We start from the raw sequence: 1,153,433 nt of genomic DNA on the forward strand, positions 1-1,153,433 counted from the left end.
TATTTATTTATATCTTATTCCAGTTTTAAATCTAATTTTTAACTAAAAAATATTTTGGTATTAATTTATATCAGTGCTGATTTACATAACTCATGTAAAGCTGAAAGTTTTTATTTCAATTAAATTCAATTGTAGCTTAGACTGAAATTGTTGATATCCAGAATAATGTGAAAAAAGGATTCAAGAGAAGTCCAGAAAAAGAGTTCCTGATTCCAATAATTGGAATATTATATGTAAGGTGTGGCTATTAAAAAATGAGACTAATGCAGCTACAGAAGAACTTCACATGCAACCAAATTTGTATGATCGACAGCTGTGTAATGTGAGGTTTTCTCTTTTGACTGTTGCCACTCCAGTTTCTGTAAACATATTAGTCTGGCCATAGCCTTCGTTTGGACAACATCTGTTTTTTGTTTTGCTGAAAAAATAATACATGTTTTATTAGAGCAAAGAATTGCCACAAAATTTCATATGAAACTTGGAAAAACAGCTACTGAAACTTATATTTTATTAAAAAAAAGTATATGGCAATGAATATTTATCACGTGCATGGATTTTTGAGTGGTTTAAGGATTTCCAAGATGGTTGACAAGACTTTGAAGATAATGTTCACCTGGGTCATCCTTCCATGTCAAAAACGAATAAAAATATTGAAAAATTGGTAATTTGATCCGATCTGACCATCAGTTAACTATTTGTGTGATTGCTGAAACTGTAGGAATTAACAAAGAATATGTAAGGCATTTTTTACATAACAATTTTTACATGCAAAAGGTGTACATGAAAATGGTGCCTAAAATTCTCACAATTGAACAAAAAGAAGTTTGTGAAAACGTTTCTTCTAATACTTTGAATGCCATTGAAAATGACCCAAACTTCTTGGAAAGAGTGAAAACATGTAATGAATCTTGGTTTTTCACTTACAATCCAGAAACTAAGTGTCAATCCATGCATTGGAAGGCCCCCAACTTCACTGAGGGCTAAAAGAGCTCGAATGAGTAAATCAAAATTTAAAGCGATGATGATTGTTTTTTCGATATTCATGGGATTCGACCTTCAATGGGTTCCTGAAGGTCAAACTATTTTTTCAACATTACTACCTTGAAGTCCTTATTCAAATCTGTGAAAAAAAGAAAAAAACGACCTGAATTGTGGAAGAGCAAGTCATGGGTTCTTTATCAGGACAACACACCGGCTTACACTGCATTGTCTGTCACGACATTTCTAGCCTAGTATAACATCCCAGTCTTATACCATCCACCTTATTCACCTGACTGGCACCATGTGACTTATTTGTTCCCGAAGGTCAAATCTGCATTAAAAGGAACAAGATTTCAGACCGTTGAAGCTGTGAAAGAAAAAGTGGCACGCATCATGAAAGAGCTCATAGAAGAAGACTTCCAGGATGTTTCGAACAATGGAAAATTTGCATGGAGCATTGTAGGGATAGAGGAGGGGTGTATATTGAAGGGGATAACAACTAAATATGTATAAATTTAAAATAAAATATTTTACAGCATTAGTCTCGTTATTTAATAGCCACACTTCATATAGCTGCGCAAAAGAGAATACTTACTTCTAAGGCATCAATGCACTGCCAATATACAGTACTGAATTTTTGTGGTTTTTCAGGTGCAATTCAGGAAATAGCCAGCCTCTGTGGTGTGGTGTGAGTGGTAGCGTCTTGGCCTTTCATCCAGAGGTCCTGGGTTCAAATCCCAGTCAGGGTGGCATTTTTACATGCTACAAATCATCCATCTCATCCTTTGAAATAATACCTAATGGTGGTCCCAAGAGGTTAAACAAAAAAATATAAAATAAAATAAAAAAATGAGGGATTAAATTGTAACCTTATATAAAAAAGTTATTTTCATAATATTAAAATTTAATGACCTATATTTTGATTCTAAAAAGATTTTAAATGTAAAATTTGTAAATCCTCCTTAATCTTGTTTACCTCCCAAATACTTTTTTTAACAAAAATATTAAAATGATAACTACGGAACAAAGTTACAAAATTTCCTTTTTATATATATTTTTAAAAAATTATCTCTCATTTTATTGTACAAGAACAGATTAGCAGTGATTTTTATATCTGATAAGACCTTACAACAGCTAGTAGTTATATGAGTGTGTATTTTGAACAAAGTGTTTTCTGTGTGGGGGTAGAAGAACATGTTTTTGCTAATATAACAACTGGACAGGGAAAGGAAGTTTTCATTTTTCTTTATACTTTTAAGTCACACTTTATATTTTTAAACAAAATTTAGAAAATGTCACAATACACTAAGATTGCTGAGCTCATCATAATAATAAATTCTTTATTTTGATTAAAACAGAATATAGAATATTTTACATAAATCATGTCAATATGGCAGTAATAGCAAATTCTACTAACCAAGAAAAGAGAAACAATGAAAATAACATCATTCTCCAAATAAATAACAAGAATCACTTAAATAATCCTCAAATGGTAACTGAGGAGTAGTCTTTGAAATTTTATCAAGAAAATAACTGCTTTCACTTATAGTTTCATCTTTATAAATAATATCTGTCCTAAATCTTGACAAATTATTTCGCACAGGTACTTCAATACTAAAATAATTCACAAGAGAATCTAATACATCAGGAGTTGAACTGAGCACATTAAATATTCTACGTTCAGGTTTTGGTAAAATTTTTTCTAACATAAAAACAAGATGGTGATGAAAACACTGAAATGGCATTTCAGATTCTATAGCAAGTTTGACCCAAGCTTCAACACATGCAACAGGAGTTTTATCATAGCCAGAAAAGAGAGCTGGATTTTGAAGTAATCCTCTTGCAGCCATTACTCCTGTAATTAAAAAAAATATTTAAAAACAAACAACAAAATTCCTACTATAAAACAAAAAATATTTAAAATTAACATTTAGGAACAATATTCAGGAATAACTAAATTTTTACTCTAAAAATGAAATTAAACATACATAAGTGATAGGCAGCAAACAAAATTATAATTAAGCATAAGATTGAAAATAACAGTGATTTTTTAATGCTACTTATAAATACTGGACACAGTGATTAGCTGCATTTCATACCTGTAATGTAAACATCATTGTTGTCTAAGCAAGAACAAAGTAAAACTACTAAAAAATAATAATAATAAATATTAACTACAGAATCTGAAGGTGGGTTAAATGAGTAAATGTGATTAATATTCTAAAATATCAATTTTGAATTTATTATGCTGAATTATAAAGTTCTGCACACTTCAGAGAAAGAAAGTTACAGTAGGATAGATTTATCCTGATAATAAATTATTTTATCATACGTTTTTTCATTATAAATTACTTGATTAATCTGATGACCTTCCCCTGCTATTACCTCTCTTACCTTCTATTACTTAATAAACACTGATACATTAATATATAGATATATATATTGAAACATCCATACACCCATTAATAATAAAAATAACTCTACAAAAGACTGAAAAGAAAAAATTCTGGGATCTACTTGACCTTACTAAAAATAACATCACCAAAAACCATGTTAAAAAATTAATCAGAGATTAATTTTTAATCTCAACTAGGCACTCAACTAGCAGAGAAAGAAGATATTCCAACTCAATGAAAATTGGCTAGCCCAAAGAAAACTCACAAAAATGGACAGAGACTCATCGATCTCTGCAGAAACCACAACCTATCTGAAAATCCACCTAATTCAAGAGGAAACCTGGAAACACTCCGACTATACTAAAGAAGAATGTCAACAAGACCATACTGGTCCATGGACTGGTTCATGGACAAACACCACCACAAGGAGATCTACAACGTAAAGTCCTCCGAGGAGTAGACACAGGCTCAGACCATTATGTAGTCAAAATTAAATTTACTCCCTAAAGAAAGCAACAAAACCAAGCCCCTAAAACTAAAAGAAAAATGGACCCTACCAAATAATCAAGAACGAAAATTACCAAAATCAACCAAAAAAATAACAATCACAGATAAACTCGAAGCTCTAGTCAACAACTTTAAACAAATAGCAGAAAAATTAGTTCCAATAAAATCCCGAAAAAACATCAATGGTGGGACAGTAAATGTGATGAAACAGTGGAAAAAAAGACATCAAGCATAGCATTTCACCAATCCCAAAAATCAGAAACACCCTTTCAAAATCTAGTAAAACAAAGAAAAGAAACCACCTGAATCCTAAGTTGAATAAAAAGACAACACCATAAAGACACACTGAAGTCAATAGAAGAATTCACTAAAACACAATTGAGAGACTACTACAAAACCTAAAAAATCAGCTCCAAAAATACGAATCCCCAACCCTACTAATAAAGAATAAAAACTGTAAGCTGACCCATAACAATAAAGACAACACCAAAATCCTAGCTAAATATTTCAACAAACTCCTAAATTGCGAATAACTGACAGAATTCCTAAACTTTAATACCAACATACCAATAATAACACCACCAGAAAACAACAACCCTCTCACAATAAAAGAAGTCTACCAATCACTGGGGGGAGATGAAAAATTACAAAGCAGCAGGAGAAGATCAGACTTTTGTAGAGATCTGGAAACATGCAGAAAGGCAGCAAAAATTCCCCTTCATTAACAGCTTGTGAACATCTGAATCAAAGAAGAATTACCAGAACACTGGGCGACAGCCCTCATCCAACCACTATACAAAAAAGGGGACAAAACAGAGTCTAACAATTACAGGGGACTCTCACTCCTAGATACAACATACAAAATTCTTCCAAGAATCACCTTCAACAGAATTGATCCACAACTCAAGAAAGAACTAGGAGAATACCAGGGAGCTGTCCAGACCAGATCATGAGTATCAAGCTAATAATGGATTACAACAGGAAAAGAAACAGATATGGTGATAACATTTGTAGATTTCAAGAAAGCTTATGAATGGATCCACAGAGAATCCGTACTAAAAATTCTAAGACACCTCGGACTACATATCAAATTAATAAACATGATAAAACTGACCTCACATAAAAACCAGACAAACTTGTACGGAATAGAATAGAACAACACTCTATACCACTCTATACTTTGGGTTGTAATATATCCTTAAAAGTACACTTCCTGCACTCGCCCCTAGATTTCTTCCCAGAAAATCTTGGCGCAGTGAGCAATGAGCATGGGGAACACTTTCATCATGAGATTTCAGCTACAGAAAAGAGATATCAAGGCAAATGGAATACTAATATGCTGGCCGATTATTGTTGGACCTTTAAGAGGGATGCTCCACAGATGAGATATAACAGAAAATCTTCATTTTTTACTTTCTAGGTGAGTCAAATGTTTGAATATTGTGTTGTTAAGAATGCAGAAAGTATTAAAATGTTTGAAATTATAAATGCCTGTCTCTTGAAAACCTCGCGTATTGGGGAAAAACCGATATCACATTTAAATTCAGGAGAAAAAATACTATCAAAATCACTTACGTTTCTCCTGAGATAAAAAAAATCCTTTTTTGTTCCCCCAGTATAATTGAAGAAGTCAAATTCTTTCATCTTTTCATGACAAATATCCAGTGCTTTTTGTACTTCTGCTTCTGTGCCTCTCATAATACTCCATCATTAACAAAGCCTTGAACTTTGAAGTGTGGTTTAATTCTTTTCATTATTTATAATTAATATTTTATTTCTTTTCATTATAATGGCTAAGAAGCCATTTATTTTTATAAACTTTAAAGTACTTGTTACACATGATAATTTCCAAATTATTAGGTAATTTTATGAAAACTTATATCATCAAATGATTACTTGCATCATTCTACCTAATACAACAAAATTCCACAATATATGTAGCTTCCATGGAAGGGGCATGCAAAAATCACAAATGTTGCAAAAGCATGTTAATATAAAACCAATATTCCCTCTATGAATCATGAGATCTTGCCAATGGTGAGGGAACTTGATACAGAGTAGCTGGGCCGAAGGTGCAACCATATTGGACAGATATATGTTGAGAACAAGACAAAGAAATGATTGCTGAAAGAGAGTAGCAGCTCTTTCAGTAAACGTTAAGGACCTAAGTCAGGAGGACTTAAACGGCCATATCTAAATTATTCAATTTTCTGAGTACTGCGCAGCTGAAAGCAATGGAAAACTACAGCTGTTTTTTTTCCAAGAAAATGTTCCTCACTGCATTTTCATGTAACAAAAATGGAGGCATCTTCCTTGATAAAATATTCCAGAGATAAACTAGCCCTCGTTCGGATCTCCGGATGAAGGCTGCTAAGGAAGAGGTCACCAGAAAATTAAAAAATAACATTCTACGAGTCAGAGCGTGGAATATTAAAATCTAAAAAAAGTTAGTAGGATAAAAAACCGAAAAAGAGAAATGTAGATGTAGTAGGAATTAGAGAGGTTTGATGGGAAGAGGAAAACAACTTTAGGTCAGGTGATTTTAGAATTAACTCAGCGTCAAATAGAGGGCAGGTAGGTTTTATAATGAACAGGAAAATAGGGAAGAGAGTAGAGTATTTCAAAAAGCTTAGCAATAGAATAATTGTAATGAGGATAAAATCAAAACCTAAGCCAACAATTATCGTCTAAAATCGTATATGCCTAAAAGTGTCCATGATGATGATGATGATGATGAGGTAGAGTTGGTATATAAAGAGATTGACAAAGCAATTAAACACATAAAAGGGGATGAAAATTTAATAATAGTTGGAGATTGGAACGGAAGCATTGGAAAAGGCAAGGAAGGAAATATATATTGTGGATGAAAAAGGGTAGTGCAAAAGAAATGAAAGAGGGGACTGACTTATTGAGTTTTACAAAAAGTATAATTTAGTAATTGCCAATACCCAGTTTAAAAATCATAATAGAAGAATATACACGTGGAAAAAGCCAGGCGATACTGCAAGGTATCAGATAGATTATAGAACTTCTTCCATTCTATATGAGGAATGGAAGACCTCAGAGTTCAGGATTGAATGAAAAAGACTACAAAGGTAGAAGAATTTTGTTATTTGGGAAGTAGAATTACTAAAGATGGATGAAGCAGGAGCGATATAAAATGCCAAAGAGGACAGGCGAAACGAACTCTCAGTCAAAAATATAATTTGTTTACATCAAAAATTAATTTAAACATTAGAAAATTATTTTTGAAAGTATATGTTTGAAACATAGCTTTATATGGAAGTAAATGAAACTTGCACAATCAGAGTACCCGAGGAGAAGAGATGAGAAGTTTCTGAAATGTGGTGCTGCAGAATGTTAAAAATCAGATGGGTGGATAAAGTGAGAAATGAATAGGTGTTATGGCAAATTGATGAAGAAGCATTTGGAAAAATATAGATACAAGAAGAAACAGACTTATAGGCCACATCTTAAGGCACTCTGGAATAGTTGCTTTGATATTGGAGGGGTAGGTAGATGGGAAAAATTGTGAAGGCAGGCAAGATTTGGAATATGTAAAACAAATTGTTAGGGATATAGGATGTAGGGGTTATACTAAAATGAAATAACTGGCACTAAATAAGGAATCTTGGAGAGCTGCATCAAAACAGTCAAATGATTGAAAACAAAAAGAAAAACCAATAAAGATTTGTAGCCAATGTTTTAAAAAAGGTATATACCTGTTTACATTCTATAACTATTTAACACATGGAGTGAAGGTTTAATAAAAAATCTTATCTTTATGTAAGATAAGTAACACAGGATTGAAGCCAGCTACTTGGAGTAAACAACAGTTATCTCTGTTACTCATTTCTTTACAAACATATTATTTCTTTGAAACATATTATTCAGCAGACTTCTAATAGAAGCTCTAGTCCAACTAACATAAGTTTGAAATTAAATTAGTATTTTAATTAAGACATTTTTCTAAATCTAACTCTGTTTTTAAAATATAAAATTTAAACACAAACCATTACATCCAGTTAATTCTTGCATCAATAATGCATCATCTAGGGATCTTATATCACCATTTGCTATAAGGGGTATTTTTATACTTTGTTTAATATCTTGAAGAGCATTTAAATTAATTGGTTCACAACGCTGAGATGGTGTTCTTGAATGAACAGTTATAAAAGTAATTCCAGCTGCTTCTAGGCTTTTACATAATTCAACAGTAAGCCTGAAACATGAGTAATTTTATAAATTTTTAAATAAACATTCAGAAATAGAATAATCTATAAATTATTTTTACTAGAAATTTTTTAAATAGATATTTTATATATTTTTTAATATACAAATAAATTTACAATCAGACAGTGTGACATCGGGCAATAATGAACATAGTATTGTCATTTGTTATCACCTCTTTTTATGGTTTTTATGACAATGAAAAGATCATATGCAGGGAGACGTTAGCATTTCCAATTTCTTTCTCTCCTTATTCAATAGATGTCTGTGTCTTTCACAATGAAATCAGAAAAAAGGTATATTATGTATGTAGAAAGAAGTTTTGATTTCAGACTCTGCAATCCATTCATGACTAGTGGCATTATCATAAATAAAGAATTGAGCATATGAGATTTTAAAGTTGACATCACAGTGAAACAAGCCACTTAATTGAAGAAGCATTTTTGAGCATAGTAGCACACTGACTCATGATGTCAATGTTCTCATTATGATGATTAATAATCCCATTAATCTGGTTTCATTACATCTTATTAATATTCATTACGAACATTAATAAACAGGTGAGCTAACTCTAAAATATGAATGTTCCATTTAGAAGCACAATCCTCTTCACTAAGATTATGTTAGCCTGATGTCTTTAAGTCTGTTCTCTGTAATGTCAGGATTTCTACATTAACTCCGCAAGATGTATTAAAAAGGAATGCCAAGGTTAAATTTAATAAAAGACTGCAAACTACTATCAATTTCATGTGCTCCTGGCGAATAAAGTGATGCACACAAGCATACCATCACAAAGAATAATTAAAGCAGATTTCATGTTATAAAATTATGGAAACATGGTATAAAATAAAATTACAAATATCATACAGATTAAGTGAAAAATATTTTTAATACTTTTACTTAATAATATAACATTTTAATAAATAATTTTCATAGTTAGATTCATGCTCTCTTATTGCAAGTAGGTTATGAGAATTCTTCTGAAAATGACTTCCAATTGACTTGAAAGTAATCAACTACTACAGGAACAAGGTATCAGCAACAGTAATCACCCGAAATATATAAATTTTGTTACAGCAAATCTAGCATCTGTTCATTCAGCGCCAGTAAAGAAACAGTCAATGAAATATGGAACCTGTCACTGTTGTTCTCACCAACTGTGAGGATGTGGCATGATAACTATTTCCCAGTAGAAGTTCACACTATCACCAAGATCCGTAGATCATTATGGTATTAATGTCATGAGTGAAAGCACTGTTACAGACCAGTACTGGAAATTCAAAGGTGAGTAAACAGAGATGCATGATTAAGAAGGAGAAAATTGTGGCACTAAAATATGATTATTGAACTCTGGAACCGAATTCAAGAAACCTGGATTACAATAAAATCAGAAGTAGATTATGAAATGTTAAAGAAGTTTCAGATGCCAATTCAGTATAAATAATGGAGACTACTCACAAAACTCTTTTTTCTTTTGTCTAAGCATGTAGTACATTCACACAAGCAGAAGGAGGCTGAAGTAATGATTAAAGGAAAGGTAATGTAGAATTATAACTTATAGATGTAATAAAACCTTATTTTCTTTTTATGAGCCAGAAATAAATTTGGAATAGCCTCCCTTTTAGAAAAAAAATAACCCTCACAAACCTTTTTCTTACTAAACTAATCCCAATAAAAAGTAATATTAACTGGTTATAGATTTTACACCATTTACAGTGTAAATATTGATTACTGAACAGTAAAAAAGAGAAGTACACTTTTACAATTCAAATAATTTTTCACCAATATATTATTGATAAAAAATTATGAAACAGCTAGTCTGCAGACGTATATTTTTAGTGAGTTATTTTCTGTCTGTAAAATATTAAATAAAAATTTGACATACTGGATACTAAATACATATATCGAATTAGCAGAGTACAAAATTTAAAAAAAAATTTCTATAATACCATTTTACCTAATATCAGGGTTTATTCTTATCTTAACTGACACCGCAAAAGGTTTTGGTATACTATTTCTTAGCTGCAGAACAGAGTCTTTAATAATCTGTGGCTTTTTCAATAAGTCAGCACCATAACCTTCTTTCATAGCCCAACGCTGAGGACAACCACAGTTTAAATCAACACCATCACAGTACCTAAAAGTTAAAAAGAATAATAATAAATAAATATTAACAAATATATATGAGGTGTGTATATATATATATATATATATATATATGTTGCTCATCTAATATTTCAAAATATATCCTTTAGTTTTCATCAGTTTTTACAAATGAACTCTACGCTGTATCCTGTACTGATTGTTTTCTGTACCCAAAACAGCACTCATTTTGAAATAATTTTAAATGTCAGATATAGATCGTGTTCTATTACATTTTATTTTCATACAATATCCAAGTTAAGCTTTATTAATGATTCTATTTATTTAATATAGTGTTCAATTTCACTTTTTTTCAAAGATTACGTTATGGTGAGAGAATCAAAATCACACATTATAAAATTAACTGTTACATAGTAAATAATACATAATCTTAAAAAAGTTATATATTCTATATTTCAGAAAATATTTTTTATTGCTCTACCGAAGTCTCTACATTTAATTTTTAAGTCTTATGTTAACAACTGCCAACTCCTACCAATACCTTGAATTTAAAATATACAGCAATTACAAAAGTTAAAATAAAGATTAAGCAAAAGTAAGTGATGGATTCCTTTCATAAAACCTTTTATACAAATTAAAAAGGTGTATGTGCGATAAATTTTATAATATTATTAATCTTTATATAAAAATTTTATATAACATTTTACTCATTACACTTATTAAATTAAACAACTTTGTTTTTTATTTTAGTTTTTGATGTAATAAAAAAAGACATTTTCCTTCTCGCTTCTACAATTTTCTGGATACTTATGGAACAATATAGTGTTGTATATGTAACAATTAAACCAATTTACAATCTTTATATTCTATTAATCTATTTTCATTTTATTCTGACATGACTTTATCCTGAGGTATTCCATTTTAATTCAACAAATGATCACTGCTTCACTATTTCTGATTTTGATGATATTTGGAAAATGGTAGGTAACTACCCACCTTGTAGTGGGAAAAGAATGTTTTTTTATATTTAAAAAAACATTTTTTCTTGAGTAATAGACTATTTTCTAAATTGCCAACAAGTAAAAAAAGCCATTTTCATCAATTTTTCCATGAACTATAGCATTCTTATTTTACATCATATAGAGGGTCAAAAACAGTTTTTTGGAAAGAGTAAAGATGGAACTTCATCTTACTTTCTGTAAGACTTTCTGTTCTCAAAATTAATTTTGTTACATAACCAAGTCTTGTAATGTTTACTGAGGCTACATTTACAAATTGTTTTTTTTTTTTTTTCAAATTTTGGGCCCAAAATAAATAATGAAGATCTTAGGATAACAGAACTGTTTTTTACCTTTTAACTCTTAGGTACTAGTAGTACTTATAAAAAAAATTGTACTGTTACTGAGAGTCCTTCATTAAAAAAATGGCCGCCAAATTGTAAGATTTTGAAAATGTTGTATTTTTCGGGCCCAAAAACCACATGTGGGATACGTAGCAAAAATCTGAAATATTTTAAGCAGTAAGTACTTTTTATGAACTTTAAAATCATATAAAATTTATTTTGTTACTCAAAGGGGTTGACGAGTAATGAAGCCAACAAAACCACTAAAAACACAATTCCTTCTAACCGTAAACAACGTATCCAAAAATACTGTTATGTATTTTTTTCCAGATTATAAAAATTACAACTAAACTCATTAGAATGAATATATTGATAATTAATAAATAATCAATTACAAAATGATAAATAGTCAATTACAGAATGATAAATAATAATTACAAAATAATAAACAATTCAAATACATTAACAAGTTGTTCAATTCACTTTTACCTTATTTTACTCTTGCTAATGGAAGTTATGAATAAATCTTCCACTTTTTGATAACAAACTAAATTAACATAACTTAGTGCTCCTGCCATTTTTTTACTAAGTCAAATTGATAAGTCCTCAATCCTATTTGGTATAATGTTGTATCTTCTTCCAGTAGTTGATAGAAAAAGATCTGAACGTATAAGAATCTTTAAAATATTTTCTAGTTGAACCCATGTTTGATAATCCATCAATGATTTCTTGAATGAAGTATCAGGACCTGTGGATGGAAAAAGTGTATTCGATATTATTCTTCATTTTCATGTATTTTGACTTCAATGACTTCATGTAACCATCATGGTATACGCAGCAGACATAATTTTTACATCATGGCTTTGATAAACCTACAAATCAATCAGAAACACTAATGTCCTTGTGTACCAATAAACATTTACGTCAGTAAATGTTTCTGACTCAGAGGTCACCCAGACTTTCAGAATACATTTCTGACTTGTTGGAACATAACTGTGAAAGATTCTTGTTTCTGGGACTGTTGTGATTACCTGATAACAAAAACTGAGGTATTCTTCAGTCACTTGAACATCTTTATTAGAGTAGAAAATAAAAGTTAGGTTTTAAATATTGTCTTTGCAATAATTTTACATTTCAGAGGATGCAACAGTTTGATTGTTAACTGTCCTTCGAAGGCTTGCTTTAGGCACAGTCCTTTTTACAGTTCCACCAATACAATCACATGGTCCTTTTCCATGGTATGAGGCAAAAAAAATGCATTCAGCTGCGATTTCAAAATCTTCTTGACGGTAGCACAAATTTATGAAATTTTTTTGTTTTTATATTGAGCTGAGGAGCCATCAGAAAAATAAAAAAAATGATTTAATTTGTGATAACAGTGTTTTTACTTTATTTATAACTTGCTTTTGGAAGCAGAAGAATGATGTAATATTGTGCTTCAAGTACTCACTAATCACACAGTAGCTTTGACTTTTTAATTTTCCTTCTTTTTAAAAATATATGGGAAATGGATGTACTGCGGCATAAATTTTTGACCAGTGATATGAGAGATCTTCATTCTGTATCACAAAAGAAAAATTTTGAGAGAATTGTCTCGCAATACAATACATTCACCCTCCAACAAGTTTTCCTTTTTAATGTTGAGGAAATTAGCTTGTTTCTTTGCAACAAAATGATGCCTTTTTAGATTATTTAAATTTTCATTAAGTTTATCTAAGTATTCTTGAAATGGAAAAATTTGAGTAGTTAGTTCACAATGGCCAACAGAAACCCACTGTTTGAAGACAATTTCAGAATCAGAATCATCCCAGCTCTCTTGCAGTAATCTGAGCACTTCATTAGTACCTCAACATTTTTCACAGTGTGACAGCATGCATGTTTCATTTTCTATATCACATAACATGGTTGAAAGAAGACTTTTATAATCAAATTTCATTTTTAGAGCAGATAACATGAGTTTTACATTTTGGTGGGTGGCACATACACAAACAGAGAAAGTACGTGACCCACCAGCCAGAACACAAAATCACTTAAATCAGCAAATTTTGAAAAACCAATTTTTAAATTATGTTTTTCTTTGAAGCCTGTGTACAATCCTTTTAAGTTATATAAGATAAGCCTTTTTTGAATATTAATTTTCTTCCTGACAGCTTGTCTTACAGAGACACAATCCTTCGTGCCTGACATCATTTGGCTGTGCTCATCATTCTGGTAAAAATCTTGGATATAGTCAATAACATTTTCATCAATTATGTGACTGGGCTTCTTTTTGCCAATTTGTGGCAAAATTCCACTTGTTTTAACCAATTGTTTGGATTGACGGGTTAAATACTGACTAACACAAAACTCATTTAGAATTTTTTTAATGTTTCTACTGCTTGCTAATAAATTTAAAGTACTAATTTTTTCCTGGGTTGATGTAACTGTTTTCATTTTATCTCTTATATTAATGATAAATTCGTCATATTCCCTACCTAAATCAACATAATTTTGTGTTACTAAACTGGTTTCTTTTGTGTAGAAATATTTAAATCACAGGAATTGTTTAGTTTACTGGTAACTGACTTGACTCTTTTTGTAATTTTATTTTTTTAAATTGGTTCCTTTGCACTGCTCAATCATTTTTGAACCTTAACAGAGGAAATGCCAAGTGCTGAACAAGCTTTATTCGCAGACTCGACTATAACGCATTGAAGCTCAAATATATCTTGACATTCTGGTTCGCTTTCTGTATCATCTTGTGGTTTTTGTAAGCATTTTGTACACAGTGCTCTGCTTGGAATTAATTTTAAATTTGGATTGCTTGTTGAAATTGTCAAAGATATTTCTTAACCGGTTTAGTATGACAGCTAAATGGGTCAGAGCAACTTTTCACATTAATATGATAACATTTATCTAAATATCCGGTTTTGTAAAAAGTACAGATATTTTTTGTTTCAGTACATCCACTTCTTAAAGATATCAATGTTATTTATTCAGTAAACTCTAAAATAGCATGCAATACAGATGTATTGTAAGTCAATTTGTGACATACTGTTTCAGTATGAATGCAATTGTACACTCCATAATCCATTTTTATAAAATGCAAATTAGCATTACAATAACAATACAGTTAGTATAAATTATATAATTACCAATTGTACCTCACTTTGTCTTATCCCAGTTTCTCTACAGCTAAAATAAAAATTTCTCTGTTTAATAAAATTAAAAATGAAAGATATCGCGTAATAGAGAAGTTCTCTGCTAATAAAATTACTTTATAAACAAGTGTACATTACCTAACCACAGTATTAACACTAGCAATAATACAACATATCAGATTGAAATCAAAACAGTTACTGAGCCTTCTACTTTTTTACACTCAGGATTATGCAAACATTCATGTCCATGGATGTCTACTCACTTTCATGTTTAAACATGAGTTTGTGTGTATAAGTCATACTTTAACAAACTAACTAGAATATAAGCTATCTAATTATAGACATATCAAAATATTTTGTATAGTAGGTGTACATTATTATCTGAAAAAATACATAATGTGAATTTTTTAGATACATTGTTCACGATCAGAAGGAACAGGGTTTTTGAGTGGTTTTGATGGCTTCATTACTTGTCAACCCCTTTGAGTAACAAACAGATTTTATATGGTTTTAAAGTTCATAAAAAGTAATTACTGCTCTAAACATTTCAGATTTTTGCTACCTGTCCCACATGTGGTTTTTGAGACCCAAAAATATGACATTTCAAAATCTTACAATTTGGCGGCCATTTTTTTTTTAATGAAGGACTCTCACTAATAGTCAAATTTTTTTTACAAGTACTACTAGTACATAAGAGTTAAAAGGTATAAAACAGGCCTGTTAACCTAAGCCCTTCATTATTTATTTTGGGCCAACATTTGAAAAAACAACAATTTTTAAACGTAATTTCAGTAATATTACTAGATTTGGTTATCAAATCTATTTGATACTAATTTGGTACTCAAAATTAATTTTGAGTACACTAAGGTGAAGTTCCATCTTTACTCTTTCCAAAAATCCCTTTTTGGACATCTGTATTATGCAAAATAAGACTGCTACAGCTACTGCTAAAAGTGATGAAAATGGCTATTTTTAATTATTGGCAAGTTAGAAAATAATCTATAACTCAGGAAATTTAAAAAAAAAAAAATACAAAAAAGTATTTTTTGGCCACTACTACCCACCACTACAAGGTGGGTAGTTATCATATACCAAATATCATCCAAATCAAAAATAGTGATCCAATAAGTCTTGAAAATATGTTGAATTAAAATAAAATGGAATACCCCTTCTCTTAAAGCAGGATAAGGATGACTAGTGAATATAGTAAGTTTGTATCATATAAATGGGATTTTCTTTGAATATGAAAGTGAAACTGACACTAGTTCACTCAAGTATTATTCAGCATAACAAAATTAAATATTTCACACATAACTGTGATAAAACAATAAATAACTAGATAACATTATAATTTTAATTACACTACTGTAAAAAAAACATGATGTTTTCTTGAATAATATTTTTCTCAAAAAAATAAAATAAAGTTTATTAAACAGATATAACTGAAATTACAACCAATTTAAAATAATCTAGAATTATAAACAATTTATAATTCTCCTAAATGTGCGTATAATTCTCTTTTGACTGTTTCATTTTAATTTTACTTACAAGAAAAGACTGTAGTCAAATATGAATAACAGCTACAAACAAAGCTGAGATGATAAAGCTTTAATTATATAAACATAACTAAAATTACACAAATGAGATGAAAAAATATTAGTTATTGACCTACGGTGCAACTAACTTAGCGGCTGTGACAAAATCTTCATTGTTGTTGGCTGCAAACTGAACACTCAATGGTGTGTCTTCTATAGAAACACAAATTACAATAACATTAAAGATATACACTCAAATAGCAATGTTAATAGAAAAAAAATTAACGAACTATGTAATATGTTTCTTAATTCTATCAGGCATATCATAACATATAGCTGCCAATGTATGGAGATCAATAATTTAAAAATATATTTATTTAATTTTTTTACAGTAGAAATTAAGAATTAGTTGTTAGTTAACAATAATACAAAAGGTTAACATAGCTGTATCCCTTACATAATATAAAATATAATGATATAATTATATTTCAAGTTATTCACACCTTCTTATTCATATGTTTAACAAACTTTTCATTTCCGTTATAGCATTCCTTAAAATAATTTTTGATATTTTAAAGTTAGGATGCACATTATTGTTAAATATGTTACAATGTAATACGAGGTCTGTGTAGAAAATAGCCCAACATTTTTAATTACACGCCAACAGAGATATTTAGCGATGTGCAGTTGGCAGCATTGTGTTCTGCATAAACTCCTCTGTAATCACATGTTCTTTGATTGTTGCTATTTCATTTAGTTTTCATGTTATTGTTATTTTGAGTGCAACATGTTGGTAGTGACTTTTGTAATGTGTGATTTTTGGGAGCAACGACACAACATAAAATTTTGTGTGAAACCAGTTAAAACTTTCACAGAAACAATTCAACTTTTGAAACAAGCTTACAGAGATGATGCTCTGGGTCTTACGCATTGTTACAAATGGTTCAACGATTTAAAAGTGGTTGTCAGTCAATTGAAGATGACTCTCGATCAGGAAGGCTTCAATTGATGATACCCACGTTTTGAAAATCGAAAAATCTGGTTTATGCAAATCACCAATTGACTGTCAGAGAACTTCCAGAAGAAGTTGGCATCTCAACTGGAACGTACCATGACATTTTGACTGAAAAACTGAACATGTATTGAGTTACAGCACAGTTTGTTCCTCGTTTGATGATCGAACAGCAGAAAGAACATAGAGTAGACGTTTGTCTGCAACTTCTTGAACAAGCCAATGACGACGAAACATTCATGCAAAGAATCATAATGGGAGATGAAAGCTGGGTTTATGGCTATAACACAACACTGAGACAGAAGTTCAATCATCAAAAAATCACACATTATAAAAATCGCTACTAACACTTAAACATTTTACACTCAAATAACAACACGAAACCTAAATGAGAAATCAACAATCCAAGAACATGTTGTTACAGAGAAAGTTGTGTGGAACACAATGCTGCCAACCACATGTAATATCTCCATTGGCACATAAATAAAAATGTTAGGTTATTTTCTTCTGAACAGACCTCATACACATTTTAGAAGGCTTTTTTCAGCTTTTAATGTTTTATAAGATTAAGAACATAATATAATTTGAATTTTCAGTGTAAAGCCTTTCAAATTATACAAATTACTGTCTTTAAAAAAAATTAGGAAAAATGACCTTATCTAAAAATAAATGAAGTGACAACTCTATAAAAATCATGAAATCAAAAAATCAATCAGCAGCATGAAAATGATAAAAAATACTGAAATATTAATTATTAGATTACAGTAAAAACCAGTGAACAATAATGTAACTGACAACACGTAAAGTAGTCGTAATTACTAATCTGATGGACACGTTCCTTTAATTGGCAATTTAAAGAAAATGCATTCATTAGGTAACACACTTTCTGCATATGCATGTGTCTGGGTATGATTTTTGCACGGGCAGCACCATGCAAAAGGTATGCACAGTAACTAACAAATTGCTAACGATTAAAATTTATAGCCATAAAATTATACATTAATTTTTTTTCCGCTACATTTATTACTTTCAGAGATCTCTACTTCTTCAGAACACTTTATAGAAAATAAATTAAAAAGTAGATAAATGATTAAAAATATACAGGGGTATGTTTCCATCTTCATAATGATATTAACTAAAGTATTCTGCTTCTATTACAATCTGGCACAGGTAAAGGAACTACTATTTTTGTTACAATAATTTTAACATATATTTTACTTTCCTGGCAAATATAACTAGAAAATTTGTATTAAACATGAAAGTATAGTGATTGTGTCAAGAACTGGGTATCAAGTTTTTTGCAATTGGAGTCCAACTAGTGTTCATTTAAGTCAATAAAGTGTATGTATGTATGTATGTATGTATATACATGGATACATATGTACATATGTATATGTGTCTCACTGCTTTTGGCCTTACATCTCAGGATTGAACAAACAGATTTTCTTCAAATTTGACTCAAATATTTCAATGTACTGAGCACTGATTATATTAACTTTTTTCAAAATTCATTCAAGAGATGGGGGATATCGTGAAAAAAACAATTTCAATTTTTCTTCAGAGTACTTAACAAAAAAATTTACTCTGACAAATTTGTTACCTACATAGTAAATATATATAATCCAAAAATATTGTAACAAGACTGGTATAGTAGGCCCGAGTAACGGATTCCTACCAATTATTATGAAAGTAATATAAAGTATAATAATTGCAGGAATCTGGAAAAAGACAAAAAGAGAACCCTTTTTGTAAAGTATAGGTCCGTTTAACAATCATCCTTTGTTATACTGCTTGCTAACACACAATGAACATTTGCTGTACAGTGAGAAGAGACCAGGTTTGGAATTCATGTGAACAAAAACCTTGGCTGACTGTTCTCATGCTTCGACTTGGGTCCAGTCCAGCAGGTAAAAAGGCTAGCAATATAAACAGCTCTGGAAGAACAGCTAGAAATCAGTTCTGTTCTGTGAGACGTTACTAAATCAGTCTTGCAAGGAGAGGCAGCAAGTTCTGTGGGTTCGGTGGAGTTCTGCAACCAGTCCAGCAAGACGTTACCACATCAGTCCAGCAAGGAGTCACAGGTGTGAGTCTGCGAAACAACTGTGTGAGATGTCAGTCCAACGAGGTGAGTCCTGAATCCAGTTTGATATGATAAGATAACGCCACGAACAATTCCAGTAAACCAGAAATACTATCAGTGAATTACAGTTTCTCATTAGTTTCTTTAATATTTTTATTTCAAATTACATTGTACATGCACCCCCATTGTCCACACACAGTTTTATCAGTCGCAAAGTGCGTTTAAACATTCTCTTCTGTGTTAAAAGATAACAGTCCCACGCAGCATTTTCAGTGCATCAAGATCCCTTAGTCAAAATGGGAGATTTCTTTTTTGATTATGCTCCAAAGGTAATTGTCAAAGGTTGTTAAGTCTGGACTTCTAGTCAGCCGCTGAATTTTTTTTGCTCCTACTAATCCATCACCTTCAAAATGTTTATTTAAAAAGTCCCTTAATGACAACATATCTGGGCTCTATCTCACTGTAAAATGGCAGTTAATTCAATATCAATCAATCAAACTGAGGATTAAAATAATTCAAAAGCATGCTAAGGAATGAAATATTAACATTTATTTAAAAAGGTACGGTCCTATCAGATGTGTGACTGCTTTTTGAATTCTATCGTTATGGTGGCCATGTTAGAATATATAATTTTTTTGTTTGTAATCACAACCAGCAACCAACCTTAAGTATGGATGGTACTTACGTATTAACACCACCGCAGCAGAAGTTGCGCTAATGCACCAATAAAGAGCAATCTACCCTTACGTAAAAATAATTGTGGTCAAGTATTACCCGAACAGTGGGTGTTTGGTGGTATATATTTATTCATTTAATGATGTATTTTAGGTGTCAGAAAATAGAAAAATAATAAAAATTTACATAATGATACAAATATCAGATGAACACAATGAAAATCGAAAAAAATTCTTACATCATAGTGAAACATATTTAAAGATATAAACATGAAAATATAATCTAACCAAACTTAACCTACGCTCGCTAACCTTGACTAATCAACAGTAATGTTTTGATTATGTAGTATAATTTATTTAAGTAATAAATAATTAATTAGGTTAGGTTCAGCTCTTGATGATTGCGGTTGTGTTTTTTTTGTTTTGAGTATTCGTGGTTATTTTTGTAGTTCCATTAATAATTCTGTTTCTTTTTTGTTTTGTTGTTTGTTTTTAGTTGTTTAGTTATGTTTTTAGTAATTTTAAATGTTAGATGTTTTAAATATTACCCTGAAATTAAAACCGTGCAGACGATAGCACAATTTATTCTGACAGTTTGGTAGGTTACCATACAAATAGAATAGAAATAAAAGGATTCCTACATGCTAAAGTTAATCATAAATACAATTTTATTGATCCTGATACAGGAGTTTCGGCCCATTTTCCATCGAAATCCGATTGACTACTTTGTTTTTAAATAAAGCTGTAGGTGCGGTGGTGTTAATACGTAATTACCATATGGATTACTAGAAGCCAAACTAATGGTTTTTATCATATTACACTTTTTTACTTTTAACTTCCTAAGAATAGTAATTTAAATAAAACCATACCATTACTAGTAGAAAAATCACTTTCTCTTGCTTTCAACGATTTAATAAATGAATCAGCAATTATCATTGGAGAAAAGCAAAGGTCACAGCCATATTTTCGAACCAATGTTCGAAATTGTAACCTATAAATAAACAATACAAAATTGTACAGTATAAATAATACACTTACTATTATACTACAGTGTAGTAATATATTTTTTACAACAAAAATAGCATTAAGAAAATAAAATTATGATTTACATCTTTTCTCCTATATTACTTAATGATGTGATGATAGTATTTTCTATATCCTTTATTAAGCTGTAAATGCACTATTGATCAGTACACTCTCCTACAACTACTGATCCATTTTGCTATGCTTTTTAAATTACAAACTCGAATGGTGAGATTGAACAACTACTACCTCCAAAAATGTACTTAGAAAAGTATTTTTATTTCACAATAAACAGTTTATTCAATTATCACAAATAACATTGGTGATAGATAACCCCATGATACGTATTAAACATAAGAAAAAAATAGAAGAGTTTGAAACATTACAAAATGTGGTTGCATGTTAACACTATCAATCATAACAAGAGAAGGGTGCACAACAAAATACAAAAACCAAAAAAAAAAACTTAACATAACCTAACAAATAAAATGCAATTATAATCCATACTTGCTGTAGCGGACCATAGGCGCAGCAACTTTAACTAAAGTTTCATTAGTGAATAAATCATTTATATCACAATGATTTTTCATTATTATAAAAATAAATACTATGAAAATAACACTCTCAAACCCCCAGTGAACCAGCAGACAAAAACTACTGTCAACAACAACTGTAGCCAACCAACCGTCCCAGTTGAAAAATGTTCAGGATGAAGTATTCAACAAAGCATCGTCTAAATACAAGAACATAATTAGGTGATTTGTAATGAAAGATAATAAACTACATTTATTTATTATCTAAGGGCAGTAAAGAAATTATATTAAATGTTTTTAAGTCGTGAATGGCATGCTGTAAAAGCAAGATATTACTTGTTGCTTTTGAAAATTGATTATTGTAAATATTGTTAGTCCTGTTTTTTTAGGTAATGAAATAATTGAAGAAGATGGTCAAAAAATACGAACCCCTTCAGCCCTAATGAAAAAGCAAAAAATAATCGCCCCCGGGTGGGCTCGAACCACCAACCTTTCGGTTAACAGCCGAACGCGCTAGCCGATTGCGCCACGGAGGCTGTTAGGCAAGCGGCAGAATGTTAGAAATATAGATACAAAAAATTAATGCAGCCTAATATTCTTAGGTTCGTCTGACACTGAAATCGGTCGATCTGCTTTAACGAAGAGTAGAATTAAACAATTTCTGCCTTTAAACTTTTTTCTTTTGTTCCGAGAAAATGTTCAACTGTAATGAAAATTAATTGGACAAAATCTGAATTACTTTATAACAAACCAGTAAATTACAAAATTAAACTTGAGATTACAGTATATTATGACACTGAAAAACTAATGGCAATTTTTTAGTTTTTACAGAAGAAAAAATGAAGCGTAATTCGTAATACAAATTAGGATATAATATAGATTACAGGTTGCCGCTGAAAATAATAGGTAATCAATGTTAATTATTTATTCAATTAAAAAATAAAAATTAAATTTCGAGTACATCGTATTTACACTTAACTGAATTTGAAAAAAAAACTTAAAAATAAATAGACATCTTCGTAATTTAATGTACTAGACATTTTTTAATGTTTGTCACGCCATAATTAAAGTGATCATCAAAACTGAGTTGGCTACATAATTAAATTAATTTCATTGATCGTTGTTGTTATAATATAAACCCTCATTAAACTAATAGATAATGAAGTAATTTTTGCAGAAATCATTAACTGGTTAAAGTCGACTCGCTGTTACAGTTATTTTATTCTTTAAATTCAGTAATTAAAACAAATAATAATTCTTTTTGCTATAAGGCGGTATGCACTCGTCTAAACATGACGTCATAAATATTCATAGACTTTTGAAAAATAAATTTTTTTTAATAATAAGAAGTATTATTTAAAAAACAGCAAAAAATATAGTAAACGCTCGTGTAATAATTTCTTTTAAATATGTTAGATTTAATTAAAACCTATTAATAAAAATTTAGTGTTTAGAGAGGAGAGGCTATTGTATAAAATACATCTGTGCTCCCCTCGCAATGTGTAGGTAGGGTAAGAGAGGGAAAACGTATCAAGGAGGGAAGAACTCACAACCCCTACAGAGCACATCTGCTGTTCGACTTCTGCGCAGAGAGGCACAGATTTGTAAGTTCCAATTTATTTCAGCATTTTGTATAATTTTATTTAGACCAGTAGAATTTTTTACAGTGTTGTTGATTTTTCTGATGCATCTTTATATTTTAATGTTATTTTTCCGTAAGTTTTAATAATTAAATACAACGCTTATGAACGAAAAGATTTTCTTTAGCCCTCGGCAGGGGTTTAGATGGCGTCGCTCGTCGATCGAAGCTTGTGATTCTTAATTCTCGCGTATATGTGCTTTTATTATTAATTTAATTTTATACTTGACATTAAATCATCTTCTAGTTTTTCCCATTGGATATGACGTGAAATTTATTTCAAACTCTTTAGTTTAATTTAAATGAAATCCTGCGTATAAAATTTAATATTCAAACACAAGCTCATTATACAAGGTAAAAGTGGGCCGTTTGAAAAAGGCGGGCTTGGTGCATTGAATTTCAAAACAACGAAACAAATAACGAATTTTATTCTCAAACTGAATATTTTTATTAATGCCTCTGCAATCAAGATCTTAACAGTATAATGATATATATTGCAATATGGTCGTAATTATGATTAAACGAAGTGTTAAGCGTCCCTTCAATAAATCATTTTAATCATGCTTTTTCAAATATAACTTTTGAACGTTATTTTTATGTAAAACTCGAAAATTTTGTTACAAAAAAATACACTAATAACTTGACTAACAGAGAGTATTTTATAACATATGAGATTATTTAATAAATCTATTTTTTTTTTATTATAGGGCTGATTATTTGTATTAAAAAAAAAAAAACATAGTTAAATAAATCACAAGCCTTGGTCAAGCTACTAAATATTAACTTTTTTTCTGTTAATAGTTAGAATTTTGGTATCTATGATGTACTGCATTTTAAAAATGTAGTACAGTTAGTAAATAAACTGAAGTTCATATTTGTTTGCTTTTTTGAATTTGTAGTCAATCTTCATCCAATACTCAGTTACCAGCAGTATCTGAAGAAGTGTGATTTAGAACAAAAGCTAATTCAAGTTCAAGAACTGTTTTTAAAACTTTCACTTACAAATAAAGCACATTTAAAAACCGTTGTATATTTTTGTTAACTGGTTAATTTGAATCAGATGAGTAATTTTCAGAAAACATGATCTTTGTAATAAGGGGAATATAATTTTTAATTTCCCCCTTTTTAAAGGAATGCAAATGGATTACTAACATTTAAAATCAGCACCTATATAAATGAAAAGTAAAATGAGTTTTTATCAGAATCATTAAGTAATCACAAATAAATGTTGGCAATCTATTTGAGACTATAATTCAAAAAGTACTATTTTCTGCAATTGCTAAAAAGGACAAAATACATGTTAGTAATTAAGTTCTCTGTAATATTAAATGAACAAATAAGACTGGGTAAAAATTTACTGCTTACTGCATGGATTAAATAATGTTGAATTGATGATTACATACAGAATAGTTTTAGTAGGTTAACATGATGATCCATAGTTAAAATTATGGACTCTATTGTGTAACATAATAACATTTTTTTTTCTTTTGCAGGTCATTAATATTATTACCAGCATGTCTGATGATGGCAGTGCAGCTGTTGAGAAAAAGCGTGGTCGAGGAAAATCGAATGATGTGAGTCAATCATAAAATCAATTTTTTGACAGTTTTTAACTATTTCTTGATCCATTTAAATTAAATACATTATTTTATAAGTCTTTTACATTTTAAAGTCAGTATTAATTTAAGAGTAACAAAACATAAGTGCTTCTTTGTGGATGGATGTGTACCCAGTTTCTGTTAATTTTTTTCAGAAATTTAATCAAAATGTTTATGGAAATGCTAATTTGATAATAAAAGTGCAAATTTAATCACTCATCAATCTCCAAAAAGTACATTGTTACAAATAAGTTTAATTTTCTTTAAATACACAGATTTTTACTTGTATCTTTGTAGCAGCACAAGAACTTACCAATGCAGAGGAGCATACAGCTCTTGTTTATTATCAATTTTTAGTAGAAATGCAACCAATTCTAATAATTTATCTGATCCAGTACATAACTTTTATTTGAATAAAACCGTTTAATTATTTTGTTTATGTATTCTAGGATATAGTAGTACTCAGTCCATGATATTTTTCAAAATAAGTCAGTTTGAATATATTTTTGGAATGATTAGTACAGTCATAGACAAAGAAAAATATGTGAGGAAATGATGATAGTAGTTAGGAGACCTGTAATACTTATGGTAACAAACAGTTATCAGGATAAAATTTTGATAAAATTATACAAGTTTATTTAATTTTTTTAGGAGTCTTCAGGTAAAGAAGCTAAGAAAAGAGGGAGAGCACCAACAGATAAGAAAGAAGTGAAAAAAACAGATGATGGTGAAATTCCAGCAAAAAGGGGTAGAGGAAGGCCTAAAGGTTCAGTGAAAAAGAGCAAAGGCAAAACAAAGGTATATTCTTTGTACTATTTAATAACAGTTCTTAAATAGTTAACTTAAAAAATTGCATTCTTTTTATAAAGAATTATGGCATAATTATTTTTACAAATTTTTAAAATCATTATGGAAGAGTGTATTTAATATTAATTTACAATTGCCATCAGATGCAAAACATGACACAAAAATATTTTTTGTTGAAGGAAAAAAGGCGTATTGTACTAGCTTGTCTAAAAAGGCAAATTATAAGCTACCCTTTGCTTTCTACTACTCAGAACAATGCCTTTTTACTTTTGAATGACCAGTTTGATTTGTTTTATTAATACAGACACAATTTTTCATAGTACTAAATAACTGTTGATTTTTGGTTCTTTTGTTTTTATTTTTTTGTATGTTTATGTTTAATAATACTTTATTAGCAAAAATGCACATCTGGCTATAGTTTCTTATTTTTGTAAACAGCTCTTGTATGTTTCTCTTTTTTATTTATTTCAATAACTATTTCACCTTACCTCATTCCCTGAGTTTGATTAGGTTTTTTAACAATGTGTTTTTGATCAGTTTTTGTTTATTTTTAGATTTAAAATTTTATTTAAGAGGTAAACAAAAAAAGACATATAAAATGAATGTCATGTAAGCATTCTACCAGACCAACTTACAAAAAAAAAATCTTATAAAATCAATTATTTTCAAAAGTCATTACATTTTTTTTACAGAAAACACAGGAAAAACCTTAAGTTTTCATACAAATATTCACCTTATAGCACTAAAATTATATAAAAAACAATTTTTTCCTTTTACAAGAATAATAATCTATTTATTAAACCATAATAATATTGTTTTGTTTTTAGCCAACATTGTGGCTAATGAGAGCCACATGTTGTGTAGGTAACATTGTATAATCATTTATAATATGATATTTAAGGATAGAAATTGCCTTAAAATTTGAAAAATACTAAAATAAATACTGTGTAAACTGTGATTGCTTTATAATAGCTTTCAATAAATAAAATATGAGCTTGGAGGGGAAGGTGTACCTCTATATGATGCTTCTATCAGAGTAGAAGAAAAACTCTTTTTCACTTTTTATTTAATAATTCCTTAATAAACTAGTACTAAATCAACTAATTTAAATTAAAACAATTTTTCTGTTTTGTCCAATATGGCATAGATTTACAAGATAAAGGGGTAAATTTACTTGTCTTTTTGTAATATATATTACTATTTCTTAACGAATGTGATTCACATAAAGTAAATGAGTTACTTATGAATTCCTCTTAGGGTATTTAACTACAGTCTGTAATGAATAGAGTGAAGGTAACTTAGGGCTGATTGTTGCTAAAAATGTTAGCAACATATACCTGAAAATCAGTATCACTAGGGATTATATGCAAAGACATTACATGTCATTAGATATCATTCTAGGCACTATGTGCCTGGAGTCAAAAAAATAAAAGTACTTTTCACAAAGTACAGTTGTTTCCAGATGTTTTATTATATAAAATCATAAATAAACTAAAACTATTTATAACATAATCAAGAATCTTTCCTTGTTTGAATGAAAAACTCTTTCATAACCTTTCTTCTGCTCCATTGTAATTTGAAATTATGGCTAACTATATATGGCTATAATTTCATAGTGGTCTTTCAAAGCAAACAAAAATTACAATTTACAAGAATAAGCTTAATATGAATTAAAATTTAATTTTTTCCATTAAGTATTCCAAAGACATAACTCTTGAAATACAAATTTTACTTCCATGATGCATAATATTATATTTATTAAATACAGTTAAATTCTTCATTAAATAAAAAAAAAAGTAATGTTTAAACAAATAATGTTCGAGTTATTTTTCTATTCAATGAAATACTACAATTTCAGGGCAAAACAGCAAGTGGTCGAGGTCGTGGCCGTCCTAAGAAAGAAGATAAAAAAGCAGCTGAGTCTGCTGAAGAAGAAGAAGAGGAGGAAGAAGAAGAAGGTGATGAAGAAGATTAAATTTTAAGTACAAAAAAAAAGTTATCATTTAATTATAAAATAATTGTTGCTACTCAGTGTTCATTGTGTTCTATGGTGTATAATTAGGAAAAAGGAGTAAATGAGTGTATGAATGTGTCATAATTATATTGGGTAAATTTTATATCAGTATTATTATTTATTAAATCATAAAAAACAATTGTTGAATGATGGCTTCTTGTATGAATGAGTAAGAGAGATTATGATTCATAACATAATTGTAAATTAAGAATGGAATAATAAAACTTATTAAAAGTAGTTTTTCGTTATTAATTTTTCTAATTCTTTTGCTTTGTTCTATGAACATTTTTAGCTAATTATTAAGTACAAAAGAAATTCATAAGTAGTCTAATAATACTGGTTTTAGAACATAAAAGGTTTATTGTGTTTCAAACGTAACTTTTCAGTGACTTAAAAAATATTATCAGTATTTTTATGTTGTGGAATAACATATTTTACATATTAGTTTTTAGAAGTCTAGGTATTTTCTTAGTGAAACTGAAAAAAATACCTAAAAACACTTAAAAAACTTATGATGCTGTAATTGTTCAAGCACTGATTATGAAATTTCACAAATTATTTTCATTTTATTTTTTGTAGCAATTTACAATTATTATGTAAGTATTTAAATCATCCAGATAACTTCTGTTATGCATGTGGGTATTTAAAGATCAGCAACCATGTTCACTTGAATAGCCAAAAAATAAAATGAAGATGGAAGGTCCTCATATCTGTTATTTGAGACATTACAGACTGTTAAGGGTTTATGGCACATGAGTTTTGCCATACCCTTAGTGTTAAACGCACACAAAAATACCCAAACTTACTATTTGCTACGATCCTATTAGATGAAAATGGATTATAAGTATATCAAAAACACAGTATACAATATGTGGTTTCAGCCAAAAAAAATTATAAAATTGTCACAAGATTTATTGAACATGGCTTCAACATCCTGAAAATGACATAATCCTAAGCCATTATGTAAATCCTGGTACCCGTATAAACATGCTTAGAATCACTATCTGTATTTTAATAATCTAAAAATACAATGTTATAAAAGCAGAAGGCACTGGTTTTGATTTTTCAGAACAACTTTGCATTATTTTGTAGGTTGACTTTTTTTCGGTGCTGGGATTTTTGCAACTTTCTTGGAGTGGAGAGAACTCCACTTTTTTCACTAAATGTAATACAAATTGCAATAATAAAATCATCCAATAAAACATTGGCTAAACACACCATGAAGGGACATTTCATTTGTCTGCATTTTAATGAATAGGCTATGTAGGACACAAGCTATACTCAGGCTTTGGTCATCCATGCCAAGAAGTTACTCTACACAGGCTATATTCTGGTATAGGATTTAAGGTGTTGACCCAAGTAATGTTACCAATTTCCAGTATATATGAGTAAAGTTAAAAAAAAAAAATTCTTATATGCTGACAAAGACAATGTGTGTCAATAAGTATTTTCCACATTCATAGTAGGATCATATAAAATCATATGCCGTGCTAACAAGTGGTTTAAATATAAACCAAATTTTGGTTTTGGCGAGTGGACGAGGCAATTCGAGAAAATCGTGGTTCACAATTTCTGTATTGAGTGATTAGTTTCCTGAAATTTCAAGGTCAGCTCTCTACACCATTTTGAGTGACAGACTTTTCAGTACCACAAACTGTATGCGAGATGGGTCCCCAAGATGCTGTCCGACCATCGCAAAAATGAGAATGGACGCCTCCCTTAACGTTTCTCCAGTGCTACCACAATGAAGAAGAATTTTTGAACAAAATTGTCACAGGGGACGGAGACACGGGTGCATTTTGAAACTGAAGAAACAAAAGAACAATCCAAACAGTGGATGCATTCTCATTCTCCCAGTAAACCAAGGAAGTTCAAACGAACCTTCAACAGAAAGTGTATGGCTACTGCGTTCTGGGACCAGAATGGAGTTCTCTTGGTGGAATTCATGGGACCTGGCACGACCATCACTGCAGCCTCATACTGCGTGACTATTCAACATCTTTGAAGGGCAATTCAGAATAAGCAGAGAGGAATGTTGTCATCAGGCGTTTTCTTTCTCCATGACAATGCTCGGCTGCACACTGCAGCTGTAACAATGAAGCTCCTGCAGCGTTTTTATTGGGAAATGTTTGATCACCCACCATACATCCAGACTTGGCTCTATCCGATTTTCACCTCTTTGCTTACATGAAACGCTGGCTAGGAGGACAACATTTTGGCACAGACATCAAGTTGCAGACCAGCGTAGAAACATGGCTGAAAACACAGGCGGCTCCATTCTATGACGAGGGTATTGTAAAGTTGGTACCACGCTACGACAAATGTCTAAATCAGAGTGGTGACTATGCAGAGAAGTAGTGTAACTATGTAAGTACTTGTTACAAAAAAATTTTTTATTTTCACTGTGGTTTTAATTTTGTGACCGATCGGACCTTGAAAAAAAAAATAACCCTTGTATAATATTGTATGACGTTACACTATGTAAATCCTTTTCCACTCAGAGGAAATAGCTGTCTGTTATTACTGAAATAATTATTTTTGATCTATAAATTTCTTCAATATAATGTAACTCATCAGTTCTCACAAACATAAAAGAAAAAAACAAATATTTATTCATGTTTGCAACAAAAGGCTGACAACAATTTATAAAAATACTATTCCAGTTTTCTTTCATTTTAAGAAAATAGATTTTTAAGTATTTCTTAGTCTGCATGTGAGCACTATACAGCCCATGGGAAGCAATTGCAAAAACCAAATTATTTTTTCAAATTAATTTTAAAAAAATGATTAAAACACTTTTTATTGAGATGAAAAAACAAATCTTTAATAAATTGTCAAAAACTTTAATTCATATTGGTCTATTTCATGTTAGGATAAGGTTCTAAAATTAATTTCAAATGAGATGGACAGCACTTTCCAATGTTACTAGTTAACATGAAAAAAAAAAACACTAGTTGCTGTTTAGTAGTATTTGACAAGAAGTTGTCAAATTAACCACTACTTATCTTTTAAGATAATATAAAGGTTAAAGAAAAATCCAAAATAAAAACAACTATTTCAATAAGTTCTTTAATATATTACAAAAAATAAAATAAAATCTTTCGAAGACAAGATGATATGCTACAGTACATGACAGGTAAAGATGAATTAATAATATTAAAAACAATACTAATGTTTGTTATTACATCTAAAAAAAACATTACTACGATGTGATGTGTGGGAAAATGAACCTTTTTGGAATTCTTTTTAATCAACTAACAGAACCTTAAAATGATGATACCTTTATAATAATTTAAACATGACAAGCAGTGCAAAGACCAGGCTCAGACAACTTGTTCATTCTGCAAACCAATACCATCATTGTCCTAGTTTCTAGAAGCTTCTTCGGAATATATAATAAATCTTCATAATGTACATAAGATCTTCATATAAGATTCTCATGTTATATTAAATAATATCATTTGAAAGTTTCAGTCAGTCCAGAAAGGTTCGAGACTTGAAGTTGAGGAAATCCATTTTTGGTCCACCTCTAAGATCTTCCTCACTTCCAACAGTAACACCTGAATAAATTTTGATATAAATGTAGACTGTTAACGGTAGGCAAATTTAGTATGTCTGGCATACTTAGTAAGGTGACTGTCTATAAAAACTATAAATCTAAGCAAGGTTATCAAACAAAATATGTTGTTATTCAGTTAGATAATTGTATACATTAAAACACATGTCTTTTTTAGTTCATGAGGCCATGTGCTCGTAGTTTATCTTAGGTTTTATTTATATATATATATATATAAATATAAATAAATAAAAACATGTAGAAAACATACCAGTTATCATAAAAAAAAGAAAAAACTAAAATTACATGTCCAGGCGAGAGATCCTCTTTTCCCTATCCACATCACATAAGTGACTATACTATATTACACAGTAGAACCTGCTCATTAGAGAATGTGATCTTAATGAATCATTTATTAATTTTCACCCTGTCTCCTAAATTTACCCTAATAGAAAAAAATTAGTTTCACTTACTTTTACAAGTATTTTTTTGCAACAACTTTGCCTTAGCCATATCCTTGAAAAATAATCCTTTACATACGTATTATAATACAAACTGGTAGTTAGTACTGATTAGCTTTATGAAACTTGTCTTTACTTACACATACTTATCACACAGATTAGTTAAAATATTTATTATAATTATTTGAGGTCTCAAATTTTAAGGGAAATTGTATTAATTTGCCATTATAAATAATGGCACTAGCATGCAGTGTGAACTGGATCCAGCATTTTTAACTTAAAGTGACATACTGGAACCATCTCATTGGACTGGATGCATGGTATTTTTAATAATACTGATATTTTTTAATAATAATTGCAAGATATATTACGTTCTGTGTAGAATAACAAATATCAATACCTCAATAAACTTTATTGCATTTAAGAATTTAGGTATCGAGAAGACATTAGGAATAAGACAATATGGAATATTATATTTTTCGGTGATATCTTGAAGCACGCATAAAAAAAAAAATTTAATTTTTCCTTCCTCAATTAGAATTTTGAAAATGATCAAGCCGACTTGAAGTTTAAAAATTCTAAGCAGCATGCTAATTTTTACTGAAATTTAATGATGAAATTAAAGTATTTAATATCTAAACTCAGATATGAAATAAAGGTCTTGTCACACTGCAGGTTTACTAGCAGCTGCTAATCAATAATGACAATGGTCTTCCTAATCCCTAACCAGACAAAATTTCCATCAACATGCTATGAATAGGTTTTACTGTGTTGTATATGTACATAAACATTTTTTCTTTAACACACACAAAATACTGAATTTTATACTAATGTGCAATTAAGTTAAAATTAAAATATTATATACAATAAAAATAAGTCTTAAATATCACATGCTAATATAAATAGTTTATTATTTTGAAATGTAAAATACTAATTTGAACATACTAATCGCAATGAGTATTCACCAATACAATGACACTGTAAATAAAGCCTTGTAAAGGCTTATTTTATAGAGTAACAATATTGCTATCAAAGTGTGTGTGTGATATATATGTATATTATGTCTACATATAAATTGTTTTTAATTAGGTAGAGTGAAGAAGATTATACAAAATTTACTAATTAAGTTTAAAAAATTATATAAAAGTTAGTTATTTTATTATACAAATAGAATATTATTAAAGCTAAGTAAAAAATACTGTATACAAAGATATGTTATAAAGAACTATTACTCTTCTAAACAGATTAGTTATAAAATTATTAATTAACAATTACAAAGTAAACACAAAATTTAAAATTTATTCTATTTTTTAATTTTCATTACAGATATTGATTGGTATAGGTGCTAATCATGAATGAAAAAAAACTTGTCAGATTTTAAAAAACAAGAATCATTGAAAAACGAAGTTTTAAATGGCATTAAAAATGATTTCTGTGTTTTTGTTGAGTTTACCCCCTTTCCCTCTTGTTTACCACTTAGCAATTTCACTATTGAAACTAAAAGAATGCAAGAAAAAAAATATCTTATCCGACAATCAGAAATTTTTTAATGATGTTAAAAAAAAATACAATTGCCATTAAAAGAGAATAGGACATTTTTACAATGAATGTGCCATTGTATATTAAGAATATATAATAATATGTATATATAGTTTTATAATTTAGTTAATGGGATGGAAAAAGGAAGGTTATGAAGGAAAGAAGAATTTTCATTAAACCAACTGGAACCTTGGCCATTTGTTAGTAAAGAGTATATTTGTTTGATAAGGATAAAATATAGTCTAAGACCTAGTACTTGCAAGTATACTGCTTGCAAGCACTTAAGTACTTTGCAAGCAGTGTGGCTTTTAAGTATGAGTACTATTTTCCTTCAATTGCTAGTGGTATACGTTTTCCTTCACATTCTATTTTATTTTTTAAAAAGAAAAGTAATTAAATAGCAATTATACTAAAACAGATTACTTGAAAAATAGTTACAATTATCAGATAAAAAAATAAAATAAGTATTTCTTCATGTAAAAGGTAAGATTCAAATTTTCAAAAAAGTATCTCATAATGAATATTATAATTTATGTCAGTTACTCCTTCTTAACTCTTAATTATCTACAAAATGCATAGTTAATATACTAACAAACAAAGAGTAGAAAAACTCCACTTAAATCTATTCATCATGGAACTGAAATCATGATTTTCTGAAAAAAATTACACAATAAACAATTTTTCAATGCAACATTGTATTCATACAATGTTATAATATTACTATATAAAATGTTAAAGATAATGAATGCATACTAAAAATAATAATAATAAATCTTGTTTACAATTAAACTAAATTTATAAATAGAATTCACAGCCTTAAATAATATTAAAAAATTTAAATGAAACCATTAAAAAGAAATTAAGCAACCACAGTTTTTGTGACAGCATTTTAATTCTCCTGCAATACTATTCTTACACATTACTCAAACCAGCTAGCTGCTAGTCATCCCACTCCTTTCAACTCATTGTCAAATAGAAATACTGTTTTGTCATTTTTTATCAAATTAAGACTCATTTTACCTAGAAGAAGCATTTTTAATTTGATAAGCTGCTATTTAAACAATAATAGAGAGAAAATATACAGTTACAGAATATACAAATGTACAGTTATGGTAACCAAAGGAATACAGCATAGCTCGACAATTTTTTTTATGCAAGCCCTTATTAAATAAAAGTACTTTAAGATAACAAATACACAAAAATACTGATATTTGTCTAAATGAATTTACTAAAATACAACAGTAAAATTAGATCAAGCATATATCATTGCACATAAATATTTAGCTATTTAAGCCAATTATTAGAAACAATGTTGTTAACTTTATGTGAATGAAAAAGTAGAAAAATTTTAATGCTGCAGCCCAATAAAAATCTAATTTCACAGTAACCCTTATTTTCTTTGTGATTAATGATGGTTATTATTGATCATATTTTAGAGAGATCAACTTTAATTACTACACAATGAGACTTAATTAACTAACCCATACAACGAGTCTTGGGATATTATTACGGGTTTAAAAGGACTATTAATATTGCACCAGAGAAACGAAAAGATGGATTTCTTGAGCTTGAGAGCGTTGTGATGAGTATGAGAATCGTGAAAATAACGATGGCAATATAAGAGGGCATGACAAATTTATAAATGTGATCCCCTAAAATCACACTACATAGGTCAAACAAGGAAATATTTTAGATTGAGGTAAAATGCTTTCTGTCATAAACAGTGAATTATAATAATCGAACAAAATTGAACATTGTATAATAATATAAAAAGATTTCAGGAAAAAAAATTAATTTAATTTTTCTATTTCATAAACAAATCTGTTCTTGTGTGAGCAGTAAAAAAATTGTTCTGAAAATGAAGAATTAAAATTATTTTATGATGCAAATTGGAAGTAAAATAACATAAAAGGAAAGAAAATGTAGTTTCACATTGAGCCACATCCATCATATGTGGATCACATTAAATCAGATGCCATGTATGTGCATATTCTTACAAGAAAATCTTATGAACCTGGTTGGGGCTGATAACAGCCCTATGTATTTTCATTTGTATTTTACATACACATGAAAAATAATGAGTGCGGTTATGTTTACATTCTGTTTTAATATGAATAAACATTGTGATTGTACATGAAAAATTGAGATTGCTGAAGGTTTAAACACATCTTGTACTTATTTTATAGTTTGAATTTCATTTTTATATGGAAAATCCTAGAACAGTTAAGCTAATGAATTTCACAAAGGTGTTGAATATGGATTTATTTTTAAGTAATTGTAATTATAGTTTTTATTCTGATGAAGACCAGAATTCAACAAACAAATTGTAAATGACAAGAAAAAAATTTGAGGTTTATAGAAAGTGATTTAGAGGAGTTATAACTACAAACAACATGTCTCTTTGTTAATAATTCAACTATTTTTTGTATTCCTGATCACAGAATCTTGGAAGTGTGCGCCCATTGGAGCCTCCAACACTGCAATTTTCTCAATAATGTACATAGATAATGATAACAGTGAAGGAGATAATGAATCAAACGTAACTGCAGTTAATAATTTAGATTTTATGGGGACCTTTTAGATTCTGTGACATTTTATAGCAACCTTATAGTCCATTTAACAAAAATTTCTAGATTGAAGAAATAGAATCCAACAAATAAAAATGAAATGAAAAAATTCTTTGGGATAATTTTGTGGATGGGTTTTGTTAAAATGCTTATTATATCAAGTGTATAAATATGAAACCAGAATTTGCCCATAGATGGTCCTAGCTGTCAATGTAGTTACTGTCAAACCACATTATTGGCACCCATTTTCTTCCTTTGACAGCTGACAAAGACTTTCAACTCGCAATAAAAATTTCATGCAACAGCATAGTTTTAATTAGTATTGAACATGTTGAGTTTTGTACCTATAAACTATGATTTGTGAATTTTCTATTACCATTTAAAGAAAACTGCTGCAGAATCGCATCAAATACTTGTCAAAGCTTAAGGTGAGCAAACTCTTTGTAAATCACAGTGCTTAGAGTGGTTTAAAAAATTCAAAAGTGGAAATTTTGAAGTGAGAAATGAAGAACTTACAAGACCACTGAAAAAGTTTGAAGACAGCAAACTGCATGCATTGTAGGATGAGAATGACGCTCAAATGCAACAACTCGTGGATCAATTAAATGTAACACGAGAAGCCGTCTCCATATGTTTGAAAGCCATGGGAAAGATCCAGAAGATGGGAAAATGGGCTCCACATGAACTGAATAATAGACGGAAAGAAAACCGAACCACTTGTGAAATGCTGCTCACCAGGTACAAAAGAAAGTCCTTCTCCATCCAATTGTGACAGGTGATGAAAAGTGGATATATTTTAAGAATCCTAAGTGTAAAAGACCATGGGTAACTCCAGGTGAACAGTCAATATCAATTTTAAAGCCAAATTGCTATGGAAAGAAGACAATGCTCTGTGTTTGGTGGGATCTATTATGAGCTGCTAAAACCTGCTGAAACTGTTAAATACTGCAGACAACAAATGATTGATTTGAATCAAGCATTGTGTGAAAAACAACCAGAATATCAAAAAAGGCAATACAAAGTGATTTTGCTTCGTGGTAATGCACCACACATAGCAAAATGGTCAAGGAAATGATTGAGGCGTTCAGCTGGGAAATACTTTCACATGTGGCTTACTCACCAGACTTGGGTCTGTCCAACTACAATTTATTTGCATCGACCGGACATGCACTTGCTGAGCAGCGCTTCACTTCTTATGAAACTGGTTTGCCTAAAAAGAGCAATAGCTTTTTTGGTGTGGAATTCATAAATTTCAGATGGAAAAAATTTGTAGCTAACAACGGACAATATTTTGAATAAAATATTTTTTATCATTTTCATACAATAAACGTGTATGTTCTATACAAAAATTCTGGTTTTATATTTACACACCTGGTACAGAGGTCTTGTATTCTAACCATAGCAAGTTAATGTCCTAATTCTTCTGAGAATGTTCCATATGCTTCAAGTAATGAAAATGCACCAGAAAAATACAGACTCTACCAAGTTCAACAACTCATCGACTTGCTTCTCCCAAAGTTTCAAGATGCAATGAATCCCCAGGAAGAGATATGCTTTGATAAAATAATTTATTCCCAGGGGTAGCTTGTTTTTCATCAATAATGTCCAAACAAAATACTGCTATGCCTTCTCTCAAAAAGAAAGACAGATGGTTTATACTACTAGGATATCTTTTGTCTTGAGTGTGAATTGCTAAAGAAGCGATCAGAAATGCCTTAGTGTTATAACAAAGCTAGTAGTGCTTAACAGAATTACCTAAAAAAAAAAAAAAAAAAAAGGTTTGATAACACCTTTTTTCCAATTTTAATTTAGAGGTTTATGGAATAAAATACTTACAGGCTTAAATCTATTGCAGCATCTGTTGCTGCTATCCTTTCAGTTGTGTCCAACCCTCTGCAATTCTGTGGACAAGTTTTCTCCATTCATTTGTGTCATCGACTGCTTCTTCAGTTGTTTCATTGTCATGTCTGTGTCAGCTTTGATGGTATAAAGCCAACAGGTCCTTTGGTGGCCAGGTTTTTTGCCACTGACCATACCAAGCATCATTGGTTTTTCTAATAAATTTGACCTCATGACATGCCTGAAGGCTAGTATCTTTATTTTTCCAGATTTAATTTATGCTTAACATTGCCTTCCTGCCCAATGTTATTCCCTGTCTGATTTCTGGGCTGCACCTACCATTTTGAGTGATCATGGATCCAAGAAAGATGAAACCATTAATGTGCTCGATGTCTTTATTACTAAACAAATGTTTTTGCTAGTAGTTGTCATTAGTTTGGTCTTTTCAACATTGAGGTCTAGGCCCATTTTTTCCCTTTCTTCCTTCAATCTTTTTATCAAAGTTTTCAAATTGTACGCCGATTCAGCTAGAAGCATTTTGTCATCTGCACAACAGATTATTGATGTTGCGACCTCCAATTTTGACTACGAACTTAGATTCTTCCAAGTTTAACTTCTGCATAATTATCTCAGCATAAAAAGAAAAAAGGTAATAAGATGCAGCCATGCCTAATTCCTTAGCCAACTTTGAACCAATCAGTGTCTCTATATATTGTTTGAACTATGGCCTCCTGATTGGTATATAATGATCTGATGAGGTGAGTTAAGCGTAATGGCACTCCAGTTCATGAAAGGTGTCCCACAGCTTCCTGTGAGCAACTCAATCAAATGCTTTGAAATAGTCAACAAAGCATATATAGACAGCCTTTTGATATTAGTGGGTCTTCTCCAAAATCCAATGCAAATTCACAATGTAGTCACGAGTGCCAGGACTATGTTTAAAATCAGTTTAGACATCCGGTAGCTGAGCATCAATGATCAATTTGAGACTGTTTGACCTTCAATAAGACCTTAATTGCATGAGAGATCAAGGCTATAGTCCAGTAGAGAAGATAGAAGCATCACCTTTCTTTAGTAAAGGGATGAAAACAGGCCTTTTCCAATCTGTTGGTCATGTGGAGTTCCCCAGATTTTTTGATATAATGCTGTGATTATTACTGCTGGACTAGGTCTGAGCACTTTTACCGGAATAGTGTCTATGTGAAGCCTTGTTGTTTGGGAGCTCTTTCAGAGCCCAAATCACTTCTAATATCACCTGTAATTGATTATAAAAAAATTCTCTTCAAAGGACAAAAAGTAGAAAACCTAAAATCTGTCTCTCTAAGAGTATAGATATTAGCAGAATTAGTGATTTTAAAACTGAATCTGATGATTTAAATGCTCATATATTATCATCAGATTATAAAAGAATTGAACTTTAATTGAAAAAAGTTACATTTTTCTAAAATCACATAAAACTGTGATTAAGTTTTTCTTAACCCTCCCACACATACACACATGGCACACTGAGTGTACCATACAATAATTTTTACATATAGGTTAGCAACACTATTTCAGATCTCATTCCCATGTTTAGTAACCTCAAACGTATCTATTGTTAGTCTACTAAGTGCATGAGTGAGTTAATTGGTTTGTCTGTTTTCATGGTAGCTTGTTCAGCATGACAATTTCAATTCTGTACATAAAATGCACTGTGCGTCATGTGTGTAAGCATGTAAGTACATTTTTTATCTTAAGTATTGTTACCTCAAGTAATATGTATTTTATAACACTTTAGAACTTCATAATATAATTATTCAGTATTCATATTGGAATTAATTTAGTATAAGTTACTTGTTGAATGTATAGGTTTGTTACGTTATTGCAAGCATTTTCTCTTGAAATTTAGATTTATGTGATCTTTTTCTTAAATCTGTCCTTCAGATACAGTAGAATACCAGAAGATGACAAGTGGTGGTAATGATGACTCTTCCAATTCAGAAGTAGAGTATGTAACAGAGAGCAAATGTGATACAGACAGAGATTGAAGGAGTGGATGTAAATCTAATGGATGAAGTGGATGAAAATATAACCCTGATGTTGAAGATGCCAGAGAAGAGGACTTCGTGAAAAAAATAGAATTACTTCATGATATATGTCGAGCAGTTATGGGGAAAAACCATTTACTTTTCTGCTGGGTTCACTTAAGATTCGACAACAAGACAACAACATTAAGAAAAGGAAAAAACAGACAAATTAGCTGCTGTTAGATTTTTTTTGTTAGATTTTATGAAATATTTAAATTTTCTTTGAACTAAGTGAATTTCTCACAATTGATGAAAAGCTTGAATCATTTCGAGGCCACTACTCATTTCTTCAGCATTTGCCAAAAAAAACCGGCAAAGTACAAGCATAAAAATATTTGTGTGTGCAGATTTGAAGACATTTTATGTAGTAAATATGGAAACTTACTGCAGCTCGCAGCCAGGACAATTTTGTGTCAGAAATTCAACACAGGCTATAGTATTTATGACTCTTAGACCACCTAAAAGAGAAGGGACGACGATGTCATATCACTACTGATAATTGGTATTCCAGTTATTTAGATAAAAAGAAGTGACTTGTCACTGTTTCAGTAGTCAGAGTTACTTTTGACTATGCATAATGATTGTGAATAGAGACATATACACCTATAATCTGTTCTAGATTATAAGATTCAAAGGAGGAGTAGATACAGATTGATCAGATGTGTGCAGCCTACACTGTAAGCAGGACAACTAGAAGACGGCCCTAAAATATTTTTTTTATTTTGATGAATATAAGAGGAGTCAATAGTTATGTTTTAATATACAATGAAAAACTATAAACAAAAAAGAATAAAATATTTTTAACCAAATTATGTTTTGCTATGATAAAACTTGTTCAAGAGGGTTATGTAATGGAGATTGCCAAATTATTAAGTCACTGTTTTCTGGGAAACAACCAAGAAAGACAAATTGAAGAAAATAACTAGAAAACGAAGGTGTACTACTTGTGGTGGACAAAAAAAATTAATACCACAGTATGGTGCATGAATTTTAATGAATTTAGCTGTAAACAGCACATTGCTGTTACAATATACAAATGTGAAAACTATGCTGAAGTACCACAATTATTATTATTTACTATTATTTAGTTTAGTTAAGGAGTATGTATAGGTTAAGTATTAGTATATGTCCTCTATTTTATTTCACAACTTTTTCAAAGTAATTATAGAAATATTATGTATAAAAAAAATTATAAATAATGCGATATAAGGTAAGTAAACGCCGCATATTTGAATGGCAGAACTAAAATTTAACAATGAATAGTACTTTAATTTTATTTGTTTTAGATCCTTTTTTTAATTCACAATTCAGTTACAGAGCTACGCAAATAAAAAATTAAATTATACTGAATTTATATTATTAAATGTTTTATTTGTGGTCTCTACATACAAATACTAAAAAGTGTAATAATATTAAACATCATTCAACACAAAAAGTAAAGCATATAATATACACATATAATAATAATAATAATATTTTTACTTGGAATAGTTGACCATTAAGAAATTTAATAATGTTAAGGATGAGGAATTTACAAATAAATGAGCCAAAACTGGATGAATTCAGAAGATAATCAATGAAATGAAGCTGAACAAAAAAAGATACTTTGAATTTTTTACTGCCCACAAAAACTGATGTAATAAAAGGCAGGCTAGAAAAATTAGAAAAGATAATGCAATTTTAAACAAAGAAAATGGAACTCCAAAGAATTATGTTTAAATTTTTTCAATTTAATAATTCAACAATAACAGAACTGATATTATGAAAAGGGTTAAAGAAGTACAAAATTTAAAGAAAAACTTTCGGCTGCATGATCAGATTTTCTGTCCAGGCTAGCCTGACTTCCAAGAAGATAATTTTCATCCAGGCTTGCTTTATTTCGAAGATCATTTTCATCCAGGCTCGTTTTACTTCGAAGAAGATAATTCAGATCTAGGCTCACCTTTGAAGAAATTAATTTTGACCCAAGCACACCTAACTTTGAAGAAAATTCTAATCCAGGCTCAGCTTTCTTTATTTATTAATTTTCATTTTGTTTCCTTATTTTATTTTCATTTTAACTTTTTTCCTTTATTTTTATGTTATGTGTTTCTTCTATGTTATTATCTATTATGTTTTCTTCATAAACAGAGACCACCTTACCATCACATAAAAGAGTTGCAAAAGAATCTCTACCAAAAAAAAAAAAAAAATGGGTAAAAGAATACTTTCCTGATGTTTCTCAAAACAAAAAAAGACGACTTAAATAAATTATAAATCTGCAAAAAGAGCAAATATTCAATTCTCTGAAGTCAAAAAAATAATTTTTGTCAGACAGATGTTTGCTATGTATGTATTTATGCTGGTCTTTACTTGATATTTTAACTTTGGAGCCATGTTAGTCTTAAAACAGACTGCAACAGTACAAAAGCATGCATTTATAGATTTGGCTGACCAGCCTTCAATGTAAAATCAAATGGTATTAAAAGATCATTTATGAACTACTGTTTGGAACTTCAATTGTCAATGTTTTTACAGTTTTGTAAAACTTTTCTCAACAAAGGGCAGAAACCTCCAATGAAAATCACAACATTTAGAGAAGAATTAAGTCTTCATTTTTTATAGACATTCGACCAAGATGAGGAAATTGAAGTTATTAAAGATGGATCTGTAAAAGAGACCGCAATAGTACACAATAGAAGATAGTAAAAATCAACAGCAAAACTGAGATGTATTGGCTACTACAAAATCAAGAGGCAAACAAACGATAGAGAAACCTTAGCAAAAACTGTTAAAAACATAAAAGCATTCTGTGTGTGATGCCTTCTATTGTCTTGATTGGTTCAGCGTAACACATTCAATCTTTGTGAAATGAATTTACTGACTTTATTATCTCATAAACCTTTGATAGAAACTTTGTTGATTGTGTAAAAATTTTCTGCAAGGAAAAATTTATATCAGAATTAATTAGTGTGCGATAGTAGATAAATAAAATAGAAGTATAATGTAACTAATAACAGTAGTTAGAGATGTATATAGGTAGTCTGTAATGTAGTTTAGTATATAGGTAGTCTGTAATAGCTATAAATAAATGTTTTTTTGTTTATAAACAATACATTGTAAATAACATTAATACTGAGGAGCTCCATGCAAGAAGGACATGAGTCAACAATACCCTTTTTGCAGAGAACAGCTATTTTATTACTATTGAAATTGCACATGCCACCAAAATATACTGGGAACTGGTTAATATACAATTAAAAGAAAATTACACATACACTAAGTCACACTAGTCAACAATCTAGGCGGTTGTATTTTGAAAACTCTGCATTAAATGTCAAAATACTTTCAGTATGTTTCAAGATTATTTACTTTGAAAAAACAAGTTAACAATGAAATATAAAACATACGATAAATATTTTCTTCACAATACTCTATATACATTTAGAAAAAGTATGTAGTGATGTGTGAGATACAGTAGCATCACTTACAGAGTGGCGTACAAAATGATCCAACATTTGTTTTGGTAATAACTGTGTTTTATGCTGGTAGAAATGACAGCAGTTCACGAATATTAGTTTCTTCTCTTTCAGAGTGCACTGTTTGTGTATCGTTCCAAGATGGTTGATGAAGGAAGACACTGTTTAACAGTGTTGTTTTTTAATGAAACAAAAAGTGTGGTGCTTACAAAAAGACTGTTTTGTGCACATTTTCAAACTCTGTGATTGCACTCATTTAAAACAATATGTAGGCTTTATGAAGAATGTAATAGTGATGGTTCAGTATTTGAGAGTAAGTCCCAACAGCATGCCAATGTTTGTTCTCCACAGAATGTCGAAGCTGTCAGAGCAGCGTTGCTGAGGAGCCTGGGCAACTCAACAAGAAAAACAGCAACTTGGGATTTCTAGGCGGTCTGTGCAGCGAATTTTAAGAACCGATTTGCATTTGTATCTGTACAAAATAATAATATTACCTAAATTAATTATTGACAACAAATATCAAAAAATGGCATTCGCTGAACGAGCTGTGAACCAAATCTTATTATCAAACGGTTTGTTTTCAGATGAGGCATTTTCACTTAGATGGGATTTTTAATAAACTAAATATGTTTTTGGGTTTCTGAAAATCCACATGTGCTTCATGAAAAGGTGCATCACGCTCCAAGAATTACAGTATGAGCTGCTATCTCATACAATGGGGTAATGGGTATTCTTTTTTGAACAGATGGTGAACAGTGAACGTTATCTAAACATTCTGTGTAATGATGTTCTGCAGCTTCTTGCAAAAGGGTTTAAATTAGAAAATGAGTGGTTCATGCAGGATGGAGCCAGAACACACACAACTAATGTTGTTTTGGACTTTCTGCATGAAACTTTTAACACAAATGTCATTTCAAACAGACTTCCTAATTGTTTTGTGTATGGACAGATCTGGCTCCCGAACAGTCCTGATTTGATTTAGTGTGATTATTTTCTTTAGGGATTTCTAAAGGAAAAGATTTTCCTTAAACATCCTCATGCAGTGATGGAACTGAGAGACCTGATCATTGAGGCGTGCAATGAGATAACCAAGCAGAACATAATTTCCAGGTATATAGTAAATACACTGCATTTTACTTAACAAATTTTTTTTACAAAACCAAACAACCCTGTATATATGATTTCTTAAAAAAATAAAATAAGAATGAGTGTAAAAGGAATTATACTACGTCAGACAATGCAAGGGGCCAAAAAAAACTGTGGTCTGTTTTTGTTCATTTTTTGCAAAAAATAAGTGGATGAGCAGTGGAGTTAGTAACTGGATTCATACAACATCCCACTGGCATATTTTGTATTTTTTTTACTTTAAATATGATAAAAACCAGCATGTATGAATCAGTACCAGTTGGAGATACAAATAACACAGATGGAGTAAATTTGTTACTTGCAATTCTCATACTGATTAACTAATTTTTAAATAACAATATTTATTTTTAAAATATTAAAATGTTTATTTAGACACTATTTGCAACTTTATTAACACTATCATTTTGAAATTTTTTATAAAATAAATATAGAAAATATAATAAGTCTCTTTGAAATATTGCATAACATTCTTCAAATAATGGTACAGTAATTTGTAACAAACAGTATCTGTAATAATAGTGTACAGTAGTATTACGGTTTCATTCAGGATGTCATCTTGTATCTACATCACTATTTTACATTTGTCTTTCCTGTAAAATAAAATTCAAGATCGGCACAGTCTTCTCTCGAACTAGTGTTATATTTTTTAATTCACACATTCAAATAAACCATATCCAGAAAAAAATTACAGCTTAAATGTAAGAGGTTCTCAAAATTTTTCCAATTTAAGCTTTTGGTTTTGCTATTGTTGGGAAAATTAATGCTAAATTAAGTTACAATAAATGTACACATCAACTTGTGAAAAGAAAACAATAACAAAATTAGAAAGACACAGATACTGATAAAAGTAGCACTTGTATTCATATCTGTAATTTTAAGGCTTACACCTTAAATTCAAATTTCAACTAATTTTTTTTTATCAACTAAATCATTTAAATAAATGACATAATTTTTTAACATATTAAGGTGAGCATAAAGTCTTTTCCTGATTACAGATATTTATTTAAAAAAAAACAAAACAGCATTTAATAATTGTTTCAGTTGCATAAACGACTTAACATCAAATATTTAGTGTCAATGAACAAGAAAAATAATTGTGTTTTGTGTTACGAACAAAATCAGCTGTCATAATGCAGAAGGAATTCAAAAGTGAGTACAGATAACCTCCATACGATGTTAAATCATCATCAAAGTGAGGTAGTCAAGTTTGTTAGACCTCATGCACACTTACTGTGAATGAGACTCCTTTTAATGTAGTTTTGGCGAATTAATGTGTTGTGCTTCACTCAGCTATGCGTGGCTCAGATTATACTATTTTGCACAATGGTTAAAATTGTGTGCATGTAAAATACCAACAAATTATGTTAAGCCTTGCAGCCAGATGCCTGTCTTAAAGCTTCTTTCGCTACAGAGATTCTGTTTTGAATTGACCAAAACAAGTATCTTAAAAACTTTTCTTCATATTATGCAATCTTTCACACCTCTGATAAAATTAGTCCTAAAGTGAACAGTGTGGTCTAAGAGTAACAAGGCTGTTGATCTTTCTTTTTTAATGAGCCCACCACTTCAGCAAATGTTTACCTATAAATGTTGAAAAGTAACTCACCAGGTTGGTCTAGTGGTGAACTCATCATCACAAATCGCTGATTTTGAAGTAGTGAGTTCTAAGATTAAAATCCTAGTAAAGGCAGTTACGTTTATACAGATTTGAATACTAGATCGTGGATATCTGTGCTGTTTGGTGGTTGGGTTTCAACCTCTTCATTTACATTCATACATATCATTCTCATACATCCCTCTGCCTTACTGGAGGCTAAACAGAATAAGCGAGACATATTGGAAGTAATTTTCACATTACACTTTAAGAAGAGCTACCTCTAGATGGATATGATAAGGACAAACTGTATTCAACCATCACTCCAGATATTCCACCTGAAGACCAGAATAAAAAAATGTTTTAACTACAATAACTGAAGACTTGTTGGAGAACTCATGGAAAGAATTGATTATCAATTAGACATTCTCTGTGCTACTTCAGCACATGTTGGAAATATACAAATGTGTTGTAAAAAAAAACAACTGAGCTGTTACAGTTTAAAGATTTTTTATATTCCACATAGTTTTCTTGTAACAAATATTTGTATACCTGTGGTAAAGACTTTACGCTCATCCTATTTTATTAAATAAAATGATAACTTCTTTTCAAGCCAAGCATAAACTATGCTTAACATTAGTTTGGCTTTCTAATGGAAACCTAATGCTGAGTAAATAATGTGTTGATAGCAGTTATTTTCAGTATAGATTACTTACTCAATATCAATTGGTTAATCACAAATTTCTGCTTTATAAGTGATAGTACAAAAACAATACTTTTACAATTGCTATTTAAAAATTTGAGGTGCTTCTTACAATCTATGGAAAACAATTAATGCAATATAACCAAAACAAAATAATGACAATGATTCAGTTCCAAGAAATGTTTGCTTTATGTACACATCAATTGTTGATAGTATACTAGTCTTAACTAAAATTAGGCCTGACTTATATAAAATCTGATATGAGAATAATAAACTTTATAATGTAGTTTTATGTTGGAAAAAGAGCAACAACTATACTTTGTGTCCTGCTATTTATACTATTTGTAATCTGACTATATATAAAACCGGAGGGTTACAATAATTAATTTTTTTTTTACTGCTGATTACACAATTTAAAATTAGTTTCACCATGTACTCAACTTATGCATATAACAAGATTAAATCTTTTTTTATTAAAAAAAAATAAATAAAAACAAAGAATATAAAACTTTTCATGCATAGTCTTGCTTGCAATGTCTACACATTGTTAAGAAAAGACACCAGACAAGTTTAAGAAAAGGAACCTTATCTAGCTCTCATAAACCTGTAATTTCTAATTAATCCATAAAAAAAAAAAACCATTAAAAATATAACAAATTAAAATTTGTTATATTTTTAACTTTTACAAAAGTTAAATTTTTCAATTTTCCCCTTTTCTAACTGATGAATTTAGCCAACTAAATGACTGAAGATGTTTTTTTTTTACATACAAAATTCTGTTGATTTTATGATTGAATTTAGTTTTTGGTAGATTTGCAGTTTGCAATTGTTTAACTAAAATGATCAGTCAAATAAATTCCACAAGCTGCCAAATTAGGAATACATCTAAATGAAATAATCACCCCAATTATTCCATGATTGAAGATTTAAGTTTACTGATCTCTTATACATATTTCACTCGCAGTGAAAATTTATACCACTACATGTTGATATCTAAACAATTCGTAATATTCCACTAATTCTTACATAAAATTCTTAGTAATATGTTAGAAAGTAAAGTTAACAACAGAAACAGAGTTTAAATTAAAGTTTTATAAACTTTTAAAACTACAGATTAATAAAAATTACTTAATACAATAAAAAACTAAAAAATAAATAAAAATACTGGTTCTTATAAAGGAAGGTAGCTAACAGATCCTAATATCTGTTTTCTGAAATATTGATGAAACACTTAAATAACTGAATTCAAGTTGTGTTAATAATAAATAAACAGTTATAACACAAGATACAAAAAATCTTGATTAAATTCCATATTTTTGATTACTTCATACCTTAAAGAAAAAAATAAAAAAATATCACACTGACTCACGAATACTTCAGTTTCTTCCATACCAAAAGTTCAATTAGGATTTATATTTGAAGAAAATACCAGATCAAGTAATGAAATCTAGAAAAATAAAAGTAATTATATACTATAGCTAACTATATTATATCGCTAAATCAAGTAAATTTTCTGAATTACCACATAAGGTAGGAGTATTAAAATTTCAGCTAACCCAAATAATTTTTTCAATGTAAAACATCTTTAAATGACAAATTACTACCATCAATAAATGGCATATAAAAAGCTAACTGATGCTGAAAAGGGAAAATATACATACACATACTGTTTAATTTAGTAGTGTAAGAATTTTATTACTTAAATTTTCTTTAGCCATTTGTATTTTGTATTTGCTCTTTATGTTTATTTTTCAACATTTTATATTAAAATTTCATACATAGAAATTCATTATAGTTTCATAATGTAATAAAGAAAAAGAAAATATATATATAAAATGGCATATACACGTTTGTAGTATTGATACTAGTGTTTTCTGAGCTCATTCTGCAAGTGGAAATAAGATTTCTTATTAACATTGGTTCCAGAAACACTTAGTGAGTTACAGGTAGTGAAAAATTTCACCCCAATTCTCCTGGGCAAAGAGTGAAAACTAAAATTCTAGGAACCCAAGTAAAATGTAAACTTGATAGTTTTTGACCACACAAATTGATCAAACAGGTTCCAGATCCATATTTCCAGTAGTTTTCATAATATCCTAAATAAAACATAAAAATTTGTCTAAGAACACATTTTTTAAGTTTGTAATACAAAAAAATTTGTTAAATTGATAATTATCAAAACTTAAAATTGTAATATAAAAAATTTTTTAAATGACTAAATAATTATCAAAACTTGATATAAAGTAACCCAATAAACAAATACAAGAAAATGAAATAACTACAATGTTAAAAAAATAAAATGTATTTGATATACTTAATTAGGTTTATAGTAAAAGTTAAAAATATGTCCTACTTCAATAAATTTGGCAGCACACTTTCTAATTATTAGCATTGCTTTCTGAAATTCTGCATGACTTTCCTTAATTTGTGTGGCAGCATCTGTAATACAAGCAACCAACCCTTCATGCATACAGAACTTTTCTCTTGAACACAATTCTTTTCATCCAATCTAATACAGTTAGATCAGGTGATCTTGGTGACCAGGAGGATGACCTACCACGGCCAATCCATTGCTCTGGAAATTGCTAATTTAAGTATGCAGATATAGTATGTGAGAAGTGGGGAGGCGCATCATCATTCTGAAAGTATATGTGGTATCTTGATGCTAGTGGAACATCTAATAGTAACAATACGTCGTTCCTTAAGGAATTCCAAGTAGATGTCATATTAATGCTAAACAGTGTTGGAAATTACATTCTACTGTCATAATTGGATTGACTTCAGCCAAAGTGTGTTCCTGATTAAACAGCCTTGTTAAATAAAATGAATCTGTGCAATCTGTTCATATTCAACCAGATGCAATAGTGCCAACGAACAGGAGGACCTCTTGGATTAAGATTTTACACTTTATTATGGTAAGGATACAGCTTGTTATGAAGTGTCCTCCACATCAAACTGAAAAACTCTGAATGGCCAGGAAAGGCATCTTGTATTTACACCCAAACTGTATTGAGTAGCTTTGATAATGGTTTCATCAATATCGGTGGGACAACAGCGGTGAGTACTAATGCTGGGGAAGTGTACCAGTTTCTATGAAAACTACCTTTAATATTCTGCAGCAGTAGCATTTCCTTCACATATCCCAAGAAAAACACAATGTCGGCAGTAAATAACAAAGGGATTGCTACAGTATGACACCAATTAAAAAACACACAAAATTAAACTACACTGTACTGGAAATAATTCACAGCAGTAATGCATAACATGCAATGTACTTATATCTTGACAAAATGCATTGTTGGCCAGCTGATTTCTGTTGCAAATTTGAAATTTTAGAACTTTTCAACTTAAAAATTTTCAACTCAAGAGGGAATAAAAGAAAAAAATTAATCTGAATAACACTTATTATTTTTTTAATTTTATTTTTATCTTTAGTACAACACTATTTTTTGTATTATTGCACTTTATAGGAAAACAAACTTATGCTTTGTATATTTAATCCGTATTTTTTCATACGTTAAGTGCTAGTAATACAATCAAATTACTTGTATTGTTTTTTATTGGGATATTTTACATCAATTTTCTAAATTAGATTCTCTACAAGTTTTGATAATAAATCAGGGTGAAATCTTTACCAACCTTTATAAACCTTTTTCATTATATCAGCCAACAATCCATTGGCATAAAATAACAAAGGAAGTCAAATCTAAAAAGAAGGATCATTCGTCACATAGATCAATCGAACTCCTTTAACAATTTATGCCCTGCCTCACATACACTGTTCAAACCAGTCAGTCTCCCAGAAAAAGCACGCAAAGGGCAATTAATTTACACGTTCCACAGTTTGTCAGCTTCGCAATCACATGACTTACCACATGTAAGTCTCATTTAATTTCTATAACTGGACCTGCCCAATCTAGTATGAAAACAACTGAAGACAGTCCGTACCTTTCGAGGAAGGTTCAATTCACTTATTTTGTTGTTGGGACAGTTTTGTTGACCTCCAGAATGGGTTTCTTATTCTGAGCTGCCTTTCTTGGAGAGGTATATCCTGCAGGGTGGAGAGATGCGGAGAATGGCTGACTGTGTTGTACTTTGAGCAGTGCCTCTTTGCACTGAATTTCAGGGCTATGTTACACAGCACTGGGAGCCATGGGAGAGATACAATAAGGCTACATTTAGATCAATGACCTATCCAATTTTTTATTTTTCTCATTATAATGTGAGTAATGGAGTTTTGCAGGGGAAAAAGGCACTTTCTTTTTTATCAGGTGTGGACGTTTTAACCTTCACAGTATTCTTCAATCAGTCCAGTAGTACAGCATAATACCCCCTGGTGCTGGTACTACCTATTTCCAGATATGAACACTGTATCTCAACAATCCTAAAAAACCATAACCATGACTTTTCCTGAAGATCGAACCACTTTCAATTCCTTTGGCGCACTTTCACCTGCTCTCACCCACAGTTTGGTCACTGGTGCATAAATAAACATCGAAGAAACTCAATGGTATTGTGTTTAAAACATTCTTGAGAAGTGTTCAGTCAAACGTGTTTTAGGTTGGTTTTTAAACAGCACTCATTGAACATAAAGCTTTTTCATATCCAAAATGTAATGTCATGTAAAATGTAGCAAACACGTTCTATGAGACATTTGCAATTTCAGCAAGTACCTCATTCGGCTATCAATTAATACGGTATTGTGAATTTTTGTGGCAATTTTGTTGGTCCATGATTTTTAAACATTGTTAATCATCTTGAATGGATGTACAACCAATTTTAAATTCAGCAGCCACTTTTTTTATTGCCAAAAACAAAGGAGAAGGATTCTTTAATGTGGAATCTAACTAAACTCTTTTTGTTTGTCATATCAGGGGGGGGGGGAACCTTTCAAAAAAATAATTTTTTTACAACTTGAACTTCAGTTTTATCCATTTTTTAGAAAATGGAAAAACTTTTTTTTGTTTGTTTTACAAATAACTAAACATACATGTCTGAAACTTTGCAGCACACAAAGGATTATACTTGACATACTCATTTGGTGACTTATACCATTTCTTTGTCAGGATCGTAATTATTAATGCAGTCTTCTATTATTTTCGTAGTAGTTAACTGCTGTGGAGGATTGTTAACCATAAAAAGTCAACAATAACACAATGCAAACACACCTAGTGTTCCTAACCTTTGTGATTGCTGAGAAACAGTTTCATTGAGTAATGCTTTTGATTTTTATAAAATCAGCACTTTATATTGCTTCAAAAGAAGACATTCCATGATGAGGTTGTAAGGCACAAACTTTTAAAGTACGCAGTTGCCCAAAATCCGTTCTAATTTAAATGTATTATTTCAGGGCACAAAATTCTCAAGGAACTGTGGAACAATGTAGCTTGAACCAATAAAAGAATAATGAGATGAAAAAAGGTAAGCTGGGCACTTATGCCAAACAATATTAACCTGAGGCTAATAATTAATCAATAGGCAATTTTTTCCCTATTATAAATGTGTTGTGTATTGGGTGGTGGTTATCAAAATTGTGTGCATTTGATCAAAGAAGACAATGACAAAAACAAAAGCCTGCATAATTTTTTTTCTGAATCAGATTGTGTTCCTAGTCTGATAAAATGAGAAAATATTTCCAACTTAAATATTACCTTAATATGAATTTAATTTTCAAAATAAACTATTTGATCAAATTAAGCCTTGTAACAGATAAAAGCTGATATGGCAAATAAATAAAAGATTGATAAATAAAAATTTGTTAATTCTAATGAACTTTTCTACAAACTAATAATTAAGAAAAAACAAAAATGAACTGACCTGATTTCCATATTAGAATTAACACAAAACCTTCAGAAAAGACAAAGCAAAAATTTATTCACAGTCATTCTAACCTGGGATGATGATTTCTACGACTACCTGAAGATGAATTATCCATTGATTTATAGCCCTGAAAATACAAATTTGAAGCAATTACAAAACCTGACTTTCAGCTTTTAAATGAAAATGAACCAGAAATTAATAATAATACACTTAACGTAGATAAGTTTTTAACACTAATTTACTTTCACATTAGTTTTTTTTCACTTTACAAGCAATTTTACTTTTAAACATTATCTTTTACTATCCACTCAAGCTCTTTGCAAGTCACCATTGTAAAATTTACAAAAGGGAGTATTTTCATCACAAGGTTTATTAAATAAAATTTTTTAAGAAACTACAGCACCAAAATGCTTTAGGATTTGGAATAAAGCACAGTATAGAGAACAAATTTAATAAATGTGTTTATTACTGACTACTGTAAACTTATATTTAGTAATTTGACTTTTAATGATCACTGGTTGAATATATTTTAAAATCACTTGCTTTTAATCTGATCATATGTTGTCTGTTTTTATTCATGCCAGTCTACAGTTTATGCCTATTAAACTTTTTTAGACTGTACTGAGATGTGAGCAGAATCCTGCCAAACATTAGTTTTTGATGCAGGCAGGAATAGGTTCAGAAAACTAGTATTTATACTAGTCAGAAATGAGGTATATATATATATATATATATATATTAATTTTACAGAAATTTTAATCAGTTACTATAATATTTTATTTAATTTAAGATTTTTATATATCTACATTATCAGTATACTCAATATTAAGAGTTCACTTTTTTGCAACTATGAAAACATTATATTGTACAATGTGGATAATGAAGTAAAAAATAAAATAAGCTGATATACACAGTTTATTACATCATAAGATGTAAATTTCATATCAAAAGTATGTAGGGTATCATATTTACAAAATGTTTATTATTTTGTAAATAAACTATTATTTACAATTATTTTCAATAAACTACAGAAATAAAACTCCAATAAAGTGTGTGGTTAGAAAGCTCACTCAGGGACAAAATGATTTTAGATGTTTGTAACACTAAAATCCAGAGAAAAATAACGATTTATCAAAAATGATTCTTAACAATATTCTTTCAAAAGTTATCAACAATACTGTGTGTTTCAAAGTGAATATTGGTGTTATATTTAAGTTATGAAATATTTAAATGTAAGTAGTACTTACACTGATAAATTATACATGAAATGAAAGAGCCACTTGAGACACTTTTTCCTAAAAGCGTTTAATGTAAGCACCATTCATCACACAGCACACATTCATCAGACAGGAGAGCTCATCCCATATTTAATCAGAAAGTCTGAAGTAACTGAAGCGACAGCTGCTTCAATCCTTTGCCTCAAGTCTAGTAGGTCAGGAGGTAATTGAGTCAGATTGAGCAAATATGGAGGTGACTGCAAACAAGCACTGTCATTTGGTCCCTGGTGATCAATTCAGCCATCTGGGAGAATTTCATTCAACCAATCACGTACAGCATTATGCCAGTGAAGAGATGCACCATCTTGTTGCCCAGTTAAGTTCTGTGGTTCAATTATAGTTGAGGAAGCCATAGTTGTAGCATATCAAGATAGTAAGAATGGCCTGTAAACTTGCCATCAGGATATGGCACAAAAACCATGCAGTTTTGGGGAGTATCATTCATACTGCAATATCTTGTGAGGATTTTATGATCCCCAGATACGCACATTATGAGTGTTTACTTTTCCGTTAAAATGAATGTCTTCATAGTCACGGTGCACCATTTTATTTGCAAAGCTAGCACACAATGAAGTGTCTGTAGACTGCAATTGGCTAAAACTGAAGGTTTCTCTTTCATTTCATGTATAATTACTTAATGTACATGAAACTTGAGAAATATTACATAGCTTTAAAACCCCCAATATTCTTTCAGTACAAAGCATGTGCAAGATTTATAAAAATTGATAAAACTACAAATAATTGTGCCAAAATTCTTCATTAGTATATAAAAAAATGGCATGATTGGCTTTTCAGCATTGAAGAGACTTAATTTTAAAAACATTACTACTAATATTTTAAATGTGCTACTTCAATTGAAGATAAAATCTCTGGTCATATGAGGAAGTTTTAAGATGTTCAGTAGGAGGGGTAGATTCGCCCACAGATGTGGAAGAGGAAGCTTGTTTTAGCCTTGAATCATCCTGAAAAGATCACCATGATATATTTTTTCAGTAAAGAGTGGTAAATCCTGGTAAGTGAAGACATGTTTTTGATTTTCTGCAGATTGATTTTGCAAAACTGATCAAAAACAGAATGAGTTTATGTGAAATTTTGTTGAAACCACGAAATCAGCTTTGGAGACTTAAGAACTCTTAAAAATCAGCTTTTGGAGATAAATGTCTGAGATGATTAAATGTTTTTATCTGGTTCAACAGGTTCACAGATGGCCACGAATCGGTCGAAGATGACTCCCAGGACCTTCTACTTCTACTACCAGGCCTTCTACTTCAAAAACCAACAAAAACATTGTGAAAGTTCATGATTTAGTGCACTTTGACTGTAGTTTTACAATTAGAGAGATGGCTGATGAGCTGAATTTAAGTTTCTACGCAGTTCAATCAATTTTAACTGGATATGGAATATACATTAAGTGTCTGCAAAATTCATTCTGAAATTGTTGTCAGACCAGGTAAAACTGACCCAGATTTGGTTAATAGGATAATTACAGGCGACAAATCATGGAACTATGGGTATGACCTGAAACAAAGACAATCAAAACAATGGAATGGTCCAAGTTCAATAAGACCAAAAAAGCGTTGACAAAGTATGTTAAATGTGAAGACAATGTTGGTGGTTTTCTTCTATTTTACAGGTATTGTGCACCACAAATTTGCCTCAGGGAGCAGAGAGTCAACCAGGAATATTATAAAAGTGACCTTCAGGGTTTGCATGAAAATGTGCAGAAAAAAGGACTGGCATTCTGGCAAGACAAGAATTGGGTCCTCCACCACAATGCACAAGTTCATTGTGCATTCCCGATTGCAGAATGTTTGGCCAAATTTCAAATTCCTGTGCTTCTGTGGGGTTGTTCATTTCATGAACAATTGAACTGTGTTCAACATGAACAGCTATTCAACTGTTCATTTCATGAACAGTTTAAATAGCTGTCAGGATTTAATGTAGATTTTTTATAAATTAGTATTCAATAATAGATTATTGTAATTATATATTCTAATATAAAGCTTCACGTTTCCAATAGCTTAATAACATACAAATAAAACCAAAGTATTTTTCATAGTAAACTGCAATGAAAACAAAAACTTCTGTTTAGAATTTGATCTTTTAGTTTCAAGTTGATCATTTTTGAAATAGTGCCTATTAATTGAAATTCAGTTAAAAAATATCACCAGTAACATAGGTACTCAAATCCTGTTAAAAGCAATGCAATAACATTCTTTACACATTAACTGCCAGGGATCACTGGTGACTGGATCTGTGTTGCTGTATTAGGATACGGGGTTTAACCGTGACCGGCAAAATAAACCTTAACTTCAATTTGCCGTACTACACTTTATACGCCAGGGACATACACTTTGGTGATCGGCATGGTCTAACTATTTTAATACTAAAACTTGGTTTACAAAACTTTTTTTATGCAACTATTTTTAAACAATACATAAAAAGAATAAATTAAGAAATAATATTTTTTTAAATATAATAAATAATATTTAATAAATATTAATATATGAAGCTGAGAGGAACAATCAGCACAAAATGTTAGGACATAGTGTCATCAAATTCGTCTTGTAGCAGTCACTGGCACCACTTTTTTGTCTTCCTAACTGTATCTTCTTTGCATTATAGTTCGTTTCAGTCACCTAGGTTTCAAATTTTCCTGATGATTAGTTTCATCACAGAGATAATGAATTATTGATTTTCTGAACTGAACCACAGGCGATTTTTTTCTAGTAGTTTATGAAGAATCATTGCATTTATGATGGCAGTGTTTAATAGTAGCTCAATGGCTAATTTTTTAAACAATTTAGTGGTTTTTCTCAGTGGTGAGGAATAATGCTAACCTGATCTGACAAATCTATAGCAGATTTTGTTCAGTTGTAATCTCATACAATTTTCAGTTCATATTTTTCTTGTCCTCTTTTGTTAGTAGTCTTCACAAATTTTATAAAATGTTTTGTCGATAATTAAACATCTTGTTTGTACTTCCACTTTATATGCCATTTTTGTTTTTCAACTTGTATTCTCGTTTTCTTTAACTTGTATTCTCGTTTTCTTTAACTTGTATTCTCCAGTTTTCAAATTTTCCTGTGTTAATTCTTCCTGTTTTTTTCGAAGTGTGCCAACTAAGTATATTTCATTCTTGACTAATTTTTTTGCTAAGTCAAGACTCATTGTTGGTATACAACATTTGGATCTTATTCGTTAAAGATTGACAACATAAGGGTAACATTTGTTGGTGTATATATCGTCAAAGTTTTTACCTGCGTATATTTGAAGATTATATGTATAACCTGGAACACTACATAATTTGAAGACCTCTATGCCACTTTTGGTGTTTTTTGTTTGTTATACTGTCTAAATACTATTCTGCTGCAAAAATAAATTCCAATACGGAATTAAATTCTGTTGATAACCCTTAGGTTCTGACCATTTTGATGATTATGATGAATTTTCACCTGCCATGGCTGCTTTTGATAAAATTTCTTCCCCACTTTCATATCCGATAAAATGTGGCAGCCTTTACCGTTTCTTACAACAGGCAGCACCAATGAATCATCACTATATATGATTATCTCTATTACTGCACTGTATTTTTGAATAGAATCATCATCAAACTTCATTTTTGTAAAAAAAAACTTCAGTACATCAGTTTTCAGCCTTGAGCTTGAGCATGCCACTTGCCTGACTACTTGGTAGACCCCATGACGCACTGTAATAAAATCAAGTTTGAACGTTGACTCTTTGGTATCTTCTAACAGCTGCAACAAACGCTGGCTGATGATGCCAGCCATTAATCAACCAACAAGTGAACACACTGTTCACTTTGCCATAAAAAACTTACAGAGGAATTATTTTTTCATATTTTTGTTCCTTATAAAGAAACTCATCAAAGTAAAAAATTTTTTTTTAAAAGTCTATTAAATTCTAAAAAACAGCACATGAATTTTCTTGATGTTTAAATATTGAACATTTTCCCTAAAATGACCAAAAAGTTATTTTATTGGAGTAATTGAAATGGTATAACAAAAAAATTAATTTTTTAATCTTCTAATCATAAAGAATTAATAACATTTGAAATTTACTAACAGAATTCTACAAAAATTTAAGTAAATGAACAATGAAACATATACAACATACAAAGTTGTATAAAAAGCTATTAAATTTTCTACAAAATATTTCCTATAAAAATAATAAAAAAACAATCATAATAAAAAAGAAAAGATCATTTATTTTACGGATGAATATATTTGACAATAATACATGGACTGCGTAATGTAATAAAATAAAAGCATCTAAGGCTGATGTTTTACAAAGCCTTTAAAAAAGCTGTGCTATGCAATTAAAGACTGTTTTAAAAATTATGTTTGTAACACTTATTTTCTTCTCTCATCATATACATAAACAACTTGTTCAATTCTTCTAATTTAAAAACCTCAAACACATCTTTTTTCCTCGACCCTGCAAGGTTTTTTCTATCAGTGGATATCGCATTAATTTTATGATCAATATGTAACAACAACACAGGGTGTACAAAAAAGAATATTCGGTTTTAAAACTATTAATATATTTTTACATTAAGTAATAAATCATAATTAAATGTTTATTATGACAAATTTTGTCACGTGGCACAGATTCTACAATCAGAAGATTTATTCCATACTTTAACCAGCATGTCTGGAGTAATGGAAGCGAAACTGCTTCAATCCTATGCTTAGTATTAGTAAGTAGTGGAAGCACATAAACCACAAAATCCTTTATAAAACCCTGCAGGAAAAGATCACATGGAATCATACCAGGTGACTTTGAAGCCATTGCAAAATACATGCGTTTCCTTAAAACATTCCTGTCATTACTGCACTGCTAAGTCGCTGCTTGGCCTTCCTTACAGATGTTTTAGGACTACACAGTTAAAACTCCCAAATACATTCAATATTTTCTTCAGATACTTTTGGGTTGTCCCATACTCTTCCCTTTAACAGAAATTTGGTTGTTTCAAACTGATTATGTCATCGACAAATGTTATTGTTACAAGTGTTAGGATCACAAACATTCAATGGAATGCATATTGAACAGTAACTATGGATTCCCATTTAGCAAACTGTAAAACACAGAAGGCTTTCTGTTCAGGAATCATCATTTTTGTTAGTAGCATATCAAATAGGTAAATAGGGAATCAATCTACAGCCATGCGCACAACTAAAACTATCCATTTTGCTCTTCGATTCTAGCCATAAATCAATACTGTAACTACTTATTCAAGAAATATAACACATTTAAAACTATGATATTCTTTTTTATACACCCACTACATTAAATGTTAAGCTAAGGATGTTTCTTTACCTTGCTAAGGAAACAATTTATGAAACCATACAGGGTTCTAGATGAGATTGAAAGCTGCATTATCTAAAAATATGGATTCTATTAACATTTGGAATATCAGAGTATCCTAGGAAGATGCAAGGAATACTGCATAGTGTTTTATAAATTATTTTCTCTATTAGGGCAAATTAAAGAATAATGAATGTTGATTTCTGAAAAGAGAATGACTAAATATGACTACTGTCCTAATGACCAAAACTGTATTACAGACAATAATATCAAAAACTAAAAGTACAAAATGGATTCAAAACAAATTGAAAATTCTTTTTTCTAATTTCCAATAAAAAATTTAAATAATAATAAATGAAGTCAGAAAACTATACCTGTTTCTCTCGATAGGCTGTTTGATCACCACTGACAGCAGTGTTAACTTAAAATGAAAAATATCATAAACAAAAAAAATTGCTCAAGTACTAAATTCAAAGAGCCTTTTATTTCATGAAAATCTAACCAAATTAAGTGATAAGTTCCTGTCAGTTTATTCATCAAACAAAAGAATGGTTGAACATATTTTATCAAAACATGTGAGTAAATTTATTTAAGCCTGATTAAATAAATTACATAATAACATTAGTTTCCTTTCCACAATAGCATCAGTGGTGGTAAATAGATTTTGCAATATGCTTAAAAAAAAGAGTAACATTGATTGAAAAATAATATGATGAAATTCTTTGCACAAATGATAACCACAGTATGTTAAGTAATGTTAGAAGGAAATCTGAAAATATATTAGAGAGAAGATGGTAAGTATAATAATGTTTTTTGCCTATATTGTTCCATAAATGCTGCTATCACATCAATTCATTATAGGGCATGCACCACACTTTCCTGACTGACAGGCTATTTACTCATTTTCTTTAAACACATTCTGAAAAAAGGTGTAAAGGAAAGCAACAGTATCATAGATAACAAAAAAATAGCCAAGGGAGAGGTTTCTAAAACAAGGTAAAGGAACTTTTCCGAAAATTTTATCAATACTGAAAAGTATGTATCTGTTACAGGAAACATTTTTGTTGGAAACTAATGTAAAACTTTGTGAAAAGCATTTTATGAAATAACATATCATTTACTGAGCAATTTAAAAGCCACTTTCAGATTGACTTTGTGGTTCAGTATAGATAATCAAATATTTCTGCTTTATCTGCAAAATAAGTATACTGTAGGTAAAAGATAAATTTTATATGATTTTCTAAGGATTTGACACTGTAGGTATTAATACAATTGTATAAATTGTTAAGTTCCACTTACCAACAATTTTCAAATATAATACAAAGTACTTTGAGTTACTACTCCATCATCAGGGATTTCTTATAAGATGTTAATTCATATGTATAATTGTATTTAAACTAAAATTGTTATGTTCATAATAATCTGTCGTAAAGAAATTTATACGTCAATAAAATTAATGTCATATCCGTAAGATGTTTATGACTATTATGCCGATCATAAAATGACGTAGAATGTAACAATTTTAATTTAAATATAATTATACGTACCTCTTAAAATAATTACGTTAAATTTTTAAAAAAATCATCAATGTGATTCTACAAAAAACTATTCAAGTCTAATAAATAATCTGTAATAATAATAAATTAACACGTACACACACACACACACACACACACACAGTTAACAGGAACAGCTCTTAAAAGAAAATCAACTGAATGGAATAGCTATAATTTGAATTTTATAGCTTTTAGAATAATTTTACTCAATTTCCAACTATACTAGATAAGCTAAAAATCTCTTAAGGTGTAATGTAGTTACATCTCTAAGTTACATAATAAGAAAATTTTAGTTATGAAAATTTTTATATAGTTATGTTCAATTTTAATCACATTTTACATTTTTTATTAAGATGTCTGAAGTTTCATGAGGTATGTATTTAGACCTACTTTGGTCCTACAGATTTGTTCTGGAAGTTTTCTAGATGCCATAAATGGCTTATACATAAAAGCCTCAAAAATTGTGTTTCCCATGTTTTCCTAGAGAATATAAATATGGAGTTTATAATTTGTATATGTTCTCTCTAATTTAGAAAGGAACAAGCTTTGGTTTGGTATATATTATATTTTATTTAAGTATATATGTTACATTTTTTAATGATGGTTTATTGAGAAATTATACCACCCTAAGTTCAGCTGGATTTTTTCATTTGTCAGACCCCTGCTGCAGTCAACACTTACATTAATACTATTCATAACAAAATATGCTTAGTTTTAAATAAAAAATAAAAAAAAATACATACTAAAAATTTGAAGTAAATGCATGTACAAAATACATCATTACATGAAAATTAATCCTCACCTTAAAATTATGATGTCTAAGTAAATGTAATTTTGTATATTTCTGAATTAAAAGTAAAAATTAAACAATAGAGACCTTTCTATTATTGGTGTCAGAATCTTCATCAAGTAATTCAGTTTCCCAGTCTTCTTCTTCGCCCGGTTCAAAATTATAAAATGGCATTAATCTATGCCTCAATCTATCTAAACGCTTCTTTCTTAAAAATAGCAAAACCTACAAAAAATAAAAGTAATAAAAATTTAATTAATATGTAAAAGAAAAAGATGTACTAAAAAAAATAAATCAACAACATATTTAAAAATAAATAAGGAAAAATTAATACAAAGTGTAACTACTAATGTAGGAACTTTAATTTAGATGCCTTTAATCCAAAATTAAAGGCATCTAATACAATATTAAAAAGAAAACTACTTTAAAATTTTTAACTCTGTTAAACAGATACAATCATGAAAAATGTTATGTAACAGTACAAAAATTATCTAAAGGGAATTTTGAAATATATATCCCATAAGTTAACCAATTGTGAGACCATATTGTTAACCATTGTTAACCAATATGTTCTAAACAATTGTGAGAAATAACTAGAGAAAGTGTACAAGGAAACACCATAGGGAAGAGGAATGTAAAAAGATAGACATCAAATCGGGAGACTATAAATAAAAGATACCATGAATATATAGGCCATACTGAGGTGTATGTTAGCATGACCAAGATTAAGAAAGCTAGTTTGATAAGACTAGCACAAAGGTACACGAGGTCAAAAAGTTAGGGTAAATTATACATTTCTAAGAAGACTGTATTTATATGACTAAAAAAATTAATTATCCAAGTATCATGCTAAAATAATAAAAGAAAAAACTAAGATCCGTGAAAACAGCATATGCCCAAATTGGATCCAATCACAATACTAGAGCTACAGCTCTGTTATAATACTATCTAGACATGTTCATTACCATATCTTAATTTTCTGATAACACATCATATATTAATTGAGATATTTTTTTCATAAAATGATATGAATAAATTTATAAATTTTTTAAAAATAATCTACTAAATGTAAATAAACTATAACAGTATGAACCATATGTTTTGTATATTTGTGTTATTTACAAATGATATATACACAAGTGTTATTTTACATTAAAGATGCAGCAGTTAAGTCACTCTTAGTGTACCCTAGTACACAACCTAGAAACATTACTTGTGTTCCTCATTAAACTATTTAGAGTCTAACTAAATTAAAACATTGTAAACAGAAAATCAACATGTTAAAAAATGGCTATGAAAATTATACATTTCAAAATGAAATCAATTAAATCATTACTGACCCACAGTATACACTATGTAGTAATTATAGTACAGATTAGTCTATGCTATCAAAGAAAATATCTATTTGAGAAGAATATTTTACAAACTACTTGCCAGAAAAAAGCATCTTATTCAATATAAAAACTTACATTTTATGTGCTATTATTTTAAATTACAAAATTATTTTAAGATAAATGTTGAAATTACAGAAAATTAAACATAAAAAGCACTGTAAATAAACTATAACAGTATGAACCATATGTTTTGTATATTTGTGTTATTTACAAATGATATATACACAAGTGTTATTTTACATTAAAGATGCAGCAGTTAAGTCACTCTTAGTGTACCCTAGTACACAACCTAGAAACATTACTTGTGTTCCTCATTAAACTATTTAGAGTCTAACTAAATTAAAACATTGTAAACAGAAAATCAACATGTTAAAAAATGGCTATGAAAATTATACATTTCAAAATGAAATCAATTAAATCATTACTGACCCACAGTATACACTATGTAGTAATTATAGTACAGATTAGTCTATGCTATCAAAGAAAATATCTATTTGAGAAGAATATTTTACAAACTACTTGCCAGAAAAAAGCATCTTATTCAATATAAAAACTTACATTTTATGTGCTATTATTTTAAATTACAAAATTATTTTAAGATAAATGTTGAAATTACAGAAAATTAAACATAAAAAGCACATATTTCATCTGTTTTTTTCAGTAGTCCATTTTCAATGCACCAAACTTAGAAATGTAAAATAATTAGTACTTAAGTATGAGGGTGGTCAAACTGATTTTTACAGGAAAATTTAAAATGTGCAAAGTGGCAGTTTGCATGTATATAAACAAGTACCCAGATATGTTATCTACTTCCTATATCAATTTCATGTTAATTTTTGTAATCAGTGATTGTTCACATAAAGTGCATTGGATAATCAATTACCATGAAAAAGATATAGATTATCGTAAAAAAAAAAAAATCAGCGTTCAAAATGTTGAAAGAAGGATTCAATGAATAGTGCATGTGTCACATGCTGTTGACCGCATTTTTGGCTGGATGAGCAGTTGGAGAAACTGCTACACATCTCAAACAGCAATGCGCACAATATTCTGAGCAAGTGGTTGCATATGAAACATGTTGCATGTCATTGGGTTCTGTGGCTCTTAGCACCTGACCAAATGGATACTGCAAATTAACTTGCAAAATTTGTTGGCTTGCTTCAAGAAGGAAGGAACATGTGTTTTTTGCATAATGTGGATAACCATTGATGATTTCTCTGATGTTCCCTTATGACCCTGTGGTGAAACAACAAAGCTCCTAGTGGAAGTCAACTTCATCACTTCTAAAAAAAGTAAAAGCTGCATGCAATATTGGTAAAGTCATGACTGTCATCTCTTCTGTTCATGAAGGATTCTCATTTACCAGTATCAGGTATTTACACACAATGGTACAATAATGTGTTGAAGATAATACTGACTTGTTTCAGAAAAAAACTCTGGGTATTTTGTGACAAATCCACCAGGTTGGTCTAGTAGTGAACGCTTCTTCCCAAATCAGCTGATTTGGAAGTCGAAAGTTCCAGCATTCAAGTCCTAGTAAAATCAGTTATTTTTACACTGATTTGAATACTAGATCATGGATACCGGTGTTCTTTGGTGGTTGGGTTTCAATTCACCACACATCTCAGGAACGGTCAAACAGACTGTACAGGACTACACTTCATTTACACTCATACATATCATCCTCTGAAGTATTATCTGAACGATAATTACTGGAGGCTAAACAAGAAAAAATAAAAAGGGTATTTTGTGACAAATTAGTGGCGATGGAAAAAATGTCTAGTGGTCATGAAGATGAAATTCAAAGTGCTTTTGAAATATGACATGGGTTTCATGTTTGAAAAGTGGATCAAGCACTGTTAACAGTGTACTGCACTTAGGGAGCTTATTTTGAAAAGGAACATGCAAATATAGATTCAGAATACAGTTTTTTTAACTACAGTTGTCCTCATTACTTTTTGGGCCTTTCTCATTTATTAAGTTTTCTTTATTTCATTAATCAGAACCCATATAAACTTTTAACAGAGGTGTGTAACTTTCCATTAGTCCAATAAAATTTATAGCTAAAATTTATCGCTATGGCTTCATTATGGTCAAACTATTTTCTATTACATATATCTAAGATAGAATAATTCAAAATTCATATTTTCATGTATTAGAAACTAAACAAATTAACTCAAACATTTTTCCTAATTGTCAGCTTCAGTTATGTTTCAGATTGCAACTATTACTATATGTAAACTTGCTTCATAGTGAAACGACTAAGTCAGATTCGTTTTTCCATCATAATCCTCTATCCATCTCCCATTGTTTAATTATGAAATTATGTATGCTCCATAAAACAGTTGGAACATATTTCACACCAAAAAAGTGATTCCTATCCAAGGGAGAGCCAAAATAGTGAATTTAAAGACATTAAAGTGCCATTTTAAAAGCTATCAAGACCAGATATAAGTTATTACAAAATGAAAAAGGAGCCTTTTTATTACTTCTTTAACACCTCAAAGTAACAATTTTAAAATGAAAATATCACAAGATACTGATAAAATATCAATTATTCAAATTTGAATAAATTATGTTTAGAAAAGTAGAAACAATGATTCTGCTAGTACTAAGATTTTCAAAAAAGATGTCTCAAAAAGACATCTTACACATGTTTGTTTGTCTAAGACATCTTAAGACATGTCAAAAGGCAAGTTTGTTTATGATGTCTCAAAAAGATAAGACTTTGTATAAAATTACAAAGGAAAATTGTTTAATGTTAGTTATTAGTAATAAATAATTACTTTTTGGTTAATAAATTAAAATTAAATATTACTTCATGTATATTAAATCATTAAAAATTACACACCATTGCTGTAAGCACTGCAATAATTCCAATTGTGAAAAGAGGCACTAATATAAATACAACTGAATGATTTTTTGCATCAACATTTTCATGGTGATCAGGTAGATTTGTGGTAGTAGGAAGTAATGTTGTATTACCTACATTATCAGTCACTCCTGTTGAATTAAATCCATCTTGTGAAGGAGCTAGTGAACTCAAACTCATTCTTTCATGAAACTCTAAAATAAAAACAAATTAATTTCTAGTAACACTAATTATATTCTAACAGATTTAAAGCAATTCAACAACTGTTATAAGTAATGCCATTAATTATTCTTATAGATCTTATAATTATAAGAACTATATCTTATTTGTTATAATTAGTGGCGTTTATTATTATTATTATTTCTCATTTCTGTAATAAATGAGATATATTTTTGAAATCATTAGCAAATTAATTCTATAAACAGAAAAAAGAACGAATGATGATGACAAAAAAATTATGACTAAAACTATAAATATTTAAATAGAAATCAGTTAATAAAAAAAAATTGTAACCTCAGATAAGAATAATTAGCAGTTTAGACTATATTATGGGTATAAACTAAGATCAAACAACAGGGAACTTTACATGTTATGTAGTTATCTTCTTAAAGAGAGATGACAATATAACTCGGCGTATAAGGAAAATTAAATATCAATCACTACAGTTACGTAAATATTGATATTAGTCACAAATAAGATTCAAATAACAGTAATTAAAAATAATATGGTATGAATATAACCTACCATTTCAATATTTTACAATCATAAAAAACAAACAAAAATTGTACGGATAAAATAACAATATTAAAGATGAATCTTTACAGACTCAACCATAGAAAGAATTGCATTTAACATACAGCCCATCAGATTAAAACCATATAAGATAGTGAATAATTAATTTCAAAACAAAACAACCAACAGACGACTTTGTTACAACTTGTAATTGTTATGGAACTACCAACATAAAAAAACAAATTGCTCATTGAACATGAATAGTTACACTTTCATTCTTAACTTTTGCAATCAAAATTTTCCAATAAATTATTATTTCTATTATAATTGATCACCAAAAACAAATGTACCTGTCTGACTATATGCATAATTCGAATTTCGGTGGCTGTGTGTATTTGGGGGCGGTTACGTTATATTTTGTTTCTTAGGGAAAGTGTTAAAAATTATATTTTGTTTCTTAGGGAAAGTTTTAAAAATTAACTTGGATGAAGTGATTTTTTTTTTTTACTTTTTATTGTAAAGTTGTCTGTTGCATTTTTCTGACTTATTTAAAACGAGTCTTGTTTATGTTATTAGGAATTAAAACGCAAATCTCATGTGTTTTAACTGTTGCTTTTCCGATATTTTGAAGGGAATAGAAGAATGTAATTGCAGGGTGTTATTTGTTGTAAGTTTTTAATTTGACATTAATTTGTTGTATGTACATTATTACTAAATGTTTACTTCGGAAAGAGTGAATTTGTTTTTACATTTCGTGTTGAGAGTGTTCATTGTTGTTTTCACCTCAATGAAGTCTTGTGACACTAACTACAAACCATTGTACATTTTAAAAAATTTCTCATTAATAGGAATTTTTAAAACTGAAATTTGTTATGTTTTGGGATCATCAGTGTATAAATATGGATATTGTCTTATAAATTGTAGGAACAGATCATTATCAAAGTTAATGCATTATCAAAGGTGTATATTGTAGAACCTCGTTATTATTTGTAACTTTCCAGACCTTAGGAATAATGCAATTGGAAGACCATTTATGTTAATGAGTTCATTAATGAGATATATATTTGAAAAAAAAATGTTGGTAAATGTAGCCCAGTTAACTTGTAGAAAATAAAATTTCTATAAAACTATTTTTACCCTAACATAGAAGTCATGGTGTTAAAATTACTTCCATTATTATTTTTAAGTTGAAGAAACTTTTTACAAAAGTCTCCTTTAGATATTTAATAAATGTATCTATATTAGAAAGGAGATTCTCTGATTTATTTTTTTAGAGCAAACTCCTTTCCCTTGGAGTTAATGTGATTGGTAGCTTATGCAATAAATAAAATCAAAATAAATGATTTTTTGTTGTTTTTTTTGTTGATTTTTTGTTGACCAGTTCTAATAAATTAAAACTGGTCAAACAAAAAAAAAAAAAAAACAAATTATTCTTACACATTCATAACTTTGCCAAAATATTTTTCCACGATTTCCTGTCTCAGACTACTGTACGCAACACATCTCCCATCCTTTCTCCAATTTTGTACTTTATCTAATTGATGGTCAACCTCTTTTAATACCATCCCTTGGCAACCATTCAATACATGTCCTTGCCCAATGATCTGTTTCCATTGCTCGTGATGTGATGTACCTATAAACATTTCATCAGCTGAGGCCCTTTTTAGATATATTTCTCTTTAATATTCTTCAAAATGTCTGTTTGTAATCTTCTGACTTCACTTTATTTTCAGAACATGCCATTTTAGTTTACATAGATTCCAATCTCAGATCTAGATTAATTTTTAACGATCATGTCTTATCTGAGATTCTTACAAAACTGCAGGATAAATACAGATTGATAACAGATACATTGTAACAATATTTTTTTTTTTTGTCTTCAGTCATTTGACTGGTTTGATGCAGCTCTCCAAGATTACCTATCTAGTGCTAGTCGTTTCATTTCAGTATACCCCATACATCCTACATCCCTAACAATTTGTTTTATATATTCCAAATGTGGCCTGCCTACACAATTTTTTCCTTCTACCAGTCCTTCCAATATTAGAGCAACTATTCCAGGATGCCTTAGTCTGTGGCCTATAAGTCTGTCTCTTCTTTTAACTATATTTTTCCAAATGCTTCTTTCTTCATCTATTTGCCGCAATACCTCTTCATTTGTCACTTTATCCACCCATCTGATTTTTAACATTCTCCTATAGCACCACATTTCAAAAGCTTTAAAAAGATTAAAGATTTAGACAAAAGCATTAGAAAAGATTTCTAATCTTTTCTTCTCAGGTACTCCGATTGTCCAAGCTTCACTTCCATATAAAGCGACACTCCAAACATATACTTTCAAACATTTTTTTCTGACATTTAAATTAATTTTTGATGTTAACAAATTATATTTGACTGAAGGCTCGTTTCACTTGTGCTATTCGGCATTTTATATCGCTCCTGCTTCGTCCATCTTTAATAATTCTACTTCCCAAATAACAAAATTCTTCTACCTCCATAATCTTTTCTCCTCCTATTTTCACATTCATTTGTCCATCTTTGTTATTTCTAATACATTTCATTACTTTTGTTTTGTATTTATTTATTTTCATGCGATAGTTCTTGCGTAGGACTTCATCTATGCCATTCATTGTTTCTTCTAAATCCTTTTTACTCTCGGCTAGAATTACTATATCATCAGCAAATCGTAGCATCTTTATCTTTTCACCTTGTACTGTTACTCCGAATCTAAATTATTCTTTAACATCATTAACTAAAAAGTAACGGGGATAGGGAACATCCTTGTCGGACTCGCTCTCTTATTACGGCTTCTTTCTTACTATATCATTACTATATCATCAGCAAATCGTAGCATCTTTATCTTTTCACCTTGTACTGTTACTCCGAATCGAAATTGTTCTTTAACATCATTAACTGCTAGTTCCATGTAAAGATTAAAAAGTAACGGAGATAGGGAACATCCTTGTCGGACTCCCTTTCTTATTAGGGCTTCTTTCTTATGTTCTTCAATTGTTATTGTTGCTGTTTGGTTCCTGTACATGTTAGCAATTGTTCTTCTATGTCTGTATTTGAACCCTAATTTTTTTAAAATGCTGAACATTTTATTCCAGTCTACGTTATCGAATGCCTTTTCTAGGTCTATAAACGCCAAGTATGTTGGTTTGTTTTTCTTTAATCTTCCTTCTACTATTAATCTGAGGCCTAAAATTGCTTCCCTTGTCCCTATACTTTTCCTGAAACCAAATTGGTCTTCTCTTAACACTTCTTCCACTCTCCTCTCAATTCTTCTGTATAAAATTCTAGTTAAGATTTTTGATGCATGACTAGTTAAACTAATTGTTCTGTATTCTTCACATTTATCTGCCCCTGCTTTCTTTGGTATCATAACTATAACACTTTTTTTGAAGTCTGATGGAAATTCCCCATTTTCATAAATATTACACACCAGTTTGTGTAATCTATCAATCGCTTCCTCACCTGCACTGCGCAGTAATTCTACAGGTATTCCGTCTATTCCAGGAGCCTTTCTGCCATTTAAATCTTTTAATGCTCTCTTAAATTCAGATCTCAGTATTGTTTGTCCCATTTCATTCTCCTCAACTTCCTCTTCTTCCTCTATAACACCATTTTCTAATTCATTTCCTCCGTATAACTCTTCAATATATTCCACCCATCTATCGACTTTACCTTTCGTATTATATATTGGTGTACCATCTTTGTTTAACACATTATTAGATTTTAATTTATGTACCCCAAAATTTTCCTTAACTTTCCTGTATGCTCCGTCTATTTTACCAATGTTCATTTCTCTTTCCACTTCTGAACACTTTTCTTTAATCCACTCTTCTTTCACCAGTTTGCACTTCCTGTTTATAGCATTTCTTAATTTCCGATAGTTCCTTTTACTTTCTTCATCACTAGCATTCTTATATTTTCTACGTTCATCCATCAGCTGCAATATATCGTCTGAAACCCAAGGTTTTCTTCCGGTTCTCTTTATTCCGCCTAAGTTTGCTTCTGCTGATTTAAGAATTTCCTTTTTAACATTCTCCCATTCTTCTTCTACATTTTCTACCTTATCTTTTTTACTCAGACCTCTGGCGATGTCCTCCTCAAAAATCTTCTTTACCTCCTCTTCCTCAAGCTTCTCTAAATTCCACCGATTCATCTGACACCTTTTCTTCAGGTTTTTAAACCCCAATCTACATTTCATTATCACCAAATTATGGTCGCTATCAATGTCTGCTCCAGGGTAAGTTTTGCAGTCAACGAGTTGATTTCTAAATCTTTGCTTAACCATGATATAATCTATCTGATACCTTCCAGTATCGCCTGGCTTTTTCCAAGTGTATATTCTTCTATTATGATTTTTAAATTGGGTGTTGGCAATTACTAAATTATACTTCGTGCAAAATTCTATAAGTCGGTCCCCTCTTTCATTCCTTTTGCCCAGCCCGTATTTACCCACTATATTTCCTTCCTTGCCTTTTCCAATGCTTGCATTCCAATCTCCAACTATTATTAAATTTTCATCTCCTTTTACGTGTTTAATTGCTTCATCAATCTCTTCGTATACACACTCTACCTCATCATCATCATGGGCGCTTGTAGGCATATAGACGTTAACAATCGTTGTCGGTTTAGGTTTTGATTTTATCCTTATTACAATGATTCTATCGCTATGCGTTTTGAAATACTCCACTCTCCTCCCTATCTTCTTGTTCATCACGAAACCTACTCCTGCCTGCCCATTATTTGACGCTGAGTTAATTACTCTAAAATCACCTGACCAAAAGTCGCCTTCCTCTTCCCACCGAACCTCACTAATTCCTACTATATCCACATTTGTCCTACCCATTTCCCTTTTTAAATTTTCTAGCCTACCAACCTTTTTCAAGCTTCTAACATTCCACGCTCCGACTCGTAGAATGTTATTTTTTAATTTTCTGGTGACCCCTTCCTTAGTAGTCCCCACCCGGAGATCCGAACGGGGGACTATTTTACCTCCGGAATATTTTACCAAGGAAGGCGCCTCCATTATTTCTATGTGAAAATGCAGAGAGCCACATTTTCTTGGAAAAAAAACAGCTGTAGTTTTCCATTGCTTTCAGGTGCGCAGTACTCAGAGGACTGAGTGATGTTGATACGGCCGTTTAAGTCGTCCTGACTCACGCCCCTAACAACTACTGAAAGAGCTGCTGCCCTCTTTCAGGAATCATTCCTTAGTCTGGCTCTCAACAGATACCTCTCCGATATGGTTGCACCTTCGGTCCAGCTACTCTGTATCCCTGAGCACTCAAGCCCCCTCACCAACGGCAAGGTCTCATGATTCATAGAGGAGGGAAATACATGTAATTAGTATTATTTCTTTTTTACTTTGTTTATTATCATTGGAGTAATAAAATAAATATGTTTTAAGAAATTATATGTAAAAAATTAAGAACGAAAATACTATATATTATTTTACATAATAGGTAAAACATTTTTTTTTTATGCAGAAATGTGGTTAAAAAAAATTACATATTCAGATGGAATGAATTGAAGAATGATGTATTATATTTTATTATATTTATTTCCTCACATTGTGCTTTATGGTAATAATTATCTTTTAAATTGTTTTCTCAAATACTATTTTAAAAAATTTTGGTAGCTTAAATTTTTTTTTTTTTAGTGATTAATGAAAAGTATTTTTATGAAGAGGAACATAAACAACCTTGAGGTTATTTCTGAGATATCCTAGTTATATCTTCCTTGCTGTAAATAGGTAAAACATTTCTGCTTAGAAATATTCATTAAATAAGCACAATGATTAAATGTTTAAAAAGTAAGTCTGTTAGGAAAATTATCCCGTAAGAAGTATGTGAAATGCATAAGCTGAAAGATAAAGGAAAGTAGAGGATGGAAAGAACTTGTTATGAAAGTGGTATTCTTGAGATTTAACGTTCAAAAGGTGCCGCCGTATTGAAAAAGGTTGGCCATGAATGCTTTAGAAAAACTGTAAATTTAAATAAATTAACAATTAATATAATCCACCTTACCAGCACGTTGATACGTTCTCCAGATCTTTCTAGAGGTAAGTTGGATTGTATTAATTGTTTATTTATTTATTTAACATATCAATGGTACCATGTTTGAGAAATTAACTGTAAATTTATGATGCTGATTTAGAATTTGTACTACTATTTCTTAATTAATTTATCTTTTATGTTCATCATTGTGCTTTTACAGGTACGTATAAGGTAAAATTAAAATCTATCTAAAGGAATAACTAGTGTGGAATTTCATTCTAGCATGAGATAACATAGCATTATGTATGGTTTGTTTGGTGAATGGTGGCAGCTGTGCGAACTCTTAGTTGTCTCAATCCAGTAACATAGAGTTTCAGTCTGCAGACAGGAATATAGATAGTGAACCTTCATCTACAATCGTAGTTAAGAACACTCTGCTCCATAATTTCGCCTTCGCCAAAGTTCCTTCTGTTCCCAATATACTATACTTCAGTAGCTAATAATAAATCTATTTCAGTAAAACAAGGCTTGACTTTGATTTTGTCTTAACTATGCATAGTTTAGTTTTATATTTAGTTATATGATTATGGATTGTGACTTTAATTCATGATTATTTTTATTTCTAAGAATCTTACCACGTGTTCAACGTACATAATTAATGACACTATATGCAAATCAAACATATTAAACAAAACATACTATAAATCACCTCATAAATCTTAATTCATTTGATGAATCTAATTTGTCAGCAAAATAATTAAAAAAATGCATTAAAAAATATAATCATGATGTAAAATAATAATAATATAATCATGATGATCTTTTACTAATGTAAAAGATTAACTTATCAAAAAATCAACCACTTACCATAATTTCAAAAGTAATCACATTATAATATTACACCATTTACAAATTGGTTCCATAAATAATTTTTACTAGACTCACTAAATTAACACATTATCTCTAACTCACAACATATATGTCTTTCCAAATTAACACTATTCTTTAAACTCCACTCAATATTTTCTCCTCTTCATCATCACTGTCGTCCATGGAACTGTCTAAACTGAAATCGGTTTCATGTAATTTTACAATAAAATACTTGGAAATTTTGTCTAACACCATTTCAAGTTTTAAAATAAGTTAAATAGTTAATTCAAATAAAGTTAACTAAAAAATAACTTTGCTTTAACGATATTAATATATTAATAAACTTATTAACAAATAAATGCTGCGAACAGAGGTGGATTTTGTAAGTATTAAATCTAGTTAGTGGTTATAAAAAACTTATAGAATGTTTTCAGAAAAGTACATAACAGTTTATACTCAGAGTTCTGATTTCAACTAACAAGTTGTTTACTTACACCACAAATTATTTTTGCGATGTTACAGCGCATCCAATTTCTATCCACCACCAATTAACAAATAAGCTGTACATACATATAATATATATGTACAGACTCCTTGAAGAACTAACATCAGAAATTCAGTTACTCTTGATACTACTGTAATTTTCTTTTGAAAATTGTGATTTCCCTTTTTGTAAAATTGTGATGTCATCATTTGGTAGCTTATTAAAAAAGAGTAATTTTCTGAAATTATTTAAATACTTGCTTGGGAAAATTTTCTTATTTTTAGAATAAAAAGAGTAATAATTATACAAGATTTTGCATTTTGGGGTTATTCATCTGAAAATTTTGAATATATTCCATCATTCAGATTTTGAAATCATTCATTAATCTTTGTTTTTTTTTAATTGAATTAACTTTTGTCAGTTGTGTATTTTATAAATATATTTTTTCTTTACAGTTGCAGAATATATCATTTTAATAATCATGTGATAGAAATGGAACACCAATTTAATAGACATTATCAAAAATTAAAAGTTAAGAAGAAACTTAAACAGACTAAACCACTATCATTGAAAATTAACACTGAAATTAATGATGTAGTTAATAGTAAGGTATTAATTTTTTATTATTATTATATTTTTGCTTAACCACCAGGTTGTTCTAGTGGTAAACGTGTCTTCCCAAATCATCTGATTTGGAAGTTGAGAGTTCCAGCGTTTAAATCCTAGTAAAGTCAATTCTTTTTACACTGATTTGAATACTAGATTGTGGATACCGGTGTTCTTTGATGGTTGGGTCTTAATTAACCGTACATCTCAGTAATGATCTAACTAAGACTGTACAAGACTATACTTCATTTACATCCATACATATCATCCTCTGAAGTATTATCTGAAAGGTAATTATTGGAGGCTAAACAGGAAAAAGAAAGAAAAAGGTATTGTACTTTTGCTTAATTATAGAGTGTGTTGCAAACCACAATAAGTTTTGAATGGGAGATCACTGATTTAGAAAGAAGGAAAAACAAACCAGGAGAAGTGGTTTGGAAAGTGCAGTATTACATACGAACATTGATTTAAACTGCTACTTACCAAATCAAATCATAATGTTTTAATTAATGATATCTCATTATCGCTAATTAAATCACAATCATTGCTAACGCCATTTATGTTAATAACGAAACTTTTAATGGCCTTATCAATCAAAGTTTCTGTATTCAAATAAGATGTTTCTATTTTCTTGACATTGTCGCACCTTGATTTACATTCGGCATTCATAATTGAATTTGCTCTTTACTCAATTAATGTAATAGCATCATGTAATTTAAAATTAACATTTTTTTGCGACATACCCTTTTAAAATTGGTCAAATCTTTTCAATCAGATTTGTTTCTGGAAAATAAGGAGGCAATCTCAAAACATTGTGATCTTTCTTGGATAAAACTGAATTGATTTTAAATAATGTAATACAAGTTTTACATTACAAAATTAACATGTAAATAACATGTTCATTTTGTATAAACCAATCGATCATGTCTGAATTTCGCGCATTTGAATTTGGAGCGTGGTTCAGGTCCACGTTGTGGTACAAAGTTATCTATGGCGATGGGTAGTTAGAGGGAAGAATTGTTCAGAGTTTGGAATTGATTGTTACTTTATCCACTGCTTGTAATTAACAGAATTCATATCGTCATTATAATCTCCGGTCTTGGTACCAGATTTAAATATAAGATGGGCGTTCTTAAAATTGCATATTCCTTATCTTACCAAGAATTCCACGATGAAATGAATATGCAGTGGTTTAATAAAATTGACCCACCGGGATGGTCTAGTGGTGAACGCGTCTTCCCAAATCAGCTGATTTGGAAGTCGAGAATTCCAGCGTTCAAGTCCTAGTAAAGCCAGCCAGTTATTTTTACACGGATTTGAATACTAGATCGTGGATACCGGTGTTCTTTGGTGGTTGGGTTTCAATTAACCACACATCTCAGAAATGGTCGAACTGAGAATGTACAAGACTACACTTCATTTACACTCATATATATCATCCTCATTCATCCTCTGAAGTATTATCTGAACGGTAGTTACCGGAGGCTAGACAGGAAAAAGAAAGAAAGGTTTAATAAAATTGTCAAAATTGCTGCTGCAGGATCTATCATTGTAATGGATAATGCACTATACCGTTGCTGGAAAATTGAAAAAATTCCAAATCCATCGACCTGAGATTTGGAAGTTGTCGTATGGTTAAAATTGTGTACACTGAAGATTTATTTTTAAAAGTAGAACTTTTAAAAATAGCAAACTCAGTTAGACAAAAATATATTCATTATCAAGAAGATGAAATTGAAAAATCAGAAAATGTCATGTTGTGTCTTCCTCCATATCATTGCAATTTTAATGCAATAGAATTGATATGGGAACAAGTCAAAGCTGCATTGTAGGATAATAGCACAACAAAGAAACACAGTTTTTTTTTCTGAAAATAAATACTATGTATTTGTTGTTGGTTTAATGAACTCTGAATAAAATAACAATGGGGATGTATTATGTTTCTTTGCAGCTGTTAGTTTAACAGCTGAAACTCTGGTCAGCCAACTAATTTTATTGACTTTCTCTCTCTTTTTTTTGACCTCATTGTTACTTACATGCTATAATGAATTTAAAAGAATTACATTTCAAAATCGAAAAAATGGTGCAATGTAAGTAGTATCTCTTTTAGTTTTGAGAATCTATACAGTTAGTTCAAATGTTAAGAGTCAAATTTCTGCATCTTTCCCTATTATAAAAATTTTTACTATTTTTAAAAATACAAGGGTTAGGATCCTACATTCTGTTATAAAAACTAACCCCAATGTTTCAAGCTATTTGCATTTTTATTGAATTATTTTTGACGTCAATTAAATTTGGATTTATTTTTATATAAATTTTATTTTAGGATGAAGAGACATTTAAAATAGAACGATTCATGAATGATATCAAAAAGTATGGAAAAGCATCAACCAGTAATGTGAGTTGTACATTTTAGTATTTTGTTCCAGTTGATTTTTATATTAAGTTTAATGAACAGTTATAATAGAGATATACTCTAGTAGAGGTTATGTGCGCCTGAATGGTCGACCGACCATTCAGGCCCTGGGGGATGATGAGGAGGAGGAGGAGGGAGAAGTATGTGTGTGTGTGTGTATGTATGGGCGCATGCATTTCAGAGAAATATTATATGTTATGTAAATATTTTTTTATGTATTAAAATTTTTATGTTATGTAAAAGGAACTATAGTTATAATAACCTTAGAGAAGGATGAAATACAATAACTGGCTAAGGCACTACTATTGTGCGTTATGGTTATTTTTCAGTTTAAGTGAAATTTTAAATATTATTAACCGTGTAATATTTCATTATGTTACTACTGATAGTGTTTCTGTAGAACAACATTTTTTTTTTGTTTTTTTATATAGGTTTTTTTCTGTTATTTTGTTCAAGGAAGCCGTTGATGATGATGAAAATTTCAATAGAGATGCTAATGAAAGAAAGATTAGAAGAAACAAGGTAATTTTATACACCAAAAGTACTTCATGAATTTCCTATGATATATTCATTATATTATTTTAGTATGAGGTAATGTATCTTAAAAGTTTTGAATAATTTGAACATTAATTTAATGGCATCTAATAAACTATGAGATGAATAAAAACTGCAGAAAGCAAAATAGTTAAAAAAAAACCAGGAGTCAGACCTTGAACTTACACAAGACAGCATATATATCAGCTAAGATACAACAGCCTTGAATTTAAGAGTAGAATCTGTACCAAATAAGAAATAATAGTAGTCTTTCTGAATTTACTTAGTATATTATTGAGTAAACTTAGTTTGTTCTTTTATGCTTATGTAGTATGAACCTTTTATTTGTGTAGGAGAGACTTCAGGTTTAATGATGTATGGTGATGCATTGAGAAGTCTCACAGTGATGTTATTTTGTGGGATTTGTTGGAGTGATTCTATTTTTCAGAAGATACAATGCTTCATGTTTATTCATTTGTTGTAGCAAGTTGTGGTATAGAATATACTCTTCTTTTTTATTGTTTGGAAGGAACTCTAAGCTCACAGTGATTTAATTATCAATGAAGATAAACTGAATGTTTTCTAAAATTACAGTTGGAAAGCATTAAATGTTTATTCCCTTCAGTGAATTTTAGGACTTCAAATCACTTGCTAATAAAAATGCTGGATGTGAATGAATATTATATAAAGCTTTGTTAAATTTACATTCCTTCCTTTTCTCCTTTTTTGTTGGAATTCAGGTATTGAAATGATATTTGTATTCTTTCTGTAACAGTCGAAACATTTGTGACTTAGGCACTTAAGGTATGCTTTATTAAATATATTTAATTTCTTTAACAAAATGTTTTTGTCCAGATTGTCTCACAATACTCAAGAATAGGCATTTAAAAAAAAATATTTCTTAATAATCTTTCTGCACTAAACACAAATAATGTTGAGATAATAGTTTTATGGTTGGTTGGTAGTTTTGGCTTGTGTTTTATTAGTTTATTCTTATTTATGTTTGGTTTTATTTACACAGGATGGAAACAAGAAACAAGCCATGTCTTTCAAAGAAAAGAAAGGAATTGGAGGCAAATTTGCCTTGGGTGTAAGTAATTTTATGATTTTTCTATTCCTACATGAAAAAAAATTATTAACACTATAATTATTACTTATAATACTATAATTATTATGTGTATGAATAGTTTAAACAATATTAATAGCTCATTAATAATTATAAATATTCTTTTACAAGAAAACCCTTTAAAATTATTACAAGGTCAGAGTGATAAATTTATGTATTAAAATGATATATTAGATTTATGTATTCAAATTTTTATGTTATGTAAAAGGAACTGTAGTTATAAAAGAGGTGGATCAAAAACACCCTTACCTTGTTCTTGAACTGAAAGAGTTATATTAATGTCTTCTAGTGGCAGCACTGGTTGGGTTGTCTTCATGCTCCCCCAGCAGCAGTTCTACACGACATGCAGTATGTGTGTAACGTCTGTCATTTTCAATATGTTGTGTCCTGTAAGGGGGCTTCGTCCAGATTTTAAGTGCATTCAGCAGTCCGATTTTTGTGGGCAAAAAATTACAATTGTGAAATTCATTGCCAATTGTTAAGATATATGGTGAGAATGGAATGTCACGTCCCATGATCACAAAATGGTGCCAAATGTTCAGAAACGGAAAAACAAGTGTGAGTGATGTACTGTGTTCTGGGCGTCCTTTAACTGTAAACTCAACAATTAACGTGCAACACGTGAATGAAATGATCTTGAGTGACTGGCATATAAAAATTAGAGAAATTGCAAGTGAACTTAACATCAGTTCTGGTAGTTTGTTGCGATTATTCACAATCAATTTGGTTACTGTAAGATGTGTGCACATTGTGCACACATCAATGTGTGTCACATCTGTTGACCGACAACTACAAACATTAGTGTTTTGTGTCTGCTCTTTTTTTCTTCATTGTTATTCCACGACTAGTTCACAGTTTTTGAAACAAATCATTACAGGGGATGAGAACTGAGTGTTTCATTATACTCTTGAGATTAAATGAGCATCACATGAACAGACATAAAAATTCGCCGCAGCCAAAAAAATGTGAAAAGATTCCCACATGTTCAAAAGGTTATGCTGACAGTCTTTTTCAATTCTGAGGCAGTTGTTTACAGTGAATTTATGCCCCAAGGAGCAACAATCAATGCTAAATCTTACTGTAAGACTTTAAAAAAATTGCATAGAGCCATTAAAAGATCAAAGTCCCAGAAGATTGAGTAATGGGGTTATTTGTCTTCGCAACAGTGCTACTCCTCATTCAGCTCATGTGACAAAGGAGTTACTGCAAAAATTCAAGTGGGAAGTGTGGTCCCATTCGCCTTACAGCCCTGACCTAGCACTCTGCGACTACCACCTCTTTGGTCCTTTCAAGCCAGACCTGGGAGGGGAGTGTTTCGCTAATGATGAACTGAAGGAAGTGGTCCTTAAATGGTTGAAGGAAAATTGGATGAAATTTTTATAAGAGTGGAACTGAAAAACTTGTCATAAGGTATGAAAAGTGTTTAGAAAAACTTCGTGATTATGTCGAAAAATATATAAAAATATGTATAGTTTTTTGTTCAATAAAAAAAAAAAAAATTGTATTATAAATATGTGTTTGCTTCATAGAGGGGGTGCAGCTTATTTTCTTATTGTCCCTCGTAACCTTAGAGAAGGACTAAATACACAAACTGGCTAAGGAACTATTGTGCTTCATGGTTATTTTACAGTTTAAACGAAATTTTAAATATTAATATGTAATATTTCATCACATTATTACTCAATATTTCAACAGAACAACATATTTTGTTTTTTTATATAGGTATTTTTATCTCTGTTATTTTGTTCAAGGATAGTGATAATGATGATGAAAAAATGATTTATTAAATGAGATATTTTTCATTCAAATTGTAGTTTATGTATTGAGTTATTTTTATATGAAATTGGCATTTTCTTATCTTTATTTTCAATGTAATTTCTTTTTAATTCGTGAACATTGTGTTTTTTTTTCTAATTGCTTTAAATATGCTCTAATGTGATTTCAGAGGCGAGAAGGTATTTTTCAGAGAGGAATAATTACAAAAAATTTTAATAAAGGTGAGACTCCTTTTTACTTATTACAAATTTTTTAAATAAATTAAATAAAGTTAAAGATTTTAAATAAATAAAAGATTAAATAAATAAATTTTAAATAAATAAAAGATTTAAAGATTTTAAAGTTAATATTTTAAATAAAGTTAGAGATTTTTATTATTTAAAGGAAAAAGAGACGTGTTTTGTAATGACTGTTTTCTTTTACTAATGGATTAAAAAAAAATAGCAATGGTGAAAATTTTAGGTGAAAGACATGTTAAGGTTTAGGTTGAAAGGAGTTCTTTAATTTTTGAAAGAGTATTATTTTTATTGGATGAAATTTAAAAATTCTATTTTTTATTATGTAATCATTGAGGGCACCTAATTTATGTTTATGGGTCATAAATGATATGAAGATCAAACTGTAGGAACAGATGAACTGCTAGTTTGATGCAATAGATTGTCAAGATTATATTAATTTAATTTTACACTCAGCAAAGATTCTTCTGTGTTTTCTGAGAAAAAGACTATTCTGCATATACTGAATAAAAAAATTGAAGTAAATGGTTACAGAAGAGTAATATGGATTCATTAAGGGAAGAGGGACAAGCGATGCATTTGGGCTAATAAGAACTAAACTAATGGAAATATTAAGAAGCTAAAGAATAGATAGGAGAGGTAGAATATTGATTAAAAATTATACTGTAATTAGAAAATGGCTGTGAAACTAAGAGATGCGGAAACTGAGGAAATTTGATAGGAAGAGGAATAAAGCAAAAGGGTGCTACCTTTTTCTGACCTTGTGTAATATGAAATTGAATATAAGAATTGTCAAAAAAACTATGGAAGAAGAAGGAATCAGAGTATTAGAAAGGGGAACAAATTATATAAGTTACGCAGATGACATTGCTTATTTTTAGGAGAGATTATAGTTTGAAAATGAATGTTAGGAAACCAAAAAACAAAGAGGATAGTAGACAGTAAACCAATGAATGCCTGCACAAAGAAGGAACTGAACAATTAAAACAGTACAGATATTTTGGTATCATGTTTACAAAAGATTGGAAAAATTATAAGAAAATAAAAACAAAAATAATAGTGACTAAAAACGCATTTAACAGAAAGAAACAATTATTATGTAGTAAGATGGAATTATTGTTAAATAAACGCTGTGTGATGTTTGTAGTGTACATCAGGATAGTTGAAATATGCACAATAAGGAAAAGAGAAAAAGAAAGGCTGCTGGAGGCCAATTGTGGGCACAGAGAGATTGGAGAAGATTAAATATACAGTGGAAGTGAAAAATGATGACATAATGAGGATAGTTATAATAGAGATTCAACCAGCTCAATTCAGAATAAGAAAGCTAATTTCCTGGAACTTATTGGAAGAAAAGAATGATTAATTAAAATATAGAATGATCTATATAAGATGCAAAAATGAGACTTTTAAAGAGTAAAAATTGTAGACAATCTAAAATGAAAGAGAGCTATCAGCATCTTAAATGTTTAGCTGGGAATAGAGAAAAATGTAGATGAGACATGGCTTAAGGGATCTGTTTTAGGTCGGATAACTATATGATAATGATGGTGATGTTTTAATATGTAGGCCGTTCTGTTTTTTTTTTTTATTTTAAATTCTTGATTTTGTTTTTTTTTCTACTAAAGATTTAGTTGACTAGTACTATTATAATATTAATACTTTGGATTGATGATTTAAGCCAGATAGTATGAAGAATCTTTTTATTAATTTTGTTATAAATATAAAGAAAATGAGCATTAGAAGATAAACTATTATTTATAGTCTGTCTGAGACACTTAGAGTTTACTTCTAATAAATTGCCCTTCAGTTACAGTTTTGTAGCTCCATAATAGCTCCAAAAAAATCATCTGGAAGCACATCTCAGATATTTGAAAACATATTTTTAATTATTAAAATTAATTATAAAGCAATCTGTAATATGGCAGTTGTGTTGTTATTTTGAAAATATGGAATAATCTTAAGTTAAATTCTTTTATGAAATGTAAAAATTTGGTTTCATTTGTGATTCCAAGAATGAATTTTCATAGCTTTTTAAACCTCAGTCATGTAAAGTTGTATGTATTTAGTACAATGCAGTATTTATACATAAATATGTCTTTATCATCTTGTGAACTATTATATATTGTTTTTGAACTAATATATTTATTGAAAAATGTATCCATCTCATAAAATTTATTTTAATAACTTTTTAGGTTTAATGCCTCCAACATTAAAAGCAAGATTAAATGAAGATCTACAGAAAATGATACGACTAGCAAATGGAAGGCGTGACAGTACTTGTAAGGACATTGATGACAATAAAAGGTACCACAGGTAATTATTAGATAAAAAAATAATTATGTTGTTTTGTTTTTATTGAATTATGACATAAAAGCACATTTATGTGTATTTTAATGAAGAAGAAATTGCGGTAACAAAAAAGTAGGCAACATGATGAGATGCAAGACTCAAGATGACAAGCACCTCATGCCAGGCTTATGAAGCAAAGTGAGGTAGTTTCCTGTTGCCTTTTAACCTGGGCAATGGAATTCAGCCTACTGTAATGTAGATGTTCAACTTGTAAGTGGCACTTTCATTCTGTTCACCACATTGACTGTTGTATATGAACACAGTTATCCTCAGAGATAGCGACTCTGACTGTTGCTTCTTGTACCTTAGGAGCTTTATATGTTCAGTAGATGTGGGTGTTTCTGTCAGACAAAAATTAACTGTTCGTTAAAAAAAAGTAACTGTTGGAAAAAAACAGGTTGAATAATTAAATATGTTAATGTTCATGACTCATTTTTCCATTATATTGCTTAAGTCTTGTTTTTTTTTTCATTTAAAAATAACAATTTCGTTTTAATGTTTTTCTCAATGCATTGGCTACAGGCTGCAGAAAGTTTCAATTGACAGTTTTATGATCCTCTTATTGTGCACTTTAATATACAGTATTCTCACAAATAAGATTTATTTGGTTTTTGAAACTGTTCGATCTTAGCAGTAGCTTACAACACATTTAATGTTGATGAAACAACAGTTTATTGGGCAAATCAACTGTTCTCAGTAAATGGCAAACTGTTTATTCACTTTATCTTTTTCATTACTTAACGTTTGTTACAGTGAGCTGTCAACTCAGTGTGTTTGCTCTGCAGTATTACTATTGGGCAGAAAAAAGAATTTGTAGTGAAGTGAAACAACATTTTGTTTTTTTTCTGAGTAACAACAATTTAGTCAAATTGCTTGATATTTTCTGACACATCACTATATATAACAACCATAAAAAAGAGTGAGGCAGCTAATATAAAGCAAAATATTATAGAACCTTTTTTATTAAATAATATGTATTATTTACATCAGGAGATAGGAATAAAATGAAGTCTCTAGAACAAGAAGAGTTAAAAATTCTGATTCCAGTTTGCAATGACTTCCCAAAATTATGATTAGCAATTTATTCATGTTCATTTCACCATATTATGGAAAATAAAAAAATGTTATGTATTGTGGCATTTTATCAACTGCCAATATTATATTCTGTTGCAAAATTGGGAATCATTGCTTTAATTTTTCAAAACATTGTTTGATTATTCTATCTTTAGTGTGAATTTTATTATAGGCCATTTTTTCTGATTTATTTGGATTTCTAAGTAGTTTCATTATTTTGTTTCAAACCCTTCACCCCCACCAAGAAGAACCGCTTCCAGTGTAATATTCGTTACTACTAAAATTTCTAAATTATTCCAGATGTTTGTATTATGAATGGAACTTGGCCATGACTTGATGACATAGGTGAACTTTTCACGTGAATCACACATTACTATTACGAGGGGTGTTCAGGTCAATTTGGGACTATTAATTTTTAATGAATATAGAACAAACTTACGATAGTAAAAAAATACTTTTATTTCTCGATGTAATCCCCTGCTACATTTATCCCAGTGTTTTACCAATACCTCGATACCTGCAGAGTAGAAAGATTTGTTGTTAAGTTGAAACCAAGATAGGCTTGACTACTTCACCTCACTGTTGATGTTGAAATGCTGGCCTCCCAGGAACAATTTCAAGGACCCAAACAGATGGAAATCGCTGGGAGCAAGGTCCAAAATGTACAGGGGAGGGATATGGCGATAACTTCCAGCCAAGATCTTGTCGCATGCACGTTGTGCAGTGGGTTGTGTGCAATCATGCATTATCCTGCAGAAACAGATTGCTTTTCATGATCACACCAGGCCGATTTTTCTTGAGAGCATTATGCACATCTTGAAGAACTTTGCAGTAGTACTCACTGTTAATGGTTACGGGGTAGAAAATCGACGTCAATTTTATCCTAAAAACTGATAACTGTGGTGGTTCTGAACCACCTCGACCAGAATTGTCTTGATTTTAAACCATATAGATTCACTAAATTTTTAAAGTTTGATGAGAAAGTTTTAATGAATTCCTATTTATAATCTTGGTTGTTATTAATTCAGTATTTTTTATAATAATAATAATAATGCTTAACAGTTTTTTTATTATTTTTTCAAATTTACTATTATTTTAAATTTGTTTAGGAAAAGTAATAATGATGATGTTTGGAATAAAATATCTTCATTTAGACATCGTGAGAATGAAATAGATGAAGAAGAAAGTATTAACAGAATGTAAGTGTTTATATTTGTAGATTGCTTTTTTTTGTATTTGCTTTATTTTTTAAATTATTATGTGAACTTTTTAATAATTTTATTTGTATTCTTAACAATTGTGTATTTGTTTATTGAAAGTTCTAGGAAGTGATAAAATTATGGGAAGTACCTACACATTAGTTTGTTTCAAACAAGGTAGAATAACAATCAACAACTACAAAGTTTCACTGTTTATATAGTCATAAAGACTGACAATGATCATATTAAAAAATGGTATTCTGTTATCAGGGAATACTATTGGCCACTGTCTGTGAAATTTCACATGAAATAGGAATTTGTTAAACTTTAATTTTGACCAAGCTGAATTTGTATGACATTTTGGCAAAATTTGTGTCACTCTGCTACCAAGAAATAAATAATACATAGTTGCTGTTGGAAGTTTTTAGATCATTGGAATGATTACAAAGAAAAACTTTTTTAAAATATCATAGCAGGAATGAGTCTTGGGCAAACAGTTATGTAATAGAAACAAAGCATGGTCATCACACAGGTAAAAGTATGAACTTTAAACTTCAACTGAAAACTTCAACTTCAACTGAAAACCAGTCAATAAAGTCACTTCAACAAGAGGTCATGTTGACTGTCTTCGCAGATCTGTTGTTCATTAATGGTTTGTCCTGTCCTGCATGATCTGTAGGCAGAAGAGAATTTCAATAATACAAAATTTGAGAGAGGTAGTAAGATTGGAGCAGTCAGAGACATTGTACTGCAATTCATGGATAGACTTATTCAGTTTTACTAAATTAAATCAAAATTGGAAGGCTGCTGTTTTAAGCCAATCCTTTTAAAAGGGAACACTGTTTGTTTTATAACAAAGAGCAATCTGTTTTAAAATAGGTATAACCTATCATGGCAGGATATATGGTAATCCTGCCAGAAATATATCATATTCATAGCATGATCATATCCTTCAGAGTAGATAGTAGAGTAGATATTCATATTCTGTTTAATATTAGCTCACTTAATGTGTAAGGATCAAATTAAAAAATTAACATACAAACAAACGTAAACATTTTCTTCACCAATGTGTAATCAGTAACGTAGCAGTTTGGCAAGGTGTTTTAGATATTATTTGTATTGAAATTAAAGATAGGAATACGTCTTATATTTTTCTCTGTAAGTAAAATGTTCAGAGATCTGGTCAAAAAAATGAAACTGTTAAGAAATCAAGTAAAAAAAAATCCGTTGAAGTTACCTTTAAAGAAAATAGCAAAAGGTTTTTTAAGTGTAAAAAACAAACTTGAACCCAATAACGAAACTGTGCATGGAAATTTCTTCTTGATTAAGGTTAAATAGAGATTAAAAGAAAGTTTTGTTTTGGGTAAAGTGAAAAGATCAAGAATAAACTAAATCAGAGAAATAAAAAACACAAAACCCTTAAAAGAGCTGACAGAATTGTAATGTAAAAAAAAAATCTACAAATTAAACAAAAACTAAGATAATTTAAGTGAGCGATCAGAAAAATAGTAGTCGAACTATAACATTTGCGATGTGAAGGACAAAGTGGAATGGAGTGGAGGGCCACATCCCAGAAATAATGATTTGTTTTGAATATTTATTATTGAAAATATATAATATTTAAAATTGAAATAATGAGATTGAGCTCACTTATATTTTGTATTATATAAAATTAATTTTGTTCTAAAAGAAAAAAATAATGTTTTAATTATATTTTCAAAATCATTGATCTTTGTGTTATTTATATTGTACTTATAAACTTTAATGATTGGAGCGATTCAGTAGATTTGGCAATCTTGTTTTGGTTCCCATCCCTTTGTACAGCATTTTCATAGAAATTTAGTTGACTTCTTGTTGGATTCAATGTTTAATTTTTGTATTGTGTGTGGTACTGAAGCATTGAATTCTTGAATTTTTAAATACTCCTGGAGAAAGGTACGTACGTACTCCTGCTTGAAAGATCAGTTTATCTGGCAGGCCACTTGATGTTCTCATAATAGGAGGTAACTTGTTAGGAAAAAATTCTGCAAACCACCTTAGAAATGTGTGGTGGGGCTGATATTTCCATCATATAGAAAAAATGTTTCCTTGCTTGAAATGTCTCCTTATTTGAAAACAATGTCTCCTTATGAAAACAAATGTTTTGTTTTCATAAGGAAAAAGTTTTGTTTTTGATGATGAGCATGTTGTCTACAAAGTTGTCTTAACATGTGAATATAAAATTTGCTCGGCAAGCCCTTTTATAGCCATAGCCCTTTCTCTATTTTCTTCAAACTTACCAGAGTTAAGGTCCAATAATTCCAAAAGACTTCTTAGTGCTTTGATAGAAGATTATGTAGTGTATTGGACCACTTTTAGAAGTTTTGTTCAATAACAAAACATTTTAAAAGAGATTTAGCTTCATTTTCATCAAAAATTGTTTACCACTAATTATTTTTACTAATCAACTGTAAAGGATGTGGAAAATGAGCTTGGTTTTCATAATCTGGTTCATATAGTGCAACTTGAATTTTTTGATTGAATCTTTATGAAAAATTTGTTAAATCTATCTTTGACTACCACCACATTCTTGGTTATATAAACATTTTATATACTTCACCTTTCATTTTAATATGTATATCCAGTAGCTTCAAAATTTTGAACTAAGTCTTTAGAACATGGACTGATAAAACAGGAGGATGATTCTGATAATGAATTGTCTAAAATTCATGTTGAGCAGTCATAAAATTTCATTATTTTTGTTAAAGGATTTTGCAGCAAAAGTCTGCTGCATCACAATTCAAACTCTGTTGTAACTACAACACAGTATAATACAACTTTGTGTACTAGTATACGTAGCATGTAGGGTGAAAATTCTGAAATACATTGTGCATTGTGTGTTTAATTACTGACATTTATTTAATTTTGCCTTATTACACTGAGTGTATTATTTGAAGATGCAGGGTTTCTTCAAACAGTACTTCTATTTATCGCTTTTAACAGATGTGTGTGAATTTCACTATGATATTTGAAATTATTCTACAATTATAACAATGGATTTTAATAAAATAATATGTTCATGCATTGATTTATTAAAAAATAACATGAAATAAAGCATCAACCAAAAATCGTCCTTTTAATATTAGTAATCTGAAAATAATTTAATTTTATAAGTTTCACTTATAACTTCATAATATTCAGTTATTTAGTATCGCATCATACAAAGAATTAATGTTATGATTAAACCAACACTAAGGTTATTGTCAGTGTTAGAAAATAAATGAAAACAACAATCAGTACTCTTAAGAAAAACACAAATTCAGAATCAGACAAAAAGAACTGAACATTTCTTTCTGATGTAATAATAGTAAGGTTTTAGTCATACTGATTTATAAAGCAGTGAGGACTAAAACTCAAATATTGAGTTATTTGTAGCTGCATTCGTCAGTCACCAGTATGAACTGATACGAGTATGAAATGAATCATTGTGTTGCTTGTGTCAAGTATTTCATAAAAAATAAATCAATTACCACATCACACAGGCAATTTAGAGTGCATTTTAATCATAGCCATAGTGAACTAAGTCATAACTCAATTTTTTATGGTTGAACAACTTTCATTCTTCTGTTCTGGATGACAAACCTCCAAGAAGACTAGAAGTGTAAGAATTTCTTAAGATATCACTTGTGTGTAGGAATCAGCCCATCAGATTCCTAGATGCTCAGATAAAAACCTAACTTGGCCCCGTAAGTTATGAGAACACTAGAAACTAGTATTTAAGCAAGTGAAACTGTTTCCATGTAAGAGAGCAGTTACACAAGAATTTAATTTTTGCAGAAAGTATTTTGAATTGAAAAATGTGATTCTACATATTTTAAAAAGAATTTTCAATGAAGAAGCTCATTTTTATAATAGGGACATGAATAAACAAAATATTAGACTATAAACAACTCAAAACAAAGCTATAAAAAACCACTCTACTTTCCCAGGATCACAGACAGTATTTTATGCAATTTCACCTAAATCATATTTCTTTAAAGGTATGGATGAACAGTAACTGTTACAGCCGATTATTACTGTGAAAAGTTGGGGAATTTACAAAATCAATTTGAAGAAATGGAGAACTATCAACATCTGTGGTTCCAACAAGATGGTACTGTGAGCCACATTGCTCGATAGAGCTTGTTTACTATATGTATCCAGATTGTCTGTCTTCTGTTACAGCAATGACTAGTTCAGTCCCCCCATATTTCATAGTCAATGACATTTTTATGATATCTCAAAGGTAGAGTCTTTTCACCATATGTCATGCAATTAATGATTTGTGATCTGAAAGAGAATACTTGCCATAAAATTAACAATATCACAGCTGATATATTTATTTTTTGATAGCTTTGTGCATTGTCCTCTCGAAGGAGGATATTTGCAGCATTCAATTTTAAAGTCAGATCTCCCAAATTTGCTTTTTCAGATTATATATAGTACTAATTATTGTAAAATAAAAACCATTTTGAAATGTATTGGTTGTTTTTTACTGGCCCTGTATTTTCACACAAAATATGCTTTTGTTGAATTTTAAATAAACTTGATTGACACAGTAAAGAACTAGCTGGATGGTGATTCATCATTACACAATGTCTAGTTTGTGATGGATGACAAATCGGTCAATTATAGCAAATGAGTTACTAACATTATTACATTTCTTTTCCATCATTCTGGTTATTTATATTTACATCAGTGTGTAATAATAAATCTGTGTAGGTATTGTAGTTTTCTTGTGTTTTTGCAGAGATTTATGAAGTTAAACTTAAAACCAATAAAAATAATACATTTTCTATTGTAGAACTAAAATATTTTTAACCAATATTAATATATATTAATATAAATTATATTTAACCAATAATATAAATGTTTCTGGAGTTGTTTTGCACTGATTTTGGTTAAAAATAGTCTTTCTTGTTTCAAAGTATGTCATACTTTTAATTAAACTGTGTAACACATTTAATAGCCAATAAATACGAGGGTGAATATCAAATTTAAGACATAAATTTAAAGGTCTTACCAGTATACAACAGATCAAACTTTATATACAGGGTGTTTATAAAAGAACTCCTTGGTTCCAGAAAATCATAATAAAATAATAGAATGAGTTAAAAGCATCTGGTTTTCAAATTTATGTTTGTTGTATTATTAAGTTTTTCATTGCAAATATTTGTTGCACTTGGCAGCACTATGCATCCAGTTAGCAATCTAACACTCAAATTATGAAGACACCACAGCAGAAAGCTCAGTGCATAATTTGGTTTATTGAAACAAGATTGGTTACCACAGTTTAGTTATTAATGTGATTATGGCAGTGCTGCACCTGCGAATAAAACAATACTCCAATGGTTTAATCAGTTTAAGGAAACAGGCAGTGTCATAAAGAGGAAGTCACCAGGCAGACTATATCTGAACAGAATATGGAATGGATCCAAGCATCTTGTACACATAGCCTGAAAAAATCATTGGCAAGACACAGTTTAAAGTTTGGAATACCTAAATCTACAGTAAAAAGTGTTTTGTAAGAGGTTTAGACTATGTGCATATAAGATACAATACATGAAATCTAACCCAATGGCAAAGTGAAAAGATTGGAGTTTGTAGCTTTAATGCTTAACAACATGGATGAAAATGAGGACCACCTGAAAAATTCATGTTTTCAGATGAGGTGACATTCCATATTTTGGGTCAGTAAATTGACACAATTGCAGGATTTAGGAATCAGAGCTACAAGTGAAATTGTTGAACATCAACGTGACTCTCCCAAAGTCAGTGTTTGGTGCAGATTGATGAATGACCATGTTGTAGGCCCATTCATTTTTTCAGAAAGCACAATTAATGGGGATATTTTCTATAATATGCTCAAACTTGTCTTTCCACAGATTGATGATTTTGAAGAAGAAAAAAATTAATTTTCTATCAGTTAGACAGCGCTTCACATGCATTACAACAACTGTGGCCATGTTGTATTAAATGTACAGTTTCAAAACAGGTGGATTAAAAAGGGAGGGCCAATTGCATGGTCACCAAGGAGCCCAGACATGATCCCTGTAAGATTTCTTTTTGTGGGGGCATGTGAAAAACATTGCTTAATCGGAAAAAATCTGTGACATCAATCTATGGAAGAGGATTGTTGCAGCAATAACATCCGTTATATCTGACATGCTGGTAATTATGCGGGAAGAGTCCCTGCACTATCTGATGTATGCGGGGCAACTATCAAGCATATGGTGCACATATCGAGTATATTAAACACCAAAAAAATTCAGTATTTACCCTTTTAGAATGAAGAATAAGTATTACTTACTCATATAAGTAATACTTTAAATATAATGCTGTTTAAATAATACTTGAAATCGAGGAGTTATTTTGAAAACACTTTAAAATTGAACAATTTGAAATACACACATTGATCTGCAGCTTAACAGTATAGTAATCACTAATATGTAAGTTATTCATCTTTTTGCTTAAATTGCAATTTTTGATTTAAAATCTTTGATTTTTTTAATTACATGGTTGTAAAATTTCCTATTCACATTTGTAATATATTCCTAAACTTACACTACATACTACTTCCTTCCTACTAACAACTGTTTTATAGTAGAATCTGTTATACATAATAAGGAATGCTTAACATAAGAGCAAAATGTACATTTGTTTGTAAAAAATCAGGAAGTTTTATAATAATTAAAAATATATATTAGTACCACAGAAATAAAAAGAAAGTGTGTGTGCGTATGCGCATGCACGCGTGCGCGTGTGTGTATATGAGAGATGGTTGAAATGTTGTGTAATAAAAGGAGATAATCATGAAATGTTACAAATGAAAGGAGATAGTCAAATGAAACCAATATTACATAAAAGTGTATTTTATTTGCAACAAAAACTTCAATTTATTTTTTACACATGTTCGCTCTATATTTCTCCCAACAGTGAACCAGTTTTCTTATTCTGTCAGTGAAGAATATAAGTGTTTCCTTGATGCATGATCTCATTGTATACTTCAGTTCATCATCTATGATGAAATAAATACTCTTGATTTCAGAAAGGAGTGAAGATTGCGGGGCACCAAATATGGTAAGTACGAAGGGTTCAAATAGGTTCAAATTTCAACTTTATAAGAACCTCTGTGGTTGAAAGCTGTGTATGAGGCCAATCATTATCATGTTGCAGAATTATTGGCTCCATGGATTATTGAACACGACAGACATCTCCCAAAGTGTTCTAACACCTCTTTAATACATCTCTATATATTACAAAGAAATTACAGTCGACCTAACATCCAGGTCATATACATGTGCTTGAATCCCAGAACACTTTCAAGAGAATTGCTTTTACAGAAGGTTGTTTTTTGAATTCTTTTGATTGTGGTGAACCATTATCAAAAAATGATGATACTCTGCCATTTTTCTTCTGGGTCATAATGATGTTCCAAGTTTTGACTCCCATTACAATAGTGAAAAGGAAGTCATCACCCTTGAATAACATTTCAGAAGAAGCATTATGTTGTTTCACAATATCCCATTTATGTTTTTTTATGTGAATTTACATGGCACCTATCATGAACAGATTTATAGTAGCTCAGTTGTACAATAGTGTACCCCACTTGTACTTACAATACGCCCAACTGGGTGTGATGTGATGATTATTTTGAATTGATTCATTCACCTCTTTTTAGTGCTTCTTATCAGTTACAGAAACTGGTCGATCACTATGAGGTTCATTCTTAATGTTCACTTTACTAACTTCTGATGCATAAAATTTTATTTCCCAGCTATTGCAGTACTTCAATTCACAGAATTTCATCACCATAAATGACTTTTAAATGATAATGAATGTCACTAGCATTCACTTTTTATGCTGTTAAAAATTCAGTCACTGCATGTTGTTTTAGATGTGTTAATGTAGCAGGTGCACTTAACTCAAAATAATAGTGACTGACAAAATGAGAGGACATGAGTTAATGAGTTTTAGACTGTTAGTTGTAGGGAAATGAAATTACAAGATGACACCACCTGTCACTTTGTGTAACATTTTTGTTCTGTTATGCTCCAGTGTCCATTACATTTTAGCCACCCTTGTATATTTTTATTGAAATGTTTCAAAATTGTATTATTTCAATCAGTACTAACTTATTGTTTAAATATAAAGAAATTGTGTTTATAAATTTTATATACGTTTAATTTATTGTATATCATATTTAGTTCCAGAAAAACATATCCAAAACACTTCAGTGAAGAAGTATGTGATGATAACCACCTAGTTAATACACTTCCAGTTAATACTAATAAGGTTGAAGTAGAAGTTCAGGTTAATAAACCTCCTCAATTAAAATCAAGAGCATTGAGTGATCTCTATCTAGAATTTACCCATTTTGTTACCCGGAGTGTGTTTAATTCAGACATTAGTAAAATGGAATTAAAACGTAAGTTATTTGTTGTAATTAAATATGCCATCCTTTATGTTATGTTTTTATTGTAATAATAGTTTGAAAGCTAGATTACATGATATAAAACCTGCTGTTTTTTAGAGAATCTGTTTATTAATTTCTTTTTTGAAACAAATTTTGCAATTTGACAAAATAAACAAAATGATTTAAAAATGAATAAGGAGGATGGAAGTTGCGAACAAGTTATTGCAGATATTTAGAAAAACCTGGTAAAATTATGTAAGCTGTACAATACATAGTTTATTTATGATGAAAGGTAAATGTAAATAAGATATTTGTATAAATAAAACAAAACTTATGAAATAGTTTTTCAAAGTATTTTGATTCCCTCTGATGCAGTCATATTTGAAAATTCATCTGCTGCTTATACATTTGCAGTTTGATTTCTCTAACAGGTCATGATATATTTTTATTTGTTAAAGAAGAAATGCTAAAACATAACTTCACTAATCATATAAAAATTCACTTTCAAAAAGTATTTTTCAGCTATTATGCAGTTGTTCAGTCGGTGATGTTACTAAAGGCTTTTTTGTCAATAGAACTTACTAATTCTTCATGAACAGATGCATTTGTTGATGGCCAAAATTATGATGTTGGAGGGACTGCATCATAGCTACCTTAAGATTTCTGGAAGTTCATTTTCATATATTTATGTAGAAATCAAATCGTTTTCAGTTATGTTTTTTATTAGGCAATTATCATATTTACAGATATTGTACACATCATTGTGTGTTTTTAGTTTTGTAAGATGGAAAATTATTTCCTATAGGTCTTTGTGGTTTCTGTTATTTTTCATATTCTTTCTTTTCATAAAACTGTTTTACTTTTACTGAAAATGCTTTCTGTTAAGAGAAGTATTTTTTCATTTTCAATCTACTTAGATGTTTTCAACAGTAACTCTTTGCAGGATCTCACAGTATGAAAGATGCAGAACAGATCTATTTGATCTTTGTATATACATGAGGCACATTTTTAAAATAAAGTCTGTTTTGAATTTGCTGCATTTTTTATACAATGTCAACAGATTGTGCTTGTATAGCTTAGGTATTTCAGTAACAATAGTTTTGGTTTAGTCATTTTGTTGTTAGTTGTTTTTGTTCATTCATTTATAATGAGTGCTACGATTCATGATCCTGCCAGGTGTATGAATTTTTGGAGTATTATGAAAATAAAGTTAATAAATTGTTTGATCGCATTATTACTGGAGATGAAACCTGGATTTCTTATTTGAATGTCGAGTCAAATCAGCAGCCAGTGCAATGGCTGTATTCATTATCTTTTAATCTGAAGAAGTTCAAACAAGAACATCAGTAAAGAAGCTTATGGCTACTGTTTATTTATGGGGCAGAAAGGGTGTTTTGTTTGTTCAAATTAGTGATCGCAGAACTCCTGTGATTGTTAAGAATCACTGAACATTAAAAGATTGTAGAAGGGCTATAAAAAATAAACATCGCATGCTATTCTGTGGGATTTTGTTTTTTCATAACAATGCCTGGCGACAAGCAGCAAATCAGGTGTGAGGCAACTGGAAAACTTCCAATTCTGGACGTAATGGAAGGAAAACATCCATTCTGTAGCCCTGACTTAACTCCCAGCAATTTATTTTCTTTTTCTTCACCTTAAACAGAGGCTTGCATCACAAAGGTTTGACACTGACAATGAGTTGAAAAATAGTGTTACTGCTTGGTTTTAAGTCACTGTAGGTAGAATTTCTAAAAGAGGAAATGAAGAAGCTAGTGGAACTATGAGAAATGTGTAGAAAAGTAGTAAATAAATTAATTTTATACACAAGTAATAAAATTTGTTTATATTTTTTCAGTTCTGTTTATAGGTAGATTTCATAAGAAAGCTACCTATTGTAATGGGTACCATGATTCGACTTCGGGAAAATTTCAACATCTTCGCGTTTCACATCCCCAGACCCCAAAACCACCATCAGTCCAAAAGTTTATTTATATATATATTTATACATTTCACTTGTGGACATGATAACTGCCATAATTTTGTACCAATCACTTTCAAATTGATACATAAAATATAATGACCAAAAATCTTGGTCAAGTTTATTAATGGGCAAAATCGGATCATGGAGGTGAAAATGGGGATCTTTTTCGAAAAAATGAAATATCGCTATAACTTTCTTATTAAGTAAAATATCAAGTTTGTTTAAAGTTCCTACTATTCTTTGGATAAGTGCCTAAAATTTATTTAGCAAAAGTTGTTTGATATTGCCAACCATTGGCCTAGGGAGTGGAAAAAATGGGGTTTTGAAGACAAAAACACCTTCTTTAATAGCCACAGTATCGAATCTGTTGAAAGTGGTTGTTAGTCCTGTAAATATTACCTACAAATTTTGTCTGAAATAATTTTTGATATGACCACCTCTTATGGCAAGGGATGATCAACGTATTGTTGGAATTGTAACAAGAATAGGCTTCCTATATGCTAAACATGTGAAACTTGTTTACATATGAAACCATTGTTGTATTGAGTGAATTTGAAGTGAATGCATTTAAACTGCTGTGACTTAGTACTGTGTATATTTTATTTTTGCAAGTGACAATATTTTATTGTCAAGAAGTGTGATTTTTCTGTGTGTTATTCTGGTTTAATGCGAAAATATGTAAATATACCAGACTTAAGGTGATTTTTATTTCATTTCGCACATGATCTGAATTACTGACATTTAAAATGAGATTATTGTTGTATTATTAATTGTTTTAGAGAGCTTTTAATAACAACTAAATAGGAACAGTTTGTTCCTTTTCCTTATTTCTTCAATTCTACTGCATCTTGACTTAGATATCTAAAAACTTCTTTTAAAATTCATTTTCATGGCTTTAAATTTCTTTAATATCCTTATTTTGTATTCATTAAAAACAACTCAAACTTTCTAGTGTTGGCTGCTTTTTTATATTGCTTATTCTTTAAGTTCTAAATGATTTTAAAAAAAATTTTTATATATTGTGAAATATGTTGTAATTTGTGCTTGTTTTTCTTTGAGATAGATAAGAGGATGAAATAGGAGATGAAAAAATTCTTCAACTGCAGGAACTCAAATTTATGATCAGCTGATTTGAAAGCCTCGTATTGTTATCCATAACTTAAATTTAAATCCAGTTAGTTTAAATTAAAAGTTCAGTAGTGTCGTAATTTTTCATAGGTACAAGGTTATAATAACATTTAAGAATGGGTTGTTTGATTTACAACAGTGTAAGTAGATTAATAATGATTTTCTATTAAACTTAACCTGTCTTCAGTGATGTCTTGTTTCTAAGCTAATTCAGTCTGCATATAAAGAAATTTTTTATTTATTGTATTGACCTCGAACAAATATACATTTTAATGAAAAAGGTTATTATTTCTAATATTGTGTAATATATTACTATGTTACATAGTAACATAATTTTACATAATTTATATGTGCATGAATGTGAGTAAGCAAGTGAGCCTGTGTGTATGTGTGTGTATAGTATATATATTGGTCCAGCTGGTAATTTTCACATGCTATGAAATTCATTTCTCATCAGTATAGTATATAAACAAAATTATTTTATTTCATTTTTTTGTTTCTGCTGATTGATTTTTATTTTATTTCAGAATACACCAGCAGCCTTAAGGAATCATTAATTGAAATTTATAATGACAGGTAAACAGCTTTTTATTTACAGTACTTCAAATCATATGTATTACACAATTGCAAATTAACTTAGTTTCTGTTAAGAATAATAAATTTTATGCATGATTGTTTTATTACTGCAGTAGTTAATCCATTAAATACCCTTCTTTCTCACATATCTAAATAATTTTTATGCATCAGTAATCTATTTTCCATCCTTTTGTTAAACCTGCTAAGCTCTAAGGAAGAATGATTTCTTGTTCAGCTTTATTTAAAGTTAAATTGTGCTTTCAAATTCATCTACATGTGGTCATCAGCCTGATGGTTAGTTTAAGCTCTCCAGTGCTACTACTAGCTTATATAGAAACCTATGAAGCTCTAGGTAACTGTACTACACAAGAAATAAAAGGTAACGGCAAGTTTCTTCCTCCTATTCAGAATAATAAATTATCAAAAAATAATTTTAGTAGTCACATATAAAAATGTACACAACAGAATTCATGTACCTCCACCATATTCTTACTGACAGTCACTTGTAAGATTTAAAATCTGCCTTTTTGATGTAAATTTTAAACCATTATTTCTTATCTTGTAAATGCAAATTTGTTACGCGCTCTACCTGGGTTCAGCCATTACCATTGTATTGTTCTACTTGGATGATATTATCATCTAAATATTTAAAATAAAAAGAATTACTGAAAGAATTTTAGATACCATAAAATTTACTCTCCACTTATATAAAGTTGGATATGTACACTTGCTGATTTTGTGTATTCATAAATTACTAATTTACATCTTCAAAAATTATAAAACTGGGATTAACATGGATTGTATTTTAAATAAAATAAAATCTAACAACTTATTTGAACAGTCATCTGACTATGGCCATGGAAGTACAAAGATAAACAATCTGTTGATCTTAAAGAATGTTAACAAATAAATCTTTAAAGGTAAAATGGATTTTTCAATATTTTTACATTTTAATTTTATAAAACTGCTAATGTTTAATGATAACAAAAACAAATTTATTTATTACATTTAAAAAATACCTGTTGTAGTGTTTACAGCAGATATTGTGATTATCTTCAATGACTAATATTACTGTTGTTTTAAAACAGTTAATAAACTGATGTTATTGTTCGTTTTTTTTTTTTTTTAATTAGGAAATAAGTGATTAAAAAGTGGGTTAAATTGAAATTGTCTGTTTGTTTAGTATAGAATTATTGTAATTTTTATGTTTGAGTATGACAAACATTGACATTCTCCACAGACATCTTGGGGAATGTCATGATTGTTGTTAAGTTACATATAAGATATATATATATTTAACATATTCAGACATTATTAAATATACAATAACAATGTACTAAATGGAAAGATGGTGTTTCCTAATTCAAGAAACTGCCAGCAGTAATATCAGTTGATAAACAATGAGATGCAACAGCATTGGTCATTGAAGGTGGCGGCTGCAAAAATGACTGAAAGTGTTTATGACATTGGTTTAAAAATGTTCTTTAAAAAAAAGTCTTTTTGATCATTTGTTTTTTTTAGATAACTTTTTTATCAGTTCAACTATTCTGTTTCAGAAGGAAGGAAAATGATTACAGTACTCCATTTAGTATCAAAAAATCTGATACAAGTTCACCTAATTTGAATGAAGAATCAAAACCCAAAGACATTCAATGTGATACTCCACTCTTAAAGATACCACATGTTCATTTATGGCCAACAAGCAGATCAGAAGAAGGTCCTTTTAGAGAGAAAGATATATTTTCCAATGACAGTCAACTGAGTGATGGTAAGATTCAAGAAAAAACATAATATGTTTAGATTTTGGTGCTAAACCAACCATTAAAAATTTTTCTATTAATTTAAAAATTATTTTATTACAGCTATTTAACAAATAATGTAGTGTGCAAAACTCTTGTAATAAAATCAATGGAATTTAAGTTTTGGGAGCACTACTTTTGCTGTTTGTGAATTAGTGAAAAACAAATGATATGGATTTAAGCTGTACAAACCAGTTACATTACAACATATCTATCAATATAATATATTTCTAATTCTTCATATCAGTACACATAATTTGCATAAAAGGAAGTACAGCAAATTGAAACAGATTTCATTTACTTATCATGGCTGTTAAACTTGTTTTATCTTTTTTAATATTTCATTTTGTTTGCATTTATTTTCCTCTTTCTTTTTTCTTTGTTTGTTCTATGAGATACAACATTATTAACTTCATGAAAAGGCATACTTAAAAGTGTAAGATGTAGCAAACTTAGGTTACATATGGCAGAATGAACTCCATGTGATACTTCCATATGTCACACAATTCTGACAGTCAGTGAGGATTTCCTTAAAGAAATTTTAAACTGTTTTACGTGGTTCTTTAGCTTCTGGTGGAAATTAATTTATTATAATGTATATTTGAATTGATCAATGCAAAATCGTTAATTGTTAATGCATTGCTTTCATCCTGAGTAGATAGAACCTGATCTCCCAAGGGATTCCATTGGGATACAATAGCCTGGAGGAGATGATGAAGGATTCCTTTAGATGGGAGTTGTCTAATTTTGTATTTGATGGTTAGATTCTCTCTTCTCACTATTAATCCTCTTTTCTTATTTTTGATCCTAGCCTCCCCATTGGTGTCCTTTGGTTTCATGTAGATGCTTAATGGACCTTGGTTATGATGTGAAAGTTCCTAGAGATATTACACCTTTGATATTTATGTAATTTGGTAAGAGGACTCTGGTTGCCAATATTTCTGGGACTCTGTATTTTTTGCAATGGCTAACCATGAACCAAGATACTTATCAAGAGTAAAGTGGTGCTCCTAATCTCTCCTAATAAATACATACCTAAGTTAGAAAAAAGAAAGTCCTTATCTGTTGAAATGCAGTTAACTAGGAAAAGTGATTAAAGAAGGAAGTGCAGGAGGATAAATGCATTTCAGTTATACAATTGAAGGACCTGATATTTTAAGTTGACTGATAAATGCAAAGTTGGATTGTAGTGATGATAGCCAACATTCCAAAAAAGAGAGATACTTAAACAAAGACACAGTATTGCATACATTGTTACATTATATAGAAATTGAACATCAAGTATTTTCTGCAAAAAAAATATGGTCAGATTTATTCTATCAAAACCATTTGGTAACTTTGAGGCATTGTTTGTATTTATATTTTTGTTTGAAATATATGTCATATCTGTTTGTAAAATTAAGTGTATGTCATTCAAGATTTTTATAAAAAAAAACATAAACATCACAATTGATTTTGTATCAACAAACTGACTTATTACTCATTACATTTCTGGATCATCGGACCAGGATTGTGTTGATAATTATAACCAGATTACAGAAAGTTGGTGGAAAGTTTTGAGGAGCAGCCAACATTAATATACTGTATATTTTTTCCAGCCAAGACTCACTCTGTCTGCCTCAAAAGTCATAAATAATGACTTCATTTTTTCAAATATATTTGGAAAAAGAAATCATTATTATGGCCTTAAGGAAAATATGAATTTTAAATACCTAAAGCACATCAGTCAGTCTTATTTTAACTATGTTTAAATTTGCATCAATAAATATAGGCCCTACCAGTCGTCCACCAACAATACCTGCCCATGCATTTATTTTGATAAGATACTGTATATGTGCCTCATAGTTCAATTGTAGATTTATATCAGTGTGGTATTGACAATTATGGAGATTTATATTGCCATTTAAAAAAAGGTGTGGCCTCTTCACTAAAAACTATGTTGTTAAATAAATTAGGACAAATATTGTACAAATGTACAAATATTGTTCATCATAATTTCACAGAATTCAAGTCTAAGATCTTCATCTTCATTGTTCAAATGATTCTGTATTTTAGCAATGATACTACACAATGAAATAGAATATCATCTCCTTTTTGGGGGGTGACCCAGACGCTGTAACTGAGATATTTTAAATGGTAACAGCCTTTAAAAAGTTAACCAATCCCTACCAAACAAATGAATAATATGCTGGGTTTGGTTTAAAATCCAGCATAAATATACTGGATTAAATATTTGAAATATTAGATTTCAAATTATATTAATTTAAATTGGTGGCAATTTTTTTAAATTTATGTTGATGTTAAATGTTACATTTCACAAGCTCCATTTATCTTTATTAAGTTCTTGCACCAGGCCAGTTTTAAAGGGTTTAAAATTTCCACTTTTTGATGTTTGAATCACTGAACTTTGGCTAATGTTATGGTCTCGTGCTGGTGTTCAAGTCAAGGAATGAAGATTCGCAATAAATTCTTGCATAATTTCTAATGATTTGTTATTATTTGTTGCAGATTTAGGCCTTCCTAGTTTTCCCCTATTATTAATGCTCCCTGTTTCTTCAAACATTTGTTGGTTTTTGACACTGTACCTTTTGAAGTAGGGTTATAATTATTATTAAATGTTGCACTGAACAATTCAAAAACTTAATTATACAATCTAACTCTATTTCCAAAGCCCCTCATTATTAAAAATTGTGACCCTCATCTGTTCACTAAATGACCTTTTGACAGCATTGTTAGAAGATGGCACAGAAAAAATTAATTCAGTAAAAAGCAATTAAAAATAGGAAAAAAAAAGGTAAATAATAAAAGTGGCACACAAATGTAGTAAAGGTAGACAAATCAATTAGCCAACTGATCACAATAAATTCTCAAAAGAAGCTAACTGTGAAGTAATGAAATATCTAAATGGAATATTACACAATAGTGATGTAAGTCTCATTATAATCAACATGATTGGGTGACAATATTTTTATTTATTTACTCATTAAATTTGAATGAAAACAATTTTTTATGTTGGAAATAACATTTTTTTTAATTAAAAAAAAATTTAATTTAATTAAGTTTAAATTCTTTTTATTTAATTTTATTATTTAAACTTAGTAATTTAATAATTTTCACAATCCAAACTTTATCCTGCCATTTTAGGTACAAACATTGTACTAACTTTTTGTTTATAACATTTTTCTTGTCTTGACCTTTAAAATTATGTCTCACACAAAGGGTATTACCATTAAAGTATTAAGTATTTGAGTTACAGCCCCTGGGCCGCCATCCCATAAGATGGGGTTGAAATTCTATTTCTCGTCAAAAGGTAAAGTAGTTGACTGATGATACCTTATCCTAAAAGTTACAGTATTCTATCTGGAATGGTTATAAAAACATTTTTGAGGGGGTTTCAGTACTTTTGACACACACACACACACACAGTGTGGTGTGTGTGTGTGTGTGTGTGTGTGTGTGTGTGTGTGTATGTGTATGAACCTTTGGTTGAAAATATATTTTCAACCAAACATGATGTATATGTGCTGCTTGGAATTTGGTTTGTTTACGTAATATTTGCTATGAGAGCATCATGTTTGAACTTGCACATGATATGGTTTGAACACATCATGCTCTTAGCAGTATAATAGAGGCGTAAGTGATTACAGAATGTCAGTTTAGTTTCAAATGCGAAGCATGCGTCTGGTGCCTTTATTTTAGTTTTTAAAAGCATAGTTTCATTTAAAATAATAATAATTGAGGTTTTGATTTTTTAGTGCAGTCAAATTGCATACCTGTTTTTTTTTCATTTAGATTCTTATGCAAAATGGATAAATTTGTGAGAAAATAAAGGGATCATCTACAGCCAGTGAAATGATTGCTAAAAGAAACGATTGTACAATGACAGATATTTAAATTATGGTTTTGCCTCACTGGATGGAAAGCTATAGTGCGTTGATTGCTCTGATGAAAGTCCTCTCTGATGAAAGCATAAAGGCATCAAGATGAATTCGACACTTGGAAACTAAACATCCAGATCATAAAAGCAAACCTTTGGAATTTTTTGAAGGAAAATTACCTACTTTGAGAAATCAGCAAGTTTCTATTTGTAAATTAAGTCTTCCTGATAAAAGTACACTTGAAGCAAAAAGATTATGTATTTTATTATTGTTTTATTTTTGATTATTTTTATTTCATCGCATTAAAATAGCTAAGATGTTCAAACCTCATACAATTGCAGAAAAAACTCATATTGCCTGCAGCAGTTGATATGGTCAGTGTTTTAATAGGCATGGAAGAAGCAAAAAGATTGAAAAAAATTCTGCTTTCTAAAGACACAGTATCTAGTCGAATCAGTGCCGATGTTCATGATGTTCTGCCGATGTTTGTGATCAGGTAATTCAACAAGTGAGTTCAAGTGAGATTTTTACTATTCAGTTTGATTAATCAACAGATGGGACAAACATTTCTCAATTCTTATGTTTTTGTTAGATATGAATGGGACAGATCAATCAAAGAAAATATGTTGTTTTGCAAATCAATACTAGGTCATACAAGAGGGCAATGTCTTTTTGATGTTTTTTTTATGAAGCTATGAAAACTAAAACATAGATTGGACAAAATGTATTGCAGTATGTAGTGATGGTGCAAAGGCGAAAGAACAGTGGATTTCTGGAAAAATTAAGATCAGCTTATACCAAGTGTGGATGCACTGCTGCTTTCTTCACAGACATACTCTTGTCACAAAAAATACGCCAGAAAATCTCAAATTCTTTGTAAAGCTGTAAAAATGGTTAATTTTATTAAAAGTCAACTGTAAGTGAATAGACCGTTTACTAAACTATGTGATGAAATGGGCAAAAAGAAAAAAAACTTCTTTTCCATATAGAAGTCAGATGATTTTCATGGGAGAAAGTGTTCATTGGAATTTAATATTCATTGGAGATTAATTAATATTTTTCCAGGATAAACTAACACCATCCCCCAATGTTTACAGAATAATGAGTATTTGTTGTTGTCGGCTTACTTAGCTGATGTATTTTTGCATTTAATCAAATTGAATGTGAATTGATAAGGACATGATAGAAATATTTTATTAATGACAAGGATCATGTTTTCATTAAGAAGCTTGGTATCTGGATCATTTTCCTTCAAAGCAAAAATTTTGATATTCTACTCACTTCTGATTATATTGGAAAAAATTTGGGTAGAGAAGACATTATTATTCACCACAGTTTGGGTAGTATGAAGATGCACTTGCATGAGCGAAAAATTCAGTTGGTGGAATATTTCCCAGAGAATAAAAATAATCTCTCAAAAAGATGGGTACTGTATCCATTTAGTGAAAACGTTGTAGCTGCCAAGTTACCAGTTGAGATTTACAACCAGTTCATTGAAATGTCTGCCGATAAAACGTTATTACAATTGAGATCTGAAGATTTAGATACATTTTGGCTTGCTCATTGAAGTGAATATGGAAATTTAGTCACAGAAGCATTGAAAATATTAATCTTTTTCACCATATCTTACCTCTGTGAAAAGGGTTTTTTGTCTACGGTTGCACTAGAAACTAAATATCAGATCACTTGAAAATGATTTGCTTTTGTGTGTTTCTAACATATATCCATGTACGGAGAATGTTTAAAATTAAAAAGAAATGCAACCATCTCATTAATTTATTCTCTTTATATGTATTCTTATAAATGTAGATAAAATGTTTACAATAAATAATTTTTTCTCAAATTAATTTCATTATTGTTTACATATAAACTTGTTGGCTAGTTTCCTGACCCCCCTATCATATCATTGTGACTTCCAAGTTGAGAAACGCTGGTCTAATTGATGTATCATAGGTGTAGTATTTCTTTACCTCTTTCTGATGCACATTTTTTTTTCAAAACTATGTCTTATTTTAAGGCACATTGTACCACACTGCAATTTTTTTTTATCAACCTTTCATTTGGATTGGGTTAGTATCATTCACGTTTTATTTGATTATTCTGCAGCACTGAGGTTCTAATTTAGTTGAACACTTTTAATTGGATTTGAATGAAATCCAATAGTACTAATTAGTACTGAAATTAATAGTACTCTTTTGGGAATGGTTTATCCAAAAAAAAGACTAGGTCTATCAGACCAACTTTCAAAACTGTAATTAGTATAATACTCAAAATAAAAAAAGGGAAAATAAAATGATTATAGAAAAAATAATTACATGATTATATAAAAAATTATGAGTAAAAAATTAATATTTTAGCTTCATAATGATTTAATATTTTATAAAATATTAAATTTATTTTGGTTTTAAATACTTTAAGATTTCATTTTGTGTTTGCGCTATGTCAGATAGAATTTAATTATTTTGACCTAAACTTATTGCTGATATTTATTTATATCATTATTTTTCTGCATCTTTTTTATGCTCAAAAAATAAGTATACTTTGTGTGTGTCCATCCAGCTGTTTGGATGATAATTCTTGGATAAAACAATTTATAAAATGTCAAGAAATTTTTTATATGGCATTAAGTTATCAGATGAGTTTGAGGATGATTGGATTTCAGCTAAAATTTACTAGTTTAATGTAAAATATTTATGTACTTATAAAATATTTGTCTTTCTTTGTTTGATGTCAAACATTTTTTATCAGGATTTCCCACTGCCCAGTGTGTCTGCACAGTACAGTGCTTTACTTCTAGCCTTTATACATCTCTAGTTCAGGTTTGATAATCACACCTGATTTTTTAAATTACTAATTTAGTTTTCATTAAACATGTGTTACTAATTTTAATTTACTTTCAATTGTATTATTTTTAATTTGAATATTTTTCTTTAGATTCATTAAAAATAGTTGACTTTTTACTTAAACTTTATACATACTTTTTGTATGCAACTCAAGTTTTTGATTTTATGTGAATAAATATTGGTACAGCAGAAATGAATTATAACAAAACAAGACTATTTTGTTTTGTAACACTAGTAGTTTAGTAACAAAAAATAGCTCACCTGCTGGCTGCTTTTAATATTTTTAAAACAGTTTCCTTTCAACCCCGTTTAACCCTACAGTTCTTCCATTGCTGAAAACATTTCTGAAAGTCTTCTTTTGATGTGGCTTTTAACTGTGCTGTCAGATGTTTGTTTATGTTCTCTCATTTCTTAAATCATGACCTTTTAGCAGTATCTTCAGCATAGGTAACAACCAGCAATTGTAAGGAGCCATGTCTAATGAGTAAGGAGTCTGGATAATCTGGGGAACTTCATGCTTGGCCAAGAAGTCCTGGATCAGATCAGATAAGATGTTGAGAATGAGGATGTTGTCATGATGCAGTTGTCTTGTTCTGTGATTTCCATATCTGGTCTATTGTACTGAACCAGGCCATGAAGACAATTGAGAATATCTAATTAATACTATTTGTTAATAGTTTTAGTAATTTTCTGTGATAAAACTTAACACTTTGTTTTTGATATCCAGATTTTTCTCAGTACGGCAAAAATCAATATTATGACTGAAGTCTGACCACTTTTAAACTGGTTATACTAATATTTAATTTTTATAATTCCCATAATGTTATTGCTGAAAACCTGCTGAATTTTTGACTTGCTTCAAAGTGGGTCCAAACTTCTGACAAAACTGCTATATCATTCTCAGTGTGTTTCATTACTGCTCACAAAGTAAAAATATGATAACATAAAATATTATTAATTTATAAATGCATCAGTGACTTCCTGGAAGTAGACTGGTTCATTCTATGAAGCTTTAAAAAAGATGCTTACCATGCTGAGTATTGCCATTATCCAAATACTTTCTGAAAAAAGAATATGATCAATTACTTTTCGAACAGACCTTGTTTATAACTTTGTACATATGAATTATGCCTAAAACAGAACCTTTATAACTACAAATGTGTAGTTTTAAGACAGTTTACTCCCATTTGTAGTTCTTTTGTATATATCTCAGGAATTGGTGTGTTTTTTAAAATACTCTTATGATTTAAAGTTAAAGCACACTGCTTTCATTTGATATAAAATGGATGTTCATCTGTTTGTCCTAAGGAATTTCTGCTCTTTTTTTGTTGATTATTGTTTATACATTTTTATGCATTCCTTTTCAGATATAATTATAAGAAAACCAAAGAAGTTGTATTCTTGTGGTTTAGAATATTTGAAAGCAGTATATGGAAATTCAGAAGATCATGATGCTTACAAATTGAATTTTGATTTAAAGTCCAATTTTTCTCCAATATTTCAAGATACATCATACAATGTTAAATCAGATCACTGTTTGTCTTATAATATTAAAAGAAATTGTAATGATAATTATGATAAATTATCAACAAATAATTGTTTGTTTGATGAAACCAAAAATTGTGATATAACATGTAATTGTGATTCGTTTGAACCAGATAACTACCTGCAATTTTATCATGGTACTAATGAAAAAAAATATCATAATCCTGATGGTATATTGAATAAAACAGAAACATCCTCTTACACAGTTTGTAAAAATTCTCCAGAATATATATCATTATTGCCTCCAAACCATAAATTAAATTCAAGTTTTTTAAATAAATTGTGTGGTAAACAAACTTCTACAAATGTAAGTATAATTTTATACTGTTATAACTGCTATCTTAGTTTTATTTAAAAAAAAATATATAACTTAGCTAAGAATTTTGTATAGCAGCTAGTCAGCTATAGTATTTACTATACCAAATTCAAGGTAATGTAGTAATCAGCTGGTTTCATGTTCAGTTTCTGTCAAAACAGAACTTTTTTCTCATATAATTTTAATAATATCGCACTGGTTGAAAGTGTGCATTAATGTATGTAGAAGATTATAATGGTAAAGAGAAAATTGGTGATGAATTTATGATTTACTATAATAATTAGGTAAAACTACTTATTTGTTTCCTTGTTTTGAGGTATGTAAATTATGGTCTAACCATAAAAAACTGAAATTTAATTAAGATCAAATCTGTATTTTCTGTTCAAAATTTGAAGATTTTTTTTTTAGCTTGACACATATTTGCATTTTTTAAAGTCTGAGAATAGTAATAGAACAACTTTTTTCAAGTCATAAAAAAAGAGCTGAAAAATTGGTACTGCAGGTTTGGAGAGGTTGATTGGAATTACTTATTTTTCCAATTAAACTGGCTGAGGTTCAAAACTGGCTGTAAGTCCAGTTAAAATTCATCAGATGGTTTTATCCAATCCTACATTGGAATTCAAACCTTCAGTGAATGAGGTCGTTGAAACAAATCTTAAATAAACAAATATCAACAGTACAACATGAAAATCTTACACACAAAAATAAAGGATGACAACTAGACACACTTGAACAAGTTGAAGTATGCAAACATGTAAAAAAACTGCATCTCACTAGGTGCAGCCTAAATCTCCAATTTGTGCTCCAGCTCAAATCTCACAAGAAGTTTGATTTAGAATGAAAGAACTTTGTCTTGTTTCCTAAAGCAGATTAAAAAATAATATTTTTTAAAAGTTTCACTTCAAAATAAAATAAAATGCAATAGATTAAAAAAATTATGATTAATATTTGTAATTGTTCTAGCTGAGAACACATATTTAATTTTTTTGTTTTATCAACCTATCTGAAATTTAACATTTTAAAAATATTTTTTTCTTATTTACTTGAGAAATTTTTATTGTTGAAAAGTAGATTGTCAGAAGAGTACTTGGCTTGTTCAAGATCTGAAATAATTCCATGATTGGAGTCAGTATTCCATACTACTTCTATACACAAAATAACTGAATTCCATTTTTAGAAAAATGGAATTTTCATACGATTTATAAGTCATAAAAAAATGCTGAGAATAGTGAATCTAAAAATTAAATCCTGCCCAGGAAATAGTTGTCATACAAGATACTATATATTCTGAGTATTTTTTTTATATTGTATTATATTGCTCAAACAAATAATTATAAAAGGATATAGGAAAAAATGTACAATTCAGACGTAATAAAATTAATAAAAATAATTTTATTTTGTACACTCTTCTTTTGTACAATCCATTTGTTTTTATTTACTTAAGGACAAAATGGTTTAATTACGATTTCTTACAAAAACAAAGACATTTATTAATAACAAAAAAAATATTTTCATTTTATATTCTATTGAGATTATTTAAATAAATAGATGCATATCTTTTTGGGACTTTCTATTGTTAAGACTACAAGTTATGTTTTTATAGTTTGATGCAAACTGATGAAAATAAAATTATCTTCTCTGGTTTATTTTTTAATGATTAATTTATTATAGTTTTCGAACATATTGTAACGCTGCAATGTTGTGCTATAACTGAAATATCATAACTGAAGTTAATATTACTTCCAACTCTTCAAAAAAATTACATACTTTTTAAAAAAAAAAATATTGATTAATATTTGACTTTGAACAAATAGTTAAATTAATAATGAATTTATTAAATAAAGAATGTAATTTTTCATCTCTAAAAAAGATTAAAAAATGCAAAAAAATATTCTGTTTATGTTTTTGTTGCAATTGATTTTAATAAATGTTTTTACTTATTTATGATTAACAGGTGATGTTAAATGGATCTGGAGATGGTATTCAAATAAGTGAGTCAATACTGACCCTGCCAGCACATGTACCACCTAGGAAGTCACCTGATATTCAGTATTTTCCACGAAAAATGTTTTAATATTTTTGTTGGATTGTCTAGTTTTTAATTATTTCTCTTAAATTGTTAATTAAATTAAGGAATTCTTTCTTTTAATTTTGTGTGTATAACTATGACTTCAAGATTTTTTTCTAAAATAGTTCAGTGATTTTAGTTATTTCAGGGCATTGTCTTTTTGTTGGATGGGGGAATAACTAGGAATCATAATGAGTTTAAGTACTAAATATGAAAAAAAAGAATATCTCTTATATACACAGTTACTGTAGTATATAATTTATTAAATTGATTGTATTTTTTTTAAATCTATTTAGTTATTACTAGAGGACACGTAAGGTAAATGATGTATGTAAAAAAAATTATTTTTATTTGTTGCAACAGGTAATAAATATAATACTTTAAAACTTCCAAACTATATGATGTAACATTGCATCATATTTCAACACTCTGTAACATTATTTAAAAAGATCTGGCCTTGGAAGATACCAGAATGTAGAGTATAGTGGCATGTTTTTATCATTGTATTTTTCATAAGTATTGATATTTTTCATGAAGTAAAAAAAATAAAAATTAAGTTATATGTAGTACATACAACTATTTACATTTAATATTTTGATTTTTATATTCACTTCACTTTAATTATTTTATATTGTATTATTATTTTTTTAATTTTGATAAAGTTAAAAATATTTTTTGTTATAAATTTCATTATGTACAAATATATTTTTAATTAAAAATTTTCAAATTACACTATTTTCTTAGAAATTATGATTGGTATCAGCTAGTTACAATGATACAACACTATTGTTAAGTTATATTTACCTTTGTTTAAATACAATTAATTCAGTTTTTTACAAAAAAGTACTATTTATTTATTTATTTGATAATTTGATCACATTATCATTTTCATTCGGAAAAGCTAATTCATTGTGTAATGTATAAAAGTCATCTGGTTCACAGTAAAGAAGTGAATCCTACTAATCAGCGATACATACAAGTCACCTCTTTATTGTTGAAAAAAAAAATAAATGAATAAATAAAAACATTTTTAATGTAAAATAATAAATTTAAGTAAGGTAAAGGATAAAGAAATGGTTTGTATTTATTATAAAAGAAGTTTAGCGACTTGAATGGAAATGTTCACGTTAATTCCACAGTGTGTATTCCTATTTGTGCTAAGTAAAGTTACTAAAATTTCAGAATCATTCCTCTTTGAACAGGTATAACTTTTTTATTTCTGAATAGCAATTCTTATAATCTAATTATTTTATATGTTTTCTGTTTGCTTTTCTAGGTAGGTGTGTATAAAAGAGCTTTATGTCATTAAACAGTTTTTTCTTTAATTACAATAATCAATTAGTTTGGTAAATATAATAAATATAGAACTTCAAATAAGTAAAATTATGTAACGAAAATTTCCACTTTACAGTGATTTAAAAAAATTATTACAAAAAATGATACTGTTTAAAAAAATTTTATCATACCAAATTAGTAAACTCTCTTACTGAAAATTCATGTATCTTTTTCCTGGATAAAATTGTTCGTATTAAATATTTGTATTTTTTTTATTTTTAATTGTTTTCAGTGAAAATTAAAAAGTAATATGAATTAATTATTTACACGGATAAGATTTTACCCAATTTCAAGAATACAGGAAGAGTTAACCGATTGGAGGAGTTAACACAAAGTTATTACATAGCATCATAAAAAACATATCACTTTAAAATTGTTTAAAGTTCATTTTAAAATAAAATCTTTAAACCTAGTTAATAATGCAATGTAAATAAATCTATGTCTTTTTGACAAATAACTTAAATTGATCTAAGCTATTGACTAGCACAAAAAAATTGTTTCATTTAGAAAAAAAAGAAAGCCCTCAGTAATTAAAATAAAAGTGTTCTGAATAAATGTGTTCATAACATTACAAGCCTTGATTGTTAGTACATATGACATGTTAATTTCCATGACTTTAGTGGGTATAAGCGACTTTATATGAATCATAAATCACTCCCAAAAATAAATGTAACCATAACTAAAAATAACAAACTTCCAAAGTGAGGATCGAAGTAGTTTCCTATTGCCTTCTTTACAAATTCAGTTATACAGTTGCACATCAGCAAGTCAGGCCCACTGAAATGAAGGCGTTTTCAACCCTGTAAGTGACATCTGCATTTTATTCATTGCAGGGATCAGTTATATAGTAAACATTATTGCTTTCAGAGAAAGCAACTCCGACTGGTGAAGTGCAAGATTACATCAGGTGTTTTACATGCAGCATAGTCATGAAAGTGACCAGCACAAAGTGTAAATTGTAGGCCTTGTTTTTTATTATTTAAGTTCTTAATAGAATGCACAAAGTGGAGAAAATATTATGTATGTTCTTTTTTTGTTTTTCTATGATTAAGTCTCCCAAATAAGTATTTACTTGAGTTCCTGGTAAAAATATTATATAAATTAAAAAATAATTTTAAATAGTGTTTCATTTTTATCTTTATATTTTTATAAACTTTTTTTATATTATAAAAACATGTAGAAACATTATATACACTTTACACAGAAATTAAGAAATTTACTGTAATAATAATAGTAATATTTTTCTTTTTACTAAATTTATTATAAAGTAAATAATGTTGTTTGTGAATAATATAATTTATTAGAATAGAGTAGAAAATTACATTTTAAAAATATGGAATATTTTATTTTCTTATCTCTTTCCTAAATGAGTGAAAGTTAAGTTTTTGTTAGATATTATTAATTCCTTCTGAGAATTATTATAAAAACATTGTTACTTCTGGCCAATCAACAATCATTACATTTGGAAATATTTAATTAATGTTTGTCCAGCTAGCTAGATAACTAAAATGTTGAAGATGAATGGTTTGTTATCTTGTAAAGGGACAGTAATTGGGTATTATAATAATAAAAGGAGGGAAGTAGTGTATTTGCTATCATCGTCATTTCCTTTTATTTGATGTGCTAGTTGAAGGACAAATTATAAATGAGGGGGTGTTTCTCTTTTATTTCCGTTATGTTTCTATATTTCATATTAATAACTAACTGATCATTTGTTTAAAAAAATGAACATCTTTGGGTATTTTTCATTAATTATTGTTTTATCACATCTTCCGACATTCTTAGGTTCAGATTTGTTTTATAAACGTTATTCACGTGGTAAGTTTGTTTATTATAATATTTTTGTTTTAAAAAAAAATTATTTTTAAGTATATTCTTAATAAATAATGTGTGATCTTTATGTAACTTAATAAAAAAAGATATTGATAAAAACTATGAAATTATATATTCCATATGAATATTCATTCATATGAAATTATATATTCATTTTTACACCTGAAAGAAATAAATTTGCTATAATAATCTTATTTTACTAAATTTAATATTTTTATGTTTTCTTGGTGTATTTGAATTTAAAAGTGTATCCTGCTTCTCATTTATAAATCTGATTGTACTGTATTTTTTTTTGTGAGAATAGCATGTAGTAATTTATTCCAGCTAGATAAATATATAAGAGGATTTTTCTCCCATAATGAATTGAAATTACATTTTCATAGTATTTTCAATGAAAATTAAAAATACATTTTTACTACAAATATTGTTTTATACTATATTTCCTACTGTTTCTTATATCTGAGTCAGATTTAAAGCATATGATGTGTAAGGCACTAGCCAGTGTTACTTATTATTCAACCAGTCCCTATGGTGAATAGAATGAAGGTTTCATTTACAGAACTCTATGTTGCCTGCATTTTGGTTGCCTTGATAATATCAGATGTATATTTGGCTTAGTGAAGAAGGCAACAGGAGACTACTCCACTACTCACTTTCTTCAGTAAAGAATAAAGGTAATGGGAAACCACTAAACTATTAATCTTCCTTGATAGCCTGGCATGGGAAACTTTATTTTTGAAAATAATAATTTTATTTATTTTTAAATAATTTAAAACTAATTTTTTTTAAATTATTATTTATTTTTGAAAATAAATAATTTTGGCTATAATTTTTAGGAATAACTTGATTCAGTGTCAGGTTATTACTACCATTTTGGTTTTGACAACACACAAATATGAAGATTACATTTTTAAATGGCCAGAAAATTTCATAGGGGAAGTAATCTTTTTTAAAAAAATAATATTAACTTATTTACTACTGTTACAAACCAGTAAAATCAAGTTTGAGAATGGAAGTTTTATTGTTAGAATGGAACATAGATGGCATAAAGTTTTCCAATATCCCCAGACATATTACTAAAAAATAATTCATCATAATGAAGAAAAAAAATATTTTAATATCTTGAAAAAAATTGATTTTAGAAGAATAATAATTACTAATTTAAATTTCTTACATTTTTTGTGTGAAAATAAAATTTTACATACAATTTTTCATTCAGTTGATCAAGAAAAAACCAAATAATAACATGGCATGGAATATTGTTCTTATGAATGTGATATTTCTGTGAATTATTTGTTATCATACTGAATCATCCACCACTATCAGATTGTGGTGGAAAAGAGAACTATATATAAATATATATATATATATATATATATATATCTTTACACTTTTCATTAAATGAAAACTGTTGTAGATAGTGATTACTCTCTACATTACAAGATCTTACTAATTTTTTGAACTACAGTTGACCAAGCTATTTATGCAGTAAGCAAGTGATAAATAATTTTATTTACTATTCACCCCGCTTCCCAAAAACTGGCAGAGTTTTCTTTTAGTCTTATTTCAGAAAAAGAGTTAATGGGAGATTTTTGCTTCTAAATTTTTACCAGTAGGCCTTCAAACCACTTTAAAAAAGTTTTTGCCCAACCCACTTCATAGTCTGTGGTGACAATTACAGCAAGAGTTGATATAAGTAGATGTCAAGCATAGGGCATTGATATCAACAAAAGTCATTCTGTATTCACATTCTGTACTTTTAGTTATTGTATATCTTTAGAAAAGAACAAGTTTCACCGTAATGTCATAATGAATAAGTCTCATAACAATAGTATCACCAGTTAGTCGGCTTTCATTAAGTCCTTCACCAGTATAGAAAAAAAGTATTGGAACTAATAAGGCCCTTTTTTTGCATGCCAATATAATATTCTAAATATTACACAAAACTATTTTTGTTATCTTATTCAGCAAAAGAGTGTATTACCATTTTTTAAAAGAATAAATTAACTTTATAAAAAAAAACACATGGTAATGTAACATTTTTAATTCTCAAAGTGTTTCTACATGATTCATATTTGATTGCTCATATAGTATACTTTTTAAATAGGAATATTTATAGACACAAATATTATTAGTGATGATTAATTCATTAATAATAATGAAGTTAGGTTAAAATTCTGACAGCGAATATTTTCCCTAACAATAATTAGGTATTTATTTTTTTATCTAATAATAATATTTTACCTAATAAAAAATTATTAGAACGATGTTTTATCGTTCTAATAATAAATTGCCATTGAATCGACTCAATAGTAATAATGTAAACTGTTATGTGAAGCTACAGTGGTAATTTCTATCTACTTAACCAATTACCTATTACTCCTATAACCTTAAGAAGTATAAACAGTTGGATAAAAAGTTGAAGTATTAAGCAGGTAATATGAATATCTAAACTTATCAATCAGCTATTTGTAATCATTCTTAGTTTAAGGGTTATTCATTCATTTAAAATAGTGAATAATAGTTGGTAAAACCTAACTATGTCTGTTATTTATCTTTTTTTTTTTTTGTCTTCAGTCATTTGACTGGTTTGATGCAGCTCTCCAAGATTCCCTATCTAGTGCTAGTCGTTTCATTTCAGTATACCCTCTACATCCTACATCCCCAACAATTTGTTTTACATACTCCAAACGTGGCCTGCCTACACAATTTTTCCCTTCTACCTGTCCTTCCAATATTAAAGAGACTATTCCAGGATGCCTTAGTATGTGGCCTATAAGTCTGTTTCTTCTTTTAACTATATTTTTCCAAATGCTACTTTCTTCATCTATTTGCCGCAATACCTCTTCATTTGTCACTTTATCCACCCATCTGATTTTTAACATTCTCCTATAGCACCACATTTCAAAAGCTTCTAATCTTTTCTTCTCAGATACTCCGATCGTCCAAGTTTCACTTCCATATAAAGCGACACTCCAAACATACACTTTCAAAAATCTTTTCCTGACATTTAAATTCATTTTTGATGTAAACAAATTATATTTCTTACTGAAGGCTCGTTTAGCTTGTGCTATTCGGCATTTTATATCGCTCCTGCTTCGTCCATCTTTAGTAATTTTACTTCCCAAATAACAAAATTCTTCTACCTCCATAATCTTTTCTCCTCCTATTTTCACATTCAGTGGTCCATCTTTGTTATTTCTACTACATTTCATTACTTTTGTTTTGTTCTTGTTTATTTTCATGCGATAGTTTTTGCGTAGGACTTCATCTATGCCGTTCATTGTTTCTTCTAAATCCTTTTTACTCTCGGCTAGAATTACTATATCATCAGCAAATCGTAGCATCTTTATCTTTTCACCTTGTACTGTTACTCCGAATCTAAATTGTTCTTTAACATCATTAACTGCTAGTTCCATGTAAAGATTAAAAAGTAACGGAGATAGGGAATATCCTTGTCGGACTCCCTTTCTTATTAGGGCTTCTTTCTTATGTTCTTCAATTGTTATTGTTGCTGTTTGGTTCCTGTACATGTTAGCAATTGTTCTTCTATCTCTGTATTTGAACCCTAATTTTTTTAAAATGCTGAACATTTTATTCCAGTCTACGTTATCGAAAGCCTTTTCTAGGTCTATAAACGCCAAGTATGTTGGTTTGTTTTTCTTTAATCTTCCTTCTACTATTAATCTGAGGCCTAAAATTGCTTCCCTTGTCCCTATACTTTTCCTGAAACCAAATTGGTCTTCTCCTAACACTTCTTCCACTCTCCTCTCAATTCTTCTGTATAAAATTCTAGTTAAGATTTTTGATGCATGACTAGTTAAACTAATTGTTCTGTATTCTTCACATTTATCTGCCCCTGCTTTCTTTGGTATCATAACTATAACACTTTTTTTGAAGTCTGATGGAAATTCCCCATTTTCATAAATATTACACACCAGTTTGTATAATCTATCAATCGCTTCCTCACCTGCACTGCGCAGTAATTCTACAGGTATTCCGTCTATTCCAGGAGCCTTTCTGCCATTTAAATCTTTTAATGCTCTCTTAAATTCAGATCTCAGTATTGTTTCTCCCATTTCATCCTCCTCAACTTCCTCTTCTTCCTCTATAACACCATTTTCTAATTCATTTCCTCCGTATAACTCTTCAATATATTCCACCCATCTATCGACTTTACCTTTTGTATTATATATTGGTGTACCATCTTTGTTTAACACATTATTAGATTTTAATTTATGTACCCCAAAATTTTCCTTAACTTTCCTGTATGCTCCGTCTATTTTACCAATGTTCATTTCTCTTTCCACTTCTGAACACTTTTCTTTAATCCACTCTTCTTTCACCAGTTTGCACTTCCTGTTTATAGCATTTCTTAATTGCCGATAGTTCCTTTTACTTTCTTCATCACTAGCATTCTTATATTTTCTACGTTCATCCATCAGCTGCAATATATCGTCTGAAACCCAAGGTTTTCTACCGGTTCTCTTTATTCCGCCTAAGTTTGCTTCTGCTGATTTAAGAATTTCCTTTTTAACATTCTCCCATTCTTCTTCTACATTTTCTACCTTATCTTTTTTACTCAGACCTCTTGCGATGTCCTCCTCAAAAATCTTCTTTACCTCCTCTTCCTCAAGCTTCTCTAAATTCCACCGATTCATCTGACACCTTTTCTTCAGGTTTTTAAACCCCAATCTACATTTCATTATCACCAAATTATGGTCGCTATCAATGTCTGCTCCAGGGTAAGTTTTGCAGTCAACGAGTTGATTTCTAAATCTTTGCTTAACCATGATATAATCTATCTGATACCTTCCAGTATCGCCTGGCTTTTTCCAAGTGTATATTCTTCTATTATGATTTTTAAATCGGGTGTTGGCAATTACTAAATTATACTTCGTGCAAAATTCTATAAGTCGGTCCCCTCTTTCATTCCTTTTGCCCAGCCCGTATTCACCCACTATATTTCCTTCCTTGCCTTTTCCAATGCTTGCATTCCAATCTCCAACTATTATTAAATTTTCATCTCCTTTTACGTGTTTAATTGCTTCATCAATCTCTTCGTATACACACTCTACCTCATCATCATCATGGGCGCTTGTAGGCATATAAACGTTAACAATCGTTGTCGGTTTAGGTTTTGATTTTATCCTTATTACAATGATTCTATCGCTATGCGTTTTGAAATACTCCACTCTCCTCCCTATCTTCTTGTTCATCACGAAACCTACTCCTGCCTGCCCATTATTTGACGCTGAGTTAATTACTCTAAAATCACCTGACCAAAAGTCGCCTTCCTCTTCCCACCGAACCTCACTAATTCCTACTATATCCACATTCACCCTATCCATTTCCCTTTTTAAATTTTCTAGCCTACCAACCTTTTTTAAGCTTCTAACATTCCACGCTCCGACTCGTAGAATGTTATTTTTTAATTTTCTGGTGACCCCTTCCTTAGTAGTCCCCACCCGGAGATCCGAACGGGGGACTATTTTACCTCCGGAATATTTTACCAAGGAAGGCGCCTCCATTATTGTTATGTGAAAATGCAGAGCCACATTTTCTTGGAAAAAAAAAAGCAGCTGTAGTTTTCCATTGCTTTCAGCTGCGCAGTACTCAGAGGACTGAGTGATGTTGATACGGCCGTTTAAGTCGTCCTGACTCACGCCCCTAACAACTACTGAAAGAGCTGCTGCCCTCTTTCAGGAATCATTCCTTAGTCTGGCTCTCAACAGATACCTCTCCGATATGGTTGCACCTTCGGTCCAGCTACTCTGTATCCCTGAGCACTCAAGCCCCCTCACCAACGGCAAGGTCTCATGATTCATAGAGGAGGGTTATTTATCACTAAATATTTATTAATATATCTGAAAATGGGAAATTTACAAAGTTAGATTTAAATTGGAGTATATTCTTGTTTATCTAGATCCTATTCATTCAGACATCTGGGTTGTATGAACTGTTGGTATGTACATAACTAATGTATATGAACATGTATATTATATTGGGTTGCATATATTATTTATTTTCTATATTACTTTAGAATCGGTTATTCTTATATTTATAAATGTATACGTAGAAATGTAAGCATTTGTAGAGTGTATACTAGATTTTATTAGGTTACATTCATCAGATCATTAGGTTATATTCAAAACTGAATATAACCTACAACCCTGTGCTCAAATAAAGTAAAAAAAGCAACCCCCAAAAGAATAAAAATGAATAAAAAAAAAAGAACTGAAAATAAACATTTACTAACTGTAAAATTACATTATTAAATTCTAAATTTAAAGCCCTTAAATCTGCCAAATTAGTAAATAAACTATTACATTACCAAAAATCCTTTCGTATCAGTTAGAATCGAATAAAAGAGATAGAAACCAACCTCTAATATTTAAATGCATTTAATAGAATAAAAAAGTTAACTAGATAATATTTGTTTTTTTTCAGGACTGAAATGCCCATCAATAGGCATACCAAAAGCCAGGATTAGATTAAGAAGTAGAGGAAGAGCAGCAAGAGTAAGCTGCATTCAAGATTACCAGTTACTTGGTGATAGGTATATTATTTGTGAACAAGGAGAATGGGCAGAGCCTTTACCTGTATGTATTAGTAAGTACTTTTTATCTCTTTCAAAAAATGTTGATATTTAAGTAATTTTTTTTTAATTTTCATAAATATGTAATTTTTCAACAATTTAGATTTAGTATGTTTGTTATCTTTTATTGTATGTAACATTATGTAGTATTTATTTTTTTTTTTTTTTACTTTTATGGGCATCAACTGCTATGGTCATTAGCTCAATGGAAATTTGTAGCATATGAAAAAATGCCATGCCAAACTGGGATTCAAACCCAGGAGTTTCGGGTGAAAGGCCAAGACACTAAAACTAAGTCACAAAGATTGGCAGTATTTATTATTATTATTATTATTGAAGATTAAAAACAGATCTGATTTGATCTAATATTTAATATGTTTCATAAACTAATTATAGTTTTCTATAAGAGTATACATTATATAAGCATATTAAAGTTTTATTAAACTGCTTTGTCATACTGTAATTTAATCTCTTTGAAAATGTTCGGTTATGTGAATCCTTCTGTTAAGGGGTTGAGATCACTGTTGGGTTGTGTGGAGGTGTACAAATAAAATTATTTATAGAGAATGTGTATGCTCTTAGGCGAGCTTTGGTTGGTAGACTATTTGAAACTATGAGACTATTTTTTTTTTATTTGGTAATTAATTACAGACTGAAAAAAAGTTTTAATAAAAATTTATTTCCCAGTATGTTTTTTAGTGAGTAGGAAAAATACTAATAATAAAAATGATTTTACAGTAGGAGACAATTGTTTGGCTAACTAATAAAAGTTAACTGAATATTAGTTGTAATAATTTTGTAAAAGGTCTAAAACTACATGATCTTCATCAAATTAAAACCTATCAGTTTTATGTAATTTTTATTAAAAACTTATTTAAAACTTGTTTTAACACAAAGAGACACTTTGTTTATATTTAAAAATACAGTTTTTATAACTGCTTTGGTGTATGTAATTTGTTATAAATAAATATGTAGTTAATGTTAAAATATTGACTTTTTCTTTATTCTCATCAAATCTGAGATTGCTTTAGTGAGAGAAGTCTTTTTTTTAATGTTCCTGTGCAGTTATTGTATTAAACTGATTTTTTAAAAGCAGTAAACAATTTTATTGTAGAAATTTAAAAATTTAATCATAGAAAAGATTATAACAATGTTTATCAAGAATATCATAAAGATAATTTAAAAATTATACTGCAGTTCTAAAGATAGATTGCATGAGAGAGGGAATGAAGTACTCTTTGTACTGAGTAAATTTAAGGGTATTATTAAAGAAAAAATAGTTTTAAGACTATTTTCTGCTATTGTTTGAAGCAATATATATTAGCTGCATTTTTCTTTCTGCAAATTATTAAGCTCAAAAATATCATATACCCAAAAGAAGGAGTAAAGGCTGTTTTTCTTTAAAAACATAAACAACTTACTATTTAAACAAGTTGTTAATAGCATGATGTGAAACAGAATAGGCCGTAATTTAAAGTATACTATGTTTTTAGACCTGCAGTACAGAATTACAACAGTTCAAATTCAGTTATCTTCTTTCATTAGCCAGACTCAGGGACCAGCCTGAGCTGCCCACTCTAAGGAAATTTTTGGCTGTCCCATAATTTGGTACTCATGTTAGATTATTAAAATCTAAACATTTTTATCTAAATCTATCTGAAACAAATAATCTCTATTGGAGATAAAAAGAAAATAAAGTATATTCCATTTTTTTTTTATTTAGATAATAAGATATATTTTATTTAGAAAAAAAGCAATATACATATATTAAAAAAAGTAAACTAAAAACTTTAGGACATCTCCTAACCTTTTTTGATGCAAATTCTTTCAACTTTGAGAGTTTGACTCTCCACTGAAATGGTAGCTAGTCCTGACAACCAACTCTGAGAAATTAGTCTTCTCAAGTAAATTTTATTATTTTAAATTTGGAAAAACTGCTCCCTCCTGTTGCTAATGACACTGGTACCATTAAAATAATTCTCAGAGCCACAACAACATTCAGCTCTAAACAATGTTTTAGAATAAATTCCAGTGTTTCTGTTGGTGATGTGTTCGGTGTGAAAAGATCCAATAAAGCTAACAATTCTCATAGAATTCAATATCATCTATACTAGCGTCTGCATTATCACTCAAAGCTAAATATAAATCTTAGCAATGTTTTGGAGTAACTGTTATTTCATAAAATTTTGGTTTAAATTCCCAGTATCATAAAGATTTGAATTTATCAATATGTTCATTTAATTGATAAAATCTTTTTTCTAATGATTTGTGAACAATGAACAATATATAAAAAAATTCTATTTTGAATTTCTTCTTTGGATTAATAACAATATCTTAAGATTCATAATTAAATTGCTTTTTCTCTTGGCCTGATATTTTATTGGGCTTGAAACTTTGGCTCTATATTTAAATTGTGTGCAAGTATACCTTTTTTATAATATTTTTAAACCAATTGTCTATATGATTATCCTTAAAATAATCTGCTGTTCTTTTAAAATGGATTTTACATTTGAGTAGATATGCTTTGCGGAATTTTACTAACTACATTAATCTATTTAAAATATCATGCCAAATTTACAGTGGTGAAAGTGAAATTAAAATTATTAATTTTGTTAGCTAAGGATTCTACTTTGTGACTAGAAGCAGCGTCAAATGAAATATTTTCACGCATTTCAAATAAACTGTCATAAGATTCTCCAATTGAATTACTAAAAGGTTGAATTGGCATCAATCCTGTTTTCCCATCTGGTTGTGCTTAATGGTTTGAGAGTTAGCTTGTCTTTTAAATTACTTTTCCAAATTGCCCATCGATGTGAGGAATTACTAAAATAATTTTAAATTGACTTAATTGCCTCAAAAAATGAAATAATTTCTTTTGATGCATCACTAATTACTAAATTCAATGAATGAGAGTGACAGGGCCTTTTTTTGTGCAATTATAATAATAATTGATTTTAATAATAATATTTAAATTTAAAATCCTTTTTTGCATGCCTGCATTTTATCCTCTCATATTTGCATCATTATCATACCTTTGGCAATGCATATTTGCTAAAAAAATTCCTTATGTACTTAATATATCTAAAATTTTATTTGTAAGAGCTTCTCCTTTTATTTATTTTTTTATTTTTTCTTGGAAGAAAGCATTACTGGTTTACACCAATTGTCTTACCGTAATTAATCTAGTTGTTAGTTCAGTCCATTTTGTTAACGATGCCATGAGTTTTCATGATCTTTTAAATAATGATGGTAATTGCACCTATAGTTAAAACCAGATGATGTCAAAAGAATTTTAGAATTGCTAAATAATTTACAGCAATAACAAAATACAGCATGCTTGACTACAGAATGTGTTACCTAGGATTGAAAGTTTTTTTGCATATATAATACATTTATTATGTATGCAATGTGGTATAAATCTATGATAAGAATTGGTACTGAAATGTTGATCTATTTTTGTGGCTTCTTTAAGAACAATAAGGTCTGTAGGTCTGTAATACATCAGTAATCACACCATTTTCTTAGATCTGATTCAATACTTAATATTTTATTCTCAGAAATCTTTTCTATACAAAATCGTGACTCATTACATTCAGTGCTTTTCGTTGCCGTTTCTTGGTCTACTTCCTCAATTATATTTTCTTCCTTTCTCTTTGTATTTACTGGATAATTATCAAGAGAACTCGATAATTTTTTGTAAAGTTTTCTGTCTATTTTCTTATTACTTCTTAGAAGCAGCTCCAGAAAGTTTTTATCATTTTTAAGCATACAATTTGCCCTATGTCATAAATATCTATTATTATTCGAATAAATCTTAGGACCTAGATGTCATTTCAAAAGAAAAGTGTTTTTTAAAACAGTTTCAAACCAAGCTTTGTAATAATTTATTTACTTTCACAAAAGATAACCATAGTCAACATAGCAATGGAGGATATGTAATAAGATATTATTTAATTAGTGCTGAAGATATTCAAATGTACAAATTTTGGCAGTTAAAAACATGACTACACTGCTGAAGTTTAAGGTTACATTTTTATATACAGTACTATAACAATGTGGAAAATCCACACTTCACAACATCAAATGATGAAGAGAGTCATTACTGTTAACCTTAGTTGCTGTTTGTTATAAAAATGAAACTTTGTCACTATGATTATCATATTTTATTTCCTAAAATAAGTTGAAATGCAATCTACTAATAACTGTCTGGTAAATTTATGAACTGATCTTCAATGTGTTCAATTTAAAAGAGGCTGCATCGCACAATAGTTTATACTAAATGCATATTTCGGTTTGTCAAAATGCATATGTTGGTGTGAGATGGGTAAAATAATGTGGATGATATGTATGAATGTAAATGAAGTGTTGTATTTTACAGTTGTATCGTAGAATTTTCGACTTCGAACTACTGGTCCTGAGGTACTGAAAACCCACATATTTTTTTTAATCTCCCCCACACCCATAAAAAATAGGTGAATGGTGACAAATAATAGGACCTTGTTTTTTGAAAAAAATGTGGATGCTGCTGCCTTCCTAGAAATTATCCAGTAGTTCATAGCCTTACTGAAAAAGGATGAGCATGACTGCTGGTTGCAACAGGACAGTGCCACTTGCCATACAGCTTGTTTTACTATAGAGATACTACAAGATTTTTTCTGTGAATGAATCAGTTCTAAAGGATTGTAGCCACCACATTCCACTGATCTGACTAGTCCAGACTACTTTCTGTGGGGTTACTTAAGAGAAATTGCTTATAGGAGCAATCCACACACTCTGTAGGAATTGAAGACAAACATTACCAATTCCATCCAAGAAATAGATTAGGTACAACCAACAAGAGTAGCTAGGGGCAAGTCAAATATGTTGACAAGCTTATAACTGATGAACGTCATTTTCAACACCTTCTGTAAATTATTACCTAACTGTTTGCCAATAAACTATTATTTATAGATTAAACCAAGTGATGGGGGCCTCTTTTAAGTTGAACACCTGTATTATGACTCACAATAATATGGTCATAATTATAAGTCTATTTGAAGATTATTATATACTCTTTTAATTCAAAAATTTATTTAAAGTCTTGCTATGCCAAAACCTTCGTCCATGTATAATAGAAATGGTTTATTTTACTCTTAAAAATCCTTATAAGATGCAGGGTTCATTTAAAAAGATTAAAGGACTACTGTAGATTGGAAGTGTGCCAGATCACAGCACACTTCCACCCTGTTGTTTTTCTGTCCAACAATGAGGTTTTTTGAGACCAATTTTGCATAAACTTTTTTCATGCCCAGTTTGTTTGTCAAAATTTGAAGGATTGTGGTATGGTTCAAATTCAATTGTTCTGCAAGTATTCTGACAGTTAATCGCTGGTCGTATTGTATCAAGTCTCTGATTCGCTCAACATTGTCATCACTTTTTGGCGTTAACGGTCTTCCAGTGTGTGGATCATCCACAACTGATTCCTGGCCTTCTGAAAATGCTTTAAACCACCTAAAAACTTGGGCTCGTGACAGAGCGTCATCTCCATACGCCCTTTTCAATTTTGAAAAGTTTCAGTAGCATTCTTACCGAGTTTAACACAAAACTTGGAAGATAAATAGAATCTGTACAGAATATGAATTAAAAAAGTACATACATATTAAAAAAGAATGTGTAAAATTTAGATTTATTAAATAATTATTATTTAAAAATACACCAACTGTGTGATAGTGTTTCTGTAAAATGGAATTTCTTATTTTATTTTATTATTATGATCAAGGATGTAATCTCGTGTATTTTATAGGAAAGTGAAGATGGATGAAATGATGGTAAGAAAATTACAGACCCTCATTTGGAATCTAACTATTTGACATAGAAGACAACCATTACACCAACTGGTCATACAGTTAATTTAATTTTAAATTAACACCAGCATTTTTTAAAATGATTTGATAAATTAATAAACATGGTAAAATTAATTTAAAAGTGTTCTCTCTTATAGACTGAAGTATTATATGGTGTAATGTAAAAACAGTTGTTTTTTCAGACAACACTTTGTCTGAATTAATAAATTTGATTACTATTATTGTTTAGGAATGGGCTAATTTTTTTAATTTCTTTTGGATTTTTAAAATTATTATTGTTTCTTTTATCAACCTTTTTTAACAATGAACTATCAAATTTCTACATTTTAATTGTAATTAAAATTATTGCTATAATAATTTCATTATCATAAGTGAATTTTATTAATTACTATAATTTATTATTTTAATGTTTTAATTAATTTTTACAGAAGGTGGTTGCCCATGGCTCAAAACTTTAGTTCCAAATGCTGAGATAAGTCTAAGTTATCTTGGGGGATTGGCAAATATAGCATGCCTTGATGGATACACATTAAGTGGGCCTTCTGTTTTAATTTGCAATGGTTTTAAATGGAATGGAACTATACCCAGTTGCTATTGTAAGTTATAAAAAAACAATAAAATATTTTATTTATTTAATATTAATTTAAGAATTAATTTCTAATGCCTGCAAGTATGATACATCATCAAGTTAAAATTATTTTTACTTATATTTTAGATTATTTATTTATTCATTACAAGTCATTATTTGTTACAAGAGAATAAAGATTAACTGGTAGTTCTAGCTGATGGCATCATGTGCTTCAAAGATTGTTAACAGCCTGGCAGAAGGAATGAGAGAGTATGGAATGAAAATATATATAGGAAAAATAAAATAATGGAAGTAAACAACAGATAGAATTTAGTGGTAAGGACAAGTGAAGGACGAGGAAGTGTAGAAAAAGTAAAAAAAAATCATATATTTGGAAACTTTGGTGATGGAAGACTGGATTAGCCCAATAGAAATAAAGGATTCCAATGGAAAGCAAGTCTTTGGAAAGTAAGGAGAGGAAATTATTATGTAGTAAAAGTCTGAAGGTAGAGTTAAGAAAGAGGCTATTTACTTATGGAGTGTCTTGTTATATGGAAGTGAAGCATGGACAATGATGAAGAGAGAGAGAAAGAGATGAATTAGATTAAGGTTTTTCAGATCTGGATGTGGAGAAGGTGGAGAAAATAAGATGGACGGATAAAGTGAGGGATGAAGAAGTAATGAATAGTTTTGAAGAAGAAAGAGCTATGAAGGAAAGTACAAAAAAGAAAAGGAAACTGTGGTTAGAGGAAGTGAAATCTTTACAATTTCATTGGAAGTACTAATATATTACACTAAGCCAGGAGTTTGGTATAAGGAGCTCAGTTCCTTTTTTATCACTTTAATAAAATAAAACGCTGTTGTATCATTATTCTTTTATTTTCTCAATTTCAATCAATTATTAATTCACAGTTCATTAAACTTGACCCACAAGAATTACAAGATGCTCTTAAAATAAAATATTTACTATATTTTATAATTACTTACTTTATTGACAACTTGCCTTTGTAAAATAAAAATTTCTCTGTTTTTTAATACTACTTTTTCTTGTTCATTTATATGATGTTTATTTATCTAACTTATTCTATTCTAGTAAACAAACAATCGGTTCAAAAGTCTTGCGATTTTGAATCTGCTCCTGATGATTACCTGTGCGGTTGGAAGAATGATGTAAATGATAATTTTGACTGGGAAAGACAAAGTATGGCAACTCCATCTGGTTTTATTGGAACAGGTCCTGAATTTGACCACACTCTTGGGGCAGGATTGAATGGTTTGTTCTTTATTATATTTTACTTCTATTTCTATGTGGTATTTTTGAAGCACGTACCACACATTGTTTTTTTATGAAGTACTAAAAGTAAAGTAACAAATAAAATGGCTCATTGGTAATAATGAAATTTTTTCCAATTAATTTAAAAGTTTAGAAATATCATTGAAATCATCTAGTTAAAGAAAGAATAATAATAAAATAAGATTATTCTTATTGTACAGGAATAAAATATATGTTAGGTAAGAGAGCTATGTTAGGTTACAGTATAGTAATCAAAAATATAAGAATTTATCGTAATTCAAACTGGAAAATATTTGATTCTGTTTTTATTACACTCATAAAAATGAGCCATAAAATGAAAAAAAAATCATTGTAAAACATAACAAAAATGTTCTATATATATATATATATAGTGAGAATTAGAACATTTTTGTTATGTTTTACAATGATTTTTTTTTCTTATATATACATATTTATATACAGTGAAATCTCTACAAAATGGAATCTCCAAAAAAACAGAAACCTTCTCAAAACATATGGTTTTCCAAGTCACGATATATTTTTATAGAAATCAATCTCTTCAAGACAGAAAACTCTGTAATATGGAAACTGAAAGGGAACATAGATATTACTTTTAATTTTGCATATAAATCTTGTCCCATAAGATGGAAAGGAAATTAAAAATTGAAAGATTGTACATTCCCACAATTTGCAAATTATAAATCCAGTAGATTATTATTATTATACAGTACTGTAACTGTTGTTTATCTAAATTATATGCCATCACATTCTTGGCTCCAAACTTTCAGCATATAAGCCGATGGTTATTAATAAAATTTGATAGCAGGCGGCAGCTTATATAAACAATCCATGTACAGTTCAGAGAATAATTTTTAACAATGTCTACAACACCATGGTAAGCAGCAGAATGGTTTTCATTTTGCCATAGAAGTAAATTGTTATAGTTCCATGTTCTGTTTTTTGTCTGATGAAAGTTTAAATACGGTGCATGTGTGCCTTTATTTTTAGTTTAATCTATCACTTTAAAAACTGTAACTTATTTTAGTTTTAGTTACATGCGATTTTCTTTTTTAAAAGTGCTCGTAATTATGCCAAGAAAAAATACTTCATATTTAAAAGACAAAATAGAGGTTATTAACTTAATTTCTAAAACAAACATTAAAGAACTTTATGAAAAGTTTAATTGTGGAAAAACACAAATTTTGACATTTTAAAAAATAAAGATAAAATCAAGGGCAGATTAAATGCAAAAATAAAGAAATAAATTCAGTTTTATTTAAATGGTTTACACATGCAAGATCAAAAAATCTTCCTATTTCGGGATTTAGCGCTTCTAATAAGATGGCTAGAAAAATGTCATGTGAGGCATTCTATTTCTTAAAATCAAATTTCCAGTGAGGCTAAAGATGTAGGCACAAGAAATAGTTATCGACTAGAAAAATAAAATTAAAGAAATAACCGCAGGTTATGAACCAAACAATATCAGTAATTGCTATGAAACCGGTTTATTTTTTCGAGCTTTACCAAACAAAATACTGTGTTTCAGAAATTAAAAGTGTATTGGAGGCAAACAAAACAAAGAAAGACTGACTGTACCGGTGTGTGGTTTTGCGATGGCATGTAACAAACTATTGGTGATAGGTAAATCTTGGAAGCCTTGCTGTTTCAAAAATGTCGTTGAGTTACCATTGGGCTGATATGCAAATAAAAAGTCTTTGATGACGTCTAACGTAATAGAAAAATAGCTATATAATTTAAATGAAAAAATGGTTAGTGAAAATAGAAATTTTTTACTGTTTTTACACATTGTGTCATGTCACCCTCATGGAAATTATTCTAATGTAAAACTTTTGTTCTTTCCTCCAAAACACAACTAGTGTAACTCAACCATTGGATCAGCGGGCTATTAAAAACATAAAAATTTGTTATCGAAAACACATTCTAGTTGCCAGTTGCTAGTTGCCAATATGGATTCATATTCATCTGTTTGAGAACTGATGCATAAAATTACTGTTCTTGATGCACTAAGGTGGCTCTCTTCATTGTACAAATAAATTACAAATAACTGTGTTAAAAGTGCATTTAAAGAAGTTGGTTTCTGCACAGAAACCGATAAAGATTATGTTCCCGATGCATGTACTTTAAGCAATACAACATTGCATGAAGCTGAATTTCTGTTGCAAGAAAGTGGTGAAACATTGGTCCATGCCACGGGTATTGATAGGGTCCATGGGCCCATTGATAGGGGGTTGATTGGGTCCATGCCATTGGTCCATGACTTCGTGGGTATTGATAGTAATTTGGTAACCGAAGAAGGATTTCAGACTGTAGATGAAATTATTTTGTCTGAAACTAGCAAGATTAACAAAAGTTCAGAAGAAGAAGGACAAGAAGAGGATACAGAAAACAAAATTAACAGTTTCGGAAAGCATTGTGCATGGTCGCACAGCTGGAAGAATTTGCGATTCGTATAAACAGCGATGATTTGCGACTAGAATATGTTAACCGCTAGAAATATTATTGTAAACAAGAGTTCCAAGAGTAAATTATTAAAACAGAAAACTGTACCTGAATATTTCAGAAAATGATTTTATTTTAGAATTAGTGTTAGATCACGTTGTGTTTTAAGCTAAGCATATGTCTTCTAATTAAACGTAACTTTTAAATGAAAAATTACTAACTTGTAAAAATAAAAAACATTCTCTTTTGGTATAACTGAACAATTTTTGAAAATTAGTGGTTAATATTTTCTATATGCAGTATAATTTCCAAATTATTCCAAACGTTTATCCTTGTCTAACTTCATTTTACTTTTGTATAATTCATAGCATAGGACCTCACGATAAATTACTCGATTTTTAAAAACTTCGCAAGACGGAAACCTCTTCAAAACGGAATTCTTACTTGGTCCCGTCAGATTTCTTTTTGGGGAGATTTTACTGTATATAAATTTAAAGAACTTAATCAACCTAAGTACAGAAATAAATAAAGTAGGATGACAGCTTATTTCTCATATGTACAAAAAATGTTTCGCGAATTTCTCACATCTTCAGTTTTAATACATATTTTTTTGTTTTTTAAATTGTTCATGTCAAATTACATAATTACACATAAACATTTTCAAGAATATATTTTGTTATTTTTTTTTATAAAATACAATAAAAACTTTGTTAAAATTTATTTAAAAAAATATAAATTATACAAATCAATAATTTAAAGTTAAAAATTGAAATTAAAATTAAATATGTTTCAGCATTTAAAATTAAAATAAATAGGTAAAAACAGAATAAATATACATGCGGTCTGGCTAGTCAGTGTTATATTACTGTACAGATTTGAAATAGATTGAATTATACATTAACAATGTCTGAAAAATTGCAGTTTTTATAATTGCATCATCCTCATTTTCTATTTGTAGGTTGATCAAATTAAAATTACTTTTATATCTATATTTATAAAATCTTTCTAAAATTTCTAAACCCATATTATATGCATTCATATTATATTTTTTTATTTATTAATTTCCGAATTTGTTTGAATACTATTGATATTGAATGTTTGTTACTAATAAGATTGTCAGAAACATTAGAGAAACCCAGTTTTACATTTTTATATCAAAAATGTTCAGAAAATTTAGTTTTTAAAGATCTAGTAGTTTTTCTCTTGTATAAATATGGTCACAGTCATTACATTTTATTTTATAAATTCCACCCAAATTGTATAAACCATGTGAATCAGTATGTTTTACTGTTTTTAAATGTTTTATTATATGGTTATTTGTCTGATATGCAGGCTTAAACTTATTTTTATTATAAACCAGGTTCTTTTGTTGAGTAAGTTCTGGATTTTTATGTGTAATTTATATTAATAGATGAATTGTTTGGGCTCAGTGGTTTTTGATATAAATTTGTTTTAAACATTTTTAATCTCTTACTTTCAAATTAATGAAACTTTTTTCTGAAGATAATTTGTTTCTTCAATGGTAGTTCTGTTAATTAGCTACAAAAGATTATTTGAAAGAAAAAGTTCCATTAATTTGAATTTAACTTATTTATAATTTTAATAATTGCACACTAGCACTCCTCAGAACAGTATTTACTTTTATTTACTATTCTCTCTTGATAATTTTCACTAAAGTAACAGAAAACTTTTCAAGTAATTTATTAAAAATATTGTTTTTATTAAATTAAATTGGGTTTGTCTTTTCAAAATTTTATAGTTTAAAAAGGTTTTCATCACCATCCATCATGAATAAAAATGTAGCAACATGTAATTAATATGCACATTTTTAATAAGCTTATGCAGGTAACATTCTAAAGAGCTTTAATATTAATAAGATAGTTAGAATAAGACATAATTTATTCTATTTTAGTGTTTAGAATAAGACATAATTTATTCTATTTTAATGTTTATTTTGTTATTAATAGTTATAATATTTTTTATTTAACTGAAGAATTTTTTTTCTAGTTTTTATAAACATTATCAGAAAATCAACTTATATTGCTATTTTAAAAACAGCTGTACTACATATAAAATCTTACATGGTATTTCATACACATCTCTTTACATATCAAAAGAATAAGTTTATAACTCTTGATTAATCTACAAAACGTTTTACTAAAACATTATTTTGAAATTCCAGTTGCTCTTGACTTTAAAAGCAGAGAAAATACTTCCTAGTTGTGTGAAGTAAATAAAAAACAAGTGTATTATTAATCAGTTATTATACATATTATCTCTTTACTTAAAAAAAGCTTTGTGTATAATTTATGACAGAGAAGAAAGGTGGAAAGACTGGAAACAATTGAATATTTTCCTTAAATTCATAAAACAGACTAACGAAAAATGTAATAACTATTCAAATAATAACTAGAATTATGTCAGTTTAGCTATTTCAATCAGCTGGAATGATCTACATTGAAGTGGATGGATGCAGCATGATTGATATTAAGAATGTTTAGACATTAGTCTAAAGCAATCATTTACCCATATTTTATTCTGTATTAACTTTTGTAAATTTTATCATATTTAGTTTTTTGTTACAATTTTTCCACTGAGGTATCATATTTTACATTTTGAGTTTTACTTATGAATATTAAAATTAATTTAGTTATTTGAGACTTAGTATGTAATTATTTATTTACTTATTTACAGGACATTATCTGTATATAGAAGCAACAGATCATAATAATGGTGATGTTGCTAGATTAATATCATCACATTATCCACCTCTTTCTGAAAACAAAACAAATTGTTTTACTTTCTGGTATCATATGTATGGAGGACATATTGGTTAGTATCAGTTGTTTTAATAAGTAAAAATTTAATTTAGTTTTTTAATCATTGTACGATTATTCAATAGGTTAAAATCATAAATTATTAATCATTGCTGTTACATTATCTTAATTTGTACACTCTAATGACGAATAACTTTTTATATTTTGAGATGATGTCTTACTTTTACTTTTTTATTCATGTTTTACCACAAGAACTAGAAATTACTGCAGTTCATCTGATTAATTACCTATTATTTGTACCTTTTTGTTCTGTCTTAGTGAGACATGATGATTTATTTCATTCTGTGCAGAATATTTTTGTCTTTAAATATCCTTGTTTCCCACTTTATCTACACCTTGTAAGGTGAATAAAATTTTTGGTTAATCAAGGAGTGGTTATTGATGGTAGCTACTTGCTAATCAAAGTTCTAACTGGATGGAGACAGCCAAATGTGTTGTGATTAACTATGACTCTATGTATCAGCTAAATTATTTCAGTAACTACATAGGCTCTCTTCAAGTAAATTATATTTGTTCCCCACTTTTTTTTTGCAATTCCATTTTTATTTTATATGCACTCTCCACATATTTTTTTTATTTGGATTCTTACACAGATTCTAATCTGTAGATTAATGCCCTAGAAATTTTATGAAGAATATTTGACCAGGCTCCTGTTTTATCTATGGATTCTGATGTAGTCTGACGAGAATTCACTTTGTTCACAATAACTTTTCAGCAGTAGATTTCTATTGGCTTTTTCGAATTGAATATTTGTCAGTATTCAAGTCTAGTATCAAATCAAATTCATTTATATATTAAGATGGACTAGGGGGTTGGTTTCATCTGATATGTACTTCAGCCATTAGGCTTACTTTAGTCTGCAGCTCAATCCACATCCAGTTTCTACAAGATCTCACAAAGAATGCACCAGCTCTGTAAGTTCTGATATCCTCAAGGTGGGCATAGAAGGGTTACCTACTCCTACAGAATAAGGGTAAAGAGACAAGGATAAAAGAGGAAAATAATGAGAAAGGACAATCTATCCTGGGAGGAATCTTAGTATGAGACAAACAACCACCCACAGAATAGATCAAGGCTCCTTATTGCTAGTAGAAACCATCCTTCCCAAAATTCCTTAAGCTGAGACATTTTTACCCAGGAGAGTTCCAGAACAAGATGTTATGCTATTTACCAAGTTGCCAAAAAAGTTCAACCTGCTTCCTGAGGGAGTTATGAATCAACCCTCCTGATTCAGGTAGGATATAACACTTGAGCAATGGATTTTTATTGCAGCACATCTGGTTGATGAGTCACTAGATCTGCGCAAGCACAGCTGAATCCTACTCCAATATACTCACCTGATTTCACCAACTCACCACACAAGGAGGTGAGTAACTGAGTACTCGGATCTGAAGTCAACTTGGAACTACTTGACACAGTATAAAAATGTAAGTTTGGCCTGTAGAATCAGAAAGCAGAGGGTGCTGTCTATAAACTAAGACTGGATAATGAGACAATACAGAGACTATCCTTAAGAGGAAAGTGCAACTTTCATGTCTGGTCTTTGGCCTAAATGATCAGAGCCACCACTATCCCTACACACGTAAACCTCATTCAGTTGACAGGATTTAATGTCATCTCTGCATTACTGGGGAGTAATAGAATCTGAATCAGAGTCTGTTGCATTGAATCTCTAACCAATTTTCCACCTGTATGTCTACAGCCAAGCCACATGCTTCCTGAATGTATCCCTTATGATCATCCCTTACTGATCAACAATTTTGAGTTTACCTCTTAAAATATGCTGCAAGAAGCATTTGCTTTTCATCTAGAAATTAGAGAAACAGTTCTTTTGATCTCTAATAGAAACAAACTCACCCATTCTGGAATTATGAGGGATATGGAAGTACCCAACTGAACTATAAACCATTCAATCAGACCCCTATTAGAATATAATGCTTAGTGTGTGCATGTTGATATGCAATCTTAATTTTTTTTGTAGTTTTGTATAAGTGTTTCATATAGGTCTGATAACAATCTGGGAGAAAATAGAAGTAGGCTGGGCTTTTAGAAAAATAATTTTTAATTTTGAACAAGTCTTATAATTTTGTTCATTATATCTGACACGTTTCAGAAACAAGTTTCCATTATCAGAAGTGAATATATCTAATTAAAACGAGTATTGGATGTGTCCAAGATAAGACATTAATAAACTCATACAAAGTACAAAATATAACTGTACAAACTGAGCGCAGTAGACTTATTTTGAACAGGGCACCCCATAATGGCTGCTGCCATTAATGTGTTCAGTTAGATGTAATTATATGTTATATGTAATTTATGCATTTACAAGGTATGGCTATTAAATAAAGAGACTAATGCTGTAAATTATTGTATTTTAAATTTATATATATTTAGTTATTATCCCCTTCAATATATATCCCTTTTTTATCCCTGCAACACTCCATGCGAATTTTCCATTGTTCGAAACAGTGCTGAAGTCTTCTTCTGTGAGCTCTTTTCGTGATGTGTGCCGCTTTTTCTTTCACAGCTTCAATGGTCTGAAATCTTGTTTCTTTTAATACAGATTGACCTTGGGGAACAGATAAAAGTCACATGGTGCAGGTCAGGCGAATAAGGTGGAGGGTCTAATACTGGTATGTTATAATCGGCTAGAAACATCTTGACAGACAATGCAGTGTGAGCCGGTGTGTTGTCCTGATGAAGAACCCATGGGTTCTTTGCATGTTAAAATAGTTATGTAAAAATTTCCTTACGCATTCTTCGTCAATTCTTACAGTTTCAAAAATTGCACAAATAGTTAACCGATGGTCATTTCAGATCAGGTTACCAATTTTTTTCAATATTTTTAAAAGATAAGTTTCAGTAATGGTTTTTCCAAGTTTCATATGAAATTTTGTGACAATTCTTTGTTAAATACTTATCATTTTTTTGGCAAAACAAAAAAACAGATGTTATCCAAATAAAGGCCACAGCCAGGCTAATATGTCTACAGAAATTGGAGTGGCAACAATTGAAAGAGAAGGCTTCATGCTACCCAGCTGTCGGTTGTGTGAATTTGGTGCATACACAGTTCTTCTGTAGCAGTATTAGTCTAATTATTTAATAGCCACATCTCTTATTAGCGTTTTTCATTTATATATTCTAATATAATGAATTAAATATTTTTATATTTTGTAATTGGGAATTTATTCCCTAAACATGCCATTACACAAAGAACAATGTTGGAAGAAGGTTTTAAAGTAGGTGTTTATAAATTTTACAAATCCAGAAAGGATTGATGAATTCAACAGGTAAAATATCAATTATCCTCTTCAAATTTATTGCTGCTAAAACTTTTACAGATGTACCAAATCATTCACACAAGATTTATTTATACCATACATTGTATTCATAATCATACTTTCTAACTAAATGATTAATATTAAAAAAATAAAATAAAAATGAATTACTGTATTCTGTTTGTGGACAGTTTCTTACCTGTATATATCTTGAATAAGATTCAATTTTGGAAGAATGGTGAATGGAGTTAGTAAGAATCATTTTTGGTGAAGGGACCCACTCAAACTCAGCAGAGATTTAATATATCATATTGATTTATTCTTTAAATGAATATTTCATTATTTTGATACATATTAAATTTTGAATGTTTGAATTAATGTAATAATACAGCTGTGCAAATAAAGGTTCAGAAAAAATATAAAATGGTGTATTATAGATATATTATTACAGATATTATTATATATATATTATAACATATATAATATGTTTGTACTATGTATAAAGATTTATTCATAAAGAATTTGTTTAAAAAATTTCATTAGCTGTAGTAAATGAAAATACATTAAAAATACTCTAGGTTTTGAATTGTATAAATTAAGAGGGAGTGTTAAATATAAATCAATTTAAGTTTCATGTTCCCATTGTGTAGATGTTGTAACAAGTTATTGAGCTCTGAATCATTACTGATCTCCATGGCAGAGTGGTAGTGTGTCAGCCTTTCATCCAGAGATCCCAGGTTCAAATTACAGTCAGCCATAGAAAATTTCACGCAATATAAGATCTATTTATAATTCATCAAGTAACTGTGAGAGTGTAAACTTATTGTTACTATGTAAATAAATAAATAATGTTGAATGTACAGACACATTATTTGTTCTTTGTATGTAGATATAATGCTAATGTTTTTTTACATATTTTTTTATATTTATCAGTATGTTATTAATATGTCTTGAAGCAGTTTCAGGTTGGTAATATGTCAAAATTAAAATACTTAATCATTATCATGTTACATTGTCTATTTAAAATGTTTAAATCATTCTTTGTTTTTATTAAAGAAAAATATCATAATTGACCTTCATTATTTTATACTTACTTTAAGTATTACTATCATATATATACCATATTACATCAAATTTAAATGAAATTTCAATAATGATTTTTTACTTAAAACATGGTTTATCTAAAATTAGATGTCAATTTTTAAATTCCCTTAAAAAAATTATCAAATTATAACTGAAACTTATGGAAAGGCAATAAATGGTTGAAGATTTTTTGGGCGCTTTTCAATATATATGTTGTATTATAAAAAGTATTTTATGGGGATGATAATCGTTTGCAAGAAAACAAAAAAACTTTTTCTGGACTACAGAAGGACATCTAGAAATATATACTGTCATTTTAACTTATTTTGAAGCTCTTTGATAAAGGTTACCAGTGACATGAGAAAAGATAATGTTAAGGGTAAAGAGATTAAAAGAAACAATGATATTTATTCAAGGCCAGCTACATATGATGTGATAAATTATGAAAATTGTTAAAGCATAGAATGATGGCAGTGGTGTAAAATATTATCTTCCAGTTATAAAGATAAATTACTTATCAATATTACGTTTGATTGAAAAAATTCTGTCTTAGCCAAATCAGCAGTGGTGAAGAATATACTTCTCAATATATGTAGAAAATAATATGGGTAAAATCAGTTAACAAGTAGAATAACTAGTTATGAGAAATTAATAATTAACATATTGCTAAGTGTGTAACTGCTGATAGAAATAAATTATTGCCTTTTGAAGTCCTGAATAAAAAGATAGCAAAGAAAATACCAAAGAAAAATTTTCAGATGGTTTAACTGTTCATGCCCAAAAAAACAATGATAAAAGCACAATTAATTCAAGATTTGTTACAATATATGTGGGAGCAAGGACATAATGAATTTCATCAATAAAACAGTGGTGGACACTTTTCATGCCACCTGACTGACAATGTTAAGTAAATACAGAAAAATGGAAAATGTGACTCATCGTAATTCCTGCAGGTATGATCAGCTGACTTCAGCCTGCAGATATCAAAGTAATCAAATTATTTTAGAAAAAGATCAAATTTAAGCGTAGAAGAATTAGTGTTTGTGTAACAGTGATTTTCCATAATAGTGGTTGTTTACAGCTATTTGCTTTTATGGCAAATTAAAAGGAGCACTGGCAGTGAAGTTCATAGAATGGATTATGAGATCATGGAGAAAATTACATCCAGTAATCATTAAAATTCCATTCTTGAAATGCTGATTGATCACAAATGAACCTCATTTGAATCTGATGTGGCAGCAATTCTGACAGCGAAAAACAAAGGATAAAAATAAAAATGATTAAGAAAGCATTAATTTTTCTTTTTTAATTGAAATAAATGATGCTGTTAAATTTCTTTTTAAACTGATAAATTTATAAAATTAAATTTACATTAGTTTAGTATTATTGAAATTAAATTGTTTTCACTTTATTTATCGTATATTCAATTTAAAAAAATTTATACATTTGTAATGTTTCATTTTGCGTGCAAATTATTTTTTCCCCAAAAAACCTTTCTGAAGTACAGAATGTGTCTTAAATTGAAATGGTAATAAAAATTAAAAGCTTGCTGAATACTGACAACACAACAACACATTGTTTTTAATAAAAAAAGAAAAATTATATGGAGATTTAGAAAATATTAATATCATAGTATGATTGAACAACATTAAGCTTCATAATATTTTAGAGGTTGGAAATAAATTTTTCCTTCAAACATTGATGTACGTTTGTATAATTAAGCAATATGATAATTATGATTAAAACTTAAGAATGGAATCTTGGACATGGTAATTTTTCTAAATAACTGATGGATTTTTAATATCTGTTGAAATGTATGTTGTTATTTCAGGTTCATTAAATGTTTACATTGGAAGAGAAATTGTGCTTAGTGAGTCTGGAAATCATGGAAATCGTTGGATTAAAGCTATTATTCCTATTAACTCTACATCACCATTTCAGGTAAGTATTTAATTTACTTTTTTGGTTTAATTTTGTGTAGATTTAGAATGTGAGGATGTATCGATCAATAAATCAATATATCTTGTCTTTTCTAAATATAATGCTCTGATTCTATTAAATACACAGAGTGATTGATGTAGTGTTACAGAGGCTTCTGAGCCTATTCTACTAATGAAAAAAGTACATTTATACTTGTTCCAGCCAATGTAAGAGCTGTGACGTCACAAGCAGACTGTGTATTACTACTCAGCCTGAAAACATGAACTGCATGTATCAAATTGAAGTATTACTTATTACGTATTGTACGCGGTGATAACTATCTTATTTACATTTACTAATCAGCAATACGTAATTATTTTATAACCTTTATTTTAAATTATTAATTTTTAATAATAAACAAAAGCTTACTTGAATTTTCTTCATGCATCTAATTCAAACTTCTAGCAAGTTCACCATCCTCGCTATTAATCAGTATCACTGTCACTTTCATTTTCACTTTTGTTATCAGAGGCTGCATGTATAATATAACGTTCTGTTCATTTATCTATCAGTGGTTCCAGTTTTTCATTCTCTTTCAATATTTTTTTACTTTAACACAATAGGGTTTCCAGTCATCTTCATTTATAGAATTAATTTTCTCCATAGTTAATTTTTCAACATTTGTGAAAAAAAATGTTGTATAATAACTCGCCACATGTCTTTTTACAGATGACCATACCATCTTGATCAGATTCAAATCAGGATGGTGTGGTGGGAGTGTAAGAATGCGATGCCAATGTTTGTTCAAAAGTTCATCCAAGTGATATTTTTTTACTTTAGTTTTATGTAACTTTACTAATTCTTATAACTGTGGTTTTAGCATTTTTGAACGATACACAATATGGGTTTTCTCCAACCAATCGGTTGTATCTTTCCTTCTGGAGTTAGAATTTGGCGCTTTATCAATACCTTTATTGTGATGAAGGGCATTATCAACAACTACTACTGACATTGGTGGAAGATTTGGAATCAATTTTTCACGTATCCATTTCATGAAATGTCTGTATTCATGTTGTCATTGTAGTCACCACTTCTCGAACTGGTTTTCCAAGTTAGTAATGCATTCAGAATAAAACTGATTTCTCCTCCAGCATCTAACTGCATGTAACTGTTTAATTACTATTAAACAGTCACCTTTATTAATCAGCATGTGAAGTTCCCCAACAATACCATCAGACCATGACTTTGTCAAACAGTGCAAACTTAAAACATATGTTTCATCCAAATAAACAATTGCAGCATTGCTTTGTCTGTACTTAGCCATTGCCTATAAATATTCAATTCTCTTCCACCTGATATCGGATTTCTCAATTAAACGTTTTCTGTTATTTTCAGTTTTGCGCCATTTGAAACCTAACTCTTTCAAAATAACAGATAAAGTCAATTCACTGCCTTTAAAATCAATAGATGACTGAAGTTCTTGCCCTATTTTTTTAAAGCAGGTAATTCATTCTTCTTTGAATGAATTCATTAACTGTTCTTTTAACTACACCTAAATCAAAACTGTCCAGTCCACTGACAAGTTTCAAATGTTGTTTATACTTTTTTGGCATGGTAAAAGAACACAATTGTGATGTTGATTGAAGAATCATATCTTTTCTCTTCTGAGTTTTGAACCTATGTTCTTGATATCCCACGAGCAGCAGCAGTTCTTTCTTTGCATTTTTGAATGCCAATTATGTGTTTGTCATAAGTTAATTTACCTAATTTTAGAGCTTCTTTTTTCATAAAATCATAAATTATTGATAATTTTGTGTGCTTGACTCTTAAGTTTTTTTCTTAACTATGGGTTTAAATTCTGCCATAACAAACCGCACTAATAACACACAAACAAAAATACAACAAAAAAATAGTATATTACAAAAAATTTATGAAAAACAATGAGTAATTATAAAATAATATGATCGCACAAAAACGCTATCCGGATATCTTCACTGAACACAATATAAACTATACTAAAGTTTATTTCTTTAAACACGTTGTGACTACGAATGACAGATCTAAATATAATCGTGATGATAGTCATAATTTCTAACTGCATGTATAAATTTTTATAGGCCTCTACATAATACCAATCAGAGCATTAGTCATTGGTTAAGGAATTGTTATTACTTACAAGATTTTGTCATTAAGCATTTTTATACATGTAATCAACTCAAGTGGAAAGAATTGATCCCACAAAAACATAAATATATTGTTTGGGTGTCTGTATTGTTTGTAAGTAGAAAAATGAAATAAAAATAATAATTGCATGCAAAAATAATATTTCAGAAAACAGTAATATAATGAGATGCCAGCACGTGATGTTACAAGCTCATAGATTTGCTGGGGCAACTATACATGTGTCTGGAAACACTCATTTAGCTAGTTACAGCTAGCAAAAGATTTCACCCTGATTCCTGGGCAAAAAAGGAAATAAAACATACTGGATATCTAGGGAGTTTAATTAAGGAGTTTTTGACCTTGAAAATTGAATAAAATAGGTTCCATAACCATATCTCCAGTAGTTTTCATAATATCGAAGTAAAACATTAAAATTTGTTGTCTAAAAATACTTTTTTCACATTTGTAATACAAAAACTTTGTTAAATTATTAATAAATGCATGGAATTTATTATTAAAACTTGTAGAGAATTTAATTCTGAGAAAATTTATGAAAACTAGTCCATTAAGAAACAGATACAAGTTCAAGAAATTTGATTTTATAACTAACACCAAATGAAAATGAAGGGATTACATGTTTTTGCTTTGTTTACAAAGTGCAATGATATAAAAAATAGTGTTGTAATAAACATAAAAATAAAATTATAGATTAATAAAATAAAAAAACCAGTACTAATGTTATTCAGACAAAGTTTGTGTATCTTTCTTGAATTCACTGTCATATTGCAAATTTAAGAAATTATGATTTTATAAGTTGGCAACAGAAATCAGCTGATCAACAATGCATTTTATGTTGTGTCCTCAGTGCATTGCATGTTCTGCATACTGCTGTGATCACCATACTAAAAGTGTGCTGTGTGCACACTTTTGACCACCAAGATCATCATATAACACTAATATTTTCGCATGTGAAGTTTGATGAAAAGTATTGTATACAAAAGTATTGTATACACATGAGGAATTGGTTGGCCAAATTACAGATGCTGCCGTATAAATTTAGGAAATTTGTGCAGGATTGCGGAGAGCAATGCTAGCAATCTGAAAGTGTGCAGCCAAATGTATTAAAGTAGGATAGATTTTTGAAAATTTACTTAAAACTTAAAAACTTAAAACTTAAAACTTGTTTAGATGTATTAATTACATTTTTATTTTTTTAACATTGTATCAATTGCATATTAATTTCATTTTATGTAGTTGATAACATTAAAAATTTTTCATGCAGTAAGTGATTTGTAATAAAATCAAGTTTCCTCAACTTTTATCCATTTTTTATTGGGGCTATTTTACATCAATTTTCTCATAATTACAGTTTCTACAAGGTTTGTTTATAGATTTTATGCATTTGTTAGTCATTTAACAAAGTTTTTTATTACAAATGTAGAAACTTGTTTTTAGATAAGAAATTTTCCTTTTTTACTGATAATATGAAAACTACTGGAGATATGGTTCTGGAACTTATTTTATCCAATTTTCCAGGTCAAAAACCATAGAAACTAACAAGTTTACTCCTTAATTTGGGTTCCTAGAATTTCAGTATGGTTTATTTCACTGTTCCCAAGAATCAAGGTAAAATCTTTCGCTAGCTGTAACTCGTTAAGAGTCCACACCCTTGTTTATATGAACGTTTTTCATTATTTTCGCTAGTAGAATGTACTCATAAAGCACCCAGTACACTATGTAAATCATAAATGTGTTATACTTTTTTTTTGTCATCAGTCATTTGACTGGTTTGATGCAGCTCTCCAAGATTCCCTATCTAGTGCTAGTCGTTTCATTTCGGTATACCCCCTACATGCTACATCCATAACAATTTGTTTTACATATTCCAAATGTTGCATGCCTGCACAGTTTTTTCCTTCTACCTGTCCCTCCAACATTAAAGCGACTATTCCAGGATTATTACTGTTGCTGTTTGGTTCCTGTAAATGTTAGCAATTGTTCTTCAATCTCTGTATTTGAACCCTAATTTTTAAAAAATGCTGAACATTTTATTCCAGTCTACATTATCGAATGTCTTTTCTAGGTCTATAAATGCCAAGTATGTTGGTTTGTTTTTCCACAATCTTTCTTCTACTACTAATTTGAGCCCTAAGTTTGCTTCTTTTGTCTGTATATTTTTTCTGAAACGAAATTGTCTTCTAACACTTCTTCCACTCTTCTCTCAATTCTTCTGTACAGAATTCTAGTTAAGATTTTTGATGCATGGTTTTTTTATTCATCTCTCTTTCCACTTCTGAACTTTTCTTTAATCCACTCTTCTTTCGCTAGTTTGCACTTCCTGTTTATAGCATTAATTGTGAATAGTTCCTTTTACTTTCTTCATCACTAGCATTCTTATATTTTCTATGTTCTTCCATCAGCTGCAATATATCATCTGAAATCCAAGGTTTTCTACCAGTTCTCTTTGATCTGCGTATGTTTGCTTCTGCTAATTTAAGAATTTCCTTTTTAACATTCTCCCATTCTTCTTCTGCATGTTCTTCCTTATCTATTTTACTCAGACCTCTTGTGATGTCTTTCTCAAAAATCTTCTTTACCTCCTCTTCCTCAAGCTTCGCTAAATTCCACCGATTCATCTGACATCTTTTCTTCAGGTTTTTAAACCCAAATCTACACTTCATTATCACTAAATTATGGTCGCTATCAATGTCTGCTCCAGGGTAAGTTTTGCATTCGACGAGTTGATTTCTAAATCTTTGCTTAACTATGATGTAATATATGTGATACCTTGCAGTATCACTTGGCTTTTTCCATTTGTATATTCTTCTATTATGATTTTTAAACTGGGTGTTGGCAGTTACTAAATTATACTTTGTACTTCAGTGCATACTAAATTATAGTCGGTCCCCTCTTTCATTCCTTTTGCCCAGCCTGTATTCACCCACTTTATTTCCTTCCTTGCCTTTTCCAGTGCTTGCATTCCAATCTCCAACTATTATTAAATTTTTATCTCCTTTTATGTGTTGTTTAATGAGGTACTAGTATGATATCTGTACTATTTAATCTCTTGCAAATCATGAAGATAATGAAAGGCACCCAATCATTAAATTTTAAAATATTCTTGACCATGATGATTCAATATTAGATTCTATATTCTAAAAATTGCAGGTTGAACAGAAATATCTAAATCTATATTTCCAGTTTTCTGTTTTATATTCTTATAATTCATATAGTTTAATTTTTTTTATATTAGTTTTTTATTTATTTATTTTTTGTACTATACTATCTAAAACATTAAAAAATGCTTAATAATTTAATTAAAATTTAAGTGTAATATACTATTTTACATCCAGGATCTTTAGATTTCTGTTTGTGTAAAAATATAATGTATATGCTAAAAATATGCTGTGAGTGACAAGATAGTAATTAAATTTAGCAGATGAATAAGTTTTAAGGACATACTGTTTGTAATTTCGTAGTGTTGGATTGTATTTTCCATCCAATTGAAGATCAGGATCAAAGAGTCAATTATTAGGATTTGTGCTTTGTTCCAATATTATTTATTTAATAAGCAAAACATATTAAAATAACATATCATTCATTCCATCATCAAAGATAAATTTCTGTGTAATGAACCATTCTGTTGTGATTTAAGTGATTAATAAATAATGAATATTTTTTTGATATGAACACTAATAATTTCTAGAATTTGTGGATTACACAAAAAATTAAAACGTTTATCTCTTTGAGAACTGGCTGCATTTTATCACTGTCATACCTTTACAGTACTTCCATCTACTTAAAACTATTTTCTCTGTTTATGAATATTTCCACTTCTTGTAAATATGTTAACTAATGAAATAGACAGAATAGAATCAAAAATTTTTTTGGCTCCATTATTATTCAATGTGTGACAAAAAGATAACAACTTTCTATTATTTTTTAATGTGTGCAAAGGATGCCATTGATTTTGAACAGTTAGAATGTGATATTACCTATCTGTCATTGTTTAACGTGTTAGTACTACTATGGTTATACAAATTTATGTTAATCATGAGTTTGAATCGTCAAAAAAAAAGCTTGTGTGTACTTACATACCCACGTAAGAAGTTAGTTATACTTCTTTGGAAGTGAATAAAAAAAGAATTTTTTTATGCATTCAAACAAATTTGAACAGAGTCAAACAATTGATTTATGACATTAAATACCATGAATAAAAGTTTGAATAAATAACACTTAAATTAAATAATATTTATTTTATACAGCTTAAAAAGTATTGAAGCATTTGTTGTCATATAAAACAAAATTCATAGAATATATTTTGATTAGTTTAGTTCCATTAATTCTTCAGATGATGATTGAATAGGCATGAGGGTTATCAGCAGCTTATGATATGAAAAATATGATACAGATAGCTTTATTTTATAATAGTGTATTTTATCAAAAATTCTGTTTTTTTGTAAATTTAAAATTATTTATGGAAAATCAAGAATTTATCTGATGTGCTATTTTCTGTGTTATTAAAAAATATAATTTTACTCAAAAAATAATTACGTAAATATAACCTCAAATCCTGATACACAATTTAAGAAAATAAATATTTATATATATGTTGCAATATAAATAAAGTTTTATGAATATGAACAATAATTCATAGTTTAAAATATCCATCTACAAAAATCCGTATATATAAATATATATTTATTATGACTCAATATCTGTTATGTTTACAACGTGTGCTAATCAATTAACTACATTGACGACTGACTGAATTAGACACTACACGCATGAGTATGTAAACTGATCCACTTGGGCCTGTGCAAATCTTCATAGTGTGTTACATCGGCGTGTGCAACTTCTGTAACTTGCTGAAAATACACTCTGATCAGTTTCTCCTAACGCGCCAAAAAAAGTATAACTTCAGTAAAAAAATGAAATAAAGAAGTCTAAATCGGTAACTAAAACAGATTTTTAAGTTTTTATTGCATTTTTATCATTATAATTTAATTTACATTTTTATTGTTTTAAGATTATATTTTTAAATTTATGAATTTAAGTATTTAATTTTTTATAGATAATTATAGAGGGCATTCGAGGTACTGGGTATGCTGGAGATATTGCAATTGATGATTTAAAATTATCAGAAGGTTTAGATTGCCTAGTAGGACAATCAAATATAACCGGTAAGAAACTTTCAGTAAAACTGTTATATTTCATAGGTTATTTTAGTAAATAGTTTGTAACTATTATGGTCTCTGATTTTTAATGTGTATGTACTTTAATTAAAAGAAAAAATGTATTTTATCTTTTTTTAAATTTATCTTCTTTTTACAGAATTAACTTTACCTGGCAGTTGCAGTGGAAGGTGTAATGATAATTCAACAACTGATATTGATTCTTGTTATTGCCACGAAGAATGCCATTTAAATGGAACTTGTTGTGCTGATTTTTTGCAATCCTGTGGCTTAGGTATGTAATTTTTTTATTGTTACTTAAAATACACAATAATGATTCAAATTGACTATATAGATCGGTGGTTTACACATACTTGTTTTTTGCTGATTCATTTTAATTAATATGGTGGTAACTGAAAGCCACTGGCGGCATGCCTTGAGAATACATTTCATTATAAATTATGAGGAAAGTTGGCAGCTCTCATTTATTTTTCATAATTAAAAATATGCATATCTTAACAAATATATTTTTATCAGATGTAAAAAAGCGGTTCTTAAAATGTATTGCCTATAAACAACAGATAAAGATAAAAAAAACCTTTTTTTTTTAATAAAGAGCGTATGATTATAATTTTTCTTCTTTATGCACACATCTCTTACCAAAGATTGAAAACCATCTGGCCAAATACAACTTTGCAGATGACTAGAATATACAGCCAGTTGATCCAGAAAGCAAATCCCTTTAATTCTTCAACCATGTAATTCTCTCTCAACCTAGATTCTGGATCGCTATGATTTTACCTTGAAATATGAGACATGGTAGCCTCTCCATGACTCCAGATGTCTAACTATATGTGCAGAGTTCCTCAGCTTTTTCCTCTTAATAATTTTAACTATCCTTATCCTGTGGTAGTCCAGCGTTCTGAATATATCCTCATTGTAAACCTTATTTCTCCAGCTAATGTTGAGCAATCATTGATAGATCCATACCTCAAACGCCTTAATTTTTATCACTGACGTTTCTAATAAAATCAAAGACTCAAAATCATTCACTAACATAGAGTAGGTATAGTAGGTCTTATCATTCTTTTCCTAAACTTATGTTTTGGCTTCATAGAGCCAATTCCAATTCCTCATTCTCATAAAAGCTGATATGACTTTTTATAATTCCTTGAAAGAATAATTACTTGAAAGTGCTCCTAATCGGAATACAAGCAGTGTCTAAAATTTATAAGATTTGATACATACTAGTCCAAGAGGAATGTTACCAATGAAAAGGTCATTAGCATGGATCCTACGTCTACTTACTACCATATATTTCATCTTAATGTTCAGTTGTAATCTATGGCTTTTATATATATATGTATATATATATTCTACAAGGGTGGTTCAGAAGGTAACTGTCGTTTGGCTATAAATAAAATGCCTACATAGATAAAAATATTTTATTATATATAGCTTAAAACTACAGCTTTTAACTGGTTTTTAAATTCAAGCATTTGTCATAGTGTTTCACTAAATTTTCAAATACCTTCTCCATAAAATTCAGCCACCTGGGCACCTAGCCAACCTTTCATGCCATTTTGAAGTTTGTAAAATCATCAAAGTTCTGTGACACTAGCAGCTACTTCAGCAATCTACTGTGAAACTTTGAAGACATTCAGAACAAATGTTGCAGTATGCTATCATCTGGTGTTACTTTTTTGCATGACAAAGCTTTTGTCACAGTGCTCGAAAAACTCAAGAACTTCTGAATCAATTCCAAAGGGACATTTTTTGTCATCCCCTTACAGCCCAGACTTGGCACTGAGTGATTTTCATCTCTTCATTCACATGAAGAATTGGGTTGCGTCACAGCACTTCGATGACGAAGACAAACTTCAAAATGTCATAAAATGATGGCTACATACCCAGGCAGCTGAATTTTATGAAGAAGGTATTTGTAAATTAGTGTAATGCTATGACCAATGCTAGAATTTAAATGGCGACTATGTTGAAAAGTAGTGGAAAGCTCTGGTTTTAAGTTGTATATATTAAAGTATTTTTATCTATACAAGTTTTTTATTTACAGCCAAACAGAAGTTACTTTCCGAACCGCCCTCATATTTTCAAAGAGATATTCAAAAGTTAATGTAAGATATTAATTAAATATACTAAATAAAGGAATTGGAATTTACAGAAGAAACTAAATTATTTTAAATGTTAGAACAAAATAAAAATATTTTAATTAAAGAGGGTGAATGCCATCCACTTTGCAACAAATTTTTACCAAGTTACTGTTATCAGAATCATCATCATAATCATTACTCTCACTTTTAATATTTTCTTGTAATGAAATAATAAATAATTTCACAGTATTGTCAATAACGTGTTCTTGTCACACATATTCAGCTTCTGCTGCCTTAACTTTATCACAATACACTTTCCAATTTTTTTAATTCCTTGCTATTTATCCTATTTATTAATAACTTGCTATTTATCCTTTAACTTCTGACCAAACCATCTCAATAAGATTTAAATTTGGGTGGTATGGAGATAGTCGGGGAACGTCATGCCCTTCTTTTTTGTAAAAGATCGTCAAACACATAGGTAGTAAATTTTTCCTGTTTGCTTTTACTAATATGTACAGTTTTGGTTTCAGCATCAAGGAAGAATGAGAAACAGAATACTTTTGCAACTGCTTTATCATATCTTCTTTTCTTACACTGGAAACTGGTGATTTTTCTAAAACGGCATTGTGATAGGGTGCATTGTCAGAAATTATCAATTATCAGGAAGGTTTGGAATTAATATCTCTTCTGTCCATTTTAAGTAATTTTCTTCTTCATTTGACCTCTGTAATCGCCACTTTTTAAAATTGCTTACCAAGTTAGTAAGGTGTTTGGTATAAAACCCATTTCTCCTCTGGTGTGCATTCTAATAAGTCTCCTGCTTTTTGAAATAGGAACTTTCAGCCTATCATCTGAATCACTACACCACAATTTATTTGTAATACGAGATATTATATATATGATACATTGAGGTACATAAATGGCTTAATTTCATTTCTAAATTTTTTTACAGCAGTAAGATACTGAATACATTAAAACTTTATATCATGTCACTTAGTGAGAACCTTCCTGTTAGTTTTGGTTTTTTCTCCACCTGTAGCCTAATTCTATTATAATTTTTCTTAAACTCATCTACTTTCATGTGTAACCAATGACATCTTAAGCGCTAACATTATATTTTTTAATGTTAGCAGTTGTTTATGGATCTTTTAGAATTCATTTATAATCCGTATCACCACACACTTGTCAAAGTCATCTAGTCCTTTGTAACGTTTTCACAGGGTTTATATTTTATTGGAGTAGAGAAAGAAATCTTCTCTGAATTTCGGCTAATTTTTCTAGCAACCTCTTTTTCTCTTTTCTCACTCTTTGGACTTGGGATGCAACACTAATGGAGTTAGGATTGAGTTTACTCGTAATTATAAAACGTTAAAAATACACAACTGATTATATAATGTTACTATCTCTTCTCAATTAAAACTCGAATAAAAAGAAACGAAATCTGTGTAAAATCTTTTCTTACAAGATCAGCAAATGAAGAATAACTAGTTAATTTTACTTAAGCATTCAATAACGTAGGCTTATGGGTAATTATTTATTTTTATGTTGGTCTGGCTGTATTTGAAAACTGAGCACATTGCAAAAAATATTGCGATATTGTTTCTTGACATGATTATAAAAAAGGTGATACATTTCCTAAGTTATAATTTTTGGCTTGTCCGTGTTTATTTTTTTGATAAATAAAATCAAAATAAATTATAAACTTGTTTGTATACATGAGAATTATATTGTTAGTTAATTTAACATTTAGTGTTTGTCTGCTGACATAATTATAATACTTGTTGAGAATAGCTTTTTATAACATTTAAAAATATACCATAACATTTCTTTTCATGGCAAAATACTTAATCATTTATAACATAAATAACAGAATTAAAAAATATTTAAAAGTAATAATAGCATCCAGTAACATAAAATAATAAGTTGTATTCACATGAAAGCAATTTTCTTCTGGATGTGAAAATGAATGTTTTCAGTTTGGATAACAGGCATCATACAAGCTATTAAGATTCATTTAGCACTATAATTTCAAAACTGCTTTGTACATTGTTATTTATGGTAAAGCAGAATGCAACTCTAAACCATGAAGTCTAAGGTTTACCTTCACATATAAAAACCTTATAATTATTAAATGTGTGTACCATTGCTTCCACCCAAGTAGAAGAAGATCGTGGATACCAGTGTTCTATGGTGGTTGGGTTTCAATTAATTACACATTTCAGGATTGGTCGATCTTAAACTATACAAGATTACATTTATACGTACATCTTCATTCATCCTCTGAAGTAATACCTTATGGTGGTTCTGGAGGCTAAACAAAAAAAGAAAGTAAAAGTAGAGGAAATATTTTAATAAACATTTTTATTTTGAATGGCAATTCTTTTTTTAAAGAATGTCTTCTGCTTTTACTTCAAAGTCCCTGTTCAAAGTGGGATTATTTATTTTTGTTACTAGATAATTAATAATTAAGTAAATTACTGAACAATTAATCCAACTAACTAGCTTATGGAGAAGCCTGTATTCCCAATAAGGAGTATGTACTTGTTTATACAACATTCTGTTGATTCATGTGCAAAATATATGTAGAGTACCAGATACCTTGGGCAGTTGTTAACTTTAGAAGTGTGAGGATAACCTTAAGCTCTGTGTCATTCAATAGAGGTTTTGACTCTGAGACATTGATGATTCTTACTGGTTAGGACAAAGGTATAACTTCAAACCTGATGATGGTTATGTTCTAACTTGATCACCTAATGTTTTAATGTAGATTTTTTGTTTTGTCTTTTGCCAGTAACAGGCTTGACATAATTTTTTATACCACAAATGGCACTGATGGGTTCAATTTTGGGCAAATGCTCCTGTTTGGTTGTTTTCTGTGGAGTTTCTATGCCTTACATGGCAAGACAATGTAACAGGGGAAGTGTCATTGTTCCTAAACCCCTCATAAATTTGCCCAACAAAAACCTGTTACTATTGCTGTAGCACTGTTTTTCACTCACCTCTTGTGAGGGCACGATCATTCTACATTGGAGTTTGATTTGCAACTGGATTATGTGTATCATCATATAGTCTTGTTCTGGTGCCCATGGAAAAATGTGGTCTACAACAGTATATTTTGTAATCCTCCAAGATGTCAGAAAGTTAATATTAATTATTAAAGAGTAAATGCATTTAACCATAGGCAACTGATTGTGGTGCTGCAGTTAGGGCTTAGTGCTGGCACATCCCTAATAAATTTCAATAGAGTAATTATGGATCATATCTTCCTCATTACATGAAGATTCATAAGGCTGTGCTTTATTCATATAAGTAATGTGTGTTAAATAGTCACATTTTCTTATTTATAATGTATTCACTATAACATCATTATGTACTAACATTGGTTTTTAAAACCTATGTATAATTCTTTAGTGATCTTAAAAATAGAAGGTTGCAGGATTAAAATGAGGTATTTAGGTTCTATTCAAAGAATGAAAAATGCAGTTCATTCTTCAAGTAGGCACTGAATTTTTACATGCATTCATGCAAGCTGCTCATGTAATTTTAACATATCCATCATGCAAAAGCACAGAGTATCATGACCAGAAAGTCAAAATTAAAACAGTTATGAAAACAGTTATATTGTTATTATATCCTTATTTGTTTTTCAAATTTCTTTGAGTCATCAAATAACTATCATTCTTCTTTAATTTAATTGTTTGTAATACATGAAGTAGTGGTAGTTAATTTTTAACTTGTGAATGAAAACTATGAAACTGACTAGACTTACCTTGCTGATAAAGATAAAAATTTCATGCAGAATGTTTTTTTGTTTTGCTAATTGCATTTTTTTCATTTGTTTGTAGCTTTAAGACAATTTGAATGTAAATTATTACATAATTATATTAGTATGCCTTATGGTTTGTGAATTTAATTTGCATGATTTTTAAAAATATTATTTTTTTAATACAAGAAGTAGGATGACTATATAATCTTTGATTATCTTTGTCAGAACTATTAAGTAGAGGTCAGTCAAATGTAACATAGTAGAGTAAAACCCCATTTATCAAAATTTAATAGTAGTAGGACTTTTATCAGATTAGTGACATTAATTTCTACTATATACATTAAGTCCTTTAACAATTTAAGATGTAGAACATTTTTCTAAGTACATGATTTTATTCAACAACTAGTAGTATGCACAGGTTACTAACATGTGTCTAAATTTAAATATGGGAATAATACAGCTTGCAATATTATTAAAACATTTCAAATTGGAAAAAACATGTAATTCTCATAACAAATGTTAAAAAAGCTGACAACACATTTTTGGATTTTTTCTTTACACAGCTTTTTTCTGATGCACGGATTACACACTCAACTTATTTATCTTACAAATAAGACTTATTTCACTTACAAATATTTATCATTTTATTTAAATATAATATTTTTTGTTTATTTAATTCAATGAATACTAAAGCATGTGTGCATACTGTATTTCATTTGCGCGGGTGTGACAGTACCAGCAGCCACTTTAAATATTATTCATTTATTTAATTTTACCACTCACATGTGACATCACAACATAGCAGATAACTACAGCAGCTGTACATCAATGGTACACTAGTGCTTCTTGTGGTGAGAGGGGCTACTATTGACGCATTTTATCCACTTAGCCACTAGTTTATTTAGAGTTTTTTTTGGGGTGGGGGTGCAAATTTGCAAATTTTTTTGGAAATATTATTTTTTAATTGTTAACAAATGTGCCTAAGAAAGACCTTAATTAGACAAAATCTCAAGATACTGAGGGTGACCTTGCTCTACAACCTCACCTCCCTGACCTTTTAAGTTGAAAATTTAATGGCATCAATGTCCCATATATAGAAGTAATCTGACCAAGTTTGGTGAAAATTGGTCAAGTAGTTCTGGAGATATAAGGTGATTTAGAGGGTGACACATACATACAAATATCCAAAAATTTCCATATGGTTTTATGGGTTTTTTGGGTTCCTTAGATGTCAAAACGTAAAGATCCGGTGAAAACCGCATATGTCCAAATTCAACTCAAAACAGTACTTTCCCTTCTAAAGCTCTGCTATAGCACTAGACAGGAAAGTAAGCACTATAATTCTGATACTATATTCTATAATTAAGGCAAACAAAATAATCATCTCTTTATGTAATGTGAAAGATTCTAAAAACAAAATAACATTACAAAATGAACATTATAAGAGAAAGGTCAAAATCATTCAGTGTCAAAACACTTGTACACTATATCATTGGTTATAATAAGAAATTAAAAGAAACAATTATAAGTACTGCAATTTGGAACTAAGCTAAATTTTAAAGGAATAAAAAGGTAAAACGTTATTCTTTAATCTTTAATTCATTACCTTGTATAACAGAATGAACATAAAGATATCGGGGTATTTTATCCCCCAATTAATCGCGGAGCCTGGACACCAGTCCAGACACTGCTTCTGGATCTTTCTTATTATCAGGCGGTTATTTAAGTTTTAATGGTAGTTATAAATTTGTTTTTGTTATAAGATAGAGTTGGGAATTGCATTCTAATCTTTTGTTGATTGGTTTTTGAAATGTTATCTCTACTTGGCTTATTCCTTGGGAGATTATCAAGATAATTAATTGATCTTTCTCTCAACATGATTCTCCTTCCAGCCATCCACTGCAGGCCTTATGGTGCTAGTGATTTTTGGTCTAGTAGGAATGTGCCTGGAGCCCTAGTTTTTGGCAGATACAATGCATTCCCTATTCAGAGGGAGTCACATATGCTATCTGTAGGGCAACCTTCTATAATTTATCATCTAAATGTCTGTGTACTTTTTAATTAAATTCTTACTACTCATATAAAAATGAAAATAAAAAATTGTAATCTTTTGATTCTTTTACTAATTACAAATTTTGAATAGCAGACTAATGCCAGCTAACAATGTTTATATATAAATATTTTACTGTTTATAAGTGACACTGAGAATAGTTTAAGGCATAATGTCCAATAAAATGACATTTAATTTTAAAACCATGCATATAAAGAGAAAACTATTTCAAATCAGAGTAAAAGTAAATATGTCACAACATACCTGAAACTGAAAGTACATCAGACAAGACTTAGTAAACTGGATGATAGAAGATGCTACTGATTGTAAAAAAAATTAAATAGCTTACGATCAAAATAAAGATAAATGTTATTTATGAAAATATTACATAAGACTAGTGTAAGTTTTAACTGGGAGAAGTTCAGGGAAATGTGGACAAAATACATTTTGTGGTATAAAAAAGAATTAAAGATATAACTTAATATATAAATATTTTATGCTAATCAGTGCATAGTAATATGTTAAATAGATCTTGTCAAGAATGGGTAGGAGTGCTAGTCCATGCATAAAAATAAGGGATTGAACCAGCATTTCTCTTTACAAATCAAGGAAAGCTGTTGTAAAACCTTAAGCAGAGAGCAGCATAACAAAATATATTTATATATACTGTATATATAAAGAAATGGATTAATTCCATTTTAATGTTTAAAGATTTAAAAACGTACAAAATAATAGTAAAGCAAATGTGTAAAGATACTTGATAAATGAAATTAAAAAAAAAAACACACAACTTAGGCTAATGGAAATTATTAGGGTATATGTATTAATGTACGTATTTAGTGAAGAATAAGTAGAAAATTCAAGGAATTTTCTGTTACTTTTGTTAAATCCTATTATCACATTCTTATGTTCAGATATTAAAAGCTTTTTAAAATAATAGAGAAAACTATCTTTATTATTTTCTTTCTCTGTCACACACACACACACACTCACACACACACACACACACACACACACACACACACACACACACTCACTCTCTCACACACACACACACACACACACACACACACACACACACACACACTCACTCACTCACTCACTCACTCACTCACTCACTCACTCACTCACTCACTCACTCACTCACTCACTCACTCACTCACTCACTCACTCACTCACTCACTCACTCACTCACTCACTCACTCACTCACTCACTCACTCACTCACACACTCACACACACTCACTTACTCTGTACATGTATGAAATATAGTAGTCAGTTAACACATCAAATAAAGCTATGAAATGAATTAATGTGATTTATTTCACTCATGCACATGCATGTGCATACACATACACACTTTTTTCCTCTGCCAACTTCGGTATTTAATTATTTTGTTGTTAATAATATTTTAGATAACCTGGTTTTTTAATTAAATGTTGATAAATGGGTTTTTACATATTAAATGCATTTTAAGATTATGCAACATATTTTTTAGGGTAAATAATTTTAATTGCATATAACTGCGTGAAAATATTAATGATTTTTTACAGTATATTTAAAAATATTATTTATAACTTAATTCATTTTTAATCGTTATGCTTCCAACAGGTTTATCAACATCAAGAACTAAATTAAAAACTGTCAATCCAACCAGTACAACTATTACACTGACTGATCTCATCCAAAACTCAACTTTTGTTCCTAAATTTTCTGTTAATAATTTAACTACTTCCTTTGACTCAAATAAATCAAAGACAACTGGTTATTTAACATTTGTAAGAAACTCTTCTTTAGACAGCAATATTTTATTTATTACTACCACTACACCCATTCCTTTTTATAGCAGTATTTTTAAAGAAAAATTGTTTGGTAAAAATAGTTCTACTGCAACTAATACCACTTTAGTTCCACAGTATATTTTTACTACAGTGAATAATTTTAGAAACATTTCCAACATAGGTTCTACTTCTACAGTTTCTTTTCGTGCACGAGAATATAACCCATATAATGTTTTCACTGAAAGACATAAATTACTAGCTACACCAGGAGATTCAATAACAACTACACCTGTAACATACTACAATTTCACGGTTCGACCATCTAGAACATTTATATCTAGAGAAAAATTTAACTATTTCAATGGTAGTAATCAATCTAATAATTTTTCTTTTACTCATAAATATGTAACAGATATTCTTCATTCCATATCTTTTAATAAAATTATAAATGTTACCACTATTCCTCCTACTTTAAAAACTAACACTGATACATATAAAAGTAAATTAATAGTCCCCAATTACAACAATGTTAAAGAAAGTAATCTTTCACTGATTACTTCATCAACCTTAACGAATCAAACAGAATTTCATACTTTGATTAATCAATTAAATATCAGTAAAAACGATCATAATGTAAAAAATGATTCATTTTATTTTACCACTAATGTAATTGGTTTAAGTTTTAGCAGTACAACAGTTAGATCGGGACTCAATATCAGAAACTTTACAGTAATCAATCCTATAAATAATAATAATTATACAACAATGCATTTTAATAAAACAGGAAGCCTATTACCAGTATTCAAATTTATTGGTACTGCTACTCCGACCATCTACAATACATCAAAAAATATGTTAATAAATAAAAATATTTCTAACAGTTTTGCAACAGTTTTACCAAAAATACTTCCTAAAATTACTAATAAAATGTTACATGTCACTGATGATAATTTTAATGATGTAAAAATACCATTAAAAAAAATGGTTATAAACCCTGATTTCAAAATTATACCTTCATTAAATAAGAGTTCTATTGTCAGTTTTACTAAAACACCTGGTTTTTATGATATTAGACTAAATTCTGTTACAAAAAAACCATTCCTTATGAAAACAGAAAATTCAACACTAGTTTTGCAAGATAATAATGTTGATAGAAATTATAGTTATGTTAAATCTGTTAAAATTAGTTCGATTACTACTAAAATGCCAAATTATTTTACAAAAATATTTTTTAAAAATCTGCCGGTTAATGCTGTAACTGTTAAACCAATAAATTCATGGATTGTTCCACCTTATTATGTAGTCCCTCCTCTCCAAAATCCTGTAACTACAAATACAAAAGAGACCACAGTCAGATTGAGGATGAAAAATTTTTATGAAAAAATTCAGAAAATGAATTCTTCATATGCTCTTGATAAAGTCAGTAAATGGAGATTAAAATATATTAATAAAGGTAAGAGTATTTATTTTTTAACAGTTTTTGTTTTTCTTTAATTAACTGGATATATTTTACTAACTAGGAAGAAACTGAATTTATTTTACTAAACTACTAACCAAAAGGAAAAATATTAGAATTTTTTCTATGGTATATAACTTTATTTAAATAATTCTTTTCACTGTGGTCATTTGTATTCGTAATTTTACTGTCTTAAAATATTTATTTTTTGTCCTCTACAAGATCATGATGGTGTAATGTTTACATTATTGGTGAACATATCATACCTTTTATATAGAATTTCTTTGCTCTTTTATACTATGTAACAAATTTAAACTTACGCAAATTTATAAATATTTCACTTTCAAATTAATGAAACCTGTTTTTCTAAAGGCTTTTTGCTACAAATTTAGTGATGTTACCACTACCAGTTTTGTTAATGTTGCCAGCCTGATTAATAACAGTGCTTCTGTAAAGGTCTTTGGAAGAACAAACTCCATTAATTTAAAAGCAAGTGATCAATAAATTAGAAGTACTATCATGTTTTGCCATTCTGCTCAACTACTTAATATCTTTATTTATTCGTATGATATCTAGGGAAGCTTTCTTAATTTCGGGTTTAGGCAGCTGTGATCTTTCATATAATGTGCATACTTTATCTCATCCGTAGATCAGGTGCCAGGACTCTTGTTGGTAATTAGAATTAAGAAATCAAATGAATAACATCAAAATTCATTCAGTAGTTACGTTTTTATTAATTTTTAATGTGTTTTAGATATTATATGTTACTATATATTGGTTATTTTACCATTAATTTTACAACTATCACTATTTTCTTTTATGTCAGTTTTAGATTTTTTATGTCACTTGTCACTTATTAAATTCTGTATTTTTTCATTAATTTTCAAGGGATATTAATGGAAATCAGTGAATGATGAAAAAGAATTATAAACATACATTGCATTCTTTCCAGGATTTTAATTAATTGTATGAAATATTTATTCATTATTTTGTTTAAAACTTTATAAAAAATTTATTTATATTGCTATCTTTAAGGGTTAAGGAAATTTATAAAAAAATATATAAAACTGCAAGAAATTAACCCATAAATAGTGTGTATATGATATAGATACTCCAGTGACATAAAAAGGATTTGTTAAAATCTTATTCTTGTGTTAAATTATGTATTTCTTTGGTTGTTTTTTTTTTCACTTATTAAAATTTAAAAAAAAACTGCCATTTGATGTCTTTTTATAGCATATGAATATATATATATATATATATATATATATATATATATATATATATATATATTTTATAAAATAAGTGTACAATAAAATTATCACCTAAAGACATACATGTAGTTCAAAGTTAAAAAAGAAAATTAACACAACCTTCTTCTCATGATTAATAATTAAAATCTTCTCTCTTTAGGTAATGTATCATGTTGCTCCTCAGTGATAATTGAAACCTAACAGTTCTCAAAAAATTATAGAAGTTTTAACCCTAGGTCCTGGAAAGTTACCATTCCATATCTTAAAATCTGATGGTCCCACAGCAATTGGAATATGTTGGGGAGCATTTTTCTAAAAATTGAGGATTTGAAATAGAATAAAATACAAACAACTAAAGCAATTTTTAATAAACTATTTCTCTTAGATCACCATGTTTAAATATTGCTGGATGGTTTTTACTTCTTTGTACGAAGTAAAGGAAATATTGTAATCGTGAAAAAATTTGATTTTCAGATTTCAACGGAAATATCCATTTTAACTAGTTTTGGCATGACGTCTGTATATACGTATCTCACATAACTCAAAAATGATTGGCCGTAGGATGTTGAAATTTTGGATTTAGGACTGTTGTAACATCTAGTAGTTGTGCACCTCCTCTTTTGATTTCAATCGATTGAACAAGTGTTCAAAAAAACCAAAAATCCAAAAAAAGTTGGATTTTGGACTTTTTCTTAACTGCAAGCCCTCATTGAAAGCTTTTCAACGATGTATCATAAGTAGTACTTATTTTCATTGGTTCCAAAGTTATAGCCAAATAAAATTTTAATTAATGAGATATTTTGATTTTACAAGGGAAGGCACATCAGTTCGAACAAGAATCAGATTTCATCTCTCTTTTTTTAACTTTCTTTTTTTTATTTAAATATATTGATTTATTAATAATTATTAACCTTTCACTGTAAAAAAAATAATTCAGTAATAACAAAAAAAAAAAATCAGAAGTTATTAATGAAATAAAATTTTATGTTCTTTTCATTTAAAAAAAATGTGTACATGTAATTTAACAGGCGTAAAAGGAAGTCATATTGTGTCCACATCAGATGTTGTTATATTCTGTTGAAATATTGCCGTTGGCTACTGATCATAATCCTTAAAAACTGTTTTTATTAACCTATAATTTAATGTAATTTTATTTCAGTTTTATATTTCAGTAAAGTCCAATGCGTGACTTTTCAGCCATGTCATTTCTTTCTTACAAATAGTGAATCTTGAATCCACTTCCTTCTCAAGGAGATAAATATACTTTTGGAAATAGGTGTGGATATGATAACATCCAACCCCAAAAATGTATGTAACTAGTAGAATAAAAATTCCATAGGTCATGAAAAGCTTTTTACATGTAAATATTACGATACTAATCTTTTATGAATTAGAAAAGCTTTGATGTCCCAATTTTCTTTATTCATGTAATACTCAGTTTATGATGTTTCTACCAGTTATGGTTTGATAGTGAAAAATTATATAATTTTTTTTTTTAATTACAGACAACCAAATTTATTTAATGTAAAAACTTTACATAGCCATTTTTGGTGATTACTGTTTTACTGATTACTGTTTTTTTTTGTTTTTATTCTGCGGTCAGCTGTTTTATTAATTGATACCAAATTTTATTATAAGGTCAAACTATGATAGATTTGAATTATGTTGTCATTTTTGTGTGTTTGTATATTTTATAATATTTGAGTATGTTAATACTCAAGATTGTGGTCTTTTTTGAATCTCTGTAAAATATCGAGATTGTTATTAATGTTGGTAGGTTTGTGATCTATATCATTGTGTAGTTATGGTGTGTGTTCTTAAGTATATTGTACATTGGTTTAAATTTATGTTTCCCTGGTGCCATGTAAATCTTTATGCCATCAGAACAGTTAGTTCATTTTATGTATTCCATTGTCATTGTGTTTTATATGTAGTAATTTGTTTTTTGTACTGCATTGTATTGAACTAATTTTCATAAGTTTTTACTCAAGTATATTAGTGCGATGTATTTTGTTTTGGTGTGTTTGTTTTAGAGTCAGTCAAAGAGTGTGCTCTATATCTATTTCTGTATGTTAGGTGAACTTATAATGTTAAGTTGTTTTTTCTATGTTGAGTACTGCTTACCTTTCCTAGCTTTATTCTTTTATCACTTGTTGATGTGTTTCGGAACCACTCCATTGTCAGAACTGATAGTGAGAATGAAGCTAAGAAAGGTAAGCAGTACTCAACAAAGAAATTATGGTGATCTTAGCAGAAAAGATAATAGTAATTATTATCTTAACAACAACAATGTTTAAGTTCTGTTTAAATTTGTAAACTAGTTTCCCTATTTTTACATAATTAATTTGATATATTTTTTAGAGCTCCATTAAATATATTTGGTTTAATTTGAATTTAATTCATTTTGGTCATTTACTGCTACTATCTACACATTGAACCAATTTCTGTTTTATTTCCACTATTATTTACTTACATTTCTATTTCTCCCATTATAATGTAATTCTTTACTGCATATTTCATAAAAGCATAAAAAATCATGATTGAGTTATAAAGTTTTCGGATGTTTAATGCAGTTTTGTTGAATTGAGGCCTGTAAGAAGCTGCACCCTTGTTTATGTAGGGATTGTATTCATAGATTGCTCTACATATGGATCACCAGAACAGGATGAGTTATTAATTAGAACCCAACAGAAGTGTGGTGACCATGAAGTATTGAGGAATCAGTAGCATCAAAATACAAATGATAAGCTGGCCAACCTTTTAACTTTCTACATAGGAAGGAATACGCTATGCTTTTCTCCCATGCATCACTCATACACTTTAGTAATCATTATTCGATCATATTTTTCCCCATGGCCCATTTAAATACAAAAAAAATGGCTAATCATAAAAAGTTAATGGCTAATTTAAAAGTTGTGCCTAACTTAAAGTGGTTGGTGATTGTATCATTTCATTATAATATTATTACTATAATTCAGTTACTTAACAAAATTTATCAATTTATGTGTATTCACAATAATTTATATGTACCTCAACAAAATTTGTAGATTTAACAATTACTAAATTAAACCTGAGTATAACTTATTACATAAAACTAATAACTTTTTTAATGACAAACTAAACCATTACTTAATGAACCATTTTTGCTTATGTTATACAATGGTGTTGATTTACAATGACTATTTGGTACCTGGTGAACTCATATTTAAAACCACCTAGCTACGCCAGTGATGTCAAAGCATTTTCAATTGCTTTTGTAACTTCCTTTTGGCACTGTTGAATAGATGATCAGACATAATTTTTCTTTTTATGAATAATGTACTGTTAACAATTAATATCTGCTTTAAAGTCAGAGTGAGAAGATTTTTTATATTCTTTTATACTAAATGTTTTTTTTTTTTGTTCCTAGGACTATCTAGTATAAGATTGATAAATATGTTGTATGGTAATTTTCTATTATACATATATTTCAGTTTATATTAACAATTTATTTAATATGTATTATAAATATATATTTATTTTTTTTTTACAGCTAGTCAAGCTCCTTATTATAAAGAAGAGCCAAACAAATTTAGAATGTCAACGATTGTTGTAATTTTGCTATCTGTATTAACTGTAGGGGCAATTACTAGTATAGTCATATATATAGTTCGTCAAAGAAAAATTAATCGTAATGGCAATTGTGATGATGATTCAGATGTACAGTTTTTAACTTCAGATGAAATAATTAATTTTAATTGGGCTCGACCAAGTCCTGATAGACAGTTGTATCATTCTCCAAGACCTGAACGACTAGATTGCTTAGGACTGGAAGAAAAGTGAAAAGTTAAGTGTTTATTGACGACAGTGGTTCTATTTCTATAAAATAAGTATTATAAGAATTTCTGATATTTTTTTCTTGTACATTTTTATATTAAATCAATAAAATATAAATATTGTGTAATATTTTATATTTAACAATAAATTATTTTACATAATTTACACCAACAATAAAGAATGCCTTTTTTATCCAAATATTTTATGAAGATATACACTAGCTCTTTACAAAACAAACATGTAAACAGCTGATAGTATGTGTACATATTTTTTTTTTTAACCTCCGGGACCACCGTTAGGTATCACTTCAGAAGATGAGATGAATGATTTGTAACGTGTGAAAATGCTATACCATTAAATAAAAGGAAATTAAACTAAAATTTTATTTAATTCAATTAAAATTTATTTTAAAAGTTAAATTTAATTTTGAAAAATTAAAAGATTTTTATTTTTTAACACAAAAGTTTTTGTTCCAATATAATGAGTAAATAAATAAAAATACTGTCACCTATTCATGCTGATCAGCTGATCACTGGTGGTCTCCTACCATTATTGCAGAAATCAAACTTACTTCACTATTGTGTAATATTTCATTTAGAGTATTTCATTACTACACTGTTTGTTTCGTATTAGAATTTATTGTGATTGGTTGGCTAATTGTTTTTGTCTACCTTCACCACATTTGTAAGCCACTTTTGTTATTTACATCTATTTATTTTATTTTATTTATATTTTTTTAATTTTTGTAATTGTTAATTACTGAATTAATTTTTTCTGTGCTACCTGCTAACATTACTGTCAACGTGTTACTTTGTGAACAGGAGAGGATCACACTTTTAATGACGAGGAGCTTTGGTGATAGAGTCAAGTCATATAATTAAGTTTGTAAATTGTTCAATCCAACATTTAATAATAATTATTATACTATTGCAAAAGGTACAGTGTCAAAAACCATCAAATGTTTGAAGAAACAGGGAGCATTAATAATAGAGAAAAACCAGGGAGGCCTAAATCTGCAACAGACAATAACAAATTATTGGAAATTATGTAAGAATGTATTGAGAATCCTCATTCCTCGACTTGAAGTTAACTGATTCAAACAAAAAAGTGAAAATTTCAAATCCTTCAAAATTGGTCTGGTACAAGAACTTAATGAAGATGAAGATTGAAGAATTAAATTTGCAAAATTATGATAAACAATATTTATGCAAATCCTAATTTATTAAACAAGATAGTTTTTGGTGATGAGGCCACGTTGTTTTTTAAATGGCAATGTAATTGCCATAATCATAATTTGCTGTAATTGTCGATACTAGACTGGTATAAATCCACATTGGTATTGTGAGACAGATACACAGTGTCTAGTCAAAGTAAATGCATGGGCATATATTGTTGGTGGGCCTATATTTATTGATGGAAATTTAAATGCAGTGAAATATGAGGCTTTGCTTCATGACCATATCATTTCAAACATTCAAAACATTGTTATCACCAATTTCCAGAACATTTGGTTTCAACAAGATGGTGCTCTACCTCATTTCAGTCTTCAGTATGCAAAATTTTAAATGCATTCTTTCCTGGAAGATTGGATGAAGGGGTCAAATATAATGGCTAGCAAGATCACGTAACTTGTCACCAGTGGATTATTTTCCATGGGGCCATTTAAAAAATATTGTTTATCATAATAAGGCTCAAGATATCAATGATTTACAGAATAGAATTTGAGAATCAGCACAAAATAAATATCACTAGGGAACCATTGAACAATGCAGTATCATCGTTGTAAAACAACAGAAGATGGTTATTTTTAACATTTATTAAGATGAAATGTAAATAAGCAAACGTTATGCTTAATAGACAACTTGTTTTAAATAAATTTATTATATAATATTTAATAAAATTTTTGTAAATTTATTTATTTGCGATAACAGATCCTTAAATTATTATTAATGTAATCTTTTTTAAAATTCAAACTTTATCCTGCCTCAATTTTGGGTATGGACATCGTACCAACTTTTTATTTATACAATTTTTCTTGTCTTAAAAGAGACCTTTAAAATGATCTCTCATTCACAGGATGTTACCATTTAAAATATTTGAGTTACAGTTCCTGGACTGCACCCCCAAGAAGAAGTTGTAATTCTATTTCTCATCAAAAGGTAAAGTAGTTGACCTATATGTTAAACTGAAAGTTACAGTATTATATATGGAATGGTTTTAAAGTTATTGAAGGGTTTCAATACTTCTGACTCGCTCTTATACATATTAAGGTTGACAATGTGTATGTTTACAGAAAAAACAAAATATATTTATAGTGTAATTAAATTTAACTCTTAATCCTTCTGTTATAGAAATAGCATATACAGCATTTACAATCCTTGTTACAATGTGATAAAATGAACTTTTCATTAGATAAATTGTACATTCATCCTACTTTTTAATCTAGGAAGTTATTATTTATTAACATTTCAAACAGTTACTAAGATTTCTTCCAGTTTATGCAAATAAGATTTAAAGTAAAAAAGTAAAAAAATTCAATAAAACTTAGAACACTGCAGCCTAAAAATAATCCTGCTGTTCCACCAATGGCCACTGAAAAAAAGGAAACATAGCCTAGTTGAAAAAAAATGCATATAATGTTTTAAACAATATCTTAGTTATCAAAAACACTTTCTTGAATGATAACTATCAAAAATACGTTATATTATATATTTATCAAAAAAATTAAAATATATGTCTCCTTGCTCAGCTAGTGGAACAATCAACATATCAGTGAAGTTATATTCAAGAAAGTAATCAGTGACGTGACCATATTTCTTTATGTTCCTAATAACTCTAGGATAGTTGCGCTGTTTTTATAAAATTGGTGTCAAATGATTTATCTTAATCATTCAAATAATTAAAAAAAAAAATCAAAATTCCATGAGGTTTTTTAAATCAAACTGCTGAGAAAAGAAATTTTAAATATTTAATGTGTTATGAGTTCTGTATCACTGTTAAGTAGACAGAGGAGTTATAAAGCTTATGAAATTAATTTTATGTAGTTAAAATATCATTAAAACAATGTTTAATTTTATCGACTGCCAATGTAGGGTTTATTTAAATTAGGTTTTTTATTAATTTTAATATCCTGGATTTGATAACTGGATTTTACTTTGTTCAAAATTTTGGAAAATAAACGTACTGTGTTTGTTTGGTGACAGTTAATAATTTGAGTTTTTCAAAAAAACATTAATCTTTAAAAAAATTAAACGTTATTTTCAGTTTGTTCAAAAAAACTGTATTTCATTTCTCAACGTTGTAGATTTTATAGAACATATTCATTTATGTCATTTTTTCCAGTACAGTGATAATGAATTGATACATTTATCTGTCATCATTCTAGCTTTTATATCATAAAATAAATGTTCATATATAGTTATTAAAATATTTATCTGTATGTATAATTTATTTGTTAATATTTCTCAGTTTTATGCGTTTAAATAAATCATAATTCTAAAAGCTATACTTCTGTTTTATAATATACTTATTTAATAGTTTAGTTATTGTTTGATGGATAATAAATCTATTTTTTTTATTGAAATCTTTGAATAAAAACGATCAAGATGTGAAATAAGTGTGGTTTGCTATTTTTTTTTTTTTTTGTCTTCAGTCACTTGACTGGTTTGATGCAGCTCTCCAAGATTCCCTATCTAGTGCTAGTCGTTTCATTTCAGTATACCCTCTACATCCTACATCCCCAACAATTTGTTTTACATATTCCAAACGTGGCCTGCCTACACAATTTTTCCCTTCTACCTGTCCTTCCAAAATTAAAGCGACTATTCCAGGATGCCTTAGTATGTGGCCTATAAGTCTGTCTCTTCTTTTAACTATATTTTTCCAAATGCTTCTTTCTTCATCTATTTGCCGCAATACCTCCTCATTTGTCACTTTATCCACCCATCTGATTTTTAACATTCTCCTATAGCACCACATTTCAAAAGCTTCTAACCTTTTCTTCTCAGATACTCCGATTGTCCAAGTTTCACTTCCATATAAAGCGACACTCCAAACATACACTTTCAAAAATCTTTTCCTGACATTTAAATTAATTTTTGATGTAAACAACTTATATTTCTTACTGAAGGCTCGTTTAGCTTGTGCTATTCGGCATTTTATATCGCTCCTGCTTCGTCCATCTTTAGTAATTCTACTTCCCAAATAACAAAATTCTTCTACCTCCATAATCTTTTCTCCTCCTATTTTCACATTCAGTGGTCCATCTTTGTTATTTCTACTACATTTCATTACTTTTGTTTTGTTCTTGTTTATTTTCATGCCATAGTTCTTGCGTAGGACTTCATCTATGCCGTTCATTGTTTCTTCTAAATCCTTTTTATTCTCGGCTAGAATTACTATATCATCAGCAAATCGTAGCATCTTTATCTTTTCACCTTGTACTGTTACTCCGAATCTAAATTGTTCTTTAACATCATTAACTGCTAGTTCCATGTAAAGATTAAAAAGTAACGGAGATAGAGAACATCCTTGTCGGACTCCCTTTCTTATTATGGCTTCTTTCTTATGTTCTTCAATTGCTACTGTTGCTGTTTGGTTCCTGTACATGTTAGCAATTGTTCTTCTATCTCTGTATTTGAACCCTAATTTTTTTAAAATGCTGAACATTTTATTCCAGTCTACGTTATCGAATGCCTTTTCTAGGTCTATAAACGCCAAGTATGTTGGTTTGTTTTTCTTTAATCTTCCTTCTACTATTAATCTGAGGCCTAAAATTGCTTCCCGTGTCCCTATACTTTTCCTGAAACCAAATTGGTCTTCTCCTAACACTTCCTCCACTCTCCTCTCAATTCTTCTGTATAGAATTCTAGTTAAGATTTTTGATGCATGACTAGTTAAACTAATTGTTCTGTATTCTTCACATTTATCTGCCCCTGATTTCTTTGGTATCATTACTATAACACTTTTTTTGAAGTCTGACGGAAATTCCCCTTTTTCATAAATATGGTTTGCTATAACATTTTTAATTAAAATTCTTATTTTAGAGTGAAAATTGTAAAAATTTATCTTAGTATGATCTAGTTTTTTCTTTTAATGATCCTTCGTTACAGACTCTGGAGACTAAAGAAGTACTTTACTGCTTTATGTAAACATATATTTATCATGAATATATTTTATGATAATCTAAAGGATTAAAAACGTAGTAATTATCATTCTTATGAAACTTAAAAAAAATATATTTTTACTCATTTTTTTATGCATAATTTTATGCAGTTACAGTGATGCAAAAAAAATTTACATCAAGCTAATAAGTAAGAAATGATCTGATTAATTAATAGTTTATATTATATCATTAAAATAAGTTATCCTTTAAATCGAGTAATCTGTTACTCGATTTAAAGTACGAAAATATTCATACTAGTAGCACAGTTCATAATATTATACAGTTTACCTAAAAGATCTGTAAAACCAAATATAATATCTCGTTTCAGCCGTAATCGTGGATACTTCACTAGACCCCATTTTAATAGTGTTCCTAAAAACCTGTAACATACAATATTACCTTATCTGAGTGACTTATGACTATAAAACTGACTGTGTCTTATAATTATAATTCATTTTTTATCCAAATGCTTTTCTAAATTTATTTTACCAGATTTTCTGTACCCTTTTAAAATATACCTATAACTATCACTATTGTTTTGCAGTCAGAATGTGTATAAAACTGATTAATACTAAAGATAAAATCAGTTACTTCAGCTTTATTTTTGTAATTTGCATTAAAAAATTGGTTCATTTATTCAAATAAATTATTCAGAGAAAAACAGTACGTAAAGTTTTCTATATTTACATGGTTTATCATATAAAATATATCTGCATTCAATCAATATAATAATATTTATTAAGCAGTCATCGTATCTAATTTAAATTTAATGATATAATTGCTATGAATATGTCATAATATATTCTTTCATAAATTATAAATTTTTGTTCAACACGATGCATCAGTTATGTAAAAGCTTTTGTCAGAGATTTATGATAATATTTAATAAACATTTATGTAATGAAATTTACATAAGGAAACTATCTCAAAAAACTACTTAATTTAGATCAATATGTCAAGCAGTATTAGGATTCCCTACTGAAATTGATTAAAAAAAAGTATAAATTACATTTTTCTAAATTATTTCACCAGTTTGGACCATAAACCCTACCTCTTTCCATTTCTTTTACAACTTATTCAATTTCTTCATTTTTTTCTTTCCTTCTTTCTTATTTTTTAAAAATATTTTCCATAATAGCGTCATTCTTTTTATAGCTGGATTATGGATTTTCTCTCTACTATTCTGCTACCTTTCTATTTGCTTCAAAATTATTTTCGGTAGCTAACTTGAGGATTATGAATGAAAATGTGATTCTGTTATGTTTCTTTAGATTTTTTAAACCACTCAAGTTTTTTTAATAAATTTGTGTAGCATTTTATCTACATACCTTTACTCTGTTATCTTTTCGTTTATAATACAATCTCCTTATTTTCCTCTATGATGTTTACAATTTTTTCATTTAAAGTTTACTAATATTAAACATTGAAAAATTATAAAAAAAAAAATATTTAAAAATTTTTGACATAAGTTGAATCTTTCCATGTATTGTACACTTATTACTTTACATATATTTAGCTACAATTAAATAATTTTGTTGGATTTTTTATTAAGAAAAAATTCAGGGAGGTCTAAATTCAAGACTGGGTAACCTCAACTTTATGAATAAATAATTGTAAAAACGGTTTTGTAAAAGGTAATCTTGATTAATATCTTATGAGTATTTGATAAATCATCACATTGCAGGTATTGTGATTTGTTTTTATTTATTACTTTAAAGTTTTTAAGATCATTTTATTTTTATTTTTCTAAAAAGAACATTAAGCAGTTATCAATTTATTTAATTTTTCTTTAAAAAAGGAGATAATAATTTGATCGGTTGAAGATTCATACTATATCTGGCTTTCTATAGGTAAAGTTTGAATTACCAATACTTATATAAGGGGCATGTATCTATCAGTTTGTGACAAGAAATCTGAGTTTTAATTCTTCAGTGGTTTGGACTATTTTTATGGTAACGTTCTACTTTTAACTGGGATAGTGTAAAATGATACTGTATATTTGATTAGGTTTTTTTTTTATAAACTTTGGCAAAATATTCTTTTGACGTGTTTTATAAGTCTTGTTACTATATAAAACTATATAAAATACTATATAGTATTTTATTACTATATATAATAAAAATATTTTTATTATGATTATAATTTTTTCTTTTATTTAATTGTAATGTAATTGGCAAATTTTAATATTTTGGATGGGAGATGAATTTTACACATTTAAAATTGCCAAACCTGACAATGTAATTCAAATGCAGAACATTCTGGCGAAAGAGGTGCTATCACTCTTGTCACAGACCTCAGTGTTTTATTTACATTAAGTTTTTCCTTTATACTAATTCTTCATTATCTGTTGATGATTGTTTAACAATCAAAATTGCCATCTAATTTAAGATTTTAATAGTTTTTAAGCAGTTTTTGAGCATTTAGATCAAGATGTTAGAAAGAATCATTAAGAACTAAAATAATACTTTCTATAAAACAAATTTAGTTAGTATGAATATTCAGAATGAAAGATAGTCATTAACCTGCAGTTTAATATATTTTGAGATTTCAGGAATATTGTAACTATATTGCTGCAAAAGTCTAGAGAATAAAGAGCATGAAGATGATTTTTTTTATTATTATATTGCATATCAGTACAATTACTATACTAACATCCAATATTTTTCTTAAAATTCTATATTCATACCAGTTCATAGTCGTTTCACTCTCGACAACATAACTTATATCATCACATGACGGTAGACAGGGGCATGGAACCTTCTCGTAATCTTTAGATGGATCTCTGAGTTTAATTAACAGTTCTGGAAAATATATTAATTTCATTCTATATCAGAATATATGAATTATTATATTTTTTTATGAACATGTTTCTAAATAAATTAAATAATTTCCTAATAAAATAGTAGTAGAGAGGTTATGTTTCTTCTGCGACAGCCTTGACCTTTGACCGAAAGTAACTGCGTTTTGGCAGTTGCACTGGCCTTGAAGCGAAAGAACGAAAAATTGTAATGAGTGTGGTTGTGATCTTGTTTCAATTACCTTCACCGCTTTAAAAGCGAAAGATCGAAACGAACCGCTTTATGGTGGGCGGTAAATTTCAACGAAATTTAATCGGGGGTCAAGGTTAGACCAACTAACTCAACCCACGCCACACCAATACGTCACTGGCACCGCAATAAAAGCGAAAGATCGTAACTAACCGTTTTATGGCCGGTGGTAAATTATGACGAATATACATTTCATCAGCTGGAATCCCAGCCGGTGCAACCGCATATACATTTACCGGCAACGATTGGAGGAACTTATGTTTGTCACGGTATTGCTCCATGCGCTGCAATAAAAGCAAAAGATCGGAAAGAAGCGCTTTATGATGGGTGGTGCGACGGGCGTATGGTTGCCGCTATGTTGTGCCCGTATTTAGCGAAAGATCGGATCGGTACGTTTTTAGGGTGGGCGAGTGCAATCAAAACACAGGGCTAAAGAATTTAATTTCCGAATAACCAAGATTTGGTCGATTGAGAGTGTACTCGATGGGTTAATCAGTTAGCGCTCGACCTACTGATACATACGCCATTTGATCGTGAAAATCGGACGAGTAGTTGCCGAGATATTACGGTGACACCCCATCGCACCCGCTTCCCAACTTCCGAACGGCGCCTCAGCGCCACCTGAAAATATTACCATCCGACGGGCACCACTGGAAGCGGATATATCATTGAGGGGGTCGAAAAAATGTTTCAAAACGCTAGGACCGACCGTTTTTGAGATATTTGCGTTTTTCGTCCGGAAATTCGGATCCGGTTAAAAAGTACTAAATTTTCCCAAACCTCCGGTCGCTACTATACAGAATTTGCAGTACCAACTGTATACCCTAATATATACCTCATTTGTTTATAAAACTGACTAATAGCGTTTTGATTGAGATCAAAACTAAACGTCTAAGACTGGAAGGAAGTATGTGAACTATCGAGGTTTACCTTAGTTGAGAACCCATTCCGTAAAAACGTAGCGACGTACTATTATAACAAGGATGATAGAAACAAGAATATTCGCTCACTTTCTCGTTTCTCTACTTGTTAAAACAAGTCATCGTAAACATGTTATTCGAGCAGTTGAACAACGAAAAGTCTGTAAAGTTCAACCCGTTTCTAGAATGTACACACCAAAGGTATCGGAAATTAGCAGATGGTGAGGACGGTTATGAAACGAAAGACTCAAACTTTAGAACAGAGCAGATAACTGTGCACGGTTGTAACAAACTACAAGCTTTTAGAAAAAGCTTTCGAAAAAATTGTTTGATGATTACTGCTGGATTGATGATGTTCGCCAATATCTTATGCAAACCGCCCTATTATGCGCAAATATATAGTCATGTCCGAAATCAAAAGCGAAATCACCAAAGAGCTACACCGCCAGGTAAGAAGGAATATGCCCATCAGTACGTATAGCTGAAAGGTATTGATGATTTGTATGAAGCGGATCTCGTTGAAATGTTACTGTATGCCAAACAGTATAAAGGTTACCGCTACATCATGACTGTGATTGTTTTTCAAAGTTCGCGTTCGCGATTTCAATAAAAAAATTGCTCCACGGCCTGGGTAAAGTTAACAAAATTAAAACACACAGCTCGTATTTGCCAAAAGAAATTGGACTTTAATTAGAAAGAAAACAGCTGAACTAAAACAACTGAATTAAAAGAAATTATGAAATAAACATAACTTAATTCTATATAAGAAATATCAGCTGAATCAACATATGAATAATGATATTAAATGAGAAAAACATGAATATACATTTTTCAAATACACATTTTGAAAATCTACAATTTAACAAAGCCTGAAAACAAGAGAACATAAAACACCTTATTTACAATTAGATACTTATAAACATAACGTCAATAAAAATAGTGTAACTGGAAAACTGTTGCATTACTGACAAATTCTGTAATAATGAAAATTAGCAATGAATAAATGTCATTAACTTAGAAAAATAAATTACAACAATTCTTATTATTGGCACTGGCCTTTTCTGATTTATGAACAACAAACTTATCATTAAATAATTAAAACTAGCAATTCTAGTTTATTGTAGAAAAAGAAGCCACGATAATCTTCCAGTATAAGAAAAGAGTTAATTACAATAATCAAATTGAAAAATTTAAACATATAAATAGAGTTCATTTTAGTAAACAAGCTTTCTTGAAAATATAAAATTACAAAGTCCAAAAACGTAACTTCACATCAGGAGTTATTTTCTTTAGATTAATTTAAGAGAAGTAATATGAATTCAGTTCATCAGTAGATAATAATTAATCTCTGCGATTAACAAATTACATTAAATTGAATGATAGAGTCAAGTACAATAAAAACAAATTGTAATAAGTAAGCACATAACATAATAACATAACCTTATCTAAGCCACCTTTCATGACTACACTTAAGTGAACCAACCTTGAAATTGAAATGCATAATGTACGATTAACTGAATGTTTCACAAATTTTACTAATGACGTAACTGTTTACTATAAATAATAATGAAGGATTTGAACATCCCTTAATAACACACGAATATTGGTAAAAAAGAACTCGTGAAATTAAAGTGCACATATACTTACAGTTTATCCTTGGCGTAGTCTGTAATGGCGAATCAAAAATAACAGAGGTAACAATTTGTGATTAGAAGTTGAAACAAGACGTGGCGTCTCAGATTTGTAGTAATGAGATTCTGCATCGATGAAAATGTAATCAGCAGCTGGAGAAGATTCGGCGTCGATAGAGTTGGCAGTTTGTAGCGATTGAAACACTTTTAGGAGAGACGTAATATACAGAATTTGAAGATTAACTTAACAAAGAAAAGAGGCTGGACGAACATAGAAAACTGTGAAATCACGAAAACACTGACGAGTAGAACAAGAAAATATTTCGACAGAGAAATACCACGTTTATGAGAGTATGAAGACGATGAAAGTATTTAAACATTATACGAGAGAGAACCGCAAGCTGGTCTTCGCCCGGGGACCAGCCTGTACATCCAAACAACATGAAATACAGAACTGGAATGAACAAAGCTGGCGTAGTGAGAAGTAGGGGAAGCGAACAAAGCAATGGACAAAAGAGTGTGTGTGTGTGTGTTTACAACAAGAGTAGTGTCTAAGTGTTAGTATGAGAACGATTAGAGAAAACGTGTGGAATTCGGGAACGAAGACATAACAAAAATAATTTACAAGCAAGCAGACCACTAAAGAATTACGTAAGACTGATAAAATAAATTTCTGAATACGCACAAGTTGAAGAAATGACATTAGGGCAGACAAAGAGAAATAGACTTCTAGGAACTATGACAGTATTGAAATTGGTGAGAATAAAAAACACTTAAGACTAATATATATATTAAGACTAAACAGCAATAAATAATGCGTGATAGAAATAAGCTGACACCAATATGATGATGCAACAGTCAGTCAAGCTGGAGCCTGAGAGAAATGATATCGAAAACAAACCCAAACAACCTATTTTAAAAATACACGTATGATAAGCCTTACAAAAATGCAAAATAAATTTACCAAGCCTGTAAACTACAAGACTCGACCATAACCTTGAATTTATTGGAATAAACGCAACTTTACGCAATGGCGTAAACATTGCCCATCAGTACGTATCGCTCAAAGGTATTGATGATTTGCATGAAGCGGATCTCGTTGAAATGATACTGTATGCCAAACAGAATAAAGGTTACCCTACATCATGACTGTGATTAATTGTTTTTCAAAGTTCGCGTTCGCGATTTCAATAAAAAAAATTGCTCCACGGCCTGGAACAAACCCTCATGGCCTTATCGTTATAGATAAAGAATGTGAGTTGAAAAAAGGCCGTTATCGGATCGGTTTCGACATAAATGTTAGTCACTGTTAATGACCGATAACGGACTCGTAAATAGTTCGAGATATGTAAGCTTAAACAAGACAATATATTATTTTTAAATTATAGTAATTTATTTATTAACTTTCATACAATATATATATTGAGTTCTTTATAGTCCTCAAGCATTATATTTATAGTCCATTCACCATCATTTAATATCACCTGATGTAACTCATAATGCAGTATACCCACTGATAACTGAAACGTAAATTTGTTCTTTATCGAATAAATATTTTTTTATGTTTTTGTAAATGGTGAAATTTGATAATATTTCCGACAATTACAATCCTGTGTTGTATCCTCAGAAATAGTTCCGGTTGTTGGTGTTGTAGTTGTTAACTCGCTGTTTCTACATCAAATGATCGGACGAAATCAAGTGCTAGTATCTATACTCTGGTGATTGCATCACATATATCTTTAGCGGTTGCAGTCGTCTTGCTTCATAACGCTATATTTAGAAGAACTATATGAACACCCTCAATCACCCTCATGGCCTTATCTATAACTATAAAGAATGTGTGTTGAAAAAAGGCCGTTATCGAATCGGTTTCGACACGTTTGTTACGGTGACCGTTAAAGCGAATATATAATTTTTGAATGGCTCATCAGAACAATACTTTTTTCACGAAAGTTTCACCGTCTGTCAAATATAAAACGTGTTATCTTGAATATTGAAAAAGAGAACTATTTGATGTTAAAGTTGGCCGACGTGAAGGATGATATACAACCCAAACACTCTGTTTATTTCTACTTTAGCTGAAGAAGAATTGGAAAGAGGAAAACTATTCAAACTCGTAACCAAATCGCTCGAGGGGATTGAAGATGTATTGGAAACGAAAACAAAAGATGATAACCAGCAACAACAATCATCTTCACCAGTATCAACAACCCATGATGATATGATGACGATAGTAATGAAAAAATGGTATACGAACATGATGTTGATGATGTTTATACCGAGGACGAGGAGGACGCTAACAACATTGTTGAAGGTGAAGAAACCGTTCGAGAGGTCGCTAAAGAAGAGGTCCGAGACAAGTTGACTGCACATAGTATCGTTTTATTTAGAACAAATAATGAACAAATGATTATACAACAAATAATTATTTAGAACCAACTTATGTCAAAGCAAATGGATCGAGTGTTTGGTGTGAGATATGAAAGTGGCCAGTGAATGATGGATGATAAAAAGTAAAATTCGATCATCATCTGTTGTATATCAATGATAAGACTTTCTGACTAACTCCGGATTTGGTTATTTGATTGTTTACAGAAACGTGAAATTGGATCCGAAAGATCCGTTCAACAAATATGTTCTGAAAACGTATAAGAAAATACTGATGTCTACCGGTGCTCATCTGCAACCGAACTTATAGATAAAGAGTAGCAATTCTGAAAATTACAATAAAATAATCAGGGAACTGTTCAGACCGAGACAGTCAGCAAAACCGTTAAATATATCTTATTCGGTAATGACCGCTCCGCATACAGTACAGTATCCTAGAACAAGCACGCGTAGAGATGACCCGTTTAGATCTACCGACTTCGCCGGAGTATAATCTTCATCTGCCGGAGTCTGCCGATATGTTATCGAAAGAATATATGCCTTTTTCACCGAGCGAAATACATTAAACACCTTTTTCGCAAGCAGAAACGATACAGTCTGAGTCTCTAGCTGTCACGAGACGCAAGAGATCCCGAAGCGCAGATTGTGAACCTAAACGTCTTAATCCCACCCCTTCTGATCCCGAAGATCGTTCTCGTGGTCGTAATAAAACCCTCACGTAAGCAGGAGACCAAAGAGCAAACGAAGTATCCGACACCACTGCCTTTTCTTTCTTTTTCCTGTTTAGCCTCCGGTAACTACCGTTTAGATAATTCTTCAGAGGATGAATGAGGATGATATGTATGAGTGTAAATGAAGTGTAGTCTTGTACATTCTCAGTTCGACTGTTCCTGAGATGTGTGGTTAATTGAAACCCAACCACCAAAGAACACCTGTATCCACGATCTAGTATTCAAATCCGTGTAAAAATAACTGGTTTTACCAGGACTTGAACACTGGAACTCTCGACTTCCAAATCAGCTGATTTGGGAAGACGCGTTCACTACTAGACCGGTGGGTTCCGACACCACTGCCTGTGTTAAGGAAATCTGACAGACATGCATCAGAACGTGTACCTTCATCCCCAGAACGTTGGTATTTTGTACCAAGCAGTAAATCTTTGGATAGTGACGCTTCTTTACGGTTCAGTTTGGATAGACGTTCGCATAGTGACAGCAATAATAGCGAATCATCGGTAGTTCATAGTCTAAAAAAGGGAAAGAGATAGAAGTAATACGGATGAATTATACGACGAACCAAAAGGTCCGGGAACAAAGCGAGGCAAATCTTCTACATCGATCGATTGTGCGACCTTCGTGATGAATATTATGCTGACAATACGGGCGTTCGAAACGAAAGGATGTTGATAATTGAAGAGCTAAAAGACATTGTTATCATAGGATGAGCTTTAATGGCTTATTGAAACTACTGTTCACGAAATCGCGCAAGAGGTTCACGAGGACCGCCGGGCATAGGATTCACTTTGACCCTGGACGGTGATTGTGACATGAAAGGGTGCAGGTTGTGCGACTTGGGCGATGATATTATGAGAGATGATGCCGTCAATTACCGATAAAAGGTCAATTACCGATTGTCGACAAATACGATAAAAGGGTAAACGAACTATTTGATGAGCGATTTTCGTTAACTGACGACGGTGATTATGATATGAAAAGGAGATGACTATGTTTTGTAGTCGATGCAAAAGATGATACCGACTCTGTCAGGATTCGACTAGCGAAAAATATGTTCACCGAATACACGACCAGTTTGAGAGAGCTGTTTGTCAATCTAGAAAGACTGAATCAAGCGACCGATGATCTAAGGGGTGAATTCAGCGAGTTTCTCAATAAACGCCATTTACCAATAATAGAAAATTACATATAGAAAACGCTGTAAAAAACAAGTTAAGGAAAAAATCGAACGTTTAAGCGAAAATTTCACCCCCCCCCAAGATCTCTTGCAAGCTATTCTCACAAAATATGTAGAGAATAAAATGAAGGAAATTACACAGGACAACAAAACGCATATATCACAAATAATTCGTGAGCATGATAAAAACAAACTGAAGGTTGAAGAAATTAACGCTAAATAACCATTACCGAATGTACATAGAAAACGAACTCGATGGCTTTGTATAAACTATTGCTTTTTTATTTTGTTATTTTTTTCCTATAGAGATAGGAAAGGTGAAGAAGAAGATGAACAGAAAAACAGGTCTATAAAGTCATCTAATTAAGTTTGCTGCCGGATGGTTGTTACATATATTATTGCTCGTAACTACTAGCAAAAATTAGCAAAGTTTTCTTCATCGGTGATAATGCAGAGCAACAATGTCAATGATGACAGAGAATAGCTGAAAACCTTTTAAGCTATTAAGTTCATAAACTCACATATTAGTTTTTCAAACCACATACATGGTTTTTCATTTTGCATTCTTACTGAACTATGTTGCTTATTATATTCAATTTCATCTAAAAAAAAAAAAAAATGCTGCAAGAAAATTTATGCAAATTAACTGTTTTCCTGATTTAAAAATTGTGTATGACTGTTAGAAACTTACCATTATGCTTGCCGAGACAGTGGATTCCAGTTGCATCACAAACTTTGTAATGCTCTGAAACAAAGTACAGTAATTTATAAAGTAAATGTTCTCAAAAGAGCAAATTGAAAATAATCCAAATTATTTTTGAATTGATAAAACTGAAACTAGTAATAACATTTTAAAGTAAGTACAGGATTCATGAATGTGTTTTTAAGTGATATTTACACTTTTATAACATAATAAAAAATTGTGTGGTCAAATATTTGACCACTAACGCCAAATCTAGTAACAAATAGACTAACTAATCTTAGTAGTACTGCTGAGGAAGTGATTGGATAAGTCCTGAAAAGATCTTACATTGGAAACAATTTCCAGCTATATAGAAAATGAATTATAATTTTTATTATTTTGTAAATTGTAGGTTTATTTGTCCTTTCTCTTAAACAGAATTAATGCTATGATTTAAGGAACTTCATGCTATCTTCAGTAGCATTTATTGTCAGAGATACTTAGAATATCTCAGAAAGTAATATTTTGGAGTAAAAATGAATGTAAAGTGCAAATGACTGAATACTTATTGTTTAATTAATAACTTGGTTACTAAAATTAAAAAATTCTCATTTTAATTTTCATTTACTATGAATATATTATATTAGCAAGCTGCTGTTTAAACATGACAAATTTATCCTGTGAATCGAAACATATTCTTAGTACATTTTAAATTGAATTTTTAAAGGTTAATTCATTTAATGATGCATAACATAACATTTAATAATACAAGAAACTTTACCATTAATTAAATTCAAAATTCTTACTTTGTGGTTTATAAAAATGTGGAATACAACCACATAATTTGTATGCTAATTTCATTCTGCACTCTGTTCTACACATCTTGTAACTGTATGCAGGGCTTAGTACAAGATTTGATTCATCTAGAAATCTACACTTTCTCTGTTTGATGCTGAGTGATCTTGCCTCTTGAGTGCTGTATATGCTTAAGCCACTTAATTCTAATGTTTTGTAATTCATGAATTCAGAACTTAATTTTTTTGTCGCTATGTCAAATGTTTCAAATGGACCGTGGATATACAACTGCAACAGCAATAAAATAAATAAAGCACTGATAAATCTATAAAAAAACATTTTAGTAAACAAATATATAGATGGACTAATTTTAAAAATGGTGATTATAACAAGGAAATAAAAATACCATTAATTACATGTGCACAAAATTCTGGTTCAAAATACTGTTATATTAACTATTGTTTGAATGTCTCTGTTTAACCATTTTATCTCGACACTTTAACTTGACATATCCGATTCCTTCTTTTTTTTAAGAGGTGGAGGAACCCCATTTACAGGCGCCTAAGCAGTGTCGGTATCACTAGCAGCTTCCGCCAGTTATAACCAAGGGTGTATGTATACCTGTACACTACCGACTAAACCTCCACCCCTGGCTTCCCCCTTTCTGAGACTGCTTATAAAAATATTTCAACAGAAGAAGGGGGAATCATCCACACATACACACACACACACACACACACACACACACACACACACACACACACACACACATACACACACACACACAGTCATAACAATCCAACAATGTCACACACCACACAAACAACACTACTGGAAGCAACACATACAACATGTCAAATACATACACCGACAACAACAACACACAAGAACCTGCAGAAAACAGGACAAGCTATTTACATCCACAACACCCACATGTCACACACCTACACAGCCGTCAAGACAGAAATCTTAAATAGTCACACCACTTACCAGTAGTCACCATCAGACGCACGAGCAGAGTGTCCCCGGCCTCATCGTACCCAGGCGACTTCCACATGTACAGGGGGCGACCCTAGGAACTCAGCCGAGGACCTGTCTGCCCCCGCACCCTCCGGCGCCATTCTTCTCTGCGAGACTCCTCATATAATTGAAGCTTCCTCATGACCATCCCGACAAATATTTCCACAGTATTCTTTCTGGTTAAAGAATCTCTGCAGATTACGTTGGGTGTGAGTAATGTTTGTCTTTTGCAGGAAATAAATGATGATTGGTTTATCATGGAAAATTGTATCGAAATTTTGTTACCGTTTGATGAAATAATGTAAGAAATGAGCAATGAAAAATATATAACCGTTTTGAAAATTTATCTTTTACGTTATGGTTGCTAAACCATTGTAATTCCTTTAAAGAAACAAATTATGACTCTGTAAAATTAAAGGAATTTATTATAAAATGATGTGAAGAAATTTATGCTAGATTAAACAAAAAATACGATTTAGATATTTTGAAAGAAGTGACTTTTTTGGATCCTCGATTCAAGGAATTTGGCTTTAAATTTTCTGATGGTGAAATGCAGTTTAAAAGAATAAAAGATAATGTAATAAATAAATGTTACTTTATACATAAAGGTAAGGGGAAAATTATGCTCCACACCAGTCTTCTAGTTCATATCCAGTGCACCAGGAGAATGAAAAAAAAATGGTCAATGTGGATGGAAGATTTTGACGAAGCTATTAAGGTAGAACAAGTCTGTAACTTCCAGGATCCATGGTCGCTAGGTATAGTAGAAGTAGTTAAATATTTAAAAATGCCATTGTTACTAAGAACTGAGGACCCCCTCATTTGGTGGAGGCAAAATAAAGTTGTTTTCCCGACGTTATATGAAATTATGAAAAGACGTTTTTGCATCCTGGCAACAAGTGCCCCTTGTGTAAGTATTTTTTCTAAAAGTGATAAGTTGATTACCGAAAATTGAAACAGAATGCTGAGTAATAAAGTTTCAAAAATAATGTTTTTAAATGTCAGTTTGAAATAGTATTTTACTGTAACTAAAAGTCATTTTATAAGTATTAAAAGTCATAACTTTTCACTATTATTACTTTTAAATTCAGTGTATTATTTTTAGTATGAAAGTGTTGTTTTTTATAAAATGTATTTTGTACATCTTAAATAACAATATTACAGTTCATTAATGAAAAACATTGGAGCTGTTCATTTTGTAAGTATGATTCTAATAATTGGAATTCAATCTATTTGATTTGTTTGTTTTAAGGCTAAGATGATTACGGAATCATCGAATTAGCTGCTATGACTAATATGGTTCCACTCCTATAATTTGATATAATTCCCACGTAATATTAACTAAGACGGATTTAAAACGGCAGATGTTAGCAGTAGAAAGAGTAAGAGTAGGTGTCTTCAGATTGTTCATTCCGCCTCCATGGCGCGAGTGGTAGCATCTCGGCCTTTTATCCAGAGGTTCCGGGTTCGAATCCTAGTCAGGCATGGCATTTTCATACAAACTACAAATCATTCATCTCCTCATCTTCTGAAGCAATACCTAACGGTGGTCCCAGAGATTAAACATAAAAAAAAAAAAAATATGTTTGTTCAAATCATAACTGTTGCCACAGATGATTTTAAGTTGTGGCTCCTACAACAACTACTGTTTCGAAGCAGTAGAACATGGGATTTGGATTCACAGAGTTCGAACAAGGATTTGAATCTGAGCAACAAATCATCAAATCAGTAGTCAACTGTAATGAGTACTTAAGAAACAGTATACTATATTTTATTTATTCTAGTTCTAGGATAAATTTACCAATGATTTAATTGATACACATACCATTAGCCTTGTTATCACTAGGCAATTAGTTGCTGGTGACAAAGTTGGCAGGAGACCAGAGTAGGAGAATGAAGTTAATTTTTTAAGATGTGTATAAAATCATTTGATGAGTTTTTGAACACGTAGAAATCATCAGTAAGTGGCAGAGGTTAGAAATTTTAGATCTTGAATTTCTCCTGAAGAAACATTCAGTGATGCAAACAGGTGGTTGCTCATGTTATCTTTGTTACCAGGAACTTATTGGTTACCATTACCAAGTGTGTACACAAAAATATTAACCATTCAATTTAATGGTTGCTTTCAATTTGGATGATCATTACTGATTACTTAATGTGTAACAAACCTTTGAGTTAAAATATGCTTTTGAGTGTGTGAGAAAGATCTGCCTGCTAATATAGTAATGATGGAAATAATGTTTCTTCTGCTTTTCTTGTGGTTTTGTTGACAATCTCTCTTCAGATTGTTTTTGTCTCTGCATCACAACAGCTGATTTATATATATATATATGAACAGGAGTTTAATAAGAAAAAAGGTTTAATAACTTAGAGGAGCATCATTATTTCTTTTATAACTAATATTTCCACCTATTTAATTTTGAAATTAGAGTATTCATATAATTTTAGATGAATTAATTAATTGCATTATTTTTCAATTTTCTTTTCTTTAATTAGAAATTAGGGTATGTTTGTAAATGTAGTTAATAACATTTCAAATATACTTTGAGTTTTTTGTTCATTATCTGACTACATTCTCATTATTTGTTTATTCATCAAGAGGAATAGAATGAGTATATTTACTTACTGTATAACCACTGCTCATTCCCATTAACTGCGCAAACATGTCTCCATCAAGTGGGCTTCCAGTTAGTGATGGAGGTTGTTCTACGATTTTGAATTTTCCAGATTTCCAGTACCTCAAAAATTAAAGTTCAAAGTACAATAAATACTTAATAACACTTGTGTTTAGTATTACATAATATAATAAGTGATGAAGCCTAATTTGAAAATACTGTGATCATTTAATTATTTCGTTCAATAACTTGGAAATGGTTTATAAAACTTTATATCTTTGCTGTACATTGTAAAATTAAATGATATGCTGATGTAGATCACTTGATTTATTTATTTGAAAGTACAATGGAACCCGCGAATAACGAACTTGGTTGTAACGAACAGATCCGGATTTGTTTGGTTTTCTATCTCATTAATGATAAATTAACTTGCTTTTAGCTAGGTATCGACGCATCATAAACTTGATTATGACGGGCATTTTTCATTTTTTAAAATACTGTAATTCGAAAAAGTTAAATAAAGCCAAATAATCTCGACGCAAGGGAAACTACATTTCTTAATTTACGAAATACTGTAAATTTACGATTTATACTTAAAATTTGTGACATTTTATCTTAGGCTTGTTCAGGTCAGATCTGAAGGGTGAACAAAAGGTTTGCAACAGGACGTTGTACAGTAAGCGATTCAAGTACGTACAGTACAAGTTCCATTGCGGTATTACAAACGCTGATAGCTATTTTAATTACTCGGGTTTTTCTGTTTGCAAAGTTGCTGGAATGACTGGGGCTAAATAAAATGAACTGTCAAAAGCGCCCAAACAGGTTCATTGAACTCTGTAACGCATTTTAAACGATTTAAGTGAAAGTCTGAAGAGGGGTGTGGTTAAAGATAAATTTTACCTGTTCTACTCCCACTGGTAAATTCAGTAGTCATAATTTTCAGTTTAAAAATACAGTACTGTACCCCAGAATCAGTTAAACAAACAGTATTGCGTTAAAGTGATTGATCGGATATTATTAACTCCGGTTCATTTGTAATGAATGATGTCGGGCGTCAAAAGGAAACTACCGTCCGTGAGTGATAAAATCAAAATTATCCAAGAACTAAAACGAGGCCTGTCAAATTCAGATGTTTGCAAAAAATGTTTTTCATCCACACTTTCAACAGTATGGAAGAGTCGCGAGAAATTTACGAGTACTTTTGAAAAAATCACACGCAAGCAAAAAAACTAAGTCTATGTGGCAAAGACGACTTAGATAACTCCCACTTATCCTGGTTTAAAGTTTTTCCTGGACATTTTCACTAAAATGTCCCTATCAGTGGACCAGTTTTAAAAACGCAGGCTGAAAAATTCGCTGTGAATCTCGGCTACGCAGATTTCGTTTGTAGCAATGGATGGTTAGACCGTTTTAAAAACAAACATCAGATTGTTGTTTCCAAAATTAATGGGGAAGCTAACAGCGTAGACAGTTCAAAATTTAAGGCGAAAAATGTATTGGTGGGAAACAAAGGTCAGGCTAACGATTATGTTATGCTCAAATTCGACTGGGACATAAAAACGGAAACTTAATAATGGGGTAATAAAAAAAAACAAGATGTTTTAAGAACGTAAAAAAATTCGCGTCGATTACGTGTCTAATTCTAAAGCATGGATGACTTCAATGATTTTCGAACAATAAATTCATAAATGGGATTTGGAAATGCAAAAGAATAACAGAAAAATTTTAATATTGATCGATAATTGCCCCGCTCATCCTTCATTGCACAACTTAAAACATATAAATCATGTGTTTTTACCGCCTAATACTACAGCAAAACTGCAGCCGATGGATCAGGAGGTTATTCGCAGTTTTAAAGTTCATTACAGGCGGTTAATGCTTTTAAAAATTACTGAGAACATGGACGAAAAAAATAATTCCAAATGACGGTTTTAGACGCTATCAGTTTTATGAAGCGAGCTTGGTGTAACGTATCACAAGCTACAATTCGAAACAGTTTTAAAAAATCCCGTCTCATTCCACGCCATATTTCGACGTTAGATTACCATGATGAAGACGATATGCCACTGTCAGACTGGATTCAAACGCTTGACAAAAAAAATATCAGCCTTTCAAGAATACTCAGTAGATGACACCACAACAGCCGATGATGACGTACTACTATAGAATTTCCGACTGATGAAGACATTATTACTGAGGTAACTCATAGTTGTGTAGGTGATAGAAAAGCTGAAACTGAAAACGAGATGAATCCTACTCTCCTTGTTGTATCACTATTGACGCCAAAGAATTTTTTAAAAAATTAACGCGGTTTAGTGAGACTAATAATGTAAGTGATGAATTTGTGAAGTACTTGAATAAACTACAAAACTGTTTTGATGATTACAGTGATAAGGTTATTAAACAAACAAAAATAAACGTTTATTTTACGGCTAATTAGTTTGTATGGGCAATTAAGTTTTGACTTATTCTGTTAGAATGGAGAAAAATAAATTTGGAATGATTTTTTAGATTTATTAAATACAGTTTGTACAGAAATTTTTGTGTGGTGTTCATTTGTTACTTTCCTCGATGATTTTGGTAAGTTTTGCTGCACACTTAATTTATTTTTGCTAATTCATTGAACGCTAATTCAAGTTTTGGTTAAAAGCAAAACGTATTAGCGTGTAAAAATTGTATTACATCTAAATTTTATTTGTTAGTCTATAGTATAAAACACATCAATATATTATTTTAAAACAGCTTCTTCATAGGTATACAGTATATTTTTTGTATTCTAATAGATAATTACTGCGTAAAAATTTACCATTACGAGATGGCAACAAGGTAGTATAATACTCGGCTCTAATGAGTATTTGATCGGCCCCTTGAATCTCATTATAACCAAGTTTTACTGTATTAAAAATTGAAATAGAGAATCAGTTATTGTATATTAATTCTGCTATTACTTTTCAATAATGGTAATTTTTTTAATACTTAATTCAATGCCATGTAACCATCAACATGATATGAATCTGAAAAATTCTGTAAATTAATTATGTATTGAAGAATTACAAAGTAATTAATCAAATCTTTGTTATTTAGTACAATCAAATTTTATTTATTTCTAAGTTTACTTTGCAATCTAATCGAATTATTTAAAAAATAATGCCTTCTTTAAGCAAAATTTAAAGAATAACATTGTTGACAATATATGGATGTAGTGGTCAACTATGGCCATTATGAAAGATGTATGTTTTATTTAATGATAGAACTATTATGAATAACTGAATCATCTTGTGTAAAAGATGGTAAAAAAATTTAAAGAAACCAGTTAGTCGTATTTGATTTCAGCTTCTTGGGGAGGCAAGAATCTGCACCAATGATGAAAAATAATTAGATGTAATTTAGTGATGGAAACAATTGTGCAAACAATAGTGTTCACAATAAAAATATTTTCACGCTCAAATTTTACCTTTTTTTTATCTCAAAAAAGGAGTAGTAGCATTATTTTTTTGCAAAATTTCAGATGTTGACTATCAGTTTTATCGGTTTTATAACATGAAACCTTTTCAGACGTTTCTAAACTCTATACAGTATATTTCTCAACATCAGTCACAGACTGTCATGACAAAAGCATACTTTCAAAATAAACAGTAAACTGATGGACATGTTGGTAATACCTTCAATCACTTCACATGAAAAATTGTCTAATATTAATAATACAATCCTCAGATTATTCAGCATACAAATTTTTTAAAATCTGCATCGAGGAACTCAACAAATATATAATACCTAGCTTACATAAACAGGTAAAACATCACCCTTATTAATTCACTTGCACCCAAATAAAAAAATTTAAAAAACAAAGACAAATATAATAGATACATCATTGTAGCTTACATAAACATTCCAACCCCTTAAGGGAAGACACCTGTCTAGTGATGTTCTGGTTGCCCCCCCCCCCCCTCTGTTGCTAGCCTGTTGAGCTTTGGCTTTAACAGGAAAGCTTACATAAAAAGTCAGAGAAAATATCTTATAAATTTAAATAAAGCTAAATACAATGTAGACTTAAGAATAAAAATTGCACACCAAGTCAGTCATCAAACAAAAACTATGTTCCTGGATATTTTAAATTAACTGCTCTAGTTGGTTATTAATTTTTATTTGACATACAGAAGACAAATTGAAACAAAGGTGCAATGATCACGAAAAATCACTCTGTAGCAGCATAAACTTAATGTTTATCTACTACCTTGTAGTTGCAAATCATATTCTTTGATATTCTGCTTAAAAAATGGATCATGTCATAATGTTTGAACTATATGAGATTTATGAACATACAATAATGCATTAAGTAAACTGACATAATTCAAAAATCTCTCGTATCACATTCTAAATACTAGAATATTTCGTTATAAAAACATATAAACATTTGAATTGTTATAATATTAATATTATATTCAAAAATAAAATTCTCTTATCACATTCTAAATTTTAGAATATTTAGTTATAAAAACATATATAAACATTCTAATTACTAGAATATTTATACTGAATATGCATATTTATTTGTATGTATATGTACTATTGTATTTGTTAAACAATAAGAAAAGTTACAAAAATGAATTTTAATGATAGATTAAAATTTAAAATTTTGGTGATTATAATCGATCTTAAATACATATATTAGATAGATATATTTCTATGTATACAAAATTCAAAAAACACGACTACCAAAAAAAAAAATTACTCTTTAATATAAGATAATTACTAATAGGATAATTAAAGAGCATGAATATGACAATTTTGAATATAGAGTAATTTTTTTCTTATATACACCCTAAATAAATTATACTCCTTTTTGAACAGTCGTGTAATAACTATGATCTGTTAGATTGAGAATGTACCTGATGCATGCAAAAGTTAGCCTTTAACCTACTAACAAATACCCTGTTTGAATTTAGAAAATTGGATGATTGTTTGCAGAGATATTATAAGAGCACTGTTTGTGGAGGTTCAAATTCTTTGTACCTCCCAAAACAGCGCCCCAGAAGCACTGTTGCCAGTTGATTGTGTTGATTGGTCTAGCCTTGCATGGGGAGCTCACATATCTCACCACCTAGCATCACACGCAGTTCCAACAGGAAGCCTATTGTTATTAAACAGAAATTATTTTAATTTATTTAATATTATTTTATGTAAATTTAATTCTATTATTTTTTGTAATATTATTCATTCAGCTGATTTGAATCATTCAGTTCATTAATTCAATTCATTCAAGTTTGTGTTTCAACCAGCAAATCTCCACTACTACATATATATAAATATATATATATATATATAAATATATATATATATATATATTTTTTTTTTATTTATTTATACAGCCTATGACACTCTCGGTAATGTAAGGGTTCCTACGTGGGGTTGGAATACTAAATCGAATACTACACCCTTTTTGAACAGTCTTATAATAAATGTAGTATTTATGTTATTAGGATTTACATATGTACATATAAATGCGATTTTATATATATATTTGTTTATTTATTTATGTAATAATTTTAGTTGTAATATGTTTAGAAACTAATTCAAAAAATTTTTGAACTAATATTATGGTGATTTAAACTTAACTGAATTATTAAATTAAATTTTTAATTTCTGCGTATCATTGGCAACTTTTAATGGTTCGTTTATTATTATATTTTCATTATTATTTTTTATTGTAAGTTTTTAAGTGTACGATATTTAAATTGTTATGTTTTTAATTTTAGGAAATGTTTATGTCTATTTTTAATATGATATGCTTAATCAGCTTTTTGTTTATTATACTTATATGCTAGAAATGCTGCTGCTAACATTTTAAAAATGTTTATTTGACCATACCTAAGTACAATTTTTTAGTTTCGTTTTCCATATCTAATTTTATAATAGCTGGTTTGGTTTGAATACTAACAGTAAATTTATTGGTATTGTTTATTAATTTATCTTTTGTTATGTGTTTTATTGTGCTATTTTATGACTGTTTAATTCTTATTATAAATATTGATTGTGTTTTTATTGAAAGTTATAAACAGTTTTAATAAAGACTAAATTTAATTGTAAATTAAAATTTAATGCAGTAAAACTTTTACCTACCTTTTAATATTTTATTACACTACTCAAACTGAATTTTATATAATTATTTATTTTATTTATGCTAAAGTCATTGTTTACTATTTTATGCTTTGCTAAATTAAATTCTTAAATTATTATTTATAGTAGTCAATTAACAGAGCCTTATAGTACATCGTTCATAAAAATCAATTAAAGACTGGAACAGTAGTAAAATCCTATAATTAAATAATATTTACATCTTATAATTTAAATTAATTTAATTATATAATTACTTACTCTGGCTGATTATATATTGCGACTTGAGAATTATAGCTATAACAAAATCCAACTTCAGTCATCGATAGTATTAAATCGTTTGTACCATAAACATCAGAATGGCTGCTACTTACACTATATGAAAAGTTATATTTTAATTTTAAGATAATATTTAAAAATTCTTGTGACGGAATGCCTTTGAATTGACGTATGTCAGAGAATGTTGTATAATTCGAGTACATTAAATCTGATATGAAACTCTGTATATGAAGTTTATTGTTTTCATAAGAGTATCTAGAAAAATAAAATTTTAAATGATATATTACACCGTTTACAGATAAAATAATATTTATTTACTTGTAAATAAAACAAGATATTATTTATGTAAATACTAATTAATATTTAACCTCTCATATTAAGTCCAGTAGGTGAAGGTCAAGTGAATATTTTTGCTGTACTGGCATTTACTTTTTGTTAAATTCTATTTCATTACATTGTTGTAGAGACAAAAGTAAAAGAACATTGTTAGAATTGTTTATTGTTCTTAACATAACACTCCAACTGATAGATGTGCATTTCTCGCACCTGCTAGTTATATTTATTATTAATGGTTCTGATAATATTAGATTGTATTGTTTCTTGTAGCAGATGTTTACATCATCATTTAAGGCTATATTATAATCCCAAAACTATGAAATTTAATATTTTTTGTTAAAAATAAACAGATTTAAAAATAATATATTTTATCTAATGTACCGAAGATGTGCATTAATATTAATATATTAATGATAAGGTAGAAAGTGTAATTAGTAATTAAATGTTTATTATAAATAATAAAAAAGTTTATTTTGTTACTGATATGAGAGATTCTATTAAAATTAACTGTAAAAAAGGAGTGTAAATATTTCTGACATTTTATGTTTGAAATTAGGCATCTTAAAAAAATGGTTGGTTACATTAAATCCATTGTACTATAAACGTTAGAATGGTTGTTATTATATATAAAGTTACATTTTAATTTTAAGGCTGTATTTAAAACAGTTTTCAGTTGAAAGCCTCTTAAATCTCGTTCATCAGGGAATTTAAATTAATTTAATGTGATTAGAAATCTTTTATGGTTTAGTTTGTCATTTCATGAGAATATTAGAAAACAATACTATTAGTATTTTATGAAATTAATTTAAAAAAATTTTTATTTAAAAGAAATGTACTGATAAATTGTTTTAATTTGTATGATTTGATTAATCGAATGAACTATTAATTAATTAGTAGACTCCAAATTAAATATTAATTTTAGGCTTCTCCATTTTGATAACAAAAATTAATTGTGTGTGTGTGCGCGCGCACGCACACATGTATATATATATAATTTTATAAAACGTTTTAAAATATTCAATATTAAAAATAATTGAATTACCAAAGACAGAATGTGTGAAAGATTTGTTTTCCAGATAATTTCTGAAATATTTTTGAGGTATTGACATAGTCAGAAAATACTTATTGAAAAATAAGTCTGCTAACTAGTGTGTAACCAGTCTGTTGTAATAGCTATGAGTAGTTTTTATTGTTCACAATATAACATATAATTTATATGTAAAGCATTATGTTTTCTGTGTTTGTAGTTTCAATATTCTCATATATAAATATGTGCATGTTCATAAAGTATTAAGTTAAAATATGTACAAAAAAGCATATTCAAATTAAGATTAGATCAAATTCAGATTAAGATTCAAATTAATTAATTAACAAAGGTAACATCAAATTAAACAACAAATTAAGTTAAAACTTGTTACCTAACTTAAGTTAAAACTATTACAAAATTGGGGTTTTCTTTAATATGCCTTCAATTTTTTTTTTTTTAATTGGGCAAATTGAAGTAAAATTGTGTAGTTAATGAAGAACTTATAGAGAAATAAAATTATAAGAGTTCTGATTTTTTTTGTTATGAGTATAAAGAGATTCTTAAATAGAATTCATCAAATATAATTACTAAATTAGACAATGATTTTGTTTTTTAGGTAACAATTTCATTCCTATGTTTGAGAAATTTCATAAGATAAAATTTTAAGTATTCGTATAATTCAACTATATTATTTTAGAAGATCTAGCAATTTAAATTCATCATTTTGTTATTCATCATTATATGTTATTCAGTTTTGCTTTTTACAACAATCATTGTTATTATCCATATTTGTAATCACAGTTATCTATTACTGCTGATAACTCAATGACACGTGCACGTGTGTGTTTTATGTTGTGTATAAAAACAAAATTCATTGTGATTGATTAGATTCTTATTTGAATAAATTTAATTAATCTTACTTGTCATCAATGAAAGCCTGTAACTGGTCATCCTCAACTTTTACAGTTGGACATACTGTTACAGAAGGAAAAGATGTGTTCCATTCTTTATAATCTCGTTCCATTGATATCACTGTTGGATTTTCTTGATAACGATACCAAGTTGTAAGACTCAAATCAAGTGCAAAAGCTGCTCCCACCAGTACACATGCTGTCCAAAATATGCTTAAAAAAATAAGATATTTTAAGTTTCTGTAAGGAAATTATTAAATGTTATATATGTACATTTAAAATTAGAAATCCTCTGTTAAACTAGACTCTTTCTTTGCTAACAAACAGTAGAACTTTGTTTTTTCATTATTGAAGGGACCAAATAAATTTTGTCATTATGACAGAGTAGTAGGTGTTATAAAAGAGGTATCAGTTGAATATCCCTAGTAACTGATATTGAAGAATATTATAATATTTATTTTTATTCTTATCCTCACTTTTCTTTGAAACTCATCTTCCTGCAAAATAACTTGATTAATTGTATTATGCTACAGAGATTCTGCACTATATTCATTGGTTCTTTACAGTAATGAAATCCATTGCAGCAATACCAAGTCTTATCAGCATACGTCTATAGCTGATATAGTTTGCAAACAGCACCTCCTGTGGAGGGATTTCAGTTTCCCTTTGGTTTCAGCTACTCCTGACTACAACTGGGCTCCATATGGGAGAGAGGAATAAGCAACTCTGATCACTAACCTCCTTCTCTGTTGCTGAGGTCCACCTCTATTTGGCAGAAGGCCTGCAATCAGCTGCAGCATCCTATCAGCCTTATCACTTGGCTTAATGGGATGAACTCCAAAATGGAGTCTGGAATCTATCCAAACTCCACTTTCTTTTCCCCCATAACCTGTAAAACTATTGACTGAGCTAAAAGAGGTTTGCTTGAGACCCTGGTGGCTTGGTTTTACCCAAACTCACCAATTTTTGTGAAATTTTGCAGTAAGGTTGCTTGCTGTTAGGTAAGGTAGACAGACATACTTCTAATGATTTTTCATAAAATTTTGTTTCAAAATTATAACCAATAAAGCTGTTAGAAAGAATGCTATATGTTAGTCCTAATCACTCATTTTCTCTGCCTGTTGGCTAGTATTTGCACATATTTGTAAATATTTACTTTGTATATATATATTACAGTTTAACAATATCTTTAAAAAACATGTGGATGTTTTATATATACGAGGTGCTACCCAAACGTTCGGGGAATTTTACCATAAAAATAAAATAGCTTACCATAACTTATAATTTCTACTGTCTCCTTCAAAGTAATCCCCTTGGGCATTGATACAGTGATCCCAGCATTTTTCCCATGATTCCATGCATTCCTGGAAGTCTGCAGGTGTAAGTGTTCGAAGCACGTTCTGCGTTTCTTCCTGAATCTCCTCAGTTGTGTTAAAACGACGGCCTTTCAATTGAAATTTTATTTTTGGAAAGAGAAGAAAGTCACACGGGGCAAGGGCAGAAGAATAGGGTGGGTGGGGAGTCACTACCGTCTTTTTGGAAGCCAAGAAATTCCAAACGGCTAGCGATGTGTGCGCGGGCGCGTTGTCATGGTGTAGAACCCAGCTGTTGTTGCCCCCACAGATCTGAACGTTTGCACCTAATGCTTTCACGTAACCGCTTCAAAACTTCACAGTAGAACATCCATTGACAGTTTGATCAAGATGAACAAATTCCTTATGGATAATGCCTTTGATGTCGAAAAAAACAATCATCATGGACTTCACGTTGCTGCGAACTTGGTGTGCTTTTTTTGGCTGCGGTGAACTTGGCGACTTCCACTGCGACGACTGCTGCTTAGTTTCAGGGTCATACCCATACTCCCATGTCTCATCACCGGTTATGATGTTGGAGATCTGATGTTGGTTATGAAGTTAGGGTCATCTCTTGCTGAATTTTTCAATTCACTACAGACAGCTACGCGATTTTGTTTCTGGTCACTGTTCAACAGTCTCGGTATGAATTTTGGAGCAATGCGTCTCATGTTCAAGTGGTCTGACAAGATGCGTTGCACGGACCTGTATGACATTTGTACGATTGCACAAACATCATGGATAGTTTGTCTACGATCTGCAACAATAGCCTCTCGCACTTTCGTGATGTTTTCCGGTGTTGCGCTTGTTGATGGTCTTCCTGAACGCTCATCGTCATAGACTGTCATTCGTCCATCTTTGAATCGTTTGTACCACAAAAAAGTTTTACTTTTATTCATAGCATTGTCACCAAATGCTTCCACAAGCATGCGATGGAAGATGCGATATGGTATATACAGATGCGATACAGATGCGATTCTGTACCAGTTTTTTTAAGCATGAAGCAAAATTTGATGCAGGTTCTGTGCTCTTTAAAATCTGCCATTTAGAGCTTTGCCGAAGCAGTAAAACACGTGTCACAACCGCACGAAAGTCAACAATGCAGCCTCTCACTGTCACAGCTGTTGGAACACAGATTCACAAAGAGTACTGTTAGCCACATCTAGCGGCAACAGGTTGTACCAGCAATGGTTCGCGCGCAAAATTCATACTCCCCAAACTTTTGGGTAGCACCTCGTATATACTCTGTTGATATTCATCAATCAGTGTGATAAGGAAACAGTGATTACAATATTTCCTTACAGCATTTTGGGAACTGGCTTAACATTTCCACAATCATGTGTTGAATAAAAAAAATGTTATTTTATATTTACTTTAATCACTGGTTTATTAATTCAATTTAAATAACTGGTTTATTAAAAGCTCAATGTAGAGCTCAATTTTTTAAATTCTGTAAAAAATAAACAGGGTCTATTGTCTTAACAAAATTTTTAGTTTACCTACTGTTTGAATTCATTATTCATGTATTATTTTTAAAAAATGACCTGTTTTCACATGTCCATAACACTCAAATTAAGTCTGAATTACTTTCATTTTTTAGGGTCAGTCAGTACTTGTGGATTGTGCATTATTGATAGAAATTACGTACTATTCAATCCTTCAAGTGGGGTTCAGGTTGTTTGATTTATTGATGTAATTCAGATGAGTAAACTAACTACAGGCATACAATTCTGGGGAAGGAGAGGAAAATTTTCCTTAGTGACATATGTGTGTTCCAAGGTAGTCTTTTGTGCCTGGAGAAAAAGCTGTAGTTATATTTTTGAGTTTGTCATTTCAGCAATACTGATCAGTAATTGTTACTTCCATTTTTGTTAAAGATAGCCTAATTTTTTTTGGGTTGTTATTTTGTAGTTTATATTTGGGTAAGCAACACCTTTTTATTCAGAATAAATGAGAAACTAATGATTTTTTGATTCATTCCTTTTCCGTATTCTTTTCCTTTCTTTAAACTGGGATGTTTATTGGTTTTGGATGATTCTAAGATTGCAGGGACTTCTGGAGTTAATATATTTGTTTTGTTTTTTTTTTTTTAGTATTGTGAGGACAATTCTGTCATTGGATATATCCAGGTAGTATGTTTCCTATCCCACTGGACTGGTCTAATGGTTAACTTTTCATCACAAATCAGCTGATTTCAAAATCAAGAGTTCCAAGGCTCAAATCCTAGTAAAGGCAGTTACTTTTATATGGATTTGAATACTAGACTGTGGATACTGGTGTTCTTTGGTGGTTGGGTTTCAATTGACCGAACATTTTAGGAGTGGTCGACCTGAGACTATACAAAACTACTACACTTCATTTACATTCATACATATCATCCTCATTCATCCTCTGAAGAACCTCTGCAACCACCTTATGGTGGTTGCAGAGGCTTAAAAAAAAAATAGAGGTAGTATGTTTTAATACATACATATATACATAAATACATGTATATGTACATTGATACATAAATAAATACATACCTTTCAAGTGGGTGTCTTTTCTTTGCTGTTATATGATTTAAACCATGTATTGATGACATCTCAAGAAACATAAATATAATTTTAAATATAAATTTTGGTGTCTTAATTATTTTTTGCAATAAAAAATTATTATATTTCACATGTTTCTGTAAATTTTTTTTTTCATTTTTGAATCCATTACCTTCATTTAAGTTTTGTGTTGTATTTCTTCGCAAATTTTGTTTTGAAAATTTGTTGGTGTAATGTGACTTTGGTAATTCATCTATGTAAATCATTTTTATTTTTATGTCTGTTTTTATAAATGTATTAATTATAAACAAAGTTTTGTAATTAATTAAGCAAAAACCATGATTATGAAGGTTACACTGGAATTAACTTTTAGTGTAGCTTTTAGTTATATTACAACTTACTGTTTGTTGTAAGTTTATTGCTATCAGATGTTTTATTATTATCCTGGTTATTTCTAATGATATGATAAATTTTTAAATAGTAAGTCTGCTGTTCTTAATGTTTTATTCAAATGTAAAATACCAATTTTGAATGAACATTTTTCCAGTTTTGTTATTATATACCATTTACAAATTACTTTTTACCAAGTAATTTCTTATTGTAAATTTATATAATTTATTTATCTTTGAATCCAATAGTATTATGCAGTGAATAACAAATAAAGTGTGTGTGTGTGTTTGTGTCTGCACACACACACACACACACACACACACACACACACACTTATCAAATTATACATATGTGTGTGTTTGTTTATGTCTACACACACACACACATACACATATGTATAATTTGATACGTTAAATGAGTATTCTGTAGCTATATTATTTGTAATTGTGAATTTGTGAAATATTCAACATTTATTTCACATTATATTCACATTTTTTAATAATTCATATCATGCGATTTGGTACTTGAATTAATAATTATTTGAACTCTAAAAAAATGAATACAATAATTCCTACTGTAATGTTAACCTATTTCCATAATACTTACATTCTATAATGTTCATTTTAGATTACCATAATTTTTGCATAACTTAAATTTTCTGTGTATAATTAATGATAATAGAAATGTTATAATAATTATAAAATTCTGCGTTTCACTTTTAAGGTTTTATTTTTTTCTTAATTAATCTCACAAGTTAATTACATATTTAATTCCACTTTTTTTATTTCTTGAATTCCTTTTGTTTATTTACAGTTTAAATTTTTACTTTCAATTCTCTTTTTGTGGTAAACATTATTTATTGAAATAAAACAGCAGAGAAAGCAAGATGTATGAATGATAATGTTGATAGATGTCAAGCATTTACCGAAATTTTATAACATAAAAGAATATGAGTACTAGAACTTATTATTAGATATGCTCTCTAGAACTGGCAGGCAAAATGGTTTATTGATCAGATGGATGCATCCATATACTGTACAGTTTTAGGAATGGGCAAACGCACTCTTGGAAGTCTTGAGTCTAATCTTGAGCAACTGTTTAATTTCTGGAGGAAAGGCATTTTTATTGCAACATATTTAAACTGGTCATTGCAAAATCATTGATTTTATGCTGCCTCATCCTTAATAAAGATGCCCAATTTTCAATGTAATTGTTGGTAGGACAGGTGAGCATTGAAATAGACTTACGAGTGGAATGATTATTCGTTTCTTGCCACGTTTCCTATTTGAGTGCCACACACATCCTTATCTTTCCCTTTCTCATTTTGGGTTCTAAGTTGTAGATTATTCTTCATTAGGTACTTACTGAATTTATAGGGATTTGTAGAGCTGGTGAACCTTCTATATAATTTCATGAGGTTGACTCCCTGGGTGCCTGCATAGGGAATATTCCTCAAATGGCCCTGTTTCTCTGTTTCCATGCTATTGTAATTGCACAATAAACCTTATTATTAAACAAGTCTGGCTTCTTTATTCCTCTTGATATATTTAAAAACATTATTAATTATACTCAAAGTACTTGTAATTATTTTTAAGACAAACTGAACCAAATATTAAAATACAGGATGGTAAAAAAAATTACTCCTTCAAAATATGAAAACCAGTATTCCGCTTTAAAACTGTTATTAATTTGTGTCAGAGTAGCTTCACCGATTATTTTTTCGGTTATTTAATCTACCAGTTCAGTGTGTTGCATGCATCTTTAGATCAGCTGATAATAGTCAATGTAAAAGCTGCATTTTACATTGTTGTTTGTGTTATAAGGTAAGGTTTTTCACTGTAAAATGATAAAAGAATAGCAGCAGATTTTCTTCTCAAAAATATGGTATTCAATGGTTTTAATCTAGTAATTAATTATTAAATAACTTTCATAAAGTTACTCCAATTTGAGAGGCATTCAACAACTTAAGGAAGCTTTTTAAAGAACACCGATTCTATTTCAGACTGTTCAAGAATAGTTAGGCCTAAAACTGCAACCAATGAGAAGTACAGACTAAAGGTTCATTTCCAACAATTCTTCACCAGAAAAAGTTTTAATGTTAAAAATTACTACCTACATATGGTCCTGATACAGAAAATGAACCTGATTATAGGCTGCAATTTTTGGATTGATATTACATATTGAACAAGATGCTAACTTATTTTAAAATGTATAATTATATGATGTGATGGGAGAATCTTTAAATTGTGACCCAGTAAACAGACACAATAAATTGTACTTGTTAGTGTTCAGAAAATAACTAACTTTTGCTCTGAAATAGAGAAGAACCAGCCTAGTTAAGGTAAAACATATGTTAGGATTATTCAATGGATAGTGACATTTTTTCACCTTTATAATGGAAGTATATTTAGTTGTAAAAAATGCTACAATTCCTTGTAATTATTCCTATAATTTCTTTATATTTTGAATATATTGCATTTCCAGTTAAGTATGATTATTATGTAGAATTGGAAACTTTTTTTTTGTAATGGTCATTTAATATTTTGTTTTCTCTTTCTCTTGGTATGTGTGATATGTGTTTTATCATGTATTATGTAGTGGAAATCTAGATGAAATAGGTGTAGATAAAAAGTGAAACGTGGAAATAATTTTCAAAGAGATTTTATTTTCTTGTAAAGTCTTAGTACAATATTAGCCATTAATAGTTACTCATATTCGTTTCAAAATCATTTATTGCATTTTATTGGTTTTCAATCTGACGAACCTGGAGCATTACAGAACAACCACATCATTACCAGTTTTTGTCATAATCATACATATGGCTTACTTTTGCAATAACAGTAGGTGAACAAGAACAAGTCAGTGTGTGTAGTGAGTAGTTAAACCTATACCATATTCATTTCAAACATCTAATACAACTTTTCATAGCGTACTTAATTGACGATTGCCATTTGCATATCTGATGGTCTTTCTAGCTTAGTTTTGCTTCATCTAATTCTGGGGTGCAGTCAACTGATAACTGGTTTTAATTGTAATAATGCCTAAAATGTTTTCTTATTATTAAATGTGTAATGAGAATAATGTGTATTTCCCATTTTATTTCTCTTTACTTTTTATTGTACTGAAAATTTGGCTCCTTTTTTTGGTTAATAGCTATTACTCATTTTTGTGAATGGTAGAATAACTATTTTAACATGAAAACTTTAGTGCAAAAAAAAAAAATTGCATCAAATTAGCTAATGACTAAAGTGAATTAATTTATTACAAAATTTGAATCATTTAGTAACTGGTTTAATTTTTGCCACTTTTATTTTCTTATTTCCATTTTTTTTAATGAACCACAATAGACGTAGAGTAAAAAAATAAATAATTTCTACAAAGCTTAAAGCACTGCATCCAAGAAAAAGTCCAGCCGATGCCCCAAATGATACTGTAACAGTAAGAAATCAAGAAAATAATTTAGCTTAATCTGTTAATTAAGTATGGTAAATTAGAAAATTAACTTCATTCTTACTTTGTATTGTATTATTTTCCAAAATGCTACCTTCTTTAAACTTCTCACCTCAGTAAAGAGGGTTTAAGTATACCTCAGGTTGTAAAAGAGAATTAAGCTTAGTGTCATGCTCAGAACCTTGTATCATTTATTTCATTACCTTACTTTTTTTTTATACAAAATAACATTTTGTATCAAACTTTTTGTAGATGCAGGTTAGAATAGAATTTTGTACAAGTTTCAAACATGCAGGCAAACCGAATTATAGAAACTGAGTATAAAAAGGGCAGCAACATTGACTCATCTGTTTGAAATCCTCTCAGGAAAAGCAAATAGGAAAAAGTAAGGATACATGTCTGTTTTTAATGGCAGAGTATTCAGATGTTGTATTTAGTGATTTATGTTAATTCTAGAAAGTAGACTTTGGAGAGAAGTTCTCTGATGCTAACAGCATGAAGAAATTTACATATTCATCATAAATCCTTTAAAAAAAGACACTCTTATATAAAGTCAATCAACACAACTATTTTCATGTTATACAGCACAATATGTCAGCTTTACAAGAAAGGACTTCATCAATGTGTTCTGTTAATAAATTACATAAAATATAGAAGCTCTTAGACGAATTTATTAATCTATTTAAAATTAAATAAAATTATTTTATTTTATAGCAATAATTTTACTCTGTCCGTGAGTTTTTAAATAAAAATATTACAAATTAGATAAATCTTGATTTGTTTTATATTAAACTCTTTTTGCATTTAACATGTACATGAGTACATACTCAAATACTTTATAATTAATGCTTGTAAAATTATTTTGTTTTATATCAATTTTAATTATTTATTATCTTTGCATGGTTACATAACTATTATTTCATAAAATAATTATATTTATTTAATAATATATACTATTACCACCTTTTGTTTTTGATGTAATTTTTTTTAAAAATAATTTAATACTGCTCTCATCAAGCTTTTCCACAGCTTTCATTGAGCCTTCCAGGCAAATGTTAGAGCTATTACTTTTTTTGTTATCTGACTAAATGCAGACTGTCCATGATGTGTCCTACATTATGTGTAATTATGTTCCAGTCTGATCGAAATGAATACTTACATCAACATCAACATACCGTATTAGCATGTAGATTAGGATTTTTGTTGCATAGACTAAGAACTTCATAATTTATTGTTGGTTCTGTACAGAAGAATATCTAGGGAGTTATCTACTCTGAGAGCACCTCAAATAGGTTGACACGATGAGTGTTTCAGCTGAACAACTAAAGTATTCTTAAGAAATCATTTATTAGAAAAATATAATTTTTTATATAAGTTTCATTGGCTTTGAATTTGATATATTGTCTAATAATTTAATGCCATTTAGTAAACGTGGAAAAGTGATCAGATGCACATCGGGCTTTCTTTGTTAAATTGTTTTATAAAAATGGTAACTCCACGACAACTGTACAAAGGCTATTTCACAATCTGTTCATATTCTGTTTCATGGGTGGGTACCGTCTGTTCATGCAACTAACTTATGAATAAAACGTTTGAAGAAACTAGGGTCCACATTAAACTTAAATCATAAAGGAGCAGGAAAAAATGTTAGAACTCCAGGCAACATTGATAGAGTTCAAACTGCCATAACACGCAGTCAAATTTTCTACGATTAATCATGCATTGGCATTGAATATCAGTGAACCATCGATCCATCAAATCTTACATAAGAACTTTAGCTTTCACAAATATAAAATTTAAATTGTTCAGGAATTAAAAGATGCTGATTTGATTGTTCACATGAATTTTTTGTGGCAGCATTTAGATGGTGATGAAAACTTAATCCATCATATATTTTTCTTAGATGAAGCTCTTTTTCACCTGAACGGCTAAATAAATAAGCAGAGTAGTTGATATTGGTGGAGCGCTGATAACCTACTTCAGTTACATGAGAAACCATTGCATCGTTTGAGGTCACAGTTTGGTGTGTACACTTTTCTCATTTGGCATTATTGAATCATTCTTTTTTCAAAACAATTGAGGAAATGCTACAACTGTTATTGCAGCCTGTTACAGAAGCATGGTCACAACATTTTTGAGGCAAAGCTTGATTTGATTTCCACAAATTATGTGGTTCCAGCAAGATGGTGTGATAAAAATCATGCCGCTCATGTGCCTATTAAGAAAACTCTTTGTGAACCATATCATATTCAAAAATCGGACATTGTTTGGCCAACTAGACTCCTGATTTGTCTTCATGTAACTTTTTTCTTTAGTGTTTATTCAACAGCAAGGTGTATGTCAAGTGACTGCAGAAATCAGTGGAACTACAATTAAAAATTCAAGAAGTTATATGCGTAACACCAGTTATGAACCATGATTTCATCATCAATTTCAATGTTGCTGTCTTATTATGTGGTCTCTTTGAGTATCTTGTAAAGAAAAGATTTTTCCGATACTGGTTTATTATTGATAACAGGTTTCAATACTGAGTTTTATTGTGAATTTTCAAACACCAAAAAATAACACATTTCTGTTGTAAAGTAAGTCATGTTTATTCTTGTAATGTGTGGCAGATTGATCTTTTCATTATGGCTACAAAGACAATGTAGTGTGTTGAGGCAATGGCAAGATATTAGACAAATCAGTTCCATCACATAGTAACAAGAGGTGTTTATGTATATATATTTATTTACCTGAAAGCTGATAAAAAGTGATGTTTTTGTGTAACATTGTATATTTGAACTATTTATTTATTAAAAATTATGATTTTTTACCTAAAACATCAGTTATTCCAAAAATGATTTCTCTTTTATATCTTATTCGAGGATATTTTATTATTCCCCATCGTAGTTCAGCTCCAAAGGCCCTATTTAACAAACATAATGAAATAATTTAAATGTATATTGTACATAACATGAATGTTTTTGTCCAATGACATTTTTAATCATTATTTTTAAATACTTTTCTCAAACAACTTAATATTTTCATAATTCTTTGATGGCTGAATTTAATATTTTTTCTCATATTTTCTCAAATTCTAAATTAGTTTTAAAATAAAATATAAAAATGTATTTAGACTTCTGAAGGTTAAAATAAATCTACTGTATTAAATTTGTAAATAAAAAAGTTAGGTAACTTTTTATTTAAAGAGTGCTTCCAAGAGAAAAGAAAACTTTTTTCTTTATCTAATTGCATATAAGAATGCCAAGAATAAATATCATTGGATGCTTTTTCAAAAAATATTTTTGAAATATGAAAACATTGCATGTTTACAAAAAAAAAAAAAAAATCATCAGTTTTTAGATTTATGACTTATAATTCTTTTCTTGAAGTACTACAATATAAATGCTCAGTTACAGCTGCTGATGAGAGATGGAATTTTTGTAACATGAAAAATTGCTTAGTTATAAATTAGTAAGTGGCATAGTTTAGTCTGATTCATTGACTATTGTGGTTTTCTTTTTGTATGAAAGTAAAGTGCTTTGAACATATTTAACAGATGAACCTTCTGGTTCAAAACTTATTAAATATCTTGTATGTACAGAGTTATTATAAATGATCTTTTCAATTACAAACTTAAACGACTCACGTTTAATAACACTCAGATACATGAAAGTAAAATTAATGAAAGGGAAACTAAAAATGTTTTGTATTTCATTTGGTTCACAACATCACATTACATGTGCTCAATGTGAGCTCCCTATGTCATGCAACACATCGAACTTGTAGTCCAATTCCTGTCATACACATTGTAACATTGGACAATTCACTGATGCATTGGACTCTCTGATGCAAACACAAATATTCTGGATGGTAAGTGGTAAAGGTTGCTCAAACATGTGTTGTTTGACAAAACCCCATAGAAAATTTTGTGGACTTTGTATGAAACTCTCTCTTTCACACGCTCCAAAGTTGCCTCACTTACTGGTGGAAGGCCAGCTGACTTTTACTTACAAATGCATCCCCTCTCTTTAAAGCCAGAATGTCACTTACAGATACTGGGCCCATTGTATGCATCTTCATTAAACGTCCTTCTAAAATTATGTTGCACAATGATAGACTAGCAGACATGAAAATCCAGCACACAAACGGCTTCCTGTCTTCATTGTCAGTCATTTTCTCTCCTATTACCCAAGTGATGAAATCAATAACTACACGACAACTGTACCAACCACTGAAAACTTTGAGTTTTCCTTTCCATTGATGCTGCTTTCAAGTATCTGAGTGTTATTAAACATGAGTTATTGATGTTTGTAATTGGAAAAATCATTTGTAATAACCTTGTGTTTGTTAAACATATGAATGTGTTTGTTAAATATAAAAACTGTATGCATATGTTTGTCTGGGAAGTTCAAACTATAAGTCCTAAAGAAAACCCAACATTTTTTTGAAGTTACTTAATTTTTATTGCAATTAAATTATAAAAAAATAATAATAATGAACAGTGAACAAATGACCAAAATTAATTAGAAACTTTATAAACTATTGTTACTAATTTTACTCCTTGTTGTAACAGTTAGTAAATAAAGGGATCATTACGTTTAATTTAATCCTAATACTCATATAACAAATTTGAGGGAAAGCAGAAAAGTGTTTGTGGTAAACTTTTTAAACAAATTTATATGAGTTTACATGAAATATATTTATTCTACTTGACTATTGTTTCAAGGATTTCAATAATGTACCAGGAAAACATCCCTCGGGGACTAAAAGAGCACTAAAGCGATGGTATATGATACCATCTTACTATTCTTTCTTGGTCACAAAATTTTCCGTCTCTAGCAAGCTATGAAAATATATAAGGAATGATATCCAGATGTTAATGAGAAACCTCTGTGGAGACATGCTGCCTGTGTGTAATATTTAACTGAAGAGCATCGATGCACCTCATAGTAACCAGTCTGTTTTGGTAATACATTGCTGCTGCTGTGCTCATTCAAACTCTATGCCCCCCCCTCTCACATATATATATATATTATATATTATATATAATATATATATATATATAAGTGGTATAAATTAAGACGATTGCAACGTTGTGCAATCAAGTTTTGTGTTGAACTCTGTGAGAATGTTACTGAAACTTTTTTGAAGATGAAAAGGGTGTATGGAGGTGACGCTCTATCATGAACACAAGTTTTTAGGTGGTTTAAAGCATTTTCAGATGGCCAGGAATCAGTTTCAGACAATCCATGTTCTGGAAGACTGTTAACGTCAAAAAGCGACGACACTGTTGAGCGAAACAGAGACTTGATATGATACAACTGGCGATTAACTTTCAGAATGGTTGCAGAACAATTGAATTTGAACCATATCACAGTCCATCAAATTTTCACAAATGAATTGGACATGAAAAAAGTTTGTGCAAAATTGGTCCCAAAAAAACAACATTGTTGATCAGAAAAACAACAGGGTGGAAGTGTGCCGTGATCTCTTCTTTCTAAATTGAAACTGATCCTGACCTTCTAAAAACTGTTATTACTGGTGATCAATCTTGGATATTTGAATCGACGCATAAACAAAACGCCAGAACAAGGAGTGTCACACTTCAAATTCACCACATCCTAAATAAAGCAATAATGTGCAAATGAAAACCATGCTAATTTGTTTGTTTGATAGTAATGGCATTGCCCATAAGAAGTTTTTACTTACATGACAGACTGTAAATCAATATGTTTACCAAGAAATTCTTGAAATACTATGGAAAAGAGTTGCCCATGTGAGACCAGCCATCAAATACAAGTGGATGCTGCATCATGACAATGTACCTTGTCACACTGCACTCTTAATTAATGAGTTTTTGGCAAAGAAAAATATTCCTGTAGTTCCTCAACCACCTTATTCACTTGATTTGAGTCCCTTTGACTTTTACCTGCTCCTGATTTAAAAAAAAACCACTTCAAAGGACACCATTTTGGAACAGTAGAAAACATTTTAAAAAATGTAACTGACCATCTGAAGGATGTTCGGTTTCTGAGTTCCAACATTTCAACACTGCTATGAAGAGTGGGAAAACCGTTAGAAATGTTGTGTGGCTTTCCAAGGGATCTATTTCGAAGGTGGTATATAATTGAATTGTAAATAAAAAGTTTTTCTGAACCAGTATCATTACTTTATTTACAGACGTAGTCTACCATATAATATATATATATATATATATATATATTTTAAATTAATAGCTAATTTAAATTATTTTCATTGTGTTTCTAAATTAGCTTAAATTATGTATTGCAGCAAATGCAGAAAGGCAAGTTTGGAAGAAAATCACGTATTGAACTCCCTAACTATAAATAAATAAATAAAGTAAATAACAGAAATACTATTACTATACAGTAATAGTATTTATTTAGATAAATAGTAATATTTACCACTGAATGTTAGAATGCTTGAAATCCAAGTTGTTAAGGAAAAAAATGCTCTAATATTATGAATCTTGGCTTTAACCAGGATTGCAGTTGAGTGAATATCATGCAGAATGGTTTATAAATCAGCTGAATAATTCTTCACTCTACAGTTTCCAGAATGAGTAAGAGCTACTTTTGAAATTCAGCATCAGTTCTCAGGAAGTTCTTTATTTTCCAGTAAAAGAGACATTTTGGATTGTATCAATGAAATATCATGATTATTGTTTGTGTTGCTCCATTCTGGGTAGAAATTACCCACACTCTCAAGAAATTGTGAGTGTGATGTACCATGGGGGTTACATTGGGCCATGCTTTTGCCATGAAGTATCCTTCTCCTATAGGTGGAATTGTTTTTTGTACTGCAGCCATGGACAGGAAATCCATTCTATTTATCTGTTTTATTCAAAATGGGAATTCTTACAATTTTGGAAAAAATACTCAATTTAGCAAGTGCATCTATATTATGATTTGGTAGGGGGAAGAAGATATTGAAATAAAAAATGAATCATTTCAGTGGCTTACACATTGTAGAAGTAATCTTAAGGAGAATTAATCAGGGGAAACATTTTATTGCCTGTAATTATCTGGCTACTCAAGTTTTCTATTCAATGTCAAAAAGCTTAATGGGCTGTCAGGTAAATTCAGGCCTCCTAATTCCTTCTAAAATCAAAAATACAATATCCAATGGGAATTTCACCTATTAGGCTTGTTTTGCAGTGATATAATGATCAATATAAGAGAAATTCATGTAAATTTATTAGTATAACTTACCAGTTTATTGTTCTTTTATCTTCAAGTGTATAATTTATGTCATTACAGGATGGTAAACATTGACATTCTACCTTTTCATCATTAGCATTTCTTAATTTTGTTAGAAGTTCTGAAAAAAGAATTTATGAATTCATCTAAGCAGAAAATTTATAGAAGTTACTCTTATCTTAATGATTCATTCTTAGTTTACATTGATGAGCATATTTTTGAAAGTACCTCTATCATCAGTTCTTTAATAAAATTTTGATGTGGACACCACATAACTTCCTTGTATGTTTATTAAATTATATATACACACTTTTTTAAAATGGAAAGTACATGAAATTTTATTTCACTAATAACTTCTGATATTTTTTTATGGTTATTATTGAATTATTATTTATCATAAAAACGATTTTACAATCTGAGGTTAATAATTATTAATAAATCAATATATTTAAATTAAAAAAAAAGTTGATGAAATCTCCTTTTTTTTAAACCAATGTGCCTTCCCCTTGTAAGATCCAAATATTTCATTAATTAAAATTTTATTTGGCTGTAACTCTGGAACCAATGAAAATAAGCACCACTTATGATATATCGTTGAAAAGCACTCAATGAGGGCTTATTACCCTATTTTACAAAAAGTCCAAAATCCAATCTTTTTTTGAATTTTGGGCTTTTTCTTGATGATTCAGTTGATTGAAATCAAAAGGGGAGGTGCACAACTAGATGTTACAACAGTCCTAAATCCAAAATTTTAACATCCTACAGCTAATCGTTTTTCAGTTATCTGAGATACATATGTATGTACAGACGTAGGCCGAAAATAGTCAAAATGGACTCAGAGGTGGTCAAAATGGATATTTCCATTGAAATCTGTAAACAAAAATTTTTCATGATCACAATACTTCCTTTAGAAATGGGCAAATTATGTGATAATAAAATGTCAAAATTTTTAAAATATTGAGTTACTTTCTCAAATGTTGAGATTAGTATTTGTGATAAAGGGAAAAAGTGTGTGATGAGGTTTCATAGGATAAGAGATGGTCAGGAATCGGAAGTAAACCATGAGTCAGCTGTTTATGAGATTGGTTTTATTTTGTCTCAAATTAGTATAACCTTTCAGTTTCTTTGTAAGTGATACCTCATTAAAATTATAATTTATTGAAAATAATAATCTTAGGAAATTTAAATCAGGGAATACAATTTTGTTTGTGTAATTCATATTATTTTTAGACAATCTGCTTCAAGTGTTGATTAATTATACTAGAAATAATTAATAAAGATATTACATTATGATTTCTGAAGATTTTTACATGTTAAGATTGAAAATATTATTCTGTCATACAAAAAATTACACTTTTATGAACATTAAAGAGTTTTCTTCAATTTGATTGTCTAAAAATTTTGTTGGCTGGTAGAGAAAATTCTAAATATTATGAGAAATTAATTTTATAATTTTGCTAATGCTGAACTCAAAGTTTGGGTAATCTGCAGAGATATGCAAATTCAAGTAAGAACATGAAATATGAGGTATGATCAAAAAGTATCTGACCTTACCTCCTAAAAACAAAAATACTTACTTAACCTTTTTTGTTCAGTGACTTGTCCCCTTCAAAACAGGCCTCTTCTAATATAACACACTTATCCCAGAAATGTTTACATTGTTGAAAGCATTATTCAAAGTCATTTCTAGCGAGCATTATAAGTCCTCTTGTTGGATTTCTTTTGATCTCCAAGCACCATTTTCCCAAAGCTGTGGTCTCTTGGAATGAACAGCATCTCTTACAAAACACTATCTTGTAGCCTTCAAAAAACAGTTATGTAGTACTCTTTATTGACAATTTGTCCTTGAGAAACTTGTGATGAACCGTGCCTTGATAATCAAAAAAGACTGTAGCCATGACCTTCATCTGTGGTGAAAATTCATCATAACAATGCTCCAACCCATGCACAACAATTTATCCAGAGGTTCTTGGAAAAACATAGGATCGAACAACTTCAGCAGGCTCCTTACTTACCAGACACTACACTATGAGATTCTTTGCTCTTCCTAAACTTAAAATCTTTCTTAAAGAAAAGAAGTTTGAAAACTGAAGAGATCAAAAGAAATGCTACAAGACGACCTATTGTGCTCACTAAAAATGAGTGAAAAATGCTTTCAACAATGGAAACATTGCTGGAAAAAAGTGTTGCACAGAAGGAGCCTACTTTAAAACTGACAAATCATTGAACTAAGTAGGTTAAGAATTTTTATTTGTATGAGCAAGGCCAAATATTTGTTGATCGCACCTTGTAAAGTATAAAATTCATAGTTTACAAATTCTGAATAAGTTACTATACTGCGAGAAAACAACTATAAGTGAATGAATTACAGAATGTGAAATAATGATTTATTGTAAAGGTTGGAGAGAAAAAGATATGCTGTCGTATAGCTTATTGTGTATAATTTGATTTCTTATCCCAACTCATGTTGACTACCCAACAACCCAAAATGTCTGAGTTTAGAGTTGATCACTTTTAACAGTATGACTTAAATATAGTTTATTCAGAATTTATGTCTCATATTTCTTCTATATTTTTTGTTGGAGATCTAAAATAGGACACAAGTCATGTTCTCAAAATGGTAAAACAATTGCCAAAAATAATCAGAATTCTCCATCATATTGATCAGTGATAGTGAGGAATGAGTAATATTTTCCTATTACCTTTTTTTTTTTGCTGAGCCAAATATATTAGCAAGCTGAGCAAACCAAAATATAGCTATTATTCAGCCCTAAAAGCGACAGTTTATCACATGCTTAAAATATTTACTTTTAGACAAAGGAGCATCATTATTTTTAGAGAAAGGAACTATGATTAGTGTCTTCTAACTTGTGCTTTGTAGCACCTGAGTAAGTGATTAAGAAACACAGTGTAAAGTATGAATAAATGTACCTGTTTTGAAAGGATATGTCATACACATTGCCTTAACTCTGTGCGGGAAATGATCTATTTAAATTCTATCTGATAGGTTCTCTGGCAAGTGTATTTGTTATTCTCGCATTTACTTTTCTGTATATTCTACACTTAATAGCATATAATTTACTACCATTGGTTCTTGTCCCGTAAAAGACAAACTGTATGATTTCCTTCATCATCAAACTTACAAATGAAAAAAAAATTGTCTCATATTATAATACTGCAGTTTCAAATTGAGATCTGTAATGGAATTTTTATTTTATTTTATTTCCTTACCTTGGTGTAAAGCTAAACATGCTAAACCAGCGGTATCACATACTTCATAATTCCCTGAAAGAAAAAAAAAAATTAAGTTAGATTGTTTTACATTTTCTGTTAACTTATTTTATGTACTATTAAGTTTTAAAATATGTTTTAAAAAAGATACTGATTAAACTATTTTTATCGTAAATTCCTACTTTGCTCAAGTTGGACCTCATCCTCTTAAAGAGGTATCTATTTTTATTAATTTTATGATGAGATTCATCTGTAGTGCAATAACTTAGGTATTTATTACAAATAACTGTATGAAATTGTATTCTCTAATCATAAACAAACATTTAACTAGAAGAATGGTCTTTGGCATTAAACTACTAAATAATGAGGCAACATTTTTGCAGAATATCCGTTTTCTTATCTTTCATTTTTCTGGTTAATTGCCATGGAGATGTCAACATCTCAACCCCCTCCCGTTACAAGCTATGAGGCGAGGAAAAGATCTTGCCTCATAGCATGTCAGGTGGCTACACCACCCCCTCCGTTCCTTGTGGAAATGTCAACAGTCATCTTTGCTTTAGGTATGGAACCTTGCTGGTCTATTCTGTTGGGCTTCTTGTTAGTTGATAAGGTAGCTGTTTCTTTTTTGAGCCAGCAGTTTTATTTTATATTGGATTGTAAAATAACCAAATTAATACCTGAGGTACTGTCTAGTCCACTTAGAATCTGTAATCTTAGTATAGAAGAATGACTAATGCTGCTTGTTTGGATGTAAACCATCAGAAGTTAATAAAGTTAGCTTTCAGATCCTAGGGTTTAGTATCCTTGATACTAGAACTTTTTCATAAAGTTTTTCAGTGGAAACACTTACATGGTTCACAACTGTTTACATGCAATGATCATCTCATTCGAATTATTTTGAAATGTTTAGTTGACTTTTGCTTTTATCTACCAATTTATTGTAAACTGTACTAATAATAATCAAAACAAAACAAAACATGGCAGATCTACTTCACACTCTCATGATGGGAATGATTGTGTGAACACACTTATAGTCAATTTATAAAAGGTGGAAAAAATGTAAACATAACTAAAATGTTTTTAGAATAGTTATTCAAAATTTGATGAATATTAATTTATTTTCTAGTTAACTGTTTTTTATACAGTATAATTACATCCAAATGAGAGAATATTAAAAAAAAAAATTATTTCTGATGAAGAATGGTACTTCCAACATAATTTTAAAATATGTATAGCCCAAGTTTGTACATTGAATCACTTGCAAGTTTTATTGACAATGACACCAGACTTTCATGTTTGTGCATATAAATAGTGCTATTAGAGGGCACTAATTTATTGTTCTTAGTAGTACATAAATATATATGTGTATTATCACTTACCAACTTGTCTGTAGAAGTATGGCACACACCCACACAATCTATGTGCTAATTTACGACGACAGTCCATGCGACACCAATTAAACGTGTATATTGGACCAATTTCCAGATTTGATTCCCAAAGTAAGCGACATTTTCTTTGTGTTACGCTTAAATCATAAGTTTCTTTTGTGCTGTAAATGCTTAAAGCAGTTAAACCTAACGTCTTCATCATTTGCTGTGTTACTTTAAATACTGGACTTGCAATATCTGGCATTTCTTCTGGACTATGTAAAAAAACCTTTAACAATAATCGATTTATTCTTATATTATTTATAAAATTGCTTAAATTATCAATAGTTATTGTATTATTGTTGTTATTAAATAATTTTTATTTTATATTATTTCTAAAACATACATATTAGAAGCATTGAAGATGGTCACAGGAATGTGAAAACGTTTTAAAGTAAATTATAAAAAAATATTTTATTTATAAATCTTTCAGTTTTGCCATTTTAAAAGTTTATAGTTTGGAATAATAATCTATATTCATTAATTATGATTTAAGTTTTTCTCTTGTAGCCTGTCCCATTGCTTTCAATTTGTTCACAGAAGATGCAATATAGTATTTGAAGAAAAGATTTGAATATGGAATAAATATTCAAAAATAAAGGTGTTAAGATTTGCTAGTACATTGTTCTTTCAGAAAAACCGAACAGGAATTAGAAAAAATATCGATTTGAATGGATTTAATGATATGAGAGAACTTCTGTCTGAAAGTAAATTATAATGAAACAAAAGGTGATAAAATGTGATAGAAAGGTGAATATTTAGGAATTAAATTTAATAAATGGATGAAAACACCATGTATCTGAAACAGGAGAATTTTGTTATTTATGTAATCAAATTACAAATGATGGACAAAGTTATGAACATAAAAAGAAACTTGCACAAGTACTACTTAATTGCAAAATGGAGACTTTACGTCCTCTTAAATGTAGATCTAAGAGTTAGAAAGAAATACTTTTAAAATATTTGAATGGAATGGAGCTTTTTATGGGGATAAAAAAAGGACAATAGGGAAAGTAGAAAGGGGATGAATAAGAGACCTTGGAAATGTGGTGTTAAAGAAGGATGTTGAAAATTAGGTGGGTTCACACATCCTCATTCATCCTCTGAAGTAATACCTTATGGTGGTTCTGGAGGCTAAACTGTAAAAGAAAGAGAAGGAAAAAGAGTGTGTGTATAGAATTCAAGATGAAGAGGCAGAATCTTGTGAAGAGGTGAACTAGGTTGGTGTCCATGTATAAAGCATCCGTTGTAGTTAATTTAGTAAAGGAGAGACTTGTGTAAATTAAAGACTATAGGGGAAGACAGAGATTGGAATACATAAAACAGATAATTGAGGATACAAATACAGTAAATATTTTGAGGTCAAAAATTGGAAGGAATGAAGAATATAATCAAGCAAAAGAATCCTCTTCCCCAAAACTTAAAAAAAGCTACTTTTTTATTTATTGCATTTCTTATATTAACCAACATTTTCTTTTGTAATGTCTTCCTAGTCATAGTTAGTAGTGGTGCAAGCAACCAAAAGAAACATACTTTGGGAACAACATTGGGGGTGGAAGAGCCAATCATATTTTAAAACGAACAATCTTTTGAATGTTTCAAAACTTTTTTTGGTTTATTTAAACTTTTAATATTATAATAAAATTTCATTGTAATTCACCTACCACCTACAAAAAATAAATCTTAGGTAATATTTTATTGGTTGTACATTTTTCAGTAGAATTTTTTTAGTTTTTTCCATTTAACAAAGTGAATGTACAAAAAAATTCTCTTTGAAGGGGATTTTGGAGATGGGAGAGCAGAAAAAAAAATACTGATTTTTTGGTTTATTTAAACATATAATGATAATTTTACAATAAAACTTCATCATAAATTATCCCCACCCCAAAAAAGAAATATTAGGTAACTTTTTTCATGTATCATTATTTTCCAGTGTATAAGAATAAATAATCAATGCCAGGAAAGTATTATAACTTTGTTATCAACTTTTTTGAAATCATATTTGTACAATTGAGGTGTTATTTTGCTTGTAATAAAACGTTTAAATTTTATTAAATTAAACATAATTTTATTAAACTAATAGCTAACATTTAAAAATTTACATAATAAATAATATTAAAAATAAATTAATATTATTTTTAATATTAATATTAAAAATAATTGATTACCATTTTCAAATTTGAACATGTGAAATTATTATTTATTTGAGAATTGTAATATAGATTGGTATAACAAATGTTATTTGCGTACCTCTATCTATCGTGTATAATCTTATATTATAAAAAAAAATAAATAATAGAAAGTAAACAGTTTAGAATTTGGATTGATTTCATATGATTACTTTTCTTTTGTTGATGTTTTTGATCCACCATAATTTTTGTGATTCCTGATTCTTTACACTGTTAAAATAAAACTTGTCAATTGCACGATTCACAGTGTTTTTTAAACATGTGATTAGCTACAAATGCAAAAACACATTTTGTGATTTGTTTTGTTATATCTTTTCTAATAATTAAAAACATCAAAAGCTACTTTAAGAGAAGTTCCTCTACAAGTACAACTACATAAGAGAATATTAAAATACGAAATAAAATTTTCCTGTAAACTTAAATTAATGTGGTATGTTTTAATAAAATATGAGTATAATAATAATTTCACTTATTTTTACCAGAAATCCTTTAGAGTCACTAAAGGTAAATTGAAAGTAATTATCTCCATCCAGTGGATTTGATTCAAATCCTTCCCCTTCATCCACATAATTCCATTTGTTTGCTTTCCAATACCTGAAAAAATAAACATATTAAAACCACAAATAATACAAGTGTACAAAAAAGAATATGGGAATTCTAAAGCTATTTAATATCTGCTAACATTGATTTAATTAATCAATCAATCACAAATAAAAAAGAAAGAGTAACTCTTTCCCTGCAAGTGTTCAATATGAGCACCTTTTGTCACATGGCACACATGTAACTGATAGGACCCCCTAGTTTAACGAGCATGTATGAGTAATGGAAACGACAGCTGTTTCAATCCTTTGCCTCAATTTGGGTAGATCAGTAGGGGAAGCAAAGGCACATACACAAGATTCTTTATAAAACCCCAAAGGAAAAAAATCTAACGGGTTCAGATTGGGTATGATGTTTGGAGGTCACCAGAAACAAGCTCTGTCAAACAACAGTTGGAGTTCCCAAGCTGACTGATCCACTGTTAGTAAAATGTCATTCAAAAAATCTCAGAATTATGCCAGAGTAGGTATACCACCTTGTTGCTAAATAAAATTTTCTGGTTTATCTTGCAGTTGAGTTAAGAGTCATGTAAGCAGCATATCCAAATAAGTAATTTTTGGATTGTTAAATTTTGAATTTACAATGTTTAAACAAAAATGGAACATGAAATTACATATTAATAATTGTTTTTAAGATTTTCTGAATTAATTAAATGAAATAGCTTTGTGGTCAGTGTGATAGCCTCTGATCTAACTCCTCTTGATTCTAAATACTTGGTTACCAAATGAGATGTTTGGCATAAACACACTGCATTTATCCCAAATTTCTTTTTAAAGTAAAACATTACCAAGATCATAGTAACAAAATTAAAATATGCATTAGAGATGAAATAAACTGATCAAATATCCCAAACAAAACATTAATAATGGTTTAATGGACATTAAACGTTAATAATGGACACTGAATTCATTTTATGATGGGTTGTATTTTTAAAAAAGCTAATAATGAAAATACATTTTAAATAGTGGTCTTATAGCAGTTCTCAACACGGTTTTTTAGATTAGTTCAATTGGCTCTTTGGGATAAAAAGAAATTAAAGCTAAAAGAGAAGAAAAGTAAGAATAAGAGAGAAATTTTACAATATTAAAAAAGAAAAGAAATTAAAGATTAGCTATAAAAATTATTTCAGAAATAAGAAACAGTGACAACAGTTTATACTAAAATCTAAATCAGTTAAAATATCTTATATTTAAGAAAAAAAAAAATCTTTTGAATTTTTGTGAAACAAAGCCCATAAGATCATACAGGGTACTTACACAGCAGCCCAAAAGTACACATATTAAGCATGATGGTTCCACTAGATACTATATTGAACATAAGTACTGTGACTAAATATACAGCAACAGAATAAAATTTTGTGAATCATCTTATATAAATAGTAAAAATATACAAACACAATAACCACAACATGAAAATTTGATGAATAATACAGAAAATCCAAGATCTTAATACATGTTAAACCTTATGAGATTTACACACTGACAATAAATCTGTCAAAAACAAACATTTTAAATGAATGTGAAGACTAAAAACTCTCTAATGCCACTTACAAAATTATTTAAAATCTAAAACTGTCCAGTAATTTGTTAAACATTGTGTGTTATTAAGTATTTATATACTTTGCTTGTTAAACAGACCTCTCAAGAAATACTGAGGAACGGAAACAGTAATATTTACTTTTCTTTATCATTTTATCTTCTATTTTTTAAAAGTATTTGGTTCTTTTAATGTTAATTCCTCAGTATTTGCTAATGATGATTGTTTAACAGTGAAGATAATTATCTAGTTTTAATAGTTAAAATTGTTCTTTTTTAGTGTTCTCTAGTTTTAAAAGTTATTTAGAGTAATTCTTTTGTTATATTAAATGAAATAACATGACAAATAAGTTAAGATATCCAGTTATTTGCTAAATGATTTTCTAACCTTTATTTAGACAGGTATTGTTAAGATACTTTTTTGAAGAAGGAGCTAATAACTAACTCCAAAAGGCCTTTAGAAAAAAAATTTCATTTATTTAAATGTGAGAACTTGAGAAACTATCTAATTTGAAACTGTTGAATTATAGAACCAAAAAAAAATCACTCATCTTAAAGCAGTTGAATATTTCATTAAATAAATACCATTTAAATCATGAAACTTTTAGTCTCATGATTTTTAAAACACCTGTCAGCTGCTACTCCAACAATATATGTCATATTTGGGAAAAATTACCGCTATAATGAATAGGAAAATTAAATCATTTAATGTTCACAATAAAGTGCATAAAACACTAAATAATATTTAATTCTTATACTGTAATAGTCCTTAATAATGGCCTCATGTGCCGTTACGATGGCTGTAAACAAGAAACATTTGGGCATGGTGAACTGGACTATTTTAACATAACACAGCAAAAATGTTAATAAAAGTTGTTTGATATAAAATAAATTATAAAATAGTAATTATATTAAATTACCAACCACAGTGAATTTTTTAAATTTTGTTATGGCACAAATTAGGTGGTAACTCCTTATTCTACAATATACAATGATCTTAAATTGTAAACAGTGAATATTGTTGTTCAGTATTCTCAGAGGATTTGTAAGTAGCCTTTTGAATCGAGTATGAGTATTTACTCGCATGTTTGTGTGTTAATGTATAATTTTATGACTATTAATTTTGTTATACTAATTTGATTATTTCTACTGACTTGTAAATAATCGATTACAACTTACTCTGGGTCAGTATAAGATGTAACTCTTGAAAGATATGCATAACAGATTCCATATTCAGTTATATACATTTTTAAATCTTCATTTTTTAGTTCTGGTATTTCATTAAAACTCATCATATGTTTAAATTTATGTTTACCTTGTACATATATCCAAATGTAATCTGATGGTTTTACATCTGGATATTCTGAAATATATTCTGGTTCTGCATAATTCCAATTTGTGAGTCGTTTCATGAATTTATATAGTTGCTCTTCATTATCAACTTGAACAAACCTGAAATCATTTATTCTATTTGTTTTACTTATCCCATAAACAAATAAGCTTTTAGAAATCAAGTGACATTTTTTCTTAAGCCTTATGAAATTAATTTTCCCTATTAAATTAAAGCAGTGTGTGCATTCTGGGTCAAAATTTAAATAGGATTGAAAAAATATATTTTTCAGATGTTATTGCAATTTTTTAAGTTGATTTTATTTATATAAGTTTAATTTTTTTCACATTTTTACTTCCTTGTACAAAGTAAGGAAGTATTGTAACTGTGAAAAATTTTGATTTTCAGGTTTCAAAGAAATATTCATTTTGACCATCCCTGAATCCAATTTTCACGAGTTTCAGCGTTGACGTCTGTATGTACGTACATATGTATCTCACATAACTCAAACATGATTAGTCGTAGAATGTTGAAATTTTGGATTTAGGACTGTTGTAACATCTAGTTGTGCACCTCTCCTTTTAATTGTAATTGACTGGACCAAAAGTGTCCAAAAAAGCCCAAAATCAAAAAAATTGGATTTTGGACTTTTTCTTAACTGTTGCTTCTTAACTGTTCATTGATTCCAGAGTTATAGCCTAATAGAATTTTAATTAATGAAATATTTGGATGTTACAAGGGGAGGGCACATAGGTTCGAATCTGACCTCATATATATATCTTTTTTAATTTTTTTTTTAGTTTAAATGTATTGATTTATTAATAATTATTAACCTCTGATTATAAAAACATTTTTATAAAATACAGTGGTTTTTTTAACTATCAGTATTAAAATATTGTATCATATATGTATGAAATTTTATCCTAGAATTTTCCACAATTTTACATGAACTGTTTGCCTCCATAAAAAATTAATAATTTAATTGATAAATATCAAAATTAATAATTTGTCTCCATAAATATTTAATAATTTATTTAAAATTAATAAATATTTATTAATTTTTTTTGGAAACGGTAAAATTATTAATTTACAAATGGAACTTTCAAAATGATCACAAAGGTGGACCCAGTTAAGCAGTGAAAACTCGCATATGAAAGTGCTGATCTGTATTATTGAAACATTTTTTTGGACTTTGTACTCCCAAAATTTGAATACTGAGAACAGAACAGAATTTTTTCATGATTACATTATATATTTTCCTTTTTGTTGTATGTATGTTTTATTTTTTGAAAACAGAAAAATAAAATTTTTAGTTTAATATTACAGATTGAAACCTAATTGATCAGTTTGACCAGTTTCATAGTACTCATGCAACAAGTCACTAATGGAATTTAATTAATTCATTAAAAACATATTATTATTCATTGTATTCTATTGTTAAGTACAATTTTTTATATAATTTATTTACTTACTTCTTTTCGATCACATGTTCATAAAAATAATTTGGGTCTGCTGATATTTTATTCATTGGGCATATGGTTATTGCTGGAAACATTGTGCGCCACTCTTGATAATTGTTTTCTATTGAAATTACAGTTGGATTTGTTTGATAATGATTCCACGTTGAAGAACTTAACCAATATATTCCGATAGTCCCCATTATTATACCAGTTATCCATAAGAAGCTGTAAGATATTAAATATTTTATTATTTGATTTGAGAATAGGTTTTTTAAAATTTTATTGACTGTTTACTACTTCATTTTGTAATGATAAATAAAAATTTTTATTATAATTATCTTAGTATATAAATTGTATTATAAATCTTTTTATTAGTATTATAAATTATTGTTATTATTTTTGAGTATTTAATTAATTCAACAATAAGTATGAAGATTATTCTTGAGAATATGTTGTAAAAATGTTTAGTTTGAGAAATGCCAAACATGAACAGGAATTAATTAATGACATCTTCTGGATGAAAGCTGGAATTCTGCTATTCACAGAGATCAACTAATTTATATTATATAAAATGAACTTAACTAAACTTGGCTTAACTAGTATAGTGAGTTTTTATGACTTATTTAATCAAGCATTTCACATCTACTAATTATTACTTTATCTGATGAGAAGAGTTTGGGTTAAGAATGTTTTTTAAATTTACTTCATTATTTGGAACTTTGTTAAAAGAAAATTATTTCTTCTATTTTATCTTAACCCTTTTTAAATAAGTAGTTTTGAAAAAATTAAAACCAGATGAAATTTGTGTGTAGATTCAGCGACTACATCATTGCAGTCTGCGAGCGGGCAGACAACACACTTGCTGCCTTAAAATGACCTCTTGAACCAGATGGCTCCTCAAGCATTGAAACAGAGGGTCATCATATCTACTGTTACATCCACCGTACTATATGCTGCTCTGCTTTGGGGCTCAGCATTACAAATTAAAAGAAAACTCGCTAGACTTCAGAGCCTGCACAGATGATCACTGCTGGGAATCATTGCAGCATATAGGGCCACATCATATGATGCTGCCTGTATGTTATCTGGTATCCCAACCATTGATCTACTGGTTAAGGAGAGGACGGACAGGTATGTCCGTTCTCAGGGTCTGACACGTGATTTACTGAGAACATTTGGATGGGAATTTTACGATCACCCACCATATAGTCCGACTTAGCTCCTTCCGATTACCATTTGTTTCGGAAATTGGAAAAACGTTTGAGTGATAAGCAATTTGCGAGTGATGATGAACTTTAAAGTGCTGTTAATCAGTGACTAAATGGACCGGCGGCAGATGAATACGATGGGGGTATATCGCTACGACAAATGTCTTAATTCATGTAGCGATTATATAGAGAAGAGTATAAATTATGTAGTTGATGAGAAATAAAAAATATTTATAAGGTTTTCAAAATAAATTTTTTTACAATGAAACGCCCTTTACTTTAGAGATAACTTCTGTATATCATTTGTAAAGCTGAAGCCATTGCAGAAGCCAGTCAGTTTAAATGGTGATGCTGTGCTTAGGACTTTCAGTAAATGATTATTGGTGATCTTGTACATTTTTGTATATCACTGGAAGAGACTGATTTATATCAGTTTATTTCTTAGATATTTATTATTTTTTTTGAAGCAAAGTCCACTGCTATTACCTTCTGCTCGATTATGCTCAAATGTTGTTTCATAATTTAAAATGCTACAGATAATTTTTGAAAGATTGCAGAAGCATTTACTGAAAATATACCATGTGCAAAAAAGATTGTACTTACTATTCAGCTGGATGTAATTTTCGTTTTGAAAGATGACTTAGTCCATGTATTGACGATGTTGCTAAAACAAATGTAATAAAATCTTTTGTAAATCCTTTTTTTGAAAACTTAATTTCTGCTGAACTTTTTTTCTTTCCTTTATGTACTTTTTTATCTTCATTTTCCTTTACTTTTGATTGTTTTTTATGGTCTTCATTTGTTTTTATATTATAATTAATACTGTTATATAATTCATTTCGAAGTACACTTGTATTTTTTTGTGGTGTGTTTTTCAAAGAAGTGTACATAATTTTGTTGTTAATTATGTTTTATATTTATGTCATTGAAAATGTTATTCATTACAATACATTATAAATAAAGTTCTGTTTAATAAAATTCAGTCTAATAAATTCTGTTTAAAAGTAAAGAATGTCAGCTAACAAACTAATTTAATATCTTTTTTCATTTAATTTCAAATGTGGAGAATATGTTGTAAAAACGTGTAACATAACCAACCCAAGTAGATAACTGCTAAATGAATTGCATGATAGAAAACGTTTATCAATTTATTTTGTGATATCTGTTTAACTATCTTGTGTTATTTTAGTAGTCTGATAGTTTATTAAATCAATATCACTTATTAATTTATTCAAAATGATTTTAGCCCAGTTATTAAGTTATTATAAATTCAGAAAATAATTATTTTTGTTGATAATGATGAAAAATAAAACAGGAAACCTATGGTTAAACTCATTCATTATCTTTGTTATGCTTTAAAAAATTGAAATAAATTTACACTTTTAATTAGTTGTTGTCACGGTCAATTTGTTATAAGTGAGTTGAGTCACTTAAAATTCCAATTATTTTCTTAATGTGAATAATGAAGTAATCATTTTTCTGACTATCTTGTAGCACAGGAGATTGTAGCATGCTTTTCTATTATACCAAAGCTTCTAGGTTCAGTTCAAGCTAGAGTCTAAACTGGAAAATTTATAGCAAATCAACTCCCATGTAATCTGTAATGATAGTGCATCCCATGCAGCCGTGAGGTGTAGTACCATCTTGATGATGGTTGAAATAGAGTAAATGTCACGCAGTACTCTGCGATGGAGCTGAGTGTGAGTAGGAGGTCTCCCTAATGGACTAGACCGGAGTCCGTAAATGAACCTAAGACTTGGGTATGAAGTAAAATGAGTTCACTAGGAGCTAGGAGTAAATTCCATTGTTGCGAGCAACATTGCTGGTGGTATGTTATTATTTCTATTGCCTCGATCCAAGCGAAATTTACAAACTGGCTCTGTAAAATGTAGAACTAGGCACGAGGTTCGTCCTTTCGCGAACTCGGTTAGCTAGTTTAGAGGGCAACTATGTAGGACATCCAAGATGCCCGTATGAGGCCTGCAGTGAAGACAAAAGTTGAGTTAAAAATCACTGATGTAAATGTCTACCGAGGCATTTACATTGGTGGCTTCACAACCGAAGCCTAGCTTATTATTATTATTATGGTGTAGTCAGTTGATGGTCTATAAGACAACTACCATTAAAGCCCATCACTCATCAGGGCTAGGAACATGCGGGGGGGGGGGGACAGCATGGTGACCATAATCATTACAAGGTGGGCATCTTCCCTATGGTAGTTGGAATGTAATGATAGTACGTAATATGATTTAAGAAGCAAAAAATCACTTTCAGTTTCTGTGTAGTATAACAAAAAATATTTTTGTTAAATCATATTTGTAAGAGACTCATGAAAGAGGTCTTACCATTGTATGATGTAATCTGAAACATAATAAATGGAGAAGTTATAAACAATAAAAATACCATTAATTCGATGAACATGACAAAATGTAATTTTAAACTCTTGTAATAAAAAGTAAAATAACATTTTCCTGGATGTACGTGTGTGTCCATGTGTCAACCAAGGATACGTAATCTCACTGTTACTGCATTTCTTACTGCAAACAGTAATATTTTACATCCTCCTAGGATTCCATCACACAGATCTCTCCATGGCAAAAAGATTAAGTAAAATGAACAAATATTTATTTACTTTCTAATTGTAGTGCAATAGTACTGGGCTGATGCAAATACATCAATTAGCATGCAAAATGCTAAATAATAGATATTTTTAGAAATGATAGATCATGCTCTTCTGTTCCCTTTCTCTCTTGTGTTTTTAATGGTTATTCAGAATTGCAGAAACATGGAATTACTCCTATGTTATTCCTCTATTAGTCATGAAATTTTTATAAGATATTTGTTCGATTTGTATGTCATAGGTAACATATTCTCTCTCTCCCCCCCTCTCCCCTCTCTTTATTTTGTGCCTTTTCTGTGAGATAATTTGCCAAGATTGATTTTGTTGTATGTATTGCTTGTATATTTTCTTTATCTGTGATTGAACATCTATCCAATCTGTCTAATGTGGTATTTAATGCAATCACTGCATTAAGTTGTATGTAACAGTGTAAGACCTACTGTATTTACTGATTTGGTTAGAACTTAATGTACTTTTATGTTTGTGGTTTATGAGTAGTACAATCAGTTTTTCCCTGAAAATATTGACAATTTTGTTAAATGTTTGTTGATGCATATTAGCATTATAATCATTACAGGGTGTGTATTTGATATTATTCTCCATTTATGCAATTTGTTGTCTCTGAGTTTTGCTGTGTATCTTTTAATATATGTGTGTATTTAACTGAATTAAACAATGTGATGTTTTAACTCAATTTTTTGTCATTTTATATTTGTGCATTTGTGATGTAGTTATGGCCGAATATTTTTTTCTTATTTGATTTATTTTCTTTCAGTCTGTTTCAAATTAGTGGATTCCACTGTAATGGCATATCTTTCAGAAAATAAAATAATTTCAAAGGTACCATATTATTTAATTCAACATTAAAGTCAAGAAAACCTTTATTCTACATGCTTATTGTAAATTTTAGTTTTTGTTGTTTACTAATTCAAAGTACATTTCTTAGACATATTTTCATTTTTTATATTATTCATATTTATTAATCAAACATTTACACTTCATAATTAAATTTATATATATATATATATATATCTACAAGCATCCCCATTGCAACTTTGCTTGCGCTATTTGATTACATACATTTCTCGTTACGATCAGGAGATGTTTAGCTGGTCAGGGCGAGCAAAGCGAGCCCTTCCCTTCTAGCCGAGAGGCTTTGCCGTCTGGACTCCCTGTGTTTATTGAACTTATGTTTGTGAGAGTAATAATGATAAATAAAAATTAAAGCGTGTTCAATTTATTAAAAAAAAAAAAAATCAGTGTATTGTAATTTCTTCAGACCCACAGTTTGGTCAGTAAAAGACCCAAAACTATGAGTAATCTGAAGAATTCAAGTTTTCAAAATAGTTGGCCTCCATTTAAAAATAGTAATTATAGCTGGTTTTCTGTTCTTTGTATTGGTAAAAATGCATTTTGCTCAGTTTTTAGCATTACCCAACAAACACTACTAGGAAGTTACTGTACTTCATTTCTTGCTTTATTTTTTATTTTTTAACTATTTTTAGTCAAATAAAAAGAGGCAAGTGCAGCCAGTTGTGTCACACATACAGTAACAATAGCTGTGTTGGTTGAGCCACCATGCTGAATGGCATTACAACCCTTAAAAATAAGAAAAAAAACCCGAAAATGGTTTTTAAATATTTATTTGAAAAATATCTGCAAGCCCTAATCTAGTGAATATCTTGTTTAGCATAATTTGAAATGGGGAAAATTTCTAAGCATTGTTCAAGTATTTTTTACCTTTCTTCATCGCTTTCAAGGTCGAATTTTGAAAAATCTAGAAATTAGTTTTTAGATGTTCACATGAAGATTATCACACAAAAAATGAAGTTGGTATAATTTTTTATCGAGAAATTAAAAAAATAAGTAAATTTCATTGTTATTCAATTTTTATTCTTTAAACTTGGAATTTCAACAAAAAAAATTCTTTCTTTCATGTATACAAATTTTTATCTATTTATCTTCTGTAGGTTTTGCTGGGCGTTGATGAATCAGTCAGTCAGTCAGGATAAGTTGCTTTATAGGTGTAGATAAAAGAGATAAAAGAAAAGGCATGTGACTGTTTAAATATTTTGTTTGCAGATTTTAACTTTTTTTTGCCTTTGATCTAAAAAATTATCTAGAATCAAAATTCAGAAAAATTATTCAATTCAAAATATTTATCTCAATCTTGAATGAAAAACAAGTCATTCTTGAAGATATCTCCTGTGGTTTTCCCATTAAAAATAATTATTTTACAAAAACATTCCTCCCAAAAGGTTCATCTCAAAACATTGTATACATATCTACAGTATCTTGTAAGATCTGTTGAAGATCAGACATTGAAAATTACGTTTATTAATCAGTATTGCTTAAGGCATTTTTTTATAAGAAACAGAATATATTATACAGTATGTATAATATGGGAATATATTATACATTATATATCATACAGTATGTGTAAAATATAAAAAAATAAGAAAAAACTTTTTAATAAGATTTATTTTTCTTTTCTAATATTGTATTTCTTCTGAAGAAATGACATGTAATGAATGTATAATGTAGATATGAATTTCTATACTAAATTAATGATACATATAAATAAAGCTTATATTTTATATTCATAATAAATAAAAATAGATAATACTGACTAGAAAGTAAATTTCACATTATACTATACAAAAATAAAATTATAAAAACATTAGTAAATCTTTTTCTTTATAATAAAATAAATATACTTAAACTAATTTTTCACAGCTTTTACACAATCAAATAAAATCATTAACTCAGTCTCTTTTACATTAAATTGAAAAAAAATATTTTGTATTAAAAAAATACTACTTAATAAATTATTTTTTTTTACAAATAATATTTACCCAGATTTAGTTTAAATGACAATTAAAAGATAATTTATTAACTAAATCCAATTTAAAAAAATTAAATTTCATTAAAAAAATTATAATAAATCAAAGAGATAATATTTTTGTTCGTAATATGAATTACTGATAATACCTTTATAAGGATTAATATTTTATTATAATATTTTGATTTATAAATCTGTATTCTTAAATATTACACAAAAATAAAAATAATAATTTTTTAAATCACCAAAATAAAGAAAGCTGTCTGCAGTTTCATTGTATGTTGTTGAAATTTTTTTTATGATTAATGATCATAGTCAGTGATCACATACCTGACACTGTATAAAACTTGACATAGATAAAAAATAATAATTTTGTTTATTTTAAAGACTAAACAAAGTTTACAAATTACCCCTTGCTCAAATGAAGTTTACAAATTATTTGAAATATATAAATAATAGAGTATGCACATCCAAAAAATAAAAAAATAAATAGTTATCCCATTTTCAGGAGTGACTTGTTACTCATATCAAGTTGCCTTCAACTGTTACTATTATGGTGCCGAATACATTAAATACATATATATATATATATAAATTACAAAACTTCATTTTCAGCTTGGAAAATGGATCCTAATTTACTGCAATATGTCTAAGGAAATCATAATAAATATATACTTTTGAATTCTAATTCTTAATAATACTTGTTTATATAGGTCAAGTAGTGTTGGATTATATTTTTTTATCATTAAGTTAAAGTTAATTAATTCCATGTGATATTTAATGTATATATGTTACATATTCTGTAGTAAACTGAATTTAAAAAAAAAAAAAATTTGTATGGATTATTTGAATACATTTAAAAAATAATTTTTTTTTAGATTTTCCTGTAAATATATTATCTTAGAATAAGTGTGTGAACATTGTCATATTAGTGTGAAAAAAGGTTATTCTTTATGCCCTGAAACAGTTTTAATATTCTGATAGAGTAAACTTGTTTTATTTTAATTTATTTTTCAAGAAGTCATCAGCAAAAACTTCAGTACTTCTTTTCTTTTTGGAATTATTTTATGAAGTGTCATTATGATGAACAAATTTCAGAAAGTTTATTCTTTAATGTGAGCTTCTGGTGTAGATAAAATTAACATAAAAGGTATTTCTTGGGAAAAACATCAGCATGGAAAATAGCATTATTAATGAGCATAAATATTAATAATGTAGGAATGACAAAGTGTTCTGTAATATTCAAGATCGTTTTTAAGTTATTTGATTGTACAGTATTTTCTTCCTAATCTTGATAAGTATGTATAATTTTTCAGTAGATATGAATTTGAAAATCTTTTAACCATAAATTCAATGAAGAAGAATAAAGGCATTTTTGTGAAAGTGTTACATATTAAAACTGTTGCAAGTGGTAAATGCTGAGTCTTTATTCCTCACATCTTTCTGTTTGCTCTTCTTGAATCAAATCACTCTTTACAAAACACAAAAATTTTTAAAAAGCCTTTCTGTTTTTTCTCGGGTAGTTTGGTGTTGGTCTGGTAACTTTACCCCAAAATAATATCGAATCTGTTTTGTTATGATAAATAAAAAATAAAAATGGTCTCTCTACTCTTACTAAAGGTGTTGTACCACTTTTAGAAATTAGAGCCAAAGTTACTGCTGCTGCTTTTGTACCGTACTCATTAATATCTAACTCAACTTTATGTACAATCTTATTTACAAACATATTACTATCAGCAATATTTTTTAAGTCAGCTTTAGTTGGTTCAAATAACGATGTTACACCTAATTTTTGTAATGGATTTGTTAGATCAATACTACTTTCTAAAGTCATTTTTGGGATAGCATAAATGACCATAGTTTTTTCTGTTGAATTAATCATTGAATGTAAATCATTTTCATTGAATGTTTTCATAAAATTTTTGATGTTTTCATCTGGTAGTATTATGTACATATGCATATCATGACCTTTGTAAGGTATCCCTATCATTTCACATTTACGTACTTTATCATTAAAATATGGAATCTTGGCTGCATTTGCCATCATTTTTACGTCAATTACTTCTCCTTTATTATTTCCCATATAAAAAGGTTGTCTGCAAAGAAAAAAAAAAAATGATATCAGTTATTTTACATTTTATAACTTTACAAAAGATTATTATTTAAAAATAATATCTTGTAAGATTAAAGGTTTTCATTCTTAATTAAGGAAATTCTTGCTCTCCTGTGGTTCAACAAGAAAGGCAGCTGGTGTTGTAGACATTTTTAGGTGATGTGTAGAACAAATATAAACAATTTATCACAAAGTATTAGCATTCTAATGCAGGATTCACAGATTACTCACTCATTCACACTCACATTGCCAAAGAATCAGATAGAAAAACTTAACTTCACAAAATAATTAGCCCAAATGGATATACTACAGCAATCATTCTTTTGTTTCAAAAACTTTTATCATATTATCAAAGATTTAAAAAAAGTAAATCGTCAAAACTAAATTAAAAAAACTTTAAAACAAATTTTACGAACCAAAAAGTTAACTTTTTTAAATTTAAACCTTGAGTTGGTGTCAGGTTAAAAAAAAGGCTAAACCAACTTGGTAACCCTAATTTGGTGCCAACTATAAAAAGTCAAAATTTAAAAAAAGAATTAAAAATGTATTATTTTTTTAGGTTAATTAAAATGTTTTATAGTTTTATTTTTGTTTAAAATTTGGTTATGCCTGTAAAACTTTACTCATATAAAAAAGAATCTGCTTGTAAGAAACACAAAGGTGAAAATTGTGTGTTTGAAGAAGACGATGCAGAAAAACGGCTCAAAGAAATTATTTGCCTGCAATTCCTTTGGAATGAAATATTTGCTAAGAATCATTGGAATACAGGAATATTTATTATTTTGTTACTGAGACTATCTAATAAGAAAAGGAATGCAGAGAAATGACTGCTACAGAACATAAATTAAGATTCTTTTGAATTCAGAAATATATATTATTTCTACCCTAAGTTTTCCTGAATTTTCATTTGAAAATATATTGAATATTACAGTAACATCAGGTTATCTATTGTTATGATATAATAATCCATTACTAAGCGAGTGATAATGAAAAGATGAAAATACCTTCAGAATGTCTGTATAGGCAATGAAATTTTTTGTTCAAAATATCTTCCGTGTAAGTTATTTAGGTAGGCCTATTTATTTAGGTAGGTAGCCTTAAGTTATTTATGTAAGGCCTCAACAAAATAATACAATGTTAATGTTGTTTTGACTGCATTAAATTCTACATTGAATTGATAGAATGTAACATGAAAAAAATATAAGATGAGGCTTTAAAGATTGTCTTTTGTAAAATAGAGTTTGGCATTTCCCAAAAAAACTCACAGAAACAGATAAAATAATGTAACAGTAACCTTTTTCATTGAATAATGTAAAATACACTAATATATAAAAACATATATTACCAATATAATAAATGCTAAATATTAACTCTAGTACATTTTTGAGCACATGTTAAATACTTGCCTTCCCATCTTAAAACATACTCTCTAGTCTTGACTAGATTTATTCAAACAAGTAAAAATAAATTAAACATTTAATGAGTTTACGAACAAAAACTAAAACCAAAATTTCATATCAAGAAAACTAATTGTCTTTGATTCAATTATAAACAACACTTTTATAATGCATTTGCTGCAACTGTCCAAACATTTATAAATAATAATTAGCTGTTTTTAATGGGTGTGACATTTTAAGCAAATGGTTCTTTGTATCTAGTATAAAAAACGCTGAATAAATAAAAGATTTTGACCCAACCTATCCCAACTCTTAATCTAATGTAATAAACTTTTCTTACATATTGTTTTGCTTATATCCATTTGAAGCATCTTTAATTATTTATGTGCATTTTCAAATCATCTTGCATCTCAATTTTATATTTTTTTTTTGTCTTATTTTCTTTAGTGCTCCCTATATTTATTTATAAGTTATTGCAAATACAAGTATCAGAACTGTAAATATTTCTATGATTTCTATAACTGTAAAACAAAATTATAATAGAAATTTTAATTGCCGTGTGGTACTTACTGTTTTGTTAATTTCTCTATAAATGGGTACTCCCAGTTTCCATTAAAATAAAGTGCACTGGCAACTATTACTGTTGTGTCTGGTGGTGGAGGTTCAGACAATATGTTTTTAATTCTGTCATTTGTTTTGTTTGATACCCATCTGTAATTAAATAGAAATAAAAATTTGTCATTAGTAATGGTAACATTATTAAATGAGTATGATTATATATTTGTGATCTCATTTATATATATATATATATATACTACTAATTATTTACATTCTCTATGTTTGGGTGGTATTTCAAATTTACATGTTTATCAGATGTAGTTCAACTCTTTCTTAACACTAAGAGGTTTTTAAGAAAACATTTTAGATTTTTTTAAGCATGCTGAGAGTTTCTAGGATTTTAGCATCAACCAATGTGAAAGTTCCAAAATATAAAATTTTATTTTTAGCAGTTCAAAACCTTTAACAGTATGTTACAATTCATAATTAAAAATTCTTTCAACTTAATAACTGAACTAAGTCAACATACAGAATTTCTGCGTATTGCAAAATGCTTATTTTCATTCATGCATGTTTATGCAAAAGAAATATTTTTTTGTGAATTTTCCCACCATTTGTTCATATTCAAGAACCAATTTAATGTTGAGGGCTATGCCAGCCCTAGACAATAAGCCTGTATAATGACTGCAGAGCTTATTTTGTCAAGCCATGTATTATAAGCACAAGATACGCCATTATTATCATCATTAGTAGTACTATCATTATACAGTTATCTAGTTTGAGAAAGATCTCTTTCACTATGTCTATCTTGATTTTCTTCTATTTCTAACTAAGCTATTAAGCTCCTGATATTTTTTAATTAGAAGATTCATACCACAAATGCTACTAATTATATTTGGGAATATATTATGATTTATATTTGTAGTGTAGAAGTGGCAGTAAGCACATGGTAGCTATGTTCTTGGTGGAAAGAACTATCAAGATGAACGATTACTCCAATTCTGTCAAGAGAAGAGATTTCAAATAATCAATACACACGTTCAGCAGCATCTTCAGAGGATATATACTTGAATTTTATGGTACACCAGATATGACAGCCAAATTGAGATTACTCCTTTATTTCTGAAAGATGAAAAATGTCACTCAAGAATATAAAAGCCTGTCACGGTGCAGACTGCAGCTTGGACCGTTGAATCATCAACCACTAAGTTTGTTTCTTAGAGTCAAGTTGGGTGTCATTTGAGTAAAACAGAAGACACATTCTTTTCAGAATTCAAAGGATGGAACACCTTCATAAACTAAAAGTTAGTTTCATTGAAAGTATATAGAGGGAGAACAAGCATCTTTTAGAAAATGGGAAGAGGAGCACCTCCTCTTCCCATTTTCTAAGCTGGGCTTCATGACTTGTTGTCTCCAATTGACATTCCAGTCTCCATGACAAGTTGTCACAAGTCATGAAGCCCAGATAGTGTTACAGTGTTTATGAATTCTTCTAAAATGCAAAGAATAAAACAACAAAATAATATCTTTAAAAAATGTTACCTGTTTAAATGAAATATTTTAAATAGTATTTTTCAGAATTGGTAAAAAGTTGACACATAATTATTTATTAACAAAAATATTTATCATTTTATGTAAATAAACTCATTTATGAGTCAGTTTGACTCATTCAACTGATATAAGAGAATTTCTTTTTTTTAATTGCAATATAAAGTTATTCTTATTGTTGATTTTTTTACAATGTAAAAAATTCATAATTTATCTAATAACAGTATTGTGTTTCTACTATAAATAAATAATTATTCTTTACTTGTTAATAATTTCGAGGGCTTCTTTATGATGGTGAAAGTAGTCAAGCGGCATCACATCACTTTGATAAAGTTTCTGCACTGCAGTTATATATTCTGGTTTGACTGGATGATTACTTTGAGGAAATATAGCAGTAGCTGAATCTACTTCAAATTCTTTACTTGATTTATTATTAATCTTTGATAATAAGTTTCCAAATTGTTCATGCACTGGGTCAAATCTGTAAAAAAAATGTATTAATATTTGAAATAAATCGATATTTATACAGTTCTGCATTTTAATAACATTTGTATGCATATATAAAAGTTAAAGTTGTTACTACTAAATAATGAAAAAAAAAATAATAGTAATTACAAGATTACCTTTTAACAACCTTAAATCTGAACTCATTTAATTTATACTAAAAAAAAAATGTGTACTTAAATATTTTTTTAATCAATGCCTTTAGAATTATTATATTTTAAGCAAATTTTATTTATTTATTTTTATACCTTCATACATTTTTAGCTGTATTATTTTATGTACTAGTACAAACCATAACCATCCAGTTTATACTAATAATATGTACCTTATAATTATGATTAAAACAAATCATAATTTGTGAATTAATCTTATATCTTTTAATGCAATTCTAATAAAGATTTTTCCACATTTACTTGATTCTTTCAGATAATTTCCAATGGAATTCCTTTTGTTATTCTTGACATAGCACTCACTATCAACTATTACTGATGTGATCTAAATAATATCTGATAATTTACTATTTAATAAAATGTTTACATATTTATTTAAGCTAGAAGTTAAATGCAGAAGAAGACCCTTGTCTTGTCTTGTTTGGTGATTGCTTATCTTATTTCTTGGTTGATTATTTTTATTTTTGTAATAAGCAGAACTTTATTTTTTGTTATATTTCAATGAGCTTTCTTAATATTTCTATAATTACCAATTAAATGACAAATTAAAAAATTATATACTGCAAATAATTTAATGATTTATGCACTTAAAATTATTTTGTACATTTAAAAATGATTGAAGTTATTAATTATTTACCTATAATTTAGATTTCTTCTTCCTGTCTGAATCTGAACTCCTAATAACTGTGATAATTCCAGAGATGTGCTTCCTCTTGCACCCAAAAGTAGAAGAGCCATCGCTGATGATATACATAAAGGAGAGAATAGAATATTGTCGGATAAGCTTGTCTTGGATATCGTGCGATCAAGATCAAAGGCAAATTTACGTATTCCAGTTGATATAGATGTTTCTTTTTTTGTTTTTAGTAAAGGAATAGTTTTTATTGGAGCTGAGATACTCTGCATTGGTATCTTACTTGGTATACTATTAATTAGAGGTAGTTCATTTTCAAAATATATTTTGGAATCGTCACTGTAACTTATTCCTAATAAACTTGTTAATACTAATAATAATGTAAAGCAAATCGTATTCTGTAACAAAGAAGAAAAAATATACATGGATGAATAAGAAATTTTTATTGAATTAGTTGTAGGTATATACAAATCTTTATTTATAAACTCTCAAAAAAATTAACGCTTACATATAAAATATTAACTCTAGTAATAAATTGCAAATGAAATTCAATAAATGAAACAGAATTGTACACTAATAAGTATTTTGTGGAGACTATAATTTATCATATTTGTATCATGTGAACTGAAGGTAAATTATTATCCCTTTCTGTACTTGTCCTATATTGTTAATCTCCCACCCCAAATATGTACCTACTATGTTCTGATTCAGTTGTATGCAATGATTTATAACATGGGACTCAGCCAAGCCAAGGTGTTCATATGGCAATAAAAGGGCAATGTGTCTATCAGGTTGAGGTTGGTGACTGCTACTTGTGTGAATGTATCTACAATAGTGATGTTAAGAGATTAGCATCCTTCCTATCTAACCCACCGGGGTTGATCTAGTGGTGAACGTGTCTTCCCAAATCAGCTGATTTGGTACTTTTACACGCTTTTGAATACAAGATCGTGGATACCAGTGTTCTTTGATGGTTGGATTTCAATTAACCACACATCTCAGGAGTGGTCGAACTGAGACTGTACAAGACTACACTCATACATATCATCCTCATTCATCCTCTGAAGTATTATCTAGATGGTAATTACCGGAGGCTAAACATGAAAAAGAAAGCATCCCTCCTATCTAATTTATATAGGTGTTATTTTTTTCTTGAAATTTCCCAAGAAATTAAAACATTTATGGACATGTTATGTAAATTTAAAAAGAAATTGAAAGTGTAGCTAATAAATGATTTTGTTACAAACTGGAAAAGTTGACTGAAAGGAAAATTTAGTTTACATAAAATTATTTGTCGCAGTATTTTGTATTTTAACATAAATTTATATTGATTTTATGTAGATTAATTATTTTTATGTACAGTGTAATTGGCTGAGTTTATTTTGAAATAAATAAATAAGAAGCAGTGCCACTTTAGCACAGTATATGATTAATATACTAGCATCTTGATAAGATAGTCTTAGTTTTGATTCTTGATGAAGATTTGGTGAGAAATGTTTCATGTCATTTCATATCTTCCTTGTTAAAATACATTTACAGCATGTTTGAGGTCATAATGCTTAACAGACTAGTAAAAAAAATAATGAAAAATGAAAAAAAAGTAATATTCTGAGTTAAGAATTTTAGTCTAATCAAAATATAATGGTTAATAGCACCAAATAAATGAAATATAACTGATTATAAAATTTTTTATAACTTTCACTTAGTGCAATGATACAATTCATTATCAGATACTCTTTCTGTAACAATAATTTTTTGTATTAATTTTGTTATATAGATTTCATTTAAAACTTACCTTAAAAAAACAAGCAAATAAAAACACATCTTTGGAGCATTAAACTATTATTATCTTTTGAAAGAAAAAGAGAATGCATTTGCATGTGTGTATATATATATATATATATTAGATACATTTTATTGCACTAGCAGATCACTTTTTGTTTCAGGTAGATATTATATGTACTAGATAATAATGAAAGGGAGAAAGTTGAATAATGATCTGTACCTCATGCAGTTCATCATTTACATAAAGAAAGTTTTAAAGAAAGTTGATACAGTCAGAGTATCTATTTAAAAAGCTATTAAAGCTATTAAAAATATATTTAAACTCATTTCAGTTCACATATTTTATGAAATTTATGTCATCATAATTTGATTTTAAGTACACAGTAAATGTTATATTTTGAGAAATTCTGTTCTGGATTTAAAATAGTATAAGCTTTAAATTTTGTTCAACAATAATTGTGTTTTGTGATAATTTTTTTTCAACAATTTTAATTGTGTAATGCACATTTCGTGTTCCCTCCTATTCATTGCCATTTTCTTTACCTTATTACACCTCTTTACATCCTCTATTAATTGTTTCAATTTTTGTTTTCTCTTTTGGTCTACTATTATTCTTTTCTTTTTTTTTTATAACCAAGTTGACTAGTCCTGAATGGTTTAATACTTGGCCTACCAATCTTATTTTTATTTTTTTTTAGATTCTGTTACTAACTTCTCTCTTCTCCAGTTAATTTTAAACATTTTTAAAGTTTTTGAAAACTCAAAAAAAAATATAATAAATTTAAAAAAAGAACTGCTGTAAAAAGTAGAAATAATATATTTTTAATTCTTTAAATTTCAACTTTTAGAAGTACAAGTTAAATTAAAACAACCTATTTTATATATTTTTTAGTTATATTTAACTATATATGAGTAAGTTTCAAATAACGTATGTCTAATGAAAACAACTATTTCTAAGAAATGAATTTCTAAGAAATGGTGAGAAACCTGCATCTGTATGAAAACAAAAATGAATGTAATAAATATTACTACTAAATATGGAGAATGGTTAATGAAAATAATGCTAGAAGGATCGACAAAATGTGCAAAAAAGAGAGGCCAGAAAAGAATAAACATTTTACAGTCTAAAATAAATGGTAGCTATTAGGAATTTAAAAGTTTTACTGGAAATAAAAAAGAATGAAAACAGAAATTGTGCAAAAGACCTGTCTCAAGGCAGATAACCATATAATGAACACCTAACACTCTTTAAAATATAGAATATATATTATTATTCAACTCTATTTAATTATTTTTTTTTTTGTTTTTTAAAGTTAATAATTAAAGTCAGTTAATTTACTAATATCAAAGTGTCATCAGCCTATTCCACTTATACACCATAATAATTCAACAACAACGGCAACAAAAAAAAAGAAAAATATCTTCAAACTGGTAATGTAGACTATATAATTCTTTATTTGGTAAATTTTTTTGCTTAAGTTATCTGGAAAACCTTACTATAGGATTTCCAGAGGAATGTTCCCTACAAAATAAAAAAAAAAACTTATCAAAATTGATCCAGTTAGTGAAATGTAAGGCTGGACCACATGAAACGAATGGAGAAGGTCTAACTATTTTTTAAGTTATTTAATTATAATTTAGTTAAAGAACATTTTTATAAATTAATTGTGAATAGTTTTTGATTTTGCTAGATTTAACTGAAAATAGCATATACTTTTTTTATAAAAAGGTATTAATTTTTGATTTGGATGAAGTTTATTTTTATTCCTTAGTTAATTTAGATTCTAAGTAACATTTTTTTTAAAATTGATTAATTTACAGGATTTTTTATAAGGTTAACAAAATGATTATATTTGTATTAAGAAAATTTAGGTTTGGACATAATATTTGGTGCAGCACATAACATAAAAGTGTTTTTATATTTATTCCTTATACAAAGTAATGGAAGTATTGTGATCATGAAAAATTTCAGATTTCAGATTTCAACAGAAATATCCTATTTGACCATCCCTGAAGTCATTTTCATTAGTTTTGGCATGACGTCTGTACATATGTATGTATCTCATATAACTCAAAAACAATTAGCTGTAGGATGCAGAAATTTTGGATTTAGGACTGCTTTAACATCTAGTTGTGCACCTCCCCTTTTAATTGCAATCAAATGGACCAAAAGTGTCCAAAAAAACCAATATCCAAAAATTTGGATTTTGGACTTTTTCTTAACTGCAGTAATAAGCCTTCATTGAGAGCTTTTCAACAATATATCATAAATGGTACCTATTTTCATTGGTTCCAGAGTTATAGCCAAATGAAATTTTAATTAATGGAATATTTAGATCTTATAAAGGGAAGGCACATTGGTTTAAAACAGACTTCATCTCATTTTTTTAAATTTAATTATATTGATTTATTAACCTCTGACTATAAAAAAAAATTACAATAAATAATAATTCAATAATAACAATAAAAAATATGTATATGAAAAAATATCATAAGTTATTAATGAAATAATATTTTATGTAGTTTTTCATTTAAAAAAAAAAATATGTAATTTAATTTAATAGGCGTACAAGGAAGTCATGTGTGTCCAAATCAAGATTTTTTTTCTATATTATGATATTAGATATAATAGTTTATAACTGGGTATAAAATGATTCTGATGTAATGATCCAATTATATCTGGGAGTTTGTTTTATTCAATTTTTGGCTGATAAAGCCTGAACAAGGCTATTAATTTAATTCATGAACGAGAGTATACTGTTATATTTCATATAACAAAACTACACTATTATTGCCTAGTCTCTGCTATATTATAGAGTAATGATTTGTTAGTTACTCACTCATTCATCCGAATTTTAATTTGAAACTTGATTCTCATATTATATAGTATTTATCTGTTTACTTAGAAAAAGGATCATAAACGTTTAAGGAATTGAGTGAATAATTTTAACTTTACCTAATAAAATTTTAAATGAAATATGTAACTCTCCAGTTGAGTTAATTGGACCAGTTCTTCAATAAATATATGTAAGGTAAGAGATAAAGATGGGATAATTATTCATGTTTAAGGGAAAAAGTATTTGAAATTCTAGTTTTTAGATTGAAAAAAGTAATTAAAAATATGTTTTGTTTACATAATCATTAAATGAAATGTGTAACTAATTCACAACTGATTTTTCTTGAAGAAATTCATGAAAAATTTATTTACTATGTATTTAATTGATTATGTTTATTTTTATTACAGAGAAGTTTCGCTAAAGATGATAGAATGTATGGTTTAGCGATACCATTTAAATTCTGTTCAAAGATTATTCTAATACTCTTAAGATGCATTGCTAAAGCTGTGGATAATATTTTCAGGATTTCTTTATTGAAAGAGGTAAGGGCAGTCTAAAAATACATTACACTTTTACGATTATTTAACAAAATACACTCTAACATACATTAAAATTTAGATTAATATACTCACTTTTCTTTTATTATTTATTATTTCTCCTACAAATGTTTTGCATTATCTGTTCCAATTATTATTATGGCTCTGATATATCAGTGTTATGTTATACAGTATCTGACATAAATGTGGCATACTAGTCAAGAGTGCTTTGTCAGGTAGTAGTAGTAGTGTTTATTGTATAGTTTACAATAGTTTATTGTTTATTGTAACACTACTACTACAGTAGTGTTTATTGTATAGCTAATGATGAAGAAATTGACGTTATCATCTTTGGGGCAAATAATACCTGCATTGCAGTGTACTAGGCATGCTGGTATCTAGCAGTATATATGGATAAGTAAAGAAACAACAAAAAAACACTTTACTCCTCACTTTCCAATGTAAGCTTGGTGTAGAATTCTTGTTATTCTTGGAAAAGGCCATATTATATTTACAATTGTTTGTCTTATTTATCTTTGTTTACAACCGTAAGGTTTTGGTGCTCAATGCACTAGCATACTATGAAGAATTTGAATTCAAATCTTTGTGAAACTTACAATTTTTTTATACCCTATGCATTCATGTATCTTTAAAAATTACTAATTGGTGAAAACAAATAAATAAATAAATACATTTTATTAGTTTTTTCACTTGAAAAATTCAGCATCAAATTATACCTTCTTTATTGAAATTTTCAACAAAATTTTGATTTTCCAGGTCTTCCTTAATTACAAGGAATAGAAAATAGTTCAGTAATAGAAAATTCAACATTTGTATCTAGCCAAAGTTTATACCTAAAGAATTTAAACAAAATGAATATGATTACACAAAAAAATGAATTTTAGACACTCCATTTTTGGTTTTCTTTGGGGTAACCTTTTTTATCTACTTGGTTCAGAGATTATTTTTGTCTCAATTTTCAACTTAATGGTTACCAATAGTTGTTCTTTCTAGGTATAACAATTTAGTGGAACTAGCTTATATGTGTAGTATTATTATAATTTCTGAGAAGGATAATTGATTCATATGGGTTTTCCACATTTATGTTGTGTTGTGTGCATTAGAATGTGTACTGCTGTATAAATATATAAAACATTTATTTTTAAAAAAAATACATGCTAAATCTGTTTATTTATATTTCTATGAAATGACAACTAATGACATAATTAGTATGAAATATTGTTGGCAGATTGTTGTTTACCAGGTACTTTGTTTGCATAAAGTAGACAATTAAGATTATACATTTATTTACGTACATGTTTTTCTTACAATATAATATAATCATGAAATTAAAATTTAATCTGCTGAGTTAAATGGTTTTTCTTTTTTTTTAGAAATATGTGTGATGTTATTGTAAGGCAATAATATTAAATTAATGACATTTTTTTATGTATATTAACATTAGAAGAAAATTATTATTTATTATTTGGTTTAGCTGTTTTCGATTTTATAAAATCTTTTTTGACTCGTCATTTTCCCAGAATTACTGTATAAATTATAAGAGTTAATTTTAGACATTTATAAAAATTTTATTATTACAGCATATTCTCTTATTATTTAATGAATTAATAAAATATTCTCTTTATTATCATATTCTCTTCCCCTAGAGAATTAATAAACATTTCTCAATTCTTTGTTTACAATTAATAATTTACTTCAAAGAATTTTTAATCTAGCATCCATAAACAGAAAGGAAACATTGATTTTTTTTAGTAAAATACAAATATGATGTAGTGTTTGTTTGATCATACTTAATCAAGGTTGGATGGATTTAAACAGAATCTTGTGTTCTTGCAACCAGTTCTGGGTCAACACATAAGCAGTTTTTATTTCCAATGAAAAAATAAAAGCAATAAAAAGCTAATAATAGCTATATAGATTATTTATAGGTTTAATTGATAATAAACTTATGATTATTGGCAATGAAAATATCAACTTTTTAAACAAATCAAACTAGATTTATTAGTGCAGTTTTTAAAACTCATTTCATAATACTCTATCAACTAAGTGGACATATTACATATTCTAAATGTGTATGACATTTGTTTTTAAAAGCTCTGCATTTAATGAATTTGGATACTATTGTCATTTAAAGATTTAATATTTTTTTGAAAAAAAATCTGATGGGGACAACACTTGCTTGTACACCTATTAAATTACGTTTACAAATTTTTTTTTAAAATGAAAAGTACATAAAATTTTATTTCATTAAAAACTTCTGATATTTTTTAATTTTTTTTTTTAGTTATTATTAAATTATTATTCACTGTAAAAGTTTTTTTTTTATAGAGAGAGGTTAATAATTAATTATTAATAAATCAATATTTTTAAAAAAAGGTAGAAAAAATTGATGAAGTCTGAGTCAAACCAATGTGCCTTCCCCTAAGATACAAATATTTTATTAATTAAAATTTTATTTGGCTATAACTGTGGAACCAGTGAAAATTAGTACCACTTATGATATCACTAAAGCTCCCAATGAGGGCTTATTACTGCAGTTAAGAAAATGCCCAAAATCTGAATTTTTTGGGATTTTGGGTTTTTTGGACACTTTTGGTTTTGCCGATTGCAATCAAAAGAGGAGGTGCACAACTAGATGTTGCAGCAGTCCTAAATCCAAAATTTCAGCATCCTATGGCTAATTGTTTTTGAGTTATATGAGATACATACATATGTACAGACGTCATGCCAAAACTAATGAAAATGACTTCAGGGATGGTCAAATAGGATATTTCTGTTGAAATCTGGAAACCAAAATCTTTTGCGATCACAATACTTCCTTTACTTCGTGCAAGGAAGTAAAAGCCAGATATATACAAAAAAGCCAGAAGTGTATCTGCCTTTTACTCTGAACAACAATGCTTGTGTAAAGTACAGTAATCTATTCAAATAGTGAAATAATGTTAAAAAAAATAAATAATGTCAAAAAGTAGTCTTTAGGAAAAATGGTTTTCATAAACTGCAGAGAAAATTATTTTAAATATTTATATTTTTACGTTAAGTGAATAAATTCAGATTGAACTGGCTTATTTTTAAACTAACACAGTCATTAATATATTTAATACAATATTCTTTATCTTCATTCAGGCAGACATATGGTTACATATCAGCATTCCAGTCCTACTGAGAAGGTGATATTCAGTTCTACAAGTGATACTTTCATTTTTTTACCACAGGGATTAGTTGTATACAAAGATATTAGTCTTAGAAAATGTAATTTTGATTGGTGTCTTTTATATCTCACATGCTTTACATAGTTCACAGCCGTAAGATTTTAATATTATTTTCTTGAAAAATGCCAAAGAATATATGTTTTTCTTAACATTAAATTTTTGGTTGTGTTTTTAAACCTGAAACTATTCAACTGAATGATCACTGTATTTATTTGTTTTTAAAATTTAATAATAAATATGATCATTAATGACAGAGATGATGATGATGATGATGATGACAGGTTATTATTATGTTGATTGTGCTATAATAAGGTATAAGAAAAGTAAAGCTAGAATTCATCTTAATCTAATATTAAGTTGATAGAAAACCTGTTTGTAGAATATAAATTGATAGTTATATCTATTATTTGGAGTTAATAGTTTTGATATTTTTAACTCTGTTATTGGAATTTTCAACTAATAGAAATTATAAACTTTATTAAAAAGATTTTCAACAATAGTTTATTAGTATTTTTTTTCATAGAAACATGAACTTTTTTCTAACAAAAAGTGGAATTGAAAAATAAATTGAGTTAATATTCTCAATCTGTTAAAGAACAATAGAATTATTATTATTATTGTTGTTCTTTTACAAGGTCAACATCGTTGGTCACTGTGCAGTCATCCGGTTTTATTTTGTTATAATGCTGCAAAACAGTATCTTTCTTTTTTTTATCTTGCCAATGAATTATTTTTATGCACGACTGCTATGGTTAGGCAGCAGTCAAGAAAAACTGTAATTACTGTATTTTTATCAAATTTGTTTTATTTCTTTAAATCATTATTAATATTCTATAGTACTAATTTATTTATCACTGATAGTTTATACATTCATTCATAATAAATAATTGTAGTAATTAATCTATAATATTTCATTATTTCATTCTTAACAGCTGCCATTTTGTATTTTGTCTTAAAAAAACAAACACAAAATAAAGATGCTGTTTTTGCATACATTAAAAATACTAATTTATCTTCCAAATTATGATTTATCTCTGGTTATAATCCCTTTTTATCTCTTTATGGATTTTTTCATCACAACAATGCAAAAATCTTTTTAAGACTACTAAATAAATTTTTGCTTGATTCAATTCAAATCATAAATTTCTTTAGTATTATTAATTTGGTATTATTTTCTTTAAAATAATTTAGTTGGGTGTAAGGCATAATATTTGTATGATTATTTACATGTTAATTTTTTGTAATTCATTTTTCTAGCATTTTGAACTTGCCCGTATTTTTCCTTAAAAAATTATTACATATATCTTAACAATATATTCATTTAGACAAAAATGTAGCAAAATTTCTCACTATTATTTATACGTATAATTTTTAATGAAATCTAACAGGAGTAATGAAACCAAAATTTTAAACATTTTTCTGTTTTTGTCTTTATTGTAATACCCAAAATAAAATGGTACAATAATCTCTATTTTATTTTTTTATCAAATAAACTTACATTTCCATTGATGTCATTAAATTTATTTTTAAGTATCTGTTTTATAAATAATAGAAATCTATTAATTTATCTATAAATATATATTTATAAAGATATATATATATATATATATATATATATATATATATTTTCACATATAAATTTATATATTTATCTGTTTAATTTATCTATTTTATATTTTATTTTATAACTAAAAATAATAATATTCTTATTAAAGGTAGAAAAAATATCTGTAATGAGAGAAAAAATGATTAAAGAAAAGTTTTTGAAAGGAAATTACATTAGAATCTACATTTAAAAAAATGAGGAAACATTACAAATTTTATAAAATTATTTAATATTACTTTATATTTTTTTTAAATTGAGATATAACAAATATTAATTTTAATGAAGGGCTTAGATGATGGTAATGTGAGGAAATTACAGTCTTTAATGAAAATAATTGAAGTTTCATTCTAAATTACATATTTTATGGCCTTGAATTTAATAAATAATCCTTTACTAGAGGGAATACATGAAAAATTATGGTAATTGTTTTTTAATTATTTGTGAAATGATAGTATTACATAATAAAATAGTTAAACATAAAATTTTATAAGGGCTCAAACCAATGAAATTTGTTAATTTTAAAGTATATGCTTTGTTTATATCATGTTTACCAAAGTATAATAATGTGTCGATAAAGATTATTTTAATGTATGAGTTTATGTATATGTATTTATTAATCAGCGTGATAAAATATGGTTTAAGTTAAATTAAATGATTTATCTGCTTTGTTAATTCCATGGCAATAATTAATTCCTAGTGCACTGTTCCTTAATCAGTATTCATTGATTAAATGCACTCAAATCCCATTAACAAAAGTGCCATCTGCAGCATCATTACTGAAGAATTTTTAGTTGTCCCATGTTCTGAAAATATATTTTGATTCAAAGATTTACAAAGGAAGTAGTTGTAAATTAAAATTAGAAAAAAAAATTATGTATACTTTCTAATAACATTTGTTTATTTATACATATAAAAAACTATATAAAAATTTTTGGGTTTCTGTATTTTTTAATACATATAAATATTTAATTTTTTCTTTTAAATATTTCTTTTTTCTTGAATAAAATTAGTCTTAATAATAATTAATATAATTATTTTTCTCCATGCCACAAGCCGGTTCCAAGTCTAGACCCATTTCTCAAGAGGATGGGGAAATGTGGAGGGAGAGTATTAATCTCATTAAAAAACCTACGTCCATCTGGCTCCGGATGGTAGTACCCATTATATTAAATTATCATTATAGAGACTGTGCTGCTGGAAGAACAAACTGGTTTCCAGAAGGGATGTTCGTGCACAGATAATATATCTTTGTATTAAAACAGATTATAGAGAAGAGAAGAGAATTTAACTGCAGTACTTATATAGTGTTTATATATTATGAAAAGGAATTCAACAGAGTATTGAGAGGTAAATTGTGAAATATAATGGTGGAAAGAGGAATTCCTTTACAAATTGTTGAGATATTGACTTTATACCAGGACACAAGAGTAGCAGTTAGATTGCGAAATGGAAAGGTTGAATATAGGAAGGTGAACATGGGCATAAGACAAGGGTGTGGAATTTCACCAATATTGTTTGATATTTATTTAGATGATGCCATTAGAGAATGGAAAAGTAGGTTAAGAATTTAAATAATTGACAATGATATTTATCAGAATAATTTTGTAATTACGCTTTTGTTTGCCAATGATCAAATTATTATATCCAACAGAGAAGATTATTTTCAGCATGCCTTGTTTGAATTGAATAAGATAATGAAAGAATATTTTAATACCTCGCCAGGTAAAACGGTTTCCACAGCCTTTTCTGGATTAAATCTGCTTCAGTGTAAATAATGGAAGAAAAAAATCATTGACCAAGTGAATGAATTTAAATTTCTGGGTTACAGTATATCACCTTTTGTGGAAACAAATGTCAAAAATAATATAGAAAAGTTAAATAAAATGTGTGGTACTGTTAGGAGAACATTGCATGGCAGGGTGAGGAATGAGACAATGAAGAAACTTTATAAAAGCATAGCTGTTGTTGTGGGTCTGTATGGCAGTGAAGCATGGGTTTTGACATCAGCTAAGAAAAGCCGAGTACTGGCTGCTGAAATGCATTTTCTTAGACCTGTTATAGGAATTACCCGAAGGTATAGAATACGAAATGACAAAGTGCGACAACAGCTGAATATTTTCAACTAACGATAAAATTATTGAATATAGAAATAATTGGAAACAACATGTGGGTCAAATGGCTAATTATCATTTTCTCACGAAGATAATGCAGTACAGACCGGTGGGACACAGGAAGACCCAAGAACAGATGAGAAAAAAATTGACTTTAAGTTTGCAACAGGTTGAAAAGCCTAAGGTTGAAGTAAATGATGATGATTTTTTTCGATCAGTGATTCATGGATATGTGTGTGAACCTCTATTATATTTTTCTATTTTAATCCAGACCAGAATTGTAGACAGGGTTAGGTCATGCCTTCCTATTTATGGCAGTTAACAGGTCAAGGTTGGATGATTGAATTATATTTTAATGTTATTCCTTCTTCAACACTAACTTCCAGACTATCTTTTTACTTATATTTGTAATTATTAAAAATTCTGGGCTGTCAATCCAGGGATGTTAAAACTCTTGGTAAACTCAATTAGCAAACAATGGATTCAAACTACATATTGATTTTGATTCAATAAATATATTTAGGTATCTAAAGAATCCTTAATAAATTCTAGATTGTAACATGAACTGTCTTTTTCCTTTACTCTTCCTCCTACATCTTCAGTATTAATGTTTTTCTCTGACTTATGTTTACACTTTATTCTTCTGATCATCATTAAGAGGTAATCCTGTATCTCTTAATTCTTACCTATGCAATTTACTTTATTGATCAGATTTTGTCTAAAATCTTTTAAGTGACATTGGCTCTATAATCTGATTTGGAGAAGGAGAATACATAATAACTAGAATTTAATCGTACGAAAAGTTTGACTGCTCTTGATTAAAAATACTGTTATGGAAGCAAATGAATGATCAATTTCAGACCACCAAAAAAAAAAAGAAAAATACTGCATTTGCCTCTAATAGGATTGTCCTAAAAATAAGTTAAGTTTTTTCAGATATCTTTTTCATTGGTATTACTCCAAGGCTTTGAAGTACAACAGATATAGATATTTTTATTGGCTTGTGCATTTATTGTTTTTGGTAATAACGACCAGTTATTAATTCTAAATTTAATGCTTTCATCAAAAAGTGTGTTGTTACTATTTCATGTGTTTTAAAATGTTTTTTATTACCATACTATTGCTTACCGTTACTCTGCCATTAGTAGGCCAATGTCATTTCTTATAATACTTCAAATCATTTTTTCTTTGTTTATTTTTTCTTTCTGATTTTCTTGTAATGCAAATTTCACATTACAATAATAAAATTATTTGTCAAAATGAATAGTATTAAGAAACACTTTTATTTCTGAATCCTAAATACATAATCATATTTAAACTAATTTTATTCTTTTTAAATATAAATAAATAAATATGTTTATAATAGCTGTATTTTTTATATTAAAATATATTTAAATATAGTTTGGTTTTTTGTGTTAAAATTAAAATTCATTAGCATTTTGTGTCGATGAACTTAATATAATGTCATACTTTCTATTCTTTTTAACATTAATATTTATCCCTGAAAAATTTGTTGTCGTAAATACCTGTAACATTGTAGTAAAATTGCCCGCATCTAATTCCATTGAACCTAACGGCATTGTGTCCTTCAAATGTTAATTCTTTACATAGGGCATACAGTACAACCATATATTATGATGGTAATTTTTAAAGCTTTCTGGTTTAAAGAATAAAAAAAAAAATTATTCACTTTTTCCTTGATATGTTAAGTAATAAAATAACATTTAAAAAATTAAATAAAACTGATTCAAAAAACATATGAAAAAGAGAAAAAATTTAATTTGATAAAATTTCAGTGTTAACTACCAAAAATATACAAACGATTTGGCTCTGAGTTTTAATTGATATAATTTTTTATTTTCCTGATGTTTACGTGGGAGTCTGTTCAACTAGTGAACAATAAGCAATTCCTCCTCCATGGCCCACTGAGATGAGGATGATATGTATAACATGAATATGAGTTTTAGTCTTGTACATATGGTCTTGCTGACCAAAGACATGTGGTTAATTGAATCTCAATCATCAAAATACCCTCCACTGTCTAGTATTCAAATCTACATAAAAGCAACTAAATTTTAATAGAATTTAAACCTCAGTACCTTTGACTTCAAAAATCAGCGTTAAACAACAATCAACTAATGAAAAATTTAAACTAATTTAAGGAAGAGTTTTTTAAATTTTTTTTGTTTTTTTAATTAACCTGTTGGTGCATTTTAAAGCTGATTTTATTATTTTATTTTTTTAACTCTATGATACATTTTTAAATTTTAATTTAATTTTTACTTAAAGCATGGATAAATATACAAATTTACTGCCTGTATTAAAAAAAAAAGTTCAAAAAATGTAGAACATAAGAATGCTACTGTTAATAGAAATAAAGATAAAGTAAAGAAATGACAAAAAAATACTACTTCTAGTGAACATGCTCTATTCAGTCTGGAAATATATATTATTTTACATTAAGCTTATACATCTACGTTCATGTAAAATGTAAAATTTAAAATAAATTTTAAAGTTGTTTTTAATATTGAAAGGATGTTAAAACAAATTTTCTAGCCTATTTCTTTGAAGAAATTTTGCCGGGAAATATTTATGTGTTGGTCTATGTAGATCATTTAATCTTCTGTTTCTGAAGTCTTTTACTTCATTTATCTGAAAGAAATTTACTACGCAGAACCATCTTGTTTTCCAACAAAATAAGAAAGTAAAGCGATGATCAAATTAAGAACCACGTTCTTGTTTTGAAACCAGTTAAAAATTGTTTGGGAAGTGAGGTTTTTAAACGATCAGGATATTTGTTAATTTTTAATATACTAAATATTACACAAAAAAAAACTTGTATTTAAAAAAACTATCGTGGAATAAAATTTTGGAGTTGTATTATGATATTTTATTTACAACTATATCAGTTGTAGTTTATCATTGTATGTAAAACTTATTTAAAGGCTACAATATTAATTTTTAAGTACCTAATGCTAAATTCAATATAAGATTATATAGTTATTGAGTATTTAAATTTTAATATAGTTTATGTTACTTTATCTCTTTATGTTATTAATAAATATTAGTTTACAATAGAATTTTATATTGTAAAACTGAGTACCCATATTTTACAACGCAATTATTTTTTACAATTAAGATTTTTTTATGACAGTATTATCAGAAAATTAACTTATTATAATCTTCAAGTAATTTTTAATAATCTCTATTACCTTCCGTTTGTAGTATAAGTTTGATGACAATTATCTTTTGTATCTTTTTTTATTACCACATCTTTTGTAAATGATGATGATCTATTTATTTATGAGATTTTAATAAGCATTAAATTTATAAGGAGTTAATATAATATTAAAATACTTAATAATTTTATCAAATGAACAGTGGTTTTTGTGATTCAGATTAATCCCTTCATTATTGAATTTAAAATCTTGCTTCAAATTAACAATCGAGGGTGATATTATTTTATTTCCATCTTTACTTTTTTCATTAACCATAACTATTTTATTTCATTAATAAAATTTGTTTTCAACAAACTAATTTCCCTTTTTTTTTACAAAATCTGTGTTCTCATAGGATATCCCCCAAATAAAACATTTTACTTTTTTTTATAACCCCCAAAAAAATAAAAGATTTACTTTTACTTTTTAAAAAAAAAATTACTTTTTTGAAAACTATGAATTCATAAATTTAAACAAATCAATCTATCTGGTTTAGTCACTGAATTGATTGAACTTTTATTTATTCTTCTATACAAGATGACACTTAGAAAAATTTTTAAAACTTGTTTACCACACTAGTTGCTGTCAGAACTAGTTTATTCATTAAAAAAATAAAATAAAAAAGAAATAGGTATTTAAATTATCTAGACTGATTTTAGAGTAAGTAAAATTTGTTTAAATGATGAAAAAAAATTATAGGTAAATGAAAATTTGAATTGAATGGTATTTTATATTTCCACCTTAATTTCCTGGCATCATAGCTCTAGAGCCCCTGATCTCCAAACTTTTTTGTTTGCGTACCCTAAGATGAAAATAATTGTAAGTTGTACACCGTGTAATATAATACACAGTATATATGGCTAATATGCGTGTGTGTGTGTGTATGTGTGTGTGTGTGTGCGCGCGTGTGTAGTAAAAAATCAAACTATTTATTATTTATAGTACTTCTTTGGTGTACCCCCAAGCATCTCTTTGCATACCCTGTGAGGTATGTGTACCCCACATTTGAGATCACACTCTAGAGCCATGTTGCAAGAAGGAGAGAATGGTAATCATCAAAAAATGCAGTATGGGTTTTTGAATTTCTTGACTTCTCAGAACTCGGAACCCCCCCAAAAAAAAAAAAAAATTGGAGGAATCTTTGTACATAAGTATGTGTGGTGGCTTGTTTGAAGCTTAATACATTTTTACTGGATTAACTGATTTTGATGTAATTTGGTACAGAAATTCGTATATATTGGGCATTTTGTTGGTAAAAGTTTGGGGGTCAATATCTCCAGGGGGTGGGGTAGATAGTTTTTTGGGGTCAATTTTCTCACAATTTTGCAAACATAACCCCACTTTATAATAATCTCAGTACATGGGTACATGCTTATGTTACGATTTTATAAACATTTGTCCCCTTAATTTTTCCGCTTCCAAAAAATCGAAAAATCTTTTTATTTATTACATATTTTTTAATCGATTTTTTTTTGTCTTCCTAAGCATGGTATCAGTGCAAGAGACCCAAAAAAATAAATACTTTAGGGGAAATTTTAAGGGTGGGGGAGCCGATCAAAGTTTAAAAATATCGATTTTTTGAATTTAAACATTTTTTTGTTTGTTTTAATAATAAATGACCAGTGTCAGGAAAATATAAAAATTATATTGTCAGCTTTTTAGAATAAAGGTGCCTTATATGATGCAATATCATTATGAATTATTCCGTATACTGTATTTATTCTGCCACGAATAAGGAGTTACAAATTTACTGTTGTAGTCGTTGCGATATTTTTTTTTTTTCTAAAAATAATGGTACAGAATGAAGATGGTAAAAGAAAATTGAAAAGAAATATAATTAATACTTGAGTAATTCGAGTAAATAAAAATAAAATATTTTAAGGAATTATATTAAAATTATAAGTTTAATTATAATTTTTTTATGTTTTAATTTAGGCATATCAACCTTTGTGGTTTCGGTAAAACCACAACTAGACGTTAACAATTGGTGATAAAAGACGTAAGTAGTTTGTAGATTGAGAGTAATGTGCAATGTAGTCATTATGCGATGTAATATAGTGATGATATAAATTCAATAATTTTTTTTCAATTACTGAACAATTTAAAATGTTTAATATAATGTGTAATAAACTTTCAATACATCTGCTATTTAATGTGAATCTAAAAGAAGAGTTTCTATATTGAGAAATAATAATCAATAATTAATTGATTAAGCCATAATCATTGTTATGGCTTTAATACGATTTATTCAATTCATTTAACTACGTATCTCTTATTTCAAAATAACACCCAGCTGCAATTATATATATCTTTTATCATTTTAATTTTTTTTTTATGCCAACAACAAAGAATTCTGCTTTGAGGTTTAAAGTGGTTTTGAACATCGGTTTTACTTCGTTACTCTTTAATTTGATTCCATGACGGTCCCTAACAAAAAGAAGTTTGATACTGGCAAGGTTTATACCTTATATTTTAATTGTGAAGGAGAATATACCAGCCTATAGCCTAACTTTTTAAATAGTTTCGAGCGCATATGCCGTATTCGAAGGACGAGCATTACACTGAAAAATAAATATTTATTTTCTTTATAAATAACGTCCTTTTTTTTAATTACTGAAGGTTTCCCTTTATTTTAAGATTTATCTGTGAAATATTAATTATTGATATTACGCTGTTCTTGAAAATGTCAAACAAAATTAGACTTTTATTATAGTTAAAGATCGATCAACTAATGTTTTAAAGTAATTTGATTTTTTTTCTATTTTTTCTCCCCTTGGATTTCAGCTGGGATGTATCATAGTTGTCTGTTCCATCATCTGCTTTAATCAAATACCGTTGTAATTCTTTACAAATCCGAAAAAATCCGTCTTTGGGTTTAGTTAAATTAGTTGTTAGTAATTGAGAGAAATTCTGTCAGCTGTAATTCGTTGTCTAGTTTAATAATAAATTTATTAATCCATGGTTTTAGACTAGAGTTGAGATCTCACTTTGTTGGTTCTTCAAGTGGATATCAGTATCACTTATTAGACCACTTTTGAATTTTTCAGCTCAACTGTTAATTTATTTACGATTCAGATACAAATTGTATGGTATTTGTCGTGCCAGCCATCCGCGTGTAAATTTTGAATGGTTTTAACACTCTTTGAAACTAGAATTCTTGTTACTTGACTGTTCTTCAAAAGGTTTTTTTTTCTAGAGGATTATAACGTTGAATCAGCTGTTCTGAATTGATAACAGGGATGCCAACTTATGATTTTAAAAATATTATGCTTTTTAATTAGATGGTTTTTATCACTTTACCTATCAATATCCCTCGTGTATTTTTACAAGTTTTGAAAAGATTAATAATAAAGTTTTATGAAATAATTATCAAAATGGATTCAAAAGTTATTGAGATTGTTAAATTTTATATGAAAACTTCTCAAAATTCAAGTCGATTTCATATTTTATAATTATATACGCAAATCTTTTTAGCAATATACGGACATAAAGTTAGCAAAATCTTTTGCTAATGTAATTTTTAATGAATTTGTTTGTAATGATTATTTATCTAATACTCGTACCTGTACGAACCAGTTAGTTATAGGCTATGAGAACATTGTTTTATATATTTCTAAAAGTAAGGGTGTAGTTCATAGATATTGTTAAACAATGTCAAACATTTTTTATTAAAAATCAAAGATCTTATTATGTGTTTTAAGTTACTAATTCATTAATCACTGTAAAAAGAAAAATACTGTTACTATCACATATTAATGTAGATTACACAGCTGCTATTATGTACAGTTTCATGAAGTTACTGCATGTTTCCTACACTAATATGAAGTGTTTAATCTCATTTTACTTTCTTTATTTCAACGGAAATATCCATTTTGACCATCTCTGAATCCATTTTCACTAGTTTCGGTGTGACGTCTGTACGAACGTACTTATGTATCTCGCATAACTCAAAAACGATTAGCCGTTGAAATATTTAGCCTATTCAATATTGAAATTTTTGTTTTAGGACTGTTGCAACATCTAGTTGTGCACCTCCCCTTTTGATTGCAATCGATTGGACCAAAAGTGTCCAAAGAAGCCTAAAATTCAAAAGAATTTGGATTTTGGACTTTTTCTTAACCGCAGTAATAAGCCCTCATTGAGAGCTTTTCAACGATATATCATAAGTGGTACTTATTTTCATTTGTTCCAGAGGTATAGCCAAATAAAAGTTTAATTAATGAAATATTTGGATATTGGAAGAGGAAGGCACATCGGTTCGAATCAGACATCTCATTTTTTTAACTTTTTTTTTAATTTAAATATATTGATATATTAATAATTATTAACCTCTGATAGTAAAAAAATATTTACGATAAATAATAATTCAATAATAAGAAAAAAAAGAAGAAAAATATCATAATTTATTAATAATATAAAATTTTATGTACTTTTCATTTAAAAAAATGGGTATATGTAATTTAATAGGCGTACAAGGAAGTCATGTGGTTCTACACCAGAATTTTTTTATCTTATTTTGAAGCGAGTTATTAAGCATTAACTTGAGTAAGATAATGACTAATATAAATAAAGAAACATCAAGTGGAAATTTACCTAAGTTTTATTGTATAACAATTATTATATGATACATTAATTATTTGTTTTCCGTAACGGGCAATCATAGCACGGATTTCATTTTCCGTAAAAATAAACCTATAATTTTGAGTGCATTGGAAAAAAAGACGTGTAATGAGATCAGCGTTTTCAACCACTTAAAACTAATAATTTATGAAATAATCTAACATTACTTGTGTGGTTTTACTTTTCACGCGATTTGGTTTAACGTAATCCGTGCGCGCTTATAATCACACACGAGTATATGCACGTATTCAGAGAAAAGTAACTAATTTTATAGTATAATTTTTATTATTTGTTGATTTAATTCATGATGAGTCAGATAACTATGAATTATGATCATAACTATTATATATATGTAATAAAAATAAAAATTGTGTAGGTATTTATTTTAAGAAATAAATATAAATTAACCAATATTTTAAATCTAAAAAAAATATTTTTTTTGTGATTTTTTTTTTATAATAGAGATTTTCTTTTATATTTAATAAATAACTTTTATTTTTTCTTTTTCAAATCATACTATTGAATAAATATTTAAAATAAAACAACAAATTTTACTTTAAAAATTTAACCTGTAATCTTTTTTTAGTAAATACAAATAATTGATGTAAAATAAATTCTTGTGCTTTAAAATTCTGACCAATTAAGCGAATCAAATCAACAAACTACATTTTCATAGGCGATTTATATTTTTCATAGGCATCATTCCAAAGTTATTTTTTCGAAATCAGTTTCTTTATTTTTCATTTATCGTAAATAACATTATTTAGCAAATTAAAATTCAACGTTGTATAAACGTTAGGACCTGTGGTTATTTACATCTAACATATTTTGTCAACGTTAATAGAAATAAATTCAGGGATATTAATAACTCATAAATCATTCGATATCAGTCTAACTTAGAAACAAGCAAGGAAAGCTTAAAATTCATTAACCTTACAATTTTTTTATCAGTTAGTTATTTCTATTTATAATCAGTTTCAATTAACCGGAACCATTTAAATTTGATTATAAAAAATAAATGATAGTCAAAGAGAGGTTTCCACTGAAAATCTTACACAGTATACGTTAATATATAATAAATATAAACAAGAACATTAAATGTTAAGTCGAAAGAACATTGATCAAGTCCACTACATAAATGAGAAAACACATTCAAGTCACACAAAGCATCACCAATAACAAACCAACAACAAGAAACAGTGAAGTAAAAGAAAAAAAAAATAGAACCAACAAAACTAAATATCGAAACAAAACATTTTGACGATGCATAACAACCCAAGATAACCGATTCATCCCAAATTTCGAACCTCACACATCTAATATGTGCAGCCGCTTTAGGCGCCTAATATCCTCGCTATTATAAGATACATTTTTTATAATAGCATTTCTTTTAGTGTTTTATTATTTTTTTAATACGATTAATAATCTCTTAATCATCATACTGAACGTGTATAGTCCTCCCCAAAAAAATATATTTATTTTTACTTTTAGAATATAAACTCAAAGCAGTTCCATAATAACAAAAAAGTAAATAATCTGAACATTACGTATATTTAATACTAATAATGTACAAATTATTTTTATACATATTATTTATCAACTGGAAGATGAGTTTGATCTCACCAGTGATACTGTCGGCCGTTTTATTTTTTAGACAGCCCTGGATTTACTACTTCTGCACTTAAGAAATAAGCCAGTTCCTTTCCCTCAGAAATATTACTGACTGATAATAAGATAATGATTGACGGATTATCGAAACAAAATAAGTTACTAAATTACCTTAAAAGTTAATTAATCAGTTAAGAATATTATCGAACGTTTATTTATGATCTCGTTTTAGTCATTTGACTTTTAATATCTAAAATTAATACTTATGTATTTAATTTACTTCGTCATATTTAGTAATAGAATTAAAGGAATTTTATAAAATAATTTATAATAAGTCCTGGAAATTCCTAATATTAGTGAAAGTTGCAAAATTTTACAATCATTTGTTTGGGAAATCCTTCATTTATTAATAACATAGATAATTTTTTTAATAATAAAATTGAGGTGTTTATCGATTAAAGTTCGTAAATAGTTTTTTATATCGTTTAAAAAATTGTGGTATGTTTTATGTTATCGATTTTTTTTTAACTTTATCAACAGATTTCATCGTACCGTTTGTTTACAAGAATATTAGAATCAATTTTTGTTTTAATGTTGTACCAGACGATAAAAAATAGTTTTATAGAAAAATAAGAATTAAGTTTTATGAATAAATTGTATAATTAAATTTCAATGGACAGTTCTAAAAAATGAGGATTAAAATATAAGTTTTATATAATTTTATGCGGATTTGAATACTTGATAGTGGATATCGATGCACTTTGGTGGTCGGGGTTCAATTAACCACATATCTCAGGAATGGTCGGCCTGAGTCTGTACAAGACTACACCTCATCTACACTCACACGTATCATCCTCACCTCATTGGGCATTGGGATGGGGGGGGGGGTTACTTATTGTTTACTAGTTGAGGAGATTGCAACTTACATATTAGGAATAAATTTAAAAAATAATAAATTAATTTTTTTTCTCATACGATTGTGGGTTTAATATTAATTTGAATATTGTTTAATCTTTTATACTGAAATGATCGTAACCTAAGTAGCTAAGCGTAATAAAATTACAAAGAAAATTTTTATTGTTAAACATTAATCGTCAGTAGATATAGTAAAATTAATAAAATAAATATAGTAACGAAATTAAAATAAATAGATTGTTACAACAAAAAAAAAATAACAATAAAAAATAAACTAGAATTATAAAAAGATTAAAAAACTATTTGGATTTTCAATTTTTACTGTCCAAAGTGATATTGTATTATTTTTTTATTAACAGTTCCTGTTATATTTTTATACATCGATGTACAAAATTTTATTTTGTATTATTTTCTGGTGTACCCCCACACACACACAAAAATCTGCAAGTTTGGTTACTGTATTTTATTTGCTATATATATCGATTAAAATTTCTGTACAATAACCATTTTGTATGGCTAACACCTTGAATTTATTTATATATAATTTGTTTTTACACGACTGCCCAAAAAGGAGTGTAATGTATTTAGGAGGTTTGTATGTATGTTTGTTCCACCGTAGCAGCTCAACGGCTGAACCGATTTAAATGTGTGTGTCTGTATTCAATAATATATGTATATACTGTTTGTATGATTTTTCTTCGGAATTAATGAACAGATTTCATGAAATTAAAAAAAAAATTGTGAAACTGGATTATTAAAAAACAAAATTCCATATACGCTACAAAATTCCATTTCCATATGCCACGCACAAGCTTATGTGGCGATATCATAAAGTACAAAAAAAAAATTATTGAAGTAGATTGGAATTTTTGGAAGATGTTTGGGCAAAGTTTTAGGGTATTGCAACTAAAAAAATGTAATTCCTTTTTATTTTGTTCTAAAAAATTTCTAAATTAATTCTGGAAAATTGTTGATTGTCTCACAACAGATCGTAGCTAATCTAATTACAGTTTGACATTTTAAGGACGACCTTTATCGAGAAAGTATTGAGTAAATTTCGTCAATTTAATTGCAATAGTAACGTAGATATTCTTTAGTTTGAATTAGGGTCCTATAACATCATATAAATAAGTTAGCGTAATATTAACCACTAGTACAACTCTCAGGGTTTCGTTACATAGAATATATTTTTTTATTTTATAACTGCGGTAAACTATTTATAATATGATTAGCTCATTGTTTTGAAAGGTTATTAATTTTGAATGAGATGAGTATTTTTTTTTTTTTACATTACTACATGTGTAATATTGGATTAATGTACGCAAGCAATTTTTTTTTGTTATTTTTGATTTTGTGGTTAATTTTATTGACCATTTGGGAAAAATATACATACTTTTATCGTCTTACAATTACTTATTTTACCATGCATATTGTTTACTTATATGTATGAACAAATAATAGAATTAAGTAGAAATATCAGTACGTATTAACACCAGTAGAAGAGCTTGAAGATGACAAAGAAACGTGGAAATAATTTGATTAGATTTAGAATTTGCATTGAAATATTAATAGCAGTGACGCTATATTAGTTGTTGTTACCTTGGCATTTAATAGCTGTGTCTAAATAAGTGCGTAAATTTTATTTAACCTAATGTTCGTTTTTTTTTTTTTAATATATGTATATATATATATTTTTTATTTTTATTTAAATTTTGTCTCGTTCAATATGAGTAATTTTAAATGTTATAAAATCAAATTTTAAATTTATTTTTATTCTTAAATATTAATAACCTCTTAATTTTGAATAGGTAAAAAAAGGACAGAAAAATTTGTATTACGTAAAATTTAGAAGAACGCAATTAAAGTTAAATATATTGTTATTAAGTTGAATAAAAGATAAATAAACAGTTTAAAAAGTATATATTATCATTTTACATATTATTTTTTACTTACCGTCATACTGATGCGTTCAGTAAACAACTGATGATTGTGAAGGCAAGCACCGGCTTTTAGAAGAACTCGTTGTAGCACTATCTCCCCCTCTACTCAGAATACTATCAGAAACACACATCCACATACCCGCGACCGCACACATCACGGTTTCAAATGGGAAAAACCCGAGGTCGAGAAGGATAATCACAAATTACACTTCCTCTCTTCTCTTCGTTCATCTACGCGCTGGGAAACAAGATTAACGTAAGCAATAATCTTTTAGTTAGTCAGAAACGTCAGACACACCCGCTGATAAAGAAATTACACAGTCGTGTACTCTTGTATATTTGCGTAGGTATAACTCCACTCTCACTCACCTTTTGTTTACTATATAAATATATTACACCTTGTTTTGTTTAAAAGTGTTAATCTAGTTTTTAATTATTTTGTTATAATTTCTGGCCGTAAATTATTTTATCATAGTTATTTATATTTCGTTCAGATCCATTATGGATGTTAGTTCTTCAGTACTTTTATCTCTCCAACTAACTTTTTCCTTACAAATTTCTTATTATTAGTATTTCAGTTATTTCCATGTTGAAATAGCCAGGAATAACTGATGTAATTGATCTATAAGGATTATAATTTAATCTTAATCTTTTTATTTTTTTACAAGTAAATGTTGGAGTGACTCAGAGAATTAACGTCTGCCGCATTGTACGGTCGAATGAGTTGTATTTTAATGCTGATATTTATCTATATATTTCCCGGCCACCATTTTGTTATTGAATTCAATATCGATAACAAGTCTTGGATAGCAAGTTTAACAGTTACATTTCTACATCACCGGATATTCACGTTAAGAAAAAGGGGTGTAGCTACCTAAAGACCCCAAAATAACAAAACTATTAGATATTTAGAATTTCATTATAATTTGTCATTATAATTATTTTAGTACCCTTTTTTCATAAAAACAACCTTTCTCTGTATAATTATGTCATTTTTATTATGTTTCATGCGTAATTACTTAAACGAAAACTGCTCTTTGTTGTACGGTGAACTGGTAATTCAGGAAATTTTAATTTTATAGCATTTTTTTGGTCAAATAGCTTCTATAAATAATATATTTGTAGGATTTTTCTCAAAATCCCTTTATATTATTTTATTTTATTTAGTTCAGTATAATAAGCACACTTATCCAAAATAATTGAATCCATCAATATATTGAATAACCCGGATTCTTTTCGGCTGTAAGAAGTACTTTTTATCTACTACGGTAATAACATGAAATTATACGTTAAAAAAAGTTTTCTGGAAGAAGATCCTTTTGTCTTTAAACGATTATTTCTAAAGTATGTTTTTTATGCTTTCACACATTGTGTTAGTCATTAAAATTCATTTAACGATGTATTTTGCTACTAATATGAGCTAAAATGAGCTATATACTGTAATAAAATTGGATTTTCTTATGATTAACACAAATTTGATTAAAATATATGTACTATTTCACATTAAAACGAAGAAATAAAAAAATATCGATAGTATCCCGAAAATAGATTAAAACGATAATAATTGGAAGGAAAAGAGAAATTTACTTTAAAAAATTTTGTTTGTAGTGATTATGCGTACAAATCATAATCCAGTAACCTTTTGATAGATTTTTCATGATTTTTTTTTTATAAAAATCTGATGTGGACCACATGAATGTGTGGTGACTGATGAAAGTCACCACATGACTTTCTTGTACGCCTATTAAATTACATAGACACATTTTTAAAAGTACGTACAATTTTATTTCACTAATAACTTCTGATTTTTTTCACATATTTTTTTTATTGTTATTATTGAATTACTATTTATTGTAAAACTTTTTTTACAATCACAGGTTAATAATTATTAACAAATCAATATGTTTTAAAAATAAAAGGAAATGAAGTCGAACTAGAACCGGTGTGCCTTCAAATCCAAATATTTCATTAATTAAAATTTTATTTGGCTATAACTCTGCAACTAACGAAAATATGTACCACTTATATCGTTGAAAATCTCTCAATGAGGGCGTATTACTGCAGTCTAAAATCCAAATTCTTTGTAATTTGGGCTGTTTTGGACATTTTTGGTCATGTCGATTGCAATCAAAAGGGGAGGTGCACAACTAGACTAGACCAGACTGTTATTACAACAGTCCTAAATCCAAAATTTCTACATCCCTGCTAATCACTTTTGAATGATGCGAGATACATACGTACGTCAGATGTTACACCGAAACTAGTCAAAATGAATTCAGGGATGATCAAAATGGATATTTCCTTTGAAATTTAAAAACCGAAATTTTTTGCGATCACAATACTTCGTACAAGGAAGTAAAAATTGGTAGTAGGTGACAGAAATTTTATCAGATCTTCCAAATGTATGTAACATAGTTAATGAAGTAAAATCAAAGTATTGAGGGAATTTGTGTTTAAACATATTCAGATGGAAACGAATCATAGAAAATCGAATCGGAGCGTTCGTTTTTACCATCGTGCCGTATATATATATATATATATATATATATATATAAAATGTCAAAAATATGGCCGGTTAAGTCCATATTCAATATTTGTTCTTGTAATTTTTATCATACAATGGTTAAGATAATAGTATACTGGTTCTCACGCATTTTTAACCCACCGAGTTGGTATAGTGGTGAACGCGTTTTCCCAAATCAGCTGATTTGGAAGTCGAGAGTTCTAGCGTTCAATTCCTAGTAATGGCAGTTACTTTTATACGGATTTGAAAACTAGATCGTGGATACCGGTGTTCTTTGGTGGTTGGGTTTCAATTAACCACACATCTCAGGAATGGTCGAACTGAGGGTATACAAGACTACACTCATACATATCATCCTTATTCATCCTCTGAAGTAATATCTGAACGGTAATTCTCACAGGCTAAACAGGAAAAAGAGAGAGGGGCATATATTAATTATTTCGTGAGAATTTTCAGTAATATAAAGAATCTAAATAAATATAATTAGAATGTCGAGTACGATTATTCTAGATGTTTTTTTAACAGTTTGTTTTTGTTTATGTAATGTATCGTAAACTATTTTAGTAAATACCTTTATGTATTTGGCCTTTTGATTAATAAACAAAAATTAATATTGCACTAGAAATAAATTGAAAAAGCACCTAAAATTCCTGAAATTGATCTATTTACTAGATGGCCATTTTGATTTTTAAACGATCATTGCCAGTAGATACTGAGTAATTATTAAAAAAAACATTATAATAAATAAATAATAAGCGAACGTTTCGTTTTTTTTTTTTTTTTTTTTTTTTAGTAAATATAACTAAAAAACGAGTATGAAAATAAAACGTAAAAACTGTTGACTAATAAATAAGATGTAAATTTATCACAAAGTTAGCTTAATAATAATCTAAACTATTGAAACCTCCAATACAGGTAACCTACCAAGTAGTAACAAATACTCCTTATAAAGGGGTTTGAGATGAGATTTATCTCAACAAAAAAAAAATTATAATAAATAGAAAAATAGAAATTGGTGAATCTTAAACCAATCGCAAAATACCTCAACAAACAAAATTTAAAGGCGAGAATAATCCTTTAATATTCTTATGATAAAAAAGTTATTTAACATTTAAAGTTAAAAAGGCTATTAGAGATTCTATCGTTATTCAATAATGAAGATTTTGACGATAAATTCAGTTTCCTAATTACCTTATCCTCATTTTATTGCACAAATTTTTAAAACTTCTTTTGAAATAAATGAAAAAAAAAATTTTCTACATCTTAATATGTAGCTTATTTACTGGAAAATTTTAACAGTTATTACGAAAATTTGTATAAATAATATTTTACGTTTTGTTTCACGTAACTGTGAAAGAAGTATCATGGTGATGTGAAGAAAAAAAAATTGTTTTTAGACTTTACACTTAAAATTGGTATTTTATCAATTTTACGGTTTTTTGTGGTATTAAATTGTATGATTATTAGTCACTAATGCATTCCAGCAACAAGCAGGAAGGCTGCACCCGAAATAGTTTAACTTCGATGATTTCCGTAATCGATTCATTAATTGCGGTTATAATTATTGGCATTTATCTTACTTTCTATCCTTCAATTTTCAATATTCTATTTTCTGAGACATTCTACAAGTTGGAAACCCTTCATTTTTTAAAGGATAACGTATACTATCTTACCCATAACTTTGTATTTCCTTCTTCACTGAGCCGCCGAATATTTTATTCCGTATCAGGATAACTACGCCGATATGAAGATACTATTCAGAATTACAAGTAACATTTTCCACTCATTGTGTAAAGTATTTTAATGTGTAGCGATCATAATTTCTGTTTGAAAATGAACTGTTTTTTTTATCTGTTTAACCTCCAAAACTAAGAGTAAGGTATTAACTAAGTAAGATATTACTTCAGAGGATGAATGAGGATAATATGTACGAATGTAAATGAAGTGTAGTCTTGTACAGTCTCAGGTCGACTATTCCTGAGATGTACGGTTAATTGAAACCCAACCACCAAAGAACAACGGTAACCACGATCTAGTATTCAAATCCGCCTTTACCTCAATTCAAATAGTACCTCAATTCTAGTATTCAAATGCCTTTACCAGGATTTGAACCTTAAAATTTTCGACTTCGAAATCAGCTGATTTGTGATGACTAGTTCAGCACTAGACCAACCCGGTGGATTAGAAAATGAACTCTGGTTTCTTTAAATCGCACCTATTTACACGAATAAAAACTGTGATAAAGATTACGCGCAGTCTAAAACAACATAGTTACAGTTAATCCACTTGTTTTGCAAATAATCAATGCAATTATGTACACTTCTTTAGTTGAGTGTCAGACTGGTGAAGATCGTTGAAGCTTTTCTTTCCGTTTGTAAATAGACAGCTAGAAACTCGATTGAATCAGTTATTTTTTAACGTCAGCTGTACCTCGATAGTGCATCCCGGCCACCTTTCTGCTGTTGAGTTCTACTTTACATAGTCTGGCTTAACAATCCAAAGATCTAAAAAAGTTAATTACAGTTATTCTACGAACAAGGAATACATCTGAGTACAGGTCTCTTATATAAAATTCCATGATTCACAAGAAAATATATCTTATTAAATAATAAAATAAATTTAAAATAACTGACTTCAAAAAAATAGTTTCAAAATTAAAAATTTACTCTTTTTTTAACTAAAAATAAATCTTACTTTAAAAAAAAAACAAAAAAAAACGGTCAAATATTAAAGTTTAATAAAATTGTCTTATTTTTAATCGGGTCTGTAAGTTGAGATTTAAAAAAGAATTGAGAAAGTATTAGTTTTCAGTGAAGAGTTTTTTGAATTAATTGTTTGTTAATTTTTTTTTTTAAATAAGAAATTTTAAACTTTTGTACACACTGAAACAAATTGTATAAATAAGACGATTTGTTTTTAATCGATTTTTAAGAAAAGTACGGTATCTATTTCAGTCGCATGCTGAGAGTGGAGGGTGGTAATAATTTTCTTTACATTTTGAGGTATGAGGAATACGAAATTACCATTCACTTAAAATGAAGTTTTCTTATATATTTATTTATAGGCCTATGTATAAAATTTTACGGCTCGAAATTCTCTAAAACTACTAAATCAATTTCATTAAAATTTAGATATGCTGTATTAGTGCATTTTAAGTTGTGCATTTCAAAATTTTATGAAGATTGGTTGAATTGTTCTTCAGTAACGCTTAATTTAAGGTCAAAATAATTTGAGGTTATGGTTGCTATGTAATCGTGTTTTTTTCATATGCGCTTATCTCACAGTATCACAGTGGTGAACCAGTTGAAACTTGATGTTTTTTGTATAAGATCTACTGGTTAATCGAACGCAATCTGAAAATCAATACGTTTCTGACTGCGAAATAGTGACGGCGTTTATGTCAGACGTATAGAAAAATTCCAAAACAGCTAATAAGAAACAACGCGAACTTTCGTTTGATATTCCGGCAAGACGAGCCGCAATTTAAGGCATATTTTTCACGATCACGTAACCTCGAACGTAATGTTTGATGAATTTAAACATTTATGTGATCGTGTGTGGAATCGCAAAACAGATGGCTACTTAGTCGTTGATAAAGAAATCGCAAAGACAAAGAGCCGCAACCGATTTAATTTCGACGTTGCCTTACAGCATTTGTTTCGGAGTAAAAGAACGCGCACGCTAGCCTGCACGCTTTTGAAAAACCCGATCCTAGCCTCCAAAAGCCTTCGCGCTTTCGCAGGCTTTTGTAAAAGCCGGCGCGCTAGCGAGCTTGGTAACCTGTACGCTTCCGTAACCAGGTCTGCTGATTGGACCGCTTACGTTTCCGCTAGACTAGCGGGTCCGCTACCATTCCGCTAGCGATAGCGAGTCCGGTTACGTTTCCGTTAGTGCTAGCAGGTCCGCCTCCGCCCTTTGATTTTATCGGCTATTATTTATAATTTTATATATATCATTACGTTTCGTTGTGTCTACGGCGGAGGATTACGAGCGAGTCACCGAGGAGATCGCAGAGATAAAAAATATAAAGACAAAACATGCGGCCTTACAGCTCGGTTTGAGTGAAAGAGAACAGATGCACGCGAAGAAGTTTAAACGTATCACCAAATTGGTTGAGAAAATATCGATCGGTGAAATAATCGAACAGAGTATGCCTAAAGATGAAATCGATCTGCAATTTCTATAGACCATCCAGATTACTTGATGAAAGATAACGCAGTTCACAACAAATACAAAAACAAAACATTTCAACATAGCTGTTATTCAGAAGGTACTTAAAAAATAACAAAGCTATCTTAGAGCAAAACCAGAAATAACTTAAGGTTTTATCTCAGAGATTTGCGAACGAATCCATTGATTTTTATGAAAACATAGCAAAGAAATGACATGAAGGTACTTTATATTTCGTGATTAAGACTCTCCAAAATGTGGGAAGAAGTACTTTTTTTAACTGGGTTTTGATTGAAACAAGGGGAAGAATACTCGGAAACGACTTATGAAACTGATAACGAGCGTTAATCTAAGACTTTCTGGAGAGCAAGAATTTTCTAAACTTTAAAATTTTCCGAATAATTTTATTAAATTTTCTCCTGAATGTACTTTGTATGTTCGGAATGACATCATGTTACCTATCATTATGCTATACGAGTAGTAATGAAATACTAAACAATGATGACAGCAAGAAAAATCTTCATATTGTCTTTACAAACAATTATTTTTTCATTAAGAAAATTATCTTTCTAAATTAGCTGGAAAAATAGTATAATGGCATTACCTGGCGTAATGTAATGGCATTACCTGGCGTTTTTCTATAAAATAAAGTAAAGATCAGTCCATTTCATGGTGACTTCAAATCACTGGTTTGAACATTTTAATGTTGCGGTAATTATAATAATTTCTATTTAAATTTAATCTTTTCCGTTACAATTTTACTTTTAACATTTAAAATTTATCATTTTTTAAATCCCATACATTTTTTATAAACATAGTTTTTATTTAATTTTACGAGGTAAAAATGTATAAAATTGGAACTTTCGGAAAGTGAAATAAACGTTATTTTAAAGAGATTATAATTTTTGAGGTCCTCCCATTTTGAGCGTTAAACCAATAATTTGAGGTTTTTTTTTTCATTAGCAAAGGAGTTTCACGTTCTTTTTGGCGTAAATAGAGAACTGGCTGTAAATACGTAAAACCGAACAATTTTTTGTTTTAGCTATCTCTAATAAATGCTATTAAAGAAAGTGTAATTGTGAAATTTTAAAATTCCAGTTATAGAATTAAAAAAAGGAATCATTATTTATAAAGATTTTAAAAAAATGTATTTTTTTTAAATCTTTAAACTTATATAACTTATAAAACTTTATAACTTATAAAAATTTATGAATAGTTAAATTATTATTTTTTGTTAAGATAACCTGTATAATATATATATATATAAAGTGTTTCTAAAATTGTGGGCTGGTTATACTTTTTCGGATTCTACATATAAAACTAAACGAAAAATATCCTTAGGAAAAATGGCAATTTCTCCTTCGTTCTCCCCCTGTCCGCCATTTTGTTATTTTTATATAAAAATTTGTATCTCAAGTTCGAATAGAGGAATCACAATAATATTTGGTAAGCGGCTTGGAAATTACAAAATGACAGCCATGTTTATTTTTAATCCGTTATATTTCCATAAATATTAAGTTTTATCAAAATGTACGTTTTGCTAAAATATTAAGCGTAATCGGTTAACAAATAGTCGAGTTATGGCAGAAAATTGATGTAATTTTGTGTCTTTTTTCATGTCCTCCACTTGACTTTAATATAATTGTTTTTATTTATTGTTAATTCTAGTATTGTAAATTAGTATCAAATCAAGTAATAATTTTCACATAATAAAATTTAATATTAAATAATAATAAAACTATTGATAATAATTTTTCACCTTTGAATAATTTTACACAGCAATTATTAACTGTTAATCATGCTAAAAATTAAAAATGCATGCACATTATTAAAAAATAAAACAATATGATTTTAAAGTAATTTTTTATCATTCAGTGTCACTGGTTTATTTTTTAAGTTTTGTTGTTTTATCACATTTTGATAAAACACCATCACATTTTGATGGCCGCCATTTTGTAATTTGCAAAAGTATTTAAGCCCCGATTTTTTGTTAATTTTACAACTTTATTACCAATACGCTTACCAAATGTTATTGTGATTCCTCTATCCGAACTTGAGATATAAATTTTTATATAAAAATAACAAAATGGCGGACAATGGGAAAGAATGAAGGAAAAATTGCCATTTTTCCTAAGGATATATTTTGTTTAGTTTTACATGCAGAATCCGAAAAAGTATAGCCAGCCCACCATTTTAGAAACACTCTCCGGGATATTCATAACTTATTTTACTTGTAAAAATATTGGAAAAAGTTCTTATAAACATATATTCTAAAATGTTTGGTTTGCGAGTTACGACTAGTGAAAGATTTCGCTCGGATTTCACCTACCCCGGTGAAATGGGGTCGTACTGAAATTTTTAAGACGTTCATTAAGGGACAGAATTAGTACTATCCTATGATTTCTGATCTGAAAAATCGAATAAAATAGGTCCCAGACCCGTATCTGCTATAGGCTTTGAGAAAAATGGGTGAAAATCAATAAATTGAGGTTACCCTATTTTTTATGTTTGACGTATAGTAGTAACCTTATTAAATGGGTAATAAACACATAAAACTATTAAAATAGAATTTATAGGGAATTTAACTCTGAACAAAACTGAGCAAAATAAGTTAAGTAAAACCAAAAAAAATTATAAAAATTGGAATTTTATTTAGAAACAATGCACTTGACCAAAGTTCACCATTATAGTACTAGTTTATAATAAATGTTAACAAATGAGCTAGCCATTTTCAACGCCATTTTTGAACAAATGAGCTAGCCATTTTTTGGCACGCTTATGTACTGGTTTTGTTGCTCTTTTTAGTTCTTAAGAGCTATCCTTAAGTTGCTCAGCCGCATTCATAATGCGGATATTTAATTCCTCACGAGAACGTGTTTTTGTATTGTACACAATATTTTTCATCCATCCCCAGATGCAAAAATTTAAGGGTGTTAGATCAGGAGATCTTAGTGGCCAGGAATGTGGACCTCTATGACCGATCCATTTCTCAGGGAAATGATGATTTAAGCGAGTGGAAACCGCACAAGAGAAGTGATTAGGCGCACCATCGTGCTGGTAGTATGCGTCTCGGTGTTAGAAGAACGTTTTCAGAAGAAGAATTTTTCAAATAATTTATTTTATTTTTGTCATTAATAAAAAAATGATTATCTAAGTCATTTCCGTTTATTTATTTTTACATTACAGTAGTGTTATTTCCTGTTTTTTTTTTGTTTTATTTTTTAGTTTAACTGCAATTTTTACAGTAAATTTTGTTTTTACATATGTTTCACAACACCAAAAAAAATTATTTACATTAAATAAGTAATTTTCTGATGAATGTAGTAATGTACTGTTTCTAAATAAAATTAGAATTTTTCTAACTTTTCTTTGTTTTAATCAACTTATCTTGCACTATCAATTTCTCCAACATGGTTCGCGTTGATATATTAATAAATTAAAAGCTAGTTATGTTTGCTAGTTATCAGTAGATACTGATAACTAGCAAAAAGTCATGACTGCTTAATCATTTTAATTTTTTGACTTTATTTTATAATATTATTTTATTCTCCTGACGATGGTCTAAATTCTGAAAGATTTAGAGAAACACAATTGATTTGCTGGTAAGGTGGATTTTAACTTTTTTTTTTAATTGTTAATTTAGCTTGCTCCATTTTGTTCAGAATCAAATTCCCTACAAGTTTTGTTTATATTTTTACGGGTTTATTACCCATTTAACAAAGTTACTGTACGTCAAACATAAAAAATAGGGGTTTTTTACTCTAATTTCTGGGTTTTCACCCAAATTTCTCCAAACATATTGCAGACACGGTTCTGGGATATATTTTATTTGATTTTTCAGATCAGAAACCATAAGAAATCGCTAATTCTATCCCTTAATTAATATCCTAAAAATTTCAGTACGACCTCGGTTAGTGAAAGCTGAAATCTTTCACTAACCGTAACTAGCAAAGGATATGTGTGTATACAAATATATATATATAAAACAGTGAATCTCTTAGTAAAAATTAACTTAAAAAAAACTTTTTCTGAGGCAACTGATTTCTGGAATATAAATGTTTGAATTATATGAGTAGTACTTATTTATTGGAGTAATATAGCTAAGAATGAGGTAGTATATGTGTTGGTTACCGGAGGCTAAACAGGAAAAAGAGAGAATATGTGTTGGTATTTGGTTAAAAAATAATAATATTCTAAGTAATCAATAAATTCTCTATTTATTTAGACAATTTATCGATTATATTTTAATAAAAGAATTACCCTTTCTTACTAACAACTGGGTTAGTCCTGAAGTGTCATCGTATCGCCTAATACGTATTTTTAACAATGAGACGTACTTATCGTTTACAATTCTTATTGTTAAAATGTCTTGTGCGTGACCATATTCTTAATAAACTGGCTAATAAAAGAAAAAAAAACTGTATGTCGTGATAAATATAAAAGATTAAGATGAAAGAAGAAAGAAGACACTTGGAAATTCCATAATAAATTAACTTTATTGATTGTTTTTTTTATTAATGTGTATTATCGTAAGATGAAAAGTGAATCAAACTTTTACTAATTTAAAATATCTGTTTCCTGCTTTCTCAGAAAAAGATAATGTTTAATAAAGATGAGTGGTTTTATATTACAATCTTAAACAAAAAAAAAACTGGAATAAAATAAAGTGAAAAAACTAAAATCGCCTTAAAAGATCGTATTAAAAAATAAAAATTTTTCAATTTATTTCTTAAATTCCAGATTTTCGAAGTTTTCAGCAGATTAAGTTGATTTTATTTAGAAGTAATTTTTTTTTTTTAATTTGTATCTATTTCAAAAAGCTAAACTTTAAAGAAAAATTGAAAAGTATTAGTTTTTACTGCGATCTTTTTAATGACAGTTTTATTGTTTTTAGATTATTTTATTGTACACTAGCAGATCCGGCAATGCTTCACTATTGCTAGATTTGAGTATATATATATATATACTGAAATCAAAATACTATACTCAAAATATACTATAAATACTACTCAAAATATTATATATGTATTAAATACTGAACATTACGGAACTTCACAAAATTTAACCTTTCACTTCATAAAAGTCAGAAAATAAATCCAATCGTCAAAACAGCACTACCTTTTTTCTTTCTTTTACCTGTTTAGCCTTCGGTAATTACCATTCAGATAATACTTCAGAGGATGAATGAGGATAATATGTATGAGTGTAAATGAAGTGTAGTCTTGTACAGTCTCAGTTCGACCATTCCTGAGATGTGTGGTTAATAGAAACCTAACCACCAAAGAACACCGGTATCCACGATCTAGTATTCAAATCCGTGTAAAAATAACTGAAAACAGCACTACCTGTCGGATTAATTCAAACTACTCTCTAAGCACAGTAGTCGGTTCAAAATGCCCCTAACTTTCTTTCTAATGGTCAGATAGAGGATTTCAATAGCTTTAAACCTTCTCCAGACAGTACGGTCCAATTTACCAAAACCCTCGCGTAAATCGGTCCAGTAGTTATTTAATCTATAGCGAACCCCAGCGCCTATCTCGACCCCAGCGCCACCTAGCGGGTCCAAACTAATTCAGAAACCTTCACGGGCGTGCGCACAACTCACCGAAGTTTCATCGCAATCGGATGAATGATTTAGGAATCCATACGGGACAGACACACATTCATTTTTGTATTTATAGATTTTTAAAATGTTTATCTAAAATATAGATTGGTGTACGAAAAAAAGAAAGTTTTCCCGTTTAATAAAATACACAAAAACAATGAAAAGTGACTGATAAAACTGTATGGAATGCAGGAATATATATTGCTATTTAAATCTAAATTTCCCAACCACATTTATTTATATTCTTAGAAAATTAGTTTGAATATCAGTATGACATTAGAATTACGAGTATCATTACGCAAACAACAGTAATCTAACATTAACTAACGACGACAAAGAATACTAGTGATAAATATTTTCAAGTTATGTACGCGACCATATTTTTTGTTAAAAAAGCTTTTGATTGATTTTATCTGAAAGAAACTTAATTCGTGATCACCAGAAAAATTTCCCCAAGAAAATGAAAATGGACCATTGAAATCTGTTCATCTAGTGATGAGTGAAATTTGAATATATATATATATATGTTTTCCCAGTATGTACGTTTGCGTGTGTGTTTATACGGGTAAAATTACGAATTTAATCGTTTTCTAAAGTTAATTAAAGAATAACCGAATGATTAGAATTGTTATTGATTAGCTGTTATGGGAGTTGAAATGATGTGAACTCTTAGTTTAAAATTAGTAATGGGTGTTAACTGTACACATTATCGATTTAATTTTTGATCTTTGATGTTTATAATCTGATTCGCTAAACAGAAGAAAAGATTAGTTTCCAATTTTTCTTAATTAAGCGTATACCTTACATTCAAGAGGTTTCGATTATAATGAATCATTTAAAATTACAATTAAAACGTCAATTACTAATACAAACAAACCGTTAATGTTATATATTGAATGTTATTTAAACTGAATGTGTATTTTACGAATACGTAAAAATACATATTTAATTTATTTTTTATTTTATTAATATTTTAACCTGGTGATGAAGTTCAAAAGCACGAAACACGTTGATTTAAAATTTAAAAAAAAATCATGTCACTACTTTTCACGTTTTAAAAGTTAAACTCTTACTGTGTAATGTGATTGTAAAATCTAGCAATAATAATTATTCTTATTTTTGAAATATATTTATTTATTAATTTAAAATATTTACTTTATTAATTTACGCGTTGAGATTAAACACTATCTAAAAATCATAGTAATGGTTTTATGGCTTAATTTATCCTTTTTTAAGAAAATTAATTCAGATTGATGACTTTTAAATATTTTCAGAATTATTTTTATGTAAAAGGTAAGGAAGCGTTAAAATGGGGCAATTTTTGGACTTGGAAAAATCTTTTCGTAAATTATGTCACCAACTTCCTTATAATCATCTAACAACTATTTCTGTAATTTTTCTTTTAAATAGAGAGACATCGGGGATAATTTTTCTGGTTTTTTTTTATCGATACAACTATTCTATCTTGATCATACCTACACGTCCAGGATAATTACTGTAAGATGTACGGTCAGTGAAATTTACGTTCTTTTAAATAAAGGGCAAAAAATAATTAAATTATGGTTTTGACATAGGTTACATACTCGTAAGTGAGCTCCCCATTTTACGAACTTGTTGACATTACACGTTGCTAAGTTAAAATTCGAAACTTTGTTGTCTTTTAACGTTTAGATTAATTCACCATAACTTTAGTAAATCTTTTATTTTCTTAAATGCGGTAGTGATTTTCTTCATAATTCATATTAATAATAAGAATTACGGGTTTAATTAAACAAAAAAAAAACTCAAACTGTATTTCTATTAAGAATCCGACTGTATTTACTTATATTTTATGTATATAACTCGTATTTTAATTCGGTAGAATCATCAACTGAAGATGACTTCAACGTGGTGGGCAAGTAAAGAAAAATGTACTGCTTTAAAGCTCATTTTACTCCTTATAACTTATTTTCTGTAAACGAGAGCTTTGACAAAAATTTACTATTCGGGAAAACCAACCTGTTACAGATACCAACAATTTTTAATACACATTATGAGAACTATAACTGAACGAGCTTATGAGTGATCTTCAGTCAAATAATAAAATACTTAGTAATAAAATGCAATTATTCAGCCTGTTTTAAGCAATTCTCAAATAGCTTCTCCCTTTTTCTCATAAATTAAATTATTTAATAATATTTCCTACATATTCAATTATTTTATTTTTATTTTAGTTATCATATTATTTAAAGCTTAAATTTTAAACTAAAACCAAACCAATCTTATTAAATACTTAGTCTTTACTTACTTTTAACTTTTCATTCCTTTTGTGGTTATTGACTGGGGCTGTTCCATCTTAACTTTATCCGGAGGACGTTTTTAAGTGGAGCAGACAGGTATTTACAATTAATCGACAACTATATTGGATTTGATTTATTTTTGTTCATTTATTATTTATACCGTTATTGCATTTTTATGTTTTATAATTTTAAGCGTTAACACTGTCCTTTGTTTATGTTATATGTAATAAATAACAGAAATGCTGTTGATGCTGATGGATTTTTGATTTGGATCTATAACAAAAACTATAGGTAAAATTATTTGCCTATAGTCAAAACTATAGCCAAAATATTTGGATCTATAGGCAAAAACTTTACCATTTAAGTTTTAATATTGTATTTAATAATAAATTTGTTTTGGTTTGTCCTTTAAAAAGTTGATAATTTTAAATAACATTCATTAGAGATAAAACAAACAGAATTTCTATTTATTTTTGTTGTAGCAGTAAATGTTCTTTGCTTTTCTATCTGAGATACTTGATAGAGACGTGTTATTAAAAACACTATGATATTTTCAAATAATAATTATTAGATGATTTTTATTAAATATGCACAATAAATATCGCATATGTATACATTTACTTCCTTATACGAAGTAAAGGAGGAAGTAAAGGATTGTGATCGCGAAAAATTTCAGATTTCAACGGAAATATCCATTTTGACTAGTTTCGGCGTGATGTCTGTACGTACGTACATATGTGTGTATGTTTCTCGCATAACTAAAAAACGATTAGCTGAATTCCATACTCTTATCAAAATCGAAATTTCATGATTCCTTAAAAATTTTTTTTTGTTTTTAAGGATTCATGTTTTTGTATAAAATTTAACTTGCTTGTAAATTATTTATTTCTCATACACATCATGCGTCTCGGGAGGTGTTGGCCAAACTTAAAGGTTTCAGGATACTTAAATAAAAAAGAGGTACTTGTAGATAAATGCCTTATCTCACTTCATTTTTCATTTGTCCGCCAGTATGTTGTTTTTCCAATAAAAATGTATATCTTAAGAATAAATTGAGGTATCTAATGAAACTTGGTGAATCCAACAATACCTTCTACAAATAAATAAATTTGAAATCTTACGTTTGAAAATTACGAGTACAAAGTAGCGGTGATTTAAATTTCTTAATTATTAATATCTCCATAAATACTGGTATTGTTGAATTATATTTTATTAAATAAAATGTTAAGCCTTTTGTTGTGAAAAAATGGTACCTCATTTGTTTAAATCGGTTGATTCTTTTTTAAAGAGTTGAACTAATAAAAATAGTATCTGTTAAATTATATCTACATTCAGAAATGACCTATATTATTCAATCTTTCATTTTTTAAACAGTTTAAGTTCGTGCTTTTTTTTAATTTTATTTATTGTAAGGTGGGAAGAAATTATTATTTTATATTTCATGCAAATTGATGTTTGAGATATAAATTTATAAAAACAAGTAATTTGTTATTGAACAAGTTCCGTGAATCGTAGATATATTGACATTTTTTATTTGGTTTCTTAAAAAAATTTGAAATTACATAAAAAACATGAAAACTGCTCATTGTAATAAATGCTCACTGGTATTTTATCTATTAATTTCATGACGTAGTTTAGATTTTAAACAAGACCTTATTAACTATCGTCTCGACCCAGATTGTTGCTGGAATGTTGAAAACCTGCTTTAAACCTTCTGGGCAACTTTTTCTGGAACTGAATGTATGACCTTCAGGATTTTATCTGTTTTACCACTATACCATTACTTTAACATTACAAATTAAATTTTTATTATTAATATATATATATATATATATATATATTAATAGAAAGAGAGAGAGAGAGAGTGAGAGAGAGAGTAAAAAAGTCACCAACCTAAGTTTTTTTTATTTTTATACTGAATGAATAATCACAGTTGTGTGTGTGTGATTGTGTGATAGTATCTGAAATGAGCAAAGAATTTTGTTTAGTTTTTTTTTCTTATAAAGACATTTTTGTGTTACTATGTAGCATCATTTAATATTCTGTTTTAACATAGATTTATGAGATTTTCATGCAGTAATCAAATAAAGTAATAACCATGGATGGGACGTGAAATCCCATCATGGTTATCCCATCATTGGTTACAAAACTTTATCATTTTGTAACTAAAAGGGTGGAAATTCCTTTTCATTGACGTCTTAAAAATAATTATTACTATTATTTTTTCAGAAAAAAGACTCATTACAACTTTTCCTGTAACATGTACTGAACAGCGATACTTTATTGCATTCAGTTTCATTCCAGTAATTATTTGTTACGATGTAGAAAGTTTCTTTGACAAATTTAATGTTTTAATCATTAAAAATCACGTTTCTTTACGACATAAATAAAATATCGTCATTCAGAATAAAGTACTGATGTTACACCATGAGAGATTTACTTTTCACCTTTACGGAAAAAAACGAAGATATAACAGAATGAAAAATAAACATGACCGCCATTTTGTAATTTGCGAAGTTATTTAATTCCTGATTTTTTGCTAATTTTAACATTTTATTACCAAAACACTTACCAAATATTAATGTGATTCGTGCATCCGAACTTGAGATATACACCTTTATCTAAAAATAACAAAATGGTGGATTCCTAAGGGTACTTTTTGTTTAATTTTACAAATAGCCAAAAAAAGCATAGCTAGCCCACCATTTTAGAAACATTCTGTAAATATATATATATATATATATGGTGGGCTGGCTATGCTTTTTTTGGCTATTTGTAAAATTAAACAAAAAGTACCCTTAGGAATCCACCATTTTGTTATTTTTAGATAAAGGTGTATATTTCAAGTTCGGATATACGAATCACATTAATATTTGGTAAGTGTTTTGGTAATAAAGTTTTAAAATTAGCAAAAAATCAGGAATTAAATAACTTCGCAAATTACAAAATGGCGGTCATGTTTATTTTTCATTCTGTTATATCTTCGTAAATATTAGTTTTATAAAAGTTTTATTTGCTAAAATATTAAGACTTTTATTTTGAACAAAATTAAGACATTTTATTTTTTTAAATCTGTTAACAAATAACCGAGTTATTGCAGAAAATTGATGTAATTTTGTGTCTGTTTTCATGTCCTCCACTTTACGTTCAATTCAATTAAATATTAATTGTTAATTCTAGTATTGTAAATTAGTATCAAATTAAATAATAATTTTTTCACGATAGTAGACCTAATAATTAAAAAAAACTACCTGTGATAATCTTACGTTAATTTTTGTAGAACATTAGGTGTACTTAAACATTTAACAGTTAACAATTTTCAAAGATGTTCAAAGTGTCCGCCATTAGAAATTACGCAAGTCTCCAGTATTTTTCTGAGAAATTGTCTTAACCGTTAAAAAATCCTGGGAGTATTCCTAATTTCTTGAAATTCATTTTGGATCCTTTGTTGAAGATCCTCAATATTGAATTGAATAAACAATAATATGTTTCAAATGGCCCCAAAGGTAGAAGTCAATAGTGTTTAAATGCCAAGGCACTGGCCCACCGCGACCTATCCATTTCTCATGAAAAGTTTCATGCAGGAAATCTGATAGAAACTGATTGAAATGTGCTGGAGCTACATCGTGATGAAACTACGTATTTCCTCTTAATTGTAGAGGTAGGTCTTCTAAAAAACATGGAAGATTTTCAGTTAAATGAGAAAGATAAAATTTTCTCCATTTAAACGATTTGGTAGAATGACAGGACCCAAAATATAGTCATTAAAAATACCTGCTCATATGTTCAGGGAAAATCGTTGTTGATGGCTACTTTAGAAGGTACCATGTGGATTCTTGTCGCTCCAAATACGCTGTTTGTGATAGTTTAGACACCATTTCTGTTGATAGAAGTTAATTTTTGCATTCTTAACATGATAGTAATAGTCGCTGTGTAAAATTATTCAAAAGTGAAAAATTAATATCAATTATTTTATTATTATTTAGTATTAAATCTTATTGTTTGAAAATTATTAAGTTTTTACTAATTTACAATACTAGAATTAACAATAAATAAAAAAAATTAATATTTAATCGAAATGAAAGTAAAGTGGAGGACATGAAAAAAGACACAAAATTACGATATAAATTTTCTGCCATAACTCGGCTATTTTTTTTAACCGATTTAAAAAAATAAAATGTCATTTTGTTCAAAATAAAAGGCTTAATATTTTAGTAAATAACAGAAATTTTTATAAAAATAATATTTACGGGGATATAACGGTTGAAAAGTAAACGTGACCGCCAAAATGGCGGCCATGTTTACGGAAGGTATTTAAGTTCTGATTTTTGGCTAATTTTAAAACTTTATTACCAAATATTAATTTGATTCGTTTATCCGAACTTGAGATATCAATTTTTATATAAAAATAATAAAATGGCAGATAGTGGGAGAACGAAGGAGAAATTGTCATTTTTCCTAGGGATATTTTTTGTTTAATTTTACAAGTAGAATCCGAAAAAGTATAGCCTGCACATGATTTTAGAAACACTCTGTAAATATATATATATTTACATATATAAAATAAAATCGTGAATTAAAATTATTATTTTATAAAATAAAATAAATAAATAATATTTTTTTAAATTATTATTTTATATATTAAACGTGAATTTTATATATATATATATATATATATATAATTCACGAAGAATCAACAAACTTTCAGGACATATTCAACTGGTGAAAATAAAGGAGAAAGTTCCTAAACTTATAGGTTCGAAAGGTTACTGAGTGTCGGCTGCCGAAAAATTTTGGCCTGAATCTGGGGCCTTCGATTCACCTGTTAGCATTGCCAAATAATGAATAAATTATTTCAAACTAATTTAGATAAAATCATTTTTTAATTAATTGTCTTTAAATAGATCTGATTAATTGTTTGGTGATTTTGTTTTATTTGTTTTTTTTTTATATTGATTGTCTGTTTTTCTAAAATAGTAATTCTTCTGATTCTCATTGGAAATTTAGTTCGTTTAATATTTAGTTAAAATCTGTCACAATTTGATATCTTTTGCTTTTAATAAATTTCTAGATTCTTCCATTTTGTATTTTCAACATTTCCTGAAAATTATATTAAAATTATATTATTCGTGAATCATTCTGTGTATATAGTATGATATGTATGTGTGTGTATGTGTGCACGCGCGGTGTGTGTATTAATTTAAAAAAATAAATTTAGCCATTTAGTCGTGTTCGACCCAAGGCGATTCCAATTCGGTGGAATTTTTCTGGTAGGTTTTACGGGGGGCTATTGCTTTCCCGGTGTGGTTAATTGAAACCCTTCCTCCAAAGTGAACACCGATGTCCACATTCTAGTATTCAAATCCATATAAAAGCAATTACCTTTACAAGGATTCGAACATTAGAACTCTCGACTTCAAAAATCAACTGTTTTTGCGATGACAAGTTTAACCACAACACTAACCCGGAGGGTGGCGGGATATATATATATATGTGTGTGTGTGTGTGTGTGTGTGTGTGTGTGTGTGTGTGTGTATAAATATGTAAAAAACGTCAATTGAACATACGAAGAGAAATTAAGAAATTTGCCTTTTATTAATAGCAAAACAGACCGAAACGTGGTAGAAAAATACTGTATCTACTATAATTTTAACCCCAAATTAGAATCATTTCACCATTGGAAAATATCTGGAAACAAAATAAATTATTAAAAATAAATAAATAAAAATGTATTACAAACTTACTATTACAGTAATTATTCTAAATATTTATTGAAATAAATGTAGATATTTGTAATAGAATTATTTAGAGGTAATAATGATTTTTTTTTATACTCGAATCAACAGTTCATGTCATTTGCGACCCATCAATATCTGTGCAAATGTACCGGTAAATGTGTAGTCTTGAACAGACTCAGGCCGACCATTCCTGAGACTGTGGTTAATGAAAACCTAACCGCCAAAGAACACCGGTATCCACGATCTAGTAGTCAAATCCGAATAAAAGGATTTTAATTTTAGAATTCTCCATTTTGAAATCAGCTGATTTATGTCTATGAACTTTCCATTTAAATAATGTATCTATAGTAATATTTTTAGATGTTTTCAAATATTAAAATTATTTTTTCGGTTTAAAATTATTCGTATTATTAGTATTTTTCGTCAATTTGATGTTTTTAATTAAAAATCAAATGTCTTAAATTTTACTTCTTGATCACTTGACGTTATACGCATACACTTTTTCAGAATGAGTGCAAAATTTGTTTGGTTTACTGGCATCTTAAAGAAGTTTTGATAGACTATTTGTCGATTAGCATCCCACCTAATTTATTTTTTAATATGGGTACTGATAAAAAATGAAACACGGAAACGTTTGAAAGCTAAAATACCTAAATTAAAACAAAAAACCTAATATAATTTGTAAATTTAATGTTAATTAGACGAGGTTAGCGAGCGTTACACCGGTATCCACGATCTAATACTCAAGTCCCGTATAAAAGTCCCGTAACTGCCTTTACTAGGATTTGAATCTTAGAACTCTCGACTGCGAAATCAGCTGATTTGGGATGACGAGTTTACCACTACACCAACCCGGTGGGTTGCTATTACTATATCTAGGATAACATTAAAAAAAAATCGATTAAAACATAAAAAATAAATAAAAGTTTTTTCGATTTCTGGGAAGGGGGAATTTTGGAGCAATTTTGTTTTAAGTGATAAAGATAAGCGTCTAACATATGAACATTTGTACTTTTTTTTGGAGGGCAAAAATCGCTTTCGCGTTATTATCACCTGGAATAAAATTTCACAAAGAACAAAATAATTAATTAAACAGTTAATTTAACAGTGTTAATTAATAAACAGTCTAAAAATTAAACAAAAAACTTGCAACTAATAGCCGTAAACATATAATTAAAATAAGCGTAAATATAATAAAATATAAAAAAAAAAACATATTTTACCCTAAGATTTTACGGATATTTCTGGGAAATTTAAATTTACGACGTAAGGCCTCTTAGCATCTGCAATCCAGAAGTATGTGGCGCGCAGTCAGGCGGCATTTACATCGTACGCATGGTAACATGAGGTACTCGTGTGACTCTGGTATGTCCTAACCGCATTCGACAGACGACCACTTCCTCACAACGAGTTTTTCTGCGTGAGGAGTCCCATGGCAACACAGAATCTTCAATGTGCCGGATTTGTTATCAACGGTAGCCGTTCAGTTGCCTTGCCACTTTGCTCGAAGAGACTGTTTTATACAATTAATAAAGTCAGAAGCAGCAACACGATTGGTGAAAGGAGGTTGATTTAGGACTGTTGTAACATCTAGTTGTGTACCTCCCATTTTGATTGCAATCGACTGGACCAAAAAAAAAAAAAACAACTCAAAACCCAAATTTTTTTGGATTTTGAGAGCTTTCAACGATATTACTATAAGTGATAATTACATTCATTAGTTCCAGAGTTATAGCCAAATAAAATTCTAGTTAATGAAATATTTGGATCTTAAAAGGAGAAGGAAAATCGGTGACTTCAGACTTCATCAGAAACAGACTTCATCTCCTTTTTTTTAACTCTTTTTTTAAATTTAATTATATTGATTTATTAATAATTATTAACCTCTGATTGTAAAAAGATTTTTACAGTAAATAATATTCAGTAATAACAATTAAAAAAAAGAAGTTATTAGTGAGATGAAATATTATGTAATTTTCATTTTAAATGAAATGTGGGTATGCAATTTAATAGGCAACAAGGAAGTCGTGTGTGTCCAGATCTTTTTTTTAAATAAAAGTGTACCGACCTTTCTTTTCAGGAAATTAACAGACTTCGATGATTTTGTTTGATTTTATAGAGGAAGTTCTTCTTGTGTCCAGTTGTAACGTTTTCCAGATAAATTTAATGATTGTTAGATTCTTAACTTTAAGTTCTAAAAGTTTTACAACGTTAGGTTCTAAAATTAGCAATTAAATTAAGTTTTACTAATTTAGAAAATAAATTAAATTAAAACTTTTTTTCTGTTTAGCATCCGGAACCGCTGTAAGGTATTACTTTAGAGGATGAATGAGGATGATATTGCCTTTACTAGGATTTGAACCTTAGAACTCTCGACTTCGACATCAGCTGATAATTAAGGTAACTGGACCCCATCTGCGGCATTCGTTCTTGTACCGAGCAATAACGAATATTTCAGTCATTTTGAAAAAATCTTTTATTTGGGCAGGGGGCAACTCAAAAATGTTGACCAATGATCATTTGATATATCATTTTAAAGAGTTGATGAGACGAGAAAAATGATACAATTAAAACTAAATTCTGATTTCCTGATTCAAAATGGTAGCCAATAATGTGTTTGATTTCAGATAGGTAACTGTTGTATGCTCCCTTTTAATTTTTTTGTTATTTAAAGTATCCCGATTCTCTCTTTGGAAATATCTATAATAGAGGCTAACTCAGCAAGCCCCAATTTAAAGTGTTTGGCCTTCAGGCGGGGCCATGAGCATGGGTGGCTCAAAGATTTTAAATGGGATTTATGGTCATGTGATAAGTTCTTTTAAAGGTCTTTGCGAGACATCCAAAATGGTATCAAAGAAATTAAAGTCTGACAATTTAAACCAAATTGCAACCAAAAATGTTACGTTAATTAAAAATTGAAAAAGTAAATTATTACATTGTCTCAAATTACACACATAAATGTGTTTTTTCAGTCTAGATAAACTACTTGGAACCTAAAACATAAATATTTGCAAAAAAATCCGATACCCCATTAAATTTGGTATATGATCATCAAACTTTCCCCTTAATGTAACTATTATACCTACATTTGTCAGGAAAGTAAAAGTAATAAAAGGAAGTGGAATCAAGAAATTTTAAAATATAACATTATTTCATATAGTGCTATATAAATAAAATGTATCATGACGGATAGAACAAAATCTTAACAAGAAAACATTGTTGACTGAAGAAATTTGATAGTCTGCAAGAAGAAACTGAAATGACAAAATTAGCTAAGTGTAGATATGTTAATAAGAAAGGTAATAAATATTACATTATGTAAAAAAAGCAATATTTAAAAGAAACAATTGAGTAAACCAGTAATTAGATAGTTAAATATATTGTTGAAAACACAGGGTGAGTGTTTTAAGACCTAAAAGAATTCTGTATCTTAATTAGTTGCTGAAGTACGGTGGTTTGAGTGTATTTTTAATAATGAGGAAACATGTATGTTCCCCCAAAACATTTTTAGTAATTGATTGATTGAAGTCGCTGTAAGCTCATTTGATGGCGCTTGATGTGGTTAGTGTTTTAACACCCATATGAATTCTGTATCTTCATTAGTTGCTGATACATCTCTGTTGTTTGAATGCCATTGAAGTAAGGCTTTGATTATGAGAAAAGATATATTTCCTTAAAACTCCTCTCCAATTTTTGTTACCTGTGGCCTGATGTAATAAGTGTTTTAAGACCCTAATGAAGTCTGAAACTAAATTTGTTACTGTGTAATTGCAAAAAAACTAAATTTTTTTTTAATTAGGTTACCAAAATTTTTTAATAGATTTGAACAGTTTCAATTAATAATTTTAATTTTTACTGATTAAAAAAGCCAATACAAATAATATTTTAGGGATAGAAAAATAAATATTTATTTTTATTTACATCAAATCATCAAAAATATTTCAGGAACTATATAAATATCAAACCTGTATTAGTTCCTGTAGAAATTTCTGTAGTCTGTTCCTTTAAAATATAAGTAATCATATCCTACTTATCAAACTATTAGATAAAAAATACAAATTCTTTAGATGATATTAATTCAAATATTATAGTAAAGAATTAATATCTTAAATCACAAGTTAAGTTAAATTGAATTTCATTCAAAATTTATATCAAATATTTCTTTAACAAAACGCCATGTTAGGTTTAATTTAACATTAGTATTTTTTCAGTTTAATACAAAGCTAATCTTTAATTACTAATAGCTTTTAAAGAATAAATTCTATTTAATTATTAAATTATACAAAAAGGGATGTATTTTAATTAGAAAGAAAAAATATTGACACAGGCTCTTGTTTCATATTATTATACATAATATGAAACATATTATTAATTACATACATACATACATATATATTTATATGTTTTTTTTTTGTATAGTTGAACTAGTTGGGTCTTAAACGTATAGATTTGAAAAATCCTGATACCCCATTTTTTTACATGATCAACACTTCCCCTTAAATATACTTGTTCTAGATACATTTACAGGGAAAGAAAAATTTGACAGTTTTTATGCCTTATGTTATTCCCTTTGTATTATGGCTCTGGATCCTTTTGGTCCTTTCACCACCTTTAAGCCAGGCCCTGGGAAAAATTTGTACATATCTCTTCTCTCTCATTTTATCGTCATTCTTTATGTTATATACATCGTATTAAGTTATTATAACTATTGAAAATTGATTCTAATTTTTTATACTTTGAAAATATACGTCGTATTTTTAAATTATTTAAGTTTTATGGGAAAATAATTAAATAGATTATGGCACGTTTCATAATATACAGATGTAGCTTAATCACTGTATTTTATATTTATTACGTAATAAATTGGATAAATAATAGACTACAGCAGGTTTTATTGGAAATTCCGCTAAAATTCTAATTATAACTTAAAAACAGGACATAAATAAAGGAGTAACAAATGACCCCTACTACATGATTAACTTTTTGTTTTTTAAACCTGTGGAGTTTTATCCGTGATCTTATTTTCCATGTACTTTCCTTATCTTTGTTTTATTTTTATTTTTTATAATGTTGGGAAATACAGTTTTAATTTTTTCACTTCATTTTATGGTTGTTGAAAAAGGTGATAGATAGCCTTAGGATGTAGTAAGTAAAGTTGTTAATTGTGACGACGGTGTTCAGTTGATATTTTTTCATTTAAAACAATTTTCTTTGTGGTATTAAACCAGTATATACTAATATGATATAATTTACCTATTTATTCAAAGGAAAAATCACCTGAAGTATTTCAGGTGTTTGTTAAAATTTAATATATAAGAAGTTATAGTATTTCTTTTTTCTATATATAATATGTGCTTGTATTTCCTTGAAAATATATGTTAAATATTTCATTTTTATTTTTCTTAATGTAAAAGATGTAAAAATTCTGGACTTTTCAAGATTTAAAATAATATTTTCCCAACCTGATGGTATGTAAACAAAAATGAAAAACTAATAAGTGATTAACATAAAAATATGAACATAAGATATCCAACTAAAGTGGAAATCCAGATTCGAGAAGTATATACTACTAACATGGCTGACCATTTTTAACTTTTCTTTATCAGTGATTAAGAACATAAATAAATTGGCAAGGAAAGCATCAACTTTATTATTAATAAATTTTAATTCATACGACCTAGATTTGAAAGTATTATAAAATTAGATATTTATTTTTAATAAATACCTGCAGCTAACAATCTATTCCCACATATGTAAATATCAGACCAATTATTTTCCTTATAACATTACTATTCCTGCTATAGTATATTTGTCAACAATGGTTTTGTTATATGGTCAATAACTGCTAAATCTTGTGTATTTTTGGGCGCTGATTAAACTTAGAATTTCTCTATCGTCCTCAGAGTGTTTGTAATTGCTCTTCCTGTTTTACAGCAAGTACATGTGCATGAACAATGCAAGTACTATAATTTATTTGAGTTGATAAATAGCCATGAAAAAAGTATTGTTATTATTATTATTATTATTAACACAATTAAAATGATTACAAATGATGCACATATAATTCACGTCATATTTTTTTCTAAATGTAATTACATTACACATTGTGGAGTGTATATGAATTTTGTGTTTTTTTTTTACCCAGTGCTGGATGTAATACTGTAAATAATAAACAATTTATCATGATGACTAAACAAAATATTAACTACATCAGTCGTGTGAGCTCTCATGTGTGTAACATTTGTGGTTCTGGTACCTTTCTCAGCAATTTGTGATTTTTTTTTCCCATAAAGTCAGTGTTTATATACATTAATGTGTGTATAAAGTGTTTTAAGTTTTGTATTGTGTGTTTTTAAGGGTATTGCTATGAATGTTTTAATAAAAATGCCGTCCAGTTGAATTAAGCATCCAGATAGTTTCTGCTACATTTGTGGTAGGGTAACATTAAAATCCCAAAGGAGAAATATAACTTCACCGATAAAAATCATAAGACTTATATTTTGGGTGAAAATTAGGTGATCAGGGCAGGTCCTGGGTTCTTCATATTTTGCTGCAGTTCAAGTATAATGCTGTTGATTGGTTGGTTGAATAGATCTCATCACATGACATTTGTAATTCCAATGATTTGAAGAGAATTGAAGGATCACTTCCTGGACTGTTACTTATGTGTAACAAAAATATCAATGTTAACAGTTAAGACTAGACATACTGTTAAATATCCTGATATTCCCTCTTCTATCAGATGAGTGCCTTACAATACATAGTTTCTTTCAATTCCAGTACCACCAAAACATGAGAATTAGAACAAGATGAAGCTGCTGGTGTTGAAGGTTGTGCAGATTTATCAGATAATGAACGAAGGAAAAACCAAGACTTTTTAGAAAATACAGATATTGAATCGCACATAATTAATCAATCAGAATTAAATGATCTTGTTCGTGATCTAAATTTATCCAAGAATCAAGCAGAAGTTCTCGCATTACTACTGAAACGATGGAATTTTTTACAACAGTATTAAAATAAGTGCTTTCAATTTGAATGTTTCTTTTTTCTGTACAAGAACTTAGTTTACTGTAATGATGTAGAATCTTTACAAGAAGCTTTGGGACATATGCACCATCCTGATAAATGACATGAATGACAATAGAGTCTATGTTATTAGACTCTCAAAGTGTAATTCGAAAAGAGTTTTTCCTCACGTGTGAAATAATATCACATTAATCCTTTTAGCTTGCTGGCCTCCACGGCGCAAGTGGTAGTGTCTCAGCCTGTCATCTGGAGATCCTGAGTTCAAATCCTGGTTTGGCATGGAATTTTCACACACTACAAAAATTGTCATTCATCTCAGCCTTTGAAGCAATACCACCTAGTGGTGGTTCTGGAGGTTAAAAAAAATTCCAATTAGCTCATGCAACTCACATGAAACTTGTGTTGGATATGATTTGGTATGAGAAACATTTATGGCATGTTTATGAAGATCTGAAAGTGATATCACTGTTAGTTGGTTTACAACTTGGATATACTAAATTTTGTTGCTTCTTATGCGAGTGGGAGAGCAAAGATAGGATGAAGACTTATGTTAAAAAAGAGTGGCCAAAAAAAAGAAGAAACATTGGCTGTAGTAGAGAAGAACTTTGTAAATCCAGCAATAGTAAATCCAAAACTGCTTAACTTCCACCACTACACATGACTAAAAAATTTAGAGCAAAATTTTAATTTTTGCTTTACAGCAATGGATCGTGATGGGACTAGATTTAACTTTCTGAAAAATATATTCCCTAATATAAGTGATGCTAAGATTACTTTTTGGATTTTTTTTTATTTTTACAAATTTATTTCTTCAAATTTTTATTTTTACAGATCTTTTGTTCGGATCGGTACATTATATTAAAAATAGATAGATGAGCTATTTCATTGTTGAAAAAAGGAATTGCTGCAGAATTTTCTTTGATCAAAGGAGCGATATAAAAGTCATTATAAAATAAAAAAAATAAATGTGTTGATCCCGAGTAGTCTATCAATTCAGTTTGGGTGTATTCAAATTCGTCATCGCAAATCAGCTGATTTCGAAGTCGAGAGTTCTAAGGTTCAAATTCTAGTAAAGACAGTTTTATATGGATTTGAATACTAGATCGTGGATACCCGTGTTCTTTGGTGAGATTGAGTTTCAATTAACCACACATCTTAGGATTGGTCGACCTGAGAATGTACAAGACTACAGTTAATTTACATTCATACATACCGTCCTCTGAAGTAATACCTTACGGTGGTTCCGGAGGCTAAATAGAAAAATCAAAAAAGAAACTATTCGCTCTCCGGGTTTTGATAAGTGATTCGGGTTCTCCATAAAAAATTAGAGCAGACGTCTTTCGGTAAATTTCGATCGAAACGTCGGAGTGCCCTCCAGAGGCGGTCAAAATTAAAAAATTGTATATTTAACCCGAAAATATATAAAAATAGTACATGATCATATATGTTTGTAAAGGGGCTCTAGTTGTGTCGATTCATTCAACGTCAGAGAGAGGGTGTGAAAGGAAGAAAGAGGTAGAGAGAGAGATAAAAATACGCCCGTCTGAATTGGTAGGTAACTCTATCGCCCATCTACTTGATAATTATACATATTAAAATGTAAATACATGAAATAATACAGGGTTATCATAAAAGAATGGTGCGGTTTCAGTAATTCATAGGAAGATTGTAGAGAAATTTCTAAATGCTATATTGGTATCCCTGTAAGACTCGAAACCCAAAAGGTTGTTTATCAGCAGCTGTAACCACATTGTCAGTTCTTGTATTGTTGTTGCGGTGAGTTTAGTGAATTACTATGTTCTCGGATAAAGACAAAGCAAAGTGTGTTTTATTGATGGCTGAATTAAAATCCGTTATTTTAGTTCAACGTACGTTTCGAGTGAATTCGGAAGAGATCCACCAGACAAAAATAACATAACACGTTGGTTCAAACAATTCGAAGAAACCGGATCGGTTAAGAAACAGAAATCAACCGGCAGACCAAGTGTAGCTGACGAAACGGTTGAACTAATTAGACAATCGGCAATTAGAAGTCCTGAGAAGTCCATCCCCCGTCGAAGCGTCGAATTAGGTATTCCAAAATTAACAGTTCAGAAAGTTTTACGTAAAAAACCGAAATTACACGCTTATAAAATCCAGATACTGCAGGAATTGAAACCCGATGATGGTGTAAAACGTTACAATTTCGCTGTTGAAATGTCGGACAGAATAAGTGAAAACGAATCATTTTTAGACGATATAATTTTTACAGACGAAGCTACAATCCATGTGAATGGATGCGTTAACAGACATAATTCACGAATATGGGCTCTGAAAACCCACACGCAATTATTGAGAAACAACGCGATTCGCCTAAAGTTAATGTATGGTGGGGTGTGATGAAAAATCGTGTAATAGGACCTTTCTTCTTTGCTGAAAAAACAATTAATGGAGTTGCGTATCTTGTCATGTTAACCGATTATTGCTTTCCTCAGCCGGATGAACTCGAAAACATTCATCAACTTCATTTCCAACAAGATGGTACTCCCCCGCACTTCAATGCATCGGTCACGGACGCTTTGAACGAAAAATTTGGAGATCGATGGTTAGGCCGGCAAGGACCCGTACTTTGGCCTGCAAGGAGTCCAGACCTGATACCTTGCGATTTTTTCTTGTGGGGGTACATCAAAAGCATTGTTTATACACAAAAAATTCGCGATCTAAACCACTTAAAAAACAGGATTAATGAAGCAATGACAACCATTAACGAAGAAATGTTAACTAATGTTTGGAGAGAAGTTAAGTATCGTTTGGACATTTGTCGAGCGACTAAGGGCGCACATATTGAAATTTATTAATTATGTAAAAAAATGTTTGAGACGACAAATTTGAAAAATAAAAAACATAAACTAAGTAATTCTGTTTTAATTTAAACCATGTTCAAAACCGCACCATTGTTTTATGATAACCCTGTATTAAAATAAATATGTGATGATACTAAAAGTATAAAATAACAAACATATAAATTATAACTCGGAAGGCATTAATGAAAGTTATTTAGGCACTTATTTATGTACATACTAAGCGGAGATGCAAAAAATTCAGTTTGTTTTAGTCGTTTAATTAGTATCATTTAAAAACTAATGAATAGAATAATATAGTTTCTGTGAAAGAAAATATTTGAATTTTAGTTTAAATGAACTGGTGGGAAGATGTTTTAGATGATTAGGTAATTTATGAAAAATGACAAGGGCATAATAAAACCGTTTATCATACGAAATATTTTGTTTAATTACACAAAAACAGTTTTGTTATTTTGAGGGATAATTTTTTTTATATAAAAACGTGGCTTAATTAAATTAAATTTTGAAAGATTACATTTTCTTGAAAATTAGTTGGATGAATTGTGTTTTTTACAGCTAATCAGTGTACAACCTATCTTTAATTTTTAAGAGCCTCTGTGAAATTCAGTTTTTAAATATTATTGATTTGTTTACTAAGTGTTTTAAAATGTATTATATTTTTTCTTCGGTAGAGCCAAGTTGTATATTTGTTTATTTATTGTGATTTTGTTTTTATTATAAATTTTAAGTTGACAGTCCAACAAATTGTTAAACAATTGTACATATTGGTCTCTCGTACTGGTTAATAGGCCTAATAACGTTTTTATTAGTATTTTTAACTATTATTGTTTTAATATTAAGAAATTTAAATTTAAGAAATTTAAGAAATTTTAAGGATTTCTTTTATTTATTTATAATTTAAATAATTAGCTATTTATATATCAGACACAACGTCGCCTGTTAATATACTTATCATTGGGGGAAACAGTGTAATATCACCAACTCCATGACGTCAGCTCTTGCCTCGCCATCGATCACCAAATAAGATCATTGATCAATTTTGAGAATATAAAACATTTAAAACGGATTGGTTTACTTTTCAGTTTTTTTTAATAAACACTTTTTTCACTTTTAATATTATTATTTATACTTTTGTTTGTTTTATATTATGTTCCACATTATTTTTTTTATAAATAATCTTCTTCTATTTATTGTTCAATAAAGTGTCTTGTATTATTTTAAATGTTTTATATACCTGAAGTTTAACATTCTGAAATATATGTTAAACTTAATAAACAGGTATAAAATATTTTTTTAAAGTTTTGTATAAGAATACGGTAAAGTTAAATGTGAAAAAATAACAAAGAGTATTGGTAAAATACAGTGAAATTCGACTTTTCATCCTGAGTTACCGGGGTTCGAATCCCGGTCAGTCATGGCATTTTTCATACGGTACAAATTTCCACTTCCATATTCTCTCATACAAAAATAAATAAATAAAATGGAACAAAATGAAGAAAATTACATTAAACCAAAAAAATTATCACGCCCATTCAACATTTGAATTCCAAAAGAGCCTGTGATGAAGAAGTCTCATGCTTTCGATACATTTTAAAATTGGGTGCTGTATTCTGACACATTAAAGATGTATATCAATAAAAATACGGAAAGATTCAAAGAAAAAAGATAATTTTTTTTTAAATTTGCAGTAGGAAAATTATTAAAGTTACATTTATTTGCTTATATTTATACAATTCAGTTTTTTTTGTAGCATGAAGAAATATGTAGTAATTCGTAGATATATTAAATGGCAATACAAAATCTGCCTTGGTACATGAAAATTTCTATCTTTGAGGAACTCTTTGTGTTTTTAGAGTAAATGCAAGGTTTTAAGGGTGCTTGTTTCTGTAGTCTATATAAATAAAAATGTAAATATTCGTTTGTTCAAAATCTTAAATCTCCGAAAGTTCTTCACCGATTGATTGCTTTGAAATTTTGACACAACGTTGCATTCGAATACGCGCGTGCTTTTATATACCTAAGATGTCATACCTGTGACAGGTAAAAACATGCTTTTTTTTAAAAAACAGCGCTATCTGTTGGACGTAAAAACAACACATGCTATACTAAATATTTTACGATTCCATTTCAATGTTTCCGATATGTGTGTTCGCTACAGACTAAAGCACTACTGGACCGATTTACGTGCGGGGAAAAAGAGAAAATCGAAAAAGGTAAAAGGGAAGAAGGGCAAAATGGAAAAGGAAATGGAAAGGTGGAAAGAGGAACAGGAAAGAGAAGTGGGGAAGAAAATGGAAATCGGGAAAGGAGAAACAGTGGAAAGGGAAACGGGAGAAAGGAATATATTAAAATTGGAACTGGGGAAAAAGGAAAAAAGGAAAGGGAGAAAGGGTAAAAGGGAAAGGTTAAATTTTGTGAAGTTCCGTAATTTTCATTTTGTTAATGTTTTATCAAACTTTCAATTGTGTTCATTTAATCTGTACTTATGTTCAAATCTAGCAATAGCGAAACATTGGCGGCTCTGCTAGTACTATTAATATTCCTGAGATTTTGATTAATAATCGGAAAAATCACAAACTTGAAAGTAACACAAATATTGTTACCAAATCAAAATAGCGAATATTGCAATCGGCTTCATACTAATAGCAATGTACTACTTATTTTAATAATTTCAGTTTTTGAATTAGAAAATTAATGATAGATTAATTAATTATTTTTTAATTGCCTTACATTAGATAATTAATAATAAAAAAAGTTTAAAAAATCATTTAAAATCTAGTAACCACAAATTTCAATAAGTTTGTGTGTTTTAACACTCAATCGTGACTATTTATTTTAACGTTTAGACTTTATTTTATAATACTTCATTTTCCTGACGGTGGTTTAAGAACCGAAAGATTTAGAGAGTGTCTATTTTAATTGCTGGTAAAGTAAATTTATCACTTTTTAATTATTATATTAAAATTAATTGCAAGTAAATCTCATTTAAGAATGCTAAAACAAGAATTTTAAGCATTTACTATCTTTAAGGACTTATGTTCAATCGATATTGCTGCTCGTAAAACTCAAAAAAAGAAAAAAATTATAAATACTGAATATTGCTATAAATAATTTTTATAGTTTTAATACATATTTTATTTTTAACACGTATATTTCGTATTTGTATTTAATACTAAGACAAGCCATCTCTATTAACCATTTCGAATAAAAAAGTTTACTTTTTTAAAATTAATAATTAGAATGAATAGGAGAATACAAATTTTCAACAAGAATGTTCTAATTTCCTCAAGAATACAAGGTTATTTTGCTGTAAACTATGATTATAGTCTTTGAAATCAAAAATATTAGCACATCTTTAGCTATTTGAATTGAAAATCTTACTTATTTTTTAAATAACATATACTGGATTCTAGAATATCAATTTATAGATTACAATTGAGAAGGTTAAAACTCTTCAATACGAAAACAATTTTTTTTTCAGTCCAGTGATAAAAAACAACAGTATTATCTTTTACATCAGAAAAATAATGTGTCAGAAGAAATACGTCAAAACACTGTGTTGTGGTTTCTCTGTGATAGTAGGATGAAGAACTTAATCTAACGGTTTTGCTTAAAAACCGTTAAATTAAGGATGCCCGGATGCTATGTTCTCGTAGGCTGTGGGAGGACTCAGCAGACAGAACTTATTCCACCGAGTACGTAGTCATGAAGTCGCTCTCACATGTTAATCCTAATCGGAGACTTTTTATTGGTGTTTATTTTTTTGGTTGTTTTTACTGTAGACAGTAAAAATAGTCTAGTGATGATGTTCCAGTATTTATTATTCATGTTTCAGTTTGGTGTTTATTATCTAATGATTATTTATGATCACTTAGTTTTATTTAAGTCGTTTGATGCGACTATAAACAAACGATGGAAAAAAGAAATAACCATAATTAAATTTAAAAAAAATATATATATTCAAACAACGAATAACTTCATAACCCTCAAGTTTAAATATAATACCAGCTAAAATCATAGAACCAGAAGTAGGAGCCTCAACGTTTTACATCTATGATCGATTAGCAGATAGCCTTCAAAAGCTAAACATCTACTTTAAACACCTGTTAGCTCTAATTTCAAGTTGTAAACGTTATAATTTGGAAGAATAAGTAATTATTTCTTATATATTATTCATTTTATAATTTAGAGTCAAGTTTTTGGGTCTTTTAATTAATTAATGAATTTTTCTTTTGGATTATAAACCTTAAATTTTTTAGTTTAATAAATTGCTAGAATATACATGACATTATAGCACTGTATTGGTATAAATTTTAAGTAATAGTTTTTTTATTGGTAAGAAACGAAGAGGGGGAAAAATCCTGATCAAAGTGTATCGTTGAAAAATTATGAAGCTACAAATCTACTACGTATTCGTTGTTAAGAAAATGAAAATATGTTACTTAACACCAGTTATTAATAATAAAGTGATGTTTAATAAAAATAATAATGTTCTGTCTAACCCACCGGGTTGTACAAGTGGTGAACGCGTCTTCCCAAATCAGCTGATTTGGAAGTCGAGAGTTCCGGCGTTCAAGTTCTAGTAAAGTCAGTTGTTTTTACACGGATTTTCATATTACATCGTGTGGATGCCGGTGTTCTTTCTTTGGTGGTTGGGTTTCAGTTAACCACATATCTCAGGAATGGTCGAACTGAGATTGTGCAAGACTGCAGTTCATTTACACTCACACATGTCATCCTTTGAAGTATTATCTGAAAGGTAATTACCGGAGGCTAAAAAGTAAAAAAGAAAGAATAAGTTCTCTCTATTTACGAAGTCATATGAACGTTTTATGGTATTCTTTTTTATATTTTAAATAAAAGTGTACGTGAAAGTGTAATTTGAACTTTCTATTTTACATCAGATGTCGAGTAAATAATTAGAAAATAAGTATATTTCCTTATTTTCCATGTAATATTATATTTGCTTTTACTTATTTGTTTCAAGATATTATAGCGATTGTATGTATATATATATATATATAAACGTTTGATATATGTTTGTTGATTATCTGATATGTAATCCTTTCGCTAGGTGATCGGTTGATAATTGGTTATTCATGAGATAAATAGGTTAAGTGCAATGCACTCGCTCACATTAAAGTACCAACTAACACTTTCTTATTTCTTTCTATTTATTGTTATATGTTTTATTAATATTTACTGTTAGTATTAACTAATTGAAATTTTGGGTATTTTTTTCAATTCGCTGATTTTTATTTACATTTTTGAAAGTGGCTCCTATGAAATGAGTTCATTAGTTCCCTCGATATTGAAACGATAATGAATTTATTCTGTTTGGTATTAATTAATTCGTGATATTACCTTCAAATTTTAGAATTAAAATAAATAAATATTATTAATAAAAAAGTTATATCTTCTTAAACTATTGAAATTTATAAATTTGGAAAATTTAGCATTTAATTTCTTTAGGTAGGAATAAAAAAATATTCTATTTTAGTGATCTTAAAAAAAATCGATCAATTGAAAAGCCTTTTTGATACTCTCTCACAATTAAGATAAGAAGATAAATCGAGGAAACCTTCACAACCATTACTGCAACGCGTCACACAATCACGGTCACAATATTTTTGAGGCAAGAATTAGTTCGTTTTCCATAAATTATTTGTTTCAGAAATATAATGCTACAAGTAATACTGCTCAAGTATCTGTTACTGTTTTAAGAAAACTCTTTCCGATTCTTATTTTATCCAAAAATGAGGATATTGTCCGGTTAGATCTGATTTATCTTCATGCGGCTCTTTTCTTTGGTGTTTTGTTCAAGAACAAGGTGTATGTCGAGCAACCGTAAACGTTAGCGGAAATTAGATAAAAAATTGAATAATTTGCACCTGTTGTATTTCGGTGAAAAAGAGAAAATTTTCGATTAAGAATATGTGTGCGTAGATTGTAATAGTGCCCATCTGTAAAACCTTATTTAAAAAAAATAATAAAATGACATGTAGAAACATTCATGTCAAATTAAAACTTATTTAAATTCAGGATAAAAAAAAGCTGTATTTTGCTTCATTCAAGTACCCTTTATTATTCTCTGATTTATTTGATAGGTTTTCTCTTGTATTCCATTAGATTGTAAGAAGAGTACATTAAAAAAATACGTAGAAAAATTTCAAACATTACAAGGTACGGGTTTTTAATTCATTATTATTCATTAACTGTGGACGCTGAGGTTCATGAATTACACATTTTATTAAATTATTTATACTTCTTATGGTTTTTTAATTCCTAAAATTAAAAAATGTCATGCTTTTTTTATTGACTGAAATTTAAGGAAAATTAACTTTTCTTCTGGTAATTTGAAGCAGTTACATTATGATTTTTTTCTTACTAGTAAAGCGGGAATATTATTTTTTTGTTCTGTAATATTTGTTCCGATATATTTTATGCTTATAACACATGACTTTAAATACGATTGAATTCAATTAAATTTTCTTTTTATAAGTATAATGATGCTGATTTACAGCCAGTCTCTGTGGTGAACTATGTTAAAGAATCATTTGTAGAATTGAATATTTCCTGCATTTTGGAGTTGTTGGTATACTGATATACGTCCCTGTATTAAAAAAGCAAGAGAAACCGCTTAATTCATATTCGAATTTTTTAAAATAATTATTAGAGTTTTGGTATTTAACATATTAGCCTTGATTTACCTATAAATTTTAGTTTGTTACGTTAAGACGGATTAATTCATGCCAATTCTTTTTGTTAAAAAACATATGACATTATTATATCATTGTTATACGCATGATGACTGGTTGAAATGGTATGTTGTTCATACTCGATGAATGTATAATAAACCCATAGATAGTTTGTACCAGGATATCTATTTGTAAAACGGTTTATAATTTCTGACAATACAAATCCATCCTTTTTTTCATGGAATCCTCAGCCTAAGCCTTATAACTCTCATTTACTTTATTTTTTTTTTTTGGTCAAGAGTTGTTCTTATTCTTTAAATTTACTTGTAGAATTAAATATGCTTTAATTATTAGGAATCTAATATGAATTATATCCACTGTTACCAACCTGTTTTTGTGCCTCATTCTAGCAGATTAAAATCTATGAAATAATAAAGTTAATGTTATTTATAATTTACAGTTAATAAATTTTAAATAGCTCTTTCTGGTGATTATAATTTATATTATATTAATAGAAAACATAAAATAATTATTTAATATTATTTTTTAATCATTTTTTATGATTGCGATAAAATTTCGTAGCATTATATATTTTTAACTTTTTCGTTAACTTATTCAAAGTTGTTTATTACATTTTTAAAAAAATCTGACTACAAAGTTGTTATATTTTCGTGGCATTGGTTATTTATTCTTATATAATAGAAAAATAATGATACATGAAAAAAGTTTGAAAAAATTATTTTTAAAATATGATTTCTTTTTTTGGAGTTGCAGATGAATTATGATGAAATTTTATTGTAATATTGTTAAATAAATTAGAAAGAAAAATTTCAAAAATTGATATTTTTAACTTTTCTCGGCACCTTTACCCCCCGATATTACCTTCAAAATATTTCTTTTTGGGCCACTTGAACTACTACTATGCTTAGGAAGATATGAAACAAAATTCAGTTAAAAAATATTCAATAAATAAAATAATAGCTTATTTAATTTTTGTGGAAGAGCAAGAATTTGGGGACAATTTTTTTTAAAAAATAAGTATGTACGCATGTACTGAGCTTAATAAAGTTATGTTTGCAAAATTTTGATGAAATTGATTTCAAAGAAACTATCTACCCCAGCCCCTGGAGATATTCTCCCCAAACTTTTACCAAAAAATTGCGGCATACGCACGATTATCTGTACCAAATTTAATCAAAATCGGTTTATCCAGTCAAAGGTTTTTTCCCCTTTACCTCCCGGAAAGGGAGTTAAAGGGAAAAAAAGGCACTAGACGTGCCTTTGCCTCTAGTCTCCAGACGAGGGAAACGCCAAGCCCGACTATGTCGTTCCCGGCCTCCATTACCCAGCAACCGGGACTCGGTCCTTTGTGCTTCGCCTCTAACGGGGACACCCCTGGACGGACGGCCCCGCCGGGACACAGTCTTTTAGCTCAAGTGCGGGGCTCGAGAGTGCCCGCACTTCATCACCACCCGTGTAAGCACGGGCGAACGGCAGTTCCGTACGGAGCTGTCCCTCACCCCCTCTCTTCCTGATATTTCAGTTGCAGTATTCCCGAAATAAACCCCGTCACAGTGTCGAAGTCTACCGAACTTCATAACATCGTTCCAACGATGGTCCCCACCTCGAGATGCCCGGTTACGGCAGTACAGTCGCGGCGTTTCTCGTCCCACCCCGCTGACACTGGAATATCACGTGTTTCGGCGTGTCTAACTCTCGACAGTAGGGGCAGAAGGGATCTTCAGCTCTTCTTCGTCCACACAGGTATGAACGAAACAACCCATGGCCGGTCAGGAATTGTGTCAGCCAGAATCCCAGTCTGTCAAACTTCTCTCGGCCCACGGCTCAATGTGCGCGATAACTTTTGTTCCAGTCAAATGTTATTAAGCTTCAAACACACCTACATACGTATGAACGAACATTTTCACCCCCATTTTTTTTTTGTTGTTTTTTGGGGTTCGTGAATCATGAAACGTCTTTTAAACTTATCTCGATGTTAATTTTTTTGTTTTATAATGAAAGTTCTTACTGTAGTTTGGGTAGTAATATTATTACAGATTAAAAGTTGTAGACGATTTTTTAAACGAAAAATTGCATCGTATTGTCAATTTGAAGTTATTGTTTTTGCGTTATTATTACTTACGTGGCAATGAATTGTTACTACATTTGTAGCCTGAAGTCATTTTGTGACATTTAAGTAATTTCATTTGAATTTTGAACAAAATTAAATAGAAAGGATGTGATAATATAAATACATATTTTCCCCCATTCCAGACAACCTTATTTCATAATTGTTAATTGTTATTTAACATAGTTTGTCTACATTCCTTTTTTTAAGACGTGTTTTTCGATATTTTTTCTTTGAACGGCTTTAATTAAAGGACGGTTTTTTGTAGGACTATTCACAATTTTAATAAAATATATAATTTTTAATTTTGATATAATACAAGTCGTTCAACACAAAACATCGAAGCAGTTCGTGAGAGTATTGCTGAGAGTACAGGAACATCAATTCGGCACCGTAGTCAAGAAATGGGCATTTCAAGAAGCTCTCTACAGCGTATTCTCACGAAAGATTTGCATCTTTGTGCTTACAAAGTTCAATTGACTCAAGAACTGAAGCCTACTGACCACACACAGCGAATAGAGTTCTTTAAATGGATTATGGAAGAACAAGTGGATGCTGATTTTTCGAAGAAAATCATCTTCACCAAAGAGGCTCATTTTCATCTTGATGGCTTTTAGTCGACAAAATTGTCGCATTTTGGGTACAGAAAATCCACGAGTGATTGTTGAGAAACAGATGCATCCACAACGTGTCGGAATTTGAGCTGAAGCCATCATCGGACCATTCTTCTTCGAAAATGTTGCTGGACAGGCAATAGCAGTTAATGGTGCTATCGCAACATGATGATCCAGTTTTTTGTGTCTAAATTGCAAGATATGGATGTGGACGACGTGTGGTTTCAACAAGACGGTGCCATATGCCACACAGCCCGAGAAACAATTCAGTTACTGCACGAGTCATTTCTTGGTGGTGTAATTTCCCGTTTTGGTGATCAGAATTGGCCGTCCAGATCATGAGACTTAACACCGTTGGACTTTTTTCTTTGGGGTTTTTTGAAGTCAAATGTTTATATCAAACAAGCCCATGACCACCCACGCCTTAACGGAGGAAATTGAGCGCTGTATCAACGAAATTCAGCCACATTTATGCAAAACGGTCATGGAAAATTTGAGACACTATATATATATATATATAATAATGTAATAAGACTAGATTTTTAAGGCAGCCAAAATGGCAACACTGTAAAGTTACTAGTAAACATATGGTTATATGAACAGCTGATTTATATTAGGTATTAATATTTTTAGTCTATTGTTGCCACGTGAGACGTAAACAAACTTTTCGTGAAACGAGTTTTTGTTGTGCGTTACAAAAATGATTGATACTAATTATGAGCAATATTGTGCAATCATGTTTTCTGTTAAACTCCGTGAGAATGCTCCTGATACCTTTTCAAAAGTGAAAAGGGCGTATGGAGATGTCGCTCTGTCACGTCCAAGTTTTTCAGGTGGTTTAAAGCATTTTCAGATGGCCGGGATTCAGTTGCGGACGATCCACCAGCTCTGGAAGTCCGTTAACGTCAAAAAGTGATGACAATGTTGAGCAAATCAAAGACTTGATACGGTACGACCGGCGATTAACTGTCAGAATGATTGCAGAACAATTGAATTTGAACCGTACCACAGTCTATCAAATTTTGACAAACGAATTGGAGATGAAAAAAGTTTGTTCAAAACTGGTCCCAAAAAACCTCACTTTTGAACAGAAAAACAACAGGGTGGAAGTGTGGCACGATCTTCTACGGCGAATTGTAACTGATCCTGATTTTATAAAAAATCTTGTTACTGGTGATGAATCTTGAATATTTGAGTACGACCCAGAAGCAAAACGCCAGAGCAAAGAGCGGCACACTTTAAACTCACCACGTTTAAGAAAATAAAAAATGAGTAAATTAAAAATCAAAACCATGCTAATTTGTTTCTTCGATAGTAATGGGATTGTCCTTAAGGAGTTTTTGCGTATGGGACAGGCTGTAAATCAATATGTTTATCGAGAAATGTTTGAAAGACTGCGGAAAAGAGTTGATCGCGTGAGACCAGCCATCAAAGACATCTGGATGCTGCATCATGACAATGCACCTTGTCATACTGCACTCTCAATTAATGAGTTTTTGGAAAGAAAAACATTCCTGTTGTTTCTCAACCACCTATTCACCTGACTTGAGTCCCTGCGACTTTTTTCTATTCCCGACTTTAAAAAAAACCTCAAAAGACAACATTTTGGAACAGTAGAATACGTTAAGAAAACGTAACCGACCATTTGAAGGATATTCCGGTTTCTGAGTTCCAACACTGCTATGAAGAGTGGGAAAACCGTTTGAAGGTTGCATGGCTTCCCAAGGGAACTATTTCGAAGGTGATAGTATTCATGTATAATTGGATTGTAAATAAAAAGTTTTTCTGAATCAGTCTCATTACTTTATTTACAGACCTCGTATATTATAGGCTTACATAAAATTTGATATTCTTATATCTTATATATATATATATATATATATATATATAATAGAGAACTATGCATAAAATTTTATGGTTCGAAAATCTCTAAAACTATCCCATTAATTTCAGTAAAATCTGGGTATACTCTAGTAGTCTATCAAATTTTCACATGCTCATCTAAATTTTTGCATGTGAAAATTTTATGAAGATTGGCCTGGTTGAGTTATGCGCAATACAGGTTGAATAACAAAATTGAGGTTATGTTGACTGCATAGTGGTGTATCATCATACGTGCTTATGCAGTATCACAGTAGTGTGAGCGAGTTGAAAATTGTTTTTTTTACATTTTTATTAACAGTGCTTTTTGATCTGTAACCATCTTTTATGGTTTTTTTATGAATCAAAGGTTTTTTGGTGCAGTTTTTTAAATATTTATTTCATTAATATTTATGAATATGTCAACGAGTACCTTAATAATAAAACGTATGTAATTATTTTAAACGCTTAAATTGAGTTTTTGTTCTTTATTATATAATTACTTCTTTAACTTTCACTGTTTGCAGTCAGTAAAAAAAATTTGTAATGCTAATTTATTTTAGATAACTTTTATAAATTATTCTGATTAGTTTCAGTTCTGCTACATTTGTTATTTAGTTAATGCCTTTTATGTAGAATTTAAATATAGCAGTTTATAAAAAAGAAATTTCTGATTCATTTACACAAATCATTGTTATTTATTTTTTAATGGTACATAAAATTGCTCTTTAAATCAATATAAATAAATAACGTTCTATTTGGGTTTAATTTTAAATAGTATTATGTTATCTCGAAAGAAAAAGGTTGCGTTTGAAGGGTTATAATTTTCTAACGAACTATTAGGTAGAAAAAATTTAGTTGTATGTCCAATTAATTTTTTTCTTGATATTTTTTAATTTCAATTGATTTGAAGATAACTCTTGAAGGATTTGTAAAAATTGCAAATAAATATACCTACGAACAGATTTTTATGCCAGTATTTTTTTTTTTTTTTAATTCTCTAATCTCGGAATACTTTAACAACACTGTTACGGTTTATTTTTAACATAATTAACAATTATTAATTATAAACAATTTCTTGATATATTATTTTCCTAAAAGATATTGTTTTCTAGGAGTTTAATTAATCTAGAAAATATCAATCGTTTATTGATCTTAACGCCATCTGTGATTGAATATTTGAACTGTTGTGTTATTCTGGAGATCAGAAGTTATAAATCGTCTGTTTACTTCTTTCATCAATATTTTTGCGGTTAATTTTAGTTAAGTAGTTCAAAATATTAATAACTATTTCAGTACTAAATAAATTAATCACTTTATACATTATATATTATATTTAATATATAATATATATATATGTTAAGTTATATGTAGTAAGTTAGGATAATATATTAATTTTTTTTCTTAATTAGCTGAATTTTATTATAAATGCATAAAGAAATAAATAAAAGTTGAAGAATATTATGAATTAAATGTTGGGTAAAGTAATGACTAGCACAAATCGCATTGAATATATGTAAAGAATCTTTATTCTTTTTATATAATACAGATCGCATGAAATACATACACATAAAATGATGTTTATAATGTAGCCAGTTTATTGAAAATTGTGAAACCGAATTAGGTTGCAAAATACAATTGGCATTGATTGTTGTTTTTATTCCCGTTATGCCAAAATGAGTTATGTTAATCTGTACACGTGGAACCATTATGAGACAAGTATGAAGACAATTCGTTTAATGAATTAGGACATGTGACGTACTTGTTATTATGACTGATATTTTTAAGAAAGTCTAGTTGTGGACGGCAGTCGCAATTTTCTTCAGTCAGAAGAATAAAAATAATTTAAAAATTAACAAGTGGACGGATAATAAATAAAACTGCTTGCCACAAAATATATATATATATTTTTTTTTGAAGCTGGCATCATTGGTTATCGAACTAAAAATATAAAATTAGCTGACCTCTACAATCGAGTCAGCGGACCTAGTCTGCGGTTGGTAATTATAGTCTGATCTATCCACTCTAAGGCGAGGTAATCAGATCTGGAATTTAAAGATAAAATACGGAGGTCATCGTCCACAAAGTTAGGTTAAATACCAACAGAACAAATTCCAAACACCGGTTCAAGATCCAACCTTCCTACCTGGCTTAAGAGATAAAGACCTACAATATCTCAAAAATGTAAACAACTGTCGGTTGACCCAGTGTTAACCGCAAGAACATTGGGTTGGCTGGGTACTCACCTGTTAGTTTAATGCTTGGAACAGGGCTGTGAATAGGCCAGGATTATCTAAGATAAATAGAATATGTCATACACGTTATACAAGAGTAAATGCTTACAAATTAAATTTTAATGTTTTTTCAGTTTTACGAAATTGCAATCAATTGCTAAGTTCATTTACCGAAAGTGTGCAGTAAAATTTCACTTATTATTGTTAAAATTCGGTGACGTAAATGGACGTCTTTATTAAACGTTGTTTTGACTGTTGGCATTTTACGTTACTTTACATCCTTTAATTTTCAGGTTGCTATTCCGTGAGAAGTCCCAAGTTTTTTGTGTTATTAACTTAATTTTTGTTGCTTTTTGTTTCAAATGAATAAAAAACCTACATATGACACAAAAGTTTTACTTAATGATTTAAGTAAATCATTAACGTTATTATTTACATAAATTCCTTAATAAATTGAATAAAATTCTTTTCCATCTTTCTCCATTTTTCTTTTATTATTTTGTATGGTTTCGTCGTTTGATTTTTGGAATTACAAAAATTAAAAATTGGATTAAAATGCAAAGATAAATACCATTTAATTAAATATCGACTTTTAATGAAGTTGGAGAAAATCTGGCTATCTTAATTTGATACACGAACTCTTAAGTGAGACTGCATAGCGAGATTTACATCTCAAATCACTAGTATGTGGAACGACATTCGCGTCAATTGATTGCTGACCAAAACCGTAACCGTTGGTAGTTAGAAAAGCTCATGTGCAGTTAGTTCTACACAAGAAGACCGACTTTTCGTTTCCGACGCCTTCACAATTTCGCAGTCAGAAATGCAGTAATTTTCAGATTACAACACATTACATACATTCGATTAACGATTAGACCCTACACACAAGTATCAAGTTTAGACTTACTCTCCACTGTGACTCACTGCATAAGCGCGTGTACTAATATAAAGTCAATAACTGCAAATTTAGATTATGTATGTAGTCTTTTACACCATAAAATAAATCAAGACCGACTCAACTAATTTTCACATGCACAACTTCACATGCACTATTACAACATATGTAAATTTTAATGAAATAGATCCTGCACTTTTGGAGATTTTTCAGACATAACATTTTCAAATTTTTGGAACAATTAAGCGTAACTCAAGAACGACTCAACAAATCTTCATCAAATTATTTCATTTTTTTTATATAAAATACGATGTTTAAAAAGATTTATTCAAATATTTATATTTAAAATTTTGTTTTAGTAAATTAACAATCAATCTTATGCTACTTGGTAAATGTTTAATATTTATTGTTAATATTTAATACTTTTCAAACTTGTAGCATCATAACGAACCACGCTTCTAACGTCCCCAGCTCAAATTTTTTTGACCTTAAATTGGGCGTAAATCAAGAACGAATCAACCAATCTTGATCAAATATTCACATGCACAATTTCAGATACACTACTACAGCATATGTAAATTTCAATGAAATTGTTCTAGTAGTTTTGGAGATTTTTGAGCCATAAATTTTATACATAGGCGTATATTCATTTATTTATGGAAATTACATTTTAACTAATTGTTATTTTCATACTTCTCATACCTCAAAATGTAAATAAAATCAATTTCACCCTCCAATCCCACCGTGCGACCGAAAAGAAAACAGTACTTCATTTTTTCAATATTTTTAAATAATTTCCTTTTAAATTAATTATTTTTGGTTAGGGATCATTTATTTATAAATAGATTTTCCCCACAGAGTAAGGAAGCCCGTAAAATAAAAAAATGTTATTCGAAATTTGGAAATTTTGTTGCTTAAATGTTATTTTCGTTATCATAACTTATCGGTGTAGTAGAGAAAAATCATGCAACAAATTACCAGCTTTTTTAATAATGCACTTATGAACACCAAGATCAGTTTATAAAAAGAACAAATTTATTATCTGGAAAAATGGCTAACCAGTATAGCTAACCAGCTCTTTCAAAATTGTAATTAGGCTAATTCAAACAATTTAAAAATAAATAATAATAATAATAATAAATAAAAAGCAAATTGAACATTTTTTAATAATTATTTAATAAAAAGAAATTGATAACCGGATAATAAAAAAACTTCATGATATTCATAATTTTAAACAAAACACTTAAAAACAGTTGCATTCCTTGTTCAAAAATGTGACACTACTCTGCTCTGTTACGATTACCAGGTACGTTGTTAATTTGAACCTAAAAAAAAAAAAAAAAAAAAAAAAAATTGTGAACTGTATCAGAACTCGACATTGATTATATGTTTTAGGTAATTTTAATTAACAATTTTTAGCAAAAGAATAATTTAATAAAGTGTTACATTCATTTGAATAGAATTTCATGTAACGTGTTACTTGTCATAACTAATGCTGTATTTATTTATTTATTTTTTCTGTTTTAATTTTGAACACATCTTTTTAAATCGTAACTAATATTAGAACGGACAAAAGATATGTACGCTCAGTCAACTCGCAAATGATAAGTTGTTGGACCAATTCCCATTCGGTTTCAGACTTCACTGTTGCCAAATTTCATACTCTGATTAGGATGCTAGTGATTAGTTGGTATGTTAAGCGTAATTTTGCAATGAAAAAAAACCACAAAAAAACCGGAAGTTGAATGAGCCATATAATTACTTTTTATAACTGATAAATTTGTGTACAATTAAATTACTATTATATTAAATACTATTATAATCGTATTTATATATATGTAAATATTTATATATATTAATATAATATTAAATACTATTAGCCGGCCTACGTGGCGCTAGTGGTAGCGTCTCGGCCTTTCATCCGGAGGTCCCGGGTTCGAATTTCGTTCAGGCATGGCATTTTCACACACGCTACAAATCATTTATCTCATCCTCTGAAGCATGCCTAACGGTGGACCCGGAGGTTAAACAAAAAATTAAATACTATTAGAAATCTAATGTAATACAATTAAAGGACTTTTTTCGCATTAAACCAGTCACAATGTTCATAGTATCAATTTCTCGTTTTTTTCCTTTTCCAAAATTTATTCGTTCTCTGCCTTTGGTTTTCTCGTTTTTCATTTGTCCAGGTGTTGTTCCTGGTTTTGATAATTTCTGGAAAATTAGACTCGCCAACTGCTTTTCTAAATTTCATTCTATCTTTCATTAATTTTTTGGAGATGTTGACTGATTTTAATTCTTTTTCTACTGTTTGGAATCATCTGTTTTTGGTTCTTCTATTCTCAAAAATGTTAAATATTTGCTTTTTTAGCCTATCTAATTTTTATTTTTTTAATATTTAATTAAAAGGTTAATTTCAGGGAAAATATAGAAAACTAGTTCAGAGTATATGTTTGAAGAGGATGAACATAAAAATCAGAACCGTTCAAAAAGGAGGAATGGAAAACGAAAAATTATTTTGCGAGAGATGACCCTCACACTTTGGAATAATATTCCAAAGAAAGGGTACATTAATTTGTTATTTTACTTTACTTTCCTATCTTTCTTGACGCATGTAGCAATTAAAGTACAAATGATATTAGTTACTGTTCCATTCTTAAAGAGTTTAAAGAGTAGTAATGTTCATTAGTCAGCCAGTCCCTGATTTAAACATAGTTGGTATATCACTTATAGAGTTTAATATCACCTGATTTTTTACTGGTTGTTACGCTCATGTACAACAGCATGTTTGGATAGGTGTAGAAGCATTGGGAAACAAATCTACACTTTCCTTAAAAATTCTGGTATAGGATGTAGCTTGTTATTCCTGTGCCATTTTTGAGTGACTAGCATCCTATTTCAGACCTAAATTTTTTGCAGTTACGGCACCTGACATAGGCTACATCATTTTTATTTTACAGTAAATTATATTGGGAAATAGATGTTGGCAAAAAATTGATTTCAGTAAAGGAACATTATCACCAAATTCACTAAAGAAAATTGGCCCTAATTTGGGCCAGTTTTTTCCCATTTGGACTTAACTCTTCTCATCAATCAAAGAGCAGTAATTCAAGGGAGGATTGAAATTCTTTCAACTGATCGAAAATTTTCATTAATACACAACAGACACACACACAAAGAAATCTGACTGACATGTCCAGATTTCAGAGAGTTAATAAAGATCCTTTCCAGATCGTGTTGTGTGTGTGTGTGTGTGTGTGAGCGTGCGTGTATGTGTGTTTATGGAAAAAGGAAAATAAAACAATAAAAAACTTAAAACTAAGTAAATTTATAAATCTAACTACTTGATTTAAACATTTTTCCGTGTTTTTCAGGCTATCTTTTGTTTTATTATTTTTCTTAAAAAAGAATTCACTTGCATAATAAATTATTTTTGTGAAACAAACTGCCCCTATCCGCTTTAATGAAGTATGTTTCTTAATACGCAACACAGATATTAATGACTTGTAACTAATATTATTTCATCCTACGCTTATGATTGTTTCACTTTTCCCCCCAAAAAAATTTTGAAAGCTAGAGAATTACAGATTTTTTGAATTGTTAAAATTTTATAAAATCAACAAAGTATATCATACTTTTTTGTGGTTTTGTATAATTACCAGTTGTATCTTGTTTCAAATTACTTATACATCTAAATATCAAATATTTTACGTATTAATATTTTACATTGTATTTTATTTTTTTCACTAAATTACACTTTAGTCATGGATTGGATTACAAAGTATGATGAGCTTGTCTGACGTAAACATATACTTAAGTTTTTACTTAAATATGGGATGGTAGAAGATATTATTTTGTTTTTAAGTATCTCATTCCTAAGAAAATAACTATAATATATATCATATTACAATTATTAAAGTTATATTTAATATTTATATTGTAAAGTATGCAAATCATCCAAAAAAATTGTGTCACGACATTTTGAACTTCAGTGCATCAAGGAAAATTTTATATTATTTCCCCTTACTCCTTCCGTTTTAAGTAGCCATCAACCAATAGGCATAAAAAGAAATAAGTAAGTTACTACTTATGCAATCTATATCCGTCAATCAAATAAGCTGTTTCAGTATTGATTATTAGAGATAAGATTTCTACCAATCATAAAACAGCACCCCACTTGTGAAACATTAAGCTGACTTTAGTTAAGCTTACTCATATTTTTTAAAACTTTAATAGAAAGATTGATTGTAAAGTAACTACAAAATAATCTTGTTACTCATAAAATCTTCAATAGATTTAGTTGTATCCAACAGAATTTGAATAAATAAATTATTTCGACTTCCAATTCATAATATTTTGAAAATTGTTCCGTATACCTGAAGCGATAAAAATAAATATGAAATGTGATGATAATTTATTATTCTTTATATAAATATTATTAAAGCAGATCCATCAGTTAGCGTATCCTATTAAAATGTTTATTTAGATAATTAAAATTATTTTGAAATTTTGTAAATTGTTTCTGGACAACCTTACCAATATATCAATTTCATAACGTTAAATTTAAAAAAAAAGAATCTCTCAGTATTTTTTCATCGTAAAAGTAATCTGTGTATTTAGAAATAATATGTTTGATTCAATTTTCTTTTCAGCTTCTGTTCTGTCATGAAACGGTTCTCTACTGGAGAAAAGGAATGAAATATTACTCGATCTATAAAATGTATATTTCTCAGCCCCTTACACCAGTTGCACAACGGTTATATTATGCCTGGAAATCGAAATAAGTAATCTAGATTTTTATTAAATTTATTAACGTGGTAAATATATTACATGAACGTTTTGATTTAAAAGCATAACTACGAATTTATTAAAACACTTTGAGTGCCACCTATACAGGAAGTAAAACGATTTTAATGGCCAATTTTTTTTTCTCATATAATTTCATTCAGTATCACAAAAAAAAATGTATTAGTAATAACTGTCACTCATTTGTGTAAAAAATACGTTTTTAGCGATTGTTTTTTTGTGTGGTGACGCATTGGCTTCACGCGGCCAGTAACAGTTAAAACCTTTTCCCATCACAATGATCCGCGGTTGATTAGCGCTCCGCGAAAATATGTTGGTATCTGATTGCCTCCCTTCATAGTCTTATGCTACCCTTTTGTGAAAAAAATTTCAAAAAATTACAGTATATAAAGAGATTTAACAGATTCTGACAAAAAAAAACCAAATCAAGAGTTATTGCTCACCTCTGAGACGTGGAGTGAACTGGTACAGAAAACTTGCTGTAGAATTGCTTCTTGGAACCAATGTAGTAAATGCGCAATACTTATACAATCAGCTTACAAATGGAAACATGCAAATCATCGCATTCAAAGAAGAATTAGTCGAAGAACTGACAGGAATCAACGTTAGTGCCGTTCCTCCTCCTCCGACACCAGCAGACCAACCTCACCGCCTTGTCGATGTTGGCAGACAAGGAAGAAGGCGATGTCATAAATGTTATGAAAAAAGTCAAAGGCCGAAGGCAGGAAGATTGCCATGCGAAAAACTACTCAAACCAAATATAAATGTGTGGTGTGTGAAAAACACTTTTGTTTGGACTGTTTTTTTTTTTGGTGTACATAAATATTTTGTCTGAAAAGTTAATTTTTTTTTCAAGTTGAAATTTTATTATCTATATTTTATTTTCAAGCAGATTTTCTGCAGTTGCTTTTGTATAGTTTTTGTCAATAAAAATAACATCATATTGTAATACTGATATTCTGCATTATTTCATTACATTTATCATACAGTAATAGCCATGTGACACCAGTGTGGACTCGCTATCAACAGGCCAATAACAGTTTCATAACATACTGGCTACTCTTTCACTTGCCATGTGTTTTAATAGGAACTATGAAACCAAAGCGGAGTTACACGGCCAAATAACTAAACCTAACATGTGGTGACACATTCGACTCACGCGGCCATTAGATCTGTAACTCTGTGAATCCATGTTGGACTCACGTGGCACTCAAAGTGTTACCGGAGATTTCGCTATTTCTTCAATCCAATATGATCTGTATTTTGTAAAATTGTTCCCAGATATATAAGAGAAAAACTTAACCGAAGAAGGAAGTTACAGTAATTTAAATAAGGAATTAAAAAATAGTAGAAATTTATTAATAAATTGATTTTATCCATTTAAGAGAAATTTTATTCATTATCATATCATTATTATACTGAGAAAAAGTTATTGAATAGAATTAAACATCTCATAAGCACATAACAGAAATCTGGAAGAAGAAGAACCTCTTAGATCAGATCCAGGTATTCTCTTCTTAATCATCCCAAATTTACTAACTGGGAAGAAATCAACCGCCTTTACCCACATCCCATATACCTCTCGCCGCGAAGATGTATAACCATCTCCGTAAACCTAGAGCCTACACCAGGCGCATTCCTGTTCCAACCACCAAGGTTTTAGCATCGAAACGGCTTTCAGAGGATGGACTGAGAGGGAATGATGGCAAAATAAGGCAACTATTCCAAGAACAAAACTTATTTATTTCACAAAGATCTAGGAAAGAATCGGAACGCAGTCCTATTATCCGTCCAATTATTTTTTAAAAATATCCCTTGTGGAATTCTAACAAAAATGTCATTAAATAAGAATCACCCTACTGGGTAATTCTTCCAAGGTACATATATCCAGGCACTGCGATACGTAGGGGCAATGTACCCTCCAAACACATTTGCATTCTGCTAAACACTGTTATCTGCTACTCTACAAAAAAACCCTTCCTGCTAGTTTCTAAACAAATCGGCACGTTTTTTGGTTTGAATATACTCGTACAATCCATAATATGTTAAATTGACAGATTAATATAATGATAGATTGATATTTTCGATGTAAATAATTAGATAAATTATTTTAGCCCAATTAATTGTAATTCAAGCCGAGTTTAATTTACGAGTAATTCGATCTAGTTTAAGTTGAAAACTAGAAGACTAGTCGGAAAATAGCGTATTACAAGATTATAATTTACGTCTGTATTTGTTTTTATGTTTATTATTAGTTTTGGACTGCTGGGTGTAATGACACCGAACCGTAGATAATAAGTTGTATTAATATATATAAACGTGGGCTGCATTCCAGTTGTGTGTTTAACTTTTTATAATATTAGGCTTTTATGATTAATCATTATTTTCTTTCCATTCAATCTTAAACGCGTTTAAAGTTTGTTACATATGATTAAAACTTTGATCGTCAATGTACCTGATCAATTTACCCACAATCTCTTTATTGAACTACTATGCATCGCTTCGTTTTTTACGTTACGGATAATTGCCAACAATTTCTTTTGATACTCAAGCTGCATGCGTCGAAAAGAAACTATTTTTGGCAGAGGTAAACTGATTCTCGAAATATTCGTGTTCAAAAAGGTGCTTAATGTAAAATCAACTATGAATTCAATATTAATATTTTATAAAAATTTATTACAGTGATTTTCTATCTTAGCTGTGATTTGTAAAATTTTTGTATAATACTTTACAGTATTTCGTATTTAAAGATGTTGGTAAAAAAAAAAGTTGATAACAAAGTTATAATACTTTCAAGAAACTAGTTATTTAATACTTACATAGTGGAAAATTAATGATACATAAAAAAAGTTACCTAACATTTTTTTTTCGACTGGTGGTAATTTATGATGAAGTTTAATCGTAAAATTGATCATTTTATGTTTAAATAAACCTAAAAAAGTTAATAAACTAGGTATGTTTTTATCTTTTTCTGCTTCCCACCTCTAAAATCACGAATTTTTTTCCAATAAATTTTTTTTTTAATTTTTCTACGTTATATTAAATGAAAGAAATTTTTAAAAATTCCACTGAAAAATGTTTAACAAAGAAAAAGTTTTCTAAGATTTATTTTTTAGAGATGGGGTGAATTATGATGAAATTTTATTGCAGTATTATTGTTAAAGGGGGTTAAATAAACCAAAAAAATTCTAAAAGTTAAAGAAATCGATTTTTTTTAAATTTTGATCGGCTTCATATCACCAACACTAACCTGAAAAAAATTATATTTTGGGGAGTCATTTGCACTATTACTATGGCTAGTAAAAAAATAGAAAAATCGGTTAAAAAATATGCAATAAATAAAAAGATAGTATTTCAATTTTGGGGAAGGGGAGAATTTGAGGGGAACATTTTTTTTTTTGGTTTCAATATTGTTCGTTTTTTATTGTTGTAGATTGTTATATTAGAAACTAGCAAACCCGGCAATGCTTTCATATTGCTAGATTTTAATGTATATATATATATATATATATATATATATATATATATATAGATTAAATGAACACAATTGAAAGAGAAAACATTAACAAAATGAACATTACGGAACATCACAAAATATAACCTTTCCCGTTTACGTTTTCTTCCTTTTACCCTTTCATTCCTTTTCCCTTTCCCCCTTTCCTTTCGTTCTTTTCCTCTCCCCTTTTCCCGTTAATTTTACAATTTCCCTTCCCATTTTCCTCCTTCAGCCCTTTCTCTTTTCTTCTCCCATTTCTCTTTCCCTTTCCTCTTTCACCCTTTCCACTTTTCATTTTCTCTTCCCCATTTTCCCATTTATATTTTTTCCATTTTCTTCTTCTTCCCTTTTTATTTCCCTTTCCCCCTTTTTCCCCGCCCGTAAATCGGTCCAGTAGTTTTTTTAGTCTAGCGGACATACATATCGGAAACATTGAAATGGAATCGTAAAATATTTAATATAGTGTGTGTTGCTTTTACATAATATTCTACATGAATATTACACATATTCACATATATTACACACGTATATATACATATACACATATATTACAGATATTATATAAAGTACATCGTTTATATCATTCCAAATTTATATTATTTCAAGTTTATGTCATTCCAAGTCGAAAAGCAGAAAAGAAACTTTAATTGGGTTTAACAGTCGATTTTTTCAAAGTTTTTCTTGAAAAGTAACTTGTAAAACAAAATAATAATTTTTTTGTAGCACTGCCTGTAGCCGTATTATAAAACTTTAGAAAATCAATTATGCAGTTTAGATGAAGTATAATTTATAACTGGCAATGAAATGTGTATGTAGAGTTCATAACGTTATCCCAGTACAGACGATAAGCAGATCAATCTTTTATTATGATCGCTGCATAATAAAACATTTGTATATATATCATTTCAGAAATGGGTAGTTATGCTGCTCCAAGGCTAAAAAAAAGGAATTGCTCCAGCATTTATCTGGATGGAATAAAGGAACCGTTATAAACCTTAAAGCAGCATCACAAAATACACAAATTGTTATAAAATAAAATACAGAAAAGTCTATGTAAGTAATTATGACAAAATAGTAAATAACAAAATAAATTACCTTTCAAAAGGCGTTAATGAAAATTACCTGAGCGTATGTTTATGTAGAAGTTAAACGGAGGTTTGTCACGTTTTTTAATTATTATTATGTAAAATAATAGAGTAATATTGTTTCTGTGAAAGAAAATTTAAAGATTTAATTTTAAACTGCCGGGAAGTTCTCTTAATCGGATTAATTTATTATAAATGGGAACAGATGCATATAAGGCTCTTTCTCGTAAGGGGAATTTTCTGTTGAGTTGAACGAAAACAGTACATTATGTTGTTTAGGTTGATAGATTGTTATGTTGTTTAAAGAATAAATGATTGTTGTTTCTATTTTTAGCTAAGACTACACGTTATAAACTCATAAATAAGTTATCATTTTTGCTAATAAATATCTGTTCACATGATTCATATTGATGAGTCAAAAGAACAATGAACGAACAGCACTTTTTTTGAACAGCATTTTTTTGTAATTTGGAAACTCTTTCTCACTTTTTGAGGTAGTACGGATTGATTCTGCTGTAAACAGTGATTCCACTAACAATGGATTTTGTCCATTAACGAACTCGATCGAGATTTTTGGTCGTTATATTTTATGTATCAATTTGAAAGTGATTCGCGCAAAATTACGGCAGTTATCGTGTCCACAAGAAAGTAATATATATATATATATTGTATATATACCTTTGAACAGACGGTGGTTTTGGAGTCTGGGGAATGTGGAACGCGAAGATATGTCGCAATTTTCGGGAAGTCGTATCATGCTACTCATTACAATAGGTAACTTTCTTATGAGATCTACTTAAATTACTATCATTTGATGGAAATTCCCTCCTCGCGGTTAGAAATGTTAGGCTATTTGAAAATCATTTCACAGAATACAGTTTCCGATATTATTGGCTGTATTAATAATAACTAATAGTTATAATTACGTAGTAGAGGAATGGTCGTATTATATATATTTGTACTGGAAGCAAGACGAATAAAGGTTCTTCAAGGTCACGGAAATAGTTTTGTCCGATTACAACTCCAAACGTAACCATACTACTTTCTCTATATGTCATCATCTCCCACCAACTAAATTTTCTTTTTATTTGTGCAACAACTGTACTAGGGTAACTTTTTGACGAGCAGTATGCAGTTTTAAATTGTATGAAGTATACTACTTATTTGTCGTGCTTTTATCATGATTTTATTTTTATTTATTTTTTAAATGTAAGCTAAATTTAAATGTAATTGTAATAATATAAAGTGAAACTTCTATCAAAACAATAAAATTATGATTTATTTTTGCTTTGGATTATTAAAATTAAGTACGAAACATAATAGAATATAAAGAACAACGAGTGAAGGAAGGAAATAAAAAAAGAGGATAATAAAATAGATAGACAAATAAGAAGTATGATTTATAATGCTTTTTCAATTTCTATTACTCGCATTTATTTCTGTTTTAATGAATTTTAAATAGCGAAGGTTGTTCATAATAATATTAACAATAACAATAATAATATTACTAGAGCATTTCAGCCAAATTGTTATGGTGTCTTTGAACTTACACCCTACTCCATAAAAACAAATACCTGTTTACCTACACTGAACTTTATTTATCTTTATATTAATATAATAATATTAATAATTTTTATTGAATTTATTTCTATTATTTAAGAATATATTAATGTAACAACAGTACGAATAAATAATTGGCGTTTTATAAACTATTAGAATCGAACATGATTTAAAATTTAACATTAACTAAGGCCTAATTGTAGGCTAAGTATACGTATGTTACGTCGGAAATTATAGTATTTAGGTCGTTCGTTTATTTTTAAACTGTTTAATTGAAACTTTGTTGTGTATACATCTAGACTAAAAACTGATTGTCCGAAATAATAATCTAGTATATATTTGTACTTTGATTTTTTTTTTAATATTTTTTTTTTGGTGAAGAAATTATTTAATTTATTTATCGCCATTTATTTCCATTTTATTTATTATTACTAAATACTGTCATTATATTATAGATGTAGTAAACCCTTACTTGGATTCAGTAAATTTTCGATTTAACAAAAGTCCATGATATACAAATATAATTAGCCAAAAAAATTCTGTGATTTATTTATATTGAGTTCTTTACTACAATTTTTACTCTTAATTATTTACTATTATTTGCACTTCACCTTTTATCAATTCTATTCTTTCCATAACCAGTCTTCTTTGTATACCTCCTTCATACTCCTTCCACTGTTTTGTTTATAGAAGATACCATATTGCTCCTTGTATTTTTATTACGATCCAACTTTAAACATTTTATTTTATGATCCATCTGTTTTATGGTCTCCCTCCTGTAGATTTTTTGGGTACAATTCATTTATCTTTTTCATCCACCTTTTATTAGTAATTCTGATTAAGTGACCTACTTTCTCCGACAAATTAATTTGCCAACATTATCCAACAATTCTCTTCGTTTTATCCATGCCTTTATCTTCTGTTTTTTTGAAACCTTCAGCATTATTTGTAAAATAGTTTTGACTACTGACCTCATTCTATTTATTATAGGTCAAAGACCATATTCTCGTTCCATACGAGAAGACACATCTATTCCATAATTTCCTTTTATGAATTATTTTCATATCTTATCGATTTAACGTTGAACACTTCCCAACTTAGTTGCTGCTCTTATTGATATTTCTTCTTACTTTTCGAATACTGAATTCAGATGTCCCAAGTTTTTGGAGTTACGTAATTTCCTTTTGTTTTCTATTTGGGGATTACAGGTTTTATTCAAATCACTGACATCTGAAAAATATATTTAAAAAAAATTTAGATAGCTATACTTTAACGTATTTTTCTTTTCTTAAAACATTTGGAGAACTGGTAGTCTCCGTGGGGGTCTAGTAGCGTCACGGCCTTCCATCCGAGAATTGCAGGTTTGAATCCTGGCCAGGCAAGGTATTTTTCGTACGCTACAAAATTCCATTTCCATATTCTCGGGGGTACAAATTTCAAAACTTCTGTGGTGAATTAATTAATCATTCATTACTATGTTCTTTAACTTTTCGAAAATAAATTATAAAAAGTGAAAAATATATACAATTTTCTTATTTTACTATTTTAATTTCTTCTGAATCGCTTCTGTAAAAAAATCATTAAAATTTATTTCTAACTATTGTACGTAAGAAGTAAATAATATGAAATTTTTCTAATTAACGCGTATTTTAAATTTCTAGAAACTGACCAACCTGGAAATAATATTAATATAATAATATGGAAATAATATTTTCATTTAAATCTGCTTATGTTTTCTGTGAACATCTTTATAACTATTACGGTGGTAGACAATTGATATAATTTGTATATAAGCAATCTTCATAAAATTTACGTCACTCTCTTTCATCCGGAGGTCCCGGGTTCGAATCCCGGTTAGATATGTCATTTTTCATGTGCTACATGAAAATTTCTATTTTCATATTCCCAAGTACAAGTTTTTATGAAAGCTTCTGTGATGAATTAATTCATCAGTAAAACAAAAAAAAAAAAAAAAATTACATTTAAAGCTACACTCTCCTTGAAAAAAAATCTTTTAGTAAAGTTAATAACACCATTTATTACGTCGGCAGTAAATCGATATTTATAAATTAAATGTGATTAAATATTTCGCGTCATTACGGAGAAAATGTACACAAGATAAAGTACAATTTCACGATAAAATGATCAACCGGTGGTTTGTCTTGCGAGTAGCAATCTACGATACCATCAGCAACGTAGTGTCTTTTGGGAGATGGTTAAGGTATTTTTCTCTCTGTAGCTTTCAAAAGAAGTTTTTTTTAAATCTACTTCGTCTCTATACAAATAATAGCTACTTTTAATCTCGTTTAATTACTTTAATTACCCTAATATATATAATTTTATTTGGCTAATCAATATTAGTTTTCTTTCATTATATATATATATATATATATATATATATATATATATATGTATATAAAACATATATATTCCAATCTGAAATAGCCATTACTTGAAAAATAAAATTGACTGATTGCTGGAAAACCCATCAGTCCAAAGAAAGAAGAGGCCGGATTAAACTAATATAATAAAAGATTAAGCTATTAGTAGAGAACACGTTTAGATTCTTAATCTTGTTTATGCGTGGTGAGGGGGGTAAGTAATATTAAAAAAAAGAAAAAGAAAAAAAAAGAAGTTAAAAGGTAATCAGAAAAAAATTGAATAGATCGGCATACGTTTTCAGTGAACAATTTTAGTCCGTTGCGACGACTATACAAGGTCACTATCGCTCTTTACAAAAAAATTCAAATATGTACTTTAAAAGCTGCACACCTGTAAAGTGGATCTTTTACTAGACTTACAGTTTTATAGATTATTTATCATTGTAGTGTGAACATCTATTTCTAACTGGGTATATAAAACTATTCGACATTGAGTAAAAAAATATGGATGATCTTGTATAATGAACCTGTTTCCACTATCGTTCTTAAAAAAAATCTGAATTCCTTATTTGGTATTAAAATACATTATTTATATGAAATTTAATATTATTACAAAATCAATTTTCTGACTTTTATAACGACAGGATGTATAATGGTTATTAACGTCATTTGAGTTGATGCCAACTTAAAGGTTAAATCTTAATTTTGTTGCTATTATCATACACTTTTCCACAAAAGAAAAGCAAAAAATTATAGATGCTTAGATTATTACCTTCCTTTTGAATGTCTATGAATATTCTCAATAACAAAGTTTAGTTATTTTTTCTCCGTAAATAAGAAGAATTATGAAATATAAATAATTATATTTTACTCGAAAATATATTGAAGTAATTTCATAAAAGCTGGCAAAATATTGCATAACTTTATCGGTTACGCCGGAAAGTATAACTTGATAAATGTATAACTTTTATGAAAATATTGAAAAAAACTGCTTCTCATTTTTGGGTCCGGATATAATACAGGTGCCAAAGCTACTATAATTATAAAAGCACTTTTAGTGATGAAGAAAAATACAAAAAAATATTTTTTTAATAATATCAATAAACAGAAACTATATTTTTTAGAGGTTGGGAATAAATTTTAAGAAAAGTTTCTAAAAATATTCATATATAGGTTAAGCTTAACAAATTTACTTTCGTAAAGTTTTATCTAAATCTAACACCCGTCTCAATAAAGGCAAAAAGAAAAAAAAAATATTTTTTTAAAAAACTTTTCTGCATTCAAGGTCCGGAGTCTAATTAATTTTTAAAAAATATAGACATTTTTTGATAGCTTTATTAACATAAAGAATAAACTTTCAAAAACCTTTTGAAAAATATTTAAATAGAAGGGAGATAGAACGAAAAATGATATTACAATTTAAGATTTGGGGGTTAATTTTTTGAAAAAAAAATTCGTATTATATATGCATTGTAGATAACAAATTTGCTTTAGTAAAATTTTCTCTAAAATGCTCCTGAGGAAAATCGAAATTGGCATTTCGCGACATCCCCTAACCCTCTTAACGAATTTTTAAAAAATTATTACGATCAATGCCCCAATACATAGAAATATTTGAACAAAATTTGAAGAAATTTGTTTGGTCAATCCTGAGATATAAGGATAAAAGTTGTGCGATATATATACATATGTATTTTTTAGTCTAGATGAACTAGTTGGACCCTAAAACGTAAGATTTGCATAAAAAATCGATTTGTTACATGATCTCCATACTTCTCCCTTTAATAAAGCTATATTCACCGGGAAAGTAAAACTAATTATTTAAAAAAAAATTAAAGTAATGAAATCGTAAACTTAGTTTAATCTATTTTGTTGGGTTCTGATTAATAATTGGGATTCAGGGGTGAATAGGCTTCACTTTACAAGAGTCACACTTATAGCCCTTTATTCGTCAAGGGCAGCTACGCCCTTTACGAATAAAGGACGTAGCTGCCTTTGAACCTCGATTAAATAAAGTCACAAAAGACATTTGGGGACTTAAATAATAAAATACGTCTATTTTTTGAAAAGTTTAGATTATAGAATAGTAAATTATAAAAACATTTTTCGAACTACTTACTGTACCCTTTAGATAATTTCTGGTATTATTTTTTTTTAAATTACTGTTTGTAATGATGAGCTGCACATTATCATTATTTTAATTAATTTTGGTTCAGAAAATAATTTCCATTGTTTAGTAGAATCACGTCAGAATATATTTTCAAATAAGATGAAAAAAAATTAATACAATGTCGTACGTATATTAATTATTTATTTAATACATTTTAGGAAAGACGGATTTAAACTTGAAAATATAAGGCAACACACTCGAATGGCGTATGTGTGTAAAATAATCAAGAATTTGAAATGGAATGGGCTGGCCGCTTGGCAAGATATTAAAATAGGAGGTGGACAAAACAAGTTTCGTTTTGGACCTTTCTATGGAAAAGGGATATAGGTACAGTAGATAGATGGAAAATGATTTAAAGGATATTGCACGAATAAACTGGTATACATTAGGATTGGATAGGGAAACGTAGAACATTGGGTGGGGAGAGACCCGCTCAGTTATGGGCCTACTTTAAAATGTGAAAATTAAACTAATGAAGACATAATTTAACGATAGGTAGAGAGTTCATTTTTAATTTTTATATACGTAAAGGTTTTTTGTAACTTGTTTTCTTTTGTATCTTTTATATATAATATATATATAATACAATATTTAAAATTGAAACAAAATAAAAGGCTTATTTATTTTTTTATTCTTTCAGTATTTATCATTACCATTTTTTTGTAGTGTAAAATGTTTTGTTTGTCTTATTGATGAAACACAAGAAACTCTACACGGGATATACAAACTAATTTTATTTAAAATAAACTATCCGTATTGTTTCATTTTGAATAATTTAAATTTTCTTTTCTTTTACTTATGTGTACACTGCAATCTGTTCAACTAGTGAACAATAAGCAACCTCCCCTCAAAGGTCTATCAATTGAGGATATATATATAGCGTTCAAATAAGGTGTAGTCCTGTACAGACTAAGTCCGACATTTCTGAGTTGTGTGGTTAATGGAACCCCAACCACCAAAGTACAACGGTATCCACAACCAGTATTCGAATCTCAATAAAAGCATCTAACCTTTACTCGTATTTGAAACCTCATAATCTTTCACTTCGGAAAATCAGCTGTTAGAAAACTGATTTGCGACGAGTTAATCATTAGACCAGGTGAGTAAATAATTTAAATAAAACGTTAATCTTATGATCGTAAATTAATATTTATTATATCTAGATATAATCTCATCTAATGTAATATGTGTTAAGGTTTATGCCAAAAAAGAAGAATTTTAGGATCCAGAAAAAGGGTAGGTTTGATTTATTTTGAATTGCTGATAAATAAGAGTATTTATCGGTATTATCGACAATATTTTGTGTTAATAATAATCTCAACATTTCCATGTGAGCAGTTACGAAATTTCGTTATTTATACTGTCACTTTTATGTAACTAAATAAAATCATTTATTCTTGAACTATCTAAAATACCTTTCAAACAAGTCAGTTAAAATTAATTAAGGCTTTCCTGTTGAAAAAACAATAGAAACAGTTGATTACTTATTAAATACTTCAATTTTTTGTCGTTAGCAGTTTGGCTAGTTAGATAATTTTCTCCATTCTCCTCTGTGCGCTTCTTAATTGTTTACTTCCTACATTTTTAATTATATGCTTTAGGTATTCTAACCTATGATCCTTTTACAGTTTATACCTTGTATACGGCCTTTCATTCATAAATTAACTAATCCTGAATTATTTAATTGATGAGTTATCCAATCTAGTTATGCTTTTATACAATTCGCATTCTGTATTCTGCGATGAGTTTTAATTCGCTTAATAATAATAATATTAATAATACCGGTAAAACATCGAGGGTGGTGTTATTTTTATTTTTAATAATTTATGTAATTTAATTTCATCAATGAGATTTATTTTCAAAGAGTTGAAGAGAAAATAAAAAGTAACTCTTTCTACTGCTATTTGAAATTAGCTACTTTGAATTAACAAAATTTAAAATAAAATATACTACAGCTTGTTTTAATAGTAAATGCTCTTATGTAAATGACAGTACTGAAGAGGAAACAATTTTTTTAATTCCCATCACTTCATTAAAAAAAATAATAAAAGTATTAGTTTACAAGAGATTACAACTGCTAATAAATCACAAAAATACACGAACAGTAGGAAGGTGTTGCAAATGTGGCAACAAAGATTTGTTACGTAAAACAGAAATAAATCTGATTGGTAAAATCTTTATTCTACAATTAGAAATATTTGAACTAATTAATGGAGAAGTAAAAAAAAGTTCATATAATAATAATATAAAAAGTGTGTCCACGGATACGATAAAAATCGAGGGTTACACGTACAAAGTAGTAAGTGCAATATTACATCACGGATCTTCGATTTGTGAAGGTCATTATACTAGTTTTACTAAAAAAGGAAAAATATGGTATGAAGCGAATGATATGACTATAAACAAAAAAATGGCCGACAAATTAAAAAAAATTATATTTGTTTGTTCTAGAAATTATAAATGTTAATAATAAATCCGTAATATAACAATCAATAATTCATAAAAGAATAATAACGGAGTGATATCGAAAAAATTTACGATGAAATTTTAAGCTGTATGTTAAGAGACTCGCAGATATCATTTCTTCCGTTCAAAAACAAAAATTTCTGTAATATAAATAAAGCTGTTTTTAATAAAATGCTACTAATATCAAAAAAGGTAAGACCACTACATTTCTGTATAAATTAAATTTCCACTTACCAAAAATTTAACTAAATTAAATTAAATTTATTAATTTTAATAAATTGTTGGTAAGTAGAAATTTAATTTATTCAATTGTATTAATACCGACGGTGCCAAATGCTTAGTAAATTAAATCTAAACAGTACATTTCTATTATCAAAATCTGTTATTAATTTAGGATTTTGTATAAAAAAAATACATCTTAAATATACGTAAGACAATATATATACAATAATAGATAAACAATGTTTAAGCGTTCCATGTAAGAAGAAAAAAAAGATTACAAAACTCTTACCGGCCCGATTTAATTTATTAAACAAGGAATAATCGTAAGAATTGTATTATTTCTGTAAAGGTGATATGTATTGCATATAACGTACAGTTGTAGCATGTCTAAATAAGGATTCCCTGTGATAGTAGGCGCATGGGGGGAAAAAATGCGCCAGTCACACGATCGGACATTAAACTGCACCATACGTTTATTTTTGGGGAATCTCTGACATACACAATAATTTTTTTGGGTTGTTGAGATCCCGTATCCTATAATTATGCCGGGTGGCACAACCAGTAACACGGAAAGTCTCTTTCCATCTGCGCTTCTGCCAGTGGACCTGAGCTGAAGTCGATTTTCAGCTGTAAGTTTGCAGAGCGACCAACAGAGCTCATATTGAAACATTCTAAGGTATGTAAAAACATTTCTTGAGTTGGTGAATTTTTAAAAAATATTCGTTTGATTATCTCTAGTAGTTTCTGATCTTTTTAAATTGCTGCGACCTTTTTCTATGATCCTATATTTTTATTTTATTTACTTTTATCTTTGTCTTTATATTCTGAAGAATTTTTTGGTGAGGTTTTTCTTGTTTCTTTTGCAAAAAAAGGATTTTAAAAATTCTAATTTACTTTAATCTTTCAGGGTAATGTTGAACTAATTTTTTTTATGTCAGCGTTGGAATAAGATGATTTGACCATTCCTGAAATGATATCTATATACTGTTCTTAACTAAATATTTATTTACATTTATTATTTATATTATTTATACTGTTTCAATTTGTATTTATCATTTTATAAAAATATGCCCAATATTATAATAATAATAATTTCAAAGCAATATTTATTAGCTGAAAATAATATTTTTGTTCACAAAACAAATAAACGGGAATTTCAAACTTTTAGGTTTACTGATCTATTTATGGTTTAATGAATTTTTTTTAGATAAAATTCATTTGCTCTTTACAAACCAGTTTATTTGATAAACATTAAAAAAAGGGTGGGAACATTTTAATGTTCCTGTTTTATACAAATCTATTTTATTATTGTTTACCGGTATATATATATATATATATTCTCATTGATTTGCACCGTACCACAACGCATTTGCATTTCCTGTTTTTTTTTTTTTTTTTTTTTTTTTAGTTCAGGGCGTAATTCACGTCGCGAATCTGTGTCCCATTTTTTTTTTTTTCTAGTAGTGAAGGAGTAAGCGAAAGCGAGAGAGAAGGCGTTAAATTAATATACACACACGGTTTAAATTTAGCAACCAGCTCGCGACCCGCGCCTTGTCGATCAGTGTTCTAGTGGTCGTAGTAATCTCTCTCCGGACGTTTCAACTTAGTACTGTATTATGCTTTTGGTGTAGCATCACTGTTCAGTCCCGGCTTAGTAGATGGGTGTGCTATCATAATATGTATGAGGCTATGACAGCCAACGTGTTGTGATATATGTTTAATGATTGTGTGATATGTCATCCTATAGAACATATGTAAGCATTATTTTATATTATAAATATATAATTTTAATTATTTGTAAAATTATTTTCTAAATATCATTACAGATATCAATTTCTTTATTAAATTATTAATCTATTTTTATAATAATTTACCCTAGATTAGTAACTTCTTATAACCACACATTTACACGATTTTATCCGTAAAATAAGTGTATAAAAAATTCAGTTAAAACCCAGATATTATTTCCTCATCATGTTTTTTTCATATCAGTATGTTTTTTAGGTTACCTATTAAAAGTTTTTTATAAAAATAATGTATAATTAGTGAAAATATGAAACAAAATTTTTAGTAGATTTAAATCTCATGCGATTAATAATAATAATAATTTATAATTGTAGGCTTTCAGTCTTTCTTTTAAAAATTAATAAATTTAATCAGTTAAGAAAATAAAAATCATGTTTTAATATAAAATATATTGAGTTTATTTTTTGTACATGAAAATAGATATTAAGAACGAATAATTATGTTTTCTGATATTATTTAACCTATTGAATTTAAAATTATACTTAAAATTCCGTAAAATTTCTTGTTTGGTAGAAAAATTAATATTTTAAGATTGTGTTTGTTGATAATTTTGCTATTTATTTGATTCCTGTCTTTTTTGTGTAAATAAAGCTATTATCTATATTTATTATTAATTCAAATGACATCTTACAAGTTATTGTGACATTGATAATTTTAAAAGACAAATTTTACAAATTTCATTATGAAAATTTTTCCTCTTATTATTTAAAGATAATATAATTTAAAAAGACTTATCTTTTAAGCGCTTAACTATGTATATAAATCATAACAAAGGTAGATTTGAATGTTATCAGTTCTCTTATCAGATGATGTTTAACATTGTACGAGTGTTTATGAGGATAATCTTTTAAATTAGTTGGCTAGATTTTTTACTACTTTGAAGTGTTTATTTTTATTTTAATCATTTTATTTTGTTAAGCAGTGTAATAATTTTTATAAAATTAATGAAATCAATGGATATATATTTTTTTTTTTTGCGCAGTGTTTAATTTACAATCGGTTCCAATTTACCAAACCATACGTAAATTTGAATACAAAAAAAAAATTGCATGTACAAAGGGGTTTCCATTGGAATCCCTCGTAAACACATAAATACATCATGAACAAAAATAAGTAAATACAAAAATGAGTTCAAACAACACTGCTCAAGTTCAGATCGCAAAACGCAAACAAAACACCAAAATACCAATCAAACAAAGAGTAACTAATCAATCAATATATTTAAAAAGTAAAAAATACGTATGAATGTTTTAAAGTATAACAATAATAATTTAATAAGAAATTATAGATTGGATTATAAGAAATAGTATACGAGGATGTTTATAATTGTAAATCCTTAAAAATTGGGTTTTTATTTATAAAGAAAAAAAAACATTATTTTTGTATTTTGATTGATTGTTATCAGTACTGTCGGACATTCTTATGGTTGTCAGATTTTTATGTTTTTATACAGTAGGGGAAATTTTCCTCCAGTGAAAATATGATTTATTTTTTTAAATATCTTGTAAATTTTATTTTTTTAATTATTCTTTATTGAAATCCATCCTTAGTCTATAAATCGCAATAAAATTTTAGTAAATCTCATTTAAAAATTCGTTGTTAGTAAGCAGGCTAATTTTTAGTCTAATTAATTTCTCAAAAAAATATGATTTAAAAAAAAATTATTATGTTTATTATTATGTATAAAGCTACATTTTCATTTTATTTGAATTATGTGTAGACAATTTTTTATGAAATTATTTTTAAAAAATCGATTTTTTCAATTTAAGGCGTTTTTAAATTTAATCCATCATTTTTTTTTTTTTTTTTTGTTTGATGATATCGCCACATAAGGTTGAAGCTTGTGCGTGGGATATGGAAATGTAGCCTATGAAAAATGCAATGCCTGACCGGGATTCGAACCCAGGACCTCCGGATGAAAGGCCGACACGCTACCACCCGTGCCACCCCAGTTATGGAGTCACTTTACAGTTATTTATGATCGCAAGGACTTCACGTTGATTCAAGATAGATTTTTATCTTAAAATTCTATAAAAAAATTATATTTTTAATATCACACTAAAAGAATTGAATCATGAGTTTTATATGTACAGTGAGTCAAAAGTATGGAAACCCCTCAAAAACTTTAAAACCGTTCCAGATAGAATACTGTATTATTCGGGGATGGACTTCCCAGGACTTCTAACTGGAATTGTCTAATTACTTCAACCGTTTCGTCTGGTACACTTGGTCTGCCGGTTGATTTCAGGGATACCAATATAACATCTAGAAATTTCCCTACAATCTTCCTATGAATTACTGAAACCGCACCATTCTTTTATGATAACCCTGTATTTATAAGCGTAACGTTTGCTTATTTACTTACATTTCGATAAATGAGCAAAATTTCTTCCTGTTTGTCAACGTGCCAGTAAGTTGTAAATGGAAGAAACTGCATTATTCAATAATTCCCTAGTGATATTTTGTGTTGATTCTCGAATTTTTGTTTTGTAAACCATCGATATCTTGAAGCTTATTATGATGAACAATGCTTTTTAAATGGCTCCATAGAAAGTAATCCAACGGTGACAAGTCGGGTGATCTCGTTGGCCAGTCTGTTTGACCCATTCGGTCAATCCATCTTTCAGGAAAACATGCAGTTAAAATTTCACTTCTTGAAGGCCGAAATGAAGCGTATCTTGTAACCGAATGTTTTGGAAGTTCAGACCAATAAGGTTTTGAATTTTTGGAATTATAGGTCGAGAAGCAAAGCCTCACATTCACTCGTTTAAATTTCCCTCAATAAAGTATAGGCCCTATCAATCGTCCAAAAATAGCTGCCTATATTTTTACTTTGACTGGATACTGTGTATTGTGCTTCACTATACCAGTGTGGATTAATATCAGTCCAGTATCATCAATTATGGCGATTTACACTATCACTAAAAACTATGTTGTTTAATACATTAGGATCTGCACAAATATTATTCATCATAATTTTGCAGAACTGAAGTCTTCGGTCGTAGTGAAGTCTTCATTAACTTTTTACACCGGACGAATTTTGAAGGGTTTGAAATTTTCTCTTTTTAATATTAGAATCGCTGAACTTTGACTAATGTTATGTTCTTGTACTGTTGTTCGACTCAAGGAATAAGGATTCTCAATAAATTCTTGGATAACCTCTAATGATTTGTTATTATTTGTTGCAGATTTAGACCTCCCTGGTTTTCTCCTATTATTAATGATCCCTGTTTCTTCAAATTGTTTGATGGTTTTTGACATCGTACATTTTTAAATAGGGTTACGATTATTAAATGTTTCATTGAACAATTAAAAAAAATCATTATACTATCTAACTCTGCCACCAAAGCCCCTCATCATTAAAAGTGTGACCCTCTCCTGCTAAGTGAAATGTTGATAGCAATATTAGCAGGTAACACGGCCCGTCAGGAGCTCAAAAGTTTGTCAAAAGTCAAAAGTTTGTCTCCCCAAACTCCTGACAAGTTCACCTTCTGATGTTTGGATTGATGCGGAAGGTCCACCTGCCTAGCCTCGACCTCTCATACCTTTTCTGCCACTTTGTTATTATATTGACGTGAGCATCATGCTTCGAGACTCCATTGCTTCTGTCCACCTGTTCCTCTACTCTGAATTCCGCGGGCGGCAAACCTGCTATGACAAAGGCAGCCTCTGTGGACACTGTCCTGTAGGCAGATGTATTCCGGAGGGCCATTTTTCTCGTAACTCTATTGAGTGCTAGTTCCAGCAGTGTGTCGTGGCCAGCAGTTTTCTTTTCGATGACTTAGGCCCCTCACGTTGGCCATCAGTCTCGTCAGGGTACTGGACACCCTATTTGCCTTGGTGACCACTTCGTCTGCGTGTCTGGTGAACTTGCGCTCGTGATCCATCCAGACACCCAGATATTTCTCCTGACGGACCGGCTCCACCAACGCATTACCTACAGTGACTTGTATTAGCAGGAGTCTCCTCCTTCCCGCCGAGACTAACACAACTAACAGAAAAAAAAATCATAAAAGTCATAATCGTAAGTTTTCGTAATTTTAAGATTATGACATTTTTCTCACCAGTGATAGTGATCGTGCTTTAAAATTCTAAGTAATCCTTTATGATGAAACTTCTTCCTTTTACATATCTATTTTCGCATATATTTTTCATTCTCTCGTAAATTTTAGGTTTCCTACATGAAATAAAAAATTTGTTGTAGAAAATTTTTTATAATTTTTGAGTTAAAAATCAAACAATTTTTTATCATGGTTATTCAATAGTTATCTAACAAAATAGGTTGTGATTTAGATAATCTAATTTTTTATTTTCTTCTTTTAATTTTGTTCTTTTTTTAATATACGATTGTTTAATTGGATCTTTTTTAAAGAAGATTTAATTATAAATTATATGCATTTTTAACTTTGCCAAACACCATATATATTATTAAAACATATTTCATTTCAATGAGACGTAACAAAACTTGGCTTTGAAGTAATGTTAATGTCAGTGGGAGGAAAACTGTCAGGTTTGCATGTTGGGTTGTCTCTATATTCGATGATAAAAAGAAAACAATAAAAATAAAAGAAATACGTGAGGTAATCGATAAATATGGGCCGGTGAACCGTCAGCACTTCGAGTTATTTTAATTATTTTTTCTTTTATTTTTTTATTTTTGTCTCGACTGCTGTGTCTTTTCCACTATGTTTGTTACATTAAAATTCTATCTATAAAAATGTAATAAATTTAGTTTTTTTATTTTATGTGTTTTTCCGTTTTACGACATGGCTATTAATGTATATAAAAAAAATTAAATTTGAATATTCTAGTATCATAATAGTCTAAAGAAGTTGTATTTTACTTCCTTAATTCATATTTTCAATTTTTTTTTGGCTCTTTAATAAATATTATTATCATTTTCTGTGATTTTTACCCATCAAATATCATGACGTAATATACCTTATAAATATTACAATCGCGTACTAATCTAAAACAAACAAAAAAAATAATAATGTATAGTTGCCGCACGTTATGGTAGGAAGGTTCATCAATTCAAAAAACCTTGTAATTTCATCTTACCTTAAAAAAAATCATCCATCCTGAACGTGTAAAATTATGCATAAAAATCATCTATCCTGAACTTGTAAAATATTGTTTGTATAAAAATCATCCATTCTGAACTTGTAAAATCACGCGTTAAAAAATCACCCATTCTGAACTTGTAAAATCATGCATGAAAAATCATCCATCTTGGACTTGTTAAATCACGCATAAAAATAATCTATCCTGAACTTGTAAAATCACGCATAACAATCATTCATCATGAACTTGTAAAATCATGCATAAAAAATCATCTAGCTTGAACTTGTAAATGCAAGCATAAAAAAATCAGCCATCGTGCATCGATGCAAAATCGTGCTTCTTTGAGGTTTTTAAATGCGGATGAAGTATTTATTTAAAGCAGTTTCTGAAGAAGATATCGTCGGAAATATATTGGTAACCTTCGAAAGCTGGAAATCTTCAAGTATGTCTTGAGATAATCATGAGATTCTACTATCTTGAAATTTATTTTATTAGATGATGACTCGAAGAAGAAACATATATTTCATTAGAAATTATAATGAAAGAATCCTAACCAGGAAAATAAATTCTATTTTCTGAGTGTCAGGCCAGAAGGGAAAAATGTTTAAAAACGTGTTAAGAGCTTTTTACTTTATGATTTAGAAATGTGGACGATAAACCCAAAAATGAAAAAGAGGTGGCTTCTGGGGTAAGTGTTGTAAGCTATTATATGGAGCTGTATCAGGAATTTAAGGCAAAGAATAGAAATTGAATCATCCGTGATCATATATTGAGGCAATACAGTTGCAATGGTTTGGCGTTCTGCGTAGACACCCAGAAAAATCTAAGAATAGATTTTAGAGGAAAAGTGGGAGATCACATATTATTTGGATTTATCAAATTGGAGCATCAATTGGACTGGAATGAAGTTGCGTTCCCCTTGTTAAGTGACCTAAATTGATCGACTTATTTGGGTGTAGGTCTGAATTTCTATGTTGCGTAAGACATCATTTTGATTGGTATGAGTGTAGCACTGATTTAACTTCTGGAGCATCAATATTTAAGAGAGGCATGGATGAAAAGTTATTATTAGAAGTCAAAAAACAATGACGTGTGAATCCCGGTTACATAGATATTGCCTATTTCTTCCCTTATGGCAATGAGAAATTAGCTTCTTCGCCAATATCTGTTTATAATCTATGAAAATGTTAAAAAAAATTGATGATATAGATTAAAAGTTGTATAAGTTTTAAATTTTATCATCCATTTTTTCTCAAGTTTCTCGGTAGGTAAGCTATTTTCTAAATTGAATTAATTTATCCATTGCATTTTGTTTACTGATTTAAAGTGGGTTTTATACTAATAAATTGCTTCGTCAGAACTCATTTAATAAAAGAAAAAAAATTTTCCTTTAAATTTTAAATTTTAACGTGAAAATCTTATAAGTAATCTATGTAAATACTTAGGTTTATTATTATTATGGAATGTCTTTTACTGTTCTTTTGATTTTTACAAGAGTTCAATACAGATTTTCCTACTTTTACAATACAGTATTGCGCATTGTTGATCAGCTGTTATTTTATTGCCAATTTTGAAGTAATAATTTTTCAAATATCTGTCATTAATAAAAAAAAATTAGTATCTAAGTAAATTTTTATTTTACAATGGTTGTGTAATTTCCATTTTTTTTTAACATTAAATTTTGTTTTTACAAATTATTCAGATCATCAAAAAATTACCTGGTTTATGTTTGCGTTAAGTACTTTTCTGACAGGTGTAGTAATGTATTGTTTCTAAATAAAATTCGAATTGTTCTGTATTTTATTCAACTTATCTTAAACCATTTCGTTCAGAATTAAATTTTCTACAGGTTTTATATGTTTATTACCCATTTAAAAAAGTTATTTTACGTCAAACATTAAAAAACAGGGTTTTTAACCCAAATCTATTGGTTTTCACCCCAAATTTCTAAAAACCACTGCAGATACGGTTCTGGAACTTATTTATTCGATTTTTCAGGTTAAAAACCGTAAGAAATCACTAATTTTGTCCCTTAATTTAAAAAAACTTTCAGTATGACCTCATTTCATCAGAGTAGGTGAAATTCGAGTGAAATCTTTTACTAGCTGTAACTCGTAAAAGAAGAATTTTATAACATGTTTATTTGAACGTTTTCCATTATTTTCACGAGTAAAATAGATCATGAAAGCCCCGGGAGAACTTCGTGATAAACTCTGTATATATGCCCACCGGGGTTAACTCGTCGTCGCATATCAGTTATTTAAAAGCTGATTTTCGACTTGTATTTTTACTGATATGAATACTAGACAGTGGATACCGCTATACTTTGGTGGTTAGCGTTCAATTAACCAAACGTCTCAGGATGTCAACCTGATTTTATTGAGGTAAAAGATTACACCTCATTTACATTTCATACTTATCATCCTTGTATCATTAGAGCGTGAGGAGGTTGCTTATTGTTCGCTAGTTGAAAAAAATTGCAATGTATACATTAAGAAAATAGTAAAACAATATATATATTTCATATTGTATTTTGTAATAGTGTTTAATATTTATATTTTACTTAATAAGTTAAAAGAAAGCTTTCTGGTTGATTGTTCTTGACGTATTTTATATCTTCGAATAAATAAATGTGCAGGATAACATCATCAGTTACTCAAATCAAGTAGAGAAGGATTGTTTCATGAATTAAACTAAAAAAATTAATTTAATTCACCACAGAAGCTAGAAGCTTGTACGTGGGAATATGCAAATGGAATTCTGTAGCGTATGAAAAATGCCACGCCTGACCGGGATTCGAACCTGGAACCTCCGGATGAAAGACTGAAATAAAGGCTGTGGCTACCACTCCGCCACGGAGATCGGAAAATTTAGATTTTTTTGGATAGTTAGTTTTTCCCGTAACTGTATGTAATAATAAAAAAAGCTGATATCAAATTATCATAAATATTTATTTTATTTTTACGTACAACGTGACAAAACAAATAGTCTTTTGTACGCGTATGAACCTCTCGATACTAGTACACAATAGCTTTTTTTTATAAATAGATAATTCATATGCAATATCTTTCTCGTTGATAAAAACAAGCCTACACCCAATATTACAGTTTTTTTGTTTTTTTTTTTTACATAAGACGGATTTTGTAATATGTAAAAAAATGCCAAGTCTTATCGGATTCGAACCGAGAACCTTCCGTACGAAAGATAATGACGTTACCATTCCGCCACGGAAGTGCGGTTTGGCATTCCATAATTTAGTACTCCGTAGTTTCTAATCAATTATTTCCCAATATTTATTTTCATTTACAATTTGTATTAATTGTTTACAGATATGTGATATAATATTATTTTTTTGTTAAAGTAAAGACGGGTAATTAATTTTTTTTAAATTCGTTCCATTACATGTAATTTGTAAGATGATTACGAAAAAATAGGAAGTTCCAATTTATTAATCATTAATTTTATTTAACAGTATGTTATTGTAGGACATAAATTGATCTCACGTACATAATATTTAAAGAGTTAATTTCTTGCAATAATTTTGGTAGTATATCGTTTAAAATAAATTTTAATACATGACCTAATCGTGTACATGCTGTAAAAATGACTGTACTTCTCTTTAAAAAGATTCCATATCTCTCATTCACTCTGTCTCTGATTTAGTACAACGTAAACGGATCTGAACAGTTCCCACTAAAAAAATAAACAGATCTAAAGCAGCTGCTTCGACAGGGGAAACGGTACGCTTTGTTGCATTGTATTATATTTTTATTCAAATTCGCATCCTAGTGTTAATTAGAATTATTTTGGTGCTAAAACTAAATTTCTGTTAACCAATGATTTACAAACTTTTTCAATATAATACCTGTTCTCAAATAAAATATTTTATAATCCTTTAGTTCCATGAGATTATTCGGAAATGAGAAAAAAGTTGTAACTAAGTTTTTAAGGCACAATTCCTTAACAAAATCAAGTAAGCGCATTAATTTTAATTACGATGATAATGAATTACACACATACATGATAATATATCACACACATATATAAACCCAAACACACACAGACAAACAAAAATACACTCAAACATAATAATTGTCTTTTTTTCAAATATTAGAGATAGATGTTGAATTTTCTGACTCGTATTTTCCATACATTTTTGGTTTATGGAGATTTTGTTTGTATGGAAATATGATTTTATTGTAGAACTGTTCGAAATTGTTCATTTAGTTATGATTTATTTATTATAATTATCATCTTATCTAAGTTTAAAATATTTTAATTTCAAATGGTTTTACTGCAATTTCAGCTATAGCCTCTTGCCTCTTTACCATCCCTTGTCATCTCCTTTCGTCTTGGGGATCACTAAAGCGGACAATATAAAAATACTATTGTGTTTTATCCTTCTCAATGTAAATTTTTTTTACCATTTTTATTTTGTTCTTGTTTTATCTAAAGGAAATAATCCGATGTGGACACCGCATGACTTCCTTGTACGCCTATTAAATTAGATATACGCATTATTTGCTGCACTTCATTTAAATTTATTTGATTTGAAAGTAAGATAAGATCCTTCAATTCTTTAATAAAATGGACAGTTACACAGTTGCTAAAATATTCGTTTTTATTAACACCAAATATTTATACAATTATTAATTCAACAATCTTACCTGAAATATTAGGATAGAGTAAAAGTCTCTTTATTATTCTTTAAATAAATGTAAGTCTTATATCTATCTAATACTACGCTTTTTTTTTTTTTTTTTAAATTATTATGATGAAACCATTAAAAAAATAAAAACAAAAACGAATAATCAGATTTTTCACCAAATCTGAAGTGGACATCACATGATTTATTAGTAGCCTGTTAAATTACATAACATTTTTTTAAAATGAAAAGTACATAAAATTTTATTTCGTTAATAACTACTGATATTTTTCATATATTTTTTTTTTATTGTTATTATTGAATTATTATTTATTGTAAAAATATTTTTACAGAGGTTAATAATAAATCAATATATATAAATTAAAAAAAAAAAAGTTTAAAAGAAAGGAGAAAGTCTGATTCGAACCGATGTGACTTCCCCTTATCCAAATATTTCATTAATTAAAAATTTTATTTGGCTGTAACTCTGGAACCAATGAAATTAAGTACTACTTATGATATATCGTTGAAAAGCTCTCAATGAGGGCTTAATACTGCAGTTAAGAAAAAGTCCAAAATTCAAATTGTTTTGGATTTTGAGCTTTTTTGGACAATTTTGGTCCAGTCGATTGCAATCAAAAAGAGAGGTGCATAAATAGATGTTACAGCAGACGTAAATCCAAAATTTCAACATACTACGGCTAATCGTTTTTGAGTTACGCGAGATACATACGTACGTACGTACAGACGTCACGCCGAAACTATCAAAATGGATTCAGGGATGGTAAAAATGGATATTTCCGTTGAAATCTGAAAACGGAAATTTTTCGCGATCACAATACTTCCTTTACTTCGTTCAAGGAAGTCAAAATTGTTACATACATTTATTCTAAATTGTTAAACAAAGTTTTTTTTACTCGTTCAGATTAAAATGGTGCTTAGATAATAGCTAATTTTTTGAAAATGTTTTACGCAAATCTTTCGGTGGATCTCTGTAATATGATTGATGATGTAAATAAATGGATTTTCACTTTCGTACAGACAGTAGGTTTTTGATTTTGTAGTTCAAGATAATAGACAAAAAAAAAAAATTCTTGGGTAACTAACTAGTCTAGTTTTGATTGTTTGTTGGCTTAACTCCGAGACCAATCTGATGTCAACAACACTCATTAGTGGGAAAACTAAGTGAAGAAAAGTTACAGAAGAATATATTCGTGTAATTTATCTGTATTATATTTACATCTCTTGGCAGTATACAACGATGGTAAAATGTTTGAAAAGTGAATAGTTCATTGTACCCCGTCTTACTCTTTATACCCGTTCTTTGCTCTCTAATATGAGAATTTTCATTGGTTTTACATTTATCTGTGACAAAAATTAACGCTTCATATAATATCGAATCTTTTATTAGAAATATCTAAGCAAGTAAAATTAAAGAAGTTAACAATAAAAACGATTTTAAATCCTTTAATAAAAATGGATATTTTTAAAACCCTTTGAATTAAACCCAGAAATTCTCAAATTATATTTTCATTGCATAAAATCTTGATATAAGTAACGTTCAAGAGTAACCTGTCGAATTTTAAAAAAATATTACGTAATTTTCTTATGCGTTATTAAAAAAGCAACTTATGTTAATTAATTAATCTTCTTGAAGCGTTTTTTTTATAATTAGAAAAATTACTTTTTTTTCTAATATCTTGCAAATGAATCGAGGTTTTTTTGTAACGTGTATTAGACTCACGATCTTGATATTTCTTAATTCTGTATTTATCAGATGACAGTTTTATAACGATGGAAAGAATTTCGATAAACTTTATACCTATAAATAGGTTCATCGTAAAAGGTTGCAGCAATTAAAAAAATAAAAAATAAATAAATATTATCTCGGTAAATAATGGAGATAATTAAAGGAGTATTTTTTAAAAATAATTCACCAACTCGAAAAGGTTTTTAGATAGCTTAGAATGTTTCAATATGCACTCTGTTGCTCGCTCTGCAAACATCCAGTCTATAATCGACTTATCCAGGCCCGCTGAATCATCGCAGGCGTAACTGTGGCAATAACAGTGGTGATCCGTTGTGTTAAATGTTGCACATCCCAAATTTTTTCACTGTGGACAATGTTTTTAACGTATCCCCATAGAAAAACTGTAGGGGTGTCAAATCTGGGCTTCTCGGAGGCCAAAGCACAGGAGCGGCCCTAGCAATTCAACGATTAGGAGATCGTTCATTGAGAGGGCGTCGAACGCCTAGGCCAAAATTTAGGAGCGAACCATCTTGTTGAAACATTACAGCAACGTTACTTTCTTGTTCAGTTTGGTCTATTTGGTTAATTTGATATACGTTCAACTGCTTTGTGACTCGTTTTGGGCTGTCCGGGAGACTTTTTCACTTCCATTTTGTCAGATTCCTTAAACTGCTCCTACTACCGTCTAATGTTTGTATGAGGGGGATCATTGTCATAAACACGCCGGAAAGTCCGTTGAACAGTTAAAACTGATTTATGATCTACTAACCACAAAACGCACTGCTGAACTGTCGCCATTGTACTTACTGATAGTAGCGCAGAGGCGCTGTGCATTGTGCGCATCGGCTCAAGTTCACGGCCGGTCACTTCTAAAAAAACTTGATGATATCCCGATTATTTTGCAGTTCCAATTAATATTTTATCTCAATTACGAGTATTAGGGAGATATGATTTTTATTTATTGCTGCAACCTTTTTCGATGACTCAGTACTTTTTTAGGATTAAAAACCGTAATGTATTTTGTTACATGCCATAAACGTAATTGGTTGTAGGTGACATGACATGAGACAAATTCACTGCCAAAAAATAGCATAGCCATTCCCAAGCATAGCAAATGTCATATCCCAGGCATATTAAAGAACATAAGGAATGACATGAATTCTATTGCCTTTTTGATTTAGCCGAATGTAGTATTGCATATTAGTGTATCATTCCCATCGAAAAAGCAGATGATATTTAATCCTATAAGTGATATCTTCACTCTGTTCATACAGAGACTGGCTGTATGAGGAACATCATTACTAACAGAAAAAACAGTAGTAATTAATGTTACATTACCTCTGATGCTTTACACAATCATAAGAAAAATTGTGATAGACAATGTAACAAAATAAATTAATGTATTTCTCTTTATGGGAAATAATAAATTATATAAACTACAGTTCAGTAAGGGAAAAATCTTCATTAATTTTTTTTTAATAAACTATTTAATTCATAAAATATTTAATTATCCTGTAATCCTTAAGAGAAAAAACAAGGAAACTGAATATGAAAGAAAACTTTCTTGGGCTAGGACAAAGGATTGACTATCATACAGGAAAAATACCGCCTAACCACTACATAAAATACCGCATAACCCCTTTATTAGTTTGAACTATTTATTGTTATCTTCTTTCCATATTTTTTAAAACAAAATACTTCAAATTAATGTTACTTCAATTCTACATCAAATTTATTTTTTATAATGTATATTTTTTAAAAAATCTCTTAACTGTTAACCCTTAAAATGTCGTTAAAACGTCGTGTTTTCTTGTTGCTTCACTTCAGTAATTAGAGGATTGATTACAGTGTTTTTGATTGATTACAGGATTGATTACTCACAAATGTTTTTTTTTTTTGTTAAGAAATTAATTTTGTAATTTGAGAAAAATCCTAAATGTTTTTACGAACCCAGAAACATCTGAAGGAAAAGCGAGATGCCACAACTGGGCCACCGAGATCGGAAATTTAAAACGATAAATTTTCGATCTCGTAAATGTTATTACTACCGTAATATTTAATACGGGTGTATTATTTCGACGGTTTATAAAACTAGTAGCCCATGTTAATTCCCTGGCTTGTTCATATTACATTTAGAATTACAGAATTGAGATCGCCACCGAGGAATCGGTTGTTGAACTGTTCCCTGTTTTACTGGTAACACTGAATTGTTTAATATATCCGGTAAAGCAGATGTGTTAATAGGGTTGAACAGTGTCCAAAAAAGTTATTTAAATTACTTCCTATTTTAACATTTATATTTTTAAATCTTTTATTTTTGTTAAAAGGAATAAACACGTTTAAAATATTTTTAAAAATAATAGTTGATATTTATCTTTGCATTTCAACTAAAATGTTTTGTTGAATGTTATGTATTGAGTTGTAATACTAGTGTGCTTGGTATCATAAAAACAATATTAATAATTTGCTGTTAAAAGTCAATGAGAGTTTGTTGAAAGCTACTTAACATTAGTATATATTCTTGGACAGTAGTTTATCGCTTTAGAAGAACGTATATAATACATTAACATAAGTAGATAACCTACACAAATATTTAAGTTCATATTTATTTTAACTTATTTTAATAAATAAATATATATATATATATATATATATATATATATATTTACGTTGTTTGATGTTTATCATATCATTTTCTTATAACTACCTGTTTTGCTGTTCTTTATCAATTGAACGTATAAAAATAGCCACTTCTTAATATCAATGAAAATTAAAATTTAATATATTACACTCTATCCAAACGAATGCCAAAATGAAAAGGTGATAACAAAATTGTAACACTTTTCGGGTTATCCTTATATAGTGGAAAAATAATGATGTATGAAAATAAACCAAAAAAAGTTTTTAAAAAAATTAGAAAATCGATATTTCAAACTTTCATCGGTTCTCCCACCCCTAATATTGCCTCAAATTATTTTTTTGGATAATTTTGAGTCAGAATTTTTTTTTAAGAATGGTAAAATAAGCATATACTAAGTACTAAGCTTAATATAAAATGGGGTTATTTTGCAAAATTTTGAGAAATTGGCCCCAAAAACTATCTATTCCTCTGGAGATATTGACTCCAAACTTTACCCACAAATTGTCCCATATACACGAGTCTCTGTACAAGATTTCATCAATATCGGTTTATCCAGTCAAACGTTATTAAGTTTAAAACATGCCAACACACGTACACACATACGTACGTACGTACGAACATTAAACCCTACTTTTATTTTGTTTTTTTTTTTTGGGGGGGGGGGTCTCTTGGTAATGTAACATCGAGAAATAAAAAAAACCATTCCAATTTTTTTATTTATTACTATGCATTACTTCTTGTAGTATAATTCTAGAGATATGGTGCTAGGAAAGTAAAATTCATCTACAAATATTTCAAAAAGGGATTTAAAAATGGGGATTTACAAAATGGTAAATATTTAAAAATTGAGTTTATTTCGTGTTTGAAGACTCAAAACTTCTTAAGAATGTATTTCTTTACTTAAGTTCAAATATGAAGTTATTTCAAATAAAGAATTTTTAATGAATTTCATAAACACAGGGCTACTGGTTTTTTTTTATATAGTCAAGAAAAGGAATGTGTCCCCAAGTTAATCTATATTTTTGTAACGAATGTTTAAGTCTTATCTTTCATCACACTGACCGATTTTGGTTTGATAATTTTTTTAAAATTTTATATAGAAAGTTGTATTGAGGAGACCTTTTATATATTAATAATAATAATTTTATTTTTTGCTGTTATTCTGATATTTAAAGTATTTCAAGAAAAAAATTAATATAGAATATTACGTATTACTACTTCCACAGGACCTTTCCTCATACTCGTTAGCCGAATCTTTCCATCACCCTTCATATTGTTTTTCTTATTTTTATCAAGATTCAGTTTTGAAATCGTTTTGTGTTTTTTGCTACAATTTATTTTTCATTTGGGCAAGTATTTTATCACCCCATCCATATTTTAAGACAATTTTTTTTTGTCTTCAGTCATTTGACGACTGGTTTGATGCAGCTCTCCAAGATTCCCTATCTAGTGCTAGTCGTTTCATTTCAGTATACCCTCTACATCCTACATCCCTAACAATTTGTTTTACATATTCCAAACGTGGCCTGCCTACACAATTTTTCCCTTCTACCTGTCCTTTCAATATTAAAGCGACTATTCCAGGATGCCTTAGTATTTGGCCTATAAGTCTGTCTCTTCTTTTAACTATATTTTTCCAAATGCTGCTTTCTTCATCTATTTGCCGCAATACCTCTTCATTTGTCACTTTATCCACCCATCTGATTTTTAACATTCTCCTATAGCACCACATTTCAAAAGCTTCTAATCTTTTCTTCTCAGATACTCCGATTGTCCAAGTTTCACTTCCATATAAAGCGACACTCCAAACATACACTTTCAAAAATGTTTTCCTGACATTTAAATTAATTTTTGATGTAAACAAATTATATTTCTTACTGAAGGCTCGATTAGCTTGTGCTATTCGGCATTCTATATCGCTCCTGCTTCGTCTATCTTTAGTAATTCTACTTCCCAAATAACAAAATTAAGACAAATAATAGTAAAAATCATAAATTACAATGAAAATAAAAAAGTATAATAATAAACAAAGTTCGACTTTCTAAGTCGGCAAGTTATTGATAGTTATTTTAATTTGGCGCCGCTTAGTTTAAATTTAAAGTAGTGGAAAAATGTGTTATTTTTTAATATTTTTGTTCACTTTTCGAAGTCGTTTTTTTTTCTTTTAATTAAAATAAAAAAATGTAAGTTAAGTATAAAAATACCAGCTCTTTAAATTTTAAATCTTCATTTTATAATTTCTTTTTTTTACTGCATTAATTCTAAATTGATTGTTTTTACCGATTTTTCGAAGAAGAGTAAGGTATTAGTTTCAGTTGCATGGTGTGAAGGGGATAAGAAAATTAATTATCTTTACTTTTTGAGGTATGAGAATTTCGAAAATACCATTCAGTTAAATTGTAGTATATATATATATATATATATATATATATATATGTAAAAATTTTATGAAGATTTTTGAGTCGTTCTTGAGTTATACTCAATATAAATTAAAAAAAAAAAATTGAGCAGAATAAAATAATGAAAAGTTGGTATTCTTGCGCAGTTAAGCGATTTTTTATTTTTAAAATCGTTTACGATAATATTACTTAAAATGTGATTCAAGAATCTCTATTAAACAGTCATCAACAGTAGATAGTGAGGAATTAGTATATATAAAATTAATAATAATAAATAAATAAAATATAATTATAACTATTAATTATCAATCAGTTTTTATAGATTCAGAGTAAAATTAACTATTGAAGAAAAATGTTAAAGAAGTGTCGTTTTAGGCCATCTCCTAGCTCCAGAATAAAAGTTTCCTTCTGTTTTATATTATGATCTATTATTATTATTTTTTTAGATAAACAAATAACTTCTAAGATTTTTAATGTTTTTTTTTTCTTTTTACTTTTTTCTAGCTATCTAAACAAAAAATGTTTCTAATGAGTCATCAATTATTTCATTGCTTTGATTCTATTTTCCATTCCTTTCTGTTGTCTATTAATTTTTTAAGTTCATTGTAATTTCTACATCTTACGTCATCAGTTATCTGTTTCATAAATTCCCATCTTCCTAGTCAGTTTGCACATTCTACAAGTCCCTCTTTTACCAAATAAAGTAAACCTGGTAGTCGTAATAAATGGCACATCCAACTAGTTGTCTCTTTACAAGATGCTGCCACAATCTTCTCTTTTTCTTAATTGTCTAAAGAACATTTCATTTTGAATTTGATCGATCACTTAATCTTGATATTCACCTGTAATTTGAAAGGGCTAATTTCTTTTCTTTTTTGTTTTTCTGTTGTCCATGTTTCACTAGCATACAATAGTGAAACTCCATACACTATCCAAATCTCTATATTTCACAAACATTTTCAAAACGTTTTTTTTTCAGTTCTTAGATTAAATTTTATATCTACAAACGTCTTTTCTTGCATTAAAGCTATTCTAGTTTGTGCCAGTCTGCTTTTGTACTCTACTTTATTTCATTCATATTGTGTAATTTTAATCACAGCATATAATAATTTACCTATCGTAATATTTAACTCCTCATTTTCCTTCTTGTTGTCATTTTGCTTCCTTTGTTTTACTTATTTTTAAACTGAATTTCTTTCCTAATAAAGTAAATAATAAGATACGATTATAAAATTATTGTTAAAAATAATTAAACTTTTTACAAAGAAAAAGTTAATTTATTATTTTTTCTTGGGATAAATTTTTTTCATTTATTGCATATTTAATTATAACGAAATTATTAACAAGTGACTTGTGCGGTTTATATTCCGATACGTATTTATTATCGCTTAAATTATAATGAATATTTTAATTTTTTAAATTAAATCTGTCCAATAGCAGAACTGATTTGATAAATAAATAGAGGTGTGTTTCGTGCTGTTACATTAGAGCGAAGAAGATGTAAATTATTACATGCTATGTGACAGAAAAATGACAAGTATTGAGGGAGTGTCACTAGCTTACTAAAAGATTATTATTTATTTAACTTACTTGACATGCAAAACATTACACCTTAAAATTTTCATCTGCTTGTTAAAAAAATATCGTGTATATTTTTTCTTTTATCAGCAATTAATTAAAAACATTTTATGGTGTTTTTTATCATTAATTATATATATATATTTTTTTTTTTTATACAAAGATTATTACTATTGATTGTAGAAAGTTCTTTGATATGTAATGTCTATTTTGTTAAAATAATTTCTCACTTTTCAGTGCACAAATAATATTCAATAAAATTCACGAATATTTATCATCTTTAATTTAACCAGTTATCAGGATTGGAAAGATTCTCCAAAATAAATAAAATTATGTAATTATTTGCCGTATTATCATAAAAAATGTTTAGAAGTAACCTTTTTTACCATATGCAAAAATATAATTTAATGTGTACACCATTTTGTATAATAATAATAAAAAAAACAACGTATTTGAAGAAAACTTGATAAAAAATTAATAATTAATAATATTTATCTATATTTATTATGTGCAGTATTAAAAAAAGAAAAATGTTTTTCAAATTACAGATATAACGAAAATTTTTCTTTTTATAATAGTCGGTTATTTTCAATTAATCTTTGAGATAATTTAAATATATAAGAGTTAAAAGAATTTTTAACGTAATAAATATAATAAAACATCATATGAAATAATGATTAATAGTTGTGAGTTCCGGTTAATTAAACGATGATTAATTGAAATAGTTTATTGATTAATACAAATAATTCGATTAATCGAAATTTTGTTTATATTTGCACTTAATCGAGAGTTTGCACAATTTACCAAACAGAATTTAAGTTTTTATTAACAATCCGTGATAGTTTTACCTATTAATTAATTAATTTTTATTTGATTGTTAAAAGTTATACAGGTTACAGCTCGATAAGTATCACGCATCTATAGCCTTTGAGTTGTGTATTTTTACGTTTAAGTTGCGAGGGAATATACACCATTAATGTTTTTTAATAGACAGATGATTCATGCAGGCTTTTTTTAAATCTACGTATCTAATGCTAAGTGTAATTACTATTCAATTACTGCGTAAAATTCTGCCAACTATTTCTTATATGAACAATCTTAATGAGAGACTCATTAGTAAAAATAATCATTTCTGTTATTAATGTTCGTGTATAATTTATTAATATACGTGGGTAGATGAATACCTGCTTGTACCTTTATGATGTAACTTTTTCATTAGCATACTATAAATCATTTTTTAGTTTATCGATATTTTGAATCAATAATTATTGCTGAATTTATTAATTATATTTTATTTTGAATTTAAGCTATTTTTACTGTAATATATTACTATTAATTTACTTTTTTTCTTTTTTTTGTTCTTCATTCTACAAATTCATTCTAAAAATTTAAAATAATATATAAATCTCATCGATGCGGATCGGAAACTTACTTTCTGTTTAATTGATAAAAATAATTCCGGGATTTCAAGAACGAAATAGTTTTCATTTTGCGGTACTCAATAATGTTTCATGCGTAATCTTGAAGGGACAACAATTAAGTTTTAGTTTACACATTGTCTGTCAGACTGTGTTAAATTGTTGCACAGGCCAAACTGTTAAGTATTAGTATGTGGCGTCGCCACAAAAGAAAGCACAGTGCGTGTACTGTTCGCAGAAATAAAATCAATGAGTGTCGTTTAAATAAATTATTTGCGAGTATATCGTAGAAATTCTCCGTGTCACAAAAAATACAGTGTAAGTGGTGCGAACAGTTTTTAGACCCGAAAGCTTTATGAAATGGTATTCACCTGGTAAAAATACACATAAAATTCGATTTTATTTTCAACAAAGTCCAAAATATTCGGTTCACAGTGTTATTCGGCAACTAAATAATCGTAAAAGTCCATGATGTTGTTCGCAAGCAACTGAAACTTCGACTACAATTAATCCATGAAATTACACCTAACCATAAGACCAGTGGCGGCTCGTAGCTAAAATTAGTGGGGGTGTTGTTCCAGAAAATCTTTTTCTGGGCCTTCTTTTCATGGCCGTGGTTAAAGTTTTCTGTAAAATAAAAGAAACGAAAAAAATGAATTAAATAGAGTAGCTAGAAGCAGGATAATAATCTAATTCTACATTTTGTCATATTCAAGAGTATGGTACACGGTATTTTAACCGTATGTAGAATATTTTATATGTTATTTTAACCGTATTCGGTTTAATCCAATAAATAATAAAATGTCAATGCAGATAATATGTTTTAATATTATTGGATAATAATTTAATAAAATGTCGACTTAAAAACACTATAGTCCAGTGGTGTTTAATTTAAATTTCTATGTACACAGAAACAAATATATAATTAGTTTTTACTAATTACCTTCTCTTTCGCCCTTCCAACATGTTTTTGGACAGATTTAGCGATCAAAGAGCTCTTGCTTTCCGCCATCTTCTGATCACTACTGAAAAAACAACTAAACCACTTTCATATTACTTCCACCGACTAAACTAGAAAAGGGAACGAAAAGGAACGTTCCATACACACGCGGAGTTAAAGGAAAACTACCTTCCACCAGCATGCCGGGGTCGGCACAGCAGGAGCGACAGTGCTCTCTCTCCCTCGCAGCCTCGCTTGCAACTTCCTACATGCGAATGCGCAGAAAAGCCAAACACCACGCCGCTGGAACTGTGAAACGCACAGTTCATACAAAGATTTCTGTATTTTTTTCGTAAACTGAGGGGGATGGGTACTGACATTAAGCTTAAGGATTATGTAGATTTTACAATTATAAAAACAGAATTAAAGAAAAAAGGACTCATTATATTAAATGTTATCGATAACATTACTTACTCTTACTCCTTGAATAAATTAAAGAAAAATATAAATTAAAATTAATCGGAATTATGAACTAGCCAATATTTTGATATTGGATAGTTGAAAATAATAATAATATTGGATAGTTGAAAAATTTTATCGAAATACTTAACCACATTAATAACTTCGAAAAGAATAATAATAATAATAATAATAATAATAATAAAAAATAATAATTACTTGCCTTGATTATGTTTAGGAGACGTTATTAGACAGGAATTATTCGGAAGTAAAACTCAATTTTTTTTTTGTGAAATTAGGAGAGTAGTTTTTTAAAACAATGGTAGTCATACCTCACATTTTGTAAACAGCACTGACATAGGTAAAGTTTGTTGATTTATCATCCTAAAATGAGTGTACATATTCTTTAAAATATTACGGGAAACTTTTAGAAATTGGTTTGTAAAATGTTCTTTTAGATGAAATTACTGGACGATTTATTAAAAAAAAAAAAAAATAAAAAAAATTCTGGCAAAAAAAAGCAAGTATAATAACATTTTTTATATATAGTTTATTTCTGTATAATATTGGTTTTACGTATAATTTAAAACAGCGGTACAAAAGTTAAAAAATTATCGTTTACTCGGCTATTTTATTATCTTTTTACTCGATTTCCATTTAAAAAGACTTTTAATTAAAAATGACATTTTTTCTATACGTATTAAGATCTAAGAACTATTAATGATTAGCTTTTATTAAATATAAAAATGTCTTTTGTTTTTGGTGTAAAAAAAAAAAAAAAATAGTTATTGAATGTTATCCTGAATTTTTTTAGGGTTAAAAATGTTGGATAAATTAAAAAAGAAAATTATTTAAGAATTTTAAAGTGTTTTTAAATAAACAATTATTTTAATTATTGATTAAATAAATGATTTAATATTTATTGGTCTTTTATTAAAAATTATTATTATTATTATTCGAAGGAGACCGAATTTTTCTATTTACTTCCTATAGGGAGGCACTCATCAGTGCTTATTAAGAGAATCAAGACAAACTTTTAAGTGTCGTATCATACATGGGGCATTATTAATGCGACAGTATTATTTAGAGCATCTCATGTCGGAGATTCCGTGGCCACGTGTTCTGGCACATATTATTAACTAACAACCAACCGATTAAACAGCTAACTGTGTGGCTAAATAACAGCTGGATCTATTTTAAATACGACTCAATCAAACATAGATTAACCTCAGAACTACTTGCTTTGATCTTAATTCTGCACAACACTCGCTATACACACGATGATCTTAACTTAAGACTTTAAAGAACTGGAGTTTTAAAACTTCTTATACGTTTTGGTATACGTTTAAATCCATATAAACATTCAGTTCTCTTAGCCAAGAACGTAGACGTATGGAATTTTTCCAGTTTAAACTGGAGAAGAATCTCATTTACGCATTGTTGCACTTTTCATTCTTCAATTTATTTCCAACATTTTCCTGTAGACTTTAAAACAGAAATGTGATTGTCAAATACGTAGTAACATTCAGATTTATTTTAAGCCCGTTTAATTAAATAAAATGTTTATAAATAAATTATCTCATAAAAATACTTATTTCCTTTACCTCTTCTTTTAAATTGAGCTTTTATTTTAACAGTTGCACAGTTAATACTTTTTACGCCTATTTCGATCAATCTTTGATTACGCAGGTAAATAAACCCAAAAACTAAAATTATCAGGTATAATGAAATTTCAAAACGATTTGCAAATAACCTTTACTTAAATTTTAATCTGTATCATACTGTCAGACAGAATTATACTGTTATAAGTTGTCATAGAACCTCGTTTGTTATATTAATAACTCTTCGAGTTGCTGGCATCTAAGAGAAGCTATATTATTTTGATTTGAAGAAATAATATTATTACTTCTACTTTACTTTTCCTTCCCGGGTATTACTGTTACGAATGGAACTAAAGAAACGTTTGGTTAAAAAAATAATAACTTCCCTAGATTTTTTATTTATCGACCTTTTGAGATTCCCACGGTTAAAAATAAATAAAATCTTATTTACAACTCTCTATATATGTAATCACACAACTATTACCTTGGAATAATATCCTTTCAAGAATTTTTATTCTTGAGGAGTTTGGAAATCTGCAAGTATCAAGGTCGACTAGTTGTTCAGATTGCTTCTATAGTCTACCACCACTTGTATCTCTTCCCGTTGATCTTTTAGTGAAATTTGTAGGCAACAGGTTGCAATTTATAATGAATGAATGTTAATAATGTAGGAGTGCTTCAGGTAAACTCAATCATCACTGAATAGGTAAGTATTGAAATAAAAAAAGTTATTAGCTCAGATTTCGATTTTTTCGGATATTTTTGGAACAGTCCTTGTTAAAATCGTCCATCAATGTTTAGGCTGCAACAAGATTTATGCGCGTTGTGCATGATGCATGTCAATGGAGGACTACAAATAAATGTAAATGGATTTGGCAGTAAGTAATTTTTAAACATATATGTCTATTTCTAGTATTTGGGAGATGAATGCTTATCTCTTGAGTGACAGCACAACCCCCCCCAAAAAAAAAAAATATAGGGACATAAATCTACTGTGGCAGTTCAAGTTGCTGTGGCACGCTATTAAAATCACGGTCGTTAACGAAGGGCGCTGTATTATCAAAACCTACTTCCACACTTTGCAACATTGATACGTCATTTTTTAAGTAAATTTAGGTGGGAAATTTACAGTCAACACCCACAGTGGCTTTAACTCCAATCAATATCTTCCTGTTAAAAATTTGGGAGGGATTCTTGAACGGCCAGTGATTCCCAGATGTTGATGAAAAGATTTGTTAGGTTCCCGGTAAAGGTGTATGATAAGCGTATTTTGATGATTGAGGATAGCTATAAAAAATTTCTCGGTATTTGAGGTGATTACACGGAGAATGCTACTTCTTTAGCTGTGCTAATACGGTTAAGTTAAAAGAAAAGTTTTAATATGATATTTTCATATTAGATGTACTTACAGATGACCTATATTTGCAAGGTATTAGATAAGATTTTTTAAATTTCTCTTTCACTTTATATATATTTCATGAACCGTTACAACTATAATTATAAAATTTGGATTAATACCTTGGCTGGATTTTTTTTTTTGGAATTATTTTAATTTTAAACTTTTTTGAGAATTTTTAAAAATAAAAGAACATACTGGGGAGAGATGTTCTTAGATCCTAGAACATGAAGAGAATACTGGTGTTATTTGGTGGAATGGTGGAATGTTATTTGGTGTTACATGTCAGGAATGGTTGATATTTTTTTCCTGTTTAGCCTCCGGGAATTACCTTCAAGTACTTCAGAGGTATATGAGTGTAAGTGAAGTGTAGTCTTGTACAGTCTCAGGTCGACCAGTCCTGAGATTTATGGCTAATTGAAACCCAACCACCAAAGAACACCGGTATCCGCGATCTTATATTCAAATCCGTTTAAAAGTAACTACCTTTACTAGGATTTGAACGTTAGAACTCTCGACTTCGAAATCAGCTGATTTGCGAAGACGCGTTCACCACCACTAGACCAACCCGGTGGGTTGGGAACGGTTGACCTGATACTGTACAAGACTACATATCGTTTAAATTCATACATACATATCATCTTCTGAAGTAATACCTTAGGGTGGTTCCAGAGACTAAACAAAAAAGAAAAGAAATAACGTGAAGAGAAAGGTGTTTAACGGATGTTGTACGAGTATTTAATCTTGTACTAGAAGAAAATTTTACTCTTGATTTTTTAGCTTATCAAAATCAATACTTCTGAAAATATTACTAATGAAATAAATTTAAAAAAATAAACTATAAGCTAGCCAATTTAAAAAAAATTGAAAAACTTTCGGATTATGTTATCTTTTTAAAAATAATTTCTTGTTTTATCTGTTACCTTGAAATTATGTTATTCTTCTATAAATGCAATTTGGTATTTCGGAAATAATTTTCTACTCTTGTAATAGGGTAAAAGATCTTAAAGACTAAATATATATGGTTAATACAAATTCAACCTAAAATTCTGTAAACCTTTTTTCAGTAACCTATTTTTCGATATGAAGGATATTTTCTTTAATCCTTATTCTTAAGGGGGGAAGAGAAATTTTATTCAAAATATCCAAAATATTGTTTTATATATAATGTTTTTATGAATAATTTATCCAAAAAAAATGTAGAACATACTTTGAATCTAATTTATGAAAATTGTTTAAAATATTAACTACAAGTAGTTTGACAAATTCGGCCTAAATTATTTTTGTTACTTTTTTCTAATGTTAGACAATTTTTTTTAAGTAAAAAGTATGTAAAACATAAAAGTAAAAATAATTTTATATCTATTAGTATGGTTGGAAAATTTTAACTTTTATGCAAGTTTTCTAAAATATCAATAATATCACTGCTAGTTTATATATATATATATATATATATATATTTGCTAGTTTTATAATACATATTTTTTTTTAAAGACGAATGACCTGAAATTTCTTTTTTTATCTCTAATTTGCCTTTAATTTTTTCCTCCAAGAAATTATATGTAATGAGATATATTTACTTGAACTTTATTAAGCGTAATTTTTCCATGAACTCTGTAGTTTAGACCAACATATATAATAATATTCCTTAGACAGTTCTGGCACACAATTTTATAACTATCAGTTATTTCTGGTGTAAAACTTGAGCCAGAATTTTAAATTTGTATCTTGTATATATATTAACAAGTTGTTTAAAGATGTTTAATTTAATTTGTTTTTTTCCTCGTTGATATAATCTTAAAATATTTAACACGTTTTGTTAAATGCAAAAATTATATTATATTAGTAAAATTTAAAATTATTTACCTTTTATTTTTCTTTACTTTATAAAAATTAATTTAAAAGAAAACATGGTTTTTTTTCCAGTGCTTTTAGTGTTTTTCATTTTATAATGTTTTTTTTTTGTCAAAATTTATTTAGTAAAATTATTTATTCATTAGTGATTTTGACATTCGTTTCTGGTAAATGAAAGGGTATTATTTTATTGAAGAAATACAATTTTTAGATTATGTTAACGTAAGAGATAGATTTTTACTTATTTAATTTTGAAAATTTGATCAGTCATAATTGAAAGGAAAGTAGTTTTTATAGTTTTAATTTCATTTAGACAATGCCGTTAGTATTTAAAATTACTTTGTACTCTTAATTGTAAATTTTTATACTGAATTTCATCTTAAGAGCAAAAACTAAAACAAAAAGGCAGATACCAATCACCAAAAAAAATTATTATGTCCTTTGAATATACAAAATATACTGTCTTGAACTTACAGTTTTCTACATCGGAGTAATGGGATGCAATTTCAAATAAAGTCAAAGTATTAACTTAAAAGTACATCAACATACTGTCAATCTTAAGTCATCATTTAAAAATTATAAATCACAAATCCACTAATATTCATAATACCTTGCATATTTTATAAATACACAAAAAAAAGGCAACACCTTATAAAACGCTTGAAATATATAACCATCAGAAGAGGATATATTATTATTTTTTTATTTATACTATCTATCCCAGTCTTTTTAATGCCTGTAACACGTGTACAAGTCAGAGTTGCTTTCTCTGAGAATAATGATCTTCATTATAAAGTCAAACTTTGTGACTGACAAAGTGAAGGTGTAGGATTGAATATTAATCGCATTTCATTGAGCTTGGTATTTTGATAAGCGTCTTTATATTCGGCTTGGTGAAGAAGGAAACAATAGGAAATCGCTTCGCTTTTATTTTTCCTTAATAAGGCTGGCGTGGGATGTTTATTATTCATAAGAATGGTTAATATCATTTTCAGAAGATACATGTGATTTGTGCAAGGTCACCTCCAACGTTTAAACATATAATTAAAGATGCGTGCACAAACACGCAATGATGTACTATAAATTAACGAATGTGCTCCCTTTGTAGGCATCGTAAAAATTACAGAAAGACTGGATAAACGTCCACCTAGCTTAGCTCTATGGATCTCTATGATGTCAGGTGACGCTTGATTCACGCTGATTGCAATACCGAAATTATTTGTCTGCCTTTGAGTGCGATCATCTGCACTCACCGGCGAGACCATACCTGATATAATACGTAATATAATTCTTCAAGAATTAAATGACTCTTCAGTAAGTCACCAAATTTTCTCCTGATACCCATATGTTGCCGTTGGCGTGGAAAAAGATTTAGTGCTACTCACTTCAATGGATTATCTCTCGTTTGCCGTGTAAAATCCAGCTTGCTCTTAGCATACCTGACCAAGGAACGCTTGAACACACTCTGCCCAATTCAAGTGAGGCTCGACCTTTGTTAAGTCAGACTTAATTTGGGTTCATTAGTGACTTCAAATATGGATTATATGCCTCCTGGAGCTACATATTAAACGAACAGTCGCAATTTGAATCTATCACATCTTTTATCTCATTCAAAATACATTAGAAACTAAAAAAAAAAAATCAAAAATTATATCAACTGATATCAGAATAATAAATATTAAATATTCACTGGAGATGACTGTAAAAGCTATCTGAACGACACGTGAGTTTTTAGAATATTATCTTTTTTAAATTAAATAAATTTGTATCGGTTTGCCATTAATAAAATAATAGTTTTACATATTTACATATATGTATGAGTAAAAAATTTTCACAAGCTTAAATCAGGTGACGGGGTGAAAAAATTAATCCTGTAAGGCTTATATCCCAAAGAGATAATATATTATTGCTTTGTCTAATATTAAAAAAAAAACAAAATTAATAATAATTTTTTTTCTATCGTTTATCAGGCATTTTTTTTATAAATCCCTTATGATAGTAAATTTCAAATTTTATTTATAAAAATTTTGGAAATGGAAATTATGTAAACAATTTTTTTTATATTTTTGTATAATATACTTTATTGTAGAAAAAATTTCTCTTGGAACTTTCAGTTACGGTTTTTTTTACAGTTTTATAAATATATAACATAAACTTCCGATCTGCGTCAAAGAAATTCTTCATGAATTTTAATTATTCGTATATTTTAATTAAAATTAGACAGTTATATAGCAATTTATTATATCATGAATAATTTTGAAATAAATAAAATAAAATAATTGATTGTACCAAGTAAATAATATATTTATGTTTGTAATTTATAATTATAATAAAAGAAAGCACAAGTTACAAGTAAAATACTATATTTATTCATAAGGATAAATTCAATAATAGATAGATACATTTTTTAAAATGTAAACTTATATTCAATCTTGACGTATTATTATGCGTAGTATATTATGACGTAAATTAAGTTTCTGACGTAAAATCAAGTTATTGAATTGATAAATTCAATAATAGATAGATATATTTTTTTAAATGTAAATTTATATTCAATCTTGACGTATTGTTATGCGTAGTCTATCTATGACGTAAATTAAGTTACTGACGTTATTATTAACCGGGTATATAGATAGCTAGTTAGTTATATGATGACGAGAGACCACTGGAGACGTGCAACGAATCACGTTCGAGTGTACGGAGTTATAAGCTATATACTACATACATACGAAGTCTTGGCAGGTCGCCGCCTCTTTAGAAGTTAGTTCGTTACAGAAATAGTGGCCGGGCTTCGAACCCTGATAGTCTCAGACAGTGACCTTAAACACTCTTTATCTTACTTTCTTTGTCATAATGTTTTATCTTCTTTGTCATTCGACTTGCAACTTTCCATAACTATCAAATAGATATTATTTTTAATACGATGACCTCGGTCAGATGTATTTTGTTTATATACGTCACGCATAAGTTGCGGAAATATGTTTATTTTTATTTAATTATTAATCGTATTTTTTTTAATAAATAAATTTAATTTTATATATGCTAAGTATTTATATCTTTTTTTCTTTTAAATTTAGCAGATATTAAAATTAGATTAAAATGAGTTCTTAAAATAAGGAAGAAAATAAACCATATAAAGCTTAATTGGTGTATGCAATAAATTTTTCCTAAAATCTGGTTAGACCTTCATCGGTATTGTAATCATTTATAAAAAGTCTAGACAGTACTGATGAGATATTACTTGTCAATATTTTTCTAAAGGAGATTAATTGTTCTATTCCGAGTTGCCCATTTACTAGATTTTTTCTTAGAGTTAAAATGTACATTTCAATCTATTGAACTTTTAAAAACCAATAACAAAACCTATGACCATGAGAAGAGGTTGATATTTATAATGTAAATAAACATATATTTATATATGTTTGGCCTGAATCTGAACAAGTATAGACTTGTTAAGATTCAGGCCCAAACACTTCTAAGATGTTCGTTTAATGGAACCCCAACCACCAAAGTACATCAGCAACCATTTTCTATTATTAAAATTTGTAGATAATGAAATTTTACATTAAATGACAAAATGTATATGCTGGTACAAAATAAATATACAGAGTGATTCAGGAGGAAAAGGAAATGATTTGAGAAATGATTGTAGAGCTTGAAGTAAGGAAAAAGGTTCATACAAACATATCCGAAAACGCTTCGTTATCGAGTCACGGTTTACGAATAATTTCTTCTGGATTTCAGTTTTCCCGGTGAAATGAGGTCAACTGAAATTTTTAAATTGTTATACATCGAAAGGATAAACTTGATAGTTTCTTGTCTTTTGACCTGAAAATTTGAACAGTTCAAAGAAGTGTACTTCCCGTAGTTTTCATGATATTCAACGTAAAACCGAAGCAATCGTTGACGAAGAACAAGTTTTTTTTTGGATTTGAAGTACAATAACTTTGTTAAGTGACTAATAAGTGAGTAAATTTTATTATCAAAACGTAGAGAATCTAATTGTGAGGAATTTTATGTAATAAAGTCTATGAAAAACAAAATAAAAAATAAATTTTTTTATTAAAAGCAAAACCTGAAAAACAGAACTTAACAGAACACGTTATGAATTTGTAAAAATTAAAAACAGTTGTCTTTAGTAAAATAAATTTAGACCTTTCAAAAATCAGGTTGGAAATACTAAATGCATGCTTCGAAATCAATTTGAATATTACTCATTGTTATCAAAAAGAATTGTGGTTACATGTTGTAATAAAATTAAGCGGTTTAGTTATTTTTGACTTAATTTGGGTTGTGTTTAATTATTTTTGAGAATAAAGTCTAAACTGTACCTACATTTTAAATTGAATCTGAATTTAAAAAAGTGGTGTTCCGTTTTGAATTCTTTGCTTTGAAAAATACCGCGTCCCTTTACTGGTGCAGAATATGCTGATGTGATTTTTGTGTACGGCTATTGCGATGGAAGTACGGTGGAAGAATACAGACGTAGGTATCCTGATCGAGTAGTTTCAAATCGTAGAGTATTTTGTAGAATTTTTAATAATCTTTGGATAATAGTACCTTTCTCAGCGCTCATGTTTGATCTGAACGTCAACCGGTACGTGGTGATGTAAGGGAAAGATTCTTCAGGTTTATCCTACAACAAGCACTCGAAGAATTTCTATATTATTCAATATTCCACAAAATACAGTATGGACGACATTAAATGTTCATGGACAGCGTCCTTATCATGATAAAGGAGGTGTTTAGAAAGCTAAACACCTCCAGTTTGGTGGCCACGCCAGTCGACTGCAGTTTTGTCAATGGGTTAACAATAATTACCACTTAATTCGGTTCATACTATTTTCGGACAAAGCAAAATATTAACCGTAATGACAAAAACAACACACGGAATTCATTCATATCGGTGGCCTGAAGAAAACCCATATGCTGTATTCGATCAAATATCCAGCAAAGATTTTCGGTGAACGATTGGTGTGGCATGATCGAGAACAAATTAACAGGACCATTCATACTAGGAAATTCATTCTCAAGTTGAGCGATAACGTCCCCTTGTAGGCACTGAAAGCGTTCGGGGGGCCGCGGCAGAAGGCCCACAGAAAATTGGGGGCTCAGGCGGTTTAAAAAAAAAGGCAAAAATTATGTTTTCCTGGTATTTCAAACTTAAATGAAATAACGGACTACACTAATACAATGTAAGTTTCAACTCAGAAATAGGATATGCCACGTTTAAAAACAATGATTGCAATTACTGTTTTTAAGAGCGGATCTTAAAAACAGCAATTGCAATTATTTTTAACAGATGGTAAGTTTAAAAATTTTGGAAGCGCTAGAAAATTCTTGATCCCCAATGTGGGTTGTGGGCGAAAACGTTTGAGAATCAATGTACTAGGATAATGTGTCATGGGAAATATTACCTGGAATTTTTAAACAACGAATTTCTTACAGTTCTTGAAGATTTCTCATAGGCGAAACGAATCGAAACGTATTATCAACTTGATGGAACACTAACACATTTCACCAATGAATTAAGACAATTGTTAGATGAAAAATTTAGTAATAAATGGATTGGACAGAGGTCCGGTAAATTGGCCACCTAAATCACCGGACATTACTCCCTTAGATTACTGTTTATGGGGATGAATGAAAGTGAGGTTTATAAACAAAAAGTAGAAGCACTTGTAGAACCGATCGCTCTCACTCTCATGCTGCTGCTAACATCAAGCAACGCGAAGATGTCATTAGATTGGCGACAGAAAATATAAGGAAACGTACTGATAGGTACATCGATGTCAGGAGTAGAATTTTCGAACATTTATTGTAAATTAATAATATAAACCACAATGACTTTTTTTAAGTAAATTAAAAGTATTTTAATTTTTCTAAGGTGTAAATTTATTGTACTAAAGATATCTGTTTTTTAATTTTTACAAAACAACATTTTTTTAAGTTTTATTTATTCTGTTCTGTTTTTAATAATAAAATTTGATTTTCTTGGCTTTTCACGGACTTTATTACATAAATTTCCTCGCAGTTAAATTTTCTACAAGTTTCTATAATAAAATTTACTCTTTTATTAGTCATTTAACAAAGTTACTGTACTTCAATCCTTAAAATACGTGTTTTTCGTCACCGAATTTTTCAATTTTACGTTGGTAATCATGAAGCCTACGGGAGATACAATTCTGAGACCTGTTTTATTCGATTTTTCAGATCAAAAAATATAATAAATCATCAACTTACCCGTTATATAATGCCTTAAAAATTTCAGTATGACTTCATTTCACTGGGAGAAAGAACTGAAATCCGGGTGGAGTTTTTCGCTAGCCGTAATTTGATAACAAAGCGTTTACGTACTATGTGTTTGCATATGTAGCGTATATGGTATATGGTAGCGTATATGTTTGTATGTACTTTTTTCCTTATTTCAGACTCTAGAATCAGTTTTAAAATTATTTCCCTATTCTCCTGAATCACTCTTTACAATAGTCTACCATGCATTTATTAACAATTTTTAATCAGCTAAGATGGCATCCGGAAAAATTCAATAACTGTTTTAATTTTAAATTTATATAAGCAGTTAACTTTTACGTTATTACTCCTAACCTAGATCACCTTTGGGGGTCTTTTCTGTTTTTCCCCCTACAATGGTTTTTTACGTTACGTATTAGTAATTGCTCATATTCCTGAGAGAGGTCGAATATATGCATGCTTTTAATTTATGAATATCTTATATATATAAATTTTATTTATATAAATGAGTGTTTGTTTTGTCCAAAATGCGTTCCTGTACTATTCATCCGATTGCGATGAAACTTTGGTGGATTGTTGTACGCACGCCCGCCAAGGTTTCTGAATTAGTTTGGACCCGCTAGGTGGCGCTGGGGTCGAGATATTTCGAAATATTGTATTTGTGGTCCGATATGGCTCATGTTCGGAATATGTGTTACTTACATGGAAAGAAATACTTCTGGAAAAAATAGACCCGCTAGATGGCGCTAGGGCCGAGTTATTTGGAAAAATTGCATTTATGGTCCGATTTCACTCATATTCAGAATATATATCAGTTACGTGAAAAGAAATATTTTTGCACAAAATGGACCCGCTAGGTAGCGCTGGGGTAAGGAAATAGGAAATGGGAAATAGGGAAGAGGAAAAATGAGAAAAAGGAAAAGGTTAAATTTTTTTGAATTTCTGTATGTTCATTTTTTTAATGTTTTACCAAACTTTCAATTGTGTTCATTTAATCTATAGGCACAGTGTGCCAAATAAGTAATAAGACAGCTAGCATTATATCGAAACTAATTTTGCAGTTACATGGATTCAAAATAATCCCCTTGCGCCTTCACATAACGATTACATCGATCATACAAGTTGTTGAAAGAACGTTGGAAATTCTGATTATGTACCTCTCTCCTTCAGTCTGTCGGTCACAGCACGTTGGATGTCCTCAGTATCACTGAAACATTCTCCTTTTAAAACACATTTAATTTTCGGAAATACAAAAAAGGCTACAGATGCCAAATCAGGCAAATAGGTGGGTGTTCGAGCAAACAGATCTGTTTTGAAGCTAAAAACTGTTTCACGTTTGGTGCTCAGTGAGCCGGTGTATTGTCATACAGAAGAACCCAACTCTTGCTTTGGAAGAGTGCATCCTGACACGACGCATGCGAGCAAAGAGACGTTGCATGACTTCTAAATAGTACTGTCCTGTCGCTTTTGTGCCCTCAGGGAGAAATTCACGATGGATCACTTCAGAAGCATCAAACAAAACAATCACCATTTTCTTGATGCGTGAGTTCTGCAACCTGAGTTTCTTTTGCCTCGGTGACGATGTTCCATGCCATTCCGTACTCTGACGTTTTGTCTCTGGGTCGTACTTAAAATACCTTTGTAAACTTCTGATGCCGTTTTTCCTATTTACAACAACATTTTATCACAGCTTTTTGATACATGATACTACTTTTGACCGACGATACTTGCACAATGTTGCGTTCACGGCTGCTGTGCATGCACTGGCTGAGTCATGGACACGATCGAAGCGTCTGCGTGTTCAGACGCTTCAGGTGAAATGGTTACCACCTTTGGCACGTTTCTTTAAAGTGTTCCTGGAAAAAAAATCAGTCTTATTACTTATTTGGCACACTGTGTATGTACTCAAATCTAGCAATAACGAAGCATTGCCGGGTCTGCTAGTAAATTATAAATATAATCTAACCAAAACTTAACCTAAGCTTGCTTCGTTTGCTAACCTTGACTAGTGAGCAAAGGTTAGCGAGCGTAGGTTAAGTTTGGTTTTTTAAGAATAAGTATGTTTTTTAGTAATTACTAATACGTAAAAGAAACCAGTGTGGGGGGACCCACTTTTATAGCGCTTAAATTTAAATTAACTCCTTTAAATCTTAAATCCAATCATCTCAGAACTATAATAGAATATTTTACCTTCTTTAATTAACTAAATAAACACAGACTTCATGTCTAGTTATTTCATCTTTAATTTTAAATTCATCTGACAATTTTCTATATTACAGTCTTTATTCCTGTTGATTAAAGTCTGATCTTAGTAAGAGCTTCATCTTCTTTCTATTGATGTTTTAGTTGACATTGTTAAGTGTAATCTGATTTTCTTCCCTCGTTTTTATGCGTAAGTTCATGTATTCCTTATATAATCTTATGAATGATTGTTTACTAATATCTCAGTGCTTTTAGGTTTAATTTTTATGTTTCATTTGCGTAACACATTAATTGTTTCTCTTAGCATTTTTAGTTTATCTTAAATAATAAATAATTTGTATTTTCATTAATTTTTTTTACTTTAATATTCCGTTTCATCTTGCTTACTGATGGTGTTATGATTGCGTTTGTTAAAATAATTTAATATTTTTTTTGTTACGTGAACTCTGTTGTGAACGTGTGAATAGAAGAGTTGTACGTAAATTGTTGTTTTATGTTTAAATATAAGTGTAAATAGCATAATATGATTATTCTGGCTCTTTGTCAGGAATCTTTGCAAAGATTATGATCTTAACAGATATATTTATTTTATTTATTATTTTAGATACATACATTTAATACATTTAAAAGAAGTGTATTCATAAGTTTTTTGTAAAGAAGTTAATATACATTGTAATGAGATTTAAGCTAAATTTATTACTTCTCTTGTTATTTTCAACTTAGTTTGAATTTATTTGAAATTTCTTTTCCATCTAATTTCAGTATTGTACTTATAAATTACAAACGATTTAACTAACTTTAGATCTGTCAGTTTTAGTTAAACTTAAAAATGTTTAAGATGTAGCTTTTTTTTAACCTCCGGGATCACCGGTAGGTACTGCTTCAGAGGATGAGATGAATGATTTTTAGCGTGTGAAAATGCCATGCCTAATTGAAATTCGAACCCGGGACCTCCAGATAAAAGGCTAGACGCTACCACTCGCGCCACGGAGGCCAGCTTAAAATGTAGCTTACAAAATATGAAATTTAACAAAATATTTTTTTCATAATCTAATTTTCACTTCTCATTCGATTAGTATCACATATTTTTGTTGGTAAATAAATTTTTATAGAAATAAATGTATTATTTAAATTAAACTAATAATTTGATCAAATAAATTATTAAAAATTTAACCAAACCAATGTAAGTATTTTTATAAAAATCTAACTGGATTTACAATGCCTATATACTAAGTCTTAAAGAAAAATATTTATTCATGAAACGTTAAAGCATAATCAATGCATAGACCTCCAGATCTTTTAGAAGAATTCGGACCGAAAGTAACATTTCTTTTATTTTAAAAACTTGTTATAAAATATTCTATCAAACTTTTAGATTTTATTTGGTTTTATAAACCTCTAGTTGTTTTAGAATGAATAAGATATAACAAAACAAAACGGTTGTAGGGTGATTAATATGAAAAACATCTGAAAATGTGGTATATCCATTTCAAGAGCAATAAGCACCCCGTGCTAAACTCATAAGGGATGAAGTGATTTCCGATTACCTCCTTCACGGAACCAAATACACTTTTGCTTATTAACATACCAAACTCACTGAAATGCGGATAATATTCAGCCACTTACCCAAGCATTCATTCTGTTCATCACGGACGTTTAGTAAACTTGCTATCAGAGAAAGCCACTTTTATTGGTATTTCTTTTATCTAGTTGTTTTGTTTGAATGCTTATTGTAAACTAAAATGCATATTGTAAATTATTGTTTGTATGTGTGTTGTGTAAACTAGAAACAGATTTTCACCTTTTTGTCTAAAACAATGAATTACCGTATTTACTCGCGTTAATTCCCTGAATTTTTAAACAGTATTTTTTTTTTTTAAATTTCAAAAATAAAATATTTAGTCAAATAAAAATCATTTTCTCACTGATTATTACAATTTAATTTCATTGTAAACCTATGTAAAATCGTTTTCTTGTATAAATCACGCACCTACTTTTACATAAAAAATGGTTGGACAAATAGTACGTGAATTGCACGAGTAAATACGATGCCTATACACTCATACACCCTAAAAGTAAAAATTCTGGGATATAAAGTAAAGTACAGAGTGTCTCATATAAAACGCAACCCATCAATCACTCATCTATGAAATTTCAAAAGTCAAGCTTATTCCCCTACTCGCTACTGAAATGGACTCGTCCAACATCTGAACATCGCGGCGACGAAGTAGAACTCTACCGATAGTAACGGTAGTGAACGTGTTTTCATTGTTGAGTCGTACTTCAGTACGAAATCAGCGGTTGCAGTGCAAGATTTGTTTCGCCATGAGTACCCAGATAAACCAGCTCCTAACAAAACATCAGTATTAAGGTTAGTTGCAAAATTTAGAGAGACCGGTTCTGTTAATAACAAGGAACACAAAACATTTGCGTCAGTGTTGAATACAGATACAGTCATTGAAATCAAAGACCGATTACTCGCCTCGAAAAAAATAAATCGATCAGACGTTTGTCTGCTGAAATTAATTTGTAAATCAAATCAACTAAATCAACTGTTCATCGGGCGACCAAACAATTACAATTACGACCTTATCGCATTCAAACGGTTCATCGACTTCTTGAACCCGACAAAGAAAAACGGCTACAATATTGTCAACGGTTCCGTCGATTTCTGCGTGAGGGAATTAATGTTATGGATTCGTTAGTTTTCACATATGAAACACGGTTTCATTTGGATGGCTACATAAACAGCCAAAACAGTAGAATTTGCAGTGCAGAAAATCCCCACATTTATCACAAAAAACAATTACACCCGCAGAAGTTGGGCGTGTAGTGCGCGATATCGTGGAAGAAAATAATCGGTCCTATTTTTTTCGAGTACACCATTAATGCAGAACGATATCAGGATATTTTATTTCAGTTCATCGCACTCTTGGAAGAGTAAGACAGCCACTGCCGGCTACAACATGATGGTGCGACATCGCACTATGCAGGTTCAACTTCTGATTTCGTCAAGTAATTGTTTGGTAATCGTGTTATCGGTCGAGGCTTGTGGCCATCAAGATCTCCAGATTTGACTGCGGCGGATTTTTTTCTACGGGGTTACCTCAAAGAAAAAGCCTACAGCAGCAAACCACGAACACTTGAACGATTGAAAGTCAATATTGAACAATCTGTATTAAATATCCAGCCACAAACTTTGAAAAACGTTGCAAGAAACGCTGTAAAAAGAATCGAAGCTTGTATTCAAGAAGATGGCGGCCACTTCCAACATTTACTCTAAATGTAAGGTAATGGATGGTAATAATAAAAATTACATTTACATTTACACATGCCTTTTTAAATACCTACTACCTATTTAAATTTCAATACTTACCAATATAAGGATGGGTTGCGTTTTATATGGGACACCCTGAATATATATTGTTACCACATATGCCTAATTTAGTAACGGCGGACGAACACGGTAGCAACTCAGATGTGACTGACGCACAGTATACGGACGCGCTGATACAAACATCACTACCGCCGCGCAGTTCTCCTATCATAGCGGCGGTGCGACCCCACTACTCTCAGGCTCAATAAAAGAGCGTGCACGAATTGAATTTTCAATTCATCGTCGACCACCACCTGGAGAAGACCAAGAAGAAGAAGATAGAAAAAAACAGAAGTTCCCTGGCCGCCTCAACATGGGACCTCCTGGTGGACGCCAACATCCCCGCCGAGGGAGCCGCTGGACGCGGACGCTACCTTCCCGCACCAGCTCGCCGGGCTTCAATTGCCCTGACCAGCGGACTCAACAGCAATAGCCGGCCGAGCGTGGGATCGCTCGGGGAGAACCGCCTCGGTCGCGCCGGCGAAGGATGACCGACGCCAACCCGACACTGCGGGGCTGTGGGGCCACCAACTGCCGCTGAGGAAAAGCTCGGTCTGACTTCAATGGACGAGCCGCAACTTCCCGACTTCGCCGGAGACCAGCTTCCGGACCCAACAGCTCTTCTCAGAGCTGACGCAAAAAACGGCCCTTTCTCAGGGCCACCACAAAGTTATGAATTACGAGCCGTCGAAGCCATTCGATGACAACAGAGGGCTGTTGTCTCAGGGCTACCATAAGGTTAGTAAGTGCCACGTGCCGTCGAAGCAATTCGGCAACAATATATATATGGATGTTACTAGCCTTTCTATAAAATAACTATTTTTCATTGTATTATGTAAGTGTTCTCCAAAACGTGTAATGATATTATTTTGGAAATTATAACTTTTTTGAATAAGATTTCAATTTTCAAAAAATCAAAAAAAAATGTTTAATGTTCAATTTGTAGATAAGATATTAAATATATCTCTTTAAATAATGAATTATAGCTATTTTTATACTATGATGATGATAATGACTGACAGCCAATTACAGTATAAATCAGATATAAATGTCTCCGATCGAAAAATTTAATTAAATATTATTGTATAACTTTATTCAGAAAAAAAATTCTAAGCTCATATTTTACAATAGTAGACCTATGAAACAGGAGTAATTGAATCTATAGTTTTTTACTAATGAGTCACTTCCGTTGAATTGTCACAATGCCACCTAACTTTAATGTTGTCTGTTTCTTTACACTGAATTATTTTTTTCTTTTCTTCTCTATTCATTCGTCACCGAAGTATAAGACTCATTCTTAACTCGGACGTTAGAGCGTTAAACTATTAGTCAGAACAAAAAATAACAAAGAATCCTTAAAATAAGCTACTGATAAATCTGTGAATAAAACTGAAAAAGATACAAAACAAAAAAAAAGTGTTTGTTATTTTTTAAGCCCTAATATTTACTGGAAATTTTTCATTTATTTTATGATTTGCGGGTTCTAACTTTTCTGTTTTTAGATTATAAACAATTTTAGAAAAATTATAATTTATTGAGAATTACCTTAATATGAAATTATATTTCTTATAAAACGTATGTTTTTTGTGCTATGTCACTATTTATTTGTTCAGTAATTTGAACAAACTATTGTCTTTATATTTTATTTATTTATTTAAAAACTGTTGGATAAAGTATTAATTAAATCAAATTTATTCAAATATGTATATATAAATATATATGTATACACACACACATACAAATATATATATATATACATGTTACACACACACACACACATATATATATATATATATATATATATATATATATATATAAATATCCATGCATAAGATGCATTTCACCGTGTTTCTGTTTAATTTTACCTTTACTAAACAGGACACTTTGATTCTATCAATTAATATTGTAAAAGTAAATATTAGTACATGCAAATCTGATGGAATTTCTATGTTCATTACTCTTTTCTGTCATTCTCCGTTAAAATGACGTAATTTCTGAAGTATAAATATCCATTTAAAACGACGTTTTATGAGCATCATGTATCAATATATATATATATATTCATTGTACCTATTGATTAATGGTAGTCCTGTGCAATAGTAATAAACAAGTTTTGTTTATTAAAATTAAATTAAAATCTATTAATAAAATATTGTATCACTTACCGACGGGTTAAATGAATTTTTAACCTCATAAAACTTTGGTTATGGCTTACCTCCCAAAAATTATATGTATTTTTAATTATATTGTTGAAATTAACAATTTTTTTTATATTTTGTAATAAAATTGATCTAATGAAAAATCTGAAATAAATAACATTTATATGTGAAATATAATAGGTTTTTAGCGTAATATATAACATTAAATGAATAAGCATTTTATTCAGTTTAAAATAATTACATTATAAACGTAAATGAACAAAATTACACAAATTTATTTGTACAAAAAAAATAAAAAGTAATACTTAAGAATCCTGTTAAATTATTTCTTCATTTAACAAAGTATCATCTGAACTTTGACATTTAAAACAAAGCCATTATTGAGCATAGGCTTTTCCCCTAATACTCCGTCCCAATTTATAGCAATATATTCTGCACCCTCCTTCAATTCCAACCTCCCACTGTTTCTGTCTGTCGTCTTCGTCTTTTCCTTTCCCGATAAAAAGGTTTCTGAAATGCAACTTGTTTTTTTGTCCACTTCCTCTTTTCCTACCTTGCCAGTCGGCTAGATCATTTACACTTTAATCTCTTTATTACCACATCTCCCACTCCAGTGTATTTAATTATATATATATATATATATATATATATATAAAATAATCTTATCTTTTCACAATTAATCTTGACTTTCTTTTTCATACCAAGCACGTTTTTCTCCGTTGATTATTGGATAACCCTCATAATTTGTATGAATATTTTCGGAAAAGCTTGTGAACCATAGATGAGACAAGGTGTTACACAACACAGTTTAATCATTTATCTTTCTGTATACTGTTCACCTGATTAATTTCATAATGAATTTAATGTTCCGATATTTTTTCCCAAGAAGCTCCTATCCTTCTTTGGCTCACCTTTCTTGTTCTGTCCTCAACTAAGCTCACCAGTTGCTCTAAGTAGATTGTTTCGTGTGCCCAACGTAGTTTCTTTCCCAGCAGCTTTAAATTTTTCTTATCTTCATTTGTTAAAAGAACAGTTTTTTTTTTTCATTAACTATTAAACCGGCTGCGCACCTGCCTTGTTTTTCCAATTCATTCAACAATTCTTATAACACTTCTGGAGATAAAACAAATAAGATCATCTGTAAATAAGATTTGTTAATTTTCTACTGCTAATACTAATTTTTTTCTGTCAATTTTAATTTTATAAATACTTCCTCCAAGACTTTACTAGACAAAGCCAACAATAAAGGATAGCTCTGGTCTGCTCCTCTCCTTTTTCTATTTTAAAATATGAACCGACTTAGTACATCATCACTATTCTGGTCTAACTCGATGAATATATCTCAACATTATTTAAATAACAATGTTTAAGCAAAATTTAAATAATATAAAATATTAATTAAACCAATCTAATATTAACATAAAATACCATGTGGTGAATGCTATGTAACGCACAGTGGACTTCAGGCAATTTCTCCTATAAAAAAATAATTAAATTCTGTAATACTGTGTAAAAGGAAATTTGGTTTGCAGTTGGTAGCAATAAATTAATATATAACTGTTATCTAATTATTCTTCATTTCATCTATACTGAAAATAATTGAGTTTAAATACAGAATAGAAAAATGGTTTTTATACTTTAGTGTTTGCGGAAAAATAATAAGAATTCTGCTGTAATTCGTGAAGAATTTCATAATTTTCTAATACTGCTCCGTAAAAATGTTCGTAATCTGAGTATAATATTTGAAACTCATCAAAGATCCTTAGGGTTGTAGTGGTCCTGAGAAAGACCAAGACCTACAAAAAACTTACTGAGGAGACATTAGTAAAGTACTTTCAAACATCAGCCAGAAAGATTTCCATTACGCTGGAGATACCCAAAACAAGGTTTTTTTAAAGATTTTATAAGAATTTAAAGTTTAAATGTTATTGACCAATATTACTTCATCCATTTCGTGGTTATGATTTTTATAGAAGGATGATAGTTTGTGAAGAATTTATTATACTTTGTGAAACATATACTTATTTTTATAGTTCACCGATATAGTCTGATGAGGCGTACTTCAAACTGAATATCCCAGTAAACCTAAAGCAGTGTTTATTGGTTTGATTAAAATTCTCTCGTAGTATGATGGGAACTTAATGTACATGGGTTTAATAATGGGTGTTCGATCACCAAAAAATGTGTATGGGACCTTATTTCTTTAACGGAAGTGTAGCGGGTGATATTTAATAACAATATACGGTGACAGTGTTATATTTAATAACAATGCATTTGTTGAAATTTTCTGTTATTCTTAGAATCTTTAGGTTGTAGTGTAACAGTATGTTCTAAGAAAATATTTAATACTGCCATCATTATATTGCATAAGTAAAACATAACATGCATGGTTGACAATTCGAGGCCAAACCGATTAGTTATATGTTAATATTACCGGATACTCGACTCAATCTCTCGGCCACCAATCTGTTCTTGAGATCTAAATAACTGCATATCTTAGTTTTGCGGTCTAGAGATGTCACAAGATTTATTAACTATAATTTTTTTTTTAATAATGAATTTTTATATTCATCATTAACAAGGACTGCAACTGTCTACTGGTACTAATTTAACAAAGGTACATAAGATATATTGAGGCTTCTGGTATATAATTTACCGTCATAACTCTCATGTATTTATTATAATTCTATTTATTCGATATTAAGTGAAGATTAAAATTAAATATATTTACTAAAATTACATTAATGATCAAAACTATATTATAATTCGTTAAGTTAGTAGCAAAAGTTAGATATGTTTATTTTATTTATTATTAACGTTGTAGATTTTGAAATCTACGACATTAATGTTATTTTGCAAATAACCTATTTTTTGGCACGAATCCCAGTAATATCCTAGAGGGATTTAAAATGCATTTCCTTTGAAAAATTGCCGTTAAAATTTGGATTAAAAAAGAAAAATTAAGCAATAGCTCTTCAGCTCTAAAACTCAAATGCGATACAAGAAACACGACGGGTCTGTTGGTTTGTTGAAAAATATATCTGGATCTCTAATTTCATTAAGTTGAATTTTATTTGGTTTTTTATCTGTTTATCTGCATGCAGCTGCAATATTGCCACTATTATAAACGTCAAGCTATTTTTAATGTTACTCCATAAAAACAATTTACATCGTACAGTATTTTGCAATAAATCAGAATTCCATTTTCTTTTCACAATTATTAAACATTAATTAGAAATTTAATGGAATAAAATTTAAAAAAAACAATAAATAATTATATTATAAATTAAACATTAAACAATCGTAAAATAATAATAATCATCATAATGATTAAATCATTAGTAATTAGATCATAAAATGATCGTGAGGCATTACCCTTACGCCTCGTCCGATTTCAATCTACCACTCCTCCATTCCCAGCTAAACTTAAGTGATCTTAATTTGTTTCTTCCAAAATGACAATATCATCGAATTTTTACATTAAAATTTTCCCGTGATAGAATTTGCTCTCTTAAATTTTCCTTTCCATTCTCATATAGCTTTTATTTTATATAAAATAAAAAGCAGTCTGAACAGGCTATTCCTTTATTTTCTACCCTTATTATCGTAACCTAATTATTTTTTACAGATTTTATAAAAAAATTTTTCTTCTATATTTCATTTCACATTTTATTAAAATGTTAAACATTTTGTTATATTACGAATTTCGTTAGAACTTCGCCGCTAGGAGTCCGCAGAACTAGACAGAACGGCGAATCAACGAACTACATTTACAGTTCTAAACATGAGCTAACCTAAAAGTGAAATGAAAATGAAAAAAAAACAAGCATAAAACATTATACTTCAGTTCAATTAGATTTGTAATAAAGAATACTTTCAAAAAATACCTCGAATTTTGTTAGACAACGTTTTTTTCTTCCATTTGATGAACCGCGGGACTCGAATATGTCACTTTTTCTCAGAAAGGTGGATTTATGAATCGCGCCGCTAGGTAGCATACAAAAATTTTATAACGTACTTGAAATAATAAAATTTAAAAGAAAATATACTACAGCTTGTTTTAATAGTAAATGCTCGTATGTAAATGAAAGTACTGAAGATGAAACAATTTTAATACCCATCACTTCATTACAAAAAAAAATAAAAGTATTAGTTTAAAATAGATTATAGCTGCTAATAAAACACAAAAAAAACATGAACAGTAGGAAAATGTTGCAAATGTGGCAACAAAGACTTGTTACATAAAACAGAAATAAATTCCATCGGTAAAATTTTTATTCTACCATTTGAACTAATTGATGGAGAAATAAAAAAAAAAAAAAAGTTCATTTACTAATAATATAAAAAGTGTGTATACGAATTCGATAAAAATCGAGGGTTACACTTACAAGGTGCAATAGTGCATCACGGATCTTCTATTTGTGAAGGTTATTATACTAGTTTTATTAAAAAAGGAAAAATAGGGCATGAAGAAAATGATATGACTATCGATAAAAAAAATTGGCCGGAAAATTCAAAAAAATTATGTTTTTTGTTCTAGAAAGGCAATCAATTTTAATAATAAATCCATAAGATAGCAATCAGTAACTCGTATAAAAATAAAAGAATAATCTACAACGCGGAGTGATATTCAAAAAATTACAATGAAATTGTAAACCGCACGGTAAGGTTCTCGCAAATATCATTTCTTCCGCTCAAAAAACAAAAATTTCTGTAATATAAATATAACTTTTTTAACAAAATGCTACTGATATCAAAAAAGTTAAGACACTACATTTCTATTATCAAAATCTGTTATTAATTTAGAATTTTGTTTAAAAAAAATACATGTTAAATATATGTAATAGGCAATAAAATATACAATAATAGATAATAAAGTTTAAGCGTTAGTAGTACGGAAATGGTGGTACGGCGTCAAAAATGACGTCATTCCAAGATGGCGGCTGTCCGCCATCTTGGATTCCAAGATGGCGGCCGTCCACCATCTTGGAAACGTCACTTCTGACGTCACTAATTCAAGATGGCTGTGGTCAGCCATCTTGGATTGTGACGTCATTGACGCCGGTACCCCGTCAGTGTTGCCAACTTGATTTATTTTATGTCGACAGCGAGTCAGTGTTACCAACTTGATTTATTTTTTGTTGACATGTTTATATATTGAAAGAATATTTCAAAGGTTGGTATCACTGTTGTGTGGCGGTCGATTTGAATTAAATAAATAATATTTAAAGTGAAAAAAAATTCTGTCGGCTAGAGGATTCGAACCCGGTCATGACGGGACGCGACCGACTGACGCCTTAAACCAATCGGCTGCGGTGACTCCCTGATGTAATGAGTGAAAAATGTTCTACGTAAGCTGTGAATTTTAACGTAACATCAGTCTGTACACACACACACATACACAAACACACATGCACACATACACACGCGCACACACATACATATATACACACAAGTGAATATAGACGTACCTCGAGGATGATCCTGGTCGTCCAGGCGATGACGTTGGGAGGCGTAACCTCGAAGGAGAGAGGTTCTCGTCGTAGATCGTGCACCGAGAGGCGGTGGCGGCGATGTCTGCTGCGACACACAAACACAAACACACACGCACACACACACGCGCACACACATACATATATATACACACAAGTGAATATAGACGTACCTCGAGGATGATCCTGGTCGTCCAGGCGATGGCGTCGGGAGGCGTTACAGGTACTCGTCGTGAATCGTGCACCGGGAGGCGGTGGCGGCGATGTCTGCTGCGACACACAAACACACACGCACACACACACGCGCACACACATACATATACACACAAGTGAATATAGACGTACCTCGAGGATGATCCTGGTCGTCCAGGCGATGGCGTCGGGAGGCGTTACCGCGACGGAGAGAGGTTCTCGTCGTGGATCGTGCACCGGGAGGCGGTGGCGGCTGTGTTTGCGTGCGTGCGTCAGCGGAGTGACGTAGAGGTGTTTACCGTGTGAGATGCGGCGCTCGACTGAAGAATTGTGGGACCGACGTGGTCTGAAGTTGTCCGATTGACCAATCGCAGCGTTGGAATTCGAATCGGCGCATGCGCACTAGCCGTTAGTGCGTACGTGCGAACTCGAACGTCGTCTCTAATAAGAGCGGATGCGATAAGGAAAATGTTTTTTTTAATAATTATCGGATCACTAATACAAAAGTGACTTGAGTTGTTGTAACTGGTTAAATCCGGTTGTGTCTGGATCTGTAAAAGGAAAAAAAAAGTTATGAAATGAATTTATGTGTTGGAACACTCTCCTCACCATTCGCAAGTGTAATTCGACAACAGATGGTGAATCTGACATCGGATTACACCGCAGGCCTTGGAACCTTCATCCAGTAATGCCGATCGACTAAATTTTATTTCTAAAAAATAGTTTTACATTACTGTATGGGGGTTTAGAGTGTTGTTGCATTTCCACACCACCCCAGAGGTAGCAACCGCGGTGCGTTGAGATTTTTTTTTTAGAGTGATATCTCTCCCCAGTAGGCCTAAAAAACACTCGACTATATATATATCTTAAGAAACGTCTTCATGATACTTCTTTACAAGAAAGAACATCTATGTTAAACAAAAAAAAATCCCAAGATAACTCTAATTTATGTTGTAGTCCTTAAAAGAACTTATTTAAACATCGTAGAAATTAAAAAATTCGTTGACGGTTTTCTTTATACTCTTCTTTGCGTTTCGTATTCTTGTATAAAATAAAATAAAGAGAAGCGATGTGACGTCCTTTCATATATCGATTGGTTTTAACGTAATCGAATTCTGAATTTTCATTTGTGTCGTACGCCACCAACAGCGATTGGGTATCATCGTCACAACCATCGGCAGAACAATCTACCTCATCACGACCTCTGAAGAAAAGTCCTCCGTCCGTCGCTACATTAGCTGTTACTCTTCTTCTTTCGTTTGCAGCAAACACGTTTACAGCGAGTACGTTATTTTTTCGATGCGACGTATTGAGATTTTTTAACACGGACGCATTCAACTTCATATTCGACGAACGATTTAATTTGAACGCCTTTACGTTACCGTCGTCACCGTAGAATCCAGAAAACAGTACTTCTTTGCTGTGAATAAGTGCGATAGCTTGTTCACCGCATTCAAATTCGCAATAATATTTTCGTCCATATCCAAAATCATCATCATTGAAAACCACTCTTATGGTCAAGTTATCACCGTTTTTATCAAAATCATGATCAGATAAATCGACAATATATAGGTAACTGTGTTTTAATTTAAAACACATAGTCGTCAGTTGTTGGTCACCAACGCGCACGCGTACATCTTCTTCACTAAACTGAATCATGTTTACAACTCGAACGTTTCTCAACAAATAAACTGCTTCACTCAGTTACACTGTATTTATAAGCTCCTCCCCACCACCACAACTACCACACCCTACTATCAACGAATCAGAATGTCACATCCTCCCCTCCACAATTCAAAAAAAAATTCATCTGATAGGTATGGTGATATCCTGACAAGTGCATTTTGTATGATTTGAAGCTACAATTTTTCAATTTATTGTTAAACACTCTCCTCACCATTTGCAACAAAATCCGATAGTAGATAAATCTATTACCAGATCGTGTCGCGGGCCTTGGAACCACTACATTCAATAAACGTAACTAAATATCGTTTTCTATCTTGTTTACTTTAAAAGAAAACATTTTTTAAAAAACAATAATTAGTTACAAATTTATTGATGGGGGTTTAAAGTGTTTTTTGTTTTGTGTATGTATGTGTAATTTTGTGTTGTTTGTTTAATGTGTTGTTGTCCTGAAAAGGACAGTTTAAATAGCTACCTGGTATTACTCGAATGCTACATCGAAAGCTTTACCAATTAATCCTTTATATACGAGTTTTAATTTCATAGATACCATTTTTTCTAATTCATCCTCATTAAGCATTTCGGTAAAACGTCTTGGTAAATAAACGTTAAATGGTTGTTCTTCTTCACCATCTCGTAAACGACATACTATGCTCTTCCCATAACGTGTAGCGATTTTCCTTAACCATACAATTTCATAAGGTTTACCGATAGTGAGATCACCAACGCTTTTTGTTTCGAAGTTGGTAGCAACAAGTCGCTTATTCAAATGATGAATAAAATCTTTTCTGTTACCGTCAGTCATGATGATGTTGTTTGTCCAAGAGTTAGCTTTAGAATGAGACTACGGCGATTACAAATGGCTATTTATACCCACACATCTGCTTATCAACATCCGCAATCGGTATTCCAAGAATCGACAATTAATATTTATTTTAATTGCTTAACAACATCTGGTTGAGCCAATTATTTTTTCTTATCAAAGCCATAAATTATTTTTATTTTAAGTTCTTATCTACTAATCACATCCGGTCGAGCCAATTATTTCTTATCAACGCTATAAATAATTTTTTATTGTTATCGTCACGATAAATAATCCCACGTGTCAATTAAAATTATCGTCACGATAATTAATTCCACGAATTGAACCAATTATTTTTTTTTATCAAAGTCATAAATTATTCTTATCAATATTTATTTTAATTGCTTAACAACATCTGGTTGAGCCAATTATTTTTATTTTAAGTTCTTATCTACTAATAACATCCGGTCGAGCCAATTATTTCTTATCAACGCTATAAATAATTTTTTATTGTTATCGTCATGATAATTAATCCCACGTGCCAATTAAAATTATCGTCACGATAATTAATTCCACGAATTGAACCAATTATTTTTTTTATCAAAGCCATAAATTATTCTTATCAATATTTATTTTAATTGCTTAACAACATCTGGTTGAGCCAATTATTTTTCTTATCAAAGCCATAAATTATTTTTATTTCTTATCAACGCTATAAATATTTTTTTTTATTGTTATCGTCACGATAAATAATCCCACGTGCCAATTAAAAATTATATTTTCCTTATAAAACAGTAATCACAAATAAACAAACATTTACCACCACCAAAAAAAAAAAATACATTTGTTTGAGTTGCGTTTCCACACCACCCAAGAGGTAGCAACTGCAGCGCGTTGAGATTTTTTTTATGCGAGTGATATCTCTCCCCAATAGGCCTACAAACACTCGTGCAAAATTTTACAAACTGATTTTTATATCCTCGTTGAACTCGTCAACGTCACCGTTGGCGAGTTTTTTCTTTCCATAATAAGTTAATTTCATCGAATGATTTTTTACAACGTTCAATTCATCGTCGGTAAATCTGTTTGTATACGTCTTTGGTAATAAGGTTTGAAAGCTGTCCGGTTCATCCGATTCGCTGTCGAACAATATTACGCAAATACGGAGTTCGCCGTATTGAGTAAATATCTTTCTCATTTCCAACAGTACGTAGCTAACACCGATATCAAGATCGGTCAACCTCCTGAACGGTATCTTCTTTAGAAAACAATATTCATCGTTGAAAATGTTAATAAACGCTACGGTGTCCATCTTAACATTCGCAGTGCTCACACTCGAATGGCAATTGCAAGTGTGATTTACCTTCTTACCCCCTATTTCCACGACAATTTTGCAAAACAACCGAAAGAGTTCGTTACGATCGATAACTGTACAGGCGAACGGACTTTCCCATAACACTTCGTATTTATTTGCATGTACCATAGCGTGCATTCTTTTCACGTTTTCAATAATCAATTCGCACGAACATAAGTATTCTGGTAGACCACGACCGCAGTAGTCGAATTTCTTACAATCGAAAGCATGTATTTCATCATTAACATCGTAGTGGGTGGTAAGCATCATAAAACAATATTTGCAAATATACGATGCAATAAACCTCAATTCGTTTACCGAATCGCTAAACGTTTTCATCGCTGCTATATTGGATCGTCACTATAGTGAATATAATGTCTACACAATCCGTCTACAGTATCTATTTTTAAACTGTCTAAATATTCTTGTAAACCGTCGTGAAGTTCAGCGTAAGTGGCGTCGTAATTGAAAACCACTCTAACCGTATTGAAACGGTGTATGTCTGCGGTAATACTTGTTGCGTGAGGAAACGCAGCAATTGTAAGTTTCATAAGATGACGCAACGTTCTTACGCGACGATTTGGAAAAAATCTAATCGTCCACACCGATGCGGCTATGTCAACGTCCATCGCTAAACTGCGGATGGAATTACACATCGGAAGGTTTTTTAAGGGGAAAAAATAGGTTTACTATAAAACACTCTCCTCACCGTTTGTAACACAATTGATAGTGGATAAATCCAATATCATATCGTGTCACGGGCCTTGGAACCACTACATTCAATAAATGTAAATAAATATCGTTTTTTTTTTTAAATTAAAAAAACAATAATTAGTTACAATTTATTGTATGGGGGTTTAAAGTGTTTTTTGTTTTGTCTACGCGTGTAATTTTGTGTTGTTTGTGTAATGTGTTGTTGTCCTGAAAAGGACAGTTTGGGAAAGACGGTGAGGTGACTAGTTGAAATAGATTTTTATATAGCCAGTCACCGCTTGTCTACACATCCCACATGGAAGGTTGTGTTGTATTAAATACCGTACACAATCTATGCAGAATGTGTGACCACACGGTAGTATCGTTGCTCCTACACGTCCAATCAGACATATTTTACATCGCAGTGTACTGGTCAAATCTTCATCCCGTATAACACCTCGTTCTACTGCACATTTCACATTTCTTAATGCCTCACTAAGCGATTCTAAAAAGGGTACATCTGCACCCTTCACACTTGAGATACTACGCACCAAGTTTCTAATACTGGTAACAACTCTTGCTTTAGCAAGTTCGAATGATGTCGATGTTCTCTCACCCATGTTCGTCTGATGTGCAGCTGTGTTGTGAAATGAATGATGTAGTGAGCAGAGCGACAAATATATATACCTTATCAGTGCTATGGACCCTGTACTTCCTGTTATTTCCCGCTTGTTATTTTAAATTTAAAAAAAAACGGTTACGTTTCCACACCACCCACGAGGTAGCAACCGTGGCGCGTTGAGATTTTTTTTTTACATGAGTGAAATCTCTCCCCAATAGGCCTACTGTAAAACACTCGAATCTTTTTTTATATTTTTTTAAAATTTTTTTTTATTTTTTTTTTATTTTTTATTTTTTTCATCAACATCTTGCAGCAGACTGAGCTCTACAGCGGTATTCGACGTGGAACAACATGTTCAAACGAAAGCGGTACGTTTTCCTTGATGCAGTTTTGACAACGAGTTGAGTGGTGATACACATCCATCCTTTCGTTACACCAACAACATTTTACACACAATTCGTTGAAGGAATAGTAATAACCGTTTTTTGCCAATTCCTCTTTGTTTTCCGCGTTTGTGTTCGCAAACGATCGCAATCGATCGGCTTCTCTTACCAGATCCAACGGCTTTTTACACATCTTCAACCACTCCATGTAGAAACAACCGGTTTGTAACGCACATTTTCCACTCTCCTTGTGCGTGTGGTACGGACAATTTACGATATAATTTGAATTAGGTTTCGGTGCGCCGTCCGGTATCTGACGAACATCGTTATGAAACTGTCGCAAAAATTCCACTTTCTCCAACCCTTTGGTGTGTATTGTGGCAAACTGCGAACATAACGCCTTCATGATATCGTCGTTGTATACGACTTCGCCGTAATTCCAATCGATTTTGTGAAAATTCCTCTCCAACCATCCGACCATCCGTTTGTATTTAGATGTCAACTCAGACTTTGGGTACGGTGATCGAAAGTGAAGAATCATATAGTTTCCATCACCGACAACAGCAAGTTCTTTAACTATAAACTCACCTCGTTTGCCGAGAAAGCCGTGATACTCGATAACTCCTTCCATGACGATCGCTCATCCGTGTATGAGGATGGCGATATGTAACCACCAACGATGTCTATGAAATCACAATGTTGGTGGGGGATATCCCTTCGTTCCCCTTATCCGCCTTCTTTTTGTCCTTCTTCTTCTGCTTCTTATTGGTCTTGGTCTTTGTGATCGTGTGTTCAACTGAAGAAGGTTTATCATAAGATTTTTTACGCGGATTTCTCCTTTTGCGGATCTTCGTTGGTTTCGATTTAACCTCCTTCTCAGTAGGTTTCGTAACTTCAGGATGGTGATTGATGTTATGCAAAGAATCGTTCATGAATAGAAACGATTGAACGTCGTCTGGCGAATATACACCACTTCCTTCCATGACGGATGCTCAACAACTACTGATTTGTATGCGTGCAGTCGGATTAGGCCTTTTTATACTTTCAAAGTAGAAGTGGTGGGGGTTACCCCCTCCACATCTTCTTCTTCCTCGTTTAGAGGACCATCATAGTCATCATCACCATGTGCATGTAACGTCATGTTACGTAATGAGATTTTGGTAGCGTTTACCTTTGGTAACACTGTTGTCCTCGCTGAAGGTAATGATGTCGTTACATTCACTATGTTTTTCCTCTTCAATGCGGTTTTGTCGATGTTTACCTTTGGTAATACTGTCGTCTTCGCTGAAGGTAACGATGTAGTGATGTTGCTAACTACGTCAGCAGACAGGTTTTTTGAAGATGATGGTGGTGATACGGTAGCGTTGTAAAAAATGGACAACACCTCCACAGACGATGAATTACACCATACTAACGGTATGTTAACCGGTGATTGTGTAGAAAATGTCACTCTACACCGTATCGGTTTGATCGTTGTACAAGATTCATGCGAAAAGTCACCCAGTAACAGTGTTACGATTATTCCAACTGCAATACCCGTTTTAAATATGCTAAATGTTATCAACCATTTCGTAAACTGTCGCCACGTAGCTAATATTTGCTTTTTACCTTCCTCTCCACGTCCACCACCTAATTGATCCATCTCAAATACCACCGGCATTACATACGTTTTTTCACTATTCCACTGAGCGGAGTGTACGTGACGATGCTATCATGTATAATGAGACAGTAGGCAGTCGTGTTGGCCGGTATATTGTTTTTAGTATCGAAATCGATACGTACATCTACTGTTCCTGTTTTAAGCGATTCGTTCTGACGGGAACAGTCGATAACTATTAACGGTACACTGGTCTTGAAATCCGCCAAACTGTAAGCGGGACATTCGTCCTGCGGTTTGTTATAATACCCGGACCGAAAGCTGGCGAACATTTCATACATCATATTCACATCTCCCTGTAGATTGTCGTACGGATAGTATTGCGAATTCAAATACAGACGAACGTTTACCAACTCGCACATATCGAAGTTCGTCAATGATTTTGTAGCTTTATCTTTTCTGTCGGTCTGTAAACCGAAAATCACGTATCTTGGTCTCTCCGTTTGCGCACATGTTTTTACCGTCCATGAATGTATGTTTGTTTGTGGTAGAGCCGGATATTCGTGGATCTGCCATGTACGAAAAGCAATAGCTAACGGTCTATCTCGTTCTACTACCTTCAACAAATGCAATCGCATCGTATCGGCAACGTGAACATACGGAATTTTCCACGCTATCTTAGTCACTTTCAACTTGGAATCAGGCGCCTCTTTTGAAGACAATAATGCGTTCACGTCGTTGGAAGATCTAAGCAAAACCAATTCTTGTTTGACGTTCAATATTATGTGTCTGTAGTCTTCGGCGAAACCCATAAGCATACGCAGCGGTACGTAGAAGCAAAATCTTCCCGTGTTTTCTTCCAAATCGAACTTATCCGACGCTTTGAACTTCCACCCGAAATTTTCCAAAATATTTTCTTCGCTTTTACGCAACGAAAGAATATTCTTTATCGTTGTCGTTATTCCTAGCTTTTGTACGCGACACATTTCCGTACCGTTTATCTCGTATCGTATCTCTTCGAAGAGAAACGGTATCGCGTTGTTTGTTAACCACGATTCCGTTGCCTTTTTATCGCCTGCTTTAGTAGTTAACGCACCTTCGACCATCAAATAGCTTTTATGCGGTAAAGTGTACACATCTTGTTGGTGTATCGGAATCCGGATTTCATCGTTGTTGTTGTAAGTCGACGAAGCGTACGGTAGATGGGTATGATATTCGTACTGTGTGATCGTGTTATCGAACGAAACACTTTCACCGACGTCCAACATATTCGCTCCTGCCATTACTGTTCACCAAAACTGTAAAACCAAGTTTACGAAGAAACAACACGTTACGCGATGTTAACGCTTTGGTGTTTGCACGTCGACTGATCGGTTTGCGTGTCGTTTCGCTACTAGTACCAACGCTGTTGTATATTAACCCCATCTATTGGCTTTCTTTTTTACTTCGTTTTCCTTTGTAAATGCAATCTCACCGTAACGGTTTCACCGCGAAAATTAATCGGTTTTCCGTCTTGATCGGTAAACTTTATAGCGATATCGTCTAAGCTCTTCGTATTCACCGGTAGATAGATTATATTCTTCGGCGATTCGATTATTTTGAAACCTGGCGGTACGCTTAGCGTGAATTCGTGCAACACGTGTCCCTCTGATCCGTTTGTGTAGGAGCCTCGTATAAGGTTGCATTCGACCCGTACGGTGTTCACGTTGTTAATGGCAACTGGCTTCGATGACTCGTGCCATATATTCGCCGTCAGATTAGTTTTCTCGAACCCCAACAACGGTGCTAAACTATCCGTTGATGTCAAATCGATGGCAGCGCTGCATTTAAGTTCGCATTTTAATGTGTTGTTATTCGGACGCATAAGTAAATCTATTTTGCTTTTGTCTTTGAGTTCATCGCTCAAGCGTTTGGCGATATCATCCACTTCGTACGATCCGGTCGCTAGTGTCAGCTTAATCGGTTTTTGAGGTTTCTTTGGTACAACAGTAAATGTGTTGTTGATTCCCTCTTCGACATTTGGAATCGAGTTGTATGTGGTTAAGTTTATCAACGCCAATTCCCAATCGCCATCAGACAAATCCAATGGCGGAAAGAATGTAGCGTGTAAGAACGACGTAGTTCCACTTATGCAAAACATGTTTACCTGTAGGCTGACGAATCACGACTGAGAAATTCAAGACATAAATGACCGCAGATAACCGTGTTTATACTCTGTCTGGCGTTATAATTGAAATTTATAATCGAATCGAGTGGAAAATAACGTATCAATTCGTTAGGTGGACGCAGATTACCGAAACTGTCGAAATAGTCCACCATCCGTCCACGTTTTCTATAACATACCCAGTGTGTTCCATGACCAGTACTGCGGTCAAGATTAACTATCGCAGTTTCGTTAATCTTCGGTTGTGTAGGTAATGCGTCCAACATGAAGACCCCTCGAAAATCGGTTATATTTAGTCTTCTCGCGTACCACATTAGTTCTATGTTCGATAGCGGTCGCACTGGTATTCCCTTTATTGGAGACGACGACGACGGCGACGACGTTTTTTTTTACCGCCCATCCCCGATCCCGTCAAAGGGTAGGGCTTAAGGTATAATCCCTGCCCTGCAGCGTCCGCTTTTCGTTTCATCATTTCGACAAGGCGTTTTATATTATTCCTTTTTGTTCGTCTTCTTCGTCTTCGTACTCTTCCACCGCCGAACTTTGCTTTTAATTTCATCGCGTTTGTAACCGCCAATGCCGTAGCTTTTTCCGCGATACTCGAATCCTTAGCTTTAACTCTTTCCCAAGCGCTTTCGGCTAATTTACGATCTGCTGCCGCTCTTCTTTCGTTGTCGCTGTACGTTGCGTATGCGATATCGTGTTCTTTACAAGCGGCGTCCAACTTGTTTACACCGGGATCGCCTCTCTTTAATCGTTTTTTTAAATTCGTTCCAGGTCCGCAGTACTGATATCCCGGAATATGTAACTCTATCGGTAATAAATCGACCCCTTTGTTTACGACCGTACCCACCACCTTTTTGACACCTTTTAATGCTTTATCACCGATATAGGATCCTAACGCTCCTGCAGCTCCTGCTGTTAGAGTTGTTAACAGTCCACCGCCTCGTTTAAGACTGGCTATTCGTTTAGATCTTCTCACCTTACCCTTTTGAACGGGAGAACATTTTGACCTCCTCACTCTTGCCATGTCGGATAGACAATGAACTTGTTTACAACATTCTACCATCTTACATTGGATCCATGTTCGACAATCATACCATATTTTTATTCACATCATCCGAGACCGGGGGACGTATCATATTTTTATTCACATCCTCATTCTTCAATGTCTTATCAGTGATCGGAGGACGCACCATATTTTTTGTCACATCCTCGTCCTCCGAAACCGGGAGACGTATCGTATTTTTATTCACATCATCATTCTTCATTGTCTTATCAGCGATTGGAGGACGCACCATATTTTTTGTCGCATCCTCATTCTCCTTTGTATCTTTACTATTTAGATCTGTGTTTGCAGAATCGCTTTGGTGATGATTGTCAGCGGTTAATATACGCATAAGCGATATTTGATTTAAGTTTCTGTTAGCGCTGTCATTAATGTTTAATACAAATTTGTAAAAATTAAATAGTGCGCGTGTTAAAACCAAATTAGTTATTTGCTTTTCATCGAAAAGTTTTTTTTTTAAATAGTTGACAGTAACGACGTCCGTCTTTTCGACAGGATCACCGACTCTACATATTCGCTTATTTTGGATATCCACAACACCGTTTTTAATCGTTAAAATCCCAGTTGTCAATTTGTCTACGTATGACTTTGTAGTGAGATCTGTGGTATTAATTGGTGCACCAGCATTTGCAATAACGCACCCTCTCGCGTTAATTCTCTCATTTGTACCGAAAAGGTTTTTCCGTAAATAGTCGACAGTTACGGCGTCTGTTTTTACAATTGGATCGGCGATATCGCACAATCGCCTCTTTGAAAAGGAGAGTGCGTTTTTGTCCATCGGTGAAACCGTCGGTAAGTATTTATTATTCAACTCGCTTTGCTTTACGAACATTTTCTTAACGTGACCGATTGTTGCACCATCATCATCTTCAACAGGCGGTCCGACGTTGCACAAACGTCTTTTTTTGATATCGAAATCTCCATCGGCGGTTTTGTCAAACGTTTCAACAATCCGAGTTGGTGGTGGTTGGGCGGTTGCACTCCCAACGCGAGAACGTCCGAACTTGTCGATACTCATCTTCAGACTGTTTAAAATAAAAGGTTCCCTGTACTACCTTCCTTTATGTATCCACCTTCTTGCAGTTCTTCTACGATTGAAACTATTTCGTTATTATGACCGGTATGACCCGCACGTTTCGAAGCCAATAAAAGTCGCAGTCTATCGCACAGTTCATTCGGATCGTCCCAGTAAACGTAATCCGGTCTAACCGTTTTCTTCGCTCTCATCAACAGACCCGATCCAGTTATTGGACTTTCGTCGTCATGACCGCTTTCCGACGAAAGATGCGTACGAGGAAACAGTCTTTTGATAATATTTTTGTACTTTAACGATCGACTGGAAATTATGCGACCGGTATTTTGACTTTTATGCGCCTCAGTAGTTTCTAATATTTTCTTATAGTTATTTAAATCTTTGGTTGTATAATCTACAGGCTCATTCAAAAAAATCAATTGATATAAACCTTTGGAACCGCTATACGTCTTGTTGTCGATAACTATTTTATTTCCTTTGAACTGGAGTGGTTTTGTTCCGATCATCCATTGATCGTCAATGTTTTTAACTCCGTAGACGTTGTCTATTTTTTTACCTTTATCCGTTACGGTAAGATCCAAGAAATGTTTTGCACGATACCCCATCGTTTTCGGTGTCGACGGGTCTACAGGTTTCACGAACTGTTTTTCCGACGTCGGTGTTTTAAAGAGTCTTCTCATAACCGTTGGTGTCTCTTCCACCTCCTCCTTTGCATTCTCTTCTTGTTCTTTTTTAACATCGTACTTTTGTTTAAACGATTGATTAAGTTCTCGGAGCGGTTCGACAATAGGCTTAAATTGCTTTTCAATATCTTGTTCCGATTCTGTTATTCCTTGCGTAATAGCGCGATGTTTTCGTTTAATCGAATCTCGTATTCTATCGATTTCCATTACCAACTTCGCAGACGACGATGAGGATGGCATATCGACCTCGTTCTTGTTCGACATCGTGGTTACGAATGATCGGAAAACAGTCGATCACATCACCATCCTAGTTCCACCGATCTAAAGAACACTGCATGTTTTTTGGTTCTGCGTAGAAAACGTATAACATCGATTAACGAAACATTCATTCTTGTCAGACGACGATTGGTATTGCACAATTCGCGGTAATATTGTGTCACACCCTGATCGATAGACGGTATCATGAGTTTCGTGCTTGTGTCTTTAAAGACAGCAGCCCTTTTTACATTTCCAACCCACAGCGGAATATCCACAACCGTTGAGTGATCGCGTTGTGGTACCTTTGTCAAGTACCGTGTGGAAAGTCGTCTGATCGGATGACGGTCACCTTCCGAATGTAAATGCAACAGATAGCTATTCAACAACCAAAATTCGTCCGGTTTCGCTCCTGCATATTCGCACCATTTTCGCAGCAGATCTTCGTTTTGGATTTCAAACAGTTCGCGTCGTTCGTTGTACCTCAATCCGAACGAATCGGCGTATAATCGCAACGTAGGTAGCGCTTCGTTTAGAAATTCGCCAGAAAAGAGCGCCTGCGCCCTGTTGTTCACGATGTCGAACGGTAATCCTCCTCGTCTTATCGGTAATGTTTCCGGTACGTCGTCGGTAAATTGTACTCCGTAAGCCGTGTCCACAAAACATTTTCTACCGTATGATAACGCTAAGCGGTACAACGTTTTTGGCGACCTGATCGGAATAGTTCGTTCCGTGATCACTATACAGCATCTCGCTCCTTCTAGACGACTACCGTATTCCAACATGTGCATGTAAACGTTTGTGTAGTCCGCAGATGCATGACGGTTCCGAAGTTCCAATAAAGGCTTTTTGTACACGAGCGGAGAGGGTCTAAATCTTGAAATAAAGTTCCATCCGTGTCGAATTGTGGTGTTGAACATGTTTTTATCGTATATCACCAGTTCAATTGGCATCTCGTATTTGTCACATTCTTCTAAAAATTTTAACCATATACGCTTATTGAAAATCGTACCTTCGCTAGTTATCATCAACAGAACGACCAACGGATAGTCACGATTCATTCTTTTTACATGTCGCCAACATCGTCGGTCTTTATTTTCACAGTAGTTCACTTTACGGCAGACGTAGTTACCGCAAAACTTCTGACGGTCGCTAAAATATTTGGAACACAAGTTGTTTTGCGGTTTTTGCCTAAAACGTATCGCGTTAGCGTACGGTGTTCCGTCCTCGTAGGTGTGTATGCTTGCCATTGTTACCAACTATCAACTGATCTCTTTTACAAAATCATCAAAGCCTACTCTATATCGTCCACCGTCGATATCGCTCTCCTTATCCACAACCAAAAATCCATGAGGTTTTCTCCATGCAACACCACACAGACTTTTAAACCGATCGAATTTCATATCGGTATTTACATGATCTTGATATATGTGACGTAAGTTGAGATCGTCTTGTTTGAATATAAGAAGGAGATTTGCGTTGTCCCGTACAAGGTGTTTCCCGACACTGGAATATGTCTGAGTCAAATAAAAGCTATCGATGTTGTTGTGTCGCCCCATCGCAAAGTACTTGCGAATATTATGTTGCTTTTCGCAAGCTACATCGTCGAAAATCATTATCGAGTTCGGTTCCGCTTCGTCGGGTGCCATCACATGATCGTTTTCTGAGTATGCAAAAAAGCCGATCTCCGGGACACCAGTCATGACTTGTTCTAGAAACTTATATTTCGGTTGGTACAGCGATTTAGAAAACACGTAAATATTTCTGAATCGTAAACCGTCCGGTGAGAACAGCAAGTTGAATAGGACATTTGTTTTTCCGCAATTAGACGGTCCACAGATAATACATCTGATTGTATTCGGTAGAAGAGGTCCATGACGAGTCCTTTTTCCCTCTCCACACCCGGCTCCTGTATATTCGTCGAAGTTTTCTAGCGTAATATTACCGACCTGTTGACGTTCCAACTTCATGTTTATGACTGATCGATTCACTACACCAAATCCGCCTTATGTATCCAACTGTTGTGTTTTCCATCGAACCCTTGCCACTTTACAAATAGCCTATCGCCTTTTCTTCGTAAGAATTTCTCGACTAAATAAACATTATTTGTAACGTTAGTTTTAGTGAGCTCTTCAGCGTAAAATTTACCGCTCACCACCTCACCGTGAACATCGATCAACGTGTAAGTACACGGACGCGTATTATCATGTACCTTATGTACGATAAATATTTCATTCGTCCAATTCGGTAGATATCCTTTGGCGAATGTCTTTTTAAATTTGCTTATACGCACTCGATCGCCGACATTGTATTTCGGTAAAGTAGGTTTTCGATAGAGTACCGTATTTAACCGCTGTAAAACAGCGGCTTGGTTTCGCTTATTTACATCTTTCGGTTTCATTCCGATAGTCCGGTGACTGGTGTTGTTGTATTTTGCGATCAATTTCGGTAGTAATTCTAACCACCTGTAGGTTCCTTGTTCGGTAAAATTTCTCCACATCATCGTTTTCAGTGTTCGATTAAACCGTTCGACTATCGACGCTTTTTTATCCGAATGTGTGGAATAGTGATTTATATTGTACGACTGTAATAGTCGTTTAACCGACGGATTGTAAAACTCTTTACCCAAATCGGTTTGAAAATGTCGCATCTTGTGTTTATCCAATATGGGTTTGAGGGCTTTAGCGATCTCCGTACCGGTTTTGGTTTTAATCGGTACGGCAAATGCTAGTTTAGAAAAACAATTTATCATCGTCAGTATGTAACGATAACCTTTGTTCGATTTAGCATACGGTATCATCTCAACAAGGTCAGCTTGATATAGGTCTGAAATACCTTTAAGTTCAACGCGTCTTGTGGGGTAGTTTCGACGCGCCTGTCGATGGAGCTCTTTAGCTATTGACGCCTTGACGTTCATTGTTGTACTGACCGTATTTCGTGTGTGTTTGTTTTTATATTATTAGATATATACTTTATTTCATATTTTTTTACATTCAATTTTTTTGAAAAAAGTGATTTATGTAATAATTTTAAAAAGTCATTTATATTATTAGATATATACTTTATTTCATATTTTTTACATATAATTTTTTTTTCACTTATAATAATTTATTACATAATGGTTTTATTTTAAATAAAAGAAAGGCAATATATATCCTCATGATAAAAAAAATTAACAATAGTCATGATCGTGGGCTATTAGGGTTTCGTTTACGGTTCTTGGTCTACAATAGTCATGACCGTGGGCTATGAGCACTTCGTTTACGGTTCTTGGTCTTTTTTGCGGAGTGTTGTCGTTATTGTTGGGTGGGAGTTTACGTTTCTTTTTGTTTATACTGTAATGTCCGTATGGAACTGTGTTGATTTTATTTTCTAATATGTAACGTTTATCGTCGTAAGGTGAAAGCGATTTCTTTGACTTGTTAATGGAAAATATATTGTGCAAAGTGCTTATGATTCCGTACGCGCTTGTATACGTAACGGAATCATTAAAAAGACTTTTTTTGTACAGATCGTGTCTAAGATCCTTTGCAATGGATACTCTAGGAATACCCTTTGCTACATTCTTCTCTTTCTTGTCGAATTCGAGAATGCTATACATCTTAGCACGAAGTCCGACAAATTCACGAATAGCTTTTCCATTCATTTCGTCTTTGAATTTACCAAGTTTTTTCTTATTGGTATTACTAAAACATGCGTGATCGCGAGGGTAATCTGAAGTATCGAACCGATCGATATCGTGAAGAATATCGTTGTAAACGTTATCGGTCACGATATGATACATCAGACTGTCCGTATCGGTCATTAGAAGATTTATATTATGACCGTACTTTTCCACCATGTAGTCATAGTGGAATTCGTACATGATCATTTTGCTAATGTCCAATACGGTAAATCCGATGTAGATCGGACGATTAAGGAATATCTCCGTTTTCTTTAGATTTACCCCAACGACATCCTTGTTATAGATGTACCAAGCCTTAACTCTCGGTTTTGCAATCACCTTATCCAATTTACGTTCGTTAGTGACCAGTTGGAAGTCTATTCTGTTTCGTACGTTTTCTAAGGACTTACCGTACACCGCGTTGTTCATCAACTTAAAAAAGTCCTTTTCAAAACTGTTTCGTGCTTGTGCACGCTTTTCAGTATTGAAGTCGATGTACGGTTTCAACCAAGGCGACTGGGAGAATTCCAGAACTCTGTGAATGTTTTTCACTTTCAGTCCTAGTCAAGTGTACAACTTTAGGTTTCTGTAATGTAAAACGTATTTTTGTTTGTCGTACAATGTAGTCATTAATTTTTTTACGGGACATCTCTTTATGTCCTTCAAATAGGGGGACAGCATATCATCGGTTGGTACTAATCGTTCTGGTGCAAGAGGGTAATCCTTGTGACGATCGTGTAATTCTTGTGGATACTCAAGATCCACTTCTAAGATGTAGCCCTTTTCACCACGATCGCAAACGCTGTTAATATCGAGATTGTCAATCTCTTCAGTATTCAACCACCTAAAATTAGCGTGTGGCAAGGGCTCAACCATGGCTGTCCCGTAAAGGTTGTTGCAATCGTAATATTGAACCCAGGATGTGGGTTCGGATGGGTCATACTGATCTGGAATGTTGGGATTGTTCGCCTTGGCGTACCTGTTTGAAATCATGGCTACACCACCTCGTGTTCCTTTTTCGACAAACAGATGCATATCTATGTCGGTCAACAGTTCCAATTTTTGTCGGGTAAATTTTAACATGGCATTCCACGTGAAATGGGGGGTGGAGTAAAAGTGACAGGGGTCCAAACCGTAATATTGCATAGACGTACTTCGGAAATTTTCAAAGACGTCTGCCAACAATAATACGTCGCTAAGAAGATAAAGATCGTGGTAATCGCCTAACGTATTGCAGTCAAACGATTCCCACACGTTTTGAGCGTGGACGTAATCATCGTCCGTTATGTTCTCTCTTCTTAGCGTACTGTAGAATGCCGTCTGTGGTGGAAGTTGGGTTTCGAAAAACTTGTTTATATGGGTCATGTACTCGTACGGGTAAACGCCTTTACGGATTAAACAATCTCTTTTCTCGGGTAGCGGGTAACAGTTTGTGAGACGTTTAAATACGGTGTCTTTGTCCTGACAATCTTTTACAAGATTTTCCACAAGTTTTTCGAGCGATGACGAAAGAAATTGTAAAGAGTCCAAGAACCTCAACGGACCGACAGACAGTGACTGTAATCGCTCGGATGTGTTGGCGATACAGTTTATTTTTACATCGTCCTTATATTTTCCCAGAGCTTGAACTATATGATGACTATCGTAACCGCGGAGGTTATGAAAAAATACTGGAATATGCTCGGTGCGCTTACAATTTAAATTGCACTCGTTATGACATGCACCGAGAAACCGTCCTGTGGTATGCGAGTGATGACGTACACGATCGTCGTTCAACTCACAATGACAAAGAAAACACTCGGTAGCCCTTTGAAATGTTTCAGTGTCTTCGGGAGTCATCACCATCGGTTTTTCGGTGATCATAATTTTGTGCAATCTATCGGCGTGACCGAGCAATTCATCCAGCATCTTTTCAACGATATTTTCAGCATCGGTTCTCGCTCGGTAGACTACAGGACCTTCACAAATCTCCCCTTCCTCGTCGACGATTACATAGGCGTAACCGGACGGAAGATGATGGGCTACCTTATCGGTAAAACTAGTGTTGGGTTTAGGGGTGGCAGTGTCCATCGGATGTACAAATGATTCAAAGTCTGCATACACTGTATACGGAACGCGTAGTGTGGACGAGTAGTCCCTGAACTTCATCACGCATTCCTTTTCTTTAGCGGGATCGGGTACTCTTATCCTTTGTGCACCGTGTCGCTTACACTCGATCAAATGTTGGTTTAGGTTTTGTGTAGCGACATGTGGGTCTGATGAACTGAAACGGTGCAAACAGTAAGGGCAATATTGGCTGCTACCACCATGTTTTGTAAGACCTGAAAGGAGACGAGATAGCCCATTTTTACCTGGTTTGGTATTTATAAGGCAGTAGTGAAATTTATCTCTCGTCTCCCCTGCAAGCAGCAATAGGTGTATGCAGTGGGTACGATCGCGGTTTTCGGTAACACGCACCGGGTACACGCGATCGTTATCTTCCTCATAGCCGTAAACATTGATGCTTATTGTGGGGTTCAACACCTCGAAGCGATCAATGTCTTTAACCTTTACTGGATATGATATCCCGTTCATGTTAATTTCATGTTCAAAGCGTGCATACCAACTCTGACGATAGTTACGACCTGGTTGGTCATGCAGGTATGCTAGTACGGACCATAGGAAACATTTTTCATCATGCGGATTTTTTACATTAACTATTGCCTCTCTTTTTACAAGTTTTTTTGGTGTTTTTATAAATGTGCTAGAGGCGCCATATAACGGACGGTAACGGATAATATTTAAATCAATATAAATTATTTTATTCATTACCCATCCGCTGCCGTTGTTGATGAATTTGGTTAGTGTCTCTATAATTTTCTCCACTGATTCTATCCATGATTCTTCAACAACGTTGGTGTTATCGTCCAAATTTATCACCGTTCTAGTTTTTCCATGCAAGTACAAATTGATGAATGTTGTTTCTACTCCGTCTTCCAGATGTGTCCGCTTCATCAATTCAACATTTGCTGCAACGTACCTGTAGAAACAGAATAATTTTAGTACATATTGACTACTTTAAAAAAAAACAGTATTTACAAAAAATATTAACGTTTTTTTTTAATTACCATTTTATGTTGCCATCAAAGCGTCTGCCTTCTTCCTTCAAACAGTTCAGGATGTTCTTCTGATACCGTAGAAGAGTTGAAAGGAGATACATCTCCTCAGAGTCAGACAGGTCCCATCGAAGACGGATGACGTTGTTATTTATTGCGTGGATAACTACCGGTGATACCATTTTTTTTGTAATATCTGAAACAAATTAAAATAACATATATCGTAACATTGTTTTTTTTTGTGTGTTTCAGTGAATAACAGAAGAAGAAGAAATGTTTTTCATTATATATATTATTTATTTTATTTGTTTAAAAGTATTTTTTATTGTATTTATTTTAATTGTATAAAGTATTTTTTTAATTGTATTTATTTTAATTGTTTGAAAGTATTTATTTTTTTTTAAGTTATAAAGTATTTTTTTAAATTTAATTAAATAATTTATTTGATTTGATTTGATTGAAAGTTATTTGATAATACCATACTGTTCCATTAGTATTTATTTTTTTCATTATATATTTTATTTGTTTAAAAGTATTTTTTATTGTATTTATTTTAATTGTATAAATTATTTTTTAATTGTATTTATTTTACTTGTTTAAAAGTATTAATTTTTTTTTAATTTATTTTTTTTTTTTTTAATTTAATTAAATATTTTTTTTTTGATTTGATTGAAAGTTATTTGATAATACCATACTGTTCCATTAGTATTTATTTTTTTAATTAATTAAAGTAAAACTTACCTTGCTAATTAAGATGAAATTTTTTTCATTATATATATTATTTATTTTATTTGTTTAAAAGTATTTTTTATTGTATTTATTTTAATTGTATACAGTATTTTTTAATTGTATTTATTTTAATTATTTAAAAGTATTAATTTTTTTAATTTATAAAGTATTTTTTAAAAATTTAATTAAATAATTCTTCTTGATTTGATTGAAAGTTATTTGATAATACCATACTGTTCCATTAGTATTTATTTTTTTAATTAATTAAAGTAAAACTTACCTTGCTAATTAAGATGAAAATGTAATGATCTCTCTCCGATCGATGTATTCACTTTCAATAACAGATTGCGAATGATGAAATCAAATGATCTCTCTGCGATCGATGTATTCACTTTCAATAACAGATTGCGAATGATGAAATTACACAAATTTTTTCACTTATATACAAACACAACCGGATTTAACCAACGCAAGTTATAGATAAGAAATTAAAATAAATACGATTCGTGGAATTATTTATCGTGTCGATAAGAACAAAAAAAAAAAATAATTGGCTTGTGGTTTTAATTATTAAAAAAAAAAAAAAATTTTCCTTATCGCATCCGCTCTTATTAGAGACGACGTTCCAGTTCGCACGTGCGCACTAACGGCTAGTGCGCATGCGCCGATTCATATACAAAAACGGCTCGAAAGAGAGAAGAGAGAAAATGAAGAGGGAAGGGGCAGGATAGGCAATCGTGTATCGGAGACTGCAACGATGGTATAGAAACGGTGGCTATGTGTGTATTAATATTACTGTACCATAGCAAATACGATTCTTGGAATTATTTTTCGTGACGATAAGAATATTTTATGGCTTTGATAAAAAAATAATTGGCTCAATTCGCGGAATTAATTATAATGACGATAACAATAAAAAATTATTTATAGCGTTGATAAGAAATAATTGGCTCGACCGGATGTGATTAGTAGATAAGAACTTAAAATAAAAATAATTTATGGCTTTGATAAGAAAAATAATTGACTCAACCAGATGTTGTTAAGCAATTAAAATAAATATTGATAATAATAATTTATGGCTTTGATAAGAAAAAATAATTGGCTCAACCAGATGTTGTTAAGCAATTAAAATAAATATTAATTGTCGATTCTTGGAATACCGATTGCGGATGTTGATAAGCAGATGTGTGGGCACGTACGCACTAACGGCTAGTGCGCATGCGCCGATTCGAATTCCAACGCTGCGATTGGTCAATCGGACAACTTCAGACCACGTCGGTCCCACAATTCTTCAGTCGAGCGCCGCATCTCGCACGGTAAACACCTCTACGTCACTCCGCTGACGCACGCACGCAAACACAGCCGCCACCGCCTCCCGGTGCACGATCCACGACGAGAACCTCTCTCCGTCGCGGTAACGCCTCCCGACGCCATCGCCTGGACGACCAGGATCATCCTCGAGGTACGTCTAAATTCACTTGTGTGTGTGTGCGTGTGTGTTTGTGTGTCGCAGCAGACATCGCCGCCACCGCCTCCCGGTGCACGATCTACGACGAGAACCTCTCTCCTTCGAGGTTACGCCTCCCGACGTCATCGCCTGGACGACCAGGATCATCCTCGAGGTATGTCTATATTCACTTGTGTATATATATATGTATGTGTGTGCGCGTGTGTGTGTGTGCATGTGTGTTTGTGTGTGTGTGTGTGTGTGTGTGTACAGACTGATGTTACGTTAAAATTCACAGCTTACGTAGAACATTTTTCACTCATTACATCAGGGAGTCACCGCAGCCGATTGGTTTAAGGCGTCAGTCGGTCGCGTCCCGTCATGACCGGGTTCGAATCCTCTAGCCGACAGAATTTTTTTTCACTTTAAATATTATTTATTTAATTCAAATCGACCGCCACACAACAGTGATACCAACCTTTGAAATATTCTTTCAATATATAAACATGTCAACAAAAAATAAATCAAGTTGGTAACACTGACTCGCTGTCGACATAAAATAAATCAAGTTGGCAACACTGACGGGGTACCGGCGTCAATGACGTCACAATCCAAGATGGCTGACCACAGCCATCTTGAATTAGTGACGTCAGAAGTGACGTTTCCAAGATGGTGGACGGCCGCCATCTTGGAATCCAAGATGGCGGACAGCCGCCATCTTGGAATGACGTCATTTTTGACGCCGTACCACCATTTCCGTACTACTAGCGTTCCATATAATAAGCAAAAAATAGAAAAATTTGTCCAAAACTCTTACCGGCCCGATTTCATTTATTAAACAACGAATAATCATAAGAGTCGTATTATTTCTGTAAATGCGATATGTATTACATATAAATGAATATTACCGAAATTTTTATGTTTTGAGCGTAAGAAATTATATCTGCGAGACTCTTACCGTAAGTTTTACAATTTCATTGTATTTTTTTGGATTTTACTTAAGTGATTATACCGTGAAAAGTACTCTCATAGAAAACCTTGATTCCGCGACTATCTTAAAAATTTCTTAGTCAATAAAAAAAGCTGGCAACACAGTTGTAGGAATTTTCCGTGGCGCGGCTTACACACACAACTTAATGTAGCACGTCAGTGCTACACTAGCGCTTCTTGTGGTGACAAGGACTACTATTGATTCAGTATACCCACTTAGCCATAGTTTAGAACATTTTTTGGGGTGCTCTAATTATTGCGATTTTGCACAAAAAAAAAACATTTTTTGCAGAATATTATTTTTTAATTGTTAACAAATTTGCCTAAAAAATAAGACCTTAATTAGGCGAAATCTCGAGATACTGAGGATGACTTGCTCTACAGCCTCAATCCCTTGACCTTTTAAGTTGAAAATTTAATGACATCAGTGACATCAATATATACAAGTAATCTAACCAAGTTTGATAAATATCGGTCGAGTAGTTCTGAGGGTATAAATTGATTTAGAGGGCGATACCAAACACATACACGTAGATATGAACTTCCGGAAAACTTCCACTCGGTTTTTTGGATTCCTAGGTATCAAAACGTCAAGATCCTGTGAAAACCGCATATGCCCAAATTGAATCGATTACCATACTTTCCCTTCTACAGCTGTAGCTTTACTGTAGCGCTAGATGAGAAAGTAAAAATTAAGATTGGGGCTAGCAGTTAAATTACAGATTCAAAATGCGTATAATTTGATTTAAGGAAATTTGTACCCGATTGATGGATCTTAATCATTAAACAGTGTAAAAAGTTGATTGTATTGGAAAATAATTATAATAATTGAAATCCATGTTTAAACATTGAATTGTTTGCCCATTTATCGTTGAAATTCAATTCACAATATTGCCCCTGTAATTTTAGCTTCAGACTGGTTGTGACCTGATGTGGTCTTTTCTTTCTCTCTCTTTTTTTGTCTGTCTCCACTTTAATTCAATTATATTTTATTTGAAGAAATATAACTTTACTATTTAGTTTTTAGTATTTTTTAAATTTTCTACAACTTTAGTTAATAATTAATTATTGGAATATTCATGAAATTTTTTTTCAAGTTCATGAATTAGCTGATTAAATTAGATTGCATAGTCGTACTATTATTTACGTTCCTTTGTTCACTAAACATTTATAAACCGACGAATTTTATTTTACAATATTTAGCCTGAAGTTTTCTTCCATAAAAAAGTAATTATTTTATAGATTGCTTTGCGTAGAGAAAAATTATTGTTAATAAAAGAAGTTTAATATGTAATTCTTTAAATTTTATAGAAATTAAGGAAGTTACTTTTTTATAATTTCAGAATTATGTTTTAATTTTTACTGGATGTACTAATAAAAAATATTCCTTATGCTTTTGTGCATAATTAAAAAAAAATAAGTCTGATGTGGACACTACATGACTGACTTCCTTGTACGCCTTTTAAATTACATATACACATTTAAAGTACATAAAATTTTATTTCACTAATAACTTCTGATTTTTTCTTTTTTTTTATTCTTATTATTGAATTATTATTTATTGTAAAATTATTTTACAATCAGAGACTAATAATTATTAATAAATCAATATATTTAAGTTAACAAAAAAAAAGTTAAAAAAGGAGATGAAGTCGGATTCGAACCGATGTGCCTTTCCATTTTAAGACCCGAATATTTCATTAGTTAAAACTAATTTCTTTTGGCTGTTACTCTGGAACCAATTAAAATAAGTACTAAAATCGTGATATCGTACTAAATAAGTGATATATCGTTGAAAAGCTCTCAATGAGGGCTTATTACTGCAGTTAAAAAAAATTCCAAATCCAAATTTCTTAGATTTTGGGATTTTTTGGACACTTCTCGTCCAGTCGATTGCAATCAAAAGGGGAGCTGCACAATTAGATGTTACAATAGTCCTAAACCCAAAATTTCAACATTCTACAGCTAATCGTTTATAATTATGTGAGATACATACGTACGTACGTACAGACGTCACGCCGAAACCAGTCCAAATGGATTCAGGGATGGTCAGAATGGATATTTCCGTTGAAATCTGAAAACCGAAATTTTTCGCGATCATATTATTTCCTTTACTTCGTACAAGGAAGTAAAAATAGATTTATTTTTCTTCCAAAATATCTTATAAAACTTATGAATACTAATTTATTGTTTCATCATATATTTTGACGGGTATGACGTAATTTTCTTTCTTTTTCTTATTATTTTTATATGTTTAAAGAAACCTCAGTAAGACTAATGGTAGTTAACTGGCCTCCATAAGTGCTCGTGTGTAAACACTAGTTCTCTCTTTTTTTTTTAAATTATTTATGCTCTCTGTGGGTGTCTCAGTTTAGTTCATGCCAAATTGCATTAGTCGTTTACCAAATTTAATACAATAAAATAACTCATTTTTCTTCTAGTTTACAACTGTTTCTTTCGGTTTATGTTAAAAAATGGCGTCATCATATAATATTTATTTTCAGTCAAAACAAAAAAAACATACAAAACAAAGAAACATAATTTCAAACTGATCACCTGTTGGATGTAATTTTGTTTTACGTTCAAAATTCTAAATGAAAATAATTAATACTATTTTACGATTGTTAATAGTAGTAATGACTGAAAGTAATAATTTTTAACTGTGTGGGCAGTTTTACATAAATTATTTTATTTAAAAACCTTCATTAAAGTTATTTCAAGTTTACGAATATTTTCTTCTTTTATTTTAATATAAATGTATGCAGTTAATAAAACATAGAGGTCATTTGTGAATTTAATGTAAAATTTATAGAATCTTTGCTGAGATTAAAAAATAAATAAATACTCTTATAACATTTTTGGTTGATATTTAAATATTAAAATTGTAACATAATTTAAATTTAATAATTTTTTTCCCCCACTAAAGTAAAGGGTATCCCAAAACGAGCTGATACATTAATTTTTAATTAAACACATTTTTTATTTGATAATTGATAGTATTTTTGCTTTATTAGAAAGCAGCATCATGGAGATTATGTGTGACAGAAAACATATGACGAATGAGCCCCGGCCTTCATTTCACATGTACAATCTTTTGACAAAATTTTCCAAAACATGTTGATATAATTGCTGAGAAATATCGGCAATATTGTGTCGAATCTCTTCTTTGAAGTCCTCAATTGTTTATCGTTTATTGATGTACACTTTATCCTTAAAATAACCCCAGAAAAAAAAGTCCAACAGTGTTGTCATCTTGACGGCCAGTTCACATCATCTCTTTTTCCTGTTTAGCCTCCGGTAACTACCGTTTAGATAATTCTTCAGAGGATGAATAAGGATGATATGTATGAGTGTAAATGAAGTGTAGTCTTGTACATTCTCAGTTCGACCATTCCTGAGATGTGTGGTTAATTGAAACCCAACCACCAAAGAACACCGGTATCCACGATCTAGTATTCAAATCCATGTAAAAATAACTGGCTTTAAATTCAAGCGGCGATGGTGGTGTAGTGATAAAGTACTACTTGCAAATTAATTCACATCATCTCGCTGCGAGATAAATTGACCATTAAATCTTCCTTGTAATAACTGCTTGGCTTCATTGGCAGTGTGGCGTGTTGCACAATCTTGTTAAAACCACATGTATTCCACATTCATATCATTAATTTTAGGCCATAAAAATTTGAAATTATCTCACGATATCAAACTTCAATAATGGTAACTGCATTTTCATTTTCGAAGAAGTAAGGTTTAATCAATCCCCAAGCCCAAAATCCCCACCAAACTGTGACCTCTCGAGGATGAATAGGATGTTCTTCAATCTTTTTTGGATTCTGTGATTCAAAATTTATCACTTTTGTTTATTGACAAAGCCGGTAAAAAGAAAATGTGTCTTATCGTTAAAGATGATTTCTTTTTCGAAAACTCAAAATCCAATTTGCGAACGCTCGACGATTTGCATGATCTTGTGGTTTCAGCGGTTGTGTCAACTAAATTTTGTAAGCGAACAAATGTAAATCTTTTGTCAAAATTCGTTGAAGAGAGCTTCTGGAAATGCTTAATTGTTGACTGCAATGACGGATTGATATGGAAGGATTTTCTTTAACAATTTCATTAACCGGCTACGATTTCATTCGAATGAATTGTACGAGGGCGGCCATTACTTTTTTTGTTTATAACTGAACCGGTTGATTCAAATTTGTTGATTTAATTTACGGTGTTAGGAGAAGGTACGTTATGATAACTAAAACAAGTACGAGATTTGCGAACAGTTTCCGTAATATTTCACATCTTTAAGGTGAATTTTTACAATTTCTACATGTTATTCATGTGTGAAATATTCCATAATTTAATCTCATGTTTACTGATAACAACATATAAAAACCTCTACTCTAGTTTTATACCGCGAAAAAAATGACGGCAAATTTAGAATCTCAATCCATTTCGAGATACTCTATATCATTTTTTAAAAATGTTTACAATGAAAAAAAATAATAAAATAAAAATATAATTAATTATTTGTTGAAGACACTTTTTAGTACTGTCTTAAATTCACTGGTTGCCAATCTCCGTGGAGTGTCTTCATTTCATCCGGAAGTTCTAGGTTCGAATACTATGATATTTTTCATACGTTACAAAAAAATTCATCTTGTAATCCATCGGGTAGTTGTTACAGGATGCCAGAATAAAACGGACCACGGAGGAGTTAATTGCTGTTAGTCTTTCTCTACTTCAGCTCGGTTATAAATTATTAAACCCAATCTATCCATTGTTCCTAGGAAGCAGATTATAGACATTTAATTATGTCAAAAAAAGGATTCTTTGGCAGTAAGGAGGGTAGGCGCGATTTCTCATGAAAAAATTAGTTAAAAGCTGGAAATTTCAATAAAAATATAATTTTAACATCTATCTCTCTTTAAAACCGTTTTCTTTCAGTCATGGTGGATTAATTCCCATTTCATACTTAAACTTACGCTTTGAAAATAGAATGTCATGAACAGTAATATTAAAGATATAGTTAAATTTTTTCGAATACTCGAAACTAATTTCAAATATTCTCAAAGGAATTAATGATTTTTAAGTGCTATATCTGAAGAGCTCTGTACGCATTTATTTGAAACCGAAATGAACTTGATGAAGAACAAGATAATTTAATTGTATTTTAATTTAATGAAAATTAAATACGTTAGTTTATATCGTAAATCTGTAGACATTAAGGTATTTATTTATGTATAGGTTTTTTGAATAAAAATGAAGTTTCTGCCCTTTACATTGATATTTTGGATTTTTAAATTTCATTTTTAATAAGTTATAAAAATATTTTGTCGTTTAAAAAACTGAATTTTTTCGTTTGATGATGCTAAACAGTTAAACGAATTAAATAAGAAATAAGAAAATAAATAAGATAATTATCAAAGGAAAGGAAAAAATTCCTTTCTGAATAACCTTAATGCACCCCTAAAATGCTATAAATATATATACATTTACAACCATAGTGAATAACTGATAAGGTTTTTATCGTGTTTCACAGCAGTATGTTTTGTTATATAATAATAGATAATCATTTAGTTTTCTACAGTATAAATTATTTGATCCGTTCCATCCCTCTTTTTATATCCAATTTGACTCGACAATGTCTCTTTCGTCCTACTTTTCTAATTATCTGTTTAATGTATTCTAATTTTTATCTTCCTTTACTAATTTTATACTCTGTACTTCCTTCTAGAACCGAATTTATAAATCTTGGTTGCTTTAATTTATGACGTAATTTTTGACGTTTTTCTTTGTAGAGGTTTCTGCCATAAATTCTTAAAACCTATTTTTATCTAAAAACTTCATTTCTAAGGTTTCTATTGTGTGCTTTTTTGACTTTTCTATTGTCCTTGTTTCTTCACTGCAGACAAATATTTCTACATATCTTTTTATTCCAGTAAATTTCTCGCGAAAAACTTTTGAAGAACGTATAACCATTAATCCGTAACCTGATTTAACTTCTAAAAAAATGATCATTAATTGATATATAAAGCCTAGGAATTGTTAAAGTAGTTTATTAGACAAGAAATTATGAAGTAGAGTGGCCAGTTTCTTTTCAGATTGAAATATACACTACCAAAATAATATAATTAGTTAATTATATAGAAAAAATAGTATAATATAGAATTAACATATTTCTATCCGAATTCTAACTAAAATTAAAAACCGGTTAGATTCATGGCCAGAGGTAAGAAAGATTACAAAAAATGTAATGTAATCCAGATGACCTGGTTACAATCATCACTAGAGGTACGCCATTTGGTGTACCAAAAATTAATGCCAAGAAGTTCGAGCCAAAAATAGAAAATAATACGTACTACCAGTGCACCGTTATGTGTCAAAAATAATTTATATAAACTATTTCTTTTTTTCGTAGGGAGATAAATATAGTTATAGTAGATATTTTTGATGTTTGATTTTATATGATTTTTTATTAACCTCGAATCAAGATCAATAAATATTTCAAATAGAAGTTTGTGCATACATCACTGATAGGATAGCCAATAAAAGGCAATAACAAAAGAAAAAATTTTAACGAATTTAATTCGCAGGAGATTACAATTTTCTATGCTTTTTTATTTCATTCATTTCCCGAGGTAACCTTTTAGATTCTTCACCAGAATTTTTTTTTTTCAGGGGATTATAATAGTTATTTGTAACAAAAAATGAAATCATTTACTTTGAAATATAATAATATTTTTTATTTTAATTTTATTTACTCAAGTTGAATACGTATTCAAACATATTTCGCATATTTTAACTGTTAACTGTTTTATTGGTACATTTATTTTACTTATATTAAAAATTCATTTACAACAAAGCGTCACGTTGTGGTATAATTTTACTAAATTATTTAATTACATCTTGAAAAATTTAAATAATCCTATAGAGAATAAATTATTAGCTGATAGGTTTGCCAAATCATCTGATTGCTACGACATTTACATACACAATTCAAATAAACGTTATTCTCAATGTATTAGTATTTTATCTACGTCAATCTCGTATGCTTTAAATACATTTAATCTTAATATTTATGAAATTCGGTTCAGTTATTTATTTAGGATTTAGAAGATAATTTATAAAAATCTTTGTCACTTGTATTATTTAAAGTAGAATGCTGGATTTCTGGAGGAGGATGACCAACATGCGTAGATTCTCTACCGGCGCCGGCGTTGTCATAGCAACAGGCCTCCACTCTGCTTTTCTTAACGTAGCTTTAACGAATTATCTTGCATTGGTTATCAGTGGTCTTCCTCGTTATTACTCCATTTCTTTTGTTATTTAAAAGATGTTATTTAAAAAATGTTGTGCAATCTGAAAAATCCACAAATCATGACCCATCTTAAACTTACCCCGTTAATTTCTAATTAACTTGTATATAACAACATTTTGGTGTTGGTTAGAACACTTAAATCCGTACTTTCATATTATTTGAGATTAAAGGTTTTATATGAAATATTACAAGAAAACTAACTGATAAAAAAATAAATCCTTCTTATGTTGCTATGTAATTCTTTTATTAATTATAAAAAAATTACATAGCTACATTATTAAGTATAAATTATTATACTTTTATTTTATAATTTTATTTTTATACATACTTTTATTTAGTATAAATTATTATTAAGTATAAAAAATGCTATGCCTTACTTTGGGATTTGAGCCGGTACCTCCGGATTAAAGTCCAAAACACTACCACGCCACCACAGAGGTAGGAGTTTTAACTTTATAGAACGAAATAAATAGTAGTTTTTAATAAAATACAAGAAATTAATGAGAACAGATTTTTCGTACACATACACTCTCTGTCTCTCACTCTCTCTCTCTCTCTCTCTCTCACACACACACACACACACACACACACACACACACAGACAGACAAAGAGAGAGAGAGAGATTTTTATGAACAGGGTTAATAAAGAACATAGTTATATTAAATAAAATATGCATCTCTTTCAGTATTACAACATGAAGTAATACATTTATTTGTTATTTTATTATGTTTTTCCTAATTTTATTTATTGCTGTGACGCATTTATAGCAACTAAGTTACGACGTACACTATTTACTGTCTCTGAGAATAATGTTGTTCATAAACAGCCTTACCATATAAAAGCAATGAATCATTTATAGGATATTTATCACTTGTTGATATCAATGGAAATGCATATTTACAATTAATAGTAAATTAAGCTAAGTAAAGAAATCAACAAAAACTACTTCACTCCTCATTTTTTAAATATTAAGCTTGGTTTGCTGATCATTTTTTAGAACAGCTGTGCTATATTTGGGAGTATTAGTGATCCAAGCCGTCTAGCAACGTAATATTATAGTAATAATATATATATATACATATATATATAAGGAAAATATAAAATAAAAAATGACTGAAAACTATTCCATTTACAATTCATTTAGTAAAAACAAAAATAAATTCAAGTCAGTAAATAGATTGAAACAGTAAGAAATTTATAAAAATATCAGCTGTGGATGTTCTTATTTCATAGAATAACGCTGTCATTCTATAAAATTACTGAATTTTATATTTCAATAACACGCGCGCACGCGCACACACGATTTATTTTATTAAATTAAAATCACCAGATGTTCTTTAAAGAAGAGATCTTAAATCTGTGATTTTTGTTTATATTAATGAAGAAATTAAAGTTTATAAATCTTTAACTTGAAGGAGCGTTGGATGACTAATTTTATTGATTAAAATGCGGCTAATTTTAATAAATACAATCTATATTTGTCTTATATTAATAACTGTTTAATAAAAACACGATCACTCTCTATCAGATTTACCGCTCTTGTTTTTATTATTATTATTTTTTAATTATTTGTTGTTGGTTGTTAATATTACTAATCTACAATTTTGTTAACCTTTAACCTTACTAGTGATTGAGAGACGTTTTAAGATAGGAACAGGTTGCTCTATATTGTTTATTAGACAATGTTAATTGTATTCTTATGCGCAATATACAATTTTATTTTTCATACGATTATACTTTCAAGTGTAAAAGAATGATTGAAATTAAAAAAGTGGTGTTATTTTTTTATTATTTATTTTTTGTCTGAGGAACAAAAATGAAGTAATATCACGTACAAATTGGCTCATTGTACGAATAACAAAACTGCACTTAACAGTACGTGCCTTTCTGATACCTTTACCTTTTACCAAGGGATGCGTACAGCCTATGTAATATATAGAAGGGGCAAAATTCTAGGTACTGAGTGTTGTTTTTGTTTATACTCTTACATTAAATTTGCAATGTATGTAAAAATATTGAAAAGTCTTATTGAATCCTATTTTGTTTTTTTGTTTTTTTTTTAATCAGTAATAATAATAAATTCAAACAGTTTGAATTAAATTTTACGTAAAGGAAACAAATACGATTTTATTGAGTTTAAAGTTATATTTGAATTTACTTACACAGCTATATCACGCACGCGCGCATGCACGCACACACACACACATATATATATATGTTTAAATAAATTAAATTTTTTTTTTAACCTCCGGGACCACGTTAGGTATTGCTTCAGAGAATGAGATGGATGACAATGTAGCGTGTTATAAATTTAAAATATTAGACAAAATTATACTATATACAAAATTGTCACTTACACGCTCTTTAATTATCTTGCATTAGTAATTATCCTATATTAAAGAATAATGTTTTTCAGCAATGTTTTTTTTTGGCAGTCATATTTTTTAATTTTTAGTATTTATCTCTTGTTTCTTTCTAGAAAACCTTAATTATATCATATAAATCACTTAAAAATATTATTTTACATAAAACAACGAAAATGAATAAGCTTAAGTTACTAAAGCAGAATATTTTTTAAAGTGAAATTCTTAGAAAGGTAAATGAATCCTTTTGAAAAGATAATGACCTAGAGAGGTTTATTTCCACAATTTTTATTTTTTAAATAATAGAACTATTTAATTTTGCTTACAACTATTTATTGTGTATTATTTATTTTGGGGGTTCCTTAAGGACCTTTTTATCACGTGCCTTCGTCAGGAAACTTACTTATGACTCCGAAGGAGAGCCGATTGTAATTTTAATTGTCATTGAGAAAAAAAAATAAAACTATATACATTTTGCATTTGAGTTTCAACTGGAGGTAAAGATAAATTACTGACACTTTTTTCATGTTTTTAAACCTTTTTCTTAGATATTTTTTAATCTAGACAAGAAGGTAGGTTTGAATAATTCTTTTACAGCCATGTCACTAACACGTCTTTGTTTATTTAACCAGTTCTATAACAATATGGGCGCCACTTGCTCTAGTTACAATGTAATTCATACAATTTTTTTTAATTTGTTCATTTTTTAAATATTAAGTTGTATGTTTGGTAACCTGGTACTTAGTTTATTTGAATTACTATATATTATTTCTAGATATTAATATTAAGTTGTTTAATTTACATTCGTTTCATTACTCATTTTTTTTAAATTGAATTTTTTCGTTAAAAAATACTTTTTACGTTTAATATTCACGGGAAATTACGACGATGCGATATTAAAAAAGCGTTCATGTTTTTCATAAACAATTTACTGGTTTGTTTACATTAAAAAATTTTAAATTATTTCCACGAAAAAGAAGACACCCCATATTAAATGCATACTAGAGCAAATTTAACAGACCGTGTTGAATAAATGTAACGTTGTAAATTCATTTATTCTATTTTTATACCACATCTGTTCAGAGTGTTAATTTGCTCTACTGTTTTCTAGTTTATAATACAATTTCACAAGTGCAACTTCGTTCTTATATTTTAACCAACTAAAATTAATTAAGATAATATCATGTATTATTACGATAAAATTCATTTATCCATAGATTTTTCAAAGGAAATAGTAAAAAAAAAAAAACAAAAGTATCTTTAACTCATATTTTTTTCGTTGTGCCTCATTAAAGCAGCCAAATAAAGTACTTTTAAACTTAATTTTGTGTTTTAAATTAATTAAAAAAACATTATTACCAATGAAAAAATTAACATAAAAATTTAAATTCTTTTTGTAGTGCTTTCCACATGAACGTTGGCTCTTATATATGGAGATTATGATTTATTTACTTCTGTTGTGAATAAAGAATTAATTGACATTGAGGGTTATCTTCAAAGTTCTTCTTTTCCTTCCGGTACTCCGTCATTTCTCTGTTTTTCCTTCCATTATATATATGTGTCTTATCATGTAGTAAAGAATATTCAAGTTCTTTCCTTTTATTAATTTAACAAATTTAAATACCTTGCCTAACATTTAAAGAACTATCTTAAACCAAACCCTATCACTATAACTTATCTTAACTCTCCTGTACACTGACATTTTACAAGCTTATATCTATTTTAATGATACTTGCTGATAAGGTCAAGATTCAACACCGTAATGAAATAACACATAGAAGATATAACGCTGAGTATTCAAATTCTTAAATGGTAGCTTAAATTGTGGCTACAAATTACGTTTCTCATTCTAAGAAAAACTATTCAGGTTTTATCTATCCCGCTTCGTATTTATCGCGAATGATCCTAATCATCATTTGAATAACATCCCAAGAATAAGAATGTTGATACTCTTTCAAGTGGAACGCCTCCAATGAAAGGCCATTGTCATGCACTCTATTTTTGCTCACTATAATACAGTTTATCCTCTTCGTACTCAATTGAAATCTATAACAGAAATACTAAATTTGTTTTATTTAGTAAAGATTGTCATGTCAGCTTTCCAAAAAAATAGTCGACAGAAACCTATCATCAGCTTTAATAATTTTATTCCAATCAATTATAAAAATAATTTCAGTTACGCAAAAAACAAGATATTTTTTTAATCTTTTAATATTATTTTTTTATATTTTAACTATTTTATACAATTATATACTTTTATGTTGTGAGTGTGTTTACTATTTCAACTATTTCGCAGTTAACTTCAACAGTTATGTTTAAGTTTTTCGTCTATGTTTCTTTAAAAAATGTAGTTCTTATACCTTTTGAACTATTTGATAATAGTTCTACACTGTTCTCTGAAAAATTATTTTGTATTTTTATCATTTTACATTAGCTTATAAATCATCAGGTCTATTAAAAAAATATTTATCAGTCCAAGCGCCTTTTTTTCGAAAATTTAATTATTTTGTCTTTCATTATTTTTTTTTTTGCTTGATATCACCACTTAAGTTTGAAGCTTGTGCATGGGAAATGGGAATGGAATTTTGTAGCGTATGAAAAATGCCCTGTCTGACCGTGATTCGAACCCGGGACTTCCGGATGAACGGCCGAGACGCTACTACTCGCCCCATGGAGGCCATCTTAGTTTGTAATATTAAAAAATCTAAATTAATATTATTTAAGAAATTTTTTATTTATTTATAATTTAATTAATAAATTATGTTTTTTAAGATAAGATATAGGATAATTAAATGTTTTTAAAAAGAAATATCTATGAATTTTTAAAAAAATGTTTTTTAGTCAACTTTTAGACAAAAATTGTGCAAAATGCTGAAACAAAAGTATTTTATTTTTTGATTAATATTCATGAATATTTGAATATTCATAAAACCTTAAAAAAACATTCAACGTACAACTATATTTTTAGGCTCGATTAATAGTAGAAAACATTTTGTTTTACATTCAAGAAACACTTTCCATTGTTTTGTGTGACTTTCGATATGATTAGCCCTGTAGGATATTCTACACAGCTAATAATTTACACAGATCCATTTCACGGCCAATCTTGGTAACTAATATATTTTTAAATAATCTGTTGAATAAAACGATAATTTTTAAAAATTGAACAGTCTTCAACTTTTAATTATCTTTTATTTCTATTCTCATAAGCATGAGCTTAATGAACACAGGGGGATTCTGGGTAGATGAAAAACGACCGCGGAGGAAAAACGCAAGTAACTATATAGCACGGGCGAAGCGGCGACGTGGATGCTAGTATATATATTTAAAAAAATCGAATTTTGAAAATTTTCTTTTTGTTAAAAAAAAATATGGTTTATATGAAAAAAAAACATTGACAAGAAACTTTAAAAATGAAAAATCTGAGTTTTGATAGAAGTAAGAAAAGTAACAGAGAAATATCGTTAACCAACCCTACCGATCGTATGATAAGACTATCTAGAATGCGTGATATAAATTACTTATGTATTCTAATTTGTAACTAATCTTACAAGAAGAAACTTATAAAATACCTTACAGGTTTTTTTTTTTTTTTTTTTTTTTAACCTCCGGTGCCGCAGTTAAGCATTACTGTACAGAGGATGAGATGAATAATTTGTAGCGTATGTGAAAGCGTGTGTTTTTCACACACGCTACAAATGCCTGACCGGGATTCGAACCCGGGACCTCCGGGTGAAAGACCTTACAGGTTATGTATTATTTTTATACTAAGTAATGATGACGAAAATTTTAAAATATCTTCAAATCATTAATATGACCTTAAAATTCTTTCTTTTAAAGGTTTTCTGAAATAAAACTAACTACAGAAATTAAGTATCACAATTTAAATTCTATTTCATTAAAAAAAAAGGTCGATAAGATTTGTGCGACAAATCCAACTTTTTGTGTCCCACATCCTCACTGTTTCGCTGTCAGAAACGACTGATTTTTCAGAGTATAACGCACTATATATGTTCAGTTAACATTCTATACCAAGTATCGAATTTAAGCTCACTTACTATTGTGCCTCACTGCATAAGTGCATATGAAATTACACCGATACAAAATCAACATAAGCTCAATTTATGTTGATTGATACAAAAATCAACATATACGATACAAAATCAACATAAGCTCAATTTAAAAGTTATGTTGTTTATTGTCGACCTTAAATTGAGCGTACTAGTTCAGTAAATAATCGAACTTTATTTTTTTAATCTTTATTATTAATTTTACAGATTATTGGCTCTTCTCCCCTTCACTATTCACTGATTTTTCCCAGCGGTGTTTCCATTTCGCAAAGCAGTCCTGAATAGCTTTATTTGAAATGGCCTTTAAGGTCCGTGACGAATTTGCTTTAATATCAATAGTCTCAAAACGACGTCTTTTCATCGCTGATTTTAATTTCGAAAATAAGGAAAAATCGCAAGGAGCCAGGTCTGGCGTGTAGAGAAGCTAAGGAAGGACAGACATTTGATTTTTGGCACAAAACTGACGAATTGACAAAGCTGTGTGTGCGGACGCATTGTTGTGATGAAAGAACCGCGAGTTGTCTCTCCACAACTCTGGTCTCTTTTTGCGGATTTTTTCACATAACCATTGTGAAATGCCTTGATGGTAAGTACAGTTCACAGTTTCACCTTGAGGTAAGAATGCAAAATGCACATGCTATTAAAGTCGAAAAAACAGATAATATCACTTTGACATTGTATCGAGTCTTGACGTGCTTTCTTGGGGCTTGGAGATCCTTTACCAATCCATTGTGATGATTGAAGTTTTGTCTCGAAGTCTTAGTCGTAAATTCAGCTTTCCTCTTCCGTTATTATCATTTGCATGAATGTTTAATCGTCATTGGCTTTTCATGAAGTTACCGACACTCGATGTTCTTTCTGCTGTTCCGTCTTGAAACGAGGAACAAACTTTGCTGCAACACGATGCATGTTCAATATTTCAGTAAAATCTCGATCCAATTTAGTTGCTAACCACATCTACAAGTTCTCTGACAGTCAATCGGCGATTTCCATGCACCAGATAATTAATTTTTTGAATGTGGGTATTATTAGCTGAAATCGAAGGCCTTCCTGGTTGAAGGTCATCTTTACTGACGACCATTTTTAAATCGTGAAAACCATTCGTAACATTCTGCACGACCCAGAGCATCATTTACGTAAGCTTGTTTCAAAAGTTAAAACGTTTCTGTTAAAGTTTTCCCCATTTTTATGCAAAACTTTACGTTGTATCGTTGTTCCCGAAAATCGCACGTTACAAAAATCGCTATTAACATTTAAACACGTTGTATTCAAATAATAATAACTCGAAATCTTAACGAGTATCAACAATCCAAGAACATATGGTTGCAGAAGTGTTTGTGTGGAACACAGCGCTGCCAACCGCATGTCACTAAGTGCCTCCGTTGGCGCGTAATTATAAATTTTCGGTTATTTTGTGAGCAGACCTCGTAATTCAAAAACGACTGAACAAATCTTCATAAAATTTTCAAATGCACAAATTTAGATCTACTATCACAATATACCTAAATTTCAAAGAAATTGGTCGGTAGTGTTGGAAATTTTCGAGCATATATCTTTATATATATATTTCTTGTGTGCATGTGTATGTCACTGAACGCCTCCTAAACGGCTGGACCGATTTTGATGAAATTTTTTGTGTGTGTTCAAGGGGATTCGAGAATGGTTTAGATTCACAATTTGGTCCACTGGAAAATGTTTTTTTAATTAATTTTTTATTTATAAGTAGTAGTTGATTTTGAAATGTTTTACATTGGATCCGGCAGACTGCGCTACCATCGCAGTATCGAATATTCAATAATATTCTATATTAATTTTATTTTGTCCCGACAGTTGGTGCTGCGATCAAATTGAGAAAAATATTTCGTAATTTTGTGTTATTATTGTTACAAAAAATCGCGAGAAAACAGTTTTTTAATAAATAAGAGGCTAATATATCAGATGGAAATGTAAACAAAGGAAAACCAATCAGATCATTGCAAGATAGCCGCTGTCAAACACAACGACCAATCACAAAGAGCCCGTATGGCCGTTGCCAATGTAAACAAAATCACAACTGATTAAGTAACAAGTAGGCAGCACTGCGATCACGTTTAGAATTGTGCGCGTATTGAGAAATATTATATTATATTATTATTTACTGAAATAACGTTTTAAAGTGCAATTAAAATATATACATTGTGCAATTTTGTAAGGTACAGTATTGAAGTAAAAATGTTTTTTTAATTTATTTATGTGTTGTTGATCTTGGGATGGTTAAAGTTCACAATTAGGTCCGGTAGGCAGAGCTGCAATCGCGTTTAGAAGTTTTTTTTTAATTTTTGGTTTATCAGTCAAACCCGGTAGTTGGTGCTGCGATCGCATTCTAAGAAATTTTTTTATTCTGTTGCTTTTTTGCATATCAGTTACTTGCATCGTAGCTTATTGTTGTTATTACATTAAAATTCGTATTTTTAACGGACTTCTGTGTTTAGAGAATAGTTTGAATTAAATCCGATAGGTAGTGATGTTCTGACAATTGGATTTATTTACATTCTGAATTTTATAAAGTTAAAAGTGAAATTTTATAAGGTTCCGTAATGTTTTGTAAGTTTTTTAATGTTCAGTATTAATTGTAATGATTTTGCAGCCACAACACTTTTCGTTAAAAAAATTATTTTCCACCGAATACTGTGATTAGAGAGTGGTGTGAATTAAATCCGATAGGTAGTGCTGTTGTTTTGCCATTTGGATTTATTTACATTCTGACTTTTATAAAGTGAAAGGTTAAATTTTGTTAAATTGCTAATGTTCAGTTTTTTAAGGTTTTATGAACCTTTCAATTGTCATTTAATCTGTATGTATACTCAAATCTAGCAATAGCGAAGCATTGCCGAGTCTGCTAGAATTGCGCGCTTATTGAGAATATTATATTATTATTTATTGAAATAACGTTTTAAGGTTTAATTAAAAAATGTACATTGTGCAAATTTGTAAGGTGCAGTATTGAAGTGAGTATTTTACATGATTTTTCATGAATTTTACTGATGGATACACGTGCATTCAATAACAATCAACTTAACCTACAAATTTAAATTGTCAGTTCTCATTTGATTCTATGCAACTTATGAAGTATTGAACGGCTCTTTGAAAATAAAAATTTAAGTTTGTAAAATAAATTATGACATTTATAAAATTAAAATATAAGTTACTTATAATATAGTTTAAAGTATATTTAAAAAATTGAATTTATAATGTTTTAGCTGACTAATTTTATAAAAAGTTTTCTAAAATTATTTTTAATTTACAATTATCTAAAATTTGGTAAAATAGATGTTAAAATAAAGAATGAGAAAAATGATAAAAATTTCTACTAAAATTTTAACTACGTTGCTTTTTTTTGTGCTTTAATTTTTTTATTAATTGATTAATTAAGCATGGTTATGAAACATCAAAATTATTAAATAATAAAAAAAAATATGTAGGAGGTACATTTTTAGAATGATGTGAATTGAAAATTAGTAGTAATATGAATTAAAATGTATTAATTACACTAATTATTAATTTTACGACGTTTCGAGTTTTTAATTCAATTTTCATCGGACATTTCAATAGTTAGTAAAAATAAAAATATTAACCATACTACACATAATTAATCAATAAACCCATTACAATAATACAACAATCACAAACTGATAATACCATACTAATAGTCATTTTAATGAAATTTAGAACACATTCCTGCTAATTTTAACTTAATTAAGTTATAATGCCGCGTCAGGACAACGTCTGTCGGGTCCGCTAGTATATATATAATATATATATATATATATATATATATATATATAGGAAATCTCAGTTTAAGTGAATGGTATTTTCATATATACCTAATACCTCAAAACGTAAAGAAATTTTCACCCTTCATTTCTACCGTGCGATCGAAAGTAATACCATATTTTTCTTCAAAAGGCCGAGACAAATAATTGAAGTCCCTGCGTTTACTGATAGTAAAACTTGATTTAAAAAAAAAAAATATATATATATACGGTGAAAATGAGATCCTCTTTTTTGTTAGTTATTAAAAATCTAAAATATTGGAAATAACATGTATAATCGTCTTGAAATGTGAATAGCTTTTTTTGTATATAAATATATTAAATTCAACCTTACCAACAATTCGTCCGCGTAATCTTTCCTAGCACTATTGGTCATTCGACCATCCTCAAGAAATGTTATTCTCAATTTCAGACCATTGAAATGAAATTATGTAGAATGAAAATTTATAAAATGTTAAAATCACAACTGGTCGTCATAGTATAAAGTTAGTCACGTCTGTTATATAAGAAGGCTGCAGTTATCTAAACGGTTAACAACTGTGACCTTCTTACATAACAGACATGATTAATTTTATACAATAACGGTCATTTGTTGTGATTTTAACATTTTACAAATTTAAATTCTACATAATTTAATTTTAATGATCTGAAATTGAAGAATAACTTTTCCTGAGGATGGTCGAACGACCGAAAGTGTTAGAAAAGATTACGCTGACGAATTGTTGGTAAGGTTGAATTTCATTTATTTATATATAAATAATATTATATACCAACTGTGCCACGCTTAAAAAACTTAACTTGAATTGTTTTTTGCTTAAGTATTTATTTATTAACATTTGTTTTTTGTTCTATTTCAACTTGAGAGAAAAAAATACCAGATGCTACTAACAAGTTTAGTTTTTCTTTAAAGTGGTTCTAAATAGAATAATACTATTTTATGAAATTGGTACTTTTAAGGTACAGCCGTCGATAAAGAATATATAGTTTTTGCTACATATATGCATTATAATTTTTTTAATTTATATTATTCTGAAAAATTATACAGCGTGTATCTAATGGAAACAATATGGCATAAATAATTTATTTACACGTATTTTGTGGTTAATGTACTACTTTTAATTCCAATCTTAACACAATTGTCAACATAACATTTTAAAATTTAGAAATTTAAAAGAGAAAAAAGTTGTGTATGAACAAACACACAACTTTTTATTAGATACACACAAGTGTGTGTGTGTGTTTGTGTGCGCGCGTGTGTATTTAATAATTGTTTTTTGAATTTTCTATATTTGTTTAAACTAATGTTAAAAAAGAAAGATTTAACATTAACAAAATGTTAAAAGCAGTTTTAAAAAAACCGTGTAGGAGTTGTAAGAGTGATGTATTACTATCACACAGGGAAATTTAATGAGGGAATCACAGCTGTTTTAAGGCTGGACGTACAAAAATAGATTCCAAAGCTTGTAGCTAGTTACTGTACGTATAATTCTAACGTCCATGGAACGCGGAAATTTAAATTTTACGAAGTTTTATTAATTTATCTAATTAATTACAAAATTTATTATTAAATATATTAATTTTATAAATAATTTTTAAAATTATTTTAAATGATCATCTAATTCGAAATTTTTTTTCTAAATTTTAAAATATTCATAAATATCAAATTTATATTTAATTAAAAATTTATTTTTAAAAGTGATCTACTTTGTGAAGTAAATATACCACCTAAAAGGATACTCTCTGATACCCGTCTAGAATTCACTTGGTTAATTTATTTGTAATTTATGATTTTTATGCAAATAAATAATTTTTTTTTTTTAATTAAGGTTGTTCAGTGCAGTGTTATTCTGGTTTAAATAAATAACACATTATACTTAGGAAGTACAACACTTTTTGTAAGTTTCTTTAAAAAAAAAATAATCATTAACCATGATTGATTAACGGCTAACGACAGGAAGGAAATATAAGGATGATTAAATAAGAATTTTAAATATTATTTTTATTACTTTCTTAACGTATTGTATAAATTTAAAAGGTAATTTCCTTTGCATTTTACTTTGCATTATTATTCCGTACTTAATATTATCTATTTCGTTTTATTGCCAATTTTGTTATGTTTTCATTACTTGTACTCCGTGTAATTTAATTTTAGAATTTCTCTGATTTATCTTTTTAAATTTCTAATTTATTTTTATTTTGGGCTAATTTTTGTTAAAAATTACGTTTTACTCAAACATCATCGATTTCTTCAGTTATCTTGTGAATCTTTGCTTATGTTTTTCACATTGAACACATTCTTCTAGTAATTAAATAACTATATCAAGGCACTTTAAAGAAGTACTTCTTATTTTATGGGGTATCTTCATAGAAGTAGGGCCACCTAAATACTTGTTTTTGACAAAATACTGCTACAGATTTCTCTCTGTTCCATTTCTTCCAATTCCTCTTAAAACCTTTATACATCGTACTTTATCGACCAAGTTAATTTTCACATTCTCCTTTCTTCTTTAATACGACTTATTAAATGGGCTTTAATTTTTTTCTTTTTTATCTTACTGTCTATGTTTTTCTGTTATTTCTTTTACAATTCAGTCATAATCTATAAGAATTTATTCCCTATTTCCTTGTCTGTTTTTTATAAGATATAATCGATCTCAAAAAAAAAAAACTAAAAGTTCTCAATTTTCTGCTTGATGTATATATATATATATATATATATATATATATATATATATATATATATATATATGTATATGTCCAAGCCTAAATTTTCAAATCAAATAGAGCTATTTTAAAATTTATTTATTTACTTGTCTTACTTTTTTTTAGAGGAAATTCTGGTAGTTCAGTTCTAAGTATCTTCCAGATAATTTAAATATCTAAAAAAAAATGTATATCTAAAAAAAATACATTACCTTCATGGATAATTTGAAAATATATTATAAAAAATATATAACACCTCCGTGGGTAATTTGTAAATTCTTTGTCGATATCATGGCGTAATAACTAGGCCATAAAACTACAAGTAGCAGATACAGTGTATGATTATGATATTTGAAGTATTTTCGCGCGAAAATTCAAGGAAAAAAATTATTTGGAAATCTGGATGTAAAATATTAAAAAATATTCCCGCATTCTAGTGAGCCTTAACTTACGATTTGTAGTAGTAATCTCAACATATTTCTTTTTGTTATTTTTATAATGATGCCAGTTTCTCTATATTCCATTTCTTGCGAAATCTTTTTAAAAAAGGGCAGCGTTTTTCAAGTATATTTATATAAAATTATTCAAGAGGAAAGGGAAATAATTTTGGTACTGATTGTAAAACTTGAAATAAGAAAAAAGTATATAAAAACATATGTCCAAAACTCTTTGTAGCGCTATACGGCTAGCGAAAGATTTCGCCCAATTTCAGCTTCCCCGGTAAAATTAAATAAGTCATACTGAAATTTTTAAGGCAATATATGTATCAGGTAAACTTGATGGGTTCTTACGTTTTTTGATTTGAAAAATCTAATAAAACAGCTCCCAGAACTATATCCTGTAGTTATAATGATATCATGTGTAAAACAGGAAGATTTTGTGACCAACAACAGAATTTTAAGTTTGAAGCACAATAGCTTTGGTAAATGACCACTAAATTCAAAATTTTTTTTATCAAAACATGTAGACAATTTAATTACGAGAAAATTGGTGTAATAAAACTATGAAAAAAGAATCAACTTTTATAATTAAAAACAACAGAAATCTGTTATAAATTTGTAAAAATTAGAAACTGTTTTTAGTAAAATAAATTTAGACCTTCGAAAAAATTACGTTGGCAACACTATTTGTATGCTGTGAAATTAATTTGGATACTGTTTATTGTTGTCATAAAATTATTAAGTGTTAATAATAAAAACTTGGCGGTTTAGTTGTTTTTGACATAATTTGGGTTGTATTTAATTATTCTTGAGAATCAAAAATAATTAATTTGTATTTTATTTTTTGAGAATCAAGTTATGTAGTGTTTTTATGTTTGTTGTAATTTAAGCTATTTCGACATTTTTTTCAACTGAATCTGAATTTAAAAAAGTGAAATTCGTTTTTGAATTCTTCATTTTAAAAAATGTCGCGTCACCAGTTATACAGAATATGTTGATATGATTTTTGTGTACGGCTTTTGTAGTGGAAGAATACCGACGTAGGTATCCTGGACGAGTAAAGTATTTTGTAGAATTTTTAACAATGTTTGTCAGAATGATACACTTTCCAGCGATAATTTTTCAAATCTAAATGCATAAGAAACCATCAAGTTTACTCCATATATAACGGCTTATAATTTCCAGTATGACCTCATTTTACTTGAGGGGAACTGAAATCCGGACAAAATGTTTCGGTAGCCGTAACTCGATAACAAAGCATTTTTGGATAATTATTTGCATAAACTTTTTTCCTTATTTCGAGCTCTAGAATCAGTTCCCAAATTATATTCTTTTCCTCCAGAAGTGTAAATCTATAGCATATATTAATGTACTCTAATAACTTTTAAGACTTTTGGTGTTTTGTATTTTTGTGATATTCTAGAGAAGTATAGCATATATAAATAAGTCTATGCCAGACAAAATAAAAAGTTATGTTAGCTATTATTAAACTTAAATTAGCAGGGAAACAAGTTTCACAAAAAATTGAGAAGTTAGTTTATTTTTTTATTTACGAAGAATAAACTTTCTTCATTTATAAAAAAAACAACTTATTATAAAAAAAGATCTTTATAACTGGACAACTGTATTTATAATCAAATATTTGTATTGTAATCAAACGTCTAAAAAAGGTACCAATTATAAATGATAATTAAAAAATTAGTTCGAGATTATTCAAATTATATTATCTCCAATGTAGAATCTGGTTGGACGGTTTGTAGTTCAGTTGGATATTTTTATAGATTGGCAATGGTTGTCCCTTTGTCCATACAATAAAAAAACATTTTTGTTGGAGATAAATGAAGAGTTGTTTATCAGTAATGTATTGATCTCTTCTTGAAGAAATACCCTTCTCTCCCGAGGGATTGGGGGTGGATTGGCTGCCTTCTACTTAGAGGAGCCTTCAACTTTCCCCTGGGTGGGGTTACACTGAAGTTGATTTTCTTTGTAACTACCCACCACTTTTCCTTATCCTTGACCTCTCCTTCCGTTTATTCGGTTATATGGTTGTAGATCGGGCACTAATATATCCACGCTGAATATTCTGGTACCTCCTTGAATTAATCTAGCGGGAAGCTGTTTTTTGACTAATCTGGTAATTTTGTTAGGTGGCTTCGCAATAAGCCCAATAGTTGAGAATCCTATTGGGAAAAATTTTGACTAATCTCTCCTAAAACACGAAATTTTCTTAAGGAGAATATATTTTTTTTTTATCTAAAGAAAAAAATATAAAATACTTTATTTTTAAATTCTCAAATATTTTAAAATAAAAATCTGATGTGGACACCAAATAACTTCCTTGTACACATATTTAATTATACACACATTTTTTGCTACATCTCATTTAAAATTTATTTCATTTGAAAGTGAGATAAAATCCTCCAATTCTTTAATAAAGTAGCCAGTTACACAATTGTATTATGGACACCACATTGCATCATATTTTTTTGTGGTTTCCGTATCAGTATTTTATATATTAATTTTGTTTCACGTCGCTCAAGTAGATGTGTGGTGTAAGCGAGAACGTGTCGGATCCGTAACCATGCACACATCAGTTCGAAACCGACTCCATATATATATATATATATACATATTTTTTTTTTTTAATTTAAATATATTGATTTATTAATAATTATTAACCTCTGTAAAAATGCTTGAATTAAAATGAAAAGTGCATAACATTTTTTCACTAATAACTTCTGAATTTTTCGATAAGATATTAATAATTCAATTTATTTAAATTAAAAAAAAGTTATAAAAAAGGACATGAAGTCGGATTTGAAGCGATGTGTCTTCCCCTTGTAAGATCCAAATACTTCATTAATTAAAACTGTATTTGGTTATAAATTTGGAACCAAAAGATAAGTACCAGTTATGATACATCGTTGAAAATCTCTCAGTGAGGGCTTTTACTGCAGTTAAGAAAAAGTCCAAAATCCAAAATTTCTGGATTTTGGGCTTTTGTTGGACACTTTTGGTCGAGTTGATTGCAATCAAAAGGGGAGGTGCACAACTAGATGTTACAACAATCCAAAATTTCAACATTCTACGGCTAATTGTTTTTTGAGTTATACAAAATAAATACGTACGTTTTTGAGTTAAATAAATACGTAATAATACGTACAAACATTACGCCGAAACTAGTCAAAATGGATTCGGGATGGTCAAAATGGTTGAAATCTGAAAACCAAAATTTTTGCGATTACAATATTTCCTTGTAATAGTACAAGGAAGTAAAAATTAAATCATTTACTCTTTAAAAGTTTTCTGTTGATATACTCTTACATATTATATCAGATTTTTTTTTTAATCTCAAATCATGTTTACAATCAGTTTCGTAAATAGAAACCATAAGTAAATCTCATAACAATAAGCAAATGTAAAAGGAATTTCTTCGAAACACTTTAATTGAAACATAAATAGTAAATCAAAGATAGCATATGCAAAGATAAAGTCAACACAACTAGGTATTAGTATCCATAGAAAGTCCAGTAATGCGAATAAAACTATAGTTTAAAGAAAAAGTAACATAAGAATAAATGACACCAGAAACATAAACAATCATAAACATCAACGTAAATACCTGGATGAAGCACAATTTAAGAAAAAAAACTTCTTCCTGATTATCAGAATTTGGTTCCTAGGTCTAACATGTAACCGCTTTAACAGTGTAACACCTTCGCCATTGTCCAAGAGATTAACAACTAGAGATGATTCACGAAGTCGTAAAGCGTTATTTTGTACTTGGTTGCCAATCGATTGACTTCTTCCCGAATATACGGTAACCCTAAGTACTCATCCACGTTTCCGACCTACCATGGCGCCTGCGTTACATCTCGCAAATATATTCTCGAAGCGCCGAATAATCTCTATACTGTTGGTACTTGCCATATCCCAAAGTTGGATTCCGTAGGTCTAATATTTTATGATTATTACCAGCACAGCTCCTTAAATTTAATGACTACCTACCTGCTTCCTTTTTTTTCTTTAATATGAACCTTCCATGTTAGACGAAGATGTAAGTGAATACCTAAATACTATACACTCTCAGCTCGCGGGATGTAACCCCCATCTAAATGGATTCCTGGGTAGTCACCCCTTCTTATCGAGATAGAAGTTATGCGTTAACTTCGCTCGATTCACCTGTATTTTCCATTTCATCAACCACTCGGCTACAAGGTCTAATCCCGACGCAACCTAGAGTTTGAGTCGGATCATCCTCGACGGCCATGATAAATTAGTACCGTAGACAAACGATGCAGTAGTAATTTCGTCTGTTACAGGAGTATCCGCGATGAAGACGGAGTAGAGAATAGGCCCCAAAATAACAATAAGAAATAGAAAATAGAAAAATGTTAAGAAATTTTAAAAAATGACTGTATTTTATTAATTTAATAATTGCTTATTCTTGATTATTAATTGAGAAAAATTATTTCAGATTTAAAAAGATATACTTTTTAATAAATTATTTAAAACAAAAATTACTTGTAGATAAATCAGTTTTAATAAATTATTTTAAAATACTGTGATTGTATGTAGGCTGTTATAATTACAAATTTTATACTTATACTGCTAAAAATAAATACTAATAAATCAAATTGAAATAAAATGTTCATTTAAAGGTGAACTTATTGCTTCCTTTTTTTTAAGAAAAGAAAAAAATTAAAGCACAATATTTGATGTTATCTTTGTTTATTATCTGTTACGTAAAACCCATATTTAGTTAAAATTTATTTGACATATTATTTTACATACAAAGCGTTATAATTTTATTAAACGAACTTTTAATTATATAAATATATATATGAATTAATTTTATGGTTTATATAGTAATGTCCTTCATTGTTATTTATTCTTTATATAAAAATACATAATTATTTATCATGTAATATTGTATAAATTGCAATTAAAATGTCACAACTCATGTGTGCCAAATAAATTATACGTAATTATATAGTTATTAGAATTGTGTTGTTATACTTTAAAAAATATTTTAATTTATTTTGTTAATTTTATTATAAATTAAAGGAAAATTTTGGTTAATAAAACTTATTTTAAGCGTAATGAATGTTAAAACAAGTCAGCTCGTTTTTAAAGATATTATTATTTTAATAATATTTAAATAAGTTTAAAAAACAAATTATTTTAAAATTTATGTATTTTTCGCTATTGTGTAATGTATTATATACGTTTCTATATATTGCTATTTAATTTTTACCCTATTTGTTATTTGTAAACGGATATAAAATATACTCGTACAGTATAAAATTAAATATTTGTCATTTACTTTTAAAAAAAATAAAAAATAAATATTACTTTTAGGAAGATATTCATATTTTTATTTTAAAAATTGGAGTCTAAACCTACTTAGGTTTTTTTGAATTTCATTAAAATTTATTTTTTTATTGAAGCCATATCTCTTAAACATTATCGAACCTAATAATTAATTTCTTCCGAAATTTGAAATATTCTAAATATTTATTTACAACAATATCAATTAAAGAAAAAAATTACAAAAAAAGTATGAATACAAAATTAATTAATATATTTTTATCTCTCTTCAAAGGATAATGGGGAAAAGTTATAAATTTCCATTTATTGTTTAAAAGCATGATAATTAATTAACAAAAATTAATATAATTCACAAAATATATATGAAATTAATTGGTATTTAAAATTTGTATTGTTTTATCCTAGAAGGGATTCTAATATAATATGAATACTTAAGAGCATAAAATGTGTTTTCCCGGTAATTATAATTATTTTTAAGTAATAATAGTTTTTATAGCAGTTGATGGTTGATTTTTTCATTTATCATCTCTATAAATATAGTATTTGAACAAATGTAGTGTAAGTAACAGATATTTTAAAATTTTAGTAAGGTCAGGTGTGTAGTTTCACCCAAGATACAGAAGAAATTTTCAATTCTATCGTTTGGTTTTCTTTATATACATTTATTTGTTCAGGCTTTTTTATATTTTTTAACCTCCGGACCACTTAGGTATTACTTTAGGTATTACTTTAAAGGATGAAATGAATGATTTGTAGCGTGTTTGCAAATGTCATGCCGGACTGGAATTAGAACCGAGGACCTTCGGATGAAAGGCCGAGATGCCACGGAGACTCGCGCCACGGAGGCCGGCACAATCAATCAGTCTTACTTTTATCGAACTGCACCGATTGATAATTTTTTATTTTATAGAGGATGCTGTGATTCTGGAACTTACGTAGTAAGTTTCTTTTGGATAATATCAATATAAAGATTCTTTAAACGAAAATTTGTAATAGGTTTTGATTTGTAATTGGTTCTCCAAATATTATAGATAAATTGTAATAAAGATAAACTTTGTTGCTCTGTTTTTAAAATATGATTTGCATTGTCATTTTTGTAATATATTGATTGTTAAAGGATGTAGAGAAAAAAAGATGAAATTCAGTTTGACTTGTGTGCATGTGTGTGTGTGTGTATATATATATATATATATACACAGGTAATTGTAAATTGCTCGGAAATCACTTTAAAGATATTCTATAGCCAAAAAAATATATAAACACACGTCATATAAACAAACGGTTCGTTAGCGAGTTTCGGCTTGCGAAACAATTAGCCCTCTTTTCTGCTCTGCTCTCTCTATGAAATTAAACCGTACTAAAATTCATGGGGAACAAATCGAGGGGAAAGTTTGGTGCTTTATTATATTTGAAATTAAATGAGAGAAGTGAAATAATAACACAAGTAAATAAAATTAAAAATTTTTAAAAACCCACTATGAAATTAAATGTTAAAATATTAATTAGAAAGACTTAGAAATATTCAAAAGCCGTTTTGAATAAATATATCTACTGCAGCGCCGCTGGCGGCTTATAACCGTAAAACTAATCTAAAAATCTGCTCCAAGGTGATACCTATGTAATGCAAAATCCGCATCAAAATCGGTCCAGCCGTTTTGGAGAAACACATCTACTGTAGCGCCTCCTGTTGGCCTATAACTGTAAAACATATATAATAACCTGCTCTGAAGTGATACTTATGTAATGTAAAAAACCGCATCGAAATCGGTCTAGTAGTTTTTGAGGAAATGGTAACAGACATACACGCGCGCGCGCACAAGCACACATATACACAACCTTTTACTCCAAACGCATATACCATCTTCGTTTAGTCGTGGGTAAAAAGTAAAAAAATTACACTATTCTGTTCTTTAAACGTGGATCTTTTTTTGTAAACACTAAATTATTAGTTGTTTGTTATTAATTTATCACTGACTTCAAAGTGGTGAAATTTAAAAAAAGAATTGTAGTATTATGTTTTAATTTTTTAGCAGACTTTTCAGTTTGGTTTGATCTTTTTAAAAAGCGTACATTATATCAAGAATTCTTAAATTATTTGGATATTTGATCAGCCTTCAGAATTTGTATTAATCCAGGGTTCTACTATAAGTATTATTATTAATTTTTTTTTGTTTACACATCATCAGCGAGTTTTTTTAAAATTCTTCTTTAAATTAAACGGTCAAGTATTATTCATTTTTTAATTTAAATTAATTTTTTAATTACTCTTGCAATTACACCATATTTCAATAGTTTTATTTATTGATGACACAAATTGCATTTTATTTATTTTTACATACGTTAAAAAAAGTCTTACCACAGGATAATCTTTCTTTTAATTATAAATTTATTTGGTGTTACAATTGGTATTTACTGCTTTGTCTATTAATTGAACGATATTTAAAGTATGAGCTTTTACTTCTGACGGAATTGAGTAAATATGGTATTTGCATTTAGATTGTATTATATGTTTTTTCTTCTCATAATTTTAGAACGGATCTACCGATTTAGATGCGGGTTTCAACAAATGATGTGTCATTTTTTTTTATCCATCACCATCATCTTAAAAATGAATTAATTGATACTAAATTATATAATATTGCCGGCCTCAGTGACGCGAGGTTAGCGTCTCGGCCTTTCATCCGGAGGTCCGGGTTCGAATCCCAGTTCGGCATGGCATTCACACATGCTACAAATCATTCATTTCATTCTTTGAAGTTTGAATACCTAATAGGTTATACAAAAAAAAAAATTATATAATATTGGCATTTTTTAATTAAAACATCAATTACGGCTACATATTTAATAAAGTTATCCTTCGGTTTATTTGTATTTAAAATACATTACTAAAATTTTAAACAAAAAAAAAATTAACGTAAAGATTTTATTTACTTTGGACTTTAATGTGATATTTTTAGCAAATTTTATTTTCAAAAAACAAAATGTACGTGCATGAAAGATTTATTATAATACCGTTACAGTATTTCATACGCAACCAGTCTAATTTATTTGCATAAAATATATGTAACTGAGGTAAAGTTTATTTAATAACGCGCTCTAAAAAATAAATTATACCAATTATTGTTGAGTGATTTATATATTGATTGTAGTGATAAAATTATTATTATAGTGATTACTAGACGGCTAGCTAGAGTTCGCTTCGCTCGCCCGACCGTCTAGCCAGGGACCTCCGACGCGTTCGTTATCATCATGGTTGCGAGAAACGTTCGTATTTGTATGTTCGTTCAACATCCAGGCTCTGAACTATTTCCTCTTTGGTTTCTCGTTCTCGTGAAACCCGGCTACGCTCAGCGGCACTTGATGACCGTCCCAGTTTCCATTTCCTCTTAAAGAGCGTAATGAAAAAGATTGCAAACCATATGAAAGGAAGAACAAGAAAAATAAATACTGAAAGGAAACGTTTTGTACAAAAAAAAGAAAAGTGAAGAGGAAGGGAGTAAGAATCAAATATACAGACTTTACAAATACTTGAAAAAAAAATTACAAAAGACAGAAGAGTAATATAATAACTATAGTAGCGTGAATATTAAATATTTTACAGATATTCATTAAAGAATAATAAATTAATTTTTCTTTATTATACTTCTGTTGCCATTCTGACAAATATAATGGAGTAAAATGATTAATTTTTATTTCTTTATTAATTCACAATTTCCCCCAAGAAAGCTAGGGCCTAGAATCTAAAACCTTTCCTAGGATAACTTGAATATATGCTGAAAATTTGAAAGCAATCGGTCGGTTGGTTCATATAATTTGAACCAATTATATTAGCATATAATTTTCGAGGACAATAGCTTCTGCTCCGAATGACGTCATTTGAAAACATAAATTGTATTTGCAAATGTTTGTTAAAAAGTACCTTGACTCACTTGCGGTCCTGTTAGAAGCGACAATAGAGGCTCAGATGGCAAACCAATGTCGGGCAATTTAACTTTTCCGCTTGCGCAGCAGATTCCTTGTGATTCGTTTTTGAATGTAAGTGCAGAACAGTATGGCCACTCTTTGTCCATTTTTCCAATTGCGACACTTGAATGAGCGGAATAATCATAGTTGACATCGTAATCATAGGCGCATTCTTTCAATTCAATGCCTGATACCCGCCTAGATTGAGCAGTTCGTGATCGTGTTAATCGTAGTCGCTCCTCTCGTTCTGCCATTGTTTCTGTTAGTCGTGCTTTAGCTGCGCGAGTTCAGACGCCTTCTAATCGCATTTCCCGTTGCTCAATTGTTTCAGTCGAACGGGATTTGGCTGTGTGTATTCGGTCGCTTTCCAATCTTGTCTGTCTTTCGTCTTCAGTCTCTGCCGCACGAACAGTTTTCATCATACGTATTTTTTTTTGTATTTCTCCCAACTGAAGAATGTCTTTTAGGCATGGTATTTGGGCATGATGTTTTGAAAAAAGATCACAGAATTTAAAAGATTGCAGTTAAATACTTTACACACTTTAAATTAGTAACACAAACATGATAAACAAAAGCAGCTATTTATTTATGTTTTTAAACAGCTGTAAAATATTTTAAATGAATGAATCGTAAAAATTACATATGCATGTGCGCTAAATCAATTGAAACTTAGGAATAACTAGACGTTAAAACTTCAGCCCTTTACAAAATTAATCAATTCAATGTTGAAAAAAAAATGTTAGCTAAAAATTAAATTTTTCTTGAAAATCTGTCATTTTGAAAATTACATAAGCTTTAAGGAAGAGATAAAGAGTTTTAAATTTCGTTTTAAAATTTCGTTATGTCGGAGGTCCAAACAAATTAGCCTATGTTCACTGCAGGGCTTCAAAGTGTAGGTGTGCAAAATTTTAGACAAATCTGTCCGGTAGATCTCGAATTAAGTTGGAACAGACAGACATACAAACATTGATTTTTATATATATAGATTTACGATTACTTTAGATAATATTAATAATTCACTTTTAGTCTCTTCTTTATTCCTTTATTTATTAACAAATATATTATTCATACCGTTTGTTTGACGAAGAATTTTCGAAACATGTACGCTATATAATTTTTGACGAAATGTGTGTGGAGACCTTTCTGTAAATCAGTTACGAGTATTACTGCGTAAAGCAGTAAATTATTTATTATCCTTCTAAAAATATATATGACAGTTAAAAAAAAAAAAAAATAAAGAAAAACGTCTGTGCCAAAATAACAATATTTCCAACAGTAATTTAAGTATTTGTAAAACACACTATTTTTATAAATAAATGTCTGAACCCTGAAAACTAGTTTCAGTAATTTATGAAATTTTATCGATTAGTTGTACTCTCGAAAGTTGATTATATCCGTGCTCTGCTTCATAAACGCACAAATATTATAAAATTATAAATGATTGTAATTTTTTTTAAACTTACTTATTTAAAAATTAAAAAAGAACATGGTTAAACGGTTATTTAAATAAGATAGAAAAAAAATGTTCACGAACTATTTTTTTCAATGAACAAAACATTAAAATTTATAACTACTTATAGCTGTTCGAACGTATTTTTAGTGATGAGTAAACGGAGCTCATAGATGACCTATTTAAAAATACAACAACGTTCTTCATTGAGCTAACTTTTCATTATAAAACATCGACTTTTAATAAAGATGGCAAAGCTTCTCGTGAAAAAAATATAGACATATATTTTCACTACATCGGTCTTCTGGTTTTTGTTCATTAATGTAATTTGTCAGCCATTAGTTCTATCCCGTCAAATTAAAAACAATATAAAGTGTGTATCACGAAGTTCTTTCGGGACTTTCATAACCTATTCTACTCGTGAAAATAATGGAAAAAGTTCATATAAACTTTTTGTCCTAAAATGCTTCGTTTGTGAGTTACGGCTAGTGAAAGATTTCGCTAGGATTTCAGTTACCCCAGTGAAATGAGGTCTTACTGAAACAAAACAAGTAGAGAATTTAATTCTATACAAAATGGTATAAGTTGAATAAAACAAAGAAAAGTTAGAAAAATTCGAATTTTATTTAGAAATAGTAAATAACTACATTTGTCACTAAAGTACATTATTTAAGGTAAACAAAAACTAAATTCTTTTTTGGTGGTGAGAAAAATCTGTAAAATCATAATTTGTTGTTAAAAAATTTTTAGATCTGGAAATTACGCAACAATTGTAAAATAAGAATAAGTAAATATAAATTACATAGAAAATATCTTTTTATTAATTACAGAAGTACAATAAATTATAATTAAAATTATTATTTCAAAGTTGGTAATAAAATAAAAAACAGCTGATTAACAATGTGCAATAATGTATTAGTATTTAAATCATTCTGTAAGGTACATTAAGTATATCGGGTACTGTGAACTGCTGTCCTTTTCGAAGGTTATATGATTTTATCTTATAAAATCTTATTATTTAAAAAAAAGGAAGAAAAAGAGGATATCTTTAATTATTTAAAAATTAAAATTTGGGCTCTAGCTTTTGCGATGAATATTACCACCCGGAAAATTTCGATTATATTTCAATATAATTATGCTTATCGTAATATCTGCTGATGATAATCATTTAACAGCTAAAAATAGTGTAATAGATTTTCATTTACGGTCTTAAGTATTTTTCTTTGCTCTGTTAATTACTTTAAAATTTTACAAATTTATTTATTTATTTTATTATTATTATTATTATTATTATTATTATAAGTCTAGAACTTCCCAATGGAAGAGGTTAAGCATTCATGATTCATATTTCTTTCGCTTGGCATTCTTCTTTTCCCTCCAAATTTCTTTCATTCTTTTAGAAAAAGCCTTCTTCCATTTTTCAGACCATTTCGGACGATGTTGTTTAGGCTTCGGCGCTTCTGGTTTAACTTCCCATTTATCTATTTTATTTCTGTATGCGTTTCTGTCTATGATCTCCTCCAGCGTAATTCCGGTGTGTTCTAAATCTTTTCGTGTTTGCAGGGGATTGCAACTTTTAATGATGTTAAGAACGCGAGTATTCTTTTGGTCAGTCGGTTTTCCGGCAGCCTGCAAAGGTGTCCAAAGAATTTCATTCGTCTTTTCCTTATGTCAGTTTCGATTTTAGAGTATGTTTCAACAATTTTGTTCGGTTGTAATCTGTATTCTTCTTCAGTTTGTCTCGGTACCAATATTTTTAAAATTTTTTTTTATTTTTCAGGTTCCATGGAGTAGTAGCCGAGGGTCAACCTACTCCTCTGATAAAACACCGTCATTAACAAGTTCTGTAAGTGTATTATTTTTTCTCTCATGTATTTTGAGTGATGAATAAAATAACATACTCGCATACAAAATATTTAATGTAACTTATTATTTTATTGAATTAATTTTTTTAACTAATTTTCTTTACTAGCTATGATTTACAAAATTTTATAATACGAGTATAATAGTAATTAAATATTATTCATAAACACATGGTAAAACATAAATTAGTATTAATTTAATAATATATAGTATTAATATCAAATGTATTACCTGTCATATCCGTAATAATTGTCGGCAATTTGACTCGGGACACAACTCATTCCCAAAATTACATAGCTTTGTTTAAGAGTAACAGTTATCCTATTTTTTCGTTGGAATTTTATATATAAAATATAAATAATGAGAGTTCAGCTTACCAACAATTATAAAATGTTTAAATATACCCAAGCGCTTTCAGACCTTCGTCCATCCTCAGGAATATTGACTTGATTAATTACAAAAACTTTATATAACTGTTCATTTGAAATGAGATAAAATAGAATGAACTAATATTTTTATATCAGTAACAATTGATTGTCATATTATTAAAAGTATGGTAATTTCTAGTCTCAATTGTGAACAATTGTTATCAACATCTCGATTGTTATTAGATAACAATTGAGATTCTTTTACTGACAGGACATGCTTTTACTTTTACGTATGACTGTTACTATACTTTTAGTACTAAAATTACTATACTTTAATAATATAACAATCAATTGTTATGGATATAAAAATATTAGTTTATTTATATTTTTAACTTTTATTTATAATCTCATCAACAATTAGAGTCATTAGCGACTTATCAGTGTAATATAACTGTACCGGTAAACTTGTAGTCTTGGACAAACTCAGGTCGACTACTCCTGAGACATGTGGTTAATTGAAACCGGAAAGAACACCGGTATCCACTTAATTGAAAGAACACCGGTATCCACTATCTAGCATTCAATTCCGAATAGATTATTTGATTTTAAATGGTTATATAAAGGTTTATAATTAATCAAGTGGATATTCCTGAGGATGGATGAAAGGTCCGAAAGCGCTTGAATAGATTTAAACATTTTATAACTGTTGGAAAACTGAACCCTTATTATTTATATTTTAATTATTCTATTCTAGGTTTATTAGGAAAAATAACGAGTGAAGTGATTTTCCGTTGACTTCTTTATCAAGTCAGATATGTACGTCGCATATTAGCATGCCAAGTCCTTCGAAATACAAGTTATATTTAGCCTAAATATGAAATTGTCATGCTGTTCCTCATAAAAACTGTCTGTAGAATATCCCCGAACATCGTTACGCTCAAAGAAAGGAGAATTGATTGGTATTATTTGTATCTTAGTTGCTTTACATGCCTCACAGCCACAAAAAGTCTGGGACAAAAGTGAAAACCGGCAGATTAATGTGTCCTTTTCTGTTGAAAAACAATTTATTATATACATTGCTTTAACTCAATAAGGGAAAATATTAATGTCAGACTTTATTTATGTATTACTAACGGGTACAGCAGCAGGTTGATAAGATATAAATGAAATTATATAACAAAAGAAACAATTGCTTTTTATTTATAACTTTCTACATCAAATAAAAGCTTCTTGTAACCTAAGTAAATGATATTTTTAAACCATTTATCTATCAATGTTTGTGTATGACCACCGTCAATTGACGGCCTTGCTGCTCCACAAACTCTTCTAATGCGTTGGAAGCTAACCATTTCTCGTCGTAATATATCGGCAGGTATAGTGGTGATGACAGCTCTGATGCTGTTTATCGATTCTAATATGGTGTTTATAATATTTTATTTAATTACATCACACGCAAAATTTCGTATCAACATTTTTTTTTTGTCTTCAGTCATTTGACTGGTTTGATGCAGCTCTCCAAGATTCCCTATCTAGTGCTAGTCGTTTCATTTCAGTATACTCTCTACATCCTACATCCCTAACAATTTGTTTTACATATTCCAAACGTGGCCTGCTTACACAATTTTTTCCTTCTACCTGTCCCTCCAATATTAAAGCGATTATTCCAGGATGCCTTAGTATGTGGGCTATAAGTCTGCCTCTTCTTTAAACTATATTTTTCCAAATGCTTCTTTCTTCATCTATTTGCCGCAATACCTCTTCATTTGTCACTTTATCCACCCATCTGATTTCTAACATTCTCCTATAGCACCACATTTCAAAAGCTTCTAATCTTTTCTTCTCAGATACTCCGATTGTCCAAGTTTCACTTCCATATAAAGCGACGCTCCAAACATATACTTTCAAAAATCTTTTCCTGACATTTAAATTTATTTTAAATGTAAACAAATTATATTTGTTACTGAAGGCTCGTTTCGCTTGTGCTATTCGGCATTTTATATCGCTCCTGCTTCGTCCATCTTTAGTAATTCTACTTCTCAAATAACAAAATTCTTCTACCTCCATAATCTTTTCTCTTCCTATTTTCACATTCAGTGGTCCTTTGTTATTACTACTACATTTCATTACTATTGTTTTGTTCTTGTTTATTTTAATGCGATAGTTCTTGCGTAGGACTTCATCTATGCCGTTCATTGTTTCTTCTAAATCCTTTTTACTCTCGGCTAGAATTACTATATCATCAGCAAATCGTAGCATCTTTATCTTTTCACCTTGTACTGTTACTCCGAATCTAAATTGTTCTTTAACATCATTAACTGCTAGTTCCATGTAAGGATTAAAAAGTAACGGAGATAGGGAACATCCTTGTCGGACTCCCTTTCTTATTACGGCTTCTCTCTTATGTTCTTCAATTATTACTGTTGCTGTTTGGTTCCTGTATATGTTTAGCAATTGTTCTTCTATCTCTGTATTTGAACCCTAATTTTTTTTAAATGCTGAACATTTTATTCAGTCTAACTTATATATTAAAAACGTCCCAGTCGTATAATGAAACTAAAATATTGAATATAATTGCCAAATTTTTGTTGCATGATAGAAAGTCTTTCCCAAATATTATAAAGTTGTATTTGGCATACACATCACTTTTGACACGAGTGGATATGATTAAAAAAATTCTGAATATTTTTTTGTCGACTGGTAAAAATTATCTTCCAATTATTCATTAAAGAAAAAAACGTCCATTTTTAATGGATCTAACGATGTAGTTTTCCAGAATTCTGAATTTATTAACATTTTACATAGTTTTAAATTTTGCAAAAGAATGTAGTTTTACCACATAAAATGAAATAAGTATTCATATACCATAAAATATATTATAAAAGTGGAAAAATAGGGAAGATATTTTTTGTTTTTGTTTTATTGTTTCAAAGCTTACTTACAATCGGTTACATTTACATAAATCATTAGTAAATTGGATCTTATCCCAAATCAAATGTTAAGGTTTTGAGGAGTTTCAGGAGTGAAACTCCTCAAAAATTACCCAGTATAATAAAAACTTTTATGGAAAGCTCATACAATTAGCAGTAATAAATGACCTTTAACACCACTAGAACAATAGAAAGTAAAATAAGATATAATAAGTAGAAGTAAATAAGTGAACAGCTATGTCAGCGGCAAAGGAAACGATAGTAATTTCGTCTGCAGTCGGAAGGTCTGTAGTAATGATGGAGTATAATACGGGCCCCAAGAAAGAGCTCTGAGGAACACCCGACTTGATTTCGAAAATATGGACAACTCCTGGTTATATTTCACGTGAGAGAAACATGTTCCGTAGAATAAGGTGATTAGATTGTGGAAGGCTCATTTTCATTTTTTCCTAAAGGAAATATGTAAAGAAAAGAAAAAATATATTGAAAAGAGTTGAATGGTGAAGTTTTCATATTACTTTTTAATACTCGTAATATTTTTTTAATTGTTTCCTTGTACAAACCAAACAACTTAGGTCGTTATTTTTACTGAATTCATTTCAAAAATTGTTTAATATTAGTTTTACGTACCTCTTATCAAAAATACATAATTATAAAAGTTAAATTTACGTAAATTATATATCACATATTTTTATTTGTACAAATGTTTCTTCGTCTCTCTTTTCTTTATTAAGATTTTGTTAATTTATTCACAGTGAAAAATAATGATGTGCTAACTTGTGATGATAAAATTGCAATTTTTTATGCGTGGGTTGAGTGTTACTTTTAACTAACAAATTTACTTTTAATTGCCAGATCTTTAAAGAATTGAAAAAATGTATTTCTGAAGTTTCTAAGAACAGTTCTCTACAGCTACAGTGCGTTCGAAAAGTAGATATACATTGTTATTTGTTGAGAAATTATATTCTGTGCGCCGGGAGTAATATTTTCTGTAATCCGGCGTTGTGTAAAGAATCCTTCCACGAGCCTATTCTGTTCATGAAATTCCTCTTTATGATAAGGAGATTTGAGTGCGGGTTACGATTTCAGGGTAAATAGTAGGCATAATATTCTTCGCAGAAACAGTTAATTCAACTCGATTGTGAAACCATTCACCAGTTCATGAGAGAACTGTATCTACTTAACTTAAGCTTCCCTTCAAGGATGATCACCAAGTTTCCGAATAAATAAGCTTGGTTTTACTGTAAATTATAAACTGTAAAAAAAAAATTGTTATATGTAGCGATATTATGTTTTTATTTATTTTGCCCAAACAGTGCCTCCTAGAATTTATATAACTATTCTTGGTAGGATTGGTATTGATCAAACTATCTTTTAATTTTTTAGTTTAATATCTATTTTTTTAAGAAAAAATTAATGAAGTCTTCCAACGAGTTTGCAAATTTATATTTTGTTAACGTAAATGCAATACTAGAGTAAATAGAACGGAGACGTCTTATGTTATCTCCTAAATTAAAGTTAAAATCTTTGAAATATAAGTCGTATTACTTTTTCCTCTATATAGCAGCTAGAAATTATGGTGATCGGTCAAAATTGGGGATATCCGGCTTTAACCCAATCTTGACGAATTGACTCCTAGGGACCCCAGAAAATCGAAAAATGGCATCGAAATTTCCTCGACAAAACGTGCAAACGTATGTATTATGTATTAATGTATGTTGGCGTTTAAATCCCATTATATAACCAGAACTACTTGACCGATTTTGACCAAACTTGATCATATAACTTCTATATATGGGGCATTGATGTTTCTTAATTTTCAAATCAAAAGGTCATACAGGGGGGGGGGGGAAACAAAATTATTTCCAGATTTTGTATAATTAAGGTTATATATTTTTTGTAAGTTTGTGAATATTAATAAACAACTTTTGTAAAAAAAAATTGCTAAATTTCACCCCCACCCCTAAAAATGGTTTTAATATTGAAGAGTTTAGAAGGCAGTAAAAGGGGTGATTTTCGTTGCATTTTTAAAAAATATTTTTGCGAACAATTATAAAAAAACATCTTTTGAGTGAAATTTTTTTGCTAATTTGTACCCCCACTCCAAATTTTGAAACTAATTGTAGAAGACAATACAGTGACCCTTTTTCGTTGCAGTTTCTTCTATTAGCATCTCGTTGGCTCCACATATCTGTTCCTCATCAAAGTGGGGTCTTAACCCAGCCGCCCCCTCATACACACCCTACATCCCACTTAGCAACGGAACTACTGTTGTAGTTGGCTGCTATGTTTTAACGTCATAGGTGAGAGGTAAAATTAAATAAATGAATAATATTTAAAGTAAAAATTTATTTAAAGTGCCCGCTAGTATCGCCATACCCGCGCGAATGAAATAGATATACGCGCGCGGTTTAGTTAGAATCATTGAATTAAATTTAAAAAAAATATTGTATCTAAGTAAAATGATAAATATTTTTAATTAAGCTATGGATATATGTGTGTAAATCGTGACTCAGAAAAAAGCCTTGTGACGGGAAAGTCCTACAACTGTGTTGTCAGCTTTTTTATTATTTACATTCTATACGCTAATGAATGAGTAATGTGCTGGCTTCCTTAATAACAGAAAATTAAAATCAAAAGAAATTATTTAGCATTTTATTTGTAATTAACATTATACGATTAAATATTGATTTACATAAAGCACTGCATAAAATATTTCTTTACTTCCATACATAAAGACATACGTACGTATACTTTAAACCTTTACTTACTTTAACCTTACGTACGTATACTTTAAACCTGACGTACATTTTTTTTTGTTTATTTATGTAGTGGTTCTGGCTTCTAAATGAATAGTCACGGACTCTAGTGGTGGCACTACTAGTTAAGCGCCTGAGCATAGGCAACTTTACATGCAAACAAGTTGTACAATCATAGTGAATGTATGAGTAGTATATTGTAAGGCGCTCTCTCTTTATTCAATTAAATCTTATTAATTTTTTTTACGTTTCAAATTTCAGAAACTTCAAGAAATATCATCTAAATATAAGGATTATCGTCCTTAATATAAACCTGAGGATATTTGTCTCTTAATTTGTAGTCTATATTAAATGTCAAAACTTTTTTTCTGAGAAATAACAATGTTGATAAAAACGATTAAGTTTCTCTATTAGTTAAAATTTTGATAAATTTTATTATATTATAACCTCGTTACTGTAAAAATTTCTTACTATAAAATGAAACATATATTATTAATTAACACTATTATTAGGGGTTTTTATTTTTGTTAATTTAAATTTGTTATTACTTATAGATGTGTAGCAAAACAAAATTAACAGGAGTAACCAAAAAACTCTCAAATTTGGCATGGTGCCTTCTATATATGAAACACTGATGCTATTAGAGTTCGTAGCAGTGATGCCAAAGAAGGAAAATAAAGGAAATCAGGGTTCACATCTCTGTTCATTTGCCGGGAGAGTTTAGAAATGCCATTGCTAAACTTTTTAAAACTACTTCTTCCGTATTGCTTTTTTTCTAATTTTTTTAAGTCATTAGTAATAAATTATTTTTATCACTCTTTCTTTTATAGTTTCGTCCTTGATTAGAGTTTTCTGCTAACATACCGGGTGATCATTTGAAAAGTTACCGCATTTATTATTCAACAGCTATCAGTCCCACCGTATTTCCGTTTGCAGGCATGTATACCATTCTCGAGGGGAACCTTTTTAAAAATATTTTCAAAGGGGTGGAACCCATCCTCTCCGTTACACCTACCCCAACTCAAAAATCCTAAATGGCAGTGGTAACATTTAATTACATTAATTGACAGCCCGAACACAATAATGAATTTTGGTGAAAAAAAAATTAAAATCCGTCCTCCCCTTCGCTCGATAGGTGCGAAAAACTATTTGGGGTAGTACTTTTTTTTAAATTTCAGTCCAACAAAAATAGTTATAAAATTACGTGATATTACTTCTTAAACCAATTTAAATAATTATAATCTGTGGATTAAAACTGTGAAAATTATTTTTTAAATTACCAACACAAAAATTCGCCCTTAAATGTTTTGTAAATTTTAAAGAGTTGAGAACTTACTTTTTTTAAATGAGACGATGTAGCTTCTTGTGACATCACATTAAAAGGCGCTTTGAATGACAAATGATCTGGTACAAATAAAATAAAAATTGGTTCATTGGTATTGAAGTTATGATTAAAAATGTGATGTTTTTAAGTTATGTTGGGATACAGTGTTATTGACCCAAAACATAAGGTCTGAAATCGTCCGTTCTTATTAAAAATATGGGTTTTAGGTTTCTCTAGCATTGAAAAAACGTACCAGTAAACACACCATTATAACATCAGTTAAACATACGTAAAACCAATTATAAGTTTACCTACTTCTTTGCTGGTAACATGTTGAAAAGTTGATTACCTTGTTATAGCAGGTTATAATTTTCTTCCAATTATTGAGATCTTAGTTTTTATGGTACATTTTTCGAATTGTTTTCTTTCATATTGTATATAATTAGAGGCAAAAAGTATTTATTCTATTATTTCTTCATCATCATGTTTTATTTAAATTGTTCTTTAGTTAAAATTGGCATTTGGTTTGTGTTATTGTTCTACAATTTGACCTTCAATTTTTTGTCTTTAGTAAATTTTTTTTCGTTAAAATCACTTATAATCTTGAAGAAAGAACTGAACTAATTTTTTTACATACGGGAAAAAAGTGCTAGAAGACTACCCAAGCCTTTAATGAACGGCATCCAAATAAAAATATATCATAATCCAACATTGTAAAACTTATAAAATAATTCCAAGAAACGGGATTGGTCATGAATAAGAAACGTGCAGGGCAAAAGGTTTAAGACGAATTAACTTTGGTTGAAATCTTGGGAAATGTAGTAGCGAATCCTCAGAGCTCAATTCGTAAAATATCACGTGAAAATGGGATTTCTGTTTTCACTGTATTAAAATTGAATAAACTTTTTCCGTATAAAATTCAACTACATCAAGAAGTGAATGAGGATGATGCTGACAGAAGGATTGAATTCTGTGAAAAAATGTTTCAATTAATATATGCCAATCCAATGGTGACCTTTGTAACAAAAGAAATACTCATGTTTTTAGTGTTGGAAACACGCAGGATCCTGAAAAATTAAATGTGTGGGCCGGGATTTACAGTGATAACATAATCGGTCTAGTATTTATTGATGAGAATTTGGCAGGTGAAAAGTACTTGCTGTTGCTGGATGAAGTTATTCTCCCACTAATAGTCCATGCCTAAGAAGATCAGTTAGATGACAATGGAAACATGTTACTTAACGAAGACATGCTTCACTTTTAGCAAGATGGACCTGATCACTGTTCACTTCCAGTTCGACAATAGTTAGACCGAATTTTTCCTGGGCATTGGATAAGTAGAAGAGAAAAATTTGATTGGCCGTTCTTATCCTACTGGACTTTTTTGTGGAGTCATTTAAAATCCATAATTTATAAAGAAATTCTTGCTAACATACAAGAGTTGAAAAATAAAATTGTAAGAGCATGTAGGGATCTAACTAACGAAACTTTATTAAAAGTAAGATGTGAATTTCAACGAAGACTTTATTATTGTTTATAGTTAAATGGGGGGAATCGTTTTGAACAAACGATTTAAAAATTTATACTTTTATTTTATTGAGGTAAAAGAAAGTGCTTCATTTATTATTTCTTAAGGATTCCTATTGTTAAAAACCTTCATAACAAAATTGACTAATGAATGATTTAAGCTTTATTTTTTGATTAACAATTATTCATTTATGAATTAGTTTTTATTTAATCATTAAGTTTATCTGGTAAGACATTTTTCAGCATGTTACCAGCAAAGAAGTTTTCAATGCTGAAGAAACCTAAAACCCATATTTTTAGGAAGAACGGACTATTTCAGATTTAATGCTTTGGATTAGTAACACTGTATCCCAACGTAACCTTAAAAAAAACACATTTTTAATCATATCTTCAATACCATTGAACCAATTTTTATTTTATTTGTACCAAATTATATGTCATTCAAAGGGGCTTCCAATGTGATGTCACAAGCTACATCGTCTAATTAAAAAAATAAATAAATAAGTAATCAACCCTTGAAAATTTAGAAAACATTTAAGACCGAATTTTTGGGTTGGTATTTAAAAAAATAATTTTTACTGTTTTAATCCACAGATTACAATTATTTAAAATGGTTTAAGAAGTAATATCACGTAATTTTTTAGCTATTTTTTTTGGACTGAAATATAAAAAAAGTACTACCCAATTAGTTTTTCGCACCTACCGAGCGAAGGGGTGAACGGATTTTAATTGTCTTTTCACCAAAATTCATTATTTTTTTCGGGTTGTCAATTAATGTAATTAAATGTTACCATTGCCATTTAAGATTTTTGAGTTGAGGTAGTGTAGCAGTGACGGTGGGTTCCACCCCTTCGAATATAATTCTAAAAAGGTTCCCCTCGAGAATGGTATGAATGCCTGCAAACGGAAATACGATAGGACTGATAGCTGTTGAATAATAAATAAATGTGGAAACTTTTCAAGTGATCACCCGGTATGAAATCCCGTTCATGTTCTTATGGCTGAATTAACGTATGGAAACGGCTTCATATTTTATTACTGAGGGAGACTAGGAGGTAGAAACAAACGCAGATAATTACAAAAGCAGTATTTTATCGTATGTTTAAACTCTTTATCCACCTTATTGAATCACTTTTTTTTAAATAGGAAGTTGGATATGTGATGCATGATTTTAATGTAAATGTTTAGGCGATAAACAATGGTGAAAATCGTTTTTCGGCTCTAATTAATACACTTAATTTTATAAGCATATATTATGCAAGAAATATTCAAAATGCTTGCCCTCTACAGCGCGCTAACCTTAAGTAATATTTATTTATAACTTCACATCTTTTGGAATTGTAGCTCAGACAAAACGTTTTGTTAAAGCTGAGAATGCTGGTTGTTGCACAGATCTCTTTGTTTCTTTATTCATGCTAAAACATTATTATCGGTAAAATTTATGTTGGCACAAAAGGAGCAACATCGAAATACAGTGAAGTTTAATTATTGTCGTCCTCAAATAGGTAGATTGAAAAAGATTTACTGTAGTTATTTCAGTGGATGCAAGATGCAATACATGAGGTGAAAGTTTGCCCCTCGCCAAATGCTGTCCCCAGTGTTCTAGTCGCTGTATTGTACTAATCTGTTGCTGTTTGCATTTTGTATACAAATGTGTCGTTTTATTAGTAAGCAGGTGATATCTGGTTAGATAGTACAACAAACCCCGCTCACCCTTTCCGTTTAAGCCAGCCGACAATTCGGTTGACAAAGACAGGAACAAACCTTCACCTCACTTGGTGAACAGAAAGTAAATTTTTCCACTACGAAATTGTGTTTTTATGGCTGAATAAAATTTATATTCTGTTTCATTTTAATATATATTTTTGTTTAACATTTTTATTTCCCTTACACTTGGAGAAAAGAAATAAATCTATTTCAATCGTATCAACTTTTGCTTTTCTTCCCTATTTTATACATATTTATTGTGTTTTAGTGTATCCTTTGATCTTGACAGTTGGTTGTATTTCTAAAGGGAGTACATGGAGATTGTACTTTGTACATGGAGTACAAGGTAGACTGAGCTTCACGTTTCTTTGTTAAAGGTACGCAATGGAGCAATATGATTATCAGAATGTTTAAATTCCTATCGGTTTTTATCTGGATGGATTAGGCGAGATTATTGTTGTTACCCTTTCTGTAAAATTAGATCATTCAATTTTTAAAAGGAAGATCGGTACGATTTAATTATTTTTAGCTGATCCTTTTAAAATTATTTACTTTTTCTGTTAGTATTATCTTAGACTATAATTTTTTTCATAAAAATAATAACAGTGAAAGTATCAAAAAAATAGTATATTAATTATTTTCAGTTTCCAGTAAAAAATAAAACATATTTTATATAGTTTACAAAACGATAGAAAAATTGTTGTCTCTGTCACTAATTCCTTTGCATCAAAATAAATCAGTTTACAAAAAAATTCATTCAAAATTAATTGTTTTCATTAAAAATATATTCTGCAAATAATTATTTAATTTTCAGGGAATTTAATCTAAAAGTTTGCAATAAAGTCAAATTTTACCCGTTCTAATGAATAGATATAATCCAACTAGCCACACGAAAAAACTTGAATGGATATTCTAATATCGATTGACATCCACATATGTTTAGTCAAATTCATATAATTAAATTTCATATACTGGAAAAAAGGAAGTCCGAAACCTTTCTAAAAATGTTATAAAACATGCTTTCGAATAAAATAATTGGTTTCGTTATGTTAATACTGTTACCGACCCATCACCGAAATAAACTATAAATTTCAGTGCTGCTGTTCCTGTTTTATGAAATTACCGAGACTAGCGATCACACAGTCGGGCTTTATTTACGACTTATATGCTTAGTATTCTAAGTGTGTTTCAGAGTTCTCGCGATTATTGGGTAAAAGTTAAAAACTCCGTATTTAGTTTGAATGATTTGTGTAAAATTTTTAACATTTACTTTTTCTGAATTGTCCTCGTGCATATCGACCAACTTTCTTTTCAGGTGAAAAATAAAAATTTAACATTTCTATGGCCGTTTGATTATTCCGACTCGTAACGTAAATATGTTAAAAGAACTATAAATTTATAATTTATTTCTTAATTACGAGAAAAAGATATCTTATTCCCAAGAGAGACGCTATCGCATTTAAAAGTTTATGAAATTAGACTGTTTTTATATTTATTTATAGATTACCAAATATTTCTTGTTTTCATCTGTCAAAATATACTAGATCTATAGTAATACATTGTTTCAGTTAATTAATTGAAATCGTACAATATATGTGTACAGTAAATTGTATTCCCATATATAAATATTGATTCGTAAATGCATTTGTAATTGTTAACATAAAATGTGGCATGTTTATCCGGTAAAATATTGGTGAAGATACATCTCTCTCTTTCGTTTGGTCACAATTAATTGATTTCTAGATGGTAGTCTGTCTTTGTGTCCGATGAGATGCAAAGTTTGACAATTGTCTATGAAATAGTGTTAATGGCATTCAAGAGTGTTCCGAATTTTATCGGGCAAAATTTGTTGTATCCCAATTGATAAGTTTTATTCACACCTTATGATTGGTTAAAGAAAAGGGATTAGGGTTGGTTGGAATTTATTGCCTTTTCATTGGTCAGCTCCTTTTTCGGCTGTGATTGGTGCGTTGTTGTATTTTTTTGATAGTCAAACGTATTCTTATTTGTGATAGGTTAGGAAAATGCAGAAATCTGGTTGGTTCGTTGCTGAAATAATCTAATCTATAGGGGCGGTGAAACATAAATGTTATCTATAAGATATGTGAGGATGAATAATGTGAATTGTCATTGGTTTATTTTTTATCGGCTTGGCTTTTCGAGGAATAGAATCGAGTTTTGCTTCGCTATTTCATTCTTTTATCCAATGATAGGTGACTGTTATGAATGGGCAAAAGTTAAATAAATTTCACAAAATTGTACTTTTATTGAATACTCCTGATTGCCGTTATCTAAATCTTTTACATTAGTCTGTGCCGTAATAGGATTTGATACAAAAATTATTAGATTTTTACACATATTTTTACAATTACCCATTAAATTATGCGTACGCTCCAAAAATAATTATATAATATACGAGATACGTGACCTGATAAGAAATTGTGAAGGATTCAATTTTTAATGTGGAATTTCATTAATTTACAATTTCACAATAATAATTCACAATCTTTTCAGATTACGATCCTCCAAATGTACCGGTAATTTTGTATACACGATGATTTTGAATATAACAACCAATAACATATCAAAGTGGTTTGTTCTCAAATAAAAATTTGTGAGGTTGAGTTACAGTATTTACAAAGATGGTCGAGTACTTATAAAATAATTTATTAGTACTTATTAATACGTAAATAAATCAAACATTTGTATTCGACATTTGTTTTACGATCTATAGTTCATTTCAGATATTTGTGTTACGTGTCGAAATAATCAATCGCCATATAGAAGTATTCCATTTTTTTTTTTCACGTGAAAGGAAAGTTAGTCGATATACACGAATTCATTTCAATGAAAGTAAATGTTGCAGATTTTACACTTTGATGTATGACTGATTAATGTTAAGCTGTGTTTTTTACACACATATGCTTATTTTTAAAAATTCCCTTAAGATTATTTTTTATTTCATTAAAATATAAACATAGCAATAGTTAAATAAATGTTTACCAATTTCTGTTATAAAAGCTATAATATCCTACGTCTTTGCCCACTTTTAATCAAAACAAGATCGCTTTGTTTGTAATAGATCCCTCGTTCTTACGCGAAACGTAAACTTCTAAATTTCATTTGTAAATAAAAGCAGCTTTTATTAATGTTTCAATGAATGTTTGTTTTTTTTTATTTTTATAACTACTTGTTTATAGATTTTTTTATATTGTGCATTGAAAATATGGAACATCTCTCTTAACTTTTAACTATAAATTCTAGAATTTTAGTTGAATCATCTATGACAATGAAATGTGTTAAAAGATTAGTAAATTTCATTTAAATCTTAATATAATTAAGGAATGTAGTATTTTTTCCATCTTAATAAATAGACTAGATTATTTCTGGCAGCATGATCTGTCTTCTTTTTTTATGTAAATTCCTAAGTATCCTACGATAAAAATGGGTGATTTTTATACAAAATTAATTAATACTTTATTAACTAAATTTGAATTAAATATTTTATTTATCTTTTTTGGACTAAATAAATTCGCAACTATATATATTAAATTTCTATTTTACATTTTATTTTCATTATGTGGTTAATGGAGAGGTTTAGGTTGTTTTTTTCGATATAACATCCTAAGCTTTTATTATAAAGATTTCCAGTAAATCCTCTGCAACTGAAATTTTAAGGATGTAATAATTTACGTTGAGTTACACCACACCGTATCAGTGTAATAAAAAAAAACCTTTAAAAATAAATAAATAAAAATTATTAAGAAATTGAACTTTAAAGTAATATTTTTTTAAACTTCAAAAAGTCGATGGAAGATTTAAAACAAACAATTTTCTATGTTTTCTCAAAATTATCACATTCCACATAACAATTTCTTTGTTCCGTTTTAAAAATCTCAACCTACTTTCTGTTAGTTTTGGTGTAGAATTTTCTGACTTGCTCAAAGATAAAGTAGCGAGTTTCGTAATCTTTTTAGAATTCAGTTATGTGGGAGATCGCAATGGAGGGCTGCCTCCTTACGACCTCTGTGCTGGCATTTAAAAACACTCTAAATTCAGAAGAGTTTGTTATTTCTGTTCCCCCATACTCCTTAGGATAGCCCAATGTTCTGACCTATTAAAGCAGAGCGCTCAACTAACACTAAGGATGCAATTCCTAGATTCCCAACACAGATTTGTTCACTGACCCAGTATCCCCCTTCCATTGGTTTTCTTGGCTTAATAGGGGAACCTCTTTCAGGTTAAGTGTTGGAGATGGAGAGAGGGAGCCTCTGAGAAATTCTCTTGAACTTATTCTTATTTAAAATATGTAATATTTGTTACTATCTTAAATGCACAGATGTATAATATACGTACAATTCTGTATTAATAAATATAAATTCAAAATTTTGTCTAACGTTATTCTGTATCACCATATTTGATGCAGCACAAAGCGCTATAATACTTTAATAGAGTATTTTATTCTACTTTCAACTACTACGTTTATAAATTAATGTAATGCAATGTGGATTCAGTTTAAAATATATTAATGCAATTTCATTGACCGAGTTCGAAAAAATTGCTTATGTTTTATTTCTCAAAAATTTACAAAGAAATAAACTTATTTCATGTTAGTTTTTTAAGTAGCTAATTATGAACTTTGTATAAACTATTCTTAAGAGATCAGATCGATTCTGCTGGAAATCAATTTCATTATTAAATGTAATTTTATTTTGTATATAAACTGAAAAAATTGAAAAACGTTATAAATTTTATCATCTAATTTAATTAATACGGTTTTTTAATTTTAATTTTAATTTGAGATTTGAATAACCTTTAATGATCTAGATTTAAAAGACTCACATAACACTTATACAGCGCAATTTTTTCTTGCAAATCAAAACGAATTGATTGATTTTTATTTTTGTATTAACACATTTAGAAAATGTAAGAAGTTCATGTACAACTGTTATGTGCGTGTAAAATTTGTTCATGATCAGATTCTCTTCGCAGTATAAAGCGTAGACGTTTATAAAACTCTGTTGTACATAGGTTAATAGAGTGAACTGGGATCAATGTTCAGTGCAATATGAGTTATTTAGTAATCATAAAACAGTGACCTATGTTTTGACTTTAATATTTAACCTTAGATGTATTTAACGATCATGTGCAGTATATTCTTAAAATTTTACTTATTGCGACGTAGTATCATTTTCTAATAATCTTGTCGTAGAAAGCTGGAGGAGGTAACGTGCTTCAATCTTAAATAAAACAGTATAAATTCTTAATCCGAATCATAACGACTGTTAAATTTATTTATTGATAATGAAAATTTGTAGTAACATAATTTTTTAATTTATATTTTTGCCTTTTTAGGTTGATCGTGGCAGTAGCACCACCGGTAGATATGGAGGAAGTAGCAGTTACCGGGCTGGCAGTGGCAGCAGTTCGATTACAAGCGGAATATCAAGTTATCGCCCAGGATCACTTGGCCGGACGGGAACAACAGATACAACAAGTAGTGGAGGAGGATCTGCTGTATCTTCAATTAGGGATAAGTACTCTGGAAGAACTACTGCGACTCAAGATGCAGATAAACCGCTATCAAGAAGATACGGTGTTTCGACATACCAACCACCTGAACCGCCGAAGACAACGCCGACCCTGCGTTTCGGAAGTACAAGTAGGTTTGGTGGACAGATTGCCCGTAGTCCAATCAGTGAGAAATCTCCTACAGTCTTCGGTGTGTCTACCGATCAGGAACAAAACGGTCAAAAGGTGCAGCCTAATGGAAATGAAGGAGAGATTTCAGATAAGATGACAGTGATTACTAGGGCTACTTCGCCTACACCTCCCTCCAATTCGACTTACCTGAGGGCTCGTCGGGCAGATATGGAACGCACGATTCAACGGCAGGTGCCGAGACCAGTGAATAAGCCATTAAGTACCAACTCAGAGTCACAAACAGACGAAAAAGGAATTCTAAAAAGAGAAACTAAGAGAGAAGAAAAAGAAACTCATTCCAGAACATCATCTACTACGCCTTGGACCTCTTCGCGGTTTTCCACATCTTCTTACACACCATCTACGTCTTCAGCTTCGACAAGATATTCTCCTAGAACAACATCCAGCAGTTATAGCTACACAAGACCAACAGATCTTCCTCTTAGAAGTACTACCCTAAGTAAAACCCCCGAGAAAGAAAGTTCGACGAAAACAACTCCTGTTTCACCAAAAGAAGGAAGAGACCCGACCAGAATTGGTGGATTTAGTTACGCTAGACCAACAGATCTTCCAAATTTAACCTCTCTAAACAAAATTCTTTCTTCTGAATCCGTAGATAGTGACAGATGTAAAACAACAATAAAAAGAAGCGTCTCACCCTTGACTCCAGAAAAAAAAGTACCTTTAATCGGACTGACAAAAGATACGATAGACCACTCGAGTTCATTTCAGAATAAGTCTCCTAATGATTCTAAACTTGTCTCTCCTGATAGAAGTAAACTTCCACCTCCAGTTCCTAAATCTGATTCTAATAAAACTGTTGCAAATAAAGACTTCAGAAAATCTGTACTGAATATGGATTTATCTAGTTCATCTGAAGACGCAAAAAGTATTCAGAAATCGGTAACAAAGAACAGTCTATCACAAAGTAAATCATTAAGCAGATTGCCAGCCGGGCAAAAATTGCCTGTATCAAAATTGAGAGAGCTAGTCGTTTCAAAATCTACACCTAGTTCAAGTAGTGAAGAATCTAGTACCGAAAGTACAGAATCTAGTTCATCAGAATCGACCGACGAAGATGATGATGAGGGTGACGAGGATGATGATGATGATAACACGAACCCAAATGTAAATTCGCTTAGTAAAGACCTTACTTCAAAAATATCGGGCACCAAAATTCCATCTAGTCCATCTCGCACATCTGCGCAAATGACTTCAACTGATGAAGGTTCTGGTTCTATATCAATAGAAAAACCACCAAGGCCACCTTCCAGTCCAAGACCTCGTATAAAAATTGATGATAGTAAAACTGAAGAGGCCAAAGCTGTGGTATGTAGAGTGTTAGCTCCAGTTGCGAATCAAATGAAAAAAACTGGTCTCAATTCTAGCAGTGATGACCTTTCTGACAAAAATGCAACTAAAAAAGATTTGCAAAGAAATATCTCAAGTAAAGATTTACGTCGTAATCTTTCTAGTAAAGATTTACATCGAAATCTTTCTAGTAAAGATTTACAACGTAATCATTCCAGTAAAGATTTACAGCGTAATCTTTCAAATAAAAATATTGCTAATAGTGCTGAAGATAAACGAACGTTTGCCTTGAGAAAGTTTGATTCGGGTGAAGCCGCGTCGTGGACAGATAGTAATGATACAGCAACAAAATCTCCTGATACCGGGCAATATCTTACCGTTCCAGAAATTAATGATTGTAAACAGGGTTATAAGATTAAAAGAATTGAATCCGGCGAAAAAGCATGGTGGTTACAAAGTTCGAGTGACATTCCGAGTACTGGTAAAGTAAAATCAGCTAGTAATAGTTCCTTAAACAAATCAGAAAGTAAATCCGATGTGACAAAAGAACCAAAACAAGCAGGTTGTAGAATTAAGAGGATTGAATCCGGTGAGAGAGCCTGGTGGATGAGTAGTTCAAGCGATGTACCAGGGTTAGAAAAATGTCGTAGTAAAACCAGTTTACCAAGAAGCGCAACAAAATCTCCAGATTGTAGAATTAAAAGGATAGAATCTGGTGAGAAGGCTGGGTGGCAGCAGCAAGATAGCAGGGGTGAAAACACTTCTAGTGGTATAGAACCTGTACCAAAAGATACTCCTAGCAGTGGAAAAGAATCCGATGTAAATACAGAAACTTCCATGGCCAATGGTGTTTCTGTTACAGGAAAACCGTATTATGAATCAAAAATCCGAAGAATTGAATCAGGTAATTTGGAATGGTGGTTAGATTCTGATGAGGAAAGAAAAAGAAAAGAAGAAAAACGTAAGATAATCAGGGAAAAACCGTTTATTGGAAGGCACACTAATATTGATGATGTACTCGGAACACAGGCACCTCCTCCTGCAGCTTTTCGCACACCTAGGAATACTTCTTCAGAAGGTTAGTAAAATAATACAATTTGATTTCTATTTAAGAATTTGGTAGAGTCATAACCGGCTTATAATCTAACTATCGATGATAAAAAAGACCTTTAGTCAGATATTATCCGAATAAAATTACTTCCTTTGTACGTTGAATTAGCGTTCCTAAAAATACTATTTAAATCCGTTCCGATGTTTAAATGCTGTCGTTAGGCAAATAGCATGCAAATGCGAAACCAAATTATCTCAGGAATCTATCTCAACTTTATAAAAATAATAAATTTATTAAATTATACTGCTGCCCGATTTAATTTATTTTGCTATTTTACACATATGTATAAGAGTTTTTGGTGCATACACACACACACTCTCTCTCTCTCTCTCTCTCTCTCTCTCTCTCTCTATCCCCGTAAAGTTCTTTCATTTTACTTTTTTAATTCTCTTTGGATCATTTTGTACCTTGTTTTGTTGTTATTTGTCTGAAGTCAATCAGAAAGTCATCTTTCTAGCTTCATAAACGAATAATTATATTTCTATTGATTATTTGTTTTATTGTATTGTGTTAGTATATTTTAAAAGTTGTATCTTGTTTGCATATGTAAAATAGCACATTAAATACAACATTATTTACAATTCTAAAAAGGAGAAGAATATAATTCTTGTAACTATAAATGTTATATTGAATGTTTTAAGTATTCATTTTCTCCCTTTCGTTCTCTTAGTATTTATTTTCCTTTTTTATCTATATTTCATCCTGATATTCTAACACTCTCTCTCCTTCTTTCTTTCTCGGCTTTAAGTCAATGCATTCAAGGTTGTTTTGAATTAACCGATGCATGCAAAAGTAACTGGACAAAGAGGATAAGATTCAGTGGGTCAAGTAGGAAGAAAATGTATTTTAAAGAAATATATTTTTTCTTTAACATTTCCATCATGTAGGATGTGTGTGTGTGTGTGTGTGTGTGTGTGTGTGTGTGTGTGTGTGTGTGTGTATGTATATATATATATATATATATATACGTATCTTTATAAATTATCAATGTAGGTGCCTCTTATTTTATTTAAACTTAATTCTATTAGTTACACGTCGGCTATATAGCTTTTTTCAGGTTTCGTATGTTTCTTGTTTCATATCTTACCTCCTTTCCTGTACTATCTTTTATTCTAGCGGTAAAACTACATCCTCCCTCACCTTCTACTTTCTTCTTCGTTCATCCTCCTCTTTTTGTTACTTATTCTTCTTTTATTATTTTTAAAACATATAAACAGCATCCTTGAAATCAGGTCGGAGTTTAGCTGTAATTCAAAAAGTGTTAAATAAAATTAAAAAAAATTCTCTCTTATATATCAACCTCAACCTGTTTTTATTGTCCCAGATTTTAAAAATAAAACTAAGATATTTATTACTGTTCATGATTTTTTTATTATTATTATTTTAATATAAATTAATGTTCAAAATATTTTTTATTAGTAAGACATACAACATTTGTGAAGGTTTGTTATTTAATTTATAACTTAATATTTACATTTATTTTTTTTCTGTTGTGTAAGGTAGTAGTTTATTATATTAAAATATTTTGTGTATAAAATCATATAAAAAATATTTGTTTATAAAAAGAATTAATAAATCAACTCAAATCTACTGTTTTTACAATAGAAAAACTATTTTTTAAAGTACAAAATTTCTATTAGCGATGTAATTCTCATAACTTTGCCGTAACCATAAGTAATAAATACGTACCATAAGTAATAAATACTTGTAATTCTTTTTTTAATTTTTAAAATAAATTTTCTTTAACGCACGCATATTTGCCCACACGATCATTTATGTTTACGTCTAACATATAAATGCGAAAGTTTGTGACGGTTCTGTTCGTTTGCAACAGAAGAACCAACCGACAGATTGTTTTAATTTTTTAGGATAAATTCGTGTTATCCCAGGGAAGGTTTTACGCCATAGATCTAGACCCTATCCCCCTTTGGGGAGAAGTATAACATATCTTACCTTGACCCCTTCCCGAAATATAAGGTAATGGAAAGGAAAATCAAATATTTTCGTCTACAGCAAGAGCTTTTAGAACGACGGAAACGTTGGAGGAAAGAGAACTTTTCAGGCTTTAATTGTTATTTATCAGTATTATTCTCACAATCATGAGGATAACGAACACAGTGGGGTTCCAGGGGAGCGGAACCGCCTGGCTAGACCAGAAGAGCGAGCGAAGCGAGACCTGACCGGCTGGTATTTTTCAATATTTACCAGTCGCGCGCGATTTATTATTATCTATTAGTGAAGCACTCGTTTCATAGTACAGGGTGATTCAAAGAAACGAAAAATTAAAAAAATTAAATAACGTTAATGAAAAATTTTTTTAGAAAATGAATTTTATTTCACGTAATTGTACAAATGTTGCCATTTTAGGACACATACATTTTAGTTTATTTTTTAAAGATGACATCTTGCAGGTGACCTCCTCTTCTACGTAAACACTCACGAAGTCTCTTCGTTAAATTGTTCATAGTTTGACGTAACATCTCAACTGGAATTTCCGCAATTGTTTCTCGGATCTTTGCCTTCAGTTCTTCCGTTCTAGCAGGTCTACTGTGGAACACTTTGCTTTACAAAAAGTAATCGCAAACTGAGAGGTCAGGCGATCTGGGAGGCCATCTAATGTCACCATTTCGTGAAATGACACGTTGTTCAAACAATCGGCGTACAGCTGCCATCGATATTCGTGCAGTATGTGACGTTGCTCCGTCTTGATAAAACCAGGCTGTGTTAAGAATCGGTGGAAATCTCTTTTGTTGTTCCACAACAACGGTTTCAAACACGGCTATGTAACGAGCCGACGTCACTGTAATCGCAAGACCGTTGTCATCCTCAAAAAAATAAGGGCCTCTAACACCGTAAGATGACATAGCACACCACACGGTCACTTTCTGGCTGTGGAACGGACGCTGGTGTAGCTGCGTAGGATTTTCTTGTGCCCAGTATCTGAAATTTTGCTTGTTAACAAATCCACTGAGGTGGAAATGCGCTTCGTCAGACATCCACAGTTCGTGAACAAACTCTTCGTTATCATTTATCTTCTGAAGCATTACATTACAGAATTGTGCTCGCACAACTGCATCGTTCGGTTTCAGTTCCTGGATGATCTGCAACTTGTATGGATGGAATTGCAAGTCCTTCACTAACATTTTTCGAACACTTGAACTATGCGATTGTAAAGATGCTGACAGACGAAGGATTGACCGATGTGGACTTCGTGTGACAGCATCTTGTAAAGCTTGAACATTCTGTGGTGTACGGACGGTTCGCTCACGGCCTGGAGGTTTCTTTTTCATTGCCGAACCAGTTTCCTCAAAATTAGATATCCATGTTTTAATTGCATGTGCTGATGGAACACGGACGTGCCGTCCCAGATTAAAATGACAGCGAAATTCTCTACGCGCTCCCTCCACACTGTCATTGTTTTTGTAAAACGCTTTGATAGCAAATGCATGTTGCGCACCACTCCAAGGATCCATGACAACTAAATGGCAGGTTAGAGAGGCTGGCGCCACTTATCAAGTGGTACCAATCGCCCACGGCTACCAACACAACTTTCAAAATTTCACGTTTCTTTGAATCACCCTACAATAAAAGTCAAGCGACTTATTTTATTTTACAGTTATTTTCCTGTTGACGTTTACAACTTAAATAGAAGCTGTTTTAATTACTGAAATTTGTCTTCAAAACATCTGTAGGAAAACTTAAAGAGTAATATCCCATTTTCTTAATAGTAATAGTAAGTTGTATAAATTAAATTTCCATTTACCAACAACTTAAAAGTGTAAATCCTAGTACTTTCGGAGCTGTTACTTCACCTTCAGGGATTTTCTAAAAGATGTTAATTTAAATTCAAATCAATAATAGTTTTTAAATTAAACTGTTACGTTCGTTATAGTCAGTCATCAAGAATAACATTAATTCGTACGTCAATAAGACAGTAACGTCATGTTTGTAAGACGTTTGCGACTAATATCAGAAGACAATAGTCAGATATTATCAGATAAATCAGATATAATTTTTTTAACATCGAACATTTTGAAAAGAATTTCTTTTTTAATGACTCCAAGAATATAAGAAAATATCACTTTTTACGTTACATCTTAATAAATGAATGAATTGAATTAGAGCAGAAAATAAAAAATTTAAAAAACCTTCATAATATGGTTAAATTAGGCGCACGTATGTTTAAATTGTCGGAGTTAATTTAAAGTAAAAATATAAGTTGAAATTTAAAAATTGAATCTTAATCAGAAAATAATAGAAAATCAATGTGTTCAATATTTTTGTTGCCAAATCTTATTTATCTAATTTTTTAATTCTAAGCATTATTATTTATTAGCTTTTCATGTTCTATACGTCTATTCCTTTTCACCCTTTATCTTTTGAGACCATTCATATTATAATTGGTTGGGGAAAGATAAATCAAACAAAAAACTTAATTTTGATTTGTAGATGTCCAATTTATTTTTATAGTTTTTTTTTGTGCCTTGTGTTTATATTATTTATGTTATAAATCTATTCCATGTTATAAAGTCTAATATTGATTTATATATTTAATATAACATATTTTATCGAATCGATTTTTGATCTTGTGGTTGGATACAGCACCTATTTATTTAGAAGTCTTTTAATAAATGTTAATTTGTTGATGGATTTTTAAAACAAATACGTAGGTGGGCCATTGTCATGTATGAACTATCTTTTTGTTTGCCATGCGTGTGCGTTTAGGCTAATGTATTTGAACACACGCGTACTCACATAAAAAAAACCATTATATTATACGTAAATGACTCTTATTTACTGTCTTTTTAGAGTTGAACATTTTTACACTTTCGTCATGGATTGGACAATGCAATTTACATATTACTTAAGAAAGTTTTAAAATTTACATATAGAGTAAAATTGAAATAATAAATCTCTTTCACCAGAGATTATTGACCTTCGAGCTATGTCAACAATGTGTATTTTATTTTCCATGTTTAATTTACATGCGCTTCTTTATATTTCAATTTTGTATTATTTGTAGTATTATTAATTTGGTTTTGTTGCGGGTCTACTTATAACTTTTTATATTATAAGAGAGAATATCCAGCCATTTTTTATATACAGACATCTTTACTAGTCGATGTCTAGGATAATCGATTATTTTTTACTTATATCTGTTCTCATTTCTACATTAATTTTTTATTGAGTATATCCATAGTTAAATTATGTTGGAAGACTTAAAAAAAAATATTTTTTTCTTGTAAAGTTCAAATTTAAAAGTTGCTATTTAAAATTATAATCGATTGAGTGAACAAATTATAATCGAGTGAGTGTATTTAAATAAAGTTAAATTTTATTTGGCAGAAATCAAATAGAATGTCCGTTTCTGTCTATTCGTTTAATTCATGATTACTTAAGTCTCGAAGATATTTTCCAGTAAGATATCTATAAATCAGATGATTACAGTTTCATTGGTAAATTGTACCATTTTAGTTTCGAGAAAAATTAGTTTTAAAATTCCTTAATGTTAAATATTAATGAAGAGCTATGCTGAAAGATTATTTAAACGTATTGGATAACAAGAGAAATTTCAGTAATTTCGGTTGTTAAATAATCATCAGTAAATGCTCACGAAATAGAATATAAAAAATAAATTGGAAAGGAGAAAGATAATAAAGAAAAATAATAAATATTAATTGCAAATTAACAGTTTATTAACGAATATTTTATTAGTCTTTATATAGTAAAACTTATTATACATATAATAAGTTATGTATATATATATATATATATATACACATACATACAGAGTGGTATTAAAGCATGGAAACGGCTTCATATTTCAAAGTTGAGGTATTCTAGGAGGTAGAATCAAGTGCGGATCAACATAATTAAAATGCTACTTTATGGTGTGTTTGAAATTTTTGTCTGCCATTATGGACCTACCATATTAATTCAAATTCGTTTTTTCTTAAGAAGAAAGATTACAATATATGAGTTTAATGTAAAATTTTACGAAAAAAAAACGATGGTGAAAACTGTGCATTGATAAATACCGTCGTTTTCGAGTTATAGTCAAATATGTAAAAACGGAATATCACGGTAGTGATAAGCAATGTAAAACGCCCCGTAGTAATTTTTCTATTTGTTCAGAATTTTTATTATCTTCTGAATTACATCCAATAACAAGCTTTAAACAGTTACTATTGGAATTAATAGTCCAAACACAATAACAACCTTTTAAAATATTAAATAACAATAAACTGCCGATCTTCGTGGCGGAGTGGTAGAGTCTTAGCCTTTCATCCGGAGGTCCTGGGTTCAAATCCCATTTTACAAATTTCCATTCTCATAGGGAAAAATGACCGAAGCAGTCGATGCCAAAAAAAATAATAATTTGAAACACTTCTATAAATTAAATTGGCTTCAAGCGCTAACTATTTACTTTAATTTTCACAGCACCATTACTACTTAATTTTCCAGTTTATGAGAATTTATAGCAATTTAAAAACAATAAAATACTGTATTTATATGTTGAAGTAAGAATCCAAAATGAGAACTTCTAAATCTAAATGTGTAATACAGTTTTTAAATTTCAAAATTTATTATATTACGTAATTTAGGACCGAAAAATTTTAGCTAAATTTTAAAATTAAATATTTTGATAATAAATTGCGAAAGTAAATAATATCAGTTGATGTTAGCATTTAATATGTGTTAGTGTTCAAATTATTAGTTATTCTGTATTATTATTATTATCATCATTTTAAGCGTTATTTAATATTGTGAAGGCTGTTATTATTAGCGTTTGGGCTATAAATTCTAATATTAACTGTTTAAAGTTTGTTATTGGATATAATTATGAAGGTAGTACGAAATAAAAAAGTTACTCGGGTCGTTTTTCTTCGCTTTATGATTACCATGATTTTTCCGTTTTTGCAAATTTGATTGCTTATAATTAAAAAACGAAGACATTTATCATGAAATAGTTTTTGCCACCTTTTCTCTCGTAAAAGTACACATTAAAATCATTTATCACGTGTCCACCTTGCTATTTTTAAGAAAAATTTGAATCACTATGATTGAAAAAGATAGCGAATAAAAATTTTTGATACTATAATTTAGCACAATTTTGCTGATCAGGACTTGTTTCTACCGTTTACTATCTTTCAGTTGTGAAATATGAAGTCGTTTTCATAGTTTAATATCACTCTCTCTCTCTCTCACTCTATATAGTTGTTTCAAAATGAGTTATATATAATATTAAATTTATTTTAAACTGTTATATTTAAACTATTATTCTTGTACATATTACTCAGTTTAAATCTCTCATAGTTTTAGTTGGATATTTTATTAAAAGGGAATTCTTCCCTCCATTGAAATGTGTCCCAATGATCCATAACTTGTTGGCTGCTGGTACTTGATAAGTAGATCCTAGTAGAATTTACATTGTTATATAATAAAAAAGAATTTTAGTCTAAAATAAAATTTGCTTGCAGATTCGGATAGTGGTGACGAACTTTTCATTAATGCTGATCAAGTTAGAATCCATGATAGTTCTGCTAAGAGAGCAATATCTATGCCTGGAATGATAAAGGTAAGTTAACCTGTTTGAATAATATTTTTTTTGTTATTTTTATAACTAATTTTTAGTAAACAAAAAAATAAATAAATGAAAATGATTTCATGAAAATTATAATTACATTTTAATTTATAGGATTTATTAATTATAATTTAATGTTACCTGTACATTACATTGAATTATATTTGTACATGAGTATATATACATGAGTATATATATATATATATGTATTTGTACGTGTGTAATTTTCATTTTTAATTTCTTATTATTCAATTTTTTTATTAGTACACTTTCTATAAAAGTTTTTTAGTGATTTCCGGTATCTGTGAAAATAATAAATTTTTCTTCTACATATGAAATCTAATTGTTCCTGTCATAATATATTTTTTATATGATAATTTATATACACACACATATATATATATATATCCTTATAATTAATTATAAGGAAAATTATTTCCTTTAGGTACGTAAAAAAAGCTGCCAAAATATTACATGACTTTTCCTCCCTGCTGCGCCGGTCATGTCATGTAATACCTTGCAGAGCTTTTTACTGGAAAACCTTTCCGGCGAAGTCGGAAAGTCTATGCAATTCATTCATTATAAGTCTTAACTAGGAAAAAAGGCGGACCTATTGCCCGCCGCGAAAATGTTACATGGTTTATGCTACATTACACATGATTTGTTGAATGTTTTTGCCAATTGCAACTAAATAACGTTCATGAATTTAGCGTACTAACAACAACAAACACTTTTACAACAAAAAGCTTCAAAATCCTGAACATTTTTAGCATTTCTTGAGGTGCGATTTTTTAACGCAGATCTGACCCCAATCTTTTCCTTTTTTATCCGCAAAACACAAACGTAATTTTAAATAAATCGTTCGTACCAGGAAATATAAATCGTTCGAACGAATGAATCGCTCGTGCCCTTCATTCAAGATAAAAATGTGAACACATTCAGCAAACAAACCAACGCTTCATATATTTTTTTAGTGTAGAGATTTTAAATTTGCGTAATAAAGGTTTAAATATAAGTAACAAAGTTAAAATTTTGGGCTTCCCGTAAGAAAGGTTTTTTTTTATTGATTATAATGATTATCAAAAGAAGATTGAAGCATCAAAATTTCAAAAAAAGTTTTGATTTTGAAAAATCTCTTACTTTGAGGGAACAACTTCGTAAAGAAAGATTTTTTTAATAATCTTTAACAGAAAAAAAATAAATTTGAAAAAAAAGGATTGTTCATAATTTATTAAAATAATAAATATAATTTTTATGATGGTAATGAAAAAATTGCTTCTTATTTTGGGTCCGGGATATACTCGTATAATAAGGGCCAAAGTTAATTAAATATTAATTTCACTTAAAGTGATTAAGAAAAAAGTATTAATAAAAATTAAAATAGAGCCAAAAAAAATAAAAATTACATTTTTTAGAGGTGGGGAATAAATTTTAGAAACATTCTTCTAAAAATATACATATTTAGGTTACGCTTAACAAATTTGCTTAGATTAAGTTTTCTCTTAATCTAACATCAACATTTAGCAATGTTGCTAAAACAACATTGTAAAAACTTTTCTGTGTTTACGGACCGGGATTTAAAATTTTGAAAGATTGTTGACTTTTTTGATAGCCCTATAATACATAAACGCAAGTTGCGATTTATACAGTCGCAGTGGCGATTTTTATTTGGTATTTATGACGTACATAGTATAAAAAAAAAAATGTATATATATATAAAACCAAAGATAGATGGAGGAAAGAAAAATCAAAAATTTTAATTGGTGGGAGTTGATTTTTTGGAGAAAAAATTTTTAAAGTATTTATATATGCAATGTTGGTTACAAATTTGCGGAAGGAAAGTTTTTTTTAAAGAGCCTCTGAAGAAAATTGAATGTTGTTTTTTCGCGATATTTCCCCACCTCCTTAACGGGTTTAATATGATGTTTATTATACCCCATACGTAGAAATATTTGAGTTCAATTTGAAGAAAATCAGTTCTATCAATCCTTAGATATAAGCCAAAAGCAGTTTACGTTATATCTTGTAACCGTTATCTCTTTGGGTTATAATGTAGGGCTTGTATGTGTGACACATATACATACATACACATAAGTATACATGTAAGTGCATACGTACGTACGCGCATACGCACTTTCATACGAGTATATATATTTTTTATTTTGGTCTAGATCATTGATTCTCAAACTTTTTCGTCCATCGCCCTCATTAATAGTCAAAAATTTTCTAGCGCTCCAAAATGTTTGAACTTACCATCTGTTAAAAATAATAATTGCAATTTCTGTTTTTAGGATACGCTCTTAAAAACACAAATTGCAATTATTATTTTTAAACGTAGCATATCCTATTTCTGAGTTGATAGTTACATTTTAAATGACAACAATTAAAATGAATATTTAACCATGTTTGGAAGTATTTTTATTAAAATTGAAATTTGAAGTATACTGTCAAAAATTAGAATATTTTAGCTTTAATTTCTTTTTTTGTATTCATCTCTTTAAGCCTCTTGGTTGCAAAGTTAAAGTAATTTGAATACAATCATTTTTTATCATAAAATATAGTTTCCCTTTAATTTTTTGTTCTAGTATAGTTGGTATTTAATTTTAATTTGAAATATCAGGAAAATATAATTTTTGTCTTTTTTTTTAACCAGTCATCACTTTCCAAGACCGCCTAAACGCCCCCAGTTTTCTGTAGACCTTCTATTGCCCCCCTCTGAAAGCCTTCAACGCCCACAAGAGGGCGTTATCGCCCAATTTTAGAACGAATAGTCTAGATGAACTAACTGGTCAAACTAACTGGTTTGGTGGAACTAAAACGTAAAGATTTGTATAAAAATCCTGTACCCCTTTTTGACGTAATCACCATACTTTCCCCTTTAATACAATTATTCTAGCTACATTCGTCGGGAAAGTAAAAGTAGTAAGAAAAAATAAATAAAATTCAGTTTTTACGTGAGATATAATGTGATATATGGAAGAGGTCTTGACAGAACAAATTATGGTTTTTTATTTTTACGTCTGATTCTATAAATAATGTATATACAGAATGACTCAAAATTGCACGGAAATCTGCGGGAGATGATTCTCTAGCCAAAAATAAGAAAAAAGTTCATCTAGACATAGATCAGAAAACGGTTCGTTAGCGAGTTTCGGCTCACGAAACCTTTAATCCTGATTTCTGCTCCCTCCATTTCTCTCTCTCTCTCTCTATCTGTGTGTGTGTGAAATTAAACCGTACTAAAATTCTTGGGGTACAAATCGAGGGGTAAATTTGGTGCTTCCTTATTGTTTTTGATGTAAGAAATTGAATAAACGTGGTCCCAGACCTCTTCAGAACAATACTCAGAATTATACTTATTTAAAATTTAAGAATTTTCTTTATAACCAAGTAAACAATGACGTTTAAACACAATTATTTTCTGATTTTCATGTATCTTGTATAGCTATTCTAATAGAAAATTGGAATTATGTATAGATATACATTATATGAAAATATACAGCGAGCTATCCGTTTACATCTTAGATAATACGTTAAAGATTGAGTTATAGATTCTAGTTCTCATATATTTTTTAAATTAATTTTTTTCGAAGCTAAAATTCGGGTATGAAAGCCGGCTAAAATTCCAACTGAGGAAACAAATTAGGCTTTTCTTTTAACTATTTATAAATAAGTGAAACAGGATGAGGATGGATCACCTAGGTTCCGCGGGGATTTTAAATACGTTAAATTGAAAAAAAAAAAATTCAGTACAATGGGAATTGATCGTTTTAAACAAAGAATCTGTGTAAATTGGCATTCTTCTTATTGCTCCATAGTAAATTTAATCAGTCCATAGCGATAGACGGACGTTCATAAGCTTTTTTGTGTGACGGCCCTAGATGCAAGTTATTACGTCATAGATTATGTTTTACCAATTAATTAATGTATTTCCGTCAATTTTTCAGAAGTTAATTTAATACAGGCTTAAAATTACGTATGTTTTCTGCTGTATAAGTTATTCAAAAGGCAATTTAAAACCCCAGTAAAGATAAAGATCGATAAAATACATTTTCTGTTGAAGCAAAGTTTTTATGGGAATAGTATTTTAAATTTTTAAATAATCTTATTATTTTTTAAATTACCTAATGCGGATGTAATCAGTCGGGATAGGTGGCCATCCGGAAAATCGGCATCCCGTTTTACATTTCAATTGCCTTATTTCAATTTATATCATTCTTAATAGGATAACCTTTTACTATCTTTAATTGGATTGTATTTTTGTTTTTCATCATTTTTTCTTAAAATACTGCAGATATTTTAATTAAAAAATACACGTGCTTTACTACTACACGGGTACCATTATAAATTTTTCATATTTACTGATATTCATAATCATTTAAATTATTAAATTTTATAAAATATACTTGTAAACGTAAACAAAATAAAATAATAATAAAGAAAATAAGCTGTAAGATTTATTTATTCAATCGTTTATAATATTCATGACACAGTGATGTTCATTCCCTGCTTGTCGTTCTGTTTACTACATTTACTTAATTATTTTGTTTTTTCTTTGGTTTTTATATATTCCGTTCACGGAATCGAACCCACAATTAAGCATAACTCAGCTCCGGGAAATGTCGTCGCCAATTCAACCAAACCAAGACCCAAACCCGGGTTGTGGACGTACCAGTTACCTGCCTCTAACCGGGTCCCCCGAGGGAGCCCCAGCAGGGCCTAGGTCTTAACAACTCGAGGGCAACGGAGTCCTCGTGTGTCAACATCGTCGTTAACGAGGCAACATCCGGTACCTGGCGCACGAAGAAGGTTCCTGTAGTCGTTCTCTAGAACGTGCAAAATGCCTTCAACTCGTTGCGCTGGGATGCTATTTTAGGGGCTTTCAAAGATGGAAGGATTGACAGCAACCTGCGGAGAATAATGCAGCGATACCTTCAAGACAGATATCTACAGTCGACAGATATTATATTGTCTGTCCAAGACAGATATTATTCAACTGATTCACCCATCCGTTTCCAAGTTACATTTGGGGTGCCACACGTTGTGGAACATAGTATATGACGGTGTTCTCCGACTGAATTACCCTGAGGTGTTGTCCCGATTGCTTTTGCAGACGACTTCGCCCTTGTAATGTGGGCGGGGTCGGGGGAGGATGTGGCGACTACGGCCAACATGGCAATACGGAGGATCCAGGTCTGGATGGGGATGGGGCTGGAAGGGGAAAGGTTTACGCCTATCTGATGATACGAAAAAGTTCATCAACATGGCCGGCAGAATGCCGCTCGCCCCCGTTTCAATCAGACTCGACGGCAGTCCCGTACGTTGCTCAGACCCCGTCAAATTTCTAGGAGTGTGGCTGGACAAACGAAGAACATTCTCAATCCACGCCAAGGAAACCGCAGCAAAAGCCGATCGACTGGTAAAGGCATTACACAGACTGCTCAATAACTTGTCTGGTATAAGGTCATCTTGCAGGAAGATATATGTTCATGTCATAAACTCATTACTCCTCTATGGAATCACGGTTTGGGAAACTGCGCTGGAGAAGGACTCAAACAGGCGCATCCTGGAAGGGGTCCAAAGGAGAATAGCCCTTAGGATCGCGTCTGCCTATTCCTCAGTCTCAACAGAGGCTACCCTAGTAATTCCTGGAGTTCCTCTTTTCCGCCAGTTGGCGGTGACGCGGTGTAATATCATTAGGGGAGGAAATAAAGTGACTGCTCGGGAGGGCATGATACGAGAGTGGCAGAGGAGGTGGGATTATTATCAACAGGGCGTTGGACTCGCTTAATCAAACACGTTGTACCACGGATTGACCGGAAAATTTCGCCATCTCAACTTGCTTAACTAATACACCGTATTTACTTAACTAATCACCGTATTTGAGTAGTGCAGCGTACTTCACGACAATTGTTTGTGAAATACGATATGAAAATTTAGGATTTACCAAGTACCAATAAGTTTGAAAGTTAATTCACTACCGTCACATTCAAAAACAGTACTACATGATACCAATTACACGATGTAACTAACGATTCCATGTACTGAACTTCGTACGGTATCAGCAAACGTAATCTAATTCTCGCTAACCTCGGCTTAACTATGAAATTGGCTGATTTCATAGAAAGCTATTTCATCAAGTTAATGTGACGGCAGCTGATAGGCAATAAAAATCCATTTGAATGTATTCTATCAATAAAGTAGTACTGGCCACCCGAAACGCATGTGTAACAAAAAATGTGTAACATTTTTATACATAATATTAGGAAAATAAATGCTTCTCTTTCATGTTATAATAATTTCCTATCACCAGATATAAAATGTATAGTGGCGCCCGTATAATAGGAAAGGACAAAAAATAATTTAAAGAATTCAAATTTAACATTGATATCTATTTGTAATTTCCATTCAGTGATCGAATTACCAACTTATTTAACTGTACAAATCGCATATTGATTTGTAGGTTAAAAACGTTAAGTTTCTATCCTTTTCTTGAAGGCGAAAAGGATAGAAACTTACAAAAGGAGCTTAAATACATTTAATAAAAAGTATTTGTCCATTTGAAAGCTGGTGCTTCAACTACGTGTGTGCGTAATTTATGTTTTATAATAATAGTGATAATAGAATTTTTAATTTACACATTTAACTTTCTATTATTCTTATGAGCATGCTGTGACCACAGTAAAATTTAAAACTTAAGAAATTTCTCAGTATTCGTGTAATAATAAAATTATATGTTTTTATTTTAAAATTACAACAGTAAAAATATATGCCCTGTTATTAAATTTTTTAAATAAAAATTATGATTTTTAAATTTCATCTTTTCTAACATGAATCGCTCTATTTGAGTAAAAATTTACTTGTAATTGTTAATAATAAATAGTTATGCACTGTATAATATAATAAATAAAAATTAAATTTAAATTTAAACATATAATTATTATTTGTTTAAAGATTAGTTTGCGGTTTTTTTTTAAATTTATGTTTTGTATTCTTTTCTCGCTTTAATTCAGGTGTCACGTTTATTTTTTTTTAACAAATACCATGTACTCTTTACTTATAACTTATAGACTGCAACAATAATACGTGTGACATGCAACATGTTACATCTTATTACATAATATAATTTACGTTCATATATAAAAAAAGTGAACGTCTTTACAATTACGTAGCAAAATATTTTCTTTTTATTTCGATATAAAATTGTTATATCATCTAAAAAAATTTCTTATAAACTATTAATGTTTAAATATATTTTGTTCTATTTATTATTTATAATTTCTGATAATTTTTGTAACCATTTTATTATATTAAAAATATAGAATAATTTTTTTTTAAATATATTAATTTTTTTATTTTGCTGGCATTACAGCTCTACAGCTATGCTGCAAAAAGCGTAATAATCAGTCAAAAAAATGGGTATGGTTTTTTTCATTTCTCGACGTTTCAAAAAACGTCGAGAAAAACCCCCCAAAAAACAAAAAAAGTAGAAGGTAATGTTCGTACGTACGTATGATAATCTGTTGGCTTGTTTGAAGCTTTTGACTGGATACACCGATTTTGATGTAATTTTGTACGAGACTCGTTTATATGGGGTAATTTTTGGTAAAGTTTTCCGGTTAATATCTTCAGGGAATAGAGTGGATCGATTTTTGGAGTCAATTTTATTAAAATTTTGCAAACATAACCCCACTTTATATTAAGCTCGGTACATGCGTGGGTGCTTTACAATTTAAAAAAAAAAATTCTGCCCAAAAAATTCTCACCTTCCCCAAAAAGCTGACAACACAGTTATAGGTCTTTGCGGCTTACACATGCATAATTTTTATTATTTTTTTGTTACCTCCGAAACTACCGTAAGGGATTGCTTCAGAGGATGAGATGAATGATTAGTAGCGAGTGTGAAAATGCCATGCCTGACCGGGATTCGAACCCGGGACCTCCGGATGAAAGGTGGAGACGCTAGCACTCTCGCCACGGAGACCGACAACTTAATTTAGCACGTCAGTGCTACTCTAGCAAATAAATAATTTTTTTTCAAATATTATTATTTTTTAATTGTTAATAGATGTGACTAAGAAAAATAAGATCTGCGAAATCTTTAGATATTGAGGGTGACCTTGCTCTACAGCCTCATTCCCTTGACCTTTTAAATTGAAAATTTAATGGCATCAATGCCTCATATATAGAAGTAATCGGACCAAGTTTGGTTAAAATCGGTCCAGTAGTTCTGGAGATATGAGGTGATTTAGAATAAGACACCGAACACACACACACATACACGCGCGCGCGCGCGTACATATGAACATCCGGAAATTTTCATCCGGTTTTTTATTTTTTGGGTTCCTTAGGTGTCAAAACGTCAAGATCCGGTGAAAACCGCATATACCCAAATTGAACCGATTTCAGTATTTCCCTTCTACAGCTATAGCTCTGCTATAACGCTAGACGGGAAAGTAACATTTCCCCAAAATTCCCTCTTCCCCGTAAATCTAAAAAAAGTATCTTTTTAATTATTGCACTTTTTAACCGATTTTTTTTTTATTTTCTTTCTAAGCATAGTAATAATGCAATATTAGGGGTGAGCGTGGCGATCAAAATTTAAAAATATTGATTTTAATATTACTAAATTTAAAAAAATGAAATTTTAGTAATAAATAATACAACAATAACATTTCATTATGATTCATCCCCATCTCAAAAGAAATATTAGGTTACGTTTTATTGATTGTTCATTTTTTAGTAGAAATTTCTTCATAAGAAAATAAAAGTTTCTTCCATTTAACATAGTAAACGTAGAAAAAAAACATTCTTGGAAGGTAATTTTGAAGGAAGGGGAGCAGAAAAATTAAAAAGTACCGATTTTTTGAGTTTTTAAAATTTGATTTATTTAAACACATAATGATGATTTTACAATAAAACTTCATCATAAATTACCCCCACCCAAAAAAGGAATCTTTGGTAACTTTTTGCGTATAATTTTGTTTCCAGTGTTATCCTCTGTTTTTCCACTGAATAAATAACCAATGTCAGAAAAATATTACTACTTTGTTGCCCGCCTTTTTAATGTCAAACCGAACAAACGTTTTTCATAAAATGTTTTTAACAATTTTTTTTCAAAACATTTCCTTTGCAACCATCTTAATTAATCTTACGAGACGAAAATCTTTTGAATTGATTAAAAATGTTTCATTATAAAATTTCGTCGTTGTTAAAAAAAAAAATATATTTTTTTTAGATTTTTCTTATCTCTGACGTCATAAAAAAAATAAATAAATATAAAATAAAATAAAAAATAAATAAAAAGTAGTTTAAATAAATAAAAAATAAAATATAATTTAAATTTTAAAAATCAAGATTAAAATAATCTTTTTAAATAAATCTATTTTTATATTTTTAATTTCCTGGTAGCATACATAGTTCTAGAGGTATTCTGCAAGAAGGAAAATAATAATCAGTCAAAAAATGGGGTATGGAAGTTTTACATTTCTAGACATTTCACTGCCCAGGAACCCAGAAAAACAAAAAAGTGGGCGGGGGTAATTTTCTCTTGTCTGTACGTATGTACACTGGCGTGATTGAAGCTTAATAACTTTTTGACTGTATTTTGATGAAATCTTTTACAGAGACTCAAATTATATGAAGCAATTTGTTGATAAAATTTGGGACAATATCTCCAGGAGGTGAAGAGTTTTTTGGGTTTATTTTTCTCAAAGTTTAGAAACATAACTCTTCTTTATATTATGCTTATCTTACACGCTTATTATTTCATTTAAAAAAAACATTTTGGCCTTCAAATTCTCTCAATTTCCTACAAATCGAAAAGAGCTATATTTTTATTTATTGCATATCTTTTAATCGAATTTTTTTATGTCTTTCTTATCACAGTAGTAGTGCATGTGGCCTCAAAAAATATATACATTGGGGATAATAAAGGGGTCCCATATAAAACGCAACCCATCAATCACTCATCCATGAAATTTCAAAAGTCAAGCTTACTGCTCTACTCGTTACTGAAATGGACTCGTCCAACATCTGAACATCGCGGCGACGCAGTAGAACACTACCGATAGTAACAACAATGCAATCATAACGTTCAGTGTTTTGCTAGAGACAAGATGGTGTTTTCGCTAGATGACCGTGTATTCATTATCGAGTCGTACTTCAGTACGAAATCAGTGGTTGCAGTGTAAGATTTGTTTCGCCCTAAGTACACAGATAAACCAGCTCCTAACAGAACATCAGTATTAAGGTTAGTCGCAAAATTTAGAGAGACAGGTTCTGTTAATAACAAGGAACACAAAAGATCTGCATCGGTGTTGAATACAGATACAGTCACTGAAATGATACGTAAACAGCCAAAACAGTAGAATTTGGAGTGCTAAAAATCCCCACGTTTATCACGAAAAACAATTACACCCGCAGAAGTCGGGCGTGTGGTGCGCAATACCGCGGAAGAAAATAATCGGTCCTATTTTTTCGAGTACACCATTAATGCAGAACGATATCAGGATATTTTATTACAGTTCATTGCACTCTTGGAAGAGGAAGACAGACACAGCTGGCTACAACATGACGGTGCGACATCGCACTACGCACGTTCAACTTCTGATTTCGTTGAGGAATTCTTTAGTAATCGTGTTATCGGTCGAGGCTTGTGGCCATCAAGATCTCCAGATTTGACTGCGGCGGATTTTTTTCTACGGGGTTACCTCAAAGAAAAAGCCTACAGCAACAAACCACGAACACTTGAACGATTGAAAGTCAATATGGGACAAGCTGTATTAAATATCCAGCCACAAACTTTGAAAAAAGTTGCAAGAAACGCTGTAAAAAGAATCGAAGCTTGTATTCAAGAAGATGGCGGCCACTTTCAACATTTACTCTAAATGTAAGGTAATGGATGGTAATAATAAAAATTACATTTACATTTACACCACATGCCTTTTTATTATTTCAATACCTACCAATATAAGGTTGGGTTACGTTTTATATGGGACACTCTGTATTAGGAATGGGGGAACCGATAAAACAGTAAAAATATCGATTTTTGAATTTATTCTAAAACGTTTTTCATTTATCATTCTTTTCCACTACATAAAAATAAATAACCAATGTCAAAAAAATGTATAACAACTTTTTTCTTAGCTTTTTTAGTAAACTAATGTAATTTTTAAAAATAATATTTTTGAAATTTTTTATGAAAATAATTTTACATACAGTGTTTCTAAAATGGTGGGTTGGCTATACTTTTTCGGATTCTACTTGTAAAACTAAAAAGAAATACCCTTAGGAAAAATGACGATTTCTCCTTCGTTCTTCCTCTGTCTGTTACTTTTACATAAAAATTTATATCTGAAGTTCGGATAGATGAATCGCATTAATATTTGGTAAGCGTCTTGATAATAATGTTTTAAAATCAGCAAAAAATCAGGACTTAAACAACTTCGCAAATGGCGAAATTGATGGCAAATTGGCGAAATGGCAAATTGATGTTGTAAATATGTCTGTTTTCATGTACTTCACCTTACGTTCAATTCGACTAAATATTAATTGTTTTTATTTATTGTTAATTCTAGTGTTGTATATTAGTATCAAATTAAGTAATAATTTTCTCACAGTAATAGAGTTAATAATTATGACACAAAATTACATCATCAATTTTCTCCCATAACTCGACTATTTGTCAACCGATTTAAAAAAATAAAATGTCATTTTGTTCAAAATAAAAGCTTAATATTTTAGTAAATAACATAAATTTTGATAAAATTAATATTTATGGAGATATAACATTGAAAAATAAACATGGCCGTCATTTTCTAATTTGCTAGCTAAGGTATGTAAATCCTGATTTTTTGCTAATTTAAAAATTTTATTCCCAAGACGCAACCAAATATTAAGTGATTCATCTATCCCAACATGAGATATGAATTATTATATAAAAATAACAAAATGGCGCACAGGGAGAGAATGAAGAGAAATTGCCATTTTTCCTAAGCAAATTTTTTGTTTAGATTTACAAGTAGAATCCTAAAAAGTATAGCTAGCCAGCCCACCATTTCAGAAACACTATATATATATATATATATATATAGAATTAAATCAGATTATACATCAGAATGTGAACACAACAAAACGTTCTACCGTGATGGCGAAAAATAAATAAATAAATTTATATCACCATTGAAAATTTATGTATAATTTTTAGTTTCAAAAATCTTACATTTGAGTTGTGCGAATCGTACTGAATTGTGTGGGTTATCTTTTATAGAAGTTGGTTAATTCTAAGTAAAAATTGCATTTAAGAAATTTTTCTGAATGTTGGTCGCGTGTATCCTGGAACATTTTTATTTTTTATATTGTTCTTAATGTTTTTAATAGTTATAATGCTTTTATTGTTTTTTTCTGCCTTATTGTTTGGTTGTATGAGTTATTTTTTTTTATTTTTAGTCGAATTTAAGTTTAAAATATAACTATTCTAAAATAATGATAACTACATCAATTAATTCTTTACAAAGATGATAGGTGGAAGGGAAATATTTTGTTTAATTTAAAAAATTAACTATTTTCATCGTCTAAATTCTTTATTAATTCGATTAAAAACTTAAAGTATTAAAATTACATAAAGTATCCTAAAAATAGTACAAAAGAATGGTATGTGTACGTAATATTTCATTGATGACTCAACCGTGAGTCGTTTGTTTGAAAATAGGAGTAAAGGAATTTTCACACAATATTAAAGAATTAGGAAGACAGATTATCTTTTGTCCAAATCGACCTTCATCTAACGAAAACACGTCTCCTACGAGAGCGAATGTGATGCCCTGGTAACATACTGTATAATAATAATTGACTGACATCAGAGTTCGGTACGTTGGCCACGCTTTTTCGAGCGTGTAAATCCTGCACGCTTGATGCTCAATATCCTAGCCACGTGATGTCATCCAGATTCTTTTGTACAGACAAGAATCTTACATCGGTGAGGTAACTAATACATTAGACTATTATAAGAAATCATAATACATAAATTTCTCCGTTTATCGGTAATGAATTAATAAATTAAAAATTTAATTGAAAATTCTGATGTTTAACTACAATTTGAACTCATTGTTTTATGTTACTTTTTTTTCAACAATTAATCTAAGAGTTTGAACCTAAATTAACGTAGCATTAACGTTAAGTGTGTTATATTATCGAAAATATGTATTATAATAAATAAAATACGTATTATATAATGGGCAAAAGGGTTTAAGATAATGATCAGATTATTTGATGTTAATCCTCTTCTTTACCAAAAAATTCTGATCTAGCTCCATTTTGGAATACATTCAAACTAATTTGAGGTAATTTATGATTCTTATTGAGCGTTGATAGAAAAATCAGGTATTTGAGAAAGTTAAAATCACTATTTTTTTTTAATGTACATTTAAAAAATTTAAATGCAGTATAAAATACTGAGGATAATCATTCACTGTTCATCCGTTTATGATAATTCCTAAGAACAAACACTAACAGATTGTTAAAAAAGTAAGGTATATTAGAATAGCACCGTGCATCGAAAGTAAACTTTTAACCTCTGTCAACTCAATAATAAAATAAGAGGGAAAAATTGAAAGGTTAATTAATTCATATTTAAAAGAGGATTTAGGTGAAGCAATTCTAGTCTTATGAATTATATTTAAGAAAACGATAAATAAGGACAAATATATATTTATAGGATTCATTAATTTAAAAAAAGCTTTTGACAACATAAAGTTGGAAAAAATACTTATAACGAAATGATTAGATAATTAATTATTTGAGAAGTATACAGAAATGAAAGGTAGCGATTAAAAATGGAAATAAATAAGAAAAGGCAAAAATTATAAAAAGAATACGGTAATCTGTCCCTTTTTTTTCTTTAATGCATACATTTAGGAAAATTATCGATAAGGTAAAAAAATAAATAACTGTAAGAATAAAAATACAAGGAGAAAAGGTAAATATGTTACGTTTCGATAATGATATTGCTATAGCAGTGGAGATAGTTATATAACATTATACTAGGTATCTTTATGGTCAGTTATAGGAAACATTAGTAAGGAATGTAATTTACAAATAAACAAAGGGTTAACTAAAATAAAAGTAGTAATAGCAAATTGTTTTACACGAATTTGAATACTAGATCGTGGATACCGGTGTTCTTTGGTGGTTGGGTTTCAATTAACCACACATCCAGGGATGGTCGAACTGAGACTGTACAAGACTATAATCATTTACACCCATGTCATCCTCATTCATCCTCTGAAGTATTGTCTGAAAGGTAATTACCGTAGGCTAAACAAGAAAAAGAAAAGAAAATGTAATAGAAAAATGACCTTATTGTACTGAATGGGAAAAAAATTGAAGAAGTAAAGTAATTTACTTATTTGAGGAGATAAATTACGAGTGATGGCAGAAGAAAAAAAAAATAATAATTTGTAGGATAATTCTAATAAAACAAACATTATGATTTCAAAATTATTTGTTAACAGCTATCACTGGAAACTTGAAAGAAATTATTACAAATTATTCTATACGCACGCGAGACGTGAATAACAAGGTAGGGGAAAAAGAAGGCTCGGATTCTTTGAAATATGAGAAGGATGCTAAGGATTAAGTGGCTAATGAGGAAATCCTTAGAAAAATTAAGGAGGAAAAAATTATGAGAAAGCTTAATGTAAAGGATAAATTAATTAATCGATGATACATTGAAATACGATAATTTAATAATAAAAAAAATAAATTTAAATGCTACATTGAAGGGAGAATGAGAACAAGATTAACCGATTTACAAGTTATGAAACATAAACATTATAGAAACTGTAAGATATCGAAAGAGAATTTATTAGAAAGAGCAGTTTTGAAATCTACTGTCAACTATTCGTATTGAGCACTACAGATGAACTAGTTAACTTCAAAGATAAACTGAATTCTCCTTATACAGGTTGTCCCATATAAAACGCAACCCAACCTTATATTGGTAGGTATTGAAATAATAAAAAGTCATGTGGAAATGTAAATGTAATTTTTATTATTACCATCCATTACCTTACATTTAGAGTAAATGTTGGAAGTGGCCGCCATCTTCTTGAATACAAGCTTCAATTCTTTTTACAGCGTTTCTTGCAACTTTTTTCAAAGTTTGTGGCTGGATATTTAATACAGCTTGTTCAATATTGACTTTCAATCGTTCAAGTGTTCGTGGTTTGTTGCTGTAGGCTTTTTCTTTGAGGAACCCCGTAGAAAAAAATCCGCGCAGTCAAATCTGGAGATCTTGGTGGCCACAAGCCTCAACTGATAACACGATTACTAAAGAATTCCTCAACAAAATCAGAAGTTGAACGTGCGTAGTGCGATGTCGCACCGTGATGTTGTAGCCAGCTGTGTCTGTCTTCCTCTTCCAAGAGTGCAATGAACTGAAATAAAATATCTCCTGATATCGTTCTGCATTAATGGTGTACTCGAAAAAATAGGACCGATTATTTTCTTCCGCGATATCGCGCACCACACGCCCAACTTCTGCGGGTGTAATTGTTTTCGTGATAAACGTGGGGATTTTACGCACTCCAAATTCTACTGTATTGGATTTTACGTAGCCATCCAAATGAAACCGTGCTTCGGTAGATGGCACATCCTGTAGATGATGTATTTACAGTACTTATCCATATGTTTGAAAGTCTTACTTTCGTTATTTTAGCATGCTAGGTTGTTATCCCGTGTGACTGAAACAGATTTGAAGAATGATAATCAGAAAATCAAGAATTGAAAAGTTAATTAGCTAGGCCGTATCAGGAGAGGAGCAAGTTTGATTAAAACAGTAATGAAAGAATCACAAGAAAGTACCGAATAAAGAGGAGGAAAAGAGTAAACATTACATGTAAAAGGAAATGAACGCTGCTACTTTAAAATGGGTAAATTTAGCTGGGAATAGAGGACATGGTGCAAGGGATAAGCCTCAGGCAGATAACTGTATGAAGATGATAATGATGAAGTGGTTTTGATTAAAATTATAATTGATTTTTAATTAAAACCCAATTTAGGAGTAGTATTTTATATGTAGGACTGAAATAAGCTAATGCGAGGTTATTAAGCGATTTAGGTAATAATATTACTTCTAGTTGTACTTTATATAAAAAGTAAATAATTTTAAAAATCATCATTACTTTAGCTTTTCTTAATACTCGTACATTACATACTTTCATTATTGTTTGCATAAAAAAAATCCGCTTCAGCAGTTCGGCGGCCTTAACAAGGACCATAAACAAATCTGTGGAAGTGGAACTTCTGTTACATCCGCAGGATCACAAAACTGTTAGCGAAATAACGACCAATTCTTTCTACTTTTAAAGCGGGTCACTGACAGGTTATATTATTGAAATGGGTTTCTTCTTCCTCTTCTACTCATCTTCTGTTCAAGGTCTCATTAAATATATCTTAAAATTTTAGGTGTTAAGATAATTAACCGCAAAGATGCAGACTGATGATTGGTAAAAAATAAATAATACATAAACTCTCTCCATATATATATATGTATATATAAATATAAGGTTGCAGATAAAAAGTTTCCTATTCTGTTTTTTTTTTTATTTTTATACATTATTAAGTGAAAAAATATTTTTTTAATTAGTTGTCTATCGTTATTTATTTATATTGTGATGTTCTTCCTCGTTTCTGACGAGCCGGAACGGTTAGATAGTCTCCAAATTTTTTCTAACAATTATAAATTATATTGCTGGACAGCTTGGAATATTTTAAAAACCTTATAGATATTATAGTTTACATTAATTATAAAACAGAATTAAGTTTAAAAACCGTTTACGATAATGTTACATAAAATTTAAAACGGATGGCTATTTCGATTAATAAATAGTCATCATCAGTACAACTATTTAGAAAAAAGTATTTATAAGAAAACAACTAAAATTTAAATATAAAAATTAGTAATGGTAAATATTTATTGATAAGCTGTACTAATTAAGAAAATCTATGAAAAGAGTATTTTAATTAGTGTTTAAAAGAAGAGTAAAAAATACAACTGTTATTTTGTATTTTTCAGCTAGTTGTATTAAAATAAATAAAAAAATAGAAGGAAGAAATAATTATTATTACTAGACTAGCAGACCCGGTATTGTTTCTCTATTCCTAGATTTGAGTATATATATAGATTAAATGAACACAATTGAAAATTTGATAAAACATTAACACAAAATTTAAGCTTTCCCTTTTTCCCGTTCATAGCGGTCACACATATCGAAAACATTGAAATGGAATCGTAAAATATTTAGTATAGCGTGTGTTGCTTTTACGTCCAACAGATAGCGCTGTTTTTTTTAAAAAAAAAAGCATGTTTTTACCTGTCACAGATGTAACATCTTAGGTATATAAATAATAGGTATGTAAAAACACGCGCCTATTTAAATGGAACGTTGTGTCAGAATTTAAAAGCAATCGGTGAAGAACTTTCGGAGATTTAAGATTTTTAACAAACGAACGTTTACATGTTTATTTATATAATTATTGCCAAACTCCGTGGTAGAGTGGTAGCGGCTCGGCATTTCATACGGAGGTCCCGGACTCGAATCCCGGATAGTCATAGCATTTTTCATACGCTAAAAAGTTTAATTTTCGCATTTCCACGTACAAGCTTCTTTTTAAATTTCAGTGGTCAACTGGTCATTACTCAAAGAAAATTATAAAATAAACAATACTAACGAAGCACATAAAAAGATTGGTTATTTATTTATTTTTGTTGGTGATTTGAGTACACCAAGTAAGCTCAAAGCTTATGAATGGGAATACAGAATGAAAATTTTGTAGCTTGTGTAAAGTCGATTCTGACCGAGTTTCGAACCCGAGACCTTATGGATGAAAGGCTGAGTCGATATTTAGAAAGGAAGTTTACAATAAACTGTTGTTTTTTATTATACTTTTTTTTATTTTTATTCTTACACTAATAAACTGATAAAAATGTTATGTTGTATTATACAGAGATTATTTTACTAATTATATCAAAAATGTAAAAAATAAATTATCTGTCAATAAAAATAATTATTTGATATCTACAGGTTTGATTTATTAATTCAAAGGTAATAAAATCTGAGATATTTTACACAATAGATTTTATATCTAAATTAATACAGTATAAACTACAATAAGTATATTATCTTTAAAGTTTAATTTAAAAGTATTTTAATTCTTCAAAGATCTAAATTTACTGTATTAAAAACAGCTATAAATAACAAATAATTTGCAGTAAATTTTCGAAAATTCCACCATTGATATCGATGTACTTTTTAACTTCGTTTCCTTACATTTTCTGTCGCCATCATGTGCGTCTACTTTTTGCTTGTATATCTCACACTTCATCCATCCCCATAAAAAGCGATCTAAGGAAGTAGTAATTCTGATGATCTAGGTGGCCAATTTACCGGCCATCTTCGTCCAATCCATTTACCAGTAAATTTTTCATCTAAGAATTTTCAAATTTCTTCCGTTATATGTGTTGATACTCCATCAAGTTGAGCATCAACTCATTTCAATTCATTTCGTCAGTGAGAAATTTTGAAGCACTGTAAGAAATTCATTGTTTAAAAATTCCAGATAATTTCTCTCCGTGACACGTTGTTCTAGTATGAAAGGGCCTAATTACAACTGTTTTTAATTTTCACATTCCTAATATTTTTCTATTAAATTTTATTCTGTTTTGTTTTTAATAATAAAAGTAGATTTTTTTGTTTTTTATAGAATTTATTACATCGATTTTTTCATAATTAAATTTTATATAACTTTTAATAATAAAATTTTACGCATTTATTAGTAGTTAAAAAAGTTATTGTAGTTGAAACGTAATAAAGCGTTTTTCGTCACCGAATTCTTCTGTTTTACGTTACATATCAAGAAAACTATGGGAGATTTAGTCCAGGGATCTGTTTTATTTGGTTTTTCAAGTCAAAAACGTAAAAAAACCCATCAAGTTTATCCTTTACATAACGCCTTAAAAATTTTACTATGATCTCTTTTCACCGGGGGAACTGAATCCAGACGAAATATTTCGCTAGCCGTAACTCAATAACAAAGCAGTTTTCGGACGTAATTTCTATGAACTTTTTTCCTTATCTCAATCTCTAGAATCAATTTAAATTATTTCTCTTTCCTCTTGAATCGCTCTGTATGTAATAAAATTCTTACCTGTATTTTTACAAAATTCAAGTGGTTTAGCTTACCCACCGGGTTGGTCTAGTGGTGAACGCGTCTTCGCAAATCAGCTGATTTCGAAGTCTAGCGTTCCAACGTTCAAATCCTAGTAAAGGCAGTTCCTTTTGTACGGATTTGAATACTAGATCGTGGGTACCGGTGTTCTTTGATGGTTGGGTTTCAATTAACCACACGTCTCAGAAATGGTCGACCTGAGACTGGCACAACACTACACTTCACTTACACTCGTACATATCATCCTCATTCATCCTCCGAAGTAATACCTGACGGCGATTACTGGAGGCTAAACAGGGAGAGAGAAAAAAGTAGTTTAGCTTGATAATTACCTCCAGCTGCATGCAATTAAACAGTTCTAACGTAAAGATGGATCGAATATTCCAGGACGACCTCAACAATCGATTTTTCCACTACATACAATTTGCTTAGAAATCATCTCAAAATAACAAAAACTAAAATCAAAAATTTCTTTCCGGAGAAAATAATCTGTAAGATCAAAGGTAATGATTGAGAAATACAATTTTGGAGTTGGCGTTTAAAGTAATCGGGAAACCCTTTTATTTGTAACAAAAATCTGATGTGGACATCACATGACTTCCTTTACGCCTATTAAATTGAATATATTTTTTATTACATTTTTTCATATTTTTTTTTTTTTTGTTATTGAATTATTATTTATTGTAATTTTTTTACAATTACAGGATAATAAATTACTAATAAATCAATATATTTAAATTTAAAAAAAAGTAAAAACAAAAGAAAAAAAAGGAAATGAAGTAGGATTCTCGCCGATGTGCCTTCCCCTTGCAAGATCCAAATATTCCATTAATTAAACTTTTATTGGGCTATAACTCTGGAACCAATGAAAATAAGTAAAACTTATGATATATCGTTGAAGAGCTCTCAATGAGGGCTTATTACTGCTGTTAAGAAAAAAGTCCAAAATCCAAATTCTTTTGGATTTTGAGGTTTTTTGGGCACTTTTGGTCCAGTCGATTGCAATCAAGAAGGGAGGTCTACAACTAGATATTGCAACAGTCCTAAATCCAAAATTTCAACATCCTTCGGCTAATCATTTTTGAGTTATGCGAGATACATAGGTACATACAAACGTCTCGCCGAAATTAGTCAAAATGGATTCAGGAATGGTCAAAATGGATATTTCCGTTGAAATCTGATAACCCAATTTTTTTGCGATTACAATACTTCCTTTTACTACAAAGAAGTAAAAATGATGGCATATATCCGAAAATCAGCCATTTTCAGTGAATCTGTGAGACCATGAAATGTAATAAAGAACAAAGTGAAGAAAAAAAACGAAATTAAAATTCTGTCAAATAATTGAAGTCTCACTTCTGATGTGTGGTAGCAAAGACCAAATTTGGATAAAAATGGGGAAAACACCATCCAATCAGCAAAGTATCTAAAGGTAGTTAAAGATTGCCCCAGATTAGATAAAATTCCCGGTGCAGATATTTTCCGCGTAGAACTTCGAGCAAGCCATTTCCGAAGGAAGCCGTGAGATATAAACCTCCAGCGTAAGGGACGTTGGTAGGCCGAGAACAAGATGAATGACGCTTTTAGTAATATTCCGTTAAATAATAATTAATTCCCGGGTTCGAATCCCGGTCAGGCATGACATTTTCACACACGCTACAAATCATTCATGAAGTAATGCTTAACTGTGGACTCGGAGGTTAAACAAAAAAAAAAAAATACAAAAAAAAAATAAAAATAATAATTAGGTCCGGAACAGGTAAAATAACTAACCTTTTTAGCAAAAAGAAGAGGAAGTAGAAAGCAGAGAGGAAAGAAAATTTTATTTTTTATCTGAGTAACAATATCTATATATATATTTGATTTATTATTTATTTTAATTATTATTTTGCTTTTCAGTTATTATTATTTACTGTTCTTAATTATTATTGATTAATTGAATTTTACAAAAATTATTTCGAAAATTAAATACAGATTAATATTATTATACAGGTGACCTACGAAGTATATAAAAAATTTTCGGACGTGTTCTGTTGATGAAAGTAAGTAAAGAAGAAAGTTTATATAAACATAAGTTCGTAAATGCTTTGTTAGCAAGTTTCGGCTGGCGAACGATTTCCTCCTAATTTTGTGCCTTTGGAAAAATTAAACCAGACTATAATTCTTAGGGTCTAAATTAAGGAGTAAAGTGGTTTTTATGGGAAATCTGACCTAAAAAATTTTTTAAAAACAAATAATGGGTTCGAGAAACAAACTATTTTATGTTTGGCTTAAAATTACATAGTTAAATGGTTAATAAATATTAAGGTTTTAAACAAAACTTTTATAGAATTTAGTTCTATGTAAAATAGTATGAATAAAGTCCAGAGAAACAAAATGCAAACTACGAATTTCGAAGTGTATTAAAAATAAAACATATCCAAAATGTGGCGGATTTTAAGTAGATATTGAACAAAACAAGTTTTTTCAATTTACAAAACAAATCAATTCAAGTTCAAAAAAAATCAAAGAAATCAGGGCGAAATCTTTCGCCAGACGAAATTCGCTAACGAAGCATTTCTTGTTTATTTTCATCAATAGAAGATGTCTTGAAAGTTTGTTTCATTCTTTGTATATCACTCGGTATTTACCCGCATTCCAGATAATTTTAACTCACGCTCAATAATTATTTAACGTCCTTCTCCTGGATCTTTTTTCAAATTTTTCCTTAGTTTCCTATCTTTCACAATTCATGAGATGGCTTTTTTCGTTTAGGCAAAGAATTTTTTATTCCTGGATATTTGAAATAAAAATAAAACTGAAGAATATTTAAATATTTGTAAAACCTAAGAACAATAAAAAAACCCCACTTAAGTAGAATATATATATATATATATATATAACATCTAAGTTTAAAAAAAAATCAAAGAAATCAGGGCGAAATCTTTCGCCAGTCGAAACTCGCTAACGAAGCATTTTTTGTTTATTTTCATCAATAGGATATGTCTTGAAAGTTTGTTTCATTCTTTGTGTGTATATATATACATATATATATATATATATATATATATATATATATATATATGCATATAACGCTACTCGAAAAAAAGCGTTTCCAGACCTATGTTTATTTTTCATTATTTTCACCAGTAGAACATATCCTGAAAGTTTTACTGTTTCTTCGTGGGACACTGTATGTATTTCATTCTCTTCAAATTTTTAATTTTTTTTTTTAATGTATTAATATTTAAATTATGATAATATTCATATTTCTTTTAAAATATGGAAATAAAAGAGACAATTTTATTAAATAAAGCTGTTAATGTTTAAAATTTAAGCGCCAAATCTATAATGAAAATTTCACATTAGTTCCGTTATCGTGTATGATGACTGAGATTAAAAATAATTGTTCCTGGAATTAAATAAAAAAAAAAAAAATTATAAAAAGAAAAAAGAGGAAAGCTCATTATACTCAAGGTCAGTCAAGGTCACATATCTTCTAAACCATACTGAATACATTTGAATAATATTCTTTTACCAGCCAAGATTTTGTTATTATCATTATTACTAAGTTACTTTTTTTTATAAGAAATAATTTATTCTAACAACATTTTAAATTATTATGATATTTTGGCGCCATGCTAATATTTTTCTTTCATTTTAACACAATAAACAAATTATATCCGTTTTCAATGGCATGCATTAAATCTTCTTTTTTTTTAATTAGTTGTGTTAGTTCATTATTTAATAATATATCTATGCTCAACTTATATTATTTTGATGTTCGTAATATATTTTTGTTATAATTTAAGAAATAATTACTAAATAGATATTATAGTAATTTTTTGTCGAATAATTTGTGGTTTTTGTAACCAAAGACGTACTTGTACATTTTTAATTCAGGAAAAAGTTATAAACTAAAAACTTTATTTTTACTTTCCCAACGAATATAGAATTAAGGAGGAAAGTATAGTGATCATGTCAACGGAGTATCGGATTTTTTTTAAATATTTACGTTCTATACTCGCAATAATGTATCAACAAACAAAAATAAATAATAATAATTCGTTGTATAAACTCAAGGGCAGAAATTAATACAGATATTTTTTCGGATTAATTTATAAGTATTTGATGACAACCGTTTTCATAAAAAAAAATTCAATTAATTGTAGTAATCCTCCGCTGTTCCTGACTTCACTTATTCACGTTAGCACGAATTCGAAAAAATTTACTTGAAAAAATGTGTTTTTCAATAATAAAATTAAAAGAAAAATATGTAACGTACATAAAGTACAATAATTGCATTTAAAAAAATTTAATTGCTTATAGCACAGTAAAAAGTTGTACTGTACCATAACAACGAAGTTTGACGAAACAAAAACCTTATCTCTAGCATTACATCATTAGTCTTTTTTTTCTTTTTTTTTTCTATGAGTCAGAGGAACCCCATTTACGGGCAGAGTGTCGGGCTCGCTAACATGTTTCGCAAGATGTTATAAAGAGTGGGTATGTGTGCCTGCGCCCTACCGACTAAACCTCCTCTCTCACCGGACTGCCCTTCCTGGGGCCGGACCCGCAAATTCTAGAACAGTGATTTTCAATCTTTTCAGCTCCAGGACCCCCAAAAAGTAAAAAAAAAATATAAAATGAATATTTCACATCCCCCAACCCCAAACCAATGAAACGTAATTAAAACTATTTAGCTGCGCTGTTAGTGACGGGCATGAACATGCATATATGAAGTATACAATCATGAGAAATTTACAGGTTCCAACTTGATGTGTACTTGCTCCTTAATTTGGTTTATTTGCATAATATTCATTGAAAGAGCGTCATGTTCGAACATGTATATGATGTGTGTGAACACGTTGTGTTCTCAACAGTATAAAAGAGGCGTAAGGAATTCAATCCACCATTACATGTTGTTTGCTAAAGTACACGATGAAATGAGTGAAAAGACAAAATCTCTTCTTTTCCATACAGAAGTCGGATGGTTATCGCGGAGGAAAGTGTTAACCAGGTTATTGAAATTACAAGATGAATTAATAATATTTTTCCAGGATAAACAAACGTCATTCTCATTATTTTTCAGAATAATGAGTATATGTTGCTGCTGTTGGCTTACTTAGCGGATATGTTTTCCCGTTTAACTTGCATGTGACTTGAATGGGAATTTACGAGGACATGATAAAAACATTTTATTAATGACAGACAAGAGTTTATACTTTCATAAAGAAGCTTTATATCTGGATTATTCTCCTTCAAAGCAAAAATTTTAGTATGTTTCTACTCACTTCCGATATTCGGAAAATTTGGATAAAGAAGACACTATTAGTCACCACAGTTTGGAAAGCATGAAGATCATTTGCGTGAGCTAAAACTTCAGTTGGCGGAGTATTTTCCGCAAGATAAGAATGATTTCTCGAAGTGATGGGTACTAAATTCATTTAGTAAAAACGTTTTTGCAGCTGCTAAGTTACCAGTTGGAATTCACGACCAGCTCATCGAAATGTCGACCGATAAAATGTTACAACCACAATTTACATCTGAAGATTTATGTTCTAGCTTGCTCGTCGAAGTGAATATGGAAATTTAGTCACGGAATTGTTGAAAATATTAATCCCTTTCACCTCGTCTTACCTCTGCGAAAAGAGGTTTTCGTTTTTGGTTGCGCTAAAAACTAAATATAGAAATCGTCTTGTATCACTTTTTTTTGTGTGTTTCTAACATAGATCCACGTATGGATAAACTTTTAAATGGAAAACAAACGCAACCTTCTCATTTATTTTCTTTACATATTTACTGATAAATGTAAATAAAATGTTTATAATAAATGAGTTTTTCTCATAAAATTGTTTCATTGTTGTTTTAGTGTAAAGTTGTAGGCCAATTTGACCCCTCAGGTTGAGAAACACTGATCTAGAACATATGCCTGCAAGTATGTAGGAAAAATGCATGATAAAGAATAAATGCAAATAAGTTTTCGTCTGAACAGCTAAACAGACGCCATTCGCAGCCTTTGATATACGATTTTTCGATAAGCAATATCCGAAATATCGGATATCTAGAATATCCGAAAGAGTCAAGGTTTCAGCGAAATTGAAACATTAGAAATTCAAGAATTTCTGCAAACTAAAGACAAAGAACTCACAGGAAAAAGAACGAGAATAGCTGATAACGAAGCTCTCAACTCCCCAAGTGGAAAAGGATGATAAAAAGGAAGTTTCAGTTATGCTTATTAACTCAAATCATTAACGGAAATTTTTAGTTTAGTTTAGCTAAAGAATTAGTAACTTAAGTTTCTAAAACTGATCATTTTCTAGAACTTTCCACGAATTTTAGACGTTAACTTGACATGGTATAGGGTATAGAAGAATTTAAAAAACTCAAAAAAAAGAAAAACCAGACGAAGAAATAATGAACTCTTTTAGGCAAAAATGAGACAGTTCGGTTTTTATTTTTTATTTTTTGATTTAAAGTAAAATTTTGTTAATGCTAGCGATACTGAATATAACTTTAATATTTCACAATAAAGTTGGATGCAAAAATTACCCTTAATGAAGTATTTATTTAATTTGCATGTATTTTTAGTAATCATTTACCGTTTTTTTCCTCTATGTAATAATCCTGTTGTTTATGATTTAAGTACCATAAAGGTAAGGTTCTCAGATTCGCGGTTTCGGCATTCGTGTCAAGTTTGTCGAACGTAACCTTCGCGAATAACAAGGGATTACTGTATTCTTTTCTTTGGGATTATGCATTCTACCTACTATCTCCACTCATTAAGGGTTTTTTTGTTGAAATAATCGTATATTTATTTATATTTACATAATTTTACTATCTTACCAACATATTTAATAATAATATTTAAAACTCATAGCGAAACCATCTAAAGGTGCGCAGTATCCATAATGTTGCAACGCTTAAGTTTGAAATCTATCAAAATATATTTTAGCCTGCTTGTATATTAATAAAATTTAAATATAATCTTATTCATTTCCGTTTTAGGTTTATATAATTTTATAAAAATTTGTCATGGAATAATTAAATAAATTTTGGCAATAAATTTTAATTCCATGAATAATATTATAAAAGGTAATATAAATTCCAGTAAATGCAATTCATGTAATATAACGATCTTTATTCTATATTATAGTACGGGATAAGCGAACAGGGTCATTTGCCGTTATGGGATATGGTCAAACTCCTAATTGAGTTCATAATCTTAGTCACGAGGTTCCTGGTTCGTGGTTTAAATTCATTCATGATCCAATCTCTCACTATTGGTTGTGCTAAACTTATTTCTTTCCAATCAAACAAAAAAAATAATAATAAAAATATTAATAATAATAATAATAATAATAATAATAATAATAATAATAATAATAATAAATATAAAAACGAATTCTTTCATCGGTGTATATAATTAATTATTTTGTTTTGATTTATTTTTACGCTATGATTTATTAGTGTATTAATTAATTGAGCGATTAAACATAATTTCGATAATGGAAAAAATAAGATAGCTTATTTTGTTGGGAGTCTACTAATATAATGAGGTAATATATCCATTCTTACTTCGTTTTCAAAACTGGTTGCGATCTTTGCCACTCTGCATCCTTTCCCTATGCTCTTTAGTTCCTGCATCCTTAACCTTTTGTATCATACTGAATTTCACCTAAAAGAACTTGTTATTAGATTTAAAAATGTACTATTCCAAATGTTGAAAAAAATTTACAAAATTCATGAATATTTATGATAAAAATGAAATGTACCAATTTTTAAAACTAGAAATATTAAAATTTTATTATTATTATTATTATTATTACCATTATTGCAATTAAACTAGTCTATTTAAATTTAATCGGTAATTATTTAAACTACATCATTCATTAAACTGAATTAAATTAATAAAATAATGCTACAAAAAATATCAGTTAAGATTACACTTTTCAGATTATTCAAGTTTTCCCGCCCCCCACAAATTACCTCTATAACTTACTAAACAGAATACCGTATTTTCCTTACCAATCACAAGTACGAATCATAGGATATCACTTCACATTTTACTTTATCAGATTACACCTAATTTTTACCGCCCCAAATGATTACTATAATACCTTATTTCCAATACAAGATCCAAATAAAAAACATAAGATATATATCACTACGATTACACTATTCAGATTAAACCTAACGTTCACCGCCCCCACAGAATACCTCATAAAATAATTAATCAGACTACCGTACTTCTTTAAAAAATCACAAATAAGAATGATAAGATATCACTTAAGATTACACTATTCAGATTACACCTATTTTTCTCCGCCCTCACTGATTATCTCAATAATTAACACTCAGATAATTTTCCTTTTTTCACCATATTTTCTTTTCGTTTCTTTTTCCTGTTTAGCTTCCGGTAATTACTTTAGATAATACTTCAGAGGATGAATGACGATGATAAGTATGAGTGTAAATGAAGCGTAGTCTTGTACATTCTCAGTTCGACCATTCCTGAGATGTGTGGTTAATTGAAACACAACCACCAAAGAACACCGGTATCAAAGATCTAGTATTCAAATCCGTTTAAAAATAACTGACATTACTAGGACTTGAACGCTGGAACTCTCGACTTCCAAATCAGCTGATTTGCGAAGACGTGTTCACCACTAGACCAACCCGGTGGGTTACCGTATTTTCCTAGCCTAGTGTTTCTCAACCTGTGGGGCACGCATCCCTACAGGGGCGTGAAAACATTAATGAGCGACCATATTAAAAAAAAAATTATTAAAAGATTTATTAATTTACTGAATTGAATGCTAAACAAAATACATTTTGATATAATAATTAATAAATAAACATTTGTAGGGGTTTTTTTGCTTTTGTCACTCGTATCCAACATTTGTGTATTTTCTCTTTGGAGCTGAAGGTTCAAGATATTTAATTTCTCGAATGTGACGACCAAATAGCTCAATTCCATCACAAATAAACCATCTTGAAATTTCTCGGCATCATTTCGGTTACCTCTTCTTGAAAAATGCCTATTTCATCTCTTAATTTGTAAACACGTTGCAAAAATTTCCCACATAATAACTATCTTGCTTCGTAATAAAAAAGTAACGCGGATTTTACTTCACCCGTGTCTTTACAAACTGCAGAAAAGATTCTTGATTTTAGGAATCTCATTTTATATAATTTTCTACATATATATCTTTATATAATTTACTACAGTTACAATTGTCATTAACACAATATTCAGACTAGGACTCATTTCTTTGAAAACCAGAGCTTCTCTGTGGATCATGCAATGTGTCGAGATACACTGTGGAGATTTTTGTTTCACAAGTGCTTGTATACTTAGGAATCACATAAGGAATCATGACGCGCAGAAATTTTAGAATGTTCAAGAAAAATCGGAATTTCTAGCGAAGCCATGAAAATGTCCGATATGGTGGACGTAAGATAGAGAGCAATAGAGAAGTATTGTTAAGACTTATGTTTCAGCTCCGTATTATTTGTAAAAGTAAATAAATATATAAATTGTACTGTTCTTCTCACTCATTGTATAATAAATGAATCTCTCTATATTCTGCTAGCCTTGTTAACAGCTGATATTTTATGTTAGTCATATATAAATGTATCTAATACTGTATTGTTCAGTTTTCATCTACACTTCATACTAGCATCATATATATACTCATCATCTCATTGCATTCATTTCATATTCAACAATGTAATATTTTATAGTGTAAAATTTAATGATTATATTAAATTTTATTTATGATGGCTGAACAATGATTATTATTTATTTGTATTATGAACCAGCGAAATTAGAATATAGAATTATTGCACCTAACCGAGGTATTAAACCAAGGCGGTTATCGATTCGAACTGGCATTGATTCTGATTTTGTCAATGCAGCGGATCGGTTTTGCCAAATATCAATTAATTTACGTATTCTTGGTAATTTTTATGTTTTTTAATTAAGGTCGTAGTGTAGCTTCAGCGTCAAAATTCATTATTTTTGTACGAGAGGGGGCGCGATACTGAGATACGATATTGAGACCCAATTCTCAATGATAATGGAGAATTGGGTCTCAAATACTGAAAGGTTGAGAAACGCTGGGTTAGATGTTATTATTAGAGGTAGAGTTATTAATATTTGCTCCGATTCCAAAAAATTTTAATTTAAAGGAGAATTGAAAAATTATTTCTAATTTCAATGAAGTTAGTTATTATTTCTATTCTATTTTTTATGTTTTTTTTTTCTAAATAATTATGTAAATTACTATATTTTTGTTTCTACTGGATCGTAATATTACTTGTAATTCTATTAAGTTTTCATTTTCGTTAATTTTTATTACGAATTTTCTCCTTCATAATCTTTTATTTACCAATAAATGCTTTTTTTAATTAAAATATTGATCTATCTTTTGACTGTTTGGTTAACATTTTGTAATAATACTAATATGGTTTTTCTCATACAAACCTTTTTTTGAAAGAAATTTGTTAAAGTTAGCTTTCGTCAATATCTATTAAAATTCAAATCAACAAATTGTTACCGCGTGACATGTAAATAACGATTATGTTCCTTTTAAATTTCTTTTTTTTTAATCTTATAAAGATTAGTAAAACTCTTTAAGCAATTTATTACCGTTATTTTTGCCTATTTATTCATTAATAACAATAACCATGCTAATTTTTACAACATACATTTGTACTAATTTTTACACGCTACATTTGTATTTGCACTGTAATTATTATACTCATAGATGTAAAATACACCCATTTATTCATGTGTATTACGTGAATATGCGCGCGCAGACATTTACATCCACCTATCCACACACACGCGCGTGCGCCAAAAAGCATATTAAAAAGTGGAAAAATTAAGAACAAAACGAATTGGGTAACCTGAACATGTTTTATACGAATTTTATGACCAAAGTACAGTAATTGTTTATGATAAATAGACAACTACAAAATTCTATTACTTGTTCTTGTTCATTGCCGTTTTCCCATTTGTAATCTAATTATTTACGATGCAATATCTATTTTTTTGAAGTACCTTTTTATTACCATTTATTTTATATGTATGTTTTCATACATATGCAAATTATAAGATTAGTAATACGAAATAGGAAGTTACAATTTATTAATCATCAATTCAGCTGAATAAAAATAACATTTTAAATACTAATGATAGTTCCAGCAATAATTTTGGTAATCTGTGATGTTTGATATTGATTAAGTGAAAATTTAATCGTATAAAAACAGTAAAAACGACTGTTACCATTCTTATAAAATTATTTCTCCCCCGATCTCTTTTTAGCAAAACTAAACCGACTCTTGCCCTCTCATCCGGATAAATATCCGCATTGTCGTGTTTTATATATATAATCCGTAACTATATAAAAAGTAGTTTTAGTTTGGCTTCAATTTTTTTTTAAACTTGATTTTATATTTTATTTCTTTTGGATGGATATTTTATTCTTTTTTCTTTCTTAACGGAAGATGAGTTATTTTTAGATTATATTATATTAAACTGGCAGTCAGCCCATTCCGTTGGTGGACGACGGAGATGAAGGGGATGTCTAATATACGAGCATATCTGATATTTCTTCTGGTTTGCTGTCTACTTCCGTAAACATGATTTAGTTGAGAAATATATTATTCTTCTGATGAAATGAAAGGGAATCTAAATTTTAATATAGTTTTTAAATTGTCACATCGATAGGAGAACCTCATGTATTCTTTCTTATACACACGTGTATACGAATCTACACAGATGCAATAAATTATTTATATATCACCTTAAATACATTAAATTATTCTTACATTTAATTATAGGAAATAAGTGCATATTATTTTAATATATTATCTAATCTATTTCTAAAACTCTAATTATGAAATGAAACTTTCTGTGTGATAGATATATCTTTACTTCTGATTTTCTTATTTAAATTAGTCACGCCCTTTGAAGTTTTTCTCTTTCATTATTGTTTTTACTATTTTAATTTACAAATTACATTATTTTTATAATTAAATTTTTACAACTGACCGAAATCCCGCTATCCAATTCCTACTAATCTTCCGGATTTTTTATCCGATATTTTAAAAAATTAAGGATAAAGTGTTAACTATATTTTAGCATTTTAGGATCGATTGGAGGAAGCTACCGAAAATATAATACAATGAAAACTGAGTCCCCGGCTCTGTTTACGGTCAGCCCCTCCACTACTTTCGTCAAGGATGTACTTATTAATTTTACAGATCCCTGAAATCTTAGCGTGTACCTTACATGATCAAATCTACATCCAGAAAACACTGAATAATGAAGAAAGGATCAATAATAGGGAAAGTGTGTAAATGGTAGAAAGGAAGATTTATTCTAATGGAGCAGCAGTATGAAACAAACATCCTCATCAAGAAAAATTCAAAGCCTTCATCAGGCAGTGCGGACCCGCCTACGATCCTTTAGAGAAGCGGTTATCAAAATATTTTTTTTACGTACCACTCAATTACGGATAAAAAAAATATGAATTACAAATCAGTACGTGTCACTGAACTATTAAATATGTATTATGTCATTAGGATAACGGTAGAGTTTTACCTCAGTATAGTAAAGCAAAAAACATTACAATATTTTTTTTGAAAATATCAATTTATTTTATTTAAAAAAATCGTATATTATAATTTTTTATTATAAACTTTTTTAATCATTTTTTACAAAAAAAAAAAGTTATTTACAAAGAAATATTACATCATAAATTTTACCTTCAGTACTTTTTAAAAGATTTTTGAAGACAAAAATTGAATGAGAAGGGTATTGCTGTATGCTTGAAACAAATAAAGAGATATCTGGTTTAGTTGAACTTAATTTTAAACACAAATTTGGTTCAAGGTTCAGTTCATTATAAAATTTATTTTTTATTGTCATAATAACAGAAAATTCAGTTTCAGAAATACATGTGGTAGAAAACGGAATTAAAAATAACAGGGCTTTTCTGGACAGCTACGGATATTCATTTTTAACCTTCAGCCATAATTCACGTAACTGTAATTTAGTAAATTCCACTTTCAAACTTCCATCGCAAGGTAGTTCTATCAAACATTCTGTTTCATTTAAAATTGATCTTTTAATCTATCAAAATCACAATGTTCGTTTTTATATATGGTATCTAATTACTTTTAACGCGTTTCGGAACTCTGCTCCAGATTATCACTTATTTGAGGTTGTATTACACCATGATAAAATGAAAAAACGCAATTATAAGCACATACACACACACACACTCATATACAAAGTCATAACACAATTAAAAACACAAAATACCGCGCAAAAAACGCAACGTGTGCACGTTGTGCAACGTGTCGCGTTCGTGCGAGGTTTTATGTGTTGTTGATCGTGTTATGACATTGTTTGTATACGTATGTGTTTGTTTTTTCGTTTTTAATTTTATTTTGATATGAAAATGACCTCCAATGATTGATATTCTGAGGATGAAGCAGAGTTTCGAAACGCGTTAAAAGTAAGTAAATACCGTATAGAAATTTCACATAGACGGATATAATTTATTAAATTAATTACTCTCTTTCATAATTATTAAAGGTTCTAGGATTCGATATGACAAGGTTTTGTAACCACAGGAATTCAGAATAGTCTTCTTTAAAATATTCTTCAAAAGTTTCAGCGAGCATTAGGCAATGGCGTTTAATATTATTGATGAGATTATCTTTCATTCCAATTTATTGTATTATAATAAACAAGATTTAGAAAAGATTGCAGGTTTTCATAGGAAAAAACATTATTGATCACTTTACTTTTTTTTGATAAATGACTTTATTTTATCTACTGAAGCTCAATTTGACGTTTCATCTTGCAAACGTAAATTTAAAGCCGTTGTATCGATTGGAAATATCTGTTAAGTAGGCTAGCTCGTGAATCGCTAATCCACAAAAAATTTGTATTTTTTGTATTATAATAGTTATTTTTTTGTAATATTGTCATTTTGTATTGTTGTGTCTGCGTATCACCTTGAGATCTGTATATTACCACTGGTACGAGCATCACAGATTGAGAACCGCTGCTTTACATGATCGTTGCATTTTTACTCAGAGCAAATTACTGACAACAATTTTTCCTTGATCAATTTAAAAATATACTATGACAAAAAATTGAATAACCATTTGAGAGCAGGTATAGAATTCCAAGAGAAAAAACCTCGACTAATCCAGGAATTGTATGGCGCGTAGAATTATCTGTCCAACTATAAATTTTACTGCCAGACCATCAATGCGAGATAATTAATCTCATGAAATGTGTTCTAATAATAAAAGATTAGGAGGGCAAACAAAATCATTAATTTATTGGCTCAAAAATGTTATTTCAGGGTAGTTTCACGCGTTAAGAATTTTGAAAAATTAAATAATATTAAATTAAAATTATATAACTTAAAAGGGTAAGGGTTCCCTTACTTAGCATTCGTAATCCGTTCCCGAAAATGAGAACGTTAAGAGAATTTGTGCCAAATAAAACATTAATCTTAGGAAATGAAAAGCTTTTTAGATTTTTTTGTTTATTTGTTTAAACAAATATATTTATCAGTTAGTTTAGCCGATTAATCATTCAACGCAAAAAAATTAATGCTGTACTGTACATACCCTACTAATGGAAGAATTAGCAATTAATACAAGAAGTTTCACTTATCAATTTGCAAATAAAACAGCAATTAATTTAACAACTAAAATTTATTAACTACATTTATATGCATCAATAATATGTACGATCACTATTTGTCTGGCGTACTGCCATTAGTCTATCCGGATAAGACCTCAATAGACTTACGAACAAAATAGTGTCGAATTCTAATGTTAATTCCGATGTCTTTATACTCTTGAGGTGGTAAATCTTTTAGTCTTTCTTCGTTAAAATCTTTATAAATCTTTCCATTTGTCAAATAAAAATTATCTTCGAATAAAAATAATATTTATTGATGAAAATTTTACCAGCCTCCGTTGCATCTGTACAGATTCCGGTCTATATGACTCTATACGCGTACTTAATTATCGTCGACAGGTTTGCTCTTGCTGCAAATCCATATTAGTTTATATTATCATGACAAGTAATAAAACTTGTACCATCATTTCATGCATACTGTTTAATCTCTAGTAAAAATAGATAAGTAGGACGTGCACTATAATTTTCTGTTTAAAAAATTTATTTATGCAAAATTGATTCAATAATTTTGTGAGATAAGGTTGACATTTTTGTAAATAAAATTTTAAAGAAATTATCACTGTATTTACATACAATTTATAGGCTGACGCCCAATAATGGATGATAATGAATTTTGTATTAATGTTAGGTTTGATCCGGACTCGAACACGAAACCTTCGAATGAAAGACAGAGATATTACCACTCCTTCACTTTTATTTAACCCAAAATAAAAGGTTAATATTTTAGCAAATAACATAAATTTTGATAAAACTAATATTTATGAAGATATAACGGATTGAAAACATGGCCACCATTTTGTAATTTGCGAAGGTATTTAGTTTTGATTTTTTGCTAATTTTAAAACTTTATTACCGAGACGCTTACCAAATATTATGTGATTTATCTATTCGAACTTGAGATATTAATCTATATATATAAAAATGAATGTTTGTCTTTCTGTATGTCTCTTATGCCTTCCTAAACCGTTCATCCGATAGCGATGAAACTTTGGAGAGTGGTTGGACGCATGCCAGAGAAGGTTTCTGCGTTATTAAAATACGGGGTTTTCCGAAATTTCCCGAACTTTTCCTAATAAATTATAAAATAAACTAAAAATGGTGTAAGTTAGGAGTATGAAGCCTTCATATCTCGGGGACCAATAGAGTTATAGTAGTGCAATTTGGTGTATAGATATCCCGTTAAAAATTAAGAAACACGTGATTTAGGGTTTTCCAAAATTTCCCGAACTTTTCCGAATAACTCCTACAATTGCTATGTTTAGATTTTGATAAAATGAGATATTTTTAAATATAATATCGCACTTTAAAAACAAATGTACAAACAGACTTTCTTTTCCTATATATATATATATATATATATATATAAAAGGCAATGTTCTGATGTGTGTCCGCTATAGACTAAAAACTACTGGACCGACTTACGCGCGGGGAAAAAGGGAAAAATAGAATAATGAAAAAGGGGAAAAATAACAATGGGAAAAATTGGGAAAGGGGAAAAGAGAGAAAGGGAGAAATGAAGATGAGAATTAGGGAAAAGGGGATAAATAAAAAAAGGTAAGGGGGAAGAGGAAAGGAGAGAAGGGGAAAAGGATAAAGTAAAAGGTTAAATTTTGTGAAGTTTCGTAATGTTCACTTTTTAATGCTTTATAAAACTTTCAATTGCGTTCATTTAATCTATATATGTAATCTCAAATCTCGCAATAGCGAAGCATTGCCGGGTCTGCTAGTTATTATATAAAAATAACATAATGGCGGACAGTGGGAGAACGAAGGAGAAATTGCCATTTTTCCTTAGAAAACGTTTTGTTTAGTTTTGCAAGTAGAATCCGAAAAAGTATAGCCAGCCCACCATTTTAGAAACACTCTGTGTGTGTGAGTGTGTGTGTGTGTGTGTGTGTGTGTGTGTGTGTTGATATATATATATATTCCCAAGATATATATTCTCGAGATATTTTCCCTACATATATCCCGCATAAAGTGTAATGTCATTTCTTGAGGCTTCCTCAGAAGTAAGAACAAGTTTTCAAGATATAAAAACGGGCTGTCAGATGATTATCTGGCTCCCATAAATATGAATCATGTAGACCGATATTTAGAAAATTAAAATATGTTATCTTATCCTTGTGTTTATATTTATGAATGTTCTATCTTCGTTAAACAGAATAGTCACTTGTTCTTAAAAATAATATCAACTCACTAAGCTAGACAACGGAACTGTTTTTGTTAAATTCAACATAATATTTCGACTTACGAGAATGGGCCTTATTATGCTACTATTGCAAGACCGTTTGAAAAATCTTTCTACAAATTTATTTAAAATAAAAGATTTTCTTTTACAGAAATAATAGTACTGTGTTGATAAATGTTTAAATAATACTAATTAAAAAAAGACAAAGGCAATCACATTGTATCTGTATCCCGTTACATATACATAACTTATCCCGTTAACATATACATAAATTTATGCTCAAAATAATTTTCAATAGCGGCTTCTGAACTGTGAATTATTTTGTGGTAACCTTTTTTATTTAATGTATTTACCTTAAAATTATTTCATGTGTTTATATTTAAATAATTAATTTGGACTTTAATAAGATCTATTTTTTGTATCAGATAATTTGTTTTTATATTTATAACTAGCATTCTCTTCGCGGCTTGTCCGCTCTATATGGTTACTTGCGTTTCCCGTCCGTCGCCGACAATCTATTTTTTTATTTTATGTTTTTCTTTGTCACAATCAGACGAAGGTGCAGCCAGTCGCATTGGACATACAGTATGAACTGCCGCGCTATAACAAACTCGAAATTTAAAAAGAAACCCAAAATGGTTTTTAGATATCTATCTGAAGAATATTTTCAAGCCCAAATCGAGTGAATTCCTCGTTTATTATAGTCGGAATTGTGGAAAATTTGCAATCATTATTCAAAATTTGATTTACTTTCTTCACCTCTTTCAAAATTTAATTTCAAAAAATCTAACACGTAATTTATAAATATTCACATGAAGATTACACACACCAAAAATCAAGTTGATATCTATATTTGATACACAGAGATTAAAAAATTCCCTTAAAATTAATTAAAACTTCAAATTTAGTCAATACCACAATGGTTACATGTGAAAAAAAGTTTCACGTGTTTAGCATACAAGAAGCCCTATCTTCTTACATTCCAGCAATATTTTGGTCATCCCTTACCGTAAGGGTTGGTCATATCAAAAATTGTTTCAGAAAAAATGTTTTTGGTAATATTTAGAGGATTAACGACCACTTCATACCGATTTGATACCGTGCCTATTAAGGGAGATATAATTTTTTTGTCTTCGAAACCCCATTTTTTCCACCCCCTCTGCCAATGGTTGGTGATATCAAAAAACTTTAGTTAAATAAGTTTTAAGCCCTTATTCAAAGAATAGTAGAAGTTTAAACGAATTCGATATTTTACTTAATAAGAAAATTATAGCGATATTTTGTTTTTTTTTCGAAAAAGCCCTCCCATTTCCACCTCCATGGTCCGATTTTACCCATTAACAAGGCCGACCGAGATTTTGGGTTGTTATTTTTTATGTATCAATTTGAAAGTGATTGGGGCAAAATTACGGCAGTTATCGTGTCCACAAGAAAGTGAAAAAAAAAAATATATATATATATATATATATATATATTTATATATATATATAAATTTTTGAACTGACGGTGGTTTTGGGGTATGAAACGCGAAGATATGTCGAAATATTCCGGAAGTCGAATCATGGTACTCATTACAATTGGTAGCTTTCTTATGAAATCTACCTACAAATAGTCGGGTTTCAAACAAAATTCAAAAATCCATTTTAACCTTTTAAACTCGAAATTTAAAAAATCTAGAAATTTATTTTTAAATATTTATATGGAGATTACACACACCAAAATCAAGTTGATATCTGCATTTGTTACCAAGAGATTAAACAATATTATATTTCATTATTACTCTATTTTGACCCTTTGAACTCAGAATTTCAAAAAATCATTTCTTAATGTGCATTTACACAGTAAGAAGAACTTGTGTACAAAATTTCATTAATTTATCTTCAGTCGTTTTTTTTTTTAGGGCGTTGATTATAAATAACATACATGTTATTTTTTTCTTTTTCTGCCACCGACACTGTAGAACGGGCACATAGAATAGTTAACTTCTGGCTAGATTTTTAGCTCTCCTATACTTCTTTATTCTTTAACTGTGCCGCTTCCTTTTTTCTTCTGACCACTTTAGGTTAGCGCATTCTTTCTTTTATATAACTATTAATTTTTATATATATAGATGCATCTTATAATGACGTGATCTGTATAATGTATTACGTACCGATCAGAATAATAGATTAATTTTTTATACGTCTCTATTTGGTTTTATATCTTAGAAACGATTTATCCTAATATCATGGAAGTAATGTAGGTAGGTAGCTTCTGAACTAGTGGTAGTAATTATAAAAATCTTTTGATTTAAATTGGATGATAGAGATGATGGGGTGGATTGATATTGAGAAATGATATATCTCAAAAGAGATCTGGACGTGAAAATTTTACTTGTAAGACTTTTTTTGGCTAATATTATATTATCAGTAATATATGCTAGAAATAATGAAACTGATTGTTTTTATTAGAAATTCAATAACATAAAATGTTATTCACATAAAATTTAATTTTTATACATTTTTCTAACTTTGTTGTTTTATTACTTCCTTGTACGAAGCAAAGGAAGTATTGTGATCGCGAAAAACGTCCGTTTTCAGATTTCAACGGAAATATCCATTTTGACTATTCCTGAATCAATTTTGACTAGTTTCGGTGTGACGTCTCTACGTACGAATGTATCGCGCATAACTCAAAAACCATTACACGTAGGATGTTGAAATTTTGGATTTAGGATTGATGTAACATCTAGTTGTGCACCTATCCTTTTGATTGCAATCGACTAACCAAAAAAGCTCAAAATTCAAAAAAATTGGATTTTGGATTTTTTCTTAACTGTAGTAATAAGCCCTCATTGAAAGCTTTTTAACAATATATCATAAGTGGTGGTTATTTTCATTGGTTTCAGAGTTATAGCCAAATAAAATTCTAATTAATGAAATATTTGGATCTTAAAAGTGGAAAGCACATCGGTTCAAATCAGACTTCATCTCCTTTTATTTTTTTTAACTTTTTTTTTTAAATTTAATTATATTAATTTATCAGTAATTATAAACGTCTGATTGTAAAAAAAGTCTTTACGATAAATAATAATTCAATATTAACAAGAAAAAAATATGAAAAAATATAAGAAATAATTAGTGAAATAAAATTTTATGTACTTTTCATTTTAAAAACACGTGTATATCTAATTCACAAGGCATACAAGGAAGTTATGTGGTGTCCACATGAGATTTTTTTATTTTAAATTAAGATTTTTTCAGGTGAAGCAAATATTTTTTTTATCTAAGTGTTAATAGTTAATATACCCTCCCACAGCTAAAAAAGAGGAGTTCAATAATCTATTCTGATTGAGTAGTTATTAAAATAGTAATAGTTTCCAGCCTTTATTACGAAGATGAAACGAAGTTTTTAATATTTTTTTTAAATTAAATTTTTGTATAAACGCTAAAAAAAGGTCTTTATAATTTTTTTTTAACCTGGAGTAAATATATCTTAAAACAAGTTTTTTTATTTAGTATTAATTAAATTTGTTTAATTTTCTATAATTACCTATGTCTATTAAAACGTTGTAGAACTTCTTTTAAATTATTTTCTTCAGTTTAGAAAATAAATTAAAAAGGTTGTATATTTATAATTTATAATATTATCTACAAAAAGGATTAAATTTAAGAAATTAAATTAGTATTATTATGTTTAAAGTATGAAAGTTTTTTTTTAATTTTTATGTTATAATAATCTCAAATAATATGTATTTTTTACAAAAATGAATTTTATAAATATATTGCTCTAATTAATATTCTTTTCTAAGTAAATAATTTACGGAAACGTTTTCGCTGTTAAAAATATCAAAGAGCAATCATCAGGGGATTTAAAATTCGAAAAAATAAAAACTTTTAAAACTAGAAATTACTGGATAATCTGTAAAGTTTAGCGTTTAATTAATAAAAATAAATAATACCATAAATCCATCTAATAGAACACTTACAAGTGAAATGTAGCAAATATCGCTCTTATATTTTAAATATATAACGTTTTAAAAATATCAAGATTGTTATTAAATACACGTAATTAATTTTAACAAAAACGAAGAATATTTCGTATAATTGACAGATTTTCGTGCAGTTATATTTTTCTAAGAACTGTACTTTTTCTTGATATATCTATCTTATTGTTTCAAATAAAATCGCTAACAAGAAATATCTTTATTATTTTTACACACTATATAAACCCGTTATATCTAACAGTAACGGTTTATTTAAAATAAAATTCGATAAATATTAAAAAAAAACAAAACATTGTAAAGAAAATGAATGTATTAAGTAAACAGAAACGATCGGTAAAGATGAAAAAGATTATTTTCATAATAAGGTTTAAAATTTAAGATACTGCTTTTTATTTACTTTGAAGGATAATTGAATTTCCATAACAAGAGTTTACGCTAGTTAGTTTTAAAATACCGTTGAATTTTTTAATAATAATTTTAAAAATGAAAAATTCATCATATTTTTGTATAAAAACAACTTGTATGATTTTGCGCGACATTAAAATAATGTAAATTTAATTTGTTTTTTATTGGTATCCTCTGGAAAAATAGATAATTATTTCATTTTATCATAAAATTAAAAAAAGGAATAATTTTTGTATCAATATTCCATAAATAAAAAATCTGATGAGGGCATCACTTGACTTCTTTGTACGTCTTGTAAATTACATATACACATTTTTTGAAAATGAAAATTATATAAAATTTTATTTCGTTACTTTTGATATTTTTTCATATATTTTTTATTGTTAACATTGAATTATTATTTATCGTAAAGACTTCTTTACAATAGAGGTTAATAATTATTAATAAATTAACATAAATAAAAAAAACAGTTTAAAAAAATAAAGGAGATGAAGTCTGATTTGAACCGATGCGCCTTCTCCTTTTAAGATCCTAAGATTTCATTTGGCTATAACTCTGAAACCAATGAAAATAAGTACATACATCGTTGGAAAGCTCTCGATGAGCGCTTATTACTGCATTTAAGAAAAAGTTCAAAATCTAATTTTTTGTTCGATTTTGCACTTTTTTTGACATTTTTTTTTGTTATTTGATATTTTTATGACGTTATCTTAAAACCGCGATGAAAATTAAATTTTTTTGTTAAATTTTTTGAAATCGTACAACATATTGGAAAAATGTATTATCGAAGAAAATAAAATCGAAATTTTTTGTTTTTTTGTTTTTCTTAAAATGTAATAAATTTTTTTGTAAGTTAAACAAATCTAACACAAAAATGTCTTTCATATTCATATGTCGTATGAAATAGGAAGGGGAATTTTGTATGTTAATATCCATATTACGTCCTAAGTCGAGACCCCCAGTGTAGAAAATTCGTATTCCTCAAAATTTTCTGATTAAAAACAACAAAGATATTTTAACCATATTTTAATCAACGCATTACGAACAGAAAAACTAAAGTTGTATGAAACTCATCTACTAGGAATTTGAAATATGCAAATATGTAAAAGGCTTGAAAAGATGATATGTATGTAAACCATACATATATATGGAGGCATACGTATATATACTTATACAGAGATGCATAGTACCGGTAACATAACTTAAATAAAATATTTCTTCATCACTAAAATTTAACCGCAGTAAGTATCTATAGCCTTCCATATCTAGTAAGATCATATCACTGAAATCTGTACGTTTTCTTTGAACACTTACACGGAGGAACTTGTACCAGTTGTAATCGGTATGGACTGAAATGCAATCGTCGTTTTAACACACGTCAAACAGTAATACGAGAGATCGCAAATTCTCGATTAGCCTGACGAGTTAACTTTTTCATATTTCCCTAAAAAACCTCTTGAATTCGTTGCACATTTTCCTCTGTAGTGCGTAATCGCCCTGGAAACTTCCCCTTATTCTGGATGTTTGTTCTAAAACGCAACCGAAGCAAAATACTCTGGAAAGGTAAATAATAGTTAAATTTTTCAAATGAAATTGCTAGCACTACCTGTTGTTGTTTTATAATCAGCTGATTTCATTTTTTATTTCTTTTTTTTATGCACAGTTAGTTTTTGTTGTCTGTGTTTTTTATCGAGAAAAAATGATTTTGAACTCATAAGAAAGGATTTTTATTATGGAAAATTATTTAAAAACTTAATCTTTTGTTTTGTGGTGAGAAGCTTTTTTCAATTGCAGTTTCCGGGTAAGAATGTAATGAATAGATCTTCAATTCATCGTTTGATAAAGAAATATAGAGGGGCTGGTCTGTTTCCAAAAAGAGACACAGCTGAAAACGATCATTACTTAATGACAAAACATTGGAAGCTGCTACGGTAAGCTTTTTGAACTCACCTAACAAATTGTTACGGGAATCTGCGCAATAAAAAGGAATATCTCTGTTTAGGACCTTTACAGATACCTGGCTTCTTAGTCTTACCGAATTCATTTATCACATGATTCATACCCAGTCGATTATGCTACTAGGATCCACTGATGTCAATCGTTTAATCAGTTTGTTCGGGAAAACATTAAAATGTTGGATAATGTATTTTTTACAGATGAGGTTTGGTTTCATTTGAGTGATTAGTTAACTGTCGAAATGATGCTACTGGAGATTCAACAATCTTCACGATCTCTAAACCCGTACAAAATTGGTGTGTACTGTGCAATTTCAAGACGAATAGTAACTGGCACCATATTCTTTTCTTTAAAAACACACTGTCGCAGATCTCTACCAAGAAACTGTGACGCAATTTATTGCAAATTTTGAATTAAATGAAAGAGATTCGGGGTTTCAACAAGATGGGGGTCACATGTCACACAGCAAGAGCAACAATGGACTATTTGAGAAATTTCTTTGGTGAAAGAGTAAAATCAGCTGGCTTATGGTCAGCTACTTCACCTGATCAGCAGATTTTTCACCTGCAGATTATTTTTCTCTGAGGATATCTAAAAGATGGCGTATTCAAAAATAATTCACACACCAATGAAAAACTGAAAGCCAGCATAAATCAAGAATTAAGAGACACTGAAAGAGGTACACTTCGAAAGGTTGCATGGAATATGAAAAAGAGAATAAAGGCTTGCATTAATGAAAATTATGGACAGTTTCAACATTTATGATAAAAAAAAATTTATCTCAATATTATTTTGCATAAATAATTGTAATATTTATAACTAATCGCGTTAAATATAGCACATTACTTTTTTTTAAATCGGGTTGCTTTTTTTGGGGTTGAGTTTTAAAACAAACACTCTTGTATAATCATTTCGATTGTTCAAATTGTTTACCTCGATTGTTCTTAGCCGAAGGTAGATCGATCCTTAAACGCTGTTGAATTGCACGATGAACCAATATTATGTAATCTCTCTTGCTAAATTGTAGAAAAGTAAGTCTTCTGGTGTACAGTTACCATTTTGTTTACGACGGATATTAGCGTACGTTTGAGTGCTAGTATTCCTATCTGGCGACCGGTACTTGAAAATCTAGGATTTGCATTTTCAAGCGGTTAAAATTTCATTTATTGACCACACCTGATTGCACAGATGTATAGTTTTGAAATAGATCATTATTTTTTATGCATGCTGTATATTTTTTATCAATTTATTTTATTTATCTATTATTAATACGGAATATTTCATAACGTTATTTTAGAAGAATAAAAAAAAAAAGATTATTTCGTTTTCTTAACAGATCACATTTTAAAGGTAGGTGTAGTTTTAATTTTCGTATGTATATTTTTTACCTGACAGATATTAAAAAAATTAGAAGTAAAAAATGTTAAATCGTAAGCAATTTTCAGAGTAAATTAAAAAAAAAAAAAAAACGTTTGAAGACCGTTAATTATTCTATCTATTAAATTATATATATCTTCTATATAAAAAAATAACGTTTCAAATAAATGATGAAAGAGTATGTTATGTTAATTAAATTTTAACTGGTTACGACTTTTTTTTTATATTAACATTAAAATATTATTTGATATGTTTACTCGAAAGTAAACGTTTTAGATTTGTTTCCGTTGTCCTAAATTTAAAGACACCGATTTAATCAACTGATTAGATTGATGGGCGCCCACTGAGGCGTGTAAAATGTACAAGAATAACACTATACCTATGGATACTATAAGTCGTTTGGTGCCACCATCCTACATAAATAAAAAATACACACATACAAAAATCGTAATAGGAGTGGTCTCTTGTCTGCAAATATTACTATTATTTCTAATAGGCATGTGGCACACTGAAAGTGTATTACGGGGGATTATATTACGCAATTTAACTCTGTTATTGTTGTTGTTGTTACCAGTAATTTAGGTGATTATTATTAACAACTAAGTACTGTATAAAACAGTCAAGAGTACATAGGTAGAAAAGAATATGGGCGGTTGCGGCCAAGTAACCCATTAGATGCAATATTGTCTGCAGTCACGCCTAAATATATCTCTTATTGTTAGTATTATTTACCTACCAGAAACCTACTCACAAATGTGATATTTGTAATTTTTTTTGTAATAGTGACGGTTATTCTATCATTGTAATGTTGATTGAATAAATAATCGTTGAAGGTCAAGATAATATTAATATTAAAAAACAAATAAACAAACAAAAGCAGATTAATTATTTTTGCAAAATGTGTAAATTATTGTATAATCTTTAATCCTATTATTTTTTCAAATATTCAAAAATTTTTTAGGAAACTGTCGATTAATTAACCAGAAAAAAAAATCTTCTCGGTTAGAGTAGTAAGTAATATATAAAGTAAGTTCGAAGACAAAAAAATTAACTCTTATACGTATTTTACTTTGCCGTATAGCACTATAGCTGTAGAAGGGAACCTATTGAAATCGGTCTAATTTGGGCGTATGCGGTTTTCACCGGATCTTGATCGTTTTGACACCTAACGAACCCAAAAAACCGAATGCAAATTTTCCGGATGTTCGTATGTACGTTTGTGTGTTTTGTGTCGCACTATAAATCACCTTATATCTCCAGAACTACTAGACCGATTTTGACGAAACTTGTTCATATTAGTTTTGTATAATTTTCAATTAAAAGGTCAAGTGGATAAGGCTGTAAGGTCAGGCCACCCTCAGTATCTCGAAATTTAGCTTAATTAAGGTCTTATTTTTCTTAGGCATAGTTTTTAACGATTAAAAAATAATATTTGCAAAAAAACATTTTTGCAAAATCGCAGCCCCACTCCAAAAAATGTTCTAAACTAATGGCTAAGTGGGTATACTGCATCAGTAGTACCTCCTGTCATCACAAGGAGCAGTAGTATTGCACTGACGTATTTTAAATTAAGTTGTTTGTGTAAGCCGTGCATCAGAAAAAAGCCGCGTAACGGGAAAGTTCTACTACTGTGTTGTCAGCTTTTTTTTAATCTTATTAAGTCTTATTATTCGATAAGTCTTGGCATTCGATAACGTAGACTGGAATAAAATGTTCAGCATTTTAAAAAAATTAGGGTTCAAATACAGAGATAGAAGAACAATTGCTAACATGTACAGGAACCAAACAGCAACAGTAATAATTGAAGAACATAAGAAAGAAGCCGTAATAAGAAAGGGAGTCCGACAAGGGTGTTCCCTGTCTCCGTTACTTTTTAATCTTTACATGGAGCTAGCAGTTAATGATGTTAAAGAACAATTTAGATTCGGAGTAACAGTACAAGGTGAAAAGATAAAGATGCTACGATTTGCTGATGATATAGTAATTCTAGCCGAGAATAAAAAGGATTTAGAAGAAACAATGAACGGCATAGATGAAGTCCTACGCAAGAACTATCGCATGAAAATAAACAAGAACAAAACAAAAGTAATGAAATGTAGTAGAAATAACAAAGATGGACCGCTGAATGTGAAAATAGGAGGAGAAAAGATTATGGAGGTAGAAGAATTTTGTTATTTGAGAAGTAGAATTACTAAAGATGGACGAAGCAGGAGCGATATAAAATGCCGAATAGCACAAGCGAAACGAGACTTCAGTAAGAAATATAATTTGTTTACATCAAAAATGAATTTAAATGTCAGGAAAAGATTTTTGAAAGTATATGTTTGGAGTGTCGCTTTATATGGAAGTGAAACTTCGACAATAGGAGTATGTGAGAAGAAAAGATTAGAAGCTTTTGAAATGCGGTGCTATAGGAGAATGTTAAAAATCAGATGGGTGGATAAAGTGACAAATGAAGAGGTATTGCGGCAAATAGATGAAGAAAGAAGCATTTGGGAAAATATAGTTAAAAGAAGAGACAGACTTATAGGCCACATACTAAGGCATCCTGGAATAGTCGCTTTAATATTGGAGGGACAGGTAGAAGGAAAAAATTGTGTAGGCAGGCCACGTTTGGAATATGTAAAACAAATTGTTAGGGATGTAGGATGTAGAGAGTATACTGAAATGAAACGACTAGCACTAGATAGGGAATCTTGGAGAGCTGCATCAAACCAGTCAAATGACTGAAGACAAAAAAAAAGTCTTATTAAAAAAAATCACTTTATTTTTAAATATATTACATGCAATGAGCTCTCATATATCTGAAAACCATCATCTCTGATTTCATCGTTTGAAATCACCTATTAGGTGGAATGAAATAATAAAATGTAGTAAAATTTTATTTCTTTAAAATGTTCAGTAATTGTTATATTTGAAAATTATTTATTAGTTTATAAAAAAAAAAAAAAAAATATTAAATTAATAAATAATACTGATATAAAAATTATCTACAATGTAGAAAAGATTTAATGTAACATAAATTTTTTCAATAATGAAAAAAAAATTGCAGGTGAAGTAAATTGAAAAATTATTGAATCCAAGAAAAAATGAGGCGGAAACATGTTAAAAAAAATTGTCAAATTGAACTATCGGACTGCTTTTCATCTTTGCGCTCTGGAGCATGCATTCAAACTTTTAGATCATTTGGTCTCGGAATTGATTCCAGGCAAGGGAATTTTCTGCATTCTGAAGTTTTTTAATTTATCAATTCATTAATCTAATCTGTTCCTCGTTAAAATACAAGCAAAAGTATGACCGAGATCTTATATTATAAAAAAAAAATATGAAAAGTATAACATGCTATTAAGACTTTGATGAATGACTTTTGTTTAAGTTATGGTTAAATGAGGATAACGATCCCCGCTGTGTTCGTTATCCTTATGGTTGTGAGAACAATACTGGTAAATAACAAGCAAAGCGAGAAAAGCTCTTTCCTTCAACCTTCCTCTGTTCTTGACAAAGCTCTGATACGATCCTACTGGACGAACATTTCTCTTTTGGTTCCCCTTTCCGTTACCTAAAACATAATTTATATCTCGGAAAGGGGTCAGAGAACTGAAAATCGGATATGTTATAAAACGCATAATCTATTATGTTTATATCGAAAAAATTAATCAAAAACGATATTAGGTCGTCGTCCAAGTGGAAAAATTTCTTAATTTCACTCGAACTTTGGCTTAAAACCATCCCTCAGATAACAGGAATGTGTCCTGAAAATTTGAAACCAATCGTTGGTTGGTTCTCGAGCGATGCTGTTGCAAACGGATAGAACCGCCACAAATATTGCATTTATATATTAGCTTATACATTGGCGCACAATAAGTTGATACATTTGAATATTGGATTACATATTTATTTTTGAATTTAATATGATTACAACTTTACATACCAAATACAGTGTTTGTGGAAAGTTCTTTTACTGCATGACATGATCAATATGGCCGTTGTTACGCCTACAACCTCTTCAAGGCGAGTATACCCATATCTGATGACTCTGTTACACAGGACCTCTTGAATCTCTTCTCACAACTGAAATGTTCACGCATGAATTTCCATAAGATTTGTAAATCTTAACGGAAAAAGTTTCTCTTTTAAATACCTCCTTAAAAAAAAAAAAAGAATAAACCTTCATTGCGGCAGCCCGGATAGCAATTTACCAAAAACAATTTAAAAAATTCAACACAATTTTTGTTTTTTAACAATCCCATCATTATGAAAATAGGCCTTGTTTAAAAACTAATTCTTGAAAAAAGCATCATTCTTCTCTTCCTACCGCTATGCAAACTCCAACTTTTTTTGCTTGTTAGATTGTGTTAACTTATGCAGGGCAGTCAGTTAGTATAGAATCATCTTGAGATCACTGTAATATTCTTTCTATTGTACGACGAGATATTTCCATTTCTTGTGAAGTTCGCCTAGTAAATTTTCTCGGACTACGACGCACAGCAACTCGAAGCGCTTCGATATTTTCCGAAGAACGAACGGGAAACTGCTTTAGATCGTTTCTCTTTTTTTTATGCTCCCTTCTTCCTCAAATTTACATTATAAACAGAGAATGGTGTTTCTTGCTGGAGTCCACCGAGTGTTAAAATGAGTTTGAAATTGTCGTTGAGTAATACGTTTAGATTCGGCATAAACAAGCACAACTGTAGCGTGCTGTGAATTGAGACAAACTTCCGTGATCGTCCATAGCTCAACAATAACTGATGTGTTGAGGTATCAGATGCGAATTACTAAAATTTTTAAAATGACTAAACATTTTAAATTAAATTTATTTAATGGTTAAAATTTAAGTAAAACCATCTGTATTATTTTTAAAATATGGGAATTTTACGATAATTTTCGATAAATTATCTAGGGTTACTCAGGTTCTTTCTTTTTCCTGTTTAGCCTCCGGTAATTACCGTTCAGATAATACTTCAGAGGATGAATGAGGATGATATGTATGAGTGTAAATGAAGTGTAGTCTTGTACAGTCTCAGTTCGACCATTCCTAAGATTTATGGTTAATTGAAACCCAACCACCAAAGAACACCGGTATCCACGATCAAGTATTCAAATCCGTGTAAAAATAACTGACTTTACTAGGACTTGAACGCTGGAACTCTCGACTTTCAAATCAGCTGATTTGTGAAGACGCGTTCGCTAGTAGACCATCCCGGTGGATAGTGGTTTCTCAGGTTAACCGTAATTAACTGCTGTTAATTAAATATTGTAAATTTTTAAAAATTCATAGGATAGATTCTAAATTTAATTTTCAATAATCTTTCTTTTTCAAAAAGGACTTTAAAAAGGACAAGGTTCTCAATTCAACTCGAATTTTTTTTTCGTTTTAGTAAGTTTAGACTTACTATTTACGGAATGTATCGATTTTGAATATTTTCGTTTTGAAAAACTTCCTTAATTGTCTTATTATAATCTTTTCCAGATAACTTAAGTTGAAACGAAAGACGTTAAAATTTTTGTAAACATCGATTCATCATTTTTGAGATGATCTGGAATAAATGTGAAGTACCTCGACTTACAAAAAAAAAAAAAAAAAAAAATAAGAAAAACCAAATTTATAATAATATTTTATGTATGATAAATTTCTTATTCCGCACAGTATGGTATTTGATTCTCTTTTATTCATAATATACGGTTAATTGACCTATGGTATTTACATTTAGAACACTATCCTGTTATCTTATGCTTGATACTTTGCTTGAGAAAGTTCAAAAAGTTTTATGTTTAACTGCCGATAATATTTAACGAAAAATTTGTAAATAAATTTATTTAAATTTCTATGACCTATATGATTTACAGATTAGATATAAATTTGTAAACATAACTCAAAAAATCTCTGGACAGTCTACACATTAAACATAAATATGCTGATTGCAAATATAGAGAAAAATTATTTTATTATTTTTATCAACAACATCTTGCCATGAATTGATATCCAAATATTTGATTGCGATAATAACTGAAAATTTAAGTCAGAATTACAAACTGTTTTATTTACTGCATTTAAATTGAGTTAAAGTCATAAATTATTTAGGTGTAACAATCGATAACCCTAAAGTGGGACGGGCATATAAATAAAATTATTCTTCGCTTAAATAACTTCATATATATGTGTTTGTTAACCTGAGGTCTTCTTCACCAATTTTAGTACATAAAACGGTTTCTTTTTCTTTTATCAAAACTGTTTGAGAATATGGAATTTTTCCAATGAAAGGAGATTATCAAAATGTATTAAACAATTTTCAAACTAATCAAAGTGAGATAATTAAGGTAATCTTTTATAAAAACAATTTTTATTCCGCATTGAAATTATATGAAAATTTAAATTTATTAACTATTAGACAGTAGTTTATTAAAATTGTTCTATTCCACTTTAAAAGTCAATAAAAGGAATTTTTGAGCTGTTATTAAGTTATAAGATGGAGGGCTAATTGGTGATTGAACAAAAAATGAAGACTTGCTGGACAGAGACATAATTCATATCTAAAATCATTAATTATTTATTTGACATGCTATGCCCCAATACTGAAGAGAAAGGGTTGAAATTATTTTTTTTTAAATATTCGATAAGTGGCAGCGTATGATAAACAAAAATTTGTGTAGTATCTTTAATTTATTTTAATAGTGGAATTCCTTTAGCGAGAATTTAAATTCCAATTAATCATTCATTTTTTCCTTATTTTTATTTTTAATAAAACCTTTTTCTTTGAATTATCTAATTTACCAAATTTAAACATAAAGTAATATTAAATTTTGTACTCTTTTCTTTAAGGACGGATTTTTCACATTTACGGAAGTAATTTCTTTTCTGTAATTAATAATTAAACAGTATTTTATTATAGGATTATATGTAAAAATAAAAATGTTCAATTGTAATCTGAATGGAAGTAAATAAAAAATTTATTTAATATTTTATATATATATATTTTTTTTTCTCAAGCAATGATCCATCTAAAAAAAATTCAAAATATGCTTACTTTATGCCATTTATTTGCGCGGTGAAAATAAGCAAATTTTATTATTTTTTAAGAAGGGGGTCGATTTACATGGTTGTAAAGTAAAGAGGGATATAACAACGTAAAGAGCAGAGATTACATACTGCGTGGTATATTGTTATGCCTACCCCTGACCTCGTTGTCATTCAGCCAAGAACTGTACATATGTATAATGCAGCATCTTCATGTTACGATCTGTGCGATTGTGTACGTGTGTAAGCGTTAGGTGAGGTGTGCATGTACGTGCGTGTAGAGTCAGTCGGTACGGGAAACACAACGGATAGTTAAGTTTCAGGTTTCAGGTAAAAAATTCTATGCGTCTACCGACTTCGCTCAGCGACAGCCAACAATAACAGAATAGAACAGCTGTGGATATCCGTCGGGGGTGGTTACAAAACCGGCCGTAAGAGTGTGTTGTAGCTTCCTCGCGGTAGTTAAACGATAATGTTATTCAGTCTAGTGTTGGACTCCTTGTCCGAAGGATGGCTTTAACGTGTCGAGTGCAATATTTGAATGACGCCGACCCATTCTTGTATTCGAGCACATTACCTGAACCGGCGCGACCACCGGTTCATACGTTCAGCTGTTCGTTGCCTTTAATAAACCAAGTTGCTGCAGTCCATAGGTTGCTTCGTGCTCCTCATAGGGTAAGATAGTGTATAAAATATTGCAGTTTCTCCTTAATAAATTTTATACAACCTTTGATAATTAATTACTGCAGTACTGTTTAATTTAATATCGCTTAATTGTTGTTTTTTATATTTATTTGTTATAATTTATTTTATAGGTTTGTAAATAAATATTAAAATAAAAAATGAAGTAAATCCAGGAACACAAATTTTAATGTGAAAGCCTTAAAAAGAGAATTCATTTAAAAATATTATTGTGGAGACGTTTCCATCGGTTTTTCTACTGATACGGTTAAATGTATTTTTCTTTTAATTTTTATCTCCAGTCAGTCTTTTAAGAAGAAGAAAAAAATTTTTAATAGAGTAAAAATCCTGGTAAATAGTTCATAATTATTCGTAAATTATTATATTTTTATATGATGAAAATGAAGTAAACAATTAGGCTTAAGAACATGTTATGACTGATTTATAAAAAGCGCCCAGCAAAAGCTACTGAAGATAAATTTATGAAAATTTGTACACAAGTTTTTCTAACAGTGTAAGTGCACACTATGAAAGGAATTTTTGAAATTCCGAGTTTAAAGGGTTAAAATAGAGTTAACAATGAAATTTACTATTTTTAAAATTTCTGTTTGATAAAAAAAGATATCAACTAGATTTTTGGTGCAAGTAATCTTCATGTAATTATATTTAAAAAAAAAAAATTAGGTTTTTGAAATTCTAAGTTTAAAGGGTTAAAATGGAATAACTTTAAATTTTATTATTTTTTTTTAATTTCTCTGTAGTAAACGTAGGTATCAATGTGATTTTTAATGTGTGTAATTTTCTTATAAATATATAAAAATAAACTTTTCGATTTTTTGAAACTCTACGTTTAAAAGAGTGAAGAAAAGTCAAAACATTTCGAACAATGATTGCGAATTTCCGATTATATTAAATGAGACGATCACTCGATTTGGGCTTGTAAATACTCCACAGATAAATATCTAAAACCATTTTCAAGTTGTTGAATTTTAATATTTTATAGAGTATAAAACATAAATTGTTTTTTTTTTTTTACATTTTAGCCGATTTATGCTACCGCTATCGAATCAATCTTTATGAGATTTTGTAACATTAAGATGGTAACTTATGTTTATAATTCTGATAATGTATTTCACAAGCGAATCCGCGACGGGGATGCTATTGTTATTTTCTCCCTGTAAGGGAAAAGACAACATAGTCACTAAGGTATTTGAAGAAATCATAATGTTAACGATCGATCACCTTCCCTTATGAAATTCAATGATGCAGACAGATTTGCTTTGCGATTATAATTGTTCACATATAGTATATTTTGTTTTTAAGTTATTTTAGTGTTTTATTATAATCGAGTTAAATTTGAGTATTTCTATTTGTATATTATTTTCACTAAAATTCAGTTTAAAATCTCATAGAAATGTATGTAATTAACGTAAAATTTTATATGAATAATAAATAGTATTGTTTTATATTTTTTAAATATTTCAATCAGTTTCGAAGAAATTTGTTTATCTTTCTTATCAAGAAATCTTCGTTGTTTTCACTATTATATACGTCTAAAATTTGATCATATTAAAAACAAAAAATTAATAAAAAATATTTTTAACTTTAAATAAGTTTGTTTGCTAACAAAGACTAGTTACCTTAGTAACAAACAAAAGTAATATTACAAAATAATTTACGTAATAATTATTCTTCAAAACTCGGGAATGTCAATATTTATTCTAACTGGTATGTTCTAATTTTAACGACTTTTCAATTAAAAAATGTAAAATGGTCTGTTTAATTATGCTTTCATGTTGATTCTATAATATCGTTACATTTAAAATATAAATTAATTGAAAAATAAAATTTTAGGTTAAAAAAATTACTGATCTTTTAAGGTTTTTTAATCAAGAAAATTATAAAAGTTGTACGTTAATGATAATTAAATATTCTGTTTAAATGTTTTAGAAAAAAAATTACCCAAGATTGCGGTAAAATTTCATTTCATAAATAAACTTCTTTAAATAATTTTAATTTTTGTTGATATGAACACAATACAATGTTATCTAACGTCAGTAACCTGTACGATACCCCTGTTACCTTGGCCATACAAATTAACTTTCGTAATCTCTTATAATTTCGTTATCAAATATTTTTACCTTGAATTTACGTCACATTTGTTAATAAAATATCGAAAAGAAATTCATTAACATTATAAAATATGTAGGGAAAAAATTAAATCTGGATTTTTTAATGTAAGTAGATGATATCTGTATTAATCAATTACAGTTAACCAGTTTTTTTTTAGCTGTAATTCACCTAGAATCAAGTCGTGAATTAATTTAGTTATTTAAATCAACGTATGATTATCTAAAAGAAATCATCTCCTATCATACATTGTATATTGTTTAAATCAAGAAGAAGTAGATTGTTATCATTAAATCAAGAAGGTTTTACGCGTTAGTTTACAATAACAATTATTTAGTTTATTCAGGTTGTCTCTTTATGTAATAATGCGTAGTTGTTAGTGTTTGTTTTTTTTTCAGCTAAATAACAATTATTATTAACGTAATTTATATTTGGATTTTTATTAAGATTCGGTTTATAAATTCAATAGTACCACCAAACACAAATATTTTTGACCTGTCAGTCCAAAAATTAGTTTAGGCCTAAACCTCATCAAAGCGATTGTTATAGTTTTTTTGTTTTTTTATGCAAAGATTAGTATGGGTAAGGTTCTAGAATCTTGAGAAAAGACGACCTAGATCGTTTGTTAAAACCAACAAATAATGAATTCTACAATAGTTAGATACGATTTTACTCGGAAGCATTAATAAATCTTCATTATTTACCTAAAACAATCCGTAATCAAATTGTAAAATTATCCAAAAAATTATTTATATTTTTTCATGTAAAAAAATGTTAATTTATAACACGTTTGTAAATTTATTAAACATTCAAGTTCAGCACTACCCATCGGGTTGGTTTAGTGGTAAACTCGTCGTCGTAAATCAGCTGATTTCGAAGTCGAAGTTCTCAGGTTCAAATCCTAATAAAGGTACTTTTATTCGGATTTGAATACTAGATCGTGGATATCGGTATTCTTTAGGTTTTGTTTTTTGATCCCATCCCCCTAGGTCCGGACTCGCCGCAGAAGCACACTCGGTTCTAGGGATTCCATTGCCTCTAACCTTCCGGGCGACCATACCGAAGTCGGCTATGCCGTCCCCGGCACGGGGTACCACCCGGCCAGCCGGGACTAGGTCCTCTCAACTGCCTGTCTCAAATCAGGAGTCCCCCAAGGAGGTCCCCTAACCGGGTTTCGATCTTTATTTGCCTGCCTCAAACCCCCACAGGGGACCTCCGATCGGGACTCGGTCTTTACACTTCCCTTCCTACTTTTCTTTTGATGGTTGGGTTTCAATTAACCACACGTCTCAGGAGTAGTCGACCTGAGCTTGTTCAAGACTATAAATTTACCGGTACAGTTACATTATACTGATAAGTCGCTAATGACATATAATTGTTGATGCGGCTATAAATAAAATTAAAAGTACTAAAAATAAAAAATTAAGCACTAGACCTGTGATTTTTCGTTTTAGTTGCAGGTTTTCTATTTATATAGTCGGTAAATTGTACTTAAATTTGAACATACATATATAATTTTATTCTTAAATAGGATTTTAATTTTATTTGTTAATATCTATCGTTAAACTGTTAATTTGTTATTATTAAAAAGACATTTTTATTACTAAAAATTAAACTGACTTAAAAAAATTGCCTTGAAATGGAAAAAAATTTAATTCTTTAGATTTCAACTTTATCAGCACAAAATTAAAAAGGCTTTGTTATTTGATGGAAGTTATAATTTTTTCGCGAAACTTCTAAAAAAGTGGACATTTAAAGGAGAATTAAAAAAAAAAACTATTTTCTGGTTTTTAGTGCTGGTTTATGAAGTCGTTTCAATATGTGTATATATAGTAAAAATCAATATTTATAATTTAAGTTTAAGTTGTTATAATTAACCTTTCTTTACAAAAATAATAACTAATTTCGAAGTATATGTTAAAAAAATTTCATACGATTAAATTTATTTTTATTCATTTTAATTTGTTTTTTTATTATATATGCGTTATTATTTCTGTTCAAAAATCAATATACCCTATCAATTTACCCTAAAGAGAAAACGGAGTTTTGCATATTATGCACTGTTCACAACAGATAAGGGTTAATTAATTCCGTGATTTATACTATCTGTCCCAGTCACCTTTATGACTGTGGTACGTATAAAACACATGCATAGACAGTCAGAGTTGCTTTCTTAGAAATCAATGACATGCACTTCACATTAGTGTTCCTATTATAAGCAGAGTAAGTGTCATTTGTTAAGTCTACTTTTTGATTTGAAACAAGTATATTTGACTTCAAGTACACATTCGAAACAAGTATATTCGAAGAATGTAATGAGAAACCTTTTTATTATCAATTATTCCGTAAAGAGGCACGGTAGTGATTGTTATTCTTGAGAATGGCTATGCTGTTTTGATTAGTGATTTATTACATCTTACAGGTTATATGTTACTTCACATTTATTACATTAAAAAACAAAAAAATGATAGTTTCTATATATAATTGATTAGTTTCGATAAATTGTGGTTTATCGTCACAGAAAAAGTAGTCGTTTTCTGATGTACAACTTAATTACAATTCTGGTGAATATAGCTAGAAAAGTTTTAAGGTGAAATCCTTTTGAATTTTGCAAATCATTACATTTTAGAATCTTAACTAATTCATTTAGGCCAAAAAGAATATGTATGTACGTATGTGTTTCCTCTGGTTTTGGATTTCAAAATTGACCGAACCGATTTTCTTCAAATTTGGATCAAATATTTCTATATATAGCACATTGATCATATTAATGCTTTTTTTCAAAATTTGTTAGGTGGTTAGGGGATATCGCAAAAAAACAATTTAGATTTTCTTCAGAGAAATTTTAGAGGAAAGTTTATTCATTTAAACTTTATTTAAAAAAAAAAATGTTATCTACGAAGCATATATATATATATATATGCTTCGTAGATAACATTTTATATATATATATATATATATATATAACATTTAATCAGCTCTATTATTATTTAATCAGCTGATAACATTTAATCAGCTCTAATAAAATTGAAATATGTTTTTTGTTCTTTAGCTCTATCTCTTTTCGGCTTAAATGTTTAAAAATAGTTTTTTCTTCATATATAGAGCTTTCAAAAAGTCCATAATGTTTTGTTAAATTATAGATCCCGGACTTAAAATGCAGAAAAGATGTTTAAAAATGTTCTTTTCTTATTTTTGCCTTTATTGAAGGAGATGATAGATTAATAGAAATCTTTATTTAAGTAAATCTATTAAGTTTAACATGTATATTTTAATATTTTTAGAAATGTTTTTCTGAAAATTTATTCTCCATCTCTAAAAAATATATATTCTGATTTTTGTTGGTTTTTTTGGCTCTAACTCTTTTAATTTTTTTTCTTTAAATCTTCTAAAAATAATATCATTCATTTGATTGGCATGAATTGTTTAACTATTTCTTTAAAATCGGTAGAGCGCTCATAGGAACACAGAAGTATAATACCATATTTCAAACAAATTACCTTCCTTTGGGAGTAATCAGATAAAAAAAAAAATTCCTCATTTTTGGTTTGTGTTTTTTTATAAATAACTTTTTCTTATTGTTAAACTACTTTTTTATTTCCCTATGCGAAGTAAAGGAAGTATTGTGATCCCAAAAATTTCGGTTTTCAGATTTCAACGGAAATATCCATTCTGACCATCCCTGAATCCATTTTGATTATTTTCTGCGTGACGTATGTAATAACTTTTTCTTTTTTTTGTTATAGATGAGTCTGAGAAATGCCATTTACGCAACCCCCCCATAAATGGGGTAGTGTCGGGCTCGCACGGGTTCGGCTAGATGTTATTGAGCCTATGTGTACCCGCGCCCTACGGACTAAAACTCATATCTCACCGTTTCTCCTCCTCCGGGGTCGGTCCGATAATGAAATGTAATAACTTAAAAAACGATTAGCAGTAGAAGGTTGAAATTTTGGATTTAGGATTCCTGTAACATCTAGTTGTACACCTCCCCTTTTGATTGCAATCGACTTAAGCAAAAAACCTCAAAATTAAAACAATTTGGATTTTTTATTTTTTCTTAACTGTAGTAATAAGCCCTCATTGAAAGCTTTTCAACGATGTATCATAAGTGGTACTTATTTTCATTGGTTCCAGAGTTGTAGCCGAATAAAAGTTTAATTAATGAAATGTTTGGATCCTACAAGGGGAAGGCACATCGGTTCAAATTTAACTTTATTTCCTTCTTTTTTTTTAACTTTTTTTTAATTTAAATATATTGATTTATTTATAATTATTAACCTCATATTGTAAAAAAAAAATTACAATAAATAATAATTAAATAGTAACAATAAAAAAGATCAACAAAAAATCAGAAGTTATTAGTAAAATAAAATTTTATGTACTTTTCATTTAAAAAAAAAAAGTGTATATGTAATTTAATAATAAGCGTATAGGGAAGTCTGATGTGGCGTCCACATCAGATTTTTAAATAACATAGGCTAGAAATTGTGATTTTTTTGTACTATTTGTTAGAAAATTACAGCTACGGAAATTTAATTATCATTTCTTTCTTTAACCAGTCTTATTTTTTCATGAGTATGAGTAGTAATTAAATAATAATGCCATTTTAGAAATTGACGACATTTTCGTGCTGCTATGTTTTAATCCTACTTTATTTTATACGTTTCAAGGTTCTTGGTTTATGTCTATTTAAAAGTTTCTTTTTTAAGTTTTACGGGTATCGACTGCTATGGTCATTAGCCCGATGGAAATTTGTAGGGTATGAAAAATTGCCACGCCTAACCGAGATTCGAAACCGAGACCACCGGATGAAAGGCCGAGACTATACCACTCCGCCTTGGAGATCGGCGTTTAAAAGTTGTTATTTTTCAGTTTACGTATAAATTTGTTAATTAGGATAGTTACCGTTTAAAAATAATTACGTATTTATTTAGAAATATTACTGAATATTAATTATAATATTTATTATTGCATACATAAAAATAAAATCAAGATTTTACTTTCAAAACTTGTTCTGAAAGTATTTATTAGGTCGATAACATTTCTTATTAATTGTGTATACTGTATAAAAGTATGAAGTACTTAATTATTTTGCTAATTTACTTGTGAAAAATTTTAAAGTTGATTAATGGTTTGATTTCTTTATTTAATACGACAGTAATTACGAGCTTAATAGAGTAGTTAGTCTTTTAAATGACAGATGATAAATGATAGTATTCTATCATCATTTAAAAAAAAAAAAATTAATTATTACTAACAAGCATTAATTTTTTTAAAAATTATTCTTTATTAACAAAAAATATTCGTAATTTTATAAAAATTTGCCGCTCTTGATTAATAAATAATAAAATATTGTACTTTATTGATCTTGAAATTCTTTTCATTACGAACTCCTTAATCATATTCTGATAATCATATTATAATCTGTGATACGTATTACCTATGATACCTGCTTCAGTGTACAATATATTATTTACTGTTAGGAGAATAATTAAAACCTATTGTAATATTTTTTTTTTTAAAAACCATAATTTTTTATTATTTAAAAAAATTTCTTTAATCAGTATTTTTAATAAACATAAGTGTAAAATAGTTAGTTTAATTAATAAGTGGAAATTAATTTAAATTTATGTATTGAGGGTGTAAGAAGTTCCGTCTTGTATAATCTTGAATCCTTCCATTGTTTTTTTTTTTTTTTTTTTTTTGTAGTTTCTCCTGGGCGAAAAACGCTCCGGCGTTATCATTGCCCGAACACGAAATATCAAAATCAAAACAAACAAAAATATTAAAAACAAAGAAAAAACGTAGTCTAAATGTTAATTTTTTTCGGCAAAAATATTTTCGTGTTACCATCACTCGAAAAAAAATATAGAATATTAAAATAAAATATAAAATCTAATAAGATAAAAACGAAATTAAAGGAAAATAAAAACGTAAAGTAGAAATCTAAAAACAAAATTAAAACTCAAACTAAAATACTAAAACAAAGACAAAATAAAAAACTTAAACTAAAATATTTAATTGTTCGAAACAAAAAAAAAATTATTTAAACTTGATCCATGACTTCTGCTCCCCATCAATTTGCAAATACGTCCCTGTATGTTTTTATAAATAGTTTGATTTATTTTAGCTGAATACATTTTCTATTTGAACATACTCCTCAAAAGAATAATAAATAAATAAATAAAAATAATGAAAGCATAAATGTGAGAGATTCAAATCAGGCAACTAGAGCCCAATCCTTACGGTTACGGTTTCCGGTCCAGTAATATGAAAATTTATATGATTCTGCAACACAAAAATATAAAATTAACGTACAAAACAAATATAAACATAAACTAACGTATATAAAACTAACGCATCTTCATTGTTACAGGTATGGAAAACCCGTTAATGTACTGTACGTTTTATACTAAAAAAAAAAAAGTTTAGCCAATCATTTTGTAAAAATTAACTGGAAATCAAAGTTTATACAGATATTTTATGTTTTACTCAACAATAGATATATTAAAATTTAATAATAATCGAGTTTTTTGTTTTTTTAGAAAATGACAGTCGTGAAATTTTGTAAAATAATTTTTACAAAATTAATCCCTTCAATATTTTGTAGGGAAGGAAATTATAATTATATTATTACAATATTTTGTAACGCTGAATGAAATAACAGTCGTATTAGGATGGTATCAACTATACGATCAGCAGGTGTGCATGAGCAGTCATTTTTCAACACAGTCAAAACCTGTTTGCTTCCTCTCCCCCTAAAAATCATGTTTAACCGTAAAATCTGCATTTTACTTTTTCCTCCCCAATATATTGAACCCCTTTTAAATCTACAGTAAAAAGTAAAAATCTAAAACCTAACAAAAAAAGTTGTACTTATGTTATTAGGGTAAATTGTAAAATTATACCGTATCATTCCAGTAAAATTTATCGTCGTTCCCCGTCAAATTGCGATTAATTTCTAATCATTTTTGCTGACTTTAAAATAAGATATTTCAAATCTGAGATCGTAAATATTTTAAAATGAAAGAAAACATTATAAATTTCACGTTTGCTACTATAGTATACCGACCGGATCCATGTTTTACAACTGAAATTAAATTTCTGAAAAAATATTGACAAATTTTAGGAATACGTTTACTTTAATAATAGTTTTACAACCAATCTTTTTTTGGGATTTAAAATATTATTGTGTTATTCTAAAATATTGTTGTTATAATTATATATCAATATCTGTAATGTCTGTTCAAATTGCTGGTTTTCGTTGATAATACTTGTTAATTGTTCGAAATAGGAAAAAATATTATTTAAACTTGATCCAATGACTTCTACTCCCCAGCAATTTGCACATATGTCCCTGTATGTTTTTATAATCAATGTGATTTATTTTAGCTGAATATATTTTCTATTTGAACATACTCCTCAAAAGAATAATTAATGAAAACATAAATGTGAGAGATTCAGATCAGGCGACTAGAGCCCAATCCATAAGATCACGCTTTCCGGTTCAGTTATATGAAAACTTATACGATCCTGCAAATGCATAATTTGGTGATATATGAACTTGTTGAAACAATTCAGGCAAAATCCTTTCTATATTAGTTCATATTCACACATTAACGAGATTACCTAATGTGGATCTAAAAACTAATAATCGTCCTAAAACGTACTGAATTATCCCTTTAAGAATTATTTAAATTTTGGTATGGGTCTTTTACTGCAGACTGGTTTGTTACCGGTAGCATCTATTCATGTGGAGAATAGCATCATCAGTGAATGTAATACATTCTTTTGCAAACCTTTTTTTAAGATTATTATATAACTCTGCCCCTGACTGGGAAAACTACCAGGCAGGTCTTCCCGCAGCCAGGGACAACTGGTATGCAGATTGCTCCTGTAAATGGGGGCCACAGGCGCTGAAGTATACCAAACGGCAGGGGGTTTCATCATTCTGATAGCAACCTAGTCACTATCTTTCAGACTGAGATTATGGCTATAATTCTGTGTGCATGTAAGACCCTGGAGACCTTGTTCGCTATGTACACCTACATTTGCTCGGATAGTAGAAACGCCTTACAACCCCTACATTCATATAATACAAAATCCAAACTGGTATTGGATTGCTACAGGGTTTTCAGTAAGGCAGCTTGGAGCAAATTGCTGGAACTACTCTGGGTCCCCGCATATTCGGGATTCCAAGGAAAAAGTAGCTGATAGACTGGTCAAACGAACTTGGAGCCAAGGAAAAATTCACCGGCCCAGAACTGTAGTAGGTGTTATCTACAAATGTGTCCAGAAAGCCGTTACAAACTGGATCAGATAGAAACATCGGAAAGTGTGGGTGAAAGCCGATGGTTCTCTTTCACTTTTCTGTTTAGCCTTCGGAACCACCGTAAGATATTACTTCAAAGGATGAATGAGGATGATATGTATGAATGTAAATGAAGTATAGTCATGTATAATCTCAGGTCGACCATTTCTGAGATGTGTGGTTAATTGAAACCCAACCATCAAAGAACACCGGTACCCACGATCTAGTATTCAAATCCGTATAAAAGTAATTGTCTTTACTAGGATTTGAACCTTAGAACTCTCGATTTCGAAATCAGCTGATTTGCGATAACGACTTAACCAGTAAACCAGCCCGGTGGGCTAAAGCCGATGTCTGACACCAAACCAAACCACTCACAGGAAATAAAATGAATAAAAGAAAATTTCCGGAAATGTAAAAGGTCAATAGGAGAAATGCGGGAACTTTCACGTATGTAGTCATAGGACATGGAGAGGTACGTTACTGTAAGTACATATTTGTTCTAGAAAACATTCTACTATGTCGCTTTTGCTCAGAAGAGAATGAGCAAAATATTCATGTTTTCTGCCACTATCCGGCCCTTATTAATAGAAGGTGGATCCTAACAGGGTTTTCCCTGCTAACTGAAGACGAAATAGTCGATAAGGGCGCGGCATGGATCCTTCTATTATGTCGTGGTCTCATGAATTCTAATTCCTAATCGGCAAAAGGGGAAGCCAAGAAAGTTTCTCGGGCTTCAGACCGTTCCCCCTTCTACGGAGAGGAGCTAACCCCATACAATAATAAAAAAACCCTGAAAATCATGTTTCAAACAACGGTTAAGATAATATTCGATAAGCTTTATATATAGTTTCCAGCTTAAGCGTTATAGTTTAAGCTATAAATTTTCGTTTCCAGCCTGTTCGTTAGCATCATTTTCCTGAACCATTTTCAACTTATATAGCACTTGTAGCTTTCACAGATGGATACTTAACCTCTTTAAAATCTTTGAATTTTGAACTGAGGAATAAGTTATTTGAAAAATGTCGGCGTGGTAACTTCTTTGATATTACTTTCTCCATTACAGATTCCTTTCATCGATATAATACGGATGGTTCTTGAACGATTGTAATTCACAGTTCTTAAAACCTGTGTTAAATGTCATAAGATTTAATCAGAATGAAAGTATTGAAGATATGATAAGCCCTTATATTCATCCAAAGATATCAACAATACGCGTTAATTCATTGATAGTGAATTATTTTACTGAATAAATTAAACTTAATAGTACACCTTAAAATTACTAAAAAAATTACAAAACTTCCAAAAGGTAATTACGAAAAATGTCTATTGGTGTTAATATCATTTATAACTTCATTTTTATTGTTCTCTGTGTGTGCTGGTTTTATTATTGTGCATTTTTATAAACGTGAATGTTTATCATATATTTTTCTATGGGGCTACCTGATGGTTTTCTTTTGAAAGAATGTTTCAAAACTTTCAAAATTTTCGAATGATTGGTACTGCGGAGTTTTAAAAAAAATTTATATTTTAATGGGTGCTTATACCAACAGACCAAATAACTCTTTTTATTTTCAGTCGTTCATGTAAACTTTATCTAAAGTAATGTAGATAAATTCATACAATTATCCGGAAATAAGAAACAAAATGAGTGACGAATTGACTGAACCAGTAGACCTCTTTGTATTTATTTATTAGACCCGATATCAGCTATAAAAATAAATTATAGACACGTAGGTTATAATGTTTATCCAGGCAAATAAAAATATAAACGCTGTTTAGTTAAAAATTAACATAATCCTAGTGTTAAAATTATATTTTTTATTTACCTTTTAACATCATTAAATATTAACATTCTTTTTTGTTTCTAAAATTAGTTCACGAATTGTCACGCAGTGATTTAAAAATATTATTTAGCATAACATGTCACGATTTACTCTAAATAACATTTGTTTAACTGAACTGGTTCGTAGCGATGTGCCAAGATTTAAAATTTTTATTCATCGTTGAACAAATGTATTTATTTATTCGTTTTGTGTATTTTATCTTATACCTACTTAACTCAAGTTGACTACACAGATAATGTATGTAATAATGTATGTTATATTTAATGCATCTAAATTGATTTATTCTGTAACTACTTTAATCACAAACATTAAATTAATTTAAATTTACTGAAGATAAAATTAATCTGACGTGTAGTCGTATCACAGAAACATTATAAATTTCTTTTAAATTATGTAAAAAATAAATTCGTCCTATACATTACTAAGTAAGTTTTTCTTTAACATTAAATTCCTCGGCCTTTAATAGGAGGTCCCGGGTTGAAAACATGCGCTACAAATTTCTATTACAACTAAGTATAATGACCACAGCAGTCGATGTCCGTAATCTCAAAGAAAAAGAAAAATATGAAGTTAAACTAATTTTCATTACTACTGTCTTTGTTTCATTTTCTAATTTTTACGTTCAGACTTTCTCTTTTGTAGGCTTTAATAAATTATTTTGAAAGAGTTTTACATTGTGAATATTACCGTTTAAAATGTAAATTGATGCTTTAATTTTAAATAAATTTTTCATCTTATTACTATTAATTATTATTACTACAATATAAACTATTTTCTTCGTTAATCATGCTGATATTTAAACTAATAATTAGAAGTAATAATTTTTTTTTAACAGTTAAATAATATCAATTTAAAAATAATAAATATTTTCGATGGCACATTCCATAGCGTAGTTGCTGGCTATAAAGATATAGGGTTCGATTCCCGGCTAGGATATGAAAATTTATAACGAGTCAACCCTAGTGTAGTTGCTAATGACCGTAGATATATGATATGATTCAAAACTAACGAATAATACAAAATATATTAAAAGAATTGATTAATTTTAATTATTATTAAAAATGAAAATCTGATGAGGACAACACATGACTTCCTGGTACGCCTATTGAATTACATTTACACATTTTTTTTTTAAACGAAAAGTACATAAAATTTTGATTTATTTTTTATGTTATTCACCGTAAAATAATCAGAGGTTAATAAATCAATAAATTTAAATTAAAAAAAGAGATAAAGTCTGATTCGAACCGATGTGCCTTCGCCTAAGATCCATATATTTTATTAATTAAAATTTTATTAAGCTATAACTCTGGAACCAATGAAAGTAAGCACTACTTATGATATATCGTATTACTACATTTAAGAAAAAATCCAAAAAGTTTGGATTTTGGGCTTTTATGGACACTTGGTTCAGTCGATTGCATTCAAAAGAGGAGGTGCAGATCTAGATGCTACGACAGTCCTAAATCCAAAATTTCAACATCCTACGGGTAATAGTTTTTGAGTTATGCGAGATACATATGTATGTACATATATACATACATACGTACGTACAGATGTCACGCCGAAACTAGTCAAAATGGATCCAGGGATGGTCAAAATTATATTTCCGTTGAAATCTGGGAACCGAAATTTTTCGCGATCACAATACTTACTTTACTTCGTAAAAGGAAGTAAAGATGATAGAGCAGTGACACCGAAGTTCCTCTCCACCGTGTTTATAAAAAAAAAAAAAAATGTTCTTTATTCGTTGAAGAATTATGTTTTTAAAAACCGTATTCAAATTGTGGTAATATCTGGATAAACGTATTGACCTGAAATAAAACGAGTACAAGAAAATCGATAATATGACACGTTGTTGTTTGTCGGTGAATGAGATAAAAATTAGATTATTTTTTTTTTAATTTTATCAGAAAATGTTAATAATGATGATATTGCCGATCATTTGTTTACTATTACTTATCTATGTTTACCTTTTTACTTTAATAAAATAATAATTTATACTGTCTGTATTTTTACTTTCCCATCTAGATAGCGCTATAGCTCATGAAGGGAAAGTATTGTAATCGATCCAATTTGGGCATATGCGGTTTTCACCGTATTTTGACGTTTTGATACCTAAGGAAACCAAAAACTGGATGGAAATTTTCCAGATGTTAATGTTCATATGTACGCGTGCTCGCGCGCGTTCTGTGTTCGGTGTTGACCTCTAAATCACCTTATATCTCCAGAACTATTGGATCGATTTTGACCAATCTTGGTCAGATTATTTCTATATTTGGGGCGTTGATGCCGTTAAATTTTCAACTTAAAAGGTTTACGGGATGAGCAAGGAGACCCTCAGCATCTCGAGATTTCGCCTAATTAAGGTTATATTTTTCTTAGTCATATTTATTAATGTTTAAAAAAAATCACAATATCTGCAAAAAAATGCAAAGATGTTGCTGTAGTCGTCTGGTATTTTGTAACGTCACAGGTGAACGGTAGAATTACATAAATATATACTACTTATTACAAGTTTAAAAAATTACTCGGTGTGGTTGCGTCTCGAACTTGCTCGCACGGTTGATTCGGTACATGGTGCGTTAAGCCTCGCGTCTACATCAGTCTGCCGACCGTAGAAACAAAATTTGTTGTTTGTGAAATTACATTAGTTTAGTTAATGCCGACCGTCGCCGCTAGTACCGCCACATCCGCGCGAATTAAATACAGTATGCGCGCGCGCTCTAGATAGAATCATTGAATTTTATAAACGAAAAAATATTATTTTTAAATAAAATAATGAATATTTTAAATAAGTATGTGTGTGTAAGCCGTGCATCAGAAACAACCCACAGTTGTAGGACTTTTCTGGAACGCGACTGAAGCTGCGTGAAGGGAAAGTCCTACAACTGTGCTGTAAGATTTTACTTTTTATAAACTAAAATAAAAAAGAATGATTATAATAAATGTTCATATCTTAATCATCGGTGCATAATCAAATTGTTTTTAAATTATTTTCTTTGTGTTATGAAATTTAGATGTTTTTTGGTGTTTGTTATTTTAAATACCTCTGAATATTACTGTTTAATCTTGAAACTTTCTACGGCATTTTTAAAATAACTGGCTAAGAATAATTAGGGCCAACATTTATTTATATTTATCTAAAACACGTGTTTGCATTTGTTGTCTACTTAACAGAATTGAAACTTAACTATTTAATCTAGAAATTGTTATTCATTCACATAATATACACTCCGTAACTCGAGTATTATACAACAAAATTGTTTAGAGTTCAAAATTTTTAACTTTTCCTAAAATATTTTATAGTACTAACCAAGTAGTTTATTATTACTATTATTATTATTATTATTCTGTTCTGTTGCACAAAACAAAATAAATAAATAAACTATTATTATTATTATTATTATTATTATTACTTCTTGCCGCAAGTTCGTTTCTTGAACGAAATTAATGTATTTTTGTAAACTTTTTGTAAATAGTGACTTAAACATTAATTATTATTTCCAATGTTGTAAATTTATAATTTATTTTTATTATTGTATACTGATATTTATGTATTTAAATATTGTATTTTCAACTTATATATGAATTGTTACTTATAACTGTTTATAGATATTGTTAACTATTGTATATATTTTCATGTAATACTGTGCAACACATGAAGGCTTTGTAAAGCTGTTCTGTTGCACAAAAAACAAAATAAATAAATAAATAAATTATTATTATTATTTGGTAAAATGAATGATCATAATTTTCTGAGGAATGAAGTTGATATACTTAGCACAGAGTATGGAATCAGTTGCTAACTTCCAGACTCATACAGAATACCCACCGGGTTGGTCCCAAATCAGCTAATTTGGAAGTCGAGAGTTCCAGCGTTCAAGTCCTAGTAAAGTCAGTTATTTTTATACGGATTTGAATACTAGATCGTGGATACCGGTGTTCTTTGGTGGTTGGGTTTCAATTAACCACACATCTCAGAATTAGTCGAACTGAGACTACATAAGACTAGATTTCATATGTATCATCCTCATTCATCCTTTGAAGTAATATCTGAACGGTAATTACCGGAGGCTAAACAAGAAAAAAAGAAAATACTCATAGAGAAAAAAAAAATAGATTACATATTTTCCACAGTCTGTAATCTGTCATCCCTGAAAATATAGAACAGTTCAAAGTATTTTCTATTATTTTCCGATGACAGCAATTTTTTTAAAATTTTGTAATAAAAAACAATTTTTAATTCTTTAATATTACAGCGCTTGTACCATACGACGGCTATTTCATGTAACTAATGTTTGTATTTTTATTGAAGGCTTCAATTATAAAGATTATGTGAAGCATGGTTACTTAAAATATTTTTTCTTAGTATTTATATTTTCTTTTTTTTAATATCAATTCTTAGTTTAAACCTCTGACCGTAGCGAAGCGAAAAACGGGGGTTATATTTCTCACCTGTGCGGTGTATATTCACGATTTTCTCGGTACCCATTGCAGCTATCGACTTGGTTCTTCACAGAATTATTTGTGATAGAATTTATAAATCTTCATTTTCCTGTAAAATTTTCGGGCCATAAATGTCATAAAATGAAAAATTTCTGAAGCAAAGCTTCTTAACGCGGGCTTCGGGATGGAGAGTCATCTGAGAAAAAACCAGCGTCACGAAAAAGCGTCACGCGGCTAGTTGTTTCAACAGTTAATTCAAGAATCCTTTTCAAAGAATGATACTGTTACTATTATGTGAATGGTTTTTTATCACGCTCATATTTAAATATTTCAATCACAGATATGGATATAACAGCGTAACAACTTAAATCCAGATCACGCTGATAAGAACGGTTAACCGTTGACAGATTTAACAGATTGGATTTCAATGTTAGTTCATATTTCATATTGATAAAAAATGATATCATTTGTATATTTTGCGTATACATTATTTTTAACCATTAATAATTGATATAATAATATTACGTAGAAGCTTCGCTTCCATAGTGTGTCTTTGTGCTGACGAACTCTTTTCATTTTTATTAATATTTTACTTCATTTTATTTTTTTAACGTCGGGTGATTTTTCATTTTATACTTGTGTACAGGCATTAACTTATTAAATAAAGCTAAAAAATTTCTCATTTATATTAATATTTTATTGGAATATAAATTTATATAATATAGAGAGATAGTGTAAATTTGTTCATTAGTTTAAAGAGGAAATAAATAAAAAAGTTCCTGTATAAAAAGCTGTTCTATTATCCAACTGATAATTTATGATTTTAAAAAAAAGATGATTTGTTTTTATAAGCTTTTTAAATACACCCTGCATTTAATTGAAATTTGTACTTCGTTAGTTTTATTTATATTTTAATTACTTTTTTTACCTATTTGTAGTTTAGATATCTTTTTACTTAAGTTTTATTTATTTATTAATATCAACTCATTCATATTAACCTATTTTTGTAGTTTATCTCTATTTTATTATAATTATTATTAAGCAGAAGATATTTGAAAAAAGTGGATTTTTAATGAAGCCATATTTTTTTATGATTCGGACCAGAGTTTTTTTTTAAAATAAAGATTAACATTAAAAATTAAACGTTTATCAGCACTTAGCTGGGACTAATTCAAAATTATAGTTTCTTTGTAATTGTTTATTAAACGAAAGAAAGTAAGATATTACGTGCCTAAATTTATAATTAACTGAATTAATCTTAATTTATAGGAATATCTCTCAAAATATTACACTTAATTGTGTTTGATAATTGATTACTATTAATAATTAACTGATATGAATAAGTAGGTGAAAGGTACTGTAGTAATATCAAGGTCAGGAAAATACTTTTTTCTTATTTAATTAATTATTTCCTTATTTGAACATGAGAATAATATTTACCCCGATCAAAATTATGAAAAAGAAACAAATTAAATACAACATTAATTTTAAATAATTTTTGTTTACTATTAAAAGTGACTATATTGTAGATCCGGTGTTAGCGTTTCTGAAAAGACTTATCGTTATGAAATTTTCTATATAATTTACCTGTTGGGGTTGAAATATCTGGAAAAATTGCATTTGTGGACCGATTTGGCTCATATTCAGAATATATATTAGTTACGTGAAAAGAAATATTTTTGCGAAAACTATACCCGCTAGGTGGGGCCGGTGTCGAGATATTTACGAAACAAACAAATATACAAACAGACTTTTTTATTCTATATATGTATTATTTAAAAGGCATGTTCGTATGTGGACCGATTTACACGCGCGGGCAGATGGGAAAATGGAGAAAAGAGAAAAGGGGAAAACGGAAAAGGATAAAAAGGAAACTGGGAGAGGGTTGAGGGAGAAGGTTGAAAGGAAGAAGTTGGAAAGGGAAAAGGGGAAGAGAATAAGTGAAAGGTAAAATTTGTGAAGTTCAGTTTTTTAATTTTTTTATCAAATTTTAAATTGTGTTCATTTATACTCTCTCTCCCACTCTTCGGCAATAGCGAAGCATTTCCGGGTCTGCTAGTAATTATATAAATATGGTACAGGTGTATAAGTACAGATCCATCTTTGTATTTTATTGCTGAACAGTTCTGCCGCCGAGCTGTCTATTAAAAAAGTATCTTTACCGATGTGCCTGAAGCATAATAATTATGAAAAAAATGGAGAATATTTTTAATTTAATTCCAGATCAGTTTTCTTTTAACTCATTAAATTTCATTTTATTAACTTAATCTTTTAATTTAAAAATTAAAACTACATAAAGGTTTGATTTGTCATTACTTGCTAGATCAATTAAACTTTTCATCCATTTGAAATTAGAAAAAAATTATAAAACTATTCCCCATTAAACTATCTCAAAATCTTTCTCTTTGTACTAGCCAAATTTTGGAATTTTTGAATTATTGTTTTCTCAGTTATTGGTTTTTTCAAACGACAGCTATTTGAGCCAGATGCTGTTCTACTAAGCTTTAAACTCTGCTGTACAAGGAATAATTATGAGTTCTGGCTTTATCTTACAATCACCTTGGTATCACGATTATTGTTCCTATCATCGGATTGGAAACGAAATCCTTTTATATGTCTATATGCAATCTTGCATTAATCCATAAAAATACCGATGATGGAGTAATACAAAGGAGGTATCCTACATTTTAACACGGATTCATTGGTCATTAGATAAAATTCATATAAAACCACCTAGAAGGAAAGGATCAGAAATAAATAAAACGGATCCTAATTACTCATTCTTATTATTTTCTATTCTAAAGGAGCAAACTATCCACAGGACTGACCAACTCCACCAAAAGGAACAAATTAGGCATCTTTCAGGTAGTGAGCATCCATTTCCTCCACAATCCCACAGGAGTTCGGGTATCTTTATTCAGGATTAGAGCACGTTGTTCATTTTATATAAAAGTATAACAGCATAAATATTTACTACAACAAATTGTTTGTGAATACTATATAACCATACGAAGCGGGGGATTTAGTTTTCCATAAAGAAAGCCTTCGCTTATCCCACATTGTTGAAGGATACAGTTAAACTATAGAAACCATTCAGCTAGATCTCCATTGTTAGTATTGGCAAAGACACATATGACAGTACTACTCCGACCTCCAGATCTTTGGTTTCGAGAAGTCCTGTTACCAGATTTTTACTTACGTTAAAAGTTTCATTGATTTATTTTTCATAGAATTATCATAATTAATTATTAAACTAATACTGTATATTCTTCTTAAACTGATTTATCTTTTTGTTTGAATATTCATCAATTAATCAATAAAACGTGTTTTTTTTTGTTTTTTTTACTTCTTGGAATTTAATATTCATTAATCCGATGTTTTTGCATTTTTATGATTTTTTAAATTTTACTTTCCGTAGTTTCAAAGAATTTTTTCCTGTATGATTTCTTTCTTTTTTAAAATATGTTAATTAGCAGGACGAATATTAAAATAAAAAAATAAAAAATTATGAAGAAAAACCACAGAAAAAGCAGTCTGTTAAATTAACCATTTCTAACAAATTTTGTTTATGCTAGTGACGTTTCAGTTAACGGAATTATCAGTGACAGTTTCAAGGTTATTTTCAACCTGTTAATATTTGTCTAAACCGAATTTATAGCTGATTTTGACTAAATTATGTCAATACAAGTAAAGTAAGAAGATAAATAATATGTTTGTTATGAAACAAGAGGAAAAAAGAAACCGTACAATTTATGATGAAGGGATTCTCTTGATTGGCTTCTCCCATACTGATATATATATGTATATCTTATCTTTTAGTTGTTAAATACAAAATTGAAGTGCCCTTGTAACTCTTAATGTTCCTAACTCTAATGTTCTTAAGGATATATATTTTGAAAAATTTATTAGCGTCCTTATCTGCTTTTGATAAAAATAGATTGTATCATCAGATAAACTTTTTTCATCCTGAAATAAGTTTAATTTTAAAAACTTCTTGCGCGGACGATTTTCGTTATTTTATTTTGTTTCCACCTTTCAACATGCAGCATTATAACGAACCACACTTTTTAATCAAATATTTAAAACTTAAATTGATCGTAATTCAAGAACGATTTAACTAATCTTCATCAAATTTTCGCATGGACAATTTCAGATAGATTATTACAGTATATCTAAATCTTAATGAAATTGATTTAGTATTCTTGGAGATTTTCGAGTCACAAAATGTTATGCATAGGAATTATATATATATATATATATATATGGAAACCGCAGGTTAAGGGAATGGTATTTATGTACTTCTCATACCGCAAAACGTAAAGGAAATTAATTTTCACCCTCCACTTCCACATGTGACATACGTTTCTTGGAATCGTAAATCAGTAAAAATATTTTATTAAAACAATTCAATTTTAAAATTACATTATTTCATTTGTTTATATATATATATATATATATATATATATACACACACCCATACACGTCACCATGTGGTGTCCCCCTCCAATTTGAGTAACTTTTGTTTAGATTATTTTTTGTATTGTGCGTAGTTTACGAAATAATTGCCTGGGGCGATTAAAATGAAACACCCATACAATATATATATTTAAAATCTAAACTGTGTATTGGTATTAAAAATTTATTTGATTTTTTAAAAACAGATTAATCGATTTTGAAAATTGTTTATTATTTTTTTGTTTTTTTAATACTATCATTTTCTTTCTAATTTGTGTTAGAGTTCATTTATATATCCTTATAAGTTTTGAAAATTGAATCTGTTGAGTGAAATTTCTACAACAGATGGAAGAAAATAGGATACAAAGGCTTTGATACATCTATTGTTTAATATTTAAAAAAAAAAATATATATATACATATATTCACAAAACCCGCCGGATTTGGCTAGTGGTTAAACTCATTATCGCAAAATCAGCTGATTTTCAAAGTCGAGAGTTATAAGATTCGATTCCTTGTAAAGACTGTTGCTTTTATATGGATTCGAATGCTAGACTGTGGATATCGGTGTTCTTTGGTGGTGGGTTTCAATTAACCACACGTCTCAGGAGTGGTTGACTTGAATTTGTTCCTAATTACATGTTTACCTTTACATTTACGCTTACATCTGCAGCTACGTCAGGCCTGGCAAGCTGGTAGCGGTAAACAAATTTGCCTAAACACACACACCCAGACCCGGTAGTAGCTGGAAAACTGGTCAGAGAAAACAACATATATATACTCGTACCTCTTATATCCCTATTCAAGGAGAAAAAGAAAGAGTGAGTGAGTGAGTGAATGGTCTTACCGTACCGAGAATAGCATTCTTAGTAAACGTATGGTATTGTTTATCTGTATTAATGTAGTTTCTAAGGGAAACGTTTTAAAAATCTGTTGTTATATTGTCAAACGTTTTGAACCCTGAAATACGATAAAATTAATTATCTAAAATCTACGTTAAAGTGTTGAAGGTGTTTTTAGTTTTTTACCTGTATATTTCTACATCTACTGCTTCCTAATTTTACGAGTGCATTTCATAACTTTTACGCATTGTTAAGCTTTTACAGTTTAAAACATAATTTTTTTCCATAAATGAAGAGCATTTACTTTCAGATATTATAGAAAAGCTTGAAACGTTTAATCCCTTATATTTTTTTGGAATATAAAATAAGTATAGTAATTTTTATAATGAAGTTTTTTTTTAATCAATCTCTTGACTGCTTTAACGTAGGATCTTCCCAAATTCTTTTATATTCTACATAAAACCTATTTCCCAATTAATATTAAAAATAACAAACTGATAAATTTCAGTCGTAGGGGTCGTTAATATGTTTATTCTAACCTATTTTTCCTGGTAAAACTTTACCCTTTTTATAATAATAATAATTTTTTTTTCGACCTATTTGGATTTACCTGGTTCAAATTTACCTGTGCCGTACATTTCTTTACGTCTTTAGCGTAAAAATACAACGTTTTTAGTCCAAAACAATGGGTTTATTTATACATGCAACAAGGTACATCTCGAATAAAACGTATGGCAATGTTTGAATACCGTACTATAATTAGATTTATTTGAAATTAAACTCAACAGTTTTAAGACGCTTAATGAATAATCACAGATCATTAATTTGATATTTTTTCTATCCCACGTTTCCTGGCAGTCTTATAAAACAGATAAAACAATGATGTAGTGTTCATTCTCTTAAATAAAAAGTGTATATCATATTATTTGACGACAGTTAGTTATTTTATTTGAACATATAAATACACCAAAGTCTTTTCATTTGATGATATTCCCCATGCGATATTCCAAAGAAGATCTTTGATTTATGCAATTATTTATTCATTAATTGTGATAAAGCCGTCATTGATTTTATAGTATATGTAAAATCTAAAAACTGGTCTTCTTCTCTAAGGCTGCCTCTACTTGCTTTCTCTACCCCACTCCTGTAACCCGGCATGCGGAACACGTGCTACTGGTTGCCACAAAAGTAATGCGTACGTGCTATTTAAAAATAATTTTCGTAAATAACTATGCCACGTCAAAGAAAATCATAACATAGCCTATAATAAATAAACAACTCATTTCATATACTTTTTTATTACGTCATTGTTGCTGTTTATTTGTAGCAAAACCTTAGTTTAACATAATTGAAATAAAAGTATACTTTCAAGAAATAAATTACTTCATATAAATCTTGAACAAAATATTAGGGATAAAATATTTTATTTGTAATAAAAAATTAGCAAAACATATTCCGTTACTATAATAGTTACGTCATAATTAGATACGGTGCAAGTCATTGCAAATTACTTGATGTGACTTTGGAATACACTACTTTGGCTACTGGTATGAGGAGGTCGCTGAGTGATGATAAGTTCAGTGGAGGGGGTGCCATAGCGTACTTCGGATCCGCTTTCAGATACTACGTACACTACACTAAACTTTCACGGCATTTATAAAGAGCATAAAATACTATCTTTCCTTATTGATAAGAACGTAATTTTTATCTTTATTCATGTTTATTTATTTATTCATCTAAACAGCTGAATTGTAAATAGCTGAAATCTAAACAGCTATTATTACATTATTAAACCGACTACAGTTATCGTTAATAATGAAAGATAAAAATTTGGAGCTTGTGAGAAATGCTACAAAGTCTCTATGTAACTTTAAAAACCAAAACCTTTCGGGTGAAATGCGAAGATTTTTACATTCCGCCTCAGAGGACGGGTAGAGTGATATATATTTATTTACATATTTTCTTAACTAATTTTTTATTAGCTAAATACATTGAAGCATTATATGATTTTATTCTATTTCATAACAGAAGATTAATCTGTATCTTTATTGTATTATCTCAATCATTCTTATGTCTGTGATGCATATTAAGTATTCAGGCAGAAGGGTTTCTTTCTCTGAGAGTAAAGATATTCATAGTCTGACCAAAACTGAAAATAGACCAACTGACTGAAAACAGACCGAATTTGTCAAATTTAGGACTGAATCACTTGAATTTCGGTGGATTTGCTATACTGGTATGCAACCATATACATTGTTTAGTTAATGGGAAACCACTTTACTCCTCACTTTTGTTAATAAGCCTGGCATAAAGTACTTGTTATTGAGAATAAATATGACAAAAATTACGATTTATGTGATATTTTAACTCTCATCAGGTCGTGTACAACACTTAACAGTAATGGAATTTAACATATAGCAAAAGATTCATGAACGACTACTTCCAAATTGATACAAAACCTCTTTAAACCGCCTTATTCAATTTGTTAAAAAATTTAAGCGAATTGCTTTAGACCACAAAATATCATATTGAATTTCATGATTATAGGTTAAACCATTTGTGAGGTGTAGATGTTATGTCAAGTGTACATACATGTACGAGACCTATACAAAGAACATTATTACTGAAATATTATTATTTTTTCATTGAAGAGACTTCAATATATCGAGTAATACGTAATTTCGGAAAGGAAATCATTTTCAGGCCGTTTGCAGTAGCTTCCTTTTTTTATACAGCTGAGAATGTGAAAAAAATAATAAATTTGTGAAGTTATTAAAATAAATTTAAATTAAGCTACTTTATGAGTATTTTCTTGAAATGAAACTGTAAAAAACTTATATGTTTCCGGATATTTATTAATAATAGAATTAATAAATATATTTAAATGTAAAATATTGCTATTTAAATAGATTTAGGATTAAAAAATTGACAATGCTTTTACTTTTGTTGTAATATTGGTATGTACCTTTAGTTTCTTTGTTACTTGACCTCATTTTGTCTGTCTTAACATAACAGCTAGCTATATACACTGAATTATATACTTCGTAAATTACGTCGGCCTACAACTCTACGATTACTTGTTGTGGTATTCAGTTACCTACTGGTTAATTCTAAGAAATCTCTTGATTTCTTTTTCTTTTTTCTTAAAATCTGTTTCATGTTAGCCTAATTTATGAAAATGATTTTTGTCATCTGTTTATTATTACTTTTATTAATATTATCTTTTTTAATTTTAATTCATTCATTTCTATTTTCTTTAAGTTGTTTTTAATTCTGTTTGTTTAAAAATCTTCATAATTTTTGTTTTGTAATCGTTGCGTAATATTTTTACTTATTCTTTGATAAATTTTATCTTCATTTAACACTTAAGAATAATCTGTTCGTAAATCATCTTTACTTTATTTTTTTTTATTTCGAAATTTTATGAATCATTACTATATTTTTAAATTTCTCCAATGTATAGATTATAATTTAATCTTTGCATTCAGATTCAAAGTTCATAATTAATTACTTTATTTATTTCAAATTAATATTAGTTTAAGAGTTAAGAAATAATAAATAATTTGGGGTAAATTATTGGATTTTTTATCATTTTTATTTATCTTTCTTACAAATTGTAATTGCCTTTCAAATTGTAATACAGCCTAAAATAAAAAACATAATGAATTTTATTGTACCCTAACCTAAATCATTATACCTTGTCTAAAAAAAATACGTAGTAACAGATCAAATTACATAATCATAAATGGAAAATTTATTAATACATATTAATTAATGAGTTACGAAAACCTTTTCTAAAGTGGACGTTACTTTTTCATGGAAGAGCAACAACTTTTTTGTAATAAAAAAATGATCGATCACTTAATATCTTTTAACCGATTTAAATTTTTTACTAGAAGTATTTTTAGATATAGAATATAGGTGTAAAATATTTATAAAGTATATAACTGTAGTTGAAGGGAAAAATCAATTTATATTGGGTTCTAAAGAAACCAGTGTCTCGTGTCCCCTGCTGGTCCGCCCTTGCTTGTAACAGATTTAAGATAAACACTATAATTAATTCTACGACCTCTAGACGGTTCTAGGGCGTCTTAGTAAAGACAGAGAAATCGTGTAGAATAATAATTATATTTATGTTCTATTTTTTTAAATAATTTTATTTTTTTTTAATTAAATATTGGATGTTTCTTGATCCTGTATATTTCAACAACAAAAAAATTACAATTATTAAAAAAATTAAATAAAGATAAAATTTGCGTAAATCATTTTCTATAAATTTATTAAATACGAAGTTATCAATAAAAAAACCAGATTTATGGAATTGCCGCTGGGAATTAAATTACTTTATAGTGTACTATAAGAATGTGTTTACAAAATTCATTAACATTTTGTAAACACAATTTTTATGTTTACAAAATGTAATACAATTACAATTAATAATACAATTTTGTATTAATTGTACGGCTATTGACATTTTTTAAACGAATATGATCGTTTTATATACACCTTTAACAGCTTTTTAATGATTTAAGGATGTAAATTTTAACTTTTATCATAAATCTTTGTTTTATAATACCCTACGTGTTAACTGCTTACGTGTCATTGTTCAAATTATAAATTTGAACACATTGTAGTTTACTTTCTACCAACGCATAATATAGCGTATATTCATTGCATACCTCGGGCACAAGCTACACACAAAATATAACTTACACAGTTCCCTTCTGAAATTTGCGATTTGGCTGATACCAACTCAAATCGAATTTATTGTTATGCTAAGGTATTTGACATGGTTGTTTTCTTGAATCTCTCCACAATTACACGACACGGTTGAGCAGTCCACAACGTGCATTTTTAAAGCTAATGGCTGATCAGTGTTAGTTCTTAACTTTTAACACATTAATTTGGTTTTCCGTATATTTATGAACGCGTTCACATGAAACCATAAACTAAGGATTTGGAGATCACTGCATACTAGACCTACAAATAGATTCCTATTAAAATTAGTTTAACTTAGCGCCATATCATCGGCAAAAACGGTAATTTTCCCATTTAATGCTCCCTCACACGGTCAATAATATATACTATGAAAAGCTACGTGGATATCCTTGAACCCTGAGGAACCCCACATTTGACTAATCTAGGCGCAATCAGGATGTCAGATAACCGTATTTGTTTACAGTTTGACAAGAAATTGGCAAACCAATGGTTACACAAGCTTTGTACTTCCGCTTTCATAACCTTATTTAACAAGATTTCGTGTCTTATTGTATCGAAAGCATTTCTAATATCAAGGAAGAGGCTCACAAACTTTCTGTTTGAGTTTATTTCCTCATATATCGTTTCTAAAAAATTTAACGTAGCATCTATTGTCGTTAGCCCCTTCCTGAATCCAAACTGATTTTTATTTAGACAATTAAGTTTAATTAGGTAGCTTGCTAACCTAATCCTAACTAGTTTTTCAAAAATCTTTGCCAAAAGTAAAATAGGTCTGTATTTGTATTGGGACAGTCTTCGTTTCCTCCTTTGTAAATCGGAAATTACGGCTTTTTTCAGTTGCTGAGGGCAAAAACCAGCGGTCATGTTGACGTTGTAAATAAATACCATAACTTCCGATATATTTTCGACTACAATTTATATCAATTCAATTTTAAATTCATCGATCGTTTTCTTCGACGTAAGAGGTATATGTTCTATTTCGGAAATTAATATTGGAAAGTAGAGCATTGAAAAAGAATAATTATTGGGTTGCTGAAATAATAAATTATAACTGGTAGATTGATTATTATATAAATTTGTACTTCTACCTCGAGATTCATTAGATCTACAAATTGATCACTAAATTTATTGGCTATTGTTGTCGGTTATAATGTCCCCCTTTTCCGTTTGTAACATTTTTTTCTTTCTTTGTTAACTTTGTTTCGCCGATAAGATTAACAGTTAACTTCCTTCCACTCCTCCCTTCAATTCGCTTTTACATTGCTAAATGTTTCTTGGAAATTACGGTTTTGGCGCCCGATTTATCCTGTTATAGCTTGTTGCGATAATTTCTGTAACAATTATAAAGTCTTTCATTATATTGTTGCTTTAACACTTATTTTGTAAAATGAGTTTTTTCTTATGAACTCTTTAGCAAATTGCTGATCAACTAAGATTTCGGCTCCCGCTCGATGGATTTTTGGTTTTAACACTACCCTTTTGATTTCTGTTACAACAGAATTTTTAAAGATATTCAAGAAATATTGAAGATGTATGCCACTTCAATATCTTTACAGGCATATACACCGCCCTAGCTTATCTCAGATAGCACATTTTTAAGTATGTCATTATCGATCTGGTAATAATGCGATACTTTATCTACGGAAGTAGGAGAGAGTGATACGTGTAGCGTAATCGCTAAATAATCCTTTATGCTACAGTGTTCGACAGTGGATCTAGAATGAATGTTTCTTGTTAACGTATCGTAACGAATATACAAATGATCAATGCATGAATGCACTGGATCGACGTCTCGGATGGGTTCGTTAAAAGTGATTCCAAGCCGAAATTAGACAAGGTGAATTTATACTCGTCGATCAAAACACTAGTCTTCAATAAGTCGATGTTTATATCACCCGTGTATATGAGAATCCTATCTTTTATAGAAGAGAAATAATCATTGATTTCAGTAATAAACACACTGGCAGGTAGATTATGGAATCTGTAGAAATTTCTGAGACAGAAGTTACAGTTGTATTATATATAGAACTTCAAAATTAATTTTTACGCCTTCTGCGAAAATCAGTGTAATTTTATGAAACTATGACATAGATTCCTGATTCTAGATAAACCACAATGTCCCCAGTTCTATAATTAACAGTACAATTACTATAACAGTGATAATATTACATAACATCGCATACCAGTAATAATTATCAGTGCGATAATGATTTATTTCATTACTATATCTCTGTGTAAGTGATATTCACGTCTTACTAAGTATTATACAAATCGGTAAATTATCTAATACAAGTATATTCAATTCAAGTAACAGTAAATCAAAATTGTTCCTCATAATACGAATTTTCTTAATTAAAAAGAGACGCTTCACTTGTGTATCCATTATCTGTTAAAAATAATAAAGGACACAAATTATTTGTTGATCAGAGTAGAAGGAAAATATTACTTAAATGTAAACTAAAGCAATTCAGTATCTAAATCGAGATAAATAATAAACAAATTGAGTAATATTTACACATTACTAGCTTATTGCACTTTATACAGTAAATGAATTAGAGATAAGAATAAAACAAAAGAAAATTACGTAGAAACTAAAACAAATGAATATCCGACAAACAAAAATTTAGATTTTATATATGTATATATAAGAATGTTTCTAAAATGATGGACTAGCTATAATTTTTTGAATTCTACTTGTAAAACTAAACAAAAAATATTCTTAGGAAAAATAGCAATCCCTCCTTCGTTCTCCGTCGGTCCGCCATTTTGTTATTTAAGTTTATATAAGTGGTCCAAGTAAAGTTCAATGCTCTATACAGAACCAGAAACACAGATCACAGGTAAAAAAAGAAAAATGAAAATAAAAACAATGTCATCCGTACTGATATATGAAAACAAAATTATAAATAAAACAAATATTTATTGTTAATAAAAGTAGCTGTAATTTGTAGACTATTAAAGTGACGTTCACTATACAGTGACAGAATCATCCTGTGTTCCCACTCCTATGTTCCTTTACTCTTTGCTTGTATCTCCCGGTCCAGTACATGGAAAAGTTTCAGTCGCCTAATGTTATCGCTATTTCCAATATATTTACTTTTGTTTTAATAAATTTTTACTATATGATTTATATTAATTTTAAACCATATAAGTTTAATTATTTTAAGAGTTATTTTACCTCTTTATTAAAGAAAATTCCGGGCGATGATAACGCACAGGCGTTTTTCGCCCCCAAACAAAAAATAAAAATATATATGTATATATTTACTGCCACATAATTTACATGTTTGTCTAATCTTTGTTTATACCGCAATCTAAATTTTTGGATCGCTTCTATGAGCAGAAGGTAATCCTAGATAGTCGTGAATTTCTCTACTACTAACAAACCAATGCGCCTTTGTTATGTTCCTCACCAATTTATCTTGGAATCTTTAAATTATTTCAATATTTTACTCGTCGTCCCCCGTAGCTTGATTCCATACGTCCAGATAGGTTAAGGATAAATTTGTAGATTAACTTTTTATTGGATAAGGATAACTGTGAGTTTCTGCCAGCTGGTTGTTGTCAGAAACTCCCTATAACTAGTTAGTTCCCTGTAATTTAAATTTAATTCAAATGTATAAATTTAAATGTATAATAAATTTAATTTATTCAGTAAATAAACAGTTAATCTACCGATAAAATTGTACTGTTTTATATCGGTATAAATAATTAAAAAAATTTAATTAAAAAATCCAATTATATTACATTATACGAAATGTAGAAATACTTTACTGTTAATTAACTAGATGGAATTATATATTAGATACAGATCTATAATCCGTAATGTATTTATCCTTTATGAACTAGAGAAAAATAATTATAATTAAGTTTAATAAAATTAACCGATTAAAATTTATTGTTAAGATTCAGTAAATTAAAATAAATTGATTATTTTCTATACAACTTTATATAATTTTACTTTATTTTGCATGTAGTGTGGGCAGTTATTTAGAAGCAGTATTCATTTAATGTGAAATTACGAAATTATTTATAGAATACTAAATCATAGGCTCCATAATATATTTTTACTTTATAATGTAATGTTATAAAACATGTCATTTAATAATTCTAAAAAAATAATGATATAATGAAAAAAAAAGATTGAATGGCGTTAGTCGTAAAGGTAAAATTATTGTTTGTAGCTAATATTTATTATTATTTTACTTTCCTTTTAAAATTTTTCCAGTTTTGTAATATAAAGTGCAGTAGTAAATACTATTTAAAGTTTATTAAAACATATTATACTGTAAATCTTAATAAGTATTTAATGATTGCAATATGTTAAATCTGTTTAATTTAATTTGTAGCATTTCATATATCGTCACTTTTTAGGCTAATGATTTATATAACTTACTTAAAATAAAAATTACGTTTATAAATTTTTCCGTATACCACAAATAATAACAAATTTAACAATGTGATTTAAATAGATATATTGCATATTTGTAATTTACCGTAGCCAAAAACATCACAAGCCATCTGATGTGGGATTATAAGTCACTCCTGAAATAGGTAAAACTATTCTTAAGATAAAAAAAAAGTATCTAATGCCAGGCTTACTAAGAAATGTTAGGAGTGGAGTAGTTTCCTGTTGCCTTGTTTACTTAGCAGTGATATGTCAAACCTATCACGGTAATACTCTATAATTAAAATTTTTTCCGTTGTTTTCCAAAGTACGTATAGTGAAAATGATTAGTCACCGAGAGAAATTATAACTGATGACTCTTGTTTCTCAAATGGTTTTATATGCATCACGTACGTAATAAAAATTAGAATAGAAAATTAAAAATAATACATTATTGTATCCCTTCAGCATAAAAATGCTGTACTACTTACATTATATAGAAAATAATAATCGTTTTTCAATTTGCCTACAAAAAATTAAATTCTTCTAAAATCAAAATAGTTTTAATATTTTTCCCGTTAAAAAATTATCCAAAATTCATATCATGTAGAGTTTTACTTACCATAATTGAATTGGATCAGCATAAAAAAAAACAATTATTACGGAAACAGATCTCCCAAATTCAGATTTTTATAATTACAACTTTTTTTGAATAATTCAAATTTTGAGTTCGGGAATCTTTTCCTTCTCGTTTTCAGATAATTGTTAGTTGTGTAACCGTAACGTAGAACAGTTATTTTATATTTTGCTTACTAAAGAAAAAAAGTTTCCCAATTTACCTAAAGGCAAAAGGAAACTTCGGGCGGAAAAATGGGGCAATAGAGTAAATTCCCTTTTAAATTACTCGTACATATACACATTTTTTTTTAAATGGAAAGTACGTAAAATTTTATTTCATTAATAACTTCTGTTATTTTTATTGTTATTATTGAATTATTACTTATTGTAAAAAATGTTTACAATCACAGGTTTATTTATTAATAAATCAATATATTTAAATTAAAAAAAGAAAAAAGGAGATGAAGTCGGATTCGAACCGATGTGCCTGTTTCTTGTAAGATCAAAATATTTCATTAATTAAAATTTTATTTGGCTATAACTCTGGAACCAATGAAAACAAGTACCACTTAGAATGTATAGTTGAAAAGCTGAGGGCTTATTACTACAGTTAAGAAAAAGTCCAAAATCCAGATTTTTTGGATATTGACTTTTTTGGACAGTTTTGGTCCAGTCGATTGCAATCAGAAGGAAAAGTGCACAACTAGATGTTACAATAGTCATAAATCCAAAATTTCAACATCCTACGTACGGCTAATCGTTTTTTAATTATGTGAGATACATATGCACATATGTACGTACGTACAGACGTCACGCCGAAACTAGTAAAAATGGATTCAGGAATGGTCAAAAAGGATATTTCCATTGTAAGCTGAAAACCGAAATTTTTCGCGATCATAATACTTTCCTTACTTCGTACAAGGAAGTAAAAATATATAAAAATGTTAAAAAAATAAAATAAGATCGTAAAAAGAAAACTTTCTTCAATATTGTTTATTTACAAATAATCTGGGGGAAAACTGACAAATATCAAGAAGCTAATGATAAGGAAAAAGGCTTCCACATCCTTAACGGGGATTCACTGAGCTTCCAGTAAATATCCGAAGAAAACCACTGAGGAAGAAAGAATCAGGGGTAAGAAAAAGTATATCATGATAAATTGACGACTTACATATACGTAAGGGCAAAGAAACATCACAACTAACCAACCTAAAGGAGTACACTCAAGTTATGATTATTCATTCGAACACAATCCTTCGGGAGTTTGGGATATCTTTATCCAGCACGGCAACATTCTATCTCTGATCAACGATTGTATGTACTGGCGTATATATATGCTACAATGATTACTTTTACGTTTATATTCAAGTTCTACGTTAATATTCAAGATCTGTTTGAGGGAGAGCTCAGGCTTTATTAAGAGAAACTGCTCTCTTGTCGACGAAAGTTTTGGGGATCTGGAATTATTCAACTGAATGACATTAAACCGCGTAGGTTAATCAATATTAGTTAATATTCTTTTCCGTTATATTATCATTAATAGATATTTATGTACCAAAATACATTTAATACACAAAAAATAATAAGATTTTACCGAAAAATTATTTTTAATATAAAGTAACTGCATAAAAGTTTCGAATATTCGCCAACATACAATTGTACTATAATTTTATCGAAGTTGTAGTCTGTAAAAATAAAAATAAATAAAAAACTAATTTTTTTCTTTCTACTTAGAATATTGATATTTTTATAAATATTTTTAAAGGAAAACATTTTGACCTCCATCTACTTTCTTATTTAAAAGTTTTAGCGTTGTGAAAGTATCTAATTAAAATACTAATGGAACGTGTAGTTTTTTACCGGTACATGTAAAACCTGTGTAATGTGTTTATGAACAAAACCAATGCAGTTCTGTTGTTGATTTAACTTAACAGCTTAAAGATCTTTCGTAATATAAAAGTTATTGACTATTTAGTACAATAAGGCCATTGTAATTAATCAAATACGTTCAAATTTTAGTAATTTTTATTATTTAATAGTAAATTATTGTAATAATAATTCCAGACAATAAACAATAAATATTTTTACCAATATATAGTACTTCCGTGCGATTAATAACTTAGTTCACAATTTACTTAATATAAGATTGTTTAAAATTGTGTACAATTATTTACAAGAGAGAGAAATCTAATAATAGAATATTCTAATTGTTATCAATAGAGGACAAGTAAACACAATATTGATAAATTATTACTGTCAGCTTATTAATTATTTGGGTTACATTTTACGGTATTGTTCTTATTTAATTAATAGAGTTCAATAGATTAATATTTTAGTTTACAAGTATTTTGAAATTATTTTTTCTGTTGAAATAAAATTGATTTATAATTAGAATAGTACAGATTTAAATTGAGCCATTTTGTTACTATTTTCCCAATTATTATATAATGCAATAAACGTATTACTGTCGTATCACAAATAACGAATCAATATATTTTTATTTTTTAATACAGGGGACCATGAAACGTCAAGCCCTGCAAGAAAACCGCTTAAAAGAAGTTTGTGTTTGTGTTGGCCTCTCCTTTAATATCTCAAGAATGAGTGACCTAAATACTTCTTCTCGTATATTACGGACTTTGATGAGTTCTGTGTACGGGAAATTGATGGTATTATTATTTTTTAATTTCTCAGACCGGTGAAGAGGTATAAAAGTTAGAGGCAATTTAAAAAGATAAATTCAGAGGTGTACATTTTTTTAATTTGGTTTACTTTCATTTATTTTTAGAATAAAATTATGATTAGGGAGCTGATCAAAGTACAAAAATACCGATTTTTTAAATTTTTTTTAACTTTTTGGTTTATTTTCATATACTATTATTTTTTTACTATATAAGATTAATGACCAAAGCTAGGAAAGTATTACAACTTTATTGCCATCTTTTTTTTATTGTACTGGCAATGTATACTGTGATGGTTTACTTTGGCCTTTTATGTAGTAATTTTCCATCAAATTCTAGGCTTGGATTAATTTATTTTTGTTTTTTCTTATATATATATATATATATAGAAGAAAAAAAAATATATATTATTATTATTATATATATATATAATTATAATAATAATAATATATATATATATAATAATAATAATAATATATATATATATATAATAATTTTTTTTTTTTTCTTTTATATATATATATATATATATATAATGCATTATTAACACATCATACTATATTAGAACCGTTCTAATATTATTTACTAACTATTAAAAATGATACATTTTGTTTCATAGATCTTTTTTGATTTTTCCTATTTTTCACAATCTTTATTTTAGTTAGTCTTTACTAACTAAAATAAAGACTTTCACAGTCTTTATTTAAGTTATTGAAACTTTTAGGTTAATCAGATTTGTACAAATAGGATTACTATAATTAAAATCAATTTTTGTTCAAGAATCTTATACATTTTGAGTTACCCGTTGGAAACCGTTGGAAAGGCTCATTAAAAAAACATTTAATTTGAAATTTATGTGCATCTTTTTTATGCGTAATAATGTCTTGATTTTGTAAAAATAAATCTAAGAAGAAAGACAAACGAAGATTAATAAAAAAAATGAAAATTCTCTTTCCATGTAAAGTGGAAAATAATCGGGTTAACATATTCTTTCGACTGGAAAATATCCTTCTAATAGACAAAACTATCTTGACCGGAAATAATAGGAGTTCATTGTTATTTTTCACCTATTATGAATTTTATGTAGTATTCCCTGAAATGTTTTTGTAATATATTTATTTACATGTAATCAAGCATAAACAAGAAAATAAAAAAAAACCTTTATAATACTTTTTCACGTCCAACATTTTCTGATACAGTCAAGCGTAATATTTGAAATGTTTATGAGTTCATATAACTCATTGATTCTGTAGATTTTCATTAAAACTTACTGATATATCTCGTATTATGCATTTACATTTTTTCTGCTGTTTTTATTACGTTTCTTTTTTTTGTGCCTACATCTATTATAGATCCATTTTTCTGGCCCTCCCCCACCAAGAACTTTATTCGATTCCTTTGTCGCACCTTACCTTCTTCCTTATTTAACTTACTTTCCTGTTCTTCTACAGGGTGAGCAACATAAAAACCAAACCCATAATTGAAACCCAACACTATTTATGAAAGATTCGCACACCACTAGCGCGACTAATGGATGTATATATTACTGCTGATTGTTGCTGCCGTTTGTCAGGTGGTTACGTGTCAGTGTAGTATGCTTTTTGTTGCAGTGCAGTATTGTGAGTACAGTTGTGTTTGTATAAACCCATCGGGTTGGTCTAGTGGTGAACGCGTCTTCCCAAATCAGCTGATTTGGAAGACGAGAGTTCCAGCATTTACACGGATAACAGGTTCGGTTTCAAATGGAAAACGAAATAGGCAACCTTCCGTTAGGATTCCTCAGATCATTGCCGATATTGAAAGGATAATTACTGTCAGTCAAAAAACATAACTACGCAAGTTATCCCAACAATCTGATGTTAAATGTAGATCTTGTAAAATTCTTCATGAGTTAAAAATTGAAATCATATCGCGTTACAACTGTGCAACAACTGAAGGAGACAAACAAACCGAAATGACTTGATCATTGCAACTGGCTTTTCGAAAACATTGTTAATGGACAGATAGACCCGATGTCGTATTTCATGTTAGTAGAAGCATGGTTTCATTTATCCAGCTTTGTTATTCGCAGAACACCAAGTAATGGATGGCAAGGAATGCTCACAAGATATTCGAGCATCCACTTCACGATGAGAAAATTGGTGTTTAGTATACCGTTTCCGGTAATCGTACAGTGGGACCAATATTTTTTGACCGGGCTGTCAATATACGAGTTTACCTCACAATTTTCGAAGAATTCTACGCGCAATTAACTGATAATGAAAAAGAATACAGCTTCTTTCAACAAGACGGAGCAACGATTCGCATATCAAACATTTCACTGAATCGCGTTCATGCAGCTTTCACAAATGAACGAGCTGCAGCAGAGGACGGTGGTCTCCATGTTTCCCAGAGATGTCTACTTGCGATTTTTTTCTTTTTGGGCTACTTTAAGGAGAGAGTTTATGCATTTAATTTCTACAATATTGATGAACTGAAGGTGAACATTTAAGGAGAAATCAACGCAATTGACATTTTGCATCAGACGACTCTCAACATGATCAGTCGAGCAAAAAAGTGCATCGATGCCCAGGGTGGTCATTTTGAACATCTTTTGTAACAATAAGGTAAATAAATGCAACATTTAAATTACGTTTTTTTTGTTTTTCTTATTTAATTTATCGGTATCGTTCATAAAATTTCATTCCAACATAACCAACCTATTCCGCAGCGGTTATGTTATGGGTTCGGTTTTATGTTGCTCGTCCTGTATATTTCAGAAGATATTATTTTGTATCACTTAATGGAGACATTTACTCGAATTTAAGCACTTCACATTTGCTTCCTTATTCTTTATCGATTATTGTAGAGATATTGTACAGTTTTTTCTTTAATAATGTACTGCTGATATACTGATAGAAATTATAAAGTTCAGCTGTATGTAAAAGCCCAGTCTGAGATTTTGAACAACCATCAAATATAAAACAATATTCCACTAATGGTTGAAGCTCCCGATTACCAAGCCATTGTAACTATTAATTCTAAAGCTTCTCACGTCTTAGCGTGGATCCAGCGAGTTTGCGATCACAAATTAAAAGAAAGTGATCAAGAATAAAGAAACATGATTAGTTGTAAGAAAACGATGATTTATTCAACACAGGAGCCACAAAATTAGTCAAAACTCCATCCAAAGGAGTACTTAAGGAATTTTCCATGCAGTATCCTACCCGTAATCGATGGTTATATTTTTACCTAAGATAGAAGATGCAAATTGATAAATGATTTTGAATTTTAAACAATTACTTTTCTTGTAGATATTACGTAAAAACAAGAAAACTGGTTAAAAAAGAAAGATTTTCACCCGTCTTTAGAATTACGTTAAATACAGATATATCCAACTGAATGAAAACGTTCTCAGCATTTTTTCTTTCTGGAGTTTTTTTTTCGAAATTGTTGTTTCCAGTTCATCAGTCATATTTTCTGTCGTCAATAATTCTGATTACAGTTTCATAAATAATTTTCTTGGTCTCTTTCCTGTTTCTAAGTTCTCTAAATACACATAACTTTTCTTAGATGAAAACAATCTTTCTTGAAAATTATTATTTATTATATTTTTCATGAGAATTTAAACTTCGTTAGTCTAATCTCAAACCAATAAGTAGTTTATACATTTATCCCAGTTTTTGTATATTAATTTCACAAAATATCTATTTAAAAATATTTCGATTATATTTTATAACTAGTTTTATATAATATATGCCCTTTTGATTTAACAACCTACTTATTTGATATGCTATTAATTGTACTGTTTTTCATAAAATCTATATGTTCTAATCGAATTAGACGATCAACAAATTTAAAATTCAAAAACATTCTGGTGTAAATAATGTTAAAGATTATTTAAATTCTAAAATTATTATTTTTTCTGATTTAACAAAACTTATCTGAAAAAAAACTATTGTACAATATTATCTATTTATTTATATTTATCTACGCTTGTTAAAATTAAATCAATAAACTGATTATTTTATAATTGCTTATATTATTTTTATTAATAAAAAAAGATTCCTTTTTTCTTATTATTAATAATAATAATAAATCTATTAAAGGTTTTTAAAGCGATAAATAGGAATTCTTTTTTTATCTTTCACACTTATGTACTTATAATAAAGAAGTGAAAGATGAGAGGAGAAAGAATACGAGGAAAGATGAATGCCGTGTATGCATGTGTGTATGTGTGCGTGCGCGCTTGTTTATGTGTTAGTGTTTGAATGTGAACTAAGAGAGTAGGATAAAATGAGAAAGGTGCTCGTTTCAGTGAAGGTTATTTAAAATATTCGAGTTTAAAATGTCAATCACTATGGCATTTTTTTTTCATTGTTGATTGTTGCAGACAAGTGCTTTTTAAATACTAGTTATATTTTCCTTATTTTCATATACATTTTGACATTACATAATATATTTATTTATTTTATATCTTTTAAATAGAATTTTCAATTTAACCTTGAAATTTTGAATAACACTACTTAGTGATTAAACATTTAAATAACAAAAATTAAATAAGTGGATAAAAATTTTTTTTAAATATTGGTGATTTTTTTAATAATTATTGTCTATTTTTACTACGGTAATATTACAGTAGACTAATTATTTAAATAATTTACTGTATATAAACTGTTAATCTAAGCTATAATTTTTAAAATTATAAAAAACTGCCCGCAATATTTGAAGAGTGATTTTTGAAAAAAGAAATGTTTAATAATAATAAAATTTAATTCTTTATTTTAAGAAAATAAAATCATATATTGAAAAAACTATTATTTAATCATATTAAAACTAGCGTCCCCATCGCGGCTTCGCAAGCTCTGCACGATATTTGTGTTTCTCGTCGCAGTGAGGGAATATTTGGCAAATTAGGACTTGCTTTGCTCGTCCTTACCGTCTAGCCAGTAAACTTTGCCCCCTGGACCCCCCCCCCCGTAATCATTAAACCTATTCATGTGAAAAAAATAATGATAAATAAAAATTAAAGTCTGTTCAACTTATAAAAAAAATATCAGTGTATCGTAATTTCTTCAGAGCAACAGTTCGAGAGTTCTAAGGTTCAAATCCTAGTAAAGGCAGTTACTTTCATACGGATTTTAGTACTAGATCGTGAATATCGGTGTTCTTTGGTGGTTAGGTTTCAATTAACCATACATCTCAGGAATGTTTGATCAGAGATTATACAAGACTACCCTATATTTACATTCATACATATTATCCTTAGTCATCCTCTGAAGTATTACATTACGGTAGTTCCGGAGGCTAAACAGAAAAAAACAAAGAGCAATAGTTACAAGACCCGAAACTTTATGTGTGATCTGAAGAATGCGGGTTTCAAAATAGTCAGTCGGCCTTCATTTTAAAAATGTTATAGCTGGTTACCCGTCCTTTGTACGGGTAAAAAGTATTTTGCCCGGTCCTTAGCGTTACCCGACAAACATCATTTGGAGGTGACAGTACTTCGTTTCTAATTAAACATTTTTTATTTTATGTTTTTTAGTTATGTAACCGGTGGCAGGTGAAGCCAGTTGCGTTGCACAGTAACAGTGGCTGTGTTGGTTAAGTCGCTGCGCCGTTCAACGTCGCACCCCTTAAAAATCGAAATTAAAAAAAAAATGGTTTTTAGATATTTATCTGAAGAATAGTTACAAAAATCTAGTGAATATCTCGTTTAGTATAGTCGGAAATGCGGAAAATCTGCAATCATTGTTCAACATTTTTTACCTTTCTTCATCCCTTTCAAGGTCGAATTTCGAAAAATGTATAAATTATTTTTTTAGATAATCAAATGAAGATTACATACACCAAAAATCAAATTAATATATTCATTTGTTACCGAAAAATTAAAAAAAAAAATAGAAAATTCTTTTTAACTCTTTAAACTTGGATTTTCAAAAAATCCTTTTGTAGTGTGCATTTACATTGTAAGAAGAAAGTGTATGCAAATTTTCATCAATTTACCTTCAATAGTTTTTGCAGGGTGTTGATTATGAGTCATTCACTACGTATTCTTTTATACAGATAATAAGTTATTTAAAGGGAAGTTCGATGATATTTAAGTCAGAAGTCTCATTTTGATGTAAAGGAATTGTGTAATATGAACTTTTTTCAAGGTTTTTCATAATATAAACAAAAATAGAAATTTTATAAAAAAAGAACCTAAAATATCTCACTAAAGATTAAAAATAACGCTTTATCTGTTGAAAAAAATTAGGGTTAATTAGTTGTTGATTATTTGTTTTAATTTGATGATGAAGTCTGAATTTTTATGAAATGAAGAAAAGTTGTCGTTATTGAATAGTTTTGTAAATGTTATATATTGACAGTGGGTAGTATATGTTATTCTCATATTACGGATTGTAATTGTACTGATTGTAATGGCGACCTTCCTGGTAGCCTCTCGACCTTTCATCCAGAGGTCCCGGGTTCGAATCCCGGTCAGGCATGGTATTTTCACATGCTAAAAATATACCACTTCATCTCATCCTCTAAAGAAATATCTAATGGTGATCCCGGAGGTAAAAAAAAAGAAATTGAATAAGTGAGAAAACAGCGTTATATCAACACGAGAGATAGCATTTACATTACGTTAATTCATTCTGTTTCTCGGAACATCATATTATAAATTATTTCCCATTTAAAGATTATCGAAAACATTTCAAAATTAAATATTTCTTTTTTCGCAAAATTTATTATAAGTAGTTTGATATTTTTATTAGTTATTATCATCGAATCAATATAAACATTTGTTCTCGTAAATATAAAATTACGACTTATAAAATCTTATAGATTTTTTTGAGTTAATAAAATTTATTCGTGTTGGCATAGTAAAAATAATAATTTTCTTATATAAATACAAATATAGTTTTAATATTAGTAATAAAATTAAGCGTAGGTATGTGTGTAGGCATGTTTTTATTAGAAATAGACATTTGTATTTATTCTGCTATTTTATCTGATTAAGTATATTTGTCTACGTTAACTATTATAATTTGTTTGTATTGATATATCTATATTTATATATTCTTTAGACTTTCAAACATTTTTATTTATGTAATAACAATAATATTTTTAATTTTGCTTTATTGTTTTTTTATTTTTTTTTTTAATACATATAAATATAAACCTCACAATTGATTTAGAGGCTAGAATTAATTTTTGTTTTATTTATAATGCTTTCTAAGTAATGGAAAAAAAGATTTAATAAAATTCAATTTGAATTTGATTAGTTTTATAATAATGATTCCTTGAAATAAAATAATATTTATCTACTCCCATACATGAAATACCTACATTCTTCTTTATATGACTACTTCCTTATTAATCTATAAATTATATATAAATTTAATAATACTTTTAGTTTGTCTTAACAACTTTCAAAATGAAACTAGTGTTAATTCTTTGTTGTGACCTAACATTAACAATTACATTTCTCTTACTTATCATGTAAGAGGTATTAGCTGTAGATTTAAAATAAAAAGAATCAATAATATCATTGAGTGTATTTTTTTCTAGATTTCTCAGCCCACGTCATACATTGCCATCATATTAATTGTGTTATATCTTTGTCGATGAATTTTAAGTGTAATTATTTGCTTCACAATAACTATTGGGTGAGTCACGGGAATCTGTCGATTTTTAAAGCAAAATAAATTGGCAGCACTGACTTGGTGGAAATTACCACAGGTACGATTTCAGTAACAATGAAGTGGTGAACTGGCTGTATACCGTGCGTTCATAGTAGAAACGTTTTTTAAAAATAGTGATTCAATTAGTTGTGATTATACAGCGATTTTTATCGTTTAATTCAATACTCTAGGTTCCTAGCCGCACCCCACCGGGTTGGTTTAGTGGTGAACGCGTCTTCCCAAATCAGCTGATTCGGAAGTTGAGAGTTCCAGCGTTCAAATCCTAGTAAAGTTTTTAAACGGATTTGAATACTAAGTCGTGGATACCGGTGTTTTTTGCTGATTGGGTTTCAATTAATCACACATCTCAGGAATGGTCGAACTGAGACTGTACAAGACTACAGTTCATTTAAATTGATACATTTCATCCTCTGAAGTATTATCTGAACGGTAATTACCGGAGTCTAAACAGGAAAAAGAAAGTTTCCTAGCCGCAATACGATAAAGTTGTGAATAACAAAAAATTTCAAAATTATTGCTTCTGCAACGAAAAAAATCACAAAATCCTGCGAACATCCGTGAGAAACCCCTCCAGTCATTAACCGAATCAGACAGACAATGATGAGGAGCCTCAGTGTTCAACCATAACCAGTGTTCAAGCACCAGACTTTCTCCCTTCACGCTGCAACCCCTCACAACACTTTTACCTCCACAACACGTCTAAAACAATTCTACACAAGGATGTGAATTTTTATCGTACAAAATAATGTTGTACAAGATCTAAGTGAGCACGACAAAGCAAATCGGATGACACTTTGAGAAAATTTTATTAGTCTGTTTACCGAAGAATTGTGACAAAGCGCATTTTGATTTATCGGGCACGTAAACAAACAAAATTTTTGTTACTAATATCTGATACAAAACTTAAGCAGCTTCATATATTCTTTCCACAGTTCTAGTAACTGGTGTACTCTGGCAAGTTTTGAAATTATAGGCCCTTACTTCTTTAGAGGAAGAGAAAGAGCACGTAGTGACAGTCAATTCTGACCGGTATATAACGATGTTACAAGATTTCTTTACTCTTAAACTACTTTGTTAGGATCGACTTGAATGTGATATGGTTCCAGCAGGATGGAACAACCGCCCCACACTGCCAGAGCATCCATGACGGTGGTTGGAGAGATCTTCTCAGGCTACGTGATTTCCAAAGATAGAGATGTTGCAAGGTCGACACGCCAGACCTGTAATTGTGCGGATATTTTCTGTGGGAATATCTAAAGTCTTGTTTGTTATTCAGTAGATCAAATAACGTTAGCGAACTCAAGTCTCATAGAAGAAGAAATTATAGCAATCCTAGAAAACATGCTGCAAGCAACGATTTGAAATGTAAGGGACACCTACTCAACGATGTATAGAAAATGATGGAGGATATTTGTCTGATGTGTTATTTAAAAAGTGAAGTAAACCATGTAAAAGGGATAACATATTAAAACATGCGTGGTAAATTAATATTTTGAATTATTTTTAAAATCGTCAGGTTCCTTTGACTCGCCCGTAAAAAAATACATATTTTATTCCTCAATCTTTCTTTCTATTAATTTACCAAAATTTCACCGTATTAATGATTTTTTGTTAAAATATCTAAAGAAAATTCTCTTTTAACTGAGTTTTAATGTAACTCAATTTTACTAACATTTGAAAAGAGCAAAAAATTCTAAATTTATACTCATCATACTTACCCTTTAAGTCAAATAGCTATTTTTTTTTTTTTTGTTATTTTACTCATTTGCAGTTCTGGAACAACAATTTTCTCATTAACGGCTTTTATTTCAAGTACATATTTCAATCTAAAATGTTTATTTTTAAATACTGAAACAAAAGTTATTTGCTTCGTTTTATAAGATACGTAAGAAAATATGTGTAGTAACGAAAAGCAACCATTTATAAATCAGGGATGGTGTGATATTTTTAATAAAAAATTTAATTAAATATTTCGCATCGATACGAATGATGCGAGTGAGTACAATAACAGAAGAAAAAAAATCTGATGTGGACAACATATGACTTCCTTGTACGCCTATTAAATTACATTTACACATTTTTTTAAAATGAAAAGTTTATAAAATTTTATTTCATTAAAAACTTCTGATAATTTTTCATATATATATATATATATATATATATATATATTTTTGTTATTATTGGATTATTATTCATGGTAATTTTTTTTTTTACAGTGAAAGGCTAATCATTAATAAATCAATATAATTAAATAAAAAAAATAAATAAATAAAAAAAGGAGATGGAGGTATGATTCGAACTGATATGCCTTCCCCCTTCCCCTAAGATCCAAACATAAACTTTTTTTTAGCTTTTTTTTTTTTAATTTAAATATATTGATTTATTAAAAAATTATTAACGTCTGATTGTAAAAAAAACATTACAATACATAATAATTCAGTAATAACAATAAATAAAAAAATATGAAAAAAATCGCACGTTATTAGTGAAATAAAATTTTTGTACTTTTCATTCTAATTCAAAAATTTCTACAGAGGCTAATAATTATTAATAAATCAATATATTTAAATTGAAAAAAAATGTTAAAAAAAATGTATGTATATGAGGTTGGATTCAAACCGATGTGTGCATGGTTAGGAATCCGACACGTTCTTACTTATACCACATAACTACTTGAGCGACGTGAAACAAAATTTATATATAAGATTATATAAAATACTGATTCGGACACCACTAAAATATGTGATGCAATGTGGTGTCTACCGCAATGCAATTGTGCAACTGCCCACTTTATTAAAGAATTGGAAGATCGTATCTCATTTTCAATTGAAATAATTTTAAATGAAGTGCAGCAAAAAATGTGTAAATTTTTTAATAAACGTACAAGAAGTCGTATGGTATCCATATCTTTTTTTTAATGTAATGTAACTATTTAATTTACGGCATTATGTTAACGAGCTATTGAAATGGAGATTAATGTTTTTGAGTGATAGAGTATTAAAAGAGCATAATTTACGATATGTAATCTTAATTGTTAAATAAAAATAATCCGTAGGTGAAAAATCGAAAGTAACATGAAAATCTAAAATTTCTTTGTTTGTTCACATGGCATTCAAAATATGTCAGATGTCATATTACCTTTACATTCTTGGTAATATTATGTCATGTACTTAAACCAATCAAAGAAAGGGATTTAATCATCATATAAAATACACTTATACTTTATGCTACACAAATTTTTTTGTTAGTAAAATAGGTTGAAGTATGAGTACCTGTGTATAAAACATATTTATTTTTTCTTCCTAATTTCTTGATATGCTATACATCACTGGACTGAGAAAATTTAAACTGACTGAAGTTTGTTGCATTGAGTTTTGTATTTAACAGTTGCAGCCGTATTCTGGAAACTGTTTTTTTTTATTTTCTTTACCTTAGTGGAATCCTACAGCTCCGTCCCCAGTTTTCACTTCCTTCTATTTTGGTAATCATCTATTTCCAGAAATTTCCAACCAGATTTCGTCATAACAACCTCGTGAACGTTTCTACGCATCTTCTAGCTGAAGCTCAACCAAGAAGTCTTATTTTGTAGTCTATCTTCCCCCAAATTACTCATGAAGTCATACCACACTAGCAGTTTCTTTTGTGTTTTATTTATCCTATTTCTATTCACTAACATTTGCTGTTTCTTATCAATACCGTATTTCTTAATCTTTCTTGTGTTTTAGTCATAAGACACCTGTCCTCAAGAAGTCAATCTCTGTGGTTGATAACTTTTGTTAAATTCCGTGAACTGATACCACCAGCCTCTTCATAGCGTAATACTCTTATCCACACTTATCTCTAAAGATTTTTACGTTGTTATTTCTGTTGATTAAATTTTTCCATAATATTCTTTGTTCAGAGTTTTGTTTTAAATTATAAGAAAAAATTCTTAACATTTTTTGAATCGAGCATGTTTTTTTTTATTTCCTGATACAATTACACGTATTTGAATGTACGATAATTGATGTAATGTGTAATTATTTATTTATGTATTCCTACCAATTAGATAGTTATCCACATTGAAAAAGAAGTTTAACCATCATTTTATGTTAATAAAATGTGTATAGACTATTTCTTCATTTAGGTACGAAAGAACCTACGTACGTAAGTTAAGTATAAATAATGTTTCTCTTTTTATATATTAGAATAAATTAAAATCAGTAATATACAGAACGGTAAAATTAATTAATAAATCTATTATTTTAAGTAACTTGTCAAAATTTTCTTAAAGTATTTAGTAAAAATTACTAATTATAGCTATATTATAACTAAAATTATTAATAGATCAATCATTGTAGATTGATTATTTCTGCTCTTCCGTTTCCTCTTCCTTGAATTCTTTAAATAATTTAACAATGAAATTAAATCATAAAAAAATATTATACTTTAAATTAACCCTTCCTCTTTAAATGTAATTAAAATTATATCGGCCAAAATTTCAAGTCTTCGTCTTTTTAAATTTTGAATGAATTTACTACAGAAGCTTATAAAGAAAACCTTGAGCGTAGGTATATGCACACTGAAACTTTTAGCTTATGAAGAATGCCATGCCTGACCGGGATTCAAACTTACGATCTCCGAATGAAAGGTCAATATGTTACTACTCCGCTATGCAGATCGGCAATTTATTTGTTAAGATTTTATTAGAATCCGTTACTAATATACACAGACAGGAAAAATAAATACTGTGTTATTGAACTTATTTGGGAAATCTTCCATAAATCATTTTAAACCAGTCGATAATTACGCTTGACTGGTTATTTCTTCGGTTTCGTATATCCTCTTCATGAACAAAATGAAATCATTTTTTTTTTTTACAAAAGCTGATTAAATGTAATGCTCAAAAATAATATTTGTCTTTAAATTTTATACATTATTCAATGTTAATTGAATAAGATTATCTTCATCCGAATTGGCAATAAAATTCATTTAGCCCGTACTTATTCAGTCTTAGTTTTTAATTTTTTTTTTTAAATTACTTAAATTAAATAATTTAAGTTAAATATTTTGTTATTGAAATACGATATAGTTTTAATATTAGAATGTTTCAAAATTTAGTACAAATTTTGAAACATTTAGTACAAACATACATAATTATTATAACCTACAATAATTAACCAATTAGAATTTCAGAAAATTTGATTGAAGTATATAGAAATATTAGTTAAACGATTACGTCCAATCAGAATTGCCGTTTGCTTGTTATCTCTTAAGCTCCATATATACCTCGCTTTTTTCTTCATGATCTGCATTACATTAACAAAATGGATCATTAATTTTATACAGATAATGTTTTGAACTTTAAAATATAAACTAATTTAATAAATTTTACTGATCATTAATCTCATTTTATAAAACTTATTCTAGATAAGTTTTCGTAGTCGGCCGACTAATTCTATTTTTCATGTTGTTTATTAAATTCCAATGGAATTTATAAAAAAAAAATACAGTTGACAGAATAAAGTTAACCAGTGAGACTTTAAAGAAATTTTACTGAAATAAAAAATTCCCACCAACCGAAGTATCAGTGGTTAGGTTTTCTTTCCAATTTTATCAAACCACATCTTTTTTTTCCTTTTTTAAAATTTCTCATAGATAAAATGGATTTAAATAATAAGTTTCTAAGGTTATTTGAGTGAAATTATTACAGAAATATTAAAAAATAAATAAAAAAAAAAGAAACCGAAATTGAAATTTAAAAATTGTATTTACTAATATATTCATATTCCGTACATAATTATGTTATACAATTAAAGAATTTAAATAAAAATAATCTTTTCTGAAACTGCTTGAATGTTAAAAAAAAAAGATTTTAATTAATTATTTCAATAATATATTATTACATGCTTTTTTTTAACTTACAATGGTTCAACCGTGTCCTTAAATCTTGCAAACTTTATTAAAAAATAAATAAAAAATAATAATTCGTACTGTAAAGTTGAGATGAGAGGTTGACATACCAATTAATTTAGCGAGCGGTTTTTCTTACATGAGATCCCTTACGGAATACTGTGTGCGCAGTGAAAATAATCTAGTGGTAATGTTCCAATATTTATTACCATTTGTTATTCATTTTCCAGTTTTTTATCCAATGTTTGGTGCTTATTATTTAATTATTTATGATAATTTAGTTTTATTTAAGCATTAATTACTGTTATTGTTGATTCGAATATAAACAAACGATGAGAAAAAAGAAGTAAAAAGTGATTTTATTTTCAAGAAAATTACTTTTGAAAAATTTTGTTTTCATGCATGACTAAAAAGAAAAGCGTGGGGCACGCTGTAATTATAAAGTAGTTATATATGAAGGACGCCCCCACGCTTTTCTTTTTAGTCATGAATAAATAAAAAAATCTTTTACAATTAATTTTCTTGAAAAAAATATTTCTTGAAAACAAAATAATCTTTTACTTTTTAGAACAAATTGCTTTTTTGTTTAAATAACCTTTCAGATTATTTATTCAGTGGTTGGTTAATTTTCATTTTCATTAATCAAATCATTTTACGGTTTGCTTAACTATAATATTTAAAAACATAGCTAAAAAAACAAAAAAAAATCCTTTGATTTATAATCTCAAAATACATTCGTGACCTAACCGAATACAGTTTGGTATTTTGTAAAGAATAATTAATTTAATGACTGGGATTAGTATGGTTTTTAAACTCTTTATAATTCGTGCTAATTGATTTTTTATTAATTATGATAATGTAAACAAACACATAAAAAATATCATTAGTAATAAAAATTGAAATTATATACATAATGTGAATAATTAGTACTGTTTACCGGAAACGATTATTTATTCGTAATGTTATTATCCTTTTTTTTGTACTACTCATGAAATGATTAAATTAAAATATATATATATCAGTTTATATTACATTATCAAAGCGTTAGTTTTTATGGTTTATTAGGTACATTAATTTTTATTATCGTTATGCAGATAAAAAATTGCATAAACACGTTCGTAAATGTAAAGTTTTTAACGAAGTAAATGATAATTTATCTTTAATAAATTTACCTGTGATATTTTATTATAGATGTATTATAAGTTCGGATTATATAATATCTAAAAAAAAAATTATGTTGTTTTATTTTTGTTTTAAAATTAATTTTTTCTTTGTTAAGTTTATATTTTAGAATTATATGTATGTAAAAAATGTTAGCAGGTAAGTTTTACTATTGATTTATGGTAAAACAAATGTATAAAAATACTTTAGGCGCGTGCATGATCGTTCCTCATAGTTTTTTACACACGAACAATTTAGTTGTAATTTAACCTTTTCACTAACTGAAAGCCTTTTCCTACAACTTTAAGAATTATTTGTGCCTACGTGTAATTTAATAATTACAATTATTAAATTATAATACTATTATTGGTATTTAATAAGTAGGATGATATTTTAATGTTAAATTGATTTTATTCTTTTGAAAATTAGATGTTTGTTTTTTAAAGCCTTTATTTATCGTATTATTATCTTTTTGGTTGATAAATTCTTATCGAATTTTGATACAAATAAGAACTAGATTTCATTCTAGAAGCAGCCGTTTTTTCTGAATTGTAGAGGGTAAAACCTGTTGAGAAAAAATGAACATTAAAATATATTAAATTGATAATTAAGAATGTAGGATTCAGATAATAGAGAATAGAAAATCTGTATAAAAGGATATTATTGCTGAAAATTGTACTCAATATTTAAAGTAAACATACTATTATCTGAAATATCTTTTACGGATATTACTCATGGAATGTAGCGTGGGAGTTTTCATTGTCATGGTAATTCCAGAAGGGTTCTTGGCTACACCTGGCTGCTTCTTTATATGTAGGCCTATCTACTATAGACATTACAACCAGAAACCTCTGTCCATGATGTCTTAATATTAATATTTAAAAATACTAGTCTTCAGATAATCTTTTATTCTTGATAAAAGAATTTTCTTTTTTGTACTTTATTATATTTTACCTTTCTATTTTATTTCTTTTGTAAGTATTTCTTTTTTTTTTTTGTTTTTTGTCACAAAAAATAGTTAAAGCGGTTAACATTTGTAAATTAATGATATCATTTTTCTTTTTTTCAATGAACGTAGCACAGTTTTTACTTTAATTTCTATTTTCTTTTGTAGTTTTGCAGAGATACTTGGATGTATTTGCTTCTTTACTGCTTGCGCTCATATTTATATATTTTTTGTACTATATTTTGAAAATTTGTTTTGTTATTTATATTCTGTACACTTTTTTCTTTAAAAATTTATTAAATTTGTGGTATTTTAAAGCATTACGTCATTCTACCGGTTCTATTTCTTTTCTCCGAGGACAGTAAGGTATTTGTTTATTCGCTTTTTAGTTTAAAGCTAAACTAAATTATTAATTTAGTAATTAATGTTTTTTTTTTGTTTTTTTTTTATGATTTTAGCAATGGATTTAGACTACTGTTTATAATCAATATATATATATTTATCTGATGCTTTTGATAGAATTCAACCTCAGCTAGACCCCATTTCAAAAATAATTTTTTTTTTTAAGTTTTATGTATCTAAATCTTATATAAAATATGTATAATAAATATTATTATACGTTATAACTGTATTCTGATGAACGACGAAATTAAAAAACAAACCGCATTCCTCCTCATAAAGAAAACCTTATACACATTTTAAAGTACGTAAATTTAAACAGGGTTTAGATATTACTATATTGCATGTTTCGTTTAAAATCGGCAACACTATTTTTGTCGATACTTAAAAACCTATAAAAATCAAGATAATAATGTAATTTTTTCAATTTATTTTTATAAAATTCAAAGCTTTACGAAATATTGGAATTATTAATAATAGACGAATTATTCTGAATAATGTTGGAATTAATCTCCAATTTTGTAGATTTATTATTACTTACTTTCTTTCTTTCTTTTTTTCCTGTTTAGCCTCCGGTAAACTACCGTTTAGATAATTCTTCAGAGGATGAATGAGGATGATATGTATGAGTGTAAATGAAGTGTTAGTCTTTTGTACATTCTCAGTTCGACCATTCCTAAAATGTGTGGTTAATTGAAACACCCGGACTACCAAAGAACACCGGTATCCACGATCTAGTATTCAAATCCATGTAAAAATATCTGGCTTTACTAGGACTTGAACGCTGTAACTCTCGACTTCCAAATCAGCTGATTTGGGAAGACGCGTTAACCACAAGACCAACCCGGTGGGTTAGATTTATTATTACTGGAACAGTCCGTTATTTATTGTTCTTCTGTTTGTTATTTATTTTGTACGGAATTTTTATTTGTTGTTTTTCATCAAAACAATGTAGAAATAATAATAATAATATTTTATTGACTATTAAATTTAATTTTAAATTACCATTTATTTATTTTTTTAACGTATAAACTACATTCCAGTGGGAAAAAAAATCTAGATTCTTACATTACAACACAATTTATTCAATTTTGTATCATCATCAGTACTTTGTTAGAATATTTGTAGTTTTTATTATTGCAGGTTATTTATTTATATAAATATGTGGAGAGGTGTATAGACCTGAACGTAGTTGCAAGGTATTTAATCACTAAGACTAGTTTCCCATGCTAGAATTATACGATCCGTTTAACGGAACGCGCGCGCACATATACAGACGCGCACAATCACGCTTGCACACAGTGGGAACCTAAGAACACAACTAGACAATAGCTTTGTGTTTTTTTTTTATTTTTTATTAGTGTTGTGTTATTACTTGCAGCACCCTCAACACTTATAAATAATAAAACCGACTGGCCTTATTGTTTATCAGTCCGTTGCATTCTGCATTTCTATTTGCATGTAAAATTTATTATAGATCATTGAAATCTTTTGCTACTGAAAATTTAAACATTTATTTCATAAATATATGTATATAGCTTGTGAAACAATATATTTATGTTTTACTATGATGTAATGTAGTATCTTAATTTAACAACTTTGTAACAGAATATTTATTCACATAATTTTGTTTAAACTCTGATGAAATCATACAAATTTTATAAAATTCAAAATAATAATTTTTTACCTGGAATTAAAGATTTTTGTTAATTTCATAGCATTCATTAAATAAAATTGAGAGGGTATAAAAAGTCTTGCTACAAATTTATACAGTCTTACTGTGGGAATAATATCATGTAAGACAAAAAACTATTGTACAGAATGTTCAACTTCTAAGAGGCTTCATCACTCAGTAGTTTATAGTAAATTATAGTATACAGTATAGTAGTATAGCATACAGTAATTTATAGTAAATTTTTGTTAAAATGCATATATTAGTGGAGCTAAAACTGGGAGGACTATTTATTGTCTGCACATTTAAGTATTGCCGGACTGTGTCGAACATTAGCTTTTTAACATGGTTGCGTAATCGTGTATTGTTTGTTAAAGGCGGTTAACTGTTGAAGAACACATATTCGTGATGGAAATTTATTTAAAGACAAAATCTCATGTTGTGTGTCGGCAAAAATTCAGGAAGAAATTTGAAAAGGAAGGACCAGTGAAAAAGTGTTATTCAAAAGTTAATTAAATGATTTCGTAAAACAGGATCGGTGATAGACAAGAAATGTGCCCGATACAGGTCGGTTTTAACGACGCAGGTCGTACAGGACAACTCCTCATAAATCTTTACGGAGACAAAGCTGAGAAAAGGTCATTTCACTACGTTCAGCTGACATTTCAAATAGGAGAATGCTGAAATGTTATCCGCATTGAATGCCGATTTTTCGTGAGCTAACTAATGCTGATTATGCTAAAAGTTCATTATTGTTAATTGTTTAAGAACTTCATTAGAGGAAACATTGGTATTTTAGATTAATTTTTTTCACAGTTGAAGTGTTGTTTCACCTTGGCGGGTATGTTAATAATCAGAACTACTGGACCTAAGGTACTAAAACACCCACATTTTCTTTAAATCTCCCCTACACTTACAAAAAATAGGCGTGTGGTGTGCGGTTTCAAAGCAACGAATAAACCCTTGTTTTTTTGTTTTTTTTTTTTTAAACTGTTAATGATGCCGTCTACCGAGAAATTATCCAACAGTTCATACCCTTTCTGTAAGAAGATGACCATGACTGCTGGTTGCAACAGGATAGCCCCACTTGCCTTATATCTAGCTCTACTATGGAGATAGTACAGGATTTTTTCGGTGAAAGAATCATTTTTTAAGGATTGTGGCCACCATAATACCCTGATCTGACTAATCCAGACTTCCTTCTATAGTGCTACTTAAAAGCACCAAAATTGAATAGCAGTGGAAATATATTAACCTTTAACCGTAATATATTAACCTTTAACCTTAATATATTAACCTTTAAGTTTAATATATTAATCTTTTTTAAGGAAATTCTATTGGATAACGAAATATTTTAGGTTTCTCAAATATTTTTATTAAAATCTACGCTGTTCAGTTTATTATTTTTTAGACTTATTCAGTATTTTAGCGCTTCCAGTTCTATAATTAACTGCTAAAATAAAGCCAACAAAATTTTCAAGACATTATACAAAAGTATCATGGTGAATAATCTGTTCCTCTTTATCTCTTAAAAGTATAAATAATTATAATTGGTATATTAAAAACTTAATCTGCGGAATTGATTTGCCTCTGACAGTCTATCATCAGCAACGTTTATGGGTGGATTAAAAAAAACACGCATAATTTATTTATTTTTTAATTTTACTTAATCAGCACATGGAAAATGTAACTCATTATCTTTTATCTGTTAATGAATTGAGATATGCATAAATACTTTCGTTTTTTTTTTTTTAAATTAAACCTGTATTTCTACTCATAAAAATGTTATCTTCTAAGAAAATCTTGTTTCATTGGCGTTGTTTTTTTTATATTTTGTACGTGTTAAAAAATTTAATATTGAATTATAAACTTTGTTTCCACAGTTCCTTTCCTAAACTTGTTTTTATATTTTTTATTAAAATTCTTTTTCATGTTATCAGATATTTACTTTGATTTTTACCTCATATTACATTTTTTTTTTTTTTTTTTTTTTTTTACATATATGTATACGTATTACAATGTTTGTTGATTACTATTTTAATTATTCAGTTCGTTTTTTGAATTTTTGTTGTGGTTATATTTATTTTATTGTTTGTATTTCTTTGTTTCATTTTGAAAATTATACTCGAAATTCCTTCCTTTTCAAAAAAAAAAGAAAAAGGATCGATCTAATTGTATAATTATTGTAAGATTTTAATTTTTTCCTTTCAGAAATCATAATTGTTTTCGTAAGTGGTTTAATTATGAATTGATTATGCGTAATTATGGAATAATTATAATTGTGCCTTTTTTCAGTTATTTCTGAATTATTTAAATTCATATAATCATTATTCTTTAAAATAAATATATCCTTTCGTTATCAATGAATCAAATTATTTTATATTATAATTAATTAATATATAGAATACTTCATGAATTACTTTAAAAATACATTAAAATGTTTCCTTTTAAAAGTATTTATTTTGCTATGAACTTTTTTCCATGTTTTATGTACTTTTTTCTCGATTTATTACGATGTGGTAGGATTTATACGACCGGATGTCCTTCCTGATGATTCAAGATATAAATACTTGAGGAAGCAAAAAAAATATAACCAATTTATTAATAACAATCATTATCTATTTATTTTTAATCTATATTTATTAATTTTCTCAAATAGATGACAAAATTGTATCGACGTATGATGATTGTTTAACATAAATAGAAAATTTTACTTTAGAATTTCTAAAACAAATTATGCAATTATCTAAATTTAACCATTTCTTTGTGCTTCTTAGGTAGATGTAAGATTACTAATTGCGTGTTTGGAATTCTCATTAATGATAGTAATAATATTTCTTTTGCCCATAGCGGGAAGTTTCTGAATATTTTATTAGATGATAAATTCTAATGGAATGATCACCGTTTGCAACAAAATCAAACTGTACTCCTTCATATTAAAATATTTCAAAACGCAATTTTTGACATCATTGTTAAATATTTATTGTCTACGTATATTCCCGTTCTCTTGGTAGTCACTCAGAAAGATGACAAAAGATTATCTTAGGGCAATCAAATCATTATTTAGTACCTGTGAATGTGAATTATATTGATCTATATTTAATTGTTTAAATATTTTAACTTAACAATGTGCAATATTTGCCAAAGATTATAGCCTCTTATTCTATTTATAAAACATAACAATATCAATTTTTATCAAACCAAACAAACGTGTAAACTCAGCCCAGTACTTCGACTTATGAGAAAAAAATGTATTATGCTTCTGTCGGTATTTCTTTTAATGAATTACCTACTCATCTCAAAGATCCTCTCAGCAGTCTTATTTAAAATAACATGAAAAGACTAAAAGTTGAACCTGAATTTTTAGCATGTCCGTTTAAGGTACATAAATAAATATATACTCAGATAATTTTTATTAACGCCTTCTGAATTTTTAACTATTTTGTTTATTTAATGTCATCTTATTATTCATTTATTAATATTTTGAATTACTAACGTGAACTTTACACATTTCAAGTTCTTATTTTATAATTAATTGTTTATTTCTAATGCTGTTCTGGCTAAGGTTTTAGTATGATTTTCCTTGTATCTAGGCAAATTTTGAGAACATGCTTTTTTTGAAGTAGCATGTCTACCTTTTTATAGTATGATCTATATATACTCTATTAATTAAGTTCAGATGGGAATAAAATTATTCGCTTATATATTTACTATTAAATACACACATATATAAAAAAGATTTTTCTCAGGCATAATTCATGTACTGCTATCAGTTTTTAATTAAATTTGTCATTTGATTTAATGGATCTGATACAATTGTTTGGCTGTATATCGTTTCAGAAATATGATAATTATGCTGGAGGGGGGGTTGTTTCCTCCTCCTTCTCCATCATAAATACCTGCTTACCTATTTTATAATCTGAATATTAATTAACCTTCGTGTAATGTTGAATAAATTTTTCGATATTCCTCAAAAACGCGTGTTTTTATGATACGTTTGACATTTTCCCCTTTATCGATATTCCACTTAATGACAGAGGCTGTATATTGGCTTGAAGAACTGATACTACTTATTAAAATAATAATCAAGCAATCTGTTAAAAGACTATATAAAATATTTATTATGGATTTATTAATATTTATTACGTATGAAATGACCGATGAAAAGATGCCAAATTCTTACTGGGAATCGAACTCATAACCAGGTATTCTAAAATTAGCGTGCTAATAATTACATTAACAGATGACCAGTTAAGCCACTTTACTGACTAGAGGTTAAGAATTTTATATATATGTATTTGTATATTATTAAATAGAATGTTTATTATTACTTAATAATGTGGTACTCATCGCATTGAGAAAACAAATATTTTTTTGTCACCGGCCACTATGAACACGTTTAGTAGTTAATAATTCCTGACTGATTTCTTTTTCTTCCAACTCTCCTTCATTTTCAACCTATTTGTTCTTTCCTTTCTTGCAACTATTTTTGTTGTCACATTCTCTAGTCCTTTCTGAAAGCCTTCAAAAACTTGGATCTTCTTACTAATGTACCTCCATCCCTTATATCGGTTGGATGTATCCCTGCAATTACAAAATCTTTTTTAACCTGTGTGAACCATTTAATGTTCATTTTGGTTCTCTGTCGCTCTTCTCGAATTATCCTCTTCATCAAACTGTTTTCATCTATTCTAGTCAAGATCTCGTAGAAGGTCAGTCTTCTTTATCGAATGGCATTTGTGTATCTGTCTATACGAAGGTTCTTCTTTCTTTTCTAACCTCCAACTCTCATCAGTTTTCCATGATGCAAGTACCTTTCTTAGTATTTTCTTTTCAGCCAACTCCATCAATCTCGCCTCATTTAGAGTTACACACTGTAGCGAACAGCAGTGCAGACCTAACTGTTGAGATGTAATGTCAAATCTGTCTCGTCTTTTATATCCACTTTTTATTATAAGGCATAAGGCCTTCTGCAGTTTATTTATTCTGGCCTTATTTGCCTGTCTGTCTGACCAATTTAGTTTTATTATTTCGCCAAGATTTGAATTCCCCCGTCTTCCTAATTCGATAAATTAATTATAGAACTATCTATAAATAAAAAAATGATTTTATTTACAAAAATTCGAAATTTTCAAATTTTGTTAAACTGGGTATCTTAAAACGTATGTATTTACTTAATTTTTTTTTCCGTAATCTTCTTCCTGTAGTAATCAATCCTAGTATTTGTTTGTATTATTAGAATTGTTTATAGATTATTCCTTCTTTATTATTTTTTAATTTGTTAAATTATCTATTTTATTTGAATTATTTTTCTTAATATTTTTCGTAATATGTTGATTAAATATGTAACTTATATATATATATATATATATATATATATATATATATATATATATATATATATATATATATATATAATACGTCTGGAATAATATTGTTACGCAATCTACCACATGTTTTTAAAACCTTTTTCAAAGTATTTTATCTCACTTGAAAAATTTATACATATTTGATTTATTTGTTAATATTCGTTTTTTAAATATTAAAACTTAAGTTAAATTTCATCAGAAAATTATTAAAATTATTTATCTCCTTTTTTCGTGTGTACTTGTTTTGGGGGGAGGACGGATGAAGTCGGTTGGTTTCCCTAATTATAATTCCTAAATAAAATTATACAAAAAAAAAATATCTGTCCCTTTTTACATTATGAAAAAGGGATTTATTTTCAGGATGGTATTAATTTATAATTAAGGATTTTCCACTAAAAAAAATATACCAGTCTATTTCTAAGTTTTTTATTTTCTTATTTTATGAACAAATACAATTCATACCAAAGCCTGATATTAGTATTATTTATATATTTTTGTTTACTCCTTGTCTCATTGAATTTAACAACGCACTTATTTCGGTGCTTCTTTTTTTCAAATTATTGATATATTGTCCGAGAAAGAAAATTAACTCCATTATTATTATCATTATTATTATTATTTTTTTTTTTAATAATAGGAGTATAGTTTGATAAATTAAAAGATAATATTTTGCCTGGAATAGCAATCCAGGTTTGCCATTTAATGTATTGCGCAGATGATTTGTGGTATCGCAAAGTAAAAAATCTGATAGTTGTAGTGTATTTTAATATTTAAAATTGACATATTTTTATAATTAATGTTATATTTGTTTATCATTATTAAATTAATTATTAAACAAATATTTGTTTATTGATTTTAAGTAATTTATTTATTTATTTTTTTTTTGAATTGTGCTACCCTATTATGTATTAAATGTATTACTGAACGATTTCTAACACGTATAGAGAAAAAAAGAAAGAAATTCTTTTTAGTATGGAAAATTAATCGTGAGACTCATCATTCAGCAATTTTGAAATTTAGGACAGAATATTATCTATAATACATTTGTTGCGGAGGAGGACGTATCGCAGGTCGGCACGTCGTGTCCTTGTGAAGAGCAAGAGAACATTCAGTTCAGGTTCAAGATGGTTCTGACTCCAACTCCGTTAGCGGCTGCGACCGCGGCCGGCAGCGACTGGAGTCTCGACCGGTTTATCCAGCTGTGTTGATGCTGCTGCAAGGCCTCTTTTAAACCGGACAACTGTGCTCGCTCTTCGCTGTGTTCACGGTTAATGACATTCTGCACTCCTCCTGTTTATGCTGACGTAACTAAAACTGATCCCGTGACAAACAGTATTTAAAATTATATTAATTTATTTGTATTTTACCTTTCCATATTTCATCCTTTCTTTATCATTTATCTTAATTGTATTAATAAATATAATTTATTTTTATTACAAGGTAAATTTTTGTAGGCCAGAAGAGGTTATTTTTTTTATATGTAAATTGATATTGTAATATAAATACTCCTAAAATTGTAACTTAGTATATCTAAAGAACTTGATTTTGAGGTGAATTACTTATTGAACTGCTTAATTGAATAAGCAGCAGGACGAGAGCAGAGGCTCTGCGAAAATAATCCAACGGGAACAAAATAGAAAAAGGTGTAAATGATTTTAATTAATGTTAATAAATTAATATATATCAACATTTCAGCCGTTATCGATCCACAACAGTTTGAAGGCCTTTTCAGCACGTTTCCAACTAATACGGTCTTGTGCGAGATCTACCAATTCGGTTCAGTGCACTTGGCAATATCAATCTAACTGATCTTTGGTCTATTTTTTGGGTGTTAAAATCTAGTGGTACCCATTAAAGTACTAATTTAAACCATCTGCCATCAGTTCTTCTTGCTACATGGCCTACCCACCTCCATTTTAATTTTTTTAACTTTCATGATGATTTCGTGTATTTTCCTTTCTTCTATGATCCTTTTACAGGTCTTCCTATCCATTCAAGTAACACCAAGCATATAACGTTCCATATCTCTTTGTGCTACCCGCAGCTTCTTACTGGTTGAACAGGTAATGTCCAAGTTTCGCTTCCATAGGTAATGATTGCCAGGATCCGTTGATCGAAAACTGTCTTTTTAAGGCAAAAGGAGAGTTTGTTCTTGAAAACGCTGTTAAGTCTCTCGAATCCCTGCCACCCAAGCTTAACTCCTCATTCAACTTCTTTGATTGTATCGCCCTATGTTGATATCCGTTGGCCAAGTTATATGTAACGATCTACCTATTCGAGTTCTCCAGAGACAAAAATCTTTTCTTTTCTTGGCAAACTTGTTGAACATGACCTGGGTCTTTTAATATACATATAAATATATGTGTGTATATATATATATATATATATATATTTATACATACACAATATTTTTGTAACTTTGTTTGAATATTACCTGCAAGATTTGTTAAATAAAACGTAAATGACATATCATTTTATCACTCGTAGCGACTAGAAACAAAATATAAACTTGTTTCCTTCTTTTTTCTCTCCCCATTCTGCTTCATGGTGTTAGGGTTGGTTCATCCATCATGCCCAGCCCTCTAATTCTTTCCACCTTCTTCATCTCATTCATAGTTTATTTTCCAATTTTCATTTCTCATAGAACATTTATGATGCGTTTCATTGTCCGAAATATTTGATATTTTCTAAATAGTTCATTTGGTTTAAATTATAAGATAAATTACCTTTTTGTTACGAAATTAGGTTTACCTCATATTTTTTATCGTTAAAATTTTTTACGAGTTTACTCCATGAGGAAAGATTAAGTCAATCTTGTCAACCCAAATGACGGTACTTCATCATATACCATAATTTCGTTGCTGGATTTTTGTGGCTTTTAATTAATATTTATTAACCAACTAACCTCCATTAATTTATAAATCAGCCATCTTGATCTGTGACTGCTTATCTGGTCTGTATCTATCGATCAATAGTTGGGATCGATAAGTATTCCAGGGGAAACTTTTTTAAGTATTTTTAAAGCCTATAAGATGAAATGTTTGAAGGTTTTGTTTAATTGTTCAGTAGTCTAATATTTCCGCTTGTTTCTATAAAAAATAAAATCCGATTGGTATATCAGATTTTAAGGCTGTTGCATTATAGTGTACCTTTTAACTTCTACAAAGGTTTAGGAACAATGTTTCGTTAAAATTAAAATTAAAAAAATTCGGTTGAATTTGTTGGGAAATAATTTTGTTTCAAGATTAATTAATATCCGTAACGTTATTATTTCATTTAATGTGTACATTCGCAAATAACATTATATATTTTTTGTATTTTTATTACACATACACACACGCGCGCGCACACACACACACACACACACACACAGTCTGTCCAGTGTTGAAGGTGACTGACTGAGTCTTCGTGTAGCTGACAGCGCTATCTCTGAATGAGTACGTTCGTTATATGATGACATATTTGAATTTGAGCTTTTTACCACAAAAAATGTCAAGGTGCTAGCGTCTTTTGTGTAGTTGTAATGACATAACACGTGACATTGCTTTACGAGTATAGGTCGAAAAAACAACAACGGAACAACGCGCCAACATTAAATTATGTTATAAATTAGGTGGTAAAGGTACTACAGAAACTTTTGAAATGATTCAAACTGTTTATGGTAGTCAGGCAATGAGCCGAAAGAACATTTTCAAGTGGTTTGCAAGATTTCACGACGGCAGAAAGAGCAGAAGATGATCATGGCCAGGTCCATCAATAACAGTTCGAACTGAAGAAAATGTTCAAAAAGTGACTAAAATTCTTCGAAATGATCTTTTTGTATCTGGGAGACTCATTAAAGAGCTCAGTGGTATTCTGAAACCAACTGTCCGTCTTATTTTAAAAGACAATTTAGGAAAATGAAAGGTCTGTGCTCGCTTTGTACCGCACACACTGACTCTTGATCAAAAAGATTACAGAGTGAAGCACTGCAAAGATATGAAAAAAACGGCCGATATGGATCCAGACTTCATGTCAAAAATCGTAACTGGCGTAGAAACATGGTGCTTTAAATATAAACCATTCACAAAGCGTCAAAGCTCCGAATGGAAGAATCCAGAAAAAACCCAAACCGAAGAAAGTGCGAATTCAGAAGAGACAAATCAAGTTTTGTCACCGTTTTCTTCGATTCCAAAGGATTATCTAAGAAACATTTGTACCAGAAGGTCAAACAGTAAACTGCGACTATTTCTTATGCATTATGAATCGTTTATTGGCCAGGATTCGAGTTCGACCCTAATACTGGGAGCAAGAAGAACACGAATTTACACTGAAGTTACACTGGCGCACAAGTGCAAGATTGTACACGATTCTTTGGCTAAAAAAAGTATCGTTGTGATTGATCATCTCCCATATTCACCTGATTTAGCTCCATGAGACTTCTGGCTATTCCCGAAACCAAAATTGGTGATAAAAGGAATACGTTTCGACACGATTTCAGATATCCAGAAGGCTTCTACCGGTTTTGAAAGCGATTCTTACGAATGGGTATCAGAACTGCTTCGAACAGTTTTATAATCGTTTTCAGCGTTGAATTGACTCACAGGGAGTCTATTTCGAATAATAAATAATGAACATTAAGAATTAATTGCGTCTTGTATTTTATTTCGCATCAGTCACCTTTTCCATTGGATATATATATTTTATTTTTATTTATTATATTACTGGAATTCAATTAATGGGAAGTACATTTGAATTAGACAGCATAAGACTGAATAAGCCTAATTTTTTACCAGTAATTGGGCTTAAAACCTGTTAAATATATGGTCCACAACGTCAAAATAAACTGAAGTAGTAAGTAATGTTTGATTAATTATTATTTAACATCAAAATAGTAGAAATATGTATATTTTCTGCTGTAGAATAAATAATATCCTGATCCCTGAACGTTTAAATGTTGCTTATTAGACAGTAACACTTCTCGATATCTTAAAAAGTTAAATTTTGGAAAAAAAAAAATTATAATTATTTGGATCAATTAACCGTGATCCAGTTACTTTTAGGTATGAATAAAGTGTTTTTATATATCATAATAAAAACTCATAACGTAAAGGATTTGTTGATACTTATTTTATTTTTAAATTCTGACTTATTTCATGTTCTGAAAGGTTCAAATGTTTTTTGTTTTATTTAAAGCGATTTTTTAATTTTTTTTTTACTTAAAAAAAGTAAATAAAATGTATATCAATAATTTAAATAGACTTGAAGACATTACGACTATGAAGGTCATTTAATTAAGGTCATTTACCTTAATTAACTAAGCCTATGTAGTTTCTCATTTCTTAGCAACATCTTTGATTAGAAGTAAAGAGTTTAAAAAATGTAAAAAAAAAATATTAATTTTATAAATAATTATTGGAAATTTTTCAAAATTATTTAAAAAATACGAGTATGAACATGAATACTTTTTTGTTGTTACAATCAGTATTCCTTTATTTTTATTTTACTCGTTAATTTTTCGATTCGTTGAAGATTCTAAGTTGTATACGAAGTTAATATGAATTTGAAATAGTATACAGTAAGCAACTATTTGCTGTCTTTTCTATTCTGTTAGCATTGATGTTTCAAAGTATCATCCCCCATGAAACATCCCTTTTGGTGAACTTGTAAGGGGTGATTTCCCCTTTTATTATATATAAGTAGCATACCACTGGTAGAAGATTGAAGGAAACAATATGCGGGCTCATTACAAACAGGAGAACGCCCAAGCGAGGGTCCTTTACTCTTCACGTACGCACTTATTTTCTTGGGGTGGTTTACAAAAATAATGACTCATAGATTTCTTCTACGTTCTGTTCTGTATAACACTGTTACGAGTACGTGTACGTGTTCTTTTGTCAGGTATTCGTTGTGGGTTTCTTTTTTGTAGTACATACTTAAGTAAGTTTAAAACCTATCATGTTAATTCTTCACAAGAAGATTAATTTTGATTGGCTGTAGCACTACAGTCACTGCATTTTTTTATATATATTTCTAATTTTAGTTCAATAAATCTGTTCTCAAAATTATTCTAAACATTTTAAAAAAATTATTTTATGTTTACTATTAATATTATTTTTCAACGGTTTATTTGATCTATTATTTATTTGAACAAATAATTTAATCATGTACAATTAACTCGTATACTTTTTGTAAACGTGTGTTATAAATTTGCTTCTTTTTTTTTAATAATCTAGACGTAATTTTAATTAAAATTTTGGCGAAATGTATTTTCTTATCAGTATTGATTAGTCAACATTTCAGCTTGATTTGTTTCCACCGCTTTTCGAAAAAAAGTATTGTATTATTTTCGGTCGCATATAGGGAGTGGAAAAATGAACGTTTTAAGGTATGAGGAGTATGAAAATATCATTAACTTAAATTGTTGTTTCCTTATATGTTTACAGACATATATAATTGTGACTCGAAAATTTCCAAAACTACTTGATTAGTTTCATTAAAACTTAGTTATGTAGGTAAACTAAAAAAACTGTAGGTAGTAATGTACCTAAAGTTGTGTACGTGAAAGTTTTATGAAAATTGTTGAGTCGTTGTTGAGTTACGCTCAATTTAAGGTTGAAAACGTTTGAGCGGAGCAAGTTAGAAGCGTGGTTCATTATAATGCTATAAGTTGGAACGTTGACGTTTGTTTATCTACGGTATATATTGTTAGCAATATTTAACTAAATTAAAAAGATTTAAAAATATTAAAACCAAATTAAATTAACGGAAAGTCGGTCTTCTTGCGCAGAAGTGCACAAGATTTAATAAAAACTTTCTTTACAATTTTTCTTTAACTTTTATTTCGTGTAAAAAATTAAAGATTTATTTTCATTATTTAGATTTATTTATTTAGATTTTATTTATTTAGATTTTAGATTTATTTTCAATGCTTGTTTATTAATAATATACAACATTAAGCATGTTTCGCTATGGAGTTTTTTAGATTGAAAAAAACACGTGTTTTTTAGTAATAAACAGTAGTTAAGGAGCCTAAACATTTTAAAAGATCCTAGAATCTACAATTTAACTATATTGATGCCTTAGCAGGATTAACGCAATATCAGGAGAATTCAAAAGGTGGATTTATTTTTTAAATGTTTTTTATCAAGAACTTTGTATCTATTTCGAATCCCATTGAAAATCTTTAATTTGTTGGACTAAAGTACGGATGATATAGTGATGAGGAGTGAATTACAGTATGGTATTTTAAACAAATTTTTTTCTACATTTGAGTGAGTTTTAGTATTCAATCGACTTCAATTTAGAAATGTGAGAAAATGTTTTTTAAGGTTAAATCCCTCTAGAGTTTTATTACAAAAAATTCTATACAATTTTAGTAATTGAAACATATGATAATGCACGCCGTTTTTACATTCTGGCTACCTTTTAAAAATGTGAGACTTAGCATTACTTTGACAGGCAGTGCATTATTACCTGCCTTACTCTCTTTTAATTGACATTTTAGAAAGATTTTATGGCAGGTGTTTAAATACTGTTAGATTTTATCAAATAGTTTTGTCGGTTGACTGGTTAGATACTATTTTCCATTCGTTTCTGTTCTGTGCTATTCTTTGAATCTTTATGTGTTTTCTAGATACGGAATTCTCATTTACCTGTTTTATATATTACAATCATGGGCGCACTGATGCTGGAACGCCATTCCAGTACTGCTTATTGGGAAAAATAATAAATTTTTCTTTCATAAATAATTTCTTTAACTTAAACCTGATGTAAAAATATCAATCTTGTTTATAAAAATCTAACCGCACGAAAATGGGTCCTTACCTTTCGATATTCGTAAACAAAGTAAATCGTAAAAATGTAATTCATGAAAAAAGTTAAACATTTGACATGAAGAAAATAAGTTTTGCACCTTATCATCATAAAGGTAGAAATGAAGGTCCATTTTTCATAACGTTGTCGTGTAACCACCCCCTTGTGGCTGTGGACCATTTTCTTGCGGTCTGGTGTAATATAAAACGAAATATTCCGGTACTGGAAAATTTACGAGAGCACCCCTAATTGAAATCTTTGTTTCGATTTACTGGTTTTTACCTCCTACACATACCTTTAATACCAAATTAAGTAAATCTGGACATATATACTTGTGTGTGTATATATATATATATATATATATATATATATATATATATATATATATATATATATATATATATATATATATTCAACTAATCCTGTTCATTACTCTACAAGATTCTGTTAAAAGTTCACATTTAATGTTAATTGCATAATATTTTGACATATAACCACAAAATCATAAAGCGGTTTTTAAAATGTTAATCATTTATTAAGAAAACCATTGTATCATGTAAAAATGAGAAATCATTACCTTCGGTTTACAAAAAAAATAAAATAAAATGAATTGTTTCAGACGATCAGAAACAATCTATTATATATTTTGCGAAATAGCGTAACCCTGGTTGGAATATTTACTCCACATACTATGTACATGTTTTAGTGATCGTCCGTACCAAATTTACATTATAGCAATTCTCTTGACGTTTTTGAATGTATTGTAATAATAGAAACTCGAAATTAATTTCTAGAAAAACCTCTGATCAGAATTTCTAAAATTGAGCTAACTGTATAAAGAGCTAAAAACAAAAAAAAAAATTATTTTTATATTTAATAATTTTATAAAAATTATTTGCACACGCTTAAAATTATGCAAAATATTTTGAATTTTAAAATAAAATCTGACAACAAACTTGTAACACTTTCCTAGAATTGGTTATTTATTCTTATATAGTGGATAAATACATGAAAAAACTTACCCAAGATTTATTTATCAGAGAAGGGTAATTTATGATGAAGTTGTATCGTAAAATTATCATTATATGTTAAAATATACCAAATAAGTTAAAAAAATTCAAAAAAATCAGTGTTTCTTTCTACACCCCATCTCCAAAATCACCTTCCAAGAAAGTTTTTTGATATTTCTAAGTTTACTATGTTAAATGGAAGAAACTGAAACTGAAAAAAGATTCAACTAGATGATGTTAACCAATAAAATATTACCAAAAAATGTATTTTTTGTGGGTGGAGGGATGAATTATGATGAAATTTTATTGAAATATTGTTATTAAAAATTTTAATAAACCAATAAAACTTTAAGAAAATTCAAGAAATTCATACTTTTAACTTTCATCGGCTCTCTCACCCCCAATATTGCGCCAAAGTATTTTTTTAGGTCACTCGTACTACTGCCATTCCTAGGAAGATAAAAAAATTCAGTTAAATATAGTATTTTTTTTCTATTTTGGGGAACGGGGAGAAATTGGAGGTAATTTTTTTTTTTTAATAGTAAGATAAGCATGGACGCATGACCATAACTAGTCCATATCATAGACGCATGACTAGATTAATATAAAGTAGGGGTTTATTTGGAAAATTTTGAGAAGACTGCTCTCAAAAAATTTACCCCAGCCCCTGAAGATATTTTCCCCAGGATTTTGCCAAAAAAAAAATTTCCCCATAACATGAGTCTGTACAAAAAATTTATCAAAATCGGCTTGTCCAATCAAGAGTTATTAACCTTCAAACACGCCTACACATACGCTTCCGCGTTATCATCTTCCGGACACAACATTATTTTTATAATAAACAAGGATATATTACATTATATAGCTCAATTACCGTTAAAAAATAATCTGCTTTACGGCAATTGGCATGAATAGCCAACTACAGTATGAACCTCACTACAGTAATTCAAGAGTACCTGGTCATGAAACGTCGAGAAATGCAAAAAAAATCATACCTCATTTTTTTGACTCATTACCATGCTTTTCTTCTTGCAGCATAGGTCTATAGCTACGACACCAGGAAAGTTATAAACGCAAAAAATATGTAATTAAAAAATGTTAATCCATTTTAAATTTATCATTTTTAACAAACAAATTTTTCTTATAAACATTCATTATAAAAAGAAAACTTTACAAATTTAAAACTATTTTCTTTGTAAAAATAAAATTCAGTTACTTATCTAAGTTATTTTACGATGCGATTGCTATTTTTTTAACGAGAAAAAATCCTTTGAGGCATGGATCAATGCCGTCAGAATTTATCTGCTATGGATTAGAATGTTAAACTTAAAATAATGGACGTACGATTGAATGATCATAAAGTACCCAGAGTGTTGCAAAACATAAAAACAGGTTGGCAAAAAACTCATCGCCACATTACCCAAGTTGTTTTTTGAATTATATTCTGTATTTATGTATCTAACATCCAATTGATTTTATTTACGAAGTACAAAAAGTTATTATTACTACTCTATTCGTAAAATACATTTTTTTTTAAGGATCAAGTTCTAACTTAATACTACTGGTTACATTAAAAAGATAATAATATTTAGATACACAGAGTGATTCAGGAAGAAAGGGAAATAATTTCGGAACTGATTCTAAAGTTTGAAATAAGAAAAAAGTTCTTAAAAACATATGTCAGAAATAGTTAGTTTTGTTATAGAGTTTTGTCTAGCGAAATATCTCGCCCGGGTTTCAGTTCGCTGAAAGTGGAAGTGAAATTTTTTAGAAGTTATATAAGGTCTAAACGTGATGGTTTCTTATGTTTTTTGATCTGTAAATTTGAATAAAACAGGTCATAACAGAACTGTATCTCCCGTAGTTTTTATGACATCAAACGTAAAACAGAAAACTTCTGTAGTGAATAATACTTTTTTTTAGGTTTGAAGTACAATAACTTTGTTAAATTACTAATAAATGAGTAAATTTTATATCAAAACTTGTAGAGAATTTAATTCTGAGAAAATTGATCCAAAAAGTGTATGGAATACAAAAAAAAAAATTAAATTTTATTATTAAAAAAAAAATTAACAGAAAGATGTTATGAAGTTGTAAAAATTAAAAACAGCTGTTTTTATTTCAATAAATTTAGACCTTTGAAAAATTAGGTTGGCCCACTAACTGTTTGCTTCGAAATTAGTTTGAATAATATTCATATTATTGTTACGTGGTAATAATGTTAGGCGCTTAATTGTTTTTGATATTATTTTGATTTTGTATAATTATTTTTGAGAATCAAGTTATGCAGTGTTTTTGTGTTTGTTGTACTCTGAACTGTTACTACATTTTTCCAATTGAATCTGAATTTAAAAAAAAAAGTGAAATTCGATTTTGAATTGTTCGTTTGAAAAAATGTCGCGTCTTTTCAGTTATGCACAATAGATATAATTTTTACTTGCTTTATTTTAACTCGCAATGTTTTTTCAGTTTTTTTCTTCATGTTTGCCCTGAAACCTTGCATCCTTTATTTAACATACTTTCTGACATTGCCTTTTTCTTCTACTCACCCGAGTCGATTCAACATTCAAGTACAACTCAACCCAGGAGAGTGTCCTTCAGGGGACGGTCCTCCCCATTCACTGGCTGTACGTCGGCACGGCAGATCGGCCCGCCGGTTCTGGATCTTTTATTTATTCATCTTTGCCATGCCTCTAACTGGGATTGGGACATGAGTAAACCCGGACCAGGCTATGCCGTTCCCGAGGGTCCCTGCCCAAGCAGCCTTGACTCGGTCTTTTCTTTTATTAATCTTTGCCATGCTTCAAACTGGTAGGAAAGGGGTGAACCTGGGCCCGGCTATACCGTTCTGGGAGACCCTGCCCAAGCAGCCGGGATTCGGTCTTTTCGCTTTTTTTTGTAACATCAATAACTGCTCCACTCCCCGGAAGTCTTTCTTGACATTGTCTGTAGATGAAATTTTGCACAGTTACTATGTTGGGTACAATACAATATTCTACCATTACTTTTATAAACATCCCCCCGCACGGAGGTAAAATAAGGGTGCGGGTGTAAAAAATTGCAAAATCTGCAAAATGCGGGATTTTAAATACAAATTAACCTACTCATTAAACTTATGCAATGTATGATAATAATTTGATTAATGTATGACTAAAAAGTATAAAGCAAGTTTTCGAAAATCATTAAAAATGTTTTATTATTATTATGATGCATGGCTTTTACGATGAAAGTGCTCCAGCTGCGGTGAAAAAATACTGACAGGTATCCCGGACGAGTAATTTCAAACTGTAAAGTATTTTTTAGAATTTTTAATAATCTTTTTGAGAATGTACACTTTCCAGCGTAAAAGAAGATACAGTACCGGGACCATTTTTATTCGATGTTACGGACCAAAAAGCATAAGAATTTATCAAGGTTAATTCGTTATATAACGTCTTAAAAATTTCAGTGTGGCTCAATTTTACTTTGGGAATTGAAATTCAAGCAAACGTTTTTGCTATCCGTAACTTGATAACCAAGCATTTTCGGACGTATGTTTTGTATGAACGTTTTTCCTTACTCCAAGCTCTAGAACCAGTCCCCCAAATTATTTCCCTATCTTCCTGAATTACTCTGTATTTGGTAAAGATTTTTATTAATACTTAATATTTTTTCTAATTCATTATTTAAACTTAACACTTTTTTTATGTGGAATTAGTTTTCTTCTGTAGTTTATATTTATGTATATATATTTTATATAAAATCCCATTATATATATATGTAATTACTCTATAGCTGTCATTTTGATGCTACTGAAATAATAAAGCATGTTTCATAAATCAAATAAAAAGAAATAGAAAACACAAAAGGTATGTCAAATATAATCTCTTTAAATGAATCACTTTTACTTCGTGACATGAATTTGTACAAGAATAAAACTGACTTGAGAAAAAAAAATTGTGGCTTGGGTAGAATTGTTGGTGAGTTTTAGGAAGGGATAAAGTATATGATGCCAACTGGAACACTCATCTTCTTTAAACCATGTGGTAGCGCGATTCTTCTGCCACAACTTGACCTTTAGTAAGTTACAATTATACATATTATTAATTCATTTTATAATACTTTTAAATTATTTAAACTGAAATAAATAAAAATAAATTTATTATTAAATTAGTTGTATTTTTTTTTTAATATATAATAAATTAGCCGTATTAGTACATAAATTTAATTTAAAAGATTATCAAAGTTAAGTAACATTGAGTATGATGTGACCATACATTTGCAGCGAATATGACATTTCTTCTTCTTCTTCCCTGTGTCCTAGGGCCGGGCCTGCATTTAAGCATAGACACATAAAAAAAGTTTTCATTGAAGCATGAAAAAATGGCGACTAGCACAGATAGCATTCGTCCTTCACTAGAATTAGTGAACAGGACCTATTCCTAAAATCCTTAACTGCGTTACTACTAGACATTTAGTTATAAAGAAAACTGTCAATCACACTCTTCCACCTAAATTTGTATGAATCTTTCAGTAAACATAAGAAATGTATATTTTTTTGTCGAAAAAAAATTGAAAAAAAATAATTGATTGAAACTATTAATTCTTTTTTTATACGTAATCTATTACAGTATAAATTAGATTCTATTTCATTCATTAAATCTAGGATAGGTTATCATAGAAATGTAGAAGTGGGTTGCTAATATTAATATGCAAATAACTTTTAAAACAATAGCCTGTCTGATTGCTTAAGGTCAGTGAATAGCTATACTTAACTATTATTAAACGAGCTAGATACAAACTGCCTGCGGTACTCAAATAAATTAATTGCACTAGTTAAACTGAACAAACTTCCGGGTTTTCATTTAAAACTATTTTCCTCTGAAAAATTATAAAAAAAGAAAGTTATGAAAAAAATCTAAATATATGGTCAGAAAGATACTATTATTAAAAATGAAATTGGAATACAAGATAAGGGTGATTAAGAAAATATAATGTAATAATCGTTTAAAAACCAGTAAAAACAGAGAAAGTGTGTAGAAAATGTTCCACGAGGAGGAAATTTTATCTACGAAGTTTCTGTAGGAACATAATATAAGAAAAGAAATTGCTTGAAAACGATTTGTGATGTAAAAGAAGAGAATATAGAAATATAAAATATAGAAACGGGAGATAACAAGAATTTGAAAAGAAAAGATGTTGACGAAGCAAAGAACACGCGCAAATTATAGTATAATGTAATATATTAATGAAAATGTTTGTGGTGGTTCTATCTATATTGCAACAGCATCATACGAGAACCAACCGACCGATTTCTTTCAGATTTTCACGATACATTCGTGTTTTAAGGAAGGTTTTAAGCCATAGATCAAGATCTATTTAGTAGAAATAGAACCCTATTGATTTTCAAGCGAATCGGTTCATAGGAACCTGAGTTAAAGGCAAAAAAAAAATGGGGTTTTGGGTACATTTTTAAGGTTAACTGAAACCGGAAATCCGTCCTTCTGTCGCACTTACTGCGACACATTTTTCGTGTTTAGCTTATAATAGCCGTTAACAAATAATGGAAAATCCCATCTTTTATTAAGACCTTTATTCTCATTTTTTTTTCTTTTTAGTCAGTTTTTGAATAAGTTGAAATGGTAAAATGTACCTTATAATATGTTTAATAAGTGAACAAAGAATATTTCCTCTCGTATATATAATATAACCTTTAGTTATTAGTTGTACTGCAGGGGTGTCAGTGTTGTAACGTAGTAATTAATCTCTCCGCTTACTATGATGAAAAGCTTGTCCATACGCTTAATTTAAGCTATTCTAGAAAAAATTCTATTAACTGAAGACCAACAGCAAAATGAAACTTTCTTACGATAAATTTAAATATTTTTATTGCTAAAATTACTACGTAAATAATAAGTACCTTCCTTCTCTTCTGAACATTAAAAAGATCTTCAAATTTTATTTTATTTTTTATGCGAGTTATATTTAGTACGAATCAGAATTGTTTCTTTGTTTGCCAGTCTATTATTATATTTTTTATCTGAAAAATAACCTTTCATTAAACCGGTCTATCTGCTAAATTAGTTTTAAAACGATTAAACTACCACTTAAGTGATCCCAATAGACGACCACGACGCAAAAAAATAATAGGAATTCAGTTTTTTTAATATATTTTGACATTCTTTTACATTTAAATGAAATTAAAAAAGAAATTGTTTATTATATTCGTTATTTTTCGCTTTAACTTTTAAAATATTTACTAACAATATTTTAAAATTATGTATATTTTATGACTAAGTGGGAAAATTTGGCAGTTTTCCTAAGTTCCCGCTAAATACTGTCTAGTTGCTTATAATCCAAGAACCATCATCCGTAAAATTTAGTCACGTTTTTATTAATAGAATGTTTGTTTACGTACATCTGAATGTTTCATACCTGTTCTTTGTATGCATTACAGTCTATTTTACTAGCCTTAACCCAATGTTTACTCATTATTTACTAAACAGTTTTATTTATTGATATGAACTATTGATTTGTAAACTATTTAAATTTATTTTTTTATTTAATTTAGCTTGTTTATTTATTCGTGTTTTTGTCACTTTACCGGAATTTGAATTATGTTAATTTATCACCTAATTATAATTTCGTTAACAAAAACAAACTTTCTTTGCTAAAAATTTATTAGCATATTTATTGCTAGTGTGATCCAATTTACTCACTAATATGTAAATGTTAAAAAATATTTATTGCTAGGTTAAACCAAACTAAGGTGTCCTCTTTTTTACTGAAATGCAATATTTCAGTAAAGTTTCGTTTTGACGATCTCGGAAAAGACTTAGGTTTTTAAAGGAAGCGTTGCGTGATTTTATTTCCATTAAATTGTTTACTTAATTAACGGTTTTAATGTAATATAAAAATTTGAAGATCGCAATACAAGATCAAAATTGAGTATTATAAACAAAATGAAAAATAATAATAAATATATACATATATTATATAAAACTTTAATAACCGAAGAGATATAAAACTGTAAACTGTAACCCATAAATAAATGTTTAATTCGACATCGAATTTGTAAATAGATCTATCAATATGACCATTAGATTTATAATTTTTTTATTCATACATTAAGTGTTTTTTAGCAAAGGATTAACTAAACATAATAAATAATTAACGTGAAATTTTTAGGAAACTTTTCCATTCCAAATTAAGAACCCTGTGGTGATATGTTCTTACATCCCCGAAAGGGATGATAAATAGTCCTCTTCCGAAGGATTAAGCCGCTTTCCAAATTGTAATAGCAAGAATTTCTTTTAACAGAAACATCAGAATGTAAATTTTCAAAAAAATAAATAAATAAATTACGCATTTCAGAAGATCTCGCTTATGAAATTCCTGAAATCCGACTCAATTTTTTCTACCCAATTGTTTATCTGTATCTATAGATGCATTTATCTTCCATAGAATTAATTGTACCACACTCTAAACCCTATTTGAAAGTTAATCATTTTGATAACTACTATAAATTTTTAAAGATCCCGTGATATGTATCGCTCCTTATGCCTAAATCATTCTCATCTTCTGCCTTACAACCTGGTAATTCGGAAATAATATCTACCATATATTTCTGGATTCTCGATACTACTATTTCATGTTACAACTTATAAACTGAGAATATAATTCCCAATCTTATCGTTGCTTCTGAGTCTTTATTATGTGTCAAATTATTGTTCTACAACTTCCAACAGTAGTAATAATCACATTGCTATATAGAAATTAAATCGAATATCTATTTTTATCAACTATTTCTAAGTATGACTTCACTGATGTAAATTATGATACGCTTTTCACAAATCTAAATCTTACAAAAGATAAATTTGAAAATTTAACTTTTCAAATACAACTCAATCAATTTTATTATTTTTTACTTCGTTGTTCGAAAGGAAGAATTGTGATCGCGAAAAATTTCAGTTTTCAGATTTCAAAGGAAATTTCCATTTTGACCATCCCTGAATCCATTTTGACTAGTTTCGGCGTGACATCTGTACGTACGTTACGAGTATGTATCTCGGATAACTCAAAAACGATTAGCTGTAGGATGTTGAAATTTTGGATTTAGGACTGTTGTAACATTTAATTGTGCACCTCCCCTTTTCATTGCAATCGACTGGACCAAAAGCCCAAAAAAGCCCAAAGTTAAAAAAAATTGATTTTGGACTTTTTCTTAACTGCAGTAATAAGCCCTCATTGAGAGCTTTTCAACAATATATCATAAGTGGTACTTAGTTTCATTGGTTACAGAGTTATAGCCAAGTAAAATTTTAATTAATAAAATATTTTGATCTTTCAAGGGAAAGGCACATTGGTTCGAATCCGATTTCATTTCCTTTTTTTTAACTTTTTTTAATTTAAATGTATTAATTTATTAATAATTATTAACCTGTGATTGAAAAAAATGTGGAAAAAACTAGAAATTATTCGTAAAATAAAATTTTATGTAGTTTTCACTTTAATTCAAAGATTTTTACAGATGCTAATAATTTATTAATAAATTAATATATTTAAATAATTTTTATTTTAAACATAATATATGACGTCGGATTCGACTATGTATCCATGATTGGGGATCCGACACATTCTCACTTACACTACATAACTATTTGAGCGACGTGAAATGAAATTAATGTGTTAACTAATATAAAATAGTGATACGGACACCACAAAAAAATGTGATGCAATGTGGTATCCACCACAATGCAATTGTGTAATTGCTCACTTTATTAAAGAATGGAGGATCGTATCTCACTTTCAAATGAAATAAGTTTAGATGAAGTATAGAAAAAAATGTGTATATGTAATTTAATAGAAGATATAATTTGATGTACACATCAGATTTTTTATTTTATTGATTTGAATCAGTCCTTTAAATTTGTTAATACTTACCGAGACACTTGTATATTACAATAATAAAAAAGAATAACCGTGCCAAATCTCACCTTTCCACGGTTTGTTTTTGACACAACTGCCCAAGAAGGAGTATAATGTGTTTAGGTTGTGTGTACCCTAAATGTTCAACCGTAGTTGCTCAACGGCTGAACCGATTTAGATTTATGATCCCGCGTTCGAATTCTTACATTACCGGGAGTGTCGTAGCCTTAATATATATATATTTAAAAAAATTAGAAAAAAATTATACTATATACAAGATTTTCACCCGCACGCTCTTTATTTATTCTATAATAAAGAGCAATGTTTGAATCGCAAGCGCAAGTTGTCGCAAATTATAAGAATTATGAGAATTCCACATTCATCCACATAATTCTACTTACTTGATAAAATGTTTGACGGTGAAATCATTACCACTAGTACAATGCCAATTGACACCGATATGCCAAATATGAACACTACTTTACCTGGTGTTACCGACGACCGTCCGATACCTATTTATCAGTTGAAGCGTAAAACAGTTCCTCCACCAACGTTATGAGAGAACAAAGTGCAGAGGAATTGCCACGAGTCAAACTGTTTTCAGACGTTAGGAATGGGTTCAGAGAATATACCGGTCAGTGCCCATAACTCCACTCGATTACTTCCAATCAAGGTTAATGAAAAACGAAAGTGGATTACAAACTAACCAATATCTGTTTTATGCCCTCTCAACTGTAGAATTATATTAACCTCAGCAAAACATTTATGTTTGTGGTCGCTTACGCCAAAGTGAGGGAGAGCCTAATAATTTTGCTTAAAAGGTTCACCTTGTGATGTGTAATAATCGAGGAAATCAAGTGTTATTGGCATAAAGCCTTCACAAATCTAATGACAGTGGTCTGAAATTTAGGAGTCCGCTATTCTGTATTACACTGTCATGTAATGACCTGCACTGGTCGTACATCCTATGTATTTTTAGTTTTTTTTGGCAATCTTATTTTTAAATTTTTAACAGATTTAAAACTTGTTCGATTCAGCGATTAATGAAACATCGAAAAATTAAAAAAAGGAAGGGGCAAATTCTGATCATTTGGCATATAAAGGAGCGTATTGTAATCTATTTGGATTAATAACTTGGGATAGATTTAATAACAATTCTTTCAATTTGGCGTGATGTCTTCTGCGTATGGAACGTTGATGGTATTTAACTTATAAATCGATTACTCGATGAGGAGGGGCATTACTCGATGAGGACAAAAAATTGTCATTTTTTCGTGGATAGTTAAACAATACCATAGCAATTTTCTTTTTTTAATTTGATAATTTCAAGAGCTTTCCATAATATTTGATCCCTAATTCTCTTATGTATAGAAAATAGGCGTGTATAACAGTCTTTTTATATTTTGTAATTATACTTCATTTTTTTTATTACTGTTTTATTCTTCTTATTCTGAAATGCTTAAACTTTAAAAAACATATTTATTTATAAAATACTTTTAAACTGTTTGTATATTTATTTATGACATCATACCATTAAAGTAGAACAGCAATAGAAAGTAATTGCCTTTATAACTACTGTATTATAATGATAATAGCAATAATGTAACGTTACATTACACTATAATAGTTCTAACAATGAATAAAATTGAAGTATGTATCTTTTATTATTATTATTTCATCTATCCATTTATATACATATTCATTCAGTTATTCGTTGAAAATGTTTTCAACAAAACTGTTACAAATCATGAAAAGATGTAGTTCGATTATGATATAGCTAAGTTACGCTTTTTATTTTTTAATATGTTTTATGTTGTTACTAAATTCGATTTATTTTTCTTAGTATTAATGCATATATATATATATATATATATATATATATATATATATATTCACATATTAAACGAGTATGTACGTTCTTGATCTATATTATTTAGCAATTCTTACATGTATGTTATAATGAAAGAGAAAGTGTTTGTATGTCATTTTATGACTATGATTTAATATTAATAATAATAAATGCGCATTACTGTATTCTGTAAATGCTTTTAAATGAACATTTTGATCTTTTTTAATATTACAATTATTATTAATTTTTACTAAAGTTTTAAAACCTGACATATTAGTAATTTATTAATTATGATTTTAATCATTAGCATATTATTTTTAATTTTATGATTTTTTATTTATTTTAATGTAATATATTAAAAGTTAACATTATTATTTAAATACCGTACTTGTAACTTTCATCAATTAACATTTTGCAATATTCGAATACGAGTATAATAACTGAACTATAACTGGTTAATGTTTTAAATAGAATATTATCGTGACTTTTTTATGACGAGTTGTAGACTGAATAATTCACCCCGTAATAAGTTCAGGAGATCGTATTTTAGTTCGCAGACATTTTTCTCTTAATTTATATAATTTAATTTCATTATTAAAATTTGATTTAAATAAAAAATTGAAGAATATATCATCTGCATTTAATCATAAATAACTTTTGTTTTTTTTTTAAAGCGGAAAAGAAATTATAGAATTCTGAATAAAGATTTGAAGAAATATTTGGTTAAATATTTTGTCCAGAAAGATGGAGAAAAAATATATATATATATACAGAGTGGTTCAAAAAGGACTTCACAATCTAAAAGCATATAAAAGTTTATTTAGATAACTTAAAAATTTGGTTGACGTCTCATTTCATAACAAAATACATCAAGTTTTGACTCATATAGTTCATTAGTAAAGAATTCGGCCACCAGTTTTGTCATCATTGTTGTTATATATTTACCGGTGTGGAACGTGATCCCTCTGTGTTTTGATTTCACGATTTGCAGTTAGCAACTGCAATTCAACTAATTTTTACATAAATGGCAAAGTGAACACCCATAACTGCCGAATATAGGGTAGCGAAGACCTTCATAAAATTTTACAGCACATTCGTGATAGCCCTAATGTCAGTGTTTTTTGTGTCCTAAGCAAACAAAGATGTACAACCCGTTCTTTTTCCAGGAGGCAACCGTAAATGGTATCGTTATCTGGACATGCTTCAAAGATTTTCTCAGTTAGATGATGATGATGATAAAGATGGACGCCATTACTATCACCAAGACTGGTACCATCTCACTACTACCTATAAGTCTGAGATTTTCTTTATACTCGATTCTCAGATCGGTGGATTGGTCGTGAAAGTCCAATTGCATGGCCACCACGCTCCCCACATTTCACCCGCTAGATTTTTTACTTCTGGGGTTTCCTTAAAGGTTTTATGTAGTTTCTTTGTCTGATGATCTTGTTGAGCTAAGTCTTCGAATTAACCCCGCAGCTGCAGAGATAACCACCGACTTGCTGGTTAGAATCTGGAATGAAATCGACTTCTGGATGTCGCATTACAAATGGAAGCCATATCGAATCAAAGTAAATGTTATGTTACAAACTTGATATGTTTTTCTATGAAATGAGATCTCAACCGAATCTGTAAGTTATCTCAATAAATTGTTATACGCTTTTAAATTTGGGTAGTCCTTTTTGAATTTACCGGTATATGCACAAGGTGTATCTAAAATGGTAACTGGATATGTACATTTTCAGAAGCTTAGTGTCAAAATGAACAAACAATGTCCTATGAAAAAATGTCGATTTCCGCCTTTGTTTTCCTTCTATCCGCTATTTTGTATTTATTAGTAAAAAAATTATATCTGAAGATCGGATCGAGGAATTACAATAATATTTGGTACACACATTTATCCCAACATTGTCTAATAAATAGAAAATAAAAATGTAAACATATTCACAAATTTCAATATGGCAACAATTTCAATCCTTTACATGTTCCTATAGTGAATTATCCTTTAGATAATTCTCAATTTTATCATATGACATTTTTGCAAAAATGTTAAGCATTTTATTATGAACAATATGACACTTTGTTTAAAAATCGGTTGATAAATAACCAACTTATAACAGAAGTTATCTGACCTCTTTCAAAACAACTTCTGCGATATTTCATCTCCTTCTCTATTAAGTCAGTTATTTGATTTATTATGCTATTAATTGATTTATTATTAATTATTTTACACGTTCAGCTCACTGTAAATAATTATCCTTGCTGATGGTTTCTGCAACCAGTTTCGAACTGAGATTATTGAAGAACCCTTCTTCTCTGCATTCTATTCAGAGATGAGGCTTGTTTCAGTAGGAATAGTGTTGTAAACCTTCACAAGCAGTATATTTGGAGGAAGCGAGAATCCTCATACTTTCTATCAGAGCAAATCAACGATTTTCCCTAAACAAATGAGCACACCTTGTATACAAGGCAACCTTGTGACCTTTGTAACCTTTAGGTATACCTTGTATATTTATATATGTATATATAATATTGTGATAAAATATAGAATATGATTCATATCAAAACAACATGAACCATCCCCCCTTTCGCAAATAAAATACTCTTGTTCATCGCTCTTTAATGTAGTTTTATACTCCCGTGTAAAAATTATACTACTTCATTTTATTTTAGTATGGTAAACGAACCACTGTATATTTTAGGTTTTTTTTTAAACTATGTTTTATATTCAAATTCTATTTATCCATAAGTTTTGATGAAACAGAGTTCTCTGCGAAAGCGCTTAACTTAGAGAGAAAAATAAATAATGAAAAAATAGTAACGAGCAGTAAATAAATAAGAATTTATTATTTTTTAATAAATAATGCACATCTTTTTAATTTCCGTTGTGTATTTCTAAATTTTGTCTTGAAAGGCTAGTGAAAGTGTATAATTGTATAAAAGTGTTTAATAAGATCAGGTTGTTACAGCCTGATCTAATGAAAACTCTGAAACAATCATGTGTTGCATAATACTATTGTACATAATTAATAATATTTTTAATAATAAACGTTCTGTACTATGTTGAAAAACAATAATAATCCTATATTGAAAAAAATTAATAATTATTCAAAAAAATAGTTTTTTAACAGTTTTTCTATTGAATAAAATATATGCGTCAGGTAGAATGAAATATGGAATCTTTTCACTTAAAATACATGTATATAAACATTACTCTGCCCGTACGAAGATACAGAATCTGACCAATAAAATCGTTAACTGTCCAACAATAGATAATATTCGCAAAATTGTATTTATCTGACTTCATAGCATCTTATACTTCAGGAATAAATGCTTACTGTTTTCGTTGTACTTTTAATATGGCTGTTCTTAAAGAAGCTTCATATTTTTTCAAAAAACACTCTAACGATATTATGTTAATAAATTTTGCCTTAATAATATAAGTAAGATACTCTTTAGTAGTTTCATCAAACATAAACCTGTAAATTTAGTTTAATGATTGTAATCTTTATACCTTTAGTAACCTTTCTCGAAGACCCATTGCTTAAAGATAGACCTGTTAATTCCACAGGTTGGTTCTTTTAACGGTAAAAGTCGTAGCATATATTTTAGTCATATAGTCATTATATTTTTTCATCTTCAACTCTTGAATGTCCATACATCTGTTTAAATTCTTTGTTTAGAGCTTTCTTTGTTTAGAGAAGTTTGAGTAATGTTGTTCAGTCATATATATATATATGTTCAGTCAGTTATATATATTTATGTATATATATATATATATATAATTAGACAGAGTCTAATATGATAGATAGAACTTCTATCTAATATTAGACTAATGGTTCCTAAACTATTCCGAGTCGCGGCGCCCTTTTGCAATTAAAATTTTCCCATGGCACCCTACTCTAAGTAATAGTATGACTTCTCGTAAGTAAGAGATAAAAATAAATAAAACCCCTGTATCTTCATTATTTAACTTTTTCTTTTTACTTTATTAACATTAAATTAATAAATATAAATGTCTTGGTTCAATTAATTATGAAGCTTTTACAATATTTCGCGGCGCCCCTGTAAAGAGGCCGCGGCGCACAGTTTGGGAATCACTGCATTAGACAGTTCGTTGGTTATATTAGACAATTGTTTTATCGTTTTTCGATTGTGATCTTGAAAGTTTTGAATAATGAAATTCTTTATAAATCTGATATCATTGATATAAGAGCGGCTTCGAAAGAATTTGGCTTATTTGTTAATAATAATAAACCCTGTGTTGTACTAAGTCATCACGCTTACAATTAACCATCATACCGAGGACTGTTAAAACAACTAATCTTATTTCTTCTAAAGCCAGAGTTCAAGTTCAATTAATCCTAACAAGGTGGTTTCATATAAAAAGGATCTGTAGGTTTGTTTCAATTTTCCAAGACTAAAAGTTATTAGTATAGTTATAAGGTATAATGTAAGGATAGGTCCTAAAGGATAGGTTTTAAAAAAAATATTATTTTGTGAGGTTTTAATTTATCCGAATGAATAAAGAGTTTTATTTAGAGTTTTTAATTCATAACGTTTTCATTATTTTGATGAACTTCAAGAACTTAGGTGGAAAAAATTTTACTACTTATTTATTTACATTCTATTAAAAAGGATCTTACGAGCACAGTTTTTTGTGTTTAATAGTTGAAAAAAGACAAAAAAAAATTAACAAATTACAGCTATTAATTTAGTAAATTACAGCTTTTAATTTTTTTTTTGCGTTTTATAAAGTTAATGTTTTTATACCTACGATTTCTGATGGTAATGTTATATCAAATATGTTATTACCTTTTTTTGTAATCCATGTAAAAAGGTAAATATTTTTTTTATAAAAATCTTTCTTTTGTTTATTTTTAGCTTGAATTATTGTTATTTTTATTATTATTATTTTTTTTTTTTTGTTTCATTAGTGAGGAATAAAAGTCATTAAAGGTCATTGTTACAGGTGTCCATTATAAATTATTCCGGAAGCATGAAATCATGATGGTCTTGGATTACAATGGTCATTTTGTTTTCTTACATTTCCTGTGGGGGGAAACGCTTTAAAAATATCATTAAACGTGTGTGGGATCTTATAACTTGCTTAATAAATCGTAGATTTTTTTGTGTGCATATATATATATATATATATATATATATCTTTACCTTAATAATAGCATATCTAAATTTTATTTAATTTTTTTTAAATTTTCACTCCCTAGTGTAACAAAAAGTTTATTTCTTAGTCATAATATTACAGCTGGTTTATCTGTGACTTTTACATACTTACGATGAATATGTGCATTTTAAAAATTTATTACGTAATTTAACCTTTTGATTAGTGAAAGAGAATTGTTTCTACAAAAGTAAAGTTGAGAAAAAACATGTCTTTTTCTTCTTCTTCTATTTCTTCTTCTCCCTCCTATTCTTCGTCTTCTTCTTTTCATGGTATTCTTCTTCTTTTCATGGTATATCTTCTTCTTTTCCTGCTCGTTTCGAACTCCAAAAATCGCTCCATATTTTCCTAGGATGTCCAAGAGATCTCACGCCACCTGGTACATAGATTAACGCTTGCTTCGGCAACCTAATCTCCTCCATTCTATCAAGATGCTATCGCGAACTGTCACGATATTCCGTAATCTTTTGCAGAAAGGCAAAGATTCCCAAATTCGACCTTATTCCAATGTTCCTTATTCGATCTTCCCTTGTACGACGTAGGAAGTTCATCTCTGCCAATTGGATTTTAAGTATCTAAGTATCTCTTTGACATGACCCGTGTCTCGCTCCCGTGTAAGAGAGTGGGTACTGCTATTGTTCTATAAAATCGTAGCCGGTTTCCTTCCTCATAAGATTCCTCAAAGCTCTATGAACCGTCCCATTCACAAACCGGAATCGATTAATCTTATATACCACTGTCATATCGGTAAAAATATCACACCCAAGATATCGTATATTAGATACCTGCACCAACACTCTGTAGTATAATTTATGTAGCTTTTAACATGTATTTAGTTTTACTTTTAAAAGCCATAACATTCGTTTTACTTACAGAAAAATTCGGGTCATACTGTCCGGCTATTTCAAGAATTTTAAACAGCCCTCTCTGCAAATTATCTTCACTTTCTTGTAACACAATTGTATCATCCGCAAACATCACACAGACAATAGTAACACGATGGTTTAATTTTATCCTTAATCCCACTTGTTACTTCCAACTTCTGATTACGTCATTTATATAAATATTAAAAAGATTACATGAAAGACCGCACCTTTGTCGGACATCACGATTAACTTAAATTTCCTCAGATATTTCAAAGCCTGTATCAATAATTATTTTTGTCCCCTTGTAAACAATCCTGACCGTATTTATTAGACTTGCGGATATCCGTCCTACCGAAGTATTTCCAGTAACATATTTCCGTCTACTGTATCGAATGCATTCTGAAGGTCCACAAAGGCTAAATGGGCCTGTAAATTAAACTCTGCGTTTTTCAATAATTTATCAAATGGCAAAAATAAAGCAACAATAAAGCCTCAGAAATGTTTTTTTTTCATTCGTCCAATAATAACCACACTATAAATTTTATAGGCACAATTAAGTAGACTAATATCTCTCTATAATTATTGCAACTACTCCTATCCCCTCTTTCTTGAAAATCGATTTAACCAAGGCAATTCTCCAAGATTCTAGGATTTTGGACTATTTCCAGCATTCATTCATCAAATGTAAGAATCGCAGCTCAAAGAAAAGAACTCCGTATTTGAAAATTTCAGCATTAGTCCATCCGGTTCTGCTGCCTTCCGATTTTTCGAACCCTTCAACTCTTTCCCAAGCTTCTGCACAGTCAGTGAATCCATAAAATACAAACTCTCCGTTACAACATTTTTCCTATTTCCTGCACCATCCCTCTCGCTGTCCTACAATTTCCTATAATGTTCTATCCATTCCCTCATCGGTATCATATTAAACCGAACTGCATTCCATTGTCTTATCCAAATGTTTCATCAATTTATAAGCTATTTCTTGTTCTCCAAACACGAAATCTATGTTTGTCCTATGTTTTTATAAACTTCTCCCACAAATCTTTGTGAGAGTTTTAACAAACTTTCTTTTGCCTTTGTAAATCTTCCTTATCTCTTCTGTGTTAGTTGCAAATGTATATAGGCTTCCTTCTTTTCTCCTATTACTCTAGTTGTATCATCATTCTAAACGTTCAAACCTTTTATGTTATTTGATTTTTTCCTTAAAGCTTGAAACGCCGCCCTCAGTACACACTCTCGTAACCGCCTACAATCAGAACCCGTACGTTTCCACCTAGCAATTAAATTTATCTTTGCCATCAACAAAAACTTATCTGTGGCAACATTACAGCTTCTAAAGACTTTGACATCCACAACCTTCAAAACCAGCTTTTCATTAACAATCACATAATCTAGAACAGACACGCTACCTTTAACATATCACGTAAACTTATGAATATCATTTTTTATATAAAACATGTTGGTGACTTGAAGCTAGTTAAAAGACGGTAATTTCATCAGTACTGCACCATTTCAATTCAATCTATCACATTAACATTTGTAAAAAATTTAATCTCATATTTTTTATTGCTGATTTATTTTTCAGTATCATTAACGGTGACCGTGTAATAATATGAAACAAATAAGGAATATTACACTGCAGTTTTTTGAAACTGAAACTCTTTTGAAGCGTAGTTCAAAGTATCAATAAAAACATTCAATTTTCCTTATTTGGTAAAATATATGAAACTGGGATACCTGAAAAAAGTTTATTAAAAGATTCTCAATTCGTAAGAAGTTTTAACGAAATAATCCTGTCGACTGTAATTTGTTGGAAATTTTATAAAATAATTATTATTATTATACGTATTTAGTAGAGCCTACTCTATCGTTATATAAATTTATGATTGAACAGGGTGTAACTGTTAAGTTTTTATTTCATATTAATTTTTATAATTTATTTTTGTTCTTATTAGATAACTATTAGTCATATTTCTATAAGATTTTGTTTTTTTCAATGCAACTTATTGAAAGTTTCTTTACAGCTTTACGGCACTTTCATACTGCATGTTTCTGAGTTTACAAAAATTAATTTTCTGGATTCAGTTAAGCCAAAAAATTAATCTAATTCAGTGGATAACTCTAACAGGAGATCTGGAAACCATAAATAGAAAATATATATTTATATTTTTTTTATTGAATATGTGAAGCTATGTAATATGCTATATGAATAACAGTTTTTTTTTTAAATCCTCAACTTTTTTAATTATTTTTTTTTGTTGTCATCCACGAAAGTATAAAAATTATTAAAAATTCGAGACCTGAGATGCAAATGAGATTTGAGTTACTGTGTTGCATTCAAATATAAAAATATAAATATTTTTATATTTATTATCATATAATCAATATATAATCAATAAATTTAATCAATAGGTACATAATTTGAGAATATACATATTTGGTTGAAAGTAGATCTTATCTCATTAATTATTAATAAATATTTGTTTAAAAATAAATATTTCATGCTTGATTACAATGCATAAAAATAATTTTTTATTTGATGAAATTTATACTTTTTTATATGACTTTCCTTTATAAATTTCTGTGATTTTTGTTATAGATTTTTATCTCCAATAACTTTATTTGTTGTTTTATGTTATATCATTTTCGCTTACATTATTGTAAAAGGCTTATTAGCAAATATTTCTTTCTTTCTAGTTTACATTTATATTCTAAATAAAATTTTCTTTAAAATCTCGTTGATTTTATGTTCTCTTTATTATTTTGTAGAGGAAGTTCCTCTTGCGTTTCTGTTACTACTTAAATGGAAGATTTTATCAGCAAAAAAAGTACATGTACAAAATACACATAATATTTTAATTTTCTTATCATATTGTCTGGTTTTGAACTAATTTTAGCCTAATGATATATATATCCTCTAATTTTAATATTCAAAATAATTTCGTCCAAAATTTAAGAAAATTAATACAAAATGTAAAAGTACGTATTCTTGTACTCCTGATAGCCTTAAATGAATACCTGTAGCAGACGCTGTAACTCGTTTCTTTATCTTTATTTTATTGTTTTTGCTTTATATATATATATATATATATATATATATATTAAAAAACGCAAGTTTCATGCAAGTAGCTCTTTTCATACGGTCAATGTTTTTTTTCGGCCAAATTCATATTTCATTTTTTCAAATAAAAATGAAATGTTGAAAATGAATGGATGGATGGTCAAAATGGATATTTCCGTTGAAATATAAAAACCGAAATGTTTCACGATACTTCCTTTACTTCGTACAAGGAAGTAAATCGAAAAATATAATTTTTTTATTTTACAATTTTTTTTAATACAGTTACACTTTTAAAATTTTTCTATTTAAATTATTAAAAAAAAAATTACTTTTAATAATTTATATGAATATATTTATTTTGTTTATTTATCAATTGTATAGAATTATACGGGTTTCTTTCGGTTCTATTTGATCTGTATGTAAACGAACAATAACTGTATAAGATATAATTTTACAAAATTACTGAAATGTTAAAAGTAATTCATTATTTTTGTAAACTTACATTCGCCTTTCTTCTTGAGTAATTTCAGTGGTTGTCTTGCCTATTTATTTAACTGTAACTTGTTTATATTTCCTGAAAATATTTAAGTTACTATCGGGGTAATTTGCGATAAATTATTCTGAAAAGAATTTAATAGTTGTTGTAGTTGTCAGTATACAGGATGCTTTGTATTATTTAATAGCAGGAAATGCTCAACTACGCGGTGTCTAATAATCGATCTATCGTCTATTGGATAATTTAAGTGAATGATGTGGAAACTACGGTAAAATGTGGTCCTGAAATATTTTATTCTAGGAAATAAAACCCTTCCATTTATTTCATTCTTGAATTGTTCTTATAAAAAATGTATTAACTTCTGTTGTTAATTTTTTATGATTTTTTACGAGTTAATATTTTAGGTTTCTGTAGATGGTTAAAATATTCAACTTTGTTATCTATTGTTCAAGTTAGTAAAAATTTTTCTCTTTTAGAGAGAGAAGCTATTTCTTTTCTCACTGTTCTCTACCCGAAAATTTATTTTTCTTTTTAGAAAAAAAAATTTATTTTGTCTTGTCCGGTATTTTGATGAAAAGTTTTTGATAATGAAATTAAATGTCATAGTTCAACAGAAAATTGACTAGTGATGAGATCCGACACCTGTAATTTTTTACCGTCATTAAAAAGTGAATTAAGCTTTGAACGCATCAAAAAATATATAATATCCATAAGTATTGTTACAGTCTTGGATGTAATTTCATGAAATTCGATTGTTACAACCGGTATTCAGGCCAGTCATGTTATTTTTCTTAATAAAGCTTCCTTAAATTTTAATTCTTTATAGGATTTATTAAATTACCTTATAATTAACCTTTTAATATTAATTTCCACAATTTAAATATAAATATATTTCATAAATAATTTTCAATATAATTTATTTATTTAGTTATTTTTGTTTTTTACTGTATAAGAAGAGTATAAATTGAGCCCGTATTAATATAACTTGATTTTATATCTGAAACCATTTTAAAAAAAAAATGTCTTATTTTAATCTACAATATCTACCCTCACAAAATTTTCCTTATTTATCAGCATTTATTATATTATTTCAATCATATTATTACAGAATACTATGTTATTGTAACATCCTTTTACTCCGAATAAAAAAAATCAAATATCAGATGTTCAAATCAATTTTTTAAAATACATATTATACAATTATTTAAAATACATTTAAAATCAAAGTTTTTTATTCATATAACTTGTATTTTATTTTTTGGTGTTACTATGAATTGAAAAAAATGTATAACTATTTAGTCGGCAATTATGAAATAATATAATTAAAAAAAAAAAAAACAACTTATTTTGAAAAAAAATTAAATTTTTATAAAAATCAAATATTTTATTATCTTCAAGAGTACGGATTTAGCCTTTAATGAAATTACAAGCTTTGAAAATGTTTTGTCAGATGAAAGTTCTGTTTGTAATAGGATGGAATAAAAGCAACAGTCTTATTGAAATAGTTGCAGAATAACCAGGTTAGAACGGTTGTGAGCAAATCTCCATTTCACAACAATTAGAATTTGCAACTAAAGCAGTATGATAAAAGTATTTCAAAAGAACATCAACGTTTTACTTCTACGATCTACACTACCTTTAATTTAGAGCAAAACCTTTCCGATAGATTAATTTTCTGGTTATGCATTATTAGATAGGTTTATTATATTGAGATAAATGTTAATGTAAATTTATGTAAATGATAATATTTCAAAATTTAGTTATATTTATATATTTATTAAAAAAATATAAATTTATGAGGCTGTGAACCAAAACTACCGATTATATTTAACTATGAATGAATTCTTGAAAAGATGGTAAAGTGCAACTATAATAATGAAATGTAAATTTTAATAAAACTAGATGGAAACACTTTTGCATAAAACAGTAAATTGTTTGTTTTGGGACCGCTTTATGAACGGTTGACTGTGTGCAACGTTGCGCAAATTCGTCATCTTATCCAATTTGTAGTTTTGATAAACTTGATTAATTTTGAAGTCTTAAGGGAAATTAGAATAACTAGTACAAGAGAAATGGAGAGGAGAAGAAATCATGAACGAGCGGTTAATATCAATTTATAAATTCATATTGTCAAGTCGTAATACCTTGCCTAATAGAAAATTATCGGTACTTCTGTGTTAACGGGACCACACGATTCTTTACTAACTGGACGGTTGTTATCCAATTATTTAGTCCAAAAATAATGTACACTTGTAAATTGGTGAATTACGAAATTTTTAGGGAGAGTACTGTGTAACTTACGAGGGACATAACGCGGTTGAAAGGTATTTCCGACGAATAATTTTAATTGTAATGAATGATAATAACCAATGAAGGGAGCGTTATGTTATGTTTGTTGATATCGTACGAAGTTCGTTATTTGCTTAACCTTAACCTAGCAGATAAGAACAGGTCTATAACACAACTTATTAATAACTAAAGCGATATTTAAATTAAATGCATAATTAACTTACAAAATACAAGCAGAAATCAGCGAAAATTGAGTGTCCCCCCCCTCAGATAACACAGAAATAGCGAATTATCTCATTTTGATCATTGCACAAGCTGAAAAGTTACTAGCTTAAGCAAACGACTTTTGTTATTCTAAAAGAGTTTTCTCTAAAATTTCAAAGTACTTTTTTAAAGCATAATAAATAAATATTTTATATATATATATATATATATATATATATATAGAGAGAGAGAGAGAGAGAGAGAGAGAGAGAGACAATGATTTATAATTTTACTGCTGTACTAAAACTTAAAGGTTACAAATTATTGAAAAATAGTAGTGATTTTATATGCAATTTTACGTGGAAAAAGTTGAAAAAAAGAGAACCACAAATCTATCTCTTGTAGTTTTCGAGAAAATTGTTGTAAAGTGTAAAATATATTTTAATCGAATATGCTTTTTTTAGGTTTGGCATAAATTAACTTTGTTAAATTGATAATAATCAAATAAAACTTTAAAACAGAATTTGTCGAGAGTTTTTAGTAATTTAGTAATTAGTTATTTTTAGTAAAGCATTATTTGATCTTTATAGGAGAAATCTGGAAGAAATATTTTTCTACCCGTAAATCGAAAGATAAACGTTTAGAGACTTAACGTTTATATGAAACTTTTTAATTATTTCCATGTTATATGGCGCAGAAACTTCTTCAAATAATAATATATGTATATACTCATATTATTTAATGTGACAATTTTGTGTCTTGTCACGCATAATTTTTGGGATCCATTTCAGTAATTTGATTTGATTTAAGTAATTTAATTTGATTTGAGTAAATGATGCATCATTTTGTTCAAAATAAAAGGTTTAATATTTTATTTAATAAAACATAATTTTATAAAGTAAGATTTACAGAGCTATTAACGTTTAATGGCTGCCATTTTCAAAGATAAAATGTTCAATTTGTTTATTTTTACACGACTGCCTAAAAAGGAGTGTAATGTATTTATGTATGTTTGTTCCACCGTAGTAACTCAACGGCTGAACCGATTTAGATGTATGACCCGGCGTTGAAATCCTTACGTTACCGAAAGTGTCATAGGCTACATAAATATATATATAATAACGGAGATTTGCTACCGGTTGAAGTACAAACTTTAATGAATTGAATTAATGAACTGTGAACCTCTACCACTGTGTGAGCTGAATGATTCGAATCAATCAAATGAATAATATTTAAAAAATAATAGATTGAAATTTACGTTCAATAAATTTAAAAAATGTCTGTTTAATAATAATGGGTTCCACATAGGGACTGCACGTGAGGCTAGAGTGGTGAGGTGATGCGAGCACTCATTTGAGGCTAGTCCAATCGTCACTATCAACTGGTAACAAATGGGGTGCCCCTGGGGCACTGTTTTGGGAGGTTCAATGGGGTGCTCTTATAATATCTTTGCAAACAATCGTTGGCTTTTCAAATTCAAATGGGGTATTTGTTAGTAGGTTGAAGGCTAACTTTTGTATGCATCAGGTACACTCCCGATCTAACAGACCACGGTTATTGTAAAATGTTGTTATATCTTTGCAACCAATATTCCGATTTAAAAATTCAAACGGGGTATTTGCTAGTATAATACAAAATCATTACAGGACTACCCAAAAAGGAATGTAATTTATTTAGGTGTATGCATGTATGTTTTTTTCACAATAGCAACTCAACAGCTGAACCGATTTAGATGTATGATACAGCGTTGGAATCCTACATTAGCAGAAGTGTCATAGCTCATGGCTCATGGCTCTCTCTGTGTATATATATGTATATAAAAAAACTAAATAAGCTAGAAAATTATCCAAATTAATAGAAAATTTTCTAATGCAATTCATTAGGTCTACAACCAAACAAACAAAATAGCAAAAACAAAAGGAGAAAACGTCAGTATTTCGTCCAAGATGTAGGACTTTATCAAGATAAACCACAAAAATCATTTTTGTGGTTATTTTATTTGTTTGGTTGTTGACCTAATGAATTGCATTAAAAAATTTTTTACTAATTTGAATAATTTTCTAACTTATTTAGTTTTTTTTTTATATTTGTCTAACCAAAGAATAGAGTTTAGTTATTATTTTTTTATATATATAATATATATATATATATATATATATATATATATATGTTTAAATAAATTTAAAACGTTTGAAAAAGAATTATACTATATACAAATACTATGTACAAAATTGTCATCCGCACGCTCTTTAATTATCCTGCATTAGTAATTATCCTATATTAAATAACAATGGTTTTTTGGCAGTCCTGTTTTTTTAGTTTTTAATATTTATTATAAATGTTGTTGGATATAAAATTTTATTAAAATGTCTCAATCCGTTCATAAGATATAAATTTTTATTGAAAAAAACACAAAATGGTGATTAGACGGGAAAATAAAGTGATAGGACATTTGTTGTCTTGAATTTTTTATTTATTTTGAATTAGTCCCTTATGTTTCGCTATTATCTTCGTAGATAAGCTGTAGATTTTATATATAAAGCCGAAAGTTTATTTATTTGTCTTATCTGTTTGTTTGTATGTTCTGTACGCGAGAACCAGCCGACCGATTACTTTCAAATTTACTGGATACATTCGTATTATCTCAGGGAAGGTAAAAAACTTTTAAGCCGTAGACCAAGATCCTAGCCTCCCCCCCCCCACCCTTGGTGAAGTTGTCAATTACGTATATACATATTTTAAAGAAGAAAAAATTAAGAATTAAATTAATTTCTGTCAACATGGCAACAAAAATAAGTAGTGAAGTTTTCCTTGACAAAGGTCTGTGTACTTTAGTTACCGTAGCTACTATTATTCTACCTTTGAAATTTAGTTTATTTTTCATATTTCTATAAAGCCTGAAGACTAATTGTTACTTATCAGTATTATTCTCACTAGTATGATGGTAACGAACAATGCGGGAATTCTGGTTAGATAGCAGTGGCGAGCGAATTGAGCTCTGCGGCTCTGGGGTTGGCCACGGGAGTCCAGGAGCGAAGCCCCGACCGGTTTTATATATATAGAAACTATTATAAAATAATAATGCAATATTAACAAATAATTATTTTATTTTATTTTTGATGGTTTTTTTCTTTTTTTTCCAGGTAAGTTCTTGGCGGTATTTTATAAAAAATAAATTACTTTGCTACTGTATGTAAGTTCAAAAAAAATTATTTTTTATTTTATGTTGAAGCATAGGATTAAAAAAAAAGTACAATCCATTAACTCAGTATATATTAAATGATTAAGGTAGATGTTTTACGTACCATCTTATCCAAATGAAAAACAAGCAATAGAAATAAAAATAATAAAAAATCACTTTTTTATTATTTTATTGATCGAAATTTCAACATATTTTTCTTTCTTTTATATAACTTTTTTTCTTTTCTTTATGTTTGAATTCTATCTGCAGAATGATGTTCGTGGATTAACAGTCCTAACATTAATTGTATAATACTTAATAATCGATTTAAAAAAGAAATATGTAATAGTTATAATAAATTGTAATATAATACATTATTGTCATTGTGTTAGAATGATTACAATACAAATACTCATTTATTACTATAAACAATCAATTGTTGAACAAGAAAGCAAGAAATATTTTATAAGCTTTCCTAATGAAATTAACCTAATATTTTTTCTTTCGTATAAAGTTGTAAAAAAATAAATAAATAAAATAGTCCATTATTTTTTGTTGTTTAATGTTCAACCTCTTTTTTTTTGTATTATTTATAGAAATTATGAGATAAAAAAGTCGTTTTGTGTTACTGTAGGTTGGTTTTACAGATCATTGACACCTAAGTATACTTCATACGACCTAAACACAACGCTATTCTGCTTGCGCAATTTAAATTTAGCGTAAAAATATTACTGTGTTACTACCACTTCAACTATTTGACTTACTTTAATTTTTAGGTTATATTTATTTTTTTAGCATATTTTATAGTTATATCTATATATATATATATATATGTATATCTGCACAAACAGTATTTTGTTTGTGTATGCATACCCACTCATGCACTTATGAAAATAAGAAATTAATTTTAATTCCTTAAATAAACAACTATTTTCTTAGTTTACCCGGATTTCATTTTCTTTTAATTAATAAAATAGATTTTAATTTTTCATGAAATGAGAACATTCGCAGTAAAGCCAGTTCCTTCTTACAATGTTTACTTTGTGAATATATATGCATAAAACTTATATAAAATAGCATATCCAGACTTATTCGCCAACGCCCGGTAAAAACTACTGAAGATAAATTGATCAGAATCTGTACACTTGTCCTTCTTACGGTGTAAGTACAGACTAAGAAAGGAGTTTTTGAAATTACAAGATTAAAGGATTAAAATTGGGTAATAATGAGATTTACTTTTTTTTTAATTTCCCTGTAACAAATGAAGATATCAACTTGATTTTTGGAGTGTGTAATCTTGATGTAAATATCTAAAAAAAAGTTTTAGATTTTACTCTTCAGATAAATATCTAAAATGAGTGGATGAGTGGTTCCTTGTATGAAGTAAAGGAAGTATTGTGATCGCAAAAAATCTCAGTTTTCAGATTTCAACGGAAATAACCATTTTGACCTTCCTGAATTCATTTTGACTAGTTTCAGAGTGACGTCTGTACGTACGTTATGAGTATGTATCTCGCATAATTAAAAAACAATTGTAGAATGTTGAAATTTTTGGATTTAGGACTGTTGTAATATCTAGTTTTGCACCTCTCCTTTTGATCGCAATCGACTGAACCAAAAGTGTCAAAAATAGCCCAAAATTCCAATAATCTGGATTTTTTACTTTTTCGTAACTGTTCTAATAAGCCCTTATTGGGAGCTCTTCAACAATATATCATCTGGTACTTATTTTCATTGGTTCCAGAGTTATAGCCAAATAAAATTTTAATTAATGAAATATTTGGATCTTACAACGGGAAGGCCCATCGGTTCGAATCCAATGTGCCTTAACATTTTCCTTTTTTATTTAAATATAATGATTTATTAAAAATTATTAACCTCTGATTATAAAAAAAAATTACAATAAATAATAATTCAATAACAATATGAAAAAAAATATTAAAAAAGATCAGAAGTTTTTAGTGAAATAAAATCTTATGTTTTCATTTTAATTCAAACATTTTTACTGAGGTTAACAATTATTAATAAATCAATATATTTAAATTAAAAAAAAAAAAAAAAAAAAACGTTAAAAAATATAAGTGCATGAAGTCAGATTGAAACCGTTTTGTCCTAGGTTACGGATCCGATACGTTCTCACATACACTACATAACAAATTGAACGACAAGAAACAAAATTAATATATATACTAGTATAAAATGCTGATACGGACACCACAAAAAAATGTGATGCAGTGGAGTGTCCACCACAATGCAATTGTGTAACTCTCCACTTTATTAAAGAATGGAGGATCGTATCTCACTTTCAATGAAATACGTTTAAATGAAGTGCCGCAAACAACGAGTACTTGTAATTCAATAGGCGTACAAAGAAGTCAAGTAGTGTCCACATCAGATTTTTTTAATTTAGATTTTTTAAGGGTGCGACGGTATTCATCGCGGCGACAACCAAATCAGTCACTGCCACTGTTATTGTATGTGCGACCCGATTGGCTACTCCTGCCTCCGGTTACTTGAATAAAATATATAAAATAGAATAAAAATGACCCCGACAGGAAATGCAAATAACCATATAGAGCGGGCCGCGACGAGAATTCTATTTAATCGTAAACAAGGCATTTTGGGTCACATGTTTATATGAACTTTGTCCATTATTTTCAAGAGTAATATATTAATTCTACTCTTATCATCTATATTAATTTTAACAAAATTATTATATTTTTTTTCGGAATTCAATTTGGTAAATTATTTGTTTAATTTATTTTCCTAATGTGTACATTGAAATCTGTTCAACTAGTGAACAATAAGCAACCCCCGCGGCCTAATGAGATGAGGATGATGTGTAAGATATATTTAAATGAGTTGTGACCTTGTACAGACTCAAGCCGACCATTCCTGAGAGGTGTAGTTAATTGCACCCCAACCAACAAAATACACCGATATCAACTATCTAGTATTCAAATCCGTATAATAGCAACTAGCTTTTAATATATTTAAACCTTGGAATCTTCCTCTTCGAAAATCAGCTGTCAAACAACTCATTTGCACGATGAGTTAACCAATGAGTTGCACGATGAGTTACCGATCGTCAAAATGTATTTTGACGATCAGTAATGAATGTACTCTATTATTTTCAGAACGAAAAACTGAAAATAAATGTATTGTAATAATAATAATAATAAATTGTTTTTTATGACTTTATTAAAAGTTTTTTTTTTATTTTGCAGATAATTAATAATTGTTTTTTGACTTAAAACTAAATTTAGAATTGATTCCATCTATTACTCTTTCCTTTTTTTAGGCTCAGTCCGTCTTTAAATTAAGTTTTACTCGTAGAAATTTAACCTTATATATTCTAAACTAATTTTATATAAATTAAAAGAATAAATAAACCTCGACCAATAAATTTTAAAATAAAAAATGTGTTAGAGTAGCAGGAAAACCTCTTCTTTTGAAAAATATTCCCTATAAATTTGTTGTAACTTTTTTATACTTCTAATTTACCATTTTCCATAAACTAATTGTGAGACTAAAAAAAAATCCTTTCTAAAACATAGTGCATTGTTTAACTTTCAAAAAAAAAGTTCAACATTTTTGTGAAATTTTTTATATTTTTATCTTTTCCCTGAAAGTTTGTTTTGAAAAAATCCTGATCGAGTAAATCTGAATAAGACATTTACTAAGAAGAAGGGTAATCTTTAAACTCTTTTTAAAAATTCAAGAAATTTTTCGTACTAAAAAACAAAGATTAAAAATCTTTTGCGCTTTAATATTTCCCCCATTTATTATTATTTTATATATATAAATTGCATCGTTAGGGAATGCTTTTTTATTTTAATTACATAGATGTATTTCAAGATGTTACAAAATTTATAACAGTTAACAAAAAGTTATAATTAATACCTATTTTTTTTTAATTTTATGTCGTTACGCTAATGTATTTAGTAACGTACTATTATGTAGGGAGAAATAATGTTGTTAAACAGTAGTAACATTAGAATCATAAAAAAAATTGGCCCTACATAAACGTATGTTCAACTTAAGTGTAGCAATTATTTATAAGTACATTATTCGTTTAATATATTTACCATACATTAATATCGCTAACTGTAGATTATAATTAACTACAATAATTTAAAGATGGCTAGCCAAAAATAATAATAAATATGTGTAATATATATTAAATTATAATCTTTTAATTGAATTAGGTTAATTGGAATAATTTAAAAGTTTAATCTTAATGACGTGAGTCACGCAACTTCATTGATGTTTTCGGTCTTTTTTTAGTTGGGTGGTCGGTATCCCTGCAGGTATCTTCTGCAACAGTCACTCATTTATTAAGTGAAAATGTTTGGCTCTACCGCAGACACTATATGGGAAGTCCCATCAAGGTGTTTTTTTCTTCCTTTTTTAATTTGTTTTTGGGTTTTGTTTGTACCTCAGGTAAACTGTAGATCTAGGTTTATTTATAGTCAAATGTAGCGGTTTACTATTATTAATAGTACTCTGCTTAACATTTATATTAAAGATATTTTTATGAAAAAATAAACTTAAATCAGGTAATACTTGTAATTAATTAATTATAATAACAGAGTATTAATTTCTAATATATATATATATATATATATATATATATATATTTATTTATTTTACGATGATTAAACTGGTTCAACGTAGCATGTGCTTTAAGAATGACATTAATTTTCACTGACAGCGGAACTCGTAGTTGAAAAATTCAACAATATCATATTCGACACGGAAAAAAGCTTGCTTGTCTTTGAATTGTTTAACATCTTATAAACTACTTAATAGAAAAGATTGACTTTTAAATAACATTAAGTACGTCCTTTTCTATATTTATGATGTGAGATAATATTTTTTTAAAGAAAACTGTAGGAGTTTTACGCAAAATTATGCATTAAAGGCACTCTGATTCTTGCCTGTTTTCTCAGTATTTCAATGTTCATAATTTCGTTCAAAGGTTATTAAAAAAATAATATTTTTTTAATATATCATATATTAAAAAGATTGGATTGAAAACCTATTTCCAGTCGTGTGGACGTTTTACTGGACTGATCGGGCTGACTTTTTTTTTTATTCTGCTCAGAATGACCAATAGATATGTCATAAAGACGTCATCGGGCTTCGAAACTTGAGTCTCCTATGAGATTCCTCAAAAACAACTCATTTATTACTTAATTGAGGTTATTATTCTGAAGTTATACTTTTTTTAGGTTATAAGTTTAGATATTATTATTCACAGGAAAATCACTTTGAACGTCTATCGATGCTTGATGATATATCTTCGGGGCCATTTCAAGCGGCGTAAAAAAACAGCCTTTCCGTCCAGTAGAACGTCTGAACGGACTGGAAATAAGTTTTTAGCACGCATTTTATCTGCGGTAGAAAGGGAAAAAGAAAAACAAGGGTTGGGGTGAGACGTTTTGTAAATGGAATAGGTTTTTAGCCGATTTTTTAAAATATATAACATTACTTTGTAATAAAAACGCTGCGGAGCAATAAGGGGCCACTCTAATTATATAAAAGAATCTATAATTAGCAGACCCGGCAATGCTTTGCTATTAAAATATTTGAATATATATATAATATATAGATTAAATGAACACAATTGAAAGTTTGATAAAACATTTAAAACTAAACATTACAGAACTTTACAAAACCTTTCACTTTTCCCCTCTCACCCTTTTCACTTTTACCTTTTATATTTTTTCTTTTTTCCCTCTTTTCCTGCTTGTAAATCGGTGCAGTAGTTTTTTATCCTACAGCGGATACAGATACGAACATTGCCTTTTATATATATAGAAGAAGAAAGTGTGTATATTTGTTTGGTTCGTAAATATCTAGATAGCGGGTATATTTTTTGCAAAAATTCTTCTTTTCACCTAACTAATATATATTCTGAATATGAGCCAAATCGGACGATAAATGCAATTTTTCCAAATATCTCAACCCCAGCGCCATCTAGCTGGTCCATTTTTTGCAGAGATATTTATTTCCATGTAAGTAACACATATGCTGAATATGAGCCAAATTGGACCATAAATACAATTTTTCGAAATATCTCGACCTCAGCGCCACCTAACGAAACTAATTCAGAAACCTTCGCGGACGTGCGCACAACTCACCAAAGTTTAATCGCAATCGGATGAATGGTATAGGAACGCATACGGGACAAACATTCATTTATATATATATATATATATATATATATATATATATAAAATTTATAATTTATTATTAAGATGTAATATATAAGAACAGAGTCGTTCAAGTATTTTTTTATTTTTTTTTTTTATTACTGATGGTAGATTCTAATGTCAATGCGGCTGCCATTTTTTAAAAAAATTGTTTTTGTTATCACTAAATATAGATTTTTTTCTTAACTATTTATTACGGCATGTAGTTTTGATAATTTTAATTAAAAGGAACTGAAGGAAATAAATATTTTTTTTTAAACTTCCGGTAATGTTGATCGTCTTAGTAAAGAACTCAGCCAGTTTATGTAAATGAATAAATTTAAAAACTACTTCTTATTTATTCATTTGTTCAGTTATTTCTTTATGTAATAGTATTCTTTAAAAAAACTGGTATTTTTAAAACTATCGATAAAGTCCTGTTCGTAATTATACTTAAATATTCATTTTGTGTTATTTTCCCTAAAATATAACGAATGTTAAAATTGAATTAACAGGAAAACAAGCGAAAACGGCTTAATTTTTACTCATGATTTTTCATAATTTCTACTGATTTTATTAATATAAATAGCAATTTATAAATGCAAGATGAACAAATTTATGTTGTATAAAACTCAATTTTTTCTATCAAGTATCATAAAAATCAATAATTGATATACGTAAAGTGCTGTGTACCGTACGTAAAGCATTGTTACTTAAAGATGAGAGTGACACTTTATAATATAAGATTATACTTATTCCTATAGCAGTATGAATTTATTTCTTTGTGTGCCAGTCTATTTAAATAAAAATATAAATGTTCGTTTGTTCAAAATCTTAAATCTCCGAAAGTTCTTCGCTGATTGCTTCGAAATTTTGCACAACGTTGCGTTCAAGTACGCGCGTGATTTTTTTATATACCTTAGATTTCACACCTGTTACAGGTAAAAACATGTTTTATTAAAACAAAAAAAGCCATCTGTTGGATGTAAAAGCAATACACGCTGTACTAAATATTTTACGATTCCATTTCAATGTTTCCGATATGTATGTCCGCTATAGACTAAAAAAGTACTGCACCGATTTACGCTTGGGGGAAAAAGGAGAAAGGGAAAAATCGGAAAAGGTAAAAGGAATAGAGGAAAGGGGAAAAGGAAATGGAAAGAGGTGAAAGAGTTAAAAGAATTTTATCTTTATATAATATATATATACTCAAATCTAGCAATAGTATTCACTATCATTGCCGGGTCTGGATATTAATATATCCAAAGTAAAGTATTATTTTTCTTATAAAAAATCAACTTTTGGCCAACGTTAACAAGAAAAACTGATTTATCAACAGTTAAGTAAGTATTTTACAAACTAAAATTTATGCCCTTTGAAATTCGAGTTTTAATTTAACTAGAATTCCCCCGTGTATTTGTTGCATTTAATAAACAAAATTTTATGGTTTTTGTAAATGTAGGAAAATACTCGGTTAAATTTGCAGTTGGTTTACAAATAAGGGATGCAGGCAGTATATAACAATTTTGTTAAGCAAGGCCCGTTGGAATAAGCATATAATTAAAGTTAATATACAAAAAACCGCTTACCAACAATTGAATTCTATGCGTTCAGCGCTTTCGGAATTAAATTCCATCTTCAGGGGCTGTTATATTTGTCCTACTTGTAATAGTAATTAAAACTTCACGTGTAAATTATAAAAAATTGTGGTAACACAACAGTTAAGACCGTCAAATTGACAGGACGTTTACGTTGATGACTAATTGTTATGTATTAAACAAATATCACGATTTTTTATTATTTACATGTGATATTTAATTAATGTTACAAATAGGATGAATGTGAGAGTTCCTGAAGATGAAATTTAATTCCTAAAGCGCTTGAACCCTTTGAATTCAATTGTTGGTAAACGATATTTTGTATATTAACTTTAAGTATATAACAGCCTATCCCAAATAAATAAAGCTGTGTTAAATTTACGGGAGATTGGAATTTTCATAAATATCAGTTATACTTAATAAAATGTGATTAAAAAACAGTGTATGTTTTTCTGAATAACTAATGAATTTGCTTTGTACGTGATCTGTTAAATGTTGTAATATTTTATTTAAATTCGAGTAGAGTATATTAAATTGGCAAAATAATGAACACATGTATGTATATATAAATTTCTATTATATTCTATCTATTTAACTTGCTTTTCTAATAATAGAACTTATAAATTTTCGCTATATTTAGTCTAAATAGACATGTACACCAATTAAAATCCATTTTATTGTAAATTTTTAATGATTTGTCTAGGCTAAATAAATTAGTGTGGTACAATTTTACACTCCATTGATTACTATGAATTATTTTCTTTCTTTTACCCCAATGTCAAGTTCAATTTAGTTGTTCACTTGCATTGCAAGTAATGTGTCAGTTATTGCATGCAGTTTTAATTAGGTTTTTTTTTGCCGAGTAAAGTGTTTTGATTAATATTCTCTTTTTAAACAATAGGAAATGAAAGTATTAGTTGGTGATATATAATTTTTATCGATTTATTGCATTACGTTTTTTTAAGTATATAGCTAAGCTATATTTTTTTAAGTTACACGCTTTTTTGTATTATATTACTATTTTATGTGTGTTAAAATTTAATGATTGGTTGAATTATTTTTAGAGTATATTTCAGTTAAATTGTTTTTTCTATCAACATCTTTCAAAAGTTAACTAAAGCAATAAATTTATTTTTATTACCTTATTTTGCTCCCCAATACATGGCATGTATTGGTTGGTTTGCTTCGCATTTCTCCCGCCACGACCCCATTCGGTCGCCCTAAAGTATAAGAACGAATGTCTGTGCCACAAACGGCAACTGTCCCTCGAACAGTTTAGCGACTAGGAACATAGTTCCTAGAACTTACCTAACAGCGTAAGTGGATTAAATGTTGTGCCATACACCATCGGCTTACGGGTCCCAATCGCTCACTTGTCATATATTTGCTAAAATGGGTAGTCGCACCCGGTCAACTCAACTATTAAAAATAAATATAACATCTATAACAAAATTTATTTCGTCTTGCCAGTAATTTGCTGCCACGCCTAGGTCGCTGAATACCTGTCCACCATTTTATAGCGCTTGGAGCCGTAATAATTGGCTGGTGGTCAGCCGTACTCAGGGTTAGCTTCCCACGGCAATGCGGTAAGAGTCTTTTCCTTAACCTAACTACGGATGCAGGTTGAACAAAGCAACCGCATCTAGGAACTGTCGCACGGTCCGACAATGCGGCTCTTGCCACATTGACTCGCCGCTTGTAACTGGCCAATTTTCCTCTTCACCTCTAAGTTTCAGGGTGGCCCGATCTCTGGCCCTCCCAAGAGCAGGGCACTCAAACATCAGATGTTCAAATTTGATTAGACCTCCCCGCAGACGCACAGCTCATCAGCTGCCAGGCGGAACCGAAGCAGATATTGGTTCGAGTTAGCGTGGTTTCTGAGCACCCGTTACCCTTAAAAACGAGCTCGAGGCATACCATCGAGGCATCCAAATCCTGTATAAACTTATCTTCCCTTAATCGAGGTATCCCATTCTAGCTGCCATGCTTCCATCGCGAGTCTCTGAAGCCTCTTCCGCAGGCGGGAGTTGGGCAACTGAACGAAATTTAGATCCGGTGCATTGTGATCACCGTTCCGCTCCGGTACTGGCTCGGCTCGAAAGCGCATCCCAAATACCTCGGCCTCTCGGCCTCTTCACAATCTCCACATGGCTGCCCGAACTTTCACCACTAAATCGATTGGGAGAGCCTTTCCCAGTACGATGATAGCCTCATAGGAGATTGTTTTAGAAACACCACTGCATACAATTAAAGCTTTGCTTAAAATTTTGAAATCCTTTAGTTTTGAAGAAGTGCTCTATTCATATCCAACCTATGCGCCCCAACGGGTGCCGCGTAAGAAATCATGCTTTCGAAGACACCTCGGTACACCATACACATTTGACGCACCGACAACCCATAGTCTTTCCGAACAATCCTCATAAGTTTGTGCATCACTGAGACGGCGTCCACCGCTACTTGCCTAATGTGGTTGCTTAACAGTAACTTTTCATCAAACAAAACACCTAGGTACTTATGAACTCTAACTCGGCTGATTACACAGCCTTTGTATTTAATATGGGGGTTATGATTTTATGATAATTTGTCTGCACCCTTGAGAAGTATAAACTTCGTCTTAGCACTTTAAATCTTTAAATTTTGAATGTTCATCCAGCCCTCTGCGGTTGACCAGGCCGCATGCGCTCGATATTCTAGCTGTAGTCGTGAATTTCCACGCATTAAAAGGAGACAGTCATCAGCGAAAGCCTGAGCCGTGACCCCTTCTGGAAATGTCAATCCCGGAAATCCGTCGAACATCAGATTCTTCAGCAGGGGACCGAGAACAGAACCCTGCCAGCTTTCCCTTGTAACGGATTTTTCCACAATTAGGTGCGCATCCTTAAACGGAGCCGTGCGGTTAGACAAACAGTCACGTGCCACGGCCTGGAGGGCTACGTAACATTGCGGCGTTCCAACTCACAGAGTACAGAACTCCAACACAAGGAAAGAAATGCTGCCTCTGTGTCTATAAAAATTGCCAAAACATATCCACAGTCGGCGCTTTCCACCTCGACAAGAGCATTTAAGATGTAATCCTCGGTGTCAGCCCCTTCGTGCAGCTATACTGGCTTCGATTTAGAAAAAAGTTTACCTCAATGCTTTCCCAGAGCCGTTCCACAACCAGCCTTTCAAGCAACTTGCCGATAACCGGCAAGAGGCTGATGGGTCGATAACTGCCGACCTCACTTAGATCCTTTACTGGTTTTAAGAGTACTCTCACCAAAGCCAATTTCCAACAAGACGGGAAGCATTCCCAGCTTAGGCCGGACATTTGAGTTTGAAATGATAAGGAAGGAAAAGAATCACACCAAAGTAAAATGGTGGGAAAAAAAGAAAGATCGAACGTATAGAAAAAATGTAAAAATGTTTGGAGTAAAGAAAAAACAAAGAGAAATTATTTTCGTGATCCATAGTTGGTCTAACCGCAAAAAAAAATGCAATATGTACTTATTATTCACTACAAAACATGTTTATATTTCTAAAATAAAGCAAAAATTCTAATTCTCAAAAATAACTTGTGGACAGTCAAATTTTAAAGATGGTCAACTAACAAAATAATCTATAATTTTACAATAAAAGATAAATGTTCACTACACCAATTCCAATTTGTATTTTTAGTTTATAAAAACGAATAATGATTGTTTTAACAGTAATTATAAATTTTAAAAAATTGTTAACTAATCTTGAGCGGTCCTTTTTTCTGTTTCATTCCAGTATATCTTGTAGAAAATAATAAACCATATTGTTATATAATATTATTAATTCTGAATCACTGGTTATGTACTGGGTCTTTGTTCTAAAACGCAACCCAAGCAAAATACTCTACAGAAAAGTTAATACAATAATTTCGTATGAAGGCGTTGGTAGCACTGCCTATTCTTATTGTTTTTTAATCAGTTGATGTAATTTACTATTTCTTTTTGTGAACAGTTAATTATTTTTGGTTATCTGTGTTTTTTTTTTTTTTTTATTAAGAATAATTGTTTTGTTCAGGGAAGAATTTTATTGTTTTGAACAGGGAAAATTATTTAAAAACTGAATCTTTTGTTTTGTACCAAGAAGCTTTTCAATTGCAGTTCCGGGGTAACAATGTACCGAATAAATTTTCAATTCATCGTTTATCAAAGAAATGTAAAGAGATCGGTTCTGTTTGCAATGAGAGTCATAGCCGGAAACGTTCAGTACTCAGTGACGAAACATTGGAAGATGTTAGGGTAAGCTTTTTACGAGAGTTCGAAGGTTCAAATCCTATTAACTTATATACAGATTTGAATACTAGATCGTGGACACCGGTGTGCTTTGGTGGTTGGATTTCAATTAACTACACATCTCAGGAGTAGTTAACCTGTATAATAGACTGTGGAATAGTCTGTAAAAGACTACACTTCATTTACATTCATGGCATTTTTCTTAAGCTATAAACTTTCAATTACATAATCCTACAGACAATTAATTTATTGCTTTACACAATTATTTCTAGTTTTCATTATGGCTATAACGCTTGTAAAATAACTAAGGTATAAAAAATATTATTCACAGTGCTTTCTCTAAAAGTAATGATGTTAACTGTTCAACCAGTCACTGCGGTGAACTAAGTAAATATATCTATTTGTAAAACTGAAAATCTTCTACACTTTGATGGGCTTTGAATGTCGGATGTACAAGCAATAAATATATTTGGCAGACTAAAGAAGGCAGTGAGGAATTTTTTTAACTCCTCGTTTTTCTTAGTCAGCTTGGCATGGGATCTTGTTATATTTTTAACGACTATGATAATTTCGAAAGCGACTTATATTTCATGTCAGGTCGCTTACACCTTTTAGGGTATGACATCAAGAAACATATTTATTATTATAAAATCATATTATTTATAGAAATAAAAATGTAAATTTTTATACTACTTGATAGTATTATTTTTCTCTTCGTTTCTTTATTATTAGCGCTTTCGCGTTGTTTCCTGCTTCGTCAAAATATGTTAAAATATAAATGTATGATTAAAAACACAGATAGAAAGTTAAAATGCGGAGACATGTTTATCACCTTATTTAAACAATTTATTTTGTCAGAACCTTTTATCACAGTAATTAAGACGGTAAATATTACTTCGTATATATATATATATATATATATATATATATATATATATATATATCTTAACTGTACATTTTTAATGTTATTTTCAATCATATATCTGTATTTTTTTATGTTTTGAAGAAGCGGAAATCTCTGCGAAAACTCTTAACATAAAAAATGAGAAATTATAATATTACAAAGAAGTTGTGTAAATAATTATATTTTGCTTTATTAAAATATGTATAGAATATATACGTATATTTATTCTAATGATTCAATTTTTTTGAAATTTTGATTTTACTCTGTATAATTTTTTTCTCAATAAAATGGGTTGTTAGTTAATCGAGATTCCCACAAAAATAGTCGTGAGATATCTAAACAAACTGTCGAGTCATATTTAAATGCGTAGTAGTAGTGGTAGGGTTGAAAGCAGTACTGCACAGTTTTCAACGTATACCGAAGAAGTCAGCAACCTTTGACCAACTCTTTGTTCTTCATTCTTAAATAAGATAAATAACTTGGTTTCTTTTTTATTTAAAAAAAAAAAAAAGAGAGAAAGAATGTGCAACTAAATAGCAAAAAACAAGGCATGACCGACTATTTTTTTTTTTACTACGAAGGCCGCTATTTACCGTTTCACCGAACTTTTAAGATGTAATTTTTTAGAGTAGGTTTCCGCTCTTTTTGTTATTTGTATTTATTGTACATGTTTATCTTGAGTTTTACGTAAATTTTATGATCTTGGATCATATTTATGAAAGGTAAACTTGACTAATGTTAGCCTATTTAATTTTTCACTTTTGTTTTATGATTTCGTACCCTTATATCGTCGATAATTTTTAAAAAAATTATAATTGTAGATTTGATTTACATTCACATGTATTCGTAATAGTTAATCGTAGTTTTTACGGTAATTCTCCGTTCATATGTATCGATATCCATTTTTTGACGTCGACTACATGTTATTAATTTCTCTTTGCTCACTCCTTTTTTCTGTGATATATTTATATATATTTTATGACATTTTTGTAATTTTTTATACTCCCACTTTTTTTATGTATTTTAATGTTTTCTTATTATCTATATGTTTTCGTTATTTATATATTAATATATAAGGTATAATTAAAATATGCAACATTTCTCGCATAATAGATGCGTTTGAAATTTCAGCCTTTTATTTATTAAATGATATACAGGTGATTCACGAGGAATGTAACAAACTTGCAGCACATATTCTACTGGTAAAAATAAAAAAGAAATTTCATGTAATCTTAGGTTTGAAAACGCTTCGTTAGCGAGTGTTCGGGTGGCGAAAAATTACGCCCTGATTTCTGCGTCCTAATTTCTGCGCTTTGATTTCTGAAGTCAGCCTGTAATTCTTGATTCTAATTTTTATTCAGATCACCAAAGAAAATTTCTTTTTCTCCTATGAAACAGAAATTTCGGATTATTCAATAGATATTGTGACAATGTGAATTGTTTTTACGTATTACCACAAAGGATAAAAAGTGCCTGTTGATTTTGAACTGATAGGCATAGCTTAATTATTTGTTTAAATATTACCATTTGTTACCTCTACCTTTAATCTGATAATGATTTTATTCAATTTGTTCTGTTTTTGTTATTTTATCACGTAATAATACTTTTATTTTGTTCTTGTTTGTTTTTCTTCTTTTTATAATGGTAAAGATTACCTGGCTGTAAAGTATCGCTCGCTAATAGTTTTGTGTAAATAAAAACATGGTATTAAATGTTTGTTTTCACATTACTATAAATAAATAACTTAGGTCAAATACTTAATGAGGTGTGCCGTTGAATATACCAGAAATTTTGTATGCCAACTATTGAAAACTGTTTCTTGGAAGACATCTGATAAACTCAATTTCGTAAACTGTTCTGAAATTAAACTAATTGTTAATAGAATGGTATACATATAAAAATTTCTTCTATAACTTAGTAAATTAAAAAAAAAAAATTATTAATAATTCTCTTAAATAAAAAAAAGAAAATTGTAAATGATTGTGTTTAAATAAATAAAAAAATCTGATATGGACAACACACAACACATGACTTCTTTGTACGCCTATTAAATTACATTTAATAAAATTTTATTTCATTAAAAACTTCTGATATTTTTTTATTTTTTGTTATTATTGAATTATTATTCATCGTAATTTTTTTTTTACAATGGGTGGTTAATAATCTATATAAATAAAAATGTAAATATTCGTTTGTTCAAAATTTTAATTTCCGAAAGTTCTTCACTGATTGCTTTGAAATTTTTACACAACTTTGCATTCGAATACACGCGTGTTTTTATATACCTACTATCCAATATCTAACATGTCACATCTGTGACAAGCAAAACATGATTTTTTCTGAAAAACAGCGCTATTTGTTGGGCGTAAAAAAACACACGCTATACTAAATATTTTACGATTTCATTTCAATGTTTCCGATATGTCTGTCCGTTATAGACTAAAAAATTACTGGACCGATTTACGTCAGTTGAAAAAGGGAAAAATCGAAAAAGTAAAAGTAAAGAAGGGGAAAATGGAAAAAGAAAAAAGGGAACATGAAATGGAAAGGGGCAAAGAGAAAAAAGGAAAAGAGGGAGGGGGAAATAAGGGAAATAGAAATGGAGAAAGGAAAGGGAAATGGGTGTGGAAAGGGGGAAATGAAAAGGGAAAAAGGGAGGAAGGAAAAGTTAAATTTTGTTAAGTTCCGTTATGTTCATTTTGTTAATGTTTTATCAAACTTTCAATTGTGTTCATTTAATTTATGTATACTCTGATCTAGCAATAGCGAAGCATTGCCGGATCTGTTAGCTATTAATAAATCAATATATTCAAATTAACAAAAAAAAAAAAACAGTTAAAAAAAAGGGAGAATTCGAACCGATGTGCCTCGCCTAAGATCTATTTCATTAATTAAAACTTTATTTGGCTATAACTCTGGAGACAATGAAAATAAGTACCACTTATGATATATCGTGAAAAGTTTTCAGTGAGTGCTTATTACTGTAGTTAAGAAAAAGCCCAAAATCCAATTTTTGGGGAATTTTGGGCTTTTTTGGACTATTCTGGTTCAGTTAAATGAATTTATCAAAATGTTCTTATAAAAAAGGGTTCAAACTGATACTTCACAAATTTCATAAAGGAATTTTTTTTATTTGAATGTATTTTATGCACGTTACCGAATCAACTGGTCCAGTAATTTTGAATTTTGAAACATGTCCGTCCTAATTTTTTGGTCTAGATGTGTTTGATCGTTTCAAAATATAATAATCAACAATTTAGGTTGCACTCAATCCGTAAACAAAAAATTAAATTTGAATTTCTTACCTTCTGAGCGCCCCTGGACACATTTTCAAATATTTAATAGCCCAAAACCCAACTCAATATAAAGCCATCTTCTGAGTTTAATCAAATTCGGTTGGACGGTTCATACTTAATGGTCTAGCAGTGAAATTTTCATTCTTATTAGTATTCGCGTAGATATGGCTTTGTATACTGCTTTTTCCAGGGAATTTTATGCTTAATTATGGGTAAGATAATAGTAAAAGCCTCTTTGTAGATCGTTTAATTCAAATTATGCATCCGTAAACTTACAGTGTCATATAACTCATTTTTAAAATTAGTTAAAAGGCTGAAAGACATCAGGTAAATTCTAACAAATTTCCAAATATGCCTTTCCAAAACCTGCCTTTGTGTCATGTAGATTAATAACGAACCTAAACTACAATTTTTAAAGTTAAGTACTTAAATACTGTCCTTAATAAGCATTGCAGTTTATACCAAAATTTCGATTTATTTAAAAGGATTATGTACCTCTTTAATTATTTATTTATTTTTCTTCCAGTAATTATAGGCCTATGCCCAGTTAGAGCTGCCGTAACATTTTTTTTTTGGTTGAGTGGTGATAAATGAATATTATAACCATAAAAAAGGGCTTACCTGACTTTGCTTCGAACCCAGAATCTTCTGGATGAAAAGTAGGGACGCTACCACTCCATCACGGAGGTCACAGAATGCTGATCATTTGATTAACTACTTCTACTCCTCTACAGCTAACACTGCTCATTTAGTGGCTTATCAATCGTTAGTTTCCCGTCTAATAAATGGTGCTTCCGGAATAAAAATGTTCATAACTTTAAGAAAACAAAACAAAACTGTAACTTAATAACGTACGATTTTCTATAATAGAATTTTATGTAATTCTACAGGAGAATATATAAATATTAAAACGAAGTAGTTCGTCAAATTAACTGTATTTATATTGCTGAGAATTGACTACGTCGACGGAGAGGAGCTTGAAATAGAGAGCAATTAAATCACTAATTTACAAAATTAGAATGCTACAATGATCAAATAAGTACGAGTATATCCAGTTTAACTTTGGGTGGTCTGTTCCATTTGTAATTTATATTCAGTTTTCGTTATCATTAATTACATCCAAGAGCCAAGTTTTTTATACGGAAGAAATAAAAAGTAACATTGATTCTACTTAATTTTAAAAGAAAATATTAAATTTTCTTATCAAAATTGAAATATTGAAAGACTAATTGATCTTAACGGCGGCATAGTAGTATCTCTTCTGCCTTTCATTTGGAAAGTTCTGGGTTCGAATCCCGGTCAAGTTTGGAATTTTTCATACTTTTAAATAAATTTATATTTTAAAAATAACTATAGCATTTAATTAATAAAATTTAGAAAAATAATCGGAATTACAACGTTGTAATACTTTTCTTGGCTTGGTTTTTTATTCTTATATAGTGGAAATTAATATACATGAAAAACGTTACCTAAGATTTATTTTTTGGGTGGGCATAATTTATTCTAAAATTATCACTATATGTTTAACTGAAACAAAAAATAATTTAAAAATTCAAAAAATCGTTAGTTTTTTATTTTTCTGCTTCCCTACCTCCAAAATCACCTTCCAAGAATTTTTTTTGATTTTCCTACCTTTACTATGTTAAATGGAAGAAACTAAACAAAAATTCGCTAAAACATGTACAACCAATAAAACCTTACATAAGGATTTTTTGTGAACTATTTTTGGTGAACTATGACGAAATTTTATTACTAAAAGTTTATTATTTTTATTTTTAATAATATTAAAAAATTAAATAAACCAAAAGAAGTTTTGAAAAATTCCAAACAGATTCATAAAAACTAAATTGATTGAGCCATGTCATCTTGTCCTTCCTGGAGATATTATTCTCCAAAATATTATCAAAAAATTGCCTCATATACAAGAAGCCTCTGTACAGAATTTCATCAAAATCGGTGTATCTAGTCAAAAGCTTTTAAGCTTCAAACACTTCAACACTCGTACATAGGTACATGTGTAGTAAGAACATTACCTTCCTTTTTTTTTGTTTATTGTGGGGATTTCTGGGTCACGAAACAACGAGAGATGTAAAATAACCCATACTCCATTTATTGACTGATAACCATACTTTCCTTCTTGCAGCACAGCTCTGTTAGCTATGTTGCCAGGAAATTAAAAATAAATAAAGCCTTCGTTTATATTCTACGTTTGACATTAGTTTGTTAGGTACATGCTAGGTTAAAAAAAATTGCAATGTTTTAAATATAATTTAGTTATGAAGCTTCTATAGCCCAGCAATTTCCGAATTAAAGAATTCCATCGCCAGAATTTATATTATTTTTGTTATTCCTTTTCTTTCGGATTAAAGAAAATAGGATAATTTTGATTATGATTGGGTGTACGGTGGAGGTTTTCATACTACATTGTTTTTTATTAATTTTTAGAACTCTACTTTTTTATTTTAATTCCGGTTTAAATTTGTCATATTTTGTAAAAATTATCTTCTAAGATTTTTTTCTTATTTTTGTTTTTAACGTTTGATGTATTTTAAAATATTAAAAAAAAAGTTTTGAATTTGTGTTATAGATTATGATAAAGCCTACATATTTGTAAATAACGGTACATATATAAATATGCAAGAGAAGGTCAAACATTTAGGCTAACCTTTTTTTACGCAATCAAATAAAAAGTGAAAACAACAATGTCAGTATCGTCCTACTTAAAAGTATAAATACGTAGGATTATTTAATTAATCTATTAGCATAAATTTACTTAAAATATTAACTTGCTTTATTAATATTATTTATGTCACCCCTGTCGTTCTTACGTTTGCCAGAAAATCGTGCTTACGTATCCCCTGAATCCTGGGTAAAAATTACGAAATTTTTTCTTACGTAGCTCACACACAGTAGTATTTCTTTACCGCAAATTGTTGAAGTCAAACTGTTTCTTAAGAAAGCTATTTGAGTTTTTTGCCATAGTTTTTTTATCTTTTATTTGTTTTTGGTAAATTTATCCTGAACAGAATTTTGCAAAAATTAAAACATTAAGGCCAAGCAGGGTGGAATCCTTGTTAGAAATTTCAAAAAAGTATTTCCTATGAAATTTGTGTGCAAAATGTAGTTTATATGTTAACATTAACAATTTTAAATGTTTTCTAAAGTGCATGTTGAGCTTGCAAATAATTCGTTACTAGTTAATTATGAAAATCAAATGTTCAGTAAGTTTATGGTAAGGAGTAACTGTTGTATGTACGTTGACGCATTAATTTTTTTTCAACAAATTTTTCTTTATTCGTTGATTTTTTGAGTTTTACTTTCCTGGCATCATAGCTGAAGAGGTGTGCTGCAAGAAGGAAACTATGGTAATCAGTCAAAAAATGGTGTATGTGTTTTCTTACATTTCTCGACGTTTCATGACCCAAGAACTCCAAAATGCTAACAAAGAAGGGGTTATGTTCGTACATACGTACGTGTGTTGGTGTGTTTGAAGGTTAATAACGTTTCACTGAATAAACCGATTTTAATGAAATTTGGTAAAGAGATTCAAGTGTATGGGATAATTTGTTGGTAATGATTTGGGGTTAATATCTCTACGGGGTGGGGTAAGTAGTTTCTTTGGGGTGAATTTTCTCAAAATTTTGCAAATATAACCCCACTTTATATTAAGCTCAGTACATTCGTACGAGCTTGTCTTACCATTTAAAAAAAAATTTTGTCCTCAAATTCTCCCATTCCCAAAAAATTGAAAAAAGCTATCTTTTTTCTTACTGTACATTTTTTAACCGAAATTTTTTGTATTCCTAATCATAGTAATAGTTCAAGTAGCCCCAAAAAATATTTTGGAAGCAATATTGGGGTATCAAATTTTTAAAAAATCAGTCTTTTTGTATTTTTCATGTATGCCAGGAAAGTATAAACTTTTTTGTCAGCTTTTTTATTTTGTATTGTTTTTTTTATTTTAATGTCGGTTGTTTTTATTTATTTTTTATATCAGGAATTGGGGTCTTCCTCACATTATTTAATACGCTTAGTTTTTATTACTAACTATATCTTAAGCACAACCGTATCCTGTTTTTATTTATTTAAACTATTTGCCTTAGTCAAATACTATTATTATTCTTATTATTATTTTAGAGAAACAGTGGCAATTATATCTCTGTCATGAATTTTTTTTATGTTATACAACTTAATGGAAAATTTTATGTTATTTTTATATATATAAAATATTATGTTTTATATCTACATATAACGTAATTAATATACGTAAATCTAGATTGATCTTGTATGTTTAAAACGATGATCGGCGCCTAACGTTAAATCGCCCGTAGCTGTAATACAAGTCCTTGATTCAGGTACTATAGTTGTATATAGTATATTGTGAACCGGCTGGCAATAGAGGCAACATCAAAAGTTGTCTGACAAATTTTAATTACAATCTTTGTTGTGTGTTTATTTAATGAACCGTCAAAACTGCGGCTTTTCATCTCTTACAATTTACTATACATGACGTGAGTGGTTGCAACATGATTCTATCCATCAGATTCTGAACCAGTTCAGCGATAATAAATAATAATTCTACCAAATGAAAATGCTACCATAAATCTACCGATCTCTCTTTCTCTTTAATTTTAGTATGCGCACGTGTGTGTGTGTGTGTGAGGATGATCACGAATTAAACATTTTTTGTATTTTATTTTACAACAAACATTGTGGTGCTTATTAGACAAAGATCTTCGTTAAAAAATGAAGACTATACAATACAATGCCCCATAAAGATTTAATATTTAGATAAGTTTTTTTTGCAAACAAGTTTTTTCGTTTTAGCATGAAATCTTGTTTACATCTTATAAAAATAATTGAGTTACCAGTTCTAATCAGTTTATTTATATAGTATGGTAAATTATTTGCTTCATTTATTTTTATTCGAGAAAATTCGTTACATTGTTTCTACTTGTTTGTTTAAATTGATTATTTTAACGCTGGTGGTTATCGTCATTGCTTAACAGTTGTTATCGCAGCTGTTCATATAATTTTACATAACTCTTGTTTAATAGTCTAAATGCACATCTAATTGTTGATTTTTTCCTTTAAAGGAAAACCCTTTAAAGGATTTTTGTACATTTTTCTTTACTATTTTATTTCAATAATCGTTTAACATAGTTCTTTCATTTTATGAAAGATTATTTTTAACATATTAGGTTATGTTCTCTTTTTCTTATACCGGATGATGTTTAAGTATAGAAACAGCTTTATACTACATATTTGAGAAGTGTTTGGTGGTAAAGAAATGGGATTTTTCATGGTTTAAAAAAATTTGCATTATGGTGGGTTTTTAATTTTTGTCCGCCAACTTGGATCCGCCATACTGAATCAACCTTAATTTTTTTAACAGGAAGATGGACATATGACACATGATTTCAATTTAAAATTTTACAACAAAAACAATGATGAAATCCGTCTTTCTGTTAATGCTTTCGTACGAAGTAAAACGCGCTTCAAGAACAATTTTATTGCATTTTACATTCATAATGTATACAATAACGAACTTTAAATAGTGCGTTAATATTTATAATAATAAAAAACAGTAACTAAAAAATAATTAACTCAACAAATTAAACTGTTGTATTAACTGATATTATTTACTTTAAATAAAAATTAACATCCTGTGTTAATATCAGCTGATATTTGTATAAAAAAGATCAGCCGGAAATATTTATTAGAAAATGTATTACAAATTTAGTTGAGTAAATCAACTGTTAATTTACAATGCAGTTTGTATTACATTGAAACAATGCAACTTATTAATTCCTCGTTTCACCTTTTTACTTCAACATACTTGTAATGGTAAAATTTAATAGTGCTATTAAAAATTTAAGTTGTAGTCCTAGCGGTTCAATTTTTTTTTTTTTTTTGTGGAAGTTTTATTATTACTTTACTCGTTCATTTCTTGAACGAGTAAACTAATAATAATTGTTTATTGAATCTTCAAATAACAATGCTTTCTTTAAGTGAAAACGAAAGAGTAGGTCTGTTGATGACGTACGGGTATGGTGAATTCGGCCTTTATAATAGGTATGTGATTTATTTAATAATAGTTTTCCAAACGGAGAACCGATAAGAAATCGACTGTGATCAACGATTTAAAGAAATCGATACTATAGAGAATCGTCCTCGCACCGGTAGACCAAGAACGTCAACAACTTAAGCAAAATCATTGATGTACTCCAGACCTTTGTTGAAGACCTTCATTCATCGATTCGGAAAACTGTTGTTCAACGACATCATTTATTTTTCAGTTCAAAAAATTCTTAAAACAAATAAATTTCACCCTTATATGCTAAATCCGGTGCAAAAACTTTCGGAAGATGATTTTGACCGCTGTGTTGAGTACTGTGATATTCTAATGCAAAAATTAGACGTAGACGCAAATTTTTCTAATTCAGTAATATTTCCTGATGAAGTGACTTTATGTTAAATGGCCATATGAATAAGCAAAACTATCGATATTGGAGCGATAATAATCCCAGATGGATTATTGGAAGCTCATCCTCAGAAAGTGAACATACTGGGCGGGAATCGTTGGTCATTGTAATGTAGGATCTTTTATTTTAGATGAAAGTCTTACAGGAGATGCTTAGTGTAACTTGTTAGCCGATAGGATTTTACCAAATATCCGGGAAAATGTTAGACAAGAATTAAATAATAACGTATGGTTTCAGCAAGATGGGACACCACCTCATTATTATATGAGGGCGCTGTAAATTTTAAATGAACAATTTCCAAATCGCTATCGCTCTTAGAGGAGCCATAGAATTGCCTGCCAGATTCCCAGATCTTTTTCCTCTGGATTACCTTATTTTGAGGGTACCTGAAACAATATTTACAAAACAAAACCTGCAGACATTGACGAATTGAAAAGAAGGATTATTGACGAATCTGCTCGTGTACCACCAGATATGATACAAATTATAAACGGATATTACTTGAAGTTAGTTCGCTGCCAAGCTGTAGAGGGGGAAGCATTTTACACATTTATTGTAGAAATGTGTGCTTTAAAATTTATTTCAAAAGCAATTTACGATCGAAAACATTTATTTAAATTTTTAAATAAATATTGTTATTTAAAGTAAATAATAGTTGATATAGCAGTTTAATTTCTTCTTGTGTTAATTATTAGTTATTGTTTTGTATATTATTATGAATATTATAGCACTGTTTAAAGTTCGTTATTGCATGCATTATGAATGTAAAATGCAACAGAATTTTTCATGCAGCGCATTTTACGTCGTTTTATTGTTAACACGATTTTTTCATCATTGTAACTTTGAATGCTTACAACACGATAACGAAGGCATTAACAAAAAAACGGGTTTCAACATTGTTTTTCTACTAAAATTTTAAATCGAAATCATATGTCACCTATTTAAAAAGTTTTGTTCAATATGGTGGACAAAAATTAAAGTCCCACCATAATGCAGATTTTTTTTAAAACTATGTTACTACATAGTTTCCCATTTCTTTCTGCCTCCAAACACCACTCAGATATGCAGTATAAAGCTGTCCGCATACTTAAATATCACCCGGTATATCTGATATTATTTTTAACAAAACTTTGAACAAAAGAGCCTAACATTTTTTTCTGTGTCAAATGTTGTTATACACAGTGTCTCAAGAAAATACGAAAAGAATTTTAGTACTGTTCTACGGTGAAAATATAGAAATGATTAACATAAACAATGGTTCTTGCTGAAACTCTTCGTTTTCAGGTTATAACTTGCGAGAAATTTCGCCCTGTTGTTGTTCCAAGAGTAAAATGAAATGTCACTGAAATTATTGGAAATTATGGTGTAATTTAATGATTTTACATGATTTTTGATCTGAAAAATTGAATAAAACAGGTTCGAGAATTTTTAGTAATTTTTAAAGAAAATTATTGTAAAACAAAATAAGAATATGAGAACATAATTTTATGAAGTATAAAATTAGATAAATTGTAAGTAAAAAAAAAATATAATATTTCTTCAAGATTTTTGTACAATATAATTCTGAGAAAATTTATGAAAGTAACGTCAAGTTAACATAAAGAAACATTTCAATTTAGAATTATAATGCATGATTTTCTCTTAATTTTAGGTATATTTTGTTTTAAATTCCGAGTAGAAATCAAGGCGAAATTTTCTTCAGATTTGAAGTGCATCCGGATACCATGTTTATACGAATCTTTTTCTTTAATTTTATTGTTTACAGTTATTTAAATAGAATGATTGATACCTAATGATTGGGGAATTTACATTTGTCATTCATTACTAGAATTCATTCACATATAAAAATCGTTCGTTATTGTTGATTTATGACGTAAATATTTTTGAAGTATTATTTGTATTTAATTTTTAATCACAAAATGTATATGTATATTATCTTTAAAGGAAGTAAAACAGGGGTTTATTTTTCAAAAAACACCAGTAATTAAATGACGTATCAATATTTACATGTTTGTACGTCATCGTATGACTTCTATTGTACAAGTAAATGAATTTAATAAATTTCTAAGAAATTATTTTTAATAAATTGTTATTTATTAATTAATAAGGAAATAACACATTAATTAAATAGCATGTTATTTTAACATCTATATTATTGATTGTGAATTAGAAAAAGATAATTATACAAGTAAATTTTTATTGACTATTTTGTAGTATTCCTGCAAGGTCAATCACCTCCGATATTATCAATTTTCTTATATTACTGAGAGAAAAATAATTGTTCTCTGGAACGATTTTTAAAATTCATTGAAATATTTTAAATGCACCTGTAGCAAATAAATAAAAAACTATTTTAGCTGAGGGAATGGAGAAGGAGAAAACCCAGTTTGAAATTAAAGAGAAAAAAGTTTCTTACGAAAGTTTTTCCGATTTTCGGCTATTTTTTTTTTTTTTTTTTTTTTTTTTTGTTTTTTATAAGTAAAAAGTTTTAGTGAAATTCATTTTGTGCAAGTACAAAAAAAAATGAATTTCTCAATAAAAAGAGGAAACAACCATTTCAATATAATTCTTAGAATGGTATTGAAATGGTCTTTAATAGAGATTTATTATAGTTACTCTCTCTTACTTCTTCTCTGTCTTTCTTCCCCTCCCATTAAATTCAAACACATATCTTAAAATTTTAAAAATATTTTTGGGATAGATTATTTTAAATTTCATTCTTCCATGTCTATTTAAGTGCACTGTTAACGAAAAAATGTAAGCTCTTATTAACAATTTACTCGTATAAATTTTATAATTATACAGTTAAAAGTTAGATATTTTTTTTTTTTGTAATTGATTACTTTATTATTGTGAATGAAATTTTATTATTACCGATCTCCATTGCGAAATGGTAGCGTCTCGGCCTTTCATACGGGGGTCTCAGATTCGAATCCTAGTCAGGCATGGGATATTTTATTCGCTACAAAATTCCATTTCCATATTCCCATGTACAAAATTTTCTGTAGTGAATTAATTCATCAGCAAGAAAAAAAAAACTGGAAATTTAAAATTCGCAGTAGGATTTATATAGGTACAGTATATATTCTGTAAACAGATCTTTTAAATAACATTTTTGAGCTATAGATGAACTATTTTCTCAAAATTGAGCAGCCAAGTCAAAGTTATTCATTAATTACTAACTTATTAACAGGTTTCTTCCTTTAATTATTTTTTTCAGCTTTACAGTATATAGTATAAATCTGATGTTTTCCATATTATCGAACGATTCAAAAAAGACTTCACAAATTTAATAGCATATAAAACTTTATTGAGATAACTTACACATTCGGTTGAGATCTTATTTCATAGCAAAACACATCTCTTTTGGTTCACGTAATTCATTATTACCGAATTTGGCCACTAACGCTGACAACAGTCTTGTTAAAATTGATACATTTACTAATGCGTAACGTGATTGCTGTGCGTTTTGGTTTCACGATTTGCAGTCAGCAACTGCGGTTCAACGTAATTTTCGTTGAAAATACGGTACAGAGCTTTCCTACTAGTAGGCATACAATTTACTTTTGACTCCAAACCTTCGTTGAGACAGGTTATTCTTCCAGACATAACGGTCCTTCTTCATCCAGGAAACAACCACAAATGATATCGTTTATCTGGACATGTTTCAAAATTTTCTAATTCTTCACTTAGACGATGATGACCAAATGGATTCAAATACTATCAGTAAGACGGGGCACCATCTCACTACCGCCTAGAAGTCCGAGATTTTCTTGATACTTGATTTCCAAGTCAGTGAATTGGTCGTGAAGGTTCAATTCAATGGCCACCTCGCTCGCCAGATTTGATCCCGCTAGATTTTTTCTTGTCCGGTTTCATTAAAGATCTTTTGGTGGGTTACCGCCTTTGCCTGATGATCTTGTTGAGCTAAGAATTCGAATTAATGCTGCAACTGCAGAGGCAACGCCCGTCTGGAGTGAAATCGACTTCAGGTGGGATGTATGTCGCATTACAAATGAAAGCCATATTGAACCGGTGTGAATGTTGGTGATAAAACTTGATGTATTTTTCTATGAAAAGAGATCTCAACTGAATCTGTAAGTTATTTCAGTAAATTTTTATTCGATTTTAAAGTTGTGAAGTACTTTTTGAATCACCCGGTATTTTACGCTTCATGTAAATACATTATACAACAAAGTAGAAAAAATATATCAATCCAAAAAAAGGATTCGTTAACATCAAGACTCCATATGATTTTGCGGGTATAATGAATTTTTATTTTTTTTTATTTTAGTATCATTCTTGCATCTCAACTAGTTTCTTATTTCCTTGGAGAGTTTCACAGTTCTTATTCAATCAAGTTTCTTATAATTGATTACTCTCTTTATTATAAATATCTATGAATTTTTTTTAATGTTTTGTATAAAACACATTTTTCCAAATTCTTTTTGTTTATAGCCATTGTTATTTCTGTAAATATAATTTTAAGCAATAACAGAATTTCTATCTGTTATTTTCTGTATCAAATTTGACTAAAGGAGGTTTAAACTGTTTTTGACAGAACTTTCTGGATACATTTAGTGACTGATTATTAATGAATTAATTTATATATAATTTTTTTTATTTAAAAAAAAATTATTAATTTTATCATTATTTTTTATATTTATGTTAGGAGTTTCCACCTCACAACTTGATGAATATTTCACAACATCTCTAATTTTAAAGGAAAACATACAAAGAAGAATCGGATGTTAAAACAAAATATATTTAAAAATTTACAAAAATTAAAAACAAATTCTTAAACATTGTTGTTTAGTAACACAACGGAGTGGTAGTGTTTCGACTTTTTATCCGGGAGTCCCGGGTTCGTTTCCCGGTCAAGCATAGTATTTTTTATGCGCTACAAAAATTCCATTTTCATATGCCCATATGCAGTCTTCTCTGTAAGATTCTGTGGTGAATTAATTCATCATGGAAGAAACATTTTGTGTGAAATTAAGAGTTTTTAGTTTTTAGTTTATAATCTGAACCAATTACAAAAAGTCTAAATTTAAATAAGAAATGATTGAGTGCCTTTTGATTGATTGAATTTCTTAATAGTTTTTTTTTAAGTTACTTGTCTTTCGTTAGTATTTTATTGACATAAATTTTTTTTCAAGCTGTTTTTATTCTATAATAATTTATTTGTTCAATGATTTGTAAAGAACAGTTTTATCCAATTAAGCTGAGTTGATTTAATATATGGTACATGAAAAATCAATGTATCAATTTTAGAGTCACGTTATTGGAATCCTTCTTCCTTAATTATTCGGGATCAAAAATGAAGTTCATAATATTTTTCAACAATTTTCTTTTTAAATTTCGAGTTGCAGGCTCTAATTAGTAGATAAAATGATATTCCAAGTGCAGAATAATTTTTTTAAGTTTTCTTTCTTAGTGTAGAATTGTTTATGGATGGAAAAAAAATATTTTATTCGACGTAATTTTTTTTTTTGAATCTCAAACCTTTGTTTACATTTTTTCTAAGTAAGTTTTAACTTGCTTAGGGATTTTATGTGTAAAATCTTTCTATAATCTTATTCTTATCTTTCTATAATTTATTTACAGGTTTCTGCCTTTCTTTACTGAAATTAATTATTTTCTCACTTAGTGTCGTGATGGGTCTGTAATTTCTCATTCAGAAATGATTTGCTTTTCATACAATATGATCGTGTAAAATAAGCATTGACGTTATCACTTATTATTATTTTTTTTTTAATATAAATTTTCTGATTAAATTGACGATGACTATTATGACTAGAATTCTCGACCATTATCTCAGGAAATAATGACACATAGATTGTTTTAAGGTACTTAAAAATCATTAATGAATGAATTACATGCCTTTATCGAGTTAAATACATAGCTATATACGCCTTAATGTATCAGAACAAAGAAGCAATTTGACTTTTTTTTTATCTCGTCGTTATCATATCTCTCATAATTATCTATAAATTGCGTATTCTCATACCTTTAATAACTAATCTATTTCACTTAGAGTTCAATTTTATTTTTACGAGGTACTCAAAGCTTTTTAATTCGATAAGGCGTCTACTTGTCTGAAATAATTGTCGTTTACTATTGTTAATACTGTACTCACTATTGATATAAATTGCAAAGCTTGTTATCGGTCATTGTTATTTTTACTACTTATTCCTGTTTGCTGTAATTCTATTACATTAAAGCATTTACAAATATGCTTAAAGAAGTGATGTTGGTATGTTTACATATTATTTTTATTGCTACTACTTACTACTTTATGATTATTTTTAAATTTTCATTTCACTTTCCATAATTCTTCCTTTACTTCTGTCAAATGGACTTTTCAAATTGTTTTTTTTTTTATTATATTATTTTTTAAGTATGGGTTTTATCCTGGATGAAGACAATTTAGACTTGATTCAGTTATAATAATTGATATCAATTTTTTTTTTGTCTTCAGTCATTTGACTTTTTTGATGCAGCTCTCCAAGATTCCCTATCTAGGCTAGTCGTTTCATTTCGGTATACCCCCTACATCCTACATCCCTAAAAATTTGTTTTACATATTCCAAACATTGCCTGCCTACACAATTCTTTCCTTCTACCTGTCCCTCCAATATTAAAGCGACTATTCCAGGATGCCTTAATAAGTGGCCTATAAGTCTGTTTCTTCGTTTAGCTATATTTTTCCAAATGCTTCTTTCTTCATCTATTTGCCGCAACACCTCTTCATTTGTCACTTTATCCACCCATCTGATTTTTAACATTCTCCTATGTTAAATGCACCACATTTCAAAAGCTACTAATCATTTGTTCTCAGATACTCCGATCGTCCATGTTTCACTTCCATATAAAGCGACGCTCCAAACATATACTTTCAAAAATCTTTTCTTGACATTTGAATGAATTTTTGATGTAAACAAATTATATTTCCGAAGGCTGGTTTCGCAGTGCTATAGCATTTTATATCACTCCTGCTTCGTCCTTATCTATTATCTTTAAATAAAGTATTCGTATAGACATTTAAATTCAGTTAAATGTAACAATATTATTTTTCTAATTTTTATATTACATTACGTGTCGGAGGAAATTGTCTATAAAAAAGGTTTGCAGATCAGTTCCCAGAATTGTAAATCCAGTAGTTTTTAAGTTATCCGATGCCTTTTTTTTCTGTATTAAGAATAATGTTATTAGATACAGTAGGATTTTAATACGATTTTCTGTCTATTTTTTGTGTGTTTTGCTTTAATAAAAAAAAAAAAAGAAAAAAAAAAAACAATTTTTAAAAGCTTTCATGTACTCGTTATTGGCTGTATTTACATTAATTTTCACAGAATTAAATTTTCTCCAATTTTTTTTATTAAATCTTCCACATTTATTACTCATTTAATAATGCTAATGTATTACAAACCTAAAAAAACTTGTTTTTCGACACCGAATTTTGTTTTTTACGTCGAATATCTTAAAAACTACAGGAGTTACACTTCTGATACCTATTTTATCCTATTTCCCATCTGATATTACATAAGAAACCACCAAATTTACTCCTTAATTTGGGTCCCAAATATTACAGTAGGGGTTTTTTTTTATTAGAAGACCTGAAATCCGGGTGAAATCTTTCGCTAACCGTTATTCGAAAACAAATCGTTTCATGACCTATGTTTGTATGAATTATTTTTACCAGTAGAACATGCCCTGAAAGTTTCTCTGTGGGACATTCTATATAAGACATCTTGGCTCCTATGTTTAAGGAGCCACAAAAAAAATTTTACAAAAATAAATTCTCCTATTAATATCACAATTTATTCAATAATAATAATAATTTTATTTTAAGTATTCCCAAATCGTAATCCGGTGCAGATAAACATTTTAAAGTTAAAAGTATTATTTATTTGATCATTTTCTATTGTTTTTGTTAAATTCAATCACAGTTAAGTAATTTTTATATTCTCCTCGAGGATTATTACAAAACATTCCAGTGTCTGATGGATTTTTTTAACTTCAATCATTTGACTGGTTTGATGCATGCAGCTTTCCAAGATTTCCTATCTAATGCCAGTCGTTTCATTTCGGTATACCTTTTATATCCTACATCCCTAATAATTTTTTTTACATATTCCAAACGTTGCCTGCCTGCACAATTTTTCCCGTCTACCTGTTGCTCCAATATCAAAGCGACTACTCCAAGATGCCTTAAGATGTGGCCTATAAGTCTGTCTCTTTTTTTAGCTATATTTTTCTATGCTTTTTTTAATTTTTTATGCTTGCATTCGTCTCCAACTATTATTAAATTTTCGTCGCCTTTTATGTGTTTAATTGCTTCGTATACACACTCTTAAAACAGATGTAGTTTTCCGTTGCTTTCAGCTGCTCAGTACTCAGAAAATCGGGTGATATTGATAAGGCCGTTTAAATCTCCCTGGACTACGCCATTAACAGCTACTGAAAGAGTTTCTGCCCTCTTTTAGGAATCATTCCTTAGTCTGGCACTCAACAGATACCACTCCGATGTGGTTGCACCTTTGGTCCAGCTATTCTGTATCACTGAGTAGTCAAGCTTCCTACTATCGGCAAGGTCTCATTATTCATAGAGGGGTCTCTTTAATATCTGATGGATATTGAACTTTAAATTTAGTACTGTTGTATTCATTAGGATAATTCGAAATTAAACTGTTTTTCCTTTTTTTAAAGTTAAGATTAAAGAATGAAAATGATGAGTGATGGAAGTAGATTTATGGAAGAAAATATGAATTAAAAGGTTGTGTGTATTTATAGCTTGCACAAACTCGTATTTATAGCTTACCACAGAAATTATTAATTTATTTTGCAGGGAAATTAAAAGAGATATGGGGTACATTCTTTGTACATCCGGTGAAATTCTGTTTTAATTAGAATATTCTATTCAAAAAAGATAATTAATTACATGATGACATAAAATAAATTTTTCTTTATATTACAATTTAGTATCTTTATGTATTGAAGTTATTTCGGTTGTATATAATTAACAACAGAACAAAAAAAAAATTGATCTCGATTCAAGATAATATTTTCCGGTTTACTTTAATTCAGTATAATTTTATTTGATTAATATGAAGTAGCCCATTCGATTTAATTAATTCATATGTTTTGATCTCGTGTAATATCATTCATAAGCAGTGTAATGAGTATTGTCAGAATAATTATGAATTTCCCAGAGTGAGAAATTATGAATAAAATTACAGTACTTAATGAGCTTTATATCTATAACGTTAAAAAAATTAGCTCTATGGGACTTTTATTTGAAAATTATATTTTGCCGCAGTTACTCACATTCTGAGTTCAATTTACGAGAGGTTATCTCTAAAGTAAAGACCGTTTCATTACGAAATTCTCGTATTGGTGATTACTCATGCTTTGCCTTTTAAATATGTTACTACGTCAATATTACTTTAAATCTCATTTTAACATTTTTACAAAATTTTCTTATTTTATTTTCATGATTCCATTGAAGTTTAATTACTTTAAATCTAGTATTTTAAATGTAAAACGTTTTCAATGAGAAATAAACTTAATAAAAAATTTCGGACAGTTTCCTTGTCCTTGAAAATGCTGTTGTATTTACATGAAGTGTCATAACTGGAATGGTTGTTCGCCGTCTGACATGAGACAGAAGTATTAAGAGATAGTTGACAAAATCATTGATATGCTTTTTTGCCAGGCTTATTAAAAAAAGTGAGGAATGAAGTAGTTTTTTCTTTTTCACTAGCCCGATACACTGTTTTATATCAGAATGCCAACCTAATTAAAATTCAGTTGATATTCAGTCCTATTAATGACACCACAAGAACTGGTTATGTAATGAACGTAATTATTCTCAAAGAAAGCAGTTTTGATTAGTACTATTTGGACCTCATGGTATACATTTGTCATAATCATAAAAAATAAATGAACTCCGTTCTGTAGGAAGTAATCCATTATTGTTTTTTTCTTCTTATTTATATTGATTTTTAGATTCCTTTCTCTTATTCGAGAATGTATTCTTTCGAAAATTATTATTATTATTATTGACTCAGTTATTACATTGTCTCCAGTCAACAGGGAACATTTTTTATCACCTCAAATACTTCGCAGATTTTTGTCAAAAAATCAATTCAATTTAAGAAATTTTTCTTTTACTATTATTCTTCTAATGAACTAAACGTTTCTCCTTGATGAAATTCTGGTTAAGGTTTAGAAATATCATTCACTATTAACTTCTCTTGCACATTTAATTTAATTCTTATTTATAGCTCTAGAGCTATGCTGTAAGAAGGAAAGTACGGTAATCAGTCAAAAAATGGGGTATAGGTTTTTTTCATTTATTGACGTTTTATGATAAAGGTACATGATAAACCCCCAATAAATATTTTTTAACCGATTTTACTTTCTACTTACAAGGATGTATAATAATAAGGAAGTATAACAAGGAAGTATAATAAACGCGAAAAATTTCAGTTTTCAGATTTCAACGGAAATATCCATTTTGACCATCCCTGAATCCATTTTGACTAGTTTCGGGTCGATGTCTGTACGTATGTTAAGTATTTATCTCGCATAACTCAAAAACGATTATCTGTAGGATGTTGAAATTTTGGATTTAGGACTACTGTAAAATCTAGTTGTGCACCTCCTCATTTGATAAAATCGAATGGACCAAAAGTGTCCAAAAAAGTCCAAAATCGAAAAGGTTTGGATTTTGGACTTTTTCTTAACTGCAGTAATGAGCAGCTCTCATTGAAATCTTTTCAATACATCATAAGTGGTACTTATTTTCAGTGGTTCCAGAATTATAGCCCAATAAATGTGCAATTAATGAAATATTTGGATCTTACAAGGGGAAGGCACATCGGTTTATATCCGACTTCAATTTCTTTTGTAACTTTTTTTAAATTTAAATATATTCATTTATTAACCTGTGATTGTAAAAACACTTCTGGAATAAATAATAATTCAATAATAACAAAAAATATAAATATATAAAAAAAGTAATTCCGTTCGGCACGCCGGAAGGCGGCGGTAGATTTCACCGGTTCTAAGTAAGTGATAAAAAATATTTCCACCTTAAAGTTAAAAAAAACTTCAAATTTACTGAATACGACAATGGTTGCATGTGAAAAAACGTTTCACATGTTTAGCATACGACAAGCCCCATCTTACAATTTCAGAAAAATTTTGGTCATCCCTTGCCACATTTTTTCCACCCTCTGGGCCAATGGTTGATGATACCACAAATCTTTACTTATAAATGTACATATAAACTTTTTAACTGACGGTGGTTTTGGGGTCTGGGGGATGTGAAACGCGAAGATATGTCGAAATTTTCCGGAAGTCGAATCATGGTACATATTATAATAGGCAGCTTTCTTACGAAATCTACCTAATATATGTAATTTAATAAGCGTACAAGGAAGTCATGTGGTAGCCACATCAGAATTTTTTTTACGTCTTACTAAGCATAGTAGTAGTGCAAGATGCCCCCAAAAAAAATTTTTCGGGCAATATTGTGGATGGGGATCGGATCAAATTTTAAAAATATCGATTTTTTTGGATTTTGTAAAACTTTCTTTAGTTCATTTAAATTTTTAACCATAATATTACTATAAAATTTCATCATAATTCACCCCCACCCACAAAAATTAATCTATTAACTTTTTATTGGTTGTACATTTTTCACTGTAATTTTATTTTTTATTTCTTCCTTTTAACATAGTAAACGTAAACAAAAATTAAAAAAAAAAATTGGGAGGTGCTTTTGGAGGTAGGAAGTAGAAAAAACTAAAAATACCGATTATTTGAATTTTTAAAACTTTTCGTGTTTCATTATTTTTTCCAATATAAAAGAATTATAACAACTTTGTTTTCAGTATTTTTTTGGTACAGTTTGCGCCATTGAATTCTTCAATGGGCGTTCTCCGACCGCCAAAACGTCCACAATATTAACTAGTTACTCTTAACTTCATTGAAATGCGTAAAAGTTGATGGAAAAATATGCTGCTTGTACACAACCTGTAGTTCTACGTTATTATTTTGGTTAAGGTTACATTTTTACAAATAGATAACTAGAGGTGACTTGGTTAATTCTAAAAATATCCATCGCTACGTTTTTATATAGGAATAATCGAATTCAGTTTTCCACGTTAAATTTCTGTACACGGTAGATTTTTTAAATCGGATGTTTAATTTTTTACAAAGAATTTAGATTCCTCTACATAATACAACTTTAAATTTTATGCTTCCTTAGAGACCCTTATTATATTTTACCAGACCAGTAATTATAGAAAAAAATCATTTGTAAACCAACAATAAAAAAAAATCTGTAAACGAGCAATAAAATATTTTATTGGGGGTTTCAAAAAATTAAACTGACTTTAAATTACAGATTGAAATAATAATTATTGTTATAAAAGATACTGCATAGGTGTATTAACCACAATGTAGGGAGGGTTTTATGTTTGAGATATTCATTCAAGGCCAGGAGACAAAGAAGAGCTTCTTATTTACCCTCCGGATATGTTTGTTCTTTGTTTCCCTTGTAGATTGTTGGCTTCCAGCTACTCGCCAACGCTTACATAATTGCCATAACCATTGTAGTACTGTATCATATCAGTATCATTGTTATAACTACGTAATAGTGCATTCAGTATTGTATATAGGGTAATAAAAACTAAATAACTGTTGTTTTTTCTTGTTTATATTGACTTTTAGAACTTCCTTTTGTCTCTTATTCGGAAATTCAGTTTCAATAATTATTATTATTTTTAGTTCAATTTTCATACTATTTTTTTTTTTTTTTAATTTAAAAACAATTAGAAGAAAACAAAATCTAGTAAGTAGGTTTCACGCATGTTTGTTTACGTTACTATAGTTTTTTTTTTTAACGCCATTCAGAATTCCTTTTGAATGAAATATCCCAAATGTATATATGTATACTTAATTAAATGTGTTCTATGAGAGTATTTTAAATAATTTATTTACTTCTATGTAATACTCCTTTTCTCATTTCTTTAGATGTTATACAAATTAACTAAATACTGTTTGCCAAATTACAGTTTTATAACTCAATTTTGACTAGTCTCAAGTCTGTCAATCTTGAGACAGTGCTGTTAATTAATACGTATGTATTAATGCAGTATGTATGCATGTATTAACGCATACAGATTCAATGTATTAATTACAGAAATACCTATGTATTAATTGATTTATGTGTAACGGTAGCATGGAAATTCAAATTCTGTTATTAAATGTTACTGTTCCCTTTATTTTGGTTTGAAAAACAAAGAAAGTTAGCCAATCGAGTGGTTTGCTAAAATCTATTTTTTATCGTTGTGTTATTATTATGTAAATATATATATATATATAGTAAAACTAGTACAATTAGATCGAGATAACTAACTCGATGAATAAATTTAACAATTATAATTTTAAAAAACCCAATAGAAATTTAAAAAAAAATTTCAATTCGTTAAATTTTGTCCTTTAGAAGTCAGCTAAAATTTAAAAAAAAATCTCATGTAGACACCACATAACTTCCTTGTAAGCCTATTATATTACACATACACATTTTTTTAATATGAAATTTACATAATATTGTGTTTCATTAATAACTTTTGATATTTTATATATATAAATTTTTTTATTGTTATTATTGAATTACTATTTATCGTAAAATATTTTTTAACATCAGAGGTTATTAATTATTAATAAAACAATATATTTAAATTAAAGAAAAAAAGTTTAAAAAAAAGGAGATGAAGTCTGATTCGAACCGATGTGCCTTTCCCTTAGAGGATCCAAATATTTCATTAATTAAAATTTTCATTTGCTATAACTCTGAAACTAATGAAAATAAGTTCCACTTATGATATATCGTTGAAAATCACTCAATGAAGGCTTATTACTGCTGTTAAGAAAAAGTTAAAAATCCAATTTTTTTTTAATTTTGAGCTTAATTAGACACTTGATTAAGTCGATTGCAGTCAAAAGGGAAGGTGCACAATTAGATGTTACAACATTCTTAAATCAAAAATTTCATTATCCTACGGCTGATCGTTTTTGAGTTATGAGAGATACTTACGTACGTACTGACGTCACGCCGAAACTACTCAAAATGGATTCAGGTTTGTAAAAGTGGATATGTCCGTTGAAATCTGAAAACTGAAATTTTTCGCGATCACAATACTTCATTTATTTCGTACAAGGAAGTAATAAATATCAATAACTTTTAAAACTTGAATTTAGAATAGATTTAAATATGTCAGAATTAAAAAAGAATTAAAGAATGTTATTTGTTAATTTATAATGTGATTTTTCGATACGTGTCACTAAATTTCAACATGTGTTTTGTCGCTCATAGAATGTCTAACTGATTATCAAATTTGGTCAAAATTTCTTCGGTAACACTAGCAACAGTTCTCCTCCTCAATGTCTCCAGATCAGGTACGGTTGTTGCATAGACTTTGTCCTTAACATAACCCCAGAGGAAAAAGTATAAGGGAGTGCCTGGTGATCATGGTGGTTAGGGAGTGAAACCGTTGCGCCCAATCCATCTGCCATAAAATGATTCATTCAGAAAATGTCGAACTAGTAATCCCCAATGTGGTGGTGCATCATCCTACTGGAAAACCACCCTAGATTGCAAGTAATTTAGTTGAGGTGTAGCAGAGTATTGCAGCATATCCAGGTAAATGTTAATTGTTATTGATTGCTCGATGAAAAAGAAGGGACAAATGATTCTGTTGTGCATCAAACCGCACCTTACATTCACTTTAGGGGAATATATAATTTTTCTCTGGCAAAGTACGGATCTTCTGAGCCCCATATTCTCACATTAATGTATCTATAATTCTTTTGATTTTGTTGAATTTTCCATTTTTTTTTTATCTTGCTTAATAGACAGATAAATGAAGCTCTTCAGTATTGGTATGGCATCTTTTTTATTAATTAGGAAGTAGTGTTTAATGTTATGCAAATAAATTAAAATTTAATAATTACGTAATTAATGGTGGTAAGGTATTATACGAAAAAGAAGGATAATTATGATTTTTTACGATTTTTTAACTGGGTTTGGAGAATTAAAAATCTAAAAGTATTTTTTTTGTATTTTTTAAATTAAGAAAAGAATGTACGAATTAATACATTTTTCATTTTAATATAACTAATTCGTAATTTTTTTTCTTATTCTATTGTTTTTGTATTGAATAGTATAATATTAAGTGTTAAAAAACTAGTTTTGCTTTTTGCTTTGCTGCTTACTGTGCTGAAACAGCAACAAAAAAGTTTTTTTTATTTTTATATTATTATTATTATTATTAATTCATTAAATCAGTCAAAATCTACCCACATTCCTGAGCTTATTATTTGATAGAATAACTATTTTTATATACAGATAAAAGAAGTAAATGTATGAATAAATATAAATTTTACTTTAGTGTTTGTTACAATTCAAATTTATTACATCATCATGTACTCCAACTATTTTTTCGTAAACACATAATCCTGTTTATTAGTTTTTTTGATCTTGTACACTTCATTCTACATTTACATTCGACAAAATTAAAAAAAAAACTTGTGACATCTACGTAGTGTATTTTTTATTATCTTTCACTTAGCGTAATTTATATAATATATATATATTTTAATTATATAAGACATTTATTAATTAATACTATTTTTATATCACGATTAGAGTTAATATCACGATTAACAGAGGTTAATGGAAATCATTAAAATTAGTTACAGATACCAGTGTTATTTTATTCCACTTAATAAAAAAAACTTGTAATAAATTTATAAAGAAATTTCTGTACTGCGCTAGTAAATCTTATTATTTAAAATCTTCTTTAATAAGTAGAAAATTAATAATAATATAATAATAAAATTATAAAATTTATCTGAATTTTTTTTATGTTACGTAAATCTTTACTTTTCCTGTTTAACCTCCGGGAATTACCGTTCAGATATTACTTCAGAGGATGAGTGAGGATGATATGTATGAAATCTAATCTTCTACAGTCTCAGTTCGACCATTCCCGAGATGTGTGGTTAATTGAAACCCAACCACCAAAGAACAGCGGGTACCCACGAACTAGTATTAAAATCCGTGTAAAAATAATTGACTTTACTAGGACTTGAACGCTGGAACTCTCGACTTCCAAATTAGCTGATTTGCGAGAGGTTTATGTTACCTTTAAGTCTTAAATATTTACGTTTTATTTTTTTTTAATTTTCCTTCAAGTTGGGAATTTAAACAAATTTTCAGTTTCATAAAAAATATTCTTTACACTTACTTTGTCTCGTATTTATTTTATTACACAAATACAAGTAACATAGATACCTCCAAACTCATTTTAAGTTATATGACGTATCTACCATAATATGATTCATGAAAATTAATGTTTCGTTTCTATTTTTTCTAATTGTATTTGTAAAACTGAAATTTAATTTTAATTACTCGTGACATTTTTTGGATGAGTTTAATATCTTTTTTCCTGCTTTATTACTTCATTTATGATTCATCTTTTTATAAATAGCGTTGATTTTTTTCTTTTACTATCTCCCTTGCTTCATTCTAGAATTTACTTTCTCACTTTGTTACTCTCCCTTTCAAAATCTCCATTATCTTTCTCTCTTATTCTTCCATTATCTTTTCATTTCAGCTACTTAGTCCTGTCACTCGTAATCTTTATGCGTTTTTCTGGTTATTCACTTTTTCTATAAGGGTTTGTTGATTATTTATTTATGCGTCATCGCATTTACTTTGTATTGTGAAACTATATTTATTTTACATCAGTTTTCCCTTATCCCAAGAGAATAAGAATGTTTCATAAGGTATTGTTTGATTTTTTTTAAACCTAATAAGGAGAAGACTTTCCGTTGTCAGCCTCTAATACGCGTATATATCTTAAAATATATTATTATAACAAGATATAGTAATAAAATCTATAATGGTGTAGAGAAATGGTTTAAATCTGAATACTGAAATTAATTTTGAAAATAAAATTTAAATAAACTTCAATTATCTTACAGTAATTATGCATTTATTCTTACAAGTAATCTATACTATTATATAAAGACAAAGAAGATTTGTTTATGTTCGGGACAAACAGAAAAACACTACTCGATCAATCGCAAATAAATCTTTACCCGTGTTTCTTGGGATAACTGAGAAGGTTTTTAGTCATATTTCATTTCAAAAATCTAGAAAAAAATTGTATATATATATAAACTTAATAAGTTAGAATGATTCCTGAAAGAGGGCAGCAACTCTTTCAGTAGTTGTTAGGGGCGTGAGTCAGGGCGACTTAAACGGCCATATCAACATCACTCAGTCCTCTGAGTACTGCGCAGCTGAAAGCAATAGAAAACTACAGCTGCTCTTTTTCCAAGAAAATGTGGCTCTCTGCATTTTCATATAGCAATGATGGAGGCACCTTCCTTGGTAAAATATTCCGGAGGTAAACTAGTCCCCCGTTCGGATCTCCGGGTGGGGACTACTAAGGAAGGGGTCACCAGAAAACTAAAAAATAACATTCTACGAGTCGGAGCATGGAATGTTAGAAGCTTAAAAAAGGTTGGTAGGCTGGAAAATTTAAAAAGAGAAATGGATAGGATAAATGTGATGTAGGAATTATGTGATTAAAGGATTATGTGATGTGGATTGTAGGAATTAAATTGAACTAAATTTACTGGATATGACTGTAAGGCATTGTGATGACATAATTAATACTGTTTGGTATAATAAACCTACGGCTTCTGGAAGGTATTAGAATTATTTGTCTGCCCAGCCGATTATTCATAAAAAGACTGTAGTGATTGGTTTGGTGGATAGAGGTTTGTGTTTTACGGACCCTAAAGAAATATAGATAATAATTAAAAAAGTTAGAGAGTTTCTTTTGGAAAATAACTATCCCAAAAGTTTTATTGATAAAATTGTGAAGTCTAGAATTCATAGGCTTTACAATATTTTTTTCTTACAAAAAAGAGAATATGAAAAAGAATATTTGGCGCTTCCATATGTTCCTGATTCGTCTGAAAATATTCAAAAAGTTTTTAAAATTAGACTGATGGTGGCTCATAGTAGGTAAAATACGATTGGTAACATTTCTCCAAAATCAATGGCACCAATAAAGAAGCAAAATCAGTCTAATGTTGTATACAATATACCGTGTAGTGGTTGTTCAGCATGTTATATTGGACAAACATCCCAATATTTAAAAAAAAGAATTGAGGCACATGAATAGAGGAAAGAGGAAATTACTGTATTAAATAAGCATGAAAAAGCCAAAAAACCTAAATTTGATTTTGATAAAGTAAACATTTTAGAAAGGGAACCTAATTTCGTAAAAAGAAATACACTGGAGATGATCCACATTAAAAAGGATATAAATTCTATAAATAATAGAACGGACATATCTGATTTAAGTATTATATATTCTAATGTGTTTTAAATTAATAGATAAAAATGGTTGTGTATTATTGGTTATTTGTTGGTTTTAGTTTTTTTTTTTTTGTGTAGTTTAGGTTTATTAATTTAGGATTAGTATTTTTTGTTTGGGTTGTAATTTGTGTTATCATTGGAATGGTGGTGGGAGTATCTGTGAAAATGATAACATTTTTAGTACTGGGGTTTTGGTTTTTTTTAGATTAGCTGGTGGAGGGTTTATAAGTGTTTGCTGGTGTTTTTTGTCATTTGTGGTTTGTCTTTATAAACTCCTACATCTTCGACGAAACGTCGAGGTTTTCTACTTTTGTTTGGTTGTTGACCTAATGGTTTGCAATAGAGATATTTCTATTAATTGTTATGTTCTATTGTTATGATAATTGTTATCTATGTTCTATTAATTTGGATAATTCTCTAACTTATTTAGTTCTTTTTATATTTCTCTAACCAAAGAATAGAGTTTAGTTATTATTTTATATATATATATGTAGCGGAGAGTTGCAGGTTGAAGCACAAACTTTAATGAAATGAATTAATGAACTTAGAACAGGGTTTGAACTGAATTATTCGAATCAACCGAATGAATACTATTACATAATAATAGAATTAAATTTACGTTAAATAATCTTTTATCTACACTAATATTATAAAGAGGAAAGATTTGTTTGTTTGTATTGAATAGGCTCCGAAACTACTGGACCGATTTGAAAAATTCTTTTCCCATTAGAAGCCGACATTATCCCTGATGAACATAGGATACTTTTTACCGCGTTATTTAAGCAACATATTTTAATTTTTCTATCTTTGTAATTCAGTAACTAGCAACTGTCCGTCGTCGTCGTGTTCCCACCACCGCCTGCCTCTGCTCCATCACCACGCCCACACCCCGCTCGGTTAGCTAGACAGCAGCATGTGACCTAAGCGTCACTGCGGTGCGGGAGGAGAGTCAATGTCACAAAATAAAGTGCCGTGCGGCTCATTCGCGCGGTCGGCTTCCTACGCAGCAGTTGTGTGCGATATCGAATATTTTTCCTTGAAGATATTTTGAATTTTTTATAATTTTTTAATCACCACTTCATATACAGGCTAATTCCTGTTCAACATGTAAGCAAATAATTTAGTATTAGTTGATGTAGTATTTAGTTTTTTCATTATTTCAAAATGCCCAAAAGATTAAGATCTCAACTTTCTAGAAATAGTTTACAGGCTAGGGCAATAAAAATAATTTCAAGGGTATTTCATTTAAAGATGAAAAAATTCATAAAATTATTCACAAAAGATGAAATATTCGGCAAAGTGAAATGTTACATGGCAAGTGTGGAGTGGCAGAAGCGGGGTTTACCTCACTGTCATTTGCTGTTTTGGCTAGAAAGAAAAATCCAGCCAGACGAAATTGATAGTGTCATAGTTGCGGAACTGCCCAACCAACAAAACGACCCGATATTGTATGATATCGTGGTTAAAAATATGGTGCACGGTCCATGCGGAGAGCATAACTTAACAGCACCATGTATGAAAAACGGTATCTGTACAAAAAAGTACCCTCGACGTTTCGTTAACGATACCCAAACCGGAGAGGACGGATATCCAGTTTATCGTCGTCGTGACGCCGAAAACGGAGGCCAGAGCGCTACGCTAAATATCAGAGGAAGTACTTTCTATATAGATAATAGGTGGATTGTCCCTTATTCTCCATTATTGTGTAGGATGTTTAACGCGCACATAAATATCGAGTACTGCCACTCAGTTCAAGCCATCAAATACATTTGTAAATATATCAATAAAGGATCAGACCAAGCTACTTTTAGCGTCAAAAACCCAAACGATGAAGTGGAAAACTATGTAAATGGCCGGTACATAAGTACATCCGTAGCTGTTTGGCGAATTTTAGAATTTCCCATTCCTGAGCGACATCCTACAGTCTTACAGTTAGCCGTCCACTTAGAAAACGGCCAAAGGGTGTATTTTACTGCAGAAACGGCTGTACAAGTGGCCCAAAACCCTGAACGACTGCAACAAATATCTAATTTTTTTAAATGGGTACACCAACCGTGCGAAGCCGTGCCGGGCAGCTATATTCAATAAATTAAGTGATTCCGACGCGGACGAAGTCGCGGGTTTCAGCTATGTATCATATAGTCGTTAATTTTTGCGAATCAATTTTCACAATGAAGTACTATTTGTAACGAGTGAATAAATTCCACGCGGACGAAGTCGCGGGACACGGCTAGTATTATATAAAGAGGAAGAGGATTTTTGTTTGTTCGGGTTAAACAAAAAAACTACTCAATTAATCGCAACCAAATTTTTACCCATGTTTCTTGGCATAACTGAGAATGTTTGTGGATATATTTCATCTCGAAAAATCTCTAAAATATATATATATATATATATATTGCCGGTCGAAGTACAAACTTTAATAAATTGTGAACTGTGAGTGGTTATCACTGTATGAGCTGGGTTTGAACTGAATGATGTGAAAAAACCAATTTCTATTTTTTTTTTTTAAATTCCGAGTTTGAAAGGTTAAAATGGATTTTTGAATCCTTGTTATTTTCTTAATTTCTCAAATGAAGAAATCAACCTGATTTTTGGTGAGTGTAATCTTTACGTCAATAAACCAATTCCTAGATTTTCGAAATTCGACCTTGAAAGGGGATGAAGAAAGTTAAAAAAAATTTGAACAATGAAAGTAAATTTTCCCAATCCCGGCTGTAGTAAAGGAGATGTTTAGAGTTGTAAGTACTATTCAGATAAATATTTAAAAACCATTTTTGGAATTTTTTTAATTCCGATTTTTTAAGGGTGCGAAGGTATACGCAGGGATTAAGATAAACTTAATCCCTAGTAATTTTTTTTAATTTTCGGTTAACAAAGTCAAATATTAATAATGAGGGAGTTAAAGTAAGTTTTACGTAATGTACAGTGTTTTAAGAAATTACAGAGTGATTCAGGAAGAACGTAACAAACTTTCAGGTCATCTTCTACTGGTGAAATTAAAAAAGAAGTTTCATATAAACATAGTTTCGAAAGCGATTCGTTAGCGAGTGTCGGTTGGCGAAAGATTTCGTCCCAATTTCTGTATCTTCGCTAGAATTAAGCTACTCTGTAATTCTTGGGGCCCAAATTAAGGAGTAAATTTCGTGGTTTTATATGAAATCTGACCTGATAAATTTAAAAAAAATTTATGTGAACATACATGACTTCCATGTACGCCTATTAAATTACATTTACAATTTTTTTTTTAAACGAAAAGTAGATAAAAGTTTATTTCATTAAAAACTTCTGATATTTTTCTTTTTTTTTTGTTATTGAATTATTATTCATCGTAATTTTTTTTTTAATTGAGACGTTAATAATATATTATAAATCAATATATTACAGAGTTTTAAACAGAACTTGTAGAGAATTTTATTCTGAGTAAAATAGTATAAATAAAGTCCAAGAAGTTAAATATGAACTTAAGTTTATTAAAAAAAAAAAAAACTTATCAAAATGTTGCAGATTTTATTTAGATATTTATTAAACGAAACAAAAGTTACCTCATTAAAAAACAAAATCACATGAGCCTAGCTTCGGCTGGTGGTTTTTATCAAATGAAATGAGAATAAAATGTAACTATAATTCAAAAATGTTGTTTTTTATTCGTTATATTTTAGTAAATGAAGAATGAAATAAATAGGCTAAATAATGAGTACGTTAAATAAAATTACGTCACACTGGCGTATATAGGAGAATTACCGTATTTGTATTTTTTTTAATTACCGAAAAATTTATTTTTCGTTTTCTCAGAAGAAAAGATAACTTTTGTAAAACAAAACTCTTATATTACTCACTTTCATGTTGTATTGTAAATTAATTTTTCATTAAATTATGGTATACTTGTATACCCCACATCGAAAACCTGGGGTTATCTTCTCATTTTATTAGCTTAACACTTCTAGCCTTTTCAAAAATTATAAATTAATTTAATAACGTGCTATAATTTACATTAATTGTTACATTTCTTGAAATTGTATACTTTATATTTACAATTTATTTGTATTATTTAATATTTGTAAAATTAATCGCGATGCCAACTTTGCATTTTGCTATAGACTCGTTTTTTTTTTTTTAATACTTTTGTTGTATTTTCTGGAAATAAAGATTTTATTGTTAAACGTTTCATTATCCTGTTATCTTATATTCTGTGTTTTATACAATATTAAAACGATAAAAACTTTTTTTGTTAACATTTTTTTCCAATTTATAAAATACATTCACAATGTTTATATTACGTCGGAGAGCGAAAGTGTTTTGAATTGTTGCAGGTATTATAGGTACAGAGCACTGTGCATTCCTGGACAAACCATGAATGCCATGTTGCCAAACCTGCCTACACCATCTCTGCACCTCCCCACGTGCATCTGTGTTGACGTCATCTCTACTCGTTCTGTCCTTATTTACTCCTCCGATCCGTCACCCTGAGAAACTACCTCGTGGTCACGAAGTCTGCATACGGAAAGGAAAAAAAGATAGAAAGAAAAAGGAAACGGCATTCTGCACTGTTTTGCAGTTAATTTATTTCTATCATTACTGCGTAATTAAATTATAGAATTTATGCAGTTTTTTTTAAATTTAATTTCATTGCACTTTTTTTTATTTCTTCCCTCAGTTATAGTGCGCATTTTTGTATGTTTTCCTACAATAAAAAAAGAATTTAATAAAATAAAACGTTTAAAATAATTTTAATAGCAAATTAACTTTTTTTTTACATACATGTCTCATTTTCTTGTAAGTAAGATAATTCGTGAAACAGTTTTATTATCTAATATTCTGGAATACGTGGTACGATATAGAAATTCCCTTAAATTTAGTTTGATACATCTTTGCTCATGGTTAATTTTTTGTCAATTCATAAATCATTACAGTTTTAAAAAAAAACTAATTATAAAATTACTTTTTAATCGGCATAAAAAAATAAAATAATTAATAACAAAACTAATATTATTAAAAAAAAAAAAAAAAAAAAACACAAGATGTCTATAGTATAATGTGATGGGTAAGAGCAAAACTGTTAAAAAACATATTACATAAGAAATATAAATTGATACTTTTAAAAACGTTTATAGAAAGATTTATTGTAAGCGTATAAATATTAAAAGTCTGATGTGGGCACTACATGACTTCCTTTTACACCTATTAAATTACATATAATCATTTCTTTTAGAATGAAAAGTACATAAAATTTTATTTCATTGATAACTTCTGATATTTTTTTCATATTTTTGGTTATTGCTATTATTGAACTATTATTTACTGTAATTTATTTTTACAATCAGTGGTTAATAATTATTAATAAATCAATATATTTAAATTAAAAAAAAGGAGATGAAGTCGGATTTGAACCGACATGCCTTCTCCTTGTAAGATCCAAATATTTCATTAATTACAGTTTTGTTTGGCTATAACTGTGGAACGAATGAAAATAAGTACCACTTATGTATTTCATTGAAAAGCTCTCAATGAGGGCTTTTTACTACAGTTAGAAAAAAGTCCAAAATCCAACGTTTTTGGATTTCGGGGTTATTTGGACAATTTTGGTCAAGTCGATTGCAATCAAAAGGGGAGGTGCATAACTAGATGTTACAGCAGTCCTAAATCCAAAATGTTAACATCTTGCGGCTAATCGTTTTGGAGTTATGCGAGATACACACGTACATATGTACGTACAGAAGTCACGCTGAAACTAGTCAAAATGGATTTGGGATGATTAAAATGACTATTTCCGTTGAAATCTGAAAACCGAAATTTTTCGCGATCACAATACTTTATTTACTTCGTAAATGGAAGTAAAAATAGATAATATTAATTATCCTGATCGCATTAAGAAATATAAAAATACTGAAAACATGTTGGTATTAGAAAACCAACAGTAACGAATTTGAAAATCCTTTACATTACAAAAATATATAGTAAAAATAATAATAATAATTAAAAAAAAAACAGTTATGAAAATTGATTACTAAAAAGAAAGTAAAATTCGAAGTCGGTAATTGGTTTAGAAAAAAATAATTAATTTAAATCACAAAAAAATATAATAATTTTTAAGAAGTATTCAAAATGATTCTCTACAGGCTTATTTTAAAGGTTTTATGCGTTTATTACCCATTTAACAAAGTTATTGTATGTCAAACATAAAAAACAGGGTTTTTATCCCAATTTATTGGTTTTCACCCCAGATTTCTCAAAAACTACTACAGATACTATTGTGTTCAATTTTTCAAGTCAAAACCAAGAAATCATTATTTCAGGCCCTTAATTAACGCCTAAAAATTTCTGTACGATCTCATTTCACCGAGGCAGCTGAATTCTGAACGAAATCTTTCAGTAGCCGTAAATCGCAAACGAATTTACATTTTAGGACGTATGTCTGTATGAAATTTTTCCATTATTTTCACGAGTAGAATAGGTTATGAAAATCCTGGGAGAACTTCGTGATACATTCTTATAAAGATGTTACTTGAATATTTAAGTTTATATATCTCTGTTTAAATTTATAAATGCATTCTACGTCACATGATAGACATCATTATGTAGTCCAAATCGTCTGAAATACGTTATAATATATTCCGGATTGACAATAGCAGAAGCTGTTGCAATACGTTGTTTCAAGACACCTATATTTATAGAAGTTCAGAAACAAAAACTTTTTTTATAAAATCATACCAAAAGTAATCACATAATCACAAAGCATTAAGTTCGAACTTCTTGGAGACCGATCGGTTGGCGCCATGTTTTCTTGTATTGAACATCCGATCCAACATCTTGGGAGGTGCTCCTCTAGATAATTTCTTACTTCTTCTTATATATGAGACGGAGCTGTCTTGTTCGAGAAGGAGGTTTTCTTGGAGTTTTAAAGTTGAGGAATTAGCCAGTTAGCATGCAAAAAATAAATTCCTCCGTTACTGTGTGTTCATGAAAAAGAGGTTTTGTTCATGAAAAAAAAGGTCACCTTGTCATGGGATATAGCACAATAAATATTCACTTTAGACGATTCGCGTATACTACATACGTTGCATTTTTATCTAGGGTTTATTTTTCCTCATATTCGTGTATTATATCAGTTGACTTCCAGTTAGACAATAAAAATAATTATTTTCTTCGTGATTATGTTCCTTCATGTTCACGCAAACAGCATGACTAGGATGTTATCGTCGGCACTTAAACTTTATACTAACTGCAATTTACATTTGGTTTTCAGCCTGAAACGTTTTTCGCACAGTTGTAAAATTTTAAGTACTAAACTGGTCTTTTTAATCGATTTATCTACGTTGCATTAGTCCGCGGATTCAATTTGTTTAACTTGTTCCTCTGTCGCGGTCTTCCTAGAATTTTTCCTTTTTAAATAAATACTACTTTGATTTAATTTACTAAGCATTTGGTACCGTTGGTATTAATACAATTGTATAAATTAAAGTTCACGTACCAACAATTTTGGAAGTATATATCCGAGTACTTTCGGAGCCGTTACTCCACCATCAGGGATTTCCCATAAGATGTTAATTCAAATTCAAATGTATAATCATATTTAAATGAAAAATTGTTACGTTCATAATAGTCGGTCGTCAAGAAATAAAATTAATTTGTTCGTCAATAAGATTAACGTATTGTCCGTAAAATGTTTACGACTATTATCTATTCGGTAATAGTAGTAAACATCTTACGGACATGACGTTACAGTCTTATTGAAGTCAACAGCAGAAGCTGTATTAACTTAAAGAAATTCCCTCTAATAAATGTAAATAATTGCCTACATAAATAAAATTTTAATTTGTTATAAACTAGCAAACCTATTTCATTTATAATATACCTATATTTCATTGTGAGGAATCGTTTGTAATAAAAAAAAAAAGTGAATTGTAACTTTTTCTGTCTCAAACTGATGTTATATATCTGTTGCTAGATGATGTATGGGAGTTTGTTTAAACGTATTATCTCACAGCTTAAAATTATAAATTAATATAATGCTTTGCAATGCTCTTGTCTGTCGTAATTGTTCTTATAATTGTGTTGCATATAAAGCAACTGAGATATAAGCAAAACTAATGAGTGCTGTTTCGTACAAGTGTGCCGATTTTCACTATAGTCCACATCAGAGCGACTGAAACATAGTGGAGTTGTGTTACTTGTTGGAGTGATTTTTCGAGTCTTTTGTTACTACAAAACCTTATTTATTTCTCCTCAAAAATTAAAAAAAGATAAGATATTGAAAGTGAAATAACACTACGTAAGATTTTTTATAATTTATTTGATTGGAACATTTCAGTGGATTTGTTATAACGTTCAATCGGCTTTGTAAAGAAGGAAATGAGAAACCACTTTCCTTCTTATTTTTTCCATTATTTCTGGCATGTGATGTTTGTTATTCTTAGGAATGATTTGTGATATTTTCGAAATACGTCATTACGAAATTCGTTATTACGTTAAGTCATTACTATCATTCAGTTTTAGTGCAGTGGCAGAATTCCTTCATTCTATCCTATTTTACTATTAGTATCATGTATAGACAATATTACATTTCATTTACTACCTTTTATCTTTTTTTTTATTTTTCACTAAATTTTCTCGCACTAGTTCTACAAAATTTCAATGATTTCTTTTTCATCTAAAAAAATATAGTCATTTTAAAACTAATACTCTTTGCATAAGCTATATATATTAATATATATAAAGCAGAGTGTTTGCAAAGCTTAGTGTTTGTAGTGTTTGTATGCAAAGCAAGTGTTTGTATAGCTTATGCAAAGTGTTGTCTTTTTGAATACAATTGGGTTAGGAAACTGCCAAACGTTTTTAGCACCAACAAATCATCATTATTATATTTAGTACTATTTCATTGTAATCAAATCGCTCGTCAGTTTCGTCGATCGTAAAGTGCGATCGGTGATTAGTCTTTTAAATGAATAAGCATTCGTTAGGCTGAAATTCATCACATTTCTTGTTGAAGTGTATGGAAAATATGTGATGAATGAAGCTAATATGACGTATTGGTGTCGATTATTCAACTACTGGAGAGCAACTGTCCAGATGAAACAAGATCTGGATGTTTGTCATCTTCGAAAAATTGTACTGCTGTTTAACACATTCGACAAAATTAGAAATTCAAGATTTACAAATTTCATTCGGTTTTACTAATGTTCCTCGTTTTATTACTCATAACAGTCATCATGACCTGTATACGGCCACGATGACTGTGTATATATATATATATATATATATATAAAATGTGTGTGTGTGTGTGTGTGTGTGTATATATATATATATATATATATATATATATACAATTTTCTGAAAATTCAAGTATTTCATTAAACTCTTTGTAGTTTTTTAGATTTTTATATTACTGTGGTGTGTGTTTTTACTATTATTTTCAGATGTACAGAATGTTTCTAAAATGGTGGACTGGCTATACTTTTTCGGATTTTACTTGTAAAACTAAACAAAAAATATCCTTAGGTAAAATGGCAATTTCTCCTTTGTTCCCCCTCTGTCCGCCATTTTGTTATTTTTATATAAAGATGCATATCTCAAGTTCGAATAGATAAATTATATTAATATTTGGTCAGCGACTTGGTAATAAAAATTTTAAATTACCATAAAATCAGTACTTCAATACCTTCGTAAATTACAAAATGGCGGGCATTTTTATTTTTCAATCCGTTATATCTCCATAAATATTAGTTTTATCAAAATTTATGTAATTTTTCTAAAATATTAAGTCTTTTATTTTGAACAAAATGATATTTTATTTTTTTAAATCGGTTAACAAATAGCCGAGTTGTGGGAGAAAATTGATGTTGTAATATTGTGTCTGTTTTCATATCATCCACTTTACGTTCAATTCGATTAAATGTTAATTGTTTCTATTTATTGTTAATTGTAATATTGCAAATTTGTATCAAATTAAGTAATAATTTTCTCATAATAATAGAACTAATAATTATGAAAGAAAATTACAATATCAATTTTCTCCCATAACTCGATTATTTGTTAACCTATTTTAAAAAATAAAATGTTATTATGTTCAAAATAAAAGGCTTAATATTTTAGCATAACATAACTTTTGATAAAACTAATATTTATGGCGATATAACGGATTGAAAAATTAACATATTTGTAAATTGTCCAGGTATTTGTCTTGATTTATTGTAATTATAAACTTTATTATCAAGAGGCTTACCAAATATTAATGTGACTCATCTATCCGAACTTGAGATAGGGGTAAACGAGATAGGGATAAGGGGTGAACGAAGGAGAAATTACTATTTTTCCGAAGGACATTTTTTGTTTAGTTTTACAAATAGAATTCGAAAAAGTATAGCCAGCCCACCATTTTAAAAACATTTTGTATATATATTTTTTTCATTTTATTATTCAAGACAAATAGTTGAAATTAATTTACATAATTAACAACCAAGTTTTTTCTTTTCAGAATTTGTGTAAAAGATATAATTACATTAATTTCAATTCCTATAGAATTTACTGTATTTTATTTATTTATTTATTCACTATACTTCAACATATTTGATGATCTAGATGCGTCGTTTATATTCCTCCGTAGGGATCGTACAACCGATAACCAGTATTATCATTTTCAACTTACTTCATAAAATGATCTGAGAATTTGTTCATTTATTTATTTTTCTATGGAAACAATGTAGACTAAGTAAAAAATCTTTTGTAACTTTGAATTTAAATAGAAAATTTATATCAATAAATTCTTTTAATAAAAAATATGTTTCTTTACAGCAAATCGACTCCTATATTTTAATATTTTTTTAATGTTTTCTTAGCATAATTAAGTGATTTATTTTGCACAAAAAAGCCACCACTAAAACTATTGTTTAATTTTTTTTTTAAATTACATAATTTAATTCTTTTAGAGTACTTTATAAAATACAGGTGGTTATGTTTATACGTATTTATATATTTTATACGTATCCATCAAAAGATTTGGTGTATAAGAAAATCATGGAATTAGAAATACGTAGTAGATACCAAGTTTGAGGTCACGTATTACTTCGTTTTAAGGTTCGTAATTTATGAATCCGTTCGTACTATGGTTGTGAATTTTTGATTACATCGTAATATTTCCAATTTCAGCAAAGTAAGAACGCTACATTATTTATATTTAAGATATTTTTACCGGTAAATACGATATTGATTTATTTTTATTAATACATTTTATTATTTAATTTACACCATCCGTCCATCACTGAAAGAAATTGAATTTATTCAATTTGTTGATGGACGTATTATATTTTTTATTATTCATAAAATATACTTGTAAATTCCATATAAAAAATTGGTTACTTTTATATTCTGGGGTTATAAAATTCCCAATATAGATGTTATTGCATATGAATATACAATTTCAGTTTTATGATATAATCTTGTAGTATAATGTAACATCGCTGTATGTATTAAACTCGTTAAATTTTTAGTTATTTTTTTTGTATTCTTTTACTAATAATAAACCATCTACTGTTAAAAAATCGAAAAGATTTTAGGTCATATGTAAATTAAAATTATTGTAATATAACTAAACTTTAATACAAATTTATTTAAAAATATATGAAAAAATTATTTCTTATATAATCGTTGCCGATTTCTGAGGCGGAATGGTACTTTCATCGAGAGGTTCTGGGTTTTGTCCCGGGAAGGACTGCCTTTTTTCCCCATGTAAAAAAGAATAAATTTCTTTATCATTCGTCAATACCTGTTACAAGGTATTAGCCAGAATAAGACGGAATGTAGAAGCCATTGAACTTTCTCTCCTTTAAGTCAATTATGGACATCCAACACATTCATTGTCAATTATAGACACATTTAAGTCAATTATAGACATTCATTTATCTGAAGGAACAGATTTTACGATATTTAATTGATAAAAAACTTAATAATTATTCTAGGGTAACTCTGAAGAAAAAAAAATAAGATTGATATTCTTTCTTTTACAGTTGGATGATACAGCATTACAATTATACAAAGACGGGGATTATGGTTCTTATTTGGATTTAGAAGCATCAATCAACGAGCAACAAGAAGAATTTGAGGATTTTAATACAAAGTATGTATAATTTTATTGTTAATATACAATTGACTATTATCTATTTTATGTAGATTAATAATTATTTATATATATCCTATTTGTAAATTTAAAGTATTATCTTTTAATAAGCTTTAAATCACCTCAGTTTATCATATTAATCTTATCACAATTCTTTATCACGTTTATAATACGTGAGCTGAAAGGTTGCCCCTCGCCAACTGCTGTGACTAGTGTACTAGTTATTGTATTGTACTAGTCTATTATGTTTGCATTTTATATTCAAATTTATTGTATTACAGTAATTTGATGATGTCATCTGGTTAGATAGTACAACAAACCCCGCTTGCCCGTCCCGCCAAAACCAGCCGACAGTTCGTTTCACAAAGACAGGTGCAAACCTTCAACCCATCGGGTTGTTCTAGTGGTGAACACGTCTACCCAAATCAGCTGATTTGGAAGTCAAGAGTTCCAGCGTTCAAGGCCTAGTTCCAGTTTCAAGGCCTAGTTTTCTTTGGTGGTTCGGTTTCAATTAACCATAAATCTCAGGAATGGTCGAACTGAGACTGTACAAGATTAGACTTCATTTACGCTCATACATATCATCCTCATTCCCGGGAATTACCGTTCAGGTAATTAAATCTTTTTTAATCTTTTCTTTTTAAATCTTTTTTCCTGTTTAGCCGGAAGCTAAACAGGAAAAAAGAGAGGGGCAAACCTTCAGCTACCTTAGTGTAGCCGATGGTGGAAGTTTTTGTACATTCCTGATTGTTGTCTGTTGGAAATACGCATACTTGTGTATTTTGAGTGACCAAAATCTTTTATTGTAGAACGACTGCGAAGTTTTGTTCGTTATACTCCTCTTAGTTAAAAACAAATAAAAAAAATGTAAACATTCTTAATCGTAATAAAATAAATAAAAGCTTTATCAAATTTATTTAAATACGTATACTTTCATATATGCTGTGACCTCAAAACCAAATTAATTTTCCAAGATTGATCTTTTTTTTTTTCTGAGTTGCAGTCTGACAGTATAGTCTGATTGTTAGCTTTTGACATCTCGTATCTCACTAATGTCGTGTAATTTATCCAAATATAAAAAAAAAAAGCTAACGATAAAGTTGTTATAATTTTTTGCCATTGGTTATTTATTCTTATTTAGTGGAAAAATAATGATGAATGAATAAAGTTTAAAAATACAAAAAATTATATTCTTAAATTTTTATCGGCTTTCTCAATCCGAATATTGCTCCCAAAGTATTTTTTGGGCCAATTGAACTATTACTATGCTTAAGAAGATATCAAAAAATTCTATTAAGAAATATGCAATAAATAGAAAGATAGCTTTTTTCAGTTTTTTGGGATGCAAATAATGTTATTTTTATATGACCTACTTTATATTTATAATTGCAATATTATGTTTTTATTTTGAGTTGAACATTTAATTTTATTTACGTAGTCTATCCAATGGATAGCTGGTCACCGATGAAGATATTGAGGAATGAATTAAGTTCCAAAGGTTATCGGCAGTTGAACATTATCGAATTTAATAACAGTAATAAAATCGCCTCTGATCTATTTTATTACTCTTTCCAATTTATATTTAACCATTAATTACGCTTAATTTACAACTTCAAATTACTGTACTTTCTATTAAATAAATAAATTACTATTTATTCATTTATATTAGCGCTCGTTGACAGTAATCAATTAAATTTTCAACTCCTTCAACTTCTTTTTTGCAGTCGAGACAAATTTATTATTAAAATACGTGTCCGTTTTATTAAAATAATCAGTTTCACGGACAATAAATTATTACTGTTTATATTTTATCGATACGGCCACTCGGCGAACATAGCTGCTATTCGATGCAAAACTATTATCATAGTCCTCTTCTTGAACTCTTTTCCTGACCTAGGATATACCGATTAGGGCCATATACATTTCCACATATTCCATGAAAGCGATCACTCTATATACTCTTTCAAAATCACGTTTACTGCCCATCTTCTCCGCTAATTTTAAACACCATCCTAGCGTCATAAGCATTATAATTATTATTGATAACTAAACAAGATTCAGCTGTTTCTTAAAAATTGTTATATCAGCAAATCGACTAAATGATATATAGGAGACTTTATTCCACTTAATAATATTTTTCCTGTTTAGCCTCCGGGAATTTCAGTCGGCTATTACTTCAGAGGATGAATGAGGATGATATGTATAAGTGAAGTGTAGTCTTGTACAGTCTCAGGTGAACCATTTCTGAGATTTGTGGTTAATTGAAACCCAACCACCGGAAGAAGACTGGTATCCACGATCTAGTATTCAAATCTGTATAAAAATAATTGCCTTTACTAGAACTTGAACGCTGGAACTCTTGACTTCCAAATCAGCTGATTAGCGAAAGCGCGTTCACCAGTATACCAACTCGGTGGATAATAATATCTGTCCAACTTTCGCAATCGTCAGAGAATTTACAGACAGGAAAAAGTGGATATCCTTTGTCACAAAAGATATTTTAATTTTTTTTCTGTAAGCGAAGCAAGATTTTCATATGAATGTCTTGCTTCAGACTATGAAGCAAGACTTCAGAGTCAGGTATGAAAGGATATTTTCAGTTTATGAAAAATAAATTCGTTCAGCATTACTAAATCTTTGATTCCTTTACATACACCTGCTTACATAAATAATTTAGAAGATCCTGGATTTAATTCCAGACAAAAATCTTAAATTTTCAAAATAATTACGACGAAAAATTTATATCTCACTCGAAAAAATGTAAAACTAAGGTATGAGTATAATTTAAAATAATTATCTTTTTATATATATATTTCCCCCTAATGGGTGCGTTGCAATATGTTCAACTAGTGAACAATAAGCAGCTCCCTCCCACGGCCCAGTGAGATGAGAATGATATGCATGACATGTAAGTGAGGTGTAGGCTCAGGCTTACGTCTCTAGGTGTACGTCTCAGGCTCAGGAATACAGGCTATTCCTGAGCCTGAGACGTGTGGTTAATTGACCCTAACCACCAAATTAAACCGGTATCCATTGTTTGGTATTGAAATCCTAGTAAAAACAACTAGTTTTTACTGGGATTCGAACCTCAGAAAATTCGATTTCGAAAATCAGCCTATAAACTAGTGATTTGCGATGACGAGTTAACCACAAAACCAGCCCGGTGGGTATCTTATGTATAAATGCAAATGTTTGTCTGTTTGTTTACAACGTCATGTAGGAACTGACCGACCGATTGCTTTCAAATTTTCGTGATAAATTTGTGTTATCCCAGGGAAAGTTTTAAACCATAGATTGAGGCCTTAGCAGACTTGGGAATAAAGTTGTGAATTAAAGGTATTTATTTCTGTCACTATGGCAACAGATATATAATTAAATAAAATGACTGATTTCTTTTTCTTTAATGAATATCTATAAAATATTTAATATTTTCACAACCATGAGGATAACGAACGCGTCGGGAGCCCTGACCGACGAGTAATATCATGAAAAAATAAAACAAAAGCCTACATTGTATATATTTGCTTCTAAAAATGTTATAAAAACTTACAAATTTTCGGGTATGGTAATAAAAATAACAATAAAAAACTACACCAACAGTATATTTATTACCACCCACTATTACTATAAATAATAATAATAATAATAATAATAATAATAATAATAATAATAATAATAATAAGCAAGATACAACATTCGTAACACAGAAACCGTTAGTCGGTAACGTAACTGCTCAAATAACATTCATTATCACTTTAAAAAAGATAATTCCACGCCTCACAAAAAAAACCATATTATGAACAACCGTTTATATCATCTTTTATAATAGTTCTTATGTCATTATGCAAATTAAAGTAAAAAGACTTCCTTGAAAAGATTAAAGGAAGATTTATCCTTGACAGATATTGGTTATAAATAATACAAAGTATATGATGTCCTGCCAGATTTCTTAGTTATATGACAAATAAACTTCCGGCTATATCATTGCTTAAGAAATGCCGAGACACGATTCATGTCGCAACCGGTCGATGTTCTCTTTATTACTATTGCGGCCTCGCCAAACTAAACGGGGTATACAACTGTTTAAAAAAGTAGTGTAACTTTATACAAATGTTTTCAACAACACAATATCATTTTTATTATACAACACCAAAACAAGAACAAAATATGCATAAAAATACATAAACACACAAATTTTTACATGCGCACGTATTTATATACAAAAAAGAAATAAATACAAGAAATAAAAAACAAACTTTTAAACGGGATACTTATTCTCATTTAAGCATCCACAGCTTTTTTGAAGAAAAAAACAATCTAAAAATACAGAGTTACATAAACTATATAAAATTTCATATTTCTAAACAATATACATTATTTTAAAAAGTAATTTCCTCAAAACAAACATAACCGGTTAGGATCAAATGTTTTACTTTACACACCTTTTGTATTCCTCGGTTGCGTAGAATTCAATTTTAACACCATAAAAAAATTATTTATACCTGGAATAAATAGGTTGGCTATTACAATCTGCAGACAAACTTTCACTAAAACTCTTATGTATATGTAAACCAAACAATAAATATCAGACTGAATGAAATTATACGGCGTACTTCAGATACTTATTTATTCTGTCGATGTTAAATATTTTTAATCATCGATTAGCCGAAAAAAATAGTGTACAAAAGTAGCTTATGTAAAACTACGGAGCTCAAATTTTTGCGTGTAACGTTATATACCGGCCAAACTAAACTATTTCTACTGTAATTACATACGATAATATTGTCTTAAAAGTTAAATAAGGAGTATACTTGTAAATAGATAATTACAATTTTCTTTCTTTTCTTTCCTGGCATAATAGCTGAGCTATACAGCAAGAAGGAAAGTATAATGATCAGTCAAAAAATGTTTTCCTTTTTTGATTTTCTTGTCGTTTCATGTCAAATGATCCCAAAAAACAAAAACATTGGGGGCTAATGTTCGTACGTACATATGTACAGTGCGTACGATGAAAATAAAGCTAGCTTGCACGAGGCAGACAGTCGCTGGACAGGGCATTGTATTACTCTTTTCTCGTAACTTTAGGCTCATTCAGAAACCGAGTATTCTGCAATACAGTGTTTAACTATTTTCACAAATAGCAAAAATTCTTTCCACAATTAAAATTTATTATTATTTTGTTTAATTTCAGACAATAATTTGTTTAAAAATATTTTGCGTACTCATAAATATTTCTTACTATTTACAATACAAAAACGAATAGTTTATACTTGTATTAATAGATTTTTATTACACCATTCCATCAATTGAATCATAAAATGAATGACCACTTTTTACAAATAAACGTTATCAAAATATTTCATTTGAGTTATATTTATAAGCACTTGTAATGGGTATTAGTATTGATGATGTTTATAATAATAAACATTAATAATCTTTATTTAATAAACAAATTATAATAATTTATTAACAGCTTAATTATTTTGTACGTATTCATAGAATAGCTAAGTAATTTTTGTATTACATTGTTGACTATAGTATATGTAAAATCTAAAGGAGAGCCCTCCCTCCAAGCTGCCTCTACATGCCTCCTCTACACCACTCGTATAACCTAGCATGCGTAGCCGTGCTACTGGTTGCAACAAAAGTAATGCGTACGTGCTATTAAAAAATAATTTTCGTGAATAACTACGCTACGACAAAGAAAATTGTAACATTATAGCCTATAATAAATATACAACTCATTTCATATAGTTTTTTTTTCGGTAGGGGGAGGAAAAAGCTCTGCCAGCCACCGTCAGGCTCGCACGGTCAGCAGGACGGGGCTCTCGCCCGCTAATAAACCTCCCTCTCTTGTCATACAGGGGCCGGGTCTAAACCTTATGGTATGTACACAGCCCCTGCATGATCACCCGGGCACTTTCCTATCCGAATCTAGATGACCAAAAGGCGTTCCCATGGGGCGATCGACGAGGGACGACTCCGTGGTGCTCCCGCCGCCCACCACCAGAAGCTACCCCCCCCCCCCGGACCACCCGTTATCAAATTTCATGTCTCTATCGATCCGCATCTCCTCAGCCTATAGTCGCCTCTCCTCATTGACCTTCTCTCCTATCATTGTTGCGATTGTAGTGGAGACAAATTCCTATCTGTCGGTATCGCTGAACATCACCTCGATTATATTGATCCTCGAGCACTACTCTAAGTCGCGCCATTTAGGGCAAAAGAACACCACACGCTCTGCTGTACCCAGCCGGCCGCAATCATGTCAGTGACTTGTATAGTTTCTGTTCATCCTGTACAGATATTCCCGGAAACATCCATGTCCAGACAGGAACGGAACTGGGTGAATTCGCAGCCTGTTTTATCGTAGCCATGCGTTCGCATACTTTGTATTACGTCATTGTTACTGTTTATTTATAGAAAAACTTTAGTTTAACCCTACTTGAAAAAAAAAATACTTTCAAGAAATAAATAAATAAATTACGTTATATACATCTTGAACAAAATATTAGGCATAAGTAATTTTATTTGTAATAACAAATTAGCAGAACATATTACGTTACTATAATAGTGAAGTCATAATTAGATGTAAGACGAAGTCATAATTAGACTGTGCAAGACATTGGAAATTAATTGATGTGATTTTTGAGAAACAGTACTTTGGTTGTTGGTTTGAGAAGTCACACCGGAGCAAATAGAATACTTGAAACATTAGTACTATATTTTCAAGTTTGATTAATGTTTATTTAAATGTTTTACGCTTTTTATTGTAAAATTAAAAAAAAAAAACATAAATTTGTACGCTGAATTTATGGTTTTGAAGATCGATTCTGGTAGTTTGCGCACGATCTGAATGCATTCACAACACGATAAAATTTAAATTATGAAGAGACGCAGTGATTCGCTACTCAACTGACTTCCGTAGCGGAGTAGTAACATATCAGTCTTTTAACCGAAAGGTTCCGGGTTAGAAAACCGGTCAGGCCAGTGGCAGTTTTCATGACATCTTTTCGCTACAAAATTTCCATTCCATATTTCCACGCACAAACTTTCGACTTATGTAGTGAATTAATCGGAACATTTAAAAAATATTTTTTTGACTTTATAATTAGCTATATGATAAAATCAGTATCGTATATGGTCCCATGCCCAACTTCCGAAAATTTACCGATTCCCGAAAGCGCGATCCCTGTGTCTTCCTTTAACACCGAAGGTTTCACACAAAGACTTTCTATATCTAACTTCAGTTAGACTACGCACTCAGATCATTAGTTGATGCCAAAAATACTATTGTCACACTAAAAAACAAGTTACTTAAAATTCAAGAAACCGATCACAAATTTAATAAGCTTCTAATGAAATTATGCCTTTCCCCCCCGCTTTCTGATCCGCTTTTGGAAGCTAGGTTAATTCCTATACCCTCCCACACCGCAGCTCCATCAGAGAGATCTCTACGCATCCATCTCATCCTAACAACGAATGTTTAAGCTAACCGGGGTTCTGTGCCAAAACGCCTATTTTGGCGAAGTAAGCACCCAGACGTGCCCCCAGCCAGCCGGGTTGCTATTTTTTTTCTCTCCCTTTCTGTGACAGCTCATAGAGATCATTGCATCTGAAAGGGAGAACATCACACCATCAGGTGCCGGAATGCGGAGTTCCCGCGGCCTCAATGCGCAGAGACGACCCCCACATGCTCTGGGGGCTGTCTAAGCGCTCAACCGTGGACCTATCCGCCCCGGCACCCTCCGACGTCTCGTTTTCTGGCGGGTCTCCTTTTACGTATGTAATATATCCATTACCGTCTTAACGTAGTTTTCGACTGATCTCCATTCTTCAACACCCTTCAGCATTATACATTGTGTATCCTCCGGGCAGAAGATATCTTCCAAACCCAACGTGTTTAACATCTTCCCGTGTTCCTCATAGAATTAAAATTAAAAATATTACATTTAAAATTAACTCTTTTCAATGCCCGTAAAAATAAACCACTTTTATTTAGTATTTTTCTATTTCAATTAACGGATTCTTTAACAGACCTCTTGGAGCGCTTTAGTGATATATTTTTATACGTCCATACGTATATAATTATATACTTAAATAAAAAATTATATTTCCCCTTAAATTATTAAAATTATTATTTTTTGCAAGCAATGTGGGTGGGAGTAGTTGTACTGTTGCAAGCACTCTTGTCAGGATAATACATGACTCCCTTATTTTACTTAAATTCTAATTTATAATGTAATTAGAAATAACATTAGTGTAATTGATTAAAAGAAGAGATATGTGTCTTCAGAAATATTTAATACACATCAAAAAAATTATCTGTATGATTTACTTGAAGAAAAATGATATACGTAGTAAAAATACAAAACAACATTATCAATCTTGCCTTCGGTTTTTTCCTTACATTTTTAAATTTATACGATTTATTTGTTTCTCTTTCCTTTTCTGTTCTTTATACTACATCATCCTTTCTTTTAAATTTCCTTTCTCTTTTAACGTATCACAAACACACCAGGTGTTAGACAGTTAATGGCGTTACCTCGTACAAAACAAGTAACTACAGAAATGAATGTTAGTCGTATCTATATCCTGCAGTTATTTGTATAGCTCGAATGTTTAGTTAGCGATTGCAATTGACCCTGGTAAGGGCAAATCCTGGCCTCATTCTTAACTCACCTTTATCCGGTGTTGTATATTGCAACTTGGTGACCGCCTTGCTGACCGAATCGTGTCGTCAGTTATTAACGATCGTTTTAAGTTACCATACTACTTCTCTAAGGTTGTTATTATTATTTTCCTTCTTAAATTTATCTCGTTTCGAAATATTTGTAAAAGATGATATAAAAAAAGTATACTTACACGTTAAGCCGACAACTGTAACATAATTTTTTTTTCCGATAATAATTTTGTTATTAATTTAAGGTAATATTAGAATATTATTTAATAAAAAAATGTTATATTTTTACTTCGTTGAATTATTGTTAAAAATATTTTGCGGACAAAATTTGCGAATTGTCATGAAAAGAGTATATTCACCGATCCCAAAATAGATTTGCTGCACGTATGATTCACTAAAAACAAACAGCTGTACAACTTAACGTATAAATTTAAACCTACTCTATTATAACTAATGTAGAATAAATCTGTCCATTTTAATTTTATTTATTTATCTTAGAATTTAGTTTTGAAAATAGGAAAGTAACACAAATTATGTAATAATCTGTATTTGTGTGTGTGTGATTGCGCGCGTGCGTATTAATAAAATTATTTAATAATCCACAATAAATTTAAATTTAATTGATTATCAGTATAAATAGGTAAACACAATTTTTTAGGTTTTGTATTACAAGAATACTTGTTCATAAATTATGAGCTGTATTGTGAGATAATTAAAAACTAACTTAACATAGTGAAATCATTTAATAAATTAGTACGTATCTTGAGTGCCATAACCGTAGTGGTTGTAGGCGACTTGACGTAAGTCACAAGTCACCCCCAGAAATAACGATCATCTTTAAGAATAACAATTCTCTTATTCCAGTTTATTTGGGAAACTGAGGAGTGAAATATTTTCCTGTTGTTGTCTTCATATGAATTGTTTTTTTTTTTTTAAACTAGCATTTTGTCGTTGAAAATATTTAGTAGAAATAAATTTATATTTTAAAAATAAAAATCTGTTTTGGTGACCACATGACTTCCTTGTATGCTTATTAAATAACGTATACACATTTTTTGACTTATTTCATTTGAAAGTGAGATATCTTCCAATTCTTAAAGTGGACTGTTACACAGTTGTGTTGCGGTGGACACCACATTGCATCACATTTTTTTGCGGTGTTTGTATCACATTTTATATTAGTTTATATAATAATTTTGTTTCACGTCGCTTAAGTAGTAATGTGGTGTAAGTAATAAAGTGTCAGATCCGTGTAACCATGCACACATCGGTTCGAATCCGAATTTTGAGTTCCATGATAAAGACTGTTTCTTATATGTGTTTTTCGTTAGTTGGAAAGCTAGTTTGATTTTATTAGCTCTAACTTTTAACGCTTTTTTGTCTAAAAGATTCCAATTCATCCATTCTCCGAGATATTTGAAATTATCCACTTTCTTTTTGTTTTATTATTAATACTAGGGAAATTTGGGTAGTTTTTATGATTAGTCAGAATTTTCGTTTTCTAAAACGCGATTTAGTTTCATTTTAGCAACATGCTTTTCTAATTATTTAATTTTTTGTTCAGCTTCTTTTCAGTTTTTAGCTAATAATTCCATAACATCAGCGAAACCTAAACAGTTAATCTTTAGTCCTTTAATCGCCAGTCTTTAAATTTTTGTTCCATTCTCTAACTACATTTTCAAGAGCACAGTTAAAAAATAGTGGAGAAAATCCACCTCCTTGTTTTACACCGGTTTCTATGGAAAAAGGATCCGATAATTCTTCCCGAAATTTTATTCTAGAATATGCGTTGGTTAATGTTGTTTTGATTAAGTTTGGCGTTTTGTTATCTAAACTTAATTCTTTTAATATTGAAAAAAGTGGCGTTCTATCTATTAAATCGTATGTTTTTGAAAATCAATAAGTTATTATATATGTTCTATTTTGACATTTACAATATTCCATAATATTTTTCAGATTAAAGATTTTCTCTGCGTAAGATCTATTTTTCCTAAAAGAGATCTTTTATTAATATTTTTATTGTTAATAGTTTTTATTGTTTTTCAGTGTCATGCATGCATAATTAAAAAACGAATACGCAAACCAATTTTTTTAATAAAAAGTCGAATCAACGGAAATAATTTTTAAATTAATTTTTAGGAATTTTTATTTTTTGGGTGTATTTTTTTTTTGCAGAAGGTAGACGTACAAATTTCTAGCAGGATTTTACATAAGAGTTTTCTATTAGATCCTTTTCTCTCCCACCGCATATAAGATTTTTCTAACCCCTACTGCTCCTTTCATACTTACGTAATTAATGAATGAACTATTGTATTCTAATTGAACAACCTCTGGACAGCATATTATAAATATATTAAAAAGTTAACATTACAAATCCAAATCTGTATGAATCAATCATATTAAAAAATTGAGATTATTTTTAAAAATAATTAATAATCTACTCTCTCTGAGAATGCTTAAAGGGAAACAGATTTCCCTTTCTCTTTAGTGAATTAGTCTCATTGTTTATTCTTTTTTTCTTATTTTTATTTATCTAAACATTAGTTTACATCCCTCAATCATTTATTATTATTTTCCAATGTGTAATCAATCTGAAATCCTTAACTGTATCAATAGTAAAATTGAATAGGAAACGATCCACACATACCTAGACGAGTGCATGTTTGACTGTATTGCTTTATGGAATCTGATATTTGTACGCACCTTACTGTCGGTCGTTGTCTCTTCATTCTATTGTTATTACATTACCACGTAAGGTGTGAATGTCAGTAGATTGATCTGTAGTTTTATGCAGGATAAATTGCAGTGACAAGTCTGAACATGTCACTACATGAATTATGGTATTCAGACTATAACCAGTTTTATTACAACTGGTTATGTATATTAAGGTGATTTGTACACATCAACATTAGAATGACCTTCAAAGTAACGTCGTTATTTATTACAATTTTTCTTATAAATATCTGAAATATTTTTTTTGAGTCTTCTTTTCTATCTTTTTTCCTAAAAAAATTAAAGAATAAATATATATATATATATATATATATATATATATATATATATATATATATATATATAAGTGACATTTATCTACCAATCGCTGGTTGTCGGACCACATCCGGTCTGCAACATGCTTTTGAATGGTCTCCGCTCGAATCTATCCATTATACAAGGATATTTTGATTTTGTTTGCTTAAAAACTCATTTTTATAATTTTATTTTTGTTTAATTTTACTCGAATGCTTGTCAAACTTGTATTGATATAACCAATTTAATTCTTTAGTGTCTTTTAATAAATGTATACACATTTGTCTTGCATATAATAAAAATATTTAATTTTTATTACACCTAGTAATTTTTTCTGATAATCGAAGTTAATATAATTAATTCCCATGAGTTATTTTTCTCAAGTGATTTTAACTACCGGATTTCAATTAAAGTTGTAATTGATTGGCTGGAGAAATGCCCATTATAATATAACATTCGCGAAGAGCTATATTTTTTGGCCTATTGACAAGATTCCTTATTAATTTCAGATTTATTGGTATATTTCTCATTCCATATTAATCAAGAAATATTTTAATTAATTTTTTTTTCCAGGGCGTATGACTTGATTTTTTTTATATAATAGTTTGGAAAATATACTTAAAAAAAAGTTTAACCTAATTACAAAAAAAATGAAACAATAATAAGTAGTAAATCAATAAATCTTTAAATTACATTTGTTGAAATCGGGGCCAGATTAAAAAAAAAAACAAAACAAAACTACCAGAACTAACATTTAATTTTTTGCCAACTTCAGACTGTATAAATTTAAAGAAGAATTTATTTAATATTACTTGTTGTTTTCTGAATAATTTAATTTTTTTTATTCGGTTTTATTTTAAACGTTCTAGGTTTAAATTTTTATTTAAAATAAAAATAAATTTTTATTTAGGTTAGGTCTAAAAAAAATTGCTGATGCGAAATAAAACATGTTGGCAATAAATACAAATTTTACAAACTTTCGTCATGATAAAAATAAAAAAGAATTTATTTTGGTAAAACATAAAAAGAGAACACTAACGCGAGTGAATGTTCTTTGAAATATTTCTTAATATTTTTCCTTATGTTATTTTGAATTTTCACGGGTAAATACTTTGCGATTCAGAATATTACCTTTAACAAAAGAGTGTTAACAAGTAATGATGTCATAATGTAAAAAATGTTTTACAAACTTTTGCATATATATAGACCATGTTATAATTTTTTGTTTCTAAAAATCTCTTCCTTCTACTCTAGAATAAACTTATTAGGAACTAATGGAGAAATTTCCTCCTCAAAATTAAAAAAGGAATCGTCGAAATTAGATTAAAAAAACGATTGTATGAGAATCGAATTGAAAACCCTTTTCTTTAAGGTTCATTAAAAAATAAGCTAAGAAGGACCTTGTGAGAACGGTGAAATATGGTTAATGCTATGTTGAAATATTCAGCCGTCTATTGAATATTTTTGAATAACAGTTAGGCCAGCGAGAATCAAGAAAGAAATGAAATTTACGATCCTGTTAAGAGAATATGCGACGGTATTCTATGTCAGCATATAATTAAAAATATTCTCTAAGCTTTTTAACTTTTAATTATATTTCTCCTTGAAATCTTTAACTTATTTTAATAAGAATTACATGAAGATAATATCAACTGATTTTTCGTAATGTACCTTAGTAGAAAATTCATTTATTTGTAATATTTTACAAAACATTTTTATTTTAAAATTAATAAAATAAATTATTTTTGAAAGTATTTGAAATAAAATGAATTGGTGAAGGGATTTCAAGTATCAAAGTCATATTTTTAAAACGATTCCTTATTCAGTTCTCTTCTATGGAAAACTTAACTTTTATAGGGTTTAAAATGTTAAACAACCCATTCGTCGTTGTAAATCAGCTGATTTCGAAGTCGAGAGTTGTCAGGTTCAAATCGCAATTAAGATACCTTTTATTCAGATCGTGGATACCGATGTTCTTTGGTAGTTGGGTTTCAATTAACCACACGTCTCATGGATGGTCGGTCTGACTTTGTTCAAGACTAAATATTTACCGCAATACAGTTACATTACACTGATAAGTCGCTAAAAGAACCCACCGGATTGGTCTAATGGTGAACTCGTCTTGGCAAATCATATGATTTCGAAGTCGAGAGTTTGAAGGTTCAAATCCTAGTAAAAACAGTTACTTTTGTACGATTCTGAATACTAGATCGAGGATACCGGTTTCTTTGGTGGCTGGGTTTCAATTAACCACAAATCTCAGGAATGGTCGGCCTGACACTGTACAAGACTACATTTCATTTTCATTCATACATATCCTCATTCATTCTCTGAACTAGTGTCTTGCGGTGGTTCCAGAAGATAAAACAGAAATAGAGATAAGTCGCTAATGACTTTAATTGTTGATGCGACAGAAAAAAATCACCTTTTTCAAATTTATCATCGGACAAATGTTCGAGCCTTCTCACTAAAGTTAAATGACATGACAATCATGTTGATGTAGATCACAAAATGTTATTTTTATAAAACGAAATATGATTTTTGAAATAATATAAGGGAAACGAGTTTCTGATTTTAGTTTTTTTTTTTATTTATTTAATTTGAAGTAATAGATTATTTGACTGGTTTTGTGAATTTTTCCAACCCTTATTTCTGTTCTGTGCAGAACTTTTAATTTCAATAAAATTACTGTTTATATGCAATAAAATTACTATTTTACTACTTGTAACATCCGAGCTACAATTAGTGTATTGCTATCCAGTTTAAACCCTCTACAACATTAGTTTATTACCAAATTAATTAAACCTGGATGGCTTGGTATACTGCCATTTAAAAGGTTTTTGCCACAAGTTTTTCTATTCTCACATGCGTATTAAGACTTATTTATTTCAAAGTTCATCAACTCTGTATTTAGCATATAAGTAGCGCTATTAAGGTACATAAGTAATATAAGGCATTAATTAATTAATTATATAGGCGTATTAGGTATTAAGTAATATAAGTCGCACTATAATTCAAAGGTTTCAATCCTCCTTTTTTTCTACTTCCCCAAAGCTCCAGTTTCACTACCAAATAGGAGCACACTCCATACAAACGTCTTCACCAGTTTTTTCCTGAGTTAAAAACTGGCATTCCTTGCCGTGAAAAGTTTAATATAAAAAGTTAAAATTCAATAGGAACGGATTACATCCTTTCCTCGCTCCTTTTTGAGTCAGATCTTGCCTTTTAAAAATTTTTTTTTAGATTTTGTTCGTGTTTTTTTGTTAATTCCTACCAAATGTTAAATTTCTACTCTTTCTAATAAAAGATAAGTTATTCATGTAACTTTGTACGGGAAATTCGGGGAAAATAATAAATAAATTATTATCCTTTTAATATTTATCACGTTAAACCTAAGGTTGAAACTTTTGCATGAAAAAGAAAATGTAGTTAACTAGACGGTCATATATGGTTTGAAATATGGTTAAAAAGAAAATACCCATCTTTAATTCTTTTAATTATTAGTACAATTTTTCGGTTTTCTTACTAAAATCCTTCACTTACCCTCAGCATCTTACTGTAATACACAAAAGTAAATAATTAGGAATAACATATAACTTTTAAATCAAATTATTGAACAAAAAACCCACATAATGTACGTATAACAATACACAGTTATTTCATTAATTTGAATAAATATGTTTTAATCTCTTTTAAGACAATCCTATTCTAAAGTAACACAATTATGGTGATAGAAAAAGCTTGAAAATTGGAATTTTATCAATGGCGGAGAATAACAGAAAAGGTCCTTCCATTCTACATTATCAAATGCCTTATGAAAATCTGCTTTCTTTGTTCTTCTTCGTTTGCTTATAAAATTAAATAGCAGAATGATTCATGTTGTTTGTAAAGCCTAGATGGCTTTCATTTAGTATTCTCGCAACAAGATATTTTATTCTAAACTATGTCAATGAATATTTTCCGTGCATGTAATATCGGACTGATAGTGAAGTTATTATGCTTATCCGTTTCTCGCTTTCCTTGGCAACTACACTCTTTATTCTAATCGGGTTTTCCTTTATTCGATGGTTTTTCCAGTTTCTTAAACTCTACAAACTAATCCTTATAGACTTTCTACTTTTCCTTCTGCTTCTCATAAACAGTCCTGATTATATTTTCCGATTATAATGTAATTATTAATTTTTAATGGCAGACCGAGAAAAGTTTTTAAACTAAACGTAGTTTTTTACGTTCAGGGCAATCTGAATCGGATTTTGGGGAAAAAATTTATTTTTTTTTGTAAATTTCTGTCAGACTATGTATTAATAATCAGGCTATTGCTCTTTTGGTTCAAATAGTTGTAAATTTATAAAAGCAGTGAAATATAATTTGAAGAGCACTTTCGTATGCTTAGCTCGTAATGACTGATTTATTCAACTTTTTCCTAACCCTGATATATTAAGAAAGTTTTTTCGTAAAAACTGAGTGGTCGAGCAATATCATCTAGTCAAAAAAAAAGTCCTACCGCCCTGTGTTAAGTTAATGAGATACCAATTTTATTAGTGGATTTAAATGCTTCATTACTAATTTCTGAAAAAGAGCTTTGATACTTCTGAAAAAACTCAAAAAACATGCATAAATTTTAGAATAAAGGTAACAACAAAGTTGCAATACTTTCCTGGCACTGGTTAAATATTGTAATATAGTGGAAAAATAATAATATATGAAAATAAATCAAAAAAAGTTTTAAAAAATTAAAAAAATCTATATTTTTAACTTTTACGTCTCCCTCACTCCAAATATAGTCTCCAGAATATTTTTTTTTTGGGTTACTTGCACTTCTACCATGCTCAGAAGATATAAAAAATTCGCTTAAAAGTATGCGGTAAATAAACAGAAAGCTATTTTTAATTTTTGTAGAAGAGGGAATTTTGGGGCAAACGTTTTTTAAAAATGGTAAGATAAGCACGCACGCATGTAGTGAACTTAATATAAAGTGGAGGTTGTGCTTTCAAAATTTTAAGAAGATTGACCCCCAAAAAACTATTTATTCCACTCCCGTGGAGATACTTACCCTAAAACTTTACCTACAAATTTTCCCATATACTCGAGTATACAAAATTCCATCAAAAATGTTAACAATGATGAAAATAAGAATACATCTATCTTGAAACTTCTATAAAATTAATCACTACATTTAATTTTCACGATCAACCGTTACTGTAACGGTTGATCATAGCAGAATTCAAAAGAATTGTAACTAATTGAAAATTTTGTTTATTATTTTTTTTATTTACTTTAAGTATTCACGTAATTCATCGTGCATTTGTTATTAAATAATTTTACCTTGAAGTATTTATTATATTATTGTCATAAAATTGTTTTTTTTTTTATTTTTTATTTTATTTCTTATGATCATTCTAGTGCGGAAACGTGACTGAATAATTGTTAGTTATTTACAGAAGAATTGCTTCTGTTTTATTATTATTACTTTTTTGTAGTTATATTGTACAACTGAAATTCATTGACCAAATTAGTTGTTAGTCTAGTTCATTATTGTTACGGCCGAGTTCAAGGTTTAATGTTTTCTGTAAAATGAGCACTATGACTTCGATGAACTTCTAATTTATTTATTTATTTTATTATTTACCGTATTCTTATTTTTATTCTTTTCTCTCTCACTCTTTCTTTCTTTTTTATATAATATAGTCTAGACAAGTAACGTAGTCTACTCTTTTGTCATGCAAATGTTTGAGAGTTTTATTCTTATTGTGGACAATCAGTAAGAACTGTTCTCTTGTAGAATCTATGACAGCTGCTGTTGACGTATACCATTATTGTAAAATCTGTTTTTTTATTCTTACAATGGATATTATATTTTAGGAATAATATTATACTATATCACTAGTATATTTGTTTTACAATACTATATTATTAACAACTTTTTTAACATTTTTTTTTAATATCATCAGTTTGTGATATAAAAAAAAATTAAAAAATCTTACTGAATTATTAAAAATAATATAACAACTAGTGATAATTTTCTTTTTTTTTTATTTTCTACCGTTATATATCTTTAATGTTTTGTCTATTAAAAATTAATTATTATTTTCAAATTGAGTTTATAATTTTAATGGTATTTTAATATTGTTAAAAAGTTACGCCAAAAATATAATTAAAATAGAACGCTGATTTCTCGGATTGACCTTTCCAAAGCTGAATCCAGTTAATCAGAAATCCAGATAAATGGAAAATTAAAAAAAAGTTTACCATGCATATTGAACATATCATTCTAATGTTTAATGGGTTTCACATTTGATGAAAAGATATTCCGAACATAGTACGATGTAATAAAAAAAACAGTGTAATACGGCACAAAAAATCCAACGGTAGAAATTTGCGATTAAAAGAATCAAAATTTATAAAAATTAACCGAAAGAGATTCAGATTTACGAACTTCTTATGGCTGATAACAGTCTTTAATGCCTATCACTGTGGAACATGTGAAAATGCCATGCCTGATCGGGATTCAAACCCGAGACCTCCGGATGAAAGGCCGATGCGCTACCACTCACACCACGGAGGCCGGCTTATATTTAAATATAAATACTAACGTTTTGCAGGACGTTGGTTTTAAACTCGAAAGATGTTTTTTTTATTATTTAAAACCGCTATACCAGCGGTTCATTATTAACTGTTTTAAAATTTAAAAAAAAAACCTGTTAGAAAAAGTTTACCAGAAAACGTATTGAAAAGAAATAGAGTTAAGTTATTGAGTTTTTGAAAAAAAAAAATTCTTAAAAATTACAGTATGTTTAATAAAATAAAGTTTAATGACTGTCAATAATCAAAACATACCTTTAAAAATAGTATTTCTTCCTCAAAAAAAAACTGTCTGTACTTACTTTAATCTTGATCTTCGTTTAAAAGTTGCAACTTCACGTAATCGTCTAAAAAGAAAGAGTTTGTGTAGAATCTCATTCTTTTAGTCGCTCCAACCGGTTCATTGTGATAGACAAACACACGTGAGCTTTGTCGTGTGACGGTCCCTAGATGCAAGCCATTACATCAGTACATTCATAGTTCATACATGATCAATTAATTACCGTCATTCTTTTCAAAACTTAATTTTATAATTTGTAAATTTACCGACATTTTGTCCTATATGAATTACAAAGAAGTAAATTAAAGCAATGATCGAAAAAAATACATCTCCTATTGAAGCAAAGCTTAATGTGAATATTATTTTAGATTTTTTAAATAGTGTATTAATTTTTTTTTTTTTTTTAACCAGTTCGAATAATTGGGTATCCGGAAAATCGCGTTCGGATAACTGGCATCCCACGAATTAAATATATATAAATTACTTCATATTAAATTCAGTAATAATTGCTTATTCAGACTCAACAGTGACGAGTTCTTATAGTACAGTGAAATTCCATCAGTTCAGTAATATAAAATATCGTTACCTTGTTTTAAAATCGACATGTTCAAACTGGCTTGTGTCAGTGGCGTACAGTTCTACTCAGTACGCAGACAATGAAAATAAATTGCTAATGATATTTTTTACTGCAGTAATAATGTATTAGCTTTATTTATTTTTTTATTTTTTTTAATATTTTTCCCGAGTAATGTTTTATTTAATTACTACATTCAAAATACTATTAATAAATATAAAGTTATGAAAAGTTAATTGATTTAGTGGGGTAATTTTATGACTTACGAAATGAGAAATAAATATTTTAAATCATAAAGGAGAAAAAAATGTTTCGCCAACAAATAGATTATTATGCACCCCAATATTGGAATTACATAGTACAAAATTTATGCAGTACTCCTATAATGAGTTCAAGCACCAATCACAATTCGGGAAATTTTTACTTTGAACGTCATTTTGAAGAATGCAATACGTCTTAATTTACATAAGAAAATGTCTCTATCTGTAAAATGGAAATTATATATATTAACTGACTTTTTTAGTTACACTTTTATAGTTTTAGATAACACAAACCTTGAATTATATTTTTCACAAATAAAAACATGTTCCTCAATTATTCTGTTCTACATATTAAAAATAATATTAATAAATTAAAAAACTGGTGTGGGCATCACATGACTTCTTTTTACCCCTATTAAATTATATATACACATTTTTTGCTGCACTTCATTTAAACAGATTTCATTTGAAAGTGAAATACGATCCTCCAATACTTTAATAAAGTGGGCAATTACACAGTTGTATTGTGGTGGACACCACATTGCATCACATTTTTTGCGGTGTCCGTATCATCATTTTATATTAGTTTATGTATTAATTTTGTTTCTCGTTGTTCAAGTAGTTATTTGGTGTAAGTGAGAACGTATCGGATCCGTAACCATGGACACATCAGTTCGAACCCGACTTCATATATATATATATATATATATATATATATATATATATATATATATATATATATTTTAACTTAAATATATCGATTTATTAACCTCTGTAAACATTTTTGAATGATAATGAAAAGAACATAAAATTTTAATAACTTCTGGTTTTATTCATATCTTTTTTTTTATTGTTATTGAATTATTATTTATTGGAAAATAATTTTTACAATCAAAGGTTAATAATTATTAATAAATCAATATATTTAAATTAATTAAAAAAAAGTTAAAAACATATTTGTACATGAAGTCGGATTCGAAACGATGTGTCTTCCCCGTATATGATTCAAATATTTCATTAATTACAGTTTTATTTGGCTATAACTGGAAGTAACGAAAATAAGTACCACTTATGATATATCGTTGAAAAGCTCTCAATGAGGGCTTATTACTGCAGATAATAGAAAGTCCAAAATCCAGATATTTTGGAATTTGGGCTTTTTTTTGACACTTTTGGTCCAGTCGATTGCAATAAAAGGGGTGGTGCACAACTAGATGTTACAACAGTTATGAGTACGTACGTACGTACGTACGTACAGACGTCACGCCAAGTCAAAATGGATTCAGGGATGGTCAAAATGGATATTTCCGTTAAAATTTGAATACTGAAATTTTTCGCGGTCGCAATACTGTAAAAATATAATAATAATCTGCTATAATACTATAAGATATAATAATAGTACAAATATAATAATAATATCAAATAGTATTTCCAATTAGAATAATTTCTGAAGCATTTATTGTTGTGGAAACGTAAATAATTCTAAATGGCAGTTCAATAGAAATATCAGTTCTTAAATTACGATTTTGTGTATGACATTCTATGCTTACATAGATGAGTTTAAAATTTAATATTTTGTTAATTATAAATATTCAAAAGCATTAATTCCCTTACCTTAAACAAACGACAACACTCTCCCTTAGTGGAGAGTCAATATCACCAAGTTTTTTTTTTCAGATGAGTTTCTACTTCAGTTAGCAATAAATTGAGTGTATAATAAGACGCTTTAAAGTATCCGAAAAAATTATCTTCGTCAACAATAAGTTTTTTATAAAGTATAACATAGTCTCCTTCAATTTCTCCTTTTAATCATGCGTCATGTACACATTTTTTTTTAGTCTTCTTCATCAAGTATTACATTTATGATTGGCAGTTCATCATCAGAAAATCTGGCCATCTTGAAACAATCTGGTTTAACATTTCACTGTAAATTTACTGTTGTGTACAAATAATTGACTAAATTATCAATGTCACGGGGCACAGGCACTGCGAGGGAAGTTCATTGTGAGGACACTGCTGCGTTTGAATAGACGTTAAATATTGCGACCGTGTCGGTGGAGCAGTCACTAGCATGTTTTCCCGGGTAAATTGGAAGTACCGGGTTCGATTCCCGTTTATATCTGGAAAGTTTTTAACTTAAATCTAGTCGCTAATGACTCCTTCCGTCCTGATGAGGCTTACAAGAAAAAAATATATAATAAATGTTATTTGTTAGTAATGTAAAATTATTTATGTTTCTACATTTATAAATTTAAATAATAATTTTTCTTAAAAATTTGTACTTGCAATCTTTTTGGAAGGATTTATTATTAAAAAAAAATCAGTAATTTATTGATTGACTTAAAAATTATTTGAGAGGCAGTTGATTAAGTAGTTATTTAATGTTTAGTTGATTAGGTTCACAAAATCAATCATCAGGATTGTTTTTTAATCCGTTGTACGAAGTAAAGGAAGTATTGTGATCGCAAAAATTTCTGTTTTCAGAATTCAACGGAAATATCCATTTTGACCATCCCTGAATCCATTTTGACTAGTCTCGGCCTGACGTGTGTATCTCGCATAACTCAAAAACAATTAGCCGTAAGATGTTGAAATTTTGAATTTAGGACTGCTGTAACATCTAGTTGTGCACCTCCCCTTTTTATTGCATTCGACTGGACCAAAAATGTACAAAAAAAGACCAAAATCCAAAATATTTGTATTCTTTATTAGTTGCAGTAATAAGCCCTCATTGAGAGCTTTTCAACGCTATATCATAAATGGTACTTATTTTCATTGGTTCCAAAGATGTAGCCAAATAAAATTTTAATTAATAAAGTATTTGGATCTTACGACCTCCTTTTGTTATAACTTTTGTTTTTTTAATTTAAATATATTGAATTATTAATTATTAACCTCTGATTGTAAAATCGTTTTTACGATAATTAATAATATTCAATAATAACAATAAAAAAATGAAAACATATCAGAAGTTTTTAGTGAAATAAAGTTTTATGTACTTTTCATTTAAAAAACAATATGTATATGTAAGTTAACGGGCGTATAAGGAAGTATTGATATCAGATATTTTTTATTTTTCTTTGTCATGTTGTTTTAAATGGATGTGGCAAACCTCAAAATACTTAATATTTTTACTCTTTTTTATGAAGCTTTGTAATTACAATTAGTATAAGTGTGGGATAATGATTTTTGGCTTTGTTATAAATTGAACTTATAATAAGCAGATTTTTTATTAAATGAAGTTTTAAAACAAACTATTACATTATATATTTGGCAGGAAAGGTGATGATCGAAACAACAACATTAATATTCCTTCCGCGTTCAAGATTAATAAAAAAATGCGTTTCGTATTCCAGAAAACAGTGGTCTATCCACCACTGGAAGGACTGGTTTTTTTTTATTTATTCGACGTTAGTACGGAACGTTAGTATCAGGGAATATTTTTAGCCCCTCTATTAATCGCAGAGCTTGAATATCAGGGATATTTCTTACTGAAAGGTAAAACGGTCCCGAATTCTTTTCAGTTATTAAAAGTAAATAGAGTACCAAAATTTCGTACCGGTACAGTTAAGTATCCGAAATAATGGTTTCGGTTGGACCCATTGATATATAGATATCTTAACTAGAGTGTACACAGTCTGCAGTATTTCAAATTTACTTAAACTCTTTTATCTCCTTTCTAATAAGAATTGTTCAATTTTCTCAGTTGCTAATAATAATAAAAAATTCAACTTGTAATGTGTATGAAATGAAAGTTTTTTACTAATTCCTTAAACCGCGTATGGGACATTTTAAAATGAAATTGGTCAGTCACAACATATAATTCTACTAATGCCTTCTACTTCTGTTGCCTACTGTAAAACAAAAGTATTACTTAATTAGGCTACAAGCAAATTTTTTGTTGTTTTGTTCTTATTACGAACAGTTAAGCAGCGTGAGGAGATTTAGCTGAATTATAGTTACCGATTTGCAAGTTAGCGACCTACCTAAAGCACAGCCAATGAAAGAATCGTGTTTTTGTCTTGATTGTGACCATCAGCGTGAGAGGAGGAGTACTCTATCACAATATGCAACTATTTATCTTTAACTAACCGTGCTCCAATGAGGTTTACTAATAGTGAATGAAGTAACGTACGCCTTCCAACTATCTTTTTTTTCATTGTCCAGTAAAATGTATCGTTGTATAAATATTATACACAGAAGCCTACAACATCACGAATCTCCGCCTCAATATGCGTCTCTGTTAACTTATCAAAACTAAGAAACCCGACAGCTTATTTTCACAGTAAACTCTTATTGCTGTACATTTCAAGACGCGTTTTATTAAAAGTTAAGGTACGTTTTTAAAGTATCGCTGATTATGACATGAGATGTGTTTCAGTGTGATGTAATATTCAGCTGTTGGTCAGTTAGTTGACATCATATTCTTTTTTGCGGTCCGTGAGCGATTTACAATGTGTGTTTTGATAGATAACCCAGCAAGCTGTGGTACATGTTTTTTGTTACCATTAGCAGCAATAAACATTACTCATAGTGCTGCTGAACTTTCAGGTAAATTATTGAGGTTAATGAATCGATATGATTGATACCAAATTTGTACAATGGTGTCGTTTTCTGACGGAAGATCGAAAGAATATTTGTAATGAAAAATTTGAAAGTTCATGACATTCGGCGATTTACGATTTAAAAATTACGTATTCAGTTTTAAAATGTTTGACACTCAGTAATTTACAACATGTAACAGGAGACCATAGTTAATAAAAATTTCAGGAATGTTTACGGACACTTAAAAGCAGAAACATATGGTTATTTACCCATATCGTCACGGAAGGTGAATCCTGGATTTCCTATTAACGTCCCATCAGACGCATTCCTACTAAGGGCTTCAGTGGATAGCTGAAGAATAATCGCATCTGAAGAATGCAAATATTTTATTAATTGTCCGAAGAATAATCCAAGTAAAAATAACATTTCTAAACCTGATGTACAATTCAAAATCTGATGTACAAAGGACCGGAACGGAGTTCTCAACTCCGTTCACCTTGAAATAAAAAAAAAGACAAATATATAATCGCTATTAAAAATTAAATACCCGCTCGATAATTAGAAAGATTCTGATATTCAGGCTCTGCGATTAATAGAGGGGTTAAAAATATACCCCGATACCATTGCGTTCGGTTCCGTACTAACGTCAAGTCAAAGCAATGTCCTTGCTATGGTGGATGGACCACTGTTTTCTGGAATAGGAAACGCATTTTGTTGATTAATTTTTTTAACGCGGAACGAATATTAATGTTGAAGTGTATTCTGTTGGAACGTAGGCGTTCTATTCAAAATTAAAGACGTGGCTCGTTATCCAGTGGGAGTCAGGATTTTGCATGATAATGCTGGACCTCAGTCAGCAGCTCAAACAGTTCAACAGTTGGAGAAATCTGGCTGCTAATTATTTAATCATTCTACGCCCTCGATCTTGCACTAAATGATGAACACTTATTTAAGCATTTGAAGAAATGAATCGGATTCCAGCTTTTTAAAGACAATTTCGTTATGAACTGATTTAAGCAGCAGATGTTTACGAAAAAGGAATAAGGAAATTGTTGAAAGATATTAAAAAAAAAGCGTAAAAAGAAAGCATTGCTATTGGAAAATTAAAAAAATGTTTGTTGTTTGTTTTGACTATACTAAATAATTTTATTTTTCACTGTGAATATTTTTTTTAATTACAAAATGTATCTTATTTAAAAAAAAAATAGTTCCTTATAACTCACTCACTCTGTCTTTTAATTGACAGAGATTTTTTCTTGTGTTTGGGGAATAACCATTACATCATTATTCGGTATTCTTGTAATTTAGGAGTGTTGGTGATAGTGACGTATTTGGTGATCTCAGTTAGTACCCAGAGAACAGCTGAAAACTAATGTGGATTAAGTCACCTCTTAACAAAACCTAACATTCAGTTCTAAGCAGTATTGGTGTAGTATAGTCTTTTTGTATAAGAAGACATACTTCGTTTTATACAAAGATATTCTTTGTTTGATTATCAATAATATAAAAAAATGACTATTTTTTACAAAGATACGTTACCAGAGATCCATATGGATCTCATTATTAGATACGAAGTGATTTATTCTTATAAGTTTTAATATCTTTATCATAAAAATTCTAATGTGGACATCACAAGACTTCCTTGTACGCCTTTTAAATTACATATATGCATAACATTTTATTTCATTTATAACTTCTGATAGTTTTTCTTTTTTTATTGTTATTATTGAATTATTATTTATCATAAATTTTTTTTACAATCACAGGTTAATAATTATTAATAAATCAATATATTTAAATTAAAAAAAAAAATGGTTAAAAAAAAGGATAAGGAAGTCTGATTCGAACCGATGTGCCCTCCCCTTATAAAATCCAAATATTTAATTAATTAAAATTTCATTTGGCTATAACTCTAGAACCAATGAAAATAAGTACCACTTAACGATATTTCATTGAAAAGCTCTCAATGAGGGCTTATTTCTGCAATTAAGAGAAAGTCCAAAATCCAATTTTTTGGACACTTTTGGCCCAGTCGATTGCAATCGAAAGGGGAGGTGCACAACTATTTTTGTTATAACAGTCCTTAATCCAACATTTTAAAATTCTACAGCTAATAGTTTTTTAGTTATGCGAGATAAATACGTACGTACGTACAGACGTCGTGCTGAAACTAATCGAAGTGGATGATCAAAATGGATATTTCCGTTGAAATCTTAAAAATAAAAATTTATGCGATTACAAAACTTCCTTTACTTCCTACAAGAAAGTAAAAATTTACTAAATTGTCCACAAAGAGTAAGGTAGCCCCAACATAAAAAAAAATATTTGAAATTATAATCAATAAAAAAAGCCTCATTGATAAGGGCCTCAAAAATTTTTTAAAATCCAGAAAACGTTTTTTGTTATATTTAAATATTTGTTTTTAAAATAAGAATAAGCATCATGTTCAAAAACAATTTTAAAAGTTTTTACTTAAAATATAGACAAATGGTAATCTAAACATATTTCAGTAGTTTTTTCTTTGGCTAATTTATTTATTATATATTTTTTTATAAACGCTGTAGTTTTTCTGTAATTTCTATTAATGATGGTTGACAAAATAATGTGTTTAATTAAAGTTTTTGACCGTAATTCTGTTATCGATTTTTAACTTTTTTTCATGTAAAAATTCTTTGAATATGCAAATGAAATCCGGCTACTGGTCTATAATAACCTTTCTCCAAGTGAGAATATAACAAATAATTAAGACGTGTTTAAATCTTGTAATCTTTTATTTAGAAACTTTATTTTTTATTTTAAATATATTTGACGTAACTAATTAGGAAGGAGGAAATTACTATGCGACTAGAGGATTTTACTTTACAAATTAAAATTTAAAAATAAATAATCATCGAAATCATTGTGCTTTGGTAAAATGTAAACCGTGAAAAAAAAAATAGTTTATTTGAAGTTAAGTTTGGTTTGAAAATTAATTCTTTTTTTTGTGCATTTTATCTATTTATTTTCTTAAACGAAACAGTAATAAGCGAAACTGACATCTACCCATAAATTAGAGTGAAATATTTAGATTCCAAATGTTTTTGACTGGAGTCTTTGAATGTCTTTTAGTAATACGCTTGACCGGATACCTCAGCTGAAATTAGTAACGGTGTATACTCTAAATGAGGATGTAATGACATAGAAGAGATGAATTCTGTCCTGAAAAAAAAAATAGTTTTCTTTCAATTGAGATTCAAATTCTTTTAAATTTGATATGGTTTAAATCTTTTTTTATTGTTATTTCTAAGACCAGTTGTAGACTAAAATATTACCGCTCAAATAATTTATATATATTATTTTTATGATTATAAATCTATTAGTAAAAGTAAAGTACGGATTTACGTAAAGGAAGTCGTGTGTTTGATTCTAGGTCGAGTTATTTGGAGGTTTGTTTCGTATAGTTGGCTCCGTCCTTCTCAGTCATAAAATACCACGGAACTTCATTATTTAGGTCATATCTCTCTATAAATTTGTATTTTCTTGATTATACAACTATTACAGATTTACAGATTAATGAATAAAATATATTAACTTCTTTACGTTTCAAAAGAAGCTAACAGTACAGTTCTACTGTACCCCCTCACTCGGCTTTCCACGCATACACTCGCAACTTAATTTAGCACGTCAGCGATACACTAAGGCTACTTGTAGTGACAGGGGGTACTATTGACGCAGTATATCCACTCGCCATTAGTTTAGAATATTTTTTGGCGTAGGGGTGCGATTTTGCAACAATTTTTTTTTTTTTGAAAATATTATTTTTTTAATTAACAAATGTGCATAAGAAAAATAAGACCTTAATTTCGAGATAAATGGTTCAATTTCGAGATAATGAAGGTTACCTTACTGTAAGCATTCGTTCTCAAAGTGGGCGATAACTCCCCCTTGTGGGCGCTGGAGGCCTTCAGGAGGAGCAATAGAAGGCTCACAGAAAATTGGAGGCGTTCAGGCGGTCTAGGAAGGCGATGGCTCATTAAAAAAAGGGCAGAAATTTTTTTTCCTGATATTTCAAACTAAAATTAAATACCTAATACACTAGTACAAAAAATTATAGGGACACCTATATTTTATGGTGAAAAATGACTGTATTCAAATTACTTTAACTTTGCAACCAAAAGGTTTAGAGAGAAATAAAAATAATAATAATAAAGCTTGAATACTCTAGTTTTTGACAGTATACTTCAGACTTCAAAAATCATCAAATTAAAAAAAAATCAGTGAAGAAAAGTGTAAAAGATTTGAAAGTTTTTTCGTGTTTGATCGAGCGCACGGGGGAAACGAAATTTGTTCATTAAACTATATTAAAATCGTTTAAAAGCTTAAGACTAGCTTTAATTTCTTTTTTTTTATTTTGTATATCTACGATTTTTCAGAACCGAAATATTCCACTTTAAAGAGAAAAGGCTATTTTTGTCTTTAATGCTGTATATCTTCCGATCTAAGCCACCTATTAATACAAATAAATATGGATTATTATCCTTCAACAACGACGACTTGCTTGTTTATTGCGAACACCTGGAGAACTTCCACGGTGATTCCAAAGAACGATTCCAGGACATTTTCAATATGGACATACCAGACTGGATGTTGATCCTTTTTAAAATTTCAATACAGCAGGTTCATCCTAGTTAGAAGAACAACTTATAGACTGACAACAAGCGAAGAAATAAAAATAAAATTCAAGAATGGCTACCAAGAATTTTGGCTCCAAAAGCCAATTCTCACGTAACTGTACTCTGGATTATAGTCGATTGTTTAACGATTTCTGATAGTATTCCGTATTTGTCATTATCATTTGTCGTATTTGTCTGAACGTGGATTTAGTGCTGTAGTAGCATTGCTAACAAAAAGAAAAATCGGCTACATGTTACTGAACGCGGCGGCTGTTTTAAGTAAATTCGAGCCTGATATTACTCGTTAAAGTTTAACTCATTTCCACTAAGTAGTGGAAAACTCGTAGTAGTTAAACTCGGTAGTGTTAAACTCGTTAAAGTTTATCACATTAATGTAAGTGTAATTTTTCAATTAAAGTTTTGTTTTAACTATTGTACTGTTATATTGAATAAATACTGCAATTTTAATAAAACTACTTCCAAATATGACTAAATGTGCGTTTTAATTGCTCTCATTTAAAATGTAACTTTCAACTCAGAAATAGGATATGCCACGTTTAAAAACAATAATTGCAATTGCTGTTTTTAAGAGCGCATCTTAAAAACAGCAATTGCAATTATTATTTTTAACAGATGGTAAGTTTAAAAATGTTGGGGGTGCTAGAAAATTTGCTTAGAATCGGTTGAGTAGTTCTGGAGATATAAAGTGAGTTAGAGTGCGGCACCGAACACACACACGTACATACGAACATCCAGAAAATTTTCATCCGGTTTTTTGGGTTTCTTAGGTGTCAAAAAGTCAAGATCCGGTAAAACCGCATATGCCCAAATTGAATCGACCACAATACTTTCGCTTTTACAGCTATAGCTCTGTTATAGCGCTAGACAGGAAAGTAAAAGTAAGGTTTAATAAGTTATATATTTGTATTTTATATTTGAACATGTTATCAGCCGCTAATTAGTATTCGTATAATTGTACATTATTGGTTCTCAATTTTTATTTTAATTATTGCACATAAGTTAGGAAGTGAAATGTTGTTGCAACTCTACTTTTTCCTTTGAATCATTTTCTGTTCTAAACTTTTTTCCTCTTTTATTTAAAGGAATAACTGTATCTACGAGTATACTTAAAGAGATTCTATTATTATCAAAAGTTCATTACTGAAATTCAGTTAAGTTTCTCATCTAAAATGAAAATACATGTACCTTTGATCCAGTTTGACTTGTCTATTTTTATCCCTTTATTTTATGAAATATTTTAAGGAATTATTTTTGCATTGTATTAAAATTATTAAAATCAAACTTTATATTGTTTGTTTTTATAGATAAAAGCATCTGATTAATTGGTATAAAAAAATATCAAATAATTTAGGTAGTGGAAATGAAATTTTGGAAAGAATGAATGGTAAATATGGGAAATTTATAAGTATGGAGAATTAGGAAAAGTTAAAAAAAAAGAAGAAATTTATATTAATTTTGGATGTATGAAAACAATGGATGTATTAGAAAGTTGTTATAATATGTATTAAAGGGAAAGAATATTATAAAAAATACGATATAGTGATAGAAGATGTAACAAAATTGGCGATTGGTTAAAGGTTATGAGAAAATAAAGGAAATTTCTCTCTTCAGCTCATAAAATGAATAATAATGTAACGAAACAGATTTTTTATGTTCCTTTAGTGAGTAATGTAAATAATATAAATTAACCCGAAGATATATTAAATCTCCAAATATCTCAATAATGTATTACTATAAAAATCTATTCCTGTTTTGATTACTATAAATTTTTTTTTGTTGATTTGAAAGTATCATTTTTACATTATAATTTTTTTGTGGGGTCTGCACTCACTTCTGTTTTAAAAATGATTTTTTTACCTAGAATTCCGTCACTTGTGAGAGTTTTTTTCATAAATAACATTTTTGATCGTTTCCATCATCGGTCAAGATTTTATGTTTTATAATTTTTTATATCGCATTTTAACGATTGCTGGTGTACATTTATTTTATTTTAATTTAATATCCTTTGTTATTGGAACAATTTGAAAAATTAGGCAATATTTTTAAAATCATAGTGAAATGTTTTAACATATATTCGTTGTTTGTAAACATTCTGTATTCTTTAAAATAATATCCAGAAAATTTTTTTTTCGGGGTTCCTTAGGTGTCAAAAGTCAAGATCCGGTAAAACCGCGTATGCCCAAATTGAATCGACTACAATACTTTCCTTTCTACAACTATAGCTGTGTTATAGCGCTAGACGGGAAAGTAAAAAGAAGGTATAATTTATATTATAATTTAATTCATATTTATTTTGAAAACCGTCAACTAATTTGAGTGAAGTTCATTTTACAAATCATGTTTATATGTAAAAGTATACCTACGTTCATGGAAAAAATTACGTACTACCTTTTCATACTGCTTTTTAGATAATAAAAAAATTGTTATTTTTAATGTGATATACAATATTGGTGGAAACGACTTCACGCGAGTCCCTCGTATAAGGCCAATTATCATAGTTAAAGGTTTAATAAAAGTTCAGCCGAATTTTAAATCGTGGTATTTAAGTATGCAATCTAATACCATATGTATACCTATATATCTAGCATTGTAAACTCAGAAAATTGGTAAGATATTATTTTAATTAAAATATTAGAAATATTTTCAGTACAGTGATGGTGAATGAACACTTCAAGGGGTAACTGACTGTTAGTTTAAGAGTTTTTTCGTCTCAGCGGTATAATTCGTAAATTTTAGCGACCATAACAACAGGATGAGCTAGTTTTAACTATTCGCTAAAGGTCTCTAAAACATCTTTTCATTGTTTGATTTTTTTTCAACTCTTATACTAGAAGTTTAATTTTTTTGATTTATTAAAAGAAAAATTATCTTCGTAGAGCGAAAATAAAATAATATAAATAGTAAGATAAAAAATATCTTTTCTTCTTATATTTTTATATTAAAAATAAAATTACTAAAGCTGTATGTATTCAAAAATGACTCTGAAATACGTACAAAAAATTGAATACTTTACAGGCTTTATTAACACCTGCAAACTGTAAAGTGTCTTATATGGATGGATTTGGAAACTTTTAATTAGATACGTGTCAAATTTTTATAAATTTCCTCTAATGAGGTACGTGATCCTTAAGCCTCATCAATGTTCTGAATGTTACGTATGTATATATATATACACTCATACTTTTTTTTAAAAACAGAAACCTTTATTTTATTTTTAAATTATTTTATATCTTTTCCACGAAATCATTTGTAATTTATATTTTACAACTATGTTTATATCAAATAACTCTTTTATGAACTGGTTGTAATTTTAATGCCAAATAATAATTCTAGGAATATAACTACGTATTACATCGGGTTTAAAGAAGAAATTTTATCATTAATTAGCATTTTAAATAATCCAATAAAATTTTAACCTATTGTTTTTATTCTTTATACTTTAAATTTATAATAAATTTAATGGTATATTCTTCTTAAGAATGATAAATAACCGGTTGTAACGTATCTTTGTTTGTGTATTGTCATTCATGTTTCATCATTTATGCGTATATATATATATATATATATATATATATATATATATATATATATATATACATCTTTTTTTTCTTTTTTTTTCTAACTTCATTACCCAATGAGACTGTAAACCCGCATTTCACAGACAAGTAGGTTTGGTTAGTGAGGATTGTGGTTTTTAAGAATAAGAGGGAGGGGTCAAAGCCCACGTTAACGTTACGCCTGATCACTATTGGTGTTTAGTGTGTATCATCGGTCATGGGTCAAAGATATCCAAGTCAGTATGACGAATTGCAACTATGTTTGATTGACTTGATTCTCGCTATTTCTCTTTCTTATTTCATTTAATATCGTTAACTGCTTATCTTACACCTTTCATCAATTTTGATTTTATATATTTTTAATTATATAATTGGTATATAATGTATTTTTAATATTAATTTTTCCGGTATTACCGAAAGATTTCTCATAGAGTCTGTGAATGACGTAAGTAAACAATAATATGCCGCCGATACGCATAAATATTAAAATATTTGACTAATTTCAGTGATATTAGCGTCGTTAAGTTAATGGTGTCACTATGTAAATATTGAATTATGAACGACAGGGATGATATTTTAAATGAGTGTGATTTTCTTCTGATAAACTACATATCAGGAAGAGCATTGTGCCACATAAATTTTGTAAATTCCTTTCTACTAGAAAAAACGGAAAAAGGGCTTAAAATATAAAATAATAATAAAGCTGGCAGCGATTTTGCTAAACATTTCCAGAATTTTGAATAAAATTAAATTTTCCTTAATGATAAAATTAAAAACAATTTTTACACTCTACCATCTTGTGCAATTTATTTATTAGCTGGTCAGGACTCGTATCGCTCGTCCGACCGTCAAGCCAGGGGGCAGAGCCCCCTGGACCTTCAACGCGTTTGCATCCTCATGTCTGTGAGAATATTAAGTATTCTACAGATATTCATTAAAGAAAAGAAATATTAGTGTGGGAGAAAATATTTTTCTGAATATTTCGGTGTTTTTGTATTTAAAATAGGCTTAAGGAGTGAGTAGATATAGAATAGTTTTTAATAGAAATAAAATATTTAACGCTAGCCATATTAACAACAGGGAGTTGGATTGGGGACGCTGTCTTCTTCGTTTAGTCTTGTGTGCGTTCATGTGAGGTTGTGTTAGTTGCCGGTCCAGCTGCTGCTCCTTACTCTCCTGCTATTGGCGCAGAGCGGATTACGTGTATGCAGGGCGGCTCTTTCGCTCCCTGTTCTTTCTTAGTCTTTCTTTCTCACAATCTATTGTAACGTACTTTTAAATAATTCGTTAAATAAAGCCCTTTTTTGCTGCTAAATATTAATTAATAGTCCCTTTCTTTTATTAATAAACTTGAATAATAATTATATAAATAATTAATTTATTAATAAGAATTGTTAATCTTTGATTTAATTTTAATAATTAATTATAAATATTAATTATGCAGTTGTTCAAAATAAAAATGTGAGCACATGCAACAAACAAACCAACGCACCAGCTTTATGCGGGCACATACAGCAAACAAGCAAACCCACCATCCTTTTTTTGTTGGAGAGATTTTGGTTTATGTATTTCTTCGTTTAAAGGAAAATAATTAAAATTGTGCTCTTAGTTAAATTATTAAACTAGTATACATTTTTTAAATATTAAGAAATTGTATTCTGTGCTAAGGTATCGCGTTTTATACCTTAGAGATCTTCAAGATCTCTCTCCTTGTGGACTAAATTTTTAAAAATTGAGCTGTACAATTGAAAATGAGTAGTAAATGAAGAATCAAATGTAAAATTAAGAATTAAAGAATGTAAAATTAGAATCAAATAAAAACGGAAATTTTCATCGTAATCGATTATGGAAGTTTTAGGGCGTGCGAAAAATAATTATACTCTATTGTCAAGCAATATAGCAATTACTTTTTTAGGTACCCTGGACATCACTGACTGAAGATTTTCAACGTATTATTCCCACGTTCTTTCTATTTCTTAAATATTTTTTAACTACTGTGTCCGAGAGGTAGTTAATAAGAAATAAGTTTGTAGAAAACAGAGAAGATAAAGTTTTTAATACTCTAGTGAAGAAAATTCACGATGCTATACAGTAATAGAAAAACGATATGAAAAAAATATAGGTTTAAAGATGAATTAAAACATGAAATAGTAAAATATCTAGATATTTCCATGCTGAAGGCAAGCCTACTGGGCTGGCGAAGTAGTCATCATCACAAATCAACTGCTGTCGAGGTCGAGAGTTCTAAGGTTCAAATCCTAGTAAAGGCAGTTACTTTTATACGGATTTGAATACTAGATTGTAGATACCGGTGTTCTTTGGTGGTTAGGTCTCAATTAACCACACATCTCAGGATTGGTCGAATTGAGACTGTACAAGACTACACTTCGTTTACATTATTCATACTCTAAAGTAATACCTTACGGTGGTTCCAGAGGCTAAACAGAAAAAGAGAGAAGCTGGAAGGCAGCCTGGAAAGGATGTAACATCAGTACTGGAGAGACCACATGTGTCAATCTAACGCAGTAATGGCTCAGCGACGAAAACTTACTCTTACACTGAATTTCTCCTTGAAATAAAGAACCGTGATTTTAAAGCGGAAAAACTTCTATAAAAAATTAAGTGTATGTCATTCTGTCTCTAGGAATCTTACTGTAAAAATTTCATTAAAATCGCTAATCGTGCTGCTGTGTTACTACACCACACACAACTAGACTCAATGCGATATTAAAAAAATAATAATTATGTGATCAGGTGTAGAACCGTGATTTTAAAGCGGAAAAACTTCTATAAAAAATTAAGTGTATGTCATTCTGTCTCCAGGAATCTTACTGTAAAAATTTCATTAAAATCGCTAATCGTGCTGCTGTGTTACTACACCACACACAACTAGACTCAATGCGATATTAAAAAAATAATAATTATGTGATCAGGTGTAGATAGATGATACCCATCAGTCAATGCAAGATCTTATAATAACGTTATGGATGTCCATAATGGAAAAAAAAAATTGTATCATGTTTTTTTTCTCACCATCTGTTTTTTTTTCACGATAAAATATTGCCTACAGTAGAACTTGTGTTTTAAATTATTAGGCAACCAATTCGTGCTGCTGTCTCGCACTTTGTTCGTAAATGACTTTGATGTTATTGTTAGCTGAAAGCATAGCTTTCTGTTTTGTCATGTTCATGAACATCCATTGCCTAATGCAGACCCAGTTTCAAAGATCTGATGTTAAGTATACAAATTTTATATATCTTTAATTTAATATATATTTCTGATGTTAATTTATGAAAGTAGTGTCATACATATTTACTCATATAACAGAGGAATACGCTGATATGGCATTCATTTTGGGTATGTGTAATGGTAATCCTACAGCTGCTGTAGTAGAATATGAAATACATTTTTTGAATCGCAAGATTCCAGATTCCAAAACAATTAGCGCAACTTTTTACAATCTTCGGGAAACAGGTTCACTACCTATTATTCGTACCAGTTACGAATGATCTGTCCATCACGACGCCGTTATTGATGAAATTATTATCGGTGCAGTTCAGCGCAATTGACGTCTTTCTAAGCGGATCGGAGGTTTCGTATTCAATGGTTTGGAAAACACTAAAACAAAACAAGTTTTATCCTTATCATAAACAGCCAGTTCAATATCTTCACTCAGGAGATGGTCCGCTTCGCTTAGAATTCTGAAAATGGTGAAATACAAATCGAAAACTCTACAAATATGTTTTATTTACTGACGAGACAAATTTCACTTGAGATGGCGTCAAAAATTTAAGCAATGAACATACATGGACAAAAGTAAATCCTCATTAAACGGTTGAAGGCAATTTTCAACACCGATTTAGCGTAAATGTATGTTGAGGCGTTCTTCACAGTCAGTTGTTTGGACTTTTTCATATTCCCTGGCCGGGTAAATGCTGAGGTCTACTTGCAGTTTGTTTGGGAAGAATTGCCACACCTGCTTGAAGATGCTTCTCAAACGCCGACACACAAAGTATACTTCCACCACTTGACGCGCCTCCCCACTTCTCTTGTTCAGTTTTCACTCACTTAAATCATTATTTCCCTGAGAAATGGTTCATATTCCACGACTGATCTATCACGTTTAGATTTTTGCTTCTAGGGATGTTTGAAAAATATTGTATTCAAAAAAAATAAAAACGTTCTCTTTATAAATTAATTGTCCACATTATGGATACGGTTGAGCATCTTAAGGACAGTCCTGAAGAACAAACAAGAGCAACAAAAGCAGTGTAGAAGCGTGCTAAGAAATGTGTTGAAATAGTGGGCTCATTTTTGAACATTTATTTTAAACTGGTGCTAAAAAAATGCACTTTGGTTTAGTGTACCTGTTTCTAAATAAAATTGAATTTTTCTAACTTTTCTTTATTTTTCAAACTTATCTTACATCATTTTGTTTAGAATTAAATTCTTTACAAGTTTTGTTTTTATGTATTTATTACTCATTTAACAAGGTTATTGTACTACGTCAAATGAGTTTTTATCCTAATTTATTGGTTTTCACTTCAGATTTCTCAAAAACTACTGCAAATAACGTTTTGAAACCTATTCTATTCGATATTTTAGGTCAAAAACCATAAGAAATCACTAATTTTGTTCCTTAATTAACGTCCTAAAAATTTCAGTACCATCTCATTTCACCAGTTGAAATCCGAGCGAAATCTTTCACTAGCCGCAACTCGCAAACCAAGCATTTTAGGAAATATGTTTATATGAACCTTTTTCATTATTTTCATGAGTAGAATAGGTTATGAATGCGCCAGGAGAACTTTGTGATACACTCTGTGTGTGTGTGTGTGTCTGTGTGTGTATACATATGATGAAAGAGAACCAGTCCTGTCCTGTAACACTGTGACGAGGATGTTTTATTTGGTTGTATGTTGGAAGATGGTTATTTATTTGGTTGACCCTCACTCATGACTATTAATGGGACAGGGAGAGGAAACTGTAGACAGAAAGGAAAGAGAGGGAGGAGTATTTCGTGGATCGTCTTGGATCTAATGAGAACAAAACTGGTTCTTATGATGTTACCGCCGTAGATTTGCAATCTTCCTTCGTTTAGTGCACTTAAGGTCGAATAAAAACTTGTAGTATAATATATTGTATGGACGCAAGGTGTATATATGTGTATGTTTTAAATCGTGTTCAATATTTTCTTTTTTTTGCGAGGATTAAAGATTTTTATTACGTCATTAAATTACAATTTATTATAAATGTATATCCGTCTTTCTTGTTCCATTAAGGATATGAAAATATTTTACGAAATCTGCCTACGCGTATTTTGTTTCACTTACATCTATATGCTTTTATGCACTAATATATAAATAAACAATTTTTTTCCACTTAAAATTAAATTTTTAACAAAAGAAGAAAATTAATCGGTTTTTATGGTTACGGTACAAAAAAAAATATTATAAACGGTTGTTAAATCTAATGTTAATTGTATTGAATCATTTTTGTTTTTTCTAAAAATCTATGAAATGAGGTAATTATTTTAATAGTTTTATTTAAATTTTAATAAATTCTTCTATGTTATTATTTGTTTTATATTTTTTAAATTATAGTATCAAATAAATATGAGGGTATTGGAATTATAAAAAAAAAAAATTGATATTACAAACAGTTTATTATAAATATTTAATCTGCCTAAGTAATAATAATATAGAAAATCTTGGCAAGATTTTTCAGTCGGAAAGATTATTAAATCTCACTCACGCACACTCTATCATTACTGATTGCATTTGTTGATTGATCATAACTGCTTATGTCGCGCATATTATGTTCACCACTGGTATTAACATTACATTCTATGCTACGAAATCCATTTTATGTTTTTTTTTGTTTTCTTTTTACAAGTGAATATTATCTTTTTTTTATAGCTATCAAATTATTACAAATTGTAAATGATTTAGTTTTAATATTAATGGAACTTGTTTTTCCAAAGGCTTTTCAGAACAAATTATCATCATTACTTTCTTCAGAGTAAGTTTCCTAATTAGGAAACTGCTAAGTATGTGTACTCAAACTATATACTTCGTCAAATAAAATTTTAAAGTTTTTTATTAAACAGTTTAGTATATATATAGATTTTATATTTTTTAGGTGTGTTCGATCATTTGTTTTTAAAACCAAGGTACGTTTAAGGAAATTTGACCAAAATTACATTAAATGTACAGGATGTTCGACTTAAAAAACACCATATCACTCATTAATTTATACTTTCTTTTTCTGTTTAGCTTCCAGAACCACCGTAAGGTATTACTTCAGAGAATGAATGAGGATGTTATGTGTGAATGTAAATGAAGTGTAGTCATATTCCTAAGATGTTTGGTTAATTGAAACCCAACGATCAAATAACAACAGTATCCACGATCTAATATTCAAATCCATATAAAAGTAACTGCCCTTACTAGGATTTGAATCTTAGTACTCGAAATCAGCTGATTTCGTTACTTAAGACTTCGAAATCAGCTGATTAGCGTTGACGAGTTCACCACTAGACCAATCCGGTGGGCTCAATAGTTTACACTATATGCATATTTTTGTTAAAATGCATATATTGATGTGAGATGGGTAAAATAATGTGGAGGTTTTTGGTGTCATTGGAGGTAGTGTGTGGAGAACTGTTTATTGCTTGCACATTTGAGTATTGCTAGTCTGTGTCTAGCATTGGCTTTTGAAGAAGGTTACGTAATAGTGTTGTTTGTTAAAACGCGGTTAACTGTTAAAGAACGTGTGTTCGTGAAGGAAACTTATTTAGAGAGGAAATCTCAGGTTTTGTGTCGGCGAAAGTTCAGGGAGAAGTTTGAAAAGGAAGCACCAGTGAAAAGTGTTATTCAGAAGTCAGTTAGACCAGAAATTTGCTCGACACAGGTCAGTTTTAACGACGCAGGTAGTACAGGATATTAAAGCGGCAGTTACAGGTTCTCATAAATCTTTGCGAAGACTAAGCAGGAAAAAGAACATTTCATTGGGTTTAGCCCACACTAGTGGAGGGATGCTGAAATGTTATCCATATTGAATGAAAATTTTACATAAGCTAACTAATGCTGATTATGTTCAGCATTATTCTTTACTGTCAGTAAAGAATCTTTAATAGAGACAACATTGGGATTTTAGAGCAAGTGTTTTTCACAGATGAATCGTGGGTTCACCTTGATGGCTATGTTAATAGTCATCTATTAACCTGGGATACTGAAAACCCACACATTTTCTTTGATTATCTTCTACATCCACAAAAAAATAGGCGAATGGGGTGCGGTTTCAAGGTGACAAATATAGGACCTTTTTTTTTGAAAAAAAATGTGGATGCTGCTTCCTACAAGGAAATTATCCAGCAGTTCATAGCCTTACTGAAAAAGGATGAGCACGATTCCTGGTAGCAACAGGACAGCGCCACTTGCCATACAGCTCGTCACTGTACTATGGAGATGTTATAGGATTTTTTTGGTGGAAGAATCATTTCAAAAGGATTGTGAACATCAAGGTTCCCTGATCTGATTACTCCAGACTTATGGTTACTTAAAACAAATTGTTTATAGCAGCATTCCACACACATTAGGAACTGAAGACAACCATTACCGATGCCATCCAGGAAGTAGACAAGGTACTGCTAACAAGAGTAGCCAGGAACATGGTCAAACGTGTGGACAGTGCTTACAGGTTGATGGACATCACATCATCTTTTGTAAATTATAATATAAGTGTGTTTACCAATACACTATTATTTTTAAACTAAACTAAGTGATGGGGTCTCTTTTAAGTTGAACACGTTCGGATACTTTTACACATTGTTTGGGGTATATTTATACTATTATTATTAATACTGTTTTCTTTATATTATTAAATTCGGTAAATTTTATATATAATATACTAACTACATAAGTATAACTTACAAACTACAAATTCTTTATTCACAAAATGGTTTTTTTTTGCTTGGTTTTTTGATCCATCGATCGTATCTCTTAATTTACATGATACGAAACGATACGATAAACGATAGTAATATAATATATTACTATTGTTCCTCTTAAGGGTGAAAAATTTGGTTTCGATTTACATCAGTTATATACGTTTATATACCAATATGTACGGCTTCCCTTTTAATTTTAAATTACAAGAAAGGAAATACTGCATCATCCTTTTAAAATTATTAATTTTTTTTTATATAGTGTAATAATGATATTATTATTATTATTATTATTATTACAAACAGGGGTCGATTATAATACTATATTTACCATTATCTCCAATTAAGCTTATTTTTTTTTTTGTTCAGCATTGAAAATAAAAATATTTTCTTGAAATATTACAATTTTGATGCAGTAACATAAGATTTTCATTTTCAGTAAACTAACGAAAAATATTAATAAAATAACCAGGTCTTGTTTCCTATGTAATTTTTTCTACAGTTATAAAAGATATTGTGTTTAGTTAATTTAACTAATTCTTTAAAAAAAAAAAGAGATTTTTAATTCGTACAGTATGCTGTATATGTATTTGTAATCTTCTTCACTATCAAAAGCATGGATTTCGATGACTCGTTAAAACTTTGAAGAGAAAGTTTAATTGTGGTTAAGTATTAAGCTATTAATGTTACATAAGAATTTTTATTATTATTTCTATATATATGTTTTGAAGTAAGTTTTTTATTTACTTGAATAAAATGGTTCATCTGAAGTATAAAAAAAAGTAATCAAATTGACTGAAAATGATTTATTAAATAATGAAAATTTTGTAAATTGTTCAAATTAATCATAATTATTTTATTTATTTCTAATAAATTTTGTTAGAAAATTATTTTGAAAACACTTGGGAAGGTAATAAAAATGTTAGTATCATTGCTAAGCAATAGTTCATGTGATTAATAAAATAAAATAAAATAAAACAGACTTAAAAAAATTAGAAAAAGAAAAAATGTAAAGAAAATAAAATTAAAATTCAATTCATCTTTAAATTTTGAATTCAGGATCAACAATAAACAACCGCAACTTAATGATCCTTAATTTAGCCCCACTTCAAAATGTTGAAATTAGACAAGAAAAGAAAATATATAACTTTTTTTTTCATTTTAGTGCCCCTTTTTGAAGTTAGTTTTTTAAAATTATTTTTGGATTTTAGTTTTCTTTACGAATAAATTATAGTTAAATCGATTAAAAATGTTCGGTAGAAACGCAAAAGACGACAAATCCTCATTTTGATGAAAATAAGAGAAAAGGAATGCTGACAAATATCGTGTAGAGTTTACTGTTAAGCACGAGCTAAGGTTGTCTGCAATGCGGGAATTTTTTTTATTAATGTATATTCATATAAAGTGTAAAGTCAATAGAGGTTTTAAAGTTTGATTTTAAAACTTTTTTTATATTTAGAGCTCATTTTACTAAAAATTAACTTAAAGATAAAATACTTTGTCATAATGACAAGGGAGATTGTATGTCATTAAGCTATGACAATCCAATACGACAAAAAAATTAAGTTACTTTAAAATAGCCTATACAGATCATGTAATATTTTTAAATTAATAAAATTTTAATTTAGGTTATCGGAAATAAACTTAGAGAGGGACAACTGGAGATCTAGTTTATAAATAAAAAAGGATTGAACAAATCGGTCTATTTGATGGAGAGTAGGGATAGTATGTGGATGCAAAAATTACGTATCCCTGAAATTGACAACTTGCATCTTTTTTGAGCTTTATTAAATTATTTTTGTTTTGTTTTAGACCTTACAAATATTTATATTTTTAATGTCAGAGATTTTTAACTAACTTAAAAAAAAATTAAATTTTATTTTTTAAGTATGTTCAAGTCTTAGATTAAAAGAATCGATTTCATGGTTCTTTGTTTCATACAGAAAGTACAGAGCGTTCAGAGAGTGACGCAACCTTATTGGAAAAAGAGTAAATTACAACGGTTGTTGAAATTGCCTCAATTATGCTATACACATAGTTAATACGACGTTGCATGCTCTTAAACATATATTGTAACGTTTCTTGAGGAATTGCGGTGACACATCCTTCAATTTCGCTCTGCAATTCGGGAATGGTGTGAGGATGAGTTTTGTAAGCAGCATCCATAGGTATCATCACAAGAAAAAGTCAGGAAGGGATAAATAAGGAGGCCGAGGGGGCCACAACCCCTTCGGAATTACTTGTCTACGAAAACACTGACCCAAGAAAGTCATAGCGTTGTCCAGCTGAAACCACGTATAATCTAGCCGGTCTGCAAATGCAGTGTTCACAAATTGTTGCACCATCCGTATGTAGCGCTCATTGTTCACTGTGCCATGAAACGATATCGTTAAGATTCGCTTACGTGAAATTTCACACCAAACACCCACTTTTTGTCCGCGCAGGGGAGATTCATGCAGCAGATGTGGATTTTCCATACCCAAATGCGTGAATTCTGTCATTCACGTATCCATCAAGGTGGAACCATGTCTTGTCAATACAATACACGAATTCTATACGGATGCATCTTTAAATACTTGCGCGATGCCGTGTGGGCACTACCGACGAGAGACCAGACTGGCTAGACAGGCGTCGCACAGACTTCTTGGGACTAACAGAATATGCAGCTTACACGAAGATAAACTTTTCTGGTGTTAGCACTTTCGGTCGACCACTTTTGGCTGCATCTGTCACATTTCCTGTCACTTGTCGTACAGCCGCTCAATGGAGAACTTTTTGACCCACCAAACCTTTCTGTGAAGGCATTCTGGGTCTGGGCATAACTGGCACATCTAATGCTTTTCGGAAACGATGAATATTCTCTGCTGCATTGTATAACCCATTTTTCCTCAATTAAACCAGCATTAAAATATTCTTCCATAAGATTGCGTCACTTTTTGAACACTCTGTACTTCTGTAGACCCGAAATAGGTTTTCAGGGTAGTATTAATGGAAATTTTGTAAACATGATTTTATTTATGATTTCAGTTTTTTTTTTTAAATTTGTTTTTTGTTGTCATCCACTAATAATGGATAGTTATAGCGAATTATGATAAATAGCCTGAAGCCATTTGTTAAGAAACTAATTGACTCTGCAGTAGTTAATTAACACCGTTTTACTCAATTTCTTTCCTTTGTTTAATCAGTATTGTAGAGTTTCGTATCTTATGTTTATTAGAAACGGCGTCTTTTTACGTACAGTCGTTTATTTTGGTGTGGGGGGGACTTTTCATATTAAATATAAAAATTAAAGAAAGAAAATATTAAAGGTTAAAAAAATAATAATACACAACTTTAAAAGCTCACCAAAACGTAAACCTGAACCAATTTTTCATTAAAATTTTTGAGAGCCAAATTGAATTATAGGTTTTGTTTTCAATTTTGCGCTGAAATAAAAAAATTAAGAAAATTAAAAACGATTTATAAATGAAATCACACAAAAATTTTAAAAAAAATATATTTTACAATCTACTATTATATTTTCGACTTTTTGAAGTTTAGCTGAAATAAAACTTCTAAATTTGGCCCGGATTTAAATAATCGAAAATAAAGGATGAATTTAAAAAAATTGTTTACTTTTTGTCTTGGTTTTTCAACATTTTTATTTTTAAGAATTTTTTATACCTAATAAAAAAAATTGTTGATTACTAACATAATTATAAATTAATTGCTAAAAATTAAAGTTTTAAATTTCTCATAATGGGAAAATTGTTTTATCAAATAAATATAAAACCTATTCAAATATTTTTTCTTTTGAATTATTTTTTACTAACTTAAAGAACTTTCTGTTTGTTTTTGTTAGATTTTCTCGAATAAAATTTTTTTATGCAGGATTGACGGTTATTAAAATCCTTTCCGGGTTGTTAATTAATGGTAACTCAAGTTAACGAGCCGCTTCCGTGAAGGGAGTGGTAAGGTCTCGGCCTTTCATTCGGAGGTCCCCGGGTTCAAATCCCGGTCAGGCATGGCATTTTCATACACGCTAAAAATCATTTATCTGATCCTTTGAACTAATATCTGACGGGAATTAATAATAAAAGATTAAATACAGTACTATGAAGGTGGGGCTTTGAGGATGGAAAATTTCACACCCTGGATTTGACTAAAAGAGATTTAGTTCTTTGTTAATGCGATGTTTATATACGTCACACATTTTTAAGTGTAATACAAATGCAATACAGGCCAATTTTGTAACGATACATGTTACAAAATTTAATTTAATCTAATTTATAACTTTCTGTTTTCTGATTTCAGCCGAAAAAATTCCATTGTTTTGAGAACACAACTATCTGTTCGTGTCCACACAATTATAGGTGAGTTTATTATATTTATTTATTTTTTTTACCTGTGTAAAATTTTATATTTTATATATATATAAAACATTTATTCAGAAAACTGTTATTTCGCGAACAGGTAATATTTTTGCATACTGATCCGTTGTAAGCTACACCAAACTAACTTGTTAAATTTTTTTTTAACCGCAAATGTTTTATGGTCACTGCGCTTTTATATTATTGTGGTGTTAAATTTCTGAATTCTAGGTTAGTTTCACGAACGTTTTACTGTAACAGTGTTTAGCTTATTTGTTTTTATGACTTCTACGTAGGTCGCATTTTTAATTTTATATTTATTTTGTTTTAGTGAATTTGTAAGCAATCTGACCCTTCCTTAACCTTGCTTTCTATTAAATTTCCTTAAAATAAAAATATACGGACTGAACACTTTATTGTAAACTGCTTCCTGTATAAAAGTTGTAGATCTTCCTTTTTCCTTTATACGTATCTAATTACTTTTTTATAACTAATGAATTCCTTTTTAACTTTATTTCTTTCTTATGAGTTTGCGTGTGTTCTCGCAAAGGGAATTTAATATTTTGTGTCAGACTTTCTCCAAGTTTTATATTTATAAACACGAATTTATATTATTTTTATTTTTCTACGTTATAAAGATTGATTTAAAGCCTGTTTAAAATCTGGTTCTTTATTATTTTATATATTAATAAATATTAAAAATAACTCCTTTAAGTAATATATTTACTTTTTAATATTAAGCGTTGTTTTTTGTAAATTTTACTTGAATGAGGGCCTTGTTAACTTATTTTGTATTATATTTATCTCAATTTTTTTTAAGTTCGAATTTATGGGTTTTAAATATAAAAGAAATTATATACAATGTATTGCTAACATTGGGTGTGGGAGAGAGTGATCTGAGCTAAATTATTGTGAAAAAATATTGTATATATGTATATATGAATTCTTTTTATTATTCACAATGTAACTTTCAACTCTTATAAGAATCTAAAGATCCTTTTTGTGTTCAAGTCCGGACAAAAATACCAGATGTGAATTTTTTAATGGTTGGGAGAGAAAATAAGTACTTTACTGAATTTTCATTTTTTGAATATTTTTGAACATCTCTTTTTTCAGCCATCTATCTGAAATCCTTGAAAATATATATTTTTTTTTTTGTAAAAACTTCGCCGTTCGATATAGTAGTTTCTTACTTTAATAGTTCAAAATACATGGTGATAAGTTAGACACAGAATGTATTTTAAAATTTTTAAGCTATGCCATAAAAATGATTTTTTCCGACCTCCGTGGCGCGAGTGACAGCGTCTCGGCCTTTCATCCGGAGGTCCCGGGTTCAAATCCCGGTCAGGCATGACATTTTCACACGCTAAAAAAATTGTTGTTTATCTCATCCTCTGAAGCAATACCTAACAGTGGTCCCGGAAGTTAAAAAAAAGAAAACTACTGCCTTATACATTAATATATATATATTTTTTTATATCAGTACAGTTTTAACTTGTATCAACGTGGTTACGCCTTTCTTTTGCTTTCCTGTTGGTGCGTGCATAACTATATCATTAGGTTATATAATTATAAACGAGATAAAATCAAAAGTAATTAAAAAGTAACGTTAGGTTTTTAACTTTTTTGACTTTCTGGTCTAAGAAATGAATTGCCGTAACTATTGAATTAATGTCTAAAAGTTGTGTGATAATTTCATGTTTTATTACTTGTAACAGTATGATTACAAGATTTATTCATTCTCTCTAATACTATCGAGAAATTTTGAGGCTGACCTTTTGACCTTTTAATTTTTATTTCCTTGCACGAAGTAAAGGAAGTATATTGTGATTGCGAAAAATTTCGCTTTTCAGATTTCAACAGAAATCTCTATTTTGACCATATCTGAATCCATTTTGACTAGTTTTGGGGTGACGTCTGTACGTACGTATAAAATTACATGTGCACATTCTTTTTAAAATGAAAATGAAAAGTACCTAAAATTTTATTTCATTTATAACTTCTACTATTTTTTTTTATATTTTTACTTTCTTGTACGAACTTAGGAAGTATTGTGATTGCGAAAAATTTTGGTTTTCAGATTTCAACGGAAATATCCATTTTGATCATCCTTAAATCCATTTTGATTAGTTTCACCATCTAGTTTCCATCTAATGATTAGTTTCCATTTAGTTGAGTTGAGCACCTCCCGTTTTGATTGCAATCGACTGGACCAAAAATTTCCAAAAAAGCCCAACATCACAAAAAATGGACTTTGTACATTTTCTTAACTGCAGTAATAAGCCTGAGCTTTTCAATGATGTATCATAAGTGGTACTTATTTTAATTGGTTCCAGAGTTATAGCCAAATCAAATTTTATTTAATGAAATATTTGGATCTTACAAGGAGTACGCACATAGGTTCGAATCCGACTTCATCTCTTTTTTTTCTTTTAACTTTCTTTTTTTAATTTAAATATATTGATTTATTAATAATTATTAATTATATAAATAATAATTCAATAATAACATAAACAAATATATAAAGAAATATCAGTAGTTATTAATGAAACAAAATTTTATGTATTTTTCATTTTAAAAAAAATGTGTATATGTAATTGAATAGGCGTACAAGAAAGTCATATGTCTTCAGATTTTTATTTCTTTGGTTTTTTTTTGTCGACAGTAGTTGAGGAATCCTTCTGACACCAAAATTTACGTATACAATATCTTCTCTCAGCAATTTTGTACAGAGGGACGTTAAAATCTAAGGAAATAAATTATTTAATCAATAAAACATCTTTACTAATTCATTGGCGATTTTTTTTATCATTTCTTTAGACACAGTGAGAGCTATCCAAAATTATCTTTGTCTAGATCATTCGATTTTCTTTAATTGTACTTGCGAAATTCATTATAGTATCATCATCAGTACACTTCCCTTATTTTTTATAAATTTATCGTATATTTAAAAACCCGATCACACTTCAAATTTCATAATTTCCGGATTTTTTTTTTATTTACACTCAATTTAAACATTCAGTAAAACAGTGGAATAATTACATAATATTACTGTCACGAAACTTTGCTTAAACTGAGGTAACGACACTAACTGAATCATTGGTGGGAGGTCACCTGCGTGAACGTTATGCGCAAACGTTGTTTACTAGCCTGGTTTACCTCATAATTTAATGATTATTTATTTTAAAATTAATAATTTTCATTTTTAAATTTAATAAATATTTTTTAATGTATAATACAATTACTGATAAACTATTTGATTAATTTCAAAATATTTTGTCTTTTCAGGGTAACATCTAAAATTTTCTCTTTTTTTGAAATTATCGTATTATAACTGGTTAATTGTGTGACGGAGATAAATCATTTAATACTTGTTTTAACGAAAATCAACCAATTATTTTTGGGCGCTAAATGATTACAAAACAAATAAAAATATCACCAATGTACACTAACTTAATCCTTATGTATTCAGTTAAAATTATTATATAATTTGTACCATAACGAAATTATTATAATTTAAGAGTAGTTTAATCGTTCATTATTTATTTCGTCCGATTACTTTAACAAAATACGTAACTCAGTTAGTAATAATGTTTGTTACAAAGAAATACAAAGTTAATTGGTTGTATTATTCTAGTCGTTTATTATCCGTTAAAATGTCTGAAGTAATTGTAATTATTAAGTGCACTCGAAATAAGTGACCGAGAGAGTGAGAGAAGGGCATTGTTAAAAAAAGAAATGTTAGCTTTATTTTCTTTTACGAGGATATTAATTCAGCTGTCATGTGCCGGAACTCTGACAATAAGAATGATTCATATATTTTTTCAAATGTAGTTAAGTTACTTAATGAAAAAAAAATCTCACGTAAAAATAAGGCTTAATGGATGTAAGCAGTAAATTTTAATTATATATATATGTATATAATGAAGATTAGTCGATTACAATTTTTTGGATTTTTAAAGACTTAATAAGGTAAACATAAAGTGACAGAGTGAAACTATTAATAAATTAAATTATGTTTCTATAATATATTTGTTTATTTCTACTTCAACATTTCCTTCCGCTTCTCACGTAAAATGTACGTGAAAATCAGTGGATTGCTCGATTAGATTTTGCTTTCAAAATTTGAAAATGTAGAATTAATATAAAATCATTAAACATACAGAAATTGAGGTCAGTTGAAGCTCAAAACATAAATAATATTATTTTAAGATTAGTTCTGTGCACATTTGGTCTTCAAACCGATGTATTGTTTACACATGAAAAACGTTACGTGAGATTTATCTTTTGGAGTTGGGGGGGGGGGGTAATTTATGGTGAAGCTTTGTTGTAAAATTATCCTCGTATTTTTAATTAAACCAAAAAAATGTAAACGTTTCAAAAAATCGGTATGTTTTAAATTTTTTTCTTGCTTCCCCACCCCCAAAATCACCTTTCAAGATTTTTTTTTTGATTTTAATCCGTTTTCTATGTTAAATGGTAGAAACTAAAAATAATTTCACTGAAAAATGTGGAACAAATAAAAGGTTACCTTAGATTTATTTTTTAGGGGTGACAAGTGAACTACGATGGAATTATATTTTAATATTATAATTTAAAGTTTAAATAAACCAGACTGTATACTTTTGTGTTTAACATTTTAGTTTAACGTTTTTTATTTTGTCTTTGTTTTTAGTATTAAAGTTCTACTTAAGTTTCTATTTTATTGTTATCATGAAACTGTTTCTCGTCCAGAAAAAAAATTTTAAAAAATTAGAAAATAAATATTTTAAACTTAGATTAGCGTTCCCCCCAAAGTATTTTTTTTAGAGTCACATCACTACTACTACTATGCCTACGAAAGACATAAATAGAAATTCAGTAAAAAAAAATGCAATAAATAAAAAGATAGCTTTTTTTATTTTTGGTGAAGTAGGAATTTTGGGGGGAAATGTTTGTTACAATGGTAAGCACGCATGTACTGAGCTTAATATAAAGTGGAATTATGTTTGCAAAATCTTTAAAAAATTCACTCCAAAAAGCTATCTACCTCACCCCATATACAGACAACAAATTGCCCCATATTCAAGAATCTCTGTACAAAAATTTCATCAAAATCGGTTTATCTAATCAAAAAGTTATTTAAGCTTCAAACGCCCTAACATAAATAACATATGTATGTATGTATGAACATTATCCCCCACTTTTTTTTGTTTTTTGGGGTGTCCCTGAGTCATGAAACGTTGAGAATTGCAATAAAACCCTTACACCGTTTTTTTTTTTTTTTTTTTTTTTTTATTGATTACTTTATATTTTACTTTTTGCAGCGTAGCAGAGTTATGAAAGTAGGAAAGTAATTAACTGAACAACACAAATAGTCAAACAAAGATCGAAATTACAGTATTTTATATATAAAATAAATAAAACTTTGAGTGTGTATTTAAGGTATTTTTGATAAGTTTCATTATTTTTAAATATACAGTATTGTTTTTTATATATAAATACAAGGTTAAATTTATTAAAATAAAAACGTTTATTTTTTTAACCGTGTTTGGTTGTGTAAGACATTATTTTCTTCTGTTTTGTCTAGAATTCGATTGAACCATAATATTAAAGTTGTATTGAATTTAAAGAAAAAAGTAATTAGTAACTTGTGTTTTTTTTTTTAGATATACGAGGTTGTGTTGTTCCATAGTTATCTGTAGTAAAAATTTATTTTATGTCCTAATTAAATATTCAAGAAAATATGTGTTCGTCATCTTAGCATTTTTTAATAAATTATTAAGATAGGTTCTGTTTAAAATCAATAATAATAATAAAAACCGGATTTTGCAATTGTAATTCCAAGAATTTATTTTTAAACGATTTAGCGTAACATTGGAGTAGTAAAATATATTTTCATTGTTCCATTTATGCTTTGTTTATAGTTCGTTTATTTCTGGTATTTATTAGAAGTATTTTTTTTTTTAAATAATGAGTTTAAATACAGTTCTATATTGTGCTTATACCATAGCCTAGTTAAACTGTAATTTTACTGTATAACAAACACATTCAGCGTAATGTAGTATTGCTGAGTTACAGCTTATCAGTAAAATGTCTCAATTCCACATCCTGTATTGTGACTTTTCCATAATAATAATAATAGTAATAATGAAATCTCAAATAGATAATTTAAAAATGTTTAATACGATAAGTTATAAAATGACATATGTTGTAACAATAATATGATAAATATGTATTTAATTTAAGACTTTTATAAAGTCCAAAATTTTGTTCATAATAAAAATGTAGCGTTGATTACAGAAAATTATTAATTAAGTGATTTGTTCAACTGGATTCTGTTACGCTGTCATAAAGACATTGACATGTAACACAGCTAATCAGAGTTTCCATTGATTATAAGTTTTATTCGGGTGTAATAAAAGTGCGGTTAACTGAACGAAACCGTATTTAATTCCAAATTTTAATTTAATTTACTCATAATATTATTTTTTCTGTAGTTCGTGACGTGACTGAATGATTTTTTATGGGTCAATTTACCACAAAGATAAATTTAAGTTTTGATTAGTTTTAACGATAAAAGCAATATTCATAAGAGGCATTCTATTACGCTAACCAACTGTATTCTTTTTCTTAATTATTGCAACGCTGTCACGTTAATGTTTTTATTATCTGTTTCAATTTTTATCGATACGCTATTATTGCACGTTTTTTAATTTTTTATTTTATTACTTCCTGTACGAAGTAAAGGAAATACTGTGATTGCGAAAAAGTTTGGTTTTCAGATTTCAACGGAAATAGCCATTTTGACCATCCCTGAACATTTTGACTAGTTTCGGCGTGACGTCTATACGTACGTATATATCTCGCGTAACTCAAAAACGATTAGCAGTAGGATGTTGAAATGTTGGATTTAGGACTGTTGCAACATCTAGTTGTGTACCTTCTCTTTTTATTGCAATCGACCAAACCAAAGTGACCAAAAAACCCCAAATCCAAAACAATTTGGATTCTTAACTGCAGTAATTTTTTTACTTTTACTTTTTCTCAACTGCAGCTCTCATTGAGAGGTTTTCAACGATATATCATAAAGGGTAGTTCTTTTCATTGGTTCTATATCTTCAGCCAAATGAAATTTTTATTAATGAAATATTTAGATCTTAAAAGGGGAAGACAAATCGGTTTCAATCAGACTTCATCTCCTTTTTCTTAGCTTTTTTTTTTTAATTTAAATATATTGATTTATTAATAATTATTAACCTCTGATTGTAAAAAAAAAAATGTTACGAAAAATAATAATTCAATAATAGCAATAAAAAAAAAAATTTGATCTGGACATCACATAACTTCCTTGTACGCCTATTAAATTATATTTTCACATTTTTTTAAAATGAAAAGTACATAAAATTTATTTCATTAATAACTTTTGATATTTTTTTCATTTTTTTAATAATTATTAATAAATCAATGCTTTTTTGTCTTTAGTCATTTGACTGGTTTGATGCAGCTCTCCAAGATTCCCTATCTAGTGCTAGTCGTTTCATTTCGGTATACCCCCTACATCCTACATCCCTAACAATTTGTTTTACATATTCCAAACGTTGCCTGCCTATACAATTTTTTTCCTTCTACCTGTCCCTCCAATATTAAAGCGACTATTTCAGGATGCCTTAATATGTGGCCTACAAGTCTGTCTCTTCTTTTAGCTATATTTTTCCAGCTATACTTTTCATTTAAAAAATAAATGTGTATATGTAATTTAATCGGCGTACAAGAAAGTCGTGTGGTGTCTACATCAGATTTTTTTCAATAACAAATTAAAGTATATGAAGAGAGTATTAATTTTAGTGTTAACTGGTGGGTGTATGAATACAATTTAACCAAACCTAACCTTCGCACGCTTCGCTCGCTAACCTATTTTTTTTTATTTCTACTCATCGATTTTATTCAAACATGGGGCCTTCCTTATATACTTGAGAGGTCTAATATAGAGGTCTAATAAATATAATCTAACCAAACTTAACCTATGCGCTCTTCGTTCGCTAACCTTGACTAGGGAGCATAGTTTAAGTTTGGTAAGATTATATTTATAATTTCTCTCCAAATACCTCCAAATAACCATAGATTTGGAAGAAAAAATTGAAAAAAGTGGCTGTCGGGACAAATAATAAACAATCAAAATTTGGATTAAATTATTTTTAATGTACATCGTAAAAAAAGTTTTTTTTGTATTATTAATCCAACTTGGATTAGAATTTATGTATAAGCTTGCTTGTAGCATTGTTTATTATTATTATTATTTTTATATATTAATTATTATTATTTATTTATTATTATTATTGTAAAAGTATTACCAGATACACTACTGTAGAGATTTTCGATGTGCAACGATATTTGTATTAGCACTGACAGATGTGATGGGAAAATCTATTTGCACTATATATCTCGTACGCATGATTATCATATTTTAATATTTAAATAATTTTTCTAAATTAAAATATGTTTTTAAATTTGCCCTGAAAATCGAAAATAAATTAAAAATATAGATTAACCTAAATTAACAATAGGAAAGAAGATTGTTTTCTATTTGATTACTATAACCACTATTGGCATGCAACCAAACTTTAAAAACTAAAAAAAATAAACTTTTATAATGACACATTTTCAAATAGAAGTGTGTCTGCCAGATTTAATTTCAAAAGCGTAGGTCGCTTTTGACCTACGCTTTTTCAAATTCATTTAAAAGGAATAATTATTATTTTTCAAGATCTGTTTTTTCTTGTAAAGAAATTATGTTTAAGTTATAAAAATTATGACATCATTTTTTACTGTCATTTTTAATAAAGTTTGTAATCGTTAAATCATCTTGTTTCATGTTATCTTTGGAGAGATTATTTTAAAAATCTTAAAAGTTATTGTAGAGAGTTATTCGCAAAGAATTTAAACAACTTTTAGGAGATACGGTGAAAATAAAGGAAAAAAGAAAAAGGTTCTTACAAACATAGGTTTGGAAACGCTTCTTAACGAGTGTCGGCTGGCGAAAGGATTCACCTTGATTTCTGCGCCTTGGATAAAATTAAGGCAGACTTTAATTTTTGGGATCGAAATTAAGGAATACATTTAGTGGTTTTTTTAATGAAATCTGACCTGAAAAATTGAAAAAATCTCCCAAAACTCAATCCCATTCAAATCATATCAAAATGTGGTACATTTTAACTAGGTATTAAACGAAAAGAATTTTTAATATTATAAAATAAAAACATAAATATTTTCAGAAATATTTTCTAATATTTCTAAAGTTCTTTGTTTTGTTTCTAAAACACTTCGAAATTCTTAAATTTGTATTTAGTTTCTGTAAACTTTGTTCATACTATTTTATGCAGAATCAAATTCCTAAAAAATTTGCTTTATAGATCTTCATGTGTTTATTGTTGTTCATAATCGATATGTTAATACTTATAATCAATATTTAACGTAATATATAATTAACACAACCGATCGTTAATACCAGTACTTATAATATAATCGATACATTAATACTTATAATCGACATGTTTTCCTTATTTATTCACTACTGGTGAAAATAAATAAGAAAGTTTATAAAAATGTAGGTTCGGAAACGCTTTTTTAGCGAGTTTCGGCTGGCGAAAAATTTCACTCTGATTTCTGCACCTACGGTAAAATTAAGCCAGACTATAATTTTTGGGATCCAGATTAAAGGCTAAATTTAGTGGTAAGATATATATATATATATATATATATGAAATCTGGCCTGAAAAATAGAAAAATATAAGTTTTACAACTGTATTTTTAATAGTTTCGAGAAATCTCGGGTAAAAGATAAAGATTGGAGTCGGAAAACGTACTGTTTTATGTTTGACATAAACTGAATTTTTTGTCGTCAAGGGATAAATTATATCCCTTAAAGCACCTAAAGTGCAAGAAACACAAATCAACAGTTGCTTTCTCTAATAGTAATGATGTTAATAACTTGTATTTTGATGGGCTTTGTACCGAAAAACAGGTTTTTTTCATTTACAATATTACGTTCGGTTCAGTGAATAAGAACTCACTCCATTTCTTATTAAAACGATTAATCGCTCTAGAAAAACTAGTAAGTGATATTTGTTTACTATAAGAATAGATATGCCTTTTTATTAGAGTTACTTGTGGTACCTAAATATATTATGCTTATTTTTTGTTTGATAAGATCTTATCAGAGTTTAAAGAACCATACTAATCAATTTTTTTTATTATCTTAACGTAACGTTTTTCTTGTTTTGATTTAAGATGTAGCTGTATAAGGTTTTTTTTTATTTCTTCTTAAGAGAGATCAGAAAATTGACTAAGATTAATCGAAACATAAAGTAATAAATTTAAGCGTATGATAAATATATTTTTCCATTTATCCACTGATAATAGTCTTAGAGCGGAACTGATTTTTATGAAAATTTGCCTCATTTTTCTTTAAATTAAGGAAGAAAGAAAGTTTTTCAAGAGAAAATTTGCTAAGTGATCTTAATGCTTGAATTGTGATAGTATTATATACGAGTAGTATTAATGTAACATCATTTTTTACAGTTTATAACTTACATTTGAGATTTCTTGTTCTTTCCCGTTCTGCTTTTAAAATAGTTTATAGATTATAGAAAGTTGTATAATCTAAAAAAAAAAAAATATGAAAATAAAATATAAATGTTCGGAAAAGATTTATCTGGGAATTTTTTTTTACAAGAAATATTGTAGAAGTTAATTTTTGATAAAAATCAAAAATTGGTTCTATTAATTAGACTTAAAATTTGTATGTTGAAGTACCGAAATGGTTGCTTTGTCTTGTGAAAGGTTGATAAGTCGGGGCCTATCGTGAATCGTGACCGATGAAGGTTTTTAGATTCTTTACCCCGATCATGGCTCTCTATTTATTACACATTGTGGACTGAAAGTTAAACCATTTACCAGTAATAATGTGTAACATCGTTTTACGAATAAGCACCACAGCTAAAATTTAAAAATAAAATTTTAAGAAAAAGCTTAAAAATTTTCATTGAAAAATTAAAATTTTTTGGTTAATTTTTAATAAGTTTTTAAATTTTTTATTTTCAAATTTTAATTATTTCGGGGGCTTCCGAATTATTATATATTATAGTATACTTCTGCGGTTTTATATTAAATAATATGAAATGTGGCTGAAATTTATTTAGATTTTATTGTTTACTGAACTATTAATGTATTAGAATCTATTAATAATTTCATAAAACAAAATTTCACGTGTACATTTTTGATTGAATATAATTAACAGTACTATTTGATCTTCGATTCGAAAAAGCTGTCCACCGTAGTAAAAATTGACTACTGCTTATTTTTAAATCAATGTAGTCTCGAAATAAAAATAAAATAATTCAATCTGCACATTCTTCTACAAATAGTTTTCTTAGAAATTTTTTACTTAAAATTATTAGTTACCTCTTTAATTATTTTAATCTGTGAGTCAGGGTAGCGCAGACGGTAAGTGCTTACTTTTTCGGTAGGAAATCAACCGTTCAAGGCCTGGCCGGATCCGTTAACTCTTATTACTCAAAGGTGCTCTCTCCTCCAACCAGCATATTATTGTAAAGTTCTAATTACAGTATATTTAATTTTGAAGGCGGGTCCGTAGTATGCTATGGCATCCCCGCCGCTGTTCTTAACATCAGTCAGCGACTTCTCCTCACACCGGCAGCCAAAGTAGTGTATTCCAAAAGTCACATCAATTAATTTGCAATGACTTGCACCATATATAATTATGAAGTTACTGTTATAGTAACGATATGTTTTCTGGTAATTTATTACAAATAAAATTGTTTGTCTAATATGTTGTTCAAGATGTTTATGAAGTTATTTATTTATTGGAAGTATATGTATTTTTTTTCAAGTATGTTAAACTAAGGGTTGCTATAAATAAAGAGTAAAAATGGCGTAATACAAAAGTATATGAAATGAGATGTTTATTTATTATAGGCTGTAATGTTATGATTTTCTTTGACGTGGGGTAGTTATTTGCGAAAATTATTTTTGAATATGCATTACTTTTGTGGCAATCAGTAGCACGTACTCCGCATGCCGGGTTATGAGAATGGTGTAGGCAAGTAGAGGCAAGTTGTAGGGAGGACCTGCCTTTAGATTTTACATATACTATAAGAATACATTCTGACGTACAGGTGAAGGTTGTAACAAATTATAGGTACCCTCAATAGACCAAGGGCCTTACGGCTCTGAATAAATAAAGGTGCAATATATATTCAACCAGTCAATCAAATCTTTAACATATTATTACTAGTAATGTTAATAATAGTTTTTATTGTTTTATTTTTGACATCGGAAAAAAGTAATATTGAATTCTATTTTTTAGATAAGTATTATTTTATGTAAATTAGTTTTGTAAGTCTTTAATACATTTCGTTTAAACATTCAAAAATGGTAAGGTAGGGTGTAACGGGAGTTCAAACCTTTCAGAAAAATACTAATTTTATTATTTATTCAAATTTATTGGGTAAATCTGAGCAGAAGTAAATATAAAATAAAAAAGTCGACAAGGAGTTTCATAACTTTTCCAGTTTTCTCCTTGACAAAATTTATTTTAAAAATGCCTTAGGTTTTTAAATATTAATGATTAATTTTGCAATATTTAGAGAAAAATTACGAAAAGATCAATATGTTCTATAAAAACATTTTTTATCCAATTTGACACCCTTGATCAAATGACTTTTTTACCTAAAAATGTATATAGTATTACAAGTATAACTGAGAGAAAAAAATTAAAATTCTTAGTAAAATATGTTGGGTTCCAGTTAACTGAACACCATGATTAAATATACTGTAAATACAATATCAAAAATTATACTGTATTTAGAGCATAATGTCAAAAAAAAATCAAAATTTTAGTAGGAAGATTTGGACCCCTTACTTGACAGATATCTTATATAATATTTTTAATAAGTATAAGAAATTTAAAAAAAACGTACATTTTTTAAAAACCCGTATCGTTTATATTAATACTAGATACAGTTGAATTTTCATCTTCAGAATTAAAGTTTAACAAATTTAAAGTTTAAACAGGTCCCATTCAACTCCCTTTGTTTTTTGGACCTTAAGAGTTTATTTAATGGCGTAATTACCTACTTAAATAATTTGACCCGATCTGGTTGTTCAATAAGGATGAAATTATAATTTAATAAAAAAAATATATGTGTCGTTATGTGTCCTTCAACGATGGGGGCGAAAATCCAGCCAAAGTTGTATTTGGTGAGAGCCAAATTTCAACTTTTTTGGCCAACAGGTATTCGAGATACGAGGTATAAATTTAAAAATAATTCTTAATATTCGTCTACTCATAAATCGGACTGACTCAGAACTTTAAAATTTTAAATAACTTTAAAATTTAAAATGCTTTAGTCATAATAAAGTTCAAATTTTTACGACCATTATACAAAAATTAAAAATGGCGAAAACTACCCCCTTTTTTGAATTTTTTTCCAAAATTTAATGGCAACAATAACAACCCACGTATAACATTTTTTTGAGGTATTTTCGAAGAATCTATCTTCAGCCAGTTTAGAGATATTAATAAAAATTCAGGCTAACACATTACTTACATATACCTTCCTGAAGTTTCTAAAAATATCTAGCGTTTTTTTGGACTAACTGAGTCCTCAAACGTCGAAGTTTTAAAAATCTCCGGAATCGCTGTATTTTCCCTTTATATTTATGCTTCTGCAATAGACTTATAACTGGAAGAGTAAAAAATATTTTTTTCAAATGTCAAGAAATTAAAACTTTTTAATACATCTTTTTCTTCTATGTTCATTAAAGCACAGGATGTAACCAACGTTTTGCAGTATCAGATAATTTTTCGTTCCTTTTAGAAATCTTTTATAATGAAAATATCAGATAATTTATTATAAATATTAAACATAAATAAGTTTCGTTTCGTTACTTAACTGTAATGATTTTATTGAAATTCCTTTAAATCTGTATTTGCCAAGATCAGATTACTTTATTACATCGAAATGTACTAAGATGGAATACATACAGGTTTATGCGCGTGCATATGTGAATTTCAAAAGTTATACGACAAATCGCAAAAAAAAATTTATTTATATAATCCGAACAAAAAATAGTTATTCAAAACGGTTGAAAAGTATTTACATGATTAGCAGCTAGATAGATTGACAGCATTAAGTTAGATAATAATCATCGTCAAACCGCTAGATCATGGTTATACATCAATCATACATGTTTTTAAATATTTTGTATCTCATTACGAATACAAAATATATGTTGGTATTTTTAAACATCTTATCTAGTTAAATTTCGTGCTTATTCATAATCTTACAAAAATGTTTTTCTCATTCAGGTATTACAAATTTGACTATTAAATTATCTGTATGTAACGAAATAGAAATCTATCACGCACTCTTATTTGTAAAGTCAGATTCGATTCTGTGATTTGTCGAATTTACTCATAATCAAAATTATAAATATTCAAAATAGAGTACTTTTCTTCTCCGTAATAAAGTATAAGTAGAAAATATAAGGAATTTTATTGAAATAATTTGCATCTTCCAAATGTTTGTTTATTTACACTTGTACCGATGTTTGTAATTTTTAAATATTCATGTTTTTTTTTTTAATTTTATTATGTTTTACTTTCTTCATTGTGTTCTAGGTTAAATAATTATTTTTGTTCTATGAAGTGTAAGCATCACTTACATCTTATTTTAAAATAAAAATCCCTTAAACCTCTAACGATTGGAAACAGTGTATATAATGAATTTTTTTCTTGCAAAAAATGTTCACATTAATTTGTTGCTTTACACTATCTCTCTCAAATTAAAATCAAATCGACAGTTTAAAAGTAGACTTCAACAGACGATGTTAACAAAATAGTATATTCGGCTCAATAAAGAAAACAACGGGAAACCATTTAATTCACTTGTAAACACTTTCTCTCGTAATCCTACGATACGTTGTTTGTTATTCTTAGAGTAGAATATAAAGTTTTTGTAGTAACTTATATTTTGTATGAGGTGTTCAACAGCCACCATTGGTTGGATTGCGGTATTCAACATTCATTATTCAGTATTATTCTTTTTATTTTTCTCTTCTCACACAGCAGAATGATGGACAAATATACAATGAAATTAATTAGCTGCACAAATACTGTTCCCAACAATGGATAAAGTTAAATATAAAGTTTTAAGTTTAACTTAAATCTGGAACTTTTCCCCGCACGTTATAGATTTGTTTGCATTTTACTTTTTTTTTGCCAATCGCTGTAAGTTCGGTAAATTCATCGTATTTTTATGCATACATATAAGCTGAGATCTACGCAAAAGTAGTAAACGGAACTCATAAAAAAAAAAAAAAACTATAATAAGGTAAAAATGTTTTTTAAATTAATTTCAATAAATTAATACACATATTGCACGAATTTTAAAAATTATTTCTATCTTTCATTTGTATGTTTATAATAATTTTTTATTATAAAAAAAAAGTAGAAGAGAAACTTTAACTAAGCATAAGACAGTAGTTAAATAAATATTATAAAAGTAGTAAGAGCTTATGTTATGTAAAATTAAAATATAACTTACGTTAATATCCTAGTTGTTTCACCTTCTTCCGATAGATGTCTCTTTAATTTAATATTAAATAACTTTTATCTGCGATTTGGTTTGCTTTGTTGCGAATTATTTTCATATCAGTTGATTAAAAATTAAATTACATTTTTATATATTATTTGGAAGATACAATAATAAATAATGAACAGTAATAAAAATTTTGGTGTTTTTATGATATAAAATGGGTTGTATAAAAATATATTAGGGTTCGCGGTCAGTAGCGCCAGTGAAACCGATATCATTCGGTCAGTTAAGCAATCAAATCGTTGTTGGACACGTGGGGGCAAGCACATAAGCTTTACCGCCACCCCCTCTTCCTTTATACAAAAATACTTTTCCACAGAGCGTCGCGACGACTAAAATATCAGATCGTAATGGAACATTCTACCTGGACTGCACACAATTCTACGAGAGCTGTACCATACGTCATCAAACTTCAAGGTGCATGTTATTACATCATCATTTTAATATTATTTTTATATATATATATATATATATATGTGTGTTTGTGAATAGTTATATTTATAAGTGAAATTAGACGTGTTAAAAAAATAGGCATAAGAAATATTTTAATAATCATTTTGACTTTTTCGGTACATTCCTGTGAAAATAGTATTAGCTATCAAAAAACGATATTTTTCTTACGTAAATTATAAATTCATATTTTAATCAAACATTAAATTAAATATAATGATTTTGTTATGTAATTTCTTTAATAGTGAAAATCAGTCTTTATTTTAAGTAAATGTATGAACGTTTTATTATAAAATATCAAATATCTAGTATAAAAGAACAAAAATTTAATGTTAAAGTGATAAAATTAATTATTTCTGTGAACACACAAATTATAAAATTATGAAATCGGTAACAATTAGATTTTGAACGATCTTGTTTTTATCACTAAAAATTCATTATATGATATTAGCGAATATTAAATGCCCATGGTTGCACATTTTTATGGAATGGATAAGGTTTCTTTTCAAGTAAGATTTTACTAATTAAAAATATTCATTATATATTTTGATTTAATTACCAATATTGTCTTAAGATTCAGCTTGAAACAGGAAAGGACAACATTTCAACCGTCAGTAGTGTTTAATGGTTTAATTGAAATAATGTAATCTTGAAATGAGATTAAAAATGAGAAAGTGAAAAATAAGATGTGATGTGAAAAATAATGTGATAAACTAAAAAATGAGATAAAGTTAATCTTTTTAAGAATAAAAGTCATCTGTTATTCAGGTCTGTTATTCTGTTATTCAAGTGTCTACTAATCATATATATATATATATATATATATATATATAGAGAGAGAGAGAGAGAGAGAGAGATTTGCATTGTAGAATTACTTAGGCTTTTTAGCCTGTAAATAATCTCTAATGATTCTCTTTAATCTCAACAAAAAAAACAGTAATTTTTTAAGTTTTTTAATAAGTATTTTTAACTTAGATTTAATAATTTTTTCACTAGATTTCTTATTTGAAAAGTATAGGGACCCCTAATCTTTTCTAAGCTATCTCGGGAAACGAAATATTTAATAATCTACGCAGATGATACATAATGTTATACATTTATATATACGCATTAAAATTATATTGTGCAGTTATATAATTTAATATACTTCAGTATTAAATGAAAATAAATAAAGAAAACAAAAAAAATAAATGTTAATATTATATTAGCGAATAATAGCAAAGTACATGCGTAGAAAATTTAAGTACTTACGTTTAACGAATGATTACAGCCTTCCTTGAAATGACCTTGAAGTTCTCATTTGTAATAATAAAATAGGTAAAAATATATTTATTAGTATAGATAAACAGCTACGCTAAACGGTAATTGAAGTACATTGGAAACAGTACCAACGAAATAATTAATCTAATAAAATTTAAATATTACCACCGTATTCCTTCCGCTTAAAAAAGTGGAAAAACCTAATGAAAATCTTTGCGTTTTCTTAGCTATGATTAGGAAATTTACTTCTGTCCTCGGAAGATCTAAAAGTAAAACTAAACCTTTTGAAATCTATAAATTGATGTATAAAGGCAGTAATTGGAATTTAGGATGCATATTTTGAAACTAAAATAAAGGAACTGTGAAGACAATCATAATGACAGGACGTTAAGTCGACATAATTTTAAACTATGATAATCATTGTTATTTTATATTACGTTACATAAACAGATTTACATGACAAATTAGTTAGTTTTAATAAGATTATAACAACAATTTTTTTTAGTTCCTGATGATGGAATTTTATTTTGAAAGCGCTTGAATGCATACGTAAAAGAATTATATTATTAAGTGGGTTTTTTAATTATTAATTAAAATAAAGGAGCAATTGGCTTAGAGAAAACCAGAAATATAAATTTGGATTTTATATTATTACTCATCTGCGAACATTATTAAATATTTTGGGTCCCGGATTAGCCTAAAAAAGATTTTGTGTCCCTATACTCTTTAAGTAAGAGATCCAGTAAGAAAATTAACAAAATTAAGTTAAAAAATAATTACGAAACTTAAAAATGTACGGGTCTTCTTTTGATATTATGGATAATCATTAGGGATTATTTATAGGATAAAAAGTCTAAGTAATGCTACAATGCGAATTCTCTCTCCCTCTCTCTTTTTTAGCATTGTTTAAAAAAGGGTCATAAAATTAGTTTATTAGAAAAGTTAGTTTTAATTTAACAGGTGACATTTCGAGAACTCTCTTTATCATTAATGATGTGAATCATGGTGAGCAGTATTGATTGGAAATTTAAAGTTTTAGAAATTTTTAAATGTGCACTTTCTATTAGGTGTACGTAACACGAAATTAATTGGTTGTTATTTTACTCTTATTCTAAAAAAAAAAATAAATAAAAAATAAAAATATACTGGTATTTCGTACGTATTTTTATTTGTCAATTAATAATTATTATTATTATCGTTTATTAAGTTTCTTAGGTGTATTTTCCCCACTCAAATAACTACAGATGATGGTTGGTTAACAGTCGAAATGCTCTTTTAGAGGTTTCAATTTTAAAACAAATTTTTTAAAAGGTTTTTAACTGTAACTTTTTTGTTTTTTAAAATTTAATTCATTTGTATTTATTTTAAGGTTAATGCATAGACTTTGTGATAATAGATTTATCAGTGCATATGCATATAATGAATTAATAAAATCTCATGTATTCATACTTAATACTGCTCAATACTACTTTGAAATTTCAAATTCATATTCAATACTGCTTTGAAGGTTTTCATTTAAAAAAAAATTATAAATAAGGAAATTTGACAGTTAGTATAGTTGTTATGCGGGCTTCTATGTCAGTCAAATCTCGAGTTCGATTCCTGGTAAGAATCTGCCATCTTTTCAATTATTTCGTCTCGTTCGATGTTAAAATGCCGGTATTCTTGTATGTGTGAAATTGTAGTAATAAAAAAAAAATCTAAACAATTTTTTAAAGATTTATACGAATTATTATTTTTACTTTATTGCATATTTATGAAGCAATAATAATAAGAAGTAGAAAAAATATTTAGGTTTTCATAATACAAGAAATAAAACACATAGGTTTGTAAGACTACAGAATTACATTATTTGAGTTTAACCTACCTTATATAGAAGCAAAGTTTATAAAGATGTTATAATATGAGATCAGTCCATGTTAACACCAGCGTAAGCTGATGTTACTGCTGGTAGTTGTTTCTTTTTTTAAATATATGGACGAAAAATGTATATGATTTGTGATATATTGTGTCGTATGTCTATATTTATTATATAAAATATACAAAAATCGTGTACTGATTACAATTGAAACGGAATTACCATCAGGTATTACTTCAGAGGATGAATGAGAATGATATGCATGAGTGTAAGTAAAGTGCAGTCTCAGGTCGACCATTTCTGAGATGTGTGGTTAATTGAAACTCAACCACCAAAGAAAACCGGTATCCACGATCTAGTTTTCAAATCCGTGTAAAAGTAATTGCCTTTACTAGGATAAGCATATGCTTTCACTTTCTTTTCCTGTTTAGCCTCCGGTAACTACCTTTCAGATAATACTTCAGAGGATGAATGAGGATAATGTGTATGAGTGTAAATGAAGTGTAGCCTTGTACAGTCTCAGGTCGACCATTCCCGAGATGTGTGGTTAATCGAAACCCAACCACCAAAGAACACCGGTATCCACGATCTAATATTCAAATCCGTGTAAAAATATCTGACTTTACTAGGACTTGAACGCTAGCACTCGCGACTTCCAAATCAACTGATTTGTGAAGACGCGTTCACCACTAGACCAACCCGGTGGGTTACGTAGGATAAGCATATGCTGTGTGAAAACAACAGCACTACTCGCTAAATATTGCAAAGATGTTTTGCAATAATCAGTTTAAAGTTTTATGAAACAGTTTGCCTCTGTGTGTAGACTTTACTAACGAAACAAAAGTTTAAATTTCAGTGTTAAAAATTTATATAAGTATTTATTTATTGATAAACAATTCTAATTCGCAAACTTATAAAGAATCTAACTTTTTCTCATTGTGTGAAGTTACCTTATGAAAATTGGTTCTGTTTTATTAAAAAAAAAAAATGGTTGAATGTTGAGAAAAACAATATCTATTTAAAAGGTTTAATTTTAAAATATATAGTTTACGTTTTGGTTTAAAATTTATATGAATTTTCCATCATTTCTGTAAGCAAATGTAATTTTTTTAGAAAAAACTTAGTTATACTTTTTTCTTCTTAAAAATCAATTAAATCAATGCTCGTAAAAAAAATTATTTAAATCTGTTCAGGTTTAAATAATTTTAATAATTTAAAATCATATTGGAACCGAAAAATCTAATTATAATATAGATTTTTTCGGTGATTTGGTTTAATTATACATTTTCATTTAATTTTACAATAAATTATACAAACATTTACGTCTTAATGTTTTCAGTTACACAGTATTTATGATTTTTAAAAATCAAGAGTAAATCGACATGTTTATATTTCTGTTTTTGTTACAGATTATTAACTCTAATAATTGTATTTCTTGATAAAACTCTATTTTAATCATTTAGGTTAAAATAAATTAGCTAAAATATATTGTTTAAATGGTAGTAACGGAGGTTTTAAAAGTTTAAATGTATTTAAAATTCCGACAAATTATAATGTTTTATTGGTAAAGTTGTTTATTGTAAATATTAGGAATGCTACTGTTGTTTATTTTAGTGACAGATTGTTCTCCACGAATTTAAATTTATTTTCTGAAAGTTATTACGTACTGAATCTATTGTTAAACAAAATAGTCATTCATCTTAAAAAGTCATAGGTTATTTTTCATCGTTAAAATTCATGTACTGTTCACAAAACAATTGGCATGGGAATCTTCTGTTGCTTCAAGTTTTTACTTTATAATGAAAAACAAATGTTCTTTAAATAATTATGGATGTACTTGAAAACAATGTTAATGGTTTGCTTTTTTCCGAATGAATGCCGTTTCTCTCTTTTTATAACCATTAGGTAATTTTTATACTAGTGTGTTTGATGATCAATTGCCCAGTGATGTATTGGAATTTGCTAATTATTTCCTTAGCCGGATATGTTTATTTCTTTTTTAAAGGTATGTTAGATGCCTTTACATGGCATAACATGTTTGTAGGCGACCTAAATGAGACTACCAATTACATCCGATAATGTTACACTCATCTAAAGAATAAATAATATGCTTTACACATCATGTTATTAGAAAAAGTGAAATGGGAAATGCTTTTGTGTTCTATACTGAGCTGAGTACATCTTTGTACATCAGCATGCCAAGCCCGTTGAAATTTACTTGATACTTAGCTCTACAAGTGACATTTTCACTGTTAATCATAATAATCGATTATATAGTGAACATCATTACTCTCAATGAAAATATGACTGAACAATTTTATACATCAAATGTCTATATGTATCATAACTACAAAAAAAAATTGTGATAAAGTAAAATAACAATTTAATGTTCAGGAAAACACTCAATTTATCTATAAATAATTGAAATTACCTCATTCCTTATATGTCCATTATATATTCCGTTACATTCGCATAAATAAAGATAATACATAAACTTTAGGGAACAAATCTAAAGAAAAACGTAATATAAAAAAACTTCCGATCAAGAGAAATAAAATTTCTCATGGGGCATTACGTAAAAAACTGTTAATAAAGTAGTTATTAGTCGTCAAAGAAGTTCAATTGACGCGCAAGGTGGCGCTGGATTGCCTATCCAGCAATTCAGCACAAGTAAGAAGAATCGCACGTAACAAGAAGGCTTCTTGCTACGTACGACGTCCTGTCGAGCATATTATCTTCTCCACAGCATTATTAGCAGTACCAACAATACGTAGAAATACCAAGCTTATTAATACACTATATAAATTTTGACGAGAAATACTTGTTTAACAGAGCCTGTTTTACGGTACTGAGATTAATTAATTGGATATAACAAATATTGTTATTTTATTGAGGCTGTTAGGTAAAAGTATTATTTCTTGAAGTTGTTTACCATTAGGCTATCTTTCTATAATATGACTTTATTCTCAATGATTTATGAAGGTGTAAGTAAATTTATTTGCGATTATTTCAAAAAGAATATTGAAATAGAGTATTAATAATTTTTTCTACATATTAATTACTTGAAGTCATTTATTTTTCTGTCTGAAATATTTTTTCTGTAAATTTCGTTCTGTTTGTTTACATAGTTTCTTCATTTGTTTGTATGATTTTTTTTTTAAGGAAGGTTAATATTGTTTAATTTTAGATTCTAGACTATTTTTTTTTCTTTTTTGAAAAGAAGTATCTAAGGATGTTTATCAGTTTTAAATCGTTTAATATGTTTTTTTTTTAATTAGTATGAGCGGAGTCAAAAATATATTAACAATGTATTTAATAAAACTTTTAACCGAAAAAATGTTAATCGTCCGGGTTTCATTAAAATAAATTACTTCAAGTTGTTTAAATTTTAATTAATTTCGGTAGTTCTTGTATAGTAAAAGATCAAAACGCGAATTTTGTTTAAGATATTTTATGGTTTGTTAGTTCTTTATTTTTTTTTTTTTTTTAAATTGTACAAGAATGATTCAAAACAATTTTTCATTAAAGAATATAAAAATAATCAGATTTAACAAGAAAATAGTTTACATGAGACCATTATTTACATAATTATTATTGCTAATGAATCAGAATTTAAAAATATCCCTTTGAATCGGTCATTTTTTTAGAGTATTTAAATTATTTAATATTTGATTTTCAAAGATAAGGTTGTCTAATGTTTGAGGCTAATCAAAATGTCTAAAAAGAGCTCGATGAATATGTTTTATGCAGGTATTATGTTTTTAATATCACATTTAAGCAAAATATACGCGTGTCTGTCTACAAAATGTTTCACATTATTTTTACAGTATCTTGTTTATGTGCCGAAAACCAAACAATTTTTCTAGCTTTCAGCTCAATTTATTGGACTTTCAGCTCAGATTTATTTAGAAGAAACCAGGTTGATTACAAGGATTTGGAATTAATACAAAGATTATTCATACTAATTCTAAAACAAAAAGCATTAAAGGTTAAAGAAAAAAATATGGTCTTATTAATTTAGACAACCAAACGTGATATTAATACTTAATTTGTACCTGAGAAAAAAAATATTAGACGCTTTTGAAATGTGGTACTGTAGGAGAATGTTAAAAGGGTGGATAAGTGACAAATGAAGTGGTGTTGCGGCAAATCGATGAAAAAAGAAGCATTTGGAAAAATATAATTTATAAAGAATATATATATATATATATATTTATATAAAGAAGAGACAGACTTATAAGCCACATATTAAGGCATCCTGGAATAGTCGCTTTAATATTGGAGGGACAGGTAGAAGGAAAAAATTGTGCAGGGAGGCAACGTTTGGAATATGTAAAACAAATTTTTAGGGATGTAGGATGTAGGGGTATACCGAAATGAAACGACTAGCTCTAGATAGGGAATCTTGGAGAGCTGCATCAAACCAGTCAAATGACTGAAGACAAAAAAAATGTGTATATATAGATAAATCTAAAATAATTGTTTTAAATCATAGAAATTCGAAAGGGGAATGAATGACTATCTGATTTCATGGAATCAGTTAGTAGTATATATCAATTAGTAGTTTATATCTATACTACTAATAGTAGTATAGATATAATATCTATACTACTAATAGTAGTATAGATATAATAAAAATTAAATTTATAATTTTAATACAAAAAAGTGATTGAGAATAAATTTAATTAGAAAGTTAACATCATAAATAATATCATAAACAGAAAAAGGCATAAAAAGATGTTTAAAAAAGAATTAAAATCTATAATTTGTATATATATATAAAATCATTCCCGCCGTGGCTTCGCCCACACTATATGGTACTTATGTTTCCTGTCCAGGGGACAGAGTCAGGCGACTCTGTCCCCTGGACCCCTGTGTTCATTAAACTCATGCTTGTGAGAATAATGATTAATAAAAACTAAAGCCTGTTCAATCTATAAAAACCATCAGTGTAATTAGTTTATTCATAGCAAGATTTTGGTCAGTACAGGATCCGAAACTTTGAGTGATCTGAAGAATACGGGTTTCAAAATAGTCGACCTCCATCTTAAAAGTAGTAGCTACAGCTGGTTACCCGTTCTTTGTATGGGTAAAAATATTTTTTGTCCGGTTCTTAGCGTTACCTGACAAACACCACTAAGACGTTCTTCGTTTCCCATTTTTATTTTTTATTTATTTTATTCAAGTAACTGGCGGAAATGAGAAAAATTTGAAATCGTTATTAAAGATTTTACCTTTCTTCACCCCTTCAAAGTGGAATTTCGAAAAATCTTGAAACTGGTTTTTAGATATTCAAATGAAAATTACACACACCAAAAATCAAGTTGATATCTTAATTTGCTATAGAGAAATTCAATAAATAGTTGGGTTTAAAAAAATTCATAACTCAATTTTAACCCTTTTAAACTCGAAATTTCAAGAAGTCCTTTCTTAGTGTGCACTTATACCGTAAGAAGAACATGTGTACAAATCTTCATCAATTTATCTTAAGTAATTTTCGCAGGGCGTTCATGAATCAGTCAGTCAGGACAAGTTGCTTTATAAGTATTTATGTATATTATTTGTTTAGTCTGTTATCAATACTACTTTCATTTATTTTTATTTTTATTTGATATTAACCTTGTATTTATCCTTTGTATTTAATGTATTTACCTTGCATTTAATGTACATTAACCCTTGTGTTTTATTGATGTTGATTGTTTTAAAATCGATGTGCGCATTCTAGTTTTAGATTTTTATTCTTTTATAAATGACTTTGAGGAATCTATTTACGATCTCTTTTGAAGAGATATTTTACATATCTTTTTCTTTGTATCAAAATATTATATTTATAAGAACAACTTGCCAAATATTTTAATATTCTTCCTAAAATATATAAACCCGCTATATGATGCACTCTTTCTTTCAATATTTTGCTTATATTTCTCTTACGATTTGATTAAATATTTTTCACGTGTCAGAGACTTGCCTTTCTTTATTCTAAACATATCTTATAAATTAATATTATATTATCCATCTCTGTAGAAAAGTATTTTGCTTGTATGAAATTAACGAGTTATATATCAGTGATTTGTATTAATAAATTACCAAAAAGACAAATACTTTTTTTGTTAACTATTTAAAAAAAGTTAAGAATTTCATTTTAACCCCCTACTCAAACCATGCGGCCGAAGTGATACTGTATTTTTCTTTGAAAAGTCTATAAAAAAACTAAAATTGAGGTAAAAATAATAAACATAAGTTGTTTTGTTTATTCAACATTTAAATATTAATTTTAATATAATTTACAACAATAAATTTTTCAGGTTACCTTTAAATATTGGAAGTCTAAAGAAGTTTCAAATCCACCACGCGGCTATATTAGTCTACCTTATTGTTAACCCATCTCAACTCCGTTTCGGGCGTCAACCATTCGAAAATTAAATTTAAGCCTTTTAATTTTTGTAAAAAAAAGTGTAATTTTAGAACATAGCCTTTTTTTTTAATTTTTTAAAATAAATATTTTTTTTTTAACTAACCACGTCAAAAAATTTTAGTTATTTTTATCAATATAAGTCATCAGGAATTAATAATTTTCTTTACGCAAATAAAATAATTTGCTACGAAAACCTGTTTAAAAATATTAATTGTTTTTTTTTGTAAGATATACAATCGATATGTTTTAATTATTTTCTTTGGAAGAAATAAAAATAGTATTGAAAAAAAATTATAATAAAGAAAGTAAAACATTAAATTAAAGTAAAAAGGTATTTAGCAGACACCACGAATGAATAATGGTGAATCAAAATTAATAGTATATAATAGATGAAAATTGAGTAAAATAAAAAGAAAAAAATAATATTTTTTTAATCGTTTGATATAATTAAACAAAATAATTTTTGCATTAATGGGCAGTTTAACTTACTTTTGCCTTGAGCGTAAACTGCTTTAAGATCTGGTCTACTTCGTTGAGAAAAGAAACAAGAATGTAGTAGATTTATATAGGTTTTAATTTTTTTTTTTTCAACTACTTGGCATTTACATTTAATATCAATTTTCTTATCCGTTCACTTCCATTAAGAGTAGGTATTTGCCTGCGTCTTACATAGGATGTGAATGCATTTTCGATCTCTTCATCTATGTATAATTATGTTTAAATTAATTTTAATTTAAATGTTGGTACACCTTCGTAAGATATTTTGAGTTCACATTCTCCTAAATATCGTATTTTTTTTTATCCAATAAACGTCTTAAACTAGGACAGAACTGTAATATTGTTCAGTACTACAATGTACGTTAAGTCTTTTAACTTCTTTCATCCATTGTTGGCTTCTCTCTTTACATACCGTCGTTATATATACTACTTTACGCTATTACATTCCTTTTTAATTCTGTTTAAATTTTTTTTATAATTAAAGAAAATCATTGTTGAACGAACTATTAAAAAAAAATGTAAATATTTTTTTTAAATAAAAATTTGTATTTTAATTTTTTTTTACATTTAATATTTTTTAATAATTTCTTTTAATGCACATTATTGAAGTTTAAAACTTTCTAAATTTTAAATATAAATAAAATTATGTTTGTTTTTTCTTTTAAATTTTATATACTAGACTTACAGCTACAATATTTTAATGTTGCTAACTTCAAATATGGCATAAGAAAATAAAAGTGAGAATTTAAAAATATATTTTTTTTATAATCTGTAAAAAATCTTTGTTTATTTGACATAATTTTCGTTTAACAACATTATCTTTTATTTGTGCGTGCGCGTTAATAAATAAATTTTAGTAATTTAACCCAACTACTAAAGTAAAACTATTTGTATTTCATTTAACGTTGTAGATGAATGATAGGGAATTTGGTACGGTATCATAATACATCAACATATTACTGTTGAAAGCAAACATATGTTTTTCAGTGATGTTTAATATTGAGGAAAGTTGACTTTGTGTTAATACCTTGCTTATACCTTATTTATTAAGAGTTTGAAAATGAAAAATATTTAAAAACATTAAGATACCGTTTTTATGATAACCTTTAAGTAGCGGTGGTAACCAAATCTAGATTTTTACCTACAACATTAACTAATCATATAAAATAGTAAACATATGGCTATTTTTATTTTAATACGACTACATTTAGGATTATAATATTAAAAAACAGGATCTGAAACCAAAAGTAAGGAAACCAGTACATAGCCAAGGGTCTTTTTCAACATTTAGGCCTTTCCATCTGACGTGAGTTATCCGTCTTTCGTACTTCTATCCATCTTTTTTTAGGTCTGTCTATATTTATATACTGCTTAAACCTTCTCAGGAAATTTTCACCCATTTTATTAAGATGATGTTTCCATTCATAGCGATTTTTGTGATTTAAATTAAACGTATTTTTTATTTTATCAATAAAAATTGATAAAACTATTGACGCACTTCCTAATTGCATATTTTTTTTCTCCGTGTAATTTCAGTGTAGGACCTGAAAAGAACGCATCACTGCTGCTTGCATACAATAAATTTTATCAGCGGTCTTCAAACTCCTAGACACACTATACAAATCGGAAGATCCCATATTAATTTATTTAATTTCATTATTATGCCTTTATTTATTTTTTTGAGTTCTCTTAATTGTTCACATATTTTATTAAAAACTTCTCAATATTTCCCTTAACTTCTGTTTCCGTAAACAGACGTTAAAATTAAATATTAAAAAGCTGTCTGTATAATTACGTTTGATGAACGAATCAATGCGACAGAATTACCAAAGGAATTTTTCAAAGAGTATAACATAAGGAATCAAAAACAATCCTTAATCGGTTGGTACCAAACATTCTTTAGAAAAAAAATTCACCCGCTTCATAAAACTGATTTTGTTGTTGTATTTGGATGTTTTAAGATAATGTTTAAATAATTAATTCAGATTTATGAAAAGTTATCGATTTATAATTTTTTTTCGATTTAATCTCTTTTAAATAATTTAGTAATTTATTTGTTTGTTCTAAAAAACAACAGCAGAAATACGGCTCACTCAATTACAATTACTTTATGAGAGATGAATTCTGTATCTTTTTAAAAAGTTAAACCTGGCGGAAATTCGAACCTAGAATTTTTTGGATGAAATTCAGAAAATCTACCACTCTGTTAAGGAAGTCGGCAAAGTAGGCTTTCCGCGACAGTTTTAAATTACGATACCAAATAATAGACTGTTATTGTTGACATTTAGTCATCTCTGTAGATTTTTAATTTTATACTATGCTGGCCACCACTTATATTGGCATTTTCTTTCCGTTTGATTGTTCGTACTCCTTATCTCCTCCCACCCCCGGTTAAAAGAAAATTTAACATCTTTTTTTTTTTAAAGAGAACAACCTTGTAAGTGGTAGGTGGTTTCAGTTAAGAAGAAATTAATTGGAAGTCGTTTGATTTAAATCGGAGCCTAGGATCCTTAAACAGGAAAATCAGCTAAACAATAAAAATATGACAATATTATTTTATAATCAACGAATGTTCTTTACACGAGTTAATTTTTATGATTTTAACAGCTAAATGTTGATGGGGCAAATGAATAAATTTAGGTATAAACTAAATTAGACCCACCGGGTTGGTCTAGTGGTGAACTCGTCATCGCATTCGAAGTCGAGAGTTCTAAGGTTCAAATCCTAGTAAAGGCAGTTAGTTACTTTTATACGGATTTGAATACTAGATCGTGGATACTGCTGTTCTTTGGTGGTTGGATTTCAATTAACCGCACATCTCAAGAATGATCAACCTGAGACTGTTCAAGACTACACTTCACTTACAATCATACACATCATCTTCACTCATCCTCTGAAGTAATATACCTTACGGTGGTTTCGGAGGCTAAACAGAAAAAGAGAAGAAAAAAGATATAAAGGTAAACTCATTTTAATTTATAAAATATTCTAAGGCATCTCTACAAGTTGATTCAAAACAAATTTTCTAAAAAATATTGTTCTGACCATTTTACTTTATATAATTCTTTTTATTTGTAATAGCTGGTGTTATACCATGGATTTATATAAATCGCGGTACTACATTACATTGTGACTGACGTTCGTTGTTATGCTCTTACAGTTTAATTGAGCTTTAAACAAAAAAAGGTTTAGTTTTGATCTTTCCATCGTTATTATAACTATAGATACGTAGAACTACAGCCAAATACTAGGATAAAGTTTACTAGGAACGGTAGTTATTTCTTTCCTACCTCCGAATTGTAATCGCAGAATATAAATTGATGCGTTTGGTAGAAAAGAATTTATTAAAGAATTAATTCTCTATATTTTCCATTATTTTATGATCAACATTTTTATCAGCTTTATTTGTCAAATTAATGTTATAGGAAACTTTGAAGGTCCATCGATGCTTGATGGTATATCTGCGGGCCATTCCGAGCAAAATAAAAAAACAGACCGATCCGTCCTGTAGAACGTCGGGATGGACTGGAAATAGGTTTTGAGCACGCATTTTGCCTGTAGTAGGAAAAGAAAGAGAAAAATAGGGGGTTGGAGGTGAGGTGTATTGTAAATGGAATAGGATTTTTTAATCGATTTGTTTAAATATATAATATTATTTTATAATAATGAGCAATAAGGGCCCACTAGTATTTAATTAAAATTACCTTATAATCGCTTTCAACATTTTTTGAACTGAAGAATAAAGGAGTTGTAAAGTTAATAAGAAAAATGTATTTTTTTAATTTTTTTTTATATCATTTTCTGTGTAATTTTTTCCTTTTTTATAACTTAAGCTATCGTTAAAAAAATCAAATTATATAAATAGCATGTGTTTCTTCTGCATTCAAAATACTTAAATATTAATAGAAATTGAACGCAGAAGTTATAGCACATTTGATTTTTTATTAAAGATAAATTATTACTTTTAAAGACTACATCGACAATCTTTTAAAAAGCTGGTAGAAAAAATGAATGTAAATTGTTATGTGTTCTTACGTTCACTTAATCGATAATAATAATCAGTCAGGATTTTATTTGGCCTTGTTTGATCACTTTGATTGCTGCAAGGGTAGTTAAAGAAATCATAAATACAGCATTATGTTTCTGTTGACGCATTATTTCTATATCGTTCAATTTAAAAATTTTTTCAAAGGTATGGATAATAATCTACAGATAATTTTTTTAGGTGAGGTTAGGTTAGTTAAGGTTAGGTTTGGCTAGGGTAGGATCTTATTTAAAATAAGTGCCATTAATACGTATTTATAATTACACACACACATATATATATATATATATATATATATATATATATATATATATATATATATATATATATATATTATGATCAATTTACGTTTATTTATAATGATTCTGTTTATTTTTTTCTTAGTTATATATTTGATATATTTTATGATTTTATTTGAAAGATGAGTGTTGTTCCTATTTAAATTTTAGTTATCGAGTTAAATTAGTCATCAAGTTTATTTATATCTTTTAAATTTACTGTAACCTAACAGGTGTATGAATTTTAGATATTTGTATCCAGAATTTTGTTTTACTATGCCGTTTTATTTTAGTATAATCTATTAATAGTCTTTTTATGTTGCCATTGAAGTTTTAATTTTGTTAAAAAATTCTTTTCGCTTATTTTATTTTTTGCCAACTTTCCGAAGAAAAGTATGATATTACTTTAGTTTGCACGGTAGAATTGGGGTGAAATTGAATTTTCTTTATGTTTCGAGGTATGTGAATATAACTCTTATATTACCTTTTATACAAAAGGTATATCTATATATGTACCAAAGAACTCTACCATGTGTAAAATTATATCCAAAACTACTAGATCAGCTCATTGAAATTTTGATATGCTGTATTAGTCTATCTGAATTTGTGCTTGTGAAACTTTGATGAAGATTGGTAGAGTCGTTCCTGAGTTTCGTTTAATTTAAGGTCGACAGCAGATAACATAATCTCAATTTGAGGTATTTTTTTGGTCCCATACTGTGTTTGGGGATTGAAAATGAACTTTTTTTACTATTTTTTTTAGGTATTAGTCCTACGAAAGTACCATTTATGTATAAAATTTTATGGCTTGAAAATCTCTGAAATAACATTCACATATTACATTTTGTGGCTCGAACATCTCCAAAACTAGTAGATCAATTTCATTGAAATTTAGATATGCTGTAGTAGTCTATCTGAATTTATGCATGTGAAAATTTGATGAAGATTGGTTGAGTTGTTCTTCAGTTAGGCTTGATTTAAGGTTGACAACAGACAACATAATTTCAAATTCAAATTTTAAATTCGTGGTGTATTTTTGATACGCGCTTACCGAAGTGAGTTATAGTAGTGACTGAGTTTAAATTTGATGCTTTTATGTACGTTCTACTCATTATTTTTAATTACATCAAATTACCTAAATTTGAGGTTATGTTGACTGTGTACTGGTGTATTATTCATCCGCGCTCATTCAGTGAATCACAGTGGTGAGTGAGTTGAAACTTGATGCTTGTGTGTAGGGTCTACTTGTTATTCGAACCTTTGTAGCGCGTTGTATTCTGAAATTTCTGACTGCAAAAAGTGAGGGCGTAGAAAACGGTCGGTCTTCTTGTGAAGAACTGTGCAGAGATCAGGAATTACAACCCGTGATAAAATAAGCCACATACACAAAAATGTATAAACATAGACATACAAATAAAATTTCTTTATTCGTTCTTATATTTTAAAGTACAAATTAATTTTGCATATAACGCAGTAGTTCGTACTAAAATATTTTATTTCTATAACTCAAAAAATTAGCGAATAAACAATACATAAAATAGAAGACATAAAAATAAAACATTTTTCTACACAAAGTGAAATTAAATAAATAAAATCGCAATACTATCTACTCTTACAAAACGTTTTCTTTTCAATCTTTTATAAGGATACATAAAAGACTGTGCGGGGAAGTGCAGCCTTTTTTTTCTATAAAACGCAGCCTTTCAGTTTTTTTTTTTTTTTTTTTTTTTTTTTTTCTAAATTGACTTATAGTTAATTGAATTGCTAAAAAGACTCTTTCATATTTTTTTTGTAAATAAATTGAAACTTATCTACAGTTTATAATAAAATTGTCAATTGTTCTTTAATGACGGTTTTAATCAGATATAAAAAGTTCATATCTAAAAAAAGAATGAAGCTAACAAAACATCTCTTGACGTAATATTATTTTCGAATATATTACTAAATACTTAAATCAGGTCTTTTATATTTAATTCTTAACTAGTTTATCTCAATGATACATGTTTGCTAATTAATTATTAAATTATTTCTATCTTCGAACTCGCTTTGCGATTAAATTAAATTATTTCTTTCGTCTTTTTATAAGATGTTTGTGAAATCTTTTGCATTTATTATGTATTTTTCTGCTTCTACGAGTACATTATCAGGTGTTTCATCTGTTCTCTTTTTTCTCTATTAACTATAATTTTTTTATTCATTAAATATCTCCATCTGACTGTCTTCTCGTTCTCCTCGACGTCTCTATATTTTCTTTTTTAAGTGACAATTATTAACATTTTTATATTCAGCTGAAAACAAATTGTAAACCTTTTACGTAAATTTTTTTTCAACATATTTTTGTTGCTCCATTAAATAATTTAACTTCTTATTTTCCAAATGATAAAAACTGTTGTTTCATATAATTTCGTTTTTTTTTCTAATTATGTTCTTTGGCTGCCCTATCCCTTAAAAAGTGTAACAAAAATTTACAACATATAACGAAAATATAAACGATCTAATGAAATACTTTTAGGGACCCTAGAGACTTCAAACTTGGTACCGAATTAATTGTTATCTTCAGTATTTCTAAAAAAATGATGGGAAATTCCCAATATCCTCGGACAGAATCAAGCAAGGACTCGAAAACCAAAGCAAAGATCTTGTAGTAGACATTCTATCTCCTGATCCAATCATCCGATTGTAATGAAACAAAACTGTTTGATTTAACATTTTAATGAAAATAAACTATTTGATTAAATTTGTAATTCACCGATGTAGAATTCAAGAAATATAATTTAAAATTTAAAAAAATTGCTCAGTTTAGATCATATATGGCTAAAATATGGCAGGTTAAGTTTATCAATAAATTCGGTTAATTAAAATTACCTCATTATCTGTATACTATAAGATTAAGTTACCAACATTACAAAACAAATCTATCATATTTAAAAAAAAAAGAATAATAATAAATTATTGAAAAATAAAATATAACAGTTAAAAGAATGGAAAAATAATTTTAAAAAAAATTCTTGTGGAGATATCTGTTTATCAAAAGTATTACAAATGGATAACGAACGATAAACTGCTTATATTTACCGTAACTGTTTACATCCAGGTAACTAGTTTACAAAATATTAAATGATTCTTTATATTTAATCTGTTGTTTTATATACCGAAAATAATTTTCAAAAGATTTATTTGAAAAGTTGAGAGAAAGATATTATAGCAAAAATTTCAATTATTGTGGATGGAGATTACAATTTTTACTTAAAAAAGTAAAACCGCCATATTTTCATCGATTTCATAAAGAAATTTGCACTAGGAAGAATGCAATCCTTCTTTGTCAACTAACGCAGGGCAATCTTGTTTAAAGATGATATTCCTAAGAAACCTTGAAAAATCAATATTAGACGTACATATCTTACGTTAGTTGTCATTTGTCAATATTAAACAATTACTTCTTGAACTTACGGAATATTAAACGATGGTTTTGATTTTTTATTTGTCGTGTTTATAAAATTTGCTTAATTAACTAAATATTTAATTTAAATTATTCACATTACAACGTATTTCTATCTTTTAAGTTTTACAGAATAGACTGCATTTTCCACCCAGTTTTTTATGTAGATAAAAAATTGAAAAGAAAACTTAAACTTCATGTAAAAAAATCAATACTATTGTCACTTTATTTATTCTATTAATTTCACTTTGTATGTAGAAACAAATTTTTATTTTTATTTTTAGAAATAAAATGATTTGGCAAGACCTATTGCACAATATGAAAAATTAATTTTTACTCTAATATTTGAGAACGTATAAAGAAATTTTGTTGGTAGGTTTTTGTTTATATATTTGTGTGTACGTCCTTATTTTTTTACGGGTATGTAATTTTTCGTTTAACTCATCTCTGAATTGACGATAAACATGTTAGCTCAACTAATTTCAATTGTATTTCTCTTAAAATTTGAGTCTTTAGTTCTTTATTTATGAAAATAAAATTATTTAACAGATCACACGTCCGAAATATGCTCTGATATTTTCGTTTGTTATATTTTGAGTAGACGTTATTAAATTATTGAAATTATTATTTTTAAGTTTATTACTTTTAAATTATTATTTTACTTTAATTATTATTTTAAATTATTACTTTTAAGTTTGGTTTCGTCAAAAACTTATCGATAATGATTAAAATTTCATCCAGATTTGTTTTACTATATATATTAATTAAAATTCTTGCTTAATACTTTTAAATATACTCATAAATTATGATGATTTTAAGAATGAATGATTAGAAAATGATATAGAAAGAAAATTATTGTAAAAATGTATGGATTTTTATTTAACTTGTAATTTTAAAAACATCCTCGCACGCAGCGCACATACATACAATTACGAGCGACTTTTATTTACTGTTTTATAACTATTTAAGCAATTTTTTTAAAGATAATCTTAAAAATAAATCTGAACAATTGAATATCTAGTTTTTTTAACGCTTCTACGTAAAATTTAATATTAAACTATAGATTATTTCTTTGTTCTTGTCCCTGAATGTCCTGTTATAGCTTATGATAAAGTACAAGCTATATACATGCAGGAGTGTAGATGCAGCAAAAAGTTATTTTAATCTTCTGTCTAGAAACCTCACCTTAAACTATGAATGTCTCTAAAATTTATATTCCTGAACAGTTTTTTTATTTAATTCTTCCACTTATATACTAATTTTTTTCATAACAATGATATTTTATGATTTTTCTTCTGAGTTTCATAATTATGTTGTTGATTAATTTTTTTTAGTTTCATTAAACATAATGTGTAAGTTTTTGGATCAGTCTGTTAAACGTATACAGAAAGCTTTTTATGAATTTTATATTTTTTTATCCTGTGTTATCTATATTATTAGTAAAAATTATAATATATGTATAATTATATTATAAATCTATAGTGTTTATAAAAATTATAAAAAAGATTGCATTTTATTAATGACACCTTAAGATTTTTTTTACCAACTTTTCGAAGAAAAGTACAGTATTTCTTTCGATCGTACGGTGGATTGGGGGTGAATTGAATTTTCTTTAAGTTTTGGAGGAATGAGAGTACGAAAAATATACCATTCATTTAAAATTTAATTCCCTTATACGAGTATAATATATATATATATTCCCTATATAAAAATTTGTGGATCGAAAATCTACAAAACTACTGAATCAGTTTCATTGAAATCTAGGTATACTATAATAGTTAGTGTTTCTGAAGTTGTGCATGTGGAAATTTGATGAAGATTGGTTTAGTCGTTCTGAGTTACGCTCAATTTGAGGTCAACAACAAACAACATAACCTCAAATTGAGGTTATGTTGACTGTGTAGTGATGTATTTTTAATTCGCGCTTACGCACTGAGTCTCAATGGCGACTGAGTTTAAACTTGATGCTTGTATGTACAGTCTAATCATTATTTTTAATTATTTCATCAAATTACGGTTATAATAATTAATTTTTTTATAGAAATAAACTAAATATAATATCAAATAAAAAGAAATTATACTTCTTTTAGTTTTCTCTTGTTAATTTATATTTTTTTTTATATTTCTTGCGCAAAAAATTAGTATTTCAAAATAAAATAACGAAAAGTCGGTCTTCTTGCACAGAACTGTGCATAATTTTTTTAAATTCTAAATGAGAAAAATAGATTTCCTTATGATTTCGATGGTTTATTCTCTCTGCACAATATTAAAATGGATAATATGGATTAAATTTATCGATGGTTTTGTTTACAGTAACGATTCGATTGTCATATCAATTCGCAGTTTCATTTTACGATATGATGTAATATTATACGTAATATATTTTTCAATTATGATGTAATATTATACGGGATTTAGGCGCCAGTTTCTGCGCATAAAATGAAAGGAGACAAATAAATGTTCTCCAACTATTTATATCCTCCTAAAGTGGTAATTTATTACTAGTTCAGTATAAATATATAAATAGAGAAGATATGAAATTATATCCTTGAAACAGAATTACTTTTGAGGGAACAAATAAGTTCATTACAGGAATTGTTTTTACAGTTATGAAAAGATTTAATATGAGCTGTGTATTGTTTGATAAATAAATGTTATATTTTGATAGCGTCTATTAATTTATCTTATTTATTAAAAATCTTAAAAAAAATAATAATACATTTTTATTGCTTGTTTACCACAAATAAAAACAGTATTAAATTGTCCATATTAAAAATGCATCAGAATATTTGGCTACTGATCAAAATAACCTTGATGTGAAAAATAAGAAGTACGTTGTTAAACAATTAAATTCTGAGTTTAGTTTTAAGTTCATAAACTTGAACCGTTTTATACATAGTATAAATTGATATTTTAATAAAGAATATTTGATTTTAATTTTTGCAATGCCAATTAATTGGCGTGTTGTTGTTTTACTATATTTTTGTCTATTATATCTTGAATTAATTTATTAAATTTCTTTTTTACGCATTATTTTAGTGTTGAAGTTTCTTTTTACTTGAGATTTTTATGTCTATAGGTAATAAAAATTCAGAAATCTCACAAAAATGAAGTAAAGCTTATTTTTTAAAAAAGCTTACATTTATCATTTTATTTAAATATAAAATTTTTCCATTTATTTAATTAAATGATAACTGAAGCGCGCGCGGAATGCCGTATTTAATTCGCGCGGGTGTGGTGGTGCTAGCGACGACGGTTGGCCCCAACTAAATTAATGTAATTTCAAGATTTATACAACAAATTTCGCTTGTACGAAAGTACAAGCGAAATTTGTCGGAAGACTGGAGTAGCCGTGAGGCTTAACGCACCAGTTACCGTGCGATCGAGTTCGAGACCCAACCAGACCGAGTTAGTTTTTTACACTTTATATATTATTCATTTATTTAATTCTACTGCTCAACTGTGACTCACAACATAGCAGATGTCTATAACAGCATTTTTTGCAGCGGCGGTGCGATTTTGATAAAATTATTTTTTTGCAAATATTGTTATTTTTAATTGTTAGAAAATGTACCTAAGAAAAATATGACCTTAATTAGTCGAAATCTCAGGATACGTCTAACCTTTTAAGTTGAAAATTTAATGGCATCAATGTAACATACGTAGAAGTAATCTAAGTTTGATCAAAATCGGTCCAGTAATTCTGGAAATATAGTGTGATTTATAGACCAACATCCGGAAAATTTCATCTGGTTTTTTGGGTTCCTTAGGTAACAAAACGTCAAGATCCGGATACTTTCTCTTCTTCAGCTCTGCTATCGCGCTTCTAGACGAGAAAGTAATAAATTATTCTAGAAACTATATATATTTTAATAAGCCATTAAATAATCGAACCAAACATATGAAAACAGCTAAATTGGAATTGCGTCGCAAAATAAAACTTTTCATCGGCTGATCAATTTTTAAAGAAGCGTATTAAATTTAAATGCTCATAACTTTTTAAAACCCTTATTTTTATATATAAATGTTTTGAAAAAAAAAATAGAATTAAAATTTATATATATTTTTTAACACACTAATTAAGGTAAATATTTAAAAAAATAATTTTTTTATAAATTTAAATCGAGTTATTTGAATAATTATTACACTTTTTCGAAAAACTGACTTCCTCACTCTCGTCGCTTCACTTCGTTTACATGTATTGCGGAAAACGTTTACATAGCGGTTACAATATACGTTTTTCAGCCGAAAAAATTTTCGGGTATGCTAAGTACAGTATTATATTTACTTTTGAATAAAAGTATTTTAAATATTTTTAATCCATAATTTAACGAAATATTGATGTGCCCAAATCATATGGGTAGAATTCCAATTTCCTCATTTAACGAAAAATATTTACCCTAAATTATAATTCTCCTTACTCCTCATCTTAATGTCCATTTTCTTCTAATAAGATTAAAACTTTTTTTAGCGTTCTTTGTAGTTTGAGTGGAACCAAACACTGAACTAGATGAATGTTGAAATGAATCCTGTTAAGAAATCATATGAAATTCAATATCGTCACTGATTTATGGCCACGTACATCTTTTACTGCCTGTCGCTTCAAATTGTTACTAACTTTCTGGTAGTTAAGAACAACATTACTATCTTCTCTTGATTGTGTTGTACCAAAATAATAATAATTTTATCTTTAGAGAACAGTTTGACTAAGATCCGAACCTTCTCATTTCAGTAAAACTATTTATGGATGTTATTCTAAATTTTATGAAAATTGTATTTATAAATAACATGAACTTCCTTTCTTCTTTCTTCAAATGTAGAATCAGAGATTGGATAAATTATTCTTAATCATTTTAACGATTTCAACAGGATGAAAAAGAAAATATAAAACCTAATGAAATAAGCCACAAAAGATACCTAATATGTAAAGTTGCACCGTAATTTAAAAAAAAAACACTTCTATGAATTAAAGGAAGTATTGTGATCGCGAAAAATTTTGGTTTTTAGATTTCAACGGAAATGTCCATTTTGATTATCCCTGAATCCATTTTGACTAGTTTCAGCATGACATTTCTACGTACATATGTATCTCGAATAACTCAAAAACAATTAGCTGTAGGATGTTGAAATTTTGGATTTAGGACTGTTGTAACATCTAGTTATGCACCTCCCCTTTTGATTGCAATCGACTGGACCAAAAGTGTCCAAAAAACCCCAAATCCAAAACAATTTGGATTTTGGACATTTTCTTAACTGCAGTAATTTTTTTACTTTTACTTTTTCTTAACTGCAGCTCTCATTGAGAGGTTTTCAACGATATATCAATTTTGGGCTTTTTCTTAACTGCAGTAATAAGCCATCATTGAGAGCTTTATAATAATATATCATAAGCGTTACTTATTTTCATTGGTTCCAGAGTTTTAGCCAAATAAAACTTTAATTAATGAAATATGAATCTTACAAGAGGAAGGCACATCGGTTCGAATCTTACTTCATATCCTGTTTTTTTAAACTTTTTTTAAATTTAAAATAATTGATTTATTAATAATTATTAACCTCTGATTGTAAAAAGGTTTTACGATAAATAATAGTTCAATAATAACAAAATTAAAAAAGAATATATGAAAAAAATCAGAAGCTATTAATGAAATAAAATGTTATGTACTTTTAATTTTAAAGAAAATTGTATATGTAATTTAATAGGCGTGCAAGGAAGTCATGTGATGTTCACATCAGATTTTTTATTAATTATTTTATTAATTATATTACATAAAAAAAAAATTTATAACTTTATAAATAACATTTATAACAAAAATAGTACAACCAAACAACAATATATATTCCATGCCAGGCTTAATAGAAAGATATTTAAAACCAGAAATGACTCCTTCGCCTGTTCATCAAATAGACTGGTTGATTGTGTAATCAACGTCAGAGACAGAAATCAACTCTGATTTGTACACCTTGTATCGTAGATTCTTTACATGTCACAATAAAAAGAAAATTGTGAATTCTGTAAAGTAATAAATATCAATGTTACCCCTTTTTTATGAAATAAGAAATTGTAAGCTTATCATACGTATATAGAGAAAAAAACTGATTGATTTTGAAAACTGTTATGAGGAAATGACCTTATTATATACAATTATAGGATACAGAATGTCTGTTACATTAATCCTCCTTTTATTCATAATTTCAATATTATAATTCTATGAATATTCTTTTATAGTAATTAGTTAATCATTGATTATATACTGAATAATAGTGCGTTAACATTTTTTTATATAGCTATTTTCTATTATTATTAATCATTTTGCTTATGTCATTGCATGTAAATTCAAAATGGAATGTTAAAAATAACAGTTGAAGGTTGTTGGCTGAAGTCATATAATAATATTTTATGATATTATTTAAGATCGAATAAATAATTATTTAATACAATAATAACACTTTTCTTTTTAAATGAAGTTGTTATCCTTGATAGCGGTTACAATACTGTATACATTTTGGTTTATAAACCATTATTGTTTATCCAGTAAGTTATCTACATTTCCTATCATAATATCTTAATTTCCAATTGATTGTGCCATTTGATTGGAAGAAGGTAACGTATTTTAAACGATTTGTTTTGTTTTATTAACAAATGTTTCGAGATAGTAACGCGAGTAATACCAGTTGATGTGTACTTTTTTTATAAACTAAAATTATTTCTATAACTCATCGATTGTGAAATAAAAAATAAAAGTTCTTAAAGATAGAATTTTAAAAAGTAGGGTTTAGTGTTTGCATTGTGGTTCTTAGGTTGACGTAACTTTGTTGATAGCGGGGATAGAATTCCCATTAATGATAATGATGTTATTTCTATTGCCCTTAAAGCGAAAGTTTTGGGTATTTTATTAAATTAAAAGTTTTTGTGGGATAATAAAATTGATTCCCTTTGTAATAAAACCGTATTTTTTCCTCGAAATGCCGTAATATACCCTAAGCTTATTAACATATTTATTATACCTACCTATAAACATTTATTATATCTACATATATACTCATGTAAGATATAATGTCATCTCTTGGAATCCCTCAAAAAGTCAGTACGAGTTTTTAAAATATAAAATGGGTTGTCTGATAATTATCTAGTGCCCGTAAATATGAATCGTGAAGACCTATATTTAAAAAATTAAATCTGTTAACTTATTCATGAATATAATTATGAATTCTGCAATCTTTTAATAAAAACGATGGTCATTTATTCTTGAAAAATTACAGTATCCATCTTTACCAAACCAGGCATCAGAACTGTTTTTTTAAATACAATTAAAAAATGTTTCTTTTATGGAAACAATATACTTACTTCTTTTGATGAATTTTTTAACAAAATTAAATAAAAACAAATAAAACAGTTAATCTGCATCCTGTTCAACGTGTACATAAATATTGCTCAAAATAATTTTCCATAGTTACCGCTAAATTGTTAATTATTTTATAGTAGTTTTTTTTTATATTTAATGTATTTACCTGAACATTATTTTATGTAGTATTTAAATATTAAATAATGAACACAGACTTTAAACACATCTATTTTTTATCTTATAATTTGTTTTTGTATTTATAATTTATCTTACTGACATGATCTACGAGTATATAATGTACTCGTATTTTTTGTTCCGATCAGAATAAAGATTTATACATTTATATTTGTGTATTTATTCAGAAATATTGCAGGGTTTCATAACAATATTTATATAAAAAATAATTATTAATTCAACTAATCAAAAAAATATTATTGAAAATTTGTTGCAATAAATAATATATAATCACTCTTTTCACTTCAAGCGTTAGGTTAGACTACTCCTACAGTCTTCCTTGCAAACTATCACTTTATATTTCTTGAAATCACGGATCATTATCCATCCTACGCTCATTATCCAACCTATGAAAGTTCTTAAACAGCATATTTATTTTGTAGTCCTTAATTCTCTTTTACAGAGCATTTTTTTTCAATTCCTTATGCATATCTTTAGTTATTTATCTTTCTTTCATTTGTTTTGAGGTAATGTTACGGTTTTTTTTTCAGTAGTACGGAACCTCCTTACCATACTTTAATACAGATTCTCGTTATTTCATAAAAATTAGATTTGATTCCTGATTTGTATATATGCGGTTTTCACCGGATCTTAACGTTTTGACACCTAAGGAACCCAAAAAAAAAGGATGGAAATTTTCCGAATGTTTATTGTTCGTATGTACGTATGTTCGATATTGGCCTCTAAATCACCTTATATCTCTAGAACTGCAGGACCGATTTTGACCAAACTTGGTCATATTACTTCTATATATGAGGCATTGATGGCATTAAATTTTAACTTAAAAGGTCAAGGGCGTGAGGCTGTAGAGCAAGGTCACCCTTAGTATCTCGAGATTTCGCCTAATTAAGGTCATATTTTTCTTAGGCACTTAATAATTAAAAAATAACAATATGTGCAAAATCGTTTTTCAAAATCGCACCCGTACCCCAAAAAATACTGTTGCAGTAGTCTGCTATGTTGTGACGTCATCACAGGTGAGCGGTAGAATTAAATAAATGAATAGTATTTAAAATGCAAAAAACGTCGATCGAGTTCCAAGACCCAGCCAACCCAGTACCTAATGCGTTAAGCCTAGCGGCTACACTATTCTGCCGACCGTACAAGCGAAATTTATTCTACGTAAGTTGTGAAATTGCATTAGTTAGGTTAGTGCCGACCGTCGCCGCTGATACCGCCAAACCCGCGCGAATTAAATACCCGCATGCTTTAGTTAGAATAATTGAATTAAATAAACGAAAAAGTATTATATTTAAATAAAATGATAAATATTTTTAATTAAGTTCTATGTGTATGTGTGTGTAAGCTGTACATCAGTAACACTGTGTTGTCAGCTATTATAATGAATATTATATGTTAATATTAATATTATAATGAATTTACATCTGGAAACTATAAAATTTGTGTTGTTCGCTAATATAATTTTTGAGTTTGTAATTTTTTTTTGTATTGTCTTTGCCATTTGGAGAATACAAACTTCATACGCTTACCAAACTATGTTAAAAGATTCAGTTAGAATTTATTGTATCCTTAAATCAAGCAATTTTTTCAATACATAACAATATTAAATTAAAAAAAGATTAGTAAATAAAATCATCTTGTAGTACAATTCGACGATAGATAAAAAATAAGTCTCGTTTGCATAATCAAATCATATTTTAATTTGGTTAATGGTTGTTCCTATCCTTGTATACGGCTGAGGTAGGAAAAAACATTTCAGACGGCTGCAGTCTGCAGAAATGCTTTTTATGTCAAAGAAGTCATCCGACCTGTTATAATACAAAATAAAACAATTTAAGAAGATTAAACATATATGCCATAAGTAGTAAGTTTCAAGAGTAGAGACAGAACTAGATTGAGCAGCTTTACTGTGTGGGTGATAATAAAATATAAAATTCCAAAAAAGAAGGGTTTGAATTATGCACCATCAGTGACGAAAAGGAAGGCTGAGGATTAATGAAAGCTGAAACAGGTTAGACATACCATTTGTCCCACAAAGAGTTATACGATTTTTATTTAGTATCACTCGCCCATTCTACCCACCGATTCTCTTGAAACTTTACAGACCTCTTAACAAAGGTTCTATAAATGTTCTGTGATCATTTAAACCTTCTAGGATGTATAGAAACAAAATTGCGGTTTTCAAATAAAAAGAACCACATTTTTTATTTATTACAAAATATCTGGTAAAAAGATTAAAAGCAGATGATGTATTGTTAAACATATGTTCAAATCGAATAAAACAAGTTAATAATTAGTCTAACTAATTATCTAATTCTGTCTGACTAATTATCTAAATTTTTTTGATCATTCTAGTTCTGTCAAGTAAAGTTTCCAGAGAATCGGTGGTGGGAGTGGGTTAGCGGCATTTAATCACCCAAGCGTCTTTTTCGTGGGACACATTGTATACTGTGAAACAAAGTCTTTCCACTGATGTTAAAAGTATCGAAATAGATACATCAACTCTTATTTAAACCTTTTTTTATTCAAGTTTATCAAAGGAAATGTTATGAAAACTGATTTGAAAGTATAATTTAAAATAGATTTACGTATGCAATTATGGTATTTTTATAGAAAAATAATTCAAAACTCATTATCTTAATAATATTGAAAAAAAATCTAATGTTATTATTTATTTAAAAGTTTCGAATAATTATTTTTCATAGTTAAAAAAAATTTAATGAGTAAAATATTAAACTGTTCGTCTGTATTACAGCAGCTTGGGGAAAAAGTGAAAATATCATAAGAATTTTATTTCATATTTTTAAATCCCCTTTAGTAATTCTGTATAAGAATATCTTGCCATCAGTAATCGTGAAGTTTCTCCATGCAATAGATGTGTTTACTATAGTACAGATCGATTATTATATGGGTTTTCCCAGTATTTTTTTATTTTTATTTTTTTTTATTTTTTTTTTTATTTTAATAACTTGTATTATAAAATATGCTTTTAAATAAAATATTAAATCTCCTTAACTTAAAAACAGCATAATAATAATAACAATTAAATTAAAATTAATTAACATCATGTTTAAAGGATATTTACAAGTATGTTGTATTAAATTAATTCAATTAAATATTATATATTTTCTTGTAAAATGCTATGAAGCACGAGAAATAAGACATCCGCATTATTACAGCTTGTCATATGAGTTACTTAATATGACATCATAAATATATGTGGGCGTAGAATGAATCAAATCCTTTTAATAAAATGTTTATACTGTATTTTAATATAAATTTTATTTTCATAGATTAATTTATCATGTCTTCTCGTGCAAGTAAATAAACTTTATTCTGTGAATCTGTAATCGTAAAATAATAGAATTACTGTTAAAAATTTACTTATATAAATAAAAAAAAAACATTTTTCAAGATTTGTTATTTATGTAGGATTTTACCGGAATTATACGTATTACTTACGTCTTAACAAGTACACAACTATAAAAACTGTGATAGGATTACAGTTTCTTATAACAAGGTATTTTCTCTAAGATAACGAGCGTTGACTTAATCATACTTGAAGAAAATTATATATATATATATATAAATTCATTTTTTATTATAAATAATAATTTTAAAATTGTATTATCTTAATTAAGACTTTTTTCTATTTTAATTTACCGGAAAGAGAAAAGAAACAAAAGAATTAAACTGGTATCTAAATTATATGTTTAATTTTTTTTTAATTCCATAAGAAATTCCATAAGAAATAAGTTTGTCCTCTGGCTGCATATGTACGTTACATTCTCCAGTGATCAAAAGATAGAATTTTGCAATAACTATAAAATAATGAAAAAACTTCCGATTTTTCATAAAGAACCCTAAATTTTATTTCTGCTCTTTCATATTTTTAGAGAATAACTTCTAAAAAAAGACAACAAAGTTGTAACACTTTCTTGGCATTGGTTGTTTGTTCTTATATAGTGAAAAAACAATTATCCATGAAAAAAGTTACCTTAGATTTTTTTCTTTTTGGATTGGGGTAATTTATGATGAAGTCTTATTGTCAAATTATAATTATATGTTTAAGTAAACATTAAAAAAGTTTTAAAAAAGGTATTTTTTATGTTTTTCTGCTCCCGATCTCCAAAATCACCTTCCAAGAAAATCTGTTTGATTTTTCTACGTTTACTAGATTAAATGGAAAAAAATAAAAAAAATTTCTGTAAAAAAAGTTCAACCAATAAAAATTTAATTAAGATTTCTTTTTTGGGAGGTTGGAGGTGAGGGTGAATTATATTAGTGGTGGGGAAGCCGATCAATGTTTAAAAATACCGATTTTTTAAAACATTTTTTGGTTTATTTTAACTTAATGATAATAACAGTACAATAAAATTTCATCATAATTCACCCTCACCACCAACCTCCCAAAAAAGAAATCTTAATTAAATTTTTATTGGTTGAACTTTTTTTACAGAATTTTTTTTAATATCTTTCCATTTAATCTAGTAAACGTAGAAAAATCAAACAAATTTTCTTGGAAGGTGATTTTGGAGATCGGGAGCAGAAAAACATAAAAAATACCTTTTTTAAAACTTTTTTAATGTTTACTTAAACATATAATTATAATTTGACAATAAGACTTCATCATAAATTACCCCAATCCAAAAAGAAAAAAATGTATTGTACTGTTATTATCATTAAGTTAAAATAAACCAAAAAATGTTTAAAAAAATCGGTATTTTTAAACATTGATCGGCTTCCCCACCACTAATATTATCCCCATATACACTAGTCTTTGTATCAAACTATCAAAATCAGTTTATCCAACTTATTGACACATCATTTAGCTTCAAACACGCCAACACACGTACATATGTACATATGTACGATCATTACCCTCCACCACTATTTCTGTTTTTTTGGGTTCCTAAGTTAGGAATTATTTTTTTAACTTCTGGGTCCACCCTTAGGTATTACTTCAGAGGATAAAATGAATGATTTGTAGCGTTTATGAAAATGCCATGCCTGGCCGGGATTCGAACCCGGGACCTCCGGATGAAAGGCCGAGACGCTACCACTCGCGTTCTTTAGGCCTGCTAGATACGAATAATTATACGCTAGACGTAATTGTCACGCTACCGTATTTTAACTTTTTATATGTAAATAATTTAATTTTTTTTAATACTGAACGGATTTGGCTATGGGAAAATTAGAGATAAGGAGAAGCCTAAAACATAGCTACAAAGGGATGTAAAAAAACCGTTTATTTTTTACCGGATAAAATATATTTTTAGTTATACTATAGATTTATATTAAAGGTGTGTGTAGTATATAGTTATGCTAGGTAAAAATAAAACTACTCTTGTAGGCAAGAGTACTTGTTGGCAAGTTGGTAATTTTTTAAAACCTGAAACCCATAATGACACATCTTTTTTTAATAATAAATAAAAGCACGTTCTCTAATAGAGATTTATTAAACTATTTCAAGAAATAATGACAAAAATTAATAGCGTTATTATAGTTAAGAAAAAAAAAGAAGAATATCCGTAATGAAATTGGTATTAGCATTCTATTACATCAGCATGTAATTTGCGGTTATGAATTCGGTGAATTATGTACAGTTCGTCATTATCCGTTTATGTTCAAATAATTTTTAGAATCGAGTTTGGTTCATTGTTTAGGTACGATAATTTTAGGATGACTGCTTAAATTGTCTATTTTTTCTAGAAACCTTGAGATTGCTTTTGTTTTTACCTACCTCATTTATTGTACTAAGAACTATCTTATTATAATAGACAGGCTTTTGGCGGTAATAAAAGTGTTACTTTAAACCTGCTTTCGTATTTTATTAAAGTAAGATAATAAATGAATACAATTTCCTTTATACAAGAATGTATTTGTGTTTCGTTTTCTCATGACTGAGGGTTCATAAAAAAATAAAATATATTTGTAAATTGAAATTTATCGTTGAACATGTTCGGGATGAAACAATAGTAAAGTAATCAGAAACACTAATCGCGTTATATCTTTACCGATAAGATTAAAGCTTAATAATTTGTTTTATACTAATCATAAAAAATCGAAGATGATTTTCCATTCTATCAATTTTCTATATTTTTCGCTGAGATTTATCTTCAAAGAATTGAATATATAAATTTTAATTATTTTTAAATTAACTAGATTTTATGCCCGTGTGAAACGCGTAAAAAACTTTTCAACTTTTTTTCTGTTAAGTTACTTAATAATTAAACTATTACTATGGTCTACCTTGGTCGTCTTTAGATAAACAGTATTCTATTAATCGGGCATTTTTTAAGCACTAACTTTTTATCAGAAGTGATCATTTTAAAAATGATGATCTTTTTCATATTGTAAGAAAATGTTTGAAGTAATCAAAAAAAAAAAACATTATTATTATCCCTACTATCCCTTAAAAATATGATTAAATATTTTGCACCAATACAGTCAATGTACAATAGTAATTTTACTTTCACATCTATATCAATATATCTTGCTATAGCTATTACGGAAAAGTATGTATATAAATCAATCAAACAAATTTTTTTAAATCAGTCTTTTGTAGTTTTGTGCCTTAAGGAGACATTTAGAAAAAAATTTAAATAAAAAAATAGATTTAAATAAATTGTAAATAATCTGTGAAAAAAAAGATTTCTAATACTCCCAAATCCAAAAAAAATTACTTTTGTCAGAAGGGCGTTTGTCTGTATGTAAATATGTTGGCCTTTTATACGGATAATTACTTTTATACGGATTTGAATATTACACGGTGAATACCAGTGTTATTTGGTGGTTGGGTTTCAATTAACCACACATCTCATGAATGGTCGACCTGTACAAGACTACACCTCATTATTCATACTATTATGATTCATTCATATCATCCTCATTCATCCTCTGAAGTAATACCTTATGGTGGTTCTGGAAGCTAAACAGAAAAACAGACAAGTAGTACCTTAAAAGAAGAAATGAATATATTAAAATTTTGCAAAAATTATAAAAAGGAGTGGGGTTGTTTTGGGAGAAATAAAATTTCAAATCTTTACTGGGGCAGTTTTTTTTTATCAAGATCACAAATTTTTATTTAATATTCTCCCCCTCCCCAAAAATGGCGTTATATTTTTTCTTTTTTTTTACATTATATAGCTTCAGAAAAGGAATTACTGGGAGTTTTTCTCCCGTTATTACAGAACTTTGTATCTGTGGGGATTAATTAGCGACACTGTTTGATAATTGGTTGTTATATTATACTGATACTGGAAGATCCAATTTTGAATTAATTTAACTTATTTTAACTTACTTTAATTATTTTATTTTGAATTAATTTAATCTTGTTTACTTTATTTATAATCCAATAGGGAAGGATTTTTTTTAAAATCATACCTTTCTCTTATATTTCTTTATCCTTCAGATGGTATATAGAACAAGTCATTTCACTGTTAGTAAAACTTTTGTATAATTAGATTTACTTGAATACCCATTAGAATGATCTAGCAATGTTTGGTTAACTTCAATGAGCTGGTAGAAGTCAGTATGACTAATCTGTTTGGAATTCTAGGGCAATTATTTTTTAGTTTTTTTCGACTACTGATTAGTCTCAGCCATTAGTATTCAATCAATTGAATTTATTTTTGAATTTTTCAAAGAACATTAATAATAATCCCATAGATATAAATGCGTGTAAATCCTAAATTGATTTTATATAAGATGAACGTAACCTTGGCTAAGTTAATAAACATTTAAAGGAAATAACCGGAGGCTGATTATAAATGGTAAAATGCGCCTAATGATGAATGATCGCAATTGAAAGACTAAAATTTATGATATGATAATTATATATCTCTCAGTTTGAGCTAGCTGGACTAATAATATAAAATAGAATTATTTTTCGCTTGATTATATTATAAATAAAGCTAGTAAAATGTAAGTATAAAAATTTAGTTATATTACAAAAAATTTAGTTACATTTACCAGTAAGTAGCCTATATATTTATATTAATTTAAAAATGCGCAAAATATTTAATTATTAGTCTTACATTAAATATTAATCAAATATTAAAATTATAATTTTGAATATTTTACTTTTTTCAGAAAAATTACTGAATTCTGAAGGACGTGAATTAAGGCGGGCATTATTTTCCTTAAAACAAATTTTCCAGGTAAGTTATTTAAAACCTGTAATTGAGTATACATTATTAATTTATAATTACTTTACACATATACATACACACACACACACACACACACACACACACACACACACACACACACACACACACACATATATATATATATATATATATATTGTAGTAAGTGAGTAAAGTAAATAAATTAAGTATTCTAGGATCTATTTTCCAGAGGTAAGTTCCTTGCATCATGTCCTCCTCCATTCTCTTCTATTCCTAGCAAATTTTTTTAGTACCTTACAGCTCCCATTTCTTTTAAATCATTTATAATTTTTAATCTTCTCTGGCCTCTTTTTTTCTCCTTTTATTGATCCTCCTGACACTGTTTTAATCAATCCTTCTTCTGGCATGACATCTCCCCACCTAGTTAGCTTTCCTAATCTGAATTCTTTTCCTAATCTGAAGTTCTACTCTTTTTCATTTTCCTCATTAGTTCATTTTTCACTTTATCTGTCCATTTAATCTTCTTCATTCAATCTCCTCCATGTTCTCATTTCAAATGCCTCCAGTCTTTCATTTTCTTTTTCTTTCAGTCTCCTGTTTCACATCCAGATTGACATATACTCCCAACGTAACACTTCACAAGATGCTTCAACTCTTAACTCAATCATATTATATAATAATTTATATTTCTATTAAATGCTTCTTTAACCATTAGCAATCTTGTTTTTATTATTTTTAAATTTTATAATTTTTTTCACAATAGCTAAATATCTGTACTTCTTATTTGTTCCTTTTTTGTGAAGATATTCATTGACTTATTTTCTCCTGTCCTCAATAATCTTCTGTTCCTATTATTCATTTTCATTCCATAATCTGGCACTACATCTTTAATTTTGAAATTGTCAGTTGACTATTCATAGCTCAACTTATACAAAAAAAAATCATACCATAAAACAAAATAAATAAATAAATTTTATAAAAAAAATCATATTTTTTAATTTTGGAGAAATAATTTTTTAATCAGAAAATGTCATCAGTGATTTCTGTTAAATTAAAAAAATGAAGATATTCAAAAATCATTGTATGAGGAATGAGGGTAATACTTACATAAAACAGCATATCTTAATTTATTTCAAAAGATCCCTGTAATAAGTTGAGGATCAATATAAAAACTTCAAATAAGGTAACAGTTTATCGAAATTAAAATAATTTATTAGATCAGGAATCATATTTTAATGTTATTACATTTTAATCAATTGATGAATTTGTTTTCTCATAATACTACATTACCTGTTTCACATTATTAAGGTGTAATGTATTTAGTGTGACAGTAACAGCATTAATGTTTAACCATACATTAAACTGTATGTTTTACAAAGAGTTTTACATCTTTAATTAGATGTAGAAAATGATTCAGCTAGAATTTTGTGAAATTTATATTACAGTGAAATCACCACATATACCAATGAAATAAGGTAAAATTAATAGTTTTTTTTTTTCATAATTAGGAAAGAAAAATACAGGATAAATAATATAGAACAAACTACTGAAGCCTATTCACAAATACACATCGATAGTAACATCTCACAACAAATAAGCAAGATTAATAATAGTCATCAGGATCTCTGAAACATTTTTTCAATGACATCCTGAAGTTTTTGTTAGTGTTTAGATTATGGAGATACACATGCTCATTATTTAAAAAAAAATTCCAACATAATTTCAGTAAAATAAATGAATGTGAACATTTTTTAGATGCAATATACATCAAAAGGTCAAATCTCTGCTGACAAGGTTGTGCAAAGTTCTCTTAGTTACTTTAAAAAAAACAAAAGTCACTAAATTAGCATAAAACCCCTTTCATCTAGTTTGAAATTAAAAATAACAATGAAAAATATTGTAGATATATTAAAATCCCATGATCATTCCTCAAGTGGCTAAGTGATTCTCAGAAATATTTATTTAAAATCACAAAGTTAGCATTACATTTATTCTGTCATAGTAATTAAGCTATCCTTTGGACTTGATTTGAAAAATAAAATTTTTTTCAAAATATTCAAGACATAATGTTATCTTGAAACCAAGTCTCATTTATCTGAAGATGCAAAAAAACATAATCATAAACATTCTTAGTTTAAATAATTACTTCTAAAATAAAAGTAAATGTATGGTTTCAACTGAGTTTGAATAAATAAAATATTACTGCATAAAATATTTAGCCTTACTTTTAGCCTTACAATTTAAATTTTTAATTTACATTAAAGATTTTAATAATCTGACAACTTTATAAATAATAACAGTTTTTACTTTTACTAATTACAAAAAAAAAATCTTTCCTTTTGTCTCAATTATTATACATTTATTAAGAATGTTTTTGGTACATTACCCAGTATGAGACCCTCTTAGAGTGGTGATTTGTTACAAGTTTTCTATTTAACTGAAAATTAAAAAATCACTTTAGAGGTATTATAAATGATGATTACATCTCACCTTCAGAAAAATCAAAAGTGGAACAATTAATCTCAGCTAAAATGCAAGAATGAAAAATAAGAAATGAAGGAAAAGAAAAAATATAAAACATCTAACTGAAAATAATATAAATCAGCTAAATTAAAAGATTCACAATGCAAAATAAAACAAAAAATAATAATTAAAAAAACCAATTTCATAACAAATTCTCTGAGAAAAATAAATAATTCTCAAAAAAATAAAATAAACTATTTGATTTTTCCGGTTCCTCAACCTGAGTCTACTACCAATCTTGAAATTAATAGGATAATTGAAGATAATTCAAATTTTATTGATTCATGGGAAGCTGTTTGGTGCTCTGGTAGAATTATTTAATTATTTGTTGTAAAAAAATGATTTAAATACACTTTCAGCTTGTTTATATTGATTTAAAAATTTGTAGCCTACATTGTGAACAAATTTCAATTGATTTAGTTTAAAACAATTTATTTAAAAATGTAAAAAAAACAAATTAGCATTTTTTAATAACTTTAAATTTTGTCTTACAAAAAAAGTAAAAACATTTATGGAGCTGTGTATAAAACATGACGGTCGACCTAGCTTTGAGGGGTTGATATTTCCATTCTTTTTTCATATCCTAATTGAGTGGAATGTGGATATTTAGTCTTAATTTAAAATTTCATGAAACGTTTTTATTATTATTAGTACTTTTACATTATGCAGTATTTTTTTAACCTCTAACCTAACCTGTTTATTTTTTTAATTATATATCTAGGAACAGATTTTAAAATATCAGTAAATTTTTCAATAAAATATTGTAGAGTACTTAATGTTAAAGTATTCGTAATACAATGAGATATTCATGTTCTTACCCATTCATTTATACTGAAATGAAATGGGTGTGGTAACGATTTACTTTGTTAATTAATTTAATTGAAAATAAATAATTTATTACTACATAATCTGGCTGTTTTACCTGTTTTTTTACACATACTTGAATGTGTACTTTTAAAGAAAACCTTGGACTGGGATTTCAGTTTAGGTCTCAGGATACAATGTTTACTAGTTAAGTTTTATTTTATTTATCCAAATCGAAAAGTATAAAAATACTTTTTAAATATGAATATAGTTACTTTATTTTGTCACTTAATAACTCAAAAAAAATATTTTTTTTTTCTTTCAAGATATTATAGTTTTTTTGTTAGTATTATTTTGTTTTTATAATTACTTATTCATTAGGATTTTAATAAGAAAGATCAGTTTAGGTCCGTAGTCTAAAACTTTAATTATGAAATGTCTTTATTTTTTTTCATTGGTATCAAATTGGAAATGGATTCTTTTTAAATTATTTATTTATATTAAGTGAAAGTCTGATAAATTGTGTTATTTTACATAGATATTATTACAATTGCACAGACAGGGACACTTAAGTAGAATTAGTATTTATGTGCAAATTGACATTAACACATAATATAAATTTGTTACCTAATCTGTAAAATATAAATAAAATTATAAGTTACTTCTTTTTTTTTTTTAATATCTCAATGTTATTTATTAACTAGTCAGGCATTAAAAAAAAAAAAAGTTGTATTAATGTAGTTGTAATGATTTATGCTTTTAATTGCTTTGCTCTAAAAAGAAATTTAATTATGATTTCAGTTCTGTGTGTACATATACTATTTTTTTTTTTACTTCTATAAAGTATTGTTTTTATAGTCTCTCCCTCTATATATATACTTTTAACTTATATTTCTACAGTTTTAACAATAAATCATTGAATTGTTTTCTTGCTTAATGTAAAAATAGGTTGTGAATTTTCAAGTTTCTTATTATTATTATTATTATTCATTTGTCTACCAAAACATGTACAGAACAGATATATAGTCTCACCATTCCATCTGAGTGTTTTATGATTAGCTAGATAATTCTACATGCAATAATACTTATCTGGGTTAGTTCTTAAGGAATTTTTTAAACTTTTATAAGAAAAGCATATATTTAAGTTTAATCTATAGTTAATGATCAGGTGCTTTCATTAAATAAAAATACCCTAATCTTCCAAATCAATGTGAATTGGTGCCTGTTGCCTGAATGGTAAGGGCATTGATTATTCCTGTGAATCAAGTTTTTTTTTTGTTTTTTACGCAAAGTTTCTCCATTAGTAGATCAATCATTTTCACCACATATCTCTTTCCCATATAGTTTATTCTGTCTTATTGCTTTGAACTGATTTGAGCTTTATTTTCTCTTCAATGACTTCACAAAAAAGTCTTATGGTCAAAATGTGTAAGCAGTAAAAGGTATCGCCCTCCTGTTCTCTTCTAGATTACAAAATATTATTCATATTTCTTATAATAATGTAAGATAGATCTTTCTTAACAGTCATTATCAGTCATGGGCCGATTAGAAAAAACTATTCACTGTCTGCAAGCCATCTGTTAACAAGAGGTAATCCAGTAGCATGTTAACATACTAAAAAAGGAACTGTGTTGTAGTTTTGAAGACAAGCAACATAAAAATGTTGAAAACTTGATTTATATATTTTAAATTTTAATACCTTGTTTTATTATGGATTACTTAAAATTTAGCGACTAAATTTATCATTTTATTTGGAATAATGAAATTTTTCTATGTTAGAAAGTATTTGTAGCAGACAAAATTTATTTAATTCTAGTGTTTAAAATGAAATGATTTATTTACTTTTTTTTCTCTTCTGGCTTTAACTATTTCTCAGAGATAATTTATCGCAGTCAATATAAGTATTTAAATGCTGAAGGCATAGATATAATTTAGTTGTATTTTATCACTTATAGATTTATCAGCGTATTTGTAGTATGTTAAGTTTTGTTATATTTTAATTTATGCAAGTCCACTTCATTATTATGCAATCTGTTAAATAACTTATTACTAATTGGGATAATGATCACTGATAATCAGTTATTAGAATATTTTTTATATATTTTTTTTTTGCCATTTATTAACGGATATGCTTTAATTGATGTTAAATTAATATTTTACTTTAAAAATATTATATGTAAAATATTTTTATTATTTTTTTATTTTTTTGTAAAAATATATATGTAGAATATTATATGTAGGTATTAGGAAAACATATTAATTATAGCCTTATGTTTTAATTATAATTCTCTAGTTGATGTGCAGGTATATTATTCAGTGTATTTATGTAATTTGATTGATGACGTATTGTTTTTTTTTTCATTTATTCCATAATTAAATAAAGTTGTGATCAGCTTGTCTATCATAGAATGTTATCTATTTTGTAAAATCATTTGTTTCAGAAATTTAGATGTTGTGTTAAAAATTTGATACGTTTTGAATTGAAGAAACTTTCATTATTTAATTGTTAAAGAAACTAAGATGGTTTTGGAAAATACTGTTACACCTTTTTACAGACCTCAGTTTTTGTTAATAATCTGCATCTCATTGAGTAGCAAAAAATGCTTAGGAAATTGATTTATAAACTCTAAATCTAGATTTTATTAAGATGTAAACTTTTGAAAATAGGTTTTTGACATCATGATCAATTAGCTTTGATGAAAGCTTTCTACAATTTTGCTAGACTATTGTTAAAAAGGTCCATAAGATGATCTAAATTGTGTGTAATTAATTTAACATAGTGCAATTTGGGAATGTTGGTCTGCTATTGAGCAAAACGAGCAGCTTATTATAGGCCAGTTTTTGTTGTCTGTAATCAGACAGGATTGTCTCAATAAAAAAAGAATGGTTAGGTTTGGCCAGTATTTATTATCTTCTCACAATTCATATTGAAACGTTTTCTGAGCAAAAAAAAAAAAAACAATTGATTATTTATTTTCCTTTAGTACAGTCTGTGATTACTTTACCCACTGGATGATCTAGTGGTAAACCTCTCATTGCAAATCAGCTGATTTCAAAATCGAGAGTTCTAACGTTCAAATCCTAGTAAAGTTAATTACTTTTATACAGAGATGAATATTAGACCATGGATTCCATTGTTCTTTGGTGGTTGGTTTCAATTAACTGTACATCTCAGAAATGGTCGACCTAAGACTATACCAGATTTCACTTCATTTACATTCATACATATCATCCTCATTCATCCTCTGAAGTAATACCTTGTGGTTCTGGAAGCTAAACAGAAAAAAGAGTTTCTGATTAGCTTCCAGAACCAGAAGGTTCTGGAAAATATGTGGGGAAATTTATGAAAATATCTGGGGAAATTGATTTATAGCCTTTTAAAACTATTATAAATGTATATTTTTAAAGGATTATTTGCAATGTATAGAAGTTTTCCTACAAAAAATAGTGTAAAAAGATTTTTATATACTAAATATTACTGAACTTTGTGAAAAATCATTATTTTTTTATTTATTTTCAATGATATAATTTGTTTTTTTTTTTTTTTTTTTTGCTTATAATTGTACAAACAGCACAGCTCAAACACATAATGTTAATATTCTTAAATTTAAAACATCAATTTTAGAGAAAGATTGTATTTATTAGTGTAGTAGATTATTGGTTAAATACAACAGTAATTTTTTGAAAATAAGTATAAATATTTTTAATAATCATATAAAGAAGTTAGTAAAAAATTGAAATTTTGTAATCTGATTTTTTTTTAATTTATTGGTTTCATTTTATTAGTGGATGTTTTTAATTGGTTGTTAACTAATTTTTTTTTCTTTCTCCTGCTAGCAATCACAAGTCTTTTAAAAGCAACACTAGGTTTTAATTGTTAGTAGTAAAATTATTATAATTTTTATATTAATGTAAGTTATAGAACAGTGGTGGCAAACCTTTGACCTGCTGGTCTGACCCATGAAAGGTTTTTAAATGACCCACACATTGATTTTTATAAACTTATTTTTTATATCATAAAAGAGAGAACAGACAATCAAAAATATTAAAAAAAAATTGAATGAAGAAAACAATGTTTATGATGAATTTTCAAATATAGAGTGGTTAAATGATTTAATGTTCTTATGTGACATCACTCAGCATTTTAATGAACTGAATAAAAAAACTTCAGGGAAACAGACAGATTATATTAATGATGTTTGAAAATATTAAAATATTTTTGATGAAACAAATCTTCACTAAAGATTTGGAAATTAAAATATTTTATTCAATTACAAAAACGTTTTTTAAAAAACATAATAATTTTTTAAAATACGCTTGGCATTCAAGAAAATGCAATTAAAAAATATTTATACATTATACAGAAATTAATAAAACAAGCTTTTCAGGAGAGATTTAATCGATTAAAAGTTTGAAAAATACATTTCACTTTATTTTATATCCATACAAAATGGAATTGGAAAAAATGGAGTTAATCGAATTTATGTGACTAGGTATCCGTGATTTAGAAATGGAATTAGTTGAATTTCATAGCAGCATAGTGTGGAAAAATTACATTGATTTTAGCATTGATTTTAAACTTGATTTCTAACATGGAAGGAAAAATTTCTGAAAATAGTACAGATAATAATGATCCCACACTGAAAATTGAAAATATTATATTAAATGTATGGGATTCTTTCCTAAATGATTCTATATCAATGAAGAAACTTGCTAATGCTCTTTTGATAATGTTTGGATCCACACATTCATGTGAAAAATAGTTTTCCTCAATGAAGTTTGTCAAATCTACTGACAGAAATAAACTTGGAAAAGAATCAACTGTGAAATGCATTACACTAATGAATGCAGGATGTGAACCTAATATTAAGAAACTATCTGAAAATAAGCGACTACAGATTTCACATAAAATATACTTTTATCGACTTTATTATTCATACACATATCTGTGTATGTTTGTTAATAAAGAATATTTCATAATACATATGTGCTTTTCTTTATTCCTTGTCCATTCAAATAACAATGCAGAGGCTCCACTCAGCATGGTGTCACCTGGTGTAGTAATTCATGGTATCACCTGTTGATATCAATTTTTTGATGTCAACCTTTTATCACTTGGAAAAGTAAAAGTTTTAAAACAAAAAGGAAACGTAAACCTTTTTAGAGGATTTTAAAAGTGAGTACCAAAAAAAAGGGTCAACTGCAAGCTTTCTGTTAACAAAGTTTTGGTGTTCACAAATTATTGATGCCCTTTTTACCACACCCTCCCCGCCTTTCCAAGTGATGCCACTAACTTAGTGACCTACAGGCTAGTAAATAAACTAATGAACAAAACGACCCACTTCTCAAAAAGATAGAATAAAGATTTTTCACAAATTTATGTTTTTTACTGCTAAAATCAAATTACAATTATCTTTTTTGTTTATTAATAAATAAATAACTAAGATTAATGTTAAATTTCAAAACATGTTAAATAGTGCTACTCAGGTTCAGATGAATAATTAGTACATTTATTTTTATTAGATCTGAATTGAGTTTGCAGCCTATCTGAAGGGATTAATCTTAAGAAAGAAATTAGATCACTAAGTTAATAAATAACTAAAAAAATTCTTGTTTACATTGTTCTCAGAACCTTTTAAAGATACTTAGAATGTCATTATAAAATTGCTTAGAGTAACATATTTTATATTAATCATCAATGCAAGTCTGAAACAAAGCAGCAATACTGTTAGATTGTTTATCACAAAACAAATACCTACTTTACTGTTTACTTTTGATGTTGTAATTGTTTATGTTGAATGTCTGCTCTCTTCTCTTACTCCAGGACTATAAACAAAGAAGGTAGTGGGGCAATCAGAATTGACACAAAATTGTTTCTTTCCTTCAGGGTATCGGGATCAAGCAATTTAAAAATCTTTAATAAATGAACTACTATAAAAGTTACAAAAAAAATTTTATACATGATTTTGTATGTGTGTAGGTGAATGATTTGTATAGTATTCTAGAAGTCTACAGAATATGTGGTGCAACATAATTAACAATATTTAAAGGGGCCCTCACATATTTAGTGAAAATTTATACAAAACTGTTACACTTTAGGTCACTAGACCAGCTTATTGTTTATAAAAACCCCTGCAAAAAATTATGACGATGATTATACTGTTGTAAAAACATTAGTGCAGAATGTGTACCACAGAATTAATTATGTCCCCATTGGATTTCACATAACTTAATATTTTTAACTTCAATACCTTGTTATAATTAGCTTAAAACCTTAGTTTTGTTTAGTTTGTTCTATTATAGTTAGTTTTGATTTTTATTTGCTTAAGTGCTTATTTTATATCTAGAAAAAACTACTGATGAGGCAAGAAATGAAGCTGCTTCTATTGTTAGATGTTGTAGAAAATTATTACCTTATTGGTAGTATATTAATAGTGAACTGTAATTATTATAATAATTTTGATATCAAAGATTAACTCATTTTATATGCTCTAAGCTTTATGTGGGAAAATGAAACAAAAATTTTATAGCATATGAAAAAATTCCATGCCTAACCAATGTTTAAACCTGAGACCTTTAAATTAAAGGTTGAAATGCTATTACTTCACCATGGAAGTTGGAACGATTAAAACAAATAATTTGCTTACTGTCAGTTAATTCACAAACTGGTTTGGATGAAGTAGATTTAAAATTAAACTGATATGATTTTAAAATTTGTACTGATGTAAACATTACCCATTTGATATATAAAAATGGATTTAGAGTTTAGTTCCAACTTTCCATGCACCAAGTGAAATGTCAATCAGTCCTTTTCTAAACTACAGTTTTTCCTTTATCATTATAGCTGTTATTACCATTCTAATCTTAATAATATCATAGATAATTTAATGATTATTAAGAATTTATATTATAACACAATTTTTAGATACTTTAATATCAAAATAATTTAGTATGATTTTACATCATGATGTGAAATAGATGAACAAATTCTACTTTTTTATTGAAGGATCAGATATATCTGATCCTTCAATAAATAATAATAATTTTAGGTTTTAATTTTATGTTGTGCTATTTTGTTTATTTCAGGAAGACAAAGACCTAGTTCATGAATTTGTTCAGAATGATGGCCTTAACTGTCTTATTAAGGTTGGATCCGATGCCGATCAAAATTACCAAAATTACATTTTACGAGGTCAGTACATTACTTTAGTTACCTATCAGATAATTATATCAGTGTCATTTATGGTATTACATTGTTTGTTATAGATTTATAGTAGTATAACAATGTCATTGATTCACTGGCATTTAATTGTTGTTGTTCACTACTTTATATGCTTCTGCGCACATGCGAACACACACATACACACACTGTCTCTACTAATTTTCAACTTAACTATGCTATATTTAGGTATAGGGATATATTAACAAATAAATTTGAAGGTCAAAGGTCACATGTGTTTGAAAGGTTTTTTGTTTCTTTTTTTGTGCATCAGTTTTTTATATCTTCAAAAATTTTGGAAATTGTAACATAATTTGGGTCTGTTTTTCCCAATACATTGAGAGTAGATCATTCTGTAGATACAAAATGTACTTAAATTCCCACAGTTGCATATGTAATTGTGACATAAATTAATTTATTTATTAAACTTTCTTTACCAGAACACTATATCATACATGCAAACAAAGATTGTAGCTTCTCATTGGCAAAGACATTTTAGTTCTTTTCACCTGATCTACACTAAAAAATATTGTCTTAAATCATCCATTCACTCTTTATCTCTAATATAGTTTACTAGAACATGACTAAATAATTTATCCTTAGTATTGCATCAGTTAAATTTTTTTGCAAACCAGTCAGATTCTTAAATCAGCTTTTTTTATGGTAAAGAAAATGTTATGAGATATCTTTTCCTGTTTTGCCTTTGGGAATTACCGTTCAGGTATTACTTCAGAGGATGAATGAGGATGATATGTATGAGTGTAAATGAAGTGTAGTCTTGTACAGTCGCAGTTCGACCACTCCTGATGCGTGGTTAATTGAAACCCAATCACCAAAGAACACCGGTATCCACGATGTAGTATTCAAATCCGTATAAAAGTAATTGTAGGACTTGAATGCTAGAACTCTTGAATTCCAAATTGTAAGATATCTTGCACATTGATTTCAAGTTATTTTTCAATGATATAATGCTCACTGTCTCATCTTGTATTCCTAGTAGATATTTTTGAATGTCTTCAGGTACAAGAAATGAGAAAAACAATATTATTTTAATTTTATGTGTTCTATTTCAACTAATGCAAGACTGATATTCTTTAAGAGGCTGCACATTTCTGTCATTGAACATTTCTTTATTGGAAAACTGTGTGGGTAATTGTGAAATTTTTTTTGAATATAAATAAATTCTTTTAACGTAGGTGAATACTGATTCCCTGTTAATGGTACACCAATTTTTATGCTACAGAGTCTGGTAATATTGTTAATAGCATTTCTTCTACTTAGAAAACCCCATTCCATCAACTCTTATGACAGAGTCTTTGTTATTCACCCATAGATTCCAGGGATTCAAATTTCAGATTCGTGTTAGGCATGACATTTTTTCACATCCCCCAAATTTTCATACAGTGCAGGTTGGCATTAGAAATGGATCGGTCTGTAAAAATTATGATAAATTCTATTCTCTTAACTTCAAATAGCTGGGAAAAATGAATGCTAAAAAAAATGAAATTCTGAAAAGTCTTTTGTGAGTAAAAATGTACAGTAATTGTTTCACATTAAATATGTAGTACTTATGAAGATAAGTGTAACTATTTATTTTTTAATTTTATTTTACTATATCAAAACTGATATAATCCTTTTTTCAAATAAGCAGTGAAAAATAAATACAAAAAAAAAATTATTTTTAACTTATGCCAAAATCCTGGTCTCACAGACCCAGGGGAAATTTTGTTAGTTATTATGTGCAGTACTGATGACCATTACGGCTCATCTTCATAATAACTTCCTCCCTTCAACCCCTACCCTTGTCAGACCACTTTTTGCTCATATTGAGTTAGTTGTTCAACCTTAATGCACTGTTGTGTTGTTTAAAAAATCTGTTGGTCTCACTGACTTAGGATTTGTGTTTACATATTTCACAGCATGGTCTCACATACCAGAGGTTTCGATTTACGCGAGTGTGTTGTTTATGAGATATAGCCTACTGTGTATCTATAATAATTGCTTAAATAATTTGTATATTCTTCACATTTGTATAATTGTTGTATTACTTGTAATTTTATTTGGAAACAACGAGAAAAATGGATCGTCCAGATCGGTCACAAAGATTTTTAGATTCACGCGATCAAGATTTTGGTGATAAAATATGGAAAACTTAGTGTCTTTCCAGAAGAATCCCACAGTGACATTAGCAGTATGAGGAGAATGTGGAAAAGATTCTTCTGTCTAATGCAGAAGAATTGAGTTCAGAGAAGGAAGAGGATGAAGAAAACTTGTTAGAAGATCAAAGAAATGTACAAGTTATAGATAATAATCTGTTAGAAAATCAAGGTAATATAGAACAAGTTATAGAGAATAATCTTTTACGACCAATCAAGGAAGAAGAAACATACTTCTCAGAAAGACTGAAGAAAAAACAATTTGGTCCCCCTAATGCATGGTGTGCTAAGGAGTCTCAAAGAAGGGTTAGAACACCTGTGAAATATAATAAGATTCTTACCAGGTGTATGAGGACAAGCAAAAACTTTGGGAAACTAACGTAACAAGAAACAGCCTTTGGCAGCTATTGTTTGATGACACATTCATAAATATAATTGTCACCAACACCAACAAAAAGTTAGAAAAGTAAGAGCAGGGTTTTCTTCACAAAAAAAAAAAATAATTACAGGAACACAGATACTGAAGAAATAAATGCTCTGATAGGTTTGCTATTAATATCTTTAACCTTGAGTTCAAACAATGAGAAAATAATTTCTTTATTTAAGAAAGATGTTTTTAGCAGACCCATACATACATCTGCTATGTCTAAGAAGAAGTTTGAAATCTTATTGATGTGTCTAAGGGGTTGGATGTTGCAGAATGCCGTCCACACAGAAAAGCTAATGACAAAGCAGTTTCAATCTCCAAATTATTTGATAAATTTGTTTCAAAAAGCATAAGTGTCAATTCCGTTTCATCGACTGTCACAATAAATGAGATGTTCATTCCATTTTGAGGAAGGTGCAGCTTCAAGGTTTTAATGCCAGAGAAGTATGGTGTAAAGGTTTTGTGTTTGTAGATCCTAAATGTTTATATTTATTAAATGCGTTCATTTACACCAACAAAGGGAGTGATTCCATAGGCCTAAGTGACATACAACATACCATCACAGTCAGTAATTAGATTATGTAAACCAAACTTGGGTAGTAATAGAATAATTGCTGACAGTTTACTTCAATTTAACTTCTTGATCAACTCCTCTAGAGAAAACTGATATATGATGGAACCATGAAAAAAAGACAAACAACATCTTAACAATCCCAGAAGAATCTCTTCAAAACCCTGCTCAACCAATTGTATCTTCTCTTTACAGTTTCAGCGATGAGATGACTCTTATGAGCTTTGTTCCAAGAAAAAATAAAGCTGTAGTTCTAGCATAAACAATGCCCCTTACTATTGAGACTAGCAAAGAAAATAAGAAGCCTGAAATAGTCTCTGCTTTTACAATAAAACAAAATGTGGTATCAGCCTGCAAGACATGATATGTGCAGTTTTCACCTCAACCTGCAAAACAAGGCTCTGGCCTCTCACCATTTTCTACAAGATATTGGCACTGTGAATGCCTTTATCTATAGAGAATCTATAATCATCTATAGTAAAGAAAAAACCTGTGTGATGTGTCCATTAGCAAAACAAAGAAAAACTGCATATATGTGCATCAAGTGAAAAAAAAACTATTGGTCTTGAATGTAGTAGGAAGGTAGGTGTAAAATATATGCTGAAGAAGTTGTCCACTAAAAGTTAAGTTTGTGTTATAATTATTCTTTTATTATTATTACTGTTATTATCCTCTTTTTATTTGTTTTTCTTATTTTTTCTCATTTTATTTTATTTTTTATATAAAATTAAATAAATATAGCTTCCTGAAAATCATAAGTTAAATAAATTAAAAATATTTTTGCTGTGTAAATTTTTTAAAACATTAAGAAATGAATTATTTTCCTTATAACACTGTAGTTTTATTTATAAATGCCTTTTGAACTTACCAGTTAAATATTTTATACATAAAAATATGATATACTAGCTTAATTCCTTATGTTAGTTTCACAAACCCTCAGCTTCAGTTAGTATTATAAAAAGAGGGTTTTGGTATGTGTTAATTCATTTTTGTATGAATATACTTATAATTGTAATTACTGTTGTTTATAAAACTTTTTATATATAATGTACATTTATTTTACATACATTCATTTTTATATACATTTATATACTCATTTTTATCACTAGCATTAAAGCTTTGCATAACACATCCAGCATTGTAGTGTTTGTATAGAAACTATATAAAACCTAGGCAGCACTAAAATGATGATGCTCTTGCCAAAATTTATGAGGAAAAGAAGTTCATTTCCCTTTAGAAGAATACATAATGAACAAATAATTGCTTTTGTATTAATTAAATAAAAGTGTATATTACGTTAAAGAATTAATGTACATCAACATCATCCATTTATCTATTAAAAGATTTAAGTATGGTTAGATTTTATTTTATGTAAAAATATTTTACCCTACTGCTTGATTTATTTTTGAAATTCGTTTTTATTTGAATAGTTAATAAATCATTTACTGTTAAAAATCTAGTATAAACAATATCAATGAAAAAAATTTTTTTCTTATGATCAGACATATTTGCTGATCTGATAAAGGATAGTTTTCATCACAGCTTTATAAAAAGATTTACAAAACATATGAAGTAAATAACTTTATATTCAATTTGGATGATGTAACTATAAAGAAACAAAGGCCTATTAATGCATTGTTTAACTAAAACCTGTTTGCATATTTATCTCAGTTGGGTAAATGTCATAAATGGCAGTTGGGAAATGTAAATAACATATGGTCATAGATGTTAACAAAAATATACATTATGTTTTTTTTTTATTATTACGTCAATAGAAAAACGCAAATCAATATATATATATATTTATTAAAACAAATAATATAATATTTTGTCATAAAGAAAACACAATTATTATACCATTGTTTTGACAGTTCTTAAATTGCATATTCTTTAGGGAGTATTCTCATAGTGCTTGTTTTAAGATATAAATTATCAACTAGATATTGCTTTCTTGAACAGTTTGTTACATGTGGATTGATGATATTTGTTATTTATATAGTTTAATTATTTGCTTACAGTAATGTGTTGTTTTCTGCACATGATGCAATGTTTATTGAAACAAATTTATTCCATTGTATTGTAATTCAAATAATGAGTGCAAGTTATTAACAATTACTACATTAACAAATTCATCATTTTATGACCACCTTCACGGTGTAGGTATAGTGTGTTTGCAACAGCTGTCCTGGGTTCAATTTTTGGCTAGTGTGTGGGAATGTTTTTTAATGCATAAGAATTTTTTTTAAATGTTTTTTTTGTCTTCAGTCATTTGACTGGTTTGATGCAGCTCTCCAAGATTCCCTATCTAGTGCTAGTTACTTCAGTATATCAGTATACTGATACAGTATACTAGTATTATTTCATACTATACAGTATTACTTCAGTTTCATTTCAGTATACCCTCTACATCCTACATCCCTAACAATTTGTTTTACATATTCCAAACGTGGCCTGCCTACACAATTTTTTCCTTCTACCTGTCCTTCCAATATTAAAGCGAATATTCCAGGATGCCTTAGTATGTGGCCTATAAGTCTGTCTCTTCTTTTAACTATATTTTTCCAAATGCTTCTTTCTTCATCTATTTGCCACAATACCTCTTCATTTGTCACTTTATCCACCCATCTGATTTTTAACATTCGCCTATAGCACCACATTTCAAAAGCTTCCAATCTTTTCTTCTCAGATACTCCGATTGTCCAAGTTTCACTTCCATATAAAGCGACACTCCAAACATATATTTTCAAAAATCTTTTCCTGACATTTAAATTAATTTTTGATGTAAACAAATTATATTTCTTACTGAAGGCTCGTTTCACTTGTGCTATTCGACATTTTTTATCGCTCCTGCTTCGTCCATCTTTAGTAATTCTACTTCCCAAATAACAAAATTCTTCTACATCCATAATCTTTTCTCCTCCTATTTTCACATTCAGTGGTCCATCTTTGTTATTTCTACTACATTTCATTACTTTTGTTTTGTTCTTGTTTATTTTCATGCGATAGTTCTTGCGTAGGACTTCATTGTTTCTTCTAAATCGTTTTTACTCTCGGCTAGAATTACTATATCGTCAGCATATCATAGCATCTTTATCTTTTCACCTTGTACTGTTATTCCGAATCTAAATTGTTCTTTAACATCATTAACTGCTAGTTCCATGTAAAGATTAAAAAGTAACGGAGATAGGGAACATCCTTGTCGGACTCCCTTTCTTATTACGGCTTCTTTCTTATGTTCTTCAATTATTACTGTTGCTGTTTGGTTCCTGTACATGTTAGCAATTGTTCTTCTATCTCTGTATTTGAACCCTAATTTTTTTAAAATGCTGAACATTTTATTCCAGTCTACGTTATCGAATGCCTTTTCTAGGTCTATAAACTCCAAGTATGTTGGTTTGTTTTTCTTTAATCTTCCTTCTACTATTAATCTGAAGCCTAAAATTGCTTCCCTTGTCCCTATACTATTCCTGAAACCAAATTGGTCTTCTCCTAACACTTCTTCCACTCTCCTCTGAATTCTTCTGTATAGAATTCTAGTTAAGATTTTTTATGCATGACTAGTTATACTAATTGTTCTGTATTCTTCACATTTATCTGCCCCTGCTTTCTTTGGTATCATGACTATAACACTTTTTTTGAAGTCTGACGGAAATTCCCCTTTTTCATAAATATTACACACCAGTTTGTATAATCTATCAATCGCTTCCTCACCTGCACTGCGCAGTAATTCTACAGGTATTCCGTCTATTCCAGGAGCCTTTCTGCCATTTAAATCTTTTAATGCTCTCTTAAATTCAGATCTCAGTATTGTTTCTCCCATTTCATCCTCCTCAACTTCCTCTTCTTCCTCTATAACACCATTTTCTAATTCATTTCCTCCGTATAACTCTTCAATATATTCCACCCATCTATCGACTTTACCTTTCGTATTATATATTGGTGTACCATCTCTGTTTAACACATTCTTTGTTTAAATGTTATGTATTATATATATTTTTAAATTTAAATATCATTAAATGCTAGATTCATTATCCATTAAATAATATTAAGCAATAAATTATACCTAGCATTCTTAACTTGTGGATGTATGATAAAACCATTATTTAGGATGGTAGCATTTTACTCCTATTTCACTCCCTATCAATTTTTTGGATCCGGTTCTAAGGTAATTTAGTTTATTGGCTTGCATATAGCAATTATAATCTTATTTTCGCATATTTTCTATAAAAGTGTAACATTTCATATATTTACTAATGTTATTCAACTTTTACTGTTAGTCATACCAATACAAATTACACAAACTAAATTTTTTTAAATAAAGATTAATGATTTTAAGGCAAGAAAGTAATTTTTTCATATTATTTTAAACCTAAACTTTAAGAAAATAATAAAAATAACACATGGAAAAAATTAATATTTTATTTAAACTAAAAGAGCATTATGCCAAAGGTAAGCATTAAACAATTAAAATACTCTCCTATGTTTGTTGATGTTAAAATAGATCACAATTTTATGATCACTCTATACCATATTTTCTCAGTTCTCAAATGAATTTTCTAGCAGTTTATTATCATCATAATTGTTTTTTTGTTATGTTAAGAAGTTAGGTGGTTTTTTTTTTTTTAACTTTGGAATGTACATGTGATTTGTTGTATGAGAGGATCTCATTTTGCTATTTATGTAATTGTAATATCTGAGAATAGTCCTAATGAGTTGAAATAACATTTTCATTTTATTAGTACTTAGTTAAAAAAATATTTTTGTAGTTTTAATCATTATCATATCTTTCTGAATGAAATTATTAAAAAGCACAAGAAATATTTACAGTTAATTCTTGTTAAATAGATTCACTATATGGTAATGTATTTTCCAGAATATTAGACACTTCAGAAAATTAAGCACCTGTAGTTTAGCCATTTTACTCTCCAGTGTCAAGTATACTTGTACATATATACAGAGTTTTAAATTTTCTCTCAATTGAGTTGACACACAATTCACTAATGACTACTCTCAACGTGTAGTTTGGGTCAAGTTTATTTTTATAGCAGTTATTTCAATAACTTTGCTTTAAGTAAATTTTGTATCACATATAATATTTTCCCTACAATAAAATTTGTATTTTTTAAACTATTAGCATGAATCAGTGATTCATGATTACTCATATTAATAACTTTTGTTTACATGAAAATAAATTCATAAAAAACTGCATACTGTTTGGTTATTAAATTAAAAATGAAATTTTCTGCTAATAAGAAACTTGTCGCCTACCTTTCTTTACCCTCTTTTTTGTTGCAAGAAAATATAAACTTATTATTTATTTTTAAATAAGAAAAAAATAGCAGAAAACTAGGTACAATTGATATGAACCATAATCTATATACAACTTGATTTTCTTATGTTAAAACTAAATTGTTTTTCAAAATGGATGGTATGTTACCACTCTGCCATTGAGTTAGTGGAATGATATTTTATTTTAAAATGCAGTTATTATAATTTAATTAATATAAAATCAAAGAAATTAATAAAACTAATAATAATCTCTATCATAAATCTAGAAACAACTTCAATACCAAATATTTTTACAAAATCATAAAATAAAACTGTGATTTCTATAAGAAACAGAGAGCCTAATTTAGTATACTGAATGGAATCTTAAATAATTTGCTCAAAGCCAGAAGAACCTCAGGAAGTATCATTTTGAAATATGTAAGAAAGCTTTGTTGTGCTTTATTTTCTCATTCATTTATCATGCAGTTGGGTGAATAGCTAAGCAAGCCCGTAACCCAGTTTATGATCTTTATGATAATCAGTTTGTTTTTAAATGCTGTAGAAATTAGGTTAAAACTGAAATAAATGAAAATTTTAGAATTTAATTTTGGTATATCTCCATGGAAGTTCCATTATTCCTCCCCAAGATTTTAGAAACAAAGAATAAGATAAATCAACTTTATTACAAAACAGAAATTCTAAATTAAATAAATTTGGTAATTCAAAATTTATATATAAATATATTTTAATATAGTTTTATATATGTGTGTGCTTTTATAATAATTTTTTTACTTTATTTTTTATTTACAGCCCTTGGACAGGTGATGCTTTATGTTGATGGGATGAACGGTGTAATGGAACATCCAGGTACAATTCAGTGGCTTTACAGTCTTGTCTCATCAAAATTCAGACTTGTTGTGAAAACAGCATTGAAACTCCTTCTAGTATTTGTTGAATATGTAGATACCAATAGTGTTCTTCTAGTGAAAGCTATTAGAGCTGTAGATTATGTCCACAGTAAGTATTTAATATAAAAATAATTTAATCTTAAAAAAAAACTAAATTTAACAAATTAACTGCAGCTGAATTAGTATGTTTTTGTAATTAAATCGTTAGAAATATTAATATTTAGGGTATATTTATGCAAGTGTATATTTTATAAGTTGATAATATTTACATTAAAAAGGCTAAAAGTGCTTTTAGGCTGAAGTGGAATTAATTGCAGCACAAAGTTTTAACAAAAGCTGGGCCGTTTTTTAACTAGTCTTACTAAACATGTTCCTGGGGCCATACAAGATAGAAATTTAATACCATAAATCTTAAAATACCATAGTTACCCTACTGAGCAAATAGTAGGTAGTCAATGCACTATTAATTACAGAAATTTAACAGTAAATATGTTTTTTTTCAAAGATTACCATGTAAAAGCAGTTATAATAAGCCATCAGTTGTGCAGCATTGTCACTACGTAGAATGATATCAGAGGCTAGTTACTTCACAGCATCACTGCACATGGACCAGTGATGTAGTGAAATATTGCACAATGCATTACTGCAGTAGAGCTTGTTTTTTTCTATGAATTTTAAGGATGTCTTGTCTGTAAAACAGGGATAATCGAAAGGAAAACATACAGGCTTGTCAAGTTTTCTTATTTAGTTCATTTTAAATGATTAAAAACATGTTATAATGTGTTATAATCAGTTTTGGTAAATAATCAAATACCTTTTCCAGGTTATGCGTAATTAAATTAATTTATATTAATTTTTAAATGGAAATACATAAATTTACATATAAATACAACTACAATGCAAGTATATTTTGGACCACATGAGTAACATACAATGTTTAATTCAAGGGAAATGAAAATGCCCAATTTTAGTCTAACATTAAAAGAGAGGGATTTAAAGGGTAGATGTCATTGGAGAAAGTGGACTTAAAAACAGTGTCTTGGGATAAAAACATCTCTAAAGATGGCTCTGTTTCAAATATAGGAATTTCAGTATTGCAAATGCTGTACTGAGTTATTTTGTTCCTCTGTAGAATGTTCATTTTGAGAGAAATTATAAACACTGGTCACATGTTATATATAGTAATAGAAAACAATTATTCCCATTGTAGAGAGTTTTAATTCGGGTAGCTTTTACTTAAATATTTAAAAGTTTTAATTTGGGTAGCTTTTTCTTAAATATATAAATATTTATAAACATTTAAGAGAAATTAGTTTAATTCTTTTGATTTTATTTTGTAGGTACAAAATAAATTCTTGCATACAAACATTTCGTTTAAATATATTTATGAATATTCTTTTCCTGCTTTATTAAATTGAAAAAAATATATATTATTCTGTAAAACTTGAATGAATTTGATTTACATGTAATTGTAATGTTGTCAGCATAATAAAAATATTAGAAGGGGCTTTTGTAACATATAGGACTAATACAACCCATCTCATTATTCATTCAGTTTAAGAATTATTGTACCACTTCAGTCCTTGTATTCACCATAAACGTGAAGACTCACAGTAGTTAATAAAATATTATTCAGTATTTTTATGAACATAAAATTCTTAAGAAAACCCAACATTGTGCTTAAAAAAATATGGTTGTGATTAGTTAGTCTTATTACCAATTTATTTTTTTCTCTGCTTCTCTTTGTTCCCTCATGGAATCACCTTTCTTCCTTTTACAAACCGTAAAACCGTTAAATTCTGTGATTGTAAAATATTTTACTTTGGTATTGTTTACATTACTGTATCCTCATATCTTGGTTTTATTCTGTGACTATTGTATAAAATTTGAAATATGGTTGTCTATGTTGATCAATGGGTGAAAAATAAAACTATAATTTTCTAATATCAAATGAAACAAATTTATTTTCAATTAACATTTTTAAAATTTAGTTTTAACTTTATTGAAACCAAATTTAAAAAGTGATAGTTTATAACAAATTTTAAAATTTTGGTTTGATTGGTCATTAAAAAATTATAGTTTTATAGTATAGAAGTTAACTTTTAAAATTTTATAAACACTGCAGCCAAATAAAATTTTTCATTTATGTTTTTAAATTTACACATTAAATCATTAACTGTTGTTCTATGTTATATCATTATTTACAGTAGTAAAACCTTTCTAAAAAGGAAACCATGGAAGAATTTTTTTTTATTTTACATATTTAAAATTCTGATTTTGATATGCCAATTTCTTTTCACATTACAATCTTGATTTTTACTTGAAAATGTCAAAAATGTTTAAAAATTATTTTAAGCGATTGTTGTCAAGTGAAAATAGAATGATTCAATGATAAAAATTCTTAAACATAAAAGTAATTCAGTCTACAGAAATAATTGTTAAACATTTTTATGTAGTAAAAAGAGAGTGACTAAACAGCAAACAAAACACAATCAAAGTTATTTTTTATAAAAATTTATAAAAAATATTTATTTCTGCTTAGTTAAGGTTCAATAATAAAGCAACAGATAAAGTAATTTTATACTTAATATAAAGCGTAAATTCAGTACACCTTTAATTGAAGCACATCTCTTGAAAAATATTTTGTATAATCAGAGTGAACCATCAGCGGTCCACTTCTACAAAAATTTATGATTAATGAAAATCTCTTTCCACATTAATGAGGGATTTAAAGTAAAGAAAGTGATTAAAATTTCTTTAGAGTAATCATTTTATCACCTTTTTTTGACTTAAAAAAAAATAAACTCGAGTATCCAAAAAAAAATTACAATTAATTAAAAAAAAATAGAAATAAATGAATCTCAAATTACAGTACTAAATACACTATATACAATATTACTACTGTAATGTATGATTTTCCATTAAATTTATCATCATACTCAGCCAAATATTTTACATTACAGTAATCTATAAATAATCCACTTTTATTATCTTTGTACATGTATTTTTTCACTTGGTATCATATCTTCAAAAAGCGACAATATTTTTTTTCCCTTCGCATTACTGTCATTTCATCAGTATCACAACCTTACCCAACTTAATTCCTTATGATTTTGTATCATGTTTTGAAATAAGTTAAAACTTTATTTTTTTATTAAATTTACTTTTCCCAATATTCTTGCCATACATAAAACTTGAGCTGGTGGAATAGTTGGCTTTGACGTAGACATCCTTTTTATTTCCAAACTTAGAATTTCATCATTATAAAAAATTATTTGGTAACTTTGTCTCACTTTCTCAATTCAACCATAAATTATTACATATTTATTTTATATTATGTTGTGCATCTTCATTTTATTGTAGTGTTATTTTAAGACTGTAAATGAGAAATCTATATTTATTATAATCTTTTGCTATTTTTTATCTTTTCAATCAAATTGGTTTATATCTGATTTCATTTATTTTATTAAGAAAACAATAAAAAAAAAACATAAAGCGCTTTCAAGTTTCACATTTTTTGGTGACTAAAAATATTACGACTAAAATATATAAATATATATATATATATATATATTCTCTCTTTGTTTTTTTTTCAGTTTAGAATTCTATATTAATAAAAAGAAACATAATGTACTGACATCAAAATGTGTCTAGTAAGGTTATAAAAGTATCTTTTTCTCATCAAAACAATACATTTAATGTATTTAAACCACTGTAATTCTATTATAAAATATTTTCTTTTGTTTTCACTTGATAAAAAAAAAGCTTTTGCTTTTCCATAGAAAGTTTTCCAATTGTATTTTGATGTTAAGGTATATATATTAATCTTGTGCATGGTATGGCTTTAAACAAACGTCTGACTGCCAATCAAAATACATTACATCAAATTAAAAAAAAAAGTTATCAGTGGATTTTGTAACTAAGAATTTTATAAGTTTCTAGTATAAAGACAGCCCAGAGATAAAAGAATCAAAGATGTGGGTTAACTTTTACAACATCGTGACTAACTCTCTTAAATTTTTTTCTTATTCTAATATGCATACAAATATTTATGAATAAGTACATATGATTTCACCCTGACACTAATAATTTTATTATAGTAGTTAGTTTTAGTATTTATTTACTGGTAACCAAATACATTAATATAATAATTTAAGAGTACTAGAATGATGTTGCAGAAGTAATCATGCAACATCCAGATGTATTTAATCATAGAAAATCTGTTCTTCAATGATTACTTCTAATACTATGTATAGTCATTCTGAACAAGTGGTGATTTCCCTTATTCAGGTATGACATAGGTAATAATTAAATTAAATTTGAATATTTTCGTAGTAAATAAAAAGTAATTTTAACTTTCTTAGACATGAATCTGTTTTTGGAAATTAAACTTGCAGGAAGAACTTAAAAAATGTCTGGTTTTACCTTGATTTTATTTTTAGATGACAATGGCCTTCTGACTGATTCTAGCTATTAACACCATAGCAATTCTGTTCTTTGACTTCCTCTTCAATTTTCTATACAATTCCTCAGTTTGATGTCACCTAGGACTATCTTATTGATTAACAGTCAAAAAAGAAAATTTACTGTAATATTTCCATTAGATTACAGATATTCTGTCATTTCATAATACATTTTCATATTCCTAAAATTTTCAAATCCTTTTAGTAAGTTATTTATTAACTAAATTATTAGATAATTTGGTTATTTGATATAAGCATTTCTTTTTATCGTATGTTATATATTTCCTTATAGTTTTTGTCTGAAAAATCTGTTTCTGCATCAAGTTAATTAACTTTGTATGTCCTGATATTTGGAACTCCAATGCCATTCTTCTATTTATAAACTTTTGTCATTTTAGTGTAGGAAAAATGAAGTCAAAGTAAAAATTGTTACTTCAAATTCAGCAAACCCACGTATCTGTAAAATCTTGCTGTTGTTTTCCCTTCTCACTCTCTCTCTCTCTCTCTCTCTCTCTCTCTCTCTCTTATATGTGAATGCACAAGAGGGGCATGTACACCTGCATACACGCACTCGTATGCACATACAAAAACAAACTAGTACTTTTGTGTCTAATTCATTCTTTATGAATTAGAGTTTCAGTTTACAAACTAGAAAAAAATAAAGGTTGTTTCAGTTTGAAGAGAAATTTATCTATCAAAGGACAAATAAATATTACTACCTTTCTTTTATCTTAATTAAATTTATGTATTAAATAATTTTTTTGTGCTTGTACAGGTTCAAAACCATGGTCAAACGTAATGAAACTGTTGAAGGATTATGATTCTGCTGATACAGAATTATTAATCTATGCTACATCATTAATTAATAAGACACTAAATGGACTTCCCGATCAAGATTCTTATTATGATCAGGTTGACGCTTTGGAAGAACAAGGTCTTGAATCAGTTATTCGCAGGTTAGTTATGAAGAACAATACACTACTGTTGATAAAACTGAATGATTGGAGTAAGGTCATTTATTTATTTTTAACAATTCAGTAATAAAATTATTATGAAAAGTTTCTTTTTTTATAAATTTATCATTAGATTTGTCACTATCATATAATGCAATGCTAAGATGTTGGGTTTAAAATTTTAATATTTTTGCTTTTATCGCACGCTGCACTGAGCTTAACCTTGCAAAACTACTGACTCACTCTGCTGGTCCTCAGCAGTACTTATACCTCCTGACCTGCAGAACCAGTATCCTTTTGATTGTTCAAGCGTAATAATTTTTATTGTCCGCACCTTCTAAACTTTTCTATAAGTCCTTGCCTAGAAAGAATTCCTTTGTCATTCCTTCTAAGTTTTTCTTTCTTTATTTTTTCTTTCTTCTTTCTGGAAGAAATCCTTTAGACTGGCCCAATTACAATATATATCCTTATGTTCAGACGAAAAAAGATCTCTATGAAAGCACTAACATAAAGGTAATTAAAAAATAAGTAGTAAATGACACTGATTGAAAGTAATAATAATTATTGAGATTATATTTTCAATAACTAGAAATAGTATTAAATTTTGTTTAAATTATTCTTAAAATATTGGAACTGTGTACAAGCCTCCTACCAGATATCAAGGATGTGGTGGCTCTTCAGATCTGGCATCCTGTGCATTATGAAGATTTAAAATTTACATGTTTATGTTTAATGTTACCAAGTCTTTACATGTTTATATCTAACCTAATAATTATATTGACTGTTATAGCCTTTACTTCAATTAATGTATGAACATAATTTATCAAACATTTCTTTGGCCAAAGATATTTTAATTGTGTTTTAATCAATTTTTTTATTTATTTTTACTTACTTTGTTGTTTGTTGAATGATAGATCTTTACTCATTTTAATTTGATGGTATTGTATGTATGTATATTTTTCTCTCTTTTTCAACCCCTCATTTTTTAGTTTTTTTTTTTTTTTTGTACATGATATGCTGGTTACAAATTCATCTTTAAACTTACTATCAATAAGTAGTGTAACATTTTTTTGGACAATAATAACCATCCCAATTGTTTATCAATAAAACTTTTTTTCCATCATCCTTCAATATATCTAGGTGGTAACTACCTGATGCATTCCAAGTATTGTGAAACCATCATTTTATTAATCGTTTAATATCTTAATCAGCATCCAATAATCAATATTTTCAATACTAATACTTCAATAATCAATATTCATTATTCTTCTGATACTGACTAATTTGTCTGGCTGTTACTTCAATATTGATTGCTATAATAAATTAATAATTATAATTTTCAAATCTCTTTGAACCATTCTTTATTACTTTCCTTACCATACCATATTAGTTGGGCAAATTATTAGCATCTGTAAAAATCAATGGTACAAGTTTATTTAAGTATGTAATTTCAATTAAATTTTAATAATACTTGTGTTAGTGTTGTACTTTACTCATAGATTTTATTGTTTAAAATATTATTGACAGGAATATTCTACCAGACACTGAAAATGATTAATTATTGTTTATAATATTATGACAGGAATATTCTACCAGAAACTGAAAATTATCAATATTCATACTGTATTTGTGAAGCTGTGTAATTTCCCCATTAACTATAAAAATCTACAAAATTCTTATATAAAAACTTTTATTTCTTTCTTCCTCAACTTTCATAAAAGATATTTTACTTATTCTTTCTACAGGTATATTAATATCATTTTGAACAGATTGATTGTAATATGATGTTTTTCTGAAAGTATTTACCATTCTGTCAAGGGTTCTTAAGGTTTTATCTTATGTTTCTTTTTATATATATGTATTTTTTCTGAAAACCACGACCTTTCATCAACTTGGTACTAAATATATATTCTATGGATAATAGTTTACTCCACTTCTCTTTTAGGCATTTACTTTATTTTTTATTACTTTATGTATTTATTTACATTATTTGAAGGTTTTCACATCTGGCTTTAGCCACATCAGTACTACTGATTATGAAATAGTAGCTTTATTTGTTTTTCATATTTATTGGCTACTGTTATAGAATCTGTAGCTTAGGAAATTAACGTACTATTAAGCTTACAACAGTAGTTCATTGTAATTAGTTATTATAATGTTATTTCAGAAGTAAACTTTAGATTTTACTCAAATTAAAATTTATTAACTAACTTAATAATAATTATAAATAGATTTTAAGTATTCCACCCCACACAGATTATTTTTCTAATTTCTTCACTTTCTCTGCAAAACGTTATGATGCTTTATGATATCATTAAAAATTATGCATTTTCTAATAGGTGGATTTGATTAAATCTGATAAAAAAAGATCAAATTTTATTTAATTTTTTCAGTTATTTAAAAGATTGGTTTTTTAAATAATTGAAAAACGAAATCCTTAAAAAAATTTTAAGATTTTTTTAACGTTTAGATGCCATCAGTCTTCTTTGTGTTATAGGTTTTCCTATTTTAATTTCTTTTTCATACTTGTCTGTTCTTTCAAGTGACTATTCTATAATTGATTTTATAATTATTCCGGATTTTTTCTGTATGAACATAGTAGAGACTGTAAGTTGGCAATAGAGTTTGAAGATCTTTAATTAATTTTAACTACGTTTTAAAAATAAAATCTTTAATTAGGCCTGATCTTCATTAGTATTATTGACTGCTTTATGTTGCACAGTTATCTGATTAATAAAAAAAAATAATTATTTTATCTTCGTTCTTTATTTATTTATCATAATATCTAACAGAGCAAGTTTTTTTTGTGGCACAGGTTTACTTATGTTGGTCACATTCCTTCCCTCCCAAAAAAGAATAAAAAATAAAAAGGACTTTCCAGTCTAGCTCCTAGAACACTTATTCTAGCTGTCTGTTTGGGTACAGTCTTATAACATACATCAATTATTCCATTCCTTTTTTTATTTTTTACCATATTCTATTTCTTACATTTATAGAACTCTATGACTGTTTCTTGTAACATTTATTTTTTCTTAATGATTTTTTAACTAGCCAAAATTTTGTATTCATCCATAAAATCAGACAGCAATATATATATATATATATATATGATATATTACAACAACATTTATTGGAAGTTAAATTTTTTTTTTCTGGAATCATGTTATACTCTAAAATTAATTGTCTATGAAAGATATATCTCTGAACCTGATAAAATGCATGGTAGATTACTGGCACTAAACCAAAGTCAAAAATACAATCCTTTAATTACTCTTTAAGCTTGTTGGTTTTTATAGTCTGTTCTAAATTCATTTTAGTTTAATTTTTTCTTTCTTTTAACATAAAGTATTTCTAAAAAGGGCTACACAATGACATGTTTTTTTTTTTATTTTATTTATAGAATGTGTTTAAACATCTCCCTGTGTAAAAAAAAAATATTTTTTATTAAAAAGTAAATTTGTGAAATTTTAAATTTTATAATTCTTTCTAATAATTTGAGTTTTACAAAGAAATTATTGTTATTAAAAAGTTATTTAAAATACTCCTTTTAAGGTTGAATTAAACTAGAAGTAACTGAAGAAGCTTAAATTGAATCTTAGACAATTTACTTAATCATATGATATTGATTGAAAGGTAAGACCTATTGATCATAAGGTGTTGAAAGCATATAAAGCACAGCATATCCTAACTTTAAATACATAATCAGTAAAAAACCCCATAGGCAATCAAAATATAATTAAAATTCTAAATCCACAGTTTACAAAAAACAATTCCTCAATCTACAATTTTCTCTCATGACAAATTTTGGAAAATGAAAAATGATATGTATATTTAATCTTACAATATCTACAACATGTACTTGACCAGAATTTTAATTGAACCAATACCTTAATTTTTTACTGTACTGAATTATAAAATCTAAGATTTGTAGCTTTTGACATAGGAAACTTAGAAAAGTGATCAAATTTAAATGGAAGTAATGGGGTTTAAACATTAAATGAGTAATCTTTTTCATTCATTTCTGTGGTTTGAAGATTGTAAAGAGAAAAATAAAGAAAAGTAAATAAAAATTTATATTTATGTGCCAGGGTTTCGACTTTTAAATTATAAAATCATAAAAGAAACCTGCTAGTGAGGATAATTCTGATGAAAATGATGATGAGGCAGGTAACATCAACACTGAGCTTACTAATGGTTTCACTTTCCTTGCTTGGTGCAAGTGTCAAACTAAATCATGACCAATATAAAACTTCTAAATAAAATAAGTAAATAAAAAAGAGATATTGCACTAGTGAAAAGTTAAAAATGTGTTATAAAAAAATAAACATTTCAATAACATCCCCAGATGTTTGAGAGACAAGCTGCCCGTCCCCATAGCCTAGCCCAAGCAAACCTTACCTGGGCAAACCCAGTTGCATTTAGCTCTAGCCTCTGTACAGGTGGACTCTGCAGAGATGATCCTATATTTCCCTGGTACTTGTGAGACCAAAATTAGTATTTCACAGATAAACTCCATAATGGTTGGTAGTCCATCTGAAAAAACCACCAACATTAGTCTTGTGAAAAGACCTCAATCCGCTTTGTCTAATGATGATAATTGCCCAGAGGTAAATAATAATTTAAATGGTGACAACAAACCAGCAATATGCAGATGTCAGATTTGTAGTTCTATGTAATAATCAGGAAGGTGGTTCCCTTCATAAAGTCTCACCTTTCCTGTTTCCTGATCAATAAGGTAGTAACTGGTTCAAGCACCTCCCCCAAGAATGTAAGAAAACTGAGAGACAGATCGATACTAATAGAGACTTTCAGTGGTGAGCAGAGTCGATCACTCTTACATCTAACCAATATGGGTGGTATAAGTATAAGTGTGGTATGTCTTAAAATATTGAACACTACCCAAGGAGTCGTCCCAAGATGTTATAGAGGTGAAGAAAATAATGAAACGTCAGAGTGGGGTGGAAGAACCTACTCTCTCTCTCTTATTTTAATGTTCATCCTTTCCACACCGCTGGAGAAAATTAAAGTAGGATACCTGTCAGAGTACAATCACTCATCCCTAAGCCACAGCGATGTTTCTAGTGTTAAAGGTATGGCCATACCAAAACTTCTTGCTTGAACACCATAATATGTGCTAGATGTGCAAAAGAAGGCTATAAAGATACTGTCTGTCAGAAGGAATAAAAATGTATTAACTGTGGAGGATCGCATTCTGCTCATTTAAGAGATTGCCCGACTTTTAAAGAAGAAAAATCTATTTTCAAAATTTGTATCGAGCAGAAACTATTGTTTCCAGCCGCATAAAAAGACACTGAACTCTGGAACCTAGTAAACCAGACGTTTCTTTTGCTGCCACTACATCAAGCCAAGCTCCTGCAAAAGAAGGTAATAAACAGTGTGAATTACAATAGCTCATACATTGCAGTGAATTACAATAGCTCATTCAGATTTTGTCTGATCAAGTTGCCTTGCTCACAGCAACTATTTCAGGCTAAGTAACAGTATAGGTAGTATTATTAGTGGAAAGACCGGCAGTAGTTTACTGAAACCCGATTTAATCACTACATCACCAAATAAAATCTTCCTTGCACCTTATGCAGTAAACTATCAAGATCCCTCTAAAGAGATATATAAAAATATCAATGCCGGTGTGATATATCCAGTTTCCAAATCCCCACCACCGTCTTGAGGTCTCTTCAAGGATATGGTAGGGGATGAAGTATCCAGAGAAGCAAAGCACTTCATAAAAGTTATAAACACAAGAAAGAAAAACCAGATAATATTCAACAGATAATTTGCACACAGTGTTATTTACAAAGGAAATCAAAATCACCTACAAATAATTTTTATATATCTGTAATTCTATATCTATATATATATATATCTATAGTTACCTCCATCTATGAAAATTATCCAGTGATACATTCGAGGTCCTCATTAGCGGATTGAAGATGTTAAGGTATTAATATGTGCACAAGAACTTTTAGTAATGTGCTTCTAGGAAATGCATCTTCTATAACAAGATGCAGTAACTCTCAGAGGCTATTTCTGTGAGAGATACGACTGTCTCGTTGATAGTAGAAAAAGTGGTGGGTTGCTATTTTCATGTAGGACGAAAAAGAACATGTAAAAAACATGAGGTATCAGCTATAAGGATACCACTACCTACCCACATCCCTGCAGTCACCATAGAAATCTCTGTCTGATTCAGATTACACGTCTACAATCTATACTTCACACCAAACTCCGAGTTTGATGCACTAGATATACAAAATATCCTCATCTAAATACCATCTCCATCGTTAATAGTAGGAGACTTGAATGCCCACCATATTTTATGGGCTCAACAATCTGTCACCATTGAGGAAATATCATAAACAGAATGAGACAGAACTTGGAACTTTGTCTATTGAATGACAGTGGATCATGCACATTTATGTTGTTATCGACTGGTAGTTTGGCCAGCATTGACCCTTTCTTATGCTCACCAAGTTTACTCCCTCATATTAATTGGTCTGTTTGGGACAACTTACATGGCAGCGACTATAAACCATTTATTATTATTTTTGTTGACGACCATGTGGTGAACAAAAGGCCACGGAGATGGATTGTTGAAAGAGCAAATTGGAACAGTTACCATAAAGCCTTCCCATCACAATGTGATGATAGTGCTGACATCCTACATCAACTTACCACCCTGGTGCTAGTAGATTCATTCCAAAAATATCAAGAAATCTAAGGCATCCCTCCATTCCCTGGTGTAATGATGATTGCCAAAGTGCGATTAAAAACAGCGGTAGACGCTGCGTAAATTTTATCGTAGACTTACAAATGAACATCTAAATTTATATTTTAGAGCTAGAGTGAAATTTCATCACGTATTCATAGAAGCTAGGAGAAAGTCATAGAGGAATTACGTAGGCACCATCTCACACACTACTCCCCCATCTGCTCTGTGGAGAAAATTTTGTGCAATTTGTAAATCCCACAAACAGTCTATCCTCAGCCTTATTCATGAAGGAGAACATCTTACTTCATCTTCTGCAGTCACAATTAACCTAACTAATTGTTTTCATTCAGTGTCCATAACTTTATCATATACTAATGAATTTTGGAGGTATAAGATATGAATGGAAATAGCACTGTTAAAAATTGGTGATTTGGTCAGCAAATTAAAAATGCTTCCTTTACATTCAACGAGTTGTAGCATGCATTAAAGAGTTCATGTGACACCTCCCCTAGATTTGATAACTTCCGTCTTAACTTTCAAAATTTTCCAATTCGGCTCTTCATCACCTACTGTGTATATCCAATAGTTGTTCTCCACGTAAGTCTTCCCACTTATCTGGTCAGAAGCAATTGTCTTACCAGTTCTTAAATCTGGTAGAGACAAAGCACACTCCTCAGGCTACCGACCTATCTTCTTGATGAGCGTTTTGTGCAAAGTGATGGAGAGAATGGTGAACCAAAGGCTTAGCTGGTATTTAGAAAAGCACTCTGATATCTTCAGAACAATGTGGTTTCTGCCAAGGATGATCTTCCATTGATCATCTGTATCACTGAAAACAGCTATCCAAAATGCTTTTCTATCCTGCCAGCAACTCGTCACTATTTTCTTTAACATCAGAAGGGCGTGCGACACAGCCTGGTAACAAGGTATTCTAAATACCCTTAAACAATGGGCAGTATGCTTACCTTTATTAGGGGTTTCCTAAATGACTGTTCATTCTGTGTGTTGGAGATTCTGTGTCAAGTAGCGTCACCTTGGAGAATGGACTGCCTCAAGGAAGTGTATTAAGTACCACCTTGTTTACTATAGCCATCATCAACAATATTACTAAATGTGTGCAACCTGTTTCATGTTCTTTACTTACTGATGGTTTTGCTATATACATCACAATTTGTTCAACAATCACAGCTGAGAGACTGTTACAGAATTCTATATTGAAACTTCGTCCAAAGTCACCGACATCACATTCTCACCAGAGAAAACAGAATGTGTAGTCTTTTCTCGTCTACGAGACCATTTCACTCAAGTCCTGGTCATTGGAAAACCAACTGCTCAGTTAAAAACAAGATGTTTAAAAATTCTAGATGTGCTACAAGTCCTTAGCAACACCAAGTGGAGAGCTGACCAATCATGCATGTTACATTTTTATTATTCTTTAATCCAATCCCATTTAGAATATGGTTGTATTATCTACTCTTCAGCAAATCATATCATGTTTAAAATGCTTGATGCTATACACCACTCTATTCTTCACCTTGCAACTGGTGCGTATAGACCAAGACCTGTAGCAAGCATAGTTGTTGATTGCGGTGAGCCATCACTTTGGGATAGGCAGGACTAGCTGCTAGCATCTTACTCTGCCTGTCTTAAAGAACAATCAAATCACTCAATCCTTAAAGGAGTCCTCGCAAACCCTCATTTCCAGTAGGATGAAAACTACATGTATTACTGTACCAATGGGTGTCCAAAACTGGTGTTTAATGTACCTTTTACATTTAGTACCACCTATTTTCCCAACCTATCCCTGTATGTATCCTCTATGAAGACTTGATCTCATTCAATTTTAATTAAGACATCACAGTATATAATCAAAAACCCAGACGCAGTAGTATACACATTTGGGTTGAAGCAGAATTATACCGTTGGATGCGCTTTTGTTGTAAATGACAGAACTTATGTCATTATGTCGGTATTACAAGTGTCTACAATGCTGAACTTTACACCATCAGAATGGCCTTGAATATCATTAAATCAAAATATCGTCACATCCTTATTTATAGCGATTCGTTTAGTGCTCACCAAGCCTTAGAGGATTTGTATTCCAGACATCCTATTGTCACTGAAATACATAATACAATTAAATTAAATCGTCACAACACACAGATGAATTCCTGCTGGATCCCTAGCCATGTGGGAATCCTGGGTAATGAAGTTGCGGATTCCGCTGCTAAAAATGCATGTAGCCAACCATCTTTCACCACTCGAGTTACAACTACCGATTTTATTTTTTCCATTAAACATACATTTCGAAGAAGGTAGCAAGGTGACTGGACCAGCGGATAATAAACTCCGACATATCAAAGATACGGTATTACCATGGGACTCTTCATGCAGAAAAATTCTTCGACAGGAAGTGATCCTGTGGCGATTTCGATTAGGGCATGCCGGAGCTACTTACGGATATCTGATGTCAGCGAAAAGAGCACCACTGTGCGTCTGATGTGACTACCGTTTGACTGTGCACCACATCCTTGTGGAATCCATACGTTATGCGGCCTTACATCGCAAATTTAAATTGCCGAGGGACATATGGCGCGTCCTAGGAAATGACAAGAATGTACTAGACCGGGTATTGTTACCTCTAAGAAGAATTAATATACTTAAACTTGTCATAAATTTTTATATTTTTTTTTTATATTCGTGTTTCATGTATTATCCTAATTTTTGTTTTTCTTTTGTTATTTCAATTTTATTATCTTAGTTTTCATCATAGTTTTAACTATGAATTAAGAAGGATCCTCTTGTTATTATTTTGACCCGGGCAATGATAACGCGAAATTGTTTTTCACCAAAAAAAAAAAAAAAAAAAAAATACATTTAACTTCAAAAATATAATTTTATAACCTATTTAGGGCCTTTGGTGTAACATTTTTGGTAGCCTGCACTACAATACTTCTAAGATTTATTATAAATTGCTTTGACAAATTATCAAATAAAGGTGATTTAACTGCATTTTTTTTCTATTAGAATAATAATACATAATTCAACAAACATATTTATTTCTTTATCACAATTAATTTAAAATCTTGTTATTACTTTGCTTTATGTTCAACATTCTAAACTAACCTAGTTCCCAACAAGCTCAAATTTTTTAATATTAGTTTTTAGTTTTAACATATTGGAGATCCTTAAAAGATAAACAACACAAAATATTTATGATGAGTAAACATATAAAAGTTAAAGTTTTAAAGTTTACTAGATTTAAAGTTTTTAGATATTGTTAACCTTATGTATTAAAATAAATTGTTTCCTTTTTTAATAAAAGGGATTAAGCTATTTGTCATAGAATAGCATAATTCCTATTGGTTTTTTATGACTACTTACCCTATTTGATTTGTTTAAAGTTCACTCATATTTTTTTATATTTTAGATATATGTCGAAACAAGGCACTGATTTAGATCTACTGAGACAATTTCAAATTTATGAAGCAGTACTCCATCATGAAGATGGTGAAGATAAAGGTACTCCTCTTCGCCAACTTGATGAAACTGTTAGGTAATCTTTTTTTCTAGTTTGTTTTTAAGAATTACCTTAAGAATTTATTTTTATTATATATATTTTTTTAATATTCTAATTCTTTATTTGATCCTTCTTCTTTTATTATTTTGTTCTTTCCTTTTTCTTATTATATTATCCTCAAGTGTAATAATTAATGATATTTAAGTATATTGTACAACTTGATTAAAAAAGTAATAACTGAAGTCATGTGTTATATGGTGACTTGCAGCACCATATAACCAAATGCATTGTTATTGTTTCTTTAAAAAAATTATAATATTAATAAAGAGAAAGAGATTTTCTTAAAATGATTATGTAACATGTACTGAACAGACATATTTTCAGATAAAATATGATGGATATTCAACAATTAACGAGATAAAATGATGTAAAGAAAAAACGATTTATTCAATGATAATGAAACTTACATTACTTTTCAACGTAGTATCCAGCAATATTTAGACATTTCTCTTACCTTTCTGTGAGGTGAGCTTTCTCATTCCCACAGCATAGAAGTCTTTACCTTGCTGTTTGAATCATTCATGTACCCCTTATTTTTTGATAGCTTTGTTGTTGTCAAACTTTTGCCATGTAAAAAGTCGAGTAGGCCAAACAAATGAAAATCTAATGGGGGCGAGGTCTGGACTGTAAGGAGGATGTGGCAACACCTACCAACCCAACCTTTTGAGTGTTTCTCCCATTCTCTGAACGATTTGGGGATATGTGTTGTCATGCAAGAAATCACACCTTTAGTGAGAGCACCGTGATGTTTTTACCTTATTGTGGGTCTCACTTTTTGTTGGAGCAAGTTAGAATAGAACTCACTGTTCCCAATACGTTGTTCTTCAATGTATTGGGAACAGTGAGTTCTATTTGCACGTTGAACAGTGAGTTCAACGTGCAAAAATTGCACCTTGCGAGTCCGAGAAGGCCTTCAAAATTACTTTACCGGCTGATGCATGAGTTTTGAAATTGAATTTGGTGGCGAATCTGGATGTTTCCATTCAAGACATTGCTGTTTGGATTCGGGCTCAAAATGGTGTTATCCACATTTTATCACAGGTTATTATACGATATAGAAAGTTTTTATTAGCTTCTGCTTTAAACAGTTCTTAGAGCTCAGAGCAAATGCGAATCCAGGTGTCTTTTATCAGCTTGAGTCTACTGTCTTGGAATCCATCTCAAACACATTTTGCGATAATTCAGCACATCATGAATGATTGAATGCGTGGTTTCAACACTAATATTATACAAACTAGCTACGTCAGAAATTTTTACTCGCCTGTCTTCACAAATAAGATCGATTATGCGATTTTGCAGCGCAGTAGTCGAAACTTCTACTGGTCTTCCAGAAAAATGGAGATCAGTCACACTTGTTCTCTCCGAATTAAATTGTTCCACCCACTTGTTAATGTAGTTTAAACACTTTTCACCACACTGTTTCGACATTTTTGAGTAAATTTCTTCTGATTTTACACCTTTTGATAGCAAAAATCTTATCACTGAACTTTGCTCTTCCGGTGTACAGATTTGATGTGGAGCTTACATTCTGAAATCAACAAAAGAGGTTATGTTTATTACTTATGATTAAACAGCTAATTAAATGTGTTCCCAAGGTTGTCAAAAAGTTTTATTGTCATTGAATGAATCGTTTTTTTCTCTACATCAATTTGTCTCATTAATTATTGAACGTCAGTCGTAGTAATGTAATGATTGAGATGCATGACCATATGCAGGCATTGAAGATCTTTTTAAATTTTATTAAGGCAGTTTTCCTTTTATATTATGTCCATGATTTTAAGCCATGCTAGTTAATATAAATATAAATCCAGAATTCCTTGAAAATGTTGCTAAATATACAGTATTACCTTGTTATAAAATAAATGGGGAGATACCAGAATCATGAGTTGGAAAATTTAGAAAAATTCATTGAAAAAATGTTGGAAAATTGTTTTGATCTGTTATAAAAAATTGAAAATCGATTATGTTCTTATTGTGCAATTGAACTTGAATATTTTGATAATCAACAATTTTTTTGAACAATTTTTTTTTACTGTATTTTTATTTTTTAATAATATTATTTTATTTTATTATTATTATTATTTTTTTTTTTAATAGAATATAATATTAAAACTAATTGATTAGTCTGTCTCATGCTCATTTACATTGAAGTTAATTTTTAACCTTTACTGTAAAAAATGATTTTTATCTTTTTATAACAATTCATAGAATTAATTATTTATAATTTTTTCTTATTAATTAACAATATTATTATTGTTATCGTACAAAATATTTATATAATTATAATTAAATAAAATTATATATAAGCATTATTTCATTGTTAATTATCTGAATCAATAAATTTGCATCTGTCATTTAATTACCATTATCTATTGTATTTGTATGTGCACCATTTATCGCATATGAATCCACACACACATGCACGTGCATACATACATACATTGAGCTGACCAATAATATCTTCTGATAATAGCTTTTATTTTTTAGTTTATTTTACTTACAAATTTGGTTATATGTCTAATAGTGCAACAGTTGTGTATTTTTAGTTAATACATTTTATTAGTGTTATGTTTGTAAACTTACAATTCAGATCAAAGTCATATCTTTATTCAATATATCAATGTGCAATTTTCTGAAAAAAACTGTTTTGTAATATTTATTAAAATAAGTATATATTCTGAAATATAGTTCTGCTACTTTTGTTACAAAAATATTAAGTGAAGTTTCTTAATGAAATTAATTTGTATTAACCATTTTAATTGTCTTATAGTGAGTCTGAATAAGGATTATAATTATTTAGTGTATGGGTGAGAGAAGTATATGTTTGTGAAAAAACCTTCATTTGATTACACTAAATCCTAAAAAGGGTATTCTTTCATTAATGGAATAAATTATCGGGATTTTATAAAATAAACTATTTAATAACAACAAATATAAACTACTATTTTAAAATATTAAGTAAAATGCATTAATTTATTTAAAATGAAAACTAAAACCCAATTTGACATTACTACTAGTAATGATGAAGGAAACTATAAAAAAAAAGATGAGAATGTTACTGATGAAAGTAAATATGTAAACAATAGTAGCAGTGACTGTAAGGAATCAGTATTACCAAAAAGAGTTTTTGTTAAGGCTGTACAGTATTTAAAAACCAGGTAATTAATTGTGTAAATAGATTTATGTTAAATTTGTTAACCAAATTATATATTTTTTAGTATGTGTAAAATTTAATTTACTAAAACTTAAATAATTAAATTCTAGTTTTTAGCTTTTTAAGATTCATTTATTCATACAGTTTTTATTATGTGAAATAATAAATTCAAACAGTTCTGAGACTCTCCATTCTCCGTTTTTATAATATTTTAAGGTGTGATTCTTTATATGAATAATTTTGAGATTGAAAAATAAAAATTAACTCCTAATTTAAATTAACCTTTAGGGCACAAGTTAATCTTTTTATCTCTAGCTCGATGCTATTAAAGTTGCATTGTTATCTCCATTGTGAAGCAAAACTTTCAACATTAAATTATTTGTTTTTTCAAAATCCAATTATTTATTCTTGTAAAAATAAAACTAATTGCAAACAAAATGGCACTTCTAAATTTTTTTTTTTTTTTTTTTTACAAAAAGAACTACTTGATAGGAAGGTTCTAACCTGTTTTAGATTTATCTCTTGATTTTTTTTTTATAGAGGACATCAGTGTGCTCCTTCTCCTTTTTCCTTTTTTTGTTTAAGTTATAATTATGAATAAATATTTGTCTAAATATGTGAATGAAGTCCATTAAACTCTTTTAAATTGTTTAATGATTGACTAAATTAAATTGTTGTAAAGAATAAAAAATTCTGTTTAAAAATAAATTGTAATTACTTTATATATTTTTGTCTATGTTTTATAATTTAATATAAATTTTTATATTTGCATTACTTAAAATCATTCATATGGACTGTAATGATATTTTTTAATGACTGTATTGATATTTTTTTTTAAACACAAACAAGATACGGCAACATTTTAAAATAGGATGTATTTTTATTTTACATATTTATAGTTTTTCATGTAATATTTTTTTATCTGTAAATTTATAAGTAATTTAACATTGGTACAAGAAAAGATAATAATCATATATTGAAAAAGATATTACATTTTGAAGAAGTGAAGAAAATTATCAATTTCATTAATAAAAAATTGTTTACACTTCTAAAAATGAAATTGATACAAAAATTTGAACAAAATTTTATTTATTGTTAATATTATGTTATTATAATAATCTAATATATACATATATTTATATGTACACTACTCCATCTTTCAGTTTTCATCATTTTATACCATATTAAAGAAACAGATTTCAGTAATGATATTGAAGAATTAATTCTTCAATAAAATTGGAAATTTTTACTTTATTATTAAAATAAAAATTAAAATGAATACAAAATCATTGATTGTGGAAAGTTTTACCAGTGCCAAAAATAGTTTTATAGTATTCATACACACTATTTCCAGGAAAAGAAGAAAAATATGAAATAGTAAATTGTCTAACTCACAAATACTGATAGTTGACTAGTGATTAGAGTTAGAATAGTTGAAGTCACACTGAAATTGGAGAAGGTAGTACGTTAGATTTGCAGCCATGTTGGCTTGGCAACTACCTTTTCTTACCTATTCTTCATCCCTATCTAAAGCAACCAGCATTCACCATTTTGAAATGAAAAATATTATGAAAGATTATTGTACATACATCTTTTATATCAACAAACCTATTGCAAATTTTCTTAGAAATTGGAAAATGTATTTGGCTGGATCAAAAATGCACAGAGATGAAGTACCCAAAGGTGGAATTAAAACAGCATCTCGCTTTCTTCACAAAAAAAAAATAATAATTTAAAGGGATGTAATTAATTACAATTTTCTTTAGTATAATTCCTATTCTGTTGTAAAATTAAAATTTTTTTTTTTCATTTAGGAAAACCTTAAGAAATCGTAAATGTCTTACAGCAACACTTCCTCATGTTGAAAGACGAAAATCACGTCGTCATTCAACTGGTACCTCGCCGTCTGCTTTAACATTAAATTTAAGCCGATTAAATACTTCTGCTGATCAAGAAGAACCACCTGCTGAAGAAATTCATAATGGTATGTGTATTTACAGAAATAATTTTAGTAAAATATTTTCAAACCACATCACTAACAGTGTTTCAGCTTTTCTTTAAAATTAAAATTCTATTTTATAATTTTAAACTTAATATTTATGTTTTGTATCAAATAATAAAAATATATGTAATGCATAATAATAATATAATTTATTTTTATTTTTTTTATCAATATTTAATGTGATTAATACTTGCTTATTTTACATAGGCACTAAAATTTATTTTATTAGTCTTAATAGCTTTATAACAATTTAAACATTTCTTTGCAAATTGTTTTAGTATCTTTTTGTTAATTCAAAATTCTATAGCACTCGGTTGTAGGATGTTTCTTCTGTGGTTATATTTTTAACAAAATTTAGATTAATATTTAAGGAAATATCAGTAATCTGGGTAAAAACTTTATTGAAACTTAAAAACTTAAAAAAGTTTTAAAAATAAAAATTTAGTCATTATTTTATAAGAAAGGTGCAAATCTTTAGGATGATTACCATTACCAGTTCGATACATTCATACATATCATCCTCATTTATCACTGAAGTAATACCTTAAGGTGGTTCTGGAGACTAAACAGAAAAAGAGAGAGAGAGTTCTATAATATATGTCAGTACAGTTTTTTTTTTTTTGTTAGATCATCTATGGGTTGCATTAATTAATAAAACCCTGTTTTACTTTGCATTTTCTTTCCTTTTCTGCTAGTACTTCTCATTCTTTGACAAACTTAGTCTTTCGTTTTGGAAAACTTTTCTTCCCCATTTCCTCCATTTTTTCTGAAAATTCTTGAATTTTTTAATTTATTTCTGAAAGTATTTCAGTCCAAATTTTCTTCTTCTGTAATAATTAATTTTTTTTTGATTTCTTGAAATTGGTTACTTTTATTTTTTAATTTAGAAAGCTAAAAGAAAAAGTTCTTATTTTGTTAATCTATTGCCTTCCATTCTTTTAAGTGTCCATAAAAGCCTAATATTCTTTTCTTATGGAGCCCATTATTTATTCAAATTTCTGGTAAATTTCTTTATTTGGTCTTAAAATATTTAGATTATTTTATGTTTAAATCCTAAAATCTTCCTAACAAATTTACTTCTTTTTTTAATTATTTTTTCGGCTCTTGATTCTTTGATTGTCTTCATCAACATTTCTACAGCATATAAGCATCTCATTTATTAATTGTGTTATAGTATCTAAGTTTTATAATATAAATTTAGTATTATTTTTGTAATATAGTCAGGAAATGCACTACAGTAGAGTAACAATCACTATTGCTAATGGCAGGTTCATTTCTGTTTACTTTTTAATTCTAAGGTTATTAAATAAATAATCCATTTCATGGGATCTTAAAACTAAAAAAAATCTTAACTTATTTATTAGAATAAATTTTATTATTGTAACATAGAGAAAATCATGGTTTTCACCATATTATTCCATGGCTTTCTCCATGGTTTATTATTATATATATGCTAAGTTAAACTTACCATATTAATTTCCAATAGCTGGTTTTTGTGATATCCCATTTCTTCAGTTGGTATTAAATTCTATATTTATTACATTAAAACTTATTCTTTTTTATGATTTATAATTTTTTTTGTAATTATTATATTTACTATTATCAAATTTTAAATAAAATTATAAACATACATGTAATTTTGCTGTCCAGTTCTGGAATAATTTCATTTTTAAAATGTAGAATTTTCCTTTGTTCTGTTGCCATTTCTTAGATTGTATTTTTATTATGTAAATTAAATTTCATCTTTGAATGTAATCTGTTTTTTTATTGGTTTTGAAAAAAAAAAGTAAAAGAGTAAAAAAATTTACTCTTAAAAAAAAAAAATAGTAAAAATATTTTATTATCCAACTTTATTGCTATGCTGTAAACCCTGTTTATTATGAAATCTTAATTTGTGCTTTTTTGTTTATGTTTTTACTTTATTATCCTCTCAAAAAAACTGAGATTAATTATTCTGTTGCTATTTTTTGATTAATGGATTCTATTGAAAAATTCAATGATTTTATTATTTTAAAATAATTTTTTTTAGCTATATTTTTACTTTTTTTTTTTATAATTATTTTTGTTTTTGAACATTTATTTATCTATAAGGGGTTATAAATAAAATTAAGAATTATCTTTCTTTTGTCTGATTTTTTAATATTGTTTTGCAAATGAAATTTACTATTAGGCTTCTTTATGCTTCTGAATATTTTTTTTTACATTTTTGCTCTTGTAATGCTATGTGTGAAAAATTTCTTTGTGTGACTAACTTAACATTGCTTAGACCATGAAAGTGCTGGTGTGACACCAGCTCTTAGAAGGCGGCGAGAGAGAGCTGAACGTCAACGTAGTTTTATACGTGAACAACGTGAAGCAAGTCTTCGAGCATCAGTTAGTTCTACTGATCAGTCCAGTAGTGAAGATGGTATAGTATTTTACCCTAATTTTTTTTTTCACATCAGTTTAATCTACCATTATTATGGATGTAGATGACTCATTTTTTGTTCAATTCATAAGAATTGAACAAATTATTATTGTTGTTACCATTTCATCTCTTTATTTTTCTCTTCTGCAATTGCTTTTGTATATTATAATCTGAATCCAGTCTTCTATCTCACAACCATAAAAAGATTTGATTATACTATATATAAGTATATTATACTATATATATATATATATATATATATATATATATATATATATATATATATATATATATAGTATTATTAAAATATTATTTACAAAATATTTTTTTTATATTCATTAATATTTTTGTATAACTTTAAATCATATTTCATATGAAATTTTAGTCATCATATTAAAAAGTATTTCAGATAAAGTGAATCAAAATTACATTTTACTTACATCAAAATTTTTTTGGATACACATTATCAAGGACTGCTTGTGCTTAGACAAATCTATCTTATCTGAAAGTTATGTGTGAGTTTAAATTTTGGCATGATTTAATTTTAAGCTTTTTCCAGTTTTTTTGTACATTGACTATTAGAAAACATCATGTAATCAAATTTAATCATTTATATTTATTCTCATATAATATAATGAGTATCTAGTAATATTTTTACACCATAAAGTGTGTGTCTGTATGAATATATATATATATATAAATGTACTTATTGATTTAATACACTCTACAATCATGTAGAGTGATGGCTTCACTTCTATAGCATAACATCACCTACATTTTGATATGTATGGCTTGATTTGCTCAAACAAATTTGACTCTGTGAAGAAAAAAAACAACAGTAAACCACCATTCTCCTTACTTTTCCTAGGAAGCTTGACATGGGGTGTTTATTATTCCTCAAAATGACTAATTTTCAGGAGTGACTTGTGACTTAATAGTCATCGATGATAATAGATTAATGATAATAGTCATCTATTATCAAATATGGTAATGGCATTTAACATACATACACAATTTAAAATAAATAAAAATGTATTGATGCAGATAGACGTAACCAAAAACTATAGTCATTTGAAACTTTAGTTTTATACTAAAAATTAAGTAATTTCATAATAATTTTTTCTCATAACTGACCTATAAACTTTACAAAATATATTTTTAAATGTATTGAAATGAATATTGATTAAATTCTATAAACAGAGAAAATTTCTATTCTCAATCCATTCAAAACTAATTTAGCTAACTTAACCCTTTTACGACTTATTTATGGAGAAGTGCTTCCTACATTCATTTCTCTGCCTTGGAATTAACTGACATTAATGTCTGTACATTTCCCTACTCCAATTTCATTCATTAAAGAAAACAGATAAAGAACATTTTGATGATGTATATAAATAATGAGAGAATTTGATTTTTGGCCAAAAATTGATTTATGTATTTGTTTACCTTACACATATTTTTTTTTCAAATAAATTTTTTCTGGTATAGCATTTGTAAATTAGTATTTAAACCATTTTTTTAAAACCATTTTAGTGAATAATATTGACTAATATTTATAATTTAAAAATTTTCACAATATTTTATATTTCTACTAAGATTATCATAACTGATTTGAGTGTTATTTTCTGCCCTTCTTAGCATTGTTACTCTTAGCATTCGTAGTTGACTCATTATGAATTACCTCCATTCTCAAAAATATTTTAAGCACTAAATCTTCCTGAGTTGGAATCATTGAATAAATAGCTACTCCTCCCACTCCCCATCCCTATTGTCTCGGTCTCTTCTGCTTTGTCCCTCCTGCTCTAATGGTTTTACAACTGCTTGAAACTAAACCTTCTGATTCTTTATTTTAACAATTTTAGATTTTTAAACATTATATCAGATTGAGTGTTTATTTGTTTATTAATTAAGTCTTGCCTTTTTAATTTTCGCTTGAATATTTCCATCTTTAGTAGAATATTTAAACTTTTCCTTTTTCTGCATTTCCTTTTTCTTTTCTTTTTTCATGAATTTTATCATTTCATTGGGAACATGTCCCTTTTTCCATCAAACATGATTTCGTGATTTGAATCTTTTTTCAGTTTGAAAAGAAAATAACAGAAATTAAAATTGTTTATATTGTGTATATGCAGTACTGTATACAGACTTTGTACTTTGTGCAAACTTTGTAGTGTTAAAAAAAAAAAATTAAAAATATAATCATTTTAATAGCATCTGTTAATTGGATGAAACTCCTATAAGAAAAAAGTAACAATTTTTTTTACTCAACGTAATAAAATTAAAATAAAAGAAAACAAGCCAGATAAAAAACATAAACATTATGGACAATTTGAATTAAGCCTATACTTTACTAAGATGTGTATAATTAGTCATTGTATTTTCTTTTTATCTCTTATATAAATGAAAATAATGTTACTTATTCCATTTAATCTTTCTTAATTATATTATTAATATATCTAATTTATATTTTAATAGGTGGTGCTGTAAGAAATGGAATTCAAAACGGTGATCCTGGCAGCCCAGTATTGTGCAATGGGGATTCAACAAGCCCTCTTCGTCGAGATAATACTGTTAAAGACCTAAGTCAAAAGCTTGCATCAACTCTGCACAGTCCTGAAGGAGTTAATAATATGAAAGGAATTATTTCAAAAGCTAAAGAAGGTGTGTGATTTTGTCTTAAGATAGATTTTTTCATTATGCCATGTATACAGAAAAAGAAAATGTCCCTGCATGTATTTCTTTATTAATTTCCAAGGAAGTTCAAAAATTCACATTTATTTTTCAATCTACAACATTTATTTGACATAAAAAATAAAAATCACTGGAAAAAACTAAATCTAAGCACTTTTTCTTTTACTTTTGTACATAATCACTGAAATAGTATTTGTTCAATGAGAAACAAGTTTATGGAATACCTGTCAAAGAAATTTTCCATTCAAATCTTGTAATAATCTTTTGACTGTTTCTTTCATTTCTTTGCTGATAAAAAACACATTCTGGTATTCCTTTAACTTTAAAAATAAGTGAAATTAAAAAGTGTGAGGTCAAGATTATATGGTGTTATGAGTAATGGTTTCTGACAATTTCAAAAAAATCCCTTTCAGCATGCCAGAAGGCGGAGATAGATTTCATCGGTGCTAAGTAGGGGATAAAAAAATTTTCACTTTGAAGTTAAGAAAAACTTCAAATTTATTCAACATGACAGTGGTTACGTGTTTCACATGTTTAGCATACGACAAGGCCCATATTACAATTTCAGCAACATTTTGGTGGCCGTAAGGGTATGTCATATCAAACATTGTTTCAAACAAAAGTTTTATGTAATGTTTAGAGGACTAACGACCACGTTAAACCAATTTGATACTGTGCCTATTCAGGGAGGTATGATTTTTTTTTTGTCTTCGAAGACAAAAAAAAAATTTAGGGCCAGTGGTTGGTGATATCAAAAAAAACCTAGATAAGTTTTAGGCCTTTATCCAAAGAATAGTAGGAACTTTAAACAAATTCGATATTTTATTTAATAAGAAAGTTATAGCAATATTTTGTTTTTCTAAAAACCCATTTCCACCCCCATGGTTCAATTTTGGCCGTTAATGAACTCGACCAAAATTTTGGGTCGAGTTATTTTTAGGAAACAATTTGAAAGTGATCAGCACAAAATTATGGCAGTTATCATGTCCACAAAAAAGTGAAATATATATATATATATATGAATGTACATATAAACTTTTGAGCTGACTGTGGTTTTGGGGTCTGGAGGTTGTGAAACTCAAAGATATGTCAAAATTTTCCAGAAGTCAAATTATGGTACATATTTCAATATGTAGCTTTCGAGAAATTTACCTAAAAGTGGCATTGGTACATGGTAGCAGATTCAAAACAGACATTACTTTTTGAACATCCCACATGTATTTTTTTTTCATTATTTTGCAGTGTTTATTATAAAAAAAAATAACATAAAGATCTGTTTAAGTTCTTTTTCAATTTTTTTTTTTTTTTTTGCCAGATAGAAACAGCGATAGAAAACTTATGTTTAATAATAATTGTATTTAACTGTCAGCTTTGCTTTATAAACTATAGTCAGATTATCTTGAAATTAACGTATTTTAATTTTACATTTTTCTAAAAAAAAAACAACAAGATAAGAGGACAAACTTAACTTATCATGCTTTCAGAAGCTCTATGAATAATAAATCAGCTGTGATATATTCCAGAATCTAAAAGTTGCTGATGAATTTTTTGCTATACTGGATATCTGAAACAAGTTGTGTACTACTGAACATGGTAAAGTTTAACATTAGAATATTTATTCTTATATAAATTAAACTATAAATTCTGAACTGAACTTGAAAATTATTTTATAGGATTGGCATTGGCAAAATCACAGTCGAGAGGTGATTTGTTGAAAAGTCCAACTGGTGAGACTCCAGCTGCACCTAGAACACCGGAAGTAAAAAAATCAGAAACTGATTTACATTGGGAAGAGCTTTTAGCTACAACAACTAGAGAACTTTCACTATGTGACCTTGATTTCACTGATTTAGCCAGCGATGAAGATCATGATGTTTTGGCACCTGCTTGTCGTTCAAATGGGATACCTCCTCCTCCACCTCCATGTGGTGGACCACCCCCTGCACCAATACCTGCAATACCTAACCTCGGACCACCTCCTGGACCTAACCCACCTAGATTAACTTCTCCAATCAGGAAATCAAAGAAAACAGTCAAACTTTTTTGGAAGGTAAGCTGTATTATTTTTTATTGTAATTTTAATTTTGTTAGGTTTTCTTTTTTGTTATTTATTGATACTCAGTAGTACAAATCATGTATAGTGGGACTACTCCACAAGATTTATTTTTTCTAAATAAACCCTGGTTTTATTTATATTATTATTAAAACTGTTATTTACTTATTCTGTAAATTATTTATAAAAATTCTGATGTATTTATCAAAAAAATAATTCATTCTAGATTTTTTTTTATGTTTGCATTATTTTATTAATATGCAGCAGTAAAACAAAAGCATTTGTTATTTTTTATTTATTTTTAACTTAGTGTTATGTCTACAGCTTAGCTATGGAAAGAAGAAATTTTGCAGAGGAGCACAAAATCACACCAATGCTTTTTTAATTATTTTTTTAACTTATAATGATCTTATATAGAAAACAGTACTGTGCGTCATCATATCATACAGAAAACAGTACTGTGCGTCATCAGTAAAACTGAAATGTAAATGTAATCATTTTTTAATGATTTTTTTTATTGGTTATTTACAAATTATGAGAAATAAACTTTTGTTAGAAAACCATACAATTTTTTTTATTGTCATGACTTGAAAGTGTTATTCTTTTTAAAACAATTGCAGTTCACAGTTAGCCGTGAAAAAAGGAAATCAAATCTTTATATTTGATATTGCATATTTTTTAACATTTCCTTGTGTATTTATCTTTATCATGAACACGTATTATGTCATTCTTTTTAATATGCATGTATTTATTAATCAGTTGACAGATTTCGACAATTGGTCTTTGTACTGACTGACTGATTTGACTTTGATTGACAGGTTATAATGTTCTGATTTGTACAGAAATCTTTTCCTTTACATTTAAACCTTCTTAATCAACATTTTTATACTTTATTATTAAATTGTAGCTATCTACAATTTAATAATTGTAGATCAGCCACAGCCACAATTCTTTAATTGTGGCTGTAGCTGATCTTATATAAACTTTATCCTTTTCCTAATAATATTAAGTCAGTTTTCTTAATAACATGAAAAACAAGTTTTTTAAAATCAAAAATTGTTTTTAAAACTAGTCGTAAAGTTAAACACAATGACTTGGTAATGACTCCCATAAGAAGGATATTTCATAATTATTTTATGGAAAACCAACCTCCAACCATTTCACAGGTTCTAGCAGTAATAAATAATGACAATAATTTTCCTTATTTCACTTTAAGGACATTCTATCTATTAGTGAAAGATATTGGATTTATTTTCAGAAAAAGAAATTGAACATCTGTGATGATTGAATGCAATGACATAATTTGGTGGCGGCTTCGTATTTAAGAGACATTAAAAAATAAAGGGAAAAGGGAAGAAGAATAGTATTTTTGGATGAAACTTGGGTGCATGCAAGTCATACTTGCAATAAAGTATGGCAAGATGTCACAATTAAAACACCAAAAGGTGGTTTTTTAGCAGAGTTATCGACTGAACTGAAAACTTTTTCCAGAGGCCTCAGTTTGTTGTAGCTCATAGCGGTGGAGAGGAAGGATTTCTTGAAGGCAGTGATTTAGTTATCCTGACCAAAATGTCAAGTATTAAATATCTTGATGAAATGTAGAGCTCAAGATTTGAAAAATGGATGATTATTACACATAGGATACATTATGACAGTACTTCCCAAAGGAAGCGTTATCATAATGGATAACACTCCATATCACTCAAGAAAAAAAAACTCCCACTACTGCTTCAAAGGAGGATTATATTAAGGAGTGACTTATGTCAGAAGGAATCGGTTATCCAGAAGATGCTCTGAAAAAGAACTTCTTATTATAGTAAACAAAGTTAAACATAAATTTCAGACTTCTGTCACTGACAAAATGGCCAAAGAGAAAAAAATTATCATTCTTTGTTTACCACATCACTGCACACTTAATCCTATTGAGCTTGTATGGAGTCAGATTAAAAGGTTTATGGCTAAATATAACAACACATTTAAAATGGATGATGTACAATCAAGAATAAACAGAATATTTGCTACAGTGAGTATTTCACAGTAGAAAAATTACTGTGATCACATGATAAAAGTAGAAACTGTGGGAAGCAGAGAAGCTGCAAGACAATGTAAAACCTTTAGTAATTCACCTGAACAACGAATAGTCTGAAAGTCATGACGATGATAATACAGGTAGCAAGTGTTCAGGTATTTTTCTGTTAATAAAAATTTAGTGGACAATAAATATTTAGGATAATTAGTGTAACATTTTTATTATAAGTTTATTTAATAAATGAATAAAAGTGTGTATAATGTTTGTGTGCTAATGGAATATAAATGCATGAAAACTAAAAAAAAATATTCTGTATCTTATTTGTTTTTTGAACAAACATACAGCCATCTAGAAGGTTTTTTAAAATTAATTAATTAAATCTAGTTGAAAAAAGAATCAGGAAGGTTTGCACTCAGTGAAACCTTATGTCATTTAGTCTAATTTTGTACAAATTAATTGGCAATATTTCATATATTTTATTACATAACTGAAATTTGTTAACCATTTGAAAATTGCTGTTTTTTGTGTTATAAAAAAAAATGTTGCTGAAATTATATCGTTAATTTAATTGGTGGTATGATGAACTGCTGCCAATATCTGAATAGAATGATTTTATTGTGAATAGTAGTTATAAACTCCTATAAGAAGTCATGGTGTATGCTAGCTACTCTGTGTTTCAACTAATCGTGTCATCTAGTATACATTTATAACATAAGAATAATTAATAAGTGTACCAATTTTTATTTACGTGTTTTAATTGATGGAGATGTTTCTTTCCCAGTGTTATGATTAATATTCAGGCTGACATCACAAAAGTCGAATTACGCTAGTAACTTCACAGCTGTCAGTTATTTCTATGTACATACTGAACAAAAATGAAGCAAAGAGATTAAACTATTCCTTTTATTTTTCATTTATGTATTCATAAATTTAATAAAATATAAAAAACACTTTTTATATTTATACTTTTATACTCATTTTTTTTCTAACATGATTATAAAGTTTTCTGAACTAGTGCTACATTTTATATGGTAGTAATAATCTTGGAGCTGCATAGGATGTAAAATTGTAATAATATTTTTCTTTACTTCTTATTTTTCTTTCTCAGTCTGACAAAGAGATGACACAAGTATGAACAATGATTATGATATTTGTCAAGTGTGGTCCTTTAGATGACCTTTCAGATATGTAGGTTATGTTGCATTTCTATAGTGATCGAGTAAAGCAAACAAGTTTTGATATTTTCTGAAAAATAAATGAAACTGAAGGCAATGATAAACTGTTAAGTACTTTGTTTTAAAAGGTTTAACACAGATTGACATACAGCAAGAGTTAGATTCCATTTAAAGGATTTTTCCCATATATTTTCAATGGTAATAAAGTGGGCTGCTGAATTTAAACATGGTTATACTTTCACTCAAGATGATGAACACTCTGGGGCACCCAAAACTGCTACAACTGTTGAAATCATTATAAAAATTCTCTATGCTGTATTAAATAATAGCCAACTAAAAGTATGCAAGCTTGCTAACATCACAGATATCTTGATAGACTGTGTCTGCTATATTTGGCATGATGTTTTGGGTATGTAAAAAATTTCTGCTCGATAGATGTCGTGTTTGATAACAGTTGACCAAAAATGCATTTGACTAAACACACTCAAGGCTGAAACTTACTTAAACATGATTCTACTGAATTTCTTCAACATTTTGTAGCAGTAGGTGAAACTTTGATTTTCCATTACATGCCAGAGACCAAATAGTGGGTGGCAATAGATGAAAGTCGTCAAGGAAAGCAAAAATGGTTCCATTTTCAGAAAAAATCATGGCTACAATTTTTTAGGACTATTGTGGTGTGGTGCTCATATACAACCTGAAAAATGACAGGACCATCACCAGGGAGTATTACGTTTCACTACTGAATTGATTGAAGGGTGCTGTGCTATTCAGGCTAAACATTCACATCTGACCAAAAAGAAAGTGCTCTTTCACCACAATAATGTGCCTGCACACATGTCTCAGTTTGTTGCTGCAAAATTCAATGACCTACACTTTGAAATACTTCCACATCTGTTATATTCACCAGATTTGGCTTCCAGCGATTTTCTCCTCTTCCAAATCTGAATAAATGGCCCACCGGATAAAGATTCACTTTAAATGATGAGGTCAGAACTGAGACAACCATTTATTTTGCAAAGTTGGACAATTGCATTATAAAGAATTTTATTATCAATGAAAGGAATAATTAGAATTGAACTGGGTAATTTAATACTAGTGATTATATATTACTAATCACTTGCATTAATTGTAGGTAATATAAAACCACTGGTCATATAATAGATTAATTGCATTTGAAATATAGCATAGAAAAAGAAAACTGTAAAATTCCACCCAACTTTTTATCATCTAACATATGTAGTTTCAACTGTTGGATAAATTTATACATTGATATCTGATAAGCAACATATTAATAAAATAATTAATTCACTGTGTATTTGATGTATAATTGTTGAGGGATCTTTAAAGAATAATATGATTGAGACTTGTAGAATCATCTAAAATTCTTTGAAAATATGGTTCATGATATGTATTTATGATGTGACCATAATTAAATTTAAATTAATGAGTCATGTTTTAGTGTAACATATAATACTTATTAATTGAAATGATTCATATTGCAGGAAGTTCGTGAAGATCCTTTGGTCATAACAAAACTGAATACAAGAAGTCTTATCTGGGATGAATTAAGTCCAGTGTCAATAGATACTCAAAAATTAGAACATTTATTTGAGTCGAGAGCAAAAGATCTTATCACTAAGGTATTTTTTTTTTTTTAATATGTATACATTTTCATAAAATATTTTGCGTTATCAGAAACGTAAGTCACACTTATTATATTTGTAAACATTATTTGTTGCATCATTCTTATTTATTAAATCAAGATAGAGCCTCAAAAAAGAATCATTTCATGTTACACAACTTAAGCAAATTCCTGTTTATTTTTAAACAGTGTTGTTTTGGTCATATCTTATTATGCGTCAAAACAATTAAAAATCCTTTCCGACAGTTTATGAAAAGATTTTAAGAATTAAAAGTTTAAGAAGGAAATACTCTGTCAACAAGTTAAAATAACACTAATAATTTTATGGCTTGTATTCCAATATGATAATATTTTCATAATTGTCTATGCTAATTTCTACTGGGATTCAAACCCAAAACCTTCCAGATGAAAAGAAAGGTTCATGAAACAATCTTTTATTCACAATTTTTTTTTACAAGTTCCTTGGATCACTATTTATTAAGGGATCCTACAATCCTTGGAATTAACAACATCTGGGGGAATAACTTCTTGTAAATGACAAATTTAATTTATCTTCTCATTTCATACAGTCATGTAATCATTTGAAAATCATCAATTATTAAGATCCTGTGTAGACATCTGAGGCTCTACAGTGTTATTAAATCTAAATCATTACTTTAATTATACATTAATATCAGACACATTGTTGATGTATTATGAATCGGTATCTGTTTACAAATAAGTGTTAAAAATATCAAACCATTAAATTAAAATTTTTTATACCTATTTATGAAGAAAAAAATTGCAACCAAAACAATTTCATCATTTTCTTTACAATTATAATGTTTATTAATGTATTATTTAAATATACTTCATAAGAGTATTATTGTGTATATCTTACTTAAATTGTTTTGTATTTAAAATTTTTTCTGTAAATTTAATTTAGCCTTCAAAATTTAATATCTCTTGTTTACTTTTATTCTATTTGATTGTGCATGCATCTAGAGTTTGTTATTTAACTGATTTTTATTTTAATAAATAAATCAATTTAAGCCTACAGTATTTTTTAAGCATGCAGATTTCTCTTTATAAAAAAGTACCTTCTCTTTGCAGTTTTTTGTTTCATTTTTATAGCACTTGTTTTGTTTGACTACACATTACCTTTTATTGTACTTCTTTTGTTTCTAGACCTATTATTAAGAATTTATTTATTTTTACAAAATTAAATATAATTATTTTGTTATTGGTTTATTTCAGTACATATTTTAAACAAATACAAATTCTATACAATTAAAAAATGTTAATAACAGTTAACATGTACTTACATACATACATGTATAAATTACATTTTATTATTATTCAACAATTTGTTTTTATTCCTTGTACATTATTTTAAAATTGTACTTATTACATTTATGTTTTCTATTAATTATATGAAATTATATCCAAGTTTAGTATTCTCTTTTCATCTGTATGTATTACTTAACAAAAATATTTGTTTATTAATGAAAATGTTGTATATCTTAAATATTTAATACATTATTAAATGTTATTTATTTATATTAATTTCATTTAATCAGTTTACTTATAATAACATTATGAAAGAGTTTTGAAATATAATTGCATCTATATGCAAAACTATTCATTATTAATGATAAACCAAACCAAACATATTTTAATCCATATTTATTTGATTTACTTTCTTTTATCAAATTTCATAAAATTCAAGTTTGTTAATTACTAGGTTCTTCTTGAACCTATTAGTATTTTAAAATATTACGCTTACAAAATTTTATTTTTATAAAATAGACAGTAGGCCTGTGTCTTTAAATTAAACCCAGCCAACATAATATTCTTTATAAAAAATAATGCCCACTCTAATCCGTTTAGACTCCTATAAACTATTTAAAAGTTATTTAAATTTTAAAATTAGTAAAAAAATAAGATGATAAAAATAATTACGTGGGCATAAAGTATGCGATTAGAATTATAACACAACAATTTCAATTGCTTTGGTAATCTTAAATGATAATTTGCTGATCTTTTGCATTTTATGTTAGCTGATAGTGCCGGATGTTTTCTTTATTTAGGAGGATACATATTTCAAATTTGTCAATTAGCGTATTGGACTTAAACTATGTCGATTTATTTTTACCTTTTTGTTTTGTTTATTTCATCAGCTTTATTTATCATGTAGCGGATGTTTTATTCATGGATTCTTAAAATAGAATATTTCAATTATCATTTTGTTCCTTGAGTATATTAATTATAATTTAACAAAGGTTTTATCATTTTTTCTTGATTTTATAAGATAAATCTTTTTTTTGAAAATGACGTTTAAGAAGTTTGAAGTTTTATTATTTGCACTTATCTGATTAAAAAATGTGTGAGTATTCCTTACAAAAATGAATGCTTGATCATTGAATGAGTTTAGAAGCTATTATATGGATGTAATTTAAATTCAAATTTTTATAAACACAGTATTTTTATGTTATTCATTATTTAGTTTTCTTAGCAATGTAGAGTTCAACTCAAATATTTTTTACTACTTCTTGTAAAAATCGAATTCTTACTGTATTTCAAAGCTTAAAATTAAATATAATGTTTTTCTGTTTTCTATTCTCCTAATATGAATTCATTATGTACTACTTCTCTTTATGTACGTATATGAAATATGATTCAATGTGGATTCATAAAAAAGTGTCTCTTTTATTTCTCAGTTACAGGTTTGACTCGATCAATTTATTTTTAACTTTTAGGTAAAAGTTACTTCATTATAATTATTAAGATATAACTTGAAATACATTTATAATTTTGCAATTATATATTCTTATATTTAGCAATTTGCAACTTAGTCTAAAATATCTTTGTTTATCAGCACCTTCTTTTCATTACTTATCTTTATCAACATTACTTTCAACTTTTTGTAATTTTTATGATTTTTTGAGCACAATACAAAGTTTAATGTTTGGAAATATTAAATAAAAAGTTTTTTTTATTAAGATTTACATTTTAACAACTTCAATTGCACATCAATTTATAATAATAGTTTAATTCAGGATCATATTATAATATTTATATATAAACCTTAGTATTTACTCTACCAGAAACACTTCAACATCAAACACAAAACACGTAGACAGTGTGTTAGTAAGTAATTTGTAGGTAATAGTGTTCTCTAACATGTGCATATTTAAATGTATTTACTATTTCAGTGCATGTTTGCTTTACTTTCTTTCTTTTTTATTGTTGCATGTATTATATATGCACTATAATATTGTTACTAATTTTACTTCTACTTATTATTTAATTTTTAATTATCAGTAGTTTTTTTTTACTCATTTTTTAATCAGCATGTCAAAATGTATTAACTATATAACTTTATATAAATGTTTAAAAAATGTTAAATGATTTTCAAAGTACATTGACATTGTGCTTCCAAAAGAGCTTTTTGAGCTAATTATGTAACTCCTTTATCTGTGAACTTAAAGCATCTATTTCTTCACTGCTTGGTATAACTGGTTCAAAAACTGGAACCAGAGGAGTAGTTGATGCAATCCATAATTAATAATTTTAATGGAATAATTAATGACACTCTGAATTGAAATTTGTTAGCTTACACATTTCCTGTTCAACATTCACATTTTGTGTCTGTTATATGTTATTAAACTATGAAAAAAATTTTAAATAAGTTAGTGGATGATTATTTGTATTCTTTTTTAAATAGTAGTGGGCCTCTCATTGTAAAGTTCATTTTACATGGGACACTGAATAGAGATTATTATTAACTATACTTCTGATAGATATAATTTCATTGATATTTTGATTAAAATTATGTATTTTGTTTTAAAATATTGCTTTACAGTATTCTATGGATATGTGTATATAATATATAATTATTACTGATAAAAATTAATTATACTATAACATTTTCTTTTTCCTTGTTTATTAATTTAGAAATTGGTAATTTAAAAAGCTTCAACCTAAATTAGTATCACATTTTATCTTTTGTTTCTTGTGTACATAATTAACAATTTTTAATCCACTTTAATTGCATCCATTTTTCTTTTTTGTTATATAATTAGAAAAAAATTATTGCAAATGTGTAATTTTTGTTTTACAGCTTTGATATTGTATTTAATCAATTTGCATGAAAGGGGTCATAATTAATTCTATAATAGTATAAAAATATCTTATTTATTATGTCATGTATAGCTAAATTGACCATGTTAGAAAAATTATATTACATGTTTAATTCTTTAACCAGCATTCTCTAGTATTTTATTTTATTTTGTTAAAAAAAATGCTTTTAGAAATTTTAAAACTTTTATTCTAAAATACATTTTTTTATTTTTTCAATAACATTTTTTTTATTTTTATTATTACTAATGTGTCTGTTACAGTCTCTTCTACTATTGAACAATAAGTCCCCACTGCCCATTGAGAGAAATGCCCATTGCATAATATATGATATGTCAATGAATTGTAATCTTGTACAGATTCAAGCCAACCATTAGGTTGATAATAATTAACTATTATTATTATATCCACAAACTGAAATAGTTTGTAAAATAATAATAGTTTACAAACTATTTCAAAATTTAATGGAATAATTGACACAGTATTGAAATTTGCAAGCCTACACATTTTCTGTATGTTATATGTTATTTAGCTATGAAAAAATTTTAAATAATTAAGTTAATGGAAAAGTTAATCAATTAATTTTTGGAATAACTGGACAGTAATTTAAAAACGTTTAACCTAATTGACATTGCCTTTTATCTTTTGTTTCATAATTAACAATTTTTAATCCACTATACTTGCATTCATTTTTCTTTTTTGTCATATGATTAAATTTTATTAGAAAAAATCAATACAATAATAAAAAATACATTTTATTATTGTATATAAAATATATTTAATTTGTTTCTAGTATGTGATAATCATTAAAAATTTTCATGCTCTTTCAAAGAACTGAAGTGCAATTTAATTCCAAATTAAAGAAGTTTTACTATATAAAAAACTCATATAAATTAATCTCAAAAAGTGAGTCTTATAGATTAGATTTCTTTTCAAATACTTTTAATGAATGGGAATTTGTAATGAAAATAAATCATTTGTTACTAAATGTTGCTGGTTAAAGGGTTAATATTCTTGTCTCTATTGTATTTTAATATAGCTAGTTAATGAAATAGAATTTAAAGCTTCTGTCATTTCTCAGAATCATGAATCAGATTAGTAAAACAGTAATTACTTTTAATAATATAAAGAATTACTTTATATAAGTTATTAACATATTATTACTATTGTAAATAATAATACAGTGAAAATCAGTCATAAATATTCAATAAAGGAATCAGTTCATTTGCTAATATTAGTTTATGTTTTGATGTGCATTTAATTTACTACTCATTAAGTGGGTAATATATCAAAACTTGTATATTAATTTTTCATGTTAAGTTATATTTTACATTAGATTAGATGTTATATTGAATAGAAGTCCATAGAAGTACTTGAATAGAAGGACCAAATAATTTGAATTTTTTCAAAGCTGTGATAGGAGCTTTGAAAAGCTCCTATTCTCCTCTTAGATTCTTTTATAGTCATAGAACAGTACTACCCTCATTGAGCTCTAATAAAGAAGTGGCTACTCTGCCAGCTGGAAGGCGGTGTTATATGATCCTATAGATGGAACAAGGGCAACAGATGATCCAATTTTCATGACAAAAGGAAAAAAGGAATAAAATTATAAGGAAATGGCAGGGATGAGTAAAGTAATATTTAGTCCACATGACTGTCTCTGATTGGGGTATTTTTTTACACTATAATCAGTTACGGAATGATTATAATGAAATCAGTTTTATACCAGACAGGCCTAAAGTCACTATCTATTGTAAAAGTTATTATTTGAAAACAAAACAAAAATAAATTGAATTCATAACTAACACTTTATTGAAGCTAGATGATTATTTATTACACTGTTTCTCGAATTGTTTTCAATTTTTGTTGATATATTTCTGTAGATGACCTGTGACACTTAAGCATACTTGTTTGGACAGTCGTGTATTGGAATTTATTTCTTCAAAAGCTTGTTGAATATCATCTTCAAGTCCTCAATTATTTGTGATTTTGTAGCATAGACTTTATCTTTAACAATTTCCCAAAAGAAAAAATCCACAGTTGTAAGGTCTGGAGATCTGGGTGGCATTTCTATTGCCCCTTGCCATCCAATAACTCTCCCACTAAATAACTCAACATTGTTTCACACAGCTGTTGTGTTATGGGGTGGGGCTCCATCACGTTTAAAGTAAAGTAAGTTGAAGTTGTCGTAGTTCATTTGTAGCCCCAGAATGGCATATGTTCCCAACATTTCCAGGTACTTCTCTCTAGTTACTATTCCATCAAAAAACCAAGACCCAATTACTCCACAATATTAGATACCACCCCAAACGGTAATACCAGATTGATTTAGCTGCCTCTCAAAAACAATTTATGATTCTATGAATACCAATAGGTACAGTTGTGTCTGTTGATGTGGCCTGTTAATTTAAAAGTTGCCTCATCACTCCAAATTATCTTAGAAAACAACTCATTATCACCTTCTCTTACTTCATTTAATATTATCTTGCAAAATTGAAGCCTAAGATCAGGACCGTCTTCCAATCGTGTATGAGACCAGGTATGTAGCTTCGTTTCATCACTTAATGATGGCCTACCTGACCTGGGGCAATCTGCTGCTGATGCATCTTTCTCAAAATATTTTCATAAATTGTTGACAGCCTTCTGTGTTGGTGGAGCAGTGTAAAAATGATTATTCCACTCCTTTATTATCAAATTGTTGACAGCCTTTTGTATTGGTGGAACAATGTTGAAATGATTATTCCACTCATTTATTATCAAATTATAAGCATCTTTGTAGATGGATTTTGAAGCAAAAACTCTTTCTTCATTAGTAAACATCTCGCAACAATGTGCAATGAACATAATAACAGCTATATACAGCAGATATATGGTTGAATAGCAGTGCACTTTGGTGTTGTGTCAATAACTATCTGATGAAAACAAAAGGTAGTAATTTAAAATCGTTGGGAAGATCACAAACAGCATTATCTTAATACTTACAATGGGTAGTGACTTCTGGCCCACTCGGGATATTACTGTATAATAATAATAATAATAATAATACTAACCTATTGTTAACACCAGTTTATATATGATATTTAGTCATTAATTACATCTTAAAACATTAATTCTTGTTACTAAAAACAATATGATCTATGAGATCTCTTTGGTTCATAGTGAGTAATATGATATCCATCAGTTTCCTTCTTGACCTTCCTCACTATCCTAGGACTCTCTGGACTAAAAGACCATGAAATTTGTGATGTTCATATAGGCAACATTTTTGCCCGTGGCTGGTAGATTAAATAAAATTTTAGGAATGAGATGCATCTAAGGTAGAAAACAGAGTTCCACAGGCAGACTTGCTATCCCGTGGAACAAAAATAAAGAATTTGTTGCTCTGCTACTACTACACCAACTACCAGCATAGTGAAACAGTGTTGATAGGGTAGGCTGGAAATGATCAACTATATAAACCAAACATTTATTTATAACCAGCCTATATAGCTTACATTGTGCGTATAGATGTTCCCAGATAGGTATAGTAAGGTTCGTTATAGTAGACTAGCTTCAGTGGACTTCTTCCTCCCTGGTATCAGATACCAAACACACTAGCTTGTGTTGGAATTCTTTATTATTTATAAATTGCAAGATTGTCTTTAAGATCATGGAATGTTGATTGATTTTCTTTGATTTGATCTAGGATGAATTAGAAACACCTATTCTGTTAAAACCATTATCATTTTAGGCATACCCCATTAATATTTATCAAAAAAACCTTAAAATCCACCAACACGCTTGGTTGTTAATTTTGAGAATTGTTATGTTACTTTTAAAAATGACATGTATCTCATTTCAGGTCATCTACAACTGTACTGTTGTTGAAATCTAACTGAGCATTAATATTTTAATTATATAAAAACAAATTAAAGTATTTGTTGCATTATAATTATATTTTTTAATTTAATTATTTTTATGTTTTTATTTTGCCTGCTAATTGGAAACAGTTGAAGCTAATAAAGAAAGTTGCAAAATTTGTATATTCTCATTTAAAAATCAATATATTTCAGCTAAGACTATGGAAACAATGTTTTAACCAGTATACCATAATTAATAATAGTAGAATGTTTTTCACTGTATTTTATTTTAGTGATTTCATTAACATTTCTATAAAATTTTCATGAATCATGTAATTTTTTTAACAAACATTTATTCATATTTTATTTTAAGGTCTATTCAAGTGCATTCATTGTAAATTATTAATTCTGGCTAAACAAATTTTTTATGTGTAGCTAGTTTATAATTATAATAATGCTTTTTTACTTATATATTTACTGACAGTAAAACATATCATTAATATTAAATTCATTTTTTTCTTTTTTCTGGAAAAATGATGGATTTTATAATTTTTTTATTAATAATGAAGTTAGCAGTTAGCTTATTATAAAAAAAAAAACGAGTAACATAATTTAATGGTATATTAAATATGTATAATTTTCAATAAATAATCTTTTATAATTTTGGAAATTTGTTGTGTTATATGTTGGTTTAGTGATTTTTTTTTTTTTTTTTTTTTGTTAGAAATATTGTAGATTTTTAACCAGTGTAGAGAAAATAATAGAACAACTGTACACTTATTTATTTGCTAAGTCCCTTCTTCATTTAATATCCATCATTTTTCTTGTTTTAAACTGATGCTCTATATAATTAGTACATCTTATTTCATTTATTTTTGCCTACATATATAACAATAAACATTATTCTTCGTAGGTTATATTTTTTTTTGTTATTTTTAAAAATAATATGCATTGTGATTAAATTACTCTCTGTGGATAATGTTTTAGATTCATTCCTTGATTAAAAAAAATTTTGATTGTCAACTCTTATTTTAAATTCTTTATACCAAATTTCTTGTCATTTTTACCATTATAAAATAAAATCTTAATATCCAAATGGTTGAGTATTCATTACAAAATCAGTATTTTTTGTTACTCTTTTTGATATCTTTAAGTCCATCATATAAAATAAATTAATTCCCACAATGAGACATTTTCAATAATTTTTCTAAAAAGAAGTTCTAGTTTCAAAATTATTATTAATTTTCTAAAACAATTTTATCTATTTATTGTATATTACGCACTAGTGTATTCTATAGACATTTATTTCTAAGTTGCATTTTATTCATAATTTGAATAAAATTATGCATTTTATTAAAGCATCAGTTTAAATTCATGTAAATATTGTTTGTACATTTCAGGCTTTATTTAGGATATCTGCTTCTGTTTACTAATATTTTTGTTTTATTTCTCTGCCCTGGGGTCGTGTTTCCGCAATCTGTATTTATAGGAGGTGAGTTGATTCTTCAGGCCCATTTAAACATTCAAAACCATCATTTCTTGTTACATCTTCATTTGTTTATAAAAAAATAATAAATCTGTTATTTTTCTATAACTAAAGTATTGTGAGTTAAATTCAAGTATTAATCAAATATCATCTGTAATCTTCATATAACTAAAAAAAAAGTAATATGGTTTTTATTAATTGTTAAAACAAATATTTTATAACTCTTAATACCTGAGGTGGTGGTTTTGAGATTACATAAAATATGTAATACCATCAATGTGTCGTTAGAAATCTTTTTGTCAAATTTCATCGGTATAAGTTTACTTAGTCCAAAGACATTAAACAAAATAAATGTCAATGTTTATAAAAATCCAGATGCAGAATTACATCATTAAGTTTTCCTCAAGTTTTGGACTCATGAACTACAAAATTTCAAAAAATGTAAAAAAGTGCCTAAATATGTTGAATCATTGCAGTACTTCCCTTTTAATTTTGTATATTATAATTCTATTTTATTCTGTAGTTTCTATATTTTTTTATACTATTCTGTAGATTATTTGGGTAAATAAAAATCTGATATCAAAATATATTTTAAAAACTAAATAAAACTTTATTTATGTTGGTCTCATTCAACTTGTAATAATATTTCTGAGTGAAAAATTAAAACAGATTTATTGTACTTTGCTACATTTCAAGCGGTGTCAGAATGGTATAACAGGGTGAGCATGATTCTTCCATATCAAAGGTAGAGATCTAGTTGTAGTAGTGTTTATTAAATTTAAATCCATTAGTTCCTTAGATCTGTTGATCAGACATCACTTGTAATTTGTCTTTAATAAACAGTAAATCCTGGCTTGATAAACTTTGGGTTAATATATATAATTTTAGAGATAACTGTTTATGGGTTCTGATCGAATAAAGCTATATTAAATATTGTGGAGACTTTCAACCTGTCATAAAATTTTCTTACTTATAGCAACTACGAAACAGTATTTAAGTATAATCTCATGCATTTTTGTCATTCAGTTTCACTCTGCATTAATTATTTTTTTACATTTTCTCTGCATTAATTCACTAGTTTTAGGGTCTTGATAGTAAAAAAACTCTTGCAGAGATTTTGAACAGTTACCTCTTTTTGGTTAATGATAATTTCAATTTTTATCATCAATTTTTTATGGTAAATAGCTAGAAGTGATGGTTTTTTTAAAGCAGTTTATTTGTGTGTATTTGTCCTTTAAATTTAAGATTAGTTATAGAAAATAAATTTGCTTATTAATTGATAGAATTAACAATTTTTATTTGCTATGATCATTAGACATAAAATTTTCTTTGTAGACAAGAATAATTATTTAAATTTTATCATGTAAAATATTTGTTTTAATTTATAGTTCTTTTAGATTATAGACTTCTGTTATTATTTTGTTTTTCTAATGAAAGTAGCTACATTCTAGGTGTATTATTTTTCTTAGAAATTAGTTCTTTTTTTAATATGCAAGCTGTTTTTATAATAAATGTCATTGTTATAGCTTGTGTTAGAGCACACAAAGAGTATATTTGCTGTCCATAAATCAAAGAAATGTATAATTAGAATGGGTGTGTGTGTGGGGGGGTGTGTGTGTTTAAACACTCAAAAAGAAACAATTACAGAAATAATTTTTAGTAGGATAAAATTAAGTTATAAATGTTCACATCAGTTTTAAATTAGTTAAAATATTATGGCATTCCAATCATTTGTGTCTGTCTATTAACATTTATGTATTTATATTTTTCAACCATTTATCACAAATTGGGTTGCATGTGGTACTTTGCATGGGAGAAAATTTAGTTGGAAGGTGCTGGATAAAAGAAAATTAACTTGTCATTTATTTATTTATGCATTGTGATTGAAATAAGCTTATATATAGGTGGCATAAAACTGTCTTCTAGTTTGGACTACCTTGTTAAGATTAAGATATTAGTCAGTTTTTTGTCATTACTTATATTATTTTAACTAATGATATGAGGAAATGATTGTTGTTTAGTTTATTTGGTGATGGGATGAAATTTCTTTTCAGTAGTTATGTAATTGCTGTTTCTTTTTAATTGGATTCTAATTGGGCTGGTTTTCTGGTTTTGAAGAAAATAAAAATTATTATATTACTGAAATTCCATTTACTTGTGAGGGAAAAGTCAATATTTCCATTACAACCATTTTATTTACTATGTTTATTCATCAAACTTTTTATCTGACATTGTAAATTACTTTTAAATGTTAATCTTTTCATAATGTTTCACTACTTCTACAGTGGTTATAATCATAAATTTATTATTAATTTTTCTATTAACTTACATGTTGTAAAAAAAAGTTAGTATCGAATAAAATGCAGAAAGGTGTTTTCACAGTGCTCCGTCATATTTGATATTATTACATTTATTTGTGTTTGTTTCCATTCCTTCTTTGGCCATAATTTCTTAAAACTTATATTTTTTCCTTAGTTGGAATAATGACTGATAAGTTGGTCCATCTTTACTTATCTTTATTTGTTTATTTTTTAAACATTTTAATGTAATTTATTGGTTGAGGTCATTGATAGAAAAAACATTAGTTTTAATTGCATTTTTTATGATGGTTTACAAAACTGTTGACAGATAAGGGTTTTTTTTTTTGTTAATCATTTATTTCTTCAAAACAAGTGTGAAGATTGTTGTTTTTAATAATTATTATAAGTTGTGTAATGAAATATAATTTATTATCCTGAATGACAAATATTTTTTATTTATAAAACTGTAATTGAGCAAATAAGTTAAATATACAACTAATATATGTTCTCTTAAGTGTGTACATAAGCACACATGTTTTATTAAATATGACTCGCATATTGAGTTTTTCTTAAATTTAATTTGTGTAATCAAATATAAGTTTTAATAAAATTTCAAAAATATTGTAATATCCATTTTAGATTCTTTTAGAAATCTAAGATTATATTTTTTTGTAAAGTTGTGAATTGGAGTTATAATAAATTAAGATAATAAAACATCTTGCTTTCCCATACTTTTTTTTTTACAAATTATTGATAATTTATATTTTTAAAAATCTACCAAAGAAATTGCTTTGAAAGTTATATTAGGTGTCAACTACTGTTACTTATATATGTTCTTTTTCTGCACAGTAGGAAAACAATTTTTAGATTAACGAATGCCAAATTTTACTAATTATTATTGAAAATTCTCTGTCATGATAGACAATTCACTTATTTCAATTGATTTCCAATTGAAATCTTCTACCACATTTGTAGAAGATAGTTTATTGTTAAAAGACAGCTCTCAATCACATATCACCAAAAGTGCACCAAAACCTGTTGCAGTATGGTTAAATTACAGTTACTGAAAATTTTCTAATTAATTCTATCAGAATAACTTTTTTATGAGAAAAGGTGATTGTTGTAAGATTATGTAATAAATTATAAATGAGTCTGTGCACTTCTAAAGTTTAATGTCATGGATGTATTTGAATCATTCTTCTATTGCATTTTGTAATAGGTTCTCATTAAAATTAAACAGTTCTGAAAAAAAAAACTTTTTATTACTAGTAGTCTATGTAGATAACAATATTCTCAGTTTTCTCTATTAAATAAATATTTTACCACATTTTTTTAATTACCCCAAAAATGTTTATTTAATTTCTACTCTACCTATAAAAAAATTCATACTCTTAATTATTTTGCTTGATTATGTATATGGTCTTTTTTTTTAATTCATGAGATCGAATGGAGATCATTTATAAAATATGTCTTTTATTCAATTATCTAATCTAATTTTCTTTACTTACTGTTTTAATATAATATTTCAATAATTTATATAGAAACAACAAGAACTGAATAAGAACAAAGAGATAATCGTCCTGGATCCAAAGAGATCTAATGCTATCAACATAGGTATGACTAAACTTCCTCCACCACGTTCTATCAAGACTGCTATACTCAAGATGGATGCGACTGTTATGAATAGAGAAGGCATAGAGGTAAAACTGTTTGATTATTTTTGTTATTTTAGTTGTATTTTTATTTAAGTGTATCATAACAGTGATGGATTATACTGCACAATAAACGGATTACACCATAATTTATATTTTAATTAGTACAACTTAAATGATTAAATTTATTTGTTCAAATATCTATAGATTATAAAACTAAATATTTTATTTAAATGTATAAAATCTAAATTTTTTTAAGTGGCTGAAACTGGTTTTTAGGGCGGCTTGATTTTCTTTGAGAAAAGTTGACAGAATAAAGTCTATTTATATCAGTTAGATTCTAACGCTTCCTGTTCCGCAGTTCTATTTCCCAGACACCATATGTTTGTTGGGTTTTAAATAACAATACATTTTGGCTTGATAAACCTAGGATAAAACACAGCTACAATGCAGTCACTCAGAAACAAGTAATGCATCTTACCCTGATTTTGAATGAAGTTTCACCAGATAACCTGAAAAGCCTTCCAGAATATCATATGAACCCTTAGTCACATGACTAAAAGTTGTAATTAAATTATAAAACTGAAATAAGTATATATAATTATATTAAAAAAATTGGTTGCCATTAACATATAGATTAAGTAACATTTAACATGTTAGTGGTATAGCTGTTCAGTTATATTATGTGCTGTTGGCATCCTTAGTAGAATGGTTTTATAAAGGTCCATAAAAGTCGTATCAAATTCCTCCTACCTAAGGAACATAAAATCTAATTACAAAATTTTATGCATACAATATGTAAGTGGATACTGATATTATTACATGTACTTTTATTACGTAACATAGACTTTTAATTACATACTCCAGTTATTTATTTTCTGATAAAGAACATAAAACATTTTGCTTTCATATTACATAGTCAGTGTCATGAATGAAGGTCAAAACTTATCACACTTTGTAATTAAATCTGACAAGATCTACTTTAGCTTAAGTACAAACTTAACACAACATTCTTTATTCTTGTATTTAAATTTGTTTTTAAGATAAACTCAGGAATTTGACTTTTAGATCAGCTGGTCCTAGATTCAATTCTTGGCAAAGATCTGGCTTTTTTTTTTCTTTCACCTACATTTCATATATTAATCTTCCTTGTTGATGTATGCTTAAGCTTGTTCAAAGTCGTAATAAGAATAAAAATGTTTATAATTTTTTGTTATAGTTTTATTAGATTTAAATTTCTTGCTAATTTAACATTGTTTCTTATATATTTTATTTTCTTTACTTATTCTCATAATTTGTAAAGGAATGTGTTGAACAATTTAGTAACTTTTTTAATAACTATTGTAATAAAAAATCCCCTTACCAAAGAAATTATAAAATTGGTGAAATTATAAAAATGTGCCTAACCATAATTTGAAAATGATATTTGTCAAGTTCAATGAGAAGTCAACATCCTGATCAATTTTATCTCAATTAGAAACATGTAATGATAATTGTTGAATGCTTAAATATTTTGTTTTAATCAATAGAATGTATCATTTCAGTCAGTCTTTTTTCTTGAATTTTAATATCAAACCTGTTCTTACAAATTTTAATTTTTTACCAACTTTTATTTATTTTTTCATGTCTTTTAAGGAAATTTAAAAAATGTAAGAAAAATATTTACTGTAAATTTACATTTAAGTTAATTTTTAAAAAGTACTGCATCAGTTATTTTTCATTAATATTAATAGTTGATTAATTTATAGAGTAAAAGTTTAACGAGTATTAGTAACTTCAGGATGGTTAGTAAATGCTTGACAACAATTCATTTCATGATTTGCAGACAAAATCTCTATTAATTTGGATTCAGGAAGACGTATACAGTCATATCCTTCAAATATGAGCTTAGAAAATCTAAGAAAAATACACATTAAAGATAAAAAGTATGTGTTCTAATTGTAAAGATATATTTAAGTAATTGGCTGAGTAATAATAAAATTTTTGTTACAAGTTACCCAGAAATATTGGTAATATTTTGTTAGTTTTAAGATGTTAAATAATATGATCTCATTTTATGATAACTAAATAAACATTTATATGTTCATTTTTTTAAACAGAAACTTTTGACAATGTTACCAAGCGAGGAAGAAAGATCAAAGATTCAAGAAGCACAAGCTACAAACCCAGATTTGCCATTGGGTAGTGCTGAACAATTCTTATTAACATTAGCATCAATTTCTGAACTAGCTGCTCGCCTTAAATTATGGGCATTTAAACTAGATTATGAAAATTGTGAAAAGGTAAGATTTTTCATAATAAAATTGTAATATATAATTATGGTAATTTGTATGTTACAGTTTATTTTATGTTCATTATTCAAGGCTTAAACTTTTTTTTTAATTCTGTTAAATCATTTTTTTTTACTGTACATAGTAGAATTTTTGAACGGAAAATTCACTGAAAGAAATAAAAAAAAGTTGATGATACCATTTGTTACTTATGATAAATATCATTTGATCTCACCTTTGAGACTTACAACTTTGGTCTCAAATGTAGGACTTAAAAGTATACACCTTTGGTCTCAAAGACTAAGTCTTGGATAGTGGAAAGTAAGCAAAGTTAAATTACGTACTACGATATATGGAAAGAATAGTAAGTAAGAATTAAAAATCTGTTTTTCTGTAAGATCATGTTATACAAATAAAATTAATTTTATTGTTAGAAATATTATTTTATTATTACTATTTTCTATTATTGACTAAAAATAGTAAAAATAATTTTTATAATAGAAAGATTCTTCTCCCTGTTTCATTCTTTTTTTACAACTGTGATGTGTTTAAATAAACTTTAGGTACAGAAGTATTAAGTCAATAAACCACATATCCCTAAAATCTGATAGTTCTTTACTACTGAAAACTTCTCGGGGAGTAACAATCTTTTTTCAGTTTGGTCGTAAATTAAGAAAAATTGTTAGTTAGATATCTTGGTGCTTGGTACAAATATCAACAAGCCGCTAACAGTAAATACAAGAATAGTATAATCACAAAATTGTCATTGCTAGCAAATCCTATCCATTTTATTGGTAGTATGAGGGGAAATGTCTGGCACCTGAAATCAGGACCAATTGACTGAGGGAAGGAAATTTATTAAAATTTTATTTTAGTGTTAATTATCTAAAATATTATCTTTAAAGACAAAGTCAATTTTACTATTCACTTTCAAATTGCAGCATTTAGAGAGAACTGTTATAAAATTCTTGTTATAAAAGCAATAGAAATTATAAAGTAAATTGTCTTAATTTATTTATTTACTCCATTCACTGAGAATGTCATGTAATATTATTTCTTAAAATTTCATAACAGGAAATTGCCGAACCACTCATGGATTTAAAACAAGGAATGGAAACATTAAAAGCAAATAAAACTTTTAAAGCAATTTTAGGAACTTTACTTTCCATAGGCATCTTCTTAAATGGAAATGAGGTAATTTTTTTGCTATATTTATTTTTTATAATTAATTGTCTAAATTATATATAATGTTATTACACGTTTACTAATTTAATAAAAAAAGAATCTTTATATAAAGTTGTTGACTTACCATGTGTAGTTGAAAAAAAAAGAAAAGAAAAATAGACTTTTTCTTCTTCCCTTGTGAGTTCTCAAAAAAATTGTTTTTTTATGAATAGAGTATATATATATTTGGTGTGTGTGTGTGTGTGTGTGTGTGTGTGTGTGTGTGTGTGTGTGTGTGTGTGTGTGTGTGTGTGTGTGTGTGTGTGTGTGTGTGTGTGTGTGTGTGTGTGTGTGTGTGTGTGTGTGTGTGTGTGTGTGTGTGTGTGTGTGTGTATTAACTAATTTAAATATCAACTAATAATAACCATTTTCACAACATGAAGATATTCATTTCAGAAAAATCTGATATTAGCTACCAGAGACAAAAAATAAGTCTTTCCATATTGTTATTTGTGTGAATCATATTAAGACATATTCCATTAAAAAGTAAATGTAAGACAAACTAGTAAAAGCTACCAACCAGGTTGGTCTAGTAGTAAACATGTCTTCCCAAATCAGCTGATTTGAAAGTCGAGAGTTCCAGCATTCAAATTCTAATAAAGGCAGTTACTTTGACATGGATTTGAATATTAGATCGTGGATACTAGTGCTCTTTGGTGGTTGGTTTTCAATTAACCACACATCTCAAGAATGGTTGAACTGACACTGTACAAGACTACTCTTCATGTACACTCATACATATCATCCTCATTCATCCTCTGAAGTAATACCTTAACAGTAATTGCCGGAGGCTAAGCAAGAAAAAATACTAGTAAAAGCCAAACACACAGCCTCCCCAAAATTATAAATAATATTGTTAATATATTATAGTTTTATTATTATTATTTTTTAATTAATATTTTGATATTTGTGTAGGTAAAAGGATTTCAAATAGAATATTTGTCTAAAGTACCTGAAGTAAAAGATACTGTTCATAAACACTCATTACTTCATCACCTATGCCATATTGTGATGGAGAAATTTCCTGATTCAACTGATCTCTACTCAGAAGTAAGTTAAATTTAGGTATATTATTTCATGTTACAAAAATTTGATAAACTACTTTTGTGGAAAATTAGAAGAGTTTATTAGATCCATTTACATTAATACTGAAATCATACAATTCCTTAAAAATAATAATATATAGTAACAAGAAACTAAGATTTAATGACATTATGAAGGCATTTAAATTGCATTGATAATATATAAATACTAGGGAAAGTTATAGTGAAGAAATATGCTAAAGATTATATATAAAATGTATTTAATGGAACATCATTAACAACACTTCATGTAAAACCAATAAAATGTCATTCACGGTACACAGAGGAGGATAAATAAAAGCAGGTTATCCAATAGGGAAACTTGTGAAGATAAAATAGTTAAAGACTATACATATTGCAGTATAATTTAATTAAATATTTAAAAAATGTAATAAAACATTTTTCTGTTGTTACATTCACATCTACAGATCACAAGGAAAGAATTTATATTTAAATTTCTTTATTTTATTTTGTTTACCTACCACTTAATTGTTATTGTTGTCATCAAATTTGCTGATAATTAATTTTCTATTATTTTAATTTATATTTAGAATAGTAAATTTTATTATGTAATTAATCGCATGAAACTGAAATGGAGCTGTACAGGTGGCACAATGATTCTTGATGCTTAGTACCATGGCAGCAAGAGCTGCAATTTGAATCATTCTACTATCCTTCTAGCGTAACATTTACTAACAGCAAATGGGCCTTTGTTAGATGTATTGTGGATTGCAGAACACAATTTTTTGAAATTTTAATCCTCTCAATATATAGCTAATATTTTGAACATTATTACATTTTTAGATTTAATTTGATTTAATTATATGTATATATATTTTAATTAATTTCTGATCATTTAATTAATATCTGATCATATGTTAATAATAACATATTTTTTTATCACTTTGAAAAATGCAACAGAAATTACAGAGGCGCTCATGTAAAGCTGGGAATTGTAGACCTACACATAAAATTGTATAACATGCAAATAAAAATATATTACCTTCATTGAATGCTGATGTTCCATTTTATTTTCAAACAGATATTCAAAAATTAATGTGAGATAGCAATTAAATACACTAAATAATGGAATTGGAAATTGCAGCAGAAACTAATTATTTTTAAATGTTAGGAAAAAATAAAACTATTTTAATTAAAGAGAATGAACACCAATCACTTTGCAAGTAATATTAGGTATGCCTAAGTGAATAGCTATGCATTGCTGAGTGATTTGCCAGTCACTTTGAAACAAATTGCCCATCATTTTTCAATGTTTCTCATCAGTCACAGAAACTGGTCGTCCACTGCAAGGTACATCCTCAATTGTCACTTTAACAGTTTCATATTTGTGTAATTGTGTCGTCCACCTATTCATAGTACTCCTGTCAACAGTTTCACTATCATAAACCACTTTTAAACAATGAAAAATATTCGTAGGATTCACATTTGCTGCTTTTAAAAATTTGATCACTGCGCACTGTTTTAACCGTGATGACATATTGCCCGTACTCGACTCAAAAACCAGTAAACAATTTCAATGCATTGCAGGTTTGTAGAGGAGGATTTTATCTATCATGTCCTGCCATGCCCAACTTGATAGTACCTTTTGTCTCCATGTAGCATGCTATTGTGCAGAATTTATCAGCTGAGCCTCGTATATTGTCAAACAACTATAATATTAGTTAATTTATCATTTTGTGTTTGTCTGCTGACGAATTATAATACTCGCTGAGAATAATCTACATTTTTATAAAATTTAAAATTATACCATAACATTCCTTTTTATGGCAAAACACTTAATCATTTATAAAGTATAAACAGCAGAATTTAAAAATATTTAAAAGTAATCCATAATAGCATCCAGTAACACAATTACATCAGCAGGTCAAACACAAAATGATAAATTAACTAACATTACAATTGTCTGACAATATATAAACATAATTTATAATCTATTGTTATTTTACTTTGTTAAAAATAAACATGGACAAGCCAAGCATTATAACACAGGAAAAGAGTCACCTTTTTTAGAACCATATCAAGAAACAGTGTATGTACATTGTTTACTATATGCTCATAGGTTCAAATACAGCCAGACCATGCAAAAATAAATAATTACCCATAATCCTACGTTATCACTTTCTTGTATAATAATATCAAGAAAGCAATTTGCTTTCTGCACATGAAAACTAAACTGAATGTTTTCAGTTTGAATAACAGACACTGTAATAGTCTTCTTAGTCCAAGCTTCAAGATTCACTGTGGCAGCTGTACTTATTTAAGTTATAGCTCCATTTATAGCAAGATAACAGTTTGGCTATTACTTCCATAATATCAGCTTTCTGGTTTTCATTATTTCCCCAGCTTTTACACATTTTACCAATTTGAAATTTTTAATTATAAAAAATTTAAAAGAAAATTATGTGCACAACTAATAAAATGTACTTTCTGTTATTATTGAATGCAGTACAGAATGAACAGAAGCTGATTCAAAATAAAATTATATTTAACTGTAAATGATTTGTGCTATATACATTTTGTTAATGTTTAATATGCTTAGTTTTGGAATAGTTATAATGAAGTTGTTAAACTGATCTTACAAAGCCAAAAATGACAAGAATAATATGTTTTTTTTTTAAATGTCAGTATTAACATTTATAAACAATTTGTTATTTTATTTTTAGATTGGAGCAGTTACAAGAGCTTCTAAAGTAGATTTTGATGAACTAGCATCGAATATAATAAAAATGGAGCAAGAATGTAAAGCATCATTTGATCATTTGAAAGTCATTGCCAAGCATGATGGTTCTACAAATATGAAAGTCAAGTATGTATTATGATTATTTTTTTTTCAATTTCTACAAAAAAATTAAACAATAGAATTACATAATCGTATATTAAATTAATTCATTACATTTGTTTTTTTGTTTTTTTTAATGGAAATTAGATTATTTAGAAATCAGTATTTATACAATAATTTACATCTATTTATGTATTTTATATTTTTTTAATAATTTTTATAATCCTTTTTAGGATGTCAGATTTTCTAGCTGACTGTGCAGAACGAATAATAGTACTTGGAAAAGTTCATAGACGAGTTATTAACAGATATCATAAGTTTTGTTTATGGCTTGGTATACCACTTCATAGAGTACATGCTAATAAACCAAATGAACTCTGCCGTGTTATATCAGAATTTGCTCTTGAATATCGAACTACTAGAGAGAGAGTACTTCAGCAACTAGAAAAGAAAGCAAGTCATCGAGAGAGAAATAAGACTAGAGGAAAAATGATAACTGAGGTAAATATTCTTATCATATTATCTTATTTTACCTGATTTTTATTTATTGGTTTAAAATTTATTTTTTCTTAGTTTTCAGTGCCTTATAAAGCATCAACATCAAATTTCGAAATTGAATACTTTCCTGTACATTCTTCCTTGAAATTGAAATGTCTTAATTAGTTAGGACTTCAAGATTTAGCAGCATGTGATTTAGGCCTTGTAATTTACTAAGAGTTCACAGCTATAGTATAATTTTCTTATGCAAAAATAACCATCAAGAGGAGGTTATCTGCTGTTTGTGAATAGGGCACACTAGGCTTACTCATGGATGTCTGATGACTCAAACAGATGCACCAGTTTGTGCTTGCTGCAACTGCCAATTGATAGTGCATCACATCCTTGTGGATTGTATCTGTTATGCAGCATTTTGTCGCAAGTTTAAGCTGGGGACTAACATTTGAACTATTCTAGGGGATGATGAAATGTTTTTGTCGTTTGTTTTACAGTTTCTTAGGGCTATCCGTTTTCGATAATTTAGATTACTGTAGTATCTTCAGCTATTCATGCCAATTGCTGTATAGCAGTATGAAATTTTAGTATTTTGATTGTGATACAAAATGTGGTATATGCTTATTTATTACAACAAATATGTCATGCCCAAGCAGTGATAATGCCAAAGTGTTTTTCATCTAGAAAAAACCAAAAGAAAAAAAAACCTCAATAAATCTTACAAGTTTATAAAACACCAACAGATGCATTTAATTAAATAATTAATTGGCCCTTATAATTGACCTTGTTTTAGAAATTATTTTTGAAGATTTTTAAATTCCTGTCTTAAGTTTGTTTTTGATCTACATGATTATTATATATTTTCCCTGGAAGTATTCTTGTGTTAGGAAAGAAGAGCCTTACAGATGAGAGGAAATCCTGCTGTTATTAATATTTAAAAATAGATACATTTTTAAAACTTTCAAAAAATTTTTTTTTAAATATAAGTATTGTTACAGTTGATAGCAACATCTCTTTTTATACATAATCAAATTTTAAACACAACAAAATAGTGCAAGATTTCTTCAAAATCCTGTGGTTCACCTGATTTGTTTTGCTTGTATGCTGGTATTAAATTTAAATTTGAGTGATGTTCCACAGTTTTTAATTTTTTCTGTAATAAATGATTGTTATTTTCATTCATAAGTATTGGAGAAGAATCTTTTTGATTCTTAACTTTGTCTGGTCAGTTCAATTGAAGGGAGTTGATAGTCTCAGTTGCCAGTCTCCATGATAGAATGATAGCATCTGGTCTTCTATAGATAAATGTCCATGATTCAAATCGTGTTCAGCCTTGACAAATTTTTGTCTACTCTTTCTTTACTTCGGGAATAAGACAAGAATGGCTATTCCAGAAACCATTGTCTCTGAGCTCAACCAACATCTCTCTAACCAGTACCTCTATATTTACCTTAGAATCACAAACTAATCCATCCTTTCCAACCGTTGACATCAATTATTTTTGTAATGTTTAATTTTATGTTCTAACATAAAAATGTTCAAATTTATAGATATCTTGATTTCTTATTTTATCTCTTAATATGCATCAAATTTTGGTCTTAAGAACTGCATTTCTAGCCTGTAAATTATTGTATTACTTTTTTAGAGACAACAAATTCTTTATTATCGTATCATCAACTCTAAATGATATATCACAGCCCAGGTTTTTAAAATTTGATTGTTATTTTTAATTTATAGTATTCACAAGCATTTTGGAGTTTGTATAGTCCTTTTTCAAATATTAACTTTTTTTCAATAATTACATCATCTACTTACAAAAGAATATTAACAGAAATTATTTTATATCCCATTCTGATGTAAATTTCCATTTGTGTAATGCATTTTCAAATATGCATAGAGTAAATAAAAGAGTACTGGGCTTTTAAAGTTATTTGATATCAAATAATTTCTTTAACCTCTTTAACTCATAATAATGAATCACAAATAAAATTAAAGAGTAACTCTTACAGTTTTAAGTGTTTAATGTGAGCTTCTTTCATCACATGGCACACATCCAATCAATAGATGAGTTCGTCCCATATTTAACCAGCATGTTTGGAGTAACAGAGTGACAGTTGCTTTAATCCTGTGTCTAAAATTTGGTAGATCAGTAGGTAGTGGAGGCACATACATAAGATTTTTTATAAAACTTCAAAGGAAAATATCACATGGGAGTTAGACCGGGTCACCTTAGAGGCTACCCCAAACAAGCTCTGTCATAGAGTCCATGCTGACTGATCCAGTGGTTGGGAAAAATGTTATTCAACCTATCCAGTACAGAGTTATGCCAGTGAGGAGGTGTACCATATTGTTGCCAAATAAAATTCTCTGGTCTACCTTGCAGTTGAAGAAAAAGCCATGTACAGAGCTTATCCAAATAAGCAAACCTGTTATCCCTACTCCAGCAAAAAATAACAGCCAGTAAACTTGTCGTCAGGATATTGCACAAAAATCATTTAATCTAGGTGAATCAATTTGCATTATAAGAGTTCATGGGAGTTTTATGACACCCAGATACAGATATTATCAGTGTTCTTTTCCACTAAGATGAAATTTTGACTCATCACTAAACACAATACGATCAAGAAAGTCATCATCTTAATACTGCAACATTTCAATTGCAAAGTCGGCATGCACAGCTTATTCAGTAGGCTTCAAAGCCAATAACAGCTGTAAATGGTATGGATACATATATAAGGATTTCCTTACAACATTCCACATTGTCATCACCTGCACTGCTGTTTCTCAGTTGGTCTTCCTAACAGATATTTTAGGACTATGTAGGAAAGCCTCCCTGACAGTTAATGTTTGCTTTGGACATCCTTGGTTGTCCCATACCCTTCCCTTTACACAGTCTTATCAAACTGATTATACCATGGACAAATATTATTGCTATTCAGATGTCACAATTGTAACTGTAACTAAACATTCACATTTGCCATTCTGCAAAACTCTTCAGCACCATCTTCTCTAATTGCACTGTCAAGAGGAAAGATAGGGAATCTATGGTCATGGACATAACAAAAACGTTCTTTTTTTGTTTGATTCTAGTCTTAAATCAGTGCTGTACAACTCATCCAAGTGATATAACAAATTAAAACCCTAATTTCTTTTTATACACCCTTATATTACAAAGAGTTGGAAAGATATAGCTGCCTTCTCTTAAACCTTTATTTATGTCTACCTTTTCTGTTATTCTATATTCTAAATCTACCTTAATTGATGTGTTTTGACAAACCTCTTAAGGCTCTTAATTGCAAAGGGAGCTCCCTACTAACTAAAATATTTTATAATCTTCTCCTTCAAAATCTACAAATGCTAAATAGGTTCAAAATTAAATTAATTTTTTTTTTGTACTATAAAAATTTTCCTACTATACTCCCAAGCCCAAGCTTTAATTTATGTGGCGAATTAATCATTTAAAAAATATTCAGTTATTTCTAATGGTTTATGAACAAAACAAAAATTTGTGTTTTCTTTTTTTTATTCTTTACAGCTGCCAAATTCTTTATACACTTTTATTTTTGTACTGTAACACACATTTACATCGGCTTAGCTTATAATTAATTATTATTATTAATTAAATAATAATATATTATTTATTCTGTTATTATTCTTCTCAAATGCCAGATGTCTAGAGTTCACTTTATTTATTATTTGACTTTATTAGTTCCATATCTACCTACTCCTGACATGATCTATATTAACATATAACATATATGCCTATCAGAATAAAATCTGTTTATTATTACTTGGTTTTTTTTTAATAGTTATAATAAAACATTCATACATTATACTCTTGGTATATAAAGAGTGGCCTAACAATTGTAAAAAGTTGCCTAACAATTTTTCTAAAGTAATGGAACCCTATATTAAAAATGTACAATTTTGAAATAAATAATAACTTTTCTGCTGAATTTTAGAACAAAAAATGCTATTTCTTTGTTAACACGGTTATTTCATAATTTTAGTATATTTTCAAAACAAAGTAACGATTGATTTCTAATAAATTAAATGTTAGCTGATAATAAATGTTTATATATTATTTTACTCCTTACAGGTTGGAAAATTCAGAACTCAAGAAGATCGGGCTGATGCAGAATTAAGACAGTTATTAGGAAATGATCATTCAAATAAAGACAACTCTTTGACTGGTTCTCTTCCTTGGAGACGGACTAAAAAGGATCTAGGTACTATTTAACGTATTAGTAATATCCTTTGATTTGCAATTGAAAACATTACATTCTTTTATTTTTAGTTATTTTCTTTATAAAAATTTGACTAATTATTTTAAAAATTAAGAGATGCTTGAGTTTAATGAATATGCAGCTTTATTAGGTATATCAATTTAAGGTATACCATATTAGGTAAACAAAGGCATATCAAATTTTCACAATATAAATTGTAAACTTATTTGTATTTTTTTTTAAGGTCATACAGGACTTAGTCCACTGTCAAGGGAAGATGGAGTTAATGGAAATTTAACAGATGCTGATGATGAAATTCTTGAATCATTAGTTAAGACTGCTACTAAAACTCCCACCACACGTACAACACCAAGAGAGAGAAAACGAACTCGTCATGCCGATCGAAAATCACGTGAGTCATCTCATCCACCATTGCAATATGTCTGAATTGAATTTATAATTATTATTTGTAATTCAGGTTTTAATACTGTATTCATTTACCTTTCTTATAGTTATGGTGATTGATTGGAGAAGGAAATTTCTTAAGCATTGTTCCTGTTTAATTGAATAATAATGTTACTTTTTAAAATGATTAAGTAATATAATTTTTTTTTAATTCACTTAAAAATTCAAATTAAATCTTTTATAATAGCACTTTGTTAATTTTTTTCATATTTAAGTAGTTTTATTTTACAATATGCTTTTATAATATACATACCAATAATCTTTATATTGTAATTTCACTCACTGCCATTGGAAAAAAGAGTATATATTCACCAGTCCTGTAGCTTAATAGAAATGCTGAATGATGTTCAGTGTATCGCAGTTTGGTTCAATTTCCAGTTTCCACCACAAAACTTTGGCATTTTTCATTATCAATCATTCCATTTACTTAATTTTTCTCATTAAATATATCTGTTTATAATTACATAAATAGGAAAAACAATTATTGGAGATACAAGATTTAAGATTTATTTTCAATTATATCTGCCTTCATAAATGTTCTTGAAAACCATCTTCTATATTTCATTATACACTAAAATAAAGTTATAATTTTTTTTTCTTTTCTTTAAAAATGACCAAAGATTGGTTCTCATTCAAAATCTTCAGCTATGGTCTATTATAAATCTTTTCTTGAATTAATCCTTTAATGATAATGATTAATTTTATCACATAATGGTATTTGATACCTTTATGTAACAATTTTTATCAGCTTGCTGATGTTTAATATTTATGTATTTCGGTAAAAATATCTTCAGGCAAACACATTAATAGTGTATCAGAAATGCTTTCACTGGCAAATCAAAAAAATATATAATTTTTGTTAGATCAAGATAACTCAGAATTCTTTTATCAGAATTCAAGGGAACTCTATTCTCTGTAAGGTTGTTCAATATAAACAGGAATCTCAAAGTTATTATAATTTATCTATTTAGAGCAATGAGGTGATTTCTCAATCAATGGTTCTCTTTCCATGAAGTGAACTTATTCCAGTGCTCAGGAAGCTCCATAATCTCAGAATAGAAGTCTGTTTTTTACATGTCAGCCTATTCTTTCATAGCATTAATGACTTTCTCAGTCAAGAAAAATTTCTCCCCTTCTAAAAATTTCTTAAATGGGCTGAACAAATGATAGGCCAGTGTAACTAAATTTGACTTAATGGATGATGGGATAGCATATTCTATCTTTCTCACAATATTTCAATAGGTAAAGCAACAGTATGAAAATAAACATTGCCGTAGAAGAGGTAAACAAAAGAATGAACAACTCTTCTTAAAATGTATAGCAGACTTAACTATCTTTGAAAATCTGCCTTTGTATGTAAAATTTTACAATACTCAAAACTTCTTTATTCAGTGAGAACGTAGAATATTTCCAGTAAACCTCAGAAAAAAGTTGCCATTATTTTCCCAGAAGAAAATCTGCCTTTTGCTTTCTGTGTGTGAGGTAAGCTTTAATATCACCATTGATAATAAAAGCAATGATGACTTGACTCCTGTATGAAATAATGCTCTCATGTTTCATCATATAAGATTATAGTGTTTAAAAATTTTAATTCAGTCATTCAAATGTTTATTTTCCTATGAGTCATATCTACCTTGCATTCATTATAAATACAGAGCTTAAAAATTTTTGGTTATATGTACTCTCACATTAACATTACATTATATGCATTATAATTCAAGTATTCCATGAATTTTTAAATAACCAAACAGTTTTTTTAATCTTAGCAGTATTCTATGTTTACATTTTTTTTCCAGTTAGGTTTTTCATCATTGTATTAGTTGTGTGTGGAAACATGTTATGCGTAGTAACTTTGAATGTTGAATATTTCATTACATTATTTTAAGTTTATACATTTATTTTCACTTCTCCATTATTAAAAATACAATCTTTTTTTTCTTATTTGATTACTACACTATATTCATTTCAGCTTTTTTCAGGGGCTTGATAATTTTATTTAATTAATTTTAAACTTATTTATGGTTACGATTGATTAGTAATATATTGCTCATACATGTTTTCTTTTTGAAGGTATATGTTATTTATAAAAAAAAAAACAAAAAAACAGAGTGTTGATAATACTGATATACTTCAGTATTTATACAATTCAGATGGCATGTGGGTATTGTTATGATGATGGTGGCGGGTTAATTGGTGGTTGGTTTTGTCATGTTTGATATTGGTTATGGTTTCAAAATGTATAATGTTGTGGTATTATCTTGGACATAAAATGAACTGATATAATTATTTTATATAAATATGTATTTATAACTGTGTCTGTATGTATGGTGATAGATGGAGAGATATATGTGTTTATGTTATTGATATTAGTTGTCTTATTTTAAAATTAGATTTAGGATAAGTATTCATAAACTAAATGTATTTTTTATATATTAAGTCATTAAAACAGGAAAACGTTTTAGTTTTATTAAAATCATCCCTTTTAAATGTTTTATTTAAATTTTGTTGGTGATTTTTTTTATCAGTATATTGTCCAATTTTATTTTCTAAAAAAAATTGCTATTGTAATCTTTTAGCATCCCGTTAGATGTTTATATTTTCCATTCTACAATAAATTATTTTTTTTATTTACTAAATATTGTGATGATACTTCATGTCATAAGGAATGGAAAAATACATTAACTAGTTAAATGGCAAAAAAAAGGTTTTACTTTATCTGATAAGTTCAAAAATACTAAAATTAATGGAATCATTGATTGTTATTCGAACTGCTTAGTTCAGTAATATTAATCAGTTACGCAGTAAGTTAGACTCAAGACATGTCACTGTATTTAAATAAAAACAGATTGCCTACAGTTCATCTGAAAAAAATTAATTACCACTTCAGTTACTTGCATTTTATAAGTTTTTGTAGCTATAATTATAATTTTTTATAAAATATATAATAATATTTGAGTATACCTTAAAAAACTTTTTTTATAGTTTGTAAATTTTAGGGAAAGAAATAATAATATTATTTACCTTTTAAGTACATTATAGATAGTTCTAGTTATTTGTTTAGTAGAAAAGAAAATTATATTTTTATAGTTTAAGAAAACTGATAAAAATCCTCAATATATTTACTTCCTTTGACTCTCAAGTTATTTATTGCATGTACACAAAACAATTTCATTTTTAAAAAGTAGATATCTGGAAGAGTTTCCAAGATAATCAAAATAAAGAGAAGAAAAACATCAGCCAGTTCATTAAAACGTGCATTCATACACACTATTATGTAGCAGGATTAGATGAAATTAAGTGTAATCAAATACTTCATTCATTGTTTTAACTTTTAACATTTATAAATGTATCAGAAGCAAAAAGAGTCTAATTTATTTCATTAAACATTTAATGAAATTTGTTTCATTAAATTTCTCTAAAATAAATGCTTGTTTCTACATAAGAGTATTTTTTTTTTTTTAATTAATATTTAATTGAACTTTCTGATACCATTTAGTTATTAATTATCCAATTATTGTGTATTTCTGCCCTTATTTATCTACATACAATACAATGTAAAATATGTACTAATTAATTCTTTTATTTTGAATTTAATATAAATTTATACCTGTACCTCAATGAATGTAGATAAAATAGATTATCAAATGTGTTTTATTTCTAATGTTGTAAACTAATAAATTAGTTATTGTTATGATAATTTTTGTTTCTTTTATATAAATTGAAAATGTAGTATATTTTATTTAAATATTAACTTTAAAACAGTTTTAAATAATTATTAATTACTATTTAATCATTTATTACAGACTTAAATAAAGATTAAGTTCATTTACGTTTTATTATATATAAATTGTTTAAGATAAGTTTAATTTAGTTACATCTGTTCTATGAATCAATTATCATCCATTACCAAGTAAACTCTTAAAAGGTATTTAAATAAATCATATTTACTCGTATTTGTTATATGTACATAGCAATGTCAGTTACAAAGCTGATAATTTTTTGTTTTATATTTTGAAAGAATCTTTGTGAATTTACATTGCTATTTCTTTTACAGTTAACTTTGAAAAAGGTGTTCAGACTCTAAAAGGGATCACAATACATTTACAAAACAAGACATGATATTTTTCTATGTAAATGGTAGAAAAGTTTAAAGTAGATAAACTAATTTAATTACTTTGTTCTATTTCTTATTATATTTTTTAGTTACATAGTAAAGTGCAGATTAAATTGAATAAAATATTTTTTTTTATTCAATTTTGTATTAAATTTAAGAAGAGAATATTACTTATAAATAAATCCCTTTTTATGTTTTATTTATAGTTTCTTTTTATATTTGATATTAAAATACATGAGTATTTTAAATTCATATAATATAAGAAAAAAAATACATAATTATTAAAAAGTATTTAATAGTGATATTATTCTTGTTTTTAAATCTATATAAATGAAATTAATTATATTTATCATAATAATTAAGATACATCAGTTGGCTAGATCGTGCTGGCAGGTTTACACCAAACTTTCACCAATGCCCCTTGTATGATAACGATATCATATCAGTTTTCTTAAGTTTTTGTTATTGTAGATTTTCCTTAATCATTTATTATTATTATTAATATTATTTTAATTGTTTTAAGCTGAATATTATATGATTAGTTTAAGAGAAGATAATTTAATTACTGACATCGGTCAAAAAAATTTTTTAATTATCAATTTAAAATAACATAATTGTACTTAAAAATTTATTTATTAATTAACTTAAAATTATGGAGTTACTTCTTCCAAAAGATGGAACTATTGATGTTAATAAGCAACACCTTCAGAGAAATTACTGGTAGCATTGTTGCTACTGGTAGATAGCTCTGAAAGTTCGTTGGGAAAAAGAAATTCCATTATTTTAAATGTTACTCAATCAATTTAATAATTTTAAAGTTTATTTAACATTGATTAAAGTGAAGCTTGAAGTAAGTTAACAAATGCAAAATTTGTCGACTCATCAACTGTAATACAACAGTGCTTGGAATTGGGCCAAAACATAAGTATTTAAAATATTGTTAGCAATCACTTCTACATCAGATAACACTACTACTGAGTGTACTGCATTAAAAACATTTGTGACAATAATAATATACTGAAAAAATGTTAAGGTTTTTTTTTTTATAACATTCTGCGAATAAGGTAAAAAATATTTTCATGTAAATATTTTTCATGTATTTTGCAAATTTTCATGTATTTAAAAATTAAGTAAAAAAGCAGTTTATAAAACAATTTATTAAAGATAATTTAATGTAATTGTTAACATTTTATTAAGTCATAATCATTTATTATGTTTTAAAATCTAACATAATTACTCATTTTTCCCATGGCATTGCATTTTTGTAATGTCATGTCATGTCCTTGTTTTTACTTAGCTGAATATAAACATGATTAAAGTTACTTAATTGGACTAATTATTATAATAATGAAATTAAATTAAAAATTATAGAACATACATAGAAGTGATTTCATTTTTAATGGTAAAAATTTTTTATTTATTAATTTTTAATTACATCAAAAATTCATAGTTAAAAAAACGATTAAAATGAAGCTCAGATAGTAAAAAGCAGTTTATTTATTTTAAGTAGGTTTTATTCAAAAATATGCATGCATGTTCGAATAATGCTTTCATGTAATACATACTCATGAATGTAGATTTATCGTTTTTTTTTATTTCTGTATATATCTTGTACAGTAATTAAGAGATCGAGGACAAGAGACAACATGACTGAAGGCAACATAAGTGGCTCTGCATAACTTCTTTTAATCGGTAATTTTAAATACCCATTTTTTAGCTTCAACATGTATTTGGCATTGTCAGTAAATGTTATTATTGAATCTGGCATGCCTGTGTTTTTGTTTTGTTTTTTTTTTTTTTTTTAATTATAATATCCCTGATTTTAAATATACATATATATATTTTTTTGTTTCTAATCAATCTTGTTAGTTATACACCGAACCTTTTTTTTAATAACTGACATTTTATATTTGTCTTCTTGGTAAGCTAGATTAGTTACTTTATTTTTTTTTTACATAACTAACTATAAATTTTTAATTTATTTTTAAAAAAGTAATTGTACTGTGGTTATTTTAGACAATCACTTAAGCTTAATATCCTTTTGTGAATAAATTGTAGTTCATGAAATCAAGAAAATCAAAGCAGGAAATACAAAATATACTTTGAAATAAAAAAGACAGTATTTCATATTCTGACAATACTGACTACGGAGAAATCAAATGATTAACTTGAATATAATCCTAAGCCTACAACTACCTAATCTTTTTTTTGAAAATTGAATGTAATCTTGATGATAGGAGTAAAGATATTTTTTACATTAAAAATACATGTTAAGATCAAATTTTATAACTTCCTTTATTTTTTATGCAGGTTAAAAACTGCTTTAGCCTTTTTATTAGTTTTTATCACAAGTTAATGTTATATGGTAATTATTGTATATACAAGGCATATTCATAAAGTAAGGTTATTAAAAAAAATTAACTCGTGAGAAAAGGTTTTTACTTACAATTTTAGTTTACTACTTACTTACTTCACTTTTCCACATAATCACCATTCAATTCTAAGCACTTTTCGTAACACTGCACCAGTTTCTTTAATCCTGCTGCGTAGAAGTTTGCCGCCTGGGAATTGGACAAGTTGGCAATGGCAGTCTTGAGTTCTTCGTCGTTTCCAAACCATTGCCCACCAAGCCACTTTTTCAAATGCAAGAAGAGGAAGTAGTTGCTAGGTGCAAGGTGAGGACTATATAGAGGGTGGTCAAAAGGTTCCCAACAAAAATCTTGAATCTTCTTCTTGGTTAAGGCAGCAGTGTAAGGATGCACGTTGTCATGAAGGAAGATCCTGCGTTGTCGATTTTGGATCGCACGTCTCAGTTTGGTGAGCATTTCGTAGTACACATGAAATCAACCAAACTGACACCCTTTTCATCCCAAAAAACAGTAACCAACATTTTTCGACTTTAGTACAGAGATTGCTTAAATTTTTTCGGTTTCAGGGAACTTGAATGATGCCACTGCATTGAGTGTTGTTTCGATTCTGCGTTTGTGTAGAATATCCACATCTCGTCGCCCGTAACAATGTAAAAAAACAAATCATCTCAATCTTTTTGATAGCGGTCCAAAAACGCTTGTCCATGCACATTCTTTGCTTTTTTTTTGTTGGTCGGTGAACATTTTCGGTACCCACCTTGCACACAATTTGTGATATCTGAGCTTTTCTGTGACAATCGTGTAGTAGAGTTGCTCCAACATACAGAAATTCATCAACCAGAGCACTAATCAATCACCGATTACATCGCAGTTTTCCGTTCACTTGTTAAATGATTTCGTCGGTCTTAATACTGGGCCTGCTGCCACTTTGCTCTTTGTCATGCACATTTGTGCGACCATTTTTAAAGTCTTGACACCATTATTTAACCTTTCCTTCACTAATTACTGTAGGTCCGTACACTAGGCACAACTCCTGATAAATTTCAGCAGCTGAAGATCCTTTTGCACACAAAAATCGAATCACAGCGCGCACTTTACAACTGGCGGGAAAAATGACTGTGGCAGACATTGCAATCTGCATTCACAGGCGAGCAAACGACTACTTAATCACAATAACAACTACAGTGGCTTCGTAAGTAGCCAATTGATGGCTCTGCATTTGTGAAACTGTGTTCAGACCTGCTAATATTTAAATATAAGTCGACGGCCCTTACTTTATGAATATGCCTCATACTTTTGCTAAGGATAAGATGTCTTTTATCACATTGTGTAATTTTACGTGCTTCTATGAACTACAAGTTCCATTTTTTTTTGTAATTATAAATTTCTAGATTTCCTTTAAAATCTATTTTGCCTTCTTTTAAATAATCAGTTTAAAAACAGCATTTCATTATATGACATACTCACTTAGCTAGATATTTTCTGGCATTATCAATCAGTTGTTGTTTTCTAAATCCTGATTTTTTTTTTACATAATTGCCCAAAAATTGTATTTTGATTTGTCTTTACAAAAATTACCATGTTTTGTTAGCTGGAGGAAAGTAATGTTCATCTTACTCTTAAATCTAGACATAGATAAATACACATAGTCATATATAATATTCTTTGTTGATAGTTCCTAGAAGATTGTTTAAATGTTAATGGTAGTTTTATTCTAACCAACTATAGTAAGTTATACATAAAAAGAGAAATAGTTAACAGCCATTATAAGCGTATCTTGTAAGTACTGGTTATTGGTTTTACAGTTATTAATATTTATAATTTTTTTCTTTGTCAAATCTTTTCTAAAGTTTTTTTTAAATATTTGTCTTTACTAATTCCTTGTATTTGCTGATGATAACTGTTTAACAGTTAAAATAAACCTTACATTTATGAATAATTTTTGAGAATTTCCTATTTATTAATTTACAAGTTATGTATTCTTAAATTCTATAACATTTTGTAGTTATTTATTTTGCAAATTTATTAAGTTATTTTCATGTCAAACTTAACCAAATTTTTATAATTCACATCATACTACTTTCAATTTTTTTGCTTGCAGTTGTAATACTTCTTGAAGACATATATTATTCATGTATAAATATCATAAAAAACTCATTGATGATTATTGTTGAATCATGAATTTTTAGCTTAAATTTCTTATATTGTTTAGAAATGTTTATTAGGTTTTTATTTAATTTTAAGTTGAAGATGTTTATCAATACCTATAAAGCAATTTGTTCTGACTGACTGACTGATTCATCAATGCCCAGCAAAAGCTACTGAAGATCAATTGATGAAAATTTATATACATGTTCTTATGGTGTAAGTACCCACCAAGAAAAGATTTTTTGAAATCCAAGTTTAAATGGAGTAACAATGAAAGTTACTTTTTTTTTTAAATTTGTCAAAAGCAAATTAAGATTTCAACTTTATTTTTGGTATATATAATCTGCATGTGAATATCTAAAAACCAATTTCTAGATCTTCTAGATGGGAAGGGTGAGCGAAGCAAGCCCTGACCACCTAAACATCCCCTGACTGCAATGGGAAACACAAGTAACCATGCAACATGGGTGAAGCCGCAACAAGGATGCTAGCATATGTATGAAATTGTTGCATGTCACATTTAAGTTTATAAAAATGAAATTCTAGAGTTATTTTAATTCACCTTATGAATGTGGTGTTTAAAAATGAATCTGAGTTTTGTCTAGAAATGATCTTTGATTACTGCATGTTCAAATATATTACATTAATGCTTGTTTCAATGCTTGAAGAATTTCGCTTGCTTGAATTTTTTTATTAATTGTCAACAGGTCAGTTATATTGCTTTAAAAATAATAAATAAATACAATAGTACCAGTATCTAAATTTCATTGTTTATCTAACAGATGTTACATTTTTCATTTTTCTCATTATCATATCTCATACCTAATTCAATGATTAAAATGTGTTATCTGCACTTCAATTTAATTTTTATTCATTGTGTATACTTAAATTCGGCATGATCATAGGCTGCATGTTGAGTTAGTGAGTGTGACATTTGTGTGAAAGAAATCATATAGACATTAACGTATATAATACTAAGTTTTTTTTTTAATATAAATAAGAAAAATAATTATAAAACATAATCTTTTTAAAATAAAATTCATGCAAATTCCTGATTTCTATTCCAGGTAAAATTGTGTAATTTTAAGAAAAAATTGAAGGTCAAATAAAAATGTCCAAATCAAATGTTTTGGTTATAGTTCTGAAAATGACTACCTCTTAAGACTTCTCATCAGAAAAATATATACAATATAACTGAAGCAGTTAAAGCATTTAGTTTGTTCAAAGAAGCTTTTGAAAAGAATATGAAAATCATTATTACAATGTGCAAATATTTTATTAAAATAAAAATCAAGTAGCCCAAAAGTTAACCTGTTGAATGAAACTAACATTTATATTGATATTAATATATTTATTGTCTTTCACAGTGGTACAAGGGGTTATGTTATAGCCTTCCCATGTGGAGGAATGACAGTTTCAGTTATATTTTTTGTTAACAGCTCCTCAATAATGATCTCAGTCACCTTTTTATTGTTGGGTTCTAATTAACAAAATATTCTGGTCTTGCAAACCATGAATGAAACACGCTACAAGTACACTTACTACATGAGTAAGGGACATAGCTGTCAATGGTTCCAAATCAAGAAAGCCATATTAGACGTCTAGAGAATCTCAGAATATTACATTAATCAATCAAAAATTATTACTATTATTAATATATTAATTTTTAAAATTACAATAAGATAAGAAATACCTTTGATAAAAATATACTTTTACATTTTGTGAAAATCTATTCATTTCCTGAAAAAAAGCTAATTTCTGACATTGTCAACTGTTACCAGGACTTTGCAAATATTACATTCTTGATATTCCTTTACTATGTATGATTTTTTTGGTGAAAACCAGGATATCTGCTCCCTCTGAAGTCATCGTATAGTTCTGCTTGTAGTTATCGTCATCTGTTTTACTTTTTGTCAAGCGATACACTCTTTATCCTAATGATTCTGATAACCAAATTATTATTATTAGTTATCAGCTCAGTAAAACAGTGAATTACAATCTAAAATTTGTTGAAATGATAACAAAATATTACTGATTCTACATGGCTTATCTTGAAATCAGTCTATAATGAAGGAGCACACTCATATAAAAGTATATTATCACATCCATTCCAAATTTTCAACAATTCAAACAAACTTTTATCCCAATTAGAAAAAAATGAATGGTTGGTTGTACTAAACTCAATGATGAATAGTTCTTTTTTACTGCCTTACATCTGTGAATATATCATACATTCTTTTAAAAAGAAGACAAGGAAAACTAATGGAAACATATATATTATATCCTCACAATTTTTAATCATCATAATCACAGCATATTTTTTAATATTTAGTTTAAAAATGTATAGGGATTAAAAATATCTGTTGCAAAGTAATTAACGTCTCTCAGTATGTACCAGTTTGATATGTACCATTCTATTAAAATTTTTAAAGCAGTTTTCAGTGTTAGATTTTTATAATAAAGTATTTTTTTCATGAAGTTATTCAGTAATTTAATAATAATCTTTTTTATAATCTTTATTTCATGATTAATTTTGTATTCATTCATTGATTTTTTAATTATAAAACAAGGCTTTTTTTACTGTGGAGCTTGTTAATCTTTATATATATATATCTATTTTTTTTTATGTGTTTATATTAATTTTGTAAATATGTAATATAACAACATTCATTATGCTTTAATTTCAGTACGTCGTACTCTACGAAATGGTTTATCCGATGAAGAAAGAAAGCATCTTGCTGCATATATAAAAAGTTATTAAAAATTGTTTACTGTCAATAAATTGACCTTATGTGAAGCACTAATTCTGAAATTGCATTTCATATTTTGGAAACATATTTATAAGAGCTTGTTTACATGACAAATCTTAGGAAAAAGTTTGACTTTAATAATCTTACAACCATTATAGTCATGACAATTGATAATGGACATTATAACTAGATTCATTTTTCTTTTTTGTTCTGTTTTTTAATAAATTATTAATGGCTTAATTAATGTCATTTTTTTACTAATAGCTGATTATAATAGACAAATGCTTTTTCATTAGTTAAAAGTTCATACTGCTTTTAGCACATTATAAAATTGCTTCTCTAAATCACTTTTTATAAAAGAAAACAAAAACTTAAAAATAATTACCTCTTAATAAATTTAAAGTAAATCAAAAATTATTATATTATTTAATTAACTGTAATTAAGGCTGTTAAATATAATTTACTTATATCAATTTCTATTTAAATGTATATTTTAATCTAAAGTGTATGACTTTTTTTCTTTTTTAGTCATAATATTAACGTTATATACGTTGATCAAGTATGTATTATTAAAAAATGTTATATGCTGTGATAATTACTTATTTTATTTATTTATTGGTTCTTAGAAAATTGTAAGACTATATAAATTTATTATAATTTGTTAGTATAATGATATTACAACTACAGTAGAGTCTCCTTAATTAGAAGTATTTGAAATAAAAATGGTTTGAATTTTGAAAACGTTTCGAGTACAGGATATGTTCTCAATGAAAAAATGCCTCTTAGATTAGGTTAGATCATAGTTCATTGAAGTTGATGAAAACAGTTTATCATAGATTCATTTCATGATTATAATTGAATTAATTAGACAAATTTGTAATTAATTGAGAATCATTAAAACTAGAAATTTGTAAATTAATGTATCTTCTTCAAAGTAATAAATATTAATTGTTAGGATAACTATAATGAACAAAAATTCTTCATTTTTACTTTTTAGAAATAGATAATTAGTACACCATGTAGTCTGTGATGTCTCATTTATGATACTGTGCTAATTGTATTATTGTTATTGGTTTTTGTTAATATAGTTTATATTTTATCTTTTTAATTTTTAAAATGTTTTTTATTTGTATTAGTGAGCTGAATACATTATTGATATTCTACTGTTGGATGTATTAATGTATGAATATGATGCACATTTTTTAAATAAACCTTTAATCAAGATATAATTTTTTCACAATTATTTAGTTTCATAAAGATTTTTTTCACTGAGTTTTACTGAAAATATTTTATACTTATCACATAAAACTGTTAAATTATTTTAGTAGATAATATTATTTTTAATAATATGTTTTGTTTATATAGTTTCATTAAAGATTACTTAAAATTTTTTTATTATATTTAAAATTGAGAAAATATTTTTGCAGTATATCAACAATAAATGAGCATTTATTTTTTTCTATCTGTATTTTAAGTAAAAAATGATAGTATGTTAATATGTTATTTTTTATGTTGTTCCTGTAATTTTTCATATTTTTTTGTAAAAGCATAAATATAATTTTTATTCATAAAGCAACTGAAGTATTTTTTTATGTTAATTTTTTTTCTCATTGTGTTAATAAATGATTAAACAATATTACTGTGAGTACATTGCTGTGAATTTAGTCCTATTTGTAATTAAGTGCATGTAGCTTATTTACATATTTTGAAGTATAAGCCTGCAGGAATAATGTTAATTTGTCAACTGTTTTAATTTTGTTCACATAGTTTTAAATATTTATATATATATATATATATATATATATATATATATATATATATATATATAAATTTGTAATATGAATATTTGTATAATTATTGTTATAATTAAAATAATAACTGTAATATATATATGTATACATAGTTCCAAATGGACTACTAGTCTTTATGTTTAAATAAATTATTATTTGTTTAATATGTACATGTAGATATATTACAATCTTATTACAAGTGTTATTTTTTTTTTCATTAAAGATTTTTAGACTTAAACTCTGATGTTTCATTTGTTTTGTTATTATATTATTATATGTTTACAGAGTAAAAAAAATTGATAGGCTAATCTACCAATGCCTTTCTTTCTTTTTCCTGTTTAGCCTCTGGTAACTACAGTTTAGATAATACTTCAGAGGATGAATGAGGATGATATGTATGAGTGTGAATGAAGTGTAGTCTTGTACATTCTCAGTTCGACCATACCTGAGATGTGTGGTTAATTGAAACCCAACCACCAAAGAACACTGGTATCCACGATCTAGTATTAAAGTCCGTGTAAGAATAGCTGGCTTTACTAGACTTGAACGTTGGAACTCTCGACTTCCAAATCAGCTGATTTGGGAAGACGCGTTCACCACTAGACCAACCCGGTGGGTAATCTACCAATACCTAAAATGTTTGTATCTTTTATCAGATTATTATATATTGTGTATGGTCAAATCTTCTTTTTTAATCATTTTCATAGCACAGATACTGTTATTTCATTTTCTGTTGCATTTCCATTTTGGCCATTAAGAGAATTAACCTTAACTCTAAAAAGAAAAAAGGATGGACAGTGTGACTGATTATAGATACAGTTGGGATAAGCTAAACATAAAATATTGGATGTGCATGGTTACCAAACTGTTTAGATTTTTAGGATACAAAACACAAAAATATATTATTTTAATGAAAAATAGATTATTTACATTTTTTACTTATATTGTAGTTAATATATAAACCAATTATGGCTTCTTTGCCTTGAAACCTTGAAAAAATTTCTTTTCGTGCTTTTTTCAAACAAAATTCTTTATTAAATAAATGACAAACTAGCAAAATATCTTCTATTAGAAGATTATTCTGATCAGTTCATTATAAACTTTTATTTAGTCTAAGGAGGATAATATACATTCTTTAATTCTATTTTTTCACTTTTATTTTCTAGCAATGTATTTTTTTTATAATGTTTTTGGTTTGGTAATGTTTTCAATGCCCGTATAATTCCTCTGCGCTATTCAAAGTCATAAATTTTTACACACATGTACGAAAACAGATGATATTAGATAAATTATATGTTTTGTCATCTGTTGATGAATTCAAAAACCATAAAATCATATGATTAAAGGTAATATGTAGTAAATTTAATTTTATATATATGTTATCGATAATACATGATCAATTATTTATTAAATTTAATTACTTTTCTTATATATAAATTATTATTAGTATTTATGATTACTATATTTGATTAATCTCAGGTTAAAAGTAACTAATATTTTTAACGCATGGAACTGACACACCATACACAAATAAGATACGACAGAAGTTTTTGAAAATTCACAAAGTTAATATCATTGCACACCACTCGAAAAGGTACTACATACATGCTTGAACACGACATTGCAAATGAACAAAATTGAAATTGAAAAAATGTGAAATAGAAATTAAATAACATCATCTCTCTTGGCCCCCCAGAACTAGTTTTTCTAGTGTTTTCTTCTCGTTTAAAAGAACACTAAACATTGCTTGTCAAAAAAGCTTGCAGTGTACGAACATTTCCAATTGGCAATTACAAATTTGGTAACATTGCCACTAAAACATCAAGTTTTAAATTATGGTAAAATTTTACCATGAATATTTAATGTTTTATTGAAAAATTACCTATAAAGTGGTCACTCAAAACTCACCAATAACTTCATAATATAACTTATAAAACCTCCTCTATGAATCATGAGACCTTGCCGTTGGTGAGGGGGCATGAGTGCTCAGGGATACAGAGTAGCTGGACCGAAGGTGCAACCATATCGGAGAGGTATCTGTTGAGAGCCAGACTTCAGGAATGATTCCTGAAAGAGGGCAGCAGCTCTTTCAGTAGTTGTTAGGGGCGTGAGTCACAATGACTTAAACGGCCATATCAACATCACTCAGTCCTCTTGAGTACTGCGCAGCTGAAAGCAATGGAAAACTACAGCTGCTTTTTTTCCAAGAAAATGTGGCTCTCTGCATTTTCATATAGCAATGATGGAGGCGCCTTCCTTGGTAAAATATTCTGGAGGTAAACTAGTCCCCCGTTCGGATCTCCGGGTGGGGACTACTAAGGAAGGGGTCACCAGAAAACTAAAAAATAACATTCGAGTCGGAGCATGGAATGTTAGAAGCTTAAAAAAGGTTGGTAGGCTAGAAAATTTAAAAAGGGAAATGGATAGGGTAAATGTGGATATAGTAGGAATTAGTGAGGTTCGGTGGGGAGAAGAAGGCGACTTTTGGTCAGGTGATTTTAGAGTAATTAACTCAGCGTCAAATAATGGGCAGGCAGGAGTAGGTTTCGTGATGAACAAGAAGATAGGGAGGAGAGTGGAGTATTTCAAAACGCATAGCGATAGAATCATTGTAATAAGGATAAAATCAAAACCTAAACCGACAACGATTGTTAACGTCTATATGCCTACAAGCGCCCATGATGATGATGATGAGGTAGAGTGTGTATACGAAGAGATTGATGAAGCAATTAAACATGTAAAAGGAGATGAAAATTTAATAATAGTTGGAGATTGGAATGTAAGCATTGGAAAAGGCAAGGAAGGAAATATAGTGGGTGAATACGGGCTGGGCAAAAGGAATGAAAGAGGGGACCGACTTATAGAGTTTTGCACGAAGTATAATTTAGTAATTGCCAACACCCAATTTAAAAATCATAATAGAAGAATATACACTTGGAAAAAGCCAGGCGATACTGCAAGGTATCAGATAGATTATATCATGGTTAAGCAAAGATTTAGAAATCAACTCGTTGACTGTAAAACTTACCCTGGAGCAGACATTGATAGCGACCATAATTTGGTGATAATGAAATGTAGATTGGGGTTTAAAAACCTGAAGAAAAGGTGTCAGATGAATCGGTGGAATTTAGAGAAGCTTGAGGAAGAGGAGGTAAAGAAGATTTTTGAGGAGGACATCACAAGAGGTCTGAGTAAAAAAGATAAGGTAGAAAATGTAGAAGAAGAATGGGAGAATTTTAAAAAGGAAATTCTTAAATCAGCAGAAGCAAACTTAGGCGGAATAAAGAGAACTGGTAGAAAACCTTGGGTTTCAGACGATATATTGCAGCTGATGGATGAACGTAGAAAATATAAGAATGCTAGTGATGAAGAAAGTAAAAGGAACTATCGGCAATTAAGAAATGCTATAAACAGGAAGTGCAAACTGGTGAAAGAAGAGTGGATTAAAGAAAAGTGTTCAGAAGTGGAAAGAGAAATGAACATTGGTAAAATAGACTGAGCATACAGGAAAGTAAAGGAAAGTTTTGGGGTACATAAATTAAAATCTAATAATGTGTTAAACAAAGATGGTACACCAATATATAATACGAAAGGTAAAGTCGATAGATGGGTGGAATATATTGAAGAGTTATACGGAGGAAATGAATTAGAAAATGGTGTTATAGAGGAAGAAGAGGAAGTTGAGGAGGATGAAATGGGAGAAACAATACTGAGATCTGAATTTAAGAGAGCATTAAAAGATTTAAATGGCAGAAAGGCTCCTGGAATAGACGGAATACCTGTAGAATTACTGCGCAGTGCAGGTGAGGAAGCGATTGATAGATTATACAAACTGGTGTGTAATATTTATGAAAAAGGGGAATTTCCATCAGACTTCAAAAAAAGTGTTATAGTCATGATACCAAAGAAAGCAGGGGCAGATAAATGTGAAGAATACAGAACAATTAGTTTAACTAGTCATGCATCAAAAATCTTAACTAGAATTCTATACAGAAGAATTGAGAGGAGAGTGGAAGAAGTGTTAGGAGAAGACCAATTTGGTTTCAGGAAAAGTAAAGGGACAAGGGAACCAATTTTAGGCCTCAGATTAATAGTAGAAGGAAGATTAAAGAAAAACAAACCAACATACTTGGCGTTTATAGACCTAGAAAAGGCATTCGATAACGTAGACTGGAATAAAATGCTCAGCATTTAAAAAAAATTAGGGTTCAAATACAGAGATAGAAGAACAATTGCTAACATGTACAGGAACCAAACAGCAACAGTAACAATTGAAGAACATAAGAAAGAAGCCGTAATAAGAAAGGGAGTCCGACAAGGATGTTCCCTATCTCCGTTACTTTTTAATCTTTACATGGAACTAGCAGTTAATGATGTTAAAGAACAATTTAGATTCGGAGTAACAGTACAAGGTGAAAAGATAAAGATGCTACGATTTGCTGATGATATAGTAATTCTAGCCGAGAGTAAAAAGGATTTAGAAGAAACAATGAACGGCATAGATGAATTCCTACGCAAGAACTATCGCATGAAAATAAACAAGAACAAAACAAAAGTAATGAAATGTAGTATAAATAACAAAGATGGACCACTGAATGTGAAAATAGGAGGAGAAAAGATTATGGAGGTAGAAGAATTTTGTTATTTGGGAAGTAGAATTACTAAAGATGGACGAAGCAGGAGCGATATAAAATGCCGAATAGCACAAGCGTAACGAGCCTTCAATAAGAAATATAATTTGTTTACATCAAAAATTAATTTAAATGTCAGGAAAAGATTTTTGAAAGTGTATGTTTGGAGTGTATATGGTAGTGAAACTTGGACAATCGGAGTATCTGAGAAGAAAAGATTAGAAGCTTTTGAAATGTGGTGCTGTAGGAGAATGTTAATAATCAGATGGGTGGATAAAGTGACAAATGAAGAGGTATTGCGGCAAATAGATGAAGAAAGAAGCATTTGGAAAAATATAGTTAAAAGAAGAGACAGACTTATAGGCCACATACTAAGGCATCCTGGAATAGTCGCTTTAATATTGGAAGGACAGGTAGAAGGGAAAAATTGTGTAGGCAGGCCACGTTTGGAATATGTAAAACAAATTGTTAGGGATGTAGGATGTAGAGGGTATACTGAAATGAAACGACTAGCACTAGATAGGGAATCTTGGAGAGCTGCATCAAACCAGTCAAATGACTGAAGACAAAAAAAAAAAAAAACTTATAAAACCTTAATGATAGATGTAGTTAATTCAAAATTAAATTATTGTCAAACAGACCTTGGCTTGGAATTTTTTTTCGGTAACACAAATCTCTATGCTGGCAACCCAAAAAACATAACATGTTATATGATTGATACTGTAATTGAAAAATAGTAACCTCATCTCTACTTAAAGATTACATATTGTGTAATGCATTTCTTATTATACAATTTTTCATGCTATTAAAAAAGTAATTATATTACATGTAAAAAGGAAGAACATACTATACAGATTTGATTTTTAACCTGCCAGGTTGGTCTAATGGTGAATGCATCTTCGCAAATCAGCTGATTTCAGTCTAGAGTTCCAACGTTCAAATCATAGTAAAGACTTTTATACTGATTTAAATAACTAGATCGTGGATACCAGTGTTCTTTGGTGGTTGGGTTTCAATTAACCACACATCTCTGAAATGGTCAACCTGAGACTGTAGAAGACTACACTTCACTTACACTCATACATATCATCCTCTGAAGTAATACCTGACAATGATTACAGGGAAAAAAAGGTTTGATTTTCAAACATTTTACGTTAATTTACATGCCTGTATGATGTTAATGAAGTTTACATGAATGCAGAAAATTATTTTACATCAGATCAGCAGAAAATAGACAGAATGTCAATAAAAAATTTATTAATTTTCTTGGAAAATACAATTTTTTGATTTTTATTATTTTAAACTAATGTTTAGTTGTTTGGCATGATTTGTGTATAGTAATTGTAACATATCTTTTAAGAAAAGGTGGTGCCAGGTAGTATTAGATTACAGTTCAATAGTTTCATACACATTGTTGCATTTGTTGGCAGGCTGTTAAAAATGTGTATTGATGAGTTTCAGTTGATACTGAAACAGGACAGGTTAATTAATCTAAAGGAACATTTTTATATACCATAAAAGTAAAGTTTTGGCTCGGGAAAAGGGGACACTGAAAGTTTTCTCAGGCTTCTAAATCTTCTGTTCTTGTTTCAAAATGCTTGTAGAATAACAAACTAAGCTAATCCAACGCTCAAAATTAATCATTATTGTACTTTCTGCCATCATGAAGAACCTCATAAGTTAATTTTGTAATTAACTTTACTTTTTTTATAATATGGATAAAATGTATTCTTCCTTAATATGCTAGAGAAGAAATCACTCTGATAAAATTAGTGCTTTTATACAAAAGTTACATTTTTATTTACATTTTCAGTCTATATTAAAGGTAATTCAGGATAGGTTTCTTTGGTTAACAAATTTGATTGTGCATACAATCTTGCATACAGCATGGTATGACTTGCATACAAGTCATGGTTTGATATCTATTTATGTAGATGTTGTACTATCTAGATATTTATTATATTTATAAATAAATAACTTGATATAAGATTTTTAATTATCATCATCATTATTATAATTTTTATTTAACTGTTTTTTTAAGTACATCTTTTTATGCTTTTAAACAATTTTGTTTGATCACTTATTCTGTTTGGTGAGCATGATCTGCTTTAAAGTTTGAAAATTACAATATTTGATTACTTACTAATTGAATTCTATTTTTAACAGATTTCTCAAAAAAAATTAACCGATTCTAAGATCCTATAAATCTTTAACTTAATATAAATCGATAACTTAAGTGGAAGATTTTTTAACAAAAAATTATACAGATTATTTTAAAATAATTTGTGTATATTTCCATTATTGCCTAGCATTGGAGTATTACAGAATTATAGATTCTACCTTTAATATTATTCTGATGTTCAAAAGTAATTTTAAATAAAATTTAAAAATAAGTTAAAAAATTTGCATTAATTTGTGCTAAATGAAGAAAGTAGATTTAAAAATGAATCTAAATACATCTTTTTATTTTATATGATACAAGTGTAAACTTAAGATAAAAAAATAATATTTACTTTAGCATTCCATAGTAGAATGTGTTACTTTTTTGCCTGTAAACATTTCAAAACTACCATGGCAAAGTATTAGTCTCCTACTTTCATCAGTTCTGGGTTTAAATTCTGAACCCAAAACCATGACACTTTTTTGTATGCTACAAATTCATATCTCATGAGCATAAAAAAAGCTGGCAATGAATTGTATAACTTGACCGGTGTAGCTGGGAAGGTTATGCAATCTTTTTTTTTTAATTTCTAGCTAAGCCAGAAAATTAAAAGAAAAATGTAATAAATTTTAATGTTATTAAGTTTTTTCTTATTAAATATAAATTACTTGTTTGATTTTATTTAAACATTCAAGATGTTCAACAAACTAAGGTAATAACCAACATTTTTAATATTAGTAAATTAACATCATAATTTTGAAAAATATGTTTCTGATTTTTTTGAAAACTTGCCTGCTCATACATCAAGGAGCTTTTTTAATGATTAAAATATACACTAAAATTGATTTTAAAATCAAAATTTAAAAACATTTTTTTAAAATTTGGGAGCTTTCCCATAAGGGGAGGGTATTAAGTTATTTTAGTGACTATTGTTTAACAAAATATATTTTGAGGATTAAAAATTTGAAACAGCAGAAACACATTTTTTTATTTGGGGCTTCCATTCTCAAGGGTAGTCATTCGGATAAAATTAATTTTTAAGAAAATAATTACAATTAATTTTTAAAACATTTTTTTGTTACCACAGACCATTGGAATAGGATGGGCAAAAAATGTTTATAGTGATTTGATGACCTATTGATGAATGCAAAAAACTCCTTTTCTGAAGTGAGATATAGCTAAAAAAAGCCTTCATTCCTTTCCCCATATTTTCCTTGGAACTTTTCCCTCTCATCTCCGCCAGTAATGCTCATCATTCAGTGTAAATATTTGTATTTCTGAGCTATATAAGTATGAATCATATTCACTGTAAGTTCTATATTTAGGAGACATATGACTAAGGATCTCATCACAGTTTTATAGTTATTACCTTTCAAACATTTTTAGAGAGGATTTAGTTACACAAGCAACCTTTTCTGGATCTCCTCTGACCAAATTATATGGAAGTATTTAAATTTATTGATCCTTTCAAACCTCACTCACAGTAAGACTATGATCTATTCTTAGTACTCCTTTCTTTCCATCAAAATGTGCTTTGTTTTCACTGTTTCTTGTACTATTTCCATAGTAGATAATATATATAATGCAGCTGATGATGCAAATTAAGTTCATGAAAGCACTTCTATTTATGTAATAAAATTAGGTAAGTCATTTCAATTATTCTGTACTTGGGTTGATCTATTAAATTAGAAAAAAAAAAATATATATATATATATATATATATATAATTTTTTTTTCTCAAGAACATATTTATTTATATGATTTAAAAGAACAGATTTATATTTTATGATTATGAGTTTTATATTTGTAAGAATTACTATAAATAAGAACTACTGTGCAACATGATTGAAGAACATAATTTACAACTATATAAATATAATTATTATTATTTGCTGAATAACAACTTTTTTATCTAAGAATATGCTTTCATATTAATTTCTTGTAAAAGATGTAGCTTTGTACATTCATATGCTATGCAGCGTTAAATAAAATCCATTTCTGAGTATATCAGTTAATTTTTATTCTGATTTGGTTCCATAGTGATTTTATTAGCAAATACCCCATTTAAATTTTGAAAATCAGAAGATTGGTTGCGAAGATATAATAACATTTTAGAATAACCATGATCTGCTAGATCGAGAGTCACTGATGCATGCAAAAGTTAGCTTTCACTCTGCGAACAAATACTCAGTTTGAATTTTGAAAATCAGATGATTGTTTGCAGAGATATTATAAGAGCATGCCACTGCACCTCCCAAAATAGCACCCCATGAACAGTACCAGTTGATGATTGGTCTTACCTCACATGAGGTGCTCACATCACCTCACCACTCTAGCGCCTTACACACAGAGCCCACCAGGAAGCCCATTATTATTAAACAGAGAATTTTTTTAATTAATTTGATTTTATTTTATTTAACATAAGTTTAATTCTACTATTTTTGTAATATTATTCATTTGATTGATTCTAATCATACAGTTCAAACCCAGCTCATCAACCAGTGATAGAAGCTCCCAATTCACAATTCATTCAAGTTTGTACTTCAACCTGCTAATCTCTACTACTGCATATATATATATATATAGATGCATACATCAAGACCGATGGCTTCAATTATTTTAACGCAAAAAATAAACCAATGCTATTATACAGGAGAAATTCTAGATGAACTCAAAATATCCTTTTAGGTTTTCATATAAGGACTAATAAACTGATAGAAAGACTATGTAATTATTATACCAATAACCCACTTAGAAAATTATAGTGTGTAACCTTGGCTAAAAAATTTCTTTATTATATAGTAAAGGGATTTTTCTTATCATGATGTGTTAGGTTAAAAATAATAATGAATTAAACAATAATCAGTGTTGAATTTGAAATTGATATGTCATTCACAATCAACAGATCTACTAATGATTCATACGATGATCAATACAAATTCAGTATAAGCACATTTTTGGAGTTTTTATTTATACAGAAAACTGAAAATAATTTTAACAATTTTTTATTAAACCATTATCCAATAACAATACAGTGTTAATCTCATAACATTACAACATTAGCTATACATTAAATAGCATTAACACTATTACAGGTTTTCATTTCAATATAAAAAACAAAATCTTATTACAACATTTAATACAGTCTTTTTTTTTTAAGTTTACACAGTTAAAATTTTATAATGTACATTTATAACAAATACCAGGGTAATTTCTTACATATACTTTTGTATTAAAAAAAATTCTTATCAAATAAAACATATAATATTTTTTTAAATTTAACAATAAGAATTTAATATTACATTATGTAATCTAAATTTAACGAAATGTACAAAAATCTACAAATATAAACACATTTTTTAAATAAATTCTTCTTTTTAATGATATGTATTTTTCCCTAGGCTGTTAATACTGACATAGAGATATACACTTTTTTTTTAAAGACATAATAGGATTTATTCAATAAATCCTTTATAAAATCAATAAAATAATCAGAAATAGTAATATTTTTTTTTTTTTTAACAGAAAGATCAAACATTTATTTCTAAATTATACATTGACTATGTCTTGTATTATTGATTATTTTTTTATTGCACTTTTATGAAATCACCAGTTAATGAAAATTTAAATCTAACATTAAAGGGAATGATTGTTTAGTATTTATCTAATAAGTTAAAATATTAATATAAATACTTTGCATATTTTAAATTATCATTTATGTAGAAAGAATATTGTTATTAACTGCAGAAACATTTTTATACAAAAAAAAAGTTATTTTTACTTAATATAATGGGATGACATTATATAAATGTTTTTATTTTAATTTTATCTCTTTTACAAAACTATTAATATTTTATTATTAGTTCCTAAATAATTGATTCAGTACATTTTATAATGTCCATATATAATTATTCATCGTTTAGTTAAAATTAAAAAAAATTATGAGAAATGATAAAAACACTGTTCACTCACTTATGAGGTATATTTACAAAAATGACTGCTGGAAAGTTTTACGATTTCTGTTCATAATGATAATACATGATATGGAACATAACATTTTATACAAATTACTTTCAGTAAAGTATATTGAAGCTCATAATTCGTCATGTTTTGGTCCTGAAAATTCATCGTGTGATATATAACCATTTTTATCTTTGTCTTCATGTTGGAAGATTTCTTCAACTAGTTTATCGTGATCAGCTAACATTTGTTTAACTTCTTCAGCAGCTTCACCTCCTTCACCGGCGGCAACCATTTGTTTCTTCAAATACTCACTGACTTCTTCTCTGGAAAGCTGTTTGTCTGCATCGATATCAATTTCTTTGAACACATTAGTTGTAGGTGGTGAATCTCCAATGTTAATAAGTTCTACTTCAAATGTCAGTGTGGCACCTGGAAAAAATATATAATTAGCATTTTTTATCTATAAAATAAGATTTCCACAAGTTTCACTAAATACAGTATTATAAAATATGATATCCTTCAAATCATCCTATATTCTTTTACATCAGATAATCTAATGATATAACATTTTTAAATTAACATGACTTTAAGTGTATTAATACATTATTTCCTTTGTTTGTGTTAAGTAACAATGGGCATAAAAAGAAATTAAATAGAAAGTATGAAATCTCATTTTACATAGTTGGCGTTTCCCTTTTTTGGTATCACGAAAGGGCAACTAACGAGAAAAAAATTTAATTTAAAAAAGCTTAAAATGAACCCGATTAAAGGAAAAAATAAATCGCATCAAATACAAAAAAGTTGATACACAGCAAGCTTTGTAAGCAGTTTCAAAATTAAATTTTTAGTTGTGGAAATGGAGTCCTATTGTAGAATTTCACGTTTGAAATGTGTCAAGGTAATTAATAAAATATAAATATTTCATAGATAGAATATAAGTACTTTTCAAGAAGATGCCCGCAGCCGATCGGTAGTTAGTCAGTTGTTAGATGGTGCCACTGAAAGGAGAAAAGAAATAAATAGAGCATATTTTTTCTTTTCAAATACATACATTGTACTGTAAAATCATTAAAATAATACGATGATAATGTAATACAAAATAGTAAAATAAAGTACAGTATTCTTGAGTACAGTAATTTACGTTTGAAATTTGCTGTATAACTCGGCGATTACCAAACTGTGCGCCACGACGCCCCGCGGCCTCTTCACACAGGCGCCGAGTAATATTGTAAAAAGCTTCATAATTAATTGAACCAAAACATTTATAATTATTAATTAGTAAAAAAAAATAATGAATATACATGAGTTTCATTTATTTTTATCTCTTACTTACGAGTAGTCGTACTTTTACTTAGTGTAGGGCGCCATGGAAAAATTTTAATTGAAAAAGGGCGCCGCAACTCGGAAAAGTTTGGGAATCACTGGTGTTACTAAACAGGAACCTAACCTGTATTTCTGCATTAAATGTGAGTCTCAATTTACGCGATTTCATTTTACGAGGAAATTTTTCGGAACGTAATACCCGCGTAAATTGAAGGTGGACTGTATAATAAATTTATGTAATAATTAAATCTAAAAGTATAAATATAATCTAACCTACGCAGTCAAGGTTAGCGAACGAAGCAAGTGTATGTTAAGTCTGATTAAATTATATTTATATATTATTTAAATTTATTATACAAAGTTCGATTATAATTTTATTTATTTTCTCCTTTCAGTGGCGCCATCTAACAACCGACTTAACTACAGATCGGCTGTGGGCATCTTCTTGAAAAGTACCGAAATATCTACTCAAAGAACCGAAACTATTTAATTTGATGAAAAATTATACATTTGCAGTCTGCGCAAATTCAATATTCAAATAACTTCTAATCAATGTCAGCCCTGAAAAACTAATTACTTAATTTCAATGACGTCTAATTACCCCTAACAGGTGGATGAAAAATTACTTTTTTTGTCATCACTAAATTGCACTCAGTTTGGCGGATTCGTTCATCAACTCATTAATTTTAGTACTGCAAGAATCCTTGTTTTGATGAAATCCTCGTGACAACGAAACAGGTCGTACTGTTACCATTCACGTTATACAGATTTCAGGCTGTAAAGTTTATTTGCGAGATAAAAGAAATAGCAAATTCGATAACTATTAATATGTTACACTCCTGCAGACCGTACCTACTACTGGGTGAAAATTTATGCTGAAATTATAAGCAATGGGTTAACTTTTTATTGAATAAGTTTATTAATTTTCTTATACTGTATTTAATTAAGCTTAAATCACTTTGTTGACGGAAGTAGTATTTTACACGAAATGTCAAATTTATTACTGTAAATACGGTTACACAACTCTGCAGTGTTTGCAGTTGTGAAACAAATTAATCTGTAACCGTCTTACAATTTGATTAATTGGAAGTTAGTTTTCTACGTACGTTATTACTTTTTCTTAACTGCAGTAATAAGCCCTTCTGAGAGCTTTTCAACCATATATCATAAGTGGTACTTATTTTCAATTACAGCCAAACAAAATTTTAATTAATGAAATATACGGATCTTACAGGGAAAGTCACACATTGATTCGAATCAGACGTCATCTCTTTTTATTAATTTAAATATATTAATTTATTAATAATTATTAATCTCTCATTGTAAACAATTTTTTACGATAAATAATAATTCAGTAGTAACAATAAAAAAAGATTATGAAAAAAATATAAAGTTATTAATGAAAAAAAATGTTATGTACTTTTCATTAAAAAAAAAATGTGGATATGTAATTTAATAGGCTTATAAATAAGTCATGTATTGTCCGCGTCGATTTGCTGAAACATCTGATTTTTCGTTTTCATTTTGTTGATGGTGTTATCATAATAATTTTAAAAACCAGTATTAGATAGATTAATACATACATTTATTTAAAGAGTAATAAATGGACTTTTACTCTATCCTAATATTTCAGGTAAGATTGTTGAATTAATAATTGTATAAACATTTGTTGTTAATAACTAATATTTTAACAGTTGTGTAACTGTCCACTTTATTAAAGAATTGGAGGATTGTATCTCACTTTCAAATAAAATAAGTTTAAATAGTGTTAAAAATATGTGTTTTTGTAATTTAAAAGGCATACAAGGTGTCCAGATTAGATTTTTTATATTTATTCAGCTCAAAAAAGACACTTATCATTCTTGCCCTGCCAGATGTTGGGTATAGTCCAACATAATTGTGCTATTATCTTAGTATCAAATTTTCGGTTTTTTTTTTATTGCAGAATTATGTAAATATTTTCATACCTATCATTTATGTTTCTTTTAAATAAAAATTCCTCTATTTCATAATTTTGTGCATAGTTTAATTGTTTTTCCACCAAGCATAATTGTAAGGACAAATCATGCACTGTTATCTACAGAGTAACAAAACTTTAATCTGCTCAATTTTTTTATGTTTTGAAATTTATTTAAAATGCATTTTGCGTAAAACCTGTTCCATGGGGATTGAAACTGAAGCTTTAGTCATCACTATTAATTGGTGTGGTATGTGAGTAAGTAAATAAGTAATAAAGCATAAACAGATATACTTACTACACAAAATAGTAAAAAAGAATAAGTAGTCAAAAGTCTACCAATTAAAAAAAAGAACCAAAATTAATAGTATAGTAATGCCTTTTGTAAAATACTGTTATGCCTTTTGCAACATTTTTCATTAGCTGGACAAAATGTCTGATTTGAATAAAATTTATTGTTTTTCAAGTTGTCATTATTGCATTAATTTGATTTATAAATTCTTATAATAATTAAAATATTTTTTAATTCTTTAGTGTTGAATTCTATACTTTCATTAACTGTTAAAAAATTCCAACAACATTCTGTAAAATCTGTAATTTTCTTTAACTTTGAGATCTACTTTTATTCTGTTTTATTAAAGGTGCCCATTCTTTTTTTTAAAGGTCTATTCTCTTTTTTCTATACTTCATTTTTCAAGATGTTAATTCTGCCTGAGATGTTCCAGTAATTAGGATAGTAACAGGTCATAAGGGATGCATTTTACAATCTTATGCAGAAACCCATAAAGAATATTCAAAACCTAATAATGTTCTAAGGGGGATGACAATATAATAAAATTGGTTGTGTAATAAATATTGTTTGTTACCATTTATGAGTATCTATTGAAGATGAAACATACAAACCTTGTTTTCTCATTAATATTGATAATATCAGAATTAAGCTTAGCTTTTTTCTAGATAGTTATGAATCATAAAAAGATAGAAATGCAGAAATGATGAGTGTGTATAGAACTAAAAAAGAAATTTAGCAATTGTTCTTAATAAATAATATCTTTGCTTGTTACAGTCTGACAGTAGTTGTCATATCTTGGTAAGGAATTATTTATTTATTTATAGGAAGTACATACAATTAGTTCAAGTTTTATAAGCATAGTTGGTTGATGCACAGTAGTTTAGTTTGCTTGTTCTTGTTGGGGTAGTGGGAGTTTACACAATGGGGAGGGGGAATAAACCCATTTATATGGTATAAGAAATATTCAGTCTTCAATCACTTTGCCGTATGCGTTTTGCTCTGCTATAGTGCTGAAACAGTGTAGAACCATTACTCACATCTAAAAACTCCTTCCAACCTGCGTTTTTGTTAAGCATTATAAACCAGATAGTTTCTTAATAAACCACTTTTTGAAGTTGAAACTACCTGAACAATCAAATGAAATAAAGTTTGAAAATGAAAAAAAGACCTACTAGACCTATTAGATAACGTTTTTTACTTTTGGCACCAAAATTCAGCTTATTTCTTTGAAAACACAAATCTATTTTAAAAGTGTTTTTCATCAGTTAGAGAGTATACTGCAATAAAATCTTATAATATAAATTTTCAATGCAAGTAGCAGTGTTGTAGTAACTTGGTTTTTTACAGATCAGATATTTTCTACCTTGGCTTTTCAATTTTTTCATGAATTTTATTTTAAATCTAATATTTTTTCTATCTTCTTTTTTTATAAAACTATTTTAAATTCATAAATTACTGTTTCATGTTTTGATAATAATAATTAATCTTTCATCTGCTACTATTTTTTTCAATAATATCCTCAAATTTGATTTGAATTATTTAATATTTCATACAGTAAACATTTTTCTTTATATTTACATTTTTATTTGAAAACGTTTTTCCTTTATATCATTTTATGGTTAGTTATTTTTTCAACGTATTATTTTTTATTTTCAGAAATAGGATATTTGTGTAGTGTTTGTATGGGATATAATGGAAATTCAATATTTAACTCATAAACTTGTGCTATTAAAAGAACAATTATTGATTAGATAATAAATATTATTGTTATTATTTCTCAAGCATATCCTTATCATCATCATGATGTAGAGTATCGTCACCATTATAATGTTTAGTTACCAATTAGCCTCAAAATGTTTACTGATAAAGTTAAATCATAACTTTATCTTCAATAGTTTTTTCTGTCCAACACATATAAGAAGTGTGCATTAAACTGTAGCTGGCAACTCGAATTGTAAGCAATTTAGATTTTTTTTACCTAAAAATATACGGTTTCTATTGATATTGTCTGAAACAACAGCTGTATTTTTTACAGATATTTTAAAAACAATACTAGTATTTAAAGAATTTCCCAAGTACTTATAATTTATTGATTAATATTTTCTAATTATTTCTTTTTTTCATTTATTTATTTACTTATTTTTTTATATATACTACTTCCTCAGTGGTATAGATGATAGCTGTTTCTCAAACAAAATAGTCATCTTGTTTTGAGTTTAAGTATAATTTTTATTGAAGGGTTTTGAGTACAATGTTTTTTTAAGAAAAATATTTGATATTAGTTATAGAAATTAGTTAGTTTATACTTATAAATGTAAATTTGAACATAAAATACGTAGTTTATAAATAGGACTATTTATTTAAGTTGGCACAGCATTAAGGAATATTTCAAACTGTCATGTTGGCTATACTTATTTTAAATTCTCAAGTCCAAGTTTGAAAATGTACAGTTTGAATAATTTAAAACTCTTTCTATGGTAAGATTCACTCATAGTGTTTTGTTTGCCATTAGGGCAGGTCCTGTCACCGCTGCCGCTCTCCACCTTGTTCTATTCTTTGCTAACCTTTTTGTTTCCCCATATTTTCCCTTTTCCATAATCCCATCTATCATTTGAAATCTCTTCCTTTCCTTCCATTCACCAAGCTTTTCATCCCATTCACTAATAAATACCTTGTTTTTATACAGCGCCATACCCAGTTTCTTTTCCTACATTCAATTACATTTTGTACTTTACTATTCTCTTTGATTCTCCACAATACTTCATCATTTGTTTCATGGTCTTTTTTTTGATGGGGGGGGGGGTCAAAAATGCTTTCGTGTTATCATCGCTCGGGTTAGAATAGTAACAAAAGGCCTCTTGGATATTTGCTTTTAGGATATTAAAATATTAGCAAAATATGATTAAAACTGATAATAATAGAATAAAACTGAAAAAGTAAAAAAAAGCGACAATTAGGACAATACATGAAACGTAAATAACAAAATAATACCAAAATTTTGACGAGTTAAATCTTATTAAGTATATTAATCCTTTTTAAAAGTAATAACACCTGGTCTGGTACATTCATGTCATTTCCTTGGATGTGCCATGTCTCTTGGCAATCTAAATCTGTGACATAAGGCCACCATAGCACATACAGTCCACAAGGATGTGGTACACAGTCAAGCAGCAGTCGCATTGAACGCACAGTGGTGCGCTCTTCACTGACATCAGGTGTCTGTGAATAGTTTTGCTATGTCCTAATTGCAATCGGTTCAGAACCACTTCCTGTCTGTGAATTTCCTGCATGAAGAGTCCTGTGATAAACAGTGTCTTTTATTTGTCAGAGTTTATTATCCACTGTAGCAGCCCAGTCATCTTGCCACCTTCTTCAAAGTGTATATGTTTAAAGGAATTGATGAAATCAGTAGTTGTAGTTAGTGGATATATAAGTTCTGTCATTTACAACAAAAATTTATCCTACAGCATCATTCTGCTTTGACCCATCCGTGTATACTACTCAGTCTTGGTTTATGTGTGATAGAAAATAGTAAAATGTTTGCTGAAAGGCGAGAGGATTTGTTGCCACCTGACATTAAGATACAAAAAAAAAAATTCTCTCTTAATTATTATTACTAATGATAATATTAAATAAAAGGATTGGTTTTTTTCTTTTTTATGAATATTATTTTTTTTTTTTAATCAAGATCTGAGATGGTTTTAAAACCAAAATATGACTTCTAAACTGTAAGACTTGTAAACTTAAAACTGTGTTTTAATATATTTTTATTAATTTATTAGTATTGATATTATATTTTTAAGTTCCTTCAGCATTCCTTGTAAATAATGAAATCAGTTTGTATGAAGTTTTGGCAGAAAGTCCTCCTCAATGTTTATTTAAATTGTATTTGTTTTGTTCAGTTTGATTAGGATAATTCTGATTTAAGAATATTTACATTAATAATATTTTGTCAGTTTTAAAAAATGTACAATGTACAAATGTTCTTTCATTATTGTTATTAGATTGCTTTTTTGTAGTAATTTTATATGCATTATAAAAAAAAAGGTGGATGTTTCATAATTAATTATTTATATGATTCTATAAGTTGGAACATTTCTTCTTGGAATGGGTACAGTAAGTGCTTCTGTAACAGGTGGTAGCACATTCTATGGAAGGGTCTGACTATGTTATAATGGCAATAGTTTAAGTGTAATATAAGCATAATCTATAACAAAGATGAAATTAATTGCAAATAGGTTCCTGTTGTATTAGAAGAGGTGCTTTAAATATATTCTTTCTCTTAATTTACAATGTAACATTATATATGCTGTCTGACTATGTTATAATGGCAATAGTTTAAGTGTAATATAAGCATAATCTATAACAAAGATGAAATTAATTGCAAATAGGTTCCTGTTGTATTAGAAGAGGTGCTTTAAATTTATTCTTTCTCTTAATTTACAATGTAACATTATAAATGCACCCCCACCTCACCAACACATATATATATTTTTTCCACTGTGATGTACTAAAGATATAATGTATGTAGGTCAAAGGATTGGGACTATCAGTTTTTGTTATATATTTTTTTAATGATATTACTTTAAAGGTGATTAAAAATTTTAATCTACATTCACATTAAAGTGTAAAGTAAACAAGGCTGAATATTGTAAAAGCCAGTATTGGATTACTACAAAAAATTATCTTATAAATTAATTTTAACATTTTATTTGGATGCTGTTATATTTATATAAAAACGAATGTTTTAAAATATTATTTGCTTAATGGAAAAACACTGTATTTAATTAGTAAATAAATATTAAAAAGAGTAATGTTTCAGCAATATATAGAATGTATGCATATAAAATTTCAATGTTAAATTCCCAAATGAATTTTAATGAATGACCGTTTCATTTCAAAATTAAAAAAAAAATCTGTTCTATATCATAGGGTATATTAAAAGTTTTGTTAGATGCTAACACATATGGGGCAGTTTGAATGCAAGTGAATCCACAGAGGGCTCATTGTTTGGGTTAATTAGTTCTATAGCTGTTACTGGCAACCTGCCTTTCTCTTGAATCCCCCACATCATATTGTATAATTACATTTTTCATTGTCATAATTTTTGAATATTGTATTTCCTTGTAAAGGCTTTAATTTTCTTTTTTTCTTACATGATGAATAGCTGCATTTGCCATATACTGATGTTTTTTGATATTTAGTCTTTCACATGGCAACTTAATTATGTTTAGAATTATATATGTATTTATATATATATATATATTTTTTTTTTTCTTTCTAATTGCTTCTAATAAAGAAATTTTGTTTTTCTCTTATATGTATCAATTATCAGTTATAAAAAAAATAATGTTATTATAACCTTTATATCATAAACAGTATTTTTGGTTTAGATTTTCATTAGCTTGTTCACTGGAATATTAAAAATTTATGTGAAAATTAATTTTAGTTTTATATTGAGTTACCAACACAACAGTTTATCTTTTAAATTTTTGCATGATTATTTGGAATTTGTTCTTCTATTTTTTGCTGTTAAATGTAAGTTTTGATTTTTTAAACATTTTTATAAACACCCTTATGATGTTGCTCTCTTTCCTTTTCCTGCTGTATAAATACTCAGTTGTAAATAAAGGAATGTTAATATCATCCCGGAAGAATTATTCTATTTAAATGGTAAAATATGACTTTACTAATTCTATTTTCTTAATTGATTTCAACAAAGGAGAAGACACAGTTCATCTAGTATATGTATTTTCATGAAGTGGAGCAACTTTGATGATTTTTTTTTTTAGAGGAATAGAAGAATTTCTTATCCTATTCTAAGTTTGTTTTATTTAGATAAGAAATATGGAAGATTTTTTTTAATAAAATAAATCTTCTACATGAATGATTGGGGATTTTTTTAATCTTTTTGTCTTCGTTACAACTTAGTGTTTGATTTCTTTAAAAAAAATCTTGTACGATAGATAATTGCAGTTGCCATATACTGATGTTTTTAATGTTTGGTCTTTCACACGGCAACTTAATTATCTTAAGAATTAAATAAATTTATCTACATAGCTGGATATCGCTATATATATTTATGTAAGCTATGTATATATACATAATGGTACATACCTCGATGTCATTATTGTATTCAAAGTATTTTCATATTGTAATTCAAGAAAGTTTGTTTGAGATATTGAGAAAAAAATCTGACAGCACAGTTGTAGGACTTCTTTCCCATTACATGGCTAAAGCAGCTTTCGGGAAAAGTCGTGCAACCACAAGTTGTTTCTGATGCATAGCTTACACACAACATAATTTAAAATATATATATATTTTTTGGCTTATTTAATTCAATGATTCTAACTAAAGCGCATTGCCTATCGTATTTAATTCATAAAGGTGTGGCGGTAGTAAACTATTTAAACTAATGTAATTTTATACAACTTGTATAGAACAAATTTCGCTGGTGTGGTTGGCAGACAGATGTAGTCGCAAAGCTTAATGCACCAGGTGATCGAGTTCATGACCTAGCCAGATAAAGTTAATTTTTTACACTTTAAATATTGATTTATTTAATTCTACCGCCCATCTGTGACATCACAACATAACTGACTACAATACAACATCACGACTACAATAACTCTATGTCAGTGCTACACTAGTGCTTCTTTTAGTGACAAGGGGTACTATTGATGAAGTATGCCAATTTAGCCATTAGTTTAGAGAATTTTTGGGGTGTGGGTGTGATTATGCAAATATTGTTAATGTTATTTTTTAATTAACAAATGTGCCTAAGAATAATTTGACTTTAATTAGGCGAAATCTCAAGATACTGAGGGTGACCTTGCTCTAAGCCTCACCCTTTGACCTTTTAAGATGAAAATTTAATGTCATCAATGCCCCATATATAGAAATAATTTGGCCAGGTTTGGTCAAAATCGATCCAGTAGCATTGAAGATATAAGTCGATTAGAAGACGACACCAAACACAAATACGAACATGCTGCAGACATCCGGAAAATTTTTATCTGGTTTTTTGGGTTCCTTAGATGTCAAAATGGTCAAGATCTGATGAAAACCATATATGCCCAAATAGGACTGATTATAAGGACTGATTGAAATTACAGATAAAATTACATATTTAATGTTAAATTTATTTTTATTCTTTTAAGTCATGGATACATTTTAGTGTACTTAAGATGATAAATAATTTAAGAAATATTAAAATCCTACAGTCATCGGTAACACATCATTTTTACTTTCTCTCTTTTAATAATTATGATAATATAAACTACCATTACTTTTCAAATCAACTGACATTCCTTATTTGGCTTCAAAACAATGTGTAGGATAATGCAATTAATGTAACATACACATATGCACATTTTATTATAAATAATCAATTCATTGATTCTACTTTCATCTCCTTATCTTCTTCGATATACTTTTTAAATAGGTAAAATCTCTTACTTTATAGGTGATACTTATGTTAATATTCTGTTTATATTTAGGTAATGAATTTTAAGTAATGAACAGTACTCTGTTCTAGCCTGTTAATCGAACCGGTTTGGTGTATTGATCAATTTTTTTATGTTCAGACAGCAAACTGACGGACACATGGGCTAAATATCTCATTCTCAAAACATTCATCAGATTTCATATCAATTCATGGAACTCCTCACTTTCAAAATGCATTGCCTTATTTTGTGAATATGTTAAGATTTATGTTTGATAAAAATCTGGTAATGAGTAGTTCATATTCTCACTCAAATGTTAACTAGTTTAAAATTTAACCAATTTTTGATAAAATTCTGGTACTACTTTTATATGTTAATCAGTTAAACTAATATTGTTGTAAATTTAATTTCAATTTATTTAATGTGTTTTTTATTTTTCATTGTACTATCAAACAATGCAATCTATACTGAAACAGTGATTATCTATAACAGATGTTTTTCATTTGTTAAGTGTCATAACCTGAATAGTCAAAAGCAATTTGACATGTCAAGTGATTTGCAAGGATGATATACAGTGATTCATAAAAATAATTAGCACCTCATCCCAGGTTTAGGGCATAAAATGAGAAATGAAATGATTATCTGTTGCTTTTTTCATCGAACTGAATCAACAACTCATTGGCATGCAAAGCTCAGAAAAATGTGCAGCTCAGTACTATAAATGAAGTCTTCACTTTTTTCACTTAAGTTAATGGTTCAGTATCATGTCATTATTCCCATAAAATGCTATGCTGAATGATGCTTATGACACTTTTTATATCTCGAGTAGTTTACATGTATTACAGTTGTAATACTTTTATATATATATTTCTTTTATGAAACAGAATATTAAATACATAGCATTAACTCTGTATAGGAAATAATTTTATTTATTAAAAAAAAAAAAAAATAGTTATTATATTATAGAGATGAACTGTCATTTCTAGTAACTGTTTTCTAGTGAATGCATGCACACATTTATTAAATTGTGCCAATATTAAATCGTATAATAATTCAGTTTGTTATCATAAATTTATGTGGTTTACAAAATTATTTATTTAGCAGTATACATTTAGTTTTATGCAGCATTATTATAAGCGTTTCTTAACTGAACTCGTGCTAATCATGTTCGACATACAACAATTAACATGTATTAATTACCTACATTTTAGTCTTTACAGTTAAAATAACAAAGTAATTGTAATTTTTGTTATCATAGTTGTTACACCTGGGAAAACGTGTATTATGTTTTCAATATTAAAAACCTTGTTTTTTTTTTTTTGTCTTCAGTCATTTGACTGGTTTGATGCAGCTCTCCAAGATTCCCTATCCAGTGCTAGTCGTTTCATTTCAGTATACCCTCTACATCCTACATCCCCAACAATTTGTTTTACATACTCCAAACGTGGCCTGCCTACACAATTTTTTCCTTCTACCTGTCCTTCCAATATTAAAGCGACTATTCCAGGATGCCTTAGTATGTGGCCTATAAGTCTGTCTCTTCTTTTAACTATATTTTTCCAAATGCTACTTTCTTCATCTATTTGCCGCAATACCTCTTCATTTGTCACTTTATCCACCCATCTGATTTTTAACATTCTCCTATAGCACCACATTTCAAAAGCTTCTAATCTTTTCTTCTCAGATTCTCCGATTGTCCAAGTTTCACTTCCATATAAAGCGACACTCCAAACATACACTTTCAAAAATCTTTTCCTGACATTTAAATTCATTTTTGATGTAAACAAATTATATTTCTTACTGAAGGCTCGTTTAGCTTGTGCTATTCGGCATTTTATATCGCTCCTGCTTCGTCCATCTTTAGTAATTTTACTTCCCAAATAACAAAATTCTTCTACCTCCATAATCTTTTCTCCTCCTATTTTCACATTCAGTGGTCCATCTTTGTTATTTCTACTACATTTCATTACTTTTGTTTTGTTCTTGTTTATTTTCATGCGATAGTTTTTGCGTAGGACTTCATCTATGCCGTTCATTGTTTCTTCTAAATCCTTTTTACTCTCGGCTAGAATTACTATATCATCAGCAAATCGTAGCATCTTTATCTTTTCACCTTGTACTGTTACTCCGAATCTAAATTGTTCTTTAACATCATTAACTGCTAGTTCCATGTAAAGATTAAAAAGTAACGGCGATAGGGAACATCCTTGTCGGACTCCCTTTCTTATTAGGGCTTCTTTCTTATGTTCTTCAATTGTTATTGTTGCCGTTTGGTTCCTGTACATGTTAGCAATTGTTCTTCTATCTCTGTATTTGAACCCTAATTTTTTTAAAATGCTGAACATGTTATTCCAGTCAACGTTATCGAAAGCCTTTTCTAGGTCTATAAACGCCAAGTATGTTGGTTTGTTTTTCTTTAATCTTCCTTCTATTATTAATCTGAGGCCTAAAATTGCTTCCCTTGTCCCTATACTTTTCCTGAAACCAAATTGGTCTTCTCCTAACACTTCTTCCACTCTCCTCTCAATTCTTCTGTATAAAATTCTAGTTAAGATTTTTGATGCATGACTAGTTAAACTAATTGTTCTGTATTCTTCACATTTATCTGCCCCTGCTTTCTTTGGTATCATAACTATAACACTTTTTTTGAAGTCTGATGGAAATTCCCCATTTTCATAAATATTACACACCAGTTTGTATAATCTATCAATCGCTTCCTCACTTGCACTGCGCAGTAATTCTACAGGTATTCCGTCTATTCCAGGAGCCTTTCTGCCATTTAAATCTTTTAATGCTCTCTTAAATTCAGATCTCAGTATTGTTTCTCCCATTTCATCCTCCTCAACTTCCTCTTCTTCCTCTATAACACCATTTTCTAATTCATTTCCTCCGTATAACTCTTCAATATATTCCACCCATCTATCGACTTTACCTTTCGTATTATATATTGGTGTACCATCTTTGTTTAACACATTATTACATTTTAATTTATGTATCCCAAAATTTTCCTTAACTTTCCTGTATGCTCCGTCTATTTTACCAATGTTCATTTCTCTTTCCACTTCTGAACACTTTTCTTTAATCCACTCTTCTTTCACCAGTTTGCACTTCCTGTTTATAGCATTTCTTAATTGCCGATAGTTCCTTTTACTTTCTTCATCACTAGCATTCTTATATTTTCTACGTTCATCCATCAGCTTCAATATATCGTCTGAAACCCAAGGTTTTCTACCAGTTCTCTTTATTCCGCCTAAGTTTGCTTCTGCTGATTTAAGAATTTCCTTTTTAACATTCTCCCATTCTTCTTCTACATTTTCTACCTTATCTTTTTTACTCAGACCTCTTGCGATGTCCTCCTCAAAAATCTTCTTTACCTCCTCTTCCTCAAGCTTCTCTAAATTCCACCGATTCATCTGACACCTTTTCTTCAGGTTTTTAAACCCCAATCTACATTTCATTATCACCAAATTATGGTCGCTATCAATGTCTGCTCCAGGGTAAGTTTTGCAGTCAACGAGTTGATTTCTAAATCTTTGCTTAACCATGATATAATCTATCTGATACCTTGCAGTATCGCCTGGCTTTTTCCAAGTGTATATTCTTCTATTATGATTTTTAAATTGGGTGTTGGCAATTACTAAATTATACTTCGTGCAAAACTCTATAAGTCGGTCCCCTTTTTCATTCCTTTTGCCCAGCCCGTATTGACCCATTATATTTCCTTCCTTGCCTTCTCCAATGCTTGCATTCCAATCTCCAACTATTATTAAATTTTCATCTCCTTTTACGTGTTTAATTGCTTCATCAATCTCTTCGTATACACACTCTACCTCATCATCATCATGGGCGCTTGTAGGCATATAGACGTTAACAATCGTTGTCGGTTTAGGTTTTGATTTTATCCTTATTACAATGATTCTATCGCTATGCGTTTTGAAATACTCCACTCTCCTCCCTATCTTCTTGTTCATCACGAAACCTACTCCTGCCTGCCCATTATTTGACGGTGAGTTAATTACTCTAAAATCACCTGACCAAAAGTCGCCTTCCTCTTCCCACCGAACCTCACTAATTCCTACTATATCCACATTTGTCCTACCCATTTCCCTTTTTAAATTTTCTAGCCTACCAACCTTTTTTAAGCTTCTAACATTCCACGCTCCGACTCGTAGAATGTTATTTTTTAATTTTCTGGTGACCCCTTCCTTAGTAGTCCCCACCCGGAGATCCGAACGGGGGACTATTTTACCTCTGGAATATTTTACCAAGGAAGGCGCCTCCATTATTGCTATGTGAAAATGCAGAGCCACATTTTCTTGGAAAAAAAGCAGCTGTAGTTTTCCATTGCTTTCAGCTGCGCAGTACTCAGAGGACTGAGTGATGTTGATACGGCCGTTTTAAGTCGTCCTGACTCACGCCCCTAACAACTACTGAAAGAGCTGCTGCCCTCTTTCAGGAATCATTCCTTAGTCTGGCTCTCAACAGATACCTCTCCAATATGGTTGCACCTTCGGTCCAGCTACTCTGTATCCCTGAGCACTCAAGCCCCCTCACCAACGGCAAGGTCTCATGATTCATAGAGGAAAAACCTTGTAGTTAATAATATCTTTAGTAAGCATGAGGATGATCATTGCAGTTGATCACAAGGACTGAAAATATTTTGAATAAATTATTAAAAGGGCAGCATTTATAAAATTTGGTTTGGTTTGTCATTAAATAAAGTTCACAGCTTTAATCATTACATAGATATATTTGATTGATTTGATGCTATTCTTCATTTATTTCTATTTTATGCTAATCTTTTAACCCTAGCATAATTTTTTTACGGGTGAATAACCAGTGTTAATCAATTAATTAAAGTTATTATCAACTTAAAATGAAAGGAAAAGCATTTTGTTAACAGGAAGCTATAACGTAGTTTTTAGAATTTCAAAAAAAAATGTGATTAACTATAAAACGACAGAAGATAATTTTTTCTAGCAGTAACAGAATCTTAAGAAAGAGTGGGTAATGAGTTGTAAAAATTCCTCAAAGATGGATTAAAATAATAAAGGTAACTTAAACAAAAAAAAGTCAAAACATAAAAAAAAGCATGTTCAAAATGGATTAGCAGTAATATATACATTATGAACTGATAGTAGTGCAGTGGGATTGCAAAGAATTCACACTGATAAGCAACACAGCTTTATTTTAATCTTAAAATAAAGAATTGCAGATGTTAAAAAAATATTTTGTGATATTTTTGTTTTTTTTTGTTTTAATACTTAATATAGTTTAATAACTGAATTTTTATATTTATTTCTTTGTACTTTGTTGGCACATTAAAAAAAAAGGAATTGAAAAGAATGTAATAAATATTCATCACTTATTTTAAAGTATCAAGACAAAAATAACTGCTTAGCTGACAAAAATAAATACTTGGTTTTGAAATAATGGCTATTATAACCTAATTACTATGTTTGCAAAAGTGCATAAGTGATTCTATATATCAGCAAATTTTATGATTAACTAGTAAAAATAAATACAATAAAATTTGCATGGTCAGTGGTCAGAAGTAAGCTGCTTGTTAATACAAATATTATCTTTAAAAAAATATTCATTATCTTATACAATAAAAGCAGGGTACCAGCATAATGTCTATAAAAATATTTCTTTAAAATGAATAACAATAAATACAATAAATATTACATTATTGTGTAATGCTTAACAAGTTATTAACTATAAAGTTTTTAATATTAAAAATCTAGTACGTTTTCCCAAATTAACAACTTTAACAGAAATTACAGTTACTTTGTTAATTCTAGCAGCAAAAATGACTGAAATTACTTTTATTTACAGTTTATGTTTAATTTATTATTTATTTTCTTCCAATTCTTTTTTTTTCCTTATATTAATTTTTTTTACAGTTTTTTTATAAATATTTCTCTTCTTTTTTTATATTTTTCTTGTTTATTTGTTGGTTCTTTTATGTTTTGGTTATTTGAGGATGATTTATTTTTTATTTTTCTTTTGATTTTAAGTTGATTCCTTTGTTTTTGTTTTTTTATTTTTTGATGTTTTAAGTTTTTTATATTTTTATTTTGGTTTAATTTATTTTTATTTTTTTAGTTCTATGTGGTTTTTAAGATTTCATTCTTCAGGTTTTTTTTTAAATCGGTTTTTCAGTTTTTGTTATTTTAGTTATAGATTAGTTAATGTGGGTTGATTAGAATATTTTGTTTCGGGTGGTTTAGTTGGATTTTTACAATGGTTAGGTTTTTTTTTGATAGGTTTACTTTAAATATTCTTAAGTTTTATTTATTTATTTTTTTTTTTATTTTATTATTTTTTTTTTTTGTTCGGATATCTTAACTAAGCCTAACATTGAAATTGTTATATGAATTTTTTCTCTGGACATTTATAAAATTTATTTATTTATACATTGAAAGTGTATTGTTTTTTTTTAAACTACATAAATAAGAATAAAGTGATTTCACTTGAAAGGTAGTTAGCGGCTCCTTTACTTTTTATTCTTTTAACTGGATATAATCAATTTTTTCATTAACAGTGAATAGCTTCTATTTAGCTTCAGTTAAATTGAGTATGAGGATTATCCTTAAAATTAAGTCGAAATTAATTGTAATTTTACTTCTTTACTCTATTTAAGAGAAATTGATTATTCAATAATTTTTATTTGCAAAGTAAATGTTATATTTAACTATTATCCTTAATTTCTTCATTCTAGTATTCCTATTTTTCATTCATGTATAAGTCCTATAATTAAGATCAAGATTGTAATTGTTGATGAAATCAGTCATTCTTCTATAATTATTATTTTTGTTGAGAATATTGGTATGATTATTGAGATTTCAATATCGAAGATTAAGAAGATTGTTGCAATTAAAAAGAAGTGAGTAGAAAAATTAGCAAACATTTGGTGATGAAACCGCATCTCGTACTACAACAAATACGTGGAGGAAGGGGTATAAATTCTAGAGAGAGTCATTGGATGACGACGAACGAAGCGGGAGGCCGTCAACAGCTGTTGATGACGAAAACGTTGCGAAAGTGCGCGCGCGCTACTGCTCGAACAACATCATCTTACCCTTCGGGCCATGGCAGAAGAGCTAAACATCGGTAAAGACGCGGAACGTACAATTCTAATAGAAAAAATGAACCGCCGAATGGTGTGCTCTCGATTCGTTCCACACCTCTTGACCGAAAAACAAAAACAAGTGCGTCTTTCTTGCGCCCAAGACTTCGTTGAAACTACCGATAGCGACCCGAATATTTTTTGCAAACAATTCTAACTGGGGCTTCATGTATGATCCTCAAATGAAGCGTCAATCCGCTGCTTAGTTGAGTCCTGGAGCACAAAGACCGGTGAAATTTTCAGGTAGCAATAATCAAAGTGAAAACCATGTTGATTGCATCCTTCGATTCAAAGGGGCTGATTATCATGAATTTGTCCCAACCGGTGAAACTGTGAATTCTAAAATCTATTTGGAAGTAATGAAACGCCTGATGCGTCGCATTCGTCGAATCCAGCCCGAGTACCGGAATCCGGGCAGTTGGACTCTCTTCCACGATAATGTTCCGGCACACATGGCAACAGTTTTAACATGTTATTACGCCGCAAATAAAATCAAATCACCGTCTTATCCCACCCGCCCTATTAACCCGACTTAGCTCCAGCATACTATTTTCTGTTTCCGAAACTCAAGTTTAAGATGAAAGGCCGCTTTTTCGACGACATTTCAGCCATCCTAAGGGCTTGCACCGAGCAGTTGAAGACAATCCCACAAAGTGATTTCTCCAGAGCGTTTGACGGGCCCTACCGTTGCTGCAACGAGTGTATAACTAAAGAAGGGTACTATGAAGAGAACTGATGTGAGTAAATTCGTTTATCTTAAATTCTGTATTTTTATTTAATTTAGTTCGGGAACTTTTCAGACATACTGTGTATATTGCTACGTAAATAATTTTACAAACCGTATAAATTTATAATAACAAACTAAATTATTAATACGAGGCATATTCATAAAGTAAGGACCGTTGGGTTATTAAAAAAATTAACTTGTGAGAAAAAGTGTTCAGTTACAGTTACTTCACTTTTCCACATAATCACCATTCAGTTCTAAGCACTTTTCGTAATGCTGCACCAGTTTCTTTAATCCTGTTGCATGGAAGTTCGCCGCCTGGGAATTGGACCAGTTGACGGTAGGTTGAGTTCCGCGTCGTTTTCAAACCGTTGTCCACCAAGCCACTTTTTCAAATGCAAGAAGAGGAAGTAGTCGCTAGGTGCAAGGTCGGGACTATATGGAGGGTGGTCGAAAAGTTCCCAGCGAAAATCTTGAATTTCTTCTTGGTTAAGGCAGCGGTGTGAGGACGCGCGTTGTCGTGAAGAAGGATTCCTGTCGTGTCGTGTTGTCGGACTACAGTTTCCTGCATCGTCGATTTTGAATCGCACGTCCCAATTTGGTGAGCGTTTCGCAGTACACCTCAGCTGTAATTGTTGATTCACGTTCCATGAAAGTAACTAAAATGACGCCCTTTCGTCCAAAAAAAAACGGTAGCCAACATTTTTCGATTCGAGTACGGAGATTGCTTAAACTTTTTCAATTTTGGGGAACTTGAATGGCTCCACTGCATTGACTGTTGTCTCGATTCTGCGTTGGTGTAGGATATCCACGTCTCGTCACCCGTAACAGTGTCGGGAAAAAATCATCTCGTCGATAGCGGTCCAAAAACTTTCGTCCACTGCACATTCTTTGCTCTTTGTGTTGGTCGGTGATCATTTTCGGTACCCACCTTGGACACAATTTGTGATAGCCGAACTTTTCTGTGACAATCGTGTAGATAATTTTGCCTTCAACACGCGGAAATTCATCAACGAAGCAGTAATCAATCGCCTATCACATCGCAGTTTTCGGTTCACTTGTTCAACGATTTCGTCGGTCTGAATATCTGGGCCTCTCACTCTGCTCTTCGTCATGCACATTTGTGCGGCCATTTTTAAAGTCTGGACACCATTGTCTAACCTTTCCTTCATTCATTACTGTATGTAGGTGATCCACACACTAGACACAACTCCCTATGAATTTCAGCTAAAAATCCTTTTGCACATAAAAATGTAATCACAGCGTGCACTTCACAACTGGCGGAAGAAACCATTGTCGCAGTCATTGCGATCTGCATTCACCGTCAGGCAAACGATTACCTTATCAAAACAACTGCAGTGGCATCGTAAATGACCGATTGATGGCCCTGCATGTGTGAAACTGTGTTTAGACCTGCTAATATTTAAATAAGCCGACGGCCCTTACTTTATGAATATGGTTCGTATTTACTAAAAACACGATTAATTATTGGCATATTTATTAAGTGCGAGTATATGAGTACACTTGATAAAGTTACTCAAATGATGACAGGTCCTCGTAATAAAACTATTTTTTTTTTAATAAATAAAATTGTTTCCTTTACGAAGTTGAAGCTTTGTATTTAATTTTCTATTTCCAGAATAACAGTAAGTTCACCATTTTTAAAATCAGATAAATTTCAAGAAATAGTTTTTTTATGCAATAGTTATTTTTTAGACGTTCACTCGGTTTAATTGATTTTATTTGATTGAAAAGAATACAACATGGATTTAAATTAAAAAAATCTTTTAACATCTTTTTCTTACTTTTTCAGTTAGACAAGTGAAATTTGGTAGAATTTTTACATTTAGATGCTGTCACCAACCTGTGTGGAAATGCAGTATAAAAATTTGTTACACTTGAAAAAATTACATGCCCAACTGGGATTTGAACCTGGAACCTCCAGATAAAAGATGAAAATGCTATTACTTTATCTTGTAGATCAGCGAATTACTACATCAGTATATACCTAAGCATAAACATCTTTTGTGATATTTGGATTTAAAGCCTTATATTTACCTAAATATTTATTTTAATTTTTGTAAAAATATTCTTCTATTTATAGCTGAAATTTTACCATATTTTATAATTTAAAAATGTTTAATTTAGATTTATATATGCTATTTTATGATTAATAATTCCATTCTTTTTAATTTTTTAAAATTAATTTTTCATTCATATTTACTTAAAAATTACAAAAGCGTCATTTTAATAAATACATTTGATGATTTATCATCTGTTCATTTCATTTTATTTCTAAAAATTTTTAATAATTATTTTCATAGTGTTTGTCATTCTATTGTTAGCACTGAAGAAGCTGTATATTTTTATATGTAGCTCCTTTTCCCCATTCTGCATATAGAAAGTTCTGTATTTACATCCCCCCAAGGAGTAATCTTACAGCAAGACTTGTGAAGGATGTTCCTTTATTTCTTTACGGACAAAAGAATTAAGAGTTAAGTATAAAATTTAATTTATTCTTTGCACATCTGTCATATTATTATTGTTTCTTGTTCTGGGTAACTAGCTTCAGCATAAATCCAACAAAATGTTAAATTATGTTCTGTACTGCAATGTAATTCCTTTGGATTTATAGTCTCTTTTGTTTAATAATAATAAAAATTGAACAAAAAAATTTTCACAAATGGGGATTTTGATGTAAATGATTATTTATTTAAATCTAATTAAATAGTTGATTGAAGATTTAATGCAGTTTTCAAATTACTGAATTAAAATCATGAAGAGCGAGAACCATAATAATTTTAGCCTATTTATTAATTTTTAAGACTAAAAAAAAAGAGAAAGTTACTTATGTGAATGTTGGAGATTTTGGTAATACATTTAATAAATGTGAATATTAAATATTCACATAACATTTTTGATTTTATAAATAAAAAAAATAGTTGAAAAATAAGGCTTTTGAAATAAGAAGTGATTCACAATCTTCCATAATACTTAAACAAGTATTAAGTAGCTACAATATAATAAAAGATCAAATTATGGTACAGAAAGAAGGAAGACAAGACTTTAGACAATAGTATTTTAATTGATTATGAAAAAGTAATAAGAATCTTAAATAAGAGCTTGAGACAATGAGTAATAATTATACATGGATGAAAAATAAAAATGTGCACTCTTCACTAATGATATTGTTATTTTTATGGGAAGTGCAAATCATTTTGGAAAAACCAAATTTATTTTATTATGGAATTGAATGTACTGTACACTTATCCCAACCAAGGCAGTAAATTTATTCCAGTCAGAGTTAGTCTTTCTTTGGGTTAATATCCCCGTTATCTTCCAATCTATTTACTTATCTTTTATTACTTCTTCCTTGGATGAGTGCCATGGGAATTTGGTCATTACCACTCTGGTAACATTTGCAGCTTCATTGTTAATAGCACCTTCTAGTAGTTCACTATAGTAAAGTATCTGTCATTATTTTATTGGGATTAGTGTGATGATGAAATTTTGAACCTGTTAAATAACGAGGGCGCATTTTTCTGTCCAGCACTATTATTCAAAAAGCACTAGTAGATGAAGTACCTAAAGGATAAAGGTAGGCATCTCTGAAAACCAGCATAACTCAAATGAGCTTTCAAGTAGAAAATATTAGTATACCAGTAATGGAACATTACGATAGTGAAACATGGACATATGCGAAGCCAGAAAGCAGAAGAGGTGATGCTTTTGAAATCTGATTTTAAAGAATATTGAAAATTGGCAAAATGAAGTGTGAAATGAAAAGGTTGTAAGATGGAATTTTCTGATTAAAAAACAAGATTGGTAGGCCATTCATTAAAATGTACAGATTAAGTTAATTCAGTTTAAATTTTAGGTAAAAAAAATTAAAGTTGTTTATCTATAATCCAATAAATCTAGCAAATTATGTAGAGGTAAAAAAAATTAAAAAAGAAACGATTGGGAGTACTTTTTATGACAATTACTGACTGATAAATGTAGAATTTTTATGAATTTTATTATGTTTATAATTGCATTTGAATTATTTTAGTTTAACTGTTTTTAAGTTGCATATTATACATGGATAATAATGAAAAAAAGAAAATGGAAGTGTTGCAAAAAATGGGGGAGAATGTTTGAAAATTAGTTGGGTTATAGAACACAGAATGAATAGGTTTTATGATGACTTTTAGATGAAAGTTTGTAGCAGAAATTTTAAAAAGAATAAGAATGTTGTTTCATATACTGAGGCGTTCAGGATTAGTGAATTTTTAGAAAGAAGTATTGAAATTAAAGAGTAGAAGAGGATAATTATTAGAATATGAAGCATATAACTGAATATTTAGAATGAAAGAGGTATAGAGGCCAATGATGAGACAGAACTGAACGAATCCACTAGTGCTTCAAACTGAACCTTTTAAAATAAAATCATTAGATTGTTTCTTTCAAAATGTGTTTTTATACATTCAATTTTCATTAAATAATCTTAGTAATTTAACTTCTCTTACATTATAAAAAAAAAGTATGAAGCTTTCTTTATTCTGTAATAAATAACTAGTAAAAATGAAAAGTACTACAAAATTCATGAAATGAAGAAATAGAAGTGTTCTGTTTAAAAAAATTTCAGGTGAATAAAGTGAGTTAACACACCTCCTGGAATTACATTGCCAGCTCCTCTGTCGCCATACGCCATTTCCGGGGGAATTACCAATTTTCTCTTCTCTCCAACACACATATCTAATAATCCTTGATCCCAGCCTTTTATTACTTGTCCTACACCCAACTGGAATGTGAATGGTTGATCTCTGTCATGGCTGAAACAGAATAAAAGATAAATTTAATTATATTATAAACAATTACAAAATGAACATCAATTTTTTTCCATTTGCTTGCCTCAACTTTTGTTTAAAGATTACCATCTAATTATACAATTCTATAATATTATACACAGCAGGATTATATATATTTTTTTAATTCACTGTATACTAAAAATTAATGTATTTTAATCTAAAAGATCAGTGTGAGGTTCATTCACTATTTGCATATGTTACGAATTGGTCTTCCATATTAAAATGCTTTTATAAAAACCTATAAATAGTTGATGAGAATGGAAAAAGCTATTTTTTGTCTTAAAATTACATTTATTTGTGGTTGGTACTGTTGTTTCATACAGTAAATAGTATTAATTGTCAGAAACCTTTAAACGTAATGTAAAATTCTCTCTGACATGGGTATAATTCTTTTATAAGCTATAAAATTAATCTGATTCCATAAAAGTAATTTTTGTTGCACATCAGTGTGCAGATATTAAGTGAAAAAGATTAGATTAAATAATGTTTCATTCCAAGGCAATTCTCTTTATTAATTTATAACAAAATATACATTTTTAAAGTTTTAAACAGTTTTTTGTAAATATTTAAAGTACATTTTATTGTTTTATATATACCTGCAAAAATATGCACGTATGAACACATCTTGAAAAAAATAAACTTATTGAATTGTGTTTTTTTATACCAAGAATTTAACATGAGTAGTGTTTATTGTTAAGCATTAGTTGTATCTGCTCTTTTTACGGGTTGGACTGGAGGAGAAACGAAGAGGAAGTTATAAAACTATTACCACCTCACTGTTAGTACAATGCACTCACCGTAAAGACAATGCACTGTGTCTTCACAGTGTAGTCTTATTCTTGGTTATTAAACTTAGAATAATTATTATTACAATAATCAGATCTCTCTTGTAGCGCAAAGAAAACGTTTGTTTTTTCTAGTTTTTAATTGTTGCCTAAGTAATCTAATCTCCCCCTTGACTTTTCATAATATGTAATCAAATGAATTATATAAATATATTTATGTACAGTAAATAATATCAATTTGAGTGTTTTTTCTATGTAAATATCCATTTTTAAATGTTAAAAATGATTTCTATCTATGTAAACATAAAAAATCAGAATATCAAAACCCAAATCACCATGCATACAACATTGTGATTTATTTTTCTTTCTGCTTCAGTCCTAGCCGTGCTAAGAGATTTTTTAAATATCAATTTCTAAAGTGAAAAAATAAAGAGTAATTGAATGAATAATGGCAATTCCCCAATTTTCTATGCTCCCAGAAAACAGATATTATGTATTTTGTTTGGTAATTGTTAAGAAAGCATTTTGTCTAATAGACCTACGCATTGTGTAGCCTATAATTTCAAAACGCCATTCACTCACACTTTAATGTACTTCCTAAATGCTTGTGAAATTAAATTTTTTTTCCAACAGATCAATTCTCAGATTATTATGCTCAGTATATGAACCTTGATAACTCTCATGTAATTACCTGCACATATTCTCAATAATTATGTATATTTTTATTAGGATGGTTTAGTTGAAACCAATATGTAGGATGATTTATATTGCTTAAATTTTTGAGAACCATTAGAATATAAGAACTTTACACTATTTTACAGTATGTTTTTCCTTCAGTTGAACTTTTTAACTTACACCTAGAATACTTTCAATAATTCAGTTTTATATATATATTGTAGTAGTATATAATACTGTTTATTTATTTTAAATATGTTTGCAAAGAGTCCCAAATCAAACAGATGTAACAGTTGCCTTTCCTTTCTACCGTTATATGCTGTTGCTATAAAACGTTTTTCTGATTTGGTATTTCAACAAAATTAAATAATATCTAATTTTGGTAAACACTGAAGCATAATTCTTTGTTTAAATTGTGATTTTTTTCTGGTTATTTGCCTATGAAAAAAATTGTACTGTAGTAATCTTGTAACTGGTAAAACAAATTGCCAATACATTCTTTATTCTAATATCTTACAAAAGATCTTTCCTCAGTTATATCTGTTAATTTTTTTAAAATTGTAAACATGTAAATTTAAAAAGACAAACTCTTAGCAAAACACTGGTAATATGTTAGTAACTGAATATGTTTACTGTTTCACTAATAAAATTTTCATGTTTTACTTAATTTCTCTTTACTTGTGTAAGCCATTAAATTTAGTTGAAATTTTATTAAATTAATTTAAAATGAGTGCTCTAAATGTTATTCAGGAAAACCAGATATACATCTATTCTCCAATTCAAAGGACAGATACAAACAAAACATTAGAATAAACTTTTGCAAACCACCTTATAGAAATAGAACACACAAACATATTTTATAATAACAATCAGAGAAAATATTATCTGTAATATATAAAAGTCTTGAACTCAATATATTTTAATAAAGTCAGTATTGTCAATAATAATTTGACAATTATATAAATATTATCCAGTTTAAATATACATAATGTACACTATTAATGACAGAATTCATTTGTAATACCACTGATAATGAAAAATAATTTTAAACAGATTTTAAGAAAGAAAGTATATTTCAGGTTATTTTGAGTTTATAATCATCTTTCTTCTTTTATGTTAATTATAAAATTATGTAGACATAATTTTATTATTCTGATCTGTGAGATTTGGAATCTGAGCTGTTATGTAGAATTTTTTTTTAAAATCAGCAATAGGCTTTTAACTTTATTATAACATAAAACATTATTTTATTGTTCATATAAAAGGGATGGAATATAATGTGTTAAAGGAGGGGGGATTTTAGTTAGAGACTGTAACGGCTAACCTCATAACAGTTTGGTTTGATTATACAACTATCCAGGTTAATCTTAACATGTTATTTAGCTGAAGATGAATATTTTAGTACATCATTGGAGTGAGAATTAAGAGAGGTAGTACTCTAGAGAGGGGGGCATTTCCCCTCCTACTTTTCTCTTCACTTTACTTCACTAACCTTATGTCCCTCGGGCTGAAAACATTGCCTTGTCGCAAAATTGTTTCTACCCTTCTCCATTATAAAGAGGGACATATCTCTCTCATTCTTCTATTTTAGGGGGTAAATATGTTGGTAAAAAAAAAAGATAGAGATAGGATAAAAAAAGAAAAAGATAACTTATGAATATTTCAGTTTTCTTTCTCTCATCTTCTTTTTTATCTCTCTCACTCTCTCCCTCTCTCTATGTGTCAGATGTACATAATTCTAATAAAACATGCCTTTTCCAGGCTGGCACATCTGTTACTCAAATTAACGTTTATAAGAGTCATTTTTCTTTTTGTCTATTTTTTCTTTTATTACTTTTTAATATACAGTAAGGTATTATTATGACACTAACATGTCATCTGTGTGACTTTTTTCTGACACCTAGGTTTTTATAATTTTTCTCATCTCTACTTTTGTTAGCATTATTATTGTTATAAACCTTTTTTCACTACGCTAATTATCATACTTAAATTTGTTCTTAATTTCTGAAGTGTTTTTGTTTTTAATATTTGATGAATTGATAATTTTTTTATGTTAGTTGCTGTCTTTGCCTTTTTTGTTGTTTGTTTTTGTAAGAACCTTTTTTTATCATATACCAGAATGTTGAGATTTATTCAGTTGCATCTCAAGGATATGTGGAGGAAGAGAAAAATTAGCACCATAGAAAGATTACAAGGATACAAAGATAGGATGGATTAAATTGCAATATTCTTTAAAAATTAAATTGAATTCGTATTCTAATTGAAAAAAATAAATACAGTACTGCGGATGAGGCATAAGTCAATAGGCCTGACCTCACCCAGCTGACTGAACTGTGTTTATGCGATATCGTAACTATTTGCAGGCTAATAGCATGTACTAAATCCTATACATATTTAACTTAATCTTATGTATTATTAACTTAAACATAATATTGAAAGTTTTCTTCTCACATTGTTTTATAAACAAACTAAAGATATTTAATATGATACCAATATTTTGCTATAACAGGTATAGTTTGTTTAGTGTTAGCAATTAATCCATTAAAATTATTTTATATAATCAATTACTATTTTTATACTTCTATTCTATGTGATATCAGGGTGTAAACAAAAATGAATGGGCGCTAACCAGTGTGCATGACTTTTTTAAAAATTAATTTTATGTGTAAATAAATTGGGTATAAAAAATTTTGATAATCTTAAGTAATTAAATTAGTTTTTTTTTTTTTTAGATTTAATATTAGCTGATATAAATACAACAAAAAAATATAAATTACAAGAAAAAGTTGTTAAAATCATTGTAACAAAAAGCTGTGCGTGACTATAGATTTTTTGAATTAGACTTCAGAGGCAGGAAATTGTAATAAAAATGTTTACATAAATGGGCATCAATAAGGTAACAACAATCACAGATAAGGAATGAAGCCACATTTATATTTTTAGATAAGAGTTTAATGATATTGCTACTTTGTATTTTTTGCTCAGTTTATATGTATTTCTCAATTATTGGATGTTTTTAGATAAAATATGTTTTTAAATATTTAACTCTCAACCTTGTTATGAAGGATTGCCAGTGTTTTAGGATCAGATATGTTAAGTGCATAACTAATTATCCTATCATATACTAGTGCATATTTTTACATTTATAAACAACTTAAAAGAGATCTATTGTAAGGATTGAATTTAAGATACAAAACAGAATGGGGTTCATTAATTTGTTGCTTTATACTGTTAGTTATTTTCTTTCTTGTGACTAAATTAGTTGTGCTAATAAAATTGGTAACAATGTTCATAATGCTGTCAGTTCCTAGAGGGGACAGAATGTAGGTATCAGCTTAGGTAAAAATCATCTGATTTCTCTGAAAATATACAGAGTTTATTTGGCTCAGGGAAAAAGCTAATGGGAAACCAATATATTCTTAGTTTTTTCTAGTAATCTGGACAAGAGTTACTGATAGTTTTTAAGAATGGACTACACTGTACACAGAAGTGACTTTAACTCATGTCAGTTAAATTGAACTGTTATAGATTATGGTAATTATAAAAAAATGAAAAAATTCAAACAGATTTTAACTTCTCGTTACCGGCCAATACAGGACCAGGTTTAATAGTTAATCCCTGGCTGATTTCCTTTTCTTGCAACCATTTTTTTTATTGCTACACTCTCTGGTTTCTTTCTGAAAACTTTCACAGACTTGGATCTTCTTCCTAAATGTATCTCTACTCCTTATATCTACCGGTTAACATTTATTTATTGTATTCAAATTAATCTGATGATCTCTGATCAATTCCCAGTAATAGGAAGGAATTATTTTACCTGTTATTTTTATTATTAATTTTTGATTTATATTATATGCATCCTGTTAATTACATCCTGATATTAATGATTCTTATTCAAAGAATAATCATTTCTACAATTGTCAAAAGTATACATGTTGAGAATTTTGTAGCGTCTATTAAATGAAAATTGTTTTTTCTGTATCAAATAATCTCCCTTAAAAGTTATAAATTCATAACAAACATGATGGTAAATTACTAATAAAGCTGTTGTAAGTATTATTAATGATTTTTAAGACGTTCTCATTCTTGTAAGTACTGAATTTTGATATGCAATCTGTTACATTAGTTAAATATGTTGCAGTATGGACTGAGAATGATGATTCCATGATAAAAATTGTTTGTAGGATGAAATTTGAATGCTATTCAATCTAAATTGTGGGTTCTAGAAAAAAAAGAATGCATTAATGCGGTTTACTTATACTAAGTTAATGTTTCTATTGGTCTCCTTACTGTATACATATTTTATTCCATTTTATTACATATTGTGCCTAAAAACATATTCTCTTTTAGTTGTTTGTTTGTGAGTGAGTGTGTGTGTGTGTGTTTATATATACCTCCTGCATGTTTAATGATCACAACATTAATCATTTTTCATTATGACTATTGGTTTGGTATTAAGATAACAAAAATAGTTTTTTATGGGTGATGTTACTGCGAGATAAATCCATTAATCTGTTTTATGTTGGTATCATAAAATTTCCATTACATATCTCAACAAAATATTTATATTCTTGTAAGTAAAATTTTATGCTCATCATAATATGAAAGTAGTATTACTGGTGTAAAAAATAATTTTACCAGATTTTTTTTATCTATCGTAAAATCTTTTGGTATCCATTTATATGTACAATAATATTTTTATGTAATATTTTACATTTTGTTAATTAACTATCTATTACTTTTTACCTGAGGCCTATAGCCTTACCTAAATTCAGTTAATTTTCATTTTAAACAAAAAAAATTATAATTAATCTGAAAAATTAAGTGCTTGTTCCCTTATTTTGAATTCTGCATTACATTTTACGTTTTTAATTAACCACTATTATTTACCGCTTTACAATTTATAAATTCTATCATTATTTGAGACTTCTTTGAATACCTCCTTCATTCTCTCCCATATCTTCTTCAATATGTTGTGTGTAGGAGCAGTACACCATAAATTTGAAATAAATTCATTAATTCTAAATTCTACTTTCCAGCTGTTAAATGGTCAGCTGTTTTTATTTTAAAATCCGTGTGATATCACTTAAATATGTTTCTCAACTGTTTTTCATCAGTAGTTCTCAATAAATGATCTACCCAACTCCACTTTCTTTCGATGAGAAGTCTGCTTTCATCATCTAACAATGCTACTCGTCTTACCCAACAGTTTGAATTTTTTATCTATTCTTGTAATCTTCAGTACGATTTAGGCCATGCCTTTGACTACCATCCCCATTCAATTTATTATCTTATCAGTCAGTTCCGTTTTCATTCCACACAGCAATATCGGCAGGACAATAACATTCCAAAATTCCCTTTTCATAAGTCACCTCCATAATCGATCAAAATTTGGTTTAATATTTATTAATCAGTTTCTAACTTAGCATTATTCTTCTTGGTATTTCCTCCTTGTAACCCGATAATGAAATCAGCTTCTACTAGTACATAAAATTTTTAAAATTTTCCATTTTTTTTATCCGTTTTAAAATTTTCTTCATTAGTATAACTAAGAATTTTAGTTTTGTTTTTCTTATTTAAAAAATCTAAAATAAATTATTTCTATTACTATCACCCTATTATGAATTTTATTTAAATCTATGGCCCAAAATATGCAAGATATTACATTACAATTTACTGATTTATACAAAAACCATAATTACAAAGTTGTAAACGTAACACAGTGTAATGGTAACATATACAAATTGTACACTTATTTAGTAAAAACAAAGAGATAATGTAATAAAATTGAAGAAGAAATGAATGCACACTTACTTATACATTTAATATTAGATGATTAAAAATAAACTCAGATGACAAGGTTAACTAGATTTTATCGGCTGCCATTTTAAAAATATTTATCAGATGATTTGTCAAGATCTTATTACAATTTATAATATAGAATATTAAATTGACCATAAACAGTGAAAAAAGAATTTAAAAAAAAAATATTGTAATAGTAAGTTCATATACGTTTTTATTTATTTTGAATAATTAATTTTGTTTTTAAATATTTACCAATATTGAAATGAAATGATTCTTATTTTAGTTTTAAATTTTAATGTAGTATTATTTTTACAATTGAGGAAATTGTTCTAATCAGTTTTTCAGGTCAAAAATCTTACAAAATCATCTATCGATTAAAAGAAAAAACCTTAATTTAAATTCCAAGAAATTCAGTAAGACTTTATTTTACCCTTGGAAAAAAGAAATCGGTGCAAATTTTTAACAAGCAATAATTAAAAAATTAAGTGTTTCTGGTCTTATGTTGATAAAACTTTTTTCTTTATTTTCACTTGTAGGACGTCATGAAATTCTTTTTGTTTCTTCTTGTAGATCTAACAGAACTGCTAACTACGTGTGTAGACAGACTCTCAATAACTTACAGAGATAGGAACATGCAAAAAGAAATTTCTAGATTACTTGAAAACTGCCTTTTTTCATTTAGAATTTATAAGAAATTTCCATTTTTGACGATCTCAGAATTAGAGGATGTGTTCGTATCATTCCCTTAGAAAAAAAAGAAGGCTCTTGTTCGTGTCAAAAATCTTTAAACTAACATAAGTTAGGTGCCGACCTCCGTGGTGCAAGTGGTAGCGTCTCGGTCTTTCACCCGGAGGTCCCCCGTTCAAATCCCCTGTCAGGTACGGCATTTTCACGCGCTACAAATACTGTCATTCATCTCATCCTCTGAAGTAAATATCTAACGGTGGACCCGGAGGTGAATTGAAAAATAAATTTTTTTACCAAAATCATTTAAATTTAGCCTTATATTTTTTGTTTATAATTTTTGGGAGCAAGACAGACAGTTGCTATGCACATCAATATTATTAATTATTATCAATAATAATGATGTGATAATTTTTTTTACGCTTTGTATAATATTAATGAAAGTAATTTATTAAGTAACATAACGAGCATATTTTTAGATTAGTTTAAAACCAGTACATCGTTTTTTTAATTGAACTGTTTTATCAGCAGATAGAACGTATTTTCCATAGAAGTAAAATAATTGTTTAATTAAATTTATTAATCCATATTAAAGCCTACTAGTCGATATTATATAGTAGGTTTAATTATATCGCGTGTAATTTATTATAAAAGTTTAAGGTTGAAGATGACGTGGAGGTCGAATAAAGGACCGGTTGAACCAAGGGCGTTTAAGTTGTTATGTTACGAACAGGAAAGTAATAAGATGTATGTACTGTCCGTCTTTCTGTCTTTCTCTAATCGCTTTCTGAAGAAAGTTGTTTTCGTCTGGTGAAATTTCTTTAGTGGGTCTTCGGTATGTAGACGTGGTCTGTGAAAGCCACTAGATTTCATTTATATAATATTAAGTACGTTAGCATATCGTATTCAAATTGATTATCGTGAATCGTGTTAGATTTATTAAAGCGATAATCTATTATTAGCTCTTATCTGATGAAAAAAACCTTCTGTTTTCATTAAAATTATTATTACAAGTGTGTTTTTTCTTTTCTTTCTTTTTTGTGAAAGCATAAAAAATAATTTATAGTGCGATTGTTATAATAAAACAGTTATAGTTACTAGATGATGTCCTTGTATATAAAAAAAATCTGTTCATTGTTTAGAAGAAGGACATAAGGACATTACGCAATTTCCCATCCCAAAAGGTTGACATTTGATAAACAACTAACTATAATATTATGTTAAATATTTAATACCACAGTGTTATATACAGTATTTGATAAATTACTACAGTATTAGGAAAAAACGAAATTTTCTGTTAGAAGATAACCATTAACGTTTAGAATTTCTAATTAAAAAAATATATTTTTAAATATTAAATATTTTAAAATGAATTTAAATTGTTATTAAATTTTCTTAAATTCCGTTCGTAAATGATTTTTTTGTTGTTTAGCAATTAATTTAGGAGACGCAGGTAAATATGTTTCTGAATTTTTAATAAATTAAATATTTTTCCGACCTGAATAAAATATTTATTTGTTTATTTATCGTAGTATGGAAGAGTCTTGTCTATTTATTACCGAACTCATTTTTATCCAAGTTTCCACGGGTCAGAATTTGATCTAAATTCATTTTTAACGGTATATTCCACTTATGCCCACCGTTAGATTATATACTTAGAAATCTTTGTAAAAAAATTTAGTTTTGACTCGCCATTTTATAATACAGTCAATTCCCGAATATCCGTAATAATAACCGGGAAGAGGATCCAAAATCATAGTAAAATCGCGGTTGATCCAAAAATAGTATTAAATAAAATAATATGCGTTAAATGATCTAATACTGTTCTGCAGTACAGTATTTACAAGCACTGTAAATACAAGGTAAGGTATAACTGTAAATAATAAAATAAAATACTGTACACTACACTATTACTACCTGGTATACCTGGTAAAAGTAACATCAAACATCCAGAAGTTTAAGCAAAATACCTGTTAACATATAACAAATTTTCACCGTCACTATTACTGTACGTAAATAGTAGAGTTTGTACTACATATTGCATTAACAAACGCTTATTAAAACTACAGTAGCTAACGAGAAAAAAAATATCTGGACATTAAAAAAAATTTTACTCTTTCAGATATCTTTCTTTTTTTTTTTTAACAAGACAAGACTGTTGTTTCAGTGACTGAAAACACTCTCTTTTAATTGAATTTCGTAGTTTGCGTAGTGTATAATATGGCACAATGAACTATCATCATATTATATCCACAATGAATTACAGTACAGCATTATCTTGTACAAAACAAGCACACGTTCAAGCAGGAAATGAATGGAGTAGCACCTGTCGCGGAACGACGAACAGATTTTAAATCTAGCTTTTTTATAGGTTTTTAAAATATTTTTTTCCGAAAAGCATCGCGGTTAAACCGACTGTATAGGTAGTCAAACCATTGGAGTTTTCTCCGTTGAAATTTCATCCAAATATTTTTTAATACGTTCAACTAACCCGACTGTTATTGTCGCATTAACAATTACAATTAGACGCGGATTAATCCCAAATAAGTTGACGACTGAGTTTGCTAGCAGAGTCTTATACATGTTTTATTTAACCGTCGCAATATATATGCGCCATAACATTTCTTTATTCTTCGGTATAAGTTCTCCTGTAAAGAAATGAAAAGAAAAGATGAGTTTGCATTGAGTAGACGCGACGCAATCTACGGTTTAATGGAGTGAAGACGCGTTAAAATTTAACTATACGTATAATTTAGCTTATATTTTGTTTTTGTTATGTTAAAACTGCTGTCGTGCTAGGAAAAGTTACATGAAGGTATTAGAGAGTGGTTAGATTGGTATAGTATGCAAGTTCGTAAATCCGCCCAAATTACAACTACTGCAACATATAAAACAGAGCTTTGTCGTGTTCATGTATGTAAAATGCCGGGAGCCAAAATGGGCGTATACAGAGACACGTTAATATCGAAATTTATAGATAAGTAGGTTGTTCTGATCTCTTTACCCTTGCGAGATAGGAAATAAAAGAAAACATACACCGATAAACATTTTGTACGAGTCCGTCGAATAATGAGATGTAATTTTTAATTGACTATCATTCGTTCGGTCTCAGTGTTTTTTTTTTTAAACAGGTGTATTTTGATAGAGATAAACCGATTATTTGACACCTTACACTCACTTGTATGTATCGTTTCCTGGGGGCGATTAGCGTATAACCTCACCCATATATCATTATTTTAGGAACGCCAATCTGCAATTTATTGTAGATAATTAGTTATGCATTCCGTTGCGTTCCGCAAAATTAATTTTCTGATATAAGCTCGTGCGTTTCTGAAGTTTTTTTTTTAATCCGTCGTAATATGTCTCCAAAAGGTAATTTTACTGACACTGTTAAGTATTTATACATTTTAAGTGACTATGTCGTTATATACATTTTTAATATCTCCGTGAATAAATTATAAATAAACGAATAGGATTTACCGGCCCAGACGGGAATTTCTCTCCGTCATGGATATTTTTGAAACTCGCTTATCTGACAGTGAGTGGTGAAGGTAACAGTAATTAAATAATTTACACCTCTGTGCGTTATCGTCCAGGAACGGAAGTATTTCTCTTTGTTTTACGCCAAGCTGCATTATAAAAGTTTTTCTGTACAATTAACATAAAACTTTTTTTTGTGATACATGGTGACGTCCTCGTAATTTTCTTCTGTATACGTACACATGCACGCTTGAGAACTAATAATTTCCTACAGTAGTATAATTAATTGTTAAATAATTTACTCTGTAAATAACAATAGATATCAAGTTATATACTAAAAAATAAAAAAATAACAAATACTGTTATTATTCAAAATTGTTATGGCCTTGTCATTAGGTAAAAGCGGTTTTTGATATAAACGCAGGTAGAATTCTTCATCTGAAGATAACAAAAGAGTTACGGTTTGCTGCGATCCGCATTCTTTGTTTTCACATCTCTCGCGTGCGTTTACTTTTTTCTTTGCTTTACATGTTCTGACTTTCGTCTATTAAATTTCTTCTGTGTAGGATCTTACTGTTGATTCACAGGTGGGCAACAAAGGGAACCCAGTACGGGTTCCCTTGTTGTTTTTGTCTAATTTTTACGCGTAAATTTCCTTTAGAAATATACGAGTAAAAACCTTTTCTTATTCAGGTATAACCTTGTTAAGAAATTTAATTTTGGTTTGAAATATCTTTATAAAATTTTTCTCACAGAATTGGAAGTTTATAAAAAAATAACACTGAGAATATGCTGTTAATTAAAAACATTAATTTAAGGAGTGTATAATGAAATATATTGGTTAGACGGAAGGGGGAGGAAAGACTGTGACAAATGAGTAACGAATTCCTACCAATTGAGAAGAAAGTAGTAGAAAATATAATAATGGGAGGAATCCAGAAAGGGGGCTAAAAGGGTTCCTTTTAGCCCCCTTTCAAAGGTAACTGGTCAGTTTAAAAATCGTCTTTTGTAATGCTGCCCAGACACACGTAAAGAAATGTTCCGTGAGAAGAGTTACCGGACCCAGGGTAGGAATGCATGGAAATGAAAGGGCTCGGTCGGTAGTTCTCAAGCTTCGAGTTGGGTCTGCTCCTGCAGGTAAAGAAGATACGAGTATAAATATTCCGGGGAACACCAGTTGAAATCAGTTGTGCAAAATCAATCTAAGCGAGACGTTATAATGCCAGACTAGTGTGGTTAAAAGTGTTAAGAGACTAGCGGAATGTCTTCTGTTAATGGGACTGAATTCTGCTTATCATTATTTATCTGCCGTTAAATAAATCCTGACGATTACTTTAAATTATGTTTTGTATGTAATTTGTTATTATTATTATTGTTCGCTGTTGTCATTATTATTATTCTGATTATTATTTGTGGTTGTGATTACTATTTTTATTTGTTTTATTGTTGTCGTTTACTATTATTGCTATTGTTATTATTATTATTGATTTGTCCTGTTTTACTTATGTTTTTAAACCATTAAATTGTAATTATATAGACGTTTTAAACTGTCAATCTCTCGACATCCTGATCGAGCCGCGGGCACCGTTAATATATATATATATATAAAATATTTTTAATTTTAAAAAGAGTTATCCTCCTTTTTTGATAATATAAATAAAGATAATACTTTCATGTGCTTTGTATTAAAAATGATTTACTTTATATTTCCTACTGTTTGGAATATTACATTAGAGTGCGGTAGAATAGGTTTATCTAACAAAAAGGAAGTAACATTATCTTTGATTGTAATAAAGATCTCTCGGCCCTGTACTAATCCTACGAACCATTAAGGTAATATATGTCCTTTTAGATGTACCTACGTATATATGAATGTGTTCACTGAACCGTATAATATATGTGCCAGTAAACCGTAATTGTACTGTTCATCTGTATGCCATTGAGTTACTTTGAATGTTAATTGACCTGTCTATGCCCAGCCCTTGAATCGGTTCATCGAGTGCCGCAGCTGTTCTTGCAATAACTGACTTTATTGTGTGTGTGTGTGGGTGTCGTATCAGTTTATTTGCCAGTTTGATTCAGTGGAAATGTATTAAACATAAACAAATAAATGTTATATTCAGCTATCTGAAAATATGATTTAATTGAAAGAACTTACTTATAATCTGTTTATTTATTATTTTGTATAAAAACCAGCCGTGCTTATAAAATTAATTTAACTTTTTCCTCAATAAACTTATACAGTAAAACCTGTGGAAAATTTTTATTTGAATAATTGGACTTTTTAAGAGTAATTTTGATTAATATAATTATGTCCGTTTACACTAATTTGTTTTATATCGTTTCTTGTGATACTGTAAAAAAAAAACTTTTAAAATATTAGTATAAAATCACATATATCTCCGATAAATTTAAAAAAAAAATTTTAAATCTATATAAAGAGGTGAATAGATCTCTTTAAATGTTTTCTTCTTAAAAAATATACGTATTCCGCGGAACCTTCCAAATTGTATTATACGAACAATCTTTAATATGAGACCTAAAATTTATATTTAATAATATTTTTTCTTTATGTACGAGTACAGATATCTGTATAAGTGCTGATTACTTGATAACCCGTACGGAACTATTTTTTTTATATAATGGCGGCTGATTATTTTAATTTTAATTCCATAAGTTTTAAATTTAATATTTGGGTGACTCTTACCGTTTAGTTTCGTATATTTGTGCGGGTGATTATATGAGGGAACAATCTGCGTTAAAAAGTTAGCGGATGAGTAAAAGATATTTTTATCATTTTGTCCAGATTAATCTGTTTAAAATAGGTAGTAGGAATCTTGTAGGTGTACGACCAGATGATGACATAACGTGCGAAAATCAAGCTTCTTTTTATTTCACCGTTTTATTTAACTTCATTTTGAAAACATCGATAAACAAATGGTATTAATAACAGCAATCGAAAGAATGTACGTGTAATGATAACGATATTATTTAATTCAAACCAATGTTTTTCGGTTTGCTTTACGTGTAGTAGCAGAATTGTAATGGAAATTTCAACAGTTACCACCGCCAGTTTGTATTATTTCAGTTATATTCATTTGTATTATCTATGTTACAAGTTCATGCTGCGGTGTGAAGTTAAGAATTACTCTTTATACTTCATCCGACTACTGGTCGCTCTGTGGTAGTTTCTTCAATATTGTTTTCACTGTATTTTTATAAGATACGTATTATCGTACCATTTCTTTTAAAACTAACGGACTAGATGAGATCGTATAAATAGATTTTTATTATGCTTTGTGTTGTATTTGACCGCCTCAATGAGACTCACACGCGGTAAGTCAGGCGAGAAGAAAAAAGAAAACGAGCAAAAATATTCCATCTCATACTTTGAGATAGACATTTATAAGACTAGAAAAGGAGTCCATCCTCATTCCTCATTCCTGCTTTTTCTAGCCGATCGAAACTTACGAGAACGATAGGTTGCTATCAGACGACCTATACACCTCTCGTCACGTACAAATCGACAGAACTAGCGACTCTTCTAGTAGGAGGTCCTATGATCCAGTGACCCAGCGACCCAGCGGTCACCCAGCGGTTCTGGAATTGTAATGGCTTTCAGAGTATGAAACGAAAGGAAATTGAGTTCAGAGAATGATTGTGCAGTGATGCGACATTTTTAATGGACTCCTAGCATTTCCAAAAAAAAAAAATGCGCGTTAGATAGATGTTTCTAGAGCTATGATCTAGAAAGTTCGGAACGCAATTTCAGTACATTAAATAATTATGAAAATCCGTCGCGATAAAACACATAACAGCCATTAATCATGAAGGATACAGCGGCAAGGTACAAAGTTCAGCTTTTGCAAGCTATAGTGGGGTAATGCATCTCCGAAGATGCACTTGTGTTCTATTTCATTTGGTGAATGACCACCGTGCTTCGGACAAATACCCTGATTTAAACAGATTTTATGTATTGTTGATTTCATTCATAGCTTATCTCATCAGCATTATTTCAATTGTTTACCTCTTTTTAATTTAAAAATTTTTATTAGAAAATATTTTTAACAACCCCCAGTCTAATATTAGTCGGGTGAATGCTTAGAATCACCGTAGATCGGTTTTATTAGATTGACTCCGGTAATGTCCTTATTATCGGTCACTATTCGAGTTCAGTTTAATACTCAGGAATCGTTCTGAAAATAGATATCAGATTTGGAAAAAATTACCAATGCGGTGACAACAATCAACTTGGCCGTCAGTGGATTAACTTATCAGCGCTTGTAATTTCGAAAACCTGCATGGGAACTGGTCCAAAAGCTTATAAAGGATGATTTTTATGTCAAACAACAATGTCAGATCTTGTAGGAGAAAATTATGGCGATAGAAGCGGTCTTTACTAGGTTCTGAAACTTAGAAGTTTCGACTTCGAAATCAGCAGATTTGCGAAGACGCGTTCACCACTAGACCAACCAGTCAGTCCTATGCAATTGTCTACAAAGACAATTTTAGCGCAGCCTTAATCACGTATGAACTGAACGTAGTAAATGTTATTACTTTTTGAACAAATGGGTTATTTCATATACGGCTGGTTGTGAGTGTGTTAATTAAGCCAATCCAAACTGTTGAACGTCTAATTAAGGTACTGTCTACAGCGAGCATGCAAGGGAGATCCACAATATGTTTATCGTACTACTCCATCTGGAGTCGAATGGATGAAAAAAATTAGATGTCAATTTTTAGCACTACTGAAATCTGTTGTAACTATATAAATATAATATATATATTTTCCTGTTATAATTGTTTGAATGTTTAGTTTTAATATTTTGGACAGAATACCATATGATAACTAAATCATATTTGGTGCTATAATTTTCTATTTTTCATATGTTTTACGTCAGTATTATCTTTGAAGAAGAAAGTTGATAATCGAAATTAGATCCAATTAAACGAAGTCAGATTAAAATTGAAAATTTTGATTATTAATGTTGCAATAATCGCTGCACTTTCGTATTATTATCGTTAGTATAATTTAATTACGATACTTATAACATTTTTTAATTCTTCATTTTACGTATAATAATATTAATTGCATTATCTCAATGCATATATATTATCTTAAAATTAATTTTAGCTTATTTTACTTTGATATTGAATAACAAAACTTGTAAGTTAACTGAATATATCAAAGTTTAATTGAAACCATGATTTAGAAGAGGAAATCTATTCAAAACGATTTCACAAATTGAAGGTACCATTTAAGTTTAGTCATTTTCTTTGAAGATAATACTGCTTTAAATTCCAAAACTAATCATTCTGTCGGAGTTATGTCTTAATTATAATATAAAATAAAATTAACCTGGAATGTTGTCCTTATATTTCTCTTTATTAAATTCCAGTTTAATTAAATAGATTTAAATATTTTTTAAATTTATTTTTGTTTATAGTTTGATTTGATTTTAAATGTTACTGATATTTTTTCCCCTTAATTAAATAAATATTTATTATTATTATATATTGACCTACATTTTTTTCAAAACCGTTGATGCATTTTATCAGTAAAAGAAAGAGAGCGTGTCTCCTCTGCATTCGTACGCTCGCGGGTATCGGCATAAAAACGTACAATTTTTACTTGTTCGCAAATTGAAATCTATCACGTCTTGCAGATAATTTTATTGACTTCTCTGGTATTTCCCATTCAATTTTCCTTTGCGCATCATTTTTTTTATGCGTGTGAGTATGTCTCCGAAACAGAAATAAAGAACAAATCGTATTAATCTGTTTCTTTTTAATGATTAATCAACCGTATAAGTTCAAAGCTTTTGCGTGAAGTTATGCAATTGAAATTGTTTAGCGTAAGAAAAAAATTCCAATGCTGAATGGGGATCGAACCCAGGACCTTTTGGATAAAAGGTTGAGATGTTAATATCCCACCTCTTTTATTTCTTCAATTTTTATCAGCTTTGGTGGTACCTAAATAATTTATAACTTTCTATAAGCTTTAAGTTTAAAATTATAAAGTTCCATTTCATCTCGTTGTATTTCTGTTGTAGTAGTTATGAAACACGAATCATTCCCCAAAACAGCAGAATTATTAACAATATATAAAATAATAATAAATATTCAATGACATGCTTATTAAGGAAAAGGAAAAGAGTAGGAATTAAAGTGGTTTTCTTTTATATTCACTACAATATTCAGCTGTAAAAGTGATAACTTCACTCTCTACTAAACGAATGGCTGAATAATAAACATTATTACTCTCAGAGAAAGTAAGTCCAACCGATAGTTTTTGAACCTGAAGTTCTCTTTACATGTACAATATCATAAGCAGACTGGAATTAATAATTTGAAGCTATATATATTAATAAACAATTGCTATCGTGTAACAATGCTTATTTACACCTCCTTACTTAAATTCGACATCTTAGTCCTTGTTATGAAAGAACATTTTTTAAAGTGTTTTGTAAAAAAAAAGTTTTAAATTGACTAAGAAAAAACACAAAAATTCTTATAGGGATAATTTTTTTACTTTAATCCTCACACCATACTTTGTATTGTGACGGTATTTTAATTTAAAACTACGTCAAAATAAACATCATTTATCACTTATTTTATGAAATTATACCGATTCTTTTATATACTGGCTGGTTTACACTCATAAGAACCGTGGCTGCGCCAGGTAAAAACAAAAGCGCTATTATAGTGCGCGATGTGAAGCTGTTTTAAAACTTTTGAAGTTTTAAAAAAATATTAAAGTTATATAAAGATTTGATTTATCTTTTAATTATTTTGTAAAATTTACGTCTAAAATAAAGTCAAATATTTCTAAAATAAAACCGTTTTTAACTGATTAAATTTGATATTATTTTATTATTTAAATGTCGGAAATTGTATTTTAATCTTGGTATCGTAAAAAATAGTGTTTCAAAACCTTCAAGTTGTTGATAGAATCATTCTTAATGGATTGTTTAGTAAATATTTGATATTGCATCAAAATGGAAGTATTGCCAATCAGTTCTTTTTTTCTTAAATTGCACCCAATTGTTCAGAGTGGTTTGTAAAAAATACTTTTGCAAAACATTAACTGCAGGTGTGAAAAAAGTTTTAAAAATGTTGAATTCATTTTAATAACATTAAAATTTTATTAAAAATATTAGCAGAACCTTTTTTTGAAAACTTGAGCTTTGAATTTAAAAAAAAAATTAATATCTTGTTTGTTATATTTAGGCCAGTTTTCTTTATATAATTTATTATAATACACTGAATGTAAACATGTAAAATTCCTACAGTTTACAGTATCATTACAATAGAGAATTTCAAAAAATATATATATATATATACACACGAGGTTTGTTCAACAGAAAAAAATACCGAGCTTTTTTAATTACGCGCCAACGGAGATATTTAGTGAACTACGGTTGGCAGCATTGTGTTCCGCATAACCTCCTCCGTAACCACATTTTCATGGAGTGTTGATATCTCGTTTAGTTTTCGTGTTATTGCTATTTGAGTGCAACCTGTTTAAGTGTTAGTAGCGATTTTTGTAATGTGCGTTTTTCGGGAGTAACGATACACAACATACAATTTTGCATGAGACTGGGGAAACCCTTCACAGAAATATTTCAAACTTTGAAACAAGCTAACTAAGATGATAGTCTGGGCTGTACGCAATGCTGCCGATGGTGTTCACGATTTAAAAGTGGTCATCGGTCAATTGCAGATGACCCTCGACCAAGAAAGCCATCGACTTCAACTGATGACACACACGTTCAGAAAATCAACGATCTGGTGCGTGCGAATTGCCGATTGACTGTCAGGGAACTTACAGAAAGGATTACCATCTCGATTGGATCGTGTTGCAGCACAATTTGTTCTCGTTTGATGACCGAATAGCAGAAAGAACATAAGTGTGGACAATTGCCGGCAACTCCTTAAACCAGCCGATAACTATGAAACATTCATGCAAAGGATCGTAACGAGAGCGAAAGCTGGGTTTACGGCTACGACGAAATCGTGACTAAAGTTCAATCATTAAAAAATCGCACATTACAAAAATCGCTACTAACACTTAAACATATTGTACTCGAACAATAATAACACAAAAACTAAGCGAGATATCAACATTCCAAGAACATGTCGTTACAAAGGAGGTTGTGAGGAACACAATATTGCCAACCGCACGTCACTAAATATCTCCGTTGACGCGTAATTAAAAAGGTTCGCTTTTTTTTTTGAACAGACCTCGTATATAATACTTTTGCGTCATTTATTAGTAAATCATTGTATTTATTTAGTTATTGCTAACTTTTTTTTACTTTCTTTACTAAAATCCGTTTGATATTTACTCTACTCGTTCTACTTAAAAAATATACTTCTTACTAAATATTCTCTTAACGTGGCATACATTCTGGATTGGGAATTTCATTATTACTCACAATCGAGTTTCCTAAATTGCATTTTCCTGCCTTATCTTAAACTTTTCAAATAAATATATGTAAAAAAAAAATTATATTTCGCAAAATCGAAAGTTTTATATGTAAATTCATACGTATTTAGTATTACAATAATACGTAAACAGGAATATATCATGCTGGTAGCTATCAGCACTAGTTTTGAAGTATTTTAATCAAACACAAACGCAGTATTAGGACAAAAACTTGTTTAGTTGATGTTAAAAAATTAATCTCACTTTCACTTGCGTTATTGCATAAGACAGCAAAAAAAGTTTCAAATTTACTCTTCCGTGCTGTATTCTTTTAATGTCGTATGACGAGTTATTTATTACTATTTTTATTGCCTACTTATGTAAATAGTAAGAGTGTATGTATAAGTTTCATAAGAAATTTATATTATAAGTTTCATTAGAAATTTATATTACTATTACGCAAGATAGTTTTACTACTTTTTCCCAGGGTTGCAGGTAAATTTTGGTTAATTTGCCGGTTAATAAGCTAGCCTTAAAATCTGCTATCATTAAAGGCGATTATAGAAAGCATTTTTTTTCTTTACTAAGTTATATCTAAGCGCATAAACAGAATTTATAAATTTTATTTAAAATTGGGTCGGATATTTTCACATTGTTTCTTAGTGTTGCCTAGTACATTTCAACGCGGCAATAAACAAGTTTCAAAGACAGGAAGAGAGAAAATATCAAGGAAACTGCAGAACGTTTGACTCGTAATTCAGTTCAGTGACACCATTTACTACATGTAAATTAATTGATTTGTTTCTACATTCATGTTGTGTAAGTAACTGACTTTTTTTTAGGGGAACCAGTATCAGTACATTATTTTAGTTTTTATTAGTATTCAGTGTTAAATAATATATTTTTATATTCTACTTTTGTATGCCTTTGTGTGGGTATATATTAGTACAGTATATACAAACATATAATTTTTTTAACGACTTTTCTGTTAGTAAATCTGTGTTAACATTTCCCCATTTACACTGTATTATCATACTGGTTGATTGTTCATTCTTTCAATAGTTACTTTTGTATGTAAAGAATTTACTCTACCAATTTTGAACAATGCAGTTAATTGAACCCTAATGACAATTACACAGTGGTAACATCGACATAATAATAATAATAACTTTTTCTTTACGTTGCTCAAAGCCCAGAATTTCGGAAAGTGAAAAAAGTTTAAAAATTCAAGAAATTGATATTTTTTCTGCTCCCAACCACCAAAATCACCTTCCAAGAATTCTTTTTTGATTTTTCTACATTTAATATGTTAAATGGAAGAAACGAAAAAAAATTCCACAGAAAAATGTACAACCAATAGTTACCTGAGATTTTTTTTAGAGGTGGGGACGAATTAAGATGAAATTTTATTGTAATATTTATTAAAAATTAAATTAACTAAAAAAGGATTTATAAAATTAAAAAGCTATATTTTTAAACTTTGATCGGCTCTCTCACCCTCAATATTTCTCCAAAGTATTATTTTAGAGTCACTTGCACTACTATTATACCTAGGAAGACAAAAAAAAATTCTGTTAAAAAATAAGCTGCAATAAATAAATAAAAATAGTTCCGATTTTTGGGGAAGAGGAAATTTTGGGGCAAACTTAACAAAAAAAAATATTTAACAAAAAAAAAAGTAAGAAACATACGTGTGTACTGAATGAACTTAATATAAAGTGGAGTTATGTATGCAAACATTTTGAGAAAATTAACCCAAAAATCTATCTACCCCACCCCCTAGAGAATTTTAAAGAGCATCCTCCACCCCTAAATTTTACCAACAAATTACCCAATAAACAGTAGTTTCTCCACAAAATTTTTCAAAAATCGGTTATCCAGTCAAAAGTCTATTAAGCTTCAAACACGCCAACACACGTATATACGAAAATTACCCCTCCCACTATTTTTTGGGAGTCCCTGGGTCATGAAACGTCGAGAAATAAAAAAAAAATTCATCCTCCATTCATCGACTGATACCTTTCTTTCCTTCTTGCAGCATAGCTCTTAGAGCTATCGTGCCAGGAAAGTAAAAAAAAAAAAATACTAAAACGTTTCCTTCAATTGAAATCACGTTTCTCGGAGGAATAATTGAGCGTTTTCTCATTTCAGTAACTCTTCAGTACAACTCGCTCATTCTTTGTATTGTTTATATTATCAATTAATTAATTTTGCTTGTTCCCTTTTTCTTATTTAGGTATAACAAAAGGGAACTTCAAAAAAAAAAAAAGACTGATTAAAAAAAAGCGGGAAAGTAAATAAATGATGTTTCTGCTAGAATTATATTGTAAAGTTATGTATTCAATCATTATATTAAAGATAAAAAAGTTGAATTTTTAAACGAAAAATTCATTTAAAAATTTAACTGCGAGGAGTTTTCTGTTTACAGGATTTTATTACGGTTATTTTTTTCCTTCATTTATGTTGCGTCGACGTCCAAGGAATGCTTTATAGCTGTACGAAATTTAGCGTTTACATTCCTAAATAGTATAAATGTCACAGAATTGAGTTATGTGCACCGTTCCTACAGGATCATATTTTGAAACTAAGAAGTTGAAATTATAGAACCGTAAAAAATTTTTAAAGATATATAATTTTTATTATTTTAGTTTTTATAAAAGAAATTTAAAACATTTTAATTTATTTTCTACTATTTGCATGTTTTTTTTTTTGTATAAAAAAAACAGTGCGGTCTCAATAATAATAACAGCGCGTTATTCATTTTGGAATAGTTTTTTTTTAAGCTCACCGGTTTTTATGTTTTTACTTAGTTAAATATGACCGTAAACAAAAATCAGAGTTATTTCCCATTTGAAATAAACTATCTTCTTGATTGATAATCAGTATTAAAATATTATATTCTCTCTTCTTTGGGTTCTTGCATAAAGAGCTCGGTTTTTATTCGTCGCAAAAAAAGGAAAAATATGGAAAATAAGTTCCGGTTTCAGAAAAGCTGTAAAGTGTAGTTTTGATAAAAATATTGATTTTTGTTTTTATACAAAAATAAGGCTGTTCGTAAAAGAACTCGGTTTCAAGTATTATTTAAACAGCATTATTATATATTTAAAATATTATTCATGAGTATATATTCTGAAAGGGTAAATTCTGAAGTATTTTTTTTTGTGTTTAATACACTTCGATATGTGCATCATTCGTTGCCCTGCACACGTTCAGACGGTAATCCAACTCTTCCCACGTACTCGCCAGTATGTCGGGTTTATTAATGGATGCTACTGCCTCAAAATTCTCTCCCGTAGGTGGTTGACGTCACGAATTTTCTCCGAATAAACAATGTTTTTCACAGGCCCCCACAAAAAAAAGAAATCTGGTGGGGTTGTGTCTGGGCTCCTTGGTGCTTGGTGACCATGCGATCAGCAATCCTCTTCCAATTCACCAGTTTTGAAACCGAATATTTAATGCAACTCGGATACCGTCGCCGTCTAGCTGATAAAAAATTAATCTTTTTTCTTCTTCGATTCGTCAATCTGTGGAAAGACGTAAAGTTTGAGCGTATCACATAAAATGTCCTCATTAATTGTGCCTCCACAATACGGTCATTCACCAGTCCGCACCAAACATTGACTTTGGGAGAGTCACGCTGATGTTCGATAATTTCATGCGATGGCTCTGATCTCCAAATTCTACAAGCGTGTCGGTTTACCGACCAATTAATGTGGATTACGCCTCGTCTGAAAATATGACATTTTTCAGGTAGTTCTTATTTTCATCAATCTTTTTAACCATTAAAACCGCGAACTTCGGTCTTTTCACTTTGTCATTGGATTTGATTTCAAGTCTAAGCCACTTACCTCTTTTTACACTGTATTCCTAACTATAAACTGCGCCTTGCTATGACTTTTTTCGGGTTTCGCGTATAGGATGCCCGGATACGTTCCACATTCTGTTCAGATATGGACGGCCTATCTCGTGACTTCCCCTTTAAGACACTGCCTGTTTCCTTAAAACTGATTAGCCACTAGAGTATTGTTTTATTCTTAGGCGCGGCACCGCCATATTCACATCGATAATTACGCTGAACTGTGATAACCAATCTTGTTTCGATAGGCCAAATCACAGATAACTTTCTACTGCGGCGTCGTCATGATCGAGAGTGAGACTGCCGGCTTTACTGCCGGATACTCAGTGAAGGTCACGCAGTGGTGCCCATTGTGACAAACATTTACGATGAAAATCTTAGCAATGTAACTAACATAAATATGAAAACCGTATGTTTTTAACCGATTTCATTTCATTACGATTTTTTGGAACCAAGGATTCTTTTTATAAACACTCCATATAAACTAACAATAAAGAAAAATGGTATTATTAACATTTCAGTTAGTCACAGTTAACATTTTTACGTCCTCGATTGTAAATGTGAAATGGCTTCTACTGCTGCTAGAGTTTTTAAAATTGACACAGTAAAGAATGACAATAACCTTTTTTAAAATTGACACAGTAAAGAATGAGAATAACCTTTTTTTAATGTTCATCGTGAGCTATTTCTGGTCGCAATCATAATTAATTATAGATGATTTTAAATCACTCCAAATTGTAAATATCTTTAAATCCATGTTAAGGAACATTTTATAAAAAATTAGAGAAAAGTCTTTATAAGAAACGGTGGAAGAATAAGATGAAATGGAGGTCCTTGATTTGCAGGCCGATTCAATAACGACTGATTATGGAAAAGGATTTTTGTAAGGTAGGAATTTATCAATTTATCCTCATCGAGTATATCATATATATATATATGATACATTAATTTTCTTCGTTACACTAGATTCTTATAATGGCGTGATGCATGCCTTTTGTGATAATGAAGTTCACTTTACAACCAATCTCTGCAGTTAACACGGATGCATTTCAAAAGGCTAGGTTGAAAAAGGCAACGGGAAACCACTTCGTTCCTCATTTTCTTTTGTAAGCCTGACATTGTATTGTTTATTCTTGATGTTACTTTAATACTTTCAGTACTGGTTTATATGTTATGTAAGATCCCCTATAACCTTTTGTTTACCCCATCTAAAAAACAAATTATTGTCATTTCATGTCATACAAAAACTTAAAATGTTATACATCATTTTAAATTTGCTTCTTTGTGAAATGGATAGTAAATTTTTTCTCTTGTAGATTCAGGGTAAAATACACCACTATGAAAATTTTCAGCCTGATTTAAAAGTTCCCTAGAAAATTTTCGTCTATTTGATTATTGGAAAAAAGTATTTAGAAAACTTAAAATTCTTAATGATGTGAAAATGGAACTTTGAATCTTTTTTTTTACATTTTCTTTCAATTATTAAAGTATCAACACTGAATTTTCTTTACGTAATAGTTGACATTTTTTCTTTATAGAGGGGTTGAGAAATTTTTCTTACCTAAAAGTACTCTTATTTAGAGGTCATAAAAACCCTGCATCTTATTGAAAAATAATCTTTTTTGAAATAAACAATATGTATATATTTATTTATTTATCGTGGAAGTAAAAAGATACGAAATACATTTCGAATATTTTAGATTACCGTCATGAGATGTAAATTTATTAATTTTTAACATGATCTGAAGTAAATATAAACCGTAATGAAGTTGATCGATTACTTCAAAACTTTTCAGATACACGTAGAGCTGCCATCTGTGAATATTATGTATTTTAATAAAAAAAAATTGTTTAAATATATTAATTTTCAAAACGTGTGGAATATATATATTGTTAAAGTAAATGGAACAAATTTTATTTACATACACTTCTACAGAATCAGATTTAAGTCAACTTCATAACAATTAAAGAGGTTTAATTATGCGTATATAAGCGTATGTGTACAAAAGACACAAATTAATGCATAAAACTTTACTTGATATTGATAAGCCTATTCAATCAAGAACTATATTATTGCAACCAGAGAGATACATTGCAAGATCTTATACTGTATAAGTATAATAATGAATATATATTCATATAACACCTGTCAACAGTAATTTGTAGATTTAACACATTGAGTTAAATTATTATGTGTGGCTGGGTCAATAACAGTACCTTTATAGAAATTATTCAACCGACATTAACGGTATAAATTCGTAAATCTTTATTAAATTTTAAAAATTTTATTAAAATAAATAAAAATAGGGTGTTTCTGATTTAAAAACCGGACCAATTATTTCCAAACGTAAAAAAAATCAGTCGAAATGAACTTTTTCCACAGTCTAGTTATATTCATTGTAGTAGTGTATAGGAAGTAGCCTAACTCACTCTTTTTTGCAAGTAACCAACAAATTCGAACGTTCGTTTGTTTCGTTAATTTGATAATTAAAATAAATAAGTATATTTTGCACTCAATTACTGTTTATCGGTCGGTATTATTCAAACCCTGAGGATGTATACTAATTACCATAACCAGAAAAGGTTTTGATGACCTGATATGATTTACAAATTGCTCCCGAAATAGTCATTCTTAAAATAATAAATATCGGATACCGGTTTATTAAACAAAATAAGAAATGAAATGATTTCCTGTACCTTCTTCAATGAACCAAAAATATTATTGTTCATTAGCATGTTAAACTCGCTAAAATAGAAGAGATTTTCAGCTCTCGAAGTAGACGTCTTCATTCTGCTCATCAGACATTAAATGTATAGTTAACATCGTTAATTTCAGAGAAAGGCACAATGACTATTGTACCTTACTTTACTTGCATTATATGTATAAGAATGGCTTTTTTTTTACAGGCATCAAACTGCTACGCTCATTAGCCCGATGAAAATTAGTAGCGTATGAAAAAATTTCTTATCGAGCAAAAAAATACCTTATCGGAATAAGAATGATTTTGATACATAGTGTAAAAATAACAGATTAATGGGGTCTCATGCGTTATATGACCACCATTAAAATATGTAAAATAAAAATATCTAAATTTTGTGTACGAGGTTGATAAAAGAAAAACAGTAAGTAGAAACATAAAAATATGTGCGATAACAAATTAAACTAAATTTAACCTATGCTCGCTTCGCTCGCTAACCTTGATTAGCGAGCGAAGGTTAAGTTTGGTTCGATTATATTTATACTTTTAGATTTGTTTAGGGGTCTTATCGCACATATTTTTATGTTTCGCAAATATTCTATATATTTATAGTGGTGGTCGTATAATAACCCATGAGACCCAATTAATGTACACTTTCAGTCTAGAAATAATGTATTTTACATTGACTGTACTAAGGGGCAGGATGAACATTCCCGAGTAAAATGGTTAAGTGAACCCCAATTAACGATCACATTCCATATAATGTAGTCATATTTTGATTCGTATGTGGATAATTCCAGATGGGGCGATAATAATGCCGAAGCGTTTTTCTCCCAGAAAAAAATAGATAATACCATATCAAAGAACACCTGGTCCTTCATTACGGATCTGATTAAACGATTGATTGTTCAGCCGCCCACTTCAACATCCCAAATAATTCCGGGAACGTACAGATATTCCTTTAGGAAGACTGAGCCTGTTTCTCGGGTAGCTGTTTAATTGTTTGTAGGAAATTTTCTGTTGGAGCGTTCATTTTGTTTGTTCAAGGAAAAATCGTTTATAGGTATGCATCATTCATATCAGAGGTAAAAAAAATTCCGATTTTCAAAGAGGTTACGAGCAGGATTAGGTTACCTAAAAGAGAACTTGCAACTATAGCGTGGGTTGAAATTGTTTTTCTTTTGCCACAGTTCCTATTTGGGTTGACCACCTATAACTTTTCCTTTTCTCTTATTTCCTAATATAGAATCTACGCAATTATGTCAGACTTCATTTAGATCCGTGTTGATTACGCGGTGGTCCTATCCAAGCCAGTACACCTTGATTTGATCCGGTAAACCTATTCCGTATAGTTTACGAACCTATGCGTTTTCAGTTTGATAACTGCCCAAAAATCTGATGTCTGAAATGTCTATCGAGTAAAACCGGATGTCATATCCCTTTTGATTCCCAAGAATCAAATTAAAGAATTTGTGATTAGTGATAAAGGGAATAGTAATTAACCTCCCTGTGGATTAATATATCGGGATACATAACGGTTTGATTTGATTTTCAATTTATAAGTACGATTAGTTGTATTATTAAAGTTCGCAGTTCTTCGGTCTTGTCTCGCGGCATCATTTGCTTATTATTAGGTTAATCAATTGCCACCAAGTCATCCAAGCTTGTTCAACCAGGATGTACCACAGCTACATTTACACTTTCTCTTCACGAAATAGTGATGCAGTCACCTACGGATCCTCATTCAAATCTTACTGTAGATATTCCGGTTAATCATATATACACGTATATCCTTCCCTCGCAATGGTTAATTTATTCCGATGTTTTTTCATAGTAATGTAAAATATTGTGCTGGAGATGTTTAAAAATGTATAAAAATTAAGTTTTTGTATGTTTGTAGTTTGTAAAAGGATTCTGTTGTAGCTTGCTTTGCTTCGTTTTATTATGTCCTTTGACTCAAGGTGTAAAATAAATAAATAATTGCAATTTCACACCTCCAGTGCATTTTTGTACGTATTCTTCGCTACGATTCCTCCACTATGTATTTTAGTAAACTTCTTTATTTGTAAAAATCAAGTATCGATTGTTTTTTTTTTTTTAATAGAAACCAGTTTAATTGTTTATACTTGAACATTTGGATAGATGTTTTAAAAATGTATCTTACTATTCTTTGATATTAGTTAAGTTTTAAGTAATTATTTTTTTATTCCCATAGTTCGTAGTTTCATAAAAATATGAATGAATATATTTCATGTAATTATCGTGTAGGTGAAGAAGTAATAATTGTTTCCGGTTATTCTTGTTTTATAGGTATTATATAGTATTTGCTTCATTTCATATAAAATAAATAAATTAAATTAGTAGTTTGTTTATAAGGTTACGTTTTACGTGCACCTCTGCTACATTTCTTTTACTTTTTGCATTTGTTATAATCTTATCACGTTCTACGCTGTAACGTAGAATTGTACGTTACGGGATTTATAACGAAATCACATTTTTGTCTCTGGAGACAAAATTATTGATATTATAATTAATCCCAGGACAACTAACCAACTTTAAATCGCATAATGCTGTGCGGAATCAAATAAATGACTTGTATATCTAAAAACAACTCAATTTTACAGATAAAACTCGTTTATTAATAATATAATGACATCGTAAATTTTATATTATGTTTTATAATCATAAAACGTTTTAGATATTGATATTTCGCACACAACTATTTATTACTTGGAATGTATACTACTAATGTTAAATTAATTGATATTTTTAATCTAATTTATAACTCTGATGTGGACCCCACATGGCTTCCTTGTATGCCTATTAAATTACATATAAACATTTTTTGCTGCACTTCATTTAAACTTATTTCATTTGAAAGTGACATACGATCCTCTAATTAAAATGGAAAGTTACACAATTGCATTGTGGTGGACACCACATTGCATCACATATTTTTGTGCTGTTTGTATCAGCATTTTATATTAGTTTATTGTATTAATTTTGTTTCACGTCGCTAAAGTAGTTATATGGTGTAAGTGAGAACTTGTAGGATTCCTAACCATGCACACATAGGTTCGAATCAGACTTCGTATACATTTATTTTTTTTTTAAATTTAAATATATTGTTTATTAAATAGCTGTAAAAAATTTTGAATTAAAATGAAAAATACATAAAATTTTATTTTACTAATAACTTGTGATTTTTTTTCAATCTTTTATTGTTGTTATGAATCATTATTTATTGTAAAACTTTTTTAACAATCATTGGTTATTAATCATTAATAAATCAATATATTTATATTAGAAAATATATATATGTATATGAATTCAAATTCGAACCGACGTGCCTTCTGATTGTACGATCCAAATATTTGATTAATTAAAATTTTGTTTCGTTATAACTCTGGAACCAATAAAAATAAGTACCACTAATGATAAAATATCATTGTAAACCTCTCAGTGAGGGCTTATTACTGCAGTTAAGAAAAAATTAAAAATTCAATTTTTTTTTGGATTGACACTTTTGGTTCAATCGATTGCAATCAAAAGGGGAGGTGCACAACTAGATGTTATAACAGTCCTAAATCCAAAATTTCAACATCCTACGGCTAATCGTTTTTTAGTTATGCGAGTTACAGACGTAAGTACGTACAAACATCACGCCGAAACTAGTCAAAATGGATTCAGGAATAGTCAAAATGGATATTTCCGTTGAGATTTGAAAACCGAAGTTTTTCGCGATCATACTACTTCTTTACTTCGTACAAAGAAGTAAAAAAAGGGGAGGTTCCCATTTCGACCACTTTGTTTTGTGTGTGTGTGTGTGTGTGTCGATACGTGCATCCAGGTAGTTTCTTTTGTTAAGATGAACATTTTTAAAAGAAAAATGACTTTATTAGGTTAATTTTTTATATTCTAAGTATTTTTACAGTATTTCATGAAAATTCGTTAGAAAACTAAGATAAAAAATATGAAATTTTCTTTTGTTTTAAATAACCTAACCGTATATTCTGTAATAATCTCATTTTTATCTCTAATACTTTTGTATATTTATGATCGATCATGTTTGTCGCTGTTTGAATTTGTTGCTAACGATTTTTTTTTCATAAGCTCGACTTTTTTTATAGATATGCCAATATTTTATAATGAAAAAATTATATGTTTTAAAAGAAATCGATTAAAACACAAATACGAATAAAATATTTTTTAACGCATTAAAAAAGTTTCGATAATCTTTTTATCTGAAAGATGTTATAATAAAATATGAAATGGTATGAAAATAAAATATTCTTATTTTTTTACGAGAAATTTTTGAAGTAAACAAAATTATAATGTTATTGTTTTTTATCAATACAAGGTAAAAATTTATTTGAAAATAAATTATGAATTTATCAAATTATTATTGGAGGTGATCTATGTTCAATCTACGAATAAAAGTTTGGTGGATTTGTCAAGACATCTCACCAGTTGTTTCGTATAGGCTAACTATTTGGGGAAATGTTTTGTATAAACCTTTTACATCATCTTCTATAAAAACAACCTTTAAATCAGAATGAAATTTATAATTATAAATAAAATATGATTGGGAATTAGCGGCTATTTACAGGAAAATTATGATTGGAATCTTCGGTATTCTTTAGCGCTATCAAATATTTGAACGCATATATCTATTTAAAACGAGATTTCTACAGCAAAAACTTTTTGTTTTTTATGAATAAGTGACTTATAATGATAAATAAAATACAGATTTGCTTCAATGCGTGTGTTCAAAACAAAGCCCATTAAATAAATGTTTTCTGGTAAGCCGTTTATACAGATGCCTGTGGTAGCGAACAGGTGGTGTGTTGGGAAATAGCTGCATTATTTAAAAATAATGATTGTGTAAGCCTGTGCGTAAGGGGTAAACGTGCTGATTTTATTGGATTAATCTTTATTAAATTATAATTTATTAATTAAATATTTAATTCTTTAAATTTCGATTTTTAATGTTGGCTACAGATTAAATTGTTGTTTTAAATTTGGCTGCAATTTTTAAAATGATAAAAGAAAATTATAACATTATTTTAATTGCTGGCTGTTACATATAATAAAAAATACTCTAATAAAAGAAGGTACTTTTATTTTTTTCCTTTTATTTTTTTTTAACCTCCAGGATACCATTAGGTATTGCTTCAGAGGATGAGATAAATGATTTGTAGCGTGTGAATATGCCATGCCTGACCGGGATTCGAACCCGGGACCTCCGGAAAAGGCCGAGACGCTACCACTCGTACTTTTATTTGTGAAAATTTCGGTATTTCTACATCTCTCGATGTTTATAAGTTCCCCGAGTCTAAAACTTCAAAAAAAAAAAAATTTTGGCTCTGTTCTTTATGTATTGAAGACTGTTTTGTTTAATATCTTTAGAAGGGATTTAATATCTTCCAGGGATCTGGAAGGGGTTTTGTATTACGATATAACCAATACAAAACAATCGTTGAAATACAAAAAGCCACTAAAAATATTATTCGTCGGGCAGAGTCTTGTATCCACTGTTGTTTCAAAGGACATTTTTCAGCAATTTAATTGTTTGTACAAGTGGCACAGGGAAACAAAATTTTGAAAGTAGTAGTGGCAGACCTGAAGAGCTGGTAGAAAGGTGGTACTGGCATCCTTCTACTGGCACAATTACCTATCATTCAGTAATCATGGACCAGTGGGTCGGTATGCAGCGTGCATTTGCCGTGCATTTTACAAGAACGGTGACGGTGTGACTGCTGCTCAACGGGAATTCCGACGTCATGGTCCCGTTCCATCTTGCCACGCCATCAATACATGGGGTAAGAATTTTGATGAGCTCTAAATAGGAAACCACCAGGAGGTCAACGAACCCCAGAAAACATAGAAGTATTTCGGGCCTCAATTGGAAGGAGCCCATGACGATCGGCAAGGAAACTCGCAGCAGCATTGAACCTAAACTATAACCGTCCGCCGAATACTCCTCAGCGTTTTGAAGTTTCACCCTTAAAAAATTTAAGTTGTTCAGGAAATGAAACCATCAGATTACATGGCCCCATAAATTCCCGTGGAACAGTTTCAATGTGCCATGCAAAATCTCAGCATTCGCTTCCAGGAATGTACGGAAAATCATCTTATGGACATTGTTTTTAGAAACAGAAATTTTTGGTGTTAGGACACTTAATATTTTGGTTTCAGCAATAAATTTTTTTAATTAATTTTTTTACTTTTGTGACACTTCAAAATTTTCTGTTTCTTTGTGCCGCTCTGTATTTGTTATTTTTCTAATGCTTTGTTTTATAATAATGAATTTTATTTCGTTTAATACTTAGTTAAAATGTGCCACATTTTGATAAGTTTTCTTTTTTTAATAAACTTCGAAATTCTTACGTTTGTATTTAGTTTGCGTATGTAGATTTTATTCATACTCGGAATCAAATTTTCTACAACTTTTGTTTAAAACTTTTATGTGTTTACTACCCATTTAAAAAAGTTTATTTTACGCCAAACAAAATAGTATGTTTTTCGACCCTCCAGTCTTGTCTTTTATCCTAAATTTCTCAAAAACTGCTAAAAGTACAGTCCTGGGATTTTTTTAAAATTCTTTTTATTCAGATTTCATACAAAACGTTTAAATTTATCCGATTTAATTTGGATCCCATGAATTACAGTATATCTTAATTTTACCGAGGGTACAGAAATCAGGGCGAAATCTTTCTTTAGCCAATACTAACCAAACGTTTCTGAACCTACCTTTACATGAGATTTTCAATAGTAGATCATGCAGGTTTGTCACATTCTTTGTGACGTTGATACTATTAAATTTTTTTTACGAAAACGCACGAGCTTATATGATTAACAGAAAGAAAACGTTTTGTAGTAAGATGGAGTTACACCTTTTACATAGGACGGTACTTTTGTATGAATGTGAAGTATGGATACTTGGAAAAATAAAAACTAAAGCCATTTGAATTGTGGGCGTGGTGAATGGAGTGGAAAATGAAAAATAAATGAAAAAGTAAACAAGAACAGAAAATAAATCATCAGAATACTTTAGAATTGAAAAGTTAATTGACATAATATGAAAAAGAGGATTGATTAGAATAGTGTAAATGATCAATAAAAATGAAAAAAAAAAACTGAAAAAAATTACATGATCTAAAAGAATATGAGATTTATCAGGATCTAAAAAATTTAGATGGAAGAGGAGGCGTAGTGCAAAAGAATTACCTCATATGATTATTACTCTTACTACCCTTTTCGTGATATATAAATATTGTAATTCATTATTAAATGTATACCGGATAGAATGATAAGAAACTGAAATTAACTGTATTTATAATTTTTCTTTCTCTTTCATGGAAATAAATGTGAGAGAATGTAGAATAATATAACCTGTAAAAATTTGTATTTCACTTTTCGCCAAATCTTGACTTATGAAAGTTCTCTTGTTAAAAAAAAAATAACACTAATAAAAACTCTTTTAACTGGATTTGACCTGGGTTATCTTGAATCATAGATAAATTATCGTTAAAATCCTCAGTGAAGATGCTAATCCACGGGTTGACTATTTTTAAAATGGATTATTAATTATTAAAAATTCGGGAAAACTGAAAAAATTATAATAATTATACCCGAGTAATTAATTTTCAAAGTTGCAATAACCTTAGTTATTTTGTTAATAAAAAAAAAAATCAATGATGTGTGAGTAAATACAATTTTAAAACTGCCGGTATCATAATCTGTCTACATTGTCGATAGCTGTTTTACTTGGGAAAAAAAACTCGACGGTACAGTTCATTATGAAATTTCCATTATTCTCCTCTTTTCTTTTCATGAGTTTTTGATTAACTTTTGATTTACCGTGCTTTTATCATTCTGTTATACCTTTAACATATCATATCATAAAATGACAAAATACCCTTTACATCCACAGTTAACGACTGTTTGAACCGCTTTATATGTTATTGACACTTCTTGACAATAAATAGCATAGTATATATTTACTCAGTCGACATCTAGTAATAAGCTTTTTATTTTTTGCAAAATATTTAAACTTTATTTACTGTTTATTTTAATCGTTTCATTTATATTTTTACATTAGAAGTAATGAAGCTTTATAAATTACTTTTACTTTTTAATGTAAGAAAAATTAGTTATTTTTTACGTTTAAAAAATGCCTTCTCGTTATATTCTACTGTAAACCAGTTATATACGACGGTTCGTAAAAATATAATACAGATGGCTGCTTTCTCATAGCTTTCACTTCGTCGTTCTGAGAACTGGTTTCACGTTCTCTGAATGGTTTCCTTATAAGAATGTCTCATGTCCGTCAAGTTACTGTACACTGCGCGTGTGTTTAATCCAATCCATGAAGGTTTATTTCTTACTACTATGTGAACTTCCATGACCTTCCTTCCTTCCTATTATAAAAGAAATAGTAATAATAATAATAATAAAAGGAAGAAGAAATTCGCATTCAAATTCACGTTCTTTATAGAAAGTGAATTTTAAATTTATTTTTTATTTCATACTTAATTTTTTTTTAATAATGAAAAATTTAGTATTTAAATTAATACATTAACTGTTTTCTTTCTAATGAAATTTATTACCAGATTAATTATTATTTAAAACTTCAATTATTAAAAAAAAAGTTTATATTATAACAAGTTCAATGACAATCTTAAAAAAAATTCAGCTGTTAAGAAATTTTTTATATATAATTAACGTTAATAATAAAAGTTTAAAAAAATAATAAATATTTTACCAGACTTTGACGCAAATAACCTGCATATCAAATTTCAAAATTACCTCTTTAAAATATATTTATAGTTATATACGTTACGAATGAACATTTCACAAAGCATCTCAATTTTGTTAGTTAATTGAAAATTTATCTCCGATTTCCACTTGCTAAAAGAAACAGATAGGCTCAACTTTATTGGTGTTGGAATTAATTAAAAGATTTTTTTTTTTACGAGAAATGTTAAAAATAAATTATCAGATCTAATTTTTAACGTATTTACCCATATTTAAATGGAGTAGTGATGATGAATTTGGATTTTAAAATTAAATTCAGTTTGGATTTTAAAATTAAACGTAACAATGACTTCTTTTTTGGTTTACGATGATGGAAAAATATATGTTAGATTTAAATGATAGTCCATCATGAAGTTTGGCTACATGAAAGCAATTAAATAAGATTAAGAGAAGCAGTTAAAGATCATGATCTTTAACTGCTACTCAGGAGAAAGAGTTTTTAGTAAATAAAATTTGATTTCTTTTTGATGGGAAGACAGCCAATTTCTTAAAAGAAATCTTTTCTCAGATTTTTTTTTGGTAACATAGGCAGTGATGAACTCTCATATAGAAAAACTAAAAGCCTTGTAAAAACTGAAGGTGCAAGAGATTCCCGAAGATTATATTTTATTGTGTTGTATTATATTATAAAGGATTAAGATGTCTAGTATTACCCAATAAGCTGCTCCAGAGTAGAGTTTTGTACAACCACCCCAGATGAAAATTCTGGTTACCAGATATCTAAGCAGAGTCGCCTCCGTCAAACCATAAAAGTGCCAAGTTGCCAAATCCTTAGAGCGGATCCAATAGATGTTTAACATAATACGCGTAGAAATTCAAAAAGGAGGATAGCATCGAACATAAAGGAAATTTAGGAATCGTATAGGAAGCTGGCATCTCGCTTACAGTTCCTCTAGGGGGGATCTGTCTAGAAAGCAGAAATCATTGACGAACCATTTTACATATGTCAACATAAAATATATGTTCCAACAAATTGATTTACCTTCAGATATTCAACCCTCTCCCGAAGGGAGATCCAACTTCCTGAGGGAAAACCCTCGCCCACCTAAAGAATTGTGTGGCGTGTAGAATTATCAAACTAACTATATAAATTGTTCATCCAGATTCTTGCTGGAGAATAAAGATTATTATGGGAAATGTTCCTTAAGAGATATCGGATGTCAAAAGTAAGCTATTATTGGTTGACCCAAATCGCCCCATTTTAAAGTTTTGTTTAAAAAAATTATATAAATCTTATTTAAAATTCATTTTCTTCTGTATTTGGAAATTTTATTAAATAAAAACTGATTTTCACGTTCAATTTTCCATTTATCTAAGCTAATACAAACTCTATCGTTTAATTAAAGCTAGAACACAGTAAGAAGATTAAATTTGGCATGCAGATCAGGTCATAACGATTCAGAAATTAAAAAAAAAATCAACTAGTTGTGGATTAATGAAGTAACTGATTGTTATTTTTCACCTTTTATTAATTATCTATGTACATATTTAATGAAAGATAGAGAAAATTTCAAATTACCTTATTTGGAAGTGAGTGATAGTTTAATTGTTGTAAAGATCTGGAAGATTTTGGATATCTTAACTGTTGAACCGGGACTCGGAAAGAGGTGGCTGCGTCCCTTATTCATGTAATATATATTCCTGCTAACCTGTGATGTAACTGACAATCACTGGTTAAACAGGCCAGGAGGATATGTCGTTACTTGGAACTAAAGAAAAGGATGACTCAGAGATGTTGTGTAACATTTAAGTTATTTATTTATTTATGAAAAACGTGTTTTTTTTTATATATAGTCACGTAATTTTAATACAAAATATACATTTTTGAAGTAGATAATTAAAAGAAAATATTTTAATTAATGATGGGATTTTTATTTTAAATTTTACTCCGGGAAATTAGTTAAAATCAGTCCAATTAATTCTGTGGTAATTATTACAATCTCTTATCAGTTTGACAGTTTTCAAGCCTAGCAGTTACCGATTTGTCATAAATTGAACCATCAAGCTATATATATATATATATGTTACCGTGAAAGACCAATATCTGGCCAATGTCGATATTCTCCGGTGAATATCGACACATATCAAATACGTCGTGAAAGACCGAAATATTTGCATACTCGGACCTTCGCCGGTATATGTCGACAAACACGGATAAGCTGTAGTGAGGGTTGAAACGATAACTAGAAATTTAAAAAAATCGTCTAATACTAATCTCTAAGGCAAATAGATTAAAAGAAACCCTTGTACAAAACGACGTTTAAATTTAGACCAAACATAACCTTCGCTCGCTTACCTCTTCTAGAATTAACGTTAAATATACAAATTATATATGTTATTCTCCAACACTGGAGGTGATTAATCAAATTCACCGCATTTATAAAAAAAAGTATAATCAAATTTTCAGTATTTTATAAATTGAAAGGGCCAAACAGGATGTACAGAATATGTTAACTTTATGGATGAACGATAACGATAGAAGTAAATGGTCACATATTTTATCTTTAGTTAAATCTTTACAAGAATGTTTTTATTCAACTTTCATCATCAATGCATGCTGAATACTGTGAATTTGATTAATCGCCTGCAGTGTTGGAGAAAAATACGTGTAATTTGTAAATTACTCTTAATTAGACGAGGTTAGCAAGCGATTTAAAGTTCCTTTTTTACTTCCTTGTACGAAGTAAAGACAATCGTAACCCCAGTATAAAGGCTGTGTAATCAGCCGAGTTCGAGTTCATAAGTACCTAGGTGTTTTATTTGATGAGAAGTTGCTGTTTAGCAACCACATTAGGCAAGTAGCGGCGGTCGCCGTCTCGTGATGCACAAGCTTCACAAATGACGGACTGTCGGGCCGTCATTTGTACATGGTGTACCGAGGTGTCTTCGAAAGTATGAGCTCTTACGCGGCATCCGTTTGGGCCTATAGGTTGGAAAGAAATCTGATATAATCTGTAATTTAATAGGCGTACAAGAAAGTCTTATTAATAAAACTCTGATGTCCATACCAGAGTTTTATACGAGGGTTTCTCATAATCTATTTACCTTAAAGATTGGTATTTGGTGATTTTTTTATTTTAATTTTTAGTTCTCGTTTCGATCCCCACCAGAGCTTATTTGTGTTTATCGACATACACCGGCGAAGGTCCGAATAAGCAAATTTTTCGGTCTTTCACCGATGTATTTGGTATATGTTGACATTCACCGAATATACATACATACATACATACATACATAAATACATACATATATATATATATATATATATATATATATATATATATATATGTGTGTGTGTGTGTGTGAATATGTGTTTTGGATATTAGTAAATTTGAATTATAGTAGTATTTTTCATGACAAATCTCAACATAACTTATAAAAAAAATTGTTTTTGAAAGATATATATTTAGAAGCAAATAATCATTTTTAATAAGGGGGAAAAGCAACCTTTTTTTTTTTTTATTACATTTTTTAAGTACTTCATATTACATTTATGTGTTAAGTTTTCCATTGAGCCTATGTAAGTAACATTCAGTGTTTTATTTTTAGTTCTTTCAGAAGTTCATGTAATTGTAAACCGGGTTCTTTTTTTTTGAGTCTAGAAACTTTTTCTTACATAATTGACTTGGTGGTAACTAGTACCGTAGAGGGAGTTGTGCGGTAAGGGTTTGCAATACAGATGCGCCTTTCTTCATCTGAAAGTAAAGCCCAGAAAGGAAAGTTGTAAATTAGATCGTTCTTTTTCATACATTAATTGCACATTTGGGAGTATATATATATTTTTTTTAACTATTAAAAATGATATATCGGTCGTTACTTATTTGATAACATAGTAAAATTAACATTGTGTATATTATTATTGTATTAATTAGTAATTATTATTTTACCTCGGTTTAATATATTAATTTTACGTTTTTATATTCAAATGATTGAATAGTCTTATTTTTTCACCTTTAATCGAACAATTTTATTTTTAGACCTTTGGGAATAGCAGGTTTGGGAATTGCTGCTCTATACGAAAGAGATATTCCTTAGCAAATATCAGATTATTTACTGATATATAAATGACGTGTGGGTAGACTCCTTTATTATTCTTTGCCTTTCTACATTTTTTTTTTTTTTGTAGTTAATTCTACACAACGGTCGCATTATGGAATTTTTTTTATCCGATCTGCAATTTTGTCGATAAGATTAATCCTCCATTTTTCTAGCTTCTTGGATATCAGTAGAAGTTAGTCTTTGATTAGTGATTCTATATTAATATCAATCTTCATCATATTTTCCAGTTTACCAGTTTAAAACTCGATGAATTGATTTAAAATTTTGTTATCCCGTTTTCAAATTGTATTTATATTTTTTATCCACAAAGGACCGGTTGAGTTTTTTAATTCTTTATTACATCTTTAATCTTAGCTTAGTTATTTATTTTATTTATTGAGAATACTATTTGTTATTCATACGGCATCGATCTAAATCGGAGGTTTTATGGTTTGTACAGTAGTTTTAGCAATTATAAAACGAAGTTATTTGATTCTTTCTTCTTAAGTTTTATAGTGTAACAGATGTTCTTTGAAAGATTTTTTTCTTTATAATCCTACGTTAAAAATCTCTCTCTCATTGCAATACAATATTATTGGGAATCTTTAATGTTAAAATTAAAGATAAGGGTAGATATACAAGTTGGATTTTTTCAAGGCATTATTTTTGTAGATTCAGTAATTTGGAAGTAATCTTGAAGTTTTCAAAAAATAAATCCACGGTTGTAAGATGTAAAACACCAGTTAATCAATTTTATCATTACTTTGTAAATTTGTAAATTATAAATTTATTTCATTTTAAAACAACAGTTAATGTTTAAATAAATAAAAAATAACGTAGGTAGTAAAAATCTTCAAAGAAAGTAGCTGATTAAAAAGCAGAAATTTAATTTATTTTGAACATCCTATACCAGCATACAAAACTAACAGCCTGCCAGGTGCATATTTTAGCTTGTCCACCTGGCCCCATTACTTTTATGAGCACTTTATGTTTTACTTGTCGTTTGAATTATGAACAGGAATATTATCATTTGCTCTGACTTGAGTTTGCACAAATTCAGACCCAAAATCAAAGCCATGATTGTACAGGCTTAATTTCTTTCTGATAAAATTTCTATTTAATTATTCGAAATTTAAAATGTTTCGGAGTAAAACGAAACTAATTACCCTTTTATTATTATTTTTATTATTATTATTATTATTATTCAGGCCTATTTCTATCATCGGTACTTTTTCCAAAGTCTTCGAGAGGATTCTATTTAGACATGTTTATGACCATGTTCTCCCGATGTTGTCATCATTTCAGCATGGATTTATTAAAGGTCGTTCACCAGCTTCTAATTTGGCCGCCTTTTTGCAGGATTCAGTTAATGCAATTGAGCATAGGGGTCAAGTAGATGTGATCTATTTTGATTTTACCAAAGCTTTTGACAAGATACCCCATCATTTGTTGTTAACAAAGACCAAGGTCTTCGGCTTCAGCGATCGTTTTAATGATTGGCTATCCTCTTATCTTCGTGACAGGCGTTTTTCGGTTCGTTTTGGTGGACAGATGTCTGAGGAATCCTTCTTGGCTAAGTCTGGAGTGCCGCAAGGCTCTGTTTTGGGTCCCCTTCTTTTTATTATTTTTATAAATGATATCGGGCATCTTTTGACGTGCAATTTTCAGATGTTTGCGGATGACGTCAAAATATATTGTCCGATCGGAAATAGTATGGATCACCTGTTGCTACAATTGAATATTAACAAGGTTGTTGAGTGGGCTGACCGCAATTGTATGCCCTTGAATTTTCGGAAGACCAAACATTTGACTTGTCTCGTAAGACGTCGAGCTCTGTTTTCAGCTATAGGATTGGTACGCACGTTATTGTCGCTGAGACATTGGTTGAGGACCTCGGGGTTTTATTTGACGCGAAATTGTATTTTAACGAATATGTTGCTCGGATTGTCAGTAAAGCACGCCGGGACCTTGGTCTTGTCCTTTGGATTTGTGGACGGTTTAGCAATATTTCCACTTGTAACCTGCTGTACAAGTCTTTGGTGAGGAGTCGCTTGGAGTACTCGACCGTGGTGTGGAATAGTACACGACGTTTTGCCTCTGATCTGGTTGAGGGTGTTCAGGATAGGTTCTTGAACTGGATGCGTTTTAAGTTTGGAGATTGTTTTGTTGGTGCTAATAGAGAGGATATGTTGAGGCAATTAGGCTTTTCCAGGTTATCTGATAGAAGAACGTACTTTGACTTGGTTTTCTTTTATAAAGCTCTGCACAACAGACTTCCGACGCGTTATCATGTTGTCTTGCGGAACCAGGCCAGGTCAGTGAGGTCTTTTAGGCAGTTTGTGACGCCGGTTGGTTCCACCGTGTCTCCGATTGAGCGGTGTACCAGTGTTGCAGTGGAGTTCCAGGATAAGCTAAGCTTTTGGGAAGATGAGGCAGCCTTCGTTAAAAATTTGAGAGGGTTACGTGGCGATGGATCATTGTCCTTGGTGTGATGCTCACTTTCATGATTTTAAAATTATTGTTGTTTTTTTTAAGGATTATTGCTTATAACTTGTTTTATTTGGAATGTATTAGTAATGTTGTCTTTTTGTTTTTGGATGTTTTCATCTGTGTTTTTATTAACACTCCGTAGCTACCGTTTTTAAAGTTCTAATTATTTTTTGTATTTGACTGCATAATTGTTATTATTATTATTATTATTGTGTTTTGAATATTGTATTTTTAATTTATATGTGGGTGTTCTTTTGTGACTTTATGTGATATTGTGTGGCATACAAAGGTTTTGTAACTGTTCTGTTGCACAATTATAAAATAAATAAAAAAAAAATTATTATAATTATCATTGTGCGCGCGTGTATATATTTTTGTAATTTCTTTATCAAAGTCAACTTGTCAGTTTTCATGGTATTTTAAAACTATTACTCTACGAGGTATTCTCTACTATAAAAAGGCGCTTATCACCAAAGAAATGAATGTCTTCGAGGTGTTGTATTTTCTAACCACTTGATGGAGAAAAATTGAGTTTTATAGCTTATTAAAACTTGTTCTTTACTGTATTCTTGTTGGAAATTTCAATTTATTTGAAGCAAGCCTGTAGATATTAAGAAAAATTACGTATGCAAAAATATTACCCCACTATTCTGTTCTTTTCCTGGATTGTATAATTTTAATATTACATTAAAATAATCAGATAAAAAAATATGGATATTTAAATACACTTAATTGTGGAGTCGTTACCTATCATTTAATTATAAAAAAAAGTTAGGTTTTATTATTACGGGTTTATTAATTGCAATTTCAGTTATTGGTAATGCTTGGGAATGTCCGGGGGAGGGGTATTAACATTGCGATATGAAGATAAATTCAGTGTACAAGGGATAGTTAAAAGATTTTTAAAAAGAAAGAATTTTATCAGATCTATTATAAATAGCCCGTTATAAAATTCTGATGGGACACCACATGACTTGTACGCCTATTAAATTACATATACACATTTTTTTAAAATGAAAAGTACATTATTTTATTTCATTAATAACTTTTGATATTTTTCATACTTTTTTTGTTATTATTTAACTATTATTTACTGTAAAACTTTTTTCAATAATTATTAATAAATCGATATATTTAAATTAAAAATAAAGTTCAAAGAAAAAAAGAAAAAAGAAGATGAAATGTGATTCGACCTATGTGCCTTCCCCTTGTAAGATCCAAATATTTCATTAATTAAAATTTCATTTGGCTATAACTCTGGAACCAATGAAAATAGTACCACTTACCGTTGAAAAGCTCTTAATCAGGGCTTATTACCGCAGTTAAGAGACAGTCCAAAATCCAACTTTTTTGGCTTTTGGTCTTTTATGGACACTTTTGGTTCAGTCGATTGCAATCAAAAGGGAGGTGCACAACTAATGTTACAACAGTCCGAAATCCAAAATTTCAACATTATACGGCTAATCGTTTTTGGGTTATACGAGATACATACGTACGTACGTACAGACGTCACATCGAAACATCGTCACATCTAAAATGGATTCAGGGATGGTGAAAATTGGTATTTCCGTTGAAATTTAAAAAGACTGAAATTTTTCGCGATCACAATACTTCCTTTAATTCGTACAAGGAAGTAAGTAAAAAAGAACAGTCATTTCACGTAAATGTAAATTTTTTTCTTGCCTGTATAATTTTATGTACCTGGCGCTGTCAAGCGATAATTCTTTTAGACTATCGAGATTCTCAGCAGTTTTAATGAAAATTTCAAAAATAATTTTTTGTTTATAATTCTTTGTCTTTCTTAGAAAATTGAAATTATCAAACAATGCAGTGTAGCTGAAATATGTTTTTGAGCAAAAAAATTCATATTTTTCATAGAGCCGAAATAATTTCCACCATATTTAAAAATGACAGGAAAATTAAAAAAATATATTTAAGGACAGGTAACTGTTGTTAAATATTAATTTTTTTACATATGAAGATATGGAACGTTAAAATTGTTCTACATGGAAATCTTTAATCAACAGGATATTCTTTATGTACAATTTTTTAGATACAGGATTATTTTTTTAAATGACTTTAAACTTAGAACAACTGTGAAGGAAAGTAAGTTTTAAATAGTATAAAATTAAGCTGTACAGAACACATAAAACACTAATTAATTTACCTTTATAGTTTTCATTAACTGCTTGAAATTTTTTAAGTTCATTTACTAGAATGAATGACGCGTTAAGAAACAATTTTTATTTCTTAATGCACTAATAAATAAAATTTCTTCATTTGTTTCCTAATTATTTACTCTTAGTTATATTTGCGTTTAACTGGAGAAAAAAGAGATATGAATATTATCAATTTTATTATTATTATTAAAATGTTTAATACAGTTAAAAAGAAATAATATTAAATTAAGTACAATAAGTCTTTAATTTACTAACCATTTTTGGCACCTTTGGTAATAATATATAAACTAAAATTCCACTTACCAACAATTTAAAAGTATATATCCGAGTACTTTCGGAGCCGTTACTCCATCATCAGGGATTTCCCAAAAGATATTTTCAAATTCAAATATATAATTGTATTTAAATTAAAAATTGTTACGTTCATAATAGTCGGTCGTCAAGAATTAAAATTAAATTTTAGGTCAATAAGACCGTAACGTCATGTTCGTAAGGTTGTTGCGACTATTATGAAATAGTTAATATTAAATGAAATATTCTAAGATTCATTTAATATTAATTCTATAACATGACGTTACGGTCTTATTGACGCACAATTTAAATTTATTTCTTTACGACCTAATATTATGAACGCAACAATTTTAATTTAGATACACTTATACATTTGAATTTGAATTAACATCTTTCGGGGAATCCATGATGATGGAGTAATTACTCCGAAAGTACTCGGATATATACTTTTAAAATTGTTGTTAAGTGGAACTCAACCTTGTACAATAGTAGTCTTTGTTGGAAACTAAACGTTAAGCTTACCGGTGATATCTACAATAAACTTTCTATTAATTAGCTTTCAAGTAATTTTTTTTATTTTAAACAATGAAATACTGTAAGCAGAATACATCGTGTACATGTGGTAATTATTTTAAATACCATACTTTAATGTTTTAATACTAAATTAAAGTATTTCAATGTACTTGAATGAGCTTTCACAACAGAAGTAGTTTTATAATAAGTAGTTTTCTTCAGTAAAAACACAAATTTAAAAAAAAATATTGTATTTTAAAGCAGGTTTTAATTTTTTTGAAATCCATTAATTTTTTCGTATAGCTCTTTCCTTTTTCAATGATTTCTGGATATTAATTAATAAATTATATTAAAATAATCTGTTATCGTCTTTACCATATTTTTCCCGTTTTTTTTTTTACTGATTATGTCAAATTTAACCAAAACTTTAGTTTTAAATAATTGTGCTCGTAGACTTATCTTCTTTGTTTTCATTTAAATATATTGATTTATTAATAATTATTAACCTGTCATTGTAAAAAAAAGTATACGATAAGTAATAATTTATTAATGAAATAAAATTTGTTCTTTTCATTTAAAAAAAAATGTGTATATGTAATTTAATAGGCGTACAAGGAAGTCATGTGTTGTTCACATTAGATTTTTTCCTTTTAAAATAAAAAAAAATTGAGAAGACAATCTTTTTGTTTTTTCCTGCTACCGAAAAGGGAATTTCCCGATTATCCTTCAATTTTTGTTTGAGTTGTCCGCAACTTATATAAATGGGGTCCCAAATTTAAATTTTGTGTAGGGTTCTTTAGTCGCTTAATCCGGTACTGTTCCTCTTATCTATGCAAAAAAAGAGCCAAGATAATTTTAACGAAAAGTACTTTTTTACGTAAAGTTATCTTCTTTTTAAAGTTTTTGTTTTCTTTTAATACTGTTTCTATAGTGTGTGTGTATGTGTGTGTGTGCGCGCGCGCTCGCGCTTGTGTTTTCTAAAGCTAACGTTCTTAATTAAATCTTAAATAATAATTTTAATTTAATATATAAGTAAAACAATAATTGTTTTATAATTAAATTTATTTTTGTTATAAAAGAGCGGACACAACAGCTGCGGTCATTAGCCTGGTAGAAATTGGTAGCGTATGGAAAGATGCCATACCAGACCGGGATTCGAACCCAGGAATTCCGCACGAAATGCCGAGACGCTATCTACTCAGCCACGGAGGTCGGGGTAAATAAATTTTTATTTAATTTCAGAATGTTACTATTATTATTATAGTAATTTTAATTATTATATTTATGGTGATAATTTTCCTGCATTAGCTCGTCATAAGTTCTAGAATGTTGATTTGAATGTCATTCAAATCCGGCTGTAGTTCTTTAATGATGCAAGTTTAACTATATGTTAAAAAGCGCCCGGGCATACTTATTCACAGAAATTAATTTAAAAAACCGATTTATTGATTCTTTTTCAACATAAAATATCAGTTTAACCTTAACCCTTTTATTTCTGTGTTCAATTAAATTATTCAAGGATGTCATTAATATTTTAATCCGCCAGTCTAATTTAGAAAATTTTGACCAAAACGTGTATCTCTTCGTCAAATATTAAAAATCTTATTATCCTGTACATTATCAATCCATTATAAATCCACTATAATATCCAACATTCGCAATATAATATAATATATTCAACATTCGCCTTTTAACAATATTTTAAAGAAAAATATTTATTATTTTAGTATCTGATGGCTTTCCGTTTTCCTTGGCATGAAAATTCTATTATTTTATGTTATTATTTCTAAGAATATTTTATTTATTTCTTAAAGTTTTTTTGCTAGCTAAGATATTTACCTGCCATTATTAATTAACTTTAAATGTTTTTGTTCTTTTATTCATTCTTTGTAATTTTATTAATAGAATTTATCATTTTCTTGATACAATGTACCAAAACCTTCATTATAAAGTAATTTATTTTTCCCTTTACCAATATATACTGTACTACCTTCCTTTAAGTTATGTTTAATTTCAAATTTAACTTCATTCCGAGAAATAAATTCATAGCATAAAAAATAAAAATATGTAAAAAACAGTTCAAAATTCATTTTCAAAACTTTTTCAATAATTTATGGAGAAAAAAAAATTTATTAAATTAGTTTTTGTATGAGAACAACCTAAATCCAATTAAACTTTTTTCTTATTTTTCTTCGGGTTTAGGATTTAAAAAAAAAAAAATTTTTATACTCAGAATTCATTTTGCGAACGTTTTTTTTAAATTTCAACCGGAGCCTCCACTTTGATCATTACTTTTTTCTAAACGTGTGAGTCTTTTTCTTATTTTAAAATGACTTTTCTGGGCTATGAAGTTCATGTTACATTCCCATAAAAAAAAAGGACGGTGCTTGGGTTTTGTTTGCTGTATGTGCTCACACTTTTATTTTACCTGCTATTGGCGCAGAGCGGACCAATGGTGGTGCGCCGGACGGCTGCGCGTAGCGCACCAACGATGGATTCGTTCGAACGACTTATACTTATTTATATGAACGATTTATCTAAAATTATATCTGTGTTTTGGGGATAAAAAAGTAAAACATTGGGGTTAGAGCTATATTTAAAAACCACAACTCAAGAAACAGTTAAAAGCATTCAGGATTTTGAAGCTTTTCGTTGTAAAAAGTTTTGTTGTTAGTACGCTAAATTGAACATTATTTAATTACAATTGGTAAAACATAAAAAAAAATCATGTGTAATGAAATATACACCATATAACATTCTCGGGGCGAGCCATATACCCGCTTTTTTCCTATTATTAAATATAGTAACCTCTAAACCATTCAGTCAGGCATTTTATTTCATTTGTTTTTAAAATTAAAAAAATAAATTAAATAATTGAAATAAATTTTTTATTACCAATACTTTATAATAATGGATAATGTATTTTTTTTTTGTTTATGTTATTACGAATTTCTCATTTGTAATTTTGAAAACAGAAAAATAAATTTCTAATAAAAATTCAGACGTTAAAATAATTACAAAATTTGATATGCATGGTTTTACGAAATAGGTTTACAACAAGGCGAAGAGAATTTGAGAAAACGTTAAAGGGAAATACAACAAAAGGTTTATCGAGCTTATATGGTAGCTTCATCGTGTCTACTGTACCACTTCACAATGCATATATATAATCCTTTATTTTATGTATCGCGTCAGTGTTATTTTCTCATTTTTCCACCCGAAGTGAAATAGTAAGCCACCCAGAATAGAGGAGATAAACGATGCGCGACATTAATGTGTTTCCTTTGGCATAAGATTAGCGAAACAGTGTTCCAAAAGTACAATAGTCCTAACACGAAGGGAAACTAAGGCAGGGTAGGAAGAGGAAACACTATGCGGTCGAGTAAAACGCAAAACGGAAACGTCACAGCAGGTGATGTAATCCAAAAGACAGTAACAAATTGCATTTCTGCCCCTTCCACTATTCTTTTATTATAATTTTTTTCTTATTTTAAAGTCCCTTTTTCCCCACATCATTTCTTTTTTGGTTTTTCATTTATTTATATTTATATATATATTTTTTTTTTTTTCATTTTATATCCATGCACCTGTATGTACTAAACTACATTTGCCATATGCAGTCTTCTCGGATATATCTTTTGCAGTCACAATACCATAAAAGAAAAGAAAAAAGTTAGAAAATTCAATTTAAATATTTATTTTATCATGTAAGCCTACACTTTATATAACGTAAAAGTAGACTACTGGGATACTTTACATGACTTTTTTCTTTATTTTATTATATTTTATAAGATTTCATTTGTGTTTGATAATTTCTTTCGTAAAATGAATAATTAAACAATACATAAAATAATTTAAACGATTGGTAGACAATGTGAGAAGAAAAAAGTAATAAAGTATATTTTTTGGAATTATTTTTTTGTTGCAACGTACATTATTGAAAAGAAATAAAAATATGTATTGACATATGGATACATTGTAAATTTCAAAAGTCTAATCTAATGGATGGAAAAAATGACGAACATGAAAATTTCAAGGAACACACAGGAGATTCTTAATTAATTCTATAAAATCTATAGTGTAAATGTATTCCATTAATATTTTTTTCATTCAGTTTTCGGTTTCGTATAACTTATTTCGCAGGCGTATAGAGAAGAAAAAGGTTTTAACTGGCTACACATTTTATTTTAACGTAATGTATAATACTGTTTCATCATCATATTTTATTTTATCATTTTTAATTTTGGCTGATTTCGAAAGAGGAAAAATCTGCTGGAATTTGTAGTTCAAAAGAGTACAAGACCCAGTGATATAGAAAGGTTAAATGTTATTTATAACAAACAGGATTACAGACAAATTATCATTTAATTTTTTAATCGAACAAAATAACGACTATTGTTTATTCTTATTTAATTTTTTTATTTTATGTTGAATATTATTATGTAAATCGTTAAAAAAAAAGTTTAATTTAAGCTGTTTTCTCGAAGATTTGTTCTAAACCGTTGATGTAGATTGAACACCTTTATAACTTATAAAATCAATTTGATAATATTCTAGAGCATTCATTATTAATTTATTAAATGACATTTACTTTCATTGTCATAAAAAAATAATTACATGAAAAAATGTGTACAAACAGCGAATTTTTCTGTAACAAAAATAAAAATTAAGATCTCTGGTTTTAAAATTGTGTTATTAAGATAATAATTACTATTTTTTCTGCCAATATCACTATAGTTTCTATGTTTTGTAGTACAATATAGTGTATTGTAGTACAATAAGTTTTGACAATGGAGTGATTCCGAAACGCGTCAAGTGATAAAACAAATGAAGCCAAGAAAGATAAGCAGTACTCAACAACATACAATCTCCTATTTTAGTAATTAGAAAGACTCGTTGGCAGATATCAAATTTTATTTATGCTTTTCAGAAGATAAAGAGTTGTAACCTTATAAATTTATCGTTATAAATTTATAAATTTATCGTAATAAATTAATAAATTTATCGTAACCTGAAATAGCTAATCTTTTAAGAACTAAATAAAATATTCTTGATTTTTTTTTTTTTAATTCTTGGTTTTTCCGACTTTTCAAAGAAAAGTATGTTATTACTTTTCGGTCGCAAGGTTGGAATGCGGGGTGGGGGGTGAAGATGAATTTTCTTTACCTTTTGAGGTATGAGGAATACAAAAATACCACTCACTTAAATTAGGTTTCCTTACATATTTATTTATAGACCAATGTATAAAATTTTGTGTTTCGAAAATTCCCAAAACTACTCGATCAATTTCATTTCAAGTTGCATGTGAAAATTTTATGAAGATTGGTCGAGTCGTTCTTGAGACGCTCAATTTAAGATAGAAAAGATTTGAGCGGGGCAAGTAGAAGCGTGGTTCGTTATGATGCTGCAAGTTGGAATGTTGATGTTTCTTTACTGCGGTATCTATTGTAAGCAGTATTAAATAAAATTAAAATGATACTGAAAACCAAATTAAATTAACGAAAAGTCGGTCTTCTTGCGTAGAACTGCGCAAGAGTTTTTTTTTAACAATCCGTTAGAACACTAGGGTAATTACTTTTTATATTCCGGTTTTTATGTTAGTAAGTTTTAATAGCAATTTTCTCCAGTCATCTTTCGTTTTCTTAATACTTCATACCCTTTTACTGTTGTGAAAACTTTTACACATTTATTTAATGAACGCTGTTCATTCACAATTACGCGTGTTAAGTGTGTGAAAGCGAGCTAACGTAATGTGTATGGTATTTAATGGTACGATGTCTGGCGGGGATTGTTCACGGATGTACGAAATCGTGTTTCTCTTTGTTTTATTTAATACTATACATTTCTAAAATGAATGAATAATAATTTCTAAAGTAAATGAATTGTATTGCTGGCAGAACGCGCAATTAAATAATTAAACATTTAATTTATATGATGATGCTTCTTTATAGTAAATAATTAATATTTAGGAAGGTATACTTAGTGTTTTGTTTGTACGTGAATGTAACACACAATATATATATTGTATCGTTACCGAATTCCAAATGAAGAACGCTGGCCCACAGACTAATATAGTCTTGGTATAGTTATCGATGCAAGTAAAGATGCATCACTTTTTAATTAAAACTTTTTTAATACATATTTTTTTTATTCATAGGTTTTTATACTGAAAACCGAACGTATACAAGCATAAAAAATGTCGATACAATAATAAAATTACGTTAAATTTACTGCTTTCGTTATAAAAATGGATTTTTCATAGATTTTAGATCTCTGTTATTCCAAATGCATAAACTAAATTGTTAATTATTTTAATACATACGAGATTACACATTTAAATAATTTGATATAAACAATTAATATAATTATTATTATTATTATTAATGATAAATCATAAAATCGAATTATTTTTACGGCTTAACAGTTTTTTCTAAATAAAGGCAATAATGAAACTCGTTTTTCCTTTATAATATTTCTTTATTCAAAACATAATATAATTATTTCTGCTTAGAGATTTTTTGTACCTTTTTAGCGTATCTTACTTGTTGGTAATGTGTGTATAATGAAATTGCATTATGTTTTTATACTCTATTTTTAATATTACACGGAATGTACTGCAATTGTTGGACCCGATGGGCAAGCGGGCGTTTATAACAAGTGTGGATGTTCATATGAGGGCTGTTTAGCAATTTAGTCGGGTGTACGCGTAGTATATTCAGCAATAATTAGTGATATGCATAGATAAATTAATTACGGTACAAGTCAAAGATACTACGATTTCTTTTTTATATCAGGTTCAAGCTATAAATAACTGTAATGTAAGGGCATTAATATTGTAATAGCTTTTTAGTTAAATTAATATTTATCTTCGTTTTGTTTTCTAAGAGCTTATTATTTAATGGTTGTTGTTAATAGGGGTTTTCTTTCAAATTTATAATCTTCTTGTACATATTTCCTGAAATCATTGCGTTATATTTATTGAATTTAATTTAGTCTTTTTTTATTTTAATACCTTTCCATTTTGTTTTATTATTAATTCATTTCCTTAATGTTATTTCAATGAATTTCTTCCCTTCTAATGCATACTTAATATTCTTGTTATTTTGTTGGAATTATGTTGAAAATGTAGAAAGAAGGTAACTTTTTTAATTTCAATTCATTTTCCAAGAATTCACCAAAGTTAAACCTGATGGATAAAAAAAATTTAAAAAATGAGTTCTTTTAAATATTCTCTAAAAGCATTTTTAAATTCGTAAATTAATTGTTTAAAAACTCCGTCTGCTCATTTCTTTAATTGCCTTTTTTCTGCCTTCATTTTTCACCGACACAATAATCTTTTCTTTTTTCAACGTTAAATTTCAAATTAAAAAAACATTCGTAGATTGTAGAATTCGACTATATATAAAGAAAACTAACTTATGTTTGTTGATTCACAAAAAAATTTGAAATTTAAAAAAAAATTGATTCTTAATGAAATACATATAAGTTTAGTATTGAAGTGTTTTAAAAGTTTTTTTTTACTCCTTCAAAAATTTGTAAAACTAACGAACCTCTCCTGTTATTGTGGTCCTGAATGCGCGTTGGCATATTGAACCGCATTCTGTAGCAATAAATTATTCAATAGATATTGAATTAATTATATCTTCCATCAATGTCTACTCCATTCAGCTGGAAACTTGTCCATCAAACAAATTAAGATCAATTTTTCTGTTTTGTTGTGTATTTGTTTGTTGTTAAGCGGTTAAAAAAATTAATTTTAAAAAACCTATAAGTTTATCGTATTAGATACAATGAAAGCGAAGATATTGGTAATTCATATAACGTGAATGAATTATTGTAAGTTACTGATAAAAGGGAAATGAAAAATGAGCAGTTTTTTTTATTTATTATAGGAAAAATGTAAAAAATAAGTTTCAGATAAGCAAATATGATGTTTATTAAACGATGTTCATGTTATTTAACAATGAATTATCTTTGTTTTTATGATATATTCGTGTGAAATGTTACGTTGTTTTAAAACTGTTGTTTAGTTTTTGTTTTTCTAATAATTTTATTATTCAGTTTTTTTTTTTTTAGACCGTTTATTTATTGTAACGAACTATATTGATTTAAACATGTGTATTGATATATATAGTAATATACAGATACGTTGTGCTATATTATATATATATATAATGGTTACAAATAGAGATATTAAGTGAGCATGTCTATTATATCATAGCTGTTAATGTATTTTATAATAATCATTGATATTATCTTTTATTATTACTAATAAATATTAAAAAAAATTTTTATTGCTGTTTGCATTCAGTGCGGATATTAATATTTAATATTGAATTTTGCATTTTTTTTTTTTTTAAGGAATTTTGTTAAGTTTTAATCAACGTTTTTTTATTACTACATCTTATTGTCTTTTTAGTTTTTATTTTGCTGTGGTTCAGACTGTAAGTAAGGAAAGTCCGCAAATAAAGAGAAAACTGTATATTTATAGCGAATATAGAAATATTATTAGATAAATACTTTGATGAAAAAAAAACAGGTAGATTAATTCAATCGCAAGTTTCTTGTATACAGTTTTTCCGCATGTGAAATTACAGTAAAATAATTGGAACAGTCAAATCCTTTATATGAATTAAGAAATTTAATCAAATTTTTCTGTAACTTTTTCTATGTAAATTTTATATAAAATATAATTTGGTTGTATGAAATGCTTGTTATTTGGAAAGTTTTTTTTTGGTTAATTTTAATATTTGATCAGATATATTCGATTTGTATTTCTTCGAAATAAATTACAAATCTTCTTGTATAAAATTTGTAATTAATAATCAGTGCTTAAAGGTAAATTGATAGGTGACGTCAATATTGTTAGATGTCAACCGTGTAATTTTAAAGACATAGATATATGTTATAAAAATGAATCCACGGTTTATTATTTTTTTTAAATTCAGCTTCAACAAGTGCGAGTAAAACTGAAGTATTAGAAAAACTTAGCGAATGTAAATGAACGAGTAGAGACTGATATACAAGTGAAGTATAAAGTAAAAAGAAGAAATAAATACGTAGTAATTGTTATTCCCAACAGTAGTATAAGTATTGGAATTACTGAAGCCTCGAATTTTTCTTCAAAAAGAAATTTTAGATTGTTTTAGGAGCTAGAAGAAATGTATGGTACATACAGATTCCGATTTTTCCAGAATCCGATTCTGTCATATACAATAAAAAGAGGAAATTACTATGTGATAAAAGTCTGGTCTTGAGTTAAAAGAAGAAGTTAGCCGAATTGTACAGAAATAAAGCATGGACGATAAGGAAGAGATAAAGGGATTGGATTAAAGCTTTAGAGATGTGAAAATGGAGGAAGATGGAAAAAGTAAGAGAGACGGGTAAAGTGAAGGATGAGGAAGTAATGAACAGGATTAAAGAAGTCAACACTTAGGCGGGAAGTACAGAAAAAAAAGAAAATGGTTAGAGACAAAGGAATGACAACTGCAATGGAAGGATCTGTAAACGGGGAAACTAAGCGAGGAAGAAGGATGAAGTTATTAGACGAGTTGAAAATTGGAAATTAATATATATGGAGACAAAGGAGAAAGGCTTGGGATAGGGATGGTCGGAGATCATTGGCATAACTGATCTGCCGCCAGGCAATTGACGAAAAAACCGTTATTTTTTACCAACGTACAACAATCTGTTGTACATTACTTCGAAAAAGTCTATATGTGTAGGCTAAATTGAAGCAGTCTACTTGAGCTGAAAGTGATGACCTCCCGTTAAGCTTCTCAATCTAAATTAGTTACAACTAATTCCTTATTCCAATTAAAATATTAAAACTTTTTAATTATCTGCATTAATAAAAAATAACAGTAACTATAAAAAAAGAATAAAAAACAAAACATAGTCCCAAGTCACCCGGGTTTCATATTAATCTAACTTAATGAAAACACAAACTTTATTGTAATATTAAATAGCTTAAGGATTAAACATTGGCCGTCTGATATGATACTTATCATTGCTTTATTCATCTACGAGTATTTAAGCGGTTTTTTGAGTTTTATTTTTAAATAAATATAGACAATTATAAAGTTTTAATTTTTTAATTGGAATAAGGAATTAGTTACAACTAATCTAGATTGGCCAATGTGGTCGAGACCGTTCCAGTACAAAGCAAGCTGTCTCAACCTAGATAGAGACGGTATATATTTATTTGGGAAAAAACTGAAATTTATTGTTAATAATTGCAGTGTAAGATAAGGAGACGGACTGTCTCCCTTTAAAAATAATTTAATTGTGCCCTTGAAAAAGTTATAAGAGAGTGGAAGAAAGAACTTAAAAATTAACATACATCAAAACATAAAAATGTGCACTAAAACTAAATTCATAAATACAAAGATACTGGCCTTCGCAGATGATATTGTAATCTTTGCAAGAGATATAAATGAGGCTAAAATCAAAATTCAAAAATTAAGCGAATGTGCAAGCAAACTTGGTGTTAAATTTTTTTTATGAAAAAATAACTGGTTTTTCAATTATAAAGAGAACAGCGCTCAAACCCTTAAAATTTCCAACAAAAAAATTAGTAAAATTCAAAAATGTAAATTTGGGAGAAATCGTAATACCGAATATAATTGAAAAAAAAAAAATTGGATAAAGAATAGAAACTGAAAGAATAGAATAAAATGGAAACTGCCTATTATCTCACGAAGAATATTTGCAATAAAATATCCCGGTCGTATAATTGAAGCACTACAAAACTGCAGTCCTAAAACAACTTACGGGGCAGAATACCAGCAATTTTTTTTTTTGTCAGAACAAGAAATAGCAAAAGTAGAAAACAGAATTTTAACAAAAATTTTGGATGAAAAAAATATGAAGATGGAATTTACAAACTGAAAAGTGAAAAAAAAATTTACATACTGAAAAATAAGGGGATTTAATCCGGAAAAGAATACAGTTTTATTGGACATTTATGCAGAATAAACAACCAAAGATTGACAAAACAAATAATTAACTTCTACATAAACGGTGCCACAATGACAACCGGTTTAAAGAAACAGAAACACATCTAAAAATATTAAACATTTCTAAGGATCTGTTGTGTAAAGACAGAGAAATTCAGAAAAGTGATTCGAGAATCTACGTTTCGAGAGAGAAAGAAAAGGAAGGGTATAACATGAATAGATAAACAGAAGAAAGGCGACAACAGAGCAATAGAATGAAAATCTTTTGGGAAAAGAAAAAGGAGTCAAAATTATGTAAACGTGATCTGTAGTGGTCGGAACGAAAAGAAAAAAATTGCATTACCAAAACGTACTTTAAGAATGTTTAAATAATCTTTAGGAATTGAAAGATATTCTAAAATTCTAGCGCAATCAATTAAATTTTTGTAAATTCGAATTTTTTTTGGTCATTCTTAGTTTTTGAATTAGCAAATATAAATACGTTTATATGAATTAAAATTTTAATTGTTTAATAAATACAAACTAATTTATATCTATTTCAAATAAATAAAACTATAGTTATTAAAACAATAAAAATAATAGAAATTATTATTTTAGTAATATCAAACAAAGTAAAGCAAAAGTACATCAAATAAACCTGTCTTTGACATTTTCATCTTTTTTTCTGGTATGAATAAACCATCAAGAAATATCATTTGATGTAATAGCAGTACTACTGCTATAACGTTTATCATTAAGTTGCTATGGTAACCCATCCTAGACGTCTACCCGACTTATAACTTGAGTGCTGCAATTGCAAATAGGCTGTACGGCGATACATGACGGCATTGCTAGGGATCAAGGTAACTTCCATTACTTCGATGACATATAAAGATATACTTATATAAAAAAAATATGACTTGAAATGAACGAATCCGTTTGAAAGCTTTTTCTTTAATAAAGATAAATAAGTAAAATAAAAACAAAAGTTAGAGATGTTGTAATTTATTGAATTATATAAATGATTGGATAATTTTTTTCTATTCTATTAAATCAGTAATAATTAAATAAACCTGGGTGTCGTAATATATATGGCCTAACAATTTTCTTCGCCTCTTTACAACATTTTATCACAAATTTAGCTCCCATTAACTTCGAGACTAATATACAATCCTTTTCCTGTTTTAATATTTAATTCCTCTTACATTCATTATTTTTTACGCTTTTTTATTTCCAAATTAAATTTCTTTCCTAGCAATTAATGCAACGTATTTTGTAAATACATTAATTTTTACCAAAATATCGATATCATTAGCGAATTTTAAAATTTGTAATTTTTTTATTTATAATCAAGTTTTTTTATTTTTTTGATGCGGAATTCATCTTTTTAAATTTATAAAAATATTGGTCGTTCATTTCATGCAAGGGTTTTTTTTAATTTGGCTTAAGCGTGTATTAAAATTGTTATTTTCATTAAAATCATGTATTATACAAGTAAATAAAATGTTGGTATAAATTTATTTTTAAATATTTTAATCTACGTGACATTTACGATGAAAAGGGAAGATTCTGCTCTACAAGGCTTTCTTGGAATTCATATGAACGTACGGGATTGAACTCTCGGGAACGGCCAGTAACAGTAACGTGGAGTTCATTAACGATTTCAGAATAAGCAACCCACTCGGTTTGGTTCCTCAGGAATGTTGAAATCCACGATTACGTAGCCATTCCATAAATTCGAGAGGAAGTTGGACGTTAGTTTCGAGGTATGTGTCCAGGTTGGATAAGCATATTAATCGTCTCGCTTTGGATCTGCTAGACAACAGCGAGGACGGTAGGAGGCTAAAAAGGTTTTACGTATTTGATCTTGTTGGCCCGTTATTATAATCCAGTTTGGGGGCTTGATGCACACGTTTATTGATTGTTTCTTGGCTGTTTCAAAAGTTACCCTTTCGTTTACTGTTCTATTTAAAGTTATTTATTTTGTTGTTTTAAGGTTACTGTTGGTTGGACATTCAAAGACACTATCAAATGTTATACTATTATGTTATACTATTTTTGTATTACTTGAGGATTATGATCGGGTGATTCTCTTTCAAGTGATGGTCGCTCATACCACTTACGTTTAGTTACATTGTAGTAGCTGATTATAAGTAAATAAAGAAATTCAGCAAAAAATTTTTGTAGAACTCAAACTGTATATCCTTACGGATCAAATTTCATAATTAATTTTACACCCGCTCCCTATTATCCATTTGATGTGCATGTCGGTTCATTGCTAGTGTTTTAATATAAGTTATTAATGAGATCAGTTAATTGGTAATTAGTAAAATTATAATGAAATAAATTTTAATATGGAGTTCACAGTAAAAAGAAATGAGTATATTTAGAATTCGATAAAGAAAATATCATATACCCCCTCCTAAAATATGCCCCCACATTAATTTCTGTGTCATAAGATCATAATTATTATGTTCCCTGAAAAGCAATTTTTTTTTTCTAAATGAAAGATTTCTTTAAATTTCTTAAACAGTATTATTTATTAATAAAATATTCGATTTTTTGATAGAATTGATGCCAGACAATCATCATTTAGTTCAGTTATGAGGCTAATTAATCAATACTGACTTGTTTATTTATTTCCTTTTAATATTATTTCTGTTATATCATTATATTATTATAATTAGATTGCTGTTGGTATAATATTGTCGACAGTTATTAGTTACTGTTATTTTATAATTAAATTATTAATACTTTTATTAAATTACTTTATATAGATATATTTTTTTTATTTTATTACGATCGATAGCCCTTCAAATTTTGTAATTACAAGAAAAATTAATTGGTCAGTTTTAAATCTCATCAACCGATTTTGATGACATTTTCTAGACTCGTGTGTATGGGGCAATTCATTGGTAAAATTTTCGGGTTAGTATTACCCCGCCCCGAAACCCGAAACCCCCTGGGAATTAGCTAATCCCTGGGAATGGAGTAGCTAATTTTTTGGGGTAAATTTTCTCAAAACTTTGCAAACATAACTCCACTTTATATTAACCTCAGTAGATGCGTATAGGTTTATTTATCTTGCCATTTTAAGATAAAATTTGCCCTCAAATTCTCCCTCTTCCCCAAAAATCGAAAAGTTTATCTTTTCATTTATTGCATATATTTTAATCTTCCTAAGCATAGTAGTAATAAAACTGATGCAAAGAGAATACTTTATAGATGGGGGAGCCGATCAGAGCTTAAAAATATTGATTTTTTTGGAATTTAATTTTTTTTGTTTATTTAAACTTTTAATAATAATATTACAATAAAATTTCATCATATTCACCCCCCTCCGCCAAAAAAAAAAGAAATCTTAAGGTAACTTTTTATTGGTTGCACATTTTTCAGTGAAATTTTTTTAGTTTTTTCCACTGAACACAAAAAACGCTGAGCAAATTTTCTGGAGGTGATTTTGGGGTTGGGAAACAGAAAAGAGTAAAACGTATCGATTTTTGAATTTTTTAAACTTTTTTCATGTACCACTATCACTTTTAATTATATAAGAATAAATAAAATGCCATGAAACTATAAAAACTTTGTTGTCAGGTTCTTTTTTTTTATAATTTTATAAACATAATAGCATATACTACGTCAGATATTGAACCTTAGGTTTTTAATAAACATTACTACATAGTAGAATTTTAAATATAAATTTAATTTCATTGTTATTTTTTCTTTTGTTTCTTTTTATTTATTTATATAAATTTTATTCAATATCCAACCCGACAAATAAAGATTATTCAAATTGAGAAACAAAACGGAATAAACTGAATTGATACCATTTGAATTGGGTGCTAGAGGGCTAACATACTGAAATATTTTACTGCATTGTTGTGTTTTTGAATTGAAAACCCCGGCTTACCTCATAATAATAGCTACTATTCAAAATTGAAGTCGTTTTGTTTGATTTTATATATATATATATATATATATATATATATATATATATATATACACACACACACACACACACACATACAAATACACTTACGTGCGTATATGTATTTGTATATATATTTATTTATATATATACATATATGTTGTGGGTGCGTGCGCGCGTTTGTGTATGTGTGTAAATAAAACATGACAATTTACGTTTGGAGACTAGGGACTAACACTCAGACCGCGGGGTATACAACAATATTATTCTCTATACTACCTAGCCGACATTTGTAATTGTTTCTAATGGTGTCAATACAAAACTTGGTTGGTATCGCTATAATAGCAGCGTGAGCTTGTGTTATCGGCGAAATACATACATACAAGCATATAGGGACCGATCCACCACCCACCCTCTCATACTCTACCCCCTCTGGACATATACAAGCTTGTAGCCCGCGGGACCTAACCTCCCCATAATTATCTGGATTAGTTTGGCAACTTTATTCCCATCCCTAATCGTTTCTGGATTGCAATTTCATGTTAAATCTGCGTTATTTTCTATGTTTCCCTTCCTGATTAAAAACATATTTAATTATTATTACTATTATTATTATTATAATAACGTTTTACACAGACACACTCGTATACGATCGCTGATTACACCTAATTTAATTAAAATTGCTGAACTCATTTCCCTACCATTAGACATTAAAATTAATGTGTACTGAAGAGAATAATACCGTTTTAAATATTATTCGGTAAATTTTATAATCATTTTGTTTTTCTTTCTTTTTCCAATAAATTAATTTTCTGAAAACATCGGATGAATGTAAATGAGCGGCAGTAATCTTTTTTCCTTATTACTAGTTTTATTTATTTTAATTATGCAAAATCCATTGAAACAAAGTCTCTTCGTATTGAAATGAATATACATGCATACGGTTAAAAGAGTACTTCTTTTGGGGTATGAAAATGTCACGTATATTTAAATCCTTTTTAGTATGTTCTTTACTTTATTTAAATTAATAAAAATAATGTAAATATTATGCGGCTCAATAAAAAATAAAAACTTTTGTGGTTGAATAATTTGGTTACACCAAATTATTCAAGTTTATTATTCAAGTTATACACCAAGTTATTTGGTTACACCAAATCTCTATGATACATGGAAAATAAAATGCGTACGTACAGTGTAAATAATCGGTTTGATGGTGTCTCATGTAGGCAATATTTTACAGTTAAAATTTGTCGATTCATAAGTCATATTCTATTTATACGGATGCTATTTTTATGCTCGTGTTTTTTTTTTGTTTTTTTTTTTTTAAGTTTCTTTATTATCATTTTATTTATTTAAATTAAACATCTGATTTTCTTTAAATTTATAATAACTTATTTCAGTATTTCGGGAAATATTTTAAGAATTAATAATCTTCTTGCATCTAATTTAATTCATTTGAGTAGAATTTTATTTCTCGTTCCTTTTTTTTAACCTCCAGGACCACCGTTAGGTATGAAATGGCAATTTCTTAGCGTGTGAAAATGCCATGCCTGACCGGGGTTTAAACCCGGGATCTCTGGATGAAAGGCCGAGACGCTACCAGTCGGGCCACGGAAGTCGACAATATTGTATGACCTACTATTATCAAATCGTATGCGTGATTCAAGACGTAAAATTATTTCCAATAACAACTCATTTATGTTAACGTTTATAAATCACTTATATTTACGTTTGATAAAAAAAAAAATGACATCAACGCATAACTAAATAAGGATGAAACTGTGGTGTGTTTTTCTGCAACAGTTGGTAGTGAAATATTTCATTACTTGATGCTTAACTATGAAACTGATATATTAATTTGTTCAATAATGATATTTTTTAGCAAATCCGATATTTTTTAGATAAATTTTAGCAAAAATCCGCTATGTTTTTATATTCTCCGATTTTTTTTTAAGTTAGTATATATATGGAATTTATTGTTTTAAAATCTGTCTTCTTTTTTTTTATGGCTGTAAGTATCTAATGGACCTGTGGGAAAACCACTTAACTCTCACTTTCTTTAAATAAGCCTGGCATGGGGTGCTTTTTTTAATGGTTTTATTATTCTTTGATAGTCACTTGTAATACAAGACAGATTGCCCATAATCATTTCGATTACGCCACTTAACATTTATAAAACTAAACAATTCCTATTCGACATTCAGAATTTTTGAGGTATTTCGTTTAATTAGTTATGGATTAAACATTAATTATTGGGGGGAAAAACCACTGTTTTAGGAAAATTGTTAATTTTAGAAAAATTAATCCAGTAAAAAAGCTTCATTATTTCTTTTTTATATAAGCTATAAAGAAAAACGTTTGCAAAGCTAAGAAACATGATTTATTTTCTCTGAAAGTTATGATGTTCATTATTTATGCAATTCCAGACTAAAGATATCACTGGGGTTAAATAACACCTTTATTGGGTTGATTTGAAGTATAACAACGTGTTCGGTTCATTGAAAAATATAACGAAAGAACAGTAGACGCGCCTCATTTTTCCATACAAGCTTATTAAATCTTGGTAATTCTTGAGATTGTCTACGCTTTTTTCAATCATCTTTTTTGTCTCATTTCTGCTCTTTCACAATTCTTACGTGTAATTCTACTTACTGCAATTGTACGCGGAATAATATTACGTAAAAAAGAAATCATTCCAAAATCCCTTGCTAGGAAAAGCGATTGAAGAATATATCTTAGGGTTTTTCAATTTTATTATTTAAAAAACTTTTTTCTTTTTTTATTCTGAAGTATTTTGAACTTACGCCTTAAGAATAAGATAAAATAATTCAATAAAATGAAAACAAATTTTAAATAAAAAGAATATAAGTATATGATTTAATTACAAAACCCGAATTTTATTTATTTTTTATTAAAAAGTAAATCTATAAAAAATTACGAAAAGCGTTCCGATAATATAAAATTAAAATGCTATAAAAAAACGTGCAAATGTTATTCACTTCCGTTAAATTAAGTTATAATTTTGATTAATTTTTTATATTACTTATAAAACAGAAATCTAATCAATTTTGATGGGATGAAAAATGAAATTACCGATTAAAATTTCTATTTCAAGAAATAACAAAATAATAATAGTTTTACAAGATAAAAAAGGAAATGCAATTTTGCGGGGAAAATAAAAAAAACGAACATTCCTCAAACCATCCTTTGTCGTCGTTATCTTTCCATGTTGATGACGAATTTTATACACTTGAATTCACGGAAAATAAATTTCAAAAAGTACCTTTATGTTCCTTTATCATTGAAATAGTTTGTAAACATCAGATATTACAGAAGACCCAGAGAACGCACGCATACACAGTCATATTATGAACTCTCATCCTTTCTGTTTTCACTTTAATTATTAAGAAATACTTTCTTTTTTATAATTATTTTTTCTGAAAATTATATTTCTTTATACAAATTTTATACGTCTTTTGTCAAAATCACCATTCTAATAAACTATTATTGCTGTTATTTGGACAATCTTACCCGAAAAATAAGTTACAAAAAATGTTTAATAGATAAGAAAAAAATTAATGCAGCTGTAATAAACTTCATTCATATTACTATAAAACAGGTTTCATAATACCGATGTGTGAAGAGCAAAGGTTCATTACTAATATAAGAAGTATATTAAATACTTAGCGTGGTCGCAAGTTTATGTAAGTTTGTCATGTCATTCCGAAGGAGGGAGTTCGAAAATGTTATCAAGTTTCCACACTCCTCATTCCTGTAAGCTAAATGTGCTGATTACTGTAGCTTAGTAACTAACGCTAAACGGCAAACTGCAGACTGATCACAGCGCATTCAATACGACACATAATTCCCTTTCTACAACGTTAAATGTTGAGATCGCTCGCTAAATCGGTACAAATTCTTTATGTTTTCCACTTTTATTGTACTGTTCATTATACATGCCAATATCAACCGGTGAATAGTGTGAAGATGTTATTTATAAGGCTGAATATCACCTGCATTTCGGAGAGCTTAACATCCTGATTTGGAAGTGATACCGAGTGGAGAAGACAGCGAACAAACCATTTCAACACTCACATTTTCTATTAAGTTCTTAGAAGGGTGGATGTTATTTTTAAGAATGGCTATACAATTTTTGGAAAATATATCTCTCTTATATATAGTCATCCATAAACATAATGTTATGGGATCTAGTGTACGTTTTTTTTTTTTATTATTATGTTTGTGGGTGGACGCAGACGAGAACGATTCTTGGACGCGCCCCAGTATTCCTTTTACTCTTAGAGCGAGAAGGGAAATTATTGTAATCGGTCCAATTTGGGCATATGCGATTTTCAGCGGATCTTGAGGGTTTTAACACCTAAGGAACCAAAAATAAAACCGGATGGAAATTTTCTGGATGTTAAATTTTGTGCGTTTGGTGTTTGCCTCTAAGTCACCTTATATCTCCAGAACTACGGGACCGATTTTGACCAAACTTGCAGATTATTTCTATATATGGGGGGCATTGATGCCATTAAATTTTCCCAACTTAAAAGGTCTACGGGATGAGGCTGTAGAGCAAAGTCACCCTCAATATCCCGAGATTTCACCTGATTAAGGTCATATTTTTTTAGGCAAATTTGTCAACAATTAAAACGTAACAATATTTGCAAAAAAATTATTACAAAATCGCACCCCACCGTAAAAAATGCTCTAAACTACTGTTAAATTATGACGTCACAGGTGAGCGGTAGAATTAAATAAATGGATAATATTTAAAGTGTAAAAAAGTAACTCAGTCTGGCTGGGTCTCAAACTCGATCGCCTGGTTGACTCGATACCCAGTGCGTTAAGCCTTGCGGCTACACCAGTTTGCTGACCGTACAAGCTAAATTTGCTCTATGTAGTGAAATTACATTAGTTAGTGACGACCGTCGCCGCTAGTACCGCCACACCCGGGCAAATTAAATACAGTATGCGCGCGTGCGCTTTAGTTAGAATCATTGAATTAAACGAAAAAAAAATTATATTTAAATAAAATGATAAATATTTTTAATTAAATTTTTTGTGTGTAAGCCGTGTATCAGAAACAACCTACAATTGTAGGATTTTCCCGGAAAGCGGCATTTTAGCCGCGTGACAGGAAAGTCCTAGAACCGTGTTGTCAGCTTTTTTTGTGTTAGATAAATTTCTCTTAGATAAATGCATACTACGAGTTTATTCTAAAATCTAACATAGATAAACCGATGTTGGATTATAGATTTCTTAACAATAATACATACATCCTTAGCTAATAATTGGATTATTTTCTCGAGAAATAAATATATTCCGGCGTCCTATGTTGAATAGTATTTTTCATAAATTTTTTATAATTAGTGTACTAATTATATGTGGTAAACGAAGATTAGTATCATTTTATTAAAGTGTGATTTATAGTTGTTTAAAACTTTTTTTTTTTAATTTAATACGAATTTTTCTGATTTTCTGATGGCGACTCCAGAATCAGTAGCATATATTAGTTTGTTAAATCTTTGTTTGTAATTTTTAACTGTAATTGGTGTTGTGTTTTGGTGCCATACGCTAAATAAATATATAATAATTTTAATTGGATTTTTTAAAAATAAAATTGATTACTGCAATATTTTTATCGCTATAACATAAGTTATTATTATAAATGTATTATTTAATTATAAATATTACTAATTATTTCAATTAATTAACATAAAACGCTAAAGAAATTTTATGTTTTTTACTTCCTTTCTTTCTAATAATCAAAATTAACCGAAAGAAATTGCTGGCTGAATTAATTTTCAGAAAAGAAGAAAGAGCAGAAATTGTAAAATAAAATGCAATGAATTTTTAATAGGAGTTTCCTTTGAGTTGTAATATCTTTAAAAAAGGGGGAAATAATGTGACAACCAAATCCTATTAGCTTTGCATTACCTAACCGGGTTAATTTATAATATGTACGATATTTTTAACAAAGGAATCGGGGGATATTTCTATCAGGATAAAAGTATCTATCCTTTTGGCGATTATAATAATAGTAATAATTTTTTTTCAATTATGATAATATACTGGTAATTAGTAATTACCTGACTGAACAATATAAAATAAATTATAACTGAATTTAAAATACGGATTCTTCAAAATTATAAATTATCAAAACTTTACTCAATTTTTCAATTTGATTTTCTTGAACGTCAAAATTGTTAGATTTTTCTTTAATTATTTTAAGGTACAGTTCCTCAATAAAAATTGTATAAACTGTATGTGCATCTTTTTCTTTGTACAGATTGTCATTTAAATATCAGGAACGGCCCGGCCGATGTGAATAATTCTTTTATTACTGTATTTTTTTTTTTGGAATTTAAGAAAGGTGTTATCCAGATAGATTTATTATTTGGTGAGCAATTAATGAAAAATATGTCGTATTATACAGAATTATTCTTCTTGTATTAATATTTTGAATCGCTGAATAAAACAAAATATTTTGTTAATCAAGAAATAAATTATAAAATTTAGAAAATTACACTATTTATTTCCCGGGATTAAATCATAATGTACCAATAATAATAATAATGCAGCTTGCTACATGAAAAAATATAACGTGCTCTAAAATCTTGCCTTTGATAGTGTCTTTCATTAAAATTCAAAATGCTGGAAGCGTTTCAGCATCTTCAATTTTTTAATATTTTTATTTATGTAGTTGTGTTTTTAAAATGATTATGAAGTGTTTTTTTTCGTTTTTATCGCTTCTTAGCATATATAATTTTAATTTATTTAAAAAATAAGATAAAAATAATGTTCTTTAGAAGAAAAAAAAGGTTCTAGACTCCTTAGTTAACACTGGCTCGGCTGAAATGTGAACCTCTGCTAAAATTATGTGGATTAATTGATGTGGAAAGTAATAGACGCATACGACTTACAAAGGACATTTAATTTTATAAGTAAAAACAGGAAAGCGTCGATCATTGCCAGTTAAAAAAACACTTTTTTTTAGTGAAATTCTTAAGTGATAAACGTTTTAATATAATAAGTCTACAGTTTCTGGGTCGTAAAATCAATTTAAGATCTCAGTTCTGTATCTTAAATGTTTAAGGAATTACGTAGATTTTTTTACTAGATAAATAGCAATTTAAGAGTTTCTTAAAAAATATATGCTCAAGATAAGCTTTTGAATAATAAATCTGCTAATAATAAATAAAATCTGCTCGTTAAAACTGAGAATAAGGATTTTTTTAATAAAAATCTTAACCTTTTATGTAGTAAGATGTTACAACACAGACAAGTACGGTAACGATTAAAAAAAATTATGAAACGTTGAGAAATGCAAAAAAATTGGGCTCGTGTGTTTGTGTATGTGTGTGTGTATGTGTGTGTGTATGTGTGTGTGTGTGTGTGTGTGTGTGTGTGTGTGTGTGTGTATATATATATATATATATATATATATAAGCGTCTATTTTGGCTAATAAATTTGGGATTGGCCAGACCATAAATTTTCAAATCTGGTATGGTAATTTCTAGGGCATCGATGCTATTACAAATTGAAGTTGAGATCCCAAAGTGGTGAGGAGATCATTAGAAGGTGGATCAGAGATCATATTTCGGCTGAGATTAGATTTGATAATAATTTTACTCGTATGAGGTTTAAGATCATTAAAATAGATGAATAATTTGTCTCAAAAACCTTTTCCAAATTCAAAAGTAAAATCATTTTATTTTAAATGTTCAACTTATAGGTTTTTTTGTATTTATAAAAAATTAGGAAAATTTCTTATGATATAATCGATTGAATAGAAAATTTTAAATTTTCGTCAGAAGTTGAATAGAGGTAATTTTCATCAGAGAACGAAATATTTTGAATGAATATGCATAATTAGACTCCTCATTAAATTGTCAACACTAGGTTTTCTTTTAATGTTTTCTTTGGCATTTTATGAAAAAATTAAGAAAGAAATTCACGATTTCGATTTATCAGAAAAATTACAATTTGTATTTACCATCGTATAACGCATGAAAAACAAAATCCAGTTTAAGGAAGCTTTCAGGATTAACTTATTTTTTATAATCCATCTTGTTTATACATGTGCAATTTGTTCTTATTAACTGTTCTAGAAAAAAAAATTTATCAATTAATAAATAAATATATATATATATATTAAAAATTGATTTGGTAATAAATTATTATTTTTTTAATTTAGGGATTAGTATGGTAACATATTTCACTATTTATATTACAAAATTTTCATTTTTGTTTTAATTATGTGGAATATACTAAAGATAACATTTTTGTCTGAAACCCGTTAATAAAATGAAATCCACTCATTACCATATTTATGAGAAAAAAAGTGAAATCGATTTTTTATGATTTTATTCTCTTTAACAATGTACTTTAATTAAAATATTTCTTACCTTTGTCACTATTTACATATTATTTCTACTTTCTCTACAGTCCAGTTTTAGTAAGGGGGTAACATTGATAATACTATATATGTTTATAAAATTTATTTACTCTTTTTAAAATTAAAATTAGTTGGTATTGTTATAATTAATCTAACAAAATTGTAGGAGCATTCGCTTTGCTGTTAAACTGATATTTGGCATTGTTTTTTCTTGAAGATTCAAAACCTCAATTTACCTTTAAAATAGTTTTCAAAAATTGACAATTTAACGAAAAATAGTTTTTAAGGCGATTACATAAGGCGACTCCAACTTATTCTGATTCCTACAGAAATCTGTTATTAACCTATTTTTTTTTTTTTAATTTCGTTTTTATTATTATTAATTCGAATATTGTTATTCGGCCAGTTATATAAAAACAGAGGCATGAAGTAACATTAACTTTTCGTTTTGTTTTAGGGTAGAAGGTATACAGAGCATTACGTGTAATATGTGTACGGTATTTTTATGATATTTCCTTTTAACCTTCCAGATGGTTTTGAAGCTTGAGTAGTGGATTTATTCTCGAAATAAATACCAGTTTAATGTAAAGGGTTGCTGACACGGGGGTGGTAAAAAGAAAGGACGGAGTAGGTCGAACTAGACGCCGTACAGGGCGCTAAGTGTGGTCTGTTGTGAGTTATTCATAAAGATAGGGAGTGTATGTAGAAATGGAGGGAGTAAGAACAGGGGGTAGGAAGGAAGAGAAAACACTAGAGAAAGAGATGAAATGAAGTTGTTAGTGGAATGGGTAGCATGTGTGGACTAGCGTAGAATATTGCTATAGCTGAGGAAAAATCCTTTAAATATTAAAGTATCCTTTTGTCTCCATTCATGTAGTACCCGACCGCAATAATAAACTGCCATTCAATTAGATTTGATGTTATCTTTTACCGATTCAGAATATGTAAAACATTTTTAATTTATTAATTAATTTCGTTCGTTAAAAAAAAAGGAAACAAAAATTGTTAAAAATTTGTAAAGTTGATAAAAATAAGTTTTTACTGGTAAAAGTGTATGAAATTAATTAACCAAACGATATGTTATCCAAGATTCTATTTATAGTGTTTTTCACTTATTAGTTTGGTTATCCCCAGGGTTTGAAATAAACTGAATTACTTCTCTTGCAAGAATCACTTGTATAGATAAACGATTAAATATTTTATGATGTACGACATGATTGTTGTATTGAAAATATAGCTGCGTATAATTGAATACTATGTAGGTTGCTTAGAGACCAACCCCACCGGGTTGGTCTAGTGGTGAACGCGTCTTCCTAAATCAGCTGATTTGGAAGTCGAGAGTTTCAGTATTCAAGTCCTAGTAAAGGCCCTTACTTTTATACGTATTTGAATAATAAATCGTGGATACCGGTGTTCTTTGGTGGTTGGGTTTCAATTAACCACATGCATCTCAGGAATGGTCGAACTGAGACTGTATAAGACTACACTTCATTTACACTCATACATATCATCCTCATTCATCTTCTGAAGTAATATCTGAACGGTAATTCCCGGAGGCTAAACAGGAAAAAAAAAAGATTGCTCAGAGTGAAATTGTTATCAGTAGACTTATGAAGTCAAATAATACCGCATGAAATAAATCACTGCTGGTAGAATCGCACCCTTTATAACTATTTTTGGATTTTTAATCTCGTTTAAAAATGTAATTATATTATTTTAATTAAGTATCCATAATGAAAAAAAAAATTAAATTAAAAATAGTGAAATTTAATGTTTTATTAAATGTTTATGATATAATTGGAAAGAGTTGTTTTTCTTAATAATGCATTCTCTCACAGAGGCTGTAAATCCTATTTCTAATAAATTGTTAGATTTACTAATATACGTTTCTAGTAAATTGTTGCACTTCAGGAAATAGAAAGAGAGAATTATGAGAGTGAATTCGAAGAAACAATATGTATTTCTAACTAAACACATGTGACTCATTCGTTATAATCTAGAAAGGGAGAGTATGATATATCGTTTGTCTCAAGATGAGGTATACGCTTTTGATTTAGTATTACTCGTTCATCCCCCCACCGATTCTATTGAACTTTTAACAAAAGTTCTAAAAATGTTTTTTTGAAAATTTCAACCTTCTATGATTTATAGAAAAGAAATAGCAGCTTTCAAATAAAAACTTTAATTTTAGGTAAACCACATTTTTTATTCATTACAAAATAGCAGGTAAAATAAAAATCATTTAAACCTGATGGTATATGTTAAAACAGCTGCTAAAATTGAATAATACAAATTAATACAAGTCATAACATTGCTTCACTTTTCTCTGTAAATATTTTACTGTTAAAAAGGGATTTACAACTGAACAAAAAATTAAATGTTCTGCATGGATCATTGCATTTTACAATATAGCAGAGTCAACACTATACTTCAGAGCTAAATTTGAAAGCCGCTATTTTGTTTCTGTAAATCCTGGAAGGTTGAAATTTTCACAGAACATTTTTAAAACATTCGTTAGAAGGTCTGTAAAATTTCAATAGAATCGGTGGGGGATGGAATACTAAATCAAAAGCGTTTACCTCTTTGTGGGTGAATTTTTTTTACATTCTGATGAAACTTTATGGTGAAATTTTTATGCATTTTATTTTATGTACGATTTCTTAGTAATTTTTAATTAATTTTTTGGGAAATTGAGAATAGTCCTTATTTTATGTATTAAAAGAAAGCTAGCAGAGTATTACATGACTTTCCCGGGTATTATTACTAAAAATGATAAAGAGTTGGAGCAAAAAATAAAGAAAAAAAAATATATATAAATTTGATGTGGACACCACATGACTTTAAATAAAAAGTACAAAAAATATTATTTCATTAATAACTTCTGATATTTTTTCATATTTTTTTTATTTTTATTATTGAATTTATCGTAAAAATTTGTTTACAATCGGAGGTTAATAATTATTAATAAATCAATACATTTTAATTACAACAAAAATTAAAAAAACAAAGGAGATAAGTCTTGATTCGAACCGATATGCCTTCCCCTTATAAGATCCAAATATCTCATTTATTAAAATTTCATTTGGTTATAACTCTGGAACAAATGAAAATAAGTATATTGTTGAAAATCTTTCTATTAGGACTTATTACTGCAGTTAAGAAAAAGTTCAAAATCGAGATTGTTTTCGATTTTGGGCTTTTTTGGAGACTTTTGGTTCAGCCGATTGCAATCAAAAAGGGAGGCGTACAACTAGATGTTACAATAGTCCTAAATCCAAAATTTCAACATCCTACGGCTAATCGTTTTTTAGTTATGCTTGGTACATACCTACCTACACCTAATTTCACACCGAAATTAGTGAAAATGGATTCAGGGGTGGTCAAAGTGCATATTTCCGTTGAAATCTGAAAACGTAGATTTTTCGCGATCACAATACTTCCTACTGCGTACAAGGAAGTAAAATTAACAAATTTTCTTACGTAATATTTTCTCTAAATCTAACACCCTCTTCAATAGAGGCTAAATAAGGAAAAGAAAATCTTCAATCCATCTTAGGTCCAGGGTCTATAATTTAAAAAAAAATTGTAGATATTTCTTGATAACAGAATATATGAAACTCTTTATAAACTTAAAAAAAAAAATGTTGAAAAATATTTAAACCAAAGGGAGATAAGAGTAAAACAACAAAAAAACATTTATTTAAATTTTAAGAGGTGGGGTTGGTTGATTTTTTAAAAATATATATAGTTTTAATTTTATGTGTGTGTATTGTAGGTAACAAATTTGCTTTACATTTTTTGTAAAATGCCTCTGAAGAAAATCTAAATTGATTTTTCCACAATATCCCTTACCCCTTAACTTATTTTGAAATAGAATTACTCTGATCAATGTCACATATATATAGAAATAACCAAATTTGAAGAAAATCGGTTCGGTCAGTCCTAAGATATAAGGCCAAAAGCAGTGTGATGATCAAAGTACGCACATATTTATAAAATGTTTTTTTTTTATGGTCTAGATGAACTAGTTGGACCCTAAAATGTAAAAAGTTGCAAAAATACCTGTACTCCATTTTTGACATGATCACCATACTTTCTCCTAAATATATAGCTTGGAATATAATACTACAGCCTTTTAATTCCCTTTAATACTCGTCGGGAAAATAAACGGATTGTTTGAAATGAAAAAGAAAACCTGACCAAATTAACATTGCAGATATAGGGACGTCGATGACCCTTAAGAAAAAATTACCACTTATTAAAAGTAAAATTAACCTTGTTTTTCTTTTTTTTAAATTCTATTTAAAAGTATGTTACAAATGTACTTAAAATATATAAATAGCCATTTTTCTATATAAAATTCTTGAACAGTACCGCGTAAAAATGTATTAAATTAAAATCTTAAAAACAAAAAAACTAATTTTCATAATGTATATTTTTCATTCATAATGTATTTTTTTCTTCATTTTACATAATTTGTAATCACGGATCGTTTAAACAAAAATTACTTTAAAGGTAAAAAAATTTTTTTTCCGAATTTTATACTTTTTTTATTATTCATAACATAGGCTTAAAGCTTGAGCACGAGAATATGGATGGAAATTTTTTGGGGGTATGAAAAATTCCATACCTCATCAGGATTCGAACCTAAGAATTTCAGATGAAAAAATGTAATGCTGTCGCTCCATTTAGGTCGATAAAAGAGAAATCACTTAGAGGAGATTTCAGAATAAATTTAAGAATAGTATTATAAATCAAACATAAAATATAATATTTTAATCATAAAATTAACAACGGCTTAGACTTTGCACGCCGAAGATACAGATATTTTCATATATTTTTTGTCATAAGGACCTAACACATCTCAGGAATGGTCGGCTTGAATCTGTACAAAACAATATCTCATTTTTATGTCATATCATCCTCGTATCATTGGGCTACAGCGGGGTGGTTGCTTATTGTTCACTAGTTGAACAGACTGCAACGTACACACTAAGAATAATAATAATATGGACCTAAAATTACTTCAAAAATAAAAATAAAATTTTAAAAAGCGAAGAAATAAGACGAGCTCAACGCGTATTGGCTTAAAAAATTTTCTTCTTTTTTTTAGTGTGTGTGCGTGCACGCGCGCGCGTGTGTGTAGAATTAAATCTTGTCAGTATGTAATGTCAAAATCACGTGACATTATTACTAAGGCTTGAAGGGTTTTCCTTAGAGTAAATATCCCCAACCCCCCAAAAAGTCATCAATTTCTCTCGTCACCACGGATGCATCGCACGACCTAACTTTATCGACCGGTCATTACTTCGGCCTTTGATAGCTTGATCACTTACGTTCTAGAGTGCTTATATAAACCTTTCTAAGTGCACCGTAGAGAAAGTTAAATATTGGAACACTGGTGTGCTATGTGGTTAGCAATTTTGTTACTTTATTTTGGTGTACGAAATTTAGTGGTGGGGAAAAGCTTCCAAGTCATATTTAGTATTCATCGAATGTTTTGATTTTCTTTAGTTTTATCAGGTTTTATGAGAATATTCTAATTTAATTTATAATATTGTTCTTTTGTTATTTATAATATTGTTCTTTTTTATTTATCTGGAACCGATTTTTTTTTGTCCCAGCGACAAATATTTATTTTTTTTCGTTGTTTAATATGAAAATATATTTTCGTTTGGTAATTTAATAAGAATGTGTAATTTTTTAACCTCCGGAACCACCGTTAGGTATTGCTTCAGAGAATGAGATGAATGATAAGTAACGTGTGAAAATGACATGCCTGACCGGGATTCGAAACCGGGACCTCCGAATGAAAGGCCGAGACGTTACCACTCGCGTCACGGAGGCTGTAATTTTAATTGTTTTTTACTATTCTCAACGGCAATTATATTTAAAATAAAATTGGGAAATTTATTTTAGTCTGACTATTTATAGAATATCTGTTTACAACTATTTTATATATTTAGTTTGTAATCATTTCACGTAGATATAAAAATTATAGTCGAGATAATTTTGAATTAAAAAAACGTATACTGAATTCAACATTAGTTTCCACGTAATGATGATATGACGTTGAAAAACGTTTAACAGAAGTAGTAAGAAAAAAGAGGTTACACTAATCTAGCATCTAAGATCATTACTGATCTTCGTTTTGCGTGTAATTCAATAAAATTGAGCTGATGTTTTTTAACTTAAAAAAGACTGCCGAGTCAGGTTTACCTGTTTCATTCGAAATAAAAAACCAACAAATTTACTAAAGTGCTAGTGATAATGAGGGAAACGTCTTCTCTCATACGCTTACGGAAATGAAAGCCGTTAATGTTGACAGATTTTGAAAGTCGGTTTACTTAATACGATAGATTTTATCGTTGAGATCATCTTGATACATTACTGTCTAGAAATTTTGTATTTTATATTATTGTGCTAGTAATTAAATTTTATTAATTATTTACTTTTAATAATTGATAAAATTATCATTCTGACCTCAAACCCATATATCTTAAGACAGAAAATAACTTTAATTAAGATTTTTATTTACATTATTACTTATTAATTTATCTTGACTTTTATTTATTTTTGCTGTATCAACTTATTTTTTGGAGGAGATACCACATTAACAATTTTAATAAGTTTTTCAAGCCATAAAATATAAAAAGAATAATTTTTGATAAAGAAAAAACAAGATCTCTTTGAAAACCTGACCATCGTGACTCGTAGAAGTATGGATAATTGTAATTTTTTACTAAGAAAAATCACAGTTTAAATATTAAAAATATAAATATGTTTATTTTGTTAAGTCTATTAAAAAAAATATACAAAATTAAATTTATGTTTTTTTTTTAATAAATAATTTTTACTGATTGAATAGAAAAAGCTTGAAAAATGGATGTCAAAAATGTTAGGTCCAAGAATGATCAGGATGAGAAATGTTTATTATTAGATAGTTAATAGTAAATACATTACTAACGCATATAATATTAAATATACAAATTATCGGAATTTTTAGACATTTTACTTTAAAAGGTAGGGAAAAAGAGATTTTTATTTATAAAAGTAACCTTCAGTTTTAAAAACAGTCTCATAAGTAAATTGTAATTTTCAATAAATTAAATTGTTTAAATTATATAGCGTTCAATTTTTTATTTTTTTAAACCTCCTACCGATCAAAGTTGTTTGTTTCTCCGGAGACTGTGGCCTATCCACAGACTGACCGAGACTGGACTGATAAAAGACTGGAACGAGAGGAGATTATACCAGATCATCGATTTGGCTTCAAGAGCGGGTACTCTACCATTGATCAGACCCATAGAGCTGTTACAATCATAACCAGATGCTTAGAGATGTACTGCTCAGCAGCATTATTGGATATTCAGCAGGCCTTTGATAAGGTCCGGCTGTCTGGTCTGCTGTATAAGCTAAAACAGAGCCTCCCTCAGCCATTTTACTTAGTCCAGCAGAGTTACATTGACGGGCGCTTTTCCCAGGTCCAGGAATTATCCGGAATCTTTGATACGAAGTCGGGAGTTCCTTAGGGCTCTGTATTTGGCCCTGTTCTGTATTTGATTTTTACATCAGACTTACGTTATTGTCGCATCGTTTGCAGATAACACGGTAATCCTAGCCGATGAAGATCCGAATCAAGCATCGGCTAAACTACATCAGAGTTAGGCGAGATCGGCATGTGGCTGATGAAACGGAAAATGAGGGTGAATCAAGCCATGTGATATTATTATGAAAAGGGGAGGATTATCACGGGTCCACCTGAGTGGCGTCTACATCCCTCACACGGATCGAGTACTGTAACTTGGATCGTCGCCTGATATGGAAAAGCCACATGGTAGGAAAGAGGAAACATCAAGTATAAGGAATTAAGCTGGGCAGAGACTCACAGTTATCGTTATCAAATAAACTGTTGATCTACACAGTTATCCTTAAACCTATCTGGATGTATGGAATCCAACTCTGGGATACGACGAGTAACAGCAATATTGAAATAATTCCAAGATTCCAAATTAAATTTGTGAGGAAAATAACAGAGGGAGACCATGGTTTGTTAGAGGTAAAAAATTCTAACTAGAATTACTTTCTGTTTACGAAGAGATCCAAAAAATTTAACTCCCGGTTAAACAGAAGTTAGACAAACATGTAAATCTATTGGACAAAAATGATGTCAGACGACTAAAACGTTTCCATAACCTGGACCTGGGAGATTGTACCAGACGAGTGACCGGGAAGAAACCTAGGAGTGACAACACAGAATGAGTCCTAGTAGTGAACTTCACTTTGATAGTCTACAAATTACAACTATTTCTATTACCGACGAATATTTCTTTTATTTATAGTATCATTTTCATAAATTGGTACTGATAACATAAAAACATTGTTTTTATTTTTATCCTTTTCTACCTGTGATATATTTTTAGTGCTATGTTAAATATTGGACTTTACTAGGACCCTTACGCAAGTGCTTTTTCTGTATATGAGACCTGTACCTTTGTACCTTTTTAGACCTGTACCTTTGTATGCTTTAATAAGAGATTTCGTTGGGAGAACCTCTTTTTACGTAATTATCATTAATCAAATTTATTTATACTCGTAGTTCCTGTAAGATATCGGATTTTAAATAGTAACACAGACAAAAAAAAATTGTTAATTTTCAGTCATAAGAGGAAATTGTTTAGGTTAAAAAAAAAGAATACGAAATAAAATAAGATCATCCTTAGCGTTTTATCTTTATTACGAAACGTTCTGTTATGTTTCAACCTTATCACTAAAAAAAAAATTATAAAAAGCGGCGTACGACTCTTAACTCTACAACTGTTGGTTACCTAATAGATCAGTTATTTCGTTGCTCGTGTTATAAATTTTATCCTTATGGTTAAATTTATTTTATTAATTAATAGTTTAATGTCCAAGAATGGGCGTTTTTGTTACTTTTTGATCCGGGCGATGACAACGCGAAATCGTTTTTGGCCCAAAAGAAAAAGAAAAGATATACGAAATATAAGAATAATTATTACTATAAATATATTTACAAAACTTCTTACCACCGCTCACCCAAATATATGATATGACGCGAGTAGTAGCGTCTCACCCTTTCATCCGGAGATCCCAGGTTCGAATCTCGGTCAGGCATGGCATTTTCACACGCTATAAAAATTTCAATCGTATCGTCCTCTGAAGCAATACCTAACGGTAGTCCCGGAGGTTAAAACCGAATCTGTTTGTATAATTTAACGAAACCTTCGGTCATAGATGGATAGTGTTTCAACTGTATGGGAATTTCTTAATTGAAATTGTTTTAATGTTTTGTTTCGATAATATATGCTTTTATTTTAAAACTGATCACTTATTCTATAATTCTTTTGGGCTAAGACTTCTATAATACGTCTAGTCTTTCTATAGAAGCTAAAGATATCATTGGATGGATAAAATATAGATAAACGTTTGAATTGACAAAAACATTTACATTTTTTTTTTTACCTAAAAAAAATTTTTTTTGTATTATTTTGAATTTTTACAAGTAAAAATCTAGAAATTTTTGTTTGCAATCCGAGCTTTATTTTTATCTAATAAATTTTCTTCAAATATCTTAAAATTATTTTTATTTATTTTATTTTTTTTTGCATTATTAGTTGCTGTTAAAAGAAAATGTTTTTAATTGCGAAATAGTTTCATTAAACTTTAGTTAAGTAATTACAAGTTTAGTTAAATTTTTTTCGGTACAACTTACGAAACATCTGTGATTAATTAATTTAAAGCCGGAGGAATGAGTAAACTCAATAAAAAGACTAAAGATTTTTATTCAAAATATATATATATATATATATATATATATATATATAATTAATACATTTCATTATCATAACACCGTTGTTATTAAATTGAACGGACTGTACTTGACAATGAAAGCAGGTAAGGAGGTGATATTAACCGTTATATCGCCTTCCGCTATACGTTGTTAGTTCTTCGATGTGCCGATAATGTACAAATTGAAACACGCAGAGCATAGTAATATTGCTAATACTGTTAACTACTTCGATACAGAAATGTAACCTTGTGAGATTTCCCGTTTGTTTACAATCTGAAGAGTGTTGCAAAGTATGATTACAATTTTCCCTTCTCCAATAATCTTAATATAGGTCATTGATAACAAGATAACAGTATGTAATCTTATACATTGTGTAAAGAAAATATATCTTATTGAATTTAACAATGAATAATTCAAAACTTCTTAACCATATTAAAAGAAAGAAATCATTTAGGTATTAATTAGGTTAAAACATTACGTAGAATTAGTAATTCTAAAAGCAATTCCTATTGACGCAGCTATTAACTGTAACATTACAGTTAATGTTTACTTCTTTTCTTTATTTTTTACTTCAGTAAAAATTAAATTAATAATTTGCGAATTAATTTATATTTTATACATTTTTAAGAAATTAGCCGTAATAAGTCGACCTTTCATTCGAGTATTAGTCTCAAAATTTTAATTTTGTTTTATTTACATTAATTAATTTTTTAATTTTTACTTAATAAATCATTAGAACATTTCATTAGTACAAGGGGGAGGGAAATGTAATGCACAGTGGAACGTAACGGGAGTTCAAAATTCGTTTGACGCACGCTTTTAAATTTTCTGTCGGTTGCCATTGTTGTACAATCGAGTGTACTATGTTAACGCATCTAAAGCAACGTGCAATGATTGAATTTTTAGCTGCGGAAAAAATGAATGCTAATAACATTCATCATCGTCAGAAAACCATTTGAAATGATGATATTTTTTATCGAAATATTGCGAATAGGAGGGAGGGCAGTAGAATTACGTACTTCAGAAGCTGGTGATACCAATATGAGGGATGAATCTCGCAGTGATCAATCAGTTTCTATGACTCATTATAAATAGAAAACGGAATAAATTAATTCAAAATGATCGTTATATCACACATCAAGTCATCGCCATCCAGATAAGGATACCGAAAGAACGAGTAGGACATTATTCCACAACTGGGGTACCGTAAAATCTATTCGCGTGGGTGCCACACTCACAGAAAAGAAAAAAAACAACATAAAAGGATGAACAGCTTCTAAAATGGTATTGTAAAAAGAAAAATGATTTTTTTCAAAATTGTGACGGGAGAAGAAACTCGGATGCATCTTTACGACCCAGAAGAACAGAAAGTACGGTACTACGGTTCGCCACAATCAAAAAATTCGAAAAAAATCTTTGCTAAAAAATATTCTCTTGATAGTATTCTGGCATTCCAAACACGTATACGCGACTGACTACTTAGAAGGCGGGTCGACTGTAAATTATGTTTAACACATAAAGACGTTAAAACATCTTAGGAGACGTATATGTCATGTTCGACAATCCACGGAGTAATTATTATGCAAAATGCTTGCCTACACGCAATGCGTGCAATCGCAAAGGCTGTTGAAGTTGAAATTCAATCCTCTCTTTTTTGCCCCTCGTTTTTTCTGTTTAGCCTCCGGAACCAGCGTAAAATATTAATTCAGAGGATGATACGTATGAATGTGAATGAAGTGTAGTCTTTTACAATCTCAGGTCAACCGTTCCTGAGCAAGTGTGGTTAATTGAAATTCAACCATCGAAGAACACCGATATCCACGATCTAGTAAATCCGTATAAAAGTTACTACCTTAACTAGCATTTGAACTTTAGATCTCTGGACTCAGAAATCAGCTGATTTGCGATGATAAGTTAACCATTAGACCAGCCCGGTGGGCTTCAAATTTGATCCTATTATACACCATCCACTCTCACCAGATTTTGTGCCCTGCGTTATCACTTCTTTCCGCAATTAAACAGGATTATTAAAGGAATTTATTACACTACGGACGATGAACTGAAGAATGTACGGTCGTAAATCAAGGTAAGACCGCAACACTCTTCACTGACGGAATGAGAAAACTTTCACCGTTAGTAGAAATTGTGTAGCTGTAAATTGGTGACTGCATCGAAAAATAAATGAAAGTTTTTTTTATCAAATAAATATACTTTTATGTCATATTTCTCTCATTTTATATCTCATTTCATTTGTAATTTACGAGCGATTGTGCATTACATTTCAGCCGTTCCTAGTATTATTACTTAATAGAAAATCGGTTTAAAAAGTTCAGATCGTATTTCTGGGTAATGATCTCAAACAATATTTTAATTGTAATTAATGTCTAAGAATAGGAATTGATTTCGTTCTTCCATTTATATATTTATTATATCAGTTCTTTTAACAGTTATATCAAATTCAGAGAAGAAATATAAAAACCTGCATTATATTATTAGTCTACGATAGATGATGTAATTTTAATATTTTAGTTCATTTTGTTCATCTATAATATATTAACATAACATGTTTGTTTATTTTGTTCAAATATAATATAATAAATAAGGAAATTAGTTTATCACTGAATAAACAAAAATATGTAGTTATTAAATTCGGTCTTACATTTACACTATATATATATATATATGTGTATCTGTGTGTGTTATTTTATATTTATGAAATAGTCAATATCTAATTAAGTTAATATGTAAAATTGTTCTTTTATCTTTTTGTAAGAAGAGTATTGTATTACATCATTACTACTACTACACATAACCAGAAAATAACTTATTTGGACGGAATATTTGTTTTTATGTCCCACAGTAAGCCGATTTCATAAAATATATAATTAAAAAATCTTTATCAATCGTAATAGAAACTGGATTCATTTTTTATTTATTCTTTAAATTTCAAATTTTTTAAATTGGTATCAAAATAAAAACAAACAGCCTATTTACTTATCGTTAATTTGGCGCTATCGTTAATTTTTTCCAAGAGTATAGTTTAAAGAAAAATGAAAAGTCTTTTTTGGTTTTATTATTATTATTTATATTATAGGTCGCCGTATAAATATTTTTTAACAGAAAAATTTTTCATGAGATGATGAAACTGGAAAAACGAGGTCTTGACAATGATAAGAAAAGAAAGGTGAAAAAAAATCGTTATCGAACGTGACCTAAGGTTCTCCCTTAATGTGGAAATATGTGTTAGTTTTTATAATCTAATTTATCTTAATACAATATTTAATCTAAATATATTAAAATTAATTAGAAAAATGTTATTAAGTAGACTAAAATATACTTTTTGATTACAAAATTTTCATTAGAAGATACTTTCGTAGATATAAAAAAAAAGAAATTACAAAACATTACGTACTTTATAACAATCAAATTCTAAAAAAAAATATGATTTAAAAATATATCGTAAATATCTCTACAAAAATTATTTTTTAAGTCTTTGTTGTAATTATCTTTTATTTAACTTACGTGAAATACAAAATCGTCAGGAAAATTATAGGAATTTCCTTTTAAGAAGAGCTGTCGAAATCGGGAGGGACCATCAAACCCCAATCAATAAAGGGACCAAAATGGAAAAGAGAACTTCATTTCCACCAATTTAAGAAAATTAGTTGAACCTTGAATAATATATATATATATTTCGCATTCCAGACAATCTTAGTTCAACCTTGTTAGTAGATGCTTAACACTGTTTATTTGTAACTTTTTTTTTGTTTTTATTAAGTTAGAGCGTTTTCCTTTTTTTGCGAAACATTTTTTAACATATAAAAAAAAGGCCATCGGGCTGGTCTAGTGGTTAACTCGTCGTCACAAATCCGGTAGTTAAACAGGTGATTTTCGAAGTCGAAGGTTCAAATATTAGTAAAAGTTAGTTACTTTTAAACGAATCTGAATACTAGACAGCGGATATCGGTGTACTTTGGTGGTTGAGTTACAATTAACCACACCAGTGGTCGGCCTGAGTCTTTTTTCCTGTTTAGCTTACGGGAATCACCGTCAGGTATTACTTCAGAGGATGAATGTATGAGTGTAAGTGAAGTGTAGTCTTGTACAGTCTCAGGTCGACCACTTCTGAGATGTGTGGTTAATTGAAGCCCAACCAATAAAAAACACCGGTATTCACGATCTGGTATTCAAATCCGTATAAAAGTAACTGCGTTTACTAGGATTTAAATGTTGGAACTCTCGACTTCGAAATCAGCTGATTTGCGTTCTCCACTAGACCAATCCGTTGGGTCGGTCGGCCTGAGTCTGTGTACAAGGCTTCACCACATCCTGATCTCACTGGTCCGAGGGGGGGGGGGGGGGGGTGTGTGCTTATTGTTCACTAGTTAAACAGATTGCAACATATACATTAGAAAATAAAATAAAAAATGAATGTCCTAAAAAGTAATGCTTTTAATTAGTTGTTTTAATTTCATATCAGTTTATACCAAATTAAGGATTAGAAAGTTGTTTGTTAATTTGTCAACGAATTTAAAATAATTCTTTTTTTGAATTTCGATCTTTTAAAGTTGTTTGCTGTAATTTTACGTTTATTTCAAGAAGTCGGAATTTAAATAACTGAATAATATTAGTAAGATTTTTTCTTTATCAACAGGTTATCATTTTATTAAACAAGTTTATTTTTTAAAGTTTTTTTTTTTGTTTTTCCCAACTTTATTTTCGTTTTGTTTTATTTCTTTAGATATTGTATTTATATGTGAAATACATTCATGCATGTACATTTACATTTAGGAAAGGTGTTAACTTAAAATTTACAGAAATTATTAATGAAAAATAATTTTGTATGTTACCCCAATAAACCCGGGACCTTCAGTACTTAAAGTGTCGTTTGCTTTGTCAATTGAACTACGTTGGCGAATTGTAGCCCACAGTTGAACAGAGTAAGTTATGTAATATTTTTATAAGTACGTCATTATTTGTAAACACCCCAGTAAAAACTCATATTATGAAATATTACACGGTTTTCTCTGCTGTGTACTGGGTAATCTCTTTTTTTGTGTTACTTCCACCAACATATTAAGTTTTTTTTAAAGTAGACAATTTATGTATAAGTGTGACGTCGTTGTTCTGTTTTAACTATATATATATATATATATATATATATATATATATATATACGCATACATGTATGTATAAAATTGCCTTGCCGTCTCTAGAGAAGTTGTAATAACAATAGTAGTAGTAGTAGTAGTAGTAGTAGTAGTAGTAGTAGTACTACTATACAAGAATGAGAAGCTCTCAGGCATAAACCTTATGGGAGTTAAAGTTGAAGTTTGGGGGGAGAGAGGACAACATGAAATGGAAGAAAGAAAAAAGAGGGAAACCGGTATAACTTTGATAAGAATAGTAAATATTTCAAAATATCTTCTGCATGCTTACGACAAGATAATATTACAGTATATAATACTGAATACTGAAATTATTAATATTTTATTCAAGACATACAACTGAAATCTCGAAATTTTCCTTCTTTGTCGCTAAAAAATACTGGGTTTTTGATAAGTTTTTAATACTTTATTCATTTTTGAAAGAAGAACTATATGTGAAATATTATGTACGACTTAAAGAATTCCATTTTTGTTTCTTTTATTGTTTTTTCTTGTTGGAAAACCAACGGTAAAAAAAAAAACTATTAAGTTTTACTTAATTACCTAATTAATTTACCTAATTAAATAAGAAAAAAGGAATAATGATTAAAGCTTTAATTACTTCCAAAAATATTTTCTACCTAATTTTTTTTAATTTTAGGTTAAATCATTTATACAGGGTGATCATTTGAAAAGTTACCACATTTATTATTCAACAGCTATCAGTCCCATCGTATTTCTGTTACCAAGCATTTACCCCATTATCGGGGGGAACTTTTCAAAGGGGTGGAACCAGCCTTTCCACCACACCTAACCGAATTCAAAAATCTGAAATGGCAATGGTAACATCTAATTACATTTACAATGCGAAAAAAGTAATGAAATTTGGTGGAAAAAAATTAAAATCCACACACCCCTTCGCTCGGTACGTACGAAAAACCGTTTGAGGTAGAACTTGTTTTAAATTTAAGTCCAATAAAAATAACTATAAAATTACGTGATATTACTTCTTAAACCGTTTGAAATAAACATAATCTGTGGATTAAAACTGTGAAAGTTGTTTTTTAAATTACCAACACAAAATTTAGCCCTTAAATATTTTCTAAATTTTCAATGGTTGAAAAGTTATTTTTTTTAAATGAGACGATGTAGCTTGTGATAACTCGTTGGAAGGCACTTTGAATGACAATTAATTGGGTAGAAATAAAATAAAAAATTGGTTTACTGGTATTGACTAAAAATGTGGTTATCTTTTGGTTATGTTGGGATACGGTGTTATTGACCTAAATCATTAGGTTTGAAATCGTCCATTCTTGTTAAAAATATGGGTTTTAAGTTTCTCCAGCATTGAAAAAAATCTACCAGTAAACACAGCATTATATAACATCAGTTAAAAATACGAAAAACCAATAATAAGGTACCTACTTCTTATCGGATCTCCCGATGAAAGGCTAAGACACTACCATTCCGCCACAGACAGACATTTGTTCTTAATTTTGCTTAGATTTTAGCGTAAGTACTAAATTATTGGTAATAATTAAAGACCGTTCACAAATTTTGTACTTTGGTTTTACGTACGACTACAACAAAAGGTACGAGAATTTGAGAACAAGAGTATTTATTATTTAACTGTTTATTTATAAATTGGTAAACTAGTTGATTACGTACAACAACTTCCTTTCCCCTATTTGTATTATATACAACTAACTAATATATAACGTCTCCCGACTTCCGTATTGGACTGGTAACGTTTTCACCTTTAAGTCCGAAAGGTTCTAAGGTCAAATTTCAGTCAGGCTTGGCATTTTTTTACGGGCTACAAAAAAAAACTAATTTCTCATTTATCATAAAAACAGCTGTAATTGAGCAATCAGCCTTATTGTTAAAATTAAATCATTAGCTTTATTACACGCTCCCCAAAAAAAAGCTTAATGTATTTAAGGTGTATATAGGTATGTTTGTTCCACCGCAGCAGCTCAACGACGAACCGATTTAGATGTATGACTCCGCATTGGAATCCTTACGTTACCTTCCGTTAGTCATAGGCTATATAAATGTAACCCACCGGGTTGGTCTAGTGGTAAACACGTCTTCCCAAATCAGCTGATTTGGAAGTCGAGAGTTCCAGCGTTCAAGTCCTAGTAAAGCCAGCTGTTTTTACACGGATTTGAATAGCAGATCGTGGATACCGGTGTTCTTTGGTGGTTGGGTTTTAATTAACCACACATCTCAGGAATGGTCGAACTGAGACTGTACAAGACTACACTTCATTTCACTCATACATATCATCCTCATTCATCCTCTTAAGTATTATCTAAACGGTAGTTACCGGAGGCTAAACAGGAAAAAGAAAGAAAGAAAAGAAAGAAGGCTATATAAGTGTGAAAAAATTTATATTTGTTTAAATAAATTTAAAAAATTTGAAAAAACTATACTACATACAGAATTATCATCCGCATGCTCTTTAATTATCCTGTATTAGTAATTATCCCATATTAAAGAGCAATTTTTTAATTTTTTTTTTTTATATTTATCTCTTGTTTTTCGTTATAAATAAAATTAGATAAAAAATTAAATTATTTTTACAATAATCGAACCGGCTATCTTCCAATTATTTGTATAAATAATTATGTTTAACATTATAATTAAACATTATTCTACAGTTGAATTATATTGCAGAAAGAAAAAATCAAGTTGTAATTTTAAAAAAAAACCTGTAAACATATATTTATATACTCTTGTGTATATATATGTATAAATAATTTTATTTTGTTTTTCAAGCGACTATATCAGAACGTTAAAAAAATCAATATTATGTATAACGATCATTAAATAAAAAATTAACGAAATTAAAAAAAAAACTTCAACATTAAGTACTCGTCATTGATTTTACACTTAAGGTTTGTTTCATTCGTTGCGTGTGTATGTCTCACTCTTTCAGTGAGTGCATGCGTTACGTACGCTGTTGCAAGTAGATTTATTTATTTTAAGCTCTACTTATAAACGTTATAAATTAAGTTATTTCTCGTAAAAATTATGTTACTGTTGAATTTTTTTTTTTTAAATTATTATTATATTTTATTAGAAAATCATGTCAATTCTTAGCTATTAATTGGAAAGTGTTGAAAAGTAACCTACCTGGAGTGTGCAATTTATACATTTATCGTAAGAAAATTAATTGGACAAACCAACAGTAATATCACATGAAAAGTTTTTTTTTAACATTTTCGCATTATCGTGTCGTTACAGACAGTAAATTGTAATGATGTGTAAATTTTTATTCGTAAAGTACTTTAATACTAATCTCTTATCACTGTATGGCTTGATAAGATAAAAATGGTGAATGTGCCTGTGTTTCATTAAAAATATAATTTTTCTATGTAATAAAAATTTTTTTTTCGTAATTTAATAGCTTAATCTGACCTTCGTTTTATAATATATCAGCTAAATTATTCAAAATTGTTATCTATCGGTATTTTATACGACAACCCATTTAAGTTCGACATATTTGACCTAGTAATTAACTGATTACTGAAATTATATTTTAACACTTTAAAAAATACTGTACACATCTTTGTGACGTCATTGTTCTCACCACTTCTAGCTCGCAAAGTTCAAGGGTCAATTTTTGGAAATTTTGCAGGGCATTAACATTTTTTGGCTATCGCAATAATTAGTAAAATTTCTTCTTATAAGTAATAAATTAAAATTTTTCTTCATTTTCTTAATAATTTTAATTTATTTATTATAAAATATTAAGAAATTTTTTTTTTAATTTAAAAAATACTTAATCCTTTACAATTATTGCGCATATGTGAAAATTTAAGTAATTGAGAGATTTTGTATAACAGAACATACCTATCAATCTCTGATTATCTGATTTATCTCTAATTAAATAATTTTCGATTAAAAAGTAAAAATTATTTATGTATAAATAAAATATAATTCAACCTTACCAACAATTCGTCCGTATTTTTTCAAGTATTTTCAGTCATTCGACCACCACCAGGAAAAATTCTACTTCAATTTAAAAGTATTAAAATCAGAATTAATGTAATTAGATAAGTTAAAAAAATATTAAAATCAAAACCGGTCGTCATAGTGCAAAACGTACGTCCGTTATGTAAGAAAGTCGCAGTTGTTATGAATGTTAATGGTTAGAATGAAAAACAGGTTAGGTATCTTGATAATTATTAATTATGGGTTTGAATAAAATATCATCCTGGAATTTAGTTTGTTGATTAATTTATTGTTATAATATAAATTTTTCAAGGATGCTGGTTTTATAAAAATCGTTAAAAATATCTATTATTTTAATAAAATTATCAGGTTTATAATTATGTTATTCTGTAATATATATTAGCGTAATTTTATTTATCTAAATGGTCTTTCTTTATGTTATTATGTTCTTTGGCTTTACTTGGAAAAGAACGGTTGGTCATACCTATATATTCTAAATGGCAGTCCTCGCATTATACTCCTTGTCTATCTAAGTTATTTATATTTTTGGAGTTTGCTATTTTAGTATGATTATAATTGTTCATAAAATTTATTATTTTGTTGTTAGTGGTGTATATTGTTGTTATATTATAGGTTTTATATATTTTATCAAAATATTTATAAAATGAATTGAATTCTATTTTTACATACGATTTTCTAAATCATTATGAAATAGTTTTGTTTTCTCTTATGCATATTATATTTTTAATTTTTAAGTATAATTTATTGATTAGTTCTTCATTGTAGCCATTCAGTATTTCTATATTCTTTATAATGTTTATTTCGGTACTTATTTTTGAATTGTTGGGTTAAAATATTTAACAGCTCTGTAAATTAAGGAATTAAAAGCTGCCATTTTTTGGTTCCATGGATGTGATGAATTAGCGTGTATTATAGTACTATTATGTTGTGTTGGTTTTCTATATATGTTTATTTCCAAATTATTATTAATTTTTTTTTCAGTGGTCATATCTAAAAAATTAATACTATTATTATTAATTTCAGGCATGGTTTATCGTGAAATTAATGTTATAATTAAGTGTATTAATTTTATTAAAAATTATGTGTCATTATCTGTGCTCTGATCAAAATTAATTAAAATATTATCTACGTATCTTTTATATAAAAAAATTTGTGACTTTTAAAAATGTTGATAAAAACGAACATAACGGACGTAAGTACTTTTTCACTGTAACGACGGGTTATGATTTTAATATTTGTTCAACTTATTAATGTTCTTCTTCCATCACGGTATATGCGATTCACCTGTTCCGGTTTCAAAGGGTTACCGGCGCTTTCTTGGCCCGTGCGGGAAGTTGGGCGCGTCCTGTGGGAATCAGGGACGCTCACAGGCTGTATAAGATTTGGACCACAAGGTAGTGGCGAAATAAAAAAGGCACCGTGAAACAAAACTGCCCCTGCCCGGGACAGTCCCACCCTGGGTAGGTTGTAAGGGAGTAGATGGACGTTCCCACCCATCAACCTGGGTAGTACTTCCCACCACACTTGTGTGGTGAACAGGTTTCCTACACCTTTTTTCGATCTTCCTTCTTACTCCTTTGAAAGGTTTCCAATGGTCAACGGCTTCGATGGTTATCGGGGAGAAATTCCCAATTTCGGGAAAGGCAAAGAGCCTAAGAAGTGGGAGTCCGAATTTTAATCCCAGAGCAAGTTCAGAGGCTGTAAGATGGCAGCCCCATCACTGGACTACCCTACAAGGCGCTGGTGGCGCCGTTAGGGGAATTAACTCGCAAGTTTCAAAAGTAAAATAAACCGGACAGGATTATGGATAAACTTATTAATCTAATTATGTTAATTTTGCTTTTAATACTTATAAATTGAAGTAGAATTTTTCCTGATGATGGACCGAAAGTACTTGAAAAATCACAGACGAAATGTTGGTAAGGTTGAATTTTATTTTATTTATACATAAATAATCTTATGTACTAATGGCGCCATGATTGAAAAAAATTAAAGTAAAAATTAATTAAACGTATCAATAAAAATCTTCTGTTAAGTCATCTACAAAGCGTTAGATTAATTTGACGTCACTTTACATTAATTTGACGTTACGATTAAATCGATGGATTTTCCATTGTCATTACGTGTAAAGCTTAAGAAATTTATTTAATATTAAATACAGCAAAAAACCTAATTAGTTTTTTACTAGGTTGAATATCTTAGATTCGGTGGATTTTCTTATTTGTTATAACTTAAAAAGACAAGACTTTTTATTCATTTTTTTGTTATAATTACAAAATAATATACGAGTAATCATTTGTTCGTACAATAATTGCATTATGTTTATACCAAATAAATGAAAAATATTAATTTTGACAAATCATACAGGTCTAAAGAACAAAGCGATTTCATTCTTATCAAACCATTTTTTTGCTTTTGACTTTGAATGTATTACAAACATTCCGTACACGTAGTACAGGGAATGACATACAATGAGATTAAATGGCAGTGTTAGGAGATAAACCGACTGCAAGCACTCTGTGAACTACTATGATTAGATACAATACATATCAACGTTGGCTATACAACCACTAATAGATTATTGGTAACAATAAACTCCAGTATCATTATTTTCTAAATGATGAAGCCTTGTACAATATATAAGAAAGAGACCAATCTAGAAGTAACCGTAACTTTATTTCTTAAATTTCAGATTATTAAAAATATAAATAAAAACATAAAGAAGACAATATTTATGATGAGATATTTTTTATTGACGAGATATATCTCATTAATAAAGTCTTCAAACACTTTTTATTTATATTCATAAGATAAAAATTTTAATATAATGTGTGAAATCCAATCGTCAAGGATATTGATTTCCCAAAGCGTTTTCTCGAGGAAGAAACTTCGAAAGAACATTATGAATAATGCTTATGCAAACAGCGCCTAACTTTCTTGCGGTTTTGACGCGTATGTTGTGATCTAATTGAAACATAAGAAAACATCTATTTCTTATTAAAGGCGTGGTTTACCCTTTTTAATCCAAACCGTAGACTTCACAACTTCAGGTTATTTTATGAAATTTGTTTTTTGTATATCCGGTTAAATTCAAACATTATTTAAGGATTTGGCTTTCTAATTCTAAACAGTATACACCTCGTACATGTTCTACAAGATGATCCTGAATAGAAGGCTACAATTTTGCCTGACAGAGTTAATTGAGATAAGAGAAGATGATACGACTTGTTTTCTAAAATAATCTAAAGAGATGAGGCATCTTTTAAATTATCTGCCCACGTCAGGAGACTTGATTTTACCTAAGAATCATTAAATTATTTTTTAAAGTTATCAACCGAGTATTACCTGCTTGAGTCAATATCTCATGTCTTGGATTGTTTGAGTTTTCGTTTTTTATGGTGGTCACTGCAGAGAAATACCTGGAAATAATAGCTATCTAGGTTATTCAATGGCTACAAATGAACAACAATTTCATCTTACTTTTCCTTCGACATGACTGTACTCCATTAAATTACCGATCAGTAGTTTGAAGGCGAAATTATTGGAAGGTTAAGGACAATAGAAACATTTCTTAGATCATTAGACTTGAACACCTACACGTATTTGTGGGGCGGAATTAAAGATAAAGTCTAGGCTAAAATACCACAAACAATTAGGACTTGAAATTAGCTATTGAAAATGCCTTTAAAGATAATGATTCGAATTCAAGACTGTGCAAAAAGTATGTTTAAGTGTCCCAGATCGTCTGCAGAAACCCTTATAGATGGGATTGATTTGGGATGGTCTAGTGATGAACTCGTCATCGCAAATCAGCAGATTTCGAAGTCAGCATATTTATTAAACAGTTTTTTCATAATAAACTTCGATACATATCCAAGCATTTTCTGAATATTTAAGATTTCGTAGATACTGGTGTTCTTTGGTGCTTGGGTTTCAATTAACTACATTTCAGGTAGGATCGACCTGAGACAGTACAAGACTACATTTCATTTACATTCACGCATATCATTCTCATTCATTCACCGAAGTAATATCTAACGGTGGTTCCGGAGGCAAAACAGAAAAGAAAGAAAGAAAGATCATCTGCAGAAATGTATTGACGTAGAAGGAAAACAGTTTGAGAAACAATGTAGTAGATAATTAATTATATGCGTTCAATAAAATGTCATTTCTCAATTCAATTTGTACCGTTTTTTCTAATACGCTTTAAAATGGGTAGTAACTGTTTGCACTCTTTTATTTATGTAAAAGAAGATGAAGGAATCGGCATAGGAGGACAAAGAAAAATGAAATTGTATAAGATTTCATCGATGATATCGTATTTTTAGAAATGAAATAAAGTATATTCAACAGATAATTCCAGAAAATAGGAGATTGAAAGAATAATGGTGTCTAAGAAAAGATTTAATGTAATGATATAATACATAATAAGATGAATTTAAATATCAAAATGCCCTTTATGAATACTTTGTTTGTATGAATGTGAAACACGGGCAGTAATAAAAGTAAAAACAACGGCTACAAAGTGATTATAATTTATTTAAAAATTAAAGTTTATTTGTTTCAAAGTTATAAGGAACGGTTGGTTATAGAAATGGTTAATTTTTTTTTGTGGTTGTGATATTATATATACAAAAAAGGAAGGTCTTTTTATTTCAAAAAATAAAAGTTATAACATGGCAGTAATCATGTCATCAAATGGTTTCTGCCCAAGAGGCAGTCCCTTGCCCTCTTCATTATCCTCTATTATTACCAGCTAACTTTTTATTTCTTGGTAACGCCTATTTCCCTTAAGATCATCTATTATTTTTAATCTTTTCCGGCCTCTTCTATTTACACCTTCTACGGATCACTCTGACACTGTTTTAATCAATCTTTCCTCCCGTTATATGTCCCAACCAATTAGTTCTCCTATTTTGAATTTTTGATTAACTTTCTGTTTTCCTTGTCACTCCTCATTAATTCATTCTATCGGTTTGTTTAATCTTCTCTCCAATCTTTTTCGTATTTACATTTCAAATAATCCTTTTTTCCTTTTTCTTAATGTCCATGTTCCGTAAACATACAGAGCTACAATAAAAATACAGCACCACTTCACAGCATGCTTTTTAAAGTAACTTTATTTTACAACGTAATTGTTTCTTTCTATTACCACCCATTTTAAACACAGATTAAAATAGAAATGGAAAATTTTCGAATAAGATCGTAAGAGAAAGTACCGGTGTTTTTTTATTTTTTGAAATATAATAATACCAAATAATACCACAACCACAAAAAAATTTAATTGTAAAAGTGTTAGTGAATTTCCTTATTAAAAAAAATAGAATGATATAAAAAAATGATACTACAAACTCCCAAAAAATACTTACACTTGAAGGTATCCCTCAAAAACAAATTGTTTGCCCTGAATCCGAAAAAAATTGATATAAAAAGAAATTGAATACTATTTTCTACTCTAAAATTTCTCTAAAACATAATTCTTTGCTTCAAACGCAGAAAACAATATTTAATGAATTAAGTCGTGAAAAACCTTGAAACATATTACAAAAATTCATTCGCCACGGGGCTGTTTCAATTCCAAAATACTCTTACTATAATTAGCTGCTGCTCTAATTTTTGTTTGTTTTTTGTTTCGGTTTTTTCTAAACCAATTGTTAGTTACATTTTGAAACATCCCCGTGGCGAGTGAATTTTTGTAAGATTTTTCACGTTTTTGCATGACTTAATTTATTAAATATTTTTTCTCTGCGTTTGAAGCAAAGAATTGTATTTTAGGGAAGCTTGAGAATAGGAAATAGTATTGTTTCTTTGTATATCCATATTTTTCGAATTCAGGTCAAACAGTTGATTTCTGAGGAATACCTTCACAGTGTAATTATTTTTCGGGGGTTTGTATTATTCATCTTTTTTATATCGTTCTGTTTTTGTGATAAGGAAATTCACTCACACTTTTACAAGTAAATTATTTTTTTTTGTGGTTGTGATATCAGTTACTTTTATTATATCGTGCAAAAGCGTATGTTAATTATTTCTATATGTTAAAATATATAGGCACATCTTGGATTTCTTGACCATCTTTCTTTACGAATGCTTAAATCTTCTACCCGAATCCAATTCATAATCTATTATATTTAAATGTATAATTTATTACACAGTTTTTTTATAATAGCCTTTTGATATACATCAAGTATTTTCTGAACTCTGATAACTTGCGCACCAATTGATGAAATATCGGCGAAAAGTACATTCTTCCTGTCCGAGAAGTATAAGAATGCAGTTTTATTTTTCATGATGAGAAAAGAGTAAAAACTTGTGAACGTCTCAATTAATGAATATCTAATAGTGAAAATAGCTTTTATATAAAGCGATATAACGTGTTAACATGTATCGGATATTTTTTTTTCGAACGAAAAATCGCGATTTAGGTTAACCATTTCTATAAATACTTCCCTTTGTAGTTTTCTTGTTTTTTATTTTGTTCCTTGTGTTTGAATTATATTGGCGGAGATTCACTCAAACTCCCTAACAAGGAGTCTTGTTTTATATTTTTTATATATTTAAAAATGAATGTTTGTCCGTCCCTTATGCGTTCTTATACCATTCATCCGATTACAATGAAACTTTGGTGAGTTGTGCACACGCCCGCGAAGGTTTCTGAATAAATTTGGACCCGCTAAATGGCGCTGGGATAAGATATTTGGAAAAATTACATTTATGATCAGATTTGGTTTATGTTCAAAATATACATTAGTTACGAGAAAATAAATATTTTTTGCGAAAAATGGACTCGCTAGGTGGCAGTGGGGTTGAAATATTTAGAAAGATCTAGTCGCATGATAACTGTCTGAGGAAGTCGATGTTGACATAGACAGTGACAATCGATATAGACGATATCTCTCGATGCAAAAAAGTAAATTAAATTTAGTAAAAGAACTTTAAGGTTATTTATTTATACGGATTTTTATGATTTTAATTGTTTTATGAGTTATCATTTTTTTTTTTTTTTTTTATGAGTAGTGAATACAGAGGGGCCCAGGGTGCAGAGCCCCCTGGTTAGATGGGAAGGGTAAGTAAAGCGAGCCTTGACTGGCTAAACATCCCTGATCGCGATGGGAAACGCAAGTAGCCATATAGCGCGGGCGAAGCCGTGACGGGTCTGCTAGTATTATATATATATATATATATATCTATAAAACAACACTCTCCGTCATAATGATATATATATAAAATGCTTTAAGGTATAATGTTTGCTATAAAAAGAATTGTTCTACAGAAGACTTCAGAAATGAAGTCATCTTCATTTTTCAAAAAAATGAAAAAAAAACAATAATTTAAGCAATTTCTACATTATTCCTTCATTTACATTTATAGATAACGACAAATTCTAATCTGCTGATAGAATGAAATTCAGCAGAAGTGGAAATTAACATATTACGGTTTTTTTTTCATTAGATTTTACTAATTACGTAAAAAATTAAATTATTATTATAAAGTTTGTTTAATCTATGAATGACATCTTCCTATTTACGATAACTTTATTCTTTAAGGTTATCAGTTGATATTGCAATTTTTAAAGTAGTATATTGTATTTTTTGTAGTAGTTATTGTATTTTTTTTTAAAGTAATATTATATTTGTATAACCAATTTTACGTTAAGGTTTTTCAATTTTTTTTTAATAAAAAAATAAAATTGTAACTTACTTTTATTCATTATTTATTTCATTATTTAATGCTTTGCATTTTTTTTTTTTAAACAGGTGATTTTAATTAAACGATTTTTTTTCACAGGTTGTTAATTTTAATTGATAGCGTAATTGAAACAATACCTTTTGTATAAGCTTTACTAAAATTTATTCTCTGTTGAGTAAAATAAAAAAGATCATTAAAATCGTATTGTAATTCACGTACCTATTAAGTGTATTTTATATATATATATATATATATATATATATATATATATGAAAGAATTAAGATTTACAACGTTTATTACGACATATAGTAATATTTTTCCGTCGATTTACATTTTCTGTACTTCTCTGAATTGTTTTTACTAAAAAAATCCATAACGAAGATCGAAATAGTTATAGAAACGCTTTTTGTTTGTAATGAAAATTATATTCAGTGGAAACATGAAGAAATTTATTTCGGAATAATTATAAATGTATTATACCAAACGAAATGTACGAATTTTTGCATTGCAATGAAAACAAGACTATCAAAGTTTTTTTTTTATATTGCATACGAAAAAATAGCGATCTTTCAAAATAGAACCCCAAATATTAATAGTTTGCGAAGTTTATTTTACAAAGAAATGTACGATTACTGATAAAATAAATTTTAATTACAAATAAAAAAATTAATTAAATCAGAATCACTAAACCGAGTTATATCTACGTTACATATTAGTAAAAGGTCTTCACAATTATGTATGGGAATATCTTTTTAAAAAAATCCCTCAGTATTTTAAGAAGTTTTTCCTGTAATTATCCTCTTTTTTTAACCCAATTTTTTGTATGTAGATTACAGTAATTCCCCCTGTTCATTTCAATCACTCCTGTAAAAACTTAATAAATAGTGTAATCTGATAAAAGTTGGTGACCAATCCTAAAGGTCATTACGCCGTCCAATACAAGTAGTTTCTTATTTACAGTTTTACTATTTTAAAACTGGTTCAGTGTGATATTGCTTCAATGACTTAAAGCAATATATTATTGAATAACACAATTCATTTGCGGATTGTAATGTGTAGAATAACCATTTAAATTTATCATTCACCACGGTAATAGTGATTATTGGCCGAAAAACATGATGATATATGTCATCAATCACGAAAACCCTCAACTATAATCCCTTTGATCTTAAGCTTTTTTCCATTATATGAGGGCATGAGAGTTGTACAGATTTTCAAACCGTTACGATAAAATGCTTCTCCTACTAAATAGACTTATAATGCTCCTCTTAACAATATTCTGATAGTTATGACATATTAAACCAACATTAACAGAGATATTAATCAGAGCCGTTTTTTCTGAGAATAATTATACAACCAATCATTGTGGTGAACGTAATATAAATTTGCTGAACATTATTTGCATTTCAGTGGACTTAACATGCTGATATGAAACAATGTATTTGGCTCAGTGAAAAAGAAAATTGAGAACCACTTCATTCCTCACTTTCCTCAGTAAGTCTGGCATGTTTTGCTTGTTATTCTTAAGAATTGCCGTGCCATTAGGTCGGCTATAACTATTACGGTTGTGAGACTGTGAGACCTAACATGGCGGGTAGGTTTATCGGTAAACATAACACGTAGGTTCAAGCGAAATCAGTTTCATATAGCTCAACGATTCGATAAAAAACTGGTTTGTTAATCCTAAAGAATTGTACAACAAAAAATGGCTGATTTTTTGGTAGTTACTTTTCTTAGATGTATTTTCGTGTCCATTTAAAATATTACTGTAATCAGCCGATAAATAAAATACCTACAATCAAAAATTTAAACCTTTTCATGAGACAAACTCATAAGAGTAATTTGCCTATTATTTTATACTTTTTAATTTTAATTGATATTTATAATTTATTCATCCGTAATTTAAATAAAGAAAATATTTTTTTAATATTTCTATAATGCTAATGTTTAACTATTATTTTTGTAATAAAATTAAATATTCACAGATTTTCTAACGTTAAAAGTACCTCGTTTCGAAATATAATTCAGTTTAAATGAAATATTCGTTTCTTACGTTCCATCTTCAGCTTGAAGGAAAAATGTCCCGTTAACAAATAATTCAATTTTATTTCGCTTACATAACAGAAAACTTAGCTCTAGGCTAATGTCATTACGTTACTCAAAATTGTTGAAATGACCATAAGAACAATTTATATAACGAGAGAACTTGTTCAACTATTTACGACATTTAATAGAGTTAATAATGTGAGAGGGAAAGAAAAGAAAAAGTTTAAATTTGTAAGAAATTTTTTGTAGTATATATCAGTATGAAAATATTTTTAATTGTAAAAAAAATTACTCGCTCCATTTATTCTGAATTTTTCGAAATTTATTTTATTACTGTCATTCTGGAATTTTGGTTACCAAAATTTTTATAAGTGTAAAACTGTGACGGAATCTTTTTTCTTTATATCTTAGAAGTAGCATAACTAATATATTGTTGTGATGTTCTTTTTTTTAGTGGTGAATCATTTTTTAAAAATTTGGTTAAGTTGATTATATAATTCGAATTTTTTTTTTCTAACTGCGCGTTTTTAAATTCCGTCAAGTTAAAAAAAAATAAATAATTAAAAATACACCAATACAATATAGATTAAAAAAAAGTTAATTTCAAAATATCGATTAGATTTTTATATTATTTTTTTTTAAATGAACCGTTATCAAGATTTAAATATTTTTTTGAACTCTTAGATCAATGCAATGGTAGTAATGAATAATACAACTTAGTTTTAAATATACATTTTTAAAATTTTCTACTTTACATAACGACTTAAGATTTTACTTTTCTAGTAACTGAAACATATTACAAAGTTAGTGTTAATTTTTTTTTAAAAATAATGTTGATTCAGGTATTTTAATTTTATATTAGAGTACAGAAATGTTAATTTTAAAGCAGGTTTAATTTTGCGAATTTTTATAATTTTTACTTCTGTAACAATTAATCTATTTATTTTTTTTTAAATTATATTTTTATTTTGATACGAAAATAAAGAATAAAAAACATCATGTTCGTAATAGTAACCATTCAATTTTTATTTCAGTTAGCGGTTTATAATCCAATTACATATTTTGAATGCTTCAATATGCTAAGAAATAAACAAAGGTAGGCGTAGATCTGTATTTAGGAACTCAATACCACTTCTTTACTAGGTCTTTAATATCTGCAGAATAAGTAATTTTTGTTGTGGAAGAATATATTTTACTTTGTAAAACAACTTTGATCCTGAGTACAAAAAATCTGATGCGGACACCACATGACTTCCTTGTACGTCTATTAAATTACATAATCATTTTTTTTTTAATGAAAAGTAAATAAAATTTCATTTTATTAATAACTTCTGATATTTTTAATTTCTTTTTTTTTATTGAATTATTATTTATTGTAAATTTTTTTACAATCTGAGGTTAATAAATAAATCAATATATTTAAATTAAAAAAAAAGGTTAAAAAAGATGAACTCGGATCCAAACCGATGTGCCTTCCCCATGTAAGATCCAAATATTTCATTAATTAAACTTTTATTTGGCTATAACTTTGGAACCAGTGAAAATAAGTACCACTTATGATATATTGTTGAAAATCTCTCAATGAGAGCTTATTACTGCAGTTAAGAAAAAGTCCAAAATCCAAATTTTTTGGCTTTTTTTGGACACTTTTGGTCCAGTCGATTGCAATCAAAACGGGAAGTGCAGAACAAGATGTTACAACAGTCTTAAATCTAAAATTTCAACATCTTAACGGCTAATCATTTTTATTATGCGAGAGACACGTACGTACAGACATCACACCGAAACTAGTAAAAATGGATTCAGAGATCGTCAAAATTTCCGTTGAAATCTGAAAACCATAATTTTTCGGGATCACAATACTTTATATATTTACTTCTTACAAGGAAATAAAAAAAAATCCTATATATAGATAGTAATGGAGCCAGTTTTTGGAATGACCTTGAATTTAGCTAGTCGAGTTTCTTGTTCTGCGTTTCGTGTTCGATTACAGATCGGATCCTGACATGACAATTAGACTATGAAAACGATACATCCACAGGTTTCAGTACGGGTACCTGTGAAGCTATCTGACTGTATAAAGATCTAATGTGAATTCTCCCTGTACAAATAAAATAATTATATTTGTAAACGAATTACATTTTTTTAAATGTATAAAAATCAGGAAATTTAAGCATCAACAAGTAATTTTTGCGTGATCTAGTTTAAACAGTTTATATAACACAATAACTTAATGGCAATAGTAGATTTACTTGGATTTAGTTTGAAGATGTAGGGGGATAACATGTATGTATTTACCAAGAGTTAAGGACTTTATTATCCGGTGTACGTTATACCCGATTCAAATGAATTAAAAAGTAAGCGTTTAATGTTAAATGATAAACATTAGAAGTATATGGGAGTTCACTTTACTCCTTGTGGTCCTCTATTAAATGTCGTACGCACATTAAGTTAATGCTGAACATCAGAGGTATGTATCCTGCTCGAAGGTGTACTTATACGGTGAAATTCTGGTAGATACGTACATCACTAATTGCAAAAGTAATTTACACCGTGATACGATATATACGTTAGCTAGCATGGTTTCTTGTTGATATCGTACATCAAAAGGAATAGAATATAAGTGAAAGTTAACAACCTGCATTAGATATCACTCACGTTCGTGTAATTTTTTTTTTTTACGTACAAAATGTTCATTTATTTAATGTAAGAACTTCTTCGTTTCGTTATTCAGTAATTTATCAAAAAATTTCTCTACTTTTTCTTTTGTTATTTAAAATAATACTTTTACTAAATTAAACTTTTAACATTTATTATAATTTTTTTAATTAAATTTTATGTCATTTAACATTGTTATAATATATATATATATATATATATATATATATATATATATATATATATATATATATATATATATATGTAACTTTATTTTTTCGTCTTTTAATGTGAAGGTTTTAAAGTAGCTTTTACTTTATAAAAAAATCATTTTTATACCCCTTTTAAAAACTTTTATAATACATTATTACTCAGAATATTAACTGTAGTAATTAGAACTTGTAATAGCCAGTTTCTTTTTTAGAAAAAAAAAAATCATTTGTCGTGAACAAAATATATTCAGGAGTATAAAAATATAATACTAATATAAGTATTTACCGTCGAGATAAACGTTAGGATATTATATTTTATTTTACGTAAATAACATAAATGTAATAATAAATAATATTCTATTTATTTTTCTTACATCAAATAAAATTATGAAAACGTTTTAAAACATGGAAAAATCGTAAAAAAAATGATATAATATTAGAAATATATCTAACAATTAGATATTACATTTTTAATTTCCCATCTAGATAGCGCTGTAGCAGAGCTATAGCTGTAGAAGGGAAAGTGCTGTAACCGTTCCAATTTGGGCATACACAGTTTTCACCGGATCTTGATGTTTTAACACTTAAAAAACCCAAAAAAACTGGACGGAAATTTTCCCGATGTTAATGTACGTATGTAAGTGTGTTTGGAGTTGGTCTCTGAATCACCTTATTTCTCCAGAACTACGAGACCGATTTTGACCAAACTTGATCAGATTATTTCTTTATACGGGGCATTGATACCATTAAATTTTAAATTTAAAAGGTCAAAGGGGTGAGGCTGTAGTGCAAGGTCACCCTGAGTTTCTTGAGATTTAGACCAATTAAGGTCATAATTTTCTTATGCAGATTTGTTAACCATTAAAAAATAAAAATATTTATAAAAGAAAATTTGCAAAATTGCATCCCCATCCCAAAAAATACTGTTGTCAACTGCTGTGTTGTGACGTCACAGGCGAGTGGTAGAATTAAATAAATGAATAATATTTAAAGTGTAATAGCCGGGTCTCGAACTCGATCACCAAATTGATTAGGTACCTGATGCGTTAAGCCTCAAGGCTACACCAGTCTGTCGACCGTACAAGCGAAATTTGTTCTAAGTTGTGAAATTACATTATTTTAATCAGTGCCGACCGTCGCGCTAGTACCGCCAAACTCACGCGAATTAAATAGATTATTCGGGCGCGCTTTAGTTAGAATCATTGAATTAAATAAACGAAAAAATATATTTAAATAGAATTAAAAATATTTTTAATTAAGTTTTGTGTGTGTGCGTGTGTAAGCTGTGCATCAAAAACAACCCACAGTTGTAGGATTTTCCTACAACTATTGTCATTTTTTTTTTTTTTAATAAATAAACTTTCCGTAAAAAATTAAGAAAAGATCTGCAATTTTCACAAATTAAAAGTCATAAGTCACGAATTTAAAGACCATATATTTTATGCCACATTCAAAATTTAATTCGTAATTTGGAGAACTGAAATTTTTGTATTTTTTTTCTGAACTTAATTTAAAGTACTATTTTTATTAATTTACCTCAAAAGATTGTGCGTTGGATTATGGAAGAAAAAAATAAGAAAAATAATGCAAACAAATAATTTAAAATGACTACTAGATCGTAAATTAAGGCTTTCTGAAATGGATGGAAAAAGTATAATTATTTATTTTATATTTCAATTGTATGCACATACTTTCATATAAGATATATGAATTTAGCCTCAAATTTTTCTTTAAAATCGTATTTATATCTACTTTTTATGTTTGGAACTGTAATGTACATTTTTTTTTTACTTTTTGCGAGTACTTTAAAATTATAATGCCATCTGGCTATATATCATTACAGTATAACAAAGAAATGTTTGGTAAATAAATAAAAAAAAAAATTTATATTTAAATTTATGTAGAAAATATAATTTTCTGTTTAAAAAATCTTACTGGATAAACTACGAAATTAATAACAAGGCCTTCTCCTCTACAAAAGATCTGCTTTGATCTTGAGTAAAAAAAAATAACCCTAGTTTTAGGTAGGAATAGCGCCAGCTGCTTGGAATTGACCTTGAACTTACATAGTCGAATTCCTTGTTTTGTACTGCGATCCTCTACCCACAGATCGTCCTTTCCTCCCTTTACTTTTTTTTATATCTTCTCTCCATTTTGAAAAATGAAGAACTATTGATATCATTTCATTTGGTAAAATGTAAAGCCTGATCATAAATAAAAATCTTAAGAGTTACATATATCTTTCCTTTTTTTTTTTTTGAAATGGGTTAAAAAATCCGACTATGAAAAAACATACATAACCGTCGAGCTTTATTACTAAATGTTATAATCAAAAGAATACAGATGTTCGTAAATTAGATAAAAAAGTAACATTGAAGGCTATTGAATTTACAAAAAATAAATAACCTTCAAATATTTTATTAAAAATGTTTTTTTTTTTTAAATTACCTAGTATCAATGTGTATACGAAACGTATAGTATGGTATATTATTCCAGAAAATTCTTCCTTTTTTACTTGTACAAAGTAAAGGAAGTATTGTGATCGAGAAAAATTTCGGTTTTCGGATTTCAACGGAAATATTTTGATTAGTCTCGGTGTGACGTATGTACGTATCTCGCATAAATCAAAAACGATTAGCTGTAGGATGTTTTTTAATTTATATATATATATATTGATTTATTAATAAACTATTAACCTGTGATTGTAAAAAAAAATTACAATAAATAAAAATTCAATAACAAAAAAATTTAAAAAAATAAAATAGATGAAAAAATAACAGAAGTTATTAATGAAATAAGATTATGTACTTTTCATTTAAAACAAATGTGTAATTTAATAGGTATATAAGGAACCTTATGTGGTGTCCACATCAGATTTTTTTAATCAATGATTCCTTCAAATATGTGAATTTAATTTATTTAAAAAGCTTTTTTTATCCAATCAGTTTCACATTCTTTTTTTTTTAAACAATACACCGTTGTGAATTAATTCATTTTTTTTTTAAGTTATCAGATTATTTTTTTATTAATATAATACAATTTTTCAAATTTTTAATATATTTTTATATATTTATTTTCGATAATCAATAAATGCATATTTTCAGTAAAAAGTAATAAAATAAATAATTTTAATTAGGTAATAATAATCTTCCAATGTAGTCTACTAGAGATCTTGATTTTAAAAAAATGTAAAAAAATCATATAAAAAAAAATAATATAACGAACGTTTTTAACATTTGCTATTTAAAAAAATATTTATAATTCAGTACCTGTTATATGAAACTAAAATTGTTTTATTAATTATTTTTATCTAGCATATTTAGGGCCAAATGCGTTGAATGTTTAACTAGTCTCTCTTATCAAGCCCATCGGGCTGGTCTAGTGGTTAACTCATCCCAAATCAGCTGATTTCGAAGTCGAGGGTTCTAAGGTTCAAATTCTAGTAAAGACAGTTACTTATATACGGATTTGAATATTAGATCGTGGATACCTGTGTTTTTTTTTGGTGGTTGGGTTTCAATTAACCACCCACCTCAGGAATGTTCTACCTGAGGCTGTACAAAATTAAACTTCATTTTACTCATTCATATCATTTTCTGAAATAATACCTGACGATGATTCCGGAGGCTAAACAGAAAAAAAGAGAAAAAAGGGTCTCCCTTATCAAAGCAATTTCTTTTATATTACACCTCATCTATCGTCATAAGCATTAGCAGATATTTTTATACATTTCATTGTGTCTTACAGGTTATAAATCATTGAATGTTTCTTATGGCTTCGTTTTGAAACCGTTGTCAAATTTTTTTTTTAATATTTGCTAATTGATCATAATTGAAACCATTAGTGTAGATAAATTTTAATATTGGTTTATGGAATATTATTTTTCTTTTATTCGATAATAACGACTTCATTTCCACTTTTAAATACATGTGTTTGCATTTAAAGTGTATTTTTAATACCTTCTAATTCTAACATGAATTTTTCAAGAAATTCTTTTTTCTTCAATTAAATTTACCGGTGGACGATTTTTTCAACGTAATGAAAACTGTAATTTTAGGATTTAATTGAGCATATTAGTTACTGTATCAGGGAGAGAATCCATAAGCTAAGCTAACGTAGCTATTAAAATATTGCGTTGGTTCCTAATAAATGCGTACAAATAATATTGAAAAATTATTCGTATTATTTATATTTAGCAGTTTTATCCGTTTTATTTTATTTCCAAAATTACGCATCCAAACTGTATTCAGTCTAAATCACCACATTTCTAAGGACAATGAGGAGAATTCAACGGTCGAAAAATATCATCGTCTACACAACCCATAAAAATATTTTAAAACTTGTTTTAAGTTTTGAAATGAAATACGGAGCGAAGAATTTCGCTCGGTTACCCGTTGATATTTTTGTTAATTCAGTTTATAACGCTTGGTTTTCTTCTTTCAATACCAATTACGAATTATTTGTTTTAAGAGATTCCAATTAATTAATTTTTGCTTTCTTGTCATTTTCCATACATTTATTGATTTATTAAATAAGGTTTGTTTCAGTTTTAAAATTATTATCGTTTATTTATTTTCTAATTAAATAAAATATTTTTTTCATAAAAAAAAGCAAATTTATTTAAAATAATTATTTTTATATGGTGCAGAAAACGTGATTTTTTTATTTCGAAGAAAAGTTTCATTCCCTAAAGGGAAAAGTTCAAGAAAAAAAAGTTATAAGATTCACTAAGTTATACAAGATTTTTTTTTATTCTAATATTAATAGTTAAATCCTTCCTTTACTTTTGTTTGCTTTTAATTTAAGGTTCTCAACATTGGTTTACATTGCATTATATATTTAAGCGTTTTTATACAAGTATACTCTCATCGAATCTTTTGGAATAATTACTTTGTATAGCCTCTGTATATATAAAAAAAAACTTTTAGGAATAGCCTGTTTTTTTCTCAGTATAAAAATCAAATTATAAAAGTTTTTTAATGATTTATTTTTTCTTTGTAATATTTATTTTGTTATTGTTTTCCCCCCTCTTCTATTATTATATAACATGGAGTTTTTATGTCGGTTAAGACAATACATCAAAACTTCACATCTTGTTTCTTTAAAGTATATTCTATTAGAAATGAACTTTGTCAGTTACTACTTTTAAAAATGGTGCTAAAACTTTTCGAAAACCTAATTCTTAATATAAACAATAAAATTCAATTGTATTGTAATATTTTTTTTTATGTTTTAATTCAACGTTTAGATATGATCTTCTATTTATATTTCTAAATGAGTAATTAAAACACTTAAGTTCACGTTACTTAAAAACTAACGAAAAACCGGGAAATTATGAGTTTGAATACCAATTCCAACAAACATGTATTACTAATTACTAATGTATAGGAAGAATAGGGGGTTATATATTCCCTATTTATTGTAAACGGGATTAAACTGGGAATAAAACTCTCTCAAAATTTAAGAAAATTTATGTGGTTTAATTTCTGTTCTATTAAAATTTATACTTAAGCTAACGAATGCCTGAAATTTTTTCTCCGTTGAAAAGAATTAATACAGTTGAATATAATTAAGTTGAAGGCTACGAAATTAAAAAGAAATACCGAATTTTTTTATATTTTTAATCAGGAGTACCGTTAAAATAAGTTTTTATCTTTTAACCTTAATCTGAAACAAGCTTATTGATCTTTTTCCTTAATCAGGAAAAAGATAACAATTCCAGATAAATTTAAACTAAATTTATACGAAATAGATTGACAAATAAAAATCACAAATTGAGATATTGAGTTAATTCTTCAATTTTGTATGAAACGCAAAAAGATAATGAAAAAAAATTCTTGCCCAACTTTTCATTATTTTATTTTGTTTTCCACGTTCCAACTTGCAGCATCATAATGAACCACACTTCTAAAATGCCTCTCAAATTTTTCCCTTAAATTGAACGACTCAACTAATCTTCATCGAATTTTCACATGCATAACTGCAGATACTACCGAATCATATCTAAATTTCAGTGAAATTGATGTATAGTTTTGATGATTTTCGAGCCACATAATTTTATACATAGGCCTATACATACATATATATATAATTATAAAATGAAACCACAGTTTAAGTGGATGGTATTTTTTTTCTACTCCTAATACCTCAAAACGTAAAGAAAATTCATTTTCAACTTCCACTCTCACTATGCGATCGAATACAGTACTTTCCTTCAAAAAATTGGTAAAAATTTATTATTTGTAATTTACATACAAGACTAGTATCATATCATGTAGGCAAAATTGTTACGAAAGATTTCGTTTTCACTTACCTACAAATAATGGAGAAAAATAAAATGTTGATAAATTTGTACAACCGAATTTAATAAATGAAAATGCTGTAGAAAAAAATTTAGATTATTTTCTCAGTTTCATGTCCGGGAATCGTGTAGAGCTGATCCTACTTCTTAACAGAAAGAGACCTGGGAGATGTTTTTAGTTATCGTTAAAAAAAAATAATAAAACGAATTTGACGTTATAAATTACAATTAATTTATAGTTTTTACAACATACATAATTTTTACACACATTTTATTTTTTCATTTATTCTAAAATTAATTTTCAAAATATTTTATTTAACATATATGTATGTTTTTATAATTTATATTAGTGCACTAAAAACGACGAAATGAGCCATAAAATATACTTCTTTCAGTTTAAACCTTACTGTTTAGCCAGTAATGAAGACAGTAACATTTTTAAATGTAATCTTAAAACCTTCCTAATATTTAATTTGTTCAATTCTAAAAGAATCGGACAAATCGGCCCAGCGGTTGATGAATTTTAAGCAAACGAATGTTATATATATATATAACATTCTACATTTTCCCACATACAAAGAGAGGATGAGAAAGAGAGAGATACTCAGATTGTTTGATTATCTATACACTAAATCTCTTAAGAGAGGTTCTTCAATCATTGGCTGACTTCTGTTCTCTTATTAGTAAATTGTTCCCGTTATTAGTTTCTAGCTGCTAGGTATATTACTTTATAAAGCAGTAGTAATTAAACATACAATAACACGAGTAATTTACTTTGTGTTTTCTACATTCAAGGTGGTATAACGTTCAGATAGCAGAAACTATCTTCGATTTTCATTATTATTATTATTATTACTGTACTAAAGTTTGTATACAGATTGTATTACATGATTTTTTTTAATGATTATCTATTACTGTTAAATTTTTGTTACTTTCACTCTTATACCTTACTATCATTTCATTATTCTTATATTTCTTGACTTAAGTTTGGTGAGAAAAATTTTCCACAGAAGAGGCAAAGAAACTACTTCTGCCGAACAAAACGAATCATCTTTGGTTCGTCTGGTGAAAAAAAAAAACCTTCAAAAAATCATTCGACTCTTAATTGAGAACCTCTTTTATGAAATCGATGAAAAATGAAATCATTTCTAGTTTTTTTAAGAAAACAATTTCAATAAGGGAAATGAATTAATTACTTGAAGGAATTTAAAGACATAAAATTTTAAACCGAAATGATCTCATTTCGATACAATTTTCGTTTATGTTATTGATAACGACGTAATCATTAACAGAGGTTACACTTAGAAAGTTGTCATGCCATAATGAAGAAAGAATAAATGGGAAGTGATAAAAAAGAAACATAAAAAAGAACAAAAAAAAAGAAATCTTAGTTTAACAGCTAGAAAGCAGTGTTAATCCTAATAAGTCAAGAAGTTAAGTAATTGTGCAGAAAATACGATGTCATCCCAAAACTCCCAACAAAAATAATCCCGTCCTCTTCTGGCAAGTATGAACAAGTTTATTTTTACAGTAAGTAGTATTTAATTAATGTAATATTAAGAAAAAAGCATTTTTCCCCGGATAACTATGGATCACTTCCACTAACAGTATTAACACTATTTTCTTGTCTTTCTCCTTCCTTTCCTGGCAGTACATTTATAAGTCTCGCTGATCTTTTTTCTAAAATCTTCTGTTATATTTTGTTTTGTAGAAAACCCTGCTTTCAAGATTTCTTTTATTTTTTTTTTTTTATTTCAGATTTTATAAAACTGAAAAATCGAATCCAGCTTTATTTATGTCCTTCATTTTATCACAATACAAGCTTTTAATTTTTATTTCTAAATAAAATAAAATTTTCTTGGGAATTTTATTTTCATTCATCCTTAAAATATGGTCTGTGATAGTAAGATCTTCCGTGCATTATTCCTGATATTTTTCTACGTTTCTGGTATAGCGTTTTTTTGGGGACGAAGTTTGTACTTTATAATCCTTTATAGGACTAAGTTTTTTTTTTTCTGTCTTTTGGATTTCTTTTAAAAGACGGGTGTTGATCATCATCAAACCTTCTGTAGCATATAATGCTTCTGGAAGAATCACCATACTCAAAATTCTTGCATTTATAGAAATAGCTGGATAGGTTTTTTGTTATTACTTCTTTTTACGAAGCAAAGGAAGTATCCATTTTTACTAGTTTCGGCTTGACGTCTGTATGTACGAATGTATCTCGCATAACTCGAAAACGATTGGCCGTAGGATGTTGAAATTTTGGATTTAGGACTGAGTAAGATCTAGTTCTGCACCTCCCTTTATGATTTCAATCGACAAAAAAAGTGTCAAAAAAATTCCCAAAATCCAAAATATTTGTATTTTGGACTTTTTCTTATCTGCAGTAATATGCCCTCATTGAGAGCTAATCCCTCATGAGAGCTTGGTATTTATCTTCATTGGTTCCAGAGTTATAGCCAAATAAAAGTTTAATTAATGAATTATTTGGATCTTACAAGGGGAAGGCACATCGGCTCGAATCAGACTTCATATTTTTTTTAACTATTTTTTTAATTTAAATATACTGATTTAATTAACGTTAAAAAAACGTTTTATAATAAATAATAATTCAATAATAACAATAAATAAAAAAATATCAGGCGTACAAGGACGGCGTCCACATCAATTTTTTTTATGTTGGACAGGTCAGTTCTATTTTGTTCTCAGATTTCATAACACTATTTTTAATTGGCCGTTCCATTCTTTAGTTTCTTCCAGATATTTTAATCTTTTTTTAATTTTTTACTACGAGGGTTTTTTTTATGAAGGTCCGATCGGTTGCGAAATAAAAACCCACGCAAAACTCGGATGAACCTTTGCGCATATGTGTTGCGCAGCGTCTCTAATATGGCCTTCAATCACGCCACGTCGCTTCGTTTAGTTCTGAACATGCAGCTACCACGTAAACATGTCTACAACAATAGCATCTCCCGCCAAGTGTGAAGTGCGTGCGGTAATTCGATATCTTCAGGCTGAGGGGTGTAATGCAGCTGAAATTCATCGACGAATAAGTAATGTGTACGGTGAAACTTCAATGAGTGACAGCAAAGTGCGACAATATTGCAGGAACTTTAAAGCAGGACGCACAGATGTTCATGATGGAGGCGGTCAGGGAAGGAAGCGAGTGTCAACAGATAATCTCGTTGAGCGAGTGGATGAGGCAATCCGAGAAAATCATCGGTTCACAATTTCTGTTTTGACTGATTCGTTTGCTGAAATTTCAAGGTCAGCTCTCTACACCATTGTGAGTGAGAGACTTCAGTACCGCAAACTGTGTGCGAAATGGGTTCCCAAGATGCTGTCCTACCATTACAAAACAATGAGAATGGACGTCTCCCTAACGTTTCTCCAGCGCTACCACAATGAAGGAGAAGATTTTTTGAACAAAATTGTCACAGGGGACGAGACACGGGTCCATTTCGAAACTAAAGAACAGTCCAAACAGTGGATGCATTTTCATTCTCCCGGTAAACGAAAGAAGTTCAAGCAAACCTTCTCCAACAGAAAGTGTATGGCTACTGTGTTCTGGGACCGGAATGCAGTGGAATTCATGGAACGTGGCACGACCATCACTGCAGCCTCATACTGCGTAACTCTTCAACGTCTACGAAGGGCAGTTCAGAATAAGAGGAAGGAATGTTATCATCAGGCATTGTCTTTCTCCATGACAACGCTCGGCCGCACTCTGTAGCTGTAACAAAGAAGCTCCTGCAGCGTTTTCGTTGGGAAGTGTTTGATCACCCACCATACAGCCCGGACTTGGCTCCATCCGATTTTCACCTCTTTGCTCACATGAAACGGTGGCTAGCAGGACAATATTTTGGCACAGACATCGAACTGCAGACCAGCGTAGAAATATGGCTGAAAACACAGGCGGCTCCGTTCTATGACGAGAGTATTGGAAATGGTACCACGCTACGACAAATGTCTAAATCGGAGTGGCAACTATGTAGAGAAATAGCGTAACTATGTAAGTAATTGTTTCAAATAAAAAAAATTTTATTTTCACTGGTTTTAATTTCGTGACCGATCGGACCTCAAAAAAAAATTACCCTCATATTTTTACTTATATGATTTTTTTTTAAAATGGAGCATTCTTGTAAAACCTTTTTTCTTAAAACATGTATCATAATACATTTCCAAATACAACCAATTGAAATCCAGTGATTAGAAATTTTATTGTTGGGTTTCGAATTTTTCGAAATGCATTGTATTTTTTTCTCACGGCTAAAAAAAATCATAAATATGATTATGAAAGAAGATTATGGATGACAACAGTAATGGATGAACATGAATCGATTATTTTATTAAGTTGTAAGTTATCTACAGTTACTTTACCAGCAGTGTAATATTATAATACAAGAATAAAACAAAAAAAAAACCGCAAAGCCAAAGACGGTATTGAGGACAGGTAGATGTGTAATGCAGTATGTTTGTGTGCAACACCGGTGTCGTCGTCGGGAGGGTACGTATAAGTTCACAGAACATGTCCCGCATATTTAGTATATACACCAGGATATCCCACAAGTATCAGTCTATCTCCCTTTGTATCCCTCTCTTATACCCGTGGGCACCAAAACCCAAGGTAGACTGTTAAATAGAGTAGAGGGTCATGTAATGCCTGAACTGCATTATCATCCTAGCTGTTGTATCTGTAATATTATTAAATCCACCTGCTGTTATTCATATGTATGTACCATTATCGTTTATTAAAAACATTAAACGATAGAAGTAAATTAGTAGTAGTTTTAGAAAGATAATATAAGATTAATGGTGTGTGTGTGTGAGAGAAAGAGAGAGAGAGAGAGAGAGAGAGTGAGGGAGAGAGAGAACAGCTGTATAATAATGAAAGTAAAATTGGTTATAGAATTTGAGTTATAATGAAATTTTAAGAATGAAATTTTCTTTTCAATGTTTCCGATAAAATGGAAGGCCAGTATAAAATATTATACCTTATGACCTTAGAATAATCGAAATTGGAACTAAACAGAAAGAGTACTTTTATATTATACGGACCACCTAGCTTTTACGCTGTTTTTTTTTATTTATTTACATTTAAGATAGGTGTTCAGTTCGTTATGTCTATAATTTCAAGAACTTACTTATTTTTGCATATTTCTGGAAAAAAAGCTCGTCATAGAAACAGTAATAAAAAAAAGGAGGATAACAGCCCGTCAAAATTTGGAATCATATTTGGCGGAGTACACGTGCCGATCGGCGTTAAATGCGTCCGGCGGCGACGTTTTCAACACGTACCTCGCCGATATCACTGATTAGGCAGCGATGTCGGCAGTAGTTAATTTTACATCGTTTTACTCTATAACTTTTTTATTTTTATAATACTGATGTTCTTTTTTTAGGAACGACTTTTTTATGCAGGCGGCATTTCTTTTAAGAATTAGTAATATTTTAAAAACTAAAAAATTATTTAGCCGGTTTTAACTGGCTTTGAAAGAAAAATCTTTTTTTTTTTAAATTTAAATTTTTTTTTTTTTGAAGTTGCAAGAAATTGTAATAAGTTGATAATTGTTTTTAATTTAGCGTACAGTGTTATAACTTTAGCGTTATAAAGTGTAAAATTTAAGTAAAATTGAGATATTTGTTCTATTTTTCTTTTTTTAGAAGTCAGTGCTATTTTCATTTTGGAGATAATAATACAACTTTAGAATTGTAAAACTTAATTTTTTAATGCAAGCGTAGTATGTTTCTATGTAATAGTGAATAGGGGTTTTTTTGCATTGTTGACCGTTTATTATTTATGTGTTTTCATTCGGAAATCATTGGCGTGCAACACAAAATTTCCTTTATAACGCTGCTTCATTTTCCCTCTTTTTATCATTATTTATTATTTATTATTTATTATTATTAGTACATCTTTATTATTATTAGTACATCACTTGATTTTTTATTTTATTTATTTATTACATCTCATCTCATTGGACCATGGGAGATTACTTATTGTTCACTATTTGAACATTTTCTTTCTCTGTTCAGCCTCCAGAACCACCGTAAGGTATCACTTACGAGGATGATATGTATGAATGTAAATGAAATGTATATAGTCTTGTACAGTCTCAGGTCGACCATTCTTGAGACGTGTGGTTAGAATACTTCTACTGCGTCGGTTAAAAACATGGTTTTATCCCTACTCTCACACTCAGCTCTGCGCATGCGCCGTTTCATTTTATTTAGTTCTAGCCACTCATTTGGTGGCGCTAGTTAATGCTTCAAATTTTATCAATTCCAATAGCGGGATCCTCTGATCCAATAGATCAGAGTGATCTATTGGCACAGAGCGGACACGTGGTGCGCCGAGTGGCGGCGCGCAGCGCACGAACGATTCATTCCTTCGAACGATTTATAATTCTTTATACGAACGAGGCATATCTAAAATTATATTTGTGTTTTGGAATATAAAATGATATTATACTTTCCTTTTAAAAAAGAAAAATATTGACGTTAGTGCTGTGTTAAAAAATCACAACTCAAGAAAGTTAAAATGTTCAGTATTTTAAAGCTTTTCGTTGTAAAAGGTTTTTGTTGTTAGTATGCAAAATTCATGAACGTTATTTAGTTACAATTTATAAAATCATGTGAAATGAAACATAAACCATGTAACATTTTCGCGGCGGTCTAGTGTAAATTAATAAATGATTTTATAGGATTTGAATTTTACCTAAATATTACTAATTTATTGTATTTATATAAATTTTAAAAGACCTCATTAAAATATTTTACGTAGAACAAGTAAATACATACAATTTAGATTAAAATCGATAAACAAGATAATATAACATTGTTTAATACAATCTAAATTGCAAACAATACAAAACCACAACGCGGCAAATATTTAATGTACGGAAGCGTCAGTAACCATGAAGTGTAACGTCATGCGTCAACAGGTCATATCACGTGCCTCCTATACTGAACATTGACCCTTTTTTTTACAATGTAGCACATTAATAAAGTTAATTTATAAATTTAGGTGAAAAAGTATATTAATTTTTTTTTTTTTTTTTTGACCGATGACAAACTGTTGGTATTATAAGCTTTAGTAAATATTTACGATGTATTTAATTTAAGATCCTGTTGTATAAAAATTAAAAAAGAATAATAAATTTAGTTTCTCAACCGGGAATATAACCCAAGATTCCGGTTAAACCATTAATTAAAATGATTCATCAATAGATGAAATATGTGTCTCATGTAGGCGTATAATAAAAAGAAATTTCAAAACATAATATTGTAAAAAATATAAATAATTAAATTTTTCACAAAATTTTGACTTTTTCATTTCAGGACAAATCTGAAAATCCAAAACTTAATTTCCAGTCATCTTCAAAAAGTAAAATTTAAAGAACTGAGATATTTTTGTTTTACTTTTAAATCAATTTTCTGAAAATATTTTTTTATGTTTTTATTATTTAGTTTTTTATTAATTTTTTTTTATTTCAATATGGGTAGGCTTTGCTTGTATAAAACAAGAAATGTGAAAGGGAAAGGTTTGATCCTTTATAAAAATAAGAAAGGATTGTAGGAAAATAGAATTAAGAAATTATTCCGAGTATCAAAGATATCGGGAATGCGAGAATATATATATATTTTACAGACTTCTCGAAAAAAGTACCGTATTACTTTGGGTCGCATGGTGGTAATAGGGTTGAAAAATGAATCTTCTTTACGTTTTAAGGTATGAAAAGTACAAAAATACGAATCAATTTGTGATTCCTTTATATAAGGAAATATGTATAAACTTTATATATAAAGTTTTGTGGTTTGAAATATCCAAAATTACTAAATAATTTTCATTGAAATTTAGATATGCTATAGAAGTACATTTGAAGTTGTGCATGTGAAAATTTGATGAATATTGGCCGAGTCGTTCTTGAGTTATACTCAATTTAAGATCGAAAAAAATTTGAGCGGGGCAAGTTAGAAGTGCGTTTCGTTCGAACGTTGGCATTTCTTCATCTGCAGTACCTATTTTTGAGTTAAACATACATATTTTTCTAAATCCTGACATTTTTATTGTAGTGCGTTTTTGACGTGAAACGTTTTTTTAACGAATCAAAGGTTTCATCCGTAAAATTTTACATTAGAATAAATTGATATTTTTTCTAAAGGGAACAAAATAAAATAACGAAAAGTTGCTTTTCTTGCGCAGGATTGCGCAAGAGTTTTCTTTGCATAAAAATTTTCAAATATCAGAATGATTTCAGTGTGTGTGTGTATTTATATATATATATATATATATAAAGAAGTGTTGAAAAAAAACGTACGAGTCGAATTGAGAAATATTACTGAAATCTGTTAAATATATAAAACCACGCTACAATTTTAATAAAACAAGAAAAAAATAATATTGTATATCAGTCGCAAGCAGACGACTGCTCGTTTTATCTATCGTATTTCCCAACTGAGTAACTGAATACCAACGTAACTCGAATTAACGACACTCAACATCGACTTAACTACATTTTTTTATTCGATAGATTTTTTTTTTTTTTTTAACGAAGAAATGAATCCTTGTTCAGATTTTAAAGTTTTTTTTTTTATATATATAATAATTATATTTATTGATTTAATATAAAATTATATCTGATTAGGGGGAAAATTAAAAAAAAAAAATGAAACAGGTTCATTGTGATGCAGGTAGGATTTATTTTTTTTAACCTTTATAAGAACAAAACATGCCTAACCTAACTCCACCTAAAACATTCCTTAGGTAAGAATGTATTTTTGTATATGTGTGTGCGCGCGCGCACAGAGCTCTGGTCAAACAGCCGTTTATTTATTTGTTTTTTTAAAAATAATTTATGTTACTTAACTCTTCCAAAGAAATAATTATTATATTAGAAAACAATAACCTTGATATGTTTTGCTTCAAGGACGTTAATACAAATGATTGTTAATATCTACATATTTTAATCTTCACTGAACGCCAAAAAAATAATATAAATAAAAATAACCTGTTCTGAAAATTTAGGTATAAATTTCTTTATGTCAACTACTGTTCTTTTAAAAATAATTATTTTTATGTTTAATTACTAGACCAAACCTGTTCTTTAATTAATAAATAATATTTTAGTATTTTACTTATATTGATAAGTTTATATATATATATATAAACTTATTTATTTTTAAGTTTATATATTTAGAAATACTTAAGTATTTCTTTAATTAAACATATTCTATTGAACTGTACAAGCCATATTTTAATAGTTTTTCTTTCCTTAAGTTTATTTATTAAATTTAAAATTATTTAATCTGGAAAAAATAAAAAATTGTAAATATTTATACTTTGAGTTTTACTTAAAAACTGAATTTGGTTAAGCCTATATATTAAGTTGAAAATCGTGATGTAATTTTTTTGGATTAATTAAAGAAAAACAATGTTTTTCTTCATAAAATAATAATAAAACACTATTCTGTGTTAGAAGACCGATTTTTGTTTCCGACGTCCTCATTACTTCGCAGTCAGAAATGCGAATACAACGACGCACTATACATACGCTCAATTAATGAGTAGACCCTACATACAAGCGTCAAGTTTCAACTCGTTCACCAACCGTGATACACTGAGTAAGCGCGTATGAAAAATACACAACTACACAGTCAACATAACCTCAAATTGAGGTTGTCTGTTGTCGAAACTAAATTGAGCAAAACTCAAGAACAATTTAACCAATTTTTATGAGTAGAACTTTAGATGCATTACTATAGCATATCTAAATTTCAATGAAAATAATCTAGCAGTTTTAAAGATTTACAAGCTACAAAACTTTACACGTGAATGGTATTTTCGTACTCTTCATACCTCAAAACGTAAAAAAAATTAACTTTCATCCCCCAGTCACACTATGCGACAAAAAATCTCAACTGAGGTTTATGTTGTCTGTTTTCGACCTTAAATTGAGCGTTACTCAAGGACACAAACAGTCTTCATTAGGTTTTCACACACACAACTTCAGATTTACTATTACAGCATATCTAAATTTTAGAGATTTACAAGCCACAAAATTTATACTTGATTGAATTCTGTGGTATTTTCTTACCTCTCATACCTCAAAATGTAAAGTAAATTTAATTCACCCCTTAATCCCACCGTGCGACCGAAATTAATACCGAACTTTTTTTTCAAAAAGTCGGTAAAAGTAATATATTTAAGTTTGTAATTAGATTATCGTATTTTTTTGGTTTTAATTTTTCATCAATGTAAAACATGGACATAAAAAAATATTTATTTAAAAATAATTAGTATAAAAGTAACAATAATATATTAGTAAGATTTTTTTAGTTTATTTTCTTACTTCCTTTTTTATATTTTTAAAAGTAGAATTAAGATGTTTTTTTCTTATGAAAATTAATGTATATTTTCATCTTTTTACTTATTAGATGAACGAATGAGGAAATTCTTTAAAAAAATTCATTTTTTTAAGAATTTTCAGAAAGTGACCTTTAAAAGTAAGAGTAAAGTAGTTGTAAGTTAAATCAAAGCCAAAGTATCGTTCTATCGATCATCTGATAAATATGATATGATAAAGCAGTAATATCATTCTTCGTTTGTATACTAATTACTTTTTTAATAACCGCGTTTACTTTTTAAAGAATTATCTTTAATTAAAAATTACTTTTATCAAAAATTATTAATTGTAAGTATCTATATCTATATATATATATATATATATATATATATATATATATATATATAAAGGTAATTTTTAATGAAAATTGTATTGAAATCGACCATATATATTCGAAAAATGTGATATTTCGAATTCGACATGAAGAGTTTTTAGAAAATAATATATTTTTTCATAGTTTTTACATTGGGTCCAAAAATAAGATATAAAACTAGCAATGGTAAATTATTTATGAAAATTAAAAAACGTCGTTTCTTATCCGTATGTGCAGAAATATGATAATTAACTTTGAATAGTTTGTTTAATAATGACTATTAAACAAACTTACATCCGAATAAATAAATAAATTGAAAAATGTTGTTCTTTTTTTTCTTTTCCTTTGTTAAACTACTGAAATATTTACATATTACTGATATAAGAAGTTTAGGAATAAAAGATAAAGTAGATTTTATGAGATTTAATTAAATCTGTGTTTAATTTATAGACTATAGACTAATCTATTTATAGATTAAAGTTCTGTTTGTTTGAATGTTTTCGTATCTTATTCAGATAATAAATAATTCTATTGGTAATAAATTTTATGTATAGCTTGTTTTTTTTTTTGTATTTATTAACGGAGAAAACGGAAATGGTGTATGAAGGAAGCAAGTTGCTGCTATCAGTATGATAATAAATATATTCCGATAATATTAATTGTTAATTACATTTTATAAAAAAAAAAGAACTATAATATTAATTTATAATAATAATTTTAGTAAATATATCTTAAATAATTTGTAAAAATTACGTTCCTTTTTAATTCTTTAACTACAATTATGAAAAAAATCTGGTGATTGACGGTAATTAGGAACGTTTGTGGTCATCCAACCGAGCATATGTTAGTTATTTGTGGTTTAACATGACTAATGGTTCTAGCAGCCGATGCCATAACGACAAAAAAAATAAATATTTTTAAAAAAGCAAGTAAATATTTTATTTTCTGTGTGTAAATTATCCTTAAAAAGATTAACAATTATTATATTTAATAAAAACCATTAATAATTAATATTAAAAAAAAATCTTAACAATAATAAATTAATAAAATTTTAGTTTACTTTCTTATTTTATTTTTCCGTCTAGCGTTATAGCAGAATTACAGCTGTAGAAGGGAAAATATTGTAATCGGACCCATTTGGGCATATGCGGTTTTCACCGGATCTTGACGTTTTGACACCTAAGGAACCCAAAAAAAAAAACGGATGGGAATTTCCCGGATGTTCGTATGTACATGGTGTGTGTGTTCGGTGTCCCACACTTTTTATCTCTAGAACTACTGGATCGATTTTGACCAAACTTGGTCATATTATTGTGTATATGGGGCATTTAGGCCATTAAATTTCCAAATTAAAAGGTCAAGATGATGAGGCTATAGAGCAAGGTCACCCTCAGTATTTCGAGATTTCGCTTAATTAAATTTTTTTTATGCACATTTGTTAACAATTAAAAATTAATAATACTAGAAGAAAAAATTTCAAAATTTCATCTCCACCCCAAAAATGCTCTAAACTAGTGGCTAAATGGGTATACTGCGTCAATAGTACTTAATGTCAACACAATGAGCGCTATTGAAGCATTGACGTATTTTAAATTAAGTTGTGTGGTCGTGCATAGAAAAAAGCCGCTTGACGGTAAGTCCTACAACTTTGTTGTCAGCTTTTTTTTATATTTGTAAAAGTAAACTTAAGGTGTTTTCTTTATGAAAATTAATGTCTATTTTTACCTTTTTACTTACTAGATCGAGAAAGTTAATTCTCTCATAAATAATCTTTTGTTTAATTTTCAATACGGACCTTTTAAGGAACAAGAAATCTAACTTGTGAGTTCAATCAAAGCCAAAGTATCATTTTATCTATAAATTTTTCAAATCTTGAAGCAAATCCAATAAAGCATTACTTCATCACAGTTTCCATCGTTTTTTTTTTCTTTGTATATCCATTAAATTATATTTTTTATGACTTAGGAGACGCTGGACTGTACGCCAAATCTATCTAGTTAAAATTAGTAGAATTTTAAACCGAAGTAATACAAAACCTTTTAACAAGTTTCTTAAACAAATATGTTGTATGTAAGGAAAAGGGGTACAGATTTACTAAATAAAAACCAATTAAGATTCATTTTTATATTGATTTAAATAAACATCTTAATTTATAAAGACGAATCCCAAATATGCATATCTATCTGATTTAAGGATGTACATTCAATAATTTTTTTTTTGATAATTCTGATTATATGTTTTTGACTGTAACTCCAGAACAGTGTCCGGAATTTTATGTGAAAATCGAGATAAAAAATTCCCCCATGTGAAATTATTTGTAAGGCATCATTAGTGGGATATAAAAAAAAATGATTCAAGTATGTATGTGTGTATATATATATATATGTGCGTATATATATATATACGCACACCGTGTTTAATTATATACGATTTTATAACAGTACTATATATATACAAATAACGTTTAATAAAATAATGTATATATGGAAATAATAATTATTAACCAAATATAATAAAAAAATATACGTGAAAGATTATTTGATAATAAAGTGAATATAATTGTAAAGACCTAATTTTAAATAATTTTTAATAAAAAAGAACAGTTCAAGATGGAGAAAAGAAAAAATCAAAAAAACCATTTCCACGCCATTTTAAAGTAAATATTTTTAGTGAAATCACAATCGTTTTGAATTGAAAATATATCTTTTGCATAAGACCAAAATAATTTTACTTTTATATCTTTCAGGTAGAACATTTATAATTTCTGTTAAGTAATCATACCAAGATAAAGAAATATCAACGTCCTTACGTTAAAGCCCTTGTTTCATCAGATTAAAAAAAAAAAGAATTAGAAGACAGAAGTTTTTTTTGGATAACCGTTGAATTAAATTAAATTTTTTAATTTAAAATCCAATAAGATTTTCTTGATAATTTGACGGATTTTTATCTGGAATATATGAAATCTTCGGGAAAACCATACGTTAAGTATACGCCTAGTTATAAATAGCATTATTAAATATCATTTTTACTCTACATATATTTCACGTCTTAGGTTTGTTGTGTTACTATTTTAATGAAAAAATCTGAATCTGTATGAAGTTTCAACCGAATATTTCTTTATTATAGTAAACTTTAAGAAGTTAACTTATTAAAATTTATTTCTAATTCATTTTTGAAAACCCTTTAGCTATACTTTTCCTGCTTATGTGTAATGTTTCTTTTATAATTATTCCAGACTCCGTTTTAATGTAATCATTTAACCTACACAATTATATATATATATTACTTATTTTTCTATTTATTGTGAGATCTTGTAATTATTCGAATGTGTAATACAGCAATATATTGATTCACTTGACATGATTTTATAATTAATCTTTATACATACCATAGGGTTTTGTAATTTTTTTGAAAGTTTAAGTAAGTAAAAATATATTAAATTAATAAAAGATAAGTGTTAGAAGCATTAAAGTAATGAGAATAGGGGCCAATAAACGAAACAATATCCACACAAATCAAAGACAAAAATTGAACTGATAAAACGATACAAATATTTAGTTACCATGTTAGCAGAAGATTGTAAAAGTGAAAACCATTTAAAAATATCAATGGATAATGAAACATTTATTACGTAGTAACACGGACTGAATCATCTTATGAATCGTTATGTTCGTACGGTTGAAATACAATGAACATTAAGAAAGAAAGAAAAATTGAAAACATTTTATTTATGAACGTGTGCAGAAAGTTGGAGATTAAATGGAAAACAAAGAGAAAAATTAGGACGTAATGAAAAAGTAAAGAAGAGTAGAAGTTTAATCAGAAATAATCAGAGTTAACTAGTGGGGCAAAAAAAAGGATTGATTAAAAGTCTTGAAGAATTAGTAGAAGTGCAAAAAAAGATAAGAGTTCAGAAAATAGTAAAAATTGTAGTGAAAAGGAAATAAGAGCACTCGTGAACTCAAACGTATTACAGGGAATACAATAAAATAGAGACATAGACGAGCATGGTATGCATAGTCCCTATCGGCCTCAACGCGTATGATAATGTAGATAGATAAGTTCTTTAACAAAATTAATTTTGATAACTCCTACTTTTAGAGGTGAGACTACAAAAAATTAATTTAAATCTCGGACAGTGGTGTTAGGATCTTATTTTACTGAATTTTCAGATTCAGATTAGAAGCTTTTCAAATGTGGTGCTATAGGAGAATGTTGAAAATCAGATGGGTGGATAAAGTGACAAATGAAGAGTTGCTGCGGCAAATTGATAAAGAAAGAAGCGTTTGGAAAAATATAGTAAAAAGAAGAGGCAGAGACTTATAGACCACATATTAATGCATCCGTGAATTAGTCGCTTTAATATTGGAAGGACATGTAGATAAGGAAATTTATGCAGGCAGACAACGTTTGGAATATGTAAAAAAAAATTGTTAGGGATGTAGGGGGTATATTGAAATAAATCTATGGCACTGGATAGAGAATATTAGAGAGCTGCATCAAACCAGTCATATGACAACAAAAAAAAAAAATAGAATAAAAGATATCCGCATATTTTTGTATTCTCAATGTATGACGTGTTGCGACTAATGAATGACGAATAGCCAGTTAAATACACGTATACCATTTACCGACAATTCGGTTAAAGTGTATTGATTAATCACAGTTATGTTGATCAATTAAAAACATTTTTTTTAAAGGAACACTATTGTTCTAAACGAACTGAACTGCGGGATATAAATTATAATTTTAAAGTTTTTACAAGAATGCCAGTCAACTTCAGCTGAAATTATATTACGTAATATTTTAGTTTATTTTTACATTCACTCGTTTTTTTTTTAGTGTTCTCTGTTATACGAAAATAATTTATACTATTAAATTCTATTTTATATTCGCTGGATTTATATGTTTCAAGGGTTCTTTTGCCTCCTTCAAAAATTGATGAATGACTGCATAACGAGAGATTATCTATCAGGTTGTAAATATGCTTCGGTAAAAGTTTTCTTTCTTACAATGAAATAATATTTCCCGAAAATTTTTTTTTTTTTTTTAATTTATTTTACAAACTCTCTCGTATATAAACTTCTGGGAAAAAAATCAGAAATGAAAATAATTTTTTTGGAGCCTATTCCATCTTTTTCTTCCTTTTTTACGAATACACACTAATTAGCCTTCAATAGTAAAATTTATGATAATATACACTGCGAGGTGAAAAATCACGTATAATTAAAAGTATTTTTTTGTACTATTTTGATCAGTTAAAGGTCATTTTAGATATAATGAAATTTTAGATGCATTCAAATTACGAATTTGCAGTCCGCCTCCAATTACGTTCATATTATCTTGTTCATATTTGTTATTATTTTGAAATATTATCAACTCGATTCTCTATTTAAAATTAATTTACCATTACTAAATTAATTAAAATTAGAATTTTTTTTCATATTTTATTTATTTACACGCTTTTTGATTTTTATATACTACACAGTTTTAACGGAGTTGTCAGTTCATTTTACCATATGTTAATGTGGTTGTATACGTGGCATTATTTTTTTTTTTAGAGCAATTCCTTCATTTTTGTAGATCACTTTTTAAAAAATATCAGTTTTTTTTAATGGAATTTTAAATTATTGTATTAATTTTATATATATTTGATGTCGTCATTATATTACGAGTCTATACCAGTTAGGCTACCGATTGATACCGATTGTAACGTATAGACTTAACAACCACGTGGTAGATCGTTTTAATTTAAAATAATTAATCAACACCTAAAAAAAAAAGAAAATAGTTTATTAAATTCAAGATTTTTTTTTTTTAATTTAATTTTTCAACTATATTTTTTATATTAATTTATAAAATTAAAATATAATGATATTTAGTATTATTTTTACTTTAAGGTTTGTTTAAAATTTTTATGATATAACTACTTAAAAAACAAGCAATTTAATTTTTTTTTAAATCATGGTTATGATTTTAATTAATTTCTTTTTATAGATGTATATTTAATAATAGTTTAAAAATTAAGCAATATTAAACGAAGTTTTTTTTAAATAAAAATAATTTAATAACGTTTTTTATAACTGTTATGACGTCAGATTAAATTGTACTAGACGAAATTGTATTAATTATAATTATTTTTAATATAACAGGGACTTTGTAATACAATAAAATGTCTAATTCTTACCTGGAATCAAACTTTGTCCCGTCTTCTAATGTCCCAGTATAATGCATCGTTAGCATATCGCCTGCTTTTGATTTTAGTGCGCATACTTCAGGAACATATAAAACTTCTGTTTTAAGTCCCCCTGGCGTAGCACTTGGTGATGCTGTCGGTTGGTCTCCTTTTACGGAAACTGTCGCGATTACAGCGAGAAACACGAGGTTGCACGTCGACTTAACCATCATGATGATACAAAACTGACTAAATGTAGCGCGCTACACATGCGGATCTGTTCTTTGAAAGAGGGAAATTCCCTTTTTAATATAAAATATCCCTGCTCCCAAACTGGCCTTCCACGTGGCCTTCCAACTGTTTTTAATACTCAGCTGTATTTTTACGTCCAGTTTAATATACGTTCATGTAGCTTACGTGTACAAAGCGAAACATTGTTTATATTAACTGCACCATCGTTCCTGTTTTTTTCTATCGTACTCTAAAACGTTTGCGGAATGTTTTAGAAAGTTTATTTTAAGTTTTGAAGTTAGCAAAATGCAATAGTTATTGTTGTTAAGGTTATATATCTTAAAAAAAAAAAGAAAAATATAATCGAAATTGTAGTTTATATTTTTGTTCTCCAACTCAAAAAATATATTAGAGTTTCATTATCGCAATCCGGATATGATAACAATATTAATTCTGTAAAGTAGTGATTCTCAACCTTTTTAGCTCCACGACCTCCAAAAAGTAAAAAAAAAAATAATTATTCGCACCCCCTCCCCCACACCACAACCCAGTGAAATCTAGTTAAAACTATTTAGCTGCGATCATAGCGACGAGTATGAACACGCATGTATGAAGTGTACAAACAAGAGCAATTTATAGATTCCACTTTGATGTGTACGTGCTCTTGTATTTTGGTCTGCTTACATAATATTTGCTGTGAAACTGTCATGTTCGAACAAGCATATGACACGTTTGAATACGACGTGCTCTTAGTAGTATTAGACGTAAGGGAGTGCTGAACGTCAGTTTAGTTAACGTCTGATGCCTTTATTTAAGTTTTTAAAAACGTAATTTCATTGAAAGTAATAATTATTATGGTTTCGGTTTTGTAATGTTCGGTCAACTGATTTAACTGTTTTAGTAGATTTCATAAGAAAGAAACCAAAATCTCGGTCGAGTTGGTTAACGGCTAAATTAGACCATGGGGGTGGAAATCGGGGGCTTTTTCGAAAAAACCAAAATATCGCTATAATTTTCGTATTAAGTAAAATATCGAATTCGTTTAAAGTTCTTACTATACTTTGGATAAGGGCCTAAAACGCATATGACTAAACTTTTTTGATATCACCAACCATTGGCCCAGGGGGTTGAAAAAATGGGGGTTCGACGACAAAAATGAATCATAGCTCCCTTGATAGGCACAGTATCGAATCGATTTAAAGTGGTCGTTAGTCCTATAACATTACTTAAAACGTTTGTCTTGAACAATTTTTGATATGACCAACTCTTACGGCAAGGGATGGCCAAAATGTTACTGGAATTGTAAGAGGATGGACCTTATCGTATGCCAAAAAAACACGTGAAACTTTTTTCACGTGCAACCATTGTCGTATTGAATAAATCTGAAGTTTTTCTTAACCTTAAGGTGGAAATATTTTTTATCTACCTCCGCCTTCCGGCGTGCCGTAAGGGATTTTTTTTTTAAATTAATTCTTTTGCAGAACGTATAAAGTTGTGAAAAATTATGCGAGCCAATTAAATTATGGTTTTAACTCATTGGATAGAAAGCCACAGTGCGTTGTTTTCACTTGTTTGCGCGTTGTTTCCTCTTAGATAAAAGTATGAGTCCATTAAAAATTAATTCTATACTTAATTCGAAATTAAACATTCGGATTATAAAAGCAAACCCTTGGAATATTTTGAAAGAAAATTGCATACTTTGAGAAATCAACAGCTTCTATTTGTAAATCAACCCGTCTGATAAAAGTACACTTGAAGCATCTTATCTCGTAGCTTTTTTCCTGTTAGCTTCCGGGAATCACCGTCAGGTATTACTTCAGAGGATGAATGAGGATGATATGAATGAGTGTAAGTGAAGTGCAGTCTTGTACAATCTCAGGTCTACCATTCCTGAGACTTGTAGTTAATTGAAACCCAACCACCAAAGAACAACGGTATCCACGATCTAGTATTCAAATCCGTATAAAAGTAACTGCCTTTACTAGGATTTGAACGTTGGATCTCTCGACTTCGAAATCAGCTAATTTGCAAAGACGCGTTCACCACCATACCAACCTGGTGGGTCGCGTTAAGGGTAGCTAAGATGACAAAACCCCACACAATCGCAGAAAACCTCATATTGCCTGCTGCAATTGATATAATCAGTAGCTTCATAAGCGTGGAAGAAACAAAAAAAACCTGAAAAGTATCCGCTTTCTAACGGCACAGTATTAAGCCGAATTGATGACATGGCTTTCGATGTTCGCGATCAGATAATTCAGCGAGTTCAAGTAAATTTTTTAGTATTCAGTTTGATTAATTAACAGATGTGGTACACATTTCTCAATTCTTATGTTTGGTGAGAAACGAGTGCGATAGGGAAATATGAATCAAATAAAATAGGTTGTTTTGCAAATCAATAGCTGGTCATGCAGCAGGGCAATTTTTTTGATGTTTTTTTAAGAAACTACTAAAAACTATAACATAGAATGGAAAAAATATATTCCAGTATATAAGGATGATAATAAGGCGTTAACAGGAAAGAACAGTGGAATTCTGAAAATATTAAAAGTTCCTCTTGTTCCGAGGGCGGAATGGACACACTGTTTCCTACAGACGTTCACAAAAAATATGACGGAAAATTTCAAAAAAATTCTTTGTAAAGCTGAAAAATTGGTAATTTTATTAAAATTCGACCATTACAGAATATACTGTTTGATAAACTACGGGATGAAATGGAGGAAAAGAAAAAATCTGTTGTTTTCCATGCAAAGGTCAGATGTTTATCGCAGGAGAAAGTATTAACCCGGTTATTGGAATTCCAAGATGGAATTCCTATACTTTTCCAAGATAAACAAATGTCATTCTCAATGTTTTTACGAAATAATGGGTATAATATGTTGCTGTTGGGTTAATTAGCTGATGTATTTTCGTATTTAAACGATCTCCATCTGAATTTACAAGAACGCGATAAAAAATTTTTATTAATGACAAAGTTCATTCTTTCATTAAGAAACTTGAATTCTGGATTATTCGCTTTGAAAGCAGAACGTTTGATATGCTTCCATTCACTTACGATTATATTGAGAAAAATTTAGATAAAGAAGTAATTTTTATTCATCACAGTTTGGATACCATGAAGATGCATTTGCGTAAACTAAAAATTCAGTTGGCGGAGTATTTCCCGGAAGATAAAAATGATTTCTCGAAGAGACGGGTCTGAATTGATTTAGTGAAAACGTTGTTGCAGCTGCTAAGTTATCAGTTGAGATTCACGACCAGCTCATCGAAATTTCTCCCGATAAAACGTTACTACTACAATTCAAATCTGAAGATTTAGGTACGTTTTGGCTTGTTCGTCGAAGTGATAATGGAAATTTAGTTACAGAAGCATTGAAAATATTAATCTCTTTCGCCCTTTTGTGTAAGGGTTTTTCGTTTATGGTTGCGTTAAAAACTAAATATAGGAATCGTTTTTTATCGCTTGAAAACAATTTACTTTTGTGTGTTTCTAACATAGTTCCACGTACGAAGAAACTTTTAAATGAAAAAAAAACGTAGCTATCTCATTAATTTATTTTCTTTACACGTGTATTTATAAATGTAAGTAAAATATTTATAATAATCTTTTTTACTCATATTATGATTTCATCATTGTTTACGTGTAAAGTTGTACACTAATTTCGACCCCTGGTTGAGAAACGCTGCGGTAAAGATTTCATTTTTTTAACGACAATCAAACCAAATTTAATTGATGTAGGTTAATATTTTCAAACCGCATGATTTGAGCTCAGCCGCGGTTGCGGCCTCTTTAGAGAATGAAAATGAAAAAGCAACTACAAGCGTTATGACTTACGTTACATTAGAGATTTTGAAACGTTGTATTTATTAAATTTAGTTCGATTTTTCGTTAAAAAATTGATTGTTTTACATCATTCCATCAGTGATTGTCGTTGACGAAAATTTTTAAAAAAATTTAAGAATGATAAAATATTATATCGTCTAAAGTAAAAAAAAATAAATAAATAAACTTTTTATTCTCAGTATTTTATGTTTAACGTTTAAAAAATACTTTTTATTTAGAAAATTGCCCCCGAAATACAGGAAGCATCAATCATAGTTGCTTCTCTGTATATTACCTGATTTTCTGATATTCAACGATAGTTGACTCAGAAGAAATGATTTTAACAATAAAAAGCAGGCAAAGATTTGCTGAGCTTTCCTAAAATTTAAATAATGCATAAACGTTATTCTCAGATACAATGTTTACGAAGAAAATATTTTTCCCGTTACGATTTTACTTATTTTAAACTGTTAATTCAGAAAATAATTAAATTATTCATTCTGAAGCATAAGTATAAATCTGTTGTGAATAAAAGCAAGATGATGTAGATCACGTAGAATAAAATAATATTTTGAATATAGAAGGTTAATTGACAGTTATTTTTATAACACATAATGAATAGTTTTAACATTAATAAACAGTTATAAGATACGTTAATGAATGCAGCGCAATGCAATGTTTAACAATACCCCCCTTAAAAAAAAACATATAAACATAAATTTTAACCTTAAATTTAATAATACATGTAACCTTAAATTAATAATATAAACTCAAACAAAATTAATTTTTAAAAAACCATAGATATTTTCAATAATTTGTATTAAAAAAAAATCGTATGTTGTAATTGCTCACCGGGCTGGTCTAATGGTTAATCTTCGTAAATCAGTTGTTTATCAGCTGGTTTTCGAATTCGAAGGTTCTGGGGTTCAAATCCTTTTAAAAAAAGCTGGTTGTTTTTTTACATATTTGAATCTTAGACTGTGGAACCACACTTGAAACTTAGACTGTGTATTTTTGTGGTTGTGGTACGATTAACCCCACGTCTTACTGGTGGTCGGCCTGAGTTTGTACAAGACTGTATCTCAATTACAAGTCATACATGTCTTCTCATTGGGTCGTGGAAGGTTGCGTATTGTTTACTACTTAAACAGATTTCAATGTTCGCTTAAGGGAAAAATAAAAAAAATATATTGTTATCTGTTTAACATCATTTAAAATGCGTTTAATTTTTTTTAAATCGTCTGTAAATTTTTTTTCTTTTAAACAAACGTTTTGAAAAAATTATTACCACGTACGTCAGCCGTGTTGGAATTACGTAAAAGAATCAAAAATTCGTTTATCTTATAAGAAAAATAATGAGATTATATTTTTAAAACGGTTTATTAATTCGGTAAAAAGTTTAAAAAGAAATTGTGAAATTAAACTCTATAAAGTAATATTTCTGGATATAATATAAGTTGTTATTAAATTCATCTAAAATGTCATTATATTTGGTTTTAACAAAAAAATTAATTTTTTTTAAACTTTGAAAATATGTTCCCTATCCCTTTTATAAGAGTTAGAAATTATCCCTGTATCTATTACATGTTATTTAGACGAGAAGAATTAAAAAAAATTCCAATTAGTAGGTTAGAAATGTAATACAGTTTTAAATAATTATTTTTAGTAGCTGGAATGCATTACCTATCCGTATGAAAACGTTTTGAAATACGTGTTTCCACCCTCATTATATATTATTTGTAATAGAATAAAAAAACTGGTGAAGTATTGCACGACTTTCCCGGCTATTATTAATAAAAATTGATTGAGTTAGAGCCAAAAAACTACACATCCCACCTCCGCGGCTGATAGCGTCTCGGCATTCGTGTCTCGGGTCTTTCATCAGAAGAAAGAACTCGGGTTCTGGGTTTTAATCCCAGTCAGGAAAGGTCTTTCTTCATATGCTACCAATTTCCACCGAGTTGATTACCATAACTGTTGATGGCTGCTCTTTCATAAGAAAACAAATATATATATTTTAGTGGTGAAGAGTAACCGTTAAAAAAATATTTTTCTAAAAATATTCACATACAGATTAAGCTTAACAAATTTCATTTAAGTTTTCTCTAAATCTAATACCCCTTTCAATAAAAATTAAAATAAGAAAATGAAAAATTTCAAAAACCTTTCTGCAGGTCCGGGATCTATAATTTAAAAAATCGTCAACTTTTCTTGCTAGCTTGGAAGCTTGGTAGCTTCATAAACTTGGAAGTTTATGAAGTATAAACTTTTAAAAAATATTGAAAAATATTTACGTAAATCGAAGAGAGGTAGACCAAAATAAAAAAAACACAATTTAATTTTAAGATGTGAGGTTATTTTTTTAAATTTATTATTGTTTATTATTATTATTATTTATATATGCATTGTCGGTAACAAATTCGTTTGTTTTCTCTAAAATGCATCTGAAGAAAATGGAAATTGATTTTTTCGCGATAACCACCCCCTTAACGCCACCACTTTCACCACCCCCTAAACGAATTTTGAAAAAAGTAATATAATCAATATATAGAAATATTTGAAGAAAATTAATTTGGTCAATCCTGAGATATAAGGTCAAAAGCAGTGCAACACACACACAAATACTTACATTTCTTGTTTTTGGTGTAGCTGGACCCTAAAACGTATTTGCAAAAAAAAACGGATATTCCAGTTTTGACCCAAAAGTTAAAACACCCAAAAGTGTTAAAAAGGGTGTTTTCATCCATATAAAACACCCAAAAGTAGTATAAATTTATACAACTTCTAATTGCAGGATTTGTAGGTGCATTTTTCCAATACATTTCGATGATTTTCGTTTTTATTTTTTTCTAAAGTAAAAAATTATGGATGAGTAAAATTTTTATAGACAATCCCCTTGGATTTGTAACAGCGCTGTTGCATACTCCATGGAATAACGTACCCCTCATACGTACCTCAGTACTATGCGTATTAGCGAAGGTACCAAAATAACACGTACGGAGATAGTTAATATATATGACCATGCATATAGAATTTCATAACCAACACTTTAGAATTGCTTTTGAATTCTGGAACTTGAAAACACCGAGAAATACTAAAAACCGGAGTTTGGAGGTTTTTTTTTTGGTTAGAAACAAAAAATGTTCTCCGTATAAAGAAAAAATTAAAAAAGAGTTGACAGTAATTTTGCTCTACTTAAACCCTCAATTTTCAGCAGTTTAGGAAATTTATTTTACAGCAATAACTATCATTTCTGAAAATATTGTAAATGAACAAATATTGTAAATGAACAAATATTGTAAAAGCTTCACAATTAACTAAACCAAGACATTTATAATTATTAATTTAATGTTAATGAAGTAAAAAAACAATGAAGATACACGAGTTTTATTTATTTTTATCTCTTACTTACGAGTAGTCATACTTTTACTTAGGGTAGGGCACAGTGGAAAAATTTTAATTGAAAAAGGGCGCCGCGACTCGGAAAAGTTTTGGAACCACTGACTGTGCATATGATATTAGGCAGTTCTGAAAAAAGATCCGTAGGATTTAAAATTTTTTTCATTAATTATTGTCTTTTCCTCTTTATAAGCATTTAGATTATGGAAGTATGCAAGTGCCTTCAGAATGCCACGTAAAAAAAAATTACTAACAATTTAAGTTTGTCGAAAATTCAAAAGTTAACTACTTTTGAAAGTAGTTAACCTCCCGTCCGTACTATTTATCCAATTCAAAAACTTGACAAGTTTATCATTTAACATCCACTTCGTAAAGATAATTTTTTATATTTTTACAAAATTGTTGGTTAATACTCACTATTTATTTATTATTTTTTTTAATATGGAAAAATTGTTTAATTCTTGTCAGGATTCTTGTAACCTGAGTAAAAATTGATTCTACAAAAGAATATATGATTTAAAGTAATTAATATGTTTGAAAGTTTGAATATTATTTTGAAAAGCCGCAGTTGTATGAAAAAGGTGATATTTTATGGTAAATCTTTTTGTGACATACTATACTTTCCATGCAAAATTTCGTTTAAATCGTGTTCGATATTTAAATAAAATCTTAGTGAGATAATGTATATGTATAATGTGTATACATTTTGATTACTAATCAAAAGATTAATAGTTCGTTTGGCCGTTATCAATTGTTTGAATATATTCTAACCAGACTGATAACCTTCAATCCATGACCTTGATTCATTGATATCATAGTTTAGGACGGTAACGTCTGGTTTTGGCCACGTCATTCATTTGAATGAATTTTTAAAAAAAATTTTAAATTTCATTTAAAATTTTTAAATTTAAATGAATTTTTTTCATGTTCTTTGAATTTATACCGGAACAATTCCCGATAAATATATATATTTACCGGAATGTGTGTGTGTGTGAGCGCGCGCGTATTTTATTTATTAATTTATTTAATAATTGGTTGGCTACTTTTTTTTGTTGTTTTGAAAGGTAAAAAAAATAATGACGTATATAAATAATCAGTACGGTTTCTCTTTGAGGCGTTGCGTACAATTAAGGAAGTCATATCAACACTTTCATCTTTGTCCATGTATAGGCCACTGGGTATAAATTATTTATTATGATTTTAAGTTAATCTAATAACATAATTATTTAGTTAATTTTACCGTAAAGTTTAATTTTGATAGCCTACAAATTAGGAAAATATTTTTAATGGAATAAATAAACCTTTTACTTTATAGTCAATATTCTTTAATATTTTTGATTTTATTTTCTTATTCCTTGATCTATATTTTATAACATATGATTTCTTTTCTTTTTATAAAAATTATCTTGTTTGTTATATTTTATTTCGTCTGTTCTATGTATTTTTAATATTTAAAATAACGAAATACTTTGAATTTTGGTAGTAATATAATGTCCCCCCACCTTAATATTTAACCTTTTATTATTATTATTATTTTTTAATCACATTTATTTGTTTAGTTTTGCTCTTATTTGTTTACAATGAAGTTACGTTTTTCTATATTTCTTTCATCATCTTCTGGTGTTCTACCTGGCGACAGGACCTTTATCCCACTGCCGTCTCTATCAATTCTCCTTCGTTCCCTTATAGTTTCCAATCTTCACCTCATTTCTTCCTACTTCTTCCTTGCTTCCTTCCTCTTTTATTGACCCTTTCAATGCAGTTATCAAGAATCTATTCATTCTAACCACCTGTCCTAATCAGTTTCCTTTTCTTTTGTGTACTTCCCCCATAACTGTTATTTCTTATTTAACTAGATACATTTTACTTTTTTCATGTTCTACGTATCAATTTCACACCTCAAAAAACTCAATCCTTTCCCTCTCACTCTTCCTAACCCTCCATTATTCACTTCCATAAAAATCACTCAGTATATAACATTTTTCTAATCTTTCCTTAACTCTTAAGTCAAAATTTTTGTACATAATAATTTCTTCTTCTTACTGAAGGGTTCCTTTCCATTGATTTTTTTTTTACTTGCGTTCTTACAGATCTCTGTCACTATAGCCCCCAAATATCTGTAGTTTTTGTGTACTTTTTTTAATCTTCTTTCACTTGCTGGCCTTCGTGGCGCGAGTGGTAGCGTCTTGGCCTATCATCCGAAGGTACCGGGTTCGAATCCCGGTGAGGCATATGGCATTTTCACACACGCTACACAAATCATTCATCTCATCCTCTGAAGCATGCCTAACGGTGGACCCGGAGGTTAAAAAAAAAAAAATTTCACTTGTCTTTATAACTAAATCCTAAATATTTTGTAAGAAATGTTTTGCTGTTGATAAAAATTGAACCTCACTTGATTTTTATATTTCATGATGAAGTTGTGAGTTCGAAAAATACTAAAATCATTTATAAAAATATCATTAAAAAATTATCTGAAAACAAAAATTTCATGTAGCGCCCTTAAAAAAGATATAATCGTCTGATGGGTCCATGCCTATGTTTTAAACATGAGTAATCCCTTCTCCTTTCATTCTTTGTATTTATTAAGAGAAAATGTGCAGGTACATTGAAGATTTTTAATAGGGATTTGTAACATATTGCTGTTATTATTAAACTACGAATAAAATATATGTAGTACTCATCTAGGTTATAGTAAAAGTAAAATTAACATTAATTTTTAAAAATAAAATTATATGCATCCTTTTTTTTAATTAAATTTCTTCTTGCAAATCTGCTTTTTTGTACAAGCGATTTTTCTAGAAAATTACAACAGTGTATAATAAACTGTACGATGTAATCTCAGAAAAGTAAAGTATTTAAAAAAAATATATTAATTACTATCACGTACATGGGATGTGAATTACAATTTAACATTAATTAAATACTAACAATCTAATGTTAAAATAATTAAAATGAAAATTCACATTCTGTTAAGTTTCACCAATGTAGCTTAAAATAGATTGACATAATGGTCCGTGTCTGTTACATTTTTCTCTTAACGATATATGTAAGAGTTGAATAGACGAGAAGCAATTAAATAAACTGTCAATCACAATATCTTCTTTGCGTAGGTAGAATATATAGGCCAGTCGTAAGATGATTATAACCCTCCAGACATTTAAAACATTTTTTTTTAATCGTTCTAACTTTTATTTATTTCCAATACATCGATTTGAAATTTTTTCCGTTCAGAATTAGTTATTATTTATTAGGGAATAGTTTTCAAACCTTTATTTCAAGGTTTGTTGGTTATAAAACTCCCACAACTAATGATAAAAGTTTTATAATTGTTTCTAACATTTTATAGTTTCAATTTATCGAATTGAAAGTTGTTTCAAAATCAATTGTATCAGGCTAAGAATTGTTTTCACCCATTATGATATAAGTAGAGATAATTTTAACTGTTTTTTTATATGTATAATTTTTTGGTAGTGTAATTAACTCTATATTATATAATTAAACGTTAGAAAATGTGAGGAGTACGTAATTCTTTTTTGATTTTTTTTCCACTGAGCTTAATTTACTGCATCAGCTTGCCAAGTCCTCCAAAATAGTGGTGTTATTCAACCGTATAAGTTACACCTTCCGTTAGTATTTTTTTTTTTTTCAAAAGGAACTAGTTGTAGTAAATATTTACTGTCAGTGATAGCATATCGAACTAGTCTCTCTTAAATCTCAGTTGTATCTTACAAGGGGAAACACATCAGTTCGAATTCGACTTCATTTTCTTTTTTTAACTTCTTTTTTTTTATTTTAAATATATTAATTTATTAATCATTATTAACTTCTGATTGTATAACAAAAAAAAAAAGTAATAAAAGTATATGTAATTTAATACGCGCACAAGGAAGTCATATGATGTCCACATCAGATGTATATATATTTTTTTCATTTTTATCCTTTTATCCTTTGTTCCTTCCTCCTTTTTGTCCTCATCTGTTTTCTTCGAAATGAAAAGAGGTGGATGCTATTGCAATGATAATTTTTGTTATTAGCAATAAAAATTTTGTTAAGATGTGATAAGGTATTTTTATCTTAACTATTGAGAATTTTCATTAGTATAACTGCGTTGCCGGCCTCCGTGGCGCGAGTGGTAGCATCTCAGCCTTTCATCCGCAGGTCCCGGGTTTGAATCCCGGTCAGATAGGATATTTTCACACGCTACAAATCGATCATCTCATCCTCTGAAGCAATACCTAACGGTGGTCCCGGAGATTAAAAAAAAGTCTATCTGCGTTATTATATTTTTACTATAGTCCATTACTGGTGTCATCTTCGCTAAAACCTACTCGGAGGTAAATATAAATCTATTATAATAAAACTAATTAGTCAAAATTTAGACAGGAAATATATCTTGACTGAAATTTACATGTAAAATTTGTTATTGTAGTGTAGTAGAATTTTAATGGACTTTCTATTACAACGGGTTTGAATCGAATTGTTGCCGTTATAAACTATGATAATTTACTGTCGTGCTATATATAAAAACAACAGTTTATCTATGTGGTTTTCTTATACTATCTAATAAAATACCGTTGAACAACTATTGTAGAATACCGTATCTATAAAACATGTATTTGGTGATATATTTTACATTAACATTATTCCTTATAATTTACTTCTACGTTTAGGTAGATTTCATATGAACGATACCTATTCTAATGGTTACCATGATTAAACTTCTAGAAAATTTCGACATATCTTCGAGTTTCACATCCCCCAGACCCCAAAACTACCGTCAGTTCAAAAATTTATTTGTATATATATATATACTAGCGGACCCGACAAACGTTGTCCTGACGCGGCATTGTTCTGTAATAAATGCACAACACATAAATATAAGTAACTTATTTAAGTTAAAATTAGCAGGAATCTGGACGAAATTTCATTAATATGACTATTATCAGTTTCTGATTGTTGTATTATTGTAATGGGTTTGTTGATTAATTATGTGTAGTATGGTTAATATTTATTTTCACTAAATATCGAGATGTCTGATGAAAATTGAATTAAAAAAATCGAAACGTTGTAAAATTAATAATTAGTGTAATTAATAAATTTTCATCCACATTACTGCTAATTTTCACTTAAAGATCATTCTAAAAAAGTACCTCCTACATTTCTTTTTTTATTTAATAATTTTGAAGTTTCATAACCATGTGATAGCTTAATTAATCAATTAATAAAAAAATTAAAGCACTGTAAAAAAAAGCAATGTAGTTAAAATTTTAGTAGAAATTTTTATCATTTTTCTCATTCTTTATTTTAACATCTCTTTTACCAAATTTTAGATAATTGTAAATTAAAAACAATTATAGAAAAATTTTTATAAAATTAATCAGCTTCAAAGATGATAACTTCAGTTTTTTAAATATACTTTAAACTATAATTATTATAAGTAACTTATATTTTAATTTTATAAATGTTATAATTTATTTCACAAACTTACATTTTTATTTTCAAAGTGCCGTTCAATACTTCATAAGTTGCATAGAATCAAATGAGAACTGACAATTTAAATTTGTAGGTTAAGTTGATTGTTATTGAATACACGTGTATACATCGTTAAAATTCATGAAAAAATCGTGTAAAATTTGGACAATGTATATTTTTTAATTACACTTTAAAGTGTTATTTCAATAAATTATATATAATATAATACAATATTCTCAATAAGTGTTCAATTCTAGCAGACTTGGCAATGCTTTCCTATTGCTAGATTTGAGTATACGTACAGGTTAAATGAACACAATTGAAAGTTTCATAAAACCTTAAAAAATTGAACATTAGGAACTTTACTAAATTTAACCTTTCACTTTATAAAAGTCAGAATGTAAATAAATCCAATTGTCAGAACAGCACTACCTATCGGATTTAATTCTGACTACTCTCTAAACACAGTTGCCCGTTAAAAATACAAATTTTAATGTAATAACAATAAGCTACGATGCAAGTAACTGATATGCGAAAAAGCAACAGAATAAAAAAATTTCTTAGAATCCGATCGCAGCACCAACTACCTACCGGGTCTGACTGATATGCCAAAAATTAAAAAAAAAAAAAAACAATTTTTAAAACGCGATCGTAGCGATGCCTACCGGATCTAGTTGTGAACCTTGTGAACCATCCCAGTTTTTTCCTAGTTGTCCTAGTTGTGAACCATCCCAAAATCAAGAACACATAAACAAATAAATTAATTAAAAAAACATTTTCCAGTGGACCAAATTGTGAATCTAAATCATTCTCGAATCCCCTTGAACACACACAAAAAAATTCACAAAATCGGTCCAGCCGTTTACGAGGAGTTCAGTGACATACACACGCACACAAGAAATATATATATATATATATATATATATATATATATAAAGATATATATATATTTCACTTTATTGTGGACACAACTGCCGTAATTTTGCACCTATCACTTTCGAATTGTTACATAAAATATAATGAACCAAAATGGGCAAAAATTCCTAAATGGGCAAAATAGGACCATGCGGGTGGAAATGGGGGCTTTTTTGAAAAAAAACAAAATATCGCTATAACTTTCTTATTAAATAAAATATCGAATTCGTTTAAAGTTGCTATTATTTTTTGTATAAGGGCCTAAAACTTATATAAGTAAAGTTTTTTGATATTACCAACCACTGGCCCAGGGAGTGAAAAAAAATGGGCCTTTGAAGACAAAAAAGAATCATACCTTCCTTAATAGGAACAGTATCGAATCGGTTTAAAGAGGTTCGTTAGTCCTCTAAACATATCTAAAACCCTTGTCTGAAACAATTTTTGATATGACCAACCCTTAAGGCAAGAAATGACCAAAATGTTGCTGGAATTGTAAGAAGATGAGGCTTGTCGCATGCTAAATATGTGAAACTTTTTTCACAGTAACCATTATAGTATTCAGTAAATTTGTAGTTTTTTCTTAATTTGAAGGTAGAAATCTTTTTTATCCGTTACTTAGCGCCGGTGAAATCTACCTCTGCCTTCCAGCGTGCCGAAAAGGATTTTTTTAATATACGTATGTTTCAGAGGTAAATTTTCCAGTACCGAAATACTTAATTTTGTATTATAGCAAACCGCAAGAATATGGTCTAGTCACAGGCGGCTAGCTACATGACTTTTCAATAGTATTATGAAAAGTGCTCATTCATTTCGATGATTACATTGATAAGATGCAAAAGTTAAATTTTTCGTGTCACATGTTTGACTTCTTTTTCGTGAATTAGATTTTTAGCGATATTTTTTTTCGCCTTTTGTCTACGGATATTTAAAATCAAGGACAATTTCGTGCGATCTGATTTTTATAATATAGTTTATACTTTTTGTTGGCTTATAATATGTTATAATATATCAATAAAAATAAAAGTGAAGTGAAGGTTAAGAATCAAACCGAATAATTTTAATCTCAAAAACATTGTATATAAGAACATTTGTTACACCAATTCATCACATACCATTAACGTAGTGATAATAATTTTCATTAAGAAACATGATAACGATGAATATTTAATGTTAAAGTAAAAGTTGGGCCAGACTTTTAAGTTAAAGTAAATTTTACGTGAAAGTATAACTTTTCATTTTTTCCAAAAAGCGTTAAAACCGGAACGGCGTTCTGGTTCCAGTGCGTGGCTGGTATACTTACTTTTTTTTAGTATTAATTTTATAAATTTAAAAAACACATTCAACCATTAGTTATTTAACATGATAAATAAACAGTATTTAAAAATAATAATGATATGTCTTCAACAAAGGCTGTTTTTTTTTTAATGAACAATAATTTAATTTTTTCCCCGGTTTTTTAAAATGTTTATGTAATACTATTTGTAATAAAAATACTGCCAAGTATTTTTATACTTCCTTTTTGTATTTTTTATAGTACCTTTTTATCCTTTTTGATCTTTTTGATAAAGATCAAAATGGAATGTAAAATAGCATCAATCACTCAACTAACTTATGGTTCTAAAAAGAAAATTAAATATTTACGATTTATTGTTAAAGTAAAATTTTGTAACTCCAAAGCCTATTGAACGGAGACTTGTAGTGTATGAGGTTTACTTAATAATAATTTACCAATATAAGAGTTTTTACTTGGGAAACTTTATTCTGAATGAATTCCCTGTAGGTATCAAAATATCTGTGAAGAGTTTCGTTTCACATAAAAATGAATGTTTATTTTTCATAAAAAAATTTTACGTAGCACTTTTAACGAGTTGTTCTTTGACTTTTTTTTTATTTGTTAACTAACTGAAGTGTTATCTTTTCTTTAAATATTAAATATAAAAGACGATAAACACATTCCAGCTGCTCAAAAAGATCTTTTTAGGTAGAATTTGTTTATTTTAACATTTTACTAAAAACAAATTACGATTTAATATATCCATTTCTTAACTTACTACATAGAAAACTTGAAAGATCTTTCTATATCTGGACTTGAAAGATAACAAAAATATATTATTTTTTTTTATTGAAATTTGAAAAAAAATGTAAGATTTCCTCCTCCCGCAATAAGTGTTGTACTAAAATTAGGATTCAAATACAGAGATAGAAGAACAATTGCTAACATTTACAGGAACCAAACAGCAACAACCAAGGGAGTCCGACAAGGATGTTCCCTATCCCCGTTACTTTTTAATCTTTACATGGTACTAGCAGTTGATGATGTTAAAGAACAATTTAGATTCGGAGTAACAGAATCAGGTGAAAGGATAAAGATGCTACGATTTGCTGATGTTATAGTAATTCTTGCCGAGAGTAAAAAACATATAGAAGAAACAGTGAATGACACGGATGAAGTCCTACGCAAGAACTACCGCATGAAAATAAACAAGAACAAAACGAAATTAATGAAATGTAGTAGAAATAATGTAGATGGACCATTGAATCTAAAAATAGGAAGAGAAAAGATTACGGAGGTAAAAGAATTTTTTTATTTGGGATGTAGAATTACTAAAGATGGACGAAGCAGGAGCGATATAAAATGCCGAATAGCACAGGCGAAACGAGCTTTCAGTCAAAAATATAATTTGCTTACATAAAAATTTAATTTAATTAGGAAAACATTTTTGAAAGTGTATGTTTGGAGCGTAGCTTTATATGGAAGAGAAAGTTGGATGATCGGAGTACCTGAAAAGAAAAGATTTTGAAATGTAATGTTATAGGAGAATGTTAAAAATCAGATGGGTGGATAAAGTGACAAATGAAGAGGTGTTGCGGCAAATCGATGAACAGAGAAGCATTTGGAAAAATATGGTTAAATGAAGAGACAGACTTATAGGCCACATATTAAGGCATCCGTGAATAGTCGCTTTAATATTAGAAGGACATGTAGATGGGAAAAATTGTGCAGGTAGGCAACGTTTGGAATATGTAAAACAAATTGTTAGGGAAGTAGGATGTAGGAGGTATACCGAAATGAAACGACTGGCACTAGATAGGGAATCTTGGTGAGCTGCATCAAACTAGTCAAATGACTGAAGACAACAAAAAAAATGGTGCATATGTGGTCTCATTATGTTATTTTTCAATAACAGTAAATATATTCTCAATTTTGGCCTCCAAAGGATCATTACGTTTTAGACAATCTGATATAAATTTTTTTTTATATTTTTAAATAAAATTATTGTTTATTATTACTTAACACTATGACATTTGTAAAGTCCAAAGTTTTTATTATATCCAGACACATTAAGATTATTCGACTATCATCAGCTTTTTTAAAACATTTAATTAATTTATAAAAGAAATTATTCATGCTAATTAGAAGAGTTAAAATGCATTATCTAATATAAATTTTTTTCTCGTTTATTAAATATATTTAGAAATTGAAATTTTGTAACGGTTTTTTTTTCACTCTTTCCTTGCTGTATGTAATCTCTTTTCGTGTGTATAAATGCTTTTACGATTATGTAAATATGTATGGAAATGTGACTGTAAAAGATAAGAAAACAAAAGATATTTACCATTTTATTTATCTCTGGATTAGATTAACATTAACCGGTGTCAAAATCCAACCTTGTTTTTTTTTTATTTGTTTTTTTAAAGAAAATTGGTTTTGAATTTTTTTCTGAAAATAACTTACGACATATTTTGTAGGCAGATCGACGTGGTTTAGTTTGTATATGTTTGTAATATTAATAACCTTTTTTACTGATATAAAATATAAATTCAATATTTAATGAAAATTTCTAGAAAATAGATATAAGCCATTTAGAATATACTACGATCTTTTTTAATAAATAAATTGTTATTCTGAAATTAACGTATATTCTATCAAAACGAAATAGTGGTTCTTTATAATAAATTTTTTGTAACGAATAAATATAACAAATGAATCATTCTTGTCATTCAGTGTTAGCTATCACTTACTACAACTTTGTTGTTTTTTCGTTTTTTTTTTTACCTTAAAGTATCTTTCCTGTTAGATAAGAAAAAAGTTCCATTTTGCTGATTGCATTTCACAACGTAACATATCTGTAAAATTTTTGTATGAAATTTAATCAAAATAATGTTTTTTTTTTCTTCTTATTATGTACAACGTAACATGTCAACTAAATTAAAATAATATCCATCAGCTTAATTTGTATTTTTGATTAAAAAATAATTATTTTATATATATATATATATATATATATATACATATATATATATGATAAAAATCTACTTTTAAAAGACCTATGTTTATGCGTATCTATGTATGCATGAATGTTGCCCTGTTTTTATCTTATAAGTCTGGACCCCGTTGACCGATTTTATTCAAAGTTGGTAAATAGATACTACCTTTGTGGAGGGAGGGGGGGAATGTCTTACATTTTTGCAAAAATTGAAAAAAGGGGGTAGGGATGTTTTGATCTGAAATAAAATTTCAAATTCTACTGATGTACTACAAAGGTTTTTTTTTTTATCAAGATCACAAATTTCCAAAAGTTTTTATTTAATATTCACCTCCTCCCCAAAAAATATCTTTATAATTTTCCTTTTTACTTTCTTGTACGAAGCTCAACGAAGTATTGTAATCGCGAAAAATTTCGGTTTTCAGATTTCAACGGAAATATCCATTTTGACCTTCCCTGAATCTATTTTGGCTAGTTACGTCGTGACGGCTGTACGTACCTACGTATGTATCTCGCATACATACGTAGGTACGTACGCATACAGCCGTAGAAATTATGAAATTTTGGATTTAGGACTGTTATAACCTCTAGTCGTGCACCTCTCCATTTGACTGCAATCGACTGGATCAAAAGTGTCCAAAAAGCCCAATACCCAAAAATTTGGACTTTTTCTTAACTGCAGTGGTAAGCCTTCATTAGAACTTTTCAACGATACATCATAAGTGGTACTTATTTTCATTAGTTCCAGAGTTATAGCCCAATAAAAATTTAATTAATGAAATTTATGGATCTTACAAGGGAAAGCCCATCAGTTCGAATGCGACTTCAATTTTTTTTTTTAAATATCTTTTTTTTAAATATAAATATGTTGATATATTAATCATTCATTAATAATCTCTAATTGTAAAAAAATTATATAAAATAATAATAAAAAAAGAATATGAAAAAAAAAATAAAAACTTCTTTATTAAAGAATTGGAGGATCATATCTCACTTTCAAATGAAATAAGTTTAAAGGAAGTGCAGCAAAAAATGTGTAATGTAATTAAATAGGCGATCAAGGAAGTTATGTGGTATCCACGTCAGATGTTTTAGCTATATCTTTATTCAGAAAAGAAGTTAATGGGAGTTTTTTACATCTATATTTTCTACATCAGTAGGCCTTTAAATCAGTATAAAAAGTTATTGCCCGATCCACTCCAATGGTCTGTGACAACAAAAAATATTTTTTTTAATTTAAAAGTTTTTTTAATTAAAATTTTTATTTTAAATTCAATCCATCTCGCAAGTTATCCATTGCACTTAAAATAATAATTTTTTGATACAGTATTTCACATTTAAAAAATTCCAAAAATTTTCACTCTCTTCCTAAAAAATTACATTTTTGTTTATTTAGAATTATGGGTATATCTTTGTATTTTTTAAACAATTTAAAAGAATTATTTTTTTATATTCTTACTTCTTAAATGTTAATTTTACCCAAATACTTTCCTGAGTATAGGAACATCCAAATGAAAAAAAAATTGCAATCTCAAATTTTTAATGCTTAAAACGTATTTTGTTAATAAAGTCACTAAAATAACTTAATACCTACCCGTTCGCTGATGGGGGAGCTCCCAAATTAAAAAAAATCTAAAATTTTATTTTAATTAATTTTAATTTTATTTAAAATTACAATTTTTACATTTTACGTTTTTGCATTTATTTGCAAATCAAAATTTTTCGAAAAATTGTGATGCTAATATTAAAAATTTTGGTTATTGTTTTATTTTGTGAAGTATCTTGACTTTAAAAATTAAAATTAAAAGATTTAAATATAATCAAAATGGATAAAAATATACATCCAATTCATAACCGGATTTTTTATTTTCACAGCGATTTTTCTAAGTCGGATTTTTAAAAACTTTTTATTTTTATTATTTCTGTAATTAGTTTTGTTTTTTAAACAATTATTACGAAATATTAATAAAATATCTAAATAAATTAAAAAATAATTTCATTAGATAGAGGTTAATACACTTCTAACCTCTCATTGATAAGATTCAAGCTATCCTTTTGACTGACTAATAATGTACGTACACTAATAAATAATCTTAATTTATAATAAGAAATGTTTTTTTGTTATTAAGAAAAGTAAGGAAAAAAATAATATGAGAAAAAAATAAAAGAGAAAGAATATATTTGTCGGAAAATAATGACGAAGCATGAAGCATATATTTTATTCTAGCTAATTTTTTATGGTTTGATCAATGTTATTAAATATAGTATATTAGAATCTCTATTCATTTTGATTTAAAATAAAAACATTTCTCCTTACTCGTTGGTTTTTTTTTTAGATGAGATTGTTCAACTAAAGAGAAAAAGAAAAAGTAAATTATCTTTTATATATATACATTTATATAAGAAAGAGAGAGTGAGAAATTATGAGTCTGAAATATCGTTACTGAACTTTACTGTCAGTTGCTGGAGAGAAATGAAGAAATTATGAAAACTGGGTAGATAAAATATAAAAGCGATAACTTCAACTTGACAATATCTTTTAAAAATAGTTATAATAATTTTATAGATGTAAAACTGGGTAAATTAATGAAATAAAATATTCGTTAAATTATTTTAGAGAATTATATTAGAAGAAAAAAAATTAAAATTATTGTATTAAATTACCTGTAGTATCCAAAAGAACTTTTTTAAAAGAGAAAAAACCGTTTAATAGTTTGATTCTATTTTCCATTCCTGTCTGTTTTGGGCTAATTATTTTAAACTACGTCCTACATTCTCAATTATCTTCCTCTACAGTTTTTATTTTGTACACGTCCATCTATTACCAATTTAACTAAACCTGGATGTCTTATTGCATTGCCTACTAATCTAGTTCATCTCTTTACAAGATTATTCTATAAATTTCACTCGTTTCCTTTTCATCTTATGACCTCTTAATTTCGAATTTCATCGATCGGCCTAATTTTCAAAACTACTACATTTCAATTTTTACTTTCCTGGCATCATAACTCTAGAATTACGTTGCGAGAGGGAAATCAGTCAAATTATGAGATACAGATTTTTTTTATTTCACGACGTTTCATGATGCAAGGAGTTCAAAAACAAAAAAAAAGTGAGAAGTAATGTTCGTACGTTATTTTAAGTATATATGTACGTGTTGGCGTGTTTGAAGCTTCATAACGTTTGACTGGATAAACTAATTTTAATGAAATTTGGCACAAAGACTTGTGTTCGTAACGCAATTTGTAGGTAAAGGTTTGGCGTCAATTTCTCCAAGGGGTAGGGTAGATAGCTCTTTGAGGTCACGTTTCTCAAGATTTTGCAAACAACCTTACGTTATATAAGCTCAGTACATGCATATATGGTTATCTTATCATTTAAAAAAAAAATTTCCCCAATGCTCCCCTTCTCCTAAAATCAAAAAAATTATCTTTTTATTTATTGATATTGTTAGCGAAATTTTTTTATGTCTTTCTTGGCATGATAGTAGTGCAAACGACCCAAAAGATAAAAAAACTGTGGGCAATTTTAAAACTTACTTTCGGGTTTATCTAAACTTTTAATAATACTGTTACAATAAAATGGCATCATAATTCATCCCGATCCCTAAAAAAGAAATCGTAGGTAGCTTTTTATTGGTTGTACATTTTTCAATGAAATCTTTTTAGTTTCTTTTGTTTAATAAGTAAACGTAAACAAATCAAACAAATTGCTTGGGAGATGATTTTGGTGGTAGTGGAGCAGACAAAAGTAAAACATCGATTTTTTTTTGATTTTTTAAACTTTTTTCATGTATCATTATTTTTCCTCTGTAGAAGAATAAATACCCAGTGTCAGTAAAGTATAAAAACTTTGTTGTCAGTTTACTTATATACAGAGTGGCGCACGAAATGATCCAACATTTGTTTTGGCAATATTGTTTAGGTTAATAATTATGTGTTTTATGTTGGCAGAAGTGACAGAAGTTTGTGAATATTAGTTTCTTCTCTTTCCAAGTACTCTGTTGCGTATCGTTCCAAAATAGCTGACAAAGGAAGACTGACCGTTGAACAGCGCATAAAGACTGTGTTTTGTAATGAAACGAAAAGTGTGGTGCTTACACAAAGACGGTTTCGTACACTTTTTAAAATTGTTTTTTTTTTTTGTTTTTTTTAAAGTGCGTATGTGTTCCTGCGCACTACCGACTAAACCTAACCCCCCCCCCATAACTCCCCCCGTACAGAGCCAAACCGGCATTGAAGCATTACCAAGGCGGAATTCTTCGTACTAAGGGGATTCAGAGTCCCCGTGCGTCATCACCGTCGCCGATCCACGCAAGCGCGGACCAGCGGACAGCTCAGCAGGGAGCTGTCCTTCATACCTTCGTCTCCGGTCCTGCTCTTCTACCTCTCTCAGAGGACTTTCCCCAAAAACTATCATACTTCTGGCGGCACTGTAGAAATCCTACCGAGTATTCAGCTCAGTTAGCCAATATTTCAGTTCTTTCTTCTGTTTCCTTTGAACTGAGAATATTTGCTACCATACTTGATACCAGTTCCCATGGTCTAGTATCTTTCAACATAAATTCTATCACATTTTCTGATGTCAAGCTGGCTAGTTCAGGCGAGACCCTAAAAGCATTCCATCTGTCACAAGCAAAGCACACATGCTCCAGGTATCTTACGCAGTCAGGTGAGGATCTTCTTTGAATCTTGTTTAGGTGAGCCCCAAATCCCCTGCGGCCTGAAAGGAACTGCGTGAGGAAGTATTCCCCACACCCCCTCTGGACACAGGGTTCAAGTCGGGGAATCAAACGCCTGCTCCACGCTCCTTTAGTTGAGGCTTCCCAGGACGCCTGTCATTCTTCCAGCATTATTTGGTATGCCTGTTTCTTGGGAACCCCATCGTGAATTCTGCAAATCAAATTAATTCTGAGGTTGATCGGTGGCACACCGGCTATTACTCTGACCACTGCCCCGGATACTGTTCGGTATGCCATAGCTGACGCGATCGCCAGTCTTCTGTAAATACTGTAAAAGCCGACAGCTCCTCTTAATTTTTTGAACGACCTCCAGGCCGGGGCCGCATTTAACAGTACAGATGTTGCTACTGGTAAAATAAGCTTCCTTACACCAACTCTGGGTCCAGTCTTTGTCGGCATCAGTTTCCTTAGAGCAGTCATGGTCCTCAGCTTTTGCAACTGCCTCCCTGGAATGGGTAGTAAATTTCCTGGATCTCCAAGTATAACCCTAATTACTTAACTAGCCTATCCTCCTTTATTATTTGTTCGTATATATAACACCCATATCCCTCAATTTCCGTCGGCCAACCATCGGCAACACCGCTGTCTTATTGGGTGGCAGCTCCATCCCCTTTTCTCTGAGCCAGCCACCGACTCTCCTTATAGTTCTTCTTATAGTACTATTCAATTCGGACATCTGTATTTGCAGCCACCAACAAGGTCAAATCGTTGGCGTACGCGATCATCTCGGAGCTCTCCCGGTAACTACATGCGCAGAAGGCCGTCGTACGCCACATTTGAAAGTATTAGCCGGAGGACCGAACCCTGTGGGACGCCACCGAACATATTCCCGTCTTCCTCTGTATCCACTAGTAGAGTTCCTGTTGATGACTGCCAACAAGTATCTCCTCACACCTTTTGCTCGCAGCGCATTCAACACCACACACCAAGGAACGCTACTAAATGCGTTACATATGTCCAGGAAAACTAATGGGGAATTTGTCTCTTCCTCCTCGTTCCAGCAGTCTTATTCTCAGCCCATCGCATCACGTAGCTAATAGCATCAACAAAAGAGAGTGGTTGAAGCCGTAGTGATTGTCTGAGAAACCACCGGAGAGCTCTGTCTTCTCCAGTATTCGTCTAGCAATCATCCGTTCGTACAATTTTATTATTGAATTAATAAGATGTATAGGTCTATAACTCTTATTCTCCTGCATCCGGGTTTAGGGACCAGGACTAACTTTGCAACTTTCCAGTTGTAGGGGAAGTCTTCCTTTCCAAGAGCCAAAAATTTAATAGTGATGGTTCAGCATTTGAGAGTAAGCTTGCCAATCTTTGTTCTCCAAAGAACGTCGAAGCTATCAGAGAAGATTTTCCGAGGAGCCCGGGCAAATTAACAATTAGCAGCACAACTCGGGATTTCTAGGCGATCTGTGCAGTGAATTTCAAAAACTGATTTGTATCCGTACAAAATAACAGCGTCGCCTAAATTAACGGTTGACAACAAACATCAAAGAATGGCATTCGCTGAATGGTCTGTGAACTAAGATATATTTTTGAAGAATTACGGTATGGGCTGCTATCTAAAGTCATGGGGTAATAGGGTCATTCTTTTTCGAACAGTCACTGAACAGTGAACGTTATCTAAACATGCTTCATAATAATTTTGTTTCTCAGCTTCTTGTGAAAGGGTTTCAATTAGAAAACGAGTGGTTCATGCAGGATGGAGACAGACCACACACAGCTAATCTTGTTCTAGACTTTCTGCATGAAACTTTTAACGCAAATGTCATTACATATAGATTTCCTTATCGTTCTATTTGTGGACAGAACTGGCCCCCGAATAGTCCTGATTTGAATCTGTGTGATTATTTTCTTTGAGGATTTCTAAAGGAAAAGATTTTTCCTAAACATCCTCGTACAGTGATGGAACTGTGAGTGCTGATCATTGAAGCGTGCGACGAAATAACCGAGAATGTGTGTAATCGAGTTATTAATAACATAGGAGTTCCTGTTGAAGAAGTTGCTGGACGTGTTCATATTGAACATGTGATAAGCAGAACATAATCTGCAGGTATATTGTAAACACGTTGTATTTTACTTTTCTGTATTACGATACAAATAAATATTTTTTTAACAAAACCAAATGGATCATTTCGTGCGTCACTCTGTATAATGTTTGTAAAATTTTGAAAAAAATTTTCAAACGTAACCCTACTGTACATTAAGCCCAGTACATGTTTGCATGCTTATCTTACCATTTTAGAAAATAAATTTTCCCAAAAATTCCCCCTACCCCAAAAATTGAAGAAAGCCTTTTTTATTTATTGCATATTTTTTAACCGAATTGTATTTTACGTCTTCCCAGGTATAATAGTAGTACAAGTGAACAAAAAAATAAATAAATAAATACTTTGGCGGCATTATTGGGAGTGGAGGAGCCGATCGATGTTTAAATAAGATTTTTTGAAGGGTTAAGTGTTTTTGTTTTTTTTTTGTGAGTGTAGCATCTCATCCGGGCCTTTCATCCGGAGGGCCAGGGTTCAAATCCCGGCGAGGCACGGCATTTTTCATACGCTAAAAAATTTCCATTTCATATTCCAACGTACAGGTTTCTAGTTTATATGGTGAATTAATCATCCAAAAAATAAATAAATAACCAATGTCAGGAAAGTATTTCAAGTTTATTGTTTAAGCCTTTAAAAACACAATCCTTAAATTTAAAACCGAACTGTGTTTTATATATAACAATGATATGTTTTACTATTCACATTAAGTTACAGCCTTTTGTACTTTTCAGTCAATAACGATATTTGCACCTCCCCTTTGGATTGCAATCAACTGAACCAAAAGTGTCCAAGAAAGCCAAAATTTCCAAAAACATTTGGATTTTGTAGTTTTTCTTAACTGCAATAATCAGCCCTCATTGAGAGATTTTCAACAATATATCATAAGTGGTACTTATTTTCACTGGTTCCAGAGTTATAGCCGAATAAAATTTTAATTAATGAAATATTTTGATCTTACAAGGTACATCGATTCGAATCAGACTTCATCTCCTTTTTTTAATCCTTTTTTTAGTTTAAATATATTGATTTATTAATAATCTATTGTAAAAACATGTGTATATGTAATTTAATAGGCGTATAAGAAAGTATGTGGTGTCCACATCATATTTTTTTAAGGCTATACCTTTTAAAATAAATCTGTTCTCCAGAATGGTCGGACTAGTGTACCAGTATATATACATATAAATATTTCATTTATATAATTATACGTTATGTAGGTTAACTCAGTATTTATGATTAAGAATTTTTCCAGCATTTGCATGGGAAATATAAGGAAAACTGGAAAAATCTTGATCAAAGCAGTATAACAAAATTCAAAGTTATTAATATAATAAACTAAAAATAAATCCATATTAATATATATATATATATATATATATATATATATATATATATATATATATATATATATATATATATATATATATATATATATATGTATAAATCAACAATTTAAAAAGAGTTAAGTAAAATTATTTAAGTTAATTGAAAGTTTAAGATTAATTGCTGTAAGAATACAGTTATTTCAAAATCATTATTTGTGTGCTGCTGTTGGTTAATAACATCTAGGTATACGTAAATAATTAGATTACACGTTTATTTGGTAGGTAACAAACAAGAGTGGTATATGCTTTTAATTAAGATGTGTTATCATAAGTTTCATCTCACCAAGTCGTTAACGATATGTTTTTAGTTACTGTTCGTTCTAACATAAATCCAATTAACCATGATGTTATTTTTGTATGTAAAATAAAACTAGGACGTAGAAAATTCTGATTTTTTTTGTTGATTATTTTTATTTAAAAACACTTGAACAAAATAAGTTTTATAATAGAAAAAAATTGTATTTTTATCTTAAATAAATTGGTGGGAACGTTTTTAATTGGTTAGTAATATATTTGTGTGATTGAATGGAAAAACGTTTTTTATAATTTATTTGATCGCTGTTTATATTTCATTCGCGCTTGGTAGGGGATTATCATTTTAATATCTGGATGCAAATATATATTAACGTATTTGTAATTCTCAAATCAGCTGAGAAGTGTTTAACGGAATGTTGTCTGGGTTAAATGTTCGAGGAGTGTAAAATTCATAACATGCGTCATATATACAAGAACTGCGACGGAGATATACATCTATCAAATTTAGTTTTAATATCTATTTGATGTGCAGTAATTAGGCCACCGACGTGATTGGAATTTAATAAATAATGGCAAAAAATCATTTTTTTTTTTTTAGGAAATTAATCTGGGATGTTATGAGCAGAACATTCATCATTATATGAGAAAAAGCTAAATAAAATCTGTGTGGAGTAATAAGAGAGATGGTAGTAACCTTAAGTTCTTATATTGATTTTTAAAAGGTACAGGAGAAAAATTACTATTAACCTAAACCTATTCTTAACCAAATGTATTACGAGTATGCAAAAAAATATAATAAAATAAAATACCTCGAAAAAATCTTCGTGTATTTGTGTATATGTGTATTTATTTATTTATATGAGTATTTGTGTATCGGTGATTCAAAAAATAAAACTTACCGATTCGGTTGAGGTATCATTTCATAAAAAACCACATCAAGTTTGTCACCCAACATTTAATTTGGTTCGATATGGCTTCCATTTGTAATGCGACATACAGCCCACCTAAAGTCGATTTCATTCCAAACGTAGCCAGCAAGTTGGGCGTTATCTCTCCAGCTACGGCGTTAATTCGAAATCTTAGCTCAAAAAGATGAGCAGGCAAAGTCGTTACGTAAAGTCGATTTTTAATGAAACCCCACAAGAAAAAATCCCCGACGGTGAGTTTTATTCTTAAAGACTTTGGTGGGTGGCGACCCCACTGCCCTAGCCTCAGCAGCGTTTCTTCCCAATACGCACAGAGCTGCAGAACATTTTACACATACAATACACCGAGAACACTACTCAAATTACAACATATACCCTTACACCACTCCACAACATCCTACACAATGTTTTGTTACACTTACACTTGGTGGTGTTGTGACACCTTACAAAACGCACCCGTAATCCAAGATAGAAACTATCGTGCCGATGGGTGGATGGCTCTAGGTAGTGAAATCTCAGACGATGTCCTCTGGGCACCTGGGCGAACCCATTTGTATTTAGCTCTAGCTCCAGTACGCGTGCGCTCTGCCAGAGCGGTCTGTTATATCGCCGGTACTCGTGGTAACCATATGGCATTCCCTAATAAAAAAAATCTTTCGGTGGTTGTTGGTCCACTTGAAAAAACCAACAAAAATGGAGGTTTGAAATGATTTCGACTGACTTTGTCAGCCGAAGTTGTGTCCCCGAGCGACAAAGAGACGAAGTCTAAGTTATCTAATGTAAGATTTCTGATAGTGAAACGCAAGGAAGAGGGAAAAATTTCTCTAGTTTTTCGCGTTTTTCATATTAACAGCTTGTGGCTCACCGAAATCAATAAAAACGCTTAGGAGTGGCGTCCTCTTGATTGAGGTGGCCAGAACCGGAAACTCCTAGCCCGTAGGTACGTAGGGAAAGAGAAAGTGATAGTGAAGCCTCATGGCACCCTAATCTCCAGCAAGGGAATAATTTTTTGCTGTGATTTGGCTGATATTGAACTACCAGAGATATCAGAAGAGCTGCTGCCACAATCCATCACTTCTGTACAGAGGATCATGAAGAAGGAGAATGGTGTTGATGACTTAACATCTTCACTTAGCCTAACCTTTTCTGCTCCTGCTACTCGTGAGAGAATAAGAATTGGCTACTTCTCTGTCCGTGTGCGACCATACATACCTAACCCGAGACGACTTTTTTAAATGTTTAAAAATATTAGACATGCTGAGAGTTTTATCTAATACTCGGGGAACTTCTACCGAGTTCTAATCCGCTTCCCGCTTGGACTTCGGCTTTGTGGCTTATTCGTCCGCTCGGTTCGCCGCTCTTAGAATCCTAGAAGGTGTCCATAATTCATTCATCCGCCTTGCTACAAATGCATTTTGTTCAAGTCCTGTGGTGTAAGTTTACTGGTGAAAAGTGGTGAACCATCCCTTTCCAATAGACGGAATTAAATTATCTGCACTTACTTACCTCGTATTAAAGACAACGAAATCATGTAACCTTTGATGCGGTGTCTGTAACAAACATCTTATTTCATATCAAGAACAGCCGAGATATACTGCCTCACTAGACATCAGAGCTTACCGACTTTTCTCAGTTCTAAATATACAATTACTTCCAGTCCTTACTGTTGTTCCATATTATTACTCCCCTTGCTGGCTTTCTCTCGTTAATTACTACTGCTTGATATTTGTCAGTATAATAAAAAGAACACAAATTCGGTTATTTTAGAAATAAATTTTATAATACTTTAAATAGCTTGAATCCTAATGTTACAGTCTATACGGATGGTTCTAAAAACGTTAATCCTGTAGTTGTGCATTTGTGGTAAACGTACATGTTTGGCCTTAAAACATCACCAGTATTTTTTGCGGAACGTTTTGCTATTATTAGTCTTAAGTATAATTTCCCCAACATTTCGACATATACTTGTTTGCTCGAATTCCATGAGTGCCTTACAGGCGGTTACTAACGTGTACTTCCTACAACCTGTTGTTTTTTAGGTTCAGCGTGTTATTTCGCAAATAACTAGACATAATACCACAATGAGCTTCTGGTGGATTCCCAGCCATATAGAACTTCAGGCACTGTGCGTGCAGTTAGGGCGACAAAAGAGGGTTGTTTTCAGCCTACTTTTACCAATCGAGTTGCTTCTAACGATCTTGTCTGTTTTCTGAAGAAAGAAAAGCAGGATCAGTGGCAAAGTGAATGTGATAATACCATGAACAATAGACTTCGCCCGGTTAAGAACAGTTTCACCGTGGAGCTCGTCATGCAGAAATAACCGTCGAAAGGAGGTTATTATCTGCCGTTTACGAATAGGGCAAACTAGGCTCACTCATGGATATCTGATGACGCAAGCAGATGCATCTCTTTGTGCTCGCTGTAACTGCCTACTAACAGAACTTTGAGATGTTCTGAATAAGGGTGTGCCCTTACGCATAGCATGTTGTTACGCGGAATTACCTCACAAATTTAACCTAGAGGCTAAAATGCGAACTATTCTAGGGAATAATGAAATGTTATCTTAAGTTTTACATTTTTTAGGGCCGTCCGCTTACATTCAAGTATATGAATTACTGTAGTGAGTTTCAGTTATTCATGCCACTTGCCGTAAAGCAGATGGTTATTTTTTTATACTTAATATAGATATATAATATAATGTAGTATATCTTTGATTGTAACAATAAATATATTTTAATTCGGATGATGATAGCGCGGAAGCGTTTTTCGCCCAGAAAATCCCCCCCAAAAAATAAAAAAATTTATCTTTGTGTTTATTTCGCTTTTAGCATGCGTTACAGTCCTTTTTCTTTGAAGACATTTTTTAACATTTATTTTTTAAAACAAATATATTGTGTCCGGGCGATGATAATACGAAAGTGTTTTCAGCCCAGAAAAAAACGAAAAAATCTAGCGGGGTCAAATCTGAGGAGCGAGGTAACCATACAGTTGTACCTTCACGACCGATCCACCGATCTGGGAATCAGTATCAAAATAATTTCGGACTTGTAGGCAATATTGAGGTGGTGTCCCGTCTTGCTAATAGTAATGGCGTCTATCTCGGTCATCATCGTCTAACTGAGAAATTAGAAAATTTGAAGTATGTAAGTGATAAACGTTGCCATTCACGGTTGCCTTCTGGTAGAAGTACGGACCGTACAGTCTTTGTTTGCTTAGGGCACAAAAAACATTCACCTTAGGGCTAGACTATCAGGAATGTGTTGCAAAGTTTCAAGAGGGTTATCATGTTGGGGCCTACAGCAGTGGAGGGGATAATGTACCTCAATAGGATGTCGTAGGTAGTAAGAAACTAGCCGCCGGTCTGGCAGTCCCATCCCCACGCTATACTTCAAGCTAGTAATTCCGCCCTACACCTTTCCAGGCTTTGACGAGTAAGAAATTACTCGAACATTTATTTTATCACGAAAAATAATTATATTACAACATGTATTAATTTATATCCTATTATGTAACGAAATTTGTAGTATTAATTTTTTGTCGTAAAAAAAATTAATAAATATTTTACCAAATTAGCAGCTGAATGTAACTTTTTATTGATCTTTTCCACTCATTGCTTTTGTTTTTTATTCTGCATTTAGTACTTTAGCAGACACCTCTATTTTGTCAGAACATTTTCTTTAATAATATTTAATTAAAAGTCTAATTTAAATAATTAAAATGATATAGATGTTTCAGTTATTGAAATAAAATGTTCTGCCGTTAATACAATCTGTCTGTAGATAAATTTAAAGTACTAATTTTATAAGAAAATCCAAAAAACAAGTTCAAAAAATAAATTGTCTTCAATAGTAGTAACATAAGATGTAATTTCAAATTAAAAAAGATTACAAATATTGAAAATAGATGAATAATAAAAACCGTTATGAAAAAATTAGAAATACAATTTTCAAAATGATTTTATTGAATTAGAAGAGAAAGGAGCCGCTCTTTCAGCGATGAAATTATTGAAGTATGAGAAGTAAAAAAATCAGAATAATAAAAAAAGAAGATGAAATTGAGTGTGAAAAAATAGAAGTGAAAACTGAAGGAAATTGAAAAAGAATATTTTGATTGATTTGCGATTAATTACTTGGCACATTATCCTAATGGACAGATAATATAATATAATAATAATAATGAAACTTAGCCTATATTATATATTATAGGTTACGCAGAACAGTGACAAAACAGTGATTTATTCTTAAACAAAAATAAACAACAATTTAAAGAAATCAAGTACTAAGTTGATTGATTTGCTATTTATGGTATTGTTTAAGGTCAAAACGTGATCGATTGCAAAAACGATTTAAATGATTATTTTAGTCTTTTATCATCAAACTTCATTGCTAAAATTAATCATAAAATTTTATTTAATATTTACTTAATATAATTTATCTTAAATCGATGTTGTTATTTTAATAGTTAAGATAATGACAGTTTTCGTAAAAGTGATTCCCACATTAAACCTACTTTTTTACATAATCTATTACCCATCGTAGGGTCGACTGAATCAAGACTCAATAATTATCCCATTTGTCGAATAGTTATTATAAAGCTGAAATATGGCCCATTATTTAAACGTTCACTGCGGTACAACGCATATGTATCGTAATAGGGAGTTGTATGCTTGCTGTCGTTTGCGTTATTCCAGTACAATGAATGGTAAGTTGTTTAACTTAACTCTTTGCTGTACAGGCCTCATTGTTGCCGTATTGTACTTGACGACGGCTTTACAGCATATAATGTGCCGTATGTAATGAATATTTTATTTCTCTTTATAACTAAAAATATTTTTTTAAATGATTTTATAGTCTACGGTATCTCTCAGAAAACGTGAACTAACTAGTTGAAACAGTTTTTTTTTATACATATTCTTATTTAGTGTCTGTTCGTAATAATTATTAGGGTAATTTTGCTTGATTGTTCCGTGCCAGCATCATTTATTTTATTAAAACTTCATATAATTTTTTTTTTATTGAAATTTATAATGTAATTAAGTAAATATTGTAATGTATGTAATTAAGCTATATTATTAATTTCATAAGGATGAAAAATAAAATTAAGAATTTCAGACTATATAAATGATAAAATAGCATTCTACATTTATGAATTTAAAAAAGCTTTTTTCACAACGACATCATCATGAAATAATATGCTGAAAAAATAATTAATCAAGTCAAAAATAAATCAATTTATTAATTTGGATGATATAAGCAAGATATAAACAATTGATGTGAGGTTATTCAGACCCACTTATCTGGAAATAAATTTTATTTTTCGTCCAGTGTTTATATTATTAAAATATACATTTGAATGGATATTTGTTTTAAAGAAAAATAAATCAACATTAATTTCATTTAGGAATAAACAAATCACTATCATTTATGACAAATCAAAATTGTGAGTAATGGATTAGGAGACGAAATACAAATAATCTAATTTATAAATAAAAACCAGCATTTATAAGATTAAGTAATATTATGAATGTTTTATTGAATAATTTATTGAACAACTTGTGATAAAACTGTGTGAAAAGGAAATAAAATTGTCAGAAAGAGATTTAAAAAATCCCTTTCAGCTCACCGGAAGGCGAAGGTAGATTTCACCGGTGCTAAGTAGCGGATAAAAAAAGATTTCCACCTTAAAGTTAAGAAAAACTTCAAATTTACTAAATACAATGGTTGCATGAGAAAAAATTAATTTCACATGTTTAGCTTACGACAAACCTCATCTTCTTATAGTTCCAGTAATATTTTGGTCATCCCTTGCCGTAAGGGTTGGTCATATCAAAAATTGTTTCACGCAAAAGTTTTAGGTAATGTTTAAAGGACAAAAGACCACTTTAAAAAACCGATTCGATACTGTGCCTGTTAAGAGAGGTATGATTTGTTTTTGTCTTCGAACCCCCATTTTTTCCACCCCCATGGTCCGTTAGTGATATCAAAAAGCTTTACGTAGATAATTTTTAGGCCCTTATTCAAAGAATGATAGGCACTTTAAACGAATTCGATATTTTACTTAATAAGAAAGTTAGAGCAATATTTTGTTTATTCGTAAAAGCCCCCATTTCCACCCCCATGGTCCGATTTTGCCCAATAACGAACTCGACCAAATTTTGGGTCGTTATATTTTATTTATCAATTCGAAAGTGATTGGCGTAAAATTACGTCAGTTATCGTGTCCGCAAGAAAATGAAATATACATATAACTTTTGAACTGACTTGGTTCAAAAGTGGTTTTGGGGTCTGGGGGATGTGAAACGCAAAGATATATCGAAATTTTCCGGAAGTCGAATCATGGTACCCATTACAATAGGTAGCTTTCTTATGAAATCTACCTAAAACAATATGATATGCAGTACGGCACAAATGTGTACCGAACGAAAATCCAATGTCAAACAGTTCGGCATGTAGAGTAAATCCGTATAAAAAACTACACGCACAGTACAAAACCTCAGGACGGGCCAATATGCGCTGTAACGCATAGTAGGTAATTACTAAACGGTATCACAGTTGCCCGTACAGCAAGATGGTTAAATTCCCTATTTTATCCGCCGCAGCGAACGTGTTTTAAAAGATATTTTAAAAAAAAGGAAGGAAAATTATTTTTATTAATTTCTGTTTGGGTTAAATTAAATACAAATTGAAAGGGTTGCTTCTAGAACCACAAAGCTGGTAACTTCAAAATTTGAATTTAGTTTTTATACATTTTTTTATTTAATTAGGAAAGTATATTTTTTCTCCTAATCGGGTGGAAAGTAATACAGATTTATGTAATTTAAAACTAGGAAATTATTACCGATATATTTACTATTTATTTCTTTATTTTCCGAGTAGTTTCTGGAGCTGAATTTGATTCAGTTCTCAATGGGTTTTTAGAAAAAGAAATAAAAAATTTTTATTTTTTATATCGACCCTACAACTCTTTAGAAAATCTGACCGGGCATATAGTAACGATTTCTTCAAATTCTATGGAAATCCGCTAAAAATGATATTTATTTTATTATTAAGTATTTTATTATTAATTTTCTCGGTTAGGATCTGAAACCTTAATCAAAAAAATATACATTTCTAGTGACATATAACTAATATGTATTATCATTTATTTAAATATTACCTACAACATTACACATATTTTGTGCACTTCTCCAGTGCTACATAGGGTGTGTATAGAACAGTTGATAAACACCAAACTAGTCTATCTCTTAAAATAATCTGCTCTCAAGAAAATATATGTAAATGTAAAAAAAAAATTACCCGAAGATCGAAAAAAGTTGAAAATGTACCCAAAAACTCTGTTTATTTGCTGTAATTCCGGTTCTGTGAACCGATTCGCTACCAAGTTTCATCTAAATCAGTTAAGATTTGCGTCCGTTTTAGTAGACGAAAAGATATTACAGAAAAATCTACATATGTGTATATAAACATTACCGAGCCAATTAGCGATTTTCAAATTCTTTGGAAATCCGCTAAAACGTAGGGGTAATATTCGTATATATGTACGTGTGTTGACGTATTTGAAGCTTAATGTTGACTGTATCAACCGATTTTGATGAAAGTTTTTACAAAAACTCGTGAATATGGGGCAATTTGTTAATAAAAGTTACGGGTCAAAATCTCCAGGGGTGGGATAGCTAGTTTTTTTGGGGATTAATTTTTTCAAAATTTTGCAATCAAAATTTTTATTGAGTTCAGTCCTATAGGCTTACCTTACCATTTTTTTTTAAATTTGCCCCTTCTCCAAAAATCGAAAAAGCTATCTTTTTATTTATTGCATATTTTAACCTAAAAATGTTTTTTGTCTTCCTATGCTTAATAGTAGTGCAAGCGACTCAAAACAAAAAATATTTTGGGTTAATATTAGGGTTGGGTTAGTTGATAAACGTTAAAAATATAGATTTTTTGAATATTAAAAAGTTTTTGGTTTATTTAAACGTTTATTAATAATACTCTTAAACTTTAATCATATTTTCACCCTCACCCCAAAAAATAAATCCTCGGTAACGTTTTATTGATTTAATACAGTAATCGTAGACAAATCAAAAAAAATTCTTGTAAGATGATTTTGAAAGTGTGAAGAAAAAAAACAGGTTTTTGATCTTTTAAAACCTTTTTTTGTTTATTTAAACATATATTAATAATAATTTTATAATAAAAATGAATCATAAATTAATTCCATCCGAAAAAAAAATTTAGGTAACTTTTTCATTTATAATTTTTCCATTACGTAAGAATAAATAACCAATGCCAGAAAAGTATTACAACTTTTTATCATTTTTTTTTTTTTACAGTACTATACGTTGTTCCTCTAATTTATTGTATATTCCATGCCGTCGTAGTAAATTGATATATATGTAGTAATTTTATGAGTAGTGTTACAAAATAAATGACACGTAATGCAATCGATAATTTAATTAGAATTACAGATACATATTACTTTATCGTAGATAAATATTATAATATGATAAATTAACAATTATTTACAGAGTAATCTTATCTTTAACTTTTAATTCGATATTATTCGTTGACGAATCACAGTAAGTTTAATTAAGTGAATTACAATTAAGTTTAGAAAAATAAAACAAACAAAAATAAAAGACCCAAAAAGTATTCAAAATAAAAGACATTTTATAAAAATAGAAATAAACAAAACTACTACGAAATCTACAACTGCTGAATGTCGTCATTCAGGTCGCTTAACTCTGAGTTTCTCGTGTTGTCACATTCACTCTCTATCATCTTCCAAAGAAATTATGAAAGTATTCCAGTCTGATCTATTTATCTTTTACTTTTCTAAAGACCCGGTTGGTTCGATGTCGTGGGACGTAGTTCCTTCTTAAGCCTGGCTTTCCGTATTTCCGGTTGTAAATAATCACAGATCGTAATCTTCGAAAGACCTGTGAGCCCTGAAAAAGGCAACACAGGGGAAAGTGAAGGCCACACGCGTGCACACAAAAGAGCATACAGTTTTTTAATGTAAAACATTAACTTCTTTAGTTAATGTTATATCATGTACAGGGAAAAAATGAAAAGAAAAAAAATTGGAACTAAAAAAAGGAAATAACTTATGAGACTTTTTACCGTATTTTAAACTTAGTGGGCTTTTTTTTCAGTAAATCATCACCATTCACGCATAGTAGGCAGAAGGTCTAATATTGGTCTGATATATCAATATTACACAACACAGTAAAGCATTTTTGGATCTATATAACATGAAAAAGAAAATGTTTATATAGATAATATTCTGTGTAAGATAATAAATTGAAATTAATAATAAATATAGTCATCAAAATCGTAAATATCACGGAACACAGAGTAATTAGGAAAAAATCAAAATTAATTAAGCTAAATAAAATCTCAAGTTTTGTAATATTTATTATTACCATTTAAAAAAATTAAAACTGCTTGTAATGTATTAATTAATTCTGACATTTTGTGAAAGGTATGATTTAAATTTAAGTCTTGCAAGTTTAAATACTTAAATATCATTAAAAATATAACTTTAAAATTGTGCAGATTCATTCAAAATACGTTTAAATACAAGAAAATTAAAAAAATAATAATTTTCTGATGGATTGTAGCCCGAATAAAGACGGTGGCAAAAAAAAAAAGAATAAATAAATAATGAACTAGACTGTAGATGATACGATTTAAGCTCGGTATATGAATATTATATTACCCGAATTAAAAGGGTTAAAAATTTTTAATTAATGAGCGTAATAATTTTTTTTATTGTTACAACGAAAACACTTTAAATAAAATTTTATCAACATGTTGGTTGTGTTATGTTAGCGACTAACGAAAAGAAAAGTGAATTTGTAGCTTTTGAAACCGGAAGATTAAATTAAAAAACAAACCAGTTATGAAATTAAATAAAAACCTGTCGGAAGTAACCAATTGCAATATTAAGTTAAGCAATGCAGAGAAATAAGTTAGCGTAATATATATATATGTATTTTTTTTATTATTTATTAATAATGAGATTTACATATGATTTAATGATAAATAAATAATAAGGTAGAAGGAAAAAATGTAAAAATATCTTTCAATGGACAGATACGAAAGCGGATTTCTTAAATGAAAGCGGAATACAAATTATGAAGCTGCTGATGTGTAATTGATTATAATGATCATGACGTCATTACCACATGACCATTAGTATAGAAGTGCGTGGAACTCCGTTCTTACGACTATTAGCAACGTCATCGTACTTTCATCGGTACACGTTCAGCATTAGTCTGACCAATAGGAGAATGCCAAAGTAGTAATAAGAATCAGTGATGTAACTGAAGGGAAAATTTTTACAAGGTAAAAAAAGTCTTTTTATTTAATATTGCTTTTATTTATTAAAAACCAACACCGTTATGTTGAGAAACTACAAACCTTTATCATTTTCAGTATTGTACAATTTACAGTAGATTCGCATTAAGTACTAAACCTGCATTTACATATAAATAAGATTCATGTTAAAATATAACATTTTAGCATTATTGGAATTAGATTCCTTTAATGAATTAGGTTTAATGATATATTACTTTAGAATTCTGTTTTCTTTGACTTTTTTAAATACACTCAATTTAATCTTACTTTAAAATTCACCTGGCATCCGTTCTCCTCTTGAATAAATATATTCTCGGCGCCCTTTTATAACAGATTTACACAACAATTGATTGGCTGAACGATTTATAACGAAGTTTATATTAAATTAAAAAATTAATTAAATAAAATGTATAGATATGGTTTAGTAGGGTATTTTTTCTTAGCTTATGCGTTTCATACAGTTCTTGTAAAGGAAATTTGATTCTAAAAGATGGCAAATCTTTTTGCATTTAGAGAGGTAATCTCAAAACTAAAGACCGTTTCATTGTTAAAAAAAATTATTCTGAGAACTTTATAAATACTTTTTATTTCTCTTAAACTACATACCGTATACTACTTGTCTACATAATTGCCATGTGAATTAAGACATTTCGTAGCGATCACCAGCTTCAATATACCCTCGTCGTATTCTTCTGCCGCCAGTCTATTTAGCCATTGATTAACAGCATTTCTAAGATCATCGTCACCGCGAATTACTTACCTTTCAAAGATTCTTTCAATTTCCCAAACAAATGGTAATTAGAAGGAGCTACGTCCAGACTATATGGTGGGTGATGGTAAATTTCCCATCCAAATGTTCTTAGTAGATCACGTGTCGGACCCGCAATATGTGGACGTGCATTATCGTACAGCAAGACGACGCCGTCGGTCAGCCCCCACGTCGCCGATTTTGAATGGCGGGTTGTAACTTACGTAGAGTTTTGCAGTAGGCTTCTGCATTTATAGTCGTTCTACGTGGCATGAAATCAATCAGCAGTATGCCAAACCGATCCCAAAAGACTGTGGCCATCAGTTTGCGTCCAAATGGCTGTGGCTTGACCTTTGTTAGCCTGTTGGATACTGAGGATGACGTCCTTCACTTGACTGCCGTTTTGTCACTGACGTGTAATACGAAATCCATGTTTCATCGCGGGTAACAATTGAATTAAGGAACTCATCACCTTTTTCTGTGTAGCGCATCAAAAATCCCAAAACAGATCCTATTCGGATTTTTTTGTTACGTTCCGTTAAGACGTGTGGCATCCGACATGCACAAACCTTTCTGCAGCTTAAATGGTCATGAAAAATGCGACCAATAACAACAACTCTTCAAACATCAGGAAAAACAAGGGCCAGGTCGGAAATCGTTGAGCGGCGATCTTTTCTGATCTCATCATCTCTTCAACAAGTCCTCGGTGATAATCGAGGGCCTCCCCGAACGTTCTTCATCGTGCACATTAATTTCCGTTTTTGTAAACCTTTCATACCATTTTCGGGCATTTATTTCATTCATTACATTATTACCGTACACAGCTACCGACTGCCTATAAATTTCAGCCGGCTTAACGTTTTGATGATTTAAAAAACGTATGACTACGTATTTCACAAAAGGCGGCAACATCGATTTTCCTATTCATTTTCAGACGTAATAACTCACATGTAATCAAAGATACTATAACGCGACAACTTACAGACAACAATGCAGTGTGTACATTACTAGCATGGCCATGAATAACACAAGTTCGCCAACCTTAAGGAGAGAAATTTCCCAGCGGTCTTTACTTTAGAGATATTCCTCGAATATTTTAAATCTGCTTTTTTCTCAATTTTTACGTTGTAATCTCTTCAGCTAGTGAACAATATGCAACCCACCATGGTGTAGTGGGATGAGGGTGATGTATAAGACATGTAAAGGAGGTGTAGATGGGTCTATCTACGTCAGGAGTTGTGTCTTCACAGAGACGTCATGGTGTCTTTGAGGGACAGCTCCACCCGGGATGGTTGGGAGGCTTCGGTCTTCCACCTTCAATGATCGGGTGGAAACTCCTTTGAGATGCCATTGGGGGGGAATGTAAGACCGTAGTCCCGGTGGAGGGTCCCTTTGGGAATTCCCACTAGAGGCGAGGCGTCAAGACCGGGAGTCCTGGTGGGGAGTTCCCTTTTTGGGAACTCCTCATTTGAGGCATGGCATGCAAAAAGACCGAATCCCAGCTGCCTGAGCGGGGCCTTCCGAGGTAGTCTGAGGCGAAGGCACCCTTCGGAGCTGAGTATATGCTTAATTGCGTGTCCGGGTCTGAAGGGCGGTGAAAGTACAGATGTATAAAAAAACAAAATAAGATGTAGTGTTGCACAGAGTCAGTCCCACCATCCCTGAGACGTGTGGTTAATTGAACCCCAACCTCAAAAATTCAACGGTATTCCTTGTCTAGTATTCAAATCTTTATAATTGGAACAACTAACCTTTAATAGGATTTGAAACTCAGAACCTTCGACTTCGAAAAATTAGCAGTAAAACAGCTGATTTGCGACGAGTTAACCACTAGACAAACCCCGTAGGCTACCGGTGTACTTTAGTAGATACCGGTGTACAGAGTACAAGTGGATACCATGTACTTGGTGGTTGGGACTCAATTAACCACACAGCTCAGTAGTAGTCGGCCTGAATTGTACTGGAGTATACCTCATTTACGCGTCATACATATCATCCTCATCTGATTAGGCCGTGGGATGAAAGTTGCTTATTGTTCACTAGTTGAAACTCACCGGGTTGGTCTAGTGGTGAACTCGTCATCGCAGATCAACCGATTTCGAACTCGAGAGTTCTAAGGTTCAAATCCTAGTAAAAGTAATTGCGTTTATACGTATCTGAATACTAGATCGAGGATACCGGTGTTCTTTGGTTGTTGGGTTTCAATTAACCATACATCTCAGGAATGAGACGTCATTTGCATTCACACGTCATTCTTATTCATCCTGTGAAGTAATGCCTTACGGTGGTACCGGAGGCTAAATAGAAAAAATAGAAATGGTTATTAGTTGAACAGATTGCAACGTATACATTAGAAATATTTTATATTATCAATGTAAAGTTATTATTAGCCAAATGTGCTACTTTCATCTCGGTTAAAGATATCCCGGCCTCCCAAGGAATTAGGAGTGGGATGGATGTCCACTACTTGGGGATGACCTTGGAAGGATTCTTTAGGTGAGATTATTTGTATCTTTTACCCAGTCCAACTATGGGTAGCTCCAACCTTCTTACTAACAATCCTATGTCCTTTTTTTCATTTTGATGAAATAAGAAATTTTTTATCCAACGGGAAAGTAATTACTCACGTGGTGTTGCGTAAATTTTTACCAAATACTCGTGTTAAAGACGAGGACACCTTTAAAAAATACTATGTTATTTTGTATTTGCGTGATCTGAGCATGACGAAGGTAAAAGCAACCAGGTTTAATTTGGTTAAACGCTTTTTTTAATCTATACACAGTAATTACAATTTATTAGAAAATTTCAAGCGATAAAAAACAAAATAAAATATATTTGTCATAATCTTTTCAGAAACCTTTTGAAATTTAAAATGGAGATGGAGGTTTCTTAATTTATCTTTCGGATACAGTATTTTACGATTCATACACTACGGATGAATTTAAGTAAACGATTTCAGAAACAAAAAAATTGTTTCAAATTTTTATTTGAAACAATTTTTGTACAAGGTATTTTTTTGGAATTTTGATTGACGATAGGTGCCCTGTAATAAACAAGGTTTGATATCCTATGGAAGACTGTGTATTCAACCGATTAACTATAAAAATTAAATACAATTTATTTCAGCTCAATATTTCTTACCCATAAGAAATGATTTAAACTAATTGTTAGCTATATATATATATATATATATATATATATATATAGTAATAATTTTCTTTAGTTTTTGTAGAGGAGTACAAATTCAAACAGTTAAAAGATCTAATTTTTTTAATTAAAGATATTGATTTAACTTTTTTCCTGAATCCATGTATCACATGTACTTTTTTCAACGTAGGTTTTTTGTTTTTTCAACATGGCATCACTTTTTTGATGCCATGTTTTTATCCCATTTATAATTTTTTTTTGTTTAATTAGTTTGTAGTTATTAAAGAGTATTTAAAAATTCATTATCCTGAAGTATATATTTATAACAAATTGTATCTATTGGAGAAAATATATAGCTTCAGAGAATTTATCTGGAAGATTTTTGGTTATAATAAAAGGGAAAAGAAAAAAACAACGAGGGTTTATTCAGAAGAACTCAAAAAAGCAAGATCTGACAGAATGATGTATTGGGAAGCAATCAAGAAAAGAAAAGAAAAAAACGAACCAGAATTGACTAAAGTGGTCCACTGTGACCTCAAAATCCTCAAAAAAAAAGAAGGGAATAAGATGTCCTATGCAGATCATTATTCTTCGAGAAATGGAAAAAACTCCCAATTTCAATTTCTATATTATCGGGAAAGATGTTTTTTTTTTGTTCCAAGCAGAGGACAGAGTTTAGATGTTTACGAATAAATAAAACATAATTAAGGAAAAGAAAAAAGTTAAATTCCTTTCACTTTTTAAAATGTGAAATGTAAATCACGATTTATCGATTATTAAAATACATTAAATTCAGTTAATAAGTTAATAAGTTTAAATATTGGCTAAATAAAGCGTACATTAAATTACTGTGAACTGTATACCGATGAATTGATATTAATTTCAATCCATTTTCAAACAGATATACAAATTTTAATAAATAAATGAACTGCAGTAAATAAATAACAAAGTGTATATCTGTTAAATTATTCAGTTAATGAAAACATTAACTGTGAACACAGTTCAAAGTAAACAGCCAAAAATTCATTAATTCACACAAGTCTAACACAGATATAGTCATATATTGTTACAAATGTACTTTGATAAATCATAATGTTTAATATTTAAATGTATTAATAAACCGAAATTACATATTTATTCATTAAAACTTTGTGTACACTATTACTATTAATAAAAAAAAAGTAATAAAATATTATTAAAAAACAAACACCTTAATACTATTTGTACATGTCTTCCTAGATTGATTATGAAAAACTGAACAAAAAGTAGTGAAACAAGTTTTTTTCTTTAAACAATCAGGGTAGTCAGCGGTGTGAAATTTAATATTGCTTGTACAGTTTATGTTGTATTCGGGTGACTAGTATTAACATAGTGGAAGCTATTAGATTCACTATCTCCTACAGCTAGCCTACAACATAAAATGTAAACGTAATATTAAATTTCACATCGCTAACTAACTTACTTTATACCGAAAAAATGTTTGTTAGAGATTAAAGAAAAACTTATTTAATTAATTTTTATTCGTTTTTCATAATCATTCTAGGTAGATTTGTACAATTGGATTTATTTTTTTAATAGTTTTTTCAGCGCTTTTTTTGTTGTTTGCATAACTTTACCTATCAATACACTAATCATTTAGATCCGATAATGGTATAAGTTTTTTTTTGTTTTTTTAGAAACGTTGTGCTGTTTAAATAAAAATTTGAATGATAATGTACATGCGTGTACGCATGTATCTGCTAACCGCGATGAATTCCTACTTCCATTTGTCGAGCATATTTATATGTCTTATATCTAGAGAACGATGAATTTTTCAAAAGAATCACAAGAGTTAAAAGATGTTTTTTTTTTTATTGTTTTATTGATTACCATCATTAAAATTTGAAAATAGCGTAGTCTTTTAATTTTTTTTCCATTATAATATTACCCCATTTGAGTTAAGATAATTTAAGAGAGCCTATGTTACTTCCAGACCGAAGACCTGTTACTGCCCAGAAGTTGGTTGTAATTGGTTGGATCTGTGAAACTGCAGAAGGGAACAAACATAGCTAACAGTTAAATATATTACCATTTCTCGTATGTACGTAGCCGGGTAAAACCTTTTAAAAATAAAATATTATTGACAGTTAAGATGAAAACAGATGATACTTATTAGTCGGCCTCCGTGACGCTTGTGGTAGCGTCCTCGGCCTTTCATCCGAAGGTCCCGGATTCGAATCCCGGTTAGGTATGGCATTTTCATACGCTAAAAAATTGTCATTCATCTTATCCTTTCAAGCAATACTAGATGATAATACCGGAGGTTAGAAAAAATATATATGTATATATTTTTTTCTAACCTATATATATATTATAGATGATGGTTATTATGATTTTTTTTTAATTGGAGATATCCAGTAGTGATTTTTATTTCATAAAAAAAATTCCTTTTATTTTGCCTTAATTATATAAAATATAGATCTCTGAGAGATTATTAAGGTCAATTTGATCAATTGGTCAATCAAAAGGTTTTGTAACAAATTGTTTTTTTTTTTTACAGAAATGGATGTATCAACAAAAAGAATTAAAGAGCTATGGAAAATGGTTAATGAAAAAAAAAAGTGAAAGATTATATTCAAAAACCGTTTACAAAATATTTTATATAAAAACTAAAACTATACTGTTTCGAATGTTAAACAATTTAAGAAACAAGACAGTAAAGAAAACGCATATATTCGTATGTGTCTATATATATAAATATATATAAAAAATTTAATAAAAAATGATAACTAGGTCGTTGCTGTGCACGCATCACGCAAAATCTATTGGAAAAATTTTAATAAAACGTTGAAGATTATACTTAATAGGTTTAGTCATTATCTACAATTAGAATTATCACGATATTCCTAATGGGGGTTAAGGTATTAAAGATAACCAATAAAGAAAAAAGATTTTTATTTCATTATATTTCTGTCACGATGGGAAAAGAAAAAGAGTTCTCAGTTCAGATCTTTATATTTTTAAATATTTTATTACATGATTATTATAAAACTATTATTATTTTTATTATTGTAATTAGCTTAAATTAACTTATTTACTGAATTTTTATGGGTTTTGATTGTTTATTTTGGGTGTCATTATTAAATTGTCAAAAGTTAAAAGAAATATGCCTTCAAGAAAGAGAAGTAATCTTTCTTTAAAATTATTATAAGTCTGCAAAATTATATATATATTATATTATATTAATTATAATATATATTGTAATTATAAGTCTGCTATAAAGTTATAGTTTATAAGTCTGCTAAAAGAAAGAGAGTATTTCGGGTCCTCTGAAACAGTTGAAGTGCGTGATTTTCGGTTACCTGCTGATCGAAAGCGCTACGCCCAGAATCGAGCTGCAATAAAATTGCAATGCGAGTTGCAAATCAATTAAATTCCTCACAAGTTCATACTGATGTCATTGTAAAGCTACCAAATGTGTTCGTGTTGTCATGCTCGGAAATGGAAATGGAAAGGGGAACCAAACGGGATGTATGTTGTGCATCAGGAAAGGGTTATTTACATCCAATTCAAGAACCGCCGAAGCTACTTGAAGCACTGTTGAATGGAGACAAATCTAAATCCAAAGATCTGTTAAACAATACAAGAGCCTACGACAGCCCTTTTCGAATGACTTCATTTGGAGAGTTATCAGCATTATTCTCACAATCGTAAGGATAACGAACACAGCGAGGGTCCATGTATATATATATATACACACACACTTTTTTCCTCTTTTTAATATCCAAAAAGTCGGATGCGGCTTAGATTTGAACTTTTTTTTATTTAAAAGAAGGTCTATTACAGGTTTTTTAAATCCTCTTAGGTTTTCTGTTTTCCAATTCGTTAATTAGTGTACATTATTACGATTTAACCTTAACATTTAAAAAACAATAAAGTATTGAAAATAGAAATATCCTCTCTCCAGAGGTAATAATTTTTTTCTATTGAAAATTGGTAGTTTTAACATATTTTCTTAGTCAGGTAATTTTTCAGAATGCTATCGGGATTATTAGTACAGAGAAAGGATAACAGTGAGTCTTTTCACTTTGATTAGAGGTTAACAATTCTTTAGTTTTTAATAATTACCTGAATTGAAAAATACCACTGCCTGTGGTAAACTTAAGTTGGTATTTAGTCTTCTTACATCTTGGTTGTGTGTACTTCTTTCGTGTGAACTATTCTCTGAAGTAATTATTATTATTCTTATTAAAATGTATATATATATATATATATATATATAAGATTCTTCGTAAATCAATATTATTTTTATTTATCAACTTTTTTCACAAAAATCTTTTGAAAATTTATGGCTTAAAATCGGAGACGGCTTAAATTCGAAGAAATACAATATAACTACACACTGTACTATTTAACTTTACTGTACTATTTTAAATTTAAATAAAATAAATAAATTCATGATGTGTTATTTTATTTTACGAAGTTTGTAAAGTAATTTGAAATGAATACATAATTCAGCTGATGATGCGAGTAAAACGCGAAAGCGTTCCTGAATATATTATGGAATAAGGTAAGTCATCCTACTTTATTTATTCTGTACTTTGGTTGATCTAATAAAATAAATATATTTGTATATAGTATAGAGGAGTATGAAACAAATTGGTCTTGTTTGAGTATGGAGTATGGAGGAGTATGATCTTTAAAAGAATTGATTTAAAAAAAAAAAAAAATATATATATATATATATATACACACACACACACACACACTCTCTCGTATATTGTGTGTATGTGTAAAAAAGTAAAAATAAAAGTAAAGGATAAATTACAATTTATCCGTTATATAAAGGACAAGAAAATCCATCGTCAATTAATATATGTGGCGGAGTGGTAGTGTCTGTCTTTCATCTGGAAGTTCTGGGTTCGATTGCCGCCGTGTAGGTATGGCATCTTTTCACACGCTACAAAAAAATTAATTTCATTATAATCCATTCAACACCTGTTACAAGATGCCAGCCCGAATATAATATAGATGAGTTGATTGCTGTTGGACTTGACTTTCTGTTCCTTAAAATCAATAATAAAATAATAGACATTTAAGACAACTATTATTCATTGATCCGAGGAAACAGATATAGGTATTTAATTGTGCTCAAAGGAAAAAAAATTGTCGTCTACATATTCATATAAAGTTGTGTGTATATATATATATATATATACATCTTTTCCTCACAGTTTAGATGACTGATTAACAATCATAATGACAGTCTAATTTTATTTCTTAAGGGATTATGTTAATTGTTTACTCTGCTCTAAATGGACTGATTTCGATAATTATTTTTTTGAACCCTTTGCAAGATTTTTGCTGATAACGAAAGTAGAACATTTTTTAAACAAAAATTACATTGTGCACAGGTACAATTTGTTCTGGTTTTCATTTTCTTTGAAGGAGATCACCGTTGTTTGTTATTTGATTATTATAGTATGTACAGCTTAATTTCGTTATAATATTCGAAGTACATACACACGAAAATTCAAGACAGTTAGAGAGTTTGAGATAAATAAATAATAAATATTCCCACATTCCAGAAAGTCTTACTATATGCTTGATTCTCTTACGTTGTTTCTCTACGATTTTTTCTTTTATAAAGAAACAGATTTCTCACGTTTAATATTGACAATACTTTTTGTATGTCCAACCAAATTTTAAGCAAAACTAAAATACGTAAAATAAAGCCTTTAAAAAATCAACAATAAAAACGATGAAAACGTAATTGTTTGATTTTTTTTAAAAATCCACGAAAACTTAAAAATAATACTGTTTCAATTCTTTTTTAAATCTAAACTTTCTTAATTTGATGCCAAATTAATCATTTATAAATTGTTTGATTTTATATTTTTAAGCCGGCTTTATTCTTAACCAATTTGCTTTCAACATGTGGCATTCAAATACAACGAAAGTACAAATTTGTAACCTTTGTAAATTACATGGAAAGTAGAAAGACGGAAAAGCCTAGGTGTATATGATGTACGAGGTTATAGATAATTGGATGATATGAAGAAGAGAGACTGAGAGAGGCGTTGAGAAGAATGTATTCAGAAGGCATACCGTAGAGTGCAGTATTATAAAAGAACTCTACTAAATTAATAACATTATTCATCGTGTATTGAAAATACATTCTTTCTTTCATAATTCTTTTTATTTTTTATCGTGTGACGCTTTCCCATTTTTTATATGCTTTTCTTTATTCGTATTTTTTATTTATTAATTGTTTATAATTACTTATAACTGCAGTGTATATTCTCAACAAACTCATCTACGTCATTTTTTAAACGAATGTTATTGAGAATATGTTATCGTAATTTACTAAATAACGTCTTAATTCTTTAAAAAAAGTTATTTTCATTTATCTATGTATATATACCAGGTCATTTGTGTTTATACTAGTCATTTATATATTTGTACTAGGTTTATGTAAACAGCACAGTGACATGATGTCAACAGTACTCTGCAAAGATGCCAACGCATCTGTGCGCCGTCTGACGTTTAATTTTAAATGTACTAGTAAATGTGTATTCTTTAACAGATTCAGGCTGACCACTCCTAAGATGTATGGTATCCACCGTCCAGTCCATCGGTATCCATATATATGTATATATATTTTTTTTCAGATAATTGTTTTCCCTGCTGATATTTTAACTAAAAAAAAAAAAAACTAAAATAACATAATTAAACATTATATATCTACCTTAATACCACCTTTTATATCCCCCGTTTCATATCCACTTTAATTTTTAATTACTTTATTTTATAAAAAGATATCAGCGGAAACCATGTTATGAAATTTAAAAAAATGTATGTAGTCAAAACTTTATTTTATATTTTAAATTCCATTTTTTTTCCTTTGTTAAGAAGGTATTTTTTTATTTCTATTTTTACGTGCCCTTCCTGATCGCCGATCTAGTAAGAGGAATATGGTAATGAAATTTTCAACTTCTGATAAAATTTTATATTTTCATATGCAAATATAAAAATCCCTTTCGGCACGCCGGAAGGCGGAAGTAAATTTCACCGGTGCTAAGTAGGGGATAAAAAAGATTTCCACCGTAAAGTTAAGAAAAACTTCAAATTTACTCAATACAATGGTTGCATGAGAAAAAGTTAATTTCATATGTTTAGCATACGACAAGTCCCATCTTCTTACAATTCCAGCAATATTTTGGTCATCCCTTGCCGTAATGGTTGGTCATATCAAAAATTATTCAAATAAAAGTTTTAGATCATCTTTAGAGGACTAACGACCACTTTAAACCGATTCGATAATGTGCCTATTAAGGCAGGTATGATTCTTTTTTGTCTTCCAAACCCCATTTTTTCACTCCTTGGGGCAGTGGTTGGTGATATGAAAAAACTTTACTTAGATAAGTTTTAGGCTCTTATATAAACAATAGTAGCAACTTTAAACGAATTCGATATTTTACTTAATAAGAAAGTTATAGCGATATTTTGTTTTTTCGAAAAAGCCTTCCCGTTTCCACCTTCATGGTACGATTTTGGCCGTTAACGAACTCGATCGAGATTTTGGGACGAGTTATTTTTAAGGTACAATTTGAAAGAGATTGGCGCAAAATTACTTCAGTTATCGTGTCTACAAGAAAGTGAAATTATATATAAATGTTTACATAAACTTTTGAGCTGACGGTGGTTTTGGGGTCTGGGGGATGTGAAAGGGGAATATATATCGAAATTTTCGGGAAGTCACATTACGGTACTCATTACAATAAGTAGCTTTCTTTCGAAATCTACCTAAAAATCCGTTGTTCAATTGTCGAATTTTATACCTTTTTTAAAAATATTTTATAATCACAGTATTAAAATTTAAATAACACAATTTATGTAGATCTAAATAAGGGGAAAAGGATGTTCCAGGCTTTTATTTGTAGATGTCTTGAGTTGTAATGTATTAATTTTCAAAATTTCTATTTATAGTTGAACAATTATAAATAGAAATTTAGTTGACTATAAACTTACAGTATACTATATTATACTATACTATACTAGTACTATATAATTTTTATATAGTTGACTATATAACATTTATTAGTTGACTTAATATTATTATTATTATTATTCCAATTACTATTATTTGTAGTTAATTTTTTTAATGCAACTTTTAATAATGCCAAAGAACTGTTTTAGTTTTTCATTCTAATTCAAATTTCACCTAATACTAAAAATTTTAAGTCCCCGGTATTCCTACAAAATTTAAGTCTGATATGTTTTTGCATGTGCTAACATACACACACGTGTGCGAGTGGGTAAACATTGTAGGAAAATTTAATTATTTTAATGCCTAAGGAAAGTCAGTCGTTAATAGCTGGAGAAACCTGGTGGCTACTTTGTGTTTGCAATACTAAATGTACTATGATACTGATATAGGAGACGACCAGGTTTATAAACCCGCTTAAAGGTAAGTAATGTCATATTGTCACCGCTAAGTATCCTAGTTTAGATTCATAATATTATTCTGCTAATAACTAATAATAATAATAATAATAATACCAGGTTTACACTCTCAAAACTGCAAAATGATTGTACGCAATTTATGAGTAAGAATATTTTTGTCATTTTGAAAACCTAAATAAACATCTAAAATATTTTATTGAGATTTTAATTATCTTCCTCCATTTTCGCTATAATTTAAAGATGAGAATAATGAAGTTAAAAAACTGAAATCGCTGAAAAAGTTGAGCAAACCAATCCGCCATATTTATAAGTACTGAAAAATGTAATCTGATTGCGGGAACAGTTTTTTTGCTAACACAATTATTTCTTTTTGCGAGAAATAATAAACAATTCTACTAAAATTTTCATTCAACTGTTTTCATCAGAAAAACAAAATAATGCATGACAACATTAGACAACCCCTGGTAAGTGACTGATGGTAAAAAATCTGATTAGATATTCTCCCAGACTTACGAGAGTTTCCGAAACGTTTTAGCAGACCTTTGTTAGTAACAACCATTGAATTCATCTAAACCAATAGATATGAGTATCATAAAGACTTACACAATCTTCGATATAAAGTTATATCTACTCCCAATAAAATTGTACTGTCACAGTATTGACAAACGCATGAACACTAATACGCACAAAATTAATAAAATACCCTAATTGGTTGATATAAATCCAATAAATCCACCTGACAAGTAAAATCGCTTACTTTACTTTCTCTCTGTTATCTCCACTAGTTCCTTTCCTATTACACTGTTAGGCATTAATAAAAGGTTTTACGACAAGACAAGATAAGCTTATAGGAAAAACACCAGAACTGACTTTTATAAAAACAAAAGAAGTAGGAAGATTAAAAAAATATAATAATAACACTGGTCAACATGACTTTTGTCTCGCGAGTACCAATAGGTGTACTTAATGCAATTTTTTTATCCTGTTTTCAAATATGTATTCAGAATTTGTCCATCACCTACAGTTTTTTTGTTATTTTAATTTTTTTTAGATATTTTAAAAAGTTTTTTGTCTATTGTCAAGTAAAAGTTCGTAGAGCATTGTAAATATGATGGAACCAAACGAGCTAACTCAAAGGATAGCGTTGCTACTGATGTGTAGGTTCAGACGTGTATATATACGTGTACAAACGTGATCTGGTGTAGTACAAATTTTTCAGAACGATGCCAGTTGTGAGATAGTGACTCAATAAACACGTCATTGTGAATGCTTTGTGTGTCTTAATTATTGTGTATTACATATTTACAACTTTATTTCATTAAATTAGTCGTTAGTTACAAAATTCCTTCTTCTTCTTTTTCCTGTTTAGCCTCCGGTAACTACCGTTTAGATAATTCTTCAGAGGATGAATGAGGATGATATGTATGAGTGTAAATGAAGTGTTAGTCTTGTACATTCTCAGTTCGACCATTCCTGAGATGTGCGGTTAATTGAAACCCAACCACCAAAGAACACCGGTATCCACGATCTAGTATTCAAATCCATGTAAAAATATCTGGCTTTACTAGGACTTGAACGCTGTAACTTTCGACTTCCAAATCAGCTGATTTGGGAAGACGCGTTAACCACTAGACCAACCCGGTGGGTTAGTTACAAAATTCCTAGAGTTTGTTTAAATCACCCTAATAATTATTGTTATATATGTGGTGAAGTGACGCTGAAGTCCCAAAAGCGAAAGTTTACTCCATTAGTAAAAATGTGTTATGAACTTTATTTCGGGTATAAAGTCGGAGACGTTAAACCCCACATATCTGTTGTTTATCGTGTTTTAGGCTTCTTACTCCATGGAAAAATGGCATACGCCACATTCCATTTACTATTCCTATGATCTGGAGGGAACCCAAAGATCATTCTTCTGATTGTTATTTCTGCTTAATAAACATTAAAGGGATTACATCAAAATCAAAACATACAGTGGTGTACCCTAACTTGCAATCTGCAATGAGACCAGTTCCACTCTGCGAAGAATTGCCCATACCAAAGCCTCCAGAACATGTGACAGATGAAGAGAGCTCAGAGTATGACGGAAGTAAGGAAGAAAAAGAAGCAGATTCTTAAGACACAACTTTTGAACAAAGTAGTTCATCTCAGGCTCATTTACTGACTCAAGAAAATCTTAACGATCTCATACGAGATTTAAAGTTATCCAGAAAAACAGCCTGAAATACTTGTTTTCTTTAAAAGAATACATAGGTATTTACTTATCGTATAGCCGGTCGTAACTCATTTCAGTGGACTAGCGCCTTAAACATTCAGTCGACCTTACTATACATGTTATAATAATAGACGTTTAACTGTAGGTTCTCTTAAGCTAGATTGAGACTACCTTTCTTATTTGAAAGGTGTACCGCCCGTCTCGTCTATAATTTGGATTATTAATAGAATTCATCGCTTCTCCTGCTAAAATATAAAAACTATAAATATTTATAAGTATTATACAAAAATAAAGCATAACCTTATAATCCAGTAAACAGATCAGTATTTTTTTGTTCCATATTAATTGTTTCATGCCAATTGTTAATCCTTTAGCAGTTATTGGCATTGGATGTCGTGTGTTCTCAAGGCTTTTTTTTGGAGGCTATTGTCAACGACCGTCAACTGACTGTCAACGACCGCATTAAATGATTACTTCATCACGAAAGTTTTCGTCAATAAATTTTAACGTTCTTACAAAAAAAGAAAAATAAACTATTTATTTACACAAAGTTATTTTAAGCAACTATAAATCAGATATGAGATTAAATGATTACTAATTAATTTTATAAATAATGAATTATTAAAGTCCACGATTAGATAGGAAAAAATGTTTTTCTTTATCTAATTTATTACATTAGTAAGTTGTATTGTTTTTTAGTTTTCGTGTTTTATTTATATTGAGTTGTGAGTTTACCGAAGTTAGATTTACAGTCGTGGTTAGTGTCAATCAATTAGGTTAAGCGATTAAGCAATTTCAACCTAGTTGACGTTTACTGGAAAAGGAAAAAAGGAAAAATAAACAAATAAATAAAACAATGTAAATAAAACCGATTGCAAAAAACGCTATTAAAAGCAATAAATTAAAATTTTGACTTCAGCTCTTTAAATTTGGACTTTTTGAATTTGGTGGCAAATTGAAAACAAAGGCTTCATAATAACTTACTAACCTTACTAACTTATTAATAACTTAGTATTACTAACTTCAAAACAGTCAAAATTTTAAGAAAGGAATTTTGTTATAATTTTTCTTCTTTATCGTGCCCATTTTTCAGTCCGTTTCATTATTTTAAAACATTTATTTTTCATCGGATGCAAAAAGGCCATTAGTCATCGTATTGATCCGATTGTTACTAGATTGTCTCTGTTTACATTTTTTCATATGCTATTTGGATTCGTTCTTCGACAGATTCGTGCTTATACTCACACAGCAACTGAGCCAGTCGTGCTACATAATTTTACTGTAATCCTGTGTTGTCTTATTATAATTGCATTTCGATGAATCGCTTTCGTTCTGAATACAGGAGATATCCTTCAGGCATTAGACGCGCACCCGTGGCTAATTCGGTATCCGCCCTGGAGTCGTCAGAGAAACGAGTAACTAACCGGACGATGATAGCTCTTAAGTTCATCAGTATGATCCAAGTTTTTTTACATCAAGCACAAACCTACATCTGACAGGCTACGGAGCATTCCATACAATGTTCAAGTTAGATATTACCGCAACTTGAAAACCGCTTCCTTTAGTAATTCTCTTTCTTTTTTCTGTTTAGCCTCCGGAAATTACCGTTCAGGTATTACTTCAGAGAATGATATGTATGTGTGTAAATGAAGTGCAGTCTTGTACAGTCTCAGTTCGATCATTCCTGAGATGTGTGGTTAATTGAAATCTAACCACCGGTAAGAACACCGGTATCCACGGTCTAGCATTCAAATCCGTATAAAAGTAACTGCCTTTACTAGGACTTGAACGCTGGAACTCTCGATTTCCAAATTAGCTGATTTGGGAAGACGCGTTCACCACTAGATCAACCCGGTGGGTTTCCTTTAGTAATTCTAGTTTCAACAACTCCTGGGTGTAGCTTCCTTAACGATGACCCGAAGCCATATCCAGCAGTCCACGAAGCTAAGAAATGGCAGATTTGTTAGTTCGAGATCCAGTAGTATACATACAATTACTTCTGCTTTAAAATAATAATTTATTTGGTGTTTGCTTATTAGTTTAAGAATAAAAATATCCCGGTTCTCGTCTTTTGAAAAGAAGCTGTTCCAAGGTTGAAGAAATGTTCGTCTCAATGAAAGCAGAAAAGATGTGCAGAGAAAAAACAGCGTTAAATAATTTCTACAGAGCATTTGTTAAGGCTATCTATAATGTTGGAAGATATTTTTTTACATTAATGCAACTTTTGCTTTTACTATTATTGTTTTTTTATCTCACATTTTCCAACTAACTTTCTTGAGATTTCACAAATACTTTAAACATCACAATGAATTCAAACTCTTATTTTATTACATCATATTATATATACGATAGATTAGTGCCTTTTTTTTAATAAAATACATCGAATATGTAATATGAATATACAAATGTATTTTGCAATGTATGGAAATTGTATCGAAGCAAGTCACATAAATAGATAATAAGTGCATTGGTAACAAGCCATTTTAATTCATATAATTTTATTAAACAGGGAAACTAATATGTTTATATTAGTATGTTTAAAATTTCAAACACAGAATAATTATAAAAAAATAAAAGCGATATTTTACTTTTATAAAATACAATCAAAGTTCAGTGGAATTACATTAATATTTTAAGTAATTATTTATTTAATTCTATATTTAATGAATTTTCCTGGTTCTGTTAAATAAGAAAAACACGTTTAGTAGATAGAAACAACTGTCTATAAAGAAGTTGGAATCAGTTGTACACAAATGTTTTCAACATTTTAATGTGTTTGTCGTGGTCGTGAATTTCTGAATGTAGAACAAATTTATTGGTGTTATTTTTAAATATTATAATTTAAAAATAAATAAACCTTAACAGTAATGGATTGTGACATAACATGAGTAATAAATCACTTCCGAAAATTACAGTAATTCTCAAAAATAATAAACAACCAAGCTTACTAAGGGAAGCTTAAGGGAAGGTGAAAGTGAAGTAGTTTTTGTTGTCTCCTTCAATGAGTCGAATATATTGATGTGCATCAGCGTGCCAAGCCTACTGAATTGTACTGCTTACCTTATGGTGTGGCCTTATACTAAACATTATCACTCATTGAAATATTAGTTCAGGTTCTTTATTTGCGTCATAAATATAACCTTTACGAGATAGGTAGTGGGGTAAAACAATAATTTAATGTATTATGTTTTTATTGTGAAACAATGGATTTTGTTTATTGCTACAACTTCGTAGGGAAAATAATAACGAAAATTAAATAGAAATTATATTCAGTTGGTTTACGTTGAGATATAATTTTTTATTAAAAAGGAATTAAAACGAGTGCGTCTGTGCGTAGACAGCTAAGAAAGCGAAGTTTCTTACGCAATATTATATGAATTATTAACGGGGAAAAATAACGTATACACTATTTACATAAATGATAAATTTTTTATTAATAATAAATATGACTAACAATGAAATCCAATCCATTAAATCTGTCAACGGTTAAAACCAATCTGCGAATGAAATATTTAAATATGAGCGTGATCAAAAACCTTTCACAAAAAGTAACAGTATCATTCTTTAATTCTTAAATGAACTATGTTATCAGCTAGCGCGTGACGCTCGTTATTTTTTCTGTTGACTCCCCATCCCGAAGCCTGCGTTAAGAAGTTTCGCTTCAAAAATTTTCATAAATTTTAAGTTATTTTGCGGGACTACAATAAGAACTTCTTACAAAAAATTAAAAAAAGTCTTCTAAATCTATGTGCAATTACTTGTAAGTAAGGTGTAAAGTATAACAAAAAAATCATCCCGTTTCATAAACTGGATAATGCGCGCGCGTGCGCCCAAACACACACATACACACTTAAACACACAGAAATTTATATTTATTTATTTCCTTGCATCATAGCTATAGAGCTATGCTACGAGAAGGAAGTATGGTAATCAGTCAGAAAATGGAGTACGGTTTTTTTTTTTTATTTCGACGTTTCACGGCCCAGGAAAGCCAAAACACAAAAAAGGTAGGAGGTAATGTTAGCGTACGTACATACGTAGTAAATATATAGTGTGTTGACGTGTTTGAAGCTTAATAGCTTTTGATTCGATCAACCGATTTTGATGAAATTTTGTACAGAGACTCGTGTATATGAGGCAATTTGTTGGTAAAAAGTTGGAGTCAATTTCTCCAAGCGGTGGAGAAATATTTTGGGGTCAAGTTTTTTCAAGCTTTCACATACATAAGCCCGCTTTATAAAAGCTATAATATGCGTTTATGCTTATCATACCATTTAAAAAAACTTTGCAGTCCAAATTCTCCTCTTCCCCTAAAATTGAAAAAAGGTATCTTTTTATTTATTTCACATTTTTAACCGGTTTTTTTTTTGTCTTCCTTAGCATAATAGTGTAAACGACCCCCTCCCCCAAAAAATGACCTTTGAGGAATATATTTATGGTGGGGAAGCCGATCAAAGTAAAAATATCGATTTTTGTTTTTATTTTTGTTTTTTAAATCCCTAACCCTAAAAAATAAATCCTAGGTAGCATTTAGCATTTTATTATATGTACATTTTTCAGCTGATTTTTGTTTTAGTTCCTTCCATTTAACATAGTAAACGTAGACAAATCAAAATATTTTCTTGGGAGCTGATTTTGGTGGTAGGGAAGCAGAAAATAGATTTTTTTGGATTTTTTCAACTTTTTCAAATATATTTTTCTTCTATATAAGAATAGAAACCCAATGCCAGGAAAGTATAACAACTTTATTGTACATAAAATGTTATATATACGAGCTCTGTTCAAAAAATAACCGAACTTTTTTAATTACGCGCCAACGGAGGTATTTAGTGACGTGCGGTTGGCAGCATTGTGTTCCGCATGACCTCCTCTGTAACCACATTTTTTTGGATTGTTGATGTCTCGTTTAGTTTTTGTGTTATTGTTGTTTGAGTACAACATGTTTAAGTGTTAGTAGCGATTTTTGTAATGCGAGTTTTTCGGGAACAACTATGCATCGTTTCACGCAAATTTTTGCGTGAAACTGAGGAAAACTTTCACAGAAACGCATGTGACACAAAATTACATCATACATTTTCTGCCGTAATTCGGCTATTTGTCTACCGATTTAAAAAAATAAAATATCATTTTGTTCAAAATAAAAGGCTTAATACTTTAGCAACAACATACATTTTGATTAAACTTATATTTATGGAGATATAACGTATTGAAAAAAAACGTGGCCGACATTTTGTAATTTGCGAATGTATTTATTAAGTCCTGATTTTTTGCTAATTTTACAACTTTATTACCAAGATATTAATGCGATTCTTCTATTCGAACTTTAGGTATGAAGTTTTATATAAAAATAACAAAATGGTGAAGAGTGGGAGAAATTACCATTTTTACTAAGGATATTTTTTGTTTAGTTTTACAAATAGAATCCGTAAAAGTATAGCCAGCCCACCATTTTAGAAATATTTTGTATAATAATGTAGAATATATAAGGTTCAAACGGAGAACAGTTAGAAAACTCTATGTGAAAAAATTTAATTAATACGTTGTGAGAAATTATTCAATTCACTTTTCATCCAATTATGTTAGTTTATATTAAATGATGAACTTCTCAAACTAATTTTAATGTTCGAGATAGAAAAAGCAATTAAATTTAATGAAACAAGTAGTAAGCTACTTATTATAACAAGAAAAAACAATTTTATATTTTAAAAAGTTTATTCTTTTTTATAATAAAAAATGTTATTGTAATTTTTTTTTTAATATCGAAGTTTAATTTTTCTGATGTTTTTAAAATACATATTTTCATTTCCCGTTATTAAAATTGTAATATAGACAATTTTTAAAATTGCTTACAATTACATAAATTTTTGATGATATGTACATATGATTTTTTTTTTAAATTTATTTCCGTGGTTGCGTATTGCTTTGTAAGGAAAATTAATGTTTTACATTTTTACTGTGACTAACTTCATTTGAATTACTACGTTATATGTGAAATAACATTAATATGATACTAAATTTTAGAAATGGGATTGAATATAAATTAAAAATTATATTACAAAATACTTTGGAAATTTCATTTAATTTGTTATTTTATCAACAGCTTGGAACCGAAATTAAAAAAAATTATTTTTATTATAACCATAACCATTTTTGTTCATTTAATACATACAATTTTTTTGTATTAAAATTTACAGAATTTGTATTTTAAAAAATAAAACCTAAATTGGATAAATATTTCTTTTTCACCAGTTTCTTTCTTTAATATATTTTTTCTTTTAATTATTTTAATTTAAATCGAGTGAAAGAAATTCATGATGACTGATAAGCAATTACAGTGTTGTGTAATTTTGTTTCAATCCAGTTTTACTTTCCTGACGAACATAGGTAGAATAGCTATACTTAAGAGAAAGTACGTGATGGTGTCAAAAATGGGATATCGGGTTTTTTTTTTAATTTTTACTTTTTAGGGTTCAACTAGTTCAGTTTACTAAGTTGTTAACTAGTTTAACCATGGTCTGTAGTTAAAATAAAATAAAATTCTTTTTTTCCGTATTTTGAATGCGGTTTTACATCAGTTTTGTTTCAAATACAAATTTCTATGTTTCTTTTCGGTTAAAATATTTTAAAATTTGGTGAAAAATATTTCGTTTAATCTACTAGTATTTTTCGTTTTATATTTTCTTTTTTTCATAAAAATCATCCTCTGTCCCTAGTGCTAATTTATTTGTAAAAAAGAAAAAACACAAAGAAAGTTCATTATGTAATCATTATTATTCTAATTACTTTTCTACGAATGTGGAATATTTTAAATAAATCTCTATTCTTTATTATTTATAATTTTTTTTTTTTTAATCTGTAAGCGATACCGTTAGGACTTTATGTCTAGGCTGTAGCGTTTTCTTTTTTACATTGACGTCCTTGCATGCGATGGTTACAATAAAATCGTTGTTTAAATTTATTCTTCCAAAGAATGGATTTTATTATTACAAGGATAATTAACTTCTATAAGAATTTAGTTTTATTTAATTGCGTTCAGTATACATTAAAATAGCTTCACTATACCGTTGTTAAAACGTTATCTTAATTTTTTTCACATGATAAAGATTCTTTATGCCGTTTATCGGGTTGGCGCAGATAATTATCGTTAGCTTTCTCCTTCGAGAAGTTGATTGTTCGATGCCCGGCCGTATCAGGTAAACTAAAATTAACGGCTTTTTCACGCTTCCCGGCCTATAACTTGGTTCTAATTAAATACACATGCTGGTACTGGTGATCCGTGGATATAATTATGCAGTTACACAGGGGAATGTACCCATTTTTGGATGAATATGAACATAGACAGTTATACATCCTGACTCCCGTGGGGGAAGAAACCCGCCATATGACAATCCTGGTCGCTACACCACCCCCTCCGTTCATAGCTCTGATGGGATTTACTTTTTAGTCCCTCTAAAGTTGATAACAAAATACTAAATCAACCTGACATTTACATAGCTTCGAGAAACATTTACACAACTTATATCGCCTTTGTATGGCCTTTTCCAACCACGATCGCTTACCATAACGAACAATATTCTCTTATCAAATTTAATGGATTCGCGGAAGCGCGATCCCCACGTCTTCCCCTAACACCGAAGGTTTCCCACAAAAATTCTTCCTAAATCTAACGTTAGATTATGCATATCAACAAAATAAGTAAGTGTTGATCGCAACATTCACCAAACTTTATTCATTTTAGTTTGAATAAGCATAGAAAAAATTGCATCCGGAAGATGATTGCCCATCTTCCATAATGCTGCTTTCAAGTTGAGAAATTAAGCTGTTCCACAGATGTTCTAAATTCTCTTGAATTATCTACTACATCTATATGAATAGCTGTAATTACACTTTGTCTAATAAACCGTATTTGTCGACGTAAGCACATTCCACTGAAGGAAGTCGTACGTTCTGTGGTCGGGAGATCGAGGAGGCCAAGGCACATCCTTGAACCTGGAAATTAAATGACTAGGAAACAATCCCAGTAGGATGTTCTTGGAATATCTGGCGGTTTGAGCTGCAGCCCCATCTTGTTTGAAGTTCATAATCTGTAGGTTCTGGCAGAAAATAGGTGTTTGTCAGTGCGCGTATGATTAGAATTCACTATTATCGCTATACCCTCCTCTTAAAAAAAAAAAAAATCTGATGTGGACACCACATGACTTCCTTGTACGACTATTAAATTACATATATACATTTAAAAAAATGAAAGTGCATAAAATTTTATTTCATTAATGACTACTGATATTTTTTCACATATATTTTTATTATTATTATTATTGAATCATTATTTATCGTGATTTTTTTTTAACAATCGGAGGTTAATAAGGTTATATTAATAAGTATTCAATAAGTAATCAATATATTTGAATTAAAAAAAGGAAATGAAGTCGGATTCGAGCCGATGTGCCTTCCCCTTGTAAGAACTAAATATTTCATTAATTAAAATTTGATTGGGCTACAACTGTGGAATCAATGAAAATAAGTACCACTGATGATATCGTTGAAAAACCCTCAATGAGGACTTATTACTGCAACTAAGAAAAAGTTCAAAATCTAAACATTTTGAGTTTTTTGGACACTTTTCGTCCAGTCGATTGCAATCAAAAAGGGAGGTCCACAACTAGATGCTACAACAGTCCTAAATCCAAAATTTCAATTCTACGCCCAATCGTTATGCTAGATACACATACGTAGAGACATCACGCCGTGATGTCTATTTTACGTCTATTTTACAATCACAGATTAATAATTATTAATAAATCAGTATATTTAAATTTAAAAAAGAGTTAAAAAAAGGGATGAAGTCTGATTCGAACCGATGTGCCTTGTAAGATCCAAATATATCATTCATTAAAATTTTATTTGGCTATAACTTTGGAACTAATGAAAATAAGTACCACTTGTGATGATGAAAAGCTCTCAATGAGACTTATTACTGCAGTTAAGAAAAAGTTCAAAATTCAAATATTTTTTGATTTCGGGCTTTTTTTGTAACTTTTGGTTAGTCGATTGCAATCAAAAGGGGGTTGCACTGATGTTACAATAGTCCTAAACACACATACGTAGACGTCACGCCGAAACTAGTCAAAATGGATTCAGGGATGGTCAAAATGGATATTTCCGTTGAAATATGAAAACCGAAATTTTTCGCCATCACAATACTTCCTTTACTTCGTACAAGGAAGTAAAAAAAAGGTACCGATAACATTATGCTTAGATGTTATGCATACTACACTATCACACGGGGTAAATACGAAGGTCATTAAATGTAAAATAAATGGCATTAGTTCACTCACATTTTACAACAAAAATAATAAAATTTAATTTTAAATTATCTGTGTAATATTCATTGAAAAATGAGTACACTTCTCTGTGTCACCCGGTATGAATCAAGTTTTTCGGCTGGTATTGGAAATATTCCTATAACACCCAATTAAACTCAATGCTTGTCTAAACATGACACTAATTGATCGGTTCAGTCGATCATCTACTTTTTACTAAGTCTTTGGGGTCCGAATCTGTCGAAATTCTATAAAAATCCATACTTACATTAGGAATCAAACATCGAACCACGGTTTAACAGTTACAATTCTTTGTTGTGTGAAATATCAAGGTGGCCAAAATATATTACCTATTTATTGAGTGTAATTAAAAATTCTAGTCGTTAAGTAAATCTGTGACTATTTTTACTCACGTCTACATAGTTGTTAGATTAAATAGTCCATTTCGGATTCAGTTTTTTCTTGAAAACCTTTTAGTTTGAGGATTTGAAGTCCTTTTGAAGACTTGAAGTCGTGTTTCCAGTTTATATATCTCGCAGAGCTTCCACCAGTTTTATCTTTCCATTAATTTTTATTGTTTAATAATAAATCTTAAGCTTCCAAACTTTTTAAGCTTACCAAACAAAGTTCCTTTTTATCGTTTTACGACTTTAAAAGTTGACTTTTTTCGAAACATTTGTGTCATTGTGTGTTTTTACTGAAATAATTTATATCTTTGAAATCTTATGGTAAATTAAAATTTTAATTAGAGTTAATCTTATCTTGATCAGTAAGTTTATCTGCTTGGATATTCATTTGGCTAAACTAACAACCTCGTATTTCGAGGGTAGTCGAGGTCAGTCCTATACCAATTAAGGAAAATCAATTTTTTCCAAAGTATATGTTTAAAAGCTGGTTGATACAAAAACGTTTATCAGCAATGTGCTGCTCTCATCTGGGTAAAATGTTCTGATTTCCGTAGCAATTTGGGTGGGAAGAGGCTTGATGCTTGGAGAGGGTCTCACAGATTACAAAAATATTCATTTTCATTCGTCGCATCGACAGCAGTTATAGTTTATCAGCCAAAGTAAACACAAAGTATTGAAGTTAATTTCTCCTTCAAGGCATTTTATAAATGCCCCTTGAAGGAGAAGTGTTCTGTTTAGGCATTTGAGGGTAAATTTACCTCAACGGATTCTTTTTTCCAGATGAAATTAGCATATTAAATTTATATTTAAATGAAACATTCGTAATTAAATTAATGGTTGTGGAAAGAGTAAGTTTAAAAATATTTTCTAGCTTACGTTGGCGATTAGGTTTTTGTTGTAATAACATTGTCAGGAGAGTTCAGTGTTTGGCGTCTTTTATAGGCTAACAACCATATGTTAATAAAAACCATCCATAATTTTGAACGTTTTTTAAAGAAAAAATGTAATGTTTGAACGAGTGACAACGTTTATAGATTTATGACTGGTCTCCTTTTTAAACCCTCAGATGTTGTTATGATAAGTTTTGGGATTATAGTTTCTTTAAGGATGTGCTGATAGTTTTTACCAGCCAAAAATTATAAATGAGGAAGATTTGTATTTGTAATACTATATGATGGAGGGAAAACATTTTAACTTCTTGAGGGTTCTAAATTCAAAGTTTTTTCCTTGTGATTAGAAAATTGTATAAATAAAGAAGCTGACAACAAAGTTGTAATACTTTCCTGGCATTGGCTATTTATTATGTAGGAGAAAAATAATGACAAATGAAAAAAGTTAACTAAGATTTTTTTTTGGGGTGGAGGTAATTTATGGTGAAGTTTTATTGTAAAATGATCATTATATATTCAAATAAACCAAAAAAAATTAAAGATTTAAAAAAATCGGTATTTTTTAATTTTTTGTGCTTCTCCCTCCCAAAATCACATTTCAAGAAACTTTTTTATTTTTCTACGTTTAAAATGTTAAATGGCGTGACTAAAAAAGTCAACTGAAAAATGTATAACCAATAAAAAGTTACCTAAGATTTCCTTTTTGGGAATAGGGGTGAATTATGATGAAATTTTATTGTAATATTATTGGTAAAAGTTTAAATAAACCAATAAAAGTTTTAAAAATTCAAAAAGAATTATATTTTTAAACTTTGATCAGCTCCCGCATCACTAATATTCCCCCCAAAGTTTTTTTTTCTGGGTCATTTAAACTACTACTATACCTAGGAAAACATAAAAAAAATCGGTTAAAAAATATGCAATAAATAAAAAAATGGTTATAGTTTTTCGAATTTTGGGGAAGGGGAAATTTTGGATCAATTTTTTTTCTTTTAAATGGTAAGGTAGACATGCACACATGATCCAACCTCAAAATATAGGGTTAAACGTTTACCAACAAATTACCCTACACACACGAATTTCTGTACAAATTTCATCAAAATTGGTGTATCCAGTCAAAAGTTATCAAGCTTCAAACACTCAAAGACACGTACATATATAAGAACGAACATGTACCCCCCCTCCCACTTTCTTTTTTTTTGGGTCCTGGGTCATGAAACATCAAGAAGCATATGTGGAGCTATGTTGCCATGAAAGAAAATTTTTTTTTTTTTTGCTGTTAATGAAGTACTAAAATTTGCATGATCATTCAGGCGTATTAAATTTCTATCTATATCGATTTATTTTTTACTATTTAAAAAAAATTCCGTATTTAAAATTTGATATATATATATAGTCCGCATATAGTCAGTCGGTTTATGTTTTTAATATTTTTGTTTAGGTTCTGTATATGTTTATAGTTGGTTTTTCTTTTGTTTTTTTTTTATTAATGATTCTGTTTCTGTTCTGGTTGTATATATTTTTATATCTTTTGTTTTTTCTTTGTTTTGTTTGGGTTAGTTTTGTGTTTGTTTTAATGTTCTTCAAGTTTTGTATTTTCTTTGTGTTTCTGTTTGGTTAATATTTTTGGTCGGTGTTCGTATTGAGCTCACCTTTTTACCGTTTTCCAGTAGGTGTAGGATTAGGCAGCTCAGTCAATATAATCTTGATTAAAACCATTGAAAGACAGTTTAATTAGGTTAGTGGAAGTGCACTGTTAGGAATATCATCAGTAGCATCCTGACTGAGGCATTTGAGACTAAAAGATGTCTGTTTCTGAAGTATTGAAGGTGAAGCCCCTAAGGACTTGGTACGAAGGGGGTGGAGTGGCGATCATAACCGCTATGAAGGGTGTCCTTCGCACTGATCCTTCGCAGATCAGGAGTCCGTATACAGATTTTCTCAATTTTATTTAATTTAATACCTTATTATTTAATTTTTATTCGTTGGTTCTCACATTCACTGATTCGACTGGAGTTTAGTCACGTTTCAGCAGGCGTCCTGCAAGAAATGATGACGGTAACTTTTCTAGTTTTCACTTGTGTTGACCACTGATCATACGCCTCATAAAATTTGTTGTTTCTAAAATCACTATCTTCTGGAGGGAATTGTCACATTATGTGATTGATCCGGTTTCGTAAAGCAGTTCTTAAGATTTACAGGGATTTCCCCCATAGTACCTGTCACTATTAGTATTATACTAACCTCATTCTGATGCCACATATCTTTTACCTCGTCTGCGAGCCGCAAATATTTCTCTATCTTCTCGCTTTCTCGTTTTGTGAAATTTTTTGCCATTGGCACAATTACATCCACAAGGAGGGTGATTTTTCTCTTCTTATCTATATATACAATATCTGACTTATTACTAGTATGACTTTATCCGTTCTTAGCATTCTTTTCCAGTAAAGTTTGATACTACTATCAACTGACTACTAAAGTCAGTTCCTACTATCGGTTCCGCCTCATATATACAGTATGTATATATGAGGCTGTATATATACAGTATGTATATATGAGGCTGTATATATACAGTATGGCTTCAATATATTTATAATCCCGTTGTTGTGCAATAGTTGTTGAATCACTCCTTCGATATAGTCGTGCTTCTTTGTATATTCCCTTGGGGGTAGTAAACTTACTGCGGGGTCTACATTTTCCACGAACCTCCAGCACATCCGGCATTCGTTTATAGCCAGTTTAGCTTATTTTAAAAATACATTCCTTGTAGCTCCTTGTGAGAACTACTTAGTCGTGAATCGCCAGTATGAATTCTTTCATCTCCGAAAAAATACCGCCGCTATTCAGCATATATAATTTTTCCTTTGGTCTATCTCCGAAATTCTTCTCCGAAGTTAGCTGGAAACCGTCCATGGAGCTCTTTCCTTTCCCAGGCCGTGATTCTGATATTCTCGGGGACTATTTTTGTACACGGGTTGTACTGCGCATTTTTCAGATTCAGGAGTGCCAAAGCTTCATCTGCTCTCATAATAGCTTGATGCGGGCAATTATCTTCTCCTCTTTTGTACAAGAAATTATTATTATTAAAATGTAATAAAAATATTTAAAGTTTTCTTACGTTTTAAAAAATTACTTTTCTTATGATATAATTATGTTGAAAATTAGATTCGTTGAAAGATATATTTATAATATGAAATACGAATAAATATTCAATTATACTCGTATTAATCATCATTAAAAGTTGGATGGAAGGGAAAAGTTGTTTTGCTCAAACTTTCAACTTTATCGCAAATCTATTTTGTCATTGAAGTTGGCGAATTGTTAAACTAATTGCACGAAGAGATTGTACTTTTGAATTTATAGGCTGTAGACAGTCAGTCAGTTCTTTTTCTTCTTCTTCACCCTCCCCTTCCACTTTTACTTTTTCTTCTTCATCTTCTCGTTATTACTGATAATGAGATAATTAACTTTGTGTAACGATTTGTAATATACTCGCTATAATATAACGTACAATATGAATACATTGCTGCGTTGTTACTTTAGTAGAACTGTAGGCGGTGGCTGTGAACAACTTAAATTTCAGCTCTTCCCAACTTTATTAAACTTTATGTTATAACTTTTCTTTATTAATCATTAGCGTTGTTGTTTTATATTATTATAATTATTACTACAATAATATTAACTTTAGTATTTACTTTCAGCCACGTGTACACACACACTCAGACATATCCTTACTATGTAATCTTGTATGTTTCTGTACTATGTAATTAAGTTATTTTATTACTATCTTTATAATTATATGAATTAATGATACGGGCAATTTTATTGAAATTACTGTTTGCAATAAAATTTGTAATTAATTTTAACTATTATATTAATTTTATAATAAAACTGAATATTCCTTTCTTTCTGATTACCGTTGTATTTTACCGAGTAGTATGTTTTGTTTGTTTTTTTTAGGTTTTTAGGGGCATCGACTACTTTGGTCATTAGCCCCATCACACTTCAAAAAAAATAATAAAAAAAGGTTCAGTGATTCACATTCTCATGAATCAAAAAAGGTCAAAAATTACATTTTTCTATAACTTCGAATCCAAAAAAAATTACTTCCTAGGCTTTCCTTTCGGCTATCCTTTCTTGCACCGTTTCTCCATTCTTCTAACGGCCTCAACCTCTGATGACAGCGTATCTGAGGCCTCAGACATGGCATCGTCTTCCTCTCTTTCCGATGCCAGTGACGTTCTGCGGCTGACGTCATAAATTGTAAATTATTTTCAATTGAGCTCAAAGTAATTGACTCTGACCTCAATCCCAAATTTTAATTTAAGCAATTTTTTAATTGTTTTGATGATAACATTTTGAGTAAATATAGTTCCGATTTTTGTTGGAACGCATTCCGAACTTATAAATCACAAAGTTTCTGTAACAGGAGGTCATTTGAAAGTTCAAATAATGCTTTCTACTTAAGTTATTATTTTTTTTTTAATTTTTATAATTTGCAATTTGATTTCGTAAAATATATCCTCAATAATTAAATTACAAAAAAACGAATTTTTTCCCTGATATTACTGAGGATTGGGCTTTTCTTTAAAACATTTAAATAGAATTTCCTAAATTAGTTTTCGTTTAAGTTTAACTTTTTTTAAATTAAGTTTTGGATTTTTTTAAGTGTTAATTTTCGTTTTTCTCATTTTCTTGTGTTTTAAATTAATTGTTATATTTATACTCTTTAACTGACCCACCACCAGATTAGTCTAGTGATAAAAACCTTTGTTGAAAGTCGGTTTTTTTAACATTTGATTTTCGAATTCGAAGATTCTGTTGATGTTCAAATCCTAGTAAAGATAATTTAATTCTATACGAATTTAAATACTAAACAATAGATATTTGTACTGTTATACTTTAGTGGTAAGGACTCAATTAACCACACGTTTCAGGAATGGTTGGCCTGAATCTGTACAAGATTACATGTCATACATACGATCACCCTCATCCCATTAGGCTACGGGTTATTGTTCTAATATTGAATAGATTACAATGTACACATTAAGAATAGAAAAAAAATTGTTTAATAAAAGAAACTCTTTCAATATTTTTTATGGTTGTGATGCATGTAAAACAATTCAAGTTGTTTTTTATGAGAATAATGATGTTCAATACCAACCTCTGAAGTGAACAGACTGAATATTACTTGCGTTTAAATTTGCATAACATTTTAAAAGCGAAAGTATATTTGGCTCTATGAAAAATAATTTTTTTCTATTAAGCTTAAAATGAGATGTTTGTTATTTATTTTTAAAGATTTCTATATAATTTTTCGGAGTAACTTTTATCTCAGGTGAGATTGTATACAATCATTACGGTTTTGAGATTTGACATAATTTATGCTTTATAATAACTTATTTATATATTTTACAAACAAATAAAAACGTATATAACATACAGAAAAAAAGATTAATTGCAATTAAAAGCAGAAATTATCTTTTCCATATTAGTAAAATGAACTTAAAATTTACGTAGAAAAATAAATAAGCCTCCTCTCGGAATTTTTAGTAATATTACTTGACCAACCGTACCTTGAATTAGAATTCATTTACTTCGTCCCCATCTGTTTACACTTGTTCTAATAACGATTAATTTCCTATTTATTCAACTAATATACCGCTCTTTTTTTTTTTAATTTCATCCGACCATCTTTTAAATTAAGTGCTCCACCGTTGTTTCCTTCCCAATTGTGTCCATTTTGTGATAAACCTTGCCCATCGATGTTTATCCATCCTAACCGAATGATTCGTCGATTACCGTTTTGATATACACTAAAATCTAGCTGCTTCCCTTATCGTATTAATCTTTTGAAAATTCGTATATTAATCCTGCCCCTTCTTATGTTTAACAGCCTTTCTTTACCAAACTTTTAACATCTTTTTTAATGTTTTTTTTTTTCTAATTGACCAGGTCTGATAGCCACAGTTAGATCTAGCAATTCATTACTGTTAAAAATAAGGCATATCCACTTAAGTCTATATTTCCTTTGTAACCTTCTTTAATTTTTTTTTTAATAGAAAAATTAAATTATGATTGTTATAGCGGGCGGCGTATTGCTGTGCACATAGGCTGACGGCTGACGTACCGCACTATTAACTATCCTGAACATCTCTGATAGTATATCACGGAAAGTGTAGGCCAAAGAAGAATAGAGAGGTCATCGAAAGAAGAAAAAGAAGAAAGAAGACCCACTACGCGACCCGCCGTCACGGACTGGAGTCCGGAAGAAGAGTCCAGCAGAGTAGCAACGTGAAGGGCAGCCGCTGAAGACGAGATGAAGATCTTTAACCCTTTACCCACACTCCTTAAAATTACTTACAATTTAATTAAACCAGCACATGCGACTCCCTCCGGAGAAGGGGGCGCATTGCTCCCTCCAAACTACTAGGGCCCCGTTGTGGCCTATTCCTGCTAGCCCGAGAAGTGCTAGCTCCGAAAGGACTTCAGCGGACGGTCTGAAGGGGAATCACGTCGGGAGCACCAGGCTGAAAAAGCTTAGTCTTCCGCGGTGATCTAGTAATGGGTTGAGAACGCTAGTCCAAAACGGATACGAACGCCAATCACAAAATCCGTCCATAAATAAAACAAAAATTAAAAAGTATAAACAACATTAAAAGAAACCCCTGAAACACGCCCGATTATAAAATCATACAGCAGCAAGGGACGCTGTCCAGGCTCTGCGATTCGTAGGGGAATTGTGATACTCCCGCCACTTTTGCGTTCCGTTCCTGATAGTGTACTGCGTACTATATAAGTATACGGAGCTGTTCGAGATGTTTTCGTAAAGGAATGGCTACCTAACTGTTCCACCCGTCCTATCTATCTGTCTCTCTCGCACATAATGTGCACAGCTATACGCCACTCGCTATAACACCAGTTGTTTGTTATGTGTCGTGAGTATTTGTTAGTATCACTATTTGATACTAATCAGCTGATTTGGAAGTCGAGAGTTACAGCGTCCAAGCCCTAGTAAAGCCAGATATTTTTACATGGATTTGAATTGTAGATCGTGGATACCGGTGTTCTTTGGGGGTTGGGTTTCAATCAACCAGACGTCTCAGGAATGGTCGAACTGAGAATGTACAAGACTACACTTCATTTACACTCATACATATCATCCTCATTCATCCTCTGATGAATTATCTAAACGGTAGTTACCGGAGGCTAAACAGGAAAAGAAAAAGTATCACTATTGTGAAGGTGGTGTCATATGAAACCTTCAAAATTTTCCTCTGGTTTCTATTTCAACATTGTCTTATTGGTGTTAATAATTGGTGTATTGGTTAAAAACCAAGAGTCCTTGACAAATTACTTATGTGGTCCCGTTTTGAATCATACAATTATACTTACAGTTCATCGTTTAATGAAGTATACCTGTAAAAAAATTTGTATTCTCTTATATGCCTGCCGTTTATTAAATACGAGTATTACTTCCATTCAACTTTTATACTCCAGTTGATTTCGAACAATTTTTAATGAAATTTGATAGATTATAATCCTTTCGATCATCTATAATGAACCTGCAAATCTTCCGAAACAGCAGTTTTATTTCGATAAAAAATCTGATGTGGACACCACCATAACTTCCTTATACGCCTTAAATTACATATATACATTTGTAAAAGCACATAAAATTTTATTTTACTAATAACATACATACGAACGTATGTATCTCGCGTAACTCAAAAACGATTAGCCGTAGAATATGGAAATTTTGGATTTAGGACAACATCTAGTTGTTTGTGCACCTCCCTTTTTGATTGTAATCGACTAGACCAAAAATGTCCAAAAAAAGCCCAAAATCAAAAATATTTGGATTTTTAACTTTTTCTTAATGGTAAGTAGTTAAGTCCTCATTGAGATATATTCAACGATATATCATAAGTGGTACTTATTTTCATTGGTTCCAGAGTTATAGCCAAATAAAATTTTAATTAATGAAATATTTGGATCTTACAAGAAAAACGCACATCAGTTCGAATCCGACTTCATTTACTGTTTTTTAATTAAAATATATTGATTTATTAATAACTATACCCTCGGATTGTAAAAAAAATTACAATAAATAATAATTCAATAATAATAATATTTATGGAAAAAATCAGAAGTTATTAGTGAAATAAAATTTTATGTACTTTTAAAAATGTATATATGCAATTTAATAGGCGTATAAGGAAGGATGTCATTAGATTTTTTAATTTATTTTTAAATTCAGTTTTTCTGAAAGAACATAATTGCATTATCGTCATCTTTACTTGATAAATCAAACGATTAATTAGTTATGAATGTGATGAGGCAGAAGAAAAACGAGTGAAACTGCAAGTAATATAAAGATTATATCCAGCTGTTTTAATCGAACATAAATCGATTATTTCTTTTTAATAAATGGTTATTATGACGGATTCCCGTAATTGTAATTATCGAATTAATTACAACATATTTATATGTTGTAACAACTTAATTAAATGTAGTATTAAATTCCTTAGCGATTGCTTTAACTCGTTACCTTTCTTTATAAATTATTCCTTAACGAATCAGGTCATACAATTTTCACCGATGAATAATGATTATTCTGCGAATTAGTAATCAACAGGATTCACACAAGTAATCTTATAAGAAGATTAAAGATAATAAACGGGAAAGTCTAGCCTAGAAATTGATGGGTGGGGATCGATCGTTAAATTTTAGAAATTCATACTTAGTGTTAAGACTATAAATGAGAAAGTTTTATGAATCGTTAAATAACATTTTTTTCCTTGTAGCCTCCTACAACAAGAGTTTATCGTAATTCTCATTTTTATGGGAATATGCTGGGGTATATATGACAATTAAATAGAGTATTTTATAACAAGCCTCTCGTACTTAGAATATTTGAATTTTAGTTGGCATCCAAATTGTTCTTTGAAAGCGAATTCAGAAAATTAATTATAAAAGATTAGTAATTAATAATTAAAAAACCCACTTACCAACTATTCTTATATATATACACACGCTTAAGCGCTTTCAGAATAAAATTCCGTCATCAGTAACTTAAAAAATGGATGTTATAATTTTAATAAAACTAAAACTCTTCTTCAAGTAAATTTGTTTATGTAACGTAATATAACAGTGGTCAAAATTATGAATGTCTCCACAGTTATCTCGGATAACGATGGAGACATTCATAATGACAGGACGTTAAGTCGACATAATTTTAAACATTTGACAACCACTGTTATATTATATTTCGTTACATAAACAAATTTACATGCCGAAGAAGTTTTAGTTTTATTAAGATTATAACATACATTTTTTAAGTTCTGATGATGGAATTTTATTCTGAAATCGCTTGAACGTATATATAAAAGAATTGATAGTAAAAGGTATTTTTAATTATTAATTATATAATCATACCAACGGGCCAAGTTAAAAAAAAATATTGTAAAAGATTAGATTGAATTTTTTTTTTTTATTGTTTATTAAACACACAATTTATTTAAATAATGATTCCGAATGTAAATTAAGAAAGAGAAAATCTTGATTTATTCCGTAAGTTATGAACATTTTAAAATAAAATATAACTTATATTTAAAAATTTAGTTACTGTACCCTTAATAAATGTTATCAGTTTTTATTTCTTAAAACTGTTTTTTTTTTTTTTTTTTTTTTTTTTTTTTTTTTATGAAATTAGAGTAAACGTGATGGCTTGATTGGAATTGCCAGTTGTCGTTCAGTGCACGTATATCTAACCTAAACCCTACTGTCAGCAAAAATTGAGTTCTGTAATATGATTGAGTACGTAATCCGATGAATTATTAGTTTATTTTTTAAAATCATATTGGAAGACGTAAAAATTTATGTTTAATGTGTGTGTGAATATGTATATATTATTAACTATATTTCAAACATTTTTTTAGACATTTATATGGATTACATTTTAATTTCTTTATTTTTCGTACTAAAAAATCAATACTTTTTTAAAGCTAGATATATTTCTATATTACGAAATAAATTTATTTACACATGAGTTTGTAAATTACGATTAATGAATCCTTTGAGACATTCATTTCTTCATTGGCCAATAAAACAAAAGGTTTTATTTGAAAGAGTTTTGAAAATTGTCCTTTTTGATATGAACTGGTTACTTTCAGTTCAGTTTTTACTTCCTTGTACGAAGTAAAGGAAGTATTGTGTAAAATTTCGGTTTTCAGATTTCAACGGAAATATTCATTTTCACCATCCCTGAATCCATTTTGACTAGTTTCGGCGTGACGTCTGTACGTACGTATGTGTCTCGCAAATCTCAAAACTATTAGCCGTAAGATGTTGAAATTTTGGATTTAGGACTGTTGTAACATCTATTTATGCACTTACCATTTCATTGCAATTGACTGGACCAAAAGTTTCCAGAAAAGCCCAAAATACAATTTTTTTTTTAATTTTGGGCTTTTTCTTAACTGCAGTAAAAAGCCCTCATTGAGAAATTTTCAACGATATATCGTAAGTTTTACTTATTTTCATTGGTTCTAGAGTTAGAGTCAAATAAAATTTTAATCAATGAAATATTTGGATATTACAAGGGGAAGGCACATCGGTTCGAATCCGACTTCATACACCTTTTTTTAAGTGAAGCAATATCTAACGATGGTCCCGGAGGTTAAAAAAAATTTTGCAAATACCCGTTTCCAAAAAAAAATACGTACATTGGTAGGCAAAACATTAACCATTCTTTTCATTTTGAACAACGTAAAGATGCAGCTTTTACTGGGATGGTTTACAGAGTAAATCTGGTCCCGCTTGATCTTAAACAAAGAATTTAATTTAATTAAATATACGGTTGAGTTCAATAGTTTAACCAGAAAGATCATGACTTAATAGAGAGAAAATTAGATAAAGAATTTAACAAACGCTGCAAAAAAAAAACTTATTTCAGATCCAGTAGTGAAGAAGATTCGGAGATAGAATGAATAAAAATTGGATATTGCTTTAGATAAAATTATTGCTTTGAATAAATAAAATTGGATGTAGCAAGAGGATAAAGAAATTTTAAAAAATTAAAACTTTAACGGTACTTTGTCTACGTCTAGAACTTGATCTCTGTCCTCAGAAAAAGTAAAGGTAAAATTAAACCCATCAAAAGAGCAGACAGACATTTATAAATCTATTTGTAAAAGATAATTATTATTCGTAAGGCAAACTAAAAGAAAAACTTAAACTAGAATGAAATATTTGGTCGATTATAAATTGAGACGACTAACGAAATCAGATATCGCTCTGCGAATAAACTAGTCACAAAATTAGTTTATTAGAAAACTATGGTTTTAAAAAATGTGCACAATAAACCCGGCATTGGAATTAGTTGGGGGAAGTTATTTTATCAATACTAACGCAGAAACTTTATTGTTCATTGTTTAACATCGATGCGGGACCAATAGCATATTTAAAACGCTCATTTTACTAGATAATAGTAAACGTTTTTTCATGTTTCATTAAGCTTTTTTTTTAAAGTCTATTTAAAATCCTTTTGTAAAAGTTTTCCATTATTACACTATTATCCCTAAGTTAAAATTTTTGTTGATGAAAGGGGATAATACTTTGCTGGTTTAATATTCATGCTAACTTTATCTTGTTTGAGATTAAGTTTTATCTATTCAACCTTTTTTTGACTCTAATGGGCCTCCCCACCGGCTGTACCGGCATGGCAGGTCGGCCCACCGGTTCAGCTCTTTTAAGAGTTCCTTATTTAGATTTGCCCATTTCTGACACCACGCCATTCCTGGTTTGTCGTGGCGTGGTGTCGGGTCTTTTCACTGATCTTCCTTTTCCAATATTCCTAACTTAGAGCCCCGGAGTCCCCAGCGGCTCATTGGAACCGACACACCTCGGCATGTCGGCCCTCCCCCCTGAGGCTGTCCTCCCTACCATAGTCTATACTAATATCCATGGCTTCTTTCATCAACATATTTCTGGGTTAGAATCCGCCTAACATAACCTGCTACTGTGTCCCAGTTATATTCACTGCTGGTCATAAATTGCACTATATTGTCAGGTGTTAATCCATTGATGTTTTGATTAAATCCAAGACGGCCCACCTGTCACACATGTAACATGTGGGACAGGTGCTCCGCATCGTCAAGTTGGTCACAATACATACAGGTTGTTTCTTCTCTTCTGCCTATTTTATTTAAATAATAATTAAATACCCCCTGTCCACAGAAAAATTGTGTCAAGTAATGGTCCATTTCACCGTATCCTCTTCTACGGTGTAATCTCAGGGATGAACCGCCTCGTCCATCAACCCACACCATCATCGGTCCATTTTTCTTGCCACAAAGTATTGATTTCCTCTTAGGCCTCTTGTTCTATTTTTTCCTTAGACCTCTCAACCCTGTATTTCGCGATGAGATCGATCGGTGGGACCCCCGCAAGCACACAGAGCGCTTGGTAGGACACCGTCCTATAAGCGGCCACCACGCCAAGTAGTATCCTCCTGTGTATTCTGACAAGTTTCTCCTTGTTACGACCAATGTCTATCGCCTGATGCCAAACAGGTACCGCATACATGAGTGAAGATATTATTGTTGATGCTAACAGTCTGCGCTTGGATGCCCTAGGGGCGTTCTGCGTTGACATTATGATGTTGAGACTCCTCACCATATTTTCGGCCCTCTTACAGATGTTATCTATGTGTTCAGGGTATTTACCGTTCCTCTGGAGGATGACACCCAAATACTTCAGACTGTGAATTTCCTCAATGACATTACCGTTGATAAATACAGCAATGGGGTCTAGTACCCTTCTGCCTGTTATGGCAATACACCGACACTTTTCATATGAAAACTCAGACCCCTAGAGTCCATCCACTCATATATAATGCGGGTGGCCGCGTTCCCTCTTTCTTGTACCTGATCAACCGTTCTGCCCTCCACAAGGACTACGAGATCGTCCGCATAAGCCAGCAATTCCACTCCATCAGGGAAACTTTTAAGCAGGAGGTCGTCTATGACAAGCAACCATAGCAGCGGTCCCAGGACTGATCCTTGCGGCACCCCACAGTGCATCTCGAAATGTATCCTTCCATCCTGGGCCTCGATGCTACATTTTCTATCGGAGAGATAATCCTCAATTTGTCTACGTAAATAAGGGCTCAGCCCCTTTGAGGTCATCGCACTATTTATATGTCTCCGGCTAACTGATCCGAAGGCATTCCTTATATCAAGTGAGATTATCAACGGTATGTGTCTAGTACGCCAAGTTCCTCTTTTGATCTCGTCGGCCCAGTTCGAAATTCTGCCGATGACCTGCACCGTGGACCGCCCCCGCCAAAAACCATTTTGGTTTGCACTGATCCCTACTCCCTGTTTAGCCATGACTCAACGTATTTAGCAGACTCAACGGCCTATAAGTGGCGTCCTCAGCCGTAGGTGCACCTTTAGGAAGGAAGACCACTCTGGCTTCCTTCCAACATGCAGGGAAAAACTTCCTCTCTAACCCATAGCTAGCTAGCTTATCTATTCAACCCGTAAGAAGCATGCACTACATTGTGGTGAGCAGACTGGATTTGAAGTTTGAGTTGTTTAGATATTTTTCAAATAAATTTACTCTTATTGCTTACGACAACATTGGGTTTAATTTTTATTTCTTTACTCATATGCTAAAAATACTCAGTCGTTTTATATTTTTTTAGAAATATTGTTTCTTTGTTGATTCATATTGTTTATTATTTATTTTATTTTTTATACATATTTTTTCTTAGTTTTTTCTAATGATAATTAATTAATAATTGTAGTAATCATGAAGGTTTAGAGTTATGAATTTTTTGTAAACTTTTTTGATGAGTAATCTTGATTTTAATTTAATTTGTAGGTTATGAAGATGGATTGTTTATAATAGTCGAGCTACGTACTTAATTGCAGATGCATTAATACATCTGTTTTGTATGTAATATATATATATATATATATATATATATATATATATATATAATGTACACCCTTACACCGGATGCAATCATGTAAGAGGTGCAGCCATGTTTGGAAAATTGAAAAAAAATATTGTTACTTTTTTACAAAGATCGCCATAGAAGATTTAAAGTAAAACAGTATTTGTTAATTACATTGTGTCAGTAAATCAATTTTTTACTCTTTTTCTAAAATACTCTTTCGTTTTTTATAATTTTTTTAGGAGTCGGTTATATTGTTTATTTATTTTATTTTTAGTTGTTTATTTTATTTGTATAAAGCCATTATAACGTTAATATTTAATTACAAGCATAGAAATTATAGTAAGTAAAATACCTTAATTACTCCCATCAATGCTCGAGTTTCCGTCATCCGTAGAATTGCAGATTCCTGAGAAACAGACTACCTATTCCTTTTTATACGGCTGACATGGAATACACGGATGGTATTTTTACAAAGGAGAACCGTAATGTTTTTTTTTAAACGCCTTAACAAAGGGGTTTTTCCATTATTAAATATTATTATGCTATATACATTCTCGTCTGAAATATACTAATTATATTAATTATCTTCTACTAAATAATTATCTTCGTAATCATTTATCCACATTTAATCCCCCTCGCTTACATCGAAATAAAACGTTTCTTGAACAAATTTTTAATCAAATCATCCGGTATTTCTGATCAAGTTAAAATATAATAATTCACTCACAGATCTGTACCAAAAACGGTTTCTTAATTCTACCAGATGATCTAGTCTCGTGCATCGCGTTGACCGTCCAGTTTATGAACCCGATTTTAAAACGGAATCCGATTTTAAAAGGTCGGGTAGATATCTGGAGGGAAAAATAGTATTCCAGCAGGAATAAATTACCCGATCACACTTTTCAGGGATCTGCCTTCGCTTTACGTCTTCGGTTGTATGACACTTAAAACTGTCTGTTGCATTTATGGAAGGTTTTCATAATAAAGCGCCATAGCCAAACATATTTAATGCGATATAATGTCAATTCATTATTCATTCATCCATTTTCTTGTGCTCGTATGATAATATCGGGTGGAAATTTTTTCACCTTTTGGTAGATGTTTTCTTTTAAAATTACATACGGGTGTAATTTTTTCCCGTCTGAATGTATTGTCAGCGTCACCGAGGAACATTGTTTTTCGTATCCAGTAGTTAGTAACTGAATACTCTTTGCACCTGCATTTTCAGTTGTTGTTGTTGATGGCTTTTCGAAAAATCACCGGTGTCTGATCAGCATTTCCAGTTTAATCAAGAAGATAATTTTTTTTTCTTAAATTTATGACATATCTTTGATACTTTGCCAGTTTGTTTTCTTATATGCTTCTTATGTTTTCGGTATATTTTCTTAGCCACTATGATCGAATAAACCATGTCGGAAAAGAAATTGGCGTATCCACTTAAGAAGAGCTTTAAATTCATCTCTATCGATTCATCTTTAATGGTTAATTTTCTAATTTCAGTAAATAGTTAGAGCCAAGTTGTTTGTTTTATCTAAATCATTTTATTTCGCGAAAGATAGATTCATAGCCAAAACAAAGTATTTTGTATTATAATTCCGTATGGATTGATTAATATATATATATATATATATATATATATATATATATATATATATATATATATTGATCAGTTAATATTATTTCATCATCATCATCAATATGAAACTTCTTTAAAATGCATGTACGTATGTATGTACGTATACGGGTATGTATATGTAACGTGGGTATGTACGTATATCATTATAAAATTTGTAGCTATTTGCAGGCCAGGGGATATAAATACTGCCAAGGACCAGCGGAAACAGTTAGTATTTCTGCGAGATCGTGTTTGGCGCATTCGTGATAACAGCGATATTAGTAAGCGTGTGGTAACTACGAGTAAAGAGTACGTCAAAAGTATTCCAGTGTGGACAGTGGGTGAATACAGGAAGTTGTTCGATGAGTTATTGGTAAAAATTAGTAAAAGGGACAGTTTTCTGGTCATTCATAAAGTGTACGATAGTTCTATTGTAAACGGTAAAAGTAATAATATTTGCAGAAAATTGAATCGTATGAACTTTAGACTTTCTAGTGTTATCTTGTTAACGCAATATTAGTTTCTAGCGGTCATTATAACGTTTTTAGTAATTTGGACTGACTGTATTTTGGCATTTATTAATTTAACTGTCATGAAGTAAATCTTGTTTTTTTTTATTTGAATTACTATTTTGTATATTATATATACTTTTATTGTTGTTAATATTATTACTTATTTATTTAATTTATATTTTTAGAGTAATAAATTATGTTTATAAGAAATTTTTACTTTTGTTAGCCTCTCAAAATCCTTGTCGAACCGTGAACACGCGACAGTATAATCGTGTCGTTTTATTAGAAGGGAACATTTTTAAGCCACTTTTAAAATGAATACCTTTTCATTTATTTTTTTGTATCTCTTTTTTTCCTTTTGTATGTTCTATATTGTTTTACTTTCATTAAATTTTGGATTTGTGTCGCTTTTAATCTATTGTTAGTAATATTAAAAAAAAAGATATGAAAGGGTAAAATTGAGGAGAAAGAGTCAGCGAAAGAGAATGCAATAATACTTTAGTATATGGCTGTGTGTAATATAAAAGGATAATTCTAACGATGCACCATAAAATAGTATTATATACTACACATACTATTACATAGAGTGTATGTCTGTTCTCTCTTTTGTAATAATTTACGTGAATTCATATTTTATACCAACTTTTAACATTTAGCGAAAGTATAGAGAAAGCTTAAACAATAACGGATGAACCGACAATTTATTCGTTTGGGTTAATATACCTGAATAGTATAATAGAATTTTTTATCATTAAATGTGATTACCGTTAAATTAATGTTTTAATAACAGTTTCTTTTTCTAAAGTACTATTTATATTCCATAAATTTCAATATAGGTACGGGGTGGCCTAAAATTCACTTCTATTTGTTAATGAACCTTAATATTAATATTCCAGAATATTAATCCAAGGTTGGTTATGGAATAGTAGTGACTTTAATATTAATGAAGGAGAATATTAATCTAAAGTTTATAATAGGATATATAGATAGAATCATATATATATGATAAATATTTTTTTTCGGTACGAGGAGGGAAAATCTGCTACCAGACGCCCAGCAGCCCGCACTTACTGGGTGTGTGGGGTTTCCCGCAACAGTGCGGACCCACTAAAAAACCTCGCTCTTATACAGGAGCCCGGGAACCAACCTTGCGGCATAACTTACGGGGGGCTGCATCTCATGCGGGCCTTCTCTAAATGGATTGGGAAGTCCTGAGCGTCTCAACAGTAGTGGCAACCCCGAAGAGCCCCCAGCTACATCCTTGTCCAGGCTGTACTTTCACCCTCCACCCATATAAAGATTACTCTTTCCGTTGTTCTTCAGCCATCTTAGTTCTCGGAATGCTCTTGGCCAAAGTGGCAATACTTTCCTAATATACCTCGCTGCACTTTATTCGTTAAATTTTCGGGGCTCTGCTGCCCAATAACTGCATAACATATCTCTCTCTCTCTCTCTCTCTCTCTCTCTCTCCTAAGCGCACATTGCGCATTAAAAGAGGAGGTATGCATTCCATCTGATGCTATTAAAAGCGTACCTGACATAAAGTAGGACCAGAATTAGTACCTTCCTGGAATCCCTGGAACCACTTACCGCCTTATCAATCGTGGAAGTAATCCGTTGTAGCGCATCGATGGTGGACTTGCCTTTGATGAATCCGTACTGATGCTCACCGTCCGCCTCGACCTCCACTCAACCTATGCAGCACGAGCGCTTCAAATAATTTACCCAGACTGTTTAACAAGCACAGTGGTCTATAACCTGAGGGGTCTCCATCTTCTCTACCCGGTTTTTCAAAAGCATTAACCGTACACGCTTCCAATCTTCCGGAATTTTTCTACTAAGTACAACATGGTTTACTGCTTCTAAAATGGCCATTGGGTCAGCCTCCACCGCTACTTTCACTACCAAGCTGTGAGAACAAGAGTTCTCACAGCTCTTCTACCGCGAAACGAGGAATCCTGCGCAGCTATTTCCCTAAAGTTGGTATGTATATTCTCAAGGAGTAATCTACCTATAACTTAAGCGTTTGCGCGCCTGTGAGAACGGGTAACGTTTGTCCAATTCGCCCCATAACGATCTTATACCCGTTCCCCCAAGGATCCTCGTTCACTTCTTTACAGAGTTCTGTCCATTTCTTCCTTTTATATCTCATGCTCGCTCGCACCTTCCGCCTACATTTGATTAATCGTTCGGAAACAACCAAGGTGTTGGAGCCGGCACGTCTTCGCCTCTGTAGGACCCTCTTAGCTCTCCGGCACTCTCTCCTCAAAAACACAATTTCAGGGTTCCACCAGTATACCTCCCTGTTGAGATGGAGGCTATTTTTATTCTCCCGAACGGCATCTAAAGATTCGGACAACTCCTATAAGGGCATCAGCCATGACAATGCCCTCGAAGAGCTTATCTGTAAATATCTCTTTGAGTTCCTGTAACTGTTTAAAGCCGAGTAACTCTCCAAGCAAGCCCTGGGGGACCCGTATATCCTGCTCGTTTTGTACCACCTCGAATTCAATGTAGTGGTGATCACCAAGGGACTCCTCCTCGAGCACCTTCCATCCAAACATCTTGTTAATCAACGGTGGCCGGACAAAAGTGTAATCTAAGATGCTCGAGTACTCCCCCCTGCTAAACGTGACCACCCCTTCTACAGTTGCGCACGGAAGGCTTGCCACCGCTATATCTTCCGCCAGGATCGCTCCTCTGTGATCTGTGGCTTGGCAGTCCCATTCACCGCACGAGGCGTTGAAGTCTCCAGCCACAATGCATGGGTGTACACACTATTTACATGGCATTCATGATTCTATCAACTCTCTCCTCGAAGACTGCAAGGTCCATGTTCAGAGACAAATAAACACTAATTACTTTAATCCCTATGGTATCTATCCACACAAACCCGCGATCCTGGCCAGATACCGTAATGGCAGCATCCCAACCCACATCCCTGATCTATCTCTCTCTTTCCACCACCCCCTCGTTAGGCTCACAATGGATAATGAGTTTGGGTCACTTGGTATACTAACTAAGAGTGTAGTTAGTTACAACAAATGTTAGTTGTCAGGATTCATTTATTGTTGATGTGATACATTTTCACGCGTATTTTTGTCTTGGACTAGCTATGAGTTTTGACTAGTTGTAGGTTTACAAAAGAGCTTAGGCAATCCCAATATAAAGCGTAAATTTTATTTTAGTATGTTGGAAATTTTATTAGGATTTAGGATGTTTTTAAGGCAAATTTTCGCTTCCTCTGGATTTGTCTAAAACAATAGTAGTTTACTTTTATTCTTTACACTTGTAAAATTCTAGCTAATCATACTAGTTTTATGGTATTTCTGAAGTACTATTTATTTAATTATTAATATTTTATCCTTTTTTCTTTTCTTATTTATTTATTTTACTTGCTTTTTTATAAATACTATTTTCCCCAGAGTCTACTGATGATTATTGATTAACCATCGAAATAGCTATTTAAGGTTAGGTAAACGTTTTTAATGACATATTTTTTAACATATCTTTTCCCCTATTTTATTTATCATAGCTATTTATTAGAATTGAGTTCTTAAGCTTCAAACTCATCGGTAAAGATATCAGTATTTACAAAACTGTAGCAATGGTTTAATTTTTTAATGGTACAATGGTTCAATTTTAATCTATGCCTTAGAAGTAATTTTATAAAATACAATTTTATATGATATGCTTTATATGGATTATAAATTTTCAGTATTATGTAAACATGTGTATTTAAAACTAGGTAAACACTAAACGTAGTTAATGCCACTATTTTATTCGTAACAAAACCTGTACGAGTAAATTAAACACAATAATTAATTGTTTTGACAATATTAAATAACTAAATATATGTTGTTTATGTGTTTATACAGTTTGAAAAATGTGGAAGACATTTTTTTTATTTACCTTCTATTCATTGTTAAAACAATAAATTTTTCTTCAGAAGACAAATATTAATATTTCGTTCATATTTATTTTAAATAAAAGTTAATATTTTGATTTGATATCGATGAAAAAATGTAAATAATTTTGTAACTGAGATGAACGTAGATTTATTAATCTAAGTTTTAGTTCTGAAAAAGAAAAAATAGACCACTATAGGATATACAAACCGAACTGGCACAGGTCCATACGTTCAAATACATTCAGTTCGAAGTAAAGTTTTCTTTGTAAATCAATCTATGAAAATTAGTTAACTATTTGTAAAAAAAAGAAGGTAACAGCTCACTATTAACATTAATTTCTGATGATAGTAACTTTTCTGTTACTCGTAACTCAGAGTAAATGACTGCTTTAATAAAGTTAAATTATACATTAGGAATAATTTATAAGGCATACTCGTAGATTAGGTTACCATGAGGTTGAGAGGTGCTTGTAAAGTGATGGACAATGAACAAAATATATCAGTACCACGTCATAAAGTATCAGTTAGTCTTGTACACGGCATAAATAATAAAAATTCTTACAAACAATTGTTAAAGATTGAGTTCTATTAAAATTAAAACTTATTATCTAAGAAAACGATGAAAGAAAAAATTGAACTTAATACAGTTTGTTACAACAAATGAATTCCCGCAACCATGCATTAAAATTTAACATTCTAGATATAGTAATACGAAGAAAATACAAGAATATGAGATGAATAAATAATATTTATACTGTTGTACACTTTTATGCTTAACATATTGTATAAATTGGAGTAAAATAAATACTTTTATATCTGTTATGTTGTTAACCTTATTACGTAAGATATATATACAAAATAATGGAAATAATCTTAGTATTATATTACGAATATAATTATAATAATAAATTTACCCTTAATAACTTTATCCTCCATAGTTAGGATTTAGCTATGTTATAGGATTTTATATAAAAAACCAAAACCTTATAAAGATGGATTAGAAAATTAAATTAATTTTATATCGTCTGCCATCTTATTTAGGATGGCAAAAAACATATTTAGAATAGTAATTTATACACATTATTTGACAATATCCACTAATTTATTTCCCTCAGTTTTTTGTTCACCCTGCTGTGCAGAAATTTAGCAGGAATAAGATTTATTAGTTTAGCAGAAATATACATGAAATGTTTTCTGCAGACTGGTTAGTCATAACTAGTTATTAAAAGGTGATACTAGATTATATCCTCAGATTATATGTTGAATCACTAGTATTAATAGTGTAGTAAAAAAAAATCTGATATGAAAACCATATTACTTCCTTTTACGGCTAGTAAATTAATATACATATTTAAAAAAAAAAATGAAAAGTACATAAAATTTTATTTTATTATTAATGAAAAAAAAGAAGTATTTAACTTCAGACGTTTTTTTATTTTATTATTATTTATCGTAAAAATGTTTTACAATCAGAGATTAATAATTATTAATAAATCAATATATATAAATTTAAAAAAGAGTTAAAAGAAAGGGATGAAGTCTGATTCGAACCGATGTGCCTTGTAAGATCCAAATATATCATTAATTAAAATTTCATTGGGCTACAACTGTGGAATCAATGAAAATAAGTACCACTGATGATATCATTGAAGAACCCTCAATGAGGGCTTATTACTGCAACTAAGAAAAAGTTCAAAATCCAAACATTTTGAGTTTTTTGGACACTTTTCGTCCAGTCGATTGCAATCAAAAAGGGAGGTCCACAACTAGATGCTACAACAGTCCTAAATCCAAAATTTCAATTCTACGCCCAATCGTTATGCTAGATACACATACGTAGAGACATCACGCCGTGATGTCTTTACGTCTATTTTACAATCAGAGATTAATAATTATTAATAAATCAGTATATTTAAATTTAAAAAAGAGTTAAAAAAAGGGATGAAGTCTGATTCGAACCGATGTGCCTTGTAAGATCCAAATATATCATTAATTAAAATTTTATTTGGCTATAACTCTGGAACTAATGAAAATAAGTACCACTTGTGATGATGAAAAGCTCTCAATGAGACTTATTACTGCAGTTAAGAAAAAGTTCAAAATTCAAATATTTTTTGATTTCGGGCTTTTTTTGTAACTTTTGGTTAGTCGATTGCAATCAAAAGGGGGTTGCACTAGATGTTACAATAGTCCTAAACATACATACGTAGACGTCACGCCGAAACTAGTTAAAATGGATTCAGGGATAGTCAAAATGGATATTTCCGTTGAAATCTGTAAACCGAAATTTTTCGCGATCACAATACTTCCTTTACTTCGTACAAGGAAGTAAAAATAATACGATGCTGGATTTTGAAAATGTCTATATGTAGTGAACGATGTACATCTCAATGATGCTGACGTGGGAAAATGGTCTCGGAGAAAAATGTTAGGCTTGGAGATGGAATAAAACGTGACTGGGTGAATTCTAATGTATAAAGACTGAAACAAACTGGAAATGGTGTGTGATGTCATCTTAAAGCGCAGCAGAAATTTTCTCTCCACCACACCTCTAATAAAAATTGTAGCTAGCATTTTTGAACAAGAATTTTTAAAAAAATTTTTGACTTTGTTTCATAAAACTTGTTTATCTCTAACTGCATTACAAACACAAAATTAATTGTCAAAGTGCCGAAAGTTTAAGTTAAAAGTATTTAATTTTGTTTAGCCAATGCACGAAAAGTTCCAATTATAAACTGTAATATATTTTAAAAAATTACGTGATAACGTAAAAAACACAGCTGGATATGTTGACCGGTCGACGCTTAGGGTTTCGTGTAATGCAGCGTAAAGCCGATGAATTGAATACTTTTATATATTATATTTTTAAACTTCCTTGTACGCAATAAACGAATTACTGTGATCGAAAATTTTCAGTTTTCAACGGAAATATCCATTTTGACCATCCCTGAATCCATTTTTACTAGTTTTGGCGTGACGTCTGTACGTACGTATGTATCTCGCAAATCTCAAAAACGATTTGCCGTAGGATGTTGAAATTTTGGATTTAAGACTGTTGTAACATCTAGTTGTGCATTTATCTTTTTGATTGTAATGACTGGACTAAAAGTGTCCAAAAAGTCCAAAATCCAAAAATATTTGTATTTTGGACTTTTTCTTAACTACAGTAATAAGTCCTCATTCAGAGCTTTTCAACGATATATCATAAGTGGTACTTATTTTAATTGGTTCCAGAGTTATAGTCAAATAAAATTCTAATTAATGAAATATTTTGATCTTACAAGGGGAAGGCACATTAGTTCGAATCCAACTTCATTTTCTTTGTTTTTAGTTAAAATTTATTGATTTATTAATAATTATACCCTCGGATTGTAAAAAGAAAATTACAATAAATAATAATTCAAGTCAGATTTGAACTGATGTGCAGTTCAAATCTGACTTCATCTACTTTAACTTTTTTCAACTTTTTTAAATTTAAATATATTGATTTATTAATAATTATTAACGTCTGATTGTAAAATATATATATATATATATATATATATATATATATATATATATATATATATATATATATATATATATATATAATAATAACAATAAAAAAAGAGTAAAAAAAATATCATAAGTTATTAATGAAATAAAATTTTATGTACTTTTCATTTTAAAAAAAGTGTGTATGTAATTTAATAGGCATGAAAGGAATATATGTGGTTGGTATCCACATCAGATTTTAAAAAATTTTTATCATGCTCAGAAACGTGTACTCCAGACACCCTTGTTGTCTGTTAGATAATGTATTATTTCGTAAATAACTAGACGTAATACAACTGTGTGGTTCTGCCGGATCCCTAGCCATATTGGAATTTCAAGGCGTGAGCGCACAGATAACGCGGTAAAAGAGGCTTGTTTTCAGTCTATTTTTACCAATATTTTTATCGCGTTGCGTCTAACGATCTTGTCTGTTTCCTGAAGAGGGTACTAGTTCACAATGAGTGGCAAAGTGAATGGGATGCTACTGTTAACAATAAGTTCATCCGATTAAGCAGATTGTGTACCTTGGAGCTCCTCGTGCAGAAATAACCGTCGAGAGGAGGTTATTATTTGCCGTTTGCGAATAGGGCACACTAGGCTCACTGATGGATATATGATGACGCAAACAGATATACCCCTTTGTGCTCGTTGCGACTGCTAATTAACAGTGCACTATATCCTTGTGAATTGTATATGTTATGCGTCATTGCGTCTAGGGGCTGATATGCAAAATATGTTGGGTAACAATACATTGATGTTATAGACTGTCTTGCGATTTATAATGGCCGTGTATCTTGATTCAAGATTTTAATTATTTATACGGTCCTTGTCAACTTTATATACAGTTTGGCGTATACCAGATGGTAATTTTTATTTTTTAAGTTACTTTTTTAATCTTATATCCACTGTGATTTTTATTTGTGATATTATTTCGCTTTTAATATACGTTACAGGTTTTTTTCGTTTTAAATTGTATTTTTACGTCGCTAGGTTTTAGTTTTTAATTGTCAAATGTTAACATTTATTTATCCAAATTAAAAAAAAGCCCGGGAAAAATTCGAAAAATATAAATACATAAAAATTTGTAGAAAGAAAATTTTTCTGTGTTAATATAAACCGATGAATTACTTGCTGAAATGGTTAAAATGTATAAATTTTATTAACACACGCTATTAAAATACGTATGTAGAAAAAATGATTTGGTATTTTGCATATATGTGTACGCGCGCACTTGAGTCAACTGTTTGCTAATTTTCTGAAAAGATTTTTATTATAATGTATAGAGGAGTGGCTTAGTAATGGACCTGATTTCTAACGTGAAAATTAAATAAGTAACATTAGTTAAATGAAGAAATAATTTAAATTTAACAAGAGGATCGTCTTACTTTTTATTTTTATTTACTTGAAAAAGTTTCGTGTAGTTTTGTTCATTAGAATCATTTTTATTTATCTATAATGTAAAATTTAAAATTAAACCAAATAAAAAAGGTTAATTTATTTAATTTTTAAAAAGTTAATTTCAAATGAATTCACTCATAGTACTCTGCCATTAAAGCAGGTCCTGAACGGCTGCTGCTCTCCATCTTGTCTATCTTTTACTAGCCTCTTTGTTTCAGTATATTTTCTTTTTTCCATAATCCCATCCATTATTTGAAATCTCTTCCTTTCCTTCCATTCACCATTCACCAAGCCTTCTATCGCATCCGATACAATTAGCACCTTCTTATCATTTAATTTCCTAACCAATTCCTTTTATTAGATTCAGTTATATTTACCATTTTCCTGTTCTCTCTGATTTTCCTTAATACTTCATTTGTTACATGGTCTTCCCATCTGACATTTATCTTTCTGAGCCACACCCGCATCTCAAAAGCCTTATCTTAATTCGTTTACTGTTTGACTTTTCATCGTCCATGTTTCAGCTCCATCACATTACAAATAAACATTTCATTAATCTTCCTTAACGCTAAGTTTAACTTTCCACAGAACAGTCTTCTCTTCTTATTAAATGCCTGCTTATTTCTTGATATTCTTATTTTAATTTCTACTGTACAAGTCAGGTCATCAGTTATAAAGCTCTGTAAGACTAAGGTTTCTTCAGTTACTCTAAAATTTATTTTCTTTCTTAATCTCAAGCCTCTCATCTTTTTCATCTAATACCATACATTTTGTCTTCTTTTTGTTTATCCTCATACCCTGGCTTTTGCAAGCTTCATTTAAGTTATCAAGCTACATTGTCATTAAATGAATTGTTGTTTTTGACATTACAACAGTATATTGTCCCTCCGACCGCTGTTTGTAAAATGACTGTTGATACGTAATAACTCATTATTCTGAAAAACAGAATATTACTTGTTTTAATTAATCTGTGAACATTTTCGAATTCTGTTTGATTAAGAACAGTTTATAACTATTACAATAAATATAATAAAGTTTTATCGAAATAATATGAATTGATTCTCGATAAAAAGTTATATATTAAATACTGCTTTATACTGTCTATCCTCTGTCTCTTACAAATGTAGAGGATCTGTGATAAATGTAAAGGATCTGCAATCTAATTATTGCTTACTGAGGTTTATTATACAGCCAAATCTTCTGGTTAACAGAAAGAAAGTATCACTCATAAAGCTGAACATTTTTTGGGCTTTGTTAATCAATATGAGAAAGATACGTTTGGTTCCGTAAAGAAAGGTTATACCCATCAACTCTTTACTATTCATTACAAACCTGGCACGGGATACTTATCGTCTTAAAAATTGTTAAGCTAGTTTCTACAATTTTTACTGTACGTCAGGTCGCTTATTAATTTTTATTATAGCAATTTACAAAGATGAATTTTTTTAAAAATTACAAATACATAAAACTTTATTTTAAGAACATTAAGATCGACTTCTCGACCATCCGTGTCATTTCTTACTAAGTCTTTTGGATAATAGTGAATATATTTATGCTGGGATGCAATATTTTTGAGTTACCAGACAGACTTAACAAATTTTTAAATCCTGAAATCGGTTTTTTATTCTTATATAGTGGTAAAATAATGATACTTGAAAAAAGTTACCTCTTTTTCGGTTGGGGGTTCACTTATGATGAAGATTTATTGTAAAATTATGATTACATATTTAAATAAACAAAAAAAGTTTAAAAAAATTCAAAAAATCGGTATTTTTTCTGATTCATTTCTAAGAGAATTTTTTAAATTTTTTTAGATTTAATTTGTTAAATGTAAGCGACTAAAAATAAATCGCACTAAAAAATGTACAACCTATAAAAAGTTACCTAAGATTTCTTTATTTTTTTTGAGGAATGGTTAATAATGATACAATTTAATTGTAATGTTAATATCAAAAGTATAAAGAAAAGTTTAAAAAATTTTTTAAAAATCGATTTTTTAACTTTTATCGGCTCCCCCACTCCCAATGTTGCCTCCAAAGTATTTTTTTGGTCGCTTGCACTACTGCTATGCCTAAGAAGAAATAAAAAAATTCGATTGAGAATACTGATTTCCGATTTTTTGGGGTAAACTTTTTTAAAAATGTTAAAATAAGTATACACGCAAGTACTAAACTTAATATAAAGTGGAGTTATATTTGCAGAATTTTGATAAAATTGACCCCAAAAATTGTAATTCCTCCACTACGTATATTTACGTAGGTCTGTAAGAACATTACTCCCAACTTTTAGGTCGATTTCATAAGAAAGCTACGTATTGTAGTGGGTACTATGATTCGACTTCCGGAAAATTTCGACATATTTTCGTGTTTCACATCGCCCAGACCCCAAAACCACCGTCAGCTCAAAAGTTTATATATATAAATATATATGTATATAATCACTTTCTTGTGGACACGATAACTGCTGTAATTCTACGCCAATCTCTCTCAAATTGATCCTTAAACATAACTTGTCCCAAGATCTCGGTCGAGTTCGTTAACGGCCAAGATCGGACCATGGGGATGGAAATGGATATTTTCGAAAAAACAAAATATCGATATAACTTTCTTATTAAGTAAAATATCGAATTCGATTGAGACTCCTACTATTCTTCGGATAAGGGCTTAAAACGTATCTAAGTAAATTTTTTTTATATCACCAACCATCGGCTCAGGGGTTTGAAAAAATTGGGTTTCGAAGACAATACCAACGAATCACACCACCTCCCTTAATAGGCAAAATATCGAATCTGTTTAAAGTGGTCATTAGTCCTGTAAACATTACCTAAAACTTTTGTCTGTAACAATTTTTGATATGACCAACCCTTACTGCAAGGGATGACCAAAGATGGCTTGTCGTATGCTAAAAATGTGAAACTTTTTTTTACATTCATCCATTGTTGTATTGAGTAAATTTGAAGTTTTCCTTAACTTTAAGGTGGAAATCTCTTTATTCCTTACTTAGCACCGGAGAAATCTACTTTCGTCTTCCGGCGTGCCGAAAAGAATTTTTTTTTTGTTTTTTTGTGGTTCCTGGGTCATAAAAAACGTTATATAATCCAAAAAAACCTATACCACATTTTCTGACTGATTACCAAACTTTTCTCCTTGCAGCATGGCTCTGACGCCAGGAAAGTAAAAATATGAACAATTTTTTGAGAAGTTCAGTTCTTTAAATTTGTAAAATAGTGACAAAATCATGGTACTTGTTATGTAAAATTACACGTAAATTCGTAAAAGTATGATAATAATAATAATAAAGAAGCGTTTTATTTTGAAAAATTATATAAATATGAATTAGCATTTGTTATTAATAATAAAATTTTATATTTTATGTCTAGAAAGTCCGAGTGAAAGGCGTAAATAATGAAATGAAGAATATTTTGCAATTTTTTCGCGCAGTCAGACACTTAACCAATCATAATACTTTGCAAGGTCGTATCAGCTATGCCACCTAACCGACCAAACACACTTTCTTTTAAAAATAAAATGAAATTAGTCATCGTACCGTTCACATAATAATCGGTGCTAGGAAGAAGATATATTTTTATAATACGTATTTTTTTTGTAATGTACGCTTTTTAATACTTTTTATTATAAGAGTAATTATAAGCGATATGGTATGGTTTGTGATATTAGATTTTGTATGTTAAGAATTTCTTTCACACGTCGTTATAATTATAACTAATTGATCTTTTAAAGAGGTTACTTTCAACAGAATAACAAAAATAAAAATAATCTTTTCTTGACGTATTAAGTGGATACTGTAAAACATTGTTTTGTGTGTGTGTGTGTGTTTTCGCGTGCGAACGCGCGCGGGTGCGTGTGTGGAAATGAGGACAATTGCAAAAAATTCCATTGTTTTCATTACTTTACACAATACAGAAGGTTATTAATTATTGGTATACCGTGCAGTTATTTCTTTCCGAGTGTAAATATTTAAATATTGCCGGCCTCCGTGGCGCGAGTGGTAGCGTCTCGGCCTTCCATCCGGAGGTCCCGGGTTCGAATCCCGGTCAGGCATGGCATTTTCACACACTCTAAAAATCATTCATCACATCCTCTGAAACAATACCTAACGGTGATCCTGGAGGTTAAAAAAAGCGTAAATATGAATAATAAATATTTTTTTAAATAATAGAGTATTAAAATAATGTAAAAATTATTTCTCTTTGTTTATTACGTACATTTAAGCGCTTTATTTTTCACTTTGAAAAATTATCACTAAAGCTGAGTTAATTATTTTATTACGTTTATTCAAAAAATAAATTAAAAAAAAAGATAAAATAAATAAAGTGTTTAAAAATACAAAAAAACCACAACGTTACGTAGAATTTTTATAAAATTATTTTCAAACCGATCGAAAAAGTAAATTACTAATATTATTAAAAAAAACTCTAACAGAGTACTGAATAAGTTTTCTCGGCTTTATCAAGTATAATTTGATAAAAGTATAAATTTTATGAGAGTAATGAAAAAATTGCTTCTCATTTTGGGTCCGGAATATAAGTAATAAAGCTACTTTAATTTTATTAACCCTTTAAGTTTTGAAGAGAAGTACAAAAAAAATTGGCACAACCGACTTTTCGTTTCCGACGCCCTCAATATTTAGAAGACGAAGACGAAAAAGCCGAAGACGAAAATGAAGACGCCGAAGACGGAGACGAAGCCACCGATGCCGAAGACGAAGACGATGCCGATTACGAAGACGCCGATGCCAAAGATGAACACGAAGACGAAGACGCTGATGCTGAAAACAAAGTTGAAGACGAAGAAGCCGATACCGTAGACGAAGACGAAGACGCACATGCCGAAGTCGAGGACAAGGACGCGATGACGAAGACGCCGATGACGTAGACGCCGATCACGGCGAAGATGCCGATGCCGATGACTCCGACGCCTACTAAATCTACGATAACTACTAAAACTACGATTACTACAACAACTAAAACTCAACTACAACTACTAAAAGTACTACAACAACTTCAACTTCTACTACAACTACTAAAACTACTACAAAAATACTACTACTATCACTACAACTACTACAGCTACTATAACTACTACTAGTACAAATACTACTGCTACTATAACTACTGCTACAAATTATTACTATATACTACTACTGCTATTACAAACTACAACAAATTACCACTGATTCTGCTACATTCTACTACTACTACTACTACTACTCCTACTACTACTACAACAACTACTACAACGACCACAAACTCAACTAAAAAAACTACGGCAACTACTACAACGACGACTAAAACTACAACTACTAAAATTCCATCGACAACTATTACAACTACCAAAACTACAACGATTGTTATAATAACAACAAGTACTAAACCTACATTTACAACTACTACCACTATTAAAACTACGATTATAACTACATCAATTACAACATCTACAACTACAACAACAACTAAAACTACAACAACAATTTCAACTACTACTCCATCTACTACAACTACTACTACTACCACTACTACTACAGCTACTACAACTACTAAAACTACAATTACAACAACTACTACTACTACAAGTACAACTACTATTACAGCAATTAATACTACTACTACAACTACAACTACAACAACTTCAACTACTACTACACCAACAACTTCATCTACTGCTACCACTACAACTACTAAAACTATAATGACAATACTACTACAACTTCAATTACAACAACACCACAACTACTATAACTACAAACTACTACAAGCTACTACTTCTGCTGCTACTATACATATTACTACTGCTGCTACTAAAAACTACTACAAACTAATACTGCTTCTGCTGCTGCTACTACAAACTAATACAAGCTACTACAATTTACTACTACAAACTACTAATGAATATTCTGAACAAATTACTACCGAACAATCTACCAAACAACTACTAATGAATATTCTGAACAAAATGCTAAACAAAATACTTCTAATCTATTAATCTAACTACTTACACATTACTAAAAAAACTACTAACCAAATTACTACACAATCTACAAACATGCTATTCAACACTCTATTTAGAAACTACTTTCAAACTTTAGAAAATTATTGACCACTCTCGACGATAAAACAAACTACATCTGCCACTATGTAGTGCTCAAGCTGGCTATAGCGAACGGATTAATTGTCAAACAAGTGCGCAATATATTGTCCTTCGATCAGAAAGCATGGCTCAAGAGCTATATAGATCTGAATATTGAAAACCGAAAAAAAGCCGCAAACGATTTCGAAAAAGACTTTTTCAAACTAATGAACATTTCCGTGTTCGGTAAAAGTATGGAAAATGTGAGAAACTACAAGAATTTTAAATTGTTGATCGATCAAATCAAACTGAGAAGTTTAATCGCGAAATCCACCTTTACAGATAGAATAATATTCAAAGAGCCTTTAGTCGGCGTACAAATGGCTAAAGATACGGTGCATTTAAATAAACCTATTTACGTGGGCTTTACGATATTGGATCATAGTAAAACCGTAATGTACGATTTTCATTACAACGTTATGAAGCCAAAATACGGGGATAAAATCAATTTATGTTACATGGATACGGATAGTTTAATCTACAACATTGAAACCGCTGATTTTTACGCCGACATGCGAGGTGATGATCTATTTCAACATTTCGATACGTCAGATTATCCGAAAGACCATCCGAATCATTCCGTGAAAAATAAAAAAGTACTAGGCAAATTTAAAGACAAAGTAAAAGGTAATCAAATCGTTGAATTTATCGCATTGAGGTCGAAAATGTACACATTTAAAACGACAAACGATAAAATTACGAAAAAAGCAAAGGGCGTAAAAAACAATATAGTCCAAAAAAGTATTACGTTTGACGATTATAAAGCATGTCTTAACGATTCAGATTTGGAAACTTACAAGACTATGACACCTTTCTGAACGAGTAAGCACACGGTGAACACTGTAGTTACAAATAAATTGGTAATGTTGAACTACGATGACAAACGGGTGGCAATAGATAACTTCAATATACTAGCTTGGGGTCATTACAATATGCCGTTAGAATTGAAGCGTTTATATGGAAAAAATAAAAACTAGTCTACGTCCATTTTATTAGCGCAATCGTTTTTGTTAATTAGTTTAGTTTTTTTAGTATACGCTAATTTAGTTTCCTTACAAATACTGCTACTAGATCGTATTTTATTTTTTTCAATCACGACGCAATTACGCGATGGAGTTCTAAATCTACATTTCATACAAAACGAATACATTACATGTCTAAAATATATACAACTTAATATGGAACGTCAATACCGAATGTTAAATCTACATCATGATAACTGTGTCCATTATTAATTTTCTTTAATCCATTATATACTATATAAAGTTCTTTATTTTTATTGATTTCGTCCAAATCCGATTCTGTAAGATTATTAAATATTTGTGGTAAATATATTCTTCCAAAACTTTCAATATTCGCAATAATCGATTTACCGTTTCTAGTATTCATAAAATCCATTTTTTGAATTCTGTATTGCTTATTACAGGTTATTTCACTAATATTTTTAATAGTATTGCTATAATTTAAGCTATTCAATTTATCGAAGATATTAGATATTTTTATGATTCTGTATATAAAAAGTAATGAAAATTAAAATTAGTATTTTACTGATATTAAAAAATTACACTTTTATTTATAGATTTAGAAATGAGTCTGTAAGATGTTTTTTACGAACAGATAAGACTACTACTATTCTTACGGTATTTTCGGTGATTTTAAGCTAATTATTGCTCAGTTGCATTCAAAGTTGCGATATATAGAAAATAAGCAAGAAGAATTGCAAATCGAAAATAATAGACTTGTAGATGATAATTTAAAACGTAAGTTGCAAATTAACGAATTAAACGGTAATGTAAAAAAAATTAAAACCATGGCCATACCATATTTATCTACACTTTTTCCCCACGATGAAAGTGATAACTGCATTATAACTTTTGATAAAAATAAACATGACGAAGGGTATAAATATTATACTATTCGTGTTCAATATAGAAATCTAGATGAAGCGTTGAATAAATTAAAAATTAAAAGATACAAATAGCGTACGATTTTTTGACGATCTTAAATTTCAAAGAAAACGCAATCATTTTTATAGAAATACAGAATTTGATGATTTTATACAAAAGTTTGACATGTTGTATGAAAAACCTTTTTTAAAGTTGCAAATCGCGGCAAGAGTAGGTGGCGAGACGGGTTAATGTATTTTTATTTATGTTATTTATTTTCTTCTTTTTAGTACGGGCATGTCCATTAAAGCTGATTTAGTGAAAGAACTGCACAAGCCTACCAGACAAGGAGAAAAGTTGAATTAAAGGGACTTTTTGATTTGGTACAAGCAGATGTTGTAGAACTTCCATATTCTAGACAAAACAATGGTTACAAATATTTGTTGACAGTCATCGATTGTTTTAGTAAATTTGCTTATGTTCCATTAAAGAAAAAAACCGGCGTAGAAGTGGCTGTCGCTTTACATCCAATATTTGCAAATGACAAGAAGAAACATTTTCAAACGGATCAGGGTAAAGAGTTCTATAACCCGCAAGTGAAAGCCCTAATGAAACAGTACAACATAAATCACTATTCTACATATTCAGATAAATAGCCGCTATAGTTGAACGTTTCAATAAAACGCTTAAGACTAAAATGTAGACTAAGTTTACAGAACATGATAATCATAAATGGATAGATTTGTTGCAAGATCTCGTTGATGAATACAAGAATACGGTGCATTCGGCTACAAAATTTAAACCGAAAGATGTGAATAAAAAAAAATGAACAAAAATTTCTCCCAAATTTAAATAAAAAATACAACAGGAAACCGAATATTGTAAAGATTAAATTTAATGTCGACGATCACGTTCGTATAAGCAAACATTAAAAAATATTCGACGAGAGTTATTTGCCCAATTGGACGAATGAAATATTCAAAATACATACTTTTCACTCGGAATCTCGACCGTTACGAATGAATTGATCGATTTGTGAAATGAAATTCTAAAAGGTCGTTTTTATCAACACGAATTGCAAAAACCAAAGCACAAAGACGTATATCAAATTGAGAAAATTCTCAAACGAAAAGGCGACAAAGCCTACGTAAAATGGTTAGGTTTTGATAAATCTTACAATTCATGGATAGATTTAAATGATTTTGAATAATTTATTGATGTATATAATTAATGTTTTTTACATATAGGTTCCAAAATGTGTCCATTTGATGATGACGGTTATATTCCATTTGATTTGAATATTAAATATTCAATCCTAGATCGAGATGAATATAGTAAAATATAGTAGAATCTAAAATTAAATCCGCAATTAAATCGTTGTACTCATGTACATTTTTAGCGGTTTCTTAAATTGTGATTTTTTAACACAACTCTAACCCATTGTTTTCCTTTTTTATCCCCACAACACAAATATAATTTTCGATGAATCGTTCGTATCAGGAAGTATAAATCGTTCGAACGAATGAGCACGCACGCAGCCGCTCGGCGCACTATCATTGGTCCGCTTTGCGCCAGTAGCAGCTAAAATAAAAATTGGAGCACATCCAACAAACAAGCCCACGCATCATCCTTTAAAAGACTAGAAAAAAAGGCGCCCGCGAAAATATTACATGGTTTATGTACTAAACAAAATTCATGAATTTAGCCTAGTAACAACAGAAAAATCTTTTACCACATAAAGCTTCAAAATCCTGAATACTTTTTAGCGGTTTCTTTGTTGTGTGTTAACACAGCTCTAAACCCAGTGCTTTCATTCTTTATCCCCAAAAAACAAATATAATTTAGATAAATCGTTCTTATAAAGAAGCATAAATCGTTCGAACCAATGAATCATTCATGCGCTGCGCGAAGCTACCCAGCTGCTCGGTGCACGACGTGGTCCGCTCTCTCTTTTTTCTGTTTAGCCTCCAGTCCACAGTAAGGTATTATTACTTCTGAGGATGATATGTTTGAACTTAAATGAAATGTAGTCTTGTACAGTCTCAGGTCGATTCCTGAGATGTGCAGTTATTTTAAACCCAACCACCAAAGAACACCGGATCCATGATCTAGTATTAAAATCCGTATAAAAGTAACTAATTACCTTTACTAGGATTTGAACCTTAGAACTCTCGACTTCGAAATCAGCTGATTATGATGACGAGTTCACCACTAGACCAACCCGGTGGGTCCTCTCTGCGCCAGTAGCAGCAGAATAAAAATGTGAGCACATACTAAAAACGCACCATACGTTTTTTATAGAGTGAAAAGAAATATATTTTATGTACGAGTATGTTCTAATATTTTTCAAAAACCAGAAAATGTTTGTTACAGTTTTTATACTTCAAAATTCTGAATATCTTAAGAATATCACAGCAAAACAATTTTGAAAGTAGGCGTATATTAACGACCAAATTATACTGCTTCCAAAGAAATTCAAATTAATTTAAAAGTGGCTTGGAAAACTAGGATAAATCTTTTATGTAGAATGAAATATATAAATAATAAATAAATTGATTATTAGTGTAGACTGCAAAGAACTAATAATTTTAATTTTTTCTTGAAAAAAAGAGATTAATTTAATACTTTACTATGCACGGTGTATTATTTATAGTCATAAAACGTTTTAGAATTTTTTAAGTCAAAAAGAAATTAATTAATTTAAAAAAAAAATAAATTAAAGAAAACTAACTTCTAAGAACTAAAGTTTGTATTAATTCGTAAATTTTTCATTCGCATATTAAACGAGTGAAAATGTTGGTTACAAACAATTTACAGGTTACTCGGCTTATCCCTTTTCCGTGAAATACAGATCTTTATATATTATTTAAATATAATGTTTTCTTTTTTTTTCAACTTAACTTTCTTTCGTTACACTAAAAGTTTTATATTATTTTTTAATGTTAAAATACTGTTCCTTGTATTCCTTTTTTATTATGGATTAGATTAATTACTTTTTGGTAAATTAAATATTTACTGCATACTATAAAAATTAGTTTTTTAGTTAATTAGAGTATTTAAAATAATTTTTTTAAGAGATTTTAATTAAACATTGGGTATTTTTTATTATTATTAACAGAAGATCGTAAAAATAATATTAACTACTAGTGTTAATTTTAATATAGTTCAACACAAATTAATAAACGTACTAAAAAACAGTTATTATTTCAAGATTAATGAATAATGGCAATATTACTATTTAATTTTGGAAAATAAATTATTTAAATATAATGTTTACTGCTTGTTTAGTTTAGAAGAACAAAAAAAAATTAATTAATTTTTACGACTGCTGGTATTAATGTAAAAGGTTCTTGTAGCGTAATATGTTTTCTTTAAATACCTCTTGTGTTATTTTTATGTATTTTATTTAATTGTTTTTGTTTTATTTCTCTTTAGAACCTCTGAAAAAATTAATGTACTCTTACGCTCCTGGGTGTATTTTTTTAATCTCTTTGTATTTTTCTAAGGTAAGTTGAATTTCTTTTTAATCTTGTATAAAAATGTGAAAGTTTTTTATTTATTTGTTTGCTACAGCATTGCGCGAGAACCAATCGACCGATTACTTTCAAATTTCAGGATGCATTAGTGTTCTCCCAGCGATGGTTATAAGCCATAGATCGAGGTCCTAGCGGCATTGGGAGTTAGATATTAAAGATATTCATTTTAAGAAAAAAATATTAATCCTTATATTTATGTCACCATGAAACAGAAATATAATGACTAATTCGTTTTTCTTTAATAAAATTAAAGAAAATATTTAATAATCTTACAACCATGGGGATAACAAACGCTTCGGGGGTTCAAGGGGCGTAGTCCCCCCCCCCCCACCACGGCTATAAATTTATATTTTTGTCATTCTTTGTATAAATTATTACATTTTTAATAAATACTGGTAACCTATTGTTAAATAAAAATTCATTTACTTTTTAATTTCTTATAAATGAAATTTATGCTAGGAACTGTGCTAAATTTATATTAGTATGTAAGTTGGTACTAACATAAAATTTAAATAAATCGTAAAAACCGTTCCAAAAAATAATAAGGCCAATTATTAAAAACAATTGAAGGGTGAAGTGGTTTCCTGTTATCGAGCCCTCCTATATGCTATTATCCTATAAGTAACTGTTTCACGAAAGGGTGGTGTATAACAAAAATTAATTACTCTCAGTAACAGTAAAAGTAAGACAATCCATTATAAAAACTGGAACAAATAGTTTAAAGCATTTTATGCACTATATGCGAGAAAGAGTGCACTGTTACACTGCTACACGGGCATTCTATTTTGGTTGGCAAGAAAGTAATTTCGGTTTTCACAAATAGATAGCTTTGTTTGTTTTGACGGACTTCTGTCAGTGTTACGAGTTTTTTTCTTTGACATTTGATAGCTGTCACTTTGACCATTCTTTAGAAGAAAATTGCGCTTTAATTTTGTTTTTGCCTGTTAGTTAATGGTCAATTTTATCATGAAGTATACAAACTAGTCATGCATCAAAAATCTTAACTAAAATTTTATACAGAAGAATTGAGAGGAGAGTGGAAGAAGTGTTAGGAGAAGACCAATTTGGTTTCAGGAAAAGTATAGGAACAAGGGAAGCAATTTTAGGCCTCAGATTAATAGTAGAAGGAAGATTAAAGAAAAACAAACCAACATACTTGGCGTTTATAGACCTAGAAAAGGCATTCGATAACGTAGACTGGAATAAAATGTTCCGCATTTTAAAAAAATTAGGGTTCAAATAAAGAGATAGAAGAACAATTGCTAACATGTACAGGAACCAAACAGCAACAGTAACAATTGAAGAACATAAGAAAGAAGCCGTAATAAGAAAGGGAGTCCGACAAGGATGTTCCCTATCTCCGTTACTTTTTAATCTTTACATGGAACTAGCAGTTAATGATGTTAAAGAACAATTTAGATTCGGAGTAACAGTACAAGGTGAAAAGATAAAGATGCTACGATTTGCTGATGATATAGTAATTCTAGCCGAGAGTAAAAAGGATTTAGAAGAAACAATGAAGATAGATGAAGTCCTACGCAAGAACTATCGCATGAAAATAAACAAGAACAAAACAAAAGTAATGAAATGTAGTAGAAATAACAAAGATGGACCACTGAATGTGAAAATTGGAGGAGAAAAGATTATGGAGGTAGAAGAATTTTGTTATTTGGGAGGTAAAATTACTAAAGATGGACGAAGCAGGAGCGATATAAAATGCCTAATAGCACAAGCTAAACCAGCCTTCAGTAAGAAATATAGTTTGTTTACATCATAAATTAATTTTAATGTCAGGAAAAGATTTTTGAAAGTGTATGTTTGGAGTGTCGCTTTATATGGAAGTGAAACTTGGACAATCGTAGTATCTGAAAAGAAAAGATTAGAAGCTTTTGAAATGTGGTGCTATAGGAGAATGTTAAAAATCAGATGGGTGGATAAAGTGACAAATGAAGAGGTATTGCGGCAAATAGATGAAGAAAGAAGCATTTGGAAAAATATAGTTAAAAGAAGAGACAGACTTATAGGACACATACTAAGGCATCCTGGAATAGTCGCTTTAATATTGGAAGGACAGGTAGAAGGGAAAAATTGTGTAGGCAGGCCACATTTGGAGTATGTAAAACAAATTGTTGGGGATGTAGGATGTAGAGGATATACTGAAATGAAACGACTAGCACTAGATAGGGAATCTTGGAGAGCTACATCAAACCAGTCAAATGACTGAAGACAAAAAAAAAAATACAAACGAATATACTTGGCGTATTTTACTTTTTTATTTCCGTAAGGACAAGAAAGCTTCTGAGATTTACAAAGAGATATATGAAGTTTACGGTGTTCATTGCCTAAAAGAACGCACGTGTCAGAATCGGTTTAAAAAACTGCATTCTGAAGATTTTTCACTCAAAGATGATCATCGTTCTGGTCAACCTAAAAAGGAATGAAGACCAAATCAAATCCATCGGAATCGGATCGTCATATAAGTGTGTGAGAGATTGGAGAGAGGTTAAATCCATTACATATAACAATTTAAAATCACATCAAAAGAAGATCTATCGATATTTGGGTTATGCATGAATTGATAGAAATTCATTTAACACAACAAATCAATATTTGCGATTTGCATCTCAAACGCAATGAAGTCGACAATTTTAGGTAGACTTCTTTAGAAAGCTATCTATTTGTACGGGTACCATGATTTGACTTCCGGAAAATTTCGACATATCTTCGCGTTTCACATCCCCCAGACCCCAAAACCACCGTCAATTCAAAGGTTTATACACACACACACGCACACACACACACATATATATATATATATATATATGTGTGTGTGTGTGTGTGTGTTTTTTTTACTTTCTTGTGGACACGATAACTGCCGTAATTCTGCGCCAATCACTTTCAAATTGATATATGAAAAATAACGACCAAAACTCTCGGTCGAGTTCGTTAATGGGCAAAATCGGACCATGGGGGTGGAAATTAGGGTTTTTTTTCGAAAAAACAGGATATCGCTATAATTTTGTTATTAAGTAAAACATCGAATTCGTTATAAGTTCCTAAATTGATAGGAAGATAAGGTTTTCCTTGATATTTTAATTGATAAGGATTCAATCAACTTGTCAATCCTTGAATTGATAAGGAAGATAAGATTTTCCTTTTCGGTATATTCAAACAAGGCAGGGTATCTAACGTAAGTTGTAATACTTAATGTGGGTAATGTAGGCCTATTGGTACTTTCAAATCATCTTCTCAACATCACTTTTGTTCCATTTATACATTTTTTTTAATAAAAATTTCTGAAAATATTATCTTTTCTTATCAATACAAAGAGACAAATTTAAAATCTTCCACTAATCCTCAAATAGGTGTGTTGTTAAGTAGTTCAGGAAAAATCATAATGAAGGCTTGATAAATTTAGCAATAAGCTTGTAGTCTAATTTGCAACGAATCATAACCGGTGATGAAAAATGGATCATCTACAATAACATCAATCGAAAACGATCATGGTCCAAGCATGCTGAACCAGCACAAGCCACACCGAAAGTTGAATTGCATTAAAAAAAGATCATGCTGTTAATTTGATGGGATTAAAAAGGTGTTGTGTATTTTGAGCTACTTTCAAGGAATCAGACGATCAATTTAGATGTTTACTGTCAACAATTAATGATACATGAGGAAGCAATCAAAGAAGAACAACCAAAATTTGCAAATCGTAAAGGAATCGTGATCCAATACAAGGCTTCACACAATCTTTGGTAACTCGTGGAAAAGTATTGCAGCTTGGTTGGAAAGTGATGTCTTATACTCCATACAGTCCTGACATTGTACCATCATATTAATATTTATTTATAAGTTTGCCAAACTCTTTGAATGGTAAAATCATCACTAATGAAGATGACCTGAAATTGCACTCGGTTCAGTTTTTTTCTGATAAGGACCAAAAGTTCGCAGAATCATGAAGTTGCCAGAAAGGTGGCAAAGATTGTCAGACAAAATGGGAAATACATAATTGATTAAAGTTCATTCTTTGTCAAAAAAAAATTGAGTTTTATTTCACACTAGAAAACCGAAACTACTTTCTTGCCAATTCACAAAACTGTCGTATCTAATTTTATCTTATGACCAGTTTCCACGAAATTTTGAGTTAAAGCCGATTTCTTTGGTCTTCTGTACTTATAAGCCAAATGTTCCTTTCTTCTAGTTCAAACCGTTATTTAATTTGACCTACGTAAATTGGAAGTAGCATATTTTCAAATTAATTTAAAGATTCCCTCTACTTTAGTGTTTATATTTTTATTCTTACTGGATCCGAGAAGAGTTCAGTGTTCTAGAGTTAACTACGGCAAAATATACTTTTTATCTTGTTATACAGATGTCAGTACCAATTTTTTCCACGGTGAAACAATTTCTTATTGTATGTAATTTTGAATTAGCTTTATTTTTTTAAATGAATTTATTTGTTTTTTTTTTTATTTTTATTTTACAGTAAGTGGGGTTTTCTTGTATAGTAATGCTAATGAACTTAGCTGTATCTTTCTTTAATAAAATTAATTTCATCGTGGGAAGCTTCTAGATATAGCAGCACCCGGTTTATATTGAAAATCATCGTATTGTAAACTAGCTCTTTATTATTACAGACAATAATAATCATTAGTGATATGTCAGTGCTCATACTTTTTGTGTTAATATTATTTCTTTTTATGTATACATATGTTTTTTTTATGTATAATGATGTAAATTATACAAATATTAAGAACAGTTTAAAGTTTCTCTGCGTGCATGGAACCATCATTACCTCTGTTTTAAATAACAAAATAATACGATAAGTTTATTTTCGCTTTATTTAGTTGCTCACTGCTCGTCTATTTGTTTTGTTCGTTTTTTTTTGGTGGTATATCGTGTACTTTATATACCTCAAAGCATGAAGAGTTTACGCTTTGACTTGAGTGTGAACGGTGTAAAGTTTTTAGTATTCTGTGGGTAAGATCTGTAAAAACGTGATCTGTAATTTAAAGTAGTATACGGTATCATACAGAAGCAAATAAAATTATCTACTTTAATACTGATCGATTGCTTTTTCACTGTAACTAAAAAAAACTATTTATAATTATAAGGACTTGTTTTAATTCTTTTCTATCTTATAAGGATTATTTTACTCAGGTAAACCTTACTGTTAAATAAAGTGCTAATTTTTTTTTACTTTTAATAAATATTATTATGAATGTTTTTGTATTTTAGTGATGATTTATATGTACTGAAATTTTCATTTTCAAAGAAGAAGGCCTCGACGGGGAGTCTTACTCCCCGTCGAGGCCTAAGACTATGAGGGTTGGCGTCCCCACAGCCGTAGACTATGAAGCTTTCCTTCTTATTACACACTGAGCTGCTGAACGTTTCACACAATACACATACACCACATCACAAACACTACACAAATTACAACGTATACCCTTACGCAAAACATCTTACATTGCTTCTTCTTACACTTACACTCGGTGGTGTTGCGACACCTTACGAAACGCATCCGTAACCCAAGGAAGAAACTATCGTTCCGATGGGTAGATAGCTCTACGTAGTGAGTCTCAAACGATGTCCTCTGAGAACCAGATTGAACCCAGTTGTATGCAGCCCTAGCTCCAGTACGCGCGCGCTCTGCTGGAGTGTTCCGTTAAATCACCGGTACTCGTGGGATCACATTTCAATCCTAATAAATATTCCTTTGGTGGTTTCTGGTCCACTTAAAACCCAACAAACCCGGGAGTTACAAGAGACTTCAACACACTTTGTCAGCCGAATATTTAGCTAGTGGTGAGGAAACAAGAATCGTTATGAAGGGGTGAAATTTTCCTGTGTAAGGTTTCTTGTGGTGAGATACAACGAAGAAGGTAAATCGTGTGGTAAAATTTCACCCTTCCTGATAAATAAGTGCGTCGTAACAGCTTGTGATTCTCCAAAATCTGTTAAAAAGCTAAGGAGTGGCGCCCTGCTTGTTGAAGTAAATAATGAAGAATAGTGCCGGAACCTTCTAGCCCTTAAGTATATAGAGGAAGATGGAGTGAATTTCAGCAAGGGAGATCTTTTGCCGTGAGTTGGCCGTATTTTGTGATTTGGCACCTGAAATAACAAAAGAGTTGTCATCGCAGTTAGTCATGACAGTGCAAATAATTACGAAAAAGGAGAATGGCGTTCATGTACTGACATCTTCGTTAGTAGTAATTTTATCTAGTCCAGCCGTCCCTGATGGAATAAAAGTAGGTTACTTTTCTATCCGTGTACGACCATATATTCCTAGACGCTGCTTCCAGTGTCAGAGTTTTGTTCACAACAAAGATGGTTCCACGAAAGAACAAGTTTGTGCCCGTTGCGGCTGTACGAGACACGATGAGATCATATGTGATGAAGTAGAAAAATGTGCAAAATGTAAAGGTTCATACTCAGCAAGGTCTCAAGATTGCCACATTTACAAAGAAGAAAAAGCTATTTTAGAGATCTGTACTGAACAAAACGTTCCCTTTCCTGTAGCTAGTCAGGCATACAGAAAATCCCTCAACACGAAGAATCCCGTACAACTAGGTGTAAGTTTTGTTCAGGCTCTCTCTTCTAACAATATAAAAAAGAGAATGAATGCGGATCTTACAAAGAGCTGACCAAATTGGTAAAAGCTTCATCAGACCAAGTAAAGTCCCTCGCGGCTGCAATAACAGCACTGAGCACTGGCAAGAAGATAACTTCTATTAGAAAGACCGATAGCGGTTTACCTAAAACCACTTCAGTCGGTAAACCACCGTATAAGGCTCTTGCTGCACCGATTACGCAGCAAACTACCAAGGTCCCTGTGAAGGGTTCTATTAAAACATTGCCTGATACGGCTTCTCCGTCCTTCCAGGTTTCCAAGTCACCACCACCATCTGGAGGTCCTACAAGAATAAGGTGGCGGATGAAGTGCCTAAAGAAGCGATGCACTTCCCAAAGGTTATAATATCCAAAAAGAAAAATCGAATAATATTTGATAAATAATCTGCACAAAGATTTTATATATAACGGGGAGAAGTTATTTTTATGGCTAATAATATTATTCACTGGAATTTATGCATCTCCGTTCTCGGCATGAAGATACTGAAATCCTACTAAAGGAAGAAAACCCTTTACTACTGTGTCTGCTAAAAACTCGCCTCCATCTCCCCAACATGAAGTATCTTTTATCGAATACGTATGGGGAGATACGACTTCTGAGAGGACGAGAAGGTTTGGCTGTTTTTCTAAAGAAAATCATATTGGCCACGCGGATTACGCTTGATACAGACATCCCTGCGATCTCAGTACGATGTTGGCTCCGTTGACTCCGTTGCATCTGTTTTTAAGATGCAATAAGTTTAAATTGAATATCTGCAACTTATATCTTCCACCAAATTCCGATTTCATTGAAGATGATCTGTCCAGTTTGTTTTCACAGATTCCTTTACTCTGACTAAATAATTGGCGATTTCAATGCCCATCACTATGCATGGAGCCCATTATCATATTCTTCCCGAGGCTCTATAGTTGATCGGGTGAGGCAGAACTTAGATCTCTATTTATTGAAGGAGGGTGGTACACGTTTATGTCATCTTCATCAGGTACATTTTCGTTCTTCGATCTGTCCATGTGTTCAGCATTTCTACTCCCACGTCTTAGCTGGCTTGTTTACAAAAGTTTCTTTGGAAACCGTTTGTTATTTCAGACCGGTTGTTATTTCAGTCTGTAATACTGATTTGCCTCAAAGTCAGCAACGAGAGTGGTTGGTTTGAAATCGAACTGGAGTGGATGCAAAGATTCGTTTGGTTAGTACGACCGAAGTGGTAGCGCGATCCACTCACTTGCCAAGTTTATATATCTGATATTCGATAGCGCAAATGATTTTATCCCTTTAACATCTGGAAAGCCAAGGCGGCCTGCTGTTTCTTGGTGAGATGAAGACTGCAGTCGTGCACTAAGGGATCGTTGTAGGGCTTTACATATTTTCAATTGAAGGCCTATGACTGAGTTGCTATGCGCTTTCCGTAATGCGAGTGCTGTTTGCTGTTGATTTTTTCCGTTTGCTAAACAGAAATCATGGCTGAATTATGTCGATACCATTTCCCGAACAACTTCATCATCTGTTGTATGAAGAAAAGTTCGAACCATGTGTGGATCGCGACAATCTCTACTGAAAGGATGGACTAAAAAGCAATGGTAATCTTGTCACTGCGCCAGTTGATGTGGTGAATACTTTTAAAAACTCGTTTAAGTTCCAATTACATCATCATACTGTCATGAGCCTCCTCTATGAATCATGGGACCTTGCCGTTGGTGAGGGGGCTTGAGTGCTCAGGGATACAGAATAGCTGGACCGAAGGTGCAACCATATCGGAGAGGTATCTGTTGAGAGCCAGACTAAGGAATGATTCCTGAAAGAGGGCAGCAGCTCTTTCAGTAGTTGTTAGGGGCGTGAGTCAGGACGACTTAAACGGCCGTATCAACATCACTCAGTCCTCTGAGTACTGCGCAGCTGAAAGCAATGGAAAACTACAGCTGCTTTTTTTCCAAGAAAATGTGGCTCTGCATTTTCACATAGCAATAATGGAGGCGCCTTCCTTGGTAAAATATTCCAGAGGTAAAATAGTCCCCCGTTCGGATCTCCGGGTGGGGACTACTAAGGAAGGGGTCACCAGAAAATTAAAAAATAACATTCTACGAGTCGGAGCGTGGAATGTTAGAAGCTTGAAAAAGGTTGGTAGGCTAGAAAATTTAAAAAGGGAAATGGGTAGGACAAATGTGGATATAGCAGGAATTAGTGAGGTTCGGTGGAAAGAGGAAGGCGACTTTTGGTCAGGTGATTTTAGAGTAATTAACTCAGCGTCAAATAATGGGCAGGCAGGAGTAGGTTTCGTGATGAACAAGAAGATAGGGAGGAGAGTGGAGTATTTCAAAACGCATAGCGATAGAATCATTGTAATAAGGATAAAATCAAAACCTAAACCGACAACGATTGTTAACGTCTATATGCCTACAAGCGCCCATGATGATGATGAGGTAGAGTGTGTATACGAAGAGATTGATGAAGCAGTTAAACACGTAAAAGGAGATGAAAATTTAATAATAGTTGGAGATTGGAATGCAAGCATTGGAAAAGGCAAGGAAGGAAATATAGTGGGTGAATACGGGCTGGGCAAAAGGAATGAAAGAGGGGACCGACTTATAGAATTTTGCACGAAGTATAATTTAGTAATTGCCAACACCCAATTTAAAAATCATAATAGAAGAATATACACTTGGAAAAAGCCAGGCGATACTGGAAGGTATCAGATAGATTATATCATGGTTAAGCAAAGATTTAGAAATCAACTCGTTGACTGCAAAACTTACCCTGGAGCAGACATTGATAGCGACCATAATTTGGTGATAATGAAATGTAGATTGGGGTTTAAAAACCTGAAGAAAAGGTGTCAGATGAATCGGTGGAATTTAGAGAAGCTTGAGGAAGAGGAGGTAAAGAAGATTTTTGAGGAGGACATCGCAAGAGGTCTGAATAAAAAAGATAAGGTAGAAAATGTAGAAGAAGAATGGGAGAATGTTAAAAAGGAAATTCTTAAATCAGCAGAAGCAAACTTAGGCGGAATAAAGAGAACCGGTAGAAAACCTTGGGTTTCAGACGATATATTGCAGCTGATGGATGAACGTAGAAAATATAAGAATGCTAGTGATGAAGAAAGTAAAAGGAACTATCGGAAATTAAGAAATGCTATAAACAGGAAGTGCAAACTGGTGAAAGAAGAGTGGATTAAAGAAAAGTGTTCAGAAGTGGAAAGAGAAATGAACATTGGTAAAATAGACGGAGCATACAGGAAAGTTAAGGAAAATTTTGGGGTACATAAATTAAAATCTAATAATGTGTTAAACAAAGATGGTACACCAATATATAATGCGAAAGGTAAAGTCGATAGATGGGTGGAATATATTGAAGAGTTATACGGAGGAAATGAATTAGAAAATGGTGTTATAGAGGAAGAAGAGGAAGTTGAGGAGGATGAAATGGGAGAAACAATACTGAGATCTGAATTTAAGAGAGCATTAAAAGATTTAAATGGCAGAAAGGCTCCTGGAATAGACGGAATACCTGTAGAATTACTGCGCAGAGCAGGTGAGGAAGCGATTGATAGATTATACAAACTGGTGTGTAATATTTATGAAAATGGGGAATTCCCATCAGACTTCAAAAAAAGTGTTATAGTTATGATACCAAAGAAAGCAGGGGCAGATAAATGTGAAGAATACAGAACAATTAGTTTAACTAGTCATGCATCAAAAATCTTAACTCGAATTTTATACAGAAGAATTGAGAGGAGAGTGGAAGAAGTGTTAGGAGAAGACCAATTTGGTTTCAGGAAAAGTATAGGGACAAGGGAAGCAATTTTAGGCCTCAGATTAATAGTAGAAGGAAGATTAAAGAAAAACAAACCAACATACTTGGCGTTTATAGACCTAGAAAAGGCTTTCGATAACGTAGACTGGAATAAAATGTTCAGCATTTTAAAAAAATTAGGGTTCAAATACAGAGATAGAAGAACAATTGCTAACATGTACAGGAACCAAACAGCAACAATAACAATTGAAGAACATAAGAAAGAAGCCCTAATAAGAAAGGGAGTCCGACAAGGATGTTCCCTATCTCCGTTACTTTTTAATCTTTACATGGAACTAGCAGTTAATGATGTTAAAGAACAATTTAGATTCGGAGTAACAGTACAAGGTGAAAAGATAAAGATGCTACGATTTGCTGATGATATAGTAATTCTAGCCGAGAGTAAAAAGGATTTAGAAGAAACAATGAACGTCATAGATGAAGTCCTACGCAAGAACTATCGCATGAAAATAAACAAGAACAAAACAAAAGTAATGAAATGTAGTAGAAATAACAAAGATGGACCGCTGAATGTGAAAATAGGAGGAGAAAAGATTATGGAGGTAGAAGAATTTTGTTATTTGGGAAGTAAAATTACTAAAGATGGACGAAGCAGGAGCGATATAAAATGCCGAATAGCACAAGCTAAACGAGCCTTCAGTAAGAAATATAATTTGTTTACATCAAAAATTAATTTAAATGTCAGGAAAAGATTTTTGAAAGTGTATGTTTGGAGTGTCGCTTTATATGGAAGTGAAACTTGGACAATCGGAGTATCTGAGAAGAAAAGATTAGAAGCTTTTGAAATGTGGTGCTATAGGAGAATGTTAAAAATCAGATGGGTGGATAAAGTGACAAATGAAGATGTATTGCGGCAAATAGATGAAGAAAGAAGCATTTGGAAAAATATAGTTAAAAGAAGAGACAGACTTATAGGCCACATATTAAGGCATCCTGGAATAGTCGCTTTAATATTGGAAGGACAGGTAGAAGGGAAAAATTGTGTAGGCAGGCCACGTTCGGAGTATGTAAAACAAATTGTTGGGGATGTAGGATGTAGAGGGTATACTGAAATGAAACGACTAGCACTAGATAGGGAATCTTGGAGAGCTGCATCAAACCAGTCAAATGACTGAAGACAAAAAAAAAAAACTGTCATGAGTTTATGAGATATAAGTTGCAGGTAGAAAATACCCCATTTGTTATGAGAGACTTGCAAAATGATTGAAACATTCAATTTTCTTTTGAAGGTATGCCTTGAATAAATTCTGCGACACTTCCCCCGGAAATGATAATATCAGGCTCAGTATGTTATCTAATCTCCCTGGTACTGCATTACAAGATCTTTTGTCTATAGTAAAATATTCTCTGACCATGATTTTCAGTTTCTTGGTCAGCAGCATTGGTAATTTCCATACTGAAACTTGGTAAAGATAAATCGTGCCTTCAAGTTACCGTCCTATATCCTTATCCAGTACTTTGTGCAAGGCATGGAACGAATGGTAAACCGTCATTTAGTACGTTACCTCGAGACAAACGCCCTAATTGTACCCGAACAATTGTTTTGTCAAGATAGATCGTCTGTCGATCATGTGGTTGTCTTGGAATTTGTCATTCAAAACGCCTTCCTATTTCACAAAGGCATTGCTGTTGTATTTTTTGATATGCAAAGGCATTTTTTTGAAAGGCATACCACACGGGTTGGAGGAGAGGAATCTTAAATATACTGCATGAATGCGGTATACAAGGGAATATCCTTGCATTTATCAGATGGTTTCCTAAGTAGTCAGTTCTTCTTAGTTGAAGAAGAACTGACGAGTCGGAAACGACGGTATCCGAAAATTTTACACTAGAAAACGGAGTACCTCAGAGAAGTGTCCTAAGTATTACCTTGTTTGCCGTAGTCATAAATACTTTAACAAACTGCTTGCAAAAATCTGTTATGTTTCTTTATTTGTAGATGATTTTTCAATTTACGTTGCATCCAGAACTTTAGATACTGGGGAGAAGCTGCTCCAAAACACAATAACACGTTTAGAATCGAGGTGTTAAGTGACAGAATTAACGTTTTCGTAGGATTAAAACGAAATGCATTTGCTTTTCACGCCTGAGGGAACATGTTGACCCTCAACTGTTTCTACACGGTGAACCAGTTGAAGCATGCTTGCAGGTTATATTTTTTGGATTTTGGTTTGACCAAGACTAACGTGGGTAACACATTTAAAGGAGCTGAAGGTAAAATGTCTGAAATTGCTAGACATGCTGAGAGTTCTAACTAATACTCATCGTGCATACTCATTGATCGAGTATGCATGTTGCGCTTCTACCACACTCTGATCCGTTTCTGCTTAGATCATGGATGCGTGGTTTATTCATCCGCGCAGGCTACCGCTCTAAAAATGCTCAATGGAGTCCATCATTCATTTATCCGTCTTGCTACACTGAAACGCACCTGTAGCCAGATGTATAGTGGACAGTGATGGGCCATCTATTTGGAATGGATAAAATCTAATCTGCTCCTATGTACCTCGTATTATGCGCAACCAAATCATCCTACTTTTGATGCGGTGTTTTCAATCCTGCATGTTAATCGATATGAGGAACGGCCATTACCTACTGCTCCACTAGACATCAGAGCTCAATGCCTTTTCTTAGCTCTAAATATATAATTACTTCTGTTCTTACTATTGCTCCATGTTATTATCCCCCTTGGCGGCTTTCTCTCCTAAATTACTGCTTTAGGCTTTGTCGGGTATCATGAAAAGAACACAAATCCGGTTAAATTATGTGAAAAATTCTATAATGTTATAAATAGCATGAATCGTGATGCTACAGTTTATATAGACAGCTCTGAAGTCGTTAATTCTGTTGATTGTGCTTTTGTGGTTGGCAAAGAACATGCATGTTTGGCCTTTCCAGCATCGTCTGTATTTTCTTTGCGCAGGTGTAGGCTATTAAAAATTTTTTTTTTTTTGTTTTACCTCCGGGTCCGCATTCAAGCAATTCATTCTACTGAGGATGAGATGAATGTTTTTGTAGCGTATGTGAAAAATGCCATGCTTGACCGGAATTCGAACCCAGGACCTCCGGGTGAAAAGCTGAGACGCTACCACTCGCGTCACTGAAACCGGTTATTAAAAAGACTTGAGATGTAACACTAGTCAACATAAAATTTGGAACTATATAGTATTTTATATGCTGAATCTGAATATACATTCTGAAACATCCCATCACATAACGTTCTTAAGTTACAACCCTTTAAATTTATTTGTTCCATCATTCGTGGAAAAAAAATACTATGGAATAAGTTAGTAAGTCTGTGTGTTTGCTTTTCACATCTGATTTATATTGTGACGCATGCTGTAGACCTATACTTGATACATAATAGTCGAGTGATGTCATTTCAAGTCAAGCCAGGCATGTATAGACATGTCAGTGAATGAAGTAATGAGTAATTCAACGTGGTGAAATTTTCTTCAGTATGAGTTCAGCTATTGGTATGACTTGGTATGTTCTTTAATTGTGGTTGTGGTTTTATCATACACATATTATAGATTGTTTCATAAGTGATGCCATAAATTTAGTGAAAGATTTTTATGACGTAACAACTTTTGGTATTATCTTATTGAACATCAAGATTTGTTAAGGTGTGTGTGTTTCGCGTTGTGTTTTATTGCACTCCTTGGTGAAACAATTTTATGAAGTATTATTTTAATTTAGAATTTATAAATTAAAACATAATTATTTTTATAATTAAGGAACTATTTCTGTAATATTTCAGTTTACATTCTTTTATTAAAACATTTTGAATTTTACGATGAATAAAAATCGGGCTTGTAAAAATTCTTCAAATATTTTTTGTTACGTTTGCGGAGAATTCACCACGAAATGTCCACAAAAACTAGTATCAGATCTGCTGGAAACTGCTTGCAAATATTATTTTGAATGTCCTTTGGGAAACCAAGGTAAATCTTGGTCCCCGCATGTAGGAGCATCAAATGCTACGTTAAACTAACCCAGTGGTTAAAAGGAAAAAAGAGCATTTGCCTTTGGCTAACCTATGATTTGGCGAGAGCCTTTCTTTGTTTCTTTTTCCTGTTTAGTCTCCGGGAATTACCGTTCAGGTATTACTTCAGAGGATGAATGAGGATGGTATGTATGAGTGTAAATGAAATGCAATCTTGTACAGTCTCAGTTCGATCATTCCTGAGATGTTTGGTTAATTGAAACCCAACCACCAAAGAACAGCGGTATCCATGGTCTAGTATTCAAATCCGTATAAAAGTAACTGCTTTTACAAGGACTTGAACGCTGGAACTCTCGACTTCCAAAATCAGCTGATTTTGGAAGACGCGTTCACCACTAGACCAACCATGTGGGTTTGACAAGAGCCTTTTTTTTCTTTTTTTTTTCTCTACTCCCCTGGGCCGGACCGACTTGATGGTATTACGCCACCCAGGGGAGTGTCCGTTACTCTAATAGGCCCTCCCCGCCTACCGGCTATATACCGGCATGGCAGGTCAGGCCTACCGGTGGCTCTTTTGAGATTTTTTATTCTCTATTATGTCCTCTATGGAACCACATCATACCTACATGTCGTGATGTGACCCCCGGATCTTTCATAATACTCTCTTGTCCCTACAGCACATCCCAAGGAGTCCTCAGCCTCACCCTTGACAAGAGCCTACTAACCATTATGATAACTGCTATTTCTGCTTAACTAATGTTAGTGGTTTTAATTCAAATAATAAATGCAGTATTGCACGCTCAAATATTCATTCAGCTATGAGACCAGAAGTTCATGGTGTTGATTTATTGATTCTGATTGTTCCAACTTCTTGGAAAGAAGGCTCAACCGATGAATCCTCAACTTCAATAGATATTAGTTACATTCCAGAAGAATCAAACACTGAATCACACCTCATCACACAAGCAGAACTGAACAACCTAATATTCGTGACATGTATTTGTTGAAACAAAATGCAGAACTTCTCGGTTCGCGTCTTAAAGAATGTCATTTATTAAACAAGGACACTAAAATCTCAGTGTAAAGAAATCAAAATGAAAATTTACTGAAATACTTTGGAAGAGATAGTTTAATTTGTTCCTGCCATGAAGTTAGGAGGCTAATGTCTAAAATGGATATTGAATATGTTATTCATGATTGTAATTTATTTATAGACTCATCAAAACTATGATAAGCTTATAATTGAACTCTTAGTGAACAACAAAAATTTACGCTGCAGAATGTCATTGAAAATTCATTTTTTACATTCTCATTTGGATTTTTCCTTTTAAACTTGGGTGACATCAGCGATGAATAAGGAGAAAGGTTCTACCAAGAAGTTATATTGCAGATAGAACAAGGGTATCAAGGCAGATGGGATGAATCTATGATGAGTGACTACCGCTGGATGATAAAAAGAAGACTTCACTTCACTTTAAGGAAAATAAGAAAAAAGAAAGTAAGATAAACGTAAATGTCTGCAAAATAAAGATAGGAATTTTAATTATAATTTTTATTTATTATTTTTGTATTTTATTATCTAAGAAGTTTCTCAATATTTTAAAGGATCATAACTAAAAATCTGAGGGTGATGTAGAAAAACTGATTTCATTCCAAATCCAAAAAGGCTTATCACGCTCTATGAACTTTGGTATAAACATTGGTACCAGCTTTTCAATAATCATTTGTAATTAAAATTTAGTCTAAATCTTCAGTTTAAAAACGATAAATCGAAATGTATTGTATGTTGCAGATTATAGGTAAAAAAATGAAAATATTTGCAGAGAAAGTTTAATAATGCCGTTTCTAGTTTTTAATTATCTAATTTAAAAAAATGCAATTACTGTAATAATTCTTGCATATACTGTTGTATTAAATGGTAAAGTAATAAAAAAAAATTATGTCTGTATACTTATCCTTTCAAAGATACGGTTTTTTAATTTTAAAGAATATATTTTTTATGTTAGCAATGACTGGATTTTATTTTAAAATTTTATAGTCAGTTTTTTCTTCTTTTTTTGTTATATTAAGTAGTTATTAGTCGTTGTTAAACATTATTTAAGGTGTAGACTTTCACATCAAAAAACTTAGGCGATTTTAGGTTCGCTGAACTTGAATTACACGAGTATACAAGTATAAATTAATATCAACTTTACTACACTTTGATCTTAGCCAAGAGGCCGAGAAGCGATAAATTAATATCAACTAACTTAGAGAGGTAACACTAATTATCTATAATATTATTCATTCCTGGTTATATATTTAATACAATCCCATACCCATGCGCGCGCAGCAGTAGAATCTCGAAAACTGTAAGACCTACAAAATTTTTAATGGAGAATTTAGCTATTTTTTCCTGACCATTAAAAATTTGATATTGGCGTTTTACAGATCGCTTCCATTTTCCCCAAATAGGACCAATTTTATTTTTAAATAGAAACCCGTTACATTTTTTGGCAGTTTTTGATATAAAATATCATTTTAAGTTTTTTATTCTTGGATATTTTTCATAAAATAAAAATACGACTAAATACAACTCATCAATAAATAGTTACCGGCTCTCAGTTAAGAGATTAAGGTAGTTAATTTAATTTTTTCTACTGTTTTTAATGGATTTTCTGATAGGATACGTTATTTTAAGACTTATTAATCTACGGATATTTTTCTTGTATACGTCTATTCTGAAACTAAGTTTACAACGTTGAAAATTTACTTTTTTGTTATAGTTGTAATACAATAATCCGATCTAAATTATTAGTTTATTAAAAAAAATATGTTTTTTTTTTAAATTGTAAAACCGTAACAAAATTCAACGTATCTCGTATTTGTGATTGATTTAGGCAAAAACGTGGAATGAAAAAAATAAAGGTAGTAGAATATTTCTAAAATTATATTGTCCGTGCATACATTTTTTCTGTTACATTTTTAACTTTAGTGTTATAAATTATACCCTGAATTCGTTTGGAAAAACACTTGTTTAATATTTATGCTTAAAATATAAATAAAAAATGAATAGTAAATAAAGGTACGGTAGTCGCTTTGTTAATTTATTATTTTATATTATTTATTGACCTGTTATAAAAATAAATTTTATATTTAGCAGTAATTAATCAGAAAAAAAGATAAATGACCCTTAATTTTTTATTGCTATCTAAAATCCACTCATGAATGCTTTCAGTGCGGACGTCGATAGTATTTAAATAGAGCGAGAGAAAAAAATTATAGAGTGACAAAGAGAGATTGGCAGAAAACAGGTATTTAGCAAACACAGATACGAGTACACCCTCGGTACACATCACTTCAGTCATGCTCTTGATATTATGTACTAAACATCACTGTTATTCCCGCTTGATTTCTAACCGGCTTACTATGTTTGTATTTCCGCTCGTATAAAAGGGGTGTTTGTACATCTATAATTGTTGGTATACGTTAAGCAGTTAAATATAAATACTTCACGTATCCTGTATTTTATAATAATAAACACAATGTTTATACAGGAAAACATATTTTTCGGATAAATATGCACGTTTAGTGCATGTTTTTTATTTATTTTTATATGACTGTATGGTTTTTACTTATGTCGCAAACATAAGCAAACTATTATTACTTTTTTTGTACTCTTTCACAGCAGCTGCGTTAAAATTTAAAAAAATTCAAGAACCTTGAAATTCTTATTTCAATATAATAGATTTCAAAAGAAATATTTAGTAGTATAATATTTCTAAATTAAAGTAAGAAAATAATTAGTATTGCAAAAAATAAAAATCAATGTGCATAGTATTCACTGCAGATGTGTATGCACTGCATACACATCTTTATATTTAACTAATAATACAAGGTGACGCTGAAAAACGGAAAATTTTGAATTTAATGTTGGCAGCCTTGTAGGTGGACCCATCTACCCATAAGCGGGAGAAAGACGTTAAAGAGAAATAACGGACATGTAGCTGTGGTGGAGCAGTGGAATGTTGTAGAGCGTGTGATGGCCGTAAGGACGTTTTACCGACATGGTGACAATCTACATAAAGAGTGTTTCGGCGACACAATTAGATCTCGCCCCGCGGTCAGGTTCCTTCTTCACACGTAATCAAAACTTGGGTTTCTAACTTTGAAGAGACTGGTTCGGCTTTGAAAAAATCTAGCGAGCGTATATTTTCTTTACGTACGCTAGAAAACATTGATGCTTTAAAGCTGTAGCGGTAAGGATACCTGGTCGTTTGGAAAATTGCCTCGTCATTGGAGCTCGGACGTCGGAGTATGCAAAGAATACTTCATAATCTGGAATTTCATTCTTACAAGATTCAAATTGTCCGAGAAATGAAACCTAACGATTGTGTATTGTGTTTGCAGTTTTATGAAAAAATGTTGTCCAAAATCAATGGAATGCTAACTTTATTGAAAATCTTTGGATGACAGATGAAGCCCATTTTCATTTAAGCGGATACGAGAATAACCAGAACTTCCTTTACTGGGTACAAACAAATTTTGCTCAGCTTCATCAGCGTCCGTTACGCAGTGAAAATGACTGTATGGTGTACAGTTTCGTGACGTGGAATGGCACGCCCTTAATTATTTGATGATGAAAGGGGCTGTGCTGTCACTGTGACATCTCAACGTTATGTCGACATGCTAGAATTTTTTCTCCTAGGTTCCATGTTTTTCCAAATCTTGACCTTCGACAAATCTGGTTTCAACAGGACGGAGCCATCTCACACACTATCCGACAATCTATGGCAGCAGTGAGACGTTTGTTTGAGGATCGCATAATTTCAAGGACTGCTATCATCGCTTGGCCACTCCAGTCTCCAGACCTTTCAGTCTGCAACTTCTTTTTATGAAGACCGTTGTGTACTTGAGCTGGGCAAGGTTTCTTGCCCAGCTCAAATCACAGATTGAAGAGGAGATCATCAACATCTCGAAGAACATATTGCACTGCGCTATGCAAAATTTTCAGAATCGACTTACTGGATTGGTTTGCAAAAAATGGACAGCACTTAAGTGAAGTAATGTATATTGAAATTTCCTCTCTTGTAGAACATATTTTCAACATCAAATAAAGGTTAGTAACTGTATTTCATTATTTCTAATTATTCCCGTTTCTGTGCGCCACCTGTTATTATTAATTAAATCTTAACCTTATTAAAAGTAGTTGTGGGAATAAAAAAAATGTAGTCCTTATAATAAAAATATGAATTTTAATTTTCTAAAAAAAATAACCTCATCCATGAAAAGGAAAAATTTAAAGGAAATCGGTAGAAGTACAAAATAAATATAAAAGAAATTTGGTGTATTGCGCTGCCCTTACTTTCTGCTGCTACATGGTGACAGTGCATATAATATTTCTTCCACAAAAAAGGGTAAATTATTTTTTTTTTACATTATCTCTTTCAGGCTTTGCTACGACTGTGAAGCAGCTCAGGTATAGATGATACTAATCAGAGTTGTTTTCTATGAATTGAATGATGTTCATTATAAAACCAATTCCTGAGTGTTGGTGAGGATCGAATATTTCCAGCATTTCACAGGGCTTAGCATACTATTATGATACAAGATATTTGTTTAATGAGAGACTGTAGGATGATTTTGGATGAAATTTTTGATTTCGCGTTTTCGATATTTTTTGATAGTTTAAACATTTATCTTTTTAGGAAACATAATATATCCCAGAAATAGTTTTAAATTGAAAATTTTCTGTTTTTTAAGACTTCTTTATATTTTAGGCTCTGGTCCTTCAGAGGATGAGGTGAAATGACAATTTTGTTTTTAATACCTAGTGCAAGTATGAAAATTTCTTGATTCTATGTTTTGCTTCTGCTAGCTAACATTTTAGTTATTCTTATTTTATTATCCTTCATCCAACTTTTTTTATTTATTAAAAAGGGAAATTTAGTGTTTAGAAATATTTACATCACTGATTTAGCAATGTTTTCTGATTATATGTACCGAGTTTGTTGTTTTTTTCGAGTGACTAAATTAAGATAGGAAAATTTTTAGTGTTGAAAAAAAGTGTAATATTATTGTTATATAAATATATAAATGGCAAAATCAACAAAATTATTTATAAAGCAAAGAAAAGGACCTGGATGACAGGCATAATTAAACAACTTAGATTCAAATAGTGCAATAAACAAGGGAAAGTGTTTTCAATATATTTACTGCTAGCACATCTGTATGATTTCCTGTATGAAAATTTTAATGATATATATGATAATTTAACAAAGGTAATGTAATTGTTGACATTGAATTGGTAACAGGTTTAATTTCTATTATTGCTAACAGTAAGTTTTATGATGATAGTGATAGTTTATTTTTATTTGAAGATACTACAAAATGAATAAACAAATGTAGCATCAAAACTGTGTATTCAATGAAAATCTTGTAAAAAAAAAATCTCTTACTAGATAAGAGTGATAACTAGTAAGAGAGTTTAGATTATGGATGTAATGTTAGATTTGTGTTCAGCATGAGAGCTATAGTTAAGGGACAACAGTTGAGTATGACATTTTGTTCTCTGATGAATCTGCCTATGCCACCCTCATGTTTTCACAACTTTACTGAGGCAATTGCTAATGCAGTAAAAGAATTGCTCTATGGTCCACGAAAGCAGATATTAGCAACTGTGGAAGCTAATGATGGTTCTATTAATCTAACTGTTGCTATAGATGGTACATGGCAGAAGAGAGGTTATCAGAGTTTAAGCGATGTGGTTTCAGCTACTTTTATTGATAATGGCAAAGTAATTGATGTAGAAGTTATTAGTAAATACTATCATGAAGGAAGGTTAACCAAGACCCATGAGAGTAAAGAGCTGCACAAAAGTTTTGTAAAAGAAATGTTATAGGTGTTATCGGTAGAACGGAGGTTGTTGATGTAGTTGCTATTTTAAATCCCTATATTGAGTTTCATGGTGTTAGATATGTAAGATATCTAGGCGATGGAGATAGTAAAGGGATTAGATAAGTTGTAGTCTACGCCATATAGAACAAAGGAAGTTGAGAAGCTAGAACGTATAGGGCATATTCAGTAATGAATGGGAAGTCGACTGTGGACACTGCGATAGGATGTGAAAGGAAACGTTTTATCTGATGGTTAAATTATCACTGCAAAGAGTAGATTTACCAATAAATTAATAGAAACTCTAAAAAACTACTATGGAACAGCTATCAGAAATAATGTAACTGGAGTAGAAGAAATGAAGCGTGCAGTATGGGCCTTTTCTTTCACAGTACATCAACAGATGCTTTTCTGAGCACCACCTTGTGCGACGAATGCAGAAGAATATTTTCTTAAAATAAGAAAACAATAGTCATTTTTTTGCCTTACCATGAAATCGATAGCGATAGAGTGACAACAATACTATCGGTACCGTTCTGTAGCGGTATAATACCTCCTCCATTGAACTACGAGTATTAACAGTGGAACTACTTCAGACAACACAGGTAGTAGTTCTACTGCGCATCTTCATGTATTTACGTTTTCTAACTTTGAATATTTGTTTTAAAACTTTCTATACAATTATTTTAACTTATGTTATTGTGATAAATCGTTTGTTATTTATTTCATTAAAATCGGGAAAAAAGTTATAAATATACGTAGACTAATAAAAATGATCAAAGATGGTTGGTCAAAGGATACTTTACTTCTCTAGCGGGTTAAAAATACAATAGCCAATCCGGGACGCTGATTACTATCCCGCCCAAAGATCACTAACCTAAATCTGAAAATTTATTTTCCAACTGTCTACCCATCTATGTATCGTTTTCCCTTTTTGCGTATGAATAGGATATCGTTTTAATAAAATTTATTAAAAGAAATTTAAAAGGTTAATTTAAAATTTAATATCTTTTAAATGGGCCACGAAGATATAAAATTCGGCTTAATATTTTGAAAAACTTTTCAAGGATTTCTCTTTTAAAGATTATGTGATCTGGAATATATATGATTAGTTTATAAATTTAACATAAAAGAATAAAACTGATTTAAAAAAATATTTGTTTATTTTTTTGAAAGTTTTCTTTATATATTTCATCGAATATGAAGCCAAATTATAAAATAAATAACAATCGACTTAAAAACCAGTCAAGATTTAAAGAAAAATTTCTCGGTTTTTACTGCATCTGAATATAAGCCGATTTGTTTAATTGTTCAAATTTTATTTTCATATAAAATTTTTATGAGTTTACAAAAAAAAAACATGCCTACATTTAAAAACCTGTTTATAAGAAAAAAAAATGTAAAAAATTTACTTCTTGATAAAAATAAAATAACGGAATCCCGTCCAAAAAAGAAACCGGTAAAAATACTACTGCCTGTGAGCTAAGATTCTCTGGAATCCAGAAATCATCGTATTTAAAAAAAAAAAACTGAAAGTCTCCAGTGGAAAATTTTAGTTCCTTTATTTGGTCAACTCTACAGATAAATTGGTCGGTCTGTATGTCAGGGAGTCACGTTTAGTGTACTGGATAGAAATAAAAACGAGACATTGACCGCGTACTAAATTTATTTTAACAAAAAACAGATACTAAGTGGTACATGATATTTATTTCGACGACAGTTTTATTCAACATTGGTCAGTGATATGAGAAGTAAGAAACATAACACATAATAAGCAGTGGTAGAAGTGCTCGCGCCGCCGGCGTCGTTCACTGAGCACATTGCGTGCCAGCTTTGTGACACTTCCGAAACACTCTCGCTCGCTCGGCACCGGATATTGGGGTACGAGTACGTGGCCCATAACCTTCCCTTTCCAATCATATGCGTAATTTATATTTCCGCCTGGCTTTTACGCGGGCTGAGGCTGACATATTGAATTTTTATACTTTTTTACACTTTAATTTTTTACACATAAATGTTGTCCAAAATACACTTACTTAAATCGATCTATCTCGACAAACTCTAAACATAAACACACGAGTCACCGCGCTATCACGTCTAAGTCGTAAGCTACACTGAATGGAAATAAGCGAGAGCGCCAGGTTTGGCTGATCTGTGCTGTGCCTTCTTCCCGCCAACCCGCTCGCCAACGACGTAAACTCAAAGTCATATCGGCGAGCTGACCATTTAAGTTATAAAATGACACCGCATTTCCGTCTCTGAAGCTAATAGTTAAGGAGTTATTAAGGCAGGACGATATTGACCTTTTCGTTACGCTAAAAATGTATTTTCTGGTACCCGTACGTTTCGGTGTGATTTTAAAGACGTTTCACGTCAAAATTTAGATTATTAGAACGACATCAGGATAAATATTATTATGCAATAAGAATTCCGTAGTAAGTAACGATGATAAAAATAAAAAATAAAAAAATATGTTTAAATATTTTACGTAGATAATATAATTTTTCGGTTAAATATTTTTAACTTAGAAATAACTAAAATTATTTTAGGAAAACCTTATAACGGGTCAATCAGAGAAATGTCTTTAACAAAATAAAAAAGAATTATTCAATTTGATGAAGAGTAAACCCTCAAAAAAGAAGAGTATTAGAAATTTTATATTCAAATTAATGAAAGATTTAGAAGAGAAAATATTTATAATATAAATTATAAATAAGAAACACAGTAAAAAAATTTTGTTTAAAATTAAAATATAAATTATTACATTTTGTTATGATGGTACAGCATTCGATTAATTGGGAGTTATAACTACTTCAACTAATGCGGGAAAGCCTATATCTGAGGCAATAAGTTTTGTCCAACAAAAACAGATATTTGGGTAAACGCAGATTACACAGCCTGGTTGGTGTCGTATTAAACCTCTGTATTTTATCTGTTTACCTGAAAAAAAAATACTAAATCCATGTATTCTAAAATAATGTAATGACAGTTAAAAAAATATGTATATATTTCAAAAAGCGATCAATTGTGTTTCAACTATTTTTATAATTAATAAATAAATAAAATAAAAATTGTTCAAAATCGATAATACGGTCTCTAAAGTAATAAAAAGTTATATGAAAAAGGCAGATGCAGGTTTTTCATAATACATTGAAAATTATTTTTCTATTGAATTTTTTTAAAATAAAAATTATTTATTAAGCTTAAAATTATTTATGGAGCTTACTTATTTATCTGCGTAATAATATTGCAAAAATTTTTAAAAACCTGCTTTACACTTTTTAGTCATACTTTAATCAAATTATTATCATACATTGCATGATTTTAATTAGTAGATTAATTTGGATTTCAAAAGATAACATCATATATTGAAATTTCTAATATATTTATAAAATATCAAACAAATTATCAATCAACAAAATTGTTATACTCCAACCCTTAAAATACGTGGAGATGTTTGCAAAAGTAATGGTGGAATACTGTATTGTTACCCGACCTTAGTAACTGAAAAATTTCATCAATCGGCAATCTCAGGAAATATGTTAAATTAAAGATGCAAGATTTCAGGACAAACATGAAAAAAAAAAAAATTTAAGTTAAAGGAAATCAAGTAAAAATACGAGTAATAGATTCTTGAAAATTGGTAAAACAGTTTGTTGGTATTTACCATTGGAAAAGGAGAGGTTGGGAAGATGAAAAACAGGATTTGAAACAACGATTTCTATCCTTTAAAAAATTTGAAAACGAAACTTACAGGTGATTCAAAATGGAATATGAGTAGATAATTTTGTCGGTTTATAAAAAGTTAAACTTTTACATGTAAAGATAATAAATAATATGATAATACTTTGAATGTTTTTAAGTTGGCACAACTGCTGTTTGTCATTATTATTTGTTATTGTGTCGCAAAACCAACCTGGCAAGATGGCCACTTCTTCTATGAGAAAGTTTTATTTGCTCTCGAATTAAACGAAACAAACTCCGTTATTATCGTAAGCGACGTTACAAAGCAAAGTAGCATAATTGACACCAAGTTAATCCATCTACGACTGGAAAAAGAAATTAAAGAACAGAGGATTCTATTAAAAAAAAAGTTCTGAGAGAACTCCCTTCAAAAGAATAAAAAGAAAAGAAAGAAGTAAAAGAATAAGTCAAAAGAATAAGTCGATCATTTTCGCGCTGTGTTCCAGCGAAGTCCAGGTAAAGCATTTAGATCAGCAGGTATGTGGATTTTAAAAATTCCACAATCGAATGAGTAAAAAGTTTCAGGAAACTATTAAAAATGACGGTTTATAAATTACATTTCCCAGTATCAATGAGGATACATAGAGGTTCGATATTATCTTCATGAACACTTTCCAGCAGGTTGAATTTACCGGTGAAAATATGGCGTTGGAAAGTTGACCGCCTATAGGTCCAGATTTTATGTCTTGTAACTACATTTTTGGAGGTTTCATAAAAGATAAAGGTTTTTGCTTCCCCTTACTGTCGATTATGATTTAAAACTACGTACCGTAAACGGTGTCTAGTGTTGAGGGGGTTTAAACTTTCAAGGGTTATGGATGAACATGATTGCCGTTTTGATTCTTGTTATAAGCCACATGATGAATACACGGAATACTTGAAAAGAGTTCGTCTCCACGTAAGATGCTTTTGCGGATGATTATGCATTATATTGACTGGCAAAAGTACAGAATTAATTTAGATGAGGTGGCACGCGTATGATAACATATCGTACTAAAACCGCCTTCAAGACCATACTGCAATTGGACGCAGCTCCATTTACAATTCGACAAATTATTGTTTCAGTATCGTTCACCCAGTTCCAGGTGTGTTGTTCATTCTATTGTCCAACAGCTAGTTCCTTTCTAGTTGCAACCGCATTGTATTTTGCAGTCCTTTTTTCCTTTGCAGTAGACGCTCCCATTTCTGAAAAATAGAATTTATTCTTTCCTAGCCTAACCTGACTGAAACGTAATAACTTGTGTGTTTTGATATTTCAGTGCGCAGAAAGCGTGAATGTCTTGCAGTAGCTGGTCGAACAAGTCGTTTCCCTGATGGTCGCTTTAAAGGAGGTCTGTGCGCATCCCACATTCGCGTTTAACTGACGCCCACATACTGGTTTAACATACTGTTTGGGTATGAGCCCCAGAAACAGGTTTTTTTCTACATGAGAAACTTTCTTCAATTTCTTACCTCAACCTCTTTCTTCAACCTCAACTGTCTTACCGGGGGCCCCGATTTTATTGGGATTTTCAACAGTGAATCCGCACAATCTTATCGTAGGAAATTTTTCCAATCTGTGATATTGTACCCTCCAGAAAAAAGCATCTTTCATGTATTCGTTTACCCGTGAACGGATAAAATATATCACGCTATTGAGAGATGATTTGGAACTTCGAGACATGTACATTTTTGCAGGCCGATTTCGGTTCGACATCCTTGCCTCTAACCCCACCATTGATCGTATGTATCAAATGCAAAGCCTTGTTGTGACCCGCAGCATATGTCCTGGATTCATGGAGAATTTTCTTTCACTGCAGGAATTCAACAGCTAAGGTTTATTTGGCACGTCAGGTATTAATTGTACGTATTAATCCGGCGATTTCAGCTCGACTCTTCAGGTGGCAGCCGGAGAGTTGCGGCTCACCCATTTCCCTCAGCGGTAGTTGGGTCCCACTGCAACGTCCGTTAGTGATGGCCCCCAGAATCCCGCAATGTCGGGTCGGCGTCGGTCGTCTTCAGTTAGCACGGCCGAGGCGGTGCTACCAAAACGGGAGGCATAGCGGCTCCGTCTTCAACGCTACGCCTCCTGGTGCTAGCGGGCTCCGTGCCGGAACGGCCAAGTCTGCTGCTCAGTTGCGAGATCTCACATTGAGCCGGCCAGTGGGACTTCTTCTTCGTCTTCTAGTGGTGGCCCGCAAGTGAATGCTCACTCATTGCCGTGTGCTGCTTATAAAACCGCCTACTAATGGTGGGGCCGTAGTACCGCTGTGGTGGGCGTGTTGCGCGGTCAGCTGGTTTACTGCAGAATAATGCGTGTGTAGGCGAGTAGTAGATGGACTTTAAGTTCCCCGACATCTACCGGCTAGCGTCGCGCTCGCCGGTAGTAAACACAGCATGTGGTAACAATGCTTATTCAATTAACCAATGTCAATTATTTTGAGTATATACACGTAAAATTGAAGGTGCGCAATAGCTGTGTTATTTTCAAGTCGTTTTATTTTTATTGAGAAATTTTTGTGTCAAAATACCTTTTCTAAATTCATGTGGTAATTAAACATATAAATATTAAACATTAAAAAATGTAATAATAGTTCGGTCCTGGGTTCGAATCCCCGTCAGGCATATCATTTTTCATATTTTTAATGGATAAAAATGTCCATTCTCACAGGGAAAAATGACTAAAGCAGTCGATGCCCGTTATCTCAAAAATAATAGTTCGATAAAAAACCAACATTACATTATCATCTGTTGTGAATAATAAAGTGGTAGCTACTTGTATGTGTAGTAGTAAGCTACTGCTGTTCTGATTACGTTGGATTTACACATGAAAATTATTCTTCGTTCTAATTAAACAAATTTATAATTTTCTAGGAAGGATGAAAATTTGTGGCTAATTTTTTTTAAAGAAATACTAATGAGTAAGGGCTATCAAAAAATTAAGATTTTTACATTTTATATGGAATGGCTAACTTTCAAGATGATTTTAATTTAAAATCAATTTTTTTAATTATAAAAAATATTTTTTTATTTTCAAAGACCATTGGAGTGGAATGAGAAAAAATTATTTTAGTGGCTTGAAGGCCCATTGATGTAGAAGATATAGATGCAAAATATCTCCCACAACTCCTTTACTGATGCAAGATACCTAGAAAAAAATAATGAAGTTCCCCAGTAAAAATTTGAAATTTTATTTCCGCCAAAACACTTCCATTCCTTTATCAAATTTTTGTACAAAAATTTAATACATTCTTTCCTGCCGAAGGTAGTACCTGTCTACCAACTTTGAAGAAAATCAGTGAACGGGGTCCACAGTTATAAGACCAAATACAGGTCAACATAATACTTTTTTCTCTTTTTTTTTTAACCTCCGGGACTACCGTTAAGTATTGCTTTAAAGGATGAGATGAATGACAGTTTTTATAGCGCCTGATCGAGATTCGAACCCGGGACCACCGGATGAAAGTCCGAGCACTACCACTTGCGCCACGGAGGCGGGCAACATACATACTTACGTATGCACAAACGTCTATCTTGACAAAAATGGATTTTTGGACTTGGGAGCAGTAAAACCTCTTTTCACACATTTATAATTTATTTAATCTATTTTTAAAATTTTTTTTTTAAGTCTACTTAAGGCATATAACTTAAAAAAAGACCAATTTGTTTTAGATTATTTTGACCGCCGATCTATACACATTCCCGTTATAGGCGCTATAGCAACATATATCTCTATAACCGAGAAAATAAATGTAATAATTAGTTATGTATATGAAGCGCCACGGCCGTTAACGGCCTATAACGTTTATATTTTCAGCGAGCCAAATATACAGTTGCAAATCATCTAAGCCAATCAAAATTTGAGTGATATTCAACCCTTCAAGTAATATCTTCATTATATTCACCACAAGGATTGGCTGTATAAATGAACATCATTACTCTTAAAGAAAGTTACTCCGACTAAGTTTTTTTTTATTTCAGGTCCTTTATATGCATCACAGTCTTAAGATGGACCAGATGTGTAAAGCAACAAATTATTAATAATAGATAAAAAATGGAAAAAATTTGGCGGATTTGGACATTTTTACTCTCGGTTGGCTTTCTTGACGCCCATGAACCAGATAAAAAATTTGTAACCGGTATTAAAATGGGTAATGGTCGCTGTATAATAAAAAAATTATTGATTTCATAAAAAAAAAGGTGTTATGTATTTAGATAATTATAGTAACATGAAAAGTATAACTGATAAAACATAGTAACTAGTATAAGCTAATAAAAGTGATACATTTATAATCTTCATAAATAACGGTTGCTAACTAAAGCATCATACTATTTTCTCATTTATGCGATCAAGGGAGTTGTTATTACCGAATACAGTGTACTACCCTCGGTTAATTTAAGTTGAGGTTCATAAACAAACCCTTTGATATGATTCATATTTATTTTAACCCTGTTTAACAATGAATAGTTTCAAAATTATGCATATATAGTGAATTTCATTCTGTTTCCTGTATGTGTGTTGAGTTTATTAAAGAAAATGAGCTCATAAAACTTTAAAGTTAAGTAAATGAGGGAGCGTGGTGTGAGTATTTCTCTCTAAATATAAACTGTTGTTTTATTTTTATACCGTTATAATATTTTAAAAACAGTATGCTATTTTCTATTTAAGTTTTTGTTAAATTTTTAATTTAATTATTGTCGTAATTTCCTTTGGAATTTTTTAAAATTATGTTTAATCTAGAAATTTAAATATTTAGGATTATGGAATAAATTAAAAAATTTTTTATGGAAATTTTATTTTTTATGAGAAGAAAGTATGAAAGGTTTTCTAACTTAAGATTTTCCGAAAATTGGAAAATTTTTGTAAATATATTAAATCAAGGCAAAGTTTTCTTAGTGATTTAATTTTCGTAGAAGGAAAAGTTTGTCCGTACATTGTTAGTAACGTGCTTTTTTTCCGTGATGTATTGAATTTTCATATGAAACACGTAATTATTTTTGTCGTAGATATTAACGCGTGAACGTACTGACTGATTTAAATTAATGGAATTTTTTTTCAGTCTGTGTATTTATTAATTTTCATATGTGCATATATATGTAAATTTTCTAGCAGCATAACTAGAGCTAGGCTTCAAGAAGGAAGTATTCAAAAAATGTAATTAATCAATCAAAAAATGGGGAAACCATACCCCAAATTGTATTCTATTAATTCTTAATTAATTTGTTTCATTATAACAAATCAGAAAAATAATGAAACTAGTAATATAAAATGAAATTATAGAGTTATTTTCAACACTAATTTCCAAACTGATATATAAATTTTAAACGATCTACACTAAATAAATAAATTACCAAAGTTATCACAATAAAATAAAATTTATCTATAAAAACAGTTCATAAATAATTTTCGAAATTATTAAAATAAGTAATTTTAAGAACTGTTAATTGCAACAATAAATCTTTTACTTTCCTGGCATCACAGCTCTAGATCTATTCTGCAAGAAGGAAAGTATGGTAATCAGTCAAAAAATGGGGTAAGAGTTTTTTTTGCATTTCTCGACGTTTCATCACCCAGGGACCCAAAAAAAAAAAAGGTGGTGGGTAATATTTATACTTATATATGTACAAATAGGTATGTTGGTGTGTTTGAAGGTTAATAACTATTGACTGGACGAACCAGTTTTGATAAAATTTTGCACAAAAATTTGTATACGGAGCAATTTCTTGGTAAAGTTTTCGGGCCAGTAATCCAGGTGGTGGGGTGGACGGTTTCTTTGTGGTCAATTTTCTCAAAATTTTGTAGACATAACCCAACTTTATATTAAGTTCAGTACTTGCGTGCTTGCTTACCTTACCATTAAAAAAAAAAACTTTTTTCTCAAATTTCCCCTTCTCCAAAAAATGAAAACTTTATCTTTTTATTTATTGTATACTTTTTAACCGAATTGTTTTTTTTTTATATCTTTCTAGGCATAACAATAGTCCAAGCGATCCAAAAAAAGGATATTTGAGGGCAATATTGCGGTTCGGAGAGGCGATCAGAATTTCAAAATATCGATTTCTTGATTTTTTAAAATGTTTTATTGGTTTATTTAAAATTTTAATAATTGTTAAGACCCACGTTTCATTTCCTGTTATTTAAATTTTATTAAAAGGAGTAATTTTTAATTTTATTTAAAGAAGGACTTTTAAATTTAAAAGCCCTTCGAACGGCTGCACACATCTCCGGGCGGCTGCACTCGGCTCCCTACACGCTAAAATCAAAGCTTTACATTACGTTGGCTGCCACTAGAATAGTCAGTTTAGTATCAGCCATCAGAGACGCATGTATTATTTAGCAGTCATTTTATAACTTACATGGTCAACTCGCCGATACGACTTTGAGTTTGCGTTACTTTGAGCGGGTTGGCGGGGAGGAGGCACAGCGCAGATCGGCCAAAACTGGCGCTCTCGCTCAATTCCATTCAATGTAGCTCACGACTTAGACGTGATAGCGCGGTGACTCGTGTGTTTGTGTTTGGAGTTTGTCGAGATATATCGATTTAAGTAATAATAAGTGCATTTTGGACAACATTTGTAAAAAATTAAAGTAGACGTGTAACAAAATATAAAAATTCAATATGCCAGCCTCGGCCTGCGTAAAAGCCAGGCGGAAATATAAATTACGCATATCGTTGGAAAGGGGAGGTTATGGGCCACGTACACGTACCCCAATTTCCGGTACCGAGGGAGCGAAAATGTTTCGGAAGTGTCGCAAAGCTGGCACACGACGCGCTCAGTGAACGACGCCGACGGCGCGACCACTTCTACCACTGCTTATTATTTCTTATGTTTCTTACTTCTCATATCACTGACCAGTGTTGAACAAAACTGTCGTCGAAATAAATATCATGTACCATTTAGTATCTGTTTTTTGTTAAAATTAAATTTAGTACGCAGTCAATGTTTCGTTTTTATTTCAATCCAATACACTAAAAGTGACTCGCTGACATACAGACCGACTAATTTATCTGTAGAGTTGGCCAAATGAAGGAACTAAAATTTTCCATTGAAGACTTTCAGTTTTGCTAAAAAAAAAAAAAAAAAAAAACGATGGTGGCTCTCTCTTTTAACTTTACAGATAAGCTGGTCGGTCTATAGCTCGGAGGAACTTCATCCAAGGTCTGTAACGTTTCACGCTAAACCAATGACCGTGCGCCACGACACAGACCCCACCCGATTTTTTTTTAAAGCTCAGCATTATATGTTGAGCTTTATATTTTGCCATCTTATGGAAAACGGAGGATGTGGCGACGGATAGATCCATTAATAAGTTCTTAATATCAAGCCAGTAAAATGCAAACGAAATCTTGTCAGACAAATTTCATGAGGTAAGATCCTGTGGGTCATGCTAAAATGCACAAACTCACAATCAGAAAAAGAGATGAACATTAACAATGAATCCACCAAATTAGTACTTAAAGATTTCGTTCAGGTAGTGGAAATACATCTAGCCTATCTGAGTTCAGGGTATTTTTATCCAGAATGGAAACAGATCATTGCTGATAACGCATTATTGATCAGCTCAAAATACATAAAACATTTTCCTCCGTATACTGAAGTGCCACTTGGTTTAAACTTCTTTAAGGATGTCCTCATTCTTCCCGAAAATTGTCTAACAAGTGGAAGTATCCAACCGAAATATGAACCGTTTTATCACTTATTATTTAAATATTTATAAAAAATTTTCATTAATAAAGTTACCTTTAGAAAAATAATTATTAAAAAATTAAAACAAGATTTTAAAAGTAAATTAAAAAAAAAATAATAAAATTACTGTATCAGAGTGAACTGTATGTTTAAAAATAGACATGTGTATCATATACTGGTTGCAAATTTTTTAAGTTTGTATAACTTTTAACTTGTAATTATAGTGTTAAGGAAATTATTTGTACAGAGAGTATACTTTTATATACAGCCTGTTTTACTTTAGACTATTTTTGTTGGAAAATTGATTTTAAATTCTGATTCATCGAAGTTTAATGTTTTACTCTTTCAACTATTACTACCATTAAAACATACAAGCGCGCGCGCACACACACACACACAGTTCTCTTTTCTTCTCCCTAACTTTAGCAGGCCTTTGTCGTTTGGTACATATACTCAAGAGAATTAACTCTTTTCCGTGTCCATTTTTTTCACTTTCTTTTCAAAGCGTTTACTAGGAGTTTAGTTGTACCCTAGGGTCTTAAGAATAGGCTCTCTTCCTATCTTTTCCCATATAGTAAAGGAAATTACTTTATCAAATTTATTTACCTCTTGAGAAGTTTTATTCAATTTTTGACATTAATAAAATAGTGTGAATTATATATAGATGTGTATCAATTCCCACTTCCGTAATTTTATTTTAGTAATATTTTATTCTGATTTTATGCGATATAAAAGTTTAGTGTTTGTGGTTTATTACGACTTGTGGTTACCATTTCCCGTCGCGGCTTCGCTCGCGAAATAGAAAAATTAATTTCTCAACGCCAAACTTATTTTAATTACAAAAAAATGAGTAATTATTCAAAAATACAAAATATCTTAAAAAGTAATTTACACAAATAGTGCGAAATGTGCATGAGTTGAAAAAAGATAGAAAGTTAAGCCGGTCCTCCTTTAATCTCTAAAGTTAAGGACATTATAACTTACTTAAAATTATGATTTATAGAAGTTAAAAATAAGGTAGTTTAATATCGCTATATAAAGAAAATTTTTTTCTATTGTTTGATTGAATGCTTTTAGGTTGTATGTTATTTTGAAAGTTTAATGATTTACTTCAACTTTCCAGTCAGTACTTTACTGAGTTACTTTTCTTGTCTTCTTATCGTCATTAAATATTAACTGGCGAAACCTGTTAAATTATAAATAAACTGTCTAACTGTCTTGTCTGCTCTATTTTTCTCTCTATCTTCTCTCTTGAAGTGGATTTTATCGTGTATTTTTACCAATGATTCATAACGAGGTAAAATTTAAAAAAATCAAATATATTTGTTAATTTCTTCATTTTTACTAAGCATGAAGTAGAAGAAATAAAAATTATATTATTATCTGTACCTATAAAACAACTTGTCCTGACTGACTGACTCATAATCAACGCCCAGCAAAAATGCTGAAGATAGATTGATGAACATTTGAATACACTTTTTTTTTAGATGTAAGAGCATACTAAGAAAGGATTTTTTGAAATTTCAAATTTAAAGAGTTAACAGTAAATTTTACAATTTTTTTTTTTTTAATTTCTCTGTAACCATTGAAGATATACTTGATTTTTGGTATGTGAATATCTAAAACTACTTTCTTGATTTTGCAAGATTTAAGTTTGAAAAGGGTTGAAGAAAGGTTTGCAAATTTTGAAGAATGATTGCAAATTTTCCCCATTTCCGACTGCACTAAACGAGGTATTCATTCTATTTAAACTTGAAAATACTCTTCAAATAAATATCTAAAAACAATTATCGGGTTTTTCGATTTTTTAAAGAGGTGTGGTACTGTACGGCTCGGCGCAGCGCGGCGGCTCAAACTGTACAACCACTGTCACTGTATGTGTGACGCGACTGGTTGCATCTGCCTCCGATTACTTGACTAAAAAAAATAAAATAAAAAAAGATAAAAAAATTACAATAAAAAAAAGAAGAGAAACGAAGTACAGTCATTCCTAGTGGTGTTTGTCGGTAACGCTAAGAACCGGGTTAAATACATTTTTACCCGTACGAAGGACTGACGGGTAACTAGCTATAATTAATATTCTTAAGATCGACTATTTTCAAACCCGCATTCTTCAGGTCACTCACAAGTTTCGAGTTCTGTACTGACCAAACTGTTGCGCTGAAGGAATTACAATATATTGATATTTTTTATAAATTGTATAAGCTTTAATCTTTATTTTCTCTCTAGCATGAGTTAATGAACACAGGATCGTCCAAGGGGCAAAGCCTTAATCGGCTATCTTTCTATGTTTTTCAACTCGTGAACATTTCGTACTGTGTTCATTTCTTTTTAAGATATTTTTTATTCTGAATAATTACTCATTTTTTGTAATAAAAAAAAATAATATATGCTTGATGTTGCGAAATTAATTTTTCTGTTTATGTTCAAATTCTGATTATGTATTTCGCGATCGAAGCCGTGACGGGAAATGCTAGTGTGAAATAACTTTTTAAAAATAAGATACCCAAATTTAAAGTAATAAGAAAATTGATATTCACTTGGATGAATTTAAGCGGATTCCAATGTTATTTTTACTTCCTTGTACGAAGTAAAGGAAAAATTTCGGTTTTCAGATTTCAACGGAAATATCCATTTTGACTAGTTTCGGCGTGATGTCTGTACGCACGTATGCATCTCGCACAACTCAAACGATTAGCCGTAGGATGTTGTTAAATTTTGGATTTAGGACTGTTGTAACATATAGTTGTGCACCTCCCCTTTTGATTGCAATCGACTGGACCAAAAGTGTTCAAAAAAGCTCAAAATCCAAAAAAAAATTGGATTTTGAAGTTTTTCTTAAATGCAGTAATCAGCCCTCATTGAAAGCTTTTCAACGATATATCATAAGTGGTACTTATTTTCACTGGTTCCAGAGTAAGAACCAAATAAAATTTTAATTAATGAAATATTTGGATCTTACATCGGAAAGGCACATTGGTTCAAATCTGTCTTCATCTCCTTTTCTTTTTTTTATTTTAACTTTTTTTATTTTATTTTAAATATATAGATTTATTAATAATTATTAACCTCTAATTGTAAAAAAATTTATACAATAAATAATATTTCAATAATAACAATAAAAAGAAAATAATATCAGAAGTTATTAATGAAATAAAATTTTATGTACTTTTCATTTTAAAAAAAAATGTATATATGTAATTTAATAGGCGTATCAGGAAGTCATTTGGTGTCCACATCAGATTTTTTAAATTCTTACATTAAAATTTATAAATTTATTTACTCTCATACATACAAAATGGTCAAAAACCTTTCCTGAATCGTTAAAAAAAGATGTTTTAAGAGAAAACCGCATATTTAAAACATCTACGTTCTTCTTCCTTTAATGTAATTCCTCTGGTGTGTACTTTTGTAAACTCACAAAAATTTTTGAAATATTCCTGAAATTCTTAAAAACTTCCATCAATTACTTCGTTGTATGGGTGGTGATATCATCGTAATCCTTTTATTTTTAGAGTCGATTTTAAATGAAAAACAAATAAAAATCAATTGTCCGTATGAGAGATATAATATGATAAATGCACAAGAAACATTGGATTGTGCCCGACAACAAGCTGTTTTGGGTTTTAATTCAAGAGTGGACCAGTTTTCATTTTATGAATTACTAATTTCGCTATGTAAATTACTTACGGATCAAATAATAATGTACAACATTAAATTGCTTAATGTTAATGTTAAATCAACCTTATCCGTTGTTTTAGTTATTACATTTCTACCTGCCTAATTTTATTATAGTTATATCGCTGCCTGTGTTCTAGTCGGTGCAGTCAGTTATTTCAATTGTGTACTACTGTGCTAGTCACTATTTGTATTTTCATCCGACATAGGTCCGATTGACTTAATCCATGAGGTGCCAGGTAAACAATAAGCTGTTCGTTTTTTACAAGCCAAAGATTTTGACATAATCCTAGGTTCATGAAACGTCTATTTCATTAAGCGACAGAGAAAATAAGCGGAATTTTGCTAAGGCGAGTTGTCACAATTCTGCTCTTTTAATAAGCGGTGGTTACAGTCCCACAAACTGAAATTGAAAACTGTTTCCCGTACACATAGAGTAGGAAATATACCAGTTTAAACTTTTTTACGAAGTATTTGGTACGGGTAGTGCCGCTGTAACCGATTGGAAAATGTCTTAAGAGAAGTGTGTGCGGACATATTACTCCGTAACCCAGAAATATTAATAGGAGGAAGTGATCTGAACGTGAATGTAAACAAATTTCTTTTTTCAAGGCGGAAATACAATGTGATGACGGCTTACTCTCAGCAATGGGTGACTGCGGGAATTTGTAAAGGAACAAAAAGAATCTATTGTATATGCGGTCCCCGATCAAACAAAAGACACGTTACTAAATGTTATAAAGAAGTGTATTATACTCGGTTAAATTTCAAGATCCAATTACCAGGGCGCATACAAACAGTGTGGAAAGTTTATGGGTAGCATCAAAAAGACGGAATCGGAAGGAGTCTAGTACATCATGATTTACGATAAACTCCTATTTTCACGAATTCATGTGGCGCCAACGTAACAGGACATAGGCTCAGATCGGGTGATCTTGGATAATATAGCAAACAAGCTCTGTCATCGGGTCCATGCCTACCGAACCAGCGGTTGGGATAAACATCATTTAACCGATCCCGGGCAGAGTTATGTCAATGAAGAGTCTCACCATCTAGTTGCCAAATAAACTTCTCTTGTCTATGTTGCATTTCAGAAAAGATCCATATACCCAGCATTCCCATATAAAGAACTCCTGTTACGTTTGCTTCAGAAAGAACGACCTCAAGATTTGCTGTTTTGATTTTGGAAATTCCCATTTGCATTGTAAGATTTCATGAGAATTTTCTGACCCCTCCGGATATAGAGATTATGTGTAACTACTGAATAAAATACGATCAAAAAGTTATCATCTTCATGCTGCAATATTTCGATTACGAAGTCGGGACGCACGGCATATCCATAGGTTGTCGATAGACTTCAAACCTGCTGTAAACGGTATCGAAATGTGTGCTTTACCTTACAGTTATTACTTCATGCTTAGATAAGCGTTTCATTAAAAACTTTCCACGCGCATTGCTAGTTCGCGGCTGGCCTTGAGAGAGAGAGAGAGAGAGAGAGAGAGAGAGAGAGCGAGAGAGAGAGTGTGTGTGTGTGTGTGTGTGTGTGTGCTAGAGTGAGAAAGTGTGTATTATGATCGTTTACGATACTTTTTATTAGCTGAAGATTAATTTTTTTTTTTTTTACAAAAATGTAATCCCAGTTGTAAGTATTAAGGTCATAAAAGCTTACTCGTGTAATGTAATTAACTGAGAGGTAATTCTTTCCAATCGAACAAAATTGAATTGTATACATTTTAAAACTGCATTACGTTTGTTTAGTGTGAGGGATGAGGGATGAAATCGAGAAAGAGAGAGACGGAGAGTGTTTTATTGTGATATAGTAGACCAAAATACAACGCATTTCGTTGAGTAAAGCGGGTGGGTAGCAATGATAGTAAGTACTATAACAAACACCTCGTTTGGAAAATTTAATTTCGTTTTAATTAATTTCGATCGTAAAGGGTGAGGGAGTGAATGGATTGATAGTTGAGGAAGGGAAATGGGAAAGGGGAAAGTAGGTGGATGTTGGGGGATTATGTCCTGCGATATTAATAGGCTGGATCTTGTAGCTGAATCAAAATGATACCTTTATCCTGACCCGCTACTGAAGAGCACGCAATCACTTACAATTGTATGATAAGGAAAAATCATTACACATTTGTGTAGTAATAATAATCTGTATAATAGTCTAAATTTGTATACTTAAATAATAAAGAAATAAAATTTTCCGAAATGTTTTTAGATAGGTTTTGTGATTCGTTCAATGTGTATAATAACGCGTTTCGAGTTGTATAACCCCCATCTTCAGGTTAAGATTATTTTCCATTCATTTTTAGTTTTTCATAATTATAAAAACATATTGTAATAAATGAGCACAACTATACTGGTTTTATCCAGATATATCTCGCGATCACAGCCATGATCGTATATTATTTTCCATGCATAAGTTTTCTCTTTTCTTCTTTTTGTTTAAAACTAAAAACAATAGTTTCTTGTTATAGAACTGAAAACAACAAGAAACTATAGTGGAGAAAACCGATGTTCAGTAAAAGAAAGTTCTTATATATTTTAATTTAGATTTGTAGTGGATAAAAGAGTGTATGCAATTCAGATGAATAATAAATTTAACAAATTGATTCTATACAAAATAGTAACCAAACGATAACTTAGTTGTACGTTGTTTCTTACACCGTCCTTACCAAATGATTACAATAACATTTACTGGAATCCAAGTTTTATTCTACTACTTTTTAGTTCACTTTTTTCATTTGAACAAATCAAAAAAAAATAAAGAAACTACAAATATAAAAAGAGTTATTTTCAAAATTAATTTCTAAATTGATATGTAAATTTAAGGCGATCGACACTAATCTCGATTATAAATTACCAAAATTTGGCAAAAATAAATAAAATTTATCTGTAAAAAAAAAGCATATAATTAATTTTCGAAATTATTAAAATAAGTAATTTTAAGAACTGTTAATTGTAACAATAAAGCTTTTACTTTTCTGGTTATCATAGCTCTATGCTGCAAGATGGAAACTATGGTAATCAGTCAAAAAATAGTATGAGGTTTCAACCGAAACAGTGTACGGTGCTTGAATCAAAAATAGTACGGGTTCTTTTGCGTTCTCGACGTTTCGTGACCCAGGAACCCCCAAAAACAGAAAAAAGTGGAAGGTAATGTTAGGACGTACATACTCAGCATGTACGTGTGGTTGCATGTTTAAAGCTTAAAAACGTTTAACTGGATAAACCGATTTTGAGGAAAGTTTACACAGAGACTCGTATATATGGGCCAATTTGTTGGAAAAGTTTTGGGTCAATATTTCCAGGTTGGGTGGTAGATATTCTTTTTGCGGTCAATTTTCTCAAACTTTTATAAACATAACCCCTCTTTATATTAAACTTAATACATGCGTGCGTGCTTCTCTTACCATTTTTAATACATTTTGCCCCAAAATTCTCCCCTTTCCCCAAAAATAGAAAAAAGCTATCTTTTTATTTATTGCATATTTTTAACTTTAATTTTTTTAATTTTTCTAAGCATAGTAGTAGTGCGAGTGACCCGAAAAATAACTTGCCTGTAATGTTGTAGCGGTCCGATAGATCAAAATTTAGAAAATACCGTTTTTTGAATTTGTTAAAATTTTTTCATGTATTATTTTTTTCACTATTTAAAAATAAATAACCAATGCTAGGAAAGTATAACAATTTTGTTAACATTGATAAACAGCTAGTAGTTAAAATAAAGTATTACTTGAAAGTTTTGAAAATGCTTTATCGATATGTTGAATTTATATGACAACATATTTTAATTATTTTTCTCGTGTGTGTTGTGGTATATAGTTTTTTAAATCCAAAATTACTTTACACATCAGAACTATGAGATCGAAAACATTTGTTATACATTTCACAAATTTTAGCATGATTCCTTAAAGTATTAGTGCATTTCAAATCAATCAAAAAATGGATGGATCTGTATTCACAAATTTTTCATACGTACATTTCTTTTCGTTTGCATACACCAGTTTAGTTGTCAAATATTCACACATCTGACTTGTAAAATAAAGTAACTTTTTGTGGAGAAGGTGGACTCTCTTTTTCTGTTTAGCCACCGGTAGCACCGTAAAGTATTACTTCAGAGAATCAATGAGGATGATAGGTGGACCATTCCTTAGATGTGTGGTTAGTTGAAACCCAACCGCCAAAGAATACCGGTATCCACGATCTGGTATTCAAATCCGTATAAACGTAGCCTTTGACTTCAGAAAATATTTATCTGTTCGTTTTCTGTATTGATTTGTAATTAATGGACTGTAACAGTGTACCCTTAGCGTAGTAATAGTGTAGCATGATGGATTTATCTTATCATCCCTAAAAATTTGTATATAAAAGCACAAATTACATAATTACAAGAAAATCGTTTTTATAAAAATAATTTAAAACAGAGTACTAAACATCACAAATATGCTACGTGTAATAACACCTCCAAAACCATAATGCTAATACCAAATCGGAGCGATGTTGTAGCTCAATTCTCTTTCATCTATGACTAGAAACGTAAAATTCCGCTAATAGTTTTTGATCTTAAATAATTATACTACACATTTATGTCGTTAAATTTTACTATTTTCCCAATTGACTACTACCTTCGTATATAATTAAAAACCTTTCAACAGAAAAGGATACATCATAACTCCTTTACATAAAGTGTTCGATTTTTACTTCTTTTTACAAAGTAGAGGAAGTATTGTGATCGCGAAATATTTCGGTTTTCAGATTTCAACGGGAATATCCATTTTGACCATCCCTGAATTCATTTTGACTAGTTTCGGCGTGACGTCTGTATGTATGTATGTGTGTATCTCGTATAACTCGAAAACGATTAGCCGTAGGATTTGAAATTTTGGATTTAGAACTGTTGTAACATCTAGTTGTACACCTCCCCTTTTGATTGTAATCGGCTGAACCAAAAGTGTCCAAAAAAGCCCAAAATTCCAATAATCTGGATTTTGGACTTTTTCTTAACTGCAGTAATAAACCCTCATTGAGAACTTTTCAACGATTTATGATAAGTGGTACTTATTTTCTTTGGTTCCACAGTTATAACCAAAAAAGTTTAATTAATGAAATATTTGGATCTTACAAGGGGAAAGTACATCGGTTCAAATCCGACTTCACCTACTTTTTTAACTTTTCTTTTTTTTAAATTTAAATATATTGATTTATTATAAGTATTAACCTTTGATTGTAAAAAAAAATTCAGTAAATAATAATTCAATAATAATAATAATAAAAAAAAATAAAAATAAAAATATAAGAAGTTATTAATGAAAAAAAATATTAGTACTTTCATTTTAAAAAGATTTGTTTATGTAATTTAATAGGCGTACAAGGAAGTCATGTGATGTTCACATCAGATTTTGACTTCCTTGTACGAAGTAAAGGAAGTATTGTGATCGCGAAAAATTTCGGTTTCCACATTTCAACCGAAATATCCATTTTGACCATCCCTGAATCCATTTTGAGCAGTTTCGGTGTGACGTCTGAATGTACGTATTTATCTCGCATAACTCAAAAACGATTAGCCATAGGATGTTGAAATTTTGGATTTAGGACTATTGTAACAAATAGTTGTGCACCTTCCCTTTTCATTGAAATCGACTGAACCAAAAGTGTTCAAAAAAGCCCAAAATCCAAAAAAATTTGGATTTTAGACTTTTCCTTAACTGCAGTAATAAGCCGTCATTGAGAACTCTTCAACGATATATCATAACTGGTACTTATTTTCACTGGTTCCAGAGTTACAGCCAAATAAAATTTTAATAATTGGATCTTTTAATAATTTTAATAATTGGAATTTTAATAATTTGGATCTTTGGGGAAGGCACATCGGTCGAATCAGACTTCATCTCCTTTTTTTTAATTTAAATTAATTGATTTATTAATAATTATTAACTTCTGATTGTAAAATATGTTTACGACGAATAATAATTCAATAATAAAAAAATAAAAATGAATAAATATCAGAAGTTTTTAATGAAATAAAATTTTATGTACTTTTCATTTGAAAAAAAATGTGTTAATGTAATGTAATAGGTATACAAGGAAGTCATGTGCTGTCTACATCAGATTTTTTCTTATGGCTATGACAATTGTAAAAGATCCGATATAAAGGAGACGTCAATTAATGTTGATTCTTTTGAAGGTGATGATAAATACACAAATAAATACTTTTCTCAGTTCAGAATACAAAATACGTCACGTAGATGACATTAATGACATTTATTTTTATACTGCCGGAAAAAAACAAGTTTTATAATTTTTTTCGCATGTTTTCCTTATTTGTTACTTTCATTTATTCTGTGTTTGTGCAAAATTAATGATAATAATTTAACGGTTTGTTAATTATTAGATTATATTATTAGATAATTAGATTATAGATTATATTATTAGATAATTAGATTATAGATTATATTATTAGATAATTAGATTATAGATTATTAGATTATAAATAACAATCGACGCAGTCAAGTAAGGGAGAATTTTTTTAATTTTTAATGCCACGTTGATAATATGACAGTAGCGAAAACAAAAATCTTACGATTAGCTAATATATATAAGCAAATCATGTACACGATTTATATTTCTCACACAAGAAAACTCACTTCATTTAGTTAAATCTAGGATGCCGATTAAATGTAAACATTATAATAATTCCTATTTATTTGTTTAATTCGATTAACAGTAATGGTGTTGTAAACATCGGAATTTATATGTATTTATCTCCAATTAATTTTATCCATTGAACAAGCAATGGAAATATATGATTAAAATATAAACTTCTCCTTTATGTGTATATACAACGCAGTGATTTTTGATGTAATATTTTTTCATAGTGTATTTTTATTAATAAGCTTAAACATTGATTAGCTGTATAACTTAATGATTTTCAGGTTAATTTTTTTATATTCAGTTTACTATTTAACTGTGTTATATTTTTTCCCCAGAATAGTTCACCTGGGAACACGTTAAATCATTTATTTAATTGCGGTTGTTTATTTTTACTGTTTTTTTTTTTTATCTTCTCGCTACCTCTTCATTCTTTCTGATATCTCTTTCCGTCGTTCTTCAGAAAGTTCAGCTCTATTATTCTTGCCTTTTGGCCCTTCTTAGAACCTTCATTTTCATCTGCTAATATTCTCTTTAAAATATCCCTTTTTATTTTAATTTTTTCAGTTATCTTCAATTCAAATTGTTGTTGTTAAGATAATAGTATTCTCTTTCCCGCTAAGATCATTATAGTTTCTATGTATAGTACTGCTTATCATTCTTAGCTTCATTCTTTTATCTCTTGTTGACGCATTTCGAGACCAAAATTATTATTTATTAATGATTCTAATTATGCTACGCATTTAATAAAATAAGGACATACCCCAATGAAAATGGAAGAATCAACGAAATTAATTCGTTCACTCACACACTTATTTACTCTCGAGCTCACATATAGATTGTCTGTAGAGTACATCGGTTTGATTCAGGATCAAGTAAACAATTTTTATTAAATTGTTAAAATTAAATCAAATTATTAAATCTGTTATCCCAAAGATTATAATGCTTTTCTTTAAGAACAGACACATCTAGAACCAAATTAAAAAAGTAATGCCTAAACGAAGTTTTTAAAATTATGAAAACAAAATTTATTTATTTTGTTTCTGGAAAATTCTTTTAAATGATAACATTATTTTTCCTTGGAAGAATATTCTATAAACTAATGATTGATGTAAGAGAAAAATATTTTCTGAGGAATTAATATAGTTACACTAATTTATTGCTCTTAGTAATCTATCAACCAGACATATTTTTGAAGGTAAATTATTAATATAATAAAATCAAAATGGTGTGTGAATACTTTTTACTACTAACGTAAACAGAGGACCGCCTTCAGTAATTTATACTGTGATCAATGAGTTTTAGGAATGTCGGACGTGGAAACGTTTGACGTGGAAAAATCACATGGCAAACGTTAGTTTTATAGCAGGCAGTCTTAAGAAGTATATCTGAAAAACTAATTGTAGAACATAATTATAGATTTGAAATCTTTATGTTCTCTCCACTAATCTACTTTTCCTTCATCACTTGACGCGTTTGTTGACATGAAAGTTTATGGCTGACATACTATTTGGAATGTACTACACCAGCTTAATAATTAATCATTATTATAGACGTACATTTTAACATTATTATACGTTGATGCTAAAAATTTAAAAAACAACCAGCCGCAAGAAAACCTAAATTATAATTAGTTTTTAATAAATGATATCAAATCTATCGAAAGGGTAAATATATATATTACTGTATTTTTATGACACGTATAAAAAATGAAAAAGGAAAGCATATTATTTCTGATGGCTGGATCTTTAGACCGGAAATGATTTCAAAAAACACTAAATTTCATTAAAAAATCTAAAGAATGTTACTGACAACCTCTTTTTTGTAAGCCAGCACACGTTAATTCACATCTTTAAAATACCACGTATAAAGGCATAGTAAAACTACATTACAAGAAAATCAACAATCACCTTACTAGTAATTTAAATCCTCTACTAAGTCAGTTATCCATTAAGCTACTTGATTATGATGTTTCTGAAATAGCAGCTTCTGTCTATAAAATTTTTTCTTCCGTTAATTTAGTTTTTTTTTCATTTTCAATATTAATATCTAATATTAACGTAAGTATTAAAAAGATTAATCCAAAGAAAATTAATCAAATTTTTCCATTCATCAATAGAAAAATTTCACGAAGAGATTTTTTCTCTGGGAAGAGAAGTTGCTGAACTTTTAAGTGCCTGCCCTTTATTTCTTACTCCTCAGATGTATGTAAAGTTCTAGGTATAAAATTTAAAAACAAAATACATTTTTATCAAACCGAATAGTATTAATTAAAACAGTTTTTAACAGATTTTTCATTTTATTTTAATACCACGTTCGAAATGATTTTGTGCTTTTTTAAAGAATAACAGATTTTAAATAAGAGTGATTTTTTAGTCCTGTTACCCAATTTTAAATGTAATTTAAGAAAGGGAAATTTAGATGGAATAAAAAAATGTATTTGTTACTTACAAAAGAGATTTAATAAAAAGCTATCACTTACATAATTGTTAAAGAATATGCTCAAAATGCCCACCCCTTGCGGCTATACGCGCACAGACTCTTTTCAGCATATTAGCAGAAACCTTTTTAAGAGTTGCATTGGAAATATTCGTGATTAAGTCTGTAATATTGATTTTAAGTTCATCAATAGTGTGAGGACTGTTTTTGAAGGCCTCGGACTTAATATAGCTCCACAAAAAGTAGTCAGGAGATGTGAGGTCTGGGGACCTTGGAGGCCATAAGCCCTTGCTTATTATTCGATTATCAAAGAACTCTTGCAGAAAATCCACGGTTCTCGAGACGTGTGGCATGTCTTGCTGAAACCAGCAGTACCGTTCTTGCAGTTCCAGGAGAGACACAAATTGGCGAACAATATGGTATAAATGGTATAATGGTAAATGGTATACTTCACCATTTACTGTCTGTTTGAAGAATATGGGTCCGACTATACGATGACGAGATATCGCACATCATACACCAATTTTTTCAGGATGCAAAGATTTGTCTTGTAAAGCGTTACGATTTTCAACCGCCCAAATTCGACAGTTTTGACTGTTCACATAACCATCGAGGTGGATACAAGCTTCATTACTAAAGAACACTGTGTTTAAAAATTCGATTCCGCCATCATTTACGAGAGACCTAAGCCAACTACAATATTGCAATCACTTGTTTAAATCTGGAGGCTGAAGCTCTTGGACTAATCGTACGCGATACGGATACAATTTCAATTTTTTAGCAGCTTTCTGAACACTTGAATGTGACAAACCAACTTGCGTGGAAAGTTTTCGTAAACTTTTCCGTGGAAAATTGAGCAATTTTGTTTTCACATTCTCTAAAACGTCATCTGTCAAGCGAGTTGGTCGACCACTACGTTTTCTGTCGCAAACACTACCTGTCTCTCGAAATCGGTTTGATAGCCTAGAAATTGACATTTTTTCTGGTGGAGGAACACCAATAAATTTGATTTGAAATTATTCTTTTACACTCGCTTACGATTTCGTAGCAAAATATTGTTCAAGAATGAAAACCCGTTGTTCTATGGTAAAAGACATTCTGTTCGTAACACGACCGGAAACGGCACAAAAGTTTACACAGCTCAAGGGGAATCAACTCACACTGCCGTATCTATACCGGTTGAGTAGCCCTACCAAGTTCGTGTCACAAAACAAAATTTCCCTTTCTTAGAAAAAAATTACCAGACATTAACAATTGGGTAACAGGACTAAAAAATCACTCTGTATATTTTCATTTAACAGCTCATATTGAAATTCGTATTTATTGATAAATTAAATAAATATCGTGATAATTGCTTGAAATTCAGCAGATATTAACCCAACGTTCTGAGAAAGTACATCTTAAGTTTTCCCTTTATACCGGTTGAGTAGCCCTACCAAGTTCGTGTCACAAAACAAAATTTCCCTTTCTTAGAAAAAAATTACCAGACATTAACAATTGGGTAACAGGACTAAAAAATCACTGTATATTTTCATTTAACAGCTCATATTGAAATTCGTATTTATTGATAAATTAAGGAAATATCGTGATAATTGCTTGAAATTCAGCAGATATTAACCCAACGTTCTGAGAAAGTACATCTTAAGTTTTCCCTTTAAACCACTTGTAAAAGAATGTCTGGAATAAAAATTTTTTGGTTTTGTAATTCGCTAATATGATATGCATGAGTTCCATAATTTTTGCGAATATTCCGTAATTGCATAAAATCTCGAACTCTGAGTAGTTAACTACTTACGAATTTTATCAAAGTGATTTTTAAATTTTCCTTTTTATTATCCTAACAGGGAATCCTTTATCCAATTTAATTGCGAAAGTTCTGTATATTTTTGAACCGGCAGTAGCGTACTAAACTTTCCGGAAAGAAAACAAAATTTAGTGGTTTTTAACTTCATTCTTTAAACTATGAAAATGTATTTATAAAGATAAATAGAAAATGTTTAACTTTTGATGCATATGTTATTAAGTTTTTATTTTAGCACCATTTATAAAAAGACAGTTAACAAAACGATATTCTGTCTTTTTTCGCGTTTGGTGATTATTTCTTGTGTGACTGAAGTAGAAAATTTCGTGTTTCTTTTATACATGTAGTCTAATTATTGCTTTTTATATAGCCCCACAAAAAAAAAATCCAACGGCGTAAGACCAGGATTTGATGGCGGCCAGAAAATAAGTTTTCTTCTACCATTTCATCGATTAGGAAATCTTATTTTGAGCACATTTCTCAGCTACAAGCTAAAGTTTGGAGATGCTTCATTCTATCGGGATACAAACTGAAAGCCTTCTCCATCAGTTTCATCAAAATCAATTAACTGAAATATATTTAAATAATTCGTAGCCGTTATCGTTTTCTCTGCAAAGAGATAAGGGCATAAATATTAAATTTTCACTACTGAAGAATCTTCGGAAAATTTGAGGATATTCAAATATAAAAATTCAGCTGTTATGCCCATTTACGCAATCATTGACTTTAAAGGTTTATCTAATTTGTGACGTGTTTACGCGTTTTACAGGATTTTCATTATCATCTGTCATGCTTAATATAACTTTTGATAACTTGACATATTTGGGACAGTCATCAAATTCGACTTTTTCGTCTTAAATGAAGTCTGTTGGGATGTAATCGTTATCTACGTATTTCGCTAAAATCATGTACAATGAATTTGAAAATACCAAGCTTTAAATTAAAATTTGTTTTCATCTGATGCTTGATGCAAAAAACTGTAAAATATGCTTGATATCTTTGCTAGTGCGTGACTTTCCAGAAAAGTTACCCTTTTCTTTGCTATTCCTTTATTTAAACTTTTGAAATTAAGCAGTTATAAATAATATAATGAAGTCATTTTAACTATAATATATTGTTTGTCTGAAGATATGCTGAATGGTAACAACAGACTTAAATTCCATGAACCACAACACATACTACGCTTTTCTTTCATAGACTCCTTGTTGCCAATAAACTAGGAAAACGCTACTCGAATATTCTATAGGAATACTTTATAGTGCTAACATACATAAGTTTGACAATTTGTTTTCACTGTTATTTTTATTCCTCAGCTCCCCTGGGTTGGTCCTGCAATCAAGCATGTGGATGATAACTCAACCCAGGGAAGTGTCCTGTGATTCTAAATGGGACTTCCCACCACCGGCAGCATGTCCGACAAGGCAGGTAGGCCCACCAGTTCTGGATCTTTTATTATATCTTGCCTGCCTCTAATTGGCAGGGCAGGGGTAAACCCAGGGCCGGCTATGCCGTTTTCAGACCATTCGCCATTCTCGATATTCAATTTTCTTCTTCTGTATTATTTCCGTTACCAGTGATTCAATTGTTTCACATTCTTGGACACCTTGTAACATGTATTCTACAGTGGTTTCAGGTGTAATTTACCTCATGCCGTGGCTTTGCTTGATTCTTTCCCATCTGTGGCACTCATAATAGGTATGGTGAGGAATTTTATCAATATATGTCTATCAATCCAAAATATATACAATTGGGCAGTTCTCGACGCCCAAATCGATGCAAGTACGCTACGTATTTCCCATGGCCAGAGAGAAGCTGGGTAAAGTAATAACCGTGCCTCCGTGACCCCTCTTCAACCATGGCTTTAACCTAGGAATTAGCCGGTGCGTCCATCCATCCAAGCGTGCTGCGTCCCATGCCTCTTACCATTCTTGGTATAAAAGTGTCTTGGCACTTTGTTTCCATTATTACCAAAGTATTACATCCCTAGCTACATTGAGTGGGAAGTAGACGATTGTAATTTATATTATTTATTTATTATTTTTTTTTTGGGGAGGAAAACCCTCATTAGTAATGCTTTCATTTTCCAGTTGTTAGAAAACTGAAATTTAGCATAGTTTTTTCCTGATGGATTCTTTACAAATAGTGAGCAATAGCTAGTTTGATAAACAATCCCTAAAGGGACTAAAAAAAGGAATTCCTAAACTTTAAAATTCAATAATTACCACTTTAAAGAACGATTACTTCAATTTGTTTCTCATAAATGATTTTTTGTTTTAAAGTTTTAAATACTTTTCATTTTTAATATCATTACGTATTCCTATATATATTTAAAATCTATTTTTCATGAATTTTAATTTGATATACTAATTGAATTTTAAATAATTTTAGTTTCCCAGCTTTAAAAAATATTATTTGTTCACTATTTTATTTGATCAAATCGTGTTTTATCGTAAGATATATACGTGTGATTATAAAATCATACGAATTACTTTAATGAACAATTACATACCAACAGGTAAGAAACACACAAGCAAATGAACGAAAATATTCACTATCCTTCTTCTACATTAGTCAGATATAAATAACATTTATTTTTTATTTATAAGCATAAAAGTATTTTATCTTTATTAAAACAAATAAGTAAAATTTATAGGTGTCTATTTAAATTTTAAATTTTATAATGGTTGTTTTCTTTTATTTTACTATTAAAATCTGAAAATTACTATAATTTCAAAAATTATAATTATAATTAGTAGCTAAAGAATTATAGCTGTAATAACTATTATAATTTTTTTTTTTTGTCTTCAGTCATTTGACTGGTTTGATGTAGCTCTCCAAGATTCCCTATCTAGTGCTAGTCGTTTCATTTCAGTATATCCTCTACATCCTACATCCCCAACAATTTGTTTTACATACTCCAAACGTGGCCTGCCTACACAATTTTTCCCTTCTACCTGTCCTTCCAATATTAAAGCGACTATTCCAGGATGCCTTAGTATGTGGCCTATAAGTCCGTCTCTTCTTTTAACTATATTTTTCCAAATGCTTCTTTCTTCATCTATTTGCCGCAATACCTCTTCATTTGTCACTTTATCCACCCATCTGATTTTTAACATTCTCCTATAGCACCACATTTCAAAAGCTTCTAATCTTTTCTTTTCAGATACTCCGATTGTCCAAGTTTCACTTCCATATAAAGCGACACTCCAAACATACACTTTCAAAAATCTTTTCCTGACATTAAAATTAATTTATGATGTAAACAAACTATATTTCTTACTGAAGGCTCGTTTAGCTTGTGCTATTCGGCATTTTATATCGCTCCTGCTTCGTCCATCTTTAGTAATTTTACCTCCCAAATAACAAAATTCTTCTACCTCCATAATCTTTTCTCCTCCTATTTTCACATTCATTGGTCCATCTTTGTTATTTCTACTACATTTCATTACTTTTGTTTTGTTCTTGTTTATTTTCATGCGATAGTTCTTGCGTAGGACTTCATCTATCTTCATTGTTTCTTCTAAATCCTTTTTACTCTCGGCTAGAATTACTATATCATCAGCAAATCGTAGCATCTTTATCTTTTCACCGTGTACTGTTACTCCGAATCTAAATTGTTCTTTAACATCATTAACTGCTAGTTCCATGTAAAGATTAAAAAGTAACGGAGATAGGGAACATCCTTGTCGGACTCCCTTTCTTATTACGGCTTCTGTCTTATGTTCTTCAATTGTTACTGTTGCTGTTTGGTTCCTGTACATGTTAGCAATTGTTCTTCTATCTCTGTATTTGAGCCCTAATTTTTTTAAAATGCTGAACATTTTATTCCAGTCTACGTTATCGAATGCCTTTTCTAGGTCTATAAACGCCAAGTATGTTGGTTTGTTTTTCTTTAATCTTCCTTCTACTATTAATCTGAGGCCTAAAATTGCTTCCCTTGTTCCTATACTTTGCCTGAAACCAAATTGGTCTTCTCCTAACACTTCTTCCACTCTCCTCTCAATTCTTCTGTATAAAATTCTAGTTAAGATTTTTGATGCATGACTAGTTAAACTAATTGTTCTGTATTCTTCATATTTATCTGCCCCTGCTTTCTTTGGTATCATAACTATAACACTTTTTTTGAAGTCTGATGGAAATTCCCCATTTTCATAAATATTACACACCAGTTTGTATAATCTATCAATCGCTTCCTCACCTGCACTGCGCAGTAATTCTACAGGTATTCCGTCTATTCCAGGAGCCTTTCTGCCATTTAAATCTTTTAATGCTCTCTTAAATTCAGATCTCAGTATTGTTTCTCCCATTTCATCCTCCTCAACTTCCTCTTCTTCCTCTATAACACCATTTTCTAATTCATTTCCTCCGTATAACTCTTCAATATATTCCACCCATCTATCGACTTTACCTTTCGTATTATATATTGGTGTACCATCTTTGTTTAACACATTATTACATTTTAATTTATAGCTATAAAATTGTAGGGTAATTATTTAGTTTAAGTGCCTCACCCCGAATCACAAAAAACATATCAAATACATTCAAAATTAATATTTATTCATTTAATGTATTTTGGGTGTCGGAAAATGTAAAATTAGTAATAATTTACATTACCTAATTTAACCTAGTGTTGGCTAACTATTAATCGGCGTATTGCGAAATGGCTACGTTACACTGTTTACTTTCATATTTCTTATGTTTGTTAAGTACACGAAGGCGATTTCTACAACGGAAAATGTGTCGATCTTCATTCAGCTTCATTTCGTTATTACACGATGGACATTATCTGTGTTTCGGCAAAATGCCAGGATTGTAAAAAAATTATCTCACATTATCAATCGACTGAGAGAATTCAATAAGTATAATAAATGTAAATTCACAATTTTTACATATACATTTCAGGTCCAACAGATTTTTTTTTCATCCATTGTAGTTCACTCTATTTACTTACTGAACACTGTAAATTCTATAAAGAAAACTCAGAAAACTTAGACGCCGTGTGAGAAGAGCAGACAACAATGTAATGTAATGAATATGTTATAAATAATAGAAGTAGTGTAGTGAATAAGGAAGAATTCTACATTATCCGGAGGTGAGAATCTGCATAATCGAGTGTATCATTATTCAAATATCTACTTTTCCGACACTTCATTTCCATCATAAAATATATTTCAAAGATTTTACAACGATTTGATATGTTTTTTTGTGATTTCGGGGTGAGGCACCTCAACTAAATAATTACCAATTATAATTATAATTTCTGCCTATAATTTATTTTAATATAAAAGGTAAATTTCAGTATTGAAATGGTTTCCGCTGTTCAACATTTTTTTATTGTTAATTTTAATTATATTTAATAAATTTTTTGTTTGTTGAATGTGAACGGAATCTCTTTAGACTCTCATTATAATTTATTTACTTAACGTACCAGCCCTGACATAATTAATATTTTTCTCCGGTTAATATTTTTATTTATAAAAAATTCTTTTTTTCTTTTTTATTCATCCTTAATAAAAAGAAAAGAAGAAATATGAAGAAGAAAAATTGAAGAGAACTTAAAACAAGTAGACTATGAAAGGAGTTGACAAGTTAGACACGCCGGATGTACTGAAAACATATCCTTGAATAACTGGGGGAAAGGGTTGGTATACTTGGTGAATTGATGTTGGGGGAAATACACACTGGAATGATGTAATGAGGTGAGACAACTGATTAAGTCCGGAACTCAGGGGTGCAGTAGCCTGAATTATTGCCATGTCACAACTCATTTTTAATGCACTGCTCTTCTCATGCCGGTCCTTCAATCCTCTTTCGCTATTTCTTGCATCCTTTCCATAATTTTATCTCGAGAGGTAAATATGGGAGGAATAGATAAAACATGCCTCATCAGTTTTACTATCTTTTACTAACTATGTTTAGTTGAATTTTTTATTATTTCGTTTTTGGAACACGAATAGAATTTTCTGTTTAATTATATCATCAGCTTTTTTAGAGATATAAAAAAAGAAATGTTTACTTAATTTATTCGTTAATTACAGTTACTACAGGCTGAAAATAAAGAAGAATAGTTCAGTTGAAAAAAAGAACTTTATAACTCCAATGTTATCATGTATTTTTTTTTTTTTTTAATTAATTGTACATTTTTCATCCTGTATTTTATAATAAATTACCGGTGGTAAGTTATTAATGATAAACTTTCTGTTGAAAATCAGTTGTTTAACAGCTGATTTGTATAAAACTACACCTCGTTTATCTATCTTATATATCATCCTCATTTCATTGGGCCGTGGGGAGGGTTTGCTTGTTGTTCACAAGTTGAACAAATTGCAACTTACGTATTAGGAATAGAAATAAATATTTTATACTAGGGGATCATTCACAATTGCGTGATACAATTTTATACCTACAAGATCTAAATCTTAGATATAAATTTTAACCTCGCTCTTGCATAAAGCTCTCTTTGTGTGTTGCAATATAATTTTTATACCTACGTCCATTTTATGTAATTTAACAATCTAAACAACAAAATTTCTCAACTTTTGGTAAATTGTGATTCCTTATGTTAATCTAAACATCTAATTCATTATTAGCCTCTTTTTTTATTTTAGTCTTATTTACTTCCAAATTAAATTTTTCTTCTAGCATTAAATCCATACCAAATAAAAGGAGAGTCAAAGAAATAGTAATACAAAACAAACAATCCAATTAAAGAATTGCTTCAGAAGATAACTGGCCATCTTAAAGCAACACCTTCATCTATTCATTATTACTTTATAATCTATAGTCCACATCCAGGAGCAATTCTAGAAAGCTACATAACAGAGTGTTTCTAAATTGGTGGGCTGGCATACTTTTTCGTATACCTGTAAAATTAAACAAAAAATATCCTTAGAATAAATGACAATTTCTCCTTCGTTCTCCCCTGTCCGCCATTTTGTTATTGTTATATAAAAATTTATATGTCAAGTTCGAATAGATGAATCACATTAATATTTGCTAAGCTTCTTGGTAATAAAGTTTTAAAATTACAAATGGCAGCGTGTTTATTTTTCAATATGTTATATCTCCGTATATATTAGTTTTATCAAAAGTTATGTTATTACTAAAATATTAAGGCTTTTAATTTGAACAAAATGACATTTTATTTTTTTTAATTCGGTCAACAAATAGCCGAGTTATGTCAGAAAATTGATGTTAATTTTGTGTTTGTTTTCATATCCTCCACTTTACGTTCAATTCAATAAAATATTAATTGTTTTTATTTATTGTTAATTCTACTATTGTAAATTAATATCAAACGAAGTAATAATTTTTTCACAATAATAGACCTAATAATTAAAAAAAAATAAAACAACTACCTGTGATAATCTTACGTTCATTATTATAGAACATTAGGTTTTCTTAAACAGTTAACAATTGTTAATAGTTATAACAGATATTCAAAGTGTCCACCATTAGAAATTACAAAAGTCTCCAGTCCTTTTTTGAGAGATTGTCATAACCGTTCAAAAATTCCGGGAGTATTCCTAATTTCTTGAAATTTTTTTTTGATCCTTTGTTAAAAATCCTCAATGTTGACCTGAATAAACAGTATGTTTCAAATGACCCCACAGGTAGAAGTCAAGAGGGTTTAAGTCAGGTGATCGGGCAGGCCAGAGCACTGGCCTTCCGCAGCCTATCTATTTTTTATGGAAAGTTTCATGCAGAAAATCTGACACCAACTGGAGCTCAGAAATCTGACACCAACTGGAGCAGAAATGTACTGGAGCTCTATCGTGGTGAAACCACCTATTTCATCTTAATTGTAAAGGTAGGTCTTCCAAAAAAATGTGGAAGATTTTCGATTAAATGAGAAATATAATTTTAACCATTTAAACGATTTGATAGAATGACAGGACCCAAAAGGTCCTGTCATTCAAAAATCATTAAAAATATCTGCCCATATGTTCAGGGAAAATCTTTGTTGATAGCTACTTTGGAAGGTACCATGAAGATTCTTGTCGCTCCAAATACGCTGGTTGTGATAGTTTTGAACACCATTCCTGTTGAAAGAAGTTTCATTTTTACATTGTTAACATGATCAACAGTAATAGTGAAAAATTATTCAAAAGTGAAAAATTAATATCAATTGTTTTATTATTATTTAATATTAAATCATATTCTGAGAAAATTATTAATTAATTTGATATTAATTTACAATATTAGAATTAACAATAAATAAAAACAATTGATATTTAATCGAATTGGACATAAAATGGAGGACATGAAAACAGACAAAATTACAACATCAATTTTCTGCCATAACTCGGCTATTTGTTACCGATTTAAAAAAATAAAAAGTCATTTTGTTCAGAATAAAAGGCTTAATATTTTAGCAAACATATATTCTGTAAAAACTAATATTTACGGAGATATAACGGATTGAAAAATAATCATGGCTGCCATTTTGTAGTTTGCGAAAGTATTTAAGTCTTGATTTTTTGCCAATTTTAGAACTTTATTACCAAGACGCTTACCAAATACTAAAGTGATTCGTCTATCCCAACTTGAGATATAAATTTTTATATAACAATAATAAAATGGCGAACAGGGAGAGAACGAAGGAGAAATTGTCATTTTTTCTAAGGATATTTTTTGTTTAATTTTACAAGTAGAATCCGAAAAAGTATAGCCAGCCTACCTTTTTAGAAACACTTTGTATAAGAAGCTAAAAATTTGTTCTATCATTAGTTAATAAATTAATTTAAATTTTCCTTTAAAGTCGGCATTTAATTACATACTCTCTATAATACGGGAAGAAGAACAGAAAATATTTATTTTCTGTTCTTCCCGTTATTATATTATTATTATTATTCCCGTTTTCTATTCTTCGGGCAGGAGAAATATTTAAAAGTTATTCATATTTCAGTTGAAAATTAATGCGTTTTTATTACATTAGTAAAAAATTTTTCTCTTTTTACACGTCGTGTCATGTGCCTTTTACCACCCACTGGATTTTCTATTTCTAATTCTTGAAGTTTTGTTTTACTGTCAATCTTGCTGTTGGTTTAATTTTCATATAACATGTTTTTTAAACATTTTTTGATTATCCTTTTATGTGGTTTGTATTTAATGCTGGAGAAAATTTTAATTTGAAAATAAATAAGTTTAAAACAAAAATAAAAAGAATAATGAAGAGTTAGATGATAAGATGAGGAATCACAATTTACCGGAAGTTAAGAAATTGTGTTATTTAGTTTGTTAAAAATTAAATTGTTTTGGTTAAAAACCGAAAAAATCTGTTTCTTGCAAAAAATTTGTTTTTTGAACAAATCTTTAATTATCAATCATCATTCAAGACAAACTAATTTTAATTGTCATTCATTAGATGTATGTTAAAAAAAAAATATTTTTGTTTAGTTGTATGTTGTAGATTGTATTATTACATATTTTTTTACCTACAGATTTGATCAATTATGTCAGCTTTTTCATGATTAATTTGGCTACTAATTACTTAGACCTTTTAATTCTAACAACGCTTAAAATATGCTAATGAATTCTTAATCCAGCTATATTTTTAAAAATGCTAAAATGTCAGTAATTTAAACCCCTGCATTTATCTTTGGACCATTTAGAAAATAATGATTGAGTTTAAGAACTATTTTCTTTTACTTGATTCCTTTACTCAAAAGTTTAATTAAAAAAGTATTAATTTTACGAGTCTGGTTCGAATCAATCATTAATTTTTCATACGCTAAAGAAATTTAATTCCTTATTACCACGCAAAACTTCAAGCTTATATGGTGAATTGATAAATTATCATCTACAAAAATTTCTCATTAATTTTTAACAGTATATATCTAACACTGACCGTTAACAGATCACTATTACCTGTTACCTTTCAATCAATTGAACTTAGGGCGTTGTATAAATGAATAAAGGAAATGACATTGATATAAAAACGGACACACCTCTCTGGACGTACATTCAAATGTATTTAATAAAATCGTTTCAGTCGTAAATGTAATTCTGTGGATGAAGATAAATCGGTGAAAAAAAAATGACAGAAAAATCTCGAGATGGTGTCGCTTTATGGAGTGTTATGGATGAAGAACCGACTGGAGTCGCTGTTTCGGAAACATCTGCATCAAATTTATATTACCGTTATATTGGATATCCGTATTGTAATGCTGTTGTAACTATGGGGTCAGTCTATATTTAATAAAAATGGTAAAAGTTTGTTAGAGGTAATTTTTTTCAGTAAATCCATGCAGAATTACACTACTTTTAGAAGATGTTAAATTGTTATGAATAAAAATACTGATATATAGATGTTCCATTATTTTTGTAATTTTGATTAATAATTGGTTTCAATTTTATGGTATATAAATGAAAAAAATTTGTGATTTATCAAACTTCTATAATTAATTAGAAGATATTGAGGTAGGATGAATTGAAATTTTCATTTCAAAACAAATTATTATTTTTTATTGCAAGATGAATTCTTTACTCTTCATCAAATTGACCGATTTTAATGATTATTTTTTATCTTATAGGGATAGTTTTTGTATAACTCAAGTAAAAAATAAAAAAAATACATGACCAATTACAAAGTTGAGAATATTTTTATTTGTTGGTCCTTTATCATTGCGAAGTTTTCGATTTGTTATATCTTAATAATATATATTTATATATAGTGTCTTGATATTCATCGTGTTTCACGGAAAACTTAAAGAAAATTTGTTGGAAAATTTAAAGAAAAAGAACAAATACACTTCTCATATTTTAGAAATTCCATATTCATTCATACTCTGTAGTAATCTCAGCATCCTTTATATATTTTTTTTAAACGTCCGTTTCTTCTTTTATATAGTTTTGTGCTTTAATATAAATAAACATTAAAAAAATTTCTTTCTTGGCTTTAGCGATATATACTGCTGCAGCTATAACTGCAGCAGTATATATCGCCATATATTTTTCGATACATATATCGAAAAATATATGTATTGGCAAAAATAAAAAATTAAAAAATTGGCCTTTTTTAAGTTTTGTGCCTTTAGGAAACATTTAAGAAAAATAATTAAAATATCCGATTCTACTAAAGGGCATTTGTATGTGTGTCTGTTTGTGTGTCCATCCTGCTTAGCTTAGCACCGGAATGTAACGATCAATAGCGGAAAATCCCGATTTGTTAGTACATGTCTCGCGGTGTTCAGGTGTGTATATACTTGTTATATTATATGTCGTCAATATATCGTATATATGCAAAATATATATTAATAATATAATTTTTAATTTATTTAAATTAAATTTTTTGTAGTCATTATTTTATTTATTTATGTGATTGTTTTCTTCATAAAATAATGAAATATAACCAAAACATAGACACTGAATTGTACCGATCAATAGCGGAAAATACCGATTCGTTAGTATCAATTTCTAGGGTTAAATTTTTAATTTAACTTTCGCTATATCAATTTTCATCATTCAGAATAAATATTTTTACGCAAGAGGTAATCGATCAGTTTTAGACACCTAATAATCACATTTCGAGACGCCGCCCGCCAAGGCAACCCGCCCGGAAGACATAGCTAGTAGATTTAAATAAATTATAAATAATATGGGAAAACATTTGTTATTCCAAATCAAGATCAAAAATTTGTTTTTGTCAAACGGACGAAGTATCTATTTACTATAACGGACGGAATATCTATTTACGTATATATGTTGGCCAGAATTTGCTCTTGTATCTCTGGATCCTGTTGACCGATTTTCTTCACGCTTGGTAGAAAAGTACCTCGGGGGAGAAAGAATTTATTGCATTTTTACAAAAATTTAAAAAAGGGAGTGAGGATGTTTTGGCCGAAATAAAATTTAAGATTTTTATTGGGCTCTTTAGTAAAAAATATTTCTTGCAAAAGTTACAGTTTTGTTTATCAAGATCACAAATTATAATTTAATATTCTTCCTCTCCACAAAAAAAAAATGGCTTTATATATTCTTCATTTTTAGCAAAATCTTGTTTCAAAAAAGGGATTAATGGGAGTTTATTGAATCTGTATTTTCTTCATCAATAGGCCTTCAAACCACTATAAAAAAGTTTTTGCACATCCCATTCCAATGATCTGTGGTAGCAAATCCTTTGCCGGCTTTTTTAAATACACATACATTTTTTTAAAAAAATAATCAAAAAACTTATTTCAAATAACGTACTAAAAGTAAATTATTAATTTTTAATTTTTATTAAAATTTTAATTATTTATTCTGCTTATTTTCGTACCGATTAAGGATTAATATTTCATTATGACAAATTATTATATTTTACTTTTTATTGTGTTTTATCGAACAAATTTTTTTAAATATTAAAAGACTTTTCACGTATATTAATCATTTTGAACATTCTACGAACAATTAAAACTGTACGATAGTTATCATATTTCATTTAAAATAAGAAAATCTGGTTATAGTAATATTTAAACATTTTATTTTTAAATACTTCAATTGGGTCTTATCACAAAAGAAAATAATGTACAGTACTAAAAACGAAAATTTAGGGGAAAAATAACAAAATCAATACTCAAAATGATAATAATCTACACTCTCGTAGCTATTTGCTTTGTTTAGTTAAGTAAATAATTTCAGTATTTTGTAGTATATTATAATGAAAATGAATGGAAATAAGTCAGGAAATCAAATTTATGAATTTCAGCTTTCACAAAAATTAAATAAAGTTGGCTTTGCCGTAATTATGTCAAATTCTTAATTCTCTGAACAAAAAATTTTACATATAATAATAAATAACCTTTGCGAGAGCTTCCATTGTTGACCATTGCATGTTGTATGAGAATTATTAATGTATATATTTTCTTTATTAATCTGAAATTCGTTAGTTTTTAAATATATTTTTAATAATTTAAATTCATTTTTATAATTTTTAATAGAGCATAGGTTAATTAGTTAATCAGTATTAATAAATTGTTCTACTTACTATCTTTTACAATTAATAAAGATTGGTGTATCGATGAATTATAAAAACGAAAAAGGTAACTCACTATTGCTCTTAAGTACGTGCTCTATATATATATATCGAGAAAGAATCAACCCCTTCTGAGTCGGTGATAAGTGTAAAGGGATAACCCCTACATCTTAACATAGACGTTAGTTGATAAAAAATACAGATACAAGCCACTCGGGCATGCTTCTCGGGTTGCTATAGTAACAAGCTTGGATCTCAAAATTCTGTTCGATTTGGGTCTCTTTAATAATTGACCCACACTACTCGCTGACTTCAAATGTGGGTTCAACCAAGCTGTATACATGCATAAATAAGTATGTACTTCTCCACATTCGAATACTCTACTGACGTATTTGAAAAGCGGTAACCGAAATACATTTACTGAAACTGCAGTCTTGCCTTCTTATCATCTTTGTACAAATATGTTCTCGGCATATGTTATACAGTCTATTTCACATCTATATTACATGAGAATGAATTGGTATTTGAATATTTATATTCGCACTGTATGTTTACTTAAATAAAATAAAAATCCTAAAAAAATAATATATAACTTGTGATGAAATTCAAAAATACGGCAGTTATGAATTTCACTTAACTTCGTTATGTTCTTACCCACGACTAAAAAAAAAAGCTGGGGTTTCACAAGATTTGCGCAGTTTTAAAAAGTTTTTAAACTTTTAAAGCGCAGTTTTTAAAAAAGACGAACTTTAGGAAATTTTTTAATATTAAAATATTTTACATAAAGTAAAAGAAAATTTATATTTTTAAATATATGGATTGCAGAAAAGTTAATATTTAGAATTTTTCTGCAAAAGGAATCGATGGAGAATGTACAAAATCTTTTGATAAAGGAAAGATAATGAGAACATCTCAGTTTGACGACCACTTGTTTTATGGTATTTACGCGTAAGTGTAAAGAAGGTAAAATGTTAATGGTTCTTAAGAGGGTCGTCTTCATACGTGCAAACTAGCAGACTATAACAAATGGTCCCATCTAATTACCTAAGGGTAATTCTTCAAGATTATTATCTTAATAATACGGCAATGTTACTCCTTATTATAGAATATGTAACGTCCCCAATCGCTAATCTGTTAAGTATTGAATATGCCTTAAAACTAGCAGAATAGTAGTCTGTGATTGCAATTTATTCCGATTAAACTTTATTACTAATAATAATTATTAAACTATTCTGTTAATTAAGAGTTAATTAAATCTTTATCAGTGGCGGCTCGTAGCTAAAATTAGTGAGGTGCTGCTCCAGAAAATATTTTTCTGGGCCTTTTCAAGGCCATGATTAAAGTTTTCTGTAAAATAAAAAAACCGAAAAAATGAATCAAATAGAATAGCTGGAAGCAGGATAATAATCTAATTCTACATTTTAGCACATTCAAGAATATGGTATACTGATTTTAAGCACATTACACTTAAAACCGTATGCGGTTTAACCGAATAAATAATAAAATGTCAATACGGATAATATTTTTTAGTATTATTAGATGATAACTTTAATGTCCGCTTAAAAACACTAGTCGAATGGTGCTTAATTTAAATTTCTATGTACACAGAAACAAATTCATAATTAGTTTTTACTAATTACCTTCTCTTTCGCTCTTCCAGCGTGTTTTTGGACAGATTTGGATATCAAAGAGCCCTTGCGTTCCGCCATCTTCTGATCGATACTGAAATAACAACTAAACCACTTTCATATTCCTTCCACCGACTAAACTAGAAAAGGGAACGAAAAAGAAACGTTCCATACACACGCGGAGTAAAAGGAAAACTACCTTCCACCAGCACGCCTTGGTCAGCACTGCGGGAGCGACAGTACCTCTCACCCTCGCAGCCTCGCGTGCAGCTTCCTATGTGCGCATGCGCACAACAGCCAAACTGTTGGCTGTTCCAACGCCGTTGGAACTGTGAAGCGCACAGTTTCACACAAAATCTTTTGTACCTTTTTCATAAACTGGAGGATAGCTACTGACAATAAGCTTAAGGATTATGTACTGTACAAGTATAAAGAAGGAATTAAAAAAAAAGGACTCATTATATTAAATGTTATCGGTAATATCAAATGGAGATAGAGGGTACTGCAGTTCCACAGTGTCTACACTCAAGCCGCCACTTGTCTTTATTACGATGAAACATACGTCATAGAATATGTTTGGAGAAATTCGTAAATAATGAACTTTTTGAAGATTTCTTACATTAAACAAATTTTTATTCACAAATTCAACCAAGTAATCTATTTAAAAAATAAGTTTTTGTTTTAAATTATAAATACCATTTTTAATTTTATTTCTAAGATTTAAAGAATTTTATGTGGAAAAAAGATATTGGAATGAAATAAAAAATAAATAAAAGTACAATACCTTAGCTACAACACGCAGTATTTATTTTTCAATATAATCCCCGTTTACACTGATACACTTTTCCCCATGTGTGACAAGTTTTTGCATTCCGACACTGAAAATTCTGGCAGTCTTTCTCGGATCCAAGTGGCCACAGCTTCTTTCACCACACCGTCGGTGGTGTAATGATTATCTTTGAGATCCCTCTTAAGATGAGGCAAGAAGTGGAAGTCCCACGGAGCCAAATCCGGCTAGTTTGGCGGAAACGGAATAGGCTTAAACTTCAGCTTGCGCAGATCCTCTGTAGTGGCGTGCGATGTGTCAGACCGCGCATTGTTATGTTGAAAGATTATGGGCGTGATGGTCTTTCAAACGCAACATATTCGTTGTCTGAGGTATCTTAGCGTCTCAATGTACCGTTCGGAGTTAACAGTCGTCCCATGTTCCAGATACTGTCACATAAACGTGTTTGGCTTCCCAAAACACCGTGAAAAGGAGTTTCTTCGCCGAGGCTTGAGTTTTGAATTTTTTGGGTTTTGGCGATTCGTAATGTCTGTATTCCATGCTTTGCCTTTTTTCTTCCGCGTCGTAATGATGTACCCAACTGTCATCCCCGGTCACAATATTGGAAAGGAAGTCGTTTCCTTTGGCAGGATAGCGGTGTAAAAGTTCTTCGTAACAATCGACACGACGATGGTTGTGTTTGTCCGTCAATTTGCGCGGTACCCATCAATTTTACGGTAACCCAATTGCTCGATAATATGGCCTACTTGTTCTTCAGATATGCCTAACTTAATAGCGATGCGTTGCTGGGCGATTCGCCGGTCACTTTGAAACAAATCGTCCACTTCCTTTCGATGTTTCTCGTCAGTCACAGAAACTGGTCGTCTCCTGCGAGATGCGTTCTCAATTGTCGATTTATCAGTTTCACATTCGCGAAATTTCAATGCCCATCTATTCACAGTACTTCTGTCAACAGTTTCACTACCGTAACCCACTTTTAAACGATGAAAAATATTCATAGGATTCATATTTTCTACTGTTAAAAATTCGATCACTGTGCGCTATTTTAACCGTGTTGACATATTGACCCTACTCGACTCCATTTTAACTGCTACTAAAAACTCGTAAACGGATTTCAACGCATTATCGCAGGTTTGTAAAGGGGAATTTTAGCTATCATGTGCTGCCACACCCAACTTGATAGTACCTTTTGTCTCCGTGTAGCACGTTGGTGTGCAAAATTTATCAGCCGAGCCTCGTACATACGTACGTACAGACGTCATGCCGAACCTAGGCAAAATGGATTCAGGTCGTCAAAATGGATATTTCCGTTGAAATCTGAAAATCGAAATTTTTCACGATTACAATACTTCCTTTACTTCGTACAGGGAAGTAAAAATTGATATAAATCTATTTTTGAGTTGGAAATAAATATCAAATAAATTAGCAGCGTTCAGTTCTTTTTTTATAAAATTGCTGACGATACATCAGAACATTATTATGTTACTTCATAAACTTTAATTCTGTCGTAAAAATATAAATTAAAAAAATTAAAGGTAATCTCTTATTAAAAAAGGTATAAATTATAAACTATGACAACGTTTTCAATTTTTACATCATTTTCATTTTGTACGAAGTTAAATAAATAAATTTTTAAACGTTAATACGTTACTGTTAACATATACTAGTTAAGCATTAACGTATTTTAATATTAATAATAAACATTAGTACAGTGTTAAATGTTTTAGCCAGTCAAATTATTCAATTCTATTTTAATTTTTCTATCAGGATATTAAAGTATCTTACTAATTATTAAATGACTAATAACGACTTAAACAATAAGTAAAGAATTAATTATTTTCAGTTCCTACGAAAATAATGTCTTTATAGTAAGCATATTATTTATGTTAATGTAAGAATGAATTTTTTGTAGCTGATGGGGGCATGTAATTAAGGTAGGGAGTAATCAATTAATTTTTTACCACGATATTTCTACTGCGGGTAAACAAAGTGTGGTAAACATGTACACACGAATAACAAAATAAATCATATACATAACTTACAGTATTCGCCTCTCTTTTTACTTCCTTGTACGAAGTAAAGTAAAGGAAGTATTGCGATCGCGAAAAATTTCGGTTTTCAGATTTCAACAGAAATATCCATTTTGACCATCCCTGAATCCATTTTGACTAGTTTCGGCAAGAATTCTGTAAGTACGAACGTACGTATGTATCTCTCATAACTCAAAAACGATTAGCCGTAGGATGTTGCAATTTTGGATTTAGGACTGTTATAACATCTAGTTGTACACCTCCCTTTTTGAGTGCAATCGACTGAACCAAAAGTGTCCAAAAAGCCCAAAATCCAAAAACGTTTGGAGTTTGGAGATTTTCTTAACTGCAGTAATTCAGTAATACTGAATACTGTAGTAATTCTTACTGCAGTAAGCTCTCATTGAGAGCTTTTCACTGATATATCATAAGTAGTACTTATTTTCATCGGTTCCAGATTTATAACCAAATAAAATTTTAATAATGAGATATTTGGATCTTAGAAGGGGAAGGCACATCGGTTCGAATCAGAGTTCATCTCATTTTTTTAACTCTTTTTTTTTAATTTAAATTTATTGAATTATTAACCTCTCATTGTAAAAAAAAAATTACGATGAATAATAATTCAATAATAACAAACAAAAAAAAAGTATTGTAAATTATTAATGAAATAAAATTTGATGTACTTTTAAAAATGTGTATATGTAATTTAATAGGCGTACAAGGAAGTCATGTGGTGTCCACATCAGATTTTTTCTGTTTAGCCTCCGGAAACACCGAAAGGTATTACTTCAGAGGATGATATGTATAAATGTAAATGAAGTGCAATCTTGTGCTGTCTCAGGTCGACCATTCCTGAGATGTGTGGTTAATTGAAACAAACCACCAAAGAACACCGGTATCCACGAACTAGTATTCAAATCCGTATAAAAGTAATTACCTTTACTAGGATTTGAACCTGAGAACACTCCGACTTCACAACGACTTCGACTTCGATGACGAGTTCACCACTAGATCAACCTGTGGGTCTACAGTACTGGCCTATCATCATTCTGAACAATCGATTTATTCCATCGCTCTACTATTGCTCAGCATATTTATAAATTTCGTTGATTAATACAAGTGATAAAGTGTTTATGACATTTCATATAAATATTTTTGAATATAAAAAAAATGTGATGCATCACCTGATTTTAAAATATATTTTAAAC

At 29.4% G+C, this 1,153,433-nt stretch overlaps 11 protein-coding genes and 1 non-coding gene across 29 annotated transcripts; 4 read left to right on the top strand and 8 right to left on the bottom strand.

The window, feature by feature from the left end:
- Window positions 1–2,304: 2,304 nt before the first annotated feature.
- Window positions 2,305–21,764, bottom strand: Dus4 (Dihydrouridine synthase 4). 3 transcript variants are annotated; one of them, XM_075373258.1, is made up of 6 exons: window positions 21,531–21,764; window positions 20,870–20,991; window positions 16,384–16,447; window positions 10,072–10,251; window positions 7,898–8,106; window positions 2,305–2,836 (listed from the first exon to the last, which is right to left on the bottom strand). In XM_075373258.1, exons 1-6 carry the CDS (start codon window positions 21,611–21,613, stop codon window positions 2,427–2,429), a joined length of 1,068 nt encoding a protein of 355 aa, XP_075229373.1. In that variant the 5' UTR covers window positions 21,614–21,764; the 3' UTR covers window positions 2,305–2,426. The 3 variants fall into 3 exon arrangements, with proteins under 3 accessions (XP_075229373.1, XP_075229372.1, XP_075229374.1); XM_075373257.1 differs by having other exon boundaries at window positions 16,372–16,447; window positions 21,531–21,761; XM_075373259.1 differs by lacking the exon at window positions 21,531–21,764 and adding an exon at window positions 21,110–21,420 and having other exon boundaries at window positions 16,372–16,447.
- A 254-nt stretch (window positions 21,765–22,018) lies between these two features.
- TRNAN-GUU (transfer RNA asparagine (anticodon GUU)) lies at window positions 22,019–22,092 on the bottom strand. The gene has a single exon. It is a non-coding gene; the product is annotated as a tRNA-Asn (tRNA).
- Window positions 22,093–22,232: 140 nt separating this feature from the next.
- Window positions 22,233–27,841, top strand: LOC142329015 (uncharacterized). The gene is made up of 5 exons (XM_075373260.1): window positions 22,233–22,462; window positions 23,063–23,160; window positions 24,689–24,769; window positions 25,445–25,591; window positions 27,459–27,841. The coding sequence occupies exons 3-5, from the start codon at window positions 24,710–24,712 to the stop codon at window positions 27,573–27,575; spliced, it is 324 nt and encodes a 107-aa protein (XP_075229375.1). The 5' UTR covers window positions 22,233–22,462; window positions 23,063–23,160; window positions 24,689–24,709; the 3' UTR covers window positions 27,576–27,841.
- Window positions 27,842–30,675: 2,834 nt separating this feature from the next.
- Window positions 30,676–66,516, bottom strand: LOC142329457 (small integral membrane protein 29-like). Of its 6 annotated transcripts, XM_075374107.1 has the most exons (6): window positions 66,325–66,516; window positions 65,560–65,774; window positions 61,402–61,539; window positions 52,361–52,490; window positions 47,875–47,990; window positions 30,676–44,836 (listed from the first exon to the last, which is right to left on the bottom strand). In XM_075374107.1, exons 2-4 carry the CDS (start codon window positions 65,758–65,760, stop codon window positions 52,425–52,427), a joined length of 405 nt encoding a protein of 134 aa, XP_075230222.1. In that variant the 5' UTR covers window positions 65,761–65,774; window positions 66,325–66,516; the 3' UTR covers window positions 30,676–44,836; window positions 47,875–47,990; window positions 52,361–52,424. The 6 variants fall into 6 exon arrangements, with proteins under 6 accessions (XP_075230222.1, XP_075230221.1, XP_075230223.1 ...); XM_075374106.1 differs by having other exon boundaries at window positions 30,676–47,990; XM_075374108.1 differs by lacking the exons at window positions 30,676–44,836; window positions 47,875–47,990 and adding an exon at window positions 48,307–48,639.
- A 219-nt stretch (window positions 66,517–66,735) lies between these two features.
- LOC142329083 (uncharacterized) lies at window positions 66,736–110,344 on the top strand. 7 transcript variants are annotated; one of them, XM_075373415.1, is made up of 14 exons: window positions 66,736–66,979; window positions 71,424–71,663; window positions 74,130–74,283; window positions 76,607–76,678; window positions 77,153–77,218; window positions 78,252–78,320; window positions 80,302–80,353; window positions 82,564–82,684; window positions 84,904–84,993; window positions 93,219–93,439; window positions 97,064–97,112; window positions 98,672–98,880; window positions 107,000–107,484; window positions 109,448–110,344. In XM_075373415.1, the coding sequence occupies exons 2-14, from the start codon at window positions 71,638–71,640 to the stop codon at window positions 109,565–109,567; spliced, it is 1,734 nt and encodes a 577-aa protein (XP_075229530.1). In that variant the 5' UTR covers window positions 66,736–66,979; window positions 71,424–71,637; the 3' UTR covers window positions 109,568–110,344. The 7 variants fall into 7 exon arrangements, with proteins under 7 accessions (XP_075229530.1, XP_075229531.1, XP_075229529.1 ...); XM_075373416.1 differs by having other exon boundaries at window positions 66,737–66,979; window positions 82,564–82,675; window positions 98,669–98,880; window positions 109,448–110,343; XM_075373414.1 differs by having other exon boundaries at window positions 66,738–66,979; window positions 98,669–98,880; window positions 109,448–110,343.
- Window positions 110,345–112,549: 2,205 nt separating this feature from the next.
- On the top strand, window positions 112,550–162,311 carry LOC142328755 (uncharacterized). Of its 2 annotated transcripts, XM_075372772.1 has the most exons (10): window positions 112,550–112,714; window positions 119,180–119,341; window positions 125,599–125,766; window positions 126,832–127,011; window positions 132,187–132,324; window positions 138,525–138,634; window positions 145,851–145,959; window positions 146,111–146,245; window positions 155,488–157,110; window positions 161,899–162,311. In XM_075372772.1, the coding sequence occupies exons 1-10, from the start codon at window positions 112,621–112,623 to the stop codon at window positions 162,186–162,188; spliced, it is 3,009 nt and encodes a 1,002-aa protein (XP_075228887.1). In that variant the 5' UTR covers window positions 112,550–112,620; the 3' UTR covers window positions 162,189–162,311. The 2 variants fall into 2 exon arrangements, with proteins under 2 accessions (XP_075228887.1, XP_075228888.1); XM_075372773.1 differs by lacking the exon at window positions 155,488–157,110 and having other exon boundaries at window positions 112,556–112,714.
- A 2,193-nt stretch (window positions 162,312–164,504) lies between these two features.
- LOC142329180 (pickpocket protein 11-like) lies at window positions 164,505–191,822 on the bottom strand. Its single transcript, XM_075373573.1, has 9 exons — window positions 191,761–191,822; window positions 191,032–191,235; window positions 188,731–188,844; window positions 182,367–182,478; window positions 178,732–179,008; window positions 177,935–177,988; window positions 170,033–170,147; window positions 167,635–167,726; window positions 164,505–164,774 (listed from the first exon to the last, which is right to left on the bottom strand). The coding sequence occupies exons 1-9, from the start codon at window positions 191,820–191,822 to the stop codon at window positions 164,662–164,664; spliced, it is 1,143 nt and encodes a 380-aa protein (XP_075229688.1). The 3' UTR covers window positions 164,505–164,661.
- A 6,112-nt stretch (window positions 191,823–197,934) lies between these two features.
- LOC142328987 (bile acid-sensitive ion channel-like) lies at window positions 197,935–222,643 on the bottom strand. 2 transcript variants are annotated; one of them, XM_075373214.1, is made up of 9 exons: window positions 219,534–222,643; window positions 217,735–217,947; window positions 216,112–216,384; window positions 213,277–213,391; window positions 210,561–210,837; window positions 209,182–209,235; window positions 205,963–206,071; window positions 201,562–201,653; window positions 197,935–198,725 (listed from the first exon to the last, which is right to left on the bottom strand). In XM_075373214.1, the coding sequence occupies exons 1-9, from the start codon at window positions 219,818–219,820 to the stop codon at window positions 198,571–198,573; spliced, it is 1,575 nt and encodes a 524-aa protein (XP_075229329.1). In that variant the 5' UTR covers window positions 219,821–222,643; the 3' UTR covers window positions 197,935–198,570. The 2 variants fall into 2 exon arrangements, with proteins under 2 accessions (XP_075229329.1, XP_075229330.1); XM_075373215.1 differs by lacking the exons at window positions 197,935–198,725; window positions 201,562–201,653 and adding an exon at window positions 204,497–204,665.
- Window positions 222,644–224,013: 1,370 nt separating this feature from the next.
- On the bottom strand, window positions 224,014–255,887 carry LOC142328988 (leukocyte elastase inhibitor-like). The gene is made up of 5 exons (XM_075373216.1): window positions 255,739–255,887; window positions 231,320–231,714; window positions 230,271–230,489; window positions 228,473–228,613; window positions 224,014–226,488 (listed from the first exon to the last, which is right to left on the bottom strand). Exons 1-5 carry the CDS (start codon window positions 255,742–255,744, stop codon window positions 225,885–225,887), a joined length of 1,365 nt encoding a protein of 454 aa, XP_075229331.1. The 5' UTR covers window positions 255,745–255,887; the 3' UTR covers window positions 224,014–225,884.
- Window positions 255,888–320,092: 64,205 nt separating this feature from the next.
- Window positions 320,093–830,842, top strand: Fhos (Formin homology 2 domain containing). Of its 3 annotated transcripts, XM_075373283.1 has the most exons (26): window positions 320,093–320,282; window positions 421,238–421,303; window positions 437,288–440,024; window positions 447,539–447,636; window positions 644,792–644,901; window positions 689,324–689,382; window positions 738,917–738,984; window positions 749,368–749,473; window positions 758,733–758,939; window positions 764,069–764,249; window positions 774,407–774,532; window positions 779,525–779,694; window positions 781,979–782,119; window positions 784,595–784,780; window positions 786,484–786,860; window positions 791,573–791,711; window positions 804,996–805,156; window positions 807,208–807,390; window positions 808,453–808,572; window positions 809,518–809,652; window positions 812,369–812,511; window positions 812,718–812,985; window positions 817,076–817,205; window positions 817,447–817,614; window positions 823,399–823,473; window positions 828,986–830,842. In XM_075373283.1, the coding sequence occupies exons 1-25, from the start codon at window positions 320,262–320,264 to the stop codon at window positions 823,458–823,460; spliced, it is 6,162 nt and encodes a 2,053-aa protein (XP_075229398.1). In that variant the 5' UTR covers window positions 320,093–320,261; the 3' UTR covers window positions 823,461–823,473; window positions 828,986–830,842. The 3 variants fall into 3 exon arrangements, with proteins under 3 accessions (XP_075229398.1, XP_075229397.1, XP_075229399.1); XM_075373282.1 differs by lacking the exon at window positions 823,399–823,473 and having other exon boundaries at window positions 791,573–791,710; window positions 804,998–805,156; XM_075373284.1 differs by lacking the exons at window positions 781,979–782,119; window positions 823,399–823,473.
- On the bottom strand, window positions 381,252–385,199 carry LOC142329342 (uncharacterized). The gene is made up of 2 exons (XM_075373830.1): window positions 384,862–385,199; window positions 381,252–384,773 (listed from the first exon to the last, which is right to left on the bottom strand). Exons 1-2 carry the CDS (start codon window positions 385,029–385,031, stop codon window positions 382,319–382,321), a joined length of 2,625 nt encoding a protein of 874 aa, XP_075229945.1. The 5' UTR covers window positions 385,032–385,199; the 3' UTR covers window positions 381,252–382,318.
- Window positions 830,843–840,619: 9,777 nt separating the features above from the next.
- Fkbp14 (peptidyl-prolyl cis-trans isomerase Fkb14) lies at window positions 840,620–988,337 on the bottom strand. The gene is made up of 3 exons (XM_075374245.1): window positions 988,089–988,337; window positions 865,120–865,283; window positions 840,620–842,022 (listed from the first exon to the last, which is right to left on the bottom strand). The coding sequence occupies exons 1-3, from the start codon at window positions 988,307–988,309 to the stop codon at window positions 841,724–841,726; spliced, it is 684 nt and encodes a 227-aa protein (XP_075230360.1). The 5' UTR covers window positions 988,310–988,337; the 3' UTR covers window positions 840,620–841,723.
- Window positions 988,338–1,153,433: the final 165,096 nt, after the last annotated feature.

This window comes from Lycorma delicatula, chromosome 8 (assembly GCF_047948215.1).
Source record: "Lycorma delicatula isolate Av1 chromosome 8, ASM4794821v1, whole genome shotgun sequence".
NCBI lineage: Eukaryota > Metazoa > Arthropoda > Insecta > Hemiptera > Fulgoridae > Lycorma > Lycorma delicatula.

Excerpts from the sequence above, each read along its gene's own strand:
- Dus4 (XM_075373257.1), bottom strand. The coding sequence starts at position 21,613 with ATGAAAAATCATTGTGATATAAATGATTTATTCACTAATGAAACTTTA. Across the intron at positions 10,252-16,371 it reads GCCGCTAAGTTAGTTGCACC|GTACTGTGATGGTGTTGATT; the intron begins GTAGGTCAATAA and ends TTTAACTTTTAG. Across the intron at positions 8,107-10,071 it reads AGAATAAACCCTGATATTAG|GCTTACTGTTGAATTATGTA; the intron begins GTAAAATGGTAT and ends CTCATGTTTCAG.
- LOC142329015 (XM_075373260.1), top strand. The coding sequence starts at position 24,710 with ATGTCTGATGATGGCAGTGCAGCTGTTGAGAAAAAGCGTGGTCGAGGA. Across the intron at positions 24,770-25,444 it reads GTCGAGGAAAATCGAATGAT|GAGTCTTCAGGTAAAGAAGC; the intron begins GTGAGTCAATCA and ends TAATTTTTTTAG. Across the intron at positions 25,592-27,458 it reads AGAGCAAAGGCAAAACAAAG|GGCAAAACAGCAAGTGGTCG; the intron begins GTATATTCTTTG and ends CTACAATTTCAG.
- LOC142329457 (XM_075374107.1), bottom strand. The coding sequence starts at position 65,760 with ATGAGTTTGAGTTCACTAGCTCCTTCACAAGATGGATTTAATTCAACA. Across the intron at positions 61,540-65,559 it reads TTGCAGTGCTTACAGCAATG|GTTTTGCTATTTTTAAGAAA; the intron begins GTGTGTAATTTT and ends TATTTTTTGTAG. Across the intron at positions 52,491-61,401 it reads CTGACACCAATAATAGAAAG|GGCTATAAATCAATGGATAA; the intron begins GTCTCTATTGTT and ends TTGTATTTTCAG.
- LOC142329083 (XM_075373414.1), top strand. The coding sequence starts at position 71,638 with ATGATTCATAGAGGAGGGAAATACAT. Across the intron at positions 71,664-74,129 it reads CATAGAGGAGGGAAATACAT|TTGCAGAATATATCATTTTA; the intron begins GTAATTAGTATT and ends TTTTCTTTACAG. Across the intron at positions 77,219-78,251 it reads GAAAGATTAGAAGAAACAAG|GATGGAAACAAGAAACAAGC; the intron begins GTAATTTTATAC and ends TTATTTACACAG.
- LOC142328755 (XM_075372772.1), top strand. The coding sequence starts at position 112,621 with ATGAACATCTTTGGGTATTTTTCATTAATTATTGTTTTATCACATCTT. Across the intron at positions 132,325-138,524 it reads TATGTATGGAGGACATATTG|GTTCATTAAATGTTTACATT; the intron begins GTTAGTATCAGT and ends TTGTTATTTCAG. Across the intron at positions 145,960-146,110 it reads AGGACAATCAAATATAACCG|AATTAACTTTACCTGGCAGT; the intron begins GTAAGAAACTTT and ends TTCTTTTTACAG.
- LOC142329180 (XM_075373573.1), bottom strand. The coding sequence starts at position 191,822 with ATGCTGCAGCTGATTGCAGGCCTTCTGCCAAATAGAGGTGGACCTCAG. Across the intron at positions 179,009-182,366 it reads GAATGAGCAGTGGTTATACA|TTGTATATCCACGGTCCATT; the intron begins GTAAGTAAATAT and ends TTGCTGTTGCAG. Across the intron at positions 167,727-170,032 it reads AGTGAAACGACTATGAACTG|GTTTTTAGGAACACTATTAA; the intron begins GTATGAATATAG and ends TGTATGTTACAG.
- LOC142328987 (XM_075373214.1), bottom strand. The coding sequence starts at position 219,820 with ATGTACACTTCTTTGAAAAACACACCACAAAAAAATACAAGTGTACTT. Across the intron at positions 210,838-213,276 it reads GTGACTCTAAAGGATTTCTG|GTTTTTTTACATAGTCCAGA; the intron begins GTAAAAATAAGT and ends TTATTGTTAAAG. Across the intron at positions 201,654-205,962 it reads GATAAAAGAACAATAAACTG|GGCCTTTGGAGCTGAACTAC; the intron begins GTAAGTTATACT and ends TTTGTTAAATAG.
- LOC142328988 (XM_075373216.1), bottom strand. Across the intron at positions 230,490-231,319 it reads AGAAGAAATCTAAATTATAG|ATTTGACCCAGTGCATGAAC; the intron begins GTAAATAATTAA and ends TTTTTTTTACAG. Across the intron at positions 228,614-230,270 it reads GCCCTCGAAATTATTAACAA|ATGGGTATCAAACAAAACAA; the intron begins GTAAAGAATAAT and ends ATTTAATTACAG.
- Fhos (XM_075373282.1), top strand. The coding sequence starts at position 320,262 with ATGTCATCCTATAGAACATAT. Across the intron at positions 689,383-738,916 it reads TCGTGTCCACACAATTATAG|AAAAATTACTGAATTCTGAA; the intron begins GTGAGTTTATTA and ends TACTTTTTTCAG. Across the intron at positions 808,573-809,517 it reads TCTTCTTAAATGGAAATGAG|GTAAAAGGATTTCAAATAGA; the intron begins GTAATTTTTTTG and ends ATATTTGTGTAG.
- LOC142329342 (XM_075373830.1), bottom strand. The coding sequence starts at position 385,031 with ATGGTATCACCGGTAGTTATCCACGCAATAAATAACAACGTCATCCGT. Across the intron at positions 384,774-384,861 it reads TTTGATGGCAACATAAAATG|GTACGTTGCAGCAAATGTTG; the intron begins GTAATTAAAAAA and ends CTGTTTCTACAG.
- Fkbp14 (XM_075374245.1), bottom strand. The coding sequence starts at position 988,309 with ATGATGGTTAAGTCGACGTGCAACCTCGTGTTTCTCGCTGTAATCGCG. Across the intron at positions 865,284-988,088 it reads GGGACAAAGTTTGATTCCAG|CCATGACAGAGATCAACCAT; the intron begins GTAAGAATTAGA and ends ATTCTGTTTCAG. Across the intron at positions 842,023-865,119 it reads TGGCAATGTAATTCCAGGAG|GTGCCACACTGACATTTGAA; the intron begins GTGTGTTAACTC and ends TATTTTTTCCAG.